The sequence below is a fragment of the Hemitrygon akajei genome, chromosome 13 (assembly GCF_048418815.1).
Source record: "Hemitrygon akajei chromosome 13, sHemAka1.3, whole genome shotgun sequence".
In the NCBI taxonomy this organism is placed as follows: Eukaryota; Metazoa; Chordata; class Chondrichthyes; order Myliobatiformes; family Dasyatidae; genus Hemitrygon; species Hemitrygon akajei.
The window spans coordinates 95,963,654-97,059,253 of NC_133136.1; the positions used below are offsets into that span (position 1 = coordinate 95,963,654).

Genomic DNA, 1,095,600 nt, shown 5'->3' on the forward strand with positions numbered 1-1,095,600 from the left:
TCTCAGCTTCACCCCACCCCCTCACCCCCTCTTCTTCTATCATTTCGCATTTTTCCCTCCCCCTCCTACTTTCAAATCTCTTACTATCTCTACTATAGTCCCGACGAAGGGTCTCGGCTCGAAACGTTGACAGCGCTTCTCCCTATAGATGCTGCCTGGCCTGCTGCGTTCCAACAGTATTTTGTGTGTGTCGCTTGAATTTCCAGCATCTGCAGATTTCCTCATGATTCCTACTCTAGAATTGACTTATTTCTCATATCAGCTAAATTAGAAAGTAGGATCATTCAAACAGAATATGTCACTAGACTACTCTCGGACCATTCACCTTTAATTTTATCAATTGAAATGCCTGATAAACAAAAAAACATTATATGGATGGCTTTTTAATCCTTTGCTGTTGAAAAGACCAGAGTTTTGCAGTTTTATTAGTGCTCAAATAGAGTTGTTCTGTGAGACGAACTCACCCTCTACTGCCAATAATTTCTTATTTTTTTAACTTAAACTTTACTTAATTACTTAAATGCCCAGATTGTTTAATCTATTTATTTTAATTTTTTATAATTAATATATCCCTTATTATAAGTTAGATCTTTTAATTTGTATTTTAAACTGAATTTGAGAGCTGGATGCCTACTCTTCTTTTTCTTTTTTTTTCCTCTTTCTTCTTTTCTCCTTTCTTTCCTCTGTCTCTTATGTTTTTTCCCCCTCCTTTTTTCTAAATGTGGGGAGATGGTGTTGGGATAGGTGTTCTTTTTTTTCTCAGACTTATTAATGTATTTGAATTATTTTTTTCAATATGTATTAATTGTATTAATTGAGCCCTTGTATTCCTTCTTTAAAAAATTAAATAAAATAAAAAAGGAAGAACAAGGGTCCCAGAACAGATCCCTGAGGCACCCCACTGGTCACCGATCTCCATGCAGAATATGACCCGTCCACAACCACTCTTTGCCTTCTGTGGGCAAGCCAGTTCTGGATCCACAAAGCAATGTCCCTTGGATCCCATGCTGCTTTACTTTCTCAATAATCCTTGCATGGGGTACCTTATCAAATGCCTTGCTGAAATCCATATACACTACATCTACTGCTCTTCCTTCATCAATGTGTTCAGTCACATCCTCAAAAAATTCAATCAGGTTCATAAGGCACGACCTGCCCTTGACAAAGCCCTGCTGACTATTCCTAATTATATTATACCATCCAAATGTTCATAAATCCTGCCTCTCAGGATCTTCTCCATCAACTTACCAACCACTGAAGTAAGACTCATTGGTCTATAATTTCCTGGGCTATCTCTACTCCCTTTCTTGAATAGAGGAACAACATTCACAACCCTCCAATCTTCCAGAACCTCTCCTGTCCCTGTTGATGATGCAAAGATCATCGCCAGAGGCTCAGCAATCTCCTCCCTCGCCTCCCACAGTAGCCTGGGGTACTTCTCATCTGGTCCCGGTGACATCCAACTTGATGCTTTCCAAAAGCTGTAGCACATCCTCTTTCTTAATATCTACATGCTCAAGCTTTTCAGTCTGCTGTAAGTCATCACTACAATCACCAAGATCTTTTTCCATAGTGAATATTGAAGTAAAATATTCACTAAGTACCTCTGCTATTTCCTCCAGTTCTATACGCACTTTCCCACTGTCACACTTGATAGGTCCTATTCTTTCATGTCTTATCCTCTTGCTCTTCACATACTTGTAGAATGCCTTGGGGTTTTCTTTAATCCTGCCTGCCAAGGCCTTCTCATGGCCCCTACTGGCTCTCCTAATTTCCTTCTTAAGCTCCTTCCTATTAGCCTTATAATCTTTTAGATCTCTAACATTACCTAGCTCTCTGAACCTTTCGTAAGCTTTTATTTTCTTCTTGTCTGGAGAAATAGTGTATGTTCTCTGGCCTGAGCTCTACAGTGTGTGCTCTGAGGACTGTGGTCTATGATCTCTGGCCTAAGCTCTATGGTCTGTACTTTACGGTGCGTTGTCTCTGATCTCTGGCCTGAGCCCTACAGTCTGTGGTCTATGGTCTCTGGCCAAAACGCTACAGTCTTTGCTCTATGGCCTCTGGTCTATAGTCTCTGGCCTAAGCTCTTCGGTCTATTGTCTACTGTCTGTGGTCTATGGTCTCTAGCCTAAGTGCTTCGCTCTGCGCTCTATGGTTCGTGGTCTCTGGTCTCTGGCCTAAACCCTTTGAAATGTGTTCTGGACTCTGGTCTCTAGCCTAAGCTCTACGGTCTGTAAACTATGATTTCTCAACTAAGCTCATCAGTCTGTGGTCTATGATCTTATGATCTGGCCTCAGATCTATGGTCTTTGTTCTATGGCCTCTGTCTTAAGCTCAAATGACTGTGGTCTATGGTCTCTGATATAAATTCTACATACTGTGCTCTGTGATCTGTGGTCTATGATCTCTGCCCTAAGCTCTATGGACTATGCTCTACAGTCTGTGGTCTCTGGACTAAGCTCTAAGGACTGTGTACAATGGTCTCTGACCTAAGCTCTACCATCTGTTGTCGATGGTCTCTAGCCTAAGATCTACGGTCTGTGGTCTATGTTCTGTGGTCAAAGCTCTGTGGTCTACACTCTATAGTCTCTGGCCAAAGTTCTACAGACTGTGCTCTAAAGTATGTTGTCTTTGGTCCCTGACCCAAGTTCTGCGGTCTGTGGTCTGTGGTCCCTAGCCTAAGCTCTATGGTCTGAGGCCAAAGGTCTATGGGCTGTAGTCTACAGTCTGTGTTCTACGGGCTCTAACCACCGATCTACGGTCTAAACTCTATGGTCTGTGCTCTGAGGTCTGTGTTCCATGTCTTTGGCATAGGCTCTGTGGTCTGTAGTCTATGCCCTCTGGCCTAAGCTCTGCAGTCTGTGGTCTACGGTGTCTGGCTTAAGCTTTACAGTAGATGGTCTATGTTCTCTGGTCTAAGCTCTATGGTCTGTGGTCGATGATCTCTGGCCTAAACTCTGCGGTCTGTGGTCTATTGTTTCTGGACTAATTCCATGGACTTTGCTCTACAGTCTGTGGTCTCTGGTATATTAGAACCATAGAACCATAGAACACAACAGCACAGTACAGGCCCTTCAGCCCTCCATGTCGTGCCGACCCATATAATCCTTAAAAAAATACTGAACGCACACTACCCCATAACCCTCCATTTTCCTTTCATCCATGTGCCTGTCCAAGAGGCTCTTAAATACCCCTAATGTTTTCGCCTCCACCACCATCCCTGGCAAGTCATTCCAGGCACTCACAACCCTCTATGTAAAAAACTTACCCCTGAGGTCTCCCCTAAACTTCCCTCCCTTAATTTTGTACATTTGCCCTCTGGTGTTTGCTATTGGTGCCCTGGGAAACAGGTACTGACTATTCACCCTATCTATGCCTCTCATAATCTTGTAGAACTCTATCAAGTCCCCTCTCATTCTTCTACTCTCCAAAGAGAAAAGTCCCAGCTCTGCTAACCTTGCTTCATATGACTTGTTCTCCAAATCAGTTCAAGATTTGGTAAATCTGGTAAATCTTCTCTGCACCCTCTCCATAGCTTCCACATCCTTCCTATAATGAGGTGACCAGAATTGAACACAATACTCTTAGATGCAGTCTCACCAGAGATTTGTAGAGTTGCAACATGACCTCTCTACTCTTGAACTCAATCCCCTTGTTAATGAAGCCTAGCAGCCCATAGGCCTTCTTAACTACCCTGTCAACCTGTGCAGCGACCTTGAGGGATGTATGGATTTGAACCCCAATGTCCCTTTGTTCATCCACACTCTTAAGTAACTGACCATTAATTCTGTACTCAGTCTTCTGGTTTGTCCTTCCAAAATGCATCACTTGTCCGAATTGAACTCCATCTGCCATTTTTCTGCCCAACTCTGCAGCCTGTCTATATCCTCTTGTAACCTTCAACAACCTACAGCTCCATCCACAACTCCTCCAATCTTTGTGTCATCCGCAAACTTACTCACCCATCCTTCCGACTCTACATCCAGGTCATTTATAAAAATCACAAATAGCAGGGGTCCCAGGACACATCCCTGGAGCATTCCACTAATCACCGACCTCCAGGCAGAATGCTTTCCTTCCACAACGACCCTCTGCTTTCTTCCTTTAAGCCAATTTTTTATCCAAAAAAATTGTATTCTCTGCTGTCTGTGCGTAACTGTTTGTGGTCTCTGGTCTCAGCTCTACAGTCTGTGGGCTATGTTCTCTGGCCTAAACTCTATGGTTTGTGATCTACAGTCTCTGGCCGAATTGCCACGGACTGTGCTCTACGGTCTGTGGAATATTGTCTGTGGTCTATGGTCTCTAATTCTATATCTGAATGCACGAAGTGTCAGAAATAAAGCGGATGAGCTTGAAGCCCAGGTGCGAATGGGTAACTATGATGTTGTTGGGATAACGGAGACATGGCTGCAGGGAGATCAGACCTGGGAAATGAATGTACAAGGGTATACGTGCTATCGTAGGGACAGAAATGTGGGCAGAGGGGGTGGGGTGGCCCTGTTGGTGAGGAATGAGATTCAGTCCTTTGCAAGTGGGGACATAGGGTCAGGAGAAGTAGAGTCTGTGTGGATAGAACTGAGGAACAGTAAGGGCAAAAGGACCCAAATAGGTGTTGTCTACAGGCCACCAAACAGTAGCATGGATATTGGGTGCAAGTTGAATAGGGAGTTAACATTGGCATGTGGCAAAGGTAATGTCGCAGTAGTTATGGGGGATTTCAACATGCAGGTGAACTGGGAGAATCAGGTTGGTGCTGGACCACAGGATAGGGAGTTTGTAGAGTGCCTACAGGATGCATTCTTGGAACAGCTTGTACGAGAGCCGACCAGGGACAAGACTATTCTGGATTTAGTGTTATGTAATGAACAGGATTTGATAAGCGATCTCGCAGTAAAGGAGCCATTAGGAGGTAGTGATCACAATATGATAAGCTTTTATCTGCAATTTGAGAAGGATAAGGGCAGCTCGGAGGTATCAGTGATGCAGATGAACAGGGGAAACTATGGAGCCATGAGGGAGGAGCTGGCCAAAGTTGACTGGAAGGATAGCCTAGCAGAAAAGACAGTGGAACAGCAATGGCAGGTATTCTTGGGAATAATGCACAAGGTGCAAAATCAGTTCATCCCCCAGAGAAGGAAGGATTCAAAGGGGGGAAAGGGGCCACAGCGGTTGACAAAGGAAGTCAGAGATTGCATAGCATTAAAAAAAAGGAAATATGACAGAGCTAAGGTGAGTGGGAGGACAGATGATTGGGAAGTGTTTAAGGAACAACAGAACTTAACTAAAAAGACAATACGGGGAGAAAAAATGAGGTACGCATGAGGAATGAGATTCCTAGCAAGCTAGCCAGGAATATAAAGGAAGATAGCAAAAGCTTTTTTAGGTATGTGAAGAGAAAGAAGATAGTTAAGAACAACGTTGGGCCCTTGAAGAATGAATTGGGTGAAATTATTATGGGAAACAGAGAAATGGCAGAAGAATTTAATGAGTACTTTAGATCTGTTTTCACTAAGAAAGACACAAGCAATCTCCCAGATGTATGGATGGGCCAAGGACATAGGGTAACAGAGGAAATGAGACAGATTGACATTCGGAAGGAAACGGTGATGAGAAGACTGATGGGACTGAAGGCTGACAAATCCCCAGGTCCAGATGGTCTGCACCCTAGGGTACTAAAGGAGGTGGCCCTGGAAATTGTGGATGCATTGGTAATCATTTTCCAATGTTCCTTAGATTCAGGATCAGTCCCTGAGGATTGGAGAATGGCTAATGTTATCCCACTTTTTAAGAAAGGAGGGAGGGAGAAAACAGAGAACTATCGACCTGTCAGCCTGACATCGGTAGTGGGGAAGATGCTAGAGTCCATTATTAAGGATGAAATAGTGGTATATCTAGATAGCAGTGATAGGATTGGGCCGAGCCAGCATGGATTTACCAAGCGAAAATCATGCTTGACTAATCTGTTGGAGTTTTTCGAGGATGTAACCAGGAAGTTAGATGGGGGAGATCCAGTGGATGTAGTGTACCTCGATTTTCAAAAGGCATTTGATAAGGTCCCACATAGGAGATTGGTGGGTAAAATCAAAGCTCAGGGCATCGGGGGGAAGGCATTGTCATGGATAGAAAACTGGTTGGCAGATAGAAAGCAAAGGGTAGCGGTGAATGGGTGTTTCTCGGAATGGCAGGTGGTGACTAGTGGGGTACCACAGGGCTCGGTATTGGGACCACAGCTGTTTACCATTTACGTTAACGATTTGGATGAAGGCATAGAAAATAACATCAGCAAATTTGCTGATGATACTAAGCTGGGTGGCAGTGTGACATGTGATGAGGATGTTAGGAGAATTCAGGGTGACTTGGATAGGCTGGGTGAGTGGGCAGATACTTGGCAGATGGCGTTTAATGTGAATAAGTGTGAGGTTATCCACTTTGGGAGTAAGAACAGGAAGGCAGATTATTATCTGAACGGTATAAAGTTGGGTAAGGGAGTAATACAAAGAGATCTCGGAGTCCTTGTTCATCAGTCACTGAAGGTGAATGAGCAACTGCAGCAGGCAGTGAAGAAGGCTAATGGAATGTTGGCCTTTATTACAAAGGGAATTGAGTACAAGAGCAAGGAAATCCTCTTGCATTTGTACAGAGCCCTGGTGAGACCACACCTGGAGTATTGTGTACAGTTTTGGTCTCCAGTGTTAAGGAAGGACATCCTGGCTGTACAGGAAGTGCAGCGTAGATTCACGAGGTTAATTCCTGGGATGTCTGGACTGTCTTACGCAGAGAGGTTAGAGAGACTGGGCTTGTACACGCTGGAATTAAGGAGATTGAGAGGGGATCTGATTGAAACATATAAGATTATTAAGGGATTGGACAAGATAGAGGCAGGAAATACGTTCCAGATGCTGGGAGAGTCCAGAACCAGAGGGCATGGTTTGAGAATAAGGGGTAGGTCATTTAGGACAGAGTTAAGGAAAAACTTCTTCTCCCAGAGAGTTGTGGGGGTCTGGAATGCACTGCCTCAGAAGGTAGTGGAGGCCAATTCTCTGGATACTTTCAAGAAGGAGCTAGATAGGTATCTTATGGATAGGGGAATCAAGGGATATGGGGACAAGGCAGGAACCGGGTATTGATAGTAGATGATCAGCCATGATATCAAAATGGCGGTGCAGGCTCGAAGGGCCGAATGGTCTACTTCTGCACCTATTGTCTATTGTCTATCTGCACTTTGTGGTCTATGATCTCTGGCCTAAACTCTATGGTGCGGGAACTATGGTCTCTACAATTTTTGCTCTACGGGCTGTGGACTATGGTCTCTGGACAAAGCTCTACAGTCTGTATCTATGGTGTCTGGACTTAAATCCACAGACTTTGCTCTACAGTCTATGGTATATAGTCTCTGGCCTAAGCTCTACAGTCGGTGGTTTATAGAACATTGAATAGAATAGTACAGCACAGTACAGGCTCTTTGGCCCACAATGTTGTGCCAACACTTAAACCCTGCCTCCCATATAACCCTCCAACTTAAATTCCTCCATATACCTGTCTAGTAGTCTCTTAAATTTCACTAGTGTATCTGCCTCCACCACTGACCCAGGCAGTGCATTCCACGCACCAACCACTCTCTGAGTGAAAAACCTTCCTCTAATATCACCCTTGAACTTCCTACCCCTTACCTTAAAGCCATATCCTCTTGTATTGAGCAGTGGTGTCCTGGGAAAGAGGCACTGGCTGTCCACTCTATCTATTCCTCTTAATATCTTGTACACCTCTATCATGTCTCCTCTCATCCTCCTTCTCTCCAAAGAGTAAAGCCCTAGCTCCCTTAATCTCTGATCATAATCCATACTCTCTAAACCAGGGCAGCATCCTGGTAAATCTCCTCTGTACCCTTTCCAATGCTTACACATCCTTCCTATAGTGAGATGACCAGAACTGAACACAGTACTCCAAGTGTGACCTTTCAGGGATCTGTGGACATGTACCCCCAGATCCCTCTGCTCCTCCACACTTCCAAGTATCCTGCCATTTACTTTGTACTCTGCCTTGGAGTTTGTCCTTCCAAAATGTACCACCTCACACTTCTCCAGATTGAACTCCATCTGCCACTTCTCAGCCCACTTCTGCATCCTAATCAATGTCTCTCTGCAACCTTTGACAATCCCCTACACTATCCACAACACCACCAACCTTTGTGTTGTCTGCAAACTTGCCAACCCACCCTTCTACCCCCACATCCAGGTTGTTAATAAAAATCACGAAAAGTAGAGGTTCCGGAACTGATACTTGTGGGATGCCACTAATCACAACCCTCCAATCCAAATGTACTCCCTCCACCATGACCCTCTGCTTTCTGCAGGCAAGCCAATTCTGAATCCACCTGGCCAAACTTCTCTGGATCCCATGCCTTCTGACTTTCTGAATAAACCTACTGTGTGGAACCTTGTCAAATGCCTTACTAAAATCCATGTAGATCACATCCACTGCACTACCCTCATTTATATGCCTGGTCACCTCCTCAAAGAACTCTAGCAGGCTTGTTAGACATGATCTGCCCTTCACAAAGCTATGCTGACTGTCCCTGATCAGACAGTGATTCTCTAAATGCCCATAGATCCTATCTCTAAGAATCTTTTCCAACAGCTTTCCCACTACAGACGAAAATCTCACTTGTCTATAATTACCCAGACTATCCCTACTACCTTTTTTGAGCACGAGGACAACATTTGCTTCCCTCCAATCCTCCAGTACCATTCCTGAGGACAACGAGGACATAAAGATCATAGCCAGAGGCTCAGCAACCTCTTACCTCACCTTGTGGAGCAGCCTGGGGAATATTCCCTCAGGCCCCTGGAACTTATCCATCCTAATGTATTTTAACAACTCCAACACCTTAATGTCAACGTGCTCCGGAACATCAACCTCACCATCATCAAGTTTCCTCTCATTGGTGAATACCAAAGAGAAGTATTCATTGAGGACCTCGCTCACCTCCACAGCCTTCAGGCACATCTTCCCACAGAGACACATCTTATGGTCTCTGGCCTAGCTTGACAATCTGTGGTCTAAAGTCTATGGCCTAAGCTCCACAGTCTGTGGTATATGGTCTCTGGCCTAAGCTCTACAGTTTGTTGTCTACGGTCTCTGGTCTAATCTCTACGTTCTCTGCTCTATGGTCTGATCTCTATGGTGTGTGGACTATGATTTCAGGCCTAAAGTCTACAGTCTGTAGTTTATAGTCACTGGCCTAATAGCTACAGACTGTGCTCTACCCTCTGTGGTCTATTGCTTCTGGCCTAAACTCTATGGTCCATGATCTATGGTTTCTCTCCAAATCTCCACGGACTGTGCTCTACTCTCTGTGGTCTGTTGTCTCTGGCCTAATATCTTTGGTCTTGGCTCTGCAGGCTGTGGTCTGCAGTCTCAGGCCTAAGCTGTACAGTGCATTGTGTAGGATATCTGGCCTAATATTTATAGTCTGTGGTCTAAGATCTCTGGCCAAAGCTCTACAGTCTGTGGGCTATGATCTCTGGCCTGAATTCTACAGTCTGTCACCTAATCTTGCCAGAGTGTGCTCTACAGTCTGTGTTCTGGCCTGGGCTTTATGGTCTGTGGTCTATGGTCTCTGCCTTAATCTCTATGGTCTCAGCTCTACGGTGTGTGGATTTTGGTCTCTGGCCCAAGATCTACAGTCTGTGGTATATGGTCTCTGGCCTAACCTGTACAGTCTGGGCTCTATGGTCTTTGGCCCAAGCTCAACATTCTGTAGTCTATCGTCTCTGGTCTAATCTCAACAGTCTGTGGTTTATGGTCTCTGGCCTCAGCTCTGTAGTCAGTGGGCTATTATCACTGGCCTAAACTCTATCATCTGTAGTCTATGGTCTCTGGCCTAAACCCTATGGTCTGTGGTCTATGGTCTCCGCCCTGTCCTTTATGTTCTGTGGTCATTTGTCTCTGACCCAAGCTCTGCAGTCTGTGGTCTACGGTGTCTGGTCTAAGCTTTACAGTAGGTGTTCTATGTTCTCTGGTCTAAGTTCTATGGTCTGCAGTCCATGATCTCTGGCCTAAACTCCATGATCTGTGGTCTATGCTTTCTGGACTAATTTCCGTGGACTTTGCTGTACAGTCTGTGGTCTCTGGTGTATCCTCAGAGTCAGTGCTTTATGATCTGTGGTCTATGGCCTAAGTTCTACAATTTATGGTCCATGGTCTCTGGCCTCATCTCTACAATCTGTGGTCTGTGATGTCTGGCTTAAATTCTACGGTCTGTGGTGTATGGTCTCTGCCCTAATCTCAACAGTCATTCCTCTACAGTTTATCGTCTATGACCTAAACTCTACAGTATGTGGTCAATGGTCTCTGGCCTAATCACCACAGACTGTGCTTTACGGTTTGTTGGCCTATAATCTCTGGCCTAATCTCAATGCTCTGTGCTCTGTGGTCTGTGGTCTGTGTTCTGTGTTCTTTGGCCTGAGTTCTACAGTCTGAGGTCTATGGCGCCCGGCCTAAGCGCTACAGACTGGTCTATAGTCTCTGCCCTAAGCTCTACAGTCTGTGATTTATGGTGTTTGGGTTAATATCCACGGACTGCTTTGTGTGGTTTGTGGTCTATGGTCTCTGGCCTAATCTCTACAGTCTGTGTGCTTTTGGTCTCCGGCCTAAGCTCTACGTTCTGTGGTCTATGATCTCTGGCCTAAACTCTAAGATATGTGGTCTATGGTCTCTTCTCTAATATCTACAGACTGCGCTCTACGGTCTGAGGTCTATGGTCTCTGGCCTAATTGCTGCAGTCTACAGTCTATGGTCTCTGGCCTAAGCTCTACAGTCTCTGGGCTAAGCTCCATGATCAATGGTCTATGATTTCTGGCCTAAACTCTACGCCCTGTGGAATATGGTCTCTGGCCTAATGTCCATGGACAGTGCTCTATGTTCTGTGGTCTACGATTTCTGGCCTAAATTCCACTGTCTGCATTCTATGGTCTCTGGCCTAAACTCTGTGGTCTATGATCTCTGGACTAAAGTCTACTGTCCACTGTCTTTGGCCTCTGGCATATTCTCCATGGAATGTGCACTGTGGTCTATATGGTCTCTGGCCTAAACTCTACGGTATGTGGTGTACGGTCTCTGACTTAATGTCCACAGACTGTGGAATATGATCTGTGGTCTATGAACTCTGGCCTACATTCAACAGTCTGTGGTCAAAGGTCTCTGGCCTAAGCTCTGAGGTTGAGGTCTAAAATGTCTTGCTAAACCCTCATATTTGTAGTTTATGGTCTCTGGCCTAAGGTCCATGGCTGTCTCTTCGGTCTGTGGTTGTGGTTTTGGTTTCTGGCCTAAACTCTATGGTCTGTGCTCTACAGGCTGTGGTCCATGGTCTCTGGCCTAATCTCCATGGCCTATGCTCTACGATCTGTGGACTAGAATCTCAGGCCTAAACTCTGTACAGACAGACAGACAGACATACTTTATTGATCCCGAGGGAAATTGGAAATCTCTGGTCTTTGGTCTCTGGCCATAGCTCTACATTCTTGGGTCTATGGTCTCTAGCCTAATAGCTACAGTCTGTGTTCTACAGCCTCTGGTCTGTGTTCTCTGGCCTAAGCTCTACAGTCTGTGGTTTATGGTCTATGGTCTAATGTCCACAGACTATGCTTACAGTCTGTGTTCTATGGTCTCTGGCCTAAGCTCCACGGTCTATGGTCTATGGTCTCTGGCCTAAGCTCTACAGTCTGTGGTTTATGGTCTATGGTCTAATGTCCACAGACTATGCTTACAGTCTGTGTTCTATGGTCTCTGGCCTAAATTCCACAATCTGTGGTCTATGGTCTCTGGCCTAAGCTCTACAGTCAATGGTCTATGATCTCGGCCCCAAACTCTACAGCCTGTGGAATATGGTCTCTGGCCTAATGTCCATGGACTGTGCTCTGTAATTTCTGGCCTAAATTCCACTGTCTGCATTCTACGGTCGCTGGCCTAAACTCTGTGGTCTCTGCTCTATGACCTCTGGACTAAAGTCTACTGTCCACGGTCTTTGACCTCTGACATATTCTCCATGGACTGTGTGCTGTGGTCTATGGTCTCTGGCCTAATCTCCATGGTCTGTTCTCTACAGTCAATATTCTTTGGTCTTTGGCCTATGCTCTATGGTCTGTGGTCTATGATATCCTGCCTAAACTGTGGTTGATAGACTCTGGCTTAATCTCCACGAACTGTGTTCTATTGTCTGTGCTCTATGGTCTCTGTCCTATGGTCTGCTGTCTGTGGTCTATGATCTCTGGCCTAAACTCTATGGTCTGTTGTCTATGGTCTCTGGCCTTATCGTTACAGTCTGTGCTCTACTATCTCCAGTCTGTGGTCTCTGGCCTGAGCTCTACAGTCTGTGGCTCTGACTTCAGGCCTAAACTCTATGGTCTCTGGTTTAAGCTCTACAGTCTGTGGTATATGGTCAAAGTCTAAGATCGTCTTCTGTGGTCCATCTCTGGATTAGTCTACAGTCCGTGGTCTTTAACCTCTGGCATAATCTCCACGGACTGTGCTCTAAGATCTCTGGCCTAATCTCTATGTTCTGTCGTCTATGGTCTCTGTCGTAATCTCTACGGTCTCAGCTCTCCAGTGTGTCAACTTTGATGTTTGGCCTGGACTACAGTCTGTGGTCTATTGTCTCAGGCCTAAGCTCTAAAGTCTGTGTTCTTTGGTCTCCAGCCTTAGCTTTAAGCTCTGTGGTCCATGATCCCTGGCATAAACTCTAAGTTCTGTGGTCTATGGCTGCTGACCCAATCGCAACACTCTGGTCTCTACTGTCTCTGGTCTGTGATGTCTGTCCTAAGTTCTACAGTCTATGCTCTACGGTCTGTGGTCAATGGGTCTCTGGCCTAAGCTCTACAGTCTGTGGTTTTTGGTCTGTGGCCAAAACTCTAGTTTGTGGACTATGCTTTCTGCCCTAATCTTCACAGACTGTGCTCTACTGACTGTGGTCTATAGTCTCGGGCCTAATCGCTACAGTCTTTACGCTACGGTTTCTGGTCTGTGTTCTCTGGCCCAGCTCTACAGTCAGTTGTCTGTGGTCTCTGGGCTAAGCTCAGCAGTCTGTGGCCTATGGTCTCTGGCCTAAGCTCTATAGTCTGTGGTCTACAGACTCTGGTCTAAGCTCTATGGTCTATGGTCTCTGGCCTAATATCAACGGTCTGTGCTCTATATTCTGTGGTTTATTATCTCTGGCCTAAGCTCTACAGTCTGGTGTATATGCTCTCTTCTCCAATCTAAGCAACATCATTGTAAATCTCCTCTGCACCCTTTCTATGGTTTCCACTTCCTTCCAGTAGTGAGGTGACTAGAACTGAACACAGTATTCCAAGTGGGGTCTGACCAGGGTCCTCAAGGCTCTTGAACTCAATCTCACGGTTGTTGAATGTCAACACACCATACACCTTTTTAATGACACTGTCAACCTACGCAAACAAGAGAAAATTTTGTAGATGCTTGAAATCCAAGCAGCACACACAAAATGCTGGAGGAGCTCAGTAGGCCAGGCAGCATATTTATGGAAACGAGTAGAGGCGATGTTTCAAGCCGAGACCCTTTGTGAGGACTCAGAGGATCCTTTTGTCCTGCCAAAGGGTCTCAGTCCAAAATGTCAATTATACTTTTTTCCATTGGCACTGCCTGGCCCTCTGAGTTCCTCCAGAATTTTATTTGTGTCGCTGTCAATCTGCACAGCAGTTTTGAGTGTCCTATGGACCCCAAGATCGCTCTGATCCTCCACACTGCCAAGAGTCCTACCATTAATACTATACTCTGTCTTCAAATTTGACCTACCAAAGTAAATCTGCATTGAACTCCATTGGCCACGTTTCAGACCAGTTCCTATCGATTTCCTACTGTAACCTCTGACAACCCTCCAGAATATCCACAACACCCCCAACCTTTGTGTCATCAGCAAACTTACTAACCTAACTTCTACTTCTTCATCCAGGTCATTTAAAAAATTACAAAGAGGAGAGCTCCCAGAACAGATCCTTGCACTACTGTCACCGACCTCAATGAAACATCTTCAAACCATCTACAACCACCCTTTGCCTTCTGTGGGTAAGCCTATTCCCTTATCAGATGCCCTACTGAAATCCATATACACTACATCCACTGCTCTACTTTCATCAGTGTGTTTTGTTACATCCTCAAAAAATTTAATCAGGCTCATAAGGCACAACCTGCCCTTGACAAAGCCATGCTGACTATCCCTAATCAGATCCCAAGTGCTCATAAATCCTGCTGCCTCTCAGGATCTTCTCCAACAACTGGCTCACCACTGAAGTAAGATCACTGTCTATACTTTCCTGGGTTATCTCTACTCCCTTTCTTGAACAAGTGAACATTTGCAACACTCCAATCTTTCGGTACTTCTCCTAATCCTTTTGATGATGCAAAGATCATCTCCAGAGGCTCAGCAATCTCCTCCCTCACTTCCCACAGTAGACTGGGGTATATCTTGTCCAGTCCTGGAAACTTATCTAACTTATATCTTTCAAAAGCTCCTGCATATCCTCCTTCATAATCTCTATACGCTCAAACAATTCAGTCCACTGTAAATCAACCCCACAATTGCCAAGGTCCTTTTCCATAGTGAATACTGAAGCGAAGATTCAGAAACAAAGTATTTGGAAATCCCACAGCAGCTTAGCTCTGTCATTGTTCTCCAATGGTCCGTTGAGTTTTTGGTATCTAAGTGTCTTGTAGACATTGTATAAAGACAGATATTTCAGGATCCATGTGTGGATATACACATGCAAGAAACAGTTTGTGAACCCTCTCGTCAATCAATTTTTCTGCATTAAATACTCACAGAATGTGTTTTGATCTTCATCTCAGTCACAATAATACACTAACACAATCTACCTAAACTAGTAACACACAAACAATTGTACTTTACATTTCTTTATTGAACACATTGTTTAGTCATTCACAGTCCAGGCTGGAAAATGTATGTGAACCTTTGTATTTAATAACTGGTAGAAAATCCTTTAGCAGCAATAACCTCCTTGTTGTTCAGTAATTTTCTTATAGTGGACACATGAACAGAGACTTTAGCAAGTTTTAGATATTTCTGCAGGTCTTTTGCTATTACCCTGGGGTTCTTTTTCACCTCCTTCAGCATTGTACAATGTGCACTTAATGTGATCTTTGCAGGATGCTCACTCCTGGGGAGAGTAGCAACAGTAATGAATTTCCTCTATTTGTAGATAATTTCTCTTACTGTGGACTGATGAACATTCAGGTCTTTAGATTTTTTTTGTAGTAGCCTTTTCAAGCTTTATGCATCTCTACAATTCTTCTTCTAAGTCCTCTGTAAGTTGTTTTGATAGAGACATGGTTTATGTAAACAGATCTTTCTTGAGAAAATCAGGCTCTGCCAATAACCTTTGTGTGTCTTTTTTATATGGCAAGACACCTTTACAACCCACACCTCCAATCTCATCTCATAGCTTTTGTAGAAGGCATTACCTCAGAGGTCCACATACTTTTTTGAACCAAGACTGTGATTGTTTATATGGTGCGAAGAGATATTGATAAGAAGAGATACAATTGTTTGTGTGTTTTTAGTTTAGGCGGATTGTGTTTGTTTATTATTGTGACTTTGATGAATATCAGGCTGTATTTTATGAGTAATTAATGCAGAAAACCAGGTCATCGCAAAGGGTTTACAACTTTTTCTTGGAACAGTATATATGTGTGTACTGTACCATTGAATAATCATACAAAAGTATTTTCTAAATATATAGGATCTGATGGAAACAAAATATGGCAGTAAATTTTTCATTGGAAGCTTTAAAATCCCACTACTACTGAAGAATGTCAAGGTCTTTTTCTTACTCAATAATCAAATTGCTTTGCAAAGGAATGCTTAACTTGTAAGGAGGTGAACATGTTATATTCAATATTGAGATGCTGACTGGATCAGGCCACTGTACTGAATTTCTAGAATAGTTTAGGGTTTTGTTACATACTCCGTGAGTATATTGTGACTGTCTTATGACCATGATGTAATTGAGTATCTGGTGAGTGTGATGTGATGTAATGGTCTTGTGATGGTGGAGGGATGTATTTTCCCGCCAGTGTGAGGTCACATGATGTCATTTTCCCGCCAGTGTGAGGTCATGTGATGGCCTGTTCCAATAGGTATAAAATAGGGAAAGCTTGCTGTGATGCAGGAGTTTTGTTGGGACATCATCCATTATGCTACGTATTTGGTTTCATGATGCAGTTTTGTTTTAAAGTGGAGTTTTAATTCTTACTGTAAGGTACGTTGTTGTTCTTCCAATTTGTCTAAGTCCTGCTGCAATCGCATTGCTTCCTCAGCACTAACTACCCCTCCATCTATCTTCATATCATCCGGAAACTTTGCCACAAAGCCATCAATTCTTTTATCCAAATCATTGACAAACAATGTGAAAAATAATGATCCCAATACTGACCACTGAGGAACACCACTAGTCACGGGCTGCTGACCAGAAAAGGCCCCTTTTATTCCCACTTGCTGCCTCCTGCCTGTCAGCCATTCTGCTATCCATGTCAGTATCTTTCCTGTAACACCATAGGACATGAAACAGTATAATATAACTAGTAGTTAACCAATCACTATCCAATGAATTCTGGGCCAAAATATACTAACAACTTTAATTCTTTAAAAAAAAATGCTTCATGAACTTTCACTTCCAAATGCTTCAGTACACCAACATCTACTGGAGTTAAAGAAAATTAAATTTAAAAAACCTGAGGATAGGGTCTTGGGCCTGAAAGGTTAAGTGCTTGGATAATAAGAAATAGTTTCTCCTCACTTCCACCATAAATCTATTGAAGCTAAGTCCCTAGTTCACTTACCAGTGGAAACAACTTCCCTGCCTCTATTTTATCTATTTCTTTCATTATTTTATTCTGTATATTACTATGAGAACAAATTCCAGTAGGAATTCCAGTACTGGAATTACTGGAATCTCCATCTCTCCTCATTTCCAGAAATGACCCTGTGAACCTCCTCAGCACTGGCAGTATGTCTTTCCTCAAGTAAGGAGGACTCTCCGCAGTACTACAAGTGTGGCCTCAGCACCCTGTACAGTTGCGGCATTATCTTCCTACTTTTAAATTAAATCATTCTAGCAATACTACATCATTCCGGTGCCTTCTAGATAACCTGTTGCACCTGTAAACCAATGTTTTGCGATTCATGCACAAGTACTCCACAGATGCTGCCTGGCCTGCTGGGCTTTCCCAGCAGTTTCTGCTTTAATGTCTGCAAATATATGGCACTGTTCTAAATCTTTATTACATCCAAAAGCACATCAGAACCAACGAGTTCTTCTGAAATGTGGCATTGGCATTATCTTACCCCATTAAAACACAGTGAGATTACAAAAACAGGAAATGCTCTTCTTTACACTAAACTCTTGAGACCATCTTACAGACACTTAGAAAACCATAGAAGGTCAATTAACAAAGTAAAAACCTTAGTTAGGACATGTTTAATTTTAAAAAGAACTATTTGAAGAGAAAAGGCAATCAGGAGAAATAATCAGAAATTTATTTTGTTTTAACAGATCAATCGTTTACCATTATGGCAAGTATCCTGTACACTGTGTCCCATGATAAACAGCAGCTTTGCAAAGTGACAGAACCCAAGTAATCGTTTCAATTGTGGTGGAAAAAACAATCACCGCTCTTCAGAACTGGTGTGGAAGACAGTCGTGCTCGCTATGTGGTATTAAAATTTCGAGATAATACATATAGGTATTTATACTGCAAGGTTACTACAGCCAGTCACCAAGAAAATAAAGGTTTTCCCTATTTTTCCATTGAACTTATTGGCAGATTAATATGGCGCATTAAACATACATGCTCATTTAAACACAATATCTGAATCCATGGGTAATGGGTACACTTTATTGCCATCTATTTTACCAGCAACAGCAGCTAAGCATATTAATTTTTGGGGTGAAGAATGAACATGCAAGAAAAAATAATACAAGTAAATTAATTCTGCCAGGAATTAATCACTGAATGTGAGTCATGGATGCTGACAATCACAGAAAACACCACTTGAGATAGCATGCATTATAGTATAATCTTCTAAGTATAGAAGCAGCAAAGAAACGAGGAGGAAATGCCCTTCCTAAAGAGGGATATATATCTGGTAACTTGAATCTTTACAAGAACATCTCACAAGTACACGGAAGCAGAAGCAAAATTCAGATTACAAAGTATCAATATGAAATTACTCATGGATGACCTCAAAACGATTTCTGTGTTTTTAGGAGAAAGAAAATTTAAAATATTAAGTCCGTTTGATCAGCTGCCTAGGCAAGGAAGTTCTTATATAACTGATGCATGTTAATCAGAGAGATCCACTATATTTGGTGTTTATATTCAATGGCTCTGTGTTTTATTTTTATTAAATCTAATACTATGAGTAACTACCAATAGCAGGTTAACATAGTTCACAAAAATCTAACCCTATTTCCACCAAAGCATTTGACTCAAATCACGATCTGCACATCACCATATAAAGCAAGCTTGATTGTCTGAAATATATTGCACCCAGAGTGAATAGAAATGAAGTGTCAACTTGAAAACGATACTGGATATTGACACTGGTTGGTTAAAGAATCAGCACGTTAGAATTCACATAAATGTCCATATGTTTCAGCTGGGAATAAAGCAATGAATGAAATGGCTGTTCAGCTACTTCAGTAGGTGTTCCTTCAGGCTGATACAGTCAGCCCTGACTGGTAAACTCTAGTTGTAAAACAAATTTTGGAAGTAAGTAGTTTTGTGCCCTGCCACCTTAAGGAGATCCCCTTCTATATTTATTATAAAAGTATTTCTACAGTAAGAGAATAAGAATATGTGCCACTTACAATGTTTTCTTATAATAATTAGGGGGTACATTAGTTTTAAAATATGTGAAATCCAGAAAAAAATAAGTTTTTATTTAGATGTTTACAATTATATCAAGTTAAGAAACCTGGCATAAATAATTAAAAAGTACTCTCAATATTTTTCCTTCCTTTGGTTTCATTCTGTATGTAACATATATTCCTATGAAGTGAAAACAAAAATTTACAGAATTAACAGCAAAGGACATGTCACAAGTGCACCGTCAGAGCATCATGCATTCAGAAACATGCGTTAAAATAGACTGGAAGTGCCTAGAGTATGATTGTAATCTTCTAGTCAGCGCTGTGAATCCAGCAGTGGCACCATTTCCTTTAGCTGGAACAAAGCAGAGAAATGAAATTCGATTTTCAACCATCCCAAAACATGGACAAAACTAATCTAGATGACAAATTTTCAATTCTTTTAACATCTCACTGTCACTCCCAACACTGATTTCACAATCACAACCAAGAAACATACTTTTAAATATACTTTGTGACAGTCAACATAGAAATTAATTTCTGCTCTAACTTTATCTCCTCTCAGGATGGATGTTTTTAAATGGACTTCTGACCATTATGCTTGCTTGTCTGGGCTTGATAGTTATCTTTCCTTCACTGCTATTGATCATTTCCATAAATGTGAGAATCACAGAGTCTTCCCGACAGCCAGAACAGAAGCCTACTGAACATACTGACTTCTCTTGCATCTGAAATATTCATTGCTTTAGACATTTTAAATTAGATGAAAAGTACTCCCGATTCATCAAATCCTTTTGCAATTATTGTATCTGAAAAACACTGGACATTGTAATATAGGGAAACCTGATTGTCAATGTGCACAAACAGGTCTCACAGAGATAAATAATCTGCTTTTCATAAAATGATTTAAAGGATGAACCTTGTTCAAGAACCCATGAGTTTGCCAAGGCAGAGTTGCTTTAAAAATGGTGCCAGCTACTCTGAGGATGGATGATGACTGAAACTGATGTTTCAGCACACGCTATGGATGATAACAGGATCTCTGATGCATCAGCACGCTATGGATGATGATGAGAACTCTGATGTTTCAGCACACACTATGCATGATAATGGGAACTCTGATGTTTCAGCACACAGTATGGATGATAACAGGATCTCTGATGCATCAGCACGCTATGGATGATGATGAGAACTCTGATGTTTCAGCACACACTATGCATGATAATGGGAACTCTGATGTTTCAGCACACAGTATGGATGATAACAGGATCTCTGATGCATCAGCACGCTATGGATGATGATGAGAACTCTGATGTTTCAGCACACACTATGCATGATAATGGGAACTCTGTTATTTCAGCACATGCTATGGATGATAATTTTTCAGCACACATGATAATCATAGAAATCTTTTAAAGCTAAAATGTTCCAAATTATGCCATACATGGTGGGAAATGAATGATCTGTAAGTTCACATAACATGAGATATTACTTTGTTTCTCACAGCTCTAGTGACAATAGTAATGACAAAAATAGGAAAGGTTTAAGCATCACCCAATCAATCAATACATAAAATTACTTAATGTTGTGACACACTTCAAAGTTAAAGGATCAGAGAAGGGATTCTTTTTAAAAGTGAGATATTGATTCTACCATTCCAGTAGAAGTGGTAGAGGCAGGTCCGGTATTGTCATTTAAAGTAAAATTGAATAGGTATATGGGCAGGAAAGGAATGGAGGGTTATGGGCTGAGTGCGGGTCAGTGGGACTATGTGAGAGTAAGCGTTCGGCATGGACTAGAAGGGCTGAGATGGCCTGTTTCCGTGCTGTAATTATATATGGTTATTGATATTATTGCACTATATGGATGGACAAACGGTACTGAGTATTTCTGTCTCATGGTGTGAAGGGCACGAAAAGTGGCAGTTGGAGCTCAATTCAGAAAAGTGTGAAGTGATGAATATTGTAACATCAAACTAGGATGTAGAGTACAAGGTTATTGGCAGGATTCTCAGCAGAGAGGAGGAACAGAGGGATACTGGTGTCCACGTCTATCAATCCCTCAAAATTTGCCACACATTTTGAAAGTTTTGGTTAAGAAGGCATATGGTGTGTTGGCCTTCGTTAGTCTGGGGATTGATTCCAAGAGGCTCAAGGTAATATTGCAACTCTATAAGACCGGTCCGGTTAGACCACATGAACTATTGTGTTCAATTCTGGTTGCCTCATTGTGGAGGCTTTAGAGACAGTACAGAGGAGATTTCCCAGAAACACACAGAAAATGCTGGTGGAACGTAGCAGGCCAGGCAGCATTTATAGGGAGAAGCGCTGTCCACGTTTCAGGCCGAGACCCTTCGTCAGGACTGATTTCCCAGAATGTTGCCTGAATCAGAGAGTGTTTTATGAGGAAAGGTTAAGGGCCTTCCTCTCTGGAATGAAGAAGGATGAGAGGTGTATAAGATGATAAGAGGCAGAGATAGAGTGGATAGTCAGTGCCTTTTACCCATGGTGATAATGGCTAATAGCACAGGATATCCTTCAGAGGAAAGTTTAGGGGAGATGTCAGAAGTAGGTTTTTCTGCACAGAGAATGGGAGGTACTGAGGGTAGTTGTAGAGTCGGATACATTAGGCACATTGAAGTGACTCTTAGAAAGGCATGTGAGTAAAAGAAAAATGTAGGGTGTGTAGGAGGAAGGACTAGATTGATTTTGTCATAGGCTAAAAGGTTGGCACAACATTGTAGGTTGAAGGACCTGCACTGTACTGTATTGTACTGTTGTAATAGGAACATTATTCAAAATTAATCTTTCAGAGTCATAAAATACTAAAGCACAGGAACAGGCCCTTCAGCCCATCTAGTTTGTGCAGAACTATTATTTTGCTTAGTGCCGTCTACCTGCACCTGGACCATAACCCTCCCATCCTTGTACCGATCCAAATTTCTTTTAAAGATTGAAATCAAAAACATGACTAAAACAATTCACAAATGTACTTGCATAACTAGAATATTTCTCATGTTATTGTAGCATTAAGCATAAGCTCTTTTTCTGTTATGCCAGTATAGAAAGGCAACTTACTTAATCGGTATAGAGGGGGATCCTGAGCGATGGAAATGAACATTTTGCCACTTCCCATCCCGGCGATGCCAGACTCTGGTTTCCTCGGTTTGCATGGTTTTCGGCATGCTGCTGCCATCAATGTACTGAGTGAGCCGGATGTATGCTATGCAGGCTGCATCATCACCAATCAAGTGGACATGGGGGTTCAATATGATGGTGTGAATTGGCTTCTGATTCTTAGACAGAGCTGCAGAAAATGAAATGCAAATTTAATTCATGAAAACCATACTGACATTTAATTCTTTACAAAACAGAAATAATGTTCATGTCTTGTACCATTTTCAAAGTAGAATCTATGGAAGTCCATTCCTTCAACCAAGTTACCAAGCGCTTCAGGCTCAAATGCAGTGAGGCCTGGATCACAAATCTTCCTAAAAATACAATAATTTTCCAAAAGTTAAAATTGTTAAACTATATAAAGAAGATTCCACTCATCTTCCATTTGATACATTTGGGAGGATGCTCAACTGAAAGGTCAAAAAGTCAAATACATAATGCACACTGAAATATCAACATATAATATCAGAATGTAAACAATTGTTTTTTTTTCAAGGTACAATGGCATAAACCAGAGTGCAAAACAAAACAAATTAATCAGCAACTTTTCTATAGTTGCTTTATCAATGGATGGTGCAGAACCAGATGGACTTTACAAAACTTGGATGTGGTAATTTCATTTAACACTACTTTACCTTTGACATATTTGAGTTTTCCAATGTCATCGTTAAACACTGGTGTGGCATCATTCAGTACCTTTCTCAATTTGCTTTCAGTTGACTCTATTGCAGGGGATGTGACATGCAAATAGTGGATGGATCCCCGATCAGCCACTCACATTCCAACAATTTCTAGTTTGGAATATCCCCACCAGAGGAAACATCCTCTCCGCATCCACCTTATCTAGTCCTTTCAACATTCAGTAGGTTTCAATTAGATCCCCCCACATTCTTCAAAATTGCTCCAAGTACAGGCCCAAAGCTGCCAGATGCTGTTCATATGTTAACCCCTTCATTCCCGGAATCATCCTCATGAAACTCCTGTAGACTCTCTCCAATGACAATACATCCTTTCTGAAATAAGGGGCCTAAAACTATTGACAATGCTCCAAGTGTAGACTGACTTATGTCTTATAAAGCTTCAGTATTTTCTCGTTATTTTTATAATTTATTCCCCTTGAAATAAATGCCCACATTGCATTTGCTCAGATGTACATTACATTAGTTGTACATCTGCAGGCTTCAGTTCAGTATCTTTGATATGCTGTTCAATCTCATTTTGGAATAACTGAGACAACCGAGCCAGCCCAATTCCATTTAATTACTTTGCCGATCTCTTCTGGTGTAATAACATTGCTTGTCTATTGTTACCTATCACGTTGTAAATCTCAAGTCTGCTCAGCCCTGTGTCATTCTCATCATTATCAGATTTTTCATTAACAGCATAGAGATTAGTGCTCTTTTTGAAACTACAACTTTTTCTCTTTTTCTCTTCCCTGTACATTTATTTTTGTCTACCTGCATTGGTCTAGTGTATGTGATCCCCTGACACAACGGTAACAAATTTGTTCAACCAGGACAGTTTCTGTTTGGAAACGTTGCAATTTTATCATCCTCACTTTCATTCCTGACTGTAACTCAATTGCAAGCCTGACTGCTGTTTCCATTGATTCAGTGATTTCAACTGCTCTTTTAAATGTGAGTTGTGCTTCAGTTGGAAGCCGTTGTTGAATGCTTTCTTGTAAGATTCCATAAAGAAAATTATCTCGCGGTGCATCATTAAGCTCATTATTAAACTGGTGATGCTCAGACAATTCAGTCACGTATGTTGAACTAGACTCTTCTTTCTTTTGATTCCACTTTAGAAACCTAAAGTATTCTGCAATCAACAAAGAGTTTGGTTCTAAATGTTCCTGCATTATTTTCACACTATCAGCAAAGCTTATTTCAGCTGGTTGGTTGGAACAGTTAAACTTCTAAGCAAACTGTATACCTTTCCACATAAAGCACTCAGCAAAACTGACACGTTTTTCATTAGCTACTACATTTGCTTCAAAATACTGCTCAATTTGCTCAGTATACAAAACCCTGTTATCTGTTATGCAATTATACACATTTCTGATGTAGCCAACCATTTCTGCTTTTCTTTTTGTTTTAAATTTATGATTATTAATATCCTGTACTCATTGTTTATGAACCCATGAATTTGTCCATTTTGTGTATTTTTTTAAACTTAAACATCTCACTACACTTCACCTGATAGAAAGTTACCTCAAATTCGTTTAAAACTCTTCACCAGTTATTTTTTGTAATTCGAAAACATGAAACTATTTTCAAGTTAAACACACAGCCAGTACAGTAGATGCATGCCTTATTTTCTTTTTTACTTCTGGTAAGACGTGTGCAATGGGGTGGTGGTATAATGATGTATGCCATTCACCTTTTATATATTACCCATAATGAATTATATAAACAACAAAGAATGCTTAATGGAACGACATATTCTGACCAGGTTTCCAGTCCCAGCTGCTGAAAAGTATCCTAAAAGCAAGATGCTACTTCCACCATACTTTACAGTATGGATGACATTACTTGGTTGATGCACAGCATTATATTTAGGCCACATGTACTGCTTTGTGTTGAGGTCAAAGTTCCACTTTAATCTCATCTAACCACATGACCTTCTTCCACATCCTTATGGTATCTTCTAAGTGACTCTTTGCAAAATCTTGACAGGTAAGGATATGCTTCTTGTTTCAGCCAGTGCTTCTTCCTTGCCATTCTTCCATTTTGTGCAAGGCCTTAGAGATTGTGGAGCCATGAACTTCATCCCCAATTGTAACCGCTGACTTCTGCAGCTCCCTTATAGTGACTGTTAGTTTTACAGTAGCCTCTCTTACAAGTGCCATTCTTTGCCAGCGACTATATTTATAGAGGCAGCCTGACAAGCAGTGTGACTCAGGTTTCATAGTTTTTCCAGATTTTCATAATGAACTGCATTGACCTCTGCGGTGTGTTCAGTGTCTTTGAGATGGCCTTGTACCCTTCCCTGGGTTTGTGCTTCTCTATTATCATTTCCCTGACTTGTCTTGAATGCTCTTTTGCTTTCATTTTGGTTTGGTCAGCTGATAATCTGCCATACTGTTGGACCTTACAGAGAGCGGGGGATTTATTCAGGTGATCATCCAATTTCTACATTAACAAACTGGATAAACTGGAAACGGTAATATACAGTCTTGCACCCGAGGAAAGCTAGTATAGTAATTACAAAGGGTATGAATATTTCAGCCTCAGGATTTTGGCTTTTAATTTTTAGTAAATTGTTGACATGTTTGGAATTTTTCTTTTGATTTGACATGATGCACAATGCTTTGCAGATTAGCTCAAAAAATTCCTCTACATTATAGAAAATAACAGGCTCCTGCCAAACCTGGTCATTGTGCTCCTCCCCTTGAACTCATCATACAGATTGGTAAGATATTGCAATGGACAAAGCAGTGTGAGGTTTTCCAAAAGACAAAGGAAATCGTGATGTCAGACACTATATTCACACGTTATGATCCACATCATCCAGTGAAGCCTGTCTGTGATGCCTGGCCTTATGGTATAGGTTCAGTCAAGGCACATGTTATGAGTGATGAAAGTAGCCTTTGCATCACATTCCCTTACCAGTGCAGAGAAAAATTATGCACAGTTTGACAGAGTGGTCTTGAGGCTGGTTTGAGGAGTAAAGTATTTCAACCAGTACTTGTCTGAAGGACAATTTACCATTGTTACTGATCATCAACCACCAATGTCCAGTTTCAGACCAAAGAAGATGCTGTACTAACACTGCAGCACAAATGCAGAGATGGGCTCTGATTCTTGGAGGACACAATTATAAAATCAAATTCAAGAGGACAACTAATCATGGAAATGCTGATGGATTGTCTCGCTTACCTTTAGAAAAGGAAATAATCTAAAAAATTTACAAAAGACAACACTGCTCTTGACATATTCTCCCTAATGCAAACCAAAAGTCTCCCCATTATGGCAGAGATGATCCAAAGAGAAACCAGAAAAATACCAGCTGAACTGGATTTTTACTGGATGAACTTGTCCTTGAAGGTGGATGCCATATGTGGTTGTACCAAGCTGAAAGCTAAAATGCTGGATGCACTACATGTTGGTTATCTTGGCATGGTCAAAATGAAATGTTGGCTGAAAGCATTATGTGGTGGCCTGGGATAGATCAGCAGATCGAGCAGCTTGTTATGCACTGTTTGGAATGCCATTATGTCCAGAAAATGTCAAGAGCAGCGTCTCTCCATTCCTGAGAATAGTCAGCATAGCCTTGGCAGAGCGTTCATGTGGATTTTGCAGGGCACAAATTTCTTGGTAGTAGTGGATGCAGCAACAAAGTGGCCAGAAGTGTTCCCAATAGCCTCCACCACAGCCTCACAGACTGGTGATGTGTTGAGAAGCTTCTTCTGAAGGACTGGTGTTCCAGAACACTTAGTCAGTGACAATGGGCCACAGAACATGGCAGAACAGTCTCATTCATTCCTAAAATTGAAATGACAACACATCAATCAGTTGTGGAGAGTCAGTTACTAGAGAAGAAAGGTGTCCAGAACTGTGAAAACCACTTCCTGCAGTCCAAAAGTCAGCTCTCACATTCACCATGGGGGAGGCCCCAAACCAGAGAATGTTTTCCAGAAACAAATCTCACTTGAGAAGCAGAGGGATTCCCCTTCTCAGGAAAGATGTCATCCCACAAGAGTAAGATATCCTCCACAGTGATTAAATGTTTAGGCCTGAATGGCACAATTTATAATTTACTAGGCTGTGCATGCTTTTATAGAAGTTGTATTATAGGTACCAGGTGGCGAGTTGGAAACATGTCTCTACCGAAAGAGATTTAAGGTGCTTTTTCCCTCCACTAGGATACAGGCCACCCTTGGGCAAGTTGTAGCACAAGACCTGACCTGCTTCGGGTCACATGAACCCATAGGAGCTGATGGAGGATGGCCATATGAGCAGCTGGTGCAGAACACAAATCCTGGATATGTGACCACTGACACCATACAACCTCTGAAGAGTACTGATAATGGCTGCGGTCACCAGTCTTGTAAAGACTCTGCCCAGCAGGCTGCAACAGCAAACCACTTCAAATTTGCCAAGAATTATGGTCATGGAAAGACATAATCACCTGTTATATGACATGGCATATAATGAACAAATGATTATATATGTTGAGATGCATTCTGTACTGAGTTGGAATTTATAGCTAAGCAGGGAGGAGTGTTGTGCATTTAATATTTCTGTGATATTTCAGAAATATTTTAAATACAAGACCACAAGACCTTAAGACAGAGGAGCAGAATTAGGCCATTTGGCCCATCGGCTCTGCCCACTACTCAATCATGCCTGATCCTTTTTCCGCTGCTCAACCCCATTCCCTGGCCTTCTCCCCATAACATTTGATGCCATGTCCAATCAAGAACCCATCAAGCTCTGGCTTAAATACACCCAACGACATGGCTTCCACAGCTGTTTGTGGTAATAAATTCCACAAATTCACCACCCTCTGGCTAAAGAAATTTCGCCGCAACACACACAAATTGCTGGAGGAACTCAGTAGGCTAGGCAACATCTATGGAAAAGAGTAAACAGTCAACGTTTTGGGGAGAGAGAGTTCGGCAGGACTGGAGAGAAACAGCTGAGGAATAGATTTAAAAGGTGGGGGAAGGAGAGAGAGAAAGACAAGGTGATAAGTGAAGCCTGAAGCGGGAAGTATGGAGTAAAGACCTGGGAAGTTGATTGGTGAAAGGAGACAGAGGCTATGGGAGAAAATAAAGGGGGAGGAACACCAAAGGGAATGAGGGAATTGGTGGGTGGGCAAGGAGATGAGGTGAGAGAGGGAAAGGGGATGGGAAATAGTGAAGGAGAACAGGGGAGGGCATTACTGGAAGTTTGAGAAATTGATGTTCATACCATCAGGTTGGAGGCTACCCAAATGGAATATAAGGTGTTGTTTCTCCAACCTAAGTTTGGCCTCATTAAGACAATGAAGGAGGCCATGGATAGAAATATTGGAGTGGGAATGGAAAGTGGAATTAAAATGGGTGACCACTGAGAGATCCCGTTTTTTCTGGCGGACAGAGTGTAGGTGCTTGGCGAAGTGGTCTCTTAATCTATGTCGGGTCTCACCAATGTACAGGAGGTCACACCGGGAGCACTGGACACAGTAAATAACCCCAACAGACTCACAGGTAAAGTGTCGCCTCACCTGGAAGGACTGTTTCTGTCCCTGAATGGTAGTGAGGGAGGTGGTGTAGGGGCAAGTGCGGCACTTGTTCTGCTTGCAAGGGTAAGTGCCAGGAGGGAGATCAGTGGGAAGGGACAAATGGACAAGGGAGTTGCATAGGGAGTGATCCCTGTGGCAAGCAGAGAGTTGGGGGGGGGGGGGGGAGGGAAAATGTGCTTGGTGGTGGGATCCTGTTGGAGATGGCAGAAGCTTTGGAGAATTATGTGCTGGACGTGGAGACTGATGGAGTAGTAGGTGAGGACAAGAGGAACACGATCCTTGATATGGTGGCAGGAGGATGGGGTGAGAGCAGACGTGCATGATGCAAAAGAGATGCAGTTGAGGGCAGTGTTGATGGTGGAGGAAGGGAAGCCCCTTTCTTTGAAAGAGGACATCACTTTTGTGCCTGAATGAAAAGCCTCATCCTGAGAACAGATGCAGCAGAGATGGAGGAAGTGAGAGGAGGGGATGGTGTTTTTACAAGTAACATGTTGGGACAAGGTATAATCCAGGTAGCTGTGAGAGTCCGTGGGTTTATAATAGACATCAGTGGATAAGCTGTCTCCAGGGATAGAGACAGTGAGATTAAGAAAAGACAGCGAGCATTTGGAAATGGATCAGGTATATTTGAGTGGAAGTTGTAGACAAAGTGGATGAAGTTGACGAGAAGTAAAACCAATGCAGTGTAGGGAAAGTGCAGGATGGTAACCAGTATAGGCTTGGGACATAGACTGTTCCACATAGCTGACAAACAGGCAGGCATAGCTAGGACCCATGTGAGTGCCAATGGTTACAGCTTTTGTTTGAAGTAAGTCGGAGGAGCCAAAGGAAAAATTTCTCTGCATCTCTGTTTTAAATAGATACCCTTCTATACTGAGGCTATGCCTTCTTCACCATGGGAAGCATCTTTTCACATCTACTCTGTCCAGGCCTTGCCATATTTGAAAGGTTTCAATGAGATCCCTCCTCATCCTTCTAAATTCGAGCGAGTACAGACTCAGAGCTATTAGACATTTCTCATTTGATAACCCTTTCATTCCCGGAATCATCCTTGTGAACCTCCTCTGAACCCTCTCCGATGCCAGCACATCTTTTCTTAGATGAACAGTCCAAAACTCTTCACAATACTCAAGGTTAGGCTTCACCTATGCATTATAAAGCCTTGGCATCAAATCCCTGCTCTTGCATTCTGGACCTCCTCAAATGAATCTGACATTGCACTTGCCTTCCTCACCATTGACACGACCCGTAAGTTAACCTTTAGATTGTTCTGCACATGGCCTTCCAAGTCCCTCTGCATCTCAGATTTTTAGATTTTCTCCCTGTTTAGAGAACAGTCTGCAAGTTTATTTATTTTACCAAAGTGCATGACCATGCATTTTCCAACACTGTATTTCATTTGCCACTCCCTTGCCCATTTTCCTAATCTGCCTCCCTGTTTCCTCAACAATACCTGACCCTCACCCAATCTTTGTATCACTTGCAAACTTGGCAACAAAGCCATCTTTTCCATCATCTAAATTGTTTATATACAGCATAAAAAGAACAGGTCCCAACACTGACCCCTGTGGAACATCACTAGTCACTGGCAGCCAACCAGAAAGGGATCCTTTTATTCCCACTCACTGCCTCCTACCAATCAGCCAATGCACAAACCATGTTAGTAACTTTTCTGAAGTAGCATGGACTCTTAACTTGTTAAGCAGCCTCATGTGTGGCACCTTGTCAAAGGCCTTCTGAAATTCCAAATATAGAACATCCACTGCATCCCTTTATCTATCCTACATGTACTCTCCTCAAAGAATTCCAACAGGTTCGTCAGGCAAGATTTTCCCTTAAGGAAACCTTACTTATGGTCTTATTTTGGGTTATATGTAATGGTCTTATTATGGGTTATATGTAAAAGTACGTGAATGGAATACGTCATTATACCACAATGTCATAGTGGCATGCAAAAATTTGGGCATCCTTGGTCAAAAGTTCTGATACTGTGAATAGCTAAGCGAGTAAAAGATTACCTGATTTCCAAAAGGCATAAAATTAAAGATGATACATTTCTTTAATATTTTAAGATAACTTTTTTTATTTCCATCTTCTGCAGTTTCAAAACAACAAAAAAGGAAAAGTGCCCAAAGCAAAGTTTGGGCACCTTGCACGGTCAGTACTTAGTAACACCCCTTTGACAAGTATCACAGCTTGTAAATGTTTTCTGTAGCTAGCTATGAGTATTTCAATTCTTGTTTGGGGGATTTTTGCCCATTCTTCCTTGCAAAAGGCTTCTAGTTCTGTGAGATTCTTGGGCCGTCTTGCATACACTGCTCTTTTGAGGTCTATCCACAGATTTTCGATGATGTTTAGGTCGAGGGACTGAGGGCCATGGCAAAACCTTCAGCTTGTGCCTCCTGAGGTAGTCCATTGTGGGTGTTGAGGTGCGTTTAGGATCATTACCCCATTGTAGAAGCCATCCTCTTTTCATCTTCAGCTTTTTTTTTAAACAGACAGTGTGATGTTTGCTACCAGAATTTGCTGGTATTTAATTGAATTCATTCTTCCCTCTATCAGTGAAATGTTCCCTGTGCCACTGGCTGCAACACAAACCCAAAGCATGATCGATCCACTCCCGTGCTTAACAGTTAGAGAGGTGTTCTTTTCATGAAATTCTGCACCCTTTTTTCTCCAAACATACCTTTGCTCATTGCGGCCAATAAGTTCTATTTTAACCCCATCATCCACAGGACTTGTTTCCAAAATGCATCATGCTTGTGTAGGTGTTCCTTTGCAAACTTCTGACGAATTTTGTAGTGAGGACGCAGGAAAGGTTTTCTTCGGAAGGTCATATTTTTGCAGGTGTCGCTGCACAGTAGAACAGTGCACCACCACTCCAGAGTCTGCTAAATCTTCCTGAAGGTCTTTTGCAGTCAAACGGGAGTTTTGATTTGCCTTTCTAGCAATCCTACGAGCAGTTCTCTCGGAAAGTTTTCTTGGTCTTTCAGACCTCAACTTGACTTCCACCGTTCCTGTTAACTGCCATAACTTAATTACATTACGAACTGAGGAAACGGCTACCTGAAAATGCTTTGCTATCTTCTTATAGCCTTCTCCTGCTTTGTGGGCATCATTTATTTTAATTTTCAGAGTGCTAGGCAGCTGCTTAGAGGCTGCTGATTGTTGGGACAAGGTTTGAGGAGTCAGGGTATTTATAAAGCTTTGAAATTTGCATCACCTGGCCTTTCCTAATGATGACTGTGAACAAGCCATAGCCCTAACAAACTATTTAATGTCAGAGACCTTGGTAAAAGTTATCTGAGAGCTCAAACCTCTTGGGGTGCCCAAACATTTGCATGGTGCTCCTTTCCTTTTTCCCCCTCTCTAAAATTGTACAAAACAAAAATAATACACTAATCTCGTTTAAAATGTTGAAAAGAATGTTTCATCTTTAACTTTATGACTTTTGGAGATCAGTTCATCTTCTACTCACTTAACTATTCACAGTAACAGAAACGTTGACCAGGGGTGCCCAAAAGTTTGCATGCCATTGCATGCACTAGTCTCTTCAGAAATGAAAATGAAAATAAGACACTTCTTCCAGCTACATGTATTTCTTGCAATTAGTTTTACATTTTGGAGTTACAAAACATAACAGACATCAACATCTCAGACAGTTGTGCCCACCATATTGATGCAATCATGATGAAGGCATGTCAGTGGCAAGACTTTATTTGGAGTCTGAGGAGATTTGGTATGCTACCAAAGACTCTAAAGATGAACCATGAAGAACATTCTGACTCATTGTATGAACAACTGGCATGAAGGTGCCAATGCACAGGACTGCAGGAACTTCAGAGGGTTGTAGACTCAGCCAGTTCCATCATGGGCATGAGCCTTTCCACCATCAAAAAATTTTACAAAGCCGGTGGCTCAAGAAGGCTGCATTCATCATTAAGGACCCTGATCATCAAGAACATAAGACCATAAGATATCGGAGCAGAATTAGTCCATTTAGCCTATCGAATCTGCTCTGCCATTTCATCATGGCTGATCCAATTTTCCTCTTAGCCCCAACCTCCTGCCTACTCCCAGTATCCCTTCATGCCCTGACCAATTAAGAATCTATCAACCTCTGCCTTAAATGTACATAAAGACTTGGCCTTCACAGCTGCCTGTGGCAAAGAATTCCAGATTCACCACTCCCTAGTGAAAGAAATTCCTCCTCATCTCCATTCTAAAAAGACACCCTTCTATTCTGAGGCTGTATCCTCTGGTCTTAGACTTCCCACATCCACTCCTTTTGTATAGACATCCTTTTGTATTCTCTCTGCTTTCTCAAAACTACCTGCCCTTCACTCATCTTCACATCATCTGCATACTTTATAACAAAGCCATCAATTCCATCATCCAAATCCTTGACACATAATGTAAAAAAGAATTGGCCCAACCTAGGCCCCTGTGGAACACCACTAGTCACCAGAAAGAAGCCAGTCAGAAAAGGCTCCCTTTATTCCCAATCTTTGCCTCCTGCCAATTAGTCACTGTTTCATCCATGTTAGAATCTTTCCTGTAATAGCAGGGACTGCAAGTACACAACATCAAATGATTTTCCTTTGTCTATCCTGCTAGTTATTTCTTTAAAAATTCTAACAGATTTGGCCTTGAGGAAACCATGTTTAATATGGCCTATTTTATCAAGTGCCTCCAAGTACCCGGAGACCTCATCCTTAATAATCAACTCCTACATCTTCCCAGCTACTGAGGTCAGACTTCTGTCCCTCTCTTTTCTTGAAGAGTGGGGTGACAATGTGCAATTTTTCAATCTGATCTGGCAGACCAATAAGAATCTAGTGATTCTTGAAAGATCTCCTCAGCCACCTTTTTCAGAACTCTGGGGTGTACACCATCTGGACTAGGTTGACTTATTTACCTTCAGACCTTTCTCTTTTCCAAGAAACTTTGTCTAGCTATGGTAACTTCACATACTTCATGCCTCCAGACTCCTGGAAATTCCACCAGTGTCTTCCACAGAGAAGACTGATGCAAAATACTTACTCAGTTTGTTTGCCAATTCATTGTCCTCTGTTACTACCTCTCCAGCATCATTTTTCAGTGGTCCAATGTCCACTCTTGCCTCTCTTTTCACTTTATGTATCTGAAGAAACCTTTAGTATACTCTTTAAATTACTGGCTAGCTTGCTTTTGTATTCCATCTTTACCTTCTTAATGACTTTTTGCAGTTGTCTTCTGTTGGGTTTTAAAAGCTTCCAAATCCTCTAACTTCCCACAAATTTTTGATGTATTATAAGCCCTCTCTTTGGCTTTTATGTTGACTTTGACTTTCCTTGTTATCCATGGTTGTGTCACCTTTCCTTTAGAATACTCCTTCTTTGGGATGTATATATCCCGTGCCTTCCAAATTGCTTCCAGAAATTCCAGCCATTGCTGTTTTGTTGTCATCCTTGCCAACATTCTTTTCCAATCAATTCTGGCCAACTTCTCTCACATGCATCTGTAATTCCCTTTAATCGACTGTAATATTGATATATCAGACTTCAGCTTCTTCTGAATTTTCAGTGTGAATTCAATCAAATTATGATCACTTTCTCCTATGGGTTTTTTTTTTACCTTAAGCTCTCAATTCAGGTTCCTTGCACAATATCCAATCTAGAATAGCTGATTCTCTAGTGGGCTCAACCATGAACTGCTCTAAAAATCAGTCTCGTAGGCATTCTAGAAATTACCCCTCTTGTAATCCAGAATCAACATGATTTTCCCAATCTACCTGCATTTGAAGTCCCCCATGACTATTGTAATTTTGCCCTTTTGGCATGCATTTTCCATTTCCCATTGTAATTTGTAGGCCACATACTTATAACACGCACAAAATGCTGGAGGAACTCAACAGGCCAGGCAGCATTTATGGTAAAAAAAAAATCAGTCAACATTTTGGGCTGATACCCTTCAGCAGGACTGGAGAAGAAAAGCTGACTTGTAGAATTAAAAGGTGGAGGGGGGAAGGGAGTGAGAAACACCAGGTGATAGGTGAAACCTGGAGGGGGAGGGATGAAGTAAAGAGGTGGGAAATTGATTTGTGAAAGTGGCAGAAGGCCATGGAGGAAAAAGGGGAAATGAGCACCAGAGGGAGGCGATGGAGGGGCAAGGAAATAAGGTGAGGGAGGGAAAAGGGGATAGGAAATCGTGAAGGGGGGTGAGGGTGGTGTGGGACATTTCCAGAAGTTTTAGAAATCGATGCTCATGCAATCAGGTTGGAGGCTACCCAAATCAGGTTCCTCCAATCTAAGTGTGGCGTCATTATGACAGTGGAGGAGGACATGGATGAATATATTGGAATGGGAATGCGAAGTGGACCCCTCATAATTTTGTATACGTCTAGCAAATCAAATCTCCTTCAACATTCTAAAGAATACAGTCCTAACCTATCCAATCTTTCTTTAAAACTCAGACTCAGCAACTGTAAATTTTCTCTGTGCTCTTTCAACCTTAGTTACATCTTTCCTGTCAGTAGGTGACCAAATCTATACACAATAATCCAATCTCAAAGCTCTAGACATGCCCTATTCAACAATTATACCAGTGCCCAAGAATAATTGGCTGCCACATTGGCTGCCTTAATGACCATCACCCGGTAGCACTCACATTGACAGTGATGAAATGCTTTGAGAGGTTGCTCATGACTAGACTGAACTCCTGCCTCAGCAAGGACCTGAACCCATTGCAATTTGCAACAGCAAATTGGTCAACAGCAGGCGCAATCTCAATGGCTCTCCACATGGTCTTAGACCACCTAGACAACACAAATACCTATGTCAGGATGCTGTTCAGCAGTTGATACTATCATTCCCACAATCTTGATTGAGAAGTTGCAGAACCTAGGCCTCTGCCCCTCCCTCTGCAATTGGATCCTCGACTTCCTAACTGGAAGACCTCAATCTGTGTGGATTGGTGATAATATCTCCTCCTCGCTGACGATCAACACTGGCTTACCTCAGGGGTGTGTGCTTAGTCCACTGCTCTACTCTTTCAATACCCATGACTGTGCGGCTAGGCATAGCTCAAGTACCATCTATAAATTTGCTGATGATACAACCATTGTTGGTAGGATCTCAGGTGGCGATGAGAGTGTGTACAGGAGTGAGATATGCCAACTAGTGGAGTGGTGCACAGCAACAACCTGGCACTCAACGTCAGTATGACGAAAGAGTTGATTGTGGACTTCAGGAAGGGCAAGATGAAGGAACACATACCAATCCTCATAGAAGGATCAGAAGTGGAGAGAGTGAGCAGCTTCAAGTTCGTGGGTGTACAGATCTCTGTGGATCTAACCTGGTCCCAACATATTGGTGTAGTTATAAAGAAGGCAAGAAGGTATGGAGGGCTATGGTCCCAGTGCAGGTCAACGGGAGTAGTCAGTTTAAATGGTATTGGCATGGACCAGATGGGCCAAATGGCCTGTGTCTGTGCTGTACTTCTCTATGACTCTAAACTTGAAGACTTACAATAAGTTAACAAATTGACTGAGGCAAATGTGAAAAATTTCCGTAAATACTTTCAAAAATAATGAAATGAAAAACTAAATGTAAGAACAAACTATAATAAGCATTAACTTATTATAAGCATTAACTTAAAACTAAATCAAATCAGTATTTGGTTTGATCACCCTTAGCCTTTCAAACTGCATCAACTCTCTTAGCTGCACTGGATGGTAGTGATGGAGAGTGTTGGGTAGTTTTATCTGAAAATTAGCTGTTCCAGGTATATTGGAAATCTTGCCACAGTTTTTCTGTAGACTCTGCCTGTCTCTTTTGCTTCTGTCTCTCCAGATAATCCCAGACAGCCTCAAAAATGTTGAGATCAGGGCTCTGTGGGGGCACACCATCTGAAACCATATAGAAAAATCTTGGGTGCCTAAGACTTTTGCACAGTACTGCATGTCACTGACCATAAACCTGATTTTGAGGAAAATGTAGCCAAGTCAATTGAAAGGAATCTTATTGAGATGGGAGAAGCTCTGGTCAGTCTTTTAAAAATTCTATTTGCACAAATTTGCATCATTTTACAGGAAATGAAAACAGACTGGTTAGTTTTATCTCAGGTCAGGCATGTAAGACTTGTGTTAGAAGAATTACTGGAAAGATCCAAATACCATCTAATGAAGATGACTGATTTAGGACCTGGATCAGCTATGGGGTCAGCTTCTTGTAACTGTGAATGGCCTAATCTTGTTCTCACATTCCTAACTGTGCCAAGGTGGTACTATTTTCATGCAGTCCTGGGTTGCTTGTTAAGGCATGGAGTGCTACATAGAAAAAAAAGATGTTGTCTCTGTTAGGGCAACTCCAAACTCCTTTTCTTTAGCATCACAGGCATAAATATTGTCTAGCCCGTGGCACCTGAGCGTTACACAAAATAGCTGAGACAAAATGGTAGTCTCATAACATCGAAAAGCTAACAAAGTTAATGCTCAAGTTAAAAATCACTGCTCTGATAAGCAATGAATGGCAGTAACATCACACTCCTCTTTTTAGAGTTCATCAAGGTGGTTAAGGTGTTGGCACATTCAAAAGGACTTAACAATTAAAACTAATTAAATAATTAGCAAATATTGAAGAATGAAAGTCACCAAAACAGACATTTGAATTCTGTAAATGATTTAATAATGTAAACACCATGTAACCTACACTATTCTCCTCTTTCCCTAAAGCAACAAATCTCAATCAAAATGGAACAGTTTGTGGATCTTGGTGCTGGATCTGAAAGAATATTGCCTAACAGATGAGAGAGCAGAATGAAGGTGTAACCCAGCAGAAAATACTGACACTGGAACAGCATGGCTAATAAGTTCAAGACTTCCATGTTCGTCTGGAACTCCAGGACTTTGATGAATGAAGATAAATGGTTTTGAAGATTACTGACAATGTATCTATCTGGTAGTGCTGAAAATCTATTAAAGATGCCCGACCATAATACAAAAGTTAACCTTCATACCATAGGACTTACCCTTAAAAGCTAGGTCAACCTTGATGTTTAATGATTTAAAATATTAAGCAGTTCCATCTCTTAATCCTGTTTCACTATTGAATACATCTACTTCAATCTAGTTTACTTGTTTTCACTTCATTGCTTTGTTAATCAAGAACTGGCTTGCCCACAGAAGGCAAAGAGTGGTTGTAGTCGGGTCATATTCTGCATGGAGGCCGGTGACCAGTGGTGTGCCTCAGGGATCTGTTCTGGGACCCCTACTCTTTATAATTTTATAAATGACCAGGATGAGGAGGTGGAGGGATGGGTTAGTAAGTTTGCTGATGACACAAAGGTTGGGTGTGTTGTAGATAGTGAGGAGGGCTGTCAGAGGTTACAGCGGGACATTGATAGGATGCAAAACTGGGCTGAGAAGTGGCAGATGGAGTTCAACCCAGATAAGTGTGAGGTGGTTCATTTTGGTAGGTCAAATATGATAGCAGAATATAGCATTAATGGTAAGACTCTTGGCAGTGTGGAGGATCAGAGGGATCTTGGGTCCGACTCCATAGGACGCTCAAAGCTGTTACGCAGGTTGACTCTGTGGTTAAGAAGGCATATGGTGCAATGGCCTTCATCAATCGTGGGACTGAGTTTAAGAGCCGACAGGTAATGTTGCAGCTATACAGGACCCTGGTCAGACTCCACTTGGAGTACTGTGCTCAATTCTGGTCACCTCACTACAGGAAGGATGTGGAAACTATAGAAAGGGTGCAGAGGAGATTTACAAGGATGTTGCCTGGATTGAGGAGCATGCCTTATGAGAATAGGTTGAGTGAACTCGGCCTTTTTTATTTGGAGGAACAGAGGATGAGAGGTGACTTGATAGAGGTGTACAAGATAATGAGAGGCATTAATCGTGTGGATAGTCAGAGGCTTTTCCCCAGGGCTGAAATGGCTAACATGAGAGGGCATAATTTTAAGGTGCTTGGAAGTAGGTACAGAGGAGATATCAGGGGTAAATTGTTGTCTTTTTTTTTAAAAACTCAGAGAGCAGCGAGTACATGGAATGGGCTGCCGGCGCTGGTGATGGAGGCGGAGATGATAGGGTCTCTTAAGAGACTCCTGGATGGCTACATGGAGCTTAGAGAAATAGAGGGCTATGGTTAAAGCCTAGGTAGTTCTAAGGTAGGGAGTTGTTCAGCACAGCATTGTGGGCCGAAGGGCCTGTATTGTGCTGTATATTTTCTATGTTGCATATCCATTTCTAACTAGCAAAAAAAAAATCATCAATCTTATCCCAACATCTACAACCTTTCAGCACAGCAGGTTCCAGACTTCCATCACTCTTAGTATGAAAATGTGTTCCTTAATTTGCTTCTACATGCATAGGTTATATTTTTTTTTACACTACACCTTGTAGTCTCGATTCTGTATTTAAAATAAAACTTTTGATAAGGTCATATATGATTGTTTATAGGGCCACTGTCAGATCCTTTGCATAATTTATATTGCCTCAATCGGATCATGATATTCAAAATTTAACATTAAAGATAGATACATTTCACATTAAATATTTCTTCATTTCTTTAAGTTTTGTCTCTGAAAATGAATGCTGTGTTCATGGTAAGACCAATGGAGGCTTCCTCTGAACAACTGAAGCACATCTACCCCCACCAGTAAACCACCACCCCTGAGCAGTTCTACACTCTATTCCAGACAGTAATAAATCCTTAAATTTGAAATACTTCTCTTTTGATATTTTGCAATAAATATTTTGCATTGTATTTGTTGATCCTACTGTGGTATGGCTCATAGCAAGTCTTATACATGGACTTATATGTAGGATCTTCCAAAGCTCCTGATATCTCACATTAAAAATACTGACATTCATTTCTCAAATCCAGAGTTCCTGAATCAAATTTTTGCCAACAGTCATAGGAAGTTTATTTTAAGGAAACCCGACTGATAAAGCCAGTTTTAGAAATGTTTATGGGATACACAAATATTTATCATAGGAACAATAAGAATTTATTGTCATGAATAACTTACTTCAGCATCAAGTACAATCATATTTGGGCATTCACTTACAGAGCAAAGAACTGTGCAGCAAAGGAACAAGCCTTTCAGCTCACAATGGTGTACTGAACTAATTAAAATAATGACATTTAATCCCTTCAGTGTTGAGGTGAGTGAAGTTATCTTCTCTGGTTCAAGAGCCTGATGACCTGATGGTTAAGGGGTAATAATGTTCCTGAACCTGGCGGTTGGGTCCTCATGCTCCTGGACCTCTTTACTATCACATCACTACTACATCAACTCTACAAATCTCTGGTGAGACCACACTTAGAGTATTGTGTTCAATTCTTGTCACCTCATTATAGGAAGGATGTGCAAGCTATGGAGAGGGTGCAGAGGAGATTTACCAGAACGTTGCCTGGATTGGAGAACAAGTCATATGAAGCAAGGTTAGCAGAGTTTTCTCTTTTCTCTTTGGAGCGTAGAAGTATGAGAGGGGACTTGATAGAGGTCTATAAGATTATGAGAGGCATAGATAGGGTGGATAGTCAGTACCTGTTTCCCAGGGCACCAATAGCAAACACCAGAGGGCATATGTACAGAATTAAGGGAGAGAAGTTTAGGGGATACATCAGGGTTAAGTGTTTTTTTTTGTTTTTTTTTGTTTTTTTTTAATAAACACAGAGGATTGTGAGTGCCTGGAATGACTTGCCAGGGATGGTGCTGGAGGCTAAAACATTAGGGGTATTTAAGAGCCTCTTGGACAGGCACATGGATGAAAGAAAACTGGAGGGTTATGGGGTAGTGTGGGTTTAGTACTTTTTTTAAAAAAAGGATTATATGGGTCAGCACAACATGTAGTGTTCTCCTTCTTCTACTACTTGTAGATGGAGTGGAGAGCAGACAATACCTACTACTTTTTGTTGGCTTTTCCTCTCAAGGGCATCGGTGTTACCATACCAGACTGTGATGCAGCCAGTCAACATACCCTCCGCTGCACATCTATAGAAGTTTGTCGAAGTTTTAGATGGTATGCTGAATCTTCACAAACTTCTAAGAAAGCAGCTACCATGTTTTCTTTGTAACGTTAACACCCGAGACATGCTGGACCCAGGACATACTCCTCTGAAGTGATAACGCTGAGGAATGTAAAGCTGCTGGCCCTCCCCCCAGTGAGAATGGCTCACGGACCTCCGGTCCCCTCCTCTTGTTCTCAATAATCAGCTTCTTTATCTTGCTGACACTGAGTAAATAAAAGTGTTGTGGCTCATTCAGTCAGATTTTCAGTCTCCCTAACATATGCTCATTAGTCACCACGTGTGATTCAGCCTATGACAGTGGTGTCAGTATTGGAGTTATGCTTAGCCTCACAGACATAAGTAAGAGTAGAGCAGGGGGCTAAGCACAGATAGTCATTGTGGAGGAGATGTTGTTGCCAATCCGAACTGACTGGGGTTTGCAAGTGAGAAAATTGAGGATCCAGTTGCACAAGAAAGTATTGAGGTCTAGGTCTTGGAGCTTATTGATTCATTTTTATGGGATAATAGTATCGAACACAGAAATAAGGTCAAGGAAGTGTATTCTGATGTATGCATCTTCACTGTCCAGATATTCCAGGGTTGAGGGAAGAGCTGATGAAATGGCATCTGTTGTTGGCCTGTTTTGACAGGTAAACAACTTGGAGTGAATCCAAGTAGCTCCAAGCACATCGTCACAGTGGATGTAAGTGCTACTGATGATATTCATTGACGGCAGATTACCACGTTCTTCTTGGTATTATTGAACCTCAGCTATCAGTGAGCGCTCCAGCCTGTTGATCAGTACTGGTACTTGACCAGGTACCCTGTTGGAGCAGATGCTTTTCATGAGTTCAACTTCCTAGGAGCTAGTAGTGATCTTTCAAGAATCACTAGATACTGGAATAGTTCCGGAGGAATGGAAAATTGCAAATGTCACTCCACACCTTAAGAAGGGTGGGAGGCAATATACAAGGAATAATAGACCAGTTAGCCTGACTTCAGTGATTGTTAAGATGTTGGAAGCCATGACTAAGAATGAGGTTTAGGTGTACTTTGAAGCATATGATAAACTAGGCCAAAGTCAGCACAGTTTCCTTGAGGAGAAATCTTGCCTGACAAAACTGTTGGAATTCTTTGAGGAAATGACAAACAGACAAATGAAAGTCAGTTGATGTCGTGTACTTGGATTAACAGAAGGCCTTTGACAAGGTGCCGCTGCACATGAAGTGCTTAACAAGAGTATTATAGGAAAGATACCAGCATAGATGGAGGATTCACTGACTGGCAGAAGTGAAAAAGAATAAAGAGGGCCTTTTCCTTTTGGTTGCTGGTGACAAGTAGTGTTCCACGGGGATGGATATTATATGTCAATGATTTGAATGACAAAATTGATGGATATGAAAGGAGATAGTTAGCATTGCAGATGATCCCAGGAATGAAAGAGTTAATGTATGAGGAGCATTTGATGGTTCCAAGCTTGGATTTGCCGGAGTTTAGAAGAATGCGGAGGGATCTCATTGAAACCTATTGAATATTGAAAGGCCTAGATAAGACTGTGGATAGTGAAGGAATCTACGACCAGAGGGCAAAGCCTCAGGCTACATCCACTCTAGACCAGATAATTTTGAAAACGCCGGTTTCGCATAAAAACAATAGGTGTCCACACTGTGTTTTTGAAAACATCTCTACCCACATTGAAACGGAGATTTCGGCGAATCTCCTCCTACTGGGCATGCGCAGGACACATCTACCGAAAAGAAGCGACATGTTTGGTGTCGAATCTCGCCGTAAAAGTGCACGTTTGTGTAGTTACAGACTAGAAAAACTTAAAACAATGGACAGCTGTTGGCTTTCGTGCAGGAGAATTTAAAAGTGAAAAAAAAACATAATACTGAAGCGTATGGAGGCAACCAACAGGGAGTTCACGGACTGTATGACCCGGCTGACGATGAACACTGAAAAACTGACCAACTCTGTTGCATTAATAAAGCACCTTGTTAAATGTGTAAAACATGTCTGCATCAGTATTATCTTGTACTTCCATACAATGTCACATTAAGCTGTTACACATCTATTGTCAGAGAAGTACTTGCATAAATAGGTAAACCACCTTCATACAAGCAAGGACAGAAAACAGGCAAAGTGAGTATACTTATTTATTCAGTAAGTTAGTGGTTAAAGTATTTGGTGAGTACATTTCTAACTCTTCTGGCTTCAGTCTCGTTGCTGTCTGTTCTGAAATTTTTAGGTTGCGTTCAAGAAAACAATGAAATAGTGCGCTACGGTCTGATAGTGTTTTCAGATTTCTCCAGTTACCCCGTCCACACTGATCTGCCTGAGCAGCGTTTTTAAAAATACCCACCCTGGAAAGCGTTTCTGAAAAGCTCCGGTTTCGGGGAACGAAAACGCCCTTTTAGTGTGGACTGAGGGTAAAAATGAAGAGAAAAAGCTTTGGTTACGGATTTATCCAGTGTAGTGTGGACGTAGCCTCAGAATGCAAGGATATTTCTTTAGAACAGAGATGGAGGAATTTCTTTAGCCAGAGAGTGGTGAAGCTGTGGAACTCATTACCACAGATAGTTGTGGAGGCCAAGTCATTAAGTATATTTAAAGCAGAGGTTGATAGGTTCTTGATTAGTATGAGCATTAAAGTTTATGGAGAGAAGGCTGGAGAATGGGTAATCTAATGAAAATACTGAACAGAGTTTCAAAATCAGCTAAAAATGAATAATTCAACTCCGTAAAACCGAAAGAAAGCAAAATGAATACTTACGTGTAGGCTTCAAAATCTCCATTGTTAATGGCTTCAATCAGTTGCTCGGTAACTTTGATAATTTCTTGCTTGCGAGCTATGAATAAACAAGACAAATGATTATAAAAAATACTCAAAGGCATTAAGAAGAGTACTCTGTTTTCCAGTCATGTAATCAGTTCATAGACTTCCTACTGCCATCTGAACTCTTCTCTCGCTCGTGGACAATTTATCATCAGCAAGATTCTTTTATTAAAAATGGCTTTCAATAAATCTGAACAGTGTAATAGTATTTGGTTTCATAATATCCCATACTTAGAGAAACATTTTATTCATACATAACCAATTGGAAGGAATAGAACCAGGAAGCTGTGCAGTATCTTACTTATCATGGTTTATAAAATGTAATTAAATATACTATGAAAGAATTTGTATACCAAAAATATCTTGCAAAAAAAGCCTCTTTAGCTACACCATCATATGTGCCATGTTGTATGACGTGGGCGATCATAGTCAATGTCCATTCTTGTTCTTGGCAAATTTTTCTACATAAATGGTTTGCCATTGCCTTCTTCTGAGCAGTGTCTTGTTTTAAGAAATTTTTTTTGCTCAATACTCTTCTTTGTCTGGTGTCAGTGGTCAAATAACCAGTACTTATGATATGCACCAACTGCTCTTGTGGCCATCCCCCACCATGGGAGGAGGTACACCATCCCTTTTAAAGTATAATCTTCTGCTAGTCATAACTCATCTACCCCGTTACACACATGAGGAACTCAGCAGGCCAGGCAGCATCTATGAAAAAATAATCGATATTCCAGGCTGAAAAGAGGAAGCGGGGAGCAGTACCAAAGGCAGGCAGTGGGCGGGCAAGTAGATAACATGACAGCGGGACCGGGGATGGGAATTGGTGAAGGTGGTGGGGGGGTGGGGGGGCATTACTAGAAGTTTGAGAAATCGATGTTCATGCCATCAGGTTGGAGGCTACCCAAACAAAATATAATGTGTCGTTCCTCCAACCTAAGTGTGGCCTCATCACGACAGTGGAAGAGCCCATGCAGACCTATCAGAATGGGAATGGGTGGGCACAGGGAGATTCCAGCTGTTCTGCCGGATGGAGCACAGATGCTCAGGCAGGTGTAGTACTTGTTCCACTTTCAAGGGTAAGTGCCAAGAGGGTGATCAGTGGGGAGAGACAAATGGACATGTGAAAAGCAGAGATTGGAGGGAGGAGGGAAAGATGTGTTTGGTGGTGGGATCCAGTTAGAGGTGGCAGAAGTTTCAGAGAATTACATACTGGACACAGAAGCTAGTGGGGTTGAAGGTGAGGACAAGAGGAACCCTATCCCTGTCTCCCTTTCCCCACCATCACTCCACAATCCTGTCTCTCTCAGGTCCCACCATCAGCACCTGGGTCCTCAGGCACTCCATCGTCGTCTCACCCCACACTCGAAACTTCCCTCCCCTCAGACACTACCAACCCCCCCCCTCCCTCTGATCCCAGCTCTCAGCCATGCCAGGGTTCACCATTTCCTCAGTCCTCACATTTGTCAACCTCAGAGGGGAAGGTCGATGGGAATGACTGACAAAGGTGAAGCCCTTACTGAGGACAGAACATGTCACCTCGGAGAGCGGAGGTTGGAGAGAATGACCGACAAAGGTGAGGTCGGAGGGAATGGTGAAAACCCAGCATGAATGAGAACTAGGATCAGAGGGGGGAAAGGGGGCTGGTAGTGGAAGTTTCGAGTGTGGGGCGAGAGGAAGATGGAGTGCCCGAGGACCCAGGAGCTGATGGTGGGACCTGAGAAAGACAGGATTGTGGAGAGCTGGTGGCGGGAGACAGGAGACAGGGCAGCCTGTGAAGACTTGGCCAGAGCGGGAGTCAGAGGTTGGATCAGCAGCAGGGATTGCGGTCTGGTGACACCCAGGCCTGCCGGTGTTTGAGTCAGCAGGTTCTTTGATCTGTAGACAGGCGACCTTCCGATCCTTGCAAGACGTGAGAAAGTCAAAGAATCGGAGACTAAAAGCATGGATCTGGCAGAGGATGAAGAAGTGTACAGGTGGCGGAGAGAGAATCCCGGAGTGGTGGAAGTGACTGGCATAGGGACACCAGGTACCACCTCATGGTGGAAAGTGTGGCGCGTAGAACGCGGTGGGAGGAGCAGTCAATTGAACGCGAGTACCTGGGGTCCTCAGAGGGTCCAAATCAAGCAGCTTGAAAACGAATCTGGAAACCGTGTGTTATAAGCTGGCGGCAAAGACATGTTCCCAGAAAGGATACATGGCTGTGGTAGAGGGTCTGGGTAAGCGCATGGTCAAAGAGTTGGACAGCAGCAGGGATCACAGTGGGGGAGCAGTGAGAGAGAGTTTCATTAAACTCCCAAAGACAAGATTTAAACTTCTTCAGGGTAGGCATCGCTGGAAGAGACTTCACAGTGTTATAACCCAATCACAAACAACAGAAAATCTGCAGATGCTGGAAATCTGAGCAACACACACAAAATGCTGGAAGAACTCAGCAGGCCAGGCAGCATCTATTGAAAGAAGTACAGTCGATGCTTTGGGCCAAAACCCTTCGGCAGGACTGGAGAAAAAAAGCTGAGGAGTAGATTTGAAAGGTGGGGGTGGGGGAGGGGGAGGGGAAAGAGATACATCTACTCCAAATACTTTACCCCCCCAGAATGCACTGATCAAAAGAATGCAACAATGCGCAATATTGGAATGAAAGAAACTGAGTGAAAAATAGACATTAATGCAGTAAATGAGTACAACTGCTAATTTCTTTCAATTAACCTTGCTAAATAATTTCCTACCTGTGAATGCGTTCATTATTTCCATAATTTTATCAGTAGTGCAGCAGAATTCTTTTCTCTCAACTGGATTCAGTAACAAAATGTCACTCATTCACATCAGCTCAAACTTCGGCAAAGCAACATGTTTTTTTGGTTCAAACTGCATTAACATCAGGAATACTGTACACATAACAGTCATGTAGTAGCAAAAAATGTGTTCTCCCACTTTTATCAGCTACACATTTGGAAAAGATATCCTGCATTCGGCCACTAAGTAAACTAAAGGAACAAATGAGAGCCCACAGCCACACCTACTCGATGCAAATCATCATTTGTTAGTGAAATGACTTGAAACGATGGCTGACATACGTGGAAATGTATTTTACATATATAAACTGACTGTTCAAATGAATCTGGCACAACTGGATTTCTAACTAGAGTACCCTATTATTTGCAATGCAGTTGCTGACTTGGTTACAGAAATTGTGAAATGACATCTATGTGCAGACGTCTCTTCAAAAATCAGTAAGCCAAACTCTTCCAAGAGATTGATGCATGTGTTCTGAACCAATTGGGGTCCAACATGTATAGATTTCCCAGAATTTATGCTAGGAAAATAGTTCACTGATCTTTGATTAATTTAACTGCCCCTGTCCACCAGTGCATTGGTTTAATGGAAAACATTGCCCTGGAATAAGACATGCAAAATGATTTCCTTTTTGATTTGAATGGGGTGATTGAGTTTAGGATTATTGATTAGTACTAGCAGGATATCAAGTAAAATGTCAATATTTTAATTGGATTGAAAACAGATGTTTACATTAAATATCCGCACGTGCAAAGAAACAGTGATCAGACAACATTTGTTATAACATAATAGAGGTTACATGCTTACTGCAAATCCTGAGCTCATTGGACTCTTCCCACACAGAACCCGATTACAGTGATTCAGACACTTATTTTAACTGAGATTTCTTTATGGTCCTAAAGTTCATTATGCTAAATGTCCACATTTTTAAAAATGTCCTAATAAAAAAAATGAAACCGAAATTTTGTAAATGTTTGACTGGTGCAGATTTTGGCTGAATGAAACCTCAAGGATGAAACTTTTTGTCTTGGCGTACCTATGCTGATGCAGATTGTGGGGGAGATGATGTTGCTAGTCTGAACTGACTTGGGTCTGCAAATCAGGAAATTGAGCATCCAGTTCCACAGGGAGGTACTGAGGCAGAGGAGTTTTGAGGAGGTGATAGTATTAATGTCACAGTACGTGCTGGTAAGCAGTGAACCCAGAGGAATGACAAATTCCCATGTTGAGACAGAAACGTTTGAGTTTATTTATTGGAATCCAACTAGCTTTGGTGGCTTAACCGAACGATACTGAGAGAGGAATAATTCTCAAAACACACGGGCCCGCATTAAATCATCTCAGAACCTGTGTTGGTCACAACTAACTTGACAAGATTAAAGAGGGCTTAACAACTCTAATTAAGATGGCAACTAACAAATACAGGTGCAAGGCTTGCAGGGCTCATGACAATTAAATGCAGAGCTGCAGTCAGTGAAAAGCATCCTGATGTATGCATCTTCATTGTTCAGATGCTCCAGGGCTGAGTGGAGGGCCAATGAAATGGCACCTGTTGTTGATCTTTTGAGGGGCAGGACTACAATGGCACTCGGCAGTGACTCCTTTGAGCTCATCTGTGGAAACAGCTTAATTTCTGCACAAAGTACACAAAGTATTTGTACTTTGATAATAAATGTACTCTGAACTTTGAAAACATGTAGATGAGGAAGAGGGTGATGAATAATTGGAATACAACCTCACGTTAGGTTCCTTTACACAGGCTGTTTGGGACATGTACAAACAGAGAGAGAAAAATGCCAAAGTATGAAATTGAGACAAAGCAAAAAAAGAAAACAATTAAAATCAATTTGGTTAAAGAAGCTAACATTGCAGTAGGGAAGTTAATAAATCACAGTTTTTCCTCTTCAGATGCCAGCATAGAATACTCCTCTCCATCTATATACAAAAAGTGATTTAATACAAGACATGGTTTTGACATCTTAAATGACACCCTAAAGATCATAAAGCCAATTTCACTTCTTTAAGCAATATTCACTGTTGAATTGCAGGTTTTATCACAGTAATTATGCCCAACAAGTTCGTGCCTAACAAGCCTGATAGAGTTATTTGAGGAGGTGACCAGGCATATAGATAAGGGCAGTGCAGTGGATGTGATCTACATGGATTTGACAAGGTAAGGCATTTGACAAGGTTCCACATGGTAGGCTTATTCAGAAAGTCAGAAGGCATGGGATCCAGAGAAGTTTGGCCAGGTGGATTCAGAATTGGCTTGCCTGCAGAAGACAGAGGGTCATGGTGGAGGGAGTACATTCAGACTGGAGGGTTGTGACTAGTGGTGTCCCACAAGGATCTGTTCTGGGACCTCTACTTTTTGTGATTTTTATTAACGACCTGGATGTGGGGGTAGAAGGGTGGGTTGGCAAGTTTGCAGATGACACAAAGGTTGGTGGTGTTGTAGATAGTGTAAAGGATTGTCGAAGATTGCAGAGAGACATTGATAGGATGCAGAAGTGGGCTGAGAAGTGGCAGATGGAGTTCAACCCAGAGAAGTGTGAGGTGGTACACTTTGGAAGGACAAACTCTAAGGCAGAGTACAAAGTAAATGGCAGGATACTTGGTGGTGTGGAGGAGCAGAGGGATCTGGGGGGTACATGTCCACAGATCCCTGAAAGTTGCCTCACAGGTAGATAGGGTAGTTAAGAAAGCTTATGGGGTGTTAGTTTTCATAAGTCGAGAGATAGAGTTTAAGAGACGCGATGTAATGATGCAGCTCTATAAAACTCTAGTTAGGCCACACTTGAAGTACTGTGTCCAGTTCTGGTCGCCTCAGTATAGGAAGGATGTGGAAGCATTGGAAAGGGTACAGAGGAGATTTACCAGGATGCTGCCTGGTTTAGAGAGTATGGATTATGATCAGAGATTAAGGGAGCTAGGGCTTTACTCTTTGGAGAGAAGGAGGATGAGAGGAGACATGATAGAGGTGTACAAGATATTAAGAGGAATAGACAGAGTGGACAGCCAGCGCCTCTTCCCCAGGGCACCACTGCTCAGTACAAGAGGACACGGCTTTAAGGTAAGGGGAGGGAAGTTCAAGGGGGATATTAGAGGAAGGTTTTTCACTCAGAGAGTGGTTGGTGCGTGGAATGCACTGCCTGAGTCAGTGGTGGAGGCAGATACACTAGTGAAGTTTAAGAGACTACTAGACAGGTATATGGAGGAATTTAAGGTGGGGGGGTTATATGGGAGGCAGGGTTTGAGGGTCGGCACAACATTTTGGGCCGAAGGGCCAGTAATGTGCTGTACTATTATGTATTCTATGTTCTATTATTTGAACAGTCTGAGATAGTGAAACTCATGGAATCTTGATTACAGTTAACATCCCAGGCTGTCCCTATGACCTGTTCCATAGTACACAGACCCGGCACAGAGGGGACTGTTGTGGGAATCCTCAACAAGGAATTGAATCCAATTAAATCTTATGGTATCATATTACCAAGGATGAACTGCAGCAATTCACCAGGCCACTTTAGACAGCACCTAGTAAACGTACAACTTCTACCAACTAGAAGGATAAGGACAGCAAAAGCATCATCACCTGGAAATTGCTCTCCAAGCCATTGCATCACAATTTGGAAATATGTCACTATTTGTTATCTGTCGCTGTGTCAAAATCCTGCACCTCTCTCCCTAACAACATTGTGGGTATACCCACATACTCCGAGACCAAGCAGTTCAAAAAGGCAACTCAGCACCAATCCTCTTCAGGGGCAATTAAATGTTGGCCTCTGGCACTGAGTCTGTCTCTGTGGCTCAGAAGGGAAGGAGGAAGAAGAAGAAGAAAAGCAATGCAGTGGTGATAGGGGATTCAGTATTTAGAAGAGGACACAGAAAATTCAGCAGACGTGAAAAAGACAACTGGATAGTATTGTGGCAAGCATTTGGTCCATAATGACAGACGAGGAAGCTCGTTAACTCAACAACCGTTTCACTGTGATAAACACAAAACAGACCGGGTACCATGACCTGGAGAGTGAACCCCACCTGTCTCATATAGACGGGGGAGGTGACCATCACACACCCCAGTTACGGTTAGAGTGACCCACAAATACACAAGCGAGTAATTGTATAAACCAAGCTAAAATGTAACAATAAATGAAATGGAACTTCCCACCATAATCACACAAAATCATTTTAACACAAGAACAATAAACAGTGCTGGTCATTAGAAATGCAGGGGTGGGCTGTCGACTACCCTCAACCCCCAGAATGTCACAATGCCCCCACCTGAGGGGTCAGACGTTTTGGCAAACTCAAGAGTCCATAACAAGGTCCAAAAGTCCTGGTGGGTATTGACACTGCCGCCTGTTTGCGTGAGGCAAGAGGAGTGTCACTTCCTGTCTTCAGTCTCATTGGGTCAGTGGTGGCCAAGGGCTGACACAGTGCCAGCCGGTATGGTGCAGCACGACTGCCTTCCGTCGCTCAGGAGATGCTGTTGAGAACCTCTCCCAGCCCCTTCCAGTGGCTTCAAAACCTGTGGGATGGTCCCTGCTCCCAGCACAGGCAGTAGACCCACACTAGGGCCCCACCATGTACTGTGGCATTGGCACCCCAAACTGGGAGCCCGGCCCCTTCTGAGACATGCAAGCATTGCAGCAGTGAACGAACATCTCCACATCCTGAATGTACCCAAGCCAGTAGAAGTGTTCACACAGCCTGTCCAAAGACTTTGCAACTCTGAGATGGCCGGCTCCCACCAGCCCGTGCAACCACTGCAGTACCATGGCAAGTATGGGGCTTTGGTCTCTGGGTCCAGGGCAGAGATCTCTGCCCACTCCAGCTGTTGTCCTGCTCTGACCCGGGCCAACACAGGATTGCTCACCTGGTTGCTGCGCAGCTGCTGGTCTGTGGTGGGGAGGTAGTCGCCGACACTTGCTCCTGGTTCAGTTGTCGCGTTGGGCTGCCTCTGCTGCTTCCTGGAGCTGCTTCTGCACCGAGGTAGAGTGTTGCCCCCGAAACATCCACACAGCCTCCCAGCGGGACAGCAAGTCCAGGCCAAGGATGCAGGACTCTGGGATGTCAGTGAGCCACACCTCGTGCTCCACTGTGTTTTCCCCCACTGCGACACGCAGCCTCCTCTTCCTTTGCATCGCCGCACAGTCGCCGGTCACCGTCACCAGCTGGACCGCCGTCGTTGTCCACCCAGGCGGGGATGCTAGTCCGTTTTGGGGAGAACACTGGGATGGATGATAGTGATGGTTGACCCCGTGTCCACCAACGCCCAGCATCTGATGCCCCCTCCTACACAGTCCACGTAGAAGCGTTGCTCTTACCTCAAACGGCCCACCTGGAGGGGCGAAAATAGAGGGGTTCTGCTGGTGCCTGATCGATGTTTCTCAATGGCTGCGCTGAGCTGTGGTGTGGTGCCGGTGCGGGGCAGTCCCGGGCCAAATGACCTGCCTCACCGCACCGGTAGCAGAGGTAGTTTTGTGGCTGCTGATGGTGGACCCATCTCACGGGCTCCTCCTCGTCAGTGTCCTCCCCTGCCTCAGTGACACAAACCCGGGTTCACAGTGTAACGCTATAACACCTTGAGGGACTAAAATTGCTTCTGCCCTCCCCACCTCATCCAGCGACGAGGATGGCGACATCAGGTGAACTTGCTGCCGAAGGTGCTCTGGCGTCAGCACCTTTTCAAAGGTGTGGAGGGCAAGCTCTTCCTGGGCCGCAGGAGGGAACCGGGGGCGGCCATGCCAAGCACAGTGGCGGAGATCAGCTGCTACTGCCCCCAGGCTTTCTCCCATATGGCGCCGCCTAATGCACAATTCTTCCCTCATTGCTTCTGCTAATGGCCTCTGCTTGAAATGCTGCTCTGGCGTACTGGTGATTATAAATGCAAGGGGGGGCTGTCGACCACACCTCCGTCCGCAGCCCCCCCCCCTCCCCAGGTGACAGGGCCAGGAATGCCTCAGACCAGGACCACAGCATTCTGAAGGGGGAGGGTGAGCAGCCCGAGGACCTGGAACATAGTTGTAGCAACAATACAAGTAGGAAAAGGGATGAGGCCCTGAAGAAAGAATTATAGGGAGTTAGGCAGTAAGTTGAAAAGCAGGACTTCAAACGTCTGCTCTGTGCCACAGGTCAGTGAGAGTAAGAATAGGATGATTTGGCAGATGGATGTGTGGCTAAGGAATTGATGCAGGGGGCATTACAGGATCATTGGGATCTCTTCTTGGGAAGGTATAAATTGTACAGGAAAGGACAGGCTACATGTGAACTTCAGGGGCACTAAAATCCTTGCAGGGAGACTAGCCAAAATTGTGTAGGACTGATTTAATTTTGCAGTTGGTATACACATAGATCCATTGAGACTGTGAGGAAGGATAGGCAGCTGACAGGCTAAATTTCCAGTCAGTGGAATGGGTTTTTAAACTAAATTTTAGGCAGGTGGGTTCAACAGTTTTGAAAAGTGAAGATAAAGTAAAAGGAAGGAGTGGTTCAGTAAGTCTCCTGAATAAATAAAAAGGCAAAAAGTTTAGAAAAGGATAAGTATTTAACTTCCGATAACCTGGTGGCAAAGTTGAAAAGGGTGACGAATACAGGATTGAAAGAATTGCATTTGAATGCATGCTGTACAGGGAATACGGCATAGCTAAAAATTGGCAGGAGTGATGTGGTGTGCATCACTGAGTCATGGTTGAAAGAGATCACAGCTGGGTGCTTAACATCCAAGGGTACACAGTGTAATGAAAGGACAGGCAGGCAGGTGGAGGGGAAGGGGTGGTTCTGTTGGTAAAATATAAAATCAAATCCTTAGAAAGTGGTGACAATAGAATTGGAAGATGTAGAATCCTTGTGGGTAGAATTAAGAAACTGCAATGTGCAAGAAGACCCTGACAGGAGTTATGTACAGAATCCCGAACAGTAGCCAAGATGTGGACTAAAAATTACAATGGCAGGTAGAAAAGCAATGTAAAAAGGGCGATGTTACGATCATCATGACGTATTTCAATATGTTGGTAGAGTCACAGAGCACTACAGCAAATAAGCAGCCCCTTCGGCCCATCTAGTCCATACCAAACAATTATTCTGCCACGTCCCATTGACCTGCAACTGGATCATAGCCCTTAATACCCTCCCATCCATTCAGCTATTCAAATTTCTAATAAATGTTAATATCAAACACACATCCACTACTTCTGCTTGCAGCTTGTTCCACACCATCACCACCCTCTGAATGAAACAGTACTCTTGAATATAGAAGTTCAGGAACATATTCATGGTCCCTTTAAACAATTCACCTTTCACCCTTCACCTCTAGTTCTAGTCTCACCCAACCTCAGTAGAAAAAGCTTGCTTGCATTTAGCCTATCAATTTCTTTGATAATTTTATACACCTCTATCAAATCTTCCCTCATTCTCCTAGGACCTATCCGTGTAACTCAGGTCCTTAATTCCTGGCAACATCCTTGAAAAATTTTCTCTGTACTCTTTCAAACTTACTGATATCTTTACTGTAGGTAGGTGACTGGAACTGCACACCACATTCCAAATCCCTGGGGATTTATCCACACTAATTTATCTCAAGACAGTAATACCTCCTCCTCTATCCGTAAAGTTAGATTGGGAAAATTGGATTGGAGTTAGATCCCAAGAGAAGGAATTTGTAGAATGATTTTGAGACTGCTTTTAAGAGCAGCTTGTGGTTCAGCCCTCTAGGGAAAAGCAAATTCTGCAATGGCTCTTGGGCAATAAACAAGATTCAATTAGGGAGCTTAAGGTAAAGGAATCTTAGGAAGTAGTGAACATAACATGATAGAATTCACCCTGCAGTTTGAGAGGAAATGCTAAATTCATATATAGCAGTATTGCAGTGAAGTAAGGGAACATCAGAGAAGGTGGCCAAAGTTGACTGGGAAGGGGACACTAGTAGGGATGATGGCAGGGCTGTAATGGCTAGAGTTCCAGGGAAAACTTCAGAAGGTGCAAGATAGATACATCCCAAATAAGTAGTATTCTAAAGAGAGAATGAGGCAACCATTACGGGGTACTTGTAGGCACGTGATAAAATAGTCCAAAGTCAGCATGGTTTCCTTAAAGGGAAATTCTGCCTGACAAATCTGTTTAAATTCTTTGAGGAAACAAGGGGTAGGATAGGTAAAGGAGAGTTTATAGATGTTGATTGATTTTACTTGGATGTTGAAAGGGTCTTCAGCAGGCCTCTAAACAAGATAGGAGCCTATGGTATTACAGGAAAGATGCCAGCATAGATAGAAGATTGGCTGATTGGCAGGAGGCAAAGAGTAGGAATATAAAGGGCCTTTTCTGATTGGTTGCAGTTGACCAGTGGTGTTCTGAGAGGGTCGGTGTTGAGACTGCTTTTTTTCACCTTGTATGTCAATGATCTGAATGATGGAATTGATAGCTTTGTGGCTAAGTTTATGGACGTCTGCAGAAGGACTGAAACAGAGTGGGAGAATGGGCAAAGAAGTGCCCGATAGAAAACAATGTAGAAAAGGGCATGGTCATGCACTTGAGAGAAGGAATAAAGGCACAGACTATTTTCTAAATGCAGAGCAAATTCAGAAATGAGAGGTGCAACGGGACTTGGGAGACCTTGTGCAGGATTCACTAAAGGTTAACTTCTTAGGTTGAGTCAGTAGTAAGGAAGGCAAATGAAATGTTAGCATTCATTTAAGAGGACTACAATATAGAAGCAAGGATGTAATGCTGTGGCTTTATAAGGCATTGTTCAGACTGCAGTTGGAGAACTGTGAGCAGTTTTGGGCCCCTGAAAAGATATGCCGGAAATGAAGATCAGAGGTGGTTCACAAGAATGATCCTGGGAATGAAAGGGTTAATGTATGAGGAGCATTTGGTGGCTCCAGGCCTGTACTTGCTGGCATTTTGAAGAATAATGGGGGAATCTCATTGAAACCTACGTGGATGAAGAGAAGACGTTTTCTATTCTGGGTGAGTCTAGGATCAGAGTGCACAACCTCAGAATATAAGGATGTCCATTTAGAACAGAGATGAGGAGGAATTTCTTTAGTCAGCGGGTGGTGGATCCGTGAAATTTATTACCATGGATGGTTGTGGAGGCCAAGCCATTGGGTATATTGAAAGTGGGGGTTGATAGGTGCTTGATTAGTCAGGGTGTCAAAGGTTATGGGCAATAAGCAGAAGGATAATAAATCAGCCATGAAAGAATGGCACTCTGGTTTGAGTGGCCTAGTGCTGCTGCTTATGGTCTTAACTGGTCCTTTGGGTCACAATTCTGTGCCAAACTAATTAAACTACGAATAAAATGCCAAACTAAACTAAGGATTTCAGGACTGAAAGACCTATACAAGTGGAGAATTTGATGGCTGTGACCTGTACTCACTGGAATTCAGAAGAATGAGGGGTGATCTCATTGAAACATATCTGAATGTTGAAAGGCCTTGGTAGAATGGATGTGGAGAGGATGTTCCCTGTAGTGGGGATATCTAGGACCAGACAGCACAATTTCAGAATAGAGGGACGTCCATTTAGAACAGAAATGAGGAGGAATTTCCTTAGTCAGAGGATGGTGAATCTGTGGAATTCATTGTCACAGGCAGCTGTGGAGGCCAGGTCACTGGGTGTATTTAAAGTGGAGGTTGATAGATTCTTGATAAGTCAGGTGTGAAAGGTTATGGGGAGAAAAGCAGAATGGGGTCGAGAGGGAAAATGGATCAGCCATGATCAAATGGCGGAGAAAACTCGATGGGCCGAATAGCCTTATTCTGCTCCAATGTCTTATGGTCTTAATGGTTGAGATTCCAAGACAGATCGTTATATGACATCATCTGCTATACAGATAACATGACTCTCATTACTATTTTTCATCTCCAAATCTCACAGCGAGTTTCTTGACTAAGATGATAATGTACCGGAATTCTAAAAGCTCCTCCTGTGATAAAAAGGGTCTCATAAATAAGCTCATTCCATTTGGAAGTCTACATAAACCAGACATTCTCATTGTGCTAGTACGGGAAAATCTGCAGATGCTGGAAATTTAAACACACACAAAATGCTGGTGGAACACAGCAGGCCAGGCAGCATCTATAAAATTATAGATTATAGATACTGCCTGGCCTGCTGTGTTCCACCAACATTTTGTGTGTTATTCCCATTGTGCTAATGTACATAGAACACAGAAATCTACAGGCCCTTTGGCCCAAAATGTTGTGCTGACCATGTAGCCTACTCTAGAAACTGCCTGGAATTTCCCTATTGTACAGTCTTCTATTTTTCTAAGCTCCAAGAGCCTATCTAAAAGTCTTTTAAAAGACCCCATTGTATCCGTCTCCACCACCATCACCAGCAGTGCATTCCACACACCCACCACTCTGTGTGAAAAAAAAAATGCCTGATTAGCTTAATCAAAATTGGCCTATCCTGACTAAACACACAAAGAATTTTACCAATAAATTCCAGTAACAGATTTTGATCCAACTGGTTTTAATTCCGTGCATTTCGTCATTCAGTTTCCTTGGGCTTTGAGCGCATTATTAAGAAGTTGAATTGATATAATACTGGAATTACAAAACCTGTTGGAGGAACTTAGTAAGTCATGCAGTAAGTGGAGGAAGAAAGGAATTGTCGACATTTTGGCTGAAAACTCTGCATCAAGACTACTTTCTCCCCAACAGATGCTGCTCAACCTGCTGAGTTACTCCAGCAGAATATTTGTAACTCCTGAGTCCTGCATCTGAAGTCCATTGTGTCTACATGAAACAAGCACTGCTGCAAGATGCCAATGTTGCAGTTTACTTCTACGGAAATTGTTTTATTTTTGAAACTACATCCTTCTTTGCTGAAAATGGACTGACCTGTAGGACTTTTATTTTGCAATTCTAACGTATTATTATAATGACACGGGTGTGTCACAATATATTTTGTCAGAAAGCTATGCAGTAATATGGTTAATTACACAGAAGATAAATAATTTTTACCTATAATTTACGGTTACAGTTACGCAATCACTTTAGCTTACCGTAAATTACAAAATTTGTGGACGATATGAATACGAATGGCTTCACAGCTTATAATAAAAATCTGTAACTCTGCTATTCAGTTCATATTTTATTGTGGGGTTGCTGGCAAGGCTTCAAATTCTTCAACTGCTGTCGTCCTTGAGGTGAAGGTGCTTATAAAATAAATAGAAAGAATGCCATTGAGAGCAGCAACACAGAAGGCCATGAATGGTAACATAGAGGTGTACAGGATAATGAAAGGTATTGATCATGTGGATAGACAGAGGCTTTCTCCCAGGGCTGAAATGGCTATCACAAGAGGCCACAGTTTTAAGATGCTTGGAAGTAGGTACAGAGGAGATGTCAGGGGCAAGTTTGTGTTTTAAAAAAAATATAAACGCAGAGAGTGGTGAGTGCATGGAAGGGGCTGCCGGTGACTGTGATGGAGGTGGATACGATAGGGTCTTTTAAAAGAGTCCTGGATAGGTACATGGAGCTTAGAAAAATAGACGGCTACGAGTAACCCAGGTAATTTCTAAAGTACTGTACATGTTCGGCATAGCGTTATGGGCTGAAGGGCCTGTATTGTGCTGTATGTTTCCATGTTTCTATGCACTGTGAATTGATAAAGTGCAGGGATTAATAATATTCTTCAATATTTGCAATGAAACAAAGTGGAACTTGATGCTGAGGATGTTTTTAAGGACATTTTGTCAAACTTAAAATGCAAATGAGAAAAAGTGAACAAGACTGGCATCTGAATAGCAAAAACATGAAAATACAAAGAAAACTGACAGAGAACTATGTATAAAAGTATAAAATATGATAAATAGATGACATTTAATCAGACCTCATTATTTCATCACTGGCATGCTAGAACTTCCCAAAGTTTAAAAAAACCTCTCATTCACTACTGAACATGCTAATAATTTGTACCATAAATTTATTCAAAGTTGTGAAATCTCCACTTTAATGCCAAATTCACTGTAGCCTAGAAATTGGATCCATGAGCACACATTTTTAAGCACCAAGTTATCCATGCTAATGCAGCTTCTTTTCCCCCTCAGGGATTAATTGCCTGCCTAATTACACCAGTCACACATTGCATGTACCCTGTTACTGCTCTGGCTACAATGTTACCAAAAAAAAAACCCTTTGAACGTACTGTAGCATGTGTGAATGTGTGAACAGATTTACGAGAATGCTGCTATGACCTGATTAATCTTGGGATGTGGCTTCTGAGGAGTCTTGAGTCATGGTTCAAGTGTGGAAACCAAGAGGCCCACAGACAGGTAAAAATGGAAGGGCCTAATTCTCTTAGCGGAGAGACCAAAAACCAGAAGCGTTAATTTAAATTGGTAGGACTAGAGGGGAGGTGAGGAAAAGATTTCATACTCAAAGAGTGCTGATTTCTCAAAGAAAGCTGGAGCTTTGAAGCTACAATCTGAAAAGTGAACTAGGCCCAAAGTACCTGCATTTAAATGGTATTCTTGTTCTTGAATGGTGTTCTTGAAGATCCAGTACTTGGAGATATGTATAAACCGGATGTTGGGAGGTGGGATTTAATTGGAGAACTCTTTCAGTTGGTAGAGATATGATTGCCCATAATGCCTCTGCAGTACCATAAATTTAATTTTGGTAACTGGCATAAATTGGTATTTTTTGGACATAACCTGTGACTTCCACTTAAGTCACAATGCAACTGGCCCACCGTATTACTTCATTCAAGCCTATTTAAAAGGGACTCTGATGACCCTGACATTTCAGAACTTGCTAAGCTGAACAAACAACTTCCAAAACAGTCTCTCACTCAATGGTGCTGGAGTCCTGGGTCTTGGACAAGGTTTAAATGATGTGGTTTGTGGTTTGAACTCAGTACTTCACGATACGATGTGTTTCTGGTTTCCGATTGCTCCTTCCTTTTTTGCTATGTTTGTGAGATTTTGATTGAGATGGAATGGTCCCTACAGCCTGTAGATAATGAAGACACTGCACTAGGTGAGGAACTCTTGACAACTGTGTGGGTTGATGTTTTTATTCTGTGTTTTTTTCTTTGCTCATTTTTTTGCCATTTGTGCAATTTGGTTTTGTTTTGCGTGTTGGAGATTTGGCATTTTTCTTTGAATGGGGTTCATGGTTTTCATTTTGTGGCTGTCTTTGGGAAGACAAATCTCAGGGTTGTATATTATACACATGCTTTGTTGATAAGTATACGTTGAATCTTTTCATACTCCAACACCATGTAGTTAGAACATGAGAATTTTTTTGATAATAGGCCATATGGCTCAACGAAGCTTGCCAAATTCCTATTCACATAGTGTGTTGGAATAACTATCGAGTTTAGATTTGCAAGTCTCTAAGGTGCTACTCTCAACTACACAACTACCGGTAGTTAGTTTGTTCCATGTGTCCACAACTCATCTTGTAAAGAAATGCTTCCTGATGTTAGGCTGAAATCTCCCTTAACCAGTCTCCACCTATGGCCCTATGTCCTTGATGATGGATTAATTTTGAAATAGCAGATGGCATCCATCTTACTTATACAGTTAATGATTTGAACAGTTATATCATGTCTCCTCTCATTCTATGTCTGCTGAGGCTAAAATGATTTAATTCTTTCAATCTTTCTTCACAGCTCATACCCTGCTGACCTGAAATGAGTCTAGTCATCCTTCTCTGGACTCTATCAAGTGCCTTTACATCCCTCACACAATATGGGGACCAAAACTGCACACAGTTTTCAAGGTGTATCCTCATGAGCGCATTATATGGTTTAAGGAGAATGTCTCTTAATTTGAACACTGAACTCAACAGCTTCTTCCCCTCTATCATCCAATTCTTAAATGAACATTGAATCTTAGGACATTAACTCACTTTAAAAAAAAGCAGTATTTCTGTTTTTGCATTTTTTAACATCTATTCAATATACGTATGCTGTAATTTATGTACTTATTTATTATTTTTTATTTTATTTATTATTTTTTTCCTCTGCTAGGTTATGTATTGCATTGAACTGCTGCTGCTAAATTAACAAATTTCACATCACATGCCGGTGATAATAATCCTGATTCTGATATACCCCAACATTCTTTTAGCCTTCCTAATCACTTCTGTGCATTGTTTAGATGTTGATAGTGATGAGTCTATCAGGACGCCCAAATCCTTCTTATTCAGTGCATTTTCTAACTCAAGACCCCCCTCCATTGCATATTTATATCTATATTTCTACTCCCTGTATGTAATACTTTACATTTACTTACATTAAATTTAATTTACCATTTATCTGCCCACATCTGGATTTTGTTTAGATCTAACTGTATTAATTCTGCTGCCTGAATGTTATCAGACCCCCCCCCCCCACCCACTAATTTTGTGTCATTGGCAAACTTTGCAAATTTATTATGTGCTTCCTTTTAAATTCTATAATTGAATGGAGTAGCTTCCACTATTTAATTGAAAAATAAGGATCATATGGAGGAACTAACCATTTGTCTCCGTGAGATTGCACTGCCATACAATGTTCAGGTTTAATCTTCCACCTCTTCAGCACTAATCCCTTGATTTCTTTAATATCAAAAATAAATCTGTAGATCTGTATCTTGTAAATACTTAGAAGATGCTTCCACAGACTTCTTAGACAGGGAATTCCAAACAATCATTATTGTCTGGATGAAGAAATTTTTCTTATCCATCCTGAATTGTCAGCTCTTTCCTTTTAGACAGGCCACTTGTTCTAGATAGCCCAACCAGCATAGGCGTCACCCCTATTAAGCTCTGTAAGAATTCTTGAACCTTATTGAAGTTCATTCTGCCAAACTCAAGACAATAGTCAGCCTAAACTCTCCATAAAGGACAAATCCTGTTCCAAAAATCAGTCTGAAGAACCCTTGTTGCAATTCATCTAGGAAGACCTGTGCTCAATATTCCAGTCTCAACCTGGGCCTTATTCAATTTCAATATGACATACAGTTGAAGTCAGAAGTTTACATACACCTTAGCTAAATACAAACGTACATTTAAACTCAGTTTTTCACAATTCCTTACATTTACTCCCAGAAAACATTCCCTGTCTTAGGTCAGTTAGGATCACTATTTTAAGAATGTGAAATGTCAGAACAATAACCATGTAACAATTACAACAACAGTAGAGAGAATGATTTATTTCCACTTTTATTTCTTTCATCACTTTCCCAGTGGGTCAGAAGTTTACATACACTTTGTTAGTTAGAAAATTTGTGGGCAGAACTGAAAGTGTGTGAGCAAGGAGGCCTACAAACCTGACTCAGTTACACCAGTTCTGTCTGGAGGAATGGAACAAAATTCCAGCAACTTAATGTGAGAAGTTTGTGGAGGGCTACCCAAAATGTTGGGCTCAAGTTGAACAATTTAAAGGCAATGCTACCAAATACTAACAAAGTGTATGTAAACTTCTGACCCACTGGGAAAGTGATGAAAGAAATAAAAGCTGAAATAAATCATTCTCTCTACTATTATTTTGACATTTCACATTCTTAAAATAAAGTAGTGATCCTAACTGACCTAAGACCAGGAATGTTTTCTAGGATTAAATGTCAGGAATTGTGAAAAACTGAGGTTAAATGTAGTTGGCTAAGGTGTATGTAAACTTCTGACTTCAACTGTAATTACTGTTATAGTCAAGTCCTCTTACAATATTGATCAACATATTATGTCTTCTGATATGTTACTATTACTATAAATTACTACTTTCTTTCAGTTCACAAGAACTCCAATTTTTATGTTATTGCCAAATGTGAAAATTGTGCCCCACACCCATCCAAATGACTGAAATTGGTTGGTGTAGAAGATTGCCAAATGATAGAGGTATAGAGACATCAATTGCAGATATGGAAGGAAAAATGGCAGATGGAAGTTAAAGCAGCACACACAAAATGCTGGAGGAACACAGCAGGTCAGGCAACATCTATGGACAAGATTACAGTTGATGTTTCAGGCTGACGCCCTTCATCAGGATCTGTTGAAAGGACTCGATCCAAAACGTTGACTATACTTGTTTCCATAGATGCTGCCTGGCCTGCTGAGTTCCTCCAGCATTTTGTGTGTGCTGCTTTAACTTCCAGCATCTGCGGATTTTCTCTTGTTTGTGAGATGAAAGTTAATCTGGCCAAATGTGAGCTGTTGGACTTTAGGAGATCAAATATAAAGGGCCAAGTCACTGTTAATGGAAGAACCCTTAAAAGTGTTGATAGATCGAGTGATCTTGGTGTCCAAGTCCATAGCTCCCTGAAAGTAACTGCAGAAGTTACATCATTTGTTGACCTTGTCTCAGAAATCTTGCTCTTTAGCATCTGCCTGTATACAGGTAGAAGGACAGATTTCCTGAAATGCGTTCTGGGCATGGATCAAGTAACATCATTTGGATGGGTGTGGGGCACAATTTTCACATTTGGCAATAACATAAAAATTGGAGTTCTTGTGAACTGAAAGAAAGTAGTAATTTATAGTAATAGTAACATATCAGAAGACATAATATGTTGATCAATATTGTAAGAGGACTTGACTATAACAGTAATTACAGTTGAAGTCAGAAGTAATGAAAGCAAACTTGCTTTTAGTCGAGGCATGGAGTTCAAAAGTCAGAAAGTTAAGCAGCAGCTTATAAGACTAGTTAGGCTACATCTGGAGTATTTTATTCAATTCTGTATGCCCCATTATAAGTAGGATATGGGGGCTTTGGGGAGGGTATTGAGGGGTTTTACCAGGATGCTGCCTGTATTAGACTGCATGTGCTACAAGAGAGGTTGGACAAATCTGGACTGTTTTCTCTGGAGCAACGGGGCCAAGGGGAAATCTGACAGGGTTTATAAGGTTATGAGAGGTCCAAGTGAAGTAAACATTTGGTACCTTGTACCAGGATCAAAATCCTAACACTAGAAGACATACAATTAAGGATGCATTTAAGGTGAGAGGAGGTTATTTTCAAAGCAGATGTGTGGGACAAGAGTTGGGTGCTCAGAATGAACTGCTAAAGGTGGTCAAGGCAAATGTAATAGGGGCATTCTTAAGCAGGCTCACAGATGTGCAGAGAACAGAGGGATAACAACATCATATAGGCAGAAGGAATTAGCATAGAGTTCCCAACATCACTAGACCACTGTTATACAAAGATAAGGAATGCCTACCGATCCATGCCCAGAACGCATTTCAGGAAATCTGTCCTTCTACCTGTATACAGGCAGATGCTAAAGAGCAAGATTTCTGAGACAAGGTCAACAAAGAGGCTGCCACAGGAGGCAGAGCAGCGGCTATGGGGTTACTGTCAGTCAGTGGCCTGGGCTGTGCAAGTCTTCTGAATGAATACAACATGGTTGTCATGGAGTTTATAAAAATAGTTGTTGATGAGTTGATGAGTCATTTGGAATCTTCCCCAAATAAAAGTCCTGGATAAAACCCATGAGATCTGCAACCTACTAAGGGTCAGATCAATCTAGCGACCAATAAAGTTACAAGTCGTCCAGGTACGATCTTCAGAAAGCCACCTCATGGGCGAAGTGGCAATTCTGGACTAAGCTTGAAGCAATGAAGAACGCTTGACAGTTGTGGCTGGGCTTGAATGCTATCATCTCTCATAAAATAAAATCAAGCAAGTTAGGTGACAATAGGGCTTCACTTCCAGATGAGCTCACTTTGATGCGAAAACACAAAAAAATACAATCACAAACTCCCACAGCTCCTGACAATCCTGTGATTTCAGCATCAAAGCAGAAGTGCACATATCCTTTCAGAGGGTGAACCGATGGAAAACATCTGGCCTAGGTGGGGTATATGGCCAAATATTAAAGACCTGTGCTAATCAACTGGCTGGAGTGTTCACTGAGATCTTAAACTTCTCACTTTGGCAGTCTGAGGCATTAAGCAGGCTTCACTTATACCAGTGCCTAACAAGAAAGCGGTAACCTACCTCAATGACCAGCAGCACTTGCATCCACGGTTATGAAGTGTTTTGAGAGATTAAGGATGAAGCATATCAACTCCTACCTGAGAAATTACTTCACTCCGCTCCAATTTGCCTAATGGAACGATAGGTCTACAGCAGATGTCATCTCATTGGCTCTTCACTCAGCTCTAGGACATCTGGACGGCAAAGACGCATCTGTATGCTCTTTATCAAACATAGCTCAGCATTTAATACTACCATCTCTTTAAAACTAATCAATTAAATTGGCCTCAATTCATCATTGTGCAATTTAATGCTTGATTCCCTTAACTTGTAAACCTCAGTCAGCTCGGATTGGCAACAACATTCCCTCCACAAAGATTCAAAGTATGTGTGTAGTTTAAACCCTGATTATTTGTCTTCCTGCAGACTGCCACAAAAGAAAGGAACACCATGGAACCTGGTCAAAGAAAACACCAAGCACCCAATGCACATGTAATGCCCTGGTTATGATTTTTACTACTATGCTGTAGGTATTTCATTTTAGCAGTTCTGTAGGGGCAGTCTGTTCTGCTTCAGCTTGCTTGGGTTTGAGATGAGACAAGATGCTTGTTATTCAGCTTAGGAATGTGCTGTCAGCCAATCAGAATGGTAGAATTGGGGGGTGGGGGGGAAAGAGGTCTTTGTTGGCTGGATCTGGGAGAAGACATAAAGAAAGATGGCTGAGGATGCCACTCCTGTTACACAAGGTGCTTTGTGCTGATGAATAGCTTCAAGGAGGGAGGACTAATACTCCTGTCAGAGACCCATTTGTTCGAGATGGGTTACAAATGACAGATGATGTGTGTTTTCACGCAGACTGAGGGTCCAGCGCATGAGTGACAGACAATTCAAGATGAGCTCCAACCTTCATGCACACTTGACTGTTCAAGAGTAATGGGTGTTTTTGTTTTTTTTAAATTTCTTTTATTTAATAGCTGTTTGCTTAAATTAACATTCTGAAATATACTTCTTTACAAATTATATGTAGATGATGATGTTATTTCTAGCCAGGAGTAGTAAATCACACAGCATTCACACAAACCAGGGTTTGGGTGGGTGAGACATCCCAACCTCACGGATTTTGTGGGACCAAAGTTGTATACACTTCAGACGTACAAAGCCAGAGAAAGGTGGGTTTATCACCACAGTATCCAGTGGCTGTTAGCAAGGGGCTAACAAGTTGGTTTTCTAGACACCCAGAGGAAAAGGGGGTTCCATGTGAATAAAGAACAAATCATGCAAATGGCAGAAAAGCAAATAACACACAGAATATCAAACAACAAACTGCAGAGCCTCAAAACAATCTGAGAATGTTCAGTTTCGTTCAGTTCAGTTTAGCACTGTATCATTTGTTGATTACAGGCTGTACAGCCAATCCACTCTGATCAAAGTTACACAAAAATGTAACTAAAAACAAAGAACATGAATTGCGGAGCCTCTAAACAAGTCCAATCCATAAACAACACACAAAATGCTGGTGGAACGCAGCAGGCCAGGCAGCATCTATAGGGAGAAGCACTGTCGACGTTTCGGGTCCTGACGAAGGGTCTCGGCCCAAAACGTTGACAGTGCTTCTCCTTATAGATGCTGCCTGGCCTGCTGTGTTCCACCAGCATTTTGTGTGCGTTGCTTGAATTTCCAGCATCTGCAGCTTTCCTCGTGTTTGTCAATCCATAAACCTTGCTGATCAAACCAAGCCCAAGACCCAAGGCTCTGGCAGCAGTGAGGGAGAGGGAGACCAGTCAAAGCAGGCAAATGGTGCTGAACACCCCCTCACCTTCCACTCTTGTCCTTGTTGATTTCAATCTTGTTCGATGTTTTAATCATCAAGATCAGTGATAAAATTGAATCTCCATTAGCCCAGGTGCACCTCAAGGCTTTGTGCTTAGCCCTCCTGCTCTATTTGCTTTACACTGGAGCTGTGAGAAAGCTCAGCTCCAATACCACATTAAAGTTTACTGACAACACCACTGTTGTAGGCCGAATCAATGGTGGTGACCTATCAGTAGGAGAGATTGAAAATATACCAGAGTGGAGCCACAACAACAACAACCTGTCACTCAATGTCAACAAGACCAAGGAGCTGATTATTGACTTCAGGAGGAGGAAAGCAGAGGTTCACAAACCAGTCATCATCAGGGGATCAAAGGTGGAGAGGGTTAGCAACTTTAAATTCCCCAGTGTTATCATCTCAAAGCATCTGTCCTGGGCTCAGCATGCAAAGCCAATTACGAAGAAAGCACGGCAGTGCCTCTACTTCCTTAGGAGTTTGAAAACATTCAGTATGACATCTAAAACATTGACAAACTTCTATAGATGTGTAATGGAGAGTATATTAACTGAATGTATCACAGCCTGTTATGGAAAGACCAACGCCTTTGAATGGAAAATCCTGCAAAACGTACTGGATACAGCTCAATCCGTCACGGGAAAAGCCCTCCCCTCCCATTGAGCTCATCTGCTCAGAATGTTGTCACAGGAAAGCAGCATCCATCATCAGGGATCCCCACAACCCAGGACATGCTCTCTTCTCGCTGCTCCCATCAGGAAAGTGGTACAGGAGCCTCAGGACTCATACCACCAGGTTCAGAAACAGTTACTACCCTTCAACCATCAAGCTCTTGATAATTTCACTCATCTTCACTTGTCCCATCTTTGAAATGTTCCCACAACCTCTGTACCTACTTTCAAGGACTCTTCTCTCATGTTCTCGATATTTATTGCTTATGTATTATTTCTTTTTGTATTTGCACAGTTTGTTGTCTTTTGCACACTGGTTATATGCCCAGATGTTGGTGTCATTCATTAAGGGTATTGGATTTTCAGAGTATGCCTGTAAGAAAATAAACCTTGGAGATGTATATGGTGCAATGTACGAGGGGTGATTGATAAGTTTGTTGTCTAAGGTAGAAGGTGTCAATTTTAGAAAACCTAGCACATTTATTTTTCCAACATAGTCCCCTCCTACATTTACACACTTAGTCCAGCGGTCGTGGAACATACGGATCTTGAACCTCCAGAAAGTGTCCACAGCAGGGGTGATTGATAAGTTTGTGGCCTAAGGTAGAAGGAGATGGGTTATACAGCTCTCGTTACATGCACATGGAGTTCAACTCTTTGACTGACTGTGCAGAAAGTTTGAAGTTAATAAATCAGTTAATAACTCATCAGGAGTGATTTTTACGTTCATGGCCTAAGGTGGAAGGAGATGAGTAAAATCCAACTTCTGGGCTTAAACTGATCTCAGACACTAAAGTCTGCTTCATAATGTGTGCAGCTTTGAATGAGCTTGTTTGCTGATACACTGCTAAATTATTACGGTTATGTCAATTGCAATACAATATAGATTTGAAACTATGTACCATTCAATTGTATTAAAATTATACTTTATTTTGTTTACCTTTCACGTCTTCATCTTCAATGGTTGTATTGGTGCTTTCTGAGGATTCCTAAGAGGAAAACACATGCGGACACAGTATTATGTGCATACAGGTACTGAAGAATTGATTCAAACAGTGAAACACAACACTAGGAACACAGATACAAGATGAAGTAAGATGGAAGAAATATGTAACAATTTCATCAGCAGCCCACCAGCTCTGTTACATCACAAGTTACTATTCAAATGCACTCCTTATTCTATTCTGTACTCACCCGTTCAAACCTCTGATGCTCTTTCCTGGCTTAATGCTGCCAATGTCCTGATCACCCACATTCCATGCTAGTTAACCTTCCTAGACTCTGAGTCAACCATTCCTTATAAAATTTTCACCGTCATTTTCAAAATCCTCCCATTCCCTTCTCTATAATCTCCTCTTGTACGAAAACCAAAAGATATCCATGATTATCCAATCTTGTCTCTTCAATGCAGCTTGAAAATTCTATGTTGCTTCTCTCCTTTAAAACTCCCTTTAAACTTTACATGGTCATCTCCTTAATAACGTGATGCAGCTCTGTGGTTGAGGATGAACTGTTAATTTATAATGACCCTGTGAATCTCCTCAAAGTCAATACCAATTGATATGGTTTAAACCTTAGGGTTTAGCCAGAACGCAACTGCTTTACATGCAGGAGGTCAGCTTCAAATTACTTTGTTTTCACTTTCCTCACTTGGTTGATTCAATAGGCAGCTACCCCCACAAACAAGATTTGGCAAATAACACTGGGTTGTTATGATACAGACTACTATTTATACTAAGTAAATGTATTTAAAAACTTTATTGACCAGTTCTTAGTAAAATCTTACTATGTTCATTAAGAAACTGATAATAAACAAAGGTGTTTTATATATTTGAATTAGATATATTAATATTTTGAAACAATCAACAGAGTTCATAATAGATATTGTTGTCACCATACCAACCGGCAGAGGCTTTTGCCAAGACGTACGCAAAATGAAAATTAATGAGTGTTGACGTACCCAGTTAATGCACCTAGTTGGTAACTGGAGGAACAAATCACAACTGGTGGCTCATCAAGATACCACAAGCAGAAAGAAACGGAAGCCAGCAGGACTTGCCACCATAAATAAAAGTTTCACCCGATACAATACATGCCTCCCAGTAGGTGTGATATAACCAAGAAACATGCAGCTACTGACAAAAAAAGTACATTCTTTAATAAATTCAAGAAATAATAAACATGAATTTATGATTTCTCGCCTTAGCCACAGAAGTTCTAATGCAACTGGCAACCAATAACAGGCATTTAGTGGTTATTATATACATGAATGAGATTTTAAAACTTTTTAGAATTACAAATGACAAAATACATTTTCTGCTATTAAAACTTATATTTTGTAACTCCAGAACTAATCAAAAAAAATATAGGAGCTGGGATGCTTGTGTGTTATTGAGGCACAGACATGATTTGGGGTGTGGACATGTGCTTCTTACATAGAACCCAAAATGAATTATGTAAACCAAGAGTGCTTAATCAAACAATATCACTCAGGTATTAAATCCACTACACTTGATGGGGGTTGCCTTATGTGGGGGTTGACAGTTGTTGTACCATCCAAGCTGAGAGCTATAATATTGGCAGAGCCAGTTACCTAGGCACAGTGAAAGTGAAAATGAAAATATTAGCTCTAAGTTTTGTCTGGTGGCCTGGGCAAGCAGCTTGCCATGCATTGTTCGGGAGCCAACATGTCCAGAAGTAACTTGTCTAGAGGTGTCAGAACCACTTCCGGTCGACCCAGAACCAATTACTACAATCACCATGGAGGAGCCCGCAAAACCTGAAATTGTTTCAGAACCACAAGTCTCACCTGCCAAGCACAGTCACAGTCACAGTCACAGTCACAGTCACACACACACACACACACCCCCCCCCCCCCCCCCCCAGGGAAGAAGCTCTTCCTGTGCCTGCTGGTGCGGGAGCAGAGGCTCCTGTAGCACCTACCGGGTGGGAGGAGAGTGAAAAGTCCATGGTTAGGGTGAGATGCATCCTTCATAGTGCTTTTTGCCCTGCCCAGGCAGTGTTTATGGTAGATGTTCTCAATAGTGGGCAATTGGGTGCCGATAATCCACTGGGCAGTTTTCACCACCCGCTGGAGTGCTTTGCGATCCGATACCGGACAATTGCCATACCACACTGAGATGCATTTGGTGAGTATGCTCTCAATGGTACAGCAGTAAAAGTCTGTCAGTATCCTGGGACAGAGGTGAGCTTTCTTGATGCTCCACAGGAAATAAAGGCGCTGTTGTGCCTTTTAAATCAGGATGGAGGAGTTCAGGGACCAGGTGAGATTCTCGGAAATGTGGACACCAAGGAATTTGAAGCTTGATACACGCTCCACTACAGTTCTGTTGATGTAGATGGGGACGTGAGTGTGGCTCCTAGCATGCCTGAAGTCCACAATGATCTCCTGTGTCTCCTGGGTGTTAAGGACCAAATTGTTGTTGGCACATCACGCGGCCAGGTACTGGACCTCGTCCCTGTAGGTCGTCTCATCATCCCCTCTGATCAGGCCAACCACCGTGGTGTCGTCTGTGAACTTGATTATGGAGTTAGAACCATGTACAGGAGGGCAGTATATTATATATACACACACATACACATTTGCATATATACACATACATTCTATATTGGGATGGAGTTCATAGCTAAGCAGGGAGTGTAGTGTATTTAATATTTGAGTGATATGGTAAATATATTGTTTGAAGAAGCATTCTTTCTTTGTTTCCATAATTCATTATGGGTTATATGTAAAAGTATGCGAATGGTACAGGTCAATATGCCACATCATATGTAAGTGCCTCACAAAAGAAAAAGAAATTTGCAGGCTCCCATATTCCCCCCCCCCCCCCCCCCGCCCCATTAACTTTTGGAAGTACAGAACATAACAAAAACTACCTATGCGTTTAGATAAGTTGCAAGAACTTTCAGAAATAGTATCAGCTCTGTACAACAGGTATATTAAAATCAGCTTTAAATAGCTGATGTTTACACTTTATATTTTTCTTTGAAAATCATGCAATTTACAATAAATTTGCATCACCGGTAAATGATTCCTCAAAAATAGAATTAAAATGGCTCCAAAACTACATGATATATCTTGTATCAACTGTGCAAAGAATGGCAAAGCATTAGCATCAAGGACCAATAATATGTTCTGTGGCTAATGCTGTTTACAACACAGCCAAAAAGGCTGCAGTTTTAACTAAGCAGATGTTTTCTCCACTCTTTAGCGCATGCAGCCATACACCACAACATGCTAATATTACACCCATACTTTTAACAAGATGAAGTGTACTGAAGACGCATAAAGAACACTGAATGCTTTTCAAATGGTCCATGCATTCCCCTCCCTAACAAAAAACAGGAAATCACATCACAAATAGCAGAAGCTGAAGAATTTGTGCAAGCCAACATCTAAGATACTCCAGTTCCTCTATATTACAAAGGTTTTTGTTTGATCTGTATAACAAATCCCATCAAATATTAGATATTGATTAGATCTTATACTATGCACTTTGATGAAGCAAGTGCTGAAATGCTTAAGCAGTGAACACATCTTGGAATACCTTATTTCCATCAGCAGGATTGTGGATTACAGTAGTTTGGGGCTCCTGAGCAAGATAAAAGAAAACTCTCATTGGTCATGGTTATCTTCAGCGATCAAAATGTTTAAGAGCCAACTACAGGAATGAGAGGCCAAAGCAGTTTTACTACCATCATGTGAAAAAAAGTCTTAAAACACAATTAGCAAACAAATCAAAATTAGAAATGGGTTTCTATTACTATCAGCAACTACTGCTTGGCATCCTGCAGGAAATGGCCTTATCACCTACAGTAGCAGCATGCAATTTCTTAAAACTGCCTACCAACATTTCTGTTAGCTCCCTGAAGTCGAAGCTTTGTTTTGCCAAATTTAGAGCAGTCCACCTTTGGGTATAGTAGCTGACATCAGTAGAGGAGCTAAAAGCAATATATAGGAAGGCAGTAGCCTGCCATTATGACATGCAGAGTAACAGGAATGACCATGTTCAGTGTTATGATAAAGAGCTGTATGTATGTGTTGTTTCACATAACAGAACAGAGGCACATTTTGAAAAAGATCACATAGTACCTCCGAAAGCAAATGGAAAAAAACAAATAGAAAAAGGAATCAAGGTATACCAGTGCTGGGGTAGGTATGGGTTCTTTTGGGCTGGTTACTACGTTGGCTTTGTTGTTTATCTGCAGGCAAGTTAAAACAGAAAATGCGTAAGCCTCAAAAATAAATTCTCCACGGTATATTGGACCATGTTACAACTGATCTGAAATAAACATTTGTTGGGAAATAATGTGGGCTTTAAGACTTCCTAAGATATTACATCTAATATCCAGTGTCCGAATTTGCAAGAAAGGGCAGAAGAAAAATTGTATGGTTATACTTTTGATTCAGTGCAAGGCTTAAGAAACATTATGTAACACACGATATACATAAAAATATAATCAACAGTACAATTGTATGAAATAACCAAAGATTCCAATCAGAACACACACAGTTCTAATTCAGCTAGGGCTATTTTATACCAGAACTCTTTAGCAGCTTTGATAATCCATCGCTGCTCTTGGTATGTAATTGTGCTAGAGGCAACACATTGTCTTTACAAGCTAACTAAAGGTATCTTTTAACTATTAAGTTTCATCAACTCATAAATAAAAATACATTCTACATTCCAACAACAACTGAGAGAAATAAAAAGCCAAAACATGCCAACTTTGCACAGGGCAAGTAATTTTGGCTGTAAGTCCACACGTTTTCAAGTATTTTGTAAATGGTAAGACCCTGTTGGAAACAGACTTCTGTGGTGTAATGCTATGATACGAGAGGGTCAAATCAGGGTCCATTCATTAAACAGCTGAATAACACATTTTGATAGCTAGCAGAGTCATGCCTCCTGGCTGTCAAATGCACAAACTTCTGAATGCTCTCAGCAATTAAAAATGTTCAAGTGGCATTCAAAAAAAGCTGGAATACTTAAAGTAAAAGATATTTAATTATTTAATTCAGAATCACCCTCTAAGCTATTTACTTCTTTCCTCTTCCATTGGACAGAAGATACAAAAACCTGAAAGCATGTATCACCAGCCTCAGGGACAGCATCTACACTATTAAATGGCTTTGGTGCATAGAAACATAGAAAACTTATTGCACAATACAGGCCCTTCGGCCCACAAAGTTGTGCCGAACATGTCCCTACCTTAGAAATTACTAGGCTTACCTATAGCCCTCTATTTTCCTAAGCTCTATGTACTTAGCTAAAAGTCTCTTAAAAGACCCTATTGTATCCGCCTCCATCACCGTTGCTGGAGCCCATTCCATGCACTCACCACTCTGAGTAAAAAAAATTTACCCGATATCTCCTCTGTACCTAGTCCCCATCACCTCAAAGCTGTGTCCTCTTGTGGCAGCCATTTCAGCCCTGGGAAAAAGCCTCTGACTATCCACACGATCAATGCCTCTCATCATCTTATACACCTCTATCAGGTCATCTCTCATCCTCCATTGCTCCAAGGAGAAAAGGCCGAGTTCACTCAACCTATTCTCATAAGCCATGCTCTCCAATCCAGGCAACATCCTTGTAAATCTCCTCTGCACCCTTTCTATGGCTTTCACATCCTTCCTGTAGTGAGACAACTAGAAATGAGCACAGTACTCCAAGTGGGGTCTGACCAGGGTCCTATATAGCTGCAACATTACTTCTCGGCTCCTAAATTCAATTCCACGATTGAAGGCTAATACACCGTTTCCCTTCTTAACCACAGAGTTAAACCGCGCAGCTGCTTTGAGCGTCCTATGGACTCGGACCCCAAGATCCCTCTGATCCCTCACACTGCCAAGAATCTTACCATTAATACTATATTCTGCCATCATATTTGATCTACCAAAATGAAGCACTTCACACTTATCTGGGTTGAACTCCATCTAGTTTTGCATCCTATCAATGTCCCACTGTAACCTCTGATAGCTCTGATCCACACTATCCACAACACCTCCAACCTTTGTGTCATCAGGAAACTTATTAACCCCTTCCCCCACTTCCTCATCCAGGTCATTTATAAAAATCATGAAGAGTAAGGGTCGCAGAACAGATCCCTGAGGCACTCCACTGGTGACCGACCTCCATGCAAGAATATGACCCAACTACAACCACTCTTTGCTTTGTGGCTCCAGAACTGGCTTGCCCACAGAAGGAAATGTCCCCTTGGATCCCATGCCTCCTTACTTTCTCAATAAGCCTTGCATGGGGTACCTTATCAAATGCCTTGCTGAAATCCATATACATTAACATCTACTGCTCTTCCTTCATCAATGTGTTTAGTCACATCCTTAAAAAATTCAATCAGGCTTGAAAGGCACAACCTGCCCTTGACAAAGCCATGCTGACTATTCCTAATCATATTACACCTTTCCAAATGTTCATAAATCCTGCCTATCAGGATCTTCTCCATCAACTTACCAACCACTGAAGTAAGACTCACTGGTCTATAATTTCCTGGGCTATCTCTACTCCCTTTCTTGAATAAGGGAACAACATTCACAACCCACCAATCCTCCGAAACCTCTCCCATCCCCACTGATGATGCAAAGATCATCACCAGAGGCTCAGCAATCTCCTCTTTCACCTCCCACAGTAGCCTGGGGTACATCTCATCCAGTCCCAGCGACTTATCCAACTTGATGCTTTCCAAAAGCTCCAGCACACCCTCTTCCTTAATATCTACATTCTCAAGCTTTTCAGTCTGCTGCAGGTCATCACTACTATCACCAAGATCCTTTTCCATAGTGAATACTGAAGTAAAATATTCATTAAGTACCTCTGCTATTTCCTCCGGTTCCATATATACTTTCCCACTGTCACACTTGATAGGTCCTATTCTCTCATGTCTTATGCTCTTCCTCTTCACATACTTGTAGAATGCCTTGGGGTTTTCCTTAATCCTGCCTGCCAAGGCCTTCTCATGGCCCCTTCTAGCTCTCCTAATTTCATTCTTAAGCCCTTTCCTATTAGCCTTATAATCTTCTGGATCTCTAACATTACCTATCCCTCTGAACCTTTTGTAAGCTTTTCTTTTCTTCTTGACTAGGTTTATTACAGCCTTTCTACACCACGGTTCCTGTACGCTACCATAACTTCCCTGCCTCACTGGAATGCACCTATGTGGAACTTTACACAAATATCCCCTGAATATTTGCCACATTCTTCCATACTTTTCCCTGAGAACATGTTTACAATTTAAGCTTCCAATTTCTTGCCTGATAGCCTCATAATTCCCCTTACTCCAATTAAACCCTTTTCTAACTTGTTTGTTCCTATCTCTCTCCAATGCTATTGTAAAGAAGATAGATTTAACTATCTCCAAAATGCTCTCCCACTGAGAGATCTGACACCTGACCAGGTTCATTTCCCAATACCAAATCAAGTACAGCCTCTCCTCTTGTAGGCCTATTGTGTCAAGAAACCTTCTTGAACACACCTAACAAACTCCATCCCATCTAAACCCCTTGCTCTAGGGAGATGCCAATCGATATTTGGGAAATTAAAATCTCCCATCATGACAATTCTGATATTATTATTGCAATAAGATAGACACTTGACCTTACAATCTATTTTGTTATGAACTTATCATGCACTTTATCATCTACCTGTACTGCATGAAATTATCATGCACTTTCTTATCTACCTGTACTGCCTTTCTCTGTAACTGTTATTGATTTACCTTGTTCTACCTCAATGCACTGTGTAATGATCTGATCAGTATGAACAGTTTGCAAGACAAGCTCTTCACTGTAGTTCAGTACGTGACAATAACATAACCAATTCTTTGCTGATGAAACGCATCATTTGCTGTTACTGTGTATGTCTAACTCAGTACACGTTAAGTAGTGACCCTGAAAGAAATTCATGCTGTCAGTGGGCTCTACAAGCTGTGTTTATGCAAGAATTCAAAGTTGATGACACTTACAAGGAGAAATGCCGGCAGTATGTTGTAAAATTATTGGCATTTTCCAGCAGGTTGCAGCCCATGAATGTTATTGAAAAATGTGTGAAGGCGAAAAAGCAATGACTTATTTTCAGGCAAATCCTTGTGGGAAAAAGGCGAGGAAAAATTAGCAACACTCATTTTAAAGATCACCACAGAAAGCATCTCAGCCAGCTGCATCACAGCTTAGTAGGATGAAGCAGAGCTAGGACATGGGAGATAAATTACAAAGGGAATTAGAAAAGGCATTAAATAAGGGATATGTTATGATACTCAAGTTGACGCTGGATCCCAAGAGAGGGAATATGTAGAATGCCTATGAGATGACTTTTTAGAGCAGCTTATAGTTGAGCTCACTAGGGGAAAGGCAATTCTAGATTGGGTGTTATGTAATGAACCAGTTTTGATTAGGCATCTAAGGTAAAGGAACCCTTGGCAGGCAGTAATCATAATATGATACCATGCAGCTAGAGAAGGAGAACATTAAGTCAGATGTATTCGAATTACTGCGGAGTAAAGAGAATTACAGAGGCACGAGAGTTGAGTTGGCCAAAGTTGACTGGAAGGGGACACGAGCAGGGATGAAGGCAGAATAGCAATGGGTTGAGTTCTAGGGCAATTCAGACCCCAGCCTTTCCTTCTCCTTCGCCAGCCCTTCTCTTCTTGGACACCCTGTTCTGGATCTCTGCCTTCTCCGATTCTTTTCATCACTAATTGTCAAAGAGACATCAACTGTCTCGATTTCAGCACTCCTCTCTCCTTTTCCAACCTGGCCCCTTATGAAAGCATTGCCCTCCACTCTGCCCACACTAATCCTAATCGTACCATCAAACCCGCAAAGGGGTGCTGTTATAATGTGGCGGACTGTTATCTGCCTTGCTGAAGCCAAGTAACTACTCTCAGACACCTCCTCACACCTACCCCTCAAGGAGGACCCCACTCCACACCATCAGAAAACGTCTCTGATGCCATCACTAACCTCATCCATTCTGGAGACCAACCAACCACTGCCACCAAACTCAGTTCCCTTACCCTGCACTGCATGCTTCTACCCCCTACTCAAGATCCACTGGACTGTCAGAGTAGGCCTATTGTCCCTGATGTTCCTGCCTACTCAACATGTCTTCATATCTTGATTCCTTTCTATCCCCCTTGGTTCAGTCACTTCCCACCTGCATCTGCAACACTTCTAATGCCCTGAATCTTCTCAGTAAACTTTCAGATCCCTGGCTCTGACCACCTCATTATTATCAAGGATGTTCAGTCTCTATACACTTTTATCCCCCATCAAGGTCTCAAAGCTCTTTGCTTTTTTGAACCAGTCAATTCTCCTCCACCACCAGCCTCTTCTGTCTGGCAGAACTGAATCTCACCCTGAACAATTTTCCTTTGGTTCCTCCCACTTCCTCCAAACCAGAGGGGTAGCCATGGGAACTCACATGGGGCCAAGCTATGCCTGCCTCCTTGTTGGCTATGTAGGACAGTTTATGCTTGAAGCCTTCCTTGGTTATACACTACATTAACAACTCTATTGGCACTGCTTCATGTACCCATCCTGAGCTCGTCAACTTTATCAATTTTGCCTCACACTTCCCCACCCTTTCTTGATCTTTCTATTTCCATCTCCTGAGAAAATTGTCAACCGACATCTTTTATACACCTACTGATACCCATGGTTATCTTGACAATAACTCTTCCCACCCTATCTCCTGTAAAAATGCTATTTTCTTTTCTCAGTTTCTCCACCTCCATCACATCTGTTCTTAGGATGCAGCTTTCAACTTCCGAACATCAGAGATGTCCTCCTTCTTTAAATGGGTTTTCCTCCCTCTACTAAGGCTGTCTCACACGCATGTCCTCATTTTCCCCACCTTCGTGTGGTTGTAATAGTGATAGCGTCCTTCTTGTCCTTCCCTACCACCCCATCAGCCTCTGCATCCAACACATTATCCTCTGCAACTTCAGCCATCTCCAAAGGGATCCTTCCACTAAACACATTTTCACATCCCACTTTCCACAGGGATCACTGCCCTATGAATTCTATTGTCCATTCGTCCTTCTCTACAAACCCCCCTACAAGCACCAATCCCTGCAAGCAGCCATACACATCCTCCCTCTCCTCCATTCAGGACTGCATACAATCCTTCCAGGTGAGGCAACATTTCTCCCTCGAATCTGCTAGGGTTGTCTATTGTGTCCAGTGCTCCCAATGTGGCCTCCTCTACACTGGTGAGACCCGTCATAAATTAGGGGACCACTTTGGCAAGCACCTCTGCACCATCCACCGCAAGTGGGAGCTCCCGGTGGCAAACATTTTAATTCCAATATGTCAAATGCCAAGATGAAGCCATTCTCATGGTGGAGGAGCAACACCTTATTTTTTTTTCTAGATACCCTCCAACCTGATGGTATGAACATCAATCTCTCCTTCTGGTGAACAAAATTCTCCCTCTCCTTTCTCTATTCCCCACTCTGAACTATTAATTCTTCTCACCTGCCTATTACTTCCCCCCACCCCCCGAGTCCCCTCCCCCTTCCCTTTCTCCTATTGGCCACTCTACTCTCCTATCATATTACTTCTTCACCTTTCCTACCCACCTGGCTTCACCTTTCACATTCCAGCCATGTGTACAAGAATTGATTCCAGGAATGAAAGGGTTAATGTAAGAGGAATATTTAATGCCTCTAGGCCTGTACTCGCTGGAGTTTAGGAAAATGAATGGGGATCTCACTGAAGCCTATTGAATATTGATATGCCTGGACAGGGTGGATGTGGAGAGGATGTTTCCTACAGTGGGCGAGTCTAGACCAAAGCTTACAGTCTCAGAAGACAGGGACATCCATTTCAAACAAAGATTAGAAGGAATTTCTTTAGCCAGATGGAGGTGAATCTGTGGAAATCATTGCCACGAACAGTTGTAGAGGCCAAGTCACTGAGTATTTTTAAATTGGAAGCTAAGTCTCTTGGTTAGTCAGGGTGTCCAAGGCTACAGGGAGAAGGCTGGAGAATAGGGTTGACAGGGATAATAGTCAGCCATGATGGAACAGTGGAGCAGACTTGATGGGCCAAAAAACCCAATTCTGCTCCTGTGTATTATGATCTAGCAGTGTGGCAACTGTTTTATCTAAAAAAATTGCAGAGAGTTGTGGACATAGCTCAATCTATCATGAAAACCAGCCTCCCTTTCATGGACTTCGTTTACACTTCCTGTTGCCTTCAGAAAGCAACCAGTATGGCCAAAGGTCTCTCCCACTCTGGTCATTCTTTTTGAGCTCTTAACCTCAAGCCCCAAACTAATGAAGGCCAATGCACCATACACTATTTTTACTATCCTATCAACTAGTGGGTCAATTTTGAGGGATAGTCAGCATGGCTTTGTCAAGGGCAGGCTGTGCCTTACGAGCCTAAATGAATTTTTTTGATGATGTAACAAAACACATTGATGAAGGCAGAGCAGTGGATGTAGTGTATATGGATTTCAGTAAGGCATTTGATAAGGTTCCCCCTGCCAGGCTCATTTAGAAAGTAACAAGGCATGGAATCCAAGGGGACATTGCTTTGTGGATCCAGAATTGGCTTGCCCACAGAAGGCAAAGGGTGATTGTGGATAGCTAAGATTCTGCATGAAGGAGAGGTTACAGCAGGACATCAATAGGATACAGACTAGGATGAGAAGTGGCAGATGGAGTTCAACCCTGGTAAGTGTGAAGTGGTTCATTTTGGTAGGTCAAATATAATGGCAGAATATAGTATTAATGGTAAGACTCTTGGCAGTGTGGAGGATCAGAGGGATCTTGGGTCCGACTCCATAGGACGCTCAAAGCTGCTACACAGGTTGACTCTGTGGTTAAGAAAGCATATGGTGCATTGGCCTTCATCAATCGTGAGACTGAGTTAAGAGCCGAGAGGTAATGTTGCAGTTATATAGGATCCTGGTCAGACCCCACTTGGAGTACTGTGCTCAGTTCTGGTCACCTCACTACAGGAAGGATGTGGATACTATAGAGAGAGTGTAGAGGAGATTTACAAGGATGTTGCCTGGATTGGAGAGCATGCCTTCTGAGAACAGGTTGAGTGAACCTGGCCTTTTGTCCTTGGAGTGATGGAGGATGAGAAATGACCTCTGATGATGAGAGGCCTTGATCATGTAGAGCAGAGGTTTTTTCCCCAGGGCTGAAATGGCTAAAATGAGAGGGCATATTTTAATTTGCTTGACAGTAGGTATTTGGGGGGGGGGGGGGGGAGATGTCAGGTGCAAGTTTATCCACATACAGAGTGACAGTGGTAGAGGTGGATACAAGAGACTCTAAGATAGTCACGTGGAGCTTAGAAAAGTAGAGGGCTATGGAAATTCTAGGCAGCTTCTAGAGTAGGTTACATGGTCGGCACAACATTGTGGGCTGAAGGGTCTGTAATGTGTTGTAGATTTCTATGTTCTATACATGTGGATTTCAAGATCCCCGTCATCCTCTATATGCTGGGTTCCTGCCATTAATGCTGCATTCTGCCTTCAAATTCAACCTTCCAAAATGTATCACTTCACATTTATCTAGGTTGAACTCCATCTGCCACTTCTCTGCCCAACTTTAAATTCTATCAGTGTTCCATTGTAACACTGTACGACGTACGACACTGTCCACCACCCCAGGTCTTCTTTAAGCCTCTTCCCTCTCACCTTAAACCAATGCCCTCTGGTTTTAGACATCTACCAAGGAGAGACTCTGGCTGCGTACCACCATTTATTTAATACATACATCTACAGACATATAATATCTACATTCATCCACTCAAGTTTGCCTACCGGCACAGCAGTTCCACAGCAGAAGCCATTTCATTGGCTCTTCAGTGAATCCTGGAACATTTGGACAGCAAAGATGCATACATCAGGATGTTCTTAGTCAACTACAGGTCGACATTCAATACTATCATCCCCTCAAAACTAATCAGACCTTGGCCTCAATACCTCCTTGTGCAATTGGATCTTCGGTTCCCTCAATTGCTGACCCTGCCAGTTCAGATTTGCAACATCTCCTCCACAATCTCCATCAGCACAGCAAGAACAAGGGAGCTAATTATTGACTTCAGGAGGAGGAACCAGATGTCCACGAGCCAGTCCTCATCAGGAGAGGGTCAGCAACTTCCAATGTCTCTGTATTGTTATTTCAGAGGATCTGTCCTGGGCCCAGAACACAACTGTAATTACAATGATAGCATGGCAGGGGTCTAATTCCTTAGTAGTTTGCAAAGATTTGGCATGACATCTATAACTTTGCCTAACTTCCTCAGATGTGGTTTTGAGTGTATATTTTGGTATATCACAACCTGGTATGGAAGCACCAATGCCTTTGAATGAAAAATCCTACAATAAGTAGCAGATAAGGCCCATAAGTAGCATCATAGGTAAAGTCCTCTCCACCACTGAGCACATCTATATGGAACATTTCACGAGAAAGCAGCACCCATCATCAGGGACCCACAGCACCCAGGTCATGCATTCTTCTTGTTACTGTCATCAGGAAGAAAGTACAGGTCCTACACCACCAAGTTCAGAAACAGCTATTACTCCTCAACCATCAGGCTCCTGAAACAGAGGGGATAACATCATTCAACTTCATTGCCACGTTAATGAACTGATTCCACAACCTATGGACACTTTTAAGGACTCTTCATGTCATGTTGTCTGTAGTTATTGCTTATTTATAATGATTATTATTTACTTATTCTTCTTTGTTTTGTACCTGTGCAGTTTGATATATTTTGCACACTGGCTGTCTGTCCTGTTAGTGTGATTTTTCATTGTTTCTATTATGATTATTGGCTTTATTGAGCATGCCTACAAGAAAACAAATCTCAGGGTAGTATATGGTGTCTTATGTACTTTGATATTAAATGTACTTTGATCTGACTTTTATAAAATTATCCACCTCTATCATATCTCCTCTTAGCTTGCTTTGCACCGACAAAAACAGACCAAGCCATCCAGTGTCTCCTTATAACTCAAGCTCTTCCTTGTGATTCTTTATTGTACCCTCTCTAGTTTAATCACGTTGTTTCCGTACTGTGGTGACCATGGCTGCACACAATACTTGAGGTGTAACCATTGTAACATGGCATCTCAAGGCAAGTTACCTTTCTTCAACACCCTGGGCAGCTGTGCTGCCACTTTCAGGGTACAAGTAAAATATTGTACTTGCATCACAAGGTTTCTTTATTCAACAACACTACCAAGACCCTGCCATTCACTGTTCTAGTTCAATTCCACAAAATGCATCACTTCTCGGTTTTTTCCTTCTATCCTCATCATGCCATTTCTGTCCAGTACTGTAGTGATACATTTTTGCGTGCATTAGCACAGCAGAGAGCAGTTGGAATGCTGCTCATCTACAAGTAATGGTGTGTAGCATCAATAAAGGAATCTAGTTGTGCTGAGACTCATTTTTATTCACCCACAAGAACAGCATGGCGTAGACAGATGGATCAATCTGTATAGGACATTGAACAGTAGAGCAGACAGACTCTTCAGCCCATGATACTGTGCCAAACTAATTAAACTTACAATTACACTAATGTGCAACATAGCTTCAGAAATGGGACATTTTTATAAATCCTTGCAAAGTATAACTTAAAAAAAATCAGATGAATCAACAATTTCTAACTTGTATGGTGTTTAGTGAACAAAGAGCATACTATAGAATTCATAGTAGATTTCTATGCACATTACTCATTCTTCACCAAATTCTCTAAAGCAAGGCTTAAAGGCAAGCACTTTAAAAGCATTTGCAGGAGTAGGCCACACTGAGCCTCAGGTCTGCCCTAATATTCAATGGAAGCACTGCTGATCTTATCTCTGGCCCAATTTAATTTTTCAGATAGATCCCCATACCTTGATTCCACTGTAGTCCAAAACCAAATCGGTCTTGGCTTTGAATATACAATAACTCAATATCCCAATTTCTCCAGAGCTCAGTTATGAGAAAGGAGAAACTTCTAATTAGATGGCCATAATGGTTGGTCATCTTTTCTGAGATAGGTCATGTTCCTTTCAGATTTCTACAGCAGGACAACCATACTCATAGCATCAATCATGTCAAGTCTCCTCATAATTGTGTTTCAATATCACCACTTATTCTTCTAATCTTCAGCTAGTCCCTCGACTCAATCTTTCCTCACAAGATAATTTCACCCCGTCACCTCCAATGCCTTTCCTCTCTCCCCACTCCAATACCAGAATTGTTGTGACAACTTCATCCCCAAGATACGTACATCTGTAAATCCTGTTACTTCACACCATATTTCAGGTGTGGTTTTACTAAGACCTTGCATAAATGCAAGGCTTTATTTATTTATCTCCCTTGCAACACTGCAATCACTTGTTGCTAATTCTTGTTCAAACATGCATTTCTCTGAATAACATTTAATACTTTCTCACCATTTGAGCACACTTGGCATTTATAGTCTTCCTAACAATGTAAATAACATCACATTTCTCCACTTACCATCATTTTATCAGTCAATTTGAGGATTTCCTCTTGCAGGCACTTTGTGTCCTCATTACAATTTACTTTCATCCTCAGTTTGCTGGGTTCAGTTGCTTTATCTCTAAGTTACTAGTGTAGTCTGTTAATAGCTGTGGAACCAACATTGATCTTAATACATCCTACTAGTTGCAACTTACCCAGTACGAAGTGACGATGTAACCCAGTTCTTCATGTTCTGTGCAGGCCAACTTGTTACCCTTGCTAACAAGCTCACCCTGAAACCCATGTGGCCTTATTTTGTGCTGTAAATTGTTATGTGGAGCATTAACCCAAATTAATGCCTTAATACAAAGGCTCTCCTGATTAACAGACAACCTGATTCATAGAAATCTGACTGTCCCCATTTTTCCTTACATCAGCTAACGTAGAACATAGAAGCTCAGGAACACACCATTTAGCCCATGATGTTGGGCCGAACCAGCTAAAAAGCAAATCAAAAACACCCAACACCTAAACCGTGTCCATCTCCCTCCATCTTCCATACACTCATGTGCCTATCCAAATGTCTCTGAAAAGCCTCTAGTGTATTTGCCTCCACCACCATACCAGGCAGCAAAGGACTCTGAAAAAAAACTTTACCCCTCACATCCTCTTCGAACCTAACCCATTCACTTTCAATGCAGGTCCTCTGATATGAGACATTTCAACCCTGGGAAACAGATACTTTCTGTCCACTCTGTGCTCTCATAATCTTGTAAACCTCCATCAGATCTCCCCTTAGCCTCTGATGCTCGAGAGAAAACAACCCAAGCCTCTTGTGATAACACAAGCCCTCTAAGCCAGAAACATCCTGGTAAATCTCTTCTGCACCCTTCCAAAGCCTCAACATTCTTCCTAGAGTGGGGCAACCAGAACTGTATGCAATACTCCAGATGTGGTCTAACTAGTTTTATAAAATAGCAACATAACTCTTGATTTTTGGACTCAGTACCTCAACTAATGAAAGCAAGCATTCCATAAGCCTTCTCAACCACCCTATTGACCCACGTACTCACTTTCAAGGAGCTATGAACATGGACCCCAAGATTTCTCGGCTCACCAACATTGTTAAGGATCTTGCCCCCTTGAATTTGCTCTACCCAGGTCCAACGCCTCACATTTATCTGGGTTAAACCCCATCTGCTATTCCTCAGCCCACATCTGCAACTGATCTATATCGTGCTATATTCTTTGCCGGTCTTCTACACTTTCCACACCACCACTAAAGTCGGTATCAACCAAACTTGCTAACCCACTATCTACATTTTCATCAAGGTCATTTATATACATCAGAAACAGCAGAGATCCTGTGGAACTCTAGTAATTACAGACCTCCAAATTGAATAAGTACCTTCAACCACTACCCTCTCTCTTCTATGCATAAGCCAGAATCCAAACAGCCAATTTGCCGCAGATCGCATGCATCTTAACCTTTGGAATTAGCCTCCATGAGGGACTTTGTCAAACGCCTTTCTAAAATCCATGTAGACAACATCCACTGCTCTATTCTCAATCTCCCCTGACACCTTGTCAAAAACTCAGTCAAGATGGTTAGGCATGACTTGTCCTGCTCAAAGCCATATGCTGGCTCCCCCTAATTAGGCTATGGGTTTGCCATCTTGGACAATGTCTCCAATCCACTCCATAATGTACTGGTAATGCACAGGAGTACATTCAGCCAGAGACTCATTCCACCGAGATGCAACACTGAGCATCATAGGAAGTCATTCCTGCCTGTGGCCATCAAACTATACAACTCCTCCCTCGGAGTGTCAAACACCCTGAGCCAATAGGCTGGTCCTGGACTAATTTAAACTTGGCATAATTTACTTATTATTATTAAATTATTTATGGTTTTATATTGCTATATTTCTACACTATTCTTGGTTGGTGTGACTGTAACGAAACCCAATTTCCCTCGGGATCAATAAAGTATGTCCGTCTGTTTCCAAATGCTCAGATATCCTATCCCTAAGAATTTTCTCCAGCAATTTCCCTATGAGTCACCAGTCTGCCATTCCCAGGATTTTCTCTTGTTTCCTTCTTAAATAGAGTACAAGATTGGCTATTCCTTTTTCGTTGGTAAATACTGAAGTACTCATTAAGTACCTCACTCGAATTCTGTTAATATCTTTCAGATTATTCTGACTTCTTTATACTCATGTGCTTCATTTGATCCTATCTTCTGAAGCTTTACATACTTGTCCTTTTTCTTCTTGACCAAATTCATCACCTCTCTGGATATCTAAGGTACTCTTCCCTTTCCATCCCCATCCTTCCTTCACACGTCCTGTATTTTGTGCAATTGATCTTTTTACACCTCCACGATGTGGACTTGCCAGAGAAAAGGTGTTCCCAAATAACATTTCTTAGTAACTCCCTAAAGCCCTTGTAAGTTGCCCTACTCCAATTTAAAACAATTGGAAGTAAATGGTTTCTTGGCCTAACAGATAACATTGTTTTGTGTTTTTATTGCTTTATTATGTTTATTTCAAGATAAAGTACAATAACAGGACTTTCTGGCCCAACAAGGCCAATTACACTGATGTGGCCAATTAAGCTACTAATCCGTATGTTTTTGAGATGTGGGAAGAAACCAGAGCACCCTGTCACAGGAAGAATGTACAAACAGTGCCATTAATGATTGGGGCGCTGCCAATGTCACTAAATGCTATTCAGCTGAAGTCTGAAAGGACATAGATGTAAAGTTACTAGATGTCACCAGCTCTGAACCTGAGGTCTTGTTGGATTTCAAAACATAAATGAATTACAATCTTTGTCAAAGAAATTCACCAGTGTCTGGTATATTTTTAGGTTCCTCTCCATGGCAATGTTCATCTCAGAGACAGTGGAATTGGAGACCTGGCAAATGATTCAAGTGAAACTGAGCAAAACTAGCAATTTGTATTTCCTGTGATATCCAATAATATCTAACAGGCAGTATTAAAAGAATGAAAAAAATCACAACAATCAAATAACACAGGTCATCATGTGATTAAATATGCAAGAGTCAGAGTTTAATGTTAGCTCAGCTGCTGAATAACTGGTGTGTCATTTTGTCACTACTAAAAAATGGTTTAATAAGTTGCAATGTTTATACAGAAATTGTACAGGTGAATTGATTTTACCTTCAGTTGCCATGCTCTCCTAATTGATTAATCAAATCTTCAATAATTTCTCTTGGCTTTTTAATCCTTATAGAAATAACCTAGTTTTTGCTAAGTAAATATAGCATGTTCACTGGGTTGTATTATCCCAAATAAAAACAAGTTAGTGCTCCTGAATCAGAAAGGGAAGGCTCTCCTTTTATGGGGAATGGGTTTTATCTTGGGTTTGGAGGGAAAATCAGCTTATAAGACCATGCCATATAGGAGCAGAGTTAGGCCATTTGGCCCAGAGTTTGTTCCACCATTTCATCATGGCTGATCCATTTTCCCTCTCAGCCCCATCTTCTGCCTTCTCCCTGTATCCCTTCATGCCCTAACAAATCATGAATCTATCAAGCTCTGCTTTAAATGTACCTTATGAATTGGCCTCCACAGCCACTTGCGGCAAGGAATTCCACAGATTAGCTGTTCTCCAACTAAGGAAATTCCTAATCTCAGTTCTAAAAGGACATCCCTTTATTCTGAGGCTCTCTCTTAGACTATCACATATAGGAAACATCCTCTTCACATTCACTCCATCAAGGCCTCTCACCATTCGATAGGTTTCAATAAGGTCACCCCTCATTCTTCTGAATTCCAGTGATTACAGGCCCATTGAATACTCTTCATATGACAAGCTTTTTAATCCCAGAATCCTTTTCATGAACTTCCTTTTAACCCTCTCCAGTTTCAGCACAGTTAAGAGGCACAAAATTGTTCGTACTACATGAGTGCTTTATAAAGCCTCCACATTACATCCTCACTTTATATTCCAGTCCTATCGAAATGAATGCTTTATCGTATTTGCCTTACTCACCACAGCCTCAAACTGCAGATTAACCTTTAGGGAAACCTGCACAAGGATTCGCAAATCCCTTTGCACCTCAGGTTTTTCAGTTTTCTCTTCATTTAGAAAATAGTCTACACTTCTACTTCCACCAGTGCATGACCATTTACTTCCTGATGCTGTATTCCATCTGCTTCCTTAACACTACCTGCCTCTCCACCTACCTTCATATCATCCGCAAACTTTGCCACAAAACCATCAATTCTGTCATCCAAGTCACTGACTCATAACGTTAAAAGAAGTAGTCCCAATACAGATCCCATTGGAACACCACTAGTCACTAGAAGCCAATCAGAAAAGGCTCCATTTATTTCCACTCTAATTCCTGTCAATCAGCCAATGCTCGAACCATGCTAGTACTTTTCCTGTAATACCATAGGCTCTTAATTTGTTAAGCAGCCTTGTGCTTGGCACCTTGTCAAAGGCCTGCTAGAAATCCAAGTTATACAACATCCACCGATTCTCCTTTGTCTATCCGGTTCATTATTTCTTCAAAGGATTCTGACAAATTTGTCAGGCAAGACTTTCCCTTAAGGAAAACATGCTGACTACGGCCTATTTTATCATGTGCCTCCTTGTAACCACATCCTTAACAATTAACTCCAACATCTTTTCAACCACTGACATTGGACAAACTGAACTATAATTTCCTTTCTTCTGCCTCCCTCCCTTCTTCATGAGTGGAGTGACATTTACAATTTTCTATTCCTCCAGAACCATGCCAGAATCAACTGATTCTTGAATGATCATTACTACGCCTCCATAATCTCTTCAGCCACATCCTTCAGATCCCTGGGGTGTAGTCCATCTGGTCCAGGTGATTTATCCACCTTCAGACCTTTCAGTGTCTCAAGAATGGTGAATGGTGACTTAGCATTTTCCTGCCCTGACACTCTCAAACTTCCGGCATACCGTTAGTGTCTTCCACAATAAAGACTGATGCAAAATGCTTATTCAGTTCGTCCACCACTGCCTTTTCTCCATTACCTCTCCAGCATCGTTTTCCAGTGTCTGATTTCCACTCCCACCTCTCTTTTACTCTTTATGTATCGAGGAAACTTGTGTGCAGTTCTCAAGAAAGAACCTCTTAATAAACCTGAGGACTATGTGTATCATTTACTAATGCACTCTTCTATATTTATCTCTTAGTACATATGCAAAGAGTCTGACACGTTTGTTGAGCACAATTCCTCTTTATATGACAATGCAGACTCTGCCCAACTAAGGCAAAAAGGTCAGCATGGACAGGGAGGATCAGGGGACCCATCTCTGCATTGCTCAGTGCTTCCATTATTACTGCACTGTGCTCACTACAGTTGCAGTATACTTGTTTAGAAGCAAAAGGCAAGTCTTTGAGATCACCACATCCTGCATCTCCATATCTCTGACTCCCAGTCACATCCATCAGTTCCTGAACATTGACCAGATCAGAACAACATTTTAAACTGAAGGAAAGTGATCAGCTTCTGGCCTAATCACAACTTCCCAAAACACGGTAAAATCGGCAGCTCAAAACTAGCTGAACAATCCCAAACCAATTACATTTCAAACCTATAAATGTCTCACAGAACACACAAAAAATTGCTGGCAGAACACAGCAGGTCAGGCAGCATCTATAAGGAGAAGCACTGTTGACATTTCGGGCCGAGACCCTTCGTCAGGACTAACTGAAGGGAAAGATAGTAAGAGATTTGAAAGTAGTGGGGGGAGGGGGAAATGCAAAATGATAGGAGAAGACCAGAGGGGGTGGGATGAAGCTAAGAGCTGGAAAGGTGATTGGCCAAAGTGATACAGAGCTGGAGAAGGGAAAGGATCATGGGACAAGAGGCCTCGGTAGAAAGAAAGGGGGAGGGGGAAGCACCAGAGGGAGATGGCGAACAGGCAGAGTGATGGGCAGAGAGAGAGAGAAAAAAAACTAAATATGTCAGGGATGGGGTAAGAAGGGGAGGAGGGGCATTAACGGAAGTTAGAGAAGTCAATGTTCATGCCATCAGATTGAAGGCTACCCAGCCGGTATGTAAGGTGCTGTTCCTCCAATCCGAGTGAGGCTTCATCTTGACAGTAGAGGAGACCATGGATAGACATATCAGAATGGGAATGGGACGTGGAATTAAAATGTGTGGCCACTGGGAGATCCTGCTTTCTCTGGCGGACAGAGCGTAGGTGTTCAGCGAAACGGTCTCCCAGTCTGTGTCAGGTCTCACCAATATATAAAAGGCCACACCGGGAGCACCGGACGCAGTATACCACACCAGCCGACTCACAGGTGAAGTGTCGCCTCACCTGGAAGGACTGTCTGGGGCCCTGAATGGTGGTGAGTGTAAGGGCAGGTGTAGCACTTGTTCCGTTTACAAGGGTAAGTGCCAGGAGGGAGATCGGTGGGAAGGGATGGGGGGGGGGGGGATGAATGGACAAGGGAGTCGCGTAGGGAGCGATCCCTGTGGAAAGCAGAAAGGGGGGGGGGGGGGAGGGAAAGATGTGCTTGGTAGTGGGATCCTGTTGGAGGAGGCGGGTGACAATATCAGGTTGGAGGCTAACCAGCCATGAGACCAGGAGACCGTTTCGCTGAACACCTACACTCGGTCTGCCAGAGAAAGCAGGATCTCCCAGTGGCCACACATTTTAATTCCACGTCCCATTCCCATTCTGTTATCTCAATCCATGGCCTCCTCTACGGTCAAGATGAAGCCACACTCCGGTTGGAGGAACAGCACCTTATATACCGGCTGGGTAGCCTCCAACCTGATGGCATGAACATTGACTTCTCTAACTTCCGTTAATGCCCCTCCTCCCCTTCTTACCCCATCCCTGACATATTTAGTTGTTTTTTTTTCTCTCTCTCTGCCCATCACTCTACCTGTTCTCCATCTCCCTCTGGTGCTCCCCTCTCCCCCTTTCTTTCTCCCGAGGCCTCCTGTCCCATGATCCTTTCCCTTCTCCAGCTCTGTATCACTTTGGCCAATCACCTTTCCAGCTCTTAGCTTCATCCCACCCCCTCTGGTCTTCTCCTATCATTTCGCATTTCCCCCTCCCCCCACTACTTTCAAATCTCTTAGTATCTTTCCCTTCAGTTAGTCCTGACGAAGGGTCTCGGCCCGAAATGCCGACAGTGCTTCTCCTTATAGATGCTGCCTGACCTGCTGTGTTCCACTAGCATTTTGTGTGTGTTGTTTGGATTTCCAGCATCTGCATATTTCTAAATGTCTCATAGCATTATTGGTTACTAAGAATCTCAGTGATCTTCACCAGTTCGACCACAAAGCTATAACGGATCACTCAGTCTGTTGTCCATATAAAAACACAATTTATATGCTCACTAAGCTTATATTTATGGAATATTTCAATGCCTCATCAAACAGCAATATTTATAAAAATAGATTTTTTAAAAAATTAAAGACTAAATGAATAAAAGATATGGTGTCACAGTGCAAATTTAAAACACATCTTGGCACTACAATAGTTCACCCAATTACATTACAAGCCAAATAATACTTCAAAAGAACTACCAAGTTCATTAAAAATGCACTTATTCCTCCAGCTACACAATCAGAGTCAATTCAATAGCTTATTTCTATGCAACAGTAGAAGGTACAATGCTTGATCTACTTGCCTAATTTGTTAAACAATTTTACACAGCAACATTTAACAAACAAACAGAATAAGTGAAGGATGTGATTAGCAAGAGGCTCTTCTCTATAGAAAAAGTAAAAAAAGATGCCGAATATGGTAAACATTTTGTGAATTACTAATCAAGACTTTAACATTAATTCACCATCTCCATGAATTACCTGAAACCAGATCAGAGATCTGACCAATGTTTTATAACATTAGGAGAACAACATCCCTGATCTTGCATTTCACACTCTGATGAGTGATGGCATCCCATTTTCCTTCTTAACCCAGTAATCCACCTGAACTGCCACCTTCACGAATCTTTGGACATACACATTAAGGTCCTTTTGTTCCTCAATATTTTCTAGGGCCTTACCATTCATGGTCAATATTCTAGCCTCATTAGTACTTGCAAATTCTTCACCTCACATTTATCAGAATTAAACTCCTCCTGTCACTTCTCAACCCATTTCACCAATATATCACCCTGTGATATAAGGCTACCCAGCGCACTGTCAACCTTTGTATCATCTGCAAACTTACTGATCATCCCATCTATATTTACATCCAAATCATTCATGTATTTCACAAAAGCAAGGGTCCTAATACCGAGCAGCACCAATCATAGAAATCCAAACATAAAACTTTAGCCTCTATCTTATTGCTAAGCCAAATTTGAATCCAATTTGTCACCTTGTCCTGGATAACTTTTTGGACCAGCCTTTCATCTAGAGCCCACGAGATCCAGGGCAAGTTATCAGAAGTATTAGCGACCCTAAGACATAGGAGAAGAATTAGGCCATTCAGCTCAAGTCTTCTCCGCCATTCCATCATGGCTGATCCTAGATCCCATTCAACCCCATACACTTCCTTCTTGCCATATCCATTGATGTCCTGACCGATCAGGAAATAGTCAACCACCTAAATTTACACAGACTTAGCCTCCACCACAGTCTGTGGCAGAGCATTCCACAGATTTAATACTTTTTGGCTAAAACAAAAATTCTCCTTACTTCTGTTATAAAGGGTCACCCCTCAATTTTGAGGCTGTGCCCTCTAGTTTTAGATACCCCCACCACAGGAAACATCCTCTCCACATCCACCTTATCTAGTCCCTTCAACATCCAGTAGGTTTCAATGAGATCCCCCACTTTTTTCTAAATTCCAGTGAGTACAGGCCCAAAGTTGCTAAATGCTCCTCATATGTTAACTCCTCCATTCTTCTAATCATCCTTGTGAACTTCCTCTGGACTATCTCCAATGACAACACATCCTTTCTGAGATATGGGGCCCAAAAGTCTTGGCAATACCTTAAGTGTGGCCTGACTAGTGTCTTATAGAGGCTGAGCATTATCTCCTTACATTATTATCTCCTTATATTCTAAATTGAAGTCCATGTAAAATGTAACTACTGAGGAGACAGGCACAGAGTCTATAGGTGGGAGGCAAAATAGCAGTGAGGTCATGGACCATACACAAATTACAGCGGAGGAAGTTTCTGTTGTCTTGAGGTAGAGTAGATAAATCCCCAGGGCCTGACAAGGTGCTCCTTTGGACCTTGTGGGATGCAAGGGCAGAAATTGCAGGGACTCTGGCAGAAATATATTTAAAACATCCTAAGTAACCTGTGGTGTACAGGAGGTTAGCTGGTGTTGCTCCACTGGTTAAGAAAGGTTCTCAGAGTAAGCCGGAAAATTATAATCTGGTAAGCATGACACAGTGGTCAAGTTACTGGAAGGTATTCCAAGGGACCAGGTATACAGTACAAGTATTTGGATGATCAGGGACTGGTTAGAATAGTGAACATGCCCTTGTTTGTGGTCAATAATGCTGAACCAATCTTAGAGGTTTTTAAGGAAGTGATCAGGAAAGGTGATGAAGGTAAGGCAGTGGATGTTGCCTACACAGACTTAGCAAGGCCTCTGACAAGCATACATATGGGAAGTTGGTCAAGAAGGTTCAGTCACTAGGCATTCAGGATGAGGTTGGAAACTGGATTAGAAATTAGATTCATGGGAGAAGCCAGAGAGCAGTAGTAGATGGTTGCCTCTCTGACTGGAGGCCTGTGACTAGTGGAGTACTACAGGGATCAGTGATGGGTCCATTGTTCTTTGTCACCTATGTCAGCTATCTGGATGATAATGTGGTTAACTGGATCAGCAAATTTGTGAGTAACACCAAGATTGGGTGTTTAGTGGACAGCAAAGAAGGCAATTAAATTTTGCAGCAGGATTTGGACCACCTGTAAAAATGGCAGAAAGAATTTATTGCAAAAAAATTTGAGGTGTTGCACTTTACGAGGGCAAAACAGGGTGGAGCTTACACTAGGAGTGGTAGGGCACTGAGGAGCATGGCAGAATAAAGTGATCTGGGAATACAAATCTATAATTCCTTGAAAATGGCACCTAGGGTCGTAAAGAGAGCTTCTGGCAATAGAACTTCATAGGTTGAAGCATTGAATACAGGAGTTGGGATGTTTTAGTTGTACAAGACATTAGTGAGACAACATTTGGAATATTATGTGCATTTCTGGTCACCTACCTAAAGGTAAGTTATCAACAAGATTGAAAGAGTGCATAGGAAATATGCAAGGCTGTTGTCAGGACTTGAGGACCTGAGTTATAGGGCAAGGTTGAAAAGGTTTGGACTTTATTCCTTAGAATGTCGAAAATTGAAGGGCATTGATTAAGATAGACAAAATTATGAAGGGGCTAAGTGTAAATATAAGCAGGCATTTTCCCAATAAGATTGTGTGAGACTACAACTGGGTTAATGGTGAAAGGTGAAATGTTTAACAGGAACGTGAGGGGGACTTTCACTCAGAGGGTTGTGAGAGCGTGGAGCAAGCTGCCAGAAGTGGAGGATGTGGATTCGAATTCAACATTTAAGAGAAATTATAGATAGACACATACACATAGCATAGGTGCCTAAGATGTTGGCACAGTTTTGTACTTGGAGTGGAGAGCAAGTTTATAAATCTGGCAGAGGCAATGGATTTTGGGAAGGGCAAGGGTGGTGCGCTATGGACAGTGTGTGGGACAGGTGGCAGAGAAGCAGGAGCGCCAGGGCGGGTGCTTTCTTTCTCCCTAAGCCTCCTGCCCCATGATCCTTTCCCCTTCTCCAGCTCTGTATCCCCTTTTGCCAATCAACTTACCAGCTCTTAGCTTCATCCCTCCCCCTCCTGTCTTTCCTATGATTTTGGATCTCCCCCTCCCCCTTTCAAATCTCTTACTAGCTCTTCTTTCAGTTAGTCCTGACGAACGGTCTCGGCTCAAAACGTCAACTGTACTTCTTCCTATAGATGCTGCCTGGCCTGCTGTGTTCCACCAGCATTTTGTGTGTAAACTGATTTGAACCTGTTTCTCGGTTTTCTATTTCAAAAAGACTTCATTGGATGTAACTACTATAGAACCTGCCGAGTTCATAGAGGGTGCTTAAAAGAAATGCAAGTTTTCATTTGTTTTATTCCTCGTCAGTCAATTCTACATAAGAAATGCTGTGTTGGATCTTCGAAAAATTACATAAAATTCAATGACAGCCCTACTGGAATTTTCTGACTATTAATCCTAATTATTTATTTATCTATCAGAAATAAAGCCCAATATTTGTGCTGCTTGACTTCCAAAATAAAGCACTAATATGACAAACACAGGAGATTCTGTAAATCTTCAATAAACACACGAACTACTGTAGGAAGTCAGGCAGCACCTATGGAGGTGAATAATCAGCTGATGCTTCAGGCCAAGACTTTTCATCACCTATGGAATGGAAGGGGTAGGAAGCCAGATTAAGATGCTGGGGTGAGGGGCAGAGTACAAGCTGGCTGGTGATTGGTCAGTCTGGGTGAGGGGACAGAGTACAAGCTGCCTGGTGATAGGTCAACCCTGGTGAGGGATGGGGTAGAAGTAAGAAGCTGAGAGGTGGTAGGTGAAAGAGGTATCTAGTAAGAGTCTGACAGGGGACGACATGGAAGAAAGGGAGCGAAGAAGGGCATTAGAGTAAGGTGGTAGGCAGGTGACGAGAAGAGCAGGGTGAGGGAGGAACCAAAATGGGGAATTGAAGGAGAGAGAAAGGGGAGGGGGAGAATTGCAAGAAATTAGAGAAATTAATGTTCATGCCATCAGGTTGGAGACTGCCAGACAGAAAATGCTCCTCCCACCTGACTATGGAAGTAGAGGAGGCCTTGGGCCAACATGTCAGAATGGACATGGAAATTCAAACTGAAGTGGGCGGCCACCAGAAAATCCTGCCTTTTGTGGAAGACGGAGCAAAGGTGTACGATGAAGTGTCCCCAGATCCAGATTTCCAGCATCTACAGATTTTCTCCCCAAAACTATATTCAATTGGGAGACTGATGGTAGGTTATGCTGGACTAGGAGCACTAGATATAATAGAGGACCCTGACAGATTTGCATGTGAAGTGTCAGCTCACCTGTATGAACTATTTGGGGCACTGAATGGTGGTGAGATGGCCCTGGGAGATGTAAAGGCACTTATCAAGCTTGCAGGGTTAAGTGCCAGGAGGGCACACACACCTCCCTCCCTCACGATTTCAACTGTCACCTTCTAGCTTGCACTCCTTCCGATTCTGGCATCTTCCCCCTTCCTTTCCAGTCCTGATGAATGGTCTGGACCTGAAACAATGACTGTGCATTCACTTCCATGGATGGTGTCATGTCTGACCTGCTGAGTTGTGTGTGTTGTTTAAGGTCAAGACTTATATTGCCTTAGGTAAAGTAAACAGCCCTAAGCAATTGCATTTGAGATTGCTTTGTTTGAAAATGCTTATAGATGCCATAAAATATATGTAACAGTTAAGTAACCAAAGTTAGTTGTATTAGATTGAACACAAAACAGCTAACTTGTTAACAATGCAAGATAATGTACACCAAAGTAATTACCTTCTGTTGTTATCTAGGAAAGGAGAAAAGAGGTTCCTGGAACAATAACTAAAGTCTTGTATTTCAATAAAATCCAAGTTTCACAGGATCAACATTACAGCTGTCAATCTGGTACCACCCTGGAACAGTTAAGTATTGGAAAATCTGCTTTGCTCTTCTGGAACACATCAGACTGCATTCTGTGCTGGTTGGTCAGAGGAGCTAGTCAAATGTTTTCAATATTGAACAAACTTAAATCTTACTTTATAAGGCTTACTTTTTAAGAATTACTTTTCCTTTCAGTTTCTAAAATGTGGATCTTTTCTTGACTTTATGCATCTCCACAAAACCAAGCACGGTAGCCATATCCTTTTTACTGTGTCATTCCATTAAAACATTTTATAGCCACTCAATTGTTCAAGATATCTGGCCTGCCTGAACACAATAATTCACAATGTTTGGTGGATTTGTTCCCTCAAACCCATTGACACGGCTGTAGATGTAAACTTTATAAACCACAGAAAAAAGTGAAATGTGTAATTTTAAATGCTCAACAACTGTGCAATTGGGCTATTTTTGTCATTAGTTTATGTTACTTAAATGAAGCAAATACAATCATTTTCAATTAAAATTGGAACTGAACAACTTGGCTTCTTTGCAAGGAGGAGATAACATATAGTACAAAGAGCTAGTTCTTGTTAAACTCACTTCAGGGTGCTTATAGAGGTTCCATTAAGTTAACTGCAAATTAATAGTTCTTTTATTTTGAATAAAAAATTTGCCTAATTACATTAAAAAATAAATCATATTATCAAAAAATTGCAGAAACTTTAACAATGATCTGAAAATTGAAGCTGATTTCTGAAAATATGAATTGAATGTGAGACACCCATCTTCATACATTGGCGCTTAATGAGGTTCCAAGACTTTCCTGAACAGGAGACACATAATCACATTTTACAGTAAACTATCATAAAATACCACTTCAATCTATGTAGTTCAATGCTATGAGTAATCAATATTAATAACTTAAATGTACAACCCACAGAATTCTGTTTTCTCTAATTATCTTGTGAAGTATAGTCTCACACAAAATGAATATGCTTCTCATTTATCTTTAAGATATTTAAAAAACAAATAATGTACTATAATTTCAAATTATTCAGCAAACTAATATTTGTCACATTAATGGACATATAGCATCATATTCAGATAAACAATAATTCTTTTCTGATATGGAAAGATTAAAGGAAACTTTAATAAATATTCAAATCAAGGCTTTCATTTGAAATGTTGGCTAAGCAGAACAAATTCCAGTAGGACACAATGTCAAGTGCAATTGTGTGTAAAAATTTAAAAATATAATATTCATTATTAGTACACAGTAGAACAAAAAGACCCAAGTAAGACGGCTGTCAGACAAAAATCCTCACCATCATTTGAACACTCGAACTGGACTTCCTTTTCTGACCAAAGAGAAAGAAAAAGAAGATAATTTTGATAGTTTAAAGAAATTATTTCTTCAGAAACTGTCTTGTGCTGCAGTAAAAATTATCTAGAAACAGAAAAAAGTTCCACAAAATGGAAGGCAAAAGTAAAACACAATTAAAAGATAGAGATTTTCATCAAAATTAGTAGTGAAGAAGGAAAACAACTAACTTGGCAAAAGAAAAAGAAATGCAACACATACAAGGCACGAAGGTTACAGTAGCTGCTAAATAATACAAAATACTCTTATAATATTTATTGCTGTTAATGAGCTGAGATTACATATGGCACAACGGGATGATAGAGTTGCAGTGAAACACAAAACTCAATTGTTTTCAATGCTGAATTTCTTCCTTATGGTCAAAAATCAAGTTGACCTGAACAGATAAAACATTTCTTTGTCTAGCTATGTGAAAAATAAGGCTAATCATGTTAATGTTTAAAATATCTTAGACAAATTCACTAAAATATTGCATGGTGAGATGTAAAAGGAAAGATCTGTTTTGTTCATGTTTCAGCACTCATTTCTGATAAACTGCAAGAGACACACACACACACACACACACACAAACTTTCAGCTTCTCCGGTACTGCTAGATTATACAAAAACTTGTCTCCATCTAACTTCCATACACCAGTCTGCAATATAACCTTGACTTCCCCATAAGCTGCTGCACAAAAAAAACTTTAAAAAAAATGAAAGATATATAATTTCCAAGAAATGTATTTCAATAGCCATGAATTCCAGGCCACCCCACCACCCAAAGTGAAATGTAGTAAACAATCTTGCCTGGTTATTTACTGTCACTCCTGAAGTTCAACTGTATACTCTTGTCTTGGGAATGGCTCAGCATTTTCTGCAATAGCAGCTTTCTGGATAACTATTTCTTCACAATGTTCTTTTTGGAATTTTAACTACATTGTCATGCGAGCAATACTACACAGAATTGGGAATTTGCAAGATGCCCAAATTATTTCCCTTTATCTCACTGTCCTTCTACTTACAATTCCTCCATACAGTGCATGAACCGGCATGAACCAAGTATCTATCTATCTATCTATCATTAAAACTCTTCCATGCCATAACATCGATATTTGTTATTAACAACATATTCAATCTTATAGCAATAAGTCAGACCGTCAGCAAACACCGTATACTTCAGATTGCAATGTGGCATATCCTTCAACTAAAAGTACCGCATAAATTACTGAGTTGTCATAATGTTATTCGAGCAATTGTTGAAATGTCTGGAATTTTAGTAGGTACTTATACAAGTATGTTAGCTGCAGATGTTCCCATGCAACTAACTTACCAATGAAATGGAGTTAATAAGTACCTAACACATCTCAACTTTACAAAATTTTACACTAATACTTCATAGGAGAATAATTTAGAATGGGATGCATCCATATTGAATAAAAAACGATTGTTAAAAATAATACAGGTGAAAGGTATTGTTGGCCAGAAGGAACTACAATATGCAATTAGTGGATTTGATGAATCAAGGACAAGGGAAGCAGACAAACCAGTTGTCTTTGTTTCCCATTCTGTGGTTTCTGAACTCATTCTTGCTCTGGGACAATCTAATCAGAGCAATCAAATGTGGACACAAGGAACTTCAGGTAATTACCTGCTAAATCTGAGACCATTCTCCAAGGAGTAGCTACTTATTATGTAAAATATCACACCTACCTCTAGACACTATCTAGGTTGCTTCATTTCACTGGTTTGGACCAGTCAGAGTGTAAAGACACAAATACACAAGGCTGGAGTGGGCAGAACCATGAAACAATGTTGGCTGTAGCCCTGTACAATGACCAGTAAGAAGGTGACCTTGAGCCATTCGGATGGAGATCAATTGATGAGTAACACTACAAGAGTCATGAGCTCCAAATACGCAGGGACGATAACAACAGAGACCAAACTTTGTGGATAAAGAGGACCCCATGGACATGTGGAGATTGGGACCATGAGAAATACCTGGCCAGTGTAGACTCCTTTCTGACTGCTCAGGGAGGGTCTGGGATTCTAGTGGGGTACACACAGGTAGTTTGTTTATGAACCCTTGTGCTTTTTAGTTGAGACAATCAAAGTTACTTGTTGGTACAGAATCTCTGTGCCTCATTGATCATTTTTACTGGAGTGATTCTTGTAATGGTATCTACACAAGCTTACATTTGAATGGAAGAAAGTGCTTATAAGAGTGGTTGGTGCAGAGAGTGCTGGAGTCTCAAGTTCAATAGCTTAAATGTTTCAACTGGTAAGAATAATGGCTTGGGTGTGATTGAGAATGGCAAAATCATGGTTAAGTCATTGTTCAAGCAACCCAGAAGTCTAAAACAGTGATTTAGGCATCTTTCAACCCCATCACACTGCTGTGAAGTTTGCATTCAATAAACTGAATAAAAACAAAAATAAAGCAGCTGTTTCTATGCTGTACAACACTATGACTCTGGGGAGAAACCTCAAATTCCATCCCAAGGACAACTGGAGATGGTAAATAAATGTCAGTCTTTACAACAATGCCCAGATCCCAAAGATGAATTTTAAAAAAGCGTGATTAAGCAGAGGAAGTTAATGGGCATTGGAGAAAAATTAATAGCTCAACTCATCCTCAGTATTAGTGATAAAAAGATTCTCTGTAGAATCAGCCTGATCAACAAGAGCAATTACCTCAGTAAAAGTACTAACATTTAAACTAAAGGTCAGAAACATTTAGCAAGTGAAAAATCGACACATATCTTCTCAACCATAAAACTATTGTTTGAATTCCCTACCCTCAACCTTCTGTGGTGCATTTCTTTTGAGAAACTTCTCAGGACCAGGCACAAATATTGAGTGAGGCCAGAGTCGGAGGATTTCTGCAGTAACTCTCTACGGATACTGTTGTAGAATACTATCTTTGCTATCCCACTTTCACACTAATCACCTATTATTTTTATTTAGTTTTGTAACTTAGTTATTTTTTTAATGTCTTGCACTGTATGCCTCTGCTAAACAATTTCACAGCATTTATTTAGTGATAATAAACCTGATAATGATTCTCCTTACCATCGAATGTCTTTCCACCACCAATGCACAATCCATAGTGCAAAATAGCATGTCCTTACTGGAGTCAAAGCTTTATTAAGTGGACATGAAAAATGAGGCAATCCCCTACTAATAGCTGTCAACATTTAGGTGACAAGGGATTTATTAGCAGTCATTTTTTTCTTGAATAGAAAACATGTTATACTTATTCCTAAATTAAAGCCTTGATTTAATATTTCTTAGGAAATGGTGTTTCACTTGTTGACAAGCTGATCACTGAAAGGATCTCAATGGCACAAATGTTGATAATAATAGACAATAGACAGTAGGTGCAGGAGTAGGCCATTTGGCCCTTCTAGCCAGCACCACCATTCACTGTGCTCATGGCTGATCAGACACAATCAGTACCCCGTTCCTGCCCTCTCCCCATATCCCTTGACCCTGCTATCTATAAGAGCTCTATCTCTCTCTTGTATGCATCCAGAGACTTGGCCTCCACTGCCTTCTGGGGCAGAGCATTCCACATATCCACCACTCTCTGGGTGAAAAAGTTTATCCGCATCTCTGTTCTAAATGGCCTACCCCTTATTCTTAAACTGTGGCCTCTAGTTCTGGACTCACCCATCAGCGGGAACATGCTTCCTGCCTCCAGTGTGTCCAATCCCTTAATAATCTTATATGTTTCAATCTGATCCCTTCTCATCCTTCTAAATTCCAGTGTATACAAGCCCAGTCGCTCCAATCTTTCAACATATGACAGTCCCGCCATTCCGGGAATTAACCTTGTGAACCTACGCTGCACTCCCTCAATAGCAAGAATGTCCTTCCTCAAATTTGAAGACTAAAACTGCACACAATATTCCAGGTGGGGTCTCACCAGGGTCCTGTACAGCTGCAGAAGGACCTCTTTACTCCTATACTCAATTCCTCTTGTTATAAAAGCCAGCATGCCATTAGCTTTCTTCACTGCCTGCTGTACCTGCATGCTTGCTTTCATTGACTGATGTACAAGAACACCTAGATCTCGTTGTACTTCCCCTTTTCCTAACTTGACTCCATTTTAGATAGTAATCTGCCTTCCTGTTCTTGCCACCAAAGTGGATAACCTCACATTTATCCACATTAAACTGCATCTGCCATACATTTGCCCACTCACCCAACCTGTCCAAGTCACCCTGCATCCTCATAACATCCTCCTGACATTTCACACTGCCACCCAGCTTTGTGTCACCAGCAAATTTGCTAATGTTACTTTTAATCCCTTCATCTAAATCATTAATGTATACTGTAAAAAGCTGTGGTCCCAGCACCGAACCTTGCGGTACCCCACTGGTCACAGCCTGCCATTCCGAAAGGGACCCGTTAATTGCTACTCTGTTTCCTGTCAGCCAGCCAATTTTCAATCCACGTCAGTACTCTGCCCCCAATACCATGTGCCCTAATTTTGCCCACTAATCTCCTATGTGGGACTTTATCAAAAGCTTTCTGGAAGTCCAGGTACACTACATCCACTGGCTCTCCCTTGTCCATTTTCATAGTTACATCCTCAAAAAACTCCAGAAGATTAGTCAAGCATGATTTTCCCTTCATAAATCCATGCTGACTCAGACTGATCCTTCTTCTGCTATCCAAATGTTTGATGCATGTTTGCTCACCATATAAACTAAACAAGATATGCTTTCATAATCTCTGGCTGCAAGACACAAGCTGAACAATGAAGTACTTTATACATACTATGAACAAGGAAATTATAGCTGTCCTCCTGTGATATATTGACAATTATTTGAGTTCTATTTTCAAAGATACAGAGTCAGTTCCTAGTCCTATAAAGAAATGGTGCAATCGCTCACACTACATCACCTCTGGAGAGATCTCCACAGCAACATCCAGAAATATGAATTACTCTGCAGTGCCTCGATGCCCTATAAAAATTCAAAGGCTGTACTAACTACTAGTACAATCACGTGCACCATCCTCTGCAGCACAACTCAGACAAGAAACAAGAACTCTGTCATGCATAAAGTCTGCTTCTGATGATTTGGCCAAGAGGTTATAAATTTCCCTGCTCTCATCAACCCATACAGATCAAATGCCCTAAATACTGTCTTCTGATAACTCCTCTACTGCAAAGAGGGCAAAATAAATATCAGTTATTTCAATGTAATTTGCAGCATTTTGTTTGCCGTTTCTAGAAATAATAATTTACTTAGAAATACATACACAAAAACTACCACATTAAAAGATAGTAAAAATAATTTATCAACAGCTGCCAAAAAGTTTTCCCTGTATCCACTAATTTTGCAGCTGATTTCTTCATTATTCAATTCTTGGTGCACATACATAAAATTAAAGCTTAACTGTTAACTCTAGCATTGATACAGCTTAACATGTAAGCACATAATTTCATGGAATTTCTTGTCATCTTTTTCCTCCAAGGCTGCAGCAGCTACATCACTCTATTGTTAAAGGCATCATCTTGTTAACAGCTCTATGCATCAGCACATTTATAAAATTAGTTTTAGAGGAAAGGAATACATGAACATACAACATATGAAAGTATAACACTACTTATTAATTTTCTAAGCATTAACTTGTCATGCCAGGGCCCATCCTCAATAGGACTGTTCCTACATGATTTCATCCATATTGCAACCAAACCTGCATTTATCAACAATCTCCGCTTGGAGTGCTGTGTATAATTCTGGTCACCACATTATAGGAAGAATGCAGATGACTTTTAGAAAGAGAACACAAATGGTTCACCTGGATTGGAGTACCCCAGCTATATAAAAAGAGGTTGGACAAACTTGCACTGTTTCTTCTGACATGTTCAAGGTAAAATGGGTGACCTGATATGTCTATAAAGTTGTGGGCGGCATGAATAGGTTAGATATCGAAGAGTCTTTCTTTCTCCATGGTGGTAATGTCAAATGCTGAAGAGCATAGGTATAAAGAAAGAGAAGAAAAGCTCGAAGGAGATTGTCAAGGCACTTCTCCACTCTTGTGTGCACAAAGACAATAGTATGTGCTTGAAATACAGTTGCAGGGGAGGTGGTGGAAGTAAAGAGGCACATAGACCAGCACATGAAGAGGCAAGGAAATCAATTATGTACTGGTATATGAGATTAATTTAATTTGGCATGGTCAGAGTAGATACAATAGGCTGGAAGACATGTTCTCACCCTGTACTCCATGGAATGCCCTCTATTCCTTAATCATTATCTGTCCCTTGCTGAGATAATCCAAAAGTGCCGGTACATCCTTCACTGTCACCCCAGAATCTTCCTATCATTTCTTTCCCCTCCTTGTGCTTTTAGACTCATCCCAACATTGAGAATTCGACGGGCCACAATTTCTTGCTTTCAGACACTGGCTTCCTTCTGCATTATGATTCTGTGATTCACTGTAGGGACAAATTTTCACATGCAACAAATACTTCTCCCCATCAGCTCTTCATGTTGAACTTCATGTACGATCTTCTTGTCTCTTTCCAGCTTAGGGGTGAGTTACAAATTTCACAATGCAATTCAACATTACCTCAATAATTAAAGTGCCATTTTCATTTCCAACCACTGTAGTACCCATACTGAAATTCATCCTCTATTTACCATACACAGTGCAAACACCATCTACAAATTCACTGATAAGACAACTGCTGTTTCCAGAAACTAAGATGGTGATGAGGAGGCGTACAGAAGTGAGATAGATAATTCTAGGAGTGATATTATAACAACAACCTTGCACTTAATGTCAGTGAGACCAAGGAATTGATTGTGGGCTTCAGGAAGAGGACGTCGAGGGACACGCAACATTCGTCACCAAGGGGTCAGCCGTGGGAAGGCTGAGCGGTTTCAAGTTCCTGGGTGTCAGCATCTCTGAAGATCTATTCTGAGCCCAACATATTTATACAATTATGAAGAAGGAATGCTTAGTGGCTATATTTTATTAGAAGTTTGAGAAGATTTGGTATGCCACCAAAGACACCAGCAAATTTCTACAGGTGTATTGTGGAGACCATTCCGACTGGTTACGTCACCGCCTGGTATGGAGGGGCCCCTGTACAGGATTGCATTAAATCTGCTGAGGGCTGTAAACTCAGCCAGCTCCATCATGGGCCCTAGCCTCCCCAGGGTCAAGGACACCTTCGAAAGGTGATGCCTCAAAGTGGCATCCATCATTAAGAACTCCTGACATCCAAGACATTCCCTCTACTTATTACCACCATTAGGAAGGAGGTACAGAAGCCTGAAGAAACACTCAAGAAACAGCTTCTTTCCCTCCATCAGAATTCCAAACAGTCCATGAACCTATGAACACTACACCACACTATTTTTGCTCCTTCTGAAATAATTTTAAATACAAATTCCTTATTGTAAGTTATAGTGCGTTTTATATAATTCACAAATTTCACAATATACTGTATGTTAGTAATAATGAACCTGATTCTGATTCCAAGTTGTTCAGCATTCACTTCATTCCCTGCACTTCATTTCACTCTGAAATAATGCTTATCCTCAAATTAAATTGACCTACTGTATCAGAATTAAAATCTTACTTATCATGTAAATGTTTCTCCCATATCTGTTCTGAAGGTCACGGTTTGAAATTTACCCTCCTTCTGCTATTATTGGCAGCATCGTCTTTGTTCTGAACTTTGTTCTCCCTAACCTGTGTTGTCTTCTCAACTTGAGAAATATCCCAAAACAATTGCTTGATCAGGTTTCTCTCTAAATCTGACCACATATCACATTATTTCACTGAAGTAGAAAGCTTCAATGAAATAAACTCTGAAAACACTTAAAAGTACTGCAACAACTGGACAAGGAAGCAGGAGGGAAAGAGATGAACACTGGATGCTCTTTCAGAGTGTGGACACAGATGCAACTGGCCAAATAGCTCCCTTCCATGATGTACAGTTTCATTATTCTGAGATGACCTGATTGTTTATTGAACATCTTCAGTACCTCTTAACTTCACATTCAATTACTACCATATAAACACTTCAAAATTCTGACACAAACCACTTCCATGAATAATTTCCGAAGGTCTTTCAGAAGACTCCAAGGCTCAGTCCTTTTGATTCCTCACCGGCATGCTTAAGAATCCTCTCATTTTTGATTTAGTTTTCCCACTTACTAATAACTTCTGATTTGGTTTCCCATAAATTCTTTCTCTGTGAACTCATACATTTAATTTTATGGCAAGGCATGTGGAAATGATGTTTCCTTACATGTGAAGGTCAAATACAGATTTTTATCAAAATTTTTAACCAAGAATGAACCCTTAGTTATCCAAGACATTACACTTAATATTCAATTATCAATGAAATAACTTAAAACTGCAAATTCTAACACAAAAATACACATGTATTTTGGGTACACATTTAAACTAAATTGAGCAAACACACAAACATTAGTTGAAATTAATAAACTAGAGCTGAGGAGGAAGCTTTGGAATTAAATTCATGAGCTCTGAATATCGACCTAAATTGAGAAAGTTCCACCAGTTTATAAAAATGGCCAAGCAATATCTCTTCATAGAATTCATTATCTTGCTTCAAATTTTGAAATATTTTATAACTTAATACTATCATCCCATTGTGAATAAGTAACTTATAACCTAAAAAAAAATCCAGTTAGAAGTTTAAATGCAAGGAAATTATATTGCAAATACAAGTAACCAAGGCAGGATGTAAACAAAGTATCTGCAAGAACATAAATAAGTGAAAAAAATCCCAATCATATCTTAGGCTTTAGCAATACAACATCATTAACTAATTGAATTCCATAAATAGTGAAAACAGTACATAAATCATGCTAAAATAATTCAGTATTGGCTAATGCAAGGAAAAGCTTGCCCACTTGAAGCAGATGAAATGAATGAGAAATGCTAACATTTTTTCAGAGAAAAATCTATTACACATAGGCATGATTAGTGGTATCTTATATCGTATAAAAATACTATAAATGGACTTGATATAGAGAGAAGCCAACAGCTCTACAGAAGATGTAAATAGCAATTGCTAGCAAGTATCTTACATATACTGTCAAATGCAAGTAACGTGCATTGAGAAATAGGCAGAGAAAGGGTTAATTATCCCATTTCATGCAAATTACTTCTTTTCAATTCAAGCATGCTTATCTATCTTAAATGAAGATAAAGATCAAAGACAACTTTTTTTGTGTAGCATCAAAATCATAGTTGAAAATTGGACTACGGGCTGGGACACTTGATTTTTTTGTATAGTAAAAATCATCTTTTAGCAGGAAATGAGGCTGTGCAGCTCCATACAGCTCATGTTTTCCACCTGGCCTGTGAATATATTATCAAAGCAGTAACCTCTCTAAAACAGGATTAGGGAAGAGAATAGATGGTTGAAGCTTCTGACAGTTAATCACACCTTCCTTTGAAACATTTAATTCTAGCACAGTTTGTAAAAAGGTTAAGATTCCATATCATCTGTTTAAAAATAGTTTGAACGAAACAGTTGCACCATTATTTGATGCATCAGCTTTTCTATGTGACGTTCCTGCAGTTGAACAATATAAATTGTAGTGTCTTCTTTCAGAATATTCCAAATAAAAGCTGTTGTTTCCATATGCAGTTGCAATAATATCCCAGATAAGGATGTGAGAAGTAGGCAGTTTACAATAATTTTTTTTTCCCCCACACAAACCAAACTTTGCTCCTCTATAAAAAAAACACCTGGCACACTTAATTTTTAACTAAATAATTAAAGGGCTATAAATTTAGTTTTGTAGCTTAGTTGCTTGGCCATGATAATCTTTTGTCAAAAGATGTAAACAAACCACCTACCTATCCATAAAATTTAGCACCTAGTGAGTCTTACAATATTACTAATCCACCTATCCTGATCTCATAATCTTCAACCAACATCTTCTAGGGGCATCAGTAACCTAATATTAACTAAACCATACAGCTTTGGAGAAGAATTAGGCCATTCAGATCATTGAGACTGCTCCACCATTTGATCATGGCTGATCAATTTTTCTCTCAAACCACTCTCCCGCCTTTTCCCCGTAACCTTTCAGGTCTGACTTATCAAGAATCTAACAGGCTCCACTTTAAATACACTCAATGACCTGACCTCCACAGATACCTAGGGCAAGAAATTCCACAGATTCACCACCCTCTGGCTAAAGAAATTCCTCCTCATCTCCATTCTAAATGGACATCCTTTTATTCTGAGGTTGTGCTCTCTTGGGCCCAGACTCCCCCTATTTTGGAAGCATCCTCTCCATGTCCACTCCCTCTAGGTCTTTCAACATTTGATAGGTTTCAATGAAAACCCCTCATTCTTCTAAGTTCCAGTGAGTACAGTTCCAAAGCCATTGATAAGCCCTTCAATCTCAGAATCATTTTCGTGAACTTCCTTTGAACCCTTTTCAATATCTGTCAGCACATCCTTTACTAGATACGCAAGGTACTCATGCATTGGCCTTTACAGGAGGCGTGGAAAAATGATGCAGTTTATCTGTAACTTTGAAAGATTTACTGAATTACAAATGAAATTTCTTGAACTGTTTTTGGATTAAAGAAGTTTTCTTCAATACTTCAACAATGCAACAGGTGCTTGTTGCCAGGGCTCCACAAATATTGAAGTATGGGTCGATTATAATAACCAAGGTCTACTCTGATTCAAAACGTTAGTGGGAAATGGCCCAACAGAACTGTATTTCAAGTTTTATAAGACCAACGCATTGGTCAAAGGTCAAAACATTTTAGTTCTCTGAATTGTGCCTGGAGCTAGCAAATTAGAAGTTGAACAATTCAATTCTTGGAATAATTCAAATCAAGGTAAGTTATTCATATATCCATGATTCTGATTTTCCTATAAATTAAATCCCTTTCCATAGATATGTATAATTTCAATGACAGAGCTCCTTAATTGATCTGTCTTAAAATCACACAAACAGAAACATAGAAATATTATAGCCAATGTGCCAATACTCAAATTCTGGAGAGGAAAATAAATTCTAATGAGATTCAATACATTGTATATTCCCAGCTGAACATTTTTTAAAAACTTCAGATATTTCTTTCCATTACTGACTTTATCCTTATTTTCTTGGGTGAGCAAAAACCTATTGAGATCATTACATTTTTGCAAATACAGTAGATTCCAGTTAGCTGGGCTATTGTTTAATCAGGACAGACACTTCTTTGGGACAACACTTAAAGAACACAAACTAGTAGAGAAAATAGCTTGGGATTCCCTTCATTTATTTAGGATATTCTGCTGCTTAACTGGGACAAGTAAATGTTGCCGAACAGTTTCTAATTATTGTCAGTCACATGCACATCATGTAGTTGTTTGACACGACACCATGCTTAGACAAAACAGTTTTTAAAATAGTGTCTATGTGTGTGTTTCTGTTCAAAAAGCAGCGATTTTTGTCACTGATCATTATTGAGTAGTAAGCAGTAAGACAATTCCAAACTGTTTTGCTCACTGCATTCAGACTTGGAGATGCTAAAAAAAATGTCCAGGAATGAATATGAAATGATTTTACTCCTGAAGATATTGACAGTCATCTTGAACGCTACAATGGAAATGAAGATTCTGAGGACACATTCATGAAAAGCATTGTATGAAGGCAGTTCATTATCTGCACCAGATGTCTGTAAGTCAAACAAAAGATGGTAGCATGTACTGGATTAATTCCTCTGTTGAAAACTAATAGGAACTACAGTACTGTAGTAGTTTTGGCAGTGTTCCAACTCATTCTGTATTTCATATAAATACATAATTTGTTACTGAGTTAAATGGTAGGTTATTCTTTTTAATTATTTCGATGAAACTTCAGTTAATTGGGGCAGCTGCCTAACTGGGCCAAAATGTACCGTCCCCAATTAACCAGAATTGACTGTAGTTGGAAATTGAGCTGTTGGTTAATATAATGTTGAGACAACTGAAGCTGCAGAAACTAAACGAATAAATATGTGACAAAGCAACTTAAATTTCATAGTGCAAGTATTAAATTTAAAATGCCAGTTAATTGGATATATCAGTGACGCACCTAGACAAAGCATGTAATCAAGCTTGTTATTTCCTAAATAAGTCTTGCAAATATGCAATTAGTACTATATCTAGAAGTTATTTTTGTAATTGAAGAGGATTTTCTAATCTAATCTCCACAATTGGAGCCAGCAGGAGAGTTTGACTTGCCTCAGTGTTACCTGATGTCTTGTCTGTAAGGGAAGAATTGGTTAAAAATAAATGGCCATTTGTGTGCAGGATGGGAATCTATTTTGGTGAAAACCACACAAGCCTGCAAGTTTGTTAACGGTGATGAAAACAGAAAAGAAACACACCAAATAAGTTCAGATCACAGAAGTAAGAGCACAATTTGCTAGTCTGTGTTAAATTCAAACTTACCTTAACTCCATCTGTCTTCTTATTCATCAGACTTTTTGCTGCTGTAAATTGACAACATATATTGAATTTAGGTGCAAAGTATTCAAGAATCACAAGCATTTTTTTCCTTTTGGCAAAGTCAGTATCATTTAACTTGCAACAACACAGCAGCGGCGGCGGTGGCAACAGTAGGAGGTACAGAGCTGCTGCATGTTTTGTTGCAGCTGAAAGCAATCAGTTAGGCCGAGGCAACCCAAAGCAAATTTATTGATGGCAGGCAAAAGTCAATTTGAAATTCAAATAGCAAGCTGGGATTATTAATCAATCAATCAATCAATTAATCAGACAGTGATTGCTTCAAGATGCAAACATTCCCGATTAGTGGCTAAGGATCTTACCTTACAGGGAACATATTCCAAATAAAGTGGAAAAAGGAAAAAAAAGGGTAGGAACAAAAAACAAACAGGTTTATGATCAGGTTACTTCTGTCTCATAATTTTGTGACACAAAGTATCTAAAATCTTAAAGGAAATGGGGATGGCGTTTCCTTGTAACTGACTTTACACAAGTTTCCAACAAAAAGTAGTGAGGAATTAATAAAAGACCATTGCAGCACCCATCATCAAAGACCACACCATCCAGGACATATTATCTTTGTGCTGTTGGCATTAAGAATAAGGTACAGGAGACTCTGGACCACATACCAGGTTCAGGAACAGTTATTACCCCTCAACCATTAGGCTCTTGAACCAGAGTTCACTCATCTTCACTCATGCCATCTCTGAACTGTTCCCACAATCTATGGACTCACTTTCAAGGACTCTTCATCTCATGTTATTGGTATTATCTGTTGTTGTTGTTATTATTATTATTATTATTATTATTATTTTGTTTTGCATTTCCACAGTTGGTGACTTTTGCACATGGGTTGTTTGTTCCTTTGGGTGTGATCTTTCAATAATTCTAATATGTTTCTTGTATTTACTGCAAATGCCTGCAAGAAAATTAATCTCAGGGTTGTATATGGTGACACACAAGTCCACAATACATCTGGACAAAAATCTTTAAGAGATTTCTTAAAATACATCACTTAAAGAAGAACATTACTCTAGATGTTACTCTATAAGAACTTTTGAACAGTATTTTTGGAATGTTACGGCTATAAATAAAAAGGTGATATTAATTTGACTGGAATCAATTTTCCTCAAATTATAGGCTGTTTCTTGAAAGATTTTGCCAATTAATGAGCCTACTTACAGCATTTCATGCAGAGGGTTCATTCGTCTTTTGCTGAAGACTGCGAGCAATATAAGGGTTATGCTGCTGAATACAGTGCAATATTGGAACAAATTTAATTACTTTGTGTGCCATTGATGGTAAAAGAATGACAAAACATCCAACTTCAGGGTCACCCTATTCTGTTTCTGTTTAATACTTCTCATGCTCTATGCCTCATCAATCAAGTCTATTTCACCAATCACATCAAACGTCTACAGAATATTACCTCAGTTTATTCTGATAGCCATTTTTTAATTTCCTAGAACAAAAGTTGGCCATTCAGAAATATTTTTCTATTTATTATTATTCTGATTGCTCCACATCTTAAATCCATTTTCCAATTCCAATACATATTATGTGAAACCAATTCCAAACAAAAAAACATATAAATGTTTTACAATTAGAGTGACCTGGCAATCACAACCTTTTGGAAAAGTTCCAATTTTTCACTAATCACCGTGTAGAGAAAAAACTGCTCATCGTCTTTATTGCAAAATATGAGCAAGGGGCTGAACCACTGTTTTCCAAATAGTTAGACACTGCACCATAATACAAACAGCACTCTTCCGGCTGCTGGAGAATGTACTCCCTGATGACAAGAGGTTGCCATATTGGAAAGGCAGGAGACAAATTAGGGATGGGTCACTGAATTCAGTGGACAGGCCAGTGAAGAGCAATATTGTTGGGGAATAGGCCCTGCAGCCATTATACCAAGGTCCATGTTGAGTGCCCATCTAAACTAATCTCATTTACCTGTACTCGGTCCAAAGTTTGTTACACCTTGGCAACTCTAATATTTCGAAATGATATGCAGAGCATTCCAGAGGGTTCTGGAGGTAAAAAAATTCTTAGACCTCATCTTACAATCTTACTCCTCACCTCCTTCACTCCAAAGAAACCAAAACAAACCTACTCAGTTTCTCCTCATAACTGAAACACTCCAAGCCAAGCAGCATCCTGGAAATTCTCCATTATCATCTACACGAGGAGAAAGTCTGCAGATGCTGGAAATTCAAAGCAACTCACACAAAGCTGGAGGAACTCAGCAGATCAGGCAGTATCAATGGAAAAGAAATAAACAGTCAACGTTTACTCAGGACTAACAAGGAAGAGGGAAGATGGCTGAATAAAAAGGTGGAAGGAGGGAAAATAGGCTAGCTAGAAGATGACAGGTGAAGCTAGGTGGGTGGGAAAGGTCAAGAGAAGAAAGAATCTGATAGAGCAGAAGAGTGGACAATAAGAGAAAGGGAAGGAGGGGAGGACACGGGGTAGGTAGTAGGCAGGTGAGATGAAGTGAAAGGTCGGAGTGTGGAATGGGGGGGGGGGTTATTCACTATAAGGAGAAATTGATATTCATACCATCAGGTTGGAAGCTACCCAGATGGGAGTGGCCTCATCTTGGCATAAGATCAGAATGGAAATGGGAATTGAAAGTAAAATGTATGGCCACTGGGAACTCACACTGTGACATATGGTGCAGAGGTGCTTAACGAAGCAGTTTTCTAACTTACGACAGTCTCACCGATGTAGAGGGGGCCACATTGGGAACACCGGACACAATAGATGACCCCAGCAGATTCACAGGTGAAGTGTTGCCTCACCTGGAAAGACTGCCTGGGCCCTGAGTGGAGATTAGGGAGGAGGTCTATGGACAGGTAGCACCTGGGCCACCTGCAGAGATTGGTGCTTGTAGGTAGATTAGTAGAGAGGGACAAATGGACAAGGGAATTCGTAGAGGGAGTGATCCCTGTGGAAAGTGGAAGCAGAAGGAGGTAGAAGTATACTTAGTGGCAGGATCCTTTTAGAGATGACAGGTTGTGGAGGCTGATGGGGTGGTAAGTAAGGACAACAGAGACTCTATCACTATTCAGGTGGCGGGAAAAATGGGTGAGCGTAGATGTGCGGGAAATGGAGGAGATGTAGATGAGGACAGCATCAAAAGCAGAGGGAAGGAAACCCCATTCTTTAAAGAAGGAGGACATCTTTAATGTCCTGGAATGAAAAGCTGCATCCTGTGAAGAAGTTAGACGGTGGCGTAGAAACCGAGAAAAGGGAACAGCATTTTTATAGGAGGTAGGGTGTGAAGAGTTATTGTCAAGATAACCAGGGAATCAGGAGGTTTATAAAAGATGTTGGTAAATGGGATTAGTTTAGATGAGCACCCAGTATGGACCTGGGCATAATGGGCTGCAGGGCCAATTTCCCAACAATATTGTTCTTCACTAGCCTGTCCACATAATCCACTGAATTCAGTGACCCATCCCTAACTTCTCTTGCCTTTCTAACATGGCAACATCTTGTCATCAGGGAGCAGCATTCTCCAGTAACTGGAAGAGTGCTCTTTGTATCGTGGTGCAACATCTAACTATTTGGGGCAGAGTTCTGTTATTTTAGACATGCTAAAGGGAGATGGGTGTATTACTAGACAGGGAAAATCTCACGGCAGTGCTCTGACAGGACAGATGGGAGGGCTTGTCTACTGAGGGTATACAGATGGAACTGAGGAATAAGAAAGGGATGACCTCATTAATGCTATTACAGTGGATTCTGGTTAATTGGGCCACCAGGGAAGCCATTTATTTGGGGCGACTCTTAAAGAATAAAAACTAAATTAAAAAAAAAGTTGGGATTCCCTTTGTTTATTTGGGACACTATGCCACCTAACTGGGACAGGAGACTGTGGCTGAACAGTTTCTAATTAACTTCAGTCATGTACAATTGAGTGACCTGTGCTTAGAGTGATCAGATTTCAAATAGTGTCAGTTGCATGTGTTTGTGTTCAAAAAGCAGTGACTTTTGTCACATAGTTGGCAAGAAATAAGCAGTAAGACAACTCAGAATGGTTTTTGCTCATCATGGTTTCAAGCATTCAGACTTGGAGATGCCAGCAATGACCGGAAGTGAAAACTAAAATTATTTCACTACTTCAACAAGTTAGGAATTACGAACATATCAACGGTAATTTTGAATGCTACAATGAGAATGAAGATTTGGAGGGTGCAATCATCTAAAGTATTGTATGAAGGCAGTCGTCCATTATCTGCATTAGTTGTTTGCACTGATTTTGTTTGTTTACAGTCAATCAAAAGGATGTGGTAAATGAATTCCTCTGTCGATAACAAAAGGAACTAATAAACAGTTTTATTGTATTGTAGAGGTACTGGTGGTGTCCTAATTTGTTCTGTATTTCATTTAAATACATAAATTGTTAGTCAGTTAAATGGTAGTTTTTTTTATACCATTAACTATTTCCATGAAACTTTGCCTCCTTGGGGCAACCACTTAATTGGGCCAAAATGGTCTTGCTGTGTCCCAATTAACCAGAATCCATTGTATATCATAAATAACTAAATTGTCAGTGGGATTTAGAGGAGCAAATTTGTAGAGAAATAGCAGACAACTGCAAGGAAATAAAGTTGTGATAGTAGGTGATTGTAATTTTCCACATATTAACTGGGGCACTCACAAGGGCTTGTATTGTACTGTAGTTTTTCTACGTTTCTATGTTTCACCGCACTCCCGTGTGTTAAGTGCGTGCCTTGCTTGAAGTAAACACGAAGTTAGATGTGCATTTTCAGACTCCCATGTCTTCCTCTGAATTAGTTTAATGTTTTGAAATTACAGAACGTAACAGATGGCATAGAAAGGATCTCTGATCCAATGGCAGGTGTGGATTGGAACAAGTTGATTTCTGAGAAAAGGGATGCTTGGTAAGTGGAAGGCCTTCAAAAGTGAAATAAGATTACAGAGTTTGTATGTTCCTGTTAGAATAAAAGGCAAAGATAAAAGATTTGGGAATCTTAGCTTCTGAGGGACGTTGAGGCCCTGGTTAAGAATAAGGAACTGAATAAGAGGGAAATCAAGAGGAATAAAAGAATGCATGAGATTGCTCTGGCAGACAAGTTGAAGGACAATCCCAATGGCTTCTACAGAAGGAAAAGGATAGAAAGGGACAAGAGAAGTTTATCCAAATTTAAAGGGGTTCTTGTTCAGCTAAGTGGGCCGAGGAATGGCAAATGAACATAGAACATAAAACAGTACAGCGCATTACAGGCCCTTTGGCCCACAATGTGGTGCCGACCCTCACACCCTGCCTCCCATATAACCCCCCCACCTTAACTTCCTCCATATACCTGTCTAGTAGTCTCTTAAACTTCACTAGTGTATCTGCCTCCACCACTGACTCAGGCAGTGCATTCCACGCACCAACCACTCTCTGAGTGAAAAACCTTCCTCTAATATCCCCCTTGAACTTCCCTCCCCTTACCTTAAAGCCGTGTCCTCTTGTACTGAGAAGTGGTGCCCTGGGGAAGAGGCGCTGGCTGTCCACTCTGTCTATTCCTCTTAATATCTTGTACACCTCTATCATGTCTCCTCTCATCCTCCTTCTCTCCAAAGAGTAAAGCCCTAGCTCCCTTAATCTCTGATCATAATCCATACTCTCTAAACCAGGCAGCATCCTGGTAAATCTCCTCTGTACCCTTTCCAATGCTTCCACATCCTTCCTATACTGAGGCGACCAGAACTGGACACAGTACTTCAAGTGTGGCCTAAATAGAGTTTTATAGAGCTGCATCATTACCTCGCGACTCTTAAGCTCTATCCCTCGACTTATGAAAGCTAACACTCCATAAGCTTTCTTAACTACCTGTGAGGCAACTTTCAGGGATCTGTGGACATGTACCCCCAGATCTCTCTACTCCTCCACACTACCAAGTATCCTGCCATTTACTTTGTACTCTGCCTTGGAGTTTGTCCTTCCAAAGAGTACCACCTCACACTTCTCCAAAGCTTAATTCATATGTGCAAGATACTGCATGTTTAAAAAGACAATAAGACAGTCCTTTCACAGTGAACAGTTGTGTGAGTTTCACAGAGAATAACACTCTCTCCTTGTAGAACTTAATCACAGCAGGAATACAAGTAGATGATCACTGAAAGTGTTGTCACAGGTAGACAGGGTGATGAAGATGATATTTGGCATGCTAGCTTTCATTATCAGAGCACTGAGTATTAAGCTTGGAGCTCATTATACAGTGGCACAGGGCTCTGGTGCAGTTGCACTTGGAGTACTGTCTTTAGTTGTGTTCACTTAGCTATAGAAATGATGTTATAAATCTGGAAAGAGTGCTGAAGAAATTTACAAGGATGTTGCTAGGACTTGATGAACTGAGTTATAGGGAGAGGTTTGACAGAGTAGGGCTTTCTTTATTCCTTATAATGTAGGAGACTGAGAGGTGATCTTATAGATATGGACAAAATCATGAGGGGCCTGGAGAGAGTGAATGTACTCAGTCTTTTTCCTAGTGTTGGGAAATTAAGAACTAGAGTGTACAGAAATAAAGTGAGATGAGAAAACTTTATCTGGAATTTGAGGGGAAACTTTATATAAATGGAGGTATCTAGGTGGAATGAGCTATCAGAGGAAGTTGTTGAGGCAGGTACAATAACAACTTTTAAAATATACAGTACCTGGACAGGAACATGGAACAGAAAAGGTTTAGAAGGTATGGGCCAAATATTTATATTCTATGAGATGACCACTCAAGGCTGGTATGCCATATGCCTTCTTCACTATCCTATCAACCTGCACTAATAGTTTTAGGAAATCATGGTCTAGTGAGATTAGATTCTATATACCAATGCTCTGTCAAATTTTCCTTTGGATCTACAGTCTGCTGAAGCCTTAGACAATCTTCTTCCCTGAACACACCACCAACTAATGTGACGTGTTTTGCCATCACAAAGCAATGCTGACTCTTCCTAATGTCTTTGCCTTTCACATGTACATAAAACCTGAGCTTTAGGGCTTTCTCCAGTAATTCCCCTATGATGCATGGCTTATGGACTTACAGTTTCATAACAGCCTTGTTGCAATATTAGTTATATATATAATATTAGTTATCCTCCTGTCTTGTGTTAGCTTACTTGTGGCGAATAAAATGCAGAAATTTCCTTCCTTGTTTCCCTTAGCATTCTGGGTTGGATCTCTTCCAGCCCTGGCAATTTATCTGCCCTAATATTCCAAGACATTTCTCACCAACACCATCTTAAATCTGGCAGGTTCAGTAACCTGCCAGTCCTGTATTTCACTTAAACACTTTTTACGTTTGTAGTAATATTGTAAGTTCATATGTTCATCCACAGCTCACACTCATTTAATGCACATTGCATTACAGCTGAGTATATTTCAACATCGCCAAGCTCCCTTACTTGTCTCTGTCCACTCTGCCCAGTGGACATGCTTAACTTAAACTCCATTACTCCCACTGTAGTCAATTTGCAGGCAGTGGATTAAACTACTTATAGAAAAGAAGGAAAATACAGGCAGCCCCCGTTTTTCCAATGTTTGCAGTACGACAGCTCGCTGTTACGAAAGACCTACATTAGTACCTGTTTTCGCTAACCAAAGAGGATTTTCGCTTTTACGAAAAAAAGATGCCCACTTTATATGTGTGTTTACCCCGAGAAAGACTACCATGACCATGAAGCCTTGTGCGGGCAGTTGTGTGCGCATGTGTGTACGTGCGTAGGCGTGTACGTCCGCATGTGTGTATGTGCCGTTTTTTTTCTCCAAATCAATTTTGGCTCGCTGTCTTCCTGATTTTGATAAGTGAAACTACACCATACATACAATATTTCTACTTTATATAGACTGTATATTTATATCATTCCTGCTTTTTCTATATGTTCATGTTATTTTAGGTTTTATATGTTATTTGGTTTGATTTGGTAGGTTATTTTTTGGGTCTGGGAACGCTCAAAAATTTTCCCATATAAATTAATGGTAATTGCTTCTTCCCTTTACGACATTTCAGCTTACAGATGGTTTCATAGGAACGCTCTACCTTCGGATAGCGGGGGAATCCTGTACTAATCTCTTCACCATGCTAATGAGTTCAGCCCCACAATCACCTTCCTACCAAAAATGGATTAACTGTTTACAGTAACATAAGCAAACTCTCTGCAATGATTTTGGACATGATCCAGCTTCGGTGTTACCCATCCTTCTTGTGCAGATCCCATCTCCCCCAGCATGGATCCCAATATCCCTCCCTCCTGTACCAGCTCCTCAGGCACATATTTTCTGACACTCTTTGCTCTCAATGATCCATGTTCTGCTGGTCTTGCAGCCACCTCAGAGTCTGTTTTGATTTCAGATTTACTGTACCTGTAATTATTTGATTTTCATGGTCTTTTGACTTCCATTTCTCATATGTCATTTTCCTTATATTCTCAATACTTATAGATAGGTGAACAAAACTTATAAATTACTTGCTTCATATGATCTTGCATTTACTTTAAACATTTTAGAAAAATGAAATGACTATTTATCCCCTCTCAGAGACATAAAGAACCAATCCCATCACAAGGCATCTGAGAACTATTATGTCATCAAAATAAAACCAAACAAGCATTTGAATACACAATGAACAAAACAAGTGTAATAAAACACTGAAAATACAGTGAAAGCAACAAATCTATTTGTAGTTTTTAAGTGAACCAGAACCTGACATAACAGAGAGAACTGAAAAAGAGCATTCTCTATTCATTAGTAAATACTATAAAATACTTCTTACTACATTATGGTGTTTACATTGATTTAAAAACATGTAAAAATACACAATATTGTAATCTTACCAAACGATCTATCATGTGAATTCCCCCAAAATACTAAATTTCCTTGCAACTAATAATGTTGATTAAATGAAAATATTGTGGCGACCCACTTTCTGCACAGGCGAACTGGCTCACAAATAGCCAGCGTGCGGGGGGAGACTTTGGTAATGCACCTCTGACGTCATTTCCGCCCAGAGAGGGTGGGCACTAGGGATTAACTGCTAGCGCCGCGAAGTTTGAATAAACTAGTCTCGAAACGACTTACCGACTGCGTGTCGTTATTTCAGTGCTGTGTGTAGCACATCGCTACAATATATAATTTAAAAATTCTGTAGTGGATAATTCTGATGTGTAATCCAGATTAGCATGTTTCACACGTACCTGAGAAGTTTCGTGTGGCCAGCATTGTGGTGAGAATAGCACCCTGGAAGAGTTGAAGGAAGAAAAATATGAAGAACAACACCCAACTAAATAGATGTATACAAGTAAACCAAAGAATCACATGTTCTGGAATAACTCAAGGGGCAAAGCTTTTCAGTGAAATGTTGTTTAGATTTTCTTTCATTGTATGTGTTTAATTTTGCTCAAAATGCATTCAAGGTTACACCGTAATCAATTTTCAGATAATGGATTAAGCTAATTCTCGAAAAAAAGGAAGCACCAAGTTTTGTACTTGTTGAAGGATTGGATGCTGTGTCTTTATTTAAGAAGGGTTGCAAGAACAACACAGGGAACTACAACCCAGTGAATCTTACATCAGTAAGATTCTTACTGTAAGGGTTTGGATCTATTATTCTTTAGAAGCACTAGGATTGCTTAGAGATGGTCAGCATGGGAGATCATGTCTCACAAATTATAACATAGGAGCAGCACAGAAATAGGCTCTTCAGCCCACTATGTCTGCCAAATTAATAACACTAGTGATGGCAAATTAAATTAATTCAATCTATCTGCCCATTATCCATATCTCTCCATTCTCTGCATATTCAGGTGTCTATAAGTTTCTCGTAAATACCTCTATTATACTTGTCTCCACCACAAACCCCAGCTGTGCATTCCAGGCATCCATCAGTCTGTGTGAAAGAAATTACCTCCATTGAAATTTCCCCCTCTTATCTTAAATGCATGCCCTCTAGTATTGGAAATACTAGCTGTCTACTTGATCTTTTCCTCTCATAACTTTATTTATCAGGTCTCCCCTCAGCCTCCACCGCTCCAGAGATAACAACTCAAGTTTGTCCAATCTCTCCTTAGAGCACATGCCCTTTAATTCAGCAGTCCTGGTAAACTCTTCTGCACCCTCTCTAAAGCTTCCACTGCCTTCTTGTAAGGGGGCATTCAGAAGTGAAAGTGATACATCAGATAAGGCCTAACTAGAGAATTATAAAGTTGCAACATAACTAATAATAGCAAGTATGTCATACACATTCAGTGCCATCCTATGAATTTATGCAGCCACTTTCAGTGAGCTATAAACTGGACACCAAGATTCCTCTGTTCATAAGGGTTTTGCTATGAACTACGTACTTCCTCTTTACATATGATTGTCTAAATTGCAACACTTAATACTTGTCTGTATTAAACTCCATCTGCCTTCTTGTTGCCCATAAGGGTAACTGATGGTTATAATGGTTATAATCCTCTGAATTGTAGGGAAAATGGCCTAATTCTGCTCCTATATCTGATGGTGTAATGAATCCTTTGGTAATCTTCAATCAACCTATCAATCCATATTTTCATCCATGTCATCTGAATATCACAAATAGCAGAGGTTCCAGTAGAGATCCCTAAAGAACATCACTAGTCACAGATCTCCAGCCAGAGTAAGACCACTACTCCCCACCTACAATGACCTACTCCCTGTTAAAATCCATGCAGTCGACCTCTGCAAGGGCTTGTGGAGAAGGTGAATTTGTTTGTGCAAGGGCTGATGATTCACTTCCCCAAAGAAGTATCATTGCTGTAAGAAACAACCAGTCCACATTTATGGATGAGTTTCATCACTGAACTGTGTCGCGAGCTGTGTTTGGTACAGAAGAGGGGACGAAGGACTCTGCAGTATACTCAGGGCCCATGGGACTTTCTTTGTAAGTGTTACATATGTTCCCTTGTGTACTGAATAAATTGATGAGTGCTTTAAAGTTACTGTGCATTCTCATTTCTTTCAATACCAGATCATGAATGGAACAAAGCATTTGGCCTAGTTGGCAGGATCAGGCATGTTTGAAGATGTGTAGAAACAGTGAATAATAAGAAGAGTGATCCAAGTTTCGAAGAGTACTGGATACTGAGATGAACAGATAACACCTCGGGTTTAAGGAACTTAGCCAATCTGCTACTGGCATCGAGGATAAATTGCAACCTCTTGGAATGAAATTCGGTCACCAGCTAGTTAGCATTCTCAAGGAAACAGGCTTCCCAGATAAGAAAGCAAGTAAGAGAGGAGCTTTAAGGTTACTGGTGGCCATTAATGAACAACAACATGAGACTAACTCTCCAAAAGAGAAGAAACTGAGAGCTTAAAACAAGCCAATGAGGTCCCGAGTCAATAGTGTTCAAATATTGTTCAGCCCACACGGTCAGGACAAATACGGGCAAAATAAATGGAAGAGAACTGAAAAAGCAAGTTGTTTGGAAAAGGTACGGCAAGAAGAGGCCATGCAAAGAGCCAACTGGCAGCCAGACACCATTTGGATCTAGGACCTCCCTTCAGAAACACTACCTCCAGAGACTACTCCCAGACCACCTCCAGAGGCTCCACAAAGATGACCTGCAGAGATTACTCCCAGACTGACTCCAGAGACCACTCCCAGACTGACCCCAGAAACCACTCCCAGACTGATTCCAGAGACTAGTCCCAAACTGATTCCAGAAACCATTCCCAGACAGAATCCAGACACCACTCCCAGACTGACTCCAGAGACCACTCCCAGTCTGATTCCAGAAACCCGTCCCAGATTGACTCCAGTGACCACACCCAGACTGACTCCAGAAACCACACCCCGACTGACTCCAGAGACCACTCCCAGACTGACTCCAGAGACCACTCCCAGTCTGATTCCAGAGACCCGTCCCAGACTGATTCCAGAAACAACTCCCATACTGATTTCAGAGACCACTCCCAGACTGACTACAGAAACCACTCCCAGTCTGATTCCAGAAACCACTCCCAGACTGATTCCAGAGACGACTTTCAGACTGATTCCAGAGACCACATCCAGACTGATTCCAGAGACCACTCCCAGACTGATTCCAGAGACCGCTCCTAGACTGATGCCAGAGACCGCTCCCAGACTGATTCCAGAGACCACTCCCACACTGACTCCAATGACCATTCCCAGACTCCAGAAACCACTCCCAGACTGACTCCAGAGACCGCTCCTAGACTGATTCCAGAGACCGCTCCCAGACTGATTCCAGAGACCACTCCCACACTGACTCCAATGACCATTCCCAGACTCCAGAGACCACTCCCAGACTGATTCCAGAGACCACTCCCAGACTGATTCCAGAGACAGCTCCTAGACTGATGCCAGAGACCGCTCCCAGACTGATTCCAGAGACCACTCCCACACTGACTCCAATGACCATTCCAGGACTCCAGAGACCACTACCAGACTGATTCCAGAGACCACTACTAGACTGATTCCAGAGACTACTCCCAAAATGATTCCAGAGACCAGTCCCAGACTGACTCCAGAAACAACTCCCAGACTGATTCTAGAAACCACTCCCAGACAGACTCCAGAAACCACTCCCAGACTGACTCCAGAGACCGCTCCTAGACTGATTCCAGAGACCGCTCCCAGACTGATTCCAGAGACCACTCCCACACTGACTCCAATGACCATTCCCAGACTCCAGAGACCACTCCCAGACTGATTCCAGAGACCACGACTAGACTGATTCCAGAGACTACTCCCAAAATGATTCCATAGACCAGTCCCAGACTGACTCCAGAAACAACTCCCAGACTGATTCTAGAAACCACTCCCAGACAGACTTCAGAAACCACTCCCAGACTGACTCCAGACACAACTCCCAGACTGAATCCAGAGACCACACCCAAACTGATTCCAGAGACCACTCCCACACTGACTCCAAAGACCATCCCAGACTGACTCCAGAGACCACTCCCATACTGATTCCAGAGACCACTACTAGACTGATTCCAGAGACCGCTCCTAGACTGACCCTAGACACCACTCGCACTGGCCCCAGAAACCACTCCCAGACTGATTCCAGAGACCACACCCAAACTGATTCCAGAGACCACTCCCAGACTGACCCCAGACACTACTCCCAGACTGACTCCAGAGACTACTCCCAAAATGATTCCAGAGACCAGTCCCAGACTGACTCCAGAAACAACTCCCAGACTGATTCTAGAAACCACTCCCAGACAGACTCCAGAGACCACTCCCAGACTGACACCAGACACTACTCCCAGACTGATTCCAGAGACAACACCCAAACTGATTCCAGAAACCATTCCCAGACAGAATCCAAACACCACTCCCAGAATGACTCCAGAGACCAGTCCCAGACTGACTCCAGAAACAACTCCCAGACTGATTCTAGAGACAACGCCCAGACTGACTCCAGAGACCAGTCCCAGACTGACTCCAGAAACCACTCCCAGAACTGACTCCAGAAAACATTCCCAGACTGACTCCAGTGACCACTCTCAGAGTGATTAAAGAGAACACTCTCAGACTGATTCCAGAGACTACTCCCAGACTGACTCCAGAGACCACAGCCAGACTGAAACCAGAGACCGCTCCTAGACTGACCCCAGACACCACTCGCAGACTGACCCCAGAAACCACTCCCAGACTGACCCCAGAAACCACTCCCAGACTGACCCCAGAAACCACTCCCAGACAGATTCCAGAGACCATTCCCAGACTGATACCAGAAACTAGTCCCAAACTGACTCCAGGAACCACTCCCAGACTGACCCCAGACACCACTCCCAGACTGATCCAGAGACCACCCCCATACTGACTCCAGAAACAACTCCCAGACTGATTCCAAAGAACACTACCCGACTGAGACCAGAGACCACTCCCAGACTGACTCCAGAGACCACCCCCAGAGTGACTCCAGAGAACACTCCAACACAGATTCCTGAGACTACTCCTAGACTGATTCCAGAGACCAATCCCAGACTGACTTCACAGACCACTCCCAGACTGACCCCAGAAACCACTCCCAGACTGACCCCAGAGACCGCTTCTAAACTGATTCCAGAGACTACTCCCAGACTGATTCCAGAGACCATTCCCAGACTGATTCCAGAGACCACTCCCAGACTGATTCCAGAGACCACTCACAGACTGACTCCACAGACCACTCCCAGACTGACTCCAGAGACCACTCCCAGAGTGACTGCAGAAAGCACTCGCAGACTGACTCCTGAGTCCAGTCCCAGACTGACTCCAGAGACCAGACCCAGACGGACTCGAGACCAGTCCCAGACTGACTCCAGAAAGAACTCACAGACTGACTCTACAGACCACTCCCATACTGACTCCAGAGATCAGTCCCAGATGGATTCCAGAGATGAGCCCTAGACTGATTCCAGAGACCACTCCCAGACTGATTCCAGAGACTAGTCCCAAACTGACTCCAGGAACCACTCGCAGACTGACTCCAGAAACCACACCCAGACTGACTCCAGTGACCACTCAAGAGTGATTAAAGAGAACACTCCCAGACTGATTCCAGAGACGACTCCCAGACTGACTCCAGAGACCACTCCCAGACTGAAACCTGAGACCACTCCTAGACTGACCCCAGACACCACTCCCAGACTGACCCCAGACACCACTCCCAGACTGACTCCAGAGTCCAGTCCCAGACTGACGCCAGATCCAGTCGCAGACTGACGCCACAGTGCAGTCCCAGACTGACTCCAGAAACAGCTCCCAGACTGACTCCAGTGACCACTCCCATACTGACTCCAGAAATCAGTCCCAGACTAATTCCAGAGATGAGTCCCAGACTGATTCCAGAGACCACTCATATACTGACTCCAGAAACAACTCCCAGACTGATTCCAGAGACCACTACCCGACTGATTCCAGAAACAACTCCCAGTCTGACCCCAGAGACCGCTTCTAAACTGATTCCAGAGACTAGTTCCAAACTGATTCCACAGACCATTCCCAGACTGATTCCAGAGACCACTCCTAGACTGATTCCGTAGACCAACCCCAGACTGATTCCAGAGACCACTCCCAGAGTGATTCCAGAGACCGCTCCCAGACCTACTCCAGAGTCCAGTCCCAGACTGACACTAGAGACCAGTCCCAGACTGACTCCAGAGAAAACTCGCAGACTGAAACCAGAGACCGCTCCTAGACTGATGCCAGACACCACTCGCAGACTGACCGCAGTCACCACTCCCAGACTGACCCCAGAAACCTCTCCCAGACTGACCCCAGAAACCACTCCCAGACTGATTCCAGAGACCACTACCCGACTGAGACCAGAGACCTCTCCCAGACTGACTCCAGAGACCACCCCGAGTGACTCCAGAGAACACTCCAAGACAGATTCCTGAGACTACTCCTAGACTGATTCCAGAGACCAATCCCAGACTGACTTCACAGACCACTCCCAGAGTGAAACCAGAGACCGCTCCTAGACTGATGTCAGACACCACTCGCAGACTGACCGCAGTCACCACTCCCAGACTGACCCCAGAAACCTCTCCCAGACTGACCCCAGAAACCACTCCCAGACTGATTCCAGATACCATTCCCAGACTGAATCCGAACACCACTCCCAGAATGACTCCAGAGACCAGTCCCAGCCTGACTCCAGAGACCACTCCCAGAGTGATTCCAGAGACCGCTCCCAGACCTACTCCAGAGTCCAGTCCCAGACTGACACTAGAGACCAGTCCCAGACTGACTCCAGAGAAAACTCGCAGACTGAAACCAGAGACCGCTCCTAGACTGATGCCAGACACCACTCGCAGACTGACCGCAGTCACCACTCCCAGACTGACCCCAGAAACCTCTCCCAGACTGACCCCAGAAACCACTCCCAGACTGATTCCAGAAACCATTCCCAGACTGAATCCGAACACCACTCCCAGACTGATTCCAGAGACCACCCCCATACTGACTCCAGAAACAACTCCCAGACTGATTCCAGAGACCACTACCCGACTGAGACCAGAGACCTCTCCCAGACTGACTCCAGAGACCACCCCGAGTGACTCCAGAGAACACTCCAAGACAGATTCCTGAGACTACTCCTAGACTGATTCCAGAGACCAATCCCAGACTGACTTCACAGACCACTCCCAGAGTGAAACCAGAGACCGCTCCTAGACTGATGCCAGACACCACTCGCAGACTGACCGCAGTCACCACTCCCAGACTGACCCCAGAAACCTCTCCCAGACTGACCCCAGAAACCACTCCCAGACTGATTCCAGATACCATTCCCAGACTGAATCCGAACACCACTCCCAGAATGACTCCAGAGACCAGTCCCAGACTGACTCCAGAAACAACTCCCAGACTGATTTCAGAGACCACTCCCAGACTGACTCCAGAGTCCAGTCCCAGACTGACGCCAGATCCAGTCGCAGACTGACGCCAGAGTCCAGTCCCAGACTGACTCCAGAAACAGCTCCCAGACGGATTCCAGAGACGACTCCCAAATAGATTCCAGAGACCACTCCCAGATTGACTCCAGTGACCACTCCCATACTGACTCCAGAAACAACTCCCAGACTGATTCCAAAGACCACTACCCGACTGACTCCAGAGACCACCCCCATAGTGACTCCAGAGAACACTCCAAGACAGATTCCTGAGACTACTCCTAGACTGATTCCAGAGACCAATCCCAGACTGACTTCACAGACCACTCCCAGAGTGAAACCAGAGACCGCTCCTGGACTGACCCCAGACACCACTCCAAGAGTGACCCCAGAAACCACTCCCAGACGGACCCCAGAGACCGCTTCTAAACTGACTCCAGAGACTACTCCCAAACTGATTCCAGAGACCATTCCCAGACTGATTTCAGAGACCACTCCCAGACTGATTCCAGAGACCACTCCCAGACTGATTCCAGAGACCACTCACAGACTGACTCCACAGACCACTCCCAGACTGACTCCAGAGACCACTCCCATACTGACTCCAGAAACCACTCCCATACTTACTCCAGAAATCAGTCCTAGACTGATTCCACAGATGAGTCCCAGACTGCTTCCAGAAACCTATCCCAGACTGATTCCAGAGACTAGTTCCAAACTGACTCCAGGAACCACTCCCAGACTAACTGCAGAAACCACACCCAGACTGATTCCAGAGACCACTCCCAGACTGATTCCAGAGACTAGTCCGAAACTGACTCCAGGAACCACTCCCAGACTGACTCTAGATATCACTCCCAGAGTGACTGCAGAAAGCACTCTCAGACTGACTGACTCCAGAGACCACTCCCAGACTGACTCCAGTGACCACTCCCATACTGACTCCAGAAACCACTCCCATACTTACTCCAGAAATCAGTCCTAGACTGATTCCAGAGATGTCCCAGACTGATTCCAGAGACTACTCCCAGACTGATTCCAGAGACCACTCACAGACTGACTCCACAGACCACTCCCAGACTGACTCCAGAGACCACTCCCATACTGACTCCAGAAACCACTCCCATACTTACTCCAGAAAGCAGTTCTAGACTGATTCCAGAGATGAGTCCCAGACTGATTCCAGAGACGAGTCCCAGACTGATTCCAGAGACCACTCCCAGACTGACTCCAGAGACCACTCCCAGACTGACTCCAGAGACCACTCCCAGACTGACTCCAGAGACCACTCCCAGACTGACTCCAGAGACCACTCCCATACTTACTCCAGAAATCAGTCCTAGACTCTCCAGAGATGTCCCAGACTGATTCCAGAGACTACTCATAAACTGATTCCAGAGACCATTCCCAGACTGATTCCAGAGACCACTCCTAGACTGATTCCGTAGACCAACCCCAGACTGATTCCAGAGACCACTCCCAGACTGATTCCAGAGACCACTCACAGACTGACTCCACAGACCACTCCCAGACTGACTCCACAGACCACTCCCAGACTGACTCCAGAGACCACTCCCATACTGACTCCAGAAACCACTCCCATACTTACTCCAGAAATCAGTTCTAGACTGATTCCAGAGATGAGTCCCAGACTGCTTCCAGAAACCACTCCCAGACTGATTCCAGAGACTATTCCCAAACTTACTTCAGGAACCACTCCCAGACCGACTGCAGAAACCACGCCCAGACTGATTCCAGAGACTAGTCCCAAACTGACTCCAGGAACCACTCCCAGACTGACTCTAGATATCACTCCCAGAGTGACTGCAGAAAGCACTCGCAGACTGACTCCAGACACCAGTCCCAGAAGGACTCCAGAGACCAGTCCCAGACTGACTCCAGAGACCACTCCCAGAGTGACTCTACAGACCACTCCCATACTGACTCCAGAAATCAGTCCCAGATTGATTCCAGAGATGAGTCCTAGACTGATTCCAGAGACCACTCCCAGACTGATTCCAGAGACTAGTCCCAAACTGACTCCAGGAACCACTCCCAGACTGACTCTAGACACCACTCCCAGACTGACTCTAGAAACCACTCGCAGACTGACTCCAGAAACAACTCCCAGACTGATTCCAGAGACCACTCCCAGACTGACCCCAGAGACCACTCCCAGACTGATTCCAGAGACCACTCCCAGACTGATTCCAGAGACCACTCCCGGACTGACACCAGAAACCACTCCCAGACTGATTCCAGAGACCACTCCCAGACTGATTCCAGAGACCACTCCCAGACTGATTCCAGAAACAACTCCCAGACTGATTCTAGAGACCACTCCCAAACAGACTCCACAGACCACACCCATACTGACTCCAGAAATCAGTCCCAAACTGATTCCAGAGATGAGTCCCAGACTGCTTCCAGAAACCACTCCCAGACTTATTCCAGAGACTAGTCCCAAACTGACTCGAGGAACCACTCCCAGACTGACTGCAGAAACGACTCCCAGACTGATTCCAGAGACCACACCCAGACTGATTCCAGAGACTAGTCCCAAACTGACTCCAGCAACCACTCCCAGACTGACTCTAGATATCACTCCCAGAGTGACTGCAGAAAGCACTCGCAGACTGACTCCTGAGTCCAGTCCCAGACTGACTCCAGAGACCAGACCCAGACGGACTCGAGACCAGTCCCAGACTGACTCCAGAAAGAACTCACAGACTGACTCTACAGACCACTCCCATACTGACTCCAGAGATCAGTCCCAGATGGATTCCAGAGATGAGCCCTAGACTGATTCCAGAGACCACTCCCAGACTGATTCCAGAGACTAGTCCCAAACTGACTCCAGGAACCACTCGCAGACTGACTCCAGAAACCACACCCAGACTGACTCCAGTGACCACTCAAGAGTGATTAAAGAGAACACTCCCAGACTGATTCCAGAGATGACTCCCAGACTGACTCCAGAGACCACTCCCAGACTGAAACCTGAGACCACTCCTAGACTGACCCCAGACACCACTCCCAGACTGACCCCAGACACCACTCCCAGACTGACTCCAGAGTCCAGTCCCAGACTGACGCCAGATCCAGTCGCAGACTGACGCCACAGTGCAGTCCCAGACTGACTCCAGAAACAGCTCCCAGACTGATTCCACAGACGACTCCCAAATAGATTCCAGAGACCACTCCCAGACTGACTCCAGTGACCACTCCCATACTGACTCCAGAAATCAGTCCCAGACTAATTCCAGAGATGAGTCCCAGACTGATTCCAGAGACCACTCATATACTGACTCCAGAAACAACTCCCAGACTGATTCCAGAGACCACTACCCGACTGATTCCAGAAACAACTCCCAGTCTGACCCCAGAGACCGCTTCTAAACTGATTCCAGAGACTAGTTCCAAACTGATTCCAGAGACCATTCCCAGACTGATTCCAGAGACCACTCCTAGACTGATTCCGTAGACCAACCCCAGACTGATTCCAGAGACCACTCCCAGAGTGATTCCAGAGACCGCTCCCAGACCTACTCCAGAGTCCAGTCCCAGACTGACACTAGAGACCAGTCCCAGACTGACTCCAGAGAAAACTCGCAGACTGAAACCAGAGACCGCTCCTAGACTGATGCCAGACACCACTCGCAGACTGACCGCAGTCACCACTCCCAGACTGACCCCAGAAACCTCTCCCAGACTGACCCCAGAAACCACTCCCAGACTGATTCCAGAAACCATTCCCAGACTGAATCCGAACACCACTCCCAGACTGATTCCAGAGACCACCCCCATACTGACTCCAGAAACAACTCCCAGACTGATTCCAGAGACCACTACCCGACTGAGACCAGAGACCTCTCCCAGACTGACTCCAGAGACCACCCCGAGTGACTCCAGAGAACACTCCAAGACAGATTCCTGAGACTACTCCTAGACTGATTCCAGAGACCAATCCCAGACTGACTTCACAGACCACTCCCAGAGTGAAACCAGAGACCGCTCCTAGACTGATGCCAGACACCACTCGCAGACTGACCGCAGAAACCACTCCCAGACTGATTCCAGATACCATTCCCAGACTGAATCCGAACACCACTCCCAGAATGACTCCAGTGACCACTCAAGAGTGATTAAAGAGAACACTCCCAGACTGATTCCAGAGACGACTCCCAGACTGACTCCAGAGACCACTCCCAGACTGAAACCTGAGACCACTCCTAGACTGACCCCAGACACCACTCCCAGACTGACCCCAGACACCACTCCCAGACTGACTCCAGAGTCCAGTCCCAGACTGACGCCAGATCCAGTCGCAGACTGACGCCACAGTGCAGTCCCAGACTGACTCCAGAAACAGCTCCCAGACTGACTCCAGTGACCACTCCCATACTGACTCCAGAAATCAGTCCCAGACTAATTCCAGAGATGAGTCCCAGACTGATTCCAGAGACCACTCATATACTGACTCCAGAAACAACTCCCAGACTGATTCCAGAGACCACTACCCGACTGATTCCAGAAACAACTCCCAGTCTGACCCCAGAGACCGCTTCTAAACTGATTCCAGAGACTAGTTCCAAACTGATTCCACAGACCATTCCCAGACTGATTCCAGAGACCACTCCTAGACTGATTCCGTAGACCAACCCCAGACTGATTCCAGAGACCACTCCCAGAGTGATTCCAGAGACCGCTCCCAGACCTACTCCAGAGTCCAGTCCCAGACTGACACTAGAGACCAGTCCCAGACTGACTCCAGAGAAAACTCGCAGACTGAAACCAGAGACCGCTCCTAGACTGATGCCAGACACCACTCGCAGACTGACCGCAGTCACCACTCCCAGACTGACCCCAGAAACCTCTCCCAGACTGACCCCAGAAACCACTCCCAGACTGATTCCAGAGACCACTACCCGACTGAGACCAGAGACCTCTCCCAGACTGACTCCAGAGACCACCCCGAGTGACTCCAGAGAACACTCCAAGACAGATTCCTGAGACTACTCCTAGACTGATTCCAGAGACCAATCCCAGACTGACTTCACAGACCACTCCCAGAGTGAAACCAGAGACCGCTCCTAGACTGATGTCAGACACCACTCGCAGACTGACCGCAGTCACCACTCCCAGACTGACCCCAGAAACCTCTCCCAGACTGACCCCAGAAACCACTCCCAGACTGATTCCAGATACCATTCCCAGACTGAATCCGAACACCACTCCCAGAATGACTCCAGAGACCAGTCCCAGCCTGACTCCAGAGACCACTCCCAGAGTGATTCCAGAGACCGCTCCCAGACCTACTCCAGAGTCCAGTCCCAGACTGACACTAGAGACCAGTCCCAGACTGACTCCAGAGAAAACTCGCAGACTGAAACCAGAGACCGCTCCTAGACTGATGCCAGACACCACTCGCAGACTGACCGCAGTCACCACTCCCAGACTGACCCCAGAAACCTCTCCCAGACTGACCCCAGAAACCACTCCCAGACTGATTCCAGAAACCATTCCCAGACTGAATCCGAACACCACTCCCAGACTGATTCCAGAGACCACCCCCATACTGACTCCAGAAACAACTCCCAGACTGATTCCAGAGACCACTACCCGACTGAGACCAGAGACCTCTCCCAGACTGACTCCAGAGACCACCCCGAGTGACTCCAGAGAACACTCCAAGACAGATTCCTGAGACTACTCCTAGACTGATTCCAGAGACCAATCCCAGACTGACTTCACAGACCACTCCCAGAGTGAAACCAGAGACCGCTCCTAGACTGATGCCAGACACCACTCGCAGACTGACCGCAGTCACCACTCCCAGACTGACCCCAGAAACCTCTCCCAGACTGACCCCAGAAACCACTCCCAGACTGATTCCAGATACCATTCCCAGACTGAATCCGAACACCACTCCCAGAATGACTCCAGAGACCAGTCCCAGACTGACTCCAGAAACAACTCCCAGACTGATTTCAGAGACCACTCCCAGACTGACTCCAGAGTCCAGTCCCAGACTGACGCCAGATCCAGTCGCAGACTGACGCCAGAGTCCAGTCCCAGACTGACTCCAGAAACAGCTCCCAGACGGATTCCAGAGACGACTCCCAAATAGATTCCAGAGACCACTCCCAGATTGACTCCAGTGACCACTCCCATACTGACTCCAGAAACAACTCCCAGACTGATTCCAAAGACCACTACCCGACTGACTCCAGAGACCACCCCCATAGTGACTCCAGAGAACACTCCAAGACAGATTCCTGAGACTACTCCTAGACTGATTCCAGAGACCAATCCCAGACTGACTTCACAGACCACTCCCAGAGTGAAACCAGAGACCGCTCCTGGACTGACCCCAGACACCACTCCAAGAGTGACCCCAGAAACCACTCCCAGACGGACCCCAGAGACCGCTTCTAAACTGACTCCAGAGACTACTCCCAAACTGATTCCAGAGACCATTCCCAGACTGATTTCAGAGACCACTCCCAGACTGATTCCAGAGACCACTCCCAGACTGATTCCAGAGACCACTCACAGACTGACTCCACAGACCACTCCCAGACTGACTCCAGAGACCACTCCCATACTGACTCCAGAAACCACTCCCATACTTACTCCAGAAATCAGTCCTAGACTGATTCCACAGATGAGTCCCAGACTGCTTCCAGAAACCTATCCCAGACTGATTCCAGAGACTAGTTCCAAACTGACTCCAGGAACCACTCCCAGACTAACTGCAGAAACCACACCCAGACTGATTCCAGAGACCACTCCCAGACTGATTCCAGAGACTAGTCCGAAACTGACTCCAGGAACCACTCCCAGACTGACTCTAGATATCACTCCCAGAGTGACTGCAGAAAGCACTCTCAGACTGACTGACTCCAGAGACCACTCCCAGACTGACTCCAGTGACCACTCCCATACTGACTCCAGAAACCACTCCCATACTTACTCCAGAAATCAGTCCTAGACTGATTCCAGAGATGTCCCAGACTGATTCCAGAGACTACTCCCAGACTGATTCCAGAGACCACTCACAGACTGACTCCACAGACCACTCCCAGACTGACTCCAGAGACCACTCCCATACTGACTCCAGAAACCACTCCCATACTTACTCCAGAAAGCAGTTCTAGACTGATTCCAGAGATGAGTCCCAGACTGATTCCAGAGACGAGTCCCAGACTGATTCCAGAGACCACTCCCAGACTGACTCCAGAGACCACTCCCAGACTGACTCCAGAGACCACTCCCAGACTGACTCCAGAGACCACTCCCAGACTGACTCCAGAGACCACTCCCATACTTACTCCAGAAATCAGTCCTAGACTCTCCAGAGATGTCCCAGACTGATTCCAGAGACTACTCATAAACTGATTCCAGAGACCATTCCCAGACTGATTCCAGAGACCACTCCTAGACTGATTCCGTAGACCAACCCCAGACTGATTCCAGAGACCACTCCCAGACTGATTCCAGAGACCACTCACAGACTGACTCCACAGACCACTCCCAGACTGACTCCACAGACCACTCCCAGACTGACTCCAGAGACCACTCCCATACTGACTCCAGAAACCACTCCCATACTTACTCCAGAAATCAGTTCTAGACTGATTCCAGAGATGAGTCCCAGACTGCTTCCAGAAACCACTCCCAGACTGATTCCAGAGACTATTCCCAAACTTACTTCAGGAACCACTCCCAGACCGACTGCAGAAACCACGCCCAGACTGATTCCAGAGACTAGTCCCAAACTGACTCCAGGAACCACTCCCAGACTGACTCTAGATATCACTCCCAGAGTGACTGCAGAAAGCACTCGCAGACTGACTCCAGACACCAGTCCCAGAAGGACTCCAGAGACCAGTCCCAGACTGACTCCAGAGACCACTCCCAGAGTGACTCTACAGACCACTCCCATACTGACTCCAGAAATCAGTCCCAGATTGATTCCAGAGATGAGTCCTAGACTGATTCCAGAGACCACTCCCAGACTGATTCCAGAGACTAGTCCCAAACTGACTCCAGGAACCACTCCCAGACTGACTCTAGACACCACTCCCAGACTGACTCTAGAAACCACTCGCAGACTGACTCCAGAAACAACTCCCAGACTGATTCCAGAGACCACTCCCAGACTGACCCCAGAGACCACTCCCAGACTGATTCCAGAGACCACTCCCAGACTGATTCCAGAGACCACTCCCGGACTGACACCAGAAACCACTCCCAGACTGATTCCAGAGACCACTCCCAGACTGATTCCAGAGACCACTCCCAGACTGATTCCAGAAACAACTCCCAGACTGATTCTAGAGACCACTCCCAAACAGACTCCACAGACCACACCCATACTGACTCCAGAAATCAGTCCCAAACTGATTCCAGAGATGAGTCCCAGACTGCTTCCAGAAACCACTCCCAGACTTATTCCAGAGACTAGTCCCAAACTGACTCGAGGAACCACTCCCAGACTGACTGCAGAAACGACTCCCAGACTGATTCCAGAGACCACACCCAGACTGATTCCAGAGACTAGTCCCAAACTGACTCCAGCAACCACTCCCAGACTGACTCTAGATATCACTCCCAGAGTGACTGCAGAAAGCACTCGCAGACTGACTCCTGAGTCCAGTCCCAGACTGACTCCAGAGACCAGACCCAGACGGACTCGAGACCAGTCCCAGACTGACTCCAGAAAGAACTCACAGACTGACTCTACAGACCACTCCCATACTGACTCCAGAGATCAGTCCCAGATGGATTCCAGAGATGAGCCCTAGACTGATTCCAGAGACCACTCCCAGACTGATTCCAGAGACTAGTCCCAAACTGACTCCAGGAACCACTCGCAGACTGACTCCAGAAACCACACCCAGACTGACTCCAGTGACCACTCAAGAGTGATTAAAGAGAACACTCCCAGACTGATTCCAGAGATGACTCCCAGACTGACTCCAGAGACCACTCCCAGACTGAAACCTGAGACCACTCCTAGACTGACCCCAGACACCACTCCCAGACTGACCCCAGACACCACTCCCAGACTGACTCCAGAGTCCAGTCCCAGACTGACGCCAGATCCAGTCGCAGACTGACGCCACAGTGCAGTCCCAGACTGACTCCAGAAACAGCTCCCAGACTGATTCCACAGACGACTCCCAAATAGATTCCAGAGACCACTCCCAGACTGACTCCAGTGACCACTCCCATACTGACTCCAGAAATCAGTCCCAGACTAATTCCAGAGATGAGTCCCAGACTGATTCCAGAGACCACTCATATACTGACTCCAGAAACAACTCCCAGACTGATTCCAGAGACCACTACCCGACTGATTCCAGAAACAACTCCCAGTCTGACCCCAGAGACCGCTTCTAAACTGATTCCAGAGACTAGTTCCAAACTGATTCCAGAGACCATTCCCAGACTGATTCCAGAGACCACTCCTAGACTGATTCCGTAGACCAACCCCAGACTGATTCCAGAGACCACTCCCAGAGTGATTCCAGAGACCGCTCCCAGACCTACTCCAGAGTCCAGTCCCAGACTGACACTAGAGACCAGTCCCAGACTGACTCCAGAGAAAACTCGCAGACTGAAACCAGAGACCGCTCCTAGACTGATGCCAGACACCACTCGCAGACTGACCGCAGTCACCACTCCCAGACTGACCCCAGAAACCTCTCCCAGACTGACCCCAGAAACCACTCCCAGACTGATTCCAGAAACCATTCCCAGACTGAATCCGAACACCACTCCCAGACTGATTCCAGAGACCACCCCCATACTGACTCCAGAAACAACTCCCAGACTGATTCCAGAGACCACTACCCGACTGAGACCAGAGACCTCTCCCAGACTGACTCCAGAGACCACCCCGAGTGACTCCAGAGAACACTCCAAGACAGATTCCTGAGACTACTCCTAGACTGATTCCAGAGACCAATCCCAGACTGACTTCACAGACCACTCCCAGACTGATTCCAGAGACCACTCCCAGACTGATTCCAGAGACCACTCACAGACTGACTCCACAGACCACTCCCAGACTGACTCCAGAGACCACTCCCATACTGACTCCAGAAACCACTCCCATACTTACTCCAGAAATCAGTCCTAGACTGATTCCACAGATGAGTCCCAGACTGCTTCCAGAAACCTATCCCAGACTGATTCCAGAGACTAGTTCCAAACTGACTCCAGGAACCACTCCCAGACTAACTGCAGAAACCACACCCAGACTGATTCCAGAGACCACTCCCAGACTGATTCCAGAGACTAGTCCGAAACTGACTCCAGGAACCACTCCCAGACTGACTCTAGATATCACTCCCAGAGTGACTGCAGAAAGCACTCTCAGACTGACTGACTCCAGAGACCACTCCCAGACTGACTCCAGTGACCACTCCCATACTGACTCCAGAAACCACTCCCATACTTACTCCAGAAATCAGTCCTAGACTGATTCCAGAGATGTCCCAGACTGATTCCAGAGACTACTCCCAGACTGATTCCAGAGACCACTCACAGACTGACTCCACAGACCACTCCCAGACTGACTCCAGAGACCACTCCCATACTGACTCCAGAAACCACTCCCATACTTACTCCAGAAAGCAGTTCTAGACTGATTCCAGAGATGAGTCCCAGACTGATTCCAGAGACGAGTCCCAGACTGATTCCAGAGACCACTCCCAGACTGACTCCAGAGACCACTCCCAGACTGACTCCAGAGACCACTCCCAGACTGACTCCAGAGACCACTCCCAGACTGACTCCAGAGACCACTCCCATACTTACTCCAGAAATCAGTCCTAGACTCTCCAGAGATGTCCCAGACTGATTCCAGAGACTACTCATAAACTGATTCCAGAGACCATTCCCAGACTGATTCCAGAGACCACTCCTAGACTGATTCCGTAGACCAACCCCAGACTGATTCCAGAGACCACTCCCAGACTGATTCCAGAGACCACTCACAGACTGACTCCACAGACCACTCCCAGACTGACTCCACAGACCACTCCCAGACTGACTCCAGAGACCACTCCCATACTGACTCCAGAAACCACTCCCATACTTACTCCAGAAATCAGTTCTAGACTGATTCCAGAGATGAGTCCCAGACTGCTTCCAGAAACCACTCCCAGACTGATTCCAGAGACTATTCCCAAACTTACTTCAGGAACCACTCCCAGACCGACTGCAGAAACCACGCCCAGACTGATTCCAGAGACTAGTCCCAAACTGACTCCAGGAACCACTCCCAGACTGACTCTAGATATCACTCCCAGAGTGACTGCAGAAAGCACTCGCAGACTGACTCCAGACACCAGTCCCAGAAGGACTCCAGAGACCAGTCCCAGACTGACTCCAGAGACCACTCCCAGAGTGACTCTACAGACCACTCCCATACTGACTCCAGAAATCAGTCCCAGATTGATTCCAGAGATGAGTCCTAGACTGATTCCAGAGACCACTCCCAGACTGATTCCAGAGACTAGTCCCAAACTGACTCCAGGAACCACTCCCAGACTGACTCTAGACACCACTCCCAGACTGACTCTAGAAACCACTCGCAGACTGACTCCAGAAACAACTCCCAGACTGATTCCAGAGACCACTCCCAGACTGACCCCAGAGACCACTCCCAGACTGATTCCAGAGACCACTCCCAGACTGATTCCAGAGACCACTCCCGGACTGACACCAGAAACCACTCCCAGACTGATTCCAGAGACCACTCCCAGACTGATTCCAGAGACCACTCCCAGACTGATTCCAGAAACAACTCCCAGACTGATTCTAGAGACCACTCCCAAACAGACTCCACAGACCACACCCATACTGACTCCAGAAATCAGTCCCAAACTGATTCCAGAGATGAGTCCCAGACTGCTTCCAGAAACCACTCCCAGACTTATTCCAGAGACTAGTCCCAAACTGACTCGAGGAACCACTCCCAGACTGACTGCAGAAACGACTCCCAGACTGATTCCAGAGACCACACCCAGACTGATTCCAGAGACTAGTCCCAAACTGACTCCAGCAACCACTCCCAGACTGACTCTAGATATCACTCCCAGAGTGACTGCAGAAAGCACTCGCAGACTGACTCCTGAGTCCAGTCCCAGACTGACTCCAGAGACCAGACCCAGACGGACTCGAGACCAGTCCCAGACTGACTCCAGAAAGAACTCACAGACTGACTCTACAGACCACTCCCATACTGACTCCAGAGATCAGTCCCAGATGGATTCCAGAGATGAGCCCTAGACTGATTCCAGAGACCACTCCCAGACTGATTCCAGAGACTAGTCCCAAACTGACTCCAGGAACCACTCGCAGACTGACTCCAGAAACCACACCCAGACTGACTCCAGTGACCACTCAAGAGTGATTAAAGAGAACACTCCCAGACTGATTCCAGAGATGACTCCCAGACTGACTCCAGAGACCACTCCCAGACTGAAACCTGAGACCACTCCTAGACTGACCCCAGACACCACTCCCAGACTGACCCCAGACACCACTCCCAGACTGACTCCAGAGTCCAGTCCCAGACTGACGCCAGATCCAGTCGCAGACTGACGCCACAGTGCAGTCCCAGACTGACTCCAGAAACAGCTCCCAGACTGATTCCACAGACGACTCCCAAATAGATTCCAGAGACCACTCCCAGACTGACTCCAGTGACCACTCCCATACTGACTCCAGAAATCAGTCCCAGACTAATTCCAGAGATGAGTCCCAGACTGATTCCAGAGACCACTCATATACTGACTCCAGAAACAACTCCCAGACTGATTCCAGAGACCACTACCCGACTGATTCCAGAAACAACTCCCAGTCTGACCCCAGAGACCGCTTCTAAACTGATTCCAGAGACTAGTTCCAAACTGATTCCAGAGACCATTCCCAGACTGATTCCAGAGACCACTCCTAGACTGATTCCGTAGACCAACCCCAGACTGATTCCAGAGACCACTCCCAGAGTGATTCCAGAGACCGCTCCCAGACCTACTCCAGAGTCCAGTCCCAGACTGACACTAGAGACCAGTCCCAGACTGACTCCAGAGAAAACTCGCAGACTGAAACCAGAGACCGCTCCTAGACTGATGCCAGACACCACTCGCAGACTGACCGCAGTCACCACTCCCAGACTGACCCCAGAAACCTCTCCCAGACTGACCCCAGAAACCACTCCCAGACTGATTCCAGAAACCATTCCCAGACTGAATCCGAACACCACTCCCAGACTGATTCCAGAGACCACCCCCATACTGACTCCAGAAACAACTCCCAGACTGATTCCAGAGACCACTACCCGACTGAGACCAGAGACCTCTCCCAGACTGACTCCAGAGACCACCCCGAGTGACTCCAGAGAACACTCCAAGACAGATTCCTGAGACTACTCCTAGACTGATTCCAGAGACCAATCCCAGACTGACTTCACAGACCACTCCCAGACTGATTCCAGAGACCACTCCCAGACTGATTCCAGAGACCACTCACAGACTGACTCCACAGACCACTCCCAGACTGACTCCAGAGACCACTCCCATACTGACTCCAGAAACCACTCCCATACTTACTCCAGAAATCAGTCCTAGACTGATTCCACAGATGAGTCCCAGACTGCTTCCAGAAACCTATCCCAGACTGATTCCAGAGACTAGTTCCAAACTGACTCCAGGAACCACTCCCAGACTAACTGCAGAAACCACACCCAGACTGATTCCAGAGACCACTCCCAGACTGATTCCAGAGACTAGTCCGAAACTGACTCCAGGAACCACTCCCAGACTGACTCTAGATATCACTCCCAGAGTGACTGCAGAAAGCACTCTCAGACTGACTGACTCCAGAGACCACTCCCAGACTGACTCCAGTGACCACTCCCATACTGACTCCAGAAACCACTCCCATACTTACTCCAGAAATCAGTCCTAGACTGATTCCAGAGATGTCCCAGACTGATTCCAGAGACTACTCCCAGACTGATTCCAGAGACCACTCACAGACTGACTCCACAGACCACTCCCAGACTGACTCCAGAGACCACTCCCATACTGACTCCAGAAACCACTCCCATACTTACTCCAGAAAGCAGTTCTAGACTGATTCCAGAGATGAGTCCCAGACTGATTCCAGAGACGAGTCCCAGACTGATTCCAGAGACCACTCCCAGACTGACTCCAGAGACCACTCCCAGACTGACTCCAGAGACCACTCCCAGACTGACTCCAGAGACCACTCCCAGACTGACTCCAGAGACCACTCCCATACTTACTCCAGAAATCAGTCCTAGACTCTCCAGAGATGTCCCAGACTGATTCCAGAGACTACTCATAAACTGATTCCAGAGACCATTCCCAGACTGATTCCAGAGACCACTCCTAGACTGATTCCGTAGACCAACCCCAGACTGATTCCAGAGACCACTCCCAGACTGATTCCAGAGACCACTCACAGACTGACTCCACAGACCACTCCCAGACTGACTCCACAGACCACTCCCAGACTGACTCCAGAGACCACTCCCATACTGACTCCAGAAACCACTCCCATACTTACTCCAGAAATCAGTTCTAGACTGATTCCAGAGATGAGTCCCAGACTGCTTCCAGAAACCACTCCCAGACTGATTCCAGAGACTATTCCCAAACTTACTTCAGGAACCACTCCCAGACCGACTGCAGAAACCACGCCCAGACTGATTCCAGAGACTAGTCCCAAACTGACTCCAGGAACCACTCCCAGACTGACTCTAGATATCACTCCCAGAGTGACTGCAGAAAGCACTCGCAGACTGACTCCAGACACCAGTCCCAGAAGGACTCCAGAGACCAGTCCCAGACTGACTCCAGAGACCACTCCCAGAGTGACTCTACAGACCACTCCCATACTGACTCCAGAAATCAGTCCCAGATTGATTCCAGAGATGAGTCCTAGACTGATTCCAGAGACCACTCCCAGACTGATTCCAGAGACTAGTCCCAAACTGACTCCAGGAACCACTCCCAGACTGACTCTAGACACCACTCCCAGACTGACTCTAGAAACCACTCGCAGACTGACTCCAGAAACAACTCCCAGACTGATTCCAGAGACCACTCCCAGACTGACCCCAGAGACCACTCCCAGACTGATTCCAGAGACCACTCCCAGACTGATTCCAGAGACCACTCCCGGACTGACACCAGAAACCACTCCCAGACTGATTCCAGAGACCACTCCCAGACTGATTCCAGAGACCACTCCCAGACTGATTCCAGAAACAACTCCCAGACTGATTCTAGAGACCACTCCCAAACAGACTCCACAGACCACACCCATACTGACTCCAGAAATCAGTCCCAAACTGATTCCAGAGATGAGTCCCAGACTGCTTCCAGAAACCACTCCCAGACTTATTCCAGAGACTAGTCCCAAACTGACTCGAGGAACCACTCCCAGACTGACTGCAGAAACGACTCCCAGACTGATTCCAGAGACCACACCCAGACTGATTCCAGAGACTAGTCCCAAACTGACTCCAGCAACCACTCCCAGACTGACTCTAGATATCACTCCCAGAGTGACTGCAGAAAGCACTCGCAGACTGACTCCTGAGTCCAGTCCCAGACTGACTCCAGAGACCAGACCCAGACGGACTCGAGACCAGTCCCAGACTGACTCCAGAAAGAACTCACAGACTGACTCTACAGACCACTCCCATACTGACTCCAGAGATCAGTCCCAGATGGATTCCAGAGATGAGCCCTAGACTGATTCCAGAGACCACTCCCAGACTGATTCCAGAGACTAGTCCCAAACTGACTCCAGGAACCACTCGCAGACTGACTCCAGAAACCACACCCAGACTGACTCCAGTGACCACTCAAGAGTGATTAAAGAGAACACTCCCAGACTGATTCCAGAGATGACTCCCAGACTGACTCCAGAGACCACTCCCAGACTGAAACCTGAGACCACTCCTAGACTGACCCCAGACACCACTCCCAGACTGACCCCAGACACCACTCCCAGACTGACTCCAGAGTCCAGTCCCAGACTGACGCCAGATCCAGTCGCAGACTGACGCCACAGTGCAGTCCCAGACTGACTCCAGAAACAGCTCCCAGACTGATTCCACAGACGACTCCCAAATAGATTCCAGAGACCACTCCCAGACTGACTCCAGTGACCACTCCCATACTGACTCCAGAAATCAGTCCCAGACTAATTCCAGAGATGAGTCCCAGACTGATTCCAGAGACCACTCATATACTGACTCCAGAAACAACTCCCAGACTGATTCCAGAGACCACTACCCGACTGATTCCAGAAACAACTCCCAGTCTGACCCCAGAGACCGCTTCTAAACTGATTCCAGAGACTAGTTCCAAACTGATTCCAGAGACCACTCCCAGACTGATTCCAGAGACCACTCCCAGACTGATTCCAGAGACCACTCACAGACTGACTCCACAGACCACTCCCAGACTGACTCCAGAGACCACTCCCATACTGACTCCAGAAACCACTCCCATACTTACTCCAGAAATCAGTCCTAGACTGATTCCACAGATGAGTCCCAGACTGCTTCCAGAAACCTATCCCAGACTGATTCCAGAGACTAGTTCCAAACTGACTCCAGGAACCACTCCCAGACTAACTGCAGAAACCACACCCAGACTGATTCCAGAGACCACTCCCAGACTGATTCCAGAGACTAGTCCGAAACTGACTCCAGGAACCACTCCCAGACTGACTCTAGATATCACTCCCAGAGTGACTGCAGAAAGCACTCTCAGACTGACTGACTCCAGAGACCACTCCCAGACTGACTCCAGTGACCACTCCCATACTGACTCCAGAAACCACTCCCATACTTACTCCAGAAATCAGTCCTAGACTGATTCCAGAGATGTCCCAGACTGATTCCAGAGACTACTCCCAGACTGATTCCAGAGACCACTCACAGACTGACTCCACAGACCACTCCCAGACTGACTCCAGAGACCACTCCCATACTGACTCCAGAAACCACTCCCATACTTACTCCAGAAAGCAGTTCTAGACTGATTCCAGAGATGAGTCCCAGACTGATTCCAGAGACGAGTCCCAGACTGATTCCAGAGACCACTCCCAGACTGACTCCAGAGACCACTCCCAGACTGACTCCAGAGACCACTCCCAGACTGACTCCAGAGACCACTCCCAGACTGACTCCAGAGACCACTCCCATACTTACTCCAGAAATCAGTCCTAGACTCTCCAGAGATGTCCCAGACTGATTCCAGAGACTACTCATAAACTGATTCCAGAGACCATTCCCAGACTGATTCCAGAGACCACTCCTAGACTGATTCCGTAGACCAACCCCAGACTGATTCCAGAGACCACTCCCAGACTGATTCCAGAGACCACTCACAGACTGACTCCACAGACCACTCCCAGACTGACTCCACAGACCACTCCCAGACTGACTCCAGAGACCACTCCCATACTGACTCCAGAAACCACTCCCATACTTACTCCAGAAATCAGTTCTAGACTGATTCCAGAGATGAGTCCCAGACTGCTTCCAGAAACCACTCCCAGACTGATTCCAGAGACTATTCCCAAACTTACTTCAGGAACCACTCCCAGACCGACTGCAGAAACCACGCCCAGACTGATTCCAGAGACTAGTCCCAAACTGACTCCAGGAACCACTCCCAGACTGACTCTAGATATCACTCCCAGAGTGACTGCAGAAAGCACTCGCAGACTGACTCCAGACACCAGTCCCAGAAGGACTCCAGAGACCAGTCCCAGACTGACTCCAGAGACCACTCCCAGAGTGACTCTACAGACCACTCCCATACTGACTCCAGAAATCAGTCCCAGATTGATTCCAGAGATGAGTCCTAGACTGATTCCAGAGACCACTCCCAGACTGATTCCAGAGACTAGTCCCAAACTGACTCCAGGAACCACTCCCAGACTGACTCTAGACACCACTCCCAGACTGACTCTAGAAACCACTCGCAGACTGACTCCAGAAACAACTCCCAGACTGATTCCAGAGACCACTCCCAGACTGACCCCAGAGACCACTCCCAGACTGATTCCAGAGACCACTCCCAGACTGATTCCAGAGACCACTCCCGGACTGACACCAGAAACCACTCCCAGACTGATTCCAGAGACCACTCCCAGACTGATTCCAGAGACCACTCCCAGACTGATTCCAGAAACAACTCCCAGACTGATTCTAGAGACCACTCCCAAACAGACTCCACAGACCACACCCATACTGACTCCAGAAATCAGTCCCAAACTGATTCCAGAGATGAGTCCCAGACTGCTTCCAGAAACCACTCCCAGACTTATTCCAGAGACTAGTCCCAAACTGACTCGAGGAACCACTCCCAGACTGACTGCAGAAACGACTCCCAGACTGATTCCAGAGACCACACCCAGACTGATTCCAGAGACTAGTCCCAAACTGACTCCAGCAACCACTCCCAGACTGACTCTAGATATCACTCCCAGAGTGACTGCAGAAAGCACTCGCAGACTGACTCCTGAGTCCAGTCCCAGACTGACTCCAGAGACCAGACCCAGACGGACTCGAGACCAGTCCCAGACTGACTCCAGAAAGAACTCACAGACTGACTCTACAGACCACTCCCATACTGACTCCAGAGATCAGTCCCAGATGGATTCCAGAGATGAGCCCTAGACTGATTCCAGAGACCACTCCCAGACTGATTCCAGAGACTAGTCCCAAACTGACTCCAGGAACCACTCGCAGACTGACTCCAGAAACCACACCCAGACTGACTCCAGTGACCACTCAAGAGTGATTAAAGAGAACACTCCCAGACTGATTCCAGAGATGACTCCCAGACTGACTCCAGAGACCACTCCCAGACTGAAACCTGAGACCACTCCTAGACTGACCCCAGACACCACTCCCAGACTGACCCCAGACACCACTCCCAGACTGACTCCAGAGTCCAGTCCCAGACTGACGCCAGATCCAGTCGCAGACTGACGCCACAGTGCAGTCCCAGACTGACTCCAGAAACAGCTCCCAGACTGATTCCACAGACGACTCCCAAATAGATTCCAGAGACCACTCCCAGACTGACTCCAGTGACCACTCCCATACTGACTCCAGAAATCAGTCCCAGACTAATTCCAGAGATGAGTCCCAGACTGATTCCAGAGACCACTCATATACTGACTCCAGAAACAACTCCCAGACTGATTCCAGAGACCACTACCCGACTGATTCCAGAAACAACTCCCAGTCTGACCCCAGAGACCGCTTCTAAACTGATTCCAGAGACTAGTTCCAAACTGATTCCAGAGACCATTCCCAGACTGATTCCAGAGACCACTCCTAGACTGATTCCGTAGACCAACCCCAGACTGATTCCAGAGACCACTCCCAGAGTGATTCCAGAGACCGCTCCCAGACCTACTCCAGAGTCCAGTCCCAGACTGACACTAGAGACCAGTCCCAGACTGACTCCAGAGAAAACTCGCAGACTGAAACCAGAGACCGCTCCTAGACTGATGCCAGACACCACTCGCAGACTGACCGCAGTCACCACTCCCAGACTGACCCCAGAAACCTCTCCCAGACTGACCCCAGAAACCACTCCCAGACTGATTCCAGAAACCATTCCCAGACTGAATCCGAACACCACTCCCAGACTGATTCCAGAGACCACCCCCATACTGACTCCAGAAACAACTCCCAGACTGATTCCAGAGACCACTACCCGACTGAGACCAGAGACCTCTCCCAGACTGACTCCAGAGACCACCCCGAGTGACTCCAGAGAACACTCCAAGACAGATTCCTGAGACTACTCCTAGACTGATTCCAGAGACCAATCCCAGACTGACTTCACAGACCACTCCCAGAGTGAAACCAGAGACCGCTCCTAGACTGATGCCAGACACCACTCGCAGACTGACCGCAGAAACCACTCCCAGACTGATTCCAGATACCATTCCCAGACTGAATCCGAACACCACTCCCAGAATGACTCCAGAGACCAGTCCCAGACTGACTCCAGAAACAACTCCCAGACTGATTTCAGAGACCACTCCCAGACTGACTCCAGAGTCCAGTCCCAGACTGACGCCAGATCCAGTCGCAGACTGACGCCAGAGTCCAGTCCCAGACTGACTCCAGAAACAGCTCCCAGACGGATTCCAGAGACGACTCCCAAATAGATTCCAGAGACCACTCCCAGATTGACTCCAGTGACCACTCCCATACTGACTCCAGAAACAACTCCCAGACTGATTCCAAAGACCACTACCCGACTGACTCCAGAGACCACCCCCATAGTGACTCCAGAGAACACTCCAAGACAGATTCCTGAGACTACTCCTAGACTGATTCCAGAGACCAATCCCAGACTGACTTCACAGACCACTCCCAGAGTGAAACCAGAGACCGCTCCTGGACTGACCCCAGACACCACTCCAAGAGTGACCCCAGAAACCACTCCCAGACGGACCCCAGAGACCGCTTCTAAACTGACTCCAGAGACTACTCCCAAACTGATTCCAGAGACCATTCCCAGACTGATTTCAGAGACCACTCCCAGACTGATTCCAGAGACCACTCCCAGACTGATTCCAGAGACCACTCACAGACTGACTCCACAGACCACTCCCAGACTGACTCCAGAGACCACTCCCATAGTGACTCCAGAAACCACTCCCATACTTACTCCAGAAATCAGTCCTAGACTGATTCCACAGATGAGTCCCAGACTGCTTCCAGAAACCTATCCCAGACTGATTCCAGAGACTAGTTCCAAACTGACTCCAGGAACCACTCCCAGACTAACTGCAGAAACCACACCCAGACTGATTCCAGAGACCACTCCCAGACTGATTCCAGAGACTAGTCCGAAACTGACTCCAGGAACCACTCCCAGACTGACTCTAGATATCACTCCCAGAGTGACTGCAGAAAGCACTCTCAGACTGACTGACTCCAGAGACCACTCCCAGACTGACTCCAGTGACCACTCCCATACTGACTCCAGAAACCACTCCCATACTTACTCCAGAAATCAGTCCTAGACTGATTCCAGAGATGTCCCAGACTGATTCCAGAGACTACTCCCAGACTGATTCCAGAGACCACTCACAGACTGACTCCACAGACCACTCCCAGACTGACTCCAGAGACCACTCCCATACTGACTCCAGAAACCACTCCCATACTTACTCCAGAAAGCAGTTCTAGACTGATTCCAGAGATGAGTCCCAGACTGATTCCAGAGACGAGTCCCAGACTGATTCCAGAGACCACTCCCAGACTGACTCCAGAGACCACTCCCAGACTGACTCCAGAGACCACTCCCAGACTGACTCCAGAGACCACTCCCAGACTGACTCCAGAGACCACTCCCATACTTACTCCAGAAATCAGTCCTAGACTCTCCAGAGATGTCCCAGACTGATTCCAGAGACTACTCATAAACTGATTCCAGAGACCATTCCCAGACTGATTCCAGAGACCACTCCTAGACTGATTCCGTAGACCAACCCCAGACTGATTCCAGAGACCACTCCCAGACTGATTCCAGAGACCACTCACAGACTGACTCCACAGACCACTCCCAGACTGACTCCACAGACCACTCCCAGACTGACTCCAGAGACCACTCCCATACTGACTCCAGAAACCACTCCCATACTTACTCCAGAAATCAGTTCTAGACTGATTCCAGAGATGAGTCCCAGACTGCTTCCAGAAACCACTCCCAGACTGATTCCAGAGACTATTCCCAAACTTACTTCAGGAACCACTCCCAGACCGACTGCAGAAACCACGCCCAGACTGATTCCAGAGACTAGTCCCAAACTGACTCCAGGAACCACTCCCAGACTGACTCTAGATATCACTCCCAGAGTGACTGCAGAAAGCACTCGCAGACTGACTCCAGACACCAGTCCCAGAAGGACTCCAGAGACCAGTCCCAGACTGACTCCAGAGACCACTCCCAGAGTGACTCTACAGACCACTCCCATACTGACTCCAGAAATCAGTCCCAGATTGATTCCAGAGATGAGTCCTAGACTGATTCCAGAGACCACTCCCAGACTGATTCCAGAGACTAGTCCCAAACTGACTCCAGGAACCACTCCCAGACTGACTCTAGACACCACTCCCAGACTGACTCTAGAAACCACTCGCAGACTGACTCCAGAAACAACTCCCAGACTGATTCCAGAGACCACTCCCAGACTGACCCCAGAGACCACTCCCAGACTGATTCCAGAGACCACTCCCAGACTGATTCCAGAGACCACTCCCGGACTGACACCAGAAACCACTCCCAGACTGATTCCAGAGACCACTCCCAGACTGATTCCAGAGACCACTCCCAGACTGATTCCAGAAACAACTCCCAGACTGATTCTAGAGACCACTCCCAAACAGACTCCACAGACCACACCCATACTGACTCCAGAAATCAGTCCCAAACTGATTCCAGAGATGAGTCCCAGACTGCTTCCAGAAACCACTCCCAGACTTATTCCAGAGACTAGTCCCAAACTGACTCGAGGAACCACTCCCAGACTGACTGCAGAAACGACTCCCAGACTGATTCCAGAGACCACACCCAGACTGATTCCAGAGACTAGTCCCAAACTGACTCCAGCAACCACTCCCAGACTGACTCTAGATATCACTCCCAGAGTGACTGCAGAAAGCACTCGCAGACTGACTCCTGAGTCCAGTCCCAGACTGACTCCAGAGACCAGACCCAGACGGACTCGAGACCAGTCCCAGACTGACTCCAGAAAGAACTCACAGACTGACTCTACAGACCACTCCCATACTGACTCCAGAGATCAGTCCCAGATGGATTCCAGAGATGAGCCCTAGACTGATTCCAGAGACCACTCCCAGACTGATTCCAGAGACTAGTCCCAAACTGACTCCAGGAACCACTCGCAGACTGACTCCAGAAACCACACCCAGACTGACTCCAGTGACCACTCAAGAGTGATTAAAGAGAACACTCCCAGACTGATTCCAGAGATGACTCCCAGACTGACTCCAGAGACCACTCCCAGACTGAAACCTGAGACCACTCCTAGACTGACCCCAGACACCACTCCCAGACTGACCCCAGACACCACTCCCAGACTGACTCCAGAGTCCAGTCCCAGACTGACGCCAGATCCAGTCGCAGACTGACGCCACAGTGCAGTCCCAGACTGACTCCAGAAACAGCTCCCAGACTGATTCCACAGACGACTCCCAAATAGATTCCAGAGACCACTCCCAGACTGACTCCAGTGACCACTCCCATACTGACTCCAGAAATCAGTCCCAGACTAATTCCAGAGATGAGTCCCAGACTGATTCCAGAGACCACTCATATACTGACTCCAGAAACAACTCCCAGACTGATTCCAGAGACCACTACCCGACTGATTCCAGAAACAACTCCCAGTCTGACCCCAGAGACCGCTTCTAAACTGATTCCAGAGACTAGTTCCAAACTGATTCCAGAGACCATTCCCAGACTGATTCCAGAGACCACTCCTAGACTGATTCCGTAGACCAACCCCAGACTGATTCCAGAGACCACTCCCAGAGTGATTCCAGAGACCGCTCCCAGACCTACTCCAGAGTCCAGTCCCAGACTGACACTAGAGACCAGTCCCAGACTGACTCCAGAGAAAACTCGCAGACTGAAACCAGAGACCGCTCCTAGACTGATGCCAGACACCACTCGCAGACTGACCGCAGTCACCACTCCCAGACTGACCCCAGAAACCTCTCCCAGACTGACCCCAGAAACCACTCCCAGACTGATTCCAGAAACCATTCCCAGACTGAATCCGAACACCACTCCCAGACTGATTCCAGAGACCACCCCCATACTGACTCCAGAAACAACTCCCAGACTGATTCCAGAGACCACTACCCGACTGAGACCAGAGACCTCTCCCAGACTGACTCCAGAGACCACCCCGAGTGACTCCAGAGAACACTCCAAGACAGATTCCTGAGACTACTCCTAGACTGATTCCAGAGACCAATCCCAGACTGACTTCACAGACCACTCCCAGAGTGAAACCAGAGACCGCTCCTAGACTGATGCCAGACACCACTCGCAGACTGACCGCAGAAACCACTCCCAGACTGATTCCAGATACCATTCCCAGACTGAATCCGAACACCACTCCCAGAATGACTCCAGAGACCAGTCCCAGACTGACTCCAGAAACAACTCCCAGACTGATTTCAGAGACCACTCCCAGACTGACTCCAGAGTCCAGTCCCAGACTGACGCCAGATCCAGTCGCAGACTGACGCCAGAGTCCAGTCCCAGACTGACTCCAGAAACAGCTCCCAGACGGATTCCAGAGACGACTCCCAAATAGATTCCAGAGACCACTCCCAGATTGACTCCAGTGACCACTCCCATACTGACTCCAGAAACAACTCCCAGACTGATTCCAAAGACCACTACCCGACTGACTCCAGAGACCACCCCCATAGTGACTCCAGAGAACACTCCAAGACAGATTCCTGAGACTACTCCTAGACTGATTCCAGAGACCAATCCCAGACTGACTTCACAGACCACTCCCAGAGTGAAACCAGAGACCGCTCCTGGACTGACCCCAGACACCACTCCAAGAGTGACCCCAGAAACCACTCCCAGACGGACCCCAGAGACCGCTTCTAAACTGACTCCAGAGACTACTCCCAAACTGATTCCAGAGACCATTCCCAGACTGATTTCAGAGACCACTCCCAGACTGATTCCAGAGACCACTCCCAGACTGATTCCAGAGACCACTCACAGACTGACTCCACAGACCACTCCCAGACTGACTCCAGAGACCACTCCCATACTGACTCCAGAAACCACTCCCATACTTACTCCAGAAATCAGTCCTAGACTGATTCCACAGATGAGTCCCAGACTGCTTCCAGAAACCTATCCCAGACTGATTCCAGAGACTAGTTCCAAACTGACTCCAGGAACCACTCCCAGACTAACTGCAGAAACCACACCCAGACTGATTCCAGAGACCACTCCCAGACTGATTCCAGAGACTAGTCCGAAACTGACTCCAGGAACCACTCCCAGACTGACTCTAGATATCACTCCCAGAGTGACTGCAGAAAGCACTCTCAGACTGACTGACTCCAGAGACCACTCCCAGACTGACTCCAGTGACCACTCCCATACTGACTCCAGAAACCACTCCCATACTTACTCCAGAAATCAGTCCTAGACTGATTCCAGAGATGTCCCAGACTGATTCCAGAGACTACTCCCAGACTGATTCCAGAGACCACTCACAGACTGACTCCACAGACCACTCCCAGACTGACTCCAGAGACCACTCCCATACTGACTCCAGAAACCACTCCCATACTTACTCCAGAAAGCAGTTCTAGACTGATTCCAGAGATGAGTCCCAGACTGATTCCAGAGACGAGTCCCAGACTGATTCCAGAGACCACTCCCAGACTGACTCCAGAGACCACTCCCAGACTGACTCCAGAGACCACTCCCAGACTGACTCCAGAGACCACTCCCAGACTGACTCCAGAGACCACTCCCATACTTACTCCAGAAATCAGTCCTAGACTCTCCAGAGATGTCCCAGACTGATTCCAGAGACTACTCATAAACTGATTCCAGAGACCATTCCCAGACTGATTCCAGAGACCACTCCTAGACTGATTCCGTAGACCAACCCCAGACTGATTCCAGAGACCACTCCCAGACTGATTCCAGAGACCACTCACAGACTGACTCCACAGACCACTCCCAGACTGACTCCACAGACCACTCCCAGACTGACTCCAGAGACCACTCCCATACTGACTCCAGAAACCACTCCCATACTTACTCCAGAAATCAGTCCTAGACTGATTCCACAGATGAGTCCCAGACTGCTTCCAGAAACCTATCCCAGACTGATTCCAGAGACTAGTTCCAAACTGACTGCAGGAACCACTCCCAGACTAACTGCAGAAACCACACCCAGACTGATTCCAGAGACCACTCCCAGACTGATTCCAGAGACTAGTCCGAAACTGACTCCAGGAACCACTCCCAGACTGACTCTAGATATCACTCCCAGAGTGACTGCAGAAAGCACTCTCAGACTGACTGACTCCAGAGACCACTCCCAGACTGACTCCAGTGACCACTCCCATACTGACTCCAGAAACCACTCCCATACTTACTCCAGAAATCAGTCCTAGACTGATTCCAGAGATGTCCCAGACTGATTCCAGAGACTACTCCCAGACTGATTCCAGAGACCACTCACAGACTGACTCCACAGACCACTCCCAGACTGACTCCAGAGACCACTCCCATACTGACTCCAGAAACCACTCCCATACTTACTCCAGAAAGCAGTTCTAGACTGATTCCAGAGATGAGTCCCAGACTGATTCCAGAGACGAGTCCCAGACTGATTCCAGAGACCACTCCCAGACTGACTCCAGAGACCACTCCCAGACTGACTCCAGAGACCACTCCCAGACTGACTCCAGAGACCACTCCCAGACTGACTCCAGAGACCACTCCCATACTTACTCCAGAAATCAGTCCTAGACTCTCCAGAGATGTCCCAGACTGATTCCAGAGACTACTCATAAACTGATTCCAGAGACCATTCCCAGACTGATTCCAGAGACCACTCCTAGACTGATTCCGTAGACCAACCCCAGACTGATTCCAGAGACCACTCCCAGACTGATTCCAGAGACCACTCACAGACTGACTCCACAGACCACTCCCAGACTGACTCCACAGACCACTCCCAGACTGACTCCAGAGACCACTCCCATACTGACTCCAGAAACCACTCCCATACTTACTCCAGAAATCAGTTCTAGACTGATTCCAGAGATGAGTCCCAGACTGCTTCCAGAAACCACTCCCAGACTGATTCCAGAGACTATTCCCAAACTTACTTCAGGAACCACTCCCAGACCGACTGCAGAAACCACGCCCAGACTGATTCCAGAGACTAGTCCCAAACTGACTCCAGGAACCACTCCCAGACTGACTCTAGATATCACTCCCAGAGTGACTGCAGAAAGCACTCGCAGACTGACTCCAGACACCAGTCCCAGAAGGACTCCAGAGACCAGTCCCAGACTGACTCCAGAGACCACTCCCAGAGTGACTCTACAGACCACTCCCATACTGACTCCAGAAATCAGTCCCAGATTGATTCCAGAGATGAGTCCTAGACTGATTCCAGAGACCACTCCCAGACTGATTCCAGAGACTAGTCCCAAACTGACTCCAGGAACCACTCCCAGACTGACTCTAGACACCACTCCCAGACTGACTCTAGAAACCACTCGCAGACTGACTCCAGAAACAACTCCCAGACTGATTCCAGAGACCACTCCCAGACTGACCCCAGAGACCACTCCCAGACTGATTCCAGAGACCACTCCCAGACTGATTCCAGAGACCACTCCCGGACTGACACCAGAAACCACTCCCAGACTGATTCCAGAGACCACTCCCAGACTGATTCCAGAGACCACTCCCAGACTGATTCCAGAAACAACTCCCAGACTGATTCTAGAGACCACTCCCAAACAGACTCCACAGACCACACCCATACTGACTCCAGAAATCAGTCCCAAACTGATTCCAGAGATGAGTCCCAGACTGCTTCCAGAAACCACTCCCAGACTTATTCCAGAGACTAGTCCCAAACTGACTCGAGGAACCACTCCCAGACTGACTGCAGAAACGACTCCCAGACTGATTCCAGAGACCACACCCAGACTGATTCCAGAGACTAGTCCCAAACTGACTCCAGCAACCACTCCCAGACTGACTCTAGATATCACTCCCAGAGTGACTGCAGAAAGCACTCGCAGACTGACTCCTGAGTCCAGTCCCAGACTGACTCCAGAGACCAGACCCAGACGGACTCGAGACCAGTCCCAGACTGACTCCAGAAAGAACTCACAGACTGACTCTACAGACCACTCCCATACTGACTCCAGAGATCAGTCCCAGATGGATTCCAGAGATGAGCCCTAGACTGATTCCAGAGACCACTCCCAGACTGATTCCAGAGACTAGTCCCAAACTGACTCCAGGAACCACTCGCAGACTGACTCCAGAAACCACACCCAGACTGACTCCAGTGACCACTCAAGAGTGATTAAAGAGAACACTCCCAGACTGATTCCAGAGATGACTCCCAGACTGACTCCAGAGACCACTCCCAGACTGAAACCTGAGACCACTCCTAGACTGACCCCAGACATCACTCCCAGACTGACCCCAGACACCACTCCCAGACTGACTCCAGAGTCCAGTCCCAGACTGACGCCAGATCCAGTCGCAGACTGACGCCACAGTGCAGTCCCAGACTGACTCCAGAAACAGCTCCCAGACTGATTCCACAGACGACTCCCAAATAGATTCCAGAGACCACTCCCAGACTGACTCCAGTGACCACTCCCATACTGACTCCAGAAATCAGTCCCAGACTAATTCCAGAGATGAGTCCCAGACTGATTCCAGAGACCACTCATATACTGACTCCAGAAACAACTCCCAGACTGATTCCAGAGACCACTACCCGACTGATTCCAGAAACAACTCCCAGTCTGACCCCAGAGACCGCTTCTAAACTGATTCCAGAGACTAGTTCCAAACTGATTCCAGAGACCACTCCCAGACTGAAACCTGAGACCACTCCTAGACTGACCCCAGACACCACTCCCAGACTGACCCCAGACACCACTCCCAGACTGACTCCAGAGTCCAGTCCCAGACTGACGCCAGATCCAGTCGCAGACTGACGCCACAGTGCAGTCCCAGACTGACTCCAGAAACAGCTCCCAGACTGATTCCACAGACGACTCCCAAATAGATTCCAGAGACCACTCCCAGACTGACTCCAGTGACCACTCCCATACTGACTCCAGAAATCAGTCCCAGACTAATTCCAGAGATGAGTCCCAGACTGATTCCAGAGACCACTCATATACTGACTCCAGAAACAACTCCCAGACTGATTCCAGAGACCACTACCCGACTGATTCCAGAAACAACTCCCAGTCTGACCCCAGAGACCGCTTCTAAACTGATTCCAGAGACTAGTTCCAAACTGATTCCAGAGACCACTCCCAGACTGAAACCTGAGACCACTCCTAGACTGACCCCAGACACCACTCCCAGACTGACCCCAGACACCACTCCCAGACTGACTCCAGAGTCCAGTCCCAGACTGACGCCAGATCCAGTCGCAGACTGACGCCACAGTGCAGTCCCAGACTGACTCCAGAAACAGCTCCCAGACTGATTCCACAGACGACTCCCAAATAGATTCCAGAGACCACTCCCAGACTGACTCCAGTGACCACTCCCATACTGACTCCAGAAATCAGTCCCAGACTAATTCCAGAGATGAGTCCCAGACTGATTCCAGAGACCACTCATATACTGACTCCAGAAACAACTCCCAGACTGATTCCAGAGACCACTACCCGACTGATTCCAGAAACAACTCCCAGTCTGACCCCAGAGACCGCTTCTAAACTGATTCCAGAGACTAGTTCCAAACTGATTCCAGAGACCACTCCCAGACTGATTCCAGAGACCACTCCCAGACTGATTCCAGAGACCACTCACAGACTGACTCCACAGACCACTCCCAGACTGACTCCAGAGACCACTCCCATACTGACTCCAGAAACCACTCCCATACTTACTCCAGAAATCAGTCCTAGACTGATTCCACAGATGAGTCCCAGACTGCTTCCAGAAACCTATCCCAGACTGAATCCAGAGACTAGTTCCAAACTGACTCCAGGAACCACTCCCAGACTAACTGCAGAAACCACACCCAGACTGATTCCAGAGACCACTCCCAGACTGATTCCAGAGACTAGTCCGAAACTGACTCCAGGAACCACTCCCAGACTGACTCTAGATATCACTCCCAGAGTGACTGCAGAAAGCACTCTCAGACTGACTGACTCCAGAGACCACTCCCAGACTGACTCCAGTGACCACTCCCATACTGACTCCAGAAACCACTCCCATACTTACTCCAGAAATCAGTCCTAGACTGATTCCAGAGATGTCCCAGACTGATTCCAGAGACTACTCCCAGACTGATTCCAGAGACCACTCCCAGACTGACTCCACAGACCACTCCCAGACTGACTCCAGAGACCACTCCCATACTGACTCCAGAAACCACTCCCATACTTACTCCAGAAATCAGTTCTAGACTGATTCCAGAGATGAGTCCCAGACTGCTTCCAGAAACCACTCCCAGACTGATTCCAGAGACTATTCCCAAACTTACTTCAGGAACCACTCCCAGACCGACTGCAGAAACCACGCCCAGACTGATTCCAGAGACTAGTCCCAAACTGACTCCAGGAACCACTCCCAGACTGACTCTAGATATCACTCCCAGAGTGACTGCAGAAAGCACTCGCAGACTGACTCCAGACACCAGTCCCAGAAGGACTCCAGAGACCAGTCCCAGACTGACTCCAGAGACCACTCCCAGAGTGACTCTACAGACCACTCCCATACTGACTCCAGAAATCAGTCCCAGATTGATTCCAGAGATGAGTCCTAGACTGATTCCAGAGACCACTCCCAGACTGATTCCAGAGACTAGTCCCAAACTGACTCCAGGAACCACTCCCAGACTGACTCTAGACACCACTCCCAGACTGACTCTAGAAACCACTCGCAGACTGACTCCAGAAACAACTCCCAGACTGATTCCAGAGACCACTCCCAGACTGACCCCAGAGACCACTCCCAGACTGATTCCAGAGACCACTCCCAGACTGATTCCAGAGACCACTCCCGGACTGACACCAGAAACCACTCCCAGACTGATTCCAGAGACCACTCCCAGACTGATTCCAGAGACCACTCCCAGACTGATTCCAGAAACAACTCCCAGACTGATTCTAGAGACCACTCCCAAACAGACTCCACAGACCACACCCATACTGACTCCAGAAATCAGTCCCAAACTGATTCCAGAGATGAGTCCCAGACTGCTTCCAGAAACCACTCCCAGACTTATTCCAGAGACTAGTCCCAAACTGACTCGAGGAACCACTCCCAGACTGACTGCAGAAACGACTCCCAGACTGATTCCAGAGACCACACCCAGACTGATTCCAGAGACTAGTCCCAAACTGACTCCAGCAACCACTCCCAGACTGACTCTAGATATCACTCCCAGAGTGACTGCAGAAAGCACTCGCAGACTGACTCCTGAGTCCAGTCCCAGACTGACTCCAGAGACCAGACCCAGACGGACTCGAGACCAGTCCCAGACTGACTCCAGAAAGAACTCACAGACTGACTCTACAGACCACTCCCATACTGACTCCAGAGATCAGTCCCAGATGGATTCCAGAGATGAGCCCTAGACTGATTCCAGAGACCACTCCCAGACTGATTCCAGAGACTAGTCCCAAACTGACTCCAGGAACCACTCGCAGACTGACTCCAGAAACCACACCCAGACTGACTCCAGTGACCACTCAAGAGTGATTAAAGAGAACACTCCCAGACTGATTCCAGAGATGACTCCCAGACTGACTCCAGAGACCACTCCCAGACTGAAACCTGAGACCATTCCTAGACTGACCCCAGACACCACTCCCAGACTGACCCCAGACACCACTCCCAGACTGACTCCAGAGTCCAGTCCCAGACTGACGCCAGATCCAGTCGCAGACTGACGCCACAGTGCAGTCCCAGACTGACTCCAGAAACAGCTCCCAGACTGATTCCACAGACGACTCCCAAATAGATTCCAGAGACCACTCCCAGACTGACTCCAGTGACCACTCCCATACTGACTCCAGAAATCAGTCCCAGACTAATTCCAGAGATGAGTCCCAGACTGATTCCAGAGACCACTCATATACTGACTCCAGAAACAACTCCCAGACTGATTCCAGAGACCACTACCCGACTGATTCCAGAAACAACTCCCAGTCTGACCCCAGAGACCGCTTCTAAACTGATTCCAGAGACTAGTTCCAAACTGATTCCAGAGACCATTCCCAGACTGATTCCAGAGACCACTCCTAGACTGATTCCGTAGACCAACCCCAGACTGATTCCAGAGACCACTCCCAGAGTGATTCCAGAGACCGCTCCCAGACCTACTCCAGAGTCCAGTCCCAGACTGACACTAGAGACCAGTCCCAGACTGACTCCAGAGAAAACTCGCAGACTGAAACCAGAGACCGCTCCTAGACTGATGCCAGACACCACTCGCAGACTGACCGCAGTCACCACTCCCAGACTGACCCCAGAAACCTCTCCCAGACTGACCCCAGAAACCACTCCCAGACTGATTCCAGAAACCATTCCCAGACTGAATCCGAACACCACTCCCAGACTGATTCCAGAGACCACCCCCATACTGACTCCAGAAACAACTCCCAGACTGATTCCAGAGACCACTACCCGACTGAGACCAGAGACCTCTCCCAGACTGACTCCAGAGACCACCCCGAGTGACTCCAGAGAACACTCCAAGACAGATTCCTGAGACTACTCCTAGACTGATTCCAGAGACCAATCCCAGACTGACTTCACAGACCACTCCCAGAGTGAAACCAGAGACCGCTCCTAGACTGATGCCAGACACCACTCGCAGACTGACCGCAGAAACCACTCCCAGACTGATTCCAGATACCATTCCCAGACTGAATCCGAACACCACTCCCAGAATGACTCCAGAGACCAGTCCCAGACTGACTCCAGAAACAACTCCCAGACTGATTTCAGAGACCACTCCCAGACTGACTCCAGAGTCCAGTCCCAGACTGACGCCAGATCCAGTCGCAGACTGACGCCAGAGTCCAGTCCCAGACTGACTCCAGAAACAGCTCCCAGACGGATTCCAGAGACGACTCCCAAATAGATTCCAGAGACCACTCCCAGATTGACTCCAGTGACCACTCCCATACTGACTCCAGAAACAACTCCCAGACTGATTCCAAAGACCACTACCCGACTGACTCCAGAGACCACCCCCATAGTGACTCCAGAGAACACTCCAAGACAGATTCCTGAGACTACTCCTAGACTGATTCCAGAGACCAATCCCAGACTGACTTCACAGACCACTCCCAGAGTGAAACCAGAGACCGCTCCTGGACTGACCCCAGACACCACTCCAAGAGTGACCCCAGAAACCACTCCCAGACGGACCCCAGAGACCGCTTCTAAACTGACTCCAGAGACTACTCCCAAACTGATTCCAGAGACCATTCCCAGACTGATTTCAGAGACCACTCCCAGACTGATTCCAGAGACCACTCCCAGACTGATTCCAGAGACCACTCACAGACTGACTCCACAGACCACTCCCAGACTGACTCCAGAGACCACTCCCATACTGACTCCAGAAACCACTCCCATACTTACTCCAGAAATCAGTCCTAGACTGATTCCACAGATGAGTCCCAGACTGCTTCCAGAAACCTATCCCAGACTGATTCCAGAGACTAGTTCCAAACTGACTCCAGGAACCACTCCCAGACTAACTGCAGAAACCACACCCAGACTGATTCCAGAGACCACTCCCAGACTGATTCCAGAGACTAGTCCGAAACTGACTCCAGGAACCACTCCCAGACTGACTCTAGATATCACTCCCAGAGTGACTGCAGAAAGCACTCTCAGACTGACTGACTCCAGAGACCACTCCCAGACTGACTCCAGTGACCACTCCCATACTGACTCCAGAAACCACTCCCATACTTACTCCAGAAATCAGTCCTAGACTGATTCCAGAGATGTCCCAGACTGATTCCAGAGACTACTCCCAGACTGATTCCAGAGACCACTCACAGACTGACTCCACAGACCACTCCCAGACTGACTCCAGAGACCACTCCCATACTGACTCCAGAAACCACTCCCATACTTACTCCAGAAAGCAGTTCTAGACTGATTCCAGAGATGAGTCCCAGACTGATTCCAGAGACGAGTCCCAGACTGATTCCAGAGACCACTCCCAGACTGACTCCAGAGACCACTCCCAGACTGACTCCAGAGACCACTCCCAGACTGACTCCAGAGACCACTCCCAGACTGACTCCAGAGACCACTCCCATACTTACTCCAGAAATCAGTCCTAGACTCTCCAGAGATGTCCCAGACTGATTCCAGAGACTACTCATAAACTGATTCCAGAGACCATTCCCAGACTGATTCCAGAGACCACTCCTAGACTGATTCCGTAGACCAACCCCAGACTGATTCCAGAGACCACTCCCAGACTGATTCCAGAGACCACTCACAGACTGACTCCACAGACCACTCCCAGACTGACTCCACAGACCACTCCCAGACTGACTCCAGAGACCACTCCCATACTGACTCCAGAAACCACTCCCATACTTACTCCAGAAATCAGTCCTAGACTGATTCCACAGATGAGTCCCAGACTGCTTCCAGAAACCTATCCCAGACTGATTCCAGAGACTAGTTCCAAACTGACTGCAGGAACCACTCCCAGACTAACTGCAGAAACCACACCCAGACTGATTCCAGAGACCACTCCCAGACTGATTCCAGAGACTAGTCCGAAACTGACTCCAGGAACCACTCCCAGACTGACTCTAGATATCACTCCCAGAGTGACTGCAGAAAGCACTCTCAGACTGACTGACTCCAGAGACCACTCCCAGACTGACTCCAGTGACCACTCCCATACTGACTCCAGAAACCACTCCCATACTTACTCCAGAAATCAGTCCTAGACTGATTCCAGAGATGTCCCAGACTGATTCCAGAGACTACTCCCAGACTGATTCCAGAGACCACTCACAGACTGACTCCACAGACCACTCCCAGACTGACTCCAGAGACCACTCCCATACTGACTCCAGAAACCACTCCCATACTTACTCCAGAAAGCAGTTCTAGACTGATTCCAGAGATGAGTCCCAGACTGATTCCAGAGACGAGTCCCAGACTGATTCCAGAGACCACTCCCAGACTGACTCCAGAGACCACTCCCAGACTGACTCCAGAGACCACTCCCAGACTGACTCCAGAGACCACTCCCAGACTGACTCCAGAGACCACTCCCATACTTACTCCAGAAATCAGTCCTAGACTCTCCAGAGATGTCCCAGACTGATTCCAGAGACTACTCATAAACTGATTCCAGAGACCATTCCCAGACTGATTCCAGAGACCACTCCTAGACTGATTCCGTAGACCAACCCCAGACTGATTCCAGAGACCACTCCCAGACTGATTCCAGAGACCACTCACAGACTGACTCCACAGACCACTCCCAGACTGACTCCACAGACCACTCCCAGACTGACTCCAGAGACCACTCCCATACTGACTCCAGAAACCACTCCCATACTTACTCCAGAAATCAGTTCTAGACTGATTCCAGAGATGAGTCCCAGACTGCTTCCAGAAACCACTCCCAGACTGATTCCAGAGACTATTCCCAAACTTACTTCAGGAACCACTCCCAGACCGACTGCAGAAACCACGCCCAGACTGATTCCAGAGACTAGTCCCAAACTGACTCCAGGAACCACTCCCAGACTGACTCTAGATATCACTCCCAGAGTGACTGCAGAAAGCACTCGCAGACTGACTCCAGACACCAGTCCCAGAAGGACTCCAGAGACCAGTCCCAGACTGACTCCAGAGACCACTCCCAGAGTGACTCTACAGACCACTCCCATACTGACTCCAGAAATCAGTCCCAGATTGATTCCAGAGATGAGTCCTAGACTGATTCCAGAGACCACTCCCAGACTGATTCCAGAGACTAGTCCCAAACTGACTCCAGGAACCACTCCCAGACTGACTCTAGACACCACTCCCAGACTGACTCTAGAAACCACTCGCAGACTGACTCCAGAAACAACTCCCAGACTGATTCCAGAGACCACTCCCAGACTGACCCCAGAGACCACTCCCAGACTGATTCCAGAGACCACTCCCAGACTGATTCCAGAGACCACTCCCGGACTGACACCAGAAACCACTCCCAGACTGATTCCAGAGACCACTCCCAGACTGATTCCAGAGACCACTCCCAGACTGATTCCAGAAACAACTCCCAGACTGATTCTAGAGACCACTCCCAAACAGACTCCACAGACCACACCCATACTGACTCCAGAAATCAGTCCCAAACTGATTCCAGAGATGAGTCCCAGACTGCTTCCAGAAACCACTCCCAGACTTATTCCAGAGACTAGTCCCAAACTGACTCGAGGAACCACTCCCAGACTGACTGCAGAAACGACTCCCAGACTGATTCCAGAGACCACACCCAGACTGATTCCAGAGACTAGTCCCAAACTGACTCCAGCAACCACTCCCAGACTGACTCTAGATATCACTCCCAGAGTGACTGCAGAAAGCACTCGCAGACTGACTCCTGAGTCCAGTCCCAGACTGACTCCAGAGACCAGACCCAGACGGACTCGAGACCAGTCCCAGACTGACTCCAGAAAGAACTCACAGACTGACTCTACAGACCACTCCCATACTGACTCCAGAGATCAGTCCCAGATGGATTCCAGAGATGAGCCCTAGACTGATTCCAGAGACCACTCCCAGACTGATTCCAGAGACTAGTCCCAAACTGACTCCAGGAACCACTCGCAGACTGACTCCAGAAACCACACCCAGACTGACTCCAGTGACCACTCAAGAGTGATTAAAGAGAACACTCCCAGACTGATTCCAGAGATGACTCCCAGACTGACTCCAGAGACCACTCCCAGACTGAAACCTGAGACCACTCCTAGACTGACCCCAGACACCACTCCCAGACTGACCCCAGACACCACTCCCAGACTGACTCCAGAGTCCAGTCCCAGACTGACGCCAGATCCAGTCGCAGACTGACGCCACAGTGCAGTCCCAGACTGACTCCAGAAACAGCTCCCAGACTGATTCCACAGACGACTCCCAAATAGATTCCAGAGACCACTCCCAGACTGACTCCAGTGACCACTCCCATACTGACTCCAGAAATCAGTCCCAGACTAATTCCAGAGATGAGTCCCAGACTGATTCCAGAGACCACTCATATACTGACTCCAGAAACAACTCCCAGACTGATTCCAGAGACCACTACCCGACTGATTCCAGAAACAACTCCCAGTCTGACCCCAGAGACCGCTTCTAAACTGATTCCAGAGACTAGTTCCAAACTGATTCCACAGACCATTCCCAGACTGATTCCAGAGACCACTCCTAGACTGATTCCGTAGACCAACCCCAGACTGATTCCAGAGACCACTCCCAGAGTGATTCCAGAGACCGCTCCCAGACCTACTCCAGAGTCCAGTCCCAGACTGACACTAGAGACCAGTCCCAGACTGACTCCAGAGAAAACTCGCAGACTGAAACCAGAGACCGCTCCTAGACTGATGCCAGACACCACTCGCAGACTGACCGCAGTCACCACTCCCAGACTGACCCCAGAAACCTCTCCCAGACTGACCCCAGAAACCACTCCCAGACTGATTCCAGAAACCATTCCCAGACTGAATCCGAACACCACTCCCAGACTGATTCCAGAGACCACCCCCATACTGACTCCAGAAACAACTCCCAGACTGATTCCAGAGACCACTACCCGACTGAGACCAGAGACCTCTCCCAGACTGACTCCAGAGACCACCCCGAGTGACTCCAGAGAACACTCCAAGACAGATTCCTGAGACTACTCCTAGACTGATTCCAGAGACCAATCCCAGACTGACTTCACAGACCACTCCCAGAGTGAAACCAGAGACCGCTCCTAGACTGATGCCAGACACCACTCGCAGACTGACCGCAGAAACCACTCCCAGACTGATTCCAGATACCATTCCCAGACTGAATCCGAACACCACTCCCAGAATGACTCCAGAGACCAGTCCCAGACTGACTCCAGAAACAACTCCCAGACTGATTTCAGAGACCACTCCCAGACTGACTCCAGAGTCCAGTCCCAGACTGACGCCAGATCCAGTCGCAGACTGACGCCAGAGTCCAGTCCCAGACTGACTCCAGAAACAGCTCCCAGACGGATTCCAGAGACGACTCCCAAATAGATTCCAGAGACCACTCCCAGATTGACTCCAGTGACCACTCCCATACTGACTCCAGAAACAACTCCCAGACTGATTCCAAAGACCACTACCCGACTGACTCCAGAGACCACCCCCATAGTGACTCCAGAGAACACTCCAAGACAGATTCCTGAGACTACTCCTAGACTGATTCCAGAGACCAATCCCAGACTGACTTCACAGACCACTCCCAGAGTGAAACCAGAGACCGCTCCTGGACTGACCCCAGACACCACTCCAAGAGTGACCCCAGAAACCACTCCCAGACGGACCCCAGAGACCGCTTCTAAACTGACTCCAGAGACTACTCCCAAACTGATTCCAGAGACCATTCCCAGACTGATTTCAGAGACCACTCCCAGACTGATTCCAGAGACCACTCCCAGACTGATTCCAGAGACCACTCACAGACTGACTCCACAGACCACTCCCAGACTGACTCCAGAGACCACTCCCATACTGACTCCAGAAACCACTCCCATACTTACTCCAGAAATCAGTCCTAGACTGATTCCACAGATGAGTCCCAGACTGCTTCCAGAAACCTATCCCAGACTGATTCCAGAGACTAGTTCCAAACTGACTCCAGGAACCACTCCCAGACTAACTGCAGAAACCACACCCAGACTGATTCCAGAGACCACTCCCAGACTGATTCCAGAGACTAGTCCGAAACTGACTCCAGGAACCACTCCCAGACTGACTCTAGATATCACTCCCAGAGTGACTGCAGAAAGCACTCTCAGACTGACTGACTCCAGAGACCACTCCCAGACTGACTCCAGTGACCACTCCCATACTGACTCCAGAAACCACTCCCATACTTACTCCAGAAATCAGTCCTAGACTGATTCCAGAGATGTCCCAGACTGATTCCAGAGACTACTCCCAGACTGATTCCAGAGACCACTCACAGACTGACTCCACAGACCACTCCCAGACTGACTCCAGAGACCACTCCCATACTGACTCCAGAAACCACTCCCATACTTACTCCAGAAAGCAGTTCTAGACTGATTCCAGAGATGAGTCCCAGACTGATTCCAGAGACGAGTCCCAGACTGATTCCAGAGACCACTCCCAGACTGACTCCAGAGACCACTCCCAGACTGACTCCAGAGACCACTCCCAGACTGACTCCAGAGACCACTCCCAGACTGACTCCAGAGACCACTCCCATACTTACTCCAGAAATCAGTCCTAGACTCTCCAGAGATGTCCCAGACTGATTCCAGAGACTACTCATAAACTGATTCCAGAGACCATTCCCAGACTGATTCCAGAGACCACTCCTAGACTGATTCCGTAGACCAACCCCAGACTGATTCCAGAGACCACTCCCAGACTGATTCCAGAGACCACTCACAGACTGACTCCACAGACCACTCCCAGACTGACTCCACAGACCACTCCCAGACTGACTCCAGAGACCACTCCCATACTGACTCCAGAAACCACTCCCATACTTACTCCAGAAATCAGTTCTAGACTGATTCCAGAGATGAGTCCCAGACTGATTCCAGAGATGAGTCCCAGACTGATTCCAGAGACCAGTCCCAGACTGACTCCAGAAACAACTCACAGACTGATTTCAGAGACCACTCCCAGACTGACTCCAGAGTCCAGTCGCAGACTGACGCCAGAGTCCAGTCCCAGACTGACTCCAGAAACAGCTCCCAGACGGATTCCAGAGACGACTCCCAAATAGATTCCAGAGACCACTCCCAGACTGACTCCAGAGTCCAGTCGCAGACTGACGCCAGTGACCACTCCCATACTGACTCCAGAAACAACTCCCAGACTGATTCCAAAGACCACTACCCGACTGACTCCAGAGACCACCCCCATAGTGACTCCAGAGAACACTCCAAGACAGATTCCTGAGACTACTCCTAGACTGATTCCAGAGACCAATCCCAGACTGACTTCACAGACCACTCCCAGAGTGAAACCAGAGACCGCTCCTGGACTGACCCCAGACACCACTCCAAGAGTGACCCCAGAAACCACTCCCAGACGGACCCCAGAGACCGCTTCTAAACTGACTCCAGAGACTACTCCCAAACTGATTCCAGAGACCATTCCCAGACTGATTTCAGAGACCACTCCCAGACTGATTCCAGAGACCACTCCCAGACTGATTCCAGAGACCACTCACAGACTGACTCCACAGACCACTCCCAGACTGACTCCAGAGACCACTCCCATACTGACTCCAGAAACCACTCCCATACTTACTCCAGAAATCAATCCTAGACTGATTCCACAGATGAGTCCCAGACTGCTTCCAGAAACCTATCCCAGACTGATTCCAGAGACTAGTTCCAAACTGACTCCAGGAACCACTCCCAGACTAACTGCAGAAACCACACCCAGACTGATTCCAGAGACCACTCCCAGACTGATTCCAGAGACTAGTCCGAAACTGACTCCAGGAACCACTCCCAGACTGACTCTAGATATCACTCCCAGAGTGACTGCAGAAAGCACTCTCAGACTGACTGACTCCAGAGACCACTCCCAGACTGACTCCAGTGACCACTCCCATACTGACTCCAGAAACCACTCCCATACTTACTCCAGAAATCAGTCCTAGACTGATTCCAGAGATGTCCCAGACTGATTCCAGAGACTACTCCCAGACTGATTCCAGAGACCACTCACAGACTGACTCCACAGACCACTCCCAGACTTACTCCAGAGACCACTCCCATACTGACTCCAGAAACCACTCCCATACTTACTCCAGAAAGCAGTTCTAGACTGATTCCAGAGACCACTCCCAGACTGACTCCAGAGACCACTCCCAGACTGACTCCAGAGACCACTCCCATACTTACTCCAGAAATCAGTCCTAGACTCTCCAGAGATGTCCCAGACTGATTCCAGAGACTACTCATAAACTGATTCCAGAGACCATTCCCAGACTGATTCCAGAGACCACTCCTAGACTGATTCCGTAGACCAACCCCAGACTGATTCCAGAGACCACTCCCAGACTGATTCCAGAGACCACTCACAGACTGACTCCACAGACCACTCCCAGACTGACTCCACAGACCACTCCCAGACTGACTCCAGAGACCACTCCCATACTGACTCCAGAAACCACTCCCATACTTACTCCAGAAATCAGTTCTAGACTGATTCCAGAGATGAGTCCCAGACTGATTCCAGAGATGAGTCCCAGACTGATTCCAGAGACTAGTCCCAAACTGACTCCAGGAACCACTCCCAGACTGACTCTAGATATCACTCCCAGAGTGACTGCAGAAAGCACTCGCAGACTGACTCCAGACACCAGTCCCAGAAGGACTCCAGAGACCAGTCCCAGACTGACTCTAGAAAGAACTCCCAGACTGACTCTACAGACCACTCCCATACTGACTCCAGAAATCAGTCCCAGATTGATTCCAGAGATGAGTCCTAGACTGATTCCAGAGACCACTCCCAGACTGATTCCAGAGACTAGTCCCAAACTGACTCCAGGAACCACTCCCAGACTGACTCTAGACACCACTCCCAGACTGACTCTAGAAACCACTCGCAGACTGACTCCAGAAACAACTCCCAGACTGATTCCAGAGACCACTCCCAGACTGACCCCAGAGACCACTCCCAGACTGATTCCAGAGACCACTCCCAGACTGATTCCAGAGACCACTCCCGGACTGACACCAGAAACCACTCCCAGACTGATTCCAGAGACCACTCCCAGACTGATTCCAGAGACCACTCCCAGACTGATTCCAGAAACAACACCCAGACTGATTCTAGAGACCACTCCCAAACAGACTCCACAGACCACACCCATACTGACTCCAGAAATCAGTCCCAAACTGATTCCAGAGATGAGTCCCAGACTGCTTCCAGAAACCACTCCCAGACTGATTCCAGAGACTAGTCCCAAACTGACTCGAGGAACCACTCCCAGACTGACTGCAGAAACCACTCCCAGACTGATTCCAGAGACCACACCCAGACTGATTCCAGAGACTAGTCCCAAACTGACTCCAGCAACCACTCCCAGACTGACTCTAGATATCACTCCCAGAGTGACTGCAGAAAGCACTCGCAGACTGACTCCTGAGTCCAGTCCCAGACTGACTCCAGAGACCAGACCCAGACGGACTCGAGACCAGTCCCAGACTGACTCCAGAAAGAACTCACAGACTGACTCTACAGACCACTCCCATACTGACTCCAGAGATCAGTCCCAGATGGATTCCAGAGATGAGCCCTAGACTGATTCCAGAGACCACTCCCAGACTGATTCCAGAGACTAGTCCCAAACTGACTCCAGGAACCACTCGCAGACTGACTCCAGAAACCACACCCAGACTGACTCCAGTGACCACTCAAGAGTGATTAAAGAGAACACTCCCAGACTGATTCCAGAGACGACTCCCAGACTGACTCCAGAGACCACTCCCAGACTGAAACCTGAGACCACTCCTAGACTGACCCCAGACACCACTCCCAGACTGACCCCAGACACCACTCCCAGACTGACTCCAGAGTCCAGTCCCAGACTGACGCCAGATCCAGTCGCAGACTGACGCCACAGTGCAGTCCCAGACTGACTCCAGAAACAGCTCCCAGACTGACTCCAGTGACCACTCCCATACTGACTCCAGAAATCAGTCCCAGACTAATTCCAGAGATGAGTCCCAGACTGATTCCAGAGACAACTCATATACTGTCTGCAGAAACCACTCCCAGACTGATTCCAGAGACCACACCCAGACTGATTCCAGAGACTAGTCCCAAACTGACTCCAGCAACCACTCCCAGACTGACTCTAGATATCACTCCCAGAGTGACTGCAGAAAGCACTCACAGACTGACTCCTGAGTCCAGTCCCAGACTGACTCCAGAGACCAGACCCAGACGGACTCGAGACCAGTCCCAGACTGACTCCAGAAAGAACTCACAGACTGACTCTACAGACCACTCCCATACTGACTCCAGAGATCAGTCCCAGATGGATTCCAGAGATGAGCCCTAGACTGATTCCAGAGACCACTCCCAGACTGATTCCAGAGACTAGTCCCAAACTGACTCCAGGAACCACTCGCAGACTGACTCCAGAAACCACACCCAGACTGACTCCAGTGACCACTCAAGAGTGATTAAAGAGAACACTCCCAGACTGATTCCAGAGACGACTCCCAGACTGACTCCAGAGACCACTCCCAGACTGAAACCTGAGACCACTCCTAGACTGACCCCAGACACCACTCCCAGACTGACCCCAGACACCACTCCCAGACTGACTCCAGAGTCCAGTCCCAGACTGACGCCAGATCCAGTCGCAGACTGACGCCACAGTGCAGTCCCAGACTGACTCCAGAAACAGCTCCCAGACTGATTCCACAGACGACTCCCAAATAGATTCCAGAGACCACTCCCAGACTGACTCCAGTGACCACTCCCATACTGACTCCAGAAATCAGTCCCAGACTAATTCCAGAGATGAGTCCCAGACTGATTCCAGAGACCACTCATATACTGACTCCAGAAACAACTCCCAGACTGATTCCAGAGACCACTACCCGACTGATTCCAGAAACAACTCCCAGTCTGACCCCAGAGACCGCTTCTAAACTGATTCCAGAGACTAGTTCCAAACTGATTCCACAGACCATTCCCAGACTGATTCCAGAGACCACTCCTAGACTGATTCCGTAGACCAACCCCAGACTGATTCCAGAGACCACTCCCAGAGTGATTCCAGAGACCGCTCCCAGACCTACTCCAGAGTCCAGTCCCAGACTGACACTAGAGACCAGTCCCAGACTGACTCCAGAGAAAACTCGCAGACTGAAACCAGAGACCGCTCCTAGACTGATGCCAGACACCACTCGCAGACTGACCGCAGTCACCACTCCCAGACTGACCCCAGAAACCTCTCCCAGACTGACCCCAGAAACCACTCCCAGACTGATTCCAGAAACCATTCCCAGACTGAATCCGAACACCACTCCCAGACTGATTCCAGAGACCACCCCCATACTGACTCCAGAAACAACTCCCAGACTGATTCCAGAGACCACTACCCGACTGAGACCAGAGACCTCTCCCAGACTGACTCCAGAGACCACCCCGAGTGACTCCAGAGAACACTCCAAGACAGATTCCTGAGACTACTCCTAGACTGATTCCAGAGACCAATCCCAGACTGACTTCACAGACCACTCCCAGAGTGAAACCAGAGACCGCTCCTAGACTGATGCCAGACACCACTCGCAGACTGACCGCAGTCACCACTCCCAGACTGACCCCAGAAACCACTCCCAGACTGATTCCAGATACCATTCCCAGACTGAATCCGAACACCACTCCCAGAATGACTCCAGAGACCAGTCCCAGACTGACTCCAGAAACAACTCCCAGACTGATTTCAGAGACCACTCCCAGACTGACTCCAGAGTCCAGTCCCAGACTGACTCCAGAAACAGCTCCCAGACGGATTCCAGAGACGACTCCCAAATAGATTCCAGAGACCACTCCCAGACTGACTCCAGAGTCCAGTCGCAGACTGACGCCAGTGACCACTCCCATACTGACTCCAGAAACAACTCCCAGACTGATTCCAAAGACCACTACCCGACTGACTCCAGAGACCACCCCCATAGTGACTCCAGAGAACACTCCAAGACAGATTCCTGAGACTACTCCTAGACTGATTCCAGAGACCAATCCCAGACTGACTTCACAGACCACTCCCAGAGTGAAACCAGAGACCGCTCCTGGACTGACCCCAGACACCACTCCAAGAGGGACCCCAGAAACCACTCCCAGACGGACCCCAGAGACCGCTTCTAAACTGACTCCAGAGACTACTCCCAAACTGATTCCAGAGACCATTCCCAGACTGATTTCAGAGACCACTCCCAGACTGATTCCAGAGACCACTCCCAGACTGATTCCAGAGACCACTCACAGACTGACTCCACAGACCACTCCCAGACTGACTCCAGAGACCACTCCCATACTGACTCCAGAAACCACTCCCATACTTACTCCAGAAATCAGTCCTAGACTGATTCCACAGATGAGTCCCAGACTGCTTCCAGAAACCTATCCCAGACTGATTCCAGAGATTAGTTCCAAACTGACTCCAGGAACCACTCCCAGACTAACTGCAGAAACCACACCCAGACTGATTCCAGAGACCACTCCCAGACTGATTCCAGAGACTAGTCCGAAACTGACTCCAGGAACCACTCCCAGACTGACTCTAGATATCACTCCCAGAGTGACTGCAGAAAGCACTCTCAGACTGACTGACTCCAGAGACCACTCCCAGACTGACTCCAGTGACCACTCCCATACTGACTCCAGAAACCACTCCCATACTTACTCCAGAAATCAGTCCTAGACTGATTCCAGAGATGTCCCAGACTGATTCCAGAGACTACTCCCAGACTGATTCCAGAGACCACTCACAGACTGACTCCACAGACCACTCCCAGACTGACTCCAGAGACCACTCCCATACTGACTCCAGAAACCACTCCCATACTTACTCCAGAAAGCAGTTCTAGACTGATTCCAGAGACCACTCCCAGACTGACTCCAGAGACCACTCCCAGACTGACTCCAGAGACCACTCCCATACTTACTCCAGAAATCAGTCCTAGACTCTCCAGAGATGTCCCAGACTGATTCCAGAGACTACTCATAAACTGATTCCAGAGACCATTCCCAGACTGATTCCAGAGACCACTCCTAGACTGATTCCGTAGACCAACCCCAGACTGATTCCAGAGACCACTCCCAGACTGATTCCAGAGACCACTCACAGACTGACTCCACAGACCACTCCCAGACTGACTCCACAGACCACTCCCAGACTGACTCCAGAGACCACTCCCATACTGACTCCAGAAACCACTCCCATACTTACTCCAGAAATCAGTTCTAGACTGATTCCAGAGATGAGTCCCAGACTGATTCCAGAGATGAGTCCCAGACTGATTCCAGAGACTAGTCCCAAACTGACTCCAGGAACCACTCCCAGACTGACTCTAGATATCACTCCCAGAGTGACTGCAGAAAGCACTCGCAGACTGACTCCAGACACCAGTCCCAGAAGGACTCCAGAGACCAGTCCCAGACTGACTCTAGAAAGAACTCCCAGACTGACTCTACAGACCACTCCCATACTGACTCCAGAAATCAGTCCCAGATTGATTCCAGAGACCACTCCCAGACTGATTCCAGAGACTAGTCCCAAACTGACTCCAGGAACCACTCCCAGACTGACTCTAGACACCACTCCCAGACTGACTCTAGAAACCACTCGCAGACTGACTCCAGAAACAACTCCCAGACTGATTCCAGAGACCACTCCCAGACTGACCCCAGAGACCACTCCCAGACTGATTCCAGAGACCACTCCCAGACTGATTCCAGAGACCACTCCCGGACTGACACCAGAAACCACTCCCAGACTGATTCCAGAGACCACTCCCAGACTGATTCCAGAGACCACTCCCAGACTGATTCCAGAAACAACTCCCAGACTGATTCTAGAGACCACTCCCAAACAGACTCCACAGACCACACCCATACTGACTCCAGAAATCAGTCCCAAACTGATTCCAGAGATGAGTCCCAGACTGCTTCCAGAAACCACTCCCAGACTGATTCCAGAGACTAGTCCCAAACTGACTCGAGGAACCACTCCCAGACTGACTGCAGAAACCACTCCCAGACTGATTCCAGAGACCACACCCAGACTGATTCCAGAGACTAGTCCCAAACTGACTCCAGCAACCACTCCCAGACTGACTCTAGATATCACTCCCAGAGTGACTGCAGAAAGCACTCGCAGACTGACTCCTGAGTCCAGTCCCAGACTGACTCCAGAGACCAGACCCAGACGGACTCGAGACCAGTCCCAGACTGACTCCAGAAAGAACTCACAGACTGACTCTACAGACCACTCCCATACTGACTCCAGAGATCAGTCCCAGATGGATTCCAGAGATGAGCCCTAGACTGATTCCAGAGACCACTCCCAGACTGATTCCAGAGACTAGTCCCAAACTGACTCCAGGAACCACTCGCAGACTGACTCCAGAAACCACACCCAGACTGACTCCAGTGACCACTCAAGAGTGATTAAAGAGAACACTCCCAGACTGATTCCAGAGACGACTCCCAGACTGACTCCAGAGACCACTCCCAGACTGAAACCTGAGACCACTCCTAGACTGACCCCAGACACCACTCCCAGACTGACCCCAGACACCACTCCCAGACTGACTCCAGAGTCCAGTCCCAGACTGACGCCAGATCCAGTCGCAGACTGACGCCACAGTGCAGTCCCAGACTGACTCCAGAAACAGCTCCCAGACTGACTCCAGTGACCACTCCCATACTGACTCCAGAAATCAGTCCCAGACTAATTCCAGAGATGAGTCCCAGACTGATTCCAGAGACCACTCATATACTGACTCCAGAAACAACTCCCAGACTGATTCCAGAGACCACTACCCGACTGATTCCAGAAACAACTCCCAGTCTGACCCCAGAGACCGCTTCTAAACTGATTCCAGAGACTAGTTCCAAACTGATTCCACAGACCATTCCCAGACTGATTCCAGAGACCACTCCTAGACTGATTCCGTAGACCAACCCCAGACTGATTCCAGAGACCACTCCCAGAGTGATTCCAGAGACCGCTCCCAGACCTACTCCAGAGTCCAGTCCCAGACTGACACTAGAGACCAGTCCCAGACTGACTCCAGAGAAAACTCGCAGACTGAAACCAGAGACCGCTCCTAGACTGATGCCAGACACCACTCGCAGACTGACCGCAGTCACCACTCCCAGACTGACCCCAGAAACCTCTCCCAGACTGACCCCAGAAACCACTCCCAGACTGATTCCAGAAACCATTCCCAGACTGAATCCGAACACCACTCCCAGACTGATTCCAGAGACCACCCCCATACTGACTCCAGAAACAACTCCCAGACTGATTCCAGAGACCACTACCCGACTGAGACCAGAGACCTCTCCCAGACTGACTCCAGAGACCACCCCGAGTGACTCCAGAGAACACTCCAAGACAGATTCCTGAGACTACTCCTAGACTGATTCCAGAGACCAATCCCAGACTGACTTCACAGACCACTCCCAGAGTGAAACCAGAGACCGCTCCTAGACTGATGCCAGACACCACTCGCAGACTGACCGCAGTCACCACTCCCAGACTGACCCCAGAAACCTCTCCCAGACTGACCCCAGAAACCACTCCCAGACTGATTCCAGATACCATTCCCAGACTGAATCCGAACACCACTCCCAGAATGACTCCAGAGACCAGTCCCAGACTGACTCCAGAAACAACTCCCAGACTGATTTCAGAGACCACTCCCAGACTGACTCCAGAGTCCAGTCCCAGACTGACGCCAGATCCAGTCGCAGACTGACGCCAGAGTCCAGTCCCAGACTGACTCCAGAAACAGCTCCCAGACGGATTCCAGAGACGACTCCCAAATAGATTCCAGAGACCACTCCCAGATTGACTCCAGTGACCACTCCCATACTGACTCCAGAAACAACTCCCAGACTGATTCCAAAGACCACTACCCGACTGACTCCAGAGACCACCCCCATAGTGACTCCAGAGAACACTCCAAGACAGATTCCTGAGACTACTCCTAGACTGATTCCAGAGACCAATCCCAGACTGACTTCACAGACCACTCCCAGAGTGAAACCAGAGACCGCTCCTGGACTGACCCCAGACACCACTCCAAGAGTGACCCCAGAAACCACTCCCAGACGGACCCCAGAGACCGCTTCTAAACTGACTCCAGAGACTACTCCCAAACTGATTCCAGAGACCATTCCCAGACTGATTTCAGAGACCACTCCCAGACTGATTCCAGAGACCACTCCCAGACTGATTCCAGAGACCACTCACAGACTGACTCCACAGACCACTCCCAGACTGACTCCAGAGACCACTCCCATACTGACTCCAGAAACCACTCCCATACTTACTCCAGAAATCAGTCCTAGACTGATTCCACAGATGAGTCCCAGACTGCTTCCAGAAACCTATCCCAGACTGATTCCAGAGACTAGTTCCAAACTGACTCCAGGAACCACTCCCAGACTAACTGCAGAAACCACACCCAGACTGATTCCAGAGACCACTCCCAGACTGATTCCAGAGACTAGTCCGAAACTGACTCCAGGAACCACTCCCAGACTGACTCTAGATATCACTCCCAGAGTGACTGCAGAAAGCACTCTCAGACTGACTGACTCCAGAGACCACTCCCAGACTGACTCCAGTGACCACTCCCATACTGACTCCAGAAACCACTCCCATACTTACTCCAGAAATCAGTCCTAGACTGATTCCAGAGATGTCCCAGACTGATTCCAGAGACTACTCCCAGACTGATTCCAGAGACCACTCACAGACTGACTCCACAGACCACTCCCAGACTGACTCCAGAGACCACTCCCATACTTACTCCAGAAAGCAGTTCTAGACTGATTCCAGAGATGAGTCCCAGACTGATTCCAGAGATGAGTCCCAGACTGATTCCAGAGACCACTCCCAGACTGACTCCAGAGACCACTCCCAGACTGACTCCAGAGACCACTCCCAGACTGACTCCAGAGACCACTCCCATACTTACTCCAGAAATCAGTCCTAGACTCTCCAGAGATGTCCCAGACTGATTCCAGAGACTACTCAAAAACTGATTCCAGAGACCATTCCCAGACTGATTCCAGAGACCACTCCTAGACTGATTCCGTAGACCAACCCCAGACTGATTCCAGAGACCACTCCCAGACTGATTCCAGAGACCACTCACAGACTGACTCCACAGACCACTCCCAGACTGACTCCACAGACCACTCCCAGACTGACTCCAGAGACCACTCCCATACTGACTCCAGAAACCACTCCCATACTTACTCCAGAAATCAGTCCTAGACTGATTCCACAGATGAGTCCCAGACTGCTTCCAGAAACCTATCCCAGACTGATTCCAGAGACTAGTTCCAAACTGACTGCAGGAACCACTCCCAGACTAACTGCAGAAACCACACCCAGACTGATTCCAGAGACCACTCCCAGACTGATTCCAGAGACTAGTCCGAAACTGACTCCAGGAACCACTCCCAGACTGACTCTAGATATCACTCCCAGAGTGACTGCAGAAAGCACTCTCAGACTGACTGACTCCACAGACCACTCCCAGACTGACTCCAGAGACCACTCCCATACTTACTCCAGAAAGCAGTTCTAGACTGATTCCAGAGATGAGTCCCAGACTGATTCCAGAGATGAGTCCCAGACTGATTCCAGAGACCACTCCCAGACTGACTCCAGAGACCACTCCCAGACTGACTCCAGAGACCACTCCCAGACTGACTCCAGAGACCACTCCCATACTTACTCCAGAAATCAGTCCTAGACTCTCCAGAGATGTCCCAGACTGATTCCAGAGACTACTCAAAAACTGATTCCAGAGACCATTCCCAGACTGATTCCAGAGACCACTCCTAGACTGATTCCGTAGACCAACCCCAGACTGATTCCAGAGACCACTCCCAGACTGATTCCAGAGACCACTCACAGACTGACTCCACAGACCACTCCCAGACTGACTCCACAGACCACTCCCAGACTGACTCCAGAGACCACTCCCATACTGACTCCAGAAACCACTCCCATACTTACTCCAGAAATCAGTCCTAGACTGATTCCACAGATGAGTCCCAGACTGCTTCCAGAAACCTATCCCAGACTGATTCCAGAGACTAGTTCCAAACTGACTGCAGGAACCACTCCCAGACTAACTGCAGAAACCACACCCAGACTGATTCCAGAGACCACTCCCAGACTGATTCCAGAGACTAGTCCGAAACTGACTCCAGGAACCACTCCCAGACTGACTCTAGATATCACTCCCAGAGTGACTGCAGAAAGCACTCTCAGACTGACTGACTCCAGAGACCACTCCCAGACTGACTCCAGTGACCACTCCCATACTGACTCCAGAAACCACTCCCATACTTACTCCAGAAATCAGTCCTAGACTGATTCCAGAGATGTCCCAGACTGATTCCAGAGACTACTCCCAGACTGATTCCAGAGACCACTCACAGACTGACTCCACAGACCACTCCCAGACTGACTCCAGAGACCACTCCCATACTTACTCCAGAAAGCAGTTCTAGACTGATTCCAGAGATGAGTCCCAGACTGATTCCAGAGATGAGTCCCAGACTGATTCCAGAGACCACTCCCAGACTGACTCCAGAGACCACTCCCAGACTGACTCCAGAGACCACTCCCAGACTGACTCCAGAGACCACTCCCAGACTGACTCCAGAGACCACTCCCATACTTACTCCAGAAATCAGTCCTAGACTCTCCAGAGATGTCCCAGACTGATTCCAGAGACTACTCATAAACTGATTCCAGAGACCATTCCCAGACTGATTCCAGAGACCACTCCTAGACTGATTCCGTAGACCAACCCCAGACTGATTCCAGAGACCACTCCCAGACTGATTCCAGAGACCACTCACAGACTGACTCCACAGACCACTCCCAGACTGACTCCACAGACCACTCCCAGACTGACTCCAGAGACCACTCCCATACTGACTCCAGAAACCACTCCCATACTTACTCCAGAAATCAGTTCTAGACTGATTCCAGAGATGAGTCCCAGACTGCTTCCAGAAACCACTCCCAGACTGATTCCAGAGACTATTCCCAAACTTACTTCGGGAACCACTCCCAGACCGACTGCAGAAACCACTCCCAGACTGATTCCAGAGACTAGTCCCAAACTGACTCCAGGAACCACTCCCAGACTGACTCTAGATATCACTCCCAGAGTGACTGCAGAAAGCACTCGCAGACTGACTCCAGACACCAGTCCCAGAAGGACTCCAGAGACCAGTCCCAGACTGACTCTAGAAAGAACTCCCAGACTGACTCTACAGACCACTCCCATACTGACTCCAGAAATCAGTCCCAGATTGATTCCAGAGATGAGTCCTAGACTGATTCCAGAGACCACTCCCAGACTGATTCCAGAGACTAGTCCCAAACTGACTCCAGGAACCACTCCCAGACTGACTCTAGACACCACTCCCAGACTGACTCTAGAAACCACTCGCAGACTGACTCCAGAAACAACTCCCAGACTGATTCCAGAGACCACTCCCAGACTGACCCCAGAGACCACTCCCAGACTGATTCCAGAGACCACTCCCAGACTGATTCCAGAGACCACTCCCGGACTGACACCAGAAACCACTCCCAGACTGATTCCAGAGACCACTCCCAGACTGATTCCAGAGACCACTCCCAGACTGATTCCAGAAACAACTCCCAGACTGATTCTAGAGACCACTCCCAAACAGACTCCACAGACCACACCCATACTGACTCCAGAAACCACTCCCAGACTTATTCCAGAGACTAGTCCCAAACTGACTCGAGGAACCACTCCCAGACTGACTGCAGAAACCACTCCCAGACTGATTCCAGAGACCACACCCAGACTGATTCCAGAGACTAGTCCCAAACTGACTCCAGCAACCACTCCCAGACTGACTCTAGATATCACTCCCAGAGTGACTGCAGAAAGCACTCGCAGACTGACTCCTGAGTCCAGTCCCAGACTGACTCCAGAGACCAGACCCAGACGGACTCGAGACCAGTCCCAGACTGACTCCAGAAAGAACTCACAGACTGACTCTACAGACCACTCCCATACTGACTCCAGAGATCAGTCCCAGATGGATTCCAGAGATGAGCCCTAGACTGATTCCAGAGACCACTCCCAGACAGATTCCAGAGACTAGTCCCAAACTGACTCCAGGAACCACTCGCAGACTGACTCCAGAAACCACACCCAGACTGACTCCAGTGACCACTCAAGAATGATTAAAGAGAACACTCCCAGACTGATTCCAGAGACGACTCCCAGACTGACTCCAGAGACCACTCCCAGACTGAAACCTGAGACCACTCCTAGACTGACCCCAGACACCACTCCCAGACTGACCCCAGACACCACTCCCAGACTGACTCCAGAGTCCAGTCCCAGACTAACGCCAGATCCAGTCGCAGACTGACGCCACAGTGCAGTCCCAGACTGACTCCAGAAACAGCTCCCAGACTGATTCCACAGACGACTCCCAAATAGATTCCAGAGACCACTCCCAGACTGACTCCAGTGACCACTCCCATACTGACTCCAGAAATCAGTCCCAGACTAATTCCAGAGATGAGTCCCAGACTGATTCCAGAGACCACTCATATACTGACTCCAGAAACAACTCCCAGACTGATTCCAGAGACCACTACCCGACTGATTCCAGAAACAACTCCCAGTCTGACCCCAGAGACCGCTTCTAAACTGATTCCAGAGACTAGTTCCAAACTGATTCCAGAGACCATTCCCAGACTGATTCCAGAGAACACTCCTAGACTGATTCCGTAGACCAACCCCAGACTGATTCCAGAGACCACTCCCAGAGTGATTCCAGAGACCGCTCCCAGACCTACTCCAGAGTCCAGTCCCAGACTGACACTAGAGACCAGTCCCAGACTGACTCCAGAGAAAACTCGCAGACTGAAACCAGAGACCGCTCCTAGACTGATGCCAGACACCACTCGCAGACTGACCGCAGTCACCACTCCCAGACTGACCCCAGAAACCTCTCCCAGACTGACCCCAGAAACCACTCCCAGACTGATTCCAGAAACCATTCCCAGACTGAATCCGAACACCACTCCCAGACTGATTCCAGAGACCACCCCCATACTGACTCCAGAAACAACTCCCAGACTGATTCCAGAGACCACTACCCGACTGAGACCAGAGACCTCTCCCAGACTGACTCCAGAGACCACCCCGAGTGACTCCAGAGAACACTCCAAGACAGATTCCTGAGACTACTCCTAGACTGATTCCAGAGACCAATCCCAGACTGACTTCACAGACCACTCCCAGAGTGAAACCAGAGACCGCTCCTAGACTGATGCCAGACACCACTCGCAGACTGACCGCAGTCACCACTCCCAGACTGACCCCAGAAACCTCTCCCAGACTGACCCCAGAAACCACTCCCAGACTGATTCCAGATACCATTCCCAGACTGAATCCGAACACCACTCCCAGAATGACTCCAGAGACCAGTCCCAGACTGACTCCAGAAACAACTCCCAGACTGATTTCAGAGACCACTCCCAGACTGACTCCAGAGTCCAGTCCCAGACTGACGCCAGATCCAGTCGCAGACTGACGCCAGAGTCCAGTCCCAGACTGACTCCGGAAACAGCTCCCAGACGGATTCCAGAGACGACTCCCAAATAGATTCCAGAGACCACTCCCAGATTGACTCCAGTGACCACTCCCATACTGACTCCAGAAACAACTCCCAGACTGATTCCAAAGACCACTACCCGACTGACTCCAGAGACCACCCCCATAGTGACTCCAGAGAACACTCCAAGACAGATTCCTGAGACTACTCCTAGACTGATTCCAGAGACCAATCCCAGACTGACTTCACAGACCACTCCCAGAGTGAAACCAGAGACCGCTCCTGGACTGACCCCAGACACCACTCCAAGAGTGACCCCAGAAACCACTCCCAGACGGACCCCAGAGACCGCTTCTAAACTGACTCCAGAGACTACTCCCAAACTGATTCCAGAGACCATTCCCAGACTGATTTCAGAGACCACTCCCAGACTGATTCCAGAGACCACTCCCAGACTGATTCCAGAGACCACTCACAGACTGACTCCACAGACCACTCCCAGACTGACTCCAGAGACCACTCCCATACTGACTCCAGAAACCACTCCCATACTTACTCCAGAAATCAGTCCTAGACTGATTCCACAGATGAGTCCCAGACTGCTTCCAGAAACCTATCCCAGACTGATTCCAGAGACTAGTTCCAAACTGACTGCAGGAACCACTCCCAGACTAACTGCAGAAACCACACCCAGACTGATTCCAGAGACCACTCCCAGACTGATTCCAGAGACTAGTCCGAAACTGACTCCAGGAACCACTCCCAGACTGACTCTAGATATCACTCCCAGAGTGACTGCAGAAAGCACTCTCAGACTGACTGACTCCAGAGACCACTCCCAGACTGACTCCAGTGACCACTCCCATACTGACTCCAGAAACCACTCCCATACTTACTCCAGAAATCAGTCCTAGACTGATTCCAGAGATGTCCCAGACTGATTCCAGAGACTACTCCCAGACTGATTCCAGAGACCACTCACAGACTGACTCCACAGACCACTCCCAGACTGACTCCAGAGACCACTCCCATACTTACTCCAGAAAGCAGTTCTAGACTGATTCCAGAGATGAGTCCCAGACTGATTCCAGAGATGAGTCCCAGACTGATTCCAGAGACCACTCCCAGACTGACTCCAGAGACCACTCCCAGACTGACTCCAGAGACCACTCCCAGACTGACTCCAGAGACCACTCCCAGACTGACTCCAGAGACCACTCCCATACTTACTCCAGAAATCAGTCCTAGACTCTCCAGAGATGTCCCAGACTGATTCCAGAGACTACTCATAAACTGATTCCAGAGACCATTCCCAGACTGATTCCAGAGACCACTCCTAGACTGATTCCGTAGACCAACCCCAGACTGATTCCAGAGACCACTCCCAGACTGATTCCAGAGACCACTCACAGACTGACTCCACAGACCACTCCCAGACTGACTCCACAGACCACTCCCAGACTGACTCCAGAGACCACTCCCATACTGACTCCAGAAACCACTCCCATACTTACTCCAGAAATCAGTCCTAGACTGATTCCACAGATGAGTCCCAGACTGCTTCCAGAAACCTATCCCAGACTGATTCCAGAGACTAGTTCCAAACTGACTGCAGGAACCACTCCCAGACTAACTGCAGAAACCACACCCAGACTGATTCCAGAGACCACTCCCAGACTGATTCCAGAGACTAGTCCGAAACTGACTCCAGGAACCACTCCCAGACTGACTCTAGATATCACTCCCAGAGTGACTGCAGAAAGCACTCTCAGACTGACTGACTCCAGAGACCACTCCCAGACTGACTCCAGTGACCACTCCCATACTGACTCCAGAAACCACTCCCATACTTACTCCAGAAATCAGTCCTAGACTGATTCCAGAGATGTCCCAGACTGATTCCAGAGACTACTCCCAGACTGATTCCAGAGACCACTCACAGACTGACTCCACAGACCACTCCCAGACTGACTCCAGAGACCACTCCCATACTTACTCCAGAAAGCAGTTCTAGACTGATTCCAGAGATGAGTCCCAGACTGATTCCAGAGATGAGTCCCAGACTGATTCCAGAGACCACTCCCAGACTGACTCCAGAGACCACTCCCAGACTGACTCCAGAGACCACTCCCAGACTGACTCCAGAGACCACTCCCAGACTGACTCCAGAGACCACTCCCATACTTACTCCAGAAATCAGTCCTAGACTCTCCAGAGATGTCCCAGACTGATTCCAGAGACTACTCATAAACTGATTCCAGAGACCATTCCCAGACTGATTCCAGAGACCACTCCTAGACTGATTCCGTAGACCAACCCCAGACTGATTCCAGAGACCACTCCCAGACTGATTCCAGAGACCACTCACAGACTGACTCCACAGACCACTCCCAGACTGACTCCACAGACCACTCCCAGACTGACTCCAGAGACCACTCCCATACTGACTCCAGAAACCACTCCCATACTTACTCCAGAAATCAGTTCTAGACTGATTCCAGAGATGAGTCCCAGACTGCTTCCAGAAACCACTCCCAGACTGATTCCAGAGACTATTCCCAAACTTACTTCAGGAACCACACCCAGACCGACTGCAGAAACCACTCCCAGACTGATTCCAGAGACTAGTCCCAAACTGACTCCAGGAACCACTCCCAGACTGACTCTAGATATCACTCCCAGAGTGACTGCAGAAAGCACTCGCAGACTGACTCCAGACACCAGTCCCAGAAGGACTCCAGAGACCAGTCCCAGACTGACTCTAGAAAGAACTCCCAGACTGACTCTACAGACCACTCCCATACTGACTCCAGAAATCAGTCCCAGATTGATTCCAGAGATGAGTCCTAGACTGATTCCAGAGACCACTCCCAGACTGATTCCAGAGACTAGTCCCAAACTGACTCCAGGAACCACTCCCAGACTGACTCTAGACACCACTCCCAGACTGACTCTAGAAACCACTCGCAGACTGACTCCAGAAACAACTCCCAGACTGATTCCAGAGACCACTCCCAGACTGACCCCAGAGACCACTCCCAGACTGATTCCAGAGACCACTCCCAGACTGATTCCAGAGACCACTCCCGGACTGACACCAGAAACCACTCCCAGACTGATTCCAGAGACCACTCCCAGACTGATTCCAGAGACCACTCCCAGACTGATTCCAGAAACAACTCCCAGACTGATTCTAGAGACCACTCCCAAACAGACTCCACAGACCACACCCATACTGACTCCAGAAACCACTCCCAGACTTATTCCAGAGACTAGTCCCAAACTGACTCGAGGAACCACTCCCAGACTGACTGCAGAAACCACTCCCAGACTGATTCCAGAGACCACACCCAGACTGATTCCAGAGACTAGTCCCAAACTGACTCCAGCAACCACTCCCAGACTGACTCTAGATATCACTCCCAGAGTGACTGCAGAAAGCACTCGCAGACTGACTCCTGAGTCCAGTCCCAGACTGACTCCAGAGACCAGACCCAGACGGACTCGAGACCAGTCCCAGACTGACTCCAGAAAGAACTCACAGACTGACTCTACAGACCACTCCCATACTGACTCCAGAGATCAGTCCCAGATGGATTCCAGAGATGAGCCCTAGACTGATTCCAGAGACCACTCCCAGACAGATTCCAGAGACTAGTCCCAAACTGACTCCAGGAACCACTCGCAGACTGACTCCAGAAACCACACCCAGACTGACTCCAGTGACCACTCAAGAGTGATTAAAGAGAACACTCCCAGACTGATTCCAGAGACGACTCCCAGACTGACTCCAGAGACCACTCCCAGACTGAAACCTGAGACCACTCCTAGACTGACCCCAGACACCACTCCCAGACTGACCCCAGACACCACTCCCAGACTGACTCCAGAGTCCAGTCCCAGACTAACGCCAGATCCAGTCGCAGACTGACGCCACAGTGCAGTCCCAGACTGACTCCAGAAACAGCTCCCAGACTGATTCCACAGACGACTCCCAAATAGATTCCAGAGACCACTCCCAGACTGACTCCAGTGACCACTCCCATACTGACTCCAGAAATCAGTCCCAGACTAATTCCAGAGATGAGTCCCAGACTGATTCCAGAGACCACTCATATACTGACTCCAGAAACAACTCCCAGACTGATTCCAGAGACCACTACCCGACTGATTCCAGAAACAACTCCCAGTCTGACCCCAGAGACCGCTTCTAAACTGATTCCAGAGACTAGTTCCAAACTGATTCCAGAGACCATTCCCAGACTGATTCCAGAGAACACTCCTAGACTGATTCCGTAGACCAACCCCAGACTGATTCCAGAGACCACTCCCAGAGTGATTCCAGAGACCGCTCCCAGACCTACTCCAGAGTCCAGTCCCAGACTGACACTAGAGACCAGTCCCAGACTGACTCCAGAGAAAACTCGCAGACTGAAACCAGAGACCGCTCCTAGACTGATGCCAGACACCACTCGCAGACTGACCGCAGTCACCACTCCCAGACTGACCCCAGAAACCTCTCCCAGACTGACCCCAGAAACCACTCCCAGACTGATTCCAGAAACCATTCCCAGACTGAATCCGAACACCACTCCCAGACTGATTCCAGAGACCACCCCCATACTGACTCCAGAAACAACTCCCAGACTGATTCCAGAGACCACTACCCGACTGAGACCAGAGACCTCTCCCAGACTGACTCCAGAGACCACCCCGAGTGACTCCAGAGAACACTCCAAGACAGATTCCTGAGACTACTCCTAGACTGATTCCAGAGACCAATCCCAGACTGACTTCACAGACCACTCCCAGAGTGAAACCAGAGACCGCTCCTAGACTGATGCCAGACACCACTCGCAGACTGACCGCAGTCACCACTCCCAGACTGACCCCAGAAACCTCTCCCAGACTGACCCCAGAAACCACTCCCAGACTGATTCCAGATACCATTCCCAGACTGAATCCGAACACCACTCCCAGAATGACTCCAGAGACCAGTCCCAGACTGACTCCAGAAACAACTCCCAGACTGATTTCAGAGACCACTCCCAGACTGACTCCAGAGTCCAGTCCCAGACTGACGCCAGATCCAGTCGCAGACTGACGCCAGAGTCCAGTCCCAGACTGACGCCAGAAACAGCTCCCAGACGGATTCCAGAGACGACTCCCAAATAGATTCCAGAGACCACTCCCAGATTGACTCCAGTGACCACTCCCATACTGACTCCAGAAACAACTCCCAGACTGATTCCAAAGACCACTACCCGACTGACTCCAGAGACCACCCCCATAGTGACTCCAGAGAACACTCCAAGACAGATTCCTGAGACTACTCCTAGACTGATTCCAGAGACCAATCCCAGACTGACTTCACAGACCACTCCCAGAGTGAAACCAGAGACCGCTCCTGGACTGACCCCAGACACCACTCCAAGAGTGACCCCAGAAACCACTCCCAGACGGACCCCAGAGACCGCTTCTAAACTGACTCCAGAGACTACTCCCAAACTGATTCCAGAGACCATTCCCAGACTGATTTCAGAGACCACTCCCAGACTGATTCCAGAGACCACTCCCAGACTGATTCCAGAGACCACTCACAGACTGACTCCACAGACCACTCCCAGACTGACTCCAGAGACCACTCCCATACTGACTCCAGAAACCACTCCCATACTTACTCCAGAAATCAGTCCTAGACTGATTCCACAGATGAGTCCCAGACTGCTTCCAGAAACCTATCCCAGACTGATTCCAGAGACTAGTTCCAAACTGACTCCAGGAACCACTCCCAGACTAACTGCAGAAACCACACCCAGACTGATTCCAGAGACCACTCCCAGACTGATTTCAGAGACTAGTCCGAAACTGACTCCAGGAACCACTCCCAGACTGACTCTAGATATCACTCCCAGAGTGACTGCAGAAAGCACTCGCAGACTGACTCCAGAGACCACTCCCAGACTGACTCCAGTGACCACTCCCATACTGACTCCAGAAACCACTCCCATACTTACTCCAGAAATCAGTCCTAGACTGATTCCAGAGATGTCCCAGACTGATTCCAGAGACTACTCCCAGACTGATTCCAGAGACCACTCACAGACTGACTCCACAGACCACTCCCAGACTGACTCCAGAGACCACTCCCATACTGACTCCAGAAACCACTCCCATACTTACTCCAGAAAGCAGTTCTAGACTGATTCCAGAGATGAGTCCCAGACTGATTCCAGAGATGAGTCCCAGACTGATTCCAGAGACCACTCCCAGACTGACTCCAGAGACCACTCCCAGACTGACTCCAGAGACCACTCCCAGACTGACTCCAGAGACCACTCCCAGACTGACTCCAGAGACCACTCCCATACTTACTCCAGAAATCAGTCCTAGACTCTCCAGAGATGTCCCAGACTGATTCCAGAGACTACTCATAAACTGATTCCAGAGACCATTCCCAGACTGATTCCAGAGACCACTCCTAGACTGATTCCGTAGACCAACCCCAGACTGATTCCAGAGACCACTCCCAGACTGATTCCAGAGACCACTCACAGACTGACTCCACAGACCACTCCCAGACTGACTCCACAGACCACTCCCAGACTGACTCCAGAGACCACTCCCATACTGACTCCAGAAACCACTCCCATACTTACTCCAGAAATCAGTTCTAGACTGATTCCAGAGATGAGTCCCAGACTGATTCCAGAGATGAGTCCCAGACTGATTCCAGAGACCACTCCCAGACTGACTCCAGAGACCACTACCCGACTGAGACCAGAGACCACTCCCAGACTGACTCCAGAGACCGCTTCTAAATTGATTCCAGAGACTAGTCCCAGACTGACGCCAGATCCAGTCCCAGACTGACTCCAGAAACAGCTCCGAGACTGATTCCACAGACGACTCCCAAATAGATTCCAGAGACCGCTCCCAGACTGATTCCAGAGACCACCCCCATACTGACTCCAGAAACAACTCCCAGACTGATTCCAGAGACCACTACCCGATTGAGACAAGAGACCACACCCAGACTGACTCCAGAGACCACACCCAGAGTGATTCCAGAGAACACTCCAAGACAGATTCCTGAGACTACTCCTAGACTGATTCCAGAGACCAATCCCAGACTGACTTCACAGACCACTCCCAGAGTGAAACCAGAGACAACTCCTAGACTGACCCCAGACACCACTCCCAGACTGACCCCAGAAACCACTCCCAGACTGATTCCAGAGACCACTGACAGACTGATTCCAGAGACCACTCCCAGACTGATTCCAGAAACAACTCCCAGACTGAACCCAGAGACCGCTTCTAAACTGATTCCAGAGACTAGTCCCAAACTGATTCCCGAGACCATTCCCAGACTGATTCCAAAGACCACTCCTAGACTGATTCCGTAGACCAACCCCAGACTGATTTCAGAGAGCACTCCCAGACTGATTCCAGAGAGCACTCCCAGACTGATTCCAGAGACCACTCACAGACTGATTCCAGAGACTACTCTCAGACTGACTCCACAGACCACTCCCAGACTGACTCCAGAGACCACTCCCATACTGACTCCAGAAACCACTCCCATACTTACTCCAGAAATCAGTCCTAGACTGATTCCAGAGACCAATCCCAGACTGACTTCACAGACCACTCCCAGAGTGAAACCAGAGACCGCTCCTGGACTGACCCCAGACACCACTCCCAGACTGACCCCAGAAACCACTCCCAGACGCACCCCAGAGACCGCTTCTAAACTGACTCCAGAGACTACTCCCAAACTGATTCCAGAGACCATTCCCAGACTGATTTCAGAGACCACTCCCAGACTGATTCCAGAGACCACTCCCAGACTGATTCCAGAGACGACTCACAGACTGACTCCAAAGACCACTCCCAGACTGACTCCAGAGACCACTCCCATACTGACTCCATAAACCACTCCCATACTTACTCCAGAAATCAGTCCTAGACTGATTCCACAGAGGAGTCCCAGACTGCTTCCAGAAACCTATCCCAGACTGATTCCAGAGACTAGTCCCAAACTGACTCCAGGAACCACTCCCAGACTAACTGCAGAAACCACTCCCAGACTGATTCCAGAGACTAATCCCAAACTGACTCCAGGAACCACTCCCAGACTGACTCTAGATATCACTCCCAGAGTGACTGCAGAAAGCACTCGCAGACTGACTCCAGAGACCACTCCCAGACTGACTCCAGAGACCACTCCCTTACTGACTCCAGAAACCACTCCCATACTTACTCCAGAAATCAGTCCTAGACTGATTCCAGAGATGTCCCAGACTGATTCCAGAGACTACTCCCAGACTGATTCCAGAGACCACTCACAGACTGACTCCACAGACCACTCCCAGACTGACTCCAGAGACCACTCCCATACTGACTCCAGAAACCACTCCCATACTTACTCCAGAAATCAGTTCTAGACTGATTCCAGAGAAGAGTCCCAGACTGATTCCAGCGATGAGTCCCAGACTGATTCCAGAGACCACTCCCAGACTGACTCCAGAGACCACTCCCAGACTGACTCCAGAGACCACTCCCAGACTGACTCCACAGACCTCTCCCAGACTGACTCCAGAGACCACTCCCATACTGACTCCAGAAACCACTCCCATACTTACTCCAGAAATTAGTTCTAGACTGATTCCAGAGATGAGTCCCAGACTGATTCCAGAGATGAGTCCCAGACTGATTCCAGAGACCACTCCCAGACTGACTACAGAGACCACTCCCAGACTGACTCCAGAGACCACTCCCAGACTGACTCCAGAGACCACTCCCATACTTACTCGAGAAATCAGTCCTAGAATGACTCCAGAGATGTCCCAGACTGATTCCAGAGACTACTCATAAACTGATTCCAGAGACCATTCCCAGACTGATTCCAGAGACCACTCCTAGACTGATTCCGTAGACCAACCCCAGACTGATTCCAGAGACCACTCACAGACTGATTCCAGAGACCACTCCCATACTGACTCCAGAAACCACTCCCATACTTACTCCAGAAATCAGTTCTAGACTGATTCCAGAGATGAGTCCCAGACTGATTCCAGAGACCACTCCCAGACTGACTCCAGAGACCACTCCCAGACTGACTCCAGAGACCACCCCCATACTGACTCCAGAAACAACTCCCAGACTGATTCCAGAGACCACTCCCATACTGATTCCAGAAACAACTCCCAGACTGATTCCAGAGACCACTCCCATACTGATGGAAGAGACCACTCCCAGACTGATTCCAGAGACCACTCCCAGACTGACCCCAGAAACCACTCCCAGACTGACCCCAGAAACCACTCCCAGACTGATTCCAGAGACCACTACCCGACTGAGAACAGAGACCACTCCCAGACTGACTCCAGAGACCGCTTCTAAATTGATTCCAGAGACTAGTCCCAGACTGACGCCAGATCCAGTCGCAGACTGACGCCAGAGTCCAGTCCCAGACTGACTCCAGAAACAGCTCCGAGACTGATTCCACAGACGACTCCCAAATAGATTCCAGAGACCGCTCCCAGACTGATTCCAGAGACCACCCCCATACTGACTCCAGAAACAACTCCCAGACTGATTCCAGAGACCACTACCCGACTGAGACAAGAGACCACTCACAGACTGACTCCAGAGACCACACCCAGAGTGATTCCAGAGAACACTCCAAGACAGATTCCTGAGACTACTCCTAGACTGATTCCAGAGACCAATCCCAGACTGACTTCACAGACCACTCCCAGAGTGTAACCAGAGACCACTCCTAGACTGACCCCAGACACCACTCCCAGACTGACCCCAGAAACCACTCCCAGACTGATTCCAGAGACCACTGACAGACTGATTCCAGAGACCACTCCCAGACTGATTCCAGAAACAACTCCCAGACTGAACCCAGAGACCGCTTCTAAACTGATTCCAGAGACTAGTCCCAAACTGATTCCCGAGACCATTCCCAGACTGATTCCAGAGACCACTCCTAGACTGATTCCGTAGACCAACCCCAGACTGATTTCAGAGAGCACTCCCAGACTGATTCCAGAGAGCACTCCCAGACTGATTCCAGAGACCACTCACAGACTGACTCCACAGACCACTCCCAGACTGACTCCAGAGACCACTCCCATACTGACTCCAGAGACCACTCCCATACTTACTCCAGAAATCAGTCCTAGACTGATTCCAGAGACCACCCCCAGACTGATTCCAGAGACCACTCTCGGACTGATTCCAGAGACCACCCCCATACTGACTCCAGAAACAACTCCCAGACTGATTCCAGAGACCACTACCCGACTGAGACAAGAGACCACACCCAGACTGACTCCAGAGACCACACCCAGAGTGATTCCAGAGAACACTCCAAGACAGATTCCTGAGACTACTCCTAGACTGATTCCAGAGACCAATCCCAGACTGACTTCACAGACCACTCCCAGAGTGAAACCAGAGACAACTCCTAGACTGACCCCAGACACCACTCCCAGACTGACCCCAGAAACCACTCCCAGACTGATTCCAGAGACCACTGACAGACTGATTCCAGAGACCACTCCCAGACTGATTCCAGAAACAACTCCCAGACTGAACCCAGAGACCGCTTCTAAACTGATTCCAGAGACTAGTCCCAAACTGATTCCCGAGACCATTCCCAGACTGATTCCAAAGACCACTCCTAGACTGATTCCGTAGACCAACCCCAGACTGATTTCAGAGAGCACTCCCAGACTGATTCCAGAGAGCACTCCCAGACTGATTCCAGAGACCACTCACAGACTGATTCCAGAGACTACTCTCAGACTGACTCCACAGACCACTCCCAGACTGACTCCAGAGACCACTCCCATACTGACTCCAGAAACCACTCCCATACTTACTCCAGAAATCAGTCCTAGACTGATTCCAGAGACCAATCCCAGACTGACTTCACAGACCACTCCCAGAGTGAAACCAGAGACCGCTCCTGGACTGACCCCAGACACCACTCCCAGACTGACCCCAGAAACCACTCCCAGACGCACCCCAGAGACCGCTTCTAAACTGACTCCAGAGACTACTCCCAAACTGATTCCAGAGACCATTCCCAGACTGATTTCAGAGACCACTCCCAGACTGATTCCAGAGACCACTCCCAGACTGATTCCAGAGACGACTCACAGACTGACTCCAAAGACCACTCCCAGACTGACTCCAGAGACCACTCCCATACTGACTCCATAAACCACTCCCATACTTACTCCAGAAATCAGTCCTAGACTGATTCCACAGAGGAGTCCCAGACTGCTTCCAGAAACCTATCCCAGACTGATTCCAGAGACTAGTCCCAAACTGACTCCAGGAACCACTCCCAGACTAACTGCAGAAACCACTCCCAGACTGATTCCAGAGACTAATCCCAAACTGACTCCAGGAACCACTCCCAGACTGACTCTAGATATCACTCCCAGAGTGACTGCAGAAAGCACTCGCAGACTGACTCCAGAGACCACTCCCAGACTGACTCCAGAGACCACTCCCTTACTGACTCCAGAAACCACTCCCATACTTACTCCAGAAATCAGTCCTAGACTGATTCCAGAGATGTCCCAGACTGATTCCAGAGACTACTCCCAGACTGATTCCAGAGACCACTCACAGACTGACTCCACAGACCACTCCCAGACTGACTCCAGAGACCACTCCCATACTGACTCCAGAAACCACTCCCATACTTACTCCAGAAATCAGTTCTAGACTGATTCCAGAGAAGAGTCCCAGACTGATTCCAGCGATGAGTCCCAGACTGATTCCAGAGACCACTCCCAGACTGACTCCAGAGACCACTCCCAGACTGACTCCAGAGACCACTCCCAGACTGACTCCACAGACCTCTCCCAGACTGACTCCAGAGACCACTCCCATACTGACTCCAGAAACCACTCCCATACTTACTCCAGAAATTAGTTCTAGACTGATTCCAGAGATGAGTCCCAGACTGATTCCAGAGATGAGTCCCAGACTGATTCCAGAGACCACTCCCAGACTGACTACAGAGACCACTCCCAGACTGACTCCAGAGACCACTCCCAGACTGACTCCAGAGACCACTCCCATACTTACTCGAGAAATCAGTCCTAGAATGACTCCAGAGATGTCCCAGACTGATTCCAGAGACTACTCATAAACTGATTCCAGAGACCATTCCCAGACTGATTCCAGAGACCACTCCTAGACTGATTCCGTAGACCAACCCCAGACTGATTCCAGAGACCACTCACAGACTGATTCCAGAGACCACTCCCATACTGACTCCAGAAACCACTCCCATACTTACTCCAGAAATCAGTTCTAGACTGATTCCAGAGATGAGTCCCAGACTGATTCCAGAGACCACTCCCAGACTGACTCCAGAGACCACTCCCAGACTGACTCCAGAGACCACCCCCATACTGACTCCAGAAACAACTCCCAGACTGATTCCAGAGACCACTCCCATACTGATTCCAGAAACAACTCCCAGACTGATTCCAGAGACCACTCCCATACTGATGGAAGAGACCACTCCCAGACTGATTCCAGAGACCACTCCCAGACTGACCCCAGAAACCACTCCCAGACTGACCCCAGAAACCACTCCCAGACTGATTCCAGAGACCACTACCCGACTGAGAACAGAGACCACTCCCAGACTGACTCCAGAGACCGCTTCTAAATTGATTCCAGAGACTAGTCCCAGACTGACGCCAGATCCAGTCGCAGACTGACGCCAGAGTCCAGTCCCAGACTGACTCCAGAAACAGCTCCGAGACTGATTCCACAGACGACTCCCAAATAGATTCCAGAGACCGCTCCCAGACTGATTCCAGAGACCACCCCCATACTGACTCCAGAAACAACTCCCAGACTGATTCCAGAGACCACTACCCGACTGAGACAAGAGACCACTCACAGACTGACTCCAGAGACCACACCCAGAGTGATTCCAGAGAACACTCCAAGACAGATTCCTGAGACTACTCCTAGACTGATTCCAGAGACCAATCCCAGACTGACTTCACAGACCACTCCCAGAGTGTAACCAGAGACCACTCCTAGACTGACCCCAGACACCACTCCCAGACTGACCCCAGAAACCACTCCCAGACTGATTCCAGAGACCACTGACAGACTGATTCCAGAGACCACTCCCAGACTGATTCCAGAAACAACTCCCAGACTGAACCCAGAGACCGCTTCTAAACTGATTCCAGAGACTAGTCCCAAACTGATTCCCGAGACCATTCCCAGACTGATTCCAGAGACCACTCCTAGACTGATTCCGTAGACCAACCCCAGACTGATTTCAGAGAGCACTCCCAGACTGATTCCAGAGAGCACTCCCAGACTGATTCCAGAGACCACTCACAGACTGACTCCACAGACCACTCCCAGACTGACTCCAGAGACCACTCCCATACTGACTCCAGAGACCACTCCCATACTTACTCCAGAAATCAGTCCTAGACTGATTCCAGAGACCACCCCCAGACTGATTCCAGAGACCACTCTCGGACTGATTCCAGAGACCAGTCCCAAACAGATTCCAGAAACCATTCCCAGACTGAAATAGATTCCACTCCCAGACTGACTCCAGAAACCACTCCCATACTTACTCCAGAAATCAGTCCCAGACTGATTCCAGAGACCACTCCCATACTGACTCCAGGAACCACTCCCATACTGACTCCAGAAACAACTCCCAGACTGAATCCAGAGACCACTCCCAGACTGATTCCAGAAACCGATCCCAGAGTGATTCCAGAGACCGCTCCCAGACTGACTCCAGGAACCACTCCCAGGCTGACTCTAGACACCACTCCCAGACTGTCTCCAGAGACCACTCCCATACTGACTCCAGAAATCAGTCCCAGACTGATTCCAGAGATGAGTCCCAGACTGATTCCAGAGACTACTCCCATACTGATTCCAGAGACTAGTCCCATACTGATTCCAGAAACCATTCCCATACTGACTGAAGAGACCACTCCCAGACTGATTCCAGAGACCACTACCCGACTGAGACCAGAGACCACTCCCAGACTGACTCCAGAGACCGCTTCTAAATTGATTCCAGTGACTAGTCCCAGACTGACGCCAGATCCAGTCGCAGACTGACGCCAGAGTCCAGTCCCAGACTGACTCCAGAAACATCTCCGAGACTGATTCCACAGACGACTCCCAAATAGATTCCAGAGACCGCTCCCAGACTGATTCCAGAGACCACCCCCATACTGACTCCAGAAACAACTCCCAGACAGATTCCAGAGACCACTACCCGACTGAGACAAGAGACCACTCCCAGACTGACTCCAGAGACCACACCCAGAGTGATTCCAGAGAACACTCCAAGACAGATTCCTGAGACTACTCCTAGACTGATTCCAGAGACCAATCCCAGACTGACTTCACAGACCACTCCCAGAGTGAAACCAGAGACCACTCCTAGACTGACCCCAGACACCACTCCCAGACTGACCCCAGAAACCACTCCTAGACTGATTCCAGAGACCACTGACAGACTGATTCCATAGACCACTCCCAGACTGATTCCAGAAACAACTCCCAGACTGAACCCAGAGACCGCTTCTAAACTGATTCCAGAGACTAGTCCCAAACTGATTCCCGAGACCATTCCCAGACTGATTCCAGAGACCACTCCTAGACTGATTCCGTAGACCAACCCCAGACTGATTTCAGAGAGCACTCCCAGACTGATTCCAGAGAGCACTCCCAGACTGATTCCAGAGACCACTCACAGACTGATTCCAGAGACTACTCTCAGACTGACTCCACAGACCACTCCCAGACTGACTCCAGAGACCACTCCCATACTGACTCCAGAAACCACTCCCATACTTACTCCAGAAATCAGTCCTAGACTGATTCCAGAGACCACCCCCATACTGACTCCAGAAACAACTCCCAGACAGATTCCAGAGACCACTACCCGACTGAGACAAGAGACCACTCCCAGACTGACTCCAGAGACCACACCCAGAGTGATTCCAGAGAACACTCCAAGACAGATTCCTGAGACTACTCCTAGACTGATTCCAGAGACCAATCCCAGACTGACTTCACAGACCACTCCCAGAGTGAAACCAGAGACCACTCCTAGACTGACCCCAGACACCACTCCCAGACTGACCCCAGAAACCACTCCTAGACTGATTCCAGAGACCACTGACAGACTGATTCCATAGACCACTCCCAGACTGATTCCAGAAACAACTCCCAGACTGAACCCAGAGACCGCTTCTAAACTGATTCCAGAGACTAGTCCCAAACTGATTCCCGAGACCATTCCCAGACTGATTCCAGAGACCACTCCTAGACTGATTCCGAAGACCAACCCCAGACTGATTTCAGAGAGCACTCCCAGACTGATTCCAGAGAGCACTCCCAGACTGATTCCAGAGACCACTCACAGACTGATTCCAGAGACTACTCTCAGACTGACTCCACAGACCACTCCCAGACTGACTCCAGAGACCACTCCCATACTGACTCCAGAAACCACTCCCATACTTACTCCAGAAATCAGTCCTAGACTGATTCCAGAGACCACCCCCATACTGACTCCAGAAACAACTCCCAGACTGATTCCAAAGACCACTACCCGACTGACTCCAGAGACCACCCCCATAGTGACTCCAGAGAACACTCCAAGACAGATTCCTGAGACTACTCCTAGACTGATTCCAGAGACCAATCCCAGACTGACTTCACAGACCACTCCCAGAGTGAAACCAGAGACCGCTCCTGGACTGACCCCAGACACCACTCCCAGACTGACCCCAGAAACCACTCCCAGACGGACCCCAGAGACCGCTTCTAAACTGACTCCAGAGACTACTCCCAAACTGATTCCAGAGACCATTCCCAGACTGATTTCAGAGACCACTCCCAGACTGATTCCAGAGACCACTCCCAGACTGATTCCAGAGACCACTCACAGACTGACTCCACAGACCACTCCCAGACTGACTCCAGAGACCACTCCCATACTGACTCCAGAAACCACTCCCATACTTACTCCAGAAATCAGTCCTAGACTGATTCCACAAATGAGTCCCAGACTGCTTCCAGAAACCTATCCCAGACTGATTCCAGAGACTAGTCCCAAACTGACTCCAGGAACCACTCCCAGACTAACTGCAGAAACCACTCCCAGACTGATTCCAGAGACCACTCCCAGACTGATTCCAGAGACTAGTCCCAAACTGACTCCAGGAACCACTCCCAGACTGACTCTAGATATCACTCCCAGAGTGACTGCAGAAAGCACTCGCAGACTGACTCCAGAGACCACTCCCAGACTGACTCCAGAGACCACTCCCATACTGACTCCAGAAACCACTCCCATACTTACTCCAGAAACCACTCCCATACTTACTCCAGAAATCAGTTCTAGACTGATTCCAGAGATGAGTCCCAGACTGATTCCAGAGACTACTCCCAGACTGATTCCAGAGACCACTCACAGACTGACTCCACAGACCACTCCCAGACTGACTCCAGAGACCACTCCCATACTGACTCCAGAAACCACTCCCATACTTACTCCAGAAATCAGTTCTAGACTGATTCCAGAGATGAGTCCCAGACTGATTCCAGAGATGTCCCAGACTGATTCCAGAGACCACTCCCATACTGACTCCAGAGACCAGTCCCAAACAGATTCCAGAAACCATTCCCAGACTGAAATAGATTCCACTCCCAGACTGACTCCAGAAACCACTCCCATACTTACTCCAGAAATCAGTCCCAGACTGATTCCAGAGACCACTCCCATACTGACTCCAGGAACCACTCCCATACTGACTCCAGAAACAACTCCCAGACTGAATCCAGAGACCACTCCCAGACTGATTCCAGAAACCGATCCCAGAGTGATTCCAGAGACCGCTCCCAGACTGACTCCAGGAACCACTCCCAGGCAGACTCTAGACACCACTCCCAGACTGTCTCCAGAGACCACTCCCATACTGACTCCAGAAATCAGTCCCAGACTGATTCCAGAGATGAGTCCCAGACTGATTCCAGAGACTACTCCCATACTGATTCCAGAGACTAGTCCCATACTGATTCCAGAAACCATTCCCATACTGACTGAAGAGACCACTCCCAGACTGATTCCAGAGACCACTACCCGACTGAGACCAGAGACCACTCCCAGACTGACTCCAGAGACCGCTTCTAAATTGATTCCAGTGACTAGTCCCAGACTGACGCCAGATCCAGTCGCAGACTGACGCCAGAGTCCAGTCCCAGACTGACTCCAGAAACAGCTCCGAGACTGATTCCACAGACGACTCCCAAATAGATTCCAGAGACCGCTCCCAGACTGATTCCAGAGACCACCCCCATACTGACTCCAGAAACAACTCCCAGACTGATTCCAGAGACCACTACCCGACTGAGACAAGAGACCACTCCCAGACTGACTCCAGAGACCACACCCAGAGTGATTCCAGAGAACACTCCAAGACAGATTCCTGAGACTACTCCTAGACTGATTCCAGAGACCAATCCCAGACTGACTTCACAGACCACTCCCAGAGTGAAACCAGAGACCACTCCTAGACTGACCCCAGACACCACTCCCAGACTGACCCCAGAAACCACTCCTAGACTGATTCCAGAGACCACTGACAGACTGATTCCATAGACCACTCCCAGACTGATTCCAGAAACAACTCCCAGACTGAACCCAGAGACCGCTTCTAAACTGATTCCAGAGACTAGTCCCAAACTGATTCCCGAGACCATTCCCAGACTGATTCCAGAGACCACTCCTAGACTGATTCCGTAGACCAACCCCAGACTGATTTCAGAGAGCACTCCCAGACTGATTCCAGAGAGCACTCCCAGACTGATTCCAGAGACCACTCACAGACTGATTCCAGAGACTACTCTCAGACTGACTCCACAGACCACTCCCAGACTGACTCCAGAGACCACTCCCATACTGACTCCAGAGACCGCTTCTAAATTGATTCCAGTGACTAGTCCCAGACTGACGCCAGATCCAGTCGCAGACTGACGCCAGAGTCCAGTCCCAGACTGACTCCAGAAACAGCTCCGAGACTGATTCCACAGACGACTCCCAAATAGATTCCAGAGACCGCTCCCAGACTGATTCCAGAGACCACCACCATACTGACTCCAGAAACAACTCCCAGACTGATTCCAGAGACCACTACCCGACTGAGACAAGAGACCACTCCCAGACTGACTCCAGAGACCACACCCAGAGTGATTCCAGAGAACACTCCAAGACAGATTCCTGAGACTACTCCTAGACTGATTCCAGAGACCAATCCCAGACTGACTTCACAGACCACTCCCAGAGTGAAACCAGAGACCACTCCTAGACTGACCCCAGAAACCACTCCTAGACTGATTCCAGAGACCACTGACAGACTGATTCCATAGACCACTCCCAGACTGATTCCAGAAACAACTCCCAGACTGAACCCAGAGACCGCTTCTAAACTGATTCCAGAGACTAGTCCCAAACTGATTCCCGAGACCATTCCCAGACTGATTCCAGAGACCACTCCTAGACTGATTCCGTAGACCAACCCCAGACTGATTTCAGAGAGCACTCCCAGACTGATTCCAGAGAGCACTCCCAGACTGATTCCAGAGACCACTCACAGACTGATTCCAGAGACTACTCTCAGACTGACTCCACAGACCACTCCCAGACTGACTCCAGAGACCACTCCCATACTGACTCCAGAAACCACTCCCATACTTACTCCAGAAATCAGTCCTAGACTGATTCCAGAGACCACCCCCATACTGACTCCAGAAACAACTCCCAGACTGATTCCAAAGACCACTACCCGACTGACTCCAGAGACCACCCCCATAGTGACTCCAGAGAACACTCCAAGACAGATTCCTGAGACTACTCCTAGACTGATTCCAGAGACCAATCCCAGACTGACTTCACAGACCACTCCCAGAGTGAAACCAGAGACCGCTCCTGGACTGACCACAGACACCACTCCCAGACTGACCCCAGAAACCACTCCCAGACGGACCCCAGAGACCGCTTCTAAACTGACTCCAGAGACTACTCCCAAACTGATTCCAGAGACCATTCCCAGACTGATTTCAGAGACCACTCCCAGACTGATTCCAGAGACCACTCCCAGACTGATTCCAGAGACCACTCACAGACTGACTCCACAGACCACTCCCAGACTGACTCCAGAGACCACTCCCATACTGACTCCAGAAACCACTCCCATACTTACTCCAGAAATCAGTCCTAGACTGATTCCACAGATGAGTCCCAGACTGCTTCCAGAAACCTATCCCAGACTGATTCCAGAGACTAGTCCCAAACTGACTCCAGGAACCACTCCCAGACTAACTGCAGAAACCACTCCCAGACTGATTCCAGGGACCACTCCCAGACTGACTCTAGATATCACTCCCAGAGTGACTGCAGAAAGCACTCGCAGACTGACTCCAGAGACCAGTCCCAGACTGACTCCAGAGACCACTCCCATACTGACTCCAGAAACCACTCCCATACTTACTCCAGAAACCACTCCCATACTTACTCCAGAAATCAGTTCTAGACTGATTCCAGAGATGAGTCCCAGACTGATTCCAGAGACTACTCCCAGACTGATTCCAGAGACCACTCACAGACTGACTCCACAGACCACTCCCAGACTGACTCCAGAGACCACTCCCATACTGACTCCAGAAACCACTCCCATACTTACTCCAGAAATCAGTTCTAGACTGATTCCAGAGATGAGTCCCAGACTGATTCCAGAGATGTCCCAGACTGATTCCAGAGACCACTCCCATACTGACTCCAGAAACCACTCCCATACTTACTCCAGAAATCAGTCCTAGACTGACTCCAGAGATGTCCCAGACTGATTCCAGAGACTACTCATAAACTGATTCCAGAGACCATTCCCAGGCCGATTCCAGAGATCACTCCTAGACTGATTCCGTAGACCAACCCCAGACTGATTCCAGAGACCACTCCCAGACTGATTCCAGAGAGCACTCCCATACTGATTCCAGAAACAACTCCCAGACTGATTCCAGAGACCACTCCCATACTGACTGAAGAGACCACTCCCAGACTGATTCCAGAGACCACTCCCAGACTGACCCCAGAAACCACTCCCAGACTGACCCCAGAAACCACTCCCAGACTGATTCCAGAGACCACTACCCGACTGAGACCAGAGACCACTCCCAGACTGACTCCAGAGACCGCTTCTAAATTGATTCCAGAGACTAGTCCCAAACTGATTCCCGAGACCATTCCCAGACTGATTCCGGAGACCACTCCTAGACTGATTCCGTAGACCAACCCCAGACTGATTTCAGAGACCACTCCCAGACTGATTCCAGAGACCACTCACAGACTGATTCCAGAGACTACTCTCAGACTGACTCCACAGACCACTCCCAGACTGACTCCAGAGACCACTCCCATACTGACTCCAGAAATCAGTCCTAGACTGATTCCAGAGACCACCCCCAGACTGATTCCAGAGACCACTCTCGGACTGATTCCAGAGACCAGTCCCAAACAGATTCCAGAAACCATTCCCAGACTGAAATAGATTCCACTCCCAGACTGACTCCAGAAACCACTCCCATACTTACTCCAGAAATCAGTCCCAGACTGATTCCAGAGACCGCTCCCAGACTGACTCCAGGAACCACTCCCAGACTGACCCCAGAAACAACTCCCAGACTGATTCCAGAGACCACTCCCAAACTGATTCCAGAAACCGATCCCAGACTGATTCCAGAGACCGCTCCCAGACTGACTCCAGAAACAACTCCCAGACTGAATCCAGAGACCACTCCCAGACTGATTCCAGAAACCGATCCCAGAGTGATTCCAGAGACCGCTCCCAGACTGACTCCAGGAACCACTCCCAGGCTGACTCTAGACACCACTCCCAGACTGACCCCAGAAACCACTCCCAGACTGATTCCAGAGACCACTGACAGACTGATTCCAGAGACCACTCCCAGACTGATTCCAGAAACAACTCCCAGACTGAACCCAGAGACCGCTTCTAAACTGATTCCAGAGACTAGTCCCAAACTGATTCCCGAGACCATTCCCAGACTGATTCCAGAGACCACTCCTAGACTGATTCCGTAGACCAACCCCAGACTGATTTCAGAGAGCACTCCCAGACTGATTCCAGAGAGCACTCCCAGACTGATTCCAGAGACCACTCACAGACTGATTCCAGAGACTACTCTCAGACTGACTCCACAGACCACTCCCAGACTGACTCCAGAGACCACTCCCATACTGACTCCAGAAACCACTCCCATACCTACTCCAGAAATCAGTTCTAGACTGATTCCAGAGATGAGTCCCAGACTGATTCCAGAGATGAGTCCTAGACTGATTCCAGAGACCACTCCCAGACTGACTCCAGAGACCACTCCCAGACTGACTCCAGAGACCACCCCCATACTGACTCCAGAAGCAACTCCCAGACTGATTCCAGAGACCACTCCCATACTGATTCCAGAAACAACTCCCAGACTGATTCCAGAGACCACTCCCATACTGACTGAAGAGACCACTCACAGACTGACTCCACAGACCACTCCCAGACTGACTCCAGAAACCACTCCCATACTTACTCCAGAAATCAGTCCTAGACTGATTCCACAGATGAGTCCCAGACTGCTTCCAGAAACCTATCCCAGACTGATTCCAGAGACTAGTCCCAAACTGACTCCAGGAACCACTCCCAGACTAACTGCAGAAACCACTCCCAGACTGATTCCAGAGACCACTCCCAGACTGATTCCAGAGACTAGTCCCAAACTGACTCCAGGAACCACTCCCAGACTGACTCTAGATATCACTCCCAGAGTGACTGCAGAAAGCACTCGCAGACTGACTCCAGAGACCACTCCCAGACTGACTCCAGAGACCACTCCCATACTGACTCCAGAAACCACTCCCATACTTACTCCAGAAATCAGTTCTAGACTGATTCCAGAGATGAGTCCCAGACTGATTCCAGAGACGAGTCCCAGACTGATTCCAGAGACCACTCCCAGACTGACTCCAGAGACCACTCCCAGACTGACTCCAGAGACCACTCCCATACTTACTCCAGAAATCAGTCCTAGACTGACTCCAGAGGTCCCAGACTGATTCCAGAGACTACTCATAAACTGATTCCAGAGACCATTCCCAGACTGATTCCAGAGATCACTCCTAGACTGATTCCGTAGACCAACCCCAGACTGATTCCAGAGACCACTCCCAGACTGATTCCAGAGACCACTCCCAGACTGACTCCAGAGACCACTCCCAGACTGACTCCAGAGACCACCCCCATACTGACTCCAGAAACAACTCCCAGACTGATTCCAGAGACCACTCCCATACTGATTCCAGAAACAACTCCCAGACTGATTCCAGAGACCACTCCCATACTGACTGAAGAGACCACTCCCAGACTGATTCCAGAGACCACTCCCAGACTGACCCCAGAAACCACTCCCAGACTGACCCCAGAAACCACTCCCAGACTGATTCCAGAGACCACTACCCGACTGAGACCAGAGACCACTCCCAGACTGACTCCAGAGACCGCTTCTAAATTGATTCCAGAGACTAGTCCCAGACTGACGCCAGATCCAGTCGCAGACTGACACCAGAGTCCAGTCCCAGACTGACTCCAGAAACAGCTCCGAGACTGATTCCACAGACGACTCCCAAATAGATTCCAGAGACCGCTCCCAGACTGATTCCAGAGACCACCCCCATACTGACTCCAGAAACAACTCCCAGACTGATTCCAGAGACCACTACCCGACTGAGACAAGAGACCACTCACAGACTGACTCCAGAGACCACACCCAGAGTGATTCCAGAGAACACTCCAAGACAGATTCCTGAGACTACTCCTAGACTGATTCCAGAGACCAATCCCAGACTGACTTCACAGACCACTCGCAGAGTGAAAGCAGAGACCACTCCTAGACTGACCCCAGACACCACTCCCAGACTGACCCCAGAAACCACTCCCAGACTGATTCCAGAGACCACTGACAGACTGATTCCAGAGACCACTCCCAGACTGATTCCAGAAACAACCAGACTGAACCCAGAGACCGCTTCTAAACTGATTCCAGAGACTAGTCCCAAACTGATTCCCGAGACCATTCCCAGACTGATTCCAGAGACCACTCCTAGACTGATTCCGTAGACCAACCCCAGACTGATTTCAGAGAGCACTCCCAGACTGATTCCAGAGAGCACTCCCAGACTGATTCCAGAGACCACTCACAGACTGATTCCAGAGACTACTCTCAGACTGACTCCACAGACCACTCCCAGACTGACTCCAGAGACCACTCCCATACTGACTCCAGAAACCACTCCCATACTTACTCCAGAAATCAGTCCTAGACTGATTCCAGAGACCACCCCCAGACTGATTCCAGAGACCACTCTCGGACTGATTCCAGAGACCAGTCCCAAACAGATTCCAGAAACCATTCCCAGACTGAAATAGATTCCACTCCCAGACTGACTCCAGAAACCACTCCCATACTTACTCCAGAAATCAGTCCCAGACTGATTCCAGAGACCGCTCCCAGACTGACTCCAGGAACCACTCCCAGACTGACCCCAGAAACAACTCCCAGACTGATTCCAGAGACCACTCCCAAACTTATTCCAGAAACCGATCCCAGACTGATTCCAGAGACCGCTCCCAAACTGATTCCAGAAACCGATCCCAGACTGATTCCAGAGACCGCTCCCAGACTGACTCCAGAAACAACTCCCAGACTGAATCCAGAGACCACTCCCAGACTGATTCCAGAAACCGATCCCAGAGTGATTCCAGAGACCGCTCCCAGACTGACTCCAGGAACCACTCCCAGGCTGACTCTAGACACCACTCCCAGACTGTCTCCAGAGACCACTCCCATACTGACTCCAGAAATCAGTCCCAGACTGATTCCAGAGATGAGTCCCAGACTGATTCCAGAGACTACTCCCATACTGATTCCAGAGACTAGTCCCATACTGATTCCAGAGACTAGTCCCAAACTGACTCCAGGAACCACTCCCAGACTGACTCTAGACACCACTCCCAGACTGACCCCAGAAACCACTCCCTGACTGATTCCAGAGACCACTGACAGACTGATTCCAGAGACCACTCCCAGACTGATTCCAGAAACAACCAGAATGAACCCAGAGACCGCTTCTAAACTGATTCCAGAGACTAGTCCCAAACTGATTCCCGAGACCATTCCCAGACTGATTCCAGAGACCACTCCTAGACTGATTCCGTAGACCAACCCCAGACTGATTTCAGAGAGCACTCCCATACTGACTCCAGGAACCACTCCCATACTGACTCCAGAAACAACTCCCAGACTGAATCCAGAGACCACTCCCAGACTGATTCCAGAAACCGATCCCAGAGTGATTCCAGAGACCGCTCCCAGACTGACTCCAGGAACCACTCCCAGGCTGACTCTAGACACCACTCCCAGACTGTCTCCAGAGACCACTCCCATACTGACTCCAGAAATCAGTCCCAGACTGATTCCAGAGATGAGTCCCAGACTGATTCCAGAGACTACTCCCATACTGATTCCAGAGACTAGTCCCATACTGATTCCAGAGACTAGTCCCAAACTGACTCCAGGAACCACTCCCAGACTGACTCTAGACACCACTCCCAGACTGACCCCAGAAACCACTCCCTGACTGATTCCAGAGACCACTGACGGACTGATTCCAGAGACCACTGATGGACTGATTCCAGAGACCACTCCCGTACTGATTCCAGAGACCACTCCCGTACTGATTCCAGAGACCACTCTCAGTCTGACTCCACAGACCACTCCCAGACTGAAACCAGAGACCGCTCCCAGACTGAAATCAGAGACCGCTCCCAGACTGATTCCGGTGACCAGTCCCAAAGAGATTCAAGAAACCATTCCCAGACTGAATCCAGACACCACTCCCAGACTGACTCCAGAAACCACTCCCATACTGACTCCATAAATCAGTCCCAGACTGATTCCAGTGATGAGTCCCAGACTGATTCCAGAGACTAGTCCCATACTGACTCCAGGAACCACTCCCAGACTGACTCTAGACACCACTCCCAGACTGACTCGAGAAACCACTCACAGACTGACTCCAGAGTCCAGTCCCAGACTGACTCCAGAGACCAGTCCCAGACTGACTCTAGAAACAACTTACAGACTGATACCAGAGACCACTCCCAAACTGATTCGAGAGACCGCTCCCAGACTGCTTCCAGAGACCACTCTGAGACTGACTCCAGACCACTCCCATACTGACTCCAGAAATGAGAGCCAGACTGATTCCAGAGACCACTCCCATACTGACTCCAGAGCCCACTCCCAGACTAACTCCAGAAACCACTCCCATACTTACTCCAGAAATCAGTCCCAGACTGATTCCAGAGATGAGTCCCAGACTGACCCCAGAGACCGCTCCTAAACTGATTCCAGAGACTAGTCCCAAACTGATTCCAGAGACCATTCCTAGACTGATTCCAGAGCTCACTCCTAGACTGATTCCAGAGACCACTCCCAGACTGAGACCGGAGACCACTCCCAGACTGATTTCAGAGACCACTCCCAGACTGATTGCAGAGACCACTCCCAGACTGATTCCAGAGACCACTCCCAGACTGCCTCCAGAGACAACTCCCAGTCTACTTCCAGAGATTCCACCCTCACCACCTCCAGAGACCCCTTGCAGAGCACCTCTAGAGACTACACCCAGAACACCTCTAGAGAATCTGCCCAGACAACTTCAAGAGACTCCTGCTCTCAGACTACCTGAGACACTCCTCCCAGACAACCCAAAGAGTCCACTCCTAGACTGACTCCAGACCCTACTCCCAGACTGACTCCAGACACTACTTCCAGACTGACTCCAGAGACTACTCCCAGACTGACTCCAGACACTACTTCCAGACTGACTCCAGAGACTACTCCCAGACTACCTCTGGAGACTCCTCCCACACCATCTCTAGACTCCACCTTTCAGATCACCTCTAGAGACTTCTCCATCCAGTCCATGTCTAGAAATGCTTCTGATATTACATCTAGAGACTTCTACTGGTCTACCTCCAGACCATCTCCAGAGACTCCTCCCAGAATACCTCCAGAGGTTCCTCCATTTTACTGCTAGAGGCTCCTCCCATTCTACCTCCAGAAGCTCCTCCCATTCTACCTACAGTGGCTCCTCACAGACTACCTCCAGAGGCTCCTCATCCCAGACTACCTCCAGAGACTACTCCTACCAAACTATTCTAGAAGATTGTCTCATACTACCTCTCCAGACTCCTCCCAGACTGACTCCAGAGACTCCTTCCAGAGACTAAACCCACACCACCTCTAGAGACTCTTCCCAGGCTACTTCTAGAGACTCCTACTCCCAGACTACCTCCATAGGTTCCTCCCAACCTACCTCCAGAGGCTCCACCCAACTCTCCTCCAGAAACTCCTCCCAGCCTACTTCCACAGACTCTTTGTCCCAGACTACCTCTACAGACTACTCCTTGACTACTTCTAGACTGCTATTCCTAATGTGGTACCCATAGTAGAGAACGTCAGAGGGAAGGAAGGGAACACTGATATGCTGTGGTTGATCCAACAAATTCTTTTTTCTTCATTCCTTTAAATGACTCCCAAGACCATTTTACCTTTACCTGGGCAAAGAGCTGCTCCTCCAAGTACACGTGCATAGCCCAGCCTTGTGCCATGTGATAGTGGTCAAGATTTGCCGGGGATCTTGCTTGACTCAACCATTGTGGTATCTCAATATATAGACAACACACTATTAATGTAGGGGCCTGAGGAGGGGAAGTGGCTGAGGCATTGGTCCATGAGGATGGTCAGTAAACCTGACAAGATACAGAGGTCTAGCCAGAACGTGCTGTTCCTGTGTATACAGTGACATCTGGGAGCTAGTAGGCCCAGTAATACAAGCTGGGTGGTGATATTCAGAAAAGAAAAACCAGTCCGCCTTAACCCCAATGACCAATTAAATGGAATGCTAGTAAATTTCCCTACATTGCAGAAATAGCTATGACATTGCTACTGCTTCTCATCACAACAACAACAGCGATCCATGATGCATTATCGACAAACGCCTTTCTTCAAATGTTGTATTAATAAACCTGTCAGTTGAACAATATAAACATTGAGTTTGGTCCAAGTCCCAAAGCACTCAGGCATGGGAGCGCTGATTCCTGTTCCTCTGAGTGGCACTGAGTACTGCACATGGAACAAAGCTATCGTTCATCACCGTTAGAGTGTGGGTTTTCTCCTGGTGCTCCAGTTTCCTCCCACAGTCCAAAGACATAGCAATTGGTAGGTTAATTGGTAAGCTGTCCGGTGATTAGGCGAGGGTTGAATAGGGGGTTGCTGGGCGGGGCTGCTCGAAGGGCCAGAAGGGCCTGTTCCATACTTTAACTCAATAAATAAATAAATAGGTAGATAATGTTATCCATGACAACAATTCTGTTATTTTTGCACCTTTTCCTCATCTGGCACATGGGTTCCAACCTGATAAAGTGTGACTGATTCACTTTGAGAGGTCAAATTTGAAAGCAGAATACAGGGGTAGTGGCAAGAGTGTTAGCAGTGTGACAAAATAGAGTCTTTGGCCTCCATATCCATAGATCTCTTAAAGTTGCTGCACAAGTTGATAGGGATGTTAAGAAAGTGTATGACTTGTTGGCATTCATTAGTTGAAGGATTGAGTTCAAGAGCCATGAGATAGTGTTGCAGCTCTTTCAAATCCTGGTGAGACCACACTTGGAATATGGTCACCTCATTATGAAGAGGATGCAGAAGTGTTAGAGTTCGTGCATAGGAGATTCACCTGGATTCAAGAGCATGTCACTTGAAGATATAGATTCAGTGACCTAGGGCTTTTCTCTTTGGAGCGAGGAAGAATGAGATGTGACTTGACAGAGATGTACAAGATGATAAGAGGCATACATTGAGTGGATATGCCAAAATGTTTTTCCCAGGGAAGAAATGGCTAGTACAAGGGGACATATAAATATTTTTTTAAGGTGATTAGAGGAAAGTATTGGGAGAATGTCAGGTCTAAACATTTTTACACAGAGAGAGTGGGTGTCTGCCACAGGTCATTGCTGAGCCGTATACATTATGGACATATAAGAAACTCTTAGAAAAATAGCTGATAGAAAACTAAAGGGATTACGTAGAAGGAAAAGGTTAGAAAGATCTTAGAGTAGGTTAAATGGTCAGGATAACATAGTGGTCAAAAGGCCATCTACTGTTGTATCATGATCTGTGTTCTATCTGTCGCACATCTATTCATTAACATCCAGGTGACTATTGGGATGGTCAATATTATAATCCCAGCAGAATAAAGGTATCTTTCTTATTTTTGAGATTTAAAACCATAAGATATAGGAGCAGAATTAGGCCATTCAGCCCATTGAGTCTGCTCCACCATTCTATCATGGCTGATTTATTATCCCTGTCAAAAACATTTTCCCGCCTTACCATGTGCCCTTTAGTAAATTGACTAATCTAGATCTAATCAACCTCTGCTTTAAATATACTCAATGACTTGGCTTCCAGATCCACTGCCCAATGAGCTAATGAAATTCCTCCTCATCTATGTTTAAAAGGATGTCCCTCAGTTCTGAGGCTGTGCGTTCTGGTCATAGACTCACCCACTATAGATAGGAAAGATCCTTTCCACATCCTTTTTATTTAAGCCTCACATTATTCAATAGGTTTCAATGAGATACCCCTCATTCTTCCAAACTGAAGTGAATACAGGCCCTGTGCCATGAAATAGTCCTCCTACATTAACCCTTTCATTCCCGGAAACCATTCTTCTGAACCTCCCCGAGACCCTTTCCAATGCCAGCACATCATTTCTTAGATATGGGGCCCAAACTGTTCACAATATCCTAAGTGAAGTTTGACCAATGCACTATAAAGCCTCAGCATTACACCCTTCCTCTTATATACCAATCCTCAAAAAATGAATCCCAACATTGCATATTGCCTTCCTCACCACCACAACCTGAAAGTTAACCTTTAGGAAATCCTGCACAAGATCTCCCAGGTTGCTGAAGAGTTTCGGCTCGAAGTTCTATCACATTCCTCAGTACCCAACTGTTCACTAAAGAAAAACCTACCCTGGTCAGTCCTACCAAAGGGTAATAGCTCACACTTGTCTGCATTAAATTCTATCTGCTCTTTTCCAGCCCATTTTCCCAGCTGATGCGGATCTCTCTGCAAGCCAATGACAGTCTTCCTCGCTGTCCACTACACCCCCAATCGTGGTGTTGGCTGCAAATTTACTGATCCAGTTAACCACACTATCATCCAGATCACTGATATTGATGACAAACAACAAAGGATCCAGCCCCAATCCCTGTGCACACCGCTAGCTACCAGGCCTCCAGTCAGAGAGTAACACTCTACCACCACTCTCTAGCTTCTCCCACAAAAGCCAATATCTAATCTAATTTACTAACTCATCCTAAATGCCAAGTCACTGAACCTTCTTGACCAGCTGTGTAGACAACATCCACAGGCTTGCCTTGCCTTCATCTACTTTCCTGGTAATTCCCTCAAAAAATGCTATAAGATTGGTTGGACATGACCTACCATGCTCAAAGTCATGCTATCTATCCTTAATCAGTCCATGTCAATCCAAATACTTATATATCTGGTCGCTTAGTTACCATCCACTATCTTTCCCACAAATGATGACAGACTCAGCAGTCTATAATTTCCTGGTTTATGCTTAGAGACTTTTTTAAACAGAGGAACAACTGTGGCTATCCTCCACTCCTCTGGTACCTCTCCTGTTGCTAAAGATGACTTAAAATATCACTGCTAGGGCCCTGTTCATTTCTGCATTTGCTTCCAGTAGGGTCTGAGGGAACACCTTATCTGGCTCTGGGGATGTATCCATTCTGATTTGCCTCAGAGTAGCAAACACTTCCTCCTCTGTAATCTGTACAGGGTCCATGAAGTTGATGCCATTTTGCCTCACTTCTATAGAGTCTGTGTCCATCTCCTGAGTAAATACAGATGCAAAAAGTTCATTTGTGATCCTCCCCATCTGTTTTGGCTCCACACATTGACTACCATTTGATCTTCCAGAGGACAAATTTGGTCCCTTGCAATCTTACCACTTTTAAAATATCTGTAGAATTCCTTCGGATTCTCCTTCAGCTTGTCTGCTAGAGCAACTAAATGCCTTCTTTCAGCCTTGCTGATGTCTTTCTTAAGTGTTCTCTTGCATTTCTTATATTCCATAAGTACTCTATTTGTTTCTACTTGCCTATACCACTTCCTTTTTTTTCTTAACCAGGCCCTCAGTATCTCTTGAAATCCAAGTTTCCCTAAACCTCTTATTCTTACCCTTTAATTTGAAAGACACATACAAGCTTTGTACTCTCAAAATTTCACTTTTGAAGGCCTCTCACTTACCAAGTACACCTCTGCAAGAAAACAGCCTGTCCCAATCCGTACTTTAGTCAGGTTATTTCTGACAAAATTGGCCTTTCTCCAATTTAGAATCTCAACCCGCAGACCAGACCTATCTTTTTGCATATTTATTTTGAAGCTAGTGGCATTGACATCACTGGATTCAAAGTGTTCCCCTGCACAAACTTCTGTCACCTGTCCTGTCTCATTCCCTAACAGCAGATCCAATATTGCACACTCTCTTGTTGGGACTTCTATGTACTAATGAAAGAAAATTTCCTGAACCCATTTGACAAGTCCTTTTACAATATTGGATTCTTAGTCAATATGTGGAAAGTTAAAGTCACCTACTACAACAACTTGCAGAAGTCTGCGATCTCTCTATAAATGTGTTCCACTAAATCCCTCGGACTGTTGGGTGGTCTGTAATATAATCCATTAATGTGGTCATACCTTTCTTATTTCTCAGTTTCGTCCATAATACACCACTCATCAAGTTCTCCAGTCTGTCCCGACAGAGCACTGCCATGACAATTTCCCTGACTAGTAACAACACCTCTCCTCCCTTAATCCCTTCTGCTCTGTTATGTCTAAAACAATGGAACCCCAGAATATAACCATATAACAATCACAGCACGGAAACAGGCCATTCCGGCCCTCCTAGTCCGTGCCGAACTCTTAATCTCACCTAGTCCCACCTACCCGCACTCAGCCCATAACCCTCCACTCCTTTCCTATCCATATACCTATCCAATTTTACCTTAAATGACACAACTGATCTGGCCTCTACTACTTCTACAGGAAGCTCATTCCACACAGCTATCACTCTCTGATAGCAGCAATATTGAGCTGCTAGTCCTGCCCCTCCTGCAACCAAGTCTCACTAATGGCTATAATATCATAATTCCAGACGTCGATCCATGCCCTGAACTTATCAGCCTTTTCTATGATACTTATTGCATTGAAATACATGCTGCTCAGGACACTAGTCACACCATACTCAACCTTTTGATTCCTGACTTTGTCTGAAGTTTTACCAACATCTGTCTCCACAACCACTCCACTAACTGTTCTAGCACTCTGGTTCCCATTCTCCTGCAGCACTAGTTTAAACCCCACCATGCACCATTAACAAATCTTCCCACTAGGACATTAGTCCCCCTCAAGTTCAGCTGCAAAATTTTCCTTCTGTACAGGTCTCACCTTCCCTGGAAGACAGCCCAATGATCCAAAAATCTTATGCGCTCCCTCCTACACCAACTACTTAACCTCGTGTTAAAGTGCATAATCTTCCTAATTCTGGCCTCTCTAGCATGTGGCGCAGGTAGCAAACTTGAGATCACAATATTGGAGGTCCTGCCCTTTAATGTAGCAGTCAACTCTCTGAACTCCCTTTGCAGAACCTCGTCACTAGTCTACCATATCACTGGCACCTACATAGACCACAATCTCTGGCAGTTAACCCTGTCACTTAAGAATGCTGAGGACTTGATCCAAGATGACCCAGAACATATCATCTGGGAATTTGTTCTCACACACAGAACCTCATGTCCATTCCCTGAACTAATAAATCCTTTATCAAACACAGTGTTCCTATTTTCCCCACTTCCCTTCTGAGTCAGAGTCAGACTTAGTGCCCAAGACCCAAATGCTGTGACTTCCTTGTTCCGTCATCATCCGCAACAATATCCAAACAGTATCCTGTTGTTAAAGAGGATGGCCACAAGGGTATTCTGCACACGTTGATTGATCCCCTTCCCCCTCCTGATTGTCACCCAGTTTCTTTTGTTCTGCACCTTGGGTGAACTACTACTTGATATAACACTGAGATATAGGAGCAGAATTAGGTCATTTGGCCCGTCGAGTCTGCTCTGCCGTTTCATTATGGTTGATCCATTTTCCTCTCACCCCCAATCTCCTGTCCTTCACCCTCCCCATAATCCCTTCATGCCCTGACCAATCAAGAATCTATCAACTTCTGTCCTAAATATACCCAGTGACTTGGCCTCCACAGCTGCATGTGGCAATGAATCCCACAGATCCATCACTCTCTGGCTGAAGAAATTCTTCCTCATCTCCAATCTTCAAAAGGACATCACTCTATTCTGAGGCTGTGTCCTCTGGTGTTAGATTCTTTCACCATATGAAACATCCACTTTATTAAGGTCTTTCACCATTCAATAGATTTCAATTTAGGTCATCCTCATTCTTCCGAATTCCAGTGAGTGAAGTCCATAGCCATCAAATGCTCTTCATATGACAACTATTCAATCCTGGAATAATTTTTGTGAACCTCCTTTGAACCCTCTCTGGTGTCAGCATCCTTTCTAAGATAAGAGGCCCTAAACTACTCATAATACTCTAAGTAAGGCCTCATCAGTGCTTTATAAAGTCTCAACATTACATCCCTGCTTTTAGATTCTAGTCCTCTTGAAATGAATGCTAACATTGCATTTGCCTTCCACACCACAGACTCAACCTGGAAATTAACCTTTAGGGAATCCTGCAAAAAGTTAGCTTGCAGGTACAACAGGTTAAGAAGGCAAATAGAATGTTGGCCTTCATTGCTAGAGGGATTGAATTCAAAAGCAGGGAGGTCATACAGGGTACTGGTGAGGCTGCACCTGGAGTACTGTGTGCAGTTCTGGTCTCCATACTTGAGGAAGGATATACTGGCTTTGGAGGCAGTACAGAGGAGGTTCACCAGGTTGATTCCAGGGATGAAGGGGTTAACCTACGAGGAGAGATTGAGTCGCCTGGGATTACACTCTCTGGAATTCAGAAGAATGAGAGCAGATCTTATAGAAGCATACAAAATTTTGAAAGGGATAGATAAGATATAAGTAGGAAAGTTGTTTCCATTGGTCGGTGAGACTAGAACTAGGACATGTTGCCTCAAGATTTGGGGAGAAGATTTAGGACGGAGATGAGAAGGAACTGTTTTTCCCAGAGAGCGGTGAATCTGTGGAATTCTCTGCCCAGGGAAGCAGTTGAGGCTTCTTCACTAAATATATTTAAGGTACAGTTAGATAGGTTTTTACATAGTAGGGGAATTAAGGGTTATTAGGATAAGGCAGGAAGATGGAGCTGAGTTTACGGACAGATCAGCCATGATTTTATTGAATGGCGGGGCAGGCTTGATGGGCCGGATGGCCTACTCCTGCTCCTATTTCTTATGTTCTGCACAAGGACTCCCAAGTTCCTCTGTGTCTCAGTTTTTTTGTACTTTCTCTCCATTTAGAAGACAGTCAACCCTTTCATTTCTTCTTCCAAAGTTCATGACCATACACTTCCCAACACTGTATTCCATCTGCCATTTCTTTGTCCATTTTCCTAATCGGTCTGAGTCCTTTTGTAGCCTCTGCACTTCCTCAAAACTATCTGCCCCTCTGCCTTTCTTCATATCATCTGTAAACTTTGCAACAAACCCATCAATTCCAGCATCCACATCATTAGTTTATAATGTGAAAAGAATCAGTCCCAACACTGACCTCTGTGAAACAACACTAGACAAAAGCAGCCAGCCAGAAAAAGTGAAAATCTGCAGATGCTGGAAATCTGAGCAACACACACAAAATGTTGGTGGAACTCTGCAGGCTAGGCGGCATCTATGGAAAAGAGTACAGTCGACCTTTGGGCCGAGATGCCTGGCCTGCTGAGTTCCTTCAGCATTTTGTGTGTGTTGCTTGGATTTCCAGCAGTTGCAGACTTCCTCTTGTTTGTGATTGGATTACTACACTGCGAAGTCTCTTACAGGGATGCCTATCCTGAAGAAGTTTATATCATCCAGTTGGCCCAAAACATAGTCTGTACTCTTTTCCATTGATGCTGCCAGGCCTGCTGAGTTCCTCCAGCATTTGTGTGTGTTAAGCAGAAAAGGCTCCTTTTACTCCCATTCTTTAGGCTGATTTATACTTGTGCATATGGGCTACACCATAGGCCTGATTTTCACTTCTGCATAGGCTCTACGCCATAGCGAGCATGCGTTGGTGTGCGCCAAAACGCTCATTGGCGGTGGGGTTTCTATGCCACTGTGTTGAGTTTCTTCGTGAGAGACATGAACGAGGAAATGTATTTGAAACATGTTCACATGTCAGCAGGTAGATTTGATGATTTGGTTCATCTATTTCGTATCGGTGTACAGTCATGGCAGAGAAGAAGCAACTGGAAATGTGTAGGAGGAAATGTGATGCTACCAAGCAGACCAATCACAGTTGTTGCGGTCTGCGTCGCCGCGATGTGTGAGTTACTTTTTTGGGGAGGTGAATGTCACCGTACAGCGTAGGGTACGCGGTACCTACGGCGTAGATGCGATGCACAAGTATAAATCAGCTTTTTGCCTCTGGCCAATCAACTACTGCTTTATTGATGTTAGCATCATTCCTGTAACACCATCAGCTCACAGCTTGTCAAGAAGCCTCATGTGTCACACCTTGTCAAAGGCCTTCTGAAAATCCAAGTACACAACATCAAGGAGGTTTCCTTTGTCCATCCTGCTTATTATTTCTTCAAAAAATTCCAACAGATTTGTCAAGCAAGATATTTCCTTGAGAAAACCATACTATGGCCGATTTTATCATGAGTCTCCATGTAGCCCAAAACCACATCCTGAACAATTGACTCCAACATCTTCCCAATCACTAAGGTTAGACTAACTGCTTATAATTTCCTTTCTTACGCTTCCCTCCCTTCTTGAAGAATGGAGTGACATTTGCAATTTTTCAGTCTTCCAGAACTATTCCAGAATCTAGTTATTCCTGAAAGATCTTTAATAATGACTCTACAATCTTTTCATGTGCACACCATCTGGTCCCAGTGACTTACCTACCTTCAGACCTTTCAGTTTTCCAAGAACCTTCTCCCGAGTAATGGTAACTTGACACACTTCATGACTCTACACCTGAGACTTTCACCATATCACTAGTGTCTTCCACAGTATATACTCTTTCTTTGGCTTTTATGTTGGCTTTGACTTCTCTTGTTAGCCATGGTTGTGTCATCTTGCCTTTAGAATGCTTCTTCCTCTTTGGGATGCATACATCCTGTGCCTTCTGGATTGCTTCCAGAAATTCCAGCCATTGCTGCTCTGCTGTCATCCCTGCCAGTGTTCTTTTCCAATCAATTTGGCCAACTCCTCTTTCATGCCTCTGTAATTCCCTTTATTCTACTGTAATAACTGTATTTGCCTCTTGCACTTATGCTACCAGCTCAATCAATATAACCATGAACCCCACCCACCCCTACATGAAAAACCTGTGCCTCAGAGCTCCAAAGTACAAAGGAGAGTTGTGATCAATATTGCTTGGAATATCCTGGGTTTGAAGGTGGGTTTCTGGCCTCTGTATTTAAACACTCTTTCCCCTAGTCAGCTTAAAGCTGAGCCAGTGCATTGGATCACTGTCAATGATAGCCATTTTCAGTAGACCATGACCCTTGCAAGTGGTCTATACTTCCTTGAATAATTGATCCTGGTTGTCGTGCTGTGGTGTTGTGCAACAGGGGCAGACTGGTAAAGGATCTTGGTCTTCCAGTTGTTTTGTGTGAAGCTCTTCTTTTCATATAGTTCAGAGAAATTAATGATGACTTGGAGATCACACCTGAAAGTGCATGGTCATATGAGTTTCTGCTTGCTATAATTCAATGATAGATGTTAGGATAACCTTGGTTCTGAAGTTTCTAAATATCACTGGACCAACACCATTACAGTTTATTTTATTTTTATTTGGAAATACTAAGTTCAAAGTGCATTTATTATCAAAGTATGTATACTATATACAACCTTGAGATTTCATCTCCTTGCTGGCAGCCACAAAGAAACGCAATAGAAACCGTTAAAAAAACTCCCAATGTGCAGAGAAAAACAAAATACATCATGCAAACAATAAAAGTAAGTGAATATCATTCAGAAGTGAAGTTCACAAAAGTGAGTCCACAGCCACAAAGCCAGTCATCACTGCAACTGATTCAGGAGCCTGTTAGCTGCAGGTCACAGCCTCAGTTCAGCACAGAGACTAGTAAGCCTTGTAACTCTCAAACTGACCACCAGCCTGCCCCCTCCTTCAACTTCAACACCCTGACCTTTTCAATCTGGCCTGGCACTTAAACTGGCCAACCCTCGGGTTGTTCCTCACTCTCTGACCTGCGCTCTGCCGCTTTGATATACTCTCGGGCCTGGGCCCCACTCCCTTGACATGGCCTGTACTCAACCTTTACAATCTGGCCCAGTGCTTAAATCAGACAAACCTTGGGGTTCTTTCTTCGCACTTGGGTCCAGGCTCAACTTTGCCACACCTCTGCTGCATTGAATTGCTCCTAAGGCAATGGCAAATGTTGGTTCATTCTCTGCTCTTCTGCCCAAGCCCCACCAGCTCAATTTGGTGTGTACCTGCCATGCGCAACAGTCCTGCACCTTCAAGACTTCAGTTCACATCACAAAACTGCCAGATCGTACAGATGGTTCAAAACCTCAACTACGAAAGGAAAGTTATTGATTGCAGTGATGATTTAAGAGTAAGTGTGATTAATGCAGCAATTGATAGTTTTGTTTACTGCCAACAAGTTCACTAGTGCAATCTCAAAGCACAGCATGGTATCAGGTCCTTCTGGCCCAACGAACCCGTGCTGCCTAAACACACCCATGTGACCAATTAACTGCTAACCTGGACACCTTTGGGATTTGGGAAGAACTGCAGCACTTGAAGAAAACAGAGTACCATGGTCACGGGGAGAACACACAAACTTTTTACACACAGCAGCGGAATTGATCCTGGGTCACTGGCACTATAATAGCATCAGTCCAACTGCTATGCTACTGTGGCTCCCCAGCTGACAGTAACATGCAGACAGCCAGACATACTTTATTGATCCTGAGGGAAATTGGGTTTTGTTTCACCCATCCCACGGGTGAGGTGCAGTACTACAGTGGGGTATGCTGAAGGGTTGGAGTGATTCTGACCATAGCCTCTACAGGGCCCATTATGGGATGTTCCACAGGCAGGTTACAGGATGTAACCTCCTATATTGGAAAGCACAGTTGCTAATCTCTAAACTCTGTACAAGGTGGGTGAACAAGTCTTTTGCCCTTTGACATTATAGCAAGTTTTCTGACAAAGTTTGATTGAGTATGTCTGTAGCCTCACCCTCCCATCTGCCTCTTTTGTACTGTCTGGTGCACCATCATTCCTGCAAGGGAACAGGCACAAGTGTGCTCTTCCTACCTATCTCACCGTGTGCACAACTCTTCATCTCATTACATCAAAAAAACACTAAAGTTCAGGTCGCAACCTCTGAGCTGATGGCTCAGTGAAGACATTTTCAGCATAATTTTCCTCTCTCTGAGAGGGTTTTGGTTCTCAGATATCTGAAGTGGGTAAGAAATAAAGCTCGCGTGGTAAGTGGAGAGGAAAAAGCAGGAAGTGGATAGCCGCACTATCTGAACCTGAGTCGGAGGAAGGGTCAAGGACGAAATGGGAAGTAAGTGGAAGGGCTCAGTAAGCAGATATCATTATTAACCCCATCAACCCTGGCAATGACCACTGTCAAGCTGATGCCCTTCGCAGGATGACTGTCATGTTTAAAAACTTGTCTTCTTCAAATTCTTTCCTATTAGATTCTGCTTTTCCAGAAAGAAACAATGAAATATCATTAAGCCTTCTAGACTGTTTAGGCCCTGCAGAAGCTAAGGGTCAATAACTACTGCCACTGATGAGCTGAGTGTTTTGGGTATGAACGTGTGCTAGGTTTGAGATGATAAGATAAAGCAGACAAATTGTAGGCTTGAATACTGATCGAGAGAGGGTTGCCAGACGAATAATGGGTATAAAGTAGATGAGCCGAGTATGCAGCTGTCAGAAAGTGCCTTCAAAGACAAACACAATGTAAAATTTATCAAGCTTGATCACAAAGGTAACCCCACACTACATCTTGTAACAATACCTGATTCTGCAGATGCTGGAAATCCAGAATAGCATATAGTGCCTATGAAAAAGTAATCACTTTTCAAGTTTTCATGTTTTACAACATTAAAATCACAGTGGATTTTATTTGGCTATTTTTAATACTGATGAACAGAAAAAGACTCCTTTGTGTCAAAGTCAAAGTGATCTAAATTAATTACAAATATCCAATACAAAATAATTGATTGCACAGTATTCACTCCTTTAACACGACACACCAAATCATCACTGGTGTAGCCAATTGGTTTTAGAAGTCATATAATTAGTTAAGTGGAATCACCTGTGTGCAGTCAAGGTTTTTCAACTGAGTAAAAATAAACCTGTATTTGGAAGGTCCAACTGCTGGTGAGTCAGTATCCTGGCAAAAACTGCACCATGAAGACAAAAGACCATTCCAAGCAACTCCACAAAAAGGTTATTGAAAAGCACAAGTCAGGAGACGGAGACGGAGACAAGGAAATTTCCAAGTCAGTGAATATCCCTTGGAGTACAGTTAAGTCAATCATCAAAATGAAAAGAACATGGCACAGCTGTAAATCTGCATAGAGCAGGCTGTCCTCAAAAACTGGATGACCAAACTAGAACAGGGCTAGTGAGGGAGGCCACCAAGAGATCTGTGACAACTATGGAGGAATTACAAGTTTCAGTGGCTGAGATGGGAGAGACTACACATACAACAGCTGTTGCCTGGGAGAGTGGCAAAGAAAAAGCTACTGATGAAAAAATACCTCACATGAAATCTCAGCTGGAGTTGCCAGGAGGCATGTGCGAGACTCTAAAATCAGCTGGAAGAAGGTTCTATGGTCTGATGAAACAAAAATCGAACTTTTTGGCCATCAGACTAAATGATATAGTCCAAAACACTGTACAACATCAAAACACATCATCGTGAAGCATGCTGGTGGGTGCATCATGTTGTGGGGATGCTTCACTGCACCAGGCCTGGAAAGCTTGTGAAGGTAGAGGGTACAATAAATGCAGCAAAATACAGGGAAATCCTGGAAGAAAACATGATGCAGTCTGCAAAGGAACTGTAAACTTGGGAGATTTGTTTTCCAGCAAGACAATAGCTCCAAGCATAAAGCCAAAGGTACATAGGAATGGCTTAAAAACTGCACAGTTAAAGTTCTAGAGTGGCCAAGTCAAAGTCCAGCCCAAATCCGATTGAGAATTTGTGGCTGGACTTGAAAAGGGCTGTTCACTCACGATCCCCATGCAATCTGACAGATCTTGAGCAGTTTTATAAAGAAGAATGGGGAAAAATTGCAGTGTCCAGATGTGCAAAGCTGACAGAGACCGTCCACACAGACTCAAGGATGAGTTTGCTGCCAAAGGTCCATCTACTAAATACTGACTTGAAGGAGCTGAGTAATTATGCAATTATTGTTTTTTTTAATAATTGTAAAGAAGTTAGACCAATTTGTAGAAATTTGTATTCACCTTGATGTGAATGTCTTTTCTGTTGATCAGTGTTAAAAAAGCCAAATTAAATCCAGTGTAATTCAATGTCATAAAATAATAAAATGTGAAAACATCCTGGGGGGGTGGTGAATACTTTATTTATAACACCGTATATAAAATGCTGGAGGAACTCCATCTCCAGTGATACTACCTCAGATGTCTCCAAACGATTTAGCTGCAGAATCTCCTCCCCCTGAAGTCAGAAAATTTTAGCACTGACAACATGAAGTTTTCCAAATAGCATCTAAAACAGGTTCAGTTAAGAGAAAAGAATAAAATTATATCTGACCTTGAGTTTTCTTCTCGCGTTGAATTTTTTGAGGCATTCAACAGTCTCCTGTCTGTGCATGCATGAAGCAACAGTTGATCGTTGCTACAAAACACATACATAAAGGTACATTAAAATATTTACATATAGTATGTTCTATCATATATTTTGTGTTTAATGCCAAAAAATTTGAATTTTCTTTCACCATTATAGGTAATCTATGAATTCCATACTGTCACACCTATATAATTATGGACAGAGACAACTGAATCTTCTGCTGATGTTCCTCTGCCCCTGATTGCTGGCACTCTGATGCTGGTAAAGGCAAATAGAAATGATTTTCTATTGGTGATCTCACAATGACCACTACATTTCTGGCGAAGCTGCAGGGAGAGTGGGCAAATGGAAGTGTGGAGAGGCTTTGGTGAGGAGGCACAAGTGAGTAGCGGGTAAGAATCAGATAAGAACATTTTTTATTTTCCTGTTAAATCTGTGATTTTTGAGAGTGTAGATAAAATGGCAGTCAGGGTAGTGGAATGCTCCTCCTGCAAAGTGTGGGAGGTCAGGGAATCTGTCTTCCTGACAACTACGTTTGTGGGAAGTGCATCCAGGTAGTTCCCTGTGGCCATTGCCAGAGGGTGCAGTTTCCCTGTGGCCATTGCCCTGAGTCCCCTATAGATACTGTTAGGGGATGACCTTTCAGAGGCCAGCAGCAGTAGTCAGGTCAGTGCCCGGCTCTGAGGCAAAGCAGGTGATCAGGCACAGTGATAGTGATGGGGACTTGATAATAAGGGTTGCAGATAAGTGTTTCTGTGGTCACAATTGAGACTCCAAGATCATGTGACCCTAGTGCCAGGGTCAATGATGTCTTGCAGTGGACATACGACATTCCTGGAAGGGAGGACGAGCAGCCAGAAGCTGTGGCCCATATTGATACGAATAACGTATGCAGGGATAGGGATAAGGTCTGCAAGATAAAGATGGGGAGCTAGGTGGAAAGTTAAGTAGCAGGATTTCCAGTATTATAATCTCAGAATTACTACTTGTGTTATGTGGTGGTTAGTGAAAAGTAGATGTATAGTGCAGTACAATACACTTCTAAGGAGCTGGTGCAAGAGGAGGTCCATGACCAATGGTGTGCTAGGACCTCTGTTGCTTGTAATGTGTATCAATGCTCTGGATGAATTATATAGTATTGGCCTTCATCAATTGTGGAATTGAATTTAGGAGCCGAGAGGTAACGTTGCAGATATATAGGACCCTCATCAGACCCCCCTTGGAGTACTGTGCTCAGTTCTGGTCGCTTCACTACAGGAAGGATGTGGAAGCTATAGAAGAGCCATAGAAGCCATTTACAAGGCTATTGCCTGGATTGGAGAGCATGCCTTATGAGAATAGGTTGAGTGAACTCGGCCTTTTCTCTTTGGAGCGACGGATGTTGAGAGATGACTTGATAGAAGTGTACAAGATAATGAGAGGCATTGATCATGTGGATAGTCAGAGGCTTTTTCCCAGGGCTGAAATGGTTGCCACAAGAGGACACAGCTTTAAGGTGCTGGGGAGTAGGTACAGAGGAGATGTCAGGGGTAAGTTTTTTACTCAGAGAGTGGTGAGTGCGTGGAATGGGATGCCGGCAATGGTGGTGGAGGCGGATACAATAGGGTCTTTTAAGAGACTTTTGGATAGGTACATGGAGCTTAGAAAAATAGAAGGCTATGGGTAAGCCTAGTAATTTCTAAGGTAGGGACATGTTCGGCACAACTTTGTAGGCCGAAGGGCCTGTATTGAGCTGTAGGTTTTTTATGTATTGTGTGCAATTCAAATTGCGCTGTTGTGGGAAAATGTGGCGATTATGGAAAGGGTGCAAGAGGAGTTTACCAGGATTAAAGGGTTGATGGTATAAAGATAGATTCAACAGACTTGGGTTGTTCTCATTGAAACTGAGGGGGGAACTGATAGAAGTTTTTTTTTTAATTATAAGAGTATAGAAAGAGTAGATAGTCAGGATAAAAATGTCAAACACCAGAGGACATGCTTTAAGGTTAGCACAGAAGTTTAAAGGTGACATGAGGGGCAATGTTTGTGGTAGATGCCTGGGATGGGTTACTAGGGATAGTACTGGAGTCAGCGATTTGGCAGAGTTTAAGAGTCTTTTAGATATACAAATGATTATAAAGGGATTTGGATGGTAAACAGGAGGAGGACATTTAGTATAAATTGGTAACAAGATTGTAACATCAGGGTCTGAAAGGGCTGTCCAATGCTGTACTGTTCTGTGTTCTAGGCAAGATTCTCAGATTCTTGCAATGGTACATCAGTTTGTAAAACAGTCAGTGAAAATCAGTTTTAATATGATTGGCCAAAACCTATAGAAGTCAAACTTTATATTCCTGTATATTTTTGTTTTTAATAATCTGAACAGTATTTCCATAACAAAATTTATCACAAAATAAATTTCTCCCATAGATTCTTGGTGGTAGATGTAATATATTACTTTCTCTCAATTCTCCTGTAAACCTGAGAGAGAAAATTAAGCAGCATTTTTTCAGTATTATAAAATTATAATTAATCTGAAACTAAACAATGGAGACCTTACTGCATATAAACAGGCAACCATTTTTTGCCAGAAGCCAAACATCAAAATTAATTTTATCCTATTAAGTACTTAGGAAGTTATTGAAAATCTTTAGGTGGCTTAACAGAAAGATTTTTTTGAGGAACTTGTGATCCTTTACATGCAAGTACTGGCTGACGAGTAATATACAGTTAACATAAGATGACACAGTTAGCAGCATTGTACAGAAGGTGGAACTTACACAAATCCATGGATGCTTCAGGGCTTCTGAGGCCGTGATCCGTTTGGCAGGATTGATGGTTAACATCTTGTTGATAAGATCCTTAGCTTCTGGAGTGACTGTATCCCACTCTGGTGAAGGGAACTAAAAAACAGAAATGTAGAAATCCTCACTGGATTTCCTCACTTTAATTGTCGTATAAAAGAAATATCGCTCACCTACAAATTGATTTCCTTACTGAGTGCTGCAAAATATTACTTAATTGGACTATTTTGAAAAATGCATACAGGTCTTTCAGTTCTAATATGCCAGTCTCAATAAAGGAGGAGGGCAAAGACCTTTTAATGCTTTCAGGCGGTTAAAAGAAATCTGGAGGTACAAGGCAAGGGAGGAATGTGAAGACAAGGATATATTTTATTTTAAAAATTGAGATTAATTGGGCAAGAAACTAATGTAAGACAATGAAACAAGGGAGACAGGTGGGTAAAACTTGGTATGAATTGGAATACAGGCAAGTTTTGATAAGGTAATCAAGAGGATTGAAAATAAATATGTACATTAAAGGCAAGCTTAGTAACTTAACTGATGTCATTGAAGATTAATATCATTTTAAAATACAGAACCAAAGAAACAAAATCTCTCTCAGGCTCAAGAGTTGCCAGGGAGAGAAACAGAATCAAAAGGTACAGAACAGCATATTAGTTGGAGGAAATATCTGGCATCCAGGTGTAGATTTGCTCAGACAATTCTGACAATTGAGGAAATATTGTGGGAATGAGTGCACAGAGTTTTGAAAAGTTTGGGATTACATTGTGTTCTTACATAATGTGTGATTACATGATGTTCAACATGTTTAAGTGATCCAATAGCTGTTGGGATTCAGCATTGATCCCCTTGGCACACCACCAATCACAGGCCTTCACTCAGAAAAGCAGCCCTCTACCACCATGTTAATTTTGCATCCAATTGATTGCCTTACTCTGGATTCCATATGATCTGACATTTCAGACCAGCCTACCATTCAAAGCTCTCATCTCTCAAATATAAAAGTTGTCAGGTTTGATAAAGTATTAGTGAAAAGAGTGATGCAAAAAGTGAATGAGAAAAAGTGTAAATTTCTTGGCCAGTTTTCTGGTGCAATTTTGTCCTCTGAAGAGAAAGCTCAGCAGACAGCAAATCAGATAGTGAACTGCATTGCATGCTATCAAGCTGGCAGCAATATGCAGAAACAGCTTGAGATGTAAAGGTGGTGGATTTTCAGACCTTAACATACGGAACTGGTTTGCAAAATAAAGACTGTCAAGTTTCCAAATTCAGTACTCTGAAAGTCATACTTCTATGATGTTTCACTTTAAGAATCAACCTCCTGTTATCTCAATCCAATTCCAAAGGAAAATGGAATAAAATAATAATAGATTAAATTCAATTAACTGACTTTTGCTCACCATGTTAATCCATATTAAGGTTAAACGTTTGTCCTTTTATCCTTCCACCTCGTATTTCCTAAAATAACAGATACTGTACCAAAGATCCAGCAGTTTTTGGCTATTCAAATGAACCAGGAATATCGAACCTCGAATGACATTTCAGGGTAGTTCACTTATCACAACACTGTTTCAGAGGTGATTTTGCCAGAATTCAAAGGCACCCTGAGTATTAGAAGTCTAAATGAGATGGAAAGTATCTGAGTGCGGATTGGTAATTTTGCCAAGATTTAAAATGCCAATTCCTGAAACATTGATGGCCAAATATACGGAACAGATAAAATCAAACAAATGTTCTAATGCAGGTGGTACCACAGCACGTTATTTAAAAATGATGGGTGTCACAGCAATCAAATGAATTAAAATAAAACTACTGCACACTATTTAAACATCTTCAAGTTCTTGAATCAGTGAGAGGTAGTCAGTCTACTCACATCATAAGCACCAGCTTTGATCTGTTGGTACAGTCTATGCTGATCTTCATCCCAGAAAGGAGGGTAACCAACCAGCAGTATATACAGAATAACGCCTGTAGAAATTAAAATACTCATATCTCTAATCTGAATTGATAAGCGTAAAATACAGTCAAGCAGTCAACTCTTACTACTTATGTTTGGCAAAACAATGAAATGATATTTAATTGATTAAAACGCAGGGTTCAGCTCAATCTGAATTGTGGAGTTGTACACATATTCTAGCTTGCTACTGCAAACTTGCTACAAATGGGAAGTTAAAGTTACTAGAAGAGGACAGCCAAATCAGTACAGATTGTTTTGTCCTTCCACTTTTTAAAGCTAAGGCTATTGGGGAGAGTTTAAACTAGAATTGTTGGGGTTGGGAACCGAACTGAAGAGATAGAGGAAGAGGCTGTTGACTCACAAATGGAGAAAGCTTGGAGACAGTGCGAGACAGAGGATAGGTAGGTGATAGAGAAGGGATGCGCTCAGACTGATGATTTGAGATGTGTCTACTTTAATGCAAAAAGCATCATGAACAAAGCAGATGAGCTTAGAGCATGAATCAGTACTTGGGGCTATGATATTGTGACCATTACAGAGATTTGGATAGTTCAGGGGCAGGAATGGCTACTTAGAGTGTCAGGCTATAGATGTTTCAGAAAGGATAGGGAGGGAGGAAAAGAGGTGGGGGCGTGGCACTGCTGATCAGAGATAGTGTCATGACTGCAGAAAAGGAGGAAGTCTTGGAGGGATTGTCTACAGAGTCTCTGTGGGTGGAAGTTAGAAACAGGAAGGGGGTCAATAACTCTATTGGGTGATTTTTATAGACCACCCATAGTAACAGGGACATCGAGGAGCAGATAGGGAAACAGATTCTGTAAAGGTGTAATAATAACAGGGTTGTCATGGTGGAAGATTTTAATTTCCCAAATATTGATTGGCATCTCCCAAAAGTGAGGGGTTTAGATGGGGTGGAGTTTGATAGGTGTGTTCAGGAAGGTTTCTTGACACAATATGTAGATACAGTGACATGCAAAAGTTTGGGCATACCTGGTCAAAATTTCTGTTACTGTGAATAGTTAAGTGAGTAGAAGATGAACTGATCTCCAGAAGTCATAAAGTTAAAGATGAAACATTCTTTTCAACATTTTAAGCAAGTTTAGTGTATTATTTTTGCTTTGTACAATTTTAGAGTGAAAAAAGGAAAGGAGCACCAAGCAAAAGTTTGGGCACCCCAAGAGATTTGAGCTCTCAGGTAACTTTTACCAAGGTGTCAGACCGTAAATAGTTTGTTAGGGCTATGGCTTGTTCACGGTCATTGTTAGGAAAGGCCAGGTGATGCAAATTTCAAAGCTTTATAAATACCCTGACTCCTCAAACCTTGTCCCAACCATCAGCAGCCATGGGCTCCTCAAAGCAGCTGCTTAGCACTCTGAAAATTAAAATAAATGATGCCCACAAAGCAAAAGCCTATAAGAAGATAGCAAAGCATTTTCAGGTAGTCATTTCCTTAGTTTGTAATGTAATTAAGAAATGGCAGTTAACAGGAAGTCAAGTTGAGGTCTAGAAGACCAAGAAAACTTCCCGAGAGAACTGCTCGTAGGATTGCTAGAAAGGCAAATCAAAACTCCCGTTTGACTGCAAAAAACCTTGAGGAAGATTTAGCAGACTTTGGAGTGGTGGTGCACTGTTCTACTGTGCAGCAACACCTGCACAAATATGACCTTCATGGAAGAGTCATTTTTTTAGGCATTCTACAAGTATGTGAAGAACAAGAGGATAAGATGTAAGAGAATAAAACCAATCAAGTGTGACAGTGGAAAAGTGTGTATGGAACTGGAGGAGATAGCAGAGGTACTTAATGAATACTTTGTTTCAGTATACACTACGGGAAAGGATCTTTCTGATTGTAGGGATGACTTAGAGCAGATTGAAAAGCTTGAGCACATAGACAATAAGAAAGAATATGTGCTGAAGCTTGTGGAAAGCATCAAGTCGGATAAGTCTCCGGGACCAGATAAGATGTACCTCAGGCTACTGTGAGAGGTGAGGGAGGAGATTGCTGAGCCTCTGGCAATGATCTATGCATCATCAATGGGACGGGAGAGGTTCTAGAGGATTGGATGGTTGCAGATATTGTTCCCTTGTTCAAGAAAGGGAGTTGAGATAGCCCAGGAAATTAGAGACCAGTGAGTCTAACCTCAGTGGTTGGTAAGTTGATGGAAAAGATCCTGAGAGGCAGGATTTATGATCACTTGGAGAGGCATAATATGATTAGGAATAGTCAGCATGGGTTTGGCAAAGGCAGGTCAGGCCTTACGAGACTGATTGAATTTTTTGAGGATGTGACTAAACACATTGATGAAGGTAGAGCAGTAGATGTAGTGTATATGGATTTCAGCCAGACATTTGATAAGGTATCCCATGCAAGGGTTACTGAGAAAGTAAGGAGGCATGGGATCCAAGGGGACATTGCTTTGTGGATCAAGAATTGGCTTGCCCACAGAAGACAAAGAGTGGTTGTAAACAGGTCATATTCTGCATGGTGGTCGGTGACCAGTGGTGTGCCACAGGGATCTGTTCTGGGACCCTTACTCTTTGTAATTTTTATAATTAACCTGAATGAGGAGGTGGAGGGATGGGTTAGTAAATTTGCTGATGACACAAAGATTGGGGGTGTTGTGGATAGTGTGGAGGGCTGTCAGAGGTTACAGTGGGACATGGATAGGATGCAAAACTGGGCTGAGAACTGGCAGATGGAGTTCAACCCAGATAAGTGTGAGATGGTTCATTTTGGTAGGTCAAATATGATAGCAGAATATAGTATTAATGGTAAGACTCTTGGCAGTGTCTTACCATTGGAGATCAGAGGGATCTCGTGGTCCGAGTCCATAGGACACTCAAAGCTGCTGCACAGGTTGATTCTGTGGTTAAGAAGCCTTACAGTGCATTGGCCTTCATCAACCGTGGGATTGAGTTTAAGAGCCAAGAGGTAATATTGCAGATATATAGGACCCTGGTCTGTCCCCACTTGGAGTACTGTGCTCAATTCAGGTCACCTCACTACAGGAAGGATGATCAAACTACAGAAAGGGTGCAGAGGAGACTTACAAGAATGGTGCCTAGATTGGGGAGTGTGTCTTATGAGAATAGGTTGAGTGAACTCGGCCTTTTCTCCTTGGAGCAGCGGAGGACGAGAGGTGACCTGATAGAGGTATATAAGATGACGGGAGGCAATGATCGTGTGGATAGTCAGAGGCTTTTTCCCGGGCTGAAATGGCTAACAGGACACCAGAAGGCATAGTTTTAAGGCGCTCTTAAAACTATGGGGTAAGTTTTTTTATGCAGTGAGTTGTGAGTGCGTGGAATGGGCTGCCGGCGACGGTGGTGGAGGTGGATATGACAGGGTCTTTTAAAAGACTCCTGGAGAGGTACATGGAGCTTAGAAAAATAGAGGGCTATGGGTAACCCTAGGTAATTTCTAAAGTAAGTACACGCTCAGCACAGCATTGTGGGCCAAAAGGCCTGTATTGTGCTGTAGGTTTTCTGTGTCTCTATGTTTTGAGAAATGGTGTTCATGGCCTAAATTATACTTTAACGTATGAATCAGCACTATGACTGTGAGGATGAATTCAGCTCCGATACCACCACTGTAGTTGGTTTAATCAAAGATGGTGATGAATCAACACATAGGAGAGAGATTGAGTACAGGAGGAGAAATCCAGAGGCAGTCCTCATCAGGGGATCAGAGGTTCAGTAACTTCTGATCCACTGAAATAATAACTCAGTTTTATCACTTCAGAGGATCTGGCCTGGGTCCATCACTTAAGTGCCTTTAAAAAGAAGGCAGGGCAGTACCTCTATTTTCTTGGAAGTTTGCTAAGATGCGGCATGTCATCTAGTGGACAGTATACTGACTGATTACATCCCAGCCTGGTAAAGAAACATCAATGCCCATGAATGGGAAAACCTGTAAAGATACAGGCCAGTTCATTACAGGTAAATAACCTCCCCTCCATTGAGCACATCTAGAAGGGGCACTGTCGCAGGAAAGCAGCATCTATCACTAAGGACCCTGCCTCCCCTCTCCCCGAGCCAAGCTCTCTTCTCGCTCCTTCAGGAAGGAGGTACAGGATCCTCAGGACCCACACCACCAGGTTCAGGAACAGTTATTACCCTATAACCATCAGGCTCCTGAACCAGAGTGGATAACTTCACTCACCTGACACCCACAATGAGTGGAGTCACTTTCAAGGACTCTGCAAGTAATACTCTCAATATTTATCATTATTAGTTTTTTTTTGTATTTGCACAAATTGGTGTGTTTTGCACACTGGTGCTTGTCCATCTTTGAGTGCAGTTTCTTATTGATTAAATTACTTTTCATTGTGAATGCCACAAGAATGAATCTCAGGGTTGTAAATGGTGACACATATGTATTTGATAATAAATTTACTTTTGACTTTGAACTTGTCCTTGAGCACTCCCTTGCTATCTTTATATTCCAAAAGGGTCCAGCCTGATTTTAGCTTCTAAAAACATATATATACTACCATTCTATCCTGAGTAAACTTTGGACCTCTTGGGTCATCTCAAGTTTCCTCACCTTGCCAATCTTATCCTTACTCCTTTCTGGATTTCTTTGTATCTACTGTGAATGCCTGCAAGAAAATTAATCTCAGGGTGACATATGCTATATGTACTTTAACAATAAACTCACTCTGAATTTTGAAATTGGCAGTTAACCTAATAGCCAACATGAGAAAGGAAATGACAATCAAAGACTATCAAATACAGCTTCCATACATGGAAAATGTATGGAGCATAAGATACAGAACCTATAGAAAGTATTCATCACCTAGAGAAGCTTTCATGTTTTATTGTTTTACAACATTGAATCACAGTGGATTTAATTTGGCTTTTTTAACACTGATCAACAGAAAAGTCTCTTTCATGTCAAAGTGAATACAAATTTCTACAAATTGATCTAAATTTATTTCAATTATTAAATATAATTGATAGAATAATTACTCCACCTTTCAAGCCAATATTTTGTAGATGCACCTTTGACTGCAATTACATCCTTGAGTCTGTGTGGATAGGTCTCTATCAGCTTTGCATATCTGGACACTGCAATTTTTTTCTCATTTGTCTTTACAAAACTGCTCAAGCTCTGTCAGATTACATGAGGATCATGAGTGAACAGCCCTTTTCAAGTCCAGCCACAAATTCTCAATTGGATTGAGGTTTGAACTCTGACTTGGCCACTCTAGGACATTAACTTTGTTGTTTTTAAGCCATTCCTGTGTAGCTTTAGCATTAAGCTTTGGATCATTTTCTTGCTGGAAAACAAATCTCCCAAGTTGCAGTTCTTTTGCAGACTGCATCATGTTTTCCTCCAGGATTTCTCTGTAATTTGCTGCAGTCATTTTACCCTCTATTTTCACAACCCTTCCAGTGAAGCACCCCCACAGCATGATGCAGCCACCACCGTGCTTCATGGTATGGATGGTGTGTTTTTGATGATGCGCTGTTTTTGGCTTAGGCCAAATATAGTGTTTAGTTTGATGGCCAAGTACTCAATTTTGGTTTCATCAGACCTTAGAACCTTCCACCAGCTGACTTATGCGTTTCCCACATGCCTTCTAGCAACTCCAGCCAAGATCTTATGTGAGTTTTTTTCAACAGTGTCTTTCTCTTTGCCACTCTCCCGAGTGACTGATGAAGCACCCAGGAAACAGTTGTTGTACGTGCAGTCTCTCCCTTCTCAGCCGCTGAAGCTTGTAACTCCTCCAGAGTTGTCATAGGTCTCTCAGTGGCCTCCCTCACTAGTCCCCTTCTTCCACTGTCACTCAGCTTATTAGGATGGCCTGCTGTAGGCAGATTTACAGCTGTGCCATATTCTTTCCATTTCTTGATGACTGACTTAACTGTATTCCAAGGGATATTCAGTGACTTGGAAATTTTCCTGACATGCTTTACAATAACCTTTTTCACAGAGTTGCTTGAAGTGTTCTTTTGTCTTCATGGTGTAGTTTTATAAACCTGTACCTGTGTAAACCTGACTCACCAGAAGTTGGACCTTCCAGATACAGGTTTATTTTTACAAAAATCAATTGAAACACCTTGACTGCACACAGGTGATCTCCACTTAACTAATTATGTTACTTCTAAAACCAATTGGCTACACTAGTGATGATTTGGTGTGTCATGTTAAAGGGGGTGAATACTTAAGCGATTAATTATTTTGTATTGTATATTTGTAATTAATTTAGATCATTTTGTAGAGATCTGCTTTCACTTTGACATGAAACAGTATTTTTCTGTTGATCAGTGTCAAAAAAACCAAATTAAATCCACTGTGATTCAATGTTGTAAAACAATAAAACATGAAAACTTCCAGTGAACACTTTCCGTAAGCACTCAATATATTTGCTGACATAATTGTGGTCCATCTACGGCCACCCAAGCACTACAGTATTTACATCACCCATGTTATTATGACGTAGGAGCAGAATAAGGCTATTTGGCCCATCAAGACTGTTCTACCACTTGATCATGGCTGATGCATTTCCCTCTCAACTTAATTTTCCTGCCTTCTCCCCATATCTTTCATGCCTTGACTTATCAAGAACCTCCGCCTTAAATACACCCTAAAATACTTGGTCTCCGCAGCCAACTGTAGCAATGAATTCCACAGATTCACCACCCTCTGGCTGAAGAAATTCTTCCTCATCTTCTATACTCTAAATGGGTGTACCTTTATTTTGCAGTTAGACCCTCTGGTCCTAGACTTCCATTATAGAAAACATCATCTCCACATCCATTCTGTTTAGGCCTTTCAACATTCAATAGGTTTCAGTGAGATCTCCCCTCATTCTTCTAAATTCCACCGGATACAGGTCCAAAGACGTCAACCGCCTTTCATACCCAGAATCATTTTCGTTAACCTCCTATGAACCCTCTCCAATGTCAGCACATCCTTTCTTAGGTGAGGAACCAAAGTCTACTCACCATACTTCAAGTGAAGCCTCACCAGTGCCATATAAAACCTCAGCATTTAATCATTTAACCGAACTCATTTCTGCAGACCTTGACACTGTCTTATCCCCCCTTGTTCAATCTCTTCCCACCTATGTTCGTGACACTTCTCACGCTTCGAATTTTTTCAATGTTTTTAAGTTCCCTGGCCCCCACTGCCTTATTTTCACTATGGACGTCCAGTCCCTATATACCTCCATCCCCCACCCAGACGGTCTCAAAGTTCTTCGCTTCTTTTTGGATTTCAGACCTAACCAATTCCCCTCTACCAGCACTCTCCTCTGTCTAGCGGAATTAGTTCTTACTCTCAATAATTTCTCCTTTGACTCCTCCCACTTCCTCCAAACCAAGGGTGTAGCCATGGGCACCCGCATGGGTCCCAATTATGCCTGCCTTTTTGTTGGCTTTGTGGAACAGTCCATGTTCCAAGTCTATACGGGTATCCGTCCCCCTCTTTTCCTTCGCTACATCGACGACTGCATTGGCGCCACCTCCTGCACGCATGCTGAGCTCGTCGACTTCATTAACTTTGCCTCCAACTTTCACCCTGCCCTCAAATTTACCTGGTCCATTTCCGACACCTCCCTCCCCTTTCTTGATCTTTCTGTCTCCATCTCTGGAGACGGCTTATCTACTGATATCTACTATAAACCTACAGACTCTCACAGCTACCTGGACAATTCCTCTTCCCACCCTGTCTCTTGCAAAAATGCTATCCCCTTCTCACAATTCCTCCGTCTCCACCACATCTGCTCTCAGGATGAGGCTTTTCATTCCAGGACGAAGGAGATGTCTTCCTTTTTTAAACAAAGGGGCTTCCCTTCGTCCACCATCAACTCTGCTCTCAAACGCATCTCTCCCATTTCCCGCACATCTGCCCTCACCCCATCCACCCGCCACTCCACTCGGGATAGGGTTCCCCTTGTCCTCACTTACCACCCCACCAGCATCCAGGTCCAACGTATAATTCTCCGTAACTTCCACCACCTCCAACGGGATCCCACTACCAAGTACATCTTTCCCTCCCCCCTTTCTACTTTCCACAAAGATCGCTCCCTACGTGACTTTCTTGTCCACTCGTCCCCCCCACCCCTTCCCACCGATCTCCTTCCTGGCACTTATCCTTGTAAACGGAACAAGTGCTACACCTGCCCTTACACTTCCTCCCTCACCGCCATTCAGGGTCCCAGACAGTCCTTCCAGGTGAGGCGACACTTCACCTGTGAGTCGGCTGGTGTGGTATACTGCATCTGGTGCTCCCGGTGTGGCCTTTTATATATTGGTGAGACCCGACACAAACTGGGAGACCATTTTGCTGAACACCTATGCTCTGTCCGCCAGAGTAAGCAGGATCTCCCAGTGGCCACACATTTTAATTCCACATCCCATTCCCATTCTGATATGTCTATCCATGGCCTCCTCTACTATCAAGATGAATCCACACGCAGGTTGGAGGAACAACACCTTATATACCGGCTGGGTACCCTTCAATCTGATGGCATGAACATTGACTTCTCTAACTTCCGTTAATGCCCCTCCTCCCCTTCTTATCCCATCCCTGAAATATTTAGTTGTTTGTTTTTTTTTCTCTCTCTCTGCCCATCACTCTGCCTATCACTCTGCCTGTTCTCCATCTCCCTCTGGTGCTCCCCCCACTCCCCCTTTCTTTCTCCTGAGGCCTCCCATCCCATGATCCTTTCCCTTCTCCAGCTCTGTATCACTTTCGCCAATCACCTTTCCAGCTCTTAGCTTCATCCCACCCCCTCCGGTCTCCTATCATTTTGCATTTCCCCCTCCCCCCACTACTTTCAAATCTCTTAGTATCTCTCCTTTCAGTTAGTCCTGACGAAGGGTCTCGGCCCGAAACATCGACAGCGCTTCTCCCTATAGATGCTGCCTGGCCTGCTGCGTTCCACCAGCATTTTGTATGTGTTGTTTGAAGTTCCAGCATCTGCAGATTTCCTCGTGTCAGCATTTAATCCTTGTTTTTATATTTTTGTCCTCTCAAAACAAATGCTAACACTGCATTTGCCATGCTCACCCCCAACTCAACCTATAATTTAACCTTTAGGGAATCCTGCACAAGGACTCCTAAGTTCAGTCGGAATTCAGATTTTTGAATTTCCTCTCCATTTTGAAAAAAGTCTTTTATTCCTTCTACCAAAGTGCATGACCATACATTTCCCAACACTGTATTCCATCTATCACTTCTTTGCCCATTCTCCTAATCTGTAGCTTCTCAAATTCCTCAAAACTACCTGCTCCTCCACCTGTCTTCGTAACCTCCACAAACTTGGCCACAAAGCCATTAATTCCATCATTGAAATCACTGACATACAACGTAAAAAGAAGAAATCCTTGTAAGAAATCCTTCCACAGTCCCCTGTGGAACAGCACTAGTCACCGGCAGATAATCCAAAATGACTCCCTTCATTCTTTGCTTTCTGCCAATCAGCCAGTGCGCTATCCATGCCAATATCTTTCCTGTAATACCAAGATCTCTTATCTTGCTGAGCAGCCTCACGTGCAGCACCTTGTCTAAGGCCTTCTCAAAATTCAAGTACACAAAACTGATTCTCCATGGTCTACCCATGCCAACAACTTGTCTCTAAATGTGAACAAAAGAGATGGTTGTTGACTTCAGGAGGGCATGGAGTGACCACTCCCTGCTGAACATCGACGGCTCCTCGGTAGAGATTGTTAAGAGCACCAAATTTCTTGGCGTTCACCTGGCGGAGAAACTCACCTGGTCCCTCAACACCAGCTCCATAGCAAAGAAAGCCCAGCAGCGTCTCTACTTTCTGCTAAGGCTGAGAAAAGTCTATCTCCCACCCCCCATCCTCATCACATTCTACAGGGGTTGTATTGAGAGCATCCTGAGCAGCTGCATCACTGCCTGGTTTGGAAATTGCACCATCTCGGATTGCAAGACCCTGCAGCGGATAGTGAAGTCGGCTGAGAAGATCATCGGGGCCTCGCTTCCCCCCCATTACGGACATTTACACTACACACTGCATCCGCAAAACAAACAGTATTATGAAGGACCCCACGCACCCCTCATACAAACTCTTCTCCCTCCTGCTGTCCGGGAAAAGGCACCGAAGCATTCGGGCTCTTACGACCAGACTATGTAACAGTTTCTTCCCCCAAACTATCAGACTGCTCAATACCCAGAGCCTGGGCTGACACTTTCCTGCCCTATTGTCTTGTTTATCATTTACTGTAATGCCTGCACTGTTTTGTGCACTTTATGCAGTCCTGGGTAGGTCTGTAGTCTAGTGTAGCTTTTTTTTTTCTGTGTTGTTCTTTACGTAGTTCAGTCTAGTTTTTGTACTGTGTCATGTAACACCATGGTCCTGAAAAACGTTATCTCATTTTTACTATGTACTGTACCAGCAGTTATGGTCGAAATGACAATAAAAAGTGACTTGACTTGACTTGCTTGTTCTCAAAGAATTCCAACTGATTTGTCAGGCAAGATTTTCCCTCAAGGAAACCATGCTGAATTAGGCCTATTTTATTGTGTGCCTCCAGGTACTCTGAAAGCACATCCTTAACAATCAACTGTAACATCTTCCCAAGTACTGAGGTCAAGATAACTGATCTATAATTTCCTTTCTTTTGCCTTCCTCCCTTCTTTTAGAGTGGAGTGATATTTGAAATTTTCAAGTCCTCTAGAACCATGCCAGAAGCTAGTGATTCTTTAAAGATCATTACTAATGTCTCCATAATCTCTTCAGTTACCTCTTTCAGATCCCTGGGATGTAGTCCATCTGGTCCAGGTGACTTATCTATCTTATGAACTTTCAGCTTCTCAGACACCTTCTATCTAGTAATAGCAACCCAACTCACTGCTGCCCTCCGACATTCTTGAACTTCCCACTGGTATCTTCCATAGTGAAGACTGTGGCAAAATAGTGATTCAGTTTGTCCTTGTCCTCCAATACTACCTCTCTAGCTTCATTTTCCAGTGATCAGATATCCACTCTTGCCTCTCTTTTACTCTTTATATATCTGAAAAAGCTTTTGGTATCCGCTTTGATGTTATTGGCTGGCTTACCTTCATATTTCATTTTTTTCTCTCCTTATGACATTTTATTCACCTTCTGTTAGTTTTTAAAAGTATCCCAGTTCTCTAACTTCCCAATAACTTTTGCTCTATTATATGCTCTCTCTTTTGCTTTTCTGTTGGCTTTGTCTTCTCTTGTCGACCAACATTGTGTCTTCCTGCCTTTAGAATACTTCTTTGGGATGTATTTATCCTGTTCCTTCAAAATTGCTCCCAGAAATTCCAGCTTTGCTGCTCTGCCATCATCCCTGCTAATGTTTTTTTTTGCAATCAATTCTGGCCAACTCTTCTCTTATCCCTCGGTAATTCCCTTTACTCCAGTTTAATACTGATACATCTGACTTTAGCTTCTTCCTCTCAAATTATATTATGATCACTGTCTCTTAAGGGTTCCTTTTCTTTAAGCTCCCTAATCAAATCTGGTTCATTACTCAACACCAAATGCAGAATCACTGATCCCATGGACTCCACCACAAGCTGCTCTAAAAAGCCAACTCATTGGCAGTCTACAAATTTCCTCTCTTAGGATCCAAAATCATCACCAACCTGATCTTCCAATCTACCTGTATATTGAAATCTCCCATGAATATCATAACATTGTGATTTGACATGCATTTTCTATCTCCAAACCGCAAGAGCCTTTCACAGATTCATGTAAGGAAGTAGCCTGTTACATCATAGGGTCTCCATTCATTCAGCAAGGAAAACTGGAACTTTGGCCCTCTATGTCAACACTAATTATCAAGAACACATTCATACTCATGCCATTTTATATTTCCTATATTCCCATGACTACATTTCTCATAGCTGAATTGCATACTACTGTCATATTCATATTTTATCTGAGAATTCCTGCAGTAAGGAAGAGGTAATTACTAAGGAATAAAGGGAAGGAGGTCGAGTGGAACCAGAGAGAAGAAGGTATGGGTGATGACCAGAACAAAAGGGTGGCGAAGGGGAACATTCCATGGTCCACTGACTTCGCCTACAAGGTTCTAGCTTCTGTTTTGACACTTTCTGTTACGACCTCTTACATGTTTCCCTTTTCCAATGCACCACACTTTCATCTTCCACCTCTTATCTGGACTCACCTAGCACATGCCAGCTCTTGCTACATTCATCCCCACCCTTTTATACTGCCTATCTCCGCTCTTTCTCTACAGTCCTGAAGTAGGAACTCAACCCGAAATGTTTATTGTGTATTTCCCTCCACAGATTCTACCTTACCCACTGAGTTCTTCCTGTATTTTGTGTGTTGCTTCAGATTTCCTGAACCTGCAGCTTTTCTTGAGTCTCCCAAATTCTTATAAGACTTGAGAGAGTAGACACAGAGGTTATGTTCCTTTTGACCTGGTGGTCTAGAATTAGGGGTCATAATTCCTGCCGCTGCCTATAAGGAGTTTGTACATTCTCCCTGTGACCGTGTGGGTTTCCTCTGGGTGCTCCAGTTTCCACCCACTTAGTCAGTATAAATTGTCCCGTGTTTAGGCTGGGATACATTGGGGGATTGTTGGGCGGCGTGGTTCCAAGGGCCGGAAGAGCCTATTCTGCACTTGATCTCAATAAATAAATCTCAAAAGAAGGGCTGCCTATTGAGGACTGATAAGAGAAAGAATTTCGTTACCCAGTGGAAAGTGAATTTTTGGCATTCTGTAACCAATGTTATTAGACCCCCATGCCATCAAATACCATTTTGAGTACATTCAGCACTGAGAAATTTGGATATTAAGATACTACTCAAAGACAGATTCTAGCAAGATCTTAAACCAAAGTGTGCAAGAGCCTATTTCTGCTTCAAGTTCTGATGGTAATTCTAATTTATATATTATCTTTGTATTTGATAAGTGTAAAAGAAAATTGGCAAATTTGTCCTTTGAAGTTGACGTAAAATGATTGAAACGATGTATGCTACTTACCACAAGCCCACATGTCAACTGGCTTTCCATAGGGATCTTTTCTTAATACTTCAGGAGAAAGGTATCCTGGCGTACCAGCAAAACCTGTAGATTATAATGAAAATAGAATTTGGTATATAAGACATTAGTAAATAGTTCGATACTTACACCATTGTAAGTTTTTACATCATCTCTAGTTAATGTGGGGGCAGACATAAAAAATAATTTATTTCAAATTATTAATCCAAAGTTGTGAATGATAACATTTAATTGGTTTCCAGAAATAAGAATGATTTTACTGATTGAGATTACACAACATTTTTATATTTATCTCTGCAAATCATAGATATTCTTCTCGATTAATATTATTTGCTTGCAGCAGCAGTGCTGTTCTAGCACAATATTTTTCGACACAGAAGTCACAACATGATACTCCAATAAAAAACCCTGAGGGCAGGTGGGCTTTGGACAATCACATGAAAGGTGAAAGTTTGGTTCAACCTCCCAGATTGCTTCTCAGATTTTATTTCCTTCTTTAATGAAATAGAAAATTAGAAGATTGCTTCTAGGGTGGGCAATCATTTGAACCTACTTTACACTATTTTTCAAGCTTAATATGCTTCTGATTAACTTTTTTGTATAATTTATATCACCTGTCTGAATATTCTATACTGCAACACAGAGGGTTTGCAATTCTTTATTGTCCTGACAGTTATAGAGTCATGCAAATCGAAACTCAGTCTGCCAGATTGTTTTCCTCAGCTAGTTCCATTTTCCTGCCCATATCCCTATAAATCATTCCTATCCACATTTCTTTTAAACGTAATTGTACCACTACTACTTCCTCAGGCAGCTCAATCCATATTCCCTAATTTTAGACTCCTCAACCCTACGAAAAAGACTCCGAGCAACCACTGAATCCATCATTTTCTAAACTTCTATTAAATTACCCCTCAACCTCTTTCACTCCAGAGAATATAGTCCCAATTTATTCAGTCTCTCCTTGTAACCTAGACCCTCCTGTCCCAGCAATATCTTTGTGAATCTTTTCTACACACTCTCTAGCTTCATCAAATCCTTCTTACAGAGTGGTGACCAGAACTTTAGACAATATTTTAGCTGTGGAATTTGAAAGCATATTGTATATTTGCCTTCATTAGTCAAGGGATTGAGTGCAAAAGTAGTAAGGTTATACTCCATTTATTTTTATAAAACTTGCGCTGGGCTTCAGATTGAGCATTGTGAACCTGTTTCTCAAACAGATGAAACATGACAATCAAATTTATGGACTCAATCCCGTGTGGTGAAGGAACATTTAGAACATAGAACATAGAATAGTACAGCACATTACAGGCCCTTCGGCACACAATGTTGTGCCGACCCTCAAACCCTGCCTCCCATATAACACCTCACCTTAAATTCCTCCATATACCCGTCTAGTAGTCTCTTAAACTTCACTAGTGTATCTGCCTCCACCATTGACTCAGACAGTGCATTCCACGCACCAACCACTCTCTGAGTGAATAACCTTCCTCTAATATCCCCCTTGAACTTCCCTCCCCTTACCTTAAAGCCATGTCCTCTTGTACTGAGCAGTGGTGCCCTGGGGAAGAGGCGTTGGCTGTCCACTGTCTGTTCTTCTTAATATCTTGTACATCTCTATCATGACTCCTCTCATCCTCCTTCTCTCCAAAGAGTAAAGCCCTAGCTCCCTTAATCTCTGATCATAATCCATACTCTCTAAACCAGGCAGCATCCTGGTAAATCTCCTCTGTACCCTTTCCAATGCTTCCACATCCTTCCTATACTGAGGTGACCAGAACTGGACACAGTACTCCAAGTGTGGCCTAATCAGAGTTTTATAGAGCTGCATCATTACCTCGCGACTCTTAAAATCTATCCCTCGACTCATGAAAGCTAACACCCTATAAGCTTTCTTAACTACCCTATCTACCTGTGAGGCAACTTACAGGGATCTGTGGACATGTATCCCCAGATCCCTCTGCTCCTCCACACTTCCAAGTATCCTGCCATTTACTTTGTACTCTGCCTTGGAGTTTGTCTTTCCAAAGTGTACCACCTCACACTTCTCTGGGTTGAACTCCATCTGCCACTTCTCAGCCCACTTCTGCATCCTATCAATGTCTCTCTGCAATCTTCGACAATCCTCTACACCATCTACAACACCACCAACCTTTGTGTCGTCTTCAAACTTGCCAACCCACCCTTCTACCCCCACATCCGGTTGTTAATAAAAATCACAAAAAGTAGAGGTCCCAGAACAGATCCTTGTGGGACACCACTAGTCACAACCTTCCAATCTGAATGTACTCCCTCCACCACGACCCTCTGCCTTCTGCAGGCAAGCCAATTGTGAATCCACCTGGCCAAACTTCCTTGGATCCCATGCCTCCTGACTTTCTGAACAATCCTGCCATGTGGAACCTTGTCAAATGCCTTACTAAAATCCATGTAGATCACATCCACTGCACTACCCTCATCTATATGCCTGGTCACCTCCTCAAAGAACTCTATCAGGCTTGTTAGACACGATCTGCCCTTCACAAAGCCATGCTGACTGTCCCTTATCAGACCATGATTCTCTAAATGCCCATAGATCCTATCACTAAGAATCTTTTCCAACAGCTTTCCCACCGCAGACGTAAGGCTCACTCGTCTATAATTACCCGGACTATCCCCACTACTTTTTTTGAACAAGGAGACAACATTTGCTTCCCTCGAATCCTCCGGTACCATTCCTGTGGATAACAAGGACATAAAGATCCTAGCCAGAGGCTCAGCAATCTCTTCCCTTGCCTCGTGGAGCAGGCTGGGGAATATTCCGTCAGGCCCCGGGGACTTATCCATCCTAATGTATTTTAACAACTCCAACACCTCCTCTCCCTTAATATCAACATGCTCCAGAACATCAACCTCACTCATATTGTCCTCACGATCATCAAGTTCCCTCTCATTGGTGAATACCGAAGAGAAGTATTCATAGAGGACCTCGCTCACTTCCACAGCCTCCAGGCACATCTTCCCACCTTTATCTCTAATTGGTCCTACCTTCACTCCTGTCATCCTTTTGTTCTTCACATAATTGAAGAATGCCTTGGGGTTTTCCTTTACCCTACTCACCAAGGCCTTCTCATGCCTCCTTCTTGCTCTTCTCAGCCCCTTCTTAAGCTTCTTTCTTGCTACCCTATATTCCTCAATAGGCCCATCTGATCCTTGCTTCCTAAACCTCATGTATGCTGCCTTCTTCCACCTGACTAGATTTTCCACTTCACTTGTCACCCATGGATCCTTCACCTTACCATTCTTTATCTTCCTCACCGGGACAAATTTATCCCTAACATTCTGCAAGAGATCCTTAAACATTGACCACATTTTCATAGTACATTTCCCTGCAAAAACACCATCCCAATTCACACCCGCAAGGTCTAGCCTTATAGCCTCATAATTTGCCCTTCCCCAACTAAAAATTTTCCTGTCCTCTCTGATTCTATCCTTTTGCATGATAATGCTAAAGGCCAGGGAGCGGTGGTCACTGTCCCCCAGATGCTCACCCACTGAGAGATCTGTGACCTGACCCGGTTCATTACCTAATACTAGATCTAGTATGGCATTCCACCTAGTCGGCCTGTCAACATACTGTGACAGGAATCCATCCTGGACACACTTAACAAACTCTGCCCCATCTAAACCCTTGGAACTAATCAAGTGCCAATCAATATTAGGGAAGTTAAAGTCACCCATGATAACAAACCTGTTATTTTTGCACCTTTCCAAAATCTGCCTCCCAATCTGCTCCTCGGTATCTCTGCTGCTACCAGGGGGCCTATAGAATACCCCCAATAGAGTAACTGCTCCCTTCCTGTTCCTGACTTCCACCCATACTGACTCAAAAGAGGATCCTGCTACATTACCCACCCTTTCTGTAGCTGTAATAGTATCCCTGACCAGTAATGCCACCCCTCCTCCCCTTTTCCCCCTCCTCTCTATCCCTTTTAAAGCACTGAAATCCAGGAATATTGAGAATCCATTCCTGCCCTGGTGCCAGCCAAGTCTCCTAATGGCCACTACATCATAACTCCATGTATGTACCCAAGCTCTCAGTTCATCACCTTTGTTCCTGATGCTTCTTGCATTGAAGCACACACACTTTAGCCCTTCTATCTTACTACCTTTATACCCTTTATTCTGCTTCTCTTTCCTCAAAGCCTCTCTATATGTTAGATTTGGCTTTACTCCATGCACTTCTTTCACTGCTCTATCGCTCCAGGTCCCATCCCCCTTGCAAATTAGTTTAAAACCTCCCGAACCATGCTAGCAAACCTACTTGCAAGGATATTGCTCCCCCTCGAGGTCAGGTGCAACCCATCCAATCTGTACAGGTCCCACCTTCCCCAGAAGAGATCCCAATGATCCAAAAATCTAAAACCCTGCCCCCTGCACCAACTCCTCAGCCACGCATTCTACTGCCATCTCCTCCAATTCTTACCATCACTATCACGTAGCACTGGCAGCAATCCTGAGAACGCCACCCTTGAGGTCCTGTTCTTCAGCCTTCTGCCTAGTTCCCGAAACTCACACTTCAGGACCTCATCCCTCTTCCTGCCTATGTCATTGGTACCATCATGTATCACGACTTCTGGTTGCTTTCCCTCTCGTATCAGGATGTCATGCACCCAGTCAGACATCCTGGACCCTGGCACCCGGGAGGCAACAAACCACGCGGGTGTCCTTCTCACATCCACAAAATCTCCTGTCTGCTCCCCTGACTATAGAGTCTCCAATGACGACAGCTCTCCTCTCCTCCGTCCCATCCTTCTGCACCACAGGGTCAGACTCAGTGCCAGAGGCCCTGCCACCCTGGCTCACACCTGGTTGGTCGTCCTTGCCAACAGTATCTAGGACGGTAAACTTATTATTCAGGGGAATGGCTACAGGGGTGCTCTGCACTACCTGTCTACTTACCTTCGCTTCCCCCCTCTGACTGTCACCCAACAACCTGCTTCTGGCAGCCTAGGTGTGACTACCTCCCTGTAGCTCTCAGCTATGACTGCCACATTTTCCCTTATGAGTCGTAGGTCATCCAGCTGCTGCTCCAGATTCCTCACATGGTCTTCCAGATCGCCCAGCCGCATGCACTTCTGGTGACTCTGTGGGAGAGGGGAGTTCCCCCAAGACTGCCACATCTCACAGGAGAGGCACATCACCATCTCAGGAGGCATTGTAAAGACTAACTGGGAACAAACTCGTCCTCCGCCTCTTCTCGTTGAAGCCTCAAATCTCCACTCCATCACTGGCCTACTCACTCACTGGCCGCTTTCCACCATTTACCATTTGCATTCTTCACCATCTTGTCTACCTGCATTGCCACTTTCAAGAAAATATATACTTGTGCCCCAGGATTCTCTGTTCTACAACACTCCCCTAGAGATTGAGACAGATAAAATTATGAGGGATGTAGATAGGATACAAATGCAGGGAATTTTTCTTCCATATCAGAGGTAAATAAACAGGATTTAGGACATTGGGGGAAGATTCAGAGGAGATATGAAGGGATCTTTTATCACCCAAAAATTGGTGTGTGCATATAATGGACTGGTTGTAAATGTAGTTGAAGGTGAGATACTGACAGCATTTAAGAAGTGTCAAGATGAGCACTTGAATGATTAGGTGGAGAAAGTTATGGGCCAGGTACTGGAAGACGGGATTAATGAATTTTGGGCGTGCACTAATCAACATAGATATGATGATCCTAATTGTCTCTTTCTCTACTGTACCTCTCCGGGAGCCTGTCATACGGAGAAATTATTAACTGGGATTCTGAGCTTCATTATCTAGAGAAGGAAGGGGGTGATTGCTGGGGCCTTGACAGATCTTTGGATCTTCTTTAGGCACGGGTGAGGTTACAGAGGACTGGGAAAATAACAAATCCTATCCCTTTGTGTAAGAAGGGCAGTAAGGACAAAAAAAAAATCAGTAGTGAAGAAATTACTGGAGAAAATTCTTGGGAAAGGATTTACTCACAACTTGTAAAAAGTACATTTATTAGGGATAGTCAGTATGGCTTTGTACTGGGGACATCACGTCTTGCAAATCTGAATGAGCTTTTTGTGCAGGTAATAATGATAAGTGATGAGGGTAGGGCAGCAGATGTTGTCCACATGGACTTCAGTAACTAATTCAGCAAGGTCCCTCATAGTAGGCAGATCAAGATTATGGTACATGGGTTCCATGGAAACTTGGTAGATCTGATTCAAATTCGGCTTGGCTGTGGAAGTCAGAGGGTAGTGATGGAGGGCGTTATCCTGATTGGAGATCCATGACCAGAGGTGGTCAATGAAGATCAGTGCTGAGACACCTGTTGTTTGTGATATATTTTAATTATTTGAACAAAAATGTTGGTGAGCTAATTAGCAAGTTAGCAAAACACAAAAATTGGCAGACGTGTAGGTTGTCAAAGGATACAGCAGGATATAGATCAGTTGGAAATATGGAAAAAGACAGATGGAGTTTGATCCTGCTAAGTGTGAGGTGCTACACTTTGTGAGGTCAAATGTAGCAGGGAAGAGTACGGTAAATTGTAGGACCCTTAGGAGCGCTGAAACAGAGGGGGATCTTGGGGTGAACATCCATAGCTCTCTGAAAGTGGCAATAAGTACATACAAGGTAAAGAATGCGTACAGCAGACTTGTAATCATCAGTCAGGACACTGAGTATAAAAGTTGCTAAGCCAAGTTTCATTCGTATAAAACATTAGTTACGGCACATTTGAAGCACTGTGTGCAGTTCTGGTTGCCAGATTACAGCAAAGGGTTTCAGACTTTGGAGAAGCTGCAGAAGAGGTTCACCAGGATTTTGCCTAGGTTAGACAGCATTGAGAGCAGATTATAAGGAGAGGTTGGATAAGGCAAGGGGTGAATTGACAGAAGTATATAAAATTATGAGTGGCATTGATAGAGCCCTTTTCAGTCTTTTTACCTGGGTTGAAATGTCAACTACATTTTGGGCATCGAATTATGGTAATACAAAGAATCTTTCGAGGAAGTTGTAGCCAAGAATTTTTTGAAACACAAATTAAGGTAGGTGCATGGAATATGTTGTGAGAAGAAGTGGCAGAAGCAGATGAAGAGAGAGGGGAATGGAAGAATACAGACCACATGCGGTGATCAAATTAGGCATAGTTGGTACAGATGTCACGTACTGTACTGCTCACGTACTGTATTTTGTGCTTGGCTTCACAAGATGGGTTAAGTCCTATTTGTAAATTCACTGCTTGATAACATACCAAAAGTATGCACTGACTGAATTGTTAACTGGTACCAATTGGCGACTGATTCTTCAATGTACTCACCAAACCATGCCTGCTGGTCTCCTTGGACTTCAATTGCTAATCCAAAATCTGCCAGCTTCACAGCTGCTCCCTTCATTTTGCTAGCTAGCAGCAAATTTTCTGGCTTCATTTATAAAAAAGTGGAGGAAAGAATATGATTTAGAAATTCTCCAAATTATAATCATACTTAACTATTACATAATAAGCCATGGATACCAAGCAAAATATTCATACTTAATAATTCTCCTCTAAAGTATTACCAAATCAAAAGCAATCAGAAGTTTGGCTTTCTTTTCCAAAGCATGGAAATGTACATATAATCAACTCTGATCATTGTTCTAAAATTATGTGTAATGGAATATAAAATGGAGAACTAAGAACAAAATATTGAAATCTTCTATAATTGTTCAAAAACAGTCAATGTTATTCAATAAATATATCTTGAAATCAATTCTAATATTATATCAAATTTATCTGGTTTGTGTCTCAAACCCAATTTCCAACTTTAAAATTCCATTATTTTTAAGTTTCTTTAGTGCTTGCCTTGGGTTTTGATAAAAAAAGATTATAGAAAAGGTTCTTGAGTCATAAAGATTATAGATGATTCATGATTATTGAAAAAAATCCCAGCAAAATGGGATATTTTAAATTGTACGCAATAATCACAACAACAATCCAAGGAAATATTAACATTTTGTTTCGTTATAGAAGAGATACCACCAGATTAATGTGAATGCTGGGTTTGCTCATTTCTACATGAACCCTACTTTTAGCCTGTTGAGTGAATGGCCCAGATATTTATCCTGTAATTCTTGTTATAAAAAAAATTGCTGTAAAATATTGGAAGTTATTACTTAAGTAAGGCTGTTGCTCCAGTCTTAAGAAGTCTAAAATGGTTTACATTTAATCGTGTAACAGTTACTGGAAAGATAATGAAACAAATAACATACTAAACATTGTATATCTTTCCAATTTTCCAACTTGAAGAACTGTGTATGTTTTGTAGTAGTGTAAGGGAGTTACGTGAATGTAGCAGACATTAATTCAAACAAGAACCAGTCTTCAGTTCTTATTGTAAATATAAATAAATTCAGGAAGCTTGCAATTAGCCTTTGTAAATTGCAAGCAGTGAATTGAAGTTAAAAGCACAGACTAAGAGGTTGCATATGCAAAAGCCAAATGTTAAAACAATAGGGTTGTGTTAATTGGCTTACATCAAACCAATACTTGCAGCCTTGTGAGTTGAGTGCAAGCTGGTAGACCAGATGGATGTTGCCACTTAGCATATCAAACATGGTCCCAGGTATAAGCAATCAGTAGTTTTTGTATATTTGTGTACTCAGAGACAGCCCTGACAACATCAATTTTGGGTGTCTGGCTTTGTCATCAAAAGGTTCTAAAACATTTGAGCTAATTAGTCTCTCCCAAAGTGTCTGGACCATCAGGAGTGTCTTATCAATTGCAATGCATTTCCACCACATATTCCAAAGGAACCACTTGTTAACCCAAAGTACTTAAGTGAACAATGTCATTGTAACTATTGAAATTGTATTGAATCACCTACTGCTACCTTTGATCTTAAAAGACTAAACATGTGATGTAGCTTTGGCTTTGTGAGCTTCCACCAAGCGAGTCTCTAAAATGATGCTTGTTATGCTGAATAAAGACATCTATCACCAGCTTTAGGGTCTCTCCGGTGACTTTATCATAGTCAAAACATTTGAGGGTTCATTCAGGATATGTTCATGACCCACAGTGTGACCAGTCACCGGCAGTCTAAAGGGGTAAATATTTTCTTAAGAATAGCGCCATATTTAGATCTGCTTTGGTCAACAGCTCACAGAGTACTGAAGGACATGCAGGAGAGTTGAACGGGTGTATATAAAGGTCTTGTGTGCGCGAGTGTGTGTTTCTGTGTGTGTTGTGTGTGTGTGTGTGTTGTGTGTGTGTGTGTGTTGTGTGTGTGTGTGTGTTTGTTTCTGTGTGTGTGTGTGTGTGTGTGTGTGTGTGTGTTTGTTTCTGTGTGTGTGTGTGTGTGTGTGTGTTGTGTGTGTGTGTGTATTTGTTTCTGTGTGTGTGTGTATTTGTTTCTGTGTGTGTGAGTGTGTGTGTGTGTGTGTGTGTGTGTGTGTGTGTGTGTGTGTGTGTGTGTGTGTGTGTGTGTGTGTGTGTTTGTTTCTGTGTGTGTGAGTGTGTGTGTGTGTGTGTGTGTGTGTGTGTGTGTGTGTGTGTGTGTGTGTGTGAGTGTGTGTTTGTTTGTTTGTTTGTTTTGTGTAAGGGACCAGCTACAGTGCTGGGAGGTTTGTCGGGACAAGGCCACCAATTGCTAAAGGTGGTTATTGACTGCTCAGAATGCCATGGGTGCATATAGACTCAATCGGGAGGCAATGGATTAAGTGTGTGGCTATTGAGAACACTTGGGTAGTGGAGGAGACACTGTTCGGGACACCACTCATTCGGGGAATTGTTTTTGTGTTTGTCTGACTGTGTGGGAAAACCTGAGAAACAAAGGCTAATAAAACAATGGCATAAAGAAAAGACATCATGAGCTCAAGTAAGAAGAAGAGAGAACTCACAGAGTATATGTTCCATAAACTTGAGAAGGTTGAACAGGGAACGGACAAAGTTGGGTGGGTTAAGACCTGGAGCCCAGAGGATCATTGGCAATAGTGGAAAAGCCAATCAAAAAGGAAGGGAGGTAAAGTAGCCGTTATTCTATGTCATATATATTTGCAAGAGCAAACACAGTGCCTGCAATCACCTAATATACAGAAGGCTACGAAGGGAAGGGATGAATACAGGGAACAGTGAGACAATGTGCAAGGGGAGTTGGACAGACTTAAGGAACAATTAGAACAATACAATAACAAATTAGTCAGGGATCTGGGCAGACCGAGGGGTAAATGGGATAAGGCCCAGCAGGTGGGTCCTCATTGTGGAGCTGCCATGGGAATAACTGCTGAGGAAGGTAGTGAGGTAAGTTAGGAGGTGCTGGCTCAGTAAGTTGACGAGTGGGAAAGTATCCACAAATAGGAGAGGTTTTACACTGTACAGCCAGCCCCTCACTCACATTCATCACCATCATTCACAAGTCCTTCACCCCAGGAGAAAAGCAAAACTTTCTATCCAAACTGCCCTCACATTGCGTGTGCCAATGCAGAATTTTGGTGTAAGTTAGAAGAAATGATTGAAATCCACCAGATGCACCCCAAAGACATACACATATTGGTTAAAGCTCAGTGCCTGAGGAATAGGTGGGATTGTCTGAATCCAGGGGTGCAGGATGGAACATGGGGATGCCAGCAAAAATCAGAAATTTAAGGAAGAAGTGAGGCAATGACTTGGAGGAGGAGAGAGTAACTGTGGAATGATAATGTCAGCATTTCAGAAGACTGATGAATCTGCCAGTGAAAATACCAGGTTTATGAGCAATACTCATGGCTGGACAATCCGAAGAGGGAAGGACCAGGGAAATACATCAAAAGTGAAGGAAGAGTGGGTCATATGGCGGTTATAGCAAATGTAGCTGCTGTAAAGATGCAGGGATCTTGTTTTGTTGCGTGTGTTGCATGCACAAGGCATAGAAGGACAAAGGAGATAAAATGCAATAGCTTGGATGCTTGGCATCCCAGGCCACGGTTAGAGACAGTGTCCTAACCGGAGAGTCACCCACCAAAACAGAACCTGAATCCCCACTGTGACAATGCCCTCTCTGTCCAATCTGACTGCTGACCAGATCATAGTAGTGGTAAAGACAGTCTCGGTCAGACAAATAACTGGCTCCCATTGTCAGCACTGGTGACCCACCGATGTACACAACAGCATTGTTAAGGAGCAGAAATGTGATATGTTAATGGAGAGTGGGGCATCGGTATTGATAACTGACCTACCCTTTCCAACGACTGGAGAAGCTATTTATATTACGAGTGCAGGGGGAAGAACAGTGAAGGCAGAAAGAAGTGATTCACAGATACTTGAAATCAGTGGAGTGCAGCTTCCAGTGTATTTTTGGGTCTGTATAATCTCAGAATAGATATTCTGAGGGAGGCAGGGGCTGCTGTAGACTCTGGAAGGGGAAGAAATAACATGGACAAGTCAGGCGCAGTGAACACGTACAACCAATAGGGTACACAACCTAGCCAGCACAGCTGCAGACGCTCCGATCGTCAGGAACTGCAGCAGGACGGTGTCTATGGGTTTCTTTGTCAGCAGTTTCCAGAGGTATGAGCTAAAACACATGCAAGACTGTGGTCAGATAAAGATAAACTCAGTTAAAGTAGACAGGGATCTGTATAAACCCCTTAAGTAGTCTCCCATAAAAAATGATACATTGACAGCTGTTCAGTGTTAAGTGACGGAACTAAAACACGGGGATAACAACAAAGAACTCGTCAAACACCAGCTCACCTATATAGTCAATGAAGAAACCATATAGATCATATTGGTTATCAACTGACTACACCAACCTCAATAAGACCATACCAGGGTTCTCAGCACTAGTGGCTCCAATACAGGCCTTAATCAAGGGAAGAAGAAAAATGGGTAACAGATAAGGAAAAGATATCAAGAAAGCCCTGGTCTCTGCACCTGTCCTAGGGTTACCCGATGTTCCTTGCCCCGTTCATCTTTACTGCAGCAATGAAATAAGGTATTACAATGCAGTGTTCGTGCAGGACCATGGGGACCAGTGTCATACTATCAACAAAGCAGGCACCTGTTGTATCAGGATTTCCCTGCTGTGAAGCAGCTTTAGACTGTGCTGCCTGGGCAGTGCAAGTAAGTGAACCTGTTGTAATGATGGGAAAACTCATACTAAACACTCCCCATACCATTGTAGAACTCGTCAACACAGGAAGGCTGAAGACAAGTCCCCAAAGGCAAGTCAGTGACAATAATTAGAGACACTGCAATGCACCATCCTGACAGGGGAGAGGCACATGGGTGCCAAATGGAAATAGAGCAGGAAGAAGGTATTGGTGTGAAGGAAACATCTCTGGAAGGGGAAGCAGAGGAAAGTTTTATAGATGGATCTCGGAGCTACACAGATGGGAAGCCACAGACTGGGTGGGCCACGATGAAGGAAACAGGCCAGGAATTAGCTTCAGGAGCACAGGCAGGGGATTGTTCAGCTCAAATGGTAGAATTGGTGGCCCTGATAGAAGCATTGTGCTACTGTAAAGGCAGGTGAGTAAATGACAGCCAGTATGCCTTCAGGTGGTCAACCATGTAGTAGCAAAATATTACTGAAGTAATATCATGGGCTGGGGCTTCAGGGAAGGTAGTGCATGATCATAAACGCTAGCAGGCCTGGTGCTGGCCAGGGATTTTGAGGTAAGGGTATTAAGGTGTAGTTGGCAAACCATCCAGAGCCAAGGGGGCCCTGGGAAAGTATGCAAATGGACCTGTCAAAAGGCAGGGCGAAAGGCTACTGTCTGGTGATCACGGTTCACTTCACCTGGCGGGTAGAGGCTTTCCCAGTGAGAGCTTGCAAAGCCATTACAGCGGCGTGGACTTCAGCTTGGATTGAACTGAACTGAGTTGACTTTATTACTACATCCTTCACATAAATGAGGAGTAAAAATCCTTACATCTCCGTCTAAACATGCCATGCGCAATCATAGTAATGTATAATAAATAGTACGTACAACAGGACAGTCAAGATAACACAGAAATACAATTATATCAGCATGAATTAATTAGTCTGATGGCCTAGTGGAAGAAGCTGTCTCGGAGCCTGTTGGTCTTGTTTTTATGCTGTGGTACTGTTTCCTGGATGGTAGCAGCTGGAACAGTTTGTGGTTGGGGTGACTCCTTTTTATGCACCTGTCTCTGTAAATGTCCTTAATAGTGGCAAGTTCACATTTTCAGATGCATTGGGCTGTCCATATCACACTCTGCAGAGCCCTGCAATTAAGGGAAGTACAGTTCCTATACCAGGCAGTGATGCAGCCAGTCAGGATGCTCTCAATTGTGCCCTTATAGGAAGTTCTTAGGATTTGGGGTCCATACCAAACTTCTTCAACCGTCTGAGGTGAAAGAGGAGCTGTTGTGCTTTTTTCCACCACACAGCTGGTGTGTACAGACCACATGAGATCCTTGGTGATGTGTATGCTGAGGGACTTTAAAGCTGTTCACCCTCTTAACACCAGATCCATTGATGTCAATAGGGAAGTCTCTCCCAGTTGGGGAACCCCAGCCCAGGTGGACTTGGATCAGGAAGCACATTTCACAGGGAAAGTAATGAAAGGATTATGCAAGCTGTTCAGGATTCAACAACAATTCCATGTTCGCTACCACCCTCAAGAGCTCAGAAATGGTAGAAAGGGTGAACCAAACAATCAAAAATGCCTTAGCTAAAGCTATAACAGAGATGGAAGAGAGATGGGTTGATGTATTGCTAGGAATCCTCATGAGATTGCAAGCAACCCCAAACTGCACACTGGGTCTGAGCCCCTACGAATTACTGTTGGGGTGAGCAATGTGGCTCCCTGATGGGGTGTACCTGGAATTTATAGGGATAAAATGACCCAATATGTAAAGGAGCTCTATAACCAGCTTGAAGTGTTGAGGGACAACAGCAGCATATTGCTGATCAGAAACAGCCAGAAGGAGAGAAGATAATCCTCCCATAGCCAGAAGACAAAGTCATGATAAGGGAGCAACCTGAAAAGACAGGGTTTGCTTCCAGGTGGATATGACCACAGGTGGTGCTTTTGAAAAGTTATACTGGTGTGTGTGCACCGTTAAGTCACAACAGTGCAAATAACCCGTTTCAATGTACCCCACTGACTTAATGTTTGGCTCTTGCATATGCAGTCTCTTTAGTCCATGGAGTAGCCTGTGATTTTAACATCAATTTACTAAAAAAACTGAAGGTTAATTGCAAGCTTCCTGAACTTATTTGCATTTACAATAACAGCTGAAGACTGGTTTTTGTTTGAATTAATATCTACTATATTTGCATTACTCCAGAATGCTCTTTAACAGTAAAATAGATCTTTTACTGTGAGAACCCCCAAAATATCAATACCAGGGGAACTAAGGGGGAGAAAGCTAACGTGGGACTATTGCCATCTCTCACGCTGAGCGATATGAAAGAGAAATTTGATCTTTCTAAATTGACAGTAAATGAGTCATTTGGAAGGGCAGTTGGTACATTTAAGTGTCAAATAGAAAAACTGGTATTTTACAACTTTTAGTAATTTCCAATTCTGTCCTCTCAAGAACTCAGTTTTTATTTCATAAATCATCAAAGTTTAAGTTAATTAACAAAGAACAAAGTAACCTATACACCAACCTAAAAATTATACAAATGTTAAAAAATATGAAAATTGGTGGAAGCTCATTACAAATGAGTGTACAACAGCACAATATAAGGGTGCACATCACTGACACTAGTTTGGTTGTTTAGCAGCTAAATTAATGCAAACTGAATAGCATCTATCTCATGCTGAAGAGTCAAGTACCTACAGTCATACATGATACAATGCATAGCTCCTTTGCTTCCAAATATTTAATTTAGTTTAGAGGAATCACCAGAAAAATGTACCACTTTTCCAAACTATTTCTTCCTTATCCAATTTAAGAAAGCTCTTTAGTGCATAATCTCATTGAAATGTCAATTAGATTTGAACTAAATATGTGATAGATATATTGTTAAATATATTTGCATTGTCTCACCAATAGCTGAGGTGTGAAAGAAGCAAATAGTTTAGATCAATGACTCAAATATATAATGCCACATTATTTTGAACTTTGAACTTGAGATTACATTTATCTGCACCTATGAATTTTTTAAAAATACGTAGATTTTAACATTTATTTATACATTGTCCAACTGTATTTCTGGGATAATCTCAAACAAAAATTTTCTACTCAAAGAGCACAAAAAAATAGTGCGGCCCATACAGTCTGAGCCGATCCATTTAAACAAGATTAAAGGTGCAAATACAGTAGGTGATCTCTATGAGAATGGGATTTTTATGTCGTATGTGGATTTGCAGAGGAAATATAACTTTGTAGATAAAGGGAATTTCTGGAAGTATTTACAAATAAGACATTGTGTTAGTAGCATATTCAAGAATGGTGGCCCACAAAGAAACCCTTTAACTGAATACTTTACACTACCACAGGAAGTTCATAAACCATCAGTGTTTTATAAAATGTTCAGGCACTCTGTGGGTGAACCGTGTAACAATCTCAAAGCAGTATGGCAGAAGGAACTTGGAAGTGATATTGAAGATAATGAGTGGTCAACTATTTTATCAAATGCGGGTAGACATATTAGGGAAGCAAGAGGGAAATTTATTCAGTATAAGATAGTACACAGATATTATTGTACACAGATATTATTGGACACCAACTAGACTCTACAAAATGGGGATTGTTGATAATCATTTATGCTGGAAATGTAAAAATGAGGTGGGCACATATTTTCACATGATTTGGGAGTGTTCCATTTTGTGTAAAGTTCTTGATTTGTTGAGGAATTGGTCGGGTCCTACACTGCCCTTGTGCCCACGGCTCTGTCTCCTGGGTGATAGGACAATGACATCTAATGTAAACAATGACAAATTTACTATTTTAAAGATGGATCTCATCAGAGCTGCAAGAATTATATTGCAACACTGGAAAAAACCCAGATGTCCCACTGTGAGGGAATGGACTGAGGAAATGGTTAAGATTTCATCATATGAACATGTTGGGAAGAATTAACAGTGAGGCAAAAGTTAAAGACGTGTGGGATCAATTTTGGTTGTATTTAAACTTAAATTAGAAGTGTTTTTCTGTTTCTTAGTTTTATATGTTTTCCTGTCATGGGATGGCTGTATAAATATGCTGTACTGTATCTGCTCTATGATATGCTGTGCTGCTTTGTAAAATAAGAATAAATAATAACAAAAATTTGAATTTCAAAAAGAAACTGTCTAATCCCATGAACCTGCACCCAGACCATCGCCCTCCATACCCTTACCATGCATCCAGACTTCTTTTAAACATTGAAATCGAGCTTGTGTGCACCAATTGTGCTGGCAGCTCATTCCACACTCTCACCGCCTTCTGAATGAAGAAGTTATGATAAATTTGAATGCCCAATGATGTGCCTGCTTTCAGGAAAAATGGGGGAGTCTAGTATGAGAGGACATGACTTACGGATTGAAGGGCCCCCATTCAGAACAGAGATGCGAAGTAATTTTTTTAGCCAGAGGGTGGTGAATCTGTGGAATTTGTTGTCACGGGCGGCAGTGGAGGCCAAGTCATTGGGTGTATTTAAGGCAGAGATTGATAGGTATCTGAGTAGTCAGGGCATCAAAGGTTATGGTGAGAAGGTGAGGGAGTGGGACTAAATGGCCTCCTCTACTGTCGTGTTGAGGCCTCAATCAGGTTGGAGGAACAACACCTGTTTGGGCAGCCTCCAACCTGATGGCATGAACATCGATTTCTCAAACTGGTAATGGACCCCCCTCCATCACCATTCCCCTTTTGCCTCTCTTACCCATCTCCTTGCCTGCCCATCACCCCCTTCTAGTGCTCCTCCCCTTTCCTTTTTTCCACAGCTTTCTCTTCTCTTCTACCAGACTCCCTCTTCTCCAGCCCTGCATCTCTTTCACAATCAACTTCCCACTCTTTACTTGATCCCTCCCCCTCGAAGTTTCACCTATTACCTTCTGTTTCTCTCTCCCCTCTCCTACCTTTGAAATCTACTCCTCTTTTTTTTTCTAGTCCTGCTGAAGGGTCTCGGCCCGAAATGTCAACTATACATTTTCCATAGATGCTGCCTAGCCTGCTGAGTTCTTCTAGCATTTTGTGTGTGCTGCTTGGATGATGGAATTGATGGCTTTGTGGCCAGATTTACAAACGATATAAAGATATGAGGCGCAGGTAGTGTTGAGGAAGCAGGGAGTCTGCTGAAGGCAGGTTAGGAGAATGGACAAAGAAGTGGCAGATGGAAAACAGTTTAGGGAAGTTTATGGTCATGCAGTTTGGGACAAGGAATAAAGGCATAGATTATTGACTAAATGGGGAGAAAATTCAGAAATTAGAGGTGTAAAGGAACTTAGGAGTCCTTGCAGAATCCCCTGATTAAGTTGCAGGTTGAGTCAGTGGTAAGGAAGGCAAATACAATGTTAGCATTCATTTAAGAAGGCTAGAATATAAAAGGAAGGATGAATTACTGAACCTTATTAAACATTGGTCAGACCACAGAGTATTGTGAGCAAGGATGTACTGGCATTGGAGAGACACCAGAGGAGGTTCATGAGAATGATCCCAGGAATCAAAGGGTTAATGTATAAGGAGAATTAGATGGTCTGTGCTCACTGGGGTTGGAAAAATGCAGGGGGATCTCATTGAAGCCTATCCAATATTGAATAACCTCGACAGGGTGGACGTGGAGAGGATGTTTCATATAGTGGGTGAGACTAGGAACAAAGGGCACAACCTCAGAATAAAAGGATGTCCCTTTAAAACACAGATAATGAGGAAATTCTTTCGTCAGAGGGTGGTGAATCTGTGGAATTCATTGGCTGTGGAGGCCAAGTCCTTGGGTATATTTAGAGTGGTGGTTGTTAGGTTCTTGATTAGCAAGGTTATGGGATAACGCAGTAGAGTAGGGTCAAGAGGGATAATAAATCAGCCATGATGGATTAGCAGAGCAGACTCGATGGGCTGAATGTCCTGATTATGCTCCTGTGTCTTATGGTCATATATAAAATAATGAGAGACATAGTTAAGACAGATAGCCTTGGTCCACCTCCCATGGCATTGATGTTTAAATCTAGACGTTAGAAATTAAAGATGGGAATTAGAGATTTAAAGACAATCTGAGAAGTAAAGTTTTCACTTAAAGGGTGTTGGATAACTGGTGTGAGCAGTCAGAAGAGGGGTGGTGGAAGAAAGACTGGGACAATGCGTGCTATTAGGATTAGTATGGGTAGGCATGATGGTTGGCATAGATATGATGGGCCAAAAAGGCCTGTTGTGATGCTGTACAACTCCATTTCTCTGTTAATCAAATTACAAAATGTGCATGTTGAATGGTGATAACATAATTTCAAACATGTTGAAGTCTCATTCATAGTGAGATATTGTTTAAGCAAATCCCTTTTATAGACCCATTCTATCTTGTGACATTTATGCATACATTAATTTTTAAAGATAAAACACTAAAACGACATAATGGGCAGATTCGTGGAAAAAGTGTATAGGGATAGGGCCCGAGTGAAGGTAAACGAGATTAGTGTCGATAGGAATGATCAGCGTGAATGAAGTGGGTGAGAGGGCAAGTTTCTAATGCCAGTGATGCCCATTGAACAAGTTAGGTCTTTATTCTTTGGAGTGTAGAAGGTTGAGGGGGGACTTGATAGAGGTATTTAAAATTATAAGGGGGATAGATAGAGTTGACGTGGATAGGCTTTTTCCATTGAGAGTAGGGGAGATTCAAACAAGAGGACATGAGTTGAGAGTTAGGGGGCAAAAGTTTAAGGGTAACACAAGGGGGAACTTCTTTACTCAGAGTGGTAGCTCTGTGGAACGAGCTTCCAGTAGAAGTGGTAGAGGCAGGTTCGATATTGTCATTTAAAGTAAAATTGGATAGGTATATGGACAGGAAAAGAATGAAGGGTTATGGGCTGAATGCAAGTCGGTGGGACTAGGTGAGAGTAAGCATTCGGCACGGACTAGAAGGGCCGAGATGGCCTGTTTCCGTGCTGTAATTGTTATATGGTTAAATGTCAATCTCTTTGCTTATTCACATTAACAGAGTCAAAGAGCATTTGTGTGTCCCCTTGTCTTCCATCGGCATGAATGTTGAAGTCACCCTTCGCAGGAAACTCATAATAGAATTAAAAGTAGGAATTTTACACACGTATATAGAACTTTTATTAGAACATCTGCCACAAGATGTGTGTAAATACTATTGGAAATAAATGCATACTTGGCTGCATTTCCCAACAAATTCCATCCCATTCAAATTCTAGCAGCAGAAGGACCCATAACATAAGTGACTTTGATTCAAACACATAGGGCAAATATATACCTTTGGCAAGTAAGTACATTGAATTTTTGAGGTTTCAAGCTAAGATGGCTTGCCTTAAGGGGAAGAAGACTTCAGTCAGTTTCCAACAAAATAAGTGTAACTTCTTAACTGATAATTTATCCCTACAGCCACACACTAATTGGTTCAGGCAAGGGAGGCATGCACACAGAATGGTACTCATTTCACCAATCAAAGCATCAACTCTTGCAGAGATATTCCAGCATTACCTTCTAGGCAACAGTGAGTACCTTCTAACCAAGACCAAGAAGGGAGAATGAAGATTACTTAGTTACATTTTTTTTCCCAGAAATTAAATGCTATGCTGTGGGAAGTGACGTCCATTAAAAGATTGGTTTTCTGGTGAGCTATGGCCCTCTTGCACTTTTAGTAAGTACGTAAATTGGATGGAGCTTTGCTTCTACTGCATGAATGACTGGAGAACTTTTTGAACTGTTCAACTTATCATCTATTCGAACCACTCACCTTCAGGTCTCGATGGACCACACCCATCTGATGGCAGTGTAGCACAGCTTCCAGGATCTGCTGAATGCAATGACTGCATGCAAACACCAGGGGTGTGTGTTAGTTTCCAGCTGACACTCACTCTCTGTGTACTGCTGGAGAGACTGGCTTTAGGGTTAATAGCAAACAACTGGTATTTTTACAAGTCATCCTGAATGGATCTAAACACACGTGCTCCAGCAGAATAACCATCGGCTTATTAATCGAGAGTTCTAGGTTTCCTTTCATTTGCTTTAACTCTGTTTGCAGCACACTTTAGTAAGTTGGAGAAATTACTGGCTAGACACTCAATTATAACAATAACATGGCAATTAGCAAATGGGAAAACAGTCACAGAGAACTTCTTCAGCAATTTATAAATTTATTTAATTCAACATAATTATAAGCATAATACCATACTTGGAAAGCAAGTGCTTTCCAAAGAAACATTATCCTCAATTGGTTTGCATTTTTCATTAAGTGTTACAAACACAGTAATCAGCATTCAGTTTCTAATTTAGGTTGAGATGAGTGTTGCCAATTTTATAATTCCTCATTTTCACTCTTTGCCTATACATATTCCAGTGAAGTAACGTGTGACCAGTTGTGTAAATACTTGCTATCACAGCCTGTCTCAGAACAGAAGTGGTGTTTCTTTCACACACAGCAATGCATCATAAGCAAAGTTTTTCTAATAAGTATTCCAACATATTTTGAATTTTTAACCATAAAAGTTCAAACCTACTTTGAAGAAATGTTGTATATCCAAAACTTCAAAATTTAGAAGACTTCCCCAATTACATTCAAAAGCTTTCAGCCATGATGCATAGCAGACATGTGGACTTGCAAATTCGTAAGAGGCACCATGCAGATTGCACTGAGGTGAGAGAGATCTTTTTAAGTTTGTTTTCCCACCCCTAACAAGGAATTCTGCTTGCAGTTCATGGGTAAATACTGACCTTCAGGTCCCTGTGAACTATGCCATTAAGGTGACAATGATTTACACTTTCTAGAATCTGCTGTATACAATGACTGTGAAGAAACAAGGGCAGAATGGAAGGGAGAAGAAATTTAAAGTACATATTCACAGCACACACATAGAAAGTACACAGTACTGAATAGAACTTCATCAATTGAAATTGAGAAAAGAATAAAAACAGCGACAGTGAGCAAAGCCACACTTATAAGTTTAAAATACAGCAACATAGTCATCAAAGAGAACAATCTCTAAAAAGCATCTGATCAGCTTGAAAGGGAAAAGAAGCTTCTATAGATAGGTAAAAATATTACAGATAATCATTTCAAATGATCCAGACAAACGAAACATAGCAACTTGCATTTACAACGTAATAAAGTCATGTCTGATCAGTTCTGTGTGTAATAAAGTAAGTGTCCAGACAAATTCTGTCACTATCTTTTCTGACTGTCAGGCATTTGTTTAAAATATGAAAATATCCTACACACAAAATTAGGAATAACAGTTTCATTTTATTACCAGCAGTTACGAAAAGCATCTTCACCCTAGTTAAAATGATCACTGAAGAAATAAAATGCATATGGAACAGGAACTAATTAGAAATGAAAGAAGGCTTTTTAAATTTCTTTTTTAGTTTTAAAAATGTCAGATTAACCACCATGTCTTTCCCCTTAATACAAACTGAAAGCAAAATCTTCAAAGTTGAAAGCAAATTTATTATCAAAGTACATTTATGTCACCATATACAACTCTGAGATCCATTTTCTTGAGGGCATACTCAATAAATCCGTAATACAATAATAAGCACAATAGAATCAATGAAAGACCACACCAACTTGGGTGTACAACCAATGTGCAAAAGTCAACAAATGTGAAAATACAAAAAGAAAGATATAATAATAATAAATAAATAAGTAATAAATATCAAGAACATGAGATGAAGAGTCCATAAGTTGTGGGAACATTTCAGTGTTCAGGCAAGTGAAGTTGAGTGAAGTTATCCCCTCTGGTTCAAGTGCCTGATGTTTGAGGGGTAATAACTGTTCTTGAACCTAGTGGTTGAGTCCTGAGGCTCCTGTACCTTCTTCCTCATGTCAGAAACGAGAAGACAGCATGACCTAGGTGGTGGGAGTCCCTAATGATGGATACTGCTTTCCTACATCAACACTCTATGTAGATGTACTCAATGGTGAAAAGGGCTTTACCCGTGACAGACTGACACTACTTTTTGTAGGATTTTCTGTTCAACGCATTGGCGTTTCCATACCAGGCTGTGATGCAGCCAGTCAATATACTCTCCACTACACATCTACAGATGTTTGTCAAAGTTGTAGGTGTCATTCCAAATATTTGCAAATTCCTAAGGAAGTAGAGGCACTGAAATGCCTTCTTCATAATTGCACTTACCCAGGACGACCTGTCCGAAATGACACTGAGGAATTTAAAGTTGCTGACCCTCTCCACCTTTGATTCTCTGATGAGGACTGGCTCATGGACCTCTGGTTTTCTGCTCCTGAAGTCAATACCCAGCTCCTTGATCTTGCTGACATTGAGTAAAAGGTTGTTGCTGCCAGGTTTTCAATTACCCTTCTCAATGCTGATTTATCACCATTGGGGATCACGAAAATGGAGTCATTAGCAAACTTGAATATTGCATTGGAGCTGTACACAGACATACCGGTAAGTGAATAGAGCAATGGAGAAGCATACAGCCTTGGTGGTGCACCTGTAGTAATGGAGAATGTGGCCAATCGAAACTCACAGGGGTCTGCAAAAGGAGTTATTGCGGTCAAGGTCTTGAAGCATATTGATTAGTTTTGAGGGGATGATAGTACTCAATGCTGAGCTGTAGTCGATATAAAGAGACATACAATTTGAAAATACCATCATCTAAATAGGTCGAGGTACTAAAAGAATATTTAAGGTTGCTACAGCCAAGGGATAAGTTCCCACTACCTATTAAATGCTTCCAATGGTGTGTGTCTCAAATAGCCTCTGACAACCAAGTCCAGCTCCTGGCCTTCATGCGTGGCCTAGATAATAAGCCAGGAGGAATCATTTCTACTGACAGAAGGGTAAAGGCGGGTTACTTGTGCCTTAAAACCAGTCGTTGTGGACAGATGGGGCTTGTCTGGTGTTACTTGCAGCTCATCTAGAATTAGAACTCTGATCTCAAACCTCCGCTGTCTTGTGACTATACCTGCTTATGGAAAAGGCTTTGAGAGTAAAGCCCAAAGAAAAGTCCAGAACTAGAGTCTTTAAGGTAGGTAGTGTTACATCAAATCCAACACTAACTGGCAATTGCTGCGATCCCATTGGTGTCAAACTGTATTGGTCTCTGCCGTTCCTTCAGATTCATCAGTTGGGTGGAGAGGGGGAGCCTGCTGAAAGGGCAAAGGCTTGCTCTCTGTATTATACTGCCCTGGCTTGTGTATCATGTGGACAGTTAGGACACAACATTCATGGTTGAACCTCGACCAACGGAGGGCCTCATAGTACTGAAAGGGCAAAGGCTTGCTCTCTGTATTATACTGCCCTGGCTTGTGTATCATGTGGACAGTTAGGACACAACATTCATGGTTGAACCTCGACCAACGGAGGGCCTCATAGTACTGAAAGGGCAAAGGCTTGCTCTCTGTATTATACTGCCCTGGCTTGTGTATCATGTGGACAGTTAGGACACAACATTCATGGTTGAACCTCGACCAACGGAGGGCCTCATAGTACTGAAAGGGCAAAGGCTTGCTCTCTGTATTATACTGCCCTGGCTTGTGTATCATGTGGACAGTTAGGACACAACATTCATGGTTGAACCTCGACCAACGGAGGGCCTCATAGTACTGAAAGGGCAAAGGCTTGCTCTCTGTATTATATTGCCCTGGCTTGTGTATCATGTGGACAGTTAGGACACAACATTCATGGTTGAACCTCGACCAACGGAGGGCCTCATAGTACTGAAAGGGCAAAGGCTTGCTCTCTGTATTATATTGCCCTGGCTTGTGTATCATGTGGACAGTTAGGACACAACATTCATGGTTGAACCTCGACCAACGGAGGGCCTCATAGTACTGAAAGTTCAGGAGGATTTTTGTCCTCATGTGTTGTATATGCTAGCTGAAACCCATCATTATCTGTGGAAACACTGCATCATTGGATGCATTGTCATTCAGATGTGACAGGTCTCACACCAAGATATTCCAGCTTTCCCCTTTTTTGATCAATGGAAGCAGAACAGACTGTAGATGGTGGAATCTAGAGCAACGCAGACTGATGGAGGAACTCAAAGACTGTTATTCAGAACCTGAATGATCAACAATTCCTTTCCTTCCACAGATACTGCTTGGCTCGCCGAGTCCCTTCAGCAGATTGCACGTCTCTCCTGGTAGTGTTCTTGTAAAGTATTTCACCGTTTATGGCCTTTGATATTTCATTAAGTATTTTTCTTTGTTTGATCTCAAACCATTCTCTTAAGACTTTTCCCCTCATTCTCCACTGTTCATGGATTTTATGTCTGCATAACCCTTCACTGAATAATTCTTCCAATGTGCCTCATTAATAAAGTAATTGGAAAGATTAACTAATTTCAGCAAATTTTAAATAAATGTACATTAATAAGAAGTCTCTCCCATTTCAACTGAATGGAGACACTGTTCCTATATATGCTAGATCTAATGCAGTCGGGAAAATGGTGACAAGTAGGTGTCAGCACATTCAGAAGTTTGAAGCCACGTGCACTTAAGTAGAAATATTGAATATGCTGGCACTTAGAAGAAAATACCAGCTGGTTGGAGAAGGAAACAAGAACTAATACAAATCTACAAAAATGAAGTACAAATATGGATTCACTGAAAGGACATCCACTTTCAAATCTGAGAATCTGTGTATAATGTCATTCTTTTACCCTGCCCAATGATAAAATTATGCTAGAATACAGGGGAAAACTGAACAGAAACTGTTGGATCTCCTCAGCAGATCAGGTCACCTCTTTGGAACAAGAAATAGTGGTAATGCTTCTGGCCAAAGATTCTTCATTAGGCATCATACTGATTGAGTGGCTCCAAACCCAAATTCTGCTGACAGTCCAACATATTCTGAATGAGGGTTCCTATAAAGGGCTTTCATTAACTTGACTATTGCTGAAGCTTAAAATTGGCATCACATACTGTATTGTCAAAGGGAGAATTATATAGTAGTTGCATTCACAGATCTGTACCTCACTATGATTGGATAGGTATATGGACAGGAAAGGAATGGAGGGTTATGGGCTGAGTGCAGGTTGGTGGGACTAGGTGAGAGTATGCGTTCAGCACGGACTAGAAGGGCCTAGATGGCCTGTTTCTGTGCTGTAATTGTTATATATGGTTATATGATGGTGGTACAATGGTTCCACAATTCCTCAGTTGATGGATGCGCTTTCAAAGGCTCTGCAGCTCACTTTCTCAATATTATTTATTTATTCTTTTTTTTTGTATTTACACAGTTTGCCTTTTGCACATTGATGGTCTGTCTTTGTAGTATTTTTTAAATTTATTCTATTGTATTTCTTTGTATCTCCAGCAAATGCCCTCAAGAAAATGCCTCAACAACATTGTTGTAAATTTTCTTTGCATGCTTCAAAGAAGGAGAGAGATTGGGGGGGGGGGGGGGAGGGTGGTGGTTAATCTCACTTCAATTCCTCTCTCTGACTTGCCCTGGCACTGGAATATTCTTCTTTCCCTTTCCTTTTTGTCCTCCTTTACCTGTCCATTCTTAACATCCCACCGCTCTCCTCACCACCAATCTCTTACCAACCTTTTCTCTCCTCTTTCTTACACAAAATGCTGGAGGAACTCAGTAGGCCAGCCAGCATCTATGGAAAAGAGTACAGTTGACATTTAAGGCTGAGAATTTTCAGCATCTGCAGATTTTCTCTGTGATTGGTCTCTCCTTGTTCTCTCCTCTCCCTAGTTTTAGAGATCAAGCAAGTGATGTTTGAGACAACATCGCAGCCCCAAATGATACTGCAACCCAGTCGGGAAATACTCCTAAAATGAGCTATACATTGCACTATCCTGATAAGAGCATCACAATAGCCCAAGTATCTGGGTGTAGAAAATTCATCTATTAATGCTAATCACCGGATGTGTGCAGTTAACTAATCCTCCAAACATTTCTTCTAATCCTTCCTTCTATCAGAAGCAGATTCAAAGTGTGTACATTACTACAAATTATGTTACTACAGATAACCTGGAACAAATTTCTACCCAGAGTGTGCAAAGCCATGCATGAGTAATCCTTCCGTAGAGGAAATAATGGGATTTAAGTGAAACAAATTTGTGTGAGTAATTTCAATTATTAGCATTCACGTTAGCATTTATAATACAAACTACTGACAAGAATTGTGCACTTCTCTGTAGGTTTATGCTTCTCATCTCTGAAAATGTAAACTGTCCTGTTAAAAGTGAGATGTCAAAGTAGGTTCTCCAAGTTAGGATGATGGACTTTTCACCTTCATGTATAGATTAGAATTCATTTTCATAGGATGAATTATTCATATAATGTCCTGAAATGGAAATAAATCTGAGAAAGTCTGGTAAGGTAGGGATATGTCTTTCTTAGTTGGTGTATTAAGTATAGGAATATAGAAGTAATGTTGTGGTTATATAAAATGTTGGCTAGACTGCACTTGGAATAGTAGTATTCTAGCCCTGGTAGAAGTTTGTGATATTAGGAGAGGCATGGATAGGATCAACATTCAGAATCTGAAAGACAATTACCTTAATTCAGTATCACTTTTGGTCAACGTACTCTATGTTTCTGTGTAAAGTCTTATTTACCCAAACTCACTATAAACTAAACCGAAAGCCTATTCTGACAATAAAAACTTCTACTGAACTGGATTATTTTACATCAAATCAACACATTTGGGCTCCAAAAATTAACTTAGGTCCGTGGATATAACATAAATAATAGGAATATTTAGATTCTGAATGCAATCTTATTTTCAATTTAGTGGCTGCTGTATTTGGGCCCCATATCTCAGAAAGGATGTGTTGTCTTTGGAGAGAGTCCAGAGGAGGTTCACAAAGATGATTCTGGGAATGAAGGGGTTAACTTTTATGAAGCACGTTTGGCAGCTTTGGGCCTGTACTCACTGGAATTTAGAAGAATGCAGGGGGATCTCATTGAAACCTACCAAATGTTGAAAGGACTGGTTAGGGTGAACATGGAGAGGATGTTTCCTATGGTGGGGGTATCCAGAACTAGAGGGCACAACCTCAAAATTGAGGGGAACCTTTTAGAACAGAGATAAGGAGGAATTTTTTTTAGCCAATGAGTGGTGAATCTGTGGAATGCTCACCCACAGACTGTGTTGCCGAGACCAAGTCTATGGGTATATATAAGGCGGAAATTGATAGTTTTTTGATTGGTCAGGGCATCGAAGGATATGGCGAGAAGGTGGGTTTATGGGGTTGATGGAATGGCTCTAATGTGCTCAATGTGCTGAATGCTCTAATTCAGCTCCTGTTTCTTATGGTCTAATACAACTATACATTATGGTGTCCATGGATACAACCGTGAAAACATGGAAGTCACTTGAACGTGGGTGGGACTTGAGAAAAGTGGTATCAAGTGATAATTGGTTTGGTGGTTTGAGCTGGTGCTAATGAATTGATCTACTTACTGTAGCTTTTTGTTTCAGTGGAAAAGGTATAAAAGTAGAACATTGGGAGCTTTAAGTTAGTCTTCAAGGCCTCACCGATGGGCTGGTTGGGAACACCACCACAGGTCATTAGATTAGATTAGATTCAACTTTATTGCCATTGTACCGAGTACAGATACAAAGCCAAATGAAATGCAGTTAGCATCTAATGAGAAATGCAAAGAGTAGTGTTATTTACAAAATAACTGTGAATAAAAAGTAAGTGCTACAGCACACAAATATAAAAGTACTGAGACAGTACAGTGTGGGTGCAATACTGCTTAGCGCTGTGATGTGAGGTTCAGCAGGGTCACAGCCTCAGGGAAGAAACTCTTCCTGTGCCTGCTGGTGCGGGAGCAGAGGCTCCTGTAGCGCCTACCGAATGGGAGAAGAGTAAAAAGTCCATGGTTAGGGTGAGATGCATCCTTGATAATACTTTCCACCCTGCCCAGGCAGTGTTTATGGTAGATGTTCTCAATGGTGGGCAATTGGGTGCAGATAATCCACTGGTTATGGGAGACAAGTTCAGTCAGTGGGCCCCATGCATACCGAGGTAAGTATTTTATCTATTCCGTCCTATTAAACAAAGTTTTGTAGTTTTAAGTAGATAATTGGGAGTCTTTCTGCCTTACTGAGCTAGACTGTGATGTAATGGTGTAATGTAACAGCATGAAGTCACCAGCCATAACTAAAGTGGAATTTCTAATCTTTTGCCTTTAACTAATACTTTCAAAACACTTTGAAGGTATTACATATTTAAGTTTATTATTAATTTCTCCTTTTTCTAATTAAAGCTTCTAACTAACTTTTTGAACTGTTAACTGAGTGCCAATTTATTGAATCCAGTAAAAATTTAATTCACTCCAAATTACAATAGTTCTGAATTCATAATTATCAACTATTGTTTTCCAGTTACTTCGGACACTAAAATTATTGATCCTTGTATTTCTTTTATAGACACCTTGATTTGCTCCCACTGCTCTTTGCCAGTTTCACTGTCCCATTAAAGTTTGCGAAATGTTTCAAAATGGAAAAGTTTTGTTTTCTAAACTATAAAAAGATAAATCACAAGAATATTCACTGGCAATATTTTGAAAATCTTTGCTTTATTTTATAAAGAAAACTGCATAACATATAAGTGAAAATAAGCTGGTTGCTATACTGTTGTACCGGACCTTTTTGCTATTTTAAAAATGCAATGTTTAAGGGAAGATAAATTGAACTGGATTATAGAGTGTTCTGAAAATATTAACTGAAAAATTGTGGAGTAAAAGGTAAGGCCGGGAAATTCCTAGAAGCCACCCTGAGGAAGTTCCAGACCTAGAAACCCCACAATGGAAGCAACAGACCTACCTGGCATCTGCTTCACTGTAGTATTCTCTGGCTACAATGTCTTCAAATAATTCTCCTCCAGTCACTCTAATGAAATAAAGAACATTACAAAACAGCATTCAAAATTTCTTGCTAATGAGAAAATGTTAACATGTAGCTTATTGCAGTTTATTATACTTACTAAATTTTAATTTTAAACAAAGCAAGTTAATGCCTCTTTCAAACTAACTTTCTGAGGTTACTACAAATGCAGAATGAATGATCCTCTTGCATTTCACATGTATTGTATTCTTCTTAAACACTTCAGGGGCAAGATAAATAACCAGGCTTTTAATTTTTTATACTTTCAATTTAAGAATACACAGGTGTTTATGGCCATGGAGATTTCTCCAGTTAGAAACTATTTTCCTTTGTGTATTTTACTTGAAGATATGATCGTATCATGAGATTTAAACTCTTTGAATAAAGACATATAATGTAAAACAAAAGCTACAAAGTGTCTCTTCCGAGATTCACTAATAGGAAAGTAATGTTGATTATAAGAGCTCACGAAGTTTAAGATGTGAAAATGAACACTGCTGGCTCCTGAAGGTTTCTTTTAGTATAGATCCTTCAGCATAACACACTAGATCCAGCTACTTGTCCAGCCATTCACATAAAAATTAATGGCAATGCCTGATGCACATTGTTAAATTTATCCAAGGCCCATTTCAAGAAAAAATAATATTAGGGCTTTTTGAAATTAGTTCAAAGAAAATTACAAAATACATTTATAACTTAATACAACCTTGAGATTTATTTCCTTACAGGCAGCCACAAAACAAAGAAACCCAAGAGAACCCATTAAAACAAAAGAAAGCTGTCAAACACCCAATGTGCAGTGAGAAAAACAAATCATGCAAACAATAAAAGTTAGCAAATAGCATTCAGAACTGAAGTTCACAAAGTGAGGCATCATCGCAGCTGGTTCAGAAGTCAATTAATTGCAAGCCCAGCCTCAGTTCAGGGCTGAGACAAGTAAACCTGGTGGAGCAGGAAGCTTGCCTCCAGCCCCAACACCCTGTTTTTTCCCATCCAGACCAGTGCTTAAATCATCCAAACCTCAGGTCATCTCTTGCTCTTGGGCCGTAGGCCGTAGTATCCATGATATTCCTTTCCCGCAGTGTCTACATTACATGCTGACCTTAGCCTGATGAACTTGTGATCAAAGGTAGAAAGGAGTTCTTCCAAAAAGTCTATAAGGGTTCATCGTCGAGAATGGCAGCTTAAGTCACTAGCTCCTCTGGAAAAAGGCGATTTAAGCCCCGTTAAATCATCAAATATAGTATTTTTCGAAAGTATTTGAACTGATAAGAGGGGCAAGAATGGGGAAAAAGAATGGAAGTTAAAAAAAGCGACACTGCGGAGCCTGAGGCCGAGAGGAGTGCAGCGAGTGGCTCTCCTACCCGACCGCGTGCTAGCGAGGCGGACGCTGGGCCTTGTTCAGGCAAAGTGGCAAATATGATTGAAATTTTGAAAGAGATAAGGGAGTTCCAGAAAGATATAAAACAGCAGCTACATGATATTAAGTCAGAGCTCGCCAACGTCAATCCAAATATAGCGGTGGCAGAGACTCGAGTTGAGAAAGTGGAAGATCATATTCAAAACGTGGAATGGATACTAAGTAAGACCCTAAAAATATTAAATCAACAAGAAGGTAAACTGCTTGATCTGGAGGGAAGATCAAGGCAGAAAAATATAAGAATATACAACGTTCCCAAAGGAGCGAAGGGCTTGTCTATGACGGGGTTTGTCGGAAAATTGCTGCAGGATGTGCTGGAGCTTCCCTCGACTATGGAGCTGGAAATTGAGAGAGCGCATTGTGCGCTCATCCCGAAGCCTACCCGAGATAGAGCAGATAAGCCACGCTCAATAGTGTTATGAAGGATGGACAACTCTGATGGGCAGAAGGGTACAGAGTTGCCCATGTCCCCCCCCCCCCCCCCCCGGGAGAATCACAAACTGTTACTGTTACCACGCTGCTAATGAGAGAAAAAGGGAAAACATACTGGGATTGGAACATTTGCTTCAGATAAGGGAGAGATAACACCGGGAGAGAGAGACTTGTTGTTCCACCGTACTATGACTCCTAAAAGACTTATGGCTCCGGAGAGGGCTGTTTACTTGGTACCATTCTGTTCATTAAAATTCCTCAGTGGACAGCCGAAGTGGGCTGGTTTGATGGACTAAGCCATTCAAAGCTGATTGACACCTGAGACCCCGTGAGTGGGGATAAAAGTGAGGTCTGGGGAGACACCCCTCAGACACACCAGGAGACACACTAGTGAGCACTGCTTGAGTGTTGGAACCCACGAAAAGGTGTGGGGCAACGGGGACCGAACAAAGGATTGGTCAGTTTAACTCACAGTGTTATAGCAGGGCCGGTGGGGGCTTGTATGTGTGTCCGCCCTTGCCTGGGTGACGAGTCCACCACAGAAGAATGTTCTAGCTGAAGGACAGAGGGGTCATACCTGAATGGCCACAACCCATCGACGGATCAAGAACATAAAGGAAGGTTTGCCTGACTGTAGCTGTCACTGTTCGCTCTCTCTCTCTCTCTCCAATGATTAAAACACAAGAACCAACAATTACCTCAGCACGTATGAACTGAACTGAACTTTATATTCACATGACAATTCATTATCCCCTAGACATCGACAGAGCTTGTTTATTATTGATTATTATTATACCCATACTTTTAGGTTTAGTATTGCTAATGTGTATTATCTATATATTTGCATTGTTGATATTGATTTGTATATTTTACTAATAAACACTGTTTGAAATTAGTACCACCAGACTCCAACGGATTCTTCTATCTTTGCTGGTCAGACACCCAGTTACAGGGTACGTAACAATAGTAATAAAACTCCTTCGATACAGTACCAATGCAGATTCTACGAAAGGCCTGGGTTAAGAAGAAGATGTTTTTAGACAATAAATTAATATAGTTCATCCAAGATTACCCCCCTGCGGTCCTGCAGAAACGTAAAGAATACTCTGAAGTAAACCGAATACTAAAACAATAAAGGATTAGATTTCAAACTCCGTACCCTGCTAAACTTCGAGTGTTTTATCAAGATGGGATCCAACGGTATCAGATAGTGGAAGAATCGACTGCAGACATGAAGGCCAGAGGGTTGCCCGTCAGCGTGATCAAACCAAGGGAAAGCCTGGCAGAGGAATTATCCCGCTCCTCTTGGGAAATAGTGCGAGAATCAAGAAGGCAGGAGACGGGAGGAGGCCGAGAGAAGTATATCAGGAAGAGACTGGGAGTTTTCCAAAGACAGCCCTCACCCCCTCCAGAAGAGCCATAAGGTTTGGCTAACTTAAAAATGTTGAGAAGCTAAATGGAAGCAAAAGTAAATGGTGATATACCTATCTTGAGAAATATTTATTATAATGTGGATTTTATATTATTTAGTTGTTATTCTTTATTCACTCACTTACTCCGTTTTCCCCACCAAAATGAGGATATATGTGTTTGTAATATATCTATATATATATATATATATATATATATATATATATATATATATATATATATATATATCTGTGTGTGTGTGTGTGTGTGTGTGTGTGTGTGTGTATATATATATATATATATATATATATGTATATACATATAGGAGTACACAGGGAAATCTTTTCTGTGTAATGGATTTGTTCACTGACTTTTATGAATACTGCAATGGGGGCCCTCAACTCACAAGTGGGAGGGGTTATCCCCCACAGCTAGACATTTCCTCTAGCTCAATGCAGGGTCATCTACTAGACGCCTCAGCCTTGGAATCACCCATTTGTTGCCATTTCTGTTATTATTTGTGTTTCTTGGTTCTTATTTGTTCAGGGAGCAGATCAATTAAGTTTTACCCTGCTAATTTCAATGATACATTGACAGATAAATACAAATGGCTAAGGACAAAGTAAAATTCATTTCTTTTAATGTCAATGGGCTATTAAATCCAATCAAACGTAATAGAATTTTATCCAAAATGAAAAAAGAACAAGCCCATGTAGTATATTTACAGGAAACTCATTTAAGTGATAATGAGCATAAAAAAACTAAAGAGAATGGGCTTCACTAATTTGTTTTTCTCCTCATATAAATCAGGACATAGGAGAGGAGTTGCTATTCCTATCTCAAGTAAGCTAAATTTTGAAAAAGTATTCGAAATGGGAGATAAAGAGGGCAGATATATTCTGGTAAGTGGGAATATAGACAGAAATTCAGTTAATCTATTGAATATATACGCACCCCCGAGAAGTTATATAGATTTCTTTCAGAAAGTTACTGATATTATGGTAGCAGAAACAGAAGGTCTCCTGATATGTGGGGGAGACTTAAATTTACAATTACAACCAAACTTAGACTCTTCCAATAGAAAAACCTATGAAACAAAATCTTTACATAAGAAAGTTAATACACATTTTGAGGATGTTGGTTTAATTGATATATGGAGGGACCTTTTCCCCGACAGAAGGGATTACACTCATTATTCTGCTCCCCATTCTGTATATATAAGAATAGACTATTTCATAACATTTGGAAAAGACAAAGACAAAATAAACACCTGTGGAATTGGGACAATAGATGTAAGTGACCATGCACCTATATATTTATCTGTTGATTTTGACCTACAACCAAAGAATACTATTTGGAAACTAAATTCAAGTCTACTCAATGATCTACTTTAAGGAACAAATTAAAGAAGAAACTGGCCTCTACTTAGAATTTAATGATAATGGAGAGGTTTCACCTCCCATTTTATGGGATACTCTGAAGGCTGTCTTAAGAGGGAAAATTATAGCGATATCTTCATATAAGAAAAAAATAATGAATAAAACATTAGAGGAATTACAAAATAGGCTGAAGGAACCAGAGAAAAAACACAAATTGCATTTGGCACAGGATACATTAGGGGAAATTAAAAAAATTAGGAATGATATAGTTTGGCTACACAAGAAATCAGGAAAAAAATTAATGTTTCTGAAGCAGAGACATCATGAAAGTGGATCAAATTCCATGAAAATACTGGCATGGAAACTGGAAGAAAAGATAGCAGAAAATACAATTCATAGAATTAGGGACCCAAGATTGAAAATGATAAAAAAATAAGCTAAGTGATATTCAAGAAGCTTTTGAAGTGTTTTACAAAACTCTATATTCCAAAGTTCCAGGGGGAAGCATAACCCAAATTGATACCTTCTTGAATTCTCTAGAGTTACCCACTTTAAGCGAAGAACAAAATAGAACGATGACTGCTGACATAACTGAAGTTGAATTAAAAGCTGCAATTAGTAGGCTTAAACTAAGCAAGTCACCAGGATCAGATGGGTATATGGCAGAGTGGTACAAAGAATTTAAAAATGAGTTAATTCCTGTTTTACTCCCCACACTGAACTGGGCTCTAAAAAAGGCACAAATGCCACCCAGTTGGAAGGAAGCGATAATCTCAGCTATACCGAAAGAAGGCAAGGATAAAATGGAATGCGGGTCATTTAGACCAATATCCGTTCTTAATGTAGATTACAGATTATTTACCTCCATCATGGCCAAATGATTAGAGGAGTTTCTACCCGTACTGATACGTAACGATCAGACAGGTTTTATACGATAATGCCAAACACATGACAATATACGAAGGACACTTCACATTATGGATCATATACAAAAAAATACAATTGAAGCAATAGTGATAAGCATGGATGCTGAAAAGGTATTTGATTCGGTTAATTGGAATTTTCTTTACATAGATTTGGTTTCCAAGACATAATTATTAAAACTATACAGACACTATATGACAACTCTACTGCTAGGATTAAAATCAATGGGCATTTATCAAATAGTCTTACCCTAGAAAGGGGCACGAGACAGGGTTGCGCATCATCACCGCTACTCTTCGCATTATATCTGGAACCATTAGCTCAATACATCAGACAAAATGAAGATATCAGGGGAATTACTATTAAAGGGACAGAGCATAAATTGGGTTGTTATGAGGATGACATTTTGATCTATCTAGGGCAACCAACATACTCTTTACCTAAATTGATGCAATCTTTTGAACAATATGGTCAATTATCAGGATACAAGATCAACATAGATAAAACCCAATTACTTTCATATTACTATAGCCCACCAAGAGAAATTGAAAGTAGATATCCCTGGGTATGGCACACAGAATCTTTCAAATATTTGGGCATCATTATGCCAAAAGATTTGGCAAAATTATCAGAATGTAATTATCAGCCTTTATATAAAAAAATTAAGTAAGATATGGCAAGATGGAACCTGATTCCTTTTTTCAGTCTCACTTCAAGGATTGAGTCTATTAAAATGAATATACTGCCTAGACTGTTATATCTCTTTCAGACCCTACCAATAGAGGTTAATCAAAATCAATTCAATGAATGGAACAAGATGTTATCAAGGTATATTTGACAGGGTAAAAGGCCTAGAGTTCATCTCAAAACTCTGCAATTAGCAAAGGAAAAGGGGGGATGGGGCCTACCTTCTCTAAGAGATTATTATTTTGCAGCACAGTTGAGAGCTGTGATATGTTGGTGCAACCCATCATATGACGCTCAATGGAAAAACATTGAGGAGTGGGTACTTCCCATCCCCATACAAGCAATTTTAGCTGATAACAACCTGCAAAGGTACATAAAAGCTATTGATAACCCATGGGTGAAATTGACTCTTAAAATATGGAAAACTACTATAAAAGAATATAATCTAGAGGGAGATATTGCAATTCTTAAATGGTGTGCATATGACTCTGATTTTACACCAAATAAATTGGATGCTAGTTTTAAGGACTGGACAGCTAAAGGAAAAATAGTTCTTTGCAAAATAATGAAAGAAGGAACACTGTTCAGTTTTGAAATGCTTAAAGAGAAACACTTATTAGAAAAACAAGACTTTTATTGGTATTTACAGATGTGACAATATGTTAATAAGACGCTTAAAAATGTAACCAAGGCAAGTACATGCTTGATAGAGCCATTTAGAAAAGCATATAATTCAGATAATAGTAGTAGAATCATTTGAAAATGATTATATGAAAATGAAACATTTTCATATAAAAAATGTAACTATGAAAATGGACAAGGGAGAGCCAGTGGATGTAGTGTACCAGGACTTCCAGAAAGCTTTTGATAAAGTCCCTCATAGGAGATTAGTGGGCAAAATTAGGGCACATGGTATTGGGGGCAGAGTACTGACATGGATTGAAAATTGGCTGACTGACAGGAAACAAAGAGTTGTGATTAACGGGTCCCTTTCAGGATGGCAGGCTGTACCAGTGGGGTACCGCAAGGTTCGGTGCTGGGACCGCAGCTGTTTATAATATACATTAATGATTTAGATGAAGGGATTAAAAGTAACATTAGCAAATTTGCTGATGACACAAAGCTGGGTAGCAGTGTGAAATGTCAGGAGGATGTTAAGACAATGCAGGGTGACTTGGACAGGTTGGGTGAGTGGGAAAATGTATGGCAGATGCAGTTTAATATGGATAAATGTGAGGTTATCCACTTTGGTGGCAAGAACAGGAAGGCAGATTACTATCTAAAATGGAGTCAAGTTAGGAAAAGGGGAAGTACAACGAGATCTAGGTGTTCTTGTACATCAGTCAATGAAAGCAAGCATGCAGGTACAGCAGGCAGTGAAGAAAGCTAATGGCATTCTGGCTTTTATAACAAGAGGAATTGAGTATAGGAGTAAAGAGGTCCTTCTGCAGCTGTACAGGGCCCTGGTGAGACCCCACCTGGAATATTGTGTGCAGTTTTGGTCTCCAAATTTGAGGAAGGACATTCTTGCTATTGAGGGAGTGCAGCGTAGGTTCACAAGGTTAATTCCCGGAATGGTGGGACTGTCATATGTTGAAAGATTGGAGCGACTGGGCTTGTATACACTGGAATTTAGAAGGATGAGAGGGGATCTGATTGAAACATATAAGATTATTAAAGGATTGGACACACTGGAAGCAGGAAGCATGTTCCCGCTGATGGGTGAGTCCAGAACTAGAGGACACAGTTTAAGAATAAGGGGTAGGCCATTTAGAACAGAGATGCGGAAAAACTTTTTCACCCAGAGAGTGGTGGATATGTGGAATGCTCTGCTCCAGAAGGCAGTGGAGGCCAAGCCTCTGGATGCATTCAAGAGAGAGTTAGATACAGCTCTTATAGATAGTGGGGTCAAGGGATATGGGGAGAGGGCAGGAACGGGGTACTGATTGTGTATGATCAGCCATGATCACAGTGAATGGCGGTGCTGGCAAGAAGGGCCGAATTGCCTACTCCTGCACCTACTGTCTATTGTCTATTTCAAGCATGTATAGGGGGTTGTCAATTCTTAAAACATATTCGACTTCATACATTAAAACAAAATGGGAGAAGGAAGGAGGGATAATTATATCTGAGGAAGAATGGACAATAATATGGAGGTATCAATGTGTACCAGTTCACAGAAATGGATGGAAAAACTTGATAAGTATTTTATTACACCCTCTCAGAAATCCCATTATGATAGTAACCTCCCTGTTTGCTGGAGAAATTGTGGAAATCAAAATGCAAATTATTATCATATTTTTTGGGACTACCCTGGTATCAAAGCCTATTGGAGGGGGATACACAATGCCCTACAAGACATCTTTAAATGTGTAATACCTTTAGAGAGTAAGATCATATATTTTGGATATATACCTCAAGAATGGTTGAAAAGAGATAAATATTTAATGAATATACTGTTGGCGGCTGGTAAAAAGACTCTTGCTAGAAATGGTTATCACAGGAGAGCCCAACTTTAAATGCATGGATGGAAATTACAATGGACATTTACAAAATGGAGAAGATAACAGCATCTGTTAATCATAAGCTGGAACAATTTGATTCATACTGGGAAAAATGGTTTAACTACATAATGCCTCATAGGCCTGATTTTATTCTTACAAATCAATTAATATTTTGTAAAAAAAAAAGATCACTCCCTACTTGTACATATTTTTTTCCTTTTGCTTGTTTTTTCTCTCCACTCTTTTCTATAAGTGTATACCTCAGATAAATACTATGTGGAGATTTGTGACATATATGATAATATGATATATATGTACAATGTCTGAAATACATCTTATGGAAATGTTTGTTTGATGATGAACTTCAATAAAAAAATAAATTACCAAAAAGTCCATAAGACATAACAACAGAATTAGGCCAAATGGCCCATTGAGTCTGCCCGGCCATTCCAATACAGGTGGCCCCTGTTTCTCGAACGTTTGCTTTACGACAGCTCACTGTTATGAAAGATCTACATTAGTTTCGCTAACCAAAGAGGATTTTCACTTTTACGAAAAAAAGACGCCCGCTTTATACGTGTATTTACCCCAAGAAAGACACCGTGACCGTGAAGCCTTGCGCGGGCAGTTGTGTGCGCATGTGTGTATGTGTGTAGGCGTGTACATGCCGATTTTTTTCTCCAAATCGATTTTGGCTTGCTGTCTTCCCGATTTTGATAACTAAAACTACACTGTACATACAAATATTTCTACTTTACATATGCTGTATATTTATCATATCATTCCTGATTTTACTATATGCTAGTGTTACTTTAGGTTATATGTGTTATTTGGTATGATTTGGTAGGTTATTTTTTGGGTCTGGGAATGCTCAAAAATTTTTCCTATATAAATTAATGGTAATTACTTCTTTGCTTTACGACATTTCGGCTTACAAACGGTTTCACAGGAACGCTCTACCTTCAGATAGCGGGGGAACCTGTATGGCTGATTTATTATCAATCTCAACCCTATTCTCCTACCTTCTCCCAGTAATCTTTGATGCCCTGACTAATCAAGAACCTAGCAACATCTGTTTTGAGCATACCCAATGACTTGTCTTCCACAGCCATTCATGAAAATGAATTCCACCGATTCACCACCTCTAGCCAAAGACATTCCTCCTCATCTCTATTCTAAATAGATATCCCTCTATTCTGAGGCTGTAGCCTCAGGTCCTAGACTCACCCAGTGTTGGAAACACTTGCTCCACATCCACTCTATCTAGGCCTTTCAATATTTGATAGGTTTCAATCAGATCTCCCATCAGTTTTCTAATCTCCAGCAAGTACAGGCCCAGAATCATCAAATGCTCCTCATACATTACCCCTTTCATTCCTGGGATCTTCTAGACCCCCTCCAATACGTCATATCTTCTCTTAGATAAGGGACCCATATCTTCTCCCAATAATCCAGTGTGGTCTAAGTAATGTCTCATAAAGTCTCAGCATTACATTCTTGCTCTTACATTCTAGTGCTTTCAAAATGAATGCTAACATTGGATTTGCCTTCCTTATCACTGTCCCAAATTTTAGGGAATCCTGTACAAGGACTCCCAAGTGCCTTTGCACTTCTGAGTTTTGAAATTTCTCCTTATTAGAAAATGGTCTACGCCTTTATTCCTTCTACCAAAGTGCATGACTGTACACTTCCCGACACTATATTCCATCTGCCGCTCCTTGGACCATTCTCCCAATCTGCATAAATCCTTCTGCCGGCTCCTTGTTTTCTCAACACTACTGTTCCTCTACCTATCTTTGCATCATCCGCAAACATGGCCACAAAATCATCACATCTATCATCCAAATTAGTGACATATAACATAAAAAGAAACGGTTCCAACACTAACCCCTGCAGAACACTAGTCACCAGCAGGCAAACAGAATATGCTCCTTTTATTCGCATTTTTTGCCTCCTGCCAGTCAATCTTTATCCATGCTAGTACCTTTCCTGTAATACCATCAGCCTCATGTGTGGCACCTTGTCAAAGGCCATATGAGAAGCCAAGTAAACAACATCCACCGACTCTCCTTTGTCTACCTTGCCTGTTACGTCAGGTAAGAATTCCGCTTTAAGGAAACCATGTTGACTCAGGCCCATTTTATCACGTACCTCCAAGTACCCCAAAACATTAATCTTTGATAATGGACTCCAACATCTTCCCAACCACTGAAGTCAGGCTAACTGCCCTATAATTTTCTTTCTTCTACCTCCTTCCCTTCTTGAAAAGTGGAGTGACATTTGCAATTTTCCTGTCCTCTGGAACCATTCCAGAGTCAAGTGATCTGGAAAGATCATTACTAATGCCTCCATGATCTCTTCAGATACTTCTTTCAGAAGCCTGGGGTACAGTTTATCTAGTCCAGATGGCTTATCTACCTTCAGACCTTTCAGCTTCCCAAGAACCTTCTCCTTAGTAATAGCACCAACACTCACTTCTGTCTTCTGACATTCACTAATTTCTAGTATAATGTAGTGTCTTCTACAGTGAAGTCTGACAGAAAAAACTTATTACAAAGAACAGATAGTGTGGCAATCAAACAGGTAGAAACAGGTAGTACTTTGACAATTGATGCCCACTCTCTGTACGTTGAGTTTTACTTGCAGTCTGATTCAGTGACACACATGACAAGAGACAGAATCTGTGGCTCAGCAGGGAAGGGTTAAAGTCAGGCAGAGCAATAGCGATTGGAGACTCGATAGGGGACAGACGGGAGATTCTGTTGCCATGAGAAACTCCAGGACAGTGTGTTGCCTCCCAGATGCTAAAGTCTAGGATGTCTCAGAGCATATTCTCAATGGGAATGGTGAGCAGCCAGAAGTCGTGGCACGCATTGGTACAAATGACTAAGTTTGAAAGGGAGAAGCGGTCCTGGGCAGCGAATAATAGGGTGGTAGGAAGGAGGCTGAAGAGCAAGACCTCCAAGGTAATAATCTCTGGATTACTCCCTGTCAGGGTAGGAATAGGATGATAGTACAAATGAATGAGTGGCTGAGGAACTGGTGCAGGGTCAGGATCTTAGGTACTTCGATCATTGGAATCTCTTCTGAGGCAGGGGTATCTGGGGCACCTATAGAAGAGGGACAGTTGCACCCCAACTGGAGGGGAACCAGTAAAAACAGATATGAATGGACCGATAGTTCGAAGTAGGTGTGTTTTAATGCTAGGAGGATTATGGGTAAAGGTGATGAACTTCGAGCATGGATCAGTACTATGATGTTCCGGCCATTACAGAGAGTTAGTTGGTTGAGAGAGGAGCAGGAATGGATGATTAATATCCCAGGGTTTCAATAGTTTAGAAAAGATAGAGGGAGATAAAAGAGGGTGGAGGAGTTGCACTACTAATCAGGGACAACGTCACAGCTACACTCAGACGAAACATAATGGAGGGTTCATCCACTGAGTCTATGTGGGTAGAACTCAAGAATTGGAAGGGTGCAAACACTCAAATTGGATTGTATTACAGACCCACCCCCCTCTATTAGCCACAGGGACAATGAGGAACGCTAATGCAGGCAGATTAAGGAAAAGTGTAAAGACAATAGGGTTGTTGTCATTGGGGATTTCAACTTCCCTAATATACACGTTTCTGAGTGCAAGATGGTTAGACAGGGCAGAAGCTGTAAGGTACATCCATGAGGGTTCCTTAAATCAACATGTAAATAGTCCAACAAGAGCAGGGACTGTCCTGGGCCTGGTGTTGGGTAATGAGCCTGGCCAGGTGACTGACCTTTCAGTTGGTGAACAGTGCCCACAACTCCTTAAGTTTTAAGATAGTTATAAATGAGGATAAATAAGGACCTTGCCAGAGTATACAAATTGGAGCAGAGCAAATTATGAGAGCATCAAGCAAGAACTAGGGCGAGTTAATTGGGAACAGCTGCCGGGGGGTGCTTGTGTGCTGAGCACATTGCTAGACACTCAGACATTGCATGACTGCACGGCCAAATCACTTTGTCAAGTTCACTGATGACACAACAGTGCTGGATCATTACTAACAATGATGAGACAGCCTACAGAGAGGAGGTAGAAGAATAAGACCTTGAGACCTGAAGCCAGGCAAATACCCTCTTCTTTAATGTCAACAAGACAAAGGAGAACTTGACCACTCACACCCTTCTTCACATCGAAGGCACAGCACTGGCTTGTCCATAGAAGGCTGAGGGTAGTGGTCAAAGGGAATGTTATGGTGAGGTTGTACAAGGCATTGGTGAGACCGAATTTGGAGTATTGTGAGCAGTTAGGGCCACCGAATTACTGGAGGGATATTAATAAGGTTGAAAGAGTACAGAAAAGGTTTACAAGGATGTTACCGGTACTTGAGAAACTGAGTTACAGAGAAAGGTTGAATAGGTTAGGACTTTATTCCCTGGAGCGAGGAAGAATGAGGGGGGATTTGATAGAGGTATATAAAATTATGATGGGTATAGATAGAGTGAATGCAAGCAAACTTTTTCCACTGAGGCTAGGGGAGAAAAAAAAGAGGACATGGGTTAAGGGTGAAGGGGGAAAAGTTTAAAGGGAACATTGGGGGAGGCTTCTTCACACAATGAGTGGTGGGAGTGTGGAATGAGCTGCCAGATGAAGTGTTAAATGTGCCAAGGTGACAAGGTGCCACACATGAGGCTGATGGTATTACAGGAAAGGTACTAGCATGGATAAAGATTGACTGGCAGGAGGCAAAAAATGTGAATAAAAGGGGCATATTCTGTTTGCCTGCTGGTGACTAGTGTTCTGCAGGGGTTAGTGTTGGAACCGTTTCTTTTTATGCTATATGTCACTAATTTGGATGTCACTTATGTCACTTTTAACATTTAAGAAAAACTTGGGACAGGTACATGGATGAAAGGTGCATGGAGGGATATGGGCCAGGTGCAGAGTTAGTGGGACTAGGCAGAAAAATGGTTTGGCACAGCCAAGAAGGGCCAAAAGTCCTGTTTCTGCGCTGTAATGTTCTATGGTTCTATGGTTGTATGGACTGATTCTAGCTGGAGGTCTGTAATTAGTGGTGTTCCGCATAGCTGTTTGTGACGTATATAAATGAGCTAAATGAAAATGTGAACGTGAGGATTAGTAAGTTTGTAGATGAAGTTGGAAGTAGGTACAGAGATGTTAGGGGTAAGTTTTTTTATGCAGTGAGTGGTAAGTGCGTGAAATGGGCAACAGTGGTGGAGGTGGATACAACAGGAACTTTTAAGAGACTCCTGGATAGGAACATGGAGCTTAGACAAAATAGAGGGCTATAGAACATAGAATAGTACAGCACATTACAGGCCCTTCGGCCAACAATGTTGTGCCGACCCTCAAACCCTGCCTCCCATATAACCCTCCAGGCTATGGATAACCCTAGGTAATTATTAAAGTAAGTACATGTTTCGCACAGCATTGTGGGCTGAAGTGCCTGAATTGTGCTGTAGGTTTTCTATGTTTCTATGATACAAAGATCGGAACTGATGCGGATAGTATAGATGACTGGCCAAGTATATCAGTTGCAGATATGGGTGGAGAAATGGCAGATGGAGTTTATCCTGCCCAAAGGTGAAGTGTTACACCTTGTAGGTCAAATGTAAAGAGACTGTACACTGCAAGACCATTAACAGTGTTGATGAGCAGAGGGATCTTGGGGTCTAAGTTCATAGCTCCCTGAAAGTGGCTACACAGGTTGATAGGGTGGCTATGAAGGCACATAGCATACTTGCCTTATTAGTCGAGGCATTGAGTTCAAAAGTCAGGAAGTTCTGTTGCAGCTTTATAAATTTCTAGTTAGGCCACATCTGGAGTATTACATATAGTTCTGGTTGCCCCACTATAGGATGGGTGTCAAGGCTTTGGAGAGAGTGCAGAAGAGGTTTACCAGGATGCTGCCTGGATTGGAGGTCATGTGCTATAACGAGAGGCTGGACAAACTTGGGTTGTTTTCTCTGGATCAGTGGAGACTGAGGGGACAGAGGTTTACAAGATTATGAGAGACATAGATGAGAACAGACAGACAGTATATTTTTCCTAGGGTTGAAATATCTGATACCAGAGGTCATGCATGTAAGGTGAGAGGGGGGAATTTCAAAGAAATTGAGAGGGGCAAGTTTTTTTTTAACACAAAGAGTGGTGGGTATCTGGAATGCACTGCCTGGGGTAATGGGAGAGGCAGAAATATTAGAGACTTTTAAGAGACTCTTAGATAGATACAAGAAAGTGAGGAAAATTGAAGGACATGGACATTGTGTAGGCAGAAGAGATTAGCTTGGTTACCCATTTGATTACTAACTTAATTGGTTCAGCACAATTTCGTAGGTCAAAGGGCCTGTTCTTATGCTATACTGTTCTATGTTTTGTAAACAATCTGTTGGGTCACAAAGCATCTGTAGGAGGAAAACAATTAAGGATGACAGCAACATTGAGTACTGTTTGGCCTCCATTCTTTGTGGATGTGCACTGAACCCAATGGACTCATTCCATCTTGGACCTCCAGCTGAACCAGCAGTTTGAAAAGCTCAAACAAATAAATAGAGGGTTACCTCAAGCAGAGCAGCCTGTGGAAAGCAGCCAGTGAGTGAGTGGGCCAGTGAAGGAGTGGAGATTTCAGGCTTTGACTCGAGAGTTTCTGGCAGTTTTGGCAGTTGGACTGTGCAATCAAGTCAATCAAGATTTGAATAGCTCAGACTCAGCAGAAAGCAGCTGATTGGGCAATCGAGGTCAGGTGACCAAGCAGTTTGAAAAGCTCAAACAAATAAATAGACGGTTACCTCAAGTGGAGTGGCCTACGAGTGAGCGGGCCATTGAAGGAGTGGAGATTTGAGGCTTTGATGCAAGAGGTTTCGACAAGAAGAGGTGGAGGACGAGCTTCACTCCAAGTGAGGTAAGGCCGGGTAAGTTCCTTTCAAAGGAGAAAGTTTCAAAAGTTGAGGCAAGTATTAGGTAGGTCATGGCAGCTGAGATCGGCCCCGTGGTTTGTTCATCCTGCAGCATGTGGGAAATCAGGGATACTTCCAGTGTCCCTGACGACTATGTGTGCAGGAAGTGTGTCCAACTGCAGCTTCTGGCAGACCGCATTGAGCGTCTGAAGCTGCGATTGGATTCATACTGGAGCATCCGCGATGCTGAGAAAGTCGTGAATAGCATGTTCAGTCAGTTGGCCACACCGCAGGTAACGGCTACACAGACAGAAAGGGAAGGGGTGGCCACTAGACAGCGTAGCAGTAGGCAGGTAGTGCAGGAGTCCCCTGAGGTCATCTCCCTCCTAAACATATATACTGTTTTGGATACTGTTAGGGGAGATGTCTCAATAGGGGAAGGCAGCAGCAGCCGAGTTCATTGCACCATGGGTGGCTCTGCGGCACAGGAGGGAAGGAAAAGGAGTGGGAGAGCTATAGTGATAGGGGATTCGATTGTAAGGGGAATAGATAGGTGTTTCTGCGGCCGCAAACGAGACTCCAGGATGGTATGTTGCAAGGGTCAAGGATGTCTCTGAGCGGCTGTAGGACATTCTGGAATGGGAGGGTGACCAGCCAGTGGTTGTGGTGCACATAGGTATCAACGATATAGGTAAAAAATGGGATGAGGTCCTACAAGGTAAATTTAGGGAGTTAAGAGATAAACTAAAAAGTAGGACCACAAAGGTAATAATCTCTGGATTACTACCAGTGCCACGTGCTAGTCAGAGTAGAAATAGGAGGATATTTCAGATTAATATGTGGCTTGAAAAATGGTGCAAGGGGGGAGGGATTCAAATTTCTGGGGCATTGGAACCAGTTCTGGGGGAGGTGGGACCGGTATAAGATAGATAGATAGATAGATAGATACTTTATTCATCCCCATGGGGAAATTCAACTTTTTTTCCAATGTCCCATACACTTGTTGTAGCAAAACTAATTACATACAATACTTAACTCAGTAAAAAAATATGATATGCATCTAAATCACCATCTCAAAAAGCATTAATAATAGCTTTTAAAAAGTTCTTAAGTCCTGGCGGTAGAATTGTAAAGCCTAATGGCATTGGGGAGTATTCATCCTGTCTTCATCCTGTCTGAGGAGCATTGCATCGATAGTAACCTGTCATTGAAACTGCTTCTCTGTCTCTGGATGGTGCTATGTAGAGGATGTTCAGAGTTATCCATAATTGACCGTAGCCTACTCAGCGCCCTTCGCTCAGCTACCGATGTTAAACTCTCCAGTACTTTGCCCACGACAGAGCCCGCCTTCCTTACCAGCTTATTAAGACGTGAGGCGTCCCTCTTCTTAATGCTTCCTCCCCAACACGCCACCACAAAGAAGAGGGCGCTCTCCACAACTGACCTATAGAACATCTTCAGCATCTCACTACAGACATTGAATGACGCCAACCTTCTTAGGAAGTACATTCGACTCTGTGCCTTCCTGCACAAGGCATCTGTGTTGGCAGTCCAGTCAAGCTTCTCGTCTAACCGTACTCCCAGATACTTGTAGGTCTTAACCTGCTCCACACATTCTCCATTAATGATCACTGGCTCCATATGAGGCCTAGATCTCCTAAAGTCCACCACCATCTCCTTGGTCTTGGTGATATTGAGACGCAGGTAGTTTGAGTTGCACCATATCACAAAGTCCTGTATCAGTTTCCTATACTCCTCCTCCTGTCCATTCCTGACACACCCCACTATGGTCGTGTCATCAGCGAACTTCTGCACATGGCAGGACTCTGAGTTATATTGGAAGTCTGATGTGTACAGGGTGAACAGGACCGGAGAGAGTACGGTTCCCTGCGGCGCCCCTGTGCTGCTGACCACCGTGTCAGACCTACAGTCTCCCAACAGGACGGCCTGCACCTGGGCTGGACTGGAACCAATGTCCTACGGGGAGCGTTTGCTACTGCTGTTCAGGAGGCTTTAAACTAATGTGGCAGGGGGATGGGAACAAGTGCAGAGAGACAGAGGGGTGTAAAATGAGGGTAGACGCAAAAAGTAGTAAGGTGAAAAGTAAAAGTGGCAGGCAGGCAAATCCAGGGCAAAAAGCAAAAAGAGACACTTTTCAACATAATTGTATAAAGGCTAAGAGTGTTGTAAAAACAAGCCTGAAGGCTTTGTGTGTCAATGCGAGGAGCATTCGTAACAAGGTGGATGAATTGAATGTGCAGATAGTTATTAATGAATATGATATAGTTGGGATCACAGAGACATGGCTCCAGGGTGACCAAGGATGGGAGCTCAACATCCAGGGATATTCAATATTCAGGAGGGATAGACAGGAAAGAAAAGGAGGTGGGGTAGCATTGCTGGTTAGAGAGGAGATTAATGCAATAGAAAGGAAGGACATTAGCCTGGAGGATGTGGAATTGATATGGGTAGAGCTGCATAACACTAAGGGGCAGAAAACGTTGGTGGGAGTTGTGTACAGGCCACCTAACTGTAGTAGTGAGGTTGGGGATGGCATTAAACAGGAAATTAGAAATGCGTGCAATAAAGGAACAGTAATTATAATGGGTGACTTCAATCTACATTTAGATTGGGTGAACCAAATTGGTAAGGGTGCTGAGGAAGAGGATTTCTTGGAATGTATGCGGGATGGTTTTCTGAACCAACATGTCGAGGAACCAACTAGAGAGCAGGCCATTCTAGATTGGGTATTGAGCAATGAGGAAGGGTTAGTTAGCAATCTTGTCGTGCAAGGCCCCTTGGGTAAGAGTGACCATAATATGGTGGAATTCTTCATTAAGATGGAGAGTGACATAGTTAATTCAGAAACAAAGGTTCTGAACTTAAAGAAGGGTGACTTTGAGGGTATGAGACGTGGATTAGCTAAGATAGACTGGCAAATGATACTTAAAGGTTTGATGGTGGATATGCAATGGCAAGCATTTAAAGATCGCATGGATGAACTACAATAATTGTTCATCCCAGTTTGGCAAAAGAATAAACCAGGGAAGGTAGTGCACCCGTGGCTGACAAGGGAAATTAGGGATAGTATCAACTCCAAAGAAGAAACATATAAATTAGCAACAAAAAGCGGCACACCTGAGGACTGGGAGAAATTCAGAGACCAGCAGAGGAGGACAAAGGGCTTAATTAGGAAAGGGAAAAAAGATTATGAGAGAAAGCTGGCAGGGAACATAAAAACTGACTGTAAAAGCTTTTATAGATACATGAAAAGAAAAAGATTGGTCAAGACAAATGTTGGTCCTTTACAGTCAGACACAGGTGAATTGATCATAGGGAACAAAGACATGGCAGACCAATTGAATAACTACTTTGGTTCTGTCTTCACTAAGGAGGACATAAATAATCTTCCGGAAATAGTAAGGGACCGAGGGTCTAGTGAGATGGAGGAACTGAGGGAAATACATGTTAGTAGGGAAGTGGTGTTAGGTAAATTGAAGGGATTAAAGGCAGATAAATCCCCAGGGCCGGATGGTCTGCATCCCAGAGTGCTTAAGGAATAGTGTAATAATAATGCCCAAGAAATAGTGGATGCATTAGTGATAATTTTTCAAAACTCCTTAGATTCTGGATTAGTTCCTGAGGATTGGAGGGTGGCTAATGTAACCCCACTTTTTAAAAAAGGAGGGAGAGAGAAACTGGGGAATTATAGACCGGTTAGTCTGACATCGGTGGTGGGGAAAATGCTAGAGTCGGTTATCAAAGATGTGATAACAGCACATTTGGAAAGAGGTGAAATGATCGGACAAAGTCAGCATGGATTTGTGAAAGGAAAATCATGTCTGACGAATCTTATAGAATTTTTTTGAAGATGTAACTAGTAGAGTGGATAGGGGAGAGCCAGTGGATGTGGTATATTTAGATTTTCAAAAGGCTTTTGACAAGGTCCCACACAGGAGATTAGTGTGCAAACTTAAAGCACATGGTATTGGAGGTATGGTATTGATGTGGATAGAGAATTGGTTGGCAGACAGGAAGCAAAGAGTGGGAGTAAATGGGACCTTTTCAGAATAGCAGGCAGTGACTAGTGGGGTACCGCAAGGCTCAGTGTTGGGACCCCAGTTGTTTACAATATATATTAATGATTTAGACGAGGGAATTAAATGCAGCATCTCCAAGTTTGCAGATGACACGAAGCTGGGCGACAGTGTTAGCTGTGAGGAGGATGCAGGGTGACTTGGATAGGTTAGGTGAGTGGGCAAATTCATGGCAGATGCAATTTAATGTGGATAAATGTGAGGTTATCCACTTTGGTTGCAAGAACAGGAAAACAGATTATTATCTGAACGGTGGCCGATTAGGAAAAGGGGAGATGCAACGAGACCTGGGTGTCATTGTACACCAGTCATTGAAGGTGGGCATGCAGGTACAGCAGGCGGTGAAAAAGGCAAATGGTATGTTGGCATTCATAGCAAAAGGATTTGAGTACAGGAGCAGGGAGTTTCTACTGCAGTTGTACAAGGCCTTGGTGAGACCACACCTAGAATACTGTGTGCAGTTTTGGTCCCCTAATCTGAGGAAAGACATTCTTGCCATAGAGGAACTACAGAGAAGGTTCACCAGATTGATTCCTGAGATGGCAGGACTTTCATATGAAGGAAGACTGGATCGACTAGGCTTATACTCACTGGAATTTAGAAGATTGAGGGGGGATCTTATTGAAATGTATAAAATTCTAACGGGATTGGACAGGCTAGATGCAGGAAGATTGTTTCCGATGTAGGGGAAGTCCAGAACAAGGGGTCACAGTTTAAGGATAAAGGGGAAGCCTTTTAGGACCGAGATGAGGAAAAACTTCTTCACACAGAGAGTGGTGAATCTGTGGAATTCTCTGCCACAGGAAACAGTTGAGGCCGGTTCATTGGCTATATTTAAGAGGAAGTTAGATATGGCCCTTGTGGCTAAAGGGATCAGGGGGTATGGAGAGAAAGCAGGTACAGGGTTCTGAGTTGGATGATCAGCCATGATCATACTGAATGGCGGTGCAGGCTCGAAGGGCCGAATGGCCTACTCCTGCACCTATTTTCTATGTTTCTAAGATAGCCCTGGTGATTCCCAAGGCAGAGGAATGGGTGATGGGCCACACGTACGCCAAGTACATCACACCTGATAACCAAGTTCCTCCTAGTTATTGAGAGTTCCACTTCCACGGTTCAAATCTTTCTTTGGACTTTTTAATCCACTCAAGCCAATTGTTCTAAACACTTTCATCCCTTGAAACTATATCCCCAGCACCTTCAAGTAGTCTGACCTGACAGTAAAGGTGACACTTGAGCAATCAGGCCAGTTGCCTCACTCTTCCAGTGGTTTACTCTGACTCACAAAGCCAATGAAGAGAGAAAAACAAAGTCAGTTCAAGAGTTGCATGACTTGCACTGGAACTGGTCAGTTGTAATACAGCAGACAAAATGAGTCATCTGAATTCATTATTGAGTCTAGAGGGCTACAATGTGCCAAGATTAAGGATGAGGTGTTGTTTCACAGCTGTTAAGTTGGACCTTGCTGAGACTGTGTAGGAGGAACAGAGGGATAGGTCAGGTGGGAATGGGGTGGAAAATTAATCACAGGTAATAGCAATAATGCCTCCAAATGGAAGCAGATTGGATTTTTATTAAAAAGCATGTTATGATCCAGAATATAGTTTTTGTAAGATAGATGGAAACAGTCCTCTCTTCAAAAGTGAATTAGAGAAGTATATTGCAGGGGCTTGCTGAAACTGGCCTCCAGCTTTAAACAACTTTTTCAGCCAAGTAGTTAATTGGTGATCTTAATGTCTGACAGTTTGCTATGTTACCTGTGGTGATAAGATTGTGGAATATTTCTGTGTATCCAATCTACTACCTTTTATCATCTCTTGTAGGACATAAATGCACGTTATGGCCAGGCAGAATCCCACTGTCTTTGGCAAGCAGCAAGTCAAGTTGCTTTTTATTGCCATTTTGACCATAAACTGCTGGTACAGTACACAGTAAAAACGAAACAACGTTCCTCCAGGACCATCATGCTACATGAAACAACACCTACAAACTACATGAAAAAATTACCAAGATAAACTGTTGATCCACAAGATGAATAGCTCAAAAATATAAGTAAAAATGGATTGTCTGAATTTACTGTAAGGCCCTTTATTTAATTATGAAAAGTTATCCCTTGTGGAGAATATTCAGTCGCACGGTGAAAATGCGTATTATGAGTAGCAAACACAGAATGGAGTATTAAATCAAAATCTGGAAGCAAAACTAACGTTCAGCTTTTGTTTCCCTTTCCACAGCTGCTGACTAATCATAGCCAAAACCCTGAAAAGACAGACAGGATCAAATCCAGTGAAAAATGGTGCTATCGTTTGGATGCCAATGTTTGTGGAGAGGATAAATAGAAATAGAACTGGGAACTGCTTGTGAAATGGCAGACTCCATAGCCATAAACTTGATTATACTGATCCTTTTGAAGCAAGCCTAAAAGGCAATGCAAATTTGACAGAAGGCAGATTTGTCTCTATTAGAATCAGGTAGCATGGTAGATGAGGACAAGAGGAACCCTATCCTGGTATGGTGGTAGGTGAGGACAAGAGGAAACCTTATCCCTGGTAGGATGGTAGGTGGATGAGGTGAGAGATGTGCGTGAAATGGAAGAGATGCGGTTAAGGGCAGTGTTGATGGTGGAGGAAGGGAAGACCCTTTCTTTGAAGGAGGGGGACATCTCTGTTCTGGAATGAAAAGTCTCATTCTGAGAGGAGATGAGAGAAGGGCATGATGTTTTTACAATCAACAGGGTGGGAAGAGGTATAGTCCAGGTAGCAGTGAGAATCAGTGGGTCTATAATACCATTCGGTAGATAAGCTGTCCCCAGAGAAAGAGACAGTGAGATCGAGGAGGGGGAGGGAGGTGTCAGAAATGGACTAGGAAAGTTTGAAGGCAGGGGGGAAGTTGGAGACAAAGTGGATGAATTTGACAAGTTCAGCATGGGTACAGGAAGCAGTACCTATTCAGTCGTTGAAGTAGCGTAGGAAAAGTAGGGGTCGGTCACCAGTGTAGGCTTGGAACATGGACTGTTCCACGTAGCCGACAAAAAGGCAGGCATAGCTGGGACCCATGCGAGTGTCCGTGGTTACATCTTTTGTTTGAAGGAAGTGGGAGGAGCCAAAGGAGAAATTATTAAGAGTGAGGACAAGTTCCGCTGGAGAGGAGTGGTGGTACAGGGTCCTTCCAGGTGAGGCAATACTTCACCTGAGTCTGTTGGAGTCATATACTGTGTCCTGTGCTCCCGGTGTGGCCTCTTGTATATTGACGAAGATTGAGAGACTGCTTTGCCAAACACCTATGCCTCATCTGCCAGAAGAAGCGGGATCTCCCAGTGGCCACCCATTTTAATTCCATTTCCCATTCCCACTGTTGTATTCTGTAGTCCACATCCCAGCTACTGTTGGGAGGCCTGTATATAACTGCCATCAGGGTCCTTTAACTCTTGCAGTTTCTTAATTCAATGCTCAAGGATTCAACATCTTCCGACCCTATGTCACATCTTACTAATGATTTGATGCCATTCTTTACCAGCAGACACACGCCACCCCCTCTGCCTACCTTCCTATCCCTCTAATACAATGTGTAACCTTGGACATTCAGCTCCCAACTACAACCATCCTTCAGCCATGATTCAGCGATGGCCACAACATCATACCTGGCAATCTGTAATAGTGTAACAAGATCATCCACCTTATTGCTTACATTCTGTGTGTTCAGATATTACACCTTGAGTACTGTATTTGCTACTCTTTTTGATTCTGCATCCGTAATGCATGGATACTTAACCTGCTGGCTACAATTTTGTCCTATCATCTGCCTGCCCTTCCTGACAATCTGATTCACGCTCTCTTTGCTTTTCACCATCTGTCCTATCCTGAGAGTAGACAGGGTAGATATTCAGTCTTTTTTCTCCTAGTATGGAATTATCAAAAGGCAGAGGTTTAAGGTGAGTGGAGGAAAGATTGAAGGAGTTTCATGAGGTAATTTTCATTTACACAAGAGAGTGGTAGATGCCTGGAATATACTTTTAGGGTAGGGGTAACATGCAGATGTGATGGCAACATTCAAAAGGCAAGGGGGTGGGTGGGGAATAATGGGCTGCAGACTATGTGCAGGCAGAGGCATTATGGTAGGTGCAGGAGCAACAGAGCTAAGGGTCTAGTCCAGTGCCATATAACACTTGTGTTCTACGTTCAGATTAAAGCTAATAGTACATGGTATTGTTTGGTTAAATGAAAGAGCTCAAAACCTAATCTTTCAGCAAGTGAATCTTGCCTTTGTACAGAGCAGCATAAAATATTCTAGTTCTATTCTTTGCTGTTGTGGTTAAATTGTGATTTGAAAAATCTATGGTAATTTGTATAATTGATAGCATTTTAATTGGATTGAGGACTAAACTTATGCAAGAAAATATCCTACTCCAATTTCGTATTACTAATCTGTTAGCTGAGTTGACTCACTGTAGGGGAAGAAATAACAATTTCTCACCGTAATTAGACTGAGTGTATTAACATGAAAGGTGAATACAGATCAGCTCATGAATTTTATTAATTCACTGTCAGTCACTGACAATTTCCCTGCAATTGCCTCCAAATTAATGGCAAATCTACAAACTAGGTTTCTTATTACATTAATAATTTAACCTCAGCAATTAAAAGAACACCCCAATACAACAAACAGATATATTTTACACTGAGGACATTCACCCACACTTAATTAGATCTCATAAATATTCATTATCTGCAAGAGAGGAAAAATAGTAAGCCTCTTTGCTAAAAAATACAATCCCAATTATAGAGCAGGAAAAAGATCCATCATAATTCTGCCAACTACACCCAATCTCTGCAGAGGTTCAGAAAATTGTTTTTTGGGTTGCCTGCTCTGCTTCAGGAAGCTTTGGTCATTTGTAGAGATACTTTGGGCACCAGATGCTGAACAGTGAACCAAGAGGATTCTGATCGGTCTAGTGTATGATTAAAGCTGGGAGTGTTTTTGAATTGAATTGACTTTATTTCTTACATCCTTCACATACATGAGGAGTAAAACTCTTTGCATTACGTCTCCATCTAAATGTGCAAACATAGTAATTTATAATATATAAAACAGTCAATGTAATATAGAGTACACTCAAATCAGAGTGAGTTTATCAGTCTGATGGCCTGGTGGAAGAAGCTGTCCCAGAGTCTGTTGGTTCTGGCTTTTATGCTGTGATACCGCTTCCTGGATGGTAGCAGCTGGAATAGCTGGTGGTTGAGGTGACATGGTACCCAATGATCCTACACACCTACCCTTGTAAACGTCCTGAATCAAGGGAAGTTCACAACTATAGATGCGCTGGGCTATCCGCACCACTCTCTACAGAGTCCTGCGATTAGGGGAGGTATAGTTCCCATACCAGGCAGTGATGCAGCTGGTCAGGATGCTCTCAACTGTGCTCCTGCAGAAAGTTCTTAGGATTTGGGGGCCCATCCCAAATTTCCTCAACCGTCTACGGTGAAAGAGGTGCTGTTGTGCCTTTGTCACCACACAGCTGGTGTGTACAGACCACGTGACGTCCTCAGTGATGTGGATGCCAAGGAACTTGAAGCTGTTTACCCTGTCAACCCCAGATCCACTGATGTCAATAGGGGTTAGACCATCTCCATTCCTCCTGTAATCCACAACCAGCTCCTTTGTTTTAATGACATTGTGGGAGAGGATGTTTTCTTGACACCACCATGTCTGAGAATTGACTTCTTCCCTGTAGGCCACCTCATTATTGTTTGAGATAAGGCCAAAGTAGTGTTGTCAGCAAATTTAATTAGCAGATTGGAGCGGTGGGTGATGATACAGTTATGGGTATACAGAGAGTAAAGGAGGGGACTCAGCCCTGAGAATTGTCCTTGTCTTCCTCTTGTCCTCTCCCACCAGCCTGCTGACCTGCATCAACACTAACCCGCCTAAGAGCCCCCAACCTACCCTACCACCCTTCCATTACCTTATAGAAACATAGAAACATAGAAAATAGGTGCAGGAGTAGGCCATTTGGCCCTTCGAGACTGCACCGCCATTCAGTATGATCATGGCTGATCATCCAACTCAGAACCCTGTACCTGCTTTCTCTCCATACCCCCGATCCCTTTAGCCACAAGGGCCATATCTAACTTCCTCAATGGCTAGGTCAGGAATGGCCAGAAATAAATCAAGGTGAGGGAGAATGAGGGTGCAGGAAGTTGTATGAAGACAACAGCTGGAGGGTTAAAAAGAGGAACACAAAGACTTTCAGTGTTAGAAACTGGTAAGTAAAGGAGATGATAATTTGACGCAGTAGAGAAGAGGTGACTGGCAGATGGAACCTGAATGAGGATGGGAGTGGGGGTGGGGGGGAAGGCTGGGTCTCTCTTAACCAATGAGTGAAGGGGCCTCAGAGATGAGATGACAGAGGCGCAAAAGATTGTGAGGCATAGATAGAGTAGGTAGGCAGAATCGGGCAATGGTTAAAATTGAGGGGGGAAATATTTAATAGGTGATCTGAGGGGTAAATTTTTCGAACAAGAATAGTCGGTCTTTGGAATAAGCAGATGATGGAGGCAGAAACATTAACAACTTTTAAGAGGCATCTGGACAGGCACTTAAATCAGTTGTGCATAGAAGGATTTTCAAAGTTCGAAGTTCACAGTTGAAGTACAAAGTAAATTTATTGTCATATTGTATTATGAGCATTCTGTCTGTGTCCCCATATATGAATTTGAGACTCATTTCCTTGGGGGCATTCACAGTATATAAAATAAACAATAGAATCAATGAAAGATGGCACCCAACAGGACACACAGAAAACAATTTGCAAAGGTTAACAAACTGAGCAAACACAAAGAGAGAAAAATAGTAATACAATAATAATAAATAAACTATCCCTGAACCTGACGGTTTGGGTCCTGAGGCTCCTGAACCTCCTTCCTGTTGGCAGCAGTGAGATGAGAACATGGAGATCGTAGAGGACACATTATTGCCAATCCAAACTGACTGGGGTCTGCAAGTGAGGAAATTGAGGATACAGTTGCACACGGAACTACTGAACCCTAGGAATTGAAACTTATTGACCAGTTTTGAGGGGACGAAGGTATTGAATGCCGAGCTGTAGTCAATAAGGAGCATCCTGGTGTATGCACATTCTCTGTCCAGATGTTCCACGGTTGAGTGAAGAGTCAATGAAATAGCATGTGCTGTTGAACTGTAAATAGTAAGCAAATTAGAACAGATCCAAGTCAACCTTTCAAGCCACTTCATCAAAGTGTATGTGAGTGCTACTGGACAACAGTCATTGAAGCAGGTTGCCGTGTTCTTCTTAGGCACCTGTAGAATTGAAGCCTGTATGAAGCATGTGGGTACCCAAGACTGCCAAAGCAAGGGATTAAAGCTATCAGTCAACACTCCAGCCAGTTGATCAGCACAGGTCTTCAGTACTCGGCCAGGTACGCCATCTGGGCGAATGCTTCCCGTGGGTTTACTGTCCTGAAGGATGCTCTCACATCGACCTCAGAAACTAAAATCACAGGATCACCGGGGGCATTAGGTGCCTCCATTATTTGATGGTCAACCAAGCATAAAATGCATTGAGCTCATCTGGGAGCACTTGTTTTATTTATTTAGTGATAGACTGTGACCCTCCCAGCTCTTTAAACCACACTGCCCCAACAATACCACAACCTCGATTAACTCTAAACTAATCACAGGACAATTTACAATGATCCTACCCGTTACGTAGCAGTGTGAATTTAAAACCAAGTGGAAGTGAGATCCTGAGAAATCACCAAAGAAGGAAGGCAAGGCTTCTGGATTATTGTACAATTGTTCCCTGCCTGGTTAATTGCTTTGTGGCATCCAGGAATGTTGCTGTGGACATTTGCTCCCCCAGTCAAGAACCAAGGAGTAATCTGTAGCATGAGATGCAGCTAAAAGAATGAATTATGGTGCTACCTAGGAATCAGAATCGGGTTTAATTATCACTGGTGTAGCTTGTGAAATTTGTTGTCATGCAGCTGCAGTACATTGCAATACACAATAATAAAAAGTACAAATAATAAAAGTATATATATATATAATAGAGCAAAAAGAGGAAAAAAAGTAGTGAGGTAGTGTTCATGGGTTCACTGTCCACCAGAAATCAGATGGCAGAGGGGAAGAAGCTGATCCTGAACCATTGAGTGTGTGCCTTCAGGTTTTGTATCTCCTCCCTGATGGTAGCAATGAGAAGAAGGCACATCCTTGGTGATGGGGGTCCTTAATGATGGATACCACTTTCTTGAGGCATCACTTTGAAGATGTCCTGGATATTGGGAAGGCTAGTGCCCATGATGGAGCTGACAGAGTTTACAACTTTCTGCAGCTTATTTCGATCCTGTGCAGTGGCCCATCCAGACCAGACAGCCATATAACGAGTCCATGGTAAATCCATCAAAATTACAGGTGTCTTTGGTGACATGCCAAATCTCCTCAAACTTCCAATGAAGTATAGCTGCGGTCATGCTTTCTATGTAACTGCATCTATATGTTGGGCCCAAGATTGATTGTCAGAGATATTGACACCCAGGAACTTGAAACTGCTCACCCTTTCCATTTCTGATCCCTCAATGAGGACAGGTGCGTGCTCCCTTGTCTTACCCTCTCTGAAGTCCACAATCAATGCTTTGGTGTAGAATGCAGGGTTGTAGCTGCATCACCACTCAACTTGCTGATATATCTTGCACCTGCACGCCATCTTGTCACCATATGAAATTCAGCTAACAATAGTTGTGTCGTCAGCCAATTTATAGATGGCATTTGAATTGTGTCTAGCCACACAGTCATGGGTGTAGAGAGGTCGAGCAGTGAGCTAAGCACACATCCCTGAGATGTGGAAAATGTTGATTATCAGAGAGGTGGAGATGTTATTTCTGATCCACACAGACTGTGCTCTTCCAACGAGGAAGTCATGGACACAGGGAGCTTTCTGATCAGATCTGTAGGAATGATGGTGTTAAATGCTGACTTGTAGTCAATAAACAGCATCCTGACATAAGTGTTAGCATTGGCCAGATGATCCAAGGTAATGTGAAGAGCCAAAGAGATCGCATCCACTGTGGCAACAGACAAATTGCAGTGGGACCAGGTCCTTGCTGAGGCAGGAGTTGATCCTAGCCACAACTGACCTCTCAAAGCACTTCATCATTGTAGAGTGAATGCAACTGGACAATACAGAAAGCTGCAGATGCTAGAATTTGGAGCAAAACATAAAAGGCCCTGGAGGAATTAAGTGAGTCAGGCAGAATCTGGAATCTGTGATAAATCCTACAGACACATTTTAAGGAGAGTGGGATTTCAGAAAAATTTCAATAAAAATCTATGTTAACCACTAGTATAAATACAACTAAGAAGTGATCATTTCCTGATAAATGCCATAGTTGTCTCTTGACTTCTCTCAGTTCCACTTTTGCAAAGTCCGAGAAAAACAAAATCTGGTTGAAAAAATAATAGCTCAATTAGTGTTGAAGAGGCTGAGATGAGTTCAGTATATAATTATCTGCAAGAAACGCAATTACTAATTACATTAGAAATTAGATCGTAAAATCCTAATACAGTACTTTTTGGAAAAGTCATTGGCCTCTCTAATGTATCTTTTCAGTTCCTTCACAATGCCAAAATGGGCATTATGGTGAACTGCCCAGGGTACACTCCCCAAAAGCAGACAATCAGCAGTCTGAAGTGTGAGAAGTCATTCAGGTTTGATGTTTGAGTAGATAATGTATCGACTCAGCAGTTTGCTGTCTTGAACAGGGGCCATTCCGCGATCCAAAGCGTGAGAAGACATAGCTCATTCAGGTTTGATCACACAGGGCATCAACTCCTGGTAGTTTGGCATTTTGAGCAGTGGCAAAACAACCACTGGGACTGATTGGCAAGAACAAATCAAAATAAGGTGCAGAGCTTACACTAAGAACAAACACTAAGCCAATTACCTTCTTCTCTGGGGTATAAATCTGGTTTACATTCAGCACCATCACAAGATGAACCATCCAGGAGTACACAAAATAGGGTCATAGTAACTGACTAAATTATTTTGGACAAAACCTAGTTTCACAAGATAGAATTTCAAAATTAAGAGATTTTGCGTTATATAATAAACCTATATTTAAAGCTTCAAGCATTATTAGAATTTAGAATTTAGTATTTAAAACTTACATCCATTTCACAACGTGAGGGAGTAAAAATCTTTGTGTTATGTACAGACATGTGAATTTAAAAGTCTAATGGCTTGTAGAAAGAGGCTGTCCCGTAGCCTGTTGGTCCTGGCTTTAATGCAGCTGAACCTATTTATGGTTGGGGTGACTGGTGACCCTGAAGATCTTCCTGGCCTTCTTTACGCACCTGCTGCTGTAAGTGTGTTCAATGGAGGGAAGTTCACATCACAGATGTGCTGGGCTGTTCATACCACTCTCTGAGGTGCCCAATGTTCAAAGTTGGTGCAGTTCCCGTACCAGGCAGTGATACAGCCAGTCAGTATGCTCTCAATGGTGCTTCTGTAGAAGGTCTTAAGGATTTGTGGACCCACACCGAACTTCTTCAGTCGCCTGAGGTAGAGGAGACGCTATTGTGCTTTTGAGCTTGATATTTGTACATTCCCTCTGCAAGATGTATATATCTATCATGCATATTTACCATTAACCTTAATATAAGATGCTCAGTTTCATCAAAAGGAGCCATTTGCAAACAACCATCTTCTGTGATCGTCTTTTTACTTTTATTCTTACAAACATGAAATAGCTATTTATAGTCAAAATAAGGTTGTCAAAATCCAGAATATAAATTTCATGCATTCTTCTTTAAATCCCATTAAAATGTCAATATTGTGGATTTTTAGACTTCACGTGAAAGGGTTGAAGCAAGATGGCATCAGCTGTTTGGAACAAAAGAACCATCTGCTTATGCTTGGCAGAGCAGCTGAAATGTATGCGTGGGTTCACTTCTTAAAATACATTACTTGACGTATGCATGTAATCTCTCCTATTTCTCACTACTGTCACTTTTAGACTGAGGAATGAAGTGTATTCTTCTAGTGTCATGTAACTATATTTAGTTTCGAGAGAGAGCAAACATATGCTTACCCCTTGATTTTTGAACAGATTAACCCTAACTAGGATACTTCCACATAGTAGTGTAAGGCTGATTTAACACTTTATGGAATTTTCCAGTAAACCAAATAAACCAAATCCATGTGATGAATTAACACCTGCAGTGTTCAACACAGCTGTGGCATTCAAAACTGGTGACTCTGACCTGTACAAGAAATTGAGATACCATCTTCGTAAAGCTATCATGGATGGCAAGAGACAACAACAGGCCAAGGTAGATTTCCAGACAGGCAGTCAGTCTTGCTGGGGCTTACCTGCTATGATGGACTACAGACCGAACTCGGCAACATCACCGACAATAGCACATCCCTTCTCAATGAGCTTAATGCATTCAATGCACATTTTGAACTGAAGTGATTAATTTTTTTTTTACAAATGCATTGCGGAACAGACCCTTCTACCAATGAGCCATGCCACCTGGTGACCCATCGATTTAACCCTAGCCTATTCACAGGACAGTTGACAATGACCAGTTAACCTACTAACCGGTACATCTTTGGACTGTAGGAGAAAACCGGAGTACCCAGAGGAAAAGTGCACACAGGAAGAACATAGATACTTTCTTACAGAGGATGCCAGAATTGAACTCCAAGCTCGTAGCTGTAATACGGTTGCGCTAACTACCTCAATAGCGTGGCACAGTACCTGTCACTACCTGTCCCAACAGCCCCCAGTGCACCTGTACCTACACACACTGTTACAGATGTTAGATCAGACCTCCAGAGAATGAATTGACAAAAGCATCTGGCCCAGATGGAGTCCCCAGCCACTTTCTTAGTTCCTGTGCAGATGAACAGGGGGTGTTTTATCAGGTTTTTAAACTGACGCTACTTCAATCAGAGGTTCCAAACTGCTTTAAGAAGATTATCATGCATTTTTATTCAAGATGAGGAAATGTGTCAAGAAGGTAAAGTCAATAATGTAGAAAACTGGACACACCAGGAATGTTGACTCGCTGTACGGTTTCAGTAAAGCAAAATTGAAGAAATGACGGTTCCAACTGTCTGTGTCTTACAATCCACAATGGCTTCAACTTGTACAATATCATCCAAGCATGGTATGCACACCAGATCAATAAGCCCCAAGCCCTAGGCCTCAATACTTCCTTGTGCAACACTGGATCCTCGATTTCCTCACTTGTAGACCCCAGTCATTTTGGATTGGTAACAATATCTCCCCCACAGTCACCATCAGCACAGGCGCACCACAAGGCTGTGTACTTTGCCCCCTGTTCTACTCCCTTTACACTTCTGACTGATGCTAAGCAAAGCTCCAATGCCATATTTAAGTTTTCTGGTTTTTGATGGCACTGGTGAAGCTCAGCCACTGCTTACTGGTGGCAAATAAAACAAATTAAGTACTTCGTTAATCACACTTTTTCTAGTAAACAGTCACTGCAAACAATAGCCTGTCGGACTTGACCTTTTGAACCACCTCATTTTGTGGTGTGAACTGAAGTTTTAAAGGGGCAGAATGGTTGTGGAGTGGTGTGTATAGGCCTGAGAGCGGGGTATGAGCCAGTGTTTGGCCATTGCTGGAGAGGGATTCGATACAATTCAATGTGGCAGAACTCACTTGAGGTGAGCGGAGGTAAGGCAGAACCCAGGCCTGAGAGTAAGGGAAGACCCGAAGTTTGATCTATTTAATTGCTGAGCCGTACTGGAAAGGTCAGGTACTACCCAAATCAAAGGGGTGAAGTAGCAGGGCCTGGGTCTGAGAGCAAAAACCTACTACCCTAGGTTTGGGCAATTTAAGCACTGGCCTGATTGAAAAGGTCAGAGTGTTGGGACCGGAGGCGAGGAACGGTCTCACTGCTCCACAAGGTTTACTCACCTCTACACTGAACTGAGGCTGTGGCATGGGCTTACTCTCATGAACTTCCGTTCTGAATGCTACTTTCTTACTTTTAATATTTGCGCAATTTGTTTTCTTAGCACAGTGGGTATTCGATGGTCTTCTTTTGTTTTAATGAGTTCTGTTGGGTTTCTTTGCTTTGTGAGAGCCTGTGAGGAGACGAATCTCGAGGATGTATAAAATGCATATACTTCGACAATAAGTGTACTTTTAACTTTGACATCACTGGTGCTGGCCATATCAAAGGTGGTGACCAATCAGCATATAGGAGGGAGATTGAAAACCTCTTACTCAATGTCAGCAAAACCAAAGAGCTGATAATTAATTTCAGGAGGATGAAACCAGAGATCCATGAGCTAGGCTTCATCAGGGGATCGGAGATGGAGAGGGTCAGCAACTTGAATTTCCTCAGCATTATCATTTTAGAGTATCTGTCCTATGTCCAGCTCATAATTTCCATTACAAAGAAGGCACGGCAAAATCTCTAGTTCCATAGAAGTTTGCGCAGATTCAGTGTGTCAGCTATGACTAGTTGCAGCACAGCCTGGTATGGAATTTATCTCCCTCTCAACCTTATTCTCCCGTGTAACCTTTGATGCCCTGACTAATCAAGAACCTATCATAGTTCAAAGGACATTTATTATCAAAGTATGTATACGTTATACAACCTTGAGATTTATCTCCTTACAGGCAGCCACTAAACAAAGAAACCCTAAAGAACTAGCTCAAAAAGGATCATCACATACCCAATGTGCAGAGAAAATAAGCATGCAAACAGTGAAAGCAGGCAAATAGCGTTCAGGACTGAAGTCCACGATCCTTAGTTCATCACAGAGCAGAGCAGCGAGCTGAACTGGTCTGTCCCTCACCTTGGGAACTGACACCCTGACCTTTCCAGTTCCCCCTGCAACTTAAACATTGGGTTCAGTCACTTCAATACCTTCTGGGGCCTGGAGCCTGATGCCTCAATTCGACCTGCACCTGACCTTTCCAATGTTGCCCTGTGATTAAATTATCAAACCCCAGGTCTTCCTTGTCTTGCCTCAGTTCTGCTGTGTCAAATTGACCCCAAGTTGAAAGGTAAGTTACAGGCTATTGTTTGTGTGATTATTTACCAGGAAAAGAGTGATTAACAAAGTATTTAGTTGTTTTCTTCGTTTCAGTGGCCACCAGCAAGGAGTTGCTTAGATTAAACCATCTTAAACCAGAACTATCAAACTCTACTTTAACTATTCTCAATGATTTAGCCTCCACAGCTGGCCATGGCAATGAATTCCATGGATTCACCACTCTTTAGCTAAAGAAATTTCTCTTCATCTTTTCTAAATGGACATCTATTCTGAGGTTGTGGCCTATGGTCATAGACTTATCCTCTGCACATCCACTCTATCTAGACCTTTCAATATTTGATAGATGTTTCAGTGATGAAGAGTTTAGGAGTGGTGGTTGTGAACTGGAGCTTGGTGTCATCTGTTCACTTCTGGACCAGAGTATATTTTGTTGGACAATGTTCCAGAAATAGATCAAGGTCAACTTTGGGTCCTTGGAGGACTCTGAAGGAAGTCTTGAGCAAATTCTGTGTGTGCAAGGAACTAGATAAGGTGTTAGAAACATTCAATAGGCTAGCCAGTATTTGTGAAAAAGGAACATAGTTAATGTTTTGGATCAAAGACACTTCAGAACATAATTCTAATGTGTTCTCATCATAAAAGCAGTTTCTGATGAAGAGACTTCAACCCAGCATGCATTTGTATTTGCAGCTGTTCCCTGAGTCACTGGATATTTCACCATTTTGTTTTCTTTTTATTTCACACTTCCAGCATCCTCAGTTATTGATTGTAGTTAAGAAACAAAGCAGACCAGTCCATATTTGTGCAAGTTGTGGAAGGGAACAAAGCACTATGACTAAAAGACTGAACTGTATCAAAGACTGCAAACTGGTCATAAGTGCTGTGTAAGATGATGAAAGCTGTTGGCTTGCAAGGATTTAAGCATTGCTGGGACAAGGATTTTGCAATGAATACATATTTAAAACTTTGCAATGAAAGAAAAGATTGGAGAAGGAACAGTTCAAAAGAATGTAGGAGGATAGGTGGTCAGGGATTTCTTCTTTGATGGGAATAATAACAAGAAATTTAAAGGTTGTGAGTGAAGAAGAAAATCTCACTATCATAACTGCCAAAAATACCGGGATCTAAAAGGCACTTCACACTAAGACTTAAAGAATATACAAATTTTTGTGGCTGAATTTGGGTAGTACAGCTGCATTGCAGAAATAAAATATGTTGTTTTTGCTCATATCAGCTATTAGTCTCATTCTCCATATCAAACTTCAGTCAGACCACATGTATTCAAGTCACCCCATTACAAGCAGGATCTGGAGACTGTGGCATGGGTGCAGAAGAGGTTTACCAGCATGCTGCTTGATTAGAAGGCACGAGCTGTAAGAAATGGATGGATAAACTTTGTTTCTTCTCCCTAGAGCATTAGAGACTGGGGGAGATATGAGAGGTTTTAACATTAGGAGAAGCATGGATATCGTAGACAATCACGATTTTTTCTCCAAGGTAGCAATGTCAAATCTCAGAGGACATACTTTAATGGGGGGGGGGGGGAGAGTTAGTTTAAAGGTGGCATTAGAGGCAAGATTTTTATTCAGTGTAGTAGTCATGCCTGGAATAGGTTACCAGGCTGAGGTGGAAGCAGACAGTTTGATGGAGTTTAAGAGGAATTTTGATAGACACATTAATGCGAAGGGAATGGAAGGATATAGATGATACAAAGAAGGAGGATATTTCATATGAACTTGCACCAAGATTCACAGAAAATCATGGGCCAGATCATCTGTCCTGTGCTGCACTGTGCTATGTGGTATTATAATTATAATTATATAATTATCAGTGTGTTTACATCCCTCTCTTCCTCTTCCTGTCACTTCCCATTAATTGAAAGAACATGATTTGGCTAATTCGACTGAACAGAATTTCTCATGGAGCTTAGCGGGAACTGGTTCAGGTGGGTTTCAATATGTGAATTGGTGGTGTGATGCAGCTTGTTTTATCGAGAATATATTAAGCTAATTCCAAGTTACCAGCTGGCCTGCAACTTGCACATATTAGTCCAATCACAGCCAAGAGAAATCTTCAGACACTGGAAATCCAAGCAACACACACAGAATGCTGGAGGAACTCAGCAGCCCAGGCAGAATCTATGGAAAAGAGTAAATATTTGACTTTTCAGGCTGAGACCCTTCAGCAGGTCCTGATGATGTTGCCTGGCCTGCTGAGTTCCTCCAGCATTCTGTGTGTGTTACACTTATTAGTACTAGCAGCTACTAATATTAATCAGTTAGTCAAACAATTTCCTATTAAGGGCACATATAAAAGAGAATTTGATAGATTTGTTGGAAAATTCACAGCTGGCAGGTGACATGGAAAAATTCCAGAAATCTCAATCCCTAAATGGTTAACCTCATCAAAGTCAATTTCATCGCCTATGTTTTAATGTCTTCACAGGTTCAGTAATTTCTACCATTGATAATATAGAAATTAAAACTTAGTTGATTGCTTTCATAACTGAGGCAAATTTTCCTGACCTTTGTAGTCTTTATCTCCAGGGTGCATACTTGCACGCTCTTCTGTCCTTTGGAGTCCCTGTGGTTCTCTGATACTAATTTGCATAATAAACAATGTCAGGTAATGCCACATAGGTTCATGCTAATTGGAAATGATAAATACATAATTTCTGACATTCAGAATATAGAAACTGCAGATTGGAGCTTTAACTAAATAGAGACTACTGATGATTTGCTGTGACCTCTTTGTAACATTTAGATATTGCTTTTTCTTAGATGTTCATTTTTTGAGGTCAAAGTACAGCACAGTTACTTTGGCCCATGCTGAACCATTTAAGCTGCCTGCCCCCTTTGACCTGCACCTAAACCATAGCCCTCCATACCCTTACCATCCATGTACCTATCCAAACTTCTCTTTAACGTTGAAACAGACCTTACATGCACCACTTGTGCTGACAGCTCATTCCAAACTCTCACCACCATCTGAGTAAAGAAGGTTCCCCTCATTTTCCCCTTAAACTTTTTACCTTTTACCCTTAACCCATGACCTCTCGTTGTAGTAACACTCAACCTCAACCTATTTATACCCCTCATAATTTTTTAAATCTAATCTCCCCTCAGTCTTCTGGAGAACCAATTTTGTCCCTTGCAATTCTTTTGCTCTTAACATACTTGTTGAATCCCTTAAGATTTCCTTCACCTTGTCTCATTCCCTAACAGCAGATCAAGTATGCACACTCTGTCATTGGGACTTCTATAACCCAATTAAGGAAACTTTCGAGAACACATTTGACAAACTCTATCCCATCTAGTCCTTTTACAGTATGGTAGACCCTGTCAATGTGACAAAAGTTAAAATCACCTACTGTAACAACCTTGGTATGATTCTTGTAACAATCTGCAATCTCTCTAGAAATGTGTTCCTCTAAATCCCACGGACTGCCGAGTGATCTATAACAACAAAGTCATAGCTTTCTTATTAAAGCCTCACTAGATGAGTTTTCCATTCTGTCCTGACTGAGCACTGCTATGACATTTTCCCTAACTACTAACACCACCCGCCCTCTTTTAACCCCTCCCTCTCTGTCACGTCACTGGAACTCCGGAACACTGAGCTGCCAGTTCTGCCCCTGTCTCACTAATGGCCACAATGTCATAATTTCTGGTATTGATCCATGCCCTGTGCTCAGCTGCATCCCCCACAATATTTCTTACATTGAAATATATGCAGGTCAGGACATTAGTTGCACCTTCTGATTCCTGACTTTGTCTGAGGTCTTAACAACATCTGTCTCCACAACAGTTTCACTATCTGTTCTGTCACTCTGGTTCCCATCCCTCTGCAATTCTTGTTTAAACCACCCCCGTGCGACATTAACAAGCCTCCTTCTCTCCCTTCTGCACCAACACCTCAGCCATGCATTAACTTGTATGCTCTTCCTCTTTCTGGCCTCACTATCACATGGCTTGGGTAGTAATCCTGAGATCACAACCCTGCATGTCCTGCCCTTTAACTTAGCACCTTACTCCCTGAACTCACTTTACAGCACCTCATCACTCATCCTACCCATGTCATTGGTGCCTGCATGGACCACGACCTTTGGCTGCTTACCCTCCCACTTCGGAATGCTGAGGACTCAATCTGAGATGTCCTGGACCCTGGCATCCGCCAGGCGACGTACAATCTGGGAATCTCGTTCCCGTTCACAGAACCTCCTTTCCGTCCCCCTTTATTAATGAGTCCCCTATCACAGCTCATCTCTTCTGCCCTGTTCCCTTTTGAGTCACAGAGCCAGACTCCATGCCAGAGACTGACCGCCGTGACTTTCCTCTGCTAGGTCATTCCCTCCCCAACAGTATCCAAACTGTTGTTGAGTGGGATAGCCACAAGGGTACCCTGCATTGGCTGTTTAACTCCTTTCCTCTTCCTAACTCTCACCCAAGTCTCCTGCATCATGCACCTTGGGCGTAGCTACCTCTCAATGTGTCCTATCTATCACCCCTCATCCTCCCGAATGATATGGAGTTCATCCAGTTCCAGTTCCAGCTCCATTAACGCAGTTTGTTAGAAGCTGCTGCTGGATGCACTTCTCACATATGAAGTGAGAACAAACACTAAGATCTAAAGCAGATCAAAGGAACACACACAAAACGCTGTATGAACTCAGCAGGCCAGGCAGCATCTATGGGGCAAAAGTCAACGTTTCAGGACTGTACTTTTTTCCACAGATTCTGCCCGTCCAGCTGAGTTTCTCCAGTATTTTGTGTGCTGCTCGGATTTCCAGCATCTGAAAATGTTCTCGTTTCTTATTCCAAACCAATATGTTATCAATAAACAACCAGCATCTTCATTATACTGTTATACCATATAACCATATAACAATTACAGCACGGAAACAGGCCATCTCGGCCCTTCTAGTCCGTGCCGAACGCTTACTCTCACCTAGTCCCACCTACCTGCACTCAGCCCATAACCCTCCATTCCTTTCCTGTCCGTATACCTATCCAATTTTACTTTAAATGACAAAATCAATCCTGCCTCTACCACTTCTACTGGAAGCTCGTTCCACACAGCTACCATTCTCTGAGTAAAGAAGTTCCCCCTTGTGTTACCCTTAAACTTTTGCCCCCGAACTCTCAACTCATGTCCTCTTGTTTGAATCTCCCCTACTCTCAGTGGAAAAAACCTATCAACGTCAACTCTATCTAACCCCTCATTATTTTAAATACCTCTATCAAGTCCCCCCACAATCTTCTATGCTCCAAAGAATAAAGGCCTAACTTGTTCAACCTTTCTCTGTAACTTAGGTGCTGAAACCCAGGTAACATTCTAGTAAATCTTCCCTGTACTCTCTCTATTTTATTGACATCTTTCCCTATAATTCAGTGACCAGAACTGTACACAATACTCCAAATTCGGCCTTACTAATGCCTTGTACAATTTTAACATTACATCCCAACTCCTATTCTCAATGCTCTGATTTATAATGGCCAGCATACCAAAAGTTTTCTTCACCACCCTATCCACATGAGATTCCACATTCAGGGAATTATGCACCATTATTCCTAGATCACTCTGTTCTACTGCATTCTTCAATGCCCTACCATTTACCATGCATGTCCTATTTTGATTATTCCTACCAAAATGTAGCACCTCACACTTATCAGCATTAAACTCCATCTGCCATCTTTCAGCCCACTCTTCTAACTGGCCTAAATCTCTCTGCAACCTTTGAAAACCTACTTCATTATCCACATCGCCATTTATTTAGTATCATCTGCATACTTACTAATCCAATTTACCACCCCATCATTCAGATCATTAATGTATATGACAAACAACACTGGACCCAGTACAGATCCCTGAGGCACACCACTAGTCACTGGCCTCCAACCGGACAAACAGTTATCCTCCATTACTCTCTGGCATTTCCCATCCATCCAGATTATAGTGGACCATATCTCAGATCAAGGTGAGAAAAATTATAGGAAGGAGATAGAGAACCCTCTGTCATAATCTCCTGACAACAACCTTTTCCTCAAAGTCATCAAAACAAAAGAGCTGGTTAAATTCATGAAAGGGAGTGGTGCACACTCTGCTGTTTACATCAATGGTGCTGAGGTCAAAAGGGTTAGAATGTTTAATCCTGAGAGCAAACATCACCAACTACATTGATGCCATGGCTAAGAAAGCTCACATGTACCTCTACTTCCTTGGGAGGTAAAAAGAAATTTAGCATGTCCCCTTTAACCCTCAGCAATTTTTAATTGACATACCATAGAAAGAGACCACGAGAAACTGCAAGGGGTTGAGGACACAGCTCAACACATCATAGAAACCAGTCTCTCCTTTGTTAACTCTCTCTACACCTCGTTGCCCCAGTAATAATAACCAATAAGCCAGCATAATCAAAGATACCACCTATCCTAGACATTCTTCCTTATGTCACCTTCCAGGGACAGAAGATACCAAGTCCTAAAAGCTTGTACTACCAGGCTTAAGGACAGCTTCCATCCCACTGCTATAAGACTTTTTGAACATAGAAACATAGAAAAACTACAGCGCAACACAGGCCCTTCGGCCCACAATGCTGTGCGAAACATGTACTTATTTTAGAAATTACCTCGGGTTACCCATAGCCCTCTATTTTTCTAAGCTCCATGTACCTGTCCAGGAGACTCTTAAAAGACCCTATCGTATCTGCCTCCACCACCATAGCCAGCAGCCCATTCCATGCACTCACCACCCTCTGCGTAAAAAGCTTACACCTGACATCTCCTCTGTACCTACTTCCAATCACCTTAAAACTGTGCCCTCTCACGTTACCCATTTCAGCCCTGCGAAAAGCCTCTGACAATCCACATGATCAATGCCTCTCATCATGTTGTACACCTCTATCAGGTCACCTCTCATCCTCCATCGCTCCAAGGAGAAAAGGCCAAGTTCACTCAACCTATTCTCATAAAGCATACTCCCGAATCCAGGCAACATCCTGGTAAATCTTCTCTACAGCCTTTCTATGGTTTCCACATCCTTCCTGTAGTGAGGTGACCAGAACTGAGCACAGTACTCCAAGTGGGGTCTGACTAGGATCCTTTAGAACTACAACATTACCTCTCAGCTCCTCAACTCAATCCCAAGATTGATGAAGGCCAATGCACAGTATGCTTTCTTAACCACAAAGTCAACCTGCACAGCAACTTTGAGTGTCCTATGACTCGGACTCCAAGATCCCTCTGATCCTCCACACTGCCAAGAGTCTTCCATTAATACTATATTCTGCCATTATATTTGACCTACCAAAATGAACCACCTCACACTTATCTGGGTTGAACTCCAGTTGCCACTTCTCAACCCAGTTTTGCATCCTATCGATGTCAAGCTGTAACCTCTGACAGCCCTCCACACTATCCACAACACCTCCAAATTTGTCATCAGCAAATTTACTAACCCGTCCCTCCACTTCTTCATCCAGGTCATTTATAAAAATCATGAAGAGTAGGGGTCCCACAACAGATCCCTGAGGTACACCACTGGTGACCGACCTCCATGCAGAATATGACCCGACTACAACCACTCTGCCTTCTGTGGGCAAGCCAGCTCTGGATCCACAAAGCAATTCCCTTGGATCCCATGCCTCCTTACTTTCTCAATAAGCCTTGCATAGGGTACCTTGTCAAATGACTCGCTGAAATTCATATGCATTACATCTACTGCTCTACCTTCATCAATGTGTTTAGTCACATCTTCAAATAATTGGTACATATGACAATAATAAACCACCTCACCAGTTTATCAAAGGCAAGCCAAGAAAATCCAAACAGTTACTCACTTCAACACCTTCAATGGTTTTACAAGTACACTGTAATCAGGAAATCATCAGGGGATCATTAGACATAAGAGCAGAACTAGACCATTCAGCCCATCGAATACACTGCATCATTCCATCATGACTGATGCCAGATCCGATTCAAACCTGTACACCTGCTTTCCCACCATATTTCTAGATGCCCTGACTGATCAGGAATCTATCAACTTCTAATTTGAATATACCCACAGACTTGGCCTCCACCGCAGTCTGTGGCAGACCATTCCACAGATTCACCACTCTCTGACTGAAAAAAAATCCTCCTTGCTTCTGTTCTAAAAGGTTTCCCCTCAATTTTGAGGCTATGCCCTCTAGTTCTGGATACCCCCACTAGAGGAAACATCCTCTCCACATCATCCAGTCATTTCAACATTTGGTTGGTTTCAATGACATCCACACGCATTCCTCTGTACTCTAGTGAGTACTATACAGGCCCAGAGCTGCCAAACACTCCTCATATGTTAACCCCTTCATTCCTGGAAACATCCTATAATTTCCCCTCTTTTGTCTTCTTCCCTTCTTAAAGAATGGAGTGACATTTGCAATTTTCCAGTTCTCCAGGACCATGCCACAATCAACTGATTCCTGAAAGATCATGACCAATGCATTCGTTATGTCTTCAGCAACCTCTTTCAGGACTCTGGGATGTAGTCCATCTGGTCCAGGTGACTTTTCCACCTTATGACATTTCAGTTTGCATAGCCCTTTTCACTTTTCACTTTTCCCATAGCAATGGCACTCACTCCTGCTCCCTGACACTCAGGGATCTCCGGCATACAGCTAATGTCTTCCACAGTAAAGACTGAAGCCATGTGCCCAATAAGTTTATCTGACAATTCTCTGTCCACCATTACTACCTCACCAGCATCATTTTTCAATGGTCCAATATCAACTCTCACCTCCCTTTTTTTCTTTATATAACTGAAAAAACTTTTAGTATCCTGCTTTATCTTATTGGTTAGTTTGCCCTCATATTTCATCTTTTCCCTTCTTATAGCTTTTTTAGTTGCCTTTTATTGGATTTTAAAAACTTCCCAATCATCCAACTTCCCACTCACTTTTGCTATCTTACATGCCCTTTCCTTGACTTTTATGCAGTCCCCAACTTCCCCCGTCAGCTATGGTTGCCTAGCTCTGCCGTTTGAGAACTTCCTCTGTGAGGCATATCTATCCTGCGTCTTGTGAACTATTTCTGTAAAGTTTAGCCGTTTTTACTCTGCCGTCATCCCCACCAGTATCCTCCTCCGATCCACCTGGGCAAGCTCCTCTCTCTTGCCTCTGTAATTCCCTTTATTCAATACTGATAGATGTGACTTATGCTTCTCCCTCTCAAATTGCAGTATGAATTCTATCAATATATGATCACTGTCTCCTGAGAGTTCCTTTATGATAAGCTCCCTAATAAGATCTGGATTATTTTTTCCCCAAGTAGGCTCAAGCACAAGCTGCTCTAAAAATCCATCTTGTATGCATTCTACAAATTTCCTCTCTTGCAATCTGATACAAACCTGATTTTCCCAATCCCCTTACATATTGAAGTCCCCCATTACAAATGTGATATTACCCTTATTACATGCCTTTTCCAGCTCCCTTTGCAATCTCAAACTCACATCTTGGCTACTATTTGGACACCTATACAGTCCGTGGGGGATTGGTTCCGGGACCCCCCGCAGATTCCAAAAAACCCGGATGCTCAAGTCCCTTATTTAGCCTGACCAGTGCGGTTGTCTTTAGGACCCAGCGGAACCCCGGACCTCATTTAACCTGCCTCAGTGCAGTGGACTTTAGGAGCAGGCGCAGCTCTGAATCCACAATGTTTCTGTCAGAAAGTAATCACGATCACGATTGAAAATAAAATGGAAGTAATAAAGCGATTGGAAAGAGGTGAAATGCCATCGGTCATTGGAAAAGCATTAGGCTACAGTCGGTCAACGATCGGAACAATTTTAATGGAGCATGTGAAAGGCCCTGCCCCAATAAAAGCTACAATTATTACTAAGCAACGCAGTGGTTTAGTTATCGAAATACATACATTTCTTCAGTGTTTTATATGCATAGAAAAGTAAAATGTATACTGTATACTAAGACAAACGTTTGACTAACTGATGCTAATGTAGCCTCCGTGCCCCCAGTTGACCCCCATTCGCCTAGGGTAAACCGCCAGTAGTGCAATACTTCTGTGCAAATACGGTGTAATGCCCCCCCAGTACACGCTCACAAGACAAATACCGGACAATACCCAAAAGTGAGGAAATAATTGCAACTTTATAGTGATTTCTTAGTGATGGGTTAGTAGAAACAGATAACCTAAAGGCGCCAAAGTAATAATCAGTTTGTGCACATATTTTAATACGTTGGAGCTCACACCTCCGGTTCCCTTCCACAACAACCTTCCGAGCTTTCGGCCACCATCCGAACCACCGACGTCCAGTATCCGTTGTTCTGGAACTGCTGTGCGCTCCACACACGTCCGTCCTCCTCACTTACCTCCCGAAAAAGACCCTGAGCTCCCGCTCAGCTTACGCAGACAAGATAGCATAACAATTCTCCATTGGTTAGTTTTCCCCCTATCAATACCCATAACCCAAACATATGAGACACAGGATCCCATTACAGGGAAGCCATTTCATTATAAAATACAGAGCAGCTATTTTGTTAGCCTGAACAGTTAACACCACTGTTTCTGGAACTGAAAACCCTACACTAAATAATACCAGATGTACCTGTTCCGAATTCAAATCCGACTTAAAGACAGACTAAGGAACAGAACTCGTTCATAACCCGGGGACTGCCTGTAGTTTTAAATCATCTCTAGATTACTTATAGTACCTAATACAATGTAAATAGTTGTTATACTGTATTGTTCAGGGAATAATGACAAGAAAAAATAGTCTGTACATGCTCAAATAACGAGTGCTGGAGAGAGAACTTCCGGGTTTTCCCGATCTGCAGTTGGTTGAATCCGCGCATGCAGAACCTGCGGATAAGTGTAGGTTATGCGGATAACTGTATATGATTCCTATAATTTTTTTTACACTTGCAGTTTTTCAATCCACCCACAAAGATTCAACGTTCTCTGACCCTATGTCACCTCTTTCTAAAGATGTAATTCCATCTCTTACCAACAGAGCCACACCCCCACCACCTAAGCCTTCCTGCCTGTCCCCTTGATACAAAGTATATCCTTTGATGTTAAATTCCCAACTATGACCTTCACTGAGCCATGACTGAGTGATGCTCACAACGTCATACCAACCAATCTCTAATTCTCTCACAAGTTATTCCACATTATTCCGAATGATATGTGCATTTAAATACAGCACCTCCAATCCTGCATTATTTGCCCTTTTGCAATTTGCCTCTGTGGCACAATTGAACTCTTTGCTCTGTCTGTATTTGTACCCAATCATTGGCTTGTCCTTCCTTACATTCATGTTACATCCATCATCTACTTGTAAACCTGCTGGCTCATCCTCAGCTCTATCAGACTGGTTCCCATCCCCCTGCCATATTAGCTTAAACCACTCCCAACAGCTCTAACAAACCTACCCGGGAGGATATTGGTCCCCCTCGGATTCAAGTGCAACCAGCCCCAGAAAAGGTCCCACTGATCCAGAAATCTGAATCCCTGCCCCCTGCTCCAATTCTTCAGAGATGTGGTGGCATGCAGTGGGTGAGAAACATTGTCCAGAATTGCCAGGACTTTCCAGAGGGTCCTTTGTTCTACCACTGCATCCATTATGTCCAGTTTGACTCCTCTCGAATCAATTTATTGAGCCTGCTGGGATCACCTGTATTCATGCCACTGACCAACACACCACCACGTAGAATATTGTGCTGGCGACAACAGAGTGGCAGAACATGTGAAGGAGACGTCTGCATACTCCAAAGGAGGCCAGTCTCCTCAGGAAGTAGATGCAACTCTGGCCCTTCTTGTACACGGCCTCTGTGTTGGTGCTCCACTCAAGTCTGTCATCCAGGTGCAACCCCAGGTACTTGTAGGTCCTCACCACATCCACATCTTCACCATTAATAGTAACAGGCTTAGTCTTCCTAAAGTCCATCTTTTGTCTTAACAATGTTGAGATGCAGACGATTCAGCTCGCACCATTTGACAATATTCTCCATCAGGGCCCTGTATTCATCCTCCCAACTACTGCTGAGTCTTCAGAGAATTTCTACAGATGACATGACTCAGTATTGTATCTAAAGTCCAAGGTATACAGGGCAACCAGGAAGGGAGCCAATACTGTCCCCTGTGGGGCCCCTGTGCTGCTTATAACCATGTCTGACACACAGCTCTGAAGCCACACAAAATATGGTCTGCCAGATCAGGGCCACTTGATGGAATTCATTCAAGACTTTCTGTTGACCCTACTTGGGTACTGGGACCAGACATGCTGTTTTCTACATAATCAGTACCCTTTCTAGACTGAGACTCAGATTGAAAATGCACTGGAAAACTCCACACAGCTGCTCAGCACACTCCTTCAGGATCTTGGAGTTCACACCATCTGGTCCCAATGCTTTGTTGTGTCTGCGTTTCCCCAGAGCCCTCCTCACCTGCTCAGTAGTGAAGGTGAGTCCATGATGACTGGCGGGTTTGGTGGAAGGAGGGGGCTGGGAGGGGCAGGTGAAAATCGGGATGATAGCAGTTGGTATGTAGAGGTGTGGATGGTAGGTGCAGGGCAAGGAAGGGATGTAGACAGCGGTAGCCTGTGTTGTTCATCTACATGTTGAACTGGATGGCGAAGAAGGGTGAAGGGGAGGCATTGTTGCTGAGGGAGCATTGGGTGCCTTGGCACCTGGACTGGTCTGCTGAAGGGGGGTGTGAACAGGAGGGGAATTGTCAAGCATGTTGAAGAATTGGTTTCACTCATTAGCCCATTCATGGCTGCATTCTGAGGTTCTACAGCTAGGCTGATTGAAGCCAGATGTTCTTCAAATAGTAAGATAGTGCAGATCAACATGTGGCTGAAGACATGGCGCAGGAGGGAGGGCTTCAGATTTATAGATAATTGGGCAGTTTTCCAGGGAAGGTGGGACCTGTTCAGGTGGGACGGTTTACATCTGAACTGGAGGGGGACAAATATTATAGACAATAGACAATAGGTGCAGAAGTAGACCATTTGGCCCTTCGAGCCTGCACCGCCACTTTGAGATCATGGCTGATCATCTACTATCAATACCCGGTTCCTGCCTTGTCCCCATATCCCTTGATTCCCCTATCCATAAGATACCTATCTAGCTCCTTCTTGAAAGCATCCAGAGAATTGGCCTCCACTGCCTTCCGAGGCAGTGCATTCCAGACCCCCACAACTCTCTGGGAGAAGAAGTTTTTCCTTAACTCTGTCCTAAATGACCTACCCCTTATTCTTAAACCATGCCCTCTGGTACTGGACTCTCCCAGCATCTGGAACATATTTCCTGCCTCTATCTTCTCCAATCCCTTAATAATCTTATATGTTGCAATCAGATCCCCTCTCAATCTCCTTAATTCCAGTGTGTACAAGCCCAGTCTCTCTAACCTCTCTGTGTAAGACAGTCCTGACATCCCAGGAATTAACCTTGTAAATCTACGCTGCATTTCCTCTACAGCCAGTATGTCCTTCCTTAACCCTGGAGACCAAAACTGTACACAATACTCCAGGTATGGTCTCACCAGGACCCTGTACAAATGCAAGAGGATTTCCTTGCTCTTGTACTCAATTCCCTTTGTAATAAAGGCCAACATTCCATTAGCCTTCTTCACTGCCTGCTGCACTTGCTCATTCACCTTCAGTGACTGATGAACAAGGACTCCTAGATCTCTTTGTATTTCTCCCTTACCTAACTTTACACCGTTTAGATAATAATCTGCCTTCCTGTTCTTACTCCCAAAGTGGATAACCTCACACTTATTCACATTAAACGTCATCTGCCAAGTATCTGCCCACTCACCCAGCCTATCCAAGTCACCCTGAATTCTCCTAACATCCTCATCACGTGTCACACTGCCACCCAGCTTAGTATCATCAGCAAACTTGCTGATGTTATTCTCAATGCCTTCATCTAAATCGTTGATGTAAATCGTAAACAGCTGTGGTCCTAATACCGAGCCCTGTGGCACCCCACTAGTCACCACCTGCCATTCCGAGAAACACCCATTCACCGCTACCCTTTGCTTTCTATCTGCCAACCAGTTTTCTATCCATGTCAATGTATTCCCCCCAATTCCATGAGCTTAGATTTTACCCACCAATCTCCTATGTGGGACCTTATCAAATGCCTTCTGAAAATCGAGGTACACTACATCCACTGGATCTCCCTTGTCTAACTTCCTGGTTACATCCTCAAAAAACTCCAATAGATTAGTCAAGCATGGTAAATCCATGCTGGCTCAGCCCAATCCTATCACTGCTATTTAGATATGCCACTATTTCATCCTTAATAATGGACTCTAGCATCTTCCCCACTACTGATGTTAGGCTGACAGGTCGATAGTTCTCTGTTTTCTCCCTCCCTCCTTTCTTAAAAAGTGGGATAACATTAGCCATTCTCCAATCCTCAGGAACTGATCCTGAATCTAAGGATCTTTGGAAAATGATTACCAATGCATCCGCAATTTCCAGGGCCACCTCCTTTAGTACCCTAGAATGCAGACCATCTGGACCTGGGGATTTGTCAGCCTTCAGTCCCATCAGTCTACTCATCACCGTTTCCTTCCTAATGTCAATCTGTCTCATTTTCTCTGTTACCCTATGTCCTTGGCCCATCCATACATCTGGGAGATTGCTTGTGTCTTCCTTAGTGAAGACAGATCTGAAGTACTTATTAAATTCTTCTGCCATTTCTCTGTTTCCCATAACAATTTCACCCAATTCATTCTTCAAGGGCCCAACATTGTTCTTAACTATCTTCTTTCTCTTCACATATCTAAAAAAGCTTTTGCTATCCTCCTTTATATTCCTGGCTAGCTTGTGTTCGTACCTCATTTTTTCTCCCCGTATTGTCTTTTTTGTTAAGTTCTGTTGTTCCTTAAAAACTTCCCAATCATCTGTCCTCCCACTCACCTTAGCTCTGTCATACTTCCTTTTTTTTTAATGCTATGCAATCTCTGACTTCCTTTGTCAACCACTGTGGTCCCTTTCCCCCCTTTGAATCCTTCCTTCTCCGGGGGATGAACTGATTTTGCACCTTGTGCATTATTCCCAAGAATACCTGCCATTGCTGTTCCACTGTCTTTTCTGCTAGGATATCCATCCAGTTAACTTTGGCCAGCTCCTCCCTCATGGCTTCATAGTCTCCTTTGTTCAACTGTAACACTGACACCTCCAAGCTGCCCTTATCCTTCTCAAATTGCAGATAAAAACTTATCATATTATGATCACTACCTCCTAATGGCTCCTTTACTTCAAGATCGCTTATCAAATCCTGTTAATTACATAACACTAAATCCAGAATAGCCTTGTCCCTGGTCAGCTCTTGTACAAGCTGTTCCAAGAATGCATCCCTTAGGCACTCTACAAACTCCCTATCCTGGGGTCCAGCACCAACCTGAATCTCCCAGTTCACCTGCATGTTGAAATCCCCCATAACTACTGCAACATTACCTTTGCCACATGCCAATGTTAACTCCCTATTCAACTTGCACCCAATATCCATGCTACTGTTTGGGGGCCTGTAGACAACACCCATTAGGGTCCTTTTGCCCTTACTGTTCCTCAATTCTATCCACACAGACTCCACTTCTCCTGATCCTATGTCCCCCCTTGCAAAGGACTGAATCTCATTCCTCACCAACAGGGCCACCCGACCCCCTCTGCCCACATTTCTGTCCCTACGATAGCACGTATACCCTTGCACATTCATTTCCCAGGTCTGATCTCCCTGCAGCCATGTCTCCGTTATCCCAACAACATCATAGTTACCCATTCGCACCTGAGCTTCAAGCTCATCCGCCTTATTTCTGACACTTCGTGCATTCAGATATAGAATTTTTAGCCCATTTCTCCTCTCTCTGTTTGAATCTATGCCTATTGTGCTTAACCCAGCTCCCCAAACTCCCATCGGGCTATACGCCCCTAGAATTTTGTTGTCCTTCCTAAATTTACTTATTCTTTCTGCACATTTAACTCCATGTTCTGTGAGACCATCCCTCTGTACATGTGTCCTCCTTATCACTTGTTCCGCCTCACCTTCCTCAACTACACACTTAATATTCCAGAACCGTGTAGTCCCCACCTGTCCTTTATTCTTCATCTCGCTATCCTCTCTCACATTCTGGATCCCCGCCCCCTGCAAATTTAGTTTAAACCCCCCCCCAAGAAGCACTAGCAAACTTCCCTGCAAGAATGTTAGTACCGCTCCAGTTCAGGTATAAACCGTCCCTTCGGAACAGATCCCACCTTCCCTGGAACAAAGCCCAATTATCTAATAACCTGAAGCCCTCCCTCCTGCACCATCCTCTCAGCCACGTGTTAATCTGTATAATCTTTCTGTTCCTTGCCGCACTCGCACGTGGCACAGGTAGTAATCCTGAGTTTGTTACCCTGGAGGTCCTGCCCTTCAGCTTCGCACCTAACTCCCTACGCAGGACCCCCTCACTCATCCTACCCACGTCGTTGGTCCCTACATGGACCACAACATCTGGATTCTTGCCCTCCCTCTCGAGAATAACCTGCACCCGATCTGAGATGTCTCGGGCCCCGGCACCAGGGAAGCAACATACCATCCGAGACTCCCGATCTTCCCCACAAAATCTCCTATCCGCCCCCCTGACTATAGAATCCCCTATCAATACCGCTCTCTTCTCTTCCTTCCTCCCCTTGTTAGTCAAGGGTCCAACCTCAGTGCCAGAGACAGGACCACTGCAACTTGTTCCTGGTAGGTCATCCCCACCAACAGTATCCAAAACGGTATACTTATTGTTGATGGGAACGGCCACAGGGGTGCTCTGCTCTCTCTGTCTGCTCCCCCTGCCTCTCTTGTCTGTCACCCATTTGCCTACCTCCTGACTTTTCGGTGTGACTACCTCCCGATAACTCTTATCCATCTCTGCCTCTGCCTCCCGAATGATCTGTAGTTCATCCAGCTCCAATTCCCTAACTCGGTCTGATAGGAGCTGCAGCTGGATGCACCTTTTGCAGGTGTGGTCATCAGGGACAACTGTGTTGACCCTGACCTCCCACATACTGCATACGGAGCACACCACTGCTCTAACTGTCTCCTATTCTTGCAGATAGGTTTGCTAGAGCGGCTCCAGTGGATTTAAACTAGATATGAGGGGGAAGGGGAACCAGAGTGTAGGAACAGATGTATGGGAGAAAGAAGAAAAAGAAGACAATAAAGTTCTTTGTACTGTTAGAGATAAACAGAGAGGAAGAGCAGGAGAATTCCTTAAATGCGTTTATTTTAATGCTAGGAGCATTGTAAGAAAGGTGGATGAGTTTAGAGCATGCATTGATACCTGGAAGTATGATGTTGTAGCTATTAGTGAAACATGGTTGCAGGAGGGGTGTGATTGGCAACTAAATATTCCTGGATTTCATTGCTTCAGGTGTGATAGAATCGGAGGGACAAGAGGGGGAGGTGTTGCGTTGCTCGTCAGAGAAAATATTACAGCGGTGCTCTGGCAGGATAAATTAGAGGGCTCGTCTAGGGAGGCTATTTGCATGGAATTGAGGAATGGGAAAGGTATAGTAACATAATGGGAATGAAATAGGTTAGGTGACGGAGGAATGTGTTGGGGAGCACGTCGGGTTCAGTGATCACAATGCCATTAGTTTCAATATAATTATGGAGAAGGTTAGGACTGGACTCAAGGTTGAGATTTTTGATTGGAGAAAGGCTAACTTTGAGGAGATGCGAAAGGATTTAGGAGTGGATTGGGACAATTTGTTTTATGGGAAGGATGTAATAGAGAAATGGAGGTCATTTAAAGGTGAAATTTTGAGGGTACAGAATCCTTGTGTTCCTGTTAGGTTGAAAGAAAAGGTTAAAAGTTTGAGAGAGCCATGGTTTTCAAGGGATATTGGAAACTTGGTTAGGAAAAAGAGAGATATCTACAATAAATATAAGCAGCATGGAGTAAATGAGGTGCTCAAGGAATATAAAGAATGTAAGAAGAATCTTAAGAAAGAAATTAGAAAAGCTAAAAGTAGATACGAGGTTGCTTTGGCAAGTAAGGTGAAAATAAATCCAAAGGGTTTCTACAGTTATATTAATAGCAAAAGGATAGTGAGGAATAAAATTGGTCCCTTAGAGAATCAGAATGGACAGCTATGTGCGGAGCCGAAAGAGATGGGGGAGATTTTAAACAATTTCTTTTCTTCGGTATTCACTAAAGAGAAGGATATTAAATTGTGTAAGGTAAGGGAAACAAGTAGGGAAGTTATGGAAACTATGACGATTAAAGAGGACGAAGTACTGGCGCTTTTAAGGAATATAAAAGTGGATAAATCTCAAGGTCCTGACAGGATGTTCCCTAGGAACTTGAGGAAAGTTAGTGTAGAAATATCAGGGGCTCTGACAGAAATATTTCAAATGTCGTTAGAAACGGGGATGGTGCCGGACAATTGTCGTATTGCTCATGTGGTTCCATTGTTTAAAAAGGGTTCTAAGAGTAAACCTAGCAATTATAGGCCTGTCAGTTTGATGTCAGTGGTGGGTAAATTAATGGAAAGTATTCTTAGAGATGGTATATATAATCATTTGGATAGACAGGGTCTGATTAGGAACAGTCAACATGGATTTGTGCGTGGAAGGTCATGTTTGACAAATCTTATTGAATTTTTTGAAGAGGTTACGAGGAAAGTTGATGAGGGTAAAGCAGTGGATGTAGTCTATATGGACTTCAGTAAGGCCTTTGACAAGGTTCCACACGGAAGGTTAGTTAGGAAGGTTCAATCATTAGGTATTAATATTGAAGTAGTAAAATGGATTCAACAATGGCTGGATGGGAGATGCCAGAGAGTAGTGGTGGATAGCTGTTTGTCAAATTGGAGGCTGGTGACTAAGTGGTGTGCCTCAGGGATCTGTACTGGGTCCAATGTTGTTTGTTATATACATTAATGATCTAGATGATGGGGTGGTAAATTGGATTAGTAAGTATGCAGATGATACTAAGGTAGGTGGCGTTGTGGATAATGAAGTAGGTTTTCAAAGTTTGCAGAGAGATTTAGGCCAGTTAGAAGAGTGGGCTGAACGATGGCAGATGGAGTTTAATGCTGATAAGTGTGAGGTGCTACATTTTGGTAGGAATAATCCAAATAGGACATACATGGTAAATGGTAGGGCATTGAAGAATGCAGTAGAACAGAGTGATCACGGAATAATGGTTCATAGTTCCCTGAATGTGGAATCTCATGTGGATAGGGTGGTGAAGAAAGCTTTTGGTATGCTGACCTTTATAAATCAGAGCATTGAGAATAGAAGTTGGGATGTAATGTTAAAATTGTACAAGGCATTGGTAAGGCCGAATTTGGAGTATTGTGTACAGTTCTGGTCACCGAATTATAGGAAAGATGTCAACAAAATAGAGAGAGTACAGAAAAGATTTACTAGAATGTTACCTGTGTTTCAGCACCTAAGTTACAGGGAAAGGTTGAACAAGTTAAGTCTTTATTCTTTGGAGCGTAGAAGGTTGAGGGGGGACGATAGAGGTATTTGAAATTATGAGAGGGATAGATAGAGTTGACGTGGATAGGCTTTTTCCAATGAGAGCAAAGGAGATTCAAACAAGAGGACATGAGTTGAGAGTTAGGGGGCAAAAGTTTAAGAGTAACACGAGGGGGAATTTCCTTACTCAGAGAGTGGTAGCTGTGTGGAACGAGCTTCCAGTAGAAGTGGAAGAGGCAGGTTCGGTATTGTCATTTAAAGTAAAATTGGATAGGTATATGGACGGGAAAGGAATGGAGGGTTATGGGCTGAGTGTGGGCCAGTGGGACTAGGTGAGAGTAAGCGTTCGGCACGGAATGGAAGGGCCGAGATGGCCTGTTTCCGTGCTGTAATTGTTATATGGTTATATGTTTTTCCACCCTTCCGTGTGCTTCTCTGCCCAAGCTTGTTCTCCAGCTCTCCCCTGTATTCCCCTTCAGCCACCTTGATCTTCTCCTTTAGCTCCTTCTGCACGTTTCAATTCCTCCCTGTCTCCTGATCTAAAGGCTCTCTTTTTATGGTTGAGAAGAGCCTTCAGATCACAGTTGACCCATGGTTTGTTGTTAGGGAAGCAGCAAACAGTCCTTGATGGTATTACAGTGCCCACACAGAAGGTGATGTAGCCCATGATGCAATCAGTAAGTCTGTTAATGTCCTCCCCATATGGCTCACACATTCCAGTCAGTAACCTCAAAGAAACCCTTCAAGGCTTCAATAGCCTCTGGAGACCATTTCTTGACTACCTTGGATGTGAGGAAGACCTAGCTAGGGTCAAACCATGTAAACCTAAACCCACAGAGCCTGATAACATATCTGGTCAGTAACCAACAGAGTGACAGTAAGCTGGTTTAATGATTAGTGTCCGGTGGCACTGACTTCAATAACAATGAAGTGCATTCAGTGGCTGGTTATGGATCACATTAAACCTCATCTCCCTGCTACATTGGGCCCTTTTCAGTTTGCTTATCACACAAATCGTCTCACTCTGCCCTCCACTAAGTCCTGTCCCATCTGGAAAACAGTGCCTCATACACCAGGATACGACAGCTTGGTGTTAAATGCGATCACCCCTCAAAAACTGGTGGGTAGATTTTATTTATTTTCTTAAGATACAGCATGGAATAGGCCTCTCCAGCCCTTCAAACTACGCTGCTCAGCAATCCCCCAATTTAATACTAACCTAATAACATTACAATGACACTTTACAATGACCTACCAACCAGTACGTCTTTGGACTGTGGAAGGAAACTGGAGCACCCGAGGAAAACTCACTCTGTCACAGGGAGAATGTACAAACTCCTTGCAGACAGTGGCAGGACGGTACTGTAAAGTGTTGAGCTAACCACTGTGCTACCGTGATGCCACCTATTTTTGTTGGGTCTCAACACCTCTCTCTGGGATTTTGGACTTTTGACAGAGTCCACTTTGGCAGCAGCAACATCCCTAATGAGATCACACTGAGCAACAGTGGCCCCCAGAGCTGACACATGGCTATACTGCAAAGTTCAATTCCAACCAAATCATCGAGTTCACAGATGACACAACAGTGGTTGGCTTCATCAACAATGATGTACAGAGAGTTGGTAGAGTGATTGGTACAACTGTGCAAGCGCAACATCTTGAGTCTCAATGTGGATGAGACATGAGAGATGAGAGATGGTTGCAGGCTGACCACTCCTCACTACGCAGACATGTCTCCTCCATGGACAGAGTTAGGAGCATCAAGTTTCTAGGAGTGCACATAACAGACGATCTCACCTGGTTCCTCAACACCACCTCTTTGGTCAAGAAAGAGCAGCAGCGTCTCCACTTCCTGAGGAGACTGAGGTGAGCAAGGCTCTCCCCCTCTTCCATTATAACTTTTTTTTTACAGGAGCACCATTGAGAGTGCCCTGACCAGCTGCAGCACCATCTGGTATGGGAGTTGCAAGGCATCTGACCACATGATCCTACAAAGGATTGTGAGTCCTGCTGAAAATCATCGGGGTCTCCCTTTCACCCATCTGAAAGGCTTACCAGGATGCTGCATGGGCAGGGATCTTAGCATTGGCAATGATCCCTCCCATCTGTCCAACAATTTCTTTGACTGCCTACCATCAGGGAGAAGGTACTGTAGCATTAGAACAAGAACTGTTAGGATAGAAAGTAGCTTTTTTCCCCTGACAGTGAGACTACAGAACTCCCTGTCATGACCCAGGCCTCACCATTTATGAAGCACCTGTACTGTTCATTTAAACTTGTGTTGTAAACTTATTATTTCTTAATTTATTCATGGTAAGATTGCATTATGTTTTGTGCGTGAGTTCTATGTACTGTTGTGCAACTTGGTCTGGAGGAACGTTATTTTGTTCGGAGGTATAAATGTATAAATGACAATGAACTTGAACAGTGCTTCACTTGCACTTCTTCCAATCTACTGTATTCACTGTGTTCACAATGGGATCACAACGCTGATTAGATGATCATTTTATGAAGTACATGCGGCAACCGTATAAGTTTCCAGCTGCCTGTCACTTTCATTTTCCAACCCACTCTTACTCTGACCTATATGCCTGCACCTCCTGGACTGCTACAACAACAACCAATGCAAATTTGAAGCACATTACCACACTCTAACCTATCTCTGGCCTCCTGAAGTGTTACAATGAGAACAGATGCAAATTTGAAGCACAATACCTGGCTCTAACCCCTCTATCTCTCCAGCCTCCTGAACTGTTACAATGAGAACCGATGCAAATTTGAAGCACAATACCTGGCTCTAACCCCTCTATCTCTCCAGCCTCCTGAACTGTTAGGAGAACCGATGCAAATTTGAAGAACAATATATTATCTTCTGTTTGAGCATATTGCAGCATTCCACAACATTAGTTAACTTGCTCCCTCTTTCTGCCTACATCTATTAATAGGGTCTGGCTTGCTGAGCAGGCCACACTACCTTGCTGTTATTAACACAATATAGGCAAAGACCCATAATAGGCTTCTACCTGCCATATTAAAACTCACTTGGTCTCACCCCATCAGAGAGACGTCTTTGTTCCACCCATCTCTCTCCCATCTTCTTTGTTACTCAAAACCAATTTCTCTTTCTCAGTTCTGGCAAAGGGTTTACAACCCAAAACATTACCAGTGTTTTCAACAAATGTTACCTGACCTGTTGACTGTTTCCAGCATTTTCTGAGCAACACACACAAAAAGCTGCAGGAACTCAGCAGGCCAGACAGCATCTATGGAAAAAGTCATCGAGGTTTTGGGCCGAGACCCTTCGGCAGAACTGGAGAAAGAAAGATAAAGACTAGAATTCAAAGGTGGGGAGTGGAGAGAGAAACACAAGGTGATGGGTGAAACTGGGAGGGGAAAAGGGTGAAGTAAAGAGCTGGGAAGTTGATTGGTGACAGAGATACAGGGCTGGAGAAAGGGGAGTGGAGGACCATGGAGGAAAGGAAAGGGGGGGGGGCGCACCAAAGGGAAGTGAAGTAAGGAGATGAGGTGAGAGAGGGAAAACGGATGGGAAATGATGAAGGAGGGGGTTGCCATTCCAGCATTTTCTATTTTCTTTTAATTTTAGGAGTTATGAAACTATAACCAAAGAACAGAGGAACACACACACAATGCTGGAGGAACTCGGAAGGCCAGGCAGCAAGTATGGAAAAAAGTACAGTTGACATTTCTGGCCGAGGCCCTTCATCATCCTTCCTCGACATCCTAACTGGAAGACCACAATCTGCGCAGATTGAAAATAACATCTCCACCTCGCTGACAATCAACACTAGTGCACCTCGGATGTGTGCTTAGCCCACTGCTCTACTCTCTCTACACCCATAACAGTGTGGCAAGGCATAGCTGAAATGCCATCTATAAATTTGCTGATGACACAACTGATGTTGGCAGAATTTCAGATGGTGGCAAGAGGGTCACAGGAGCCAGATGCATCAGAAAGTGGAGTAGTGGCACAGCAACAACCTTGCACTCAATTGTCAAGAAGACCAAAGAATTGAATGTGGACTTCGGAAAAGGTAAGGTGAAGGAGTTTGAGGAGATTTGGTATGTCACCAAAGACACACAAAATTTCAATAGATGTACCACTGAGAGCATTCTGACTGGTAGCATCACTGTCTGGTATTTGTAGAAGCTATTCCACAGGACTGAAATTTGCTGCAGAGAGTTGTGAACTCAGTCAGCTCCAATATGGCACTAGCCTCTGTAGTATTCAGGACACTTTCAAGGAGCAATGCCTCAAAAAAGCGGCATCTATCATTAAGGACTCCCATCACCCAGGACATGCCATTTTCACTGTTACCATTGAGAAGGAGGTACAGAAGCCTGAAGGCACACAGGAACAGCTTTTCCCCTCTGTCATCAGATGGGCATTGAACTCATGAAGACTACCTCACTACTTATTTAATTTACTGCAATTTGCAATTTTTTCTCTATTATTATGTATTATGTGTACAGGAGTCCCCCATTTTTCGAATGTTCGCTTTAGGTCAACTCACTGTTACGAAAGACCTACATTAGTTACCTGTTTTCGCTAACAGAAGGTGTTGTCACTGTTACGACAAAAGCCCCGAGCAGCCAAGCTCCTCCCCCGGAACTGCATTCTAGCCGGCATTGCTTAAACACGTGCCTGCGAGCATCTGTGCTTTATCTAGATTTATTTTGTGCATCCGTTAGCAAGCTGAGTTCTAAGGTATCGTAAAAGCCTAAAAGAGCATGTAAGGGTGTTACACTTAGCATAAAACTAGACATAATGAAGTGTTTCGATCCTGGTGAACGAAGTAAGGGTATAGTGAGTTTGGCTATGGGTTTGTGGAAGTTGACGAAGATGATGTTGAAGAGGTTTTGGCATCCCATGACCAAGAACTGAGAGATGAAGAGCTGATGAAGAGGAAAGGATAACAATTGAAGCCGAACACAGTAGCAAACAGCCCGAAAGTGAAGTTGGACAGGAACTGAACGGGAAGCAATTGCGTGAGATTTTTGCTGCGATTGACCACACTGCAATAATTACAGGAAGTATGACTTTAATTTTGAAACGGTACGTAGATTTAAGGCATATTTGCAGGACGGTTTGACTGCTTACAAAGAACTGTATGATAGAAAAATGCGTGAGACTAAGCAGTCAACCATACTGTCGTTTTTCAAGCCTTCCATATCAGCCACAGCAGATGACGAAACTCGACCTTCGACATTGAGGTAGGCAGACATAGAAGAAGGTGACCTGCCTGCCCTGATGGAAACAGACGACGATGAGATGACACTCCAGTCTCCTCTACCTCCCACCACCCCAACCTCCAACGACTCAGCCTAATACACCATCTTCAGTGTCCTCACTGTCTTCCCGATTCCGGTAAGTGATACTACACTGGGTGTACATTATTTCTACTTTATATAGGCTGTGTATTTTTATGTGTTATTTGGTAGCTTCATAGCTTAAAAGTTACTGGAAAGAGTGCTTCTGCCAGGAGCGCTTGTGCCATGTGTTTCTGCCGGGAGCGCTTGCGTGAAATTTTCACTGCGGTGGACAGTGCTGCAATAATTGTAGAAAAGTATTCCTACATTATAAGGCTGTGTCTTTATCAGATCATTCCTGCTTATACTATATGTTACTGTTATTTTAGGTTGCATGTGTTATTTGGCATGATTTGGTAGGTTATTTTTTGGGTCTGCGAACGCTCACAAATTTTTCCCATATAAATAAATGGTAATTGCTTCTTCACTTTACAACATTCCGGCTTACGAACCGTTTAATAGGAACACCCTACCTTCAAATAGCGGAGGAAACTTGTACTGCTGCTGAAAAGAGGACAAATTTCACAACATATGCCAAAGATATTAAAACTGATTCTGATTGAGTTTATGTAATAATTCCTCATAATGTACCCTTTGGAGTTCAAATATCATTCTAATAAAACTACATTGTACTACCTCTGAGACAAAATATCTTTACTAAGATGAGCTGACATACCAGATGTGATTGAAACTGAGCTTTGTATAGCAGTGGTGCAGGTTCTAACCTATACACCCACCAGCATCTATGGCCACTTCATTAGGTACACCTGCACACCTGTCCACTTATGCAAATACCAATCATGTGGCAGCAACTCAACACATAAAAGCATGCAAATGTGGTCAAGAGGTTCAGGTGCTGATCAGATCAAACACCAGAATGGGAAAGAAATGTGACCTAAGTGACTTTCACTGTGGAATGATTGTTGGTGCTTGATGAAGCGATTTGAATATCTCAGGATCTGCTGAGATTTTCACACACAACAGTCTCTAGAGTTTACTGAGAGTGGTGAGAAAGGCAAAAAGCATCCAGTGAGCAGCAGCTCTGTGGGTGAAAACACCTTGTTATTGAGAGAAATCAGAGGACATCAGCCAGATTTTTTCAAGTTGACAGGAAAATTATGGTAACTTAAAGAACCATGCATTACAACAGCGCTATGCAGAAATGCATCTTTGAACATACATCGAACCTTAACAAACCACAAAATTACAACAGTGCTGTGCAGAAATGCATCTCTGAACATACATCGAACCTTGAAGGGGAAGGGTTGAGCAGCAGAAGGCCACACTAGTTTACACTCCTGTTGCCACCCCATACTATGTTAACTGACGGCTGAGTGTGTACATCAGAATTTCATCAGCAGCTTTACTTATTCTCTGTTGTGCTCTGTAAATATCAGAAAATACTGGACATGCTCAATACTTCAGGCCACATCTTTGGAAAAAAAAACAAAGTTAACACTCCAGGTTGAAGACTCTTTGGAACTGGGAACAAGAAAAAAGATGGCTAGGTTGCACTCTCCCTATCTCCCTGCCATAGCCACCCAATCTCACGGGTTTCTCAGAGATGTCATGAAAAGGTGATAGACTAATAAGGTGGATTAATTTCCAAGAGAGATTTGGAAACAGAATTTTGAAAGCAAGGCTTATTTTAAAGTGGTGCATATATAAACCAGTGAGCAGGGAAAAAAAACACGAACTATGACAACGTCAACAGGAAAAGACATGAGAGCATTCAGATGTAATAAAAGCTTGTGATTGACAATTCACTCTGGAAATATAGTTCAACTTCTGTCATCAGAGCTACCTTAGCAAAATGTTTGCAGATAGGCTGTAAACTTAGGTACAAAGTGTGAATAATATTTCTACCAAATATTCATGAGTTCCTGTTGTGAAATACTGTAAGAACTCAATAACAGGAAACATTTGGAATGTTACTGCTCGCTTCTATTGTTTGCATGATTCTGTATTTTTGCCTTTCTCGGCGCATCAGGTGTTGGCCTTTAGTTTTTTTAAATTGGGTTACATAGAAACATAGAAAACCTACAGCACAATCCAGGCCCTTCAGCCCACAAAGTTGTGCCGAACATGTCCCTACCTTAGAAATTACCTAGGCTTACCTATAGCCCTCTATTTTTCTAAGCTCCATGTACCTATCCAAAAGTCTCTTAAAAGACCCTATCGTATCCGCCTCCACCACCTTTGCTGGCAGCCTACTCCACACACTCATCACTCTCTGAGTAAAAAACTTACCCCTGACATCTCCTCTGTACATACTCCCCAGCACCTTTATCTGTGTCCTCTTGTGGCAACCATTTCATCCCTGGGAAAAAGCCTCTGACTATCCACACGATCAATGCCTCTTATTATCTTATACACCTCTATCAGGTCACCTCTCATCCTCTGTCGCTCCAAGGAGAAAAAGCCAAGTTCACTCAACCTATTCTCATAAGGCATGCTCCCCAATCCAGGCAACATCCTTGTAAATCTCTTCTGCACCCTTTCTATGGCTTCCACATCCTTCCTGTATGTAGTGAGGTGACCAGAACTGAGCACAGTACTCCAAGTGGGGTCTAACCAGAGCTCCTAAATTCAATTCCACGACTGATGAAGGCTAATACACCTTATGCCTTCTTAACCACAGAGTCAACCTGCGCAGCTGCTTGGAGCGTCGTATGGACTCGGACCCCAAGAACCCTCTGATCCTCCACACTGCCAAGAGTCTTACCATTAGTACTATATTCCGTCATCATATTTGACCTACCAAAATGAACCACTTCACACTTATCTGGGTTTAACTCCATCTGCCACTTCTCAGCCCAATTTTGTATCCTATCAATGTCCCATTGTAACCTCTGACAGCCCTCCACATTATTCACAACACCCTCAACCTGTGAGTCATGAGCAAACTTACTAACCCATCCCTCCACTTCCTCATCCAGGTCATTTATAGAAATCACGAAGAGTAGGGGTCCCAGAACAGATCCCTGAGGTACCCCACTGGTGACGGACCTCCATGCAAAATATGACCCGTCTACAACGGTTTTATGGTTTTCTTGCTTTGTGGCTGACTGTAAGCAAACAAATCTCAAGGTTGTATAATTTATACATTCTTTAATAATAAATGTATTTGAAACTTTGAAACTTTCAAACACAACACACTAGAGTTAAAGTTTTCAAGCCCTCCATTTTCATATATTTTCAATCTCCTCATATACCCTCCTAATGAAATTCATGGAGTTCTGCTATAAAGATCTTGAGATTTCAACATAATGACATTCAACATATTCAAAATCTCTAGCATTCAGATGACTTAAAACAAGCTTTCAACTTTTCATGTAGTGTAGGAACTGCATATCTCTATAAACATGTTATTTTTGATAACCTTCTCAATATTTAATATTACACCTGATAAAGGTGTATAAGATGATGAGAGGCATTGGTCGTGTGGATCGTCAGAGACTTTTTCCCAGGGCTGAAATGGCTATCGCGAGAGGGCACAGTTTTAAGATGTTTGGAAGTAGGTACAGAGTCAGGGATAAGTTTTTTTTACGCAGAGAGTGGTGCGTGCGTGGAATGGGCTGCTGGCAATGGTGGTGGAGGCAGGTATGATAGGGTCTTTTAAGAGAGTCCTGGATAGGTACATGGAGCTTAGGAAAATAGAAGGCTATGGGTAATCAAACCTAGTTAATTTCTGAAATAAGTACATGTTCGGCACAGCATTGTGGGACGAAGGACAGATATTGTGCTGTAGGTTTTCTATGTTTCCATCCATCTATGTTTAACTTTGAGGCAAGAATATCTATTCCAACAGACATTGGTGCAGAAATTCATCTAAGGCAAGAAGCATTAGGTGTATTAAATCAGCTGGGTGTGTCAGGGCAATGCACATCTGTGTGAGAGGAGTGAAGAGGGTGTGCAGGGGCTGTGGGTGGGAATATACACTCACAATCAACCTTATCTAAGGTGGGAGAATTGTAGAGCTGGAGAGTTGGGTGGGGGTTCTGCTCACAGGTGGCTTATAATTTTCAGTGAAGTAAGCCTCACAACATATACCTTTATATGTCTTTCTGCGTAATCGAATCATGCCAACTGCAAGTCACACACATACAGTGAAATGTTCCACTGTTTCCTACCTCCATGCATATTTCATGCAGGACTCAGAGATAAAAGTTCCAACTTTATTGCCGTGTACTCATCATACTTTGACTCGTTTTCCAATAAAATTACATTGTAAGCTTTGTGTTTTTCAGTAGAAATGTTTACACTTAAAATCAAAAAAAAACTGCAGATGTGATAAATCCGCTTTAAAATTAGAAAAATGAAAGTGGAAATTACTCAGAAAGTCAGTCAGCATCCAAAAATTAGAAAAATACTTAACGTTTAGGATGAACAACTTCGCAGAGATTTTTGCACTAAAATGCTAGTTGTTATTTCTCTCCACAGATATGATCTGACCTGCCGAATGTTTTCAAAATTTTCTGTTACAGACTATTTTGTTGTTTCCACTTTAGGTGAGTCTAGAACTAGGGGACATAGCCCCAAGATTCGGGGGAGTTGATTCAGGACAGAGATAAGGAGGAACTGCTTTTCCCAGAGGGTGGTGAATCTGTAGAATTACTCTCCCAATGAAGCAGTGGAAGATACCTCAGTAAATATATTTAAGACAAGTTTGCATAGTAGGGGAATTAGGGTTATGGGGAAAAGCCAGGCAGCTGGAGATGAGTCCATGGACAGACCAGCCATGATCTCATTGAATGGTGGAGCAGGCTCGACGGGCCAGATGGCCTACTCCTGCTCCTATTTCTTCTGGTCTTATGCTTTCTATATATGTGAAACTTGAGCAAAGATAGAGCAATGCCAGTAGGAGCTCACTGGCTTTATTTTTTGAGATTAGCAGCTGCTGAGCAACTGAACCTCAGCAGGAACTCAATTTAGTGGTCTGCCTGATTAATGTTGTACTGTCCTTTACAATACTGACAGCTTGATGCCAGGTGGCAAATCCCTTGGAATCCTGTCAACCTTGGGTTTTCACCGATGAACACTTATTCCTTTGGTTGTTTTGAATTTGTTATTAATAAAAGGAACAACACCAAGTTCATGGTAGAAATGCCACTTTGTATTCGGTGGCATGAGGCCAATGAAACATCATGTGCTTGGGTTACGACATAATATTCACTTCTTACCAGGAAACAAGCAGGCACTACAGAATTGACTGATTATAAACACAAATACCTGGACAGATTCAATATGTTTCAAATATTAATACTGCTACCACAAAGTGTAGTCCCAATTTGGACCCAGTGAAATAATATTGTAAATTTGGCTGGCTACAATTAGCTTAGCTTAACCTTTTTATAAAACAGCTTTGTTTTCAACAATTCTGAACTTATTCTGAGTTGGGTTCTGAGGACCCAACACATCTCAAACTGAAATCAAGCTTGCACATTTCTTGTCTGCACCATTTGCCTTCCCCTTGTTACATTTTTAACATGATTACTTACATCAACTCCTCTGAAGGGAACCCCTCATCCAGCAACACCAACAAAATGCTGAAGGAGTGAATGAAGTATCTTGTTGAAGGGTCTCAGGCCAGATGCTGCTGGGCCTGCTGAGTTTCTCCAGCATTTTGTGCGTGTTCCTTTGGAATTCCAGCATCTGCAGAATTCCTGGTGTTTGTGCCCTCATCCAGCATTCACCAAAAAAAATCACAAGATATATAGGAGCAGAATAAGGCCATTTGAGCCTTCGATTCTGCTCCGCCATTTCATCATGGCAAATCCATTTTCCTGTCATCTCCCCATCTCACTTGATGCCCTGACCAATCAAGAATCTATCAACCCCTGCCTTAAAAACACATAAAGACTTCACCTCCATAGCTGCCTGTGGCAAAGAATTCCACAGATTTATCACACTCTGGCTAACTAACTTCCACTCGACTCTATTCTAAAAGGATACCCCTCTACTCTGAGGCTGTGGCTCTGGTCATAGAGTCTTACAACATAGGAAACATCCTCTCCACATCCACTCTATCAAGGCCTTTCACCATTCGATAGGTTTCAATGAAGTCACCCCTCATTCTTCTGAACTCTAGTGAATATAGGCCCAGAGCAATCAAACACTTCATATGATAAGCCACTCAATCCTGGAATTATTTTCATGAACTTCCTATGAATCCTCTCCCGTTTCAGCACATCCTTTCTCAGATAAGGGCCCAAACCTGCTCAGAATACTCCAAGTGAGGCCTCGACAGTGCTTCATGAAGTTTCAACATTACATCCTTGCTTTATCCTATTCTAGTCCTCTTGAAATGAATGCTAACATTGCATTTGACTTCCTCACCACAGGCTCAACCTGCAAATTAATCTTTAGGGAATCCTACACAAGGACTCCACACCTCACTTTTTGTATTTTCTCTCCATTTAGAAAATAGACAAGCCTTTCATAGCAGACTTGTTGTGATGGGAGATTTTAATTTCCCAAATATCGATCAGCATATACTTGAAGAAAAGCAAATCCCTAGATGGGGTAGAGTTTGTTAGGTGTGTTCAGGAAGGTTTCTTGACATAGTATGTAGATAAGCCTACTAGAGGACAGGCTGTTTTTGATTTGGTATTGGGAAATGAACCTGGTCAGGTGTCAGATCTCTCAGTGGGAGAGCATTTTGGAGACAGAGATCATAATTCTATTTCCTTTACTAGATAGATAGATAGATAGATAGATAGATAGATAGATAGATAGATACTTTATTCATCCCCATGGGGAAATTCAACTTTTTTTCCAATGTCCCATACACTTGTTGTAGCAAAACTAATAACATACAATACTTAACTCAGTAAAAAATATGATATGCATCTAAATCACTATCTCAAAAAGCATTAATAATAGCTTTTAAAAAGTTCTTAAGTCCTGGCGGTTGAATTGTAAAGCCTAATGGCATTGGGGAGTATTGACCTCTTCATCCTGTCTGAGGAGCATTGCATCGATAGTAACCTGTCGCTGAAACTGCTTCTCTGTCTCTGGATGGTGCTATGTAGAGGATGTTCAGAGTTTTCCATAATTGACCGTAGCCTACTCAGCGCCCTTCGCTCAGCTACCGATGTTAAACTCTCCAGTACTCTGCCCACGACAGAGCCCGCCTTCCTTACCAGCTTATTAAGATGTGAGGCGTCCCTCTTCTTAATGCTTCCTCCCCAACACGCTGCCACAAAGAAGAGGGCGCTCTCCACAACCAACCTATAGAACATCTTCAGCATCTCACTACAGACATTGAATGACGCCAACCTTCTAAGGAAGTACAGTCGACTCTGTGCCTTCCTGCACAAGACATCTGTGTTGGCAGTCCAGTCTAGCTTCTCGTCTAACTGTACTCCCAGATACTTGTAGGTTTTGACCTACTATAGCATTGGAGAGAGATAGGAACAGACAAATTAGAAAAACATTTAATTGGAGTAAGGGGAATTATAAGGCTATCAAGCAGGAAATTGGAGGCTTAAATTGGAAACAGATGTTCTCAGGGAAAAGTACAGAAGAAATGTGGCAAATATTCAGGGGATATTTGTGTAGAGTTCTGTCTAGGTACATTGCAATGAGACAGGGAAGTTATGGTAGGGTACAGGAACCATGGTGTACTAAGGCTGTAATAAATCTAGTCAAGAAGAAAAGAAAAGCTTACAAAAGGTTCAGAGAACTAGGTAATGTTAGAGATCTAGAAGATTATAAGGCTAATAGGAAGGAGCATAAGAAAGAAATTAGGAGAGCCAGAAGGGGCCACAATAAGGCCTTGGCGGGCAGAATTAAGGAAAACCCCAAGGCACTCTACAAGAATGTGAAGAGCAAAAGGATAAGACGTGAAATAATACGACCTATCAAGTGTGACAGTGGGAAAGTGTGTATGGAACCGGAGGAAATAGCCGAGGTACTTAGTGAATATTTTACTTCAATATTCACTATGGAAAAGGATCTTGGTGATTGTAGTGATGACTTGCAGCAGACTGAAAAGCTTGAGCATATAGATATTCAGAAAGAGGATGTACAGGAGGTTTTGGAAAGCATCAAGTTGGATAAGTAATTGGGACCAGACAAAATGTACCCCAGGCTACTGTGGGAGGTGAAGGAGGAGATTGCTGAGCCTCCAGTGATGATCTTTGCATCATTAATGGGGCGGGAGAGGTTCCGGAGGATTAGAGGGTCGCGGATGTTGTTCCTTTATTCAAGAAAGGGAGTAGAGATAGCCCAGGAAATTACAGACTCAGTGCTTGGTAAGTGATGAAGAAGATCCTGAAAGGCAGAATTTATGTACACCTAGAGAGGTATAATATGATTAGGAGTAGTTAACATGACTTTGTCAAGGGCAGGTCGTGCCTTACAAGCCTGATTGAATTTTTTGAGGATGCGACTAAACACATTGATGAAGGAAGAGCAGTAGATGTAGTGTATATGGATTTCAGCAAGGCATTTGATAAGGTACCACATACAAGGCTTATTGAGAAGGTAAGGATGTGAAAGAGTCAGAACATTTCAGCGCTACCCCATTGACTGATATGACTGGTGGTTGGGTTTCACTGGGACTACACAGAGGAGGAGGCCGGTACAGAAGTTCGGTTTTGGAGACATTGATTCTTAGGCCAAAAAGAGTGGTAGCAAACGGGACGTGGTCTACAATTTCTTGAATCACATTAACATCAGTAGCAACCAGGGCTGAGTCGTCTGCATGCAGAAGATCTCTGACACATATCTCTCTTGATTTGGTTGAGGCTTTGAGTCTTGACAGGTTGAACAATTTTCCATCTGAGCAAGTCCTGATGTGCACACCTTTGTCCAAATTATGGTCCATTATTTCCAAAACTGCAGCAAGATATAGTGTGAACAAAGTTGGAGCAAAAACGCATCCCTGTTTTACCCTGTGGTTGATGGTGAAGGCTTCACTCCTCCGATAGATACTTTGCCAGACATGATCTCATGAAACAACTTGATCATCGTAACCAGCCACCTGGACAGCCATAGGTTTTGAGCACTTCCCAGAGTGTTTCTCTGTCCACCGTATCAAATGCTTGTGAGAAATCAACAAAGACAATGTACAATGGTTGCTGCTGTTCTACCGCCTTCTCCTGGAGTTGCCTCAAAGTAAAAGTCATGTCAGTGGTTGCTCTTCCAGCCCTAAAGCCACAGTGGCTTTCAGAAAACACATCTTCTGAGATGACATTGAGCTGGTTGAGCAGTATCTCTGTCATAATCTTGCCAGCTGTGGACAGAAGTGAGATACCTCTGTGGTTTCCACAAACACCACGGTCGCCTTTCTTCTTGTAGATGATGACTATCTGTGAATCTTTGAAGTCCTGAGGGAGACACTGATTCTGCCAACAAGCATTATATAAGTTCAACAGTTCAGTCTTCAGAGCAGGATCACCTTGCTTCAGTAAGGAATGCCGTCTTGCCCGGGTGCTTTACCACTTCTGGTATCTTTTAAAGCCTTATTAAGTTCTGTCGTAGTGATGAGTCCACATAGCTCTTCTCTTACCAGTTTAGTTGTGAGCCTTGAACATGCATTGTGGTCAGCCACACCTTATTGGTTTAGAAGGTTACAGAATTGTTCCCTCCATCACTCGATGATGTCTTTCCTGTCAGTGCATAGCTTCCTCCCATCTGCAGTTTTTACTGGGGCCACTGTATTGCTTCTTGGACTGTAGATAGCTTTCAGTCCTGAGAAGAGCCCATGGTAGTCATTCCTGTCTGACATTGCTTGCAGTTCTTCCACTTTCTTATTCCACCAGTTGTTCTTCATAGCCCTGATCTCCCTTTGAACTTTGGCTTTCATGGCCTTAAATGCTGCTTTGCATCTTTTAGAGTTCTCTTTCAAGTGCCACATATAAAGCCTTTGTTTCATCTCCAACAGTTCTTGAATTGTTCATTTTGTTCTTGAAACCAGTCAGTAGTTTTTCTCTTAGGGTGGCCAAGCACCACACTTGTAGTTGAATGGATGGTTTTCTTGAGCTGCTTCCAGCATTCTTCAATATTGGTTGGGTCATTGAGAGGGTCTTTGTCTTCTTGGAGAGATACTGTAAATTCCGGTGTATAAACCGACCCCCCCCCCCCATTTTCAAGGTTAAAAAAGTGACCTTTGTATAAGCCGAACCCTTTTGTAGAGGTTTTTGATTTAACCAGAAAAGATCACAAGATCTCACATGCCAGTACTCAGCTTTGTTGGATCCGGAACCTGGAAATTTTGTGAGCCAGTAGTACCTGCTAAGAAAATAAGCCTACACACTGTAGAGCGTTATAAGCGAATTCTTAATAAATAAATCAGGGAGGGAAATTTTGGATTAGGTTCCCAACGGTAAAGAATCCTCTGAAATGTAACCCCTGTGAAACCATTTAGCACCCATCGTAATCTCATTAAAACATAACAAGGGGTGGCGGGATCAGTACGTGTAATCAGTATTGAGTTTGCGTCCACCATATACAAAAGACTAAAATGAATGCTATATGATGCTGGCTTCAAGCTGAAGGTTGTTGATTTTGCTAAAGGAACGAATAATTCTGCAGCTACCAAGTTTAGTGTAAATGAGAAACAAGTGAGAGAGTGGAGAAAGGCAGAGAACACACTGAGGGAAATGCCAAAGACGAAATGTGCAAACCGCGGGAAAACATGCAGTGGCCAGAACTGGAAGAAAAGTTTTAGAGTGGGTGAATCACCAGCGATTGTGTGGATACACTGCTACCAGAGAAATGATACGAGTTCAAGTGTTGAAATGGCCGGAAAAACACCATGAGGTCAGCGAAAATTTCAAAGCTACGTGAAGTTGGTGCACCCGATTTATGAATAGACGTGATCTTGTGTTGAGACAAAAAACAAAGATTGCTCAGAAAATTCCCGCAGGGTATTGTTTATGTTCAAGAACGCTGCTGGATGGACGAAACGCGTTGCTTGAAGTAGGTTAAAGCGGTGTGGCGTCGATGTCCTGAAGGTTTCAGGATGGAAAAGTCGCTACTTGTCTGGGACGTATTCAAATGTTCAGGTAAGACAAAAACATCATTGAAAGCTGAAAATACAGACATTGCAGTCATCCCTGGTGGTTTGATGTCCATGCTCCAGCCACTAGATGTGAGTTTAAACAAACCATTCAAAGAATTCATGCGTCGACAGTGAAACGAACTTGACTCAGAAACAGCCAATAAATATGACCTGTCTTCCGGGTATTAATTTTTCCAAAGTTGGCACCCTCTGTATAAGCCGAACCCCTAATTTTAGACCCAAAATTTAGGGCCAAATTCTTGTCTTATACACCGGAATTTATGGTAATGCCAATGCTGTGACAAGTCTCCTCTGATGTTCCTCACTGGCCAACTTGTTAACATCCAATTAATGCAAAGATCATCGCCAGAGGCTCAGCAATCTCCTCCCTTGCCTCCGACAGTAGCGTGGGGTACATTTCGTCCGGTCCCGGAGACTTATCCAACTTGATGCTTTCCAAAAGCTCCAGCACATCCTCTTTCTTAATATCTACCTGCTCAATCTTTTCAGTCTGCTGTAAGTCATCACTATAATCACCAAGATCCTTTCCCATAGTGAATACTGAAGTGAAGTATTCATTATGTACCTCTGCTATTTCCTCCGCTTCCATACACACTTTTCCCACTGTCACACTTGATAGGTCCTATTCTTTCATGTCTTACCCTCTTACTCTTCAAATACTCATAGAATGCCTTGGGGTTTTCCTTAATCACAAAATGTTGGTTTGCAAGTGCAGCAGGCTATCAAGAAGGCAAATGGAATGTTGGCTGTCATTGCTAAAGGGATTCAATTTAAGAGCAGGGAGGTTATGCTGCAACTGTACAGGGTACTGGTGTAGCCACATCTGGAGTACTCTGTGCAGTTCTGGTCTCCTTACTTGAAGAAGGATATGTAACGCTCACACTATCGGCTAATGTATGTCTAGGGAAAAATCCGTCCACCCGCCAAACTGTGTCTCCCGTATGCATGGATGCCGTGAAATGCACACTGGTACAAACTCGCACACACAATATCAGACCACACACCACGTACGGTTACAGAATACACTTTATAAATCTTACTAGAACTAGGTAATTAATAGCGATACAATATATATGAAAGAAAAGAAAGAAAAAGCGCCAGAACTTATCAGAGTTCAGTCAATTCGTGCACAACCATTGGAGCTCAACTATCAAAGTCTTCGGTCCACTATTCGATTTTCTCCGACCTCCTCGACCTGCCGCCTGGGACCAACCTCGGTGGTCGACCAGAGCGCATCCAGCACGTCCTCCTTCCTTGCGAACTCCCCTCCAAGTCCCCAAAAGTCCACGCAACACTCGCTTACAGACCCACAAGAAAGAATAACATCTATCCCAATTGGTTAAAAATGAATACAACTCTAGTTATCAGTAATTATAACCCAAACAAGCTGCGAGAGAAAGCACTCTCTCACCAGTTACCATAACAAAGAAGCATTCTTACTTTTAACAGCCATTTTGATTAACATACACAGTAACATAAAGAAGAAACGCCTTACAGATATATTGGCTTTGGAGGTTCAGTAGGTTGATTCCAGAGATGAGGGGGTTAGACTATGAGGAGAGATGGAGTCACCTAGAAGTGTCCTCGCTGGAATTCAGAAGAATGAGAGGAGATCTTATAGAAACATAAAATTATGAAAGGGATAGATAAGATAAAGGCAGGAAAGTTGTTTCCACTGGTGGGTGAGACTAGAACTTGGGGACATAGCCTCAAGATTCGGGGGATAGATTTAGGACGGAGATGAGGAGGAACTGCTTTCCCAAAGAGTGGTGAATCTGTGGAATTCTCTGCCCAATGACGCAGTGGAGGCTACCTTAGTAAATATATTTAAGACAAAGTTGGACAGACATTTGCACAGTAGGGGAATTAAGGGTTATGGGGGAAAGGCAGGAAGGTGGAGTTGAGTCCATGGCCAGATCAGCCATGATCTTATTGAATGGTGGAGCAGGATCGACAGGCCAGATAAGATGGCCTACTCCTGCTTCTATTTCTTAAGTTCTTATAATCTTGAAAATTCTTGAATCTTAAAAGAAAGGTATTTCAATGACTCTATAAACCTGTGATGCCCTAAATTGACAAAATGTGCTTTACAACTGGAAGTGCTCAAATCTTTCTTTATCAGTAGCTCCCATAGAACCATAAAACCATAGAACATTACAGCACAGAAACGGGCCTTTTGGCCCTTCTTGGCTGTGCTAAACCATTTTTCTGCCTAGTCCCACTGACCTGCACCTGGACCATATCCCTCCATACCCCTCTCATCCATATACCTGTCCAAGTTTTTCTTAAATGTCAGAAGTGAGCCCACATTCACCACTTCATCTGGCAGCTCATTCCACACTCCCACCACTCTCTGCGTGAAGAAGCCCCCCCTAATGTTCCTTTTAAACTTTTCCCCCTTCACCCTTAACCCATGACCTCTGGGTTTTTTTCTCCTCTGGCCTCAGTGGAAAAAGCCTGCTTGCATTTATATCGATACCGATAGATAGATCCCAAGATATGTTTGGGGTTTTGCTTATATTGTTCTGACTGTGTAATTCAGTAACTGAGTTTGTGCAATTCATTCAAATTACCCCTCCTCCCATTCATTGTGTTTTTTTAAATTTTCATTGAAATAAACACTTCAACAAATCACTTATAAAGACTATCTCTTCAAAGTGATAATTAAATGTGCACATTAACTTGTCAATGTATTTTTGTGCCTCTACTATATGCACACCTTGGTAAGATAGCATTGTCTTAAAGTTATTGAACCCTACAGCACAATAAAGACCCTTTGGCCCATCTAGCCTGTGCCAAACCATTAATCTGCCTAGTCCCATCGACCTGCACCTAGACCTTACCCCTCTATACACTCCTCCATCTATGTACCTATCCAAACTTATCCAAAAAGTGGATGGGCTACAGCAACAAAAGACCACACACATATAGAAATACACTCAGTGGCCACTTTATTAGGTATAGGTGGTTTAACTGGGGTTCCACACTAATCTGTGTCAAACCCTCTTTTTTATAACCTCTCAACTTGAAAAGAACTCATTTACTACTGCATTCAGTTCTCTGACTGAAAAGCAACAGTCAGTTCACACCAGTCAACTTTGCTGAAATTTTGTTGAATGAGATCCAGCCATGTGCTTGCAGCTCAGAAATCCAGTCGCCCAGCATTTACCTATCAAATCTGAACTTGCATCAGATCTAAGGTTGAACTTGCATCAGATCTATAAGGTTGAACTTGCATCAGATCTATAAGGCTGAACTTGCATCAGATCTATAAGGTTGAACTTGCATCAGATCTATAAGGTTGAACTTGCATCAGATCTATTGGGTTGAACTTGCATCAGATCTAAGGCTGAACTTGCATCAGATCTATAAGGTTGAACTTGCATCAGATCTAAGGCTGAACTTGCATCAGATCTATAAGGCTGAACTTGCATCAGATCTATAAGGCTGAACTTGCATCAGATCTATAAGGCTGAACTTGCATCAGATCTATAAGGTTGAACTTGCATCAGATCTATAAGGTTGAACTTGCATCAGATCTATAAGGTTGAACTTGCATCAGATCTATAAGGTTGAACTTGCATCAGATCTATAAGGCTGAACTTGCATCAGATCTATAAGGCTGAACTTGCATCAGATCTATAAGGTTGAACTTGCATCAGATCTATAAGGCTGAACTTGCATCAGATCTATAAGGTTGAACTTGCATCAGATCTATAAGGCTGAACTTGCATCAGATCTATAAGGCTGAACTTGCATCAGATCTATAAGGTTGAACTTGCATCAGATCTATAAGGTTGAACTTTCATCAGATCTATAAGGTTGAACTTGCATCAGATCTATAAGGCTGAACTTGCATCAGATCTATAAGGCTGAACTTGCTTACTGACAGCATCCTGAATATTATTGAAGCTGTCTGGTGCCAAGTCATTGTGCTACTTAACCAGGTCACACAGTTGAGACAGAAAACTGAGAAAAGCTTCGATAAAGAGCGAAGTCACTCCCTAGTTTTTCCTTCCATCTAAGCTGACAAGATTTCGGAATGCTTCTGATTGTCCAATTTTTATGATGATTTCTTACGTTAGATTTATCAACCTCTAATTATAAAACAAGGCAAACAACATCAAAAATCTTTGCAGCTCACCTCGTGAGCATGTAATGTAGTAAGCTTATTTCACTCGGCTATAAATACTGAAAGAGGAATAATTGTTGAATGAGGAAAAATACTTACAGATCAAACACTAGATAATGGTACCCTTCTTCTGATATGCTGTCATGGAGCCGAACTGAAAAAGAAAAAAAGCCTTAATTATCTACTTGTTTACATTTGACACCATGGCAGATAATCGATTACTCTATTTCAAAATACTGCAAAACAATTTCAGTTATTGAGACAATTATGAAAACTTCAAGTAAAATACAAACAAACATATGCCAACTAAGTTACAGTATATCTAAATGCACTTTTCCATATAAATGTACGCAGTTACTGTATGCATAACTTAGGTAATAAGAGATTTTTTTTAAAAACAAAATATACTTCATTCAAAAATAAAATTATGTACAATAAACCATAATACTCTCAATCCTTTACAGCAGGAAAATAGGTCTTTTTTGCACTGTCCAGGCCAAATATGAACTCCCATTTCCATTATCTAACTTCAATCCTATTTGTTTATTGTCCCCATGTACTTATCAACTCCTAGAATTTCAACCAAAAGTGTACCCCGTTGGGAATAATTTATAGAGGTAAATTAATTTACTGATCTGCCTGTGATGTAGGAGGAAATGGACAGACACAGGGAGAATATGCAAACTCTACATAGACATCATCTATGATGAGGATTAACTGGTTCTTTATTTCATTGCCCTAAGTATACTCAGTTACAATAAAACATACATGGTAGTGGGGATAAGCTGCCACTGCCTATTAAATGATCCCAATGGCATGCATCTCAAATAGGCTCTGAAAACCAAGTCTAGCTCCTGGCCTTCACGTGTGGTTTAGCTACTAAGCCCAGCGGAACCGTCTCTACTCACAGAAGACGATGCAAAGATAGGTTACTTTGAGCAAATGGGGCTCTAGGGTGGCAGCTTAGTGAGGAGAAGGAAAACTCTGGTCTCAAACCCTAGCTACCTTGCCAGTATACCCACTCCTGAGAAAGGCTTCGGGAGTAAACCCTGAGGAAGCTGGAGTCCCTAAAGCAGTCCTACGTTAAGTTCAATGCTGACTGGCAACACCTGCGATGCTGCTGGTGCCAAAATGTTTTGATCTCTGCCATTCCTGTGGATTCATCAGCTGCTTGGAGAAGGCAGTTTGCTCTCCATAATCATACTGCCCTGACTTGCCTACTGGCTTGTGTCATAGACTGCTGGAACGCAACATCCATGATCAACCATGACCAACAGAGGGCGCCATGTGTCTTCTTGTGCACATGTTCATACTTCGATAATAAATTTACTTTGAACTTTGGGATATCCATTACAAATCCACCAACTTCTTCAGCTATAAACACATCTGCAGATGCTGGAAATCTGGAGCAACACACAAAATGCTGGAGAACTCAGCAGATCAGGCAGAATCTATGGAAATGAATAAATCAGTAGATATTTCAGACCGAGAGTTTTCATTAGGACTGGAAAGGAAGGGGGAAAATGCCAGAAAGAACAGGTGGCAGGAGGGGAAGGAAGGCAAGCTCAAAGGTGATAGGTGAAGTGAAAGAGGTGGGAAAAGTAAAGGGCTGGAGAAGAAGAAATCTGAAAGGAGAGTGCACCACGGAAGAAAGGGAAGCACCAGGTGGAAGTGATAGGCAGATGACGAGAAGAGGTAAGAGGCTAGATAGATTGGGGAATAGGAGAGAGAAGGGGAGGGAAAAAATTACAGGGGGGAGAAATTGGTGTTCATGCCATCAAGTTGGAGGCTACCTAGAGAGAATATGAGGCGCAGCTCCTTCACTCTGAGAGTGGCCTCATTGCGATAGTAGAGGAGGCCATAGACCACATGTCAGAAAGGAACGGTGATAGGAATTAAATTGCTAGCCACCAGTAAATTTCGTTTTTGGCAGATGGAGAGGAGGTGCTTGACAAAGCAGTCCCTCAATTTATGTCGGATCTCACTAATGTAGAGGATGCCGCACCAGGACCACCAGATACAAGAGATGAGTCGAACAATCGCAGGTTACCACACCTGGAAGGATTATTTGGGGCCCTGAATGGAAGCAAGGGAGGTGTAACATTTCTGTCACTTACAGGGATATGTGCCAGAAGTGGGGAGGGAAGACTGGACACGGGAATCACAGAAAGTGGGGCTGGGGGGAGGGAGGAAGATGTTTTTGGCGGTAGGATCCCATTGAAGGCACCAGAAGCTGTGGAGAATGATCTGTTGGATGCAGAGACTTGTGGTGTGGTAGGTGACGACAAGAGGAACTCTATCCCTGTTAAGGCAGCGGGAAAATGGGATGAGCATATTGGCTGAGCGTAAATGGGCTGAGTCATGAAGTAGAGAAGATGTGAGTGAAGGAGCATTAAAGGTGGAGTAAGGGAAACTTCAGGAACAAGAAAAACATCAAAGGAAAGCCTCATCCTAGAAACAGATGCTGTGGAGAGGAAGGAACTGAGGAAAGGGAATAGCATCTTTACAGGGACAGGGTGGGAGAGGTATAGTCAACATTGCCATGGCAATCAGTAGGTTTATAAAAGATGTCGGTAGCTAGCTTGTCTCCAAATTTGGAGACAGAGAGATCAAGAAAGAGGAGAGAGGTGTCAGGAATGAACCAAGTAAATTTAAAGGCAGGGTGGAAGTTAGAGGCAAATTTGATGAGATTGATGAACTCAGCACTGGTGCAGGAGGCAGCACCAATGCAGTCACCAGTGTAACACATTGTTTGGGAGCATTATCAGGGAAGGCATGGAACATTCACTGTTTCACGTAGCCACTGAAAAGGCAAGCATAATTGGGGCCTATGCGGGTACCCATGGCTACCCCTTGAATTTGGAAGAAGTGGGGGGAGCTACAGGAGCAACTGTTGAGGGTGAAGACCGATTCTGCCAGACGGAGGAGGGTGGTGGCTGAGGGTTCCTACCCCCACTGTTTCCATCTGCTCTCCTCACATCCCTCACATGCTTCATCTTCCTCTCCTATCCAATTCCATCATCTTTAGCTCTTCATCATCTCCACCTGTTGATAACTCTTCTCTTTCCTCCTCATCTGGATTGTCCTATCAATAACCAGCTCTTGCTCCACCCCTTCTCTTCACTTTTTTTTATATGAACTTCCAGCCAATTCTCACTCCAGATGAAAGGTCCCAACCCAAAATGTTGATAGTTCATTTCCCTCAATAGACACTTCCTCCTGTCTGTCTCTGTGTTACAAAGTCAAGTCGCTTTTTATTGTCATTTCGACCATAAATTGCTGGTACAGTACACAGTAAAAACGAAACAACGTTCCTCCAGGACCATGGTGCTACATGAAACAACACAAAACTACACTAGACTACAAACCTACACAGGACTACATAAATTGCACAAAACAGTGCAGGGCAGTACAATAATCAATCAATAAATAAATAATGAACAATAGGCACAGTAGAGGACAAATTACAATATAATAATACATGATGTAGATGTCAGTCTAGACTCTGGGTAGTGAGGAGTCTGATGACTTGGGGGAAGAAACTGTTGCAGTGTCTGGTCATGAGAGCCCGAATGTTTCGGTACGTTTTGCCAGATGGTAGGAGGGAGAAGAGTTTGTGTGAGGGGTGCGTGGGGTCCTTCATAATGCTGTTAGCTTTGTGGGTGCGGTGTAAATGTCTATAATGGCGGGAAGAAAGACCCCAATGATCTTCTCAGCAGATCTCACTATCCGCTGCAGGGTCTTGTGATCTGAGACAGTGCAATTCCCGAATCAGGCAGTGATGCAGCTGCTCAGGATGCTCTCGATACATCCTCTGTAGAATGTGGTGAGGATCGGGGGTGGGAGATGGACTTTTCTCAGCCTTCGCAGAAAGTAGAGACACTGCTGGGCTTTCTTGGCTATGGAGTTGGTGTTGAGGGACCAGGTGAGATTCTCCGCCAGGTGAACACCAAGAACGGGCTCTGTCTTGAAATTTTCTCTACAAGTTAGAACTTCCCCCCTCTATTTTCTATAGCTATTCATATCATAAAAGGCATTGATGGATAGCCAGCAACTTTTGGCCCAGAATGGAAATGGCTAATAGAAGGGGCCATATCTTTAAGGTGATTGGAGGAAAGTATAGGGGGAACGTCCGAGTTATGTTCTTGACACAGAGAAGGAAAGCCCCGTCAGGGCTGGTGGTAGAGGCAAATACTTTAGGGACACTTAAGAAACTCTTATATTGGCACATGGATGATAGAAAAATGGAGGACTATGTAGGAGGGTCATGTTAGATCACCCCTGGCAACCAGCCACATCTCCAACCATTTCTCTTTTTCAGGCCATCACATAAAACCTATAAAGAATGTTAATATACAATGCACAGTGAAATACAATAGGAAATGCAAATTCAAAGCAGTGACAAGTGATTGTAAAATGTATTTGAATCTGTTTAAATCTACAAAAAATTATTTAATTACAGTTTAAAAATTAAGAACATAAGAGCGTAAGAAACAGGAGCAGGAGTAGGCCATCTGGCCTGTCCAGCCTGCTCCGCCATTCAATGAGATCATGGCTGATCTGGCCATGGACTCATCTCCACCTACCTGCCTTTTCCCCATAACCTTTAATACCCCTACTTTGCAAAAATCTATCCAACCTTGCCCTAAATATATCTACTGAGGTACCCTCCACTGCTTCATCGGACAGAGAGTTCCACAGATATTCAGGATCATCTGTTTTATTTTTATACTCAGAATGTATTTTCCTCAGATGTTCAAGGAGCCTGGACAGTTTCATTCCTTCATTTAAGGAAACTTTTTCACAAAAGAGACACGTTGGCTGCTGTTGGTTGCTTGGTGCTGGTATAAAACCATATTTAAGATGCTCCACACTATACTGTCTACACTTCTTTTTCATTTGGTCTACTTCTGCCAATCTCATTATGGATTAACAATAACGGTCAATAGCCTATTCTTTAATTCCAATCTCAAGCGCAGAGATCAAAAAGCCACTATATCATCATAACTCAGGCAAAACTAGACTCTCTGCCTGAAAGTGAGGCAGCGTCATCTCAGTGGGACCATTGGCTACAGAAAAAGGGTCAAGATCATTTGAAAGGGCAGATTCTGAACTTTACCCCATTGAATACTAATTCCTAATTCACAGGAATTGTATCGCTGTGTGATTAGACTCATGGAATCCTATTAGCTAACACTATATTATGGTAGTGAACTGTAATATAATGCATGGGCCAGGTGCGGAAATAACACAATTTCTTCAGTCCAGATTTACACTGTAAGACCATAAGACATTGGTGCAGAAGTAGACCATTCAGCCCAGCAAGACTGCACCGCCATTCCATCATGGCTGACCATGGATCCCAATCGACCCCAAACACCTGCCTTCTCACCATATCTTTTGATGTCCTGACCACTCAGGAAACTATCTACGTCTGCCTTAAACATACCCACGGACTTGGCCTCCACCACAGTCTTTGGCAGAACATTCCACAGATTCACTACTCGCTGGTAAATGCTCCTTAACTCTGTTCTAAAAGGTCACCCCTCAATTTTGAGGCTGTGCCCTCTAGTTCTGGACACCCCGATCCTCTCCACATCCACCCTATCTAGTCCTTTCAGCATTCAGTAAGTCTCAATGAGATTCCCCGCATACCTCTACATACCAGTGGGTACAAGCCCAAAGCTGCCAAATGCTCCTCATATGTTAACCCCTTCATTCCCAGAATCATCCTCGTGAACCTTATCTGGACTTACTCTAATGACAGCACATCCTTTCTGAGATATGGGGCCCAAAACTGTTGACAATACTCCAATACGCCTGACTAGTGTCTTATAAAGGCTCAGCATTATCTCCTTGTTTTTATATTCTATTCCCCTTGAAATAAATGCCAACATTGCATTTACTGCCTTTACCACAGACTCAACCTGTAAATTAACCTTCTGGGAGTCTTGCACAAGGACTCCTAAGGCCCTCTGCACTTCTGATGTTTGAACCTTCTCCCCATTTAGATTAATAGTCTGCATTGTTCCTTTTACCAAACTGCATTATCATACATTTCCCAGCACTGTATTCCATCTGCCATGCTTTTGCCCATTTGTCCAATTTGTCTAATTGCATCGCTCCACCTATCTTCGTATCATCCGCAATCTTTGCCACAAAGCCCATTATCCAAATCACTGATAAACAATGTGAAAAGTATCATTAGCAAATTTGCTGATCCAATTTGCCACATTATCATCCAGATCATTGATATAGATGACAAATAACAATGGACCCAGCACTGATCCCTGTGGCACACCACTAGTCACAGGCCTCCACTCAGAGAAGCAATCCTCCACTACCACTCTCTGGCTTCTCCCACTGAGCCAATGCTTAATCCAATTTACTACCTCACCATGTATACCTTGCGACTGAATCTTCCTAACTAACCTCCCATGCGGGACCTTGTCAAAGGCCTTTGTTGTCCATGTAGACAACATCTACTGCCTTCCCTTCATCCACTTTCCTAGTGTTACGTTCCCAGTAACCGGGTGACTTACCAGCAAAGATAAAGAGGTCCGCTGAAGCATGATGATACTATTTTCAAACGTTTTTATTTATAAAGGGGCACAAACGTATGGTTAATACAAAACATTCAGATCATATACATCGTCAAAACTCAATCTAAAGCACAGGTATAGTAATAATCAATCAAAAATAAGCTCTATCGTTGTCTAGGGGATAATACTGAGTCCAATGGAAAATAAGAGTCACTCAAAGTCTGCAGGCTTCCCCGTTTCGGGAAACCGCTGGCATTTCACGTGTTGGAGAGAGAAAGAAGGAACACTTGCCCGTCGTCTTTGCGAAGCAAATCCCTGTTGTTAGTTAAAACGGTTTTTCCTTTGGTTTCAGCCACAGACTCCCGATCCGGAATCTAACGCACGTGGCTTCCTTCAGAATGGCTTCCCGCTCCGACGGGAAGCGCTATCGTGTCTTCTTCGTGTGTCTCCTTGGTGCGTCTGAGGCCCCGCCTCGGCAGCCCACCTTTTATCTGGACTGGCAGGGTTGTAGATGTCAATCAGGGTGGGGGTGAGGCAATCTTTCCCCCATCACCCATCTCACATTGCCCTGAGGGTTTGCACGTAGTCCAGTCCCTTATTCCACAAAGGTGTCTCCCAAGACAATGGCTATGTCCATGGCTTTTGTCTGGCTGAGAGGCCAGCCCACATTCCAAACTGTAACGCTGCTCTCTCTCTCTCGCGATTCTCACAAAGGAGGGGGCTGGGGTCATAACACTAGTAAATTCCTCAAATAACTCTAATAGGTTGGTTAAACATGACCTACCCTTTATATTTAATGCCCCCCTTAGAAATTCCCACTGCTACCAGGGGAGCGTTATTGCACATTTTGGGAACCTGGGTTAGATTGATCTTTGAGTGTGTTTAAATGTCAGTACAACATTGTGGGCCAAGTGGTTTGTTGTAATGTTCTATGTTGTAGGTTCTATATCCTGCTAGTATTGGTTTATTTCATTGAACAATCCATGATTAAAGCAGTGGAATATATATACAAATACTGTGAAACGTTATTATTATTATTTGCTTTAAATTAGTTTAAAATTACAGGAACAATTTAAATAATGTTGGACTTGTATAAGTCATTCATAACCCAGAAGCCACTGTTATATCACCATGCTACATGCTACTGCAGCTCGGGGCATTCCAGAGGTTGGAGTTTAATTCCAGTGCCATTCTGTAAGGAGTCTCTGCACATCTTCCCTGTAGAATGTGTGGGTGTCCAGTTTCCTCCTTCAAGGATAATTGGTCGTTGTAAATTGTCTGAGTTGCTGAAGCAGCATGGCTTGAAGAGCTTAATCCACACTCTATTGCTAAATAAAATAACCTTTATACCTACCATATGCCTCCTTTCTTCTCTTTATTCAATCTCGATATCCCTTGACATTTGCTATTTTTTGTTGTTAGTTGTGAAGTCTATAAAATCCCTTCATCTGTACTAGTGTACTGTGGGTGATTTCCGATTTAAGAGATACAGCATCATAACAGGCTCTTCTGGCCCAACAGGCCCGTGAGGATCATGTGACCAATACACCAACTAACACATTTGTCTTTGGAATGTGGGAGTAATCTGGAGCACCCAGGGGAAACCCACGTGGTGATGGGGAGAATGTACAGACTCCTTACAGTCAGTGGTTGGTACTGGCACTGTAATAGCAAGTGCTATGCCCCTGCTGCCCCCTCAATGGACCCCCTGCAGTTTGTGTACCATCCCAACTGTTCAACAGATGACGCCATTGCCACCACCCTCCACCTGGCCCTAACCCACCTGGACAAAAAAGACACATACGTTTGGATGCTGTTCATAGACTTCAGTCCACCATTCAACACAATCATCCCTCAGAAACTGATTGGAAAGCTGAGCCTACTGGGCCTGAACACCTCCCTCTGCAACTGGATCCTAGACTTCCTGACTGGGAGACCTCAGTCAGTCCAGATCGGGAGCAGCATCTCCAACACCATCACACCGAGCACAGGGGCTCCCCAGGGCTGTGTGCTCAGTCCACTGCTGTTCACTCAGCTGACCCACGACTGTGCTGCAACACACAGCTCGAACCTCATCATCAAGTTTGCCGATGACACGACCGTGGTGGGTCTCACCAGCAAGAACGACAAGTCAGCTTACAGAGAGGAGGTGCAGCGGCTAACGGACTGGTGCAGAGCCAACAACCTGTCTCTTAATGTTAACAAAACAAAAGAGGTGGTTGTTGACTTCAGGAGGGCATAGAGTGACCACTCCCCACTGAACATCAACTGCTCCTCGGTAGAGATCATTAAGAGCACCAAATTTATTGGTGTTCACATGGTGGAGAATCTCACCTGGTCCCTCAACACCAGCTCCATAGCAAAGAAAGCCCAGCAGCGTCTCTACTTTCTGTAAAGGCTGAGGAAAGTCTATCTCCCATCCCCCCATCCTCATCACATTCTACAGGGGTTGTATTGAGAGCATCCTGAGCAGCTGCGTCACTGCCTTGTTCGTAAATTGCACCATCTCGGATTGCAAGACCCTGCAGCGTATAGTGAGGTCAGCTGAGAAGATCATCGGGGTCTCTCTTCCCGCCATTACGGACATTTACACTACACGCTGCATCCACAAGGCAAACAGCATTATGAAGGAACCACGCACCCCTCACACAAACTCTTCTCCCTCCTGCTGTCTGGGAAAAGGCTCCGAAGCATTCGGGCTCTCACGACCAGACTATGTAACAGTTTCTTCTCCCAAGCTATCAGACTCCTCAGTATCAAGAGCCTGGACTGACACCTTGCCCTGTTTATTATTTATTGTGATGTTTTGTGCATTTTACGCAGTCCTGTGTAGGTCTGTAGTCTAGTGTAGCTTTCTCTCTGTTGCTTTTTTACGTAGTTCAGTCTATTTTTTGTACTGTGGCATGTAACACCATGGTCCTGAAAAATGTTGTCTCATTTTTACTATGTAGTGTTCCAGCATTTATGGTCGAAATGACAATAAAAGTGACTTGACTTGATGTGGCCATGCCACCTTTTTGTTCCTATCTCTGTCCATATGATCTCATTTGAGATGCCTTCTAGGATATCCTCCTCAATAATGAAGGAATACCATATATTCTGTGATTAACAACACAATGACCTCCTTTACATCCCTGTCTGTCACACCTGAATATTCTATAGCTCAGGATACTAAGTTGCCAGTGCTTACAGCGTGAAAACAGGCTTATTGGCCCAAACGCTCCATGCCAATCAAGATTCCCAGTTAAGCTAAAATTTTAAAACACATTTATTATCAAAGTATGCATAAATTATACAACCTTGAGATTTGTTTGCTTAAAGGCAGCCACAAAGCAAGAAACCCGAAAGAACCAACTAATAAAAAGAAGGACCAACACCCAATGCGCAGAGAAAGAAATTTGGTCCATATCCTTTAAATCTTTCATATCCATGTAATTGTCCCTTTCAAATATCTTTCAGTGATGGCAACAAATTGTGGCCCCAATGTGTTTAGTAAAGCTTTGAACTCATCTGCCTTATTCATTACAAGATTGATCTTTTTTCCTCTCCTCGGGATCAAAATAATCTCAGATGTAATTTCTTCCTGCTCCGCAGCACCACTATAGCTTGGGACATCCAGACTTCTTTTGAATCTCACCAAATCACAGGCTTTCCTTTTGTTCTCACTCATACTTAACCTTTTCTGTAACCTAAAACATATTTGAATTTTAATTTTCTGAGTTCTAATGACATGTTAAACCCCTTTCCCTCTATGCACAAATACTATCTGGCCTGTTGAGTATTTGCATCGGATGAACCAATCCTGGATCCTCCTCTTTAACTCCCCCACCCTTATGCAAAGTGATTAACTGCCAGTGTGGTTTCTTACCAAAAGGCTGACCACTCAGAATAGCTGTGACTATTCAGTAGTACCCACCGAATATGGCTCCGTAAGTACAGATAGGGGATCATGAAAAAGCTAACAACTGTGAAGTTAGTTTCTGGTTGCAACCCTTCTCTTGCAAAACGAAAATAAATTAATAACACAAAGGAACTACATCCTTAATAAAATGATAATTCATTCTATAGCAAGAAGCTTTCATATGCAAGTTGCTATTTGCATACAGAATTGAAGCCGTATCCAGGATTCATGGAGAGTGGGCGAGAAACAAAAGTATGGGAGCTGAACTTCAGCTTGTAATATAATACAATTTACAAATAATCTTATTATAGTCCACTAGGGTAATTACAATTTCGATTTCATTGCCCTCCAGATTACTCAGTGACCTTTTTCCCCATAATTATTCCACAACTTCCTATATGCATTTGTTTCTTAAAATGATTTCTTCTCTCCTTACATTGTCATTCTGCTTTCTTTTAATCTCTCCTGTCTTCCACCCAAAGACAGGACCTTACTTTTCAATTTCTCTTCACTCTCATCCTTTTTCTGCCTTGGGATCTGACATGTTTGCAGATGATACAAAGATAGGTGGAGGGGTAGGTAGGGCTGAGGAAGCAATGCGATTGCAGCAGGATATAGACAAACTGGAAGAATGGGCAAAAAAGTAGCAGATGGAATATTGTGTTGGGAAATGTATGATAATGCATTTTGGTAAATGGACTATTATCTAAACGGGGAGAAGGTTCAAATATCAGAGGTGCAGAGTGACCTAGGAGTCCTTGTGCAAGACTCCCAGAAGGTTAATTTACAGGTTGAGTCTGTGGTAAAGGCAGTAAATGCAATATTGCCATTTATTTCAAGGGGAATAGAACATAAAAGCAAGGAGATAATGTTGAGCTTTTCTAAGACACTAGTCGGGCCACACATGCAGTATTGTCAATAGTTTTGGGCCGCATATCTCAGAAAGGATGTGTCGTCATTGGAGAGAGTCCAAAGGAAGTTCACGAGGATGATTCTGGGAATGAAGGGTTTAACATATGAGGGATCTCATTGAAACTTACCAAATGTTGAGAGGACTAGAGAGGGTGGATGTGGAAAGGATGGGGATATCCAGAACTAGAGGGGCGACCTTTTAGAACAGAGTGTAGTGAATCTGTGGAATGCTCTTCACAGACTGCGGCAATTGCATTCCTTCATCAGCACTATCCACCCCTCCACCTATCTTCACATCAGCTGCAAACTTTTCCACTGAGCTATCAATTCCATTATCCAAATCATTGACAAATGATTTGAAAAGTAGCTGTCCCAATACTGACCCCTGAGGAACACCACTAGTCACTGCCAGCCAACAGGAAAAGGGCCCCTTTAATCCCACTCACTGCCTACTGCCTGTCAGCTATTCCGCTATCCATGCCAGTATCTTTCCTGTAATGCCTTAGGATTTTATCTCATTGAGCAGCCTAATGTGTGGCACCTTATCTAATGCCTTCTGAAAATCCAAGTAAATGACATCCACTGCCTCTCCTTTACCCACCATGCTGGCTATTTCTTCGAATAACTCATCCTGAATAGTTCATCCTGAACTTGTAGGAACTGGTGTGTGGTACATCTTTAGTGGCCTTGAACCACAACTGGCACCATTTGAGTGAGCACGTCATTCACCTATCTCCAACCCTTACTGGTAGCTGTCCTTTGGGATTTCTGTGGTATACTGTATCTATCTTCTTCATCCACTTTAAATAGATCCTCATTATTGTGCACTGTTTGTAGAAACATTTCAATCCAATCCACGGACACTTTACACAGAGCATTTCTTTTCCAGCCAGTTATATTTCACTCAATACCCTTAGCATCCAAGTTACCTTGGCTGTACTTTTCTCACTTTGCCTTTCTTTTGGCCATTACAGGTAGTCCCCGAGTTACGAATGTCCAACTTAAGAACAACTAGTACTTACGAACCAAGGAAGGAGAACACCGTCCACCATTTTAAGTCAGATCGCGACACCGTCTGCCATTTTAAGTCATTGCCATTTACACTGTGTTGAATTTTAACTTTGTATTTGGCTTAAATTTTTCTTAGTAAGATTCACCCTGAACCCCCACCCCCACCGTTCCAGTCGGTTGGTGGCGCAGTGAGATCAGCACCGAGCTCGAGAACAGAGGTTCCTGAGTTTGATCCAGTGACAGACCGCTTCCATGCCGGGTTGATGTCGATCCAGTGACGCATGTACCCTCTGTGCTAGGTTGACATTGAGCTCGCAACTCAACATTGTAAAAAAAAACACTGCCACCTCCAGTTTAAATTCCCACGCGGAATATTGTGGAGGATCAAATACCCAAACCCAGCACAGCCCCCACTTGTCCCATTTAACCTGTCTCAGTGCGGTGGACTTTAGGACCCGAGGAATTCAGTGTGGTGGTCCTTAGGACCCAGTGGACCTCGGGAGCCGGCAGAGCTCAGGACCCGCCGCCCGCAGTGTTTCTGTTCCATTGACGGGAAGCGATCACGATTGAAAATAAAGTGGAAATAATAAAGTGCTTGGAAAGAGGTGAAACGCCATTGGTCACTGGAAAAGTGTTAGGCTACAGTCAGTCAACGATCGGAACAATTTTAAAGGATAATGGATAAAGAGAGAACAATGGAGCACGCGAAAGGCCCTGCCACGATGAAAGCTACAATTATTACTAAACAACACAGCAAATAATATCAAAGAGGATACTAAAAGCTTTTTCAAGTATATAAAGAGTAAAAGACAGGTGAGAGTAGATATAGGGCCAATAGAAAATGATGCTGGAGAAATTGTAATGGGAGATAAGGAGATGGCGGAAGAAATGAACGAATACTTTGCATCAGTCTTCACTGAAGAAGACATCAGCAATATACCGGACATTCAAGGGTGTCAGGGAAGAAAAATATGCGCAATCACAATTACAACAGAGAAAGTACTCAGGACGCTGAATAGTCTAAGGGTAGATAAAATAAATCTCCTGGACCAGAAGGAATGCACCCTCGTGTTCTGTAGAAGGTAGCAGTGGAGATTACGGAGGCATTAGCAATGAACTTTCAAAAGTCGATAGATTCTGGCCTGGTTCCGAAGGACTGGAAGATTGCAAATGTCACTCTGCTATTTAAGAAGGGGGCAAGGAAGCAAAAAGGAAACTATAGACCTGTTAGCTTGACATCAGTGGTTGGGAAGTTGTTGGAGTCAATTGTCAAGGATGAGGTTACGGAGTACCTGGAGGCATTTGACAAGATAGGCAGAACTCAGCATGGTTTCCTTAAAGGAAAATCCTGCCTGACAAACCTAGTGCAATTTTTTGAGGAAATTACAAGTAGGCTAGACAAGGGAGATGCAGTGGATGTTGTGTATTTGGATTTTCAGAAGGCCTTTGACAAGGTGCCGCACATGAGGCTGCTAATCAAGGTAAGAGCCCATGGAATTATGGGGAAGTTACATACGTGGATAGAGCGTTGGTTGATTGGCAGGAAACAGAGAGTGGGAATAAAGGGGTCCATGTTGGGGCCACTTCTTTTTACGTTGTATATCAACGATTTGGATTATGGAATAGATGGCTTTGTGGCTAAGTTTGCTGATGGTACAAAGATAGGTGGAGGTTCCGGTAGTGCTGAGGAAACAGAGAGTCTGCAGAGAGACTTGGATAGATTGGGGGAATGGACAAAGAAGTAGCAAATGGATTACAATGTCAGAAAGTCATGCACTTTGGTAGAAGAAATAAACGGGCAGACTATTATTTAAATGGGGAGAGAATTCAAAGTTCTGAGATGCAACGGGACTTGGGAGTCCTCGTGCAGGATACCCTTAAGGTTAACCTCCAAGTTGAGTCAGTGGTGAAGAAGGCCAATACAATGTTAGCATTCATTTCTAGAGGAATAGAGTATAGGAGCAGGGATGTGATGTTGAGGCTCTATAAGGCACTGGTAAGACCTCAACTGGAATACTGTGTGCAGTTTTGGGCTCCTTATTTAAGAAAGGATATGCTGACATTGGAGAGGGTTCAGAGAAGATTCACTAGAATGATTCCGGGAATGAGAGGGTTAACATATGAGGAACGTTTGACCGCTCTTGGACTGTATTCCTTGGAGCTTAGAAGAATGAGGGGGGACCTCATAGAAACATCTTGAATGTTGAAAGGCATGGACAGAGTGGATGTGGCAAAGTAGTTTCCCATGGTGGGGGAGTCTAGTAAGAGAGGGCATGACTTGAGGATTGCAGGGCACCCATTCAGAACAGAGATGCGAAAAAAATTTTTAGCCAGAGGGTGCTGAATCTATGAAATTTGTTGCCATGGGCGGCAGTGGAGGCCAAGTCATTGGGTCTAATTAAGGCAGAGATTGATAGATATCTGAGTAGCATCAAAGGTTATGGTGAGAAGGCAGGGGAATGGGACCAAAGGGGAGATTGGATCAGCTCATGATAAAATGGCGGAGCAGACTCGATGGGCCGAATGGCCAACTTCTGCTCCTTTGACTTATGGTCTTAATTACTGGAATACGTACATTTCTTAAGTGTTTTATATGCATAGAAAAGTAAAATATATATCATATTCTAAGACAAATGTTTGACTAACCGACACTAAATAATACCAGATGTTCTTGCTCCAACTTACGTACAAAACTGACTTAAGGATGGACTCAGGAACGGAACGTATGTAACCCGGGAACTGCCTGTATTTATAACCATACTTCATAATGAGTTTGAGATTTGGTATGTCACCAAACACTTGAGCAAATTTCTACAGACACAAAGCAGAAAGAATTCTAGCAGATTACATCACCTCCTGGTACAGAGGTTCTGATGTGCAGGATAGAAAGGGACTGCAGGGGACTGTAGACTCAGCCCACTCTACATGGGCACAACCCTCCTGGCTATTGAGAAGATGGCATCCATCATTAAAGACCTTTACTATCTGGGACATGCCCTCCTCTTATTACCACCATCTGCCTGGAGATGACCACGCAAGGTTTTAGGGTCCCCTCCACCATCAGATGACTGAATGGACGATGAACACTACTCCTCTTTTGCACTGTGTATTTATTGTAACTTATAGCAAAGATTACGTCAGGTACGTTAGTGATAATAAACATGATTCTGATGGATGGCTCTGCACCTTCATATTTCTGTATTTAGCTTGCTACAGCTAACTTGCCGATATAAAAACCGTTCCTCCAAATTGATCTGACAGAGCGTATAAAATTATGAGGCAGGTCAGAATCTTTCTTCAAAGTGGAAATGTCAAATATTGGAGGGCATAGGTTTAATGTGGGGAAGAGATGGTGCTGATTAAAGGAGAGTGATGAAAACTTTTTTATATACACAGAGGATGGCAGGACAGAGAGGGAAAGCAGATACGACAGCGACATTTAAAAAGATTTCCTCAGACACATGAACAGGCATGGTGTAGAGGGATATGGACGTTCTGCAGACAGATGGGAATGTCTTAGATCTGCATCTTTAGTATAGCCGTTGTGGGCCAGAAGGCCTTTTCCTTTGCTGAACTTTTTATGTTCTATGACAGCATTAGCAATCCACCCCTTGATGAAAGAGTCCTTCATACCAACCATCTCAGCCTTCCTCCCTGTCCTAGTTGAGTAAAGTAATGGTCAAATGCCTCATTTTCAAACAGATTACAATGTTGGTAATGCATCCAAAGTATTCTCCAGGGACTCATTTGAGGTCTTTATGCAAGGTGCTTGCAACACATCCAATGCAATCTCCAGGGTCTCTTTTTAAGGACTTTTAACTGATGGGAAAATGTTTGCTATAGGCAGATATAGTTTCTATTGGACAGGATAAAATGCAAACTCTTCTTCAAAGATTACTGAAAATTCAGTGGCTCTGTATCTGAATTTGTTCCATTGTGTACCATCTCTTAGTACACCGCTTTAACTCAATTAGGAAAGACTGTGTTGTTTGGATTCAAGTATGTTTCAAAAGTTTCAGTACCTTAATTTATCATCATAGCTCAATATTTTTTGTTTTTGTCAAAAAGATACAAGAAAAGGGCTGGTTATTTAAAATAAAAGTAACATTATTTATGTAATAAAATAACTTTTATTACAAAGCAACTTGTTTCTACTGCAGGCCTACTACCACATTGGCTGGCAACATCTCCCCAGAAGCAGACAGTGTCTCTGGAGTGTGAGAACTGAAAAATCATCATCATGTACATGAGTGTAGCCAGTCTTAAAATGAGCAAAAAGCACGTGTTAGTGCAGGATCCAGATGTCTTAGTACTTCAACACTTAAGAGATTCTTGGAACAAAGACCCAAACCTGGAACTCTATAGAGACAAAAATCCCTGACTGCATTCAGCAAGTGATTTTCCAATGTGTTTTTCTTGCCTCGGTCCTTGGTGTACTTAATTCTTCCTTCTGTATCACATTTGTGAATCACATTCCACAAGTCTTCCGAACTTTCTCTTTTTAATAAGTACTTTTGTTTCCTACAGTTGCTATAGCCACATTAGATACTATTATATTCTTTTATTTTTAAACCTGACAGTGACGGTGGTGGTTCGTCCAGCGCTTGATTTGGATTTAAGTGAGGGAGAGTTGCACAGCATCAGCCTCACTCTCTCTTCCCAATTCCCATCTGGATCCAGTGGCAAGACAAGAGTCAAGATGGGACTAGGCGCAGTGGATGACCAAGACATCTTCTGTGTCTATGTCATGCTCTACATGTTCCACGATGCTTGCAGAGACCGCCTTCTTGACCGTTGGACCTTTCATTGGTCTCGTCCGTTTAATCTGCCATATATCCGACAGTGATAGAAGGAAAGCAAAAGGTATCATTTCAGTTTGGTATAGAGAGGCCTATTGGAAAAGCGATAATGAAAGGGAGAATTCTCTGGAATAGAAAATATCTACACAAATGAGAAATTTCTCTCTCTTGAACTGTGATAGTTTATAAATTGTTTTGAACTTCGCATTAATGATGGCAGTATTTCAAAAGCAAATTAAGAATGCTGCCACTCAACAGCTTTGGCTAAAGGTGACGGCAAACACTTCAAAACTATCTTTTGCACAGATGTGCTTGAATGCAAATATTGAGAATGAGAATTTTCATAGATTGATCCTCATTAGATGTTTCATTATTCATCACAATTCAAGGTTACGTACAGCAGAACTGCTGAACTTAATGGGCCTTGGAGATTTAAGTGTCACCAAACTCTGCTAATGAAATTCTGCTTCAACTACTACTTGATTTGTAAGTAGATCTTACATTCTGTTGATGCAGGTGATCCTTTCAATATATGCACTGGATGACAATACATGAGCACCAGAGTAGGCCTCCTTGCATTTTGACAAAGACAAGTTCAGTTTTGAACTTACAGGCAGTTCCCGGGTTCCGAACATCCGACTTACGGACAACTCGTACTTACGAACGGACTGATGGCGCACATACTACTTTGAGACACTCATAAAAACATTGCGCGTCTTCAGCGGTTCGTTGGCTCGAGGAAGGAGAACACTGTCCACCATTTTAAGTCAGATCACGTTTCCGTTAACACAGTGTTGAGCGTGTAACTTTGTATTTGGCTTAAATTTTTCTCTTATGCAAGTGCTGGTGACGCATCAAAGAAAAGGAAAATGATCACGATTGAAAATAAAGTGGAAATAATAAAGCGATCGGAAAGAGGTGAAACACCATCGGTCACTGGAAAAGTGTTCGGCTACAGCTGGTCAACAATCGGAACAATTTTAAAGGATAAAGTGACAATAGCATTTAAGGAAGAAGACTGGGACCTAAAAACTTCAGAACAAAAGAACAGTTTTTGACGAAAGAGTTAACTGAAGCCCTTCGTCTCAATGAAGCAGGGATGACAAAGTTAGAGGAGCAAGATCCTAATACAAAGAGGTTCCCCAAAGTTTACCGTACAGTTACCGAGGGCCTCAGCTTCTACAAGGCCATTTATGATGAGAAAAAGAAAAGCTCTGCATAGAAAGGTAAAATATATAACATAACTAAGATAAACATTTGACTAACTGATGCTAATTAAGAACCGTATGTACCTGTTCCGACTTAACTACAAATTCGACTTAAAGACAGACTTAGGAACGGATCTCATTCGTAACTCGGGGACTGCCTGTATTTCAATATGAATTCATAGGTTTGACCTGAATGCATTATTATAACCAGGCAGCAGACATTGCAGTCTCCATTCAATTTATAAACAATGTGACTGTGGATAAAACAAGGACCAAAAGTGCCTTTGTTAAGAAAACAATCTCAGCACCAAAGAAGCTGGGTGGTGCTGCCTGGAATGCATGTACTGCCTTGGTTAAAGGACTAGCCACTCCTAGTAATTATAAAGTAAAACATGAGAGGTCATCAAGAAACCTAGTTTCAGGCAGCTCTTTAATAGATACAAATTGGTCTTCAGCTGTGGATTACTCTCTTGTCTCCCAAAAGGCAGACAATTGATACTAGGCATCCCTGCACACCTGAATTCCACAACCTGCAGTGTAGATCTTCATATCTGAGGCGCTGGTGGACTGTTATTGCAGCAATTTAGAGTCTGGTGTATAGTGTTTGTATAGTGGTGAAGATGGCCCCTCCTGACAGGGAATTGCAGCTAACAATCTTGTTATATTAGTGAGAGAGGGGGCAGAAATAAGTTACAAGGATCACACCAGGACTGGCAGAATTGAATTATAAGGAGAAATTGGATAATTTGAAACTGTTTTCCCTGTAATGAGGAAGATGAGCAATAATCTCACAGAGGTTTAAAAAATGAGGTTAACCATTTTTGAGAGTGAGGGAATTTAAACCTAGAGAGCATAGATTGAAGCAACACACACAAAATGCTGGTGGAATGCAGCAGGCCAGGCAGCATCTATAGTAAGAAGTACAGTCGACCTTTCGGGCCGTGAGCGGATGAAGGGTCTCGACCAGAAACGTCGACTGTACTTCTTCCTATAGATGCTGCCTGGCCTGCTGCGTTCCACCAGCATTTTGTGTGTGTTGCTTGAATTTCCAGCATCTGCAGATTTCCTCGTGTTTGCAAGCATAGACTGAAGATGAGAGAGGTAAGATTTAAGGGGACCTGAGAAGAAAGATTTTCACACAGCGATGGTGGGTAGTTGTAGGGAGCTGCCAAAAAAGATGGTGGAAGCAGGAACAATTACAATATTTGGATAGGTCCATGGATAGGAAAGTTTAGACAGGGGGAATATAGTCCAAATGCAGGCAAATGTGACTGGCTTAGGTAGGCACTTGGGTTGGTCCAAAGAACTGTTTCCATGCTGTAGAATCCTACGTTGGGTAAGTTAGTGCAATCAGGCTTAAGGAAATTATAGAAAAATATTTTACACAGTTATATGCAGTTTTTAAAAAAAATTTGTCTTTCTTGTGCTGACCAGGAGAATGTATGGTGCTGGTCTATTCATCGATTGTCACAAATAATGGAACAATCTTACTGCAATAATTTGTATAACATTTACGATTAATAATGTGAAGATAAACAGATTTCAGTTATTGCATGAAATGCAATGCGCTATCTAGATTATTAAGAGAAAAGAAAATCTTGGAATATCAGGTTACTAGATGTGTTTCCAGGGAGTCAGACCTAGGCACATAATCAAAACAGTCAACTAGCTGTTTGTTAATGTAAGAAGTTACAATTAGGATACTGGATAAAATACATCAGGCCCACTGGACTTGTAAATGATGCCTGAGGATGGTGAAAATCTAATCAAATGCAAAAAGAAATTGCACATAACAGATTAGTGAAAACAACTTTCATCAAAATAAGAGATAGGCCTCAAATTGATGTTAACAGTAATCCCTACTGGTTAACTCTGATAAATAATTTTCATCTGTGATCAACTGTACTCTAATGCACAGAATTTTGCAACAGTGTGAATAACAAATGGTACCTCCCAGCACTGCAAACAAATGTAGTTCAGTCAACGGCCCATAAAGAAAAGAATAGAGACATTAATGGAACACACACTAAATGCTGGAGGAACTCAGCAGGTCAGGGTGGAGGAGGAGGACTAGCTGGAAGATGACAGGTGAAGCAAGGTGGTGGGAAAGGTAAAGGGCTGGAGAGGAAGGAATCTGATAGGGCAAGATAGTGGACCATAGGAGAAAGGGAAGGAGGAAGGGCGCTAGAGGGAAGAGATAGTCACTATACAGTCAGACATCTACACACTATATATCTTTGTACATTTTCTCTGCATTCAAGTCAAGTTTATTGTAATTTAATTGTGTGTGTGTATATATATATATACACATACATACACCATCAAGTAGTAAAGCACTATAGTATAACTCATGAACACATAACTTATGAAAATAAGGATGAAATCTATAGATGGATTACACATAAATAAACAAACTAAAGTACATAAATTAAATACAGTATAGAACAGATTACATGATGCAGCAGGGAGTTCAGAAGCCTAATGGCCTGAGGGATGAAACTGCTCCCCATTCTGACCATTCTTGATTTTATGCATCAGAGTCTCGGTAGAAAATCAACAAAGATGCTGGATGGATGGGTGGGATACTAAATAGTACTAAGGGTCCTGCATAAGCGGCTCTCCTGAAGAATGTCTCCAATGGATGGTAGGGAGACCCCTATGATCCTCTCAGCCATTCTCACAGTCCTTTGTAGGGACCTAGTCTGAAGCTCGGCTGCTCTCGTACCAGATGGAGATGCAACTTGTCAGAATGCTCTCAATGGTGCTCCTGTAAAACACAGGGGGGTGGGGTGGGAGCTTTGCTTTCCTTAATGTTCCTAGGAAATGGAGGTGCTGCTGTGCCTTGTTGTTCAGGGAGTGATGTTAAGGAACCAGGTAAGGTTATCCATGATGTGAACTCCCAGGAATTGGTACACTTAACTCTCACTATACAGGAGCATGTATTCACAGAGGAAAATACCGTAGATTCCGGACTACAGAGCGCACCTGATTAAAAGCCGCTGGCTCTAATTTTAGAAATAAAATCATTTTTTAAATTATACAGGCCGCTTCGGATTTTAGGCCGCACCGAATTTCCGGCGGAACGGATTTTCGGCGCACTGGATTTCCGGCGGACCGGATTTTCGGCGCACTGGATTTCCGGCGGACCGGATTTTCGGCGCACCGGATTTTCGGCCGCTTGTAATATGAGATATTTACACAGAAAGATATTACACGTGTTGGGCTTCAAATTCTGCCCTGTGTTCGTTTTGGAAGAGAGACAACCAACACCGGATTACAGTGCAGCGTGGCTTTATTGCAGAACGCGTTTTGCCTTCCCCTTACATTCTGCTCTTATTTATACTCCTTTTTCCCCCAAACCAAACCCTCGCTACACATATTTGGTAAGGCTAAACTTTGTTATACCTACCGGTATTTGGTAACATCGGACACTTGTGTCCTTATTGGCCCGATACCATTCACACACGAGTTTTACTGTTTTTTTGTTTACTGAATCGCTAGCAGTTTCGGTGCAGCGGAATCCTCAGTTTCGCTCCCTCCCTCCCTTGTACTGCTGTCTAATATCACGTGAGCCATTCCTGACCTGAAGCGGCAGACCCAAATTAAATCTCCACCGTCTCACCATCGATTCATGTATGCCAAGATTACGCGCAGCAGCTCGATTTCCTTGTTCAACCGCCAGATTGATTGCCTTTAACTTAAAAGCTGCATCATATGCTTTTCTTCGAGTGTTTTCCATGTTGATGAGGGTGAGTACAAATGGCTGATTTACAATAATTTGTGAAGTGCGCTTGATTTATCGTACAATTTCATTGGACCTCTGTGAACTACTCATCAATTTTATTGGTCTACTGTTACGAGGCAAAATGTTTTGGCGGCATGGGAAAAAACTTTCTATTAGCCGCACCTTATTATAAGCCGCTATGTTCAATGCTGTTCAAAGCATGGGAAAAAAGTAGCGGCTTATAATCCGACATCTACGGTAGCTCATCTGCACCTTCCTTAAGTCCACAATGGTTTCCTTTGTCTTCTCCACATTCAGACTTAGGTTATTCTTTTCACACCAGTCCACCAGCCACTCTACTTCCTCTCTGTACTCTGACTCATTGTTGTTGATAAGGCCAACCACTGGAGTGCAAGAATGATGGCACGGTTTGAGCTGATTCCTGCGACTCAACCATGAGTCAGCAGTGGGCCGCACACAGCCTCAAGGAGCGCCGGTGCTCAGCATAATGGGACTAGAGATGCTGCTGCCCACACAGACTTTCTTTTATGAAGTCCAGGATCCAGTTACAGGGAAATGTGTTGAGACCCAGCGAGGATAGTTTTCCCACCAGTTTCTGGGGTATGATGGTGTTAAGTGCCAAACTGAAGTTTATAAACAGCCATTTGGCATATTTCAACTTCTATTTACACCTTTCCTGTAGGTAGGTGACCAAAACTGCACACAATATTCCATATTAGGCCTCACCAATGTCTTATACAACTTTATGCTACGGAATGTTGAGTCAAATTTCTGGAGGTGCATGAAATTAAGGTTGTTGTTACATTTCACTTGGGTACAATTTTCATTGTGTAAAAGAATCACCCAGTTGAGTTTCCAGGCAAGTACAGTGCTGCTAAATTGAACAAAAGCACTTCAGCGTTCAGCTGCTTATTGCAAAACTGTTTTTTTTTTAAAACAAGTAGCTTGCAATGTGGAGAGACAGACAATGTCATTTATTTTACCACCTTTATGGGACAATAAATATTTGTTATCACACAAGCCTTCACAGACTGTGACTGGAATCATTATACAAACATACATTTCCTCACTGGACAAGACTCCTTTTTGAGTTTTCAGTGAACTGCTTCTAGGTAGCTATGTAACTACAACAGCACAGATTCATCCCTGAAGAGGAACTCGTTATGTAGGTAGATGGTGAGGAATCCTGGCCATGCTGGTCTGCAGAATGCAAAAACAATAATGCAGGACAAAGCCTCATGAGTGCTGAAAACCACCTCAGCACTGAAACATTGTGATGCACCATCAATAACTCTCGGAGACGGGAGGTGAACGATAGGCTTTTATTAGCTGCAAAAGGGAGCACAGCATCTCGGAGACTGAAGGAGGTGCAGTGCCTCCAATCGCCTTTATACAGGGGTCTGTGGGAGCAGCCACAGGAGCAGTCAGCAGAGGGGCGTGTCCAGACAGGTATACACAGTTTACCACATTGTCCTCCATGTATACACATCTCCTTAATGAGTGCAAAGTCAGCTCCAGGAAGATTCAATCAAGCAGCTGGGCTGATGGATGTGTTGTTGGATCTGGTGTGGTTCGGGAGGACAGTACAGCAGGAGGTCCTGCCAGGCTCATACAGGACAGGAACACCATTGTCTATACCTTTCCCTCTGAAATCTCCATTGGTGCTATGGACCATGACATTGTGCCCCATATTCAGTAAGTTGGCACCAAGTGGTGAAATGTAGCAAATGGAGGGTGTAAAAATTATGGTACTCCATCTTAGACACTTGCAAAGCGAATCAGTGAAAATGAACAACCTACCAGTGGCCATAGGGAGTTGAGGGGAACTATGAGGGAGTATAACACCATATTCTTTCACCTCCCAAACTGAGCAAGGAAAAAAGCCACAAAGGAAGGGCACTGAATGTAAATGCAGAAATAATGTAAATATGTGTTGTTCCCTTTTCATTTTCAGCTTCTTCCCATCTGCCATTAGATTTCTCAGATTTCTTTATGAGAATAGATTTCTCATTAGATTTCTCAGATTTCATGACCAGCACTATTTATTTTATTTATTTATTATAACTTACAGCAATTTTTATGTCTTGCATTGTACAGCTGCCACAAAACAACAAATGTTATAACCTATCTCCATGATAATACATCTCATCCTAATGTTTTAATTAACATGTAAAAACATGTAACATGTATATTAAGCTTGTTGAGATAATGACTCTACTGCTGTGATGGAGATTCACTGCCCTGGGCAAGGACAGCTCTTCTTTTTTGCCAAGCTCAGCTTTCTAACCAAAGCAATTATGAACTTCTAAAGATCAAAGTACCATTTTAAGTAAATTAAACTTTCAACCCATATTCCTTGTTTATTTGTTTATTTTTTATTTATTGAAACACAGCGAGGAATAGGCCCTCTGGCCCTTCAAGCTGTGCCACCGAGCAATCCCCGATTTAACCATAGCCTAATCACGGAATATTTTACAATGACCAATCAACCTCTCAAACAGTATGTCTTTGGACTGTGGGAAGAAACAAACATGGTCATGGTGAGAATGTACAAACTCCTGACAGACAGACAGACAGCAGCAGGCCAGCTGTCTGTTGTAACTGAGAGCTAGTCTTCAGTTTGTAATGTAATCAGTTTGAAGTTAAAAAGACTTGCTGGCTGGCCCCACAGCACTTGGGCAAACAGCTCATCAAGAAGTGCAATACAAAACGAGGGAATATTTAATTTCACATGTGTAAAAACTAGACAATTGTTTAGTTGAACGAAGCTTGCAGACCTCACTGATTATCACCTAGCATATCAAATTAGATGATCTGTTAATAGCTGGAAGATTTGTGGGCTCAGAGAGTCAGCTTCACAGCATTATTTGTGGGTATCAAGTCTCCAGAAACCTTTAGATAACTTGTGATAAAGCTATCTAGAAAAATAGCACATATGTGAAGTCACCCAAGTGACAAAGAAACAGTATAAATGAAGAGAGCAGTCCAGGCTTTTTATGAAGGCAAGAATGATGGAAAGCCAGGGTGAATTTGAATCCATTCCTCTGTCTTCGACTTCTGTGACAGATCACTGGTTTGTCTGCAGCTTGAGGGTACGTCCCTTTAGCTTATAAAAATTGTACCAGTGTTCTGGAAATCTTTTTGTTCTAGAACTCGTTTGTAACTTGGAAGTAAGACCATAAGAACATAGTCGAGTTTATTGTCATTTCGACCATAAACTGCTGGTGCAGTACACTGTAAAAATGAAACAACGTTCCTCCAGGACCCTGGTGCTATATGAAACAACACAAAACTACACTAGACTATGTGAGACAGCACAAGGCTACACTAGGTTACGTAAAACAACATAAAAACTGCACTAGACTACAGACCTGCACAGGACTACATAAAGTGCACAAAACAGTGCAGGGCAGTACAATAATTAATAAACAAGACAATAGGTACAGTAGAAGACAAATTACAATATAATAATAAATGATGTAGATGTCAGTCTGGACTCTGAGTATTGAGGAGTCTGATGGGGATTTCTCCCCACTTACACCTTTATTCCTTCTAGCAAAGTTCATGACCATACAGCTCAGTACACAGCAATCCTTCTAACACTTCTTTGCCCGTTCTCCCAATCTGTCTAAGCTTTGCCCCCCCATTACTACCTCTCCAGTGTCAATGTACAGCATCTGATATCCACTCTTGCCTATTACTATTTATATTTCTGGTAAGTTTTGCTGTCCTCTTTTATATTATTAGCTAGTTTACCTTCATATTTTATCTTTTCTTTCCTTATGTCATTTTAGATGACTTCTTTTAGTTCCTCAAAGCCTCCCAATCCTCTACATTCCCACTAATTTATCATATATGCCCTCTCCTTTCAGCAACGACTCAGTGATGCCCACAACGTCATGCCTTATAATCTCACGTGTTCTGACGAGATGGCACCAGTGAGCAACATAACCAAGAGTGATGTCCTTCAGACGGTTTATGAAACTATTACTTTCACTTCTTGTTCTTTAGATATGATTCCACTAAGCGGCATGTGATTGGAACCTGTAACTTACATTTTGAAGGAGTATTGAGCGATTTGGCACTTTGCTGTCTCAGAGGGAGTTCGGTGAGGTCTGGAGCGGAGTGTGCAGCCTGCAGGACAGGAGGCCAGGAGATGGAGCACAAACCCACGGTTGACTCCATTTCTTACCAATCTTGTCAATTAAAGCATCAAGCAAAATTGAAATCAACGAGAATGTCAGCGGATGGCATGTGGGTGGTCAGCACTATTGGACCATGTTTGACCAGAATTCCTCTCCCTCTCAGCTGCTGAAGAAAGGTGCAGAGCCTTTTGGATCTTGAGCAGAGTTTGATTGGCGCAGTTTGTGGAATGGACTCATGTAGAGCCTCTGCAGTTGATGGTAAAGGTCCACATTCCCTTATTCCAAATTCTGAAATCCAAAAAGCTCCGTAAACCCAAGTTTTCTTTGCCAACAGCTGACGTCACTCAACTGTGACGTGGGAGGCCAACAGACATCAGTTGTGGCTCAGCACTCGTACTGGTTACACGTGCATTTTGTTGTTCGCTGATATTTTGTGTTCACTGTTGACCTTGTGTTTAATTTCACTGTGAAAATGTCAAAAAGAGCTGCAGATACCCCTATGGGTAACAATGAGAAAAAGAGAAGGAAGCATCTATCATTATCAGTAACGCAGAAAGTGGAGTTATTGCAGAAGCTTGATCTGTGGTGTGTCTGTGTGGGGTCTTACCGAAGAATATGGTGTCAGAACTACCACTGTATATGATTTAAAGAAACAGCAAGACAAGTTACTGAAGTTTTATAGTGACAGTGATGTTTTACATTTATTCCAAAAGTCATTTACCATGTGTTTGATTCGGTTCGTTTGAAGCTGTATATTTTTATGTTTTATTGAATGTTTTTGTTGGAAATAATTTTTTTTCTTGTCATTGTTCCCTAAACAATACAATATAACAACTACTTACATAGCATTTACATTCTATTAGGTATAAGTAATCTAGAGATGATTTAAAGTTTACGGGAGGATGTGTGTAGATCTGGAGCTCCGCTGGGTACTAAAGTCCACCCGCACTGAGACAGGTTAAATAAGGGACTTGAGCATATGTGCTTTTTGGTATCTACAGGGGAAGTCCTGGAACCAATAAGGAGGGATTCTGAAATCCGAAAGATTCTGAATTCCGAAATGCAAGGATATCGGATAAGGGATTGTGGAGCTGTATATGACTTCCTGGTTTTTGGTTACTCCTGTTATTATTCCTCTGTTGTCTGATTTTGATTGGAGCAGAATGGCTTTGCCACTTGCAGTCAACAAACAATACAGCGCTAAATTGAACTGAACTGAACTAAATATTCCTAGACTGTTTCAAGGACTCTGCATTGTGTAATATTTGCTTGTGTTTTGCCGTTTGTGCAATTTCTTCTTTTTTTGTGTGTTGGGTGTTTGATGTTTTCTTTGAATGGAGTTCCATGATGCTTCTTTATTTTGTGGCTGTCGATGAGAAGACAAATGTCAGGGTTGTAAACTCCAAATGATAAAGTATGTAAAAGGGTTAACACTTAGTTAACCAATAGCAGCCTGTTTTTCCGAAAGAAACCACTGATGATCAACAGATGTACTAATTTTGTTATTCAATGCTGAGCAATATTTCTTCTTGAAGGTAGCTAGCTAGGGTTTCAGGATGCTTATCTTCTTGTGCGGTAATGCATAGAGATAGGACAGCTCCTGTCTGTTTTGTGCATTTAGGCCATTACGCCTATTTTGTAACTTGTCTTTCAGTATTGTCAAGCAGCAGATAAGTCTGACTCCAGCTTGGTATGTGTGGGGGGTATCTGAACTAATATGTCTCTTCTGTAAGGGGAATTGTGAGTTAGTTGGTGGATCAGGCTGGAACAGTAACAGATAGACTGTTCCTGTTTGAGCTATTAACTGAGTAAGCCCTGGATGCTTTGAATAAACAGTTTGTACTTGTCTCTGAATGGCTTTATCCAGATTCGACTTCCACACATACATACTTTGATAATAAATTTACTTTGAATCTTACTGCACTACAAGATCTTCCACCTTATTCCATATACTGCTTGCATTCAAACATAAAACCTTCAGTCCTGTATTCATCATGCTTTTTAATTTTGCCCCCGTGTTTTATTTCAACTCTTCCCATGGACTACAAATTTTCCCTGTCATATGCCTGTCTTTCCTCACAGTCCCACTACACACTGCATCTATTTTTTTACCAACTGCCCCACCCTCAGTCCCTTCACTCCGGTTTCCATCTCCCTGCCAAATGAGTTTAAACCGTCCCCAACTGTCTCCAGTAAACCTGCCCGCAAGGATACTGGTCCCACTCGGGTTCAAGTGTAACCCATACATTTTGTAGAGGTCATACCTTCCCCAGAAGAAATCCCAATGATCCAGAAATTAAAAACATGCCCCCTGCACCAATTCCTCAACTACATATGCTTATGCCATATCATCCTATTCTTACCCTCACTGACGTGTGGCACAGGCAGCAATCCAGAGATTAATTCCCTGTAAATTCTGCTCTTCTGCTTTCTACCTAACTCTCTGTATTCTCTCTTCAGGACCTCCTCCCTTTTCCTACTCATGTCATTGGTACCAACATCTACCAGGACCTCTGGCTGCTCACCCTCCCCATTTAGATTGCTGGGGATCCAATCAGAGACATCCCTGACCCTTGCACCTGGGAGGTAAAGTACCATCCGGGTTTCTTTTTTTACATCCACAGAACATCCTGCCTACTCCTCTAACTCTGGAATCCCTAATCACTACTGCACTCTTTTTCACCACCCCCCCCCTTCCCTTCTGAAATAGACGTGGTCCCAGAGACCCGGTTGCTCCAGCTTCCTCGGATAGCCCCCCCACCCCCCCCCCACAACCGTATCCAAAGTGGTATACTTATTATTGAGGGGAATGGCCCCCGGATATTCTGCATTGGCTGCCTATTCCCTTTCCCTCTCCTAACAGTCACCCAAGGAGCTGCCTCCTTCAACTTAGGGGTGACTACCTACCTGTAACTTAGGAGTGTTTATCATCCTGTAGCTCCTATCTATGACCTCCTCATTCTCCCCTATGAGCCAAAGGTCAGTTCCAGTTTCTTAACACAGTCTCTTAGAAGCTACTGCTCAATGTACTTGGTGCAAATGGGGTTATCAGTGAGTCTTGAGGTGTCCCGGAGCTCCCCACATCTCACACAAGAACAGACCTCTAACTCTGGACCCATTCTCAGCACATTAGCTATGTACTAATAGATAAAGAAACAGAAAAAAAAACTTACTGGAAACTTACTTACAACCTCTGCCTGTGCCCGTACTCACTGAAGCCTGCTGAGAAAAAGCCTCCCACTCTAACACAGGCCCACTTCAACAGTGGCCATTCTTTTTCTTGGCACAAATAAAACTTACTTCTGATGAGACTCGTTCTTTTCAAATGGCTCCCGCCCTGCAACGACCTCTCTCTCAGGGAAGTGAGCTAGACAATACAGCGGAACATCCCTTTTGTGAGGATACCTGTAGCTACCTAAAATTGGATATGGCAAAAGGCCTTCACTTGAGTTTAGAACTCGGTGGTCATCAGACCCAATTCCATCACACTGTGACAACACCAGGAAAGCCCAGCTCAGATGAATGAGGAAAGAATGCAGATATTGCACAACAGAATCCTGGCCTACAAGGACACATTCTCCAGTCATCCAAAAGTTGTCTTTCAATGAAAAGATAAATATTTCTGTGAAAAGATCATTCTAGATAACCAAAGTATATCACAGGGGGCCAATCACTGGGATCATTCAGTGAAATCGAAGCTTCCACTTGATTTATTTATTTTTATTTAGTGATACAGCCTTCTGGCTCTCAGCAACCCCACAACTCCAATTAACCCTAACCTAATCACGGGACAATTTTCAATGACCAATTAACCTACCCAGTACATTTTCGTACTGTGGGTGGAAACAGGAATACCTGGGTAAAACCCACATATTCCATGGGGAAGACGTACAAAGACTCCTAAGAGAAGAGCACTGGAATTGAATCCTGAATTCTGGAAGACGCTGAGCTGTAATAATGACATGCTAACAGCTACGCTGCTATAGCTCACTTTATATGCTCAATTTCCTTTGTCAATGAATCCACTTAGTATTCAAATGTGTATTTAGTCCCAAACATAAAGTACTGCAGATATATGGAACTGTAGTGATGCCACCTTAATATACATTTGTTAATTGAGTCGTGGACCAACAATAGTTTATTTTTAATTGCACCCTCAATAAACATAAAAAAATGTTAAAATGAAAACACTTAGTATTAAAAAGCAGCTACCATGTTTCCACATACATACAGTATACATCTGCTGTACATAAACAATTGTTTATACATTGCAAACAAGACAAAATCTTCAGATGCTGGAAATCCACCCCTTGCACCCATGTTGAACTCACTGACCATCTACTTTGCCTCCATTTTCCACCCTGCCCTCAAATTTACCTGGTCCATTTCCGACACCTCCCTACCCTTTCTCGATCTTAAACACAAAGTACACTGCAGATGCTGTGGTCAAAGCAACACGTACAAACAAGCTGGAGGAACTCAGCAGGTCGGGCAGCATCCGTGGAAACGAGTTGTCAACATTTTGGGCTGAGACAAAGAGTCCTGATGAAGGGTCTCAGCCTGAAACATTGACAGTGCTTTTCCTTATAGATGCTGCCTGGCCTGCTGTGTTCCACCAGCATTTTGTGTGTGTTGAAGAAAAGGCGGTTGGCTCACAAATAGAGAAAGCTTGGAGACAGTGTGTGAGGGAGGATAGGCAGGTGATAGAGAAGGGACACGCTCAGATGGACAGTCTGAGATATGTCTATTTTAACGCAAGGAGTATTGTGAACAAAGATGACCTTAGAGCGTGGATCAGTACTTAGAGCTATGATGTGGTGGCCATTACAGAGGCTTGGATGGCTCAGGGACATGAATGGTTACTTCAAGTACCGGGTTTTAGATGTTTCAAAAAGGACAGGGAGGGAGGCAAAAGAGGTGGGGACATGGCACTGTTGATCAAAGATAGAGTCATGGCTGCAGAAAAGGTGGATGTCATGGAGGACTTGTCTACGGAGTCTTTGTGGGTGGAGGTTAGGAACAGGAAGGGGTGAATAACTCTTCTGGGTGTTTTTTATAGGCCACCCAATAGTAACAGGGATATTGAGGAGCAGATAGGGAAACAGATCCTGGAAAGGTGTAATAATAACAGAGTTGTTGTGATGGGAGATTTTAATTTCCCAAATATCGACTGGCAAGGGGTTTAGATGGGGTGGAGTTTGTTAGGTGTGTTCAGGAAGGTTTCTTGACACAGTATGTAGATAAGCCTACAAGAGGATAGACTATCATTCAATCTCCTTTACAATAGCATTGGAGACAGGTAGGAACAGACAAGTTAGAAAAGCGTTAAATTGGAGTAAAGGGATTTATGAGGCTATCAGGCAGGAAACTGGAAGGTTAAATTGGGAATAGATGTTCTCAGGGAAATGTACGGCAGAAGTGTGGCAAAGGTTCAGGGGCTATTGTGTGGAGTTCTGCATAGGTTTCTTCCAATGAGACAGGGAAATTTTGGTAGGGTACAGGAAAACCATGGTGTAAAAAGGCTGTAATAAATCTAGTCAGGAAGAAACAAAAAGCTTACAAAAAGTTCAGAGAGCCAGGTAATGTTAGAGATCTAGAAGATTAAGGCTAACAGGAAGGAACTCAAGAAGGAAAGTAGGAAAGCCAGAAGGGGCCATGAGAAGGCCTTGGCGGGCAGAATTAAGGAAAACCCCAAGGCACCCTACAAGTACGTGCAGAGCAAGAAAGAATGAAAGAATAGGACCTATCAAGTATGACAGTGGGAAAGTACGTATGGAACCAGAGGAAATAGCAGAGGTACTTAGTGAATATTTTACTTCAATATTCACTATAGAAAAGGATCTTGGTGATTGCAGTGATGACTTGCAGCAGACTGAAAAGCTTGAGCATGTACATATTAAGAAAGAGGATGTGCTGGAGCTTTTGGAAAGCATCAAGTTGGATAAGTCGTTGGGACCGGACGAAATGTACCCCAGGCTACTGTGGGAGGTGAAGGAGAAGATTACTGAGCCTCTGGCGATGATCTTTGCATCATCAATGGGGACGGGAGAGGTTCCGGAGGATTGGAGGGTTGTGGATGTTATTCCTCTATTCAAGAAAGGGAGTAGAGATAGCGCAGGAAATTATAGACCAGTGAGTCTTACTTCAGTGGTTGGTAAGTTGATGGAGAAGATCCTAAGAGGTAGGATTAATGAACACTTGGAGAGGTATAATATGATTAGGAATAGTCAGCATGGTTTCGTCAAGGGCAGGTCCTGCCTTACAAGTCTGATTGAATTTTTTCAGGATGTGACTAAACACATTGATGAAGGAAGAGCTGTAGATGTAGTGTATATGGATTTCAGCAAAGCATTTGATAAGATACCCCATGCAAGACATTGAGAAAGTAAGGAGGCATGGGATCCAAGGGGACCTTCCTTTGTGGATCCAGAAATGGCTTACCCACAGAAGGCAGAGTAGTTGCAGATGGGTCATATTCAGCATGGAGGTCGGTGACCAGTGGTGTGCCTCAGGGATCCGTTCTGGGACCCCTTCTCTTCATGATTTTTATAAATGACCTGGATGAGGAAGTGGAGGGATGGATTAGTAAGTTTGCTGATGACACAAATGTTGGAGGTGTTGTGGATAGTATGGAGAGCTGTTGGAGGTTACAGCGGGAAATTGATAGGATGCAAAACTGGTCTGAGAAGTGGCAGATGGAGTTCAACCCAGATAAGTGTGAAGTGGTTCATTTTGGTAGGTCAAATATGATGGCAGAATATAGTATTATTTCTAAGACTCTTGGCAGTGTGGAGGATCAGAGGGATCTTGGAGTCCGAGTCCATAGGACACTCAAAGCAGGTGCACAGGTTGACTCTGTGGTTAAGAAGGAGTATGATGTATTGACCTTCATCAATCGTGGAACTGAATTTAGGATCCGAGAGGTAATGTTACACCTATATAGGACCCTGGACCACTTGGAGTATTGTGCTCAGTTTTGGTCGCCTCACTACAGGAAGGATGTGGAAGCCATAGAAAGGGTGCACAGGAGACTTACAAGGATGTTGCCTGGATTGGGGAGCATGCCTTATGAAAACAGTTTGAGTGAACTCGGCCTTTTCTCTTTGGAGCAACGGAGGATAACAGGTGACCTGATAGAGGTGTATAAGATGATGAGAGGCATTGACTGCGTGGATATTCAGAGGCTTTTTTCCCCAGGGCTGAAAATGGTTGCCACAAGAGGGCACAGGTTTAAGGTGCTGGGGAGTAGGTACAGAGGAGAAGTCAAGGCTAAGTTTTCTACTCAGAGTGGTGAATGCGTGGAATGGGCTGCCAGCAACGGTGGTGGAGGCGGATATGATAGGGTCTTTTAAGAGACTTTCGGATAGGTAAATGGAGCTTAGAAAAAGAGCGCTATTAGTAAGCCTAGTAATTTCTAAGGTAGGGACATGTTCGGCACAAATTTGTGGGCCAAAGGGCCTGTATAATGCTGTAGGTTTTCTATGTTTCTCCTATCACCAGGTGTTCCTCTCTCCCCTCAAATCTCCTCCTCAGCATTTTTTCTCCAGTCCTGCTGAAGGGTTTTGGCCCAAGACATCAACTTACCGCTCTCTACTGTGCCTATTGTCTTGTTTATTATTTATTTTAATGCCTGCAGCGTTTTGTGCACTTTATACAGTCCTGGGTAGGTCTGCAGTCTAGTGTAGTATTTTGTGCTGTTTTACGTAGTTCAGTGTAACTTTTGTATTGTGTTGTATTGTAGGACGTATCTTGGGTAATGATGAGTCTGAGTACAGAGAGGAAATTAAGAACCTGGTGGCATGGTGCGAAGACAATAACCTATCCCTCAACATCAGCAAGTCGAAGGAATTGGATGTTGATTCTAGAAGGAGCTCGACCCCATCTACATCGGTGGTACGCAGGTGGAACAGGTCAAAAGCTTTAAGTCCCTCGGGGTGAATATCACAAATGACCTGACTTGGTCTAACCATTAGAGTCCACTGCCAAGAAGGCCCACCAGCGCCTTTACTTCCTGAGAAAGCTGAAGAAATTTGGCCTGTCCCCTAAAACCCTCACTAATTTTTTATAGGTGCACTGTAGAAAGCATTCTTCTAGGGTGCATCACAACCTGGTATGGAAGTTGTCCTGTCCAAGAACGGAAGAAGCTGCAGAAGATCGTGAACATAGCCCAGCACATCACACAAACCAATCTTCCATTCTTGGACTCACTTTACACCGCATGCTGTCGGAGCAGTGCTGCCAGGATAATCAAGGACACGACCCACTCACCCAACACACTTTTTGTCCCTCTTCCCTTCAGGAGAAGGTTGAAGAGCTTGAAGATTTGTACAGCCAGATTTGGGAACAGCTTCTTTCCAACTGTGATAAGACTGCTGAACAGATCCTGACCCGGATCTGGGCCGTACCTTCCAAATATCCGGACCTGACTTGTACTATCTTACTTTCCCTTTTCCTAATTATGATTTATAATTTAAATTTTTATTATATTTACTTTGATTTGTACTTCAGGGACCGCGAAGTGCAGTATCAAATATCGCTGTGATGATTGTACGCTCTAGTATCAATTGTTTGGTGACAATAAAAGTAAAGTTTCATGTAGCACCATGGTCCTGAAAAACGTTGTACTGTGCCAGCAGTTATGGTCGAAATGACAATAAAAAGTGACTTGAACTTGAACTGACTTCAGCTTGACTGTTCTTTTTTCTACAGATGCTGCCACAAATTATTGTTGCTGTTTTAATAACGTTTTTCATTGGATCTCATCACAAATGCCAAGGGATATCAAAAACAAATGCTGAGTAAAATGATGCAGATAAGAAGGCGAAGATACAGGATTAACCATTAGTTCCAAGTAGTCTTTCAGATGGTGAGAGAAATACTATTACAAGGGATTTAGAGAGGGAATTTCAGAAAGCTCAGACTTTGAATTGAAGGGCAGAACTACAAAGTTCAAGTAAATATATTATCAAAGTTCATATATGTCACTATATACAACTCTGTGATCAATTTTCATGTGGGCGTACTCAGTAAATCCAAGAACCATAATAGAATCAATAAAAGACAATACCTAATAGGGCAGACAAACAACCAATGTACAAAAGACAACACTGTGCAAATACAAAACAGAAAATAGAAACAATAATAATAATTCATAATAATTCAAATAGAACTATTTTCAAAAGATACAAATGTGAACGATGGACTAGAAAAGTGAAGAACATTAAACTAAGAAAGGTGTAACGGAGATAGTAGAATACAAAGCAGGATAGAACACAACCAATTAAACATAATTATCTGGGTTAATAACAAACAAAGAACATGGATCAAAGTGCGATAAAAGGGAAACTTCTGACGGAATTTACTTTGCTTGAGAAAATCTGCCAAACAGAGCACAATAGTAAAAATATAGCAATGGCAATGCACACTATCACTATATCCATATGAATGTATTCTTTTGGCATAATATCTTGGCCCAAAACTGATCTGGAAATGTTACAAAGAAAAATAAGAACTGAAATGACAAAATTTAGAAAACACAATGTACACACGAATGCACTTAGATTAATTCTACCTAGGACAGAAGAAGGAAGAGGAATAACAGTAAAAAAATTTACACAACAGTCTGATAAGACTCCTAAGGATATATTTTTATCAATTAAAACAGGAATCAGCACTCCAGGCAAACATATGTAATTCTAATAAGAAGTACACACCACTATACTTAAAATTAAAGCATAACCAAGAAAAATGAAGAAATTATCAACATAGAACAAAAAGTTAACCAACGGAAGAGCATGACCCTCCATGGAAGACATCAACAAGGAAGCCTCGATTGCCTGGCTCAGAGTTGGAGACCTCTTTCCAGAAAGGTTCCTTGTAGCAATACAGGTCCAGATGGTTAGCATTTTAAAAAAAACAAAAATACAGAACAAAAGACCAACAAGTTCAAGATGATAAATGCAGAAAATGCCAAGAGAAACTAGAAACAATCCAACACATTACAGGAACCTGCAACAGTTTAAGTCAATCTGTTTACTACACAGGCACAATCAAGTGGCAAATTTCATTCAGCAAAATCTTGCTTTAAAATACAAACTCATAAAAGACACCATATTTTACTATAAATACAAGCCTGATCCAGTTTTAGAATCTGAGTCTTACAAATTACAAGCAGTATTCAGATAAATCTCCAGAAAGCCACAATCCTAAGCACCACTAGAATAGTTCAAAAGTTCCTCGTAATTGAGAAATGAGTATGATTGAGTATGCCTATACCTTAAGTTTCACCAGCTTGAACGGAGAAAATATAAAAAGTACAACAGAAATAATAGTAACAAATAAAAAGCAATAAATATCAATAACATGAGATGAAGAGTCCTTGAATGTGAGTCCATAGGATGTGGAAACCATTCATCAATGGGACAAGTGAAATTGAATTAAGTTATTCCCACTGGTCCAAAGCCACTGGTTGAGGGGTAATAATGGTTTCTGAACCTGGACGTATTAGTCTTAAGGCTCTTGTACCTTTTTTTCCTGATGGCAGTAATGAGAACATGACCTAGGTTGTTGGGGCCCCTGCTTGATGAATGCTGTGTTCCTGTGAAAGTGCTCTGTGTAGATGTGCTCAATGGCAGGGAGGGCTTTACCCGTAATGGAGGGCCATATCCACTACCTTTTGTAGGATTTTCCTATCAATGGGATTGGTATTTCCATACCAGGCTGTGATGCAACCAGTCAATATATTCTCCACCACACATCTACAGAAGTTTGTCAAAGTATTAGGTGTTATGTGAAATCTTAACAAACTCTGAAGGAAGTAAAGGCACTGCCACACTTTCTTCCTAATTGCACTCTTGTGCTAAGCCCAGGACAGGTCTCCTGAAATGGTAACACAGAAGAATTGAAAGTATCTAACCCTCTCCACCTTTGTCCCTCTGATGAACGCTGGCTCATGGAACTCTGCTTTCCTCCTCCAAAAGTCAATTATCAGCTCCTTGGTCTTCCTGACATTGAATGAGAAGTTGTTACTGTGGCAGCACTCAGCCAGTACTCGTTGGAGGATCCAAGGTGGACAGGGTCACCATCTCAGAGGACCTGTCCTGGACTCCTCATAAAAATGTAATTGCAAAGAAAGCACGCCACAGCCTCTACTTCTTTAGGAGTCTGTGGAGATTCAACAGGTCATCAAAATCCTCGACAAACCTCTAAGGAAAGTGCATTGATTGATTGTATTGTGGCCTAGTATGGGAATACCAATGCCATTGAGTGAAAAGTCCAATACAAGGTAGTTGATTTGGCTCAGTACATCACGGGTAAAAGCCCTCTCAACCACTGGTCACATGAAACGTTGTCGCAGAAAAGCAGCATCCATCAAAGATCTTCACCACCCAGGCCATGCTCTTTTTTTTACAGGAGCCTCAGGACTCGCACCACCAGGTTCAAGAACAGTTACTACCCCCAAACCATCAGGCCCTTGAACAAAAGAGGATAACAGCACTCATTGAATTTCCTCTGTTCCCACAATTGATTATCTCGCTTTAAGGACTCTTTTATCTTGTTATTACATGTACTCACAATTTATTGCTATTTATTTACATTTGCACAGCTTGTTGTCTTCTATGCTCTTTCACTGATCCTGCTTACAGTTACTGCTCTATAGATTTGCTGAGTAAGCCCGCAGGAAAAAGAATCTCAGCATTGTATGTGGTGACATGTATGTACTCTGATAATAAATTTTACTTTTTAACTTTTTTAAAACTATATGCTGATTTGTCACCATCTATGATATGGCCAACAACCATGGTGTAATTAGCAAACTTAAGTATCGGAATCAGAATCAGGTTTATCATCACCAGCATGTGTTGTGAAACTTGTTAACTTTGCAGCAAAAGTAGAATGCAATACATAATAAATATAGAAAAATAAATACATAAATCACTATATATAGTAGTTAATATATACAAGGGGTGATTGATAAGTTCATGGCCTAAGGTAGAAGGAGATGAGTTATACAGCTCTCATTACATGCACATGTAGTTCAACTCTTTTGAGTGATTATGCAGAAAGTTTGAAGTTAATAACTCAACGGGGTGATTGATAAGTTCGTGGCCTAACGTAGAAGGAGGTTTTGAGATACTTGGAGGCACATGATAAAATTGGCTGAAGTCAGCATGGTCTCCTTCTGGAGAATTCTTGCCTGACAAATCTGTTGGAATTCTTTGAGGAAATAACAGGCAAAATAGACAAAGGAGAGCCGGTGGATGCTGTTGACTTGATTAGGAAGGACATCAAAGCTCACAGGGAGAAGGCAGGAGAATGGGGTTAAGCGGGATAATAAATCAGCCACAATTAAATAACGGAGAAAACTCAATGGGCTGAATACCCTAATTCTCCTCCTATGCCTTATTCAGTTCAGACCTTAACTTACATAAAAAAGCAGCAACCTGCTTCCTCCAAAGATAATACCACACCTAAGAAGTGCAAATATGTATTAAATGCATATCGATTCTGAATTGAATGTCATTTTTGTATTCCAAAATTATCATAACTATAAAATATGCACTTTTTATTTTTAGGGATGAATGAATCACTGAATTAAATATCCCTAAATGAGCATGAATGAAAATGAATGGCAGCTCAATGTCAGCATTAGTCATCTCAACAAGGCAAACTTATGTCTATCCATGGTGTACGCAGACATAATCACAGCCTCTAAAGCTCAGTCTGCAGACATCCGTCAGCACTGTACTTCCTTGTTACATGGCAACTTATCATGACGCAAGTATGTCTTAGTGTTGCTGCAGATTTAAATTAATACTCTTTAGTCTCCTCCAGCAGGTCAGTTTTATGGAATACAGCACAGGAAAAATCAAGGATACACACCATTTAAATAAATTAAAACTGCAAATTCAAACTACAGTTTAAATAATTGTTATCTGCACAACAACTGCCTTGATTTACATGTGATTATAGCTCTCTATCAATCTCTTTGTAATATTTCATTTCTTTATTGCTGACTATAAATGGTCCGAGTACTTTGAAATCTAGAGCACCCCAATTAGGATGGACTGTGAAACTACTGAAAATATGCCAAATTAATTCACAAGAAACAAAAGAGAGAGTTAAGCATAATCATCGTATTATACACAGTATTGTTTCACCCGGGGAAAAAAGAGGAATCAAACTATGTTTCAAATGTTTAATAATATTTGAAGATCAAACAGTGATAGATAATATTAATAACCATGAAAATCAATTGATAAAAACATAAAAGAATATTATGTATGGACAAACTTACCAAACTGAGATTATTAGCACAAATTATCATTCTGCATATTTCTAGATCTTAAAGAATTATCACATGGCAGTGCCCAGAAGAGTAGTCATTTTGCAAAAGGCAAACGAAGTGCAGCCTCTGCATTCATTCCACCTCTACACAAATGCATGAATTTGTATTCCTCCTTCCCCCCACTCTTCTTTTTTGTCACGGAGCACCTATTAGGAAAGCCAAAGCCATTTCCTTTTGTTCATGCCACCTCCACTTTAGACCATACGACACAGGAACAGAATTAGGCCATTCAGCCTATTGAGTCTGCGCTACCATTCCATCATGGCTGATCTCAGAGCCCACTCAACCTCATACACCTCACTTCTCGCCTTATCCTTTGATGCCCTGACCTATCGGGAAACTATCAACTTCTTCCTTGAATATACCGATAGACTTGGCCTTCACCACAGTCTGTGGCAGAGCATTCCATAGATTTACTACTCTGGCTTAAAAAAAATCCTCCTTACCTCTGTTCTAAAGGGTTGCCCCTCAATTTTGAGGCTGTGCCCTCTAGTTCTAGAAACCCCCACTATAGGAAACATCCTCTCCACATCCACCCTTTCAACATTCAGTAGGTTTCAATGAGATCTTCCCCCCAACATTCTCCTAAATTCCAGAGAGTACAGGTCTAAATCTGCCAAATACTCCTCATATGTTAACCCCTTCTCTGGACTCTCCCCGATGACAACACATCCTTTCTGAGATATGGGTCCAAAAGCTGTTGACAACACTCCAAGTGCAGCCTGACGAGTGCCTTATAAAGCCTCAGCATCTCTCCTTCCTTTTATATTCTATTCTATGCCAACATTGCATTTGCCTTCGTCACCACAGACTCACCCTGTAAATTAACCTTCAGAGAGTCATGCACAAGGACTCCTAGGTCAGTCTGCACCTCTGATGTTTGAACCTTCTCCCAATTTAGATAATAATCTACAATATTGTTCTTTTTACTAAAAGGCATTATCATACATTTCCCAACACTGTATTCCACCTGCCTTTTTACCCATTTTCCCGATTTGTCTAAGTCCTCCTGCAATCTCACTGCATTCTTAGCACTACCTACCCTTCCACCTATCTTCATATCATCCACAAACTTTGCCACAAAGACATCAATTCCATTATCTAAATCAACTACAAACAATGTGAAAAGTAGCAGTCCCAATACTGACCCCTGAGGAATGCCACTAGTCACTGGCAGCCAACTGGAAAAGGCCCCCTTTATTCCCACTCGCTGCCTCCTGCCTGTCAGCCATTCCTCTATCCATGGATCTTTTCTGTAATATCATAGGATTTTATCTTGTTAAGCAGCCTCAGGTGTGGCACCTTATCAAACTTTCTAGACAGGAACTCCTTTTCTCTTCACAGTAAGGATGAAAGGGTAATCCAAACTGTTTGTTGCTATAGTATCTAACATTCAGATCAGCTACTGACCACATATCCACACAGCCGTCAAGCCAGTCATATCTTCAACATTATTGTCTCCATTCCCACTCAACCCATTGGTAATCATTAAGGCAATAATGTAGGTTGGCTCTGTTTACAACAAGATGTAGCTAAAATGGGCAACTGCCAGGACTTAAGAACTTTTTTAAAGCTATTATTAATGCTTTTTGAGTTAGTGATTTAGATGCATATCATATTATTACTGAGTTAAGTATTGTATGTAATGAGTTTTTGCTACAACAAGTGTATGGGACATTGGAAAAAATGTTGAATTTCCCCATGGGGATGAATAAAGTATCTATCTATCTATCTATCTATCTAAAAAGGACAAGTATGAAGTGATTCATTTTGGGAAGCTAAACCATGCCAAGGCATACACAATAAATGGCAGGGCACTGGGGAGTGTTGTAGAACACAGAGACCTTGGGATGTAAGTTCATGGTTCTTTGCTTCAGTACCTGCTAAGGAAAAGGATATGGAGAGCCAGGAGATCAGTGCTGAGTGTATATTATGGTATTTAGAGGTCTAGGAGAAGGAAGTGTTGGGCCTCTTAATGAGTGTTAAGGTGGAAAGGTCCTCAGGGCCTGACAGGGTTTACCCCAGATTATTGAAGGAGGCAAGAGACGAGATTGCTGGGCCCTTGACCAGTATCTTTGTGTTCTCTATAGTCACAGGCGAGGTCCTGAAGGACTGTTGAGTGGCTAATGCTGTACCTCTATTGAAGAAGGACAGAGGAAGATCCTGGGAACCGTAGACTAGTGAATCTTATGTGAGTTGTAGGGAAATAGCTGCAGAAAATTATGAGAGATAGCATATATGAGCATTTGGAAGCAAATGGCTTAATCAGGGAGAGCCAGCGTGGTTTTGTACAGGGCAGGTCATGTCTTACCAACTTAATTGAGTTTTTCGACAAGGTGTTGAGAGATTGATGAAGGTAGGGCAGTGGATGTTGCCCATATTGATTTTAGTAAGGCATTTGACAAAGTCCCTCATGGGAGGCAAATCCAGAAAACAAAGGCACATGGAATCCATGGCGTATTGGCTGCCTGGTTTCACAACTGGCTTGTGCATAGAAGAGAAAGGGTAGTGGTTCAAGTGACTTATTCGAGCTGGAGGTCTGTAATTAGGGGTGTGTCACAAGGATCTGTGCTGGGACCTCTACTGTTTCTGATGTATATAAATGACTGGATGAAAATGTAGATGGTAGGTTAGTAAGTTTGTAAATGTTACAGCTACCCTGGTCAGACCCCACTTGGAGTATTCTGCTCAGTTCTGGTCACCTCACTACAGGAAGGATGTGGAAACTATAGAAGGGGTGCAGAGGAGATTTACAAGGATGTTACCTGGACTGGGGAGCATGCCTTATTATGAAGATAGGTTGAGTGAACTCGGCCTTTTCTCCTTGGAGCATCAGAGGATGAGGGGTGACCCGATGGAAGCATTAGTCATGTGGATAGTGAGAGGCTTCTTCCCAGGGCTGAAATGGCTAGCACGAGAGGCACAATTTTAAGGTGCTTGGACTTCCAGATACAGAGGAGGTGTCAGGGTAAGTTTTTTAAAAATGCAGAGTGGTGAGTGCGTGGAATGGACTGCCGGCGACGGTAGTGGAGGTGGATACCATATGGTCTTTTAAGAGACTCCTGGATAGGTACCTGGAGCTTAGAAAAAAGAGGGCTATGGGTAACCTTAGGTAATTTCTAAATAAGTACATGTTCAGCACAGCTTTGTGGGCCGAAGAGCCTGTATTGTGCCGTAGGTTTTCTATGTTTCTAATTAACCTTCTAGGAGTCTTTCACGAGGTTTACCGAAGATCTTCTGCACCTCTGATGTTTGATGTGGATAGTGTAAAAAGCTGGCAAAGATGCAGTGTGATATACACCAGTTGCAGATGTGGGCAGAGAAACGGCAGATGGAGTTTAATCCGGATAAATACAAGGTATTGCACCTTGGTAGGGTAAATGCAGAGAGACAGTTACACTGTTAAGGGCAAGACACCTAACAGTGTTGCTGAGTAGAGGGATCTCAGTGTCCAAGTTCATAGCTCCATGAAAGTGGCTACACGGGTTGATGGGGGGGGGGGGGGGGGGGGGTTAAAGCGGCATATGGAATGCTTGCTTTTATTAGTCCAGGCATTCAGTTCCAAGGTCAAGAAATAACATTGCAACTTTGTAAAACTCTGATTAGGCCACATCCGGCGTACAGGCAGTCCCTGGATTACAAACAAGTTCTGTTCCTGAGTCCGTCTTTAAGTCGGATTTGTACCTAAGTTGAAACAGGTACATCCGGTATTATTTAGCATCAGTTAGTCAAATGCTTGTCTTAGTATATAGTATATTATGCATATAAAACACTTAAGAATCGTATGTATTTCAATAATTAAACCACTGCATCACTTCGTAGTAATTGTAGTTTTCATCGGGGCAGGGCCTTTCACATGCTCCATATTCTCACTTTATCCTTTAAAGTTGTTCCGATCGTTGACCGACTGTAGCCTAAAGCTTTTCCAATGACTGATAGCGTTTCACCTCTTTCCAATCGCTTTATTATTTCCACTTTATTTTCAATCTCGATTGTTTTCCGTCAACGGAATAGAAAACTGCGGATTTTATGTTCTATCGCTGAGCAGCATGTGGACCATCTGTTTGACCTATCAGAGTTCTCTTCAGGAACTAGCTGACTTGATCAGCATTTCTGATCTGGCTATTGTTCATGATCGCAGCTGCGGGCAGCGGATCTTGTGCTGCTCTGGGTCCTAAAGTCCACCCGCACTGAGGCAGGTTAAATGGGACAAGTGGGGAGGGTGCTGACTGGAAAAGGGGGGTGGTCAGGGTGAATCTTGCTAAAAAAAATATTTAACCTAAATACAAATTTACACACTCAACACAGTGTTAACAGCAAAAACTTAAAATGGCGGACAGCATTCTCCTCCCTCCGTAAGTACGAGCTGTCCGTAAGTCGGACGTTCGTAACTTGGAGACTGTCTGTATTACAGGTGTCCCCTGCTTTACGCCACTTCGCTTTTACAAAAGACCTACCTTAGTAACCTGTTTTTGCATTACAAATAGGATTTTCGCTTTTATGAAAATCTTTCCCATTTAAATTAATGGTTCTTCGCTTTACGCCATTTCAGCTTAAGAAATGTTTCATAGGAACACTCTACCTTTAAAAAGGGGGGGGCACCTGTATATACACTCTGGTCACCCCACTACAGGAATGATGTTGAGGAGAAAGTTTTGAGGGGGACTTGTGACACAAGTTTTTCCCACATGAAGGTTGTGGATATATGAAACAAGCTGCCAGAGAAAGTAATTTCGGAGACATTACTTTTAAAAGATATTTTGACACATAAAAGGATTGGAAAAGTTCAAAGAGATATGGGCCATACACAGAAAATTATATAAAGCTCAGTTGGGCAGCTTAGACGACCTGGATGAATTGGGCTGAAGTGCCTGTTTCTGTGCTACTTAACACTAGGACGATAAAGGCACACTGGCAAAACTATCCGATCTTCAGAAAGTCACTTTGGAGTAGCTAGAGCAAGATCTGTGTGATCATCAAAACCATTGAAAGAGCAATTCTCGTGTGTGACCTTCACTTGGGCCATTAAAAAGTAGTAAGATTTATGCGAAGCGGCCATTGTTAAAACAAGTAACACACACGTACGTGCGCGCGCACACATATATATATAGTTGTTAACTAAAAGAATATTGAATTACAACTAATTAAATAAAGTTGGGATGCAGGATCAGGTGAGGTGTTGTAGGTGCCTTATGTGGAAACTATGATAAGATAGGATAAAACTTTATTTATCCAAAGGAAACTATTGTTACAAGGTTGTTCAGTCAGAACTATATACTTTAAAATCTAAAATGTAAGCATTGAGGTATGAACAAAAGACACAATTTGTATTAAAAAGTAATAGCACAAAATACAGATGTGCAATGAAACCACGTACTTGTATACTAACAGAGGAGGAGCTATAGAGTGTCATAACCACAAGGAGAGAGGATCTCCTGTGATATTCAGTAGTGAACCTCGGTTGAATCAGTCTGTTCCTAAAGATGCTCCTCTGTTCATCTAGTATGTCATGGAGGGTGTGAGAGGGATTGTCCATAATGCTCTGTACCTTCTCCAGCATAGAAACATAGAAAACCTACAGCACAATACGGGCCCTTCGGCTCACAATACTGTGCCAAACGTGTACAGGCAGTCCCCAGGTTACATATGAGTTCCGTTCCTGAGTCCGTATTTAAGTTGGATTTGTAGGTAAGTCGAAACAAGTATTGTACATCCGGTATTATTTAGCATCAGTTAGTCAAATGTTTGTCTTAATATATAGTATATATTTTACCTTTCTATACATATAACACTTAAGAAATGTACGTATTCCAATATTTAAACCACTGCATTGCTTAGTAATAATTGTAGCTTTCATCGGGGCAGAGCTTTCCACGTGCTCCATTATTCTCACTTTATCCGTTATCTTTAAAATTGTTCCGATCGTTGACTGACTGTAGCCTAACGCTTTTCTAATGACCGATGGCGTTTCACCTCTTTCCAAATGCTTTACTATTTCCACTTTATTTTCAATCGCGATCGCTTCCCTTCAATGGGACAGAAACACTGCGGGTGTCGGGTCCCAACCTCCGCCGGCTCCCGAGGTCCGCCGGGTCTTAAGCACCACCGCACACCGTCAACGGAACAGAAACACTGTGGGTGGCGGGTCCAGAGCTCCGCCGGCTCCCAAGGTCCGCTGGGTCCTAACGACCACCGCACTGAGACAGGTCGAATGGGACAAGTGGGGCCTGTGCTGGGTTTGGGTATTTGATCATCCACAATAGTCCACGTGGGAATTTAAACTGGAGGTGGCAGTGTTTTTTTTTACGAGGCCAAGTTGTGAGCTCGACATCAACCCGGCACGGATGGTAGAGGAGTCACTGGATCGACAACAACCCGGCACGGGAGCAGTCTGTCACTGGATCGAACTCGGAAACCTCCGTTCTCCAGCCCAGCTCTGATCTCACTGCGCCACCAGCTGACCGGAACAGTTGGGGGGGGTCAGGATGAATCTTACTAAGAGAATTTTAAGCCAAATACAAAGTTAAACACTCAACACAGTGTCAATGGCAATGACTTAAAATGGCAAATGGCGTCAGGATCCAACTTAAAATGGCGGATGGCGTTCTCCTTCCTCGGTTCGTAAGTACGAGTTGTCTGTAAGTCGGAGTTTCATAACTCGGGGACTACCTGTACTTACTTAGAAATTATCTAAGGTTACCAGAGCCCCCTATTTTTCTAAGCTCCATATACGTATCCAGGAGTCTCTTACAAGACCGTCTCATATCCACCTCCACCACCATCGCTGGCAGCCACTTTCATGCACTCACCACTCTCTGAGTAAAAACATCTCCTCTTTACCTACTCCCAAACACCTTAAACCTGTGCCCTCTTGTGACAACCATTTCAGCCCTGGGAAAAAGCCTCTGACTATCCACACTATCAATGCCTCTCATCATCTTATACACCTCAATCAGGTCACTTCTCATTCTCCGTCACTCCAAGGAGAAAAGGTTGAGTTCACTCAACCTGTTTTCATAAGGCATGCTCCCCAATCCAGGCAACATCCTTGTAAATCTCCTCTGCATCCTTTCTATGGTTTCCACATCTTTCCCATAGTGAGGTGACCAGATCTGAGCACAGTACTCCAAGTGGGGTCTGACCAGGGTCCGATATAGCTGCAACATTACTTCTCAGCTCCTAAATTCAATTCCACAACTGATGAAGGTCAATACACCTTATGCTTTCTTAACCACAGAGTCAACCTGCGCAGCTGCTTTAAGCGTCCTATGGAATCAGACCCCAAGATCCCTCTAATCCTCCACAATGCCAAGAGTCCTACCATTAATACTATATTCTGCCATTATATTTGATCTCTCAAACTGAGCCACCTCACACTTAGCCGGGCTGAACTCCATCTGCCACTTCTCAGCCCAGTTTTGCATCCTATCAATTTCCTCTGTAACATCTGACAGCCCTCCACACTATCCACAACACCCTCAACCTTTGTGTCATCAGCAAATTTACTAACCCATCCCTCCACTTCCTCATTCAGGTCATTTATAAATATCACAAAGACTAAGGGTCCCAGAACAGATCCCTGAGGCATTCCACTGGTCACTGACCTCTATGCAGAATATGACCCGTCTACAACCACTCTGCCTTCTGTGAGCAAAACAATTGTGGATCCACAAAGCAAGGTCCCCTTGGATCCCATGCCTCCTTACTTTCTCAGTAAGTCTTACATGTGGTACCTTATCAAATGCCTTGAGGAAATCCATATACACTACATCTACTACTCTTCCTTTATCAATGTGTTTAGTCACATCCTCAAAAACATTTAATCAGGCTCATAAGGCACGACCGGCCTTTGACAAACCCATGCTGACTATTCCTAATTATACTATACCTCTCCAAATGTTCATAAATCCTGCCTCTCTGGATCTTTTCCATCAACTTACTGTTATGTACCCCTAGGGTTCATATTTTCTGTGGACTATCTCTTTAAAATGTCGGGAGAATGAGACTGGCTTTTGGACACTGTTTGAGCTGTTACAGAGAGAGAGGGACAAAGCCTACCCTGAGATGGTGTTTAAACGAACTCTAAAGCTTGTTTTGAATATACAAGGACACTGCCTGCTTGTGAGTTCTTACGGAGAGACAGCAACAAGCAGCTCGTGGGTCGCCATGGTGACCGAGGGCGGCGTTATTTGACGGACAGCTGGTGTTCAGCACAGTGAGATAAATAGAAGGTCCGCTGATAGACCTACTGACACATGGTTTTGGACACTGGATGAGCTTTGTTGTGTCCACAGAAGGGTGGGTTTTTGGAGGATAGATCGAGAGAATCCATCAGTGGCTCTCGCAGTGTGAAAAGGGTGTGACTGGTGGGGAGTTATTCGTGTGTCCAACCCTCACCTGGGTTAATGATTCCACCACAGAAGGAAGGTCTCCTTTTCGTGGTCACATTCGGTGACTTTAAAGGAAGAGAAGAGAGGAGAGGAAGGTTTGAAACAGAAGAAACCTAGTCACAAAGAGGTCACTGTTTGGACTCTCTCCTCTGTAGCCCGTAAGGGTGAGTTTGAGTTCCATTCGAATACGAAGGTGTGACTGTCACGTAGTTAATCCACAGGAGGGGGTTCTCTGGTGAGGGGGAAACCTTTGTGATTACCACTTGTGTGTTACCCTTGTTTGGGTGTGGTAGTTCACTGAAGAAAGGCACCCCTGTGGCAAATCATTGTAGGAGTTATTTCGTATGTCGTGGAACTGGATAAGTGGCTATCATAGTTGAGAGTGTGGGGTAACCTTGTGGAAACTACCTGTGTGTGATAATCCTGGCCTGAGTTGATAGCTTTACCACTTGAAGATGGTACCTCAGTGATAAGCTACTGTTGGTGATAATCCATATGTGGATTCTGTTTGAGTATCCTGTGGCCACCACTTTGGGATGACCCATAACTGAATTCGGGTGTGGTACCACCTGTGTTGAAAGGATATTCGTTTGAAGTTCACTGTCGGTGATATTAGTGTGTGGAGTGGAACAACTATGGAGATAAAACCTACTGCTGTTGTTATTTTGGAATATCGACGTAATTGCCTTCTCACAACATACGCCTTTGGATTACAAATCTCTCTCTCTCTCCATCACTACCCGACTCAATACCACGAACTGTACTGAACTTCACTCATCATTATATATATATATATAAAATCATTGCTAACCTGTTTAATATATCTGCATTTATATTACTGCATTGCACAGTTACTAATAAATAGCATTAGTTTATATCCATTGTGTTTTCTATTTCTGCTGGTTCTTTAACCTGTCACGGGGTACGTGACATTACCAACCACCCAAGTGAGACTCACTGGTCCATAATTTCCTGGGCTATCACTACTCCCTTTCCTGAATAAGGGAACAACATCCGCAACCCTCCAATCTTCCGGAACTTCTCCCATCCCCATTGACGATGCAAAGATCATCGCCAGAGGCTCAGCAATCTCCTCCCTCGCCTCCCACAGTAGCCTGGGGTACGTCTCATCCGGTCCCGGAGACTTATCCAACTTGATGCTTTGCAAAAGCTCTAGCACATCCTCTTTCTTAATGTCTATATGTCTTTACAAACTGCTGTAAGTCATCCCTACATTTGCTAAGATCCTTTTCCATAGTGAATACAAAGTATTCATTAAGTACTTGTACTTCTGCTATCTCCTCTGGTTCCACACACACTTTTCCACTGTCACACTTGATTGGTCCTATTCTCTCATGTCTTATCCTCTTGCTCTTCACATACTTGTAGAATGCCTTGGGGTTTTCCTTAATCCTGTCCACCAAGGCATTCTCATGGCCTCTTCTGGTTCTCCTAATTTCATTCTTAAGCTCCTTCTAGCCTTATAATCTTTTAATTCTCTATTATTACCTAGTTTTTTTGAACACTTTGTAAGCTTTTCTTTTCTTCTTGACTAGATTTTTAACAGCCTTTGTACACAATGGTTCCTGTACCCTACCATCCTTTATCCCTGTCTCATTGGAACATTCCTATGAGGAACACCACACAAATATCCCCTGAACATTTGCCACATTTCTGCCGTACATTTCCCTGAGAACATCTGTACCCAATTTATGCTTCCAAGTTCCTGCCTGATAGCTTCATATTTCCCCTTACTCCAATTAAACACTCTCCTAACTTGTCTGTTCCAATCCCTCTCCAATGTTATAGTAAAGGAGATAGTACTGTGATCAGTATCTCCAAAATGCTCTCCCACTGAGAGACCTGACACCTGAACAGGTTCATTTCCCCATACCAGATCAAGTATAGCCTCTCCTCTTGTAGGCTTAACTACATATTGCGTCATGAAACCTTCCTGAACACACCTAACAAACTCCACCCTATCTAAACCCCTCGCTCTAGGGAGATGCCAATCAATACTCACCACTCCAGAATCTGTCTCCCTATCTGCTCCTCTATGTCGCTGTTACTATTGGGTGGTCTATAAAAACACCCAATAGAGTACTGACCTCTTCCTGTTTCCAACCTCCACCCACAGAGACTCCCCACAGACAATCCCTCCATGACTTCCTCCTTTTCTGCAGCCATGACACTATCCCTGATCAACAATGCCACACCCCCACCTCTTTTGCCTCCCTCCCTATCCTTTCTGAAACAGCTAAAGCCTAGCACTTGATGTAGTTTCCTGCCCCTGCACCATCCAATTCTCTGTAATGGCCACAACATCATAGTTCCAAGTGCTGATCCACGCTCTATGCTCATCCACTTTGTTCATAATACTCTTCACATTAAAATAGACATATCTCAAACCATCAGTCTGAGCGCGTCCCTTCTCTATCACCTGCCTATCCTCCCTCTCGCACTGTCTCCAAGCTTTCTCTGTTTGTGAGCCAACCCCCCCTTTCCTCCATCACATCAGTTTGGTTCCTATCTCCCAGCAATTCTAGTTAAAACTCTCCCCAATAGACTTAGCAAACATCCCCACCAGGATATTGGTCCCCCAGGATTCAAGTGCTACCTGTCCTTTTTGTACAGGTCACAGCTGCCCTAAAAAATGTCCCAATGATCCAGAAATCTGAATCCCTGCTTCAATCCCTCAGCCACGCATTTATCCTCCACCTCATTCTATTCCTGTTCTCACTGTCACGTGGCACAGGCAGTAATCCTGAGATTACTACCTTTGTGATCCTGCTTCTCAACTTCCTTCCTAACTCCCTGTAGTCTGCATTCAGGACCTCCTCCCTTTTCCTACCTATGTCATTGGTACCAATATGTACCACGACCTCTGGCTGTTCTCCCCTCCCACTGCAGGATATCTTGGATGCGGTCTGATACATCCCCAACCCTGGCACCTGGGAGGCAGACTACCATCCGAGTTTCTTTCCTACGTCCACAGAATCGCCTATCTGACCCTCTAACTATAGAGTCCGCTATCACTACTGCCTTCCTCTTCCTTTCCCTACCCTTCTGAGCCACAGGGCCTGACTCTGTGCCGGAGGCACGGCCACTGTTGCTTCCCCCAGGTGGGCTATTCCCCCCCAAAAGGTACTCAAATAGAAGTACTTAATGCTAAGGGGGACAGCCACAGGTAGGTACAGGTGGCCGCTGTTTTTCGAACTTTCGCTTTACGACAGCTCTCTGTTATGAAAGACCTACATTAGTACCTGATTTCGCTAACCAAAGAGGACTTCCGCTTTTACGAAAAAAGACGCCCGCTTTATACGTGTATTTACCCCGAGAAAGACTACCATGACCATGAAGCCTTGTGCGGGCAATTGTGTGTGCATGCATGTACGTGTGTAAGCGTGTACGTGCTGATTTTTTTTCTTCAAATTGACTTCAACTCGCTGTCTTCCCAGTTTTGGTAAGTGAAACTACACCGTTTATAAAATATTTCTATGTTATATAGGCTGTATATTTATCATATCATCTTGCTTTTACTATATGTTCGTGATATTTTAGGTTTTATGTGTTATTTGGTATGATTTGGTAGGTAATTTTTTGGGTCTGGGAATGCTCAAAAAAATGTTCCCATATAAATTAATGGTAATTGCTTCTTCGCTTTACAACATTTCGGCTTACAAACAGTTTCATAGGAACTCTCTACCTTCAGATAGTGGGGGAAACCTGTACTCTCCAGTATCTGACTCTTGCCATTCCCTCTCCTGACTGTTACCCATTTATCTGTCTCCAGACTTCTTGCCTATAGCTCCTCTCTATCACCTGCTCACTTTCCCTGACCAGAAGAAGGTCATCGAGCTGTAGCTCCAGTTCCCTAATATGGTCCCTAAGGAGCTGCAGCTCGACACACCTGGCGCAGATGTGGCCTTCTGGGAGGCTTCGGAACAGTGATGATGAGGAATTTCTTTAGCCAGAGGATGGTAAATCTGTGGAACTTATTGCCACAGTCAGCTGTGAAAGCCAAGTCATTGGGTACATTATAAGTGAAGGTTGATCAGTAATGGCATCAAAGGTTACAGGAAGAAGGGAGAATAATGAAGCTGAGAGGGAATCAGTCATGATCAAATGGCAGTACAAACTTGATGGGCTGAATGGCCTAATCTGCTCCTATGTCTTCAACCACCTGTTCTCAATTTCCCCTTAATTCTTCTTAACTTAAATCTCTATGTCAAAGCTATCAGCCTCCCTGTCAAGGGAATCATCAGACCTCTCAATTTTAAACTTAACATCTCCATTACCTTCTGTTTGAAGTAATATCCTCCATCTCATCTTCATAACTGTGATCCTCTAGCCTTAGGAACATTCTCATAAATCTCAGCTTTCTGTGCCGTGATATCACACATTTCCTATGGTGACAAAGACAATGTATATATAGTCCCCTTGATTTAGCCTAACCTAAGCCAATAGCATCAAGCATCCCACATACTTTGCCATCTAAGCAGATTTGTAATGTTAAAAATAAGAATCAGGATAAGAACTAGAACTGAGCATAATACTCCAACTGGGGTCTGACCAGGGTCCTATACAGCTGCAACATTAGTTCTTGGCTCTGAAATTCAATTCCACGATTGATGAAGCCAATACACCGTACACTGTCTTAACCACAGAGTTAACCTGCGCAGCTGCTTTGAGTGTCCTATGGACTCGAACCCCAAGATCCCTCTGATCCTCCACACTGCCAAGAGTCTTACCATTATATTTGACCTACCAAAATGAACCACTTCACACTTATCTGGGTTGAACTCCATCTGACACTTCTCAGTCCAGTTTTGCATCCTATCAATGTCCTGCTGTAACCTCCAACAGCCCTCCACACTATCCACAACACCTCCAACCTTTGTGTCATCAGCAGACTTACTAACCCATCCCTCCACTTCCTCATCCAGGTCATTTATAAAAATCACACTTGGCCAGATTAAACTCCACCTGCCATTTCTTCGTCAATATCAGCAACTGATCTGCCTTCTGGTGTATCTTTTGGCTGTCTTTTACACTGTGTTAAAACTATATTAATTTTTGTGTCAGCTGCAAAATTAGTAACCCACCCATCCACAATTTCATCCAGATTATTTGCACTACATATATTACAAACAGCAGAGGCCCCAGTACAAATTCCTGCAGAAAATTCATGCCAAGACAAGACTTAACAGCCACTACCTTCTGACTTATATGGGGAAGCCAATTCTGAATCTAAATGACCAATTCATGCATCATGCCTACCATGAGAAACTTTGTTGAATGCCTTACTAAAATCTATGTGGATGGCATTCATTGCTCTACCTTCATCAATCTCCGTCGTCACCTCCTCAAACCACATTTGTTATTAAGGCATGACTTGCACCACAAGTAGCTATGCTGACTGTCCCTGGTTAGGCCATGTTTTTCCAAATGCTCATAAAGCCTAAACCTAAGAATCCAGCCCAATAGTTGCCCTACCATTGACATAAGATTCACCAATCTATTATTTCCAGGATTATCCTTTTTTCCCTTCTTGAACTTTAGCCACATACCAGTTGTCCAAGTCCATGCCTGTAGCTGGAGAGGACACAAAGATCTTGGCCAAGGGCCCAGCAATCTTGTCTCTTGTCTCTCTAAAACCATGGGAAGCGTGTTGTGAATAATTAAAGTGTTACTGTATGTTTTGTATTAGCTTTTAAGATAGACAAAAACATTCTGGGGTATGGATCTGACATAGGTTAACATGAATGGAAGACTAGCAGGCAGGAATAGAGCAAGAAAGAAGGAAATAAAGATCTTGTATGATGATGACTTAACATAACATTGTGTCAGATAATGGGAGAATCTGACTGAAGATGAAAAGTACAGAGGAACTATGATAAAGGAAATAAGGCAGATGGAGAGAATAAAAAAAATTGATTGGCATTTAAAAGGAAATCAGTTGAGGAAAAGCAAATTGATAGATAAGTGGTGGGGTTAATGAGGGGTCCTGATGTTGTTGATGAAAGCTGAAAGGCACGGTTGTGGTGCTAATTTCCATCTGATTTCCATCAACGAGTTAAAGTAATGAAAAGCAGCAGAAATAAACAAATATGTGCTGTTTGTCATTACAGATATGTATGACAAGGTAATCACACAGAAACAAAGTATGGTACTTGACATCACTCTCAACAATGGAGCATTTCTTTGATTGAGGAAAATCCCCAATGAACAACTATGCAAATTAAGGATGATGCATTAGAAAAAAAGGAATAAAGAATTGCATAGCAACATATGTAGAATAGGCATTATGTTCCAAAATAAAGAGACTTTGGATATTACATTGAGAAAATATAAATTGTTTAATATCATGAGATACTGTGGTGGAGGCCAAGTCTGTAGCTATATTTAAAGCTGAAGTTGATAGTTTCCTGATCGATCAGGGCATCAAAGGATATGGCAAGAAAGCAGGTGTATGGGGTAATGTGGGATCTGGGATCAGCCAGGATGGAATGCTGGAGCAGACTCAGTCGGCTGAATGGCCTCATTATGCTCCTATGTCTTATGAGTTTACTTAGAATAAATAAAATGACCAGCTGTTCATATCAGAGAAGGTGGGGGAAGGGGATTTAAAGTGATGGCAAAAGCTGTTACAAAGATTTTTTTTTATCCAAATGCATATAATATTTTTAATGCAATGTCTGACAAGTTGGTGGGAACAGATTTAATCATAAACACGAAAAAGGAATTGGATGTGCTTCAGAAAGGAAAAAATGACTGAGTATGACAAAAATGCACAGTCCAACTATTTGGAAATCTTGAAAGATCCAGTGAATCAGTGCTGACTTAAAAATGAAAACTGAAATGATCATAGTGATCAATAACGTAAAAATCAAAGAATGTTAGGAATACTCAGCAGTCAAACTGGATGTGTGGAAAGGGAGAACAGAGCTAAAGTTTCAAGTTGAAGACCCTCTGACAGAACAAAGAGAGAAAAGAATCTCATTAAAGATTTAAAGAAAAGATTATCTTTATTTGCACATCGAACTATTGAATGATTTATGTGCACTTGTATCCCTTCTTTATTCTTTATAATTGCTCATTGTTGTTAATTGTTGCATGTCACACCAAAAACACTACAGCAAATTCTTAAAACATGTAAATGGATATAGCGAATAAAGTTGGTCCTTGAAATGCATTGTTTGCCTCAAACCAGATCAGTGAGGATTATGCTGGGCAGTCCGTAACTTTCACCATGCTTCCAATCATTATGCTGCAGGAAGGGGTCAGGTTAGGCCATATTTCTGGGTAAGATCAGAGGGGTAAAGCTGCATAAAATTACAGAGATAAAGCTGCATACAAAGTGAAGAACAGCAGATAATGTGACTGCTTTGTGGGGCACCTGCATTCAGTCCTCAGCTTCCTATTACCTGTCACTTTAATTCTGCATCCCAGTCCCACTGTAACCTGTTGGTCGTAACCCTTTACTGTTATGAGGTCCAGTGGAAAGGAAGAGCATCCATCCCTCATCTGGGAATGTTTCAGCCTTCTGGAATCAATATTGTCTTCAACAACTGTAGGCAAGCTGATCATCTGTATTGGTTGTCTGTCTATGATATTGGTTCGGCTTGTTTGCTTCTTTTATTTGAGTGTGGACCTAGCCGGACCTGCCAGGTATTTCTTTCTGGTCTGCATTTCATTTCTATGTTCTTTGCCCATGTTCATTTGTCTGTGTTCTCACTCTCTAACTGCTGCTAAACTCTCATTGACTAGGTATCCTTATTTACGGTTCACCTCCTTTGTTTCCCTGAATTTACCTTACCACATACCTTTACCTCCCCTCACCCTGCCTACAACTTAATAAGCTTATTTTTTTCGTTCCCAGTTTTGACAAAGGATCTTTGACCTGCAATGTTAACTCTGTTTCTCTTCTCTAAGATATAGGGCTGATCTGCTGAGTATTTCCAGTATTTTCTGTATTTGTTTTCAACTAGACTGGTTAAACTAACCTCCACTATATGCTGTACTGCTCTGCAATAACTAAGAATGGACTTAACATGATTCTTTAAAAATGTTTTTGAGCGGTGTGTTGTATATTACAGGCCAGAACTTGCCTGATATGATTGCTTTATTCTAAAACTTGACTGACTAATTTAATTGAGATAGAAGAATTAGTTGCAGCATTCTTTGGGAATGGGTGCAGTAATGTTTTGCGGAGGCAATGCATTTGACAGTGATTCCTATTTCAGCAGGCTGTATTGTAGAATACTTACTGACGCTGCCATCTTGGTACCATTGAACATGTTGCTCAGATTTTATTTGGAACTTCTGTGCCACTCAAGGTGTCCAATAATGATGAAAAGTGCAAACCTGATTTCCCACATGACAATATTGTGAGCTGCTGAGTCCATATTTGAAGGTTTGGCCAATATTTTTGCAAGTTATAGTGAAAAATGGAAGCTGACAAGTCATTGTGCTTAGATTGACTTCTTTTCAAACAAGCAAATCCACACAGAATTGAGTGGCCTTTGTTGGATGAAAATAGGTTGCACTTGGCACCAAAGTTGTAGTTTGGATGCCCGTGCAATAATACATTATTTCTTGCCAATCAAGATATAAATAGTAAGATAAGTGATAGATGATATATAGAAACTGAATGGTTATCCATCTGTGGTAGTCTAACACCTGTCAGATATGATTGAACTATTATCTTTGCTCCATGTGATATTGTAATTGGCTTTTTAAAGTATTTCTGAATGACTCAGTTCAGATTTGCACTTATATGCGCTTTAAAGCTATTGGATGGAAACAGAAAATATATTAATTTCAAGTTATAACAATTCCACCTATAGCTCATACCTGATAACAAACAAAAACCTTGATCTAAGTGGAATATTGCGTTTTGTATAACTGCCAGTATGCATTTGACTTTACCAGATTCGACATCAGCATCAAATAATTTTAAATGCACAATTGGCTTTTTAAAAAGCTTGTTTGTATAAGCCAGTTAATATGCCTAGGGTGTCATTGAAAACGCTACATTTCTGAAAGGATAACTTCAAACTGTGAAGTGAGCTTTCAGTTCCATGCTGTCACCATGGAAATGGTAGCAACTGGTATTCAGGAAGATCTTTTCATCAGCGTTTCATATCCCTTCTGTTCATTGCACACTGAAGTCCATTCTCATGTGAAGGGATTTGGTGAGTTCAAATTGTATGAAGAAATTGCTGAGTGGGTGGGGCACTACAGTAGTGTAACGGTTAACATAACACTTACCGCTGGAGGTCGGAGTTCAATTTTGGCGTCCTCTTTAAAGAGACTTTATGTCCGCCATGTGGCTTTCCTTGAGTGTCCTCCCACAATCAAAAGACGTAGGTTATTGTAAATTGACCCATGACAGGGTTAGGGATAAATTAGATATGTCGGGGGTTGCTGGAGCAGCTTGGCACCAAGGGCTAGAAGGGCATATTACGACCATAAAGCACAGGAGCAGAGTTAAGCTGTTCGGCACCTCAAGTCTGCTCCAACGTTTCATCACGGCTGATCCATTTCCCTCTCAAACCCATTCTTCTGCATTCTTCCCATAACTTTACAAACCCCAACTGATCAACAACCTATCAACCTCTGCCGTAAATACACACCCATAGAAAATATCCATACACCACCATAGAAAACATCCTTTCCACATCCACTCTATCTAGGCCTTTCAACATTCAGTAGGTTTCAGTGAGCTCCCCCCTCATTCTTCTAAATCCTAACAAGTAAAGACCCAGAGCCATCAGTCACTCCTCATATGATAACCCTTTCATTCCTGGAATCATTCTCATGAAACTCCTCTGAACCCTCTCCAATGTCTGCACACCCTAACTGGCCTATAATTTACTTCCTTCTGCCTTCCCCCTTTCTTGAAGAGTGGAATGACATTTCCAAATTTCTAGTCCTCTGGTACCATTCCCAAAAATAGTGATTCTTGTACGACTATTCCTGATGCCTCCATAATCTTTTCAGCGACCTCTTTCAGAACCCTGGTGTGTAGTCTATCTGGTTCAGGTGACTTATCTGCCTTCAGTTTCCCCAGCACCTTCTTCCTAGTAACAGCAGTTGCACACACTTCTGCCTCCCTGTCACTTTTGAACTTCCACCATACTGCTAGTGTCTTCTGCAGTGAAGACTGATGCAGTATACTTAATCAGCTTGTCTGCCATTTCCTTGTCCTCCATTACTACCTCTTCAGCCTCATTTTCCAATGGTCCAATATCTACTCTTGCTCTTTATATACTTGAAAAAACTTCTGGTATTGTTACATGGATTATCCCTTACTAATAATGATCAGGAGGGCACAGAAATTACTGACAGGTATCTTTATTGTCTCAATGGAGGAGCACGTAAACTTACACAACCCAATACCTGTGTGCATACTTACTAAGTTTTCCTGGCTCTCTGTGATCAGTCAAAGAACAGAAAGGTAACACCAGTGTGTGGAGTCTCTGCTCGCCATGTGTTCCTCATAGTGAGGCTCCGATCTCTACATGGCTATGGGGGTCCTCTACATCAGTGATGGTGTGCCTTTGTTGCTATTTTGCTTCTGCTTTTATATCCATTCCTTACCAGTTTAAATGTTGCATTTCAATTTTATTGGCTATGGGTCATCTGACTGACATATAAGACCTTCTTATTGGCTCTGGTTCAGCCCAGTTTTAATTTATTGCTCTTCTCTGCAAGTGACCCCTGGTAATTTATGGGTCTCTGTTCTATGTCAATTAACAAACCAGTAACTAGCTCAAATCACATAAGGCAGAGACAGGCCTCACCATTCACAAACCTGCATAATATATCATCAAAGAACACCGCAAATAGCATCTTATTTTGAAATTTTCTCTAGTCCAGCAGATTATCTGGAGCTTTATTGTGTCTACCTCAAAATACTGAATGAGCCAAGCAAAACCAATTCACAGAATGGAGGATGCAGAGCAGCTGCACAAAATGCCAGCCTCTAATCCTTCAATTGCATGGCAGTTGGTTTGTCTACTTCCACTGCCGTCTGTTTACTCAAACTTAGTGATTTGCAGACTCTAGTTCTTTCTGGTCAAAAGTATTATCTTTGACGTTGTTGGCAAGTTTACCTTCCTATTTCATCTTTTCCTGGGTTTTTAAAGATTTCCCAGTTCTCTCAGCTCCCACTAGTATTTGCTCTATTATGCCTTCTCTTTTGCTTTTATGTTGGCTTTGACTTCCTTTGTCAGCTTCATCCACCTTTTGGAATACTCCTTCTTTGGAATGTACCTATCCTGCACCTTCCAAATCGCTCCCAGAAACTCCAGCCATTGCTGTTCTGCTGTCATCCCTGCTGTTGTCCTCCTTTCAATTACCTTTGGCTTAGCTCTTCTCTCATGGCTCTGTAATTCCCTTTACTCCACTGTAATACTGATATATCTGACTTGAGTTTCTGCCTCTCAAATTGCAGGGTGAACTCTGTTATATTATGATCTTTGCCTCCTAAGGGATCCTTGCAGTAAGATGCCTCATTAAATTCCATTTCATTCTGGATACAGCTTATTAGATACTGGATTTTAGCTTAATGTTGAAGTATACGTATTGTATCGAAGGGAAGGGCAGTTAGGCAGAGGGGGTGGCGTGGCTCTGTTGGTCAAAAATGAAATCAAATCACTAGAAAGAGGTGACATAAGGTAAGAAGGTGTTCTAGGTAGAGCTGAGGAACTGCAATAGTAAAAAGACCCTGATGGGAATTATAGAGAAACCCCCAAACTAGTAAAGATGTGGTCTACAGATTACAACAGGAGAGATTACAACATTGCACATCAAAAATGCAATGCTAATATAGTCATGGGGGATATCAATATGCAGGTAGATAAGGAAAATCGGGTTGGTGTTGGATCCCAAGAGTGGGATTTTCTAGAGTGCCTACAAGGTGGCCTTTTAGAGAAATTTGTGGTTGAGCCCATTAGAGGGTCATCTATTTTGGAATGGGTGTTGTGCAGTGAACTGAAATTGATTAGAGAAGTTAAGGTAAAAGAACACATAAGAGTCAATGATCATAATATGATAGAATTTCAGCACCTAAGTTACAGAGAAAGGTTGAACAAGTTAGGTCTTTATCCTTTGGAGCGTAGAAGGTTGAGAGGGGACTTGATAGAGGTATTTAAAATTATGAGGGGGATAGATGGAGTTGACGTGATTTAGGCTTTCTCCATTGAGAGTAGGGGAGATTCAAACAAGGGGACATGAGTTGAGAATTAAGGGGCAAAAGTTTAGGGGTAACACGAGAGGAAACTTCTTTACTCAGAGAGTGGTAGCTATGTGGAACTAGCTTCCAGTAGAAGTGGTAGAGGCAGGTTCGATTTTGTCATTTAAAAAAAAAATTGGATAGGTATGTGGACAGGAAAGGAATGGAGGGTTATAGGCTGAGTGCAGGTAGGTGGGACTAGGTGAGAGTAAGCGTTCGGCACAGACTAGAAGGGCAGAGATGGCCTGTTTCCGTGCTGTAATTGTTATATGGTTAATTCACCCTGTAGTTTGAAATGGAGAAGGTAAAGTCAGATGTATCAGTATCACATGTGGAGAAAAGGGAATGACAGAGGCATGAGAGAGGAGCTGGCCAGAATTGATTGGAAAAGAACACTGGCAGGGATGATGGCAGAGCAGCAATGGCTGGAATTTTGAGGAGCAATTCAGAAGGTGCAGGATATATACATCCCAAAGAGGAAGAAGTATTCTGAAGGCAGTTTGGCACAGCCGTGGCTGACAATGATAAAATGGGGCCCTGGTCAGCATAGTTTCCTTGAGGGAAAATCTTGCTCAACAGATCTGTTGGAATTCATTGAAGAAATGACAAATAGGATAGACGTGGAAAATCAGTGGATGTTGTATACTTCTATTGTCAGAAGGCCTTTGACAAGGTGCCTGTACGTGAGGCTGCTTAAGACAATGGTGTTACTTGAAAGATACTAGCATGGGTAAAGCAGTGGCTGATTGTCAGGAGGCAAAGTGTGGGAATGAATGGAGTCTTTTCTGGTTGACTACTGGTGACCAGTGGTGTTCCACAGGAGTCTGTGATAGCACTGCTTTTTTTAATGCTAAATGTCAGTGACTTGGATAACGGAATTGATGGCTTTGTGGCCAAATTTGAGGATGATACAAAGATAGGTGGAGGGGCAGGTAGTTTTGATGAGGCAGAGAGGCTACAGAAGGACTTAGGCAGATTAGGAGAATGAGCAAAGAAGTGGCAGATAGAATATAGTGTAAGGAAGTGTATGGTCGTGTAGTTTATTGGAAGAAATAAAAGCATGTTCTAGTTTCTAAATGGAGACAAGATTTAAAAATCTGAGGTGCAAAGGGACTTGGGAGTCCTCGTGCAGGATTCCCTGAAGGTAAATTTTCAGGTTGAGTCAGTGGTTATGAATGCAAGTTAGAGGGTTAGCATTAGAGGACCAGAATATAAAAGGTGGTGTAGGGTCATCAGCATTGGACTTTGAAGTGATTGGCCCTGAGTTTGAATCCAGCCACCCCCATGCATGTTTTCCATCTGTGCTGGGTTGAACATTGAGCTGGCAACCCGGCCTTGTAAAAATGCTACGGAAACAGCAAAAGTGTCATCTGATGCGCCACAAGGCATGAACAGTAACAAGAAGAAGAATATAAAAGCAAGGACGTAACTTTGAGGCTTTATAAAGCACTAGTGGGGCCTCATTTGTGATATTGTGAGCAGTTTGAGCCCCTTATCTAAGAAAGGATGTGTTGACTTTGGAGAGGGTTCAAGGAGGTTCATGAAAATGATTCCAAGATTGAAAAGCTTGTCATATGAAGAGCATTTGATGGCTCTGGGCCTCTGCTCACTGGAGTTCAGGAGAATAAATATTGAAAGGCCTCGATTGGATGGATGTGGAGAAGATGTTTCATATGGTGGGGGATTCTAAGAGCAGAGGACACCGCCTTTGAATAGATGGGTGTTCTTTTTAGAATGGAAATGAGGAAGAATTTGTTTACTCAGAGAGTGATGAATCTGTGGGATTTGATACCAGAGGTGATTGTGGAGGCCAGGTCATTGGGTATATTTAAGACAGCGATTCATACATTTCTAATTAGTCAGGGCATGAAGGGATACGTGGAGAAAGTAGGAGATTGGGGCTGAGAGGGAAAATGAAGTAGCCATGATAAAATAGCAGAGTTGACTCGATGGGTGAAATGGCCTAATTCTGCTCCTATATCTGATGGTCTGTTGATCTCGGTGCTTAGACCCCGAGATCAACAGATGGATCGGTTGAGCAGCTTCAACATTTGCCAGGCTGACAAAGAGAGTCTGGGAGAACGGAAAGCTGATAACACACATCAGGATTGCAGTCTACAGGGCCTGCATCCTCAGCACACTGCTTTACGGCAGCGAGACCTGGAGTCTCGACTTCAGACAAGAGTGGTGTCTCAACGTCTCCCACGTGTCCTGGACAGCAAGTGGACTGACCGAGTCATCAACAGTGAGGTCCTGGCCCGCGCCCAGATACCCAGCCTCTTCACCCTGCTCCGGCAACGCCGTCTCCGCTCGCTGGGCCACATACACCACATGTCAGATAGGAGGGTCCTGAAAGTCCTGCTGTACGGGGAACTGGCCTCTGGCAAGAGAGCACAAGGGCGGCCCTATCTTCGTTTCAAAGATGTCTGCAACAGAGACATGAAGTCACTGAACATGAACGTCAAGAGGTGGGAAGACATTCCAAGTGATTGCTCTCGCTGGATGCTGGAACTATGCAGAGGATTAAAAAGAGGAGAAGAGAAGCTGAGGCTTGCTGCTCAAGAAAAGTGCACTTGCCGAAAAAACAACACCAAGACAACGCCAGAGGACAGCGCCTTCACTTCAAGTGCATTCACTGCAGCCGAGACTGTCACACCCATGTGGGCCTCTACAGCCACAACAGATGCAGCTCTACCAACACAGACTGAAGCAAGACTTTCCAGGCGCAGATCCATGGTCTCGTGAGACTAACTGATGCCATCATCGTCATCATCTGATGGTTATGGTCTTATTCCATGCTGCACCACTAAATAAATAAATATAGTTTGGGAGATCTCCGGATCATTCTTTGCGATCTAGAAATTACCAAACTTTTTGGTTAAACAGTAGGTAACAGCACTGGATGTGTAAATTCGAATAAAACAGGAAGAGATTAACTTGACAACTGACGTGAATTTTCAGTTTTTAAGAATTTAAGAATTAGCTGCAGGCATAAGCCCTTCAACCTTATCCCATCATTCATTAAGATCATTGTCAATCTACTTCCAGCATTATTTCCACATCCCTACATTCCCTTTACCTCCAGAAATCTATTCATCTCTGTTTTAAATAAACACCATTATTACAAACTTTCAAAGCTCTCAATAAAAGATAGATCCAAAGGTTCCCTAGCCTCTGAATATTTTTTTGACCTATCTCTGTCCTAATTAACTCAAATTGTGTTCTCATGCTGAATCTCTGGTCCAAGAACTTCTAGTTATATAATACCTATTTACATCTAACCTGTGAAACCTTTCACTAACTGGGTATGTTTTAATAAGCTCTCTTCTAAACTCTAAGGAATACACTCCCATTCTAATCAGTCTGCAGTTGGATCTATGTTCACGAAAAAGAGGAGGTGGGAAGAGATAAAAATAGAACATTTGAATAAGGAGACGAAAATCTGTTGTTTGTGTTCTGATCTTGGTGGTTTGGTTGCTTATCTGGGAAGCCTAAATTTTTTTTCTAATGTCAGTGACTCAAAAATTCTCTAGCTGCTTTCAGCTAGCCTATGTCTTTCTATTGCCTTCGTTGACCTTCCTTGCTATCCATGATAGCAATTACAGTTGGCCCTCCTTATCCGCGGGGGATTGGTTCCGAGAGCCCCCGCGGATACCAAAAATCGCGGATGCTCAAGTCCCTTATTTAACCTGAAGCAGTGCGGTAGTCTTTAGGACCTAGCGGAACCCCGGACTTTATTTACCGTAGATACCGGATTATAAGCCGCTACTTTTTTCCCACGCTTTGAACAGCTTTGAACACTGCGGCCTTTACTATGGTGCAGCTAATGCATGGTTTTTTTTCATGCCGCCAAAAACATTTTGCCTCGTAACAGTAGACCAATAAAATTGATGAGTAGTTCACAGAGGTCCAATGAAATTGTACGATAAATCAAGCGCACTTTCACAATTAAATTATTGTAAATCAGTCATTTGTACTCCCCCTCATCAACATGGAAAACACTCGAAGAAAAGCATTGTGCTGCCTTTATGGCAGTTATTTAGTTTATAATATTTTCGCTTAGTAATTCATTTGTTAGTATTTTCTAGTTAAAGTTAGAAGTGTTTTAAGTATATTTGTTTTCTGTACTACATCCCGGGATGCTATGACGTCACATCCGGTTTCGCCGCGCCTTGTGGGAAAATACCGGTTTGCGATAAATGGAAAGGTGGGGGCGAGCGCATTAGACCCGCGCGATGATGCAGCTTTTAAGTTAAAGGCGATCAATAACTTTTCCTGGTAGGCTGCAGTATATATTTTTTTACCAGTCGTTAGGAGATATTGGAATGTTGTTCGTGCACTGTTCAGTAAAAAAGTATACGCAACGTAATTTGTGTGTTACCGATACGTATGTATATTTAAAAGTAGCCGTGTTACAGGCACGGTTCGAAAAAAAGCATTTGCAATATGTATTTGTTTATGTTACCATACGGATTTAATTAAAAGTTAAAAAATCCTCACGTGTAATATCTTTCTGTGTAAATATCTCATATTACAACATGGGACACCTGCGGCTTAAAATCCGGTGCGGCTTGTACAAGTACAAAATTGATTTTCTTTCTAAAATTAGAGCCTGCGGCTTTTAATCAGGTGCGCTCTGTAGTACGGAATCTACGGTAACATGTTCAGAACATCAGGACCCGGCGTACCTCTGAATCCGCAGTGTTTCTGTTCACGAAAATAATTGCGATCGCGATTGAAAATAAGGTGGTAATATAGCGATCGGAAAGAGCTGAAACGCCATCGGTCATTGGAAAAGCGTTAGACTACAGTCAGTCAACGATTGGAGCAATTTTAATGGAGCATTTGAAAGGCCCTGCCCTGATGAAAGCTACAATTATTACTAAGCAATGCAGTGGTTTAATTATTGAAATACGTATGTTTCTTAAGTGTTTTATATGCTTAGAAAGGTAAAATATGTACTATGTACTAAGAAAAACATCTGACTAACTGGCGTTAAGTCATACCGGATGTACCTGATCCGACTTCAAATCCTACTTAAAGACGGACTCAGGAACGGTACTCATTCATAACCCGGGAACTGCCTGTACTTTTAAGTCATTTCTAGATTACTTATAATACCTAATACAATGTAAACGCTATGTAAATAGTTGTTATACTGTATTGTTTGGGGAATAATGACAAGAAAAAATAGTCTGTACATGCTCAAACAACGAGTGCTGAAGAGAAAACTTCCGGGTTTTCCCGATCTGCGGTTGGTTGAATCCGCGGATAAGGAGGGCGGACTGTATTTACATCTCGTTCTTTGTACTGCACCACACCAGGAAATTTGAAACCATTCAGTGCCATAAAGCTCCATCTCAGCTATTATGTCAGATTAAATTTGTGTAATTTGGATCTTTTAACATATTTTAGTTTTCAAATGAAAATTTCTGAAATATTTCCAATTTGTGTAGACAGTGATTATTGGAGTAGGTGGTGGTTACTTGTATGAATTGCATTTTTGGTTACATTGCTATTAGAAAGTCAGTTAGGTAATTTCTCTTCATGCTAATTTAGGAGAAAGCACAATTAGCAGATATTGGAATGTGTTATCTGTGTTGTTTAATTCCCATTTAGAAGAGAAAAATCTGTTGGAATACATCTATATGTTGGCATAACAAGTTTTAACTGTAGGGTTTAACTTTTACCCTGTGATTGAAAGATAAAGATCACAATGGTTTTTTCTTTCCACATAGCCTTCTGATACTCATGTAGAAGTTTTGAGCAGTATGTTCTGCTAGACACTATGCACAGGTCATTCAAAAGCTTATCCTGGATTGGGGAGCATGTATTATGAGAATAAGTTGAGTGAACTTGGCCTTTTCTCCTTGGAGCGAAGGAGGATGAGAGGTGACCTGATAGAGGTGTATAAGATGATGAAAGGCATTGATCGTGTGGATAGTCAGAGGGTTTTTCCCAGGGATGAAACGGTTGCCACAAGAGGACACAGGTTTAAGGTGCTGAGGAGTAGGTACAGAGGAGATGTCAGGGGTAAGTTTTTTACTCAGAAAGTGGTGAGTGAGTGGAATGGGCTGCCGGCAACGGCAGTGGAGGAGGATACGATAGGGTCTTTTAAGAGACTTTTAGACAGGTATATGGAGCTTAGTAAAATAGAGGGCTATAGTTAAACCTAGTCATTTCTACGTTAGGGACATGTTCGGCACAACTTTGTGGGCCAAAGGGCCTGTATTGTGCAGTGGGTGTTCTATGTTTCTAAGTGTGAGGTGTTGCACTTTGGGAAAACAAATGTAAAAGAAAAGTACGCAGTTAATGATGGAACCATTAAAAGTACTGATGTACAGAAGGATCTTGGAGTCCAAGTCCATAGCTGCACAAGTTGACAGGATAGTTATTACAGAATTGGCATGTTTCCCTTTACTGGTCGAGCACTGAGTTCAGGAAGATACTTTGCATGTTAATAAATGTCTGGTTAGACCACATATGGAGTACTGCATTCAATTGTGGTTGCCCCATTAAAGGAAGGATTTTGAGGCTTTGGAGAAGAGGTTAACCAGGATGCTGCCTGGACTAGAGAGCATGTGTCATAATAAGGAGAGGTTGGACAAACTTTAGAATGGTGGGGACCAAGCAGAGACCTGATGTAAGTTTAGAAAATTATGAGAGGCACAGATGATAGACAGACAGTTTCTTCTTCACAGATTTGATATCTGAGACCAGACAACAAACATTTAAAGTGAGAGGGACCAAGTTCAAAGGAGTTGTGCAGGGCATGTTTTTTTCTTAACACAGCACATAGAATATAGAGGTGTCACAAAAGCTCTCTACACATGAATGTACAGAGATTGTAGGTACATGGACCATATGCAGGCAAAGAGGGTTCGTTCAATTAGGCATCACTAGTTTATATTGTTGGCTAAGGGCCTATGCCTCTGCTATACTGTCCTATATTACCAATTATGATATCCTACACGATACCCACTCTACTCCCCAGTGATGGATTCATCAATACCTCCTTTCTCATTAGCAGCTTAAATACAGATCAAGAATATTTTCCTGAATATATTTCAAATTCTTGCTTTCTCTGCCCTTAGTACAACCTCTACCTTTGACTTCAAGAATAACTAATGTATTCCATTATGAACACCACAAGTTAGAGTTCCCTTGAATTTCCCTGAAGATCTCCTCTCTCCCTTTACCACTATTCAACACTCTGAAAACAACCACTGCAATAGTAGCTGCTTTCTTACTACTTTAACTGGAATGAAGGAATGTCTTTGACTGACTTAGATCATTCTTCCCAGCTCAAATATATTTTTCACGTTCAGAACTGGTTTCTTCTTCCATGCTTTTCTTACCCATCTGTCATAAGTTACTTGTAGCCAGAAACATTCAGTATCAGTTCCTCCAAAGAGCCATGTTTCTATTACAGTCAGTGTATCATATTCCAATGTGACCATCTGTGCTTCTAACTGACCAAACACATGACCTTGGAGCCCTGTGTTCCTACTTCTGAATACCAATCACTACCAATTTCGGCCTACAACCTTGTCTACTAAAGTAGTTTAGCATTCTTCAATGAACACCAGAAAAATACTTGTGAGGACATGAGTCCCAGCTCTGTTCTGACCTATTATCAGGTAAATCCAAAACAAGTGGCAATGCTTGTTTAAAAGCATAGAAGGGCAAGTGGGGCAGCCATTGTTCGCAGTAGGAGTCTCAGGCTTTGGCCTGAAAGAAACATTGGCTCTGGGTAAGTTTCTGTTAAGGTTTCCTTTTTGTTCTTACTATACCTAGTGTAGTAAATGGTGCTGTGTGTTCTTCATGCAAGATATTGGGAGGCCAGGGAGACCCAAGGTCTGTCAGGAAACAACATCTGCATGGAGTGCATCCAGCTGCAGCTCCTTAAAGACCGTGTTAGGAGCAGCAGCTTGATGATCTTCGGTTTGTACAGGAGAGCGAGAACGTAACTGATCAAAGTTACAGGTAAGTAATCACCCCTAAGTTGCAGGAGGTGAGGGGCTGGGTGACTGACAGGAGAAATGGAAATAGGCAGGGAGTGCAGCGCATCCTTGTGACCATTCATCTCAATAATAAATACACGGTCTTGGATACTATTGTGGGGATGACCACCTAGGGTAATGCCACGGAGACTGCGTTACTGGCACTGAGCTTGGGTCCGTGGTGTAGAAGGGGAAGAGGGAGAAGAGGGGAACACAGTCAGGAGATTCTGTAGGCTTGAGAACTGGACACCCCAATGGTATGTTATCTCCCAGGTGTTAGGGAGGGGCATCTCAGATCAAGTCCTCAGCATTTTGGAGGGGTAAGGAGGTACCAATAACATAGGAAGGAAATGCAAATTTAGAGAGCTAGCCAGCAAGCTGAGAAGCAGGACATCCCAGGTAGTAATTTCTCGATTGCTGCCTGTGCCACACATCATTGAGGGTAGAAACAGGATGACTTGACAGATAAATGTGTGGCTGAGAAGGAGGCAGGGCTTAGCTCATTGGGATTTTTCTGGGGGAGGTATGACCTGTACAAAAGTGACGCGTTGCACCTGAGCCCAAGGGGGACCAATATTCTCGAAGGCAGGGTTGTTAAGAGCTCTTGGGTTTAAGCTAATCTGGCAGGTGGGAACCAGAGTGAAGAGACTCAGGATAGGATGGATGGTCAAAAAGCAAATATAGCATGCAGTCAGACTGTCAGGAAGGGCAGGAAGATGACAGAACAAAATTGCAGCCAGCAGGGTGAGTATCAGTGCATGAGGGATACAGAATCAGAAAGGGTAGTAAAGTGTTTTATCTCAGTGCAAGGAGTACAAGATATAAGGTGGATGATCTTGTTGCGCTTTTACAGATTGCCAGGTATGATGTTGTGGCCATCACTGAATTGTGACTGAAAGATGGTTGTAGTTGGGAGCAGAATGTCCAAAGTTACACATTGTATCGGAGGGATAGGAAAGTAGACAGAGGGGGTGGCGCGATTCTGCTGGTAAAGAATGGTATCAAATCAATAGACAAATGAAGATGAAGTAGACCAGAAGAAGTTGAATACTTGAGCATTGAAACTGCAAGGGTAAAAAGGACCCTGATGGCAGGTATATACAGGCCTCCCAACAGTAGCTGGGATGTGGCCCACAGATAAAAACGGGAAATAGAAAAGCCGAGTCAAAAGGGCAATGTTATGATAGTCATGGGAGATTTCAACATGCAGGTTGATTGTTGAAATCAGGTTGGTAATGGATCTCAAGAGAGTGAGTTTGTTGAATGCCTAAGAGACGGCTTTTTAGAGCAGTTTGTCGTTAAGGATCAGCTCTACTGGATTGGGTGTTATGTAATGAACCGGAGGTGATTAGGGAGCTTCAGGTAAAAGAACCCTTAGGAACCAGTGATCACAGTATGATTGAGTTCAACATGAAATTTGATAGGGAGAAAGTCTGTAGTAAAATTTCAGTGGAGTAAAGGAAATTACAGTGGTGTGAGAGATGAATTAGCAAAAATAAATTGGGAGGAGATGCTGGCAGGAATGACAGCAAAGCAGCAATGGCGTGAGCTTCTGTGAAAAATAAGGAAGGTTCAAAAATGAAGAAATACTCAAATGGTAAGATAGCACAACTGCGACTGGTAAGGGAAGTCAAAGCTAAGGTAAAAACAAAAGAGAAGGCATACAACAAAGTAAAAATTAGCAGGAAGATAGAGGATTGGGAAGCTTTTAAAAACCTGTAAGAATCATTAGGAGGGAAAATATGAAATATGAAAGCAGGCTAGCAAAAACATTATCAAAGTGGATAGTAAAAGCTTTTTCAAGTATGCAAAAAAATTAAAAGAGTTGAGAGTGGATATAGGACTGCTAGAAAATGAGGTTGGAGAAGTAATAACCAGGACAAGGTGATAGGTGTTTCTTGGAATCAGTCTTCACTGTGGAAGACACTAGCAGTGTGCCAGTTGTTGAAGGTTGCGAGGAAAGAAAAGTGAGTACAATTACTTTTACAAGGGAGAAGGTGCTCAAAAAGCTGAAAGACCTAAGTATTCATAAGTCACCCAGATCAGATGAACTGCACCCGAGGACTCTGAAAGAGGTAGCAGTAGAGATTGTACAGACATTAGTGATGATCTTTCAAAATCATTGGACTCTGGCATGGTGCCAGATTGCAAATATCACTCCTTCTTTAAGAAAGGAGGAAGACAGCAGAAAGGAAATGTTACACCAGTTAGCTTGATCTCAGTGGTGGGGAAGATGTTGGAGCTAATTGTTAAGGATGAGGTTATGGAGTACTTGGTGACAAAGGACAAGATAAGATAAAGTCAACATGGTTTCTTTAAGAGAAAATCTTGCCTGACAAACCTGTTGTAATTCGTTGAGGAGATAACAAGTAGGATAGATAAAGGGGATGCAGTGAATGTTGTATATTTGCACTTTCAGAAGGCCTTTGGCAAGGTGCTGCACATGAGGCAGCTTACAAAGTTAAGAGCCCACAGTATTACAGGAAATTACTGGCATGGTTAGAGCATTGGCTGATTGGTGGGAGGCAGCAAGTGAGAATAAAAGGATCCTTTCCTTGTTGGCTGCCAGTGACTAGTGGTGTTCCACAGGGGTCGGTGTTGGAACAGCATCTATTTAAGCTGTACATCAATGACTTAGTGGATAGAGTTGATAGCTTTGTTACACACAAAAAAAAGTACATGAATCTTTGTATTTAATAACTGATAGAACCTCCTTTAGGAACAATAACCTGGACCAAACATTTCCTGTAGCTGTTGATCAGATTTACACAACGACAAGGAGGAAATTTAGACCATTCCTCCATATAAAACTCATCAATATTTCTGGGATACCTTGCATAAACTGCCCTCTTCAAGTCATGCCTTCTTTTTAAACCATTCTGTTGGTGATTTACTTTTATGTTTTGGATCATTGTCTCATTGCATCATCTAACATCTATTAAGCTTCAGATGACAAACTGCTACCCTGATATTCTCCTGTAAATTGTCTAAATACAATTTTGAATTAATTGCTCCCACAACGATTGCAAGTTGTCCAGGCCCTGAAGCAGCAAAGTAGCTCCAAACCATGATGCTCCTTCCACCATGCTTCACAGTGAGATGTGTGTTTGCTGGTGGTGTCGAGTGTGCTTTGAAAGAGTCTGCCCATTCTGTTCAGACTTTAAAAACACATAAAACATAGAAATCTCATTCATTCAAGAAACTAGTTAAGGAGAAATATTTCTGAGCCTTAGGGGAAAAGGTATAAGAGTGAAAATAAAGCTCTGAACATGTAATAAGAGAAGGTCACTTTGGGAAGAATAGCTCCAGGATTATATAATGACTGAGAGATGTGTTAGTAATCTAAATGTGAAGTCTACAGAATGAAATTTGAAGAAAAATGTGAATACTGCTCAGAGTTCTAGACCAAAGTATCAGAAGACTGAATTTGGATTTTGATGAAACTTTTTTCCTTTAAAAGATTTTAATTCAATGGTATAGGTCCAAATAAATGATATCTCCATGTAAATGAATGTGTACCTAAATATCTTTCCTTTAATTCCTTGTAAGACTCATAACCTCACTGCAAGTGAACTGAACCCACCATTCTAAGGTAGTGAAGGTGACATTTTCTTTTGGCTATTACACTCTTCTGTCGATTAAGCTGAGGTCCAAGAACCCTAGATATTATGTAGAACCTCATTCCATCAAGACATGGAACAGCAGCAGTCAAAAGGAAGAGGGATGCATGGGGCGGGTGAGCAAGCAACAGCATTCTGAAGCAAATTGAATCCATAGACCCAAATCCCACAGTAACCAGAGTAAGTAGGTTCATAGCTTCAGCCTCCATTCATCACACAGCTGGGCAAATTGCTGTGAAGCAGCCAGGGCACTCTCACAGCCTCAGCGCAGCGAAGGGAAGAGCGAACATCATGGAAGAGCGAGTGGAATCAGCCTAAACCTTGCCTCTTCAGGCACATATGCATTTTCAGCACATCTGGGCCACCATTTATATCATCCAAACATTGGATCATACAGCACGCTAGGACCTGAGCCCTGCCAGCAGCAATACACAGCAAAAGGATGAGGGCATTTACAGTACAAAATTTGGTGGACAGTGAGGAGTTAGTCTCAAGCTTCAGAAAGAGCTTAAGACCATGAGCAGAATGAGGCCATTCAGCCCATCGAGTCTGCTCCGCCATTCCATCATGGCTGATCCTGCGTTCCACTCAACCCCATACACCTTGCCATATCCTTTGATGCTCTGACTGATCAGGAAACCATCCACTTCTGCCCTAAATATACCCTTGGACTTGACCTCCACCGCAGTCTGCGACAGAGCATTCCACTACTCTCTGGCTACAAAATTCTTCCTTATCTCAGTTCTAAAAGGTTGCCCCTCAGCTTTGAGGCTGTGCCCTCCAGTTTTGGATGCCCCCACCGTAGGAAACATCTTCTCCATATCCATCCTAATTAGTCCTTTTAACATTTGGTGGGTTTCAATGAGACTCCCCCCCCCCCCCCCCCACCACGTTCTAAATTCCAATGAGTACAGGCCCAAAGCTGCCAAACGCTCCTCATATGTTAACCCTTTGATTCCTGGAATCATCCTCATGAACCTCCTCTGGACTCTGTCAATGACAATACATCCTTTCTGAGATATGGGGCCCAAAACCATTGACAATACTCCAAGTGCGGCCTGACTAGTGTCTTATAAAGGCTCAGCATTATCTCCCTGCTTTTGTGCTCTATTTCCTTGAACCATATTGAAGAGCTGATAGGTTAGTCTCAGCAATAGAAGATGAACCTTAACCTTATTGACCCTGGGCAATATTGAGGAATAGAGAAGACTTCAAAAGAAGTCCAAAATCCCTTAAGGCAGCAACTCAGCTACATGGGGTAATCCAGAAGGTACTAACAAAATGCTAGGTTTCATTAGCATAGATCAGATGAGCATACATGTTAAAGTGCAGCTTTATAGAACATTGGCAAAGCTGCATCTGGAATAGCATGTGTACCTTAACATAGAAAGGGCATGCTTGTTCTGGCTGGAGTGCAGAGTGCATTCACAACAAGGTTCCCTCAGATGGATTTTCTTAAATAAGAAGAGAGACTGGAGAGGTTGGGATTGTGTTTCTTGGAGTAAAGAAGGTTGAGAAGGTACTTTAGAGAAAGGGATGAGGAGTATATGTAGGATAGACAGTCAGAAACTTTTTCCAAGTAGCTAGGGTACAAATAACCAGAAAGTATAGGTTTAAAAGGAGTAAGAGGCTTAGAGAGAGGATATAACATAGAAACATAGAAAACCTACAGCATAATACAGGCCCTTTGGCCCACAAAACTGTGCCGAACATGTCCCTACCTTAGAAATTACTAGGCTTACCTATAGCCCTCTATTTTGCTAAGCTCCGTGTACTTATCTAAAAGTCTCTTAAGATACTCTATCGTATCCACCTCCACCGCCGTTGCTGGCAGCCCATTCCACGCACTCACAATTCTCTGAGTGAAAAAAACTTATCCCTGACATCTCAACTGTACCTACTCCCCAGCACCTTAAACCTGTGTCGTCTTATGGCAACCATTTCAGCCCTGGGAAAAAACCTCTGACTATCCACACGATCAATGTCTCCCATCATCTTATACACCTCTATCAGGTCACCTTTCATCCTCCTTCACTCCAAGGAGCAAAAGCCGAGCTTACTCTACCTATTCTCATAAGGCACGCTCCCCAATCCGGGCAACATCCTTGTAAATCTCCTCTGCATCCTTTCTATGGTTTCCACATCCTTCCTGTAGTGAGGTGACCAGAACTGAGCACAATACTCCAAGGGGGGTCTGACCAGGGTCCTATATAGCTGCAACATTACCTCTCAGCTCCTAAATTCAATTCCACGATTGATGAAGGCCAGTACACCATACGTCTTCTTGACCACAGAGTCAACCTGCGCAGCTCCTATGAGCGTCCTATGGACTCGGACCCCAAGATCCCTCTGATCCTCCACATTGCCAAGAGTCTTACCATCAATACTACATTCTTCCATCATATTTTACCTACCAAAATGAACCACTTCACACTTATCTGGGTTGAACTCCATCTGCCACTCTCCGCCCAGTTTTGCATCCTATCGATGTCCCGTTGTAACCTCTGACAGCCCTCCACACTATCCACAGAACCTGCAAATTTGTGTCATCAGCAAAATTACTAACCCATCCCTCCACTTCCTCAGCCAGGTCATTTATAAAAATCACGAAGAGTAAGGGTCCCAGAACTGACCCCTGAGGCACTCCACTGGTGACCAACTTCCATGCTGAATATGACCCATCCACAACCACACTCTGCCTTCTGTGGGCAAGCCAGTTCTGGATCCACAAAGCAATGTCCCCTTGGATCTCATGCTTCCTTACTTACTCAGTAAGTCTTACATGGGGTATCTTATCAAATGCCTTGCTGAAATCCATACACACTACATCTACTGCTCTTCCTTCATCAATGTGTTTATCCAACTTAATGCTTTCCAAAAGCTCCAGCACATCCTTTTTCTTAATATCTACATGCTCAAGCTTTTCAGTCCACTATAAGTCATCCCTACAATTGCTGAAATCCTTTTCCATAGTGAATACTGAAGCAAAGTATTCATTAAGTACCTCTGCTATCTCCTCCAGTTCCATACACACTTTTCCACTGTCACACATGATTCGTCCTATTCTCTCACATCTTATCCTCTTGCTCTTCATGTCATTGTAGAATGCCTCAGGGTATTCCTTAATCCTGTCCACCAAGGCCTTCTCATGGCCCCTTCTGACTCTCCTAATTTCTTTCTTAAGCTCCTTCTTGCTAGCCTTACAACTTTCTAGATCTCTTTCATTACCTGGTTTTTTGAATCTCTCATAAGCTTTTCTTTCCTTCTTGACTAGATTCTCAACAGCCTTTGTACACCTATCATCCTTTCCCTGTTTCATTGGAACATTCCTATGCAGAATCCCACAGAAATATCCGCTGAATGTTTGCCACATTTTTTCTGTACATCTCCCTGAAAACATGTTCCAATTTACGTTTCCAAGTTCCTGCCTGATAGTCTGATATTTCCCCTTATTTCAATTAAGCGCTTTCCTAACTTGTCTGCTCCTATCCCTCTCCAATGCTATGGTAAAGGAGATAGAATTGTGATCACTATCTCCAAAATGCTCTCCCACTGAGAGATTTGACACCTGACCAGGTTCATTTCTCAATACCAAATCAAAAACAGCCTCTCCTCTTGTAGGCTTATCTACATACTGTGTCAAGAACTCTTCTTGAACACACCTAATAAACTCCACCCCATCTAAACCCCTCGCTCTAGGGAGATGCCAATTGATATTTGGGAAATTAAAATCACCCATCACGACAACCCTGTAATTATTACACCTTTCCAGGATTTGTTTCCTTATCTGTTCCTTGATATCCCTGTTACTATTAGGCAGCCTATAAAAAACACCCAGTGAAGTTATTGACCCCTTCCTGTTCCTAACCTCCACCCACAGAGACTCCGTAGACAATCCCTCCATGACGTCCACCTTTTCTGCAGCCATGACACTATCTCTAATCAACAGTGCCACGCTCCCACCTCTTTTGCCTCCCTCCCTATCCTTTCTGAAACATCTAAAACTCGGCACTTGAAGTAACTAATCCTGTCCCTGAGCCATCCAAGTCACTGTAATGGCCACCACATCCTATCTCCAAGTACTGATCCACACTCAAAGCTCATCCGTTTTGTTCACAACACTCCTTGCATTGAAATGGACACATCTCAAGCCTTCGGTCTGAGCACGTCCCTTCTCTATCATCTGCCTATCCTCCCCTTCGCACTGTCTACAAGCTTTATCTGTTTGTGAGCTAACCTCCTCTTCCCCAGTCGCTTCAGTTCAGCTCCCACCCCCCAACAATTCTAGTTTAAACTCTCCCCAGTAGCCTTAGCAAACCTCCCCACCAGGATATTGGTCTCCCTGGGATTCAAGTGCAACCCGTCCTTTTTATACAGGTCACACCTGCTCCTAAATAGGTCCCAATAATCCAGAAATTTGAATCCCTGGCTCCTGCTCCAATCCCTCAGCCACGCATTTGTCCTTCACCTCATCCTATTCCTATTCTCACTGTCGCGTGGCACAGGTAGTAATCCCAAGATTACTACCTTTGCGGTCCTATTTCTCAACTTCCTTCCTAACTCCCTGTAGTCTGTTTTCAGGACCACTTCCCTTTTCCTACCTATGTCATTGGTACCAATATGTACCATGACCTCTGGCTGTCCTCCCTCCCACCGCAGGATATCTTAGACGCGATCAGAAACATCCCGGACCCTGGCACCTGGGAGGCAAACTACCATCCGAGTTTCTTTCCTGCGTCCACAGAATCGCCTGTCTGAACCCCTGACAATAGAGTGCCCTATCATTACTGCCATCCTCTTCCTTTCCCTACCCTTCTGAGCTACAGGGCCAGACTCTGTGACAGAGGCACGGCCACTGTTGCGTCCCCCAGGTAGGCTGCCCCCCCCCCCCAACAGTACTCTAACAGGAGTACTTATTGTCAAGGGGTACTCTCTAGCACTTGACTCTTCCCCTTCCCCCTCCTGACTGTGACACATGGCCCCAGTGTGACCACCTGCCTCTAACTCCTCTGTATCACCTTCTCGCTCTCCCTGACTAAAGAAAATATTTTTCATCCAGAGGTGGTTAAGGTTTGAAATGTGTTATCGGACTGCATAGCCAAAGCAGATACTGTCACAACAGTTTACACAAACAGGTGAGCACCTGAATTCCAAGACAAAGATGGCTATAGACCAAGTACAGGTAGATGTGATTATTATATAGAACGTACAAAATCTACAGCACATTACAGGCCCTTCGGCCCACAATGTTGTGTTGACCAGGTAACCTGCTCTAGAAGCTGCCTAGAATTTCCCTACCGCATAGCTCTCTATTTTTCTAAGCTCCAGGTACCTATCTAAGAGTCTCTTTAAAGACCCTTTTGTATCCGCCTCCACCACCTTTGCTGGCAGTACATTCCACGCACCCACCACTCTCACTGTGAAAAACATACCTCTGACAACCCCTTGTATCTACTTCCAAGCACCTTAAAATTATGCCCCCTCAAGTTAGCCATTTCAGCCCTGGGAAGAAGCCTCTGGCTATCCACACGATCAATGTCTCTCATCATCATATAAATGAGCACTTGATAGTCAGCATAGATATGTGGGCCAAGTAGCCTGTTTTTGTGTTGTACAGCCCTTATGAATAAGCAATCAGACAACTAATAATTAGAAAAGGCCTGAAGCCTTCCAGAAACCAGGCATTAATATGAATAAATATCAAAGCTGGCAAGCTAATGTGCATGTCACAAAATCAAATGTATCTAAATATCACTAGTTGCTATGTATGCACAACATTGAATATGGAAAATATACAAACTGCTTCTGTAGAATATGGATAACATCTTTGCAACCATAAATTAAAAGACAGAAACACAATGCTAACATAATTCACAAAAGACTGAGGTTTCAATTTCCCTTTTCTTTAACACGGCAAAACTGATTACAGTAATTATAGCAATAAGCAAAGGTTCCATCAAATTAAAAATCCTCAATGCTCAAAAAGGGTTTAGATTGTCACCTGGGATGCACTGAGATTTAAATTATTAGGTTTTACTCAGCTTCTAGAAAGAACATCATCAGACAGTATCTAAATAAAATCAACATTGTTTAAGAAGTGGGGGAAGTGACTATTAATAGATCAAAGCTCAGTAACAGCCAAGCTTAACATCGTGCTAAAATCAAGGCTTTCAAAATATAACCAAGGAAGGTCTTCATGAACTTTGCCCTCTCTCCTTTAGATGTTATCCGACTATCAAATAGATTGCTCTCAGTAAAAGATTGTTCACATTTATCTGTCTCCCTTTGAATTATTAACCTGGTCTATCAAAATTTCACAACAATGTGAGCTTGAAAGTTGCTTTAGAGTCATAGAAAATTACTTTATAGGAGGCAATCTCCCATCCATCCTTGTTAAAGCTATACATTAGCTTCATCTGCAGTGGCTTTGCAAATTTCTGTCCTTCTGAAGTTTGCTCTTGTTCTCTACATTGAGTACAATATTCATAAATTCTAAATATTCCACATGCAAAATTTTAAATTGTTCCCTGTATACACAAGGCTGGGACATTAATGCTTTCAATGCACAGAATAATGTAATTTTTCATTAATTAATTCCTTTGTTCAACCTGGTCGGGGAATGTGTGAAGAACTGTACTGTACTGGTGAGCACAAAGAAGCAATTTCAGACTAAAATGGAATCATAAATGTACACTCTGCAACTGTGGCAGGATTTGCACAATATAACTTCTTACAAGGTGAGATCAGGTAGCATAACTTCCTATGACCCATTACTCCTGGATGAACTTAATGTCTTTGATGCACATTTTGATAGAAGAAACTATGAATCAACCACATAAACATCCACATCTCCACATGACCCTGTAAGTCTGGGCATCCTACAACAGAGTGAATCTACAAAAGGCATCTGGTCCAGACTGGATACCTGGCCAAGTACCACAGGTCTGGTGCAGACCAGATATATTCAACCTCTCCTATCTGTGGTCTGAGGTTCTCGCGTACTTCAAATAGGCATCTTCTGTACCAGTGTCCAAGAAGAGCATGGCACCATCCAGTGGCAATTACATCAACTGTGAGAAGTGATTCGAGAGGTTAGTTATCGCCTGAATCAACTCCTGCCTCTGCTCCAATTTACCTGCTACCATGACAGGACAATAGCAGATGCAATGTCTCTGGCTCTTCACTCTGTTCCAGACATTATGTTCAACAAGAACCTCAGCATCAAACTGTTGTTCATCAACTATAGCTCAGCATTCAACATAATTATCCCATCCAAAATTACCATCAAGCTTGCAAAACCTGAGTCTCTATACCTCCCTCTGCAACTGGATACACAACTTCAAAAGAGGTTCATGAAAATGATTCCAAGATTTAAATAAAAAGCATTTGATCCCTTGTGTGCCTACTGGAATTCAGAAGAATGAAGCATGACCTCATTGAAACCTATCGAATGCTGAATGGCCTCGATAGAGAGGATGAGGAGAGGACATTTCCTCTGATGGGAAAGCCTAAGATCAGAGGACACAGCCTTAGAATAAAACATAGAACATAGAATATAGAAATCTACAACACATTACAGGCCCTTCAACCCAAAAAGTTGTTCCGAACATGTATAAACTGCCTAGAGTTACCCTATTGCATAGCCCTCTAATTTTCTAAGTCCCATATTTCTATCTGAGTCTCTTAAAAGACCCTATTGTACCTGCCTCTACCATCTTTGCCAGCAGTGCATTCCACATACCCACCACTCTGTGTAAGAATCTTACCTCTGACATCCCCTATGTACTTACTTCCATGCACTTTCAAATTGTGCCTCTCGTGCTAGCCATTTCAGCCCTGGGAAGAAGCTTCTGACTATCCACTTGATCAATGCCTCCATCAGGTCACCTCTCATCCTCTGTCTCTCCAAGAAGAAAAGGCCAAGTTCACTCAACCTATTCTCATAAGGCATGCTCTCCAATCCAGGCAACATACTTGTAAATTTCCTTTGCACTCTTTCTATAGTATCCACATCCTTCCTGTAGTGAGATGACCAAAACTGAACATAATACTCCAAGTGGGATCTAACTAAGGTCTTATATAGCTATAACATTACCTCATGGCTCTTGAACTCAATCCCACAGTTGATGAAGGTCCTTCTTAACAACACTGTCAATCTTTGTAGCAACTTTGAGTGTCCTATGGACACGGACCCAAGGTTACACTGATCCTCCACACTGCCAGGAGTCTTACCATTAATACTATACACTGTCTTCAAATTTGACCTACCAAAATGAACCACTTCATATTTATCTGGATTGAACTCTATCTGCCACTTCTCAGCCCAGTTCTGCAACCTATCGATGTCCCGCTGTAACCTCTGACAACCCTCCAGACTATCCACAACACCCCCAACTTTGTGTTATCAGCAAACCTACTAACCCACCCTTCTACTTCTTCATCCAGACCATTTATAAAATTCTCAAAAAGAAGAGGTCCCAGAACAGATCCCGGCAGAACACCACTGGTCATCGACCTCTATGCAGAATACAAGCCATCCACAACCACCCTTTGCCTTCTGTGGGCAAGCCAATTCTGGATCTACAAAGCAAGGTCGCCTTGGACCCCATGCCTCATTACTTTCTGACTGAGCCTTGCATGAGGAACCTAATCAAATGCCTTCATATACACTACATCCACTGCTCTACCTTCATCAATGTGTTTAGTCACATCCTCAAAGAATTCAATCAGGCTCATAAGGGATGACCTGCCCTTAGAAGGGTGTTAGAGAACAGAGGGACATCCCTTTAGAATGGAGATGAGGAGGAATTTCTTTGGCCAGAGAGTGGTGAACCTGTACATCGGTGAGACTCAACATAGACCTCAGTATGTGCGGTTGGGAGACTGTAGGTCTGACACGGTGGTCAGCAGCACAGGGGCGCCGCAGGGAACCGTACTCTCTCCGGTCCTGTTCACCCTGTACACATCAGACTTCCAATATAACTCGGAGTCCTGCCATGTGCAGAAGTTCGCTGATGACACAGCCATAGTGGGGTGTGTCAGGAATGGACAGGAGGAGGAGTATAGGAAACTGATACAGGACTTTGTGATATGGTGCAACTCAAACTACCTGTGTCTCAATATCACCAAGACCAAGGAGATGGTGGTGGGCTTTAGGAGATCTAGGCCTCATATGGAGCCAGTGATCATTAATGGAGAATGTGTGGAGCAGGTTAAGACCTACAAGTATCTGGGAGTACAGTTAGACGAGAAGCTTGACTGGACTGCCAACACAGATGCCTTGTGCAGGAAGGCACAGAGTCGAATGTACTTCCTAAGAAGGTTGGCGTCATTCAATGTCTGTAGTGAGATGCTAAAGATGTTCTATAGGTCAGTTGTGGAGAGCGCCCTCTTCTTTGTGGTGGCGTGTTGGGGAGGAAGCATTAAGAAGAGGGACGCCTCACGTCTTAATAAGCTGGTAAGGAAGGCGGGCTCTGTCGTGGGCAAAGTACTGGAGAGTTTAACATCGGTAGCTGAGCGAAGGGCGCTGAGTAGGCTACGGTCAATTATGGATAACTCTGAACATCCTCTACATAGCACCATCCAGAGACAGAGAAGCAGTTTCAGTGACAGGTTACTATCGATGCAATGCTCCTCAGACAGGATGAAGAGGTCAATACTCCCCAATGCCATTAGGCTTTACAATTCTACCGCCAGGACTTAAGAACTTTTTAAAAGCTATTATTAATGCTTTTTGAGATGGTGATTTAGATGCATATCATATTTTTTTTACTGAGTTAAGTATTGTATGTAATTAGTTTTGCTACAACAAGTGTATGGGACATTGGAAAAAAAGTTGAATTTCCCCATGGGGATGAATAAAGTATCTATCTATCTATCTATCTATCTAGACTGGGAGACCGCTTTGTCAAGCATCTATGCTCCTTCTGCCAGAGCAATGGGATCTCCCAGTGGCCACCCATTTTAATTCCACTTCCCATTCCCATCCCAATATGTCCATTGCATCCACCTCCACTGTTGTGATGAGGCCACACTTAGGTTGGAGGAACAACACCTTATATTCCGTCTGGGTAGCCTCCAACCTGATGGCATGAACATTGATTTTTCAAACTTTGGTAATGCCCTCCAACCTCCACCACCCCACTACTTCTCCATTATCCATCCCCTTTCCCCTCTCTCACCTTATCTCACCAATCAACTTCCCAGCTCTTTAGTTCATCTCTCCCCCTCCTGGTTTCACCTATCACCTGGTGTTTCTCTCTCCCCTCCCCCCACCTTTTAAATCTACTCCTCAGTTTTTTTTCTCCAGTCCTGCCGAAGGGTTGCCTGAAACATCGACTGTACTTTTTTCCATTGATGCTGCCTGACCTGCTGAGTTCCTCCAGCATTTTGTGTGTTGCTTGGATTTTCAGCATCTACAGATTTTCTTGTTTGTGAGAAAGCCAAAACTGATGGTTGAAGCTCAAGTGGAGATCTGGGATTAGTGGGGTGTCGTAGGAGATAGCGTTGCAACCTCTGTCGCTCAACATTTATTTAAATCAGTAGTTCCCAAAATTCAGTGCCTCCCAGACCACAGCCGGCTGTTAAATAAAAAAACTTCTTCTATTTGAGTTATGGATTAACTATAAAGATGAATAATTTGACTTTTTTAAGATTCACATCACTTACTTGAAATTGAAGATTGATTTCACCAAACATTGTGAAAAATTGCCAAATATTCAACGTTATGATTAATAGTCTTGGCTGATTACTGAATGAAACATCTGATTCTTCAAAGAATTTTATCACAGTTTCAAAAAACGCATAAGATTGTCTCAGGCAATTTCCTTTTGAGACCCATATGATTTCTGTTTGCAACATTCAGACTACTCATTATTCTCAATACAAAGTTCTCGAAATGAGAACTTGGGACTTGATTTTATTTACCACTGTAATAATGGTATTTAATGATTTTTTGCGACAAGTTGGTGCCTGTGAATGGTAACTACGACGGTGAGTGGTAACTATGTTAAGTACAGCTTTTTCAAGAAAATAATAACCCCACAGAGGTATCTTGTCATCCGTTGCACAAGCAAGAATGTTGGTGAGCATAAAGTCCTTCTCTTTGAAAAATTGCCCAACAACAAAAAAAATTGACTCCCCCTTCATATCTGTTTCTAATACCCATGCAAATAACAACTCTTCAATGGTGCTTTCATCTTTTATGAAGCGAACATATCAAAGAAGCAAAGTTTTGTTGCCTGACAAAGTCAACTCACTCAACAGCGGAGAAAATTCTGTTGTCCCTTAACTATTTACTCAAAACCTCACTTACTGCAGGCAGAATCAGTTCTTAACCAATTGTATGTCACTTTCTAGATAATCAATGAGGGAGTTGGGCTAAGGAATGGAAAATGGATTTCAACTTAAATAATTGTGATGTGATGTATTCAGGACAGTGAAAGCAGCAAATGCAGGGCACAGGAAAGTGCTGCGGATGACAGGGACCTGGGAGCAGAACTTCATGGTTTGCTGAAAGCAGCCCATACAAGTAGACAGAAAGTGAAGAAGCCATTAAGCCTTCGTCAGACAGGACACTGAGTTTAGGAGTAGGAACATTATGTTGAAGTTAGATACACTCAGTGACTACTTTATCCAGTACAGGAGGTACCTAATAAAGTGACCACAGAGTGTACGTTTTCAGCCTTCTGCTGCTGTCGCCCATCCACTTCAAAGTTCAATGTGTTGTGCATTTAGAGATGCTCTTCTGCACACCACTTTTGTAATGTGTGGTTATGTGACCAATCTCCTCTGACTTCTCTCATTAACAAGGCACTTTCACCCACAGAACTTCCAGTTACTGGATGTTTCTTGTTTTTTTTTTCATCAAGCTCTAGAGAATTTAATGCACGAAAATTCCAGGATATCAGCAAATTCTGAGTTTTTCAAATAACGCCCTCTGGCACCAACAATCATTCCATGGCTCAGGCAGGGGGAACGTGGGTATTGGTGTCAGACCCCTAGAGTGGGGAGAGAGGGACAGAGGGAGAGTGAGAGTGTAGAGAGAGAGAGTGTACAGTGAGAGAGAGAGAGAGAGAGAGAGGAGAGTGAGAGAGAGAGAGAGGGAGTGTAGAGAGAGAGAGTGTAGAGAGAGAGAGTGTAGCGAGAGAGTGGAGAGAGAGTGAGAGAGAGGGGGAGTTTAGACAGAGAGCGTAGACAGTGAGAGTGTAGAGAGAGAGAGTGTAGAGAGTGACAGTGTAGAGAGAGAGATCGTAGAGAGACTGAGAGTGTCGAGAGAGAGAGTAGAGAGAGAGAGAGAGAAATAAAAGGAGCTGATTCAGGTAAGGCCAGTCTTTTTCAGTTGCACAGGCACGGTAAAGTGTTGGCATCAGAGCCCTAGATTCATCTGCAAATAAGAGGAAGGTAGGTTGAAATGAATGAGCCGTTGCTTGAGTGTGCCAGTGATTGAGGGGGAGGGCTTTGGCTTAATAGGCTTCAGAGAGAACAGGTGGAGGCACAGTTAAGAAGAGGTAAGGCTTTTTTTTTTAAGTACAGAGCAGTCAGGATGGAACGCTCCTCCTGTCGGAAGTGGGAATTCAGGATACCTGACTGTTTCCCTCATGACTACATCTGAGGGAAGTGCACACAACTTCAGTGTCTGACTGACTGCGTCAAGGAGTTGAAGCTGGAGTTGGATGTACTCAGGGTCATAAACAAGGCTGAAGATATTATTGATGAGACTTTTGAAGAGGTGGTCACAGCCAGAGTACAGGCTTCGGACAGTGGATGGGTGACCACCAGGACAGGGAAGGGCATTAGAAAGCCAGTGCAAAGTTCCCCTGGTGGCCATACCCCTCAGTAACAAGTATAACTCTTGGGATACAGCTGGAGGGTGGAGAGGGGGAATGACACACCTGGGCGCAGCAGCAGTCAGGCTGGTGGAACTGTGGCTCAGCAGGGAAGGGTAAAGTCAGGCAGAGTGGTAGTTACAGGGGACTCATAGTTAGGAGGAAAGAAAGGAGATTCTGTGGCCACAAAAGAGACACCAGAATGGTGTGTTGCCCCTTGGGTGCTAGGGTCCAGGGTGTGTCAAAGAAGCTTCTTCTCCTCTGCCATCCAATTCCTAAATGACATTGAACCCATGAACACTACCTCACTTTTTTTTCATTATTTGCTTTTGCACTATTTTGAAATAATTTAGTGTACATTAATATACTTACTGTAATTGATTTACTTTTTTTCTATACTATCATGTATGGCATTGTACTCCTGCCAGTAAGTTAACAAATTTCATGACATATGCCAGTGATATTAAACCTGATACTGAATTCTGAATTTTCCCAAGGGGGAGGGGGAACAGCCAGAGGTTGTAATGCATATTGGCACCTATGACACAGGCAGAAAAGGGGAAGAGGTCCAATACAGTGAGTATACAGAGTTGTGGAAGAGACTGAAGAAAAGGACCTCCAAGGTAGTAATCTCCAGATTACTCCCGGTACCACAGAATAGGGATGATTGCATGCATAAATGAGTGGCCGAGGGCATGGTGCAGGGGACAGGGTTTCAAGTCCTTAGATCATTGGAACTTATTTTGGGGAAGGGGTGGCACGTACAAGAAGGACTGGTTGCACCTGAACTGGAGGAGAACCAATATCCTGACTGGGATGTTTGCTTATGCTACTTGGAAGAGTTTAAACTAGTTGTACAGGGAGCTGGGAACCAGAGAACCAGATCAGTAAGGGAAGGGTCGGACCAGAAGGCAGATGTCAGGAAAAGTACTTACAATCAAAATAACAGGTATGATGTGTCGGATAGTTTGAAGCGTGTATATTTTAATGCTATGAGTATTATAGGTAAGGGTGATGAACTTAGAGTGTAGATCAGTACATGGAACTAATGTTGTAGCCATTACTGAAATCTGGTTGAGAGAGGTGCAGGAATGGTTGATTAGTGTACCAGATTTTCAAAGTTTTAGAAAAGATAGAGGAGGAGGGAAAAGGTAGGGGAGGAGGAAAAAGACGGGGGGGTAGTTGTACGACTAATCAGGGACAATATTATAGCTGCACTCAGGGGAGACATAATGGAGTGTTTAGACACACCATTTGGGTGGAACTCAGGAATAGGAAGGGTGCAATTACACCGATGGGACTGTACTCCAGACCACTGGGACATTGACGAACAGATATATAATCAGATTAGGGAAACATGTAAAAATAATAGGGTTGTTGTCATGGGGGATTTCAGCTTCCACAATATAAACTGGAACCCTCTTAGTGCAAGGGGTTTAGATAGGGCAGAATTTGTTAAGAAAAGTTTCTTAATTCAATAGGTGGATGGTCCAATGAGAGGAGGGGCTGTACTGCACCTGGTGTTGGGTAATGGGCCTGGCCAGGTGACTGACCTTTCAGTTGGTGAACAGTTAAGGCATAGTGACCACAACTCCTTAACTGTCAGGATAGCTATAAGGATGGGTATGGTCCCCGTGGTAAAGTCCTCAACTGGAGTAGGGCAAATTCCAAGGACTACGAAGAGTTAACTTGTAACACCTGTTACCCGGCAAGTCCACATCAGACACGTGGAGAGTGTTCAAAGATCAATTGCACAGAGTAAAGGAAAGGTATGTTCCTGTTAGAAGGAGGGGCAGGGTCGGAAAGATAAATGTCTTGAGAGATGATGAATTTAATCTAAAAGAAAAGCTTATAAAGCTTCAGAAGTTAGGTTCAAGCAAAGCAGATGAGTATAAAGAAGCTAGAAAAGAATGAAAGGGAATTAAGAAAGCCAGGAGGGGCCATGGAAAGTCCCTGCCGTATAGGATTAAGTTGAATCCCAAGGCATCAAGAGAGATAACTGGGGAGAAGGGGGGACCACTCAAGCATAAAAGAGGGAATATTTGCTTGGATGTGGAGAATATGTGTGAGGTACTTAGTGAGTACTTCGGTTCAGTATCTACTGAGGAAAAGGAATTGGAGGACCAGGGGATCAATGCTGAGTGTATAAACATATTAGTGCATTTAGAGGTCAAGGAGAGGGAAGTTTTAGGCATCTTAATGAGTGTTAAGGTGGTTAAGTCCCCAAGGCCTGATGGAATTTACCCCAGGTTATTGAAGAAGACAAGATGTGAGACTGCTGGGCCTTGGCCAGTATCTTCGTATCCTCTCCAGGCACGGGCAAGGTCTCAGATGGCTGGCGAGTAGCTAATGTTGTACTCTATTTAAGAAAGGAACAAGGAAAAATCCTGGGAACTATAGACCGGTGAGTCTCGTATCGGTCCTCAGGAATTGCTGGAGAAAATCCTTAGGGATATGATATACCGTAGGAGCATTTGGGAACAAATGGCTTAATCAGGGAGAGCCATCATGGCTTTGTATGGGGCAGGTCATGCCTTACCAACTTGATTGAGTTTTTTGACAAGGTGTCGAAAGAGGTAGGGCAGTGGATGTTATCTGCATGGATTTTCGATAGGAATTTGACAAACTGCCTCATGGGAGGCTAATCCAAAAGATTAAGATGCACGGGGTCCATGGTGAAATACTGGTTTGGATTCAGAACTGGTTCGCGCATAGAATATGGAAGATAGTGGTTGAAGGGACTTTTTCAAGCTGTTGGTCTGTAAATAGTAGAGCTCTGCAGGCTTCTGTACTGGGACCTCTGCTGTTTGTAATGTATACAAACAACCATTTCTAGCATCCTGGTTTGGACAATGAAGAGTGTAAAGGCATAAATGGGGTGGACAGAGCCATGAAATAATGCTGGTCGTAGCCCTGTACAATGACCAGTAAGAAGGTGAACCAGGTAGGCCAGGGAACCTTGAGCCAATGGGATGGAGATCCAATGGTTCAATTGATGAAGAACAGTATAAGACTCAGGAGCTCCAAATACGCAGGGGCGATAACTCTCCAGCAGGCAGAGACCAACCATCGCAGATAAGGAGGACCCCACGGACACATGGAGATCAGGACCATGAGGAACGCCTGGCCAGCGTAGACTCCTTTCCCAGGTAATACCTTTTCTTTTCATTGACTGCTCATGGAGAGTCAGGGGTTCTAGTTGGAGCACACAAGTAGATTAAACCCATGTGTTTTTTAGTTGAAATAATAAAAATTACTTGTCGGTAAATACAGATTCTCTGTGCCTCACTGATCTATTACAAGGGGTGAATCTTGTAACAAGACCCGCTGACAAGACCTGCACCTCGGTCATCTCCGAGGCTGAGGTACATAGAACATTCCAACATGCCAACAGCCACGAGGCAGCAGGGCCAGACAGCACCACGCTGTATGCGGAGCAGCTGGCTGGTGTGTTTACGGACATTTTTAATCTCTCCCTCTCCCAGTGTGTAGTGCCCTCCTGTTTCAAATCATCCATCATTGTCCCTGTACGTAAGAAAGCCAAGGTAACATGCCTGAATGGTGGCAGCCTGTTGCACTCACCTCAATTATAAGCAAATGCTTTGAGAGGCTGGTCAAAGACTGTATCTGCAGCATCTCCACCCACACTGGACCCCCTACAATTCGCCTACCAACAGAACCGGTCTACCCATGATGCCACAGCCACAGCACTGCACATTGTGCTCACTACTACCTGGAGAAGAAGGATGCATATATTGGAATGCTGTTCCTGAACTACAGCTCAGCATTTAACACCATAATTCCTTCCAGACTTGACAGGAAACTCAAAAACCTTGGCCTGTACCCCACCTTGTGCAGCTGGATCCCAGACTTCCTATCGGATTGCCAACAGGTGGTAAGGATGGGCTCCCTCACCTCTGCCCCTCAACACAGGTAACCCCCCAGAGTAACCCCACAACCACACCCACTGCTGACCAACTGACCAGATCAATCCACAGCTACTGCTGTGTTCTGAATCTCCTTCTCTACTCCCTTTACACGCATGACTGTACTGCCACACACAGCTCCAATCTGCTGATCAAATTTGTAGATGACATGACTTTGAACAGCCTTATTTCTAGCGGTAATGAGACGCGTACAGAGGAGAGGTTCACACCCTGACACAGTGGTGCCAGGATAACAACCTCTCCCTCAATGTCTAAAAACAAATGAGCTGATTGTGGATTACAGGAGGAATGGAGACAGGCTCGGCCTGATCAACATCAATGGGTCTGCAGTTGAGAGGGTGAGTAGTTTTAGGTTCCTCGGTATACACATCACCAGAGATCTCGCCTGGATTGTACACACTGATTTTGTGGCAAAAAAAAGCTCAAAGGTGTCCCTTTTACCTCAGGTGACTGAGGAGGTTCAGCATGGGTCCCCAAATCCTCAAGCCCTTCTACAGGGGCACCACTGAGAGATTCCTGACTGGCTGTATCACCGCCTGGTGCGGGAACTGCACTAACCTTGATCGCTGGGCACTGCACAGAGTGGTACGGACAGTCCAGTGCATCTGTGGATATGAACGTCCATCCAATGAGGACATTTATAGCAGTAGATGCAGAAAGAAGGCCTTGGGTACACCAGTCACCCAAAACACAAACTGGTTCAGCTGCTTCTGTCTGGCAAATGCCAGCACAGTATTAAAGCCAGGACCAAGAGGCTATGGAACAGCTTCTTTCTACAAGCCATTAGACTTTTAAATTCACAGTCGAAATGTCTAACACCAGAGGGCATGCATTGAAGATGAGAAGGGGTAGGTTAAAGGGAATGTGAGGAGTAAGTTTTTTTTACTCAGAGAGTGGTGGATGCCTGGAATGCGCTGCCTGGTACAGAGGTACAGGCAAATACATTAGAGGCTTTTAAGAGATGTTTAGATAGGCACATGGATTTAAGGAAGATGAAGGGATATGGACATTGTATAGGTAGAAGGGATCAGTGTTTAGGGGTTATTGATCTGCTTTTTAGCTGGCTCGGCACAACATTGTGGGCTGAATGTCCTGTTCCTGTGCTGTATCCTTATATGTTCTATGGTCAAAGTTACTTAGATCACATTTCTATCCCATTCTGATGTTTGGTTTAACAACTGAACCTCTTGACTATTTCTGCATGTTTTTATGCATTGAGTTGCTGTGACATGATAGGCTGATTCGGTATTTGTATTAATGAGGTATACAGGTGTGCCCAATAAGTGGCCACTGGGTCTAAGCATTGGTGAATCCACATGGAATACTGTGTACAAGTTTGATCACCCAGCTATGGAAAAGACATTGTCAAGCTGGGGAGCGTGCAGAAGAGATTTAAGAGGATACTGCCTGGACTAGACAGCCAGAGTAATAGAGAGGTTGGACATGCTGAGATCGACATTCCCAGGAGCATAGGAAAATCTCACTGAAGTTTATAAAATCATGAGGAGTATGGAGAAGGTCACAGTCTTTTCCCCATGGCTGGGGAGTGCAAAACTGAAGGCACAGTCACTGGGTAAGACAAGAATGATTTAAAAGACACCTGATAGGTAACTTCTCTACACAGATGATAGAGAATACCTAAAATAAACTGCCAAAGGATGTGAATATACTGCAGAATATGAGGCTTTTTTTCTAATTGTGTTTTGTTTTAAAAATTGTGTATAATTTATGTATAACTTAAGCATTTCTTGTGAATGCAACTTATATGATGTTAAAAGTTTGTGATTCTCTTAAATGCAAGTTTCTCATTGCAATTGTGCATTCATGTACTTGCACATATGGCAATAAACTTGATTACAAATTCCTGGCTAACGTATTAGACGTTAGGATCTGAAATTAGAAGCCAAAAGAGATCATACTTATGGGGTAACTATCATGAAAATAAAGCAGAATATCAGTGCAGAGAAAATGCACCATTTTTGTCATGAGCAAGATATTTTGTTTTGCCAAGGTATATATAACAAAATTAATGCAAATCTTATCTTTCTTCACAACTACAAACCAGCAGTCCTTACAGAACTCGTGTATATCGTACCACCCCCCCCCCCCCCCCCCCCCCTACGGCAGCAATCTTCCCATAGTGCAGTGACCAGACCTGTCCTAGTTATCCAATGTGCTCCCAGGGTCATTTCTCTGTACTTCAGTCAGTATTTATAAAATGATAGTTGATGGAATTTCAGTCAGGATGACACAGGTAGATTGTGCCTTGAATTGTGTGGAAAGGAAATTTAAAAAATATTAAGAGAATGGTTAACAGTTTGTTTGGAAATGCAGCTTGTAAAGCACAAGACATATTCATACCAATATTGGGATGCTTTAATAGCCGACAAATGCGAGCCTCTCTCTCCAACTTCTGGTGATCTGTAATAAAAGAGAGAAAAACAAGTTACAAATGAGAAAATCTGCAGATGCTGGAAATCCAACAAGCTAATTTAAATTCATCTAAAGCACGATTCCCTGCAATGTAGTGACTAAAATAAAATTTGGAAAGAAAATCCAATAAATGGTATGGTTCAAACTTTTCTGAACTTTTCTCAGTTATGACTAAGAAGTCACAAATCTAATATTGCTTTACTTTCATAAATGAATGTAATTTCCTTATTTACATCTTTATTAATCAAAAAAGAATAAAGGGAGAAATGTGCAAAATCCCCAAAGATTCCTCCAGCTAAAACATATCTATTCTGACAAATATGTACTTCACGGTGCATAATAATGCAAAATTTCATGTTAGCAGTGCAATCCAACATTAAATATGCACAAAACAAACTGCTGGAACTCAGTAGGTCAAACAGCACCTGTGGAGGTAAAGGGATCTTTACCTCTGCACCTTCTTGGCTCAGCAGTTTCTTAATTAAAAAAGACAATCAATCTATATACTTTTGAAGATGCACTCAAAGGTAGATCCTGCAGAGTACAGCTGTAGACCTATGGGCATTATTATCCATGCATACAAATAACAAATCTTCACAAATGTCAAATTATTTTACGATGGTAGGAATTAAATCCAAAGAGCAAATACATACACTATGATAAAGTCATCAACAAAAAGCCCACAGTGCACCCCTGAAGTTCTGTGTGAGTGTGGGCACTTCCACACCTACATATCCAACGATGCACCAAGCTTATGCATCAAGCCCAGTCTGTAGTCTCCAATCATCATGGATCTCCTTGCTAATTGACCATGTGAAGATTGGTAGCAATTAGAATGCAATGGCTATGAAACATTAAAAAAGTCATACAGATTTATCTTCTGAACTCAAGACATCTTTAACTCAGACATTACATGAACATGCCCAGCTATTTGGACTCTGCTTTCTTTTTCAAAAGTACTTATCAAGTGGAACTTAAAATATTCTGAAGGATGGTGATAGGGTGGATACAAAAAGGATGATTCCTCCTATGAGAAAATCAAAAAACTAGGCGCCACCATCACAAAATGTGGGCTTGCCCAATTAAGTCAGAGTTGAGAAAAAATATTTTTCCTCTCTCCAAAGTTTACAATTACCTTTCTCAAAGCTTAGAGGAAGTGAAATCTTTCTAGAGGCAAATTCTTGATAACTATAGGTGAAATATTACACAAAGAAGTCAGTAATGCAGAATTAAGGTTGCAATCACATTAGTCACAATCTTGTTCCTAAATGGTATCTTTGTCACCTTACATATCGAGAGAGCTGTGGACCTTGAAGCAGATGTAATTGCAACATTTAAGAGGGATCAGGATAGATTCATGGAAGGGGAGAGTTATAGGATGAGGGAAGCTACTGGAACCAACAGAGAGGATGCTATGGTCAGCATGGACCAGTTGGCCCAAAGGATCTGATTCTAAGCTGCAGTACTCTCTATGATTCCAAGAGAAGATTAAATTTGAAATCTTATCTCCTTGCCCGCCTTTCGCCTCCCTCTAGTGTTCCTTCCCCCTTTTTCTTTCTTCCATGGCCTTCTGTCTCTTTTACCAATTTACTTCATGCTTCCCCCTCCAGGTTTCACCTATCACCTGGCATTTCTCTGCCCCCTCCCCCACCCCCTCAACTTTTTCTCTCCAGTCTGGCCAAAGGGTTTTGGCCCGAAAAGTTCACTGTACTCTTTTCCTAGATGCTGCCTGGCCCGCTGAGTTTCTCTAGCATTTTGCTTCGGAATGTGAGCCATCCAATCCAGGAAGTGGCTTTTTTCATCTGTAAGCCTGACACAGTGTGAATGGGGGTCTTTGTTCACGGGAGGTGAAGAGAGAACACTCTGGAGAGAACCAGTCCTAGGATTCGACCCAGTCGAGACTGTGATTCGATGGAGCAAGGTGCAGTGAGGATTGGTGAATATAACTTTTCGAAGAGTTGAGCTCCAACTCATGCACATTTGATTATTGAATTTGAAACCTAGAAACACAGAAAACTACAGCACAATACAGGCCCTTCAACCCTCAAAGCTGTGCTGAACATGTCCCTAGCTTAGAACTACCTAGGCTTTACCCATAGCCATCTATTTTTCTAAGCTCCATGTAACCACACAGGAGTCTCTTAAAAGACCCTATCGTTTCCGCCTCCAACACCGCCGCTGGCAGTCCATTCACCACTCTCTGAGTAAAAAACTTACCCCTGACATCTCCTCTGTACACACTTCCAAGCACCTTAGAACTGTGCCCTCTCATGCTAGCCAGTTCAGCCCTGGGGAAAAGCCTCTGACTATCCACATGATCAATGCCTCTCATTATCTTATACACCTCTATCAGGTCACCTCTCATCCTCTTTTGCTCCAAGGAGAAAAGGCCAAGTTCATTCAACCTATTCTCATAAAGCATGCTCCCCAATTCAGGCAACATCCTTGTAAATCTCCTCTGCACCCTTTCTATGGCTTCCACATCCTTCCTATAGTGAGGCGACCATAATTGAGCACAGTACACCAAATGGGGTCTGACCAGGGTCCTATACAGCTGCAACATTACCTCTCGGCTCTTAAACTCAATCCCATGGTTGATGAAGGCCATTGCACCATATGCCTCCTTAACCACAGAGTCAACCTGGGTAGCAACTTCGAGTGTCCTATAGCCTCGGACCCTAAGATCCCTCTGATCCTCCACACTGCCAAGACTCTTACCATTAATACTATATACTGCTATCATATTTGAATTATAATGGGACCTTTTTTGTTTTTTACTTTCTTTTCTTTTCTAGCCTTTTAGTTAAGTTGACATTCATAAATATAATTCCTATAATATTATGCAGAGTGCTATCGGTTTTTTCTTAGCACCGAGTGGTAACAAGGTACCAAAATACATGGCATCCACACAAACTGGGGTTTGGGTGGAAAAAAGTGTCCCCATCTCACAGATTTGGCAGCACTTGAGTTTGTATTCCCTAGACTCACCCAGCCCAAGAAAACTGGGATTTCATAGTACAAGGGAAAAACAATACCAGAATGTAAAATAAAGTGTTAGTTACAGTGCAAACACAAAATAAGGTGCAAGTTCACAAGGAAATAGACCATGAGGTCAAGAACCCATTTTCATACAGGGGGACTCTTTAAGAGATTTGTACAGCAGGATAGAAGCCCCTTTGAGCCTGGTGGTATGTCCTTGCAGGTTTTTCTATCTTGTGCTTGATGGGAAAGGGGAGAAGAGAACATATTCTGTAAAGTGGGAGGGGGTCTTTGATTATTTTAGGCTACTTTACTGAGGCAGCAAGAAGTGGAAACAAAGTTCAGGTAGGGGAGGCCGGTTTTCATGACATGCTGAGGTGTAAGGCCTTTGACAAGGTTCCACATGGAAGGTTAGTTAGGAAGGTTCAATCATTAGGTATTAATATTGAAGTAGTACAATGGATTCAACAGTGGCTGGATGGGAGATGCCAGAAAGTAGTGGTGGATAACTGTTTGTCAGGTAGGAGGCCGGTGACTAGTGGTGTGCCTCAGGGATCTGTACTGGGTCCAATGTTGTTTGTCATATACATTAATGATCTGGATGATGGGGTGGTAAATTGGATTAGTAAGTATGCAGATGATACTAAGGTAGGTGGTGTTGTGGATAATGAAGTAGGTTTTCAAAGCTTGCAGAGAGATTTAGGCCAGTTAGAAGAGTGGGCTGAACGATGGCGGATGGAGTTTAATGCTGATAAGTGTGAGGTGCTACATTTTGGTAGGAATAAACCAAATAGGACATACATGGTAAATGGTAGGGCATTGAAGAATGCAGTAGAACAGAGTGATCTAGGAACAATGGTGCATAGTTCCCTGAAGGTGGAATCTCATGTGGATAGGGTGGTGAAGAAAGCTTTTGGTATGCTGGCCTTTATAAATCAGAGCATTGAGTATAGGAGTTGGGATGTAATGTTAAAATTGTACGAAGCATTGGTAAGGGCGAATTTGGAGTATTGTGTACAGTTCTGGTCACCGAATTATAGGAAAGATATCAACAAAATAGAGAGAGTACAGAGAAGATTTACTAGAATGTTACCTAGGTTTCAGCACCTAAGTTACAGGGAAAGGCTGAACAAGTTAGGTCTTTATTCTTTGGAACATAGAAGTTTGAGGGGGGACTTGATAGAGGTATTTAAAATAATGAGGGGGATAGATCAAGTTGACGTGGATAGGCTTTTAAGGGTAACACGAGGGGGAATTTCTTTACTCAGAGAGTGGTAGCTGTGTGGAATGAGCTTCCAGTAGAAGTGGTAGAGGCAGGTTTGGTATTGTCATTTAAAGTGAAATTGGATAGGTATATGGACAGGAAAGGAATGGAGGGTTATGGGCTGAGTGCAGGCCAGTGGGACTAGGTGAGTGTAAGCGTCGGCATGGACTAGAAGGGCCGAGATGGCCTGTTTCCGTGCTGTAATTGTTATATGGTTATATATGGTTATGTGGTATCCATAACTTCTGTAGTCCTAGGCAGAACAGTGGCTATATCAAGCCATCATGCATCCAGATAGAATGCTTTCTGTGTTACTGTTTTCACATCCATCAAGATAGGCATGTAAGAGGGCATCTTAATCTAAAACAGACCTAACACATACAAATGCAACACTTGCTTTAGATAATACGAAATGACCGTTGATGAATGTTTGAGCACCTTGAGAAAAGTTTCTGCCACTATGATATCTCCACTTATCACCTTCCATTATCAAACTCAATGGCTCTTCACACAGCCTTAGACCACCTGGACAACACAAACACCTACGTTAGGATGCTGTTCATTGACTGCAGCTCAGCATTCAACATCATCATTAACACAATCCCAGTTGAGAAGTTACAGAACATGGGCCTCTGCACCTCCCTCTGCAATTGGATCCTCAGGTTCCTAACCAGGAGACCACAATCTGTGCGGATTGGTAATAACATATCCTCCTCGCTGACAATCAACACTGGTGCACCTCAGGGGTGTGTGCTTAGCCCACTGCTCTACACATGACTGCGTGGCTAGGCATAGCTCAAATACAATCTATAAATTTGCTGATGATACAACCATTGTTGGTAGAATCTCAGGTGGTGACGAGAGGGCGTACAGGAGTGAGATATGCCAACTAGTGGAATGGTGCCGCAGCAACAACCTGGCACTCAACACCAGTAAGACGAAAGAGCTGATTGTGGACTTCAGGAAGGGTAAGGCGAAGGAACACATCCCAATCCTCATAGAGGGATCAGAAGTGAAGAGAGTGAGCAGCTTCAAGTTCCTGGGTGTCAAGATCTCTGAGGAACGAACCTGCTCCCAACATATTGATGCAGTTATAAAGAAGGCAAGACAGCAACTGTACTTCATTAGGAGTTTGAAGAGATTTGACATGTCAACAGATATACTCAAAAACTCTATAGATGTACCGTGGGTATCTGACAGGCTGCATCACTGTCTGGTATGGGGGGTGGGGGGGGGGGGGGTAGGCATGGGCTACTGCACAGGACCGAAAGAAACTGAAGAGGATTGTAAATTTAGTCCACTCCATCTTGGGTACTAGCCTACAAAGTACCCAGGACATCTTCAAGGAGCGGTGTCTCAGAAAGGCAGCGTCCATTATTAAGGACCTCCAGCACCCAGGGCATGCCTTTTTATCACAGTTACTATCAGGTAGGTGGTACAGAAGCCTGAAGGTACACACTCAGCAATTCAGGAACAGCTTCTTCCCCTCTGCTATCCGATTCCTAAATGGACATTGAACCCATGAACACTACCTCATTTATATATATATATATATATATATATATATAACTTGTTTTTGCACTATTTTTAATCTATTCAATATACATCAATATAAATCAACATAATTGATTTATTATTATTTTTTCTTCTTCTTCAATATTATTTATGGCATTGAACTGCTGCTAAGTTAACAAATATCACGACATCTGCCGGTGATAATAAACCTGATTCTGATTCTAATCTATATGAATGCGAAGGCTCCTGCTATTAACAGTACACTTTAACAACAGTAAACTTTCCACGTGAATTTGACCTCCCAAAATGGACACATTATATTTCTCTGCCCATGTCTGCAACTGACCTTTATTCATTATTCATCGTCAGTCTTCTACACTATTCACAATGCCACAGACCTATGAACTTATTGACTCACCCATCCAGTTTCATCAAGTCATTAAGATATAGCACAAGTCATTATAGACACCATTCAAATCAATCTTTTCTATCAACCTACCATCAGAAATTTGCCAAATGCTCTTTAATCCTATTACCAAAGACTTTTCATGGACCCTCCTGACTTTCTTAACTTCCTTATTGTGTTATTTTCTGGCTTATTATAATCCTTCCTTCTCAGTTGACTATGTTTGCAAGATGGCACAGATTTGTTAGATGCTTCCAAGAGGATTCCTTAAATCAATATGTAGATAGTCCAACAAGAGGAGGGGCATACTATCCCTGGTGTTGGATAATGAGCCAAGTGACCGAAATTGCAGTGGTGAGCAATTAGGGAATAATAATCACAATTCCTTAAACTTTAAGATAGCTATAAAGAAGGATAGGTATGGACCTTGCGGGAGAGTATTAAATTGGAGCAGGGTAAAGTTCAACTAGGAACTAGAGAGAGTTGATTGGAAACAGCTGTGTTTAGGCAAGTCCGCATCCGACATACAGAGGATGCTTAAAGACCAACTGTGCTGAGTACAGGTATGTCCCCGTCAGAAGGAAGGACACTCGAGGATTATAAAGATGCCAGAAAATAAATCAATAAGGGAATTAGGAAGGTCAGGAAGGGCTATGGGGGGGCTGTCCCTGGCAGGTGGGAGTGGAGAGAATCCCAAGGCATTTTATACATACATGAAGAGCAGGAGGATCTCATTGAAACCTACTGAATGTTGAAAGAGCTAGATAAGGTGGATGTGGAGAGGATGTTTCCTATAGTGGGGGTATCCAGGACTAGAGGGCACAGCCTCAAAATTGAGGGGCAACATTTTAGAACAGAGGTATGAAGCCAGAGAGTAGCAAACCTGTGGAATGCTCTCCCACAGAATGCGGTGGAGCCAAGTCCGTGTCCGTGGGTATACTTGAAGCAGACGTTGATAGTTTCCTGATTGACCAGGGCATCAAATGATATGCCAAGAAGGCAGGTTTAGGGGATTGAGTGGGATCCAGGAACAACCATGATGGAATGGTGGAGCAGACTCAATGGGCTGAATGGCCTCATTCTCCTCCTATGTCTTATGGTCTTATAATTCAGGAGAGGGTAGGACCACTTGAGGATAAAGGGGGGAACATTTATTTGGGTGAGAAGGATGTGGGTGAAATCCTTAATGAGTACTTTCCACAGTATTTACCAAGGAGAAGGAATGGATGATAGGGAAATGATTGCCAAGCCTATTGATACGCTATGGCATTTCCAGGTAAAGGAGGAGAGACTGTTGGGTCTCTGAAAGAGCATTAAGGTGGATAAGTCCCCAGGGCCTGATGGGGTATTCCCCAGGTAGTTGAGAGAGGCAAAAGAGAAGATTGCTAGAGCCTTGATCAGTATCTTTATCTCCTCTCTAGCCACAGGCAAGGTCCCGAAGGACTAGCAAGAAGCTAATGTTTCATTATTCAAGATGCGAATCAGGAATAATCCTGAAAACTATAGACCAGTGAGCCTCACATCAGTGGTAGTGGACAAGGAGTCATAAACCAACAATGAGTGCAGACTGACACCAATTTCAAAATTTTCAAGTTACAATACAAATATGCAGAAATCCCAAAGTCTCTGTCAGACCTATGATATAATAATGATGAATGCCTAAGCTGCTGAAAATATGTTGCCTCACTATCATCAGAACTTGGCTTCAAGTTGGGTCAACCATGAAGCAAATAAAATCAGAATCAGGATTAATATCACTATATATTGTAAAATTTGTTGGTTGTAGCAGCTCTGCAGTGCAATACATTATATATTACATATATAAATGAAGTAAGTTGTTCAGAAAGACAGCAAAAGTGAGGTAGCGTTCATGGGCTGGTTCTTTGCTCATTCAAAAAGCTAATAGCAGAGGGATAGAGCTGTTCCTAACATGGTGGTTCTGTCTCTAATAGCTCCTGGTTGCAGCCTGACAATGTGGAAACTGACACTGTTTTCAGAGGAGCAAGGAACGTCAAGCATAGACCCGATGTTAAAAAGACAATGAAGCAAATACTAATTAACTTCAAAACAACATACATGGACAGATGAAATGAGTAAAAATATTAGAATAACATTTAATGGTGGAAGAAAATGAAGAGATAAATAAAGTTGGACTTTAAAACAAGCACTCAAGTCATTTGTACACAGAGTTTGAAAGTGGCAAAAAAAAAATATTTCCGCATAGGCTTCACAAAAGCCTATATTCAAACAATTGTATCTTCCTATAAATACTTTGCTTTCCCTTTACTTTAATTTGAAATACACAGAATGCTGATTAGGCTACAGACCTAAAAGTAGAGATGGTACTCCTTAGCAACAAAGAAAATTGATTCTGGTGATTAGAGACCATAAGGTATAAAGCCAAGTTCCAAGTGCATCTTAATTAGGTTGAGGTCTGGACTCTGACTTCGCCATTCCAAAACATGAATTTTCTTCTTTTTAAACCATTCTGTTGGATTTAATATTGCATTTCGGATCATTGTCTTGTTGCATCAAACTTCTATTAAGCTTCAGGTGACAGACAACTATCCTGATATTCTCCTCTAAAATTCACTGTACAATTTTGAATTCATTATTCCATCAATAGCAAAGCAAATCCATACCATGGTGCTCCTTCCACCATGCTCCACAGTTGGGATGAGGCTTTGGTGTCACTGTGCAGTGCCCCATTTCCTCCAAATATAGTGGTGTGCATTTCTGCCAAGAAGTTCAACTTTTGTCTCATCTGTCCTCAGAACATTGACCCAGAAGCATTGTGGAACATTCAGGTGGTCTTCTGCAAACTTGAGACATGCAGCAATGTTATTTTTAAGAAAGCAGTGGTCTCCTCTGTGGTGTCCTTCCATGAACACCATTCTTGTTCAGTGTTTTTCCTACAGGTAGCAAAGTTCGTAAAGAGAGTTTTTGGCTCATTGGTCTTCATAAATCAAAGTACTGAGTACAGGAGTTAAGATGTTATGTTGAAGTTGTTTGTATAAGACATTGTTAAGGCCAATTCTGGAGTGTTTTGTGCAGTTCTGATCACCTACCCACGGGAAAGATGTCAAAAAGATTGAAAGAATACAGATTAAATTTACAAGGATGTTGCTGGGACTTGAGGACCTGAGTTATAGGGAAAGGTTGACTAAATTAGGACTTTATTCCCTGCAGCGTAGGAGAGATTTCTTAGAGGTATACAGAATTATAAGGAGTATAGATAGAGATAATGCAGGCAGGATTTTTCCACTGAGGTTGGCAAAGCAAGATCTAGATGTCATAAGTTAAGGGTGCAAGGTGAAATACTTGAAGAAAACCTGTGGGTGAACTTCATCACTGAGAGGGTGTTGGGAGTGTGGAACGAGCTGCCATTGGAAGTAGTGAATGCATATTTAATTGCAACATTTAAAAAGTCTGGATGAGAATATGGATGGGAGAGCTATGGAGGGTTATGGTCCAGATGTGGGTTGATTGAACTAGGCAGAATAGCAGTTCACACAGACTGTGCCAAAGAAATGCGTCTGTTTAGTGTTTGTAGTGCTCTATTACTAAAGTTCTTTTTTTTAAAAACTTTTTTTATTGTGTTTTCAAATAGTTACAGAATAAAAGTGTGTGAAAAAGAAAATATGTGTTACCCATCCCCCCTCCCATCCCTATAGAAAAAAAGAAAGAAACAAACAAAAAAGGAATGCCTGGATATCGGAAGATCCCCACATGCTCCACGGAGTTCGTAATAACTTTAGTATATGTATTTATTTCTTTCCCCAAGTAACCAATTATTTCATCTTCAGAGCACCTATATATTTAATCCTATCTTTTGTAAATAAGGGCGCCAAATTTTCAAAAATGTTTCATATTTATCTCTTAAATTATAAGTAATTTTTTCAAGTGGAATACAGCCATAAATTTCTTTCTTCCAACGATTTATACTTAAATACCGTAGATTCCGGACTACAGAGCGCACCTGATTAAAAGCCGCTGGCTCTAATTTTAGAAAGAAAATCAATTTTTTACTTGTACAGGCCGCACCGGATTTTAGGCCGCACCGGATTTTCGGCCGCACCGGATTTTCGGCCGCAGGTGTCCCACGTTGTAATATGAGATATTTACACAGAAAGATATTACACGTGAGGATTTTTCAACTTTTAATTAAATCCATATGGTAACATAAACAAATACATATTGCAAATGCTTTTTTTCGAACCGTGCCTGTAACGCGGCTACTTTTAAATATACGTTGCGTATACTTTTTTACTGAACAACATTCCAATATCTCCTAACGACTGGTAAAAAATATATATACTGCAGCCTACCAGGAAAAGTTATTGATCGCCTTTAACTTAAAAGCAGCGTTCGCTCAGATCCAATGCCGCTCGCGTAATGCCGCTCGCCCCCCCCCGCCTTCCCGTTTATCGCAAACTGGCATTTTTCCCACAAGACGCGGCGAAACCGGGTGTGACATCATAGCATCCCGCGATGTAGTACAGAAAACAAATATAGTTAAAACACTTCTAACTTTAACTAGAAAATGAATTACTAAGCGAAAATATTATAAACTAAATAACTGCCATAAAGGCAGCACAATGCTTTTCTTCGAGTGTTTTCCATGTTGATGAGGGTGAGTACAAATGACTGATTTACAATAATTTAATTGTGAAAGTGCGCTTGATTTATCGTACAATTTCATTGGACCTCTGTGAACTACTCATCAATTTTATTGGTCTACTGTTACGAGGCAAAATGTTTTTGGCGGCATGAAAAAAATCATGCATTAGCCGCACCGTATTAAAGGCTGCAGAGTTCAAAGCTGTTCAAAATGTGGGAAAAAAGTAGCGGCTTATAATCCGACATCTACGGTATGTATCCGATTTCCAAGTAACTGCAATAGCTTTTTTGGCTACTGCCAATGCAATTTTTATAAATTCTTTCTAATATTTATTCAATTTGGATATCGGCTTTATCCCTTCAATATCACCTAGTAAAAGTAATATTGGATTATGTGGATGTTGTATTCCAATAATTTGTTCCAATAAAACTCTTAAATTTGTCCAAAAAGGTTGAATTTTAGAACAAGACCAAGTAGAATGTAAAAAAGTACCAATTTCTTGGTTACATCGGAAACACTGATCAGATAAATTTGGGTTTAATTTATTTATTTTTTGTGGTGTAATATATAATTGATGTAAAAAATTGTATTGCACTAATCTTAATCAGACGTTTATTGTATTTGTCATACTATCAAGACATAGTCTTGACCAATTTTTTTCTTCAATTTTAATATTCAAATCACTTTCCCATTTTTGTCTTGACTTATGGACTCCTTGTTTAATTGCCTGTTTTTGAATCAAATTATACATACAAGAGATAATTTTTTTAATCTTTCCTTTTTGAATTAAAGTTTCTATTTCATTGGATTTCGGTAATAACATTGTTTGACCTAATTTTTCTCTTAAATAAGCCCTTAGTTGAAAGTAACAAAAAAGAGTGTTGTTTGATACTTTATATTTATTCTTTAATTGATCGAATGACATTAATATACCTCCTTCAAAACAATCTCCTATATATCTAATCCCTTTTTGAAACCAGTTATATAAAAGTTGATTATCCATTGTAAAAGGAATAAGTCTATTTTGAATTAAAGATCTCTTTGCTAATAAGGATTTCTTTGTCTCATCGTCAACATTTATCTTATTCCATAAGTCAATCAAATGTTTTAATATAGGAGATTCTTTCTTTTCCCGTATCCATTTAGATTCTCATATATATATAAAATCTTCTGGTGTGTTTTCTCCTATTTTATCTAGTTCTATTCTAATCCATGCCGGTTTATCTTTCTCAAAAAAAGATGCAATAAATCTAAGTTGATTTGCTTTATAATAATTCTTAAAATTTGGAAGTTGTAACCCTCCTAGCTCAAATTTCCATGTCAATTTTTCCAACGATATTCTTGACATCTTACCTTTCCAAAGAAACTTCCTCATATTTATTTAGCTCTTGAAAAAACTTCTGGGGTAATTGCATTGGTAGTGATTGAAATAAGTATTGTAATCTAGGGAATATATTCATTTTTATGGTATTTACTCTACCTACTAATGTTATTGGTAATACCATCCATTTATCAAGATCTTCTTGAATTTTTTTCAGTAGTGGTAAATAATTTAATTTGTTTAAGTTCTTTATGTCATTATCAACCCTTATACCTAAATATTTTATACCATTTGCCGGCCATCTAAATTGGGTTATTAATCGACATTGATTATAATCTCCTTTAGTAAGAGGTAAAATTTCACTTTTATCCCAATTTATTTTATAACCTGATATTTTCCCATATTCTTCTAATCTATAGGATAATTTGCGCAACGAGTGCAATGGGTTTGTTAGATAAAGCAGAACATCATCAGCAAATAAGTTAATCTTGTATTCTTCCTGATTAACTCTGAAACCCTTAATATCTGGGTCCATTCTAATCAATTCAGCTAATGGCTCTATCGCCAACACAAATAAAGCAGGTGATAATGGACAACCTTGCCTAGTTGACCTTGTTAACTGAAATGGTGTTGAAATTTGACCATTTGTCACTACTTTAGCTTTGGGATTAGTATTTAAGGTTTTAATCCATTTTACCGTAGATTCCGGATTATAAGCCGCTACTTTTTTCCCACGTTTTGAACAGCTTTGAACACTGCGGCCTTTGCTACGGTGCGGCTAATGCATGATTTTTTTTCATGCCGCCAAAAACATTTTGCCTCGTAACAGTAGACCAATAAAATTGATGAGTAGTTCACAGAGGTCCAATGAAATTGTACGATAAATCAAGCGCACTTTCACAATTAAATTATTGTAAATCAGTCATTTGTACTCACCCTCATCAACACGGAAAACACTCGAAGAAAAGCATTGCGCTGCCTTTATGGCAGTTATTTAGTTTATAATATTTTCGCTTAGTAATTCATTTGTTAGTATTTTCTAGTTAAAGTTAGAAGTGTTTTAAGTATATTTGTTTTCTGTGCTACATCCCGGAATGCTATGACGTCACATCCGGTTTTGCCGCGTCTTGTGGGAAAATACCGGTTTGCGATAAACGGAAAGGTGGGGGCGAGCGCATTTCACCCGAGCGAGAACGCTGCACGCATATGATGCAGCTTTTAAGTTAAAGGCGATCAATAACTTTTCCTGGTAGGCTGCAGTATATATATTTTTTACCAGTCGTTAGGAGATATTGGAATGTTGTTCGTGCACTGTTCAGTAAAAAAGGTAAAAAAGTATACGCAACGTAATTTGTGTGTTACCGATACGTATGTATATTTAAAAGTAGCCGTGTTACAGGCACGGTTCGAAAAAAAGCATTTGCAATATGTATTTGTTTATGTTACCATACGGATTTAATTAAAAGTTAAAAAATCCTCACCTGTAATATCTTTCTGTGTAAATATCTCATATTACAACGTGGGACACCTGTGGCTTAAAATCCGGTGCGGCCTGTACAAGTACAAAATTGATTTTCTTTCTAAAATTAGAGCCTGCAGCTTTTAATCAGGTGCGCTCTGTAGTCAGGAATTTACGGTATAAAAAATACTCCTAATCCATATTTTTCCAATACCTTAAATAAAAATCCCATTCCAATCTATCAAATGCTTTTTTCTGCATCTAAAGCAACTGCCACGCTCATTTCCTCCCCCTTCTGCGCTAAATGAATTATACTAAATAAGTGAGTTACATTATCTGCCGATTGTCTATTTTTAATAAATCCTGTTTGATCCATATGTACTAATTTTGGTAAGCATTTAGATAATCTATTAGATAAGATTTTTGCTATTATTTTATAATCATTGTTTAATAAAGAAATAGGTCTATATGATGTTGGCTTTAAAAGATCTCTATCTTTTTTTGGCAATACTATTAAAATAGCTGTCGAAAAAGATTCTGTAAGTTTATGCGTTCTTTCTGCTTGCTGTATTAACTCCATAAAAGGAGGAATTAATAAATCTTTAAACTTTTTATATAGAATTCAGGCGGAAAACCATCTTCTCCTGGAGATTTATTACTTTGAAATGATCCTAGGGCTTCTTCGACCTCTTTCAATGTAAAAGGCATATCTAATCCCTTCTGTTCTTCTGTATTTAGTTTTGGAAGAGTTATTTGTGATAAAAACCTTTCTATCTTGACATTGTCATTTTGTGATTCTGATTTATACAACTCAAAATAAAAATTCTTAAAAGCTTCATTAATTTCTAAAGGTTTATAAGTAATTTTATTTACTCTTGTTCGAATTGCATTTATTGTTTTAGAAGTCTGGTCTGTTCTTGCCATGCAAGAACCTTATGTGATCTTTCACCTAGTTCATAATATCTTTGTTTAGTTCTCATAATTGCTTTTTCTGTTCGATATGTTTGGAGTGTATTATATTGTAACTTCTTGTTAATAAGTTGTCTTCGTTTTTCTTTTGTCATATTTCTTTGGGATTCTTTTTCTAATTTTGTAATCTCTTTTTCCAATTGATCTATTTCTATCATATATTCCTTCTTAATTTTAGAAGTATAACTTATTATCTGACCTTTCAAATATGCCTTCATTGCTTCCCACACTATAAATTTATCATCAACTGAATGTGAATTTATATCTAAAAAGAACTGAATCTGTTTTTTCATAAAATCACAAAAATCTTGACGTTTTAATAATATTGAATTAAATCTCCTCCTATAAATTGATTCCTCTTTATCTATCATTGTCATTATTAAAGGAGAATGATCTGACAATATTCTTGCTTTATATTCCACATTTTTCACTCTATCTTGAATATTCGTTGATAATAGGAAAAAATCTATCCTTGAATATGTTTTATGTCTATTTGAATAAAATGAATAATCTCTTTCTTTTGGATTAATTCTTCTCCATATATCAATCAAATTTAAGTCTTTCATCAATGATAGAGTTAATTTTACTGCTTTTGATTTTGTAACAACCTTTGTTGATCTATCTAAAACTGGATCTAGACAAAAGTTAAAATCTCCACCTATTAATATTTTATCATGTGCGTTAGCCAAATTCAAAAAGACCTCCTGTATGAATTTTACATCATTTCATTTGGTGCATAAATGTTCATAAGGGTCCACAGTTCTGAAAAAATTTGACAATGTATAATTAGATATCTCCCCGCCGAATCAATTAATACGTTTTGTATTTTAATTGGTAAATTTTTGTTAACCAAAATTGCAACTCCTCTCGCCTTTGAATTAAATGAAGCTGCAATAACATTTCCAACCCAGTCTCTTTTTAATTTCTGATGTTCTTTGTCTGTTAAATGAGTTTCTTGTAAAAAAGCTATATCTGTTTTCATTTTTTTAATATATGTTAAAATTCTTTTTCTTTTTACCGGCCCATTAAGCCATTAACATTAAAACTTTAAAAATTCAGTAGATTAGTCATTTTTTTTAATTATATTACTCCAATCTATAATAATACCTAATCTTTCAACTTTCGTGGTATCCTGGGAAATCTTTATAAAAATCTCCATGTTGCTATGTGTGTCCCCACCAATCATCCAGGCAAAAAGGTAGAAGGAAAATAGAATATAAAGAAAAAAACAAAATACCCCCCTACTAATGTTGTGAAAAAAAACACATTACCCCCCCCCCCCTCTGTTGTACGGGTCATGGCAATCGCCATGATTACACACGTGAATCCCGTAGTAACCGATCCAAAGCTCCCCAGCCCCCCTGCAACATAAAAAAGTGTATATATAAGAAGAAAAAAAATACTATTCTCATTTAGTATTTCTAAAATTTTGCTTTTCTCTTCTATAATATCCATAAATGTCCATCACTTCTGTTCATTGGCTCTATCTTCATCTTTAATCCATTACGTTTAGAAGCCTCTGTGTGTAATTAGTCAATAGGTGAAAGTTTTTGTACGAACTCCTCCGCTTTTCGATAATCGGGAAAAAAAAATTTTCCCTCCTCCAAAAAAATTATCAGTGTTGCTGGGTGACGCATTGTAAATTTATAACCCTTTTCCCATAAGGCTTTTTTCGCTGGGTTAAATTCCTTCTTTCTCTTCAAAAGGTTGTAACTTATATCAGGATAAAAAAGAACTGGTTTCCCTTCTATCATCAATGGCCCGTTTCTATTTTTGGCACTTTGGACAGCCGCCTTCAGGATCTTTTCTTTGTCTTGGTATCTTAAGCATTTTATCAAAATTGATCGTGGATTTTGATCAGCTTGAGGTCTTGACCTTAAGGATCTATGAGCCCTTTCAATCTCAATTGGAATTTCTCTTTCCACTTCCAAGTTTTCAGGGATCCATTTTTGAAAAAAATTTATTGGATCTTCTCCTTCTATATCTTCTTTAAGTCCAACAATTTTAATATTATTTTGTCTACTAAAATTTTCAAGCTTATCAATTTTTTCCATAAATTGTTTTCTTTCTGATGTCCAAGCAGTATTTTCATTTTCTATTTTGTCCATTCTTTCAACCATGTCTTCCGTTTTAGTTTCTAAGTCCATAATTCTCTTTTCCATTTTTTCCTGTCTCTTTGTCATTTTATCAAGCATAATCTCCATATTTGTCTTTTTTTTAGTACTTTTTGATTACTTTTAATTACTTTTAATGTGTCTAATTTACGCATTATTTGCCTCAAAGTCTTTTCTATATTTCCAGAAGAACTTTTATCTCCCTCTTCGTCTGATCTTTCTGGAGAATCTGACTCTCCCTCAGATTCGCTATCACTTTCAGTTGCAGTGGTAACTGGGCTTTGTAGTTCTGGTTGCTCCCGTTTGCGCATGCTCCTTCCTTCGCGTTTGCGCAGTTCACGTTGGCCTTTTCCTTTAGAAATGGCCGATGTTGCTGCAGTTTTCTGTTCCGTATCACCGGTGGTATAATGTACCTGAGACCGCGGTTCTTTGGTAGACGTGGGCCTTGCTCCTGCTCCAACTTGTGTAGTCTTCCCGGTATTAGTCTTCTTCATCTTCTGTCTTTGAGGCATAGCTTGACACAATCCGGAGTAGTTTATAAGTAACTTTTAGAAAGTATTGACTAACTTTTCTTCATTTAAACATTAATTTATTAACTTTTTACAGGAGAGCTGGGTTCCAGCGTCTCGATCCTACGTCATCACGTGACGTCCCCCTATTACTAAAGTTCTACAACAAATTCTAAAGTTCTAAAAACGAATTCAAGTCTGTTTTACAAGCACTAATCATAAAAGGGAAGACAAAGTTGGGCTGGGGCCAGTATGGAAGTCATAAAGATACCTTGTTTATGAAAAAGGCATGGCAGACATGATAAATGAGGCTTTGTACCTGCTTTTGCTGAAATAAAGGAAAAGGCAATGAGAATTTGAATAACAAAGTAGAGGCCACAAACAGTATTACATTTACTGACTCCACATGGAATGATCCCTGGGTTGCTAAAGATGTAAAAGACACTAATGTTGTACTGTTCAACAACAGCCTTCCATGGATACATGTAGGTAGAGTGTCTAAGGAATGAGACCTTTCATCTATGGATAGGAAATACTGCTAAATGCAAATATTGGTAGAAATTTTAAACCAGCTGTTGGTGATCTGCTGGCAATTTTATTGGGGCAAGAAGGTAACATGATATAAATTTACAGATTATCCCATAAACAACCAAATACGGGTGCAAGACTAAACAAACTACATTTGTTTCAATGCTCCTAATTAAAGAGGAAAATCCTCAGAACAAAGAAAAATGGGGCATAATTATATAGCTCTTTCAATTGACAGTAATCTGAAGTAGTGTTCATCATAAGACATAGAAGCAGAATTAGACCATTCAGCCCAATGAGTCTGCTCTGCCATTCCATCATGGCTGATCCCAGATCTCACTCAACCTCATACACCTGCCTCCTCGCCATATCCTTTGATGTTGTGACCGATTAGGAAATGATCAACTTCTGCTTTAAATATATCCACGGACTTGGCCTCCAGTGCAGTTTGTGGGGGAGCATTCCACATATTTACTACTCTCTACCTAAAAAAATTCATCCTTACCTCTGTTTTACCCCTCAGATACCCCTCAATTTTTGAGGTTGTGCTCTCTAGTTCTGGATAACCCTATCATAGGAAATATTCACTCCACATCCACCCTATCTAGTCTTTTCAACGTTCGGTAGGTTTCAATGAGATTCCTCCAACATTCTTCTGAATTCCACTGAGAACCAGCCCAAAGCTCCCAAATGCTCTTCATATTTAACTCCTTTATTCCTGGAATTATCCCTGTAAACCTCCTCTGGACTCCCTCTAATAAGGGGCCCAAAACTGCTGACAATACTCCAAGTGCAGCCTGACTAGTGTCTTATAAAGGCTCAGCATTATCTCCTTGCTTTTATATTCTGCTCCCTTTGAAATAAATGCAGACATTGCATTTACCACCTTTACCACACACTCAACCTGTAAATTTACCATCTGAGTCTTGCAAGAGGATTCCCAAGTCCCTGATGTTTGCATTTTCTCCCACATAGACAATAGTCTGCACTATTGTTCCTTTTACCAAAACAGATTATCACACATTTCCAAGCACTGTATTCCATATGTCACTTTTTTGTCCATTCTTCCAATTTATCTGTCCTTCTGCAATCGTATCGCTTCCCTCAGCGCTCTCTACCCCTTTACCTATCTTTGTATTGTCCGCAAACTTTGCCACAAAGCATCATGAAGTGGATGCTGTGCAGTTAATGAATTTGAAAGAGAGTATTTAAGGTACACATTTCATGAATAAAGTACAAGCAAAACAAAGAGCTGTCACCAGGTACCGGGGAGTGAGCAGGAAGCTACGGAGCAAATTAATCCTCTTGCATGCTGAGAGAAAGAACACAATAAATACAGAGATTTCAGATGGTTACGGGTCTGCAGAACATTACACACTGGGGTGAGTGGAGGGTGCAGGCATGGAAAGAGTCAAAGGGGTGTTAGTGGGAGGCAAAGATAATTAGAACACGAAAATTATTATCACCCTTGTGTCACACATTGCAAAGTTAATATGAACTAAAAGACTCAATTTATGTATAGTCATCCTGACACTTTGTGCTGTTCAGATAGGGAGAAATAATATCTGTAAAAATCAAGGTCTAGCACCTAAATGTTGACTCAAAGATGACTGTCAGAGTAAATTGCATCAATATGAGTTTGCATTTCTACTGATGTATATGAATTTAATAACAGCTGTTAAATGTTTATTTCATAACAGACAGCAATATTCTTTTCATCCACACAGTAGATCATTACACTGGAAAACTGGCAAAGCTAGTCCTTAAAAGTCAAAACATTTTGGCCTCAATGCTATTGGAAAAGACTTAATGTGAATAAGGTTATTAACTAATGGGATGAGCAACAGATGAGAGTGATGTCGTGTCTAATCAAGAACCTATCAAGCTCTGCCATAAATATACCCAATGACCTGGTCTCCACAGCTACTTGTAGTAAATTCCACAAATTCACCACCCTCCGACTAAAGAAATTTACTCACATCTCTGTTTTAAATGGACACCCTCTATCTTGAGGCTGTGCTCTCATCCTAGACTCCTCCACCATGGGAAACATCCTTTTCACATGTACTATGTCTAGGCCTTTCAACATTCGAAAAGTTTCACTGAGATCCTCCTTCAACCTTCTAAACTCTAGCGAGTACAGACCCAGAGCCATGAAATGTTCCTCATATGATAACCCTTTCATTTCCAGTATCATCCTTGTGAACCGCCTCTGGACCCTCTCCAATGCCAGCACATCTTTTCTTAGATGAGGAGCCCTAAACTGTTCACAATACTTAAGGTAAAGCCTCACCAGTGCCTTATAAAGCCTCAGCATCATATCCCTGCACTTGCGTTCTAGACCTCTTGAAATGAATGCTAACATTGTATTTTCCTTGCTCAACACCGACTCTCCCTGCAAGTTAACCTTTAGGGTGATATGCAAAAGGACCCCAAGTCCCCATGCATCTCAAATTTCTGGGTTTTTTCCCGTTTAGAAAACAGCCTACACATTTATTTCTACTACCAAAGTGCATGGCCATGCATTTTCCAACACTGTATTTCATTTGCCACTTTCTTGCCTATTCTCCTAAATTGTCAAAGTCCTTCTGCAGCCTACCTGTTTCCTCAACATTACCTGCCCCTCCACCAATCTTCGTATCATATGCAAACTTGGCAACAAAGCCATCTATTTCATCATCTAAATCATTGACAGCATAAAAAGAAATGGTCCCAACACTGACCCCTGCAGAACACCACTAGTCACTGAGAGCCAACCAGGAAAGGATCCCTTTATTCCCACTTGCTGCCTCCTACTTATCAGCCAATGCTCTAACCATGCCAGTAACTTACCTGTAATACCATGGACACTTAACTTGGTAAGCAGCCTCGTGTGGCACCTTGTCAAAGGTTATTATTTCACCAGCCTCATTTCCTAGCAGTCCTATCCACTCTAATCGCTCTTAATTTTTTTATGTACTTGAAAAAGCTTTTTCTTTCCACCTTGATATTGTTTGCTACCTTACTTACATATTTCATCTTTCCCCCCCCCCCCAATGATTCTTCTAGTTGTTCTCTGTAGGCTTTCAAAATCTTCCCAATCCTCTATCTTCTTGCTAATTTTTGCTTAGTTGTATATCCTCTCTTTTGCTTTTACATTAGCTTTGACTTCCCTTGTCAGCTACAGCTGTACTATTTTGTCATTTAGTATTGCTTCATTTTTGGAATACATCTGTTCTGCAGTTTCATTTCTCCTAGAAACACACCACTGCTGCTCTGCTATCATCACTGCCAGCATCATCTTCCAATTTACTTTGGCCAACTCCTCTCTCATACCACTGTTATTTTCTTTACCCACTGAAATACTGCTACATCGGACTTTACATTCTCCCTATCAAATTTCAAGTTGAACTCATTCATATTGTGATCACTGCCTCCTAATGGATCCTTTACCTTAAGCTCCCTAATCGCATTTGGTTCATTACATAACACTCAATCCAATATAGCTGATCCCCCTAGTAGACTCAATGACAAATTGCTCTAAAAAGCTATATTGTAGGCATTCAGCAAACTCTCTCTCGAGATCTATTACCAACCTGATTTTTCCCAATCAATCTGCATTTAAGATCTCCCTTGATTATTGTAACATTGCTCTTTCAACACATCTTTTCTATTTCCCATTGTAATTTGTGGTTCACATCCCAGCTATTGCTGGAAGGCCTGTATATAACTGCTTCAGTGTCCTTTTAACCTTGCAGTTTCGTTAACTCAACCTGCAAGGATTCAGCATCCTCCAATCCTATGTCACATCTTTCTACTGATTTGATGCTATTCTTTACCAGCAGAGCCATGCCACCCCCTCTGCCTACCTTCCTATCCCTCTGATACAATGTGTAACTTTGGATATTCAACTCCCAACTACAACCATCCCTCAGCCATGATTCAGTAATTGTGCAACAAGATCATCCACCTTATTTCTTATACTCTACACATTGAGATGTAACACTTTGAGTACTGTATTTGCTACCCATTTTGATACTGCATCCCTAATGCACTGATGCTCACCCTGCTGGCTGCAATTTTGTTCTGTCATCTGCCTGCCCCTCCTGATGGTCTGACTGCACGCTATCTTTGCTTTTTGACCATCTGTCCTACCGTGAGTCCCTTTACTCTGGTTCGCAACCCCTGCCAAATTAGTTTAAGCCCTCCCAAAAGCTTTAACAAAACTGCCCATGAGAATATTGATCCCCCTCGGGTTTTGTACAGGTCATACCTCCCCTAGAAGAGATCCCAATGAAGCCCTGCCCCCTGCACTAGCTTCTCAGCCTCACATTTATCATGTTCCTGCAGTTTGCATATCACCAGCGGCAGACTATAATCTAACACCAGAAGCATGATCGCCATCAGGAAAGGAATCCAGAAGTCCATAAGCCAGTCCTCAAGAGTGTCATAGCATGTGTCCAGGAACAGCATGTTCCAGTTCGAGTGAAGAGCATACCTGACAAACATAGTGAATCCTGGCTGATGAGAGATATTGGGGCTTTGGTCAAGAAACAGAAGGAATCATGCACTGGGTTTAGGAAGTCAGGGTTGAGACAATCCCTTGATGACTATAAAAACATTATAAATATTCTTAAAAGGGAAATCAGGAGAGCAAAGTGAGGATATGAGATGGATATGGCTGGCAAGGTTAAGGAAAATCCCAAGATGTTCTACAGCTATATTAGGTGTAAAAGGGTGGCTTGGAAGAGAGTAGGGCCTCTTAGAGATCAACATGGCTGCCTAACTTTTGAGCTACAGGAGATGGGTGAACTTTTAATGAAGTAAGGTAATGGACTCTGAAAACTACATCAAGACACACTGGTAGAAACTAAAGGAGTTGTTTCCTCAAGAAGGGAACATCTAACATCAACAATCTCAACATCAACAACCACTCAGGCCGTGCCACCCTTGACAAATTCCGATACACCTGTGGTGAAGAGTATACTGTATGGCGCATGTGATGAAGAGTATATTGACTAGATGCATCACTGGAATGCACTTCAACAGAAAATCCTACAAAAAGTAATGATTGTGGCTTAATCCAACACATGTACTGCCCTCCTAACCATTGAGCATATCTACGTGAAATGCTGTTGCAGGAAAGCAGCATCCAATACCAGAGATCCCCACTACCCAGGCCATGCTCTCTTCTCACTACTGCCTTCAGGAAGGAGGTACAGGAGCCTCAGGACCCACATCACCGGGTTCAGGAACAGTTATCACCCCTCAAACATCAGGCTCTTGAACCACAGAGTAACTACTCTTTTACTCAACCTAACTTGCCCCATCACTGAAATTTTCACACAATCCATGGACTCACATTCAAGGGCTCGTCATCTCATGCTCTTAATTTTTTTTTTAACATTTTTTTTAATTAGTTTTTCAAAACATTTTACAAATTAAAAACCCCAAATCCCAATGAGGAGCATTAATACAGTGCAAAATTAAGCATACAATAACAATATGCTACAAAGGAAGAGAATTTAACAAAAAAGCACCTAAATTAGAGACAAGTAAGCTTAGTGTCCTCCCCAAGCCCCACAACACAAGATAAAAAACAACAACTCCAGACCAACCACAACACAGTATAAAGAGTACAGGTCAGGACAGTCAAACTCCCAGACTGTGAATACACTTAGCAACAGAGAATAATAATGCCTACTACCAGAAAAAAAAGGGAGCTGAAAGCAAGGGACCGAAAAGAAGAAAAAAAAACCCTAGTCAAGAGGAAGGTTATGAAAGTACTCGATAAAAGGTCCCCAGACCTTATGGAACTTTAGATCCAAATTAAGAACTGAATAATGAATTTTTTCAAGGTCCAAGCAGGTCATAATGTCGTTAAGCCATTGCGCATGAGTGAGCGGGGCAACATCTCTCCATCTAAGGAGGATCAAGCGTCTAGCCAGGAGAGAGGCAAAGGATAGTATTCGGCATTTGGTCGGACCCAGACATAAATCTGTCTCGCCCCAAAAACCGAACAGAGCAATTAAGGGGTTTGGTTCTAGGTGCTGATTCAGAATACCCGATAATGTAGTGAAGACATCTTTCCAGAATTTCTCCAAGCTAGGACAGAGCCAGTACATATGGATGAGAGAGGCCACGCCCCTCTTGCATTTATTACAGAGCGGGCTAATGCCAGGGTAGAATCGAGATAGTTTAGATTTAGACATATGGGCTCTATGAACAATCTTAAACTGTAAAAGGCAATGGCGAGCACAAAGAGAGGTTGAGTTAACCGATTTGAGAACTGAGTCCCAGCTCTCCTCGGATAAGGAGATATTTAAATCCTGCTCCCAGGCCATTTTAATTTTATCCACAGGGGCCCATCGTAAGGCTGCTAGTTTATCTCGGATAATTGATATTAAACCTTTACCTAGTGGATTAATGGAAAGAAATAGGTCCATAGCATTTTTCGCAGGCATTTCAGGAAAGTTAGGAATTAAAGGAGCAATAAAGTGTCGTATTTGGAGATATCTAAAAAAGTGAGCGTTAGGCAGGTTGAACTTAACAGAGAACTGCTGAAAAGAAGCCAAGCGATTATCAATGAAAAGATCTTCAAAATGTCTAATGCCCTTCCTATACCAAACATGGAATGCTGAATCGTACGTAGTAGGTAAAAAAAGGTGATTATGTGCGACAGGGCTAGAAACGGAAAACCCCTGGAAACCATAGCATTTCCTAAACTGAGCCCATATATGCAAAGTGTGTCTAACAAGAGGATTAGCTATTGATCTGGGCAGACTGCTAGGGAGTGCAGAGCTAAGAAGTGCAGATATAGATAATTCTTTAGTGGAGCTCAACTCCATTGCCACCCTGTTAGGGCACTCGGGTTGGCCGTGGAAGAAAGACCAGAAGGTAGCACAACGTATATTAGCTGCCTAATAATATAAGCGAAAGTTAGGTAAAGCCATGCCCCCCTCTTTTTTAGATTTTTGGAGGTGGATTTTATTAATTCTAGAGCGCTTATTCTGCCACAGATATGACAAAATAATAGAGTCTAAGGAATCAAAAAAAGATTTAGGAATAAAAATTGGGATAGATTGAAATAAGTATAAAAATTTGGGGAGAACATACATTTTAACAACATTAATACGACCTACCAAAGACATAGATAGAGGTGACCATTGTACCAGACTCTGTTTTATAGCATATGAAAGGTTGACAAAGTTTTCACGGAAGAGATCTTTAAACTTCCTTGTGACTGTAATTCCAAGATAAGTAAATTGATTATGGACTACTTTAAAAGGGAGATCACGAAATATTAGTTCTTGTGCTTCTTTATTAATTGGGAAAAGTTCACTCTTATGTAAATTAAGTTTATAGCCAGAGATCTGGCTAAACTGGTCAAGAAGTGAAAACATTAGAGGTACGGATGTAGACGGATTTGAGAGAAAGAGTAATAAGTCATCAGCATAGAGAGAAACTTTATGCTCAACACCCCCTCTCCAAATCCCGGTCAATTCAGGACAGTTTCGAAATGCTATCGCCAGAGGTTCTATAGCCAAATCAAAGAGAAAGGGACTTAAGGGGCATCCCTGACAGGTGCCACGTTTGAGATTAAATACTTGGGATTTCTGAAAATTAGTTAAAACAGAACCAGTAGGACACAGGTACAGCAATTGGATCCAAGAGATGAAACTTTGGCCAAGGTCAAATTTTTCTAAGACTGCAAAAAGGTAGTTCCACTCTATACGATCAAATGCTTTCTCCGCATCGAGGGAAATAACACATTCAGGAGTCCCAGTTGGAGCTGAGTATAAAATATTAAATAGATGCCGAATGTTAAAAAAAAGGGAGACGGTTTTTAATAAAGCCTATTTGGTCATCAGAGATAATGGAGGGAATAACGGTTTCTAATCTATGAGCCAACACTTTAGCTAAGATCTTTACATCAACATTGAGCAGAGAGATCGGCCTGTACGAGGAACACTCTGTTGGGTCTTTGCCCTTTTTTAAAAGAAGAATAATAGATGCCTCATTGAAAGAGGGTGGCAATTTGCTGTAATTAAACGAGTCAGATAATACTGAAAGTAACTGAGGAGAAAAAAGTGAAGAGAATGATTTATAAAATTCTACAGGGAACCCATCAGGTCCAGGAGATTTCCCTGAGGACAGTGCAGAAATTGCAAAAGATATTTCTTCTGATGATATAGGCGCATTGAGTTTGGCTTTGAAATCAGATGAGAGTGAGGGGATATTCAGATTCTGTAAAAATTGATCAACAGAGATATTGTCATTCAGAGATTCAGAGGAATAAAGCCGAGAATAAAAATTTTTAAATGCGTCATTAATTTCTAAATGATCCGATGTAAAGTCTCCGTTCTCCTTCCGGATCTTTGTAATATGTTGTTTGGCTTTGGAGCGCCTCAGCTGATTGGCTAGGAATTTACCAGACTTATCCCCTTGAATGTAAAAGCGACTCTTGCTTTCGAGAAGTTGGCGTTCGACAGACAGGTTGAGTGGACAGAAGGTTAAATTAAGTATAAATTTAACACGCTTCTTGTATAATTCAGGGTTCTTAGTTTGGGCATATATTTGATCCAAATCTTTAATCTGGTTAATGAGGTCTGATCGATCTGCACGGGATCTTCTGTTGAGATTTGCTGTATAAGAGATTATTTGACCCCTCAGATATGCTTTCATGGCATCCCAGACAATCTGGGATGGCACTTCAGGTGATGTATTAGTGTTAAAATAAAAGGTTATCTGATCCTTAATAAATTTTACAAAATCATCATCCGATAATAAAGTTGAATCAAACTGCCAGTGTTTATTCCTCTGAGGGAGACCAGGAAAGTTCAGAGAGAGGGTAATTGGGGCATGGTCAGAAATCAGTATACTCTGATAGTCACAAGAATGGGCAAATGGGATAAGTTGGTTATTGAGTAAGAAATAGTCAATTCTAGTGAAGGTATGGTGAACATGTGAGAAAAAAGAATAATCTCTCTCCGTAGGATGGAGGAAACGCCATATATCAGAGATACCAAAATTAGAGAGAAACGATGGAATAGCTAAGGCAGATTTAGTAGGTGATCTGGTAACAGAGGACGATCGATCCAGTTTAGGATCCAACCAACAGTTGAAGTCACCACCCAGTATAAGAGAGTATGAGTTTAAGTCTGGTAGTGAGGAAAAAAAACATTCAAAAAAGTTAACATCATCAAAGTTGGGAGCATACAGGTTTGCTAGTGCAACTTTAGTGTTATATAGTTTACCAGAAACAATAATAAAATGGCCATTTGTATCAGATATTTTATTATGGAGTTCAAAAGGAATATTTGAGTTAATAAGAATGGAGACTCCCCTAGCTTTAGCGGCAAAGGATGAATGAAAATGCTGACCCGCCCACTTTGACAGAAGCCGGGAGTTCATGCTCTTAATTTTTAGTGCTTATTTATTTATTATTATTTCATTTTGTATTTGCACATTTGCTATATTTTGCACACTGGATGAATGGGAAGTTTCATTAAATCTATTATGGTTATTATTTTATTATGGATTAAGTATGCCTGCAAGAAAATGAAATCTCAGGGTTATGTATGGTGACATACGTACTTAGATAATAAGTTTACTTGAACTTTACACTTTTCACAAGCACCATTGGGCAGGAAGTACACAAGTGTGAAGTCCTACACCATCAGGTTCAAGGATAGCTCCTTCCTTTCAATTATTTGGTCCTTGGACCAACCGGTAAAACCCCAATCATGACAGGTTAGCAACACTATGACAATTTGAACTAAAACAGACTTCCGTTTTCTTTTTGTTCTAATTGTGTTTTCTTGGAAAAATTGTATTTAACTTAACTTATTTTATGAGCAAACATGAGGAAATCTGCAGATGCTGGAATTTCAAGCAACACACACAAAATGCCGGTGGAACGCAGCAGGCCAGGCAGCATCTATAGGGAGAAGCGCTGTCGAAGTTTCGGGCCGAGACCCTTCATCAGGACTCGTCAGGACAAGGTTCATACAGAAGGTCGAGGTGAGTATAGAGAAATAACATTAAGTTGTATGGGGAGGAAGAATGGTTGTATAATAAAATAATCAACATGTATATAGGAAATCTATGAATAAGATTACAATTCTTTCAAGGTAACTATTTTCAATTAGCACATCTTTTAATCCATCACTTAACCCTTCAGAAGATCCTAGCAATTCTGGAAAATGTTTCTCACCCTCTGCATGCCACCTTAACTGAACAGAGGAGCACTTTTAGTAATAGACCAAGACAACTGTGGTGCTCCAAAGTGCGCTATAGGAGGTCATTCTTACACTCGGCCATTATGCTCTATAATGTGTCAACCTGCAGCTGAGGAAATGATGACGCCCTCCTGTTAGACTGTTTGAGGTAATTTTTTTTCAATATTTTTCTTCCAATATTCGTATATCTGTGCACTTTATTTTAACATCGAAGCCTCTTTTTTTTAAAAAAAAACAGATTTGTTGTCCTTCTTGTGATTTATTTCACAGGACATTATACAACACACACAAAAATTCCGAAGGACCTTTGGCAGTGTCTCGGCCTGAAACATTGACTATACTTTTTTCCTTAGATGCTACCTGGCCTGCTGTGTGTTACTTAGATTTCAAGCATCTGCAGATTTTCTTTTGTTTGTGATTTACTCTGTTTTGAAGGTGTTAAACAGCAGGTGGAGTTGGATTCACATCTAATCTATTCGAAGAAGGAAGTCCAGGCCCAGATTTTTCTGTAACTATATCTACTGAAGACTACATCAGACTTCCAATAGGACTTTAAGTAATAAAGCTTGCATGATTGAAATTAAATTTAACAAATGTGTCATGAACCAACAACTTTCCACTTGTAAATTATTATTCTAATCATGGAAATAAATGTGCATCAGGAACCAGAAACTTGCCACCATCATTCCTAGGATACATTAGACTGATGCTAATGAAAACAAATACCATCAAACAACTTAAAATAACAAGCAGTCCAAGTCTTGTTTTATAAAGTCATGCCCACAAAGCCATCCCTAGGAAATGAAATACAGACAGATACCGAGAATACAATATTCCGATAAGACCATAAGACAGGAGCAGAAATAAGTCATTTCACCCATCAAGTCTGCACCACCACTCAATTATAGTTGATCTTTTTTTTACCTTCCTCAGTCCCACTCCCCGGTCTTCTAACTGTAACTTTTGATGCCATGTCCAATCAGGAACTGATCAAGCTCTGTCATAAATACACAAATGACCTGGCCTCCACAACTGACTGTGGTAACAAATTCCACAAATTCACCACAATCTGACTGAAAAAAATTTCTCCACGTCTGTTTTGAAAGGAAGCCCCTCTATCCTGAGGCTATTCTGTGCAGGCCTTTAAGCATTCAAAAGGTTTCAATGAGATCCCCCCTCCCCTCCTTCTAAATTCCAGCAAGAGCCTCATATGATAACCCTTTTAATCCCGGAATCATTCTTGTGATCCTCCACACAACCCTCTCCAATGCCAACACATCTTTTCTTGGCACAGAAATGGTACAGACTATTATCTAAATGGGGAGAAGGTTCAAGCATCAGAGGTGCAGAGGAACTTGGGAGACCTTGTGAAAAACTCTCAGAAGGTTAATTTGCAGGTTGAGTCTGTGGTAAAGAAGGCAAATACAATGTTGGCATTTATTTCAAGGGGAATAGAATATAAAAGCAAGGAGACAATGCCCTTTATAAGATACTTGTCAGGTCACACTTGGAGTATTGTCAAGTGTTTTGGGCCCCATATCTCAGAAAGGGTCTGTTGTCATTGGAGAGAGTCCAGAGGAGGTTCATAAGGATGTTTCCAGGAATGAAGGGGTCAACAAATGAGGAATGTTTGGCAGCTTTGGGCCTGTACTCACTGGAATTTAGAAGAATGTGAGGGATCTCAATGAAAGCTACTGAACGGTGAAAGGACGAGATAGGGTGGATGTGGAGAGGATGTTTCCTATGGTGGGGGGTATCCAGAACTAGCGGGCACAGCCTCAAAGTTGAGGGGCAACTCTTTATAACAGAGGTAAGAATCAATTTTTTTTAGCTACATTGTATTAAATCTGTGGAAAGCTCTGCCATAGACCAAGTCTGTGGGTATATTTAGGGCAGAAGCTGATCATTTCCTGATTGCTCAGAGATTCAAAGGATTTGGCGTGAAGGCAGGTGTATGGGGTTGAATATGATCAGGGGTCAGCCATGATGAAAGGGCAGAGCAGATTCAATGGGCTGAATGGCCTAATTCTGCTCCTGTGTCTTATGGCACATAGTACAGGTAGCAATCCAGAATTTACTACCCTGGAGGTCTTGATTCTCAGCTTTCTACCTAGCCCTATAAAGTCTTTTTTCAGGACCTCTTTTGCTTTTCCTTCCTATGTCATTGGTACCAATATGTACCAAGACATCTGGCTGTTCTCCCTCCCTCTCCAAAATGTTGTGGGCGCAATTCAACACGTCTCTGACCCTGGCACCTGGGAGGCAACACACCATCCGGGTGTTCCGTTCATGTCCACAGTATTTCCTGCCTGTTGAGTCCCCTATCACCAGTGCTCTCCTCTTCTCCCTCTTTCCCTTCTGCACCACGGATCCAAGCTCAGTGCCAGTAACCTGGTCTCCGTGCCATTCCCCTGGGAGGTCATCCCCCACAACAGTATCCAAAGTGGCATATTTATTACTGAGGGGAATGGCCACAGAGGTGCTCTGCCCTAACTGCCTATTCATATTTCCAGTTCTCCTGTCAGTCACCCAGCTACTCATCTCCTGCAACTTAGGGGTGACTAGTTCCCCGTAATTCTTCATCAATTACCTCCTCACTCTCCCGTACAAGTCAAAGGTCATCCAGCTGCTGCTGCAAATCCCTAAAACAGTCTTCAAGGAGCTGCAGCCGGATGCACTTCACACAGTTTGGATAATTAGCTTGGAGATTGTTACTGGTCCATGAACACAAGCTCTTGAGGCTGTCAGTTTTTGTAACTTTCTAACAGCACAACAGTACAATTACTTAATATGCTGAAGTTACAAATCGTGCAGCTTTGGTAGCCAGTCATCACAGCAATGTCGACCTGTACACCCAGGAATTCGGAAGATGACTATTACATTAAATGGATCATCCTCTGGTGACTCCCAGATAAAGAATGGGTAATTATCCACAGTTTATAACTAAATTAAATAATGTGTTAAAGATTGTAATGCTGCATGAGTATATTGCACAGTATTTTGATTAGTGTCTTTCATAACAAATACTCTGTAGTTATTTAGAGTGCAGTTTATTATTGTGGTAATTGTAGGCAAAAGAAACATATGCACTTAGGGACTTAAAACTTATGGAATACACTTCATTAGATACGCCTGTATAGTTGCTGGTTAATGCAAATATCTAATCAGCCAAGCAAGTAGCAGCAACTCAATGTATAAAATAATGTAGACATGGTCAAGAGGTTCATTTGTTGTTCAAATCAAACATCAGAATGGGGACAAAATGTGATCTAAATGGAATGATATTTGGTGCCAGATGGGGTGGTTTGAGTATCTCAGAAACTGCTGATGTCCTGAAATTTTCACACACAACATTCTCTACAGTTTACAGAAAATAGTGAGAAAAACAATAAACCTCTAGTGAGCGGCAGTTCTGTGGGTGAAAACACCTCGTTAATGAGAGAGGTCAGAGGAGAATAGCTGGACTGGTTCAAACTGATAGGAAGGTGACATTTACTCAATAACCACACATGACAACAGTTGCATACCAAAGAGCATCTCTAACTGCTCAACATGTCGAACCTTGAAACAACGGCAAAAGACCACACCAGATTTCACTGCTGTGCCTGATAAAGCAGTACTTAAATATTCAAAGCCAAAAAATGAAAATAAGGAGGTGCTGCAATCCACACAAGTCACATTCATGCTCAGCACAGTTTCTCAAAATGTCACCATATCTATTTTCTACCATCTATGACTGTCAATGCATTCAAATCCATTACTTGGATTTTCAGAAGCCCTTTGACAAGAAGCCACACATGATGCTGCTTAACAAGATAGGAACCCATGGTGTAACAAGAAAAATATTAGCATGGATAGAAGATTGGTTGACTGGCAGGAGACAAAGAGTCAGAATTAAGGGGGCCTATTCCAGATGGTTACCGGTAACTAGTGGTGTAATTCAGAGATTACGAAGTGGCCGCTGCGCACTGCGTCGTGGCACCATGTTTCCTTAACTGAGGCTTTATAAGGCACTGATCAGATCACACTTGGAGTATTGTGGGCCGTTTTGGACTCTTATCTAAGAAAAAATATGCTAGCATTGGAGAGGGTGAAGAGGAGGTTCATGAGAATGATTCCAGGAATGAAAGGGTTAGTGTTTGATGGCTCTGGGCATGTACTCACTGGAGTTTAGTACAATGAGGGGAATGTCATTGAAACCTATTGAATACTGAATGTGCAGAGGACGTTTCCCATAGTGGGTGAGTCTAGGACCAGAGGACACAACCTCAGAATAGAGGTATGTCCATTTAGAACAGAGATAAGGAGAATTTATTTTTGTTAGAAGGTGGTGAACCTGTGGAATTCATTGCCACGGACATCTGTTGAGGTCGTCATTAAGTACATTTAAAGTAGCAGTTAATGGGGTTAATCCATAAGGGTGTCAAAGGTTACGGGGGAAGACACAAGAATTGGTTTGAGAGGAATAATAAATCAGCTATGAATGAATGGGAGAGAAGACTCGATGGGCTGACTGGCCTCATACTGCTCCCATGTCTTATTGTCTTGTCTTATTAAAAATCCAGTTCTTCAATTTATTTATTTTCTCTCTTGCAGAATGTGCATTTGCCATAGTTATCATCCTACATCTAATTCTCTGACGCACCACTACACACACTTGGCAAAACTGTGGATTGATTTTGCCTCAAAATAGAGGATAAATAATATCATATTGTCAATCTTTCATTTTGAATTTCACAAGAAATAAAATATGAACTGGTATAATTATCGTGGCCAAATCTTACAAGTCTATTTTTATTATTCAAGAAAAGTGAAACATTCAGACAAATCTTAGTTTTCTTTTGCACAAGCACAGAATCAAATGTAGGCTTTTGCATGACCAATTCAAACAATGCTTGTCCCAAGCTGAGGGAGAGCCAAGAGAATGGACAGCACTTCGAATACTGCAGCCATTGCAAAAAGGCATTCATATAAAAGCAGTGGAGAGTATCCAGAGAAGCTATAGTGAGATTTCAAGTGTTCCCAGGATAGTGAACTAGCTGTGACAAGAAAATAAACAGTTTGGAGTTCTTAGAACAAAGGGGTCTGGAAGAAAACATAATTTACTTGTATAAAAATGTGTGGATAAAAAGGACCCGTTTCTTCAATGGAGACATCTGAACCAGGGTGATAGATTGAAACTAATTTGTTCAATTATTAAAGGAATGTGAGAAAATTTTTCCTTGAAAGGAGCTTATCTTTGCATCCTCACTGGCCACAGGAGCAGCAGCAGCGGATTAGAGGATACAAATGATATTCATTTGTTCAAGAAAGGGATTAGGGATAACAGTGGGACTAACAGACCAGTGATAGATTTTCTTACTTCAGTGATGGGAAATGATTGGAAAAAATTCTTAAGAGACTGGATTTGCAAACATTTGGGTAAGTGTAGTCCCATTAGGGATAATCAGCATGGCTTTGTGGGGGCAGGTCATGCGCCACAAGACTGATTATATTCTTTGAAGATATGTCCATAAACTATAGGAGCAGCATTAGGCCATTTGGCATACAGGTGTCCCCCAACTTTACAAAGGTAGAGCGTTCCTATGAAACCTAAACTGAAATGGCGTAAAGTGAAGAACCAGTAATTTATATGGGAAAAATTTTCTTAAAAGCGAACATCCTCTTTGTAATGCAAAAACAGGTTACTAATTTAGGTCTTTTGTAAAAGCAAAGTGGCATAAAGTGAACATTCGTAAAGCGGGGTACACCTGTATTAAGTCTACTCCACCACTTCATCATGGCTAATCCATTTTCCTTCTCAGTCTCAATCTCCTGCCTTCTCCACATATCCTCTCAGGTCCTGAGTAATCAAGAATTTATCAATGTCTGTCTTAAATATACCCAATGACATGGCCTGCACAGCTGCCTGGGACAACGAATTCCACAGATTCACTACTCTCTGGCCAAAGAAACTACTCCTCATTTCTGATCTAAATGGATGCCCTTCTATTTTGAGGCTGTGTGCTCTGGTCTTAGACTCTCCCACCATAGAAAACATTTTCTCCATATGTTACACCATTTGATAGCTTTCAATGAGGTCACCCCTCATTCTTCTAAATTCCAGTGAGTAGAAGCCAAGAGCTATCAAACTCCTTATACGACAAGTCTTTCAAATCCAGAATAATTTTCATGAACCTCCTTTGAACCCTCTCCAATGTCAGCACATCCTGACATTGGTTGAGTCAGGAAAAGAAGACAAATGCAATGTTGGCATTTATTATTTCAAGGGGAATAGAATATAAAAGCAAGGAGAAAATGCTGAGGCTTCATAAGACACAAGTCAGGCTGCACTTGGAGCTTTGTCAACAGTTTTGTGCTCCATATCTTGGAAAGGATGTGTTGACATTGGCGAGTCCAGAAGAGGTTCACAAGGATGAATTGGGGATGAAGGGGTGAACATATAAGGAGCGTTTTGTAGCTTTGGGACTGCACTCACTGGAATTTAAAAGAATGCAGGGGACATCTCATTGAAACCTATCGATTGTTAAAAGGACTATATAGAGTGGATGTCGAGAAAATATTTCCTATGGTGGAGGGCACAACATTTCAGAAAGAGAGTTAAGGAGGAGTTCTTTTTAACCAGAGAATAGTGAATCTGTGGAATGGTCTGCCACAGATTGCAGTGGAGGCTAAGTCTATGGGTATGTTTAAGGCAGAAATTGATCATTTCCTATTTGGTCAGGGCATCAAAGGATATGGCAACAAGGCAGGTATATGGGGTTGATTGGAATCGGAGATCAGTCGGGATAGAATGGCAGAGCAGACAATCGGCTGAAGGGTCTAATTCTGCTCCTAGCAGAAACATAGAAAACCTACAGCAAAATACAGGCCCTTTGGCCCACAAAGCTGTGCTGAATAAGTCCGTACCTTAGAACCACCTAGGCTTTACCCATAGCCCTCAATTTTTCTAAGCTCCACGTACCCATCCAGGAGTCTCTTAAAAGACCCAATCGTATCCGCCTCTACCACTGCCTCCGGCAGCCCATTCCACGCACTCACCACTCTGTGTAAAAACCTTAGCCCTGACATCTCCTCTGTACCTACTTCTAAGCACCTTAAAACTGTGCCCTCTCGTGATAGCCATTTCAGCCCTGGGGAAAAACCTCTAACTATCCACACGATCGATGCCTCTCATTATTTTGTACACCTCTATGAAGTCACTTCTCATCCTCTGTCGCTCCAAGGAGAAAAGGCCAAGTTCACTCAACCTATTCTCATAAGGCATGCTCCCCAATCCAGACAACAACTTTGTAAATCTCCTCTGCACCCTTTCTATGGTTTCTTCCCGTGGTGAGGCGACCAATACTGAGCACAGTACTCCAAGTGGGTCTGACCAGGGTCCTATATAGCTGCAACATTACGGGGTTGAGATTGCAAAGGGATGTAATAAAGGTAATGACATAATTGTAAGGGAGGACTTCAATATGCAAGAGGATTGGGAAAATCAGGTTGGTGTTGAATCGCAAGACAGGGAATTTGTTGAATGTCTATGAGATAGCTTTTGTCTGAGCCTACTTGGGCAAAGACTATCTTAGATTGGGTGTTGTGCAATAACCCAGATCTTATTGGAGCCAAATCTAAAGGAGCCCTTAGGAGACAGTGATCATAATATGACTAAATTCATACTGTAATTTGAGAGGGAGAAGCATAAGTCAAGTGTATCTGTATCACAATGGAATAAAGAGAATTACAGAGGCATGAGTGAAGAGCTTGCCCAGGTGGATTGGAGGAGGATACTGGCGGGGATGATGGCAGAGCAGAGATGGATGAAGTTTCTGGGAATAGTTTACAAGGTGCAGTACAGATGTGTCCCACAGAAGTTGTTCTCAAATGGTAGGGCTAGGCAACTAGGGTTGACAAGAGAAATTAAGCACTACATAAAAGCCAAGGAAAGGGCAAAACTGAGTGAGAAGTTGGATGATTGGGAAGTTTATAATTTCAACAAAAGGCAACTAAAAAAGCTATCAGCAATGCACACAAAATGCTGGAGGAACTCAGCAGGCCAGGCAGCATCAATGGCTAAAAGTACAGTGTTTTGGGCCGAGATCCTTTTGCAGGACTGGAGGAAAAAGGTTTCTATAAAAGGAAATCTTGCCTGACATGTTTCCCCCAGTCTTGCCAAAAGCTCTTGGCCCGAAACATTGACTGTACTTTTTTCCATAGATGCTGCCTAGCCTGCTGAGTTCCTCCAGTAGTTTGTGTGCATTGCTTGGATTTCCAGCATCTGCAGATTTTCTCTTGTTTGTAAAATTGCTATTGTTACGTACCCCATAACTGGGTCACTTACCAGCAAAGATAGAGAGGTCCGATTGAAGTCTGATGGTACTATTTTTAACAGTATTTATTGATAGAAATACACAAAAATAATATCAATGCAAACACACAGATAATATACGTCGTCAATACTAAATCTAAAAGCGCGGGTATAATAATAATCAATAAGAAATAAGCTGTATCGTTGTCTAGGGGATAATGAATTGTCCGATGGAAATATATATTTCGTTCAGTTCATACAGGCTGCAGCCGTTGGGGACCCTGTGTGGCAATTGTTGGAGAGAGAGAGAGAGAGAGACGGGTTAAAACTTGCCCATTCTGTTTATGATGTCAATCCTTCGAGAGTCGTTGAGAGTTGAGTTCCCCGTTGTTAGCTAAAAACCGTTTTTCCGTGGCAAAGGTCACCGATTCCGGGCAAATGGAAGCGGATGCACGTGGCCTTCCACCGGCTTTCGCTATTATGGGATCACTAGCGTTTCTTCTGGTGCGTCTGAGGGGCTGTTCCCACAGACCCTCTTTTTATCCTGACTCACAGGGTCTCAGGTGTCAATCAGGTTGGGGATGATGCAATCCCTCCACCAACCTCCCCCTCAGTTCATTGCCTGGGGCTTTGATTGCATCGTACAGGATGCAATACACAAGTCCGTCTCCAAGAGACAATAGCCGGTATCAATGGGTCCGCCTTTCGGAGGCCAGGACACATTCTAACCCTTTTGTGGATTCTGCATGTCTTTCTCTCATTTCCTGTGTCTCCTGAATTAACTCAATAGTGATCTTGCGATTCTCACAAAGGAGGGGGCTACCCCCGCACCCTTCGGCCCCTCAGAGCTGTGGTACATTCATAACACTATAAGGGAAAAGATGAAAAATGAGGGCAAACTAGCCAATAATATAAAACAGGATTTCAAAAGTTTTTTTCCCGTTATATGACGAGTAAAAGGGAGGTGAGAGTTGATATTGGACTATTGGAAAATGATGCTGGTGATATAGTAATGGAATAGCAGATGAACTTAATGGTACTTTGCATCATTCTTCACTGTGTAAGACACTAGCAATGTGCCAGAGGTCAGTGAGTGTCAGGGAGCAGGAGTGAGTGCAATTGCTATTACAAAGGAAAACGTGCTAGGCAAGCTGAAAGGGTTTAAGGTGGTTAAGTCACCTGGACCAGATGGACTACATTCCAGAGTCCTGAGAGAGGTTGCTGAAGAGATAACGGATGCATTGGTCATGATCTTTCAAGAATCATTTGATCCTGGCATGGTCCCTGAGGACTGGAAGATTGCAAATGTCACTCCACTCTTTAAGACAGAAGGAAGGCAAAAGAAAGGAAATTATCGACCAGTTAGCCTAACCTCAGAGGTTGGGAAAGTGTTGGAGTCTATTATTAAGGATGAGGTTTCGAGGTATTTGGAGACTAATGATAAAATAAGTCAAAGTCAGCATAGTTTCAGTAAAAGAAAATCTTGCCCGACAAATCTGGTTGAATTCTTCGTGGAAGTAACAAGCAGAATGGACAAAGGAGAGGCAGTGAATGTCATTTACTTGGATTTTCAGAAGGCATTTGATAAGGTGCCACTCATGAGATTGCTTAACAAGATAAAATCCTATGGCCTTACAGGAAAGATACTGGCAGAAATAGAGGACTGCTACTTTTCACATTGTTTATCAATGAATTGGATAATGGACTTGATGGCTTTGAGGCAAAGTTTGCGGATGATGTGAAGATAGGTGGAGAGGTAGGTAGTGCTGAGGAAGCAATGCAGTTGCAGCAGGACTTAGACAAATTGGAAGAACCATAGAACCTTAGAACACTACAGCACAGTACAGACCCTTCAGCCCTCCATGTTGTGCCGACCCATATAATCCTTAAAAAAAAGTACTAAACCCACACTATCCCATAACCCTCTATTTTTCTTTCATCCATGTGCCTGTCCAAGAGGCTCTTAAATACCCTTAATGTTTTAGCCTCCAGCACCGTCCCTGGCAAGTCATTCTAGGCACTCACAACCCTCTGTGTAAAAAACTTACCCCTGATATCTCCCCTAAACTTCTCTCCCTTAATTTTGTACATATGCCCTCTGGTGTTTGCTATGGGGCCCTGGGAAACAGGTACTGACTATCCACCCTATCTATGCCTCTCATAATCTTGTAGACCTCTATCAATTCCCCTCTCATTCTTCTACGCTCCAAAGAGAAAAGTCCCTCAAGAATGGACAAAAAAAGTGGCAGATGGAACACTGTGTTGGGAAATGTATGATAATGCATTTTGGTAAAAGGAACAACAAGCAGACTGTTATCTAAATGCAGAAAAGGTTCAAACATCAACAATGCAGAGGGTCTTAGGAGTTCTTGTGAAAAGACTCCCAAATGGTTAACTTGCAGGTTGAGTCTCTGGTAAAGAAGACAAATGCAATGTTGGCATTTATTTCGAAGAGAATAGAACATAAAAGCACAGAGATAATACTGAGTCTTTATAAGACATTAGTCAGGCCACATTTGGAGTATAGTCAACAGTTTTTAGCCCCGTACCTCAGAAAGGATGTGTTGTCTGACGTGAGTCCAGAGGAGGTTCACGAGGATGATTCAAGGAATGAAAGGGTTAACATATATGAGGCGCATTTGGCAACTCTGGGCCTGTACTCATTGGAATTTAGAATGCAGAGGGATCTCATTGAAATCTACTGAATTTTGAAAGGACGAGATAGGGTGGATGTGTAGAGGATGTTTCCTATGGTAAGGGTATCCAGAACTAGAGGGCACAGCCTCAATACTGAGGAGTGACCATTGAGAATGGAGGTATGGAGACATTTTTTTAGCCAAATAGCAGTGAATCTGTGGAATGCTCTGCTACAGACTCCAGTGGAGGCCAAGTCCATGGGTACCTTTAAGGCAGAAGCCGATCATTTCCTGATCATTCAAGGCATCAAAGGACATGGTGAGAAGGCAGATGCTTGGGGTTGAGTGGGATCTGGGATTACCCATGATGGAATGGTGGAGCAGACTCGATGGGCTGAATGGCCTAATTCTGCTCCTGTCTTAAGGTCTTTATAAGACTAGTAAGACGAGTATCTTCTGGTCCTTTCTTAAATAAAGGGCCTAATAGTGCTTGCAATACTCCAATTGAGGCCTCATCAGTGCTTTATAAAGCCTCAACATTACATCTTTGCTTTTATATTCTGGTCCTCTTGAAATGATTGCTAACATTGCAATTGTCTTCCTCAACACTGACTCAACCTGCAAAGTAACCTGCATGAGGACTCCCAAGTCCCTTTGCACCTCAGATTTGTGAATTCTCTCTAAATTTAGAAAATAATCTACTTTTTTTCTCTACATGACATTTCCCGACACTGCATTCCATCTGCCACTTCTTTGCCCATTCTACTAATTTGTTAAGTCCTCTACTTCCTCAAAACTACTTGTCCCTCTATTATCTGCAAACTTGGCCACAAAGCCATTAATTTTGTCATCTAAGTCAATGACAAAACACATTGATGTAGGAAGACCAGTGGATGTAGTGTATATGGATTTTAGTAAGGTGTTTGATAAGGTTGGCTCAATCAGAAAGTCAGGAGACATGGAATCCAGGGAACCTTGGCTATGTGGACTCAAAATTAGACTTCCCATGGAAGGCAGTGTGATTGTAGATACAGCATGTTCTGCCTGAAGGTCAGTGACCAGTGGTGATGTACAGGTACCTCTTCTGAGACCCCTGCTCTTGATTATTTTTAGACATTACTTGGACTAGGAAGGGTAGGGTTAGTATGTTTGCAGATGACACAAATGTTGGTGAGTGTTATGGATAGTGTAGAAGGTTGTTGAGGACACTGATACAATGCAGAGCTGGGCTTAGCAGTGGCAGATGGAGTTCAACAAGGAAAAGTGTGAAGTGATACACTCTGGAATTTGAAGGCAGAATTAACAGGGTTAATGGAAAAATTGTTATCAGTGTGGAGGAACAGAGGGAACTTGGGGTCTATATCCATTGGTCCCTCGAAGTTGCTGTGCAGATTGATAGGGTTGTTAAGAAGGCATATGTTGTGTTGTCCTTCTGGGATTGGGTTCAAGACACAAGGTAATGTTGCAGCTCTATAAAACCCTGGTCAGACTACACTTGGAATATTGTGTTCAATTCTGGTTGCTTCATTATAGGAAGGACATGGATGTGAAGCAGGATGACAGGAATCTTGATAGAGATGTTCAAGATGATAAAAGGTATAGATAAAGTAGACAAAGAGAAACATTTTTCCAGGCAGAAATTTTAAGGTGATTGAAAGAAAGTGTAGGCAGAATGTCAGAGTAAGTTTTTTTTAAAAAACAGAGTGGTGGTATGTGGATCACGCCATCAGGGGTGGTGGTAGAGGCAGATACATTAGGGACATTTAAGAGATTTAGCACATGGATAATAGAGAAATAGGGCTATTTGGGAGGAAAGGGTTAGATTGATTTCAGTGTAAGTCAAAAGTTGGCATGTTCTTTGAGAGATGTGGATCAATCCATTCATATAGGCAGAAAACCTTATTACACTTAAAGAGAACTTGTAATGCCCCAACTTAGAAAGCAAGTGTTCAGAGGTGGAGTAGGGTCAGATAACTGTCAGCTTGTTTGAGCATATTGAGACAAATAGTCCACACCAGCTTAACGTTCTGCATTTTCACCAGCAGAACATTTTTGGCATTGGTACTTGCAAAAGAGACCAACTCTCTTTTCTCTATTTATTACAGTCAGTAAACAGATGGAACATTTGTGATTATAGATATGCAAGGTCAGTCATGATTTTATGGAAAGGCTGAAAACATTTGAGGGGTATACACAATAATGCTACAGTTCTGTGTGTTATTCATATTCCTCAGAGTTCCATTTCCTTAAACCAGAAGAGGGTGGCTCCCAGCTATTATTTAGCCTATTCCAAGAAAAGCTAGACATGAGAACACAAAAAAAAGATCTGAGCTGGTTCAGTAGCAGCAATAAAAGCGTGGGTGGTGAACCTTCTACATATTCCCACGCCAATAGTGACCCAAATTCATAACATTTGTAAATCAAGGGAGCCAAGGTCTCGTTATATGCATAAAAATTAATACCACTTCAACTGCCAACCTATTAAATCATCTTGCATGGGAGAAGTTTCATTTATTCTGACAATCAATTTGGTGAATGTTATAAAATGAGCAGTAATGACATTTCTCAAGTATTGACTTGGCCATTTTTCTTGACTCTACTCTATACAGAAGGGCAGGGATCTCTCCGGTCTGCAGATGAGTTCAGTGCCAGCTTTGAACTCTTGAACTACAAACATTGGTTCTTCAGTGTGCTAAAGTTTGTGTGTCAGAGATTGCTGTTACTGCAATGTCTTGTGGAGATAAGAATTCCAAGAAAAAGGAAGTGATCGACACATTCCAGGGTCTTGACATAAATATTGATCACCAGGAGAGAGGGTGTGTGGATGGAGCCATTTAGTAGTGTTTTTCCAATGCATGGTGCACAATTTGCATCCATTAGTGAAGCAGTCATTAATGACTCCGAGACTGAAAAATCATTTTACATTAGCACTCTTGGCTGATAATTAGTTGTGTGCTCATATCTCATGCTAGCCATTTGAGTATCAGTAGCAAGATAGCTAAGTGAAGGTCATCAACTCAACACGTTATCCATACTTCTCTCTCCATAGATCACTTCTGATTTACTGGGTATTTCCATCATTTTCTGTTTTGATTTTGCCTCTTCCTAATACCATGTTTCAGTGTGAGCCTCACTGTTATGTTTGCAAACAGATAAACAGACTTTTGCTTCAATGTTTAAAATAGGCTGTGATCTTGAGCAATCTTCCTAAAAGGCCATGAAACACTGCACTGCTTAAACTGCTATTTATACATCTATTTTTCGTCAATGGGCATTGCTGACAAGACATGCATTCCTATCCATTCTCAAATGCAGTGGAGAAAAGAGCTAACTTTTGAATCATTATGGATATCTTGAAGGTATTCCTACAATACTGCTGGGCAGGAAATTCCAGGATTTAAATTTAATGACAACAAAATAGCAAGAAATTTTCAAGTCAAGATGAGTTGTGGCTAAGAGTGGGGTGACCTACATTCCATGCACATGCTGATCATATCCTTCTCTGAAGTGGGGCTTACAGTTTGTAGGTGCCTTTGTCCACCATGTCCAAGCGGAAAAGAGTGAATTTTGTGTGATAAATGAGCTCCTCACTTTCCAAGCCCAATCAGTATGAAGTGGCAATCAGCAATCAGCACCAGCACAGCAGCAACACAAGGCTATGTGGTTAGCTACCCTGCCCTATTTGCAAATACCTAGGACTATATGGCTGAGTACATTTATAAAAACATTAAAAAACCTACAGCACAATACAGGCCTTTTGGCCCACAAAGCTGAGCTGAACACGTTCCTACCTTAGAAATTACTAGGCTTACCTGCAGTCCTCTAATTCGTTTAAGCTCCATGTACCTATCCAAAAGTCTCTTAAAAGACCCTATTGTATCCGTCTCCACCACCATTGCTGGCAGCCCATTCCATGCACTCACCACTCTCTGAGTAAAAAACTTACCCTTAACATCTCCTCTGTACCTACTCCCCAGCACCTTAAACCTGTGTCCTCTTGTGGCAACCATTTCAGCCCTGGGAAAAAGCCTCTGACTATCCACATGATCAGTGTCTCTCATCATCTTATACACCTCTATCAAGTCAACTCTCATTCCCTGTCGCTCCAAGGGGAAAAGGCTGAGTTCTCTCAACCTATTCGCATAAGGCACGCTCCCCAATCCAGGCAACATCTTTGTAAATCTCCTCTGCACCCTTTCTATGGTTTCCACATCCTTCCTGTAGTGAGGCGACCAGAACTGAGCACAGTACTCCAAGTGAGGTCTGACCAAGATCCTATATAACTGCAACATTACCTCTCAGCTCTTAAATTCAATTCCACGATTGATGAAGGCTAATACACTGTATGCCTTCTTAACCATAGAGTCAACCTGCGCAACTGCTTTGAGCGTCCTATGGACTTAGACCCCAAGATCCCTCTGATCCTCCACACTGCCTAGAGTCTTACCATTAATACTATATTCTGCCATCATATTTGACCTACCAAAATAAACCACTTCACATTTATCTGGGTTAATCTCCATCTCAACACCATATATAAGTTTGCTGATGACACCACAGTTTTAGCTAAAGCAAAGGTGGTGAAGAATTGGCAGATAGGAGGGAGATTAAAAATCAGTTTAGTGATGCCACAGCAAAACCTCTTCCTCATCACCAGCAAAGCCAAAGAGATGATTATTGGCTGAGGTTTGCATAGATTTGGCATGTCACCTAAAACTCTGACAGACATCTATAGATGCACAGTGGAGAGTATCCAAACTTGGTGAAATGCAAGCCTGGTATGTAAACACCAATTCTCAATAATGCAGAAGTCTATAGAGAATAGATACAGTCCAGGCCATCACAGGAAAACCCAGCCCAGCACTAAGCACATTTACATGCTATGCTACCACAAGAAAGCAAAATCCATCAAGGACCATCACCATCCAGGCCATGCTCTCTTATCGCGACTATCATCTGGCAGAAGATACAAAAGCCTTAGGTCACATACCACCACATTTAGTAACAACCATCAGCTGCCTGAACTAGTGTAGATAATTTCACTCATCACAACTTTGACCAATTCCACAACCAACAGACTCACTTTCAAGTATTTACAACTCACGTTCTCAGTACTATTTATTTGTTTGCACAATTTATTTTATTTTGCACAATGGTTGTTTGTGTTTATTTATGTACAGTTATTATATTCCTTTATTTTCCTATAAATGCCTGCAAGAAAATGAATCTCAAGGTAGTATAGAGTAACATGTATGCACTTTAATAATAAATTTCCTTCAGCTTTTAAGTGTCACTTCTGGATGGCATTCAGGTTCTTAAGTTTTTGAATTCAAGGGGAATATTGCCCCATACTTCTTACTTTTTCCAGACTTCACCACCTCAAAGCATCAAGAGGTGAACTGCATGTGCAAGATGGTGCTCGAAGCCATAAGGTTTGTGTGGCCGGTCAAATGAGACCATAAGATGTAGGGAGCAGAATTAGAGCATCCACTCCACTCTGTCATTCCATCATGGCTGATCTTGGATCCCACTCAACCCCATACACCTTCCCCCTCGCCATATCCTTTGATCCCCTGACCGATCAGGAAACTTATCAATTTCTGCCTTAAATAGATAGATAGATAGATAGATAGATAGATAGATACTTTATTCATCCCCATGGGGAAATCCATGGGGAATACCCACGACTTGGCCTCCATCACAGTCTGTGGCAGGGATTTACTATTCTCTGGCTAAAAAGATTCCTCCTCACTTCTGTTCTAAAAGGTTGCCCCTCAATTTTGAGGCTGTGCCCTCTAGTTCTGTATAACCTCCCATCAGAGGAAACATCCTGTCCACATTCACCCTCTCTAGTCCTTTCAACATTTGGTATGTTTCAATGAGATTTCCGCCTGCACTGTTCTAAATTCCAGGGAGTACAGGCCCAAAGCTGCCAAATGCTCCTCATATGTTAACCCCTTCATTCCTAGAATCATCCTTGTGACCCTCCTTTGGACTCTGTCCAATGACAACATATCCTTTCTGAGATATGGGACCCAATCTGTTGACAATACTCCAGGAGCAGTCTGACTAGTGTCAGCATTATCTCAAGCAACACACACAAAATGCTGATGGAACGCAGCAGGCCAGGCAGCAGGTCTAACAGTTAGTCCTGACAAAGGGTCTCGGCCCGAAACGTCGACTGTACTTCTTCCTATAGATGCTGCCTGGCCTGCTGCGTTCCACCAGCATTTTGTGTGTGTTGCTTGAACTTCCAGCATCTGCAGATTTCCTCATCTCAGCATCATCTCCTTGTTTTTATATCCTATTCCTCTTGAAATAAATGCCAACATTGCATTTCCCTTCTTTACCACAGACTCAACTTGTAAATTAACCTACTGGGAGTCTTGCACAAAGACTCTTAAGTCCCTCTGCACCTCTGATGTTTGAACCTGCTCCCCGTTTAGATAACTGTCTGCACCCAATGTTTTTTTTACCAGAATGAATTATCATATATCTCCCAACACTGTATTCCATCTGCCACTTTTTTACCCATTCTTCCAATATGTCTAAGTCCTGCTGCAATCACATTGCTTCCTTGGCACAATCTACCCCTCCACCTATCTTCGTATCATCTGCAAACTTTGCCATAAAACCATCAATTCCATTGTCTAAATCACTGACAAACAGTTTGAAAAGCAGCGGTCCCAATGCTGACCCTGAGGAGCACCACTAGTCACTGGCAGCCAACCAGAAAAAGCCCCTTTTATTCCCACTCACTGCCTCCTGCCTGTCAGGCATTCTGCTATCCATGTCAGTATCTTTCGTGTAATGCCATAGGATTTTATCTTGTTAAGCAGCCTCATGTATGGTACCTTATCAAATGCCTTCTGAAAATCCAAGTAAATGACATCCAGTGCCCCTATTCTCTCAAAAGTTAACTGAGAGAAAAAAAGAAATAAAAAATACGGAATAAGGAATTAACTTATCTACTTACCTTGCCTTGGCTTTTTCTCACCGAAGCTCTGTTGAACCAAAGCCTTACTACTCTGACTCACACTACTCTCACAATGACCGCTCCGCTAAGTGGTACCTCTCTATTATAGAACGCTTCTGTTGCGTCTGCACAGTACTCCAATCAATGACAAATGAAGCTTATCTAGATTTTACTCAGTCAAAAGAAGGACTGTTTACTTTGAGGAATTTCTAATGAAACTGAAAATTGTTTAATCAGCAGAAAACATTTTCAACCCTGAGCTTGTGATGAAGCAGCTGAAAATGACTTGGCTTTTGACACACCCCTGAGGATCTAATGCAGAAGTGCCCTTGGGCAGAAATGTTTGATCTACAACCACATGGTATTCATCTGCTTACCAATACAAGTTATGAGTAAAGGGAAGTTTTGACATCTGCACTGTAAAGCTTGCATACCCATTTGAAAGTTTCTATTATCTTCAGCAGTTTAACATTTGTAAGCATGTAAACCACACTGGACAATTGAAAAGACCAGATCTCAAGCTCTTTATAAGATCTGACTTTCAAGATGCTTCATATTGCTATATTAGCATACTATATTTGAAAATCAACAGCGAAGGAATAACATTAACAAAATCATTTTGAGAGCACTATTCCTGGTCTTGTTTCATTTGTAAGAGCACGGAAGTAATGACACTATCAACTAAATTACACTATTTTGCAAAGTGAAACTAGTACTTGTATCAGAACAGAAAAAATAACAAATTAATAAATGAACTCAGCCAGTCATCTATGGAGGCAGAGGAACTACTGATGTTTCGAGTTGAGATCGTACACTACTGCTGTGGTTGAAATATGAAACCAGCTTCCACGTTCCCCCGATGAAAATTCTATGGTAGAGCAACTTTCAAAAGTAATGACATGCAAGCCATTCTCACGCTGCAGATGAACAATTTGGTTCTGTTACTTGATGAGAAAAATTCATTTTACACTAACATGTTAACTTGTTTTTTTCTCTCCACTTTATGCTAAATAGTATTTTAGAAATGCATCCTGAGCACAACTACCATCATTCCACAAACATAGAAGTTCTATGTTTGAAGACAGTATCATGAAATTGTGGAAACAGAGAGCACAGGAACAGGCCCTTCATCCCACTAAGTCAATGCATCATGTACCAATCCATACTAATCCTATTTAACTGATTGCATGTCCAGATACATTTTTAGTGCTGTGAGAGTACCTGTCCCTGCCAACTACTCAGGCAGTATATTCCAGATACCAACATCCTTTGGAATGGGTAAAGGTCCTCTTCATATTCAATCTAAATCTATCTCTACTATCTGCAACAGGGAATAATTTCTTACCATCTACACCATGCACCTCATATTGTATATTTCCATTAGGTCTCCAACCAGCCACATTCATTCCATGGAAAACAAACTAATTTACCTAGTCTCTTTTTATAACTGAAATACTTCAATGGAATTGGTTTAAAATCATAAACAAAAGAAAGTCTGCAGATGCTGGAACTCCAGAGTAACACACACACACAAACTACTGGAGGAACTCAGCAGGCCAGGCAACATATATGGAAATGAATAAACAGTCAACATTACAGGCAGAGACTCTTATTCAGGACTGGAGAGGAAGGGGGAAGACACCAGAATTAAAGAGGGGAGAGGGGAAGGATGCTAGCTGGAAGGTGATAGGTGGGTGGGAAAGGTGAAGGGCTAAAGATGGAATCAATAACAAAATACAGAATAAAGTGCAACAGCTACAGAGAAAGTGCAGTGCAGGTTGACAATAACATGCCAGAACATAACGAGGTCAATATAACAGGCAACAAACATCCAGATGATTCATCTCTGCACCATGATCAATGGCTTCTTTTAGTGTAATAATCAAAACAACAGTATACTAGCTGTGCCCAAGCCAATGTTTTATTAAATTGGACGATTACCTCTCTGCTCCTACATTCTATGCCTTGACTAATGAAGGCAAGTATCTCATATGCCTTCTTTACTACCTTACCAACCTGTGATGGGACTTGTGCATTGAACTCCCTCTGTTCCACAATAATCTTCAACACTGCAGCATTCGATGTGCATGTCCTAACTTTGTAAGTCTTCCCAAATGCATCACTTTACACTTAAATTCCATCTGCCACTGATCTGACAATTTTACCAACAGATCACTATCTGCATCAATTTTAATGCAATTTACAAACTTGGCAATCATTTCTTCTACATCCATATCCAGGTCATTGATGAATGGAATGAACAATAAAGGTCCTGGCATTGACAGCTGTGGTACCCTATTGATCACAGGCCTCCCATCACAAACATACCTTCCAACATCACATTCGACATTTGCCTGCCAAGCTAATTATGGATCCAACTTGCCAACTTCCCCAGAGCTTTAATCTTTTGGACCGTTTGCAGGAAGAATATAATGGCTCAGGAGGAATTAGTATTAAAACTTGATGCCTCATGATCAAAGAATCCTTAAGGTTATTACACTGGGGGATGGGGGGGGGTGCTAGTAAGGAGAAGCTCCCACTGCCTATTAAATGCTCCCAGTGACATGCGTCTCAAAAGGCCACGTTCAGCACCTGGCCTTCATGTGTGGCTTAGCTACTAAGACTGAAAGAACAGTTTCTAATGATGGGAGAAGGAGGAAATGTGGGTTACTGGCCCCTCAGGAAGATGGAGCTCATCCAGATGGACAACTCTGATCTCAAACCTCCACTGCCTTGTGGCTATACCCACTCACAGGGATCTCTTTGTAAGTAAACCCTGAGAAAAAAATCCAGAGCTGGAATCCCTAAGGCAATCCTGCATTGAGTTCAATGCTGACTGGCAATTCCATTGGTGCCAAACTGTTATCAGTCTCTGCCATTCCTTTGGATTCATCAGCTGCATTGACAGCATGGTGCATGGGCAACAGCTTGATCTCCATACCGTACTGCCATGGCTTGCACACAACATTGTATCCCAAGCTAGGACACAACGTCCAAGGTTGACACCAACCAACAGAAAACCTCAAGATGATTGATGCAGACTTTTTAAGTCCTTTGTCACTCTTGTGAACCTCCACTGAACCCTCTTCAATGCCACTGCATCTTTTCTTAAATATACGGCCCAAAACTGCTCACAATATTCTACGCGAGGCCTCACCGGTGCTTTGGAAGCTTGCAACATTACATCCTTGCTTTTCTATTCCAGTCCTCTCAAAATGAAAAGTTAACATCACACTTGCCTTCCTCACCACAGACCCAACCTGGAAATTAACCTTTACGGAATCCTGCACGAGGACTCCCAAGTCCCTTTGCAACTCAGATTTTTGAATTTCCTGTGCATTTAGAAAATAGTCTATCCTTTTATATTTTTCTACTGTTACAAACCTCGTAACTGGGTCACTTACCAGCAAAGATAGAGAGGTCCGTTGAAGTCTGATGGTACTATCTTTAACAGTATTTATTGGTAAAAATACACAAAAATAATATCAATGCAAACATACAGATAATATAAGTTGTCAATACTAAATCTAAAAGTGCAGGTATAATAATAATCAATAAGAAATAGCTCTATCATTGTCTAGGGGATAATGTATTGTCCAATGGAAATATAAAAGTCACTCAGTTCATGCAGTTCATACAGGCTTCAGCCTTTGGGGACCGCTGGGTTTTCAATTGTTGGAGAGAGAGAGAGAGAGAGAGGTTTTGAGAATATAAACTTGCCAGCTTTCCTTTATCCGCTCTTGATCCGTATTCGTCCTTTAGCGAGGCCGTTCCATGGAGGACTTGTCATCCGGGCAAGGTGGAGACACAAGCCTCCACCGGTCTCATACGTTTCTCCTGGTGTGTCTTCTTCTTTAGCTAAGCCGTTCTTCCGTGGTAAGGCCCCAATTCCCAGGCAAGGGAAAAGGACGCACGCGAGCCCTCCACCGGCTGTCGCTATTAAACGCTGTGATGGGATTTCTAGCGTTTCTCCTGGTGCGTCTAAAGGGGTTGTTCCCCAGACCCTCTTTTATCCTTACTCACGGGGTCTCAGATGTCTATTTGCCAATGTGATTTCATGGAGTCTTTATGCCCTCCTACTGCCTTTCTCAAACTTTTCCCATTATTCACTCAATAACATTTCTATATCTCTAAGACAGTGGCACGCTCAGATGCAGCAGCTTCTATGGGGTCCACCAAAGTGTCATAAAATACATTTTATAAAATACAATGAGACCACAAGACCCTGCTGCACATTAAGAATCCCCATCATGAGTTGCTCGTTGGTGGAGAAACTGAAGGAGATGTGCATCATGCTGCTGCCTCCATCAGAGAGGCATCCATCGGAGGAGGAGTCACTCAAAGGCAGTGTGCAGTCTACAGCCAACGATCATCTTAGTCATTTCTTTTGATGGCAAGATCTTGTTCGACATTGTTAATGTGTAATGCTGCAACCCAATTCTCTGCTTTATTGGTGGACGGCAGAAGAAGACGGCGGTTGAGCTGCATAGTGTCGATCATAGCAGGACTAGGCCTCATGCTGAGAACCACCTGTTTACAACTACCCTGCAGAGACCTAGAGTCAGTGCACTCCACCACAGGGGGTGCGGCGCAGCACGGCATCCAAGCTGGAGTTGGTGCTGCCCCCAGTATTCACTCGGCAGAAGACAAGTTGTATTGTGTTTGACTGCAGACGGCTGCAACATTCATGGACCATGGTCTCAGGGTCTTGGGCCATTCTTTTTGTGTGTGCTATATGTAGCTTATGTTGTGTATAACTGTTGGTATTGTGCTTTGCACCTTGGTCCCGAATAACACTGTTTTGTTTGGCTCTATACATAGGTACACATGCATGGTTGAATGACAATTAAACTTGAAGTAACATTTGGGACAACATGTTCTAATAAGGAGGAAGTACAAGAGTGACAAGTAAAGGACAGTGGATAATGAGACAGGTTATGAATTTAGTCAAAAAGAGCAAGGAAGCATAAAGTTTCAGAAGGTAAGTATCAGAACAGGCCCTTGAGGAACACAAGGGTAACTGGAAAGAACTCGCAGGGGATAAGGAAGGCCAAAAGAAGCCATGAAATGTCCTTGATAAGAGGCATTAGAGAATCCCAAGGCACTTTATACTTAATCATAGAGCACCATAACACATCAGTCTATCCAATCCATGTTGAACTGTGGTTCTGCCTGGTCCCATCTACCCACAACGGGACCATTGCACTTTATGCCCCTCATCCATGCATCCCTTAAATGGTGCAACTGAACCACATTTAACAATTCTGCTAGCAGCTCGTTCCACACTTACACTATCCTCTAAATGAAGATTCCCTTCACACTCCCCCTTAAATATTTCACATTTTCAGCCTAAACCTATGACCTCTAGCTCTAGTCCCACCCAACCTCAAGAGAAAAAGCCTGCATGAATTTACCATATTCGTACCCCTCATAATTTTGCACATCTCTGTAAGAACTCCCCTCATTCTCCAACACTACAGTGAATAAATGCCTGACTAGAACTCAGGTCCTCAAGTCCTAGCAACATATTTGTAAACTTTCTGCCCCCTTTCAATCTTATTGATACCTTTTCCCATAGGCAGGTGACCAGAATTGCACACAATACTCCAATACAGCCTCAACACCTTATACAACTTCAAATAGAATGTCCCAAGTTCTGTACTCAATGTATTTAATGAAAAAATATGAGGATAACTGGATAACTTGGGACAAATCTAGGATTAGGGAGAAAATCTATACTTGAAGTCAAAGGATGCGTGGAAGGTACTAAATCAATACTTTGCATCAGTAGTCACCAAGCAGAAGAACGTGGGGGATCGCGAGATCAGAATAAAGCATGCAAAGAGCTGTTATTTGTAGTCTCAAAGGCTGAGAGAAGACAAATTATGAGGGGCATAGATAGGGTAAATAGCGAAGTATTGCAGAACATTAATTTAAGGCGAAGCAAGAAAGTTTAAATGATTTGTGCAAGGCAAGTTTTTTTTAAATCTATAAATAGAGAGTGGTACAGGCCTGGAACAGATAGTGGGATTTAAGAGGCTGTTAGACACACAGATGTGCAGAGAATGGGCATATAGGGGTCATTAACAGGTTACAGAAATTTTGTTTAATTCAGCACCGTGTTCACCACAGACATTGTGGGCCAAATAACCTGTTCCTATGCTGTCCTATTCTATAGGTTCCCTTCCTTTTTCAGATCAAGCTTTCTAGATAAAGAACAACCTTGAGTATACCATATTTTTGTCTCTTAATACTTACAGTGGGCTACTGACTCTGAACTCTTACTACCTCACTTATAAACATCTCCCACATTTTAGGTGTTGTTTTCCCACCTTCCAGCCACTCCTAATCTACCTCTCCCCAGCCTTGTTTTATGCTACTGAAATCTACCTCTCCCCAGCTTAAGGCTTGAATTTGATGACCACCTTTATCTTTTTGCCATGACTACCTTGAAGCCTAAAGAAACCATGGACACTGTTCCTTAGAAACTTCTATCACTTGTTTACTGGAGGATTATTGTAGAAATGTTGCAAAGGAGATGGAATAAAAACTGCACCAGTATATTTGCACTAAATTGAGAAGGCATTAGCATGGACTATTTCTAAGGGAATTAAAGTTTGTTTATATATCTGTTACATGCAAACCAGACTATTTATAAAAGGATTAACTGAAGAGGGGCAAAGTGACCTAGATTAATTCAATTTATTATAGTCTGGACCACCTCCAGGTTACCAAACTCCAATGCAGAAACAAAGACAGCATCGAGACAAGAACCAAGCGCACAATAAATTTTGCCAGGGGAACAGATCTGTATCCAGACCGACCCTGCCCACTTGCTGTTTTATTATTGGCACTGGAACAACTTTTAATAAGTTAAAACCATATTCATCACAGAAACTCCATTACAATAGACTTTGTTTAATATACAAATCAATAGAATCAGATTTATTCTCATTGCCCTATATGACACGAAATTTGTTTCAGTGCAAAGACACAAAATTGCTCTCAATTACAAAATAAATAATGGTGCAAAAATAATGGAATTAAGTTGTTCATTGGTTCATGGGCCATTTGATTTGATGGCAGAGGGGAGAAAGTTGTTCCTAAATTACCAAGTATGGTCTTCAGCCTTGTGTACCTCCTTCCTGATGGTAGTAACGAGCAGAGAGCACATCCCGGACAGTGAGGATCCTTCAGGAGGGCACAGAGCGACCACTCCCCGCTGAACATCGATGGCTCCTCGGTAGAGATCATTAGGAGCAATAAATTTCATGGTGTTCACCTGGCGGAGAATCTCACCTGGTCCCTCAACACCATCTCCATAACAAAGAAAGCTCAACAGCATTTCTACTTTCTGTGAAGGCTGAGGAAAGTCCATCTCCCACCCCCCATCCTCATCACTTTCTACAGGGGTTGTATTGAGAGTATCCTGAGCAGCTGCATCACTGCCTGGTTCGGAAATTGCATCATCTTGGATCGCAAGACCCTGTAGCGGATAGTGAGGTCAGCTGAGAAGATCATCCGGGTCTCTCTTCCTGCCATTACATTTACACTACACGCTGCATCCGCAAAGCAAACAGCATTATGAAGGAGCCCACATACCCCTCATACAAACTCTTCTCCCTCCTGCCATTTGGGAAAAGGCACCAAAGCATTTGGGCTCTCACGACCAGACTATGTAACAGTTTCTTCCCCCAAGCTATCAGACTCCTCAATACCCAGAGCCTGGACTGACACCTTATTTATTGTAATGCCTGCACTGTTTTGTGCACTTTCTGCAGTCCTGGGTAGGTCTGTAGTCTAGTGTAGTTTTTTTTTCCTGTTTTTTTTTTAAACGTAATTCAGTCTAGTTTTTGTACTGTGTCATGTAACACCATGGTCCTGTAAAACAACGTTATCTCATTTTTACTACGTACTGTACCAGCAATTATGATTGAAATGACAATAAAAGTGACTTGACTTGACTTAATGATGGATACCTCCTTTTTGGCGCACCACCTCTTGAAGATGTCCTCAATGGTGAGAAAGGTTGTGCCTAGGATATGGCTGACTGAGTCAAGAATGCTTTACAGCCTCATGTGATCCTGTACACCAGAGCTTCCATGCTAGGCTGTGGTGCAACCAGAATGCTCTCTAAGATAAAGCTTTAGAAATTCGCAAGAGTAGTTGGTGGCATACCAAACACCCTCAAACTCCTAATACAGTACAGCCACTGGAGTGCCTTCTTTGGGATTATATCAAGGTGATGGGCCCAGGACAGACCCTCAAAGATGCTGATGCCCAGGAAATTGAAATTGCCCATCCTTTCCACTGCTGTTACCTTAAAGAGGGGTGTGTGTTCTCTCAACTTCCCTTTCCAAAAGGCCATAATCAATTCTTCGGCTGTGCTGAAGTTGAGTGTTTTTGTTATTGCCACACCACTCAACAAGCCACTTTACCGCACCCTGTACGTCTCCTCATCACCATCTGTGATTCTACCAAGAACAGTAGTGCCATCTGTGAAGTTAACCACACAGTCCTGAGTCTAGGGGGAATAGAGCAATAGGCCAAACAGGCAATGAAGCACACAAGGGAACAGCTTCTTACTTCAGTAAAACAGGGTATTTTGAAAACAGCTATTCTTTAAACTTCATACTGAAAATCTGATAAATCTGAACTAGTTCAGATTTCTTTTAATCTAATCTTAAATTCAACTTTGGCCATGATAGATGATAAGTGACAAGGCAACACAAACTTATCCAGCTGATTCGTGAACCTAGTTGCAAAGGACAGTTAGCCAAAGCCAGCTTTTATTAAAAAACATCCCATATTAAATTTAATGGAGCACTTCAAAAGTACTGAAATGCAGGATGTGCAAAAGATTAACTTTAATTTCAGACAATATACATTAATGAATATTTAGTGCCTCTGGATACAAAATGGCAAAAATGATTAGGACAGAGAATATTTGGTCCACCACAGAAAAATGGATCTATCACGGTAACTAAATTATTCCCTGGGAAACAAGTCAATATTCAAGATTGTTTAATGTAATTTCCAGTACACGAGAACAAAATAATTGTCATTCCAGATCTAATGCAGCACAAAACAAAATAAATATAAAGTTGTTACAATTGGAGCGGGTATCTGGTACACCTCAATCGTCTCAGAAACTGTAGATGATGTTGTACCTTCTTGACTAATGAGGAGATATTGTGGGTCAAGGTTAGATCATCTGTTATGTACACACCAAAGAACTTTGTGCTCTTCACTCACTCCACAGCAGAGCCGTTCAATGGAGAGTGGTTGACTGCACCTTCCTGAAGACCACAACCATCTCTTTTGTCTTGTCCAAGGTGCCACACTGCTAAACAAGTTAAGAGCCCAAGGTATTACAGGAAAGATGCTAACATGGGTAGAATATAGGCTAACACACAAAGTGGGGAAATAAAGGGGGCCATTTATGATTTGCTGCCTCGTGTGCAGCACCTTGTCAAATACCTTCTGACAATCCAAGTAAACAACATCCATTCACTCTCCTTTGTCTATTCTGCCTGTTACTTCGTCGAAGAATTCCAACAGATTTGTCAGGCAAGACTTCCCCTTAAGGGAAACATGCTGACTTTGGCCTACTTAATCATGCGTCTCCAAGTACTTGAAACTTCATCCTTAATAATGGACTCCAACAGCTTCCCAACCCCTGAAATCAGGCTGACTGCTTAACAAGATAAAAACCCATGGTATTACAGGAAAGATACTAGCATGGATAGAAAAATCGGCAGACTGGCAGGAAGCAAAGAGTCAGAATAAAAAGAGGCCTATTCTGGTTAGCTGCCGGTAACAAGTGGAGTCGGTATTGGGACCACTTCTTTTCACATTAAATGTCACAATTTGGATGATGGAATTGATGGCTTTGTGGCCAAGTTTGCAGACAATAGAAAGGAAGGTGGAAGGGCAGATGAGGTTGAGGAAGCAGGGAGCTTGTTGAAGGACTTGGATAGATTGGGAGAATGGGTGAAGAAGTGACAGATGGAATATAGTGTAAAGAAGTGTGTAGTCATGCACTTTGGAAGAAAATAAAGGCATAGACTTTTTTCTAAACAAGGAGAAAACTCAAATACAAGAGGTGCAAAGGGACTTGGGAGTCCTTGTAAAGGTTAACTTGCAGGTTGAATCGCTGGTAAGAAAGGCATATGCAATGTCAGCATTCATTTCAAGAGGCCTAGACTATAACAGCAAGCATGTGATGAGAGGCTTTATACGGTAGGTCAGACTGTAGTTGGAGTACTGTGAGCAGTTTCCGTCCCCTACCTACAGGTAAAAAGTTGTGCTGGCATTGGAGACAATCCAGAGAAGGTTCACGAGAATGACTCCAGGAATTAAAGGGTCAATGTATCAGGATTGTTTGATGTCTCTGGGCCTGTACTCGCTGGAGTTTAGAAGAATAAGGGGAAAGGAATCTCATTGAAACCTATCAAAAACTGAATAGGCAGAATGGATGTGGAGAGGGCATTTCCTATAGTCGGTGAGGCTAGGATTAGAGGACACAGAATAGAGGGATGTCCATTTAGAACAGAGATAACGAGGAATTTCTTTAACTTTAGGGTAGTGAACCTCTGAAATCCATTGCTGCAGATGGCTATGGAGGTCATAGGTATAAAGCAGAGTTTGATAAGTTCCTGGTTAGTTCTCTTTCTCTTCCATAACATTTTAGCAACTTCAAATGATTCAAGTAATTCTAAATTCAAACCACCATGGGCCCAAAACCATTCAGACCAATCACTCCAAGTCACCCAAACCTCAGTTTGTACTTTGACACTGCACATTTACCCCATTCTTATCCCAGGTTCACTTTACTCACAACAATAGGTTAAGACTGTTGCATATTAAATACAAAGAGCATAGACCAGTACAGCACAGGAACAGGCCCTTCGGCCTACAACATCGTACCGAACCAATTAAATTAGTAAACAAATCGCCAACTAATCTCTTCTGCCTACCCAGTGTTCTTATCCTTCCATTTTCCTCACATTCATGTACCTATCTAAACATCTCTTAGAAATCCCTCATGTTTCCATCTCTACCATCACATCGGTCTGCACATTCCATGCACCTATCACTCTCCAGATAAAATCCTTGCCCCTCACATCTTTGAAATTACCCCTTAAATACATGTCCTCTAGAAATCTTATAAACCTCTATCAGATCTGCACTCAGCCTCTGCCACTCCAGAGAAAACAATGCAAGTTCGTCCAACCACTCATTATACCACATGCCCTCTAATCAAGGCAGCATCCTGTAAACTGCTTCTGCACCCTCCCTAAAACCTCAACATCCTTCCTAGAATGGGCAGCCAGAACTGTACACAATATTCAAGATGCAGTCAAACTGGAGTTATAGAGTCACAGAAACAGGCCCTTTGGTCCATCTACTCCAGGCTGAAACCATTTGAAACTGCCGACTCTTGTTGACATGCACCGGGACCATAGCCTTCCATACTTATATTCAAACACTGCCTAGATGTTGAAATCAAGTTTGCATGTACCACTTGTACTGGCAACTCATTCCACACTCTCACGACCCTCTAAATTCCTCTTAAACTTCCCACCTTTCACCCTTAACCTATGACCTCTGGTTGTAGTCCCACCCAACCTTAGTGGAAAAAGCTGCTTGCATTTACCCTATCTATACCCTTCATAATTTTCTATAACTCTATCAAATCTCCTCTCAATCTTTTACATTCCAAGAATACTTTAGAACTCAATGTCACCCCATCAACCTGTGTAGCCACTTTCAGAGAGCTATGAACACGAACCCCAAGATCCCTCTGCTCATGATCCCTTGTCATTTTGTCAAAAAACTCAACCAAGTTGGTAAGACATAATTTACCTCGCACAAAGCCATGCTGCCTCTCCCTAATTACACCGTGGTTTTTCAAAATGCTCAAATTGTATCCCTAAGAATTCTCTCCAGTAACCTCTCTACCACTGATATGAGTCTCATCAGTCTATAGTTTCCAGGATCATCCCTGGTTCCCCTTTTTGAATAATGGAATAACATTAGCTACTCACCAGTTCTTCGGGATCTCACATTTGGTTGGAGAGGACACAAAGTTATTGATTAAGGCCCTAAAAATCTCTTCCCTCACTTTTCTTAATAAGCTGGTGTATATCCCATTAGGCCCAACAGACTCATCCACCTTAATGCTCCGAGACCCAAACTTCCCTCCTCCTTTACCTCAAAATGCCGAGGATATCAATTTGTTCGCCACTGATCTCCCTATAATCCACGTCCTTCTCCTTGGTAAATACTACGTAAATGACTCATTAAGGACATCATCCTCCACATCGAAGCAGATATTTCCCCCCCTTACCCTAGAGTGGTCCTACCCTCTCCCCAAGTTGTCCTTTTGTTCTTGATGCATGTATAGAATGCCCTGGGATTCTCTTTAATCCTACTTACCAATGACTTTTCATGGCACTTCCTGGCTTTCCTAATACATTTTTTTGACTATTCTGGCTTGTTATAATCCTTCAGGGTTCTGTCTGATTCTACTTTCCACCTTCTGACCTATTCCTCTGGTTGTCGTCCTGCCAAACAAGTTTAAACCTCCTAAGTAGCATTAGCTAACAACACAGCCAGAATATTGCTTCCCATCCATTTTAGGTGCATTGATATTACTCAACCAGTCATCTATAAAAAGATACTCATAGGCCAATTGCTCCTACAAGATTTCACAAATTCCCTGGGCACAATTTCCAATGGTATCAGTTCTCTTGCCATAAGACATAAGAGCAGAATTAGGCCATTCAGCCATTTAATCTGCTTCACAATTCCATCATGGCTGATCCCAGATCCCATTCAACCCCATACACCTGCCTTCTTGCCATATCCTTTGATGCCCTGACCAATCAGGAATCTATCAACTTCTGCCTTTAATATACATGCAGACTTGACCTCCTCTGCAGTTTGTAGTAGAGCATTCCACAAATTTGCTACTCTCTGGCTTAAAACAATTCCTCCTTACCTCTGTTCTAAAGGGTCACCCCAAAATTTTGAGGCTGTGCCCTCTAGTTCTGGACACCCCCATCATTGGAAACATCCTCTTCACATCCACCTTATCTAATCCTTTCAACATTTTGTAGTTTTCAATGAGATCCCCTTGTATTCGTCTAAATTCCAGTGAGTACAGGCCCAAGGCTGCCAAATGCTCCACATATTAACCCCTTCATTCCCAGAAGCATCCTCATAGACCTCCTCTAGACTTTCTCCAATGAACACACACCCTTTCTAAGATATGGAGCCCAAATTGTCAATATTCCAAGTACGGCCTGACTAGTGTCTTAAAGGCTCAGCATTATCTCCTTGCTTTTATATTCAATTTCCCCTGAAATAAAAGCCAGCTTTGCATTTCCCTTCTTTACCACATACTCAATCTGTAAATTATACTTTTGGGAGTCTTGCATTCCCAAGTCCCTCTGCACCTCTGATGTTTGAACCTTTTCTCCATTTATATAATAGTCCACACTATTGTTTCTTCTACTGAAATGCATCATCATACATTTCTTAACACTGTATTCCTTCTGCCACTTTCTTGCCCATTCTTCAATTTGTCTAAATCCTGCTGCAATTGCATTGCTTCCTCAGCACCATCCCCACCACCCATTTTACTATCATTCGCAAAATTCATCACAAAGCAATCAATTCCATTATTTAAATCATTAACACCGATAAGTAGCAGTCCCAATACTGACCCAACGAACACCGTTAGTCACCAGCAGCCAACCAGAAAAGGCCCCTATTATTACTCACTGCCTTCTGCATGTTAGCCATTCCTCTATGTCAGTATCCTTAACGCCATAAGATTTTATCTTGTTAAGCAGCCTCATGTGTTGCACCTTATCAAATGCCTTCTGAAAATCCAAGTAAATGACATCCACTGCCTCTCCTTTGTCCACCCTGATTGTTACTTCCTCAAAGAACTCTAGTAGAGTTGTCAGGCAAGACTTCCCTTCACAGAAACCATGCCTCCAAATACCTCGAAACCTCATCCTTAATAATAGACTCCAACACTTTCCCAACCACTGAGGTTAGATTAACTGGCCTTTAATTTCCTTTCTTTTGCCTTCTTAAAGAGTGGAGTGACATTTGCAATCTTCCAGTCCTCTGGGACCATGCCAGAATCAAATGATTATTGAAAGATCATGACCAATGCATCTGTTATCTCACCAGCAACCTCTCTCAGGTCTCTGGGATGTAGTCCATCTGGTCCAGGTGACTTATCCACTTTAAGACATCTCAGCTTGCCTTGTACTTTTTCCTTTATAATAGCAATGGCACTCACTCCTGCTCCCTGTCACTCACAGTCCTCTGGCGCACTGCCAGTGTCTTCCACAGTGAAGACAGATGCAAAGTTCTCATTAAATTCAGCTGCCATTTCTTTGCCCCCATTACTATCTCATCAGCATCATTTTCTAGTGGTCCAATATCAACTCTTATCACCATTTTACTCCTCATGTAACAGAAAAAAAATCTTTGGTGTCCTGCTTTATATTATTGGCTCGTCTGCTCTCATATTTCATCTTTTCCCTTCTTATAGCTTTTTTCAGTTGCCTTTCATTGGATTTTAAAAGGTTCACAATCATCCCACTTCACACTCACTTTTACTACCTTATATGCCCTTTCCTTGGATGTTATGCAATCCTTAACTTCCTTTGTCAACCTACCCCTGCAATTTGAGAATTTCCTCGTCTGTGGAACATATCTATTCTGCATCTAGTGAACTATTCCAGAAATTTCAGCCATCTCTGCTTTTCTGTCTTCCCCAATGCCCGCCTCCAGTCCACCTGGGCAAGTTCCTCTCTCATGCCTCTATAATTCCCTTTCTTCTATTGTGATACTGATAAATATGACATGCTTCTCCCTCTCAAATAGTACAAATTCAATCTTAGGAGACACAGATCATATTAAGGGTTCCTTTATGTTAAACACCCTAATAAGATCTGGGTTATTACACAACACACAATCTAAGATAGCCTTTCCCTGAGTAAGCTCAAGCACAAACTGTTCTAAAAACCATCTTGTAAGTATTCAACAAATTCCCTCTTGCGATCCGACACCAGCCTGATTTCCCCAATCCCCTTGCCTATTGAAATCCTTCATTACAATTGTATCATTACCCATATTACATGCCTTTTTCAGCTCCCTTTACAATCTCAACCCCACATCTTGGCTACTATTTGGAGGCCTATATATGAATCCCATAATTGCTTTTTTTTAAACTGTTGCAGTTTAACTCCACCCACAAAGATTCGACATTCTCTGACCCTATTTCACCTTTTTCTGAAGATGCAATTCCATATCTTCCCAACAGAGCCACACCACCACCTATGCCCACTCTGTAAAACATTAACAGTCTCCAAACACTGAATTTCACTCAGTTTTACAAAATTCTAACTTCCCATTCCAATCAAATGCCTTAGCCATCTACTATATATTACAAGAGTACATTGTCTTCCCATTTAACAATAGTGTGTGTTTGAACTATTCTTCCAAAATGCTTTCACTTGTATATTTTCATAGAGGAGCCTTGGCACATGCCCTTTAAACAAAGAAAACAAAACCAATTTATACTACCTTCAACAAGGCAAATTCACCAATACATATTATGAACAGAAACACAATTTTACTTGTAAAATCACAAGTAAATTAGTACCAAGGGAGAGTTAATGTTTGCAATTTATTCCATGCTTGCTTTCAGCCTTGCTCATCTGTCATATATAATAAACACTATCACTTGTAAACTTCTCTTTGCTTCACAATGAGGCAAATTAATTTGCACTATGTTTAAACATTTTTGAGGTCTATTAGATTCTCTGCAGTAATGTCGGAATGTTACAATCAAACTCATCAATACATGAAATATGTGTTTCAACATTTAAGCATCAAAATTCAACCAATTAGCATGCTTCAATCTGACTAAGTGTTCGATCTATTTATTGGTTGCACACCTAGAACAAAAATAAATGCCAATAAAGGCCACTTTCTGTATGTCAATTAGGATCCATCTTGCTGTACAATTAATTACTAACAGCAGCCTTCTATCAAACAAATCACAATTTCAACCATCCCTCAAAGTGGTTTAAAATACCAAGTTCAATGAGGAACATATTATTCTTTCCTGTCATATCAATGCCATTAAACCTACACTCAAATAATTTATAATTTAATACAACCAATAGCACACAACTCATTTCATTTTTAAGCACAGTATTGTGCCAAGTTTGTCTATTTATTGAAATAGCTTTATCCAAAAATGCACTCTGGTCAAGAAGTGTTTTTTTTTTAATCACTATTACAAGAATTATTCTATTGGCAGCTTACCATTAAATCCCCCGCCCCACACACACACAGAGACAACCCTGGATTCTAATTACCATTAACAAAAACTAGCTGTAAACATAACCTCAACTATAAAGAAATAACATGGACTGTCATCCACTGATTAATATTATTTACAGAAAGTACTTCAGTTTCACAAAGTATAAGCAGTACAGCTACATTAAACATTAGCCATTGTTGGGAGGCAAAAGCTTCATCTGATAGTGCAAGGAAGTCATAAAGCTTCTCATTTATATTTCAACATGTTTTCAAACTCAAGGGAAAAAGAGTGAAAGGTAAACAAATGTAATGGAGACACACAAGACTGCAGATGCTGAAATCCAGTGCAAAACAAGAAGAGGAAGAAACTAGTGGGTCAGGCAACATCTGTGGAGGGAAATGGATAGTTGATGTTTTGGGTCAAGACCCTTTATCTGGGCTGAAAGTTACAGGGGAGATAGCTGATATAAAAGGTGGGAGGTTGGGAGGGGGTGCGACTGAGCAATAGCTGGCAGGAGATAGGTGGATCCAAGTGAGAAAGGGTGATGCTTTGGTCCCCATTTCCACTCTACCTCCTCAATCAGCCTATCCTCCTCATCTGGAAGTCATTGCTAAGAAAGGAGAAAGACATTTTAGAGTCACTTGTAATCTGGGTAGAATCCATTCTGCTGCTTGCTGCATTGCCTCACTTTTATAGTCTGTGTCATTCTTCCGAGTAAACACAGACGCAAAAAATTCATTTAACGTCTCCCCCATCTCTTTCAGCTCCACACATAGATTACTATTCTAGTCTTCCAGGGGGAGAATTTTGTCCCTTGTCATCCTTTTGCTCTTAATATAACTGCACAAGCTCTTTGGATTCTCTTCAACTTGTCTGCCAGAGCAACCTCAACATCTTGTTTTAGCTTCACACGCAACAAAAAGCTCTTCTTTTAGCCTTCCTGATTTCCTTCTTGAGTCTCCTGTATTTCTTATACAGGCAGTCCCCGAGTTACGAATGCCTGACTTACGAATAACTCATACTTATGAACCGAAGGAGAACGCTGTCCACCATTTTAAGTCAGATCATGACGCCATCCGCCATTTTAAGTTGTTGCCATTGACAGTGTGTAACTTTGTATTTCACCCTGATCCCCCCCCCCCCCCCCCCATTTTCCAGTCAGCACTTGTCCCATTTAACTTGTCTTAATGTGATGGACTTTAGGACCCGGCAGAGCTCGGGTCCCGCCACCCGCAGTGTTTCTGTTCTGTTGACGGAAAACGACCATGATTGAAAATGAAGTGGAAACAATAAAGCGATTGGAAAGAGGTAAAACGCCAGTCATTGGAAAAGTGTTAGGCTACAGTCGATCAACGACAGGGACAATTTTAAAGGATAAACTGAGAATAATGGAACACATGTAAGGCCCTGCCCCAATGAAAGCTACAGTTATTACTCAGCAAAGCAGTGGTTTAATTATTTAAATACACAAGTTTCTTAAGTGTTTGATATGCATAGAAAGGTAAAATATATACTATATACTAAGACAAACATTTGACTAACTGACGCTAAATAATACCGGATGTACCTGTTCCGACTTATGTACAAATTGGACATAAAGTCGGACTCAGGAACGGGACTCGTTCGTAATCCAGGGACTGCCTGTACTCCTTTGTTCCCGCCTAGCTATAGCTGCTATGTACCTCCTTTTTCTCAATATCTCTCAAAAACAAGGGTTCTTTATACTCTGACTGGAACATACAAACTCCATTCCCGAAATTTCACTATCGAAGGCCTACTTATCACGAGCACCACTGCCAGAGAACAACCTGATCCAATCGACACTTGCCAGATCCGTTTTGATACCATCAAAATTGGCTTTTCTCCAATTTAGAATCTGAACCAGGTACCAACCAGATCTTTTTCAATAATTATCTTGAAATTAATGGCACTGTGATCACTAGATGTAAAGTTCTGTCACTTGCCCTGTCTCATTCCCTAACAAGAGATCAGTACTGCAGTCTTACTCATTGAGAATTCTGTGTACTGATTACGGAAACTTTCCTGAGTACATCTGACAAACTCTTTCCCATCAAGTCCTTTAACAGTATGTAGAAATTTCAAATTGCCCTCTATCACAACCTTATGTTTCTTGCAACAGTCTGGGATCTCTCCACAAATTTACTCCATTAAATTTGGCCAAGTTATTTCCCATGGTAGGGTATACTAAGACAAGAGGGCACACTTCAGGATTGAAGAACGTCCATTTAGAACAGAGATGCGGAGAAAGTACTTAATAGTCAAAGGGTGGTAAATCTGTGGAATTTGTTGCCATGAGTGGCTGTGGAGGCCAACTCATTGGGTGCAATTAAGGCAGAGATAGATTGGTTCTTAATTAGCCAGGGCATCAAAGGGTATGGGGAGAAGGCAGGGGTGTGGGGATGACTGGAAGAATTGGATCAGCCCATGATTGAAAGGCGGAGCAGACACAATGCGCCGAATGGCCTACTTCTGTTCCTATATGTTAAGATCTTATGGTTCAAGTCCCATTGACTGTTTAGTGGTCAATAATATAATCCCATTGACGTGTTCATACCTTATGTCCTTATTCCTCAGTTCCACTCATAAAGCCTCACTAGACAAATGACATTTCCCACGATTAATAATGGCACCCCTCTCTCTCTAGAACGTCTAAAACAGCAGAACCCTGGAATACCTACAAGTATCTGGGAGTACAGTTAGACGAGAAGCTAGACTGGACTGCCAACACAGATGCCTTGTGCAGGAAGGCACAGAGTCGACTGTACTTCCTTAGAAGGTTGGCGTCATTCAATGTCTGTAGTGAGATGCTGAAGATGTTCTATAGGTCAGTTGTGGAAAGCGCCCTCTTCTTTGTGGTGGCGTGTTGGGGAGGCAGCATTAAGAAGAGGGACGCCTCACGTCTTAATAAGCTGGTAAGGAAGGCGGGCTCTGTCATGGGCAAAGTACTGGAGAGTATAACATCGGTAGCTGAGCAAAGGGCGCTGAGTAGGCTACGGTCAATTATGGAAAACCCTGAACATCCTCTACATAGCACCATCCAGAGACAGAGAAGCAGTTTCAGCGACAGGTTACTATCGATGCAATGCTCCTCAGACAGGATGAAGAGGTCAATACTCCCCAATGCCATTAGGCTTTACAATTCAACCGCCAGGAGTAAGATATGTTAAAGTGCCGGGGTTAGGACTCAATGTATTTAAGTAAACTACTTAAGAACTTTTTAAAAGCTATTATTAATGCTTTTTGAGAGAGTGATTTAGATGCATATCATATTTTTACTGAGTTAAGTATTGTATGTAATTAGTTTTGCTACAACAAGTGTATGGGACATTGGAAAAAATGTTGAATTTCCCCATGGGGATGAATAAAGTATCTATCTATCTATCTAATGAGCTGCCAGTCCTGCCCCTCCTGCAACTATGTTTCTCTAATGGCTATAATGTCATAATTCCACGTGCTGATCAGAACATCAATCCCACAATGCTTGAACTTTTGATTCCCAATTATATGAAGGCTTAACAGCATCTTTCTCCACAATGACTCCACAATCTGTTCTGGCACTCTGGTTCCAAAGCCCCTGCAACTCTAGGTTAAACCACCTCCCATGCAGTACCAACAAACCTTGCTACGATATTTGTCCCCTTCCAGTTCAGGTACAAACCATCCCTTATGTGTGGGTTCTACCTTTCCTGGAAGAAAACCCAATGATACAAAGATCTGAAACCCTCCTTCCTGCACCAGCTCCATAGTCACATGTTAAACTGTATTCTATTTCTAGCCTCACTAGCACGTGACAAGGGTAGCCAGCCTGAGATCACAACCCTGGAAGTCCTGCTCTTTAACTTAGCACCTAACTCCTGCTGAATGAGGGGATAACCTAAATGAAACCTATTGAATGGTGAAAGGTCTTAGAGTGGATGTGGAGAGGATTTTTCTTATGGTGGGAGAGTCTAAAACCAGAGGACACAGCTTCAGAATACAGGGGCTTCCTTTTAGAGCGGAGATGAGGAAAAATTTCTTTAGCCAGAGAGTAGTGAATCTATGGAATTCTTTGCCACAGATGTTGTGGAAGTGGACTGTATGCATATTTAATGCAGAGGTTGATAGATTCCTGACTGGTCAAGGCATGAAGGGATATGGGGGGGGGGGGGGGGGAGGGAGGAGGAGGTAGGAGATTGGGGCTGAGAGTAAAAAATAGATCAGTCACGATGAAATGGCAGAATGTACTTGATGGGCCAAATGGCCCAATTCCGCACCTATATCTACTGGTCTCATGTACATGGATGACGGCCTCTGGCTGCACACCATCACACTTTAAGAATGCTGTGAACTCAATCGAAGATGTCCCTGACCCTGGTACCCAAGAGGCAACATATCATCTGCGAGTCTCATTTTCAGCCACAGAATTTAATTTCCGTTTCCCTAATGAAAAAATACCCTAGCATTGCAACTTGCCTCTTCTTCCCCCTTCCCTTCTGAGCCAAAAGCCAGAGACCTGACCACAGAGGCTTTCCTCTGCTAGGTCATCTTCCCCAACTGTATCTACAGAGTACCCAGTTGTTGAAGGGAATGGCCAAAGAAGTACTCTGCACTGAAAGTAGACAAGTCACCTGGACCAGAAGGTGTACACCTCAGGATTCTTAGTGAGGTGACTGAAGAGATTGTGGAGGCATCAGAAATTCTTTTAAGAATCACCAGATTCTGCAATGGTTCTGATAGACTGGAAAATTGCAAATGTCACTCCACTCTTCAAGAAGGGAGAGAGCAGAAGAAAGGCAGTTTGGCTGACCTCAGTGGATGGGAAGACATTGCAGTCAACTAGCAAGGATGTGGCTTTGGGGTACTTTGAGGCACATGATAAAAAAAACAGCCGTAGTCAGCATGGATCCCTCAAGGGAAAATTGTGTCTGCCAAATCTGTTGGAATCCTTTGAGGAAATAACAAGCAGATAGACAAAGCTTAACAAGCTACAAGCCCATGGTACTACAGGAAATTTGAGCATGGATGAAGCAGTGGCTGACTGACAGGAGACAAAGACTGGGAATAAAGGGAGCCTTTTCTGGTTGGCTGCTGGTGACTAGTGGTGTTCCACAGGGTTCTGCATTGGGACCAACTCTTTTTACGTTATATGTTAATGATCTGGATGATGGGATTGATAGCTTTGTTGCAAAGTTTGCAGACGATGCAGATAAGTGGTGGGGCAGGTAGTTTTGAGGAAGTAGGGAGGCTATAGATGGACTTGCACATTAGAAGAATGGGCAAAGTGACAGATGAAATATAGTATCGGGAAGTGTATGGTCATGCACTTCGGTAGAAGGAAGGAAAGGGTTGACCATTTTCTAAATGGAGAGAAAATACAAAAATCTGAGGTGCAAAAGGGACTTGGGAGTTCTTCTGCAGGCTTTTCAAAGGTTAATTTACAAGTTTGAGTCTGTGGTGAGGAAAGGAAATGCAACATTAGTATTCATTTTGAAAGGATTAGAATATAAAAGCAAGGATATAATGTTGAGACTTTATGAAGCACTGGTGAAGCCTCACTTTGGAGTATTATGAGCTGTTTTGGGCCGCTTAAACTGGAGAGAGTTCAAAGGAGGTTCACAAAAAAGGATTCCAGGTTTGAACAGTTGGTCGTATGAAGAGCATTTGATGCCTCTGGACCTGTATTCACTGGAAATCAGAAGAATGAGGGGTGACCTCATTAAAACCTATCGAATGGTGAAAGGCCTTGATAGAGTGGATGTGGTGAAGATGCTTCCTATGGTGGGAGAGTCTAAGACCAGAGGACAGAGCCTCAGAATAGAGGGGCATCTTTTTAGAATGGACAGGAGGAAGAATTTCTTTAGCCAGAGTGAACCTGTGGAATTAGTTGCCACAGTCAGCTCTTGAGGCAAAGTCTGTATGTATATTTAAGGCAGAGTGACTGGTCAGTGGTGGGACAGCATAGAGAGGAGGTTTCTCGGAGGTCTGTTTAAAAGCAGAGCTGCCTGACTGATCGGTGTCAATCTGGTGGCCCAATTCAGTGGCAGGAACAACACAGAGAGGAGTAAATAAAAGTACAGAAGGAGCAGCCACTGGTGGGAGTGGGAAATGGAGCATCAGGCTTTGCTTCAAGGGGAGCTTCAGCTCGGAAGAGGCATTGGCTCTGGGTAAGTTTCCAATAAGTTTCACACACAAAATGCTGGAGGAACTCAGCAGGACCAGCAGCATCTATGGAAACAAGTATAGTCAACATTTCAGGCCAAGAGCATTTAAACCTGCTGAAGGGTCTCGCCAAAACATCAACTGTACTCTTTCTATAGATGCTGCCTGGCCTGCTGAGCTCCTCAGTGTGTATGTTGTTGTGTGTGTGTTGCTTGGAGTTCCAGCATCTGGATATTTTCTTGTTTCTGTCAGTTTCCCTTTTCTTCTTACTATGTCATAGGTGCTTAGTGTAGTTTAAAAGGCCATTGTGAGTTCTTCAAGCCAAATGTTGGCATCCTGGGAGACCCAGAGTCTCACAGGGAACTACATCTGTGTGAAGTGCATCTGGCTGCAGCTCCGAAGCAGCAGCTGGTTGACTTTCGTGTGGGTGAGGAGATCAGAGTTACGGGGAAGCAGTCATCCCCAAAGCTGCAGGAGGTGGGTGGCTGAGTGTTAGGAGAAGGAACAGGACAGTGAATAGGCAGTTGGTGCAGAACACCCCTGCGGCCATTCCCCTCAAAAATAAGTTACTGTTTTGGATACTGTTGTAGGGGATGACTCCCGGGGAATGCCATGGAGACCAGATTACTGGCACTGAGCATAGGTCCATGGTGCAGAAGGGAGAAGGAGTAGTGATAGGGGAGTCAATAGTCAGAGGGACAGACAGGAGATCCAGTAGATGTGAACAGGATGGTACGTTGCCTCCCAGGTGCCAGGGATGTTTTCGTTCAAGTCTACGGTTTTTTGGAGGGAAAGGGGCAGGCAGCCAGATGTATTGGTACATATAGATACCAATGACATAGGAAGAAAGAGCAAAGAGGTCCTGAAGAGAGAATTTAGAGAGCTCGGCAGAAAGCTGAGAAGCAGGACATCCTGGGGAGTAATTTCTGGACTGCTACCTGTGCCACACACTAGTGAGGGTGGAAACAGGATGATTTGGCAGATTAAAGCATGGCTGAGAAGCTGGGGGAGGGGGCTGAGCTTCAGGTTCTTGGATCACTGGGATCTCTTCTGGGGGAGGCATAACCTCTAAAAAAGGAATAGGTTACACCTGCCTGAACTAGAGGGGGGCCAAAATTCTCTTGGGCAGGCTTGTTAGAGCTGCTAGGAGGGTTTAAACCAATTAGGTGGGGGATGGAAGGAACTCAGAATATGTTAGATAGTGAAAAAGCAAAGTCTGACTGCATGCTATCTGTCAGGAAGGGCAGGCAGATGAGAGGACATAATTGTAGCCAGTAGGGTGAGTATCAGTGCAGTAGGGAGGTAGAATCGAAAAGGGTAGCAAATACAGTATTCAAAGTGTTATATCTCAAGATGGAAGATCTTGTTGCACTTTTACAGACTGTCAGGTATAATGTTGTGGTTATGAGTGAACCATGGCTAAAGGATGGTTGTCATTGGGAGCTGAATGTTTAAGGTTACACATTTTATCGGAGGGATACGAAGGTAGGCAGAGGGGGTGCCGTGGCTCTGCTGGTACGGGGAAGGAGGGAAGGAGGGAAGGAGGGAAGGAGGGAAGGAGGGAAGGAGGGAAGGAGGGAAGGAGGGAAGGAGGGAAGGAGGGAAGGAGGGAAGGAGGGAAGGAGGGAAGGAGGGAAGGAGGGAAGAATTTTTTTAATTTTAATTTTTCCTTTTTGAATTAAAATTTCTATTTCATTAGGCTTCGGCATTAACATTGTTTGAGCCAGTTCATCTCTTAATAAGCCCTTAATTGGAAATAACAGAAAAGAGTGTTATTTGATATTTTATATTTATTCTTTAGTTGATCAAACGGCATCAACTTATCTCCTTCAAAACACTCACCTATATATCTAATCCCTTTTTGAAACCAGTTATATAAAAGTTGGTTATTCATTGTAAAAGGAATGAGTCTATTTTGAATTAGGGGTCTCTTTACTAATAAAGATTTCTTTATCTCATCATCAACATTTATCTTATTTCATAAATCAAATGTTTTAATATAAGAGATTCTTTCTTTTCCCGTATCCATTTGGATTCCCATTTATATATAAAATCTTCTGGTATATTTTCTCCTATCTTATCTAACTCTATTCTAATCCATGCTGGTTTATCTTCATCAAAAAAAGATGCAATAAATCTAAGCTGATTTGCTTTATAATAATTATTAAAATTTGGGAGTTTGTAACCCTCCTAGGTCAAATTTACATGTCAATTTTTCCAACAATATTCTTGACATCTTACCTTTCCAAAGAAACTTCCTCACACATTTATTCAATTCTTGAAAAAACTTCTGCGGTAGCTGTGCTGGTAATGTTTGAAATAAATACTGTAATCTAGGAAATATATTCATTTTTACAGCATTAACTCTGCCTACTAATGTCATTGGTAACATCATCCATTTATCAAGATCTTCTTGAATTTTTTTCAATAATGGCAAAGGGATGCTTCCTTAAGGGAAAACCTTGTTTAACAAACTTGTTGGAATTCTTTAAGGAGATTGCAAGTAGGATAGATAAAGGGGATGTAGTGGATGTTGTATATTTGGATTTTCAGAAGGCCTCTGACAAGGTGCCACACATGAAGCTGCTTAATAAGTTAAGAGCCCATGGTATTACAGGAAAGTTACTGGCATGGTTAGAGCATTGGCTGATTGGTAAGAGGCAGCAAGTGGCAATAAAAAGGATCCTTTTCTGGTTCGCTGCCAGTGACTAGTGGTGTTCTGCAGGGGTTGGTGTTGGACAGATTCTTTTTATGCTGCACAGGCTGTCCCCGGGGTACAAACGAGTTCCATTCCTGTGTCCGTCTTTAAGTTGGATTTGTACGTAAGTCGGAACAAGTACATCCGGTATTATTTAGTGTCAGTTAGTCAAACGTTTGTCTTAGTATATAGTACCATAGATTTCGCACTACAGAGCGCACCTGATTAAAAGCCGCTGGCTCTAATTTTAGAAATAAAATCAATTTTGTACTTGTACAAGCCGCACCGGATTTTAGGCCGCACCGGATTTTCGGCCGCAGGTGTCCCACGTTGTAATATGAGATATTTACACAGAAAGATATTACACGTGAGGATTTTTTAACTTTTAATTAAATCCATATGGTAACATAAACAAATACATATTGCAAATGCTTTTTTTCGAACCGTGCCTGTAACACGGCTACTTTTAAATATACGTTGCGTATACTTTTTTACTGAACAACATTCCAATATCTCCTAACGACTGGTAAAAAATATATATACTGCAGCCTACCAGGAAAAGTTATTGATCGCCTTTAACTTAAAAGCAGCGTTTTGGCTCCGCCGCTCGCGTAATGCGCTCGCCCCCCCGCCTTCCCGTTTATCGCAAACCGGTATATTTCCCACAAGACGCGGCGAAACCGGGTGTGACGTCATAGCATCCCGGGATGTAGTACAGAAAACAAATATAGTTAAAACACTTCTAACTTTAACTAACAAATGAATTACTAAGCGAAAATATTATAAACTAAATAACTGCCATAAAGGCAGCGCAATGCTTTTCTTCGAGTGTTTTCCATGTTGATGAGGGTGAGTACAAATGACTGATTTACAATAATTTAATTGTGAAAGTGCGCTTGATTTATCGTACAATTTCATTGGACCTCTGTGAACTACTCATCAATTTTATTGGTCTACTGTTACGAGGCAAAATGTTTTTGGCGGCATGAAAAAAAACCATGCATTAGCCGCACCGTAGTAAAGGCCGCAGTGTTCAAAGCTGTTCAAAATGTGGGGAAAAAGTAGCGGCTTATAATCCGACATCTACGGTATATATTTTACCTTTCTATGCATATAAAACACTTAAGAAACGTATGTATTCCAATAATTAAACCACTGCGTTGCATAGTAATAATTGTAGCTTTCATTGGGGCAGGGTCTTTCACATGCTCCATTATTCTCACTTTATCCTTTAAAATTGTTCCGATCATTGACCAACTGTAGCCTAACGCTTTTCCAATGACCAATGACGTTTCACCTCTTTCCAAATGCTTTATTATTTCCACTTTATTTTCAATCGCGATTGCTTCCCATCAATGGAACAGAAACACTGTGGGCAACGGGTCCCGACCTCTGTTGGCTCCCGAGGTCCAGTGGGTCCTAAGGACCACTGCACTGAATTCCCCGGGTCCTAAAGCCCACCACACTGAGACAGGTTAAATGGGACAAGTGGGGGCTGTACTGGGTTTGGGTATTTGATCCTCCACAATATTCCACATGGGAATTTAAACTGGAGGTGGCAGTGTTTTTTTTACGAAGTCCAGTTGTGAGCTCGACATCAACCCAGCACAGATGGTACAGGAGTCACTGGATCGACATCAACCCGGCACGGGAGTGGTCTGTCACTGGATCGAACTCAGAAACCTCTGTTCTTTGCCCGTTGCTGATCTCACTGCGCCACCAGCCGACTGGAACGTGGTGGGTGGGGGGGGGGGGGGGGGGTGAATCTTGCTAAGAAAAATTTAAGCCAAATACAAAGTTACACACTCAACACAGTGTCAACGGCAATGAGTTAAAATGGCGGATGGCATTCTCCTTCCTCAGTTTGTAAGGATGAGTTGTCCATAAGTCGGATGTTCACAACTCGGGGACTACCTGTATATCAATGATTTAGATGATGGAATAGATGGCTTTGCTGCCAAGTTTGCTGATGATATGAAGATTGGTGGAGGGGCAGGTAGTGTTGAGGAAACAGGTATGATGCAGAAGGACTTTGACAGATAAGAAGAATGCCAAGAAAGTGGCAAATGAAATACAATGTTGGAAAATGCATAGTCATGCACTTTGGTATAGAAATAAATGTGCAGACTATTTTATAAATGGGGAGAAAATCCAAAATCTGAGTTGCATAGGGACTTAGGAGACCACATGCAGAACACCCTAAAGTTTAACTTGCAGATTGCAGGTTTAATTAGTGGTGAGGAAGACAAATCCAATGTTAGCTTTCATTGAATTGAATTGACTGTTTCTTACATCCTTCACATACAGTAGTAAAGTAAAAATCTTTACATCTTCAAATGTGCAATATGCAATCATAGCATTTTATAATAATCTATAATAAATAGAATAGTCAATGTAATATAGAGTACACTCAAATCAGCGTGAGTTAATCGGTCTGATGACCTGGTGGAAGCAGCTGTCCCGCAGCCTGTTGGTCCCGGCTTTTATACTGCGGAGCCGCTTCCCAGATGGTAGCAGCTGGAATAGATTGTGATTGGGATGGCTTGGGTCCCCAGTGATCCTACAGGCCCTTTTTACACAGCTGTCCCTGTAAATGTCCTGAATCATGGGAAGTTCACAACTACAGATGCACTGGGCTGTTGGCACCACTCTCTGCAGAGTTTTGCAATTATGGGGGGAGCAGTTCCTATACCAGGCAGTGATGCAGCCAGTCAGGATGCTCTCATTGTTCCCCTGTAGAAAGTTCTTAGGATTTGGGGGTCCATACCAAACTTCCTCAACCGTCTGAGGTGAAAGAAACGCTGTTGTGCTTTATCCTCACACGGCTGGTGTGTACAGACCACGTCAGGTCCTTGATGATGTGGATGCCGAGGAACTTAATGCTGTTTACCCTCTCAACCCCAGATCCATTGACGTCAATAGGGGTTAGCCCGTCTCCATTCCTCCTGTAATCCACAACCAGCTCCTTTGTTTTTGCGACATTGAGGGAGAGACAGAGGTTGTTTTCTTAACACCACTGTGTCAGAGAGATGACTTCTTCCCTGTAGGCCACCCTGTTATTGTTTGAGATTAGGCCAATCAATGTAGTGTCATTGGCAAATTTAATTAGCAAATTGGAGCTGTGGGTGGCGATACAGTCATGGGTGTGCAGAGAGTAAAGGAGGGGACTCAGAACGCAGCCCTAAGGGGCACCTGTGTTGAGAGTCAGAGGGTTGGAGGTGAGGGGAGAAATGTGATGCTGAGGCTTTGCAAGGCACTCGTGAGGCCTCACCTTGAGTATTGTGAACAGTTTAGGTCTCCTCATCTAAGAAAAGATGTGCTGGCATTGGAGAGGGTCCAGAGGAGGTTCACAAGGATGATTCAGGGAATGAAGGGGTTATCATACAAATGTTTGATGGCTCTGGGTCTGTACTCATTGGAATTTAGAAGCATGAAGGGCAGATCTCATTGAAACCTTTTGAATGTTGAAAGGCCTAAACAGAGGTGATGTGGAAAGTTGTTTCCCCATGGTGGGAGAGTCCAGGACAAGAGAGCACAGCCTCAGGCATTCATTTAAAACAGAAATGCAGAGAAATCCAGAGGGTGGGAAATTTGTGGAAATTATTACCTCAGGCAGCTGTGAAGGCCAGGTCATTGGTGCCTTTAAGGCAGAGCTTGATAGGTTCTTGATTGGATAAGGCATCAAAGGTTATGGGGAGAAGGCCAGGGAAGGCTGAGGGGAAAAAAGGATCAGCCATGATTGAATGGTGGAGCAGACTCTGTAGGCCAAATAACCTAATTCTGCTCCTCTGTCTTATGGTATAGCCTATTACACCCTCCAGTGTCCTGCACCTTGCGTGTAAACACCTCCCTTCATATCCTTTATCAACCCCTCTGCCTCCTGCATGATCCAGATTTCATCCAGTTCCAGCTCCAACTCCTTTACATGGTCTGTTAGAAACTGCAGCTGGCCGTACTTCTTGCAGGTTCAGTCGGACACTGGAGGTCTCCCTGCCACCGCACATCCCAAGCAGGAGCATTCTACTATCCTGCCTGACATCCCTACTTCTCAAAAGGTGCAATAAGAATAAAAGAGAAAAAATATGAAAAAAAAATCTCTGGTCTACACTTCTTCTCACTGAAGCTTCATTGAGTCAAAGCCGCAATTCCCCACTCACAATAGCTGCTCCACTTAAACCTAACTTCATTTTATTGGCTCTTGTCAAGTGCTTAATTAAGTGCAATCCAATCATCTCCTCAGGAACCATGGTGAAAACAGTACCAAAAGTTCCCGGCTTGCTGCTTTTAAACTCTCTCCCCCACAATGGGATAGAAAAACTGCTTATTAAAATATTCTTCTATTCAACCCATTAACTCTTCCACCTATTACCTCCGAGCTTCTTACTTCCCGCCCCCCACCTCTCACCAGGGTTTACTACCACCTAGTACTCATTTTCCTGCCCCATTTTCTTATTGCGGCTCCTTGCCCATTCCTTTCCAGTAATGATGAAGAGTCTCAGCCCAAAAGTTCAACTGCTTACCCCTCTCCAAAGATGCTACCCAGCCTGACGTGCGTGTGCTGCTCAAGGTTTCCAGCATCTGTAGGATCTCGTGTTTATCGTGATATTAATGCCCATTCTCAAACAGGAACCTGTAGTGAATGAATTGCAAAGGAGGGGAAAAAATTCTATACCAGCAGGAAGCCTAAAAATAAACAGCTTAAGTGACAAAGCAGCATGGGAGAAGACAATCGCCAAAACTAAAATCTTACTGTTATAGATGTGGTGCAGAGAAAGTTTTAAACAAATACATGCTTGGTCAAGGAGGTGACTGATCTGGAAATGCTTTCTCCTGCCAAACGTAGCAAAAGCCCTATACATGTTTTGAAATGATGACAATCACAACAGATCTGTCAATTAGGACCAAGAACTCAACTATCATTATAGGCAATGATAAAGACACTCCATCAGCTATCTTGGTTATTTATACCTGTCACCTCAAATACTGCTCAGCTTAAGGTGGTGGAATGTTGGCATGGGAAACAACTAAAAAATCAGTAAGATGGGTAGAACAGACAAAGATTTCAAAGAAAAGCTGTGTGATAGTTTTTGATTTCAGCAGAAAAACAGCACCCATAACAAGTCTACACACTGCCCATTCAAGACAAGATTGTCTATTTACATCATATGTTCAAACCTCTGAAGTGAGGTTCTAAACCAGGAACTCAAATCCTAGGCAACTCTGCTACCATTAAAATGAGACCATCACTAACATCTCCACTGATATACAATACAGACTACTAAATAGAACCAGCTTGACATTCTTTCAATTTGAAATCTGAGAACCCGATGTGTTAGGTTAAATTTACTGAAGTCAGGCATTTTATATATGGAACTTATCAAAACAGCAGCTGCTGTTCACTCAAATTAATCTAGATCAAGAGGACCAAAATGTTCTGTGATAACAGTCAACTAGATTAAAGCAGTATTTTAAATGTTTAAATTTAGTACAAGCAACACTGAATAACACTGGGCTTTGCACAGAGCTGAAGAATACTTCATCACATAGTTAACAAATCCATTTTCACACATTCACTTCCTCCATTTAAACCTGTGCACTGCTGTCATAAATAGCCATCTGTTGACATCTTGTTACAAGATTCAGTTATTTTCGGTTAGTGCAATTCATATCATATTAATTTTGCAGCAAGGTTATAAATCCAAACCTCTTGCCCTATATGCTGCCTCACCTCCAGAATGATTTCAGACATTTCTAACTCTGGCATTTTCTGACATTACTTCAAATAATAACAGGCCATTCAAATTATCTTGTTTGATTTTTAAAAATGAAAATATTTGAAAAGATTAGTCCAAGTTTTCTTCCCAAGTTTTATGTTACATGATCAAAAATGGTGATGAATACAAAACTGAAGCTGTTATATTTGAATGCACACAGGATATGGAGTAAGGTCTTAAAACGCAGTTAGTGTGATAGGTTGGTATGACATTATGGGCATCACCGAGACATGGCTGAAAGAAGATTAGATTTGGGAGCTTAACATATAAGGATACACATTGCATCAAAAGGACAGAAGGTAGGCAAAGGGAATGGGGAGGATCTGTCGGTAAAAAATGAAATCAAATCCTTAGAGGTGGCATAGAACAGACAGAGAATCCTTGTTGATGGAGTTAAGAAACCATAAGGATAAAAGACCCTGATGAGATTTAGATATAGGCCCTCTCAATAACACTGGGTTTAGTCAGGATGCAGGCTACAAATTACCACAGGAGATAGAAAAGGTATAATAGCAAGAGGAATGTTACCATAGTCATGGGGATTTCAATATGCAGATAGATGGGGAAAGAGCAAATTGTGCCAAATACCAAGAGGGGGAATTTGTAGAATGCCTTCAAGATGGCTTTTAGGAGCAGTTTGTGCTTGAGCCCACTGGGGGTGGGGGGGGGGGGGGGGGGAAGAGAAGAGGCAATTCTGTATTGGGTGTTATGTAATAAACCAGACTTGATTAGGGAGCTCAAGGTAAAAGAACCGTTAGTGGTCAGTGATCATAATGTGATAGAATTCACCTTGCAGTTTGAGAGAGAGAAGATAAGGTCATTTGTATCAGTATTACAGTGAAGGGAATTACAGAGATACGTTAGAGGACATGGCCAAAGTTGATGAGAAGGGGACACTATCAGGGATGCCGGCAGAAAAGCAATGGGCAAAGTTTCTGAGGGCAATTCGGATGGTAAAGGATAGATACATCCTGAAGATGAAGTACTATTCTAAAGCGAGGATAAGGCAACTGTGGCTGTCAAGGAAGGTCAAACATGGCAAAAAAGCAAAAAAAGGGCATACGATATATGGGGAGGTTAGAAAATTGGGAAACTTTTCAAAAAACAACAGAAGGCAACTAAAAAAACTAAGGAGAGAAAAGATTAATATGAAGGCAAGCTAACCAATAACAAGAGGATACTACAATTATTTTCAGTTGGAGAAAAGTGAGAGTGGATTTTAGACCACTGAAAAATGATGCTGGAGAAGTAGCAATGGGTTACAACTTAAGTATTTTATGCCGGTGTTTACTGTGGAAGGCACAGGAAGTAGCCAGAAGTTAGAGAGTGGCAGGAAGCAGAAGTGAATGTAGTTGTAATTCCTAGGGAGAAGGTACTTGGGAAGCTGAAAGGGCCGAAGGTAGATACACCACCTGGAGCAGGTGAACCACACCCCAAGGCTCTAGATTCCCCAGGAACCAAGATTCTAAGATGACAGCATGAGCATGGGAAAATACATATTCAATATAACCATTAGAAAATAGGAAAAGTCATTTCTAATTTTTAAAAAACTGCTATAACAATATAAGTTCTACCTCAGTTTAATTTCCCCAAAAGCAACACTTCTTATTTGTCCAAGTTAAATTCCTTCGTCTATTCTCTGTTGAACTAGATTCCATTGTACACACACCCACAAGAAAATCTGCAGATGCTGAAAATCCAAGGCAACACACAAAATGGTGGAGGAACTCAGCAGGCCAGGCAGCGTCTGTGGAATGGAATAAACAGTCGACATTTTGGCCCAAGACCCTTCTTCATGACTGGGAAAAAATGATGAGAAGTCAGAGAAAGAAGGTGGGGGGAGGTAAATCTGTATAAAAGTTTTCAACTTGCCACAAGTCTAATCAAAGCAAAAATAAAAACAGTTAACAGAAGATTCAAGTGGAAAGTGGGTGATTCCTGGAACTTACAAAAAACCCCACAATATATTAGCAGTGAAACCTACAGTAGTTTTTCTCAACTTACAAATACAATGAATTCCAGTTAACAGGGCCATCATTTAAATTGGGGCAGCTACCTATTTAGGACAACTCTTAAAGAACATAAAGTAGTTGAGAAAATAAACGGGATACTTATCGTTTATTTGGGATACCATTCCACTTAATTGAAACAGGAGACTGTCAGCTAAGTTTCTTATTAGAGACAGTAGTATGGACTTGAATGGCTGTTCGACACTACACCATGCTTAGAACAAAAAATTCTTAAATAGCGGCAATTGCACCTGCTTCCATTCAAAAAGAAGTGATTTTTGATACTGACAGTTGCCAAGGAATAAGCAGCAAGAAAATTCAGAACTGTTTTATTCAGCATGGTTACAACCATTCAGGCTCAAAGATGCCAGTAAGAGGCAGGAGTGAAAATGAAACGATTTCACTACTTCAACAAGTTAGGAAATAAAAGAATTTGAAGTTATCTGCAATAATCTTGAATGTTACAATGAAAATGAAGATTTGAAGGTTGAATCATCGAAACCATTGTTGGAGGGCAGTCTAGACTAGATGTCTATGCTGATTTTGTTCATTTACAGTTAATCAAAATTTGCTATTTTGTATTAGATGTTGTACAATGAACTGGAAACTGATTAGTGAGCTTAAGGTACAAGAACCCTTAGTAGTAAGTGATAATAATATACAAACAGTCCCCGGGTTACAATCGAGTTCCATTCCTGAGTCTGTCTTCAAGTCAGATTTGTACGCAAGTTGGAACAGGTACATCCGGTATTATTTTGCGTCAGTTAGTCAAACGTATATATTTTACCTTACTCTGCATATAAAACACTTAAGAAAACTACGTATTTCAATAATTAAACCACTACACTGCTTAGTAATAATTGTAGCTTTCATCGGGGCAGGGCCTTTCACATGCTCCATTATTCTCATTTTATCCTTCACCTGTATCCTTTAAAATTGTTCCGATCTTTGACCGACTGCAGCCCAACACTTTTCCAGTGACTAATGGTGTTTCACCTCTTTCCGATCACTTTATTTCCACTTCATTTTCAATCGCAATCGTTTTCCGTCAACACAACAGAAAACTGCAGATTCAGCAGCAGCCACAGGTCCTCTACTCCCCCGGGTCCTAAAGTCCACCACACTGAGACAGGTTAAATGGGATAAGTGGGGGCAGTGCTGACTGGAAAAGGGGTGGGGGTGTCAGGCTAAATCTTGCTAAGAAATATTTAAGCCAAATACAAAGTTACACATTCAACACAGTGTTAACAGCAACGACTTAAAATGGCGGACAGCGCTCTCCTCACTCCATTCATAAGTACGAGTTGTTCATAAGTCAGATGTTCGTAAGTCAGGGAGTACCTGTAATCAAGATCACTCTGAAATTTAAGAAGGAGAAGCTAAAGTCAGATGTACCAGTATTACAGAGGAGTAAAGGGAATTACAGTGGAAAAAGAGAGGAGCTGGCCAGAATTGACTGGGAAAAAAACACCAGCAAGGATGATGGCAGAACAGCAAAGGCTGAAATTTCTCAAAGCAATTCAGAAGGCATAGGATATATACATCCCAAAAAAGGAAAAAGTATTCTAAAAAGATGACACAACCATGGTCAACAAGAAGAGTCAAAGCCAAAAAGAGTAATAGAGAAAAAATTAGTGGGAAGTTCAAGGATTGGGAAGCTTTTAAATACCAACAGAAGGCAACTAAAAAAGTCATTAAGGTAAAGATGGAATATGAAAGTAAACTAGCCAATAAAAGTGGATGGATACCAAAAGTTTCTTCCAATATATAAAGTGTAAAAGAGACAAGCGTAGATATCTGACCACTGGAAAATGATGCTGGAGAGGTAGTAATGGGATACAGGATATGGCAAATGAACTGAATAAGTATCTTGCATCTGTACTCATTGTGAAACCCACTAGCAGTATAGTGGAAGATCCAGGTGTCAGGGTCATGAAGTGTGTGTAGTTACCATTACAAGGGAGAAGGTTCTTGGGAAACTGAAAGGTCTGAAGGTAGATAAGTCACCTGGACCAGATGGTGTACACCCCAGGGTTCTGAAAAAGGTGGCTGAAGAGATTGTGGAGGCATTAGTAATGATCTTTCAAGATTCACTAGATCTGGAATGGTTCCAGAACAAGAGAAAATTGCAAATGTCACTCCAGTCTTCAAGAAGGGAGAGAGGCAGAAGAAAGGAAATTATAGGCCAGTTAGTCTGACCTCACTGATTAGCAAGATGTTGGAGTTGCTTATTGAGGTCTCAGGGTTCTTGGAGGCACATGATAAAATAGGCCATAGTCGGCTTGATGCCAAATCTGTTGGAATTCTTTGAAGAAATAGTAGGCAGGATAGACAAAGAAGAATCGGCTGGTGTTCTGTAATTGGATTTTCTTAAGACCTTTGACAAGATGCCACAAATGACGTTGCTAAACAAGCAACGAGCCCATGGTATTACAGGAACAATTCTAGCAGGGATAAAGTAGTGGCTGATTGGCAGGAGACAAAGAGTGGGAATAAAGGGAGCCTTTTCTGATTGGCTACTGGTGACTAGTGGTGTTCCACGGGGGTCTCTATTGAGACCAATTCTTTTTCTTTTAATTACGTCAATAATTTGCACAATGGAATGGATGGCTTTGTTGCAAAGTCTGCAGATGATATGAAGGTAGGTGGAGGGGCAGGTAATTTGAGGAAGTAGAGAGGCTACAGAAGAACTTGGACAGATTAGGAGAATGAGCAAAGAAATAGCAGATGAAATACAGTGTCAGGAAGTGTACGGTCATGCACCTTGGTAGAAAAAATAAAAAGTGTTCACTATTTTCTAAATGGAGTAAAGATTAAAAAACTGAGGTACAAAGTGACTTGAGAGTCTTTGTGCAGGATTCCCTAAAGGGTGAATGCAGGTAGAGTCTGTGGTAAGAATGGCAAATTTAGCATTCATCTCAAGAGGACTAGAATATGAAAGCAAGGATATAATGTTGAGACTTTATAAAGCACTGGTGAGGCCTCACTTGGAGTACTGTGAAGAGTTTTGGACCCCTCATCTTAGAAAAGATGTGCTGAAACTGGAGAGGGTTCAAAGGAGGTTCACGAAAAGGATTCCAGGATTAAATAGCATGCATATGAAGAGTGTTTGATGGCTCTGGGCCTGTATTCACTGAACTTAGAAGAATGAGCAATGGCCTCATTGAAATCTATCGAATGGTGAAAGGCATTGGTAGAGTAAATGTAGAGAGGATGTTTCCTATGGTGAGAGAGTAAGACCAAAGGATACAGCATCTGTGCAGAGGGGCATCCTTTTAGAATAGAAATGAGGAAGAATTTATTTAGCCAGAGAGTAGTTTGTTGCCACAAGCAGCTGTGGAGGCAAAATCTGTATGTATACATAAGGCAAAGACTGGCAGATTCTTGGTTAGTCAGGGCATGAAGGGATACGGGGAGGGGGAAGGGCTGGAGATTGGGGGCGAGAGGAAAAATGGATCAGCCATGATAAAATGGCTCGATGGGCCAAATGGCCTAATTCTACTGCTAAATCATGGTCTAAGAGAACACGGCAGCATATATTGGATGAATTCCTCCAGTTATATCTATTGGGAACTAATACAATTTTATAGTACGATCTTAGTATTGATAGTGTTCTAAATTGTTCTGTATTTCCTTTAAACAATTAATTTGTTACTCATTTTGTCCTTTTATACCTTTTTATCTATTTCCATGAACTTTAGCAAATTGTCACTGTCACTTATTTGGGCCAAAATGTACTGGTCCCAATGTGTCCCAATTAACCGTAATCCACTGTACTTCAAGAAATTGTTTACAGGCACCAACTTCAATAAATTTTCTAAGTTTGCAACAACAGAGTTACAGCTAGGTTTAAAACATACATTACAGTTACATTTCTTGTCATGACATGGCACTAAAAACACTGGCTATTGGAGAAAATACCTACTTCTAGCAAGAGCCTTTCAAAACTATCTGCAACAGTTGTGTAAATACATTGTGGTTAATTTTACACAGGAGTTTACAATGGAGACTTATGACTGCACAAGTGTCAACTTCAATCCCTACATCCTGAATCTTGGCATTAGGTCGTGAGGATAATTTGTACTCTACAATCTGCAGCAATCATAATGTGCATAAACATATAGTTCAATGGCATTTTAATTTTTCAATAACAACTTACAAATGGAGCCTCTTCAGCATTGAAAAAAAATTCTGGAAAAAGTCTTGTATAGGAAAATACACAGGAAGCCACATCATTATGGTAGGGTTGGAATATGATAAATTAGTTTGCATTTTGCAAAAGAATTTTAAAATAATGGATAGAGTGACACAAAGGACTCAAACAGAACTGCAGATACTATTATTGAGGGTTCGATTAGATGACGCAGACTGCAAAGATGGACTCATAATATGAATGGCTTCAGAAAATATTAATTTGCGAAGATGGGTTGACCTAGATAATGTTAACATTCCATATACAAGTCACTAGAAATAGGGAACTAACCTAGGACTAACAGGATGAGACAGCAATGTAAATGGGCTCAGGGCAAGATTGATAGGACAGTGGAGCTTGGTCAACTTGCAGTTCATGAAGAATGTAGGGCACAAAAGGAATTGTGTACAGTCCAACAGACAGTGGAACAGTCTGATTCAGCCTGCCCGGGGGAAAAGGTAAGGCAGCAAAGTTTCTTCCTGTGGACCCACTATCCTAAATTTACTTTAAATCAGAGAGTTGCCCTCTGCTCAAGGTCAACCTGCATTATCACATCTAGAACACCCCATCTGAATGGATGAGATTATCAAGAGGATGACAAGGAGTAAAGCATATGCACAAGAGATTCTGCAGATGCTGGAAATCCAGAACAACAAACACAATGCTAGAGGAATTCAACAGGTCAGGCAGCATCTATGGAAATGAATTAGCAATGAAATTTTGGGCTGAGACCCTCCTTCAGGACTGGAAAGGAAGGGGGGGGGGGATGATGCTGGAATAAAAAAGGTGGGGGGGGGAAGAGGAGGACCAGCTAGAGGAGATTGGACCATGGGAGAAAGGGAAGAAGAGGCACCAGAGGGAGGTGTTAGGCAGGTGAAGAGAAAAAGGCAAGAAGCCAGAGTGTGGAGTAGAACAAGAGAGAAAGAGGATGGATTTTTTTTTAAACCGGAAGGAGAAATCAACGTTAATGCTTCAGGTTGGAGGCTACCCACACAGAATAGGAGGTGTTGCTTCTCCACCCTGAGAGTGGACTTATCATGTCAAAAGAGGGGGGCATGGACCGACATGTCATAACAGGAATGGGGATAACTAAAATAGTTGGACACTGGAAAATTCAGCTTTTGGAGGATGGAGCAGAGGTGCTCAACAAAGTAGTCCCCCAATTTACATTGGCTATTACCAAGGAACAAGCTGCAACTATCTGTGAATAGACAGGAATGAAATCATGTAAATTCAATTGTACTGAGGTATACCTAAGAGAAGACAATGATGACTGGTGAAATTATCAAGTGTGTCAAAACAGCAGGAGGGTCAAAAGGAACTGCAAATGCACTTGCAACAGACAGAATATATCACAGGGAAATATGACAGGATAAATGTTTCCACAGTTGAACTTAGACAAACATTGAAAGCACAAACTTTGATACACCACTGAAAACTACATTTGTTAAATCCACCACAGTAGATTTCCTGAGGTAGGAGTATTACAGTTGAAGTAACTTAGCATCTGAATGTTTTACCAACCACCTTCAGTATCTCTCCCAGTGAGCAGGGGAGGTGGTGGGACTTGAAATATAAAATGGTATGCTAACTTTAGGAAGGAATACAGGACACTGATCATCACTACAATTCAGTGAAGGCAGTAAATATGCACGTGTGAACAGTGGAACCAGCGCCAGCTGGAATCGCAATATCACACTTGGTACACAGTGTCAGTAGCTGCCAAAACCATTTCTCACTTGTTGGAAGGAGGCTTATATAGCACAAAGCAGCAATAAACCTCAGATGATGGTTTAAATCACAACATCAAAACCCCATCATGCAGAGGCACTCATGGATATAGAATAAAGGCCAAGGATACCAATTAGATTGGTTTAAAAGGTGTAAACAAAGTCGTAATTTCCAAGTAAACTTAGAGGAATCATATTTTGACAAGACATTTTGCAACTTTACCCAATTTCTCAATGTTTTCTAAATGATTAGCTTGAACTGTCACACGAGCATCAAAACATACAGCGAAATGCGCCATTTGCATCAATGACCAACAGAGTCAAAGGATGTGCTGAGAGCAGCCCGCAAGAGTCACTATGCTGCCAGCACCTACATAGGATGCCCACAACTTGCTAGTTGTACATCTTTGGACTTTGGGAGGAAACCAGAGTACCCAGAGGAAACCCACACAGTCACAGGGAGAACATATAAACTGCTTTCTGACAGCAGCGCAAATTGAAACCTGATTGCTGGTACAGTAAAGCATTATGCTAACCACTACACTAGCGTGCTAAAATTAAGCAATTTATCGAGTCTGTCATTTCATTCATGCACGTTTAATAGAAAATTCAATTTTTTCTGACCTTGAAACATTTTACTCTTAAATCAAGGAAATAAAGAACATTGACTTATACAGAAGATAGATTAATGATTGCATATTAGAAAAATACAACGTACAACTTCCTTGGGCTCAAATGTTAGTAGTGACTGAAAATCCAAAATAACTTAGATTTTGTGTTCTTTACCCAAGTAATCATGAATTCTAAATTATCATGCTGTATCCCACAGCCAATGCCCAACCAGATCATTGTACAGAAATAAACAGAAAAGGAGAGGAAGCACGAGAAAAATAAAGTGGCAGATTGTCGTTTGCCTTAAATTCCTTACCCATGCCGACAGCATATGGTGTGTTCTGGGATTTGCTAAATTAACTGCTCATCTATTATAGCAGAATCCAATAATGAAGCATAGTTTAGAAAACAAGTTTTCTGAAAAATCACTATAAAATGCAACTTTTAAGAGCTCAACATCTGGCTCATTGTACTCCTCCTTCCCCCCCCCCCCCCCCACCGCTAGGCCAGTCCAGATGTGAACAGAGCAACACTGTGCGACATGGAGAAATTCACTAACTGAAACAGCAATAGGAATCTGTCAGATTAAGAAACCAGCCTGACACTTGCTATCAGTACATGCTATCAGTAATGTGCGTGGCATCATTATTAGGTAGAACACAGCTCCAAAGTCACATTCTGACCAATTCTGCAGTGTTACTCTGGAATGACACAATCATACTGTCAATGATGTAACCTACTAAGTGACACACATAAAGCAACTCCAGTTTTTAAAAGAGACATACCAAAATTGACAAATGAAACAATTGGAGTTGGGAAGGAGAGCAGAAAAAATACAGCTGTAGAAACATAGAAAACCTACAGCACAATACAGGCCCTTTGGCCCACAATGCTGTACCAAACATGTACTTACTTTAGAAATTACCTCGGGTTACCCATAGCCCTCAATATTTTTCTAAGCTCCATGTACCTGTCCAGGAGTCTCTTAAAAGACCCTATCATACCCACCTCCACCACCGTTGCCGGCAGCCCATTCCACACACTCACCACTCTCCACATAAATATTCTTACCCCTGACATCTCCTCTGGACCTACTTCCAAGCACCTTAAAACTATGCCCTCTCGTGCTAGCCATTTCAGCCTTCGGAAAAAGCCTCTGACTATCCACGTAATCAATGCCTCTCATCTTCTTATACATCTCTATCAGGTCACCTCTTATCCTCCATCACTTCATGGAGAAAAGGCCGAGTTCACTCAACCTATTCTCATAAGGCATGCTCCCCAATCCAGGCAACATCCTTGCAAATCTCCTCTGCACCCTTTCTACAGTTTCCACATTCTTCCTGTAGTGAGGCGACCAGAACTGAGCACAGTACTCCAAGTGGGAGTACTTGGACCAGGGTATATAGAGTATATACCCTATATACCAGAGTATATATACCAGATATATACTCTATATACCAGAGTATATAGGACCAGGATCCTATATAGCTGCAACATTACCTCTCGGCTCTTTAACCGTGGGATTGAGTTTATGAAGGCCAATGCACCATATACTTTCTTAACCACACAGTCAACCTGGGCAGCAGCTTTGAGTGTCCTATGGACTCACACCCCAAGATCCCTCTTATCCTCCACACTACCAAGAGTCTTACCATTAATGCTATATTCTGCCATTATTTTTGACCTTCTAAAATGAACCACCTCACACTTATCAGCATTAACCTCCATCTGCCACTTCTCAGCCCAGTTTTGCATCCTATCAGTGTCCTGCTGTATCTTCTGACAGCCCTCCACACTATCCACAACACCCCCAACCTTTGTGTCATCAGCAAATTTACTAACCCATCCCTCCACTTTTTCATCCAGGTCATTTATAAAAATCACAAAAAGTAGGGGCCCCAGAAAAGATTACCGAGGCACACCACTGGTCACCAACCTCCATGCAGAAATATAATGTGTCTACAACTACTTTCTGCCCTCTGTGGCAAGCCAATTCTGGATCCACAAAGCAAGGCCTCCTTGGATTCCATGCCTCCTTACTTTCTCAATAAGCCTTGCATCGGGTACCTTATCAAATGTCTTGCTGAAATCCATATACACTATATCTACTGCTCTACCTTCATCAATGTGTTCAGTCACATCCTCAAAAAACTCAATCAGGCTCGTAAGGCAACACAATCATACCTTCAGTTCTAATCAACAAAACCTGCGCATCAAAATCCAACTGCAGCTGAATCCCTGACCACCTCATAACGAGACCATAGTCTATGCAGATCTGAAATAACATCTCCTCCTCACTGATAATCAACAATGGTGCACCTTAAGGATAAATACGCTCACTGCTCTTCCTGCTCAATATCCACGGTGGTGTGGCTAGGTACAGCTCGACCGCCATCTATCAATTTGCCTATATAGCTATTGCTCGCAGAATACAAGATGTGACAACGAGGTGTATGGGAGCGAGATATATTATCTGCTTGAGTGGTGTCACATCAACAACCTTACAACATTGCACTCAATGTCAGAAAGACCAAGGAATTGACTGTAGATTTCAGGAAGTGGAAATCAATGGAACATACACCAGTCCTCAGAGAAATCAGAAATGGAAAGGGTGAGCAGTTTCAAGTACCTGGGTGTCACCACATCTGAAGATCTACCCTTGGCCCAACATAACAATGCAGCTACAAAGGCGGTATCACAGCTGCTTTATTTCATTAATTGATACTTGCAACGTCTAACAGATGTATCATGGAGAGCATCCTAACTGGTTGCATCACCACCTGGTATGGAGGGGCCACTGCACAGGAATGGAAAAAGCTGCAGAAACTCAGCCTGTTCCATCATAAGCACTTGCCACCCCAGCATCAAAAGACAATGCCTCAAAAAGGTGGCATATATCATTGAAGAGCCCAATCACTCAGGACTTGTCTTCTTCTCATTGCTACCATCATGGAGGGTGGTACAGAAGCCTGAAGACACACAACCTGTTTCATGAACAGCTTCTTTCCCTATGCAATCAGATTTCTGAATGGATAATGAACCCACACAATCTACCTTGGTACATCTACCTTGATGTCGTAGAGAAGCACAGCACAGAAACAGGCCCATAGGACAATTTAGTCCATGCCAAACTATTTTAATGATCTACTCACACCGACTTGCACCCGGACCCTAGTCCTCCATGCACCTATCCAAACTTTTCTTAAATCAAGCTTACATGCAGCACTTCTGCTGGCAGCTCATTCTATACTCTCACGACCCTCAGAGTGAAGAGGTTTCTCCTCATGTTCCACATAAACTTAACACCTTGCACCCATAGACCTCTTTGTTGCAGACCTACCCAACCTCAGTAGAAAAAGCCTTCTTGCATTTACCCTATCTACATCCCTCATAACTTTCTATCAAATCTCCTCTTAATCTTCTATGTTCCAAAGAATAAAATACTAACCTATTCCATCTTTCCTTTTAACTCGAGTCCTACAGTCTCAGCAACATCCTTGTAAATTTTCTCTGTACTCTTTCAACCTCGTTTTTACATATTCCCTATAGGTAGGTGACAAAAACTACACACAATATTCCAAATTAGGCTTCAACAGTGTCTTATAGAACTTCAACATAACATCCCATCTCCTGTACTCAATAACTTGAATTATGAAGGGCAATGTGGCAAACACTTTCTTTATTATCCTATCTACCTGCGACACCACTTTCAATGAATTATATATCTGCATTCCCAGATCCCTTTGTTCTACCACAACCCTCAGTGCCCTTCTGTTCACTGTGCAAGACCTACCTTTGTTGGTCCTAACGAAGTGCAATGCTCACAATTACCTGCATTAAATTCCACCTGCCATTTTTCAGCACGTTTTCCTGATGGTCCAGATCCCACTGTAAACTCTGATAGTCTTCCTCACTGTCCGTTACACCTCCAAACTTGATGTCATCTGCAAAACTGGTGATCCAGTTTACGTTATCACCTAGATCATTGATACAGATGACAAACAACAATGCACCGATTCCTATGGCTCTCCACTAGTCACAGGCCTCCAGTCAAGAAAAGCAACCATCAACAATCTCCCAAGCTTCTCCCACAATGCCAAATGTCTAATCCAACTTACTACCTCATCTTGATGCTGAGCAACTGAAGCATGTTGACCAATCTCCCATGTGGGACCTTGTCAAAGTCCATGTAGACAGCACCCACTGCCTTGCCTTCATCAACTTTCCTGGTAACTTCCTCAAAAAAAACTAAGATTGGTTAGACATGACCTACCATACACAAAGCCATGTTGATTATCCTATGTCTATCCAAATACTCATATACCTGTTCCCTTAGAACACCTTCCAATAGCACACCCATAATTGATGTCAGGCTCACCAGCCTATTATTGCAAAATTATTTTTAAAAGCCTTTCTTAGAGTGGAGCAACATTACCTATCCTCAATGCTCCGGTACCTCACCTGTCGCAAAGTATGATTTAAGCCTCTCTTCCACAGGGTCCAAGGGAGAACCTTGTAATGCTCTAGGGATTTATCCACCCTAATTTGTCTCAAGACAGTAAACAGCTCCTCCTCTGTTATCTGCACATGGGGGATGACCTCTCTGCTGCTTTGCCACACTTCTATAGACTCAGTGTTCTTCTCCCAAGTAAATACAATGCAAAAGCTCTATTTAATATCTCCCATCTCATTTGGCCCCATGCATAATTACCACTCTGATCTACCCAAGGACCAATTTTGTCCTTTATAACCTTTTTGCTCTTAACATATCAGTAGACAACTTTTTCACTATCTATTACACCAACAATTTTGGCAATATCCCCAAATTTACTAAACTATCTCAAACAACTTTATTTTCTCATCCAAAATCATTAATATGGATGGCATAGAGTCCTTTGAAAAAGTATTTGCCCCCACAACTATTTTCACATTTTACTGTCCCAGTTTCTAAATTTAAAATTTATTGAAGTAGAATGTTTTGAGCTAATGTGCAAAACATTATGCATCATGTCAAAACAAAAGAAATATTCCAAAACCTGTCAACAATTTACCAAAAATTAAAAGCCAAATTATGAGGATGAAATCAACCCCTTTGCAATTACTATGCTAACTTTCTTCAATAGCAATATATTACTTTACCAACTCACCCAATTTGTTAATTTAGAAATTCTGAGGATTACACATTTTTCAACTAATACTCAAGAATACTTTAATTATCCACCTCTGAGGTCCAACATTATGGTAGGTTTCCAACAGACCAAACCAAAATGAAAGCAAAAGAGCATTCAAGACAAGTCAAGGAAATGATAATAGAGAAGCACAAACCTGGGGAAGAGTACGAGACCATCTCAAAGGCACTGAACATACCCTGGAGCAAAATTAGGCGATTTTGAGGCTGTTCTGCCATTGAATCGTGGCTGATCCTTTCTTCCTCTCGTCAGCCCCACTTTCAATGAGACAACCCCCATCCCCCATCCTTCTAAATTCCAGTGAGTACAGTTGCAGAGCTATCAACATTCATCGTATGAAAACCTTTTCATTCTCAGAATCATCCTTGTGAACCTCCTCTGAACCTTCTCCAATGCCAGCACATCTTTTCTCAGATAAGGAGCCTTAAACTGCTCACAATACTCAAGGTGAGGTCTCACTGGTTATAAAGCCTCAGCATCATATCCCTGCTCTTATATTCTAGACATCTTGAAATGAATGCTAATATTGCATTTGGATTCCTCACCACCAACTCTACCTGCAAGTTAACCTTTAGAATGTTCTGCACAAGGACTCCAAACTCCCTTTGCATCTCAGATTTTTGGATTTTCTCCCCATTTAGAAAATAGTCTGCACATTTATTTCTACTACCAAAGTACATGACTATGCATTTTCCAACATTGTATGTCATTTGCCACTCTCTTGCCTATTCTCCTAATCTGTCTAAGTCCTTCTTGTTTCCTCAACACTACTTGACCTCCAATAATCTTCATATCATCTGAAAACTTGGGAACAAAGCCATCTATTCCATCTAAATCTATGACGTACAGCATAAAAAGAGTCACAATACCACCCCTGTGGAACACCACTAGTCACTGGCAGCCAATCATAACCACTCACTCACAACCAATGCTCTAACCATGCCCGTAACTTTCCTGTAATGCCACAGATTCTTAACTTGGTAAGCAGGCTCATGTATGGCCCCTTGTTAAAGGCTTTCTAAAAGTCCAAATGTACAACATGCACTGCATCCCCTTTACCTATCCTACTTGGTATCTCCTCAAAAAAAAGGCAAGCCAGCATGTTCGTCAAGAAAGATTTTCCCTTAAGAAAACCATCTTGTCCTGTGTCATCAAATACTCCATAACCTCGTCCTTAACAACTGACTCCAACATCTTCCCAACCACTGAGGTCAGGCTAACTGGTCTATAATTTCCTTTCTACTGCCTTCCTCCTTTCTGAAAAAGTGAGTGACATATGCAGTCCTCTGGCACCATGCCAGAGTCCAATGATTCAAGCAAATGAGTCCAAGGAAAACCAGGACAGTACTGGACCTCAAGAGAGAGAATTTGTAGAATATCTGAGGGATGGCTTTTTAGAACAGCTTATTATTGAGCCCACTAGGGGATCGGCTGTGCAATGATCCAGAGGTGATAAGAGAGTTTAAGGTTCAGGAACCCTTAGGGAACAGTGATCATAAAATGATCGAGTTCACTTTGAAATTTGACAAGGAGAAACTAAATTAGAATGTGTCTGTATTTCAGTGGAATAAAAGAAATTACAATGAATTACAATGGCATGAGAGGGGATCTGGCCAAGGTTCCCTGGAAAGGGACACTAGCAGAAAGGACAGCATAGCAACAATGGCTGGATCTCTGAGAAAAATGAGGGAAGTGCAAGACAGATATATTCCAAATAAGAAGAAATTTTGGAATGGAAGGACACTACCATGGCTAACAAGTGAAGTCAGAGCCAAAGTAAAAGCAAAAGAGAGGGCATGCAAGGAAGCCAAAGCCAGCAGGAAGATAGAGGATTGGGAAGTTTTTAAAAACTTGCAGAAGGAAACTAAGAAGGTCATTAGGAAGGAAAAGATGAATTATTAAAGGAAGTTGGCAACCAATATCAAAGAAGATACTGAAAGCTTTTTTAAGTATATAAAAGATAAAAGAGAATTGGGGGTAGATTTAGGACCAATACAAAATGACACTGGAGATAATGTAATGAGAGATTCAGAGTTGGCAGAGGAACTGAATGCTATTTTGCATCAGTCTTCACAGTGGAAGACGTCTGCAGTATACTGGACATTCAACAGTGACAGGGAAGTGAAAATTACAACTGAGAAGGTGCTCAGGAAGGTTAATGGTCTGAGGGTGGATAAATCTCCTGGACCTGATGGAATGCGCCCTCTGGTCCTGAAGGAAGTACCTGGAGAGACTGAATCGATAGATTCCGGCATTGTACTGGATGACTGGAAAATCACAAATGTTACTCCACTATTTAAGAAGTGTGAGAGGCAGCAGAAAGCAGACTATAGACCTATTAGCCTGACATCAACGGTTGGAAGTTGTTGGAATCGATTGTTGGGGATGAGATTATGGTGTACCTGGAGGCACATGACAAGATAGGCCAAAGCCAGCATGGTCTCCTGAAAGGAAAATCCTGCCTGACTAACTTACTGCAACTTCTTGAGGAAATTACAAGCAGGGTGAACAAACAAGATGTGGGGTACTTGGATTTTCAGAAGGCCTTTGACAAGGTGACATACAAAAGGCTGCTTAGCAAGACAAGAGCCCATAGAATTACAGGGGAGTTACTAGCATGGGTGGAGCATTGGCTGATTGGCAGAAAACAGAGAGTGGGAATAAAGGGATCCTATTCTAGCTGACTGCCGGTAACCAGTGGAGTTCCATAGGGATCAGTATTGGGACACCTGCTTTTTACAATGCACGTCAATCATTTGGACTATGGGATTAATAGATTTCTGGCTAAATTTGCCAATGATACAAAGGTAGGTGGAGGAGTGGGTAGTGTTGAGGAAACAGAGAGCCTGCAGAGAGACTTAGATAGTTTAGGGAAATGGGCAAAGAAGTGGCAAATGAAATACAATTTTGATAAGTATATGGTCATGCAGTCTGGTGGAAGAAATAAATGGGCAGACTTTTATTTAGATGGGGAGAATTCAAAATGCAGAGATGCAGAGGGACTTGGGAGTCCTTGTGCAGGATACCCTAAAGGTTAACCTCCAGGTTGAGTCGGTTGTGAAGAAGGTGAATGTAATGTTGGCATTCCTTTCTAGAGATATAGAATATAAGAGCAGGGATATGATGTTGAGGCTCTATAAGGCACTCCTGAGACCACACTTGCAGTATTGTGTGCAGTTTTGGGCTCCTTATTTTGGAAAGGATGTACTGACATTGGAGAGGGTTCAGAGAAGATTCATGAGAATGAGGAACATCAGGCCGTATTCCCTGGAGATCAACAGAATGAGGGGGGATTTCATAGAAACATTCCAAATGTTTATAGGCCTGAACAGATTAGATTTGGCAAAGTTATTTCCCATGGTAGAGAAGTCCAGGACAAGAGGACATGACTTCAGGATTGAAGGACATACATTTAGAACAGAGATGCAGAAAAATTATTTTAGTCAGAGGGTGGTAAATCTGTGGAATTTGTTGCCATGAGCGGCTATGGAGGCCAAGTCATTGGGTGTATTTAATGCAGAAATGGATATGTTCTTAATTAGCCAGGGCATCAAAGGGTATGAGGAGAAGGCAGGGGAGTGGGGATGACTGGAAGAACTGCATCAGCCCATGACTGAATGAAGCGGCAGACTCAATGGGCCAAATGGCCTACTTCTGCTCCTATATCTTATGGTCTTATAGTCATATGATTCTTAAAAGATCATTACTAATGCCCCCACGATCTCTACCACAACAATTTTGAACCCTAGGGTGCAGATCAGCTGGTCCAGGTGGCTTGTGTAACATTAGACCTTACAGCATTTTGAGCACCTTCTCCCTTGTAATAATAACTGCACTCACTTCTCTTCCTTCACACCCTTCAACATCTGGTACACTGCTTGAGTATTCCAGAGTGAAGACTGATGCAAAATACTCATTTACTTCATCTGCCATTTCCTTGTCCTCTGTTATTTCCCTGGTCTCATTTTCTAGTGGTCCTATATCCAATCTCATTTTTTTTTTTAAAACATACTTGAAAAAGGTTTTACTATCTAGTTTTGTATTGTTTGCTAGCTTGCTTTCATATTTCATCTTTTCCTTCCTAATGATTCTTTTAGTTGCTCTCTGTAGGATCTTAAAAGCTTCCCAATCCCCTGTCTTCCCACTAATTTTTGCTTTGTTGTATGCCCTCTCCTTTGCTTATGTATAACTTTGACTTCCCTTGTCAGCCATGGTTGTACTATTTGCCATTTGAGTCTTTCTTCAGTTTTGGAATACATCTATCCTGCAGCTTGCTCATTTTTCACAGAAATTCACACCACTGTTGCTGTGCTATCATCCCTGCCAGCATCTCCTTCTTTTACTTTAGCCAACTCCTGTCTCGTACCACAGTAATTTCCTTTACTCCACTGAAATACTGCTACGTCAGACTTTACTTTCTCCCTGTCAAATTTCAAGTTGATCTCTCAATCATATATGATCACTGTCTCCTGAGGGTTCTTTTACCTTAGGTTCTCTAATCACCTCTGGTTCATTACATAACACCCAATCCAATATAGCTGATCCCCAAGAAGGTTCAACGACAAAATGCTCTAAAAAGCCATCTCATAGATATTAAACAAACTCACTCTTGAAATCCATTACTAACTTGATTTTCCCAATGAATCAGCATGTTGAAATCTCCCATGACTATCATAACATTGCCCTTTTGACTCGGCTTTTACATTTCCTGTTGTAATCTATGGTCCACATCCCAACTATTGTTGGGAGGTATATATATATATATATATAACTGCCATCAGGGCCCTTTTACCCTCGGAGTTTCTTAACTCAACCCACAAGGATTCAATATCTTCAGATCCTATGTCTCATCTTTCTACTGATCTGATGCAATTCTTTACCAGCAGAACCACGCCTCCCCTTCCAGTTCCTCCGATACAATGTGTAACCTTGTACATTTAGCTCCCAACTGCAACCATCCTTCAGCCACGATTCACTTATAAGAGAGGCTACTGTGAAACCACTGAGTGAGGTGCAGAAGTCAGTGACTGCAACTGGAGATGAAGTTCATGGCTCCACAATCTCTAACACCTTGTACAAAAAGGGTATTTGTGAAAGAGAGGCAAGGGAGAAGCCCTGGCTTTAAAAATAGCATATTCTTGCCTGTAAAGACTTTATAAAGCATCACTTAGAAGACACCATAAACATGTAGAAGAAATTATTGTTGTCAGATGAGATAAAAGTGCAACTTGTTTGGCCTCAATGTCAAGCAGTATGTGTGACATAAATCTAACACTGTGCATCAGCCAGTTAACACCATCCCTACTGTAAAGTATGGTGGGGGTAACATGCTATGGGGATGCTTTCCAGCCACAGGGACCAAAAGTGGAGAAATTGCCAGGGCCCTAGCAGAGATATTCAAAACATCCTTAGTGACAAGATATGTACCAGAGGATTGGAGGATAGCCAGTGTTGTTCAACTGTTTAAAAAAAGGCTCTGAACATAAACCAGTAAATTATGGGCCAGGGAGTCTGACATCAGTTGCAGGAAAGTTATTTGAAGGTATTCAATGGGGACCATATATTTGGATAGACATGGAATGACTAACGATAGTCAGCATCACTTCATGCATGGTAGCTCATGTTTAACCAGTCTTTTCGACATTTTTGAGGAAAGTGGATGAAGGCACGGCAGTGGATGTTGTCTACATGGACTTTAGTAAGGCATTTGAGAAAGCCCTGCATGGGAGGCTGATCAAGAAGGTTCAGTCGCTCATTCTGGCTTTGTGGGAGAAGCCAGAAATGGTTGCCTCTCTGACTGGAACCTTGCGATTAGTGGTGTGCTGCAGGGATTACTGTTGGGTCCTTTGTTGTTTGTCATTTTTATCAATAATCTGGATGATAATGTGGTTAACTAGATAAACAAGTTTGTGGATAACACCAAGAGTGGGGATGTAGTGGATGGTGATGAAGGCTATCATGGCTTGCAGAGGGATCTGCATCAGCTGGAAAAATGGGCTAAAAAACGGCAGATGGAATTCACCGTAGGCAAATGTGAGGTTTTGCACTTCAGTAGGACCAACCAAATTAGGCCTCACACAGTGAACAGTCGGTCACTGAGGTCATGGTGGATCAAAAGGGTCTGGGAATACATGTCAATAATTAATTGACAGTGGTGTCACAGGTAGATAGGATCATAAATAAAGCTCTGGCACATTGGCCTTCATAAATCAATATATTGAGTACAGCAGATGGGGCTATAAATAGAAGTTATATAAGACGTTGGTGAGGCCTAATTTGGAGTAACGTGCGCATTTTTGGTCACCTATCTACAGGAAAGATATAAACAAGGTTGAAAGAGTGCAGAGAAAATTTACAAGGATGTTGAGGACATGTTCAGGTCTTGAGGACCTGAGTTACAAGGACAGGTTGACTAGGTTGGACAGTATTCCTTAGAACTTAAAAGATTGAGAGGAGGTTTGATAGAGGTATACAGTCGGCCCTCCTTATCCACGGGTCCCGCATGCGCGGATTCAACCAACCACGGATTGGGAAGACCCAGAAGTTCTCACTCCAGCATTCGTTGTTTGAGCATGTACAGACTATTTTTTCTTGTCATTATTCCCTAAACAATACAGTATAAAAACTATTCTCATAGCATTTACATGGTATTAGGTATTATAAGTAATCTAGAGATGATTTTAAAGTACAAGCAGTCCCCGGGTTATGAACGAGTCCCGTTCCTGAGTCCTTAAGTCGGATTTGAAGTCGGAACAGGTACATCCGGTATTATTTAGCGTCAGTTAGACAAACATTTGTCTTAGTATATAGTATATATTTTACCTTTCTATGCATATAAAACACTTAAGAAACATATGTGTTTCAATAATTAAACCACTGCATTGCTTAGTAATAATTGTAGCTTTCATCGGGGCAGGGCCTTTCACATGCTCTATTAAAATAGTTCCGATCGTTGACCAACTGTAGCCTAATGCTTTTCCAATGACCAATTGCATTTCACCTCTTTCTGATCGCTTTATTACTTCCACTTTGTATTCATTCGTGCTCGTGATTATTTTCATGAACAGAAACACTGCAGATTCAGAGCTGCGCCGAGTCCTAAAGTTCACTGGACTGAGACAGGTTAAATAAGGAACTTGAGCATCCGTGTTTTTGGTATCCGCGGGGGATCCCGGAACCAATCCCCCGCAGATAAGGAGGCCTGACTGTACAAAATAATGAGGGTTATAGCAGGCTTTTTCCACTGAAGTTTGGGGGGACTACAATCAGGGGTCAAGGTTGAAAGGTGAGAAGTTTAAGGGGACACGAGGGGAAACTTCTTCATTTGGAGGGTGGTGAGAGTGTGTGGAATGAGCTGCCAGCACAAGTGGTACACGCCAACTCGATTTCAATGTTTAAGAGAAGTTTGGATAAGTGCATGGATAGTAGGAATATGGAGGGCTGTGGTCCCAGTGCCAGTCGATGGGAGTAGGCAGTTTAAATGGTTTCAGTATGGACTAGATGGGCCAAGGGGCCTGTTTCTGTGCTGTACTTTTCTATGACTAAAGCTGGTCAGGATTGATGCAAAGGTGACTGCTTCTAAATACTGAGAGATCCTGGATTAAAAACCTGCTAGCCTCTGCCAAAAAACTTGAACTGCGGAGGAAGTTCATCTTTCAGGAGGATAACAACCAAAGTACACTGCCAGAGCAATCATTGAGTGGCCTCAAATGAAGAAAATCGTTGTCCTTGAGTGGCCCAAAGTCCTGAACTTAACCCGATTGAACATGTCTGGCAAGACCTCAAGATTGTTCCCACTGCCACTCCCCAAATATCCTGGTACAGCTTGAGCTATTTTGAAAGGAGAAATGGGCAAATCTTATAACCATATAACAATCACAGCACGGAAACAGGCCATTCCGGCCCTCCTAGTCCGTGCCGAACTCTTAATCTCACCTAGTCCCACCTACCCGCACTCAGCCCATAACCCTCCACTCCTTTCCTGTCCATATACCTATCCAATTTTACCTTAAATGACACAACTGAACTGGCCTCTACTACTTCTACAGGAAGCTCATTCCACACAGCTATCACTCTCTGAGTAAAGAAACACCCCCTCGTGTTTCCCTTAAACTTTTGCCCCCTAACTCTCAAATCATGTCCTCTCGTTTGAATCTCCCCTACTCTCAATGGAAACAGCCTATTCACGTCAACTCTATCTATCCCTCTCAACATTTTAAATACCTCGATCAAATCCCCCCTCAACCTTCTACGCTCCAATGAATAGAGACCTAACTTGTTCAACCTTTCTCTGTAACTTAAGTGCTGAAACCCAGGTAACATCCTAGTAAATCGTCTCTGCACTCTCTCTAATTTATTGATATCTTTCCTATAATTCGGTGACCAGAACTGTACACAATATTCCAAATTTGGCCTTACCAATGCCTTGTACATATTCCAAATTTGGCCTTACCAATGCCTTGTACAATCTTACCAATCTTGCTCCATCACTTTGTACAAAGGTAATAGAAACTTATCCAAAAAGACTACTAGCAGTAATAACAGCAAGAAGTGATTCTACTAAGTACTGGGCAAAGAGGGATGAATACTTTTGAACTGCTGACATTTCAGGTTTTGAACTTTTAGTTTTGCATACTTTACAATTTTCCCTGTTTTTGGGCTCTGTGAAAAAAAAGTCCACACCATTCTTGATTAAGAAATCTCAGTTAAATTGATCAAAATCCCCAGTTGTAATACTCATTTATGTGAACAAACGGTTGGGGACTGTATACTTTTGAGACACTGTACAAGTCATCTCAGCATTGATCACTGTAGCACACCAAATGTTTATAGATTGATAGAAACTTTATTAATCCCAGAGGGAATTACAGTGTCAGTGTAGCATTACAAGTGCACAGATGTAAATGTTAGAAAGGTCGGCAGAGGAGTGGCAAGTGAAGGAATGAGTGCGGGGATTGGCTGAGAAGGTAAGCTCTTGGGAGTCTTTTTTTCCCTGTTGTTTTCAGGAGTGGTTGATTTATAAACCGGTTGGGACCAGCCTGCAACACATACCTTCAAGGTCAGCAGAGGTGCGGCAAGTGAAACAAATTAGTCAATTTATCAGCCAATATAAGCAAGGTTTGCTCTAGGGGAGCGGCCTTGTCGAGGGAATTGCCTTGTGAGAAAAGTGCGAGTCTTTGGCAAGGAGGCTGAGGGAGGAGACTACACCACAGTTGGAGAGGGTGAGAAGTGGTGAAGAAATGACAAGTAAACTAATTCAGTGTGATGCTTGCCTGATGTTGGAGGTCAGGGACACTGATGGTGCCTCCGGCTGCTACAGCTGTGAAAAGTGTGTCCAGGTTCAGATCCTGAAGGACCATGTTGGGGCACTGGAGAGGCAACTGGATGACCTCAGGTTTATCCGAGAAAACGAGAGTGAGATCGTTACACTAAAGATACCGGAAGAGAGAAGGTGGGGACAACGATTTGGAAGGGATGGATGCTTGGACTACAGGAGACCCCAGGGGATGTGCCTCTTGAAAACAGTTTCACCCTCCTGTAAGCAGCTGGAACAGAAGACACTGCCAGTCTGAGAGGCGGACAGATCTGAAGAGGAAGAAGAGGAAAGAAATTCTGCAACGTGACTTCAGAGAACTCGGAAGAAGGCTGAAAAGCAGGACCTCCAGGGTGGTTTTGATAAGGGAACTCAAGGTAAAGGAGCCATTAGGAGACAGTGACCATAATATGATAAGTTTTAATCTACAATTTGAGAGTGAGAAGGAAAAATCAGAACAAGGCGGCAGCGGGAGAGCACCCAAGGACTTCCAGCGGGAAGACATTTTGAGTTCTCGGGGGAAGAGAGAGGCCAGACTGCGCTGGCGCGTGAAGTCAGCCAGTTGAGCGCGAACAGTTTAGGAAGGAGGCAGCCTTATCCAGCAGGCAGCGGAGCAAGAGGCAGCAGGGTGAAAAGGCTTTGGCTGAACGGGCTTTGGCGGTAACGGGATGAGGTGAGGCAGTTGTTGATTGCAAAAGGAAATAGTATGCGTGTGAGGCCGGTTTTCTGGGGATGTGGGAGGTCCTGGAGTCTCCCGGCATACCGGACGGCCACATCTGCACCCAGTGCATCGAGATGCAAATCCTAAGGGACCGTGTTAGGGAACTGGAGATGCAGCTCGATGACCTTCGTCTGGTCAGGGAGAGTGAGGAGGTGATAGAGAGGAGTGACAGGCAGGTGGTCACTCCGGGGCCATGGGGGACAGAGAAATGGGTCACAGTCAGGAGAGGGAAGGGGAAGAGTGAGGTACCAGAGAGTATCCCTGTGGCTGTACCCCTTGACAATAAGTACTCCTGTTTGAGTATTATTGGGGGGGGGGGGGGGGGGGGAACAGCCTACCTAGGGGAAGCAACAGTGGCCATGCCTCTGGCACAGAGTCTGGCCCAGTGGCTCAGAAGGGTAGGGAAAGGAAGTGGATGGCAGCAGTGATAGGGGATTCTATAGTCAAGGGGTCAGACAGGCGATTCTGTGGACGCAGGAAAGAAACTCAGATGGTAGTTTGCCTCCCAGGTGCCAGGGTGAGTGATGTTTCTGATCGCGTCCAAGATATCCTGCGGTGGGGAGCAGAACATATTGTAATTGTGGTACATATTGGTACCAATGACATAGGTAGGAAAAGGGAAGAGGTCCTGAAAGAAGACTACAGGGAGTTAGGAAGGAAGTTGAAAAGCAGGACCTCAAATGTAGTAATCTCCAGATTACTGCCTGTGTCACATGACAGAATAGGAATAGAATGAGGTGGAGGATAAATGTGCGGCTGAGGGAATGGAGCAGGGGGCAGGGATTCAGATTTCTGGATCATTGGGACCTCTTCTCGGGCGGGTGTGACCTGTACAAAAAGGACGGGTTGCACTTGAATCCCAGGGGGACCAATATCCTGGCGGGCAGGTTTGATAGAGCTGTTGGGGAGGGTTTAAACTAGTTTGGCGGGGGGGGGTGGGAATCAGAATGTGAGTGCAGGGATTAAGGTAGAAGGACAAGGGCATGATGCTAAGAGTTTGAGTTGATGAGGAAGAACAGGCAGGGGATGAAACATAATTGTAGCCAGGTAAAGGGGTTGAAATGTGTCTATTTCAATGCTAGGAGTATTAGAAACAAGGAGGATGAACTTACAGTATGGATTAGTACGTGGAACTACGATGTTGTGGCCGTTACTGGAACTTGGTTGGAGGAAGGGCAGGATTGGAGGATGCAGGTCCCGGGGTTCAGGTGTTTTAAAAGGAATAGGATGGGAGGTGGAAAAGGGAGGGGAGTGGCATTGCTGGTCAGGGATAGTATCACGGCTATAGAAAGGGAGGACGCTGCAGAAGGAGTGTCCACTGAGTCGGTGTGGGTGGAAATCAGAAATAGGAAGGGATCAATCACTGTGCTGGAAGTAGTCTATAGGTCCCCAAATAGCCCTCTGGACACCGAGGAGCAGATAAGCAGGCAGATTTTAGAATGCTGCAGGAAATACAGGGTAGTAGTTATGGGTTATTTCAACTTCCCTCATATTGACTGGCACCACCTGAGTGCAAGGGGGATAGATGGGGCTGAATTTGTCAGGTGTGTTCAAGAAGGATTCCTGACACAGTTACTGGACCGGCCGACGAGAGGAGAGACTCTACTGGATCTAGTTCTGGGTAATGAACCTGGTCAGGTGACAGACCTCTTGGTGGGGGAGCATTTTGGTGAGAGTGACCACAACTCCCTTAGCTTCAGCATAGCTATGGAAAGGGATAAAATCAGACAAAATAGGGAAGTGCTTAACTGGAGAAGGGCTAACTTTGAAGGGATGAGGCAGGAACTGGTGAGAGTAAATTGGAAACAGATGTTCAAAGGGGAAAGCACAGAAGTAATGTGGGAGAAGTTTAGGGACCACTTGAGCTGGGTTGAGGATAGGTTTGTCCCACTGAGGCAAGGAAAAAATGGTAGGAAAAGGGAACCGTGGCTGACGAAACATGTGAAGCAACTCGTCAAGAGGAAAAAGGAAGCATAGGTTAGATATAAGAAGCAGGAAAGAGGAGGGGCTCATGAGAAATATAGGGTAGCCAGGAAGGAGCTAAAGAAAGGACTTAGCAGAGCTCAAAGGGGGCATGAGAAGGCCTTGGCATGTAGGATTAAGGAGAACCCCAAGCCGTTCTATGCGTATGTGACGAACATAAAAAGGATAAAGAGGGCAACGTGTGCCTGGAGGTGGAGAAGGTTGGGGAGGTCCTAAATGAATACTTTGCTTCAGTATTCAGAAGTGAAAAGGATCTTGATCAGGGTGAGGTCAAAATAGAGCAGGCCTGTGTGCTGGGCAATGTGGAGATTAACAAAGTAGTAGTGCTGGATCTTCTTTAAAACATCAAGACTGATAACTCCCCAGGGCCAGATATGATACACCCCAGGTTGTTGTGGGAATTGAGAGAAGAGATCGCTGGAGCATTAGCTACGATCTTTGAATCCTCTTTGGCTACAGGGGAAGTGCTGGAGGACTGGAGAATGGCAAATGTAGTTCCCTTGTTTAAAAAGGTAATAGGGAGAATCCTGGGAACTATAGACCAGTGAGTCTTACGTCTGTGGTCTGCAAACTACTGGAAAGGATTCTTAAGGATAGGATCTACGAGCATTTGGAGAAGTACAGTCTACTCATTGACAGTCAACATGGCTTTGTGAAGGGAAGATCATACCTCACGAGCCCGATTGAGTTTTTTGAAGAGGTAACAAAAGAAATTGATGAGGGTAGGGCAGTGGATGTGGTCTACATGGACTTTAGCAAGGCATTTGACAAGGTCCCTCATGAGAGACTCATCCAGAAAGTCATGAGGCATGGGATAAGTGGAACCTTGGCTGTTTGAATAAAAAAATCGGCTTAAAGGAAGAAAGCAGATGGTAGTTGTGGAAGGAAAGTATTCTGCCTGGAGGTCGGTGATTAGTGGAGTGCCGCAGGGATCTGTCCTGAGACCCCTGCTATTTGTGATTTTTATAAACGACCTGGAAGTAGAGGCGGAAGGATGGGTGAGTAAGTTTGCGGATGACATGAAGATTGGAGGAGTTATGGATGGAGTTGTCGAAGGTTACAAGAGGATATAGACAGGCTGCAGAGTTGGGTAGAAAAATGGCAGATGGTGTTCAATCCGGACAAGTGTGAGGTGATGCATTTTGGAAGGACAAACCAGAAGACTGAGTACAGGATTAATGGTCAGTTACTTAAGAGTGTGGATGAACAAAGGGACCATGGGGTTCAAATCCATACATCCCTCAAGGTCACTGTGCAGGTTGATAGGGTAGTTAAGAAGGCCTATGGGATGCTAGGCTTCATTAACAGGGGGATTGAGTTTAAGAGTAGAGAGGTCATGTTGCAACTCTACAAATCTCTGGTGAGACCGCACTTAAGAGTATTGTGTTCAATTCTGGTCACCTCATTATAGGAAGGATGTGGAAGCTACGGGGAGGGTGCAGAGGAGATGTACCAGGATGCTGCCTGGATTGGAGAACAAGTCATATGAAGCAAGGTTAGCGGAGCTGGGACTTTTCTCTTTGGAGCATAGAAGAATGAGAGAGGACTTGATAGAGGTCTACAAGATTATGAGAGACATAGATAGGGTGGATAGTCAGTACCTGTTTTCCAGGGCACCAACAGCAAACACCAGATGGCATATGTACAAAATTAAGGGAGGGAAGTTTAGGGGAGACATCAGGGGCAAGTTTTTTTTTTTAAAAAACGCAGAGGGTTGAGAGTGCCTGGAATGACATGCCAGGGATGGTGGTGGAGGCTAAAACATGAGGGGCATTTAAGAACCTCTTGGACAGGCACATGGATGAAAGAAAAATAGAGGGTTATGGGATAGTGTGGGTTTAGTACTTTTTTTTTTAAAAAAAAGGATTATATGGGTCGGCACAACATGGAGGGCTGAAGGGCCTGTACTGTGCTGTAGTGTTCTATGGTTCTATCGTCAGTGTTACAGTTCAACAAAGTGGACTATGGAGCCATGAGGGAGGAGCTGGCCAAAGTTGACTGGAAAGATACCCTAGCATGGATGGCAGTGGAACAACAATGGCAGGTATTTCTGGGAATAATACAGAAGGTGCAAGATCACTTCATTCCAAAGAGGAAGAAAGATTCTAAGGGAAGTAAGGGGCGACCATGGTTGACAAGGGAAGTCAAGGACAGCATAAAAATAAAAGAGAATAAGTATAACCTAGCAAAGATGAGCGGGAAGCCAGAGGATTGGGATACTTTTAAAGAGCAATAGAAGATAACTAAAAAGGCAATACGGGGAGAAAAGATGAGATACGAAGGTAAGCTAGCCAAGAATATAAAGGGGGATAGTAAAAGCTTCTTTAGGTATGTGAAGAGGAAAAAAATTAGTTAAGACCAAAATTGGGCCCTTGAAGACAGAAATGGGTGAAATTATTATGGGCAACAAGGAAATGGCGGACAAGTTGAACAGTTACTTTGGATCTGTCTTCACTAGGGAAGACACAATCTCCCAGATGTAATAGTGGCCACAAGACCTTGGGTAATGGAGGAACTGAAGGAAATTTACATTAGGCAGACAATGGTGTTGGGTAGACTGATGGGACTGAAGGCTGATAAATCCCCAGGGCCTGATGGTCTGCATCCCAGGGTACTTAAGGAGGTGGCTCTAGAAATCGTGGACGCATTGGTAATCATTTTCCAATGTTCTATAGATTCAGGATCAGTTCCCGAGGATTGGAAGGTAGCTAATGTTATCCCACTTTTTAAGAAAGGAGGGAGAGAGAAAACAGGTAATTATAGACCAGTTAGCCTGACATCAGTGGTGGGGAAGATGTTGGAGTGAATTATAAAAGATGAAATAGCGGCACATTTGGATAGCAGTAATGGGATCGGTCCAAGTCAACATGGATTTATGAAGGGGAAATCACGCTTGACTAATCTTCTGGAATTTTTTGAGGATGTAACTATGAAAATGGACAAGGGAGAGGCAGTGCATGTAGTGTACCTGGACTTTCAGAAAGCCTTTGATAAGGTCTCACATAGGAGAATTGGTTGGCAGACAGGAAACAAAGAGTAAGGATTAATGCGTCCCTTTCAGAATGGCAAGCAGTGACTAGAGGGGTACTGCAAGGCTCGGTGCTGGGACCGCGGCTACTTACAATATACATTAATGATTTAGATGAGGGACTACAAGTAACATCAGCAAATTTGTAGATGACACAAAGCTGGGTGGCAGTGTGAAATGTCAGGAGGATGTTATGAGAATGCAGGGCGACTTGGACAGGTTGGGCGAGTGGGCAGATGCATGGCAGATGCAGTTTAATGTGGATAAGTGTGAGGTTATCCACTTTGGTGGCAAGAACAGGAAGGCAGATTACTATCTGAATGGTGTCAAGTTAGGAAAAGGGGAAGTACAACGAGATCTAGGTGTTCTTGTACATCAATCACTGAAAGTAAGCATGCAGGTACGGCAGGCAGTGAAGAAAGCTAATGGCATGTTGGCCTTCATAACAAGGGGAGTTGAGTATAGGAGCAAAGAGGTCCTTCTGCAATTGTACAGGGCCCTGGTGATACCTCACCTGGAATATTGTGTGCAGTTTTGATCTCCAAATTTGAGGAAGGACACTCTTGCTATTGAGGTTCACGAGGTTAATTCCTGGGATGGCAGGACTGTCATATGCTGAAAGATTGGAGCGACTGGGCTTGTATACACTGGAATTTAGAAGGATGAGAGCGGATCTGATTGAAACATATAAGATTATTAAGGGATTGGACACGCTACAGGCAGGAAACATGTTCCCGATGTTGGGGGGAGTCCAGAACCAGAGGCCACAGTTTAAGAATAAGGGGTAGGCCATTTAGAACGGAGTTGAGGAAAAACTTTTTCACCCAGAGAATTGTGGATTTGTGGAGTACTCTGCCTCAGAAGGCAGTGGAGGCCAATTCTCTGGATGCTTTCAAGAAAGAGTTAGATAGAGCTCTTAAAGATAGCAGGGTCAAGGGATATGTGGAGAAGGCAGGAACGGGGTACTGATTGTGGATGATCAGCCATGGTCACAGTGAATGGTGGTGCTGGCTCGAAGAGCCGAATGGCAATAGACAATAGGTGCAGAAGTGGACCATACGGCCCTTCGAGCCTGCACCGCCATTTTGAGATCATGGCTGATCAATTACTATCAATACCCAGTTCATGCCTTGTCCCCATATCCCTTGATTCCCCTATCCATAAGATACCTATCTAGCTCCTTCTTGAAAGCATCCAGAGAATTGGCCTCCACTACCTTCCGAGGCAGTGCATTCCAGACCCCCACAACTCTCTGGGAGAAGTAGTTTTTCCTTAACTCTGTCCTAAATGACCTACCCCTTATTCTCAAACCATGCCCTCTGGTACTGGACTCTCCCAGCATCTGGAACATATTTCCTGCCTCTATCTTGTCCAATCCCTTAATAATCATATGTTTCAATCAGATGCCCTCTCAATCTCCTTAATTCCAGTGTGTACAAGCCCAGTCTCTCTAACCTCTCTGCGTAAGACAGTCCAGACATCCCAGGAATTAACCTCGTGAATCTACGCTGCACTTCCTCTACAGCCAGGATGTCCTTCCTTAACCCTGGAGACCAAAACTGTACACAATACTCCAGGTGTGGTCTCACCAGGGCTCTGTACAAATGCAAGAGGATTTCCTTGCTCTTGTACTCAATTCCCTTTGTAATAAAGGCAAACATTCCATTAGCCTTATTCACTGCCTGCTGCACTTGCTCATTCACCTTCAGTGACTGATGAACAAGGACTCCGAGATCTCTTTGTATTTCTCCCTTACCCAACTCTACACCGTTCAGATAATAATCTGCCTTCCTGTTCTTACTCCCAAAGTGGATAACCTCACACTTATTCACATTAAACGCCATCTGCCAAGTATCTGCCCACTCACCCAGCCTATCCAAGTCACCCTGAATTCCCCTAACATCCTCATCACATGTCACACTGCCACCCAGCTTAGTATCATCAGCAAATTTGCTGATGTTATTTTCTATGCCTTCATCCAAATCGTTAACGTAAATGGTAAACAGCTGTGGTCCCAATACCGAGCCCTGTGGCACCCCACTAGTCACCACCTGCCATTCCAAGAAACACCCATTCACCGCTACCCTTTGCTTTCTATTTGCCAACCAGTTTTCTATCCATGTCAATGCCTTCCCCCCGATGCCCTGAGCTTTGATTTTACCCACCAATCTTCTATGTGGGACCTTATCAAATGCCTTCTGAAAATTGGCATTATCAATTGATCTTATCAAATGGCCTACTCCTGCACCTATTGTCTATTATAAAAAGTAGACAGAATAAAAAATGAATTACCACGAACAGTCTAATATGAGGGTGTCACCATTTCCCTAGCTGCAGGTTGACTCATTTACGAGCCTAATGGCCAAGGATAAGAATTACTTCATATAGTACTCTCTGAGGCAGCACAGTTGTCTTAGTCTGATACTAAAAGTGCTCCTCTGTTCAGCCAAGGCGGCATGCAGGGAGTAAGAAATAACAACCAGAATTGCTAGGATTTTCTGTAGAGTCCTTTGTTCTACCACAGCCTGCAGGGTATCCAGTTTGACTCATATAACAGAGCCAGCCTTTCTAGTCAGTTTACTGATCCTGTTGGCAATACCCCGTGTTGATGCCATTGCCCCAGCACCACTGCATAGAAGATTGTACTGGCGAGAACAGACTGGTAGAATATGTGAAGGAGAGGGCTGCATACTCACAAAGGACTTCAGTCTTCTCAGGAAGTAGAAGCAACTCTGTCCCTTCTTGTACACTGCCTCTGTATTGGTGCTCCACTCAAGTCTGTCATCCCCAGGCACTTGTAGGTCCTCACCACATCAATGTCCTCACCATTAATAGTAACAGGGAGCAATGCAGGCTTAGTCTTCCTAAAGTCCATCATCATCTCATTTATCTTATTAATGGTGAGCTGCAGGTGATTCAGTTTGCCCATTTGACAAAGTCCTACACCAGGGCCATCCTCCCTTTATATACTCAACTACTGCAGAGTCAGTATAGGTTTCCAACCTGAAGATCATTCTTCATCACCACCCTCTGACTTCCAACACCAAGACAATTTTGCATCAAATTGGCTAACTCTTCTTGTTCTTCATCTAATGTGCCAGAACAGCCGACCCTGCAAGATCTTCTCAAAGGCCTTGCTAAAGTCCACGAGGATAATGTCTACCATCCTGCCTCCGTCAGTCTTATTAGCCATCCCTTCAGAACAGTCAGATCATCTTTGTGAGATAGGTTTAAAGCTTTGCAATCTATCCCTCATCAGTGCTTGCATTTCCAAATGGAAGTAGATCCTATGTCTCAGAATCCCTTCTAACAATTTGCTTTCTTAATTAAGGTCAGCAAATCTATTCAAAAGTGCCACCCTCTACCAGTTAGGAACTAGACCCAACCCTACCAGTCCGGTCAGTAATTTGTGAAATACCTAGGACTAGGTGATACATCATGGGGAGCAGTGAGTGAAGTTCCCCCTAGTAACGTGTGAATGCAGAAGCCTAGAACGTACTGACAGTTCCTTACTGAATCGTTGGCTAGCCATGTGTCACTGGGCCTACACCAAACAAATCAAACCACCAAACGACACAAGGAATTTTCTAAAGTGGGGAATGAAAGCTTGGGCAAAGACCAAGGGAGTTAGAAGATACTTCAGTCAACAGCCAAATAAAGCTAGACTACCTTTGCACTACTTGTTTATTTTGCAACTTACAGTAATTGTCTTGCACTGTACAGTGGCTGCACAACAAATTTCACAAAACATGTCAGCAACAGTGAACCTGAATATGAAGAGCATAGCTATCTTTGGAGACTGAAGAGATGGCAAGAGAACTATCATATCAATGCTTGTTGCACTTAAGACACAGGGACAGTGGGGAAGTTAATTTCTTAATTGAAAGAAATTATGATGCTTGCAATCATAAACCACAAAATACAGATCTTCCCACAAAATGTCAAGCTTCCACACTTGTGTTAAGAAAAATAATCCATTTCTATTAAAATATCATTCCTGCCTTTAATCAAAATATTGTGGCATCATGCTCCAAACAGCATGTGCTGGAGAAAGCATCTGATAAAAAATATTTTACAAAGACCCTGCCTCAGGGAGATCAAACGATTAGCATGGAACTATTCAAAGTTGAGCAAAGTTCATTTGGTAGTCTAAACAAAAGTCAAACAGAAGAAACTTTTGATATATTCTACCTCTAACAGGAACTTGCTGTATGCAAATTGCCTACATAACAGGAACTTTACTTCTAAGATAATCAACTGGCGTGGTGCCCAGAGAACACAGTAACCTGCTATTATATGTTGGATCCAAAATTGGAAGAAAGAGTAATGGTTTGCAGGTATCCAGAAGGCAGTTAGCATTGGGGCTCTACAGGACTCCTGAATGCATGCCTATTATAGTGCATATTACTGATCAAGATTTAAATGTACAGTATCAGACATTTTCCCTGCAAATATTAAGGATATGGTGAAAGCACACAGCTAATGTTATGCTTAGGTCTGGTCTGCCTACCAAAGGACATACTTTCAACAGAGGTAATGCTACAAAAGCATTTTGGGCCTATACATTTCAGAATTCAGAATGAGAGGCAATTTAAGCAAACAAAATTCTTACAAGGCAAGATGAATGATGAATGGAGGGTTAATGTTCCCTGCCAATGGTGCATATATCCAGGACTGACAGTTTAAGGGGTTGGTCAATCATAAATGAGAAGAAACCTCTTCACCCATTGAAAAGTGAATAGAAGGAATTTTCCATCCTAGAGGCTTCAGAGACACTGATTCAGAGTTACAGACTTATACCACATTAAGAGAATCAGATATGGGTTAGTACAGGAAAATGATGCTAAATTAAGAGATTATCCATGACCACAACACTGAGTGGTGGAGAAGGTGCTAGGGACCAGATTACTTATACCTGCTTGCATTTTTAACGTTCCTTTGTCATGGTGAGGTTTACATAGGATGACTTTTGTTAGCAATGAGGAACAACTCGGATGACAGGCAAGTACAGAATATATCGTCAATTGGTAGACAAGCTGAAAAACAAATTTAATCAGTTACACAACAGTTGTGAGGTAATGCATTTAGGGATGTATCAAGAAAACATACAATAAATACAGGATATTGTGGAGGAAGAGAATATTTTCCCCACTGGTTCTTAAGTAGTAAAACAAGTTTGAAATGATGCTTTCTTTTATTGGCCAAGACACTGAATGTAACACGAGAGGGGTTTTGCTCCAATGGTTCATATACAAGTTGCATCACAGGCTAAGCAATTCATACACGTCTCGTTTATAACAGTTGTGATAACATTGGAGTGAGAAGGTGTGTTGCCAGGAATGAAAAGTGTCAGCTATTTGGAAAGATTGGACTGGTTCTGTAACTTGATTTGGAACAGTGAAGCTGAATGGAGACTTGACTCAAGTGAACAAAATATATTTAAATATGCACAAAAACCAGATGGCCTCTTAAATGTATTATCATTCTATGAAATATCGACATTAACTGCTTACACTACAGTTATATGGCATGTTTCCTTCAGTCAAAAACTTTTCACCCTCACTGTGTATAAGTATGCCTTATTAGCTACTAAGGCACAAACTGAAGTGGGAACCATTTCCACCATCACAGGTAAATTCTACTTTACAAATGTTATTCTTAATATTGTCCCACTTCCAACCAGAATGACACAGCCTTTGACATTGACAATACAACATTCATTGCTCCTAGAAGACGCTCCAACTACTTCTTCCAATGAAACCCACTGAATACAAATCAGTTCCAGAAACATTATTTGGATCTGGCAGAGGGAATTCTTTTTTACATTTTTGTTCTTTAATGAATACCAGAGTTTTAAATGAATACTTCCCATCTGTAGAGTACTTCTTGCTCAAGTCAAGAAGAAGGAAAACACATGTCAGTTATAGGCAGATAGGGTCAAAAATCCTTTGTAAGGAACGTAGGAATACACACAAGAAGAAAAATCAGGAGTGTTAAAAAAAGGGGACATGAAATTTCCTTGGGAGACAAGATAAATGAGGATCCCACGAGATTCTATGTGTCCATTAAATCAAGAGTGTAACTAGGAAGAGAATCAATCTAATTAAGGGTCAGTGTGAGCATCTTAGTCCAAACGAATATGGCTCATCTGTATTTACCATTGAAATGGTCAAGGAAGCTGGGGAGTTCAGGAAAGTGAACGCTGATTTCCTGAAACACATCACTCTTTTGAAAGGGCAAGTGTTGACAACTTTGAAGTGCGCAAAGGTGAACAAATAGCCAGGGGCTGACCATGTGTAGTAGAACACAGTGAGAAACAAGGGAAGAAAGCTAGGGTCCTGGCAAAGACTGTTGACCCTTCCTTAACCACTGGTGAGGTCCCAAAAGACTGGAAATTGTCTAAAGTTGTGCCTTTATTTTGAAGCAAGGACAATTCAGAGAACTACAAGCCAGTGAACCAATATCAGTTTACGAAAAGGATTCTGAAGGACACAATCCATTAACATTTGGAAAGGAAAGGACTGATTAGGGATAGTCAGCTCAGCTTTGTGTGGAAAATTATATCTCAATAATCTGACGGGTCTTCTTTGTTTGAAGAGCTGATTTAGGGAACTTGTAGGCAGGACAGTGAACATTGTTTATGCGGAGTTCACTCAGGTCACTGGCAATATCCCATATGGTAGACTGGTCCAGAAGATAAGATCACATTGGATCCAGAGCAAGTTGGCCAATTGGAGACACAATTGGTATTGTGGAAGAAGCCAGTCTGGTGAAGGGCAGTTTCTCTAATGGGAGGCCTGCGATCAGCAGTGTCACAGGGATTAGTGCTGGGTCATCTGTTGCTTGTCGTACATAGTAATGATTTGGATGAGAATGCAAGTGGGATTTTTAGTAAGTTTGGGACTACACCAAAATTGCCAGTGTATTGGACAGTGAAGGAGGATCTCCAAGGTTACAACAGGACTGAGGATCAATTAGGTAAACAGTACATTAAAGATTTGAGGATGATGCCAGGACTCGAGGACCTGAGTTATAAGGATCGGCTGGCCAGGCTAGGTTTCTTTTTCCACTTGGAATGTCAGAAACTGAGGGGCAATTTTACAGAAATATTTAAAATTTTGAGAGGCATAGGCAAGGTGGGTGGTAACAGTCTTTTCCACAGGGTCCAAAAGTCCAAAACCAGCAGGCATAGATTTAGGATGAGAGGGGAAAGATATAAAAAAGGAATCTGAGGGGCAATTGTTTCCTACATAGAGGGTGGTGAGTATATGGAATGAACTTCCCGAGGAAGAGATTGAGGAAGATACAATAGTATTACTGAAAACAAGCTGCCAGCAGAAGTGCTAGAGGTGGGAACAACTATAATCTTTAAAAAGTCATTTTGGATAGGTTCGTGCATAGCAAAATTTAGACAGATCTAAGTCAGGAAGGCACCCTGGTCAGCCTCAACAGGTTGGTCCAAAGGGCTGTTTCTGTGCTGAATCACTCCGTCCATTCACCAATAAAAAATGTTGCAAATGGAGAAGTATGGTGCCGTTCCAGAGTACGTTAGTATTAAGAAGCAAGAGGGACAAGATATCTTGGAGCAAATAACACCACAGGGGATGATGAGATGCAACAGATGTGCAGAAGGAGATTGCAGGGGCCTTGACAAAGATGTTCACATTTTTGTTGACCACAAGTGAGGCAAGAGAGACTAGATGTAAAAAAAAACAGGTTTCATTAATCAATAAGGGCAGCAGGGATCAACTACCGTAGATTCCGGACTACAGAGCGCACCTGATTAAAAGCCGCTGGCTCTAATTTTAGAAATAAAATCAATTTTTTAATTGTAAAGGCCGCACCGGATTATAGGCCGCACCGGATTTTAGGCCGCAGGTGTCCCACGTTGTAATATGAGATATTTACACAGAAAGATATTACACGTGAGGATTTTTTTAACTTTTAATTAAATCCATATGGTAACAAAAACAAATACATATTGCAAATGCTTTTTTTCGAACCGTGCCCGTACGCGGCTACTTTTAAATATACGTTGCGTATACTTCTTTACTGAACAACATTCCAATATCTCCTAACGACTGGTAAAAAATATATATATTGCAGCCTACCAGGAAAAGTTATTGATCACCTTTAACTTAAAAGCAGCGTTCGCTCAGATCCAAAGCCGCTCGCGTAATGCGCTCCCTCCCTCCGTCCCGTTTCATCGCAAACCGGCATTTTCCCACAAGACACCGCGAAACCGGGTGTGACGTCATAGCATCCCGCGATGTAGTACAGAAAACAAATATAGTTAAAACTCTTCTAACTTTAACTAGAAAATGAATTACTAAGCGAAAATATTATAAACTAAGTAACTGCCATAAGGCAGCACAATGCTTCGAGTGTTTTCCATGTTGATGAGGGTGAGTACAAATGACTGATTTACAATAATTTAATTGTGAAAGTGTGCTTGATTTATCGTACAATTTCATTGGACCTCTGTGAACTACTCCTCAATTTTATTGGTCTACTGTTATGAGGCAAAATGTTTACGAGGCGGCATGAAAAAAAACCATGTATTAGCCGCTCTGGATTATAGGCCGCAAAGTTCAAAGCTGTTCAAAATGTGGGGAAAAAATAGCGGCTTAAAATCCGGAATCTACGGTAGGTAACTGCAGGCCAGTGAAGCTTATATCAGTGGTAGAGAAATTACTTGAAACTGTTCTAAGCAGCAGGATTCATTTGCACATGTAAAGGTGGGAATTGATCAGGTTCTGTTTTTAGGCAAGTTCTGTCTCCCTAATCTGAATCAGGTTTAATCTCACCAGCATATATTGTGAAATTTGCTAATTTTGCAAAGGCAGTACATAATATATTTTAAAATGAATTACAATAAGTATATACATGCATATCAAAGTTAAATTAGAAACAGTAGTGTAAAGGAAAGATTCTAGCATGGATAAAGCAGTGGCTGATTGGCAGGAGGCAAAGAGTGGGAACAAAGCGAGCCTTTTGTGGCCGGTTACGAATGACTAGTAGTGTGTTGAACAAGGGTCTGTATTGGGACCAATTCTTTTTACATTATACGTCAATGATTTTGATGATGGAACTGACAGCTCTGTTACAAACACGAGGAAATCTGCAGATGCTGGAAATTCAAACAACACACACAAAATGCCGGTGGAACACAGCAGGCCAGGCTGCATCTATAGGGAAAAGCACTGTCAACGTTTTGGGCTGAGACCCTTCGTCAGGACTAACTGAAAGGAAAGATAGTAAGAAATTTGAAAGTAGTGGGGGGAGGGGGAAAATGCGAAATGATAGGAGAAGACCAGAGGGGGTGGGATAAAGCCAAGAGCTGGAAAGGTGATTGGCAAGAGTGATACAGAGCTGAAGAAGGGAAAGGATCATAGGACGGGAGGCCTTGGGAGAAAGAAAGGGGGATGGGGGGGGGGGGGAGCACCAGAGGGAGATGGCAAACAGACAGGGTGATGGGCAGAGAGAGTGAAAAAAAGAACAACTAAATATGTCAGGGATGGGGTAAGAAGGGGAGGAGGGGCATTAACGGAAGTTAGAGAAGTCAATGTTCATGCCATCAGGTTGGAGGCTACCCAGCCAGTATACAATGTGTTGTTCCTCCAACCAGAGTTTGTTTTCATTTTGACAGTAGAGGAGGCCATGGATAGACAGATCAGAATGGGAATGGGATGTGGAATTAAAATGTGTGGCCACTGGGAGATCCTGTTTTCTCTGGCGGACCGAGTGTAGGTGTTCAGCAAAACGGTCTCCCAGCTGCGTCGGGTCTCACCAATATATAAAAGGCCACACCGGGAGCACGGGATACAGTATACCACACCAGCCGATTCACAGGTGAAGTGTCGCCTCACCTGGAAGGACTGTCTGGGGCCCTGAATGGTGGTGAGGGAGGAAGTGTAAGGGCAGGTGTAGCACTTGTTCCATTTACAAGGATAAGTGCCAGGAGGGAGATCGGTGGGAAGGGAAGGGGGGGGGAACGAGTGGACAAGGGAGTCGCGTAGGGAGCGATCCCTGCGGAAAACAGAAAGCAGGGGAGGGAAAGATGTGCTTGGTAGTGGGATCCCGTTGGAGGTGGCAGAAGTTACGGAGAATTATACGTTGGACCTGGAGGCTGGTGGGGTGGTAGGTGAGGACAAGGGGAACCCTATCCCGAGTGGGGTGGTGGGCGGATGGGGTGAGGGCAGATGTGCGGGAAATGGGAGAGATGTGTTTGAGAGCAGAGTTGATGGTAGAAGAAGGGAAGCCCCTTTGTTTAAAAAAGGAAGACATCTCCTTCGTCCTGGAATGAAAAGCCTCATCCTGAGAGCAGATGTGGCGGAGATGGAGGAATTGTGAGAAGGGGAAGCATTTTTGCAAGAGACAGGGTGGGAAGAGGAATAGTCCAGGTAGCTATGAGAGTCTGTAAGGCTTATAGTAGATATCAGTAGATAAGCCGACTCCAGAGATGGAGACAGAAAGATCAGGAAAGGGGAGGGAGGTGTCAGAAATGGACCAGGTAAATTTGAGGGCAGGGTGAAAGTTGGAGGCAAAGTTAATGAAGTCAACGAGCTCAACATGCGTGCAGGAGGCAGCGCCAATGCAGTCATTGATGTAGCGAAGGAAAAGAGGGAGACAGATACCCGTATAGACTTGGAACATGGACTGTTCCACAAAGCCAACAAAAAGGCAGGCATAACTGGGACCCATGCGGGTGCCCATGGCTACACCCTTGGTTTGGAGGAAGTGGGAGGAGCCAAAGGAGAAATTATTGAGAGTAAGAACTAATTCCACTAGACGGAGGAGAGTGGTGGTAGGGGGGAATTTGTTAGGTCTGGAATCCAAAAATAAGCGAAGAGCTTCAAGACCATCTTGGTGGGGGATGGAGGTATATAGGGACTGGATGTCCATAGTGAAAATAAGGCTGTGGGGGCCAGGGAACTTAAAATCATTGAAAAAATTCAAAGCGTGAGAAGTGTCACGAACATAGGTGGGAAGAGATTGAACAAGGGGGGGATAAGACAGTGTCAAGGTCTGCAGAAATGAGTTCGGTGGGGCAGGAGCAAGCTGAGTCAACAGGTCTTCCTGGACAGGCAGGTTTGTGGATCTTGGGTAGGAGGTAGAAACGGGAAGTGTGGGGTGTGGGAACTATGAGGTTGGTGGCAGTGGATGGGAGATCCCCAGAACTGATAAGGTTGGTGATGGTATAGAGACAGTGGCCTGGTGCTCCTTAGTGGGGTCATGATCAAAGGGTAAATAAGAGGAGGTATCAGAGAGCTGTCACTTTGCCTCGGCCAGGTAGAGGTCAGTACGTCAGACAACAACAGCTCCCCCCTTATCAGCAGGTTTTATAGTGAGTTTGGGATTGGTGAGGAGGGAGCGGAGAGCAGAGCGTTCGGAAGGAGTTAGGTTGGAATTGGAACAGGGTGTGGTGAAGTCGAGACGGTTGATGTCCCGTCGGCAATTAGCAATAAAGAGATCCAGAGCAGGCAGAAGACCAGAGCCGGGTGTCCATGAAGAGGAGGAGGGTTGAAGACGGAAGAAGGGGTCATCGGTGGGGGCAGGAGAGTCCTTGCCAAAGAAGTAAGCTCGGAGACGGAGACGGCGGAAGAAGAGTTCAGCGTCATGGCGTACATGGAACTCGCTGAGGTGTGGGCGAAGGGGGACAAAGCTGATGCCCTTACTGAGGACAAAGCGCTTTGCCTCAGAGAGTTGAAGGTCGGAAGGAATGTTAAAGACCCGGCACGGATGAGAGATGGGATCGGGGGGGGGGGGGGGGGGGGAAGGGAGGCTGGTAGTGTCAGTGGAGAGGGAAGGGTTGGGGTGAGAGGAAGATGGAGCCTCTGAGGGCCCAGGAGCTGACGATGGGATCTGAGGGAGAGGGGATTGCAGAGTGGTGGTGGGGAAAGGGGAGACAGGAGTCACAATCGCAGCATGTGAAGACCCAGCCTGGAGTTCAAGGCTGGAGTCGCAGTTGGTGGTTGCGCAATCGCTTTGAAGCTGTCCATGGTCGTTGAAACCCGCGTTGATGGTGCTGGAGTCCGGGTTTTGAATATGCCCTGGGTTGCTGGGGCAGCTGAGATTGACGGCCAGGGCGAATCCGTGGCCATTGGAACACGTGGTGATGGTGCTGGAGTCAGGGATTTGAATATGCCCTGGGTAGCTGGGGCAGCCGAGATCGAAGGCCGGGCCCGGGGCCGCGATACGAAGACCATGCTCTGGGGTCTGCAGATGGAAGATCTTGCGATCCTTGCAGGACGTGATAAAGTCAAAGAAAGGGCGATTGCACGCATGGATCCGAATTAGGATGAAATAACGGACAGGTCCATTGCAAACGGAATTGTTACAAAGTCTGCAGGCAATATGAAGATAGGTGGAGGGACAGACACTTTTGAGGAAGTAGAGAGACTACAGAAGGACAGACATATTAGGACAGGAGTCACCAACCCTTTTCTGCACCGCGGACCAGTTTAGTATTGACAATATTCTTGTGGACTGGCCAATGGGGGGGGAGGGCAGTGTGGGTGTTAATCACAATTGGAATATAAGCGGTAAGTCAACTATAAGTCACTTATAAATGGCTAATACACTCAATTTTGTTTCTAAAAGGGTTTATCTAATGAATTTAATATTAAACACACAGTGCGTACTTTGCTCGCATGAACATAGTGATAAGTCAATTATAACTCACTTATAAGTCAATAGCATCATAACATTTTAAGTAACATTTGGATATTAAATACACAGTGCATATTTTCCCCATATGAACATATAAAATTTTTGCAACACACCAGTGAGAGGACAAGGTGAGGGCCAGAGGTCCCGGTACCGGGGCCGCAGCGATCACAGTCCGGAGAGAGCAACTGACCAAGTGGCTTGCCCCCCTTGTAGGTAGGTAGGACCTATCGGCCAACAAAAGTTTGGCTCGAGGGATGACTTTCAGTAAATTGCAGCAAGGTAGCTGCTCTGCTACTTACGAAACCCTGAGCCCAAATTAGGTCGTCTGCAAATATTTTAGCACTGGGTTCCCCACGAACATTCGGTGTGCTAAACAGGTTCAGAGGTGGTGCCCATCTGTCCGTGCTCCGGACCAGTAGCATCGGCACTTCTCACCGGCTGGTTACCCGAGGCCAACCAGTGATCCCTGGCGCAAGGGTATCACTGCGTTTAGACAACTGATGACCTCGTGTGGGTATTGACTTCACGTGCGTTCAAGTTCAAGAGTGGGCGTGACAGGGAATGAGGAAAGGTACAGCTGACTCGTATCGTTTCCTCACAGCCCGGTAGCATATGCTTTGCGGCCCGGTACTGGTCTGTGACCCGGTGGTTGGGAACCACTGTATTAGGAGAATGGGCAAAGAAATGGCAGATGGAATACAGTGTCGGGAAGTGTACGGTCATGCACTTTGGTACAAGAAGTGTAAGGGTTCACTATTTTCTAAATGGAGAAAAATACAGAGGGACAGAGACTTGGGAGTCCTTGGGCAGGATTCCTTAAAGAGTAAATATACAGGTAGAGTCTGGGGTAAGGAAGCCGCAGGGACCGAATGCGCAGAATTTGCTGGGGCCCTAGCAGTGATATTTAAAACATCCTTAAGTGACTGGAGATGTACCAGAGGAATGGAGGATAGCCAATGTTGTTCAGCTGTTTAAAAAAGGCAGGAAATTATAGCTAATTAGCCTGACATCAGTTGTCAGGAAGTTATTGAAAGGTATTCCAAGGGACTGGAAATACGAGTATTTGGATGGGCATGGGCTGATTAAGGATAGTCAGCATGGCTCCGTGTGTGTTAGGTTAAGTCAAACCAATCCTAGAGTTTTTTTTGAAGAAGTTACCAAGAAAGTTGATGAAGGACATTGGCTTTGTAGAAGAGGCCAGAGAGTGATTGTAGAGGGTTGCCTCTCTGACTGGAGGCCTGGGACTAGTGGTGTGCCCAGGGATCGGTGCTGGATCTCCTCTGCTGTTTGTCATCTATATCAATGATCTGGATGATAATGTGGTTAACTGGATCAGCAAATTTGTGGATAATGCCAAGATTAGGGGTGGACGGTGAGGAAGGTTACCATGGCTTGCAGAGGGATCTGCATCAGCTGGAAAAATGGCAGATGGAATTTAATGCAGACAAATGTGAGGTGTTGCACTTTAGTAGGACTATCCAGGGTAGGTCTTCCACAGTGAACAGTAGGGCATTGAGGACTGTGGGAGAACAAAGGGATCTGGGAATACAGGTATACAACTAGTTGAAAGCAGCATCACAGGTAGATAGGACCGTAAAGAAAGCTTTAAAGGACCATAAATCAACGTATTGAGTACAGAAGATGGGATATTATGTTGAAGTTGAACAAGACACTGGTGTGACCTAATTTGGAGATTTGGTCACCTACGTACACAAAAGTTGTAAACAAGGTTGAAAGAGTACAGAGAAAATTTACAAAGATGTTGCTGGGTCTGGAGGACCGGAGTTATTAGGAAAGATTGAATAGGTTAGGACTGTATTCTACAAGATGCAGAAGATGGAGAGGAAATTTGATAAGAGATATACAAAATCATGAGGGATATAAATAGTGCGAATGCAAGAAGGCTTTTCTACTGAGGTTGGGTGGGATAAAGAAGGCAAGACAGCAGCTATACTTTATCAGAAGTTTGAAGAGATCTGGCATGTCAACAAATACACTCAAAAACTTCTATAGTTGTACCGCAGAGAGCATTCTGACAGGCTGCATCACTGTCTGGTATGGGGGGGTGGGGGCTACTGCACAGGACCGAAAGAAGCTGCAGAAGGTTGTAAATCTAGTCAGCTCCATCTTGGGTACTAGCCTACAAAGTACCCAGGACATCTTCCGGGAGCAGTGTCTCAGAAAGGCAGTGTCCATCATTGAGGACCTCCAGCACCCAGGGCATACCCTTTTCTCACTGTTACCATCAGGTAGGAGGTACAGAAGCCTGAAGGAACACACTCAGCGACTCAAACAGCTTCTTCCCCTCTGCCATCTGATATCTCACTTTTTAAAAAAATTATACAATATTTCTGTTTTTGCACGTTTTTTAAAAAATCTATTCAATATACGTAATTGATTTACTATTGTTATTTTACTTATTATTAATTTTTTTTTTTCTCTGCTAGATTATGTATTGCATTGAACTGCTGCTGCTAAGTTAACAAATTTCAAGTCACATGCCGGTGATAATAAACCTGATTCTGAGAGGTGAGTCAGGGATGAAAGGTGAGAAGTTTCAGGGAACTTCTTCACTCAGAGGGTAGTGAATGTAGATGGATAGTAGATATATGGATGGCTATGGTCCTGGTGTAGATCAAAGGGAGAAGGCAGCTTAAATGGTTTTGGAATAGACCAGGCTGGCCAAAGGGCCTATTTCTGTGCTGTACTTCTCTATGACTCCAAGAATGGACAAAGAAGTGGCAGATGGCATATAACATAGAGTAGTATATGGTCATACACTTTGGTAGAAGGAATAAATGGAATAAATGCATAGACTATTCTCTAATAGAGGGGTAAAGTAGCATAGCAGTTAAGGCATCACTTTAGTGTCAGCAACCTAGATTCAATTCCTGTCACTGTCTGTAAGGAGCTCATACAATCTCCCTGTGACCAAACGGGTTTCCTCCCACATCCCGAAAGACGTACGGGTTAGTAGGTTAATTGGTCACATGGGTATAATTTGACGGTGTGGGCACATTGGGCCAGAGGGGCTGATTATCTCCAAACAGAGCGAAAATTCAGAAATCAGAGGTACAAAGGGATTTGAGAGCCCTGAAAGTAAATTTGTAAGCTGAGTCAGTGGCAAGGAAGGCAAATGCAATGTTAAACATTCATTTTGAGAGGACTAGAATACAAGAGCAACAATGTAATGCTGAGGCTTTATAAGGCATTGGCCAGACTGGAGTATTTCGAGCTCCTTAACCAAGGAACAATGTGCTGGTATTGGAGAGGGTCCAGAGGATGTCCACAGTCATCCTGGAACTTGAGACGTACTGGAAGGTGTCTTTGCCAATACTACTGGAAGGAATCTGGGTTGCCATCTGACTACAGAACAAAACTTCAATTGGTAATGTGGATCCTCTGGGATGCCTCACCTTGTACCCGCTGAGCAGCCAGCACAAGGACTAGCACCCCAGTTGTGTGTGCGCACACACGCACGCTATTATGCCATGCCATATCATATTCCTCCGGTGGCATGTTGAAGAGTTCCCATGCAGACTGGCTGACCTGATTTTACCCACTGTTCCCTCGTGCCTGCCAGGCATGTTGCCAGTCCTCACCTTTGACAATAGTGAATGTTCAAGCCTCGTTTCCTTGACCCAGTGTCCCAGGTTCAGTCTGCAGAACTCAGCCAGTCTGCTGATTGTCAAATTTATTATTAGCTGCACTCTGTCTGCTGGATCAGATTCATGTTGTTAAAAACAAAAATGGAATGGCCTGTCACATCAGACTGTCAGGGCTGTAAAGATTTCTGTTTCAGAATTAGCCCTTGTTGCCTGGGCCTTGAATGCAGCTGTGTAGCTGACAAGATCTCAAATCAATTCAAATGTGCTGAATTATCTGTAACCCTCAGACAGTGAACAATCTTTTTAAAATAAATGTATGTCATCAGAACCCATACTTAAGGAATGCAGCTCAGTACACGGGGCTGTAACTCCTGGGGAGAAGAATGCTGGAGCTCCTGCAGGAAGGCACTGTCTGGGTGCCCAAGGATGGCAAAGGGTTCTCGCTGCCTCCCCAGCCTCTCCTGCAGCAGCCCGACAAGCCAAGAGTAAACCAAGGCAAGTGGCATCTTTGTTCCAATGTCGCCAGCAGACTAAATGCTCAACCAGTCTCCAGGGAGAATGGTCTTATGCCCTAGTATCAGAGAGGAATTTGTCTTTTAATGAGTACAAATATTAAACCTCGCAGAGGAGCATCAAACATGAAATGTGTAAACCTCGAGTTTCATTGTGTTCTTAAAACCAAATTCACTGCTTCAAAGACAAAATATAACTTGGATTTCAGACCCCAGAGAGGAAGGGGAAGTGCAGCCCCTGCTTGCTTCAAGCTTTACCCTGGTTGCATTGACTTTGGCGGGGTGGGGAGGGGGAAGGGGTGTTGTGGTTATGTCATAATGAGGCCATGGCACTTGGAAACTGTCTTGTTACTCTGCTTCGCATCAGCAATGTGCAAATCAGTCTTGTCCCTTGAAGAGTCACAACTTGTCAGTCTCTAATCAGCAGGCAGATCACTGAGAGTCCACTCAAAAATGCCATCCCTTGGCCAGCTTATCTCTCTGAATCTGACCCGCAGGAACTTCTGTGGCAGGACTTTGTCATTTTAGGCTAAGGTTAAATCTGCTGTTGCAGCACAGTGTGGCTCGAAGGGGCAGAAGGGTCTATTTTGTACTATCTCAATTTTTGAAAAATTAAATAATCAATCAATCCCAGGCATGACAGGCTCCCTGTATGAACAGTGTTTGATAGCTCTGGGTCTGAAGAATGAGGGGATAATCTCATTGGAACCTATTGTTATGATACCAGCCCCCTCCTTTGTGAGAATTGCAAGAGCCCTAGAAAAGGGGGGGTCAATGACCCAAAAGAGAGAGAGAGAGACAGGCTGAATGGACACAGGAAATGGAAAGACATTCCACTGGGACAAAAGCTGGTGACTGTGGCATTGTTCTCAGGAGACACCTGGGAACTGCAGACGTGCCAACTCGCAGGGACATTGTAAAGCCCTCGGGCAAAGTGGGCTGGTTGAGAGAGAGATTGCATCACCTGCAACCTGATTGACACCTGAGATCCCGTGAGGCAGTATAAAGAAGGGTCTGAAAGAGGACGACCCTCAGACGCACCAAGGAGACACCAAGAAGCACGATAACGCTTCCCGTGGGAACGGGAAGCCATTTTGAAATAAGCCACGTGCGTTAAATTCCGAATGCGGGGTTTGTGGCTGGAACCAACGGAAGATCGCTTTTAACTAACAACGGGGAAGATCGCTCCCCTGATTCCACGGATGTAAACGGCAAGTTTTTCCGTTTTATCTCTCTCTCTCTCCAACACGTGAAACCAAAAGAGAAAAGCCTGCAGACTTCAGAGTGACTCTTTATATTTCCAATTGGACTCAGTATTATATACCCTAGACAACGAAAGAGCTTATTTCTGAGTGATTATTAATGTACCTGCGTTTTAGATTGAGTATTGACGCATGTTATCTGAATGTTTGTATTAACCTTAATTTTTGTGCCCCTTTATTAATAAAACTTTTGAAAATAGTACCATTGGACTTCAACTGACATATCTATCTTTGCTGGTAAGTGAAACCAGTTACTGGTTTCGTAACAAGTGGGGTTCTCGTCTCGGGATTTGACACCAAAAAGGGGGAGGTCAGTCAATCGGGATTGTAAGTCAAAACAAAATAATTTGGATCTGGTACGCAGGTAGCCAGACAGAAAAACCAGCAAAGATGGACGTGTGTGAATTTATGAAAAACGCGACTGTGGCGGCGCTAGAGGTGAGCACCAAAGCAGACTTGTTAAATTTGGCGAAGGGGTTAGAGGTGGAAAACGAGCAGAATCAAGCTGAGAGGCAAAGACAGCATGAAATTCGGATCAGAGAGTTAGCAGCAGCCGAGAGAGCGGCAGCGGGGAGAGAAAGAGAGAGGGAGGAGCTAAGGAGAGAGCGGTTTAATGTTAGTCGGGAGCTGAGAGTAGTACCTCCGTTCGAAGAGACGGATGTTGATAGTTATTTCATTACTATATACCAGAATCAGAAGTGGCAGGGGGAGCAGTGGGTCGCGTTGTTGCGAAGTGTGTTAGCAGGAGGGAGGACCCGCAGACCAGCGAGTGCGGTGGCCCCGCCCCTGGAGTACCAAAGCTTTCGCGCATGCGCGGTCACTCGCAGCCTGTCGGAAAAAGCGGCTGAGAAAGAGGACAGTTTAAATGAAGCCAGCGGTGATCTGGCCAAGATGTTTTTACCGACCCTGTACCATGAGGGTTCCGAGGGTGGTAAAACAGAAAGCAGTAAAGTAAAAGGGGGTAAGGGAGAGGAAATAGCCCTGCCCTTAGTGAAGAGAAAGGTCCTAGAGGTAGGAACTAAAGTTGAGAAACGGATAAAGTTGTTAAAATGTCCAGAGTTGGACATGGTTAATCTGTCTGGTTTGGCAGAATTGTTTGAAGAAGTTCAGAGTTCTAAAGGTGTTCTCGATTGTCCCGAGAGTGAAATGAGGGCAGTCTTAGAGAGGAAGGGTGTCCTTGCTGTGGAGAAGTCAGCTGAAATGGCCGAGGAGGTTGTTTCAGCTCGCAGGGTTGCGCCTTCCCCAACGGGGGGCTGCCTAGAGAGTAGCTGGAAGGATCGGGGGACGTTAGAATTTGAAAAAGGTACGGGTATTGAAAGCCTGGAAGGGGCCAATGTCCCGTTTGAGTGTGTCCAAGATGGGGGCGCACGTGGTGCTGAACCTGGTAACAGAGCTCAGAGGAAGTCTGAGGTGTTTGATTCAGGGGGACGGGGCGGCCGTCTTTGTGGATCAGATAGGGTTGGTTCAGTAGGAAAAGGGTTAACCTTGGTAACCGTGGGAAGTGTGAGTTCCACGGTGTTTGTATTCGAGAGTGGGGCCAAGGTTAATGCCGAATTTAAAGGGGGAATGAGGATCGTTATTGAAGGAAACGGAAAGTCTGTAGTTCCCAAGTCGAAGGAAGAAATTTTAAACCTGGCAGATCGCTCACAGAGTGAGTCGGGAAATAGCGGGGCCCCCCACTCTATTGTTACGCCAGGGTGGGGTGTGAAGAGGTTGCATTCGAAATGCTACCTGAAAGAGGAGTTGGAATTAAAAACAAATAGCCTGAAGGGTCTTGACAGTTTGGGGCATGGTGTTGAAAAAATAGCCCCGATGAACGAGGCGGGCGGGAGTTCACCACGCCAAATTACTCAAAGTCCCAACGGGGGGACTCGCCAGAAAAGAGGTGACGGTTAATGGGGATGCCATTTTTTTTAAACAGCAAAGCAGGTTTTACGGGTTGCGCCAAAGCCTGTGAATAATAAAGACAGACCTTTGGAGACCTGCCGGCGAAGTAAACCGACCGAAACGATTAGTATTCGCATAAACTTTTGTAGATGCACCTAAGCTAAGATCACACCTCCTTAGTTATGTTGCCGAAGAAAGCAAATAAATAAGGTGGTTATTGAGCTGAAGTTTGATGCTACCAGGCGTTAGTAGGGCACATGAGGTTAAGGTATTAAAGGAAAGGGGCACTGTACTTGTTAACTGTTTAGATGCTGACTTGAATGTATAACTGTATTACTCTGTATTAGATTCAAAATTTCTGTAAGACTGTACCACTCTGGGTTTTAACCGCTGGTAAAAACCTTTTTAAGAGGGGAGGTGTTATGATACCAGCCCCCTCCTTTGTGAGAATTGCAAGAGCCCTAGAAAAGGGGGGGTCAATGACCCAAAAGAGAGAGAGAGAGACAGGCTGAATGGACACAGGAAATGGAAAGACATTCCACTGGGACAAAAGCTGGTGACTGTGGCATTGTTCTCAGGAGACACCTGGGAACTGCAGACGTGCCAACTCGCAGGGACATTGTAAAGCCCTCGGGCAAAGTGGGCTGGTTGAGAGAGAGATTGCATCACCTGCAACCTGATTGACACCTGAGATCCCGTGAGGCAGTATAAAGAAGGGTCTGAAAGAGGACGACCCTCAGACGCACCAAGGAGACACCAAGAAGCACGATAACGCTTCCCGTGGGAACGGGAAGCCATTTTGAAATAAGCCACGTGCGTTAAATTCCGAATGCGGGGTTTGTGGCTGGAACCAACGGAAGATCGCTTTTAACTAACAACGGGGAAGATCGCTCCCCTGATTCCACGGATGTAAACGGCAAGTTTTTCCGTTTTATCTCTCTCTCTCTCCAACACGTGAAACCAAAAGAGAAAAGCCTGCAGACTTCAGAGTGACTCTTTATATTTCCAATTGGACTCAGTATTATATACCCTAGACAACGAAAGAGCTTATTTCTGATTGATTATGGTTACACCGGTGTTTTAGATTGAGTTTTGACGATTTGAATGTTTTGTATTAACCATACGTTTGTGCCCTTATTGAATAAAACGTTTGAAAATAGTAGCATCCGACTCAGCTGATCCATCTATCTTTGCTGGTAAGTTACCTGGTTACGGGGTTTTCGTAACACTATCAAATTCAGGTTCGCTCGAGCTGTTGGGGAGGATTTAAATTAATCTGGCAGGGTGATGGTTACTAGAGTGATAGGGAAGATGATGGGGTAGTTGTATACAAGCAGAGACCGTCAGGAAGGACAGGCAGATGACACAAAGAGGTGAATGTAGAGTTAAGTAGAGTTAAGGAACTAAAAGGGTAAAAATACCCTAATGTGAGTTACATACAGTAGTGGACAGGAGGTGAGCTACAAATTTCAACTAGAGAATGAGAATGCATGTCAAAAGGGCAATGTTATGACAGTCATGGGGGATTTCAATATACAGGTAGATGGGGAAAAAAAAAGTAAATCAGGATTGTGCTGATTTTTGATCCCAAGAGAAAGAATTTGTAGAATGCCTACAAGATAACTTATTAACAGCAGTTTGTGTTTAACTGGGTGTTGTGTAATGGACCAGGTTCGATTAAGGATCTTAAGGTAAATAAACCCTTAGGAGGGAGTGATCATAACATGATAGAATTCACCCTGCAATTTGAGAGGGAGAAGCTAAAGTCAGATATATCAGTATTATAGTGGAGTAAAGGGAATTACAGAGGCATGAAAGAGGAGCTGACCAAATTGATTGGAAGGGGACACTAGCAGGGATGACAGAAAAGCAGCAATGGCTAGAATTTCTGGGGGCAATTCTGAAGGCACAGGACAAAGACATCACAGAGGAAGAATTACTCTAAAGGGAGGACGACAACTGTAGCTGACAAGGGTTGAAAGCCAACATAAAAGCAAAAGAGAGGGCTTATAATAGAGCAAAAATCAATGGGAAGTTAGAGGATTGTGGTTTTTTTAAAAAAAACAACTGAAAGCAATTTTAAAAGCACTATGAGGGGGAAAAAAAGATGAAATAAGAAGGTAAGCCAGCTAATAATAACAAAGAGGATAAGGCGATAGTGGAAAATGAGGCTGGAGAGGTAGTAATGGGGGACAAGGAAATGGCGAACAAACTGAATAAGTATTTTGCGTTAGTCTTCACCGTAGAAGACACAAGCAGTTCGCCACAAGTTCAAGAGTATCGGGGACAGAAGTGAGTGCAGTTACTATTACTGGGGAGAAGGGCTTGGGAAGCTGAAAGATCTCTAAGTAGACAAGTCACCTGAAACAGATGGACTACATCCCAGGGTCCTGAAGGAGGTGGCTGAAGTGATTGCCGAGGCATTAATAATGATATTTCAAGAATCAACAGATTCTTTGCATCTGCTGCTGGTAACTAGTGGTGTTCCACAGGGTCTGCTTTGGGACAGATTATTTTTCTGTTGTATGTCAACGACTTGGATGAAGAATTTGATGGCTTTGTCACCAAAAGTGGATGGGCAGGCAGTATTGAGGAAGCAGTGAATCTGCATAAGGAACAAGGCAGATCAGGAGAATGGGCAAATGTGTCAGGTGGAATACAATGGTCAGGAAGTGTATAGTCATGCGCTTTGGTGAAAGGAACAAAAGTGTAGACCATTTTCTAAATAGGGAGAAAATTGAAAAACACCCGAGGTGCAGAGAGACCTGGGAATCCTGGTGCAAGATTTCCTAAAGGTCAACTTGCAGGTTGAGTCGGTGCTAAGGAAAGCAAATGCAATGTTAACATTTTGAGAGGACTAGAATAAAAACAAGGACGTAATGCTGACACTTTAAGGCACTGGTGAAGCCTCACTTGGGAGCACTGTGAGCAGTTTTGGTCCTTTATCTAAGAAAGGATAGAAACACAGAAACATAGAAAACCTACAGCACAATACAGGCCCTTCAGCCCACAAAGTTGTGCCAAACATGTCCCTACCTTAGAAATTACTAGACTTCCCCATAGCCCTCTATTTTTCTAAGCTCCATGTACCTATCCAAACTAATGCCCTTCCCTTGGACAACATCGGTGGTGTGGAGAGGGGAGACTTGCAGCTTGGGCAACTGCCAGTCTTCCATAAAAAACCTTGCCCAGGCTTGCACCCTGGAAACTTTCCAAGGTGCAAATCCATGGACTATCGACCAGAACTGAGCACGGTACTCCAAGTGGGGTCTGACCAGGGTCCTATATAGCTGCAACATTACCTCACGGCTCCTAAATTCAATTCCACGATTGAAGGCCAATACACTGTACACCTTCTTAACCAAAGAGTCAACCTGCGCAGCTACTTTGAGCGTCAAAGGATGTGCTAGCATTAGAGAGGGTCCAGAAGAGTTTCACAAGGATGACGCCGGAACGAAAGTGTTAAAGTATGAAAAGCCTTTGATGGTTCTGGGCCTGTATTCACAGTTTAAATGAGGGAAGATCTCATTGAAGCATCTCGAATATTGAAAGGCCTAGACAAACTAGATGTGGAGAGGATGTTTCCTATAGAGGGTGAGTCTCGGATCAGACAACAGCCTCAGGATAAAAAGACATGCATTGAGAAGAGATGAGAAAGACTTTATTTAGCCAGAGGATAGTGAATCTGTGGAACTGAATGGCTGTGGAAGCCAAGTCATTGAGTATACGTAAAGCAGAGGTTGATAGGCTCTTGATTAGTCAGGGTATCAAATGTTACAGGGAGAAGGCAGGAAAATGAGGTTTAGAGGGATAATGAAGCAGCCTGATAGACAAGATAGAGGCAGGGAAGCTGCTCCCACTGATAGGTGAGACTAAAGCTAAGGCACATAGCCTCAAGATTCGGGGGAGGAGATTTAGGACGGACATGAGGAGGAACTGCTTTTTCAAAGAGTGGTGAATCTGTGGAATTCTTTGCTCAATGAAGCAGTGGAGGCTAAGATACGGTTGGATAGATTTTTGCATGAATTAAGGGCTATACGGGAAAGGCAGGTAGGTAGAAATGAGTCCATGGCCATATCAGCCATGATCTTATTGAATGGTAGAGCAGGCTCAACGAGCCAGATAGCCCACTCCTACTTCTACCCCTATGTTCTTAATACCTTATCTTGATCCAACCACAGACACCATAGCCAATAAAGCTCACCAATGCCTCTATTCTTTAGGAGGCCAAAGAAATCTGGCATGCCCCCATTGACCCTTACCAATTTTGAACCAATGCACCATAGAAAACATCCTATTTGTTATGGCAACTGTTCTGCATGCAAACCCAATAAACTACAAAGCATTGTGGACACAGCTCAGCACATCATAGAAACCAGCTTCTATGGACTCTGTCAATACAGCTCGCAGCTTCAGTAAAGCAGCCGGCATAATCAAAGACCCCACACGTTATTCCCCACTCTTCCACTGGGCAGAAGATGCAAAAGCCTGTAAGCACAGACCACCAGACTACCCAGTTGTTCCCTAAACAGTAAGATGGATTCATGACTTCACAATCTACCTTATTATCATCTTGCACCTTATCGTTTACCTGCACTGCACTCTCTCTGTACATGTTACACTTTATTCTGTATTGTTCTACTTCATTGCAGTGTGTAGTTCTTCTGTATGAATATGTAAGACAAGCTTTGCACTGTACATGTGACAATAATAAAACAATTACAATATCAAGCCCAGCTTTTGGCACTAGGCCTCTACAGAGGAGCAGACCAGCATTTTGGGAGCCACAGAACAGTAATCTCCTTTCATGGGTCAGCAGGAATTTAAACAAAATTATGACAAAGTTGGCTTCAAATTTCAGGCAGCAATAAACTAGAAAAGCTGAGCTCCACAGTGGAATCTAATGCTGAAATTACACAGTTACAACAAGTGAATTTGATTCTCTTCTTCTACAATAGATCTGTTCTATGGTAAACGGCAGATACAAAGTATAGTAAAAATGTACAGAACAAGATATTTGCTATTGTTTAAAGTATTCACTGAGACAGTATTTCCAAAATAGACACATCAGTTGAATAAACATCCTCAAAACAAGCTATGAATTTTTAATTATAGCTTCAACAACAGAAGTAATTTGACTATCTCATTCAGGTATATACTTCTCCAGTTTTTATTAAACTCAAAAATTTATCTGTATTGAATTTTTCAGGAAATGCACAAATTTCATTCTCTACATATAAGAATACATGCCGTATTGTATCTATTCCTCACTTTGAAACAAACTCAATCAAGCACTTAACTTCTAAATTTCAACATTCTGGACATACTTTAGCAAAATTAATTCACTGAGGGTTTCAAAAACCCTCACTCCATTTGATTATACAACATAATCAATGCCTTTATTAGTTGGAGAAGAAATTTGGTAACGATGCTAAAAGCTCACAGGGGAGGTACTGTAACACTGAAACAACGGAGTGAAAGAGCAGAACAATTAACATCCCAGATCCCCATTATGCAATGCAATGCAACTTGTGCCTTTGAATCTAACCAAGTAAGATCAAATATAGGAAACACTGCAAGACACAAAGGACAGATTTTCCTTGTGGTATGCAGATTAGTAATATTTTTGTTCAACAATGATTTTTAGTCACCCCTCCTCTGGTTTTAAAGGAACTTCTCAAATAACACAAGCACAAAACAAAAGGGATGTAATACGAAATCTCATATAAGAAGCTACATATGCAACAATAAATTCCAGGACTAACGGCTTAAAACTTTAACTGCTTTGAAGGTGATGCTATATCATCATTAGAAAACTAGAGTCTTGGAAAACTAATACACTTTAAAGATAATTGGAAATGGATGTGCAGGCTTAAACAACCGGCAACTTTCAGGCACTTCCATACACACCAGGAAGACAATCTTCCATTGGGCAACAAACTTTTCAGCATGGCCACCCCACCACTGGCCACCTCCACCCACTCCACAGGGATCCTCTCACACCTCACATTGCAGTTATACATCAAGTTTCAGAGCTGGTGCTCAGTAACGGTGCACAATTCTAAATAAGCTTCGCCAAAGGTGGGGGTGAAAAAGCAGGAAAGAAACATTAAATCTGGAAGCCAACTGCCTTGCATTAAATATACCCTTTCATTAAAGATGGACCCAAATCTTCTCCATGCTTGACAGAAGCACGCGCACTCACCCTGGCATTTTCCACAGATTGTAGTGGCTCATGTTCATACACGGAGTCATTGATGTGCTTATGGCATGATCTTCTCTTTGAGAATTCAAAGGGAAGGATGCTCTGGTTGATTAATAGACTGACAGATCAAATGCTTCTTCTACAGCAAAAACCATCTTGAAGAACTGAAATATGGTACATTATTTCAGTAGCAACTGTTTAGCTGCTGCAGCTGCAGGACCACAACTGCAGTGAGCCAAGTGCAGAGACAATCCTGGAGATCTGGGAGATGGGATTCACAGAAAATAAAGTAGAACACTATAAATATTTAACTGGTGCTGAAGATTGTTTTGAACATTCATGTGCATAACTCAATTATTGACACAAACATTGAACCTGTGACAATCTGCATGTAAAGCAAATTCCATTGGTTTGTTTCTTTTGATTGGAATGCTATCCATCATCAAATACAGTAAAGTGCACAAGTAACGACTTGCCCTACCTCACCAACTTGGGCTTGCTCTACTGGAATTTTATGAAAGCTATCCTTTCACACACAGTAAATCTTTTTTAAAAATTACAATACCCCTCAACACACACAATGATCCATATTGAAATATTAAGTCTAATTCCTTTGAAATTTACAATCATAAATACATTTTAAAGAAATCTAATGTGACATACTGACTGTACTCACTAACTGTTCTTCTAATAAGTCCTCCACAAATTAATAAAAAGAATGGGCTATATACGATATAGTGCATACCCCTGGCAGAGAGCTTTTTAGTGTTGATGATTTTGGCAGCATATTCCTGTCCTGTCGAGATTTTCATGCATCGTCTCACTACCGAGAATGCTCCCCTGAAAAGAACAATCAAAGACAGTCATGTACAAAATTTATACACAGAACAATTAAGCTTCACCAACTTAAAACATTGCTTCACTGCGGCTGACGCAGACTGCAAAGCCTAACATACAGTGATCACAAATAATTCAACGCACTTGAAACGGTTAAGACTCCCGCAAAATAAAACCAACCATTTCAAGATTTCCGACGCATTGTCTACTAACAGGTCTTCTGATTCAAATGAACATTTTTACCACCAAAGCAAATTTGCAAAGAACGAAACTAAAAGAACATATTTTGCTAAATTCTATGCCACCAGCTAACCATTAATAACATTTATTGAAAGCCAGTGTACTTCACTAAAACATAATTGCGAACCTCCCACCGAGCACTCATGCTCGCCTGAAATCCTGAAATATTATTCATTTAGAGAGAACATAAATCAGCCAGATTTGCTGCCATACTTTCCAAGTTCCTCGAATAGCTGGTATTCATCTGTGAACCTGGTGCAGGTTGTAGTCGAAGCCATAACGACGACAGTGGCTGCTGTCTCCGGTGTTGAAGCTATTCACCGATCCCCGCACGGTGGACACCACCTGGCTGGCTGGGTGACGCTGGCTCCAGGAGTGGACAAACCCCGCAAGCACCCTCCTTCCTTCCTATCCTGCACCGAGAATAGCTTCTCCCGCAGCTCCTCGGCTACTCTAGCGGCAGCGTGGGGACTGTGTGCGACTGGAGCCCGCAGCAGCTCTCGACTATCCAGTCACCTCGCAAATCAACACACGCCCTCCCTTCTCCTCATGCACGGCTTCAGTGCTCGCTGCCTCGCCTCTCTAACCTCCTCCCCCTCCGACTACTCCTTGTCTTTCCCCTGAAGTAGGGAGGATTAAAGCAGCAGCTCGCAGTCACCTGCTCCGACCTCAGTCACAGCCCCGGCAAATCTAACGCTAAAGCCCGGTTCAGCTTCCAACCTCTCGCGATATATTTCACCAAAAACAGCCGAGCGTGTCGGGGGGGGAGTGACGTCAGCGGCGAGCCGGGGCAAAACTTGAGCTGAGAAATGGTGAACCGGGGCAGGGGCGAATCTCTGCTCAGAGCCCCGCTGGAGTGCGGTGCACACATCAGCAAATGGCGCTCTGTGCAAAGATATCCCAACATTGCAAGGGAAATAAGACATGCTCGGGCTGCGAAAAGTTATCCCCTTTCCCGTCATCGTCGAACAGTGATTAAATCAACCACGCTTTATTTCGTCTCGACCACCGGAATCATTCACGTGATTCCAGCATCTTCCCTCTTCCATTCCAGTCCTGGAGAAACATCGACTGCTTATTCATTTCCATAGATGCCGCCTGAGTTCCTTCAGAGTTGTGTGTGTGTCTACAGTGGTGAAAACCATCGTAAATTGGGGGACCGCTTTGCTCAGCATCTCCGCTCCATCCACCGTAAGCGGAACTTCCCGCTGCCCAAGCAGTTAATTCCGACTCCCGTACCAACATGTCGGTCATCCTTAGGGTGCAGGCACAGCACTTTACTCGGTCTAGGTAGCCTCCAACCTGATGGCATGAATATCGATTTCTCCTTCTGGTAAAAAAGATTATCCTCCCCTCTTCCCCACTCTGGCCTCTTAACTCCTCTCGCCTCCCCCTGCTGCCCCACCTCCTTCCCTTTCTCCAGTGGTCCACTTTCTGTTCTTATCAGATTCCTTCTTCTCCATCCCTTTACCTTTCCCACCCACCTAGCTTCACCTATCACCTTCTAGCCATCTTCCTTCCCCTAACTCCACCTATTTTTTCTGACATCTTCCTTTGTAGTCCTGAAGAAGGGTTTTGGCACAACACATTGACTGGTTGGTAATTCCATGGATGCCTCCTGACCTGCTGAGCTCCTCCAGCGTTTTGTGTGTTTTGCATTCAGAATATGCTCTGATCAACATTTTTGTTGATATTAGTTGATGCCCGTTGAGACGAGTCAGGCAGATTGTGTCAGTCTGGTGCCCAGCACTACTTTAGCTAAAGCCTATCGGGCTGTCAAGTGGCTGTGTGGGTCATGGGCATCTCCATTCCTGCACCTCGGTCGAATGCTTGCTCTGACAAGTGTGGTCACAGGCATCAGGGGCTTTTTAAGTGATTTGCAGCCAGGACAGTGCTGGAGCACTTTCAGGTTCAGGTGATGACATTGACAAATACATGTATTTTTTGAGTGTGTGCCACACACCTTGTGACCATTTTACTTCAATCATTTGGGATTCTGAGAGAGAAGAGTGGAATATGTCCTTCTCAGTAGCCACTTTATTTGCTAACTCCTGTACTTAATAAAGTGGCCACTGAGTGTATGTTCATGGTCTTCTGCTGCTGTAGCCCATCCACTTCAAAGTTTGACACGTGCGTTCAGTGCTGTTTTCCACATGCCACTGTTGTAACGTGTGTTTTTCTGAGTTGCTGCCACCGTCCTGCCAGCTTGAGTCACTCTGGCCATTCTCCTCTGACCCTTCTCACTAAAACATTCTACAGAACTGCCACTCACTGGATTTACTTTTTGTTTTTCACACCAATCTCACTAAACTCTAGAGACTGTTGTGTGTGAAAATCCCAGGAGATCAGTATTTTTATGAGATACTCAAAACTACCCCATCTGACACCAGCAATCATTTCAAACTCACTTAGATCATATTTCTTCTCCATTCTGATGTCTGGACTGAGCAACAACTGAAACTTAACCATGTCAGCATGATTTTATGCATTGAGTTACCGCTACATTAACGAGCAGGTATACGGCTGTACTTAATAAAATGGCCACCTAGTGTAGAATGCAACTGAGAGACAGCTGCAAATATCAAGAAGTTTTATACAGCATTCTGTATTATATATGCAAATAAAACTGGTACCTATTGTTATGAAACACAGATCCCAGGACAGGGGCTAATGGCAAGCTGGACATTGAATCTATCATAGTTTTGTTATCTTTCTCAAAGAGCACAGTTCCCACGTTTCATTGCTCATCCACTCTTGTTTAACCTAGTTCAATAAACTGGTTTGTGAGTGTTGGGGTGGGGCAGTTCAATGGTACAAGATGTTACAGGAAAATTATATTGCCCAGATTTAACCTCAGGGTACATTCGTGCTAATGTGGGGTGACACAAGATGTTTTATGTCGTCTTCATTGCAAACCTCAGGTATGTTTGAAGATGCCAAATCAATAGCTATAAATTTTAATTGTCTTGATGGTAATGTTACAGGATCAACTATGGCCCATCTGTGGCAGATAGTTGTGGTTTAACCTTTGCTTTTCAGCTCAAAATCTCAGGCCTGTGATAGTTCTCAGACAGTTGCGCTGTCAGAAGCCATGTTTAAATTGGGATGCTAAAGTAAAAGATAAAAGTTGAAAAGGCTCTGTAGCAAAGGGTCAGAGGGTCAGTCTTCTGTTTACCCAACCAATAGTTATGCTTCAAATAACATCATTATACAGGCTGTTTTGTCATTATGATGTTACATTTTTGGAACTGAGCTTTCACATATTGGTTGTCATAAATACAGTTCATCTGAATACATGATATAATTCATAATCGGCTAAATGAATTCACTGCATTCTGCCCTTATTGGCTTTGGCAGCTCTGTGAAGTGGGCAGTGTCACTTTGCTTGGGGAATCTACTACATCTTGTAATAGAGGTTTTGCAAGATCAACTAATCCCAAATGTGAGTTGAAATGTTGGAACAAAATGGGTGGTTGTTGGCCAATGCAATCTTGATGGACTAAAGGACATATGTATTTCCATGTTGCATCTCTCTATAATTAATAAGTAGAGAACGTTGATTTAGAGAAGAGTAGATTTGAAATTCAATGTTATACATAGAACATAGAGCATTAGAGCATAGTACCCTTGTACCCACAGTGTTGTGCCAACCTTTTCACCTCCTCCATATGATCAATCTAACCATTCCCTCCTGCAAGGCCCTCTATTTTTCTATCATCTGTGTGCCTAGCTAAGAGTTTATTAAATACCCCTAATGTATCTGCCCTGGCAGGGTGTTTCATTCTCTGTGTAAAGAACTTAACCTCTGACATCCTTCCTATAGTTTCCTCCAATCACCTTAAAAATTTGCCCTCATGAATTAGCCATTTCTGCCCTGGGAAAATGTCTCTGATTATCCACTGTTATGATCTTGGACATCTTTATGAAGTCACCTCTCATCTTTCTTCGCAGATACAATGACAATGTTTAAGAGGCATCTGCATGGGTACTTGGATAGGAAAGGCATGGAGGGATATGGATCTACAGTATTGCAGACAAATAAGATTAGTGCAGACAGACATCACAGTGAGCATGACCATGGGTACCTGGTTCGTTGTTGACATTTCTATGTTTGTAGAAGGGTACCAATACAGGCTCAAATTATCTATCTCAACCCCCTCATCACAAGAATTAACCAGGTAAATATTATTTGGACAGTCTCCAAAGCTATTACAGTTTGATAGGTATGACCTCACCAACAGCCTGTAAAACTTCAGCACTACCTCCTTATTAAACTCCAACTCCTTCACAACAAAGGACACAATATAATTTACCTCCTTAACTATTTGTTATATCTATCTGCCAATCCTTTGTGATTCATGTGCTTAGAACTCATAGATTCCAATAAACTTTGCCAGGCCATCAGACTGATTAACCCACACTGATTTGAGTGTATTTTTATGTTACATTGACTGTTTTATTCATTATAAATTATTATAAATTACTATGATTACACATTTGAACAGCGATGTAATGTAAAAATTTTTACTCGTGTATGTGAAGGATGTAAGAAATAATGTCAATTCAATTCAATTTGGAGTGCCTCTTCATTAAGATTAAGTCTGCTTTTTGATTCTGCTTACTTTATACTTCCCCACATTAACATTCAAGTTTTTGCACAATGATTCAAAATCCAAAGTTCAAAAGTTCAAAGTAATTTTATTATCAAAGTACATATGTGCCACCATGTACAACCCAAAATATATTTTCCTGTGGACATTCATAGGAAATATGAAGAAACACAACAGAATCAATAAAATACTGTTCACAACAAGACTGACAAACATCCAATGTGCAAAAAACAAACTACAAATTAAAAAAAACAAAATAATAATAATAATAATAATGAATAAATAAATAAATAAATATTGAGAACATGAGATAAAGAGCCCTTGAAAGTGAGTCCATAAGTTGTGGGAACAGTTTAGTGTTGGGGTGAGTGAAGCTGAGTCATCCCCTCTGGTTCATGAGCCCGATGGTTGAGGGGTAATAACTATTCCTGAACTTGGTGGTGTGAGTCCTGGGGTTTCTGTACTTCCTTCCTGATTGATGACAGCAGTGATGTCATCAGCGATGCCCTGGGTGGTGGGCTTCCTTGATGGTGGATGTTTTTTTCCTGCTCCAGTGCTCTTGTAGGTGTGCTCAGTGGTGGCGAGGGCTTTACCCATGAGGCACTGGGCTGTATCGACTACACTTGGTAGACTTTTCCATTCAAGGGTGTTTCCATACCAGTCAGTATACTCTCCACCTATAGAAATTTACCAAAGACATGCAGAATCTTCACAAGCTTCTTTGTAATGGTATTTACATGCTGGACCCAGTGCAGATCCTCCGAAATGATAATGCTGTGGAATTTAAAGTTGCTGACCCTCTCCACCCTTGATCCCCTGATGAGAACCGGCTCATGGACCTCCAGTTTCATTCTACTGTAGTCAATAATCTGCTCTTTGGTTTTGCTGATGTCGAGTAAGGGGTTATTGTGGGAACATTCAGCCACATCTTCAATCTCGGTCATATATGCTGAGTCATCACCATCTGTGAAATGGTGAATGATAGTGCTGTCCTGTATCCTGTTGCTGGATCACAATGCCATCCCACTATTTTTCTAATATCGGTAAACTTGAAAACCTTATATTTAGTTAAACCTTCCCCCTTGTAGATCATTAATATAAATAGTAAATAATTCAGGGCAAACAACTGAACACTGAGGTGCTGCACTAGTTACATTCCTCCAGCCTGAGAAGGACCCATTTCATTTATTCCAGCACAAAATGCTGGAGGAACTCAGCAGGTCTGGCAACATCTATGGAAAGGAATAGAGTCGACATTTTGCTCCAAGACCTTTCATCAGGACACTAATATGTAGATATTTTAATTTACACACCATGGCAACTTCAAAACTGTTTTAGTAAATACTAGTCTTCTTCTATCAGCTCTCCCTCTAACATCCTCAAAGCATTTGAACAAGTTTGGCAAATATAATATACCTTCCAGAAAAACATGCTGATATTATCTAATTGCTGTATGATTAGCTTTTTCTTCTTTGATTATTGACTTTTAATAAAGAGAAAACTTAGAAGTCAGGAAACATGCCCAATGCTAAGAAACTGATAGCTTGATTAAACATGTTACACGAACAGCTGATTACTAAAATGTTGTTGATCTTCTAAATTAGTGTTTATAACCAAGAGGCATTTGTCATGTGATACATTCTAGTTAGAGCAGGTTCAAAAAAAAGGTGTGGGAAGGCAGTATTCCAAGTCTTGTAGAAAGAAGTTTAAAATAATTAAGATTTGAGGTAACTCTGTAAAGACAAGATAATTGTTGAAAGTCATAAATATATTTTGATGAGAATGTACAATACATGTTTAGTAAGTTTTCAGATGATGCTAAAGTAGGTGAGGATGTTGACAGTGAAGATGGTTATCCAGATTTACAGAGGAAAATTGATCAACTGAGAAAGAGTGCTGGAGAATAGCAAATGGACTTTAATTCAGGTAAGTAGGCAGTGTGGCATGTTGGGAAGACAAGTTACAGTAGGTCATTCACAGTGAATGTAGGAACCTAGAGAGTGTTAAAGAGAAGGAGCTAGGTATATAGGTACAGCAAAACTTTATTCAAACTCAATATAAAGCAGAGCCAGGTTTGTCATCATTGACATATATCATGAAATTTGTTGTTTTGCAGCTGTACAGTCCAGTTCATAAAAGAATTTCTATAAGTTACAACATGAAATATATAAAAAGATAAATAGGTAGTGTAGTGTTTTCGCATAGGTGTAAAACTCTGAACTAAACACCAAGTATAAACCGGTCAATGAGGTGCGATCTCAGTAAGATTAACCGTTTATTGTTCACTCTTTCACATTAACGTATGGTGAAAACTGTTGATAAAACAATATAAAATATATACAGTATTTGTTTCCTTCTTGGCATCACATTTACATCATAAATACTTGCAAAAATAAAACTACAACAAACTATATTACATTAAAGTACAACATACAGTCAGAATCTACCTACGCCATCAACTGCTTTAAATACATTTCAACACAATCTATCCACAACTCTTTAAATAACAAAGAACATAAACTTTATCAACCGTCATTACTTTTAACAGAATCAGCGTTAACATTTTTACTTCAACATATCGATTATCTTATGAACTTACGGCGTTGCTTCTATGACGTTTCTAGTGCGTAGAAAGAAAACTTCTCTCGTGCTGATCCTGCACACACAAGCCCCCTCCTTCCCGTTTCTCCAAACCAGTATTTTCTCACAGGACGCAGCAAAACCGGGTGTGACATCATCGCATGCCGCTCTATATCACAGACAACGAATTTACTTTCAACAACCTTATCTTTAACTGGAAAACGATTACAAATGAATTACTAAAGTGAAAATATAATAAACTAAACGAATGCCTTAAGGGCAACACAGGTAGTGCAAAAAGAGAGCGAAATAGGGAAGGAGTTTTCATGAGTTTAGAAATCTGATGGCGGAGGGAAAGAAGTTATTCTGAAACATTCAGTGTGTCCTCAGAATCCTGTACTTCCTCCCTAATGGTAGTAGTGAGAAGAGGACACGTCTGGGTGGTGAGGATCCTTAATGATGGATGCTGTGGTAAAGAAGGCAAATGCAATGTTGGCATTTATTTCAAAGGGAATAGAATATACAAGCAAGGAGATAATGCTGAGCAATTTTAAGATACTTGTCAGTCCGCACTTAGAGTGGTGTCAACAGTTTTGGGCCCCATATCTCAGAAAGGATGTGTTGTCATTGGAGAGAATTCAGAGGAGGTTCACAAGGATGATTCCAGGAATGAAGGGGTTAACATATGAGGAGCATTTGGTAGCTATGGGCCTGTACTCACTAGAATTTAGAAGAATGTGGGGCAATCTCATTGAAACCCATCGAATGTTGAAAGGACTAGATAAGGTGGATAAGGAGAGAATGTGGGGTTATCCAGAACTAGAGGGCACAGCCTCAGAATTGAGGGGTGACCCTTTAGAACAGAGATAAGGAGGAATTTTTTTTAGCCAGAGAGTAGTGAATCTGTGGAATTCTTTGCACAGGAGGCAGTGGAGGCCATGTCTGTACATGTATTTAAGGTGGAAGTTGATCATTCAGGGCATCAAAAAATATGGTGAGAGAGCAGGTGTATGGGGTTGAGTAGGATTAGGGATCAGCCATGATGGAATGGTGGAGCAGACTTGATGGGCTGAATGGTCTAATTCTACTCCTATGTCTTATGGTCTTCTTGAGTTATTTCCTTTTGAAGATGTCCTCAGTGGTGGGGAGGCTAGTGTCATGATAAAGCTGGCTGAGCTTACAATCCTCTGCAGCTTTTTCCAGTCCTGTGAATCCGCAACTCCATACCAGACAGGAATGCAACCAGACAGAATGGTATATTGAAAGAGATTTGCTAGTCTTTGGTGACATATCAAACCTCCTCAATCTCCGTTGAAATATACTGTAGTTTCTAGCATGCCTTCTTCACAGTTGAATCAGTATGTTGTGCCCAGGATACATCTTCAGAGATGTTGATACCCAAGAACTTGAAGAAGCTCCCCCTTTCCACTACTGACTGATGCGTGTTGGCCAACTTCCCCTTCCTGAAGTCCACATCAATCCTTTGATCTTGTTGTGCCAACTCTACTCCACCAGCTGATCTACTTCACTTCTGCACACCTCCTTGTCACCATCTAAGATTGTACCAACAACTGCAGTATTATTGGCAGATTTATGGATGGCATTTGAGCTGTGCCATCCATGCAGTCATTGTAACAGAGGGAGTAGAGCAACAGGCTAAGCACACATCCTTGAGGTGCATCTGTGTTGATTGTCGGTGAAGAGGAGATGTTATTTCTGATCCTCACTGATTGTGGTCTTCTGATGAGAAAGTTAAAGATCTAGTTGCAGAGGGAGATAGAAGCCTAGGCTTTAAAGGGGTTGGTGATACTGAATGCTGAGCTGTAATCAGCAAACAGCAGCCAGGTGAAGATACTGCTGTTGTCCAGGTGGTCCAAGGCGAGTGGAGAGCCAATGAGATTGTATCAACTGACCTATTGTGGTGGTAGGCAAATTGCAGTGGGTCCAGGTCTCTGCATGGACAGGAGTTAATTCTTGCCATGAGCAAACTCTCAAAACACCTCATTACAGTAAATGGTTGATGGTCATTGATGCAACTTATTCTGGTCTTCTTGGGCACCAGTATGATTGATGTCCTTTTGAACAAAGAACAATACAGCACAGTACAGGCCATTCGGCCCACAATGTTGTGCCAACCCTTAAACGCTGCCTCCCATATAACCCTCCACTTTAAATTCCTCCATATATCTGTCTAGTAGTCTCTTAAATTTCACTAGTGTATCTGCCTCCACCACTGACAGTTAGTGCATTCCATGCACTAACCACTCTCTGAGTAAAAAACCTTCCTCTAATATCCCCCTTGAACTTTCCTCCCCTTACCTTAAAGCCACGTCCTCTTGTATTGAGCAGTGGTGCCCTGGAGAAGAGGCACTGGCTGTCTCCTCTATCTATTCATCTTAATATCTTGTATACCTCTAACATGTCACTCTCATCCTCTTTCTCTCCAAAGAGTAAAGCCCTAGCTCCCTTAATCTCTGATCATAATGCATGTGGAATCCTTCAACAGCAACAGTGAGAGATTGAAGATGTCCTTGAACACCCCAGTCAGCTGGTTCCCTGAAACTGGCTCTTAGCTCACTGGCCTTCATCAATATAGAAGTTGAGTATAAAAGTTGGGATGTTATGCTGCATTAGTGCAAGATGTTAGTGAGGCTGCATTTGGAATATTGTCTTCAGTTTTGTTACTTTATTATAGGGGAAATGCCATTAAGCTGGAAAGAATGCAGGGGAAATTTACAAAAATGTTGTCGGGACATGAGGGACTATGTTATCAGGAGAGGTTGGAACATAGGAGAATGAGAAATGATCTTTTAGACGTATAAAATTATGAAGGGCATAGACAGGGTCAATGCACAGCCTGTTTTCCCAGGTTTGGGAATCGAGTTAAGGGACATAGATGAGACGGGAAAGGTCTATTCGGAACCTGAGGGGCAACTTTTTCACTCACAAGGTGATCAGTGTAAGGAATGAGCTGCCAGAGGATACTCTATATTAACAACATTGAAAATGTACTCAGACAGGTACATGGATAGAAAAGTTTTCGAGGGATATGAGTATACATGGGCAAACAGGGGCAGCCTAGATGGGAACCTAAGTTGGCATGGACCAATTTAGCTGAAGGGGGGTGTTTTTGTGCCGTGTGACTCTATGACACTACATGAAAAACATGGAAGGAGAAACACTCATTCTGCTCTCTCAAAAGCAATACTCTCCAGTCAACTACATATTTTCACAGCTTTACCTTCCGAGAACCTGACAGATCATGACCAGACAGAGCAATATGGTTGAAATTGCTGAAGTTACTAATGGGTAAAGTGGAATCTCTGAGGAGAAAAACAGTTACGGTCACATGAAAGATTTCATTTATAAACTTGGTGAACAAACTCCTACTCCTCAGTCTAAATACACCACTGTGTAACTGAGTGCTGGAGGTCCTAACAACAGACTGCTGATAGTCAGGATGCACAACCACTCCACCCTCCCCATCTTCCTCAACACAGGTGCCCCCAGGGCTATGTGCGGAGCCCATCGTTGTACACCCTGCTCACACACGACTGGATGGCCAAGCACTTCAGTAGTCACTTTGTCAAGTTTGTCAATGAGGTGGGGCTCATCATCAACATTAACAAATCGGCCTATAGAGAGCATATGGAAGAGCTCAAGGCCTAGTGCAGAGTAAATAACCTTTTCTTCAATGTCAACAAGACAGAAGAGATGGTTATTAACCAGAAGAATTCACATCGCTCTTTACATTGGAGGCACAGCAGTGGAAACTGTGAGCAGCTTCAAACTCCTGGGAGTGTAGATCACACACAACCTCTCATGGTCCTAGAACACATTCTACTCAAGCAGGAAAGCTCGACAACACATCTACTTTCTGAGGAGAATGAAGAGAGCTGGACTATGCACATCTATATTCACATCCTTCTACGCCAGAGAATCTCCTAACATGCTGCTTCATTGCAAGGTACAGATCTGCACTGTGCAGACAGAAAGGCTCTGCAAACGGGTGGTCAAAACTGCCCAGTGCGTCACCAGCACCAGTCTATTTGTAATCAAGCACATATGTAAGAGCCAATAACGTCATGAAGGATCCTGCCTACCCCTCTGGGAGGAAGCTATGTAGCATTCTCCAGACCCAAAAACAGTTACTTTCCCTAAGCAGTAAGGCTGATCAACACCTCCACCCACGAACCCACTCCTCCACACCCCCAACCACCTCTACTTTATCATTTCTGCTCAAAGTCACCTTCTGCACCTGACATCACTTAATTAACATACAATAAGTCTATGTATATAAGCCATCTTGTGTAGTTATATTTATTATGTTTTTATTATTGTAATCTTTATCTAATTGTGCTTTTCTTTTATGCACACTGGATCCAGAGTAACAATTATTTCATTCTCCTTTACACCTGTGACATTAACCAATGTTGAATTTTGAATCCTGAATTTACATTGCAGACGTTGTGGACCAGAGATCCTGCTCCTTTGCTGTAGAATTCTATGAAAAGTTTTTGACCTGAAAGGCCAACTCTGTTTCTCTTACTACAGATCCTGCCAAATTTTCAAGGATTTAATTTTTATTTTAGAAATCAAGCATCTGCAGATTTTTGCTTTAAGTTTGTTGTAATGAAAACATTGTGAAGCCAAATGAGCATCCAAGCAACAAAACAAACCTTCATAATCAAGAGTACAGTATTTCATTTCTTCTGCTAAGCAGTTAAAATGATTTTCATTAAAATCCGTCCTGTTGAAAGGTCTCTGCCCAAACTCTTAACTCTTTATTCCCCTCGATAGATGATGTGTGACCTGAGGAGTTCCTACAGCATTTTGTGTGTGTTACTCTATCATTAACATCTTCATTTGGATGTTCAGCCCGCTCCTCATTATTCAATTTAATTGTCTCAGCATCAGCTGCTTTGCTTTGAAGTTTGACCTACATACAACACTAACAAGTCACTTTAAGCTTCTAATTCTGTGCTTACAATCCCAGTGTAAAGATCAGACTTATGTCCATATTAACCATCCAGTGTGCTGTCTTGCAACTTCTAACCCTACGATTATTCAGGCCAGGAGGATTGGAGGCTAGCTAATGGTCTTCTGCTGTTTAAGAAGGTCTCTAAAAATAAACCAGAGCCTGACAACAGTAGTGAGAACGTTACTGGAAGGTGTTCTAAGGGAACAGATAAGGGAACAAGTCTATTTGGATAGACTTGGACTGATTAGGGATAGTCAGCATGGTTTTGTGTGTGGTAGGCTGTATCTAACTAAACTTACAGAGTTTTTCAAGGCACAGTTGATGAAGGCACAGTGGATACTATCTACATGGACAGCAAAGCATTTGACAAGGTCCTGCAGATTCAGTCGTTCAGCATTCAAGATAAGGTAGTAAATGAGATTAGACATTGGCTTTGTGGGAGATGCCAGAGAGTGGTAGTAAATGGTTGTGCCTCTGACTGGAGGCCTGTGACTAGTGGCATGCCACAAGGGTCAGTGCTGGGTCCGTTGTTGTTTGTCATTCATATCAAACATATAGATGACTTACACTGAGGGGCAAGTGATCATATGAATGAATTAACCCTGAAATTTGAAAAGGAGAAGCTAAAGACAGATGTATTGGAATTATAGTGGAGTAAAGGGAATTACAGAGGAATGAGAGAGGAGTTAAAAAAAACATAGAAACATAGAAGACCTACAGCACAATACAGGCCCTTCAGCCCACAAAGTCGTACTGAACATGTCCCTACCTGAGAAATTACTAGGCTTACCCATAGCCCTCTATTTTATTAAGCTCCATGTACCTATCTAAAAGTCTCTTGAAAGACCCTATCGTATCCGCCTCCACCACTGTTGCAGGCAGCCCATTCCACGCACTCACCACTCTCTGAATAAAAACTTACCCCTGACATCTCCTCTGTACCTACTCCCCAGCACCTTAAACCTGTGTCCTTTTGTGGCAACCATTTCAGCCCTGGGAAAAAGCCTCTAACTATCCACATGATCAATGTCTCTCATCATCTTGTACACCTCTATAAGGTCACCTCTCATCCTCTGTCGCTCCAAGGAGAAAAGGCCGAGTTCACTCAACCTATTCTCATAAGGCATGCTCCCCATTCCAGGCAACATCCTTGTAAATCTCCTCTGCACCCTTTCTATGGCTTCCACATCTTTCCTGTAGTGAGGCAACAAGTGTAGTTGGCCAAAGTGATTGGAAGACACTTTTTCAATCAAAGAAAGAGGCTGAGAGTGGAAGACTGAAGGCATCACGGAGAGAAGGTTGTTTTTCTTTAACAGCTCGGGGAAAAGGGGCTAGACTGCGCAGGCGCGTGACGTAGTGCACCAAGGTTTAAAAGAAAGACCGCCATATACAGCGGCCATCGTCGTAGCAGCCATCGTTGGAGTTGGACTTTGTCGGAGTGGGATGGCTTTAGCTCAATCAGGCTTCGGTGAGAAACAGGCAGAGGTGAGGGTAGGTTCTGGTAAGTTTCTGTTATCTTCTTTTTTTTAATTCAGATTAGAGAGTATGCCAGGCAGGATGTTGGAATGCTCCTCTTGCAGGATGTAGGAAGTCAGGGAGACCTCCGGTGTCCCTGACAACGATACCTGCAAGAAGTGCATCCAGCTGCAGCTCCTAACAGATTGCGTTAGGGAACTGGAGCAGGAGCTGGATGACCTCCGGATCATTCGGGAGGATGAGCAGTTTATAGATAGTAGCTTCTGGGAGGTAGTTACAACTAAGGAACAGGGCACAGGTAATTGGGTTACCATCAGGCGAAGGAAGGGGAAAGGGCAGGTAGTGCAGGGTTCTCCTGTGGCCATTCCCTCCAAAACAGGTATACCGATTTGGATACTGTTGGGGGGTTGGCTTACCTGGGACAAGCTGCGGCAGCTGGATCTCTGGCACTTGAGTCTGGTTCTGCAGTGCAGAAGGGAGGGAGGAAGAAGAGGAGAGCAGTAGTGATAGGGGACTCCATAGTCAGGGGTACAGACAGGAGATTCTGTGGTCATGACAGAGACTCCCGGATGGTTTGTTGCCTCCCGGGTGCCAGGGTCAGGGATGCCTCTGATCACGTGCACAGCATTCTGAGGTGGGAGGGTGATCAGCTAGATGTCATGGTACACATCGGTACCAATGACATAGGTAGAAAGAGTCAGGAGATCCTGAAGAGTGAGTACAGAGAGCTTGGTAGGAAATTGAAAAACAGGACCTCGAAGGTAGCAATCTCTGGATTGCTGCCTGTGCCACGTGCCAGTGAGGGTAAGAGTAGGATGCTCTGGCAGATGAACACATGGCTGAGAAACTGGTGTAGGGGGCAGGGTTTCAGATTTCTAGATCACTGGGACCTCTTCTGGGGCAGGTGGGACCTGTACAAGAGAGACGGGTTACACCTGAACTACAAGGGGACTAATATACTTGCAGGGAGGTTTGCTAGTGTTATTGTGGAGGGTTTAAACTAGATTTTCAGGGGGATGGGAACCAGAGTGCCAGAGTAGATAGTAGAACAGGGGTAAAAATAAATGATGTTAGTAGTTCATGCAAAGTCACAAATAGTAAGGTTGTGTGTGGTGGTAATAATCTTCTGAAGTGTGTATATTTCAATGCGAGGAGTATTGTGGTACAGCAGACGAACTGAGGGCCTGGATTGACACGTGGAATTATGACATTGTAGCCATTACTGAAACTTGGCTACAGGAGGGGCAGGACCGGCAGCTCAATGTTCCAGGGTTCTGATGTTTCAGACGTGATAGAGGCAGAGGGATGCAGGGTGGGGGGTGGCTTTGCTAGTCAGGGAAAATATTACAGCAGTGCTTCGGCAGGACAGATTAGAGGGCTTGTCTACTGGGGCCATATGGGTGGAACTGAGAAACAGGAAAGGTATGACCACATTAATAGGGTTGTATTATAGACCACCCAATAGTCAGCGAGAATTGGAGGAGCAAATCTGCAGAGAGATAACAGACAACTTCAGGAGACAGAAAGTTGTGATTGTAGGGGATTTTAATTTTCCACACATTTATTGGGACTCCCATACTGTTAAAGGTCTAGGTGGGTTAGAGTTTGTAAAATGTGTTCAGGAAAGTTTTCTAAATCAATATATAGATGTACCAACTAGGGAGGATGCAGTATTAGATCTCCTCTTAGGAAATGAGTTAGGGCAGGTGACAGAAGTGTGTGTAGGGGAACACTTTGGTTCCAGTGATTATAGCACCATTATTTTCAACTTGATCATGGATAAAGATAGATCTGGTCCTCGGGTTGAAGTTCTAAACTGGAAAAAGGCCAAATTTGAAGAAATGAGAAAGGATCTAAAAAGCGTAGATTGGGACAGGTTGTTCTCTGGCAAGCATGTGATTGGTAAGTGGGAGGCCTTCAAAGGAGACATTTTGAGAGTGCAGAATTTGTATGTTCCTGTCAGGGTTAAAAGCAAAATGAATAAGAACCTTGGTTCTTGAGGGATATTGAAACTCTGATAAAGAAGAAGAGAGAGATGTGTATAACATGTATAGGCAACAGGGAGGAAATAAGATGCTTGAGGAGGATAAAAAGAGTAAGAAAATACTTAAGAAAGAAATCAGGAGGGCTAAAAGAAGACATGAGGTTGCTTTGGCAGTCAGGGTGAAGGATAATCCTAAGAGCTTCTACAGGTATGTTAAGAGCAAAAGGATAGTAAGGGATAAAATTGGTCCTCTTGAAGATCAGAGTGGTCGGCTATGTATGGAACCAAAAGAAATGGGAGAGATATTAAATGGGTTTTTTGCATCTGTATTTACTAAGGAAACTGGAATGGAGTCTATGGAAACAAGGCAAACAAGTAGGGAGGTCATGGAACTTATACAGATTAAAGAGGAGGAGATGCTTGCTGTCTTGAGGCAAATCAGAGTAGATAAATCCCCAGGACCTGACAGGGTATTCCCTCGGACCTTGAAGGAGACTAGTGTTGAAATTGCAGGGGCCCTGGCAAAAATATTTAAAATGTCGATCTCCACGGGTGAGGTGCCAGAGGATTGGAGGATAACTCATGTAGCTCTGTTGTTTAAAAAAGGCTCAAAAAGTAAGCCTGGAAATTATAGGCCGGTAAGTTTGATATTGGTAGTAGGTAAATTATTGGAAGAAATACTAAAAGATAGGATCTACAAGTATTTGGATAGACAGGGACTTATTAGAAAAAAATCAGCATGGCTTTGTGCATGGTAGGTCATGATTGGAGGTGTAGTGGACAGTGAGGAAGGTTTTCAAAGCTTGCAGAGGGACTTGGACCAGTTGGAGGAATGGGCTGAAAAATGGCAGATGGAGTTTAATGCGGACAAGTGTGAGGTATTGCACTTCAGAAGGTCAAACCAAGGTAGAACATACAGGGTAAATGGTAGGACACTGAGGAGTGCAGTAGAACAGAGGGATCTGGGAGTACAGATACATAATTCCCTAAAAGTGGAGTCACAAGTAGATAGGGTCGTAAAGAGAGCTTTTGGTACATTGGCCTTTATAAATCAAAGTATTGAGTATAAGAGTTGGAATGTAATGGTGAGGTTGTATAAGACATTGGTGAGACTGAATTTGGAGTATTGTGTGCAGTTTTGGTCACCTAATTACAGGAAGGATATTAATAAGGTTGAAAGAGTGCAGAGAAGGTTTACAAGGATGTTGTCGGGACTTAAGAAACTGAGTTACAGAGAAAGGTTGAATAGGTTAGGACTTTATTCCCTGGAGCATAGGAGAATGAGGGGTGATTTGATAGAGGTGTATAAAATTATGATGGGTATAGATAGAGTGAATGCAAGCAGGCTTTTTCCGCTGAGGCTAGGGGAGAAAAAACCCCAAGGTCATGGGTTAAGGGTGAAGGGGGAAAGTTTAAAGGGAACATTAGAGGGGGGCTTCTTCATGTAGAAAGTGGTGGGAGTGCGGAATGAGCTGCCAGATGAAGTGGTGAATGCGAGGAAAACTATCAGAGCTTGCAGCAGGTTCTGGACCAGATAGAAAAATGGGCTGAAAATGGTAGATGGAATTTAATGCAGACAAATGCCAGATGTTGCACTTTGAAAGGACTAACCAGGGGTAGATCAAAGGGTTTTGGGAATGCAGGTCGTTAATTCATTGAAAGGTAGATAAGATAGTAAAGAAAGCTTTTGGCATATTGGCCTTCATAAATCAAATGATTGAGTACAGAGGATGGGATATTATGTTGAAGTTGTATAAGATATTGGTGTGGTCTAATTTGGAGTATTGTGTGCAGTGTTGGTCCCCTACCTACAGAAAAGAAGTAAATAAGATTGAAAGAGTACAGTAAAAATTTTCAAGGATGTTGCTGGATCTGGAGGACCTGAGTTATAAGATTGCATAGGTCAGGTCTTTATTCCTTAGAACATAGAAGATTAAGAGGAGACTTCATAGAGGTGTATACAATTATGAGGGGTATAGGTCGGGTAAATGCAAGCAGGCTTTTTCCACGGAGGCTGGATGAGACTACAATGAGAGGTCATGGGTTAAGGGTGAAAGGTGAGAAGTTTAAGGGGAACATGAGGGGAAACTTATTCACACAGAAGGTCTTGAAAGTTTGGAACAAGCTGCCAGCACAAGTATTGCAATTTTAACATTTAAGAGAAGTTTGGATAGGTAAATGGATGGTAGGGGCAAGGAGGGCTGTGATCCCAGTGCAGGTCATCGGGAGTGGGCAGTTTAATTGGTTTGGCATGGATTAGTTGGGCCGAAGGGCCTGTTTCTGTGCTTCACTTTCTCTGGTCTATAGTTCTAGACTTATTCTGGTTGTCTGGTCCCTGCTCTGCCTGGACCATCCATCTTTAGTCTCTCACTGTCTATTTTCAGTCTCTGGATCTTGGTTCCAGGTTCATTCTGAGCTCTGGATCCTGGGTCAGCCCAGATATCGGTGAACCTTTGGTTGTCAATGTACCCTTGGTGGGTTCTGTGCCTTCTGTTCATTGTAAGCAGATAAATTATATCATCTGTGACATACATGAAATACTGGAGGACCTTAGCAGGTTAGGTAACATCCATGAAAGGGAATAAACAGATGCCGTTTCAGGCCGAGAACCTTCTCAGCACAGGAAAGGAAGAGGGCAGAATCCGGAATTATATCATCTACTCATTTTAAGGAGTTGAAACTGACTTGGCTGTTCCTAGCACCAGTTCCAAGATATCTGTTGACTTTATATGAAGTGTGCTGTTCCAGATTGTATGAGGATATGGGCAACACTAATGGGATATGGGGTATTTGAAAAACAAGGCACGGAATGTAGCATTCAGGTTCTGAGCTTTCAGATGAGATTGTATCTCTGCCTGAGATGGGAATAAATAAATTAGGAAAGTTAAATTTACTTTGCATCATTTGATGAAAATTTAGACTACAACTGGAACAGATGGGAGTCTTGAAGGAAATGAATTTACCTGGGAAACATTTAAGAAAGAAATAGAATAGAAGAGAACAAACTCCAAGGGTTCTGGATGCTTTATTGAGGATCTTGACAGAGAGATGGGAAGCAGATTAGGCATTGACCTAGAATTATAGTGCATCTAAAAATAAACTTTAAAGAAAGCACAGCTCTGCTGGGGTAGCATTGTTGGCACAGATATTCAATCATGCATTAGACCCAGTGTATTTTGCATAATAAACCACATCTGGCAAGAGGAAATAGGGTTTTCATATGGTATAATAATAATAATAATAATAATAATAATAATAATAATAATAATTACAATAGGAAAACTTGAAACATTTGAAGAACTACACATACTAATATACTGCACAGCATTAAACAGTGCAATACAATAGCTCCAAAAGGTATCCAAGAGTTATTCATTTACGAAAATTGAGGAATGAAATGAGAACGCTAGGAGATCAGCTTTTCTGGATTGGATGTTGTGAAATGAAACAAATTGGTTAGAGAAGTTAAGATGAAAGAACCCTCAGGGAGAAAGTGATCATAATATGATCAAATTCACACTGCAATTTGAGAAGGAAGAGCTAGTCAGATGTATTAGTATTCCCGTGGAGTAAATTACAAAAGGAATTACAAAGGTATGAGAGAGAAATTGGCCAAAAGTGATTGGAAAAGAACACTGACAGGGATGAAGGCAGAGTAGCAGCAATGTCTGGAATGTCTGGAAATGATTTGGAAGGCAGAGGATATATATATCCCAAAGAGGAAGTAGTATTCCAAAGTAAAGATGATACAACCATGGCTGACAAGCGAATTCAAAGCCAACAGAAAAACCAAAGAAAGGGTGTATATATATAATAGAGCAAAAATTAGTAGGATGTTAGAGGATTTGGAAGATTTTAAAAAACAATAAAAGGGAACTGAAAAGTCATAAAGAAGAAAAAGATGTAATACAAAGGTAAGCTAACAAATAATATTAAAGAGGATGCCAAAAGTTTCTTCAGATACGTAAAGTATAACAGAAAGGTGAGAGTAGATATCAGACTGCTGAAAAATGATGCTGAAGAGATGGTAATGGGGGACGAGGAAATGGTGGACAAACTGAATAAGTATTTTGCATCAGGATTCACAGAGTGCTGGACATTTGAGTGTCGGGGGTAGAAGTATGTGATGTTGCCATTACTAGGGAGAAGGTTCTTGGGAAGGTAGATGTCACCTGGATCAGATAGTATACATCCCAGGGTTCTGAAAGAGGTGGCTGAAGAGATTGTTGAGGCATTAGTAATGATCACTAGATTCTGGAATAGTTCCTGAAGACTGGAAAATTGCAAATGTCACTCTGTTTTTCAAGAAGGGAGGGAGGCAGAAGGAAGGAAGTTATATGCTAGTAAGTCTGACTTCAGTGGTTAGGAAGATGTTGGAGTCAATTATTAAGGCCATAAGACATAGGTGCAAAATTAGGCCATTTGACCCATCGAGTCTGTTCCTCCATTCAATCATGGCTGATCCTTTATTTTCTCCTCCTCAGCACCACTATCTGGTCTTCTCCTCGTAACTTTTGATGCCGTGTCCAATCAAGAAGCTATCAATCTCTACCTTAAATAAACCCAACGACCTGGCCTCCATTGCTGTCCATGGTAACAAATTCCACAAATTCAGCACCCTTTGGCTAAAGAAATTTCTCCACATCTCTGTTTTAAATGGACACCCCCCCTATCGTGAGGCTGTGTCCTCTTGTCCTAGACTCACCCACCATGGGAAACATCCTTTCTACATCTACTCTGTCTAGGTCTTTCAATATTCAAAAGGTTTCAATGAGATCTCCCCTCATCCTTCTGAATTCCAGTGCGTACAGACCCAGAGCCATCAAACGACCTTGTATGATAACTTTCATTCCCAAAATCATCCTTTTGACCCTTCTCTGAACCCTCTCCAATGCCAGCACATCTTGTCTGAGATTGGAGCCCAAAACTGTTTGGAATACTCAAGGTGAGACCTCACCTGTACCTTATAAAACCTCAGCATTACATCCATACTCTTATATTCTGGACCTCTTGAAATAAATGCTATCTAAGATATCAATGAGCAAAGAAAATAGATCATTGTGTGGTAAAGGATTCACTTCAAGGCGTAAGAAAATCTGCCAAGCAGAGCTCAATAGTAAAAATATAACAAAGGCAACAGACACTTCTGTTGTACCATATTAATGTACCCTTTTGGCATAATATCTTGGTCCAAACCACATTTGGAAAAGTTACAAAGAAAAATAAGAACAGAAAAGAACAATTTTAGAAAACAGCATGTACCCTCAAACACCAACAAATTACTACCCAGGACAGAACAAGGAGGAAAAATTACAGACATGAAAAATTTACACAGCAATCAGATAAAACTTTAAGCATATATCTTCACTAATGAAAACAGGATTCAGCACTGCATGCAAGAAATGCAACTCTAATAAGAATTATGCACCACTAAAGTTAAATGAGAGCACAACACAGAAAAATGAAGAAATTATCATTATAGGAGAAAAAGCCAATGGAAGAACATAGTTGGGAAAGTGTTGGAGTCTATTATTAAGGATGAGGTTATAGGGTAATTGGAGACTAATGATAAAGTAAGTCAAAGTCAGTATGGTTTCTGTCAAGGGAAATCTTGCCCGACAAATCTGTTAGAGTTCTTCAAGGAAGTAGCAAGCAGGGTGGACAAAAGAGAGGTAGTGAATGTCATTTATTTGGATTTTCAGAAGGCATTTGATAAGGTGCCACATATAAGGCTAAGTAACAAGATAAAATCCTATGCTATTAGAGGAAAGATTCAGGCATGGATAGAGGAATGGGTGACAGACAGGAGGCAGTGAGTGGGAATAAAAGGGGGTTTTCTGTTTGGCTGCCAGTGACTAGTGGTTGCTTTTCACACTGTTTGTCTATGATTTAGATAATGGAATTGATCACTTTGTGGCAAAGTTTGCAGATGATATAAGATAGATGAAGAGTTAGGTAATGTTGTGGAAACAATGCAATTGCAGCAGGACAGATAAATTGGAAGAAAGGGCAAAAAAAGAGGCAGATGGAATATAGTGTTGGAAAATGTGTGATAATGCATTTTTATAAAAGAAAGATCAATAGCGTGGACTATTATCTAAATGGGAAGAAGGTTTAAATATCAGAGGTGCAGAGAGACTTAGGAGTCCTTGTGCAAGAGTCCCGGAAGGTTAATTTACAGGTTGAGTCTGTGGTAAAGAAGGCAAATGCAATGTTGGCATTTACTTCAAGGGGAATATGAGGAGTGTTTGGCAGCTTGTACTCACTGGAATTTAGAAGAATGCTGAGGGAGTGGGGGATCTCATTGAAATCTACTGAATGTTGAAAGGAGTAGATAGGGTGGATGTGGAGAGGATTTTTCCTATGGTGGGGATATCCAGAACTAGAGGCCACAACCTCAAAATTGAGGGGAAACCTTTTAGAACAAAGGTAAAGATTTTTGGGCCGGAGAGTAGTGAAACTGTGGAATGCTCTGCCACAGACTGTGTTGGAGGCTAAGTCTGTGGGTATATTTAAGGCAGAAGTTAATTGTTTCCTGATGGTCAGGGCATCAAAGGATATGCAAGAAGGCAGGTGTATGGGGTTGAGTAGGATCAGGGATCAGCCATGATGGAATGGCAGAGCAGACTCGATGGGCTGAATGGTCTAATTCTACTCCTATGTCTTATGGTCTTATGGACCCTCAGTGGAAGACATTTTCACAATCTGAGCAGAATAGATGTCAACAAGGAAGCATCTAATGTCTGGTTCAGAGTTGGGGACTGCTATCTATAAAAGGAGGGGTTCCTTGTGGCAATACAGGATCAGGAGGTTAACACAAAAAATATCAAAAATACATAATAAACAGTCAACAAATCATAGATGATAAATGCAGAAAGTGCCAAAAGAAGCCAGGCACAATGCTACACATTACAGGATCCTACAACAGTTTAACATAATTTAATTATTTACACAGGCACAATCAAATGGCAAGCATTATTCACCAAAATCTTGCTTTAAAATACAAAGTTATGAAAGACATGTTTCCTTACTATAAATTCAAGCCTAGTCCAGTTTTAGAGACAGAGTGCTACAAATTAAATTATGGCTGATCCATTATTACAGATAGCCAATCCATAATAACTGGCTGGTTATAAGAGGAAATTGAAAAACTATGGAACATGAACAGGGTATATATTGCCCCAATTGTAATATCTGCAAATAGTATAATCCTGAAGTCTGTACATAATAGCATGGAACAATTAGATACATGGCAATATTCATGTAAATCTCTAGAAAGCCACAATACTAAACACCACTGGAATAGTCAGAAAGTTCCTAGCAATTGTGGAATGAGTGTGCTTGGCTATACTTGTGCCTCAGGTTTTACCAGCTTGATCTGAGAAAGAATAAAAATTAGAATAAGGAAGAGAGCAAGGTCATTGAGCCTGTTCTGTCCTCATATCCCTTGATTCTTTTCTATTTCAGAATTTCCAAACTTTTTCTGAATGTAGCCAATGAATAACACTCCACAACCCTCAAAGCTGGAGATTTTCATCTCTTCATTTCAGCCATCTATGTTTTGAAACTATGGATGCCTGAAACTAGATTTCACAGCCAGGGAAATGTTATTTCTGTTCTTCCCTGTTGAGCCCTCTGAACATTTTATAAGTCTCATTGAAGTCATTGCTTGTCTCCTAAACTCCACTGAATAAAGACCTACCTAGTCAATCTCTCCTCAAATGACAAATCTGCTGCCCCTGGAACTCATCTGGTAGATCTTTGTTACTCTACCAATTGCATTCATTTTCAAAAGGAGCAACTTTTTTCAGTACTCCTCTTGTGGTCTCACCAAGACCTGGTACAATTGCAGTAAAACTTTTTCACTCAAATCTTCTTGCAAGAAAGGATAGCACTAATTTTGCCTTCCTAGTTTCATGTTTGCAAGTGCTTATGTTAAAGGCAGCCAACTGGGTGCTCAGAAGACAGTTAGGAATTAGGGTAGGGATGGACTTATGAAGCATGAGGAGTGCCTGAGAGCATTCTGGGAGGTGGCAGAATCATTAAAGAAGCAATTTTGAGGAGAAATATAGATGCCATTGACTCCCTGGCAGTGGTTCAGATAAGATTGGTACCTTTAACTATCACAGAATCAGACTTCAACCCTCCTAATAAGACATCCTTCATCCTTCAGAGAATGGCTGACAAAACTTGAATGGGACTTCAGAAAGATAGATCGAGATGGTGAAGATAATTGGGTGGGAGGTACATGGGAGGAACATGAAGGCATCTACAGGGAAGTGATTGAGTCATTGGATCATTAAAGGAGTAACTTTCATGAAGAAGATTGCTCCAGATTCCCTAGCAACAGCATAGGTAATGTTGCTCTCTTTAGCTATCATTGAAGTAGGCCTCAACCCTCCTGCGTAATGTGCCCAGCACTTACTCCATATGAATACCATATACTTGGAGAATCTGAATCGAAATGTGCATATGCACTGGTGGCAATAATCGAGTTTTTTTAAAGTAACTCAATTCTGTATCAAATAAGGGCATTACAGTTTAATGCATTTCAGAATTTCTAGGGCAACCTGTCTCCCCAAGAGTTCATTCTGAAACACATGGAAAGATGCCAAGATCACATTATTGCATGAATTAATGACATGAGTCTTTCCCTAATGATATGAATGCGGTGATTTCATGCGTGGTCAAGGATGCTACTCAAAGAGTGCTCAGAATGTGGAACTCATTTCCCAAGGGAGTAGTTGAATTGGACAGGACAGATGTGATTAAGAGGAAACTGGGCAAGTATATGAAGATGAGTATTCAGTAGGCCATGATGATAGATTCAGATGAGGTTTAAGTGGAACAAAAATGCTGTTTTTGGGGAAAAAAATGCCCCATGCAGATTAAGAATTGAAAAAGATTTTCTGACAAGCCTCTTAATAATGCCAGATATTTTGTCAAGCGCACCTTAGACTTCTTCTGTAGTTGGCCTCATCATAGTCCACAACTTACTCCAGTGAATAGAATCACCTCTTTCTGTTTTTTAATCCCTGTATAATTGTCTGTAAGGCCAGTGAATGTAACTGTCTATCAACCTTTCAGCACGGTCATCTTAATTTCTATCAATAAGGACTTCACTAACATTCACCACACCTTTATATATTTGGCACTGGTTCAAGGCTCACACCCACTTACTATGTTTTGCCACTGTTGCCACTGGGGCATGACAACCACATCACCTGGTCATATTAGTCATCATTTCCTTCTTTGCTCCAGGGCAACATGAGGCAGCATGGGGCGTAGGGGCAGTTACATGTGCAAAACCCACTAGAAAGATGGTGTTGGACATTATTGGAATGGCCACAGCTACTGAGGCTCAATAACATCAGTTGATGAAATTGGCACAAGGACACTCAAAGCAGCTGCACAGGTTGACTCTGTGGTTAAGAAGGCATATGGTATATTGGCCTTCATCAACCGTGGGATTGTGTTTAAGAGCCGAGAGGTAATGTTGCAGCTATATAGGACCCTGGTCAGACCCCACTTGGAGTACTATGCTCAGTTCTGATCGCCTCATAGAAACCATAGAAAGAGTGCAGAGGAGATTTACAAGGATGTTGCCTGGAATGGGGAGCATACCTTATGAGAATAGGTTGAGTGAACTCGGCCTTTTCTCCTTGGAGCGACGGAGGATAAGCAGTGACCTGATAGAGAGGCCTGATAAGACCTGATAGACCTGATAAGATGATGAGAGTCATTGATTGTGTGGATAGTCAGAGGCATTTTCCCAGGGTTGAAATGTTTGCCACAAGAGGACACAGGTTTAAGGTGCTGGAGAGTAGGTACAGAGATGTCAGGGGTAAGTTTTTTACGCAGAGAGTGGTGAATGTGTTGAATGGGCTGCCGGCAACGGTGGTGTAGGCGGATATGATAGGGTCTTTTAAGAGACTCCTGGATAGGTACATGGAGCTTAGAAAAATAGAGGGCTATGGGTAACCCTAGGTAATTTCTCAGGTAAGGACATTTTTAGCTTTGTGGGCCGAAGGGCCTGTAATGTGCTGTAGGTTTTCTATGTTTCCACTGACAATCTGGGCATAGACATATGTTATATTGAAACTGCATCTTTCCTTGTTGATTAGGGCTTAAAACAGATTTTCTGACAGGCCTCTTAATTGTCAGGCACACTCCATACTTCTGTAGTTTGTCCCATCATAGACCACATCTTATTCTTGTACAATACAACTTGTGGGCAACCTTGCCTTCCAACTAACAGGTAGCTATAAAATCCTTGCCCTCTCTTCTTCCCTTCAAGTCATGGATGAAGCTCTCAGATTTGATATTTTACCCTGCCCAGGTTCCTCTTATCCATCCTTTGAAATATGATGTGTTATTATATGCCCTTGATTTTCTTCTTGGGCAGATTGCAATTGAGGGTACCTGAAAGGAGCTTTGAGCAGTGACCAGTCAGAAAGGTCAGGAGCTTGAGAGGACAGAATTCACTCAGGTTTGCTAATCGAGCATTAAGGGCAGCACCTCATAGCAGTTTTTTTGGAGCTTTGAGCCATAGCCAATCGGCATTTGGGATGGATTAGCAAGAACAAATTAAAGCAAGGCAGGGGAAAGTGGAGTGGCCTCTCTTGGAGAGGACAAAGTTAGAGTGGAGATTTTTGAGGCTTTAGCTCTTCAAGGCTTCAGTCAGAGAAGCAAAAACAAAAAGCTGTTGGTAGAACCTTTTACCCTTCTTTACAATTGCTCAGTTGGAACAGTACAGATGCCAGGCAGGATAGTTGAATGCTCCTCTTGTGGGATGTGGGGAGGAAAGGAAACCTCCAGTGTCCATAATAACTACACTTGTGAGAAGAGCATTCAGCTGCAGCTTCTAACAATCCATGTTTAAGGAGTTGTAGCAGTAACTGGATGAACTCAGATCATTTGGGAGGGTGAGGAGGTGATAGATAGGACATATCGATAGGTGCAGGACACAGGAAAATGGGTGACAGTCAGGAAGGGGAAAGTGGTTAAGGAGCCACTCAACCTCAGTGGCCAGCCCCCTCAACAACAGGGATATCACTTTGGATACTACTGGAGGGGATGAACTAGCAGAGGAAAGTTACAGTGGTCAGGTCTCTGGCACTGAGTCTGGTTCTGTGACTCAGAGGGAAGTGGGGAGAAGAGGCGAGCTGTAGTGATAGGCGATTCATTAGTCAGGGGAACGGAAAGGAGGTTCTGTCCACAAGAACAAGATTCCCAGATGGTATATTACTTTCTGAGTGCCAGGGTCTGGGACATCTCGGAACAAGTCCCCAGTATTCTTAAGTGGGAGGGTGAACAGCCAAAGGTCATGGTTCATGTAGCTATATATGACATAGGTAGGATGTGATGAGGTTTAAGGAAGTCAGAGAGTTAGGTGCTAAGTTAAAGGCCAGGACCTCCAGAGTTGTGATCTCAGAATTGCTACCCGTGCTACCTGCTAATGAGGCCAGAACTAGGAAGATTATACAGTTTAACACATGGCTAAGGAGTTGCAGTAGGAAGGAGGTCATAAGATTTTTGGATGATTGGGGTCTCTTCAAGGGAAGGTGGTACCTGTACAGAAGGGACGGTTTGCATCTGAACTGGAAGGGAACATATATTCTAGCATGAAGGTTTGCTAATACTACACAGTGGGGTTTAAACTAGGGTTGCAGGGGGCTGGGAACCAGAGTGCCAAAACAGTTAGTGGAGAGGTTGTGAAGATAGATATTGGTAAGATTTCAGTCAGGAATCAAAAGGTTGAGCATGGCATGACTAGTGTTCGGAGCGGTGTATACTGTATTTCAGCTCAGGAAGTATCATAGGAAAGGCAGATGAGCTCAGGGTATGGATCAACATCTGGAATTGTGATATTGTAGCCATTAGTGAGAATTGGTTACAGAAGGGACACGAATGGCAGCTCAATGTTCCAGGGTTCCATTGTTTTAGACAGAGAGGGAGGATGTAAAGGAGGAGGGGTGGTGTTGCTAGTCGAGGAAAATATCACGGCAGTACTCCGTCAAGACAGATTGGAAAACTCGTCTGATGAGGCATTGTGGGTTGAACTGAGGAATAAGAAAGGTATGACCACCCAACTGTCCACGGGACTTAGAGGAACAAATTTGTAGAGAGATCGCAGACTGTTGCAAGAAACATAAAGGTTGTTATAGGAGGTGATTTTAATTTTACACATATTTACTGGGATTCCCATAATGAGAGTGTTCTATTTGAATGCACACAGCATAAGGAACAAAATGGACGATCTTGAAATTCAGCTACAGATTGGCAAATATGACATTGTGGCCATCTCTGAGACTTGGCTAAAGGATGGCTGCCATTAGAAGCTGAACTTCCAATCAGATATGGTGTATCAGAAAGATAGGTTAGTGGGCAGAGAGGTGGTGTGGCTCTGTGTATAAGAAAGAATATTAAATCATAGGAAAGAGATGACATAGGATCGGGAGGTGTAGAGTCTATATGGGTTGTGTTAAGAAATGGCAAGGATAAAAGGGCCCTAATGGCAGTTGTATACAGGCCTCCAAACAGCAACAGGGATGTGGATTACAAATACAGCAGGAGGTAGAAAAGGCATGTCAGAAGGGCAATGTCATGATAATCGTTTGGGATTTTTTTTTGTAATTTATTTTTTTATTGAAGTTCATCATCAAACAAACATTTCCATAAGATGTATTTCAGACATTATACATATATATCATATAATCATATATATCACAAATCTCCACAAAGTATTTATCTGAGGTATACACTTATAGAAAAGAGTGGAAAGAAAAAACAAGCAAAAGGGAAGAACTATGTACAAGTAGGGAGTGATCTTTTTTTTAACAACAGATACATTGATTTGTGAAAATAAAATCAGGCCTATGAGGCATAATGTAGTTAAACCATTTTTCCCACTATGAATCAAATTGTTCCAGCTTATGGTTAACAGATGCTGTTATCTTCTCCATTTTGTAAATGTCCATTGTAATTTCCGTCCATGTATTTAAAGTTCGGCTCTCCTGTGATAACCATTTCCTAGTAAGAGTCTTTTTACTAGCCACCAACAGTATATTCATTAAATATTTATCTCTTTTCAACCATTCTTGAGGTATATATCCAAAATATATGGTCTTACTCTCCAAGGGTATTTCACATTTAAAGATGTCTTGTAGGGCATTGTGTATCCCCCTCCAATAGTTTTTGATAACAGGGCAGTCCCAAAAAATATGATAATGATTTGCATTTTGATTTCCACAATTTCTCCAGCAAACAGGGAGGTTACTATCATAATGGGATTTCTGAGAGGGTGTAATAAAATATCTTATCAAGTTTTTCCATCCAAACTCCCTCCATTTCTGTGAACTGGTACACTTCCATTGATATCTCCATATTGTTGTCCATTCTTCCTCAGATATAATTATCCCTCCTTCCTTCTCCCATTTTGTTTTAATCTATGAAGTCGAATGTGTTTTAATATTTGACAACCCCTTATACATGCTTGAAATGATTCTACTACCATTATCTGAATTATTTGCTTTTCTAAAGAGCTCTATCAAGCATGTATTTGCCTTGGTTACATTTTTAAGCTTCTTATTAATATATTGTCGCATCTGTAAATACCGATAAAGATCTTTGGGGATTTTAACATGGAAGTGGATTGGGAAAACCAAGTCAGTACTGAACCTCAAGAGAGAGAATTTGTAGAATATCTAAGGGATGGCTTTTTAGAACAGCTTATTGTTGAGCCCACTAGGGGATCAGCTGTGCTGGATTGGGTGTTGTGCAATGAACTAGAGGTGATAAGAAAGCTTAAGGTTAAGGAACCCTTAGGGAACAGTGATCACACTATGATCAAGTTCACATTGAAATTTGAGAGGGAAAAAATAAAATCCAATGTGTCGGTATTTCAGTGGAATAAAGGAAATTACAATGGAATTAGAGGAGAACTGGCCAAAGTTGACTGGAAAGGGACATTTGCAGGAAGGATGGCAAAGCAGCAATTGCTGGAGTTTCTGTGAAAAATGAGGGAAGTGCAAGACAGATATATTCCAAATAAGAAGAAATTTTCAAGGGGAAGAAGGACACTACCATGGCTGACAAATGAAGTCAGAGCCAAAGTAAAAGCAAAAGAGAGGGCAGACAAGGAAGCCAGAGCTCGTGGGAAGATAGAGGATTGGGGAGCTTTTAAAAATTTGCAGAAGGAAACTAAGAAGGTTATTTGGAAGGACAATATAAATTATGAGAGGAAGCTGGCAACTAATATCAAAGAAGATACTAAAAGCTTGTTTAAGTATACAAAGGGTAAAAGACAGTTGTGGGTAGATATAGGACAAATAGAAAATGACACTGGAGATATTGTACTGAGAGATGCAGGGATAGCAGAGGAACTGAATGCATATTTTGCATCAATCTTCACAGTGGAAGATGTCTGCAGTATACCGGACATTCAAGAGTGTTAGGGAAGTGAAGTTTGTGCAGTGAAAATTTTGACTAAGAAGGTGCTCAGGAAGCTTAATGGTCTGAGGGTGGATAAATCTCCTGGACCTGATGGAATGCACCCTCTGGTTCTGAAGGAAGTAGCTAGAGAGATTGCAGAGGCATTAGCAATGATCTTTCAAGAATTGATAGATTCTGGCATTGTACCGGATGACTGGAAAATTGCAAATGTTATTCCACTATTTAAGAAGGGTGGGAGGCAGCAGAAAGGAAACTATAGACCTGTTAGCTTGACATCAGTGGTTGGGAAGTTGTTGGAATTGATTGTTAGGGATGAGATTATGGTGTACCTGGAGGCACGTGACAAGATAGGCCAAAGTCAGCATGGTTTCCTGAAAGGAAAATTCTGTCTGACAAAGCTTTTACAATTCTTTGAGGAAATTACAAGCAGAGTAGACAAAGGAGATGCAGTAGATGTGGTGTACTTGGATTTTCAGAAGGTCTTTACAAGGTGCCGCACATGAGGCTGCTTAGCAAGATAAGAGCCCATGGAATTACAGGGAAGTTACTAGAATGGGTGGAGCTTTGGCTGGTCGGCAGAAAACAGAGAGTATGTCAATGATTTGGACTATGGTATTAATGTATTTGTGGCTAAATTTGCCAATGATACAAAGATAGGTGGAGGACCAGGTAGTGTTGAGGAAACAGAGAGCCTGCAGAGAGACTTAGGGGAATGGGCAAAGAAGTGGCAAGTGAAATACAGTGTTGGAAAGTCATGAACTTTGGTGGAAGAAATAAACGGGCAGACTATTATTTAGATGAGGAGAAAATTCAAAATACAGAACTGCAAAGGATCTTGGGAGTCCTTCTTCAAGATGCCCTAAAGGTTAACCTCCAGGTTGAGTTGGTGGCGAAGAAGGTGAATGCATTGTTGGCATTCATTTCTAGAGGTATAGAATATAAGAGCAGGGTTGTGATGTTGAGGCTCTATAAGGCACTCGTGAGACCACACTTGCAGCGTTGTGTGCAGTTTTGGGCTCCTTATTTTGGAAAGGACATACTGATGTTGGAGAGGGTTCAGAGAAGATTCACAAGAATGATTCCAGCAATGAAAGGGTTACCGTATGAAGAACGTCTGGCAGCTCTTGAGCCGTACTCCCGGGAGTTCAGGAGAATGAGGGGGCATCTCATAGAAACATTCCAAATGTTAAAAGGCCTGAACAGATTAGATATGGCAAAGTTATTTCCCATGGTAGGGGAGTCTAGGACAAGAGGGCATGAATTCAGGATTGAAGGAGTCTTTTTAGAACTGAGATGCGGAGAAATTACTTTAGTCAGAGGGTGGTAAATCTGTGGAATTTGTTGCCATGAGTGGCTCTGGAGGCCAAGTCATTGGGTGTATTTAAGGCAGAGATAGATAGGGTTTTGATTAGCCAGGGCATCAAAGGGTATGGGGAGAAGGCAGGGGAGTGGGGATGACTGGAAGAATTGGATCAGCCATGATTGAATGGCAGAGCAGACTCGATGGGCCGAATGGCCTACTTCTGCTCCTATATCTTATAGTCTTGTGGTCTAATGTCAAAGGACTAGATGGGTTAGCGTTTGTCAATGTGTTCAGGAAAGTTTCCTTAATCAGTACGTAGAAGTCCCAACGAGAGAGTGTGCGACACTGGATCTGCTGTTAGGGAATGAGACAGGGAAGGTGACAAAAGTTTACGTTGGTGAACATTTTGCATCTAGTGATCGCAATGCCATTAGCTTCAAAATAAATATGCAAAAAGATATGTCTGGTCCGCAGGCTGAGATTCTAAATTGAAGAAAGGCCAGTTTTGATGGAATCAGAAATGATCTGGCAAATGTAGATTGTAACAGGCCGTTTTCTGGCAAAGGTGTACTTGGTAAGTGGGAGGCCTTCAAATAACTTTTTTGCATCTGTATTTAGTTAGGAGACAGACACAGAGTCTATAGAAGTGAAGCAAAGTGCCATCAACTTCATGGACCCTATACAGATTACAGAAGAGGAGGTGTTTGCTGTCCTGAGGCAAATCAGGATGAATAAACCCCCAGGGCCTGACAAGGCATTCCCTTTACCTCAGAGCCTCTGGGAGGCAAGTGCATAAATTGCTGGGGCCCTAGCAGAGATATTTAAATCATTCTTAGCAACAGGTGAGGTACCAGAGGATTGGAGGACCGCCAATGTTGTTCCGCTGTCTAAGAAAGGTTCTTAACATAAATCAGGAAATTAATGCATAAGAATGCTGTAAATATCCACCTCTGTAAGGTCCGAAGGTATGGTAGATTTTCAACACACCAAACCAAAATGAGGACAAAAGAGCATTCTTGACAAGTCAGGGAAATAATAATAGAGCGCCACAAATCTAGGGAAGGGTACAAGACCATCTCAAAGGCACTGAACATACCTTGGAGGTCAGTGCAGTTCATCTTAATAAAGTAGAAAAATATGAAACCACACTCAGTCTGCCTAGGTCAAGTTGCCCCTCTCAACTTGTAAGAGAGGCTGCAGTGAAACCAGCAGTCACTCTGAGTGAAGTGCAGAAGTCAGTGACTGCAAATGGAGGTGAAGTACAAAAAGGGTATTTGTGAAAGAGAGGCAAGGGAGAAGCCCTGGCTTAAAAAAAAACCCAGCATATCCTTGCCTGTAAAGACTTTATAAAGCATCACTTAGAAGATACCATAAACATGTGGAAGAAATTATTGTGGTCGGGAGAGATTAAAGTGGAACATTTCTGGCTTCAACACGAAGCGGTATGTGTGACATAAATCTAACACTGCGCATCAGCCAATTAACACCATCTCTACTGTAAAGTATGGTGAGGGTAACAAGCTATAGGGATGCTTTCCACTCGCAGGGACCAAAAGTGCAGAAATTGCTGGGGCCCTAGAAGAGATATTTAAAACATTAGTGACAGGAGATGTACCAGAGGGTTGGAGGATAGCCAATATTGTTCAGCTTTTTAAAAAAAGGCTCTGAACATAAACCAGGAAATTATAAGCCAGTGAGACCCTTGTTACTGTGATATATAAGGAAGGTTTGGATATGACTGTGGGAGATACGCTTAGTAAGTCTGCAGATGACATGAAAATTATTAGTGTTATAGATTGCAAGGAAGGTTGTCTAAAGCTATAGCAGGATACAGATCAGATAAAAAGTTGGTAGATGAAATTTAGTTCCAACCAACATGGGGTGGCATTTCTTGAGAAGTCACACAGAGGTAGGACATGTCCAGATAATTCTGCAATGAAGAATGTCAATGGGCAGAGAGACCGAAGGGTTCACTGATTGAGGCAACACAGGTCAGAAGGGTGATGCAGAAGGCATATGCATGATTGCCTTCAGGTTAAGGCATTGAGGATATGGGGCATTACGTTACAACTTTGTAAAACACTAGTTAGGATGCACTTGGAGTACTGTGTGCAGTTCTGGCTGGTGCTGCATGAGAAAGTTGTGATTGAGCCAGGGAAAGTGCAGAGGAGATTTGCCATGGTGATGCCTGGAATAGAGGACTTTAGTAATGGAGAGAAGCTAGATGGGCTAGGCTTGTTTACCCTGATGAAGAGGAGACTGAAGCATATGAGATTATGTAAGTGTGGTGAACTACATATACCTGTTTGGACACGCCCCCCCCCCCCCCCCCCCGCTGACTGCTCCTGTGGCTCCTCCCACAGACTCCTGTATAAAGGCAATTGGAGGCACTGCTCCTCCCTCAGTCTCCAGGATGTTGTGTGGTGGTCTTTTGCTGCTGACGGTGCTTTCTTCCAGCTAATAAAAGCCTATCATGACTCACGTCCCCAAGAGTTATTGATGGTGCATCAGTAAGGCATAGACTCGGGAGATAATTAGAATCCTTTATGCTGTGGTACTGGTGTCAAAAAGAAAAGAAGAATCAGTCTGCTGGAGGAACTCAGCATTCATGTCGGGAAAAGAACAGCCAATGCCTCAGGTGCAGACTGAGAATGGAAATGAAAGATAGCCAGCTGAAAGAGGAGAGCAGAGTGGTAAGGTGGGCCGGTAGGCCATTAGTGGACTGAGAAAGGGAGAAGGATGACAGGCAAACGGAGCCAGGTGAGAGAAGTGCAGTGTAAAGGAGGAGTAAGTTAGGAGGGTGATAAATGGGAAAACTGATAATGAAGATAATAATGGGAACCATTAAGAGAGATGTACACAGAACATCGGAGGACGGAGGATATATGAAATCAGGAAGACCTCTAGTGTCCCTGTAGACTACAACTGTGGGAATTGTGTCTAGCTAAATCTCCAGACTGATCACATGACGCAGCTGGAGTTGGAACTAGACCACCCAAAATGTTAGGGTAAAATTGCTGAGTTTCAGCAAGATGGTCACACCTAATGTACCACCAGGAAAGGAAAAGAGAATAGACAGAATATTCCCCTGTGGTCATTCCTCTTGAAACAAGTATACCATTTTGGATACTGTTATGGAGGAATGACTGTTCAGGAGAAGATAGCAGAAGCCAGGTCTGTAGCATCAGGATTGGGCCTAAGGCTCAGTGGGGAAGGGTGAAGGCAAATGGGTCTGTCATGATAGTGGACTTAATAGTTGGGGGGGGGGGGCGGTGGTAAGCAGTAGATTCTGTAACCACAAAACGGATTCCAGAATGGAATGTTGCCTCCCTCATGCCAGGGTGTAGGATGTCGTGTAGCAGCTACAGAGCATTCTCAAGGGAAAGGATGTTGTTATGTACATTGGCCCAATTGACATGGGTAGGGAAAGGAATAATGTGCTGCAGAGTGAATATAGGGAGTCAGGGAAAGAGGTGAAAAGCAGAATCTTGAGGGTAATAATCTCTGGATTACTTCCAGTGCCATATGCAAGAATAGTAGGATCCGGCAAATGAATACATAGCTGTAAAGTTGGGGTAGGGTACAATGTTTCAGGTTTTTGGACCATTGGAATTTATTCTGGGACAGAGGTGAGCTGTACAGGAGGGATGGGTTATATCTAAACTGGAGGGGGACCAATATCCTGGCGGGCAAATTGCTGGTGCTACTAGGGAGTGTTTACTCTAGATTAGCAGCTGGGAAGGATCCCAGGCATCAGAGAAGCAACTGAGAGGCTGGAAAGTGATGAAGATGTCGGTGATAGTCAGTTCATTAGGGATACCAGGCAGAAGATGACAGGGAGTAAGGAAGGCTCACTGGATTTCATTGCATTCATTTCAATGCAAGAGGCTTTGAAAAGCAACAGTGGGACTGTGCCATTATGACCAATGTGACTATGGGAAGACAGAACTGGCATACTGTTCCAGCTTACAGGTTCTTTAGGCAGGGTAGAGGTGGAGGAAAGAGAGTCAAAGGAGTTGCGTATTTGATTAGGGTTGAACAGACTCAATGGGCCAAATGGCCTGATTCTCCTCCTATGTTTTATGGTCACAGCATAAAGCTGTAGTCAGAAATGAAACTACTGAAAGGGAGACTGTCTAAGATTGGTTAGACATAACTTGCCACATACAAAGCCATGCTGCCTATCCTTAGTCAGTCCCCATCTGTCCAAATACTTATATTTCTGTTCCCTTAGAATACCTTCCAATAACTTTCCCACTACTGATGTCAGGTTCACAGCCCTATAATTTCCTGACTTGTTCTTAGAACCTTTCTTAAACAATGGAAACAATTAGCTGTCCTCCAATCCTCCGGCACCTCACCCATGGCTAAGGATGTTTTAAATATCTTAGCTAGAGCCCTTGCAATTTCTGCACTAACCTCCCAGAGGGTCCGAGAGAACACCTTATCAGGCCCTGAGCATTTATCCATCATAACTTGCCACAAAACAGCAAACACCTCCTCCTCTGTAATCTGTATAGGGTCCTTAACCTTCCTGTCTATGTCCCAAGTGTATACAGATGCAAAAAATCCTGTTAAGATCTCCCCCATCTCTTGGAATCATCTAGGTTGTGAGTTCAAGCCCCATTTGAAACTCAAAGCAGTATTGATGAAATGTACTGTCAGAGCTGCTGTGTTTTGAAAGAGATGTTAGGTCTTCACTGTGGAATTTTAAAGTCACATGGGACTGTTTCAAAATACAGCTGGGAATTTCTCCAATACTTATCCCAGAACTAATATCACTAAAGCAGACAATCTGATTGCAAACACGAGGAAATCTGCAGATGCTGGAAATTCAAACACACACAAAATGCTGGTGGAACACAACAGGCCAGGCAGCATCTATAAGGAGTCCTGACGAAGGGTCTCGGCCTGAAAAGTCAACAGTGCTTCTCCTTATGGATGCTGCCTGGCCTGCTGTGTTCCACCAGCATTTTGTGTGTGCAATCTGACTGCAGTTGTATTTCCTGTTTTGAGCCCCTGACAAATGCAAACTGGGTATTATATTCCTTATGTTAATACATTTTGAAAACACTTCATTTCGTTGTCAATGGTTTTGTTTAGTCATGAGCTATGTATGAATGCAAATGCATATCACTTATGTAGTTGTTTTCCTGTAAAAGATGTCACAAAACATTTTTCGTAAATGTTCTACTTGAGCAGGTAATAAGACTTTATATCCTGGAATGTTGAAGATAGAAGGGAAATTTGATCGAGGTTTACAAATTCTGTGGGTATAGACAAGGTAAATACAAGCAGGCTTTTCTCACTATGATTGGTGGGGAATACAACTAGAGTTTAAGAGTGAAAGGTGAAATGTTTAAAGGGAACATGAAGGAAATCTTCTTCACTCTGTGGATGGGGAGAGTGTGGAATGAGCTGCCAGGGCAAAAGGATTTCAGCATTTAAGAGAAATTTGGATAGGTCCATGGATGGGAGGTCAATTCCCTGCATCAGGACTGACACAGGTTTTCAGCCTGAAACATTGACAATTTCTTCACTCCCATTGATTCTGCTTAACCCATTGAGTTCTTCCAGCAGATTGTATTTTGCTTGAAATTAAGATGGACTAGATTTGTAAACAAACAGTGCTGCTGACAAAACACAAGCTAATCTAACATATAGGTTGTAAACTGTCACAACCAGGAGATCTCTCATATTCATCAACTAAGCTTAAAACAAAGGAGGTATGTTGCATCAAACCAAGTAGCAGATATCTTCAGCTTAAATGATTTTGCATTATTGTGATAAGGGATCAAGGAAACTTCCAGACCAGACTTAATTTGTCAGATCATAGGCATATTGTACCTTCACAACAGGAATTTTGGATATCTGGGTTTTCTGTCCTCAGAAGCTTTTCAACCATCCATGTGAATTACTTTGTCCCAGGAAAGGTATTGGGACATTCCATGTTATCCTGTCAGTTACAGATTGCTCCTACTTTAAATAGACATTCAAAGCACCCATTTGTTAGACACTGAATCCTGAAGTAACCAATACCATTGTGATGTTGAACTTTGTCTCAAATAACCTGATGTTTTCTTTGTTCTTCAGAGTATAAAAGTTGTTTCTCTCTGAGGTTGAACTGATAGATAGATAGATAGATAGATAGATAGATAGATAGATAGATAGATACTTTATTCATCCCCATGGGGAAATTCAACTTTTTTTCCAATGTCCCATACACTTGTTGTAGCAAAACTAATTACATACAATACTTAACTCAGTAAAAAAAAATATGATATGCATCTAAATCACTATCTCAAAAAGCATTAATAATAGCTTTTAAAAAGTTCTTAAGTCCTGGCGGTTGAATTGTAAAGCCTAATGGCATTGGGGAGTATTGACCTCTTCATCCTGTCTGAGGAGCATTGCATCGATAGTAACCTGTCGCTGAAACTGCTTCTCTGTCTCTGGATGGTGCTATGTAGAGGATGTTCAGAGTTTTCCATAATTGACCGTAGCCTACTCAGCGCCCTTCGCTCAGCTACCGATGTTAAACTCTCCAGTACTTTGCCCACGACAGAGCCTGCCTTCCTTACCAGCTTATTAAGACGTGAGGCGTCCCTCTTCTTAATGCTTCCTCCCCAACACGCCACCACAAAGAAGAGGGCGCTCTCCACAACTGACCTATAGAACATCTTCAGCATCTCACTACAGACATTAAATGACGCCAACCTTCTAAGGAAGTACAGTCGACTCTGTGCCTTCCTGCACAAGGCATCTGTGTTGGCAGTCCAGTCTAGCTTCTCGTCTAACTGTACTCCCAGATACTTGTAGGTCTTAACCTGCTCCACACATTCTCCATTAATGATCACTGGCTCCATATGAGGCCTAGATCTCCTAAAGTCCACCACCATCTCCTTGGTCTTGGTGATATTGAGACGCAGGTAGTTTGAGTTGCACCATATCACAAAGTCCTGTATCAGTTTCCTATACTCCTCCTCCTGTCCATTCCTGACACACCCCACTATGGCCGTGTCATCAGCGAACTTCTGCACATGGCAGGACTCCGAGTTATATTGGAAGTCTGATGTGTACAGGGTGAACAGGACTGGAGAGAGTACGGTTCCCTGCGGCGCTCCTGTGCTGCTGACCACCGTGTCAGACCTACAGTCTCCCAACCGCACATGCTGAGGTCTATCTGTCAAGTAGTCCACTATCCAATCCACCATGTGAGAGTCTACTCCCATCTCCGTTAGTTTGTGCCTTAAGGTCTTGGGCTGGATGGTGTTAAAGGCACTAGAGAAGTCAAGGAATGTAATCCTCACAGCACAACTGACCCCATCTAGGTGAGAGAGTGATTTGTGCAGCAAATACGTGATAGCATCCTCCACTCCCACCTTCTCCTTATACGCAAACTGAAGAGGATCCTGGGCGTGCCTGGTTTGTGGCCTCAGATTCTGTATTATCAGCCGCTCCACGGTCTTCATCACGTGCGACGTCAAGGCAACAGGTCTGAAGTCATTCAACTCCTTTGGTTGTGGTTTCTTCGGATGTTTTCCACTGTCTGGGTACTCTTCTCTGTTCCAGGCTCATGTTGAAGATGCGCTGTAGTGGTTCTCCCAGCTCAGTCGCACAGGCCCTCAGTAATCGTGGGGAAACTCCATCCGGTCCAGCCGCCTTGCTGGTACAGATCTTCCTCAGTTGACCTTCCACCTGTGCAGCCGTAATCCTGGGCGTGGGCAAGGTCTCCTGTGAGTGGCTATTTTCCTGTGAGGGAAGTAAGCCTGGTGTGGATTTCTGCGGTGAGGATGAGATTGTGCTGTCGAACCTGTTGAAGAAGTTGTTCAGCTGGTTACTTAGAGGATATTACTTAGAGGATCTCCAAGATAATACGAACTAGTCATGGTAAGTATATGAACCAGCAATATATTGCTATATTTCTTCACTATTCTATCCACAGCTGTAATGAAACCCTATTTCCATTGGGATCAATAAAGTATGTCTGTCTGTCTGTCAGTCTCAGAGAGCCTCAGTCACAGTCACAACAGGTAATGTGGATAGTTTGCCTGCAGCAATTCAGGACTCATAGTACATTCTTTGTAATTTTATCAATCTTGTATATTTTTTTATTTTTTTAATATTCAAGATTGATAAAATTTTATTAACTAACTTAGTTTATAATGAATGGCAACATGGTGATCAATACTGCAACTTACTAATGTGAATAATAAATATTGTGGGTGCTGAACAAACTTTTAATAATTGAATCACCATTTGAAATTTAGACTTTTTTCTACTTATTTATGGTAGCTAGGATTTGTATGATTCTTTTTATCCTTTACAAGAAATATGATGTAGAACATGCATAACCTCCTGAGCCACATTATCCAACAATAATGTTGGATAATTTCTCATTCACAGAACTTGTCAAAAATGTTGATATTAGTAACAGTATAATATATAATATTATAATATAAATATATATAATATAATTTATTAATTTATATAATAAATTTATATAAATAATATAATATAATATAAATATGATTCTAGTAATCAAACACAAAGAGCAGTAAAATTAGGCTTCTATTTATTGCATGACTAGCTAGCCAAAACATTATGGCAAGGCTAATAGTATAAATGGGAGTGCACATGAGAACTGTTTTGCAATTCCTGGGTGAGTTGTATTTCAGTGGAATTTGCTCTGACTGCTTATCTTTGATCAACCTGAGTAACAATGCCAAGTTGCAGTGCACAGCTTCAGCTTACAATACAAATGGATTCTGAATTTCAAAACCTCACAGGCATTCATGCCAGACCTGCAATAAAATGAAAGTTGTACATTTCATGAACTAGGAAACAATGAAAAGAACACAATCTGGAAAAATTCCTCCACCTCAATGCTGCCCTTAACTGCATCTCTTCCATTTCATGCATATCTGCTCTCACCTTACCCTCCAACCACCCTCATGAGGGTCCCTCATGTCCTCACCTACCACCCCACCAGCATCCATGTACAGCACATAATTCTCCGTAACGTCTTCCATTCCCAAAAGAATCCCACCACCAAACACATCTTCCCCTCCCCCCCCCACCAACTTTCTGCTTTCCGCAACCACTGCTCCCTATGCAACTCCCTTGCCCATTCATCCCTTCCCACCGATCTCCCTCCTGGCACTTATCCTTGCAAGTGGAACAAATGCTACACCTGCCCCTACACCTCCTCCCTCACCACCATTCAGGGCCCAGACAGTCCTTCCAGGTGAGGTGACACTTCACCTGTGAGTCTGTTGGGGTCAATTACTGCGTCAAGTGCTCCCTGTGTGGCCCTCTATATATTGGTGAAACCTGACGTAGATTGAGAGACTGCTTCACCGGGCATCTACGCTCTGTCCACCAGAAGAAGCAGGATCTCCCATTTTAATTCCATTTTCCATTCCCATTCTGATATGTCAATCCATGGCCTCTTCCACTGTCGTGATGAGGCCACACTCAGGGTGGAGGAGCAACACTTTGTGTTCCATTTAGGTATCCTCCAACCTGATGGCATGAACATCGATTTCTCAAACTTCCCGTAATTCCCCTTCCCTCTGCCATTCTCCATCCCTCTTTCCCTCCCTCACCTTATCTCCTTGCCTGCCCGTTACCTCCTTCTGGTGCTGCTCCCCCCTTTTCTTTATTCCATGGCCACTGTCCTCTCCTATCAGACTCCCCTTTCTCCAGCCTTCCTTGTATCTCTTTCACCAATCAACTTCCCAGCTCTGTACTTCATCCCTCCCTCTCCCGGTTTGACCTTTCTCCTTGTGTTTCCCCCTTCCTTCCCTCCACCTTTTACATCTACTCATCTTTTTTTCTCCAGTCCTGCCAAAGGTCTCAGCACGAAAAATTGATTGTATTTTTTTCCAATCCAGATGCTGTCTTGTCTGCTGAGTTCCTCCAGCATTTTGTATGTGTTGCTTTGATTTCCCCATCTGCAGATTTTCTCTTGTTTATAATCTGGAGAAATGTTTGTATATTTGTTTTGTCAGTAATTCGAAGTGAAAACTAGTTTTGACATTTTAACGCTGAATGTTGCTCTGACTGCTTTGTTGGCTCATACCCATTCAGCTGCATTTGATTTTGGCCCCACTATCTAAACAACAGTTCCTAAGAACTCAGCCACTTGGCCTTTATCAATTATAAGTTGCCAAAGGAACTGGATGGAGTGACAAGGAGGAGGCAGTGGGCAGTGTAAGGAGTGGCAGGAGATGAAAGGAAGGGGGTAAAACAAAACATAATATTGTGCAGATGATGCAGTGAAAAAAAGATCAATTGCTTTACAACCCATTACTTTACAACCAGGAATGCTGAAACATACCTTCGACATGCATGCTCCTGAACCTAGATATTCCGGTTTCCTCGCACTTCCAAAAAATCTATGAGTTGGTATGTGTATTGGCCACTGTAGGTTGTCCCTGGTGTGAGTAAATTTGAGGTAGAATTAGCAGGGGGCATTAGTTGGCGTTAGTGCAGGATTAGAACAGTTAGATGTTTAATGGTCATTGACTTAGGCTGGTCATTAGGATGGCCATTGATAGGGCTGTTGCTGTTCCATATTTCTCCATGATTGTTTAGTTCTAAAAGACCATAGTCTCTCAATGCTTCTCCCTCCAGCTATTCACAATCCAAACTCTACCTGCAAGCCATGACAATATATCTTTCCTATCACCTACTATTATGGCTTGTGGTTTGATACAGATCCCCAAATCTAGTCGTCTCCAAGGGATCATCTGAACACAAGTGCAGCTCCACATGTGCTTTGATGACTTTGCCCATGGAGTTGAGGACCATGTTATGTTCAGCTACCTAGCTTCAGGATTATTTCAGGTTATTGCTCTTGATCTTTGTCCATGTTTCATAGTTTACTGCACAAGAAAATCAACTAAATTGCATACTCAAAGAAAGTAGACTATCTACTTTTCCTACAGCCAGGAAGAGCTGTCAGAGTGGTCATGAGCATTTGTAGGTATTGCAAGACAGCTTTCTATTCTCCCTAGCAACACTTGCCATAACTATGTGCATGCAACCTGAAGGTTCTACAAGGCTCTTACACAAAGAAAATGCCTCCTGCAGGCACTATTTTTTAACAATCAGTCCATGCCCCTCCCCCCGGTACCCAGGGAATTCTCCCAAACATCCCCCTTCATTACACATTCATCCATATGATGTTGCTCATATTATGGCATGTCCCATCAAGAGCAGCATGCTAGTATTGTTCTTGGTGGGTTAAATTGTGACTGCTGTAAGAAATGCAACACATAGTCCAGGCATACCATGCTGAAAATGACATATAGCCCAACAATGCTTCCCTGTGCTGAAACAAAAGAAAAAGCAAAAAAAAACTCTCAGAAAGTCATGCAACCTATGAAGAAAGAAAAGCAATAAATGCTTTAGGTCATCTCATAGAATAGGCTAGCTACTAACATCCGCTATAAGCCCACAGATATCCACTGCTACCTTAATTATCCTGCGCCCCCAGCATATTTCATGAATGTGCTTCACTCTATTGTTTACAATCCTCTAACATATTTGGTCCATGGGGCAGTAGGGTAGTGTAGCAGTTAGCACAGTTCCTGATGTTGTCTGTAAGGAGTTTGTACGTTCTCCCCATGACCTCGTGAGTTCCTCCAGGTGCTCCAATTTTCTCCCACAGTCCAAAGACGTAGCAGTTGCTAGGTTAATTGGTCCTTGTAAAATTGTCCTATGATTAGGCTAGGGTTAAATCAGGGGCTGCTGGCTTCAAAGAGCCGGAATGGCTAATTCCGTGCTTTATCTCAATAAGTAAATGGTCCCCGCTGGTTTCCTTGGCTGCGGAATTCTAGGGAAGACACACTCTGGTCCCGGCAAACCAGTGAGATTGAAACGGCTCTCCCACCCAACTCCCTGTTTGTGTGGATGTTGTGTAATTTGCTACCCTCTTACAACTCACTGCCAAGAAACAACACAGCACACTGCACACGATTAAAGGAATTATATTTATGCATCTTAACTAAAGGGCTAGTAAAGAAAAGAAAGAAAAACCAAAAGGGCACATAATTAAACAGTCAAATGTGCACTAACTGGAGCTCAATTCATTGATCCTCGGTCAATCTCACCCCCGGCTCCATTGAATCACGGTCCCCACTGGGTTGAATCCTACGATTGGATCTCTCCAGCATCTTCTGTCTTTATCTCCCTCTGAACAAAGGAACCAGCTCACATTCCAAAGCACCCATTATCTCTAACCAGAACCCAAACATTGCTTCTACAGAAAGGCCTTTCCTAGGTTGTTACATAAATAATGTGACAAGGTGTATCAAAAGTATCTTCCTTCTTCCTGAAACATGGTCTCCTCTGTGTGATGGTTAATGGAGACTTGAATGCATCTCAATTATTGCTCTTCTTCTTTCTGTTCGTTGTTTTACCTTCTACCGCATTAATTTCCAATTTTAAAGTTTGATCCTTTGCTATCTCTGCAAATTTGACGAAGGGTCATCTGCACAAGTACATGAATGCACAGGTGCAATTAAAAGCTCACTTGCAGCAACATCATATCTACGCATTCATAAAAACCATAAAATCGAGGTCTGTTTTAGTACAAAGTGGTCAAAATGCTCATAGTATTGCTAATCTCTAGTGATTAGAGTTGATAGCTGTGTGGCCGGATGGAGATATATGTCTACTGAAGGAGGTATAAGGCACTTCTTCCCTTTGCTAGTCTGCAGGTCACCCTTGGGCAAAGTGTAGCACCTGCTTAGTAACATCCCTCCCCCAGTCAGGGAGCAGATAGTGGATGGTGGTATGAGCAGCTGGTGCAGATCACAAGTCCTGGTTATAGAACCATAGAACACTACAGCACAGTACAGGCCCTTCAGCCCTCCATGTTGTGCCGACCCATATAATCCTTAAAAAAAAGTACTAAATCCACACTACCCCATAACCCTCCATTTTTCTTTTGTCCATGTGCCTGTCCAAGAGGTTCTCAAATGCCCCTAATGTTTTAGCCTCCACCACCATCCCTGGCATGTCATTCCAGGCACTCACAACTCTTTGTGTAAAGAACTTACACCTGATGTCTCCCCTAAACTTCCCTCCCTTAATTTTGTACATATGTCCTCTTGTGTTTGCTATTGGTGCCCTGGGAAACAGGTACTGACTATCCACCCTATCTATGCCTCTCATAATCTTGTAGAACTCTATCAAGTCCCCTCTCATTCTTCTACGGTCCAAAGAGAAAAGTCCCAGCTCTGCTAACCTTGCTTCATATGACTTGTTCTCCTAACCAGGCAACATCCTGGTAAATCTTCTCTGCACCCTCTCCGTAGCTTCCACATCCTTCCTATAAAGAGGTGACCAGAATTGAACACAATACTCTAAGTGCGGTCTCACCAGAGATTTGTAGAGTTGCAACATGACCTCTCTACTCTTAAACTCAATCCCCCTATTAATGAAGCCTAGCATCCCAAAGGCCTTCTTAACTACCGTATCAACCTGCGCAGTGACTTTAAGGGATGTATGGATTTGAACCCCATGGTCCCTTTGTTCATCCACACTGTTAAGTAACTGACCATTAATTCTGTACTCAGTCTTCTGGTTTGTCCTTCCAAAATGCATCACCTCACACTTGTCTGGATTGAACTCCATCTGTCATTTTTCTGCCGAACTCTGCAGCCTGTCTATATCCTCTTGTAACCTTCGACAACTCCATCCACAATTCCTCCAATCTTCATGTCATCCGCAAACTTACTCACCCATCCTTCCGCCTCTACTTCCAGGTCATTTATAAAAATCACTAATAGCAGGGGTCCCAGGACAGATCCCTGCGGCACTCCACTAGTCACCGACCTCCAGGCAGAATACTTTCCTTCCACAACTACCCTCTGCTTTCTTCCTTTAAGCCAATTTTTTATCCAAACAACCAAGGTTCCACTTATCCCATGCCTCATGACTTTCTGGATGAGTTTCTCGTGAGGGACCTTGTCAAATGCTTTGCTAGTCCATGTAGACCACATCCACTGCTCTACCCTCATCAATGTTTTTTGTTACCTCTTCAAAAACCTCAATTAGGCTCGTGAGGCACGATCTTTCCTTCACAAAGCCACGGTGACTATCCATGTGCAGACTGTACTTCTCCAAATGCTCGTAGATCCTATCCTTAAGAATCCTTTCCAATAGTTTGCAGACCACCGACGTAAGACTCACTGGTCTATTGCACCAGTCTATAGTTCCCAAGTTTCTCCCTATTACCTTTTTTATGCAACTGCTAACACCAGGCATATAGTATTGATAATGACTGGGTCACCATCTTGTAAAGACACTGCCCAGAAGGCGGCAGTGGCAAACCAGTTCTGTAGAATATGCTGGACAGGTTTTCTTCTTGAACCCAAAGTAGTCTTCATGTCATCCACTTCAGAGATGACTGGGCTTCACAGAACTGTCACTGCCTATGCTCCCCAAATCCTCCATTCTTATTCTTTTTCCTTATCAGATTAATCTGTGATTTTTCAATTTTGTTGTGTCAAGATTATCTGACTGACCTATGTCAGCTTCTTGTTGGATCTGGCCCATAGCTACAAGTAGTATTTCCTCCAGCCTTGTGACCTAGGTGATTTCTTTTGTTCAGTCCAATTCAGATTGGTTCAAACCAGACAAGCAGATCAGCCAAACACTGGGCCCAGATGAACAGAAATTTACAAGCCTGCATTTTACATAATAATGTGCTTCTTATCTGAAAATCATTTTAGCAGAAAACTCATTGCATCTATGTTCAATTGTTCTGATTAAGTTATACCAGAGCAAGAACCTTCTCATAATCCACTGTTGGAATTGCAATGAGGGGCCAATGGAAGGGAACGCTAATCCCCGAACATTTGCCTCATTACCTATCAATGCAATGATTGTACATACCTATTGATGTGATTCACCTTAAAGGGAATCAATGCTTCAGTGTACACAGAAGATGTATCACCTGACCTCTTGCCTTCTCTCTTTTCACGATTCAAATGCTCTTTCTTGATGAAGTATTTCTTTCAATTCAGCATTTCAGTACTCATGATGTTGTATCTCCTACTTTAGTGAAAACCAAATGTAGATTGGAAATGATTTGCAGAGCACTTTCGTTCATTCCACAGGCATCAGCTTGAGCCATCAGATGTCAGTCAGTTGTGTTAATTTTCCACTTCACTTCATTTGATCTCTTTGCCTTTTGTCTTTCCCGTTGTTCCATTAAAGGTCAATAAAGGCCTTAGGAACAGCAATCGTTCTCCAATGTGGACTGAGCTCTGAATTTAATAACTTCAGATAATCAGTAATCCTAACTTTGTGTCTTTCTTTATGTTTTCTGTCAGAATTCATTTGTTAGAATTCCTAATTGCATGGATACCTATACCTGAACCTTACTCACTCAATGTCACCCACCCATCACTGCCCCACCTCCCAGAGACACCCAATGTTATTTATTGGTCTATGCTATCTTTTTTTTTAGCCAAAACTACCATCTCTAATGTATGTGCAACTTTCCCTCTAATTTACAGCTGCTCTGAATAGGAAATTTTTATATGGCCTGAAAACTGTGTGGCACTATAAAAGCTTTTATTTGAAATATGCACACTATGAATACTTAGAATGAAAATGGAAAACTCACAGACTTCTGATTCTACGAATTGAGGGATGTAATGAGACACAGTAGAACAAAGAAAATCTCTCTTTTCATAAACTTTTTCTTGTCTCTCTACTTAAAATCCATTGTCTATAAACACAGCTCAGATTCATTTTGCATCCAGATGAAAGATGCATCTTAATCCAAATGTTCCACTACTAGTCTGTTTCTAGATTTACATTTGATTGTATTCATAAAACTGGATCCACTTTCGCAGTCAGTACTGGAAGCTTGAAATGTTCCTCGATGTAATCAAGAATTGACAGTTCTTCAAATTCTTCCTTTCTAAGCACATAGTTCAACATATTAGTGAATGTCTTTCTCAGAAATGACAATCTTGAAAACACAGTATTACTAAGATATTTTTGAGGCAATGCTTTTGTCATAGTTTGCAATGGTAGCTGAATTTTTAAAAAAAAAATCAGTCGTACAATGTTTTCTTTTCCAAATTCAAAATAAGTTGTGTTTGCAATAGCAGCAGGGTCAAAAATTTGCCATTCTGTTAACTCATTATCATGAAATCTATTATTCAAGTGATCACACACACTTTGAATGAATCAAGTAATAGGTGCAGTATTGACATCAGAACTTATAGATGTCACTCCAGTGAATGGTATTGCCAAGATGCTGTAGTTCTTCAATTGTATTCAACTAGCTTTTCTGATGGAACTTTCAAAGAGAAGTCAGATCTTCTAAAATGTCGTTAGGGATAGTTAATGCAACTCAATATTTTGGATTGGTCAAAATCTTCAGGCAGTAGTTGCTGATTGGCTTGTTACATTAATTAACTTGCTGTTTGCAATACTCAATCAAAATTTCATAATTCCCCATTGAAGCAGTAACAGCAAAATGTCTTGATAGCCATCTTACTTCGTTTAGTGGTCTAAATGACAAAACATCACATTCTGTGACATTAGCTAATTCTTCTCACTTACCTTTTTTAACTGGCAACCTGCTGAACATTGTTCATATGACCATTGTTCATAGCAGTGGTTTTATATCTATCATACTTTTTTTCCATGAGTTGTCTGATCCCAGGTCCTGCCTATGTGCAATGCAATGTTGCTCACAAATGTTTTATTTCTTTTGAGGAATTGCTGCCACATTATTATCCTTTCCAAGCATACCATTTTCCCCATCTGACATTAACATCACCATTTTTCTAGTATTAAGATTGTTGTTGATATGTTTTTTTTATTGCTTCAACAATAGTGATACTATCGCATGCAGTTAGTTTCAAAATACCCACAAACATAGTCTTATAGCAAGTGTCCTTTTCCAGTTGAAACTCAAGATGCAAAATTAACATTTTTGGTACAGAAATGTCTGTACTTCCATAGGCAATTAGTATCTGGAATGCAAAGTTCCACCATTCTTCCTTTATCTATTTCTGAAGCACAAAACTGATGCACTCAACAAATTCAAATACAAAGTTCTTGCTGCACCAACTCTTTGGCATATTAAGCCACATATGCATGAATTTCTTGCATGGAATGCATGGAAGTATTAATTTTACTGACCAATTCGACCGTATCAGAGTTAAATTTCTTTTGCACATCTTGTTTCATGTTTGCTTCACAGTCATGCCTAGCTATGCCTACGCATGACTGTGTGGCTAGGCTTAGCTCAAATGCCATCTATAAATTTGCTGATGATGCAACCATTGTCAGCAGCATGTCAGAGGGTGAAAAAAAGGGCATAGAGGAGTGAGATATACCAATTAGTAGAGTGGTGTCGCAGCAACAACTTGCACTCAACATCAGGAAGACGAAAGAGCTGATTGTGGACTTCAGAAAGGGTAAGTTGAGGGAACACGAACCAATCCTCATAAAGTGATCAGAAGTGGAGAGAGTGAGCAGTTCCTGGGTGTCGAGATCTCTGATCCCAACTTGGTCCCAACATATTGAAGCAACTATAAAGAAAGCAAGATAGCAGCTATATTTCATAAGGAATTTGATGAGATTTGATTTGTCAACTAAGACATGTGGAGACTTCTAGAAATGTACCCTGGGGAGCATTCTGACTGGCGGCATCACTGGGGGGGGGGGGGGTGGAGGGGGGTTATTGCACAAGATCAAAGTAAGTTCAAAGATTTCAAAGGTACATTTAATGTCAGAGAAATGTATACAATATACATCTGGAAATGCTTTTTCTTTGCAACCATCCATGAAAACAGAGGATTCAAAGAATGAATGACAGTTAAATGTTAGCACCCCAAGTCCTCCCCCCAGCTCCCCTCCCTCCCACACGTAAACAGCAGCGAGCAATGATCCCCCTCCACCCACTGGCAAAAAAAAGCATCGGCACCCACCACCGAGCACTCAAGTGTGAGCAAAGCAACAGCAAAGACACAGGCTTGCAGTTACCCAAGGACTACTTGTTTACCCGGTATTCGACATACCACAGGTTTTCTCTCTCTCCCTAATAAGAGAGAAAGGGGTGTCTCCGTTTCACAACGAGAGGGGAGACATAACAAACAACACACTGGTTTATGATGTTAAAAATCCATTGCGTCGCTTTTCCATGCTCTGTGCCCAAAGAGCTCGGGTCTCTGGGCACACAGCCTTAGATCTTTCATCTCCCACGACACACTGATGTCCTGCTGTGACACCGACCTTTGATCCCCCCATCTCCAGAGCCACGAGATCTTGGTCCTCCTCTTAGGCCGAGCCCACGGCATGCCGAACAATGGCCAGTCGTGAAACCCCGAGGGCGGTTCCCATTCCCGCAAAGAGCCGAAGTCAGCGTGTAACTCCAGGGCATGGTCTTCAAAAGAACCCTAAAGGGAAAAATAGAGATATTAAAGACAGAAACAGAGCTGGTTCTGAAGATGCAAGCAAAGGAGCCACCGTTTGGCGCCATTAATCTTCCTAAGCTCCTCCTCCTACGTAAGTTGCAGAAACTTGTAAGATTAGTCAGTTCCATAATGGGTACTCGCCTCAGCAGTATCCAAGACATCTTCAAGGAAAAGGTGGCGTCCATCATTAAGGACCCCTATTACCCAGGACATGCCTTGTTCTCATTGTTATCATCAGGAAGGAGGTACAGAAGCCTAAAGGCACACACTCAATGATTCAGAAACAGCTTCTTTCCCTCTACCATACAAATTCTGAATGGACATTGAACCCAAGGACTCTACCTCATTAATTTTTAAGTGTTTTTTGCACTACTTATTTTAACTTAACTATTTAATAGTCATGCATATACCTAATGTAATTCAGGTTTTTCCTCCATATTTATTTATCACATATTTCATTGTATTGTAGCCGTAAAGTTGACAAATGTCATGACAAATGCAGTGATATTAAACCTGATTCTGATTCTGATTCTTGGAGTTCCACATTTCTTCTGGTTTTGTAAATTAGTTACTGCATCTGTATGAATTTTCTGGTTGAGGTGACATTTTAAATGATCTAACTTCGAATCTTCCCATTTTTTACACTAATGAAACCACCCCCAACTTGCACTTCTGCAAAAATGTCGCCAGTATCTTGATATGTAAAAATAGTGTAAATTGTTATTTTTTGTTTTTAATGTGAAGATAATAGTTCCAGATCTATCAGATGCAAAACCTTATACTTTAAATTTTGTATAAGCATTGTTCTTCAAAGCATTTAAATCTTGTTTTGCTTTTCTTTTCAATATCCTCAGGATACTAAAATTATGATTATTATTATTTGAGAATATAAGAATAATTGTTATTATTTGAAAAATGTAACAAGATAAGTTAAAAAATTAAAATTTTAATAAAATAAGAAACAGTCATGCAATTTTACCTTTATTAATTTTTTTTCATTGTTCTAACCATTTTTTAATTAAATCTTCAAGGTCGGAGACCAGTGGAAATGAATAAACAGTCGAAGTTTTGGGCTGAGACCTTTTATCAGGACACATTTTCACAAATCCCGATGAAGGATCTCAGCTGAAAGTTCAACTGTTCACTCTTTTCCAGAGACACTACCTGACCTACTGTGTTCTTCCAGCATTTTGTGTGTGTGTGTTATTTTCAAGAGTATTTGTAGAAAAATGTAGCTTGATTTTTCTTTTTTGATTACCAATAATAAACAGAAATTCCTAAGTTTTAAATCAAAGCTTTCTTTGCTTTATTAGAATGATAAAGCTATGTGTAGGTTAATATGTTTTATATGCAACATAGGTAGATAGGGTTGTAAAAAAAGGCAAGTGGTATGCTTGTCTTTATTGGTTGGAGCATTGTATACAAAAGTTGGGAAATCATGTCGCAGCTCTAGAATACTTTGACAGTGCCACATTTCTTGTATTCTATGCAGTTCTAGTTACCAAATTACACAAAAGATGAGAAAGCTTTGGAGAGGCTCAACGAGATATTGCTAGGGTTAGATCTACAAGGACATGTGCACAAATGTAGACTATTTTCTCTGGAGCATCAGAGATTGAGGCGAGAGTTGTTCTGAGTTTGTAAAATTATGAGAGACAGAGATAGAGCAGATATCCTTTCTGCAGGCTGGAAATGTCAAATTACAGAGGACGGAGCTTTAAGATGAGTCGGAGGATGTTGCCAGGAGATGTGTGGATAAGTTAGAGTGTGGTAGGTACCTGTAACACACTGCCAGGAAGCAGATATCATAGTGTCATTTCAGTGTTTTTTTAGATAGAAAGATGAACATGCAGAGAGGTATATGGGACCTGTGCCAGCAGTTAGAATTAGTTTAATTTGTCATCATGTTGGCACAAATATCATGTACTGCAGAACCTGTTCCTGCGTCATTCAGTATTCTATAGCGTTGCCAGCACCGGAGTGTTTGAGTTACAAGAAGAGAATGGATAGGATGGGTCTGACTTCCCTACAGCAAAAGAGCCTGAGGGATGACCTTATAGAGGTTTATGAAGTCATGAGGGGAGGAGACAAGGTTGATGGTTGTAGTCTTTTTCCCAGGACATGGGATTTTAAAACTAGAGGGCATAGCTTTAAAGTGAGAGGGAAAAGATTTAAAGGGGATCTGTGCAGCATGATTTCTGGGGATGAAGTTTTTCACACAGAGGGTTGTGAGTATATGGAACGAGCTGCTGGAAGATACGATAAAGGCAGTGATATTTAGTTTGAGTACATGTGTTATAATTACAGAGAAAATAAACACACATCAGAACTCCAGTTATACAGTTTATCTCAATCAGAGGTCTTCTCTCAATGAACATAATATTTTGCTGCTTATTCACATGGACTTGGTGTCAAATTGTTATCTTATTTCTATGAAAGTGGCAAGCGTGATATCTCTTTATAACCAAGAGAAAATCTGCAGATGCTGAAAATCCGAGCAACAAACACAACATGCTGGAGGAACTCAGCAGGCCAGGCAGCATCTAAGGAAAAAAGTACAGTCAACATTTTGGGCTGAAACCGGCAAAACTCAGATATCTCAAATTCCTGGAGATGTCAGGGTGCTGATCAGATATGCTTTCAAACTTTTTTGGATGTGTGTGGATGTTTAAGATGTCTTTCAAATCTTAACAATGGGGCAAGAGATACCTAGCATACAAAAATTAGTCTTGTAAATGTTAGATTTAGAATGGGAGAATGTCACTCATAATAAATGACCATTTTTTTCCGTCATAGACTCAACTCTTCCACAAGCTTAGCTGGCCTAGGAGAAGTTCAGTATTAAAGAAAAGCTGGCATTGATGGTGCCTTTCATTGTCCTCAGAAGTACTTCACTGTCAATCACAAAACTGCAAGAGTTAGCTGATTGGGAATATACAAGGCAATTACTTTACGGCTGCTGTAAATTTTTTTGAATCTTTTTTCGCTCAAGTTCAAGTGCTGGAGAAGATTCCCATAGCAACATGGAAAAAGGAGTCAATTCCTTTGAAGCTCTTCTACCATTCAATGAGATCATAACTAAAATTTAACGAGTCTTTCACTCACAGACCTGCCTAATTGGATATCAAAACCAAACTTAAAAAGGATAGCTAAGCTCACAGCAATAGACTCTAGCTAACTTTAGTAAGCCCTTCCTCACTTTAGGAACTTCTTCCTAGGGAAGAGCTAGGGCTTTACTCTTTGGAGAGAAGGAGGATGAGAGGAGACATGATAGAGGTGTACAAGATATTAAGAGGAATAGACAGAGTGGACAGCCAGCGCCTCTTTCCCAGGGCACCACTGCAGGGAAGTTCAAGGGGGATATTAGAGGAAGGTTTTTCACTCAGAGAGTGGTTGGTGCGTGGAATGCACTGCCCGAGTCAGTGGTGGAGGCAGATACACTAGTGAAGTTTAAGAGACTACTAGACAGGTATATGGAGGAATTTAAGGTGGGGTGTTATATGTGAGGCAGGGTTTGAGGGTCAGCACAACATTGTGGGCCGAAGGGCCTGTAATGTGCTGTACTGTTCTATGTTCTATGTTCCTCCTGAAAGGCCTGGCCATAATTTTTAGATATGCCCACTTATCCTAGACTTCCCAAGCAGCAGAAATATTTTCTCTTTATCTATTATGACTATATCTCTTAATATTTTGTAGATTACAGTGAAATTACATCGTATCATGCTGACTTGGGTTTTAAAAGAATAGATGCAGAGATAGTGGTTGAAGTTTTTCAAAACTTACTGAATCCCAGAAGGGTACCACTGGAGTAGAAACTAACAAATATGATTCCCTTGCAACACACACAAGTACAAGTGTGGCAGGTGACAGAAGTCCAATACTTCGCCCCTTCCTTTCCAGTCCTGATGAAGTGCCTTAATCCAAAATGTTGACTGTTTACTCTTTTCCATAGCTGCTGTCTGACCTGCTGAGTTCCTCCAGCATTTTGTGTGTGTTGCTTTGGATTTCCAGCATCTGCAGACTTTCTCATGTTATTCCCTTGTTCAAGATAGTAAACTACAGTCTATTTACTTTAACATTAATTTGTCCTCAAGATGAAAAAACGAGGAAACCAGAGGCCCATGAGCCAGTCCTCATCGGAGGATTAGAGGTAGAAAGGTCAGCAGCCCTTGGTGTTATTATTTCAGAGGACCTGTCCTGGCCCAGTACATAAGTGCAATTACAAAGAAAGCAAAACTTCCTTAGGCGTTTGCAAAGAGTTGGTATGACATCTAAAACTTGGGAAAAACTTGGGGAGTATATTGACCTGGAATGGAATGCAGCCTGGAATCGAAATACCAATATGCTAGAATGGAAAATCTTATAAAAAGTAGTGGATACGCCCCAGACCATCATGGACAAAGCCCTCTCCACCATTGATGCATTGTCACAGGAAATCAGCATCTATCATCAGGGACCTGTTGCCATTAAGAAGAAAGTGCAGGAGCCTTAGGACTGACACCACTAAGTTCAGGAACAGTTATTATCCCTCACCCATCAGGCTCTTGAACCAACGAGATATCTTCATTCAATTTTATTTGCCCCATCATTGTAATATTTCCACAACCTATGGACTCACTGTCAAGGGTTCTTCATCATGTTCTCAATGTTTATTGTTTATTATTTATTATTATTGTATTTGCACAGTTTGTAATGTTTTGCACACTGATTGGAAGCCCAAGTTTATGCAGTTTTCACTGATTGTATGATGGTAATTATTCTATTAGGGGTTATTGTGTATGCCCTCTAGGTTACAGATATATACTTTGATAATAAACATACTTTTAACTTTGGAAGTTTAATAGTCAAAGAAGAAATAGTCAATTACTTAGAAAAGCTCAATTTATTCAAATCAAGTCACTATATGTAGTTTAATGAAAAGTAAATTGCTTGAGTTCAGTTTTACAAATTGCTTGAGGACATAACAAGCAGAGTAAACAATATACCTCCAACAGTAGATAGGAGGCACACAAAAAAATGAGTCAGAATAATTCCTGGAATTGGAGGATTGTCCTAACAAGAAAGTTAAACAGGATGGTTTTGTTCTTTGGAGTTTAGAAGAATGGACATAACTGTACTCTTTTCTATAGATGCTATCTGGCCTGCTGAGTTCCTCCAGCATTTTGTGTGTGTTGTTTGGATTTTCAACATCTGCAGATTTTCTCTTGTTTGTCACAGTCAAGATGAAGGTCATAGGTTGAGCAGATGGTCAGAGACTTTCTCCAAAGGTGGGGGAAATAAAACAAGAGGGCATAAGTTTAAAGTGAGAAGAGGAAGATTAAGAAAGGATTTGTGAGGCATGATTTTTGCACATTCGGTGGGTAGATGAAATGAGCTACTGGAGGAGATGATAGAGGTGGGTACAAATACAACTTCTGAAAGAATTTGGGCAGGTACTTGGAGAGGAAAGGTTGCGAGAGATATGAACCAACTGCAGTCAGATCAGACTCATGTAAAAAGACATCTTGGTTGGTATGGGCAATTTGGGCAGAAAGCCCTGTTTCTATGAAACATAAACACAAGAGATTCTGCAGCTGCTGGAAACCCAGAACAACACATATAAAATGCTGGAGGAACTCAGCAAGTCAAGGCTGAGGAAATGGAATAACTGACTGGAGATGGAGGAACTGAGAAAAGTGAATGGCATTTTGATGAATGGACAAGGGAGTCATGGAGAGAGTGATCCTTGCAGAAAGCTGAAAGTAGGGAGGGAGTTAAAGATATGTTTGGTGGTATAATCATGATGAAGATGGTAAAAGTTGCAAAGAATAATGCACTGGATGTGAAGGCTTATGCTATTCCCTTTCCTCAATTCCTGCATCTCCACCACAAATATCTTCAAGATGAGGCATTCCGTTACAGAAGAACCAACATGTCCATAAATGCTGCCCTCACCCACATCTTTTTCATTTTCCATATATTCACCCTTGCCCCATCTTCCTGCTGCCATTCAGAGATAGAATACCTCTTCTCCTTACCTACCACCCCATGAGGCTCTGCATCTAGCACATCATTCTTCATAATTTTTGTATCATCAAAGGGATCCTACCACCAAATACATCTTTATCACTCCCACCGGTCTTTGCTTTCCTCAGGGATTGCTCTCTCTTTGGCCCTACCCACTCATATCCCTCCTACACTTCTCCCTGTAAGCGGAACAGGTGCTACACTTGCTCATTCAACTCCTCCCTCTCCTCCATTCAGGGCCCCAAACAGTGAGGCAACACTTCAACTGTGAGTCTGACTGGATCATCTATTGTGTCTGGTGATTCTAGTATGGCCTCCTCTACATTGTTTAGACCAGATGTAGATTGGGAGATCACTTTGTCAGGTACCTTTCCTTTATTCCAAACAGGCAGGATTTCCTGGTGGCCAACCATTTTAATTCCAACATGTCAGTCCATGCCCTCCTCTACTGCATGATGAGGCCATTCTCACATTGGAGGAGCAACACTGCATATTCTGTAATGGGCAGCCTCCAACCTGATGGCATGAATATTGATTTCTCTAACTTCTGGTAATTTTTCTTCCTCTTTTTCATTCCACATTTTGGCTCCCCTCTTACCTAGTCGCTCCTTCTCAACTGCCCAACACCTCCCACTGGTGCTCTTCCTCCTTCCCTTTCTCCCTTCTTCAACACTTTCCCTTTTCCACCTATCACCTCCTGCTGCTCACTACATCCCCCTCCCCCAACCACCTACCTTCTCCCTCCCCTGGCCTTACATATCACCTTTCAACTTGTACACCTCCCCTTCCCTCCATCTTCTTATTCTGGCTTCTTCACCCTTCTCGATGAAGGGTTTCAGTCTGAACCATTGGCTGTTTATTCCCCTCTGCAGATGCTACCCTGCCTGCTGAGTTCCTCCGCACTTTGTGGATCTATGAATCCTTTGTAGGACAGTTTTGAATGAAGAGATAGAATTTCAAGATAAAAAGGCAGTCACAGAAATTACGTTAGGTGAAATTTCTTCTCTCAGAAGTCAGTGAATCAGAATCAGGTTTATTATCACTGGCATGTGTCATGAAATTTGTTAACTTAGCAGCAACAATTCAATGCAATACACAATATAGAAGAAAATAAGTAAATAAATAAATTACAGTATATGTACATTGGAGATTAAAAATCGTGCAAAAACAGAAATAATATATATTTAAAAAGTGAGGTAGTGTTCAATGGTTCAATGTCCATTTAGGAATCAGATGGCAGACGGGAAGAAGCTGTTTCTGAATTGCTGAGTGTGTGCCTTCAGGCTTCTGTACCTCCTACCTGATGGTAACAGTGAGTAAAGGGCATGCCCTGGGTGCTGGGGTCCTTAATAATGGACACTGCCTTTCTGAGACACCACTCCTTGAAGATGTCCTGGTTACTTTGGAGACTAGTACCCAAGATGGAGCTGACTAAACTTATGACCCTCTGCAGTTTCTTTTGGTCCTGTGGAGTAGCCCCCCACCCCACCCCCCATACCAGACAGTGATGCAGCCAGTCAGAATGCTCTCCACAGTACATCTATAGAAGTTTTTGAGTGTTTTTGTTGACATACCAAATCTCTCAAACTCCTAAGGAAGTATAGTCGCTGTCTTGCCTTCTTTATAACTGCATCAATATGTTAGAACCAGGTTAGGTCCTCAGAGATCTTGACACCCAGGAAATTGAAACTGCTCACTCTCTCCATTTCCGATCCCTCTGTGAGGATTGGTATGTGTTCCTTCGTCTTACCCTTCCTGAAGTCTACAATCAGTTCTTTTGTCTTAGTGACGTTGAGTGCAAGGTTGTTGCTGTGACACCACTCCACTAGTTGGCATATCTTGCTCCTGTATGCCCTCTCATCTCCATCTGAGATTCAACCAACAATGGTTGTATCGTCAGAAAATTTATAGATGGTGTTTAAGCTATGCCTAGCCACACAGTCATGGGTATAGAGAGAATAGAGCAGTGGGCTAAGCACACACCCCTGAGGTGTGCCAGTGTTGATTGTCAGCGAGGAGGAGATGTTATCACCAATCCGCACAGATTGTGGTGTTCTGGTTAGGAAGTCGAGGGAGGTACAGAGGCCCAGATTCTGTAACTTCTCAATCAGGATTGTGGGAATGATGGTGCTTAATGCTGAGTTATAGTCGATAAAGAACATCTTGATATAAATGTTTGTATTGTCCAGGTTGTCTAAAGCCGTGTGAAGAGCCATTGAGATTGCATCTGCTGTTGATCTATTGTGGTGATAGGCAAATTGCAATGGGTTCAGGTCCTTGCTGAGGCAGGAGTTCAGTCTAGTCATGACCAACCTCTCAAAGCATTTCATCATGGCACATGTGAGTGCTACTGGGCGATAGTCATCTCTGGAATTCTCTACCCTACACAGTTGTGGAAATTAACTAATTAGAGCAGAAGTAGTTAAAGTGAAGGTAGAGACACTTTTGAAAGATGAGGAAATAGAGCATGATGGCACAGCAAAGAAGATGAACCTAGGATCACATTGAAAGGTGAAGGAAGCCTGAAGGCCAGGTGACTCAGTGTTGTTCCTATTTGCTTGTGTTTTTCTATATTGCTTAAAAAATCCATGAAGCCTGTAAAAAAGTTTTCAAACATCATGTCATTCCATAGTGTTGCAAATATTGGAGAAGGAAGAAGTACATTTTTGCATGAGAAACAAATTTCCTGATGCAGTACCAAGAATGAGAAATGACCTTTAATCAGATCATTTCAAAAAGAAATTCAGACATAGATCCTTGTTAAAAGTCTCTGTTACAGTTATGTGAGAGGAGCCTTCTCAGAACCACAATCCGTCAGATATAAAGCTGGGACATGCTTATTTTTGCAGAGCAGGTGACCTCAGTGTGCCCTTATCTTGCCATTAGCCCACTACAATGGGCAATGGCAGCCAATAACCTCTGCAGATTTTCAATTTCTCACAAATAAGGGTCATAATAATCTCAAAGCCTTTGTCAGCTTTGGCTAGAGGCACATGATTGAACGTACTGTTAATTTCCAGGAAGGTGCACTATTCACTATGGATCTTATTTGCAGTTATTTTATGTGACACAATTTAAAACTTTTATCAATTTGTTAATTGGAACAAATTTCACTCAGTACTGTATTTATATTAAATATTTTGTGTTGGTTCTTTCATAACATAACAAATCATGTTGGCAAAAGATGTAGTGCACTTTTAGTCTTCCAGAAAAGCATCTTAGCCCTTTCTGAAATCGTATCTCTAGATAACCTGGTATTTTTATCTTCCCAGGTTTTCTGTGTGTTTCTTTATATGTTGCTGTTGAGAATATTAATGTTCAATTAGTGATTGCTGTATCATATTCTTGCTTTGTTTTAGAGTTTAAATAATCATTTTATTCTAGTTTTTATCTGGTTCCATAAATGAAACAGATCAAGTCCTTCTGAAGACCAACAAAACCCCCATGTGTGGAGTCGCAGGAGAAGGCTGATGTATGTTTCTTCTCATTGTTTAATAATAATATCATGGATACCTGAAGAAACGAACATTTTGAAACATATACTTGTTCCATTTAATACATGCAGCCTTAAAGCACTTTAAAATAGGCAAACCCCAGGGTTTGTTCAAGTATAGCCCAGACCTTATGGGAGGCCAGGGAAGAAATTACAGAGGCCCTTGTATAGATACTTACTTCATCATTAGCCACGGGTGAAGTTTCAGAAGACTGGAACTAATGTTCCAGTTAAGGCTAATGTTGACCCATTGTTCAAGATGGGTATCAAAGACGGGCCAAGGAACTCCAGGCTGGTGAGTCTGAGAACTCATGTAACTTCAGGTATCAGATTGCCCTTTGGATGACCTTTAGGGCATAAAGTGTATCTCCTTCTTTCCTGGCTACTGACTCCTCTAGACCAGGGGTGGGCAAACTTTTTGACTTGTGGGCCACAAAGGGTTCTAAAATTTGACAGGGTGGCCGGACCAGGAGCAGATGGATGGAGTGTTTTGGTAATACACCTCATAAGAGAAAATAAAATATCATGGGATATGTAGAAAACATGTGCTTTAATTTCAATTGAAAATGAACAAATGCATTACAAATGTGATTGTTATATGGTTATATGGTTATATTACAACAAAATATCTGTCTTTGAAGTCCCATGGTATTTAGCTATTTATTGAAATGACTTTTAAAACACTGAAAATTAAATGAATAAAATACAGCTTTTTTAAATAGTAACAGTTATTATTTTAAAGCACTGAAAATTCTGTTATCCTTCAAGATATTATCATCATCACTCTCCTCCTGACTGTCTTTATTTCAAAAACGGTAGGAGATGCAGGTCTACTTGTCCTGCTCCTTCTTATTCAATTGTCCCCTGTGCCAAAACTCAACAACGACCAGCACAAGGACAGAACAGTGACAGCGCGCCAGTATGCGGAGCGCGTTATTTGATCTGGAGCGCATTTTTTATTTTGAGAACGTACGTGCACCTGCGCACTACTCATGTCCATCACTTAACAGAAATGACATGTAACATGTAAGGCTTATTGAAAAAAATATTTTCAAATGCATTTTTTACATAACACAACGAAGAAACTTATTTTAAATTTCAGTGGGAACAGTGTTGTTGGTCTCCCTTTTTAGCCAGCGCATCAAAGTCTGGATTTAGTTTTGTTGTGGCGAAAACACCAGAATTGCGGGGAAAAAAAGGTTAACAAGGTTTATTAATATAATTTCATCAAGTTCTGCGGGCCGGATTAAAAAGCTTAACGGGCCGCATATGGCCCCCGGGCCGTAGTTTGCCCATGCCTGCTCTAGACTCTCTACCCTTTGCAGCTGAGTGTCAGCATAAAACATCCTGTATTGTCCCAGTACCGAAGAAACCACAACCAAAGGAGTTGAATGACTTCAGACCTGTTGCCTTGACGTCGCACGTGATGAAGACCATGGAGCGGCTGATAATACAGAATCTGAGGCCACAAACCAGGCACGCCCAGGATCCTCTTCAGTTTGTGTATAAGGAGAAGGTGGGAGTGGAGGATGCTATCACGTATTTGCTGCACAAATCACTCTCTCACCTAGATGGGGTCAGTTGTGCTGTGAGGATTACATTCCTTGACTTCTCTAGTGCCTTTAACACCATCCAGCCCAAGACCTTAAGGCACAAACTAACGGAGATGGGAGTAGACTCTCACATGGTGGATTGGATAGTGGACTACTTGACAGATAGACCTCAGCATGTGCGGTTGGGAGACTGTAGGTCTGACACGGTGGTCAGCAGCACAGGAGCGCCGCAGGGAACCGTACTCTCTCCGGTCCTGTTCACCCTGTACACATCAGACTTCCAATATAACTCGGAGTCCTGCCATGTGCAGAAGTTCGCTGATGACACGGCCATAGTGGGGTGTGTCAGGAATGGACAGGAGGAGGAGTATAGGAAACTGATTCAGGACTTTGTGATATGGTGCAACTCAAACTACCTGTGTCTCAATATCACCAAGACCAAGGAGATGGTGGTGGACTTTAGGAGATCTAGGCCTCATATGGAGCCAGTGATCATTAATGGTGAATGTGTGGAGCAGGTTAAGACCTACAAGTATCTGGGAGTACAGTTAGACGAGAAGCTAGACTGGACTGCCAACACAGATGCCTTGTGCAGGAAGGCACAGAGTCGACTGTACTTCCTTAGAAGGTTGGCGTCATTCAATGTCTGTAGTGAGATGCTGAAGATGTTCTATAGGTCAGTTGTGGAGAACGCCCTCTTCTTTGTGGTGGCGTGTTGGGGAGGAAGCATTAAGAAGAGGGACGCCTCACGTCTTAATAAGCTGGTAAGGAAGGCGGGCTCTGTCGTGGGCAAAGTACTGGAGAGTTTAACATCGGTAGCTGAGCGAAGGGCGCTGAGTAGGCTACGGTCAATTATGGAAAACTCTGAACATCCTCTACATAGCACCATCCAGAGACAGAGAAGCAGTTTCAGCGACAGGTTACTATCGATGCAATGCTCCTCAGACAGGATGAAGAGGTCAATACTCCCCAATGCCATTAGGCTTTACAATTCAACCACCAGGACTTAAGAACTTTTTAAAAGCTATTATTAATGCTTTTTGAGATAGTGATTTAGATGCATATCATATTTTTTTTTACTGAGTTAAGTATTGTATGTAATTAGTTTTGCTACAACAAGTGTATGGGACATTGGAAAAAAAGTTGAATTTCCCCATGGGGATGAATAAAGTATCTATCTATCTATCTAAAGAAAGCAATGTTCAATGGCACAGAAGGATCAGATTAGCTGTTAAAGCAAGCTAATTGTGCACACGTTCTCATGAGGTGTACAAAACATTACTTTCCAGTCCACTTACAAGTGACAGGAAATGTTGGTCTCGTTTTCCACGCCAGACTTTGTGTTGAAAAAGCCTTTCCTTTTGCATTCCTTCTCAGAACACAACACAAGCAGGAGTTCTGGCAGGAATACTTCAATTACTCCATGGTAGTGTAGCGATCAGCATAGTGCTTTACAGAGCCAGCATCCAGTTGCTGAGTGTGTTGAAGCTACTTCAGTGATTTTGGAGTTAAATTAATAGTGGCAAGAATAGAATACCTTCTGTGTCTTTGAAGTTGAAAAAAAACTTGGTTCCTAAACCACACCTGGCTTTTTTGGCCATTTGCAGCTTTTTAAATGCTTCTGCCAAGGCTTATCCTGATTAATTTTCTGGTCAATGGTTTCTTGTTGGGGCAATTAATAATTTGCTGTAGTAACTTGGCAGGTTCAGTGATATTAGTGGGAGGAAGGAAATTGTATGCATTTTGGGTTCACATCAGGACAAATTGTTGTGGGGGCCTGGGCTTTAATAATAGCAATTGATCTTAAGGAAAAGTAATAAGAGCTATTGATGTTTGTGGCAATTGCAGGAAACCAGTGTTGCCACTTAACATTTTAAAGCCAAATGATGGCAAGATCCCAAACACCCTCTCCATCGTAGGCTTCATACCATGGAGTGATTTCCTCATCAGTGTCTCCGCAAGGATAGGTCCACCCTGACAATGAGCTCAGGAGAAGCTGCTTTATATTTATAAGCTGCCTGCCATCATAGTCGGGCTCTCACGACCAGACTGTGTAACAGTTTCTTCCCCCAGGCTATCAGACTCCTCAATACCCAGAGCCTGGACTGACACCAACTTACTGCCCTATTGTCTTGTTTATTATTTATTGTAATGCCTGCACTATTTTGTGCACTTTATGCAGTCCTGGGTAGGTCTGTAGTCTATTGTAGTTTTTTTCTGTGTTGTTTTTACTTAGTTCAGTGTAGTTTTTGTATTGTTTCATGTAACACCATGGTCCTGAAAAATGTTGTTTCATTTTTATTGTGTACTGTACCAGCAGTTATGGTCGAAATTACAATAAAAAGTGACTTGACTTGACTTGACTTGATTTTCCTTTCCTTCCTCCCTATTCACTTTTGCAAGTGAGAGACATGCCCTCATTATTGCCTCTGTGAGTGAGGAGTGAGACCCTAATTATTAAAGCAAAAAATAGATTCATAAATCACATGCTCCAGACAGCCAATGGCGTTACTGTGTTAATTGGATGTTTATAATTAAGGAGTTACTCTGTAAGTAAATTGTGAAGTCATCAATTTCAGACCAAAAAATTGTTTATTGGGCATAGATTTTAAAGTACAAAGCAACTAATCGGTAAAGCTAAGGCAATGCTGAGATATATGAAGGACAGGAAAACAAAGGGTAGAAACTGTGCTATGTATTTATAAAGCTCTGGTAGAGAATATCCAGCAATATGAGAGCAGTTCTGGACAATAAACATTTGGATAGAAAGAGGGGAACCCTGATTTATTGGGATACTCCAACTTATCATTATCCCTTACAATCTTGAACAAGTCAATCAGCCCGCTGAATATGGCCTTTTTTCAGAATTCCACATTCATTTCCATTTACCACATTTCCATGTGCGTATCAACTGTTTCCAGATACTCGCCTCCACTAGATGCAGTTCGTAGTCTCTGAGTCTTACAGTGTAGAAACAAGCCTCTTGGCCCAACAAAATCCATGCTGATTAAAAATGTCCATCCAAGCTAGTCCAGTGTTTGGCCTATAACCTTCTAAATCTTTCCTATTCATGTACCTGTCCAACTGTCTCTAAGAAGTTGTTATTTTACCTTCGTCTGTCAGCTCATTCTACATATGCATACCCTTTGTGTAAAATAGTTTCTTTCAAATTCCTAGAGCTACTTCCCCTCTCTCCTTAAGCCTATATCCTCTAGTTCTTGATTCCCCAATACTGACTGAGTTAACTCACCCTATCTATGCCCCTCATGAATTTATATACCTCTATCTGATCACCTCTCAGTCTCCTACGCTCTCAGGTAAGCTTTTTCAACAACTCTCCATAATGCAGTCCTTCAATATTTGGCAAAAATACTTGCCAATATTTTGAACATCTTTCCAGTTTAATAATAGCTAGTAGAAGGAGCAAAGCTGAAAACAATACTTCAAGTGTGGATCTCACTAACTTCTTGTACAACTACACAATGATTTCCCACCTTTTATAATCAATAGCCTGATGAATAATGGCTAGCATGCAAAAAGCCTCCTAACTGTGACTCCACGTTAAGTCAAGTCAAGTCACTTTCTATTGTCATTTCGTCCATAACTGCTGGTACAGTACACAGTAAAAACGAGACAACGTTTTTCAGGACCATGGTGTTACATGACACAGTACAAAAACTACACTGAACTACATAAAAAACAACACAGAAAAAAACTACACTAGACTACAGACCTACCCAGGACTGCATAAAGTGCACAAACCAGTGCAGGCATTACAATAAATAATAAACAAGACAATAGGCACAGTAGAGGGCAGTAAGCTGGTGTCAGTTCAGGCTCTGGGTATTGAGGAGTCTGATGGTTTGGGGGAAGAAACTGTTACATAGTCAGGTTGTGAGAGCTTGAATGCTTCGGTGCCTTTTCCCAGATGGCAGGAAGAAGAAGAATTTGTATGAGGGGTGAGTGGGGTCCTTCATAATGCTGTTTGCTTTGTGGATGCAGCATGTAGTGTAAATGTCTGTAATGGCGGGAAGACATTCCCTGATGATCTTCTCAGCTGACCTCACTATCTGCTGCAGGGTCTTGCAATCTGAGATGGTGCAATTCCAGAACCAGACAGTGATGCAGCTGCTCGAGATGCTCTCAATACAACCCCTATAGAATGTGACAAGGATGGAGGGAGGTGGGAGATGGACTTTCCTCAGCCTTCACAGAAAGTAGAGACGCTGCTGGGCTTTCTTTGCTATGGAGCTGGTGTTGAGGAACCAGGTGAGATTCTCCGCTAGGAGAACACCAAGAAATTTGGAGCTCTTAATGATCTCTACCAAGGAGCCGTCGATGTTCAGCAGAGAATGGTCACTCCGTGTCCTCCTGAAGTCAACAACCTTCTCTTTTGTTCACATTCAGAGACAGGTTGTTGGCTCTGCACCATATACCTGAACTTCAAGATCCCTGTATTCTCCAGGACACTACTATTCTATACTACTGTGAAAGTCCTACTTTCCAAAATGCAACACATTGTATGTATCTGAATTAAACTCCATTTACCATTCCTCAATCCACCTACTCAGCTGACCAAGATGCTCTTGTAATTTTAACAACTTTCTCCACTGTCCATTACACTAAATATTTGTGTCATCTGTAAACTTATTAAACATATTTTGTACATTCTTATCCAAATCATTGATATAGATGACTAACAACAATGGGCCCAGCTGTGACTCCTGACACACAGCACAAATCTCTGGCCTTCTGTCCAGAAAACTGATTATGACAAAGAGAGCACTAAATTGTGAGGACATAATATAGGGTAGCTTTCCCTAGAATTCAGAAAGCCCACCAAGAAGGCAACCATGGATATTCTGTCCCTATGCACTTCTATCCCCCATCAAGTTGCAGCTATATAGGACCCTGGTCAGACCCCACTTGGAATACTGTGCTCAGTTCTGATTGCCTCACTACAGGAAAGATGTGGAAGCCATAGAAAGGGTGCAGAGGAGATTTACAAGGATGTTGCCTGGATTGGGGAGCATGCCTTATGAGAATAGGTTGAGTGAACTTGGCCTTTTTTCCTTGGAGCGACGGAGGATGAGAGGGACCAGATAGAGGTATATAAGATGATGAGAGGAATTGATCATGTGGATAGTCAGAGGCTTTTTCCCAGGGCTGAAATGGCTAGCACGAGAGGACACAGGTTTAAGGTGCTGGGGAGTAGGTACAGAGGACATGTCAGGGGTAAGTTTTTTGCTCAGAGAGTGGTGAGTGCATGGAATGGGCTGCCGGCAATGGTGGTGGAGGCATATACGATAGGGTCTTTTAAGAGACTTTTGGATAGGTACGTGGAGCTTAGTAAAATAGAGGGCTATAGGTAAGCCTAGTAATTTCTGAGGTAAGGACATGTTCAGCTCAACTTTGTGGGCCGAAGGGCCTGTATTGTGCAATAGGCTTTCTATGTTTTCTATGTTAAATATTAACTAATCTTGAAATGATACATTTTTGCTCATCAACTCTCCCAAGAAATATGGAGCAAAGGTTGATATACTGTATAGAGTTAGGTTGCAGTCCAGCCCTCCTGATAACGAGCAGAAAAGGTCTGAACAGCTAAGCTGCCTAGATTTCTAAATTACTGACATAGAATCAACAGGGATCTAAACAAATAACACAATAAAAAAAATGTTGAAGAGAAAGAAGAACCCACAAAAATAAAACTAAAAGTAAATAATAAGAGTAAAAATTGAACAATAATGAAGAATTAAATGGGTAAACTATCATTGCTTTACGAAGTGCTTCCCTGGTTGTTGAAAGAAGTCAGAGAGAAGCCAACAGAGGAAATTGCTATTGTTTTTCCTGTTCTTCTTAATGATGTGATGTGACTAGAGAATACATAAAGTAGCACCTCATTTTAGTAAAAGGATGAAAGATATAAGGAGTAATAGTAAGCTGGTTAGTCCAATCAGCTGCAAACAATATAAATGTTTTGAGAAAAATAAGATGAAGTACAAAATAATTGCAAAGAGTTATCAATGTCGGCTATTACATGGTTATGTTCTATGTTTGGTTCACTTACTGATGAGTGATTGATCAAGTGGATAAAGGGAGCTAGCTGGCACAATATAATGTATTTTGAAAGAGATGTGTTAAGCTGATTTTGTAGATGAATATGTTTAGTGCTAATATTCTATGTAACTTGTTTTCAGACTAGCCTCTCTCAACTCAACTATAGCTTTCAATTCCAGAAGCAGATGAAGGTGTTTGGGAAGGTCCATAAGAAATTAACACATGATTCCCAGATGAGGGACAAAATTTCAAGGGATAGATTGGAGAAAGCTAAGGGGAGATCTGATTGAATTATGTACAGTTATAAGAATTCTGCCATGAAGAAGTTAACCAAATTCTAACCAAAAGAACCCAGCCTGTAAATAACTTTAGGTAGTGGATCACCTTTTGAAAGGTGCTTGTGGAAGGTGGCGTGAGGCAAAGTAGCTGTACATAATTGTTAACATGTGATCAGCTGCCTTAGTTTAACAGAAAGTACTGGCTAGAATACTAAGCTTCAAAAAGACAGTGCCAATGTCTAATCAGCATTCCTCAACGAGTGACATTGTGAGAGGTTGTTCTATTTTATGGATGAGCCTACGACTAGAAATCACAAAAGCATGGAAAGAGAATTAGAAGTAACTGGGGAATAGCAAAGACATTGCTATTGTAAAGAAGGGAGTGCTAGGCAAAGTCAAAGGTCTTGGAGTGGATGGGTCATCTGGGCCAAATGGACTACATCCCAGAATCCTGGAAGAGATCGCTGAAAAGATGGTGGATGCATTGATTGTTACGAATGTGCCGCAACTCTGAGGGGCCGAAGGGTACAAAGTTGCCCCCTCCTTTTTGAGAATCGCAAGATTGCTATTAATTCAGGTCTGGGACCCAGGAAATGAGAGAGAATCCACAAGGTTTGGAATGTGTCCTGGCCTCAGCGAAACAAAACCACTGATAACGGCTATTGTCTCTTGGAGACGGAATTGTGTATTGAGTACTGTACTATTCATTGAAGCCCCTCAGGGGACGACCAGAGTGGGCTGGTTGAGGGATTGCATCATCCCAACCTGATTGACATCTGAGACCCCGTGAATAAGGATAAAAGAGGGTCTGGGGAACAACTCCTTTAGACGCATCAGGAGAAATGCTAGAAATCCAGTGACAGCGTTTTATAGCGACAGCCGGTGGGGGCTCGTGTGCGTCCTTCCCTTGCCAGGGATTGGCGGGCTCACCACGAAGAACGGCTTAGCTAAAGGAGAGGCCACAAGTGAACGGCCACACCAACGAGACTCCGACGGATCGAAATCATAAAAGGAAAATCGGCAAGTTTTTTCTCAAAATCTCTCTCTCTCTCTAACAATTGAAAAACAGCGGTCCCCAAAGGCTGCAGCCTGCATGAACTGAGTGAACTTTATATTTCCACCGGACAATACATTATCCCCTAGACAACGATAGAGCTTATTTCTTATTGGTTATTATTATACCCGCACTTTTAGATTTAGTATTGATGACGTATATTATCTGTATATTTGCATTGATATTATTTTTGTGTATTTTTACTAATAAATACTGTTAAAAATAGTATCATCAGACTTCAACGGACGTCCCTATCTTTGCTGGTAAGTGACCCAGTTATGGGGTTCGTAACATGATTATGAACTTTCGGAGATCACTTGGTTCTGGCGTGGTCCCGGAGGACTGGGAGATTGTAGGTGTCGCTCCACTTTTAGGGAATGGGGGAGGGCAGTAGAGGGGAAATCTTAGGCTGGTTGGCCTGGCCTCAGTGGTTGGGGAAGTGTTGGAGTCTATTGTTGAGGATGAGGTTTTGAGGTTCTTGGAGACTGATGATGGAGTGGGTTAAGGTCAGCATGGTTTCTGTAAGGGGAAATCTTGCCTGACAAATCTGTAAGAATTCTTTGAGGAAGTAACAAGCAGGGTGGACAAAGGAGAGGCAGAGTATGTCATTTACTTGGATTTTCAGGAGGCATTTGATAAGGTGCCACACATGAGGGTGCTTAACAAGATAAAATCCTATGGTGTTACAGGAAAGATACTGACATGAATATAGCTGCCAGGCAGGAGGCAGTGTGTGGGAATATAAAGGGCCTTTTCTGGTTGGCTGCCAGTGAGTAATAGTACTTTTCACACTGTTTGTCAATGATTTGGATAGTGGAATTGATAGCTTTGTGGCGAAGTTTGCAGATGATATGATGATAGGTGGAGGGGCAGGTAGTGCTGAGGAAGCAATGCAATTGCAGCAGGACTTAGACAAATTGGAAGAATGGGCAAAAAAGTGGCAGATGAATACCGTGTTGGAAATATATGATAATGCATTTTGGTAAAAGAATAATAGTGCAGACTATTAGCTAAATGGCAGAAAATTCAAACATCAGGGGTGGAAAGAGACTTAGGAGTTCTCGTGCAAGACTCCCAGAACATTAATTTACAGGTTGGGTCTGTGGTAAAGAAGGCAAATGCAATGTCGGCATTTATTTCAAGGGGAATAGAATATAAAAGCAAGGAGATAATGCTGAGCCTTTATAAGACACAAGTCAGGCCACACTTGGAGTATTATCAACAGTTTTGGGCTCCTTATCTCTGAAAGGAGGTATTGTCATTGGAGAGAGTCCAGAGGAGGTTCACGAGGATGATTCTGGGACTGAGGGGGTTAACATATGAAGAGCGTTTGGCAGTTTTGGACCTGTATATGTTGAAATTTAGAAGAATGCAGGGGGATTTCATTGAAACCTACTGAATGTTGAAAGAAGATGCAGAGAGGATGTCTCCTATGGTGGTATCCAGAACTAGAGGGCACAGCCTCAAAATTGAGGGGCAGCCTTTTAGAATAGAAATAAGGAAGAATTTTATTTAGTCAAAGTGTGATGAATATGTGGAATGCTCTGCCACAGACTGCAGTGGAGGCCAAGTCCGTGAGTATATTCAAAACAGAAGTTGATAGATTCCTGATTGGTCGGAGCATCAAGGGATATGGTGAGGTGTAGGTGTATGGGGTTGAATGGGATTCTGGAACAGCTATGTTGAAATGGAAGAGTGGACTCGGTGGGTGAATGTCCTAATTCTGCTCCTATGTCTTATAGGCTTATGGACACCACTCAGCAAGATTTTCAATAGTGGTTTCATTGTGGCCTTCAAGGGAATTGGATTGAATTACTAAATATGGGTTTTTAAGACCACAGAAAAGGAGCTTGGGGTGGAATTTGAGAGTTGCTCTGGCAGAGACAGTATAGACTTGAAGGGTAAAATTGCTTTTTTCCATGTGCTAATATTCTCAGATTGTATGGTTTTAGGTGCTTGCATCTTAAAGTTCCTGGATTGATGTAGGGCATAAAAGCAACGAGAGAGGCATATAACATAACAAAAAAAAGTAAGAAGTTTGAGGATTGGTAAACTTTTAAAGACCAACAGAAGGCATCTAAAAACACCGTAAGGATAGAAAAGATGAAATACAAAGGTGAGACTGGATCGACTAGGCTTATACTCGCTGGAATTTAGAAGATTGAGGGGGAATCTTATTGAAACGTATAAAATTCTAAAGGGATTGGACAGGCGAGATGCAGGAAGATTGTTTCCGATGTAGGGGAAGTCCAGAACGAGGGGTCACAGTTTAAGGATAAAGGGGAAGCCTTTTAGGACCGAGATGAGGAAAAACTTCTTCACACAGAGAGTGGTGAATCTGTGGAATTCTCTGCCACAGGAAACAGTTGAGGCCAGTTCACTGGCTATATTTAAGAGGAAGTTAGATATGGCCCTTGTGGCTAAAGGGATCAGGGGGTATGGAGAGAAAGCAGGTACAGGGTTCTGAGTTGGATGATCAGCCATGATCATACTGAATGGCAGTGCAGGCTCGAAGGGCTGAATGGCCCCTCCTGCACCTATTTTCTATGTTTGTATGTTTCTATGTAAGCTTGTCAGTAATATAAAATGGGGTAACAGGAAAGGACAGGAGGGAATAGATATCAGACCACCGGAAAATGATGCTGGAGCGGTAGTAATGGGGGACAAGGGAATGACAAATGAACTTAATAAGTATTATGTGTTAGTTTACACTGAAGGACATGAGCAGGATGCCAGGAATTCAACAGTCTTGGTGGGGAGGGGGTGCGTTCAGAAATGAGTGCAGTTGCTATTATTAAGGAGAAGGCACTTGGGAAGCTGCAGGTCTGAAGGTAAAGTCACCTGGACCAGATGAAATGCACACAGAGTTCTGAAAGAGCTCAATGAAGAGACTGCGGAGACATTAGTTGTGATCTTTCAATAATAAATAGATTCTGGAATGGTTCCAGAGTACCGGAAAATTGCAAATGTCACCCCACTCTTTAAGAAGGGAGAGAGGCAGAAAACAGGACATTATAGGCCAATTAGCTTGACTTTAGTGGTTGGGAAGATAATTAAGGATGAGGTTTCAGGGTACTTGGGGCCACATGATAAAGTAGGCCAAAGTCTGCAAGGTTTTCTTCAGGGGAAATCTTGCCAAACAAATCAGTTGGAATTCTTTGAGGAAATAACAGGGTAGACAATGGATGTTATTTTCTTGGATATTCAGAAGACCTTGACAAGGTGCTTCACAAGAAGGCAGCGAGAAAGCACCTAAGGATTTCCAGTGGGAAGACATTTTGAGTTCTTGGGGGAAGAGAAAGGCCAGACTGCGCAGGTGCGTGACGTCAGCCAGTTGTGCGCGAACAGTTTAAAAAAAGGCAGCCATATCCAGCGGGCAGCGGAGTTTGAGGCAGCGGAGTGAAAGGGCTTTGGTTCCACGGGGTTCGTCAGTAACGGGACGAGGTGAGGCAGTTGTTGACTGCAAAAGGAGGTAGTATGTGTGTGAGGCCAGTTCTCTGTGGTCGGTGTCAGATGTGGGAGGTCCTGGAGATCTCCCGGTGTCCCGGACGGCCACATCTGCACCCGGTGCTTCAAGATGCAACTCCTAAGGGACCATGTTAGGGAGCTGGAGCTGCAACTCGATGACCTTCGTCTGGTCAGGGAGAGTAAGGAGGTGATAGAGAGGAGTTACAGACAGGTGGTCACTCCGAGACCACGGGGGACAGAGAAATGGGTCACAGTCAGGAGAGGGAAGGGGAAGAGTCAGGTACTAGAGAGTACCCCTGTGGCTGTACCCCTTGACAATAAGTACTCCTGTTTGAGTACTGTTGGGGCGGACAACCTACCTGGGGGAAGTGACAGTGGCTGAGCCTCTGGCTCAGAGTCTGTCCATGTGGCTCAGAAGGGTAGGGAAAGGAAGACGAAGGCAATAGTGATGGGGACTCAATAGTTAGGAGTTCAGACAGGTGGTTCTGTGGACGCAGGAAAGAAACTCGGATGGTAGTTTGCCTCCCAGGTGCCAGGGTCTTGGATGTTTCTGATCGCACCCAAGATATCCTGCGGTGGGAGGGAGAACAGCCAGAGGTCGTGTTAGATATTGACATAGGTAGGAAAAGGGAAGAGGTCCTGAAAGAAGACTACAGGGAGTTAGGAAGGAAGTTGAAAAGCAGGACCTCGAAGATAGTAATCTCGGGATTACTGCCTGTGCCACGCGACAGTGAGAATAGGAATAGAATGAGGTGGAGGATAAATACGTGGCTGAGGGATTGGAGCAGGGGGCAGGGATTCAGATTTCTGGATCACTGGGACCTCTTTTGGGGCAGGTGTGACCTGTACAAAAAGGACGGGTTGCATTTGAATCCAACGGGGACCAATATCCTGGCGGGCAGGTTTGATAGAGCTGTTGGGGAGGGTTTAAACTAGTTTGGCGGTGGGGGGGGGTGGGAATCAGAATGTGAGTGCAGGGATTAAGGTAGAAGGACAAGGGAATGATGTTAAGAGTTCTGAGTTGATGAGGAAGGACAGGCAGGGGACGAAACATAATTGTAGCCAGTTAAAAGGGTAGAAATGTGTCTATTTCAATGCTAGGAGTATTAGGAACAAGGAGGATGAACTTAGAGCATGGATTAGTATGTGGAACTACGATGTTGTGGCCGTTACTGAAACTTGGTTGGAGGAAGGGCAGGATTGGATGATGCAGGTCCTGGGGTTCAGGTGTTTTAAAAGGAATAGGATGGGAGGTGGAAAAGGGAGGGGAGTGGCATTGCTGGTCAGGATAGTATCACGGCTATAGAAAGGGAGGACGCTGCAGAAGGAGTGTCCACTGAGTTGGTGTGGGTGGAAATCAGAAATAGGAAGGGATCAATCACTGTGCTGGAAGTAGTCTATAGGTCCCCAAATAGCCCTCTGGACACCGAGGAGCAGATAAGCAGGCAGATTTTAGAATGATGCAGGAAATACAGGGTAGTAGTTATGGGTTATTTCAACTTCCCTCATATTGACTGGCACCTCCTGACTGCAAGGGGGATAGATGGGGCTGAATTTGTCAGGTGTGTTCAAGAAGGATTCCTGACACAGTATGTGGACCGGCCGACGAGAGGAGAGGCTATACTGGATCTAGTTCTGGGTAATGAACCTGGTCAGGTGACAGACATCTTGGTGGGGGAGCACTTTGGTGAGAGTGACCACAACTCCCTTAGCTTCAGCATAGCTATGGAAAGGGATAAAATCAGACGAAATGGTAAAGTGCTGAACTGGGGAAGGGCTTACTTTGAAGGGATGAGGCAGGAACTGGTGAGAGTAAATGGGAAACAGATGTTCAAAGGGGAAAGCACAGAAGTAATGTGGGAGAAGTTTAGGAACCACTTGAGCTGGGTTCAGGATAGGTTTGTCCCACTGAGGCAAGGAAAAAATGATAGGAAAAGGGAACCATGGCTGACGAAACATGTGAGGCAACTCGTCAAGAGGAAAAAGAAGCAGGAATTAGGAGGGGCTTATGAGAAATATAGGGTAGGAAATATAGGCCGGGAAGGAGCTAAAGAAAGGACTTAGCAGAGCTTGAAGGGGGCATGAGAAGGCCTTGGCATGTAGGATTAAGGAGAACCCCAAGGTGTTCTATGCGTATGTGAAGAATAGGAGGATGACGAGAACGAAGGTGGGACCTCTAAAGGATAAAAAGGGCAACATGTGCCTGAAAGCGGAGGAGGTTGGGGAGGTCCTAAATGAATACATTGCTTCAGTATTCACAACTGAAAAGGATATTGATCAGGATGAGGTTTAAGTAGAGCGAGCCTGTGTGCTGGACAATGTGGAGATTAAGGAAGAAGAAATGCTGGATCTTCTTAAAAACATCAAGATTGATAAATCCCCAGGGCCAGATATGATACACCCCAGGTTGTTGTGGGAATTGAGAGAAGAGATCTCTAGAGCGTTAGCTATGATCTTTGAATCCTCTTTGGCTACAGGGGCAGTGCCGGAGGACTGGAGAATGGCAAATGTAGTTCCCTTGTTTAAAAAAGGTAATAGGGAGAAACCTGGGAACTATAAACTATAGTCTTACATCGGTGGTATGCAAACTATTGGAAAGGATTCTTAAGGATAGGATCTACGAGATTTGGAGAAGTACAGTCTGCTCATGGATAGTCAACATGGCTTTGTGAAGGGAAGATCATGCCTCACGAGCCTGATTGAGTTTTGTGAAGAGGTAACAAAAGAAATTGATGAGGGTAGGGCAGTGGATGTGGTCTACATGGACTTCAGCAAAGTATTTGACAAGGTCCCTCATGAGAGACTCATCCAGAAAGTCATGAGGCATGGGATAAGTGGAACCTTGGCTGTTTGGATAAAAAATCGGCTTAAAGGAAGAAAGCAGAGGGTAGTTGTGGAAGGAAAGTATTCTGCCTGGAGGTCGGTGATTAGTGGAGTGCCGCAGGGATGTGTCCCGGGACCCCTGCTATTTGTGATTTTTATAAACAACCTGGAAGTAGAGGCGGAAGGATGGGTGAGTAAGTTTGTGGATGACACGAAGATTGGAGGAGTTGTGGATGGAGTTGTCGAAGGTTACAAGAGGATATATACTGGCTGCAGAGTTCGGCAGAAAAATGGCAGATGGAGTTCAATCCGGACAAGTGTGAGGTGATGCATTTTGGAAGGACATACCAGAAGACTGAGTACAGAATTAATGGTCAGTTACTTAACAGTGTGGATGAACAAAGGGACCTTGGGGTTCAAATCCATACATCCCTCAAGGTCGCTGCACAGGTTGATAGGGTAGTTAAGAAGGCCTATGGGATGCTAGTCTTCATTAACAGGGGAATTGAGTTTAAGAGTAGAGAGGTCATGTTGCAACTCTACAAATCTCTGGTGAGACTGCACTTCGAGTATTGTGTTCAATTCTGGTCACCTCATTATAGGAAGGATGTGGAAGCTATGGAGAGGGTGCAGAGGAGATTTACCAGGATGTTGCCTGGTTTGGAGAACAAGTCATATGAAGCAAGGTTAGCAGAGCTGGGACTTTTCTCTTTGGAGTGTAGAAGAATGAGAGGGGACTTGATAGAGGTTTACAAGATTATGAGAGGCATAGATAGGGTGGATAGTCAGTACCTGTTTCCCAGGGCACCAATAGCAAACACCAGAGGGCATATGTACAAAATTAAGGGAGGGAAGTTTAGGGGAGACATCAGGGGTAAGTTTTTTACACAGAGGGTTGTGAGGGCCTGGAATGACTTGCCAGGGATAGTGGTGGAGGCTAAAACATTAGGGGCATTTAAGAGCCTCTTGGACAGGCACATGGATGAATTATTTCTATGTTCTATGTTCCTATTTCTTATGTTCTTATGTTGTAAAGTTAGGATTTGCCACATAGTGGAGCAAGGGATTTCTAACTAAGCCACTTACTCTGATGTTCAATTGAAGGCCCTGACAGAAATTTTATTCAATTTCAAGTCTATTTAATGAATTTGCAATCTTCCCACTGACCCTACACGGGAACATGCTATCTTAGATCTGGTCCTATGCAATGAAACAGGTAACATCAGTGATCCTCTTGGAAAGAGTGATCACAGTATGACTGACTTTCTCATACGAATAGATGGTGCAGTAGTTCGATCTAAAACCAGTGTATTATCCCTAAACAGTGGGGACTACAATGGGATGAGGAAGGATTTGGGTAGTGTAGACTGGGAACACAGGCGGGACAGTTGAGGAACAGTAGAAGACTTTCAAAGAGATTTTTCACAGTGCTCAACAAAAGTATGCTCCAGTTAAAAGCAAGGACAGTAGGGGTGGGGAGAGCCATTCTTGAATAACTAAGGAAATAAAGGAAGGCATCAATCTGGTGCATTCAAAGTCACCAAGAGAGGTGGGAAACTGGAGGATTGAGAAAACTTTAAAAGCAACAAGGTACCACTAAGTGAGCAATAAAGAAAGGGAAGCTAGATTATGAAAATAAACTAGCACAAAGTATAAAAACTGATAGTAAAAGTTTTTATAATTATATAAAGCAGAAAAGGGAGGCTAAAGTGAATGTATGTCCCTTGGAGGATGAGAAAGGGGAATTGATATTCATGGTGGAAGACACACTTGGCATGCCAGAAAAAGATGTTATGGATGTGGTGGGAGGTGAGAACTTTGATTCAATAGCTATCACTAAAGAGGTAGTGCTAAGCAAACTTGTGGGCCTGAAGATGGTTAAGTCCCCTGATCCTTATGGAATGTATCCCAGGGTAGTGAAAAAAATGGCAGAAGTTATAGTAGAGGCTTTGGTGATGATTTACCAAAATTCTCTGGACTCTGGGCAGGTCCTGGCAGATTGGAAGACGGCGAATGTCACACAACGCAGTTCAAAAAAGGATGTAGGCAAAAGGTAGGTAGCTATAGGCCAGATAGTTTAACATCTGTAGTTGGGAAAATGCTTGAAGCTATCATTAAAGGAGAAATAGTGAGGCATCTAGAAAGAAATGGATCCATCAGGCAGACACAGCATGGATTCAGCAAAAGTAGGTACTGTTTGACAAACTTACTGGACTTCTTTGAGGATATAATGTGCACAATGGATAGAGGGAAACAGATGGATATTATTTTACTTTGATTTCCACAAGGATTTCAATAAGGTGCCACATAAAAGACTTACCCATGAGATAAGGATGCATAGAGTTGGGGTGATGTATTAGCATGGATAGAGGATTGGTTAATGAATAGGAAGCTGAGAGTTGGGATACATGGGTATTACTCTGCTCGGCAATCAGTGGTAAGCGGTATACCGTTCACGATATACATTAACAATCTGGAAGAGGGACAGAGGGTAGTGTATATGATTTTGCTGATGACACTAAACTGAGTGGAAAAGCAAATTGTGCAGAAGATACAGAGAGTCTGCAGAGAGATATAGATAGGTTAAGTGAGTGGGCAAGGGTCTGGCCGATGGAGTACAATGTTGGCAAATGCGAGGTCATCCACTTTGGAAGGAAAAATGGAAGAGCAGATTATCATTTAAATTGTAAAAAACTACAGCATGCTGCTTTGCAGAGGGGCCTAGGAGTGCTTGTATATGAATCACAGAAGGTTGGTTTGCAGGTGAAATGGGCTATCGAAGAGGCAAATGGAATGGTGGCCTTCATTGCTAGAGTGATTGAATTTAAGAGCAGAGAGGTTATGCTGCAAATGTACAGGGTACTGGTAAGGCTGCACCTGGAGTACTGTGTGCAGTTCTGTTCTCTTTACTTGAGAAAGGATAAACTGGCTTTGGAGGCAGTGCAGAGGAGGTTCACCAGGTTGATTCCAGAGATGAGGGGGTTACACTATAGGAGAGATTGAGTCGCCTGGGACTGTAATCCCTGGAATTCAGAAGAATGAGAGGGGATCTTATAGAAACATATAAAAGTATGAAAAGGAAAGATAAGTTAGAAGTAGGAAAGCTGTTTCCACTGGTGGGTGAGACTAGAGCTAGGTGACATAGCCTCAAGATTCGAGGGAGTAGATTTAGGACGGAGATGAGGAGGAACTGCTTTTCCCAGAGAGTGGTGAATCTGTGGAACTCTGCCCAATGAAGCAGAGGAGGCTACCTCAGTAAATATATTTAAGACAAGTTTGGACAGATTTTTGCATAGTGGGGGAATTAAGGGTGATGGGGAAAAGGCAGGTAGGTGGAGATGAATCCATGGCCAGATCAGCCATGATCTTATTGAATGGTGGAGCAGGCTCGATGGGCCAGATGGCCTACTCCTGCTCCTATTTCTTATGTTCTTATGTTGTAAAGTTAGTATTTGCCACATAGTGGAGCGAGGGATTTCTAACTAAGCCACTTACTCCGATGTTCAATTGAAGGCCCTGACAGAAATTTTATTCAATTTCAAGTCTATTTAATGAATTTGCAATCTTCCCACTGACAGCCATTGTCAATGGAATTGTGACGTGGTGATATATCATGGAAACAGCGTCTTTGGCCTACCTCATGCATGTCAACCAAAGTGCTTTCCTGAGCTGGAAGCATTTGCCTGCTTTTGGCCTATGTGCCTTTTAACCTTCCCTATCCATGTACCTGTCCAAATATCTTTTGAACATTTTAACTATACCCAGCTCAGTCAAATTCCACCTTCTGTGTGAACATTTTTATCCTCTGACCATCCATCTGATCTACACTGCTCATGATTTTATAACCTTCTGTAAGGTCACCTTTGTTCTAGAGAAACTAATCTCAGCCTTTCCAGTCTCTTGTTATAACTCAAGTCCTTCAGTACTGGCAAGATCTGTGTGAAACTGCTTTGCAATCTGTCTTGCTTCTGGTGAATAGAACTGTGATAATATTTCAAATATGGCTCTCTGAGACATATTGCTATTTATTTGAAAAGCAATGAGCATATTCTTTCACTTTCTTTATATAAAAAATTATCCTCTATCCTAATCATCCTTAATGTCTTTTACTATTTATCCTCTTATTCATTTGTAAAGTAACTGTAATTCGTGGTTTTAGAATCTACCTGTTAAACCCATCCCAGCCATGATCAACCTGACTTTGACATGAAGGTTTTCATATCTCACTACAAGCTGAAACAGTATTGTAACTTGGGGTTGAACAATTTGTCTCCAGATTTTTAATGCCTTGCCCTTGTGCAAGTTTGTTAAACTCATTTCCTTCTTTCCTTCTATTCTCCCTGCTAGCTCAGGGTTCACTGTTTTTGGGTATCTCCTGAGCCTGACTCACATCTCTGCAGAGTTCCATATCTCCCTCGCAGCATAATTTCCCAGTGCCTGGCTCGGTACACCCACTCCAGGCAGCCTTTTGTTATGTTTTGTAACTCCAAAACATAAATCAAATTGAAAGGAAAACACGGGAGCCGGGTGTAACTCATATATGTTTTCTTTTACTTTAGTGTGGCGCGCACTTATGCCGTGGCAGCATAATGACATATGCTATTCACGTGTTTCTGACATCTCATTCTCAAAGAATGCTTAATCAGATGATATATTTACAGTACTTATATCAAATACACACCCCCTTTCTTAGCTATAAATTCCAACCCAATCTGGGGTCCTCTCCCTGAGGCCTGGGAGCTTGAAGGTTTGATGTAGTATCTTTGCTGTTCTTCTGGACAAAGACCTCAGATGTTGTTCCCAGGATTTGTTGGAGCCACTCTCCCAGCCCAGGCGTCACAGTCCCAAGTGCTCCTGTCACCACCGGGACTACTCTGGCTTTAACCTTCCACATCCTTTCTATCTGCTCTTTCAAGCCCTGGTATTTCTCCAGCTCCTCATATTCTTTCTTCCTGACGTTACTGTCATTCGAGATTGCCGCATCCCATTCGGTCCTAAAGATTTAATTGCTGGGAGGATTTCTTACTGTTGTGGGATAACATCTTTCCTGAAAAGGGCGATCACTCTGCTTGGTAGGTGAGACGAGGCTATGAAGCAATTTCATATTCTTAGGCTTCCTGTGTGCTGGTTCAAGGAGGTGACTCTGGGTCTGCAGGAAGTGTTTCTGGGCAGCTTTGGACATCCGCCTTCCCCAACAATTGACTCTGCTCTCCTTAGCTGTTCAATGTGATGTCTCCAGGTGACATCAGACTCAATCTCCATTGTGTAGAAGAGTGTTGCATTTCTATCCTTAATATTTACAAGTACCTACTTTTGATCACCCTTGTAATCCCTCAACAGGACTACTAGTCTAGGAGTGACACATCAAACCTCTTCAATGGAAGAGCCTTTAATTTGTCTCAGTTGTTTGTCCTGCAAACTCCTTCTGAGAAAGGCTTTGAGGAGATCCAAGTGTGCGTGCAAGAGGTGACACAGCTGGTGAGTTGTGGATTGTCACTGTGATGTACAAGGAGGAGACTGGTGAGCATCTGATTCAGAGTCAGTGTGGTGTGTTCTGCTGACATTGCTCACAAAACATTCTTTAGATTCTGGACAAACCTTTCCGCAAAGCCCATTTGTAGCTTGGTGATGTGATGTAGATGTAATATGTCTTATTTCAGTCAATTTTAGGAATAACTGAAACAGATCTGCCACAGACTGAGGTCCCTTGTCATTGCTTTAGTGTTCTGGAACACCAGTTCTTGAGAAGAGACTTCTCAACACATCAACAGTGCAAGGGAGGCTATTGGGAACACTCCCAGCCACTATGTAGATGCATCCACTACTACCAAGAAATTTGTGTCCATGAATGGTTCAGCAAAATCCACTGCCAGGGCAATGCAGGCACTGCTGCTAGACCATAAAACATAGGAGCAGAATTAGGCCATTCAGCCCATCAAATCTGCTCTGCCATACCATTATGGCTGTTCCTGGATTCCACCCAGCCCCATACACCTGGCTTCTCACAATATCCTCTGACCGATCAGGAAGCTATCAACTTCCGTGTTAAATATACCCATAAATATACCCATGGACTTAGACTCCACTGCAGTCTGTGGCAGAGCCTTCCACAGATTCACTACCCTCTGGCTAAAAAAAATCCTCCTAACCTCTGTTCTAAAGGTTCACCCCTCAATTTTGAGGCTCTAGTTCTGGATACCCACACCATAGGAAACATCCTCTCCACATCCACCCCATCTAGTCCTTACAACATTTGGTAAGTTTCAATGGGATCCCCTGGCACTCTTCTGAATTCCAGAGAGTACAGGCCCAAAGCTGCCATATATTAATGGTTTCATTCTGAGAATCATCCTCATGAACTTCCTCTGGACTGTCTCCAATGACAACACATCCTACCTGACATAAGGGCCCAAAACTGTTAACAATACTCCAAGTGCGGCCTGATGTGGCTTATAAATTCTCAGCATTATCTCCTTGCTTTTTTATTCTATTCCCCTTGAAATAAATGCCAACATTGCATTTGCCTTATTTACCACAGACTCAACCTGTAAATCAACCTTCTGGGAGTCTTGCACGAGGACGCCTAATTCCCTCTGCACCTCTGATGTTTGAACCTTCTCCCTGTTTAGATAATATTCAGCACTATTGTTCCTTTTACCAAAATGCATTATCATACATTTCTCAACACTATATTCCATCTGCCACTTTTTGCCCATTCTTCCAATTTGTCTAAGTCCTGCTGCAATCGTATTGCTTCCTCAGCCCTACCTACTCCTTCACCTATCTTTGTATCATTCACAAACTTTGCCATAAAGCCATCTATTGTCAAAGTCACTGACGAATAATGTGAGAAGTAGCAGTCCTAATACTGATCCCTGAGGAACACCACTAGTCACCAGCAGCCAACCAGAAAAGGCCCCCTTTTATTCCTACTCGTTGCCTCCTGACTGTCAGCCATTCTGCAATCCATGCCAGTATCTTTCCTGTAATGCCATAAGATTTTATCTTGTTAAACAGCCTCATGTGTGGCATTTTATCAAATGTCTTCTGAAAATTCAAGTAAATGTCATCCACAGCCTCTCCTTTGTCCACCCTGATTGTTAATTCCCGAAGAACTCTAACAGGTTTGTCAGACAAGATTACAGAAACCATGCTGGCTTTGACTTTATTTATCATTAGTCTCCAAGTACCCCGAAACCTCATCCTTAATAATAGACTTCAATGTTTTCCCAAACACTGAGGTTAGGCTAACTGGCCTATAATTTCCTTTCTTCTGTCTTCCTCCCTTCTTAAAGAGTGGAGTGACATTTCCAAACTTCCAGTCCTCTGGGCCATGCCAGAATCAAGTGATTCTTGAAAGATCATGACCAATGCATCCGTTATTTCTTCAGCAACTTCTCTCAGGATTCTGGGTTGTGATCCATCCACTTTAAGACGTCTCAGCTTGCCTTGTACTTTTTCCTTTATAATAGCAATGGCACTCACTCCTGCTCCCTGTCACTGTCAGACCTCTGACACACTGCTAATGTCTTCCACAGTGAAGACTGATGTAAAGTTCCTATTAAGTTCATCTGCTATTTCTCTGTCCCCATTACTACTTCACCAGCATCATTTTCCGGTGGTCCAATATTAACTCTCAACTTCCTTTTACTCTTTATATAACTGAAAAAACCTTTAATTTCCTGTTTTATATTATTGGTTAGTTTGCCCTCATATTTCATCTTTTCCCTTCTTGTAGCCTTTTAGTTGCCTTTTGTTGGATTTTAAAAGCTTCCCAATCATCCAACTTCCCACTCACTTTTGTTACCTTATATGCCTTTTTTTTTTTACCTTTATGCAGTCTTTAATTTCTTTTGTCAGCCACAGTTGCCTGGCCCTGTCATTTGAGAACTTTGACTTCTGTGGGACATATCTATCCTGCACCTAGTGAGCTGTTCCCAGAAACTTCAGGCATCTCTGCTTTGCTGTCATACCCCCAGTATCCACCTCCAACCCACTGAGTAAGCTCCAGAGACTGTTGTGCATGAAAATCCCAGGAGATCAGCTGTTTCTGAAATACTCAAACCACCCTGTCTGGCATCAAAAGTCATCCCACTTTCAAAATATCTTAGATCACATTTCTTCCCCATTCTGATGTTTAGTCTGAGCAATAATGACCTTTTTGACCATGTCTGCATGCTTTTATGCGTTGACTTGTTGCAGCATGACTGGCTGATTGGATGTCTGTGTTCTGAGCAGGTGTACATACATATGTACCGATAAAATGGCCACTTAGTGTATGTTGCTGTGTAGCTGAAGATACATATCGATCAGCCTGGATGAGAACAGCAGATTTCCCCTTCTGATGACTTAGTGAACCATATAAGTTTTTAAGGCAAGCTGGTGCAATAATGGTCACACTTAGCGAGACTAAATTTCCTTTTATTTAGTGTACATAGGCTTCACAGCATCTGCAGGGCATTGTACGCTTATGTCGATGGTCTGTTCATTCAAGCCTCTGGGTTATTTGGTTCAGTAACAACCATTTGCTCCAAAGGCCCCACTCAATATTTAGCTGGTCCGTGGATTATTTATATAAAACCAATAAAATCACAGCAGCAGTCTTGACATCTTCATTCTGTAACAACATTGAACCAGCATGACACACCAGACATAGCTACTGGGCTAAAATGAGTCCAGCATGTAACCCAAATATGTGCTTAGCATATGCACAGTCAAAGCTCTCTGTCACACGACAGCTGATAACGCAGAACTTCGATCTGCTGATTGGAATTCTATGACCAGTGGTATACCTCAACAATTAGTGCTTGCACCCTGTGCTTTCAGTTTTCCGCTCGGATGTGCGTGTAAGACTGAAGTTATGATTAATAAGTTTGTGGATATCTCTGAACCTGGTGCTGTTGTGGATATCAAGGAAGGTTATTATAAGACTATAGCTAGATGGGGGGAGCACAGATGCATAGTGGTTAGCAGAACAATTTATAGTAGAGGTGACCAGGGTTCAATTCCCACCGCTCCCTGCAAGGAGTTTGTACATCCTCCCTGTGACGGTGTGGATTATCTCCGGGTGCTCCAGCTTCCTCCCACCATCCAAATATGTGCCAGTTGGTCATTGCAAATTGTCCTGTGATTAGGCGAGGGTTAAATCTGGGGATTGCTGAGTAGTGTGGCTCAAAGGGCCAATTCCGTGCTGTATCTCAATAAATAAATAGACAAATATTAGTTGTGAAGTTGGCCAGTACGTTGACATGTGAAATTTAATCCTGAATATATGAAGTGCTGGTGCATTTTGTGCAGTCAGATTAGGGTAGAATACATCCAAATAAATGGTTGGCCACAAAGGGATGTTGAATAACAGTGGGACCTTGGGGTTCAAAATCATAGTTCCTTGAAAAAGGTCACACATGTCAATAGGTGATGAAGATGACATTCATTCCTTCATTGGTCAGGAGAGAGAATATATATCTGGCACATTATGTTGCAACTTTACAAAACTGTGTGAATATTATGTGCATGTCTGATTGCTACACCATAGGAAGGATGTGATTTCACTGGAGAGAATTCAAAGGAGATACATGTGGATGGGAAGTCTGATAGATTGACTTTCCCAAAGATTCACTTTGGGAAGTCTGATCACTTGGCTGTACTTCTAATCCCTGAGTATAGGCAGAGACTGAAGACTGCAGTACCAGTGGTGAGGACCGAGAAGGTATGGACAAGGGAAGCACAGGAGCGCCTACAAGACTGCTTTGAGTTGGTGGACTAGACTGTATTCAGGTAATCATCTTTGGGTCTGATTGAATATGCTGCAGATATTACCAACTTCATTAAAACCTGTGTGGATCAGTGTGTGCCTACAAAGATTTGCTGTATGTTCCCAAACCAAAAGCCATGGATGAAACAAGAAGTATGTCATTGGAGGCTGATGTCAGGCTGTCTTTAAAGACGGTGAATCCTAACAAGGTGGAAGGCCCTGACAGAGTATCTAGTAAGACTCTGAAAACCTGTGCCAACCAACTGACGGAAGTATTCAAGGACATTTTCAACCTCTTACTGCTATGGGTGGAAGTTCCCACTTGCTTCAAAAAGGCAACAATTATACCAGTGTCCAAGAAGAATAATGTTAGCTGCCTTAATGACTATCACCTGGTAGCACTCACATCTACAGTGATAAAATGCTTTGAGAGGTTGGTCATGGCTAGAATGATCTCCTGCCTCAGTAAAGAACTGGACCCATTGCAATTTGCTGATCGCCACAATAGGTCAATGACAGATGCAATCTCATTGGCTCTTCACACAGCCTTAGACCACCTGGACAACACAAATACCCATGTCAGGGTGCTGTTCATTGACTATAGCTCAACATTTAACACCAACATTCTATAATCCTGATTGAGAAGTTGCAGAGCCTGGGCCTCTGTACCCTCCTCTGCAATTGGATCCTTGACTTCCTAACCAGAAGACCACAATCTGTGCAGATTGGTGATAACATCTCCTCCTTGGTGACAATCAACACTGGCGTACCTCAGAGGTGTGTACTTTGCCCACTGATCTCCTCTCTGTATACACATGACTGTGCAGCTAGGCATAACTCAAATACCATCTATAAATTTGCTGATGATAAAACTATTGCTGGTAGAATCTCAGATGGTGATGAGAGAGCGTGCCGGAGCAAGATATGCCAACTAGTGGAGTGGTTTCGCAGCAACAACCTTGCACTCAATGTCAGGAGCTCGAAAGGTAGGGTAAGGTGAAGGAACACATACCAATCCTCATAGAGGAGAGAGCTCTGGTGTCAAGATCTCTGAGGATCTAACCTGGTCCCAACATATCGATGTGGCTGTAAAGAAGGCAAGACAAGGAGGCCTAGCTTTAGGGTGCAAGAGAGAATGTTTAAAGAAGATTTTTGTACACAGAGTGGTAGGTGCCTGGAATGCACTGCTAGGGGAAGTGGAGAAGTGTTGAGGCATTTAGACAGACATATATGAACAGGCAGGGGATGAAGGGGTACAGACCAAGTTGCAGGCACATGGGTTTAGTTCAAGCTGGCATCATGATTAGCACAGGCTGTGTGCCAGAGGGTCTGTTCCATGTTCCCTGCACTTCCTGGAGTAAAGGATGCTCAGAGGTGACCTGATAGAGGTCAGGTAGATAGAATACATTCCCACATTCAGGATTAAACATGGGAAAAGTATGGAGAACTTGGGAAACTTGGTGAAGCTCAGCGCCTATTTGCTACTGAAACAAAGAAAACAACTAACTGCTTTCTCAGTCACATGTTTTCTGGTAAATGACCACTAGAGACAATAGCCTGTCACTTCCATGTCGGAGTTGAAACATTGAGCTGCCTGTACAAACTGGCATTCTTGTGGTGTGCAGTGAAGTCTTGAAGGTACAAGGACGATTGTGGCAAATCCAGGTGGTGAGCCAGGCCAGAGAGTGAGGAATGAGCCAATTTTTGCTCTTTGCTGGAGTGGACTTGGAGGCAATTTGATGTAGCAGAACCGAGGTGAGGCAGAGTCGAGGTGAAGTCTGGGCCAGAGAGTGAGGAAAGACCCAAGGCCAGAATCAGAATCAGGTTTTTTACCACCGGCATGTGTTGTGAAACTTGTTAACTTGGCGGCAGTAGTGCAATGCGATACATAATCTAGAAAATATAAACAAATCAATCAATCAATCAATCAATCAATTACAGTATATGTAAATAGAATAGATTAAAAATAGTACCAAAACAGAAATAATATATATTTAAAAAGTGAGGTAGTGCTCATGGATTCAATGTTCATTTGGGAATTTAATGGCAGAGCGGAAGATGAGTGTGAAGTTTAGTCAAGCTGAATTGGAAAGGTCGGACCCATGAGCATACTGAAGCAATGGGGCCTGGGCCCATGAGCATATTGAAGTGGCAGGGCCTGGGTCCATGAGCATACTGAAGCAATGGGCCCCGGGCCCGTGAGCATTTTGAAGCAATGGGGCCTGGGCCCATGAGCATATTGAAGTGGCAGGGCCTGGGTCCATGAGCATATTGAAGTAATGGGGCCCGGGCCATAAGCATATTGAATCAATGCGGTCTGGGCCCATGAGCATACTGAAGTGGCAGGGCCTGGGTCCATGAGCATACTGAAGCAATGGGCCCCGGGCCCGTGAGCATTTTGAAGCAATGGGGCCTGGGCCCATGAGCATATTGAAGTGGCAGGGCCTGGGTCCATGAGCATATTGAAGTAATGGGGCCCGGGCCATAAGCATATTGAATCAATGCGGTCTGGGCCCATGAGCATATTGAAGTGGCAGGGCCTGGGTCCATGAGCATACTGAAGCAATGGGGCCCGGGCCCATGAGCATTTTGAAGCAATGGGGCCCGGGCCATGAGCATTTTGAAGCAATGGGGTCTGGGCCCATGAGCATATTGAAGCAATGTGGCCCGGACCCATGAGCATTTTGAAGCAATGGGGCCCGAGCCATGAGCATTTTGAAGCAATGGGGTCTGGGCCCATGAGCATTTTGAAGCAATATGGCCCGGACCCATGAGCATATTGAAGCAATGGGGCCTGGGCCCATGAGCATATTGAAGTGGCAGGGCCTGGGTCCATGAGCATACTGAAGCAATGGGACCCGGGCCCATGAGCATATTGAATCAATGGGGTCTGGGCCCATGAGCATTTTGAAGCAATATGGCCCGGACCCATGAGCATATTGAAGCAATGGGGCCTGGGCCCATAAGCATATTGAAGTAGTAAAGCCTGGGTCCAAGACTGAGGAATGACCCCAGGTTTGGACGATTGAAGTGCTGGCTCAGATTGAAAAGGTCAGGGTATTGGGGTTGGATGCGAGGGATGGCTTGTTGAGCTCACTGCTTGGCAAGATTTACTTGTCTCTGAATTACTCATAGAGTCAGAGAGTCATAGAAAGATATAACAGCTCTTTCAGATCACCAATTCACACTGACAATCAAACATCCATTTTTACACTAATTATACCTTAATCCATGCTATTCTTGCTTCAATTCCTCCCTAATGTTTACCACTCAGCGATACACTAGGGGCAACCTGCAGCAGCTAATTAACGTATCAAGCTGTACATTTTTGGGATGTGGGAGGAGCACCCAGAGGAAACACACTCAGTCACAGGGGATACATGCAAACTCCGTGCAGACAGCACTGGAAATGAGACTGAACCCAGCTCTGTGAAGCAGCAAGGCAGCAGATCTGCTGGCTCCATTACTGGGCTGCTCAGAAAAGTAACTTGACCTGAAAACGAACTCTGCTTCTTTTTCCACAGATGCTGCCTGTCCTGTTGTCTGTTTGTGGCATTTTCTGTTTTCCTGCCCTTCTGTTGGAATGTCTGAGCACTAGACACCAGGTTATGAGTAGAAAACATGATGATGCAGGAACTCAGTGGTCAAGGCAACACCTGTGGGGCAAAGGGAATGGCTGACATTTCAGATCAAGGACCAGGCCTGGATACTTTCATAAATTTCATAAAGTATGGTAGCACTGTGTTTAGGTTACCGGACTGGCAATATACTGTAAGTGCTAAAACTACTGATCCAGGTATATAGAGTCCATGTTTACTACAACAACTGGAGAATTGAAATGCAAGTTTTTAAATAAATATGGAATAAAAGGTCTGCACTATGAAACTACTGGATTGTTTTAAAAACCTGCCTGTTTGAGGGAAGTAAATCTGCAGTCCTTAGCTACTTAGGCTGATTACATGATTCTGAACCCACAACAATAAAGTTGACTCTAGGAAGCCACTCAAAGACAATTAGGAATGGAGACATCACATGAATGAATTTAAAACGCAGCCCCATATAAGCAGCTGGGACAAGGCCTGAGAGGACTGCACCACCAGGGTTATTTGTCACTATTAGGTACCAAGTGCTTCTTAGGGGTTGGGCAGTTTGCACTGAAACACTATGATCTGAAAGCACAAAGTAATGTCCCAGTATCTAAAGTTACCATCTTCCCACCATAACAGTGTGAATTATGGCAATCATTAACGTGAGATCAGGACCCAGTGACGAATCTAGGCCATGCCAGAGAAAAACATGATAAAACAGTTTACTGTTCCACAAACCTCCGCAAAAATACTTCGAGGGACTGTTAGTGCCAGCACATTCCCACTTATCTCCTGCTAACTTCCTGGAATTATCTGTGGACTAATTTAGTGTTCAAGTAGCTTTTTTTATACATAAGGAGGAGGAAACACTCAGCAGCTCACATACGCTTTTCCATGGCTGATCTGGTTGTAACATCAACTCTTGTATTCATATCCGTCTGTTGTAACATTTACCTTCCTTTCTTATCAAGAATCTACTTTTTTTCTGCTTAAAAATATTAAAAGATTCAACCTTCACTATTCTTTGAGGAAGACAATTCCAAAAATTCACACCACCACGAGAGAAAAAGTTCGACCTCATTTCTCTCCAAAGTGGCCAAACTCTTATTTTTACGCAGTGATCCATGATTCTAGAATTCTTTGAAAAGTAAAAATATCCTTGCAATGTTCAATATGTAAAGAGCCCTCAAGATGTTGTATGTTGCAGTGCTTCAGCAGAGAAAAGTCAAATCACTTTACCTTCCCTTCAGAAGACAAGTCCCCCAACTTAAAGCATTTGGTCATACCTTGTCTGGACAGACTTAGTACCCACACTATTGGAAAGATGCAATAGTGCTGGAAGGGGTGCAGAGATGCACCAAGATAGAGCTTTGAGGAGAATGGAAAGTCGAGGTCTTCTTGGTGGTGTGATTCTGTTAACAAGAGATGGGATTACATCTTTAGACAAGGGAGCATAGGGTTCGAGAATGTTGAATTTTTGTGGGTGTTAAGAAATTGCAAGGGTTAAAAACCATTATGGGAATCATATTGGCCTCCAAATAGTAGCGAAGATGTAGGGTTGAGATTGCAAAGGGAGCTGGAAAAGGCATGTGATAAGGGTAATGCCACAATTGTAATGGGGGACATCAATATGCGAGGGGATTGGGAAAATTAGGTTGGTATCAGTTCTCAAGAGAGGGAATTTGTTGAATGCCTACGAGATGGCTTTTTAGAGAGTAGCTTATGCTTGAACCAGTTCGGGGTAAGGCTAGCTTAGATTGGGTGTTGTGTAATAACCCAGATCTTATTAGGGATCTTATTAATGTAAAGAACCCTTAGGAGTCAGTGATCATCTTATGACTAAATTCAGGCTGCAATTTGAGAGGGAGAAGCACAAGTCACATGTATCAGTATCGCAATGGAATAAAAGGAATTACAGAGGCATGAGAGAGGAGCTTGCTGAGGTGGATTGAGGGGGATGACAGCAGAGCAGAGATGGCTGAAGTTTCTGAGTATAGTTCACAAGGTGCAGGATAGATATGTGCCACAGAGGAAGTTGTTCTCAAATGGCAGGGGTAGGCAACCGTGGCTACAAAGGAAGTTAAGGACTGCATAACATCCAAGGAAGTGGATATAAGGTAGCAAAAGTGAGTGGGAAGTTGGATGATTAGGAAGCTTTTAAAATCCAAAATAAGGCAACAAAAAAAACTAGAAGAAAGGAAAAGATGAAATATAAGGGCAAACTAGCCAATAATATAAAGCAGGATACTAAAAGTTTTTCCAGTTATATAAAGAGTACAAGGGAGGTGAGAGTTGATATTGGACCACTGGAAAATGATGCTGGTGAGGTAGTAATGGAGGACAAAGAAATGGCAAATGAACTTTATGGGTACTTTGTATCTGTCTTCACTATGGAGGACACCAGCAGTGTGCCAGGGGTCTGTGAGTGTCAGGCAGCAGGAGTGAGTGCCATTGCTATTACAAAGGAAAAAGTTCAAGGCAAACTGAAACGTCTTGTCACCTGGACCAGATGGATGACATCCCAGAGTCCTGAGAGAGGTTGCTGAAGAGATAACAGATGCATTGGTCATGATCTTTCAAGAATCACTTCACTCTGGCATGGTCCCAGAGGACTGGAAGATTGCAAATGTCACTCCACTCTTTAAGAAGGGAGGAAGACAAAGTAAAAGAAATTATAGGCCAGTTCGCCTAACCTCAGTGTTTGGGAAAACATTGAAGTCTATTATTAAGGATGAGGTTTTGGGGTACTTGGAGACTAATGATAAATAAAGTCAAAGTCAGCATGGTTTTTGTAAAGGGTGGACAAAGGAGAGGCAGTAGATGTCATTAGCTTGGATTTTCATAAGACATTTGATAAGGTGCCACATGTGAGGCTGCTTAACAAGAAAAAGAAACAATGTTCTCATGGAAAGGTACTGACATGGATAGAGGAATGGCTGATGGGCAGGAGGTAGTGAGTGGGAATAAAAGGGGCCTTTTCTGATTGTCAGTGACTAATGGTGTTCCTCAGGGGTCAGTATTAGATAGATAGATAGATAGATAGATAGATAGATAGATAGATAGATAGATAGATAGATAGATAGATACTTTATTCATCCCCATGGGGAAATTCAACTTTTTTCCAATGTCCCATACACTTGTTGTAGCAAAACTAATTACATACAATACTTAACTCAGTAAAAAATATGATATGCATCTAAATCACTATCTCAAAAAGCATTAATAATAGCTTTTAAAAAGTTCTTAAGTCCTGGCGGTTGAATTGTAAAGCCTAATGGCATTGGGGAGTATTGACCTCTTCATCCTGTCTGAGGAGCATTGCATCGATAGTAACCTGTCGCTGAAACTACTTCTCTGTCTCTGGATGGTGCTATGTAGAGGATGTTCAGAGTTATCCATAATTGACCGTAGCCTACTCAGCGCCCTTCGCTCAGCTACCGATGTTAAACTCTCCAGTACTTTGCCCACGACAGACCCGCCTTCCTTACCAGCTTATTAAGACATGAGGCGTCCCTCTTCTTAATGCTTCCTCCCCAACACGCCACCACAAAGAAGAGGGCGCTCTCCACAACTGACCTATAGAACATCTTCAGCATCTCACTACAGACATTGAATGACGCCAACCTTCTTAGGAAGTACAGTCGACTCTGTGCCTTCCTGCACAAGGCATCTGTGTTGGCAGTCCAGTCTAGCTTCTCGTCTAACTGTACTCCCAGATACTTGTAGGTCTTAACCTGCTCCACACATTCTCCATTAATGATCACTGGCTGATTTAGATAATGAAATTAATGGCTTTGAGGCAAAGTTTGTGGATGATACAAAGATAGATGAAGGAGTAGGTAGTGCTGAGGAAACAATATGATTGCAGCAGGACTTAGACAAATCGGAAGAATGGGCAAAAAAGTGGCAGATGCAATACAGTGTTGGGAAATGGTCTTCCCTGAGCAGAGAAGGTTAAGTGGGGACATGATTAAGTTACATAAAACTGTGAGAGGTACAGGTAGAGTAGACTGCAGGAATCTTTTCCCCTCATCTTCAGTGAATAAAACAAAATGCCATTGCTTTAGGATAAAGGGCAACAGAACTCAGGGGGTTTCCTTCACTCTGAGAGTGATGAGTACCAGAGAGAATGGTGGAATTAGTGCTCTGGGCCAAGTGCTGGATTAAAATGAATGGGCACATATTGGTCAGCATGGTCATAGTGGGCTGAATGGCTTGTGTTCACATTGTATGACTCCGCACTTAACTTATCTGGTAAATTTTGGAAAGTTGAGTTTTAATGTCATATGCAAATGATGCACGGATGCAATGGAAAACTGACTTCTAGCGGCAATGCACACAGTATCTTATTCACAAGAGAAAAACAAACATGATTTTTACAAGTAAAAAACAAAATCCATTTCAGTGCAAAGTGCTTAGTGTTGCTTAACTGTCCGGCTGATTCATTAAGATCCCTACTTAAGTAAGGGAATGATACTGTACATTCTATTCCAAATGTGGTCTCAACAGTGTCCGGTGTAACTGAAGCACAGCTTTTCCCTGGCTATACACAACATCCTGTCAGCTTCCTGAATAACTTACTTTGGCTAAATACTAGTTGTTTGCAAATCGTGCACCAGAACTCCCGAATCCCTCTGTAAATCAGAGCTCTGAAATCCCTTATGTTTTAGATACTTCTGCTTTTTTGCCAAAATGCTTATTTTCCCACATTGTGATACATATGCCAGATCTACACCCCTCCCTTAACCTATTTATATCCTTTTTAGCCTGCTTGTGTTGTCTTCAAAACCTATCTATCTTTGTGGCTTCAGCAAATTTAGCATCCATACATTTGGTTCTTTTATCAAAGTAATTTATTGAATTTGTGAACATTTTGTGCTCCCAGCAACAACTGCACCCCACATCAATTTTGCACCACACCAACCAGAAAAAGACCCACTTATTGTACTTCTTGTTAATCAGCCTGTCTTCTTTCCACATCAATTTTTGACCCAGGTATAGTTACCTGGAGATAAACTGAAATCTATCCCATGTACCCCAGGTTAGTGAGTTACAATGTCATAATTGTGCAAGAGAGTGTCAGGCCTGCAGAGCTAAGCCAAGACTCCTCCCACAGCAAGTGGTCAGCAATTCGCCTTCCCTTGTCAGGGCAAGGTTAACCCGCCAGGGTGAGTTAAGAGCTCCTGCAGCTTGGAACAAACTTGGGTCCAGTGATAGTACCGTCCGTTGTTTTGTCGTCGTGTATCCAGCGCAGTAGGCAGGCCGTTTGCCGCTACTCGCATGGAGTGTCGTTGTGCGGTCTCCGTATCCATGTCCTGTCTAAAGAGGGGTCCCGGCCCTCTACACTAGAAGGGTCCTGACCCCGGTGGTAAAGAGTCCCGGCTCCATGCCTGGTGTCTGAAGGTGGAGTCTCGGCTCAGTGTTTCATGTCCTGTGTTTGAGTATCAAGTCCTGGCCCTGGTGTTCCAAGTCCCAAGTGTCCAAGTCCTGGCCGTGGTGTTTCTCGTCTCCAAGTCCTGGCCGTGGTATTCCTCGTCTCCAAGTCTGGGCCGTGGTGTTCCTCGTCTCCAAATCCTGGCTGTGGTGTTTCTCGTCTCCAAGTCCTGGCCGTGGTATTCCTCGTCTCCAAGTCCTGGCCGTGGTATTCCTCGCCTCCAAGTCTGGGCCGTGGTGTTCCTCGTCTCCAAATCCTGGCCGTGGTGTTTCTCGTCTCCAAGTCCTGGCCGTGGTATTCCTCGTCTCCAAGTCTAGGCCGTGGTGTTTCTCGTCTCCAAGTCCTGGCCGTGGTATTCCTCGTCTCCAAGTCTGGGCCGTGGTGTTTCTCATCTCCAAGTCCTGGCCGTGGTATTCCTCGTCTCCAAGTCTGGGCCGTGGTGTTCCTCGTCTCCAAATCCTGGCCGTGGTGTTTCTCGTCTCCAAGTCCTGGCCGTGGTGTTCCTCGTCTCCAAGTCCTGGCTGTGGTATTCCTCGTCTCCAAGTCCTGGCCGTGGTGTTCCTCGTCTTCAAGTCTGGGCCGTGGTGTTCCTCGTCTCCAAGTCCTGGCCGTGGTATTCCTCGCCTCCAAGTCTGGGCCGTGGTGTTCCTCGTCTCCAAATCCTGGCCGTGGTGTTTCTCGTCTCCAAGTCCTGGCCGTGGTATTCCTCGTCTCCAAGTCTGGGCCGTGGTGTTTCTCATCTCCAAGTCCTGGCCGTGGTATTCCTCGTCTCCAAGTCTGGACCGTGGTGTTCCTCGTCTCCAAATCCTGGCCGTGGTGTTTCTCGTCTCCAAGTCCTGGCCGTGGTATTCCTCGTCTCCAAGTCTGGGCCGTGGTGTTTCTCATCTCCAAGTCCTGGCCGTGGTATTCCTCGTCTCCAGGTCTGGGCCGTGGTGTTCCTCGTCTCCAAATCCTGGCCGTGGTGTTTCTCGTCTCCAAGTCCTGGCCGTGGTGTTCCTCGTCTCCAAGTCCTGGCTGTGGTATTCCTCGTCTCCAAGTCCTGGCCGTGGTGTTCCTCGTCTTCAAGTCTGGGCCGTGGTGTTCCTCGTCTCCAAGTCCTGGCCGTGGTGTTTCTCGTCTCCAAGTCCTGGCCGTGGTATTCCTCGTCTCCAAGTACTGGCCGTGGTATTCCTCGTCTCCAAGTCCTGGCCATGGTATTCCTCGTCTCCAAGTCCTGGCCGTGGTATTTCTTGTCTCCAAGTCCTGGCCGTGGTGTTTCTCGTCTCCAAGTCCTGGCCGTGGTATTCCTTGTCTCCAAGTCTGGGCCGTGGCATTCCAAGTATCCAAGTCCTGGCCGTGGTGTTCCTCATCTCCAAGTCCTGGCCGTGGTATTCCTTGTCTCCAAGTCTGGGCCGTGGCATTCCAAGTATCCAAGTCCTGGCCATGGTGTTCCTCGTCTCCAAGTCCTGGCCGTGGCGTTCCTCGTCTCCAAGTCCTGGCCGTGGTGTTACTCATCTCCAAGTCCTGGCCATGGTGTTTCTCGTCTCCAAGTCTGGGCCGTGGTGTTCCTTGTCTCCAAGTCCTGGCCGTGGCGTTCCAAGTATCCAAGTCCTGGCCATAGCATTCCATGTTCCAAGTCTCCAAGTCCAAGGTCTGTGTTCTATCCTTGTGTCACGGTTCTCCTTGTAAAGAGTAATAAACTCTATTTTAGTTAACCTTCAAAAACGTGTTTGTGTCCTGCATTTGGGTCCTCCTCGAGCACCCTTGTAACAAGTGCATCTTTGAGGAAACCGGAGCATCCTGAGGAAAGCCGTATGGTCACAGTTACAGGATGGAACCCGGGTCGTTGGTACTGTAAAGCATTGTGCTAACCACTATGCTACCATGCCACCCCATCTTAAGAAAATACAATTCAATAATTCTATCCTTTAATTTATAATTTTGCAGAGACCAAATGAGACAATGCTTATTCATTACAAGAGTATGTTTACTAGTATTTTGGGAGCAATATTCGTAATTCTTTAAACACCCCAATTGAAACTGCAAGAAAAGAGCTTAGCAAAAAATTCTTTTGAAAACTGATCGCCACAAAATTACATTAGCTGTGACATTATGTGGACACCATCATGTTAACTAGTTCTGCTTAATAATTTCAGTTGAAGTGCAGAAAAATAGGAAATTGACTCATCAAAATTGAAAATACATTAGAGGCAAGTAATTCCTTTCTGTTCGTATCAACAAAGTTTCCAACCTACTTGAATATGAATTATAACAGCGATCAGTGCTCACGGAGTGACCTACATTTGATAGAAGGTCTTTCATATCTGCAAGTGCAATTCGTCAGCATCTGTTTCACACTTCAGGATGAAATTACTAAATAGCACAATTTGATCTCCAGAGGCTGAGCAGGCATCCTCTTTGTCAAAGATCCGTTTTAAACGAAAGGCAATTTTGTGAGCTAATATTCAATGGAAAACCTTTTCCAATTTTTATTATAATACTTCTGTTTACAGCATTTATGTTTGAGCATATTAGTCCTTCAGATTTAATTAAAAGGATTAAAAAAAATATGGTTAAAATCAATAAATTCAAAGAACACACATAGAAGCAATGCCTCTATGCTGTGTGGCAAACCGAGTTTGATACAGAAAGGCAACCAGTTCAGAGAGCATTTATGATTAGTGATCTGCTCAATGCCATTTACGAGAGGAGGTCCTGTCCTGAAAGGTGAGGATCCTGAGTGATAGATGCCACTTTCTTCAGACACCACTTCATGTTGGTGCCTTTGTTGGAACTGGCTTTATTCCTTTCTACTTGCTGCAGCTCCCTCTTAAATTCCTCTGCAGTGTTTGCCTTCATTACTGGCAAATTTCACATCCAGCCACTCGCTGGAGAATTACATGTCTTAAGAACTCTTAATTGGATGTATTAATAAGTGTTTTATATATACATTTTAGATATATAGGGAATGGCACAATAGTCCTGGCACAATTCCAATGTTAAGTTCATGAAAGACTGAATTTTGCATATGATTTAGGTCAAACTAGGTGAAGGAGATCATGCTTGTACTTGAAAACATCTCTTCATATAATTTTGCCACAGGACAGCATGTAGGTAAAAAAGGGAAAACACTCAATTGGACTCATGTTATAAAGATAGAAATGTGAATTTTGAGCTCTGACTAAAATTGTGTAAGAAAACATGAAATGTGATTGCACAACAGAGAAAGGGAGAGAGGAAGTTGGAGTGAGTAATGGTTATAAATCTGATGATAGAGATTCCCTGATGATAATAATTTCTCTTCCTCCCTCACTAGTGAGAGAGAGCCTGACTGAGATGTCCAAGTTGGGATAGACTGTAGTTTTTGATGGACTCCAGGTCTCTGGGGGTTCTGCTATTGCTTGCATGGTGAGTGGTGGTGGTGTCGATGCTTTTGCTGGAGCAAGTGGGGGAGGGGAAAGGGGGTCGATGCTTTTGCTGGAGCAAGTGGGGGAGGGGAAAGGGGGTCGATGCTTTTGCTGGAGCAAGTGGGTGAGGGGAAAGGGTGTCGATGCTTTTGCTGGAGCAAGTGGGGGAGGGGAAAGGGGGTCGATGCTTTTGCTGGAGCAAGTGGGGGAGGGGAAGGGGGTCGATGCTTTTGCTGCTGCTTGTGTATGGGAGGGAGAGGGGGCTTTGGGATTCTAGTGTTTTCTGTTCTTCATTCCTTGGGTTGTTTTTCTGTTTCGAGGATGTCTGTGAAGATAAAGAATTTCAGGTTGCCTATTGAATACATTCTCTGATATTAAATTGAACCATTGAATTATGGAGTTTTTGAACTAAGGGCAAACACTTTTGTTTAAAAGTGGATATCCTTAAAAAATCTAAAGTAGTCTAAAATGAAATATACAAAATGGGATAATACTTAAATATTTTGGAGTTTGAATGAATAGTTTCCAAAGTATTTTCTAATTATTTCTATAGAACTAATAATTTAATTTCCACCGTGGTTATGTAATACTAAGGGAAACCCCCAACATGACTCCTGGGAATCTTACTGAAGATTCAGTTGGAGGTTTTTGTGCCTTGCTGGTATTCCTGGTTCATCCTTGCATGCCTTCCCAAGTGACCATCGATCAGTTATATGTTTTCTCAGTGTGTCACATCACCTCCTGACTTTGAAGATATCAAATCAGGTCAGATTTTTTGCTGACCGATGTTTATAGACCAAACTCAAAAGTTAACAGATTTAACAGCTGGATGACTATGAACACAGAGAGACAGCCATAATATTCTGAAGGTTATCCTCCTAACATTCAGTATAGGTCAAATTTTGAATTATTATGTTAATGGACTTATTATTTTAATGCTGGGCTTATGAAGAATCCATTTCATTTTCCATTTCCCTTCTGACAACAGCATTATTGAAAAGGAAAGCAGAAAAGAAATCTGCACAACTATTCAAGGATACTTATCCTAAAAGAGAAGTCAAAGGCAGTGCACCATGAAAACATCAAATGATTATTCTCTGTCCTACTAAAATCAACCAACTTATTGTCCCTAATCTGTATGCTTCATTCCACATTAATAGGTCTTTTCTACAGATGCAAAATTCATTGTACAAGGAAATGTCAACATTTCTCTACAAAATTTAAATTATAATCTGTCTTCTACTTTAAAGTTGACAAATGTGCCTTTAAATGAATGGATGTAAAGAATGATCTAGGTTAGTGGAGCAGTTCCCTTGATCTGGCTCCATGTTTAAGAGCTCAGTAACTCTCTCCTCAGCTTTGGTCAGCACCATTAAGTTGGATGATTCTCTTGTACAGAATGTCCTACTTACTTGTTATAGGAGTATGTTATTAAGGAACTTCGTTTTCTCTCCCGCTTCCATGTGGGGACTGTATTCATTTTTTAGGACAGTTACTTTCAAAAAACCTTCTCTTTGCAGGAGTGGGGCATTTTCCAACGTTATTATTTTGCTGTCTTTCAATGCTTTTTTTAACCACAAATATCTGCTTCTGTTTAGCTTGCACATCCCTTGTTTCCTTTTACTTTTTGTGCCTTTGTCACAAGTAAAGTTAATGCCACAAATATTGATGGCTTAACTTATCACAATGGCACTGGCAGAAATATTATTTATTTTAGTCAGACATTTTTCCTTTTGGGGGCCTCACAAGTGCCTTGAGCTGGCAAAAGCTAATGGTAAGTAAAACAGGAGGAAAAACAAATGAGATGTGAGCCATACAAGCCTCGTGATAAATAAAGCACAAAAGACGAGTTAAATGTCTGTTTGCAAATGTGACCTCTAATACTAATTTTAAACTCAGTGAAGTAAAGAAATAATTTGCCTTAGATGAGACAGGAAATAGCTTTCCAGTTTTTTTTCCTTTCTAAACATATATAAATTAGAATCACCAAGGTGCAGGCATGACTAAGTATCATATTACCTTAAAGTCTGACATTAGCAAATCTGCAGCTTACATCTGTTTGTGTTTACTTTTCAGGCTCTTGCGTCATTTTCATGAGTAATTAAACAATTTTAAAAAAATAACTCAATGACTTTCTTCTTGGCAGCTGAAATATAGTCCACCGTGCTGTTAAAATACAAACTGAAAGCCTGCAGTGTGGAGAGAAGATTTAAATTTAAATGACACATGGAGTTCAGTTACAGCACTGACAAAAATCATTCTAACTGGAGGAAGCAAATGGTGCAGTGTGTTTTGAAATCCTGTTGAGCTGGTATAGCTTTATATTGGAAGATTCTGCTTAGTAGGGCATCATGATGGTTTAGCTCTAGATAACCAGTGTAATTTAATCCAAGGCATCCTGCTTGTATGTATTTTCCTGTGTTATTTTATCTGAATTTTATTTTACTGTTGTAAATTCATAAATGTAAAGTTAATTATTTTCATAAAAGAAGCTATTTATCTGTCAGGATGTAGACATCAGATGTTCCTTTTTCAGCTTGTGATTCAGTACCACAAAGCCTCACATCATATCAGCTACTGTGCCTTGACACTACATCCCAGCAGATGTATGCGCAATCAATTATGAAGTAGGATATGATAAGCCTCGTCAGCATTGCAGCCATGTATTCTGATCACAACTGCTGCACCTGAAACTGCCAATTTTCAGCCAAAGATTAGGCATCTAGCAGGTGGTCGTTACGATGCCCCACTGCTGTTGAGGTTACTTATGCCAAAAAATACCGATAAAGAAACAAATCTACACAGTGAACAATGTGAGCCCTTACTGGTTAACTTTCATCGTAGCAACAGTGATAATTTCTCCTTCTTAAATTAGCGCCATTTACTTCACACTCAAATTTGTAGTTATATTTTCTTTTGTAGTAGTAAGCTTATTTTGTGACTTTTTTTTTATCTATTGAGGCATTGGTAGTGATTGCTGAAGCACGTTGAATATGGTTCTTGCCTCAACAATCATTCATCTTGCAGTAAACGCCTTACTCCACCCTTAGGTAGCAGGATTGCACATTTCTCCCTGGCTCTGTGCACCACAGAATGTGTAGCAAAGGTCACACTAGCAGCCAAAGGTATAGCATGTGACTTTCAAAGCCAGAAATCATATGTGTGAAGTATGATGCTGTGCTGGTCCTATTTATTTATTGGTTATACCTGACTTCCACTTTGCATTTATTGACTCACTCTAAACTAAATTGATGACCTGTGTGCTCGCAGATCACCCTTATCATCTATGCAACAGGAGATATTAATAGTTAATAATCAGGGAGGCCATCACAACTCTCTACCATCATTGTTGTGCCATTTCCCCTCATTAGTCTTTTGATAATATAAGGAAAAACCAACTGACTGAAGATTAGCTTCTGTGACAGTGAGGATGTGCTGTGCCCCATTGTGCTTTGGCTCAGGACTTCCATGATTTCGGTGCATCGCAAAGCAACGCACACAAAATGCTGGAGGAACTCAGCAGGTCAAACAGCATCTATGGAAGTGAATAACCAGTCAAACTTTCAGACCAAAACCCTTCATCAGGACTTAAAAGGAAGGAAGAAGATGCCAGAATATATTTCCAGATCAGAATAGTGTGTAGGTGGTAATGTTTCAAAGTACCAGATATCCTTGGTGGTAAATCTCACAGGGTTGGGAGGTGTTGTCACAGTAGATGAAGTGAATGCACCTTGTGAATGGCACACTGTGGCCATATTGTGCCAGTGGTGGAGGGAATCAATATTTAGGGTGGCAGTTACAATGCCAGTCAAGCTGGCTGTTGAGTTAAATGGTGTTGAGCCGCAGGAATGCTCTGCTTTACTCAGACGATTGAAGAGCATTTGATTACGTTCCTAATAGATGATGGAAAGGCTTCAGGATGTCAGGAGGTGAGTCACATGCCACAGAATACCAACATGTGATCTGTTCCTGTAGCCACAGTAGGTCTAGCTAATTCTCAACAGGATGATAGCAGCGGCTAACATGACAGTAACATCATTGAAGTGGTTGGATTCTCTCGTGATGGAAATGGTCATTACCAGCCAATATCAGACCACATCCAAATGTCTACAGACATAGACTAGTTCTTGATGAGGAGTTGTACATGAAATGACCATTGTGCGATCATCAGTGAACCTGTCCACTTCTGATTGAGGAGGCTCATTGAAGAAACAAGTGCATGTAGTTGGAACTGGGCGTGTCCTTCACCATTAGAGAAGTGAGCTAAGAGAAATAACTTGTGGCTTTCAGTTTATGTGATGAAATCTTCTACATGTAGGTGCAACAGTAAATACTCTGGAAAAACCAAAGCCAGTCTACTACTTTCAAAGCACTTTAGAGAACACCAAGCCAAAGGTTTAAATTATTAAGCGGTCAATTTGGGATAGATGCCAGGAAGTTTTATTAAGATTAATGAACTAACGCATGGCAATTGAGTTAGAGCAAAGGCTTGGAATCAGTTCAAAGATGATTTATACCAGGATATGGAAATGCAAAGATTTTCACTATGGATGAGCTGAGACTAACTTGTCCACAGGTATTACAAGCAATAGTTTCATATCGGAAGGAGGTTGACTGGGGGGAGTGGGATCTACTGCACAGGACCAAAAGAAGTTGCAGAGGGTCGTAAATTTAGTTGGCTCCATCTTGGGTTCTAGCCTACAAAGTACCCAGGACATCTTCAAGGAGCAGTGCCTCAGAAAGGCAGCATCCATTATTAAGGACCCCCAGCACCCAGGGCATGCCCTTTTCTCACTGTTAACATCAGGTAGGAGGTACAGACGCCTGAAGGTACACACTCAGCAATTCAGGAACAGCTTCTTCCCCTCTGCCATCCGATTCCTAAATGGACATTGAACCCATGAACACCACCTCACTTTTTAAATATATATTATTTCTGATTTTGCACGAGTTTTAATCTATTCAATATACATATACTGTAATTGATTTATTTATTTATCATTATTATCATTTTATTATTTTTTCTTCTTCCATATTATGTATTGCATTGAATTGCTGCTGCTAAGTTAACAAATTTTCACGACACATGCTGATTATAATAAACCTGATTCTGAGATGTGACTCCTTTGGTGCACCTTTGGAAATAGCGCTCTTTTTCTATGTCTCATATCTCTTTTCAGGGTTCTTTTGAAGACCCGGTTCTGGAGCTACATGCTGACTTTGGTCCTTTGTGGGAATGGAACCGCTCTCAGGATCTCACAGTCAGCTGATTTTTTGATATGCCAAGGATGCAGCTTAGAAGATTAGTGCAACTTCGTAGTGCCAGATTTTCGTGGTTCTGGAGGTTGGTGGACTCGAGGGTAGTGCCGCTGCCTGATGTATCGTGGGAGACGGAAGATCGAAAGCAGTGAGCTGGCTGCTGGCAGTGTGCCCAGAGACCCGAGTTCTTCGGGCACAGAGCTCGGAAAAAGCAACGCAACAGACTTTTAACATCGTAAATCAGCGAGTTGTTGGTTATGTCTCCTTTCACTGTGAAACGGGAACATCTCTTCTTCCCTTATTAGGGAGAGAGAGAGCCTGTGATATGTCAGATTACTGGGTGAATGAGTAGTCTTTGGGGTACTGCAAGCCTGTGTCTTCATCGATGCTTTGCTGCACCCTTGAGTACTCGGTGGAGGGTACCAATGTTTTTTTGCTGGTGGGGATGGGAGGGAATTCATCACTTTGCTGTTGTTTGTGCATGGGAGGGGGAAGCTGGGGGGGGGTGCTTTGGGGTTCTAGCATTAAACTGTCATTCATTGTTTCGGGTACTCTTCTGTTTTCATGGATGTTGGTGAAGAAAAAGATTTTCAGGATGTATATTGTATACATTTCTCTGACATTAAATGTACCATGGAAGCTTATTGAACCTATACTGAGTTGGCAGAGTGTATCAGAATGCATCACATCTCTCCGTCTAAGCCTCTGTTGCCATTTACATTTTAGTCCACATCGCAAAAGTAGCAGCTAATGTGGTGAGAAGGAAGGGTATGGGAGAATGGGGGAAGGCAGGGTACGGGGGATGTGGGGAGAAGGCAGGGTACGGGGGATGTGGGGAGAAGGCAGGGTATGGGAGAATGGGGGAAAGCAGGGTACGGGGATGTGGGGAGAAGGAAGGGTACGGGGATGTGGGGAGAAGGCAGGGTATGGGAGAATGGGGGGAAGGCAGGGTATGGGAGAATGGGGGGAAGGCAGGGTACGGGGATGTGGGGAGAAGGCAGGGTACGGGGATGTGGGGAGAAGGCAGGGTACAGGGATGTGGGGAGAAGGCAGGGTATGGGAGAATGGGGAGAAGGCAGGGTACGGGGATGTAGGGGGAAGGCAGGGTACGGGGATGTGGGGAGAAGGCAGGGTATGGGAGAATGGGGAAGGCAGGGTACGGGGATGTGGGGGGAAGGCAGGGTACGGGGATGTGGGGAGAATGCAGGGTATGGGAGAATGGGGGGAAGGCAGGGTACGGGGATGTGGGGAGAAGGCAGGGTATGGGAGAATGGGGAGAAGGCAGGGAATGGGAGAATGGGGGGAAGGCAGGGTATGGGGGAATGGGGGAAGGCAGGGTACGGGGGATGTGGGGAGAAGGCAGGGTATGGGAGAATGGGGGGAAGGCAGGGTATGGGGGATGTGGGGAGAAGGAAGGGTATGGGAGAATGGGGAGAAGGCAGGGTATGGGAGAATGGGGAGAAGGCAGGGTATGGGGGAATGGGGGAAGGCAGGGTACGGGGATGTGGGGAGAAGGCAGGGTACGGGGATGTGGGGAGAAGGCAGGGTATGGGAGAATGGGGGGAAGGCAGGGTACGGGGATGTGGGGAGAAGGCAGGGTATGGGAGAATGGGGAGAAGGCAGGGAATGGGAGAATGGGGGGAAGGCAGGGTACGGGGGGTGTGGGGAGAAGGCAGGGTATGGGAGAATGGGGGGAAGGCAGGGTATGGGAGAATGGGGAGAAGGCAGGGTATGGGGGAATGGGGGAAGGCAGGGTATGGGGGATGTGGGGAGAAGGAAGGGTATGGGAGAATGGGGAGAAGGCAGGGTATGGCAGAATGGGGGGAAGGTAGGGTATGGGGGATGTGGGGAGAAGGCAGGGTATGGCAGAATGGGGGGAAGGCAGGGTATGGGGGATGTGGGGAGAAGGAAGGGTATGGGAGAATGGGGGGAAGGCAGGGTATGGCAGAATGGGGGGAAGACAGGGTACGGGGATGTGGGGAGAAGGAAGGGTATGGGAGAATGGGGGGAAGACAGGGTATGGGGGAAGTGGTGAGAAGACAGGGTACGGGGATGTGGGGAGAAGGAAGGGTATGGGAGAATGGGGGGGAAGGCAGGGTATGGGAGAATGGGGAGAAGGCAGGGTATGGGGGATGTGGGGAGAAGGCAGGGTATGGGAGAATGGGGGGAAGGCAGGGTATGGGAGAATGGGGGGAAGGCAGGGTATGGGAGAATGAGAAGAAGGCAGGGTATGGGAGAATGGGGGGAAGGCAGGGTATGGGAGAATGGGGGGAAGGCAGGGTACGGGGGATGTGGGGAGAAGGCAGGGTATGGGAGAATGGGGGGAAGGCAGGGTATGGGAGAATGGGCAGGGTATGGGAGAATGGGGGGAAGGCAGGGTACGGGAGAATGGGGAGAAGGCAGGGTATGGGAGAATGGGGGGAAGGCAGGGTATGGGGGATGTGGGGAGAAGGCAGGGTATGGGAGAATGGGGGGAAGACAGGGTATGGGAGAAGTGGTGAGAAGACAGGGTACGGGGATGTGGGGAGAAGGAAGGGTATGGGAGAATGGGGGGGAAGGCAGGGTATGGGAGAATGGGGAGAAGGCAGGGTATGGGAGAATGGGGGGAAGGCAGGGTACGGGGGATGTGGGGAGAAGGCAGGGTATGGGAGAATGGGGGGAAGGCAGGGTATGGGAGAATGGGCAGGGTATGGGAGAATGGGGGGAAGGCAGGGTACGGGAGAATGGGGAGAAGGCAGGGTATGGGAGAATGGGGGGAAGGCAGGGTATGGGAGAATGGGGAGAAGGCAGGGTATGGGAGAATGGGGAGAAGGCAGGGTATGGGAGAATGGGGGGAAGGCAGGGTACGGGGATGTGGGGGGAAGGCAGGGTACGGGAGAATGGGGGGATGGCAGGGTATGGGAGAATGGGGAGAAGGCAGTGTACGGGGATGTGGGGAGAAGGCAGGGTATGGGAGAATGGGGGGAAGGCAGGGTATGGGGGATGTGGGGAGAAGGAAGGGTATGGGAGAATGGGGGGAAGGCAGGGTACGGGGTTGTGGGGAGAAGGAAGGGTATGGGAGAATGGGGGGAAGGCAGGGTATGGGAGAATGGGGGGAAGGCAGGGTATGGGAGAATGGGGGGAAGGCAGGGTACGGGGATGTGGGGAGAAGGCAGGGTATGGGAGAATGGGGAGAAGGCAGGTTACGGGGATGTGGGGAGAAGGAAGGGTATGGGAGAATGGGGGGAAAGGGTATGGGGGATGTGGGGAGAAGGCAGGGTATGGGAGAATGGGGAGAAGGCAGGGTACGGGGATGTGGGGAGAAGGAAGGGTATGGGAGAATGGGGGGAAGGCAGGGTATGGGAGAATGGGGGGAAGGCAGGGTACGGGGGATGTGGGGAGAAGGAAGGGTATGGGAGAATGGGGGGAAGGCAGGGTACGGGGATGTGGGGAGAAGGAAGGGTATGGGAGAATGGGGGGAAGGCAGGGTATGGGAGAATGGGGGGAAGGCAGGGTACGGGGGATGTGGGGAGAAGGAAGGGTATGGGAGAATGGGGAGAAGGCAGGGTACGGGGATGTGGGGAGAAGGAAGGGAATGGGAGAATGGGGGGAAGGCAGGGTATGGGAGAATGGGGGGAAGGCAGGGTATGGGAGAATGGGGGGAAGGCAGGGTACGGGGGATGTGGGGAGAAGGAAGGGTATGGGAGAATGGGGGGAAGGCAGGGTACGGGGATGTGGGGAGAAGGCAGGGTATGGGAGAATGTGGGAAGGCAGGGTATGGGTGAATGGGGAGAAGGCAGGGTATGGGAGAATGGGGGAAGGCAGGGTATGGGAGAATGGGGGGAAGGCAGGGTACGGGGGATGTGGGGAGAAGGAAGGGTATGGGAGAATGGGGAGAAGGCAGGGTACGGGGATGTGGGGAGAAGGCAGGGTATGGGAGAATGGGGGGAAGGCAGGGTATGGGAGAATGGGGGGAAGGCAGGGTACGGGGGATGTGGGGAGAAGGAAGGGTATGGGAGAATGGGGAGAAGGCAGGGTACGGGGATGTGGGGAAAAGGCAGGGTATGGGAGAATGGGGGGAAGGCAGGGTACGGGGATGTGGGGAGAAGGAAGGGTATGGGAGAATGGGGGAAGGCAGGGTATGGGAGAATGGGGAGAAGGCAGGGTATGGGAGAATGGGGGGAAGGCAGGGTATGGGAGAATGGGGAGAAGGCAGGGTATGGGAGATTGGGGAGAAGGCAGGGTACGGGGATGCGGGGAGAAGGCAGGGTATGGGAGAATGGGGGAAGGCAGGGTATGGGAGAATGGGGAGAAGGCAGGGTATGGGAGAATGGGGAGAAGGCAGGGTATGGGAGAATGGGGGAAGGCAGGGTATGGGAGAATGGGGGAAGGCAGGGTACGGGGATGTGTGGAGAAGGCAGGGTATGGGAGAATGGGGGAAGGCAGGGTATGGGAGAATGGGGGGAAGGCAGGGTACGGGGTTGTGGGGAGAAGGCAGGGTATGGGAGAATGGTGGAAGGCAGGGTATGGGGATGTGTGGAGAAGGCAGGGTATGGGAGAATGGGGGAAGGCAGGGTATGGGAGAATGGGGGGAAGGCAGGGTACGGGGATGTGGGGAGAAGGAAGGGTATGGGAGAATGGGGGGAAGGAAGGGTACGGGGATGTGGGGAGAAGGAAGGGTATGGGAGAATGGGGAGAAGGCAGGGTATGGGAAAATGGGGAGAAGGCAGGGTATGGGAGAATGGGGGGAAGGCAGGGTACGGGGGATGCGGGGAGAAGGAAGGGTATGGGAGAATGGGGGGAAGGCAGGGTACGGGGGATGCGGGGAGAAGGAAGGGTATGGGAGAATGGGGAGAAGGCAGGGTATGGGAGAATGGGGAGAAGGCAGGGTATGGGAAAATGGGGAGAAGACAGGGTATGGGAGAATGGGGAGAAGGCAGGGTATGGGAGAATGGGGGGAAGGCAGGGTATGGCAGAATGGGGAGAAGGCAGGGCATGGGAGAATGGGGGAAGGCAGGGTATGGGAGAATGGGGGGAAGGCAGGGTACGGGGGATGTGGGGAGAAGGCAGGGTATGGGAGAATGGGGGGAAGGCAGGGTACGGGGATGTGGGGAGAAGGCAGGGTATGGGAGAATGGGGGGAAGGCAGGGTACGGGGGATGTGGGGAGAAGGCAGGGTATGGGAGAATGGGGGGAAGACAGGGTATGGGAGAATGGGGGGAAGGCATGGTACGGGGGATGTGGGGAGAAGGCAGGGTATGGGAGAATGGGGGAAGGCAGGGTATGGGAGAATGGGGAGAAGGAAGGGAATGGGAGAATGGGGGAAGGCAGAGTATGGGGGATGTGGGGAGAAGGAAGGGTATGGGAGAATGGGGAGAAGGCAGGGTATGGGAGAATGGGGGGAAGGCAGGGTATGGCAGAATGGGGAGAAGGCAGGGCATGGGAGAATGGGGGAAGGCAGGGTATGGGAGAATGGGGGGAAGGCAGGGTACGGGGGATGTGGGGAGAAGGCAGGGTATGGGAGAATGGGGGGAAGGCAGGGTACGGGGATGTGGGGAGAAGGCAGGGTATGGGAGAATGGGGGGAAGGCAGGGTACGGGGGATGTGGGGAGAAGGCAGGGTATGGGAGAATGGGGGGAAGGCAGGGTATGGGAGAATGGGGGGAAGGCATGGTACGGGGGATGTGGGGAGAAGGCAGGGTATGGGAGAATGGGGGAAGGCAGGGTATGGGAGAATGGGGGAAGGAAGGGTATGGGAGAATGGGGAGAAGGAAGGGTATGGGAGAATGGGGGAAGGCAGGGTACGGGGGATGTGGGGAGAAGGCAGGGTATGGGAGAATGGGGAGAAGGAAGGGTATGGGAGAATGGGGGAAGGCAGGGTACGGGGATGTGGGGAGAAGGCAGGGTATGGGAGAATGGGGAGAAGGAAGGGTATGGGAGAATGGGGGATGGCAGGGTACGGGGATGTGGGGAGAAGGAAGGGTATGGGAGAATGGGGGAAGGCAGGGTATGGGAAAATGGGGGGAAGGCAGGGTATGGGAGAATGGGGGGAAGGCAGGGTACGGGGGATGTGGGGAGAAGGAAGGGTATGGGAGAATGGGGGAAGGCAGGGTATGGGGGATGTGGGGAGAAGGCAGCGTACGGGGGATGTGTGGAGAAGGCAGGGTATGGGAGAATGGGGGAAGGCAGGGTACGGGGGATGTGTGGAGAAGGCAGGGTATGGGAGAATGGGGGAAGGCAGGGTACGGGGGATGTGGGGAGAAGGAAGGGTATGGGAGAATGGGGGAAGGCAGGGTACGGGGATGTGGGGAGAAGGAAGGGTATGGGAGAATGGGGGAAGGCAGGGTATGTGAGAATGGGGGGAAGGCAGGGTAAGGGGATGTGGGGGGAAGGCAGGGTACGGGGATGTGGGGAGAAGGCAGGGTATGGGAGAATGGGGGAAGGCAGGGTACGGGGATGTGGGGAGAAGGCAGGGTATGTGAGAATGGGGGGAAGGCAGGGTACGGGGATGTGGGGGGAAGGCAGGGTACGGGGATGTGGGGAGAAGGCAGGGTATGGGAGAATGGGGAGAAGGCAGGGTACGGGGATGTGGGGGGAAGGCAGGGTATGGGAGAATGGGGGAAGCCAGGGTACGGGGATGTGGGGGGAAGGCAGGGTACGGGGATGCGGGGAGAAGGCAGGGTATGGGAGAATGGGGGGAAGGCAGGGTACGGGGGATGTGGGGAGAAGGAAGGGTATGGGAGAATGGGGGGAAGGCAGGGTATGGGAGAATGGGGAGAAGGCAGGGTATGGGTGTTGTGGGGAGAAGGCAGGGTATGGGAGAATGGGGGGAAGGCAGGTTATGGGGGATGTGGGGAGAAGGAAGGGTATGGGAGAATGGGGGAAAGCAGGGTATGCGGGATGTGGGGAGAAGGAAGGGTATGGGAGAATGGGGGGAAGGCAGGGTATGGGAGAATGGGGAGAAGGCAGGGTATGGGAGAATGGGGGGAAGGCAGGGTACGGGAGAATGGGGGGAAGGCAGGGTACGGGGGATGTGGGGAGAAGGCAGGGTATGGGGTAATGGGGAAAGGCAGGGTACGGGGATGTGGGGAGAAGGCAGGGTATGGGAGAATGGGGGGAAGGCAGGGTACGGGGATGTGTGGAGAAGGCAGGGTATGGGAGAATGGGGGGAAGGCAGGGTATGGGAGAATGGGGGAAGGCAGGGTATGGGGGAATGGGGGAAGGCAGGGTACGGGGATGTGGGGAGAAGGCAGGGTATGGGAGAATGGGGGGAAGGCAGGGTATGGGGGATGTGGGGAAGGCAGGGTATGGGAGAGTGGGGGAAGGCAGGGTATGGGGGAATGGGGGAAGGCAGGGTACGGGGATGTGGGGAGAAGGCAGGGTATGGGAGAATGGGGGGAAGGCAGGGTATGGGAGAATGGGGGGAAGGCAGGGTACGGGGGTGTGGGGAGAAGGCAGGGTATGGGAGAATGGGGGGAAGGCAGGGTATGGGAGAATGGGGAGAAGGCAGGGTATGGGAGAATGGGGGGAAGGCAGGGTACGCGGGTGTGGGGAGAAGGCAGGGTATGGGAGAATGGGGGGAATGCAGGGTATGGGAGAATGGGGGGAAGGCAGGGTACGGGGGTGTGGGGAGAAGGCAGGGTATGGGAGAATGGGGAGAAGGCAGTGTATTGGAGAATGGGGAGAAAGCAGGGTATGGGAGAATGGGGGGAAGGCAGGGTATGGGAGAATGGGGGGAAGGCAGGGTATGGGAGAATGGGGGGAAGGCAGGGTATGGGGGATGTAGGGAGAAGGCAGGGTATGGGAGAATGGGGGAGGCAGGGTACGGGGATGTGTGGAGAAGGCAGGGTATGGGAGAATGGGGGGAAGGCAGGTTATGGGAGAATGGGGAGAATGCAGGGTACGGGGACGTGAGGAGAAGGCAGGGTATGGGAGAATGGGGGGAAGGCAGGGTATGGGGGATGTGGGGCGAAGGAAGGGTATGGGAGAATGGGGGAAGGCAGGGTATGGGAGAATGGGGAGAAGGAAGGGTATGGGAGAATGGGGGAAGGCAGAGTATGGGGGATGTGGGGAGAAGGCAGGGTATGGGAGAATGGGGGAAGGAAGGGTATGGGAGAATGGGGAGAACGAAGGGTATGGGAGAATGGGGGAAGGCAGGGTACGGGGGATGTGGGGAGAAGGCAGGGTATGGGAGAATGGGGAGAAGGAAGGGTATGGGAGAATGGGGGAAGGCAGGGTACGGGGATGTGGGGAGAAGGAAGGGTATGGGAGAATGGGGGAAGGCAGGGTATGTGAGAATGGGGGGAAGGCAGGGTACGGGGATGTGGTGGGAAGGCAGGGTACGGGGATGTGGGGAGAAGGCAGGGTATGGGAGAATGGGGAGAAGGCAGGGTACGGGGATGTGGGGGGAAGGCAGGGTATGGGAGAATGGGGGAAGCCAGGGTACGGGGATGTGGGGGGAAGGCAGGGTACGGGGATGCGGGGAGAAGGCAGGGTATGGGAGAATGGGGGGAAGGCAGGGTACGGGGGTGTGGGGAGAAGGCAGGGTATGGGAGAATGGGGAGAAGGCAGGGTATGGGAGAATGGGGAGAAAGCAGGGTATGGGAGAATGGGGGGAAGGCAGGGTATGGGAGAATGGGGGGAAGGCAGGGTATGGGAGAATGGGGGGAAGGCAGGGTATGGGGGATGTAGGGAGAAGGCAGGGTATGGGAGAATGGGGGAGGCAGGGTACGGGGATGTGTGGAGAAGGCAGGGTATGGGAGAATGGGGGGAAGGCAGGTTATGGGAGAATGGGGAGAATGCAGGGTACGGGGACGTGGGGAGAAGGCAGGGTATGGGAGAATGGGGGGAAGGCAGGGTATGGGGGATGTGGGGCGAAGGAAGGGTATGGGAGAATGGGGGAAGGCAGGGTATGGGAGAATGGGGGAAGGCAGAGTATGGGGAATGTGGGGAGAAGGCAGGGTATGGGAGAATGGGGGAATGAAGTGTATGGGAGAATGGGGAGAAGGAAGGGTATGGGAGAATGGGGGAAGGCAGGGTACGGGGGATGTGGGGAGAAGGCAGGGTATGGGAGAATGGGGAGAAGGAAGGGTATGGGAGAATGGGGGAAGGCAGGGTACGGGGATGTGGGGAGAAGGAAGGGTATGGGAGAATGGGGGAAGGCAGGGTATGTGAGAATGGGGGGAAGGCAGGGTACGGGGATGTGGGGGGAAGGCAGGGTACGGGGATGTGGGGAGAAGGCAGGGTATGGGAGAATGGGGGAAGCCAGGGTACGGGGATGTGGGGGGAAGGCAGGGTACGGGGATGCGGGGAGAAGGCAGGGTATGGGAGAATGGGGGGAAGGCAGGGTACGGGGGATGTGGGGAGAAGGAAGGGTATGGGAGAATGGGGGGAAGGCAGGGTATGGGAGAATGGGGAGAAGGCAGGGTATGGGTGTTGTGGGGAGAAGGCAGGGTATGGGAGAATGGGGGGAAGGCAGGTTATGGGGGATGTGGGGAGAAGGAAGGGTATGGGAGAATGGGGGAAAGCAGGGTATGGGGGATGTGGGGAGAAGGAAGGGTATGGGAGAATGGGGGGAAGGCAGGGTATGGGAGAATGGGGAGAAGGCAGGGTATGGGAGAATGGGGGGAAGGCAGGGTACGGGAGAATGGGGGGAAGGCAGGGTACGGGGGATGTGGGGAGAAGGCAGGGTATGGGGGAATGGGGGAAGGCAGGGTACGGGGATGTGGGGAGAAGGCAGGGTATGGGAGAATGGGGGGAAGGCAGGGTACGGGGATGTGTGGAGAAGGCAGGGTATGGGAGAATGGGGGGAAGGCAGGGTATGGGAGAATGGGGGAAGGCAGGGTATGGGGGAATGGGGGAAGGCAGGGTACGGGGATGTGGGGAGAAGGCAGGGTATGGGAGAATGGGGGGAAGGCAGGGTATGGGGGATGTGGGGAAGGCAGGGTATGGGAGAGCGGGGGAAGGCAGGGTATGGGGGAATGGGGGAAGGCAGGGTACGGGGATGTGGGGAGAAGGCAGGGTATGGGAGAATGGGGGAAGGCAGGGTTCGGGGATGTGGGGAGAAGGCAGGGTATGGGAGAATGGGGGGAAGGCAGGGTATGGGAGAATGGGGGGAAGGCAGGGTACGGGGGTGTGGGGAGAAGGCAGGGTATGGGAGAATGGGGGGAAGGCAGGGTATGGGAGAATGGGGAGAAGGCAGGGTATGGGAGAATGGGGGGAAGGCAGGGTACGCGGGTGTGGGGAGAAGGCAGGGTATGGGAGAATGGGGGGAATGCAGGGTATGGGAGAATGGGGGGAAGGCAGGGTACGGGGGTGTGGGGAGAAGGCAAAGTATGGGAGAATGGGGAGAAGGCAGGGTATGGGAGAATGGGGAGAAAGCAGGGTATGGGAGAATGGGGGGAAGGCAGGGTATGGGAGAATGGGGGGAAGGCAGGGTATGGGAGAATGGGGGGAAGGCAGGGTATGGGGGATGTAGGGAGAAGGCAGGGTATGGGAGAATGGGGGAGGCAGGGTACGGGGATGTGTGGAGAAGGCAGGGTATGGGAGAATGGGGGGAAGGCAGGTTATGGGAGAATGGGGAGAATGCAGGGTACGGGGACGTGGGGAGAAGGCAGGGTATGGGAGAATGGGGGGAAGGCAGGGTATGGGGGATGTGGGGCAAAGGAAGGGTATGGGAGAATGGGGGAAGGCAGGGTATGGGAGAATGGGGAGAAGGAAGGGTATGGGAGAATGGGGGAAGGCAGAGTATGGGGGATGTGGGGAGAAGGCAGGGTATGGGAGAATGGGGGGAAGGCAGGGTACGGGAGAATGGGGGGAAGGCAGGGTACGGGGGATGTGGGGAGAAGGCAGGGTATGGGGGAATGGGGGAAGGCAGGGTACGGGGATGTGGGGAGAAGGCAGGGTATGGGAGAATGGGGGGAAGGCAGGGTACGGGGATGTGTGGAGAAGGCAGGGTATGGGAGAATGGGGGGAAGGCAGGGTATGGGAGAATGGGGGAAGGCAGGGTACGGGGGATGTGGGGAGAAGGCAGGGTATGGGAGAATGGGGAGAAGGAAGGGTATGGGAGAATGGGGGAAGGCAGGGTACGGGGATGTGGGGAGAAGGAAGGGTATGGGAGAATGGGGGAAGGCAGGGTATGTGAGAATGGGGGGAAGGCAGGGTACGGGGATGTGGGGGGAAGGCAGGGTACGGGGATGTGGGGAGAAGGCAGGGTATGGGAGAATGGGGGAAGCCAGGGTACGGGGATGTGGGGGGAAGGCAGGGTACGGGGATGCGGGGAGAAGGCAGGGTATGGGTGAATGGGGGGAAGGCAGGGTACGGGGGATGTGGGGAGAAGGAAGGGTATGGGAGAATGGGGGGAAGGCAGGGTATGGGAGAATGGGGAGAAGGCAGGGTATGGGTGTTGTGGGGAGAAGGCAGGGTATGGGAGAATGGGGGGAAGGCAGGTTATGGGGGATGTGGGGAGAAGGAAGGGTATGGGAGAATGGGGGAAAGCAGGGTATGGGGGATGTGGGGAGAAGGAAGGGTATGGGAGAATGGGGGGAAGGCAGGGGATGGGAGAATGGGGAGAAGGCAGGGTATGGGAGAATGGGGGGAAGGCAGGGTACGGGAGAATGGGGGGAAGGCAGGGTACGGGGGATGTGGGGAGAAGGCAGGGTATGGGGGGATGGGGGAAGGCAGGGTACGGGGATGTGGGGAGAAGGCAGGGTATGGGAGAATGGGGGGAAGGCAGGGTACGGGGATGTGTGGAGAAGGCAGGGTATGGGAGAATGGGGGGAAGGCAGGGTATGGGAGAATGGGGGAAGGCAGGGTATGGGGGAATGGGGGAAGGCAGGGTACGGGGATGTGGGGAGAAGGCAGGGTATGGGAGAATGGGGGAAGGCAGGGTTCGGGGATGTGGGGAGAAGGCAGGGTATGGGAGAATGGGGGGAAGGCAGGGTATGGGAGAATGGGGGGAAGGCAGGGTACGGGGGTGTGGGGAGAAGGCAGGGTATGGGAGAATGGGGGGAAGGCAGGGTATGGGAGAATGGGGAGAAGGCAGGGTATGGGAGAATGGGGGGAAGGCAGGGTACGCGGGTGTGGGGAGAAGGCAGGGTATGGGAAAATGGGGGGAATGCAGGCTATGGGAGAATGGGGGGAAGGCAGGGTACGGGGGTGTGGGGAGAAGGCAGGGTATGGGAGAATGGGGAGAAGGCAGGGTATGGGAGAATGGGGAGAAAGCAGGGTATGGGAGAATGGGGGGAAGGCAGGGTATGGGAGAATGGGGGGAAGGCAGGGTATGGGAGAATGGGGGGAAGGCAGGGTATGGGGGATGTAGGGAGAAGGCAGGGTATGGGAGAATGGGGGAGGCAGGGTACGGGGATGTGTGGAGAAGGCAGGGTATGGGAGAATGGGGGGAAGGCAGGTTATGGGAGAATGGGGAGAATGCAGGGTACGGGGACGTGGGGAGAAGGCAGGGTATGGGAGAATGGGGGGAAGGCAGGGTATGGGAGAATGGGGAGAAGGAAGGGTATGGGAGAATGGGGGAAGGCAGGGTACGGGGGATGTGGGGAGAAGGCAGGGTATGGGAGAATGGGGGAAGGCAGGGTACGGGGATGTGGGGGGAAGGCAGGGTACGGGGATGTGGGGAGAAGGCAGGGTATGGGAGAATGGGGGAAGCCAGGGTACGGGGATGTGGGGGGAAGGCAGGGTACGGGGATGCGGGGAGAAGGCAGGGTATGGGAGAATGGGGGGAAGGCAGGGTACGGGGGATGTGGGGAGAAGGAAGGGTATGGGAGAATGGGGGGAAGGCAGGGTATGGGAGAATGGGGAGAAGGCAGGGTATGGGTGTTGTGGGGAGAAGGCAGGGTATGGGAGAATGGGGGGAAGGCAGGTTATGGGGGATGTGGGGAGAAGGAAGGGTATGGGAGAATGGGGGAAAGCAGGGTATGGGGGATGTGGGGAGAAGGAAGGGTATGGGAGAATGGGGGGAAGGCAGGGGATGGGAGAATGGGGAGAAGGCAGGGTATGGGAGAATGGGGGGAAGGCAGGGTACGGGAGAATGGGGGGAAGGCAGGGTACGGTGGATGTGGGGAGAAGGCAGGGTATGGGGGGATGGGGGAAGGCAGGGTACGGGGATGTGGGGAGAAGGCAGGGTATGGGAGAATGGGGGGAAGGCAGGGTACGGGGATGTGTGGAGAAGGCAGCGTATGGGAGAATGGGGGGAAGGCAGGGTATGGGAGAATGGGGGAAGGCAGGGTATGGGGGAATGGGGGAAGGCAGGGTACGGGGATGTGGGGAGAAGGCAGGGTATGGGAGAATGGGGGGAAGGCAGGGTATGGGGGATGTGGGGAAGGCAGGGTATGGGAGAGTGGGGGAAGGCAGGGTATGGGGGAATGGGGGAAGGCAGGGTACGGGGATGTGGGGAGAAGGCAGGGTATGGGAGAATGGGGGAAGGCAGGGTTCGGGGATGTGGTGAGAAGGCAGGGTATGGGAGAATGGGGGGAAGGCAGGGTATGGGAGAATGGGGGGAAGGCAGGGTACGGGGGTGTGGGGAGAAGGCAGGGTATGGGAGAATGGGGGGAAGGCAGGGTATGGGAGAATGGGGAGAAGGCAGGGTATGGGAGAATGGGGGGAAGGCAGGGTACGCGGGTGTGGGGAGAAGGCAGGGTATGGGAGAATGGGGGGAATGCAGGGTATGGGAGAATGGGGGGAAGGCAGGGTACGGGGGTGTGGGGAGAAGGCAGGGTATGGGAGAATGGGGAGAAGGCAGGGTATGGGAGAATGGGGAGAAAGCAGGGTATGGGAGAATGGGGGGAAGGCAGGGTATGGGAGAATGGGGGGAAGGCAGGGTATGGGAGAATGGGGGGAAGGCAGGGTATGGGGGATGTAGGGAGAAGGCAGGGTATGGGAGAATGGGGGAGGCAGGGTACGGGGATGTGTGGAGAAGGCAGGGTATGGGAGAATGGGGGGAAGGCAGGTTATGGGAGAATGGGGAGAATGCAGGGTACGGGGACGTGGGGAGAAGGCAGGGTATGGGAGAATGGGGGGAAGGCAGGGTATGGGGGATGTGGGGCAAAGGAAGGGTATGGGAGAATGGGGGAAGGCAGGGTATGGGAGAATGGGGAGAAGGAAGGGTATGGGAGAATGGGGGAAGGCAGAGTATGGGGGATGTGGGGAGAAGGCAGGGTATGGGAGAATGGGGGGAAGGCAGGGTACGGGAGAATGGGGGGAAGGCAGGGTACGGGGAATGTGGGGAGAAGGCAGGGTATGGGGGAATGGGGGAAGGCAGGGTACGGGGATGTGGGGAGAAGGCAGGGTATGGGAGAATGGGGGGAAGGCAGGGTACGGGGATGTGTGGAGAAGGCAGGGTATGGGAGAATGGGGGGAAGGCAGGGTATGGGAGAATGGGGGATGGCAGGGTATGGGGGATGTGGGGAGAAGGCAGGGTATGGGAGAATGGGGAGAAGGAAGGGTATGGGAGAATGGGGGAAGGCAGGGTACGGGGATGTGGGGAGAAGGAAGGGTATGGGAGAATGGGGGAAGGCAGGGTATGTGAGAATGGGGGGAAGGCAGGGTACGGGGATGTGGGGGGAAGGCAGGGTACGGGGATGTGGGGAGAAGGCAGGGTATGGGAGAATGGGGGAAGCCAGGGTACGGGGATGTGGAGGGAAGGCAGGGTATGGGAGAATGGGGGGAAGGCAGGTTATGGGAGAATGGGGAGAATGCAGGGTACGGGAACGTGGGGAGAAGGCAGGGTATGGGAGAATGGGGGGAAGGCAGGGTATGGGGGATGTGGGGCAAAGGAAGGGTATGGGAGAATGGGGGAAGGCAGGGTATGGGAGAATGGGGAGAAGGAAGGGTATGGGAGAATGGGGGAAGGCAGAGTATGGGGGATGTGGGGAGAAGGCAGGGTATGGGAGAATGGGGGGAAGGCAGGGTATGGGAGAATGGGGGGAAGGCAGGGTATGGGGGATGTAGGGAGAAGGCAGGGTATGGGAGAATGGGGGGAAGGCAGGGTACGGGAGAATGGGGGGAAGGCAGGGTACGGGGGATGTGGGGAGAAGGCAGGGTATGGGGGAATGGGGGAAGGCAGGGTACGGGGATGTGGGGAGAAGGCAGGGTATGGGAGAATGGGGGGAAGGCAGGGTACGGGGATGTGTGGAGAAGGCAGGGTATGGGAGAATGGGGGGAAGGCAGGGTATGGGAGAATGGGGGAAGGCAGGGTATGGGGGAATGGGGGAAGGCAGGGTACGGGGATGTGGGGAGAAGGCAGGGTATGGGAGAATGGGGGGAAGGCAGGGTATGGGAGAATGGGGGGAAGGCAGGGTACGGGGGTGTGGGGAGAAGGCAGGGTATGGGAGAATGGGGGGAAGGCAGGGTATGGGAGAATGGGGAGAAGGCAGGGTATGGGAGAATGTGGGGAAGGCAGGGTACGCGGGTGTGGGGAGAAGGCAGGGTATGGGAAAATGGGGGGAATGCAGGGTATGGGAGAATGGGGGGAAGGCAGGGTACGGGGGTGTGGGGAAAAGGCAGGGTATGGGAGAATGGGGAGAAGGCAGGGTATGGGAGAATGGGGAGAAAGCAGGGTATGGGAGAATGGGGGGAAGGCAGGGTATGGGAGAATGGGGGGAAGGCAGGGTATGGGAGAATGGGGGGAAGGCAGGGTATGGGGGATGTAGGGAGAAGGCAGGGTATGGGAGAATGGGGGAGGCAGGGTACGGGGATGTGTGGAGAAGGCAGGGTATGGGAGAATGGGGGGAAGGCAGGTTATGGGAGAATGGGGAGAATGCAGGGTACGGGGACGTGGGGAGAAGGCAGGGTATGGGAGAATGGGGGGAAGGCAGGGTATGGGGGATGTGGGGCGAAGGAAGGGTATGGGAGAATGGGGGAAGGCAGGGTATGGGAGAATGGGGAGAAGGAAGGGTATGGGAGAATGGGAGAGGGCAATGGGGGATGTGGGGAGAAGGCAGGGTATGGGAGAATGGGGGAAGGAAGGGTATGGGAGAATGGGGAGAAGGAAGGGTATGGGAGAATGGGGGAAGGCAGGGTACGGGGGATGTGGGGAGAAGGCAGGGTATGGGAGAATGGGGAGAAGGAAGGGTATGGGAGAATGGGGGAAGGCAGGGTACGGGGATGTGGGGAGAAGGCAGGGTATGGGAGAATGGTGAGAAGGAAGGGTATGGGAGAATGGGGGAAGGCAGGGTACGGGGATGTGGGGAGAAGGAAGGGTATGGGAGAATGGGGGAAGGCAGGGTATGGGAAAATGGGGGGAAGGCAGGGTATGGGAGAATGGGGGGAAGGCAGGGTACGGGGGATGTGGGGAGAAGGAAGGGTATGGGAGAATGGGGGAAGGCAGGGTATGGGGGATGTGGGGAGAAGGCAGCGTACGGGGGATGTGTGGAGAAGGCAGGGTATGGGAGAATGGGGGAAGGCAGGTTACGGGGGATGTGTGGAGAAGGCAGGGTATGGGAGAATGGGGGAAGGCAGGGTACGGGGGATGTGGGGAGAAGGAAGGGTATGGGAGAATGGGGGAAGGCAGGGTACGGGGATGTGGGGAGAAGGAAGGGTATGGGAGAATGGGGGAAGGCAGGGTATGTGAGAATGGGGGGAAGGCAGGGTACGGGGATGTGGGGGGAAGGCATGGCACGGGGATGTGGGGAGAAGGCAGGGTATGGGAGAATGGGGGAAGGCAGGGTACGGGGATGTGGGGAGAAGGAAGGGTATGGGAGAATGGGGGAAGGCAGGGTATGTGAGAATGGGGGGAAGGCAGGGTACGGGGATGTGGGGGGAAGGCAGGGTACGGGGATGTGGGGAGAAGGCAGGGTATGGGAGAATGGGGAGAAGGCAGGGTACGGGGATGTGGGGGGAAGGCAGGGTATGGGAGAATGGGGGAAGCCAGGGTACGGGGATGTGGGGGGAAGGCAGGGTACGGGGATGCGGGGAGAAGGCAGGGTATGGGAGAATGGGGGGAATGCAGGGTACGGGGGATGTGGGGAGAAGGAAGGGTATGGGAGAATGGGGGGAAGGCAGGGTATGGGAGAATGGGGAGAAGGCAGCGTATGGGTGTTGTGGGGAGAAGGCAGGGTATGGGAGAATGGGGGGAAGGCAGGTTATGGGGGATGTGGGGAGAAGGAAGGGTATGGGAGAATGGGGGAAAGCAGGGTATGGGGGATGTGGGGAGAAGGAAGGGTATGGGAGAATGGGGGGAAGGCAGGGTATGGGAGAATGGGGAGAAGGCAGGGTATGGGAGAATGGGGGGAAGGCAGGGTACGGGAGAATGGGGGGAAGGCAGGGTACGGGGGATGTGGGGAGAAGGCAGGGTATGGGGGAATGGGCGAAGGCAGGGTACGGGGATGTGGGGAGAAGGCAGGGTATGGGAGAATGGGGGGAAGGCAGGGTACGGGGATGTGTGGAGAAGGCAGGGTATGGGAGAATGGGGGGAAGGCAGGGTATGGGAGAATGGGGAGAATGCAGGGTACGGGGATGTGGGGAGAAGGCAGGGTATGGGAGAATGGGGGGAAGGCAGGGTATGGGAGAATGGGGGAAGGCAGGGTATGGGGGAATGGGGGAAGGCAGGGTACGGGGATGTGGGGAGAAGGCAGGGTATGGGAGAATGGGGGGAAGGCAGGGTATGGGGGATGTGGGGAAGGCAGGGTATGGGAGAGTGGGGGAAGGCAGGGTATGGGGGAATGGGGGAAGGCAGGGTACGGGGATGTGGGGAGAAGGCAGGGTATGGGAGAATGGGGGAAGGCAGGGTTCGGGGATGTGGGGAGAAGGCAGGGTATGGGAGAATGGGGGGAAGGCAGGGTATGGGAGAATGGGGGGAAGGCAGGGTACGGGGGTGTGGGGAGAAGGCAGGGTATGGGAGAATGGGGGGAAGGCAGGGTATGGGAGAATGGGGAGAAGGCAGGGTATGGGAGAATGGCGGGATGGCAGGGTACGCGGGTGTGGGGAGAAGGCAGGGTATGGGAGAATGGGGGGAATGCAGGGTATGGGAGAATGGGGGGAAGGCAGGGTACGGGGGTGTGGGGAGAAGGCAGGGTATGGGAGAATGGGGAGAAGGCAGGGTATGGGAGAATGGGGAGAAAGCAGGGTATGGGAGAATGGGGGGAAGGCAGGGTATGGGAGAATGGGGGGAAGGCAGGGTATGGGAGAATGGGGGGAAGGCAGGGTATGGGGGATGTAGGGAGAAGGCAGGGTATGGGAGAATGGGGGAGGCAGGGTACGGGGATGTGTGGAGAAGGCAGGGTATGGGAGAATGGGGGGAAGGCAGGTTATGGGAGAATGGGGAGAATGCAGGGTACGGGGATGTGGGGAGAAGGCAGGGTATGGGAGAATGGGGGGAAGGCAGGGTACGGGGATGTGGGAAGAAGGCAGGGTACGGGGATCTGGGGAGAAGGAAGGGTATGGGGGATGTGGGGAGAAGGCAGGGTATGGGAGAATGGGGAGAAAGCAGGGTATGGGGGATGTAGGGAGAAGGCAGGGTATGGGAGAATGGGGGAAGGCAGGGTACGGGGATGTGTGGAGAAGGCAGGGTATGGGAGAATGGGGGGAAGGCAGGGTATGGGAGAATGGGGGGAAGGCAGGGTATGGGGGATGTAGGGAGAAGGCAGGGTATGGGAGAATGGGGGAGGCAGGGTACGGGGATGTGTGGAGAAGGCAGGGTATGGGAGAATGGGGGGAAGGCAGGGTATGGGAGAATGGGGAGAATGCAGGGTACGGGGATGTGGGGAGAAGGCATGGTATGGGAGAATGGGGGGAAGGCAGGGTATGGGGGATGTGGGGAGAACGAAGGGTATGGGAGAATGTGGAGAATGCAGGGTACGGGGATGTGGGAAGAAGGCAGGGTACGGGGATGTGGGGAGAAGGAAGGGTATGGGGTATGTGGGAATAGGCAGGGTATGGGTGAATGGGGAGAATGCAGAGTATGGGAGAATGGGGGGAATGCAGGGGACGGGGATGTGGGAAGAAGGCAGAGTACGGGGATGTGGGGAGAAGGAAGGGTATGGGGGATGTGGGGAGAAGGAAGGGTATGGGAGAATGGGGGGAAGACAGGGTATGGGGGATGTGGGGAGAAGGAAGGGTATGGCAGAATGGGGGGAAGACAGGGTATGGGGGATGTGGGGAGAAGGAAGGGTATGGGAGAATGGGGGAAGGCAGGGTATGGGAGAATGGGGGAAGGCAGGGTACGGGGATGTGGGGAGAAGGAAGGGTATGGGAGAATGGGGGAAGGCAGGGTACGGGGATGTGGGGAGAAGGAAGGGTATGGGAGAATGGGGGGAAGGCAGGGTACGGGGATGCGGGGAGAAGGAAGGGTATGGGAGAATGGGGGGAAGACAGGGTATGGGGGATGTGGGGAAGACAGGGTATGGGAGATGTGGGGAAGACAGGGTATGGGGGATGTGGGGAAGGCAGGGTATGGGGGATGTGGGGAAGACTGGGTATGGGAGATGTGGGGAAGACAGGTTATGGGAGATGTGGGGAAGACAGGGTATGGGGGATGTGGGGAAGGCAGGGTATGGGGGATGTGGGGAAGACAGGGTATGGGGGATGTGGGGAAGGCAGGGTACGGGGGATGTGGGGAAGACAGGGTATGGGGGATGTGGGGAAGGCAGGGTATGGGGGATGTGGGGAAGACAGGGTATGGGGAAGTGGTGAGAAGACAGGGTATGGGAGATGTGGGGAAGGCAGGGTATGGGGGATGTGGACAGAAGGCAGGGTATGGGGGATGTGGACAGAAGGCAGGGTATGGGGGAAGTGGTGAGAAGACAGGGTATGGGAGATGTGGGGAAGACAGGGTATGGGGGATGTGGGGAAGACAGGGTATGGGAGATGTGGGGAAGACAGGGTATGGGGGATGTGGGGAAGACAGGGTATGGGGGATGTGGGGAAGACAGGTTATGGGAGATGTGGGGAAGACAGGGTATGGGGGATGTGGGGAAGGCAGGGTATGGGGGATGTGGGGAAGACAGGGTATGGGGGATGTGGGGAAGGCAGGGTACGGGGGATGTGGGGAAGACAGGGTATGGGGGATGTGGGGAAGACAGGGTATGGGGGATGTGGGGAAGACAGGGTATGGGGGATGTGGGGAAGACAGGGTATGGGGGATGTGGGGAAGACAGGTTATGGGAGATGTGGGGAAGACAGGGTATGGGGGATGTGGGGAAGGCAGGGTATGGGGGATGTGGGGAAGACAGGGTATGGGGGATGTGGGGAAGGCAGGGTACGGGGGATGTGGGGAAGACAGGGTATGGGGGATGTGGGGAAGGCAGGGTATGGGGGATGTGGGGAAGACAGGGTATGGGGAAGTGGTGAGAAGACAGGGTATGGGAGATGTGGGGAAGGCAGGGTATGGGGGATGTGGACAGAAGGCAGGGTATGGGGGATGTGGACAGAAGGCAGGGTATGGGGGAAGTGGTGAGAAGACAGGGTATGGGAGATGTGGGGAAGACAGGGTATGGGGGATGTGGGGAAGACAGGGTATGGGAGATGTGGGGAAGACAGGGTATGGGGGATGTGGGGAAGACAGGGTATGGGGGATGTGGGGAAGACAGGTTATGGGAGATGTGGGGAAGACAGGGTATGGGGGATGTGGGGAAGGCAGGGTATGGGGGATGTGGGGAAGACAGGGTATGGGGGATGTGGGGAAGGCAGGGTACGGGGGATGTGGGGAAGACAGGGTATGGGGGATGTGGGGAAGACAGGGTATGGGGAAGTGGTGAGAAGACAGGGTATGGGAGATGTGGGGAAGGCAGGGTATGGGGGATGTGGACAGAAGGCAGGGTATGGGGGATGTGGACAGAAGGCAGGGTATGGGGGAAGTGGTGAGAAGACAGGGTATGGGAGATGTGGGGAAGACAGGGTATGGGGGATGTGGGGAAGACAGGGTATGGGAGATGTGGGGAAGACAGGGTATGGGGGATGTGGGGAAGACAGGGTATGGGGGATGTGGGGAAGGCATGGTATGGGGATGTGGGGAAGACTGGGTACGGGGATGGGGGAAAGGCAGGGTATGGGGGACGTCGGGGGAAGGCAGAATGTGGGGGGAAGAAGTTATAATCCATGGACTGGGTTAGAGATGGGTCACCTCAATGTAAGATGGGAAAAAACAATCAGAACTATTCCTGTCCTCTTGAACCTTTGGCTTACTCTTCATTTTGTTCTGTTGCTGGATTTTTACTGCGCTGATTCTCAATCCATCCTGAGTTCCTAAACCACATAAATACTGTGGAGTGTTAGCACATGCAGTGTAGATCCAAGTCTGCATGTAGTGAGCTTTAGCTAGTTTATACTTTCCAGGGACACATTTTTGTTTAACTTGCCTTTAATTTTGAATTCTTTATAAATGAACATTGAATCTAAGGTTTGTAAATGTTTACCTCGTTGATCTGAGAAAAAAAATCCCTTCCCATGGTAGGCAGAATTCTTCTTACAGTAGTGACAATCCCCTGCAGAACCGTATTTGATTGATGGTGCTGGCAGTTTAGCAAGTGAAGGTCATTGCTGGCTGGTCACAGATGAAGTAGTGATTTATCTCTTACCAGTGTTACCAGCAAGCTCTGGAAGTGAATAAGTAGGGCAGCTCTTCCTGCATGTCCCAGTTGTTCAGTCGAGAATGATAGTTCCTGTGTAGCGTCTCTAGGACACAAATTCTAGGACACAGAACGGATATTGCACGACAGGTTAAAAAGAACCAATTTGCGCATTCCGAATGCAAGGTTTATTTATATGGGCAATGTGAAATAAGGAATAAATATACTGACAGTGTCTGCTTACAGAAGAGGACAATCTCATCTGCTCTTGAGTTGAAATAGGACACTTGCAATTTTGTCTCAATTTTCACACTAAGGAGATCATTAATAAGTTGTGCAGCAGAGAGAAAAGGAGAAATATTGAATCAAAGAAACTTTAGTAAAGCATGTTAATGAGATGCATTCTGGGATATGAGACATTACAGAGTAAATCACACTATCTTTGGTGAAGCTTTCATGGTGTTAATGCAATAAAAGACAAGGTTAGTGAAAGGATACAAAAATGCTGCTGATAGTACAATCAATTTGGTGGATCTTTAACACAGCAATATAAAATAATTCACTTAATATGCAAAAACATGGACTATTCGCCAACAATGTAAATTCTTCCTTTCCTGTTTATGAGGGTAAACATGCTACACAGACCACTGGTGGTGGTGCCATGGTCCATCTGCTCTGCCTTTTTCAGCCAATTAGGTTCTAGAATTGAGAACATTAACTTCCCTCTCAGTATGGTCTCTCTACTTTGGATAGAGTGAGACTTGCATGTGGTCCACATGTCCCTTTTGCCTGCCATGTTGATTCCCCAACCTACTCCCATTTTGTCTACTTGTGACCTTTTTGCTTTGCTATGGTGAGACTGAACAAAGCTTAAGGAACAGCTGTATTGAAGAACAATGCAGCATTTCAGACCCTGTCTCAATTTCTCCAGTTTCAGGTAACTCATTTCCTCAGTCTATACCAGAATTGGCTATTTTTGCTTGTAACTGTGTGATATTGTCTCAGTTTTTCCCTTTCCACTAGCATAGATTAAACTACTGGACATACCCTGTAACCCTCCATTTTGTAACTTTTACATTCCATTGTCTGTGTTCTTACTGTCTGGCTGCTCCCATTTTATGACTTTTCAATCAAATGACCATTTTTTCTCTCCCCAGCTTCTCCCATTAATTCATCAACCAGATGACCCTGCCTGCAGCATATCCCCAGAGCAAACATGCTCTCACTCTACAGGAATTAGTTCTAGCTGTCCCCTAACTGCAATTTAATACTAGCTTATTTTCTTCGCTTCACTCTAACAAAGTGTGTTTAGCCGATATACTAACTCTGTTTCTCTCTCTATAGATGCTGTGTGGATGGCAGGACATTTTCTGTTGTTAATTTCAGGTTTATAACATATGTAATTGTATTGATTTTCATTTAATGTAATTACATTCACTTCCCTTCCGATAAAATTCTCCTTTACAGTCTGGTTGATGAATATAATTAATGATGAAATTGATTTTCTTACTGTCTGACAAAGATATGATGAAAGGGCAGGTGAGGGTGTAGGCTCGAGAAGATCAGCCATGATCTTACTGGTTGACATATCAGGCTTGACGGCCTCCATAGAGGAATAGTGGTGCCTAAAATAAACAAGTCACCAGATTTGGAATGAATGTTGCTGAGGGAGCAGGGAGTGATTTCTAGTGGGCCTGACAAAACTTTTCCATTCTCACTTGATGTGAAGAGATGGAAGTTTAATATGGTTGATAGATGTTGATCGAATGGACCACTTTGTTCTGTGTTGAGAATTGTTGGCATTGTACTCATCCAGACAAGTGGGGAGTATTCCACAGTGCTTATGCTGTTCTGAAAAGGCCTGGGGGTATCAATAACTGAGTGAGTTGCTGATGAACACCCAGCTGTGACCTGCTCTTTAAAGATGGTATGAATGGTGCAGTTGAGTTTCTGGTCAATTGCCATTGCCTGTTAAGTTTAGGTAGTTAATGTCTCTCATTAAGCCACAAATTGAATGTTGTATCCAACAAGAGTTATTGCTCTAAGAAAAGATAATAAGGTTCAAAAGTGGTGGTAAAATCCACTCCAATCATTCCATGCTTTTGTGCAGGACACATATTCAGTTAGCAGAAGCTGCATGGTGGAAAATATATTTACTTAATCAGGCACACTTAAATTCTTATTGGACCACAATACATTTTAAGTTCAAATAATTCAAAAATAATATGAAATTCACTTTATTAATGCAAAATAACCAACAAATATACTATCAATATACTCAACATAGAGGAAGATTTTGTTTCCTGTGAGGTGTAACACTACATTTATGTATTTGCGATATTTTCATCTCAATGCGTTTGTAGGTCAGATAACAAAACTAGGAACCCTATTCTGAACTTTACTCATTTCTAGCTTTCACTTTCTTTCTTATTAACAAAACTAACAAAAAGAAGATGACGTCAAATGAGAAGTGGTAAAGGCATAAAATGGACTTCAGAACTAGACACTCACTCTCTGAAAAATCTAGGTCATTTAAAAGTACTGTCCACCTCCTAACTTGTACCATCCTTTCACCTGTATTGACAGACTACAGCTTAACCCAACCTATCTCTGAGATCACCACTAATCTTGTTTCCAGTCCTTCAATCTTGATCTGCTGATCATCACCAAGTTTAATTGTATCATCATTATTAACCTTCAATTGCTATACCTTCAGCTGCTTGGGGAAAACTCTGAAATTCTCATTTTAAGTTCATCCACCTCCCTAAGTCTCTGAAATATTTGACTAAGTTTCAAGTCTGTACTAAAATCTCCTTATCTGGCTTGGTGTCAAACTTTTTTTAAAGGGATTCTATTAAAAACTTTGGGACCTTTTGTTTTGTGAACTTTAGAAGATGCAGTTGAAAATGATCTGCAGTTTTGCTGGGTAAAATTGGACATGAGTTAGGATATTATTGATGGTGTTGTTTAATTTGTATCTTAATGGCACCTGTAACAAAATGAAACAGCCAAAGTTCCTAAATATATTGCATTTTATCTCCTGCTGTTACTCAACATTACTGTTATTCTTCTTGCATGAAGTCAATGGAGCAAAATAGGGAAAGGGGAAACAGGCGGCCAATATAATGCTAATTATTTTTCATGACATCCATTACATTTTAGCCCTTGGTTGTGTTATTAAATTATACTTAAATATATCACTGGATGTATTATTATGGCAATTATGAATTCAACAAGTGGACATTTAAGTATTTGACCAATCTTTGCTTCCTATCCATAGCTTCTTTTATATGTGCTACATAATTTTTTGTGCTTTAAAGTATCAGTTGATTTTTTTTGTTCTGTCAAAATTAAAACCAACAGCCTAACTATTTTTAACACAATCTGACCACAGCTATTTGTCTACATTGGAAAGTATTAAATGGGATATATAATAGGTAAACACAGAAAAAATGAATTGAATATTAACTGATAGTTAATTATTATTTATTTTTAGTAGATAAAGATAAAATTACCAATATAAAGGACTGCCAACTCACAAAGCATTAGCTGCAACTACCCATAATTCATTACAATGACAAAAATTCATTGATGAAGGTAAAGTGGTTGTAAATGGTTCATATTCTTCATGGAAGTCGGTGACCAGTGGTGTGCCTCAGAGATCTGTTCTGGGACCCTTACTCTTTGTGATTTTTATAAATGACCTAGATGAAGAAATGCAGGGATGGGTTAGTAAATTTGCTGATGATACAAATGTTGGGTGTGCTGTGGATAGTGTGGAGGGCTGTCAGAGGTTACAGTGGGATATTGATAGGATGCAAAACTGGTCTGAGAAGTGACAGATGGAGTTCAACACAGGTAAGTGTGAGGTGGTTCATTTTGGTAGGTCAAACATGATTGCAGAATATAGTATTAATGGCAAGACTCTTGGCAGTGTGGAGGATCAGAAAGATCTTGGGGTCCGAGTCCATAAGACACTCAAAGCTGCTGCGCAGGTCGACCCTGTGGTTAAGAAGGCATACGGTGCATTGGCCTTCATCAATCGTGGGATTGAGTTTAACAGTTGAGAGGTAATGTTGTAGCTATATAGGACCCTGGTCAGACCCCACTTGGAGTACTGTGCTCAGTTCTGGTCACCTCACTACAGGAAGGATGTGGAAACTATAGAAAGGGTGCAGAGGAGATTTACAAGGATGTTTCCTGGATTGGGGAGCATGCCTTATGAGAATAGGTTGAGTGAACCTATTCTCCTTGGAGTGAAAGAGGATGAGAGGTGACCTGATAGAGGTGTACAAGATGATGAGAGTGATTGATCGTGTGGATAGTCAGAGGCTTTTCCCAGGGCTGGAATGGCTAGCATAAGAGGGCACAGTTTTAAGGTGCTTGGAAGTAGGAACAGAGGAGATGTCAGGGGTAAGTTTTTTACACAGAGAGTGGTGAGTGCGTGGAATGGGCTGCCGGCGACGGTGGTGGAGGTGGATACGATAGGGTCTTTTAAGAGACTGCTGAATAGGTACATGGTGCTTAGAAAAACAGAGGGCTATGGGTAAGCCTAGGTAATTTCTAAAGTAAGTACATGTTCAGCACAGCATTGTGGGCCAAAGGGCCTGTATTGTGCTGTAGGTTTTCTATGTTTCTATGTTTTTATGACAAGGAACTAAAGCTGGCTATTTAACACAGTAATTTTGGCTTATTATGAGGATGGGATAGTGATGGTTGAGTCTTGCTTGATTCTGTTAGAAGATCAGCTTTGTGGGCCATGCACGATATCTACACTGAAAATATTCACTGGAGACTTGCAAGTGTCTCAAGAACAAACAATACTGCCATCCTGTGGGCTTTACTCTCTCCAGTAGAATTGCTGCAACTCAAGCATGTAACAGAAAATAATCAACAATTTCTTAATTTTTGTTGCAGACCACCGTAAAAAAAAAAGTGATTGACATTCAGGGCCTAGTTTAGTTGATTGAAAAGTGGAAAAACACTTTGTGTGCACCCGCAATAGTCATTTCCTTGCAGGACCTAAGCTAGCAAACTATAAATAATTCTTCATTGTGTGCTAGTTCCATGATTTTGCACTTCATATAAACTTTTAATCAAACTGTAAGCTATCTGTCAGGTACGTAAGATATTGATTGTCATGTGTCAGGTCTCCCAGTGGAATATTTTGCTTAGCAGGTTATAATATTTGTCTGTTCGTTAAAGCGAGTGCCTCATACTTCCCTTTGCGAAAGATTTATTGGCAGTGCACTAAAGTGGAGTAGCAATTTGTACATGTGGCTTGAAAAACATTCATAGTAACGTGACTTTCTTCAGCAAGAAAGGCTTTTTCATCTTGTGTAAGGTTTACATTTTGCAGACCATTAACTTGCCATATTCCTTTTCCAGGAAAATGCAAAGCTGTAATTTAAACCCAATATTTGTTTTAATTTTCTTCTCATCATTTTGCCTGTTAATTCAAATGACTGCATTTTGTTCAAAGCTAGTTTTTGGAATCAAATCTGATTTCAATTTTTTACAATGCAGTTTTCAGTTATTGAGTTGCTAAGGATATGAATGTCTATTTTATTTTGGTATTGTACTGAAAAAGAAATGAGGCTTATAAAAACTTGGTCTCCTTCTCTTCTGATTCCTGTTCCCAATATTGCGTTATCAGTGCTAAAGTACTTTCTGGTTCCAGAAGTTATTTATTGTTTAATGTTATGTATAAATCAAATAACAACCTGAAGCTGTAGCTGAAAACCAGCGAGATTGTTACATTGATCGATAAGCTGTATGTAAATAACTTGCACCACGTGCTTTGTCAATTCAAATGTGTTGAGAGTTCTCCAGCCACAGATGGATCCTAACTTGCTGAGTACTTCTAGCATTTTCTGGCTTCATACCACAAGAGATTGGGTCAGCTGGATTTTCATTTTCTGGAGTGAAGCAGTGGCTGATGGAGGCGTATTAAATTATGAAAGATATGGACAGACTAAATAGTCAAAATCTTCTTTTAGGGAAAGTTGGGAGAAGGATGATAGGGTAAAACTGAGGTGACCATGGAAATGAATGATAAACATATCTGATCACTAAGTGAATGGGAGCAGATAGAGAGTTGGAGGAGCTGGATTGGGGTCTGAGGAGCTGGTCTGGGTGCAAACCGTGTTGCTGCCTGCTACTCAAAGGCTTTGGAGTTGGAACACGAAGACAGCATGCAGTTTAACCATGGGTGATGGTCTTAAACGCTTCTCTTGAGATTGCAAGGCCCTGTTGGACATTGATAATGTAAAATGCTGCAGGCCTGGTTCTCTTGTTTCATGGTAGACAGGTGGCATGGGAGCTGTGTGGCCTCACTTGTAGTGAGAACTAGGCCTCAAGCTGTGGACTTGCCTGCTGCTGCAGTCTAGGATAGAGATGCTGGAGGTGGTGTCTGTACTCATTTGGGGCTGGCCTCTCCCATCAGAACTGCCCTCCAGTGTTTGATTGATGGATTCCAGAACCCCTGGTAATCTGTACAAGCAATTTGCGGGACATGTTGCTTAGGGTCTTGGACTATATATGTGTTTTTTGTGTGACTATATTTTTTTGCTTGCTATTTGGTATGATTTGGTAGGTTATTTTTTGGGTCTGTGAATGCTCAAAAAATTTTCCCAAATAAATCAATGACAATTGCTTCTTCGCTTTATGCCATTTCGGCTTACAAAAGGTTTCATAGGAATGCTCTCCCTTCGGATAGCGGAGGGAACCTGTACACAGTACAGGACCCTTTGAGAATAACGACATACAGAGGGATCTTCAGTTGCAAGTCCACGGGTTCCTGAAAGTGTCAACACAGATGGATAGAGTGCTAATAAAAGCATATGACATACTTAGTGAGGGCCCCAAGCAGTCCTTCCAGGTGAGGCAACACATTGTATGTGAATCTGTTGGGGTTGTCTATTGTTTTTGGTGCTCCTGATGCAGCCTCTTCAACACTGAGGAGACCCACTATAAATTGGGGGGAGGGGTGCTGTGCCGAGCACCATTTCTCCATCTGTCAAAAGTAGAAACTCGCAGTGACCAACCATTTTAATTCCTATCTCTGTTCCTATTCCAACATGTTGGTTCACGACCTCCTCTTTTACCCCAATGAAGTTGTATAGTTGGTGAGGCCTAATTTGGAGTATTGTATGCAGTTTTAGTCACCTACCTACAGGAAAGATGTAAATAAGGTTGCAAGAGTTCATTAGTTACGTGCTGTGTTGTATGGTGTAGGTGATCATGCTCTTTGACTATGACTGTTCTTGGCAAGTTTTTCTATGGAAGTGGTTAGCCATTGCCTTCTTCTGGGCAGTGTCTTTACAAGATGGGTGACCCCAGCAATTATCAATACTCTTCTGAGATTGTCTGCCTTGCAACAGTGGTCACATAACCAGGACTAGTAATATGCACCAAATGCTCATACAGCCATCCACTACAAGCTCCCATTGCTTCACGTGACCCTGATCCAGGGGGAGGGGATAAGCAGGTGCAGGACAGCAGAGGGAAGGAGTGGCTTACACCTCCTTTAGTAGAGATGAATCTCCATCCTGCCACCCAAAGAGGACAGAGAAAATTTACAAGTATGTTGCCAGAACTGTAGGGCCTGAGTTACAAGGAAAGGTTGAATAGGTTAGGACTTTATTCCTTGGAGCATCGAAGATTGAGAGGTGTTTTGTTATGAGGCGTATAGATGGGGTAAGTGTAAGCAGTGAGATTTTTCCAGTGATATTGGGTTAGACTACAACTAGAGGTCATGGGTTAAATTGAATAGTGAAAAGTTTAAGGGGAACATAAGGAGAAACTTCTTTACTCAGAGAGTCATGAGAGTGTGGGACGAGCTGCCAGCACAAATGGTGTATGTCAGCTCAATTCTAATGTTTAAGAGAAGTTTGAACAGATACATGGATGGCAGTGGAATGGACGGCTATAGTCCTGCTGCAGGTCAATGGGACTAAACAGTCCAACATGGACTAGATGGGAGAAGGGTCTGTTTCTGTACTGTACATCTCTATGACTTTATGAGAAGGATAGGATAGATAGTCTTTTTCTGGAGGCTGTAATTTGAAAGTGAGAGTGGGAAATTTAAAGGAGATTTGTGAGGGAAGTTTTTTTATGCAGAGAGTGGCAGTTGCTTTGAATGTTCAGTCAGGGAAGTGGTTGAAGTAGATATGATGCCAATAGTTACGGGGCATTTTGGTAGACCAGTGAACAGGCAGGGAATAGAGACAAAAGGCAGACAGTTTGGATTAACTGGATCAGCACAATGGTTAGAGCAGACATGATGGGCCTTAGTGTCTGTTCTTCTGCTCTATTGTTCCATTTTGTAAGGGAATTGTCTCTGCAAAATGCTGAAAAGGGAGGAGAATGGAAGATGTACCTGGTGGTGGAAATGATCTGTCAAAAGTGGAGGCTGGTGGGGTGGAAGGTGAAGTCCAGGGGAACACTATCCATGTTCTATCCTGGAGAAGAGGGATTGAAACAGCTTCTCCCTGAGGGGATGAGATGCAGTCGAGGGATTTGTTAACAATGTCATGGACCTCATTCCTTCTAGTCTCAGTCGCACATAGACGGCTTCTGTCTCCTGCTCACAGTAGAAGTGTACAGCACAGCAACAGGCCACTCAGCCAACAATATTGTACTGAACCTTCGAAAAAGCAAATCAAAAACATCTGAACACTAATCCCTCCTACCTACACCATGTTCTTATCCCTCCATCTTCCTCACACCCATGTGCCTATCCAAACGTCTCTTAAAAGTGTCTAATATATTTGCTTCTACCATTCAGCAGCTCATTCCAGGCATCTATGATTCTGAGTTAAAAACTTACCCCTCACATCCCCCTTGAACCTACCGCCTCTCTCTTTCAATGCATACCCTCTGGTATTAGACATTTCAACCCTGGGAAACTGGTGCTCTCAGTCCACTCCATCTATGCCTCTCATAATCTTGTAAACCTCTATCAGTTCTCCCCTCAGCCTCTGACCCTTGAGAGAAAACAACCCAATTGTATCCAGCCTCTTATGATAGCACGTGCCCACTAAATCAGGGACACCACTTCTTCCCTTTTTTGGCGGGTGGGGAGGAGAAGGAGGGAGAGGGAGAGGGAGATAATGATACTGAAAGTGGGGAGGGGGAATCTGAATGCAGGGACCTTCCTCTGGCAGCAGCGAGTGAGAGGGTAGTAGATGACTCTACTACTCTCCCACTTTCCTCATTCACCTCAATGACTTCAATCTTCTTTGGCACTTTAATCAGTGAAATTAGTGAAAAATGTAGTCAATGCTAACAAATGGTTCTTTGCGGGAATGGGACCTGCTCTCAGGGTTCCACGAATGGCCGTTATTTGATACGCCAAAGTCTCGGCCTAAGGTTTCAGCTCGGATTCAGAAGCCTGGGATCTCAAGGAAAAGGAGATGGGTGGATCAAGGGTCGGTATCGCCACAGGAGACCCGTGTGTCATTGGGGGAGTCGGAACATCTGCTGTGTGCCTGGGGATCCGGGATCCTTGTGATCTCCAGGCACAGAGCTCGAAACAAACAACTTTTAACATTGTAAACCAGTGAGCTGTTTGTAATGCCTCCCTGCTTGTTAGAAAAATCTCAGTATTCTCAAGAGGGAGGGTGAGCAGCGGGATGTCGTGGTCCATGTAGGGACCAATGACGTGGGTAGGAAGAGTGAGGAGGTCCTGAAAGGTGAGTTTAGTGAGTTAGGTGCCAAGTTAAAGGACAGGACCTCCAGGATAGCAATCTCAGGATTGCTACCAGTGTCACGTGCAGCCAGGTTTAGAAATAGTAAGATAGATCAACACGTGGCTGAAGACCTGGTGCAGGAGGAAGGGCTTCAGATTTATAGATAATCGGGCAGTTTTCCAGGGAAGGTGGGACCTGTTCCGGCCGGACGGTTTACATCTGAACTGGAGGGGGACAAATATTCTTGCAGGTAGGTTTGCTAGAGTGGCTCCAGTGGATTTAAACTAGATAGAAGGGGGGAGGGGAACCAGTGTGTAGGAACAGATGTATGGGAGCAGGAAGAAAAAGAAGATAGTAAAGTTCCAGGTGAGGCAACACTTCACCTGCGAGTCTGCTGGAGTCGTCTATTGCATTCAGTGCTCCCGGTGCGGCCTCCTCTACATCGGCAAGACCTGACGCAGATTGGGGGACCACTTCGTTGAGCACCTACACTCCGTCCGTCACAATAGACAGGACCTCCCAGTTGCCACCCACTTCAACTCTGCTTCTCATTCCCATCTAGATATGCCCATACATGGCCTCCTCTACTGCCATGATGAGGCCAAACTCAGGTTGGAGGAGCAACACCTCATCTACCGTCTGGGTAGCCTCCAGCCTGATGGTATGAACATTGAATTCTCCAATTTCCGGTAATTTCCTCCCCCTCCCCCCTTCCCCTATCCCAGGTCCTTCTCTGCCTCTCTCCCCTTTCAACTTTCAGCTTCTTTATCTCTGCAGTTCTTTCATGCTTATCCCCTCCCCCTCCTTCCTTTATCTTTCCTCTGATTGGTTTTCCACCTGGCGCCTCTAGGCCCTACCCACTCCCTTATCACTATTACTGGGCTTCGGCCCTCTCTTCTCCCCCATTCCTGATGAAGGGTCTCGGCCCGAAACGTTGGCTACTCTTTTCTCACGGATGCTGCCTAACCTGCTGAGTTCTTCCAGCGTTGTGTATGTATTCAGTAAAGTTCTTTGTACTGTTAGAGATAAACAGAGAGGAAGAGGTGGAGAATTTCTTAAATGCATTTATTTCAATGCTAGGAGCATTGTAAGAAAGGTGGATGAGCTTAGAGCATGGATTGATACCCGGAAAAATGATGTTGTAGCTATTAGTGAAACATGGTTGCAGGAGGGGTGTGATTGGCAACTAAATATTCCTGGATTTCGTTGCTTCAGGTGTGATAGAATCGGAGGGACAAGAGGGGAAGGTGTTGCGTTGCTTGTCAGAGAAAATATTACAGCGGTGCACTGGCAGGATAGATTGGGGGCTTGTCTAGTGAGGCTATTTGGGTGGAATTAAGGAATGGGAAAGGTGTCGTAACACTTATAGGGGTGTATTATAGACCACCTAATGGGGAGTGAGAATTGGAGGAGCAAATTTGCAAAGAGGTAGCAGATATTTGTAGTAAGCACAGGGTTGTCATTGTGGGAGATTTTAATTTTCCACACATAGACTGGGAAGCCCATACTGTAAAAGGGGTGGATGGTTTGGAGTTTGTAAAATGTGTGCAGGATAGTTTTTTGCAGCAATACATAGAGGTACCAACTAGAGAAGGGGCAGTGTTGGATCTTCTGTTAGGAAGTGAAATAGGTCAGGTGACGGGGGTATGTGTTGGGGAGCACTTCTGGTCCAGTGATCACAATACCATTAGTTTCAATATAATTATGGAGAAGGATAAGACTGGACCCAGGGTTGAGATTTTTGATTAGAGAAAGGCTAACTTTGAGGAGATGCAAAAGGATTTTGAAGGAGTGGATTGGGATAATTTGTTTAATGGGAAGGATGTAATAGAGAAATGGAGGTCATTTAAACGTGTAATTTGAGGGTACAGAAAGGTTAAAAGTTTGAGAGAGCCATGGTTTTCAAGGGATATTGGAAAATTGGTTAGGAAAGAGAGAGATATCTACAATAAATATAGGCAACATGGAGTAAATGAGGTGCTCAAGGAATATAAAGAATGTAAGAAGAATCTTAAGAAAGAAATTAGAAAAGCTAAAAGAAGATACGAGGTTGCTTTGGCAAGTAAGGTGAAAATAAATCCGAAGGGTTTCTACAGTTATATTAATAGCAAAAGGATAGTGAGGGATAAAATTGGTCCCTTAGAGAATCAGAATGGACAGCTATGTGTGGAGCTGAAAGAGATGGGGGAGATTTTGAACAATTTCTTTTCTTCAGTATTCACTAAGGAGAAGGATATTGAATTGTGTAAAGTAAGGGAAACAAGTAGGGAAGTTATGGAAACTATAACGATTAAAGAGGAGGAAGTACTGGTGCTTTTAAGGAATATAAAAGTGGATAAATCTCCAGGTCCTGACAGGATGTTTCCTAGGACCTTGAGGGAGGTTAGTGTAGAAATAGCAGGGGCTCAGTAGTAAAATGGATTCAACAGTGGCTGGATGGGAGATGCCAGAGAGTAGTGGTAGATAACTGTTTGTCAGGTTGGAGGCCTGTGACTAGTGGTGTGCCTCAGGGATCTGTACTGGGTCCAATGTTGTTTGTCATATACATTAATGATCTGGATGATGGGGTGGTAAATTGGTTTAGTAAGTATGCAGATGATACTAAGGTAGGAGGCGTGTGGATAATGAAGTAGGTTTTCAAAGTTTGCAAAGAGATTTTAGGCCAGTTAGAAGAGTGGGCTGAATGATGGCAGATGGAGTTTAATGCTGATAAGTGTGAGGTGCTACATTTTGGTAGGAATAATCCAAATAGGACATACATGGTAAATGGTAGGGCATTGAAGAATGCAGTAGAACAGAGTGATCTAGGAATAATGGTGCATAGTTCCCTGAAGGTGGAATCTCATGTGGATAGGGTGGTGAAGAAAGCTTTTGGTATGTTGGCCTTTATAAATCAGAGCATTGAGTATAGGAATTGGGATGTAATGTTAAAATTGTACAAGGTATTGGTGAAGGTGAATTTGGAGTATTGTGTACAGTTCTGGTCACCGAATTATAGGAAAGATGTCGACAAAATAGAGAGAGTACAGAGAAGATTTACTAGAATGTTACCTGGGTTTCAGCACCTAAGTTACAGGGAAAGGTTGAACAAGTTAGGTCTTTATTCTTTGAATAAAGGTTGATGGGGGACTTGATAGAGGTATTTAAAATTATGAGGGGGATAGATAGAGTTGACGTGGATAGGCTGGAAAAAGTAGGAGTAGGAGAGATTCAAACAAGAGGATATGAGTTGAGAGTTAGGGGGCAAAAGTTTAAGGGTAACATGAGGGGGAATTTCTTTACTCAGAGAGTGGTAGCTGTGTGGAACGAGCTTCCAGTAGAAGTGGTAGAGGCAGGTTCGGTATTGTCATTTAAAGTAAAATTGGATAGGTATATGGGCAGGAAAGGAATGGAGGGTTATGGGCTGAGTGCGGGTCAGTGGAACTAGGTGAGAGTAAGTGTTCAGCACAGACTAGAAGGGCCAAGATGGCCTGTTTCCGTGCTGTAATTGTTATATGGTTATATGGTTATAAAATGGAGTCACCTCTTATTAGAAGAGAGAGAGAGTGAGCCGGCAGCATGTCAAATTTTTGAGTGAACAATGTAGTCTTTAGGGTAGCTGCAAGTCTGTGTCTTTGCTATTGCTTTGCTCGCAGTTGAGTGCTGGTAGTGGGTGCGTTTTATTTTTGCTGGTGGGGGAGGGGGGTTGTTGCTTGCTGCCGCTTATGTGCAGGAGGGAGGGGAGCTGGGGGGACTTTGGGGTTCTAACATTTAACTGTCGTTCATTTTTCGGGCACTCCTCTGTTTTCATGGGTGGTTGTAAAGAAAAAGCATTTCAGGATGTATGTTATATACATTTCTCTGACATTAAATGTACCTTTGAACCTTCGAACGATGGTCTTCAGGTTTCTTGGCCTTGAGGCCACATGCCTCACGGAACACCCTCGGAGACAGCAAAGCACCACATCACTGAGCCGGCCCCAAATCACGCCACTAAAATGTAGATCACAGGCTCCAACAGTAGCAGAACCACAATTGAAAGAAAATGAAGGCTTAAGAGAAGTGAAAGAAGTAATGTTATGAACCATCTGGAGGATGCTGCCCTTGGTTCACATTGTTTGCTGATGCCATCTTCTTCCATGTCCTCTCTTAACATTCTCATCTCCAGGGAGAACAGACCTGGCTTCTCCAATACCTCCTCATAATTGAACTGCTTCATCACAGACAACATGCTGGTGATTCTCCTTTGCAACCAGAAACATCACATCCTTCCTATAATACAGCAACCAGAACTGCCCACAGTACTCTAGCTGAAACCTGTGTTTGAATTTATAAAGTTGGATCGTAATCTCCCAAATTCAGTGCCTCAGCTGATGAAAAACCACATTATCTTCCAATGTTGCTACCTTCATGGATCCCACCGTTCATGGTGTATGTCCTAGCCTCAATAGTACTTAACTATTTCTCATTAGTGCATCTACTATTTTTCACTCCATTCTGCCAATAGATCATTATCTTTCTGCAGCCTAAGACAATGAAGAAATTCACTGCAGGCAGTGAAGCGTTGTTGTGTCCAAGTCTCAACCAATACTATGATGGAATGAATGGAGTTAAATACTATCACAATGATACAATAATCAGCTGACACATGCATATTCGTAAGTGCAATTGACGTATCTGCGCTGCTGAATCTATGGTTGTGAAAGGGACCCCTCTCAAGGCGCAGCCCCTGAACTGCCACAGACCTGTCCACTGGAAGTCCCGAATGAGGCACTTGTCCAAGATGTCCTTCAGTGATACTGGTAGGAAAGTGCCATGGTGTGCACTGCCAATATTGGAGCCAAAGATTGCCATGTAGAGACAGAAACGAGAGCTTATTCAGAGGTAGTTCAACCAAGTGACACGATGTGACAAATTACTCAAAATGAGGACCCTCCAACTGGAGCTAATCAGGCATCTGCTTCAACAATAAAACTAACACAGAATCACGGAGTCTCTCAAAATAAACTTAACAAACGTAAACAGAAAGCACCAGGAAACTGCATTACAATGAGCGAGTCGCTTGAGAAAAACAAAAGGAACACTTACACCATTAATAACTGTTGTTAAGCAACAATTAATCAATTCAGCTGCTCTAAAAGCCTCAGAACCCAATGCTCTCTGATGCCCTGCACAGGCCTGAAGAAGTCTCTACAGGAACCCTCTACATACAGCTGGCACCTGAAGCCCAGGAAGACCTGAAAACATGAGAGACATGGGGAAACGAGAGAGAGAGGCTTGGGAAGCCCAACAGACCGAGAGACCGAGGAATCCTGAGGATCCTGGGAACCCCAACAGACTAAGAGACCGAGGAATCCTGAGGAACCTGGGAACCCCAACAGACTGAGAGACCGGGGAAACCTGAGGAACCTAGGAACCCCAACAGACTGAGAGACCGGGGAATCCTGAGGAACCTGGGAACCCCAACAGACTGAGAGACCGGGGAATCCTGAGGGACTGGGAACCCCAACAGACTGAGAGACCGGGGAATCCTGAGGAACCTGGGAACCCCAACAGACTGAGAGACCGGGGAAACCTGAGGAACCTGGGAACCCCAACAGACTGAGAGACCGGGGAATCCTGAGGGACTGGGAACCCCAACAGACTGAGAGACCGGGGAATCCTGAGGAACCTGGGAACCCCAACAGACTGAGAGACCGGGGAAACCTGAGGAACCTGGGAACCCCAACAGACTGAGAGACCGGGGAATCCTGAGGGACTGGGAACTCCAACAGACTGAGAGACCGGGGAATCCTGAGGAACCTGGGAACCCCAACAGACTGAGAGACCGGGGAATCCTGAGGGACTGGGAACCCCAACAGACTGAGAGACCGAGGAATCCTGAGGAACCTGGGAACCCCAACAGACTGAGAGACCAGGGTATCCTGAGGGACTGGGAACCCCAACAGACTGAGAGACTGGGGAATCCTGAGGGACTGAGAATCCCAACAGACTGAGAGACCGGGGAATCCTGAGGGACTGGGAACCCCAACAGACTGAGAGACCGGGGAATCCTGAGGGACTGGGAACCCCAACAGACTGAGAGACCGGGGAATCCTGAGGAACCTGGGAACCCCAACAGACTGAGAGACCGGGGAATCCTGAGGGACTGGGAACTCCAACAGACTGAGAGACTGGGGAATCCTGAGGAACCTGGGAACCCCAACAGACTGAGAGACCGGGGAATCCTGAGGGACTGGGAACCCCAACAGACTGAGAGACCGGGGAATCCTGAGGAACCTGGGAACCCCAACAGACTGAGAGACCGGGGAATCCTGAGGAACCTGGGAACCCCAACAGACTGAGAGACCAGGGAATCCTGAGGGGCCTGGGAAGCCCAACAGACTGAGATCAATAAACCTCGGGCAGGGCCAAAAGGGAGGCTTGGGATTCCTTGAGATGGGGACGACATTGAAAATACCCTAAACAGTTTGAATAAGCCTTGGAAACAATCGGAAAAACAAAAACCTTGGGAACATAGAGAAAAGTCCTTGGGAAACCTTGAAAATTCAAGAAAGAACCTTTCAAATCTTTCGCAATTTTTTTTCCCAGAGGCAATTCGGATGTACTCTCAATGACAGCATAGACAGGTTTCTTTCATCACTGTTTCTCTGTGGATCTGTTTAATTCGCTACATGGAATTTCGATTTTTCCAGTCTGTGCCATGACCTTCATCAAGAGGTTAAAAATACTCCTGATAGTGTTACTTGTGTATGTGCACACACCAGCCAGGGATCAGCTTTTGAAGTAGGTCTCTTCCAGAATTTACACTATTGACTTGAATGATGATCTGTTGAATCAATTGATAAGCTTGCTTGAAGCGCTCATTTGTTATGCAGATCTGAATCACAGGACCTCAAAACTGGGAACCTGAGTACTTGTGACTTGGAAAGCTTGGAATGGATACCGGAGAAATTCGATGTAGTCTAGAGAAGCTCGGTATGTAGATCCAGGACTCTCGGAATGTCGAGTCAGGACATGCACAGAGAACAGAAGGCACCCTCTCCTCAAGCCAAATGTCAAAATGTCACTGTTTAAACTTCACTGGGTCCATTACGTGGCAAGATCCTTCTGTCACGATGGAGATGGAAACAAGAGTTTATACATAGGAATTCCAACGGAACATTGTTGCCTTGACGAACCATTCTGACCAATAAATCTCATGGCCAAGGTCAGCTGCTCTGTCTGTGCTGGGTCCATCTTTGCGTGGTCGAGACTTTCTGTCACCCTGGTTCAGACGAGGCCCAAGTACAGAGTGAGAGACACTAATGCAGGTCGATGGTTCCCAGACTTTAATGTGAACAGAGTCAACGGGAAAAGAAAACAATAAGTGCTAGGCCAAACTAAAACTCTCAAATGGAAAATGAAGCCTACACTGTGGCTGAAAAGAACAACTAAAAATAAAACAAATACTGCTAGTCTTCAGAGTCAGTTGACTCATCAGTCCAATTTCTCAGGCAAGGCAGAATGCAAGCAGGAAGCAAAATACTACGATCGAATGAATAGAGTTAAATACTATCACAATGAAATAACAATTAGCTCACACGTGCATATTCACAAGCACAATTGCTGTATCTGCTGCGCTGCCCAATCCGTGGTTGTGACACTTACATCAATGTACAAACATTCCTCTGAAGGTAATCTGTTAAGTGTAAATTATTTTGCACTTTGAGTGATTTGAATAATTCTGACTTGATTACAAATAATTTTGAGGCATCTTAAATAATGCTCAAAAGAAGGTGTGATACTACAAGTATCACCATTAATAAGGTACAGATGAATGCCAACAGGAGAATAATCCACTCCCCTATGTGTTTCGCATCTGTTTCAGGCAGCTGAATAACACATATCATTGCTGTCGAGTCAGTCACGGTTTTGTAAAGCGTGGAAGAAGGTCCTTTGGTCCATACCTACCCAACCCCACTAAAGTGTATTTTCAAGCTAATCCCATTTTCCAGCATGTGACCTATATCCCTTTAAACTCTTGTCATCCAAACCCATATCCATACTCAAGATTCAAGAATGCTTAATGTCATTTCCTGTATGCAAGGAGAATGAAATAATTGTTACTCTGGGTCAATGCAGCACACCCCCCCCCCCCAGAAGTTACAGAATAAATAATAATAATAATAATAATAACTACACAATAAGTATCAATACTAAAGTGTGCTTATATACATAGAGTGATTGTATGTCCATTAACTGACACTAGACTGTACATAAAGTGACTGATAGAAAATAAAGTTTTGAAAGCTTGTTACAATGCTCTCTACTGCCTCCTCAGAAAGTAGACATGTTGGTGAGCTTTCTTGACTGTGTAGGATGTGCTCTGGGACCATGAGAGGTTGTGTGTGATCTGCACTCCCAGAACTTCAAACCTGCTAGCAGTTCGACGGCTCTATTGCTAATGTAAAGGGGGTGTGAGTTCTCCGCAAGTCAATACCATCACTTTTGTCTTGTTGACATTAAGGAAGAGGCTGTTTGCCTTGCTCCAGGCATTAAGCTCTTCCATTTCCTCTTTGTAGGCCATCTCATCACTGCTGGAGATGAGCTTATATACTTAAACAAAACATACAAAATCCTAGAGCAACTTAGCAAGTCAGGCAGCATCTATGGAGACTAATACACTTTTTCCAATGTTTCTGATGTACCTATCTCATCCACTGGCAGCTGTTTCTGATGTACCCGTCTCATCCACTGGCAGCTGTTTCTGATGTACCCGTCTCATCCACTGGCACCTGTTTCTGATGTACCCGTCTCAGCCACTGGCACCTGTTTCTGATGTACCTATCTCATCCACTGGCAGCTGTTTCTGATGTACCCGTCTCATCCACTGGCACCTGTTTCTGATGTACCCGTCTCAGCCACTGGCACCTGTTTCTGATGTACCTATCTCATCCACTGGCACCTGTTTCTGATGTACCCGTCTCAGCCACTGGCACCTGTTTCTGATGTACCTATCTCATCCACTGGCACCTGTTTCTGATGTACCCGTCTCATCCACTGGCAGCTGTTTCTGATGTACCCGTCTCAGCCACTGGCACCTGTTTCTGATGTACTTGTCTCATCCACTGGCAGCTGTTTCTGATGTACTTGTCTCATCCACTGGCAGCTGTTTCTGATGTACCCGTCTCAGCCACTGGCACCTGTTTCTGATGTACTTGTCTCATCCACTGGCAGCTGTTTCTGATGTACTTGTCTCATCCACTGGCAGCTGTTTCTGATGTACCTATCTCATTCACTGGCACCTGTTTCTGATGTACCCATCTCAGCCACTGGCACCTGTTTCTGATGTACCTATCTCATCCACTGGCACCTGTTTCTGATGTACCCGTCTCATCCACTGGCAGCTGTTTCTGATGTACCTATCTCATCCACTGGCAGCTGTTTCTGATGTACCCGTCTCAGCCACTGGCAGCTGTTTCTGATGTACCTTTGACTATTTCCTATAGTCTTTGATTGCCCAACCTTGGGGAAAAAATGAGCACTCACACTATCTATCTATGACCCTCATGATTTTATATGCCTCTGTGTGCTCACTACTCAGCCTCCAATGTCCAAAGATAAAGGCATAGCTTGTCTAAACTCTCCCTATAACTCACCCCTTCGCATCTGGTAAAAATCCTTGTAAATGCAATTTAATCACATCCTTCCTTAACAGGTTGAGCAAACGGAACACAATATTCCAAACAGAGTCTCAGCAATGTCTTGTGAAACTGCAACATAACTTCTATCATTTGCTACCCTGACTGACGAGGCCCAGCGTGGCAAAGCTGTGACTCTACTTCAAGGGAACCACATACTGCACTCCAAGATCCTTTTGTCTACAACTGTACCCAGGGCCCTTATGTTCAGTGTAATAGTCCCACCATTTATCCTTCTAAGAGGTAACACTTTACACTTAACCTGAATTAAATTCTATTTGCCATTCCTCAGCCTATATACCCAGTTGATCAGGATCCTGCTAGAAACTTGGTTCTTTTCTTCACTGTCTATACCAAAGCCTATTTTAATGTCATCTGGAAACTTACTAAATGTTCCTTATACATTCTCACCCAAATTGTTAACATAGATGCCAAATAACAATGGGACCAGAACATAACTAGTCACAGACCTCCAGTCTGAGAAATATCCTTTCATCATCACCTTCTGTTTCCTACCATTCAGCCTACTTTGTGTCCAGTTTGATAGCTCTCCTTGAATGCTATTCAGTGTAACCTTGCAGAGCAGTCTGTCGGAACCTTATCAAATCCCTTACTGGAATCTATATAAACTACCAATCCTCACTTCTCTCGACCTTCATTGTCAGTTCACCAAAAATCTAACAGATCAGAGTTGCTAGTGTATTTTCTAGAGTACTGGAAAACAGAAAATATTAATTTCAACAGTAACCAGTTTTCAGATCTGAATGTGAATTTAAAATGCAGCTCAGAACAATGGTCTTCCTGGAGCTGCAGACTGGGGTCGATTGCAAACCAGGAAACCCTCCATTTACCTGAGATGTCTGCATACGCATGGAGACAGCTCAGAACAATAATCTTACATTGTCTAAATTTTTTGCATGGGAGAAATTGCTTGACCTGTCTGTGTACTCAGAGACAGTGACGATTAACATTTTGGAAGTCTGGAGTGTTGATGTGAAGACATAGTTGTTTGAAAATTATATGCAATTCAAATGGAGTATTATGAATGCATTGTAAATATAGAAATTGTCCTGCTGGTACCTGTGATCTTTAGCATATAAAAATGTGATGCATGTTGGGTCAGGGAGCCTCTCTCCAGAGTGACTGCATGCTGAATAAAGACTTCTAGATCATCAGCTTCAGTGTCCCTATGGTGCCTTTGATCAGTAACAGCAAGAGTCATAGTCAACTACATACACAAACAGTCCTTCTGCCCGTCTAGATCATGCCAAACTATTTTCTGCCTAGTGGAATAGACCTACAGATGGATCATTGCCCCCCCACACTCCTCCCATTCATGTACTTATATAAACTTCTCTTAATTGTTGAAATTGACCCCACATCCATCATGTCCACACTCTCAAAGATCCTCCTCTATGTTCCCCTTAAAAACTTCACCTTTCACTGTTTACCTATGACAGGTTGAGCAAACGGAACACAATATCCCAAACAGAGTCTCAGCAATGTCTTGTGAAACTGCAACATAACTTCTATCATTCGCTACCCTGACTAAGTTTCATCAAACTTAGTTGAAAAGCCTGCTTTGATTTACTATATCTGTTCCAGGAGGAAACCCACGTACACACAGGAAGGGCCTTTTTTTCACACAGAGTGGTGGGTGTGTGGAATGCACTGCTGGTGATGGTGGTGGAAACAGATACAATAGGGTCTTTTTAGAGACTTTTAGATGGAGCTTAGGAAAATAGAGGGCTATGCGGTAGGGTAATTCTAGGCAGTTTCAAGAGTAAATTATATGGTCAGCATAACATTGTGGGCCGAAGGGCCTGTAATGTGCTGTAGATTTCTATGATCTATGTTCTATGAATGTGCAAACCTGCTTACAGAGTACACTGGAATTGAACTTGGAACTCTAATGCCCCAAACTGTAACATTTTTGTTGTAACTATTACATTACCATGGCACCCCATATGTGGGTCTCTGATCCTCTACTAGATCCACTAGTGTTGATTTCACAAAAGATGATTCCTTGTGAAATCCAGTGATGAAGCAACTGAGTGCTTTGGAACCGTCAGCCTAATGCCTCTCTGTCAAGTTTGGTTTGATAATTCTCCTGTAAATCTCTTAGTCATTTTGCCACTTTAAATCCGCTATATTGATACAAATTGTTTCTGATGTCACTGGGGAATCTTTCTGGCTGATGAGAGATTTGGCGCCATTACTCGGCTGCACTACATAAGTCTGGAAGCCATTTAATGTTAAAATACTACTGAAAAGCTGTTACTTGGCTGCAGCAAAACTCTATTACTCTGCTAGTTGCAAGGGCATTGGGAAAGATAGGAATGTTGCTGTGATTACCTATGAATGTTTATTAAGAAGAAAAAGGATATATTGTTCAATGTGGTGGGAAGCCAGTTTGAATAGGCAATCCATGATAGAAATCATACAAAGAGAAAACACAGGAAAATTTACAGCATGAAGAATTCTGATTAAACACAGGCCTCTCCTAGAATGTGAGTTAATGGTTTAGGATGTTGGACCACTGTCAAGAAGTCTTCAGAACAGGAGTAGCCATTCAGAGGATCACAGCTGACCTTTCACCCTAGCACCTCTTTTCTGTGCTAACAATGTATGTAGTGACCAAAACCTCCATAGCCTTCTTCACAGCAACTTCCAAAGATTCACCATCCTCTGAATGCAGAAAATGTTGCTGTACTCCAATCTGAATGGTCAGTCTCTGAACTCTTACCCAGGCCTCTGCCAGCACAGCCAGGGTCATATTGTTTCTGCATCAACCCCATCAAAATCTTGAATTTGTATGTTTCAATAGAATTGTATCAAAGCAGGACTGATTATGATTTCAAACACTGATGTAGCTTCATCACTTTTAAATTATCTCCTCTGTTTTGTGCTAAACTGTTAAGAAGGCAGTAGCAATAAAGCACATCTTTTCATGTAAAAATGCACACAAAATGCTGGAGGAACTCAGAAGGCGAGGAGTATCTATGGAAAAGAGTACAGTCAACTTTTCAGACCGGGAGGTTTCATCATCAAAAAATGAGAACTCAGAATAAGAAGGTGGGGGAGGGGAGGAAGAAGTAGAGGGTGGTAGGTAATGGGTGAAGCTGGTAGAGGGGGAAGGGTGAAGTACAGAACTGGGAGGTCGATTGGTGAAAGAGATAAAGGGATGGAGACAAGGGAATCTGATAGGAGAGGACAGAAGGCCATGGAAGAAAGGGAAGGGGGAGGAGCACCAGAGGGAGGTGATTGACAAGAAAGGAGATAAGGTGAGAGAAGGAAATAGGAATGGAGAATGGAGAAGGGGGTGGGGGTAATTACCAGGTTTGAGAAATCGATGTTCGTATCATCAGGTTGGAGGCCTGGCATAAGTTGGGAGACTGCTTCGCCGAGCACTATGGTCCATCCACAAGATAAAGTGGGATCTGCTCGTGGCCCCATTTTAATTCTACTTCCCATTCCCATTTGGACATGTCAGTCTATGGCCTCCTCTATTGCCGCAATGTGGCCACGTTCAGGTTGATGGAGCAACACCTTATATTCCGCCCATGTTGTTCACATTTCCAGCATCTGCAGATATGCCCTTGTTGTGATTGGACATCTTTTTCATTATCATTTACACGCAGAATTAGTCTAGGTTATCTTTTGAAAGATTTAAAAGTCACTAGACTCAAAGATATGAATAATATGCAGCAAATACTTTACTGGAAATGATAGAACTGTTGATTTGGAATTTGATCAAGGAATGCATGGGTCATTGTAACAATCTTTTGAGCACTATTTGCAAGCACCAGCAGGCACTGTTAGCAACAGACACTGACCTATAGTGGCAGGCTGAGGTTCTGCAGCTGAACTGATAAATGTATAGTCATTTTAGCTTTTGAAGTAAAAAAGTTGACATCAAATCAACAAGTTGTTGATACCAACACTGACAAGCAAATTATGGGCATTGACCATAATGAATGTAAAGGAAATGAATAAACAGTTTCTGGAATGTTCCAGTCTTTTCTGGTTTACCCAGTAATTTCCACACCAAATATAGCTTGGGGAGCTGAGTGAGAGGGAGTTGAAGTTCCAGAATAGAAACTTGAACAGAAAATTAAGACAGGAGCCAATACAATGCAAAGGGATTGCTGTACTGCTAATTTTGTCTTGCAAAGGGATTGCTGTACTGCCGATTACATCTTGCAAAGGGATTGCTGTATTGCCGATTACATCTTGCAAAGGGATTGCTGTACTGCTGATTACATCTTGCAAAGGGATTGCTGTATTGCTGGTTACATCTTGCAACAGAGTTACTGTACTGCTGATTACACCTTGCAAAGGGATTGCTGTGCTACTGATTACACCTTGCAAAGCAATTGCTGTACTGCTGATTTTGTCTTGCAAAGCGATTGCTGTACTGCTGATTACATCTTGCAAAGGGATTGCTGTACTACTGATTTTGTCTTGCAAAGGGATTGCTGTACTGCTGATTACACCTTGCAAAGGGATTGCTGTACTGCTGATTTTGTCTTGCAAAGCGATTGCTGTACTGCTGATTACATCTTGCAAAGGGATTGCTGTACTGCCGATTACATCTTGCAAAGGGGTTACTGTACTACTGATTTTGTCTTGCAAGGGGATTGCTGTACTGCTGATTTTGTCTTGCAAAGCGATTGCTGTACTGCCGATTACATCTTGCAAAGTGATTGCTGTACTGCTGATTACATCTTGCAAAGGGATTGCTGTACTGCCGATTACATCTTGCAAAGGGGTTACTGTACTACTGATTTTGTCTTGCAAAGGGATTGCTGTACTGCTGATTTTGTCTTGCAAAGTGATTGCTGTACTGCTGATTACATCTTGCAAAGCGATTGCTGTACTGCCGATTACATCTTGCAAAGGGATTGCTGTACTGCCGATTACACCTTGCAAAGGGGTTACTGTACTATGGATTTTGTCTTGCAAAGGGATTGCTGTACTGCTGATTTTGTCTTGCAAAGTGATTGCTGTACTGCTGATTACATCTTGCAAAGCAATTGCTGTACTGCCGATTACATCTTGCAAAGGGGTTACTGTACTACTGATTTTGTCTTGCAAAGGGATTGCTGTACTGCTGATTTTGTCTTGCAAAGCGATTGCTGTACTGCTGATTACATCTTGCAAAGCGATTGCTGTACTGCCGATTACATCTTGCAAAGCGATTGCTGTACTGCTGATTACATCTTGCAAAGCGATTGCTGTACTGCCGATTACATCTTGCAAAGTGATTGCTGTACTGCTGATTACATCTTGCAAAGGGATTGCTGTACTGCTGATTACATCTTGCTGCAGTTGTGACATCACTGAAGCTTCCTATTTTCTTTGCAGGTGGATTTTCATACCCAGGAGAGAAAGTTAGCCAAACATGTTATAGTAGCTCTCAAGTTCCTAGTCAAATTCCTATTGAAAAAATAAAAGGAATGGGTATTGAAATGAAGACTGACTATTCTCTGCAGGATCACTTATTTTTACTCCACTCATTAGCTGAAACTTTCAGTGGTGCTAGGATCCATGATGTGTCAGAGCGTCTGCAGGATATTCTCAAGGGGAAGGGGAGTGGCCAGAAATCAGAGTGTATAGTGGCACCAATGACATAGGCAGAAAAGGTGAAAAGGTCCTATGCAGTGAGTATATAGAGTTAGGAACGAGGCTGAAGGAAAGGACCTCCGAGGTAGTTAATTTCTGAATGACCTCCTGTGTCACAGGCTAGTGCAGGTAGGAATGGGGTGATAGCATGAATGAATGAGCGGCCGCAGAGATGGTTTGGGAGGTACAGGGTTTCAAGTTCTTGGATCATTGGAACCTTTTCTGGGGAAGGGGTGTCAAGCACAAGGTGGATGGTGTGCACCTGAACTGGAGTGGGACCGGTTTCCTGGCCGGAAGCTTTGCTGATGCTACTTGGGAGGGTTTAAGCTGGTTGGGAGCTGGAGCCCCAGGTCAGTAAGGGAAGGGTCAGACCAGAGAGAAAGTGTCAGGAAAGTAGTGAAAGGCACAATTAAAATAACAGTATGATGGGTCAGATGGTTTGAAGTGTGTACTGTGTATTTTAATGATAGTATAATGGGTAAGGGTGATGAACTTAGGATGTAGCCCAAGAAATAGTGGATGCATTAGTGATACATTTTCAAAACTCCTTAGATTCTGGATTAGTTCCTGAGGATTGGAGGGAGGCTAATGTAACCCCACTTTTTAAAAAAGGAGGGAGAGAAAAACCAGGGAATTATAGACCGGTTAGTCTGACATCGGTAGTGGGGAAAATGCTAGAGTCGGTTATCAAAGATGTGATAACAGCACATTTGGAAAGAGGTGAAATCATCGGACAAAGTCAGCATGGATTTTTGAAAGGAAAGTCATGTCTGATGAATCTTATAGAATTTTTTGAAGATGTAACTAGTAGAGTAGATAGGGGAGAGCCAGTAGATGTGGTATATTTAGATTTTCAAAAGGATTTTGACAAGTCCCACACAGGAGATTAGTGTGCAAACTTAAAGCACACGGAATTGGGGGCATGGTATTGATGTGGATAGAGAATTGGTTGGGAGACAGGAAGCAAAGAGTGGGAGTAAATGGGACCTTTTCAGAATGGCAGGCAGTGACTAGTGGGGTACCGCAAGGCTCAGTGCTGGGACCCCAGTTGTTTACAATATCCATTAATGATTTAGACAAGGGAATTAAATGCAGCACCTCCAAGTTTGCGGATGACACGAAGCTGGGCGGCGGTGTTAGCTGTGAGGAGGATGCTAAGAGGATGCAGGGTGACTTGGATAGGTTAGGTGAGTGGGCAAATCCATGGCAGATGCAATTTAATGTGGATAAATGTGAGGTTATCCACTTTGGTTGCAAGAACAGGAAAACAGATTATTATCTGAATGGTGGCCAATTAGGAAAAGGGGAGGTGCAATGAAACCTGGGTGTCATTGTACACCAGTCATTGAAGGTGGGCATGCAGGTACAGCAGGTGGTGAAAAAGGCAAATGGTATGTTGGCATTCATAGCAAAAGGATTTGAGTACAGGAGCAGGGAGGTTCTACTGCAGTTGTACAAGGCCTTGGTGAGACCGCACCTAGAGTATTGTGTGCAGGTTTGGTCCCCTAATCTGAGGAAAGACATTCTTGCCATAGAGGGAGTACAAAGAAGGTTCACCAGATTGATTTCTGGGATGGCAGGACTTTCATATGAAGAAAGACTGGATCGATTAGGCTCATACTCACTGGAATTTAGAAGATTGAGGGGGGATCTTATTGAAACGTATAAAATTCTAAAGGGATTGGACAGGCTAGATGCAGGAAGATTGTTTCCGATGTTGGGGAAGTCCAGAACGAGGGGTCACAGTTTAAGGATAATGGGGAAGCCTTTTAGGACCGAGATGAGGAAAGACTTCTTCACACAGAGAGTGGTGAATCTGTGGAATTTTCTGCCACAGGAAACAGTTGAGGCCAGTTCATTGGCTATATTTAAGAGGAAGTTAGATATGGCCCTTGTGGCTAAAGGGATCGGGGGGTATGGAGAGAAAGCAGGTACAGGGTTCTGAGTTGGATGATCAGCCATGATCATACTGAATGGCGGTGCAGGCTCGAAGGGCCGAATGGCCTACTCCTGAACATATTTTCTATGGATCAGTACATGGAATTACAACACTGTAGCCATTACTGAAATGTGGTTGAGAGAAGGGCAGGAATCGGTGATTAATGTACCAGGTTTTTGAAGTTTTAGAAAAGATAGAGGGGGAGGGACAATATCACAGCTACACTCAGAGCAGACATAATGGAGGGGTCAGATACTGAGTCCATTTGGGTGGAACTCAGGAATAGGAAGGGTGCAACCACACTGATGGGATTCTACTACAGACCCCCCGAGAGCCACCGGGACACTGAAAAACAGGTCAAGTAATTCGATTAAGGAAATGTGTAAAAATAATAAGGTTATTGTCATGGGGGATTTTCAACTTACCTAATATAAAATGGAACTTTCTTAGCGTTAAGGGGTTTAGATAGTGCTGAGTTTGTTAAGTTTATTGGTTGTTGCATGAATGAAGTCACTGGTAGAAAAGAAGCAGCCTCTTTATTCTACAAAATGAGATACAGCAGGCATCAGAATGTGACCCCTTTGGAGGAAAAGGTCTGTCTGGCCCAACACTACATGAAATTTTTCTGCTAAAGGTCAGAGAAAATTTAGGACAATTCCATATTTACAATGCTGCCTTTGAACAACACATCACCATTACATATCTGCAGTGCTTCCTTGGAACTTGTCAAACTTACTGGAGTTCTTTGAGGATATAACAAGCGCAGTGAGTAGAGGGGAACAGATGGATGTTATTTTCTTGGATTTCCAGAAGTGTTTGATAAGGTGCCACATAAAAGACTTCTCCACAAGAAAAAGATGCATTGAGTTGGGGGGTGAAGTATTAGCATGGATGGAGGATTGGTTAACCAATAGAAAGCAGTGAGTTGGGATACATGGGTGTTAGTCTGTTTGGCAATTAGTGGTGAGCAGTGTGCCATAGGGGTCGGTGCTGGGCCCATAACTGTTTACGATATACGTTAACAATCTAGAAGAGGGACCGAGTGTAGTGTATCTAAGTTTGCTGAATTATTAAATTGAGTAGATAAGGAGAGTCTGCAGAGAGATATAGATAGGTTAAGTGAGTGGTCAAGGGTCTGGCAGATGGAGTTCAATGTTTGTAAATGCGAGTTCGTCCACTTTGGAAGAAAAAATGAAAGAGAGGATGATCATTTAAATGGTAAAAACTACAGCATGCTGCAATGCAGAGGAACTTGGGAGTGCTTGTGCATGAATCACAAAAGGTTGGTTTGCAGGTGCAGCAGGCTATCAAGAAGGCAAATGGGATGTTGGGTTTCATTGCTAGAGGGATTGAGTTTAAGAGCAGGAAGGTTATGCTGCAACTGTACGGGGAATTGGTGAGGTTACAGTAATTATGAGCATGGGACTTACAGGGATAGAATGACCCAGTATGTGAAAGATCTTTATTACCAATTAAAGTGTTGAAGGGCCAATTGAAACAACAGTAGCACATTGCTGATCAGAGAAAGCTGGTGGGAAAGGAGATCATCCTCCCACAGCAGGTGACCAAGTCATGGTGAGGATGCTGCCTGAAAGTACCCACTTAGACTGCTGAGATCATTGGCCACGCAGTGGGTTGCAAGGTGACCTGCTCCCAAAACCAAATGCAGTTGCGAGAATGAAGTTCTGGTAGAAATGTAACAGCCTTTTTATTCAACTAAATGAGATAGAGCAGGCATCAGAATGTGACCCCTTTGGAGGAAAAGGTCTGTCTGGCCCAACACTAAATGAAATTTTATATGCTAAAGGTCAAAGAAAATTCAGGACAATCCCATATTTACAATGCTTCCTTTGAACTACACAGAATCCCATATTTACAATGCTTCCTTTGAACAATACACCACCTTCACACTTCCCTCCTTCACATGCATGATACCGACATCCAAATACACACAAATACCAAATTTAAATCAACTTTTTCTAGTCTTCCAATTAACTTAATTCACAACTCTTAGGAACCCATTGTTCACAGTTACATTTCAGATTTAATCTTCAATCCATATTCAGATCTGAAGGTTGGTTGCTGAAGTCAATATTCACTATATGTCCCTAACCCCCAAAACGACCTAACAGTATCCAGGGAGGTTTCTTAAACAATATGTGGGTGGTCCAATGAGAGGAGGACCTGATGTTGGGTAATGAGCCTGGCCAAGTGACTGACCTTTCAGTGGGTGAGCTGTTAGAGACAGTGACCACAACTCCTTAACTTTCAGAATAGTTATAGATAAAGAGAGGTGATGAATTTAGTCAAAAAGGAAAAGAAGTATGTAAAGTTTCAGAAGTCAGGATCAAACGAGCACATGAGGTATGTAAAGAAGCAGGAAAAGAACTAAAGAACTAAGAAGTAGGAAAGCCACAAGGGGCCAAGAAAAGTCCTTGGTCCTTGGCAAGTAGGATTAAGAAGAATCCTAAAACATTCTATACATGCATCAAGAGGGAGAGGGTGGGCCACTCAAGGATAGATGGGGGGAACATTTGCTTCGATGCAGAGAATATGAGTGAGGTACTTAATAAGTAACTTGCTTCAGTATTTACCAAAATAAAGGATATTGAGGACCAGGAGATCAGTGCTGAGTGTACACATACATTAGGGCATTTAGAGGTCTAAGAGGAGGAAGTGTTGGGCCTCTTAATGAGTGTTAAGGTGGAAAGGTCCCCAGGGCCTGATGGGATTTACCCCAGGTTATTGAAGGAGGCAAGAGACAAGATTGCTGGGCACTTGACCAGTATCTTTGTGTCCTCTCTAGCTACAGGTGATGTCTTGGAGGACTGGTGAATAATTAATGTTGTACCTCTAGTTAAGAAGGGAACAAGCAAAAATCCTGGGAACTATAGATTGGTGAATCTCCCATCAGCTGTAAGGGAATTGCTGGAGAAAATTTTTAGAGATGGAATATATGAGCATTTGGAAACCCATGGCCTAATGATCCTCATTTGGATCATTGGGATCTCTCTGGGAAAGGTGGGACCTGTACAGATTGGATGGGTTGCACCTGAACTCGAGGGGGAGCAACATCCTTGCAGGTAGGTTTGCTAGCATGGTTCAGGAGGGTTTAAACTAATTTGCAAGGGGGGTAGGACCTGGAGCGATAGAGCAGTGGAAGTGCATGGAGTAAAGCCAGATCTAACATATAGAGAGTCTTGAAGGAAAGAGAAGCAGAATAAAGGGTGTAGTAAGGTAGAAGGGCTAAAGTGCGTGTACTTCAATGCAAGAAGCATCAGGAACAAAGGTGATGAACTGAGAGCTTGGATACATACATGGAATTATGATGTAGTGGCCATTACAGAGACTTGGCTGGCACCAGGGCAGGAATGGATTCTCAATATTTCTGGATTTCAGTGTTTTAAAAGGGATAAAGAGCGGAGAAATAGGGGAGGAGGGATGGCATTACTGGTCAGGGATACTATTACAGCTACAGAAAGAGTGGGTAATGTAGCAGGATCCTCTTTTGAGTGAGTATGGATGGAAGTCAGGAACAGGAATGGAGCAGTTACTCTATTGGGAGTATTCTTTTGGCCCCCTGGTAGCAACAGGGATACCGAGGAGTAGATTGGGAGGCAGATTTTGAAAGGTGCAAAAATAACAGGGTTGTATTCATGAGTGACTTTAACTTCCCTAATATTGATTGGCACCTGATTAGTTCCAATGGCTTAGATGGGGCAGAGTTTGTTAAGTGTGTCCAGAACGGATTCCTGTCACAGTATGTTGACAGGCCGACTAGGGGGAATGCCATACTAGATCTAATATTAGGTAAACAAACCGGGTCAGATCAGACCTCTCAGTGGGTGAGCATCCGAGGGACAGTGACCACCGCTCCCTGGCCTTTAGCATTATCATGGAAAAAGACAAAATCAGAGAGGATAGGAACATTTTTAATTGGGGAAAGGCAAATCATGAGGCTATAAGGCTAGAATTTGTGGGTGTGAATTGGGATGATGTTTTTGCAGGGAAATGTACTATGGACATATGGAAGATGTTTAAGGATCTCTTGCAGGATGTTAGGGATGAAGTTGTCCCGGTGAGGAAGATAAAGAATGGTAGGGTGAAGGAACCATGGGTGACAAGTGAGGTGGAAAATCTAGTCATGTGGAAGAAGGCAGCATACGTGAGGTTTAGGAAGCAAGGATCAGATGGGTCTATTGAGGAATATAGGGTAGCAAGAAAGGAGCTTAAGAAGGGGCTGAGGAGAGCAAGAAGGGGGCATGAGAAGGTCTTGGTGAGTAGTGTAAGGGAAAACCCCAAGGCATTCTTCAATTATGTGAAGAACAAAGGGATGACAGGAGTGAAGGTAGGACCGATTAGAGATAAAGGTGGGAAGATGTGCCTGGAGGTAGTGGAAGTGAGTGAGGTCCTCAATGAATACTTCGGTATTCACCAATGAGAGGGAACTTGATGACGGTGAGGACAATATGAGTGAGGTTGATGTTCTAGAGTATGTTGATATTAAGGGTTGTAAGGGAGAGGAGGTGTTGGAGTTGTTAAAATACATTAGAACGGTTAAGTCCTTGGGGCCCCGATGGAATATTCCCCAGGCCGCTCCACGAGGTGAGGGAAGAGATTGCTGAGCCTCTGGCTAGGATCTTCATGTCCGCATTGTCCACGGGAATGGTACCGGAGGATTGCAGGAAGGCGAATGTTTCTTCCCCCAAGCCATCAAACTCCTCAATACCCAGAGTCTGGGCTGACACCAACTTACTGCTCTCTATTGTGCCTATTGTTTTGTTTATTATTTATTGTAATGCCTGCACTGTTTTGTGCACTTTATGCAGTCCTGGGTAGGTCTGTAGTCTAGTGTAGTTTTTGTGTTGGTTTATGTAGTTCAGTGTAGTTTTTGTATTGTTTCATGTAACACCATGGTCCTGAAAAACGTTCTCATTTTTACTGTGTACTGTACCAGCAGTTATGGTCGAAATGTCAATAAAAACTGACTTGACTTGACTTTACGATGTTATCCCCTTGTTCAAAAAAAGTTCGTAGGGATAGTCTGGGTAATTATAGACCAGTGAGCCTTATGTCTGTGTCAGGAAATCTGTTGGAAAAGATACTTAGAGATAGGATCTATGGGCGTTTAGAGAATCATGGTCTGATCAAGGACAGTCAACATGGCTTTGTGAAGGGCAGATCATGTCTAACAAGCCTGATAGAGTTCTTTGAGGAGGTGACCAGGCATATAGATGAGGGTAGTGCAGTGGATGTGATCGACATAGATTTTAGTAAGGCATTTGACAAGGTTCCACACGGTAGGTTTATTCAGAAAGTCAAAAGGCATGGGATCCAGGGAAGTTTGGCCAGGTGGATTCAGAATTGGCTTGCCTGCAGAAAGCAGAGGGCCGTGGTGGCGGGAGTACATTCGAATTGGAAGGTTATGACTAGTGGTGTCCCACAAGGATCAGTTCTGGGACTTCTAATTCTTGTGATTTTTATTAATGACCTGGATGTAGGGGTAGAAGGGTGGGTGGGCAAGTTTGCAGACGACACAAAGGTTGGTGGTGTTATGGATAGTGTTGAGGATTGCAGAGAGACATTGATAGGATGCAGAAGTGGGCTGAGAAGTGGCAGTTGGAGTTCAACCCAGAGAAGTGTGAGGCAGTACAATTTGGAAGGACAAACTCCAAGGCAGAGTACAAAGTAAAGGTAGTGTGGAGGAGCAGAGGGATCTGGGGGTACATGTCCACAGATCCCTGAAAGTTGCCTCAAGGTAGATAGCGTAGTGAAGAAAGCTTGTGGGGTGTTAGCTTTCATAAGTCGAGGGATAGATTTTAAGAGTCGTGAGGTAATGATGCAGCTCTATAAAGATCTGATTAGGCCACACTTGGAGTACTGTGTCCAGTTCTGGTCGCCTCAGTATAGGAAGGATGTGGAGGCATTGGAAAGGGTACAGAGGAGATTTACCAGGATGCTGCCTGGTTTAGAGAGTATGCATTATGATCAGAAATTAAGGAAGCTGGGGCTTTACTCTTTGGAGAGAAAGAGGATGAGAGGAGACATGATAGAGGTATACAAGATATTAAATGGAATAGATAGAGTGGACAGCCAGTGCCTCTTCCCCAGGGCACCACTGCTCAATACAAGAGGACATGGCTTTAAGGTAAGGGGAGGGAAGTTCAAAGGGGATATTAGAGGAGGGTTTTTTACTCAGAGAGTGGTTGGTGCATGGAATGCACTGCCTGAGTCAGTGGTGGTGGCGGATACACTAGTGAAATTTAAGAGACTACTAGATAGGTATATGGAGGAATTTAAGGTGGGGGGTTATATGGGAGGCAGGGTTTAAGTGTTGGCACAACATTGTGGGCCGAAGGGCCTGTACTGTGCTGTGCTATGTTAATTAGGGACAGTGAGCTGTGCACGGCAGTTCATGCCGTAGCACTTGATTGAGCTTTTTGACAAGCTGATGAAAGAGATTGATGAGGGCAGGGAAGTGGATGTTGTCTACATGGAGTTTAGTAAGGTGTTTGACAAAGTTCCTGATGGGAGGCTAATCCAGAAAATTAAGGTGTAGAAGACTGGCAGAAGAATACAGCATGATACAGATGCCGATGTGGGCTGAGGAGTGGCAGATGCAGTTTAACCAGATAAATATGAGGTGTTGCACCTTGGTAGAGCAAATGCAAAAAAGCAGCACATTGTTAAGTGCAAGTGGCCACACAGGTCAATAAGAAGGCCTAAGGAATGCTTGTTTTTAATTCATTGAGCCATTGAGTTCAAAGGTCAAGAGGTTATGTTGCAACTTTATAAAACTCTAGTTAGATCAGATCTGGAGTGTTGCATTCTGCTCTGGTCTCCCCCCTATTGGAAGGATGTTGAGGTTTTGGAGAGGGTGTGGAAGTGGTTTACCTGGTTCAGAGTGCATGAGAGACTGCATAATCTTGGGTTGTTTTCTCTGGCGTGCCAGAGGCTGAGGGGAGATCTGGTAGAGGTTTACAAGATTATGAGAGGCATAGATAGAGTGGACAGAGAGTATCTGTTTCCCAGGGTTGAAATGTCTAATACTAGAGGGCATGCATTGAAGGTGAGAGGGGAGAGATTCAAGGGAGATGTAAGGGGTAAGTTTTTTTGCTTAGAGAGTTGTGGATGCCTGGAATGCGCTGCCTGGTATGGTGTTAGAGGCAAAGACGTTTGCGGCTTTTACCAGATGTTTGGATCGGCACATGGATTTTAGGAAGATGGAGGGATATGTAGGTAGCAGGGATTAATGCTTGGGTATTTTTGATTTGCTTTTTAGCTGGTTTGGCATAATTTTGTGGGCCAAATGGCCGGTTCCTGGGCTGTACTCTTCTATGTTCTATGAGTCAGATGATCTCAATGTGAGTAGCTGCCTGGAGTTACCCTTTAGATTTGGGCCATCCCAAATCTAAAGTGGAATAGATAGGTGAGGGTGGTTTGGGGGCATTCCACATTTCACAATTCACTCAACATTCCTGTTAACCTGAGGGAGATAATAGTTACTTTATATTATGCCATATATTATATGTAGATATATCACAGAGTAGACCCTTCCAGCCCTTTGAGTTGTGCTGCCCAGCAAACCCCGATTTAACCCTAGCTTAATCACAGGACAATCCTACCAACTGGTATGTCTTTGGACTGTGGGAGGATACCGGAGCACCTGGAGGAAACCCACACAGTCATGGGGAAGACGTACACACTCCTTACAGGCAGCAGCAGGAATTGAACCCAGGTTGCATTGTGCTAACCACCAAGCTACTGTGCTGCCCCAAGAAAGACCTGAAGAGAAAGTGGGAAAGAGACTTTTAATATGTACAGCGATTAAAATCATGAGTCAGATACTGTTACAACATTTAAAAAGTGTTAGTATAAGTACTTGGATAGGAATACTGTAGAGGGATAGGGCTTAATGTGACTAAATGAGATTTGCCTCGGCATGCCTCATGGTTGATATGATATGGGGCATCACAGTTGCTGTACACTACCATGTTTCTCTGATACTATGAATGATTTGGGTCAGTAAGCCACTGCTTGAAGAAGTAGTGGAGGCAGAAACTTTGACCTTATTTGGAAGGAATTTAGATGATTATTCATAGAGTAGTTGTAAAATACACCTTCTGGTGCTACTTGGACACGTCTTCAGTGATGAACCCGGGGTCGTAGGGTGTTTCAGGTCTTTAATCATCAGACACCCTCGCCCGGGCACAATAAGTCCAGCTAAGCACCAAGACCTGGGAAAGGGAAATTGGCTTAACCTAAAGTCCATTTTTGGTTGGCATAAATGTAACGGGTTGAACATCCTCTTCTGTGCGCTATACTTGTATCACTCCCTTGATTATATGAAGTATCGGTTTGTCAGAGTATGACCAATTTATGTGTCTTTATGATCTTTCTTTAAGACCCAGACAGGTAGTAATGGTTTATTACAGATTCATCCATAATAAAAAAAAGGTTGATAAAAATAACACACCTTATATTTAGGTGGGGTAATATTAATTTCTACTGGGTTTTGACATTGGAATTGTTATTCGCACTGTAAAACAGTTTGCTAATTGGCTCTCGAAGATGTATTCTAATTGTACTATAAAAGCAAATGGCTCTTTGGGGGCTGTGTACAAGCTGTATCACCTACTGATGTGCAAAGACATGGTCACATAGGCTACGTCCACACTACACCAGATAAATCTGTAACCGAAGCTTTTTCTCTTCCTTTTTACCCTTTGTCGACACTAAAACGGTGTTTTCATCCCCCGAAACCAGAGCTTTTCAGAAACGCTCTCCAAAGTGTGTATTTTTGAAAATGCCAGATTGGCCGGAGCAGTGTGGACGGGGTAACCGGAGAAATCTGAAAACACTGTCAGACGGCAGCGCACTATTTCATTGTTTTCTTGAACGCAACCTAACAATTTCAGAACAGACGGCAATGAAACTGATGCCAGAAGAGTTAGAAATGTACTCACCAGATACTTTGACCCATAACTTACTGAGTAAATAAATATACTCACTTTGCCCCGTTTTCTGTCCTTGCTCGTATGAAGGTGGTTTACCTATTTATGCAAGTACTTCTCTGACAATAGATATGTAACAACCTAGTGTAACATTGTATGGAAATTCAAAATAACATTGATACAGACATGTTTTATACATTTAACAAGGTGCTTTATTAATGCAACAGAGTTAGTCAGTTTTTCAATGTTCGTCGTCAGCCAGGTCAATCTGTCCGTGAACTCCCTGTCGGTTGCCTCTGTATGCTCCAGTATTTGTTTTTTTTAACTTTTAAGTTCTCCTGCGCGAAAACCAACAGCTGTCCGTCGTTTTAAGTTTTTCTAGTCTGTAACTACATAAACATGCACTTCTACGGCGAGATTCGACACCAAACATGTTGCTTGTTTTCAGTAGATGTGTCCTGTGCATGCGCAGGAGGAGGAGATTCGCCGATATCTCTGTTTCAATGTGGATAGAGATGTTTTTAAAAACGCATAGTGTGTACGCCTATCGTTTTTATGTGAAATCTGCGTTATCAAATTATCCGGTCTAGAGTGGACGTAGCTCAGTGTTTCTTGTTTTACTCTTTTCTCTTTGATATTGAGAGGATTTCTTCAACACATACAAGGACTTTCCACTTGAACAAATTATAAGTTGCAAGGAATATTTTTTTCACACTAACTTCTTCTGAGCTTTTGCTGAGGAAATGGGTCTGTCTTTACAGTGCTGTTCACATTCATTAAAATAATTTTTTTCCCAGGAAAGCATGAGCCATTTTTATTAGCATAAGATTAAAGAATGTCATGATTGAAAATACTGAATAAAGATTTGAGTTTTCCCATCAAACACTGATATTTCAAGCAAAAATGTGACAGATGTTCACTGTTACCTGACAAGAAAATTTTCACACGCAGAAATTTTTGTGAGGTATCATTTTACAAAAAGAGATCCAAACATATGATGGTGGTGGTCTGGTTGCAATTATTCAATTAAAAAAAGGAAATCACAAATGTTTTATATTATCCTGACTGGAGAATGATGATGTAATTCTAACATAAGTCACAGACCCACAAACCCACAAGGGATCATAATTGTTATTTCAGAATGGCAAATTTCATTTGTATGTATGCACTTCTAAAGGAAGCAAAAGAGATAAAATTGCATGTGGATGTGGAACAAGATGGATTGTCTTCGAGCTTAATATAAAGAATAAATGGCAAATTGATTTGAAACTAGGGAGAAAGAGTATGATTGACTGGAACAAAAAACATTAATCTTAATACATGATTTTATCCAGCAAGATGGTGGTGCGGATGTTCACAGCGGCTTCTACGGGGTCAACAAAAGGTGTTATTGTTGTATCTAAACATATTTCTAATGATCGCATGATCCTGCTATACTGCAGGTCTACACTATCAGTGAGTGGCTGGTGGATAAAATGAAGGAGCTAAGCAACATGCTACTTCCTGAGTTGATAGAGGCCTACAGTCTAACAGCAAGTGGTGGACATGGTCACTTGGCTTGTGATCGCAAGACCCCTTTGGACGTTGTTAATCTGGTATGCTGCAAGCTTGATTGGCTGATTTATTGGATGAGAGCAGGAGTGGATGGTGGGGGGAACTGCCTGGACTTGATCCTAGTGAGCACCAGGCCTCAAGCCACACTGGGGCCTGTTTGCAGCCGCCCAGAGTATGGAGACAAAGCTGTCACACCTACTGGGGCCAGTGCGATGCAGCGTCCAGAATGGAGATGGTGCTGCACTCTCAGAATGTTGCTCAGCAGAAGACAACCTCTGTGGTGGTCAACTGCATTTCTTTTGGCTGCATTCAATGGATTGGTGGCCTCAAGCCACCAGGGAAGAGGCACCTGAGACGGTCTGTTCCACTGTGGCACATTGTGGCTGACCGAGCATTTCAAATAGACAATAGACAACGGAGTAGGCCATTCGGCCCTTCTAGCCAGCACCGCCATTCACTGTGATCATGGCTGATCATACACAATCAGTACCCCGTTCCTGCCCTCTCCCCATATCCCTTGACCCTGCTATCTATAAGAGCTGTATCTAACTCTCTCTTGAAAGCATCCAGAGGCTTGGCCTCCACTGCCTTCTGGGGCAGAGCATTCCACATATCCATCACTCTCTGGGTGAAAAAGTTTTTCCGCATCTCTGTTCTAAATGGCCTACCCCTTATTCTTAAACTGTGACCTCTAGTTCTGGACTCACCCATCAGCGGGAACATGTTTCCTGCCTCCAGCGTGTCCAATCCCTTAATAATCTTATATGTTTCAATCAGATCCCCTCTCATCCTTCTAAATTCAAGTGTATACAAGCCCAGTCACTCTAATCTTTCAACATATGACAGTCCCGCCATTCCGGGAATTAACCTTGTGAACCTACGCTGCACTCCCTCAATAGCAAGAATGTCCTTCCTCAAATTTGGAGACCAAAACTGCACACAATACTCCAGGTGGGGTCTCACCAGGGCCCTGCACAGCTGCAGAAGGACCTCTTTACTCCTATACTCAATTCCTCTTGTTATAAAAGCCAGAATGCCATTAGCTTTCTTCACTGCCTGCTGTACCTGCATGCTTGCTTTCATTGATTGATGTACAAGAACACCTATATCTCATTGTACTTCCCTTTTCCTAACTTGACTCCATTTAGATAGTAATCTGCCTTCCTGTTCTTGCCACCAAAATGGATAACCTCATATTTATCCACATAAAACTGCATCTGCCATACATTTGCCCACTCACCCAACCTGTCCAAGTCACCCTGCATTCTCATAACATCCTCCTGACATTTCACACTGCCACCCAGCTTTGTGTCATTGGCAAATTTGCTAATGTTACTTTTAATCCCTTCATCTAAATTATTAATGTATATTGTAAACAGCTGCGGTCCCAGCACGGAACTTTGCGGTACCCCACTGGTCACAGCCTGCCATTCCAAAAGGGACCTGTTAATCGCTACTCTTTGTTTCCTGTCAGCCAGCCAATTTTCAATCCATGTCAGTACTCTGCCCCCAATACCATGTGCCCTAATTTTGCCCACTAATCTCCTATGTGGGACTTTATCAAAAGCTTTCTGAAAGTCCAGGTACACGACATCCACTGGCTCTCCCTTGTCCATTTTCATAGTTACATCCTCAAAAAACTCCAGAAGATTAGTCAAGCATGATTTTCCTTTCGTAAATCCATGCTGACTCGGACTGATCCTTCTACTGCAATCTAAATGTGTCGTAATTTCCTCTTTTATAATTGACTCCAGCATCTTTCCCACTACTGATGTCAGGCTAACCGGTCTATAATTCCCTGTTTTCTTTCTTGAAAAGTGGGACAAAATTAGCCACCCTCCAATCTGCAGGAACTGATCCTGAATCTATAGAACATTGGAAAATGATTACCAATGTGTCCACAATTTCTAGAGCCACCTCCTTAACTACCCTGGGATGCAGACCATCGGGTCCCGGGGACTTATCAGCCTTCAGACTCAACAGTCTATCCAACACAGTTTCTTGCCTAATATAAATTTCCTTCAGTTCATCCATTACCCTAGTTCCTTTGGCCACTATTACATCTATTACATTTAATATTACATATTAAATGAACTGGACTATGTACATATATATTTGCGTGGCTGTGTCTTTACTAATATTCTATATGCGAGCACTGGAGGACCGGGCCTCAAGCCGCGGTGTTGCTTGGCGGGCATTGGGGCTGGGCTCCGAGTCTGCTTGGTGGGAGACAGGACCTGTGTAGTCGACTGTGGATTAATAGCATATGTTTTGTTTGGCAAACACGAGGAAATCTGCAGATGCTGGAAACTCAAGCAACACACACAAAATACTGGTGGAACGCAGCAGGTCAGGCAGCATCTATAGGGAGAAGCGCTGTCGATGTTTCGGGCCGAGACCCTTCGTCAGGACTAACTGAAAGAAGAGATAGTAAGAGAATTGAAAGTGGGAGGGGGAGGGGAAAATGTGAAATGATAGGAGAAGACCGGAGGGGGTGGGGTGAAACTGAGAGCCGGAAAGGTGATTGGCAAAAGTGATACAGAGCTGGAGAAGGGAAAGGATCATGGGACAGGAGGCCGAGGGAGAAAGAAAGGGGGAGGGGAGCACCAGAGGGAGATGGAGAACAGGTAGAGTGATGGGCAGAAAGAGAGAAAAAAAAGGAGGGGGAAAAAGCTAAATATATCAAGGATGGGGTAAGAAGGGGAGGAGGGGCATTAATGGAAGTACGCTTTGTTTCATTTATTTATTGAGATACAGCACGGAATAGGACATTTGAGCTGTGCTGCCCCGCAATCCCCCGACTTAACCCTGGCCTAATCACAGGACAATTTACAATGACCTACTGACCTTTGGACTGTGGGAGGAAATTGAAACACCCGGAAGAAACCCATGCCTGTACAAACTCCTTACAGGCAGTGGTGGGAGTTTTTTGGGACTCTTTTATTCCATGATTGTAATACTACTTTCATGTGCTCGCCATCTTGTGTGTGCTGTCCTGTGTCTGGTACAGCACAACTCCAGAGTAACACTGTCTTGTTGGGCTGTATTCATGTATGGTTGAATGACAATTCAACTGGAATTGAATGATCTCAAGCAAGACTTTACAGGGTAAAATGCTGATTTACTGCAAAGAAATGCTGTAGTTTCCTTTACTGTTAACTTTCTCTGATTGGCAGGAAGAGTGAAACTAGGATTGCTCCTTTCCCACTCATCTGTGAAGTGGTCTTGGCAGCCACTGAGCCCAAATGATACTCTTTAATAAAGGCAAAGTATGGGCTTGCATGTGAATTATCAGGTTACCAAAGAAAATTTTAATCCACTACAGAGCTGCACATGTATCAGCTGTATTACCTGGGAAGGTAAGTTTAGGTTTATAAATTCTTTTGGTGGAAACTCGAGGTGGATGAATTGAATGTGCAGATATTTATTAATGAATATGATATAGTTGGGATCACAGAGACATGGCTCCAGGGTGACCAAGGATGGGAGCTCAACATCCGGGGATATTCAATATTCAGGAGGGATAGACAAGAAAGAAAAGGTTTCTAACCATTGCTGGTTAGAGAGGAGATTAACGCAATAGAAAGGAAGGACATTAGCCTGGAGGATGTGGAATCGATATGGGTAGAGCTGCATAACACTAAGGGGCAGAAAACGCTGGTGGGAGTTGTGTACAGGCCACCTAACTGTAGTAGTGAGGTTGGGGATGGCATTAAACAGGAAATTAGAAATGCGTGCAATAAAGGAACAGTAGTTATAATGGGTGACTTCAATCTACATATAGATTGGGTGAACCAAATTGGTAAGGGTGCTGAGGAAGAGGATTTCTTGGAATGTATGCGGGATGGTTTTCTGAACCAACATGTCAAGGAACCAACTAGAGAGCAGGCCATTCTAGATTGGGTATTGAGCAATGAGGAAGGGTTAGTTAGCAATCTTGTTGTGCGAGGCCCCATGGGTAAGAGTGACCATAATATGGTGGAATTCTTCATTAAGATGGAGAGTGACATAGTTAATTCAGAAACAAAGGTTCTGAACTTAAAGAAGGGTGACTTTGAAGGTATGAGACGTGAATTAGCTAAGATAGACTGGCAAATGATACTTAAAGGGTTGACGGTGGATATGCAATGGCAAGCATTTAAAGATCACATGGATGAACTACAACAATTGTTCATCCCAGTTTGGCAAAAGAATAAACCAGGGAAGGTAGTGCACCCGTGGCTGACAAGGGAAATTAGGGATAGTATCAAGTCCAAAGAAGAAACATATAAATTAGCAAAAAAAAGCGGCACACCTGAGGACTGGGAGAAATTCAGAGACCAGCAGAGGAGGACAAAGGGCTTAATTAGGAAAGGAAAAAAAGATTATGAGAGAAAGCTGGCAGGGAACATAAAAACTGACTGTAAAAGCTTTTATAGATACGTGAAAAGAAAAAGATTGGTCAAGACAAATGTAGGTCCTTTACAGTCAGAAACAGGTGAAATGATCATAGGGAACAAAGACACAGCAGACCAATTGAATAACTACTTTGGTTCTGTCTTCACTAAGGAGGACATAAATAATCTTCCGGAAATAGTAAGGGACTGAGGGTCTAGTGAGATGGAGGAACTGAGGGAAATACATGTTAGTAGAAAAGTGGTGTTAGGTAAATTGAAGGGATTAAAGGCAGATAAATCCCCAGGGCCAGATGGTCTGCATCCCAGAGAGCTTAAGGAAGTAGCCCAAGAAATAGTGGATGCATTAGTGATAATTTTTCAAAACTCCTTAGATTCTGGATTAGTTCCTGAGGATTGGAGGGTGGCTAATGTAACCCCACTTTTTAAAAAAAAAGGAGGGAGAGAGAAACCGGGGAATTATAGACCAGTTAGTCTGACATCGGTGGTGGGGAAAATGCTAGAGTCGGTTATCAAAGATGTGATAACAGCACATTTGGAAAGAGGTGAAATGATCGGACAAAGTCAGCATGGATTTGTGAAAGGAAAATCATGTCTGACGAATCTTATAGAATTTTTTTGAAGATGTAACTTGTAGAGTGGATAGGGGAGAGCCAGTGGATGTGGTATATTTAGATTTTCAAAAGGCTTTTTACAAGGTCCCACACAGGAGATTAGTGTGCAAACTTAAAGCACATGGTATTGGGGGTATGGTATTGATGTGGATAAAGAATTGGTTGGCAGACAGGAAGCAAAGAGTGGGAGTAAACAGGACCTTTTCAGAATGGCAGGCAGTGACTAGTGGGGTACTGCAAGGCTCAGTGCTGGGACCCCAGTTGTTTACAATATATATTAATGATTTAGACGAGGGAATTAAATGCAGCATCTCCAAGTTTGCGGATGACACGAAGCTGGGCGGCGGTGCTAGCTGTGAGGAGGATGCTAAGAGGATGCAGGGTGACTTGGATAGGTTAGGTGAGTGGGCAAATTCATGGCAGATGCAATTTAATGTGGATAAATGTGAGGTTATCCACTTTGGTTGCAAGAACAGGAAAACAGATTATTATCTGAATGGTGGCCGATTAGGAAAAGGGAAGATGCAACGAGACCTGGGTGTCATTGTACACCAGTCATTGAAGGTGGGCATGCAGGTACAGCAGGCGGTGAAAAAGGCAAATGGTATGTTGGCATTCAAAGCAAAAGGATTTGAGTACAGGAGCAGGGAGGTTCTACTGCAGTTGTGCAAGGCCTTGGTGAGACCGCACCTAGAATATTGTGTGCAGTTTTGGTCCCCTAATCTGAGGAAAGACATTCTTGCCATAGAGGGAGTACAAAGAAGGTTCACCAGATTGATTCCTGGGATGGCAGGACTTTCATATGAAGAAAGACTGGATCGACTAGGCTTATACTCACTGGAATTTAGAAGATTGAGGGGGGATCTTATTGAAACGTATAAAATTCTAACGGGATTGGACAGGCTAGATGCAAGAAGATTGTTTCCAACGTTGGGGAAGTCCAGAACGAGGGGTCACAGTTTAAGGATAAAGGGTAAGCCTTTTAGGACCGAGATGAGGAAAAACTTCTTCACACAGAGAGTGGTGAATCTGTGGAATTCTCTGCCACAGGAAACAGTTGAGGCCGGTTCATTAGCTATATTTAAGAGCAAGTTAGATATGGCCCTTGTGGCTAAAGGGATCAGGGGGTATGGAGAGAAAGCAGGTATGGGGTTCTGAGATGGATGATCAGCCATGATCATACTGAATGGTGGTGCAGGCTCGAAGGGCCGAATGGCCTACTCCTGCACCTGTTTTCTATGTTTCTAATAAAGCTGAAGTGAATATTGGGCTGGTGACACCCTGGCCTCAGTGGTCATAATGGCAAATGTACACAAATTGGTGCTGAATCAGATAGTGTCCTCTGGTCTACCCAATTTGTCCATCCACATTGCCCAGTAGTTGACAGGGGTGATTGTGGTAAGGTTTGGCAGTCCCAAGTTGCAGCACTTCACACTCCCATCATGGGATTGCAATAGGTTCCACACAAGCTTAAAATGATTTCCACCTGGAAACATTCAGAGCCACAGAAAAACAAAATAATTTTCAGGACTGTATTTATTTATTGAACTTATTATAATAATTTCATTTGCTATTGGAATGTTTTGAGAAATCCGATATAACAGTTAATGTTAGGAATGTCTGCTCCCAAACTTGAACCAAATGCTAAAAAAATATATATTTTAAGCACCCCTGAGAAGAAAGGGACATCCTTGATTTCTATTAAAATGTAACTATACATTTTTTAAAAATAAATACACTTTTGCAGCAGATTATTTAACAACATGTTTCACACGGCGTCTTCTTCTGTTTGGTGAGCTGTGCTAAAGGAGTCCCTGCCCTTTCATTGACCAGCCCTCATTAATCTTCCATTGTTGGTGATACAAAAGATATGGGTAGGCAAAAGTTCTCTCAGATTATACTTTTTTTTGTTTACAAATCACAATTTACTAACATCAGCACCATTTTAAAGTGTAATATGCCAATGGCACTTACTAAACATTTTCCATTTATATAAATTAAAAATTTCAAAGTGAATACTAACCCCAAACAGGCTTTTTGAAACGCAATTTTGTGTTACAGATGCTACATGCTCTAGCTTCTGTATTGCTATTAATTATATTATTTTCCTCTCCATCCCCATTCTCCCATGGGACCCAAGCACCACCATTAAGTGTTGGGTGGCTTCGAGGATCTTTAGGTGGGTATTTAACAGGAACTGCAGTTTTGTTGTACTGAACAAGTCTTAAGAGTAACCTCTTGACAACCTCTGGGTACTGATGAGAAAGATCAACTCTTTCATATGGATCAGCAGTTATGTTAAACAGCCACAGTGATTTTCCTTTAGGCCATAGTATTCTTTCCAGATTCCACCACTTCCCGCCAAAGTTTGGGAAGGTTTGGGGTGGGATCCAGTCACTCAAACCCGGATTCCCTGTCAATAATTTCCAGTCTTTAACTCGGATTGCTGCTTGGATTGCTGTGTCCCAAATTCCAAATCCGTCACGAGGTGATCTGGTTTTAACACGAGTGTAAAGGGGGTCAATGTTATGCAGGATATCCATCCGTGGAGAGGGTTTGCCTTCACTTATAGTCTCCCAAACATCATATCCATCAAGCCCCAAATCCTCCTCCAGCTCTCCTTCTGCCAGTGTTACGAGAGTAGGATACCAGTCTGTAATGTGCATTAGCCCCCGACTCACACTCCCTTTGTTTTTAATGAGTGGGCTGTGCACAAAGCCAATGCCACGAATTCCTCCTTCCCAGTACGTTCCTTTCCGTCCACGGAGTGGCCAGTTGCTTCCCCCTGCCAAGGGTTGCCCTCCATTGTCTGAAGAGTAAATAATGACACTGTTGTCATAGTAACCATATTTTCTTAATGCCTTTGTAAGATTATTTACTGCTTCATCCAAACATGTTACCATAGCAGCATATCTCCGCCGACCTAAGTTGTCAATTGACATGTATTGGCTCAGGTATTTCTTTGGTACTTGTAGGGGTGTGTGAACAGCCTGGAAAGCAATGTACAGAAAGAGTGGTTTCTGAGGGTTATGAGCTGCTAGAATGTCCACTGCTTTCTGAGTATATAGGAAAGTAGAATAAGAGTGAGCCCTGTACTCCCAAGCCACATTTTCATCCTTATGCAAGTCATAGCCACATGTTTTTGGCCCATCACAGATTTCGTGGGTGTAGTAATCACCACTGCCCGTGAGTGACCCGAAAAATGTATCAAATCCTTTACGTGTGGGCAGACACTCTTTTTTATAAAATCCTAGATGCCATTTTCCAATCATGTGCGTTGAATAGCCAGCTTCTTGAAGCTTTTGAGGTAGTGTTACATTAGTAAGGGGTATGCAGTTGGGTTGTCCAGCCCTTATGATAGAGTGTTGAAGTCCCGTGTGTATCTGATACCTACAAAACAAATCAAAAATCTGCATTAATCAGCTGTACAATATGGTATCTCCAGTCCACCTGCACTTTTTACACTGTTGTGAATAGTGAGTGACCATTGCACAATGTAAGGTGCTGTCACAGAAACAACTAGTCATTTGTGAAGTATCTGAACTGGTTCAGCTCCTCAATTAATCAGTCCAAAGTGCCATTGTAAGCAGTACGGTGAATGAATAAACAAAAGAGGAATGAGGCAGAGAGCGAGATAAAAGAAAAATGTTTTTAATATCTCCAGCAGCAATTAAATGCTGGAAGAATGAGATTTCACATTTGAGTAAGTTAATTTTCAGTGCCAGGGAGTTGCTTAACAGTAATTAAGACCGACCACTCTGTTAAAAGGGTAGTTGGAATGGAATGGGCAAATTATAATTTCTGTGGCTCTGTACAAATTGCTTGTGTAAAAAATAAAAACTGAGCGAACAAAGTACAGGGGAACAATATGGTACAGTGTGATAAAGATGGATTTACCACTGACAACCAGATAAAATAGTAACAGGATCAAACTATATTAAGCCAAAATATTGCCATGCCAAGGTATTTAAATTAGGCTCCAAAAGATCTTTAGAATAAGACCAAATAAATACAAAGTTATGGCTACTAGGAGTTAAAGAGTTTTGTGGACAGTCAGAAATTTGTACTATTTGAAGTTATACAGTACACCACAATGGTATTTAAGAATATGCACTCAAAAGAATGAGGAAAATCAGGCATTCAAGCGGATGTGCTCTGTTGCTCAGCAACCCTGGGTTAAATGCTGCACAGCAATAGCACGCAAGTCTAGAGTATTCAAATAAGCCTTAAACAAGCACTTACGTATTGGGGTACACTGTATGTTTCTGTACCTCTCGGAGAAATGCTTTACTTTTCTGCACTTTTCTACATAAAATCAAAATGATATGTTCAAGGAAAGGGAAAAAGAGTTGATTGTCTAATGGATTTTTATGAAAATTCACCAAATTGTAATTTGGCCTTTCATTATCTTAGTCAAGTTAATCTCAAAAACAAAATACGCGGTGTCACACAGTCTAGTGACTTTGATGCTGAGAATATTGCATGCTTTTTAACATTAATTCTTGCATTCTCTCAACTTGGGCAGAACAGGACAGATTTCCTTCAATAATAAAACTGTTCCAAGGGATGACGTGAGAGAGGTTCTTCATTTTGCTGCCAAAGTTTTGCATTTTCACTTCTGGGATTACCTTAATGTACTGCCAGCTGTAAGATATGTTGTATCAGAATTAAGATAGAATATGGGCATGCTGTAGAAAGATACAAAATTTAGAATGTGAAGCCACGAAGAGAATTCATTACTCTTGAGGCAGAATCCCAGCACAACATCAGTGCCGAGGAGAGCATCCTAACTGGTTGCATCACCGTCTGGTATGGAGGGGCCACTGCACAGGATTGGAAAAAGCTGCAGAAAGTTGTAAACTCAGCCAGCTCCATCTCAGGCACTAGCCTCCCCAGAATCGAGGACACTTTCAAAAGGTGATGCCTCAAGAGGGCAGCATCTGTCATCCCATCACCCAGGATATAGAACATACATGGAATAGTATAGCACAGTACAGTACAGGCCCTTCGGCCCACAATGTTGTGCCGACCCTTAAACCCTGCTTCCCATATAACCCTCCAATTTAAATTCCTCCATATATCTGTCCAGTAGTCTCTTAAATTTCACTAGTGTTTCTGCCTCCACCATTGACTCAGGCAGTGCATTCCACGCACCAACCACTCCGAGTAAAAAACCTTCCTCTAATATCCCCCTTGAACTTCTCTCCCCTTACCTTAAAGCCATGTCCTCTTGTACTGAGCAGTGGTGACCTGGGGAAGAGGTGTTGGCTGTCCAATCTATCTATTCCTCTTAATATCTTGTACACCTCTATCATGTCTCCTCTCATCCTCCTTCTCTCCAAAGAGTAAAGCCCTAGCTCCCTTAATCTCTGATCATAATCCATTCTCTCTAAACCAGGCAGCATCCTGGTAAATCTCCTCTGTACCCTTTCCAATGCTTCCACATCCTTCCTATACTGAGGCAACCAGAACTGGACACAGTACTCCAAGTGTGGCCTAACCAGAGTTTTATAGAGCTGAATCATTACCTTGTGACTCTTCAACTCTATCCCTTGACTTATGAAAGCTAACACCTTATAAGCTTTCTTAACTACTCTATCTACCTGTGAGGCAACTTTCAGGAATCTGTGGACATGTACCCCAGATCCCTCTGCTCCTCCACACTCCCAAGTATCCTGCCCTTTACTTTGTACTTTGCCTTGGAGTTTGTCCTTCCAAAGTGTACCACCTCACACTTCTCCGGGTTGAACTCCATCTGCCACTTCTCAGCCCACTTCTGCATCCTATCAATGTCTCTCTGCAATCATCGACAATCCTCAACACTATCCACACCACCACCAACTTTTGTGTTGTCTGCAAACTTGCCAACCCACCCTTCTACCCCCACATCCAGGTCATTAATAAAAATCACAAAGAGTAGAGGTCCCAGAACCGATCCTTGTGGGACACCACCAGTCACAACCCTCCAAACCTGTCCTCTTTCCATTGCTATCAGGAGGTTCAAGAACCTGAAATCACACAAAGAACATTACACAACATATGCCAGTGATATTAGATCTGATTCTGGAGCTAACCTTTTTACCTATAGTTAGTTGGCTCCTTTAACTCCTGCTAATTTCTTGGGTCCAGGAATAATTAACATTCATAATCAAAGGATGCAAAACTAGCAAGTATGTTTAATTTGCGACCGTCTATAATGCCCCTTTTACATCATAATCTGTTTAAAATTATATCCACATGCTATGGTCAGATTCCACACTGCAAGATGTTGCTGAAACCTTCTCCAGCATTTAGAAGCATAGAAAATCTAGAGCACAATACAGGCCCTTCAGCTCACAAAGCTGTGCCGAATACGCCCTTACTTTAAAAATTACCTAGGCTTACCCAAAGCCCTCTTTTTCTAAGCTCCATGTACCTATCCAGGAGTCTCTTAAAAGATCCTATTGTATCTGCCTCCACCAGCGTTGCCGGCAGCGCATTCCACGCACTCACCACTTTAAGCGTAATAAACTTACCCCCAACATGTCCTCTATACCTACTTCCAGGCACCTTCAAATTGTGCCCTCTCGTGTCATTCTCGTGAATTGTGCCATTTCAGCCCTGGGAAAAAGCCTCTGACTATCCACACGATCAATGCCTCTCATCATCTTGTATACCTCTATCAAGTCACCTCTCATCCTCCATTGCTCCAAGGAGATAAGGCTGAGTTCACTCAACCTATTCTCATAAGGCATGCTCCCCAATCCAGGCAACATCCTTGTAAATCTCCTCTGCATCCTTTCTAAGGTTTCCACATCCTTCCTGTAGTGAGGTGACCAGAATTGAGCACAGTAGTCCAAGTGGGGTCTGACCAGGGTCCTATATAGCTGCAACATTACCTCTGGGCTCTTAAACTCAATCCCACGATTGATGAAGGCCAATGCACCGTATGTTTTCTTAACCACAGAGACAACCTGCGCAGCAGCTTTGAGTGTCCTATGGACTCGGACCCCAAGATCCCTCTGATCCTCCACACTGCCAAGAGTCTTACCATTAATATCATATTCTGCCATCATATTTGACCTACCAAAGTGAATCACCTCACACTGATCTGGGTTGAACTCCATCTGCCACTTCTCAGCCCAGTTTTGCATCCTATTGATGTCCCGCTGTAACCACTGATAGCCCTCCACACTATCCACAACACCTCCAACCTTTGTGTCATTAGCAAATTTTCTAACCCATTCCTCCACTTCCTCATCCAGGTCATTTATAAAAATCACGAAGAGTATGGTTCCCAGAGCAGATCCCTGAAGCATACCACTGGTCACTGACCTCCATGAAGAATATGGCCCATCTACAACCACTCTTTGCCTTCTGTGGGCAAGCCAGTTCTGGATCCACAAAGCAATGCCCCATGAATCTCATGCCTCCTTACTTTCTCAAAAAACCTTGCATGGGGTACCTCATCAAATGTCTTGCTGAAATCTATACACACTACATCTACTACTCTACTACTCTATCTTCATCAATATGTTTCGTCAGATCCTCAGAAAATTCAATCAGGCTCGTAAGACACGACCTGCCCTTGACAAAGCCATGCTGACTATTCCTCATCATATTATGCCTCTCCAAATGTTCATAAAGCTTGCCTCTCAGGATCTTCTCCATCAACTTACCAACCACTGAAGTAAGACTCACTGGTCTATAATTTCCTGGGCTATCTCTACTCCCTTTCCTGTAAAGAGAACAACATCCACAACCCTCCAATCCCTCAGAACCTCTCCCATCCCCATTGGTGATGCAAAGATCATTGCCAGAGGTTCAGCAATCTCCTCCCTTGCCTCCCACAGAGGCCTGGGGTACATCTTGTCTGGTCCCAGTGACTTATCCAACTTGATAATTTCCAAAAGCTCCAGCACATTCTCTTCCTTAATATCTACATGCTCAAGCTTTTCAGTCCACTGTAAGTCATTCCTGCAATCGCCAAGATCCTTTTCCGTAGTGAATACTGAAGCAAAGTATTCATTAAGTATCTCTGCTATCTCCTCTGGTTCCATACACAATTTTCCACTGTCACACTTGATTGGTCCTATTTTGTCATGTCTTATCCTCTTGCTCTTCACATACTTGTAGAATGCCTTGGAGTTTTCCTTAATCCTGTCTGTCAAGGCCTTCTCATGGCCCTTTCTGGCTCTCCTAATTTCATTCTTACGCTCCTTGCTGTTAGCCTTATAATCTTCTAGATCTCTATCATTACTTAGTTTTTGAACTTTTAGTAAGCTCTTCTTTACTACTTGACTAGATTTACAACAGCCTTTCTACAACACGGTTCCTGTACCCTACAATCCTTTTCCTGTCTCATTGGAATCTATGCAGAACCACATGCAAATATCCCCTGAACATTTGCCACATTTCTTACATACGTTTCCCTGAGAACATCTGTTTTCCATTTATGCTTCCAAGTTCCTGCCTGATAGCCTGATATTCCTAACTTGTCTGCTCCTATCCCTCTCCAAAGCTACGGTGAAGGAGATAGAATTGTGATCACCATCTCCAAAATGCTCTCCCACTGAGAGACCTGACACCTGACCAGGTTCATTTCCCAATACCAGATCAAGTACAGTCTCTCCTCTTGTAGGCTTATCTTCATATTGTGTCAAGAAACCTTCCTGAACACACCTAACAAACTCCACCCCATCTAAACCCCTTGCTCTAGGGAGATGCCAACCGATATTTGGGAAATTAAAATCTCCCACCACAACAACCCTGTTAATATTTTACCTTTCCAGAATCTGTCTCCCTATCTGCTCCTCAATGTCCCGGTTACTATTAGGTGGTCTATAAAAAATACCTAGTAGAGTTATTGACCACTTTCTGTTCCTTCCACCCACAGAGATTCCGTAGACAATACCTCCATGACTTTCTCCTTTTCTGCAGTAGTGACACTATCCCTGATCAACAGTGTCACGTCCCCACCTCATTTGTCTCCCTCCCTGTCCTTTCTGAAACATCTAAAGCCTGGCAATTGAAATAATCATTCCTGCCCCTGAGCCATCCAAGTCTGTGTAATGGCCACAACATCTTAGCTCCAAATACTGATCCTATGAAACAGAAAAATTTACGTGCATCAGAGATTACAAATATAAATTCCAGTTAATTCCAGATTTAATGGTTCAATATGTTAATTCATAATGAGTAATTTTCAACTTTACCAGCTGGACAGTGATTTTAATAGAATAATTTTATTAGATTAAGAATAATCCGTGTTTCCTATCAAGCTGATGGTCCACTCTTCCATGCTACTGAAATCTGCAATATTGAACATTATCCCCAAACTATAACTGCACGAGGAAGTAAGTCAATCAGTAGAGTAAATAGCAATTTTGTAAAGCAGCAGTTTTTGAGAATAATTAGGGCTTATGCAATGTATGACAAGCTAAAATGCTAAAGCAGAAATAGGAATTAAAAATAAACCATAAATTCTGTTTATCATTTTATAAGTGAACAAATACAATTGATATTGACCTGATATTGGCATACAGTGGGAAACCTGGATAATTTTTCAACTACCTGCCTTCTCAAGAAATACAAACTTTGACTATGTGATGTCTGAATATTTAGTTCTGGATGTACAAAATGCTTTGCAAAGGTACAGGTTAATTACTCTTGTAAAATAACAGGCAAAGCAAATAATGTAAGTGTACATAGGATTTGTATGACAGAGAATGAACAGAGAGTTAAAATAGGCAGTACACTCTTCTACCTATTCATATCGGGATGCCTTTGGCTGAGAATTTTACCTTCAGATTCAGGAGATACCTAGGATCTTACCACAGATGAATGAGGATGAGGCTTTCAGGGGTATTTACTCTGTAATCCATGCTTTTGGTGCAACCCTCGAGTGCTGAGCTTTCAGTAGAAAATGATGGTAGGGGGGATAAGCTCAGAAGCGTTTCTTCCTTGTGTTAAAGGAGACAAAGGCTAAAGATCCATCTCTGGAGCCTTAATGTTGTCTTGGCCTCCTCTACCTGGGTTTTACCCTACTCTTCAGCCTTAAGCCTAAAAGTAATCCAGGAAATTATAGGCCGGTAAGTTTGACGTTTGTAGTAGGTAAGTTATTGGAAGGAGTACTAAGAGATAGGATCTACAAGTATTTAGATAGACAGGGACTTATTAGAGAGAGTCAACATGGTTTTGTGAATAGTAGGTCATGTTTAACAAATCTATTAGAGTTTTTCGAGGAGGTTACAAGGAAAGTGGATGAAGGGAAGGCAGTGGATGTTGTCTACATGGACTTCAGTAAGGACTTTGACAAGGTCCCGCATGGGAGGTTAGTTAGGAAGATTCAGTCGCTAGGTATATATGGTGAGGTAGTAAATTGGATTAGACATTGGCTCAATGGGAGAAGCCAGAGAGTGGTAGTGGAGAATTGCTACTCTGAGTGGAGGCCTGTGTCTAGTGTTCCACAGGGATCAGTGCTGGGTCCATTGTTATTTGCCATCTATATCAATGATCTGGATGATAATGTGGCAAATTGGATCAGCAAATTTGCTGATGATACAAAGATTGGAGGTGTAGTAGACACCGAGGAAGGTTTTCAAAGCTTGCAGAGTGATCTGGACCAGCTGGAAAAATGGGCTGAAAAATGGCAGATGGAGTTTAATACAGACAAGTGTGAGGTATTGCACTTTGTAAGGAGAAACCAAGGTAGAACATACAAGGTAAATGGTAGGGCACTGAAGAGGGCAGTAGAACAGAGGGATCTGGGAATACAGATACAAAGTTCCCTAAAAGTGGCGTCACAGGTAGATAGGGTAGTAAAGAGAGCTTTTGGTACATTAGCCTTTATAAATCAAAGTATTGAGTATAAGAGTTGGAATGTAATGGTGAGGTTGTATAAGGCATTGGTGAGGCCGAATTTGGAGTATTGTGTGCAGTTTTAGAACATAGAATAGTACAGCACATTACAGGCCCTTCGGCCCACTATGTTGTGCTGACCCTCAAACCCTGCCTCAAATATAACCCCCCACCTTAAATTCCTCCATATACCTCTCTTGTAGTCTCTTAAACTTCACTAGTGTTTCTGCCTCCACCAATGACTCAGGCAGTGCATTCCACGCACCAACCACTCTCTGAGTGAAAAACCTTCCTCTAATATCCCCCTTGAACTTCCCTCCCCTTAACTTAAAGCCATGTCCTCTTTTGTTGAGCAGTGGTGACCTGGGGAAGAGGTGTTGGCTGTCCAATCTATCTATTCCTCTTAATATCTTGTACACCTCTATCATGTCCCCTCTCATCCTCCTTCTCTCCAAAGAGTAAAGCCCTAGCTCCCTTAATCTCTGATCATAATCCATACTCTCTAAACCAGGCAGCATCCTGGTAAATCTCCTCTGTACCCTTTCCAATGCTTCCACATCCTTCCTATAATGAGGCAACCAGAACTGGACACAGTACTCCAAGTGTGGCCTAACCAGAATTTTATAGAGCTGCATCATTACATCGCGTCTCTTAAACTCTATCTCTCGACTTATGAAAGCTAACACCCCATAAGCTTTCTTAACTACCCTATCTACCTGTGAGGCAACTTTCAGGGATCTGTGGACATGTACCCCCAGAACCCTCTGCTCCTCCACACTACCAAGTATCCTGCCCTTTACTTTGTACTTTGCCTTGGAGTTTGTCCTTCCAAAGTATACCACCTCACACTTCTCTGGGTGGAACTCCATCTGCACTTCTCAGCCCACTTGTGCATCCTATCACTGTCTCTCTGCAATCTTTGACAATCCTCTACACTATCTACAACATCACCAACCTTTGTGTCATCTGCAAACTTGCCAACCCACCCTTCTACCCCCACATCCAGGTCGTTAATAAAAATCACAAAAAGTAGAGGTCCCAGAACTGATCCTTGTGGGACACCATTAGTCACAACCCTCCAATCTGAATGTACTCTCTCCACCACAACCCTCTGCCTTCTGCAGGCAAGACAATTCTGAATCCACCTGGCCAAACTTCCCTAGATCCCATGCCTTCTGACTTTCTGAATAAACCTACCATGTGGAACCTTGTCAAATGCCTTACTAAAATCCATGTAGATCACATCCACTACACTACCCTCATCTATATGCCTGGTCACCTCCTCAAAAAACTCTATCAGGCTTGTTAGGCACAATCTGCCCTTCACAAAGCCATGCTGACTGTCCCTGATCAGACCATGATTCTCTAAATGCCCATAGATCCTATCTCAAATAATCTTTTCTAATAGCTTTCCCACCACAGATGTAAGGCTCACTGGTCTATAATTACCCAGACTATCCCTACTACCTTTTTTGAACAAAGGGATAACATTCGCCTCCCTCCAATCCTCCGGTACCATTCCTGTGGACAACGAGGACATAAAGATCCTCGCCAGAGGCTCAGCAATCTCTTCCCTCGCCTCGTGGAGCAGCCTGGGGAATATTCCGTCAGGCCCTGGGGACTTATCCATCCTAATGTATTTTAACAACTCCAACACCTCCTCTCCCTTAATATCAACATGCTCCATAACACCAACCTCACTGATATTGTCCTCATCATCATCTAGTTCCCTCTCATTGGTGAATATCAAAGAGAAGTATTCATTGAGGACCTCTCTCACTTCCACAGCCTCCAGGCACATCTTCCCACTTTTATCTCTAATCGGTCTTACCTTCACTTCTGTCATCCTTCTGTTCTTCACATAATTGAAGAATGCTTTGGGGTTTTCCTTTACCCTACTCGCCAAGGCCTTCTCATGCCCCCTTCTTGCTCTTCTCAGCCCCTTCTTAAGCTCCTTTCTTGCTATCTTATATTTCTCAATAGACCCATCTGATCCTCGCTTCCTAAACCTCATGTATGCTGCCTTCTTCCACCTGACTAGATTTTCCACTTCACTTGTCACCCATGGTTCCTTCATCCTATCATTCTTTATCTTCCTTACTGGGACAAATTTATCCCTAACATCCTGGCCACCAAATTACAGGAAGGATATTAATAAGGTTGAAAGAGTGCAGAGAAGGTTTACAAGGATGTTGCTGGGACTAGAGAAACTGAGTTACAGAGAAAGGTTGAATCGGTTAGGACTTTATTCCCTGGAGCATAGAAGAATGAGGGGGGACTTGATAGAGGAATATAAAATTATGATGGGTATAGATAGAGTGAATGTAAGCAGGCTTTTTCCACTGAGGCTAGGGGAGAAAAAACTCCGAGGACATGGGTTAAGGGTGAAGAAGGAAAAGTTTAAAGGGAACATTAGGGAGGGCTTCTTCACACAGAGTGGTGGGAGTGGGAATGAGTTGCCAGATGAAATGGTAAATGCGGGCTCACTTTTAACATTTAAGAAAAACTTGGACAGGTACATGGATGAGGGGTGTATGGAGGGATATGGGCCAGGTGCAGGTCAGTGGGACTAGGCAGAAAAATGATTTGGCACAGCCAAGAAGGGCCAAAAGGCCTGTTTCTGTGCTGTAATGTTCTATGGTTATGATTGATCTGCCCCTAGATGTGCCCTGGTACTTGCAACCATTCCCAAAAGAGTGTAGCAGCCTGAAATCCCATTCCCACTCACCAAACCCATTATTGTTGCTTCATGGTTTGGGCAGATGTCAATATCTCAACAGTAAAACAAAGCCCAAGCAGAAACTGGAGCTTCAGGAAGGTATATTCATGTGAACCTACCAGCCACTCCAACACTTGCACACCACATTTACACCCACACTTCAAACGGGATCATTTATTGGTATAAGCATAATAAAGTAAGCTTTGAAAAGATCAGCATAAAACTGTAACAATATCAATTGCATTATTACTTGAAAAGGAATATGCTGTTCCACCATATAGTCTGGCAGAGCTGAAATGTTTCTGTTTCACTTTCCATAGATGCTGCCTAATCTGCTGAGTGCCTCATGCATTTTTTTGCTGTTAATATTTAACTAAGTTGTTACTTTCCATTACAGCATGATTCCATGCTTTTCTGAAAATGTGCTACCACTGAAGATGTGATATCTTTATGTGAATGCTTCAGAATTAGCATTTCAGGTAACACTACAGCACAGAACACAGAACAGGTCAGCACAAGAACAGGTTTTTCTGCCCATGATGTTGCACCATACCAATTAAACAAATCCCTCCTGCCTGCATAATGTCTTGTTAATTCCCCATCCTCTGCACAGTCGTGTGCTTATATAAGACCCTCCTTAACTTTTCTATTGCTTTTGCCTCCAACATCCCTGGCAGTGCATTCCAAGCACCACCATTCCCTCTGGGAAATCTCCTGCATATCTCCTTTGAGTTTATCCCCTCTCACCTTAAATACATGCCCTCTAGTATTAGACATTTCAACTCTGGGAAAACTCAGGCTATCTGCACTTCTCATAACCTTATAAACTTCCATCAGGTCTCCTCACAGCCACCAGTGCTCCAGACCAAGCAATTCATTTACCCTATCTCTCCTATAGCACGTGCCCTCTAATTCAGGCAGCATCTTCTGCACCCTCTCCGATACCGCCACGTCCTCCTGATAATGGGACAATTAGAATCCAATTCAGTACTCCAGATACAGCCTAACCAAAATTATATAAAACTGTCTTGACTAAGCAAGGCAAGCAGGCATGGTGTATGCTTTTTTTTTAAAAAAAAAACCACCTGATCAAGCTGTGTAGCCACTGTTGACTTGGGCCTCAAGACCTTTCTGAACATCAAAACTGTTAAGGGTCTTCCTATTAACAGTCCCTTTATATTGTACTTCCTAGAGTGCAGTACCTCAGATTTGTTGGATTAAACTCCTCCTGCCACTTTTCAGTCTATATCTGCAGCGTACTGTGACGAGAAGCCTAGGTGAGGATAGTAAAGACCCAAGTGCTGGAGTATCCAAGAGTACAATCGAGACACAATACGAGACTGAAATGAGCACAGGTTTCAAAACTAGACGCTTGACAAAAATCCAAAGTGGAGCTGTTGATTGAACCCCAAACCCCAGTTCAGGTGCCCTTTAAATATCAAAATCCTGGCACCAAAACATGGCCGCCAATTAGCTGGGTGGGCCTGAATCTCTAAAGGAGCCTTGCCAGTTATTCCTATTCCAGAGATTCAGAGCGTCTAAACCCTGGAAGGTGGAACTGTCCGACACATATCATAACACATACATATTCCACTGTATCATTCAGCAGTATCCACACTATATCACCAATCTTTGTATAGTCAGCAAAATTACTAACTCACCCATCTACAGTACATTTTATCCAGGTCATTTATATTCATTACATTCAGCAGAGATCATAGTACAGATAAGTGTGGAATACCACCAGATACCTCATGGTCCTGCAGCCAGAACAACTCCATTTGACCTCTACTTCCTGTCTTCTATGGGCAACCAAATTTTGAATTGAAACAACAAAGCCACTATGGGCCTTATGCATGTTAATCTTCTGAATGAGCCTACCATGACGTACCTTGCCAAATGTCATTCTGAAATTCACAGCTCTACCTTTATCCATCACCTTTGTCATCGCCTCAACAAGCTCATTAATGTTAGTAAGATATAGCCTAAGTCACACAAAGTCATGCGGACTGTCCCTAATTAGGTCATGGTTTTCTAAACGTACACAAATCCTGTCTGTAAGAATCCTTTCCAATAACTCCCCACACTGACGTGAAGCTCATAAATCTGTAATTTCCAGGACTACTCCTATTTCTCTTCTTGAGTAGTGGGCAATATTACCTACTTGCAAGTTCTCTGGTCCTTTGGCTATAGCAAAGATCTTGCTCAAGGCCCTGGCAACCTCATTTTTTGTCTCTCTTAATAAACCGGGGTATATTCCTGGGTTCATGGGGACTTATCAACCTTAATGTTCTCTAAGAGACCCAACACTACTTCCTTCTTTATCTCAAAATGCTCTAGCAAATTTGCAGGTTCCACACTGAACTCGCTATCCTCCACATCCTTTCCTTTTAAATACCTATATAAAGTACTCACTTAGGAGCTCACACACATCTTTCATATCCGAGCATTTGTTCCCTCTATTCTGGAGTGGTCCCACTTATTCCTTAGTTACCCTGCTCTTGATTAATGTATAAAATGTCTTGGGATTCTCTTTAATCTTCTTGCCAAGAACATTTCATGGCCCCTTCTGGCACTCTGAATTCCCTTCTTGTGTTCTTTTCTAACTTTTTATAATCCTCAAAGGCTCCGTTTGATTTTAGCTTTCTAAAACTTACATGCGCTTTCTTTTTCTTCCTGACTAAATTCACTCTCTCTCTCTCAACTTTGAAAATTCCTTTACCTTGCCTTGCTTGTCCCTCCTTCTTACTCAAATGTAACAATTCTGTATTCAGTGCAGTTGGTTATTAAATATCCTCCACATGTCAGATGGAGACTTGCCCAATAAACAGCTGTTCCCAATTAACTCTAGTTCTTGCCTAATTCTCTCGTAATTTGCTATGCTTCAAATTAATACTCTTCCACAAGGTCCATTCTTTTCCTTATTTATAGCTATCATAAAAATTAAATTATGATCACTCTTCCCCAAGTTTTCTCTACTGAAAGGTCAGTAACTTGCCCAGGAACATTTGCCAACACCACATCTACCCTAGTTGGATTATGTACATACTGATTTAAGAAACCCTCCTGGCTGCATGTAATAAATCCTGCCTCATCTGAGCTCAGGAAGTCTCATTCTCTATAGGGAAGTGGAAGTCATTCATGATAACAATCCTGTTGTATTTACAGCTTTCTCTAATCTGCCTGCATGCCAGTTCCTCAATGTCCCTGGTGTTTGCACCTCTTCTTTTTGAATAAGACATTTGCAATTAGTGGATGAGCCCTCCATTCTGTCCCATTGGGTGTAGCTGTGAAATTAGCTCCAATTATTCCCATCTATTTTTTATAAGACATTGAACTCCTGCACATTGGGTCTTTTTTTAAAAAATGGGTTCTATTGGGTTTTGCAGCTACCTGTAAGGAGATGAATTTCAAGGTTGTATATAGTATATATACCTTGATAATAAATGAACTTTCAACCTCCTGGTCATCCCTGTCCCTTCATAATGGCCACAAGAACGTAATTCCATGTACTGATACGTGCTCCAAATTCATAACCCTTAATTTTAAAACTCCCAGATTTAAAATAATCAACCTCAATCCATCAGTCCAATCGTGCCTGTTATTTTGTTCCTGCCTGTCCTTCTTTACTGAGTCATGACATCTACTTTCCTCTCAATCCCTCCATTTTCTGTCTTGGTTTCTTGATTCTTATTCTCGTGCAAAATGACTTAAAACCCTCCTGAGCAGCACTAGCTATCTAGCAATTCTCCGGCCAGGACAATGGTTCCTTCTGACCAGGAGCTTGCTTGTAATCTTTCTGCTAAAAGCAGATACATTAGGTGACAGCTGTTGCCATAAACATCTTCCTTCTCCTATTGCTATTTGGATTAACAATGCCCCTTTAAAAGATCTAGTTACTGGCCATATTTATCATATATACAGTCAGAATGCAAACTATTTGGAACCATTCCCATTCTAAACTGGGTATAGTTAGCAAATTCAGAACAACGTATGAAAAGAATCAACTCAGCCTCTTTCTGACTATTTGATTCTTCCAAAAGTTTCTGCATATTTTAAAGCTAAACTCCATTCTACATTTTCTGGCTTAACTAAAGTTGGTCTAATTTATATGGAATTTTACTGGCACTGGTCCAAAATATGTTCCCTTCCAAGGGCCTCAAAGAAATGGGGTCAGTAGCAACATTTTATTTTAAAAAAGGTCAAGGTAATGATAAGCCATAACATATGATTAGCAAGTTAAAGTTATAAAAGAAAGAGATATGAAGTACACAAACTTTTATTTGGTGTTATCTGCATGGCAGAAAATAGCTGGATACGGTAAGACTTTGTTAATTATATCTAGTCCTCATAACCATTGGAATAGTCAAATAAGATACAAGAATATTTTATATTTCAAACAACTGGAACATTGCTAACTTTAATCAAATGCTAAATTGAACAGCAAGCACATTTCCAATGAACACACAGTGTATCTGTTATATGCCTCTGTCCTGTAAACTGAAAGCTGCACATTTATTGTTTGCCACATATCACTTGGGACTTCACTTTCTGATTGAAAATGGGCCAAAAACTACAATAATCTATCAACTATAGAACATTTAGATTAATCAGAAGATGCAAAAACTGTCTTATCTCTAAATGCACACATTTTCAAATAAAGGATGTACTAAACTTACAATTAAATACAGTACAACTCAGTAGGTTATTTAACATTTCTGGTGAGAGAAAGAAAGTTAACACAAGACCATAAGACCTAGGAGCAGATTTAGGCCTGTTGGCCATTGAGTGTGCTCCACCATTTCACCATTATCTCTCTTAATCCCATTCTCCTGCCTTCCCCCTGTAACCTTCAATACCCTGACTAACCAAAAACCTATCAACCTCTGCTTTAATTATATGCAATGACTTGGCCTCGATAGCCATTTGTCACAGTGAATTCCACAGATTCACTAGCCTATGCCTAAAGAAATGCTTCTTCATCTCTGATCTAAATGGATGTCCTTCTGTTCTGAGACTGTGCCCTCTGGTCCTAGACTCACCCACTGTAGGAAACATTTTCTCCACATGCACGCTATCTAGGCCTTTCAATATTCGATCGGATTCAATAAGGTCCCCTCTTATTCTAAACTCCAGTGAGTACAGGCCCAGAGCCATAATAACTCTTTCTTTCAGTTATTTCCCCTCAACCATCTTCTCTTGAACCAGAGGGGATAACCACTCAACTTCTCTTGCCCCATCATTGAAATAACCTATGAACTCAATTTCAAGGACTATACATCTCATGTTCTTGATATTTATTGCTTTTTTATTATTATTGTTTCTTCTTTTTATATTTGCTCAGTTTGTCTTCTGCACTCTGGTTGAATACCCCAATTGGGTGGTCTTTCAATGATACTGTTATAGAACATAGAATAGTACAGCACAGTACAGGCCCTTCAGCCTGTAATATTGTGCCGACCCTTAAACCCTGCCTCCCATATATCCCCCCACCTTAAATTCCTCCATATACCTGTCTAGTAGTCTCTTAAATTTCACTAGTGTATCTGCCTCCACCACAGACTCAGGCAGTGCATTCCACGCACCAACCACTCTCTGAGTGAAAAACCTTCCTCTAATATCCCCCTTGAACTTCCCTCCCCTTAACTTAAAGCCATGTCCTCTTTTATTGAGCAGTGGTGACCTGGGAAGAGGTGTAGGCTGTCCAATCTATCTATTCCTCTTAATATCTTGTACACCTCTATCATGTCCCCTCTCATCCTCCTTCTCTCCAAAGAGTAAAGCCCTAGCTCCCTTAATCTCTGATCATAATCCATACTCTCTAAACCAGGCAGCATCCTGGTAAATCTCCTCTTTACCCTTTCCAATGCTTCTACATCCTTCCTATAGTGAGGTGACCAGAACTGGACACAGTACTCTAAGTGTGGCCTAACCAGAATTTTATAGAGCTGCATCATTACATCGCGTCTCTTAAACTCTATCTCTCGACTTATGAAAGCTAACACCCCATAAGCTTTCTTAACTACCCTATCTACCTGTGAGGCAACTTTCAGGGATCTGTGGACATGTACCCCCAGATCCCTCTGCTCCTCCACACTTCCAAGTATCCTGCCATTTACTTTGTACTCTGCCTTGGAGTTTGTCTTTCCAAAGTGTACAACCTCACACTTCTCTGGGTTGAACTCCATCTTCCACTTCTCAGCCCACTTCTGCATCCTATCAATGTCTCTCTGCAACCTTTGATAATCCTCTACACTATCTACAACACCACCAATCTTTGTGTTGTCTGCAAACTTGCCAACCCACCCTTCTAACCCCACATCCAGGTCGTTAATAAAAATCACAAAAAGTAGAGGTCCCAGAACTGATCCTTGTGGGACACCATTAGTCACAACCCTCCAATCTGAATGTACTCTCTCCACCACAACCCTCTGCCTTCTGCAGGCAAGCCAATTCTGAATCCTCCTGGCCAAACTTCCCTGGATCCCATGCCTTCTGACTTTCTGAATAAGCCTACCGTGTGGAACCTTGTCAAATGCATTACTAAAATCCATGTAGATCACATCCACTGCACTACCCTCATTTATATGCCTGGTCACCTCCTCAAAGAACTCTATTAGGCTTGTTAGACATGATCTGCCCTTCACAAAGCCATGCTGACTGTCTCTGATCAGACCATGATTCTCTAAATGCTCATAGATCATATCTCTAAGAATATTTTCCAACAGCTTTCCCACCACAGGCGTAAGTCTCACTGGTCTATAATTACCTGGACTATCCCTATTACCTTTTTTGAATAAGGGGACAACATTCACTTCCATCCAATCCTCCGGTACCATTCCCGTGGACAACGAGGACATAAAGATCCTAGCCAGAGGCTCAGCAATCTCTTCCCTCGCCTCGTGGAGCAGCCTGGGGACTGCTCATCAGGCCCCAGGGACTTATCTGTCCTAATGTATTTTAACAACTCCAACACCTCTTCTCCCTTAATATCAACATGCTCCAGAACTTCAACCTCACTCATATTGTCCTCACCGTCATCAAGTTCCCTCTCATTGGTGAATACCGAAGAGAAGTATTCATTGAGGACCTCGCTCACTTCCACAGCCTCCAGGCACATCTTCCCACTTTTATCTCTAATTGGTCCTACCTTTACTCCTGTCATCCTTTTGTTCTTCACATAATTGAAGAATGCCTTGGGGTTTTCCTTTACCCTACTCGCCAAGGCCTTCTCATGCACCCTTCTTGCTCTTATCAGCCCCTTCTGAAGCTCCTTTCTTGCTACCCTATAATCCTCAATTGTCATAATTGTCATTGGGAGCAGACCCAAATGCAAAACACAGACACTGAAGTACCAGGAGCAGGACTAGGCGTGAGAAGGAAGAAAGGGAAGTGGGGAAGAAAGGACGCTGGACATGACACCGGCCCTGGACGAGACAAGGACTCCGGACCTGAGCTAGGACCTGATTAGGATAGGGAACCAGGACATGGAACTGGGAACTAGGAGTCTGGGCTTGGATTCCGAGCCAGAGACTGGACAAAGACCCAGAATCTGTGTCTTGACTCGGGCTCGAAGTCCAGAACCAGGCGAGGACATGGCGAGGTTACAGGACGGGATGAGAGACTCTGGGACGGGACAAGGGAACCTCAGCACAGGACGAGGGAATCCCAGCACCAGGCTGGGCAAGGTACTCCTGTGCTGGGTGAGGCACATGGACATGACGAGAACCCAGAGCCTTGGTCGAGGGAGAGACAACAGGACTGGATGTGAGACTGCTGGACAAGGGAACCCCAGCACAGGACGAGGGAATCCCAGCACAGGACGAGGGAATCCCAGCACCGGGCTGGGCAAGGTACTCCTGTGCTGGGCGAGGCACATAGACATGATGAGGACACAGAGCCTACAGAGAGACAGGGACATGGAACACCGAGCCAGGACCCCTCCTTGGATACAGAACGTAGGGCCAGGACTCATAACACAGAACACTGAACACGATGAGACAGTTCCCAATGCTAGGTAGCAGCAAAATGGCCGGACCTACCTAGCGAAGATGTGGACATGGACAGACAGTTCCAAACAGGGCGAGGCTCCAGGCAGAGGCAGGATAAGGCAAGGCTCCAGGCAGAGGTGGGGTGTGATGAGATGAGGTGAGGCGAGGCGAGGCAAGGCTCGGCTCCAGGCAGGAAGGTGAAGAGAAGGGATACAGACAGGAGGTTTGGACAGGAACAATCCAGTAGCCCAAGGGTGAATCCTGAAGCTATTTATGAGGCTAGCCCAAACAAGAATCAGCTGCCTCAACAAAAGCTGGAAAAACCTGGAATAAGGAGCAAGGACTGGACTGCGAACCAGAATGTGGATCCCTGCTCAATCAGAGCCTCCTGGCAACCCAAAAGGCTTCCCCAGGCTATGGACGACACGGGCGGGTGGGGGGGGGCATTCAACAGGGGAGAGGATAGCGAGAGTTAAACGACAGTGTCTCTGTCGCTGGGTCCAAGTCTGGCTGGATTGTTCTGTCATAGGCTCCAGACACAGGCCAGGTAAAGCGAGGTGAGGTGGGGCTCCAGACACAGGCGAGGGCGAGGCGAGGCTCCAGACACAGGCGAGGGTGGGGCAAGGCTCCGGGCAGAGGCAAGGAGAGGTGAGGCTCTGGGCAGAGGCGAGGTGAGGAGAGGCTCTGGGCAGAGGCGAGGTGAGGGTGAGGCTCCGTGCAGAGGCGAGGTGAGGCTCCGGGCAGAGGCGAGGGCGAGGTGAGGCTCCAGGCAGAGGCAAGGTGAGGGCGAGGCATGGCAAGGCTCCAGACACAGGTGAGGCAAAGCTCCAGACACAGGCAAGGACGAGGCTCCAGGCAGAGGCCGAGGCGAGGTGAGGGCGAGGCTCCAGGCAGAGTCGAGGTGAGGGTGAGGCTCCGGGCAGAGGCAAGGGCGAGGGTGAGGCTCCGGGCAGAGGCGAGGGCGAGGCTCTGGGCAGAGGCGAGGCGAGGGTGAGGCTCCGGGCAGAGGTGAGGCGAGGGCGAGGCTCCGGGTAGAGTCGAGGCGAGGCGAGGCTCTGAGCAGATGCAAAGGTGAGGTGAGGTGAGGGCAAAGCGAGGCTCCGGGCAGAGGCGAGGGCGAGGTGAGGCTCCGAGCAAAGGCGAGGGCGGGGCTCGGCTCGGGACAGGGGCGAGGTGAGGCAAGGCTCCAGGCAGAGGCAGGGCGAGGCGAGGCAAGGCTTCAGGCAGGAAGGTGAAGGGAAGGGATACAGACAAGGGGTTTGGACAGCAGCTCAAGGCTCAATCCTGAACCTATTTATGATGTCTGCCCAAACAAGAATCAGTTGCCTCAACAGAAGCTGCTGAAACCTGGAAAACCTGGAATAAGGAGCATGGAATGCGGATCTCACTGATGGGACCATGACATGAATAGCCCCATCTGATCCTTGTTTCCTAAACCTCATGTATGCTGTCTTCTTCCACTTGACTAGATTTTCCACCTCACTTGTCACCCATGGTTCCTTCACCTTACCATTCTTTATCTTCCACACCAGGACAAATTTATCCCTAACATCCTGCAAGAGATCCCTAAACATCAACCACATGTTCATGGTACATTTCCCTGCAAAAACATCATCCCAATTCACACCTGCAATTTCTTGCCTCATAATTTGCCCTTCCCCAATTAAAAATTTTCCTATCCTCTCTGATTCTATCCTTTTGCATGATAATGCTAAAGGCCAGGGAGCAGTGGTCACTGTCCCCCAGATGCTCACCCACTGAGAGATCTGTGACCTGACCCATTTTTTATTTATGTTATGGTTATTATTTTATAGATTTACTGAGTATGCCCACAAGTGAATGAATTTCAGGGTTGTATATGGTGGCATATGTGCACTTTGATAATAAAATTTACTTTGAATTTTGAAGTTTAGACATTTAGGCCAATAACTGACAAGCTGGGTATTTCTAGCATTCTCCATTTGTATCCAGATATCCAACATCAACAATATTTTTTGCCAAGATGTTTGTAGATCAATGATTATCTTTGCAAGCAGCCTCTTATCCATTAATCATTTTGTATTCTCATGCAAAGGCTGATGAAATAGGAGATACGAATCCACATGAAGTAACCAGGGCTAGTGATTTGCGTCTGATCTCAATGCAAGTTCTCTGCAAACATTGAGAAGTGCAGTTGTTAAAGGGAAAGTGTCTGCAGGTGGGCAGCACAATAGTGATGAAATAGTTGCTGCTATTGCCCCACAGTTCCGGGGACCTGTATTTAATGATAACACGAATGGTATCTGTGTGGAAGTTGCCTGTTTTCTCTGTGACTGTGTGAATTTCCCCTGCACTTATTCCTACATCCTGAAGAAGTACTGATTGGCAGGTTAATTGGCTGCTACAAAAGACATTGTATAGTAGGCAAATGGCAAAAAGGACAAAGGGGAGCTGAATGGCATGTGAGAGTGAACACACTGCAGAGGTAAAGGGAAAGGAATTATTGGGGTTTGTCTCTGGGAGCTGGCACATCTCTGATGGTCCAGGTAACCTCTTTCTTGAAACTGTCTAACAAGGTATTTACTAATACAGAAGGTGCATTATGCACTATAACCTCTCTGTTGGTAACATAGACTCAGCTGTCAATTCAGCAGAACTAAAACTTGATGCAAAAACAAGCTCTTAATTGCACAGGTGGTAATGTGAGTAGTTTCTGTTTTGGGTACCTTCCTAGTTTGCAGACTGATAGTCATCAACATTTAAAAATAAAATTGCTTACTTTACCATGAGCTTTTGAGCAAAATCAGGACCACTAACAACAAATGATATCATTGTAATTTCTTCTTGTGGAAATTTTGAAGATGAAACACAATTTTCTACATTGACTATTTTTACAAAATATAAACTGTGAAATATTTTTTCAGTAAAGGTAACTGTAGTGAAATTTCAAACCATTTTTCTGTCAGATATATAAATATATATATTCAGCTTTGAATATACTCCAAGTGTAACAGAAGATTTTTGAATTAATGGATTATGAGAGGTAGAAAGGAAAATGAATTTAACTCTAAGATTGAAGAAGCTATGACTTATTGAGTATCACAGAGGAATTTGGGCTACTCCTTTTTCCCATGCAGAAATGATTCTGAGCTGAGATCAGTAGAAGCAACAAGACAATCAAGATAATCTCAAATCTGAAAAATAACTCGTCTATCCCTGGCTCATGTAATCTACTCCTGACTCTTTCAGGTCTCCATTGTGGCATTTTGACCATCTATTCCTGTATGAACTCTGTAAACTGTCATCCAAAACTGCCCTCCACATGTTGTGCTTTGTGCTATGTCCTATTCACACATCAGAACCCACTTACATATGTCTATCGGCATCTGGTTAAACACAAGAGATTCTGCAGATGCTGGAAATCCAGAGCAATACAGACAAAATGCTGGAGGAACTCAGCAGGTCAGGCAGCATCTATGGAAATTAATAAACAGTTGATGTTTTGGGTTGAGACCCTTCATCGGGAAATTTAAAATGCTTACCTTTGAATTCACATTATTTGATTTCCTTATCCTACTTTTTTTCAGAAGTCTTCTACAGCTCTGCAACCCACCAAGATATCTCTCTTCCCCTAGTTCTGACCTCATGAATATTCTTGAAGTATCACTCCACTAATGGCAGATGCCTTCAGCAAACAAGACCCTGAGTTTGGCATTTCCTCCCTTAATCTGTTCTCCTGCTCTATCCACATTTAACACCTTTAAATCTACTCTATTGATGAATGTTTGATGATCTGTCAAACTTCCTTAAGGGTTTTTTTTTGCATTTTGTTTCTTTTGATAATTCTCTTGAAGCCGTGTTAAGAATATTTTAATATGTTGTTGAGAATACATAAAAGCAAATTTTGCATCTCAGGCAATGCTCAGGGTATGCAGTTCAGCATCTAACTTGGAAAAATTGCTGCAGTATCAGATCCTGACTTGGCCTAATGCTTTTCTAGTGTACGTGTTGGAGACTGCGGGTGAGAAACACCCTGAATGATATATCAGACAAAACCTCAGGAACTTGGTGTTGAAGTACGACTGCACAACCCACCAATGCTGGGTGCAGTTCCAGATGCTGGGAGAGTCCAGTACCAGAGGGCATGGTTTGAGAATAAGGGGTAGGTCATTTACGACAGAGTTAAGGAAAAACTTCTTCTCCCAGAGAGTTGTGGGGGTCTGGAATGCACTGCCTCGGAAGGTAGTGAAGGCCAATTCTCTGGCTGCTTTCAAGAAGGAGCTAGATAGGTATCTTATGGATAGGGGAATCAAGGGATATGGGGACAAGGCAGGAACCGGGTATTGATGGGAATTGATCAGCCATGATCTCAAAATGGCGGTGCAGGCTCGAAGGGCCGAATGGTCTACTTCTGCACCTATTGTCTATTGTCTATTGTCTATAATCCAAGTTAGCTGGTAACAGTATTTTCTGCATTGTTTTGATAGAGTTGTTTTAAACCTAAAGTAAATTGAAGATCATATGAATCTGTATAATTGAATAATGGCTGTAATTTCAGCTTAAAAAGTTTATACTCTCTTGCGATAATCCTTTTTCTGCACAAGTCATGGGGTTTAGAATTCCACCTGAATGAACAAACAACATTCAAAAGAACGAAAATATAGTTGATTGAAAACTTGCCAATAATTTAAAAATTACTGAAACTTGGCTACAGAAGGGGCAGGACTGGCAGCTCAATGTTCCAGGGTTCCGATGTTTCAAATGTGATAGAGGCAGAGGGATGAAGGGTGGGAGGGTGGCTTTGCTAGTCAGGGAAAATATTACAGCAGTGCTTCGGCAGGAGAGATTAGAGGGCTTGTCTACTGAGGCCATATGGGTGGAGCTGAGAAACAGGAAAGGTATGACCACATTAATAGGGTTGTATTATAGACCACCCAATAGTCAGCGAGAATTGGAGGAGCAAATCTGCAGAGAGATAACAGACAACTGCAGGAGACAGAAAGTTGTGATTGTAGGGGATTTTAGTTTTCCACACATTTATTGGGACTCCCGTACTGTTAAAGGTCTAGGTGGCTTAGAGTTTGTGAAATATGTTCAGGAAAGTTTTCTAAATCAATATATAGAAGTACCAAATAGGGAGGATGCAATATTGGATCTCCTATTAGGAAATGAGTTAGGGCAGGTGATGGAAGTGTGTGTGTAGGGGAACACTAATCATAACGTCATTAGTTTCAACTTGATCATGGATAAAGATAGATCTGGTCCTCTGGTTTAAGTTCTAAACTGGAAAAAGGCCAAATTTGAAGAAATGAGAAAGGATCTAAAAAGCGTAGATTGGGACAGGTTCTCTGGCAAGGGTGTGATTGCTAAGTGGGAGGCCTTCAAAGGAGAAATTTTGAGAGTGCAGAGTTTGTATGTTCCTGTCAGGGTTAAAGGCAAAATGAATAAGAATAAGGAACCTTGGTTCTCGAGGGATATTGGAACTCTGATAAAGAAGAAGAGAGAGATGTATAACATGTATAGGCAACAGGGAGGAAATAAGATGCTTGAGGAGTATAAAAAGAGTAAGAAAATACCGAAGAAAGAAATCAGGAGGGCTAAAAGAATACATGAGGTTGCTTTGGCAGTCAGGGTGAAGGATAATCCTAAGAGCTTCTACAGATATGTTAAGAGCAAAAGGATAGTAAGGGATAAAATTGGTCCTCTTGAAGATCTGAGTGATCGGTTAAGTATGGAACCAAAAGAAATGGGAGAGATATTAAGTGGGTTTTTTGCATCTGTATTTACTAAGGAAACTGGAATGGAGTCTATGGAAACAAGGCAAACAAGTAGGGAGGTCATGGAACTTATACAGATTAAAGAGGAGGAGATGCTTGCTGTCTTGAGGCAAATCAGAGTAGATAAATCCCCAGGACCTGACAGGGTATTCCCTTGGACCTTGAGGGAGATTAGTGTTGAAACTGCAGGGGCCCTGACTGAAATATTTAATATGTCAATATCCACGTGTCAGGTGCCGGAGGATTGGAGGATAGCTCATGTAGTTCCGCTGTTTAAAAAAGGCTCAAAAAGTAAGCTGGGAAATTATAGGCCGGTAAGTTTGACATCGGTAGTAGGTAAATTATTGGAAGGAATACTAAGAGATAGGATCTACAAGTATTTGGATAGACAGGGACTTATTAGAAACAGTCAGCATGGCTTTGTGCGTGGTAGGTCATGTTTAACCAATCTATTAGAGTTTTTTGAGGAAGTTACCAGGAAAGTAGATGTAGGGAAGGCAGTGGATGTTGTATACATGGACTTCAGTAAGGCCTTTGACAAGGTCCCGCATGGGAGGTTAGTTAGGAAGATTCAGTCACTAGGTATACATGGAGAGGTAGTAAATTGGATTAGACATTGGCTCAATAGAAGAAGCCAGAGAGTGGTAGTGGAGGATTGCTACTCTGAGTGGAGGCCTGTGACTAGTGGTGTGCCACAGGGATCAGTGCTGGGTCCATTGTTACTAGTCATCTATATCAATGATCTGGATGATAATGTGGCAAATTGGATCAGTAAATTTGCTGATGATACAAAGATTGGAGGTGTAGTGGACAGTGAGGAAGGTTTTCAAAGCTTGCAGAGGGATTTGGACCAGTTGGAGGAATGGGCTGAAAAATGGCAGATGGAGTTTAATGCGGACAAGTGTGAGGTATTGCACTTCGGAAGGTCAAACCAAGGTAGAACATACAAGTAAATGGTAGGACACTGAGGAGTGCAGTAGAACAGAGGGATCTGGGAGTACAGATACATAATTCCCTAAAAGTGGCGTCACAAGTAGATAGGGTTGTAAAGAGAGCTTTTGGTACATTGGCCTTTATAAATCAAAGTATTGAGTACAAGAGTTGGAATGTTATGGTGAAGTTGTATAAGACATTGGTGAAACCGAATTTGGAGTATTGTGTGAAATTTGATCACCTAATTACAGGAAGGATATTAATAAGGTTGAAAGAGTGCAGAGAAGGTTTAAAAGGATGTTGCCAGGACTTGAGAAACTGAGTTACAGAGAAAGGCTGAATAGGTTAGGACTTTATTCCCTGGAGTGTAGGAGAGTGAAGGGTGATTTGATGGAGGTGTATAAAATTATGATGGATATAGATAGAGTGAATGCAAGCAGGCTTTTTCCACTGAGGCTAGGGGAGAAAAAAACCTAGAGGTCATGGGTTAAGGGTGAAGGGGAAAAGTTTAAAGGGAACATTGGGGGTCTTCTTCACGCAGAGAGTGGTGGGAGTGTGGAATGAGCTGCCAGATGAAGTGGTGAATACGTGCTCACTTTTGATATTTAAGGAAAACTTGGACAGGTATATGGATGAGAGGGGTTTGGAGGGATATAGCCCAGGTGCTGGTCAGTGGGACTAGGCAGAAAAATGGTTTGGCACAGCCAAGAAGGGTCAAAAGGCCTGTTTCTGTGCTGTAATGTTCTATGGTTCTACGGTTCATTCTGAGTTATAAATTTCCTTCCAATGGTTGAGTACAGTGTGGGTACTTTTACAAATCTGTAATGTAATTATGTTAGTCAGATACTAATTAGAATAGGAGCTAGAATTCATCACTTTAAGGAGAAAAGGATACTGGTCCATCAGAACTCACAACACATCTGGTACCAAATGGACAGTGTTCCTTGTATGCAACTGAGCAACATTTTGATGTATATTCAGTGGAATAGATTAGTACCCCAAGGTACTAAGGTTTTGAACCCCACCAAACCTTCATGAAACCTAGTCAACAGGCACTTCCATTTTTTCTTACACCCTGACATTTTGTACATTCTGTTGATTATAATTGTACAGGCTTTGTTAACCTATGTCAGTCTTTGTGGGATATTACCTGATAAAATTTTAAATACATGTTGTATAGTTCCATAGTTTGTAGTGAAAACCATCTGCAAGTCACATCCATGCTTTTCTCGGGTTTATTGCAAGAGTGAGTCTATCTAGTTCTGTGTTTGATGACATATTTACAAGACAGTCAGGATTTCATATAACAATCACAACATTGGAAACAAATTACAAATTATTGTAAGATTTTAACAAAACATGGGGTAGATAGAAATATCGAATTCTAGAGGGTGTAATGGGGTGGAAATATCGAATACTAGAGGGCGTAATAGGATGGAAATATCAAATACTAGAGGGGATAGGCTTAAGCTGAGAGGGGGAAGTTTAAAAGAGCTGAAAGGCTTGTTCCTCTGCTATACTATGTTACAAAATTTTCATTTATATAACGCAAATATTTTTGTCCAAGATGCATTCAAAGATATGTAAAGAAGTAAAATGATTCCATGAGAGGGAGTTGATATGTGACCAATGAATATGGTCACTGTTCTCTCTACGCTGCATGGCTGTGGGGCTGCGCAGTAACTGAAATGCTCCCACCCACATAACCTTTGTTTCCCTGTAGTTGGAACTTCCTTTTATATAATGTTTTACTAAAGTACCACACAGTTTTCAGGCTGTATAAAAATTTCCTCCTCAAAGAAATGGTTGGTCTGTGCAGCTGTAAAAAAAAATTTAGAGGGAATGTTGAATATGAACATATATTAGAAAATAAAGATGGTGAAAAAGAAAGAATTAAAAAATAATACTGGAGGATGTGACATATTTGTTGTTGAGTGCAATCGAATCATTTTCAACTCAAGGCGACCCTATGAAAATTGTGTAGTTGTCCATGGGGCTTTTGTGGCAAGATATAGAAGTAGATACAGGCCAGGCCTTTCTTCCACGCAGATACTGCTGGTGCCCAGATTGGGACCCAGCCGGATTTGAACTCAGGACCATCTGCCTCAAAGTCCAGTGCTGCTGGCACTACACACCAGGCAGCCCAGGATGTGACATAGGCACAGGTGAATTGTAACACAGTTTGCAATAGTGGTAAAATTCAAATGTAGGAAGGTAAAATGTCCAAAAGTCAACCACTTTTTAAAGAAAGCAATCCCCTCACATCTACTGTTAACGGGTCAAGGAGGAGTTGTTGAAGGAAATTTTAACAGTAGGCAATGGAGAAAAAGAGAACCCTAGAATTTTGAATGGGTTTGATGAGGAAAGTAACATGGTCTAATGAAAACCAATGGTGGATACTAAACTAGTTGTATACCAGACAGAAAGAATGTAACAGCAGGAAGCTTTTCCTGCCTGTTCAGTTATTCAATGATCAGGGGTGATCACTCCCTCAAATCCATTTTACTCCAGGTGTTCACCTCAGAAAAAACATACAGATCTCAGACTTCAGACCAAAAGCTATGTTGCAAGGGTTTCAAGCTTCCACTCGTCAATTGTGAAAATTTCTTATTTCAATTTTAAATAGCATAATTCCAAGTTAATTATTATATTCTCTTGCTCTGTATTTATCCAATAAACTTTTTTCATGTATCTCTCTGAATTTCTTTCATTTTAAAGATACAATTATATCACTATTGTGTGCTGAAGACCCTATTTCTATGATGTACTGTTCTTTCTAAACTCATGGAACTACAAAACGAATTTGTATAGCTTTCATTTATAGTTTGACACACCAAACACTGGTATCATTCTGCACAATGACTAAAATACCCTTCCTGATAATGAGAATGGTATTCCAGATGGGGATCTGACAAGGCTCTCTCTGTACATTACTTTCTGCCATTTGTGTTCAGGCTTCATCCAGATAAAGCATAGTGCTTCTAATGATTTGTATCCATGGACACTGAAATCTCTTTGTTCCCCCACAACTCTGAGGGAAAGAAATGTAGATTTGCTGGGCAGTGTAAATGTGCATGATTATTAGCTATCAGTTACAATGAAGTCAATAAATGTGACTGCCAATAGCATATAATTAATGACTGACTGGTCACCATCTGAAGATGAATTTATCTCTCCAAGTTTCATAGCAATAAGAAAACAAACTGATTTTTCTTCCTTGATTCCAAAATGAATAACCTCTTTCCCTGCTGCGTCGACCTTCATCCCTTTATAACTTTTGATTTCACTTACACAACTTCGTGAGTCTCCGAAATAATCTTATTGAGAAACTTGGATTAGCGACTCACTCTTGTATTTGTGGGAGAATATTTCTACCGTGCCCAAGGTGTAACAGACCAGAATTATATTTCAGTAATGGTGCTACACAGAGGTCTTGAAGAACAGTGGAGCAGCAGTTAGTTTAACACTTTATAGGTTCAGCTGCTGCTGCTGCCTGTAAGGAGCATGCACGTTCTTCCTGTGGGTTTCCTCCGGGAGTTCTGATCTCCTCCCACATCCCACCCATGTGAGTGTTATTAGATTAAATGGTCACCCAGGTAATCATGCAGCATGGGCTTGTTGAGCAGGAAGGGCCGTTGCCTCTGCTGTATAACCAAACAAAATAAATATATAAAACAAAATAATACCTTTGCCCAGTATGTAATTTGGGGAATTACAGAAATATCAAGCAAAGCAAACAGAATTAAATATCTGCTACACCTCATAAATACTAGCTTCATTTTCCCAATCATGTTTTAGCTCAGACATTGGTATAGAGGCAGTACACAGTTTTCTGGGAGGACTTTATGACCTCACCTACTGTGTTTTTATTTGAATTACCTACAGGTAACATCATTAAAACAACATCCAGCTGCCTATTACTACTGCTTTTGGCTCCTTGACATTGCTTGCAGTAACAGAAGCTAAATTAGCTGACAAATTATGAGTTTCTGTGCCTCGATTAGATTCTGCAAACGCACACATTATCACTGCGGCTCCTTATGACAAATGCTATATTCTGTGGGGTGAGTGAAGAGAAATATCTTAAATACTTAACCGTCCTGTGATGAGTTGGCTCCTGGACGGGGAACAGATGGGCTGGATGTAGTAGTTCTCCAGTTTCACCCCTTGAGCAGCAAGTCTGTCTAGGGTCGGGGTGCGAATCTCGGAGCCATGATAACCCACATCGTGGAAGCCCTGATCGTCAGCAAGGATGAAAATAATGTGAGGTTTTGACGGCTTTAAGGTGTCCCTCAGCGGATCGAATGCGTTGGAGTCTTCGAGACCGAGCTCTAGCCAGTCCCTGGACAAGTAACCAAAGGTCAGTAAACTCGCCACTGAAAACCCAGCCAAAGCACCAAACATGACTATTCGGCTACTTCCCCTTCGCTTCGAAGCATTAAACGCCAAGTTTCACAGAGCCAACAGTGTTGCAGACTAGTAGAGAGCCGGTGAAACGTTATTCCCTTTGACAGAGAGGCCAGGCACATTCGGAGAGGACTCTGCTGGCTCGTGGGGTTGCTTTCAACATCCCGCGCTCCTGCCTTCGTGCCTGGAGATGCTGTCTTCTCTGCGTGTGCGGGTGTCGAAGTTACTGCCGGAGTTAATTTCCTTACTCTCTGTCGGTGCGGGTGTCCTCTCTCCGCCCACCGCGCTCATTGTCCTCCCACAGCCTCCTGCACACGGCGATCGAGTGCCCAGGAAGGTGGTGAAGCATAAAGTCCTGCCAACACATAGTACGGCGTGCAGAATCCCCGCCACTGCGACTCCGCGCCCGCTTCTGGGGCACGGCTCCTCTACACAGAGCTTCTGAAACCAGTAGCAAAGTGTACGGCCGCACTTAACTCACGTACACACACATAAAAAACACGAATACAGTGCTTCATTTATGAGTACCATGGTTGAGATCTGCATATGTTAAACGACATGGGAACTAATTACGTTTAGAATATTGGAGGGTTGGAAGCTGCAGAAGGTGGTCAGTGGAAGCCCCCCGTGAATTGTCAGGGGCGTCACGGAGCGACATCCTTGGTGCAACAGACAGGCTAAGAGGTCTGTTCTTTCGAGTTCTCTGAAATAAAGGGTATATACAGTACAAGTGATTTAGACGGTACGATTGACTATCACATTTGCAAGTTTAATACAGTTTTAGGCAGCATTATTGAAGTAACGGTCACTGTTTGCCAGCAAGTCCACACCAACAGTGAAATGGAGAACATGCCGTCCGAGGTTCTCGCCTCTGGCAAACACAAACTTGCTGGATTTCTTCGAAACCTGCTGTAAATATAAGGACGAAAAATGCTGGAAATACTCAGCGGCTCCAGCAGCATGATCAGAGATAAACAAAAGTCAAGATTTCAGCTCAAAGCCTAGTTTAAAGGGATCAAAATTCAAAGTAAATTCATTACCAAAGTCTGTATCTGTTATCATACACAACTCTGAGATTTGTTTCTTCTGGGCATACTGAATAAATCCAAAACCACGATAGTCAATGAAAGACCGCACCGGCGGGGTGGACAATCAGCGTGCCAAGGACAACTCTGAAAATACAACAAGAAAGAAAAGAGAGAAATTATATCAGCAACACACACTTTGACTAGACCCATATTAACATATTCTTTTGGCATAATATCTTGGTCAGAGACTGATCTGGAAAGTTTATAAAGAAAAATAGAAACTGAAATCAACAAGATCATAATGAGGTGGATTGTGCGGTCAAGTCCATTTCAACATACTGAGTAATGATTTAATAGTCTTACAGCAGTGGGTTTGAAACCGACCTTGAGCCTGGTGGTACATGTGTTCAGGCTTTTTTATTTTCTGTCCAGTGGAAGAGGGGAGAAGAGAGAGCATCCGGGGTGGGTAGGGGTCTTTGATTACATTGGCTGCTTTCCTGACACAATGAGAAGTACATTCTCTCTGTGGAAGGGAATCCAGTTTCCACATAATGCTGAACTGCACAACTCTCTGAAGTTTCTTGCAGTGACATGCAGAAGTCATTATGCTTCCAGATAGGATGCTTCTGTGATGCATCAATAAAATACGTAACGGTTGACAAAAATATCCAAGTTTCTTTAACCACCTAAGGAAGTAGAGTTGATGGTGAGCATTTCTGTCTTTGCTGTGGTTGGGCCAGGACTGATTATTACTGATGTTCACTCCTAGGAACTTGAAGCTCTCAACCTCACAACCATCGATATAGACAGGAGCATGCAACCTGTGCAGATTGGAAATAACATCTCCACCATATGCACTTCAGGGACTTGTGCTTAGCCCAACTGCTCTACTCCCTCTACACCCATGACTGTGTGGTTTGGCACAGCTCAAGTGCCATCTATAAGTCTGCTGACGATACAACCATAGGTCACCGGGACCGGATGAAGTGTACCCCAGGCTACTGTGGGAGGCGAGGGAGGAGATTGCTGAGCCTCTGTGTCATGGTCCGGTTCGTGAAATCCGCATTCCGGTTCATGGTCCGGTCCATGTTCCTTATTCCAGGTTTTCCGGGTTTCCCCAGTTTCTGTTGAGGCAGCTGATTCTTGTTTGGGCTGGCCTCATAAATAGCTTCTGGATTCAGCCTCTAGCTGCTGGATTGTTCTTGTCCAAGCCCCCTGTCTGTATCCCTTCCCTTCACCTTTCATCTGGAGCCTTGCCTCGCCTCTGCCTGGAGCCTCACCCTGTTTGGAACTGCCTCTCCATGTCCATGCCTTTGCTAGGTAGGTCTGGCTGTTTTGCCGCTACCTAGCGTTGGGAACTGTCTTGTGTTCTGTGTAATGAGTCCTGGCCCTATGTCCTGTACCCAAGGAGGGGTCTCGGCTTGGTGTTCCAGTCCTGTTGTTTCTCCCTCAACCAAGGCTCTGTGTTCCTGTCTCTTCCTCGACCAAGTCAAGGCTTTGGGGTCTTGTCCAGTTCTAGTCATGTCCAAGGTCCTTGTCCTGTCCTAGCTACCGCTCTGGGTTCTTGTCATGTCCATGTGCCTCACCCAGCATAGGAATACCTTGCCCAGCCTGGTGATGGGATTCCCTAGTCCTGTGCTAGGGTTCCCTTGTCCAGGAGTCTCATGTCCAGTCCTGTTGGCTCTCCCTCGATCAAGGCTCTGGGCTCTTGTCATGTCCATGTGCCTCGCCCAGCACAGGAATACCTTGCCTGACCCAGTGCTGGAATTCCCTCGTCCTGTGCTGAGGTTCCCTTGTCCCATCCAGAAGTCTCACGTCCAGCCCTGTGCCTCTCCTCGTCCTATAGCCACATCTTGTCCTTGCTGGGTTCTAGGGTCTGAGCCCAAGTCAAGACTCAGGTTCTGGGTCCTTGTCCAGTCTCTGGCTCAGAGTCCAAACCCAGATTCCTAGTCCCCAGTTCCATGTCCTGGTTCCCTATCCTAATCAGGTCCTAGCCCAGGCCTGGAATCCTTGTCTCATCTGGGGCCGGTGTCATGTCCAGTATCCTTTCTTCCTCTCTTCCCCTGCTTCCTTCTCACACCTAGTCCTGTTCCTGGTAGTTCAGGGTCTGTGTCTTGCATTTGAGTCCACTCCCAATGCCCCCCTTATAACACTCTGGTGATGATCTTTGAATCATCAATGGGGACGGGAGAGGTTCCGGAGGATTGGAGGGTTGCGGATGTTGTTCCTTTCTTCAAAAAAGGGAGTAGAGATAGCCCAGGAAATTATAGATCAGTGAGTCTTACCTCAGTGGTTGGTAAGTTATGGAGAAGATCCTGAGAGGCAGGGTTTATGAACATTTGGAGAGGTATAATATAATTAGGAATAGTCAGCATGGCTTTGTCAAGGGCAGGTCATGTCTTACGAGCCTGATTGAATTTTTTGAGGATGTGTCTAAACACATTGATGAAGGATGAGCAGTAGATGAAGTGTTTCATGATGAAGGATGAAGGATTTCAGCAAGGCATTTCACAAGGTACCCCATGCAAGGCTTATTGAGGAAGTAAGGAGGCATGGGATCCAAGGGACATTGCTTTGTGGATCCTGAACTGGCTTGCCCACAGAATGCAAAGAGTGGTTGTAGATGAGTCATATTCTGCATGGAGGTCGGTGACCAGTGGTGTGCCTCAGGGATCTGTTCTGGGACCCCTTCTCTTCGTAATTTTTATAAATGACCTGGATGAGGAAGTGGAAGGATGGGTTAGTAAATTTGCTGATGACACAAAGGTTGGGGGTGTTGTGGATAGTGTGGAGGGTTGTCAAAGGTTACAATGGGACATTGATAGGATGCAAAACTGGGCTGAGAAGTGGAAGATGGAGTTCAACCCAGATAAGTGTGAGGTGGTTCATTTTGGTAGGTCAAATATGATGGCAGAATATAGTATTAATGGTAAGACTCTTGGCAGTGTAGAGGATCAGAGGGATCTTGGGGTCCAAGTCCATAGGACGCTTAAAGCAGCTGCACAGGTTGATGCTGGTTAAGAAGGCATATGTTGTATTGGCCTTCATCAATCATGGGGTTGAGTTTAAGAGCCCAGAGGTAATGTTGCAGCTATATAGGACCCTGGTCAGACCCCACTTGGAGTACTGTGCTCAGTTCTGGTCGCCTCACTACAGGAAGGATGTGGAAGCTATAGAAAAGGTGCAGAGGAGATTTACAAGGATGTTGCCTGGATTGGGGAGCATGCCTTATGAGAATAGGTTGAGTGAACGTGGCCTTTTCTCCTTGGAGCAAAGGAGGATGAGAGATGACCTGATAGAGGTGTATAAGATGATGAGAGGCATTGATCATGTGGATAGTCAGAGGCTTTTTCCCAGGGCTGAAATGGTTGCCACAAGAGGACACGGGTTTAAGGTGCTGGGGAGTAGGTACAGAGGAGACGTCAGGGTTGTTTTTTACTCAGAGAGTGGTGAGTGTGTGGAATGGGCTGCCGGCAATGGTGGTGGACGCGGATATGATAGGGTCTTTTAAGAGGCTTTTAGATAGGTACATGGAGCTTAATAAAATAGAGGGCTATAGGCAAGCCTAGTAATTTCTGAGGTAGGGACATGTTTGGCACAACTTTGTAGGCCGAAGGGCCTGTATTGTGCTCTAGGTTTTCTATGTTTCTAATGTCAGATTGTGATGAGAGGGCGTACAGGAACAAGATATACCAGCTAGTTGAGTGGCGTCGCAGCAACAACCTTGCGCTCTATGTCAGTAAGACTAAAGAACTGATTGTGGACTTCAGAAAGGGCAGATGGGGGAATACACACCAGTCCTCAGAGCGATCAGAAGTGGAGAGAATGAGCAAATTCAAGTTCCTGGTTGGATCTCTGAAGACCTAATCGGGAACCAACATATTGTTGCAACATCTATATTTCATAAGGAGTTTGAGGAGATTTGGTATGTCAGCTAAAACACTCTCAAATTTCTACAGGTGTACTAGGTAGGGCATTCTAACTGGTTGCATCACCGTCTGGAATTTGGGGGGGGAGGGGGTGAGGCATTCTGCACTGAATCAAAGTAAGCTGCAGAGAGTTGTAAGCTTAGTCATTTCCCTCATGGGCAATAGCCTATGTCATATCCAGGAGCAATACCTCAGGAAGGCAGTGTCCATCATTAAGGACCCCATCACAAAGGTTTGTTTTGTTCTCCCTGTTACCATCAGGAAGGAGGTACTTCAGTGTGTGAAGACACAAACTCGGTGATCCAGGAACAGCTTCTTCCCCTCTGCCATCCAATTCCTAAATGGACATTGAACCCATGAATACTATCTCACTACTTTTTTATTTCCATTTTGCACTACTGATTGAATCCAACTATTTTATATATAGATATATATTTAATTATTAACTATTAACTGTCAATTGTTATTATTACTAATAATTATAATTACTAATATATATATAAAATTCTTTTCCTATTCTTTTCCTGTACTGCTGCTGCAAAGACGACAAATTTCATGACATATGCCAGTTATATTAAACCTGATTCTGATTTTGACTCTGAATTTTTTGAGCTATTTCCATCTAATGACACCCTTCCTATAGCTGGACACCCAGAACTGCACACATAGAACATGGAATAGGACCGCGTAGCAACTGACTCTTCAGCCCTCCAGCCTCCTGCTATGATTTTGATTCTGAATCCTAAGATTCAGAATCAGATGCTTATTAGCTCTGGTGGGACTTACAGGCCATTACCTCCTATGATTGAAACTTACCATCATAAATGCTGTGATGCTTCACAGCCAGATGACCTCAATGCCTTTTATGCACATTATGAAAGGGAGAAACCCTGTGGCAGCCGGTGATCCTGTGACCACTGTTTCTGAGGTCGACGTCAGAACATTTTTCAAGACTCTGAACCCTCGCAACGTGTCAGGTCCTGATGGTTACCTGGTAAGGCTCTGAAAACCTGTGCCAACCAACTGGCAGGAGTGCTCAAGGACATTTTCAATGTCTCGCTACTGCTGTCAGAGGTTCCCACTTGGTTCAAAAGGGCGACAATCATACCAGTGCCCAAGAAGAGCAGGGTGAGCTGCCTTAATGACTATCACCCAGTCACACTCACATGTACTGTGATAAAGTGCTTTGAGAGGTTGGTCATAGTCAGAATCAACTCCTGCCTAAGCAAAGAACTAGACCTGCTGCAATTTGCCTATCACCACAATAGGTCTACAGTGGATGCAATCTCACTGGCTCTTCATGGCCTTGGATCAATTGGTTAATAGTAATTCCTATGCCGAGCTGCTGTTTATTGATTCCAGCTCAGTGGTCAACACAATCATACCCTCAGTTCTAATCAGCAAGCTCCAAAATCTGGGCCTCAGTACCTGCCTTTGCAATTGGATCTTTGATTTCTTCATTTTGAATCTGTGCGGATCAGAAATAACATCTTTTTTCGCTGATAATCAACACCAGCACACCTCAAGGATGCATGCTTAGCCCACTGCTCTGTCTCTACACACTCATGACCATGTGGCTAGGTACCGCTCAAATGCCATCAATAAATTGCTGATAACATAACTATAGTCAGAATTTCAGATGGTGACGAGAGATGTACAGGAGTGAGGTCGATCAGCTGTCTCAGTAACAGCCTTGCACACAGTATCAGTAAGACCCAGGAACTGATTGTGGACTTCAGGAAGGGGAAATTGAGGGAACACACAGCAGAGCTCATCCATGGATCAGAAGAGGAAAGAGTGAGCAGTTTTAAGTTCCTGGGAGTTAACTCTGAATATCTATCCAACATAATTGCAACATATTGATGCAATTACAAAGCAGGGATGACAGTGGCTATCCTTCATTAGCAGTTTGAGGAGAATTGGTATGTCACCAAAGATACTTGCAAAAATTTCTACAGATATACCATGGAAATCCTTTTTGGATGAAAATGATATTCCATTCTAACTGGTTGCATCACTGCCTGTTATGGAGTGGCCATTGCTCAAGATCAGAAAGAGCTATAGAAACTTGAAAACTCTGCCAGTTTATCATGGGCACTAGGCTCCACTGCATCTGGATGTATTTGAAAGGTGATGCCTCAAGAGGTTCCCCCATCTCCCAGGACATACCCTCTTCTCATTGCTACCATCAAGGAGGAGGTACAAGAGGCTGAAGACACACACTGAATGTTTTACAAGCAGCTTCTTCTTCTCCGCCATCAGATTTCTGAATGGACAATGAACCCAAGAAAATAACCTCAGTATTTTTCCCCTCTAACACAATGCCAAATTAAACAAAATCTCTTCTGCTGGCACATGATCCATTTCACTCCTTTCCCTGCACATTCACGTGTCTATCTACAAGGCTCTTAAATGCTAATGTTTGAAGTAGTGAGTGAGAGAGCAAAACCTTACAGGGCAGGAGCCATTTCAAATCTGCAAGTTTTACTTCAGCCAATAAAAAGAGTGGAGGTGTAAGTGGAGTGGCCACTGTTAGGGTGAGCCAGTGTTAGAGTGGGTTTGGCTTAGGTTCAATGGACTTTGGCAAGCACAGGCAGAGGTTCTAAGTAAGTTTCCAGTATTTGTTTTGCTTTCTTTGTCGATCAGTACATAGCTAATCTGAGAATGGGTTAAGGGTTAATGATATGTTCTTTATGTGAGATGTGGGAACTTCAGGAGACCTCCAATCACCCTGATAACTATATCGCACAAAGTGCATTGAGCTAAAGCCCAATGACCTTTGGCTCATATGGGAGAATGAGAAGGTGATAGAGTTACAGGTAGGTGGTCATCCTAAGTTGGAGGAAGCAAAGATTCAAAGGTTCAGATGTTCATTTGTTATCAAAGTATGTATGCAGTTTACAACTCTAAGATTAATTTTCTCCAGGTAGCCACGAAACAAAGAAAACCACAGAAGTCATAGAAGGAAAAACATCAACTGCCTCCCACTCAAGAAAAATCTCTTGAACCCCTGCCCCCCACCCTTGTGCAAATAAAACTAACAGATCATGGCATATGGAAAACGGCATTAAGTACATCAACCCTCCAAACCCAACTCAACCCCAACACCCAAACCTCAACCCCAGCCCCCAAAACTCAACCCCCGAACCCCAAGCCCCAAGCCCCAACACCCAAACACCATGTGAACTGGAGTCCACAGTCCAATCCATAAATCACAGAAATTTGATGACATTGTCCAACAGCATGGAGGAGACAAGCACTCGAACACAGAGACTTTCCAAGGTATATCACACACAGATACCTTATCCGGCAGCAGTATGTATCTGGGTGACTTATAGGAGAGGGAAAGTAAATAGGCAGCCAGTGCAGTGCCCCCCCCCCCTGTGGTTGTTCTCCTCAATAATAAGTATTCTGCTTTGGATGCTGTTGGGTGGATTGACCACCCAGAGAGAAGCAGCAGTCAGCAGGTCTCTGATACTGAGTCTGACTCTGTGGATCTGAAGGGAAGGGGGAGAAAAGAAGTGCTGAAAAGGATAGGGGATCTCAAAATTAGAGGAGCAGACAGGGGGTTCTGTGGTATTTTGCCTCCCAGATGTTAGGGTCAGGGATGTCTTGGATCGGGTTCACAGCATTTTGAAGGGAGGAGGTGAGCAGTCTGAAGTCATGGCACATTTTGCTACCAACAACAAAAGTCAGAAAAAGGAGGAGGTCCTGAAGAGAGAATATAGGGAGTTAGGTAGAAAGCTGAGAAGCAGGACCACCAGGGTAGTAATCTTTGGATTGCTGCCTGTGCCATGCCCCAGTTAGGGTAAGAATAGGATGGTGACAAATGAAGTCATGATGCGGAACTGGTGCAGGGGCCAAGGCTTCTGATCTCTGGATCATTGGGATCTCCTCTTTAGAAGGTGTGACCTGTACAAAAAGGACGGGTTACACCTGAACCTGAGTGAGACCAATGTCCTTGTGGGCAGGTTTGCTGTTGCGGTTGGGGGAGGGGGGTTTAATAGGACTGGGGACAGGGCGGTTGGTAGTGAGATTGTGAGGAGTCCTGCCAAAGGGTCTTGGCCTGAAGCATCAACTGTACTTTTTTCCGTAGATGCTGCTCGGCCTGCTGAGTTCCTCCAGCATTTTGTGTGTGTTTCTGTGAGGAAGGAAGGCAAATAATAGGGCAAAATTGCAGTCAGTGGGATTTGAAATGTAACATGGAGGCAAGTTTCTAAAGGGCAATGAATACTGAACTGAAGGTGTTATACTGTATTTGAATGCATGCAAGCAATATAATAAGATAGATGATCTTGCACCACAATTAGAGATTGGCAGGTACATTGTTGTGGGCATCACTGAATCGTGGCTGAAAGAAAATTATAGTTGGGATCTTAACATCCAAGGATACAGATTGTATCGAAAGGACAGGCAGGAAGGGAGTGGGTGTGGGGAGGCCATGTTAGTAAGTAATGATATCAAATCCTTAGGAAGAAGTGACATAGGATCAAAAGATATAGAATCTTTGGGGGTAGAATTAAGAAACTGCAAAGGTAAAAAGATGCTGATGGGTTTACATACAGGCCTCCCAATTATAGCCAGGATGTGGGATACAAATTACAACAGGAGTTAGAAAAGGCATGTAGAATCTCACAATGGCAGATTTCAAGATGCAGGTAAATTCGGAAAAATGAGCTTGGGGCTGAGGGAATTTGTAGAATGCTTACAAGATGTCTTTTTAGAGCAACTTGTGGCAGAGCCCACTAGGGAAAAGGCAATTCCAAATTGGATGTTGCGTTATAAATTGGATTTGATTAGGGAGTTTAAGGTAAAGGAATACTTCGGAGGCAGTGATCACAATATGATAGAATTCACCCTGCAGTTTCAGAAGGAGAAGATAAAGTCAGATGTATCAGTATAACAGAGGAGTAAAGGAAATTACAGATGCATGAGAGGAGCTGGCCAAAGTTGATTAGAAGGGGACACTAGCAGGGGTGATGGCAGGACAGCAATAGCTGGAGCTTCTGGGAGAAAATTGGAAGGTGCAGGATAGGCACATCCCAAAGATGATGTAGTATTCTAATGGGAGGATGAAACAACCTTGGCAGACAAGCGAAGTCAAAGATAGCATAAAAGGAAAAGAAAGGGCATATAATAGAGCAAAAATTAGTGGGAAGTTAGAGGATTGGGAATCTTTGAGGAACCAAAAGAAGGCAACTAAAGGAGGGATAAAATGAAACTGGTATGTAAGCTAGCTAATAATATAAAAGAGGATATCAAAGCTTTTTCTCAAATACATGAAGAGTAAAAGAGACGAGAATGGATATTGGATCACTGGAAAATGACTCTTGAGAGGTAATAATTGGGGACAAAGAAATGGTAGAAAAAATCATTATTTTGTGTCAGTCTTCACTGTGGAAGGCACTATCAGTATATCAAATATTCAAGAATATCAATGGGCAGAAGTAAGTGTAGTTGCTATTACAAAGGAGAAGGTGCTTGGGAAGCTGAAAGATCTGAAGGTAGATAAGTCAACTGGACCAGATGAAATACACCCCAGGGTTCTGACAGAGGTAGCTGAAGGAGCAGAGGAGACATTAGCAATGATCTTTCAAGAATCACTAGATTCTGGAATGGTTCTGGACTTGAAAATTGCAAATATCCCTCCAATCTTTAAGAAGGCGGGGAGACAGAAGAAAGGAAATTATAGGCCAATTAGCCTGACTTCAGAAGTTGGGAAGATGTTTGGATTCCATTATTAAGGATGAGATTTTGGGGTACTCGGAAGCACGTGATAAAATACCGTAGATTCCGGATTATAAGCCGCTACTTTTTTCCCACATTTTGAACAGCTTTGAACTCTGCGGCCTATAATCCAGAGCGGCTAATACATGTTTTTTGTTCAAGCCGCCTCGTAAACATTTTGCCTCGTAACAGTAGACCAATAAAATTGATGAGTAGTTCACAGAGGTCCAATGAAATTGTACGATAAATCAAGCGCACTTTCACAATTAAATTATTGTAAATCAGTCATTTGTACTCACCCTCATCAACATGGAAAATACTCGAAGAAAAGCAAGACCCGAGCGCGTCAGACCCGATTAGACCCGATCGCAATGTGCAAGCGCGTCAGACCCGATTAGACCCGATCGCATTGCGCAAGCGCGTCAGACCCGATTAGACCCGATCGCAATGCGCAAGCGCGTCAGACCCGATTAGACCCGATCGCATTGCGCAAGCGCGTCAGACCCGATTAGACCCGATCGCAATGCGCAAGCGCGTCAGACCCGATTAGACCCGAGCGAAAACGCTGCTTTTAAGTTAAAGTCGATCAATAACTTTTCCTGGTAGGCTGCAGTATATATATTTTACCAGTCGCTAGGAGATATTGGAATGTTGTTCGTGCTGTTCAGTAAAAAAGTATATGCAACGTAATTTGTGTTACCGATACGTATGTATATTTAAAAGTAGCGGTGCGGCCTAAAATCCGGTGCGGCCTTTACAATTAAAAAATTGATTTTATTTCTAAAATTAGAGCCTGCGGCTTTTAATCAGGTGCGCTCTGTAGTCCGGAATCTACGGTAGACCAAAGTCAGCATGGTTTCTATCAGGAGAAATCTTGCCTAACAGATCTATTGAAATTCTTTGAGGAAATGCAAGATAGACAAAAGAGCGTCAGTGGATGTTTTTTTGCCTGGACTTTCAGAAGGTTGTTGACAAGGTACCACACATGAGGCTACTTAGCAAGGTAAGAGCCCATGATATTACAGTAAAGATACCAGGATGGACAGCAGAATGGCTGACTGGCAGGAGTCAATGATGAGATGATGACGTTGACTCTCATCAACCTGAGAGGCCAGCGTCGGGCAATTTCATGCCTTACAAGGCGCGGAACGAAAGACTGTGTGGCACGCCACTCGTCACACAGACATTTCGCAATATTTTTCTTTATTTTATGAGATCGAGTTGTGAACTCAACACTCAACCTGGCATGGATGGAAAGTGTACTCGGGAGCGGCCCGACTGGATTCGAACCCGGGAACCTCCGTTCTGGAGTCTTGCGCTGATATCAATGCACCACCAGCTGGCCTACAAGGAGGCAAAGAGTGGGGATAAAGGGGACCTTTTCTGGTAGGCTGCTAGTAGTGTTCTGCAAGGGTTGGTATTGGAACCACTTCTTCTTAAGTTATATGTCCATGATTTGGATGATGAAATTGGTGGCTTTGTGGCCAAATTTGCAGATGATACAAAGATAGATGGAGAGCTAGTTAGTGCTGAGGAACCAGGGAATCTGCAGAAGGACTTAGACATACGAGCGAATGAACAAAGAAATAGCAAATGGAATATAGTGTAGTGAAGTGCTTTGCTAGAAGGAATAAAGGCATAGACTATTTTCTAAAAGAGGAGAAAATTCAAAAAATCAGAGGTGCAAAGGGACTTGGAAGTCCTTGTACTGCATTCGCTAAAGGTTAACTTGTTTGTTGAGTCTGGTAAGGAAGGCAAATGCAATGTTAACATTCATTTTGAGAGGATTATATTTTAATGCAAGGATGTGATGCTGAGCCTTTATAAGGCATTGGTCAGACTGCACATGGAGTATTGTGAGCAGTTTTGGGCCCCTTATCTCAGTAAAGATGTGCTGGCATTGGAGAGGATCCAGAAGAGGTTCACAAGAATGATTCCAGGAATGAAAGGGTTAACACCTGAGGAGTGTTTGATGACTCTGGGCCTGTGCTTGCTGGTGTTTAAAAGAATGACAGGAGATCTCATTGAATATGGAAAGGTCTGTGGGGAGGATACTCCCTATCCTGGGGTAGTCACGTTTGCCATTCTGGAAATGGATAGTGAAACAGGAGATGAATGGTAAATGTTGCTGTATTCATTGACAACGTTCTTCACTTTGCAGAATGCCATCAGATTTTCTGTCGCCTTCAAACTTTCTAACTCATCCACCTGCAGTATATTTTTGTCCAGGATATTTTATCAATCACGAACAACAAAGGTCCCAGCACTGATCCCTACTGAACACCACTGGTCACAGACCTCCAGCCCTTCCACCACCATCCAAGTCACTGTGGATTTCAGCCATCTTAAGCTTCAGGCTCAGTTTACCATGAGAGACTTTATCTCAGGTCCATGGAGACAGCGTCCATTACCCTACCCTAATTAATTGCCTTTGTTAGTGCTACAAGAGTTCTAACAAGTTTGTTAAACAAGTCCTGCACCATATAATGCCAAATGCATAAATCCTCCTCCAAAGAATCCTCTCCAGCTGTGTCCCTCCCACAGAGGTGGGGCTCTCCTGCCTGGATTTTCCTGGATTTTTTCTACTTCCCTTCTTGAAGAAGGGAGTAATGTTATCTATCTCCATTTCCCTGAGACCTTACCTCACACAACACATGTTTTCATCAACGAATTCTATGGTTGTAACAGTCCTGCACTCAATACCCTGACTGATTATGCAAAGGATAGAGATGGGTGGGTGCTTTTCTATCTGACATACTACAGGGATTGGTGTTGAGAACTTCATTGTTTGTAATATATATAACATTCGTATATATTAATGACGCAGAAAAATGTAGCAGGTGTGATTACTAAATTTGCAGATGACATGACAATCAGTGATGCCATAGACAATGAAAAAGCTCATCTAATAGGACATAGATCAGCTGGTAATATAGCGTACTGGCAGATAGAATTTAATCCAGTCAAGTCCAAGACAATGTGGAAGCAGAGGAGATTTACCAGGATGTTACCTAGTTTGGAGAACAAGTCATATGAAGCAAGGTTAGCAGAGCTGGGACTTTTCTCTTTGGAGTGTAGAAGAATGAGAGGGGACTTGATAGAGGTCTATAAGATTATGAGAGGCATAGATAGGGTGGATAGTCAGTACCTGTTTCCCAGGGCACCAATAGCAAACACCAGAGGGCATATGTACAAAATTAAGGGAGCGAAGTTTAGGGGAGACATCAGAGGTGAGTTTTTTTACACAGAGGGTTGTGAGTGCCTGGAATGACTTGCCCGGAATGGTGGTGGAGGCTAAAACATTAGGGGTATTTAAGAACCTCTTGGACAGGCACATGGACGAAAGAAAAATGGAGGGTTATTGGGTAGTGTGGGTTTAGTACTTTTTTTAAAGGATTATATGGGTCGGCACAACATGGAGGGCTGAAGGGCCTATACTGTGCTGTAGTGTTCTATGGTTCTAATACACTTTGGGAAGTCAAATTCTGGTTTGACGTATAGAGTAAGCAACAGTGAACTTAGAAATATTGATGTACCAAGATACCTTTGCATGCAAGTCCATAGCTCAGTGAAAATGGTGAAACTGGTGGGTAGCAAAGTGAAGAAGGCTGAGGCATTGCATGTAAGTGTTAGGACACATCTTGGACTTGCTCATAACTTTGGTATTATGTCCATTTTTGGTCATCACACTACAGAAAGGTTGTAGTAGCCCTTACAGGGCACACTAGAAATTCATCAGGATGCTACTTGAAATGGAAGTTTATTCTCACTGGAAAGTAGGATTCCAAGCAGTGATTTTTTTTATAGGTTTATAAAATTATAAGGTGTATAGATAAGATTGGTAGTCAGAATCTTTTCCCAGTATGGTGTATCTGAAAGTAGAAGACATGCAGGTTTAAGGTGAGAAGGGAGAGAGGAGTTCTGCTGGGTATACTTTTCATGTAGAGGTGCTGGTTATCTGGAATGAGATGTCAGAGGAGGTGGTAGAGGCACATACTGTTTCAACTTTTAAAAGCCAGTTGGATAGGTACTTCGATAAAAAGGCATGAAAGGTTATGGGTCTAATGCAGGCAAATGGTATTAACACAGACAGACATTTTGGTCAGTATGGATGAAGAGCAGTTTGATTTTATTATATTATAAGTAAGTGCATAGGAAAATGAAAACTGAGGCAAATAAAATCAATGTGGATAAATGTGAGATAAAACATGATTTATTTTAAATGGTGAACAACTAGAAATATTGGAAATCAAAGAAACTTGAAAGTGCAGGTACAAAGATTATTACAACATCATGGGCAGCCACAGAAAGTAATCAAAAAGGGTAAAGTAATGCCTGTGTTTTTGCTGGAGCTCTACAAGGGATTGAAGTATATGACAGCTTAACAAACCTGGAATCATGGAAGCCGATCTGGGCACTGTATCATAAGAGGGATATATTAGCTTTGGACAGAGTACAGTGTTGATTTGTCAGATCATTACCAGCATTCTGTGGCTACATCAAAAGGAATAATTATACCAATTAAAGTGCTATTCTCAGGAACTCAGAAGGACAAGCAGAGATTTGATTGAAATTTATGAAATATATGGTGGATCAAGAAAAGCTGTTTTCATTGACAGGAAAGTCAAGGATTTGGACGTAGGAGGGTGCAGTAAAATTTAGAAGAAGAAAAGGAAGCATTTTCCTAACACAGAAATTGTAAACAATTTTGAACACTAATGTAGGGCAATTGCTAATTTTAAATCTACTTTGATAGCTATCTCGGGTAAACAAAAGTTTAAGGGATTTTAGAAAATGGAATTTGTTGTTAAGCTGTAGATCAGCCATGATATCACTGTGCTGTAGAGCAGACTTGAGAAGCTAAAAAGACTACCTACTCCAGTTGCTGCATTCTTATACTCCTTTGTTCTTCATAGTTTAGCATTTCAACCTACTGTGATTCCATTAACATGTTCACAGAAAAAATAAATATGATTTTATTCACTTGATGTAAAAAAAATCACACGTAGAATGATAGTGGAGGTTTGGTTGACAATAATCTGTCTATATGTTGTATTTACATTGCGAAAGATGCTATTACAGGAAATTAATTGCTCAAATGCATTGGTGTGAAGTGTCTCTGTTTCTTGAACTGGAACTGAAATCCTTGGCTGAAGCAAAATTCATTTTCATTTATGCTCTTCTCCTGAAACTACAGCAGATAAAGAAGGAATAATTGTTTCAGTGAAATGCTAGGTCGATACCTGATTGGTGATTTTGGCCTATAATTCCTTTTTTTGTCTGCTTCCCTCCGTTTTTGATGAGTGGAGTGACATTTGCAATTTTCCAGTCCTCTGGAACCATTCCAGAATCTGGTGATTCTTGAAATATGACCACTACTGCCTCTACAATCTCTTCAGTTACCTCTTTCAGAATCCTGGGGTATAGTTCATCTGGTCCAGGTGACTTACCTACCTTCAATTCTTTCAGTTTCCCAAGCACCTTCTCCTCGGTAACAGCAACTACTATACATCCATTTCTGCGCCCAACACTCTTGAATATCTGGCATACTGCTGGTGTCATGTACACTGACAATTAGCATAACATGTTTATTAAGTTCATCCCTCATTTCTTTGTCCTCCAATACTACCTCTCTAGTGTCATTTTCCAGTAATCAAATATCTATTCTTGCTTCTCTTTTACTCTTTATATATCTGAAAAAAAATTGTGTCCTCTTTTATATTATTGGCTAGCTGACCTTCATATGAACTCTTTCTTCTCCTTATGGTTTTTTTTTACAAACGAGAAAATCTGCAGATGCTGGAAATCCAAGCCACACACACAAAATACTGGAGGAACTCAGCAGGCCAGGCAGTGTCTATGGGAAAGAGTACAGTCAATGTCTTGGGCTAACTCTTCATAACAGATGCTGCCTGGCCTACTGAGTTCCTCCAGCATTTTGTGTGTTGCATGTTTTTTTTTTAGTTGCCTTCTGTTGGCTTTGAAAACCAACCTTCAAACTTCCCACTATTCTTTTCTATATTACATGCCTTCTCTTTTGTCATTATATTGTCTTTCACTTCCCTTGTCAGCCATGGCAGTGTTAACTTCCCTTTAGAATACTTCTTAGACCATAAGACCATAAGACATGGGAACAGAATTAGGCCATTCAGCCCCTCGAGTCTGCTCCGCCATTCCGTCATGGCTGTTCCCGGATCCCACTCAACCCCATACACCTGCCTTCTCGCCATATCCTTTGATGCCCTGACTGATCAGAAAACTATCAACTTCTGCTTTAAATATACCCACGGACTTGGCCTCCAGTGGTCTGTGGGAGAGCATTCCACATATTTATTACACGCTAACTAAAAAATTCCTTCTTACCTCTGTTCTTAATGGCCACCCCTCAATTTTGAGGCTGTGCTCTCTAGTTCTGGACACCCCCACCATAGGAAACATCCTCTCCATATCCACCCTATCCGGTCCATTCATCATTTGGTAAGCTTCAATGAGATCACCCCATATTCTCCTAAATTCCAGTGAGTACAGGCCCAGAGCTGCCAAATATTCCTCATATGTTAACCCCTTTATTACCAGAATCATCCTCGTGAACATCCTCTGGACTCTCCCAATGACAACACATGCTTTCTGAGATATGGGGCCCAAAACAGTTGACAATACTCCAAGTGTGGCCTGACCAGTATCGTATAAAGGCTCGGCATTATCCCCTTGCTTTTATATTCTATTCCCTCTGAAATAAATGCCAACATTGCACTTCCCTTCTTTACCATAGAGTCAATCTTCAAATTAGCCTTCTGGGAGTCTTGCACGAGGACTCCTAAATCCCTCTGCGCCTCTGATGTTTGAATCATCTCCACATTTAGATAATAGACCGCACTATTGTTCCTTTTATCATACATTTCTCAACACTGTACTCCATCTGCCACTTTTTTGCCCATTCTTCCAATTTGTCTAAATTCTTCTGCGATCTCATTGCTTCCTCAGCACTACCTACTCCTTCACCTATCTTCGTATCATCTGCAAGCTTCGCCACAAAGCCATCTATTCCATTATCCAAATCACTGATGAACAGTGTGTAAAGTAGCAGTCCCAATACTGACCCCGAGAAACACCACTAGTCACTGGCAGCCAATCAGAAAAGGTCCCTTCTATTTCCGCTCAGTACCTCCTGCCTGTCAGCCATTCCTCTATCCATGCCAGTATCTTTCCTGTAACACAACTTCCCATTCACTTTTGTTACATTATTTGCCCTTTCCTTGGCTTTTATGCAGTCCTTAACTCTTTGACAGCCTCAGTTGCCTGCCTTACCATTTGAGAACTTCTTCCTCTGTGGGACATATCCTGTGCCTTGTAAGCTATTCCCAGAGACTTCAGCCCTCTCTGCTGTGCTGTCGTCTCCGCCAGTATCTTCCTGCAGTGCACTTGGGAAAGCTCCTCTCTCATGCCTCTGCAATTTCTTCTATTCCATTGCGATACTGATACATGTGAGTTATGCTTCTCCCTCTCAAATTGCAGTATGAATTCAATCATATTATGATCACTGCCTCCTAAGGGTTCCTTTACATTAAGCCCTCTGGTAAGATCTGGGTTATTACACAATCTAAGATAGCCTTTCTTCCAAGTAGACTCAAGCACAAGCTGCTTTAAAAAGCCATCTCATAGGCATAAATTTCTTCTCTTGCGATCTGACAACAACATGATTTTCCCAGTCCCCTTGCATATTGAAGTCCATTACAATTGTGTCATTACCCTTATTACATGCCCTTTCCAGCTCCCTTTGTAATCTTAACCCCACATCTTGGCTACTATTTGGAGGCCTATATTATTTGATTCCCAAAATGTTTTTTTTTACCCTTGCAATTTCTTAATTCCATTCACAAAGATTCAACATTCTCTGACCCTATGTCATCTCTTTCTAAAGATGCAGTTCTGTTACCAACAGAGCCACACCACTATCTATGCCTTCTTGCCTGTCAGTTTGATACAAAATATATCCTTTGATGTTCAGCTCCCATTTATAGCCTTCTTTCAGCCACAACTCAATGTCATACCCATCAGTCTCTAATTGCGCCACGTGTTTGCCCACTTTATTCCAAATGCTACGTGTATTTAAATACAGCACCTCCAATCCTGCATTCTTCACCCTTTCGAATTTTCCCTCTGTGGTTCAATTTAACTCTTTGCTCTGTCTGCATTTATACCCAATGAAGGCTGGGTATAATGAAGGATAAGGAAGGCTTATCCTTCCTTACATTCATGTTACACCCATCATCTACTTGTAAACCTGCTGGCTCATCCTCAGCTCTATCAGACTGGTTCCCATCACCCTGCTATATTAGCTTAAACCACTCCCAACAGCTCTAGTAAACCTGCCCACAAGAATATATGGTCCATCTTCTTTGGGATGTATCTATCCTGCACAGGGCTGGAATTAGTGGGGCCGGGGCCCCTGGGCTAGAGGCCCTCATGGGCCCCTGCCGACACCATAAAATGCTGCTGTACCAAGAAAAAACAGGCAAGAACAAGAGCAGAAGTCATACTGGTCTAAATATCGAACCTGTGGACTAAGACATCGGTTTAGTACAATACGTAGGCTATAAACCTACAGGCCTTAAGAGGGAGGATGGAAAGTAATGCAGATTCTTAAACTCCTCACATGTTTAAGGTGAAAAATATGAAGGGGTGCCTGATACTGCAATTCCAAATTTCTGTATGTACGTCTTCAAAAACGGGTCAAACCCACTTATTACCTCTAGAGTGCCCATGTAGTTGCCATTATCAGGCCTGCCAAATATGTCACCACTGGAGCCTCAGATAGCCTGTCCCCTCTCTTCACAACCACCACCACTCTTCTCAATACGTCGGTCCAGTAGACACACTCTGACTTGAACTGCTTTTGCAGTTCTGTATCTATTCTTCCGCTGTCAGACGCTACTGTAACGTAGGTCAGTATCGTTTTCCTGTGGTGTTCGCTATGTTCATGCTCTCCTATGTGCTCAGCGGCGTGTTTCCAGTCGCTAAAGCCAGTTTGGAAGATGGACTGACAGTTATCATCACTGAACATGCGGCATGCAAAACAAAACACACAGCCAGTGGGAGGGGAATATAAGAGCCATTGCCTTGATATGTACTGACCATTTACCAGCTTGCGTTTGAAGCGAAATCTGGAGAAAAAACGTCTCTGCTGTTTGTATACTCGTTCCGAAGCTTTGATATCCACATCCTTATTCTGGCAGGATTCCTGCCCTTTCTTAGCCCAGTATGCTCGGACTGAATCATCTAACATTTCCTTTCCCCAGTGAGCTGGATCAGTGCTGTAAGGATCCTAATTAGCGGTAATGTTAACAGTAGTGGTGGCCCGACTTGGTTGTTCAGAGGCCTCTGTGGTCGGGAATCCCAAAGTCATGCTCTCTGCCTCTTCAATGTTCGCTGCTGACTGTGGCAAGGATGGTGGTTCTGTGGTAATGCTGATGCTAGCGCTAGCTGTTGAACAAGTCTCCATTTGTCCACCAGTCTCAGACTGTGACAAGAGCAATGCTACTGCTGCATCATCGAGAACAGGTTTAAAAAATTCTGTCAATTTCAATGTCTTTTTAAATGCTTCTTTCTCACAGTCCTCTTTTTCTTGTTTCTTTTTTCTTTTCTGTGCTCCACTCTCGTATTTTTTTTGTCCGCCATGATGATAGCTACCTATTTTGGGCCCCTCTGCAGCTCTGGCCCCTGGGCTGCAGCCCAGTCTAGCCCTGCCCAAAGTCCGGCCCTGATCCTGCTCCCAGAAATTCCATCCATTGTTGTGCTGCCATCACCCCTCCAAGTGTCCCCTTCCAATCAGTTTTGACCAGCTTCTCTTATACCTCTGAGATTTCCTTTACTCCATTATAATGTGGTTACATCTGACTTTAGCTTCTCCCTCTCAAAGTGCAGGGTGAAATCTTATCATATTATGATCACTGTCTCCTAAAGGTTCCTTTACCTTAAGCTCCCAAATCAAATCTGGTTAATTACACCCAATCCAGAACTGCCTTTCCTCTTGTGGGCTCAGCCACAGGCTGCTCTAAAAAGTGATCTCTGTCAAGCAGTCTAGAAATTCCTTCTCTTGGGATCCAGCACCCACCTGACTTTCCCAACCTGCTTGCATATTGAAATCCGCCATGACTATTTTGACATTGCCCTTTCTATATGACTTTTCTATCTCCCATTGTAACTTGTACCCCACATCCTGGCTGCTGTTCAGAGACCTGTATTTAACTCCTGCCAGGGCCTTTATGCCCTTACAGTTCCTTAAATCTATCCACAAGGATTCTACATCTTCCTATCCTATGTCACCTCTTCCTAAGGATTTGATTTATTTATTTTTATCAGCAGAGCCAGCTGCATCCCCCCCCCCCCCACCCCACCCACCTGCTGGTACTTTCAATACAATATATTAATATATATCTTTGGATGTTGAGCTCCAAACTATGATCTTCTTCCGGCCATGACTCAGTGATGTTCTTAACATCACAGAAACATAGAAAACCTACAGCACAAAACAGGCCCTTCGGCCCACAAAGCTGAACATGTCCCTATTTTAGAAATTACTAGGCTTATCCATAGCCCTCTATCTGCCATAGCATCATATCTGCCAATCTCTAACTGTGCTATAAGATCATCCAGCTTATTCTGTATACTGCATGCATTTACATAGCAAACACGAGGAAATCTGCAGATGCTGGAAATTCAAGCAACACACACAAATTGCTGGTGGAACGCAGAAGGTCAGGCAGCATCTATAGGGATAAGCACTGTCGACGTTTCAAGCCGAGACCCTTCGTCAGGACTAACTGAAAGGAAAGATAGTAAGAGATTTGAAAGTGGCGGGGGAGAAATGCGAAATGATAGGAGAAGACCGGAGGGGGCGGGGTGAAGCTGAGAGCCAGAAAGGTGAATGGCAAAAGGGATACAGAGCTGGAGAAGGAAAAGGATCATGGGATGGGAGGCCTAGGGAGAAAGAAAGGGGGAGGGGAGCACCAGAGGGAGATGGAGAACAGGCAGAGTGATGGGCAGTAAGAGAAAAAAACAGGCCCAAGATCCACAAACCTGCCTGTCCAGGTAGACCCATTGTCTCAGCTTGCTCCTGCCCCACTGAACTCGTTTCTGCATACCTTGACACTGTTTTGTACCCCCTTGTTCAATCCCTTCCCACCTATGATCGTGACACTTCTCACACTTTGAATTTATTCAATGATTTTAAGTTCTCTGACACCCACCGCCTTATTTTCACCATGGACATCCAGTCCCTATGTACCTCCATCCCCCACCAGGAAGGTCTCAAAGCTCTCCACTTCTTTTTGGATTCCAGACCTAACCAGTTCCCCCCTACCACCACTCTCCTCCGTCTAGTGGAATTAGTTCTTACACTCAATAATTTCTTCTTTGGCTGCTCCCACTTCCTCCAAACCAAGGGTGTAGCCATGGGCACCCATATGGGTCCCAGTTATGCCTGCCTTTTTGTTGGCTTTGCGGAACAGTCCATGTTCCAAGTCTATACGGGTATCCGTCCCCCCCTTTTCTTTTGCTACATTGACGACTGCATTGGTGCTGCCTCCTGCACGCATGCTGAGCTCGTCGACTTCATTAACTTTGCCTCCAACTTTCACCCTGCCCTCAAATTTACCTGGTCCATTTCCGACACCTCCCTCCCCTTTCTTGATCTTTCTGTCTCCATCTCTGGAGACGGCTTATCTACTGATATCTACTATAAGCCTACAGACTCTCATAGCTACCTGGACTATTCCTCTTCCCACCCTGTCTCTTGCAAAAGTGCTTCCCCTTCTCACAATTCCTCCGTCTCCGCTGCATCTGCTCTCAGGATGAGGCTTTTCATTCCAGGATGAAGGAGATGTCTTCCTTTTTTAAACAAAGGGGCTTCCCTTCTTTCCCTTCTTTCACCATCAACTCTGCGCTCAAACGCATCTCTCGCATTTCCCGCACATGTGCTCTCACCCCATCCACCCACCACCCCACTCGGGATAGGGTTCCCCTTGTACTCACCTACCACCCCACCAGCCTCCGGGTCCAACGTATAATTCTCTGTAACTTCCGCCACCTCCAACGGGATCCCACTACCAAACTCATCTTCCCCTCCCCCCACTTTCTGCTTTCCACAGCGATCGCTCCCTACACGACTCCCTTGTCCATTCGTCCCCCCCATCCCTTCCCACTGATCTCGCTCCTGGCATTTATCCTTGTAAGCGGAACAAGTGCTACACCTGCCCTTACACTTCCTCCCTCATCACCATTCATTCTGCCTGTTCTCCACATCCCTCTGGTGTTCCCCTCCCCCTTTTTTTCTCCCTAGGCCTCCTGTCCCTTGATACTTTCCCTTCTCTAGCTCTGTATCCATTTTGCCAATCACCTTTCCGGCTCTCAGCTTCACCCCACCCCCTCCAGTCTTCTCCTATCATTTTGCATTTTCCCCTCCCCCTACTTTCAAATCTCCTACTATCTTTCCTTTCAGTTAGTCCTGACGAAGAGTTTCGACCCGAAATGTCGACAGTGTTTCTGCCTATAGATGCTGCCTGACCTGCTGCGTTCCACCAACATTTTGTGTGTGTTGCCTTTACATATACCACTTTCAGTCCTGTATTCAACACCATTTTTAATTTTGCTCCCATGTTACAATCCCACTGACTGCAGTTTTGCTCTGCCATCTACCTGCCCTTCTTCGTACTCTAACCACACACTGCATCTACCTGCCCCTCTTTGTAGTCTAACTACACATTGCGTCTACCTGCCCCTCTTCGTAGTCTAACCACACACTGCGTCTACCTGCCCCTCTTCGTAGTCTAACCACACACTGCGTCTACCTGCCCCTCTTCGTAGTCTAACCACACACTGCGTCTACCTGCCCCTCTTCGTAGTCTAACCACACACTGTGTCTACCTGCCCCTCTTCATAGTCTAACCACACACTATGTCTACCTGCCCCTCTTCGTAGTCTAACCACACACTGCACGGAGGTCATGATGCAGTTTTATAACATTTTGCTTAGGACAGAGCTGGAGCATTGTGTGCAATTCTCATCACCACACTGAAGGATGAAGAGATTTACAAGGATGTGGCTTGGGATCGAATGTTTTAGTATTGAGAAAAGACTGGATAGCCTGGGTGTGTTTTTCTTGGAGAGGAAATATGAAGGAATGCATTGATAGAGGTGTACCAAATAATGAGATTTATAGATTGGGCTGATAGTGAGAATCTTCTCCCGAAAAACAGATTTCCAATAATAGTGACGCCTAGGAGGAATTGGCAGTATAGACAGAAAGATTTGTTAAACCGAAGGGTGCTTGCGGTCTGGAACATATTGTCAGAGAAGTTGGTGGAACCATGTACTTTTATAACATTTACGAAGTATCTGCATAGATTTATATTTAGATTGAAAACAGAATAGAAGAAAATGTGAATCCATTTAAATACAAAAGATGTTGGTACTGTTTTTAACAACAGGTTTATGGCAGATTTGAAAAGAACTAATGTTTTCTCAGAAGACAGAAAACTAGCAGATCAGGAGAAATTGTAAGTATTTGAAGGGAATAGCTTATCAAATATAAAGGGAGAAAGTGATGAGGAAAACAGTGTAATGTGCTTTATCTAGCTATAAAGGATACGGGTGAGGAAATTGCAGATGTGTTAGTCATGGACTAGAACGTGCAGCCAGCAGTGAACCACTTATAACCATTTCTGACTTGAAAGGAAAACTTGCGCTTACTTGATGTAGATCTCTTGAGAGGGAACTGCTCGTGGGTGTTGGCTCCAATAACAACACTGAAGCCTTGTGTAATAGCAGAAACTGCTAATGAAAAATTCCTTCATGTGGGGAAACCAGAATAAACCATACCCTGCTGAAAAACATTTTGCCAGTGAGCTAAGGCAAACACAATGGTTGTTTCTAACTTATTTCTACATTTTAGAACTACTGAAAGTAATTAAACATGGATGAGGGGTGTATGGAGGGATATGGTCCAGGTTCAGGTCTGTGGGACTAGGCAGAAACATGCTTTGGCACAGCCAAGAAGGGCCAAAAGGCCTGTTTCTGTGCTGTAATGTTCCATGGTTCTATAAAAGCAGTAAAAAACATTTTATAAAATGAGGTACAAAAATGTGAAAATATTTTTTAAAAACTTGGTCTCTTATTAGAATCTAAATATTCTAATATTTATCTTAAATTCAGTTGTGCTCCATGACTATTCTCCTGACCTGGGTTCTTCTTGCAGATTCCTCCATGCCAGTGCTGGGACTTTGCCATCAGCTTCTGCCTCTGGACTCTCATGAAGGAAACTGATGGGATGCCGTGTTAATGTATTTGTGATCTCCCCATACACATGGGTAATTGAGGAAACTCCAAAACCTGGCTTATCCACTTTCCAAAACTGTTTGGCTATGATAATTGTGCTGTCACATTTGAGACATGGGTGAAGTTACTCTACAGCTGCAAGGGAATGAGAGTGAAACTAAATACTCACAGGTTCCTTGATTCCATTAGTTATGGGAAATGTTTGGATTCTGTCATCACGAGCAGAATAAGTGAGCATGTGGACAAGATGAAATAATTATTGACAGCATGGTAGGTTTGAGGAGCTGTGAGGAATGATCACCCTTAAACAGTCAAACTGAATTTTTAAGCATGGATGAGTCCAAATGTGTAGAAAATGTGTCAAGTTGTGGGAGAAGTGAAATCTTGTGGGGGTTGGGGGGGGGTGAATGGTTGACCTAACAGAGGAAAGTTACAGTGGTCAGTTCTCTGGCATTGAATCTGGCTCTGTGACTCAGAAGAGAAGGGGGAGAGGGAACAGAAAGGAGATTCTGTGGACAAAAATGAGATTCACAGAAGGTATGTTGCCTCCCGGGTGCCAAGGTCTGGGACATCTCAGATCGAGTCCACAGCATTCTTAAGTGGAAATGTGAGCAGCCAGAGGTCATGGTCCATGTAGGTACCAATGACACAGGGAGAGTGATGAGGATCTGCGAAGTGGTTCAGGGAGTTAGGCGCCAAGTTAAAGGACAAGACCTCCAGCATTGTGATGTCATGTGCTAGTGAAGCCAGAAATAGGAAGTTTAGCACCTGGCTAAGGAGTTGGTGTAGAAGAGAGGGCATCAGATTTTTGGATCATTGTGCTCTCTTCCGGGGAAGGTGGGACCTGTACAGAAGAGACGGTTTGCACCTCAGTTGGAGGGGAACTGATATCCTAAGGGCAAGGTTTCTATTGCTGCATTTGGGGGGGGGGGGGGGGGAGGTGCGTTTAAACTAGGTGGATGGGAAACAGTGTGCCAAAACAGCAGTGGAGAGGTTATGGAGACAGATGTTCTTAAGACCTCAGACAAAATCAGGAACCAAAAGGTTGAGCATGGTGTGAATAACATTCTGAGCTGTCTATATTTCAAAGCAAGAAGTATTGTAAGAAAGGCAGATGAGCTCAGGGCATGGAATTATAATACTGTAGCCATCAGTGAAACTTGCTTGCAAGAGGGGCAGGACTGGGTTCTATTTTTTAGATGCTACAAAGCAGGAGGGATTGAAGGGGGTTACTACTCAGGGAAAATATCATGGCAGTGCTCAGTCAGGACAGACTGGAGAAATTGTCTAGTGAGGCTTTATAAGACCATAAGATATGACAGCAGAATTAGGCCATTTAGCCCATCAAGTCTGCACCACCATTTCATCATGGCTGATCCAATTTTTCCTCTCAGTCCCAATCTCCTGCTTTCCCCCTGTATCCCTTCATGTCTTGACCAATCAAGAATCTATCAACCTCTACCTTAAATATACATAAAGACTTGGCCTCCACAGATGCCTGTAGCATCAAATTCTACAGTTTACAACTCTCTGGAAAAAGAAATTCCTCCTCATCTCCTTCTAAAAGGGTAGCCCTCTATTCAGAGACTGTGCCCCCTGGTCTCCCACCATATCCTTTCCACTTCCACCGTATCAAGGCCTTTTACCATTCGATAGGTTTCAATTAGGTCACTCCTCATTCTTCAAAATTCCAGCGACTACAGGCCCACAGCCATCACACACTCTTCATATGACAAGCTATTCAATCCTGGAATAATTTTCATGAACCTCCTTTGAACCCTCTCCAGTTTCAGCACATCCTTTCTAAGATAAGAGGGTCAAACCTACTCACAATACTCTATGAGGCCTCACCAGTGCTTTATAAAGTCTCAAAATTACATCCTTGCTTTTATATTCTACTTGTTATCAATTCTAACATTACATTTGCATTCCTCAACACAGACTCAACCTGAAAACTCAGCTTTCAGGAATCCTGCACAAGGACTCCCATGTATGACCATACACTTTCCAACACTGTATCCCATCTGCTACTTCTTTGCTTTCTGTAGACTTTCTACTTCCTCAAAATTATCTGCCTCTTCACCTATTTTGGTATCATCTGCATACTTTGCAACAAAGCATCAATTCCATCATCCAAAGCATTTACATTTAACATAAAAAAGAATCAGTCCCAGCACAGATCCCTGTGGAATACCACTAGTTACCGGCAGCTAACAAGACTAGACTCCCTTTATTCCTACTTTCTGCTTCCTGCCAGTCAGCCTCTGCTTTATCCATGTTTCTTGTTATGCCACGGGCTCGTAGCTTGTTAAACAGCTTCATGTGTGGCACCTTTTCTAAGACCTTTTGAAAATACAAGTACACAGCATGAGCTGATTCTCCTTTATCTATCCTGCTTGTTACTTCTTCAAAGAATTCCAACAGATTTGTCAGGCAAGATTTTCCCTTAAGGAAACCTCTAAATACCCTGAAAACACATTGTTAATAAATCATTCCAACATCTTCCCAACTACTGAAGTCAGACTAACTGGCTTATAATTTCCTTTATTCTGCCTCTCTCCCTTCTTGGAGAGACATATGCAATTTTCCAGTCTCCCAGAACCATTCCAGAATCTAGTGATTCTTGAAAGATCATTACTACAACCCCCACAATCTTTTCAGCCATCTCATGAAGAACCTTGGCGTGTATGCCATCTGGTCCAGCTGACTTATCTACCTTTAGACCTTTCAGTTTCCAAAGAATCTTCTCCCTAGTAATGGTAACTTCACACACTTCATGAACCCTGACACTTGAGACTTCCACCACATTGCTAGTGTCTTTCACAGTGAAGACTGATGCATAAAACTTATTCAGTTCTTCCACCATTTTCTTGTCCCCCATTACTACCTCTCCGCATCATTTTCAAGCTCTACTCTGGCCTCCCTCTTACACTTTATGTTTCTGAAGAAACATTTGGTATCCTTTTTAATATTATTGGCCAGTTTACTTTTGTATTCCATCTTTACCTTTTTAATGACTTTTTTAGTTGCCTTTTGTTGGTTTTTAAAAGCTTCCCAATCCTTTAACTTTCAACTAATCTTTGCTCTGTTATATGCCCTTTCTTTGGCTTTTATGTTTCCTTTGTCTTCTCTTGTCAGCCACAGTTGTATCATCTTTCTTTTAGAATGCTTCTTCCTCTTTGGGTTGTGTATATCCAATGCCTTCTGAATTGCTTCCAGATATTTCAGACATTGCTGCTGTGCTTTCATCCCTGCCAGTGTTTTCCAATCAATTCTGGCCAACTCCTCTCTCAAGCCTCTGTATTTCCCTTTACTGCACTGTAATACTGATACCTCTGACTTCAACTTCTCAAATTTCAAGGTGTATACAATCATATTATGATCACTTTCCCCTCAGGGTTCTTTTACCTTAAGCTCTCTAATCAATTCCGGTTCATTGCATGGAGTGGCTGATAATACAGAATCTGAGGCCACAAACCAGGCACGCCCAGGATCCCCTTCAGTTTGCGTATAAGGAGAAGGTGGGAGTGGAGGATGCTATCACGTATTTGCTGCACAAATCACTTTCTCACCTAGATGGGGTCAGTTGTGCTGTGAGGATTACATTCCTTGACTTCTCTAGTGCCTTTAACACCATCCACCCCAAGATCTTAAGGCACAAACTAACGGAGATGGGAGTAGACTCTCACATGGTGGATTGGATAGTGGACTACTTGACAGATAGACCTCAGTATGTGCGGTTGGGAGACTGTAGGTCTGACACGGTGGTCAGCAGCACAGGAGCACCGCAGGGAACCCTACTCTCTCCAGTCCTGTTCACCCTGTACACATCAGACTTCCAATATAACTCGGAGTCCTGCCATGTGCAGAAGTTCGCTGATGACATGGCCATAGTGGGGTGTGTCAGGAATGGACAGGAGGAGGAGTATAGGAAACTGATACAGGACTTTGTGATATGGTGCAACTCAAACTACCTGCGTCTCAATATCACCAAGACCAAGGAGATGGTGGTGGACTTTAGGAGATCTAGGCCTCATATGGAGCCAGTGATCATTAATGGAGAATGTGTGGAGCAGGTTAAGACCTACAAGTATCTGGGAGTACAGTTAGACGAGAAGCTAGACTGGACTGCCAACACAGATGCCTTGTGCAGGAAGGCACAGAGTCGACTGTACTTCCTTAGAAGGTTGGCGTCATTCAATGTCTGTAGTGAGATGCTGAAGATGTTCTATAGGTCAGTTGTGGAGAGCGCCCTCTTCTTTGTGGTGGCGTGTTGGGGAGGAAGCATTAAGAAGAGGGACGCCTCACGTCTTAATAAGCTGGTAAGGAAGGCGGGCTCTGTCGTGGGCAAAGTACTGGAGAGTTTAACATCGGTAGCTGAGCGAAGGGCGCTGAGTAGGCTACGGTCAATTATGGATAACTCTGAACATCCTCTACATAGCACCATCCAGAGACAGAGAAGCAGTTTCAGCGACAGGTTACTATCGATGCAATGCTCCTCAGACAGGATGAAGAGGTCAATACTCCCCAATGCCATTAGGCTTTACAATTCAACCGCCAGGACTTAAGAACTCTTTAAAGCTATTATTAATGCTTTTTGAGATAGTGATTTAGATGCATATCATATTTTTTACTGAGTTAAGTATTGTATGTAATTAGTTTTGCTACAACAAGTGTATGGGACATTGGAAAAAAGTTGAATTTCCCCATGGGGATGAATAAAGTATCTATCTATCTATCTATCTATCTATCTACCCAATCCAGAATAACTGATCCTCTAGAGAGCTCAACCAGGCACTGTTCTAAAAAGCCATCTTGTAGGCATTCTGGGCATTCCCCCTCTTGAAATCCAGCATAACCTGATTTTTTAATCTACCTGCATATTGAAGTCCCCCATGACGTTGCCCTTTTAGCATGCATTTAGCGTGCATTCCCAACTACCAATTGGGAATCTGTATAAAACTCCCATCAGGGTCTTTTCACCCTTGCAGTTCTTTCATACACAATGATTGAACATCACCATTACAAAATTATGTCACCTCTTTATAGAGATTTGATTTCATTTGTTACAAACAGAGCTACACCCTCTATCTTCTTGCCTGTCCTTTCGATACAATGCTTGGACATTCAGCTCCTAGCTATGCTGTAATCTACTTTCAGCCAAGATTCAGTGATACCTACTACATCATATATGCCAATCTGTAACAGTGCTACAAGTTCATTGACCTTATTCCATATCCTGCGTACATTCAAATAAACAACTTCAGTACGGTATTCACCCTTTCCTATTCTGTCCGCATTTTATGTTGCAACTCATCCTGTTGACTGCAATTTTGCCTATCGTCAGTCTTTCTTTGTATAGAATCTTACCTCTGTTTGTAAACCAACTACCTCATCTCCAGCACTATCACTCCAGTTCCCATCCCCCTGTCAAATTAGTTTGAACCCTCTTGAACACCTCCAAGCAACCTGCCAGGAAGGATTTTTGATCCCATCGGGTTCCAGTGTAATTTATCCCTTTTGTATAGGTCAGACCTTCCCAATTACCCATAAATCTGAAGCCCTGCCCCCTGCATCAGTCCCTCAGCCACATATTCAGCTGCCAAATCATCCTATTCTTACCCTCATTGGCACATGACACAGGCAGCAATCCAGAATTTACTACCCTGGAGGTCGTGTTTTTCAATTTTCCACCAAGCTCCCTAAAATCTCTCTTCAGGACCTCCGCACCTTGTCTACCCATGTCATTGGTGTCTATTTTTCCCAAGACTTCTGACTGCTCACCCTCACCATTGAGAATGCCTTGGACTCATTCTTGCCCTCAGCTATTAGGCTCCTTAATGAGTCAACCCATAGTGGGGGAAGTGATGACCCCCCTCCTGTTTGACTTTTTATGGTAACTTATTTTTTATTCTTTCAACTTCTCTTCTAATATTTACATCTGTGCACTTGTAATGTGACTGTGACACTGTAACTTTCTTTGGGATCAATGAATTATCAATCGATCTATCTATCCATTAATTGGGAATGAGACAGGGCAGGTGACAGAAGTTTGTGCAGGGGAACATTTTGCATTTAGTGATCATAATTCCATTAGTTTCAAAGTAAGTATGGAAAAGGATAGGTCTGGTCCATGGGTTGAGATTCTAAGTTGGAGAAAGGCAAATTCTGACTCTGATAGAAAGGATCTGGTCAAGTGTGGATTGGAACAGGGCATCTTCTTGCAAAGGTATACTTAGTAAGTGAGATGTCTTCAAAAGTGAAGTTTCAGAGTACAAAGCTTGTATGTGTCTGTCAGAATAAAAGATAAGAATAAGGGGTTTAGGGAAACTTGATTTTCAAGAGATATTGAGGGCCTGGTTAAGGAAAAAAAAGGAGGTGCATAGCAGGTAGGACCAAATGAAGTACTTGTATGTTCTAATTTAAACTAATTTAGCAGGGGGTGGGAACCATAGTGAAAAGGACCCAGGACAGGATGGATAGTCAAAAAGCAAATATAGCATGCAGTCCGACTGTCAGAAAGAGGAAGGCAAATGATAGGGCAAAATTGCAGCCAGCAGGGTTTCAATCAGGAATGCAGAATCAAAAAAGGTAGCAAATACAGTACTCAGTGTAATATCTCAATGCACAGAGTATGACATAGAAGGTAGATGATCTTGTTGCACAGTTACAGATTGTCAGGTATGACATTGTGGCCATCTCTGAATCATGGCTGAAGAATAATTGTAGTCCTGAGAGAGGCTGCTGTAGAGATAACAGATATATTTGTCACGACCTTTCAAAAATAACTTGATTCAGCCATAGTCCCGGAGGGCTGGAAGATTGCAAATGTCACTCCACTCTTCAAAAAGGGAGGAAGGCAAAAGAAAGGAAATTATAGGCCAGTTAGCCTAACTTCAGTGGTTGGAAACGTGTTGGACTCTATTATTAAGGATGTGTTTTCAGGGTACTTGGAGACTAATGATAAAATAAGTCAAAGTCAGCCTGGTTTCTATCAAGGGAAATCTTGCCTGACAAATCTATTAGAGTTCTTCGAGGAAGTAACAAGCAGGGTGGACAAAGGAGAGGCAGTGGATGTCATTTACTTAAATATTCAGAAGGCATTTGATAAGGTGCCGCACATAAGGCTGCTCAACGAGATAAAATCCTGTGGTGTTACAGGAAAGATACTGACATGGAAAGAGGAATGGCTGACAGGCAGGAGGCAGCAAGTTGGAATAAAAGGGGCCTTTTCTGGTTGGCTGCCAGTGACTAGTGATGTTCCTCATGGGTCAGTATTGGGAGCGCAACTTTTCACATTGTTTGTCAATGATTTGGATCATGGAATTGATGGCTTTGTGACAAAGTTTGTGGATGATATGAAGATAGGTGAAGGGGTAGGTAGTGCTGAGGATGCAATGTGAATGCAACATGATTTACAAATTGGAAGAATGGGCAAGAAGCAGCAGATGGAAAACAGTGTTGGAAAATGTATGATAATGTATTTTGGTAAAAGGAACAATAATTAGCTAAATGGGGAGAAGGTTCAAACATCTGAAGTACAGAGGGACTTAGGAGTCCTCATGCAAGACTCCCAGAAGGTTAATTTACAGGTTGAGTCTGTGGAAAAGAAGGTAAATGCAATGTTGGCATTTATTTCAAGGGGAATAGAATCTAAAAGCAAGAGGATGTATTATGTATTATGAGCCTTTATAAGACACTAGTCAGGCCACGCTTAGAGTATTGTCAACAGTTTGGGCCCTGTATGTCAAAAAGGATGTGTTGTCATTAGAGGGAGTCCAGAGGAGGTTCACGAGGTTGATACTGGGAAAGAAGGGGTTAACATATGAGGAGCGTTTGGCAGCTTTGGGCCTGTACTCACTGGAATTTAGAAAAATCCGGGGGTGGGGAGGATCTCAATGAAATCTACAGAATGTTGAAAGGAGTAGATAGGGTGAATGTGGAGAGGATGTTTCCTATGGTGGGGGTATCCAGAACTAGTGGGCACAGCCTCAGAATTGAGGAGTGACATTTTAGAAACGAGGTAAGGAGGAATTTTTTTAGCCAGACAGTCGTGAATCTGTGGAATGTTCTGCCACAGGCTGCGGATGAGGCCAAATCCACGGGTGTATTTAAGCCTGAAGTGGATCATTTTCTTAACAGTCAAAGCATCAAAGGATATGGCAAGAAGGCAGGTGTATGGGGTTGAGTGGGATCCAGGATTAGTCATGATGGAATGGTGGAGCAGACTTGATGGGCTGAATGGCCTAATTCTGCTCCTATATCTTATGGTTTTATGGTAATTGAGAGCTGGGTGTCCAAGGTTACACATTGTATCAGAGGGCTAGGAAGGTAGGCAGAAGGGGTGACGTAGTTCTGCTGTTGAAGAATGGCATCAAATCAGTAGAAAGATGTGACATAAGATCGGAAGATATTAAAATCCTTGTGGGTGAGTTAAAAAACAGCAAGGGTAAAAAGACCCTGGTGGCAGTTATATATAAACCTCCCAACAGTAGCTGGGATGTGGACTACAGATTACAACAGGAAGTAGAAAAGATGTCTTAAAGTGGTGATGTAATCATAGTCATGGGAGATTTCAACATGGAAGTCAAATGGGGAAAATCAGTTTGCTAATGGATATCAAGAGAGTGAGTTTGTTGAAGGCCTACGAGATGGCTTTTTAGAGCAGTTTGTCATAAGCCTACTAGAGGATCATCCATACTAGATTGGGTGTTATGTAATGAACCGGATGAGATTAGGGAGCTTAAGGTAAAAGAACCCTTAGGAGTCAGCGATCACAGTATGATTGAGTTCAACTTGAAATCTGATAGGGAGAATGTAAAGTCTGATGTAGCAGTATTTCAGTGGTGTAAAGAAAATTACAGTGGCATGAGAGAGGGTTGGACAAAGTAAGTTGGAAGAAGATGCTGGCAGGGATGACAGCAGAGCAGTAATGATGTGAGTTTCTTGGAAAAATGAGGATAGTGCAGGATAAATGTATCCCAAAAACAGCAAAATACTCAAATGGCAAAATAGTACAACCATGGCTGACAAGGGAAGTCAAAGCTAATGTAAAAGCAAAAGAGAGGGCAGACAACAAAGCAAAAATTAGTGGGAAGACAGAGGATTGGAAATTTTTAAAAACCTTTCAGACAGCAACTGAAAGAGTCATTAGGAGAGAAATGATGAAATATGAAAGCAAGCTAACAAACAATACCAAAGTGGAGAGTAAAAAGTTTTTCATGTAAAAAATAAAAGAGAGAGTGAATATAGGACCACTAGAAAATGAGGCCAGAGAAGTAATAATGGGGGACAAGGAGATGGTTGATGAACTAAATGAGTATCTTGCATCAGTCTTCACTGTGGAAGACACAAGCAGTGTGCCAGATGTTGAAGGGTTTGAGGGAAGAGAAGTGAGTGCAGTTGCTATTACAAGGGATAAAGTGCTCAAAAAGTTGAAAGATCTTAGGGTACATAAGTCACCGGGGTCAGATGAACTGCCCCCTAGGATCCTGAAAGAGGTAGTGGTAGAACTTGTGGATGCATTAGTAATGATATTCCATTGGACTCTGGCATGGTCCCAGAGGACTGGAAAATTACAAATGTCATTCTACTCTTTTAGAAAGGAGGAAGGCAGTAGAAAAGAAATTATAGACCAGTTGGCCTGACCACAGTGATTGGGAAGATGTTGGCATCAATTGTTAAGGATGAGGTTATGGAATACTTGGTGACACAGAACAAGATAGGACAAAGTTAGTATGGTTTCCTCGTAGGATAGATAAAGGAGACACAGTGGATGTTGTATATTTAGACTTTCGGAAGGCGTTTGACGAGATGCCACACATGAGGCTGCCTACCAAATTAAGAGCCCATGGTATTACAGGAAAGTTACTGGCCTGGTTAGAGCATTGGCTGATTGGAAGGAGGCAGCAAGTGGGAATAAAAGGATCCTTGACTGGTTGCTAGTGGTGTTCCGCAGGGTTTGGTGTTGGAACCACTTTTTATGCTGTATATCAATGATTTAGATGATGGAATAGATGGCCTTGTTGCCAAGTTTGCAGATGATATGAAGATTGATGGAGGGGCAGGCAGTGTTGAGGAAACAGGTAGCTGCAACAGGACAGACAGATGGAATGGCAGAGCAGAATCAATGGACCAAATGGCCTCATTCTGCTCCTATGTTTTATGGTCTTATGGAGTATAAGAATTATAAGAGAAGACTTAAGAATGAAATCAGGATGGTTAAAAGAAGGCATGAGGTTGCCCTAGCAGGCAAGGTGAAGGAGAACCCTGAGGGATTCTATGGATGTGTTAAAAGGATTGCAAGGGAAAAAACTGGTCCACTGGAAGATCAGAATGGTAATCTATCGATGGTGCCAAAAGAGATAAGGGAGATCTTAAATGGACTTCTGCATCTGTATTTACTCGGGAAATGGATAGAGCATCCATAGAAGAGAAACAAAGCAGCAGTTAGGTCCTGGGCCTAATACAGATTACAGAGCAGGTGGTGCACACTGTCTTGAGGCAAATTAGGGTGGATGAATCCATAAGGTCTAACAAGGTGTTCCCTCGACCCTTGCAGAGATATTTAAATCATTCATAGTGACGGGTGTGATACCAGAGGATTGGAGGATAACTGATGTTGTTCTGCTGTTTAAGAAAGTCTCTAAAAGTAAAACAGGAAATTATAGGCCGGTGAGCTTGTGGGAGAGTTATTGGAAGGCATTATAAAGTACTGGATATATGAGTATTTGGACTGGCAGGGATTGATTAGGGGTAGACAGCCTGGCTTTGTGTATGGTAGGTTATGTCTAACCAAACTGGTAGAGTTTTTTGAGGAAGTTACCAGGGAAGCTGATGAAGGCAATGCACTGGATGTTGTCTACATGGACTTTAGCAAGATCGTGCTGGTCAGGAAGGTCAGACGCCTGGTATCCAAGATGAAGTAGTAAATTGGATTTGACATTGACTTTGTGGGAGAAGCCAGAAAGTGGTAGTCGAGGGTTGCCTCTCTGACTGGAGACCTGTGACTAGCGGAGTGCCGCAGGGATCAGTGCTGGTTCATTGTTGTTTGTCAACTATACCAATGATCCGGATGATAATGTGGTTCACTGGATCAGCAATTTTGCGGAAGACACCAAGATTGGGAGTGTAGTGGACAGTGAGGAAAACTATCAGAGCTTCCAGCAGGATCTGGACCAGCTGGAAAAATAGGCTGAAAAATGGCAGATGGAATTTAATGCAGGCAAGTGTGAGGTCTTGTGCTTCAGTAGGACCGACCAGAGTCTATCTTACACAATGAGTAATAGGGTACTGAGGAGTGCGGTAGAACAAAGGGATCTGGGAATACAGGTCCATATTTCATTGAAATTGGTGGCTCAGGTAGATAGGGTCTTAAAGTAAGCTTTTGGTACATTGGTATTGAGTACAAGAAATGAGATGTTATGTTGAATTTGTATAAGACATTGGTGAAGCCTAATTTGGAGTATTGTGTGCAGATTTGGTCATCTACCTACATGACAGGTGTAAATAAGGTTGAAAGAGTACATAGTAAATTTACAAGGATGTTTCCGGGACTGAAGGATTTGAGTTGTATGGAAATATTGAATAGGTGTGGACTTTATCTCTTGGAATGTAGGAGAATGGGGGGAGATTTGATATCAGTATACAAAATTATGAAGGCTATAGATAGGGTAAATAGGGTACAGATAGGTGTTTTTCACTGAGGTAGGATGGGAACACAACCAGAGGTCATGGGTTAAAAGAGAATGACGAAAAATTTAAGGGCAACATGAGGGGAAACCTTTTCACTCAGTGGGTCATGAGAGTATGGAATGGGCTTCAGTCGTAGTGAGCTCAATTTCAATGCTTAAGAGAAGTTTGGATCGGTACAGGTAGGGGTAGGGAGGGATGCGGTCCCAGTGCAGGTCCATGGGAGTAGCAGCTTAAATGGATTGCTACAGACTAGATGGACTGAAAGGCCTGCTTCTGTGTTGTACTTTTCTATGACTCCACGACTCTAAAACAACGAGAGTTAAGTATTAATCGGTCACTAATAAAAACAGGGAATTTTAGTATAGTTTGTTTCTCAAAACATAGGAAGAATGTGGAATTTTTCACCACAGACAATGAATAACATTGAGACATGGAAGGTGATACTGAATAAACATTGTCCATGGGGATAGAAATAAATTCTACAGATGTGGTTAAATGAAAAGGGTTGGGATTGGCACATGTGGTGGGTAAACACTGACAAAAATCTCATTGGAATTTGTAGCCAATTCCTAGCTCAATAGTGTTAGTGCAAAACTATTGATGTGGCTTTTCAAATGGAATTTGATGAAGTTTGAGGCAAGTGATTATTGGAGTGAAAGTGTATGGAACTGGAAGAAACCTTGAGACATTGATTCAAAATTATTTGGGAGGAAGGAAAGAGCAGAAAGAAATTTTTAAAAATAATGAATAATTCTTGTGCTTCAAGGGTTAAGTCAAGGGATTAAGTTGAATAATTTAATTTTGGTTATATACGTTCAGGATTAGGTAGCTCAAGGGAGATCTCATACAGATGTGGAATAAATAAAATGAATACAATTAAAGTATTATTTCATGTGAGGAATCTGGGACACAATTTAACAATTGAAAAACAGAAAAAGGAAGTATCTTTCCACTTGAAGTGCAGTGGAAATTGAATGTTTTCCTCAAAATAATCTAGATGGCAGAGAGATGAGCCAATTAAAAAGCTCAAGACAGGAATCTTTTTAGGTAAAGCTAAGGACGAGGGAAGGTTGAATGCTCGAATTCATGGAGGCTAAGTAATTATTTCTTTGTTCTGTCCAAAACAATGGGGCAAATTTTGATGTAGAAATCACAAAATAACTAACAATAATCAACCAGTTAAGCTGTATTCCAGACAGAAATTTACAAATACAGAATAAATTTATTATCAAAGTACAGATATGTCACCATATACAATCCTGAGATTAGATTTCTTGTGGGCATACTCAGAAACTCAATGGAATCAGTGAAAGACTGCATCCAACACAATGGGCAAACAACCAATTTGCAAAGGACAACAAATTGTACAGATACAAAAGAATAATATTATATATTGGGAACATGATATGAAGAGTCCTTGAAAGTGAGTCCATAGACTTTGGGAACAGTTCACTGATGGGGCAAGTGAAATTGAGTTCTCCCCTCTAATTCAAGAGCCTGACGGTTGAGGGTTAATAACTGTTCCTGAACCTGGTGGTGTGGGTACTGAGGCTCCTGTACCTCCTTCCTGATGGCAACAGGGAGAAGAGAGCATAGCCTGTGTGGGGAATGTCCTTACAATGAATACTGCTTTTCTGCGACACCACTTCATGTAAATGTGTTCAGTGGAGGGGAGGGCTTTATCCCTAATGGACTGGGCCATATCCACTGCTTTTCAGAGGAATTTCCATTCAACAGCATTGGCGTTTCCATCCAGGCGGTGAGGCAGCTCGTGAATATCTAGTGGTCACACATATAGATGATTCTACTAATCAGGATGGTGCCATCTGAGATGTCCTGTGTCTGTAAAATCTGTACAAGGCTTTGCTAAGGGAGTCATTAAAATGGTGTGACGTTGCCGTGCTCAACTTCCTATTTATAGATAATAGGGCCTATTCATTCATATGCTGCTTAACTACTAACATACTCATTGTTACTGCCAGACAATTAGGTATGCTTCTTAATCCTTACAAATTTGCAATATAAACAAAAAGTTTTCCTTTTCTTTTCTGCTTTATCTCCTGTAGTTCAGACTTTCTTGCTCTTTTCTGACGTAGCTTTTTGTACCTGCATGAAATTTTTACTTTAGGTTTCCAGCATCTGCAATTGTTTTTTATTAATTTTCATTTACTGTAACATTCTGAATGATTGCGTCTTCCATTCACTCACATGCTCATGGATACGTGAACATCCCCTTCGACAGAGTTCACAAGGAAAGGCTGGCTGAGTGGAATATCTGAATATCTGGCTTAAATTCCATGGAACTCATTAACAATTCAACCTTGATGAGTAAGAGGAACACCTGCAATTTGTAATGTAAAATATAATATATTAGTTAGCTGAATGTGAAAACTAGGAAACTGTCATGGCTCTCTCCATCTTGGCACCTGCCAGTTTCTCTCATGTCTGATCCACCCCTTCAATTCAATCAATACACACTAAATACTGTAGGAATGCAATAGGTCAGGCAGCATCTAGGGAGGAAAATGAATGGACAAGTTTCAGGCCAAGAACCTCGTTGGGACTTGACAGGAAGATTCAAGATTGTTTAATGTCATTTCCAGCACACAAGTGTAAAGGAAAACAAATAATTGGTACTCTGGTGCTGATCTAATGCTGCATAAAAATAACACAATAAGATACAGAACACAATAATAAAAGCACAATAAATATAGTTACATAAGATAGATTATATGCATTACTATATCTGCATGAGGTGATGCAAGCTATAGGAATGTCTGTACATAAAGTGACTCTGACAGAAAATAATAAAGTAGTGGTAATGGGGGGGGGGGGGGCTAGTGGGTGAAGGTGCTAATCAGCCTTACTGCCTGAGGAAAGTCTTTACCTGTGAGTCTGATGGTCCTGACGTGGGTGCTGTTCAGCTTCCTCCCTGATGGGAGTGGGACAAGCAATCCATGCGCAGGATATTGCTGCCCTTGTATAAAAGGGTAGGAGGAAGGGAAAGAGCATGGACTAAAGGAAACTACAGAGGTCACTTTCCTCTCTACCACCCTGACATCCTACTTTGACCTTCACCTCTGGTTCACAACCTCCTCCTCTTTCAGGTTTCATCTCCACTGGTCCTTTGTTCTCACTGCTTTTCACTCCTCAGCTTCTCACGCTAGTCCCCCTTTCCCCCATCCCACACTGCTGCCTTTTCCCTATCACCTGGATTCGCCAATCACCTGCCAGCCCAAGCTCCATCATCAGGTTTCTGAATGTTCCATGAACACACTATTTTGATCTCTTTTTGCACTACCTATTTTTTAATACCTCTTATTGAAACTTGTAGTATTTTTTTATGTATGACACTGTACTGCTGCTGCAAAGCAACAAATAATTCATGACTTATATCAATGATAGCAAGCTTAATTCTGAAAATATTTCTTGTTTTTATGCTGTAATTATGTATTGTACCCATAAATCTTTCTCCAGATAGATGTTAAAAGAAGACAACATGAACTGGACAGGCAGAGCATAAACTCCTGCAAGTCGAGTCTGTGATGTCAGCATGGATAGTATGCTGCAGCTGTGCAATGGAGTAACCGTGTACTTTCAGATCTGGTTTCTTCCAGTACAAACCTCCTGCACTCCTATGATGTTTATGTTGGAATTCTTGTTCCCAACATTTCTAACTCTATCAAAGAAGTGTTGACTGCACTGATCTCAGTACACCCTGCAGTGTGTATGATGCACAGACAATGGAAGGAGATTCAAGTTTCTTGTTTGATGCTGCAAAAACAGCATTCTTTGCTTTAAAATGTCCATCAGAAAATGCATTTCAAGGTCTGCTATATGGCGCTAACATTATTTATTTTGCTGTATTGGCTTAAAAATTGAATCATAAACTTACTTTAGTGCTCTTCCTCGATTTTACCAGATTTATTCTTGGTCCATGTGCTTTGTATTTCTTTCTGAAGTCATTTTGCATGTAATATCATTGGTAGCAAAAGTAAATATTGTTTAATCAAAATGCTTAAATAATATCTCTTAAAACAGCTTTCAGACAAATCTAGATGTCTCTAATGGCACAGAATACTTGTAACATCAATGCATTTCACAGAAATATATGTGGTAATTGAAGACACACACTCAATGATTTTTCTCCTCTGTCATCAGATTTCTGAACAGTTCATGAACACAACCTCCTTTTGCACTAATTATTCAGTTCATAATTTATAGGCATTTTGTGTCTTTGCATGTCCTGCTGTCGCAAAACAACAGATTTCACATCAGATAAGACAGTGACAATAAACATGATTCTGATTCTGAGGTAAAATGCTCATGAATGCAAAGAAGTTGGAAAGAAATCAATGTAAACAAGCCAAGGTGTTATTGGGGAAAGTGATGTGGTCAGATTCAAAAGCACACAGTCTTCCATTGCACCGCATGCGGACCACAGACAGCCTTCAAGAGGGTTTTCTGTGGCCTGCCAACTGTTTCCTTGCTATTATGACAAGGGGAGAGCCGCCAAAATAGTCTTTGAATACACTTTAATACAATTCATCAAGCCCACCAGCCAACACGTTGAAAGGGCTGATCATTGAACAGATGCACCGGTTAAAGCAGACAATCCATTGCTTGTTTAGTGTATGCTTACTTTATTACTGTAAATCCTGCATTTTCTCTCTCTATGCTAGTCTGTGATATATGGCACTGATTGAGCAACCCTAGTTTCAGGCCTCATTCAACTAATGCTCTGAGCTTTTGCATCTGTTCAAAATCCAGTGTACTTGTTTATGAAAAGATAGTAAAAGGCTGTCCAAAGAGATGAAACGTAGTCAAGCAGTAGCTCCTGGCAGTGATGAGGAAGGAAAGCTAGAAAATGAATGGTGAGAATATATGAATGTGAAATATTATTGCTGATTTTTAATGATCTGCATTGAAATACTTCTGTTTAAGTCAATGTTACAAAAATGGCATTACATCTCATAAGCTCCTAGCAAAATCTCAGAGGATGTAAGATCTTCTGGTAAGATGACAGTGTGTTCAGGCTTAGTGGCCTCTTGGGAGCTGACCAAAGGTGCTTTTTCCTTCGTTAAATGTGTATCTATAATCGTAAGATGGTCCTGGGCTCCAAGAGCTTTGGTTGCTGTGGGTCTACCCCATCAGTGAGCTGTTCTTAGGCCAAGGTATCCGAGGTGTTGTTGGCAGAGCTGGCCAGTGTTTTGAAGGAGCTGGATTAGATTTGGAAGAGCTGGCCTAGGTGCAGACTGTGTGGCTGCCATCATTGGAGTTGGTGCATGAAGGTGTCGTGCAGGATAACCGTGGGTGATTGTTTCTCTTGTGATGGCAAGACCTGTAAGATGCTGCAGGCCTGTTTCCCTTGTTTGGTGGTACGACAGGTGGTGTGGGAGCTGCATGGCCTCAGTTATAGTGAGAACTAGACCACAAAGCAGGGTCTTGTCTGCTGCTGCAGTCCAGGAGAGAGATTCCGGAGGCGGGGCAGCATGGCTGGGGACTGGACTCTCCTGTTGGTGCTGTCCTGCAGTGTTCGATCAGTGGAATGACATGCTGGATTGCCGTGGCTGTGCACAGTCAGGAATCTGTACAGTCAATTTGCAGGACATGTCATTCAGGGTCTTGGCCTATGTATGTGGTTATTTTTGCTGGCTATTTTGAATGTGCTGTGTACGTTTTGCACCTTGGTCACAGAGGAACACTGTTTCATTTGGTATTACTCATGTATGTTTGAATGATAATTAAACTTGAATTTGATTTGATGTAATTCAACTTAGTCTGATTCATTAAATCGATGATATTTAAGTGGATATTGTTGCTCCATAGATTCATTCGGATCCAATGGGCCCTGACAAGTCCATGAGGAATTGTTATCAATGAACTCAGTTACTCAGAACTGACCATGACACGTTTCTGCATTTGCTCTTTGTAACGCAAAAGTCAAAGCCAAACTAGAAGTCAGATGCTGACACACCTGATGACTGAACAGAAAGACCTCCAGCAGAACACTCGTGCTGAGCAGAGAGGCCAGATGCATTTTGCTGCCTGCCCCAAAGTTTTATGCCAGTCACTTATTAAGTCAAGTCAAGTCACTTATATTGTCATTTCAACCATAACTGCTGGTACAGAACATAGTAAAAATGAGAAAACGTTTTTTCAGGACCATGGTGTTACATGACACAGTACAAAAACTAGACTGAGCTACGTAAAAAGCAACACAGAAAAAAACTACACTAGACTACAGACACACCCAGGACTGCATAAAGTGCACCAAACAGTGCAGGCAATACAATAAATAATAAACAAGACAATAGGGTAGTAAGGTGTCAATCCAGGCTCTGGGTATTGAGGAGTCTGATAGCTTGGGGGAAGAAACTGTTACATAGTCTAGTCGTGAGAGCTCGAATGCTTTGGTGCCTTTTCCCAGATGACAGGAAGGAGAAGAGTTTGTATGAGGGGTGAGTGGGGTCTTTCATAATGCTATTTGCTTTGCGGATGCAGCGTGTAGTGTAAATGTCTGTAATGGTGGGAAGAGAGACCCCGATGATTTACTCAGCTGACCTCACTATCTGCTGCAGGGTCTTGCGATCTGAGATGGTGTAATTTCCAAACCAGGCAGTGATGCAGCTGCTCAGGATGCTCTCAATACAATCCCTGTAGAATGTGATGAGGATGGGGGGGTGGGAGATGGACTTTCCTCAGCTTTTGTAGAAAGTAGAGACGCTGCTGGGCTTTCTTTGCTATGGAGCTGGTGTTGAGGGACTAGGTAAGATTCTCCACCAGGTGAACACCAAGAAATTTGGTGCTCTTAACGATCTCTACCGAGCAGCCATCGATGTTCAGTGGGGAGTTGTCGCTCCGTGCCCTCCTGAAGTCAACAACCATCTCTTTTGTTTTGTTCACATTCAGAGACAGGTTATTGACTCTGCACCAGTCCGTTAGCCACTGCACCTCCTCTCTGTAAGCTGACTTGTCGTTCTTGCTGATGAGACCCACCATGGTCGTGTCATCAGTGAACTTGATGATGTGGTTCGATAGAAAACTTCACTTCTTTGAAGATAAATGCAAACAAGTGAATATTTCCATGAAATTTTTGGTACATCTTAATCTCTGCAATTAATTTCTAAGTTTTTTAAAAAATATTTATATGCTTAATTCATTTTGTTTTGTTTCATTAGCTAATACAACTTGAACTGTTGTTAACTGTCTCCAATAATTTCAAGTAATCAAAAGATGGTTTAAAGGTTCCTAACAGCAGGAACCTAGTAGAAGGCCATCAAGGTGCTTCAGGTGTAAGATCCTAGGGTTCACTGCCACAGTTCTAGATCTGTTTTTATAGAAGCTGGTCTAACACCATGACGAGTTCAATTTCACACATAAACTGCTTTCACTAAAGTCCAATCAATTGATTTCTGCTCACTACCTTCAACACGGGTGCTCTGCAAACAGATCGTATCAATCCGATGTCATTGCAACTGTATGACAAGAACAGCACTATGAATGTAAAGAATGTTGGGTACGGTTTTATATTGCTTGCATGTATTTCTTACGAATAAAGTTTATTTTTGCAAAAATCTACTTCTTATACCCTTATTACCAGAATGATTAGATTAGGGCCAGCTGGATAAAGACAACATAGACGAACACAGGGTGGCATGGTAGCATAGTGGTCAGCATAACGATGGTCAGTGCCAGTGATCTGGGTTCAATTCCCGCTGGTACCTGTAAGGAATCTGCACATTCTCCCCGTGACCTCTGGGTGCTCCAGTTTCCTCCCACGGTTCCATGATTAGGACAGGGTTAAATTGGGGATGCTGGGCCACGCGGCTCAAAGGGCTGGAAGGATTCATAAGACAATAAGACATAGGAGCAGAATTAGGCCATTCAGCCCATTGAATCTGCTTTACCATTCCATCATGGCTGCTCCTGGATCCCACTCAATCCCATACACCTGCCTTCTCGCCATATCCTTCAATGCCCAGACTGATTAGGAAACTATCAACTTCTGCTTTAAGTATCTGAGACAATGAATACAAGGTTTGGCACTTTGCATTACCACTTCACAAGATGTTGCTGAGATTGCACCTGGGGTATTATTTTCAGTTCTAGTCACAAAACTGCAGGAAAACGTGATTAAGGCAGAGAGGGTGTCGAAAGCATTGAGAATAATGTCGCTGGGACTGAAGGGCTTGAGAGGAGACTGGAAAGGCTGGGACAGTTTTCCCTTGACAAAAGTGGCCGAGGATGACCTTATTGAGGGTTATAAAATCATGAGAGGCACAGGTAAGGTGAACTTTGTTGTCTATCCAGTTTCTCCTTATAACTGAAGTCTTTCCCAGGGCAGTGGAATCAAAAACTAGAGGGCTTAGGTTTAAAGTGAGAGGGGGAAAATGACAATCTGCTGGTAGAGTTTAATGGGTCAAGAGCATTTGTTTGTGGAAAGGAATTGTTGATGTTTCCTCTCACAGATTTCCCACCAACAATTTCAGATACTGCTTGACCCTTGAGTTCTTCCAGCAGCATGTTTATTGCTCCAGATTTCAGCATTTGCAATCTGTTGTGTCTCCAGAATTTTAAAGTGGACTTGAGAGACAACATTTTTCACAAAGAGGAGAATGACCTGCCAGAGGTGGAAGTGGGCAGAATTATAACATTTATAAGATATTTGGATAAGTACATGGATAGGAAAAGTTTAGAGGAAAATGGGTCAAATGCATGAAAATAGTACCAGCACTTGTCGGCATGGATGATTTGGGTCAGAGAATCTGCTTCCATACTATGTAACTCAATGGCTCTTTAACGTTGAATGCTGATGTACAAGTCCAGCAAGCAATTAGGAATGCAAACTTTCAAGATTCAACTTCAAAAATATGTGGGGACCTGAGGAAAATATCTGTATGTTGGATTATTGGCTGTTTTCTTTCCTGATGTTTCTTAGGAATGAGATGAGATTGATCATAATGCAAATTAGGGAGCCAGATAGCATTGCATCATACCAGTGCTAGGTGCAGGGTCACCTGTTTACCATTGTTCTGTTCTGTTCCATTTCCTTTGAGCTTTGACAAGGAGGACAGTGGCCATTGGATATGTCTTGCTAAGGGAGTATCCATATATTGGCTGGAAATAATTCCCATGTTGTTTAAGTTGGCTGATAATAAAATGTGGGGAATGATGAAAAGTACCACCAGGAAATAAGCTAATTTGTGATTTTATAAGAGTGACCTTAGTGCTCCACAAACACAGCTTCATGGCTTCATCCATCATGCCTCGGCTAGTTTCTCAATAAATTTGCAGTGTTGTCCTTTGCAAGAACATCTCAAATTCACCAACTATTTCAGGTCTTAGCATCCCTTTGTATTGAGAAATTTCTCCTAATTTCTACTCTTTGTCATTTACCAATTAGTTTACGTCAGTATCCTTTAGCTTCTAATTGGGTTGCCAGAGGAACTAATTTCTCCCCACTTTCTCTCTCAAAATCGTTAACAATATTGAGAACCTTCAAGGCTCCTGATCTTCCCTTCTCTAAGAAATGAATGCCAAGACGTGTATTCACACAGTATTTGAGATGGTAGTGATTGCAGGTTCACCACAAATGTTCATAACAGCTGGGTTCCTGGAGAATGGTGCCTTTTAACCTTTGGAAGAGAGGGGGGTTATTAAGTTTATGTAGCTTGCTGTCACCTAAATCTTCAGGGGAAAAAAAGACATTCATCATTTTCGTGTTTCAATAAGAGAGTACCCGTCATTTTTGCTTTCTGATTCATTTACTTGTTTAAATCTTCACTTATTCTTCCAGGAAGTTACAGTGGTTTGAAACGTTGAGATCCTGCATTTCAGTTCTAATATGATTGAATGGAAGAGATCCAATGGGCCAGCTGGTCTTTATCAATTGATTTTTTTTTTGCATTTCTTTGTGTTCCCTCCAGCTAGGAAGGAAGAAAACCCTTTTGGGACAAAGAGCATTGAGTAATTTTTTTTAGATCAATTTCAGTTTAATAGCTATGTGCAGTATGATAACATAGTTAAATCAATCGCTGTTCATTTGTTCCTTTGTAACGAGCTGCCAAACACTGGTTAGACATTTCCATTTGATTTCTTCATGTCTAGTCATGGGAAGCAAATTGCGTGATTCTCGATCGTGTTTCACAGATTCTGTTCAGTTCAAGCCCTTAGTCTCCTAGGTGCTCTGATCTCCAGTGAACAACTGCTTGACAAATTGACAGACATAATTGATAGCAGAAAGTCTCTGAGTCACACATACAAATTGTTAATATGTGGGCCGGAAGGTGAGGCCTCCTGTTGGGAATGTAATTTTGCTAAATTAGACTCAGAACATTGATTTATGAAGAAGAAAAGTATGGTGCTCAATGGGAAACCATCAATTTCCCCTAGAGACAAGAAAGTGGATCAGATTTCTGGACACCTGGGTTGTTATTTCCCTGGAAACAGCAAAAAAGTTATTGTATTACATTTAACCTTAATTGAAGTTGAAAATGTTTGGTATGAAGAGATCCATGTTTGTTCTTAAAGAAAAAAGCTCAAGAGTCCAATATTTTGAAAAGAATCGGAAACATTGCCCATTTATTAATAAATTGGAATCTTGGTGCCATTCCCATGTACTTAAAATGCATGTGTTATTCTGTTTCCTTCTATTTATGTTATTTATTTGTTAAATTATGACAGTGTCTGTTGACAGGCCATTAAGTATTTCTTACAGATATGCAGTGTAACCAGAAAAAGGCAAATTATTTGGAATTATTCACCAGTTCAATAGTTCCATTTAATATTGGGGAATATGTACAATATACAATCTGAAATTCTTGTTTCAGCTACACTCAAATTGAGGTCCTTTATGGTGATGGTTCCCACCTGGAGCTCGCTGACCGTTGTTTTTGATATCTCCAGGATGTCATCTGGAATATGTATTTCTTTGGGGTGAGGCCCTGATTCCATGCCATCCTCTTTTCTCAGTTCCTCTGTCTCCACTGCATCTGCCCTCAGGATGAGGCTTTTCATTCAAGGACTAATGAGATGTCCTCCTTCTTCAAAGAAAGGGACTTTCCTTCTTCCCCATCAATGCTACCCTCTCCCGCCTCTCTCCCATTTCATGCACGTCTGGCCTCACCCCATCCTCCTGCCACACCAGGGATAGGGTTCCTCTTGTCCTCACTTACCTCCCTATTAGCCTCCACGTCCAGCACATAATTCTCTGTAACTTCTGCTACTAGTGGGATCCCACCACTAAACATATCTTTCCCTCCCCCTCACTTTCTGTTTTCCACAGAGATTGCTCCTTGTCCATCCCTCCCTCCCCACTGATCTCCCTCCTGCAGCAAGCAGAGCAAGTGCTACACCTGCCCCTACACTTCCTGCCTCACTACCATCCAGCACCCCAAACAATCCTTCCAGGTAGGGTGACACTTCACTTGTGAATCTGTTGGGATCATGTACTGTATTTGGTGCTTCCAGTGTGGCCTCCTGTATATTGGTGAGACCCGAAGTAGATTGGGAGACAACTTCACCAAGCAACGTCCATGAGAAAAAGCGGTATCTCCCAGTGGCCACCCATTTCAGTTCTACTTCCCACCCCCATTGCAACATGTCAGTCCATGGCCTCCTCTACTGCCATAATGAGGCCACACTCAAGTTGGAGGAGCACCACCTTATATTCCACCTGAGTAGCCTCCAATCTGATGGCAAGAACGTCGATTTCTCAAGCTTCAGGTAATTGTGCATGTGCTGCCTTTATGGCAGTTATTTAGTTTATAATATTTTTGCTTAGTAATTTGTTAGCATTTTTTAGTTAAAGTTAGGATTGTTTAAGTAAATTCATTTGTCTGTAATATATCGCGGCTGCGATGACGTCACATCCGGGTTCGCCGCGTCTTGTGGGAAAATACCGGTTTGGGATAAACGCAAGGGTGGGGGCGCTCACATGTGGCAGTTCAGCGCAAGCAGTTGTTCTCTACGCACCAAAAACACAGTGAAAGCAACGCTTTTTCACCATACGTTAATGTGAAGAGTGAACAGTAAATGGTTAATCTTACTGCGACCTTGTTTTCATTGACTCCGGTTTAACTCGACGTTTAATTCGGGTTCGTTACACCCGAGCGAGAACGTTACGGCGCACCAACTCACTATTCCCCAATCATGTTTCCCTCTTTCACCTTTTTCCTTACTTGCCCATCACCCCTCTCAGGTGTTTTCCCTCCTTCCATGGTCTTCTGTTCTCTCCTATCAGATTCTCCCTCCTACAGCCTTTTATCTCTTTCATCTATCAACTTCCCTGCAATTTACTTCACCCACTCCCCCTCTCCCAGTTTCACCTGCCACCTACCACCTTGTATTTCTTCTTCCCTTGCCCCTACCTTCTTACTCTGACTTCTCATCTTTTTTCCAGTCCTGATTAAGGGTTTCGGCCAGAAACATCAACTGTTTATTCCTTTCCATAGATGTCACATGACTTGCTAAGTTCCTCCAGCATTTTTTTATGTGTTGCCTGGGATTTCCAGCAGCTGCAGATTTTCTCATGATTGTGATTATGTGCCAGTGTGTCGTCAGCTGAGGCATCGCGGATAATGGAATATTGCATTGTGACAGCAGATGAGGCTGTCAGAGGCCTCTGAACTTTGCGATCGCGCTCTCTCTCTCTCTCTCTCTCTCTCTCTCTCTCTCTCCTGATGGTGGGGGAGAGTTTGCTGCCGATTCTCGAGTCAGAGAAACTCAGAGTAAAACTGATGTGGCAGACATTGCAATCAGTGAGCTGTTGGTCTCCCCTCTCACTGTGAAAAGGTGACTCCTCTCTGTCCCTTGGTAGTGAGAGAGTGGGCCTGTGGCATGGTCTCTATTTGGTGTTTTGCCGTTGCTTGCCTGATGGGTGGTGGGCGCTGATGCTTGCTGCTGGTAGAAGTGGGGGGGGGGGAGGGGGAGGGGGAGGGTTGCTGCTTCGCGGCTGCTTGTGCCTGGGATTGGGGGGGCGGCTTTGGGGTTCTAACACTTCTCTGTCATTCTTTGGGGTTCTCATCTGTTTTCGTGGATGTCTGAGAAGAGGAAGAATTTTAACTTGTATCCATGTATATATTCTCTGAAATGAAGTGATTGAACCATCAAAATGTAAATTCTGTACTTCTAGCATTTTCTCTTCTATTTTAGTCTGCAGGTTCCTTTGATTTTCACTTGTTTTTCATACACTTCTTTCTGAATAAAATGGTTTCTACTGCTCTCTGCTTTAAATGATTCTATATAAACCTCCTGCAAAGGATCTTGGATCATTTCTCAGTCTGTAGCACATATTCCTACACCAATGCTTTGATGTTTACAATCGGCCAGTCAATGGGAAGACGGGAAGTGTGAATCAGTTGGAACATTTTTGATTTTTTACTCTGCTTCTTTTTCCACAGATGCCGCCTAACCTCCCATTCCTTTTTATCATATGCACCGTGAATTCCTTTCTTCCAGCCAAGATAGACAAGAGATCATGTTGTTTGTCAGGACAGACACACTCTTAATGTACCTGCCCTCTATTTTTTCCAATTTGACTAGTATTATTCTATATTGTAGTGCAGAATATTACAGAATATCATTCTTTTGTTTTATAAAAATTCAGATACATCAATGGTTTCCATTACATTTTCCTCGTCATACAACCCAGTACAATATTATATGTATATTTTATAACCAAAGTAACTTGAATTGCTGCCTTTGACATACAACATAGATAACCGAACAGTACAGCACAGCAACAAACTTGTTCTGCACCAAATAAATTAACAATCGAATTATTGTTTCGGCAGATTGCAATGTGAGCTCAGCTTTGGATCAATAGGGACTGTGTGTGCCTTATTAAAATGCTCATCACTCATTTTTGTAATGACGTATTGCATTTTAATGTTCTGTTGCTTCGTATTTTGAATAACATTTTTTTTCAATTGCATTGCCTCCCTATTTCTGCTTCCTCCTCTTGCCTCCTTAACCCCAGCGGAGGAAGATTGGAAATGGAGAAGTATAATTTGTCCCCAGAGGTTGTTTGCCAATCAATAACATCATTGCTGCTATAATAATAATAATTTATGAAAGGGGGACAGCAAACAATGAATAGCAAAAATAGATCAAAATATTTCTCAGTAATAAACTATGGCAAAAATTTTGAAATTTTCAACAATCGTGGATTCCACTGAGAAATTAAAACAAAAACTCCAGGAGGCTGGTGATTCCATTCCTGCTCCCTGAAGAGTTTAAAATCATTAATAGATCACAAAGATCACAACAAGGATAAAGGAAGCACAACCAAAACATTGATAAAGAAGATAAATTATGAGTAGATGAGCAAAACTTGGATAAAGTAGGAAGGTTAATACCTACAGGTGAAAGGTAAGAGAGTAACAAACATAAATCTGTTTCTGATTGAGATAATGACACAAGAAATTATAATGGGAAATAAATAGAAAGACTGATATAGAAGCTGAATCATTATATGGCATAATGATTTTAAAGAACTTAAGGTCATATGACACAGACAAAAGTACTGGAAAAATTACTGGAAGTAAAACCATAAAATCGCCTCCAGGGTATGTATATTCATGGACACATTATGAGATTTACAAGATCTTGGAGCAGTCTCCAGCAGAATGGAAGGCAGTAAAAGTAAAAGTAAGAATGAAGCAAGAGAAAGAATTGTGAATGATAGATTGATTAGCTTAACATTTATTTTCCGAAAGATGCAAGAGTTCATCATAAAGCAAATGAAAATAAAAGCATAGAAACATAGAAAACCTACAGCACAATACTGGCCCTTCGGCCCACAATGCTGTGCCAAACATGTCCCTACTTTAGAAATTACTAGGCTTACCCATAGCCCTCTATTTTTCTAAGCTCCATGTACCTATCTAAAATTCTTTTAAAAGACCCTATCCAACACCGTTGCCGGCAGCCCATTCCATGCACTCACCACTCGCTGTGTAAAAAACTTACCCCTGACATCTCCTCTGTACCTACTCCTCAGCACCTTAAACCTGTGTCCTCTTGTGGCACCCATTCCAGCCCTGGGAAAAAGCCTCCGACTATCCACACGATCAATGCCTCTCATCATCTTATACACCTCTATCAGGTCACCTCTCATCCTCCATTGCTCCAAAGAGAAAAGGTGAAGTTCACTCAACCTATTCTCATAAGGCATGCTCCCCAATCCAGGCAACATCCTTGTAAATCTCCTCTGCACCCTTTCTATGGCTTCCACATCCTTCCTGTAGTGAGGCGACCAGAACTGAGCACAGTACTCCAAGTGGGGTCGGACCAGGGTCCTATATAGCTGCAACATTACCTCTCAGCTGCTAAATTCAATTCCATGATTGATGAAGGCTAATACACCGTATGCCTTCTTAACCACAGAGTCAACCTGCGCAGCTGCTTTGAGCGTCCTATGGACCCCAAGATCCCTCTGATCCTCCACACTGCCAAGAGTCTTACCATCAATACTATATTTTGCCATCATATTTGACCTACCAAAATGAACCACTTCACACTTATCTCGGTTGAACTCCATCTGCCACTTCTCAGTCCAGTTTTACATATGATCAATGTCCCACTGTAACCTCTGACAGCCCTCCACACTACCCACAACACCCCCAACCTTTGTGTCATCAGCAAATTTTCTAACCCATTCCTCCACTTCCTCATCAGGTCATTCATAAAACTCACGAAGAGTATGGGTCCCAGAGCAGAACCCTGAAGCACACCACTGGTCACTGACCTCCAAGCAGAATATGACCTGTCTACAACCACTCTGCCTTCTGTGGGCAAGCCAGTTCTGGATCCATAAAGCAATGTCCCCTTGGATCCCACGGCTCCCTGCTTTCTCAATAAGCCTTGCATGGGGTACCTTATCAAGTGCCTTGCTGAAATTCATATACACTACATCTACTGCTGTTCCTTCATCAATGTGTTTAGTCACATCCTCAAAAAATTCAATCAGGCTTGTAAGGCAAGATCTGCTTTTGACAAAGCCATACTGACTATTCCTAATCATATTATGCCTCTCCAAATGTTCATAAATCCTGCCTCTCAGGATCTTCTCCATCAACTTACCAACCACTGAAGTAAGACACATTGGTCTATATTTTCCTGGGCTATCTCTACTCCCTTTCTTGAATAAGGAAATATTCACAACCCTCCAATCCAATCTGGAACCTCTCCTGTCCCCATTAATGATGCAAAGATCATCACCAGAGGCTCAGAAATCTCCTCCCTTGCCTCCCACAGTAGTCTGCGGTACATCCCATCCTGTCCCGGTGATCTATCCAACTTGATGCTTTCCAAAAGCTTCAGCACATTCTCTTTCTTAATATCTACATGCTCAAACTTTTCAGTCCACTGCGAGTCATCCCTACAATCACCAAGATCTTTTTCCATAGTGAACACTGAATTAAAGTATTCATTAACTACCTCTGCTATTTCCTCCGGTTCCATACACACTTTCCAACTGTCACATTTGATATTCTTTCATGTCTTATCCTCTTGCTCTTCACATACTTGTAGAATGCCTTGGTGTTTTGCTTAATCCTGCCTGCCAAAGCCTTCTCATGGCCCCTTCTGGCTCTCCTAATTTCCTTCTTAAGCTCCTTCCTGTTAGTTTATAATCTTCTAGATCTCTAACATTACCTAGCTCTCTGTACTTTTTGTAAGCTTTTCTTTTCTTTTTGACTAGATTTACTACAGCCTTTGTAACACCACAGTTCCTGTACCCTACCATAACTTCCTTGTCCCATTGGAACATACCTATGCAGACAAATATCCCCTGAACATTTGCCACATTTCTTCAGTATTTTCCCCTGAGAACATCTGTGCCCAATTTAAGCTTCCAATAAGCTGCCTGATAGCCTCATAATTCCCCTTACTCTAACTAATCGCTTTTCTAACTTGTCTGTTCCTATCTCTATTGTAAAGGAGATTGAATTATGATCACTATCTTCAAAATGCTCTCTAACTGAAAGATCTGAAACCTGACCAGGTTCATTTCCCAATACCAAATCAATTACAGTCTCTCCTCTTGTAGATTTGTCTACATATTGTGTCAAGAAACCTTCCTGAACACACCTAACAAACTGCACCCCATCTAAACCCCTTCCTGTAGGGAGATGCCAATTGATATCTGGGAAATTAAAATCTCCCAACACGACAACTCTTTTATCATAACACACTTTCAGGATCTGTTTCCCTATCTGCTCCTCGATATCCCTGTTACTGTTATAAAAAACACCCAGTAAAGTTACTGTTATAAAGTTATAGACAATCCCTCCATGATGTCCACCTTTTCTGCAGCCGTGACTCTATCTTTGATCAACAGTGCCATGCCCCCACCTCTTTTGCCTCCCTCCCTGTCCTTTCTGAAACATCTAAAACCTGGCACTTGAAGTAACCATTCCTGTCCCTGAGACATCCAAGTCTCTGTAACGGCCACCATATCATAGCTCCAAGTACTGATCCATGCTCTAAGCTCATCTGCTTTGTTCACAATACTCGTGTTAAAATAGACACATCTTAAACCATTGGTCTGAGCGCGACCCTTCTCTATCACCTGCCTATCCTCCCTCACACACTGTCTCCAAGCTTTCTCTATTTGTGAGCCAACCTCATCTTCCCCAGTCTCTTCAGTTCGGTTCCCACTCCCCAACAATTCTAGTTTAAACTCTCCCCAGTGGCCTTAGCAAATCTCCCCACCAGGATATTGGTCCCCCTGAGGTTCAAGTGCAACCCGTCCTTTTTGTACAGGTCACACCTGCCCCAAAAGAGGTCCCAATGATCCAGAAATCTGAATCCTTGCCCCCTGTTTCAATCCCTCAGCCACGCATTTATCCTCCACCTCATTCTATTCCTATACTCACTGTCACATGGCACAGGCAATAATCCTGAAATTAATACCATTGCTGTCCTGCTTCTCAACTTCCTTTCTAACTTCCTGTCGTCTGTTTTCAGGACCTCTTCCCTTTTCCTACCTCTATCATTGGTACTGATATGTACCACAACCTCTGGCTGTTCTCCCTCCCACTGCAGGATATCTTGATGCGATCTGATACATCCTGGACCCTGGTACCTGGGAGGCAAACTACCATCCGTGTTTCTTTCCTCCGTCCACAGAATCGCCTGTCTGATCCCCTAACTATAGAGTCCCCATCACTACCTCCTTCCTCTTCTTTTCCCTACCCTTCTGAGCCACAGGGCCAGACTCTGTGCCAGAGGCGTGGCCACTGCCGCTTCCCCCCAGGTAGGCTGTCCCCCCAACAGTACTCAAACAGGAGTACTTATTGTTCAGGGGGACATCCACAGTGGTACTCTCTAGTACATGACTCTTCCCCTTCCCTCTCCTGAATGTGACCCACCTGTCTGTCTCCCATGGCCCCGGTGTGACCACCTGCCTATAATTCCTCTCTATCACCTCCTCACTCTCCCTGACCAGATGAAGGTCATCAAGCTGCATCTCCAGTTCGCTAACGCGGTCCCTCAGTAGCTGCAGCTCGACACACAAGGTGCAGATGTGGCCGTCCGGGAGGCTGGGAGGCTCCAGGACTTCCCACATCTGACACCGACAACTTAAACACCGGCCTCACACACATACTTCCTTTCTGCAATTAACACAGGTAAACCTTGTCCCGTTACCACCTAAGCACGTTGAGCAAAAGCCTCTCTGCTACCCTCTCACTCTGCTGTTGGCTTCATAAATTGTACAATTGTGGTAAATTAATGAGCACTTATTATTAAACAGAAAATAGAGTTTGGGGAAATAAGTAACAATCTAGATAAGGTGTAACCAGTCAAATACGAGAAAATCTGCGGATGCTGGAAATTCAAACAACACACACAAAATGCCGGTGGAACGCAGCAGGCCAGGCAGCATCTACAGGGAGAAGCGTTGTCGACATTTTGGGCCGAGACCCTTCGTCAGGACTAACTGAAAGGAAAGATAGTAAGAGATTTGAAAGTAGGAGGGGGAGGGGGAAATACAAAATGATAGGAGAAGACCAGAGGGGGTGGGGTGAAGCTGAGAGCCAGAAAGGTGATTGGCAAAAGGGATACAGAGCTGGAGAAGGGAAAGGATCATGGGACAGGAGGCCGAGGGAGAAAGAAAGGGGGAGGGGAGCACCAGAGGGAGGTGGAGAACAGGCAGAGTGATGGGCAGAGAGAGAAAGAGAAAAAAGAGGAGGGGGGAAAATACAAAAAAAAAACCTAAATATATCAGAAATGGGGTAAGAAGGGGAGGAGGGGCATTAACGGAAGTTAGAGAAGTCAATGTTCATGCCTTCAGGTTGGAGGCTACCCAGCCGGTATATAAGGTGTTGTTCCTCCAACCTGAGTGTGGCTTCATCTTGACAGTAGGGGAGGCCATGGATAGACATATCAGAATGGAAATGGGACGTGTAGCCAGTGATGATTTTAAAAAGCCTTCAATTAAATAACAAACTTAAGACAATGGTTTGTATTCACATGATCAAATAATGCTAAAGTACTTGTTCAGATATAGGGTTGGTTAAACTAAATTAAAGTCAAATTAAAGTAGGAATTTAAATGAAAATTAAATTGAAAGTAAATTAAAATTAAAAGTATATGAAAGTAAGAAGTATGAATATTTTCCCATTAAGATGTCACAGTCATTATTTGTGGGAACACAAGGAGTCTGCAAGTGGGTGTAAAGGTGTCATGTACAACATAATGTGAGAAAATGCGATGTTGTGTGCTCGGTTGGAAGCTTATAAAAAGAAATTACATTTAGACAGTGATATACTAATGAATCCTGCAGCACAGGAAATTCAGGAGATGCAGAAAATTTTAAAAAAAAGCAGGACCAATTTGGCGGAAGGTAGTTGGAAGTTCTTTAAGAAAGTATAAGTACAAAAGACTTAGAGCATAAGACCATAAGACATCGGAACAGAATTAGGCCATTCATCCCATCGAGTCTGCTTCGCTATTCCATCAAGGCTGATCTCAGATCCAACTCAACCCCATACACCTGCCTTCTCACCTTTGATGAGGAAACAATTAACTTCTGCCGTAAATATGCCCACGGACTTGCCCTCCACCACAGTCTGTGGCAAGCTATCGACAGATTCACTACTCTCTGGTTACAAAAATTCCTCCTATCGCTGTTCTAAAAGTTTATCCCTCAGTTTTGAGGCCATGCCCTCTAGTTCTGGATACTGCAACCAGAGGTATCCATCCTCTCCACATCCACCCTATCTAGACCTTTCAACATTCGCTAGGTTTCAATGAGATGCCCTCACATTCTACATTCTACTTCCAGTGAGTACAGGGCCAAAGCTGCCAAATGCTCCTTATATGTTAACCCCTTCATTTGCAGAGTCAACCCAATGAACCTCCTCTGGACTCTCTCCAATGATAACACATCCTTTCTGAGATATGGGGCCCAAAATTGTTGACAATATCCAAGTGCAGCCTGACTTGTGTCTTATAAAGGCTCAGCATTATCTCCTTGCTTTTATATTTTATTCCCCTTGAAATAAAAGCCAACATTGCATTTGCCTTATTTACCACAGACTCAATCTATAAATTAACCTATAAATTAATGTTCATGCCATCAGGTTGGAGACTACCCAGCCAGTATATAAGGTGTTGTTCCTCCAGCCTGAGTGTGGCTTCATCTTGACAGTAGAAGAGGCCATGGATAGACATATCAGAATGGAAATGGGACGTGGAATTAAAATGTGTGGCCACTGGCAGATCCTGCTTTCTCTGGTGGGCCGAGCGTAGGTGTTCAGCGAAAAGGTCTCCCAGTCTGCGTCGGGTCTCACCAATATATAAAAGGCCACACCGGGAGCACCGGAAGCAGTATACCACATTCAGGTTGGAGGAATAACACGTTATATACCGGCTGGGTAGCCTCCAACCTGATGGCATGAACATTGATTTCTCTAACTTCTGTTAATGCCCCTCCTCCTCTTCTTACCCCATCCCTGACAATATTTAGTTGTTTGTTTTCTTTCTCTCTCTCTGCCCATCACTCTGTCTGTTCTCCAGCTCCCTCTGGTGCTCCCCCCTCCCTCTTTCTTTCTCCCGAGGCCTCCCGTCCCATGATCCTTTCCCTTCTCCAGCTCTGTATCACTTTCACCAATCACCTTTCCAGCTCTTAGCTTCATCCCACCCCCTCCGGTCTTCTATCATTTTGCATTTTCCCCTCCCCCCTCTACTTTCAAATCTCTTAGTATCTTTCCTTTCAGTTAGTCCTGATGAAGGGTCTCGGCCCAAAACGTCGACTGTGCTTCTTCCTATAGATGCTGCCTGGCCTGCTGTGTTCCACCAGCATTTTGTGTGTGTTGTTTGAATTTCCAGCATCTGCAGATTTCCTCATGTGTGCTCTTTAAGTTTATCTGCTATTTATTTGTCCTCCATTACTACCTCACCAGCATCATTGTCCAGTGGTCTAATATCCACTCTCACCTCCCTTTTACTCTTTGTATAACTGAAAACACTTTTAGTGTCCTGCTTTATATTATTGGCTAGTTTGCCCTCATATTTAATCTTTTCTCTTCTTATTGCTTTTTTTTCCTTTTTTTTCCAATTTTTTTTGATTTCTGACAAAAAAGAATACAGAGTACAGGAGGATGTATTTCATATATCAATTACAATATACGTGAATCACACTTACAGTTTCATTATCTCTTATTCATGTAAGTTAAACTGAATCTTAATATTGAAAAGTAATAATTTTATTATACAAAAAAATCTAAACCCACTACCAAGAAAAGCTGTTTGGTAAAGAAGGAAAAAGGAAAAAACATCCTTATCGTATAGTAAAACATATTATTAGCCAACATCTGTACTTGATAACAAATCAAAAATTTTGAAAGTAATTCAAAAAAAGTCCCCACAATGTTAGAAAGTCTTGTCTTGATTCAGAAATTGAACAATGAATCTTCTCTAAATTTAAGCATGACATAACATCGCTTAGCCATTGAGCATGAGTAGGCGGAGCAACATCCTTCCACCTAAGCAACAATGCCCTCCTAGCTATAAGTGAAATAAAAGCCAAAATGTGCAAATCAGGTGTCTCCAAGATAATATCTTTTCCTCCAACAATACTGAATAAGGCAGTCAAAGGGTTCGTTTTTTCTGAGGGACATATCTATTGTGTGCCTTGTGAACTATTATCAGAAACTTTAGCCACCTCTGCTCTGCCGTCATCCCCACCAGTATACTCCTCCAATCCACCTGTGCAAGCTTCTGTCCCATGCCTCTGTAATTCCCTTTGTTCCATTGTGATACTGATACCTGTGACTTGTGCTTCTCCCTCTCAAATTATGTTATAACTTCAATCATATTATGATCACTGACTCCTTTACATTAAGCTCCCTAATCAAATCTGGGTTATTGCACAACACCCAATCTACAATAGCTTTTCCCTAAGTAGGCTCAAGCACAAGCTGCTCTAAAAAAGCCATCTCATAAACATTCAATAAATTCCCTGTTGCAAGCTGGCACTAATGTGATTTTCCCAAACCTCTTGCATATTGAAGTCCCACATTACAATTGTGCCATTACCCTTATTATATACCTTTTTCAGCACCTTTTGCAATCTCAATCCCAGATCTTGGCTACTATTTGGAGGTCTATTTATGATTCCCATAATGGTTTTTTAACCCTTGTAGTTTCTTAAATCCAAAAGTTTCTTAGAAAATGCTAAACTAGATATCAAAGCAATTTAGATTACCAGATGATTGAGTTGCCGGGCATGTAAAAGCCATCATATTGAAGGCATGACAGCAGCTCTACATTCTTAGAAGTTTGCTTACATTTGGCATGTCACCAAAGCCTGATATGCATCACAGCTTGGTATGAAGTCACCAATGCCCAGGAATGGAAAAGTCTACAGTTACAGCCCAGTCCATCACAGATAAAGCCCTACCCACAATTAAGTACATTTACTAGGAGTGCAGCCACAAGAAAGCAGCATTCGTAATGAAGGACCACCACCATCCAGGCTACATTCACTCCTTGGCACTTCCATTGGGCAGGAGGTACAGGAGCCATAGGTCTCGTGCCACCAGGTTCAGGAACAGTTATTACCCTACAACTTAGGCTCCTGAACCAACGTGGACAACTTCACTCATCACAGCTCTGAACTGATTCCACAAGCTAAAGAATCACTTTCAAGGACTCTGCAACTCATGTTCTCAGTGTTATATTTGCACAATTTGTCTTTTTTTTGCGCATTGACTGTTTGTCAGTCTTTGTTTATGCATATTATTTCATAATTGCTATGTATTTCATTATTTTGCGTCAAATGTCTGCAAGAAAATAAATCTCAAGGTAGTAACATATTCATACTTTATAATAAATTTTGCTTTGACTTTGCTCTGTGAGGAGAGAATGAATAAGATTTGCAAGTATTCACTTGCATTTATAAGTATATTAGATGATCCTAATACAAAATTATGAAAGGGTTTGACATAGTAGATGCAGAAAGGAACTTTCCTCTAGTTTGTGTGTTAATTCAGATGAGATTCTTTTTTGCTAATGTTATCTCTACCTCAGAAGACAGATTCACTAATTGAGTGCAAAGTTCAATGAAACTTTGAATACTGAATACAAGAGAAGATTTGGATGTTCTCCAAAGAGAAAATGCTTTTATCCATAATCTTGTTGAAAGGAGGTTCAAGTTTGGAGACCATTTGACCTTGCTCTTATTCTGTTCCTTATATATCTATACTCTTAAAATTCTGCAGTGACTCTCAAATATGAATACTTGAATGTGTAGAGTTTTGTATTAGATTTGCGCCAATTATTAAAAACTGTTTTTCTGTGCCTATTTTCTCTTACTTCTAGTGCAGTTTTTCTATACCACGTCTGACTTTTCTTTCCATACTTGCTTCATCATCATCATGGCTATCACTCGAGGTCGAGGATGATGGTCTTTGTTCTGAAGAAGTGGCCCATAGAGCAAAGTCACCTGTGCGTGTATTTGTTTAACGTGTACTTGATGTTACTCCAAGAAGTATACGATACTTCACAAATCAACCAACTGATTCCAATGGCATGGAAACCATGATGATTGGAGCTGATGGATTTGTTGCTGCCTTCATCTGCCTTCACTGCAGTTGAGTTTGAAGTAACTTCATTCACCTGTTCCACCGTTGAGGTCTTTGTCAGGGACCTCACCCTCTCTGTGGATTGTCACCTTGTCGTGGTGGAGAAGCTTGTGTGGTCCTGTGATCCCGAGAGCAATACTTGCTTCAACTCTAACTGATAGTAGACGGTTTTCTATCAATTCTCGAATTCTAACTCAGCCTCACTGTTTATGGAGATTGATGGTTGATCTTAACCTCCAGCATGGTTCATGTGGGCCCCACTGCTCTTTTTACATTTTTGTCACCTTGTACTTACAGTGTTTTGCAGGACAAAGCTGAGCCAGCAATGCACACCTTGAGAGTCTCAGCTGAGCAAAACATGGACTATATGTGACATACGCTTGACGTTTCCAGTAAAACCAAACTATTTACTTTAGTTTGTTTTTATGTTCAATTGAACAAATGATTTTGATTTTCTGAGTTCATGTTTTAGTTGAATACACATAAATGTATGATTAAACTAACAGAACAATCTTTAGTTCATAATAATTAAATTGTAAGAACAAGATCTATTGTCTTATCTTTGACTTTATTGTGGAATATTTTTCTGTGAACAGCTTAATGAGATTCTTCAACATTACATACCATGGGGCAGTATCTTTCTGTTACAGTGATGACTAATTCCCTTTGGCATGTTAGAGAATGGTACAGTCAAAGGGTGAAATAAACTCATCAGTCCGGCTGTTATTTTGTTTCTTCAGCTGTTGATAGTCAGACACAAATGAAAACCATAGATTTCCTACATATTTAACTGGGGATGAATTAACTGCATTTTCTCTTCTGTAGTACCGACAGTATTAACTTGAGCAAAGTTTCTGGGGGGTATTCCTGTCAAAATAACCTATATTTTTATTTAGATTACTAAAATAGACAAGACAATTAGAATGGTGGATTTCGGCTAAAGTTCAAGAAAGTATCTCAAATGCATGTGATTATTCTACAAGCTCTCTTTGTTAAATTGCTCATGCAAATATTTTACTAACCTGCTCTTTTTTTTAAACATCAAATTTATCACTACTTCCCTTAAATTAAGCCAAATTATAGACTTCATTAAGTTGAATAAGTTTTGTGTTGTAGTTAGGTTTACAGTCATTACTTAGATATGTACTTCTGTGCTTTAAATAAAATAGCAGTGTAATAACTAATTATTAAACTGCTAATAAAGACGCCACTGAACTATCTGAAAGTACAAGCAGTTCCATTTTAAAGTCATTTGTGAAAAGCCATTTCTATGCTTCAATTTTCAAATTTGTTTTATTGCACAATTGGAAGGAATGGACCAGTTGTAACCAAGCTTCTCTATTTTATCTTTGATCTTTGTTTTTGGTAATCTGTTGTAATATCAGTTACTAATAATGAACAGTCAGAAAAGATGGGAATGTGCTCATTCTATTTTGACTTATATTCAGTGGATTGTTCCTCACTTCATTTTCCACCTTTGCAGTGCAGTTTTTAAAAAAATATCAGGCACATTATTTGCAAATGTTGAAATCGCTCTTGGTTTGCTGGCAGTTCAGCAGATGAACATGGAGATTTCACACCCCAGCACTGAGCACCAATTCCTCTGCATGAGTTTGAACACAGAATTACTTCTTTGCTCTGTGTGGTGAACTACATATACCTGTCTGAACATGCCCCCCTCCGCTGACTGCTTCTGTGGCTCCTCCCACAGGCCCCTGTATAAAGGCGATTGGAGGCACTGCTCCTCCCTCAGTCTCCAGGATGTTGTGTGATGGTCTCTTGCTGCTGACAGTGCTCTCTTCCAGCTAATAAAAGCCTATCTCTCGCCTCACGTCTCCGAGAGTTATTGATGGTGCATCACTCTGATGTCAAGCGACAAAGAATCATGGATGCTCCAGAAGAAAGAGCTCGAGAAGTAGAAGCAGGAGTTAGCCATTCAGCCCCTTGTGCCAGGATAGCTGATACAAAATATATCATGAACAGTCTCAGCAGGGTACAACATAATTACAGTCAGAGATGTCTTTTTGTTTATTGATTGATTGATTGATTAATTAAGATATAACACAGAATGGCCCATTCCGGCCCTTCAAGTTGTGCCGTCCAGCATCCCCCGAATCAATCGCAGTCTAGACATGGGGCAATTGATAATGATGAATCGATCTACCAAATGGTACGTCTTTGGACAATGCGAGGAAACTGGAATATCCAGAGGAAACCCACACAGTCACGGGCAGAATGTACAGACTTACAGACAGTGGCAGTTGTACTCAAGTAGTTTTACAATGCACTCTGAAGTAACAATTATTTACTGACCTTACTTTTAGATGTTATCAATTGGAGAACACCCAGATCCTATGAACACCAGTGCCTTTCAATCCCTCACCTTTCAAAAATATTTTACTTTTTTAACTTTTGCTCCCAAATTGGATGTTGCAACATCATATTCCACCCACTAAGTCCTTGCTCATTCACTTATTCTATCTGTTTCTTCTGAAACCACTTTAGATTCTCTTCACAACTCACATTGTAAGTCCATAAAATATAGGAGCAGAATTCAGCCATTCGGACAATCGAGTATGTTCCTCCATTTCATGAAGGCTGATCTATTTTCTCTCTCAACCACATTCTCTTCCACTCAGAATCAGAATCAGGTTTATTATCATTGGCATGTGTCATGAACTTTGTTATCTTAGCAGCAGCAGTTCAATGCAATACATAATATAGAAGAAAAAAATAAATAATAATAAATAAGTAAATCAATTACAGTATACATACATCAAATAGATTAAAAATCATGCAAAAAAAGGAAATAATATATATATTTTAAAAAGTGAGGTAGTGTTCAAGGGTTCAATGTCCATTTAGGAATCGGATGGGGGAAGAAGAGGGGAAGAAGCTGTACCTGAATTGCTGAGTGTGTACCTTCAGGCTTCTGTACCTCCTACCTGATGGTAACAGCAAGAGAAGGGCACGCCCTGGGTGCTGGGGTCCTTAATAATGGACGCTGCCTTTCTGAAACACCGCTCCTTGAAGATGTCCTGGGTACTTTGTAGGCTAGTACCCAAGATGGAGCTGATTAAATTTGCAACCCTCTGCAGCTTCTTTCGGTCCTGTGGAGTAGCCCCGACCGCCCCCCCCCCCATACCAGACAGTGATGCAGCCTGTCAGAACGTTCTCCACGGTACATCTATAGAAGTTTTTGAGTGTATTTGTTGACATACCAAATCCCTTCAAACTCCGAATTAAGTATAGTTGCTGTCTTGATATGTTGGGACCAGGTTAGGTCCTCAGAGATCTTGACACCCAGAAACTTGAAACTGCTCACTCTCTCCACTTCTGATCCCTCTATGAGTATTGGTATGTGTTCCTTCATCTTACTCTTCCTGAAGTCCACAATCAGCTCTTTTGTCTTACTGACGTTGTTGCTGTGATACCACTCCACTAGTTGGCATATCTTGCTCCTGTGTACCCTCTTGTCACCGTCTGAGATTCTACCAACAATGGTTGTATCGTCAGCAAATTTATAGGTGGTATTTGAGCTATGCCTAGCCACACAGTCGTGGGTACATAGAGAGTAGAGCAGTGGGCTAAGTACACACCCCTGAGGTGCACCAGTGCTGATTGTCAGCGGGGAGGAGATATTATCACCAAGCCGCAGAGATTGTGGTCTTCTGGTTAGGAAGTTAAGGATCCAATTACAGAAGGAGGTACAGAGGCCCAGGTTCTGTAACTTCTCATTTGGGATTGTGTGAATGATGGTATTAAATGCTGAGCTATAGTCGATGAACAGCATCCTGACATAGGTGTTTGTGTTGTCTATCAAATGCTCCTCATATGTTAACTCTCTCATTCACATACTTTCTTAGATAAGGGTCCTAAATCTGCTCACAATACTCCAAGTGGTGCCTCACCAGTGCCTTATAAAACCTCAGCAATACATCCGTGTATTCATATTCTAGTCTTCCTGAAAGAAATACTAATATTGCATTTACCTTCCTTCCCACCGACTCAAGTTGCAAGTTAACCTTAAGGGAATCCTGCAAGAGGACTCCCAAGTCCCTTTGCATTTCTGATTTTTGAATCTTTTTGCCTGTTTAGAAAATTGTCTATGCTTTACTTCCTTCTAACAAAGTGCATGCCCATACACTTCCCAATGCTGTAATCTATGTGCCAATTCTTTGCCCATTTGGTCTAATCTAGGTCCTTCTGCAGTCTTCCTGCTCCCTCAACTCTTTCTACACTAACTGCACCTCCACCTGTCTTTGTATCATCCACAAAATTGGCACAAATCCATCAACTCTGTCATCCAAAGCGGTTATTTAATGGAGAAAGAAATGTTGCAATACAGACCCCAGTGGAACGCCATTTGTCACTGTTCTAACAAGCAATATAAAGCATCTCCCAATCTGGGACACACACAAAATGCTGGTGGAATGCAGCAGGGTAGGCAGCATCTATAGGAAGAAGTACAATCGATGTTTTGGGCCGAGACCCTTTGTCAGGACTAACTGAAAGAAGAGATAGTAAGATATTTGAAAGTGGGAGGGGGAGGGGGAAATAGAAACTGATAGGAGAAGACAGGAGGGGGAGGGATGAAGACAAGAGCTTGAAAATTGATTGGCAAAAGGGATACACAGCTGGAGAAGGGAAAGGATCATGGGACGGGAGGCTTAGGGAGAAAGAAAGGGGGAGGGGAGCACCAGAGGAAGATGGAGAGCAGGCAAGGAGTGATTGTGAGAGGGGCAGAGAGAGAAAAAAGAGAGAATATAAAAGGGGGGGGGATAATTAATAAATAAATAAGGGACAGTAATGTGCTGTAATGTTCTATGGATGGGGTAAGAAGGGGAGGAGGGGCATTAACGGAAGTTAGAGATATTAATGTTCATGCCATCAGGTTGGAGGCTACCCGGACGGAATATAAGGTATTGTTTCTCCAACCTGAGTGTGGCTTCATCTTGACAGTAGAGGAGGCCATGGATAGACATATCAGAATGGGAATGGGATGTGGAATTTAAATGTGTGGCCACTGGGAGATCCTGCTTTCTCTGGCAGTCAGAGCATAGGTGTTCAGTGAAACGGTCTCCCAGTCTGTGTCGGGTCTCACCAGTATATAGAAGGCCACACAGGGAGCACCAGACGCAGTATACCGCACCAGCCAACTCACAGGTGAAGTGTCGCCTCACCTGGAAGGACTGTCTGGGGCTCTGAATGGTGGTGAGGGAGGAAGTGTAAGGGCAGGTGTAGCACTTGTTCCATTTATTCCCACTCTTTACCTCCTGCCAGTCAGCCAATGCTCTAACCATGTTAGTATCTTTCCTGTAATACCACAAGCCTCATATGTGGCACCTTGTCAAAGATCTTCTGAAAGTTCAAGGGAACAACATCCACCAATTCCCCTTTATGTATCTTGCTTGTTATTTCCTTAAAGAATTCCAACAGATTTGTCAGGAAAGATTTTGCTTGAAGGACACCATGCTGACGTTAGCTTATTTGATCATGTGCCATTGTCAACTAGATGCTTTCACATTTACAGTGATGAAGTGCTTTGAGAGGCTCGTCATGGCCAAAATCAACTCCTATCTAAGCAAAAACGTGGACCCACTGCAATTTGCCTACTCCCACAGTAAGTCTACAAATGATACATTCTCATCAGATCTCCACTCAGCCTTGAGCATCGGGACAGAAACAACACCTGCAGTCTATCAGGCTACGCTCAACACACGATCCCCTTCGCGCTTCATTGCATAGACCTCTGTACCTCCCTGTACAACTGAATTCTTGACTTTCTCGTTAGATGATCACAGTGTGTGGATCAGAAACAACATCTTCTCTTTGCTGTCCTCGCCACCGAATGTTGTTACTCCGTAGAAAAAGTGAACCTATTATTGTAGGAAAACACAACGACCTGCTTCAAGCTAAATCCAGTCTGCTGTCTGGACATGTTTCCCAGAACCCCCAGTGTCAATGTTTATCTGGTGGGGGTGCTGAATAAACTGTGCACCATCTGCACCAGGGATGTATTCACTGAGATGTAGTGTTGTAAATAGGCCTTAGATGATATCACTGAATATTATACATCCCTTGGAGTCAGGGGCTGAGTAATTGCCACAGCAGATTCAGTATCTTAGTGGCTCTGGTAATCACTCTATCTATGTGGCTGATTCGGTTAAGTGTCTAGTCAGTGGTTACACCAGTATGTTGTAATACACAAGTAAGCTCTTGAGACTTCATGAGTTACTGAACAATTCACAAAAGAAGTAATTTGCTGAGCATGCCTGTGCTTTTATGAAAAAAATCTATTCAATTTGTAACAATCCTCCCCATATTCCTCATTTTTTACTCATTATTTTCTTTTGAGAGCTACCATTACTTTTTAGATGGTTTATTCCAAATTGTAATAATTCACTGTATAGCCTGATTTTTTATTATGGTGCTGCTGTTTATATTTACCATTCACTTTTAATTTGATTTCTCTGTTTATTTTCCATTCAGCACTGGAAAAATATTTCCTTAGTCAATATAACCTTCTCCAGCACTTAGAATCATAGAAAACCTACAGCACAATACAGGCCCTTCAGCCCACAAAGCTGTGCCAAACATGTCCTTACCTTAGAAATTACCTGGGGTTACCCATAGCCCTCTGTTTTTCGAAGCACCATGTACCTATCCAGCAGTCTCTTAAAAGACCCTATCATATCTGTCTCCACCACCATCACCGGCAGCCCATTCCACACACACACCATTCTCTGCATAAAAAACTTCCCCCTGACATCTCCTCTGTACCTACTTCCAAGCACCTTAAAACAGCCCTCTTGTGCTAGCCATTTCATCCCTGGGAAAAAGCCTCTGACTATCCACACAATCAATGCCTCTCATCATCTTATACACCTCTATCAGGTCACCTCTCATCCTCCGTTGCTCCAAGGAGAAAGGGCCGAGTTCACTCAACCTATTCTCATAAGGCATGCTCCCCAATCCAGGCAACATCCTTGTAAATCTCCTTTGGTTTCCACATTCTTTCTATGGTTTCCACATTCTTCCTGTAGTGAGGTGACCAGAAATGAGCACAGTATTTATGATTTATGTATTTATGATTTTATGATTTTTGATTTTAAATACATTTATCAAATGTCCCTTTAATTTTTTTGCCTAATCTTTCAGCATAACTAGATTTCTTCATGTTGTTTACTAGTTTAATGAATCTCTGGTATACCTTCTCCAAGACCTTATTATTAAGTGTGATATCCAGAAGAGACCTCAATATTCTAACCAGTATTTTAGGAAGTACTTGTGTGGTCTCTTTGGTCTATTCTGTGCCTGGTTTTCTTTGCAAAGGATCCCCATGTCTTTTTAATGCCCTTCTCAAACATTCTTCCCATGCACACTGAACCCCCACAAAATCCTTTCTTCCTTTAATCCCTTGAAGATTGTTCGAATTGCCTATTCTCATCTTTCAATTTACACTTCTTTGTCTTCTGTTTCATCCACTCATTGCTGCTTTGTCACATCAATCAAACCATGTCCTCCAAAAATCTATCACTGCCTTTCACAGTGAAAAAGGATCCAGTGCTTTCCCAGCATACATGACGAATAAACTCTTCTTGGGTTTCCAGCCAGGTGGAGGTATTGATTTTAACTGAAATTTCAATGACAAACTCTGCCATCTTCATCAGGGATAATACCTGGGCAAGTCTAGTCCAGTGATAATTATACCCTTGTCGTCTGTCCCTCCTGATTGGTTAGTCCTCACCCAATCAGGTTTCCACTGTCCCACTTTGTTTACATTCGAACTCCGGTTCTTATTTAGAGCAAGACCTACGTCTTTGTTAGAATTCTTTTTCTCTGGCTTTATTTCAATGGCTTCCTTCACCAGGTGGTCCCAAAAGCCATTGGAGCAACACAGTGGTTTTGTGCCATCAAAGTCAATCCTATAGCCATTGCGAATGCCAATTTCCACCGACAATTTCTCTGGGTAACCCAAATGGATACATCTCCTGTACTCCTTGATGTGGGTTTCCACTATGCATCCCATCGGGCCGATATACGATGCTCCTCATTCATAGGGAATCCTGTAAATGCCAGCTGGACTAGACCTGCCCAGACATCATCCCTGATGAAGATGGAAGAGTTTGGTTTTGAAGCGTTGGTTAAAATCAATACCTATACCGGTTGGAAACCCGAGAAGAGTTTAACTTTCCATATTGGTTGCAACATTTCCAAACTTCAATATTATCTACAAACTTTTAAATTAAGTCAATAATATGTATATGAAAAAATAATCCCTGACTATCTCAAACTTCTGACATATTGCTAATGTTTTCAGTTTGTCCGCTGTTTCCTTGACCCGTGTTACACCCTCTCTATCATTATTTTCCAGTGGTCCAATGTCTACTCTCACCTCCCTTTTACACTTCATGTATCTGAAGAAACTTTTGATATCTATTTTAATATTATTGGCTAGCTTACCTTTCTTGGTTTCATGGATATCTGGAGAGGAAGAATTTCAGAGTTGTATATTTGGATAATATATGAACCTGTGACCTTTGTCCTTCACATTCCATCTTTTCCTTCTTTATGACTTCTTGGGATCCAGAACTAACATGATTTTCCAAACCTATCTGCATCTTGAAGTTCCCCACGACTGTTGTAACATTGCCCTTTTACATGCATGTTCTGCCTCCCATTGTATTTGTAGATCACATCTTTATTACTTTTTGGAGGTCTATACATAACTCCCTTTTTACATTTGCAATTTCTTAGCCCTACCCACAATGATTCTGTATCTACCAATCCAATGCCACCTCTCTCTAATGATTTGATTTCATATTTTACCATCAGAGCCACACCACCCCTTCTGCCTACCTGTCTTTCCTTTTGATGCAATATGTATTCTTGAAAGTTAAGCTCTTAGCTTTAATCTTTTTGCAGCCACGATTCAGTGATGCCCACAATCTGATACATGCCATTCTATAACTGTGCTACAAGTTCATTTACCTTATTCTGTGTACTATGGGCATTTAAATATTACACCTTAAGTCCTGTATCCACCACCCTTTTAATTTTGTCTGCTTTTTACATTGCAACTCAACCTTTTGGCTGCAATATTGCTCCATGATCAGCCTCTTCTTGTTTGCAGTCTCACTATACACTGCGTCTGTTTGCAAACCAACTACCCCATCCTCAGCACTATCACCCTGGTTCCCAACCCCCTGCCAAATTAGTTTAAACCCTCCTGAACAACTGTAGCAAACCTGCTGACAAGGATATTGGTCCCCCTCGGCTTCAGGTGCAACCAGACCTGATGGAATGGGGGAACAGACTCAATGGGCCACATGGCATAATTCTGCTCCTATGTCTTCTGGTTTTAATGTCGGAATGTTACAGAGAGTGGTGAGAGTGGTGAGAGTGTGGAATGAGCTGCCAGTGCAAGTGCTAGATGTAGGTTTGATTGCAGCATTTAAGAGAAATTTGGAAAAGTATGTGGATGGGAGGGAGGGGTATGGAGGGCAGTGGTCCAGGTGCAGGTCAATGTGACTTGGCAAATTAATAGTTTGGTGTGGACTGGATGGGACGAATGGCCTGTTTCTGGGCTGTAGCGATTTGACTCTCCGACTCATAAATTGAACACGCCTTCATAATTGACCCTGCACTGCACTTTCTCTGTTTGTTATACTTTATTCACTTTTTGTTTTACCTTGTTCTACCTCAATGCAATGTGTAATGATTTAATCTGGGTGAAAAGTATGCAAGACAAGCTTTTCACTATATGTCAGTACATATGAATAACAATATACCAATAATAAACCAATTACAATACAAATTCCAACTATATTTGTAGTCTTGTAAGATTAGAACTAAAACTGAATAGAGGTCAGTAATATAATACAAAGCCAGTCCTTTATACAAATCTTCATTCTTCATGTTAGAGCACGAACAGCCTTTTGGTTTTAAATACTATGAGAAATGTTTACTATTGTGGAAAAACAATCACGTGATAACAAATAAATGAGTACTGATTGATAATTTGAAACAAGGAATTTCTCCATTCTGTCTTTTGATGGAATTGTTGGGAATAATGTTGGGGTTCCAAAGAAAACTTGTTAACAATTTGTTAAAAAATTATGCCACAATTTTTGATGAGAATCAATTGAAACGGTGGTATTAGCTCACTTACTAAGATGCACATTTCAATGACAGAATGGTTAACTATTCGACAAGTGATCTGTTAACCAGTTTAGTGATCGTGTTGATGAGTTAAGCTTCCAGTTAGCACTCATTCTGCCAAATGCTATTGATTTTGTTGGTTCCTTAGCTGAGCAGTCTTCAAACTCCGGGTGGTCATAACTAAACAAACATTCAAGTACTACTTAAGTCATAACAACCCATTTTAAATTTCACCAGGCTGAAGAAAAACTGAAAAGCTGATTATCTGAATAAACCATTAGAAAGAAGGCAAGAAATCATCTAGAACTGAATTTAACCAACCTTTTTCATAACTGATATAAAAGCAGCTTATGAATATTTAAAAAATGAATTCAAGCTTTTTCTTCTTCTGCTCAGTAGAATGATTGTAGACCATAAAACCATAGGAGCAGAATTAGGCCATTTGGCCCATTGAGTCTGTTCCGCCATTTCATCACAGCTGACGTAATTTTCCTCTCAGCCTCAATCTCCTGCCTTCTCCCTGTATCCCATTAAGCCTGCCCAGTCAATAATCTATCAAACTCTGTCTTAAATATGCATAAAGATTTGGTCTCCACAGATGCCTGTGGCAAAGAATTCCACAGATTCCCCACTTTCTGGCTAAAGAAATTCCTCCTCATCTCCATCCTAAAAGGATGCCCCTCTGTTCTGAGGCTGTGTCCTCTGGTCTTTGGAGACATCCCATCCATGTCCACTCTATCAAGGCCTTTCACCATTCCATAGGTTTCAATGAGATCACCGCTGATTCTTCTGAATTCCAGTGAATACAGGCCCAGAGCCATAAAATGCTCTTCATATGACAAGCCATTCAATCTTGGAATCATTTTTGTGAACCCCCTTTAAACACTCTCATCCTCCCAGCACATCCTTTCTAAGATAATGGGCACAAAACTGCACACAATACTCCAAGTGAGGCCTCACCAGTGCTTTATAAAGTCTCAATATTATGTTCTTGCTTTTATTTTCTAGCCCTCTTGAAATTAATACTAAGATTGCATTTGCCTTCCTCATCACAGACTCAATATGCAAATTAACCTTTAGGGAATCCCGCACAAGGAGTCTCAAGCCCCTTTGTGCCTCAGTTTTTTTGTATTTTCTCTCCATTTAGAAAATAGTGTGCACTTTCATTTCTTCTACCAAAGTGTGTGACCATACACTTCCCGACACTGTATTCCATTTGCCATTTCTTTGCTCATTCTCCTAACCTGTCTAGGTCCTTTTGGAGCCTCTCTAATTCCTCAAAACCACCTGCCCCTCCACCTGTCATCTTATCATCTACAAACTTTGTAACAGAGCTATCAATCCCATCATCAAATCATTGACGTATAACATAAAAAGAATTGGTTCCAACACAGTCCCATTCCCATTCTGATATGTCTATCCATGGCCTCCTCTACTGTCAAGATGAATCCACACGCAGGTTGGAGGAACAACACCTTATATACTGGCTGGGTAGCCTCCAACCTGATGGCATGAACATTGACTTCTCTAACTTCCGTTAATGCCCCTCCTCCCCTTCTTACCCCATCCCTGACATATTTAGTTGTTTTTTTTTTCTCTCTCTCTGCCCATCACTCTGCCTGTTCTCCATCTCCCTCTGTGCTCCCCTCCCCCTTTCTTTCTCCCTAGGCCTCCCATCCCATGATCCTTTCTCTTCTCCAGCTCTGTATCACTTTCGCCAATCACCTTTCCAGCTCTTAGCTTCATTCCCCCCCCCCCAGTCTTCTCCTATCATTTCCCATTTCCCCCCTCCCCCCACTACTTTCAAATCTCTTAGTATCTCTCCTTTCAGTTAGTCCTGACGAAGGGTCTCGGCCCAAAACGTTGACTGTACTTCTTCCTGTAGATGCTGCCTGGCCTGCTGTGTTCCACAAGCATTTTGTGTGTGTTGTTTGAATTTCTCGCAACTGCATATTTCCTCGAGTTTGAAGTAAGGATATAATGAGTTTGGCTAAGGGTTGTTAGAAGATGATGTAGAAGTGGTTTTGGCATCCCATGACCAAGAACTGACAGATGAAGAGCTGATGAAGAGTAAAGGATAACAATTGAAGCCAAACACAGTGAAGACGTCCAGGAACTGATCGTGAAGCAATTGCGTGAGATTTTCGCTGCGATTGACAACGCTGCAATGATTGCAGAAAAGTATGACTGTAATTTTGAAAGGGTAGGTAGGTGTAGGGCAAGTTTGCAGGATGGTTGGAGTGCTTACAAAGAACTGTATGATACAAAAATGCGCGAGGCTAAGCAGTCAAGCATACTGTCATTTTTCAAGCCTTCCACATCAGCCACAGCAGACGACGAAACTCAACCTTCGACATTGAGGCAGGCAGACATAGAAGAAGGTGACCTGCCTGCCCTGATGGAAACAGACGATGATGAGATGACACCCCAGTCTCCCACCACCCCAACCTCTGACGACTCAGCCTAATACACCATCATCAGTGTCCTCACTGTCTTCCCGATTCCGGTAAGTGAAATTACACTGGGCGGACATTATTTCTACTTTATATAGGCTGTGTATTTTTATGTGTTATTTGGTAGCTTCATAGCTTAAAGTATACTAGAAAAAGTGCTTCTGCCGGGAGCACTTGCGCCGTGCGTTTTTGCCGTGAGTGCTGCTGAGAGCACTTGCGTGAAATTTTCGCTGCGGTGGATAGTGCTGCAATAATTGTAGAAAAGTATTCCTACATTATATAGGCTGTGTATTTATCAGATCATTCCTGCTTTTACTATATGTTAGTGTTATTTTAGGTTGCATGTGTTATTTGGCATGATTTGGTAGGTTATTTTTTGGGTCTGCGAACGCTCACAAATTTTTCCCATATAAATAAATGGTAAGTGCTTCTTCACTTTACAACGTTCCGGCTTATGAACCATTTCATAGGAACTCTCTACCTTCGAATAGCGGGGGAAACCTGTATTCAGTTTGTCTCTTATTTCATTGTCCTCTGTTACTACTTCTCCAGCATCGTTTTTCAATGGTCCAATTTCCACTCTTGCCTCTCTTTTACACATAATGTATCTGAAGAAACTTTTGGTATACTCTTTAATATTACTGGCTAGCTTGTTTTTGTATTCTTTGGCTTTTATGTTGGCTTTGACTTGTTAGCTATGGTTGTGTCATCTTTTCTTCTTCCTCTTTGGGATGTATACATCCTGTGCCTTCTGAATTGCTTCCAGAAATTCCAGCCATTGCTGCTCTGCCATCATCCCTGCCAGTGTTCTTTTCCAATCAATTCTGGCCAGCTCCTCTATCATTCCTCTGTAATTCCCGTTACTCCACTGTAACATGATACATCCTACATTAGCTTTTCCGTCTCAAACTTCTGGGTGAATTACATCATATTATGATCACTTACTCCTAAGGGTTCTTTTACCTTAAGCTTTCTAATCAGTTCTGGTTCCCTGCACAACACCCAATCCAGCCTAGCTGATCCCCTAATGGGCTGAACTGTGAGCTGCTCTAAAAAGCCGTTTTGTAAGCACTCTAGAAATTCCCCTTACTGTAATCCAGCACCAACCTCATTTTTCCTAATTATACCTGCATAGTGAAATCCCCCATGACTATTGTAACATTGCCCTTTTGACATACCCTTTTAACATTCATTTTCTATCTCCCATTGTAATTTGTAGGCCACATCCTTACTACTGTTTGAGGGTCTGTATACAACTCCCATCAGGGTCATTTTACTCTTGCAGTTCCTTAGCTCCATCCACAATGATTCAACACCTTCTGATCTTGTGTCACCTCTTTCTAAAGGTTTGATTTCATTTTTTATCAGCAGAGCCATGCTGCCCCCCTCTGCCTTCCTGCCTGTCCTTTTGACAAAATTATACATCCTTGGACATTAACCTCCCAGCTTTCATTTATGATTCAGTGATGCCTACAACATCATACATGACAATCTGTAACTGTGCTGCAAATTCATCTACCTTATTCTGAATACTGTGCGCATTCAAATATAACACCCTCAGTCCTGTATTTCAATTTTATTCACCTTTTACATTGCACCTTATTCTGTTGAATGCAGAAGGAGTTCAGGGAGTTAGGTGCGAAGTTAAAGGGCAGGACTTCCAGGATTGTGACCTCAGGATGACTACCCGTGTCATGTGCTAGTGAGGCCAGAACTAGGAAGAATGTCCTCACTCTGTCATTGGTACCTATGTGGACCATGACTCTGGCTGTTCACCCTTCCACTGAGGACTTGATCTGAGATGTCCCAGACCCTGGCACCCAGGATACAACATACATCTGGGAATCTCGTTCTCACCCACAGAACGTCCTGTCCATTGCCCTAACTAATGAGCCCCCTATCACCACAGCACGCCTCTTCTTTCCCCTTCCCTACGGATTCAGAGCCTGACTCATTGTCAGGGACCAGACCACTGTGACTTTCTTCTGTTGGTCAATCATCTCAATGGTATCCAACAGTGAGGGGGATGGCCATAGGGGTACTCTGCACTGGCTCTTTAACCCCTTTCCCCTTCCTGACTGTCACCTGGTTTCCCGTGTCCTGCACCTTGGGTGTAACTACCTCTCTATGTCCTCTCTATCACCCTCTCAGTGTCATGGTCCGGATCGGTTCCCTTTCAAATTTAGTTAGGTTGCGATCCGGACCATTGACACCTTGTTTCCTTCTAATTCCGTTTCATGCGTCATGCTTGGCAATCAAGGTAATCTACCCTCGACCCGAACCGGCAGCTTATAAGCCCCTGGCTTTAGCCGTTCGGGGTGAGAGTGTTAAGAAGCCTTCGCAAGTCACCGCCGCTGCTACGACAAGCCAGAGTGATCCAGCCCGCATCGGAGTACCAGCAATTCACCTTCCGTCACCAGAGTGATCCAGCCCGCATCGGAGTACCAGCAATTCACCTTCCGTCACCAGAGTGATCCAGCCCGCATCAAAGTACCAGCAATTCACCTTCCGTCACCAGAGTGATCCAGCCCGCATCGGAGTACCAGCAATTCACCTTCCGTCACCAGAGTGATCCAGCCCGCATCGGAGTACCAGCGATTCACCTTCCATCACCAGAGTGATCCAGCCCGCATCGGAGTACCAGCGATTCACCTTCCATCACCAGAGTGATCCAGCCCGCATCGGAGAACCAGCGATTCACCTTCCATCACCAGAGTGATCCAGCCCGCATCGGAGTACCAGCAATTCACCTTCCGTCGCCAGAGTGATCCAGCCCGCATCGGAGTACCAGCAATTCACCTTCCGTCGCCAGAGTGATCCAGCCCGCATCGGAGTACCAGCAATTCACCTTCCGTCACCAGAGTGATCCAGCCCGCATCGGAGTACCAGCGATTCACCTTCCGTCACCAGAGTGATCCAGCCCGCATCGGAGTACCAGCAATTCACCTTCCGTCACCAGAGTGATCCAGCCCGCATCGGAGTACCAGCGATTCACCTTCCGTCGCCAGAGTGATCCAGCCCGCATCGGAGTACCAGCGATTCACCTTCCGTCGCCAGAGTGATCCAGCCCGCATCGGAGTACCAGCAATTCACCTTCCGTCGCCAGAGTGATCCAGCCCGCATCGGAGTACCAGCAATTCACCTTCCGTCGCCAGAGTGATCCAGCCCGCATCGGAGTACCAGCAATTCACCTTCCGTCGCCAGAGTGATCCAGCCCGCATCGGAGTACCAGCAATTCACCTTCCGTCGCCAGAGTGATCCAGCCCGCATCGGAGTACCAGCAATTCACCTTCCATCACCAGAGTGATCCAGCCCGCATCGGAGTACCAGCAATTCACCTTCCGTCGCCAGAGTGATCCAGCCCGCATCGGAGTACCAGCAATTCACCTTCCGTCGCCAGAGTGATCCAGCCCACATCGGAGTACCAGCAATTCACCTTCCATCACCAGAGTGATCCAGCCCGCATCGGAGTACCAGCAATGCACCTTCCGTCGCCAGAGTGGGTCCGGTCAAGGTCAATCTACCAGGGGTGAGTGGAAGGTGGAGTCCTGACTCAATGTTTATGCCCCTTGTCCGTGTCTACCCCTGAAGAAGAGCCCTGGCTTGGTGCCTGAGTGGAAGGCAGAGTCCTGACTCGATGTTCATGCCCCTTGTCCGTGTCTACCCCTGAAGAAGAGTCCCGGCTTGATGCCTGAGTTGAAGGCAGAGTCCCGGCTCGATGTCATGCCCAGTGTTTGTGTCTACCCCCTGAAGAAGAGTCCCGGCTCGATGCCTGAGTTGAAGGCAGAGTCCCTGCTCGATGCCTGAGTTGAAGGCAGAGTCCCGGCTTGATGCCTGAGTTGAAGGCAGAGTCCCGGCTCGATGTCACGCCCAGTGTCTGTGTCTACCCCCCGAAGAAGAGTCCCGGCTCTGTGCCTGATCTGAAGGAGGAGTCCTGGTTCAAGATTCCCTGTCCTGTGTTTTGGTGTCCACGTTCCTGGCTGCAGCGATCCATGGTATCCAAGTGTCTGGCGGTGGTGAATCAAGGTCCCAGGGTCCAAGTCCAAGGACAATGGTGGTCCCAGTCATCGTCGTGGCTGTCCATGCTCCCCCTGTCCAACTCTAAGGTCCGCGGCTGTCTGTGTTCCCTCTGTCCAAGTCCAAGGTCCACGGCTGTCCATGCTCCCCCGTCCAACTCTAAGGTCCGCGGCTGTCCGTGTTCACCTTGTCCAAGTCCAAGGTCCGCGGCTGTCCGTGCTCTCTCTGTCCAAGTCCAAGGTCTGCGGCTGTCCGTGTTCCCTCTGTCCAAGTCCAAGGTCTGCGGCTGTCCGTGTTCCCTCTGTCCAAGTCCAAGGTCTGCGGCTGTCCGTGTTCCCTCTGTCCAAGTCCAAGGTCCGCGGCTGTCCGTGTTCACCTTGTCCAAGTCCAAGGTCAGCGGCTGTCCATGTTCCCACTGTCCAAGTCCAAGGTCCGTGGCTGTCCATGTTCCCCCTGTCCAAGTCCAAGGTCTGCAGCTGTCCATGTTCCCCCTGTCCAAGTCCAAAGTCAGCGGCTGTCCATGCTCCCTCTGTCCAAGTCCAAGGTCCGTGGCTGTCCGTGTTCCCCCGTCCAAGTCCAAAGTCAGCGGCTGTCCATGCTCCCCCTGTCCAAGTCTAAGGTCTGCGGCTGTCCGTGTTCCCCCGTCCAAGTCCAAAGTCAGCAGCTGTCCATGCTCCCTCTGTCCAAGTCCAAGGTCCGCGGCTGCCCATGCTCCCTCTGTCCAAGTCCAAGGTCCGCGGCTGTCCATGCTCCCCCTGTCCAAGTCCAAGGTCCGCGGCTGTCCATGTTCCCCATGTCCAAGTCCAAGGTCCGCGGTCCATGTTCCCTCTGTCCAAGTCCAAGGTCCGCGGCTGTCCATGTTCCCCCTGTCCGAGTCCAAGGTCCGCGGCTGTCCATGTTCTCCATGTCCAAGTCCAAGGTCCGCGGCTGTCCCAGTTCCCTGTTTCCAAGTCCCAGGTCCGTGGTGATCCAAGTCCCTAGTCCCCTAGTCTGAGGTTTGTGTTCCTCTTTGTCCTCGATTTCCCGATCTTCTGTGTAGCGAGTAATAAACGCTATTTTACTGTACCTAAGAAAGACGTGTTTGTGTCCTGCGTGTGGGTCCTCTCCCAACACCCTAGTCCCCACCTCGTGACACTCAGCCTCCTGAATGATTCAGAGTCCATCCAGTTCCAGCTCCAGCTTCTCAATGCTGATTGTTAGAAGCTGCAGCTGGATGTACTTCTCACGTTGTGGTGGTCAGGGACACTGGAGGTCTCCCTGCCTTCCCACACACTGCAAGAAGAGCATTTCACGAACCTGTCTGGTGTCTCCATGTTCTTGCTGAGCAGATATAAATAAAGAAGAAAAATATTACTTGGAACCCTTCTTTTCTTTTCCTTTCTCCAACTGAAGCCTCAAACAGCTACTCAGGCAGAGAACCTGAGTGAAATGCGCTCCTCTCAAAATTTCTGATGTCCGGATTGGTCACTAGTCAAAGCTCTTTTTCACTGTAGCAATCCGCTACTGGCCTTTCTACTTGGTAGCTGTATAGCTGTGCTCAATGATGGGGAGGGCTTTACCTTTGATGGACTGGGCTGTATCCACTATTTTCTATATGATTTTCCATTCAAGGGCATTGATGTTTCCATACCAGGCTGTGATGTAGCCAGTTAGTACACCCTACACAGCACATCGAGAGAAGTTTGTCCAAATCAGTGCAACTGTTCATGATATACATTAACAATCTGGAAGAGGGGGCCAAGAGTAGTGTATCTAAGTTTGCTGATGACACTAAACTGAGTGGAAAAGCAAATTGTGTAGAAGATATGGAGAGCCTGCAGAGAGATATAGATAGGTTAAGTGAGTGGGCAAGGGTCTGGCAGATGGAGTACATTGTTGGTAAATGTGAGGTCATACACTTTGGAAGAAAAAATGGAAGAGCAGATTGCTATTTAAATGGTAAAAAAATTGCAGCATGCATCTTGTGCATGAATCACAAAAGGTTGGTTTGCAGGTGCAGCAGGTTATCAAGAAGGCAAATGGGATGTTGGCCTTCATTGCTAGAGGGATTGAATTTAAGCACAGGGAGGTTATGCTGCAACTGTACAGGGTACTGGTAAGGCTACTCCTGGAGTACTGTGTGCAGTTCTGGTCTCCTTACTGGAGGAAGGATATACTGGCTTTGGAGGTAGTGCAGAGGAGGTTCACCAAAATGATTTCAGAGATGAGAGGGTTGGATGATGAGGAGAGATGGAGTCGCCTGGAACAGTTCTCGCTGGAATTCAGAATGAGAGGAGATCTTATAGAAACATATAAAATTATGAAAGGGATAGATAAGATAGAGGCAGGAAAGTTGTTTCTACTGGTTTCAGGGGAGTCAATTTAGGATAGAGATGATGTAGAATGCAGCATGCTGGGAACCGATGCAGTGGGACAAAGAACGGAGAAAGGGGAAAAGCATTTTTGCAGGAGACAAGGTGGAATAAGATCACGATGGGAATCGGTAGGTTTATAAATGATGTTGGTTGACTGTCTCCAGAGATGGAGACAGAAATTGAGAAAGGGGAGAGAGGTGCCAGAAATGAACAAAGTAAATTTAAGAGCAGGGTGGAAGTTAGAGGCAGATTTGGTGAAATTGATGAGCTCAGCATGGGTGCGTGAAACAGCACCAATGCAGTCGTCAATTAGAGGAAGAAGAGTTGGGAAGTATTAGTGGGGAAGGCTTCAAACATGGACTTTTATACATAGCCAATGAAAAGGCAGGAGCCTATGGCTACCCCCAAACCTGGAGCAAGTGGGAGGAGCCAAAGGAAACTTGTTGAGGATGAGGTCCAGTTCTGCCACATGGAGAAGGGTGGTGGTGGAGAGGTACTGGTTGTTTTGTCTCAGTTCTAAAGGCCCTGTGTCTGTGCTCAGAGTAAATACAGATGAAAAAGCTCAGGTAAGATTTCCCTCTTCTGGGTCCAAACACTGATCTTCAAGAGGACTGATTTTGGGCCTTGCTATCCTTTTGCTCTTATTATATCAATAGATGATTTTGGGATTCTCCTTCACCTCATGCCCTCTTTCAGCCCTTCTGATTTCCCTCTTAAGTGTTTGCTTGCATTCTTATACTCCTCAAATACCTCATTTATTCCTTGTTGCTTTTAGCTCCTTCTTCAGAATCAGGACTCAATTCCTTTCAAAACCAAGGTGCCCTAAATTTGTGAACCTTGCTTTTATTCTGACAGGAGCATGCAAACTCTGTACTCTTGAAGTTTTCAGTTTTGAAGGCACTTCACTTATCAAACACACATTTGCTGGAATGCAACCTGTCCCAATCCACATTTGCCAGATCCTTTCTGATACCATCTGAATTGGCCTTTCTCCCAATTAGAATCTCACCCCGAGAATAGACCTAACTTATTCTATGATTATATTGAAACAAATGGAATTATGACCATTAGATCCAGAATGTTCCCTTGCATATACTTCTGTCACCTGCTCTGTCATTATACCAGGGAACCATTTAGCAGTCTTAAGATTGAAAAAGGAGCTGGAAAAGGCATGTAATAAAGGTAATGACACAATTATAGTGGAGGACTCCAATATGCAAAGGGATTGGGAAAATCAGGCAAAAGAGATCTTTTGTCAGATCGCAAAAGAGGGAATTTGTTGAATGCTTACGAGATGGCTTTTCAGAGCAGCTTGTGCTTAAGCCTACTTGCGGAAAGGCTACCTTAGATTGGGTGTTGTGTAATAATCCAGATTTTATTAGGGAGTCTAATGTAAAGAGACTCATAGGAGCCAGTGGTCATAATATGATTGAATTCATACCGCAATTTGAGAGGAAGAAGCGTAAGTCAGATGTATCAGTATCGCAATAGAATAAAGGGAATTGCAGAGGCATGAGAGGGGAACTTGCCCAGGTGGATCGGAGATGGATACTGACAGGGATGACAGAGAGCAGAGATGGTTAAAGTTTCTGGAAATAGTTCAAAAGGCAACTAGAAAAGCTATAAGAAAGGAAATTATGAGATTTAAGGGCAAACTAGCCAATAATATAAAGCAGAACACTAAAAGTTTTTTCTTTTTTTTTGTAATTTAGTTTTTTATTGAAGTTCATCAAACAAGCATTTCCATAAGATGTATTTCAGACTTTGTACATATATATCATATAATCATATATATCACAAATCTCCACAAAGTATTTATCTGGGGTATACACTTACAGAAAAGAGTGGAAAGAAAAAAAAGCAAAAGGAAAGAACTATGTACAAGTAGGGAGTGATTTTTTTTTACAACAGATTCATTGATTTGTGAGAATAAAATCAGGCCTATGAGGCATTATGTAGTTAAACCATTTTTCCCAGTATGAATCGAATTGTTCCAGCTTATGATTAACAGATGCTGTTATCTTCTCCATTTTGTAAATGTCCATTGTAATTTCCATCCATGTATTTAAAGTTGGGCTCTCCTGTGATAACCATTTCCTAGTAAGAGTCTTTTTACCAGCCACCAACAGGATATTCATTAAATATTTATCTCCTTTCAACCATTCTTGAGGTATATACCCAAAATATGTGGTCTTACTCTCCAAGGGTATTTCACATTTAAAGATGTCTTGTAGGGCATTGTGTATCTCCCTCCAATAGTTTTTGATAACAGGGCAGTCCCAAAAAATATGATAATAATTTGCATTTTGATTTCCACAATTTCTCCAGCAAACAGGGAGGTTACTATCATAATGGGATTTCTGAGAGGGTGTAATAAAATATCTTCTCAAGTTTTTCCATCCAAACTCCCTCCATTTCTGTGAACTGGTACACTTCCATTGATATCTCCATATTGTTGTCCATTCTTCCTCAGATATAATTATCCCTCCTTCCTTCTCCCATTTTGTTTTAATGTATGAAGTCGAATGTGTTTTAAGATTTGACAACCCCTTATACATGCTTGAAATGATTCTACTACCATTATCTGAATTATATGCTTTTCTAAAGAGCTCTATCAAGTATGTATTTGCCTTGGTTACATTTTTAAGTGTCTTATTAACATATTGTCACATCTGTAAATACTGATAAAAATCTTGTTTTTCTAATAAGTGTTTCTCATTAAGCATTTCAAAACTGAACAGTGTTCCTTCTTTCATTATGTTGCAAAGAACTGTTATTCCTTTAGCTGTCCAGTCCTTAAATCTAGCATCCAATTTATTTGGTGTAAAATCTGAGTCATATGCACACCATTTAAGAATTGCAATATCTCCCTCTAGATTATATTCTTTTATAGTAGCTTTCCGTATTTTAAGAGTCAATTTCACCCATGGGTTATCAATAGTATTTATGTACCTTTGCAGGTTGTTATCAGCCAAAATTGCTTGTATGGGGATGGGAAGTACCCGCTCCTCAATGTTTTTCCATTAAGCGTCATATGATGGGTTGCACCAACATATCACAGCTCTCAACTGTGCTGCAAAATAATAATCTCTAAGAGAAGGTAATCCCTATCCCCCCTTTTCCTTTGCTAATTGCAAAGTTTTGAGATGAACTCTAGGCCTTTTATCCTGCCAAATATACCTTGATAGCATCTTGTTCCATTCATTGAATTTATTTTGATTAATCTCTATTGGTAGGGTCTGAAAAAGATATAACAGTCTGGGCAGTATATTCATTTTAATAGACTCAATCCTTTAACTGAGACTGAAAAAAGGAATCAGGTTCCATGTTGCCACATCTTTCTTAATTTTTTATATAAAGGCTGATAATTACATTCTGATAATTTTGCCAAATCTTTTGGCATAATGATGCCCAAATATTTGAAAGACTCTGTGTGCCATGCCCAGGGGTATCGACTTTCAATTCCTCTTGGTGGGCTATAGTAATATGAAAGTAATTGGGTTTTATCTATGTTGATCTTGTATCCTGATAATTGACCATATTGTTCAAAGGAATGCATCAATTTAGGTAAAGAGTATGTTGGTTGCCCTAGATAAATCAAAATGTCATCCGCATAACAAGCCAATTTATGCTCTGTCCCTTTAATAGTAATTCTCCTGATATCTTCATTTTGTCTGATGTATTGAGCTAATGGTTCCAGATATAACGCGAAGAGTAGTGGTGACCATGCACAACCCTGTCTCGTGCCCCTTTCTAGGGTAAGACTATTTGATAAATATCCATTGATTTTAATCCTAGCGGTAGGATTCTCATATAGTGTCTGTATAGTTTTAATAATTGTGTCTTGGAAACCAAATCTATGTAAAACTCTGTAAAGAAAATTTCAATTAACCGAATCAAATACTTTTTCAGCATCCACACTTATCATTATTGCTTCGATTTTATTTTTTTGTATATGATCATAATGTGAAGTGTCCTTCGTATATTGTCTTGTGTCTGGTGTTGTCGTATAAAAGCTGTCTAATCGTTACGTATCAGTATGGGTAGAAACTCCTCTAATCGTTTGGCCATGATGGAGGTAAATAACCTATAATCTACATTAAGAACGGATATTGGTCTAAATGACCCGCATTCCATTTTATCCTTGCCTTCTTTCGGTATAGCTGAGATTATCGCTTCCTTCCAACTGGGTAGCATTTGTGCCTTTTTTAGGGCCCAGTTCAGTGTGGGGAGTAAAACAGGAATTAACTCATTTTTAAATTCTTTGTACCACTCTGCCGTATACCCATCTGATCCTGGTGACTTGCTTAGTTTAAGCCTACTAATTGCAGCTTTTAATTCAACTTCAGTTATGTCAGCAGTCATCGTTCTATTTTGTTCTTCACTTAAAGTGGGTAACTCTAGAGAATTCAAGAAGATGTCAATTTGGGTTATGCTTCCCCCTGGAACTTTGGAATATAGCATTTTGTAAAAGACTTCAAAAGCTTCTTGAATTTCACTTAGCTTTTTTTTTATCATTTTCATTCTTGGGTCCCAAATTCTATGAATTGTATTTTCTGCTATCTTTTTTTTCAGTTTCCACACCAGTAATTTCATAGATTTCAATCCACTTTCATAATGTTTCTGTTTCAGAAACATTAAGTTTTTCCTGATTTCTTGCGTAGCCAAATTATTTATTTCATTCCTAATTCTTTTAATTTCCCCTAATGCATTCTGTGCCAAATTCAATTTGTGCTTTTTCTCTAGTTCCCTCAGCCTATTTTGTAATTCCTCTAATGTTTTATTCCTTATTTTTTTCTCATATGAAGATATCGCTATAATTTTCCCTCTTAAGACAGCCTTCAGAGTATCCCATAAAATGGGAGGTGAAACCTCTCCATTATCATTAAATTCGAAGTATAGACCAATTTCTTTTTTAATTTGTTCCTTAAAGTACGGATCACTGAGTAGACTTGAATTTAGTTTCCAAATAGTATTCTTTGGTCGTAGGTCAAAATCAACAGATAAATATATAGGTGCATGGCCACTTACATCTATTGTCCCAATTCCACAGGTGTTTATTTTGTCTTTGTCTTTTCCAAATGTTATGAAATAGTCTATTCTTGTATATACAGAATGGGGAGCAGAATAATGAGTGTAATCCCTTCTGTCAGGGAAAAGGTCCCTCCATATATCAATTAAACCAACATCCTCAAAAACTGTATTAACTTTCTTATGTAAAGATTTTGTTTCATAGATTTTTCTATTGGAAGAGTCTAAGTTTGGTTGTAATTGTAAATTTAAGTCTCCCCCACATATCAGGAGACCTTCTGTTTCCGTTACCATAATATTAGTAATTTTCTGAAAGAAAACAATATCACTTCCCGGGGGTGCGTATATATTTAATAGAGTAACTGAATTGCCATCTATATTCCCCCTTACCAGAATATATCTGCCCTCTTTATCTCCCATTTCGAATACTTTTTCAAAATTTACCTTACTTGAGATAAGAATAGCAACTCCTCTCCTATGTCCTGATTTATATGAGGAGAAAAACCGATTAGTGAAGCTCATTCTCTTTAGTTTTTTATGCTCATTATCACTTAAATGAGTTTCCTGTAAATATACTACATGGGCTTGTTCTTTTTTTCATTTTGGATAAAACTCTATTATATTTGATTGGATTTAATTGCCCATTGACATTAAAAGAAATGAATTTTACCTTGTCCTTAGCCATCTGTATTTATCTGTCAATGTATCATTGAAATTAGAATAAAACTTAATCGATCTACTCCCTGAACAAATAAGAACCAAGAAACGCAAATAATAACAAAAATGGTAACAAATGTGTGATTCCAAGGCTGAGGTCTCTAGTAGATTACCCTGCGTTGAGCTAGTGGAAATGTCTAGCTGTGGGGGATAACCCTCCCACTTGTGAGTTGAGGGCCCCCATTGCAGTATTCATAAAAGTCAGTGAACAAATCCATTACACAGAAAAGATTTCCCATGTACTCCTCCTATATATATGTATGCACACACACTTTATATATAGATACACATACATACATACCCACACACATTACATACATACACATATATGCACACATATATATATATATATATATATATTCTCATTTTGGTGGGGAAAATGGAGTAAGTGAGTGAATAAAGAATAACGACTAAGTAATATAAAATCCACATTATATTAAGTATTTCTCAAGATAGGTATATCACCGTGTACTTTTGCTTCCATTTAGCTTCTCAACATTTTTAAAGTTCGCCAAACTTTATGGCTCTTCTGAAGGGGGTGAGGACTGTCTTTGGGAAACTCCCGGTCTCTTCCTGATATATTTCTCTCGGCCTCGTCCCGTCTTCTGCCTTCTCGATTCTCGCACTATTTCCCAAGTGGAGCGGGATAATTCCTCAGCCAGGCTTTCCCTCATTTTGGTCACGCTAATGGGCAACTCTCTGGCCTTCATGTCTGTAGTCACCTCTTCCACTGTCTGGTACAACCGCGTCCTGTTGTCATAAAACACTTGAAGTTTAGCAGGGTACAGAGTTTGAAATCTAATCTTTTTTTGCTTTAGTACTCGCTTTACTTCAGAGTATTCTTTGCGTTTCTGCAGGACTGCGGGAGGGTAATCTTTGTCGAAATATGTTAATTTATCATCGAAAAACACTCTCTTCTTACCCTAGGCCCTTCGTAGAATTTCCGCCTTGGTGCTGTACTGAAGGAATTTAATTATAATTGAGCGTGGCTTTCTATCCTGGGTAGGTTTTGGGACTAACGCGCGGTGGGCTCTTTTGACTTCCAGCTTCATAGCCGGGGGAAGATCCAGCGCGTCCCACAGTAACTTTCCGACAAACTCTGTCATAGACAAGCCCTCCGCTCCTTCAGGAACGTTGTAGATTCTGATATTTTTCCACCGTGACCTTCCCTCCAGGTCAAGAAGTTTACCTTCTTGGTGATGTAATATTTTTATTGTCTTACTCAGTATCCATTCCACGTTTTGAACATGATCTTCCGCCTTCTCAATTTGAGTCTCCACCGCTATTTTTTGATTGACGCTGGCGAGCTCTGACGTGATATCACGGAGCTGCTGCTTTATATCTTTCTGAAACTCCATTATTTCTTTCAGGATTTCGAAGATATTCACCACTTCGCCTGAACAAGGTCTGCCTCGCTCGCACGCAGTCGGGTAGGAGAGCCGCTCGCTCTCGGCCACAGGCTCTCGGCCACAGGCTCCGCAGTTTCGCTTTTTTTATTTCCATTCTTTTTCCCCTTTATTGCCCCTCTTTTCAGTTCAAATATTTTTCAAAAAATATTATATTTGATGGGTTAACGGAGCTTAATACGCATTTTTCCGGAGGAGCTGGTGACTTAAACTGCCATTTTTGATGATGATGTCACTGGAACCTAAACGTTTTTTTCATTTATATAAAGAGTAAAAGGGAGGTGAAAATTGATATTGGACCACTGGAAAATGATGCTGGTGAGGTAGTAATGGGGGATAAAGAAATGGCAGATGAAGTTAATGGGTACTTTGCATCAGTCTTCACTGTGGAGATACGATCAGTGTGCCAGAGCACCCTGAGTGTCAGGGAGCAGGAGTGAGTGCCTTTGCTATTACAAAAGAAAATGTGCCAAGCAGACTGAAAGATCTTAAAGCAGATAAGTCACCTGGACCAGGTGAATTATATTCCAGGATCCTGAGAAGGGTTGCTGAAGAGATAATGGATGCATTGGTCATGATCTTTCAAGAATCACTTGATTCTGGCATGGTCCCGGAGGAGTGGAAGATTGCAAATGTCACTCCACTCTTTAAGAAGGGAGGGAGACAAAATAAAGGAAATTATAGGCTCGTTAACATAACCTTAGTGGTTAATAATAGACTATTAAGGATGAAGTTGTGAGGTACTTGGAGACTCATGATAAAATAAGTCAAAATCAGCCTGGTTTCTGAAAAAGGGAAATCTTGCCTGACAAATTTGTTCTTTGAGGAAGTAACAATCAGGGTGGACAAAGAAGAGGCAGTGGACGTCATTTACTTGGATTTTCAGAAGGCTTTTCAGAAGGCCTCACACATGAGGCTGCTTAACAAGATAAAATCCTATGGTATTGCAGGAAAGATACTGACATGGAATGGCTGACAGCCAGGAGGCAGTGAGTGGGAATAAAAGAGGCCTTTTCTGGTTGACTGCCAGTAACTAGTAGTGTTCCTATAAAGTCAGTATTATGACCGCTATTTTTCACATTTGGATACTGGAATTGTTGGTTTTGTGGCAAAGTTTGTGGATGATACAAAGATAGGTGGAGGGGTAGGTAGTGCTGAGGAAGCAATTCAATTGCAGCAGGACTTAGACACATTGAAAGAATCGGCAAAAATGTGGCAGATGGAATACAGTGCAGGGAAATGTATGATGATGCATTTTGTTAAAAGGAAGAATCGTGTGGACTATTATCTAAATAGGGAGAAATTTCAAACATCAGAGGTGCAGAGAGACTTAGAAGTTCTTGGGCAAGACTCCCAGAAGGTTAATTTACAGTTTGAGTCTGTGCAAAAAAAGACAAATGCAATGTTGGCATTTATTTCAAGGGGAATAGAATTTAAAAGCAAGGAGATAATGGTGAGGCTTCATAAGACACTAGCCAGGCCGCACTTGGAGTATTGTCAACAGTTTATCTGAGAAAGGATGTATTGTCATTGGAGAGAGTCCAGAGGAGGTTCACGAGGATGATTCCCAGAATGAAGGGGTTAACATATGAGCACTTAGTAGCTTTGGGCCTGTTCTCAGTGGAATTTAGAGCATTTAGAAGAAACAAAGAACACAAATGAACAATGGGAGCTCAAGAGTTGTGTTAGATTGGCACATGAATACGCAGCTGATGGAAATTGTGTGGGCAGAATCGATTAATTTAATTACTTGCTTAATTAATTCACACAATATTGTGGTCTTGAGGGCCTGTTCCTGTTGCGTTCTGAGTTTTATGTTACATCAGTAAAAGAAACAAGATATGTTTCAATAAATCTCTGAAAAAAATAGAATTTCCAAATGCTTGTACGTCTGAATTGAACAAATGGTAATGGATCACTAAGCTCACGTGTGATGAATAATAGGGTTGGTATGTTCACTGAAAGGGGAGCCTGAGAGAGATGGTGAGAGAAGCAGGTGTCTTGCAATCAGTTACTCTGAGAAACAGAATGACTGGAACAAGTAGCTGGCAGGCATGAGCATATTGGGGAGAATCCCTGCGAAAAATCAGAACAACATTGTAAATTGTTGTGGGAAAGCATGGGTTTACATCAGAAGGAATTCTGGTGCAATTCGATATGGTGTTGAAAGGCAGTGTGAAACTGATGAATGTTTGCCCACAAAATAATTGCCACTCTACTCAGAATATGATATGTCGTACAAAGTACTTCTGTGCTATCTTGACAATATTATACAGTTAGATTTAAGTCTGGCATCTTATTACATATAATGTCAGACTTTTTACCTGTATTGTACAGAACTCCCCAGGTGTTTCAACCTCACAAATAGCAGAACAAGTCTTGTTCAATCAAGTGATTCATTTATTCATTAAGTAAATTTATTTTGTCACATGTACAACGAAACATTGAACCATACAGAGAAATATGTCCTTCAAAGGTTCACTTTATTATCAAAGTTTGAATGCATACAACACTGAAATTTGTCTTTTCTAGATAGCCATAGAATACAGAAAACCATAGAAGTAATTGATAGAAAGACACCAATTACCCCCCACCCTGGCACAAAAGACAAAAGAAGCAAAAACTCTCAAACCCCCTCTACACAAAAAAAACCAGATTATCCAACCCCCCAGCCTGCCAATCCGCAACAAGAAAGAATGGGCCGGAACATGCAAAAAAACATAGAACTGAAAGTGTCACAACCACTGATTTGGCAGCACAGTAGATACGGCAATTGCGCTTGTGAATTTGCACGTGTCAGGTAATTATTATTTAATCGTGATAATATTTAGCTCCATTCTTGTTGTTGTAGTACTTGTTGAGACTTGGATAGAACATACCAATGCTTCGCTGCTGTTTTGTATTCAGCCTTCTCTGAGATATTGGACTTCAAATCAACTGACTCTGAAGACTAACAACACACACAAAATGCTGGTGGAACACAGCAGGCCAGGCAGCATCTATAGGCACTGTCAACGTGGCTTTGTCAGGTCTCGGCCCGAAACGTCGACAGTGCTTCTCCCTATAGATGCTGCCTGGCCTGCTGTGTTCCATCAGCATTTTGTGTGTGTTGTTTGAATTTCCAGCATCTGCAGATTTCCTCGTGTTGACTCTGAAGACTAGCGGTATTCATTTAATGTTTTAAATGTTCTTTTCAGCCGCAGTGTAGACTTTGCTTTCCTTCTGAGAGTTTTAGTTAATGGCCCTGTTTGGCCTAGCGTTTATTGTTTTATTTTCCTTTAACACTGTTCACATTAAAGTCTGTGAACTATCGACCTGCTTCAGTGTCTCTCACTCTGCACTTGGGTCATATCCGAACCGTGGTGACAGGAAGAGCCCAATAAGAGTGACAGTTAGTTTGAAATACAGTCCAATTTATAAATCTCAGAATTTCAATAACATCTCCAAGAGCAACAGAACCCGGCGGCCCCTCCGAGGTCAGAGACTCGAGCTGGTGGCCCCTCCGAGAACTGCTCACTATCCTCCGTATTTGCCTTGCTGTTTCAATCTTCCTCGACACTTTGTATGAATGACTAACACATTCCAAGGGTTCAGAGGTATCCACCATTGTCACCATGCTTTTGGCACCAACATGGCATGCCCACAACTTACTAACATTGATCTGCAAATATTTGGGATGTGGAAGGAAATGGAACACCCAGAGTAAACCCACACAGTCACAGGGAGAACACACAAACTCAAACTCCTTATAGGCGGTGGCCGGAATTGAACCCTGCTTGGCTATCACCAACACTGTAAACCATTACGCTAACTGCTTTGCTAACATGCCAGCCAATGTTGGTGCCATGACAACGTTGATGTTTCTTCAGCAACAACTTGCTCTCTTTGTGTTCCATCTGGACTGGACCTTATCCAAATAACCAACTTCCTGAAGTGAGGAGAGGGTGATAGGCTTTACAATCAAATTGACAATTGTCAAATCCCCTGATAAAACTGAAGTCAATAGCTGGAGTTGTACTTCTCTCAAAGGAAAATCCCATTGTCTTAGGGAAAGGTCATTTCTGACAGTGTTACTCAGAAGAAATTTAGGAGAATCACATTTGCCCAGCCACCTTCAGGTTGTACATAAATAACATTCTATCCACACCAGAAGTGGAGAGAGTGAGCAGTTTCAATTTCCTCGGTGTCAAGATCTCCGAGGATCTAACCTGGTCCCAACACATTGTTGCAGGTATAAATAAGGCAAGATAGTGACTATATTTTGTTAGGAGTTTGGAGAGATTTGGTTTGTCACCTAAAACACTGGAGAACTTGTATAGATGTACCATGGAGAGCGTTCTGACAGGCTGCATCACACTCTGGTATGGGGGTGGGGGGGCTACTGCTCAGGACCAAAAGAAGCTACAGAAAGTTATAAAATTGGTTAGCACCATTTTGGGTACTGACCTCTGTAGTATCCAAGGCATCTTCAAGGAGCAGTGCCTCAGAAAGGCGATGCCATTATTAAGAACCCCCATCACTCAGGGCATACCTTTTCTCATTGTTACCATCAGGAGGGAGGTATAGAAGCCTGAAGGCACACACTCAGCAATTCAGGAACAGTTTCTTCCCCTCTGCCATCTGATTCCTAAATGGACATTGAACCCATGAACTCTACCTCAGTAATCTTAATGTATGTTATTTCTGTTTTTGCATGATTTTTAATCTATTCAATAAACATATATTGTAATTGATTTACTTGGTTGTTGATTGATTTATTTTCCTTTCTATATTATCACATATGGCATTGAACTGCTGCTGCTAAGTTAACAAATTTCACAACTGTGCTGGTGATAATAAACCTGATTCGGATTCTTCCCAGAGTCTCTAGGAGTCATAGTTGGTAGTAATTGTTCCTTTTCTGTCTTCTTGGAAATAAAGTGACCTGGTTTAAGGGTGCAGGTGCAGCTAGATCTGGACAATGTAATGTTGATGTGGCAAGTAACTTCAAACCAAGCATGTTTCAGACAATAGCTATGTGTAAAAAAAAACAAAGACTTATTCACATTCAACCTCATATCAACAAATAGCTGGAGGAACTCAGCGGGTCAGGAAGCATCTGTGGAGGCAGAGTGGAGACTCTGCATCTGGATTCTGATGCAGGGTTTAGCCTGATGGTGCTTGGCTACGTTCCTTTAGCAGTTTGTTTTTGACTCCATTTACAGTATCTACATTCTTGTGTTTGTAACCTCATTTCAACACTGATTCCTCTAGAGATTGGAGATGTCCTATGGTTACAATCTTAACAGGATCAACGGCAAGAGCAAGTGTGAGACTTAGAATTCTGGAGTGAGTGACTCAACTTTGTTTTTTTTCAAAGATTTTTGACTATTTACTGGACATGTCAGGAGTATGATGGAAAACTTATGATGAATGCATTTTCAGCATGATTTAATAAAAGGAATATTGCATTTGACAAACTTAGCTGCATTCTTGGAGGTTGTCAACAAACTCTTGGACAGCAGGGAGCCAATAGATGTAATGTACTTGATTTCCCAAATGTATTCAGTCTGCTGACTGAAGGATGTAGCACCTCAGCCGTCCATGGTAATGGATTCCACTGATTCACCACCCACTGGCTTAAGAAATTCCTCCTCATCTCTGTTCTAAAGGACATCCCTCTGTTCTGAGTCCTAGTCTTCCCACTATAGGAAACATCCTCTCCACATTGACTCCATCCAGGTCTTTCAATGTTTGATGATATTTCAATGAGATTCCACCTCATTCCAAACAATCACAACCCTTTAATTTCTCATGTACTTCCTGATTAAACCCTACATATCTAATCCTCTTATTTTGAGATAATGCCCCCAAATTCTAAACTCTCCAGTAAAACTATTCATTAACCATCCTGTCAAAGTCCCCCTTCACCCAAAATATTTCAATGCGATTACCTTAGGAAGGGTGATTTCATTGAAATATACAGTTAACAAATAATGAGAATAAAGACCCATTTGATTCAAAAGCAGCCTTTTCACCCCAGGAATAGAACATAGAACAGTACAGCACAGTACAGATCCTTCAGCCCACAATGTTGTGCCGACCCTTAAACCCTGCCACCCATATAACCCTGCCACCCATATAACCCCCCACCTTAAAGGGAATCAAATGACTAACCACCATACTTGTCACACGAGCCTTCTCTTAGTTAACACCACATGTTCTTTGTCTTATTAGCTTTTTAATTCATATACAAAGATGTCCAAATTTCTCTGGACACCAGCATTTAACAAATGGCCTGCATCTGCAACATCATGTTGTACTGTTTGGGCCATATGTGATACTACAGTCACAGTCTTGCCTTTTTAATTTCCATCATTTTAAATATTCAATTAATGAACACCACGTGTTACTTTTTTGAAGGAAAGGGCAATTGCTACATTGTTGTTTGGTACAGTTTACAACTTTTCAGCCATATGTAGGCCTCAGCAAAGTGTAGTGTTATTCTTTCATTTGTCTTTTATGTAAATTTCAGAACCCAGCCCCCTCTGTCAGTCTTACTGTGATATTTTGCTCCTTTAGCCTTCGCTGATGGTGGTTGATATGGAGGAGGTGAAAAGATGTAAGTTTTTAAATCTCTAGGGCTACATGTGACTTTTCATATCATTCCAGTTAAGTGCCTGGGTTGACAAACAGCAAAGTACCAGCGGAATCAAGTACTAACTGAAACATTCACTTCAATTCTACTGAAAGCAAATTGTAAAAGCAAGATAAAATCTTGCCTAAGGAATGTTAAAGATGCAATTTAGAGAGAGAGAGAGAGAGAGAGAGAGAGAGAGAGAGAGAGAGAGAGATGGAAAGAGAGATGATAACTAGGAAGACCTTTCCTTGTGTGTGAAATTGTATTCAGATTATTTGAGCAGGATCATCTCTGGTTCTTGTTTTGCATGTGGATGGCACTGTGGCAGTTCCACTGGGAAAATCAGATTGGTGCTGGATCCCAAGAAGAGGAATTTCAAGAATGCCTACAGGATGGCATTTTAGAGCAGCTTGTGGTTGAGCTCTCTAAGGGATAAACTATTCTGGAATGGGTGTTGTGCAATGAACTGGAATTGATTGGAGAGCTAAAGGTAAAGAAATGCTAAAGTGCCAGTGGTCATAATATGATAGAATTCACTCTGCAATTTGAGAAGGAGAAGCAAAAGTCAGATGCGCCAGTATTACAGTGGAGTAAAGGGAATTGCAGAGTCATGAGTAAGGAAATGGCCAAAATTGATTGGAATGGAACATTAGCAGGGATGACGGCAGAGAAGCAATGGCTCGAGTTTTTGGAAGCAATTCATAGGAACATAGATACATAGAAAATCTACAGCACAATACAAGCCCTTCAGCCCACAATGCTGTGCTGAACATGTACTAACTTTAGAAATTACCTAGGGTTACCCATAGCCCTCTATTTTTCTGAGCTCCATGTACCTATCCAGGAGTCTCTTAAAAAAACATATTGTATCTGCCTCCACCACTGTCGCTGGCAGCCCATTCCGTGCACTCACCACCCTCTGCATTTAAAAAACAACTTACCCCTGACATCTCCTCTGTAACTACTTCCAAGCACAAATTCAGAAGGCACAGGATAGATATATCTCAAAGTTCGGATGATGTAACCATGGCTGACAAGAAGAGTCAAAGCCAAAGAGAGGGCATGTAATAGAGCAAAATTTAGAGAGAAGTTAGAGGATTGGGAAGCTTTTAAAAAACAAGAGGCAACTAAAAAGTCATGAAGGAAAAGATGGAATACAAAGTTAAGTTGCCAACAATATTAAGAGGATACCAAAAGTTTCTTCAGATATATAAAAAATAAAAGTGAGGTGAGAGTAGACATCAGACCACTGGAAAGTTAACAATGGGGGACAAGGAAATGGTGGACAAACTGAATAAGTTTTGTATCAGTCTTCACTGTGGAAGACACTAGCAGTATTGCAGAAGTTCGAGAGCTTCAGGGGTCAGAAATGAGAGAAGTTGCCATTACAAAGGAGATGGTGCTTGGGAAACTGGAAGGTTTGAAGGTAGCTAAGTCACCAGGACCAGATGGTGTACACCCTAGGGTTCTGAAAGAGGTGGCTGAAGAGATTGTGGAGGAATTATTAATGAGCTTTCAAGAATCAACTGATTCTGGAATGGTTCCAGAAGACTATAAAATTGCAAATGTCAGGCACTCTTCAAGGATGGAAAGAGGCAGAAGAAAAAAAATTATAGGCCAGTTAATTTGACCTCAGTGGTTGGGAAGATGTTGGTGTAGAGTTTTAAGGATGTGGTTTTGGGGTATTTAGAGGCACATGATAAACTAGGACAAAATCAGCATTTCATTAAGTGAAAACTTTGCCTAACAGTTCTGTTGGAATTCTTGAAAGAAGCAACAAGCAGTATAGACATAGAATTGGTGGATGCTGTTCTAAGATTTTCAGAAGGCCTTTAACAAGTTGCCACACATGAGGCTGCTTAACAAGTTAAGTATTACAGGAAAGATACTAGCATGAATAGAGCATTGGCTGATTGGCTGGATACAAAGAGTGCGAATGAAGGGAGCCTTTTCTGATTGGCTGCCAGTAACTAGTGGTTTTCCACAGGGTCTGTGTTGGGACTGATTCTTTTTAAGTTACATGTTAATAATTTGGATGATGGAATTGATGGCTTTGTGGCTAAGTTTGCAGGTGATATGAAGATAGGTGGAGGGGCAGGTGGTGTTAAGGAAGCAGAGGTGCTACAGAAAGACAGACAGATTAGGAGAATGGTTAAAGAAGTGGCAGATGGGATACAATGTCAGGAAGTGTATGGTCATGCACTTTGGTAGAAGAAATAAAAGTGTTGACTGTTTGCCAAATGAAGTCAAAACTCCAAACTCTGAGGTGCAAAGGGACTTAGGAGTACTTGTGCAGGATTCCCTGAAGATTAACTTGCAGGTTGAGTTGGTGTTGAGTAGGGTAACTTGAGAGGACTAAGACATAAAAGGCAAGGATGTAGAACTAAAGCTTTATAAGGCACTGGTGAGGTTTCACTTGGAATATTGCGAGCAGTTTTTGGCTACTTGTCTCAGAAGATTATGCTGTCATTGGAGAGACTTCAAAGGAGATTTACAAAAATGATGAAGGGTCTTGGCCTGAAACGTCAACTGTACTTCTTCCTAAAGATGTTGCCTGGCCTGCTGCGTTCCACCAGCATTTTGTGTGTGTTTTAGGAAAATGATTCCAGGTTTGAAAGGTTTATCATATGAGGAGTGTTTGACGGACTGGGCCTGTACTCACTAAAATTCAGAATTATGAAGGGAGATCTCAATGAAACCTACTGAATGTTGAAGCGCCTTGATAATGTATGTAACACAGGTTAATTAAACCCAAAGTTGTAACGTTAGAAAATTCTGCCTGTGGAGGGAAGAAAATGAGGTTTACCGATTTAAATTTTTTTTTTGAAAAAAAAACGCTATGCAAGGGAGGGGCGGGCTGGACACAGGATGGACAAAGAGAAAAACGAGCACTGATTAGAAGCTGAAGACATGAACTGTTAAGAGTGGAATTAGTAGTGAGTATCTTTACCCTACTAACTTGAAACCCCTGGAGGAGAGGCAATAGTGATAAAAGATTTATTGAAGCTACGGCTATAACACACAGCAGCTATAATGAGACAATATTGATAGAGACCAGTGTCCAGAATCCCTACTGTGTAGTCGGGAATCAGTTCTGCAAAATCATTTGGTCAAATTTTTGTACAAGTTTGTGAATTGACTTACTGTGGATGATCAACTATTTCATCCAATGAACCGAGATGGCGAGCCACCCAGATGAAGAACCAGCGCAGGAAGGAAATGTGTAATAACAGAGGATTTAATATGGTTGGATGTATAAGTTTATTTTCATTCGAAGAATTCGGATTTGATTTTCTGCAAGAACTAATTACTTTTACAAGACTTTGATAAGTTACTGAATGAAGTTTACTTTGTTTAAGAGTTGTGATGTTGGAGAATTGTTGTGAAAGAAATAAAACTGTGTATATATAATTTTTGAATTTGAATTTAAACTTGTAGATATACTGCCTGGAACTGAAATGGAAGTTAACTATAATACTTGAGTTGAGAATAGGAATTGTATTTGGTTTTCGAACTAACTAGGGATAAGTAAAAAGGGAAGTTTAGTCTGTAAACTTTTAAATAAGGAGTAACACTAGATCTAATTAGTTAGAGAAATTGGAGTAACAAAGATTATTCTAATGAATATCACTGATTCTAATTAAAAAGGAATTTGTTGTGGTTTGAAATCTAAGATTTGGAACATAAACAGTATGTTTGAGTTTTGAATTGTTCTTGCTCAAGTAAATATTTTGTACATTTTTTTTCTTATAAACATTACTTACTTCCAGAAGTGTGTGGTTTCTATTCACTGCCTCCTTCCAATAGCTGGATTCTTCTGATGGCCTATTAGCACCTGGTGTAATTTAATTTCGTTGAAGGGTGTGACAACTATTCACATACGATAAGACTGGTGCAACACAGGTGTTACATGTGGATGTGTAGAGGATATTTCCATTGGTAGAGAAGTCTAAGATTGAAAGACCCAGCCTCTGAATATAGGGATCTCAATTTGGAACTGAGATAAGGAGGAATTTCTTTAGCTGCAGAGTGGTGAATCAGTGGAATTTGTTGCCACAGGTGGCTGTGGAGGCCAAGTCTTCATGTATATTTAAGGCAGAGTTTCTTGATTAGTCAATGCATGAGGGATGTGGGGAGAAGGCAGGAGATTGGAGGTGAGAGAAATATGAATGAGCCCTGATGAAATGGCAAAGCGGCTAAATGGCCTAATTCTGCTCCTATATCTTGTTTCCTTAATGGAGATTATGGTTCCAATGAACTGAGTTTAATCCTAACATCTTGTCTGCCTGTGTGGAGTTTGCTCTGGCTTTCATCTGGTTGATCTGTTTCCCTCTCACATCACAAAATTGTACGTGTTAGTAGATTGGTTGGCCACTGTAAATTGCTCTCGGTGTGTAGGTGTGGGGTAGGATTGATAGAAATTTATGGAGAACTGGTTATAAGAAAAATTATTGGAGTAGTAAGATATCTCTGTGAGCCAGAATTAACTAATTGGAAGGGGCTTCATTCTCTGTAACAAAAAACACAGAAAATAAAGCATATTGCACACACAAAATGCTGATGGAACGCAGCAGGCCAGGCAGCATCTATAAGGAGAAGCACTGTCGACGTTTTGGGCCGAGACCCTTCGTCAAGACTAAATGAAAGGAAAGATACTAAGAGATTTGAAAGTAGTGGGGGGAGGGGGAAACACGAAATGATAGGAGAAGACCAGAGGGGGTGGGATGAAGCTAAGAGCTGGAAAGGTGATTGGCGAAAGTGATACAGAGCTGGAGAAGGGAAAGGATCATGGGATGGGAGGTCTCGGGAGAAAGAAAGGGGGGGGGGGAAGCACCAGAGGGAGATGGAGAACAGGCAGAGTGATGGGCAGAGAGAGAGAAAAAACAAACAAACAACTAAATATGTCAGGGATGGGGTAAGAAGGGGAGGAGGGGCACTAACAGAAATTAGAGAAGTCAATGTTCATGTCATCAGGTTGGAGGCTACCCAGCCGGTATATAAGGTGTTGTTCCTCCAACCTGAGTGTGGCTTCATCTTGACAGTAGAGGAGGCCATGGATAGACATATCAGAATGGGAATGGGACGTGGAATTAAAATGTGTGGCCACTGGGAGATCCTGCTTTCTCTGGCAGACAGAGTGTAGGTGTTCAGCGAAACGGTCTCCTGGTCTCATGGCTGGTTAGCCTCCAACCTGATGGCATGAACATTCTCTAACTTCCGTTATTGCCCCTCCTCCCCTTCTTACCCCATCCCTGACATATTTAGTTGTTTGTTCTTTTCTCTCTCTCTGCCCATCACTCTGCCTGTTCTCCATCTCCCTCTGGTGCTCCCCCTCTCCCTTTCTTTCTCCCAAGACCTCCCATCCCATGATCCTTTCCCTTCTCCAGCTCTGTATCACTTTTGCCAAACACCTTTCAAGCTCTTAGCTTCATTCCACCCCCTCCGGTTTTCTCCTATCATTTCACATTTCCCCCTCCCCCCACTACTTTCAAATCTCTTAGTATCTTTCCTTTCATTTAGTCCTGATGAAGGGTCTCGGCCCGAAACGTCGACAGTGCTTCTCCTTATAGATGCTGCCTGGCCTTCTGTGTTCCACCAGCATTTTAGAACATAGAACATAGAATAGTACAGCACATTACAGGCCCTTCGGCCCACAATGTTGTGCCGACCCTCAAACCCTGCCTCCCATATAACCCCCCACCTTAAATTCCTCCATATACTTGTCTAGTAGTCTCTTAAACTTCACTAGTGTGTCTGCCTCCACCATTGACTCAGGTGTGTGTTGTTTGAATTTCCACTGACTCAGGCAGTGTGTTGTTTGAATTTCCAGCATCTGCAGATTTCCTCGTGTTTGTTCTTTAAATAAAGCATATTGTTGGGATACGAGAGGAGTTTAGATGATGTTATGTATGTGATGGGGTCATGTATGTCTTAGGATGTTATCCTGCTGACATTGTGTCATTGAAAGAATCGTTATCAGCCTGTAGTGTTCTCGCACAGGTGTAAAAACTCTGAACTAAACACCAAGTATAAACCGGTCAATGAGGCGCGATCCCAGTAAGATTAACCGTTTACTGTTCACTCTTCCACATTAATGTATGGTGAAAACTGTTGATAAAACAATACAAGATATATACAGTATTTGTTTCCTTCTTGGCATCACATTTACATCATAAATACTTGGAAAAATAAAACTACAACAAACTATATTACATTAAAGTACAACATACAGTCAGAATCCACCTGCACCATAAACTGCTTTAAATACACTTCAACATAAACTATCAGCAACTCTTTAAATAACAAAGAATATAAACTTTATCAACCGTCATTACTTTTAACAGAATCAGTGTTAACATCTTTACTTCAACATATTGCTTCTATGATGTTTCTAGTACGTAGAAAGAAAACTTTTCTCGCGCTGATCCTGCACACACAAACCCCCTCCTTCCCATTTCTCCAAAATGGTATTTTCCCACAGGACGCAGCGAAACCGGGTGTGACGTCATCGCATGCCGCGATATATCACAGACAACGAATTTACTTTCAACAACCTTAACATTAACTAGAAAATGATTACAAACGAATTACTAAAGCGAAAATATAATAAACTAAACAAATACCTTAAGGGCAACACACTCCCTGCCTGACCTTTGTAAGGTCACTATGAACATGATACAAAACTTTAGTCTCTAGATCAGTCCTTAGGTAAAAGTAGAATGACTTCTGCAACTGGCCTTTGGTAAGTTTTCACATCACCTTGGTCAGAAGTTTTCAACTCAACCTTCCTGACATGTCCATCCCTACTAGGGAATGTGGCAGTGATTCTGGCCATTGGCCAGCAGTTGCGGGCGATCTGCTTGTCCCTGAGCAGGACTAAATCTCCAACTTGAAGATTCCTGCGAGGTTCTGTCCACCTTTGTCTATGTTGCAACAAAGGTAGATATTCATGTCTCCAATGAGACCAGAACTGATTTGCGAGAGCCTGAACCTGTCTCCATTGCTTTGTGTACAAATCCTTATCTGAGAAGTCCCCAGGTGGAGGGGGAGCTCCTGTCTTCTGCATAAGGAGCATTAATGGCAAGAGTATGAAGGGGCTTTCCGGGTCCGAAGAAACAGGTAGGAGTGGTCGTGCATTTATAATGGCTGTGACCTCTGCCATTAGTGTGCATAGTACCTCGTGGGTCAGTCGGGTGCGTTGCTGCAGAAACATTGAATCAAGGATCCTTCTGGTGATACCAATCATTCGCTTCCATGAGCCTCCTGTGTGAGAGGCGTGTGGTGTGTTGAAATCCCAGTTGCATCCCTGCTCACTGAGGTACCTTGCACTTTTCGTGGTTTTATGTGTCACGTCCACAGAACGGATGGATTGTTCCCTACCCCTATCGGGGAATGGGTCATGCCAATGTTATGGGCACTTGCCGGTGCAATGGGCAAATCGTCTTTCTCACTTAGGAGTCTGACAGGTCTCCTAAGGATCTTAATTTATTTGGCAGGATATTGACAACGGAGGATGTGAAGCAGATTTGGGTTAGGGTTAGGGTTAATAGAGAACGTAAGCTATGATCAGACCATTGACATTCATCGTGACTAAGAACACGGGAATGTACTTTTGTCGTGAATTTTACTCTTTGTGCCTAACTTCTCTAGACATACCCAGATGTATCGGATAAGCCAGGAAGCTGTGGCACTCATTTAATGGTAAGCAGTCATCGTCAACCTTATTTGCTCACCTGACTGTTACCTTACACCGGCTAGCCGTCCATGAACGTCTGCAAGATGTCAATCGTCAACCTGATCGTTAGGCTGCAGATGCCTCTTGCAAACGTCTTGAATCCCCTCCCTCCGATGAACTTTAACAGCTTTTCATTCATTTTCGTCCAGAGACCCCTCGCTCCGACCACGAAACTGAAGTATTCCATGGACTCTGCTCCAGTCAGGTCTTGGATCTGACGCGTCAGGTGTTTATATTTGTCCACTTTTTCTCTCCATCCCTTCTCTAAGGCATTATGATTATCCTCATAGCGGATGCTTACGTCCACTACTGCTGCCCTTCCTTCCTTCACGAAGATCAGGTCTGGCTTCCATAATGATCCGTCTTCTGTCCAAATATGAGGTTTGACATAAGCCTTCCATCCGTTTCTACATACTTTTTCTTTCAACTTGTCCATCACCTTATTGTGTCTCTTTATCCTACTCCTCTTTACTGCTCCACACCTTCCAGATATGTGTGCCAGTGTCTCATTGGCCACACCACATCTCCTGCAGGTTTTTATTCTCCGGTCTTCCCCTTTGTTCCTGGTGCACTGGGTCGGGTACTGACTGCATCTCAACAGCAAAGTGTCCACGATTTGGTAAGCTTTCCACCCCTCGTGGTTCTTGGACGCTCCAACAAAGTTTGTACCGCAAACAGACCTTAAATGTTTTGCAGGGCCTCTTAGTGCAAAGAAGCACCTGAGAGCATTAATGCAGCTGGATGTATCCAAAGTTTCGATGACTTCAATGTGTACCGCTCTCAAACTCATGCAACTAAACATGATGGCCCACCGTTTGCTCTCTGCCTGTCCTCCTCTGGTGCGTCTAGTGGTGATAGTCCACAGACCAAATACATTGAGCCCCACATATGTAAAAGGAGGGCAGGCTTCAAGGCATTCTGGTGGGAGGTCCACCATACGTTGAGCTTCCATCTTCCCTCGCAGTTTCCTGCAGGTTACACATCTGTGGTGTACTGAATTGATCAGTGTTTTGCCTCCCAAGATCCACAGTCCCACTGCCCTGATTGCTCCTTCCGTCAGTGATGCACCATCAATAACTCTCGGAGACAGGAGGCGAACGATAGGCTTTTATTAGCTGCAAGAGACCACAATTAGCAGCAAGAGACTACCACACAGCATCCTGGAGACTGAGGGAGGAGCAGTGCCTCCAATCGCCTTTATACCGGGGTCTGTGGGAGGAGCCACAGGAGCAGTCAGCAGAGGGGCGTGTCCAGACAGGTATATGTAGTTCACCACAGTCAGGTGACGGCCCTGATGCCTTACCTGTTCATGGTGATGGCAAGTAAGCAGTAAGGACACATGGCTCTCTTTGGGCAGGATTACTGGGCTCTTTTCTTCAGCTGAAAGGCGAGAGTGTATTAACCGGCCTCCAATGCAAATGAGATCGTTCTTCAGGATCGGGCTGAGTTTCCTCAAAGGGCTGTCCTTTGGTATTTGTTTATTAACTTGGAGGGCTGAAAACTCCCTTGCAAAAGCTGCTCTTTGAGTTGCTTTAAGGATGACATCTTTTGTCTGGGCCAATTCGTCTGCAGTGTACCTACGTGGGATATGAAGCTTTTTTGGATCTTGAAGTGAATCTCTCCAAGCCTCCCATCTGTTTAACTTGTCAACTGGTAAGGGAGTATCCCAGTCGGAGAGCTCAGAGGTAAGTTCTCTGAGAAAGACTCTTCCCTGGATCGTAACTGGTGCCAGTAGACCCAAGGGATCGAAAACACTGTTGACAGTGGAGAGAACTCCACAGCGGGTGAATGGCTTGATCACGGTTGGCACGGAGAATGTGAATGTGTCAGTTGTAATCTCTTAAAGGAGGTCCAAACTCCTTTGTGTGGGTATGGTTTCTCCAACTAGATCTTGGTCTTTGATTGCTGGAGCACAGTCATCGTGTGGAAAGGCCTCCATTACTGCCTGACAGTTTGATGCGAACTTGTGCAAGCGGAGGTTTGACTCAGCGAGTGAGGCTTGTGTATGTCGGAGCAGATCGATTGCTTTGTCTTCTTTCTGTAGCAATATCAAGCTGTCATCGACATAGAAGTGCCTTTACAAACTTAACGGTGTCATCACCGTGCTCCTGTGCTCTGATGGCTCTTCGCAGCCCATAGATGGCCACGGCAGGTGATGGACTATTGCCGAAAACATGGACTTTCATCCGGTACTCAATGATTTCCTTGTTAATGTCATTGTCCTTGTGCCATAAGAAACGGAGGAAATTGTGACGGTCCTCCTGTACTAAGAAGCAATGGAACATCTGCTGGATGTCCGCTAAGATTGCGACCTTCTCCTTCCGGAAGCGCAGCAGGACCCCGAGAAGGGTATTGTTTAAGTCGGGGCCTGTAAGGAGCACGTCATTAAGGGAGATACCGGCGCACTGAGCACTGGAGTCGAAGACCACCCTGATCTGATTGGGCTTTTGTGGGTGGTAAACCCCAAACGTTGGGAGGTACCAGCACTCCCCGCCTTCTCTCAGTGGCGGTGCTACTTCAGCATGTCCATTAGCGAAGATCTTCTCCATGAATGCTACGTATTGTTGCTGCATCTTAGGTTTCCTTTTCAGGGTTTTTTGCAAGGACATGAACCGCTTGACTGCCTGCTCTTTGTTGTTTGGCAAGCGCTGGCGTGGTTCTCTGAAAGGTAGTGGGGCGACCCAATTATTTGCTTTGTCTCTGAAGACCTTGGTGTCCATTATTTTTAAGAAGATGGCGTCTTGTGCTGATGGAGCAAGTTTATTATCGTGCTCAGTTTGAATGAAGACTGACTGTCTCAGTGTCTTGTCAGTTACTTTAGTACACTTGTTGAAGCCTTTTCGTGCTTCCTTGATGCACATGAAGCTTGTGCAGGGTTGAAAAGTTGAATGGTGGCCACTCTCTGGCTCATTGGTCTTGAGTGTGTTAGCTGTCGGTTTGTGTACGTTGCCAAGGCACACCTCTCCTATCACCACCCAGCCCAGATCCAGGCGTTGGGCAAAGAGGGCGTTGTGTCGTCCATTGACCTGCTGCCTGACCTTGTGCACCTGGAGAACGTCTCTTTCTAGTAGCAGGAGTATTTCTGCTTTTGGGTCCATTTCTGGGATGTGCTTGGTGATGTGGTGGAGATGCGGCTGGTGTCTCACAGCGCTTGGCGTCGGGATCTCGGTGCGGTTATTCTAAATTTCATTGCACTCTAAGAGCGGAGGGAGACAGATGACAACTTTACCATCCAGCAACTTGAGCTGGAAGCCTTCTGCCTTCCTTCCATATCTTTCTACGCTGCTTGAGCAAGTTCTAAGGTACTATGGGAACTGATTACTCTCTATGTTGAACAAGTCAAAGAACTCTGGTCTGACTAGTGAGCGATTGCTCTGGTCATCCAGAATAACATAGGCTTTGATGGCCTTGTCTTTGGCTCCCTTAGGGTACACCTTAGTGAGGCAGATCTTTGAACAAGAATGGCTTGACTGACCTTGACCGCAAACTTCTGTGCAGCTCGAGCTGACAACAGTTGTCTTGGAGTGATCCTCTCCCTCCCCGCCGTCCGCTTGTGAGGGTGAAGGAGCTTTGTCAGTTTGCAGTAACAGGCCGGAGTGCATGGCCCCATCGTGATTAGTGCTATTACATTCCGAGCACCTCACGGGGATCATACACTCTCTAGCAAGGTGAGAGGTAGAGGAACAGCATTTAAAACATATTTTTTTCTCCTTGTGAAGGGCCATTCTCTCGTCAAAGGGTTTTTTCCTAAACATTCTGCATTTTTTGAGGGGGTGGGGTTTGTTGTGCAATGGACAATTCTTGCTAGGGTCATTGTTAGTTGTAGAGACTTCAGTTTAATGCACTGAGACAGGTTTATTGATGTTAAAATTATTCAAAGTGGATTTGACTGGCTTGGTGTGAATTGTACTGCCACCTTGACTCATGAAGCTAGGGTCGTTTCGATTCTTCGCCTCCTTGCACACAGACCTAGTGAAATACTCAAAGGGAGGAAATCGACCATTGTTCTTTTCCTTCTACTCTGAGCCAACAGACACCCACCTTTCCTGCAGCCCAAATGGAAGTTTGTCCACGATTGGTCTAATTCCGTATGAAGTATCTAAATATGACAGGCCAGTTAAATAGCCGTCTTCTTTAGCACCTTCAATCTCCATGAGTAGATCTCTTAGCTTAGTGTGGTCTTTGGCTGACACCTTAGGAAAATTTTCCAATCGTGCCGTTTCAATAATTTCAGGGGCCACATAGCACTCCCAAAGTCTCTCCCATGCTTTGCGTAAGGCTAGCTTGGGGTTGTTGATGTACACTGAACGTATGCGTCTCACCTGTTCGCATGATTCTTTTACCAGCCATTTCGTCATAAGATCCAACTCTTGGGTTGCTCCGAGCTGGACTCCGTGGATAGCGTTGGTGAATGAGGAGTACCATGCACGGTAATTTTCAGGCTTATCGTCAGACTGGTATAGTCCTGAAGTGACGAGATCTCGTTGTGCTAAATACTGTGCCATGGGTTCAACTGCAAGTGGCATGCTGGCTGGGGGAATATGTCGGCGGGTATATGACTGAGGGTGTACATTTGTTATGGGATTTGCTGTTCTGAATTCAGCCTTTGCCTCTCCTCTTGCCAAATCTGGTAAGTTTGGTGTCGAGAAGTATTTGTCATCAGCCCTTTCATTCTTGAATTCGTCACGAAGTTGCAAGGGTAAATTGTCTTCCTCAGATGGATGTGATGCAATTGGGCCTCTCTTTGACTCCTCGTGAAATGGGATGTTAGCATATAAGTATGGAGAGGAAGAACGACTCTTCAAGTCCATTTGAGATCGGACGTAGTCACTTGTGCGTTCCAATCTGGTCCTTTCTGAAGTAGATTTTACGTCATCCAGAACGTGCATTTCTTCAGCATTTTCTCTGCTTCCACCCTGGCAGCTTTGGCTTCTCGGTGTAGCGTCAGCACTTCTAACTCTGACTCTATCCTTACCTTTTCCAACTGGTTTTCGGCTTCTCTGGCAGCCTTTTCCATTTTCAATTTTCCTACCTGTTCAGCGTATGACGCTCGCACCTTAGCGGCTTCTGCTTTAGCTCTTGCATGGGCAGTCTTATTTGTTGATGCCCTACTGCTCCTGGCACTGGATGGCAACGATTTGATGCTGGATCGCGATGCCATCGTAGTACTTGAAACACCTGGTAATGCCGCCTTTTCACTGTAGTGTTCTCGCACAGGTGTAAAAACTCTGAACTAAACACCAAGTATAAACCGGAGTCAATGAGGCACGATTCCAGTAAGATTAACCATTTACTGTTCACTCTTCCACATTAACGTATGGTGAAAACTGTTGATAAAACAATACAAAATATATACAGTATTTGTTTCCTTCTTGGCATCACATTTACATCATAAATACTTGGAAAAATAAAACTACAACAAATTATATTACATTAAAGTACAACATACAGTCAGAATCTACCTGCGCATCAACTGCTTTAAATACACTTCAACACAAACTATCCACAACTCTTTAAATAACAAGAACATAAACTTTATCAACCGTCATTACTTTTAACAGAATCAGCGTTAACATTTTTACTTCAACATATCGATTATCTTATGAACTTACGGCGTTGCTTCTATGATGTTTCTAGTGCATAGAAAGAAAACTTTTCTCATGCTGATCCTGCACACACAAGCCCCCTCCTTCCCGTTTCTCCAAACTGGTATTTTCTCACAGGACGCAGCGAAACCAGGTGTGACGTCATCGCATGCCGTGATATATCACAGACAACGAATTTACTTTCAACAACCTTAACATTAACTAGAAAACGATTACAAATGAATTACTAAAGCGAAAATATAATAAACTAAACGAATACCTTAAGGGCAACACACAGCCAATAGTGTTGGTGCTTTATTTGGGTCGGTGAGATGCTGTGATGGGATCAGGACTGTGACCTGGTATGATCTGGTCACTAATGTGTTACCTGTAACTTGCCATCTCTGCTGATACTGGGTCTATGACCCTCTCTGTCTCTGGAGAAATCACACGGTAATCTGTTCTCTTTATTATATAAAACATGGAACATAGTGTTGCATAGTGACAGGCCCTACAGCCCACATGTTTCTGCCAAGCAGATTAAATGCCTAACTAATCTAATCTCTTCTACCTACACCATGTCCATATCCCTCCATTCTCTGCAGATTCATGAGCCTATCTAAGAGACTCCCAAATGCCCCTCATATTTACTTTTTCTACCTCCCCTGACAGTACATTCTGGACATCCACCCCGGTGTGTGTCAAAATCTTACCCCACACATCTCATTTGAATTTACCCCTCTCACATTAAAAGCATGCCCCCTAGAATCAGACATTTAGATACTGGGGCAAGAAGATACCAGGTGTCTACACTGGCTATGCTTGTCATAATCTTATAAACTTCGATCATGTTTTCCCTCAGACTCTGCTGCCCCAGAGGATGCAACCAGAGTTTATCCATGCTCTTCATATAGAACATGCCCTCCAATCCAGGCCGAATCCTGGTGAGCTTCATCTGCACCCTCTTCAAAGCCCCCACACTCTTCTTATAATGGGGCAACCAGCACTGAATGCAGTACTTTAAAAGTGGCCTAACCAGACTTTTGTAAAGCAATCTCATAGCCTCCTGACTCTTGAACTCAATGCCCCAACTAAAGAAGGCAAACATGCCACTTATCAAGCTATGCAGCCACTTCCAGGGAGCTATGATCTTTGATCCCAAGATCCCTCTGCATATCAATACCGTCAAGGACCTGACATGAATAGTACACTATCTCTTTACAGTTGACTCCTTATGGAGGAGTCTTATTGGGGATTAACTTTCTGTCTTTGATGCAGCATGGGGTCCCACGGAATGGAGTGTGTGATGTGCTCCCTATTTAGGGGTTTCTGATTTGAGCAGCATGAGGTGTTGTCTGGGATGAGCTTTGTTTTATCGGTAAGAATTTCCAAGAGCTCCATTCCTAACTAAGTTTATTCTGGCTTTCTGTTGGTGTAATATTAACTGTCTGAACACCGCGAGTCAAGCCCGAGTTAGTTACCTTCTCTCTGAGCAGTTGGAGGAAATTGCTTCAATCCTCGAATGAGTTAATAGGCTTTTCAGTGAGGCAGCTCTCTCAGTCCCATTTTACTCTCTCAGCATTCTTCTTGGCCAGCTATCAAGCTATCATATATAAATTTGTGTCTACAGTAGATGGATAAATTAAGCAAATTTCCCAGTTTGTGAGATGCTTTATATTGTTTGTTAGAACAAAATGATTGGAATTCCTGCAGACAATTTCTGAATCTTTCATAGAAAGAGGAGAAAAGGTAAGAAGACCTTCTATTCTAAGGGAAAGGCAACCTTTACACCTTCCATTTGAAACCGCATTCAGTCACGAGAAATACTAATACAAGACCATCCTTTCTAAAGAGTAAGTAAGTTCAGAGTAACATTTATCTCAGAGTAGGTTTTTGCAGGCTAAATCTGATCGTGTGTTGATGAGACCTGGACCTCATCATAAATCGAAGTGATGAGCAATGATGAGTCATTGCTGCTTTTACATCAGTCAGGTTAATTACACAAAGACCAGAAACTCTGCAGATGCTGGAAATCCAAGCAACACATAAAAAATGCTGGAGGAACTCAGCAAGCCAAGCAGCATCCATGGAAAAGTATAAACAGTTGACGTTTCAGGCCAAGACCCTTCATCAGGATTGGAAAGAAGATCAGAAGGGTGAACTTTGATAATGAGCTGTCCAATGCCTGAAACTTCAACTGTTTACTCTTTTTCATAGATGCTGCCTGGGCAGCTGAGTTCCTCCAGCATTTTGAAAGGATAATTACATAGTTCATCTAGCAATTAGATGTGTAGAGATATTGGAATCAAACATAGAAATATAGAAAATAGGTGCAAGTGTAGGCCATTCAGCTCTTTGATCCTGCTTCACCATTCAATGTCATCAATATTGATCACCTTTCCTAATCTCACCACTGTGGTGGGCTTAGGTGTTAGGTGGAAAGAGGAAAGTTGGACCAGATGCTCTAAAACCTGAATATTAACCAGTCACCCTTTCATCCACAAAGCTAGTAGGAGAGGAAAAAATTAACAAAATAAATATGTGAAACACAGCCTGTGTACTCACCATCAAGCAGCCAATATTTAGATGGCAAACTTTGCTTTGCTGTGGGGGAACAAAGAAAGACCAAACACAATTTTCTGATAAAACTGAAATAGAAAATGTTATCAAATTTTGTCAATTTCTGTTCTTTCACCTTTGTATCATCCACCTCTGACTCCTTCCTTCTCTTCCTTGACTCTCCGTCTCCATTTCAAGGTTAAGTTCACAGCCAGTATTCATAATAAGCTCATTGACTCACACCTACCTTCACTAACTTCCTCATCCTAGAGTGACATCAGTCCATTTTCTCAGTTTCTCCATCTCCATTGTACTGTTCTGTAAAAGCCATCTTCCATTCCAATGCTTGTTTCTTCTATAACCAAGCACTCTCCTCCATCAGAGCAGACAGTGATATTCATTCCTCTACTTTTGTTCTCACCCTTTCCCCTCACAGCTAGGGAAGGTTCTTCTTGTCCTCATCTTCTACACCACAAACTTCAGATTCACCAGATAAACCTCTAACATCTCAGAAATGATACCATTCCAAAACCACCTTCCCCCCACCACTGTCAATATTCCAAAAGCAAAGGGATTCAGTAATACACTCCTCTACATCCACCAATATCCAAAAGAAGGCAAATGCAATGTTGGCATTTGTTTCAAGGGATATAAAATATAAAAGCAAGGAGATAATGCTGAGCCTTTACAAGATACTGGGGAGGCTGCACTTGGAGTATTGTCAACAGTTTTGGGCCCCACATCTCAGAAAGGATGTGTTGTCATTGGAGAGAGTCCAGAGGAGGTTCATGAGGATGATTCCAGGTATGAAGGGGTTAACATATGAGGAGCATTTGGCAGCTTTGGGCCTGTTCTCACTGGAATTTAGAAGAATGCAGGGGGATCTCATTGAAATCTACCGAATGTTGAAAGGACTGGATGTGGTAGATGTGGAGAGGATGTTTCCTGTAGTGGGGTTATTTAGAAATGGAGGGCACAGACTCAAAACTGAGGGGTGACTTTTAGAACAGATGTAAGGAAGATTTTTTTTAGCCAGAGAATAGTAAATCTGTGGAATGCTCTGCCACAGACTGCAGTGGAGGCCAAGTCATGGGTGTATTTAAAGTGGTTTCCTGATTGATCAGAGCATCAAGGGATATGGCAAGAAGGCAGGTGCATGGGGATGAGTGGGATTCAGGATCAGCCATAGTAGAATGACACAGCAGAGTTGATGGGCTGAAGGGCCTCATTTTACTCCTATGTCTTATGGTCTTATTGTGGGTAAGCGTGTATGTCACTATCTCTGAGTCTGAATGCAGTGAAGCCTTGAATTCTAATTCTGCTAAGAAACAGAAACTACAGAAAGTGTCACACCCAAAATGCTGGATGAACTCAGCAGGCCAGGCAGCATCTATTGAACAGGGCATAGTCAACGTTCCTGATGAAGTTTTTCAGTCCAAAACTTTGACTATGTCAATCTGTTTCTGCTTCAATCTACAATGAGCACAAGATGCATATTAAGGATAAAAGTATTCCGATTAGGAACATGATTTCTTGTGCACAGATGAAGCACCATATATGACAGGTTGCCATGCAGGTTTATTGGCATTTATGAGAAAAGGAATTCCAAGTCTGTTTGCAATCCATTGTGTAATTCATCATCAACATCTCGCAGCCAAAAACCTCAGCCAGTGACTTTTTTCTGACATGACTCTTGTAATATCTACTATCAACAAAACTATAGCTCATCCATTAAATCACAGAATACTTTGCCAGTTATGTGAAGATAATGATGAAGAGCTTGAACTCTTGCTTTTTCACACTGAAGTATTGCTGCTTAAAACATCTCTTTGATCTTATTGACACTGATTGAACTTTTGTCTAAGTTGATGAGAGTTTGGGAAACAAGATTGAATCACATGGAGATGTGGCATACCCAGCTGATCTGTATGACAAAATGAACATTCCAAATATGAGCAATACACACAAAATGCTGGTGGAACGCAGCAGGCCAGGCAGCATCTATAGGAAGAAGCACTGTCGACATTTCTGGCCGAGACCCTTCATCAGGACTAACTGAAAGGAAAGATAGTAAGAGAATTGAAAGCACCTGCTCCCCTCCCCCTTTCTTTCTCACTAGGCCTCCCGTCCCATGATCCTTTCCCTTCTCCAGCTCTGTATCCCTTTTGCCACTCACCTTTCCGGCTCTCAGCTTCACCCCGCCCCCTCTCGTCTTCTCCTATCATTTCGCATTTCCCCCTCCCCCTCCTACTTTCTAATTCCACCAGCATTTTGTGTGTGTTGCTTGAATTTCCGGCATCTGCAGATTTCCTTGTGTTTGATTCTAAATATGAAACTGCAGGGTGAGAATTTCAGTTTAATCCAGGCAAAAAAAATGTGTAAGAAAATTTGTTTATTGGAAAATTGGAAACGTATAAGCAAAACATTTGGGGAAGAATGTTCTCACATTTTCCCTGCATGGAATGTATGGCACTCACTTTCACAAGCGTAATTTGCAGGAGTACTCCTTACACCTGCAGTCACTGAAGAGGTATTTTCAGAATCGATTCAAGGATTTGAACAATCTGGAAATTCTGGACTGTGTAATTAAACCAGTTCTTCACAAGGTTGAAGAACAGGAGTTGAGCTGGCAAGAAGAAATTATTAAAATTCAGAATGATGAAGAAGCAAAAATTATTTTCGATAATGTCAGCTTTTGTGGTATGTGGCTATGAAGAACCAAACTGCTTTTCATTCCATTTCCACTCTCCTACCTTGTTGCAACAGGCTTCAGTGCAGTGAACCACATACTCACAATAAACAGAAAATGCTTGGACATTGTTATTCATGGGGACTTAAGGCTTTTGCTGTCACAACTTGAACCAGATATTTTAACCTTTGCTGAAAACCACCAAGCTTAAGGATTACATTGGTATCATAGCTGCTGTACACCACGTAGGTACTTGTGTAAGCTAGATTTAAAGATAAATTAAAATTCAAAGCAGAATTCTTTTTCTCACGTTAGCATATGGTAGACATGTTTTTGCACAATGGAAATGCCAGAAAGTACATTAAGCCTAAGAGGGACATTGGCAGGTATGAAGTTGCTTTAGGGAGGTGTTGGGCTAAAAAGTTTGGGAAACACTGATCTATTTTTTCACAAGCTGTTCTAGCTTTGGTCTGCTAAATGGGAGCAGCTTTAAGTTAGAAAGGAACAGCATGTGCATCAGTGAGCAGCTTGATTGTCCTTGATTCTATTTTTGATGAGTTTTTTTGTAACAACATGGATACATAGTTGGGACTTATGTCTTTGTGGCACAGGCCCTATTTTAATTAATGATACAATGTGGAGTAGACCCTTCTGTCCCTTCAAGCCATGCTGCCCCTGCAACTCCCAACAACCCTAATTAACCCTAACCTAATCACACAACAGTTTACAATGACAATTTACAATTACAACTGACCTGCCCAGTTCACCTTTAGACTGTGGACAGAACTGGAGCACTTGGGGATAATCTACGCATTCTACGGGGAGAATGTACAGAGACTCCTCACAGACGACACCAGAATTGAACTCCAAGCTCCAATGCCCAAGCTGTAATAGTGTCACGCTAACTGCTACGCTACCCAATTTTAAGTGGTACATGTACAAACTTGAACAAAGAAACACCTGGATACCAGCCAAATTGTTGCACATCCGCAATAATCAAGTAGCAAGGTATTGCCCAACAAGTTATTTTGCTGGATATTCCTCTGTTCAGAATCAGTATTCATCCTTCTTTCATTTGAAGAGTGGAGACCATGTCGTCTTAGAAACACATTTAACTTGGGTGTGTGCCATGCATCAAGTATGAACTCGCATATATTCTCATCCTAAACTAGGAGGGCTTTTACTTTCAAACAAAAATACACTCTGAAATTAAGCCAAATTTTTCAAATTATTTTAATTCCCAAAAGCCTACTTAAAAAGCAGAGTATAGCTATGTTTTAGGAGTAAGGTTATTACTCAGTCATTACTCATGAATACTGCCAGTGTGTCGTGGTTTCGTGTGACCGCCTTTTTAATATGCATAGTTGTGCCTGGATCAATCGTTAAATCTGAAATGGATTCATTGGAATATTATTTCTCATAAAAGCAAATAAATGAATTTTCCCTGGTAACTGATACATTATTTTTGTGATGCTATTGTACAAAGTTACAACTCATAAAATAACTTCTAAAAGCTAACTTCATCTTCTGAAACTTAATACACAGAAAGAATGTTGTAGAGGAGTTAAATTGCAGGTTTTCCCAAAATGTAATCAAAGAATATCTAACATGCATGTACACACATGAAACAAAATAAACATACAAAATATATGCATGCACGTGTATATCTCTTGGGGAAAAAACAATGTGATTTTTATTTCACAGAGCTTCATTTATTCACAAATTAAAATACTGTGCTATAATTTATAGATTTTATTCAAGACAAAAGTGTTTTACATAGTCATGCAACTGCAGTTTTGTCAAGTTTCAGCCATCCAGCTATATGTATTTTGAGACTTGATGAAGATGTGTCGCTGAAGGTTTGAAAATATCTGCCTTAACAGATGAAGGGATGTCACAGAGTGAGATTAGGTATCTTCCCAGATTTCCCTTTAACATAAAATGAGAACATTGCTTAAAGGCCACTCTTGATATTCAAACAGGAAGTTAGTTTGGATACTAATTTATTGGTCTGTTATTTTAGCGATGAAAAATTTACTTCAGCCTCAAAGTGTCAACTGAATAATTTGCAGAGGTCATCTATAAAATAAATGGGAGCAATTCTAACTTGTTTCTAAGTGGGCACTGATCCATTTCACAAGACAGTCCAGTGAATGCAGAATCGCGTGTAAGGGCACTGTCAGTCCAAGCTCATAAGAGGACGAGTCTGAGAAATGAAAAATATCACCTTGAGGATACGTTTTTGGGGTTGTTTTCTGAGAATGAAATAAGATAAAGGGAGTTTTCCTCTGCATTAACAAAAAAAATTTGCATTTATATCTAATCAACTTTCAGTGTCCCAAAAAGCTTCACAATTAATAAACTACGATGTGTATGGTCAGAGATAGAGCAATTTTCCCAGGTGGAAAAACACATGTTAAAGGCATTACTTTATTGAGAGAGGAAGGAAGCTTAAAGGAAATTTACAAGGCTTTTAACAGAGTGGTAGGTGTCTGGAATGTGGTGCTGGGGAAATGATGAATGCAAGTACAGAGTAATAGTAAAGTTTAAGAGGCATTTAGACAGGGATCAGCCATGAGATTCGTCTATGTTGGTACCATTGTTGATACAGGCATTATGGTATAACCGGCCTCTTCCTGTTCTGTGCTGTTCTATTAGTTAACCTAAAAACAATTTGATAAGGTCTTTCTGATTTAATCAACAGACTGAAATAGCATCAAAGGACATTCACTTGAAATCCACAAGTGTCCACAAATTAGTCCGCTGCCAGTTTGCATCAGGGAATGCCGGAAAAATGAGAGACAGAAGAGACTGGAGATGTTGGCATCTGGAGCAATAGATAATCTGGTGGAGGAGATCAAAGGGTCAAGTGGCATCAGTGGGGGAGGAAAAAACAATATTTTGGACTGAAACCCTGAGTCCTAATGCAAGGTTTTGATCCCAAAAAAATCAACAATTCCTTTCATCTCACAGATGCTGTTCAACCTGCGGAGTTCCTCCCAGCAGAGAAGATTAACAGGTATGAATTAACTCATTAAGTGCAAAACAGGTATTTACGTATCTAAATGCTGTGACAATTTGGTGGTGGTCAGCAAGCAAAGCACTGATTTGCCAGTCAATACTAAACTTGGCAATTCAGAATTCATTTTAGATTGACATTATCACATCTATGTTGCCTTTGCAATCAAAGCTATCTTTTAACTCTGGGCTTTCAACTGTGACTGTGTATTATACTAATGTGCTTCTCAGCGTCTGCCAGAAAGCAAAACTGATGGGAAGAAGAGTCCACTTTGCTCTTGGCACAAGATACTTGTCACAAGTATCTTTGCTGCCAAGTGGTTGTTATTAAAGCATGGTTAGAATTTAAATGAGTTGCTATCTTGAAAAGAATTTGAATAATTGTCAAAGCCCCTTTCATTTCATCAAATTATTCGATGCAATCTGATATATTGAATCAGTTCCAGATTACTGTAGATGTTTTAAACAGTAGTTGAAATTACTAATGATTAATATGTTAAACATTGTAAATGCTGTTTATGATATTAATATCTGCACTCAAATGAGCTTCTGTTGTCTAATATTTCAACATATCTCCTGTCTATTTGCTATCTACCGTATTGTGTTTATGTTGGTATTCAAAGCAAGTGTTTGTTGCTTTCAGCTCCATTTCCAACTTGAGTTAATAGCTCTGGGAACAAATGTAAAAAATTCACAGAACAAAATGTCAGGCAAAAATCTCTTAAGTTATTCTTCCTGCTGGGTTTGAAAGATTAATTCTGCCAACTTATTTCATCTCCAGTATCTGGCAGCTAACAGGTCAACTCATTCCCTCTCATCCATGTAGTTATCAAAAGTTCTCTTAAAATGTTCAATCAAATCCACTTTCATTGGAAGCTTGTTCCACACTCACACTGTCCTCTGAGTGAAGAAGTTCTCCTTCAGGTTGCCCTTCAATATTTCGCTTTTCACCCTTAAGCTATGACCTCTAGTCCCACTCTCACCATACCTCAGCGAAAAAGTCCGATTGCATTCACCCTATTTATAACACTCATAATTTTGTATACTTCTATCAAATCTCTCCTCATTCTCCTACACTCCCTTTAACAAGTCCCAGGTAATAGCTTGTCAATTATCTCTGTACACTTGTGTTCATATTGATATCTTTCCTGTATGTAGGTGACCAGAACTACACATAATACTCTAAAGTTGGCCTCACCAACATCAGATACAATTTCAATGTAACATCTCAACCCACATACTCAGTACTCTGATTTATAAAGGCCAATATGCCAAAAACTGTCTTTACAGTACCCACTGCCTTTCCTTCATCAGCTTTCTTGGTAACTTCCTCAAAAACTGATTGGTTAGGCACGATCAATGATGCACAAAGCCGTGTTGACTATCCTAATCAATCCTTATCTTTCCAAATACTTATATATCTGATCCTTCAGTATGCCATCCAACAACTCATCCCTACTCTTTAATCTTTCTTGCTGTTGCCATCAGGTAGAAGGTACAGGAGCCTCATGACTCACACCACCAGGTTCATGAACAGTTACTACCCCTCAGCCATCAGGCTCTTGCACAAAAGGATAACTACACTCATTCTACTTATGGTGTTCCCATAACCGATGGACTCACTTCAAGGACTCTTTATCTTGTTACTTTATGCTTGTTATTTATTGATATTTGCTTTTGCACAGTTGATCTTGTTCACATTCTATAGATTTGCTAAGTATTCACACAGTAAAAGAATCTCAGGGTTTTATGTGGTAACATGTATGCACTCTGATAGTAAATTGTATTTTGAACTTTTTGTGCTGATGTCAGGTTCACCAGCCTATAATTTTCTGCCTATTCTTAGGGCCTTTCTTAAACAGAAGCAGATTAACTGTCCTCCAATCCTCCAGCACTGCAACTGTGGCTAAGGACATTTTAAATATCTCTGCTAGGGCCCCTGCAGTTTCTGCACTAGCATTCCACAGGGCCCAAGGTAACACCCTATCAGGCCCTGGGAAATTATCCACCCTAATTTGCCTTAAGACAGCAAGCAACTCTCCTCTGTAATGTCTATACTATCCATAACCTCACTGCTATTTAGCCTCTCTTCTATATACACTGCGTTCATGTCCCGATTACTTACAGATGGAAACATTCCATTTAACATCTCCTGTATTTCTTTCTGCTCCATGCATGGATGGCCACTAGTTTGTCCCTTGCTATCTATTTGCTTTTAATATATCTGGAGAAGCCCTTGGGTTTCTCTTCACTTTGTTGCTAGAGAAACCTCATGTCGTCTTTAGCCCTCCTGATTTCCTTATTAAATATTCTCTTGCATTTCTTGTATCTTGTTAGTTCCTACCTACCCTACCCATACTGCACCTTCTCCTTCTCCCTAACCTGGGCCTCTTGAAAACTGAGGTTCTGTAAACTTGTTCACTTTGCCTTTTCTTCTGAGACGTGCTCTCAAAATTTTACTTTTGAAGGCTTCCCTCTTACTATGCATACCTCTGCTGTAAACAAATCATAACCTCTCTTGATTCTTAACACCCTGCTTTTCTGGTTTAAGATTGTGCTACTGAAGATATGCGACATTTTACTGGTGGTTCGAAAGCAAATGAATTTGATTAAACAAATTACTAGTAAAAACTTTTTTGGAAGTAAATTGCGGTGAACTACCACTGCAAACAATGATGAGGGAGAGAAGCCGAAGTGAACTGGAGATACATGCCCTGCTGGTGTGCTGCAAAATTGACGCACTTGGAGTTGGAGCTGTGCTGGTTGGAGTGGATGATTCAGAGGGGAGAAAAGGGAACAGAGGCATCCTGATGCCTATCCCACTAATCCACGTGCAAGGATGGATCACTCTAAGTATCGAGCCAATTTGGAGAGGTTCAAAACATCTTCAGCAGGTCCAAAGCAAATTGTTGCGCAGTGTGTTCAGGTCCAGAGCAATTCATTGTGGTGAGACCCATGTCCTCATTTGAGGTACAATACGATGTTTGGACAATCTAAACACCAGCCCAGATGGACCAGAAAGTCAGGGTGTCGAGAGTCAGGCTAGGTTGGGTCGCTCTGGGTGTTGAGCCAATTTGGAGAGGATGGGAATGGCAGCGAAATCTTGGTCCAGAATAATTTGTCATGGCAGGGCTCGGGTTCTAGTGTGAGGTTTGAACAATTTAAGCACCAACCCAGATAGTCTGGGGGCTCGTCTCTGCACAACACTGTCTATTATTTGTGTCTGCGAACTTTGCAGTGACTTGCTCTGCTAATATGATAAACTGAATACCGAGGCTTTGGGCCTACTCCAAGCTGCTCCAGGGATTTGGGTCTAAGGACTCAATTTGATTCAGAATGCTGTTGTTTCTTGCTTCTACTGTTCACAAGATCTGTTATGTTTTCTTTTCTTTTTCTCTGTGGGCACTGGGGGTTGGTGTCATTTTTGTTAATCGGATTCTTTCAGGTTCCTAGCTTTGTGGCTGACTATAAGCAAACAAGTCTCAAAGTTGTATAAAAGTTGTATACATTCTTTAATAATAAATGCACTTTGACTTTGACAAGCTATACCTGCCAGATCCTTTCTGACACCATCAAAATTGGTCTTTCTCCAATTTAGAATCACAAATTTAGAAGACCTATTCTTCTTCACAATTATCTTGAAACTAATGGAATTATGATCACTAGATCCAAAGTGTTCTCCACATACATATTTGTCAGCTGCCCTGCCTCATTCCATAATAGGAGATTGAGTAGGACCCTCTCTCTAGTTGGGACCTCTGTCAGAATCATGAGAACTGCTGTTTTGTGGCAGCAGTACATTGCAATACTTAATAATAATGAAGCTATAACCACAATAAGAAATTTAAAAAAATTAAATTATCAGTAGTGCAAAAAGTAATAGTCAGCTGGTGAACATGGATTCTTTGTCCATTCAGAATTCGGATGCTGGAGGGGAAGAAGCTGTTGCTGAAACATTGAGTCTGTGCCTTCAGGCTGCTGTACCTCATCCGGTTAGCAGCCATGGGAAGAGGGCATGTCCTTTGTGATGAAGGTCCTAAGTGATGGATGCCACCTTTTTCAGGCAGTTCCATTTTAAGGTGTCCATGATGCTGGGAAAACTAATGCCTATGATGGAACTGGCAGAGTTTACAATTTTCTGCAACTTTTTCTGATTTTGCGCGGTAGACCCTCCATGGTGGCCCAGCCAGTCAGAATGTTCTCCGTGGTACACCTTTAGAAATCTGTGAGAGTCTTTGGTGACATATCAAATCTCCTCAAACTCACAATGAAATATAGCTGCTGTCATGCCTTCTTTGTAATTGCATCATTATTCTGGGCCCAAGATAGATCTTCATAGATGTTGACACCCAGGGACTTGAAATTTCTCACCCTTTCCACTCAGGCCCTTTTGAGGACTGCTGTGTGTTTCTTCGACTTCCCCTTCCTGAAGTCCACAATTCCTTGGTCTTAATAATGTTGAGTGCAAGGTTGTTGTTGTGACACCACTCAACCAGCTGATCTACCTCACTCATGTACACCTCCTAGTCACCATTTAAGACTCTGCCATCAACAGCTGTGTCATCAGTGAATTTATAGACAAGCTGTGCCTAGCTACACAGTCATGGGGGTAGATAGATTAGAGCAGTGGGCTAAGCATGCATCCTTGATGTGCACCTGTGTGGATTGTTAGTGAGGAGAAGGTGGTATTTCCGATCTGCAGTGACTATGGTCACCTGATAAGAAAATCAAAGATAGTTGCAGAATGAGGTATAGAGGCTCAAGTTTTGTTGATTAGAACTGAGGGTATGATTGTATTGAACACTGAGCCATAGTCAATAAACAGCAGCCTGGCATAGGTTTGCTATTGTCCAGGTGATTTAAGACCAAGTGGGCAGCCAGTGAGATTGCATCTGCTCTAGACCTATTATGGCAATAGGCACATTGAAGTGGGTCCAAGTCCTTGCTTAGGTAGGAGCTGATTCTCGCAATGACCAACCTCTCAAAGCACATCTCAGTAGATGTGAGTGCCACTGGGTGATAGTCATTGAGGCAGCTCACTCTGCTCTTCTTTGGCACTGGTACGATTGCTGCCCTTTTGAACCAAGTGGGAACCTCCGACTGCAGCAGGAGAGATTGATGATGTCCTTGAACACTCCCACCAGTTGATTGGTCCAGAATTTTGGTGCCCTGTCAGGTACACTATCAGTGCCTGAAGCCTTGCAAGAGTTTCCCATTTTGAAAGGTGTTCTGATGTCGGCCTCCACGACAAAGATCACAGGGTCACCAGGTGTTGCGGGGATTTTCACAGTTGTAATTTTATTCTCTCTTTCAAAGTATGCATTAAAGGCATTGAGCTCATCTGGGAGTGTAGCATCACAGCAATCTGTGATATTAAGTTTCACCTTGTAGGAAATAATGAACTGCAAACCCTGACAAAGCTGATGTCCATCTGATTCCATATCTAACTTCAGCTGGAATTGTTTATTCCCTTTTAAAATAGCTTTCGGTAGGTCATACCTGGACTTCTTGTATAGTTCTGTATCACTAGTCTTGAGTGCCACAGATCCAACCCTCAGCAGACTACGAATCTCCTGGTTCATCCACAGCGTTTTGTTAGGGTATGTCTGGAGTGCTCTAGAAGATCCACGCAGATCTTGATGACGTCAGTGATAACTGTGGCATATTCATTCAGATTGAAGATGAATCCCTGAATATTGAACAGCCCACTGACTCAAAGCAGTCCTGGAAGCACTCCTTCGCCTCCCTCGAGCATACATTCTTGGTCCTGTGACCTTTAGCCTCTGCCTATATGTCAGGAATAGAAGTATATTCTTGTGGGCATGGGATGGCATGGTAAGTGCTCTTGATGGTGGTATAACAGTGGCCAAGTGTGTTGGCTTCTCTCGTTCCACGGGTGATCTGCTGGTGGTAGTTGTTCAGAGATTTCTTCAAGCTAGCCTGTTTGAAATCTCCCACAATAATCAGGGTACAGTATTTCACAATCACTGATCATGGTGCTCAGCTGCCCCAGTGCCGGCCTGAGTTGACCAGAGGTGGAATGTACACCATTACCAGGATGATGGCAGCGAACTCCCTCGCAGACTGCTTGATGTTCCAGTTTAGGTGAGCGTGATTGGGACAGAACAGCCACATCTGTGCACCACAAATAGTTAATCAGAAAGCATACTCCACCTACTCTATCTTTAAAAACACTCAGCTGTCCTCTCTTCTTGGTGGATAGTGAAGTCTTTGTTTGTTAAAGGAAATTTTCCTGAACATATTTGACAAAATCTATAAACACAGAGATTCTGCAAATGCTAGAAATCCAGAGTAACACACAAAATGCTGGAGGAACTCAGCTGATCAGGCAGCACCTATGGAAATGAATAAAGAGCCCACGTTTTGGGATGAGACCCTTCATCAGGACTGGAAAGAAAGGGGAAAAACCTGTAATTACTTGGCCTTTTCTCCTTGGAGTGAAGAAGGATGAGAAATGACCTGATAGAGGTGTATAAGATGATGAGGGGCATTAATCGTGTGGATAGTCAGAGGCTTTTTCCCAGGAGTGAAATGGTTGCCACAAGAGGACACAGGTTTAAGGTGCTGGAGAGTAGCTACAGAGGAGATGTCAGGGGTAAGTTTTTTTACTCAAAGAGTGGTGAGTGCGTGGAATGGGCTGACGGCAACGGTGGTGGAGGCGGATATGATAGGGTCTATTAAGAGACTTTTGGATAGGTACATGGAGCTTAGAAAAATAGAGGCTATGCATAACCCTCGGTAATTTCTTAAGTAAGTACATGTTCCGCACAGCATTGTGGGCTGAAGGACCTGTATTGTGCTGTAGGCTTTCTATGTTTCTAATAAGATGATGTGTGGAGGAGTACAAGCTAGAAGATGGTAGGTGAAGCCATTTATTTCTCAAACATCCCTCTTCTTCAATTCCCCAATCTGCTCCTTGCCCCTCCCCCGCTTACCTCTCCTCTTCCCTCCCTTTTTCCCATGGTCCACTCTCCCCTCCTATCTTCTCTCCAGCCCTCTACCCTTTTCACCTATCACCTCCCAGCTTTTTATTTCAGCTCCTCTCCTCCATCCACTTGGCTTCGCCTATCACCTTCTAGCTTGTACTTGTTCCCCTCCCACCACCTTTATATTTTGGCTCCTTCTCCCTTCATCAATTCAGTTCCATCAATGCTGCATGACTTGCTGCGTTCCTCCAGCATTTTGTGTGTATTGACAAACTCTATCCTATCCAGCCCTTTTACACCATAGGAGACCCAGTCAATATATGAAATCAGCTACTATCATAATTTGATGTTATTATTAGTCCCACAGTCTGGGTATTCATCTCTTTGGGATTTCATCTCAAATACCCAGTGAAAAGATCAATTAAGGTACTTGTAAAGTTGTGTAATGCTCAGGAACGGCTGCTGGCATCTGGTTGCACTCACGTTGGATGCACCTATTTTCATTCAGTGCAGAGAAAGGCATAATTTAATGGGCTTGCATCTAAGGAAACACCCAACATGTTAGCCAAGTAGGCACATGTTTTAATGTCATCAGAAAAAAATCAGATTTAGATTGCATTCGAAAGAAGATTTGCTTGCCCATGTTTAAGCTTTTAAAAATGTTGTCTTTTTAAATTGCTTAATTTAAGCTGCTTAAATTGCAAGCTGATGAAGGATTTTGGGCTGAACTGACGACCATACGTTTATTTCCGTTGCTGCTGCCTGAACTGCTGAGTTCCTCCAGAAATTTGGGTAGTTGTCTAATTTCAAAAGTTCAGCCCCGTAGTTAAAGAGATTCCAGTAATGAGAAATGAACAGAAAACATTTGGATATGCAGGGAGGATTAGAATCAGAATTAGTGCAGGAAAAAAAGGAAAAGGAAAAGAGAGCAGATGAAGAGACTGGAGAGATTGAGAATGTCCATTAGTATGTACTTGTCACCTTTTGTGGGAAACAGGTTATTGGCAATCATTAAGAGCTTCATGGTCTTTCCACTGATAATTGTTAGCCTTTTCTGTGGAGAACCTCATGCATGATAAATATATTTTTCAATCTAATTCAAAGTAGTGTGGAGGTTTCTATAAAATTTCTATTTTGTGAAGTGCCACTGGAGAGAGACACATTGAAATTAACCTTTGCCACATAATACTGACTGATCTGTGCACTAACCAAGTTATATATCATTAGAACATCATTATTTTTCAGTGAAGAGTTTGTAATTTTCTGTATTTACCTGCCTTGGGTTTTTCAAGTGGGGAAAGCCCAGTGGGTCATTTGCAACTAGATTACATCACCATTAAAAACACAAGTGGGGAGGCAAATAAAGCCCACCCACAAAAGGGAAGAAAACTTTTTGACAGCTGGATACCCATGCCAATTCACTTAATTGGATCTGTCAAAGGCAATATTTTTTCCTGAGTGTTTCAGGCATAAATTCAAAAGCAAGAAAAAAGATTCAGAATTATTTGAACCATGGAATTACTTGAATGGAAAGTAAAACCAGGCACATAACAGACAAGAACCGAATCCAATTCTTCAGCTTCAGGCTACAAATTCCTCTTGCCACTACGACTTGGATTTGCATGACCTCATCACTACCTGATTGCTGACTAACCCTCCTCATACAACTTTCCACTAAACTTGATGTCATCCTTGTCTTCAGACACATCAGGGCCTATTCACTCATCTCTCCAGTGAGCCCAAAGTGAGGAGGGTGGTGGAAAACTAGGAGGGTGGTGGAACTTGTACTGTTGAATACTTAAAGGATAAAATCTATAAGCAGTTGTGTCTGCTCAGACATATTCTCTGACATGGCACTTTGGGAATAAAACAGCTGAGTCAGTTTCTTGTAGAGAATATGTGTTGACATTCTAAGTTAAATAACCTGAAGTATTCAGACGAAACTAATGGCTGGCAACAAAATAACCCAGAGGATCACAGGAGTTGATCCTTAATGAATAAAGTGTCCATATCTGGATGAAGAGTAAGAGTTTTCTGTTACAGAGCTGTAGGAGTTTCTAAAGCATTGTTACTTCCACTCAAACATGCACATGGATGTCTGTCAAAATAACAGACAGATTTGAAGTGTTGTAAAATTTTCTTCTACTGAGAACCAGACGGTGTAAATAATCAACACACACAAAATGTTGGAGGAACTCAACAGGAGAGGCTGAATAAACAGTCAATGTTATGGGCCGAGGCCCTTCATCGGGACTGGAAAGAAGGGGAAGATGCCAGTGTGGCAGCCCGCACACACGGGACTCGAACCGGCATTGGGAGCCGCGGGCAGACACGCGGTAGCGCGTTTGGAACTACCCCCTCGGGGTGGACCTTCCAGGGACAGTCTGATGTCAATTCCGCCCTGCAGGGGCCCATGAGAGGGGAGATTTAAGCTTGCGATTTTGTATCAGTAAAGGCATTCTGAGTTCAGCTCTCTCTGCCTCCGTGTGTTTATGTAGTAATGCGTTGCACGCGACTACATTGGTGACCCCGACATTCCAGACGGCATCTGGAGCCGGCGACTCAGCAACCAGCCATGAGTTCGAGCAACTCACACAGCGCGGTCTTTCTGAAGCTCCCAACTTTCTGGGCCACTCAGCCCCATGTTTGGTTCGAGCAGGCTGAGGCCCAGTTCAATATCAGAGACATTACAGCTGACGCCACGTGGTACTACTACTTGGTCAGCACGCTCGACCAGGAGACAGCAGGCCGGATCATCGACTTCCTACGCCAGCCACCAACGGAAGACATGTACGCTAAGCTTAAGGCATGCCTGATCCGTACCTTCGGACTCTCCCGCCGCGAACTCCTACACATGGACGGCCACACGCCATCCGAGCTCATGCACGATATGCTGGCGCTCATAGACGGCCATAAGCCGTGCCTTTTATTTGAACAGCTGTTCCTCGAGCAAATGCCAGAGGACATTCGCCTCCTCCTTGCTAGTGAGGATTTCAGCGACCCATGCCTGGGAACTATCTCACTGTATTTCGGGTCCAGCCGTTTCACTTGGACTTTCACATTGGCAGCTGTGTCACAGCCACTACTAGGGGCAGATTTCCTATGAGCCAACTGCCTCCTGGTCAACCTAAAAGGACGGCGTTTGGTCCACGCCGAGACGTTCCAGACTTTCCAGCTTGGAGAAACCAAGTTACTGGCCCTCCACCTGGATTCCGTGACCCTCTCTGGTGATGAATTCCCCTCCATAGTCACCCCTCAGTTCTCCACAGCCGACCCCAAGCACGGCATGCAGCACCACATCCCCATGCAAGGACTGTCGCTGCACGTCTGTGCTCGCAGGCTCCCACCCGACAAGCTCCACCTCACCAAGGAGGAGTTCCATAAGATGGAAGAGATGGGAATCGTACCCCGCTCAGACAGCCCGTGGGCATCCCCACTACACATGGTGCCCAATCCACAGGAGGATGGAGGCCCTGCGGAGACTACAGAAGGCTCAACGACGCCAGAACCTCCGACAGATACCCGGTACCTCACATCCAGGACTTCACGGCGAACCTGAACAAAGTGACCATCTTCTCGAAAATCGACCTGGTCAGGAGATCCCAGTGCACCCCGCCAATGTGCCCAAGACAGCCCTCATCACCCCGTTCGGCTTGGTCGAATTCCTGAGGATGCCTTTTGGTCTCAAGAATGTAGCCCCAACTTTCCAAAGGCTCATGGACTTGGTGGGACGTGGCCTGGATTTCGTTTTCATTTACTTGGACGATATCCTGGTGGCCAGCAGTTTGCACCAAGAGCACGTGGCACATTTGCGCCAGCTCTGCCAATGCCTGAGTGACCACGGACTGGCAATCAATCTGGCGAAGTGCCAGTTCGGGCTGACGGAGATCGTCTTCTTGGGCCATAGAGTCAACTGACATGGCGCAGTTCCCCTACTGAACAAGGTCCAGGCCATCTGCCAGTTCCCCAAGCCCAGCACGGTCAAGGGCCTGCAGGAGTTCGTAGGGATGGTCAACTTTTATCATCGGTTTGTGCCGGCGGCAGCACGCATCATGAGATGCTTGTTCAGCCTGATGGCCGGCAAGGCCAAAGAAGTGGCATGGGACGCGGAGTCCACAGAGGCGTTCGAGCAGACCAAGGAGACGCTGGCGAAGGCAGCCCTCCTAGTGCACCCGAGAGTGGATGTACCCACGGCACTCACAGTCGACGCTTCTGACGTGGCAGTCAACGGAGTCCTGGAGCAGCTCGTCGATGACCAGTGGCGACCACTTGCTTTCTTCAGCCGGCACCTACAGCCACCAGAGGTGAAGTACAGTGCTTTCGACAGAGAGTTGCTAGCGCTCTACCTGGCTGTCCAGCATTTCCGGTACTTCCTCGAGGGAAGGGAGTTCACCCTGTATACAGACCACAAGCCCCTCACCTTCACACTGGCCAAGGTGTCAGATCCATGGTTGGCTCGTACACTGCCAGACTGCCAAAGCCCAGCGACACGTGAAGGCTCCCCTCCAGCAGTTCCAGCTGACACACAGGAGGTTCCAACACATCCACCTGGACATCATCGGCTCCTGCCAGTCTCCCGGGGTGCCAGGTATATCTTTACCATGGTATACAGGAAGCCGTATCGCTCACAGACACGTCCACTGAGTCCTGCGCCAGGACGCTCATTGCCAACTGGATCGCCAGGTTCGGCCTCCCAACGGACATCACCTCCGACAGAGGGGCACAGTTCACGTCTGGTTTGTGGACAGCACTGGCGCAGCTCCTGGGCACCCAGCTGCATCACACCACAGCGTACCATCCCCAGTCCAACGGTTTGGTAGAGCGATTCCACCGACATCTCAAGTCAGCCCTGATGGCGTGCCTCAGGGGCCCCAACTGGACAGATCAGCTTCCCTGGGTCCTACTGGGCATCCTCACACCCCCCAAGGAGGACCAGGACACCTCCTCGGCGGAATTGGTCTACGGTGCCCCCCGACGGTCGCGGGTGAGTTCGTACCAGAGACTCGAGGTTCGGAAGAAACTCCAGCAGCGGTGCTAACGAGGCTGCGGGACAAGGTAGGGACCCTGGCACCGGTCCCGACCTCCAGGCATGGTCCCACACCATCCTTCACCCCTAAAGACCTCCGAGACTGTGAGTATGTTTTTATTCACAGGGGCATGCACAGGTCACCTCTACAGTGGCTGTACGAGGGACCTTTCAAGGTGATCAGGCACAATGGAACCACGTGTGTCGTGGAGGTGGGTGGCCAGGAAGAGACTTTTACAGTGGACCGCCTCGAACCGGCGCACTTGGACATTGAGCAACCAGTGAGGGTACCCGCACCGCGCCGGCCACACAGATTGGGGGTTCCACTCCCCCGATGGACGTTTCTGGGTGGGGGTGGCGGTCCGCCCACACGGGACTCGAACCGCCATCGGGAGCCACGGGCAGACATGCGGTAGCGCATTTGGAACTACCCGCTCGGGGCGGACTTTCCGGGGACAGTCTGATGTCACATCCACCCCGCAGGTCGCAGCGGCCCATGGGAGGGGAGATATATGCGCGCAATTTTGAATCAGTAAAGGCATTCTGAGTTCAGCTCTCTCTGCCTCTGTGAGTTCCTTTAGTAGCGCTTTGCGCGTGACTACATCAGAATACAAAGGTAGGAAGATGCCAGGAGAAACCAGGTGGGTGGGGGAGGGGGTGAAGTAAGATGCTGAGACAGTAAGTGGAAAAGGCCGGAGAAGAAGGAAACTGATAGGAGAGGATAGTGGATCATGGGAGAAAGAGAAGGAGGAGGTGATAGGCAGGGGAGGAGAAGAGGTAAGAGGCCAGAGTGAAGAAATAAAAAAGGAGGGGAAGCCAGAGGGGAAAAATTTGCTGGAAGGAGAAACCGATGTTCATGTCACCAGATCGATGGCTACCCAGACAGAATATGAAGTATTGCTCCTCCAACCTGAGTGTGGCCTCATCGAGGCAGAAGAGGAGGCCATGGGCCAACATGTCAAGTGGGAACAAGAACAGGAATTAAAATGGCTGGCTAGCAGGAAAATGCTGCTTTTTGCAAAGAAACATCTGCTAACTTAGGAATTATTGCTGAGGATTTGTATAAAACTGCTGAGACTTTACGAAGAGTGATTGCATGATCTGGAATCTCACTGGATAAGGGTTATAACTTTCCATACATTAGTTTTAAAGAACAGACATTTAAGAGATGTAACTTCAGTGAATGCTGATAGCTGTTGGTAACTTTGACTCTTAGAATCAATTTTATGGTGTAAATATTATTTCATTTGACAAAAATAAAATCATTTAAAATATTCCTGTTTACTTCATTTTAAAGGTCCACTGAAGGCTCTAAACTACCAAGGAATCTAGTTGACTCTAATACCATCCCTCATTTCTTTTGTAATTCGTGGATCAACAATAGATTACAAAAGTAATGAGAAATGGTAATAGATCCAAGGTGGGGGGGTCTATAAAATGGCTTCAGTAAGCAGCAAGCTGAAGGGTTAGAAGCAGTAGAATCAAAGGAAAACATAGGGACTGATTAAGAAGGGGAAAATGGAACATAAAAAATGCCTGGAGGAACTCAGCAGGTCAGGCAGCATCTATGGAAATGGACAATTGACACTTTGGGTCGAAATCCTTTTGAGTCCTGATTATATGTCTCCAAATAGAATGTGAAAGGAAGCTACAGAAACATAGTGTATGTTTATATTGTAACTGTAAGTCTCAGACTGTAAAACACCAGAGACACAAGGTACATGTGACAGGGAATTCAGGGGATTACAGACAAGTCTACCCTACCCAGGATGCTTCACTCCCTGTAAGTCTTCTACGCCTGGTTTGACGTACAGAACAAATTGCTGGTGAGGATGGCACCCCCACCCCCCAGGGCAACAGACACTCCTGGATGAAGCTGAAATGAGCCAGAGTTGACCCACACAAAGCCTGATAACAAACCAGGTCAGACTCTGAAAGACTGCACATTCCAGCTGATGGAGATGCTGACAAATACATTCAATATCTCTCTGGAACAATCCATTGTCTCCTCGGTTTTCAAGGCAGCAACCATCATTCCAGTGCCACAGAAGGCGGAAGTAACCTCCCTAAATGACCATCACCTGGTGGCATTAACATCAACCATTATGAAATGCTTTGAGTGTCTGATCATGGAGCACATTAAAGCCTTTCTCTCGGCTACACTGGACCCTTTCCAGTTCACTTATTACTGAAATCATTCCACTGATGATGCAATAGCCTCTGCCCTTCACTCTACAGTTCCCTGGAGTTCCTCCAGCATCTGCAGGTTTACTCTTATTTGCTGCAGTCAGTCCATGCGGGCAGCAACTTCCATCGTCCCATTGAGGGCTGTGTGCTCAGCCAGCTGCTGTTCACACGGCTGATGCATGTCTGTGTCGCAGGATCCAGTTCAAACCATCTTAACGAGTTTGCAGATGACACAACAGTGCTTGGCCTTATCAAGAGTGATGACAAGACTGAGCATCGAGAGGAAGTGGAATGTCTGGTGAATTGGTGTGAGGGGAACAACCCAAGCCTGAACATGGAGGAGACAAAGGAAATCATTCAGGAAAGTGCAGATGAACAATCCCCCTCTGCGAATACATATCTTCTCCGTAGAGAGTTAAGTGCATCAAGTTCCTGTGAGTTCACATCTCGGATGACTTCACCTGGTCCCGTAATATCACCCCTCTAAACCAGAAGGCACAGCAGCACCTCCACTTCCTAAGAAGACTGAAGAAAGCAAGGCTCCCCCAACACCCCCACCCCCACTCTTCTTAAATGTATTTTACAGGAGCAGCATTGAGAGCATCCTGACAAGTTGCATTTCCATCTGGTATGGGAGCAGTGGAGCTTCGGACCGGAAGTCCCTACAGTGAGAATGGTTGAGAGGATCAAAGGTGTCTCCCTACATCCATCAGGGACGTTCATCAGGAGCGCTGCCTATGCAGGCCCCTTGGCATTATTAAGGATCCCACCCATTCATCCAGTAACCTCTTAGACTATTTACCATCAGACAGGAGAGTACAATGCATAAAAACAAGATTGGTCAGGATGAGAAACAATTTCTTCCTTTGGACCATTAAGTTTCTGAACTCCCTGCAGCATCTAATAATGCAAGCATCACTGGTTAATCTGTTCTGTACCATACAAGATTCAATATAAATGCACTTTAGTTTGATATTTATGAGTGTGTCACAAGGTAGGCACTGGAGGCAGACCCAAATGCAAGACACAGACACTGAAGTATTAGGGAAAGGATTAGGTGTGTTAAGAAAGCGAGGTGAGTGGGGAAGAAAGGACACTGGACATTGACACAGGCCCTGGATGAGGCTAGGATTAAGGGTCTGGGCTAGGACTAGGGTTAGAAGCATAGGACCCAGGCATGGAACGAAGAACAAGGAGCCTGGACGAGGAACTCAGAACTCTGGAACCAGAGCCTGGACAAGGACTCAGAACCTGGGTCTTGACTCAGAATCAGAACCCGGGTCTAGGCTAGGACTTGGGACTAGGATCTTGGCAAGGACAAGATGAGGCTACAGGACTGGACATGGACTCCTGGACAGGACAAGGGAACTCCAGCACAGGGCTGGGCAATGTACTCCTGGACAGGACAAGGGAACTCCAGCACAGGGCTGGGCAATGTACTCCTGGACAGGACAAGGGAACTCCAGCACAGGGCTGGGCAATGTACTCCTGGACAGGACAAGGGAACTCCAGCACAGGGCTGGGCAATGTACTCCTGGACAGGACAAGGGAACTCCAGCACAGGGCTGGGCAATGTACTCCTGGACAGGACAAGGGAACTCCAGCACAGGGCTGGGCAATGTACTCCTGGACAGGACAAGGGAACTCCAGCACAAGGCTGGGCAATGTACTCCTGGGCTGGGCGAGGCACATGGACAGGACAGGAGCACAAAGCCTTGGTCTTGGGAGACAGGAACACGGAACACAGGGACTTGGTCTTGGGAGACAGGAACACAGAACAGAGCCAGGACCCCTCCTTGGGAACAGAACATAGGGCTGGCTCATAGACAGAAAGCTGAACACAACAAGATAGTTCTACTAGGTAGCGGCAAACAGCCGGACCCACCTAGTGAAGGTGTGGACACAAAGAGACAGTTCCAAACAACAAAAAACAGTTCTTTATCTGGACACAGCAAGGTTCCAGTCTTGCTCCAGCAGTAGAACTTGACAGCAAGAATAGGCAAAAGGGTAGCAGGCACAGCTTCAGCCAAGGGCTACAGGAAGAAGGGGAAGGGAAGTGAACAGTCCAGCCTCAGGTTAACAGCAAAGACAGCCTGCTTACTCAACAGAGGCAAGAACAGGAAGGGACAGATCCAATCACAGGGTAACAGCAAAGACAGCCTGACTTATCCCACAGAGGCAAGGACAGGATACCAACAAGACAAACCAGCACCCACACTCCAGGGCCACTTATAGTCCCAGCCGTAATATGAGAATCAGGTGCCTGTGATTAAGCCCAACTGAAACAAGGGACAGCCAGAAGACCCGGAGACTGGTGTTCACGGACCGGACCATGAACTGGAATGCGGATTTTATGGACCGGACCATGACAGAGTGCTTCATCTGTAGATTTTATCCTTACCTTCACAAGTTATTGTGCATTATGTCTGTTATGTTTACTATTGTGCCTGGTTTGGAAAAATTTCTTGTTTCTATATAAAAGATATGGTTTTATATGTTCTATACATATATATAGTTAAATGACAATAAACTTCACTTGGATTACTGAATACCTGACAGATAGACCCTAGTTTGTACAGTTGGGTTGTTCTCTGTCTGAGGTGGTGGTGAGTGGCACTGGAGTGTCACAGGGATTGTCCTGTCTCTATTACTGTTCACACTGTACACCTCAGACTTTCAGTACAAATCTGAGTCTTATCCCTAGCAGAAGTTCTCTGATCACTCTGCGGTGGTTGGGTGTATCAGAGCTGGGCAGAAGTTGGTGTACAGAGGAACTGGTGGACATGTTTGTGGAGTGATGTGGGAGGAATCACCTGCTCCTGAAATTGGACAAAGCCCAGGAAGATGCTGATTGGTTTTAGGGGGAAGAGGACTATGATGAGTCCTGTATACATTCTGGGAGAAGAAGTTGCAGTGGTGGATGAGTACAAATACTTGGGTGTTCACCTCGACAACAGATTTGACTGGAAAACCAACACCAAGGCTGGTTACAAGGAGGGGATGAGCAGACTCTATTTTCTAAGGATGCTGAGATTCTTCAATGTGTGTATCAGGATGTTGGAGATCTTTTACTGGTCTGTTGTAGTGAGTGCAGTCTTCTTTGTTGCTTTATGTTGGGGGAGCAGCACCAGTGCTGGTGATGCAAAAACTCAATGGGTACTTTGCATCTCTCTTCACTGTGGAAGACACTAGCAGTGTGCCAGAGGCCCATGAGTATCAGGGATCAGAAGTGAGTGCCATAGCTATTACAAAGGAAAAAGTGCTAGGCAAATTCAAAAGGTCGTAAGGTGGATAAGTCACCTGGACCAGATGGACTACATCCCAGAGTCATGAGAGAGGTTGCTGAAGAGATAACGGACCTTTCAAGGATCACTTGAATCTGGTATGGTCCCAGAGCTCTGGAAAATTACAAATGTCACTCCACTCTTTAAGAAGGGAGGAAGGCAAAAGAAAGGAAATTATAGACCTGCTAGTCTAACCTCAGTGGCTGGGGAAGTTTTGGAGTCTTTTATTAAGAATGAGGTGAAGGGGTACTTGGAGACTAATGATAAAATAAGTCAAAGCCAGCATGGATAATGTGAAGGGAATCTTGCCTGACAAATCTGTTAGAGTTCTTCGACAAAGCAGAGGCAGTGGATGTCATTTACTTGGATTTTCAGAAGGGATTTGATAAGGTGCCACACGTGAGACTGCTTAACAAGATAATATCCTATGGCATTACAGTAAAGACACTGACATGGATAGAGGAGTGGCTGACAGGCAGGAGGTAGGAAGTGGGAATAAAGGGGGCCTTTGCTGCTTGCCTGCCAGTGCCTAGTGGTGTTCCTCAGGGCACAGTTTTGGGACCGCTACTTTTCATATTGTTTGTTAATGATTTAGTTAATGGAATTGATGGCTTTGTGGCAAAAGTTTGTGGATGATACAAAGATAGGTGGAAGGGTAGGTAGTGCTGATGAAGCAATTTGATTGCAGCAGGACTTAGATAAATTGGAAGAAAGGGCAAAAATGTGGCAGATGGAATACAGTGTTGGGAAATGTATGATAATGCATTTTGGTAAAGGAACAATAGTGTGGACTATTATCTAAATGGGGAGAGGGTTCAAACATCAGAGGTGCAGAGAGACTTAGGAGTCCTCGTGCAAGACTCCCAGAAGGTTAATTTACAGGTTGAGTCCTTGGTAAAGAAGGCAAATGTTGGTATTTATTTCAAAGGGAATAGAATATGAAACAAGGAGATAATGCCGACTAGAGAGAATCCAGAGGAGGTTCATGAGGATGATTCCAGGAATGAAGGGGTTAACCTATGAGGAGCGTTTGGCAGCTTTGGGCCTGTACTCAATGGAATTTAGAAAAATGCATGGGTCTCTCATTGAAACCTACCAAATGTTGAAAGGACAAGCTGAGTTGGATGTGGGAAGGATGTATCCTATGGTGGGGGTATCCAGAACTTTTGGGCACAGCTCAAAATTGAGGGGCGTCCCATTAAAACAAAGGTAAGGAGGAATTTTTTTTTTTAGCCGGAGAGCAGTAAATCTGTGGAATGCTCTGCCACAGGCTAGTGGAGGCCAAGTCTGTGAGTATACTTATGGTGGAAATAGATGGTTTTCTGATCAATCAGAACATTAAAGGATATGGTGAGAAGGGAGGTGTATGGGATTGAGTGGTATCCGAGATCAGCCATGATGGAATAGTGGAGCAGTCTCAATGGGCTGAATGGCCTAATTCTGCTCCTATGTCTTGTAGTCTTTAGCTCTATTGCACATTATTGGAAAGTATTGAACATTGGTAACTTATTATTGTGTAATTATTACTCAGGACTTTATTACTAGTTAAGTCTGCACACTACTAAGTGTGTATTTAAATGTTGCTGCTGAAATGAAGGTATTTCCCTCTCAGGATCAATAATGCACTTATTATTATTACTTGAATTGAAGTGTTTCTTTAGATGTGTGAAGAGAACAATTTGAAAAGAAATATAGATCTCTTATACTTAGAAATGGGTATTCATAATCATGAACAAAGAAATGGCTGTTCAATCAGATACATACTTCCATTCTTTCTTCAAAAGACAAACATAAATAACCTTCCAGGAATGCTGAGAAACACAGGCCAAGTGAAAGGGCGTGACTGAAGAAAATAAGCATTCATAGGAAAAAATGTGTTTTGGGAAATTGAAGGGATTAAAGTATCTCCAGGGCCTAATCGTGTCCATCCCTATTAATGAAGGAAGTGGCCTTGTACTTAGTGAATGTGCTGATGGCTGTTTTCCAACATTCTTTATTTTCTGGAAGGGTAACTAATATAGCGCAATATTTAACAGGAGGTAAACAGGGGATCATAGACCATTTAGACTAATCTCAACAGGGGTGAAGTGCTGGAGCTCGTAATAAAAATTTAACAGCAGAACATGTGCTGAGGAGTAACAGGATCAAAGAAGTGGATGTGATCTTACAAAAGGCACATCATGCTTGACAAACCTACAAATGTTTTGTGTGGATGTAACAAGTAGAGTGGATGGTCGTAAGGTGGATATTTGTATTTAAGACCATAAGACCTTAAGACATAGGAGCAGAATGAGGCCATTCAGCCCATTGAATTGTCTCCACCATCCCATCATGTCTGATCCCAGATCACACCAACTCCATACACCTGTCTTCTCACAATATCCTTTGATCTCCTGACCAATCAGGAAATAATCAACTTCTGCCTTAAGTATATCCAAAGACTTGGCCTCCACTGCAGTCTGTGGCAGAGTATTCCACTGATTCACTACTCTCTGGCTAAAACATTCCTCCTTACCTCTGTTCTAAAGGGTCACCCCTCAGTTTTGAAGCTGTGCGCTCTGGTTCAGGATACCCCCACCACAGAAAACATGCTCTCCACATCTACTCCATCTCGTCCTTTCAACATTTGTCAGGTTTCAATGAGATCGCCATGCATTCTTCCAAATTCCAGTGAGTATAGGTGCAGAGCTACCAAATGCTCCTCATATATTAGCACCTTCATTCCCAGAATCATCCTCGTGAACCTCCTCTGGACTCTCTCCAATGACAACATATCCTTCCTGAGATATGGGGCCCAAAACTGTTGACAATACCCCAGGTGCGGTCTGACCTGTGTCTTATAAAGCTTCAACATTATCTCCTTACTTTTATATTCTATTCCCCTTGAAATAAATGTCAACATTACAATTGCCTTCTCAACCACAGACTCAAGCTGTAAATTAATCTTCTAGGAGTCTTGCACAAGGACTCCCAAGTCCTTCCACAGCTCTGACATTTGAATTTTCTCCCCATTTAGACAATAGTCTGTACTTTTATTCTTTTTACCAAACTGCATTATCATACATTTCCCAACACTATATTCCATCTACCACATTTTTGCCCATTCTTCCAATTTGTCTAAATCTTGCTGCAATCGCATTGCTTCCTCAGCCCTACCTACCCCTCTACCTATCTTCGCATCAGCTGCAAACTTGGCCAAAAAGCCATCAATTCCATTATCCAAATCACTGACGAACAGTGTGAAAAGTAACAGTCCTAATACTGACCCTGAGGAACATCACTGGCAAGCAACTAGAGAAGTCCGCTTTTATTTCCACTTGCTATCTCCTGCCAGGCAGCCATTCCTAGATCCATGCCAGAATATTCCCTTTAATCTCATAGGATTTTATCTTGTTAAGCAGCCTCATGTGTGGCACTTTATCAAACTCCTTCAGTAAATCCAAGTAAATAACATCCACTGCTTCTCCACCCTGCCTGCTACTTTGTTGAAGAACTCCAACAGATTTGTCAGGCAAGATTTCCTTTCACAGAAACCAAGCTGACATTGACTTATTTTATCATTAGTCTCCAAGTACCTCGAAACTTCATCCTTAATAATGTTCTACAACACTTTCCCAACCACTGAGGTTAGGCTAACTGGCCTATAATTTCCTTTCTTTTGCCTTCCTAACTTCTTAAGGAGTGGCGTGACATTTTCAATCTTTCAGTCCTCCAGGATCGTGCCAGAATTAAGTGATTCCTAAAAGATCATGACTAATGCATCCGTTATCTCTTCAGCAACCTCTCTCAGGACTCTGGGATGTAGTTCATCTGGTCCAGGTGATTTATCCACGTTAAGAACTTTCAGTTTTCCTAGCATGTTTTCCTTTGTAATAGCAATGGCACTCACTCCTGCTGCCAGACACTCACAGACCTTTGGCATTCAGCTAATATCTACCACTGTAAAGACTGAAGCAAAGTTCCCATTAAGTTCATTTGCCATTCCTTTGTCCCCCATTACTACTTCACCAGCATCATTTTCTAGTCACCCAATATCAACTCTCACCTCCTTTTACTCTTTATTTCCCTTCCAGTAGACTTCTGGCAATTTTCATGTATGTGATTAATATGCAAAACTGAAGCATGCTTGGGGCTTGGGAATGGGCTGGAGTGGGGTGGGTGTTAACAGGATAGAGAACAATTGTAAGTAAGGTGTCAGAATGAGTAGGTCTTTCTCTGGGTCCCAGGCAGAGTTGTGAGTATCACAGAAATCAGTACTGAGGGCACAGCTATTTGTCAGATTTATAAATAATTTAGAACACAGGATCCATCTGTTAAACTCCTGAAGTTTGCAGACGACACAACTGTCATTGGCCTTATCCAAGACGGTGATGAATCTGCATACAGACGGGAGGTGAAATGGCTGGCCCTCAGAACAATCTGAAGCTAAATATGCTTAAGACTGTGGAGATGACAGTGGACTTCAGGAGGAGCCCCCCAATACTCCCCCCACTCACTATACTCAACAGTATTGTGTCTGCTGTGGAGACCTTCAGATTTCTGGGTGTCACAATCTCCCAGGACCTGAAGTGGACACCCAAGTGGACTCTTATCAAAAAGGCTCAGCAGAGGTTGTATTTCCTACGTCAACTCAGGAAGTACAACCTGCCTCAGGAGCTGCTGATTCAATTCTATTCAGGAATAATCCAGTCTGTTCTCTGTTCGTCCATCACTGTCTGGTTTGGATCAGCTACCAAACAAGACAAGAATAGACTCCAAAGAACCATCAGGGCTGCGGAAAGGATTATTGGTGTGAAGCTGCCCTCAATCCAGGACATATACATCTAGAGTTAGGAAGCGAGCAAGCAGCATTATTGTAGACCCATCACACCCTGGACATCACCTGTTCCAACTCCTTCCTTCTGGTAGGTGCTTTAGATCACTGTATGCCAGGACAAATAGGTACAAGAAGTTTCTTTCTGTATGCCATCAGTCTTATGAACACTTGAATTTAAGTCTACTATAAATCAAGTCCACCTGTACATTCAATGAGGTGGACCTCATTGTATATAGTTTATGATTATTTGCACTATTGTTTTTGTTTGCTTTTAATTCTGTACAGAGAGAGCTCAGGGAAACCGGCATCAAATTCCCTGAATGTGTCCTCATACTTGGCGATAATAAAGGATTCCGATTCTGATTCAGACTCCAGATGTAGCTGAATCCGTTTTCCAACTTTTCACTTTTAAAATTTATATCCTACTCTTTTAATTTCTTTGTTATTTCCTCAGGTACTAACTGTGTAACTTGCTTCAGGACAAATGTTTCTGCAGCTTTGGCCTTTGTTCCACCACGTGTACTTTCAGTCAATTGGGCCTCATACGTTGGAATTCCCTCTCCGAAACCCCAGCCCCACAACCTCCTTTAAGAGGACTCAATGGCATTCAGCCATGTGCAGCAAATTAATGCTGGTGAACAAAGATGAATTTTTCTCCCATTGCTCTCTGAGTCTCTCAATTACGATTTCTTCTTTCCTTCTCTGTCTGTCTAACATCTCATTCTCTGAGATAGGTCTTATCTGATGCCTCTGATTGTTCCACAAACGCAGCGGTGAGGGAAGTACTCAGACCCAATGTGACCTGGGAAAGTATTGAAGGAAACAATATGGTTCCTAAGGAGAGGCTCGGGAGAAGCTTTTGATAAATGACGTAACTTCCAGCTTATTGTTGGTCATCACTAACACAGCAATAGCACCTCTATTCTCATCAGGAGGATTTTCCACCTCATCTGAAAATAATCAGCCAATGGAAGTTTCTGTCATAGAAACAAAATTCATCTTACACAAGCTGGTGCAGAGGAACTAGTTAATTTTCAGCTGCCACTATCTGAGTTCTATCACAGCACATGGGTACATCATGAACATGGACGAGACTTTGAAACGCAGTCAGTCTGCAGGGAATATGGCAGCAGCTGTACACTCATCCAGCAGCGGGTGATAAAGACAGGTCTTGGTTTCCAACAAAAGATGGAGATCTTTAATGCTCCAAGTTCCAACATCTGCAGCCTCTCCTTTATTTTCTGCAATATTGTCTAAATAAATTTCCACGAATATTCTCCAAATAATGTCACTGGCTCTTTTACCCCTGCCTGAGCTAACGGAGAAGGTATCGGGTTAGAATCTTGTCCTGAAGACGCTTGGAAAAAGCGATGCAACGGACTTTAAATATTGTAAGTTGTTTGTTATGTCTCCCCTCTCGCTGTGAAATGGAGACATCACTTTCTCCTTTATTAAGGGGAGAGAGAGAACCTGTGGTATGTTGAATGCCAGGTGAACAATGTAGTCTTTACATTGCAAGTTGGTGTCTTTACTGTTGCTTTGCTCACACATGAGTGCTCGGTAGCGGGTGCCGATGCTTTTTTTTGCCGGTGGGGGAGGGGGGATTGTTGCTGTGGGGGACTTTGGGGTTCTAACATTTAACTGTCATTCATTCTTTGGGGGCACTCCTCTGTTTTCATGGATGGTTGCAAAGAAAAAGCATTTCAGGATGTATATTGTATACATTTCTCTGACATTAAATGTACCTTTAAAACCTTTGAACCCAGCAGGCCAGGCTATGGAAAAGAGTAAACACTCAATGTTTTGGACCGAGACCCTTCATCAGGACTGGAGAGGAAGGAGAGAAATCAGAATAAGAAGGTGGGGGAAGGAGAGGAAGTGTACAATGTGGTAGGTGATAGGTGAAACTGGAAGGGCAAGGGATGAAGTAAAGAGCTGGGAAGTTGATTGGTGAAAAAGATAAAATGCTGGAGAATGGGGAATCTTGAGAGGATAGATCAGAAGACCATGGAAGAAAGGGAAAGGGGAGGAGCACCAGAGGGAGGTGATGGACAGGCAAGGAGTTAAAGTGAGAGAAGAAAACAAATGGGGAATGGTGAAGGAGAGGAGGGGCAATCTACTAAAATATACAAAAGAAAACAACAGCGGCTGACAAAATAGGATTGAGGTCATCTACGCTTCTCTGACACTAGAGAGTGGTATTTTGTGGTGTTGGCATTAAGTAAGCCTCCTTCCACAAACTGGGGTTGCAGATAGTGTCCGATGAATTAAATGAAGTGTCAAAAGAGCTGTGTACTAACACTGACATCCAACTAATGAACAATAAATACAAAACAAGAAGATTGGTTAAACATGTGTTTATACATTGCTTAGAATTTGAAGTTAGCTGTGAACACATGTTTAACTCTTTATTCTTGTTGTATGAATTGTACTTCAACGTATCATTGCAATCTCCCCAGTAAGAACTTTTGGAAAGCACAGCGAAGAACGGTGAGGGTGAGACATGCTATTCATGGAAAATAGGATCAAGTGAGATGGCAGAACAAACCTTGGCATGTCAATGAAAAATATTTCTCGGACATTCACAAGCATTCAAAGATACCCAAAAGCTTAAGAAACTAAAAGATAAAAAACAATAAAAGATAAAACACTTTTAAAATACTTTTTAATACTCCATGCATTTTACATACAATGAAATGCTTGAAGAATATCATAATTGTGTTTAAAATACTGAAGAGGCTTGCCTAGAAACCTGCCCATGTTTTGTGGTGTGGCATTGTGCTTTATCTTCAAAATTCATTCAGTTGTAGCGAATGGAGTGAATCTTAAGGGCAGTGTTTTGGCTGTGTTATATTTTCAGAGCTGTTGACTAGGGATACTGTATATCTCTAAATGTTAAAAACCAACTTAACTGCCTTTTTACATTAGGAAACATTTACCAGAGGCACTCCTAATTGTTTTCTTCCATTCAAGGGAAAACTTTAGTTTGCCTTCTCTAATCAACCACAGGATTCTTTAGCAAGAGTGAAACATATGCACAGGGCAATTTGCCCAGGTTTCAGCTACCCCACCGAAGTCCATGAGAAACAGAGTACAGCTGGTTACCCAGAGACATTGCCAGTGACTTCCATATTGTTTTCTGCAGAAGTTGCTAACAGTTGCATATATAATATCTGTGTATTCTGATAGATTTATTGATTAACCTCTGCAAAGTCTGAGCTATAATCTCAGTGAGCAGTTACGTAATAGCAATAAAATTCACTTTACTTTTGGGAAGTTATTGTTACTGATCCCGAATTTTCTCTTATAAGGTAACTGAGCTATTAATAGCATTCACTCTAATTACAGACAAAGTTGCAACTACTTTAGGATACGGTTAAAATGTATTTAAATGTTAAAAATGCAAACAAATTGTACTGCTCTGCTGATGCTCTGAAAACGGTATTTGGCATCTTGCCATGTTCCTCATTATTGAGAAGTTTCGGACATTGTGGGCCTTTTCTATCTGTGCAATAGAAGTTTGTCAAATAAGTTACGTATTTCAATCTCCAATTTACAATTAATTATGTGATTAGAAATAATTTCTATCAATCAAGCTCTCTGGCATTGGGGAGTCTCATTATTTCAGATTTTAACAGTTCTAGGAGATTTAACTAAAAGTGTAAGAACTTTTTATTTCTGTTCAGATGATGTCTTTAGAATGAAACATGAAACTGGGCCCCAGTAAGGTTTCTCAATTGGATATACATGATGCCAAGGTGTTATTCTGAAGAAGAAGGTGTTCATGTAAAAATAGAGTCTACTATATATATATAATGTATTTGCATTAATTCAATAGAAATTATTTATATGAGAGAATTTATAAATGGATTTATAAACTATCACCTGTCTTTACAATGTATTTTATCTGCAGTACGAAGTTCTCTAAATAGACAAAATGCAGTAAATTAAGATGCCTTGCATAATCTTCAATATATTCAATAGAATTAGAGTGAAATGGTTCTGAACAACAGATTTCTTCGATTTATGTGTCAAAACTCCTTAATATCGGCATGAACAAATTAGAGATTCACCACAATGATCTTAGCTTTTGTCACATTGCCATCAACATTTATTGGTTAAAAAAAAGCTGCACATCTGGTTTGATCTGCCTCATCAGTTGCCAGTGATGGTTTAAAGCAGGTTTTCTGCAGCATAAACTTGGCAGTTCTCCACTGAAATGATATTCATATGCAGGTAATAAAATAAAGCAAATAATGTAATGTTCCAGATGTCTGAATCCTCATCATATGTTTTCTGTTGGCAGCTGACACTGATACTCAGACTGAGTGGATACTTGGAAAATGGGCTACATGGGCCATTAAATCCCAAATGCTCAACTTGCCTTTACAGACTGTAAAAGATGTAATAGATTCCTCAGTGTTTCCTAGTTCCAAAACAAAAAGCTGTTGTGTGGATACAGGGAAACACAGTAAAGCAAGAAAATACACTAGTACATAGTCTTTACTTTTGGTTTAAAAATGCTCAGTACACAGTCAAAAACTTCACATATCATGGTAATGTCTTTGTGTGGTTTCTTTGTAATGGTCTGTGGTGTATTTGTATGAGCAATTTACAAATGGCAGCAGCAGTTTCAATTATATAAGTAAGCCACTGAAAGTGTCATACTGAAATATATCAGGTGAGATTTGTGAGATGGTTACACTGCTTTCCCACAGCAGTGACCTCCATTGAGATTTCAACTCAGATTTCGTTGTTTTTTTAGGTTCTTAGGAATGTTTTTGGGACCGAGAAGGGAGTTCGAAGTTGGGTTAGGGTTAGGGACAGGAATATGGGGTAGTTTGAGGTCAGGACAAAGGTCAGCAGCACAGATGTGGGACATCTGTGGTCAGCACAGTGTGGGTGAGAGCTGGTGGCCATCCCCAGGGTCAGCAAACTGCTGGCAGTTTCTGGAGTCAGGTTTTTTTTTGCAGTGTGGAAGAAGGCGGTACAACGACCCCCTGCAACATGTGAATGGGTGGGAATGGTTCAAGGCGTAGTATTCAGGGTTCTGTCACAGGTAAGTCCAGTGTTTGAGGCCTGGTGGGTCCTGGGTCGATTCCAAAGACTGGAGCCCAAGTGCCAATCAGAAATCTAGAAACAGAGACAGATTTGTCAGAGTCTCGTCTGCAAGAAGTTGAAGGCTGAATGAGTCTGAGTCTGAGTACACTGGAGGCTGGAGGCCAAAGATGGCCTGTCCTGCAGTTCGAGGATTGGGTAGGAGAGAGGGAGGAACCGGGCTTGTTGTGCTGTTGGTGTTTTGATGCTTGTGTTCTGTTTCATTGTATTCTGTGTTCTTCCGAGCATTACGGACATGGTATGCTAGAGCTGGTTCTGTGTTGTTCTTCCGAGCATTACGGACATGGTATGCTAGAGCTGGTTCTGTGTTGTTCTTCCGAGCATTACGGACATGGTATGCTAGAACTGGAATGTGTGACAACACTGTGAACAGCTCCCAGCAGATGCTCGGGCATGTTAGTTGTTAATACAACAACATATTTTACTGTATGTTTCAATGTACACGTGAATCTCGAATTTTGAATGTCAGTGGATATGAAAACATACCTTTTAATGTTAAAAAATGCATTCCATTGCATTTCAGTTACCTTTCCTTTTAGTGTTTAGGATTTGATCAAATACAACATAATTAAATTTATATACCTTACTGGGCAAGTGTTGGATTACCTGGTTGAAACGTGATAGCTGTCATAGATTGTAAGAGAGGTCAGTTACACTGAAATATAGTTGCATGTTGAGAATGAAAGAGTTGGACTTGATAAGGCTCTATTCAAAAACTTTGTTGTTTCAGCTATTTGGACCTGAGTGAAAATAATGCCCTAGCTACTTATTTTCATTTATTATTTAATAATCTGCTTTAAGTGCTAACAAAATAATTTATTTCTCCAAACTTTGTTCTAAGCATGAATTAAAGGAGTCAAAAATCCAAAGAGCAAAATCTCAGCATCTAAGATAGGATTATGCTCATTGGTGTTCTCCAGTGTTGACTCTGCTCGTGAGGGTATCTTTCCCAATGAGAGCAAGTAACTTTGACAACACTTAAAAAAGGTTGCTGGGAGGTAGCTGGAGACTTCTCAGTAATTAGCTTCTTTCACTGGAGTCCAGTGAAAACTTCATGTCCACCTTCTCCATTCACAAAAAGACTATGTCTCTTCCTTCAGGATACATACGAGCTGACAACAGACAAAGTAGACTTTGACATCTGGACTAAAGAAACATCTGACCCTTCCATCTCTTGCGAGGATCTTGCCAGTCACATAAGGCTGGGCAGGTGATTGCAATAAATGGTGTTGGCACCAACCTTTGAGGGTTAATCTATCCTTTTCAACTGTAACAGAATCTGCTTGAACTTGTACTGACCTTATATCTTAGCATGACATTCCAAGGTATTTCATTTTTCAGGTAAGAGTTTAGGGGAAAAAATGAGAAGAATGAGCCAATTAGTGAGGTTAGGTTAGTGAAAGCTAACAAACAGCTAGCACCCTAGAAGGAGAATTCCAGAGAGCAGCAATATAAGAGATGAAGATTATGATATTAATGGTTCAATGGTGGATAATGGAGAGGAAAATTATAATTTAATTGGTAAATTATGTATTGAATTGAATTTATTTTTATTACATCCTTCATATACATGAGGAGTAAAAATCTTTACATTACATCTCTATCTAAATGTGCAATGTGCAATTTGTAGTAATTTATAATAAATAGTATGTAGAACAGGGCAGTCAATATAACATAGAAATACAATTGTATCAGCATGAATTAATCAGTCTGATGACCTGGTGGAAGAAGCTGTCCCGGATCCTGCTGGTCCTGGGTTTTATGCTGCAGTACCGTTTCCCGGATGGTGGCAGCTGGAATAGTTTGTGGTTGGGGTGACTTGGATCCCCAAAGATCTTTCGGGACCTTTTTACACACCTGTCTCTGTAAATGTCCTGAATAGTGGGATGTTCACATCTACAGATTCTCATGACAAATTATGTAATGAGGATTGCATTTGAAATAGAATCATTTATGTATAATTGATTTTGAAAAGTACACTACAGTCAAGCTTTGACAATCCTCTAAATGATTGTTCTGAAATTCTGATGGCATTTGGCTCATCATAATCCCAATCTCTCTTTAAATTCACTTGGGCCCCATTCCAATCCTCATTTTAAACATTCTGAGGCCCTTTTCCCACACTCACTCTAAACATGCTGAGACCCTGTTCCCAAACTCTATTAAACCACACCCAGTCCTAAGCTCCTTTTCCACACACAGGAAGCTCATTCTTCATGTTCTGTTTAAACTCAGCTGTTTCTCTGAATTTATTATACAACTACGTCATGTATAAAAAGTGAATTAAACTGCACTGGTGTATAGTTCTGTAAATCTGCAGGCCCAACAGCACTGAGATCCCAGAGGTGCTGGGTTATCTGTTCTGCTGTACTGATTCAGAATTTTCCAGAGCCAGGTGGCCTAGTTATGTTTAATTTAGCACTGGCAGATCGAAAATCTACTTACTATGAGTGAAACATGTGGCTGTTTCGCGCCACTCCTGGAAGCTGACTGGACAAGACCCAGCGTGAGTCAAGCTTGAGTATCTGACTGAGAAGTGTATCAAATGACATCATTCCATTTGAAAACATCATCTTCGACAACGGCACAGCAAATCAGCGCATTTGCAACAATTCTGATTAAAATGGGTAACAGCTTCTAATGACTGCTTATGCAGTATTTAATGCAGAAATCTGATCACTGCTATGTCTAAGCCTCTGCAAATGGCCTTTCACCATTCGAATATACTGTATGTAATGTCCACGTACTTCATTTGGCGAATCTGAATCAAGTTTAGTATCACTGGCATGTGTTGTGAAATGCTGTTAACTTAGCAGCAGCAGTACAACACAATACATGATGAATATAGAAAAAAATTAATTACAGTAAGTGTATATATGTACATTAAATAGTTAAATGGAATAACTAGTGCAAAAACAGAAATCTTTAAAAAAGTAGTGAGGTAGTGTTTATGGGTTCATTCAGAAATTGGATAGCAGAGGGGAAGAAGCTGTTCCTGAATCGCTGAATATATGCCTTCAGACTCCCGTACCTCCTTCCTGAGGGTAACAATGAGAAGAGGCCATGTCCTGGGTGATGGGGGTGTCTAATAAAAGACAGCACATTTTTGAGGCATCGGTCTTGAAGATGTCTTTGATATGACGGAGGCTAGTACCCATGATGGAGCTGACTAGGTTTACAACTTTATGGAGCTTACTTTGGTCCTGTCCCTCCCCCCCCCACCCCCCCATACCAGACAGTGATGCAGCCAGACAGAACGCTCTCCACGGTACATCTGTAGAAGTTTCCAAGTGTTTTAGGTAACATAGCAAATCTCCTCAAACTCTTAATGAAACATAACGGCTGCCTTGCCTTCTTTATAGCTGCATCGATCTGTTGGGACCAGGTTAGGTCTTTAGAGATATTGACTCACGGGAACTTGAAATTGCTGTCCTGTCCATTTCTGATCCCTCTATGAAAATTGGTGTGTGTTCCCTCGTCTTACCCTTTCTGAAGTCCGCAATCAACTCTTTGGTTTGACATATGTTTAGCGCAGGGTTGTTGCTGCAACACCACTCAACATGCTGGTATATCTCACTCCTGTAAGCTCTCTCGTCACCATCTGAGATTCTGTCAACATTGGTTATACCATCAGCAAATTTATAGATGGTGTTAGAGTTATGCCTAGCTATACAGTCATGGGTGTAGAGAGAGTAGAGGAGTGGGCTAAGCACACATCCCTGAGTGCGCCAATGTTGATCGTCAATAGGTGGAGATATTTTTACCAATCCGTATAGATTGTGGTCTTCCAGTTCGGAAGTCGAGGATCCAGTTGCAGAGGGAGGTACAGAGATCCAGGTTCTGTAGCTTTGTGATCAGGATAGTAGGATTGACTGAGATTCATTAGAAAGGGCAAATAAAAATGAGGCAGGTGCAAGTGGAGCAGCCATTGTTGAGGGTGGTCCAGTGTTGGAGTGACTTTGTCTTATCAGGCTTGGGCAAGGTAAGTATCTGGTAAGTTTCCTTTTTCCTTGTTTATTCTTCATTCCTCATCTGTTAGAGCACAGTTAGTGCAGCGAGAATGGCTCCAGGGCTGTTTTGTTCTGTGTGTGAGATGAGGGAATTCTAGGAGATATCCTGTCTCCCGGATAACTACGTCTGCATCAGGTGGATCAAGCTGCAGTTCCTGAGAGAACATGAAGGAACTGGAGTTGCGGCTTGATGACCTTTGTCTCATAAAGGAGAATGAAAAAGTGACAGACAAGAGCTACTGGGAGGCAGTCATCCGTAGGTTGCAGGAGGCAGGTAACTGGGTTATTGTCAGAAGAAAGAAGGAACATGTGCAGCCAGTGCAGAGTATCCCTGTGGCTGTTCCCCTCAGTAATGAGTATACCACTTTGGATACTGTTGAGGGGGACAACCCTCCAGTGACCAGCTGTCTAATACTGAGCCTGGTGCTCTAGCTCTAAACAGCAGAGAAGTGATGATAGCTATGAACACTGCGGTGTTGATAGGAGAGCCCGTAGTCAGAGGGACAAAGGTGAGATTCTGTGGTCATGATGAAGACACCTGGATGGTTCGTTGCCTCCCAGATGCCAGGGTCAGGGATGTCTTGGAGTGGATCCATGGCATTCTAAAGGGGGAGGGGGAGGGGCCAAAAGTCTTGGTACATATTGGCACCAATGACATATGTGGGAAATGTGAGGATGTCCTGAAGAGAGATTTTAAGGAGTTAGGTAGAAAGCTGAGAAACAGGACCTCTGGAGTATTAAGCTCTGGATTGCTGCTCGTGCCACATGCCAGTGAGGGTGAGAATAGAATGATTTGTCTGCAGGGAACAGGCAGTTCAGATTTCTGGATCATTGGGATTTACGACCTGTACAAAGGGGATGAGTTGCAGCTGAATCAGAGGAGGACCAATGTCCTTGCAGGCAGGATTTCTAGAGGTTTGGCACAGTTTAAACACATCAGGGATCAGAGGGATCAGGCTGAGGATGAGGTAGCTGGTTTACAAACAGAGGCAGTGTGTAGTGAGACTACTAGCAAGGAGAGGCTGATGATAGGGCTTTGGAGAGGGTGCAGAAGAGATTTACCAGGATGCTCCCTGGTTTAGAGGGCGTGTGCTATCACAAAAGGCTGGATAAACTTGGGTTGTTTCTCTAGAGTGCAGGAGGCTGAGGGGAGATCTGCTAAAGGTTTACGAGTTTATGAGATGTATAGACAGACTGGACAGAGAGTATCTGTTTCCTAGACTTAAAATGTCTAATACCAGAGGGGTGTGAGGGGTAAGCTTTTTTACTCAGAGAGTGGCGGGTGCCTGGAATGCGCTGCCTGGTACAGAGGTACAGGCAAATACATTAGAGGCTTTTAAGAGATGTTTGGATAGGCACATGAATGTAAGGAAGATGGAAGGATATGGACATGGGAGAGGGAGGAGGGATTAGAGCTTGGGTGATTTTGATTTGCTTTTTAGCTGGTTCGGCACAAAGTTGTGGGCCGAATGGCCTGTCGCTGTGCTGTACCGTTCGATGTTTCTAACAACATGGGGCTTACAAGGCAGCCTGCTCCCACTTTGGATACCCTGATCATTTTTCTGCTATGTTAATCCCTGTACACAGTCCACGGCTAAAGCGAATCAAACCAGTTCAGAAGGAGATCAGGGTCTGGCCAGTAAGAGCACCCTCAGCATTACAGGACTGTACAGAGTGCAACATATTTAGGGAGTGGCTACCTATGATCATTATAAAAACATCGATGCCAATTCAGGCTGCGTGGCTGGTGAAGTGCACTGAAGACATCACTGTCATTACATTCATTACCATTTGGGCCAATCAGAAGCTACGTCCAACAACAGAGGTCCAGGCACTGCTGAAAGAATGGTATCTTGCCTTCAGTTCAGGGGATAAGTAGCTTTCAGATCAGCAAGAACTGACTTTTCCCGTGCTATCAGGAAGGTGAAACAGGACTACGCGGAGAAAGTCTACAGCCATTTCTGTGATATCGTGGAGCTCTGGCCAGTGTGGCAGGGTATTTGGGCCATAATGGACTTTAAGACCACAATGTACGTCAATGACAGCAATGCCTCTTACCCTGGGTAGGTTGAGGGTCTTTTACACATGGTTTGATGCACTGAATGATGCACTGGAGAGGAAGAGCAGTCTCTATCTGGCCACAGGTGATATGTGGAAAACCATAATCAGGTCAACCCATGCAAAGCTACAGTACCTGACCACATATCTGATCATTAAATCCTGCCTTCCCACTCTGGTGGGCCCTACCTGTTTGCACATTGCTTAAATCAGTCCAACAGCCTCTGCCTTCCATCTATTCTTTTCCCACCTGGCGAATGGTTTCTCCTATGCTTTTAATTGACTTAAGTTCGGCTTTCAATACTATCATTCCACAGACTAATGGATAAACTATCCTTGTTAGGTCTCAATATCTCCCTCTGTAACTGGATCTCGGACTTGTTGATGGTGAGACCTCAGAGAGCCCACATTGGCTGCATCATCTCTAGCTTCACCACACTGAGTACCAGTGCCTCCCAGAGCTATGTGCTCAACCTGCTGCTGTTCACACACCTGACAAATGACTGACCCAGCTCTAACCACATCACTAAGTTTGCTGATGACACAATGATGAGTCGGCATACAGAGAGGAGGTAGAGCGCCTCATGGACTGGTGCAAACACAACAACTTAAACAAGACTAAAGAGATGATTGTGGACTTTGGAAGATGCAGGCTGACCACTTCCTACATATCCAGGTTTCTTTGAATGCACATTATGGATTATCTCACCTGCTTCCTCTACAATACCTCTTCGGTCAAGAAAGCACAGCTGCACCTCCACTTCCCGAGGGGATTGAGACAAATGAAGCTCCCGGACCCAATTTTAAATGTATTCTATTGGAACACCAGCTAGAGTGTTCTGACTGGTTGCATCTCTGTCTGAATTGCAGGGCATCTGCAGTGGGCTGTGAGGAGTGTTGAGAGAATCAATGGGCTCTCTCTCCTCCCAGACCCCAGACCCCATCCTGGATATGCACCTGAAGTGGTGCATTTGCAGAGCCCTCAGCATTATCAAGGACATTACCATTGTAAGGAATGATGAGCCAGTGATTTGGTACAAATGCAGACAGAGCAAAGAGTTAAGTTATAGCACAGAGGCAAAATTCAAAAGGGTGAACAACGCAGGGCTGAAGGTGTTGTACTTGAATGCAAGCAACATGGAGTTATGAAATTGCGAGGGTAGAAAAACCATGATGGGAATCATTTATGGGCCTCCAAATAGTAGCCAAGATGTAAGTTTGAGATTGCAAAGGGAGCTGGAAAAGGCATGTAATAAGGGTAATGTCACACTTGTAATGGGGGATTTCAATATGCAAGAGGATTGGGAAAATCAGGTTGGTGTTGGATCGCAAGAAGGGAATTTGCTGAGTGACTTCGAGATGGCTTTTCAGAGCAGTTTGTGCTTGATCCTAGTTGGGGAAAGGCTATTTTAGATTGGGTGTTGTGTAATAATCCATGTTGGAGTCTATTATTAAGAATGAGCTTTTGAGGTACTTGGAGACTAATGATAAAATAAGTCAAAGTCAGCGTGGTTTCTGTCAAGGGAAATCATGCCTGACAGATCTGTTAGAGATCTTTGAGGAAGTAACAAGCAGAGTGGTAAAGGAGAGGTAGTGGATGTCACTTAGTTAGATTTTCAGAAGGCATTTTATAAGTGCCACACATGAGGCTACTTAACAAGATAAAATCCTGTGGTGTTACAGGAAAGATACTGACATGGAAAGAGGAATGGCTGACAGGCAGGAGGCAGCAAGTAGGAATAAAAAGGACCTTTTCTGGTTGGTTGCCAATGTCTAGTAGTGTTCCTCAGGGATCAGTATTGGGACCATTACTTTACATATTGTTTGTCAATGATTTGGATAATAGAATTGATGGCTTTATGGCAAAGTTTGTGGATGATATGAAGATAGATGGAGGGGTGGGTAGTGCTGAGGAAGCAATGCAATTGCAGCAGAACTTAGACAAATTGGAAGAATGGGCAAAAAACTGACAGATGGAATACAGTGTTGGGAAATGTATGATAATGCATTTTAGTAAAAGGAACAAAAGTGCAGACTATTATTTAAGTAGGGAAAAGGTTCAAACATCAGAGGTGCAAAGAAATTGGGAGTCCTCATGAAAGGATCCCATAAGATTAATTTACAGGTTGAGTCTGTGGTAAAGGCAGTAAATGCAATGTTGGAATGTTGAAAGGGGAATAGAATATAAAAACAAGGAGATAATTGCTGAGCTTTTATAAGCCACTAGTCAGGCTGTACTTGGAATAGTGTCACCAGTTTTGGGCCCCATAATCGCAGAAAGGATGTATTGTCATCAGAAAGAGTCCAGAGGAGGTTCACGAGGATGATTTAGGGAGTGAAGGGGTTAACATATGAGGAGTGTTTGGCAGCTTTGGGCCTTTACTCAAAGGAATTTAGAAAATGTCGGGTGACATCATTGAAACCTACTGAATGTTGAAAGGACTAGATTGGGTGGAGGAGAGGATGTTTCCATGGTGGGTGTAAACAGAGCCTCAAAATTGAGGTTGACCTTTCAGAACAGAGGTAAGGAGGAGTTTTTTTAGCCAGAGAATAGTGCATCTGTGGAATCTGCAGGGTGGAGCTTGGGATGATGGTGCCTAACAGTGACTCTTTTGCTTCAATGTTTGAAACAGCTCTATTTCTATCTTCAATATATCTATTTTTCCCTTTTAGGGCTCTTTTGAAGACCCTGACCTGGAGTTACACGCTGACTTTGGTTCTTTGAGGAAAAGGGACCCACTCTTAGGGCCTCACGAGCGCCACTTTCGATATGCCAAGGACACAGCCTGGAAGACCAGCGCGCCTTCAGGGAGTTGGATTTCGTGGCTCTGGAGGTGGGCGGATTTGAGGTTGGTCTCGCCGTCTGATGTGTCATGAGTACATGGAAGATTGAAAGCAGCGAACTGGCTGCTGGCTGTGCACCCAGAGATCCGAGTTCGCCGAGTTCGGAAAAAGCGACACAACAGACTTTTAACACCATAAATCGGAGAATTGTTTGTTATGTCTCTCCTCCTGTTGTGACACCTCTTTTTCCCTATTAGGGAGAGAGTGAACCCTGGTATGTTGAATTACCGGGTGAATGAGTAGTCTTTGGGGTACTGCAAGCCTGTGTCTTTATTGATGCTTTGCTGCACCCTTGAGTACTCGGTGGGGTGCACCAATGCTCTTTTCCTGCTGGGCGAGGGGGGATTGTCCCCTTGCTGCCGGGCGAGGGGGGATCGTTACCTTGCTGCTGGGTGAGGGGGGATCGTCACCTTGCTGCTGGGCGAGGGGGGATCGTTACCTTGCTGCTGGGTGAGGGGGGATCGTCACCTTGCTGCTGGGCGAGGGGGATCGTTACCTTGCTGGTGGGCGAGGGGGGGATCGTTACCTTGCTGCTGGGCGAAGGGTGATCGTTACCTTGCTGCTGGGCGAGGGAGATCGTTACCGTGCTGCTGGGCGAGGGGGGATCGTCACCTTGCTGCTGGGCGAGAGGGGATCGTTACCTTGCTGCTGGGCGAGGGGGGATCGTCACCTTGCTGCTGGGCGAGGGGGGATCGTTACCTTGCTGCTGGGTGAGGGGGGATCGTCACCTTGCTGCTGGGCGAGGGGTGATCGTTACCTTGCTGCTGGGTGAGGGGGGGATCGTCGCCTTGCTGCCGGGCGAGGGGGGATCGTCACCTTGCTGCTGGGTGAGGGGGGATCGTCACCTTGCTGCTGGGTGAGGGGGGATCGTCGCCTTGCTGCTGGGCGAGGGGGGATCGTCGCCTTGCTGCCGGGCGAGGGGGGATTGTCACCTTGCTGCCGGGCGAGGGGGGATCGTCACCTTGCTGCTGGGTGAGGGGGGATCGTCACCTTGCTGCTGGGCGAGGGGGATCGTCACCTTGCTGCTGGGCGAGGGGGGATCGTTACCGTGCTGCTGGGCGAGGGGGGATCGTCACCTTGCTGCTGGGCGAGGGGGGATCGTTACATTGCTGCTGGGCGAGGGGGATCGTTACCTTGTTGCTGGGTGAGGGGGGATCGTCACCTTGCTGCTGGGCGAGGGGGGATCATCACCTTGCTGCTGGGCGAGGGGGGATCGTCACCTTGCTGCCGGGTGAGGGGGGATCATCACCTTGCTGCTGGGCGAGGGGGGATCGTCACCTTGCTGGTGGGCGAGGGGGATCGTCACCTTGCTGCCGGGTGAGGGGGGATCGTCACCTTGCTGCTGGGTGAGGGGGGATCGTCACCTTGCTGGTGGGCGAGGGGGGATCGTCACCTTGCTGGTGGGCGAGGGGGATCGTCACCTTGCTGCCGGGTGAGGGGGGATCGTCACCTTGCTGCTGGGCGAGGGGGGATCATCACCTTGCTGCTGGGCGAGGGGGGATCGTCACCTTGCTGCCGGGTGAGGGGGGATCATCACCTTGCTGCTGGGCGAGGGGGGATCGTCACCTTGCTGGTGGGCGAGGGGGATCGTCACCTTGCTGCCGGGTGAGGGGGGATCGTCACCTTGCTGCTGGGTGAGGGGGGATCATCACCTTGCTGCTGGGCGAGGGGGGATCGTCACCTTGCTGGTGGGCGAGGGGGATCGTCACCTTGCTGCCGGGTGAGGGGGGATCGTCACCTTGCTGCTGGGTGAGGGGGGATCGTCACCTTGCTGCTGGGTGAGGGGGGATCGTCACCTTGCTGCTGGGCGAGGGGGGATCGTTACCGTGCTGCTGGGTGAGGGGGGATCGTCACCTTGCTGCTGGGCGAGGGGGGATCGTTACCGTGCTGCTGGGCGAGGGGGGATCGTCACCTTGCTGCTGGGCGAGGGGGGATCGTTACATTGCTGCTGGGCGAGGGGGATCGTTACCGTGCTGCTGGGCGAGGGGGGATCGTCACCTTGCTGCTGGGCGAGGGGGGATCGTCACCTTGCTGGTGGGCGAGGGGGATCGTCACCTTGCTGGTGGGCGAGGGGGGATCGTCACCTTGCTGCTGGGTGAGGGGGGATCGTTACCTTGCTGCTGGGTGAGGGGGGATCGTTACCTTGCTGCTGGGTGAGGGGGGAGCGTTACCTTGCTGCTGGGTGAGGGGGGATCGTTACCTTGCTGCCGGGTGAGGGGGGATCGTCACCTTGCTGCTGGGCGAGGGGGATCGTCACCTTGCTGCTGGGCGAGGGGTGATCGTCACCTTGCTGCTGGGCGAGGGGGGATCGTCACCTTGCTGCTGGGTGAGGGGGATCGTTACCTTGCTGCTGGGTGAGGGGGGATCGTCACCTTGCTGCTGGGTGAGGGGAGATCGTCACCTTGCTGCTGGGTGAGGGGGGATCGTTACCTTGCTGCTGGGCGAGGGGGGATCGTCACCTTGCTGCTGGGTGAGGGGGATCGTCACCTTGCTGCTGGGTGAGGGGGGATCGTTTCCTTGCTGCTGGGTGAGGGGGATCGTTACCTTGCTGCTGGGCGAGGGGGGATCGTCACCTTGCTGCTGGGCGAGGGGGGATCGTCACCTTGCTGCTGGGTGAGGGGGGATCGTCACCTTGCTGCTGGGTGAGGGGAGATCGTCACCTTGCTGCTGGGTGAGGGGGGATCGTCACCTTGCTGCTGGGCGAGTGGGAATCGTCACCTTGCTGCTGGGCGAGGGGGGATCGTCACCTTGCTGCTGGGCGAGGGGGGATCTTCCCCTTGCTGCTGGGTGAGGGGGATCGTCACCTTGCTGCTGGGTGAGGGGGGATCGTCACCTTGCTGCTGGGCGAGGGGGGATCGTCACCTTGCTGCTGGGTGAGGGGGATCGTCACCTTGCTGCTGGGTGAGGGGGATCGTCACCTTGCTGCTGGGTGAGGGGTGATCGTTACCTTGCTGCTGGGTGAGGGGGGATCGTTACCTTGCTGCTGGGTGAGGGGGATCGTTACCGTGCTGCTGGGCGAGGGGGGATCGTCACCTTGCTGCTGGGTGAGGGGGGATCGTCACCTTGCTGCTGGGTGAGGGGGATCGTCACCTTGCTGCTGGGTGAGGGTGATCGTTACCTTGCTGCTGGGTGAGGGGTGATCGTTACCGTGCTGCTGGGTGAGGGGGATCGTCCCCTTGCTGCTGGGCGAGGGGGGATCGTTACCTTGCTGCTGGGCGAGGGGGGATCGTCACCTTGCTGCTGGGTGAGGGGGGATCGTCACCTTGCTGCTGGGTGAGGGTGATCGTTACCTTGCTGCTGGGTGAGGGGGGATCGTTACCGTGCTGCTGGGTGAGGGGGATCGTCCCCTTGCTGCTGGGCGAGGGGGGATCGTTACCTTGCTGCTGGGTGAGGGGGGATCGTCACCTTGCTGCTGGGTGAGGGGGGATCGTTACCGTGCTGCTGGGTGAGGGGGGATCGTTACCTTGCTGCTGGGCGAGGGGGATCGTCACCTTGCTGCTGGGTGAGGGGGGATCGTCACCTTGCTGCTGGGTGAGGGGGGATCGTTACCTTGCTGCTGGGTGAGGGGGGATCGTTGCCTTGCTGCTGGGCTACGGGGGATCGTTACCTTGCTGCTGGGTGAGGGGGGATCGTCACCTTGCTGCTGGGCGAGGGGGGATCGTCACCTTGCTGCCGGGCGAGGGGGGATCGTCACCTTGCTGCTGGGCGAGGGGGGATCGTCACCTTGCTGCTGGGTGAGGGGGAATCGTCACCTTGCTGCTGGGCGAGGGGGGATCATCCCCGTGCTGCTGGGTGAGGGGGGATCGTCACCTTGCTGCTGGGCGAGGGGGGATCGTCACCTTGCTGCCGGGTGAGGGGGAATCGTCACCTTGCTGCTGGGTGAGGGGGAATCGTCACCTTGCTGCCGGGTGAGGGGGAATCGTCACCTTGCTGCTGGGCGAGGGGGATCGTTACCTTGCTGCTGGGCGAGGGGGGATCGTCCCCTTGCTGCTGGGTGAGGGGGATCGTTACCTTGCTGCTGGGCGAGGGGGATCGTCACCTTGCTGCTGGGCGAGGGGGGATCGTCACCTTGCTGCTGGGTGAGGGGGGATCGTTACCTTGCTGCTGGGTGAGGGGGGATCGTCCCCTTGCTGCCGGGTGAGGGGGGATCGTCACCTTGCTGCTGGGTGAGGGGGGATCGTCACCTTGCTGCTGGGTGAGGGTGATCGTTACCTTGCTGCTGGGTGAGGGGGGATCGTTACCGTGCTGCTGGGTGAGGGGGATCGTCCCCTTGCTGCTGGGCGAGGGGGGATCGTTACCTTGCTGCTGGGTGAGGGGGGATCGTCACCTTGCTGCTGGGTGAGGGGGGATCGTTACCGTGCTGCTGGGTGAGGGGGGATCGTTACCTTGCTGCTGGGCGAGGGGGATCGTCACCTTGCTGCTGGGTGAGGGGGGATCGTTACCTTGCTGCTGGGTGAGGGGGGATCGTTTGCCTTGCTGCTGGGCTACGGGGGATCGTTACCTTGCTGCTGGGTGAGGGGGGATCGTCACCTTGCTGCTGGGCGAGGGGGGGATCGTCACCTTGCTGCCGGGTGAGGGGGAATCGTCACCTTGCTGCTGGGCGAGGGGGGATCATCCCCGTGCTGCTGGGCGAGGGGGGATCGTCACCTTGCTGCTGGGCGAGGGGGGATCGTCACCTTGCTGCTGGGTGAGGGGGAATCGTCACCTTGCTGCTGGGCGAGGGGGGATCGTCACCTTGCTGCTGGGCGAGGGGGGATCGTCACCTTGCTGCCGGGTGAGGGGGAATCGTCACCTTGCTGCTGGGTGAGGGGGAATCGTCACCTTGCTGCCGGGTGAGGGGGAATCGTCACCTTGCTGCTGGGCGAGGGGGATCGTTACCTTGCTGCTGGGCGAGGGGGGATCGTCCCCTTGCTGCTGGGTGAGGGGGATCGTCACCTTGCTGCTGGGCGAGGGGGATCGTCACCTTGCTGCTGGGCGAGGGGGGATCGTCCCCTTGCTGCTGGGCGAGGGAAGATCGTCACCTTGCTGCTGGGTGAGGGGGGATCGTTACCTTGCTGCTGGGTGAGGGGGGATCGTCACCTTGCTGCTGGGTGAGGGGGGATCGTTACCTTGCTGCCGGGTGAGGGGGGATCGTCCCCTTGCTGCTGGGCGAGGGGGGATCGTCACCTTGCTGCTGGGCGAGGGGGGATCGTCACCTTGCTGCTGGGCGAGGGGGGATCGTCACCTTGCTGCTGGGCGAGGGGGGATCGTCACCTTGCTGCTGGGTGAGGGGGGATCGTTACCTTGCTGCTGGGCGAGGGGGGATCGTCACCTTGCTGCTGGGCGAGGGGGGATCGTCACCTTGCTGCTGGGCGAGGGGGGATCGTCACCTTGCTGCTGGGTGAGGGGGGATCGTTACCTTGCTGCTGGGTGAGGGGGGATCGTTACCTTGCTGCTGGGTGAGGGGGGATCGTTACCTTGCTGCTGGGTGAGGGGGGATCGTCACCTTGCTGGTGGGCGAGGGGGGATCGTCACCTTGCTGGTGGGCGAGGGGGGATCGTCACCTTGCTGCTGGGCGAGGGGGGATCGTCACCTTGCTGCTGGGCGAGGGGGATCGTCACCTTGCTGCTGGGCGAGGGGGGATCGTCACCTTGCTGCTGGGCGAGGGGGGATCGTCACCTTGCTGTTGGGTGAGGGGGAATCGTCACCTTGCTGCTGGGCGAGGGGGGATCGTCACCTTGCTGCTGGGCGAGGGGGGATCGTCACCTTGCTGCTGGGTGAGGGGGGATCGTTACCGTGCTGCCCGGGCGAGGGGGATCGTCACCGTGCTGCTGGGTGATGGGGGATCGTCACCTTGCTGCTGGGTGAGGGGGGATCGTTGCCTTGCTGCTGGGCGAGGGGGGATCGTCACCTTGCTGCTGGGTGAGGGGGATCGTTACCGTGCTGCTGGGTGAGGGGGATCGTTACCTTGCTGCTGGGTGAGGGGAGATCGTTACCTTGCTGCTGGGTGAGGGGGATCGTCACCTTGCTGCTGGGCGAGGGGTGATCGTCACCTTGCTGCTGGGCGAGGGGGGATCGTCACCTTGCTGCTGGGCGAGTGGTGATCGTCACCTTGCTGCTGGGTGAGGGGGATCGTCACCTTGCTGCTGGGCGAGGGGTGATCGTCACCTTGCTGCTGGGTGAGGGGGATCGTCACCTTGCTGCTGGGTGAGGGGGGATCGTTACCGTGCTGCTGGGCGAGGGGGGGATCGTCACCTTGCTGCTGGGTGAGGGGAGATCGTCACCTTGCTGCTGGGTGAGGGGGGATCGTCACCTTGCTGCTGGGCGAGTGGGAATCGTCACCTTGCTGCTGGGCGAGGGGGGATCGTTACCTTGCTGCTGGGCGAGGGGGGATCGTCCCCTTGCTGCTGGGTGAGGGGGGGATCGTCACCTTGCTGCTGGGTGAGGGGGGATCGTCACCTTGCTGCTGGGCGAGGGAAGATCGTCACCTTGCTGCTGGGCGAGGGGGGATCGTCACCTTGCTGCTGGGTGAGGGGGGATCGTCACCTTGCTGCTGGGCGAGTGGGAATCGTCACCTTGCTGCTGGGCGAGGGGGGATCGTCACCTTGCTGCTGGGCGAGGGGGGATCGTCACCTTGCTGCTGGGCGAGGGGGGATCGTCACCTTGCTGCTGGGTGAGGGGGGATCGTCACCTTGCTGCTGGGCGAGTGGGAATCGTCACCTTGCTGCTGGGCGAGGGGGGATCGTTGCCTTGCTGCTGGGCGAGGGGGGATCGTCACCTTGCTGCTGGGCGAGGGGGGATCGTTGCCTTGCTGCTGGGCGAGGGGGGATCGTCACCTTGCTGCTGGGCGAGGGGGGATCGTCACCTTGCTGCTGGGTGAGGGGGGATCGTCGCCTTGCTGCTGGGTGAGGGGGGATCGTTACCTTGCTGCTGGGTGAGGGGGGATCGTCACCTTGCTGCTGGGCGAGGGGGGATCGTCACCTTGCTGCTGGGCGAGGGGGGATCGTCACCTTGCTGCCGGGTGAGGGGGAATCGTCACCTTGCTGCTGGGTGAGGGGGAATCGTCACCTTGCTGCTGGGCGAGGGGGGATCATCCCCGTGCTGCTGGGCGAGGGGGGATCGTCACCTTGCTGCTGGGTGAGGGGGAATCGTCACCTTGCTGCTGGGCGAGGGGGGATCGTCACCTTGCTGCTGGGTGAGGGGGAATCGTCACCTTGCTGCTGGGTGTGGGGGGATCGTTACCTTGCTGCTGGGTGAGGGGGATCGTTACCGTGCTGCTGGGCGAGGGGGGATCGTCACCTTGCTGCTGGGTGAGGGGGGATCGTCACCTTGCTGCCGGGTGAGGGGGGATCGTTACCTTGCTGCTGGGTGAGGGGGATCGTCACCTTGCTGCTGGGTGAGGGTGATCGTTACCTTGCTGCTGGGTGAGGGGGAATCGTCACCTTGCTGCTGGGCGAGGGGGGATCGTTACCGTGCTGCTGGGTGAGGGGGATCGTCCCCTTGCTGCTGGGCGAGGGGGGGATCGTTACCTTGCTGCTGGGTGAGGGGGGATCGTCACCTTGCTGCTGGGCGAGGGGGATCGTTACCGTGCTGCTGGGCGAGGGGGAATCGTCACATTGCTGGTGGGTGAGGGGGGATCGTCACCTTGCTGCTGGGCGAGGGGGATCGTTACCGTGCTGCTGGGCGAGAGGGCATCGTTACCTTGCTGCTGGGTGAGGGGGGATCGTTACCTTGCTGCTGGGTGAGGGGGGGATCGTCACCTTGCTGCTGGGCGAGGGGGATCGTCACCTTGCTGCTGGGTGAGGGGGGATCGTTACCTTGCTGCTGGGTGAGGGGGGATCGTTGCCTTGCTGCTGGGCTACGGGGGATCGTTACCTTGCTGCTGGGTGAGGGGGGATCGTTACCTTGCTGCTGGGCGAGGGGGGATCGTCACCTTGCTGCTGGGCGAGGGGGGATCGTTACCTTGCTGCTGGGTGAGGGGGGGATCGTCACCTTGCTGCTGGGCGAGGGGGGATCGTCACCTTGCTGCTGGGTGAGGGGGGATCGTCACCTTGCTGCTGGGCGAGGGGGATCGTCACCTTGCTGCTGGGTGAGGGGGGATCGTTACCTTGCTGCTGGGTGAGGGGGGATCGTTGCCTTGCTGCTGGGCTACGGGGGATCGTCACCTTGCTGCTGGGTGAGGGGGGATCGTTACCTTGCTGCTGGGTGAGGGGGGATCGTTGCCTTGCTGCTGGGCTACGGGGGATCGTCACCTTGCTGCTGGGCGAGGGGGGATCGTCACCTTGCTGCTGGGCGAGGGGGGATCGTCACCTTGCTGCTGGGCGAGGGGGGATCGTCACCTTGCTGCTGGGTGAGGGGGGATCGTCACCTTGCTGCTGGGTGAGGGGGGGATCGTCACCTTGCTGCCGGGTGAGGGGGGATCGTCGCCTTGCTGCTGGGTGAGGGGGGGATCGTCACCTTGCTGCTGGGTGAGGGGGGATCGTCACCTTGCTGCTGGGCGAGGGGGGATCGTCGCCTTGCTGCTGGGTGAGGGGGGATCGTCACCTTGCTGCTGGGTGAGGGGGGATCGTCACCTTGCTGCTGGGCGAGGGGGGATCGTCACCTTGCTGCTGGGTGAGGGGGGATCGTCACCTTGCTGCTGGGCGAGGGGGGATCGTCACCTTGCTGCTGGGTGAGGGGGGATCGTCACCTTGCTGCTGGGCGAGGGGGGATCGTCACCTTGCTGCTGGGCGAGGGGGGATCGTCGCCTTGCTGCTGGGCGAGGGGGGGATCGTCGCCTTGCTGCTGGGCGAGGGGGGATCGTCGCCTTGCTGCTGGGCGAGGGGGGATCGTCGCCTTGCTGCTGGGCGAGGGGGGATCGTCACCTTGCTGCTGGGCGAGGGGGGATCGTTACCTTGCTGCTGGGTGAGGGGGGATCGTTACCTTGCTGCTGGGCGAGGGGGGATCGTCACCTTGCTGCTGGGCGAGGGGGGATCGTCACCTTGCTGCTGGGCGAGGGGGGATCGTCACCTTGCTGCTGGGTGAGGGGGGATCGTCACCTTGCTGCTGGGCGAGGGGGGATCGTCACCTTGCTGCTGGGTGAGGGGGGATCGTTACCTTGCTGCTGGGCGAGGGGGGATCGTCACCTTGCTGCTGGGTGAGGGGGGATCGTCACCTTGCTGCTGGGTGAGGGGGGATCGTTACCTTGCTGCTGGGCGAGGGGGGATCGTCACCTTGCTGCTGGGTGAGGGGGGATCGTCACCTTGCTGCTGGGTGAGGGGGGATCGTTACCTTGCTGCTGGGCGAGGGGGGATCGTCACCTTGCTGCTGGGTGAGGGGGGATCGTCACCTTGCTGCTGGGTGAGGGGGGATCGTTACCTTGCTGCTGGGCGAGGGGGGATCGTCACCTTGCTGCTGGGCGAGGGGGGATCGTCACCTTGCTGCTGGGTGAGGGGGGATCGTCACCTTGCTGCTGGGTGAGGGGGGATCGTTACCTTGCTGCTGGGCGAGGGGGGATCGTCACCTTGCTGCTGGGCGAGGGGGGATCGTCACCTTGCTGCTGGGTGAGGGGGGGTCGTCACCTTGCTGCCGGGTGAGGGGGGGATCGTCACCTTGCTGCTGGGTGAGGGGGGATCGTCACCTTGCTGCTGGGTGAGGGGGGATCGTCACCTTGCTGCTGGGTGAGGGGGGATCGTTACCTTGCTGCTGGGCGAGGGGGGATCGTCACCTTGCTGCTGGGCGAGGGGGGATCGTCACCTTGCTGCTGGGTGAGGGGGGGTCGTCACCTTGCTGCCGGGTGAGGGGGGATCGTCACCTTGCTGCTGGGTGAGGGGGATCGTCACCTTGCTGCTGGGCGAGGGGGGATCGTTACTTTGCTGCCGGGGTGAGGGGGGATCGTCACCTTGCTGCTGGGTGAGGGGGATCGTCACCTTGCTGCCGGGTGAGGGGGATCGTCACCTTGCTGCTGGGCGAGGGGGGATCGTTACCTTGCTGCTGGGCGAGGGGGGATCGTCACCTTGCTGCTGGGTGAGGGGGGATCGTCACCTTGCTGCTGGGCGAGGGGGGATCGTTACCTTGCTGCTGGGTGAGGGGGATCGTCACCTTGCTGCCGGGTGAGGGGGATCGTCACCTTGCTGCTGGGCGAGGGGGGATCGTTACCTTGCTGCCGGGTGAGGGGGGATCGTTACCTTGCTGCTGGGCGAGGGGGAATCGTCACCTTGCTGCTGGGTGAGGGGGATCGTTACCTTGCTGCTGGGTGAGGGGAGATCGTCACCTTGCTGCTGGGTGAGGGGGGATCGTCACCTTGCTGCTGGGTGAGGGGGGATCGTCACCTTGCTGCTGGGTGAGGGGGGATCGTTACCTTGCTGCTGGGTGAGGGGGGATCGTCACCTTGCTGCTGGGTGAGGGGGGATCGTCCCCTTGCTGCTGGGCGAGGGAAGATCGTCACCTTGCTGCTGGGTGAGGGGGGATCGTCACCTTGCTGCTGGGCGAGGGGGGATCGTCACCTTGCTGCTGGGCGAGGGGGATCGTCACCTTGCTGCTGGGTGAGGGGGGATCGTCACCTTGCTGCTGGGTGAGGGGGGATCGTCACCTTGCTGCTGGGCGAGGGGGGGATCGTCACCTTGCTGCTGGGTGAGGGGGGATCGTCACCTTGCTGCTGGGCGAGGGGGGATCGTCACCTTGCTGCTGGGTGAGGGGGGATCGTCACCTTGCTGCTGGGCGAGGGGGAATCGTCACCTTGCTGCTGGGCGAGGGAAGATCGTCACCTTGCTGCTGGGTGAGGGGAGATCGTCACCTTGCTGCTGGGCGAGGGGGGATCGTTACCTTGCTGCTGGGTGAGGGGGGATCGTCACCTTGCTGCTGGGTGAGGGGGGATCGTCCCCTTGCTGCTGGGCGAGGGAAGATCGTCACCTTGCTGCTGGGTGAGGGGGGATCGTCACCTTGCTGCTGGGCGAGGGAAGATCGTCACCTTGCTGCTGGGTGAGGGGGGATCGTCCCCTTGCTGCTGGGTGAGGGGGGATCGTTACCTTGCTGCTGGGTGAGGGGGGATCGTCACCTTGCTGCTGGGCGAGGGGGGATCGTCACCTTGCTGCTGGGTGAGGGGGGGATCGTCACCTTGCTGCTGGGCGAGGGGGGATCGTTACCTTGCTGCTGGGCGAGGGGGGATCGTCGTCTTGCTGCTGGGCGAGGGGGGATCGTTACCTTGCTGCTGGGCGAGGGGGATCGTCACCTTGCTGCTGGGTGAGGGGGGATCGTCACCTTGCTGCTGGGTGAGGGGGGATCGTCACCTTGCTGCCGGGTGAGGGGGGATCGTCACCTTGCTGCTGGGCGAGGGGGATCGTCACCTTGCTGCTGGGTGAGGGGGGATCGTCACCTTGCTGCTGGGCGAGGGGGGATCGTCACCTTGCTGCTGGGCGAGGGGGATCGTCACCTTGCTGCCGGGTGAGGGGGGGATCGTCACCTTGCTGCTGGGCGAGGGGGGATCGTCACCTTGCTGCTGGGCGAGGGGGGATCGTCACCTTGCTGCTGGGTGAGGGGGGATCGTCACCTTGCTGCTGGGCGAGGGGGGATCGTCACCTTGCTGCTGGGCGAGGGGGGATCGTCACCTTGCTGCTGGGCGAGAGGGGATCGTTACCTTGCTGCTGGGTGAGGGGGGATCGTCACCTTGCTGCTGGGTGAGGGGGGATCGTCACCTTGCTGCTGGGCGAGGGGGGATCGTCACCTTGCTGCCGGGTGAGGGGGGATCGTCACCTTGCTGCTGGGTGAGGGGGGATCGTCACCTTGCTGCTGGGCGAGGGGGATCGTTACCTTGCTGCCGGGCGAGGGGGGATCGTTACCTTGCTGCTGGGCGAGGGGGGATCGTTACCTTGCTGCTGGGCGAGGGGGATCGTTACCTTGCTGCCGGGTGAGGGGGGATCGTCACCTTGCTGCCGGGTGAGGGGTGATCGTTACCTTGTTGCTGGGCGAGGGGGGATCGTTACCTTGCTGCTGGGCGAGGGGGGATCGTTACCTTGCTGCTGGGTGAGGGGGGGATCGTCACCTTGCTGCTGGGTGAGGGGGGATCGTCCCCTTGCTGCTGGGCGAGGGAAGATCGTCACCTTGCTGCTGGGTGAGGGGGGATCGTCCCCTTGCTGCTGGGCGAGGGAAGATCGTCACCTTGCTGCTGGGTGAGGGGGGATCGTCACCTTGCTGCTGGGCGAGGGGGAATCGTTACCTTGCTGCTGGGTGAGGGGGATCGTTACCTTGCTGCTGGGCGAGGGGGGATCGTCACCTTGCTGCTGGGTGAGGGGGGATCGTCACCTTGCTGCTGGGCGAGGGGGGATCGTTACCTTGCTGCTGGGTGAGGGGGGATCGTTACCGTGCTGCCGGGTGAGGGGGATCGTTACCTTGCTGCTGGGCGAGGGGGATCGTCACCTTGCTGCTGGGTGAGGGGGATCGTTACCTTGCTGCTGGGCGAGGGGGGATCGTCACCTTGCTGCTGGGTGAGGGGGGATCGTCACCTTGCTGCTGGGCGAGGGGGGATCGTCACCTTGCTGCTGGGTGAGGGGGGATCGTCACCTTGCTGCTGGGCGAGGGGGATCGTCACCTTGCTGCTGGGTGAGGGGGATCGTTACCTTGCTGCTGGGCGAGGGGGGATCGTCACCTTGCTGCTGGGTGAGGGGGGATCGTCACCTTGCTGCTGGGCGAGGGGGGATCGTCACCTTGCTGCTGGGTGAGGGGGGATCGTCACCTTGCTGCTGGGTGAGGGGGGATCGTCACCTTGCTGCTGGGTGAGGGGGGATCGTCACCTTGCTGCTGGGCGAGGGGGGATCGTCACCTTGCTGCCGGGTGAGGGGGGATCGTTACCTTGCTGCTGGGTGAGGGGGATCGTCACCTTGCTGCTGGGTGAGGGTGATCGTTACCTTGCTGCTGGGTGAGGGGGAATCGTCACCTTGCTGCTGGGCGAGGGGGGATCGTTACCTTGCTGCTGGGTGAGGGGGGATCGTCACCTTGCTGCCGGGCGAGGGGGGATCGTCACCTTGCTGCCGGGCGAGGGGGGATCGTCACCTTGCTGCTGGGTGAGGGTGATCGTTACCTTGCTGCTGGGTGAGGGGGAATCGTCACCTTGCTGCTGGGCGAGGGGGGGATCGTCACCTTGCTGCCGGGCGAGGGGGGATCGTCACCTTGCTGCCGGGCGAGGGGGGATCGTCACCTTGCTGCTGGGCGAGGGGGGATTGTCACCTTGCTGCTGGGCGAGAGGGCATCGTTACCTTGCTGCTGGGTGAGGGGGGATCGTTACCTTGCTGCTGGGTGAGGGGGGGATCGTCACCTTGCTGCTGGGCGAGGGGGATCGTTACCTTGCTGCTGGGCGAGGGGGGATCGTTACCTTGCTGCTGGGTGAGGGGGGATCGTTGCCTTGCTGCTGGGCTACGGGGGATCGTTACCTTGCTGCTGGGTGAGGGGGGATCGTTACCTTGCTGCTGGGCGAGGGGGGATCGTCACCTTGCTGCTGGGCGAGGGGGGATCGTTACCTTGCTGCTGGGTGAGGGGGATCGTCACCTTGCTGCTGGGCGAGGGGGGATCGTCACCTTGCTGCTGGGTGAGGGGGGATCGTCACCTTGCTGCTGGGCGAGGGGGATCGTCACCTTGCTGCTGGGTGAGGGGGGATCGTTACCTTGCTGCTGGGTGAGGGGGGATCGTTGCCTTGCTGCTGGGCTACGGGGGATCGTCACCTTGCTGCTGGGTGAGGGGGGATCGTTACCTTGCTGCTGGGTGAGGGGGGATCGTTGCCTTGCTGCTGGGCTACGGGGGATCGTCACCTTGCTGCTGGGCGAGGGGGGATCGTCACCTTGCTGCTGGGCGAGGGGGGATCGTCACCTTGCTGCCGGGCGAGGGGGGATCGTCACCTTGCTGCTGGGTGAGGGGGGATCGTTACCTTGCTGCTGGGTGAGGGGGGATCGTTACCTTGCTGCTGGGCGAGGGGGGATCGTCACCTTGCTGCTGGGCGAGGGGGGATCGTCACCTTGCTGCTGGGCGAGGGGGGATCGTCACCTTGCTGCTGGGTGAGGGGGGATCGTTACCTTGCTGCTGGGCGAGGGGGGATCGTCACCTTGCTGCTGGGTGAGGGGGGATCGTCACCTTGCTGCTGGGTGAGGGGGGATCGTTACCTTGCTGCTGGGCGAGGGGGGATCGTCACCTTGCTGCTGGGTGAGGGGGGATCGTCACCTTGCTGCTGGGTGAGGGGGGATCGTTACCTTGCTGCTGGGCGAGGGGGGATCGTCACCTTGCTGCTGGGTGAGGGGGGATCGTCACCTTGCTGCTGGGTGAGGGGGAATCGTTACCGTGCTGCTGGGCGAGGGGGGGATCGTCCCCTTGCTGCTGGGTGAGGGGGGATCGTTACCTTGCTGCTGGGCGAGGGGGGATCGTCACCTTGCTGCTGGGCGAGGGGGGATCGTTACCTTGCTGCTGGGCGAGGGGGGATCGTTACCTTGCTGCTGGGCGAGGGGGGATCGTCACCTTGCTGCTGGGCGAGGGGGGATCGTCACCTTGCTGCTGGGCGAGGGGGGATCGTCACCTTGCTGCTGGGCGAGGGGGGATCGTCACCTTGCTGCTGGGTGAGGGGGATCGTCACCTTGCTGCTGGGCGAGAGGGGGATCGTTACTTTGCTGCCGGGTGAGGGGGGATCGTCACCTTGCTGCTGGGTGAGGGGGATCGTCACCTTGCTGCCGGGTGAGGGGGGATCGTCACCTTGCTGCTGGGCGAGGGGGGATCGTTACCTTGCTGCTGGGCGAGGGGGGATCGTTGCCTTGCTGCCGGGTGAGGGGGATCGTCACCTTGCTGCTGGGCGAGGGGGGATCGTTACCTTGCTGCTGGGTGAGGGGGATCGTCACCTTGCTGCCGGGTGAGGGGGATCGTCACCTTGCTGCTGGGCGAGGGGGGATCGTTACGTTGCTGCCGGGTGAGGGGGGATCGTTACCTTGCTGCTGGGCGAGGGGGAATCGTCACCTTGCTGCTGGGTGAGGGGGATCGTTACCTTGCTGCTGGGTGAGGGGAGATCGTCACCTTGCTGCTGGGTGAGGGGGGATCGTCACCTTGCTGCTGGGTGAGGGGGGATCGTCACCTTGCTGCTGGGTGAGGGGGGATCGTCACCTTGCTGCCGGGTGAGGGGGATCGTCACCTTGCTGCTGGGCGAGGGGGGATCGTCACCTTGCTGCTGGGCGAGGGGGATCGTCACCTTGCTGCTGGGTGAGGGGGGGATCGTCACCTTGCTGCTGGGCGAGGGGGGATCGTCACCTTGCTGCTGGGCGAGGGGGGATCGTCACCTTGCTGCTGGGCGAGGGGGATCGTCACCTTGCTGCTGGGCGAGGGGGGGGATCGTCACCTTGCTGCTGGGCGAGGGGGATCGTCACCTTGCTGCCGGGTGAGGGGGGATCGTCACCTTGCTGCTGGGCGAGGGGGGATCGTCACCTTGCTGCTGGGCGAGGGGGGATCGTCACCTTGCTGCTGGGCGAGGGGGATCGTCACCTTGCTGCCGGGTGAGGGGGGATCGTCACCTTGCTGCTGGGTGAGGGGGGATCGTCACCTTGCTGCTGGGCGAGGGGGGATCGTCACCTTGCTGCTGGGCGAGAGGGGATCGTTACCTTGCTGCTGGGTGAGGGGGGATCGTCACCTTGCTGCTGGGTGAGGGGGGATCGTCACCTTGCTGCTGGGCGAGGGGGATCGTCACCTTGCTGCCGGGTGAGGGGGGATCGTCACCTTGCTGCTGGGTGAGGGGGGATCGTCACCTTGCTGCTGGGCGAGGGGGATCGTTACCTTGCTGCCGGGCGAGGGGGGATCGTTACCTTGCTGCTGGGCGAGGGGGGATCGTTACCTTGCTGCTGGGCGAGGGGGATCGTTACCTTGCTGCCGGGTGAGGGGGGATCGTCACCTTGCTGCCGGGTGAGGGGTGATCGTTACCTTGTTGCTGGGCGAGGGGGGATCGTTACCTTGCTGCTGGGCGAGGGGGGATCGTTACCTTGCTGCTGGGTGAGGGGGGATCGTCACCTTGCTGCTTGGGTGAGGGGGGATCGTCCCCTTGCTGCTGGGCGAGGGAAGATCGTCACCTTGCTGCTGGGTGAGGGGGGATCGTCCCCTTGCTGCTGGGCGAGGGAAGATCGTCACCTTGCTGCTGGGTGAGGGGGGATCGTCACCTTGCTGCTGGGCGGAGGGAAGATCGTCACCTTGCTGCTGGGTGAGGGGGGGATCGTCACCTTGCTGCTGGGCGAGGGGGAATCGTTACCTTGCTGCTGGGTGAGGGGGATCGTTACCTTGCTGCTGGGCGAGGGGGGGATCGTCACCATTGCTGCTGGGTGAGGGGGGATCGTCACCTTGCTGCTGGGCGAGGGGGGATCGTTACCTTGCTGCTGGGTGAGGGGGATCGTTACCTTGCTGCTGGGCGAGGGGGGATCGTCACCTTGCTGCTGGGTGAGGGGGGATCGTCACCTTGCTGCTGGGCGAGGGGGGATCGTCACCTTGCTGCTGGGTGAGGGGGGATCGTCCACCTTGCTGCTGGGTGAGGGGGGATCGTCACCTTGCTGCTGGGTGAGGGGGGATCGTCACCTTGCTGCTGGGCCGGGGGGATCGTCACCTTGCTGTCCCGGGGTGAGGGGGGATCGTTACCTTGCTGCTGGGTGAGGGGGATCGTCACCTTGCTGCTGGGTGAGGGTGATCGTTACCTTGCTGCTGGGTGAGGGGGAATCGTCACCTTGCTGCTGGGCGAGGGGGGATCGTTACCTTGCTGCTGGGTGAGGGGGGGATCGTCACCTTGCTGCCGGGCGAGGGGGATCGTCACCCTTGCTGCCGGGCGAGGGGGGATCGTCACCTTGCTGCCGGGCGAGGGGGGGATCGTCACCTTGCTGCTGGGCGAGGGGGATCGTTACCTTGCTGCTGGGTGAGGGGGGATCGTCCCCTTGCTGCTGGGCGAGGGGGGATCGTCACCTTGGTGCTGGGTGAGGGGAGATCGTCACCCTTGCTGCTGGGTGAGGGGGGATTGTCACCTTGCTGCTGGGCGAGAGGGCATCGTTACCCTTGCTGCTGGGTGAGGGGGGATCGTTACCTTGCTGCTGGGTGAGGGGGGGATCGTCACCTTGCTGCTGGGCGAGGGGGATCGTTACCTTGCTGCTGGGCGAGGGGGATCGTCACCTTGCTGCTGGGTGAGGGGGATCGTTACCTTGCTGCTGGGTGAGGGGGGATCGTTGCCTTGCTGCTGGGTGAGGGGGATCGTCACCTTGCTGCTGGGTGAGGGGGGAATCGTTACCTTGCTGCTGGGTGAGGGGGGATCGTTGCCTTGCTGCTGGGTGAGGGGGGATCGTCACCTTGCTGCTGGGCGAGGGGGGATCGTCACCTTGCTGCTGGGTGAGGGGGATCGTCACCTTGCTGCTGGGCGAGGGGGGATCGTTACTTTGCTGCCGGGTGAGGGGGGATCGTCACCTTGCTGCTGGGTGAGGGGGATCGTCACCTTGCTAGCCGGGTGAGGGGGATCGTCACCTTGCTGCTGGGCGAGGGGGGATCGTTACCTTGCTGCTGGGCGAGGGGGGATCGTTGCCTTGCTGCCGGGTGAGGGGGATCGTCACCTTGCTGCTGGGCGAGGGGGGGATCGTTACCTTGCTGCTGGGTGAGGGGGATCGTCACCTTGCTGCCGGGTGAGGGGGATCGTCACCTTGCTGCTGGGCGAGGGGGGATCGTTACGTTGCTGCCGGGTGAGGGGGGATCGTTACCTTGCTGCTGGGTGAGGGGGATCGTTACCTTGCTGCTGGGTGAGGGGAGATCGTCACCTTGCTGCTGGGTGAGGGGGGATCGTTACGTTGCTGCTGGGCGAGGGGGAATCGTCACCTTGCTGCTGGGTGAGGGGGATCGTTACCTTGCTGCTGGGTGAGGGGAGATCGTCACCTTGCTGCTGGGTGAGGGGGGATCGTCACCTTGCTGCTGGGTGAGGGGGGATCGTCACCTTGCTGCTGGGTGAGGGGGGATCGTCCCCTTGCTGCTGGGTGAGGGGGGATCGTTACCTTGCTGCTGGGTGAGGGGGGATCGTCACCTTGCTGCTGGGTGAGGGGGGATCGTCCCCTTGCTGCTGGGCGAGGGAAGATCGTCACCTTGCTGCTGGGTGAGGGGGGATCGTCACCTTGCTGCTGGGCGAGGGGGGATCGTCACCTTGCTGCTGGGCGAGGGGGATCGTCACCTTGCTGCTGGGTGAGGGGGGATCGTCACCTTGCTGCTGGGCGAGGGGGGATCGTCACCTTGCTGCTGGGTGAGGGGGGGATCGTCACCTTGCTGCTGGGCGAGGGGGAATCGTCACCTTGCTGCTGGGCGAGGGAAGATCGTCACCTTGCTGCTGGGTGAGGGGAGATCGTCACCTTGCTGCTGGGTGAGGGGGGATCGTCACCTTGCTGCTGGGTGAGGGGGGATCGTCCCCTTGCTGCTGGGCGAGGGAAGATCGTCACCTTGCTGCTGGGTGAGGGGGGATCGTCACCTTGCTGCTGGGTGAGGGGGGATCGTCACCTTGCTGCTGGGCGAGGGGGAATCGTTACCTTGCTGCTGGGTGAGGGGGATCGTTACCTTGCTGCTGGGCGAGGGGGGATCGTCACCTTGCTGCTGGGTGAGGGGGGATCGTCACCTTGCTGCTGGGCGAGGGGGGATCGTCACCTTGCTGCTGGGTGAGGGGGGATCGTCACCTTGCTGCTGGGCGAGGGGGGATCGTTACCTTGCTGCTGGGCGAGGGGGGATCGTCGTCTTGCTGCTGGGCGAGGGGGGATCGTTACCTTGCTGCTGGGCGAGGGGGATCGTCACCTTGCTGCTGGGCGAGGGGGGATCGTTACCTTGCTGCTGGGCGAGGGGGGGATCGTTACCTTGCTGCTGGGCGAGGGGGGGATCGTCGTCTTGCTGCTGGGCGAGGGGGGGATCGTCACCTTGCTGCTGGGCGAGGGGGATCGTCACCTTGCTGCCGGGTGAGGGGGGATCGTCACCTTGCTGCTGGGCGAGGGGGGATCGTCACCTTGCTGCTGGGCGAGGGGGATCGTCACCTTGCTGCCGGGTGAGGGGGGATCGTTACCTTGCTGCTGGGCGAGGGGGATCGTCACCTTGCTGCTGGGTGAGGGGGGATCGTCACCTTGCTGCTGGGCGAGGGGGGATCGTCACCTTGCTGCTGGGCGAGGAGGGGATCGTTACCTTGCTGCTGGGTGAGGGGGGATCGTCACCTTGCTGCTGGGTGAGGGGGGATCGTCACCTTGCTGCTGGGCGAGGGGGGATCGTCACCTTGCTGCCGGGCGAGGGGGGATCGTCACCTTGCTGCTGGGTGAGGGGGGATCGTCACCTTGCTGCTGGGCGAGGGGGATCGTTACCTTGCTGCCGGGCGAGGGGGGATCGTTACCTTGCTGCTGGGCGAGGGGGGATCGTTACCTTGCTGCTGGGCGAGGGGGATCGTTACCTTGCTGCCGGGTGAGGGGGGATCGTCACCTTGCTGCCGGGTGAGGGGGGATCGTTACCTTGCTGCTGGGTGAGGGGGGATCGTCACCTTGCTGCTGGGCGAGGGGGGATCGTCCCCTTGCTGCTGGGCGAGGGGGGGATCGTTACCTTGCTGCTGGGCGAGGGTGGGGATCGTCACCTTGCTGCTGGGCGAGGGGTGATCGTTACCTTGTTGCTGGGCGAGGGGGGATCGTTACCTTGCTGCTGGGCGAGGGGGGGATCGTCACCTTGCTGCCGGGTGAGGGGGGATCGTCCCCTTGCTGCTGGGTGAGGGGGGATCGTCCCCTTGTTGCCGGACGAGGGGGGATCGTTATCTTGCTGCTGGGTGAGGGGGGATCGTCCCCTTGTTGCTGGGCGAGGGGGGGATCGTTACCTTGCTGCTGGGCGAGGGGGGATCGTCACCTTGCTGCTGGGCGAGGGGGATCGTCACCTTGCTGCTGGGTGAGGGGGGATCGTCACCTTGCTGCTGGGCGAGGGGGGGATCGTCACCTTGCTGCTGGGCGAGGGGGGGATCGTCACCTTGCTGCTGGGTGAGGGGTGATCGTCACCTTGCTGCTGGGCGAGGGGGGATCGTCACCTTGCTGCCGGACGAGGGGGGATCGTTACCTTGCTGCTGGGCGAGGGGGATCGTCACCTTGCTGCTGGGTGAGGGGGGGGATCGTCACCTTGCTGCTGGGCGAGGGGGGATCGTTACCTTGCTGCTGGGTGAGGGGTGATCGTCACCTTGCTGCTGGGCGAGGGGGATCGTCACCTTGCTGCTGGGTGAGGGGGGATCGTCCCCTTGCTGCTGGGTGAGGGGGGATCGTTACCTTGCTGCTGGGTGAGGGGTGATCGTCACCTTGCTGCTGGGCGAGGGGGATCGTCACCTTGCTGCTGGGTGAGGGGGATCGTCCCCTTGCTGCTGGGCGAGGGGGGATCGTTACCTTGCTGCTGGGTGAGGGGGGATCGTCACCTTGCTGCTGGGTGAGGGGGGATCGTCACCTTGCTGCTGGGTGAGGGGGGATCGTCACCTTGCTGCTGGGTGAGGGGGGATCGTCACCTTGCTGCTGGGCGAGGGGGATCGTCACCTTGCTGCTGGGTGAGGGGGGATCGTCCCCTTGCTGCTGGGTGAGGGGGATCGTCCCCTTGCTGCTGGGCGAGGGGGGATCGTTACCTTGCTGCTGGGTGAGGGGGGATCGTCACCTTGCTGCTGGGTGAGGGGGGATCGTCACCTTGCTGCTGGGTGAGGGGGGATCGTCACCTTGCTGCTGGGTGAGGGGGGATCGTCACCTTGCTGCTGGGCGAGGGGGGATCGTCACCTTGCTGCTGGGTGAGGGGGGATCGTCCCCTTGCTGCTGGGTGAGGGGGATCGTCCCCTTGCTGCTGGGCGAGGGGGGATCGTTACCTTGCTGCTGGGTGAGGGGGGATCGTCACCTTGCTGCTGGGTGAGGGGGGATCGTCACCTTGCTGCTGGGCGAGGGGGGATCGTTACCTTGCTGCTGGGTGAGGGGGGATCGTCACCTTGCTGCTGGGTGAGGGGGGATCGTCACCTTGCTGCTGGGTGAGGGGGGATCGTTACCGTGCTGCTGGGTGAGGGGGGATCGTCACCTTGCTGCTGGGTGAGGGGGGGGATCGTCACCTTGCTGCTGGGTGAGGGGGGGATCGTCACCTTGCTGCTGGGCGAGGGGGATCGTCCCCTTGCTGCTGGGTGAGGGGGATCGTCACCTTGCTGCTGGGCGAGGGGGATCGTCCCCTTGCTGCTGGGTGAGGGGGGGATCGTCCCCTTGCTGCTGGGTGAGGGGGGGATCGTCACCTTGCTGCTGGGCGAGGGGGGATCGTCACCTTGGTGCTGGGTGAGGGGAGATCGTCACCTTGCTGCTGGGCGAGGGGGGATCGTCACCTTGCTGCTGGGCGAGGGGGATCGTTACCTTGCTGCTGGGCGAGGGGGGATCGTTACCTTGCTGCTGGGCGAGGGGGGGATCGTCACCTTGCTGCTGGGCGAGGGGGGATCGTTACCTTGCTGCTGGGTGAGGGGGATCGTTACCTTGCTGCTGGGCGAGGGGGGATCGTTACCTTGCTGCTGGGCGAGGGGGATCGTCACCTTGCTGCTGGGCGAGGGGGATCGTCACCTTGCTGCTGGGTGAGGGGGGGATCGTCACCTTGCTGCTGGGCGAGGGGGGATCGTTACCTTGCTGCTGGGTGAGGGGGGATCGTCACCTTGCTGCTGGGTGAGGGGGGATCGTCACCTTGCTGCTGGGTGAGGGGGGATCGTTACCTTGCTGCTGGGTGAGGGGGGATCGTTACCTTGCTGCTGGGTGAGGGGGAATCGTCACCTTGCTGCTGGGCGAGAGGGGATCGTTACCTTGCTGCTGGGTGAGGGGGGATCGTCACCTTGCTGCTGGGTGAGGGGGGATCGTCACCTTGCTGCTGGGCGAGGGGGGATCGTCACCTTGCTGCTGGGTGAGGGGGGATCGTCACCTTGCTGCTGGGCGAGGGGGGATCGTCACCTTGCTGCTGGGCGAGGGGGGATCGTCACCTTGCTGCTGGGCGAGGGGGGATCGTTACCTTGCTGCTGGGTGAGGGGGGATCGTCACCTTGCTGCTGGGTGAGGGGGGATCGTTACCTTGCTGCTGGGTGAGGGGGGATCGTCACCTTGCTGCTGGGCGAGGGGGGATCGTCACCTTGCTGCTGGGCGAGGGGGGATCGTTACCTTGCTGCTGGGCGAGGGGGGGATCGTTACCTTGCTGCTGGACGAGGGGGGATCGTCCCCTTGCTGCTGGGCGAGGGGGGATCGTCACCTTGCTGCTGGGCGAGGGGGGGATCGTCACCTTGCTGCTGGGTGAGGGGGGATCGTCACCTTGCTGCTGGGCGAGGGGGGATCGTCACCTTGCTGCTGGGCGAGGGGGGATCGTTACCTTGCTGCTGGGCGAGGGGGGATCGTTACCTTGCTGCTGGGTGAGGGGGGATCGTTACCTTGCTGCTGGACGAGGGGGGATCGTCCCCTTGCTGCTGGGCGAGGGGGGATCGTCACCTTGCTGCTGGGCGAGGGGGGATCGTCACCTTGCTGCTGGGTGAGGGGGGATCGTCACCTTGCTGCTGGGCGAGGGGGGATCGTCACCTTGCTGCTGGGTGAGGGGGGATCGTTACCTTGCTGCTGGGTGAGGGGGGATCGTCACCTTGCTGCTGGGTGAGGGGGGATCGTTACCTTGCTGCTGGGTGAGGGGGGATCGTTACCTTGCTGCTGGGCGAGGGGGGATCGTCACCTTGCTGCTGGGTGAGGGGGGATCGTCACCTTGCTGCTGGGTGAGGGGGGATCGTTACCTTGCTGCTGGATGAGGGGGGATCGTCACCTTGCTGCTGGGTGAGGGGGGATCGTTACCTTGCTGCTGGGTGAGGGGGGGATCGTCACCTTGCTGCTGGGCGAGGGGGGATCGTCACCTTGCTGCTGGGCGAGGGGGTATCGTTACCTTGCTGCTGGGCGAGGGGGGATCGTCACCTTGCTGCTGGGCGAGGGGGGATCGTCACCTTGCTGCTGGGTGAGGGGGGATCGTTACCTTGCTGCTGGGCGAGGGGGGATCGTCACCTTGCTGCCGGGTGAGGGGGGATCGTCACCTTGCTGCTGGGCGAGGGGGGATCGTCACCTTGTTGCCGGGCGAGGGGGGATCGTTACCTTGCTGCTGGGTGAGGGGAGATCGTCACCTTGCTGCTGGGTGAGGGGGGATCGTCACCTTACTGCTGGGCGAGGGGGGATCGTCACCTTGCTGCTGGGTGAGGGGGGATCGTTACCTTGCTGCTGGGCGAGGGGGGATCGTCACCTTGCTGCTGGGTGAGGGGGAATCGTCACCTTGCTGCTGGGTGAGGGGGGATCGTTACCGTGCTGCTGGGCGAGGGGGGATCGTCACCTTGCTGCTGGGTGAGGGGGATCGTCACCTTGCTGCTGGGCGAGGGGGGATCGTCACCTTGCTGCTGGGCGAGGGGGGATCGTTACCTTGCTGCTGGGTGAGGGGGGATCGTTACCTTGCTGCTGGGCGAGGGGGGATCGTCACCTTGCTGCTGGGCGAGGGGGATCGTCACCTTGCTGCTGGGCGAGGGGGGATCGTTACCGTGCTGCTGGGTGAGGGGGGATCGTCACCTTGCTGCTGGGTGAGGGGGGATCGTCACCTTGCTGCCGGGCGAGGGGGGATCGTTACCTTGCTGCTGGGTGAGGGGGGATCGTTACCTTGCTGCTGGGTGAGGGGGGATCGTCACCTTGCTGCCGGGTGAGGGGGGATCGTCACCTTGCTGCTGGGCGAGGGGGGATCGTCCCCTTGCTGCTGGGTGAGGGGGGATCGTCACCTTGCTGCTGGGTGAGGGGGGATCGTCACCTTGCTGCTGGGCGAGGGGGGATCGTTACCTTGCTGCTGGGTGAGGGGGGATCGTTACCTTGCTGCTGGGTGAGGGGGGATCGTCACCTTGCTGCTGGGTGAGGGGGGATCGTCACCTTGCTGCTGGGTGAGGGGGGATCGTCACCTTGCTGCTGGGTGAGGGGGGATCGTTACCTTGCTGCTGGGTGAGGGGGGATCGTTACCTTGCTGCCGGGTGAGGGGGGATCGTCACCTTGCTGGTGGGCGAGGGGGGATCGTTACCTTGCTGCTGGGTGAGGGGGGATCGTCACCTTGCTGCTGGGTGAGGGGGGATCGTTACCTTGCTGCTGGGCGAGGGGGGATCGTCACCTTGCTGCTGGGTGAGGGGGGATCGTCACCTTGTTGCCGGGTGAGGGGGGATCGTTACCTTGCTGCCGGGCGAGGGGGGGATCGTCACCTTGCTGCTGGGTGAGGGGGGATCGTTACCTTGCTGCTGGGCGAGGGGGGATCGTCACCTTGCTGCTGGGTGAGGGGGGATCGTTACCTTGCTGCTGGGCGAGGGGGGATCGTCACCTTGCTGCTGGGTGAGGGGAGATCGTCACCTTGCTGCTGGGCGAGTGGGAATCGTCACCTTGCTGCTGGGTGAGGGGGGATCGTTACCTTGCTGCTGGGCGAGGGGAGATCGTTACCTTGCTGCTGGGTGAGGGGGGATCGTCACCTTGCTGCTGGGTGAGGGGGGATCGTCACCGTGCTGCTGGGTGAGGGGGGATCGTCACCTTGCTGCTGGGCGAGGGGGGATCGTCACCTTGCTGCTGGGTGAGGGGGGATCGTCACCTTGCTGCTGGGTGAGGGGGGATCGTCACCTTGCTGCTGGGTGAGGGGGATCGTCACCTTGCTGCTGGGTGAGGGGGGATCGTCACCTTGCTGCTGGGCGAGGGGGGGATCGTTACCTTGCTGCTGGGTGAGGGGGGATCGTCACCGTGCTGCTGGGCGAGGGGGGATCGTCACCGTGCTGCTGGGTGAGGGGGGATCGTCACCTTGCTGCTGGGCGAGGGGGGATCGTCACCTTGCTGCTGGGCGAGGGGGGATCGTCCCCTTGCTGCTGGGCGAGGGGGGATCGTCACCTTGCTGCTGGGCGAGGGGGGGATTGTCACCTTGCTGCTGGGCGAGGGGGGATCGTCACCTTGCTGCTGGGCGGGGGGGGGATCGTCACCTTGCTGCCGGGTGAGGGGGGATCGTTACCTTGCTGCTGGGTGAGGGGGGATCGTCACCTTGCTGCTGGGCGAGGGGGATCGTTACCTTGCTGCTGGGCGAGGGGGGATCGTCACCTTGCTGCTGGGTGAGGGGGGGATCGTCACCTTGCTGCTGGGTGAGGGGGGATCGTCACCTTGCTGCTGGGCGAGGGGGGATCGTCACCTTGCTGCTGGGCGAGGGGGGATCGTCACCTTGCTGCTGGGCGGGGGGGGATCGTCACCTTGCTGCTGGGTGAGGGGGGATCGTCACCTTGCTGCTGGGTGAGGGGGGATCGTTACCTTGCTGCTGGGCGAGGGGGGATCGTCACCTTGCTGCTGGGCGAGGGGGGGATCGTTACCTTGCTGCTGGGCGAGGGGGGATCGTTACCTTGCTGCTGGGTGAGGGGGGATCGTCGCCTTGCTGCTGGGCGAGGGGGGATCGTTACCTTGCTGCTGGGCGAGGGGGAATCGTTGCCTTGCTGCTGGGCGAGGGGGAATCGTTGCCTTGCTGCTGGGCGAGGGGGAATCGTTGCCTTGCTGCTGGGCGAGGGGGATCGTCGCCTTGCTGCTGGGCGAGGGGGGATCGTCCACCTTGCTGCTGGGCGAGGGGGAATCGTTGCCTTGCTGCTGGGTGAGGGGGGATCGTTACCTTGCTGCTGCTTATGCGTGGGAGAGGGGAGCTGGGGGGCTTTGGCGTTCCAAAATGTAACTGTCATTCATTCTTTGGGGCACACCTCTGTTTTTGTGGGTGGTTGTGAAGAAAAAGGATTTCAGAATGTATATTGTATACATTTCTCTGACGTTAAGAGTACCTACTGAAACCTATTGAATGCTCGGTCAGGGTATCAAAGGTTATGGTGAGAAGGCCGATGTATGGAGTTGGTGGGATCTAGGATCAGCCTTGATGGAATGGTGGAGCAGACTTGATGGGCTGAATGGCCTAATTCTGCTCTTATGTTTTATGGTCTTATGGACCCCTTCCATATGACCATCTACCATCAAGCAGAACATACTGCAGTATGAGAGCAAGGAGTGTTAGGCTGGGTAACAGCTTCTTCCCCGGGCGGTGAGGCTTCAGAGCACTCTGCTACCACTCAGCACGCATTACCTACGACACTGCCAGTAGCATTATGCTGTTGTATGTTTAACTGTATATAATACATGCACTTTAAGTCAATTTGTACACCTGCAGAATATTTTATTATTGGCTATTAATATTTTTCTGTTAGTATTATTTTACATGTTGTATGGGATAAATGCCTGTGTTTTCCTTTGGTAAGATGGCGATGCACTTGGAAGCTACGGCCACTCAGGTCTAACAAAAGGCATAATTATTTGTCTTTTGTAATTGGAAGACACTGCTGGATATTAAGAACATCAAGTACTGCAGGCCTGTCCCATCAGCGAGATGATCAATAGTGATGGAGCTGAACTCTGGTACTGTTGTTTTGCCGAGGCATTGCATGGTCCAACAACGTTCTTGTGATTACAAAACCCCGTTGGCCATTGGTAATGTAGAATACTGCAAGTCCAGTTCACTGGTTCATTGGTGAGGCCAAAAGCAGGAGAGCTGTGTTGCCTCAGTTGTGGTGTGGAATTGGCCCTCATGCTATGGGATCACCTGCCCGAGGAGGAGAAGCCGGTGGCAGTGTGGGAGAGATCAGATGCCACTGGAATCCATACTGGGTTGGGGGCTGGCTCCTCCCATCAGGGCTGCCCTCCTGTGTTCACTCAGTGGAAGAACAAGCTGGACCAGGACAACACCCCATGCACTATCAATCTGCAGGCCAAGCCACGAGGGGACTTCGGCTATAGTATTTTTTGTGACTGTATGTTTCTCTGCTATTGTAACCATATGTGCTGTGTGCTTTTGGTAATGCATTTTGCACCTTGGCTCCAGAGGAATGCTGGGTTTTTTTGGCTATCTTCTTGGATGATAATTAAATGTGAACTTAATTAAATTTAATTTTGTGTAGACAAGATGGACACCGGCAGCATTCTGTGGGCTGCAGACAGATATTCTAAATATTCCTTTAAATATACCTCTTTTGAAATACTCCCACTGCAATCTGCAGCATCTAACTTCCTTCTGTGCAATGTTCTTTTAAATTAACTTAATTATCTTCAGATTTTACAATTGTCTGAACAACTGAGTGGACCAGGCAGGGATGGAACTCTTAAGAGGAGGAAGGTTGACTGCCATGGCTGGAAGCAAGGTGCAGGTGGGGGGAGGGTTGTCTACAAACCAGGCTGAAACACAGAGGGATATGGCCCCCTCTCCCCAGCATCTTGTTGGCAAAGGTGGAGAACAAAATTGAGGAGCTGAAGGTAAGAGTGCTGTATTGTAGAGAAATGAGAAATGAGATCTGGGTACTCCAAATACAGCGATCAGGTGTGAATGGATTCAGCTGCTGGTTTGGAAAAGGCTAAAGGAAGAGGCATGTGTTTTATGATAAACTCTCTTGGAGCTTCAAGGTGGTGGTTTTGTCAAACTTAAGATCCCCTAGTTTGGAGCATCTAATGGCCAAATCTCATCCGTTCAATTTACTGAGGGAGTTCTCATCCGTGATCCTGACCAGAGTTTACATATCACAAGGGGCCGACTATAATCAAGCGTTTGTGATTCTGCATGGTTCATCAATCCTGATGCGATTCAAGCCATAGTTGGAGACTTCAAACAGGCTTGCTTGAAGAAAACTTTGCCCACTTACCATCAGCATATAACCTGTAGCACCAGAAGTCCCAAAATATTAGACCAGTGTTTTAGTAAGATAAGGAATGCCTACAGCTCCATGACCAAACTGCATTTCGGTAAATCGGATCACTTGGCTGACCTTCTCTGACCAGCATACAGGCAGAAGCTAAGGAAGAAAGCATCAGAGGTGAGGACAACAATCAGAGGTGAGGTGGTCGTGAGAGGCAGTCGAACGGCTACTGGATTGCTTTGAGTCATGGATTCGGCTGTGTTCTAGGACTCTGAATGTGGTCTAGGACTCCAGTGGTCTGAATGAATACATCATTGTTGTAAGGGACTTTATTAAAAGAGCTGTAGATGAGTGTGTCCCTGCAAAATCATTCCGTCTTCTCCAATCAGAAGCCTTGATGAGCCATCAGATCCAAAACCTGCTGAGAACCAGATCAGAGGCATTCAGGTCTGGTGACTTACAAAGTTACAAGAGGCCCAGGTATGATCTCTGGAAAGCCATTTTATGGATGAAGTTGAAATTCCCGACCAGACTTAATTCAATGAAGGATTCTCGACAGTTGTGGAGGGCTGGAATACTGTCACTTCTAATAAAGTTAAAGCAAGTGACATAGGAGACAGCAGAGCTTCACTTCCTGATGAGCTCAATGCCTTCTGTGCTCACTTTGACCATCAAAACAGGGAGGAACCATCATGAACTCCCACATCACCTGATGATCCTATGATTTCAGTCTCTGAATCCGACGTGCGAGCAGCCTTCAGGAGGGTGAACCCATGAAAACTATGCAGCCCAGATGGGGGACCTGGCTACATACTAAAGACTTGTGCTGATCAACCAGCTGGTTTATCTCACTTTGGCAGTGTGTGGTACCCACCAGCTTCAAGCAGGTTTCATTTATACCAGTGCCCATGAAGAGCATGATGAAGTGTTTTGCGGGGTTGGTGATGAAACATATCAACTCCTGCCTGAGAAGTAACTTAGATCCACTCCATTTTGCCTACCAGAGCAACAGCTCTACAGCAGGTGGCATCTGATTGACTCTTTACTCAACCCTGGAACATGTAGACAGCAAAGATGCATGCATCAGGATGCTCTTTACTGACTAAGTATTCAATATCATTATCCCCTCAGAACTAATCAATAAGCTACAAAACATGGGCCTCAATACCTCCTTGTTCATTTGGATCCTGGATTTCCTCACCTGCAGACCCCAGTCAGTTCAGATTGGTAACAACATCTCCTCCAAGAACTCCATCAGCACAGATGTACCAAAAGGCTGTGTGCAAAGTCCTCGGCACTACTTGATTGACACTTATGTCTGTGAGACTAAGCACAGCCCCAATGCTATATTTAAGTTTGCAGACAACACCACTGTTGTAGGCCGATTCAAGTGTGGTGATTAATCAGCATATCGGAGTGAGATTGAAAAGCTGGCTGAGGGGTGCCGGAAGAACAGCCTCTAACTCAATGTCAGTAAGACCAAGGAGATGATGATTATTGACTACAGGAGGAGAAATTCTGCGCTCCATGACCCAGTCCTTATCAGGATCAGAGGTGAAGAGCAGTAGCAACTTTAAATTCCTCAGCATTATCATTTCAGAGGATCTATCCTGGGCCAAACAATTATAAAGAAAGCACTGCAATCCCTCTACTTCCTTAGGGGTTTATGGAGATTTTGGGCATGACATCTAATAATTCTATAGAGGTGTAGTGGAGAGTATATTAGCTGGCTTCATCACAGCCTGGTATGGAAAGACCAATGCCCTTGAACAAAATGTAGTGGAGCCTAATCCTGGCCTTCCCAAACATTGAGTACATCTACATGAAACACTGTTGCAGGAAAGCAGCCCCTGTCATCAGGGATGCATACCACCCAGGACATGGTCTCTTCTTGCTGCTACCAATAGGAAGAAGGTATCAGAGCCTCAGGACTCACACAACCAGATTCAAGAACAGTTACTAACCCTCAACCATCAAGCTCTTGAACCAGATGGAATTCTAGTTAATATTTACTGGTTTTTACTCATCTTTTTTTGTTACATTGTAATTTCTTAGCAGTCATTCTAAATCATAGAAACATAGAAAATAGGTGCAGGAGTAGGCCATTCGGCCCTTTGAGCCTGCACCACCATTCAGTATGATCATGGCTGATCATCCAACTCAGAACCCTGTACCTGCTTTCTCTCCATACCCCCTGATCCCTTTAGCCACAAGGGCCATATCTAACTTCCTCTTAAATATAGCCAATGAACTGGCCTCAACTGTTTCCTATGGCAGAGAATTCCACAGATTCACCACTCTCTGTGTGAAGAAGTTTTTCCTCATCTCGGTCCTAAAAGACTTCCCCTTTATCCTTAAACTGTGACCCCTCGTTCTGGACTTTCCCAACATCAGAAACAATCTTCCTTCATCTAGCCTGTCCAATCCCTTTAGAATTTTATACGTTTCAATAAGATCCCCCCTCAATCTTCTAAATTCCAGTGAGTATAAGCCTAGTCGATCCAGTCTTTCTTCATATGAAAGTCCTGCCATCCCAGGAATCAATCTGGTGAACCTTCTTTGTACTCCCTCTATGGCAAGAATGTCTTTCCTCAGATTAGGGGACCAAAACTGCACACAATATTCTAGGTGCGGTCTCACCAAGGCCTTGCACAACTGCAGTAGAACCTCCCTGCTCCTGTACTCAAATCCTTTTGCTTTGAATGCCAACATACCATTTGCCTTTTTCACCGCCTGCTGTACCTGCATGCCCACCTTCAATGACTGGTGTACAATGACACCCAGGTCTCGTTGCATCTCCCCTTTTCCTAATCGGCCACCATTCAGATAATAATCTGTTTTCCTGTTCTTGCAACCAAAGTGGATAACCTCACATTTATCCACATTAAATTGCATCTGCCATGAATTTGCCCCAGCTTCGTGTCATCCGCAAACTTGGAGATGCTGCATTTAATTCCCTCATCTAAATCATTAATATATATTGTAAACAACTGGGGTCCCAGCACTGAGCCTTGCGGTACCCCACTAGTCACTGCCTGCCATTCTGAAAAGGTCCCGTTTACTCCCACTCTTTGCTTCCTGTCTGCCAACCAATTCTCTATCCACATCAATACCATACCCCCAATACCATGTGCTTTAAGTTTGCACACTAATCTCCTGTGTGGGACCTTGTCAAAAGCCTTTTGAAAATCTAAATATACCACATCCACTGGCTCTCCCCTATCCACTCTACTAGTTACATCCTCAAAAAATTCTATAAGATTCGTCAGACATGATTTTCCTTTCACAAATCCATACTGACTTTGTCCGATGATTTCACCTCTTTCCAAATGTGCTGTCATCACATCTTTGATAACCGACTCTAGCATTTTCCCCACCACCGATGTCAGACTAACCGGTCTATAATTCCCCAGTTTGTCTCTCCCTCCTTTTTTAAAAAGTGGGGTTACATTAGCCACCCTCCAATCCTCAGGAACTAATCCAGAATCTAAGGAGTTTTAAAAAATTATCACTAATGCATCCACTATTTCTTGGGCTACTTCCTTAAGCACTCTGGGACGCAAACCATCTGGCCCTAGGGATTTATCTGCCTTTAATCCCTTCAATTTACCTAACACCACTTCCCAACTAACATGTATTTCCCTCAGTTCCTCCATCTCACTAGACCCTCGGTCCCTTACTATTTCCGGAAGATTATTTATGTCCTCCTTAGTGAAGACAGAACCAAAGTAGTTATTCAATTGGTCTGCCATGTCTTTGTTCCCTATGATCAATTCACCTGCTTCTGACTGTAAAGGACCTACATTTGTCTTGACCAATCTTTTTCTTTTCACGTATCTATAAAAGCTTTTACAGTCAATTTTTATGTTCCCTGCCAGCTTTCTCTCATAATCTTTTTTCCCTTTCCTAATTAAGCCCTTTGTCCTGCTCTGCTGGTCTCTGAATTTCTCCCAGTTCTCAGGTGTGCCGCTTTTTGTTGCTAATTTATATGTTTCTTCTTTGGACTTGATACTATCCCTAATTTCCCTTGTCAGCCACGGGTGCACTACCTTCCCTGGTTTATTCTTTTGTCAAACTGGGATGAACAATTGTTGTAGTTTATCCATGTGATCTTTAAATGCTTAAAATCTTAAAATCGATTCAGCTTAACATGATTGTAATTATAATTAATAGCCTATACCCTGCGAACTTCAGTTTACCTCTTGGAATGTAAGAGGATTAAATAAACTTGTCAAGTTAAAGCAAGTCATGAGTAGGATAAGACAGTTAAAAGTCAAAACAGTTTTCTGCAGGAGACTCATTTAACCCCTGAGGATGCAGATAGAGTAAGGAGGAGATGGCCGGGACAGGTTTATTCAGCCTCTTTCAGCTCACACTTACGGTGGGGAGGGGGTAATTACCCTTATACATAAGTCAGTGCCTTTCCACCTTGTAAATGTTACTGAAGACCAATATGGCAGATATCTTATTATTCAATGCGAAATTTTCTCAATCAGGCTTAATTTGGTCAATGTGTACGGGACAAATGATGACAATCCAGCTTATTTCAGATATCTGTTTTTATCATCAGCTGCTCTGCCGGACCATCTTATTGTAGGTGGTGATTTCAACCTGAACTAGACAGATCTAATGGGATAGGTGCCTCTCACCATCAGACAAGGAAAGAGTTATTGCAATGTGCTAAAGACTTTAAATTAGTTGATATGTGGAGAAGGAAGTACCCAGATAAACTAACTTTTTCCTGCTATTCTAGCACCTGCCAGACTTTTTACAAAATTGATTATTACTTAGTTTCAGCTGCTTTAACATTCACAATTATAAGCTGCTGGTACGATAGCATAATAATCTCAGATCACACCCCAGTTTCATTTTTTGAACCTGCCTAATGCTTTACATTACTCCCCAAGATGGCGGCTTCAAATGATTTGGCTTAGGGATCCAGAATTTACAGAGTTTATTGGAGAACAGATAGACTACTATTCTGGAAATAATACGGACCAGACATCTGCTGCTACAAGGTGGGAAGCCTTTAGAGCTTTTCTCAGAGGTCAGATGATTAGCTTTACCAGTTTTAAACATAAATCTTTTAGATTGGAAATAGAACAGCTTGAAAAAAGAATAAAAGAGACTGAATCTGAAATATTTCAAAATCCCTCTCAGCAGCTATTTGCAGAAATTAACAAACTGAGAGCTAGATATAATGTATTGTCCATTAACAAGGCAACTGTAGTGTTCTCATTCAGGTGTAAGAACTCTGAACTAAACACTTAGGTAAACCGCAATCAATGAGGGCACGATCGCAGTAAGATTAACCGTTTACTGTTCACTCTTCCACATTAACGTAAGGTGAAAACTGTTGATAAAACAATACAGAATATATACAGTATTTGTTTCCTTCTTGACATCACATTTACATCATAAATACTTGCAAAAGTAAAACTACAAGAAATTATATTACATTAAAGTACAACATACAGTCAGAATCTACCTACGCCATCAACTGGCTTTAAATACACTTCAACACAAACTATCCAGCAACTCTTTCAATAGCACAAGAAAATAAACTTTATCAACCGTCATTACTTTTAACAGAATCAGCGTTAACATTTTTACTTCAACATATCGATTATCTTATGAACTTACAGCGTTGCTTCTATGATGTTTCTTAGTGCGTAGAAAGAAACTTTCCTCACGCTGATCCTGCACACACAAGCCCCCTCCTTCCCGTTTCTCCAAACTGGTATTTTCCCACAAGACATGACGAAACCGGGTGTGATGTCATCGCATGCCGCAATACATCACAGACAACGAATTTACTTTCAACAACCTTAACTTTAACTAGAAAATAATTACAAACGAATTACTAAAGTGAAAATGTAATAAACTAAACAAATTCCTTAAGGGCAACACAGCAACAAAAAGTTTGTTGAGACTGAAGCAATGCTATTTCGAGCAGGGTGAAAAGTCTAGTAAACTCTGGGCCTGGCGCATCAAACAGATACAAACAGAAAGGGCAATAAACTCCATACAATCAGATGTGGGGGTGACAACTGCCGACCTAAAAAAAATAAACAATATCTTTTTGAGATTTTACCAGAATCTGTATAACTCAGAATATTCAGATACAGTTTCACAAATACAAAAGGAATTTCTCGACTTGTTAGAATTTACACCCCTGGATGAAACGTTCTTAACCTTGCTGGAGTTTAACTTAGAGGCTAAAGAATTGTCTGAAGCTATAACTAACTTGAAGGGAGGGAAAACTCCTGGGCCCAATGGAATTATGATTGAAATATATAAAATCTTTTAAGACTAAACTAATACCACCTCTGCTTGATATGTATCAGGAGTCATTTGACACTGGATCCCTTTCCCCCTCTCTTAATATGGCAGCAATTACACTACAATTAAAGCCTGGAAAACCACCGTCCCCATGTGGATCTTATAGGCCAATCTCACTTCTGAACAATGATCTCAAAACTCTCTGTAAGTTACTAGCTATGAGGCTGGAGCCACTCTTGCCAAAAATGGTCCACCCTGACCAAAATGGATTTGTTAAGGGAAGGCAGAGCTTGCACAACATTGGAAGAGTACTTAATATCCTTTATGAAAAATCTGGAAGCTCTGATAGTGCTATTTTGTCATTGGATGCCGAGAAAGCCTTTCACAGAGTGGAGTGGCAGTGTCTATTTAAAACTTTAGAAAGATTTGTTATAGGGGGAACATTTCTAAGGTGGATACAGCTTCTTTATTCTAACCCACAGGCTGAAATTTTAACTAATGGGCTTTTTTCAGCCCCTTTTAAACTTCATCAGGGAACAAGACAGGGCTGTCCCCTATCACCCCTCCTGTTTATCCTGGCCATTGAGCCACTTGCTATGGCAATTCGAAAGCAGGCTAACATAGCAGGAATAACTATAGGAGATATAGAACATCGCATAGCCCTGTACGCGGATGACGTAATTTTGTTTTGCTCCAACTTGAAACAAACATTACCTGCCTTAATTGAGCTGGTAAGTACTTTTAGTACTTTTGCAGGCTATAAAATAAACAACAACAAATCTGCAATATTCATGGATAAAGGTGAGAGATTCAATCCCTCACTTCAAACTCCGTTTATGGTGTCAGAACAGGGCTTTACCTACCTGGGTGTTAAAATTACTCCTACTATTGATAAAATTATCCCAACTAATTATAACCCTCTCACAGACTCAGTTATTCAACTCATAAGCAGATGGACAAAATAGCCCATATCTTTGATTGGACGCATAAACATTCTAAAAATGTCAATTTTACCGAAGTTCCTGTACTTTTTCCAATCTATTCCACTTTCTCCTCCATCATCTTTCTTTTATCTATTAAAGAAATTTTTTTCTAATTTCATCTGAACTAACAGACGTCCAAGACTCAGGCTTTCCCTGTTATATCTGCCGTATGCTTACAGCTACCAAATCTTATATGGTATTTCTGGGCAGCCCATATTAGAGCAGGAATGTTTTACTTTGTTAAGGATCATTTCCCTTCTTGGGTCTCAATGGAATCCAGTTGATCAATATCCCTCTAGAACTATATATGTATTCAGCAGATAAGAAAAAAAACTGGTCAAACAAACTAAAAACCCCTTCTTAAAAAATACAATAATGGTTTGGCATGATGTTCTTGCGTATTTGGGAGAGACGTCACAGTTATCCCAGTTCACTCCTGTCTGTGGTGATGATAGCTTCCGGCCCGGCAGAGCAGACCCTGGTTTTAAAACTTGGTCGACCCAAGGCATAGCTAAGGTGCCTGATCTTTATAATGGCAGTACATTTATGTCATTTGAAGAACTCAAGGCCGCATATGGAATTTCAACAAAGCATTTTTTTAAGTACCTTCAGTTGCGAATTTTATTATGTCCAGGCAAGGTTACAGTTTGACACTCCCTCCTTTATCTACCCTAGAAGACATCACTCTGAAATTATCTGAAGCTAGGGGACATGTGTCTGTATTATACAACTTGTTTGCAAGTAAGTACAAAGAGTCATCAAATAATATACTATGATCACGGATAGCTACCGTAATTTGCATGAGAATCTGTTAGAAAAAAAGTGGTCAGAAGCTTGTCCATTAGTTCAAACCCAATCAGTGAACACTCATTCTAAATTACTACAATACAAATGGATAACCAGACAGTACATTACTCTAGTCAGGTTGCATCACTAAACTCCAACATTCCAGACACATGCATTAAATGTAATCACCAAAAGGGGTCTCTATTCCATTGTATAAGAGAGTGCCCCCAGATAATCTGCTTCTGGAAGAAGGTGCTGGATTTGATTAGTCAGATTATTTGAAAAAAGGTACCCCTTGATCCTAAATTATGTATCCTGAACATTTATCCAAAGGACTTTGTAACCTCCAAAAATGTAAGGTCTCTGCTTAATATTTGTTTTTTGGAAGTGAAACGCTGCATAGCCATGGAAGAAACCAACAACCAGTGGACTCTCACAATGGCTGAAAGGAATGACTTCTTATCTTGCTCTAGAAAAGAAAAGCTACATCACAAAAAACAAACTTGGCAAATTTTGGGAAATTTGGGACATTTTCTGGAGAACACTATTCAGGATGATGAAAGTAACGAACTGAATTGACTGCTTTTTTAATGGCGGGGTGTTTGCTTTTTTTGCGTGTATTTTTTCTTTTGATTTCTCATGTATTTTTTCCCTTTTCTTTAACTTTGTTGCACTTTCAAACCTATGGATGATCTAATGTGTTTTCTTTTCATTCTGTAAGAGCAATAAAGAGATGTTTAAAAAATACTGCAAAAGAGAGCAAAATTGTGAGGTTGTGTTCATGGATTCATGGACTGTTCAGAAATCTGATTAAAGACCCTGCTACTTGTGGTATAAGAAGACCTAAATGCATTACATTACACTTGTCTGGATTAAGATTCATTTGCCACTGCTCTGGGTAGCTTTCCAGCTGATCTACAGTATGTCCCTCTGTATCTTTTGGCAAACATTTACTCTATCATCAACTCCACCAATTTTCATGTGGCCAGCAAACTTACTGAGCAGACCATACACATACACATTCAAGTTTATATACGTATAAAGATCAGAGAGGAAGAGTAGTTTAATTTCCCCAACAAAGACAGTATTTACAGAAAACACAGATATGGTGACTGCACATCTTCTTTTCTGGAAAACTGACACATGTCAGCCAGATAATTTTGGTTTTCCCTGGTTTCCTGGAAATCATATGGATTCAGACATGAAGGTCCCAGTGCAATCAACCACAAAACATAATACAGCTATTTGCTGAGGTCACCATAACTGACTTTCCCAATCCTGTTGCTTCCATATAGGGCAAATAAAGAAAGCACCTCAGAACACAAGCTTGAGGTAATCTGCAGGTTCTGGAAATCCAAGGCAACACACACAAAATGCTGGAGGAACTCAGCAGGTCAAGCAGCATCTATGGAAATGAATAAACAGCCCACGTTTTGGGCCGAGACCCTTCATCAGGACTGGAAAAGAATTGAGGAGTTAGAGTAAGAAGGTGGAGGAAGAAGTACAAGGTGATAGGTGAAATTGGGAGAGGGCGAGGAGTGAAGTAAAGAGCTGGGAAGTTAATTGGTGAAAGAGATAAAGGGCTGGAGGAGGGAGAATCTGATAGACCATGGAAGAAAGGGAAGGAGAAGGAGCACCAGAGGGAGGTGATGGGCAGGTAAGGAAAGAGGTGAGAGAGGGAAACAGGAATGGAGGGGGGAAATTATCAGAAATTCAAGCAATCCAGGCTCCTGTGAAATCAAGTGGGTGGAGCTATGATGGTGCTCGAGAGTGGCTTCTTCGAGCCCATCTGTGGAAACAGCTTAAACTCTACTTTTAACGTCTTTTTCTCCATTCAAGGTGATGGGGTCCTATTGAAGTCCCTGACCTATGGCTGCGGTCAAACTTTGGTTCATTACACCGATGGTTCCAGCTCCAGGGGCTCACAGAACAGCCGTTTTACAATATCCCATGGATATTGAAAGGATGTGGCCCAACAGACGAGCGTGCCCACAAAGTGCTGAGGTTCTGCTGTCCTGCGACAACCGATACAATGCCGGTGTCACCTACTGAAACATTGCAGGAGATATTGTGTACAGCGGATCAGCGGTTGGAGGCCTCTGTACTCAGATCGTGCTCTCTCATTCTCTCATTGGTGTGGGAGAGTTAGTTGCTGATTTTCGAGTTGGAGAACTCGGAGATGAAAAGCGACATGGCAGACTTTAACATCATAATCAACGAGTTACAAACAAGAGAAAATCTGCAGAGTTTGGAAATCTAAGCAACACACACAAAACGCTGGAGGATCTCAGCAGGCCAGGCAGCATCTATGGAAAAAAAAATACGGTTGATGTTTCTCCAGTCCTAGTGAAGGCCAAAACCCTTCACTAGGACTGGAGAAAAAAAGCTGAGGAGTAGATTTAAAAGTTGGGAGAAGGAAGAGAGAAACACAAGGTGATAAGCGAAACTGGGAGGGGGGGGCAAATGAAATAAAGAGCTGGGAAGTTGATTGGTGAAAGAGTCAGAAGGCTATGGAAGAAAGAAAGGGGGGGAAGGAGCACCAGAGGGAGGTGATGGGTGGGCAAGGAGATGAGGTGAGAGAGGGAAAAGGGGATGGGAAATGGAGATGGGGCGGCGGGGGGGGGGGGGGGGGGTGGCTGGGGAGTATTACCGGAAGTTTGAGAAATTGATGTTCATGCCATCAGGTTGGAGGCTACCCAGACGGAATATAAGGTGTTGTTCCTGATATATACTTATGCGTATGGGCCACACCGCAGCCTACGCTGTAGGCCTGATTTTCACTTCTGCTTAGGCTCTACACCATAGCGAGCATGCGTTGGTGTGCGCCAAAACGCTAGTTAGCGGTGGAGTTTCTATGCCACTGTGTTGAGTTTCTTTGTGAGAGACATGGACGAGGAAATGCATTTCAAACATTTTCGCATATCGGCAGGTAGATTTGATGATTTGGTTCATCTATTTCGTACAGTCATGGCGGAGAAGAAGCAACCGGAAATGCGTAGGAGGAAATGCGATGCTACCAAGCGGACCAATCACACTTGTTGTGGTCTGCATTGCCACAACGCGTGAGTAACTTTTCTGGAGAGGTGCATGTCACCGTACGGCATAGGGTACAGCGTAGGTACAGCGTTGGGTATGTGACACCTACGGCGTGGATGCAATGCACAAGTATAAATCAGCCTTAACTGTCCATCACGACAGTGGAAGAGGCCATGGATTGACATATTGGAATGGGAATGGGAAGTGGAATTAAAATGGGTGGTCACTGGGAGTTCCTGCTTGTTCTGATGGATGGAGCGTAGGTGCTTGGTGAAGTGGTCTCCCAATCTACGTCGGGTCTCACCAATGTAACAGGAGGCCGCACTGGGAGCACTAGACACAGCAAATGACCCCAACAGACTCACAGGTGCAGTGTCTCTCACCTGGAAGGACTGTTTAGGCCCTGAATGGTAGTGAGGGAGGAGGTGTTCTCAGTTCCTCCATCTCCACCACATCTGCTCTCAGGATGAGGCTTCTCATTCTAGAACAAAGGAGGTGACCCCTTTTCCAGAGAAAGAGGCTTCCCTTCCTCCACTATCAATGCTGCCCTCAGCCACATCTCTTCCATTTCATGCACATCTGCTCTTACCCCACCCTACCAGGAATAGGGTTCCTCGTCCTCACCCTCTCATCCAGCACATATTTCTCCAAAACATCTGCCATCTCTAACGGGATCCCACCACCAAGCACACTGTTCCCTTCCCCCCAACTTTATGCTTTCTGCAGGGATCACTCCCTATGTGACTCCCTTGTCCATTTGTCACTCCCCACTGATCTCCCTCCTGCCACTTATCCTTGCAAATGGAACAAATGCTACACCTGCCCCTACACCTCCCCCCTCATTACTATTCAGGGCCCCTAACAGTCCTTCCAGGTGAGGCGACAGTTCACCTGTGAGTCTGTTGGGGTCTGGTGCTCCCGGTGTGGCCTCCTGTACATCAGATATAGATTGGGAGATTGCTTCACCAACCATCTACATGTTGTCTGCCAGAAAAATCAAGATCTCCCATTCCCATTCCGATAAGTCCGTCCATGTCCTCCTCCACTGTCGTGATGAGCCCACTCTTAGGTTGGAAGAACAACACCTTATATTCCGTCTGGGTAGCCTCCAACCTGGTGGCATGAGCATCAATTTCTCAAACTTCTGGTAATACCCCCAACCATCCCAATTCTCCATTTCCCATCCCCATTCCGCTCTCCCACCTCATGTCCTCACCCACCCATTGCCTCCCTCTGGTGGTGCTTCCCCCTTTTTCTTTCTTCCATGGCGTCCTGTATCTTTCACCAATCAACTTCCTAGCTAGCTCTTTACTTCATCAATCCCCCTCCAAGTTTCATCTATCATCTAGTGTGTTTCTCTCTCTACTCCTCTCAGCTTTTAAACCTACTCCTCAGCTTTTTTCTCCAGTCCTACTGAAGGGTTTTGGCCCAAAATATCGACTCTACTTTTTTCCATAGATGCTGCCTGGCCTGCTGATTTCCTCTAGCATTTTGTGTGTGTTGCTTGGATAGTTGTTATTTTTGTTCTGTTAGTCTCCCCTCTTACTGTGTGACACCTCTCTGCTCCTTTATTATGGAGAGAAAGAGCCTGTGGTATGTCAAATTGTCGGGCGAACTATTAGTTTTTGTTGTGCTGCAGTTCATGGTCTATCTTGGAGGCTTTGCTCTTGCTGGCTTGGTGGGTGGAGGGTGCTGATACTTTTTGCTGAAGTGGGTGAGGGAGGGGAGGTTTGATGCTTTGCTGCTGCTTGTGCATGGAAGGGGGGGCTTTAGGTTCTAATGATTTTACTGTCACTCACAGTTTAGGGCACCCTTCTGTTTTTGTGGATGGCTGTGAAGAACACGAATTTCAGGTTGTGTATTGTGTACGTTCTCTGATATTCAATGGAACTATTGAACTATTGAATTCATGCCATCAAGTTGGGGGCTTGAATATGGAATATAATGTGTTGCTCCTCCAACCTGAGTGTGGCCTCATTGAGGCAGCAGAGGAGGCCATGAACTGATGTGTTGGAATGGGGAGAAGAATTGAAATGGGTGGCTACCAGGAGATCCCACTTTTTCCAGTGGAAAAAGTCTCTCACTTTTTCCAGTTGGTGCTCAGTGAAGTGGTCTCCCAATCTATGTTGGGTCTTACCAATATACAGGAGGTCTCACCAGGAGCACCGGATATAGTAGGTGACCCTAACAGACTCACTGGTGAAGTGTTGCCTCACCTTGAAGGAGTCCCAAATGGTAGTAAGGGAGGAGGTGTCGGGGGAAGTGTAGCACTCATTCCACTTACTGCCAGTAGGGAGATCAGTGGGATGGACGAGTAGACGAGGGAGTCACATAGAGATCCCTGCGGAAAGCTGAAAGAGGGAAGGGAGAGAGGGAAAGAAATGCTTGGTGGCTGGATCCTGTTGGTGATGGTGGAAGATTCAGAGAATTATGTATTGGACGTGGAGGCTAATGTGGTGGTAGGTGAGGACAAGAGGAATCATATCCCTGTTATTGCAGTTGGTGGGTGGGTTGAAGGCGGTTGTGCATGACCCAAAAGAGATGTGGGGGAGGGCAGCGTTGATGGTGGAGGAAGGAGAGCCCCTTTTATTGAAGAGGGAAGCATCTCATTACTTCTGGAGTATGTTGACATTCCCAGGAAGGATGTGTGGCTGTGGTGGAAGGCCTACAAGGAGCACATGGTTGAAGTTGGAGAGCTGCAGAGATCACAGAGGGGGAGCAGCGAGAGTGGGTTTCAGTGAAGTCTTTAAGCAATCAACTTCCCAGCTCTTTAATTCACCTCCCGTCCCAGTTTCACCTCCTGTCCCAGTTTCACCTCCCGTCCCAGTTTCACCTCTCACTTCCCATGTAATACCTCTTCCTCCCCTTCCCCCACCTTCATACTTCGACTTCTCTTCTATTTTTCCAGTCCTGATTAAGGGTCTTGACCTAATGCATTGACAGTTTATTTTCTCATGGATGCTGCCTGACCTCTTGAATTCCTCCAGCATTTTGTCTACATTACTTAGGAATACAAGCCACCTGCTGGTTCCCCCAAGTTATTTCTCATCCTGACTTGGAAATCTGTCTGTCACTTTGTTCATTGTTTCCAGGTGAAAATCCTGGAAAGCTCCCTTTGAAAGTACTACCAGGTACCTTTGCTAGAATAAGTAGTTCAACATGATAGTCCACCTCCACCTTCTCAAGGACATTGAAAGATAGACATATGTTGCTATTCCTGCCAGTGGTACATATTCTTAGAATAAATCAGAAGAAATCTTACCTTTAGTCTCACTGTGGACATTACATTTAGTTCTGGTTATTGATAAAAACTCATCAGAATATTTCAGAGCATCATATGTCATTTGTGGAGAAACAAGCCATTTAAAATTTCAGGTCAACGGCCTCTTATCAAGGCAGTCGTTTACAAAATTTACACATCCAGAGGCCTGAAATGTCTGACACCACAACATTCCACGTCAATGTCACTTAAATCACATTTCTTCCCCATTCCCAAGGGACCAGAACAGAAGGCAAACCCACACAGTGGAGTTAATCTAAGGTCTTGTCCAATTTGCACTTAGTATGAGCCTAATCTCTGAGAATCACTACCATGAGCCCTTCCCAGGCAGTTAATTCACCCTACAGTTTGAAATATACATCCTGAGGCCACTTTTTTAGGTACACCTGTACACCTGCTCATTCATGTAAGTATCTAATCAGCCTATCACTTGGCAGCAACTGGATGCATAAAAGCATGCAAACATGGTCAAGAGGTTCATTTGTTGTTCTGGTGAAACATCGGAATGGGGAAGAAATGTGATTTAAGTGACAATGACTATGGAATGATAGTGGCGTCAGATGGGGTGGTTGGAGTATCTCAGAAACTGCTGATCTCTTGGGATTTTCACACACAACAGCCTTGGGAGTTTACAGAGAATCGTGCAATAAACAAAAAAATTCAACGTGTGGCATTTCTGTGGGTGAAAACACCTTGTTAATGAGAGATCAGAGGAGAACGGCCAGACTGATTCATGCTGACTGGAAAGTGATGGTAGTTCAAAAAAGCACATGCAGCAACAGTGGTGTTCAAAAGAGCATCTCTGAATGTACAGCACATTGAACCTTGAAGTGGATGGGCTCAGCTGCAGAAGACCATGAACATGAACTCAGTGGCCACTTTATTAGGTACAGGAGCTACCTATGAAGATGCCCACTGAGCGTCTAGCAATATAATAAAGTTCACTAGACCTTACCATGTGGAGATAGAATGACCTTTTGCTAGATAGAAGCAGAAACTTGTAAAGGCCACCCAATTTGAAGTTGTACATGCACTGTTCATGCACGCAGACTATTTTGTGTAAACTTCATGTTAATCTGGACATGTAATTAACAGATTTCAATCTTTCAACACGAAACTAGTGTGTGACCGCTGGGCAGGCCATTCATGCACATCAGTGTCCTTCCAAGCATCAAGTGGGTTGGTCAGTGCTGATATCTGTACTTCACTTGACAAGTGGAGCTTCATTAGCTGATCATTACCACTTGATAAAGTTTCCAAATGTCTTCCAGGACGTTTTCTATATTCTTGAGAATTTAGAAGATACAGGAGCACAGTTAGGCCATTTGGCCGATCAGGTCTGCTCTATCATTTCATCATGGCTGATTCAATTTTTCTCTCAGTCCCAAACTCCTGCCTTCTTTCCATATCCCTTCATGCCCTGACTAATCAAAATCCATCATCCTCTGCCTTAAATATACATAAAGACTTGGGCTCCACAGCAGCGTTTGGCAAAGAGTTCCACAGATTCACCACTATGACTAAAGAAATTCCTCCTCATCTTCATTCTAAAAGGATGCCTCTCTATTCTGAGACTGTGACCTCATTTCTTAGAGTCTCCCACCTTATGAGACATCCTCTCCACCTCCACTCTATAAAGACCTATCATAATTTGATATGTTTTAATGAGATCACCCCTCATTCTTCTGAATTCCAGTGAATGCAGGCCCAGAGCCATCAAACACTCTTCATATGACAAGGCATTCAATCCTGGAATCATTTTCGTGAACCTCCTATGAATCCTTTCCAGTTTCAGTACAACATTGTGGGTCGAAGGGCCTGACTGTGTTTTATGTTCCATGTACCATGTACTGACTAAATACACAGATCTGTTTTGAAGGTTTCACTGCAATCAATGGATGTGGATTAAGGGAGCATCCCCTGGGCACTCTCTCAAAGGTAACTCAATGGGCTTAGATAAAGCAAACTCTTTGGCTACATCCACATTTGACCGGATAATTTTGAAAACGCCGGTTTTGCATAAAAATGATAGGCGTCCACACTATGTGTTTTTAAAAATATCTCTATCCACATTGAAACGGAGATTTTGGTGAATCTCCTCCTACTGGGCATGCGCAGGACACATCTACTGAAAACAAGCGGCATGTTTGGTGTTGGATCTTGCTGTGAAAGACGGTGCGTGTTTGTTCAGTTACAGACTAGAAAAACTTAAATGACGGACAGCTGTTGGCTCTCGCGCAGGAGGATTTAAAAGTAATAAAAACAAATACTGAAGCATATGGAGGCAACTGACGGGGAGTTTTCGGACTGTATGACCCGGCTGACAACGAACATTGAAAAACTGACTAACTCTGTTGCATTAATAAAGCACCTTGTTAAATGTGTAAAACATGTCTGCATCAGTGTTATCTTGTATTTCCATACAATGTTACATTAGGCTGTTACACACCTATTGTCAGAGAAGTACTTGCATAAATAGGTAAACCACCTTCATACAAGCAAGGACAGAAAACAGGGCAAAGTGAGTATACTTGTTTATTCAGTAAGTTATGGGTCAAAGTATTTGGTGAGTACATTTCTAACTCTTCTGGCTTCAGTCTTGTTGCCATCTGTTCTGAAATCGTTAGGTTGCATTCAAGAAAACAATGAAATGGCGTGCTGCCATCTGACAGCGTTTCTAGATTTCTCCGGTTATCCTGTCCACACTGATCTGCCCAAGTGACATTTTCAAAATTACACACCCTGGAAAGCGTTTCTGAAAAGGTCCGGTTTTGGGGGACGAAAACGCAGTTTTAGTGTGGACGGAGGGTAAAAACGAAGAGAAAAAGCTTTGGTTAAGGATTTATCTGGTGTAGTGTGGACAAGTTCTTTGACAGTGTTATAAATAAATTGTGTCAATTATTTTTGTGATAGATTAGAGCACTTAGAAAGGTGTCAAGCCGTAGTAAGTCAAGGCAACTGGACCAAAGAAGTTGTTTAAAGGTATAGCAATCACATGAAGGTCGTTAAGAGATAATAAGAGGGTCATTAGTCTTATCAGGTGTTAACTATTGTGGAGATGCAGGGGGAAAAAATTTTAGGACTACATTGAAAGTAGCTGATAGGTGTCATTGAAGCCCACTGTTCAGGGAATGCCACCACCTCTAAGATAAGACCAATGACCCTCAAGGTGTCCTGCGATGTCTTCCAATGACCGATGTGAGTGCTACTCCTTTAAACAATTCACAGAGTTTATAAGCCAGAAAATTACCACCATGGATCAGAACTGAAGAAGCCTCTTGGACGAGTGGTGAAATGTCTTCTAGACAACACAGCAAGTCCAGGTGTCTTGATTTACTACTGCTTGATATACAATGGCCTGGATGACTGAGACCCTTCATAGACATTCAGAAAGGTATTGGCAGGATGCTACATGGAACCCTTAGTAAAGCTAAATCATGAAGATCTGGGGTAGTGCATATGGTTTTATCGGAAATATGATTTAAAGACAAATAACAGTAATTGTGGTATTTCACACTGTTACTAACACTGATACATTTCTGTATCAGTCCAAAAGAAATGGACTGATACGTTGGAGCCTGGTGGTACTGTAACTAAAGGTGTTTATTAGTAAACTAAGCAATACAGTATCAAAAATGCCAACATACATATAAAACAGGTTAGCAATAATAAAAACAGAAGCGTAGGAATAAGAATCAACAGTAAAAAACAAGCTCTATCATAGTCTAGGGGTAAATGTATTGTCATAGAAGAATATAAAGTTCAGTTCAGTTCGTGCCGAGGTAGTTGTTGTTGTGTTGCAATGTTGGAGAGAGAGAGAGAGAGAGAGAGAGAGAGAGAGAGAGAGAGAGAGAGAGAGAGAGAGAGAGAGAGAGAGCGAGAGAGAGAGAGCGAGAGAGAGAGAGAGAGAGAGAGAGAGAGCGAGAGAGAGAGAGAGAGAGAGAGAGAGAGAGAGAAAGAGATGAACAGCTGCAGCAGGCAAACCTTCCGTTGTCTTCTTGTTCCGTTGTACCGTTGGAGTCACCGGTTATGAGAGAGCCAGTGGATGTGGTATATTTAGATTTTCAAAGGGAGAGCCAGTGGATGTGGTATATTTAGATTTTCAAAGGGAGAGCCAGTGGATGTGCTATATTTAGATTTTCAAAGGGAGAGCCAGTGGGATGTGGTATATTTAGATTTTCAAAGGGAGAGCCAGTGGATGTGGTATATTTAGATTTTCAAAGGGAGAGCCAGTGGATGTGCTATATTTAGATTTTCAAAGGGAGAGCCAGTGGATGTGGTATATTTAGATTTTCAAAGGGAGAGCCAGTGGATGTGCTATATTTAGATTTTCAAAGGGAGAGCCAGTGGGATGTGGTATATTTAGATTTTCAAAGGGAGAGCCAGTGGATGTGGTATATTTAGATTTTCAAAGGGAGAGCCAGTGGATGTGCTATATTTAGATTTTCAAAGGGAGAGCCAGTGGATGTGGTATATTTAGATTTTCAAAGGGAGAGCCAGTGGATGTGGTATATTTAGATTTTCAAAGGGAGAGCCAGTGGATGTGGTATATTTAGATTTTCAAAGGGAGAGCCAGTGGATGTGGTATATTTAGATTTTCAAAGGGAGAGCCAGTGGATGTGGTATATTTAGATTTTCAAAAGGCCTTTGGCAAGGTCCTGCACAGGAGATTAGTGTGCAAACTTAAAGCACACGGTATTGGGGGTATGGTATTGATGTGGATAGAGAATTGGTTGGCAGACAGGAAGCAAAGAGTGGGAGTAAACGGGACCTTTTCAGAATGGCAGGCAGTGACTAGTGGGGTAACACAAGGCTCAGTGCTGGGACCCCAGTTGTTTACAATATATATTAATGATTTAGATGAGGGAATTAAATGCAGCATCTCCAAGTTTGTGGATGACATGAAGCTGGGTGGCGGTGTTAGCTGTGAGGAGGATGCTAAGAGGATGCAGGGTGACTTGGATAGGTTCAGTGAGTGGGCAAATTCATGGCAGATGCAATTTAATGTGGATAAATGTGAGGTTATCCATTTTGGTTGCAAGAACAGGAAAACAGATTATTATCTGAACGGTGGGTGATTAGGAAAAGGGGAGGTGCAATGAGACCTGGGTGTCGTTGTACACCAGTCATTGAAGGTGGGCATGCAGGTACAGCAGGCGGTGAAAAAGGCAAATGGTATGTTGGCATTCACAGCAAAAAGATTTGAGTACAGGAGCAGGGAGGTTCTACTGCAGTTGTACAAGGCCTTGGTGAGACCGCACCTAGAGTATTGTGTGCAGGTTTGGTCCCCTAATCTGAGGAAAGACATTCTTGACATAGAGGGAGTACAAAGAAGGTTCACCAGATTGATTCCTGGGATGGCAGGACTTTCATATGAAGAAAGACTGGATTGACTAGGCTTATACTCACTGGAATTTAGAAGATTGAGGGGGGATCTTATTGAAACGTATAAAATTCTAAAGGGATTGGATAGGCTAGATGCAGGAAGATTGTTTCCGATGTTGGGGAAGTCCAGAACAAGGGGTCACAGTTTAAGGATAAAGGGGAAGCCTTTTAGGACCGAGATGAGGAAAAACTTCTTCACACAGAGAGTGGTGAATCTGTGGAATTCTCTGCCACAGGAAACAGTTGAGGCCAGTTCATTGGCTATATTTAAGAAGAAGTTAGATATGGCCCTTGTGGCTAAAGGGATTTTTTGGGTGCATCTTTTGGGTGGTGCTCTAGTTCTTTTGGGATAATGCCTCTGGACCTGTGGAGTGGCATCAGGTTTGGTGTCATGTCATGTTTAAGACAACGTTCTCGGTTGCCGGTGTAACGTTGCTGAAAGGTATGTCTGGTGGCTGTGATGTGTCCACCTTGTGGGATGCATTCAACTCGGGTGTGTTCTTTGGCTGAGAATCCAGTATCTGGTCCACATGTCTCCATGTCTGATCTCCAGCATCCACTGTGTACATCAGTGGTCCAATTCTTGTAGCTATTCTGCTGGGTGTGCACTTGTCTTCTCGGTAATTACATGCTTGCACTTTCTGTCTTTCTTGGAGTCTTTAATCAATTTCTTGGTTTAGTTGATGTTGAGTGCAAGGTTATTGTTGAGATGCCGCTCAACCAGGCAATCTCTCACTCCTATATGTCTCCACCTCACCATCTGACATTCTACCAACAATCAACAAATTTTAAAATGATGTTTGAACTGTGCTTAGCCACATAGTGATGAGTGTAGAGAGTAGAGTAGTGGGCTAAGTATGTATTATCAAGTTGCTCCTGTGTTGGTTGTCAGTAATCTGCACTGACTGTAGTCTCCCAATGAGGAAGTCAAGGATCCATTTGCAGAGGAAAGTACAGGGGTCCAGGTTTTGAAGCTTGTTGATTAGAACTGAAGGAATGATTATGTTTAATGCTGACTTGGCATCGATAAACAGCAGCCTGACGTGGGTAAGTCTGTTGTCCAGGTGTCCCAAGGCTGAGTAGAGAGCCAGTGAAATTTCATCTACTGTAGACCTGTTGAGGTGGTGGGCAAGTTCCAATGGGTTGAGGTCTTTGGCCAGGATGGAGTTAATTCCAACCATGACCAACCACTTCACAGTAGAGGTGAGAGCTGCTGGGTGGTGATTGTTGAGGCAGCTCACCCTGCTCTTCATGGGCACCAGCATGATTGATTCCTTTTTCAAGCTGGTGGAAGTTTCCCATTGCAGCCAGTGAGAGACTGAAGATGTCCTTGAACACTCCCCTCAGGTGGCTGGCTCACATTTTCAGTGCTCCGCCAGCTACATTGTTGGGGTATGACATCTTGCAAAGGTTCACCCTGTTAAAAAATGTTTTGTTTTGATGTTGGTCTCAGAGATAGATATCATAGGGTCATCAGATGTTGCAGGGATTCACACAGGTATAGTTTTATTCTCCCTTTCAAAGCATTGAGCTGCTGGAGGAGTAAAATCATTATGATGTTGTTTCTGTTGCTAGGTTTTGCCTTACTGCTTTATTTCTTTATAGTGGTGAAAATCTCTCATCCCAACACCCTGCAAAAATCATCCAATAAACTATATATATTCCACAGGTAAGAAAAGTATTGATGGCCAAATTTACCTCCGCCATCAATGGAATTAGCAGAAACACAGGAGCCAGTCGCACGTTTATTCCAGTCTTTCTTGATGTTGTTCAATCATGGTCTTTGGGGTTGGTGTACTGAAATATAACTGAAGTATATAAAATAAAAATGAAGTAGCAATGGTCAGTGTGTCTACTGTACAAAGTGCCACTTTGTTTGAAATTTAGGCAGATGAAAGGTTCAATATTGAATGAAGATTTGGTAGGAAGTTGGATGTGGTGGAGGAGGAGTCTCCATGCATTAGTGGCTGTGTGTTTAAGGTGAAATCATTAACTGTGGATAAGTTTTAATAATTATTTATTACTTTTATTTATTGAGAGACATCGTGGAACAGACCCTTCTGGCCCTTTGAGCGGCAGCGCCCAGCGACCCACCAACTTAACCCTACCCTAATCATGGGACAATTTACAATGACCCATTAACTGTGGACTTTGGACTGTGGGTGGAAACTGGAGCATCCGGAGGAAATCCACACAGGTCATGGGGAGAACATACAAACTCCTTACAGGCAGTGTTGAGAATTGAACCCGCATTGCCTGTACTGTACAGCATTGTGCTAACCAGTATGCTGCTGTGCTGCCTCTAATCATGAACATCTATGGAATACAGCAGTGTGAATAGTCCAGTTGCAGTGTGGCCTCAGGGAAATCCAGGGGCATCTGGATACATCAGATGCTGGGCAAAAATGTCAGTATCTGAGCAAGATTGTGGTAAATGGAACACCCAATTGTCTTAAAAAAATTAAACAGGAAAGAATACAGCATTAAACATTGATTTCTGCACTTTGCATTATTTTGTTCTTTCTGTCAGCAAGAGGTCTCAAAGGTCACCTTTCGCGGAATTTTTTAGCCATCTTATTTCTACCTTCAGGATGTTACGTTGAGCGGCAGCTTCTTGGGGACCACTTTAGGGAACTGGAGATGCAGCTCAATGACCTTTGGCTGGTCAGGGAGAGCGAGGAGGTGATAGAGAGGAGCTATCTGGGGCCACAGGAGACAGATAAGTGGATAACAGTCAGGAGAGGAAAGGGCAAGAGGCAGATGCTAGAGTGTACCCCTGTGGTGCTCCCTCTTAAAATAAGTACTCCTGTTTGAGTACTGTTGGGGGAGATGGCTTACCTGGGGGAAGCAACAGTGGCAGTGCCTCTGGCACAGATCCTGGCCCTGTGGCTCAGAAGGATAGGGAAAGGAAGAGGATGGCAGCAGTGATAGGGGATTCTGTAGTTAGGGGGTCAGACAGGTGATACTGTGGGTGCAGGAAAGAAGCACAGATGGTAGTTTGCCTCTCAGGTGCCCGGGTTTGGGATATCCTGAAGTGGGAAGGAGAACAGCCAGAGGCCGTGGTACATATTGGTACCAACGACATAGATAGGAAAAGGGAGGAGGTCCTGAAAACAGACTACAGGGAGTTAGGAAGGAAGTTTTGAAGTGGGACCTCAAAGGTAGTAATCTCTGGATTGCTGCCTGTACCACGTGACAGTGAGTGTAGGAATAGAATGAAGTGGAAGATAAATGCATGGCTGAGGGATTGGAGCAGGGGGCAGGGATTCAGATTTCAGGATCATTAGGACCTCTTTTGGGCAGGTGTGACCTGTACAAAAAGGACGGGTTGCACTTGAATCCCAGGGGGACCAATACCCTGGCAGGGAGGTTTGCGAGGCTATTAGGGAGAGTTTGAACTAGAATTGCTGGGGGGTGGGAACTGAACTGAAGTGATGGAGGAAGGGGCAGTTGGCTCACAAATAGAGAAAGCTTGTAGACAGTGCGAGAGGGAGGATAGGCAGGTGATAGACAAGGGACACGCTCAGACGGACGGTTTGAGATGTGTCTTAATGCAGAGTATTATGAACAAAGTGGATGAGTTTAGAGCGTGGATCAGGACTTGGAGCTATGATGTTGTGGCCATTACAGAGACTTGGATGGTGCAGGGGCAGGAATAGCTACTTCAAGTGCCAGATTTACATGTTTCAGAAAGGATAGGGAGGGAGGCAAAAGAGGTGGGGGCATGGCACTGCTGATCAGAGATGGTGTCACGGCTTCAGAAAAGGAGGGAGTCATGGAGGGGTTGTCTATGGAGTCTCTGTGCATGGAAGTTAGGACTAGAAAGGGGTAAGTAACTCTACTGGTTGCTTTTTTTATATAGACCACCCATTAGTAACAGGGACATTGAGGTTCAGATAGGGAGACGGATTCTGGAAAGGAGACAGGGTTGTTGTGGTGGGAGTTTTTAATTTCCCAAATATTGATTGGCATCTCCCTAGAGCAAGGGGTTTAGATGGGGTGGAGTTTGTTAGGTGTGTTCAGGAAGGTTTCTTGACATAATATGTAGATAAGCCTACAAGAGGAGAGACTGTACTTGATTTGATATTCGGACATGAAACTGATCAGGTATCAGATCTCTCAGTGGGAGAGCATTTTGGAGATAGTGATCATAATTGTATCTCCTTTACCATAGCATTGGAGAGGGACAGGAACAGACAAGTTAAGGAAATGTTTAATTGGAGTAAGGGGAAATTTGAGGCTATCAGGCAGGAACTTAGAAGCATAAATTGGGAACAGACGTTCGCAGGGAAATCTATGGAAGAAATGTGGCAAATGTTCAGGGGATATTTGTGTGGGGTTCTGCGAAGGTACATTCCAAGGAGACAGGGAAAGGATGGTAGGGTACAGGAACCATGGTGTATAAAGGCTGTTGTAAATCTAGTCAAGAAGAAAAGAAGAGCTTACGAAAGGTTCAAAAAACTAGGTAATGATAGAGATCCAGAAGAATATAAGGCTAGCAGGAAGGAATAAGAATGAAATTAGGAGAGCCAGAAGGGGCCATGAGAAAGCCTTGGCAGACAGGATTAAGGAAAACCACAAGGCATTCTACAAGTATGTGAAAAGCAAGAGGATAAGATGTGAGAGAATAGGACCAATCAAGTGTGACAGTGGTAAAGTGTGTATGGAACCAGAGGAGAAAGCAGAGGTACTTAATGAATACTTTGCTTCATTAATACTTTGCTTAATGCTTCAGTATTCTTTATGGAAAAGGATCTTGGTGATTGTAGGGATGATTGGAGTGGACTGAAAAGCTTGAGCATGTAGATATTAAGGAAGAGGATGTGCTGGAGCTTTTGGAAAACATCAAGTTGGATAAGTCACTGGGACCAGATGGGATGGACCCCAGGCTCTTGTGGGAAACAAGGGAGGAGATTGTTGAGCCTCTGGTAATGATCTTTGCATCATCAATGGAAACGGGAGAGGTTCCGGAGGATTAGAGGGTTCTGGATGTTGTTTCTTTTATTCAAGAAAGGGAGTAGAGATAGCCGAGGAAATTATAGACCAGTGAATCTTACTTCAGTGGTTGGTAAGTTGATGGAGAAGATCCTGAGAGGCAGGATTTATGAACATTTGGAGAGACATAATATGATCAGGAATAGTCAGCATGGGTTTGTCAAAGTCAGGCCATGCCTTACAAGCCTGATTGAATTTTTTGAGGATGTGACTAAACACATTGAGGGTAGAGCCATAGATGTAGATCAAGGCATTTGATAAGGTACCCCATGCAAGGCTTATTGAGAAAGTAAGGAGGCATGGGATCCAAGGGGACCTTGCTTTGTGGATCCTGAACTGGCTTGCCCACAGAATGCAAAGAGTGGTTGTAGATGAGTCATATTCTGCATGGAGGTCGGTGACCAGTGGTGTGCCTCAGGGATCTGTTCTGGGACCCCTTCTCTTCGTAATTTTTATAAATGACCTGGATGAGGAAGTGGAAGGATGGGTTAGTAAATTTGCTGATGACACAAAGGTTGGGGGTGTTGTGGATAGTGTGGAGGGTTGTCAAAGGTTACAATGGGACATTGATAGGATGCAAAACTGGGCTGAGAAGTGGAAGATGGAGTTCAACCCAGATAAGTGTGAGGTGGTTCATTTTGGTAGGTCAAATATGATGGCAGAATATAGTATTAATGGTAAGACTCTTGGCAGTGTGGAGGATCAGAGGGATCTTGGGGTCCAAGTCCATAGGACGCTTAAAGCAGCTGCACAGGTTGATGCTGGTTAAGAAGGCATATGTTGTATTGGCCTTCATCAATCATGGGGTTGAGTTTAAGAGCCAAGAGGTAACGTTGCAGCTCTGCAGGACCCTGGTCAGACCCCACTTGGAGTACTGTGCTCAGTTCTGGTCACCTCACTACAGGAAGGATGTGGAAACCATAGAAAGGGTGCAGAGGATCCAGGATGTTGCCTGGATTGTCATAGGATGTGGCTGCTGTGCAGACGAGGAAGATGATTTTAAAAATCTGATATAGTGGTCTTCTTTGTCTGAATCATTAGACTTTTATCCACTCCCTCCATCTTCGAAGATGAGCTGATGATGGTGTGGGTTTAAAGTTGAAAGAAAATTTATTATCGAAGTGTGTATATGTCACTGTATACTACCCTGGATTCATTTTCTTGCTGTTAGAGATTGAGTGGAATGATGCCACCATTATCCTGGTGGATACTGGCAAAGCCAAGACTGAAGAAGAGCAGGGGAGAAAGAAAAAAAGAATTCTGTAGCTTTTGTATGAAGTAATTCATCCTCGTTATGTATTTAATATCTGAGTACTATTGTAAATATACTAGAAACATAGAAAGCCTACAGCACAATACAGGCCCTACGGCTCACGATGCTGTGCCGAGCATGTACTTACTTTAGAAATTACCTAGGGTTACACATAGCCCTCTATTCTTCTAAGCTCCATATACCTATCTAAAAGTCTCTTAAAAGACCCTATCATATCTGACTCTACCACCGTCACCAGCAGCCCATTCCACACACTCAATACTCTCTGCGTTAAAAAAAACTTACCCCTAACATCTCCTCTATACCTACTCCCCAGCACCTTAAACCTGTGTCCTCTTGTGGCAACCATTTCAGCCCTGGGAAAAAGCCTCTGACTATCCACACGATCAATACCTCTCATCATCTTATATATTTAGTTAGGCATTCTTTGTTTATTTCAGTATTTGATTATGGGTTAGATACAATAGTACCTGAGTGGCATAGGTCAATACTCGGCCGTGTCATACATGTGTGGCTCACTTAATGTAAATATATGTGAGTCATCTCTTGGCTCTGTGTTTTAGCTTTCAAGTTAGTTTCATGTTCTGGAGATACAAAACATGACAGTGCTGACAAAGAAGTTTTAAATGAACCTGAGATCTCCCTGTTGAAATGTAGTGAAATGGTAGAGTTTTTTTTAAAGTGCAGTGAAAAGTGGTTGAGTTTTAAAAAATCACAGCACCTTTGATCACACAGAAGTTGGTGGTGTTGTGGATAGCCTGGAGGGTTGTCAAAGGTTACAATGGGACATTGATAGGATGCAAAACTGGGCTGAGAAGTGGCAGATGGAGTACAACCCAGATAAGTGTGAGGTGGTTCATTTTGGTAGGTCAAATATGATGGCAGAATATAGTATTAATGGTAAGACTGTTGGCAGTGTGGAGGATCAGAGGGATCTTGGGGTCCGAGTCCAGAGGACACTTAAAGCTGCTGCGCAGATTGACACTGTTGTTAAGAAAGCATATGGTGTGTTGGCATTCATCAACTGTGGGATTGAATTCAATGCCATGAGGTAATGTTACACCTATCTAAGATCTTATTTAAACCCCGCTTGGAGTATTGTGTTCAGTTCTGGTCAGCTCACTGCAGGAAGGATGTGGATACTATAGAGAGAGTGCTGAGGAGATTTACAAGGATGTTGCCTGGATTGGAGAACATGCCTTATGAGAATAGGTTGAGTGAACTTGGCCTTTTCTCAGCCTCTGTTGCTGCAAGAAGAGGTGACCTGATGGAGGTCAAGATGATGAGGGGCATTGATAGTATGGACAGCCAGAGGCTTTTTTCCAGGTCTGGAATGGCTAACATGAGGGGACATAGTTCTAAGGTGCGACACAACATTGTGGGCCAAAGGGCCTGTAATGTGCTGTAGATTTCTATAATTCTATGGTTTTGTTCACAAGAGGAAAAAGACATTCAAATTTTTTAAAAAGTGGCAGAAAAAGGACTAAATTCAATTTTTCATAAACAGTGAGTACTGGGTGATAATAGTCATGAATAAAATAAAAAGCAGAAATGCCTAGCTACATTGGAAGGATAGATGCATTTGATTATACAAGAGATAACTGGATATTGCCTACTGAGCAAATTGAGCAGTATTTTGAAGCAAATGAAATAGCTGATGAAAGGCAAGTCCCAATGTTGCTGAGTGCATTGGATTTAAAGGCTTACAGTTTGCTTAGAAGTTTAACTGCTTCAACCAGACAAGCCAAAATGAGCTTTGCTGATATGCAAGTAATACAGGAACATTTAGAACCAAAATCTTTGTTCACTACAGATTGCTTTAGGTTTCATAAATGAAATCTAAAGGAAGGGTCTGAGAAGCACAACTGACATTTAATGGAACAGTTGTAATCACTGTATTAATAAAAACAGCAGACAGATGTAATTGAGTTGCAATCAGGAATGAAAGTGAGCACAAACAAAATTGCAACATCTAAGCAGAAACCTGCAGGGGCTCATATACACCAGACCAATGCAGCTTTGAAGGCAAAACTTGCAGAAAGTGCAACAAAGTAGGATGCATACAAAGAGCATATTAGGCAGACAAAAATAAATGGACTACATAGGGAAGAGAAAGTTGAATCAGTGGAAGAGACCTGATGCAAGACTGGGAGCGAAAGATTTACAGAAGAAGCTTTCATGGGATTCTGGCTTTCATTGGCAGCACAGTTGCAATTCATTAGCAAAAGCAAATAAAAATAAAGCAAGAACAAGTGTGAGTGGACCAGGGTTAGAGTGGGGAGGCTTTGGCTCATCAGGCTTTGGTGAGAACAGGCTTGGGCGAGGTACATATCTGCTAAGTTTCCTCTTCTCTCCTCTTCGTCACTCTACAGTCTTCATCTGTTAGCACATAGTTAGGAGCAGTGAGAACAGATCCAGGGCTGTGTTGTGTTCACTGTATGAGATGTGGAATTCAGTGATACCTCTAGCCTCCTGGATAACTGCATCTGCACCAGGTACACTGAGCTGTAGCTTCTCAGAGAACATGTTAAGGAACTGGAGCTGCAGTTGATGGCCTATGACTCATACGGGAGACTGAGGAAGAGACTGATAGGAGCTATAGGTAGGGGGCCACCCTTTAGTTGCAGGAGGCAGGTACCTGGGTGACTGTGAGGAGAAGGAAGGGAAATGGTCAGCTAGTACAGAGTACCCCTGTGGCCATTCCCCTCAATAACATCATGATTTCGGAAACATGGCATCTGATTTCTGAATGGACATTGAACCCATGAATACTATACCTTACTTTATTTTTTTTTATTTCTATTGTTGCACTACTTATTTAATTTAACTATTTAATACACTTGCTCTAAGTCCCAGTTTGTTTTTCTATTATGTATTGCATTGTACTGCTGCTGCAAAGACAACAAATTTCATGATATATGCCAGAAATACTAATTCTGATTCAGTAAGTATACAGTTTTGTGTAATGTTGTGGGGGCAAGCTGTCGGGGGGAGCTGCAGTTACCTGGTCATTGAAGCTGGCACTGGCTCAGGAGGAAGGTGAAGAGGACTGCAGATAAGAGATTCCATACTTGGAGGAATAAATATAAAGTTCTGTGGATGCGATAGAGGCACCCAGATAGTTTGTTGCCTTCCAGATGTCAGGGTTCGGGACATCTGAGCTTGCGTCCACAACATTCTGAAAGGGGAGCGTGAGCAGCCAGGTAGGTACCTTGCTACATAGGCATAGGTAGGAAGTCTTGAAGAGGGTGTTTAGGGAGCTAGGTAGAAAGCTGAAAAGCAGGACCTGCTGGGTAGTGGTCACGAGATTGCTGTCTGTGCCAGGTGTCAGTGAGGGTGAGAAGATAATTCGGTAGAGGAAAGTGTGTCTGAGGAAATGGTGCAGGGTTAGGGTCTGAGATTTGTGGATCATTGGCTCCCTTTGGGGAAGGTCTGAACTGTACAAAAGGGATGAGTTACACCTGAAACCCAGGGGTACAAATATCCTTGTAGGCAGGTTCTTTTAAAAGAGCTGTTGGGGAGGGTTCAGACTAATTTGGCAAGGGGAAGGGAACTAACATGATAGGGCAGAGGATGGAGCAGCTGGTGTACAAGCAGAGTCAGTGAGGAGTGAGACTGTCAGGATGGACAGGCAGATGATAGGACAAAACTGCAGTTAGTGGAATGTTACAGTGTACCAGGAGAACAAAATTGAAAAGGGTGATGGATACAGGCAAGATATTTGAATGCATGCAGTGTATAGAATAAGGTTGATAATCTTGTACTGCAGTTAGAGTCTAGCAGGTATGACATTGTGGGCATCACTGAGTTGTCGCTGAAAGATTATAGTTGGGAGCTTCATATCCAAGGATATGCCTTCTATTGAAAGAAAAGGCAGGTAGACAGAGGGGGTATGGTGGCTCTGTTGGTTTAAAAAATGAAATCAAAGTTTTAGAAAGAAGTGACTGAGGATTGGAAGAGGTAGAACCCTTGTGGGTAGAGTTAAGAAACTGTAATGTTAAAAGGACCCTAAAGGGAGCTGTACATAGGCCTTGGAACAGTAGTAGTCAGGACATGTGCTACAAATTACTATTGAAAGATAGAATAAACATGTCAAAAAGGCAATGTTACAATAATCATGGGAGATTCCAACATGCAGGTAGACTGAGAAAATCAAGTTGGTGCTGGATTCTAAGAGAGAGAACTTGTAAAATGCCTGCAAGATGGCTCTTTAGGGCAGTTAGTGGTTGAACCCACAAGGGGATCAGCTAGTCTGGATTGGCTGTTTTGCAATGACCGAATTTGATGAGGGAGCTTAAGGTAAAGGAGACAGTGATCATAATGATAGAATCCACCGTGCATTTGAGAGGGAGAAGCTAGACTCAGATATATCAGTATTATAGTGAAGTAAAGGGAATTTCAGAGGCAGGAGAGAGGAGCTGGTCAAAGTTGATTGGAAAGAGGCACTAGCAGGGATGATGGCAGAGCAGCAATTGCTGGAATTTCTGGGAGCAATTCAGAAGGTGCAAGATAGATACATCCCAAAGAGGTTCTTTTCTAAAGACAGAATGACACAACCATGGCTGACAAGGGAAGTCAAAGCTAACATAAAAGCTTAAGAGAGGGTATATAATAAAACAAAAATTAATGGGATTGTGAAATTTTTAAAAACCAACAGAAGGCAAATAAAGAAGCCATAGGTGGGAAGAGATGAAATATGAAGATAAGCTAGCCAATAATAGCAAAGAAGATACCAAAAGATTTTTTTTAGATGTATAAAGAGTAAAAGAACATAAGAGTAGATATTGGACCACCGGAAAATGACACTAAAGAGGTAGTAATGAGGGACAGGAAATGGTGGATGAATTATTTTGCATCAATCTTCACTGTGGAAGATACAAGTAATATGCCAAAAGTTTGCGAATGTCAGGGGGCAGAAGTGCATGTAATTGCTATTACTAGTGGGATGGTGTTTGGGGAAAATGAAAGGACTGAAGTTAGATAAGTCACCTGTACCAGATGGATTACATTTCAGGATTTGGAAAGAGGTAGCTGAAGAGATTGTGGAGACATTTTATAACGATCTTTCAAGAATCACTAGATCCTAACATGATTCTGGAGACAAAGAGTGGGAATAAAGAGAGCCTTTTCTGATTGGCTGCCAATGACTAACGGTGTTCTGCAGGGGTTGGTCTTCAGACTGCTTCTTTTAACTTTATATGCCAATGATTTGGATGACATAATTGATAGCTTTGTGGCAAAGTTTGTGGGTGATACAAAGACAGGCGGAGGTGGAGGGGCAGATAGTTTTGAGGAAAGGCTGCCGAAGGACTTTGTTTAGGAGAATGAACAGAGGTGGCAAATGGAACACAGTATCAGGAAGAGTATGCCATGCGCTTTGCTAGAAGAAACAAAGGTAGAGAATATTTTCTCAAAGCAGAGAATATTCAAGAATACAAGGTGCAAAGAAACTTCGGGGTCCTCATGTAGGATTCCCTAGAAGTTAATTTGCAGGTTGATTCAGTGGCGAGGAAAGCAAATGCAATGTTAGCATTCATTCTGAAGGAATTAAAATGTAACAGCAAGGATGCTGAGGCTTTACAAGGCTTGGGTGAGGCCTCACGGAGTATTGTGAGCAGTTCTGGTCCCCTTATTTAGGAAAGGATGTGCTGACATTAGAGTGGGTGCATGTGGTGAACTACATATACCTGTCTGGACACACCCCCCCTGCTGACTGCTCCTGTGGCTCCTCCCACAGACCCCTGTATAAAGGCGATTGGAGGCACTGCTCCTCCCTCAGTCTCCAGGATGTTGTGTGATAGTCTCTTGCTGCTGACGGTGCTTTCTTCCAGCTAATAAAAGCTTATCTCGACTCACATCTCTGAGAGTTATTGATGGTGCATCAATTTTATTAGCTGGAATTTTAAAACATGGAAAGTATTTTACATCCGGAAAAATTGGACATTGATCCTCAAGCCCCAGAAGCAGCTATTGCCTTTGAACTCTGGCTTGCATGCTTCCAATCATACCTGCGTGACTGTGCCTGCTATCATGCACAAAATCCTCCTTTCCAAGGTCAGTCCGAAGGTATACTCCCTTATCAGGGACCTGCCGACCTACCAAGGGGCACTGGACGCCCTCAAAAGACAGTACCTGCGGCCGGAGAACACCGTCTACGCAAGACATCGCTTAGCGACGCGGCAGCAGTGGGCTGGAGAGTCGAATGCTGAGTTTGTCCGAGCCCTACAGACACTCGTGCAGGCCTGCGACTGCAGGGGACTGACGGCGGAACAGCATGCGGAGCTGCTAGTAAGAAACGCCTTCGTTACGGGGATCAGGTCAGTGTATGTGCGCCAGCAGCTGCTGGAAAACGCCGATCTTACCTTACATTCGGCGATCGAGCTGACTGACACGCTGGAGGCTGCTCTGCACAATGCTGATGCTGTCCAGCCCCGTGGACGCTGCAGACCCCGCCACCCGGCCAATCGACCTCAGCTGCTGCCACTTGTGAGTCCACGAACTCCCTGCAACCCTCTGACGAAGTGACCACAGCTGCTGCCAGTCGCAAGTCCGCGCAGTGTTACTTCTGCGGACTCGAAAAGCACCCCCGAAAATACTGCCCAGCCCGAGAAGCTACCTGCTCCAGCTGCGGAAAGAAAGGCCATTTCGTCAAGGTCTGTAAGCCTAAACCACGAGCGGGGTCGAGCAGCGCCGCGTGCGAGGCATGGGGGTCGCCATCTTGGTCGCCGCCATCTTGCCTGCTCACCTCGTGTGAGGCATGGGGGCGGCCATTTTTGTCGGCGCCACCTCGCCCCGCCTCCAACCCATGGGTGCTTACCGGGCACCAAGACGGCGATTCAACTCTGGCCTCTGTAACCCTCGACCAAAGCGCCCCACACCAGCTTGCAAGGTCAATGATGGTCATCCTGGTGGAGGGGCACAGGACTAGCTGCCTGTTTGACACGGGCAGCACTGAGAGTTTTATTCACCCGGACACGGTGCAGTGTTGCAGACTCGTGACACGGCCGGTAAGCCAGAGGGTCACCATGGCTTCTGGGTTCGCATTCCACAGACATCCGGGGGGGTTGTGTAGCGACATTGGTGGTGCAGGGCACAGAATATCGGGACTTTGCGTTACTGGTCATGCCTTAACTGTGTGTCCCTGTGCTATTGGGGCTCAACTTCCAGAAACACCTGAAAAGTGTGACAATGGAGTATGACGGGCCCTTCCCACCAATCACTGTCAGAAATCCTCAGTTTTGTGGGACTTCGTCACATACCCCGCTACTGACCACACACACACACCGACCCACACATCCCACCCAGCACCATGCCAACGGCCGCGCTACTGACACCACTTGCAGCCCCTCCACCCTCAAGATCCCTCCCCCACCGCTGTTCACCAACCTGACCCCCGACTGTAAACCTGTGGCAACTAAAAGCAGGAGGTACAGCGCGGGGGACAGGGCCTTCATTCAGTCGGAGGTGCAGCGGCTGCTCGGGGAGGGGATCGTTGAGCAAAGCACAAGTCCTTGGAGGGTCCAGGTGGTTGTTGTTCAGACCGGGAAGAAAAATAGGATGGTCGTGGACTATAGCCAGACCATCAATAGGTTCACTCAGCTTGACGCGTACCCCTTACCCCACATCGCGGATATGGTCAACCAGATAGCTCAGTACTCGACCATAAATCTGAAATCTGCTTATCACCAGCTCCCCATCCGCCCAGAGGACCGCCCCTACATCGCCTTCGAGGCGGGCGGCAGGCTCTATCACTTCCTGTGCATCCTCTTCGGTGTCACGAATGGTGTCTCTGTCTTCCAGAGGGAAATGGACTGGATGGTGGACCAGTGCCAACTGAAGGCCACATTTCCATATCTGGATAACATCACCATCTGCGGTCACGACTGGCCGGATCACAACACCAACCTCCAACGATTTTTCCAAGTGGCCAAAGCTCTGAACCTTACCTATAACAGGGACAAGTGTGTGTTCAGAACCACCCGACTCGCTATCCTTGGGTATGTCGTGGAGAACGGGGTCATTGGCCCTGATCCTGACCGTATGCTCCCTCTTCCCACCACCCTCAGAGCCCTCAGACGGTGCCTGGGCTTCTTTTCCTATTACGCCCAATGGGTCCCTCATTACGCAGACAAGGCCTGCCCCCTGGTCAAGTCCACCACATTTCCCCTCTCTGCCGAGGCCTGCGCGGCCTTCAGCTGCATTAAAGGGGACATTGCCAAAGCAATGATGCATGCGGTGGACGAGACCATTCCCTTCCAAGTAGAGAGTGATGCCTCCGATTTTGCGCTGGCTGCTACCCTCAATCAGGCAGGCAGGCCAGTAGCATTCTTCTCTTGTACCCTTCAAGGCTCTGAAATTCGGCACTCCGCGGTGGAGAAAGAAGCCCAGGCCATAGTGGAAGCTATTAGGCACTGGAGGCACTATCTCACCGGCAAAAGGTTCACCTTGCTGACCGACCAGCGCTCGGTTGCGTTCATGTTCAGCAACCAACAGCGGGGCAAAATCAAAAATGATAAAAGTTTGTGGTGGAGAATAGAACTCTCCACCTACAACTATGATATCCTGTACCAGCCTGGAAGGCTCAATGAGCCCCCTGATGCCCTATCCCGGGGAGCGTGTGCCAGCGTGCAGCTCGACCAGCTATATGCCCTCCATGCAGATCTTTGCCACCCGGGGGTCACCCAATTTTACCATTTCGTGAAAGCCCGGAACCTGCCGTACTCCCTTGAGGACATCAGGACGATGACCAGGGACTGCCAAGTCTGCGCTGAGTGCAAACCGCACTTCTACCATCCTGAAAAGGCGCAACTTATAAAGGCCACCCGCCCCTTTGAATGACTGAGTGTTGACTTTAAGGGCCCCCTTCCCTCCACCGACCGCAATGTCTACTTTCTCAACATTATCGACGAGTACTCACGGTTCCCCTTTGTCATCCCCTGCCCCGACACCACTGCCACGTCCGTCATAAAAGCCCTGCGCCAGCTCTTCACTCTGTTCGGATATCCCTGCTATATCCACAGTGATAGAGGGTCCTCCTTTATGAGTGACGAGCTGCGCCAGTACCTGCTGGCTAGGGGCATTGCTACTAGTAGGACCATGAGCTATAATCCCTGGGGAAATGGACAGGTGGAGAGGGAGAATGCCACAGTGTGGAAGGCCACACTTTTAGCCCTTAAGTCAAAGGGGTTGCCGGTCTCTTGATGGCAGAAGGTCCTCCCCGAGGCACTCCACTCTATCCGCTCCCTGTTATGTACGTCCACCAATGCCACCCCTCATGAACGCCTCTTTTCTTTTCCCAGGAAGTCTGTCACTGGGACCACCCTACCAGCTTGGCTGACATCCCCAGGGCCAGTGCTGCTCCGGAAACATGTGAGGAGCAATAAATACTCCATGCTGGTCGAGAGGGTTCACCTTCTACATGCGAACCCCCAGTACGCCTACGTGGTCTTACCTGATGGGCGGGAGGACACGGTCTCCATCCGCGACCTGGTGCCCGCAGGAGCAGCAGACCACTACCCCGAACACTCCACGGTAGCTTGAACCCCGTACCCACCGATGTATATACCCACCTGACACCGCGCACACCAAGCCCTGCACAGACTCCTCATGACACTCCCATACCGGGCGTCACGCACACGCATGAGGGGTTACTGACGCCTAGTGGGCTGACACCTCAAGTCAGGCCGGAACCAGCACAGCCACTGTCACCGGTGCAATCACCGCTGGTGCTACGTAGATCGCAGTGATAGATTCGACCACCTGATAGACTTAACCTGTAAATATACTTGTAAGAAACTTCACCCCATGGGGACTCTCTTTTAAAACAAAGGTGGGGTGAATGTGGTGAACTACATATACCTGTCTGGACACGCCCCCCCGCTGACTGCTCCTGTGGCTCCTCCCACAGACCCCTGTATAAAGGCGATTGGAGGCACTGCTCCTCCCTCAGTCTCCAGGATGTTGTGTGGTGGTCTCTTGCTGCTGACGGTGCTTTCTTCCAGCCAATAAAAGCCTACCTTAACTCACGTCTCCGAGAGTTATTGATGGTGCATCAGTGCTCACCAGAATGATTCCAGGAATGAAAGGCTTGATACGTGAGGAGCGATTGATAGCTCTGGGCCTTTACTCACTGGAGGGGGAATTTCATTCTAATCTATTGCATGTTGAAAGGCCTAGATAGTGGATGTAGAGAGGATGTTTACTATGGTGGGGTCACTAAGACCAGAGGGTGCAGCCTCAGAATAGAGGGTGTCCATTAGAATGGGATTGAGGAGGAATTTGTAGCAGCTGTGTTGCACCAGCTTTATCGCGTGTTACTAGTTGTCGCACCCTTCAGAGAAAATCAAATTACACCAGGTGTTAATAGTCCATCAGAAGGATCCAGGTATCGGAAGGAGGCAGTGAATAGAAACCACACACTTCTGGAGATAAGTTGTGTTTATAAGAAAAAAAAAGTACAAAATATTTACATGAGCAAGAACAATTCAAAACTCAAACATTCTGTTTATATTCCAAATCTTAGATATCAAACCACAACAAATTCCTTTTTAATTAGAATCAGTGATATTCATTAGAATAATCTTTGTTACTCCAATTTCTCTAACTAATTAGATCTCGTGTTATTCCCTATTTAAAAGTTTCCAGACTAAACTTCCCTTTTTACTTATCCCTAGTTAGTTCGAAAACCAAATACAATTTCTATTCTCATATATTAGAGTTAACTTCGGTTTCAGTTCCAGGTAGTCTGTCTAAAAGTTTAAATTCAAAGTCAAAAATTTTATATACAGTTTAACTCCTTTCACCACAAATCTCTAACATCACAACTCTTAAACAAAGTAAACCTCATTCAGTATCTTATTAAAGTCTTTGTAAAAGTAATTAGTTCTTGCAGAAAATCAAATTTGGATTTTTCCAATTAAAAATAACACACATCCAACCATATTAAATCCTCTGTTATTACACATTTCCTTCCCATGCTGGTTCTTCATCTGGGTGGCTCGCCATCTCGGTTCATTGGATGAAATAGTTGATCATCCACAGTAAGTCAATTCACAAACTTGTACAAAACTTGATCAAATGCCTTGGTATAATTTTACAGAACTAATTCCCAACTACACGGTAGGGATTTTGGACGCTGGTCTCTGCCGATATTGTCTTGTTATAGCTGTAGCTTCAATAAATCTTTTATCGCTATAGTCTCTATTCCAGGGGTTTCACCCTGAGGGTTTCAAGTTAGTAGGGTTAAGGTACTCACTACCAATTCCACTCTTAACAGTTCATGTCTTCAGCTTCTAATCAATGCTGCATTTCTCTCCTTGTCCGTCCTGTATCCAGCCCACCCCACCCTCGCATAGTGTTTTTTTTCAAATTCTTAATCAGTAATCAGTAAACCTTGTTTTCATCCCTCTGCAGGTAGAACATTACAATTTTGGTTTTAATTAACCTGGGTTACAAATTTCTTTGGCCAGAGGGAGGCGAATCTGTAGATACTGGTGCTGTGGAGACCAGGTGATTGGGTGTATTTAAGGTGGAGGTTGATGGGTTCTTGATTAGTCAGGGCATGAAAAGTTATGGGGAAAAGACAGGAGAAATGGATCAGCCATGATAAAATGGCAGTTCAGACTTGTTGGGCCGAATGGCCTAATTCTGGTCCTATAGAACCATATTTCAAGTGTGAAGAGACAATTTCAAATGAGGTTGGAGACGGTATCAGATGCACAGCAACTCTGGCAGGGTCTGCAAGACATTACTCCCTACAAAGTGATGCTTCACTACCAGATGAACTTAACGCCCTCTATGCCCGCTTTGAAAGGGAGAACACAACTATGGTTGTGAAGAATCTGCTGCACCTGATGACCCTGTGATCTCTGTCTCAGAGGCTGATATTAGGCTGTCCTTAAAGAGAGTGAACCCTCGTAAGGCAGAAGGTCCCGATGGAGTACCTGGTAAGGCTCAGAAAACCTGTGCCAACCTACTGGCGGGAGAATTCAAAGACATTTTCAGCCTCTCATTGCTACAGGCAGAAGTTCCCACTTGCTTCAAAAAGGCAACAATTATACTATGCCAAAGAATAATGTGGGCTGCCTTAATGACTATCGCCCAGTAGCACTCACATCAACAGTGATGAAATGCTTTGAGAGGTTAGTTATGACTGGACTGGACTCCTGCCTCAGCAAGGACCTAGACCCATTGCAATTTGCCTATTGTTGCAATAGGTCAACAGCAGACACAATCTCAGTGGCTCTCCACATGGCTTTAGACCACCTAGACAACACAAACACCTACATCAGGATGCTGTTCATCGATTATAGCTCAGCATTTAATACCATCATTCCTACAACCCTGATTGAGAGGTTGCAGAATCTGGGCCTCTGTACCTCCCTCTGCAATTGGATCCTCATCTTCCTAACTGGAAGACCACGGACCGTGCGGATTGGTGATAACATATCCTCCTCGCTGACAATCAACACTGGTGCATCTCGGGTGTGTGCTTAGCCCACTGCTCTACTCTCTATATACACATGACTGTGGCTAGGCATAGCTCAAAAGCCATCTACAAATTTGCTGACGACACAACCATTGCTGGTAGAATCTCAGGTGGTGACGAGGGGGCGTACAGGAGTGAGATATGTTGAGGACAAGACCTCAGTGCTATTCCATTCCATACAAAACAACGTACCTGCAATTCAGCTACTAAAAACACAATGACTAAATTTAAAATTTAAGATAATAATGGCTTAGAGTGTCAATAAGTTACAACTGAATTAAAAACCAATAGCCCTAAAATGGGGCTTTATTCACTTGCACCACAGCCCTGGGGGTAAAAAGCTGTTTTTTTCAGTCTGGTTGTCTGTACAGAGGTTTCTGTATATCCTGCTGGATGATAGGGGATTGAACAGGTGATTACTGGGGTGGTATGAGTCCGTCACAATTTTGTGAGCCTGCTTTAGACATCGTGAGTTGGAGATGGTTTCTATATCAGGTTTCTATATCCCAATAATGTTTTGTACAGTCCTGATCACTTGCTGAAGTGCCTTGTGGTTGATCTTGTTGCAGCTAGTGTACCATACTGTCATGCAGTAGGTTGGTATGCTCTCAGTTACACATCAATGAAGGCTTACCAGCAGCTTCTGGGGCAGATTTGTTCTCCTTAAACTCCTAAGATAGTGTAGGCACGGCTGAGCCTTCCCTGCTATCAAGGAGCTGATGGTGTTTCAAGAGAGCTCCTCTACATCGTTCACTCCCAAAACTTAATGCTAGAGCCCTGTTCCTCTGCTTCAGCATTTATGAGTGGTGGAGCTTGTTCATACCTCTTTGATTTCATGAAATCAGAATCAGGTCTAATATCACTGGTGTATGTTGTGAAAAGTTTAACTTAGCGGCAGCTACACAATGCAATACATGATAATATAGAAAAAATAAGTGTGTGTGTGATTTTTATATATATTTATATTATGCAATAACAGAAATATTTCTTTAAAAAGTGAGGTGTTCATGGGTTCAATCTCCATTTAGAAATCGGATGGCAGAAGGGAAGAAGCTGTTCCTGAATCACTGAGTATGTGCCTTCAGGCTCCTGTACTTACTTCCTGATAGTAACAATGAAAAGAGGGGATGTACTGGGTGGTAGGGGTCCTTAATAATGGACGCTGCCTTTTTGAGGCACTGCTCTTTGAAGATGTCTTGAAGTGGTGCCTCAAAAATCGACAATCATTTCTTTGGTTATGGTTATTGCACCATTCAGCCAGTTTCTGAACCACCTCTCTGTAAGCTGTTTCATTGCTATTTGTTCTGGTTCATTGTTGACCCTGTCAAACTGAGCAACAAACAAATGAGAAAATCTGGAGATGCTGGAGGAACTCAGCAGGCTTGGCAAAGATTAATGAAAAGAGTAAACAGTCGATGTTTTGGGCCAAAACCTTTTATCTTTTTCACCAATTGACTTGCTGGCTCTTTACTTCACCTCCCCACCTCCCAGTTTCACATATCACCTTGCAATTTCTTCCTCCCCTTCCCCACCTTCTTAATCTGACTTCTCATTTTGTTCTCCAATCCTGACGAAGGTTCTCAACCCAAAATGTCGACTGTTTACTCTTTTCCATAGGTGTGGCCTGGTCTGCTGAATTGCTCCAGCATTGTGTGTGTGAAACTGAGCAACGATATTGCTCAGCTCCTCAGCAAGGGTTGTCACTGTTTGCAGGGCAGGAGATCTTTCCTTTATAGGTAGTGACGGACCTGATGCCTTCTCATGTGTCAGGCACTGGTGGCGTTATTGAAGTGTGTCTCTATCTCATGTTTGTATCTGTATTAGGCAGGTTTTAATGCCTCTCTTACGTTTGACCTGCCTTCACTGTACGCTGCATCGTCAATGGATCGGTAAGAAGGATCCCGAACCCAGATTTCATTGTTCAACCACGGCTTCTGATCTGGGAACACGTGGATCTTTTTATTGCTGGTGACATTAGCAACTCAGTATTTGATGTAGTGCATGATCATGGTGTATATTCCTCCAAGTCGATTCCAGACTCGTGCACTGCTTGGTGTGCAAAGATTTAGAAGATTTTGAGAGGCATAGATCAAGGAGACACCCAGTATGTTTGCACCCGGGATGAAAGGCCTAATAACAGGAGACATGCATTTAAGGTGAGAGGTGTTAAGTTCAGAGGAGATGGACTTACAGGGCAAGATTTTTGAGTGGTGGGTGCCTGAATTGTCCTGCCAGGGGTGTGGGTGGTGGGTGCCCAAAATGTACTGAGAGTGAGGGGATATGGACATCGTGAAGGTAGAAAGGTAGGTTTAGTTTGATATTTAATTACTCCTCAACCTCTTATAGCCCAGGGAGAATAATTTCACCATATCTAATCTCTCCATATACCTACAGACACTGTTTTAAGGTGCTTGGAAATAGGTACAGAGGAGATGTCCAGGGTAAGTTTTTTTTTTAACTCAGAGTGGTGAGCGTGTGGAATGGGCTGTCAGCAACAGAGGTGGAAGTGGATACAATAGGGTCTTCTAAGAGACTCCTGGACAGGTAGATGGAGCTTAGAAAAATAGATGGCTATGGGTAACCCTAGGTAATTTCTAGAGTAAGTACATGTTTGGCACAGCATTGTGGGCTGAAGGGCCTGTATTGTAGGTTTTCTATGTTTCTATGGAACATGAGGGGAAACCTCTTCACTAGAGGTCATGAGTGTGTGGAACATGATGCTTGTGCAAGAGCTCCATTTCATTGTTTAAGAGAAGTCTGGATCAGTATGTGGATGGTAGTGGCTTGGTGGACTATGATATCGGTGCAGGTCGATGGAAGCAGGCAGTTTACATGGTTCATCACGGACTAGGTGGGCCAAAGGGTGTGTTTCTATGCTCTACTTTTCTATGACATCTTTCTATTTTTCAAGCAATTTAGGTTTATAGAAATCAAAGCTAGTGCTGCTGTATTCCCTTGAATGTGCCTGTTGGTTCATTGTATCTATTTAGGCCTATCACAAAAGCAATAATCAAAATGTAACTAATTGTGTTGAAACATTAAACAGCTAAGATGCCAAAATATGGAGTTATCATAAATCAAAAATGCTGGCTGGGAGCACAACTTTATCAGATTATCCCTTTATTAGAAGAATGGGCAAAAGTGGCAAATTAGGTTTGGTCACCTAATTACAGGAAGGATATTAATAATGTTAAAAGAGTGCAGAGAAGGTTTACAAGGATGTTGCTGGGACTTGAGAAACTGAGTTACAGAGAAAGGCTGAATAGGTTAGGACTTTATTCCCTGGAGCGTAGGAGAATGAGGGGTGATTTGATGGAGGTGTATAAAATTATGATGGGTATAGATAGAGTGAATGCAAGCAGGCTTTTTCCACTGAGGTTAGGGGAGAAAAAAAAACCAGAGGACATGGGTTAAGAGTGAAGGGGAAAAAGTTTAAAGAGAACATTGGGGGGGGGGGGGCTTCTTCACGCAGAGAGTGGTGGGAGTGCGGAATGAGCTGCCAGATGAAGTGGTGAATACGGGCTCATTTTTGACATTTAAGAAAAACTTGGACAGGTATATGGATGAGAGGGGTTTGGAGAGAAATGGCCCAGGTGCAGGTCAGTGGGACTAGGCAGAAAAATGGTTCTGCACAGCCAAGAAGGGCCAAAAGGCCTGTTTCTGTGCTGTAATGTTTTATGGTTCTATGGACTACAACATTGTGAAATGTATGATAATGCATTTTAGTAAAAGGAACAATAGTGCAGATTGTAATCTAAATGGGGAGAAGGTTCAAAGATCAGAGGTGCAGAGGGACTTGGGAGTCTTCATGCAAGACCCCCAGAAGGTTAATTTACAGGTTTAGTCAGTGGTAAAGAAGGCAAATGCAATGTTGGCATTTATTTCAAGGGGAATATAATGTAAAAGCAAGGAGATAATGGTGAGCCTTTATGAAACATTAGTCAGTCCACACTTTGAGTATTGTCAACAGTTTTGGACCCTATATCTCAGAAAGGATCTGTTGGAGAGAATCCAGAGGAGGTTCATGAGGATGATTGCAAGAAGGGGTTAACATATGAGGAGTGTTTGGCAGCTTTGGACCTGTACTCACTGGAATTCAGAAGAATTCATTGAAACCTACCAAATGTTGAAAGGGCTGGATAGGGTGGTTATGGAGACGATGGTTCCTGTGGTGGGATATCCAGAACTAGAGGGCACAGCCTCAAAATTAAAGGGTGACCTTACAGAATAGATGTAAGGAGGATTTTTTTTTTTGCCAGAGTAGTAAATCTGTAGAATGCTCTGCCACAGACTGTGGTGGAGGTTAAGTCCATGGGTATATTCAAAATAGAAGTTGATAATATCCTGATCGGTCAGGGCGTCAAAGGATATGGTGAGATGGCAGGTGTATGGGGTTGAGTGGGATTTGGGATCAGCTATGATGGAATGGCGGAGCAGACTCAATAGGCTGAATGTTCTAATTCTGCTCCTATATCATATGGTTTTATGTCAACATCAAGTTAGGAAGCTTAGAATTGGAAAGGCCAATAGAGAGATGGAGTAGGACTCATTGTGTAGTCAACAGAAGAGGGGTCTGCAATATGTAGGCCAATATTAACTCATTGGCCACTTTAGCTACATTCTGTGCCAAATAATAAAATGTACATTGAGTGTATTTCTGTATGTACATGGTCTGTTGATGTAGCCCGAACACTTCAAAGATTGTTGTGTTGTGCTTTCAGAGTTGTTCTTCTGTATAGCACTGTGGTTGTCTGAGTTACTGTTGTTCTCCAGTTTGTTTGACCAGTCTGTCCATTCTCCTCTGACCCCTCTCATTAACAAGGCATTTTTCCACATGGAGTTGTTGCTGGATTTTTTTTTTTTGCACCATTCTCTGTAAACTTGAGGGATTGTTGTGTATGGGAGATCAGTAGTTTCTGAAATACTCAAACCACCCTGTCTGTCATTAACAACCATTTCACAGTCAAAGTCACTTAGATCACATTTCTTCTCCATTCTAACAACAACTGAACCTGTTGACCGTACACGTTTTTGTGCATTGAGTTGCTGCCATGAGAATGGCTGAGAGATATTTGCATCAAAACACAGGTGTACCTAATATGTGGCCACAGTGATAATGAAATGCGTTATCTTGAGCAAGTGGATGTTGAGATGCTCACAACAAATTATAAGTAGAGGAAAATGTACTAAATAAACTACTTGTACCAGTATTGCATTATCTGACATCCTGTAAATCTAAGGGACCACCCAAAATCCCATGATGTTTCAGGTTTTCCTGCAGGTCATGGGAGGTTCTTAGTCTGAGTGTCAACAAGTGGTGCTTCGTTTTGGAACCATAGGGACCTTTCATCACTTGAGTTCCAAAAGCAATCAGATGTGGCCTTAATGCTAATAATAATCGTTGTAGTGTCCACCACTGGACAGAAATCAAATCTTGTAATGGAATTATCTATAATAATGACTGAGATACACACAGTTGCAGGTTGATCATTGAATAAGCCACATGTCGAATACCAGGTGAAACGCTAAGTTGTTGGGGTAACTGCAAGTCTGTGTCATTGCTATTGCTTTGCTCACACTTGAATGCTCAGTGGATGTATTTTTTTGCCGGTGAGAGGAGGGGGGATTGTTGCTCCCTGCCGTTTACGTGCGGGAGGGGGGAGCTGGGGCGGGACTTTGGGGTTCTAACATTTAACTGTTGTTCATTCTTTGGGATACTCCTCTATTTTTCTGGATGTTTGCGAAGAAAAAGCATTTCAGGATGTATATTGTATACATATCTCTGACATTAAATTGTACCTTTGAACCTTTGTTAAATTGAAACGTATCATCATATAAAATATTGCTACAAGTTATAATATGATATATATTATTTGCAAAAAGAGAGCAAAATAATGAGGTGGTGGTTATTGCTTCATGGCCCATTCAGAAATCTGGTGGAAGATAAGATCTGTTCCTAAAACATTGAATGTGCATCTTTGCATCTTTACCTTCCTGTACCTCTTTCCTGATGATGGTAATGAAGAAAGGACATGTCCTGGATGGTGAGGTTCCCAATAATGGATCTGCCTTTTGAAGATGTCCTTGATGGTGGGGAGGCTAGTGTCCATGCTGGAGCTGTTTGAGTGTACAACCTTCTGCAAATTTTTTTCAGTCCTGTGCATGTAGCATCCTTAGCAAATAGTGATGTAGCCAGTCAGAATGTTCTTCTTGGCACACCTGATGAAATTCGCTGGAGTCTTCAGTGACATATCAATCTCCTCAATCGCTTAATGAAATATAGCCACTGGCATTCCTTTATGATTGCATCAATATGTTAAGCCTAGGATAGGTCCTATGAGATGCTGACATTCAGGAACTTGACCCTGCTTATCCTTTCCACTGCTGACCCCTCAATGAGGACTGGTGGGTGTTTTTCTGACTTTCCCTTCCTAAAGCCCACTGTCAATTCTTTGATCTTATTGATGTTTTATACTCAATAATATTTTCAATGAAATCACTGTAAAATTAACTTTTAATACTTGTTTTTAAAATCTTGCAATTTAATCTATTTAGGTCTATAATGTGCTATTTAAGATTTATAGTGGAATTTATTTTTATGCCTGTTATCTCCTGACATTTACAGTTAACTGAATATTTCTAAAGCTAAACGAGAACAGAGCTCTCTCTTGTCTGAGTAGGAAGACGCCCAGTGCTGCAGCCGTCAAGTATTTCATGGTACTGGAGGATAGACACAGAAAAATGTTCCAGTGCTCTCTGGTTTAATAAGTTTCTTGTAAATAATCGTCAAGGTAGGAGAACCACATTCAACAAACAAGCCTCTGAATGCCTTCTTTATAAACAAAGTTTTTTGTATTAATGCAGTTTACTTTGAAAGTTCACAAGAAAGTATAAGTTAGCAAAAAATGCATTCAACAAACTAGCTGTTCTAGTATGGTACTGCTGGGAGTCCAGGGGATCCCAGCTCCTTTGGTGCCCTCAAGGGTTTACAGGGAAGTGTGAGCGGATGGTTGGAAGGGTGAACAAATGAGCTTTCCAGGACAGGAACCACTTTCAGTATTAACTGGCACTTCCTTTTGTGTATATCACAACACGTATATCTCTCCTTTACCAGTGTGTTACCACACTACAATACACCAAGAGTGATGCACACCAATGAAATTGATAACCAGTGTTTTTATGACGTATATGAAAGGTGATTAGAAATGGAAAATGCCACAAGACCTAACAAACTATTTTACTTTGGTAGAAAACACTATTCCAGGACAAAAAACCTGAATTGAGTCATAATTGAAAAGCTGGAGTAAAACTGTGTATTGGATTGAAATAAATACTTGGTGTGTTCATTTTTTTCCTATTTGTCTAGACTAATCACACCCCTGGCATTGTTTTAAAATGGTGCCTGACGATTAAGATTTTAAGTGGGATACTCGGGTGAGAGTAAACATGTGTATTGTCTTCAAATCTTTCTTTACAAGTATCAGGGCCATAAAAGGTCCTGTGGAATTTCAGTCTTGCAGCCTTAACACCTGGGCTTTGGCTCTTAATGTGCACTCACAATCTTTACACATCAATTATGCAAGTGAAGCTTTGGAGAAAATGTTAGAAGAGTGGGAGGGATCTTCTTTCTTCATAAAGAGAGATCACAACATTTTAATGGAAGGGATCCATATAAGGAGATGGATCAACTGGTGGCAGTGTGTTTGGAGGCAATCTAAAGCAACAGGAGGTGGTGATGGAACTCCAGGAGTGAGATGCCTCTCGTAGGTTAAGTAACACTGGGGGGAAAAATATCATGATTTCACCAGATGTGTAGAAATACAATCTCCTGTACTTGTTCTTGCTAATGAGATGCATTGCAAATTAAAATAATTGCAGATACCAGAAAATTGAAGTAAAAACTGAAAAAGCTGGAGACACTCAGCAGGTCAGGCAGCATCCTGGAAAGAGATGGGTTAATACTTCATATCAAAGACCCTTAATCGGAAACGGGAAACTTAAAAATATGAGATGAAGAAACATTTCTTTGTATCCTTTTCCAAATTAGATTGTCTTCAGTTGTATGGCAAAAGGATTTCATGATAATCAACAAAAGTTCTGTTTTTTCTCTTTTGGAATGAAGGTTGAGAAGTGACTTGATAGAAATGTACAAGATGGTGATTTGTAGTTTGAGAGAACAGCCAAAGACTTTTCTCCAGGGTGGAAATGGCATAATTTTAAGGGCGCATGATTGGAGGAAAATATAGGGGGTATGCTGGAAATAAGTTCTTTTACAGTGAGAATGGTGAACACCCTGCCTGGGGTGGGGGTAGAGGCAGGTATATGACAGAAATCTAAGAAACTCTTAGGTAGGCACATGGATGATAGAACAATGGTGGACTATGTAGGAGGGAAGTGTTAGATTGATCTTAGAATAGGTTAAAAGGCTGTCACAGCACCATGGGCCCAAAGGCTTGTACTGTGCCGTTGTGTTCTACATTTTAAACTTGTTCCAATGGAATTGCACATTAAATGAACACAAGAATATAGAGTACAGTGTAGGAACAAGCCTTATATTGAGGCAGTACAAGGGAAAACAAAAGCAGAATTCAGAATAATGTTTTATAGTTAAAGTTGCAATGCAGGCAGACAATGTGCAAGACGACAATGAGGTCAAGTCTGTTTTATCGATTTTAGACAGCCAAAGTGTTGACGGAGTCCGTGATGTGAAGACTGGTTTTTGTGATGTGCTGAGTTGTGTCCAAAACTCTCTCCAATTTCATGCAGTTGCCTTACCAAACTGTAATGCCCTAAGACATCTTGGATAGGATAGGATCTATGTCTAGAAATAAAAATTGATGAGGGTCAATGGTGATGTGCCAAATTTCCTCAACCTTCTGAGGAACTCCTGATGCACTGGTGTGCTTTGTTGGCCATGGTGTCTATGATTGGACCAGATAGGCTTTTAGTGATATTTTCACCTGGGGACTTCAGTTCTCAAACTCTTGACCTCAGCACATAAACAGCCCTTTCCTGAAATCAAAGACCAGCATGTTTGGAGTAAGGTTGTTGTTTTGGACGATAGCATTATTAACCATATAACCGTATAACAATTACAGCATGGAAACAGGCCATCTCGGCCCTTCTAGTCCGTGCCGAACACTTACTCTCACCTAGTCCCACTGTCCCGCACTCAGCCCATAACCCTCCATTCCTTTCCTGTCCATACACCTATCCAATATTACTTTAAATGACAATAACGAACCTGCCTCTACCACTTCTACTGGAAGCTCGTTCCACACAGCTACCACTCTCTGAGTAAAGAAATTTCCCCTCACGTTACCCCTAAACTTTTGCCCCTTAACTCTCAACTCATGTCCTTTTATTTGAATCTCCCCTACTCTCAATGGAAAAAGCCTATCCACGTCAACTCTATCTATCCCCTTCATAATTTTAAATACCTCTATCAAGTCCCCCCTCAACCTTCTACACTCCAAAGAATAAAGACCTAACTTGTTCAACCTTTCTCTGTAACTTAGGTGCTGAAACCCTGGTAACATTCTAGTAAATCTTCTCTGTACTCTCTCTATTTTGTTGACATCTTTCCTATAATTTGGTGACCAGAACTGTACACAATACTCCAAATTTGGCCTTACCAATGCCTTGTACAATTTTAACATTACATCCCAACTCCTGTACTCAATGCTCTGATTTATAAAGGCCAGCATACCAAAAGCTTTCTTCACCACCCTATCCACATGAGATTCCACCTTCAGAGAACTATGCACCATTATTCCTAGATCACCTTGTTCTACTGCATTCCTCGATGCCCTATCATTTACCATGTATGTTCTATTTGGATTATTCCTACCAAAATGTAGCACCTCACACTTACCAGCATTAAACTCCATCTGCCATCGTTCAGCCCACTCTTCTAACTGGCCTAAATCTCTCTGCAAACTTTGAAAACCTACTTCATTATCCACAATGCCACCTACCTTAGTATCATCTGCATACTTACTAAACCAATTTACCACCCCATCATCCAGATCATTAATGTATATGACAAACAACATCGGACCCAGTACAGATCCCTGAGGCACACCACTAGTCACCGGCCTCCAACCTGACGAACAGTTATCCACCACTACTCTCTGGCATCTCCCATCCAGCTACTGTGGAATCCATTTTACTACTTCAATATACCTAACGATTGAACCTTCCTAACTAACCTTCCGTGCGGAACCTTATCAAAGGCCTTACTGAAGTCCATATAGACCACATCCACTGCTTTACCCTCGTCAACTTTCCTCGTAACCTCTTCAAAAAATTCAATAAGATTTGTCAAACATGACCTTCCACGCACAAATCCATGTTGATGGTTCCTAATCAGACCCTGTCTATCCAGATAATTATATATACCATCTCTAAGAATGTTTTCCATTAATTTACCCACCACTGACGTCAAACTGACAGGCCTATTGCTAGGTTTACTCTTAGAACCCTTTTTAAACAATGGAACCACATCAGCAATATGCCAATCCTCGTTTCTAATGACATTTGAAATATTTCTCTATCTCCTTCCTTTACTCTGGCCTATATTATTTAAGATCCAGCACACGATGATGGTGTTGTCTATAAGACTGTACATAGAGTTAGGACAGAATCTGGCCATAGAGTTGTAACTATATAGGGAGAAGAGTAGGGGTCTGAGGGTTCAGCTTTGTGGTGCACAAGTGCTGAGGATAATTGTACTACCTGTCCTTTCTTTAATTTCAAAAATAAATTTTATTCATAATAAATATCTTCTAAAGAATAAACACAGTGCAACATTTTTTTACATTCATGGTCAATACATTCAGTTGTGTTCCCCTTTTTAAAACATCACTCCATTGCCTATCTGACAGTTTGCAGTTGTTTGATTAGGAAATCAAGGATCCAATTGTAAAGTGATGTGATGAATCCTGGGTGTCGGAGTTAAGGAGTGATTTTGTTTGGAATTATGGTATTCCATAATTCCAAGGCAGAGCCTTGAAAAATAAATGTTCACCTCAGATTTACTGTAAAGTTTGCCCCTCTCCTGCACCCACCCCCATACAATGTGTCTGAGGAACCACTGAATAGCTTAGGCTTTGCTGTGGCATTTCCTATGAATAAACAAGAGAAAAATTCATTGCCTGTATTTCTTACACATATTAATATGAAAGCTTCAGGATATTGTCTGTCAGATAACAAACAGACCACTAGGGGGAAGTAGAGAGCGGGCTAATGGAACGGTCTGACACTCCCCATATTCTGCAACAGCTTCTTGTGAAGAAATTCACAAAGTTCAGGATGATTAAGCAAATATATGAAGATCGCTGGAGTAATTAAATGCAAAACATTCTGTTTTGCTTTTAAAATATCCTATGATTCCAAACTCTCATAACAACTTGACAAACACAAACCAAAAATAGGTAGAAGGCTTTCAGTTTTTCGGAATTTGAGCATAAAGAACTAGAATCAGATTTACTGTCAGCGGCATATGTTGTGAAATTTGTTAACTTGGTAGCAGCAGTACAATACAATATATGATAATATAGGAAAAAAATAAATAAGTGAATAAGTGAATAAGAATATATATGTGTATTAAATAGTTAAATTAAAAATAGTTCAAGATGAGAGGTGATAGGAAGGTGAAGGGTACATTTTTTTTGAAGAAGTTCAAAGTAAACTGCTGTCAAAGTACATCTACATCACCATATACAACCTTGAGATTCATTTTAAAAACACACAATGCTGGCAGAACTCAGCAGGCCAGACAGCATCTATGGGAGGAGGTAGTGACGATGTTTCGGGCCGAAACCCTTCATCAGGAGTGAAGTAACATGGGATGGTCGAGGGGGGATAAGAAGTGGGGGGAGGGATGAAGTAGAGAGCTGGGAAGTGATAGGCTGGAGGGAAATGGGCTGGGGGAAGGTGGAGAATTATGGGAAATAAAAGAGAAAGAAAAGTAGGGCTGGGGGGAGAATATAGTGAGGGGGGAAAAGAGAGAGAAAGAGAACCAGAATAAAATTATGGATATGGGGTATCCATAATACCCCTATAAGGGGTAAGGGGGGGGGCAGGGGTATCAACGGAGGTCTGTGAGTTGAATGTTCATGCCGGCAGGTAGGAGGCTACCTAGGCGGGAGATAAGGTATTGCTCCATCGACTTGCGTGTGGCCTCATCTTGACAGTAGAGGAGGCCATGGACAGACATATCGGGGTGAGAGTGGTCTGTGGAATTGAAGTGTGTGGCCACAGGGAGATCCCGCCACTGCTGGAGGACCGAGCGCTGGTGTTCGGCGAAACGGTCTCCCAGTCTGCAGCGGGTCTCCCCAATGTATAAATGGCCACATCGGGAGCACCGGATACAGTATATCACCCCAGTTGACTCGCAGGTGAAGTGGTACCTCACCTGAAAGGACTGTCTGGGGCCTAGGATGGTGGTGAGGGAAGAAGTGTGGGGGCAGGTGTAGCACTTCTTCCGTTTGCAGGGGTGAGTGCCTGGAGGGAGGTCCGTGGGGAGGGATGGGGGGGGGGGATGAATGGACAAGGGAGTCACATAGGGAGCAATCCCTGCGGAAAGCCGAGAATGGGGGTAGGGGAAGATGTGGCTAGTGGTGGCATCCCGTAGGAGGTGGCGGAAGTTACGGAGGATTATACGTTGGATCTGTTGGTTGGTAGGGTGATAGGTGAGGACCGGGGTACTCTATCCCTGGTGGGCTGGCAGGGGGATGGGGTGTGGGTAGAGGTGTGTGAAATACAGGAGACGCAATGGAGGGCAGAGTTGATAGTGGACGAAGGGAAGCCCCTTTCTTTAAAAAAGGAAGACATCTCCTTCCTCTCACCCCCACCCCTTCCCCGCTGACTCCATCAGCCTCCCACCCCCCTCGGACCAGAGCTCTCAACCCCGCTGGGTCTTCACCATCCCCTCTGACCTTCCTCTCTCTGAGGCTGAGTGCTCTGTCCTCATTAAGGGCTTCACCTTTGTCCCCCTTCACCCTCACCTCAGTGAGTTCCGCGTGCGCCAGGACGTGGAGCTCTTCTTCCGCCGGTTCCGTCTTCGAGCCCACTTCTTCGGTAGGGACTCTCCCACCCCCACCGATGACCCGTTCTCCCGTCTCCAACCCGCCTCCTCCTCATGGACTCCCCGCCCAGGACTTCTACCTGCCCTGGATCTGTTCATCTCTAATTGTCGTCGGGACATTAACCATCTTGACTTCACCACCCCTTGCTCCAATTCCAACCTTACCCCCTCTGAACGCTCTGCTCTCCATTCCCTCTGCAACAATCCCAACCTTATCATCAAACCCGCTGATAAGGGGGGTGCTGTTGTCGTGTGGCGCACTGACAACTCACTGACACCTCCTCTTATCTACCCCTGGACCATGATCCCACTAGGGAGCACCAGTCCATTGTCTCCCAAACCATTTCCAATCTCATCAGCTCGGGAGATCTTCCATCCACGGCCACCAAACATAGTTCCCACACCCCGCACTTCCCATTTCTACCTCCTACCTAAGATTCACAAACCTCCCTGTCCAGGCAGACCCATTGTCTCTGCTTGCTCCTGCCCCACTGAACTCATTTCTGCCTATCTCGACTCTGTTTTATCTCCCCTTGTTCAATCCCTTCCCACCTATGTCCATGATACTTCCCATGCTTTACATCTCTTCAAAGATTTCAAGTTCCCTGGCCCCCACTGCCTCATTTTCACCATGGACGTCCAGTCCCTATATACCTCTATCCCCCACCAGAAAGGTCTCCAAGCTCTCCGTTTCTTCCTGGATTCCAGACCCAGCCAGTCACCCTCTACCACCACTCCTCCGCCTCGCGGAATTAGTCCTCACCCTTAACAATTTCTCCTTTGGCTCCTCCCACTTCCTCCAAACTAAAGGTGTAGCCATGGGCACCCGCATGGGTCCTAGCTATGCCTGCCTTTTTGTCGGCCATGTGGAGCAATCTACGTTCCAAGCCTACACCGGTATCTGTCCTCCTCTTTTCTTGTGTTATATCGACGACTGCATCGGTGCTGCTTCCTGCACGCATGCTGAGCTCGTCAACTTCATTAACTTCGCCTCCGACTTTCACCCTGCCCTCAAATTCACCTGGTCTATTTCCGACACCTCCCTCCCCTTTCTAGATCTTTCTGTTTCTATCTCTGGAGACAGCCTATCCACCGATGTCTACTACAAACCTACAGACTCTCACAGCTACTTAGACTATTCCTCCTCCCACCCTGTCTCCTGCAAAAATGCTATCCCTTTCTCTCAATTCGTCCGCCTCTGCCGCATCTGCCCTCAGGATGAGGCCTTTCATTATAGGACAAAGGAGATGTCTTCCTTTTTTAAAGAAAGGGGCTTCCCTTCGTCCACTATCTACTCTGCCCTCCATCGCGTCTCCCGTATTTCACGCACCTCTGCCCACACCCCATCCCCCTGCCAGCCCACCAGGGATAGAGTCCCCCTGGTCCTCACCTATCACCCTACCAGCCTACAGATCCAACGTATAATCCTCCGTAACTTCTGCCACCTCCTATGTGATCCCACCACCAACCACATCTTCCCCTCCCCCCCACTCTCGGCTTTCCGCAGGGATCACTCCCTACGCGACTCCCTTGTCCATTCATCCCCCCCCATCCCTCCCCACTGACCTCCCTCCAGGCACTTATCCTTGCAAACGGAAGAAGTGCTACACCTGCCCCCACACTTCTTCCCTCACCACCATCCTAGGCCCCAGACAGTCCTTTCAGGTGAGGCACCACTTCACCTGCGAGTCAACTGGGGTGATATACTGTATCCGGTGCTCCCGATGTGGCCATTTATACATTGGGGAGACTCGCCACAGACTGGGAGACCATTTCGCCGAACACCGGCGCTCAGTCCTCCAGCAGTGGCGGGATCTCCCTGTGGCCACACACTTCAATTCCACAGACCACTCCCACTCCGACATGTCTGTCCATGGCCTCCTCTACCGTAAAGATGAGGCCACACGCAGGTCGATGGAGCAATACCTTATCTCCCGCCTAGGTAGCCTCCTACCTGCCGGCATGAACATTCAACTCACAGACCTCCGTTGATACCCCTGCCCCCCCCCCCTTACCCCATCCCTATCCATAATTTTAGTCTGGTTCTCTTTCTCTCTCTTTTTTCCCCCTCATTATAATCTCCCCCCAGCCCTACCTTTCTTTCTCTTTTATTTCCCATAATTCTTCACCTTCCCCCTAGCCCATTTCCCTCCAGCCTATCACTTTCCAGCTCTCTACTTCATCCCTCCCCCCCCCCACTTCTTATCCCCCCTCAACCATCCCATGTTACTTCACTCCCAATGAAGGGTTTCGGCCCGAAACGTCGTTATTACCTCCTCCCATAGATGCTGTCTGCCCTGCTGAGTTCTGCCAGCATTTTGTGTTTTTATTTATTTCCAGCATCTGCAGATTCAGTTGTGTTGCCTTTGAGATTCATTTTCTTGTGGGTGTACTCAATAAATGCAATAACCATAACAGAATCAATTAAAAACCACACCAACTGAGCATACAACTAGCATGCAAAAGACAATAAACTGTGCAAATGCAAAAGGAAAGATTTAATAATAATCAAAATCATAGCTGTATATAAAAAATAGTATCATCATGTATCTCACAACTAATCATCACTCAGATAACCACAATATACTCACAGAACAGCAGCAAGGGTATGAACGGATGTAAAGAACAACTTGATAATAGATTCTGTAATTCTAAATCAAGCAGAAATCGTTCATGTTGCTATATTGACTACTGAAAGGCATTTGACTCTGTCCCATACTCATGGTTAATAGAAGATCTTAATCTACACCCAGTACTTGCGGAATTCCTGCAACATCTGATGAAGCTTCGGTGTACTATTTATTAACAACCACCATTATCAAAATAAACCGAGGAGGCATTTTCCAAGGTGATTCTCTAAGCCCACTATGGTTCTGTCTAGTTTTAAACCTGATCTCTAATTTACTGACTCAGATGAAAATTAGGTATCCAATCTAAAACAGCGACATGAGCTACACCTTAACACACCTTCTACACATAGATGACTTGAAATTACACACTCCTTCATCAGTCAAGCTAAAGCAATTAATTCAAATAGTAGAACTATTTTCAAAAAATCTAAAGATGAACTTTGGACTGGATAAATGCAGAACATTAAACACAAAGAAAGGTGCAATTAGAATACAGAGCAGCGGGATGCAATACAACTGATGGATAAATATGAAACATAAGTATCAGGGATATCAACAAGGAAAGAAAGTACGTAGATCATAGCACGATAAAGGAAAAGACTGACAGAATTTACTTCAAGGCATAAGAAAATCTTCAAATAGAACTCAACAGTAAAAATTTAACAAAGGCAACCAACACTTTTGCTATACCTATATTAATATATTCTTGGCCCAAAGTCGATCTGGAAAATTTACAAGGAAAAATAAGAACTGAAATTACAAATTTCAGAAAAAAGCATGTACATTTGAGTGTACTTCGATAAACATTACCTAGGACAGAAAGGGGAAGAGGAATAACAGACACTAAAAATCTACACAACAGTCAGATAAAACTTCTAAGGATATACTTTCATCAGTGAAAACTGGAATCAACACTCCACGCAAGCAGATGCAATTCTGATAAGAAGTACACATCACTAAACTTAAATGAGACCTTGGTAGTAGGCAGCCGTCGATCCCAGGGGATCATGGGTTTGTGCCTCTGGTGGACTGTGTCCTCTCCAGGGCACAAGCCTGGGCGGGAAGATTTGAAGAACAGGCTGCTTCCCATGCAGCGGGTTCTCCCTCTCCACGTCACTGATGTAGTCCAAGGGAAGGGTAAATGCCAATACAGCTTGGCAACAATGTTGTCACAGAGGTTGTCAGAGTGTAGTTATAAATAACATCAAACTGCCTCAGATTTCTTCCTCGGAGTTTACTCCCAAAGCCTTTCCCATGGGTGGGTATGGCTGCAAGGCAATGGAGGTTTAAAATCGGAGTTTTTCTTTCTCGTAGGCGGGCTGCCGTCCAGGGCTGAATGAATGAGACCACAACCTAGAAAATTGAAGAAAAAAATTAAACAATGGAAGAACATGACCCTCAATGGAAGACATCCCCACAATCTGAGCAGACTAGAAGTGTGGAATGGCTGGCCCAGATTTGGAGACCTTTTCCCAGAAACAGAAAGGCCCCTTATGTCAATACAGGAGCAGGTGGTTAACACAATAATTATCAAAAATGCATAATAAAAAAACAAAAATATCTCTGATAAATGTAGAAAATGTCAAAAAAGACAGAAACAATCCAACTCTTTACAGGATCCTGTCAGCACACACAAATTGCTAAAGGAACTCAGCAGGCCAGGCAGCATCTATTGAAAAACATATAGTGGGGCCAAAACCCTTCAGCAGGACTGGAGATAAAAAGCTGAGGAGTAGATTTGAAAGGTGGGGGGAGACATTACCAGAAGTTTAAGAAATTGTTGTTCATCCCATCTAGTTGGAGGCTACCACATGGAATATAAGGTGTTGTTCTTCCAACTTAAGTGTGGCCTCATCACGGCAGTGGAGGAGACCATGGATGGACATATCGGAATGGGCCACTGGGAGATCCTGCAATGATAAGTGCCAGGAGTGAGATCAGTGGGGAGGGACGATTGGACAAGGGAGTCACATAGGGAGTGATCCCTGCAAAACGCATAAAGTGGGGGGAAGGGAAAGGTGTGCTTGGTGGTGGGATCCCGTTGGAGATGGCAGAAGTTTTAGAGAAATATGTGCTGGATGCAGAAGACGGTGGGGTGGTAGGTGAGGACAAGAGGAACCCTATTCCTGGTAGGGTGGGGTAAGAGCAGACGTGCATGAAATGGAAGAGATGTGGCTGAGGGCAGTATTGATGGTAGAGGAAGGGAAGTCCTTTTCTTTGGAAAAGGGGGACATCTCCTTTGTTCTGGAATGAAAAGCCTCATCCTGAGAGCAGATATGGCTGAGTCGGAGGAATTTCCCAACCCTTTTTCCCTCTTGCTCCTGATCTCCTCCTTTGCCCATTGCCTCCCTCTGGTGCTCCCCCCACTTTCTTTCTTCCATGGCCTTCTGTCTCTTTCACCAATCAACTTCCCAGCTCTTTGCTTCATCCCTCTCCCTCCAAGTTTCACCTGTCACCTGGTGTTTCTCTCTTCCCTCCCCCCACTTTCAAATCTACCCCTTAGCTTTTTTCCTCCAGTCCTGCCGAAGGGTTTCGGCCCGAACATTGACTGTACTTTTTTCCATAGATGCTGCCTGGCCTGCTGAGTTCCTCCAGCATTTTGTGTGTGTTGCTCGGATTTCCAGCATCTGCAGAGTTTCTCTTGTTTGTTGTAGGATCCTCTAGCAGTTCAACTTCATCTAATTACTGACACAGGCACAATCATCAAGTGGCAAACACTATTCATCAAAAACTTGTCTTAAAATGCAAACTCATAAATGAAATCACACCTTACTATAAATACAATCCTGATCCAGTTTTAGAGTCAGAGTGCCATAAATTATATTGTGACCAATCAGCTATTGCAGATAGGACAATCCGTAATAACTGTTCGGACATAATGTTACAGGATAAACAAGCAACAATGACTTACTTAATAGACATAGCCATTCCAAACACACATAATTTTACAGAAATCATTAAGTGAAAAATATCAGAAGTATGCTGAATTAAAAGAGGAAATTGAAAGACTTTGGAACGTGAACAGGATATTCACTGTCCCAGTGGTAACATCTACAACTGGTATCATCCCAAAGGCACTGCACAATAGCATTAAACAATTAGGCCTATACAGTAATGTCTATGTAAATCTTCAGGAAGCCACAATACTAAATAGCATGAGAATAGTCTGGAAGTTCCTAGTAATTGACAAATGAGTGTGCTTGGCTATGCCCGTACCTCAAGTTTTACTAGTTTGAGATGAGAATTTAAAAAATAATAATAAATAAACAATAAATACGGGAACATGAGATGAAGTGTCCTTGAAAGTGTGAACATTTCAGTGATGGAGCAAGTAAAATTGAGTGACATTATCCTGATGGTTCTGGGGTAATAACTATTACTGAGCTAGGTGGTGTGGGTCCTGAGGCTCCTGTACCACCTTCTTAATGACAGCAGTGAGAAGAGAGCATGACCTGGGAAGTGGGGGTCCGGGATGATGGATGCTGCTTTTCTCTGGCACTTTGCGTAGATTTGCTCAATGATGGGGAGGCTTTACCCGTGATGGACTGGGCCGTATCCACTACATTTTGTAGAATATTCTATTCAAGGGCATTGGTGTTTCCTGTGATACAGCCTGTCAATATACTCTCCTGTCAGCTGTAAGGTCATGTTGCAGTCAGTCTTCAAGGCCACTGTGCAAGATCCAACTACTGTACCTTTACATGTGTTGTCAGTAACTTTATTCCATCATAAGGTGAGAGATGAGCATGTTTACTAATGATTATATGGTGCTCAGTTCCATATATAATTCCTCAAATAATGAAAGTGACTTCACCAGGACAACATTCATGATAACTCACATTATATTGAACATCCCAGATATTGGAAAACTGAAATAAAAACATAGAATGCAGGTTTTCTGTCCTGATGAAGGGTCTTGGCCCAAAATGTTGACTCTTTATTCACTTCCATAGTTGCTGCCTAAACTTCTGAGTCACTGCATCATTTTGTGTGTGTTGCACTGGATTTCCAGCATCCACAGAATCTTCTGTGTTAACAAAATACAGATGTGGCTGCACTGTGTGGAGACAAGCAGAGTAAACATTCCAAATTGATGAACTTTGATCAGTTCAACATCACCTGAAACTCTCCTTTCTCCAGAGATGCTGCCATACCAGTTGAATATTCCAGCAGTTTATGCTTTATGGAGCGACTTCTTTAAAATAGTGTCATCGAGACAAATTTTCAAATGAGTGAAAGTCGAGATATTTTGGTAGTCTTGTAACTAATAATGTATATATGTACCATTCAGCCATGAACAAGACATTCATCACTTTTCTATTTCTAAACTGCCAGATGTGATCATCATCATCATGTGCTGTGCCATATGACATGGGTGATCATGGTCTACAAGGCAGAGATAGACAGGTTCTTGATTATCCAGGGCATCAAATGGTATGAGGTAGGGGAGTGGGGATGACTCATGATTGAATGGAGTAGCAGACTTGATGGGCCGAATGATCTACTTCTGCTCCTATATCTTATGGTCTTGTGGTCTTTAATCAATAAGCTTTTCTATTCTTTTCTCTATCCATGACCATGTGCTCTTGGCAAAATTTTTACAATAGAAGTGCTTTACCATTGCCTTCTTCTAGGGAGTGTTTTTACAAGACAGTGACCCCAGCCATTATTAATACACTTCAAAGATTGTCTGCCTGGCAACACTGGTCGCATAACCAGGACTTGTGACATGCACCAGCTGCTCTCACCTGCTCCCAGGCTTCATGTGACCCTGATGCTACACCTCGTCCAAGGGTGATCTGCAGGCTAGTGGAGGGAAAGAGCATCTTGCACCTCCTTTGGTAGAGACGTGCCTCCACCCTGTCACCCTCTGCCAGATATACTGTGGCTTATTCTTATTAAGAAGAGGGACGCCTCACGTCTTAATAAGCTGGTAAGGAAGGCGGGCTCTGTCGTGGGCAAAGTACTGGAGAGTTTAACATCGGTAGCTGAGCGAAGGGCGCTGAGTAGGCTACGGTCAATTATGGATAACTCTGAACATCCTCTACATAGCACCATCCAGAGACAGAGAAGCAGTTTCAGCGACAGGTTGCTATCGATGCAATGCTCCTCAGACAGGATGAAGAGATCAATACTCCCCAATGCCATTAGGCTTTACAATTCTACCGCCAAGACTTAAGAACTTTTTAAAAGCTATTATTAATGCTTTTTGAGACGGTGATTTAGATGCATATCATATTTTTTTTTACTGAGTTAAGTATTGTATGTAATTAGTTTTGCTACAACAAGTGTATGGGACATTGGAAAAAAAAGTTGAATTTCCCCATGGGGATGAATAAAGTATCTATCTATCTATCTATCTATCTATCTATCTATCTATCTATCTATCTATCTATCTATCTATCTATCTATCTATCTATCTATTCTATTAATAAATATTTCACTAATTCTCGTAAAATCATAGAGTGGTTGCAGCACAGAAAGAGACCATTTGGACCTGATCTGCTGGCTCTGTACTACAGCAAATCTCTGGTTGCAACTCTGACTTTCTCTCAAACGTTGCACTGCTATTCCCTCTTGAAGGCAATGAATGAATGTACCTCACCACGTGTAGGCAACGTGTATTCAGACTCCAGTTGCATGCTGCATAATAATGAATTTCTTTGTGTCACTCCTATTTCCTGTCCCTTTCATTATACCTGTTACATCTAGACTCCAAGAAGATGAAGATCTTATGCAACACACATAAAGTGCTGGTGGAGCGCAGCAGGCCAGGCAGCATCTATAGGAAGAAGAACAGGCAATGTTTCGGGCCGAGACCCTTCATCAGGACTAACTGAAAGAAGAAACAGTAAGAGATTTGAAAGTGGGGGAGGGATGAAGCTAAGAGCTGGAAAGTTGATTGGCAAAAGGGGTACAGAACTGGAGAAGGGAGAGGATCATGGGATGGGAGGCCTAGGGAGAAAGAAAGGGGGAGGGGAGCACCAGAGGGAGATGATTGTGAGAGGGGCAGAGAGAGAAAGGAAAAAAGGGGAAAAAACTAATAATAAATAAATAAATAAGGGATGGGGTAAGAAGGGGAGGAGGGGCATTAACAGAAGTTAGAGAAGTCAATGTTCATGCCATCAGGTTGGAGGCTACCTGGATGGAATATAAGGTGTTGTTCCTCCAACCTGAGTGTGGCTTCATCTTGACAGTAGAGGAGGCCATGGATTGAGATATCAGAATGGGAATGGGACGTGGAATTAAAATGTGTGGCCACTGGGAGATCCTGCTTTCTCTGGCAGACAGAGCATAGGCGTTCAACGAAATGGTCTCCCAGTCTGCATCGGGTCTCACCACTATATAGAAGGCTGCACCCGGAGCACTGGACGCAGTATATCACACCAGCCGACTCACAGGTGAAGTGTTGCCTCACCTGGAAGGACCGTCTGGGGCCCTGAATGGTGGTGAGGGAGGAAGTGTAAGGGCAGGTGTAGCACTTGTTCCGCTTCCAAGGATAAGTGCCGGGAGGGAGATCAGTGGGAAGGGATCGGGTGAACGAATGGACAAGGGAGTCGCATAGGGAGCGATCCCTGCGGAAAGCCGAAAGAGGGGGAGAGGGAAAGGTGCTTGGTGTGGGATCCCGTTGGAGATGGCGGAAGTTATGGAGAATTATATGTTGGACCCGGAGACTGGTGGGGTGGTAGGTGAGGACAAGGGGAACCCTATCCCTAGTGGGGTGGCAGGAGGATAGGGTGAGAGCAGATGTGCATGAAATGGGAGAGATGTGTTTGCGAGCAGAGTTGATGATGGAGGAAGGAAGCCCCTTTGTTTAAAAAAGGAAGACATCTCCTTTGTCCTGGAATGAAAAGCCTCATCCTGAGAACAGATATGGCAGAGACGGAGGAATTGTGAGAAGGGGATGGCATTTTTGCAAGAGACAGGGTGGGAAGAGGAATAGTACAGGTAGCTGTGAGAGTCCGTAGGCTTATAGTAGATATCAGTAGATAAGCCGTCTCCAGAGATGGAGACAGAAAGATCAAGAGACGGAAGGGAGGTGTCGGAAATGGACCAGGTAAATTTGAGGGTAGGGTGGAAGATCTTATGGAACTTTACATAATGTTATATGTTGGTAAGTTATAATATTGTATATACATGTAAGTAAATTGCTGTGACTTTCCTCTACACTAACCAGTTTTGGCAAAAGATACTACCGTTTCTTGGGGGAAGAGAAACCCTCAGAATCTCAATGTTCTGCATCCCATGAAATGAACATTAATGAAATCCAGAAGTTCGATGGGAGATATTGCTTTTCTCAGGATTATTTAGTTTTTCTGAGTTTTTCAGTGTAAAATAATGGATTGGGCACTTCTACCGTGATTAGTGTTTTTGGTATTTCTGATTATCAGGCACTTCAAACTATTTATGTCTCAACTCTCATGCCATAAATTGGAACTAAAAGCTCGAGAAAACAGCAGTCACTGAAAGAAAAGATCACAACACACTGCACTTCTCATTTAGGAAGCATCTGAAGGGCAGCAGCAGATATGGCAACTCTAGACATGACTGCAAACTGCCAGCCCCACCCCCTGGAAGTTTTCATGTTTTATTGTTTTACAACATTGAATTGCAGTGGATTTAATTTGGCTTTTGCTTGACACTGATCAACAGAAAAATACTCTCTTGCATCGAAGTTTCTACAGGTTTCTACAAAGTGATCTAAATTAATTACAAATCTAAAACACAAAATAATTGATTGCATAAGTATTCGCCCCCTTCATGTCAGTATTTAATAGATGCACCTTTGGCAGCAATTACAGTCTGTGTGGATAGGTCTCTATCAGCTTTGCACAAATGGACACTGCAATTCTTCCCCCGTTCTTCTTCACAAAACAGCTCAAGCTCTGTCAGATTTCATGGGGATCGTGAGTGAACTGCCCGTACCAAGTCCTGACACAAATTCTCAATTGGATTGAGGTTTGGAACCTGACTTGGCCACTCCAGGTCATTAACTTGGTGATTTTTAAGCCATTCATGTGTAGCTTTGGCTTTATGCTTGGGGTCATTGTCTTGGTGGAAAACAAATCTTCTCCAAGTCTCTTCCAGACTGCATCAGGTTTTCCTCTGGGATTTCCCTGTATTTTGCTGCATTCATTTTACCCTGTACCTTCACAAGCCTTCTAGGGCTGGCTGCAGTGAAGTTCAGTCCCTTGCGAGGGGTGACATTGAATCAGGAGATGGAGAGTCAGTATGGATAGAACTAACAAATTGTAAGGGCAAAAAGACCCTAATGGGAGTTATCTACAGGCCCCCAAATAGTAGCCTGGATATAGGGTGCAAGTTGAATCAAGAGTTAAAATTAGCATGGCGCAAAGGTAATGCTACAGTTGTAATGGGGGATTTCAACATGTAGGGAGACTGGGAAAGTCAGGTTGGTACTGGACCCCAAGAAAGGGAGTTTGTGGAGTGCCTCCGAGATGGATTCTTACAGCAGCTTGTACTGGAGCCTACCAGGGAGAAGGTAATTCTGGATCTAGTGTTGTGTAATGAACCGGATTTGATAAGGGAACTCGAGGTAAAGGAGCCATTAGGAGGTAGTGACCATTATATGATAAGTTTTAATCTACAATTTGAGAGGGAGAAGGGAAAATCGGATGTGTCAGTATTACAGTTGAACAAAGTGGACTATGGAGCCATGAGGGAGGAGCTGGCCAAAGTTGACTGGAAAGATACCCTAGCAGGGATGACAGTGGAACAACAATGGCAGGTATTTCTGGGAATAATACAGAAGGTGCAAGATCACCTCATTCCAAAGAGGAAGAAAGATTCTAAGGGGAGTAGGAGGCAACCATGGCTGACGAGGGAAGTCAAGGACAGTATAAAAATAAAAGAGAAGTATAACATAGCAAAGATGAGCAGGAAGCCAGAGGATTGGGAAACTTTTAAAGAGCAACAGAAGATAACTAAAAAGGCAATACGGGGAGAAAAGATGAGGTACGAAGGTAAGCTAGCCAAGAATATAAAGGAGGATAGTAAAAGCTTCTTTAGGTATGTAAAGAGGAAAAAATTAGTTAAGACCGAAGTTGGGCTCTTGAAGGCAGAAACGGGTGAATTTATTATGGGGAACAAGGAAATGACAGATGAGTTGAACAGGTACTTTGGATCTGTCTTCACTAGGGAAGACACAGACAATCTCCCAGATGTAATAGTGGCCAGAGGACCTAGGGTAATGGAGGAACTGAAAGAAATACACATTAGGCAGAAAATAGTGTTGGGTAGACTGAAGGGACTGAAGGCTGATAAATCCCCAGGGCCTGATGGTCCACATCCTAGGGTACTTAAGGAGGTGGCTCTAGAAATCGTGGATGCATTGGTAATCATTTTCCAGTGTCCTATAGATTCAGGATCAGTTCGTGAGGATTGGAAGGTAGCTAATGTTATCCCACTTTTTAAAAAAGGAGGGAGAGAGAAAACAGGGAATTATAGACCAGTTAGCCTGACATCAGTGGTGGGGAAGATGCTGGAGTCAATTATAAAAGATGAAATAGTGGCACATTTGGATAGCAGTAACAGGATCGGTCCGAGTCAGCATGGATTTACGAAGTGGAAATCACACTTGACCAATCTTCTGGAATTTTTTGAGGATGTAACTATGAAAATGGACAAGGAGCCAGTGGATGTAGTGTACCTGGACTTTCAGAAAGCCTTTGATAAGGTCCCACATAGGAGATTATGGGCAAAATTAGATCACATGGTATTGGGGATAGGGTACCAACATGGATAGAAAATGGGTTGGCAGACAGGAGACAAAGAGTAGGGATTAATGGGTTCTTTTCAGAATGGCAGGCAATGACTAGTGGGGTACCGCAAGGCTCGGTGCTGGGACCACAGCTATTTACAATATACAATAATGATTTAGATGAAGGGATTAAAAGTAATTTTAATTTGCAGATGACACAAAGCTGGGTGGCAGTGTGAGGAGATTGTTATGAGAATGCGTGGTGACTTGGACAGGTTGGGTGAGTGGGCAGATGCATGGCAGATGCAGTTTAATGTGGATAAATGTGAGGTTATCCACTTTGGTGGCAAGAACAGGAAGACAGATTACTATCTGAATGGTGTCAAGTTAGGAAAAGGGGAAGTACAACGAGACCTAGGTGTCCTTGTTCATCGCTCACTGAAAGTAAGCATGCAGGTACAGCAGGCAGTGAAGAAAGCTAATGGCATGTTGGCCTTTATGACAAGGGGAGTTGAGTATAGGAACAAAGAGGTCCTTCTGCAGCTGTACAGGGCACTGGTGAGACCACACCTGGAGTATTGTGTGCAGTTTTGGTCTCCAAATTTGAGGAAGGACATTCTTGCTATTGAGGGAGTGCAGCGTAGGTTCACAAGGTTAATTCCCAGGATGGCGGGACTGTCATATGTTGAAAGATTAGAGTGACTGGGCTTGTATACACTGGAATTTAGAAGGATGAGAGGGGATCTGATTGAAACATATAAGATTATTAAGGGATTGGACATGCTAGACACAGGAAACATGTTCCCGATGCTGGGGGAGTCCAGAACCAGAGGCCACAGTTTAAGAATAAGGGGTAGGCCATTTAGAACGGAGTTCAGGAAAAACTTTTTCACCCAGAGAGTTGTGTATCTATGGAATGCTCTGCCTCAGAAAACAGTGGAGGCTAATTCTCTGGATGCTTTCAAGAAAGAGTTTGATGGAGCTCTTAAAGATAGTGGAGTCAAGGGATATGGGGAGAAGGCAGGAACGGGGTACTGATTGTGGATGATCAGCCATGATCGCATTGAATGGTGGTGCTGGCTCAAAGGGCTGAATGGCCTACTCCTACACCTATTGTCTGTTGTCTATTGTCATCCCCGCTGCATGATACAGGCACCACAATGCTTCAGAGTAGGAATGGTGTATTTTAATGATGTGTGGTCAGAAAGATGCGAGGAGATTTTATAGAAATGTATAACATTATGAAAGGGATAGATTTGATAGAAGCAGGAAAATTGCTTCCTCTGGTATGTGAGACTAGAACTAGGGGCATAGCCTCAAGATTTGGGGGAATAGATTTAAGACGGTGATGAGGAGAAACCGCTTTTTCCAGAGAGTGGTGAATTTGTGGAATTATCTGCCCAATGAAGCAATGGAGGCTTTCTCAGTCAATATATTTAAGACAAGGTTGGATAGATTATTGCATAGTAGTGGAATTGAGTCTTATGGGGAAAAGGCAGGTAGGTGGAGATGAGACCATGTTCAGATTAGCCAAACATAACATTTAGTCTGATGGCCAAAAAGCAACTTTTGGTTTCATCAAACCATAGAACCTTCTTCCAGCTGACTTTAGAGTCTTCCACGTACCTTCTGGAAAACTCTAGCTGAGATTTCATGTGAGTTTTTTTCAACAGTGGCTTTATCTTTGCCACTCTCGCATGAAGCTGCAACAGGTGAAGCCCCTGGGCAATAGTTGTTGTATGTGCAGTCTCTCCCATCTCAGCCACTGAAGTTTGTAACTCCTCCAGGGTTATCACAGGTCTCTTGGCGGTCTCCCTCACTAGTCCCCTTCTTGCATGGTCACTCAGCTTTTGAGGATGGCCTGCTCGAGGCAGATTTACAACTATGCCATATTCTTTCCATTTCTTGATGATTGACTTAACTGTACTCCGAGAGATATTTAGTGACTTGGAAATTTTCTTGTATCCCTCTCCCAACTTGTGCTTTTCAATAACCTTTTCACAGAGTTGCTTGGAGTTTTCTTTTGTATTCATGGTGTAGTTTTTGCCAGGATACTGACTCACCAGCAGTTGGACCTTCCAGATACAGGTGTATTTTTACTACAAACAATTGAAACACCTTGACTATACACAGATCTCTAAAAACTGATCTGTATTTAACTAATAACATGACTTCTAAATCTAATTGGCTGCTCCAGTGATGATTTGCTGTGCCATATTAAAGGAATAGAATACTTTGGCATTCAATTTTTTTGTATTTTATATTTGTAATTAATTTAGATAATTTTGTAGAGATCTGTTTTCACTTTGATATGAGGGAGTATTTTTCTGTTGATCAGTGTCAGAAAAAGCCAAATTAAATCCACTGTGATTCAATGTTGTAAAGCAATACAACATGAATACTTTTTATAGGCATAGTTATGTCACTTAACTAAGGATCAATTCATCCAGTAATGACTCCTGGGACATAATGCTGGCAGCAGCTAATTATGGAAGCTTATGTGAGATGTGAACTGATTTAGGCCAAGTTGAAAGACTTAGAATTGGGGGAACAGAAATGCTCACGTCCAAAGAGTGGCAAAAGATAAAACCAAAGCTCTTTAAAAAGAAACATATTTTCAGGCTCAGGTTTGTGAAGGCAGCCAATATTGAGTGCTGAAAAATTCTGTGGGATGGCAGAACGTAGAATACCTATGAGGGAATGAGGCAGGGCAGGTGGCAGAAGTTTGTGAAGGGGAACACTAGTGATCATAATGCCATTAGTTTCAAGGTTATTATGGAAAAGGATAGGTCTGGTATTTGGTTTGAGTCTCCAAATTGGAGAAAGCATTTGTGAAGGCATCAGAAAGGATGTGGCTATGGTGGATTGTGATGGATTGTGACAAGCTGCTTTCTGGCTGACATGTATTTGGTATGTGGTAGGCCTTCAAATGTGAAATTTTGAGAGGAACTGTCAGTGCTTACTAATGAAATTAGCGAGATAGATAAAGCATATTCAGTTAAACCTACTGAAGACCTATATAAAGAAAGGGTCGAACTTCAATCACAATATGATTTGCTTCTGACCTTTCCCATCAAACAGCAAATTCTTAAATCTAAAAGTTTATTTTATATACATGGAGACAAATCTGGTAAACTTTTGGCTGGTCAGTTAAAGGCTGGTATGGTTAGAAGACAGATCTTAAAAATTCATAGACCAGATAGAATTGAAACCTTAGATCCCTATGAAATTAATAAGATATTTATGGATTTCTATTCTAATCTTTATAAATCTGAATTCTCTGATAATACTATTATTATGAACAGATTTTTTCAGAAGTTAAATATACCCAAAATTTTGACTCAAGATGTTGATATATTAGATGCACCTATTAAACAAGAGGAGATAGCTAAAGCTATATCCTCTATGCAATTAGGGAAAGCTCCGGGACCAGATGGTTACATGATGGAATTTTATAAGACTTTCAATGAAATGCTTATACCACAACTTTGTCAAACTTTTACTGATTCTATATCCTCTGGGAATCTTCCAAAAACTTTTTATGAGGCATTAATTTCATTGATTCCAAAAAAAGGAAAAGATTTATCGGAATGTGCATCCTATAGACCTATCTCCTTACTGAAAGTAGATTTTAAAATCCTCTCTAAGATTATAACCAATAGACTTGAGAATATTTTGCCTAGTTATCTCAGATGATCAAACTGGATTTATTAAAAATAGGTACTCACATTTTAATATTCGAAGACTGTTAAATATCATTTATTCCCCCTCAGTTAAAGAATCTGGATGTATTGTGTCTCTGGATACAGAGAAAGCCTTTTGACAGGGTGGAGTGACCTTATTTGTTTCATGTTTTGAAGAGGTTTAATTTGGTCCGAGATTTATTTCCTGGATCAAACAGATTTATCAAGCCCCGGTGGCTGTGGTTATAACTAATAATCAAAAGTCTCCTTATTTTAGATTATGTAGAGGAACCCATCAGGGCTGTCCTCTCAGTCCTTTATTATTTAATTTGGTTTTAGAACACTTGCTATCGCTCTTAGGGATTCTAATTCCGTGCAGGGTATTAAGAGAGGAGATAAACTACATAAGGTTTCGTTATATGCAGATGTTTTATTAGTTTACATTTCAGACACTAGGAAATCCATTCCCTTTATGTTATCTATATTTACTGATTTTAGTATTTTCTCTGGATATAAACTAAACTTACATAAAAGTGAATTATTTCCTATTAATAATTACTGTGATTATTATGATCAAATACCTTTTAATATTGCTAAAAACAATTTTACTTACCTTGGTATTAAAATTACTAAAAATTTTAAAGAACTATATAAGTATAATTTCTCTCCTCTAATTCAATATACATGACAAACGCTCTCTAAATGGTCGCCTATGTTGATGTCATTAATTGGTCGAATAAATACTATAAAAATGGTTATTTTGCCGAAATTTTTATATACATTTCAAGCAGTTCCATCTTTTGTTCCGATAATGTTTTTTGATAGAATAGATTCCATGATGCTGTCATACATTTGGAATAATAAAAGCTCCAGAGTGAATAAATCTTTATTGCAAAAATCAAAGAAAGATGGAGGACTGGCCTACCAAACTTTAGATTTTATTATTGGGCAATTAATATTCGTTATATCACCTTCTTGATTCACGGTATAGATAACCAGGATTGCCCTTCATGGTTACATTTGGAGGAGAATTTGGTAACGGGGTTTTCTTTAGCTTCTTTACTAGGAGCTCCTCTTCCTTTTTCGTTCTCCAAAATAGGTAGACAAGGTCTCAATCCTATTGTTAAACATACTTTAAAAATTTAGATTAATGGAAATGCTCACAGGGATCTCCTTGGTAGACATTGTTCCCTGGAGCCATCCCTCAAGCCACAGGGAAAGTCTGGTAGAGTAGACTCCTTCGGGATGGAGGAGACATATCAGCTCCCAGGACACATAGCATTGCCCATGAGAAAATTCTTCACATGAACAAATACTACCTGTAAATTAAGGATGAGAAACCCTTCAACTGATAAAGAATTCTGAGTGTTTTGAGAGCCCCCAGGAGCCAATGGCAGCCCGTAACTTGTTGGTAAATCCCAGTGCATGAGATGCCACCTGTGTCACACTAAAATCAGAATACACAAAGTCCTTTCTGCATGAATTAAAACCTCTCTATTGTGTAAAGAGCAATAAACTGAAATGTATGGCATGGATCACTATTAATTCTGCACGCCAGGAAGCAGAGTGTTAACATTTCCTTATAGAAGCAGTCTGCATCAGGGAGAGGAGACTGAGCAAACTGACACTACTTTGCAGGGCTGTAGAAGCATGAGCAGCAATCTAATTCTTATATAGTTTCACAAGATTGATATTGAATGGGGGCAAGATGATTTTCTTCTGTTTTGATCTCTTATGTTCTTATCAGACTGTGATAGAGTCAGGAAGAACTACAGCTCAGGAACAGACCCATTGGCCCATCAAGTTCATGCCGAACCATTTAAACTGTCTACTCCCATCAACCTGCATGTGGACCATAGCCCCTATACCCTTCCCAGCCATGTACCAATCCAAACTTCTCTTGAACGTTGAAATTGAATTCATATCCACCACTTGCACTGGCAGTTTGTTCCACATTCTCTTCACTCTCTGAGAGTGAAGAAGTTTCCCCTCATGTTCCCCTTAAAGTTTTCGCCTTTCACTCTTGATCCATGATCTCTAGTTGTAGTATCATTCAATCTCAATGGAAAAAGCCTGTTTGCATTTACCCTATCTATACCCCTCAATAGTTTGTATGCCTCTATCAAATTCCCTTCTCAATCTTTATGTCTGAGGAATTAAGTCCTAACCTATTCAATCTTCCCTTGTAAATTTTCTCTGCACTCTTTCAACTTTAGTTGCATCTTTCCTGTAGGTAGGTGACCAAAACTGCACACAATACTCCAAATTAGACCTCACCAGCTTCAACATAACATCCCAACTCCTGTACTCAATACTTTGATCTATTAAGTCCAATATGCCAAAAGCTTTCTTAGCAAACCTAACCACCTGTGACACCACTATCAATGGATTACGGACTTGTATATCCAGATCCTTTTGTTTTACCACACTCCTTCCTACCCTACCACTCACTGTGTCCTTCCAAAATGCAATATTTCACAATTGACTACATGAAATTCCATCTGCCATTTTTCTATTGTGTTCATTTGTGGTCACCTCATTATAGGAAGGATGTGGAAGCTTCAGAGAGGGTGCAGAGGAGGATTTGAGGAAAATACAAGGTCTGTGCAGGATTTTTATACAGAGAGTGGTAGGTGCGTGAAATAAATTTCCAAGAGTGGTGATAGAAGCAGATACACTGGGGCATTTATGAGACATATGGTTGATAGAAAAATGAATGTTTCTGTAGGTAGAAAGGTTTAGATTGATCTTGGTTATAGGGTCAGTAGCATCCCCATCACCCAGGTCATGATCTTTTCTCAATGCTACCATCAAGGAGGCTGAACAGGAGCCTCACACTCCTGAAACACACTCAACATTTTAAGAAGAGCTTCTTCCTCTCCAACAGCAGATTTTTGAATGGACAATGAACCCAGATAGATTACATCGCTATTTTTTTCTTTTTTATTTGCTCTCTTTTGCACTACTTAATTGTGTGTGTGTGTGTGTGTGTGTGTGTGTGTGTGCATACACAGTATATTTTCTTACTATGTATTGCACTGTATTGCTGCCAGAAAACAATTTCATGACATTTGCCAGTAATACTAAACCAGATTCTGAATCTTATTTTATTGCCTCTAAATTGGTAACTGTCTGCATCTGTACTATCTTTGACCTTCAGCACAATCTTCTACTGGGAACCAGCTCTTCAGCTCTTAAACCTCTGCCCTTTAAGCTCAACTGCACTGGTCTTTTACTCCCCTCTAGAGGGGAATAGTTTAAATAGTTTGGCAGGATATGTACACTGAGTATTCAAGTCTGAAAAAGGGTCACCAATCTGAAATGGTAGTTGTGATTCTCTCTCCACAGATGCTGCTTGATGCCACAAATTTCTCAATTTTCAGCTTTTATTTCAGATTCCCAATATTTACATAATTCTTGATTTTCACTGACGTACATGTCTGGGATGGAGGTGGGATTTCAAGACAAGGATAAGTGTTTTTGCATCATATATGTTGGATTTGGGAAGAATGAGGGTAATATTATGCAAAATGAATTTAGCTGGAAAAAAATCCATAGCATGTATCAATTTTTGACACCAAAATTTTTGCCTCCAATAAATTATCTAGAAACTCATTGACATTTGGTGAAGAACAAATACCTAAGGTTTCCTTCAATGTGCTATTTTAGTCTAAATTTTATTTTATATTCAACTGTCATGGTTTATGTCCTGAAATAAATCTATAATTTGATATGTTGAATTTGGATGTTGCTCTTGAAACATCACCATTCACATTGCCCTTTTAATCAACCTGGCAAAACTTATGCTGAACTTGATAAAAACCGAATTATGTAACAATCAAACAAATTATTGTAGATGTTTATTCAACCCCTGGTGATCTTTAAAAAGGAGCAGTAGGAGAGAAATTGCTGGAGTACAAGTTTCAAAGTTCAAAGTAAATTTATTTATTCAAGGTACATATACAGTACCTATAAAAAGTATTTGCTCCCCCCAGAAGTTTTCATGTTTTACTGTTTTATAGCATTGAATCACAATGGATTTAATTTGATTAAAAGAACAGAAAAAGACTTGTGTCAAAGTGAAAACAGATCTCTACAAAAAGTGATCTAAATTAATTACAAATATAAAACACAAAATAATTGATTGCGTAAGTATTCGCCCCCCTTCCTTTAATATGAGACATCAAATCATCACTTGCAGCCAATTGGTTTTCAAAGTCACATAATTAGTTAAACGCAGATCACCTGTGTGCAGTCAAGGTGTTTCAATTGTCTGTAGATACACCTGTATCTGGAAGGTCCAACTGCTGGTGAGTCAGTGTCCTGGCAACAACTACACGATGAAGATAAAAAAAAAATACACTCCAAGCAACTCTGCGAAAGAGTTATTGAAAAGCACAAGTCAGGAGATGGATACAAGAAAATTTCTGAGTCAATGAATATCCCTTGGAGTACAGTTAAGTCAATCATCAAGAAATGGAAAGAATATGGCACAGCTGTAAACCTGCCTAGAGCTGGCCGTCTTCAAAAACTGAGTGACCGTGCAAGAAGTGGATTAGTGTGGGAGGCCACCAAGAAACCCGTGACAACTCTGGAGGAGCTGCAAGCTTCAGCGGCTGAGATGGGAGAGGCTACACACTCAACAACTGTTTGCCGAGTGCTTCACCAGTCGCAACTTTATGAGAGAGTGGCAAAAAGAAAGCTGCTGTTGGAAAAAAAACTCATGAATTCTTGGCTAGAGTTGGCCAGAAGACACGTGGGAGACTTTAAAGTCAGCTGGAAGAAGGACATGAGAGGGACTGTGCAGAACATCAGCCCCCATAACACTGTCAGGCCAGACAACATCGGAGGCCAAGTACTCAAAGAGTGTGCACACCAGATCACGGACAACATCTTCAACACATCACTGATCCAGGCTGCTGTCCCCACATTTCAAATCAGCCACCATCCTCCCTGTAACAAAGAACCCTACGTCTTCAGAATTAATGAATTCTGACACCAATCATCATGAAATGCCTTGAATGGTTGGTAATGGCACAATCAGAAACTCCACTCCTGCCACATTGGACACTCAACAAAGTGCTTACTGACAGAACCACTCTACGACAGACACCATAGCACCTGTCATGTACCTGGCCCTGACACACCTAGAAAATGAGGACACTTCTGCCAGAATGATTTTTCTGGACTTCAGTTCAGCATTGAACAATGTTAAGATGACTTATAGAGAGGAATTTGAAGAGCTTAAGCCCTTGCGCCAGGCAAATAATCTCTTCTTCAATGTCATCAAGACAAAGGAGACAGTTATTGACTTTAGGACAACTCACACTATTCATTCACTATTCATTGGTGGCACAGCAGTGGAAACTGGGAGCAGTTTCAAACTCCTAGGAATGCACACCTTGCACAAACTCTTACAGTCAAGAAGCACTCTGCACAATCAGGAAATCTCACCGTGGTGATGTGGTGATGGCAAAAGCGGGAATACTGTGTTGCTTTGGTATATAAACCTATGAGTGTTACTTGAAAATCAAGCACAGGTCAACACTGCAGTGGTCTCAGATCAAGGACAATGAGATAGTGAATCGCTTTGATACGGATTTTCAAATGACCACAACTTATTTCATCATCTTTGCAATCCTTAATTTTTCAATAAGAGTCTTTGATTGGAGTGCAGCACAGATGCAGTAGAAGCATTCCCACGCAAGTCTCTGTAAAAGAGGGGTACTGTCTAGCGGAGTGGTCACTGTTGTCAGAGTGGTCTGAGTCAGAGTCAGGCTTTGATTCAACAGGGCATCAGCAAGAACAAGCGGAGGCAGGGTAAGTAGGTAAGTTCATTCCTTATTTCTTATTCTTTTTTCTGAGTTAACTCTTGAGTGAATAGTGGGTATGGGGCCAGTGTTCTGTTCTGGATGTCAGATATGGGATTTTTGGAAGACTACAGGCCTCCCCGATGGCCACATCTGCACCGTATACATTGATATGCAGCTCTTTAGAGACAATGTTAGGGAACTGGAGCTGCAGCTTGATGACCTTCAGTTTGTCAGGGAAAGTGAAGCGGTGATAGACAGGAGCTACAGGGAGGTAGTTACCCCAATGCTAGAGGAGACTGGGTGACTGCCAAGAGAAGGCGGAGCGTAGTGATAATGACGCCTAACGGCAATTCCTTTGTTTGCATCTTCGGAAACACCTCTATTTTCGTCTTTAATATCTTCATTTTTCCCTTTCAGGGTTCTTTTGGAGACACTGTCCTGGCGTTATGCACTGACTATGGTTCTTTGTGAGAATGGGACCTACTCTTGGAGTTTCAGGACTGGCCTCTGTTTGATACGTCAAAGACTCGGCCTAAGTATTTGGCTCAGCTTTGGAAGCCTAGGATCTCAGGCCTCTGGAGACGGGCAGATCGACAGTCGGTGTCATGACAGGTGAACCATGGGTCGTCAGGGGAGTCGGAATATCTGCAGCTCTGTGCCCAGAGGCTGATCTTTGGGGACAGAGTCAATGAAATCAATGTAGTGGACTTTAAACATCAGACACCAGTGAGTTGTTTGTTATGTCTCCCTGCTTGCTGTGAAAATGGAGGCACCTTCTTCACTCTTATTAGGGAGACAGAGAGTACGCGGTATGTTGAATACCAGGTGAAACGTGAAGTCTTCGGGGTAACTGCAAGTCCGTGTCTTTGCTGTTGCTTTGCTCACGCTTGAGTGCTCGGTAGCGGGTGCTGATGTTTTTTTTTGCCAGTGGGGGGAGGGGGAGTTTGTTGCTTGCTGGGTCTTAAGCACAGGAGGAGGGAGCTGGGGGGGACTTTGGGGTTCCAAAATTTGACTGTCATTCATTCTTTGGGGCACTCCTCTGTTTTTGTGGATGATTGTGAAGAAAAAGCATTTCAGGATGTATGAGGGGTGATTTGTAATGTTACGACTGTGCCCCAACTCTGAGGGGCCGAAGGGTACAAAGTAGCCCCCTCCTTTTTGAGAATTGCAAAATCACTATTAATTCAGGTCAGGAGACCCAAGAAATGAGAGAGAGACGTTTGGAATGTGTCCTGGCCTCCGCGATAGCCACGGATAACGGCCATTGTCGCTTGGAGACGGAATTGTGTATTGAGTACTGTCCTATTCATGGAAGCCCTCAGGGAATGAGAAGAGTGGGCTGGTTGAGGGATTGCATCATCCCAACCTGATTGACATCTGAGACCCCGTGAGGAAGGATAAAAGAGGGTCTGGGGAACAACCCCTTTAGACGCACCAGGAGAAATGCTAGAAATCCCGTGATAGCGTTTAATAGCGACAGCCGGTGGAAGGCCCACGTGTGTCCTTTCCCGTTGCCGGGACTGGGGCCTTACCACAGAAGACGGCTTAGCTAAAGAAGAGATCACCACCAACGAAATTTCGAAGGATCGACATCATAAAAAGGAAAAGCTGGCAAGTTCTAAAAATCTGTCTTTCTCCAACCAAAGGCTGCAGCCTGCATGAACTTGAGTGACTTTTATATTTCCATCGGACAATACATTATCCCCTAGACAACGATAGAGCTATTTCTTATTGATTATTATTATACCCGCGCTTTTAGATTTAGTATTGACGACGTATATTATCTGTATGTTTGCATTGATATTATTTTTGTGTATTTTTATCAATAAATACTGTTAAAAATAGTACCATCAGACTTCAACGGACCTCTCTATCTTTGCTGGTAAGTGACCCAGTTACGGGGTACGTAACAGTAAGGTCGTGGCCTAAGGTAGAAGGAGTCAATTTTAGAAAACCTAGCACATTTATTTTTCAACATAGTCCCTTCCTACATTTACACACTTAGTCCAGTGGTCGTGGAGCATACGGATCTTGGACCTCCAGAAAGTGTCCACAGATGGGTGATTGATAAGTTCGTGGCCTACAGTAGAAGGAGATGAGTTATACAGCTCTCGTTACATGCACATGTAGTTCAACTCTTTGAGTGATTATGCAGAAAGTTTGAAGTTAACAACTCATCTCCTTCTACCTTAGGCCACGAACTTATCAATCACCCCTCGTATATTGTATACATTTCTCTGACATTAATTTCTACCTTTGAAATTGTGTCTTTAAGGAAAGGGAGAACATCAGACAGTGGAAAGAACCCCTGTGGCCATACCCCTCAACAATATGTACTCCATATTGTGGGGGGAACTGACCTGGGGTACTGAGTCTGGCCCTGTGGTTCAGAAGGGTAGGGAACCAAAGAGGATGGCAGCAGTAACAGAAGACTCAATAGTTAGGACAGATTGGTGATTCTGTGGATGTGAAAAAGAAACACAGATGATAGTCTGCCCTCCGGGTACCAGAGTCAGAGATGTTTCTGGACATGTCCACAGTATCCTGAAAAGGGAGGGTGAGCAGCCAGAAGCTGTGGTCCCTATTGGTACTGATGACATAGGGAGAAAAGTGTCCTGAAAGCAGAATACAAGGAGTTAGGAGGGAAGCTGAGACGTAGGACCTCAAGGGTAGTAATCTTGGGATTGCTGCCTGTACCATGCAACAGTGAGGATAGGATTAGAATGAGGTGGCAGATAGATGTCTGGCTGAAGAATTGGAGCAGGGGGCAGGGATTCAGATTTCTGGATCATTGAGACCTCATTTGGGGCAGGTCTGACCTGTACAAAAAGGACAGGTTGCAATTGAATCCGAGGGGGACCAATATTTTTGTGGGCAGGTTTACTAGAGCTGTTGGGAGTGGTTTAAACTAATATGGCAGGGGGATGGGAACCAGTCTGATAGAGCTGAGGATGAGCCAGCAGGTTTACAAGTAGATGATGGGTGTAACATGAATGTATGGAATAGAAAATTCTATCACGTTTGATTGGATTTAATAGCCCATTGACATTAAAAGAAATGAATTTTACTTTGTCCTTAGCCATCTGTATTTATCTGTCAATGTATCATTGAAATTATCAGAATAAAACTTAATTGATCTACTCCCTGAACAAATAAGAACCAAGAAACACAAATAATAACAAAAATGGCAATGAATGTGTGATTCCAAGGCTGAGGTCTCTAGTAGATGACCCTGCATTGAGCTAGAGGATAACCCCTCCTAGTTGTGAGTTGAGGGCCCTCATTGCAGTATTCATAAAAGTCAGTGAACAAATCCATTACACAGAAAAGATTTCCCTGTCTACTCCTCATATATATATACAGATATATACACACACACACATATATATACATATATATTACATACATACACATATATGCACACACACACACACACACACACACACACACACACACACACACACACACACACACACACATATATATATTCTCATTTTGGAGGGGATAAAGGAGTAAGTGAGTGAATAAAGAATAACAACTAAGTAATATAAAATCCACATTATAATAAGTATTTCTCGAGATAGGTATATCACCGTCTACTTTTGCTTCCATTGAGCTTCTCAACATTTTTAAAGTTAGCCAAACCTTATGGCTCTTCTGGAGGGGGTGAGGACTGGCTTTGGAAAACTCCCAGTCTCTTCCTGATATACTTCTCTCGGCCTCCTCCCGTCTCCTGCCTTCTCGATTCTCACACTATTTCCCAAGTGGAGCGGGATAATTCCTCTGCCAGGCTTTCCCTCGGTTTGATCACGCTGACGGGCAACCCTCTGGCCTTCGTGTTTGTAGTCGCCTCTTCCACTGTCTGATACAGTTGGATCCCATCTTGATAAAACACTCGAAGTTTAGCAGGGTACAGAGTTTGAAATCTAATCCTTTCTTGTTTTAGTATTTGCTTTACTTCAGAGTATTCTTTACATTCTTTACATTACGGGGGGGGGGGGTAATCTTGGTCGAAATATATTAATTTCTCACCTAAAAACACCCTCTTCTTACCCCAGGCCCTTCACAGAGTTTCTGTCTTGGTACTGTGTTGCAGAATAGAAATGTCCCACAGAAGTTATGGCAGAAGTAGGCAACTGTTGCTGAAAAGAGAAGTTCAAGGCAGTGTAAAAGCCAAGGAATGGGCATATAACGTAGCAAAAATGAGTGGGAAGTTGAATGATTGAGAAGCTTTTAAAATCCAACAAAGAGCAACTAAAAAAGCCATGAGATGGGAAAAGATGAAATAAGAGGGCAAACTAGCCAATAATATAAAGCAGGATACCAAAAGTTTTTTCAGTTATGTAATAAGTAAAAGGGGGTGAGAGATGATATTGGACCACTGGAAATGATGCTGGTGAGATAGTAATGGGGCACAAAGAAATGGCAGGTGAACATAATGGGTACTTTGCACCAGTCTTCACTGTGGAAGACACTAGCAGTGTGTCAGAGGTCTGTGAGTGTCAGGGAGCAGGAGTGAGTGCCATTGCCATTACAAAGGAAAACATGCTAGGCAAACTATAAAGTCTTAACATGAATAAGTCACCTGGGCCAGATGGACTACATCCCAGAGTGAGGTTGCTGAAGAGATAGCAGATGTATTGATCATGATCTTTCAAGAATCATTTGATTCTGGCACGATCCTGGAGGACTGGAAGATTGCAAATGTCACTCCACTCTTTAAGAATGGAGGAAGGCAAAAGAAAGGAAATTATAGGCCAGTTAGCCTAACCTCAGTGGTTGGGAAGTTGTTGGAGTCTATTATTAAGGATGGGGTTTTGAGTTACTTGGAGACTAAAGATAACATAAGTCAAAGTCAGCATGGTTTCTGTAAAGGAGAATCTTGTGTGACAAATCTGGTAGAGTTCCTTGAGGAAGTAACAAGCAGGGTGGACAAAGGAGAGGCAGTGGATGTCATTTACTTGGATTTTCAGAAGGCATTTGATAAGGTGCCACACATGAGGCTGCTTAACAAGATAAAATCCTATGGCATTACACGGAAGATACTGGCATGGATTGAGGAATGGCTGACAGGCAGGATGAAGCAAGTGGGAATAAAAGGGTTCTTTTCTAGTTGGCTGCCGATGACTAGTGGTATTCCTCAGGGGTCAGTATTGGGAGCGCAACTTTTCACATTGTTTGTCAATGATTTGGATAATGGAATTGATGGCTTTGTGGCAAAATTTGTGGATGATAGGAAGATAGGTGAAAAGTGGCAAAAAAGTGGCAGATGGAATACAGTGTTGGGAAATGTACGATAATGCATTTTGGTAAAAGGAACAATAGTGTAGACTTTTATCTAAATGGGGAGAGGGTTCAAACATCGGAGGTGCAAAGAGACTTAGGAATCCTCAAGCAAGACTCCCAGAAGGTTAATTTACAGATCAAGTGATGCAGTGTTGGCATTTATTTCAAGGGGCATAGAATAGAAAAGCAATGCTGAGCCTTTATAAGACACTAGTCAGACTGCACTTGGAATATTGACAACAGTTCTGGGCCCCATATCTCAGAAGGGATACATGAGCAGCGTTTGGCAGCTTTGGGCCTGTACTCACTGGAATTTAGAAGAATGCGGGGGGGGGGGGTGGATTCTCATTGAAACCTACCAAATGTTCAGTATGGTTAGTGTGGATGTGGAGAGGGTGCTTCCTATGGTGGGGGTATCCAGAACTAGAGGGCACAGACTCAAAATTGAGGTGTGCCCCTTTAGAACAGAGGTAAGGAAGAATCTGTGAAAAGCTCTACCACAGACTGTCAAGTCTGTAGGTATATTTAAGGTGGAAGTTGATCATTTCCTATTTGGTCAGGGCATCAAAGGATATGGCAAGAAAGCAGGTGGATGGGGTTGAGGTGGGATCCAGGATAGTCCATGATGGAATGGCAGTGCAGTCTCGATGGGCTGAATGGCCTGATTCTGCTCCCGTGTCTTATGATCTTATCTATAATTCTCTCCATGGCTGACTGCTTACTTTTAAAAAATGGGTCATTTGGTTGAATAAATCCTTGATAAATTGATGGGGCCACTGCGTTCTGAGCTTTGGGTGCATGTTTATGCTGGAACATAAGTGCACCTGCAGCCTCAATCTGAACCCCTGTTGTGGCTTTACATTCCTGAGCACTACCCCTTGTATCTGTGAGGAAAACTATAAATTCCTCTCTGTTCTTTTCTATGAATTCTTAAGATTTTTCCATACTCTTGATAATGCAGCTTGTATGGATTTAACATCCACGTAAAACTACAGAAGAAACGTTCCTCTGTTAGCATATCATGATTGTGTTTTCTTGTTTTCTCAGCTCATTTCAAAACAGTGAAGCTATTCATTAGATATGAAATATCTGAACATCTCCAAATTATGATAATATACTATATAAAAAAGATGTCCTGTTTGGTCTAACATTATATGAAAAAGATTAGTAGATGTCTAAGTTAATTCTCTAGTACTTAGACAGACACCAGTTTTATAATGGACACATGATTAACCAGTTTTGTCACTGATGAATCAACAGGATAAAGAAATATTTGCTCTCAAGCTGTACCAAATGATACAAGATTATGGATAAATTACCTCATGAAGACATTTCACTAGGCTTGGGCAGCCTGCTACAATCTCTTCACAAATTCCTAGCATGTAAATATACATCAGATTCAAGTTTAAAGTGTACATTGCTGATTAATTTTAATTAATGAGATGTATGATTCCATGAAGTTTAAAAGTAGCGACGGTTACAATTTATGTCTTTTTCAGAATGGCCTAAAACACTTCAGAATCAAGTACTTTTCTGTATAGTCAGGGATCTAATATACAAAAAATTCTTACAAAGAATAGTGTCTTGACCTGAAACCTGTTTAACAAACTATCTGCCAAAGAAACTCAGCAGGTTGAACAGCATCTGTGGGATGTTTTGAATGAAAGCTTGCATCAGGACTGAGTAGAGAGACAAAGGCAGGATGAGAATGAGTGTAGTGGCAGATGGAGCTAGAACCAGATTGGGGGGGGGGGGTGGATAGGGGTGCGCAGGGAGGTGAACTGTATGTGCCTAACATAGATTGGGATCAGGAGGGGGAGAGTGAGATAAGATGAGAGATGAGGGGATAAGGGGTTGGTGAGGGGAAGGGAACAAAATATGGGAAGTAGAAGGAGATTGGACATGGTGGTGTAGGAGAGAGGGTGTTGTAATCTGTTTTCTTGTGATACATGAGAGATAAATATAGCCCTGGTAGTCTCATAAGTTCTTTACATTCACCTGAAAAAATGAAGTGTTGATTTAATTCCTTTTGAAAGATATCATCACTTCTAGAGGTACTCTGGTGTCCCACTATACTGTTAGCCCAGAATTTTGTTCTCAGTCTTTGGAATATGACTTGAAGTTGATCCCTTTTACATACAGGAATTACTGAGAATATCCAACAGACCAGCCAACATTTTTGGAGAGAAATACAGACATCAATTTTGTTTTCTCTCCACAGATGCTGCCTGACCTTCTAAAAATTTCTAGCACTTTCTGTTTTACAGTAGTTTGAATTTCCCAGCATCAGTTGTGTTTCTGTTGATTTTGAATGATTCCGTTCAATCATATTTCATCAAAACTGGAAATAGACCTGAAATGTTAATTTCCTTTTCTCCCCCAAAGATTCATCCTGATCTACTAAGTGTTTGCAGGATTTTCTCTTTTTTGGCAGATTTCTAGTATCTGTGTTCAATATTGCTTTTGCAACTGGGACTTCTTGTTGAAAGTCCTCATTGTTCAGGGAAGTGAGTACAAGAGCTGGGACATCATGTCACAACTGAGGAAACCATATCATGAGTATTCCCTGCTGTTCTGGTCACCTCGCCATGATGTCACTAAACTGGAAAAAATGCATACAAAAGGTTCACATTGATGTTACCAAGACCGTTGAGTTATAAAACTGAGGAAATAAATTCTTTTAATCTATGCAATTTAATTAAAATATACAACTAGCTTAGCACATACTTTCTTTTCCAAAATATAAGGCTAGTTAAATCAAGAAAGCAATTTGACAATGTTTTACAAATAGGGAAGGTGAACAACTCATTTAATTTTGAAATATCAATATGTAACTACAGTGCTAGGAGCTATTAATCAAAAAAATGTAGTCAATAGCACAGGATAAATTTGGTATTTTTAAAGAGCTCTACAGTGCTGCAGAAATCTACTCCTGTAATTCCCATCTTTATTGTTGTGTGAGTTTTATCAAATCATTAGAGACAATGAGGTAAAAGGTAGCTGCAGAGTTTGGAAAATCAGGCTGGGATCAATCTCAGTGGAGCTCTGCCCATTTTGCAATATTTGTGGACTTTTGATAGTGCTTTAAGGCAGATCTTGCAAACATGCAACAAAGCTCAAGTCACAGGAAGTGAACATGAGCCTACGCAGCATAATCCTTAACTCCAGCTGGATACTTTGCCGTAATTGGCCCAAAGGGATTAGAAAGGAGCACACTTCAATTGGTTTAGCGATGATTTTATTTAAAGATACAGCATAATAGGTCCTATCGGCCAATGAGGTCATGCTGTGCTATCACACCCACGTGACAAAGTAACTGGCTAACCAGTACATCTTTGGAATGTGGGAGGAAACCAGAGCACCTGGATGAAACACATGTGGTCATGGGGAGAATGTACAAACTCCTTACAGAGTATAGCAGGAATTGAACCTGGATCACTGCTGCTGTAAAGTGTTATTGTAACTGCTACACCACAGTGTCACTCCATGCCTCAGATTAGAAATCTTCCCCCATCACTTAAACTATGCTCCGTTTTGGAGTACTTTTCTATGGGAAGATAACTGGTAATATGCACCTTCCTTGTGCCTCTCATAATTTTAAACATTTCTGTAAAATTGCTCCTCATGTTGCTGTGTTTCATGGAATAAGGACCTAGCCTGCCCAACTTCTCCCTATAACACATGCTCCCTCTAGTCCTGATAATATCCTTATAAATCTCTCCTGCACTCCTTCCATGTTTAACCATGTCATTCCTATAACGGGTGACCAAAACTGAGCACAATACTCCATGTGCAGCCTCACCAGTGGCTATAAACTGCATCATTATGTCATAGTCCTAAACTGAATGCCATATTCAGGCCTTGAAAGAAACCCTTAAGACTGAGAGCTTGAAACTTGAAAATGCAAATTGCGAGAGTAATGTTGGCACTGTAGGCTCTTCCACTGATGTGGCAGCAGATACTATGTACAGTGAGTGTGTGGGTACTTTATAAATTCTTCCAGTTATTCAGGACTTCCATGTGCTCTGAATACATCTCAATGTCATTGTTATATTCCATCTCCCCTCTGACTGATCATGGGCCTAAGATTCTCAGTAGTCAGTGGAGATATGACATTTTTTCAAGAAACATAATTGAATATTTTCCTTTGTCCACATAATAATCTTTACTCAGAATGAAATGATTGTTGCAAGAGTCTGATGCCAGGTATACAAACAATGTAGTGAGTGGGAATAAAAGGGGCCTTTTCTAGTTGGCTGTCGGTGACTAGTGGTGTTCCTCAGGGGTCAGTATTGGGACTGCTACTTTTCACACTGTTTTTCAATGATTTGGATAGTGGAATTGATGGCTTTGTGGCAAAATTTGTGGATGATATTGAGATAGGTGGAGAGATAGGTAGTGCTATTGCGATTGCAGCAGGACTTGGACAAATTGGAAGAGTGGGTAAAAAACTGGCAGATGGAATACAGCGTTGGGAAATGTATGATAAAAGGAATAAGAGTCTGGATATTATATAAATGGGGAGCAGGTTCAAACATCAGAGGTGCAAAGAGAATTAGGAGCCCTCATGCAAGACTCCCAGAAGGTTAACCTACAGGTTGAATGTGTGGTAAAGAAGGCAAATGCAATGTTGCAAACACGAGGAAATCTGCAGATGCTAGAAATTCAAACAACAACACGCACAAAATGCTGGTAGTGTCGTGGTTTCTTGTGCCCCACAAACGACCAGGAGACGCAGAAGATTCTTCAAGAAGTATTAAACTTTAATTTGCAAATCAAAGCTGAGACAGTCATTGAGCTAGTCACCAATTGCCCACCGATCCTTGTACATAGCATTTTTTATAGCAATCTCCTGGTTTAGTTGTATTAGCATATCCAATCGGTCTATAGTTGCATATCACAAGTACATCCACCACTATTGTTTCTACCTATTGACTTAATCATGAGTCCTGCCATGTGCAGAAGTTTGCTGATGACACGGCCATAGTGGGGTGTGTCAGGAATGGACAGGAGGAGGAGTATAGGAAACTGATACAGGACTTTGTGATATGGTGCAACTCAAACTACCTGCGTCTCAATATCACCAAGACCAAGGAGATGGTGGTGGACTTTAGGAGATCTAGGCCTCATATGGAGCCAGTGATCATTAATGGAGAATGTGTGGAGCAGGTTAAGACCTACAAGTATCTGGGAGTACAGTTAGACGAGAAGCTAGACTGGACTGCCAACACAGATGCCTTGTGCAGGAAGGCACAGAGTCGACTGTACTTCCTTAGAAGGTTGGCATCATTCAATGTCTGTAGTGAGATGCTGAAGATGTTCTATAGGTCAGTTGTGGAGAGCGCCCTCTTCTTTGTGGTGGCGTGTTGGGGAGGAAGCATTAAGAAGAGGGACGCCTCACGTCTTAATAAGCTGGTAAGGAATGCGGGCTCTGTCGTGGGCAAAGTACTGGAGAGTTTAACATCGGTAGCTGAGCGAAGGGCGCTGAGTAGGCTACGGTCAATTATGGATAACTCTGAACATCCTCTACATAGCACCATCCAGAGACAGAGAAGCAGTTTCAGCGACAGGTTACTATCGATGCAATGCTCCTCAGACAGGATGAAGAGGTCAATACTCCCCAATGCCATTAGGCTTTACAATTCTACCGCCAGGACTTAGAACTTTATAAAAGCTATTATTAATGCTTTTTGAGATAGTGATTTAGATGCATATCATATTTTTTACTGAGTTAAGTACTGTATGTAATTAGTTTTGCTACAACAAGTGTATGGGACATTGGAAAAAAGTTGAATTTCCCCATGGGGATGAATAAAGTATCTATCTATCTATCTATCTATCTCTTAGCTACCTCTCATTAACACACTATAGTCTTCTACATTCTTAAGATTTCATTCTCCTACTAAATTGGATACATGCATAGCAAATAGCAAGTTCAAAGCTGACTATATAGTTTTGGTTACACAGCAAACTAAATTGGATACATGCATAGCAAATAGCAAACTCAAAGCTGACTACATAATCTACATCTCTTAGCTACCTCTCATTAACACACCATTGTCTTCTACATTCTTAAGATTTCATTCTCCTACTAAATTGGATACATGCATAGCAAATAGCAAGTTCAAAGCTGACTACATAGTTTCGGTTACACAGCAAACAATGCAACTTTTATACTCCATTAGCAGAAGGGTCTCGGCCCGAAACGTCGACAGCGCTTCTCCCTATAGATGCTGCCTAGCCTGCTGTGCTCTAAATGCAATGTTGGCTTTTTTTTCCAAGGGAAATAGAATATAGGCAGAAGGAAATAAAGTTGCTCTTGGAGTATTGTCAACAGTTTTGGGCCCCATATCTCAGAAAGGATGTGTTGTCATTGGAGAGAGTCCAGAGGAAGTTCATGAGGATGATTCCAGGAATGAAGGGGTTAACATATGAGGAGCATTTAGCAGCTTTGGGCCTGTACTTACTGGAATTTAGAAGAATTCAGAGATACCTCATTGAAACCTACTGAATGTTGAAAGGACTAGATAGGGTGGATGTGAAGAGGATGGGGGTGGGGTGTCCAGCACTAGAGGGCACTGCCTCAAAATTGAGGAGCGACCTTTTAGAACAGAGATAAGAAGGAATTTTTTTTTGCCAGAGAGTAGTGAATCTGTGGAATAGTCTGTCAGAGACAGCTGTGGCGGCCAAGACCGTGAGTATATTTAAAGCAAAAATTGATAGTTTCCTGATTGGTCAGGGCATCAAAGGTTATGGTGAGAAGGTAGGTGTATGGGGTTGAATGGGATCCAGGATCAGCCAGGGTGGAGTGGCAGAGCAGACTCAATGGAGCCATTGACTGTAACTGGGCCTCATTGCAGTGAATTTTGGTCCTTGTCATGTGCTGATATATTCATTTATCCTTCTAGTTAATTTTGAGCATATTACTAGACAGCAGCGATGATATTTTTCTGAAAATGATCATTCAAATCTTATGTCAGGGATCTCTAGTAGCCAAGAGACTGTAATTTATATCAGATCTTAGTTCTTGATCTTCAAATGTTCTTTGTCATGATTTGGAAGTTTGGTTGATTGCCAAGTTTGGCAAAATGTTTGCAGACATTTTGGCTCCTATGGAAAAGCCATCATCAGTGCGCTGTTTGAGGAAGTTGTTTTCTCAGAATGTGTAATACCCTGGCTCATATTTTTTACAACACCCTCAACTGCACACTGATGATTGGAGCCAAAATGTCTGCAAATATTTTGGCAGGCTCAGCGATCAACCAAACTTCCAAATAGCCAGCATGAGCTACCAATATTCCGCAGTTCTTGGCCTCAGTTGAGCAAAGGTTATGTTGACATTTTGAGTGTGATAGTGAATTTCATCAAAAATTTTTGCCTCTGCTGAGAGGAGATTTGCAAGACACAGGTAGTGGTCCATGTGTTTCAGGATTAAAGAGTAAATCTTTATTGCTGGAGAGTAGTTTTGTACAATGCATTTATCATTGGTAGAGAATCTTCATCTTGTGGATAGAAACAGAAAACATAGAAAACCTACAGCAAAATACAGGCCCTTTGGCCACAAAGTTGTGCTGAACATGTCCCTACCTCAGAAATTACTAGGCTTACCTATAACCCTCTATTTTACTAAGCTCCATGCACCTATCTAAAAGTCTCTTAAAAGACCCTATCATATCCGCCTCCACCACTGTTGCCGGCAGTCCATTCCACGCACTCACCGCTCTCTAAGTAAAAAAACTTAACCCTGACATTTCCTCTGTACCTACTCCCCAGCACCTTAAACCTGTGTCCTCTTGTGGTAACCATTTCAGCCCTGGGAAAAAGCCTCTGACTATCCACACAATCAATACCTCTCATCATCTTATACACCTCTGTCAGGTCACCTCTCATCCTCCATCGCTCCAAGGAGAAAAGGCTGAGTTCGCTCAACCTATTCTCATAAGGCATGCTCCCCAATCCAGGCAACATCCTTGTAGATCTCCTCTGCACCCTTTCTATGGTTCCCACCTCCTTCCTGTGGCGAGGTGATCAGTAAAATGTTAAATGTAAGGCCCTTTCTCTCATACGTTTCCTTAAAAAAGTCATCACCAGCTTGAAGGTAACCCTTTGAGTATGCACAAGTACTAATATAGTCTGCAAACACCAGCCCAGCTATTGATATTGATGTGACCTTGATATATCTGTTACAAGTTAAATAGTTTCCGACTAATTCTGATGATTACCTCTACTCACATGATAATTTTGTTGAAGGCGGAATGCAGTATTGTGGGAGAAAAGCAAACTGCAAAATAAATAGCAACAATGAATTGACAGCAGACTTCACTAAGGTAGTCAGTGTTGTAGACCTAACTCTGTTGTTTTGTCATTCAATGTTCTGTGGAATGCTCTGCCATAGACTGTGGTGGAGACCAAGTCCGTCCATGGGTATATTCAAAGTGGAAGTCGATAGATTCTGGATTGGTCGAAGCATCAAGGAAGAGGGCTGAATGGGATCCAGGATCAGCCAAGATGAAATGGTGAAGCAGAATGGCCTAATTCTGCTCCTGTGTCTCCTCTCAGCAAAGGCAAAACTTCTAGATGAAATTCACTATCACACTCAAAATGTCAACATAACCTTTGCTCAACTGAGGCCAAGAACTGCGGAATATTGGTAGCTCAGGCTGGCTATTCGGAAGTTTGGTTGATCGCTGAGCTTGCCAAAACATTTTGGCTGCTATGGAAAAGCCATCATCAGTGCGCTATTGAAGGTGTTGTCTCCTCAGAATGCTGGCTTATATGTGTAATACTTAGATCAATTAAAGAAGCATCCTGATTGAAGTATAAATTCTTAACCATTTATGGGCAGATGGCACTGCCAGCGAAACCAGAAAATATTGCCTGTCCTTGACTGTCGTTGAGAAGATGGTGATGAGCCATCTTTTTAAACCACTATAATATTCACACATTGCTATTCAGGAGGGAACTCCAGAATTGAAATCAGTTCACAATGAAGTTCCAGCAATACATTTCCAAATCAGCGTGGCACGTCTCTTGGAGAGGAACCCACAGGCAGTGATGTTCTCATGTGCCTTCTTCCTTTGCCACACGGAGAGGTAGAATATGCAGATTGTGATCATGGCATCAAGTAGCCAAGGAGAACAACCTCTAACCATTTTGCAAAGAGCACAACCATGTGGGATTATGTATCAGTAATGGAGGGATTGAGTTTCTGGGAGATTATGTGTAGAGGTGTATTCTTCTGGAGCCAAATGATGATGTGGAGGGCATATTGTGGAGATTGGTTGGCTGCAATGTGTTGGAGAGATGAGGAGTTGGATAGAGTGTGATTGGTTGGAGTTGGGGAAGACAGTTGTGAAATGGAGTTGAAGTTTAGTTTGGCCTCTTTTTTGACCTGAAGTAGTCAGGCCTTTGTCAGTGTGAACTAAAGTAGGAGGCATGGAATTTGCAAGACATCAAACCTTATGGTTCACTTTGCAAGACTAACCATCAGATCCACCATCTCCTCCCCCCCCCAAAAAAAAACACGAACTGTACTTTGTTTTGATTTCAGTCATGGGAAGAGGTAACTAGGGGGACAGAGGAATCGATTCAGGCAAAATGCTTAAACCCTCTAAGAAATAAAATGCAACAACCCTGCTGATTATGAGGAAACATGGGGCAACTACACCTCAAAATGGAGGTGGAGTATTCAGAATGGAACAGAGAACTTCAAGGCTATGTATCAGGAATACATGGAAACTCAGTAGAAATGGTAAAAGGATCATTCCATCTCACAAATTACCCATGTTCCCATCCCAACAGCTAGTTCCTACCATATCCTTGTTAGAGTCTGTAAACTCCACCTTGGCCCTATCAGTAACTTCAGTACACACAATCAGAGCATAAACACGCCATTGTTAATTCCGAGAGACAGCCTAAAAACAGACACTGCCTTTCATTGTGCAGAAGCTGATGATTGGTGCTGTTGCTTCTAAGGATATCATTATTACTGTAGAAAACAAAGAGTTTTCACACTAATCTGTTAAGGATTTTAATGTTTTATTCTGATGGTGTCACCACCAGCATTTCCAAGACTACAATTTACAACTATCTCCTATCATCAGCAGAGTGTTATTAAAACAAATACTTCAGCTTGGTAACTTTATATCACTACTGGAGTGCAACAAAATATCAATTGAGGAATCTATATTAATATTCATTTTTATCTTGGGAGTTCATTGCTGGAGCAACAGATTAGCTATAAATTATCAGAATAAGCAATGGTTCGGTTTTATGTCTTAAAGGAATGGTAGGAAATGAGAGAGAAGGTTTTATTCTGCTGAAATGTATTTTGTTACTCAGTTACCTGCTAATAAATTGTACATCCTTGGCACAATCTATTAACAAGTATCTAAGTAATGAAATACATTGGTGCAACAGGGATCAAAGTGCTTTATTATCTAAATTAGGTTATTCTATCTTGCAAAGTTATAGAGTTGACAGGGTGAAACAAAATCCATGCAAAGCCATAGATTGCCTGCTTCCCAGTGAAGAGCAGTTTTAGTTATCTATTTAAATATGTCATATCCTTTTCCAAATAAATATCCCCACCATCCCACAAAACTAGATGACATCCAACCAGCACTTTACCAAACAGCTATCAACGCTTTGTCCAAACACAGAGAAAGATACGGTCAGTTAAATTTAAATTTAAAGAACACTCCTTTGAAAAAGAACACTGCAGCACCAAAGTGAAGCTATTATTCTGTGTGTGAGCGTCAGGTGTCGAATTCACGAAAGCATGAATAATGGGCTTATAATCAGCACAGCTCTTAAATCATTAACTAAGCAACAGTAAGGTTGAGGAACGTTATCATAAATAGAGAGTGCATTTAGAGTATTTCTTAATCATAATTGTCAAATGAGAACATGATAAATCTTATTCTTATTGTAAAATGATCTTGAGATATCTGTGTCAATCGTTCAGGATGTTTTATTGAAAATTAGTGAATGAAATAAAGTTTATTTGCATTATAAGAACATTTAAAACTTCACAAGGCTGTTGCCTTAGTACATGACCTCAGGAAAGTAGATAACATTATTGTATTTTACAAAAGATTTTATCAAGGCATTTCAAATGATATTATAATCCATACCCAGGAGCTTACTAATATAAATGTCATTCCAGTCTTACCCTATTGCACCCAAATCACAATGGAGTATTTGTACTTTGTGGAGATCATTCTAGTGAATGCATAGAATTTTGCTTGTTCCTCTGCAGAAAGCCCAACCCACTTTGTACAATAGTAATCTCGAATTTATTTATGTTAACCCTTAAAGTAGTTGTTATTATTTTCACATTATTAACAATGTGTAATTCCATCTTATTCTTCAGTGTGAGGGTGGCACACTGACAATGAGCTTATTATCTGAGTAAATGCACAGCACGGCTGCCTCTGGTCCCCAGTGAATACTGATATTGTTCACATCATTTCCAGTTAAAGGGACCTGAATCATTTCAGCTGTAAAACTGAATTTGAAATTAAGAACCAATAAGATTGAACCCTACTGCTGACAAAAACAATGCTTCTTTTTATCAGAGAGAGGGGTAGTATGAAGACCATCGCCACTGATTAACAGTGAAGCTAATTCAGGCAAGCAAGGAATGCCATTGCACCCTGGTGAATCTTTTTATCCAATCTAATCTGATAAGGATAAGGGTCCTTGGTGACTGCATTGTCTTCAGCGTGAAACACTGGAAGAAAAGTGTAGCAAACCTTTTGGTTGATAGGAGAAGAGAGTGGGCCCATCCTTGGTGCATCTCTCTTACTTGAATATGCCATTGAGGCAATGATTGAGTAGGTTCTGCTTCTCCCAAGCAGTGGACATGAAACTGAGTACAGATAGTCCAGGGATGAGCAGAGTTGTTTATTCAGAGCTGCTCATTGACTCATTCCTATTATTGTAGGTTAAATGTGACCACAGCAGATATGCTATAAACTGCTCAAGAGAAACACAAACGTGTTGTCAGAGTTTTTGGATTTCTATGCCTTTTTCAAGACATTAAGTCATGTCTGTTAAATTGCAGCACAGTGCTTCACCAGAGAGTTTATTAAGGCCCTCAAGTTGAAACAAGTTCAGTTCTTTTTTCTTTGGATAGAGAGCAGCAAGCAAAGAAAACAGAGCAGTTACAGAGACTCTCCAGACTATCACCATTCCCAATGGCATAAGTTGTCTTCAACTGCAAATACAATCACAGCTTTGAAGCTAAGAAATGGAGATCTTCCTTTCAGCTTGCTCCACTATTTAATGAGATCATGGCTGTTCTTTTATCTGAGTGCCATTTTTTACTGATTGCACATACCTTGATTCCTTAATTTCTAAAAATTCTACCAAAGTTGTCTGGAATTGAGCTTCCACAGCCCACCTTAGAGAATTTCAAAGATTCCTTACCCTCAAGGCGAAAAAAAATTCTTCTCACCTCTGGCTTGATTGACCAGCATTTTTTTTTGAAACAATGTCAGTTTCCTCTAGATTCCATAACCAAACAAAATATTGATTCTGTATCTGTCCCGTCAAGAACTGATGAGGCATTTTCCCCAATATTGTACAACGACTTCCAACAAAGATCAGAAACCATGGATTGACTCCCACCAGCAGATGGGGAAGAGAGAGCCTCCCCTTTAAGGTGGCTGACAGAGTAACAATCAAGGCTGCTTATCCTTAAATGGAGCTAGCAACTCATGGAGTCTCAGGGTATGGTTTAGTGTTAATGTAATAAGCAGCAAGGTTAGTGCTGGTGGGACAGTACTATTGTGATAATGAAAGAGGAGGAACACTTCCATTTTATGCATATCCTTGACTGGATTGTTTGGAATTGATGAAAAAAGTAGGGACTTTGTTTTTATGTTGAAACTGTAATCACTCATATTTACATAGATTCATAAAGTAAGAGGCCTTTCTGCCCACCATGTCTATGCTGACCTTTTTTGCTCAAATAAAGTAAAACTGCACTCAGAAGCTACTTTATTAGGTATACCTGTACGCCCCATTCATTAATGCAAACATCTAATCAGCCAATCATGGCAGCAACTCAATGCATAAAAGCATGTTGAAGTTATCAAGAGGTTCAGTTGTTGTTCAGAACAACCATCGGAATGGGAAAGAAGTGTAATCTAAGTGGCTAACAGTGGAATGATTGTTGGTGCCAGACTGGGTGGCTTGATTATCTCAGAAAGTGCTGATCTACTGGGATTTTCACAAACAACTGGCACTAGAGTTTACGGCGGAAAATAAAACCATCCAGTGATCAGCAGTTCTGTAGGTGAAAACGGTTTGTTAATGAGGGACCTCAAAGGAGAATGGCCCCACTGGTTCAGGTTGAGAGGAGAATGGCAATAAATCAAATGACCACATGTTACAACAATGGTATACAGAAGAGCATCTCTGAGAACTCAGGACGATGAACCTCGAAGTGAGTGGTCTACAGCAGCAAAAAACAGGAACATACACTTCAGCAGCCTCTTGATCAGGCACAGGTGGTACTTAATAAAGTGGCACTGAGTGTATATGTCTACATTAATTTGATATCTTCCTTGGCCTTATCTATTTTAGTGACTTCAAAATGTCTCTTACACCAATAGATGGAATGTGTCTCTATCAGATCACCACTGTCCAGATGCTTGGAAAAGTTTAAGCTAATTTAGCAGGGGGAGGGTGGGACCCAGTGTGACAGGGCTGAGGTTGGGGCAGCTGGTATACAAGCAGAGGCACTGTGTAGTGAGGCAGTCAGGAAAGACAAGTATATGAGAGGGCAACATTGAGTTGCAGTGTGAAAGGGGTCAAGATCAAAAAGGGTGACGAATATAGGACTGAAGGTGTTATGTTTCAATGCTCACAGTAAATGGAAAAAGTAGATAACTTGTAGCGCATTTAGAGATTGGTAGGTATGAGGTTGTGGATATCGCTGAGTCATGCTGTGGGAAGATAATAGCCGGGAGCTTAACATCCAAGGATACACGTATCAAAAGGATAGGCAGGTATGCAGAGGGGGTGGAGAGGCGAGGTGACATAGGATCAGAAGCTGTTGAATCCTTGTGGGTAGAGCTAAGAAACTGCAAGGGTGAAAAGACCCTGATGGGAGGTATATACAGGCTTCCAAACAGTAGCCAGGATGTGGGCTACAAATTACAATGGGAGATAGAAAAAACTTGTCAAAAGAGCAATGTTACAATAGTCATGGGGATTTAAATATACAGGTAGAATAGGAAAATTAGGTTGGTGCTGGATCCCAAGAGGAAGAATATGGATTTTTACAGCAGATTGTGGTACAGCCCACTATGGAATCAACTATTCTGGATTGGGTGTTGTGCAAAGAACTGGAATTGACTAGAGAGCTTAAGGTGAATGAACCTTTATGAGTCAGTGATCATAATATGAGGGAATTGCCCCTCCAGTTTGAGAGGGAAAAGCGAAATTCAGATGTATCAGTTTTAAAGTGTAAAGGGAAATACAGAGACATGAGGGAGGAAACGCCCAAAGTTGATTGGAAGGGGACACAAGCAGGGATGACAGCAGACCAACAATGGCTGGAATTACTGGGAGCAATTCGGAAGGCGCAGGATTAATACATCCCAAAGAAGAATAAATTTTCTAAAGGCTGGATGATGCCACCACCATGGCTGACAAGGGAAGTTAAAGCCAACATAAAAGCCAAAGGGAGTGCAAATAAAAAAGCAAAAATTAGTGGGAAGTTAGAGGATTGGGTAACTTTTAAAAATCAACAGAGACGGCAAAAAATTATAAAGAAGGAAAAGATGGAATATGAAGGTAAACTAACCAATAATATTAAAGAGGATACCAAGAGTAAAAGAGAAACGAGAGTATATATCAGACCACTGGAAAATGATGCTGGAGAGATAGTATTTAGAGACAAGGAAATGGTGGACAAACTGAATAAGTATTTTGCATCAGTCTTCGCTGTGGAATACATTAGCAATATGCTGAAAGTTTGAAAGTGTGAGTGTAGGTACTTGGACCAGATAATCTCCGTACCAAAGTTCTGAAAGAAGTGGCTGAAGAGATTGTGGAGGCATTAGTAATGATCTCTCAAGATTCAATAGGTCCTGGCATGGTTCAGGAGGACTGGAAAATTGCAAATGTCATGCCACTCCTCAAGAAGGGAGAGACACAGATAAAAAGTTAGTCTGATCTCTGGATAGATGTTGGAGTCGATTGTTAAAGATGTGGTTTTTGGGTACTTGGAGGCACATGATAAAGTAGGCCAAAGTCAGCATGGTTTCTTAAGGGAAAATCTCGCCTAACAAATCTGTTGGAATTCTTTGAGGAAATAGCAAGCAGAATGGACAAAGGACAATCGGTGAATGTGGTGTACTTGGATTTTCAGAAGGACTTTGACAAGATGCCGCATATGAGGCTGCTTTAAAAAAGTTGAAAGCAAATGGTATTACAGGAAAGGCACCAGCATGGATAGAGCATCGGCTGATTGGTACGAGGCAAAGTGTGGAAATAAAGGAAGCCTTTTCTGGTTGGCTGTCAGTGACTAGCAGTGTTCCACAGGCTGGGACCTGTGTTGGGACACTTCTTCTTACATTATATGTAAATGGTTTGGATTATGGAATTGATGTCTTTGTGGCCAGATTTGTTGATGATACAAAGATAAGTGGAGGCACAGGTAGTGTTGAGGAAGCAGGGAGGCTACAGAAGGACTTAGATGGATTAGAAGAATGGGCAAAGAAATGGCTGATGCAATACACCATCAGGATGTGTATGGTCATGCACTTTGGTAGAAGAAATAAAAGCATTGACTATTTTCTGTGAACAGTTCAAAATTTTAAAATATCTAAGGTGGAAAAGTCCTCATGCAGGATTCGTTAAGAGTTAATTTGCAGGTTGAGTCAGTGCTGAGAAAGGAAAATGCAATGTTCGCATTCATTTTGAGAGGGCTAGAATATAAAAGCAAGGACGTAATGTGAGCAGTTTAGTACCCATATCGAAGAGACGATGTGCCGACATTGGAGAGGGTTCAGAGGAGGTTAATGAGAATGATTCCAGGAATGACAGTGTTACCATATGAGGACAAGTTGATGGCTCTGGGTTGATACTGGAATTAAGAAGAATGAGGGTTAACTTTTTTGAAACTTATCGAATAGTGAAAGGCCTTGATAGAGTGGATGTGGAGAGGGTGTTTTTTTATGGTGTAAGAGTCCAGGACCGGAGGGCACAGCCTCAGAATAGAGGGATGCCCATTTAGAATGGAGATGAGGAGGAATCTGTTCAGCCAGAGAGTGGTGAATCTGTGAAATTCTTTGCCACAGGCTAAGTCTTTACATACATTTAATGCAGAGGTTGATATATTCTTTATTACTCAAGGCATGAAGGGATATGGGGAGAAGACAGTAGATGGGGTCTGAGAGGGAAATGGATCAGCCATGATGAAATAGTGGAACAGACTCAGTGGGCCAAATGGCCTAACTCTGCTCCTATATCTTATGGTCTTGTCGATGTTAATTATTCTCCATGTAAAAACATCCCCTTCAAAGATACCATATGATGAAATAGTAGACCGATTTATTTTACAGGTCCTACTCAGGTTAAAGCAGGGTTTATTCATTTGAACTGTTCATAATCCAAATAGAATTGTGGCTGCAAACTGAGTTTCATAAAGGCAGAGGGTACCTGTAATCCTGTGCTAGCCCACAAACCCACCTCATCAGTCTCCGAGAGGCTCATTTGTATTTATGGGTTGTACATAAGTTAACTATTTGTAAATTAGTTAACTATTTGTAAATTGTAAATTAGTTTCCTCAAGTTCTAGATCTAGTATTAGGTAACGAACCGGGTCAGGTTACAGATCTCTCAGCGGGTGAGCATCTGAGGGACAGTGACCACCGCTCCCTGACCTTTAGAAATATGGAAAAAGATAGAATCAGAGAGGACAGGAACATTTTTAATTGAGGAAGAGCAAATTATGAGGCTATAGGGCTAGAATATGCGGGTGTGAATTGGGATGATGTTTTTGCAGAGAAATGTACTATGGACATGTGGTCGATGTTTAAGGATCTCTTGCAGGATGTTAGGGATAAATTTGTCCTGGTGAGGAAGATAAAGAATGGTAGGGTGAAGGAACCATGGGTGACAAGTGAAGTGGAAAATCTAGTCAGGTGGAAGAAGGCAGCATACATGAGGTTTAGGAAGCAAGGATCAGATGGGTCTATTGAGGAATATAGGGTAGCAAGAAAGGAGCTTAAGAAGGGGCTGAGAAGAGCAAGAAGGGGGCATGAGAAGGACTTGGCGAGTAGGGTAAAGGAAAACCCCAAGGCATTCTTCAATTATGTGAAGAACAAAAGGATGACAGGAGTGAAGGTAGGACCGATTAGAGATAAAAGTGGGAAGATGTGCCTGGAGGCTGTGGAAGTGAGCGAGGTCCTCAATGAATACTTCTCTTTGATATTCACCAATGAGAGGGAACTTGAAGACGGTGAGGACAATATGAGTGAGGTTGATGTTCTGGAGCATTTTGATATTAAGGCAGAGGAGGTGTTGGAGTTGTTAAAATACATTAGGACGGATAAGTCCCCGGAGCCTGATGGAATATTCCCCAGGCTGCTCTACGAGGCGAGGGAAGAGATTGCTGAACCTCTGGCTAGGATCTTTATGTCCTCATTGTCCACAGGAATGGTACTGGAGGATTGGAGGGAGGCGAATGTTTTCCCCTTGTTCAAAAAAGGTAGTAAGGATAGTCCAGGTAATTACAGACCAGTGAGCCTTACGTCTGTGGTGGGAAAGCTGTTGGAAAAGATTCTTAGAGATAGGATCTATGGGCATTTAGAGAATCATGGTCTGATCAGGGACAGTCAGCATGGCTTTGTGAAGGGCAGATCGTGCCTAACAAGCCTGATAGAGTTCTTTGAGGAGGTGACCAGGCATATAGATGAGGGTAGTGCAGTGGATGTGATCTACATGGATTTTGACAAGGTTCCACATGTTAAGCTTATTCAGAAAGTCAGAAGGCATGGGTTCCAGGGAGGTTTGGCCAGGTGGATTCAGAATTGGCTTGCCTGCAGAAGGCAGAGGGTCGTGGTGGAGGGAGTACATTCAGATTGGAGGGTTGTGACTAGTGGTGTCCCACAAGGATCTGTTCTGGGACCTCTACTTTTTGTGACTTTTATTAACGACCTGGATGTGGGGGTAGAAGGGTGGGTTGGCAAGTTTGCAGATGACACAAAGGTTGGTGGTGTTGTAGATAGTGTAGAGGATTGTCCAAGATTGCAGAGAGACATTGATAGGATGCAGAAGTGGGCTGAGAAGTGGCAAATGGAGTTCAACCCGGAGAAGTGTGAGGTGGTACACTTTGGAAGGACAAACTCCAAGGCAGAGTACAAAGTAAATGGCAGGATACTTGGTAGTGTGAAGGAGCAGAGAGATCTGGGGGTACATGTCCACAGATCCCTGAAAGTTCCCTCATAGGTTGATAGGGTAGTTAAGAAAGTTTATGGGGTGTTAGCTTTCATAAGTCGAGGGATAGAGTTTAAGAGACACGATGTAATGATGCAGCTCTATAAAACTCTGATTAGGCCACACTTGGGGTACTGTGTCCAGTTCTGGTCACCACAGTATAGGAAGGATGTGGAAGCATTGGAAAGGGTACAGAGGAGATTTACCAGGATGCTGCCTGGATTAGAGAGTATGGATTATGATCAGAGATTAAGGGAGCTAGGGCTTTACTCTTTGGAGAGAAGGAGGATGAGAGGAGATGTGGTAGAGGTGTACAAGATATTAAGAGGAATAGATAGAGTGGACAGCCAGCGCCTCTTCCCCAGGGCACCACTGCTCAGTACAAGAGGACATGGCTTTAAGGTAAGGGGAGGGAAGTTCAAGAGGGATATTAGAGGAAGGTTTTTCACTCAGAGAGTGGTTGGTGCGTGGAATGCACTGCCTGAGTCAGTGGTGGAGGCAGATACACTAATGAAATTTAAGAGACTACTAGACAGGTATATGGAGGAATTTAAGGTGGGGGGTTATATGGGAGGCAGGGTTTGAGGGTCGGCACAACATTGTGGGCCGAAGGGCCTGTAATGTGCTGTACTATTCTATGTTCTATATTTTATAAGTGTACCTCCTATTCAAGATCCATGCACTTGACTGTCCAGATAGACCCATTCTCTCTGGCTGCTCCTGGCCCCACCTCCCTGAGCTCCTGTTCACATGACTGGACTCCATTTTACCCCCCTGGTTTTTATACATTGATCTATTGAGATACAGTGCACAGTAGGCCTTTCTGTCCCTTTGAGCCTCAGTGCTCAGCAATCCCCTACTCTTTTTAATCCTAGCCTGATCACAGGACAATTTACAATGAGCAACTAACTGGTACGTCTTTGGACTGTGTGAGGAAGCTGGAGCACCCAAAGGAAACCCACACGGTCACTAAGTAGTTGCACTCTGTTTCGTCTGGTGGAACTTGTCCTCACACTGAACAATTTCTCTTTCAGCTCCCCTCACTTTCTCCAAACCCAAGTAGCCATGGGCATTCACGTCGGCCCCAGCAATGCCTGCCTTTTTGTTAGCTATGTGGAACAGTCTATATTCGAAGGTTCAAAGGTTCAAGGTATATACAACTCTGAAATTTTTCTCCTCCAGGTAGCCATGAAACCAAGAAAGAAAAGAAAAGCAGCATGCTTCTCAACCCCCGGATACCCCCTCCTCTCACAAAAAAGCAAACAAAAATGGAACAGACACATCAATGGTCAGCTATATAGGACCCTGGTCAGAACCCACTTGGAATACTGTGCTCAGTTCTGGTTGCCTCACTACAGGAAGGATGTGGAAACCATAGAAAGGGTGCAGAGGAGATTTACAAGGATGTTGCCTGGATTGGGGAGTATGCCTTATGAAAATAGGTTGAGTGAACTCGGCCTTTTCCCCTTGGAGCAACAGAGGATGAGAGGTGACCTGATAGCGGTGTATAAGATGATGAGAGGCATTGATCGTATGGATAGTCAGAGGCTTTTTCCCAGGGCTGAAATGGTTAACACGAGAGGGCAGATTTAAGGTGCTTGGAAGTAGGTACAGAGGAAATGTCAGGGGTAAGTTTTTTACATAGAGAGTGGTAAGTGTGTGGAATAGGCTGCTAGCGACTGTAGTACAGGCAGATACGATAGGGTCTTTTAAGAGACCTTTAGATAGGTACATGGAACTTAGAAAAAGGGAGGGCTATGGGTAACCCAAGGTAATTTCTAAAGTAAGTACATGTTCAGTATAGCATCGTGGGCCGAAGGGCCTGTATTGCGTTGTCAGTTTTCTATGTTTCTATATTTCTAACCCTCAAATTTCCCATCCCAGCACAGACTAACAAAAAAATGGAACAGGCATATCAACCCCAAATTGTTTCTCCCACACAAAAAAACGAACAAAATGGAACAGGAACATCAACCCTCAAATTCTCCCCCGCACTAAAAAATTAGAACGATCGGGTGAAAAACGCAGAATGCAAACAATCTATAATACCAACAAAAGGTCTGCAGTTCAAGTCCACATCCAAAATGTAGAAAATCTGGGCAACACACTCCAGAAACTGCAATAGGCTGGCCCCTCTCCGGTAGCATAGCAGAGTGATCCTCAGTGATCAAAAGGAGGGAGCACTCACCCTCCGCACTTGCCTGAAGACTTCAGTCTCCCTTGCTACTTTAATCAGTGCACAATGGAAGCTTTAATCTGTGAAATGGAGTCTAATATCGGCTTGTGCCCTGTCCCACAACCTCCCTGTCATGAGGGTTGCGCATGCTGCCTGTCTCCCAGAATCCTCTCAAAGCAGCCAAACGATCTCCAAACAGCATATCCCAGACTCCAACAGTTGCAGAATCACATCCAATTCAAAAAAACAAATGTAAAAGACAAAAGAAGGGAAATATATGCTTTCATGATCTATGCAGAAGATGCTGATCAAACGAGAATTGTACGCAGGGACCATCTTGACCGGAAGTTCCAAGCCTTCATTGGAAATGCTCCCTAACTCTTTCTGATCTACATTGACAACTCATTGGTACTGCTTCATTTACCCATGCTCTTCAACTTTACCTCTAAACCTCCTCCCTTCCCTTAATTTCACTCCATCCATTCTCCATCCAAAGGAGAGCGCCCTCTTCTTTGTGGTGGCGTGTTGGGGAGGAAGCATTAAGAAGAGGGACGCCTCACGTCTTAATAAGCTGGTAAGGAAGGCGGGCTCTGTCGTGGGCAAAGTACTGGAGAGTTTAACATCGGTAGCTGAGCGAAGGGCGCTGAGTAGGCTACGGTCAATTATGGATAACTCTGAACATCCTCTACATAGCACCATCCAGAGACAGAGAAGCAGTTTCAGCGACAGGTTACTATCGATGCAATGCTCCTCAGACAGGATGAAGAGGTCAATACTCCCCAATGCCATTAGGCTTTACAATTCTACCGCCAGGACTTAAGAACTTTTTAAAAGCTATTATTAATGCTTTTTGAGATAGTGATTTAGATGCATATCATATTTTTTACTGAGTTAAGTATTGTATGTAATTAGTTTTGCTACAACAAGTGTATGGGACATTGGAAAAAAAGTTGAATTTCCCCATGGGGATGAATAAAGTATCTATCTATCTATCTATCTATTTCAGAATCAGGTTTAACATCACCAGTATATATCGTGAAATTTGTAAGCTTTACGGCATCAGTACAATGAAATACATGGTAAATAAATACAGAGAAAAGAACCTGAATTACAGTAAGTACATATGTATTATCAAATAGTTAAGTTATAATTCTATCTCTTAGAATCTTTTCCAACAGCTTTTCCACCACAAACGTAAGCCTCACTCGTCTATAATTACCTGGACTATTCCTACTACCATTTTTGAACAAGGGGACAACATTCGCCTCCCTCCAATCCTCCGGTACCATTCCCGTGGACAACGAGGACATAAAGATCCTAGCCAGAGGCTCAGCAATCTCTTCCTCGTGGAGCAGCCTGGGGAATATTCCGTCAGGCCCCGGGAACCTATCTGTCCTAACGTATTTTAACAAATCCAACACCTCCTCTCCCTTAATATCAACAATACTCCAGAACTTCAACCTCACTCATATTGTCCTCACCGTCATCAAGTTCCCTCTCATTGGTGAATACCAAAGAGAAGTATTCATTGAGGACCTCGCTCACTTCCACAGCCTCCAGGCACATCTTCCCACCTTTATCTCTAATCAGTCCTACCTTCACTCCTGTCAACCTTTTGTTCTTCACATAATTGAAGAATGCCTTGGGGTTTTCCTTTACCCTACTCGCCAAGGCCTTCTCATGCCCCCTTCTTGCTCTCCTCAGTCCCTTCTTAAGCTTCTTTCTTGCTACCCTATATTTCTCAATAGACCCATCTGATCCTTGCTTCATAAACCTCATGTATGCTGCCTTCTTCCACCTGACGAGATTTTCCACCTCGCTTGTCACCCATGGTTCCTTCACCCTACCATCCTTTATATTCCTCACTGGGACAAATTTATATCTAACATCCTGCAAGAGATCCCTAAACATCAACCACATGTCCATAGTACATTTCCCTGGAAAAAACATCATCCCAATTCACACCTGCAAGTTCTAGCCTTATAGCCTCATAATTTTCCCTTCCCCAATTAAAAAATTCCTGTCCTCTCTGATTCTATCCTTTTCCATGAGAATGCTAAAAGTCAGGGAGCGGTGGTCACTGTCCCCCAGATGCTCACCCACTGAGAGATCTGTGACCTGAGAAGATGTGATCTTTGGGTCAGCTGATTACTGACATCTCAGATAACATTGAAGTAAATTCTGCCTGCTGGAAGCAGCTTGGCTGGTTTATAAACAGCAATCACTGTCCCCAATATATTGTCTCCAGATCATCTGGGGAACTGCTTATGAAATAGCTAGGATGTGCTCTTAATTGGTTCACAAAAGCCTAAGACAGCTGATTGATAGGTTGTTTACTAGGACAAAAATAAAAGGATATTAACTCTCTAATGCAACACCAGTCAATGAAGTTCATATCTCTTGCATTCATCAATAGCATGAATGTGGCAATCTGCACCTTCCATAATCAGTCACATGTATCTGCTTCAGGCAATCCCATACATGAAGGAAGAACTGTTTCATCTCTGATGAGAGGAAGGTCCTGGTGTTGTAAATAATCTCTTACCCCATTAGTCCCATCTGGTTAGGTCCTTCTCTTCATGAAAATCAGGCAAAAAGATGACTTGGGATCCAGGTAACAGAGACGGAAAAGATAGGTATGCAGGAAAAATAATTAACTGACATAACTCAACCCAACATAAGAAATTTCACCAGCTAACATTTTTGATGCACCTGAATGTACATTATTGTTCAATAATAAATATTCTCATTGTTTTGATTGGTTGTATAAATGTGCAGACAGATGACAATAGCTTGAAACTGAACTAGATTTACTTGCACCTTTCTCACAATCCTATATTGTGTTATAGCTGTGATTACAGCCAGTGTAATGGGAGGCAGCTTGAATCCCTGATCTGAATGAAATTCTCTTTGCAATCCACCACTGGGGTCTTGAGATCATGAGGGCACAATTAAAGAAAGCTCAGCCACAACCTGAACGAGGATAAGTGTTGGGAAACATATTATTTCATATCATATTATAGGCATAGAAAGGCTGTGCCTGGAATATTGTGTAAAGTTCTGGTGCAAAGTACAGTACATTGATTATTGAAGTATGCATACTATAGACAACCCTAAGATTTGTCTCCTTACAGGCGGTCACAATACAAAGAAACTCAGTAGAACTCATTTTTTAAAAAGGAGCCCGTTAAACACGCAATGCACAGAGAAAAAAATCGTGCAACCAATAAAAGTAAGGAAATATTCAGCACTGAAATTCTTGAATTGTCCATTAGTTGCAGGCCATAGAAAGGATGTGTTTAATCTCAGGAAGGTTCATATGGATATTGCTGGTACTGGAGCAGCAATATCAAAAAATCATTTTACACCCCTCCCCACCCCCACTAGAGTGCTTGAAATGCTGAGGCACAGATGACAAATTTGTAAATGCTGGAATGTATTATTGCTCTGGATGGGTCCTCATTCTTCAGTGTGGACCTGCTTTCCAGTCTGTATGGCTTGGTGACTCTCTATTTAATTCCTCACCACAAATTGACATTCATATTGTTTCACTGTCTCGTCCCAGTATAAGTTTCTTAAGAAATGTATATCTTTCCCATCTGTGTCAAGATCTTGGTGTCTGACAGTGTCAAAAGCTTTTGAATAGTCGATGAAATATAGGTAGATGTCTTTTTGTATCTGGATGGCTCGTTCACAGATCATCCGTAGCATGAAAGTTGCATTTCTGGTTCCAGTGTTTTCCACAAAACCGCATTGTTCTTTACTGATTTCTGATTTTATACAGCGTCTTGCTCTCATCATGATTACTCTGAGAATGATTTTTGCCACATGGCTCATCAAGCTTATTGTACGATGTAACTCACGTTCTGTTGCTCCCTCTTTCTTTGGAAGTGTGATGAACACTGATTTACTTAAATCATCAGGTATCTCCCCATGATCATAGGTTTCATTTCCTATTTTTGTTATTTTCTCTATTCCAAAATCTTCTAAGGCCAGTTATCATTTCAACAGCGAAGTTGTCTGGACCTGTTGCTATGTTATGTTTTGTTTTATTTATGGCTGCTCGAATTTCTGATTTTAGAATGTTAGGTCCTTCAAGATACAATTTAAGATATCGGTGTGAATTAATCAGTCTAATGGCCTGGTGGAAGAAGCTGTCCTGGAGCCTATTTGTCCTGGCTTTTCTGCTGCAGTACTGTTTCCCAGATGGTAGCAGCTGGAACAGTTTGTAGTTGGGGTGACTCGGGTCCCCAGTGATCCTTTGGGCCCTTTTTACACACCTGTCTTTGCAAATATCCTGAATAGCGGGAAGGTCACATCTACAAATGTGAAGAATGAAGTGAGCTGGACTATGCATGACTATACTCACGTTCTACTACGTATGTGCAGTGGAGAGCTTCCTAACATGCTGCATCTCTGCTTGGTATGAAAACAGTGGATGGGAAGGCTCTACAATGGGTAATCAAAACAGCCCAATGCATCACCAGCACAAGCCTACCCACTATAACCATATAACCATATAACAATTACAGCACGGAAACAGGCCATCTTGGCCCTTCTAGTCTGTACCGAATGCTTACTCTCACCTAGTCCCACCGACCTGCACTCAGCCCATAACCCTCCATTCCTTTCCTGTCCATATACCTATCCAATTTTACTTTAAATGACAGTACCGAACCTGCCTCTACCACTTCTACTGGAAGCTCGTTCCACACAGCTACCACTCTCTGAGTAAAGAAATTCTCCCTCATGTTACCCCTAAACTTTTGCCCCCTAACTCTCAACTCATGTCCTCTTGCTTGAATCTCCCCTACTCTCAATGGGAAAAGCCTATCAACGTCAACTCTATCTATCCCCCTCATGATTTTAAATACTTCTATCGTCCCCCCTCAACCTTCTACGCTACAAAGAATAAAGACCTAACTTGTTCAACCTTTCTCTGTAACTTAGGTGCTGAAACCCTGGTAACATTCTAGTAAACCTTCTCTGTACTCTCTCTATTTTGTTGACATCTTTCCTGTAATTCGGTGACCCAGAAATGTACACAATACTCCAAATGCAGCCTTACCAATGCCTTGTACGATTTTAACATTACATCCCAACTCCTATACTCAATGAGAAAACAGGAGGAAATCTGCAGATGCTGGAAATTCAAACAACACACACAAAATGCTGCTGGAACACAGCAGGCCAGGCAGTATTTATAAGGAGAAGCGCTGTCGACGTTTCGGGCTGAGACCCTTCGTTAGGACTCTGATTTATAAAGGACAACATATCAAAAGCTTTCTTCACCACCCTATCCACATGAGATTCCACCTTCAGGGAACTATGCACCATTATTCCTAGATCACTTGGTTCTACTGCATTCTTCAGTGCCCTACCATTTACCATGTATGTCCTATTTTGATTATTCCTACCAAAATGTAGCACCTTACACTTATCAGCATTAAACCCCATCTGCCATCTTTCAGCCCACTCTTCTAACTGGCCTAAATCTCTCTGCAAGCTTTGAAAACCTACTTCATTATCCACAACGCCACCTATCTTAGTATCATCTGCATACTTACTAATACAATTTACAATAATGATCATCCAGATCATTAACGTATATGACAAACAACATTGGACCTAGTACACATCCCTGAGACACACCACTAGTCACCGGCCTCTAACCTGACAGTTATCCACCACTACTCTCTGGCATCTCACATCCAGCCACTGTTGAATCCATTTTACTACTTCAATATTAACACCTAAAGATGAAACCTTCCATGCGGAACCTTGTCGAAGGCCTTACTGAAGTCCATATACACAACATTCACTGCTTTACCCTCGTCAACATTCCTCGTAATCTCTTCAAAAAGTTGAATAAGGTTTGTCAAACATGACCTTCCACGCACAAATCCATGTTGACTGTTCCTAATCAAACCCTGTCTATTCAGATAATTATATATACCATCTTTAAGAATACTTTTCATTAATTTACCCACCACTGACGTCAAACTTACAGGCCTATAATTGCTAGGTTTACTCTTACAACCCTTTTTAAACAATGGAACAACATGAGCAATACGTCAATCCTCCAACTCCATCCCCGTTTCTAATGATATTTGAAATACTTCTCATTTACAACACTTCATCTACCATCTGGGTAGCCTCCAGCCTCGTGGTATGAACATTGAATTCTCCAATTTCCAGTAATTCCCTCCCCCTCCCCCTTCCCCTATCCCAGGTCCCTCTCTGCCTATCTCCCCTTTCAACTTTCTGCTTCTTTATCTCTACAGTTCTTTCATGCTTATCCCCTCCCCCTCCCCCCTTTATCTTTCCTCTGATTGGTTTTCCACCTGGCACCTCTAGGCCCTACCCCCTCCCCTATCTCTATTACTGGGCTTCAGCCCTGTCTTACCACCCATTCTTGATGAAGGGTCTCAGCCCGAAACGTTGGCTACTCTTTTCTCACGGATGCTGCCTGGCCTGCTGAGTTCTTCCAGCATTGTGTATGTATTCTTTGATCCACAGCATCTGCAGTTGTATTTTTGTGTTTTGAAATACTTCTGTCAGAGCCCCTGCTATTTCTACACTAACCTCCCTCAAGGTCCTAGGGAATATCCTGTCAGGACCTGGAGATTTATCCACTTTTATTTTCCTTAAAAGCGCCAGCACTTCCTCCTCTTTAATCGTCATAGTTTCCATAACTACCCTACTTGTTTCCCTTACCTTACACAATTCAATATCCTTCTCCTTAGTGAATACTGAAGAAAAGAAATTGTTCAAAATCTCCCCCATCTCTTTTGGCTCCGCACATAGCTGTCCACTCTGATTCTCTAAGGGACCAATTTTATCCTTCACTATCTTTTTGCTATTAATATAACTGTAGAAACCCTTCAGATTTATTTTCACCTTACTTGCCAAAGTAACCTCATATCTTCTTTTAGATTTTCTAATTTCTTTCTTAAGATTCTTTTTACATTCTTTATATTCCTCGAGCACCTCATTTACTCCATGCTGCCTATATTTATTGTAGATCTCTCTCTTTTTTCGAACCAAGTTTCCAATATCCCTTGAAAACCATGGCTCTCTCAAATTTTTAACCTTTCCTTTCAACCTAACAGGAACATGAAGATTCTGTACCCTCAAAATTTCACTATTTAGGATGTATATTCAGAAAGGTGCTAAAAAAAAGGCCAGTAACACCACGAAGGATACCGGCAACCCTGATCATAGACTTTTTGTCCCGTTCTCATCAGAATCAGTTTAAATTTTACTGTCACAGAATATGATGTGAAATGTTTTGTAGCAGCTGTGCAGAGCAAAGAAAAATTAATATAAATTAGAAAATAAAAAGTGCAAGATAAAAAGGAATATTGAGAACTGCTTATGGGTTCATGGACTATTCAGGTATTTGATAGCAGTGGGGAATCAGATGTTTCTGGTTGAGTGTGGGTCTCCAGGCTCCTGTACCTCCTACATGATTGTAGTTACAAGTAGTTGCATGTTCTGATGGTAAGGGTTTTAGTGATGGATGGGCCTCTTGAAAATGTCCTTGAAGGAGGAAAGGGGTGTGTTTGTGAGGGAACTGGCTGAGTCTACAGTTCTCTGCAGCCTCTTGTAATCGTGTGCATAACAACAACCATACTAGGCTGTGATGCAACCAATCAGAAATCTGTTTAGAAATTCCATACCAAATCTCTTCCGTCTCCTCATGAAGTAGAGTATTAGAGGCTGGTATGGAAATAACAATGCCTGCAATAGAAAATCTTATAAAAAGTAGTGGATGTGGCCAGTCTATCTATTTATCTACCTATTGATTATATTTGCAGAAATGGCCGTCTTTTGCACATTAGTTGTTCATCAGCCCTGTTGGGTGCAGTCTTCCACTGATTCTATTTTGGTTCTTGGATATACTGAGTGTGCTCACAAGAAAACAAATGTCAGGGTTGTATATGGTGACAAGTATGTACAGTGATCATAAATTACTCTGAACATTGAACTTTGCTGTTGCACGTTCTTTATGATTGCATCAACGTGTTGAGCCCAGGATAAACACTCCGAGGTGTTGATGCCCAAGCACTTCATCTGCTGATGTTCTCCTGGCTCTCTCTCCTGAAGTCCAGAAGCAGTTCCGTGGTCTTGGTGACATTGAGTGCAAGTTTGTTGTTGTGACACCATCACTCCTGTTCATCTCCTCATCACCAGCTGATATATGCCAACAAGCAATGAGTCATCTGCATATTTATAGATTGCATTAGAGCTGTGCTTAGTCACACAGTTATTAATGTAGAAATTAGAACACACTTGAGGTGTGACTGTGATTGATTATCAGTGAGGAGGGAATGTTATCTCTGATCCACACTGACTATGGTATCCTGATGAAGTTGTAGAGGTTAAGATTGCAGAGGGAAGTACAGAAGCCCAGGCTTTGAAGCTTAGTGATTAATACTGACAGAATGATGGCATAAACCTCTGATCTATAATTGATAAAACAGCTTACATATGTATTGTGGTTGTCTAGATGCTCAAAGCCAAGCAGAAAGCCAATGATTGTTAACCAACCTCTTGAAGCACTTCATTAAGGTAGATGTGAATCCTATTGTGTGATAATCATTGGGGACAGCTCACCCTACTCTTCTTGGGCATTGGTATAAGGGTTAGCTGTTTGAAACAGGTGGAAACAGCAATGAGAGGTTGAATACTGCAGCCACAGGTTTTCAGTACCAGGCTAATGTACACCTTCAGGAACTGATGCTGTGATAGAGCTCACCTCTTGTACATTCTGGTATTGGCCTTGAAGGCAGACATTACAGGGTTTGTGGATGCTCTGGTGATTTGCATAGTTGTAGTTGTAGTGTTAATTCTCCCTTTCAGTGTGCATGGAGTGCGATGAGTGCATTGGAGGGTGAAGCATCACAGCCATTTATGCTGTTAGGTTTCACCTTATAGGAAATAATAGTATGCAAGACTTGGCACAGATTGTGAATCCAATTGTGTCTCTAATTTCATAGAGAATTGTCCTTTTGCTCTCATGATTGTTTTCCATGAGTCATATCTTGACCTCTTGTAGGATTCTTGATCTCCAGTCTGGAATGCCATTGACCTAGCTCTGAGCAGACTGTGGATCTCCTGGCTCATCCAAGGTTTCTTGTTTAGGAAATCTCGGTATGTTCCCAAAAGCGCACACTCATTGATGCAGGTCTTGATGAAGTGGGTGATGACCATACTATCTTCATTCATATCCCTGAATATGGTCAAGTCTGCTAATTCAAAGCAGTCCTGTAAATGGTCCTCTATCTCCTTTGACAAAACCCTTGTGGTACTCAACATTGGTGCTGTGGTCATTTTTGTCTGCCTATATGCTAGGAGAAGAGTGGAATGCCAGGTGAATGGAATTTCCAAAATGTGAGAAGGACATGGCATGGTAGGTGTCCTTGACCGTGACTGAGTATGTTGGCTCCTCTTTGCTTCTCTGGTTCTGCAGGTGACATGTTTGTGGTAGTTTGTCAGTGACTTCTTTGGAGTGTTTTAAAGCCAGAGATTAACAGAATTCAGTGAATTAAGAGAATCAAAGAATATGGGATTATTCAGGAAAAGTCGAACTGAGGTTATCTTTGCACAGTCTTATTGAATGGCAGAACAGGCATGAAAGGTCAAATGGCTCTCTGCTTCTTTTTAAATTTCATGTTCCTTCAGATGAATGTCAAGAATTATGGAAATTGATATAGGACTGAGTTACAATAGCTGGGCAGGGTAATTTACAAACTGAGTGAAAAGTAAATAACTACTAGTGACTTGACGGAGCAAAGGTATGTGTTTGATAAAATGAAAGCTGGTAATAAACTTAATGTCAACTGTGGCTCAGGCTCCGCCATGTTACTTGATGTCTGCAGATTTAGAACATTACAGACCCTTTGGCCCACAATGTTGTGCTGACCTTCCCTCCCACATAGCCCTCCATTTGTCATTCATCCATGTGCCCAACTAAGAGTCTCTTAAGTGTCCCTAATGTACCACATTATGTCTCTACCACACCCTTGGAAGTGTGTTTTAGGTGCCTACCACTCTCTGTGTAAAAAAAAACTACCTCTGACATCCTCCAAAACTTTACTCCAATCACCTTAAAGCTAAGTCCTTTCATTTTCTTGTTATCAAGTGGATTTTGTTGTCTCCCGCTGCCCCTGCCTCACTTATGCATCCTCGAGAAATCTCCACCTCTCACTCTTGCACATTAACAAAATATATTGCTGCAGGAAGTTATTAACAGTAATACAGTTTCCAGAAGAGAAAACGCCAGTACATGCTTCACAAAGCTCAGTCCTTCTGCTGGAAGTGAGTATCAAATGTAATGACCCGGGGCATGGGGCCAGAGATGTCAAGCAGTTAGTCAAGTTCCCAATGGGAGGAGCACCTCGGCAACTTGTCCTGGAGGTCTCTACCTCTCCTTACTGGGAGATACAATGTTGGAAAAATCTTTTCCTTAGTTTCCTGGAAAATTAACTAGTCCTGAAAAGGAAAAAGAAAAAAACACTTGCAGTACACTGGAGTCCTGACGAAGGGTCTCCGCCTGAAACGTCAACTGTACTTTTTCCCCATAGATGCTGCCTAGCCTGCCGAGTTCCTCCAGCATTTTGTGTGTGTTGCTCAGACTTCCAGCATCTGCAGATTTTCTCTTGTTTGTGCAGCACCTTTCACTGTTTAATTTATCTCAATCTCACTGAAGTTGTCACTTTTGAAATCTGACCATTGTTACAATACATAAATCAGCATCAGAATCAGGTTTATTATCACCACCCACATGTTTCGCGAAGTTTGTTAACTTACCCGCAGCAGTTCAATGCAACATGTAATATAGAAAGAAAAAATATATATACATAAATAAGTAAACCAATTACAGTAAATATATATATGTATAATGAATAGATTAAAAATAGTTCAGAAACAGAAATAATATAAAAAAGTGAGGTCACATCTATGGGTTCAATGTCCACTTATTAATCATACGGCTGAGGGAAAGAAGCTGTTCCTGAATCACTGAGTGTGTGCCTGTTGGCCTCTATACATCCTTCCAGATGGTAACAATGAGAAGAGGGCATGCCCTGGGTGATTGGGGTCCTTAATAATGTGCATTGCCTTTCTGAAGCACTGCTCCTTGAAGATGTCTTGAGTTACTACACAGAAAACGTGCACAAACAATAGTGTGTAGATTCTTACTAGATATTCATCCCTCAGTAATATTAAATCGTTGTGCTGTGTTTCACTGAAGTTAAGGGAACTGGATTTCAAAGTCAAAACACACTGTGCTGTCACCACTTAGCATGCTTTTAGCACTTGCTGTAAAGGATGAGTTCACGGGCTCATTTGGTTTATGATGTTAGGAGTTGGCAGGCATGGGACATCCCTGAAAAGTTATGAGATTTGGGTAGCATCCAGTTAATACAAACAGGAACCATTATTCAAAATGCAACACTGTTCACAATGATTGTAAAAAAAAATTAAGAACATTGAAATTAGTGATTGACTGTGGTACATTCCGATTTGGTATGCAGAGGAAGAGAATAAATGATTATTTGCACAGCATGCTGCAGATGCTGGAATCTGGAGCAACAATCAATCTGCTGGATGCATCTGTAGCTGGAAACTACTGTTGATATTTCTGACTAAAACCTTGCATTAGCACCATGGGTCGAGAGGGATGAAAGGCAGTGTGGAGAGAGAGCTGACGATGGGAACAGGGTCATCGTTCAGCTCCTGGGCCCTCAGAGGCTCCATCTTCCTCTCACCCCAACCCTTCCCTCTCCACTGACACTATCAGCCTCCCTCCCCCCTCTGATCCCATCTCTCATCCGTGCCGGGTCTTTACCATTCCCTCCGACCTTCAACTCTCTGAGGCAGAGCGCTCTGTCCTCATTAAGGGCCTCAGCTTTGTCCCCCTTCGCCCACACCTCAGTGAGTTCTGTGTACACCATGACGCTGAACTCTTCTTCCGCCGGCTCCGTCTCCGAGCTTACTTCTTTGACAAGGACTCTCCTACCCCCACCGATGACCCCTTCTCCCGTCTTCAACCCTCCTCCTCTTCATGAACACCCCACTCTTGTCTTCTGCCTGCTCTGGATCTCTTTATTGCTAATTGCCGACGGGACATCAACCATCTCGACTTCACCACACCATGTTCCAATTCCAACCTCACTCCTTCAGAACGCTCTGCTCTCTGCTCCCTCCGCACCAATCCCAACCTCACTATAAAACCTGCTGATAAGGGGGGAGCTGTTGTTGTCTGGCGTACTGACCTCTACCTGGCCGAGGCACAGCGACAACTCTCTGATACCTCCTCTTATTTACCCCTTGATCATGACCCCACTAAGGAGCACCAGGCCATTGTCTCCTATACCATCACCAACCTCATCATCTCTGGGGATCTCCCATCCACTGCCACCAACCTCATAGTTCCCACACCCCGCACTTCCCGTTTCTACCTCCTACCCAAGATCCACAAACCTGCCTGTCCAGGTAGACCTATTGTCTCAGCTTGCTCCTGCCCCACTGAACTCACTTCTGCATACCTTGACACTGTCTTATCCCCCCTTGTTCAATCTCTTCCCACCTATATTCATGACAATTCTCAAGCTTTGAATTTTTTCAATGATTTTAAGTTCCCTGGCCCCCACCGTCTTACTTTCACCATGGTCGTCCAGTCCCTATATACCTCCATCCCCCACCCAGATGGTCTCAAAGCTCTTCACTTCTTTTTGGATTCCAGACCTAACCAATTCCCCTCTACCACCACTCTCCTCCGTCTAGCGGAATTAGTTCTTACTCTCAATAATTTCTCCCTTGGCTCCTCCCACTTCCTCCAAACCAAGGGTGTAGCCTTGGGCACCTGTATGGGTTCCAGTTATGCCTGCCTTTTTGTTGGCTTTGTGGAACAGTCCATGTTCCAAGTCTATACGGGTATCCGTCCCCCTCTTTTCCTTTGCTACATTGACGACTGCATTGGCACTGCCTCTTGCACGCATGCTGAGCTCGTCAACTTCATTAACTTTGCCTCCAACTTTCACCCTGCCCTCAAATTTACCGGGTCCATTTCCAACACCTTCCTCCCCTTTCTTGATCTTTCTGTCTCTATCTCTGGAGAAGGCCTATCTACTGATATCTACTATAAGCCTACAGACTCTCACAGCTACCTGGACTATTCCTCTTCCCACCCTGTCTCTTGCAAAAAGGCTATCCCCTTCTCACAATTCCTCCATCTCCGCCGCATCTGCTCTCAGGATGAGGCTTTTCATTCCAGGATGAAGGAGATGTCTTCCTTTTTTAAACAAAGGGGCTTCCCTTCTTCCACCGTCAACTCTGCTCTCAAATGCATCTCTTCCACTTCCCGCATATCTGCCCTCACCCCATCCACCTGCCACCCCACTCGGGATAGGGTTCCCCTTGTCCTTACCTACCACCCCACCAGGCTCCGGGTCCAACGTATAATTCTCCGTAACTTCCGCCACCTCCAACGGGATCCCACTACCAAACACATTTTTCCCTCCCCCCCCCTTTCTGCTTTTTGCAGGGATCGCTCCCTACGTGACTCCCTTGTCCACTCATTCCCCCCCCCCCCCATCCCTTCCCACCGATCTCCCTCCCGACACTTATCCTTGTAAACAGAACAAGTGCTACACCTGCCCATACACTCACCACCATTCAGGGCCCCAGACAGTCCTTCCAGGTGAGGCGACACTTCACCTGTGAGTCGGCTGGTGTGGTATACTGCGTCCGGTGCTCCCGGTGTGGCCTTTTATATATTGGTGAGACCCGATGCAGACTGGGAGACCGTTTTGCTGAACACCTACGCTTGGTCTGCCAGAAAAAGCAGGATCTCCCAGTGGCCACACATTTTAATTCCACATCCCATTCCCATTCTGATATGTCTATCCATGGCCTCCTCTATTGTCAAAATGAATCCAAACTCAGGTTGGAGGAACAACATCTTGTATACCGGCTGGATAGCCTCCAACCTGATGGCATGAACATTGACTTCTCTAACTTCTGTTAACGCCCCTCCTCCCCTTCTTACCCCATCCCTGACATATTTAGTTATTTGCCTGTTCTCCATCTCCCTCTGGTGCTTCCCCCCCTTTCTTTCTCCTGAGGCCTCCCGTCCCATGATCCTTTCCCTTCTCCAGCTCTGTATCACTTTTGCCAATCACCTTTCCGGCTCTTAGCTTCATCCCACCCCCTCCGGTCTTCTCCTATCATTTCGCATTTCCCCCTCCCCCCACTACTTTCAAATCTCTTACTATCTTTCCTTTCAGTTAGTCCTGACGAAGGGTCTTGGCCCGAAACGTCGACAGCGCTTCTCCCTACAGATACTGCCTGGCCTGCTGTGTTCCACCAGCATTTTGTGTGTGTTGTTGTCTTAACTAGAGTTGTCAAGTCCTCGTGTTTCTCAGGTTAATTGTGGCTGGCACATGTTTCCTGCATTCTATGATTATTTAAAGAGGACTCTCAGGCAATGCCTTAGTGGGGTTGTTCTGTTGGAGAGGATGGATCACTGTATGGTGGTCCTCTGAGGTGCTGATTCCAATGTCTAACCTTTTGTTTCCATCCTTCCCTGGGAATCTAGCCATTCCTCTGCACCTGGATCCAGTCCTCTGAGACTGCACCATGTCAACTACTAACCTGCATGTTAATTTAAAGAGTAAGTTTACATAGTCTGTGTCTAATTATTTGGTATGAGTGAATGAATAGTATGTTTTATGTTTAAACTATTGAAGCCATACCTGGTTCACCTAGCAAAGTAAAGGTCAATAACAGGCTCTCTTTCACCAACATTTGTACTGGCTCTTGAACCAGACTCTGACATCACATATCTTGATTTACATGACATCACTGTTGCTATGAGATGTCTGGATCTGATTGTATTTCTAAAGTAGATTCCAGTAGAGCCAAAGAGCAGGTGTCATTTGGTGAGCTGAACAATATCAGTCTATGCTTCACAGTGAAGCCTTTATAAATAATTCATCTAAAATGTCATGGAGCTTAACTGCCTTCTTTCTATCTTTTGCTTCCATTTGTCCTCATCCTTACAGAATACATATTGTCTTGCATTTGAATGCTCTCTGGTACTTTCTGTATCAAAATGAGCAAATTGCAAGCAGTAAATTCCTTCTCTTAGGATCCAGCACCAACCTGATTTTCCCAATCTACCTACATATTGAAATTTCCTGTGGCAATCATAACATTGCCCCTGTTATTTGCCTTTTGTAATTTGTATCCCTCATCTCACTATGCTACAAGATTATCTACCTTATTCTGTATACTGTGTGCATTCAAACAAAGCATTCCTGCATCCATCCACCATTTCAATTTTGCCCCCATATTACTGGTAGTTACACAACACCAGTGCTCTATCCATGCCAGTATCTTTCCTGTAATGCCATAGGATTTTAAGCAGCCTCATCTGTGACACATTATCAAATGCCTTCTGAAAATCCAAGTAAACAATATCCACTGCCTCTCCTTTATCCACCCTGCTTGCTATTTCCTCAAATAACTTTAATGGATTGGTCAGGGAAGATTTCCCTTGGCAGAAACCATGCTGACTTTGACTTATTTTATTATTAGTCTCCATGTAACCTGAAAAGGCATCCTTAGTAATAGACTTCAATTCTTCCCCAACCACTGAAGTTAGGCTAACTGGCCTATAATTTCCTTTCTTTTGCATTCCTCCCTTAAAGAGTGGAGTGACATTTGCAATCTTCCAGTCCTCCGGGACCATGTCAGAATCAAGTGATTCTTGAAAGGTCATGACCAATGCATCCATCATCTCTTCAGCAACCCCTCTCAGGACTCTGGAATGTAGTCCATCTGGCCCAGGTGACATATCTACTTTACAACCGTTCAGTTTGCCTAGCACTTTTTCCTTTGTAATAACAATGGCACACTCCTGCTCCCTGACACTCACGGACCTCTGGCACACTGTTAGTGTCTTCCACAGTGAAGACATGCAAAGTACCCATTAAGTTTATCTGTCACTTCTTTGTCCCCCATTACTACCTCACCAGCATAATTTTCCAGTGGTCTAATATCAACTCTCATATCCCTTTTCCTCTCTATATAACTGACAAAAACCTTTATATTATATATCCTGCTTTATATTATTGACTAGTTTGCCCTCATATGTCATTTTTTTCCCTTGCAGCTTTTTAGTTGCCCTTTGTTGGATATTATAAGCTTCACAATCATCCATCTTCCCCTGTGGATCCATCATCCACTTTTGCTACCTTGTATGTCTTTTCCTTGGCTTTTATGCAGTCCTTAACTTGCTTTGTCAGCCATTGTTGCCTACCCCTGCCATTTTAGAACATCATCTTTTGTGGGACATGTTTATCCTGCACCTTGTCAACTATTCCCATAAGCTACAGCCATTTCTGCTCTACCATCATCCCCACCAGTATTTTCCTCCAATCCACCTGAGCAAGCTCCTCTCTTATGCCTCTACAAATTTCTTTATTCCATTGTGATACTGATACCTGTGACTTGTGCTTCTCCCTCTCAAATTGCAGTGTGAACTCAGTCATGCTATGATCACTGCCTCTTAAAGGTTCCTTTACATTTGGCTCCCTAATAAAATCTGGATTATTACGCAACACCCAATCCAAGAAGGCTTTCCCTACATAGGCTCAAGCACAAGCTGCTCTAAAAAGCCATCTTGTCGACATTCAGCAAATTCTTTCTCTTGCGGTCCAACACCAACCTGATTTACCCAGACCCCTATGGTCTTCTTTCAGCCAAGACTCAGCGATGCCTACGTCAAGACCAATGTGGATAGTCTAGGGAGCACGTTGTCCTCAGAGGAATCAGCAGTGGAAAGGGTGAGATGTTTCAAGCTCCTGGGTGTCAAGATCTGTCAAGATCTATCTTGAGCTCAAAATGTTGATACAATTAGAAATAAGGCACAATAACGGCTATATTTCATTAGGAGTTTGAGGACACTTGGTATGTCACCAAAGTCTATCACAAATTTCTAATGTACCATGGAGAGCATTGTAAATAGTTGCATCACTGTCTGCTACGGTAGGGCCACTGCAAAGGATCAGAAATAGCTGAAAAAGTTGTAAACTCAGCCAGCTCCATCATGGGCATAAGCCTCCCAGCAGCAGCGGCATCATCAAAAGGCAATGCCTCAAAAAAGCATCATCCATCATTCAAGACCCCCATCACCAGAACATAACTTTTTCTCATTTCTGTCATCAAGGAGAGGGTACAGGAACCTGAAGACCAACACTCAGCGATTTAGGAACAACTTCTTCCCTTCTGCCAACACATTTTTTGAATGGATAATGAACCCATGTATACTACCTCACTATTTTTTTTCTTTTTCTGCTCTCATTTTGCACTACTTGTATAATTTATATATCTATATATATACACCTCACATCCATGTGATTATACAAATTTCTCTTGAACTTTGAAATTGAACCCGTGTCCATCACTGATGTTGGCAACTTGGTTCATACTCTCATTGTTCTTCCTCATGTTCCCCTTAAATATTTCACCTTTGACTCTTAACCTATGACCTCTAGTTCTAGTCTCACCCATCCTCAGTGAAAAAAGCCTGCTTGCATTTAACTTAGCTATATGATTTTGTACTCTAAGCTTCAAAAAATAAAGTCCTAAACAACACCGCCTTACTAAAGCACCTTGACGATGTCTTGGATACTACGGAGGCCAGTTCCCATAATGGAAATGACTAATTTTACAAGTTACTGCAACTTACTTTGATCTTGTGTATGCCAGTCTGTGATGCAGCCAGTCAGACTGTTCTCCATTGTACATTTGTAGATGTTTATGAGCGTTTTTGTTAACAAACTAAATCTCCTCCAACTCCGAATGAAATATAACCACTATTTTGCGTTCTTCATAGCTGCATCAATATGTTGCATCCAGGTTGTGTCCTCAGAGACCAGGTATATCTAAGAACATGGTGGGACACAAGGTAGGAAAATGTAGGAGCCCTGGCTGAGGAACTTGCATCATTGCTCATCACTGGTGAGGAGGATGTTGGATGTTCTGCTTTTAATTCAGAACAGCAGCAAAACAACTGAAAACTATAGAGCAGTAAGTCTTAATCTGTGGCAGGGAGGTTAAAGGAGAATATTGTGAGTGATAAGTTGAACCAAAATGGGGGACCTTGGTTTTGTGCTCAGGAATTCATGCCCTATGAACTTGAGTTATTTGGTGATGTGACTATGAAAGTTGATGAAGGCAGTGCAATAGATGTGATTTATATGGACTTCAGTAAGGCCTTTACAAAGGCCACTAGATCGAATAAAGAGCTGCCACTTTGCATACACTTTTGGCAGAGGGTGAAGGTTGAAGGTTGTTTCTTGGTCTAGATGCCTGTGACTAGTCATGGGCCTCGGGTCAATCCTGGACCCATTGTTCTTTGTGATCTATATCAATTTGCACAGGAATGGAATAGAATAAAAAACAAGGAAATTAAAGCTTCAGCATTAAGACACTAGTCCGATGTGTCGGTATTTCAGTGGAGTAAAGGAAATTACAGTGGCATGAGAGAGGAACTGGCCAAGGTTGACTGAAAAGGGACACTAGCGGGAAGGACGGCAGAGCAGCAGTGGCTGGAGTTTATGCGAGAAGTGAGGAAGGTGCAAGACAGATATATTCCAAAGAAGAAGAAATTTTCGAATGGAAAAGGATGCAACCGTGCCTGACAAGAGAAGTCAAAGTCAAAGTCAAAGCAAAGCAGAGGGCATACAAGGAAGCAAAACTTAGTGGGAAGACAGAGGACTGGGAAGTTTTTAAAAGCCTACAAAAGGAAACTAAGGTCATTAAGAGGGAAAGGAAGCTAGCAAATAATATCAAAGAGGATACTAAAAGATTTTTCAAGTATATAAAGAGTAAAAAACAGATGAGAGCAGATATAGGACCAATAGAAAATAATGCTGGAGAAATTGTAATGGGAGATGAGGAGATGGCGGAGGAACTGAACAAGTATTTTGCATCAGTCTTCACTGAGGAAGATATCAGCAATATACTGGACATTCAAGGGTGCCAGGGAAGAGTAATTTGCGCAGTCACAATTACGACAGAGAAAGTACTCAGGAAGCTGAATTGTCTAAGGGTAGATAAATCTCCTGGGCCAGATGGAATGCACCCTCGTGTTCTGAAGGAAGTAGCAGTGGAGATTGCGGAGGCATTAGCAATGATCTTTCTAAAGTCGATAGATTCTGGCCTGGTTCCGGAGGACTGGAAGATTGCAAGTGTCACTCTGCTATTTAAGAAGGGGGCAAGGAAGCAAAAAGGAAATTATAGACCTGTTAGATTGACATCGGTGGTTGGGAAGTTGTTGGAGTCGATTGTCAAGGATGAGTACCTGGAGGCATATGACAAGATAGGCAGAACTCAGCATGGTTTCCTTAAAGGAAAATCCTGCCTGACAAACTTAGTGCAATTTTTTGAGGAAATTACAAGTAGGCTAGACAAGGGAGATGCAGTGGATGTTGTGTATTTGGATTTTCAGAAGGCCTTTGACAAGGTGCCGCACATGAGGCTGCTAAACAAAATAAGAGCCCATGGAATTATGGGGAAGTTACATATGTGGATAGAGTGTTGGTTGATTGGCAGGAAACAGAGAGTGGGAATAAAGGGATCCCATTCTGGTTGGCTGCCGGTTACCAGTGGTGTTCCACAGGGGTCTGTGTTGGGGCCGCTTCTTTTTATGTTGTATATTAACGATTTGGATTATGGAATAGATGGCTTTGTGGCTAACTTTGCTGATGATACAAATATAGGTGGAGGAGCCAGTAGTGCTGAGGAAACAGAGAGTCTGCAGAGAGACTTGGATAGATTTGGGGAATGGGCAAAGAAGTGGCAAATGAATTACAATGTCGGAAAGTGTACGGTCATGCACTTTGGTCGAAGAAATAAATGGGCAGACTATTATTTAAATAGGGACAGAATTCAAAGTTCTGAGATGCAACGGGACTTGGGAGTCCTCGTGCAGGATACCCTTAAGGTTAACCTCCAGGTTGAGTTGGTGGTGAAGAAGGCCAATGCAATGTTGGCATTCATTTCTAGAGGAATAGAGTATCGGAGCAGGGATGTGATGTTGAGGCTCTATAAGGCACTGGTAAGAGCTCAACTGGAATACTGTGTGCAGTTTTGGGCTCCTTATTTAAGTAAGGATGTACTGACATTGGAGAGGGTTCAGGGAAGATTCACTAGGATGATTCCGGGAATGAGAGGGTTAACGTATGAGGAACTTCTGACCGCCCTTGGACTGTACTCCTTGGAGTTTAGAAGAATGAGGGGGGACCTCATAGAAACATTTTGAATGTTGAAAGGCATGGACAGAGTGGATATGGCAAAGTTGTTTCCCATGGTGGGGGAGTCTAGTACGAGAGGGCATGACTTGAGGATTGCAGGGTGCCCAGAACTAGAGGGCACAGCCTCAAAATTGAGGGGTGACCATTTAGAACAGAGGTAAGGAGGATTTAAAATTTTTTTTTAATGTTACTTTAGCCAAAGTGGTGAATCTGTGGAATGTTCTGCCATAGACTGCAGTGGAGGCCAAGTCTGTGGGTATATTCAAAGCCAAAGTTGATAGATTCCCGATCGGCCGGGGCATCAAGGGATGTGGTGAGAGGGCGGGTGTATGGGGTTGAATGGGATTCGTGATCAGCCATGATGAAATGGTGGAGCAGATTCAATGGGTTGAATGTCTTATGGTCTTATAGGAATAGGAGTGGTTAGTAAGTTTATCGATGACACAAAATAGTGGACAATGAAGAAGATGATCAAAATTACGGGGAGATCTTGATCACCTGAGTAAGTGGGCTCAGGAATGGTAAATGGAGTTTAAGTTGTATAGGTGTGAGGTGTTGCATTTGGAGGTCCAATTCAAGTAGGACATTTGTAGTAAATAGCAGGATCCTGGGGAGTGTTGTGCAATAGAGGTACTTTGGAGTACAAGTACCTTGTTATTTGAAAGGAGAGTCACAGGTAGATAGGGTGGTGAAGAAGGCTTTTGGCAGGCTGGCCTTCATAGGACAGGAGTCTGCATATAAAAGTTGTGAAGTCATGGTGCAGTTATACAGGATGTTGATGAGGCCAGACAGAGTACTATGTTCAGTTTTGGTCCCCCGCCACAGAAAAGATGTTATAAAACTGGACGAAATGCAGAAGAGATTAGCAAGAGGGTTACCAGGAATGGAGAGACTGAGTTGTAGGAAGTGGTTAGATAGACTGAGATTTTATTCCTTAGAATGTTGGAGAATAAGAGGTGATTGTATGGAGATGTATAAAATGACAACGAGCATAGGTGGGGTGAATGCACTCAGTCTTTTTCCAGAGGAGAGATCTAAAGGGGATTTGAGAGGCAGATTTCTTAATATAAATGGTGGTAGTTAGGTAAAATCATCTGCAGTGGAAGTGGTTGAGACAGATTTAATAACAACTTTTAAAGATGTTTAGACATACCATTAGATTGAAAAGGTTTAGAAGGTTATGCTGGCAAATGGTGCATCGTGGTGAGCATGGATCAGCTGGGCTGAAGATCCTGTTTAGATGTTGTACGACTCCATGACACCAAGACTTTAAGAGTTCATCTTTTGTGTCCAAGAGGTCTGTTGAAGACAGTTGTAACAGCAGGATGGAAGCTGCACTTGAGCTGGTGGTAAGTGTTCTCAAACTTTTATATCTTCTGCCCATTAGGAAGGGGGCGAAGAGAGAATGTCCAGGGTGGGAGGAATCCTTGATTGTGTCGGTTATTTTCCTGAGCAGCACAAAATGTGGACAGTCCACTGAGGGGAGACTGATTTCCATAACGCTGTTTCTCACATATTTTAAAGTCAAAGTAAATTTATTATCAAAGTATGCTCCCATATACTACCTTGAGATTCATTTAAGACCATAAAGACATAGGAGCAGAATTGGGCCATTTGGCTCATCAAGCCTGCTCCGCCATTCAATCATGACTTTTATCCCCTCCTCAAACCCATTCCCCAACCTTCTCCCCGTAACCTTTGATGCAATGTCCAATCAGGAACTGATCAAGAACTGATTAAGCTCTGCCTTAAATATAACCAATGACCTAGCCTCCACAGCTGTCTGTGGTACCAAATTTACCACCCTCTGGTTAAAGAAAGCTCTGTTTTAAATGGATGCCCCTCTATCCTGAGGCTGTGCCCTCTTGTCCTAGACTCTCCCATCCTTTCCACATCTACCATGTCTAGGCCTTTCAACATTCAAAAGGCTTCAATGAGATCCCCCCTCATTCTACTAAATTCAAGCAAGTCCAGACCTACAGTATTCAAGCATTCCTTTTGTTCTCAGAATCAACCTTGTGAACAGCTTCTGGACCTCTCCAATACAAGCTCAATTATTCCATCGTCTAAATCATTGATATACAGCATAAAAAGAAATAGTACCCACACTGACTCCTGTGGAACACGACGCCACTTGCAGCCAAATAGAAAAGGATCCTTTTATTTCCTCCTACCAATCAGCCAATGCTCCAACCATGTTAGTAACTCTCCTGAAGTACCATGGGCTCTTAACTTTTTAAGCAGCCTCATGTGTGGCACCTTGTCAAAGGCCTTCTGAAAGTCCAAATATACAACATCCGCTGCATCCCCTTTATCTATCCTACTTGTAATGTCCTCAAAGAATGCCAACAGGTTCATCAGGCAAGATTTTCCCTTAAGGAAACCATGTTATCTTGTCCTGTTACAAGTATTTACATGAAAATAAAGAAATACAAAATTTATGAAAAACTATGTATAAACAAAGACTGACAAACAATGTGCATAAAAAGACAATGTGCAAATAAAAAAAATAATTCTTAGAACATGAGTTATAGAGGACTTGAAAGTGAGTGTGTAGGTTGTGGAATCAGTTCTGAGTTGTGACTGAAGTTATCCATGCCAGTTCTGGAGCCTGATGGTTGTTCCTGACACCTAGTGGCATGGGACCTAATGCTCCTGTGGCTCGTGTTTGGTGGTAGTAGTGAGAAGAGAGCATGTCCTGGAAGGTGAGCTCCCTTGATGGATGTTATTTTCTTATAGCAGCACACCATGTAAATGTGCTAATGGTGGGAAGGGCATGGCTTCCCATTTGTGTTGAACTTTTAATATCTGCAGACGCTTCTGTTCCTGGGCATTGCTGTTTCCATACCAAACTGAGACACGACCAGATGGCGTACCCTCCACTGTGCATCTATAGAAGTTTGACAAAACTTTTGGTGACATGCAAATCTACTCAAAATGCTAAGAAAGTAGAGGCGCTGTCTTGTCATCTTTGTGATGACACTTACATGATGGTTCCAGGACAAATCGTCTGATATGATGATGCCAAGCGATCTAAGGTTATGGCTTTCCATCTCTGATTCCCTAATGAGGACTGAGTCATTGACCTCCAGCTTCCTCCTGCGGTCAATAATCAGCTTTACTGATGCTGAATGAGAGGCTGTTGTTTTGGCATCATTCAACGAGATCTTCAATCTCCCTCCTATTTGCCAATTTATCGCTGACTTGGATTTGCCAACAACAGCCAGCAAACTTAAATACAGAATTGAAGCTGTACTTAGCCATACAATCATAGGTATAAACTGAGTAGAGCAGGGGATTGTGCTTCACTGAACAAGTTAATGATGACTTGGAAATCAGGGTCAGCCCATAAGCAAATGTCATCTTCATATGCGACATGGTATCTAAAGTTGTGTGATATTGGTTCCAGAGTGCAGGCAACTTAGTTCAATGGATTCTCACTTGTACTCATCTCCACCAGCACTAGAAGTGAGGTACTGTATTGAAAGATTGAGTAAAGTATTAGGGCAATGATGCAGCCTTGCTTGACCCGGCTCTGCATCAAGGTATGGTTTGTTGTGAACACGTTAGTCAAGATAAAGGCTGTTATTCCATCATGAAGTAGATGTACAAGGATGTTCAACTGGTTCAAAGCAAGAGTGAAAGGGGCAAAACATCATGAGATGTTCACATGAGAGAATTCTCTAAGACAACAGACTTGAACATTCTGGATGGAAAAAAAAGATCTTGTGAAGACAGCATTCCTCTTCTGGTTTGTCCCTCTAGAAAATGTTGTATCACCTGCTGGCCATTTCTGCCTATTGTTTTCTCTTCAGAGCAACAGTGTTAATGTCATAGCATCTGAGTTTCTGGGCAATAATATCGAGGGGTGTTCAGACTGGGCTGTCCATGATTGACCTGACATTCCATTCCTTTTAATAGTGAGGAGCAGAAATTTGCTGTGCACGTTTTTAATACTGTGTAATGGTTGTTGATCCAGTGGCTAGGGAATCCAAGAAAACGCACACAATGGTGTTCTTTCATGTTGATGATCCTTTTTCTGTTATCCACCATCTTCAGTACTTCATAGTTTCTTTATGGAAGCTGTTGTGTAGTTTCTGAAAATCCTCACAGGAATTGTAAAGTTGCTCCAGGCATGTCATTTTAATGTGAAATGGATACTAATATAAAATGGCATTTTGCATTATCATCACAAGGTTGCAGTTCAAAATTGAGTTAACATAAATATGCCTACAGCAAATTAGTTAGATTTACAGATTTAGAGTTGAAAAACCTATGCTGAAATTGTGCAGCCCCTACTCTTCCTGTGTGTTTTTTTTGCCCCTAAAATATTCCTTGACTCAGCTTCTATTTATTCCAATAACTTTGTATGACTTACTGATAAATTTTAATTGGTAAAATTCCTGAGAAGTGTCTTGGGAATTTCATTTATATCTTGTGCAAATTGAGCCTTCTAAAGTGGGTTTGCCTGTAGGGAAAATTGCAGTAAAGAGAATATTTGAAGAGGAAGGAGGTAGTAGAAAGAATTTCTAACTTTGAGAATGGGCTTTAGAAATGTTGGAGAATGTTAGTGAATGATAGAGAACCTTAAAGGAGACAAGAGATAAACATCTTGTAAAATGTCATCAAATGCACGTATCTTACAGTCATCAGAGATGCACAACTTTTCAAAATTAATTATTTGAATTATAAATATGCTAAAGGCATTTGGCATTTTATGATATATATAATGAGTACCATTTAATCCTGGAATCATTTTCATGAACCTCCTTTGAACCCTCTCCAGTTTCAGCACATCCTTTCTAAGATAAGGGGCCCAGAACTGCTCACAATACTCAAAATGGGGTCTCACCAGTGCTTTATAAACTCTCAGCATGACTTGATAATGAACAAGAGAATCTGCAGATGCTAGAAATCCAACAACACACACAAAATGCTGGAGGAACTCAGCAGACCAGGCAGTATCTATGAAAAAGAGTACAGTTGATGTTTCAGACTGAGACCCTTCATCAGGACTGGGGGAGAAAAAGATGAGGGCTCAGAGTAAGAAGGTGGGGAGAGGGGAAGAACAACAACATGGTGATAGGTGAAACCAGGAGGGCTGAAATAAAGAGCTGTGAAGTTGATTAGTGGAAAAAGATACAGGGCTGGAGAAAGGGAATCTGATAGGAGAGGACAGAAGGCCATGGAAGTAATACCAGGGGGAGGAGTACCAGAGGGAGGTGATGGGCAGGTAAGATGATAAAGTGAGAAGGAGAAATGAGAACGGTGAAGGAGAGAGTGGAGGAGGGGCATTACCGGAAGTGCAAGAAATTGATGTCCATGCTATCAGGTTGGAGGCTACCCAGACAGAATGCAAGATGCTGCTCTTCCAATCTGAGTGTAGCCTCATTGCGACAGTAGAGGCATATGGGAATGGGAAGTTGAATTAAAATGGGTGACTACTGGGAGATCCCACTTTTTCTGGCAGACAATAGTGTAGGTGCTTGGTGAAGCAGTCTTCCAATCTGTGTCGGGTCTCTCTGATATACTGGAGGCCACACCAGGAGCATCGGATACGGTAGACGACCCCAACAGACTCTCAGAATAGGATCAGTATGTATGTGCTTCCGGACTTGCTCTGCAGTTATTGGAGCTGTAGGCGATTCCTTGAAGTAAAAGATCTCTTTTGGAGATGGCTCCAGAGCTGTAACAGGTACTGAATAGTCTGAATAGTCCATCAACATTTGAATGGAGCTCAGATCTCCCGTACTTCATATCGTACTGATGTGCAGATAGTCACAGAGCCCAATGTTGCATTTGACTAGCAGCCAGGGAAGGAATACCTGAATGTGGACCAAAAATTGATGTCAAGGGGTGAAAATCTGTCAGTGCTGTAACTCATTGACTAAAGAGGAATTGATGGAATTTCTTGACTCTAAAGACAATTTCTGCTCAAATTGGGCATTATGCCTTTCTGCCGTGCTTTAGGTCCTTGATGCAAAAGTGATTGGACACACTTCACCTGACAGCATGAGGGGTGAGATAACTGCCCCTACACCACAGGGTGATGCATCACAGGACTCTAGTATGGGCAATGATGGGTTGAAGTGCGTGAATGCTTCAGATTGTGACAAAGCTGTTTTACCCTTTTTTAAAAGCATCTTCAGTGATCTGTCCACTGCCAGTGTGTTGGCTTATTTAAAAACTCATGAAGTGGTTTCAGCATGTTAGCTACATTAGGAATAAACTTTGTGTAGTATGTTAGTAGTCCTAAGAAAGATCTTGATTGACATCTGTTCTGTAGTGATGGAGCCTCCAGGATTGACAACTCAGTGTGATCACATGGCCCAAATGTTCAATCAAAGGTTGAAAGAACTCACACTTGTCCTTCCAGACCCTTAGCCTGTATTCCTTGAGTCTTTGTAGTGAAGCATTCAAGTTTTATGGGTGCTCATGCTCATTTTTCCCAGTTATGAGTAAGATATCCAAATTGCATTACACCCCTATCAACCAACTCAGGATCTGATCCATTGCTTGCTGAAAAGTGCAGGAGCTGAGGTGATGCCAGCTGGAAGCCTTCAGTACTTGAGCATTCCTTTGTGAGTCACTATAGTCCTCTGTGACTGGCTCCGCGTGCATCTGCAAGTAAGCTTGACACAAGTCAATCTTGCTAAAAGTCTGCAAGTGGTCAGGAATTAGGGGAAGAGAGTATTGTGCAGCCATAAGGATCAGGTTAATGAAAGGTATGACCATGTTCATGGGGGCTATATTTTAGACCACCAAACAGTCCATGGGATTTAGAAAAAATTTGTAAAGAGATCGCAGACTGCTGCAGGAAACATAAGGTTGTTATAGTAGGTGATTTTAACTTTCCACAATGACTGGTACTCCCATACTGTAAAAGGACTAGATGGGATAGAACTTGTCAAATGTGTTCAGGAAAGTTTCCTTAATCTTAGAAGTCCCAACTAGAGAGGGTGCATTACTTGATCTCCTATTAGACAGGGCAGGTGACAGACGTTTGTGTAGGGGACCACTTTGCATCTAGTGATCATAATGTCATTAGTTTCAAGAAAATTGTGGAAAAAGAATGGCCTGGTCCTTGGGTTGAGACTCTAAACTGGAAAAGGGGTAATTTTGATGGTATCGGAAAGGATCTGGCAAGTGTGGATTGGGACAGGATGTTTTCTGCCAAAGGTGAACTTGGCAAGTGGGAGGCCTTCAAAAGTGAAATTTTAGAAGTACAAATTGTTTATGTGCCTGTTTGAATAAAAGTTTTATGGAACTTTGATTTTCAAGAGATATTGAGGCCCTGTTTAAGTTATTTTTAATAAAAAGGGGTGCATAGTATGTATAGGCAAGTGGGAACACATGAAGTACATGAGTATAAGAAATGCAGGAGAACACTTTTTTTAAATCAGGAGGGCTAAAAGAAGGCATGAGGTTGCTTTAGCAGACAAGGTGAAGGAAATCGTAAGAGCTTCGACATATATGTTAAGACCAAAAGGAACAAAATTGGTCCTCTAGAAGAATATTAATCTTTGCATGAAGCTAAAAGATATGGGAGAGATATTAAATGGATTTCTTGCATCTATATTTGTTCAGAAGATGGACACAGAGTCTATAGAAGTGAGGCAAAGCAGCAGAAAGTTCACAAATTCTATCCTGATTACAGAGGAGGAGGTGTCTGTTGTCTTAAAGCAAATCAAGGTGGACAAATCTGCAGTGCCTGACAAGGTGTTCCCTCAGACCCTGTGGGAGGTATGTGCAGAAATTGCAGGGGTTCTAGCAGAGATATTTAAAACATCTTTAGTGACAGGTGAGGTACCAGAGGATTAGAGGATAGTTAATGTACTATAGTTCTGCTGTATAGGGAAGGCTTGAAGAATAAATCAGGAAATTGCAGGCCGGTGAGCCCGACATCCATTGTGAGTATTCTGATAAACAGGGCTTGATTAGGGATAATGAGCATGGTTTTCTGTATGGTACGTCATGTCTAAACAACCTTATAGAGTTTTTCGAGGATGTTACCAGAAAAGTTGATGAAGGCAAGGCAGATGATGTTGTCTATGTGGACTTCAGTAAGGTACTTGACAAGGTCACACATGGGAGGTGCATCAAGAAGGTTCAATTGCTTGTCATTCAAGATGAGGTAGTAAATTGGATTAGACGTTTGCTGGGCAGAGTGTGGTAGTAAGATGGATACCTTGCTAATTGCAAGCCTCTGGTGAGTTGAGTGTCGCAGGGATTGGTGCTGGGTCCATTATTGTTTGTCATCTATGTCAACAATCTGGATGATCATACAGTTATAAGTTTTAGCAAATTTGTGGATAACACCAGGATCGGGGGTGTAGTAGACAGTGATGAAGACAATCAAAGCTTGCAGCAGAATCTGGACCAGCTGGAAAAATGACTTGAAAGATGCTAGATGGAATTTAATACAGACAAGTGTGAAGTGGTGCACTTTGGAAGGACTAACCATGGTAGGTCTTGCACAGTGAATGGAAGGGCACTGAGGACTACATTAGAATAAAGCGAATGTAATTACAGGTCCATAATTAATTGGTGTCATTTAGATAGGGCTGTTATGAAAGTGTTTAGTATATTGGCCTTCATAGATCAATGCATCCAGTAAACGAGTTGGGATATTATGTTGAAGTTGAAGAAAACATTGGTTAGGCCTAATTTGGAGTATTGTGTTCAGTTTTGGACACCCACGTACAGGAAAATGCAGATAACTTTGAAAGAGTATAGAGAAGATTTACAAGGACATTGCCAGGACTGGAGGGCCTGAGTTGTAAGGAAAAATTGAATAAGTTAGGACGATACTTCTCGGAACCTAGAAGATTGAGAGGAGATTTGATAGAGGTATAGAAAATTGAGTGGTATAGATAGGGTAAATGTAAGAAGGCTTTTTTCATTGAGGTTGGGTAAGACTACAACTCTTGTACCTTATTGATTAGTTTTGAGGGGATGATAGTGTTGAATGCTCAGCTATAGTCACTGAAGAGCATCCTGATCTATGCACCTTCACTGTCCACATGTTCCAGGGTTGAGTGAATACCCAATGAAATGGCATCTGCTGTTGACCCTGTTGTGATGGTAGGTAACTTGGAGCAGACCCAAACTGCTCCTCAAGTTGATATGTTTCATCATTGACCTCACTGGCATTTCATCACAGTGGATATAAGGGCTACTGGATAATAGTAATTGAGGCAGGTTACCACATTTTTCTTGGGCACTGGTATAACTAAAGCCTGTTTGAAACAGATGGTACCTCAAACCGCTGAAGCAAGAGGTTAAAGATCTCTATGAACACGCTAGTCAGTTGATCAGCACAGGTCTTTGGTTCTCAGCCAGATATCCCAACTGGCCCAGATACTTTTCGTGGATTGACCCTTTTGAAGGATGCTCTCATGTCAGCCTGAGAGATTGAAATCAAATAGTTGTCAGGAGCTTTAAGAGTTCATGAAGGTGCCTCCATGTATTCATGGTCAAATCAAGCAGGAAAAGCATGAGTTCATCTGGGATCAATACCTTACTATCATCTATATCGTTAGAGTTAACTTTGGAGGTGATGGCATTCAAGGCCTGCAACAGCTATTGAGCATCCTTAAGTGATTCAGTCTTGGTCCAGAATCACCACTTCATATACCAGATGGCTTTCCAGAAGTCATATCTAACTTTTTGTACTTCAGTTGGTCACCAGACCTGAATGCCTTGATCTGGCCCTCAGCAGATTTTGGATCTCATGGCTCATCGAGGGTTTCTGTTTGGGACAGACTGTGAATGATTTTATAGGGCCACACTTGTCTACAACTGTTTTTATAAATTTTATGACAAACTTCGGCACATTCATTAAGATCCTCTGAGTCCTTGAATGCAGGCTAGTCTACAGCATCAAAGCAATCTCGTAGCCACTTATCTGTCTCCCATGACCATGTCTTTGTGGTCCTGATATCTGGAGTCTTGTTTTTTAGCCTCTGCCTGCACTCAGGTAGGAGGAGGACAGTCAGGTGGTCAGTTTTCCTGAAATGCAGTCCAGGGATGGAAGGGTAAACGTTTCTAATCATAGTATAACAGTAGTTGAGTGTATTGTGACCCATTGTGCTGCAGGTGATTAAGCTAATGATAATTGGGCAGATTTCTTCAAACAGTCCGACAATTAGTTGAAACATATCAGGGTAGGCTGTTTCTCGTTTGCTAATCACTGAACTCTGTACCTCAAGTGCTTGCTTCACATTGGCCTTTGGGGGTATGTAAACTGCAGTCAGTAGCACGGTGGAGAACTCTCTCAGTAAATAGAATGGATGCCATTAAATCATTAGATGTTCCAGGTCAAGAGAAGATCTTTACATCTGAGCACCACTAAGAGTTTATCATGAAATGCAGACCTCACTTTTTGTCTTCTTCAACCATAGAACACTACAGCACAGTACAGGCCCTTCAGCCCTCCATGTTGTGCCGACCCATATAATCCTTAAAAAAAAAGTACTAAACCCACACTACCCCATAACCCTGCATTTTTCTTTCATCCATGTGCCTGTCCAAGAGGCTCTTAAATACTTCTAATGTTTTAGCCTCCACCACCATCCCTGGCAAGTCATTCCAGGCCCTCACAACCCTCCGCATAAAAAACTTACCCCTGATGTCTCCCCTGTACTTCCCTCTCTTAATTTTGTACATATGCCCTCTGGTGTTTGCTATTTGTGCCCTGGGAAACAGATACTGACTATCCACCCTATCTATGCCTCTCATAATCTTATAGACCTCTATCAAGTCCCCTCTCATTCTTCTACACTCCAGAGAGAAAAGTCCCAGCTCTGCTAACCTTGCTTCATATGACTTGTTCTCCAGACCAGGCAACATCCTGGTAAATCTCCTCTGCACCCTCTCCATAGCTTCCACATCCTTCCTATAATGAGGTGACCAGAATTGAACACAATACTCTAAGTGCAGTCTCACCAGAGATTTATAGAGTTGCAACATGATCTCTCTACTCTTGAACTCAATCCCCCGTTAATGAAGCCTAGCATCCCATAGGCCTTCTTAACTACCCTATCAACCTGTACAGCAACCTTGAGGAATGTATGGATTTGAACCCCAAGGTCCCTTTGTTCATCCACACTCTTAAGTAACAGATCATTAATCCTCTACTCAGTCTTCTGGTTTGTCCTTCCAAAATGGATCACCTCACACTTGTCTGGATTGAACTCCATCTGCCATTTTTCTGCCCAACTCTGCAGCCTGTCTATATCCTCTTGTAACCTTCAACAACCTACAGCTCCATCCACAACTCCTCCAATCTTCGTGTCATCTGCAAACTTACTCACCCATCCTTCCACTACATCCAGGTCATTTATAAAAATCACAAATAGCAGGGGTCCCAGGACAGATCCCTGCGGCACTCCACTAATCACCGACCTCCAGGCAGAATACTTTCCTTCCACAACTACCCTCTGCTTTCTTCCATTAAGCCAATTTTTTTATCCAAACAGCCAAGGTTCCACTTATCCCATGTCTCATGACTTTCTGGATGAGTCTCTCATGAGGGACCTTGTCAAATACTTTGCTGAAGTCCATGTAGACCACATCCACTGCCCTACCCTCATCAATTTCTTTTGTTACCTCTTCACAAAACTCAATCAGGCTCGTGAGGCATGATCTTCCCTTCACAAAGCCATGTTGACTATCCATGAGCAGACTGTACTTCTCCAAATCTCGTAGATCCTATCCTTAAGAATCCTTTCCAATAGTTTGCATACCACCAATGTAAGACTCACTGGTCTATAGTTCCCAGGTTTCTCCCTATTACCTTTTTTAAACAAGGGAACTACATTTGCCATTCTCCAGTCCTCCGGCACTTCCCCTGCAGCCAAAGAGGATTCAAAGATCATAGCTAATGCTCCTGCGATCTCTTCTCTCAATTCCCACAACAACCTGGGGTGTATCATATCCAGCCCTAGGGATTTATCAATCTTAATGTTTATAAGAAGATCCAGCACTTCTCCTTCCTTAACCTCCACATTGTCCAGCACACAGGCCCGCTCTACTTCGACCTCATCCTGATCAAGATCCTTTTCACTTGTGAATACTGAAGCAAAGTATTCATTTAGGATCTCCCCAACCTCCTCCGCTTCTTGCCCTCTTTATCCTTTAGCGGTCCCATCTTTGTTCTCGTCATCCTCCTATTCTTCACATACGCATAGAACGCCTTGGGATTCTCCTTAATCCTACATGCCGACGCCTTGTCATGCCCCCTTCGAGCTCTCCTAAGTCCTTTCTTTAGCTCCTTCCTGGCTACCCTATTTTTCTCATAAGCCCCATCCTACTTCCTGTTTCTTATATCTAACATATGCTTCCTTTTTCCTCTTGACAAGTTGCCTCACGTGTTTCGTCAGCCACCGTTCCCTTTTCCTACCATTTTTTCCTTGCCTCAGTGGGACAAACTTATCCTGAACCCAGCTCAAGTGGTCCCTAAACTTCTCCCACATTACTTCTGTGCTTTCCCCTTTGAACATCTGTTTCCAATTTACTCTCGCTAGTTCTTGCCTCACCCCTTCAAAGTTAGCCCTTCCCCAGTTAAGCACTTTACCATTTCATCTGATTTTATCCCTTTTCATAGCTATGCTGAAGCTAAGGGAGTTGTGGTCACTCTCACCAAAATGCTCCCCCACCAAGAGGTCTGTCACCTGACCAGGTTCATTACCCAGAACTAGATCCAGTATAGCCTCTCCTCTCGTCGGCCGGTCCACATACTGTGTCAGGAATCCTTCTTGAACACACCTGACAAATTCAGCCTCATCTATCCCCCTTGCACTCAGGAGGTGCCAGTCAATATGAGGGAAGTTGAAATCACCCATAACTACTACCCTGTATTTCCTGCACCATTCTAAAAATTGCCTGCTTATCTGCTCCTCGGTGTCCTGAGGGCTATTTAGGGGCCTATAGACTACTCCCAGCACAGTGATTGATCCCTTCCTATTTCTGACTTCCACCCAGACTGACTCCATGGACACTCCTTCTGCAGCGTCCTCCCTTTCTATAGCCGTGATACTATCCCTGACCAGCAATGCCACTCCCCCACCACACCTTTTCCACCACCTATCCTATTCCTTTTAAAACACCTGAACCCTAGGACCTGCATCATCCAATCCTGCCCTTCCTCCAACCAAGTTTCAGCAACGGCCACAATATCGTAGTTCCACGTTCTAATCCATGCTCTAAGTTCTTATCCTTGTTCCTAATACTCCTAGCATTGAAATAGACACATTTCAACCCCTTTAACAGGCTATAGTCATGCTCTGTCCGCTGCCTGTCCTTGCTCATCAACAGAGAACTCTTAGCATCATGCCCTTGTCCTTCTACCTTAATCCCTGCACTCACATTCTGATACCCACCCCCCCGCCAAACTAGTTTAAACCCTCCCCAACAGCTCTATCAAACCTGCCCGCCAGGATATTGGTCCCCCGGGATCAAATGCAACCCGTCCTTTTTGTACAGGTCACACCCGCCCCAAAAGAGGTCCCAATGATCCAGAATTCTGAATCCCTGCCCCCTGCTCCAATCCCTCAGCCACTCATTTATCCTCCACCTCATTCTATTCCTATTCTCACTGTCGCGTGGCACAGTCAATAATCCCGAGATTACCACCTTTGAGGTCCTGCTTTTCAACTTCTTTCCTAACTCCCTGTAGTCTTCTTTCAGGCCCTCCTCCCTTTTCATACCTATGTCATTGGTACCAATATGTACCACGACCTCTGGCTGTTCTCCCTCCCATAGCAGGATATCTTGCACGCGATCAGAAACATCCCGGACCCTGGCACCTGGGAGGCAAACTACCATCCGAGTTTCTTTCCTGCATCCACAGAATCGCCTGTCTGAACCCCTAACTATAGAGTCCCCCATCACTACCTCCTTCCTCTTCTTTTCCCTACCCTTCTGAGCCACAGGGCCAGACTCTGTGCCAGAAGCACGGCCACTGTTGCTTCCCCCAGGTAGGCTGTCCCCCCCAATAATACTCAAACAGGAGTACTTATTGTCAAGGGGTACAGCAACAGGGATACTCTCTGGTACCTGACTCTTCCCCTTCCCTCTCCTGACTGTGACCCATTTCCCTGTCCCCTGTGGCCCCGGAGTGACCACCTGTCTGTAACTCCTCTCTATCACCTCCTCACTCTCGCTGACCAGACGCAGGTCATCGAGCTGCAGCTCCAGTTCCCTAACACAGTCCCTTAGGAGTTGCATCTGGATGCACCGAATGCAGTTGCAGTTGTCCGGGACACCAGGAGACTCCAGGACCTCCCACATCTGACACCGTCCACAGAAAATTGGCCTCACACATATACTACCTCCTTCTGCAATTAAGAACTGGCTCACCTCGTCCCGTTCCCGCCGAACCTCATTGAGTCAAAGTCCTTTCACTCTGCTGCCTCTAACTCCGCTGCCTGCTCCCAACGCTGCCCGCTGGATATGGCTACCTTCTTTTTAAACTGTTGGTGCTCAACTGGCTGACGTTACGCTATCAGCAGTCCCGTCCATTCAGAGTATTGAGAAACCCTAGGGTCTTACCAACATATCCTGTATGTCTTAAGTGAGCCATATCTCCATGAAGCACAGAGGCAGCAATCCTCCATTTCCCACCAATACAGCAATCTTGTTCTTGGGTTCTCAGTCTTGTTCTCCAGTGACTATACATCTGGGAAAAGGAGGTTTTACACCCAAGTGTTTTAGTCTGGCTTTGAGTCCTCCCCTACCCCCTCTCTTTTAACCATGGTGATGTACCCTCATCCACCTACAGGTGTCATACCAGTATTCCTGAAAGTTAAATCCACTGAATTATTCAGAAGATTGTGAAATTGCTCATTCAATAACACAGTTTAGAAGTATATTATTTAAAGGGAAATTACAGGCTGCAGATCACAGTAAGAGTAGTTCAGAAGTAATGCATTTAGAAGTTTTGTACGTTACCCACAAATGTCACTTTGTTTCACCAGCACCATCTTGGGTAAGATCAAAGTTCAAAGTAAATTTATTATCAATGTTAATATATGTCACCATACACAACGCTGAGATTAATTTTCTTGCAGGCATTCATAATAATTACAATAAAACAAAAAAAGCCAAACAATAAGTAAGCAATAAATATCAAGAACATGAAATGAAGAGTCCTTGAGAGTGAGTTCATAGGTGTGATAACAGTTCAAAGTAAAATTTATTATCAGTAAAAAAATTTATTATTTACTATTATCAAAGTAAAGTTTATAATTGTATGTCACCTCATACAACCCTGAGATTCTTTTTTCTGTGGACATACTCAGCAAACCAATAGAACAATAACTGTAAACGGGATCAATGAAAAAGTATAACAAACAACAAACTGTGCAAATGCAAATATAAATGAATAACAATAAATAACAAGAGCATGAAATAACAAGATAGCGTTCTTAAAGAGAGATCATTGCTTGTGGGAACATCTCAGTAGATAGGTGTAGCTATCCCCTTTTGTTCAGTTGATGATTGAGGGGTAGTAACCGTTCTTGAACCTGGTGGTGTGAGTCCTGAGGCACTTGTACTTTCTACTTGATGACAGCAGCAAGAAAAGAGCATGGCCTGGGTGGTGAGGATCTTTGATGATGGATGCTGCTTTTCTATGGCAATGTTTCATGTAGATGTGCTCAATGCTTGGGAGGGCTTTACCCATGATGTACTGAGCCAAATCCACTACCTTTTTCTGCTCAAAGGTATTCATGTTCCCATTTGTTGTTGTTCAGTCATTAAATAGAGTCTGACTGTTCATGACCTCAAGGTCCATAGGGTTTTCATGGCAAGACACGGAAGTACCTTGCCAGATCTTTCTTCCACACAGATATACTGCTGTTGCCCAGATTGGGACCCGGCTGGATTTGAACTCAGGACCATCTGCCTCGAAGGTACTCTGAGATATTACTGCATGTTACTTTAAAGTTACTGACACTCTCCAGCTCTGATCCTCCGAGTACTGGCACGTGGACCTCTGGTTTTCCTCTCCCGAAGTTGACAATCAGTTCCTTGGCCTTGCTGACATTGAGTGAGAGGTTATGACACCACTCAGCTAAATTTTCAATCTCACACCTGCACGTTGATTCATCGCCACCTTTGATATGGCCCACAACGTGGTGTCATCAATGAACTTGACTATGATGTTGGAGCTGCAGTTGGCCTCACAGTCATAAGTGTAAAGCAAGCAGAGCAGGGGTGCTCAGCACACAGCCCTGTGGTGCACGTGAGATTGAGAACGTGTTTGTGCCAATCCAAACTGACTGGGGTGTGCAAGTGAGAAAATCCAGGATGAATTGCACAATGGGTCTTGGAGTTTACTGATTAGTTTTGAGGAGATGATATTAAATGCTGAGCTGTAATCGATCAAGAGCATCCTTTGTTGTCCAGGTATTCCAGGGTTGTGTGAAGGGCCAGTGAGATGACATCTGCTGTGGACCTGTTGCTCTGGCAGGCAAATTGGAGTGGATCTGAGTCACCACTTAGACAGGAGCTGATATGTTTCAACACCAGTGTGGATCACTGTAGATGTAAGTGCCAGTGGGTGATGGTCATTGAGACAGGTTACCACGCTTTTGTTGTATGCTTGAAGAAGAGGAGTGCCATATACCTCCAAAGCAAGAGGTTAAAGATAACCATGAACATACCAGCCAGTTGGTCAGCACAGGTCTTCAGACCCTGGCCAGGTTCTCTGTCTGGACTGGATGTTTTGCTTGGATTCACTCTTTTGAAGGCAGCCCACACGTCATCTTCAGATACTGAGTCGTAGCTGAAAGAGGGTCATAGTTGGGAGTTTAATGTCAAAGGATATACTTTGTTTTGAAAGGACTGGCAGGAAGGCATAGGTGGTGGTGTGGCTCTGTTGAGAAGAGATGGAATTACATCTTTAGAAAGAGGTGACATGGGGGTCAGAGAATGTGGAATCTTTGTGGGTGGAGTTAAGAAACTGCAAGGGTGAAAAACACATAATGGGAATCATGTAAAAGTCTCAAAATATTAGCCAAGATGTGGGGTTGAGATGCAAAGGAAGCTGGAAAGGGCATGTAATAAGAGTAATGACACATTGTAATGGGGGACTTCAATAGCAAGGGAAAAACAGGTTGGCGTTGGATGAGAGGGAATTTGTTGAATGCCTACGAGATGGCTTTTTAGAGAAGCTTGTGCTTGAGCCTACTCAGGAAAGGCTATTGTAGATTGGGTGTTGTGTAATAACTCAGGTCTTATTAGGGAGCTTAACGTAAAGAAATCTTAAGGAGGCAGTGATCATAATGATTGTATGCATACTGAATTTGAGAAGTATAACTCACATGTATCAGTATCACAGTCAAATAAAAGGAATTACAGAGGCAGGCAGGAGAGAGGAGTTTACACAGGTGGATTGGAGGGGAATACTGGCTGGGATGATGGCAGAGCAGAAGTGGCTGAATTTCTGGGAATATTTCTCAAGGTGCAGGATAGATATGTCCCACAGAAGTTCTCAAGTGGCAGGGCTCAGCAACTGTGCTGACAAGGGAAGTTCAGGACTTCATAAAAGCAAAAGGATGGCAATACCAAAAGTGAGTGGGAAGTTGCATCATTGAGAAGCTTTTAAAATCCAACAAAAGGCAACTTAAAAAAGCTAAAAGATGGGAAAAGATGAAATATGAGGGCAAACTAGCTAATAGTATAAAACAAGACACTAGAAGTTTTTTTCAGTTGTATAAAGAATAAAAGGGAAGTGAGAGTTGATATTGGACCATTGGAAAATGATGTTGGTGAGGTAGTAATGGGGAACAAAGAAATGGCAGACTAACTCAAGTACTTTGCTTCATTCTTTACTGTGGAAGACAGTAGCTGTATGCCAGAGGTCCGTGAGCGTCAGGGAACAAGAGTACCATTGCTATTACAAATGGAAGAAGTGCTAGGCCAACTGAAAGGTCTTAAGATGGATAAGTCACCTGGACCAGATGGACTACATCCCAGTCCTGAAGGAGGTTGCTGAAGAGATAATAGATGCATAGGTCATTACCTTAATAGAGAGAAGGTTCAAACATCAGAGGTGCCGAGGGACTTGGGAGTCCTCATGCAAGACTCCCAGAATGGTAATTTACAAGTTAAGTCAGTGGCACAGAAGCCAAATGCAATGTTGGCATTTATTTCAAGGGAATATAAAAGCAAGGAGATAATGCTGAGCCATTATTAGTCAGGCTGTACTGAGTCTTGACAACAGTTTTGTACCCCATTTCTCGGAAAGGATGAGTTATTGGAGATGGTCCAGAGGAGGTTGAGGAGGATAATACTGGGGGTTGGCATAAGAGGAGTATTTGGCAACTTTGGGCCCATACTCAAAAAAATGTGTATTTTAGAAAAATGTGGGGGTGGGGGGGGGTGAAATCTCATCTCCACTTCACCTGTGAGGTGGCCTTCTGGAGATCATACCTTTACCTCTTGTAGCATCCTTGATCTCCAGACTTGAATGCCTCTGATCCGGCCCTCAGGAAATCTAGATTTCATGGTCATCTGGAGCTTCTAAGTTAGCTCCTCTGTTTCAAGAGCCTGATGGTCGAAGGGTAATAACTGTTCCTGAACCTGGTGATGTGGGTCCTGAACCTCCTGTACCTCCCGTCAGTAATGAGCTCCTTGGTCTTGCTGATACTGAGTGAAAGGTCACTCATTTTAATTCCACTTCCTATTCCCATTCTGATGTGTCCATCCATGGCCTCCTCCACTGTTGTGATGAAGTCACACTTAGATTGGAGGAACAACACTTTTATATTCCTTTTGGGTAGTCTGCAACATGATGGCATGAACATTGATTTTTCAAACTTCTAGAAACCCTTCACCATTTCCTATCACCTTTCCCTCTCTTATGTTATCACCTCCCCCTGGTGCTCCCCTCCCTTTTTTTTCTTCCATGGCCTTCTGTCTTTTTCACCAATCAACTTCTCAGCTCTTTGCTTCATCCCCCACCCTCCAGATTTCACCTGTCACCTGGTGTTTTTCTCTCTTCCCTCCCCCACCTTTCAAACCTACTCCTCAACTTTTTTTCTCCAATCCTGCTGAAGGGTTTCAGCCTGAAATGTCGACTGCGCTTTTTTCCATAGATGCTGCTTGTCCTGCTGAGTTCCTCCAGCATTTTGTGTGTGTTGCTCAGATTTCCAGCATCTGCAGATTTTCTCTTGTTTGTTGAGTGAAAGGTTATTGTTGTGGCACCAATGAGATGGACTTTCAATCTTCCTCTCGGGTGAATGTTTTGTCGAACACCTCCACTTCATCTGCTAAATGCAGAACTTCCTGGTGGCCAAATATTTTAATTCCAATTCCATTCTCATTCCAACATGTCAATCCATGGCCTCCTCTTGTGCCAAGATGGGGCCAGCTTCAAATGGAGGAGTAACACCTCCACCATGAAAAGCGTATTGATTGGCTGCATTACGGCCTGGTATGGGAACACCAATGCCTTTGAGTGGAAAATCCTACAAAAGGAAATGGATTTGGCCCAGTATGTCATGGGTAAAGCCCTCCCAACCATTGAGCACATCTACATGAAACACTGTCATAGAAAAGCAGCATCTATTATCAAAGATCCTCACCTCCCAGGCCATGCTCTGTTCTCGCTGCTGCCATCAGATAGAAGGTAAAAGTGCCTCAGGACTTGTACCACCAGGATTGAGAATAGTTATTGCCCCTCAACCATCAGGCTCTTGAACAAAAGAGAATAATTACACTCATTCTATTTCTGATATTCCCACAAATGATGGTTTCACCTTAAGGACTTTTTATCTTGTTATTTCATGCTTTTGTTTTTTTTTGCTATTTATTTATATTTGCATTTGCACAGTTTGTTGTCTTCTCTTCTGTGTTCTTGCTCTTTTATTGATCGTGTTTACAGTTACTGTTCTATAGATTTGCTGAGTATGCCTACAGGAAAAAGGATCTCAGGGTTGTATGTGGTGACATGCATGTACTCTGATAATAAATTTGACTTTGAACTTTGAATATCTTGTATTCTATCTGGGTAGCCTCCAACCTGATGCATGATTATTGATTTCTCATTCCACTATTTTCCCCTTCCCCCTCCCCTCTTCTTCTATTCCTCACTCATGCTAGATAGAGATACATGTAACTAGATTCAGAAATGCAAGGTGGTGTTGCACCTTGGTAGGGCAATTGCAAGGAGGCAGTACATTGTTGAGGGCAAGGTCCTTACAGTATTGCTGAGCAGAGAGATCTTGGGATCCAAGTTCATAGCTCCTTGAAAGTGGCCACACAGGCTAATAAGGTGGTCAAGAAGGCTTACAGAAGGCTTGCTTTTATTAGTTGAGGCATTCAGTTCAAAATTCAAGAGTTACAGGCAACTTTATGAAAGTCTGGTGAGGTCACATCTGGAGTATTGCATACAGTTTTGGTCCTCCCACTATGGGAAGGATGTGAAGGCTTTGTAGAGGGTGCAGAAGAGGTTTGTCGGGATGCTGCTTGGTCTAGAGGGCTGGAGAAACTTGGGTTGTTTTTTCTGGAGCGTCGGAAGCTGAGGGGAGATATGATAGAGGTTTACAAGGTTATGAGAGGCATAAATAAGAGCAGACAGGAATATCTGTTTCCCAGGGTTGAAGTACCAGAGGGGTTGCATTGAAGGTAAGAGGGGTTAGGTTCAAAGGAGATGTGAGGGGTAAGTTTACAGAGTGTTGGAGGCCTGGAATGTGCTGCCCGGTATGGTGGTAGAGGCAAATACATTAGAAGCTTTTAAGAGACATTTGGATAGGCAGATGGATGTGAGGAAGATGGTGGGATAGGAACATTGTGTAGATAGGATGGATTAGTATTTGGGTGTTTTTCATTTGCTTTTTAGGTGGTTCAGCAGAATGTTGTGGGTTGAACCTGTTCCTGTGCAGTACTCTATGTTTTAGAAACCATGGTTATAGTTGCAGATCAAAGCTGTGAAAGTCCATGACTTTGTGTAGCATTTTGTGTCAAATAATAATTGGGGATATGTGGCTACATGTAAAGGTCCTGTAGCAAGAACATCAATGTAACCTTGGTCTCAAAGAAGAGAGCAATCCAAAAGTGTGATTGTAGGTCTTCCAGTAAAAATTTCACCTATGTTATTAAAGACATCCTTCAAAATCCTAAGCCTGAAAACGTGTTATTCATCTTCCTTATCCAGAATTTCTTGACTCATTTTGAGTGATCTTTCATTGCTAACCTGATTTCAACAGTGACACTAGTTGGGTAACTTTATTAGACTAGTGTCTTGTTTACCTGGGCAGTCGAAGAGGATAGGAGGAGACATGATTGAGGGATATAAATATGAGGGGTATGGATAGGATAGACTGCAGATTTTTTCCCCTTTTTCAGAGGTTAATAAAACAAGAAGATATGTAAGATTAGGGTAAGGAATAAGGGAATCTGAGGGGGATCTCTTTCAGCCAAGAAACTGTGGAATACATTGCAGGAGAGACTAGTGAAAGTAGAGCCAGTAATGGCATTTAAGAGGTGCCTAGACGAGCACAAGACTGCAAGCCAAGAGCTGAAAAATGGGATGAACAAAGTTGGGGCCCACTGGTCAGAATGGCTGTGGAAGGCTGAATGGGCTGTTTCCATGCTGCAAGATTCTGGGACTCTGCTAATGAGTAAGCTTTTCAGTCATGTTGAAGAAAACACAAAGTTGTAGCATTCTTCTTGAACTTTGGAAGTATTTCAGCAGCTTGTTGTCAGTTTTAAAACCACCAATCAGATTTCTCATTATGACTGCTTTCCCATAAAATGGCAATAAAGGTAGCGCACTTGTGCATTGTTCTTCAATGGTAAGTACAGAAGTAGGCATGATCTGAACAATGGTATGCAACTGATATCAAATCATCAGGCATAGTTGACATGAACACACTTGGAAATACTCAGAATGGTTTACCCATCGATATTATTTTAATCATAATGAATGATAGGGAAATATGCAAATTAGTTTTTTAATCTAAGTACATAAATGCACCATATCCAACATGAGGTTCATTTTCTTGCACACAAACTCACTAAGTCCAAAAACCATAATGGAATTAAGGAAAGACTGAACCCAACAGGGCAGACAAACAGCCAGTGAGCTAAAGACAACAAACTGTGCAAATGCAAAAAAAGTAAGTAATAATAAATAAATGAGCAATAAATATCAGGAACATGAGATGAAGAATCCTTGAAAGTGAGTCCATAGGTTGTGGGAATATTTCAGTGATTGTGCAAGTGAAGTTGGATAAAGTTACCGCCACTGGTTAAAGAGCCTGATGGTTGAGGAGTAATAACTGCTCCTGTCTCTGGTGGTGTGGGTCCTGGGGCTTCTGTATCTTCTTCCTGTGGCAGCAGCAAGAAGGGGGCATGGCCTGGGTGATTGTGGGTGGTGGGGGTCCCTGATGATAGATGCTGCTTTCCCCTTCCTCTGACGGAAGGGAGGGGTTTAGTCATGATGGAATGGGCTGTATCCAGTTTTTTTTGTAGAGTTTTCTGTTTAAGGGCATTTAAATTTGCTGACCCACTCCATCTTTGATCCCCTGATGAGGACTCCCAGTTTCCTCCTAAGGTCAATAACAAACACCTTGGTCTTGCTGATACTGAGTGAGAGCAAGATGTTGTGGCACCACTCAGCCAGATTTTCAATCTCTCTCCTATATGCTGATTCATCACCACCTTTTGATCTAGCCCATGACAGTGGTGTCTTCAGCAAGCTTGAATATGACATTGGAGTTGAGCTCAGCCACAGTCATAAGTGTAAAGCGAGTAGAGTGGGGGGAGGGGTGCACTTGTGCTGATAGAGATTGTACAGGAGGTGTTGCTAGTCCAAACTTACTGGGGTCTGAAAGTGAGGAAATTGAGTTGGATTTGAGTTGGCAGGAGTTGATATGTTTCATCACCAACCTCTCAAAACACTTCATTACAGCGGATATAAGTGCCACTGGATCCAGACTAAAAATTAGTCATCACCCTATAAAGTTATAATAGTTTCCCTCCAGTTTTAAATCAAGTTAAGTCTTAATTTGTTCTGTAATCACCAGTTCACAGTCACAGAATTTAAGTGCACATTCATGGAACTTTAACTCTGTTTAAAAAATGCTAATAACAAATAAGTATACAAAATATTACTCTTACTGTAGAACCATAGAACACTACGGCACAGTACAGGCCCTTCAGCCCTCCATGTTGTGCCAACCCACATAATCCTTAAAAAAAAGTACTAAACCCACACTACCCCATAACCCTCCATTTTTCTTTCATCCATGTGCCTGTCCAAGAGGCTCTTAAATACCCCTAATGTTTTAGCCTCCACCACCATCCCTGGCAAGTCATTCCAGGCCCTCACAACCTTCTGTGTAAAAAACTTACCCCTGATATCTCCCCTGAACTTCCCTCCCTTAATTTTGTACATATGCCCTCTGGTGTTTGCTATTGGTGCCCTGGGAAACAGGTACTGACTATCCACCCTATCTATGCCTCTCATAATCTTGTAGATCTCTATCAAGTCCCCTCTCATTCTTCTACGCTCCAAAGAGAAAAGTCCCAGCTCTGCTAACCTTGCTTCATATCACTTGTTCTCCAATCCAGGCAACATCCTGGTAAATCTTCTCTGCACCCTCTCCATAGCTTCCACATCCTTCCTATAATGAGGTGACCAGAATTGAACACAATATTCTAAGTGCTGTCTCACCAGAGATTTGTAGAGTTGCAACATGACCTCTCTACTCTTGAACTCAATCCCCCGTTAATGAAGCCTAGCATCCCATAGGCCTTCTTAACTACCCTATCAACCTGTACAGCGACCTTGAGGGATGTATGGATTTGAACCCCAAGGTCCCTTTGTTCATTCACACTCTTAAGTAACTGATCATTAATCCTGTACTCAGTCTTCTGGTTTGTCCTTCCAAAACGCATCACCTCACACTTGTCCGGATTGAACTCCATCTGCCATTTTTCTGCCCAACTCTGCAGCCTGTCTATATCCTCTTGTAACCTTCAACAACCTACAGCTCCACCCACAACTCTTCCAATCTTCGTGTCATCTGCAAACTTACTCACCCGTCCTTCCGCCTCTACATCCACTACTATAAAATTTCAAATGGTATTCTGTCTTCTTTAAATATCGCAGTCTAAGCTTCAAGAAAGAATTCTTGTACTTAAATACTCTCTTTCAAACTCTGAGCGCATTATATCCAAAATGTTATTTTCTGAGTAAGATATAGGAAAATGAGAGAAAATTTATACACAGTAAGGTTTCTCCAAAAGCAATGTGACCTAATTTTGGGAATTAAATATTGTCTGGTATTTAACAACTTTTGCAGATTGCCTTCTTAATTCTTTAGCTGAGAATTCAGAAGCTCTCTGAGGTTAGGGGAAGGTCCTAATAACTCATCATAAGGAAACCTTTTCTGTCATAAACAGGTTTATGATGACACCAAGTTTAAGAACAGCTACTTCCCTTCAACCATTCAGTTCTTGAACCAACCAGCAAAACCCTCATCACTACAATTTAGCAACACGATGACCACCTTGCACTAAAAATGGCCTTCTTGTTTGTAAAAAAAGAACATAATTTATGATGTTTTTCTATTGGATGCAGCTTGTATGATGCCATGTGCATGTGATGCTGCTGCCAATGAGTATTTCTTAGCACCTGTGCATATGTACTTTGTGACAATAAATTCAACTGACTTTGAACATAGAACAGCACACTACAGCCCCATGATGTCTATACTGAGCATGATGCCAACCTAAATTATTACAATTGCCCTGCCCATGATTTACTTATTAGCTCCATTCACTGTCTATTTGCGTGCCTGATTAAATGCCTCTTAAGTATTACTATCATATAGACTATCACCACTTCTCTTAGCAACATGTTCAAGATCAGAATCAGAATCTGGATTGATATCTGATTGGCATGTGTCCTGAAATTTGTTAACTTAGCAGCAGCAGTAATAGATAGAAAAAACCATTGAACTACAGTAAATATACAGTGTGTGTGTGTATTTGTGCCAATAAAAAGTATTCACCACCTGAAAGTTTTTATGTTTTATTGTTTTACAACATTGAATCACAGTAGATTTCATTTTTCTTTTTTTTTGACAACAGCAAAAGACACTTTTGTTTCAAAGTGAAAACAGATCTCTACAAAGTGATCTAAATTAATTACAAATATAAAACACAAAATAATTGATTGCATAAGTATTCTCAAACTACCCCCCCAACCTTTAATATGACACATCAAATTATCACTAGTGAAGCCAGTTGGTTTTAGCAGTCAATTTATTAGTTAAATGCAGATCACTAGTATGCAATCAAAGTGTTTCTGTTTCTGTTTGTAGTTTGTAGTTCTGTTTGTAGATTGTAGCTAAAAATACACCTGTATTTGGAAGGTCCAACTGCTGGTGAGTCAGTATCCTGGCAAAAATGACACCATGAAGACAAAACAACAGTCCAAACAACTCTGCAAAAGAGTTATTGAAAAGCACAAGTTGGGGGATGGAGACAAGAAAATTTCCAAGTCACTGAATATCTCTTGGGGTACAGTTAAATCAGTCATCAAGAAATGGAAAGAATATAGCCTAGAGCAGGCCATCCTCAAAAACTGAGTGATTGTGGAAGAAGGGGACTAGTGAGGGAGACACTAAGTGATAATTCTGAGGAAGTTAAAAGCTTCAGTGGCTGAGATGGGAGAGACTACACACTCGACAGCTGTTGCCCAGGGGCTTCACCAGTCGCAGCTTTATGGGAGAGTGGCAAAGAGAAAGATACTATTGAGGAAAAACACATATGAAATCTGTTTACCAGAAGACACTTGGGAGACTCTGAATTCAGCTGGAAGATGGTTCTAGGGTCTGATGAAACCAAAATTGAGCTTTTTGGCCATCAGATTAAACATTGTTTGGCATAAACCAAACACTACACATCATCAAAAACACACCATCCCTACCATAAAGCATGGTGGTGGTTGCATCATGCTATGGGGATGCTTCACTAAGCAGGCCCTTGAAGACTTGTGAAGGCAGAGGGTAAAATAATTACAGCAAAAGACTGGGAAATCCTGGAGGTAAACCTGATGCAGTCTGCAAGAGAACTGAAACTTGGGAGATTTGTTTTCCAGCAAGACAATGACCCTAAGCATAAAGCGAAAGCTACACAGGAATGGCTTAAAAACAATAATGTTAATGTCCTGGAATGGCCAAGTCAGAGTCCAGAACTCAACTCAATTGAGAATTTGTGGCTGGACTTGAAAAGGCTGATCACTCACAATTGCCATGGAATCTGACAGAGCTTGAGCAGTTTTGTAAAGAAGAATGGGGAAAAATTGCAGTGTCCAGATGTGAAAAGCTGATAGAGGGCTATCCACACCGAGTCAAGGCTGTAATTGTTGCCATAGGTGCATCTACTAAATACATACTTGAAGGAGTTGAATACTTAATCAATCATCATGTTTTATATCTGAAATTAGTTTAGATCTATTTTCACTTTGACATGAAATGGTCTTTTTTCTGTTGAGCAGTGTCAAAAAAAACCAAACACAATGTTGTAAAACAATAAAACATGAAACTTCCAGGGAGTGCAAAAACAGAAATAAAAAAAAAAATTAGTGAGGTAGTGTTCATGTTTTTAATGTCCATTCAGAAATTGGATTGCAGAGGGGAAGCTGTTCCTGAATCATAGTGTGCACCTTCAGGCTCTTTCCTTCCTGATAGTAGCAATGAGAAGGGGGGGGGGGGGGCATGTCCTGTGTGATGGGGATCTTTAATGACGGACTGCCCTTTTGAGGCATTGCTCCTTGAAAATGGCCTGGTTACCTGAGAAGTTAGTGCCAATGACGGAGCTGACTAAGTTTACAACTCTCTGCAGCTACTTCGATCGCAGTAGACCTCCATACTTCACAGTAATGAAGCCAGTTAAAACACTCTTCATGGTACATGCATAGAAACATGAGTGTTTTAGCTGACATACCAAATCTGCTCTAACTCCTTAAGAAATATAGCTGTTGTCGTGCCTTCTTTGTAGTTGCATCAATATGTTGGTTCCTGATTAGATCTTCAGAGATCCAACCAGGAACTTGAATTTGCTCATTCTCTCCACTTCTGATCCCTCTGAGGACTGGTATGTGTTCCCCCATCTGTTCTTTCTGAAGTCCGCAATCAGTTCTTCGGTCTTACTGATGTTGAGTGCAAGGTTGTTGCTGCAATGTCACTCAACTAGCTGGGATATCTCATTCCTATATGCCCTTTCATCACGATCTGAGATTTTGTCAACAATGGTTGTATCGCCAACAAATTTATAGATGGCATTTGAGCTGTGCCAATCCACACAGTCATGGGTGTAGAGAGTAGATCAGTACCCACACCCATCCCTTATCTTGCTGCTAGTCTCAGTTTTACCTCCCCTCCCCAACACTTAAATGAATGCTCCAACCTCTCCTCCTTATCCCTTACTTAGAATCTCCATCTATTCATTCCCCTCTATCTTCTGCTCCCCACATTCTTCTTTCGCTCATCCCTCTCAGCTTCTTCCGCTTCTCAACCTTCCCACCTTCTCTCACACTCCCTCCGGCCCCCCCACCCACATCATTGCCCCCCACCCCCTCCCATTGCTCCCTCCGGCTCCCTCCTCCCATATCATTGCTCCCTCTGCTCCCCACCCCCTTATCATTGCCCCCTCCGGCCTCCCATATCATCGCCCTCCCATATCATTGCTTCCTCTGGCCCCCACCTCTGCTCTTCCCTCCCTACCTCATTCTTTTTCAGGAAAGGATGCTGAGGCAATATAGAGGGATCAGAAATGGAGGGAGTGAGCAATTTCAAGTTCCTCTGTGTGTCAAGATCTCTGAAGATTTAACCTAGTCCCAACATGTTGATGCAGCTATAAAGAAGACAAGATAGCAGCTATATTTCATTAGGAGACAGAGGAGATTTCGCTTGTTCCCCTCAGGTAGGAGGTACAGTAGTCTGAAGGCACACACTCAGCAATTCAGGAACAGCTTCTTCCCCTCTGTCATGTGAATACTTAATGGACATTGAACCCTTGAACACTGTTTAATCTATTCAATATACATGTATATACATTAATTTTTTCTTTCTATTTATTGTGTATCGTATTGAACTGCTGCTGCTAAGTTAACAAATTTCATGACACATGCCTGTCATAATAAACCTAATTTTGATTCTTTCCCTCCCTCCATCCTTCCCTCTCTGTGCTTTCTTTCCCTCCCCCATTCTTTCTTCTTTTTTTCAGTCTCCCTCCACCTGAAGACCATTAGACATTGGAGTGAAACTAGGCTATTTGGTCCATCAGGTCTGTTCTACTATTCAATCATGGCTGATTTATTATCCTTCTCAACTTTGGCTCCCTAACTGATCAAAAACCAAACAACTTCCATTAAGTATATCCAATGACTTGGCCTCCACACCCACCCGTGGCAATGATTTCCACAGGTTCATCACCCTCTGGCTAAAGAAATTCCTTGTCATCTCTATTCTGAAGGGTTGTCTTTCTGTTTTGGAGCTGTGCCCTCAGATCTGACACCCACTTGCCTATGTCCACTCTATCTAGGCCTTTCAATGTGCAACAAGTTTCAAAAAAAAAAAAAAAAAATCCCACATACATTAACCCTTTCATTGCAGGGATCATTCTCGAAATGAATGCTAAAATTGCATTTGTCTCCCTTACCAACAACTCAGCCTGAAAGTTAAACTTTAAGGACTCCCAAGTCCATTGCACCTCTGATTTCTGAATTTGTTCCCACTTAGAAAATAGTCTATGCCCTTTATTCTTTCTATCAAAGTGCATGACCATGCATTTCTGTACACTATATGTCATCTGCCACTTCTTTGCCCTTTCTCCTAATCCGTCTGTCATTCTGCTTCCTCAACACTGCCTGCCCCTCCACCTATCTTTATATCATTCATAAACACGGCCACAATACCATCAATTCCGCCAAGCAAATCATTGATATAAATCGTGACAGAAAGAGATCCCAACACCGACCACTGTGGAACATCGGCAGCGAATGAGAAAATGCCCCCTTTATTTTTATTCTTTGCTTGCAGCCAGTCGGCCAATTTTTTATCCATGCTAGCAACTTTCTTGTAATTACCATGGGCTCATGTGAGTACCTTGTTAGAGGCTTCTGAAAATCCAAGTAATCAAGATCCACTGACTCTCATTTGCCTGACCTGCCTATTATTTCATCAGAAGTTTCAACGAGAGTGTGATACTTGATCTCTTATTAGGGAATGAGACAGAAGTTTGTGTAGGGGAACACCTTGCATCAGGGGCACAAGGCCATTGGCTTCAAAGTAAATATGCAAAAAAAAGGTCTGGTCAGAATCAGAATCAGGTTTATTATCACTGGCATGTGGCATGAAATTTGTTAATTTAGCAGCAGTGGTTCAATGCAATACATAATATAGAAGAAAAATAATAATAAATAAGTAAACCTTATTCAGTATACTTTATACAGTATATGTATATTGAATAGATTTAAAATTGTGCAAAAAACAGAAATACTATATATTAAAAAAGTGTCCAAGGGTTCAATGTCCATTTAGGAATTGGATGACAGAGGGGAAGAAGCTGTTCCTAAATCGTTGAGTGTGTGCCTTTAGGCTTCTGTACCTCCTACCTGATGGCAACAGTGAGAAAAGGGCATGCCCTGGGTGCTGGAGGTCCTTAATAATGGACGCTGCCTTTCTGAGCCACTGCTCCTTGAAGATGTCCTGGGTACTTTGTAGGCTAGTACCCAAGATGGAGCTGACTAAATTTACAACCCTCTGCAGCTTCTTTTGGTCCTGTGGAGTAGCCCCCCCCACCCCCCAGTACCAAACAGTGATGCAGCCTGTCAGAATGCTCTCCACAGTACATCTATAAAAGTTTTTGAGTGTATTTGTTGACATACCAAATCTCTTCAAACTCCTAATAAAGTATAGCCACTGTCTTGCCTTCTTTATAACCTTTATAACTGCATGGATATGTTGAGTCCAGGTTAGATCCTCAGAGATCTTGACACCCAGGAACTTGAAACTGCTCATTCCCCCCATTTCTGATTCCTCTATGAGGATTGGTATGTGTTCCTTTGTGTACCTTCCAGAAGTCCACAATCGGCTCTTTTGTCTTACTGACGTTGAGAGCCAGGTTGTTGCTGCGCCACCATTCCACTAGTTGGCATATCTCACTCCTGTATGCCTCTTGTCACCACCTGAGATTCTACCAACAATTGTTGTATCGTCAGTAAATTTATTGATGGTATTTGAGCTATGCCTAGCCACACAGTCATGTGTATATAGAGAGTAGAGCAGTGGGCTAAGCACACACCCCTGAGGTGCACCAGTGATGATTATCAGCGAGGAGGAGATATTATCACCAATCTGCACAGACCATGGTCTTCTGGTTAGGAAGTCGAGGATCCAATTGTGGAGGGCGGTACAGAGACCCAGGTTCAGCAACTTCTCAGTCAGGATTGTGGTAAAGATGGTATTAAATGCTGAGTTATAATCGATGAACAGCATCCCGACGTAGGTGTTTGTGTTGTCCAGGTGGTCTAAAGCCGTGTGAAGAGCCATTGAGATTGCAGCTGCCGTTGATCTATTGTAGCAATAGGCAAATTGCAATGGGTTCAGGTCCTTGCTGAGGCAGGAGTTCAGTCTTGTCATGACCAACCTCTCAAAGCATTTCATCCATGGGTTGAGATTTTAAATTGGAGAAAAGTCAATTTTGATGATATGAGAAATGATCTGGCCGTGTGGATTGGGACAGGCTTTTTTCTGGCAAAGGTGTACTTGGTAAGTGGGTGGCCTTCAAAAACAAAATTTTGAGGGTACAAAGCTTGTATGTGCCTGTCAGAATAAAAGGTAAAGATAATAAGTGTAGCGAACCCTCCTTTCAAGAGATTGAGGCACTGAGAAGAAGGTGCATTGCAGGTACAGTGGGAAAAAATGAGGGGCTTATGGAGTATAAGAAATGCAAGAGAACACTTTAAGAAAGGCTAATTCATGCTGACACAACTGTATTGTTATGTTATATTGATTGTCCTGTTATATATAATATTTATTATAAATAACTATAAATTACACATTGCACATTCAGATGGAGATGTAATGTAAAGATTTTTACTTCTCATGTATGTGAAGGATGTTAAGTAATAAATTCAATTCGACATGACATGGGAGAATCCTAAGGGATTCTACAGGTATGTTAAGAGCAAAAAGATGGCAAGGGACAAAATTGGTCCTCTGGTAGACCAGAATGGTAATCCATGTGTGGAGGCAAAACAGATGGAGGAGATCTTAGATGAATTCTGTATATACTCAGGAGACAGACACAGTCTATAGAAGTGAGGCAAATCAGCAGCACCACACATGGACCCTGCACAGATTACAGAAGAGTGGTGTTTGCTACCATGGTGCAAATCAGGGTGGATAAATCCACAGGGATTGATAAAGTGTTCCCTCAGACCCTACGGGAGGCAAGTACAAAAATTGCTGGGGCCCTAGCAGAGATATTTAAATCATCCTTAGTGACAGGAGAGGTATCAGAGGATTGGAAGAGAGCCAGTGTTTTTCAACTGTCTAAAAAGGGCTCGAAACATAAACCAGGAAATTAAAGGCATCAGTTGTGAGAAAGTTATTGGGACTGGATATACAAGTATTTGGATGGACACAGACTGATTAGGGATAGTCATGGAGTGATTAAGAATAGTCAACATGGCTTCGTCCATGGTAGGTCATGTCTAACCAATACTTTAGAGTTTTTCAAGGAAGTTACCAGGGAAGTGGATGAAGGCAAGGCAGTGGATGTTGACTATATGGACGTTAGCAAGGCATTTGAGAAGTTTTCACATGGGAGGTTGGTTAAGAAGATTCAGTTGTTTGTCATTCGAGATGAGGTATTAAATTGGATTAGACATTGGCTTTGTGGGAGAAGTCAGAGAGGGTAGTAGAGGGCTGTGACTAGTGAGGTGCCACTGGTATCAGTGCAGGTCCATTGTTTGTCATCTAAATCAACAGTTAACATATGGTTAACAATGTGGTTAATGGAATCAGCAAATTTGCAGATGACAGTATGATTGGGGGTGTAGTGGACAGCGAGGAAGGCTATCATGGCTTGCAGAGGAATCTGGATCAGCTGGAAAAATTGGCTGTAAATGTCAGATGGAATTCAATGCAAACAAGTGTGAGGTGTTGCATTTCGGTAGGACCAACCAGGGTAGGTCTTACACAGTGAATGGTAGGGCACTGAGGAGTGTGGAAGAACAAAGGGGTCTGGGAATACAGGTCCGTAATTTATTGAAAGTGGCATCATGGGTAGATAGGGTCTTAAAGAAACCTTTTGGCACATCGGCCTTCTTAAGTCCAGCATTGATTACAGGAGATGGGATGCAATTTTGAAGTTGATAAGATATTGGAGAGGCCAAATCTGGAGTATTGTCTGCATTTTTTGTCACCTACCTACAGGAAAAATGTAAGGTTGAAAAAGTATAGAGAAAATTTACAAGGATGCTGCTGGGTCTGAAAGACCTGAGTTGTAAGAAAAGATTGGATAGATTGTGACTGTATTCTTTAGAACATAGAAGATCAAGAGGAGAAATGATAGAGGTATGCAAAATTATGAGGGGTATAGATGGGGTAAATGCAAGCAGGCTTTTGTCACTGAGGTTGGCTGGGCCCAGTGGTCATGGTTTGAAGGTGAAAGATGAGGAGTTTCTGGGGAACACGAGAGGAAACTTCCTGAGAGGGTTGTGAGAGTGTGGAATGAGCTCCCAGCATGTGGTGCATGCGAGCTCGATTTCAATGTTTAAGAGAAGTTTGGATAGGCATGTGGATAGTAGGGGTATGGAGAGCTCTGGTCCTAGTGCATGTTGATGGGGGTATGCAGTCTAAATAGTTTCAGCATGGATTAGATGGTCCAAAAGGCCTGTTATGTGCTGTATTCTCTGTCTCTGAGTGATGAGAAATGATTCATTAGGTTGGAACTTTATTCCTTGGGATGTAAAAGATTGAGAGGAGATTTGATAGGGGTATACAAAATCATGAGGGGTTTAGATAGGGTAATTGCAAACAGGCTTTCTACTGAGGTTGGGTGGTCCTTCAATTAGAGGTCATGGTTCGGGGTGAAAGGTGAAAAGTTTAAGGTGAAGATGAGGGAAACTTCTTCATTTAGGGATTATGGAGGGCTATGGTCCAGGTTGAGGTCAATGTGACTAAATGGTTTGGCATGGACTAGGAGGGCCCAATTGCCTGTTTCTGTGCTGTACTTTTCTATGACTCTAAGAACTTGAACTGATCTGTTAGGCAAGATTTCCCCCTCCGGCAAC

General features: G+C 43.8%; 2 protein-coding genes and 1 long non-coding RNA gene across 23 annotated transcripts; 1 reads left to right on the forward strand and 2 right to left on the reverse strand.

Moving 5' to 3' along the window:
• Positions 1-17,544: 17,544 nt before the first annotated feature.
• LOC140738067 (calcium/calmodulin-dependent protein kinase type II delta chain) lies at positions 17,545-565,628 on the reverse strand. 21 transcript variants are annotated; one of them, XM_073065146.1, is made up of 21 exons: positions 565,533-565,628; positions 564,543-564,637; positions 431,996-432,055; positions 341,095-341,149; positions 267,173-267,238; positions 258,144-258,216; positions 245,645-245,747; positions 238,297-238,380; positions 225,247-225,341; positions 223,350-223,472; positions 220,555-220,638; positions 118,556-118,598; positions 109,298-109,338; positions 96,813-96,845; positions 71,522-71,581; positions 70,927-70,971; positions 67,299-67,347; positions 43,085-43,160; positions 22,295-22,389; positions 21,977-22,205; positions 17,545-19,254 (listed from the first exon to the last, which is right to left on the reverse strand). In XM_073065146.1, exons 2-21 carry the CDS (start codon positions 564,607-564,609, stop codon positions 19,251-19,253), a joined length of 1,485 nt encoding a protein of 494 aa, XP_072921247.1. In that variant the 5' UTR covers positions 564,610-564,637; positions 565,533-565,628; the 3' UTR covers positions 17,545-19,250. The 21 variants fall into 21 exon arrangements, with proteins under 21 accessions (XP_072921247.1, XP_072921234.1, XP_072921233.1 ...); XM_073065133.1 differs by having other exon boundaries at positions 109,298-109,335; positions 565,088-565,609; XM_073065132.1 differs by having other exon boundaries at positions 565,088-565,609.
• A 166,688-nt stretch (positions 565,629-732,316) lies between these two features.
• LOC140738066 (arylsulfatase J-like) lies at positions 732,317-763,826 on the reverse strand. Its single transcript, XM_073065130.1, has 2 exons — positions 763,133-763,826; positions 732,317-734,188 (listed from the first exon to the last, which is right to left on the reverse strand). The coding sequence occupies exons 1-2, from the start codon at positions 763,438-763,440 to the stop codon at positions 732,817-732,819; spliced, it is 1,680 nt and encodes a 559-aa protein (XP_072921231.1). The 5' UTR covers positions 763,441-763,826; the 3' UTR covers positions 732,317-732,816.
• Positions 763,274-804,067, forward strand: LOC140738070 (uncharacterized). Its single transcript, XR_012101300.1, has 2 exons — positions 763,274-763,396; positions 803,633-804,067. It is a non-coding gene; the product is annotated as an uncharacterized lncRNA (long non-coding RNA).
• The last annotated feature ends 291,533 nt before the right edge of the window (positions 804,068-1,095,600 follow it).

Bases quoted from the DNA above. Each gene is read 5' to 3' on its own strand.
- LOC140738067 (XM_073065132.1), bottom strand. From the start codon at position 565,152: ATGGCTTCGACTACAACCTGCACCAGGTTCACAGATGAATACCAGCTA. The intron at 564,638-565,087 runs GTATGGCAGCAA...TGTTCTTTTCAG, and splicing joins CTATTCGAGGAACTTGGAAA to GGGAGCATTCTCGGTAGTGA. The intron at 43,161-67,298 runs GTAAACAAAATA...GTTTATTCATAG, and splicing joins TGAAGATGAAGACGTGAAAG to CTCGCAAGCAAGAAATTATC.
- LOC140738066 (XM_073065130.1), bottom strand. From the start codon at position 763,440: ATGTTTGGTGCTTTGGCTGGGTTTTCAGTGGCGAGTTTACTGACCTTT. The intron at 734,189-763,132 runs GTTAAGTATTTA...TTTGTTTTGTAG, and splicing joins AGCCAACTCATCACAGGACG to GTATCAGATACACACGGGAC.